A 1,153,433-nucleotide genomic window follows, 5' to 3' on the forward strand; every position below is an offset into this window, starting at 1 on the left:
CTTACAAGTTACTTAATTTGATGAACTGGTGTCAATTACAATTTTATAACATAAGAATACAATAACAAAGGTACAAAATACATTATTAAAGAACATAACAATATAGATCACATTTGTAGTAAAACAGGCTTTACAAAAGAATAGAAATAAACATGTACATCAGTGTTACAGGAATGTAAAGAAAATTATGAATGCAGTTCCTGTGAAGGTAAATGTCTTATTGTGCTCTCTCATTTTTTTGAATAAAATTATTATTTACTCGATCTGTAGACAGAAAATATTTATATTAGTACATCTATAAAATTTTATTTTAACCAACGCTGAAGTGCAGCTAGAAACTAGATATTAAACAAAATGAGTTAATAAATACATATAGCAAGCCATATGGCATTTCTCTCAACTAGCAAGACAATAACTGTGAAATGTTTCTCATCATTTCATTAGGCATTTTAGTAAATATCATAAATTAAGAGCTCCACAGTATAATCATATGTTTTCAAGTTTGAGCGTGTAGTATTTGCGATGCTTTCTACAAAGGAATGTCAATAGCGAGGATCATGGCCTCTTTTTTTTTTTCACCTGTGCCTCTGAAAGGCACACACTAATGGCTTTTTTCCAGGTGACTGTCGCGCAGCTGCCCACGACACATTACGTGCAGGTGGTCACTTAACTTTCTTAGGGAAATATTTACGACAGCAGTTTCTGCTACAGTGACAGTCTCATATAAATATATCTCACAGGTCAAGAATTTGCGTTACAAATCTGTAGAAGCAACATCCTATTGACATAACAGAGTCCAAAAAATTTTCGTCGGCATTCTAATACATTCACGCATTTACATACATTTCATAACTCTTAAAGTACGATTCTTGGTTTCCAACAACCTTTTTCACAAACCAGAGTCCCTAACCACTACTCATCATTCCTTACCTTATTCGTCGACACTTCTTCAATATATCATCATAACAGATACGTAGCATACTCAAATAACTCATATAGCATCAGCTTATTGATCATAAACATACCGCAACAGCATAATACACATAGTCATCGTAATAATAACATCATAACACCTCAGTCAACTCTCAAAATCGTCGTAGCTTCCTCCAATAATTTCAAAACCTAAAAAAAAGTTCTCTGCTCAATTCAATAGTGTCATCTACCTCAAACGTACTTTAAAATCATGATCCCATACCAAATACATCATTCAAAGCTCTCATAGAATCACAATGGTTCTGAAAAAATATGAACAGTTCACAAAGTACAGACAAAATACAATTTCATAAGTGTGAAGTTACCCAACTGTGTAATTGCGTAAACATGTGTCACTGATGTAGTAAAAAAAAATGATCAGATAGCTGTGTAATTTGTGTGTTAGAGAAATATGGTACCGATGTGTAAAGTTGTATAAGCAAATACCATATTAGCTAGGGCTCCTTGTGCTTGCCAAACACATGGTACACAAAGTAAATGTGTACCCCCATGAGGATTAATGTAATTATACCCTCAGGTGTTACAGATTACAGCAATGGAATGAAATGTATCACGGATAACTTTCTTTGTAATTCTAAAATCTTGAAAAATAAATGGTTCAAGTACAAAATTAATCACTCAAATGTGTGTCCTGTAGCGCTAAATGTGCGTCTTGCTGTAGGATAATCTCTGTCGAACTGTCGTAGTTATTGTCCTCCAAAAGCTAAGTTCTGCAGAAGCCAATGTACTTACCTCATGATAAACAAAAGTGAAATGCTTTGCGTATAGATATATTAGTTATTATGCTTATTGCCGTGATGAAGAAAGTACTGTGCTGTAACGTATTGTTGTGCTACGGAAAAGGCAGTGTCATTGTAGCTATACCACAAAAGTTACTATTAAAACATGTTTTACTTTCCAGAATAATACAGAAAACTGTGCAGATATAAAACAGATGTACCGCAAAAGCAACAATGTAAATTGTGTCACATATTAAAAGCGTCGTGATATAATCGTGTAGCTATCAAAGAAACCAAATGCTAAGTCTTCTTTAATCTCACCGAATGTACTTCAAATAAAGAGTATCTTTTCAAGTAAACCAAAATGTTGCATTAAAGTCTCATTAGCAGTACTGGTAAATGTTCTAAGTATGTGGGCCTTATAGTCGTTACGTAATCGTGCAACTTACAAGCAAGAATGTACACACACAATAACACTGTGACGTCTGTTCACTATAACAATGCATTTGTAATTTCTGTTTAAATAAGTTCTCTTGGTTCTTGATTGGATATTTAACTTCAAACATTGTTGCATGGTAACAGTTTCTAAGTTTGACGAAGTGTACTAGTAACGTGAAGTGAAAAATTTTATAGCAAAGACTAAGTTAAAAAGCAGATAATCTCTCAATAAGCGGTTTTACATGTGAAATGTGGTGCAATCTTTTACTCTTCATAGTACTCAGAGTTTCAACTTGAACGCAATTATCATGCGGTATACGTCGGTAAAGAATACTGGAATTTTTCTCAAGGTTAGCGTCTATGTTATTTTTCTCTGAGCCAGCCGGCGCACGCGGCTGCCTGCAGTGCGAGCCATTGTCAGTCTCTTTGTTGGCGCACGTCGTTATTGTGATTAGGAAACCTAACTTCTACAAATTCACCTTGACGAGAAGGCCCTGCCCTGTTTGAAGCTCGCCAGTTCTGATGGAATTCAGGTCTGTCGTTTTGTCGGTAGTTTACATAGTTTCTTGTTTGTCAGTCATGTGGTGGAGAATTTCTCCCAGAATAGTAACTGCGTGGTGGATCGTTGTGTCTGAAGTTATTCTGTCTCCCTTGATAATAATTATTTTGGTTCCCATATTGTCTGTTTGTATGGTTGTCTCTGTCACATTCATTACTATGGAAAAGCGATCTTTCTCTGTAACTATTATTCTGCCAACGGTTGTCATACGGGTGGTCACGATTTGTGTTGTGAGAATAGCCTTGTCGTGTCCAGTTATTACTTCTTTCACCGCGGAATTGCGACGGATGTGACCTGTAATTGTTGTGTTCATGTTTTCGCGTTCCGCGATTGTCAGTGTCAATTTCTAATTCTTGTAAGAGTCCCTGAAATGCTTCAATGTCGTCTTTGCAACGTCCTGCCAAAATAATATATAGTAAATGTTCAGGTAATTTGATTAAGCAAATGCGGATGAGTTATTAGGGGCTGTATGGGTTTGACAGGTACTGATTCTTGTGCAACATGTCTTCAAAATATTTCACAAGACTGGAAAATTCAGATTGTTCGAAACGTTTCATCATTATGATGCTATGTTTTATCCGATCTTGTGTGGCTTGAGACCAATATGGTGAGAGGAAGGCATGGTAAAACTCTCCTTCACTGTGGCAATCGTGAATGACCGACCGCATTCTTACAGCTGGTTCATTCTCTAAGTAGCCACACATAAATTCTAATCTGTGTTCTAATGACCAGTTGGGAGGAAAACAATGAGAGAATTGATGAAGCCACGCTTGTGGATGAATGTCGTTGCCGGAATTCTTAAATGTTTTGAATTTACGTGTAGTAATGAACAGCTTATAGTCAAAATCATCATGTCAGCGAGTCGCATGTCGGTCATTGTTACGTCGTTTCGGCGGTTCCATCTCAAAATTCGGTGTGCCTTGCCAATTTCTTTCATAATTTCCGGATCTCAAAATTCGGTGTGCCTTGCCAATTTCTTTCATAATTTCCGGAGTGTCAAGCGTTATTATTTTTTGGTTGTTCCGTATTTCTAAGTCCCTCTTCCCGTATTGGAGCGCGAGTGGCCTCTGAAATACGTAATTCTTGTATTACCTGAGTCAGTTGATCTTGTACTTCCTGGATTTCTCTTTGGTGTTGCTTATTAATCTGATTCTGATTTTGTTTGAATTTCCTAATTTGTTCGCACTCTTCTATGTCATTAAAGACTACCGGTTTTGTGTCATTCAGATTATCATCTACCTTCGTAGATAAGTTAGTGAACTGATCCGAAAGTTCGGCTACTTTCTCCGATAGTGAACACATTTCCTCAGTGTGTTTTTCTGAACCAAGTTTCAGAGTGTCCATTTGTGTTGAAATCGAATCTACTGTGTCCTTTAAGTTTTCTTGAGTTTTGCAAGTTGCGTAACCGAATCGGTAGATGCAACTGAGTCAATTTTAGCCCACAAGGTCTCATGATTTTCATGAACAATGGTTTGCAGTTCTTTTATGGCTGCTTCGTGATTCTGTAATGCATTTTCATGCCGCGAAAAAATAGGTTGAAAATGCTCACAAATTTGTGTTTTTACGTCGTTACAGACTTTTTGACATTTCGATTCGATTTTATGTAACTCAGTAGTTAAATCTTCACGTGTTTGTTCAAGCGTGGTGTGAAGATTTTGTTCCATTGCATCTAACTATTGCTGTGTTTGTCTCTGGTGTTGTTCCATTGTGTCTAACTTTTGAAGCTTTTGCTGTGTTTGTCTCTGGTGTTGTTCCATTGTGTCTAACTTTTGAACCTTTTGCTGTGTTTGTCTCTGATTTTGTTCCATTTGTTGCATTAGCTGTAATAACAATGCATTAGTGTCTGGAATCTGTTCCTCTACGCTTTTCGGCAGTGCATTTGCACCGGCAACATTCACATTTTGACAAGCAGAAAATGTGTCTTGACTTATTTGAGAAAACGGTGAGGACGCAAAACCTGCATCTACAGTATTTGCAAAATTGTGTCCTGTCATTTCGGATTCCTGAGGCGAGCTCTTGCCGACCGATCGATCGATAATGCTTCCCTGTTCACTAATTGTTTCCCTGTCTACACCATTATTTGACGCCCGCTCCATTTCCCTATGCACAGTTACCAAATTACTACGTTGAACATTAGTTAATTAATTACACGGTGGCGCTAACACACTGTTTTCGTCTTCACTGTCATTTCTCAGTTTACTTTTGGAGCCTAGTATTACGTTTTTCACACGCCATTATTGTCACCCCCCCCATGAACCATGGACCTTGCCGTTGGTGGGGAGCCTTGCGTGCCTCAGCGATACAGATAGCCGTACTGTAGGTGCAACCACAACGGAGGAGTATCTGTTGAGAGGCCAGACAAACATGTGGTTCCTGAAGAGGGGCAGCAGCCTTTTCAGTAGTTGCAAGGGCAACAGTCTGGATGATTGCCTGATCTGGCCTTGTAACAATAACCAAAACAGCCTTGCTGTGCTGGTACTGTGAACGGCTGAAAGCAAGGGGAAACTACAGCCATAATTTTTCCCGAGGGCATGCAGCTTTACTGTATGATTAAATGATGGTGGCGTCCTCTTGGGTAAAATATTCCAGAGGTAAAATAGTCCCCCATTCAGATCTCCAGGCGGGGACTACTCAGGAGGATGTCGTTATCAGGAGAAAGAAAATTGGCGTTCTACAGATCGGAGCGTGGAATGTCAGATCCCTTAATCGGGCAGGTAGGTCAGAAAATTTAAAAAGGGAAATGGATAGGTTGAAGTTAGATATAGTGGGAATTAGTGAAGTTCGGTGGCAGGAGGAACAAGACTTCTGGTCAGGTACTACAGGGTTTTAAACACAAAATCAAATAGGGGTAATGCAGGAGTAGGTTTAATAATGAATAAAAAAATAGGAGCGCATTTAAGCTACTACAAACAGCATAGTGAACGCATTATTGTGGCCAAGATAGATACGAAGCCCACACCTACTGAAGTAGTACAAGTTTATATGCCAACTAGCTCTGCAGATGACGAAGAAATTGAAGAAATGCATGATGAAATAAAAGAAATTATTCAGATAGTGAAGGGAGACGAAAATTTAATAGTCATGGGTGGCTGGAATTCGAGTGTAGGAAAAGGGAGAGAAGGAAACATAGTCGGTGAATATGGATTGGGGTAAGAAATGAAAGAGGAAGCCGCCTGGTAGAATTTTGCACAGAGCACAACATAATCATAGCTATCACTTGGTTTAAGAATCATGAAAGAAGGTTGTATACATGGAAGAACCCTGGAGATACTAAAAGGTATCAGATAGATTATATAATGGTAAGACAGAGATTTAGGAACCAGGTTTTAAATTGTAGGACATTTCGAGGGGCAGATGAGGACTCTGACCACAATCTATTGGTTATGACCTGCAGATTAAAACTGATGAAACTGCAAAAAGGTGGGAATTTAAGGAGATGGGACCTGGATAAACTGAAAGAACCAGAGGTTGTACAGAGTTTCAGGGAGAGCATAAGGGAACAATTGACAGGAATGGGGAAAGAAATACAGTAGAAGAAGAATGGGTAGCTTTGAGGAATGAAATAGTGAAGGCAGCAGAGGATCAAGTAGGTAAAAAGACGAGAACTGGTAGAAATCGTTGGGTAACAGAAGAGATATTGAATTTAATTGATGAAAGGAGAAAATATAAAAATGCTGCAAGTGAAACAGGCAAAAAGGAATACAAACGTCTCAAAAATGGGATCGACAGGAAGTGCAAAATGGCTAAGCAGGGATGGCTAGAGGACAAATGTAAGGATGTAGATGCTTATCTCACTAGGGGTAAGATAGATACTGCCTACAGGAAAATTAAAGAGACCTTTGGAAATAAGAGAACGACTTCTATGAATAACAAGAGCTCAGATGGAAACCCAGTTCTAAGCAAGGAAGGGAAAGCAGAAAGGTGGAAGGAGTATATAGAGGGTCTATACAAGGGCGATGTGCTTGAGGACAATATTATGGAAATGGAAGAGGATGTAGATGAAGATGAAATGGGAGATACGATACTGCGTGAAGAGTTTGACAGAGCACTGAAAGACCTGATTCGAAACAAGGCCCCCGGAGTAGACAACATTCCATTGGAACTACTGACGGTCTTGGGAGAGCCAGTCCAGACAAAACTCTACCATCTGGTGAGCAAGATGTATGAAATATGCGAAATACCCTCAGACTTCAAGAAGAATATAATAATTCCAATCCCAAAGAAAGCAGGTGTTGACAGATGTGAAAATTACCGAACTATCAATTTAATAAGTCACAGCTGCAAAATACTAACACGAATTCTTTACAGACGTATGGAAAAACTAGTAGAAGCCGACCTCGGGGAAGATTGGATTCCGTAGAAACACTAGAACACGTGAGGCAATACTGACCTTACGACTTATCTTAGAAGAAAGATTAAGGAAAGGCAAACCTACGTTTCTAGCATTTGTAGACTTAGAGAAATCTTTTGACAATGTTGACTGGAATACTCTCTTTCAAATGCTAAAGGTGGCATGGTTAAAATACAGGGAGCAAAAGGTTATTTACAATTTGTACAGAAACCAGATGGCAGTTATAAGAGTCGAGGGACATGAAAGGGAATCAGCGATTAGGAAGGGAGTAAGACAGGGTTGTAGCCTCTCCCCGATGTTGTTCAATCTGTATATTGAGCAAGCAGTAAAGGAAACAAAAGAAAAATTCGGAGTAGGTATTAAAATCCATGGAGAAGAAATAAAAACTTTGAGGTTCGCCGATGACATTGTAATTCTGTCAGAGACAGCAAAGGACTTGGAAGAGCAGTTGAATGGAATGGTCAGTGTCTTGAAAGGAGGATATAAGATGAACATCAACAAAAGCAAAACGGGGATAGAATGTAGTCGAATTAAGTAGGGTGATGCTGAGGGAATTAGATTAGGAAATGAGACACTTAAAGTAGTAAAGGAGTTTTGCTATTTGGGGAGCAAAATAACTGATGATGGTCGAAGTAGAGAGGATATAAAATGTAGATTGGCAATGGCAAGGAAAGCATTTCTGAAGAAGAAAAATTTGTTAACATCGAGTATAGATTTAAGTGTCAAGAAGTCATTTCTGAAAGTATTTGTATGGCGTGTAGCCATGTATGGAAGTGAAACATTGACGATAAATAGTTTGGACAAGAAGAGAATAGAAGCATTCGAAATGTGGTGCTACAGAAGAATGCTAAAGATTAGATGGGTAGATCACATAACTAATGAGGAAGTATTGAACAGGATTGGGGATAAGAGAAGTTTGTGGCACAACTTGACCAGAAGACGGGATTGGTTGGTAGGACATGTTCTGAGGCATCAAGGGATCACCAATTTAGTATTGGAGGGCAGCGTGGAGGGTAAAAATCGTAGAAGGAGACCAAGAGATGAATACACTAAGCAGATTCAGAAGGATGTAGATTGCAGTAGGTACTGGGAGATGAAGAAGTTTGCACAGGATAGAGTAACATGGAGAGCTGCATCAAACCAGTCTCAGGACTGAAGACCACAACAACAACAACATTATTGTCACAATATTTCACACGACAACACAGAATAACACAATTTGAAGAACAAAAATAAGAGAACACATTAACATAGCACTGAAAATAATATCTACTTAATTGCAAGCGCAGCTGCGGAATACTTGGTGCAAATCTACATGCATGCCACAACTGTTTTACTGTACAACAATGAAAGACTGTAACTACAAAGGAGATTCTCTCTATAATTACGCGCTAGCAATAAACAATAGCTACACTAATTACACACACTGCAAGAAAAAATCAGAAGATTCCAGTGAGGTATCCTCGGTTAAGGGTCGACATATGAAACGTCCCATTTCGAAAAATTGTACATGACTTTGCTTAAACTGACACACAATATTTTAGCGCAACGCAATCTGACTTTCAATAATCCCTACAAAAGAATGGCCCTGACTAACATTAACCTATACCTTTCACATATCACTTACCTCACAAAAATCTTCGTTACTCGAACTACTACAATACAGCAAGCGCCACTACTGCCAGCTAAATAAAAGATTCAAACTACGGAAGGCACTAACTACTGATAGGCATAGTTAGCAAATGAAAGATTTTGATAGAGAACAAACAATGTATTTACCTTAATAGTCATCAAAAGTCATAATATATATAGGAGTTCATAACATCCATTCTTACAAATATCAAAACTCCGCCATTTCTCTCCCCACATCCACCACTGCTGGCGGCTCCCTCCAACTGCGCAACGCTACGCGCTATTCACATCCAGCTGCCCAACACCACAATGGCAGACAACAATGCACACAGACTGCACACAGCACAGCCAGTGATTTTCATACAGAGCGCTACGTAACGTTGCCAATAAGAAAACATAAACAGCCTACTTACACACTTTATAAGTCTTTAACATTTTTACAAGAACTGAACACATTGATAAATGAAGTGCACACACACTGTAAAAGTCCTTAGCATTTTTACAAGAATTAGGAAGGGAATGGGAAGGTTAGCATCATGGTTGTAGCGCAGTGGTTGCACATAGCTGCACTAAAAGTCCATATCTTTCTACAGAAGCACAACACCAAGTGAGACAATCTGAAGTTCTCTTCCCTGAAGTATTTATCAGCGTAGCCAAGACACTGATATGTTGTATTAGTATTGTATGTTATCATTTTGGTAGTACATTAGGTACACCAAACAGTAGGTCCATAATAACATCTCCATCGTTCAAGGGGGTGGACAGCTTGATGTGTCACCACATTCTTGTGGAATCCATAATCTTACATCAACGTAGAATCAGTGCAAAAACCAAATAGAGTGCTCCATGATCATAAGGATGGACAGGACATACGGATATGGTAGTAATTGGTGGTAATTAGGACAGAAGGTGAAGGATACATTAAGTCTTATGCTAGTCATCATTCAGAACTACACTAGTGTATCATCCAATTTGAATAATTATTGGCACTCCCTGGCCAGTTACAAAGCATTTATGTAGTAGGTATGAAGTATTACAAAACATTATTCATAAGTCATCTTATTACAGTAATTATTGGCACTCATTGGCTAGTTACAAAACATTTAACTAGTAAGTTTGGAGTATTACAAAACACTATTCAGAAGTCATCTCATTGCAGTAATTATTGGCCAGTACAAAGTATTTATGTAGTTTTACAAAACATTATTCGGTATTATTCACAAATCATCATTCAAATCAGGAGTTATTGCGTGTAGCAACAAACTGCTAGTGACTATATTTGATATCAAACAAGTGACATAAGACATATTTAAAATGTATGACATTGGATACAGTACTCAAGGTTTTTAGTCCCATAATACATAGACATAATGGAATTAATACATAAGAAAAATTTGCATTATATTTAGGACTAGAAATATATCTTAAACTGGTAGCATTATTTACTTGTAAACTGGTAATAGTTGGGGCTAGTAATATTTTTTTTGTGCTAGCAATGCACTGCGATGGGATCAATAGTCTATTGCTGGGGCATAAAAATATTTGCTTTTGACTTATTGCTGAAAAATAAGGATTATTAACATCATTCGTCACGAGTCAGCTGTAGCAAGGTTATCAAACAAGTAGAGTATATGTGATCACATTCATGAATGATTGAGAGAACTGGATAAAAAAATGCAAGTACTAGAATGGGTTTAATAACTATGTGCCTGTAGCATATAACATAAGGACATATTTCAGAAATGATGTGAATATCATGAAAAGCTTCTCCTGGAAAAAATACAAAGTGGATTATTGAGCTGAAAGAAGAAATTTATTCATATTATGCTGAAAAGAAGCAAACTTCGAATTAACAGGTAATGAAATGTGTACTTAATATGTATGTACACTAGCTGCCTTTCCCAAAACATTCAGTCATTATACTATGTGACATATGACATACTGCCAAAAAGAACTGCAACAAATACTTAAATAGCTACATAGCATCTCTTAACTAATAGAAAATATATAAAATTCATCATTATCATCATCTGCGAAGAAAAACTTCATTATTCATATTACCATATTGTTCATATAACTATTCCACATCATTTATTATCATCTGCAAAACTTAGACAATTCATTGTTCATCATTCATGTTACCATTTTCTTCGTACAACTATTCACTATCATATATTAATTCATATACTATAGAGTTTCTTGCTTCTAGCATATTTCATCACTAAAATTAACATGTGTAGTTTTGTCTGACAGCCTTCCACAATCGTCTCACATTCAGAAAGAAAAATAATTACTCAGGACTGCTCTCATATGGTGTGTATGGTATATTCTTGTTAATGTTTGTTAATTCCGATCCATTTACTTTTCATGTCAAAGTATTGCATCTTCTTTCTTTCATTCTGATGGTAAAATTTCCATTTCATAGTAAACCACTGTAGTTGTTTAATTTATTTCTTTGACATGGTATTGCTTTCTGAAAATGATGAATAGGGATTAATATCTTGCATTTAAATCATATATCCATTAAATGAAAATTTGTTTCTAATGATATGACTAAGCATACAGTATAGCGTGACAGAAAACGTATTAGTTCAAAACCATATACAATTTTCAAGTGCAGAAACGTAGACACAATATCATAATGTAGTAGCAAAAAATGTAGAGTAGTCAAGATTTTGGGATATCATAAGGCAAAAATGTCAAAGTCAACTGGTATTTTTTATATATTTCTTATAATTTCATAGTGCATACAGAGAAAATTCTACTTTCGATAGGAAAACCATCATACATACATTTTTTAAAAATGAAAAATGTGCATGGTCTGATTTATAACGACAAGAAAAGCGACCTGCTAACCTTACCTTGCCGGGCACTCGTTAAGAAAAAAACATAATCATCATCAATAAGTGGTCATATAAATATCTGCAAATGGCATTACAGTGTGATATGCCATAAAGTATGTTTATTCAATAAAGGGTTTAATATTGGAAATATGGTGATTGCCCTTGGTATTTCCGGTTCTCAAAGTTTAGACATGTACTACATTGGGGTGAAGAATGCTGCAAATTCTATATGGACCAGCATATGGACGCTCAAATTTACTGCATCTACTCTTTCCTCTGTTGGATAAATTGTGTGTGCATACTGATATCTTCTCCAATCTGAAATTCATGGCGTGTACAAACCTATTTTTGCTGTCTTCTCCGGCGCACTGCGGCACGTTTGATGTTGTTGAGCGCAATGTCAATTATGTCATGGTGGCATAGTCGATGTTGTTGTTGTTGTGGTCTTCAGTCCTGAAACTGGTTTGATGCAGCTCTCCATGCTACTCTATCCTGTGCAAGCCTCTTCATCTCCCAGTACCTACTGCAGCCTACATCCTTCTGAATCTGCTTAGTGTATTCATCTCTTGGCCTCCCTCTACGATTTTTACCCTCAATGCTGCCCTCCAAAACTAAAGTGGTGATCCCTTGATGCCTCAGAATGTGTCCTACCAACCGATGCTTTCTTCTTGTCAAGTGATGCTATAAACTCCTCTCCAATTCTATTCAATACCTCCTCATTAGTTATGTGATCTAACCATCTAATCTTCAGCGTTCTACTGTAGCACTACACTTCGAAAGCTTCTATTCTCTTCTTGTCTAAACTATTTATCGTCCACGTTTCACTTCCATACATGGCTACTCTCAATACAAATACTTTCAGAAACGACTTCCTGACACTTAAATCAATACTCGATGTTAACAAATTTCTCTTCTTCAGAAACGCTTTCCTTGCCATTGCCAGTTTACATTTTATATCCTCTCTACTTCGACCATCATCGGTTATTTTGCTCCCCAAATAGCAAAACTCCTTTACTACTTTAAGTGTCTCACTTCCTAATCTAATTCCCGCAGCATCACCTGACTTAATTCGACTACATTTCATTATCCTCGTTTTGCTTTTGATGATGTTCATCTTATACCCTCCTTTCAAGACACTGTACATTCCGTTCAACTGCTCCTCCAAGTCCTCTTCTGTCTCTGACAGAATTACAATGTCATCGGCGAACCTCAAAGTTTTTATTTCTTCTCCAAGGATTTTAATACCTACTCCGAACTTTTCTTTCGTTTCCTTTACTGCTTCCTCAATATACAAATTGAATAGCATTGGGGAGAGGCTACAACAATGTCTCACTCCCTTCCCAACCACTGCTTCCCTTTCATGTCCCTTGACTCTTATAACTACCATCTGCTTTCTGTACAAATTGTAAATAGCCTTTCGCTCCACCCCTGCCACCTTCACAATTTGAAAGAGAGTATTCCAGTCAACATTGTCAAAAGCTTTCTCTAAGTTTACAAATGCTAGAAATGTAGGTTTGCCTTTCCTTAATCTCTCTTCTAAGATAACTCGTAGGGTCAGTATTGCCTCACGCGTTCCAACATTTCTACGGAATCCAAACTGATCTTCCCCGAGGTCGGCTTCTACCAGTTTTACCATTTGTCTGTAAAGAATTCGTGTTAGTGTCTTGCAGCTGTGACTTATTAAACTGATAGTTCGGTAATTTTCACATCTGTCAACACCTGCTTTCTTTGGGATTGGAATTATTATATTCTTCTTGAAGTCCGAGGGTATTTCGCCTGTCTCATACATCTTGCTCACCAGATAGTAGAGTTTTGTCAGGACTGGCTCTCCCAAGGCCGTCAGTAGTTCCAATGGAATGTTGTCTACTCCCGGGGCCTTGTTTCGACTTAGGTCTTTCAGTGCTCTGTCAAACTCTTCACGCAGTATCATATCTCCCATTTGATCTTCATCTACCTCCTCTTCCATTTCCATAATATTGTCCTCAAAAACATTGCCCTGGTATAGACCTTCTATATACTCCTTCCACCTTTCTGCTTTCCCTTCCTTGCTTAGAACTGGGTTTACATCTGACCTCTTGATATTCATGCAAGTGGTTCCCTTTTCTCCAAAGGTCTCTTTAATTTTCCTGTTGACAGTATCTATCTTACACCTCATGAGATAAGCCTCTACATCCTTACATTTGTCCTCTAGCCATCCCTGCTTAGCCATTTTGTACTTCCTGTCGATCTCATTTTTGAGACGTTTGTATTCCTTTTTGCCTGTTTCACTTGCAGCATTTTTATATTTTCTCCTTTCATCAATTAAATTCAATATCTCTTCTGTTACCCAACGATTTCTACTAGTTCTCGTCTTTTTACCTACTTGATCCTCTGCTGCCTTCACTATTTCATTCCTCAAAGCTACCCATTCTTCTTCTACTGTATTTCTTTCCCCCATTCCTGTCAATTGTTCCCTTATGCTCTCCCTGAAACTCTGTACAACCTCTGGCTCTTTCAGTTTACCCAGGTCCCATCTCCTTAAATTCCCACCTTTTTGCAGTTTCTTCAGTTTTAATCTACAGTTCGTAACCAATAGATTGTGGTCAGAGTCCACATCTGCCCCTGGAAATGTCTTACAATTTAAAACCTGGTTCCTAAATCTCTGTCTAACCATTATAAAATCTGTCTGAAACCTTTTAGTATCTCCAGGGTTCTTCCATGTATACAACCTTCGTTCATGATTCTTGAACCAAGTGTTAGCTATGATTAAGTTATGCTCTGTGCAAAATTCTACCAGACGGCTTCCTCTTTCATTTCTTAGCCCCAATCTATATTGACCTACTCCATATCCTTCTCTTCCTTTTCCTACTGTCGAATTCCAGTCACCCATGACTATTAAATTTTCGTCTCCCTTCACTACCTGAATAATTTCTTTTATCTCATCACACATTTCATCAACTTCTTTATCATCTGCAGAGCTAGTTGGCATATGAACTTGTACTACTGTAGTAGGTGTGGGCTTCGTGTCTATCTTGGCCACAATAATGTGATCACTATGCTGTTTGTAGTAGCTTAAACGCACTCCTATTTTTTTATTCATTATTAAACCTACTCCTGCATTACCCCTATTTGATTTTGTATTTATAGCCCTGTATTCACCTGACCAAAAGTCTTGTTCCTCCTGCCACCAAACTTCACTAATTCCCACTATATCTAACTTTAATCTATCCATTTTCCTTTTTAAATTTTCTAACCTACCTGCCCGATTAAGGGATCTGACATTCCACGCTCCGATCCGTAGAACGCCAGTTTTCTTTCTCCTGATAATGATGTCCTCTTGAGCAGTCCCGCCCGGAGACCCTAATGGGGGACTATTTTACCTCCGGAATATTTTACCCAAGTGGACGCCATCATCATTTGATCAGACAGTAAAGCTGCATGCCCTCGGGAAAAATTACGGCTGTAGTTTCCCCGTTGCTTTCAGCCGTTCGTAGTACCAAAACAGCAAGGCCGTTTTGGTCAGTTTTATAGGGCCAGATCAGTCAATCATCCAGATTGTTGCCCCTGCAACTACTGAAGAGGCAGCTGCCCCTCTGCAGGAGCCACACGTTTGTCTGGCCTCTCAACAGATACCCCTCCATTGTGGCTGCACCTACGGTAAGTCGATAAGATGTAGTAAAAGACACTAATTCTTTAATTTTGTTGGGTGGTTCAACACTTTTCAAAGAACAGTCCTAGGTAGCATAGTAGATTCATTTGGTATGGAGTTAGTTACACCCTGGAATGATAGTACGTGTGTGTCCCAATGACTATGTCTCTTATGGCAGCAAATTCTACATAGTTCACCAATTTCTTTCATCAATCGTTCAGAAGGGTTCGAAGAAGCGTGATACCTGCATATATAGATCGGAGAAATGTTTCTAGCTCGTAACATACTTATCCATATCACAGATCGAAATTGTGATCCATTGTCGGAAATTACTTTCAATACATGCCCTACATGAAATAGAAAATGTTTTACAAATGCATTCGAAATAGATTTAGCAGTAACTTTGCATAACAGAGTGAGGTAACAAATTTCGAAGTGAGTTCAACAGCGACAAAGATGTAACAAAAACCACTATTAGATCTGGGAATCGGTCCAAAAATGTCTACAGTGGTCATATGTCTCAATTTAATGGGTACAATGGGATATAATGGAGGAATATGTGAAGTCGTATCTGATTTAGCTTTCTGGTAGATTTTACATGACGCTAAAACTCGTCGAATACGTTTCTCCATGTTGACAAAATAACAGTTCTGTCTCAGTATAAGAAAACATTTTCTGGCTCCATAATGTGCCTAACTTCAATGAGTATACCGCATTAATTTGTTAACAAGCTCGTCAGGAATACATAATAACCAGCTGTTGCTGTCAGGGTAAGAGGGGCGAAACAGAATGTTCTTGCGAACAGTATGGTTTCTAATGTTAACGTTATTCCTATCTTGCCAGAGGTGTTTAATTTCTTTCCATACGTTGTCTTTGCTCTGCTCCTGTGCTATGTCTCTTAATGACGACGAAATGAACTTTTCAACTGCAACTTGTTGAATATACTTGAGGCTAAAATTTGCTTGGCAGAACTCGGTTGCGATGTCCTGCTGATTGTTGCTGAGAGAACGGGATAGTGCGTCTGCTACAAAATTTTGTGTGCCGGAGATGTGAACAATTGTAAAATTAAATTCCTGTAAATAAAGCTTCTATGTGGTTAACCTGTGACGTGTAAATTTAACGGAAAGTAAAAACTATATAGCTCTTTGATCTGTATAAACGATAGTATGTCTTCCGTAAAGAAAACGCATGAATCTGGTAAATGCCCATACAACACATAATGTTCCAAGTTCTGTAACAGTGTAATTGCGTTCAGCAGGTGACAGAATGCAACTTGCAAAGGCCATTTTTTTAATTACTGTAGCACAGTCTTCTTCAATTTCCTGTAAAACGTGTGCGCCTAAAGAGTTGTTAGAACTGTCGGTGGCAACAGAAAAATTTCTGGTAGGATCTAGGTGTGATAAAAGTGGTGCGTTCAACAAGGCTTGTTTCAGATTAACAAACTCAGACTGTGCTTGGCTATCCCAGGACCAAATAGCGCTTTTACCCGTCAACTGGCATAATCTAATGGTGTCTAAAGCAGAGTAATGAATAAATTTACGGAAAAAGTTAATTAATTCCAGAAAGCTGCGTAGTTGTTCCTTGGTCGTTTGGAACAGTAATATCACGTAAAGCTTGAAGTTTTTCCTGGTCAGTCGCAATGCCTTCTGCTGAAATTACATGTCCAAGAAATTGTATGAAAGTTTTGCCAAAGTGCGATTTGCTAAGATTAACTGTGAGTCCTTGTGCATGAAAAATTTGCAACAGTTGTTCAAGAATCAAATTGTGTTCAAACTAGTTAGCTTCTGCGATAAGGATGTCGTCTACATACGTTGTGATTCTGTCTTTAAGTTCTGTCGGAAGCATAGTATTCAAACTGTGAATAAATGCTGCTGAAGAAATTATTATACCGAACGGTAATTTGCAAAACTGATAACAATCACCAAAACAGAGAAATGCTGTGTACTTTCTGCAGTTCGGATGGAGCTGAATTTGCCAAAATCCCGATTTTAAATCAAATGTTTAATAAATAGCAGTACCATGAAATTTCTGTAGAAATTTTTGTAGTGTCTGTGGGCGATCTGTTTCATTAGTAATAATGACGTAGCATGACGGGAATCAAGTACGAGGCGAAGTGAGCCATCCTCTTTCGTAACAATATGGAGCGGGTTTATGTGCGGACTAACTGCCGGTTCAATAATTCCTTGGTCACGTATAGTTTGCAATTCTTTCTTGACTTGTTCTCTGTAGATATATGGAATGAGATAATATTTGGCTTAAGCGTGTCATGCTGTTTAACTTGAAATTCATACAAAAAACCGGACATAGTACCAGGGATGTTGTCAAAAACTGGAGCTTGCTCTTAAAGAATACTGCATAGTTCAGTACGATCGTCAACTGTATTTGCACTGCTCTGTTTTACTTTCTCAGAAATCATATGCATAACGTCATAGTCGGCTTTGTCTGGTGTATTGTAGTTGTGCACGTACGTATCTGTGAACAATGTGGAATGACAGTCTATGTTACACGATGTAGAAATGACCTCTGTTCGATTAATTGCTTGTTCTTCTGCAGATAAAGCATGCTGAAATTGTAATGTCAGTTGTACTTTTTCCTCATTTAACATTAAATAGGAATTTTGAAAGTCAATAATAGCGTCGTGTTGTACAAAAAAAATCGTACCTAAAATGACATCTGTTGTCAAAAAGGGAACAATCCAAAAATTTGAGTGGAACGTATGACCTGCAATACACAATGATAAGTGTGTCTGTAATTTTACATGTACTCCTTTACCAGATACTGCTCCTTTTACTTTAGTTTTGCCTAGTGGTATCGTAGGATAGGTGTTCTCTTTGTTACATTCGTTGAAAGTTTCTTAATTTATAACTGACATAGGTGATCCAGAATCGATTACTGCTGAAAATGTGGATGATCCAATCTTTACTTCGACAACAGGGTGGGAAATGGTTTTTTGTATAACTGGTTTTTCATGGAAAAGTATGTCCCGGATGTCGTCAAAAGTAATAACATTTTCGAGAACAAGATTCGGTGTATCAAAAGTATAGCTTGCGTTGCTGGAAGATGTAACCTGTACTGTATCTAGTCAAATTTTTTTCTGACGTGCTGTTATTTGCAGGAGGATGCTGTGGCATATCAACTAACTATACTGTTCTGTTAATTCGTCCTGACGTATTTGGCTGAGGATGTTACCGACTGTCTGGTTCATTCATTATGGCCGTGCGTTTCTAGGCGCTACAGTCTGGAGCCGCCAGACCGCTACGGTCACAGGTTCGAATCCTGCCTCGGGCATGGATGTGTGTGCTGTCCTTCGGTTAGTTTGGTTTAAGTAGTTCTAAGTTCTAGGAGACTGATGACCTCAGAAGTTGAGTCCCATAGTGCTCAGAGCCATTTGAACCATTTTTTTCATTCATGATAATCTGTTGTTGTGGTTGATTCTGCTGCTGATAAGACCTACTGTTATTAAATGTGCGCTGAAAACTGTGCTCATTACTTTTACGTCTGTCATGATAGTCATACGGTGCATTGCGAGAGAAGTTGAAATGATGTGTCTTTTGTACGTAGTGACTCCTTGTTGCTGTGCGTTACTATTTGGCGGAGCCGACGCTGTACGTGTAGGTGGCGAAACATTACAGCTTGGTTGACCTTGCGCATTACATTCATTACATTGTTGGTTAGGTATGCTAACCGGCTTGTTTTGTTGCTGTCATGGGGAAAAGCCTCTATTGCTGCCAAAATGTGTTTGCTGTTGCTGATAATTTTGACGATATTGATAATTAAAATTGTTTGTTATTAAAATTATGCCGGTAGTTCTTGTCATTTCGGGAGTGTCTAATGAAAACTGTTACTTTCAGGTAACACTTGTAATATTAGGTTTCCTTTACTCATTCCTAATCCTAGACAGATCGATAGCTCAAGAGTTGTTTTGATAGATACAAAGGATAGTAAAAGAGTAGGCAGCAGTGTAGAAAACTAAAGAAGAAACAGCACTACTACGCCTTGGTACCCTGTGCACACTGCGGCACATATTCATCGAAGTGTAATTAATCCCCAGAGGTCAAAAGCTGCAAATGAATTTTAGTTTCTGCGTTACAGGCCAAGCCGGTGTAAATGCAAAACTAAATTATTATATCCAATCCCAGGGGGTGAATCTGTGATCTATAATTTTTAAATACCTTAAGTTTCCTCACGGATAGAAAGTGCTTGTAATCAAAATTATCGTCTCTGAATGTATGAGCAGGTTCAGGATTGTATGAGAATCTGTTTATCTGTGTCTGTTCGGAATCTAAGTCACGTACTCACTGCAAATTACCTACGTTGTACTGGCTGTGTGAGTGTGACAAATGTTCAAAATGTGGCGTATGCTGTGACGTGTTAGAGGCTGACACATTTTACATTTGTGTCACCTCTTGCTGTAAAAAGACAGTTTTCTACATAATGTATTGTTGGAAGTACCTATCTCACTAATTGTCTGCTGTATATTTTGGAATTCGGGTGTTTGATCGAACGAAACTGGTGACGTATCGTCTGATTTAGTGTCATTGTTATTTTCGATAATGTCAATACAACTGGCCAATTCATCAAATTTTTCAGTCAGGACTTTTACCTGATCGTCATTTTTAGTGTCACAGGCATAAATTTGTTTTTGCTTTTTATGTGTGGCATTGTTTAATTTCTTAATGTCTGCTTTAATGGCATCAGGATCCTGTATTAATTCCAATTGTTGAACTCTGTTGGTCATTGTCTGAAAGTCTACTGTGTATTTATTTTCCAAAGTCTGAATATCAGTGTCTGTTTTTGTTTTTAGATCGGAGATTTCATCACGCAATTCAGTGTTCACCTGTTTGATAGTATTGATTTCGTCTGATACTGTAGCAGTGTTGTTGTCTATATATGTTTTTGCTTTCGTAAACAACTTACGCTTGTCTTCCTATCTCTGTGCAGTAATTGTTTCCATGACTTGTTTCTTTACTTTGTTCTGTTCCTGCATGAACTTACAGTAACGCGTTTCACTGTTTTGTAGGGGGCAATTAAAACGTTCATCAATTTGACTGTTCTGTTGTTCAAATTTCTTCTCGACTTTCGCATCCAGAGTGCGTGAAAGTTCTGCTGAGATTAATTTGAACTCGTTGCGTAACTGTGTTTCGTTTTCAGAGCATTGTTTAGCAACTGCACTAATTTCATCTCTAAGTAATTTTGTTGTGGCTGCATGTGAATTACGTATTTCTTGTGCAACAGATCGAAGTTCTTCACTACTATTCCTAGCACAAGCCTTAATTTCCTCATGTAATTATTCTTGTTTTTCATTCGAATGTTTGATATTTTCATTAAATTGTTTGTTCGATTCATTAAGTTGTCTATAATTGTTGTCTTGTTTCTCATTAAGTTGTATCAATAATACCATAACTTGATCCACGCCAAAATTAGCGACTCTCTTTTCTGTGCTGTGTGATGGTGTATCTGCATTTGTAACGTTTTGTGTAATAATTTGGTCATTGTCTGATTCACGAAAAGGTTTGCTAATTGGTTGTGTACTGTTGGTCACTACATTGGAATCAAATAAATCTGACATATTTTGAGAACATTGTTCATCTTCGTTAGAAACATTTATCTGTTCACTATGTAAATTTTGCAAATCAGGTGTGGACCTAATTGAATTTGTTTGCTCATCATTTAGATTAGAATCATTACTGGTGGTCGGCATGCACTGATTACCTGTAATTCAAGGATTATCATTATGATACTGAGTGTCACTAGTATTATCAGTCAAATTATTCAAGTCAGCTTTTTCACTCATTATGCATTGCGATGTACTGTTCGCAGTTTTTCGTGGCATTTTCTTGAGTCAAAGGTAGGCACAAAATCAAACAAAGACCAAGCAAGAATGGAACAAATACAGCAACAACAAGAGCAATAAATTGCTGATGATCTGTGGCAGATGGAGTGACAAATTAGTAAAAGTGATGCGCCAGATGCAAACTATATTTAACATTAGGTAGATAAGAGCAGATATATAACTGACTTCTTCTCAGAAATTCACAGAAAAATACGATCCTGGCAGGGTCGCCAAGTGTAAACTCCCAACAGTTTACTTCCGTAACCTCGGAATAATAAAATGTGACTAACCTTTCAATAATTAACTGACTGTGAATCTAAACTGGTAAATCTGCACCTCAGCAATGCTGCGTCATGGCCCTGAAAAGTCATTCTGAATAAACTGAAAATTCTTACCTCAGTTATGTCGCCAGATAATGCGTATATATCTGCTCCTATAAGAAATTTTTCTGGCACTGTCCAGTGCAATGCTGGCCACTAGTTTTTGTTATGTATAAAAAGAAACAACCGATTTTTCTTTATGATAGTCAGGATGACCATGAATAGGAGAAATTGGTAAAATCTTTAAATTCAGAGGAATAATTGTCAAAAGTTATCTTTATAAGAAAGATAATTATTAAATTAAAAAAGAAAAACATTTACATGGGACTTGATATAACAATAGTACAAAATCAGTTGTTAGAAATTACATATGCGTGCAGCTATAATTAGTAATTTTTGGTTTTACCTTATACTGCATCGCTCAGGCACCGCCATCACTCTCCACGACGTACCCCACAACACCATACAAGACACAAGTGCTCTCTGTGAGACATACAACTAGACATCTGCATTCTAAGAGCAACCTGCCCCAACCGCCCACTGCGAGCTACTACTACTACTACTACTACTACTGTCGACACTGCTCTCTGGTCTGTGGTTCTATTGCGGCATATGTATGGCAGGCAGCGCGTGAGCAATCCATCGAAGTTACATCTGCTGGGTGTGCTAGCAATAAATTCCTTATTGATTGACCTCTTGGACTACATTAACTAGTTGTCGGAATGTGTGTGCAAATCAGTTAAGTTGGAAAAAACGAAGAACGTTCTTGTCTACCGTTATGCATATTCCAGTTGTTACGTTCTGTATTATTTACATTGTTTCTACTTTACTATCATCTGTTTATACTGTTTCTGGCAAAATAAACACAATCTTGCACAACTTGCTTTAATTTTGGAAACCAATTTATTACAGTTAGAAACTATGTGTATGACTTGAGGCAGCTAACTCACTGCTCGCAGATATCCAGGCTATATCCGTCCATCGTTTGATAATGAAGACACTTAGCGACTTTCAACAAACTTTATACATATTTACAAACATTTTCTAAACGTTTTCTCCCTTACATCCACATTACAACACATTAACTCCTATGTAACCTAAGAGAAGTTTGAAGCTGTTTTATACATGAGAGTTCGCTTCTTTAAAGAATAGGGGATTTACTGATTAAATCAACGGAGGAGAACACACCATAGTAGTAGCAGTAGTAAGGACAAACACAAGCTCCAGGCGCGAAAAGGAAGATTGTGGTACAATTGGTCTGCTCAGGTTGGAAATTATGCGACACTGATCGGAGAAATTACTTGTAGTAATACAGGCTTTGTGAGTTGTATAGATGCCCTTTTCGGCATTTTGTAATACACTGTCAGACAAAAAAAATACCTACACACAACGAAGGAGCCATGTAAATTGGCCACAAACTGATTTTCATACAGGTATCGACGGAAACTGCAAAACTGTAAACTTTGGCAACCAATATATGAATGTGTTACACTGCAGCGCAGTTTCACAGCATAGCTGACAAGGACAGTAAACAAGGGCCTAGAACCGCTCGGCCAAAGCGGCCGGCTTCCTTTATTAATAATTTTAATTTTTACTACGTATGTGGCGTCCAACATGGGCTGAAGTCACTTGAATTTAATTCCTCAATTTATAATATTTTTGGATCACATTTACAAATTTCCATCTACATCTACATGAATACTCTGAAATTCACAACTAAGTGACTGGCAGGTGGTTCATCTGACTACCTTCAAACAATTTCTCTACGTTCCACTCTCAAACAGCGTGCATGCGAAAGGAACACTTAAATCTTTCTGTGCGAGCTCCGATTTTTCTTATTTTACTATGATGATCATGTCTCCCTATGTAGGTGGATACCAACAAAATATTTTCACACTCTGAGGGGAAAGTTGGTATTCGAAATTTCACGAGACTGTCCTACAGCAGCGAAAAAGGCCTTTGGTTTAAAGACTGCCACCCCAATTCATCATATCCGTGGCACTCTCCTCCATTCGCGCTAATACAACTCACCTTGGACTTTTTAATTTTCTACCATTTTACACTTAGGACAAGTGGACTACACCCACAGCGATATTATAGGAGCGAGGGAAAAACCTGGACTTTTTTTTAAATTTCCCATCAGCTTTTGAATTTCCTGTTACTGTATACATACGGCAATTGGCCGATATCAGAGTGGTGAAGGAAATCTGCATATCCTCATAGAAAATATCATAGGTGAACGGGGTAAGTCTGGCAACAATGCAGACTCCCCCACAGCGGGCATGGCTTTACTAATAATAACTGCAGAACGGGCCATCAGTATTTTTATTTATTTATTTATTTATTATTATTATTTTTTACTTTCTTTCAGCTACAATGGATTCGAAGATGTTCGGAACATCAATGAAACTGATAATTAATGTAGACACAAATACGACAACAAACTATAAAATATTTTAGAATAATAATTATGTTACGAAGGATTTATCCCAAATATAAATCTTTCAAAACCATTATGGAGAAACTCTAAGTATTACAAGGTTAGTGTTAAAATTCAAAGGTCCTTCAAATGTTTTCTGTAAGATCTGCAATTACTGTCTTTACACAAATTCTTAGTGGTCACATCTGCTGAATAAATACTGTTTACTTTACCTGCGCTATTCCAGAAGGCAATCCCATAAGACAGCGTAAGACCTACCTAATCCGAAAAGTTTATTTGTAAACAACGATAAGTAATGTATCCCTATAGTTCCTTTTTCGTGAGATCTCGAGTGTCAATGACAAAAGTACAAAAGTCTAAGTTGTCTTTCGTGGTAGTTTCAATACCTCGGCAAATTGAAAGGTTACTAGTGTTAACTTTACGTACACATTGAGGGATGTATAGAAAGCAGTCGAACAAAGTTTAGAGCGAGTTCCTCTCATCAGGCCATGGAAAAAGTGTCATGTAAATCTATGCCCAGGAAAACTTCAGAACATTTCATAATTATGCTACTGGTAAGTCAAGTTCGTAATAAATCTTCCAGACTTACATAATCTGACCAAGACAATTAGAATAATCATGTTGCTTTCACGTGATGGGTCTGAAGCGCATTTGCCTAACGCAGGAAGCGGTGTTTACTGCGGCAGATGAGCCGATAGAGTACTAGTTCCTTAGAACAAACGCTTGGCCTCCCTCTATCCATCAGATTTTTATTTGTGAGGGCGCTTAAAAGAATTGTCCACCAATGTAGCTCGGTGTTCAAAGTATCTGGCTACTATCCGGAGGTCCCGGTTTCGTTCTCCCTGCTGGCAGCTGTTTTTCTTTAGTGGGAGGGCTAGAAATGGGGTGCACTCGGCCTCGTGATGCCAATCGACTCTGTCTGTAAAACTCCGTTAGACATTCTTTGCGGCAATTCTGTTTTATGTGACAAAATGAAAGTTAAACGGTAGATACGTCATTGTGTGTAGAAACCCCGTAAGTGTGCTGTACACGATGGCCATGAGGGAATGGTAAATATCTGCATTGGTTTTGAAACTCTGTAAGCCACTGACGTGCAGGGTTTGTCAACGTAACAGTGGTTTACCGCTGGAGTGTGTTGTCGGTGTCACTTGTTGGTAAAGCGAATTTCACTAATCGCGTGAATTACTTTGCATTGCCTTTGTTATACAAGCATTTCTGATTGTTTACGCTGTGTAAGCACGTCATCTTCAGACGAAAATGTTGGCAGTGTCAAAAAGTAAAAAAAACATATGAAATACATACGTACATATGTAATAAAACAGCAGTAGTGAAACAAACTCCATATGTAGGCTGCAATAACAAAGAAGTATGAGGGTCATTCAAATGAAACCTGGTCAGTGCGTCTACCTTTGCCTTACACTTAAGGTGAGGTTTACTATCTTTGGCCCGAGAAAAGCATGTTCTTTGAGAAGTTTTTTTCTCGGGATGTGTTAAAGATATCAATGTCAAATTTGGTCAAAATGTTTATTGATATTGCCTCTACAAACTGGAACTTTTTCGAATATAAATGTCGAAGATCAAAGGCGGAAGTGCCGTCGGAACGAAACAAAATTTGGATGTAGACCTCCACGCGCAGTATGTCACAGGTCATCCGGCTCGTCTGAAATCAAAATTGAGCTGACGTTAGCGAAGTATATACGATTCTTTAGGAGTTTTACCTAGCTTAAGTTATTTGGACCATGGGAAACAAAATAGTGGTCATTTGAAAAAATAGGGTTTTTTTCATCGATTTTTCGATTTCGTCGGCCAAGTAAAAATATTTATAGTTGATAAATCGGAATAAAAGTGGTACAACTCCTAGACAATTTAGTTAGCTTCGTCGGAAACAAAGAACCATGCCAATCGGTTCAGTATATTTGAAGTTACCATAACGCGCGATAAAAAAAGTCAATTTGAGAAAAACGCGTTTGAAGTTTTGACTGCATATAAATGCAATATATGCAACTTACGTTCAATCTGCTATTACGGGTCCATAAACTAGTCCTTTCTGTTCCTCATAGAGGGCGTTCTGCTCGATCTGGGTCATCTAGCGCTGCTCCAGAGCCACTTGTGCGGCCGGTGACAAGCGGTTTCCGACCGCTTGAATTCGGTGGTCGTCCGAATGCTTGGCGAACGGCGTCGAATAGAGTCCCAGGGTGACGTCCATCGTTGTCATGGTCTTCAGAATTGCTGAATACCCTTCGTTGAAACTGCTCACTGCCAGGAAAGTCGCTATCTCCATAGTCTTCGCACCAGAATGCAAATGCTTGGGAGCTAACTTCCAAATACACGCGTTCAAACTTTCACCGGTACAACAATTCGTCCTCCGAAAGGACCTCGTAGATCGGATGAACCACTTTTTGAACTTCTTTGGAGAGCGGCTAGTCGTGTTGATATTCGTCCAGCTGTCAGGTCGCCTCTGCAATGCGCCACTTGCACCAACTGGTTTCTCCAGCAGGACAGTTTTGGTCTTCATCTGTTTCACCGAATTGGAATGCCGTCGGATTGCCAAGCCGTAGTATGTTGTAAGCTCCTTGATCACTTTATCAGTTTTAGTCATGGGCAAGCACACAGAATAATTTTTCGCGGCTACAAAGTCGAAATTCCCGAAATAACTGGTGCGTGAAAAAGGTTGATTTCAGGCAGGTGCATTTTTTTTGTTCAACCGCGAATAACAAACATTTCCGTTCCGTATTCGGAAAAACCATTTCAGGGACGGATTCTAAACACTTCTATGGATCCAAAAATGCAATTTTTAAAAAATCGATTTTTTGAACCAAAAAGTGGTAAACCTCCCCTTAAGGTGGCACCACGTAACTGAAGGTATGGTTGCGCCATCTATTGGTAGAGAGACTGAGGCGCGCGCACGGTTTGATGTTGCATAGCGCCAGTGTCTTTTCACGCTGAAGAGAAGGTGGTCTAGCAAGTTATCGTCCACTACCGAACATGCAGGCGAGTAAGCAAGAACAACGAGGAATAATTCGATTTTCGGCGGCGGAGGGAGTTGGAGGCCGTGAAATGTATCGACGGATGAAGGCTGTGTACGGTGAGTACAGTCTGAGTCGTTCAAGTGTCGTGGAATGGCGCAGTGTCCTGGACAGGTCCATTGTGTCATCACACCAGAAATGGGTGCGGAAGTGAATGCTTTGGTCTTGGACAACTACAGAATCATCGTGGGAGAGATCCATCGGTTACTGAGAATTAGCGTGGGCCCACACCATAGTGCATCAACACTCGAACTTTCGAAAAATCTGTGCGCAGTGGATTCCCCACGAACTGACTGCCGAACAGCGCAATACTCGAATGGCGCTGTCGTTGAGTCATTTGCAACATTATCATGAGGAGTAATACGGCTTCCTGTCTTGGACAACTACAGAATCATCAACTACAGAATCATCGTGGGCGAGATCCATCGGTTACTGAGTATTAGCGTGGGCCCACACCACAGTGCATCAACACTCGAACTTTCGAAAAATCTGTGCGAAGTGGATTCCCCACAAACTGACTGCCGAACAGCGCAATACTCGAATGGCGCTGTCGTTGAGTCATCTGCAACATTATCATGAGGAGTAATACGGCTTCCTGTCGCGTATTGTCACGGGTGACGAAACATGGTTTCACCATTTTGAACCGGAAAGCAAGCGTCAGAGCAAGCAGTGGAAACATGCTACTTCACCTAGATCCGACAGCAGCCTCCCAGCTTCTTCAAGGATGGAATCGACTGGCTAGTGTGCCAACAGTTCCGGCGACTATTTTTGAGTCTGTGTACCGTGTGTAACTAGATTTTTGAGTTAATAAAATCGTTGCCGTTACTTCACGCTAGTGACCGGGTTTCATTTGAGTGCCCCTTATACTTCCGCTAAATTGCAATGTATCTTGAAAATAAGTTTCCCACTTAGCCTGTTGCTTATTAATGATACATGTATTTAATTGGAAATAACTGGTAACTAACTCCACCCTTATGTTTGTAATGTTGGAATTGGTAAAAGATAACCTTCTTCATATCCAGTATAACTCACCTATGATGCAACTATTTGCTCTTATGACACTTGGCGCAGAAGGAGCTGTGCTGGCAAGGTTAGCGACACCAAGAACGAAATTCATACGAGGATTATATAGTTTCTCACTGAGAATGAATAAGATGCTTATTTGCAGTCTCTCATCAGCCCTCGTCAAGAAAAAGGCCTCGTCAAGGAAACCCAACAACTGTAAAGAAGAACTCTTTCATTTATAGTACAACAACCAGAAGTGGAAGGCACATAGTGTGTAAGACAGCATTTTTTGTCTTATGTGGGGTTAGTGATAACCGAGTTCGCAGTCTCTGTGACCTGTTATATGTAGGTCTAGCGTCTATTCACAAAAGAGCTTTAGGGAGGCCGTCAAATGCGATTCCTGGCATGCTTTGGAAGTTATAAAAGTCCACATTTCATTTTTTCCCGTTAAAGAATCACACTAAAGTTCGAACGCATACAAGTAAAAAATCGAAGAATTGAATGTTAAAATCATTCGTAAGACGTTTAGGAAAAAATACTCAGAATTTCAAATGTTAAGGGCAGTTTCTACTTAAAAAGTCCAATGAAAATTTTCTCCGTGTTTTGGTAGGATTCAAGAAGGTTTTTGTCCTACTTGTAAATCTTTCTCCGTTGGGATAGAAAAGTTGAAATTTAACTGACAGTTTAGTAAGAGCCGTCATTTGCTGAAAAACAGTCAACTTCAATACATATCATATGTCTCAAAAAGCGTGGATACACTAGCGGTATGCATAGATTATATGCAAAACTGGCACTTACCTAGGCTGACAGGGTATGAAGCGTCTTACTTCAGGCAGTTAATTGTCAATGTGATTTGTTGTTACCGTTAAGGGTATTGCAGTTGATAGGGTATGTTCAGTACCGAACGACTATATTATAGACAGTCCTGAAAATGTAAAACATTTGCTTGTATTCTCTGTCCAATCTGCAGACATGTTCTGCCCAAAACAACAATAATAATGCTATAGTGCGAATGCTATAAACCAGAACTTCCCATTGTGAGGCCATTCCTTCCTTCCTTGAGACAGAGACTTTCCTGTAAAATGTAAACTTTCACGACCATAAATCTCACAATCAATAAAATATTATTGGTTATTAAGCCGTTATCGGATAGATTTCACATTAAAACTCAACAATTCGTCCTCTCTGCGCAGAACATTTTCACGGGGGAGCGAAGTTTCTTTGAGTGTACGATTAACACCCTGACTTGCTACTGACTGCAGCAAAATTCCGTTTACCCGCGCAGTGGCATGACGTCACATGCTTTGAATACCCGAGCGCAATTGCTCTTCGTCGGTTGCTGTCTTCCGCTGTTCCTATGACTCGTTGGTGGAAGACTAGTACACGTGGAAGACTAACAAACATCTTCTTCAGCACCGGAATCCAGATGCCATTCAGTTCCACATCCTCTTCCTTTCTACTGAAATTCCAAGGGTGTTTAACAATCTCTAGGGCCTCTGTGTAGCCTTTCGTGGTATCCGCTGTGGCTGAGTCAAAATGAATGTGATGATCTTCTGGCTGGAAAGCATAATACGCAACAGCTGATCTGTCATTCTCTCTACTTCCACAGTTTCCTTGTGCTCTTCTATTCGTTGTTTGACCGTTCTTATTGTGGTATCGACGTGCACCTCCCCACAACTTCTCGGAATCTTATAAGCTCCCGTTTCTCTTCCAGCGGTTTGCGAGCATCCGTGGCCAATTTTAGGTGACGCTGTGTCTTCTGGTGGGTTTGCAGTTTACCATCATGTTCTGTTTTGTCAAGATTTTTTCTGTGCGCTCAGTACCGAAAACCCACGCCAACAGGCCGTTACCTACATCGGGGTGCGACCCACCACCTACAACAAAAGCAATGAATCACAAAAACATTGGTAGATACAGCAGGGAACGTCTACCAACCAGAGCTGCTTGACGAGGATTTAAAACACCTCATCAGTGCATTGTTCAATAATGATTATTCGGCCGCTGAAGTAAAAAAACGTTAAGACCGCTGTGCCAAAAATATAGCGATGTAAAAGCGCCTGTGAAATCTAGGTTTTCCCTCATTTCATTACGGGTATTGTTGTCCGCATAGAAAAAATCTCGAAAAAAAAAGAAAAACTCACCAGTAAGATACAGGATAACCTAAAATTGGACAATAATGCTCATAGACCGCTGGAAAAAGCAGGAATTTATAGAATTTCATGTAGTAGGAGGGAGGTGTATGTGGGTACTACAATAAGGAAGTTCAAAAACTGGCTGGAAAGGCACAAGGGCAACTGTACAAGTAGAGAGATTGACAACTCAGCTGTTGCGAAACATGTTTTGCAGTCAGGAGATTTCCACATTCACTTTGATAGGACCTAAGTACCGGTACAGTCAGCCACAAGTGGATACTAGGAAAGGCTATACAGAGAGGCCACAGACCTCAGGAATTTCAATAGGAAGGAAGAGGATGCGAAATTGAATGACATCCAGATCCCAGTGCTGATGAAGATGTGTACTAGTCTTCCACCAAGGGGTGATAGCAACAGCGAGATATACGGGTCCTGCGACGAGCTTGTGACGTCACACTAGTCGGCTTGTCTGCCACACTTCGCGAACGCTCAGCTCCGTGCAGGAGTTGCGGGAAATCAATATGTAACTGAAAATGTACCGCTAAAGGTCTTAACTTTGTCGTGTGCTATAGAGAGTTTGCGTGCATTTAAACGCGCAGTCAGGAGTTATTAAATTCGCCGGAAATAGTTCCTCGCTCTCCGCCAGAAACGGTTGCTGGCACTCGCAAGACCTGTAGTATCACGTGCTGTGACGTACGCGTCTTTCTCGTGGGCCTCGATTCAAAGCATGTGACGTCACGCCACTGCGCTGAAGCACAGGTAAACAGAATTTTGTTGCAGTCAGTAGCGAGCCAGGCTGTTAATCGTACACTCAAAGGAGGTACGATTCCGTTTGAAAATGTACTCTGCAGATGGGGACGAAACGGTGGTTTTAATGCGAAATCCATTCGACGACTGCGTAATAGCCCGGAATATTTTATTAATAGAGACTTTTCTGTCTTCAATGGAAAGGTAAGGGAATGTGATTAGGATGGAGTATGTGTCACTGATTATTGATGCATGCAGGAGTAATAGATTCACTGTCAATGTTGTAAAAGGTAATGATATTTCTGCTTATAAAACGTGGTGGCCTACCTTATTCAAGAAAACTGCCCTATCCGTTGAATCCCATGGTAGAGCAGTGCCTCGCGATGTGAAACTGTCGTTTCAGGTATCACAATATAACCATTTTGCTTTCTCGGGGGATCATTTTGTTGTAGCTAAGGCCAGCCAGTGCATTAATGGCCTCACACATTCAGACTTCTAAAACTATGAGCCCAGCACCATTACGAAGCCAGAAAAAATAATATAGTCCAATAGTCTTCTCATTGATATAAAAAATTGAAAATCTTAGAAAACTAGAGGGATATCTGCCTAATGAGGATTAATACCAAATTGACTGGGGTGCCACTAAAACGAGTGAACTGGGAATTTTCATTTTCATTTAAGAAGCTAGTCCTATGTATCATAATGTACCAAAATATTTTTCTTGAGAAATATGGGGCCATTTATTGGTACTGTAAATGTTTATTACTTCTTACACTCAAAAAATGGCTCTGAGCACTATGGGACTTAACATCTGTGGTCATCAGTCCCCTAGAACTTAGAACTATTTAAACCTAACTAACCTAAGGACATCACACATATCCATGCCCGAGGCAGGATTCGAACCTGCGACCGTAGCGGTCGCGCGGTTCCAGATTGACGCGCCTAGAAGCGCACGCCCACTCCGACCGGCTCTTAAACTCAAATAAAGCAGGTAAACACATGTGCATTTTTGTTTTTCTTTAAGAAAACAGAAAATCTTTGCTCATTTAGTTCTAAAATACCTTAAGTCATTGAATTTCAAACTTATCTGCAGGGAAATTCAATAAGAAATTAAAGTTCACATCATACGTCCATGTCTTTCCATAAGTATTAGACCCCAGAGGCAAATCAGTTTACAAACAGTTTTTAGTTTACTTAGCAATCAGTTTGTTCCATTTTCTTACAAGTTGAAATTACATGACTGACGGAGTTTCGAAAATAACAGAATCAACTGACCAGCTACTCCAAGGCCCAAAAAGTCGATAACGACCAAGACAGCAGTACGCTGGTCCCACACCCCTCCACACACCGCGTCCAGTGACGCCATTAGCAGAGGATGATACGGCGGTTGGTCGGCCTCCGTCTGGCCCATCGAGGCCACCAGGGTCAAAAAGCGGGATTTTGCTCACGGGAACTTGTGAAAGCTTTCGACGGGTTAGAGGAGTATTTGTCAACCTGTGGATCGCGACCCCATGGGGGGGGGGGGGGGGGGGGAGGGGTCACAAAGCCTTGCTCAGGGGGTCGTGGTCGCAAGAAACTTGTCCATTTTATGCTGTGCTCCTGCTGACCCCTTCTCACCCTCACGCCTCTACCGCTGGAAAGAATATAACCTGCGACCTCTTTTCACATTGAACTTGATTTCTCCATCAGCATAGTATCCATAGAAAGAAAATTAAATACGTAGCCTTTGCAACTGCTGACATACTTTTATTATTGTTCCGGGGACAGCCGGAAAATTTTTACTTGGAAAGGGGTCGCGTATCCAAAAAGGTTGGAAAACATTGGGTTAGAGAATCTTCGTAGGTTCCGACAGTCCATAATCTGACGCAGTTCATGCGCACATTCAAGGAAATGGAAACCATTATGAATGTCTAATATATTGATGAAATAATTAACACTTCCTATGAGCTGATAAATTCATGGAGATAACGTGTCGTTTGACGTGGTCGCCCATTGCCATGCATAAAAGTTAAGTCAGGGCCGAATGCACCGCTGAAAAGATGCACATGGGAAAAGAGTACATTACCTGCTCCCACCTCTTGCCGTATGAGACTACGCAGTGCACCTGGGAACAACGCAGTGCACCTGGGAACACTGTCGAACAAGATCGTTTCGGTGGTCCAGGTGCTATAGAGTTAGGAAGTCACCATGTTGGCTGGCGAGGGAGGTGGGGAGGGGGGGGGGGGGGCATACTGACTTTCCAATCTTTGAACTTCGGTACACATCGGTCAACGATATTGTGACACTGTACTCCTTCCCCATGCGCGTCCTTACAAAAGTGTATGTGGAGGAGGTCTTGAAACGAAAGCATATTCTGCGAATGGACTGGTCTGACCGTTCCTCCGACTTAAATGCCATCGAGCACGTATGGGATGGGCGGCAGAGAGGTAGTGCAGGACGTCTACATGCACCAAAGACCATACTGCAGTGTCCAATAATATTATGGTCAGTACTGTAGCACACTGCAGAGTATGCAATGCTATCATTGATGAACACACACCCTATTAAGAACCATACCCTGCCTTCTGTCAAGTCCACGGGAACATCATAAGTCGCAGTGACTTCACCGTAATTGTTGTCTTTGAATAAAAGTGTAATTTCTGATCATGTCACTGCTTATTTCTTCCAGTTGCCTTCTGTACAGTATTATAGCAGTTGAAACTTCCTGTCAGATTAAAATTGTGTACCGGACCGAGACTCGAACTCGGGACCTTTGCCTTTCGTGGGAAAGTGCTCTACCATCCATTTTTTTTTTTAGTACATATATATACAAAGCAACAGTTCTTCAAGGTACCATTGGTACCATTTAAACATATACAAATGACTGTTAGTAAAACAAAAAATATTAGAAAAACATTAAATACAACAAAATATAACATATTCTGACTTTTTTTTTCTTTTTTGGTCGATGCATGAAAACGTGGATAAGGGTGTTGCATCATGTGACGGGTAGGCATGACACACCCAAACTTTGAGGGGGGTCAAGGAAGACGCTGCGGAGATAACCGGGAAAAGTTTGTCGGTAAGATGGTTTTCGGGTGCTATGCGCGGTCAAAACTTTGTACCGGAAGTCAAGGACTGTATGTGGACCACTCTGAGAGAGGTATTCTAAACCCTGTCCTCGAAACCAGATTAGGGTATGGTGCTTGGCAAGAGGGTAGTAAAACGTCTGGAGCAACAACAAGAAATCCGGGATTACCGTCGTTGGCGGGGCACGGAGGTAAAAGCCCACGATTCGTTGAATGAGGAGCCATAGGTTTCGTTTGAGGGGGCACGTAAGACGGTGCTCGTCGGTGTCTTCGAGCGGACAGTCAGGGCAGAGTGGGGAGGTGGCCAGTCCTATGCGATAAAGTCGACTATTAGTCGGGAATTTGCCGTAGACTAAAACATACCAGAGTGCAGACATAGACGACGGTAATAAGGGTACATGCACACACCCCCAAACCATTCGCCAGTTAATGTCAGGGTGCTGTAGCACCATGGAGTCGCGAGGGCTGGACAGCATAAACAAACGATAATAATCTTTTGTACAGGGAAGACGGGTGACTGGAAGATCGGCCCGAACGTAGCTGAGTTCTATGAAACAATTGGCGACTTGGTGCAATAATGGAGAAATAGGTGCCACATTGAGCGGTGGGTCGAGAGAAGGTGGTCGGAGGATATCTAAGACGCTGCGTGTTAAGGACAGTGCCGCAACATAGTATGGACAAAGAGTGCAGAAGATCGTGCCCGCACGTTGACGAGTCCGAGACCACCTTTTGCACGAGGCAGTGTTAGAGTGTTGTAGCGTACTTTGAAAAGAGCCCCTGCTAACAAGAAATATCCAAAGGCTGATTGGATGCGGCGGCCAAGGAGTAACGGCATTGGGAGGATCTGGGCGACGCGTACCAGTTTAGGGGCGACATACATGTTGACATAGGACACACGTTGGAATTGGTTGAAGTTACGGTGCACTTGACCGCGGACATGGTGCCGAATCTACCGCAAAAGCCGCCGGTAAGCGAGAGCCACTTTGCGGTGTGTGGAGCTACCCAAGCACGACTCACCCCCCGTCCTCACAGTTTTACTTCCGCCAGTTCCTTGTCTCCTACCTTCCAAACATTAAGCCCGTCGCACACGGAGCAAGATTCGCTGTAAGTTTCCTTGCTGGCTCGCGCGACGGCTACCTTACCGGCTCCGTCGTCTGCTAGCGGGCTACCTTGCTGGGAACCTTGTAAGATTTCCAGGATAGGTCCGGTGCTATTTTTCTTGTAAGGTTCCCTGCGTGCTACCTGCGTTGGCCAATCATGAGACGTTTCGTTTGTGACGTCAGACGCGGAAAGCTTGGGCGGAAAGCCTTTGTTGATAGTTCCTTTTCTGCTGTTGTGAGGTGTGGTAGGAAGTTCTTATAATTATTAAATAATGGCACCACAGTGGTCCAAGGAACCGATTGAAGCATTGATATGTACTTATAGGGAAGAACAGTGTCTGTACGTCGTGAAAAGCGCAAACTATTATAATAAACACTTGCGTGCAGAAGCACTCGAAAGAGTTGCAAGTGCCGTGTGTCTTGTTCGACCATATACGACGAGCAAGGAGTACTATAGCAAAAATAAAATAAAGTCGTATATAACAGTCATTATTGGTATAATTATAAAGTCAAACAGTAATGAAATGGTGATACTTTCAAACAAAAGTAGGTGTTATGCGAACTAACCTCAACTCTTTTGAAGCATGGAGAGCTCACCTTTTCCAGAGTTTCTCCTCTTAATCCAGATTTTCGTCCATTCTTTCTTTTTTCTTCTCTCATTAGCATGCATTTCTGCATTGCTTAGCCGGCCGGTGTGGCCTTGCGGTTCTAGCGCTTCAGTTTGGAACCGCGTGACCGCTACGGTCGCAGGTTCGAATCCTGCCTCGGGCATGGATGTGTGTGATGTCCTTAGGTTAGTTAGGTTTAATTAGTTCTAAGTTCTAGGCGACTGATGACCTCAGCAGTTAAGTCGCATAGTGCTCAGAGCCATTTGAACCATTTTTGCATTGCTTAGCACCAAAACAGCTATTAACGCCAGTTTGCTCTGAATATCTGTACCTGAAGCAGCCATCTTCGTTCGATACAACATGCAGGCGATGGTCCAAGTTTCATCAAGCTATGTTACCTGGCAGTGATGCATCATGTGAAAGCTACTTTCGCCCTTAAGTTTTGCGCCCCATTGTATTTTTCACTTAGATTGTGCACTGTAACTGTGATCTTTCCACATAATATTGTGACGTCACAGTTATGATCACGGAGCATGCAGGCAACTAATATAAACCAAACCAAATCTCGTGGTTATGGCTAGGGGTTATAGGATATGGTTTACAGAGAATTAAAGGTTATGGGTTATTGGATTTGGAGTAGGGATTGTGGGTTATGGATAATAGGGTAAGGATAATGGGGGGGGGGGGGGGTAAAGGAGGTAGGTTATTGGGTATGTAGTATGGATATGGGTTATTACTTAAGGCTTATGGGATATGGACTCTGGATTACAGGTTGAGGCGGCCGAAGTGGCCGTGTGGTTATAGGCGCTACAGTCTGGAACCGAGCGACTGCTATGGTCGCAGGTTCGAATCCTCCCTCGGGTATGGATGTGTGTGATGTCCTTAGGTTAGTTAGGTTTAATTAGTTGTAAGTTCTAGGCGACTGATGACCTCAGAAGTTAAGTCGCATAGTGCTCAGAGCCATTTGAACCATTTGATTACAGGTTGAGGGTTATGGTTTATGGGTAACAGGTGATGGGTCATGGTTATGGGGAATAGGTATGGGCATGTGGATTAATGTAAAGGTCATGTTTAATGTACAGGTATACCGTATGAGGTAGTGTGTTAAGTACCTTATTACTAGTTTCGCTGTTCGGATAAGAGTATCCTCCGAAATCCAAGCCTCTGACGCAACATAATTCATATTTCGGCTCACCACATGCAACCTACCGCTCTGTGTTGGCGATGATGCCTGGTAGAGGTCTGAACCTTCAACTTTCTGGTATTAGGGAAATGAAAATATGAAGACTGAGGCTAGTAATAAAGCAAATGGGCCGCGCAGCGTAGCCGTGCGGTCTAAGGCGGCTCCTCCCGTCTTAGGTTCGAGTCGTCCCTGGAGCATGGTTGTGTATGTTGTCCTTAGCGTAAGCTAGTTTAAGTTAGATTAAGTAGTGTGTAAGCCTAGGGACCGATAACCTCAGCAGTTTGGTCCCATAGAACTTACCACAAATTCCCCAATAAAGCAAATAAAAAAGGAACTGTGGCGGTTTATCTGTACATTATTTCCGTGAGGTCGCTTTGTCTCTTGCAGTGGATGCCTGCATGTGCTAACCTGCCGCGGTATCGTGATGTTTGCGTACACCACTGAGCCCGGTGAAGCACCAGCAGAGCGCCTCGGTGCCGTCGTTTACTTCGCTTGCAAAGTCTCCCATCCCGCTTCCCTGACCGGTAGAGTCAGCCTGAAATAAATTCCCTTATCGCCTCCAGAACTCGATTAAGGCGTTGCCGCGCTGTCTCATAAAGGCAAAGAAAGGCCGCGGGCATAAAACAAGTGGGATATCAGAGGTGCGGCGCGGGAAAAGTACTGGCGCCGAAATGCGCACGGGGAATGAAGAATGGTCTCATTTCCTGGGCTGGAGCGACGCGGCGTTCGCCGAACAGACGCCGGACCAGCGACGACATTCATCACGCGGCCCGCGGACCGACCAGGTGTTTGTGGCGAGCCGCCAGCTCAGGCCGCAGGCTGCAGGCCGTTCTCCCAGGCCCACAGGCGCGCGCTGTCGTTAGTATCTGGCCACGCACTCTTTTACTCATTTTCGACGTCAAATGGACGATTACGTATCAAACGTAGATCAAAATTCTCCGGATCAGAAGAGAGATGGCTCTCAAATGACTAATCGTCATTTAATCGCTGTAAAACGTTAATAAACGTATCTTTGAAAATATTTAATTTGCACTAGAGGAGAGAGTGGGAGTGAAAACGGGGTGAGAAAGAAGCGTAACACAGAGCATCGCATGTTCAACCGGAGTTCCAGCGCGGTAGCTGTGCATTGCAGATTGCATCGCAGCCTTAGAGGTACAATGTTAGTAAATTATCTGCTGCAGAAAGAGTTTTCGACAAATCATTCGTGTTATAGGTGCACGTCTAGGATGCCTCAAACAGTTTCTACGAAACTGGGCACGTGTGTCACTTGCACCCAGTAAGACCCCCCACCCCCCATCATACCACCCCTACAGCTGAAGATAGGGCTAAAAAGGGGTGACACAAAAGCACAACTCAGGGACGCTTAGGACAATTTCTACAAAATCTGGTACATATATAACCCATTTGCTATGTTTTTAATCACTCGCTCCCTTGTCTGTGTGTCTGTTCGATACAAACTTTATCATTGATTTTGTACTAACCTTACGAGAGCTAGAGACCTGAGACTTTTAACATAGCTCAGAACTGGATGATTTGCTTTCTTGTCTGGTGCGCGGCGGAGGGTACTTTGTGCTCCACTGCCGGTCCTCCCTATTCTTGTTCCAGTCACGAACGGCTCGTGGGAAGGAAGATTGCTAGCAAGGCTCTGTGTGAGACCTAATCTCTCTCATTTTTACCTTCTTTGTGCTTTCGCAAGATATACGTAGCACGAAGCAATATATTGGTAGACTCAGATGAAGAGAAATTAAAATAAACCTGTAATTTACCACATGTCTCTGTAGTAATCTCATCAAGGTATTTAAAATTGATTCAAAAATTTCACACACGCAAGACTAAAAAGCAGAAAATAATTAGTTAAATAAGAATTTTTAATATAACAAGTTTTTATGTTGAACTGAAAAGTATAAAATAATTTTCCCTAGCTCCATGCAGGTTCCTAACCCCCATTCAAATAGTTGTCAAAATCTGTGTTTGTGAATTTGTAAAACGTATGAAGATACTTCTAAGATTTATAACAAGAATGTGAGGCGCATGCAGTATATAACTGATGCATGAGTAGTGCACTTCCTAATTATTATCTACTGCATGCTCCCCAAGTTTTTCGTTATAAATCTTACAAGTATTTTCTATTACAAATTCACAGTCACATATTTTGAAGCTGACAATCTGCATTGAGATGCATGAAAAGCTACCTTTTTCTTAAAATGGAGCGCAGGTTACCCAGAATACATTCATTCAGTATTTGATAATGAGAGCACTCAGCGACTTCAACAAAATTCAGTCATAATTTCATGCCTTTTAAAAAAAAATTCGCTCAAACACTTAATGTCAAATATTTAACATATTACTACATTTGTAAAGCAATTAGACGTCTGAAGCTGTGTTATATATGAGAGTTCGATTCTGTAAGAAACTGGGGGTGGAGGAATTGACTGGTTGAATTCTAATCAGGGAAACGAACAAGATGACTTAAGCAGCAGATCTAGCACAATGGATCATTTGCAAGTCGTGGTCTCAATAATAGAAAAACCATTACTTTACATGCGATTTACAAATTTTAATAAAGCTTTTCAGTTAGTTTCAACGATATCTATATTGCCAGCCGTTGTGAAACACGACACTGATTCAATCTTTGTCAACATACTGAACAATATGTGCGCTATTGCTTCAGCTTACATTAGGAATAGTGAGAAATTCACAACTGCAAGAGGAGTCACACAACAGGATTCAATATTATCAGAACTATTCTCAATAGCCCTAGAGGAAGTCATCAGATATTTAAACTGGGAAAGCGAAGAACAAACGCAAGCTAATGGAACATATCTCAAGCGCTTTAGTTTCGCTGACGACATTGTACTATTTGTCTCCAGTCCAGACAAGTTTCATCAACAAAGAGGAGAACTTAAAAGGACAGGTATGAAAGAAGGCCTTGAGTAGTTGACAACCAATTTATCGAAACAGCTAACGAATGTTTGTATGTAAGGCAGTTTCCAACGACGACTGGATCGACAGCAGAAGATATAAATAAAAGAGTAAAAATTGCCTGCAGGTTATGGTAAACTAAATAGGGTTTTCAAAATTAAACTTTTCATGTGTCTGTGTAGTGTTTATTTCGACTTATGACAGTGAAATGCTGACTTGTAATGTGAAAAACATTCAAAACTGGCGCAGTGAGGGAGGAGGGGTGGAAGGGGAAGAGGGGGGTGGGGAGAAGCGGGTGCTCAACAAACAATGGAGACATGCTCTTGGAAATAGCTAGGGGAGAGAGAGAGAAAACACCAAATAAATTGATTAAATAACAGACTAGAGGGGAAGATATAATTACCTATCGAATGAAAGTTAAATGATGAGTGGGACGTGCAGTCAGGCTAACGTATAGTACATAGATCAGGAGTCTAGACGGCGTCCTAATGGATATTGGGTGGATGACCATATAAAAAATACTGGATCAATATGGATACATACCGCTAATAACCGTAATGCGTAGAATAGTGTAGTCGCGGTCACTGTCCAGCAGTTGAAATGATTGAGATTACAGGAGAAATCATGAAGATAATAGGAGACAATTTAAGGGTGATACGGTAGTGTAGCTCTGATAAAAAGGACTTTATGCGACATGCTTTCCACTTTGCGCAGTGTTGCTGTCTGCGAAAGTAAGCTTTTTCGATCCGTTATTTCAAAAAGATTGCAACACTTTGTTCTTATGGCTAAATACTATTACGTTACGGAGAAAGACGACTATGTTACATTGTTTTGGCAGATTTCCGAGCAGCGTCATCACAAAAAGGAATAAACACAGTTGACTTGAAGAAGCACTGTCTCAGTTTCTCGAGCCTTTCCCTGACGCTAATATGACTTCCTGTGCGGTCGATACATTGCAATTGCAGTTGGAGGTGCCCATAATTGCTTTTTAGTCGCGATGGTCGATTTATTTGCAGAGAAACAACGACCACAACGAACACTTCGACGAAACAGTCTGATTACAGCCAGAAAGATGCACAGCACACTACAATAGATTCAGAGGAAGTAAAACTAATGGTATTTCGTCATTTACATTTACCTGAGTGATAGTGTAGTAATACAGTTAGTTAAGTTATTGTTTCACCCCTATGAACCATGACCTTGCCATCACCGTGGTGGCTTGCTTGTGAGACAGATAGCCGTACCGCAGGTGCAACCATAACTGAAGGGTATCTGTTGATAGGCCAGACAAACTTGTGGTTCCTGAAGAGGGGCAGCAGCCTTTTCAGTAGTTGCAGGGGTAACAGTCAGGATGATTGACTGATCTGGCCTTGTAACATCAACCAAAACGGCTTTGATGTACTGGTACTACGATTAGCTGAAAGCAAGGGGAAACTGTGGTGTCACCGCCAGACACCACACTTGCTAGGTGGTAGTTTTAAATCGGCCGCGGTCCATTAGTACATGTCGGACCCGCGTGTCGCCACTGTGTGATCGCAGACCGAGCGCCACCACAAGGCAGGTCTCGAGATACGGACTAGCACTCGCCCCAGTTGTACGGACGACGTAGCTAGCGATGCACACTGACGAAGCCTCGCTCATTTGCCGAGCCGATAGTTAGAATAGCCTTCAGCTAAGTCAATGGCTACGACCTAGCAAGGCGCCATTAGTAACATTGCATGTATCTAAAGAGTCTCACTTGTATCGCCACAATCTCCAGATGTACCCAAAAGGATGGATTAAAGTTAAGCATTCCAGAAGCTACGTACTTTTCTTTATAGCATTCATTACTTATCCTGTTTCAGACCTCACGCCCATCTGCGTGAGCGTAGCGCGTGCCTTTCGGCTTCCTCTCATTGTGTCTAGGCTGTCTTGTCTAGACACAACAGAAACTACAGCTGTAATTTTTCCCGACGGCATGCAGCTCTATTGTTTGGTTAAATAATGATGGCGCCCTCTTGGATAAAATATTCCGGAGGTAAAATAGTCCCCCATTCAGATCTCCGGGCAGGAACTATTCAGAAGGATGTCATCATTAGGAGAAACAAAACTGACATTCTGCGGATCGCAGCGTGGGTAGAAAATTTAAAAATGGAAATGGATCGGTTGAAGTTAGATATAGTGGGAATTAGTGAAATTCGATGGCAGGACTTCAGGTCAGGTGAACACAAAATCAAATAGGGATACTGCAGGAGTATGTTTAATAATGACTAAGAAAATAGGAAAGCGGGTAAGCTACTGTGAACATCACAGTGAACGCATTATTATAGCCAAGATAGACATGAACCCCACACCCAGCACAGTAGTACAAGTTTACATGCTAACTAGCTCCGCAAATGATGAAGGGATCGAAGAAATGTATGACGCGATAAAAGAAAATATTCAGACAGTAAACGAAAATTTAATAGTGAAGGGGGACTGGAATTCGGTTGTGCGAAAAGGAAGAGAAGGAAAAATAGTAGGTGAATATGGACCTGGGGAAACGAATGGAAGAGGCCGCTACCTGGTAGAGTTTTGTATGGAGCATCATTTAATTAGCACTAACACTTGGTTTAAGAATCATGATAGAAGGTTGTATACATTGGAAGAGACCTGGAGACACTGGAAGGTTCTACATTGATTATACTCGTATAATGCTAAAACAAAGATTTAGAAACTAGGTTTTAAATTGCAAAATATTTCCTGGCCACAATTTATTGGTCGTATATGGTAGATTAAAACTGAAGAAATTGAACTGAAGAAATTGGAAAAAAATAGGAAAGTAAGGAGATGGGACCTGGATAAGCCAGAAGAACCAGAGGTTCCTGAGAGTTTCGGAGGGAGCATTAGGCAGCGGCTGACTAGGACAGCGGTAAGGAATACGGTAGAAGGCGAATGGGCAGCTTTAAGGGATGAATTAGTGAAGGAGCAGAGAATCAAATATGTAAAAAGACAAGCACTAGTAGAAATCATCGGCTAAGACAGGAGAAAGTGAATTTAACTGATGAAGGGAGAAAGTATACAGGTATAAATGCAGTAAATGAAGCAAGCGGTGGGAATGGCTAGAGGACAAGTGGACAAATGTAAGAATTTAGAAGCATATTTCATTAGGCGAAAGATACACAACGCCAACCGGAAAATTAAAGAGGCCTTTGGGCAAAATGGAAGCAGCTGTATCAATATCAAGAGCTCACATGGGAAACCAGTGCTAAGTAAAGAAGGGAAAGCTGGAAGGTGGTAGGAGTATGTAGAGGCTCAATACAAGGGAGTTGAACTTGAAGGCAATATTGTAGAAAGAGAATTGGATGTAGATGAAGATGAGATTGGAGATATGATACTGCGAGAAAAATTTGACAGAGCTCTGAAAGATCTACACTACCGCTCATTAATTTCAATACACCCCGGCATTTCAGATTTACAACACAAATCAAACGTTATTTCTCACAAATTATAATTATATTAACTTCCACATACATAATACAATCATCATCATTATATTTTACTTTCATCAAAGTAGCTTCCTTTAAATTTAATGACTATCTTACAAACTCGAAGCATGCGGTCAATCAGTTTTTGTAGGTATCGTGAATCTATATGATTCCACACATCCTTAACAATATTCCAGAGATGTTCCTTGCTGAATATATTAACTTCCTTGATATGTCTGTCCCCTTCATCCCAGAACATTTCAATGGGCTTTGGGACGGACATACCATATCATTCAGTACTTCCTGTTTTTCCTTTGATGCAATGTAGTTCGTACAGTACGCCAACCGATGTTTTGAATCATTATTCTGCTTTCCCCTATTAAGCGCAATCCACTTTGTATTGCATGATACTGAATTATGCGGTGGTACTGCTTCTGATCCATATATCCTTCTTTTTTCACAATGTCGCCAAATCTATCTCCGGCAAAACGTTCCCAAGCCATAATAGAACCTCCACCGTATTTAAATGTAGGTAGAATACGCTGCTGGGCTACCCTTTCCTTTACAAATCGGCGAACAAACATTCTCCTTCTAGTCCCAAAAATCTCCAACTTCGATTCATCGGTGAATAACACCTTCGTCCACTCTTCCGATGTCCAATTACGATGTTTTCTAGCCCATTCTAGTCTCTTCTGTTTATTTATGGGCCTTAGAATGGGTTTTATTGCTGTAACACAGCCTTTCAAGCCGGCTTCAGTCAGTCTCCTTTTTACTGTAGCAACAGATATTTTTGTCGTGTTCACTTCTACCAATTCTACACGAATTTGGGGTGCTGTTTTGAATCTATTTCTCTTACTGGTAATTCTGATATATTTATCATAACTTTTAGTTTTTTTAAGTGCTTTATCTGAAAACTACCTTGAGCAGTTAAACAGAGAACCGACTCGTGGCGATAACATATTAGACCTTTTGGTGACAGACCCGAACTATTTGAAACAGTTAACGCAGAACAGGGAATCAGCGATCATAAAGCGGTTACTGAATCGATGATTTCAGCCATAAATAGAAATATTAAAAAAAGGTACGAAGATTTTTCTGTTTAGCAAAAGCGACAAAAAGAAGATTACAGAGTACCTGACGGCTCAACACAAAAGTTTTGTCTCAAGTACAGATAGTGTTGAGGATCAATGGACAAAGTTCAAAACCATCGTACAATATACGTTAGATGAGTCTGTGCCAAGCAAGATCGTAAGAGATGGAAAAGAGCCACCGTGGTACAACAACCGAGTTAGAAAACTGGTGCGGAAGCAAAGGGAACTTCACAGCAAACATAAACATAGCCAAAGCCTTGCTGCCAACAAAAATTACGCGAAGCGAAATGTAGTGGGAGGAGGGCTATGCGAGAGGCGTTCAATGAATTCGGAAGTAAAGTTCTATGTACTGACTTGGCAGAAAATCCTAAGAAATTTTGGTCTTATGTCAAAGCAGTAGTTGGATCAAAACAAAATGTCCAGACACTCTGTGACCAAAATGGTACTGAAACAGAGGATGACAGACTAAAGGCCGAAGTACTAAATGTCTTTTTCCAAAGCTGTTTGACAGCGGAAGACTGCACTGTAGTTCCTTCTCTAGATTGTCGCACAGATGACAAAATGCTAGATATCGAAACAGACGACAGAGGGATAGAGAAACAATTAAAATCGCTCAAAAGAGGAAAGGCCGCTGGACCTGATGGGATACCAGTTCGATTTTACACAGAGTACGCGAAGGAACTTGCCCCCCTTCTTGCAGAGGTGTACCGTAGGTCTCTAGAAGAGCGTAGCGTTCCAAAGGATTGGAAAAGGGCACAGGTCATCCCCGTTTTCAAGAAGGGACGTCGAACAGATGTGCAAAACTATAGACCTATATCTCTAACGTCGATCAGTTGTAGAATTTTGGAACACGTATTATGTTCGAGACTGGAGACTAGAAATCTACTCTGTAGAAATCAGCATGGGTTTCGAAAAAGACGGTCGCGTGAAACCCAGCTCGCGCTATTCGTCCACGAGATTCAGAGGGACATAGACACGAGTCCACAGGTAGATGCCGTGTTTCTTGGCTTCCGCAAGGCGTTTGATACAGTTCCCCACAGTCGTTTAATGAACAAAGTAAGAGCATATGGACTATCAGACCACTTGTGTGATTGAATTGAAGAGTTCCTAGATAACAGAACGCAGCATGTCATTCCCAATGGAGAGAAGTCTTCCGAAGTAACAGTGATTTCAGGTGTGCCGCAGGGCAGTGTCATAGGAACGTTGTTATTCACAATATACATAAATGACCTTGTGGATGACATCGGAAGTTCACTGAGGCTTTTTGCAGATGATGCTGTGGTGTATCGAGAGGTTGTAACAATGGAAAATTGTACTGAAATGCAGGAGGATCTGCAGCGAATTGACGCATGGTGCAGGGAATGGCAATTAAATCTCAATGTAGACAAGTTAATGTGCTGCGAATACATAGAAAGATAGATCCCTTATCATTTAGCTACAAAATAGCAGGTCAGCAACTGGAAGCAGTTAATTCCATAAATTATCTCGGAGTACGCATTAGGAGTGATTTAAAATGGAATGATCATATAAAGTTGATCGTCGGTAAAGCAGATGCCAGACTGAGATTCATTGGAACAATGCTAAGGAAATGCAATCCGAAAACAACGGAAGTAGGTTACAGTACACTTGTTCGCCCACTGCTTGAATACTGCTCAGCAGTGTGGGATCCGTACCAGATAGGGTTGATAGAAGAGATAGAGAAGATACAACGCAGAGCAGCGCGCTTCGTTACAGGATCATTTAGTAATCGAGAAAGCGTTACGGAGATGATAGATAAACTCCAGTGGAAGACTCTGCAGGAGAGACGCTCAGTAGCTCGGTACGGGCTTTTGTTAAGGTTTCGAGAACATGCCTTCACCGAAGGGTCAAGCAGTATATTGCTCCCTCCTACGTATATCTCGCGAAGAGACCATGAGGATAAAATCAAAGAGATTAGAGCCGACACAGAAGCATGCCGACAATCCTTCTTTCCACGAACAATACGAGACTGGAATAGAAGGGAGAACCGATAGAGGTACTCAAGGTACCCTCCGCCACACACCGTCAGGTGGCTTGCGGAGTATGGATGTAGATGTAGATATAGATGTAGTTGTTTTATTGTTCTTATTGCTACTTGTTTTCTTCTGGCGGTGAAGGGTGTATTGCACTCACCCCTCTAGACATACTGCACTGTTTCGCTATTTGACGAATAGATAAACCTACTTGGCTAAGTGCTACAATTGCAGCACGTTTTCCTATGGATATCTCCAGTCGTGCAGCCATACTAGCGACGTGCACACTTCAATGTTACGAAGGAAATGACGTGCAGGAACTACATGTAATGTATCATAGCAACACTTGCCGTTCGCTGTGCACATCACATCACTACAGGGAACGACACAGTTGCACCAAATGCGGGTCGGAAAATAGGTAAACAAACATAACAGATAGGTACATACCGTATCTCTATGACCACAAGCAAAACTCATGACATGTGTACAACTGTTGTACTACTCTTCTGCTTCCTCAACCGTACCCACGGTGTTAGACACGTGGTATTAGACCTTATCTATAGAGAACTGGTTGTCATTTACTGAGTGTATTGAAATTAAGGAGCGGTAGTGGAAGTCGATACAAGGCGCCGGGAGTAGACGATATTCGTCAGAACTACTGATAGTCTTGGAAGAGCCAGCCCAGCCATAGCAAAACTCTTCCATCTGGTGTGCAAGATGTATGAAACAGGCGAAATGTCCTCAGACTTCGAGAAGAATGTAACAACTAAGATTCCACAGAAATCAATTGCTGGCGAGTGTGAAAATTACCGCACTACCAGTTCAATAAGTCACTAGCACGAATTCTTTACAGAATAATGGAAAAACTGGTAGAAGCCGACTTCGTGGAAGATAAGTTTGGATTCCAGAGAAATCTAGGAACACTCGATACAATCTGACCCTACGACTTATTTTAGAAAATCGGTTAAATAAAGACAAACCTACGTTTATAGCACATCTAGACTTAGAGAAAGCTTTTGACCGTGTTGGCTGCAATACTCCCTTCGAAATTCTGGGGGTAGCCGGGGTAAAATACAGGGAGTGAAAGGCTATTTACAACTTGCACAGAAACCAGACGGCAGATATTAACAGTCGAGGGACATTAGAGGGGAGCAATGGTTGAGAAGGGTAAGACAGGGTTGTAGCCTATCCCCAATGTTTTCTATTTGTATATTGAAATAGCAGTAAAGGAAACCAAAGAAAAATTTGGGGTATGAATTACAGTTCAGGGAAAAGAAATAAAAACTTTGAGGTTTGCCCATGACATTGTAATTCTGTCAGAGACAGCAAAGGAACCGAGCGAGGTGGCGCAGTGGTTAGCACACTGGACTCGCATTCGGGAGGACGACGGTTCAATCCCGTCTCCGGCCATCCTGATTTAGGTTTTCCGTGATGTTCCTAAATCGTTTCAGGCAAATGCCGGGATGGTTCCTTTGAAAGGGCACGGCCGATTTCCTTCCCAATCCTTCCCTAACCCGAGCTTGCGCTCCGTCTCTAACGACCTCGTTGTCGACGGGACGTTAAACACTAACCACCACCACCACCACAGCAAAGGACATGGAAAAACAGTTGAACGGAATGGAAATTGTCATGAAAGGAGGATATAAGATGAACATCAACAAAAGCAAAACGAGAGTAATGGAATGTAGTTGAATTAAATCAGGTGATGCTAAGGCATTTAATTAGGAAACGAGCCACTTCAAGTAATACACAAGTTTTGCTATTTGGGCAGCAAAATAACTATTGATGGCCGAGGTAGAGAGAATATAAAACCTAGACTGGCAATGGCAAGAAAAGCATTTTTGAAGAAGAGAAATTTTTGGACATCGAATATAGATTTAAGTGCTAGGAAGTCTTTTCTGAAAGTATTTGCTCGAGTGTTGCCATTTATGGAAGTGCAACATGGATGATAAACAGTTTAGACGAAAAGAAAATAGAACCTTCCGAAGTATGGTGTTATAGAAGAATGCTGAGTGATAGATGAGTAGATGACGTAACTAATGAGGAGGTACTGAATAGAATTGGGCAGACAAGAGATTTGTGGCACAACTTGTGACGAAAAAAAAGGTATCGATTGGTAGGTCACATTCTGAGACATCAAGACATCAACAATTTAGTATTGGAGAGAAGTGAGGGGGGGGGGGGAGGGTAAAAATCGTAGTGGGGGACCAAGAGAAAAATACAGTAAGCAGACTCAGAGGGATAAAGGTTGAAATAGTTATTCTGAGATGAAGAGGCTCGTACAAGATAGAATAGCATTGAGAGCTGCATCAAACCAGTCTTCAGACTGAAGACCACAACAACAAGTTACTGTTTTAAGTTGTTTCGAATGTTAATTTTATGAAGTTTCCAAGATGATGTACATATGACACATCCGTATTTGATAGCTCACTCAAAAAAAAAAAGAAGATGATTTCTTCAAACAGAAATCTTATATAACGACAGAGATGCTTTCACGTTAATGACAAAACAGCTAACGAGATTCACTTAAGGGAAAACTACTTCAGAATTTTCTACGAACTTGCTCTCTTAGTAAACAGTAGGTTTTCTCGGTTACAAGAAATTCATTCCCCAGATCCTCCATATTATTAAACACGATATATTGTAGGCCTACAGCGGTTGCCGGGCAACGCAACTAGCACTACTACAAAATTACACTCGTCTCCGCTGAAATTTTGATAACACGTTTTTTAAACTCGTTAATTCGTGTAACAGAAATATAATGTTGGCTTCCATCACCGACGGTTTCGGAAGGATGACAGAGAAAAAACATGGCTAACAAGAACGTTTTCACCATTACAAATATTTTAAGATTATCTTTCTCTGTATAACAAAATTAAATCACTTATCTCATATTTGAATTCACAACAAGAGATTTACGATGCCATCTGTCTAGTTTGGGTCTAACAACTATCAATTCTAAATATGATGCAGAACACAATGTAACTCTTTGCTATTTTTTTTAATTAATCACCAATTTGGGTAGCAGCTCTTAATAATAGTATTAATTGTTTGTAAAATAGCTTAAAACAAAGTAACCAATAGACCTAAACTATACTATAAAATTGAAAGTATTGGCGTTTCTTAATTAACAATATCAAGAGTAATATATTCTAATTTAGGGCTTCAGCACAGAAATTAAATCATCTCATTTCTGCTCCATGTCACAACAGAAATCGCATGCATTTTGTTTCTGATGTACTCGTTGACACTAAAGTTGAAATATGTGATCATCAGATTACAGAAATAAGAAAATATTACTTTTTTGCTGCAACGTGCAGCAATACTACTTTAATTCACCAGCACATATTTTAGAGAGTGTAGCACATTATAATTAATTGAGCCCGTAGCACACTCTCTGTAAAATGGCGCAGGCGCAACAAGAAGAAGAAGATGAATTCGATCCCCGGCTTGACTTCATCATGAATTATCTCATAAAATCCTTACGAATAAAGCCCGAGAAATGGCTTAAAATGATTAACACTGACGAATTTAAGGTGAGATACAGATAAATTTCACCTACATTTTCATTTTCATTTTCATTGTCTGCTAAACGATGCAATATGCTTGAAGTTCTGTCTGTAGATTATCGCTTGCTGCTGTCAAAGAACTTAGTAAGACGAGGATATTACTATATTTCGTTGTATTTCACTTGCTTATAACAGGCATAAATTGTTAATTCTAAAATCAAACGAGGCTTATATTTTTAAGTAAAGTCCTTTTTGCTTCCAATTATGCCTTTATTGTTAAAACTACCGAAATCGTTGGGTAAGGTACTTAACTGTCTCAGATTGGATTAAACAGTCTTAACTGGATTTTGGTATATATTGACGTAACTCGATGGAACACTTCACTCATTCATAAAGTTTCTGAACGTGTGTTGGCATATCTTTCTCTCTGTGAACTCTGAATCACAATTTTTTTTTCATTTCATAAAACAGTTGCATGTATGTCCGTAGCTACATATTTTGATGAAAAATTTCTTTATTGTGTTGAATGATGAGAAGCAGAAGTAGTTTTATATGTGGTGTTTTTACGCAATTTCCTAATGGGCTGATTTCTGATCATCTGTTCCACGCTACGACAAAAATTCATATACCGAATAAGGCAAGAAAAGGATCGACTTGGAGAGGAAAATCATGCAATGCGGAAAGTAGCAATTGGGCTGGGAATAAGTAAAAGTGACTATTGAAATTCAGGTACACAGGAGAACCTCAGTAGATATGGCAGATGCGGGGAAACTGAAATTTTGATATGACACTCTATTACTTCTTTCATCTCTGACAATGATTTCCAAACGTGAGAACTGCTTCGTTGTTAAAGAGTCCCTATTAAACAGTTGCTCCTCTCCCCCCCCCCCCTCCCCCCTCTCCATCACCCCCCCCACACAAGAGAGTAGGGAAATCAATTCATTGATCGGAGGAAACTTAGTAAAGCACCAGTAAACCCCCGGTACTTTAAAGAATCGAGCTCCCATGTATAAAACACCTTCAAACCTATGATTATTAATGAGTAATGTGATAAATATTTGCTTTAACCGAGTAAGCGAGAAAAATCTTACGAAAGGTTTTGAAGCTATGCTTAAAGTTAGTTAGAATTGCTAAACGCTCTCATTATGAAACACTGTATGAATATAAAGTGGGTAATTTGAGCTCAGTTTTAATAAAAAGCTAGTTTACCACGTATCTAAATGTTTGTGACATCATATCTCCAGAATTGTGTCGTACAATGATATAGTTTTGCAGGTACATTCAATGATAGGTGTAAATACTGTATACAAAGTGTGTTGCGAACAGAGTAATAAATTAAAATATCACGGCGGATGTCGATGTTCTCTGCGCCCCATTTTAAGTACAAGATAGTTTTCACCCTTCTAAACGTGTATGACGTCATGTCTGCTGAACTGTGTGTCGTACAGTGATGTGGTTTTGTAGACTCGTACAGTGGCACATGCAGATACCGCCTGCAAAGTGTGTTAGCAAAGTTAGTGGAAAAGAATAATAAATAAAAAGGTCATGCTTGATGAAGTCTTAAAAGCGTGAAAAGGCTATGTAGCTTACACGCATCTAAATGTTTATGACTGCATTTCTCCAGAATTTTATGTCGTACAGTGATATAATTTTGCAGTTCCACTTATTGGTATATGTGGATGCTGTCTCCAACATGTGTTACGAATATACTTATTAGTAAAGAAGTAATAAATTAAAACGTAGTGTGTGATGTGTCATGCCTGATGCACGAACAGCGAAAATATAGGAAAAGATAAACTCTTTTTCTTTTCAACATTTTCTGGGGTGTCTCAGGTAGGAAAAAGTTTCAAAAAGAATTGACGTTAAGTGTAAAGTGTGTTGGAAGTCGCTAAGTGCCCTCAAACATTGGATGAATAATGTCCGGGCATTAGTACGCCATCAGTTACATTGCCTCAAGACAAACACAGAGTTTCTAATTGTAATGCTTGTTTTATTGTGACAAACTTTTAACATTAGATTATATATCTTAATGACTACATTATGACAGCACTAAAAGTTTTTAAATTCGGTCCATTATTACGTGAAATATTGAAAATAAAATTTTTGTTGCCCCTAGAAACTGTTAGGCAGGCAACCTGCAAATTGGATTGCGTAACGTGCCCTAGCTATGGGGATAATCTTATAGATTGCCAGGTTAGCCGAGAGCGCTTCCTGGATTCGGGTAGGCGCGCCGGTCCCGGATCGAATCCGCCCGGCGGCTTAACAACGAGGGCCGGTGTGCCAGCCAGCCTAGATGTGGTTTTTAGGCGGTTTTGCACATCCCACTAGATGGATACCAGGCTGGTCCCCACGTCCCGCCTCAGTTACATGACTCACAGACATTTCAAATAAAAGTCGCACTCTTTCATGATTTGCATTAGACCCGGACTGCTGGGGTTTACTTACTCTGTCCCAGAGGATGGGGGGTGGCAGCAGGGCGGGCAGCCGGTAACCCCTAAAATTAACCACGCCAAATCCGTACATAACCCTGCCGACCATGCGCATGATGCGGGACAAGGCAGTGGCAAAAAAAGAAGAAGGTTGTGCGGTTCAAACCAACGTTTGAATTACTTTACATTACTTACTGCGTAAATAGTCTGCGAGAAAAGATTAGAAAATAGTGATTTCTTCATTCTTAGACGTAAGCGTTTTGATTATCGCAACAACAAAAAAAATAGACCTGTCTAACTCTCAACAGCCTTTGGAAAAAGTGTATCCCATCCACTTCTTCGAATGTCATGAGGGTATTAAGGAACTAATGGCATGTAGTTAAGTCCCTTTAAAATCACAATCATCAGAATTCAAATGGCTCTGAGCACTATGGGACTTAACATCTGAGGTCCTCAGTCCCCTAGAACTTAGAACTACTTAAACCTAACTAACCTAAGGACATCACACACATCCATGCCCGAGGCAGGATTCGAACCTGCGACCGTAGCAGTCGCGCGGTTCCGCACTGAAGCGCCTAGAACCGCACGGTCACCGCGGCCGGCTCATCAGAAATGTTTTACAGGTTGTGGACCGAGCTAGTTGGTTTAGTGATCAAGACAGAGACGCCAGGGATCAAAATCCCCTTCCAGATGTTTATTATCCGCGATATCCTTAAATAATATCAAGCGAATTATGTAGGGTTTTTCTCCGGTCGTGCGCGAATAGGCTAGTACCCTACCACTATTCTCCCCGCTATCAACAATGTGTTAAATCCTAATTAATCTTTGCATTATAGCATTCTCCACGGGAGTTCACAATCTCAGAATCTGGAGTACGGAGGTATTTTTTATTCATATACAGAGTGGATAATCATCATTTCTCTGGTATTAGTGTCTTTTGAGTCACCTATAAAATTTAGCTCTTATGACATGTCTTGAAACAACACATTTACTTCAAAACATTTACATCAAAAATTCAAAAATGGTAATTTTATGCCTTGACTCACCATCCCCACTGGAAAAATTTCTGCGGACGCCCGTGGTGTCCTAAATAAAACAATTGTGCTGGGTAAACCAGAATTCTACCGATAAATTTTCAGAGGTGGTTCAGGAACATCTTCTAAATATTATGAGATAAGGGACCCATGGGCTCCAGCGGCTTGTTACTGAATAATAATGTAATTACGATTTATTCGGTTTGTTACTGCAATCACCTCCGGTTCTGTAAAAATATCTTCACAACAGTGAAGGAGCCTGAAATTTGCAATAACCAAAGTATGCAACATACAGCACAGAGTAATGCAACAACACTGAGACGCAAAAGTGCTGTGACGTGGTCGCCGTCGCTGCGAAAATAGTTCAACGTAGCGTCATTATGTCGCTATTGCATTACGTTCAGGGGTCCTATACACGAGATACATATCGGCCAACTTTTAATCAGTAAACCTATCCATTGTACTTCTGGGTATTACTGTTAACTCACAACTAACGCATGGGCAGTACCGAACAGATTTTAATGCAAACTTAATGGTAACGAGTAAAAGAGTGCAGCAGATACCGTCAGCGAATGGAAACAAGAGAGACATTTGCACTGTTGTGCACTATTGTGAGTACAGTACAGAAACGAAGTGCAATAACTTTGTAACGAGCCGCCACAGACCGTGGTCCCTTATACCAAAATCTCTGAACAACCTCTCAAAATTTCCTGTCAGACCACCAAAGTTAAGCGATGTCGGGCTGTGCTAGCGCTTGGAGATGCGTGACCATCCGGTCTGTCGAGCGCTGTTGGCAAGCGGGAGGCACTCAGCCCTTGTGAGGCAAACTGAGGAGCTAGTTGACCGAGAAGTAGTGGCTCCGGTCTCGTAAACTGACGTACGGTCGGGAGAGCGGTGTCCTGACCACATGCTCCTCCATATCCGCTTCCAGTGACGCCTGTGGGCTGCGGGTGACACGGCGACCGGTCGGTACCGTTGGGCCTTCATGGCCTGTGGGGAGGGAGTTACAGTAATAACATGGAGTAAAACGAGTTGCAGTTGTTTGATAAACTACTATTTAAGTGAAATATTTTCGACTAAAAACTTTAAAATTGATTCTGTGTGGGAAAAATGAGAATTAGGTGGGAGGGGAAATAGCGCGCAAACGTGTATCACTCTCTGTTCAAGTAATTTTAAACTTCGAAAATGCCATTTTGGATGCGAGCGTTACTAAACCATCCGTGGGAATCGTGGGAATCGGACGTCCCGAACTATATATGGAGTGAGCATCAGAAGTGCATAACTGGAGTTTCGTCACTCACATACGTAGCCTCCAGAGTCAGGTGATTACATTGCAGCGTAAGGCTTCCCGTAAGCACGTTGCAGGTTTTGAATGCTAGTGAGTCGCTAGTACAAACATATTGCATTTTAAATTAGCACGACTTCTGTACGCTCAGTTCGTAGGCACCTTAACAATTTGCAGCCAATATCAGGAACGAACATTCCTTAAGGGGAGGTTTACTGTATTTGGCCCGAAAAAAGCATGTTCTTTGAGAATTTTTTTCTCGGGATCTGTTATAGCTATCAGTGCCAAATTTGGTCAAAATGTTTTTTGATATTTCCTCTACAAACTGGAATTTTTTCTACCGGAAAGGCGGAAGTGCCGTCGGAACGGAACAAAATTTCGATGTAGACCTCCACGCGCGGTATGTCACAGGTCATCCGGCTCGTCTGAAATCAAAATTGAGTCGACGTTAACGAAGCATATAAGATTCTTTAGGAGTTTTCGGCCCCTTGAATCCGGTGGTCGTCGGAATGTTTGGCGAACTGCGTCGAGTAGAGTCCCAGGGCGACGTCCATCGTTGTCATGGTCTTCAAAATTACTGAATACCCTTCGTTGAAGCTCCTCACTGCCAGGAAAGTCACACAGTCTTCGCACCAGAATGCAAATTCTTGGGGGCTAACTTCCAAACACACGCGTTCAAACTTTCATTTGAATTATGTGTTTCCTCCCAAGCACCTGTACAATAACCCGTCCTCCGAAAAAAGAAAACTGGTGCGTGAGAAGAGCCGATTACAGGCAAGTGCATTTCTTTGTTCAACCGCGAATAACAAAAATTTCCGTTCCGTATACGGAAAAACCGTTTCGGGGACATCATGGGCGTCCGCAAAAATTTTTCTGGTGGGGATGGTGAGTCAAGGCGTAAAATTGCCATTTTTCAATATTGATGTAAATGTGTTGTTTCAAGACATGTCATAACTAACACAGCTTAGATGTCGCTGCTTTTTATTGTTATAGGAGAAGTAGCTCGGTGGCTCAGTGCCGGAGTATAAGCACTTGGTTTAGATCCCCGATCAGTCCTAAGATTCTTACCCGTTTCTAATCACCTGTTTCACCTCTGGCAATGTTTTTATGTGAAAAAAATGGTGAATTATACCGTTAAACTGTAGGTCCCTCTATACATTGGTGGATAAGTCAGTTCAAAGGTCAGAGGAATGCAAATGCATACCGCCTCCAACAGGACAATGCCTGGTAAAGCACTGTTGTGTTCAAATCAGTCTTTGGATTGAACACAACTTTACTACAGGAAAAGAAGGAATAGCCTCAGTTACTTTATATGTTTTGAGTTGCACTTCAACGAATTACTGAGTCGCTGCTTTAATAAATTATGCTGCGACAGCACTGTAAAATGCCAACGGCCTTGCCGCAGTGGTAACACCGGTTCCCGTCAGATCACCGAAGTTAAGCGCTGTCGGGCTGGGCTAGCACTTGGATGGGTGACCATCTAGTCTGCCGAGCGCTGTTGGCAAGTGGGGTGCACTCAGCCCTTGTGAGGCAAACTGAGGAGCTACTTGATTGAGAAGTAGCGGCTCCGGTCTCGTAAACTGACATACGGGAGAGCGGTGTGCTGACTACATGCCCCTCCATATCCGCATCCAGTGACGCCTATGAGCTGAGGATGACACGGCGGCCGGTCAGTCCCGTTGGGCCTTCATGCCCTGTAGGGAGGAGTTGTAGTTTTAGTTTCTAGCACTGTAAAATGGCATCCTAGTACGTCAAAGTGATAATCTGTCAAAAAACTTCGAATTTGAAGCTACGACGTGGAGCGAATTAGCAGTCTGGCACATTTTGAAATATTTTTAGTGATGAAATTATAAAGCTTCTACTTTCTGGTAATGTTTCTTTCATCTTCATTTATCCTTGGGAAACTAAAGTATTAATCACAAGCAATCATTCTCCACATCGTAATTACTAGTACAACAGTTAGTTTCCTATAAAATGAGCGCAATAGCTTTAATACCTGTATAATCAAGAGGAAATGGTTCAAATTGTCAAACATTCAGGTGGTGGGCAGAAACATGGAAGCACCAGAAACACAATACATTAACATGCCTAATGCGGAGCAGAAAAACCGTTGGCATTCGAAACAGCTTTCAGGCGTCTCGGAATGAATCAGTACAGATCCTTTATAGTTTTCAAGGAAATTTTATGCCATTCCTCCTGCAAAATAGTGGCAAGTTCAGGGAACAGGTGGATAGCAATCACGTATCATTCTTTCCAAAATACACTCCTGGAAATTGAAATAAGAACACCGTGAATTCATTGTCCCAGGAAGGGGAAACTTTATTGACACATTCCTGGGGTCAGATACATCACATGATCACACTGACAGAACCACAGGCACATAGACACAGGCAACAGAGCATGCACAATGTCGGCACTAGTACAGTGTATATCCACCTTTCGCAGCAATGCAGGCTGCTATTCTCCCATGGAGACGATCGTAGAGATGCTGGATGTAGTCCTGTGGAACGGCTTGCCATGCCATTTCCACCTGGCGCCTCAGTTGAACCAGCGTTCGTGCTGGACGTGCAGACCGCGTGAGACGACGCTTCATCCAGTCCCAAACATGCTCAATGGGGGGACAGATCCGGAGATCTTGCTGGCCAGGGTAGTTGACTTACACCTTCTAGAGCACGTTGGGTGGCACGGGATACATGCGGACGTGCATTGTCCTGTTGGAACAGCAAGTTCCCTTGCCGGTCTAGGAATGGTAGAACGATGGGTTCGATGACGGTTTGGATGTACCGTGCACTATTCAGTGTCCCCTCGACGATCACCAGTGGTGTACGGCCAGTGTAGGAGATCGCTCCCCACACCATGATGCCGGGTGTTGGCCCTGTGTGCCTCGGTCGTATGCAGTCCTGATTGTGGCGCTCACCTGCACGGCGCCAAACACGCATACGACCATCATTGGCACCAAGGCAGAAGCGACTCTCATCGCTGAAGACGACACGTCTCCATTCGTCCCTCCATTCACGCCTGTCGCGACACCACTGGAGGCGGGCTGCACGATGTTGAGGCGTGAGCGGAAGACGGCCTAACGGTGTGCGGGACCGTAGCCCAGCTTCATGGAGACGGTTGCGAATGGTCCTCGCCGATACCCCAGGAGCAACAGTGTCCCTAATTTGCTGGGAAGTGGCGGTGCGGTCCCCTACGGCACTGCGTAGGATCCTACGGTCTTGGCGTGCATCCGTGCGTCGCTGCGGTCCGGTCCCAGGTCGACGGGCACGTGCACCTTCCGCCGACCACTGGCGACAACATCGATGTACTGTGGAGACCTCACGCCCCACGTGTTGAGCAATTCGGCGGTACGTCCACCCGGCCTCCCGCATGCCCACTATACGCCCTCGCTCAAGGTCCGTCAACTGCACATATGGTTCACGTCCACGCTGTCGCGGCATGCTACCAGTGTTAAAGACTGCGATGGAGCTCCGTATGCCACGGCAAACTGGCTGACACTGACGGCGGCGGTGCACAAATGCTGCGCAGCTAGCGCCATTCGACGGGCAAAACCGCGGTTCCTAGTGTGTCCGCTGCGCCGTGCGTGTGATCATTGCTTGTACAGCCCTCTCGCAGTGTCCGGAGCAAGTATGGTGGGTCTGACACACCGGTGTCAATGTGTTCTTTTTTCCATTTCCAGGAGTGTAGATCAAAAAGGCTCAATAACACTGAGATCTGATGACTGCAGCGGACACGGGAGATGCGGTAATTCATCCTCGTGCTGACAAAACCAGTCCTGGACGATGTGAGCTATGTGAACAGAGGCGCTGTCCTCTCGGAACACCATATCACCATTGGGGAACAAACATTGTACCATGAGATGGAGCCGATGAGCCAAAATGGCCATATACTTCTTGACTTGCAAAGTAACCATGGAGCCCATGGAAGAGCACGATATTGCTGCCCAAACCATCACCGAATCCAGTCATGTTTCACTCTTAGGATATAGACTAGGTCAGAAGGTGGAAACAGGGTGAAACAGGAGACATCTGAACAAATGGCTTTCTTCCAGTGCTCCATAGTTCAGGTTTTTCGGCTTCAACACCACGTTTCCCTCTTATGCGTATTTGCATGGCTGGTGAGAGGTTTATGAATCCCAGTTCACCCTGCAATTCCCTGCTTCCGGAACTCTCTTCGTGTAGCTTTGGTGCCGACAGGGTTCGCGAGAGCGGTGTCCAGTTCTGCAGCGACTTTTTTAGCTGTCGTTCTCTTATTTTTCGTCAAAATCTCCTCGATGAGCGTCCGTCACGATCACCCCATGTTCTTCTTAACATATTTTTTGAGCACGAGCGGTGCTATAGTGCGAAATGCATCCTCAACAGCACTGCACAGTTCTACATCTACATCCATACTTCGCAAGCCACCCGACGGTGCGTGGTGGATGGTACCTTGAGTACCTCTATCGGTTCTCCCTTCTATTCCAGTCTCGTATTGTTCGTGGAAAGAAGGATTGTCGGTATGCTTCTGTGTGGGCTCTAATCTCTCTGATTTTATCCTCATGGTCTCTTCGCGAGATATACGTTGGAGGGAGCAATATACTGCTTCACTCTTCGGTGAAGGGATGTTCTCGAAACTTCAACAAAAGCCCGTACCGAGCTACTGAGCGTCTCTCCTGCAGAGTCTTCCACTGGAGTTTATCTGTCATCTCCGTAACGCTTTCGCGATTACTAAATGATCCTTTAACGAAGAGCGCTGCTCTCCGTTGAATCTTCTCTATCTCTTCTATCAACCCTATCTGGTGCGGATCCCACACTGCTGAGCAGTATTCAAGCAGTGGGCGAACAAGCGTACTGTAACCTACTTCCTTTGTTTTCTGATTTTTCGGATTGCTTTTCCTTAGGATTCTTCCAATGAATCTCAGTCTGGCATCTGCTTTACCATCGATCAACTTTATATGATCATTCCATTTTAAATCACTCCTAATGCGTACTCCCAGATAATTTATGGTATTAACTGCTTCCAGTTGCTGACCTGCTATTTTGTAGCTAAATGATAAGGGATCTATTTTTCTATGTATTCGCAGCACATTACACTTGTCTACATTGAGATTCAATTGCCATTCCCTGCACCATGCGTCAATTCGCTGCAGATCCTTCTGCATTTCAGTACAATTTTCCATTGTTACAACCTCTCGATATACCACAGCATCATCCGCAAAAAGCCTCAGTGAACTTCCAATGTTATCCACAAGGTCATTTATGTATATTGTGAATAGCAGCGGTCTTACGACACTCCCCTGCGGCACACCCGAAATCACTGTTACTTCGGAAGACTTCTCTCCATTGAGAATGACATGCTGCGTTCTTCGCTTGATGCATAACGACATGCAGATACGCGCGCTTTATTGACTCCCCATAGTGAGTTATCAGGTGTGGTGAGGGCAGGACTTCTAGGCGGCCATTGTAAGGCAGCTGGTGCTGCTGCACCACAACCTATCGACCGCCATGGAAAGTGTTCATTTAGGAATTCGCGCACTGCAAGAGCGTAATGAGGAGGCGCTCCGTCCTGGTGCAAACGTATGAGTCCTGTGAGGCCTCTTTCCTCAAGCTGAGGTGTTAACCATGTTTGTAACATGTGTAAATAATCTGTGTCGTTCTAAGTCCCTTCACGAAAGTATGCTCCAAGTAGACGCTATGGCGTCTTCGCTGCTCATAAAATTACGTCAGGCGGTTTCCTTTCTAATTCGATTAAGTAACGACGATTCTCTTTGGTCCAAACAACAATATTTCTAGTAAGTGAGGTGTGATAAATGGCACATTCTTCTGAAAACTTGATCTTGACACGGTTCACTGCACTTATAAATTGAGCTACGAAAGAACAGCACCCTAAAACACGCTCATTCCAGTCTGTATCATGATAAATCGTTTCCGATCATCGGTCGAAAGGGTCTGACCTTAAAGTCTTTGTTCGTGTGATCTCGCGTTATTGTCTTCAGTACACCGAGTTCAGAAGCATGTTTACGTGTCGACTTTTTTGTGTTGGCAGAAGAGCCAACACCGTGTTACTAGAGGAGGCCGAAATGCACGCGTTTTAGCTCAGGCAGGCTGGCGCGAGGAGGGAAGAACTATACTGACGAGAGGTCTGGAACATGACAACGAATTAGAATTCAGAAAGCGGACGCAATTAGTTTGATACTTAACTTTAATCCATTAATGATGAACGTCGCTCTTGACGGTACATGAGTCGCAATATTATCTGTTCAGAAGACATAGTAACTGAATATGGCGCCTTGCTAGGTCGTAGCAAATGACGTAGCTGAAGACTACGCTAAACTGTCGTCTCTGCAAATGAGAGCGGATGCAGGCAGTGAACCATCGCTACCAAAGTCGGCTGTACAACTGGGGCGAGTGCTAGGGAGTATCTCTAGACTAGAGCTGTCGTGTGGCGGCGCTCGGTCTGCAATCACTGATACTGGCGACACGCGGGTCCGACGCATACTAACGGACCGCGGCCGATTTAAAGGCTACCACCTAGCAAGTGTGGTGTCTGGCTGCGACACCACAGACTTCATCCAAGATTTTTCAGTTGAAGCAGATACTCCGTCACATGTTTCTTCTCGTGTCTTCTTCCTTCCACTCCGCTGCCTGTCTTTAACGCTGCCAAAAACAAAAGCAAGTCGTTCCCAATCCAGAAGTGTTGCTTTTCGTGGAGGAGCCGTATTAAACCTTTCCTAGAATGCTCCCATAATCTGTCTCGTTCTCTGCCATGTTTGTCGTTGTTCATGCATCCACATACTTGTCACTAAGCGCTCCTCACGACTGCGACTGTGGCTGCGAAAATGGTCCTAATGGCTCTGAACAGTACGGGACTTAACATCTGAGGTCACCAGTCCCTTAGAACTTAGAACTACTTAAACCTAACTAACCTAAGGACATCACACACATCCACGCCCGAGACAGCGGTCGCGCGGTTCCAGACTGAAGCGCCTATAACCGCTCGGCCACTGCGGCCGGTCGCTCCGAAAATATGTGAACGTGTATTCCAACGATTGATTCCAACAACTGATAGGGAGAAATATAGCTCACATCCCTGCACAGTAACATCTGATTCTAAACAGGGGTTTCAGTGGTATGAGGACTACTCGTCCATCACGTACATAATTAAACGTTAGAGATATTCTCAAATTTTAAGGTCCACTTCTACAGAGACGAATGAAATGGCAACAGACCTAGTCATGGTTCAAATGGCTCTGAGCACTATGGGACTTAACTTCTAAGGTCATCAGTCCCCTAGAACTTAGAACTACTTAAACCTAACTAACCTAAGGACATCACAAACATCCATGCCCGAGGCAGGATTCGAACCTGCGACCGTAGCAGTCGCGCGGTCCCAGACTGAGCGCCTAGAACCGCTAGACCACCGCGGCCGGCACCTAGTCATGGAACTAAGAGTTACACTAAGATAAAAACAGTCCTTAATTTTAAAAATATTTTGCAGTGTAATTGTTCTTGGATGACGGTGTTGTCACGTTCGATGAATATATGTGCAATGTCCTCGTCAATGAGGCAGGAATCACAGCTTGCAGATGGAATTAATTTTCACAAATATCTCGTTTTATTAGTATTCATGTGACTTGCTCTTAGTCTCTTAGCCTCTCTTCTCGTTAGCGTTAAACTGAGAAACCAAGAGTGGGTGGAATCTGTTGCTGAAGACCATGTGTCTTTGAGGTTGCGGTCTGTGTCCACAACAGTTTTTCCGTCGTGTGCTCTCGTAAAAGAGAATGAGGCACACATCGAGTTGGTACATACTAGAATGTCGTTGACTTGTAAGTCGGCTATGTACAGAATAGCTTGATGAACGGCGTATAATTCCACGGTTAGTATCGACGCTTCAGTAGACAACAGGAAAGATTGTCCGCGTCCTATTAAATCATCAAAAAATGCGGTTCCCGCAGAGACTTAAATTTTGGGACCATCCGTTTACAATATCTACCACTCATGTCGATTACGATCCAATTTTGACAGCGTAAAAGCTCTCAGTTTACTCGCCGTCACGGAGCGCAAGTAATTACAATCATAGTTGTGCAATAGCTCGCAGTTTGCGATTGCTAGGAATTTGCCACCGAAAGTAAGGCCTGGCTATAATCAGGTGTCTTACAACTCAGAATCAGAATCTGATTTTCAAACTGACGGTCTGGTTTTACTATTTAGTCTTACAGATGCTGAGAAGAAATGTTTTAGCAAAGTGAGTACCTGAAAGAAACGCAGCTCTCGTGGACAATTTTGGTAACACATGATTTGTTCTGATGTACAATTTAAAAACTACTATAGGCAACAGAAAATAAGACGACGAAGTTCTTAGTTTGATAAATATCGTTTCTTACTAGGTTATAACTGTCCGTCATGAGCTTAATTAAACATTGCGAAGGTTTTCGAATCCCCATGACGTGTAAATACTACCTACAGAACAAATTCTACTGATTTTCTTTCTAAGTGGATTTCTGCGATAACTGCACAATTTCGTCAACGTGATTTTGTCTGACGAACCTGTAACAGATTAATTTTTTCCAGATGATTCTCTTCCGAAGAGTGCTACAAATGTACACTACAGAATGAATGATGGAACAGTCTCGCAAACTGTTAGTAACGTAGCATGTGCAATGTGGATACATATGCAGCCTATTTACCTACCGGATACGACTCAAGGAATACAAAGGAAATTGCTTCCTTGTTCGAAAGTAACCGAATTTTCTGATACCAATAGCTGTGGGGTACTCGTATGTGGCAGTATAAGATCAAAAGAAACGCCTCCTAAAGGTGATAATATTAAACTCTTAGTGATTAACTGCCGAAGCACTCGCAAACAATATGCCAGCGTTTGAAGCACTGCTAAATAACAGCGGAGCTCACGTAATACTAGATACAGAAAACTGGTTAAAACCCGAAGTTGAAAACAGTGATACTTTAGGGAAAATCTAAGTGTCTATAAAAAGGACAGGCTAATGGTAAATGGAGGACGTGTAGACAAAAAACTCAGATCCACCTGGATAGAAATTGAAACAGCATGTGAGATTGCCTGGGAAAGACCCAGCATCATGGGCAAGCAAAAACATATAGTCGGATCCTTTCATGAACTCCCAGACTTGATAGCCGACGTAACCGAAAATTCTAGATAAAACCTAAATTCTCAAGTATATGAGTTCCCCAGCCGTACTGTCATAATCGGAGGAGGCTTTAATCATCCGACAAGCAGTTTGGAAAATTACACGGCCGGACGCTGTGGCCGAGCGGTTCTAGGCGCTTCAGTCTGGAACCGCGCGACCGCTACGGTCGCAGGTTCGAATCCTGCCTCGGGCATAGTTGTGTGTGCTGCCCTTAAGTTAGTTCGGTTTAAGTAGTTCTAAGTTCCAGGCGACTGATGACCTCAGATGTTAAGTCCCATAATGCTCAGAGCCATTTGAGCCATTTTTTGAAAATTGCATTTCTGTAAGTAGTGTACATGACAAGACGTCCTACGAGACATCACTAAATGCCTTCGCTGAGAACTACATAGAACAGATCGTCCACAGACTCACACAGAAGAGAAACATATTGGACCTAACAGCAACAAATTGAACTGATTGCCTTGACGTTGTCCACAATGAACTGGTGTTAATGACCACAAGGCAGCTGTGGCAGCAATGACTATTGAAGCGGAAAATGCAACAAAAAGAATTAGAGGGATTCTTTCTTTTGCTTACGCCTTTGTCCCACAGTTGTTTGGTTACAATCGGATTTGGCAATGTTAATTTGAAGGTGTGGCTGGATGCCCTTCTTGCCCCGCCATTCCGCCCCCCCCCCCCCCTCCCCGTCCTTCCCCCGTACAGAATCAGTGTACCCCAACTGTCTGCGACTAGCGCGTAAATCATGAAATAGTACGAACGTGTTGCAAATGTCTGCGAATCGTGTAACTGAGGCGGGACGTGGGGAGTAGCCCGGTATTCACCCAGTGGGATGTGGAAAACGGCGTAAAAACCACATCGAGACTGGCCGGCACACCAGCCCTCGGGACCGGCGCACCTACCCGATTTTACAGGAAGCACCGCATTAGCGTTCTCGGCTAACCAGCCGGGTCAAGTATAGGGCTTACCATCAGTAAACTAGATAAAGAGGCAGTAACTTCATTTCTCAATGAAAAACTCAACATTTAGCTCTGGAAAGATGTATGTAGAAGAACTGTGGCTCAGATTTAGAATAACAACTGATCATGTCCTTTATAGATATGTACCTAGAAGAATAGCTCATGATGGAAGGAACCCTCTATGGCATGTAGTCACAGTAAAGAAACTTCTAAAGAGACGGAGGCTACTGCATAGTAGGTGTAAAACAAAAGCGTAAGGCTATAGACAGGGAGAAGCTGTAAAATGCGTTTGGATCCCAAGAGGGAATTACGAGAATCCTTCAACGACCACTGTAGCAGATTTTATTGACTTATCTCTCACAAACCCCAAAGAAATTCTAGTCATATGTTAAGTCTGTTAGTGCTACCAAAATTATTGTCTAGACACTCATGGACGAGTCAGGAACTGAAACTGAGGGTACCTAAGCGAAAACAGAAATGCTGAACATAGTTTTCAAATGTTCCTTTACAAAGAAAAGTCAACGAGTGTTGCCTCATTTTAACTGTCGCACATCTGCGAAGATGAGTGATATAGATAGTAGTATCTGTGACGTTGAGAAGCAGCCGCAATCGCTACGCTGAACTAAGCTCCATGGACCGACAAAATTCCTATTAGATTCTACACTGAATTTGCTGCCGATTTAGCTCTAACAACAATCCACGGTACATCCCTTGCCCAGTGCTTGCCTAGTAGTTGGAAGAAAACACAGACCGCACCCGCCTGTGAGAATGGCAGGAAAGTGATCCACAAAACTACCGTCCAGTATTTTTGAAATGCATTTCTTGCCGATTGTAGAACATATGCTGATGTCAAACGTTATGAGGTATTTCGAACAGAATGACCTCGTCATGCTAAGAAGCGTGAATTCCAAAAACATCGGTCATTTGAAACCGAACTCGCACTTTTCTCACATGACAATCCGAAAGATACGATTAGGGCAGTCAAGTAGATACTGTATTTCTCGATTTCCGAAAAGCATTTGACTCAGTACTCCACCTACGCTTATTATTCATATTACGACTGCATAGTGGATCGAGCGAAATTTTAACTGGATTGAGAACATCTTGGCAGAGAGAACACGGCATGTTATCTAAGATGGAGAGTCATCGATAGACGTGAAAATAATTTTAACTTTACTGAGGGAAGTGTGTTGGGATCCTTCCTGTTCATTTTGTACATTAACGACTTTGTAGACAAAATTAGTAGTAACCTCAGACTTTCCGAAAATGATGAAGATATCTACAACGATGTACTGTCTGAAAAACCTGCACAAAAGTTGAGTCGGATTTCGATAGATTTCACGATCACGTATGCTCAGTTGTAGGTAAAGCATGTGGCAGATTTGGGTTGATTAGTGAATACTAGAGAAATACAATCAGTGTATAAAGGAGACTGCTCACTTAACACTCGTGCGATCCATCCAAGAATATTAATCAAGTGTGTGAGATGCATATGAAATAGAAGCAACGAGGTACACTGAACATGTATAGTGAAGGACAGCACGAATGGTCACAGTTTATTTGACCTAAGGGAGAGTGTTACGAAGAGGCTGTGTAAAATGAATTGGTAGACGTTGCTAGAGAGCCTACTTGTGTAGTTTCAAAAACCAGCTTCAAATGACGAATAACGCGATTTACACAAGTGTGCAAAACTTAATGACGAAGGTAGCTTCCACAAGATGCGTCATAGTTAAGTAACATGTATCGATGAAAGTTGGGCCAACATAGAAACAACTGGTACAGTACAGTTCAGAAGATAACTGAAAGAAATGAGACGAAGGGAAATGACACTTTTATTCAAATTACATTCAAGTCACTGCCATTCATGATGGCCCCCTGGAGATTACAAAAGAGGGGAAATGGTTCTTGACGGGGTGTGTGGTCACCATGGATGGCAAAGCATGGTCTACAGTGTGCTCTCATGCTGGCAACAAGATTGGTAAGGAGTTCTTGTGGCATTGTTCCAACAGCGACGTTGACAATGGTGGATGGTCGTTGGTACACGTGGACGTAATGCTTTATGTCTCCCCAACACATCCTCACACTTGCTGTGTGGGATTGAAGTCGAGTGAACAGGTAGGTCAGTCTATTCAACAAGGGTCTTCTCGTTCGAAAAAGCTCCTTCACCTCCACTTTTCGATGTGATCGCGCATTGTCATCCATAAAAATGAAGTCAGGGCCGAATCCACACCTGAAAAGACACGAATGGGGAATAAATACTGGGTTACAGTGACATTGACTAGTATGCAACATTATGCCTCCCCTCAGCATCACGTCTGGACCACGCAAACGATGATGTTCGACATGGTTCCTGGGTGCATTACGTGTTCCTACCTCTCGCCATGCGAGGATACATCCACAATCGCTACTCCAAATGAATGTGCTGTCATCCGAGAAGAGCACGCCACCCCCACTCTCCCTCGTTGGTCCAGTCCCTATACTCTTGGCACCATCGCAAATGGTGACTACAATGTGCGAGTGTCAACGGAACACTATGTACTGGTCGTCGAGTAAAGAGATCATACTCATGCAGTCGTGTGATTGCTTGCCTTGCAGTCCCGTTAAACGTAGATGGTATTGGACCTGCTGTTTGACGTGAGTCCCTTCTTGCCTGTTGCACAGTGCAGTTTCGTCTACTGCTGTAGTTAACCGTGGGACCGCCTCCTCTCCCTCAGGCAGAAGTGTCTATGATTCGGAACGCTTCCCATACACGTAAAACAGTGCTGTGAGCAATACCAAATGCTCGGTTACACTCGGCATATTCCGTCCTTCCAGTTTCTCAATGATTCTTCCCCGTGTGAAGTTAACCAAATAATGCTATGCAACAGTGAAGAACATCACCACTGTGCAACGTAAATGCTTTCTGATTGACGCACAGTCTTGTCCCTTTCCTTAAACTTCCTAATGTTGCGCGGCCGGCCCCATTTGGCGCTGCAGTCACACTGACCGCAGTATGTCCGTGTTCCCCGGATTTGTCATAGTTATTAGGGTGTCATGGAGGGGAATGGGGTTATACAACTGTCTGGGGAGCCCCTGGATCTTTCTTTACGTCGGGAGAAATTCAATTGATCGGAAATAAATATATTTTAATAAAGTTTAGTTACGTAAAATTCACTAATTGAGGACCTGTGTCGCTGTAATTTTGTTGGTTTTGTATTAGGAAATAAGCGGCAAGCATACTTACACGCTCTCCAGCACACAATTTCGCCGCGCGGGATAGCCGCAAGGTCTCTAAGGCGTCTTGTCACGGTCCGCGCGGCTCCCCCCACCGGAGGTTCGAGTCTCCCTCACGCATGGGTGTGTGTGTTGTCCACAGCGTAAGTTAGTTTAAGTTAGATTAAGTAGTGTGTAAGCTTAGGGACCGATGACCTAAGCAGTTTGGTCCCATAAGATCTTACCACAAAGTTACACACATTTTCCATACTTACTGTATCTGTTGGGAACAATGAGAAGCCGTCAACAATCGAAGATCGCATGCATCGCGCCGTCGCCCCGCCCCCCAAACGGTTGTGCGCATGACAGCTAATGTGAAGTGTACGTTTCACGCCACACGTCCGTGCCACAAACATAATATCTCGATACTTAAGTACATGTTCATTAAGATTTCGTACCTCGTCACGGTTTTGTATGTATCAGCCAACTTATCGTCGACAGATGGGAAAATAATCTGGTTTGACTCAAATATCTTTTGTGCAGGGTTGGCAGTTGTAAGTGCTAGAAGGCCTATGCTGAGCACACGCCATGTGACATCCAACTTTCTGTTCCCAGCAGAGAGACTTCCGGCAACATGATGTCTCACTTCCATTCATTACTACCGGGTAGTTTATTAATTATGTGACTGCATCTGGCTCGGCCGTAAGTTTTGTAGAGCAGTTTGCTTGTAACTCTCTACGGGGGGATCGCGGAGGACAGGATTAGATTAATTACGTCGCGCACAGAGGCGATTAAACGTTCTTCCACCGCACATGTGTATTATTTCTCTGCAGCAAACTGTATATGGAAGTCAGACTGACCATTTGTCAAAATAAGAGTTCTCGTAATCTATCTATCCCTCTATAAAGACGGTTCAGTATTCTATTGTGAACTGCATGCTCCAAAAGTTTAGGGAAACACAAGAGGGTGGAGGGGGCGGGGGAAGAGAGAGTTGGCTCTGTAATTAGAGGCCATTTGTGTATCTCCGTTTTTATATATGCTTAATGGCAGCCGTTCATAAAATAATCTTGTCTCAGCTGCTTTCAAAGATAACTTGGTGTGTGTATCTGCGTGGGGGGGGGGGGGGGGGGGGGATGTACTATAAAGCCAGCACAAGATTCGATTACTCTGGTTGGAATAATATCCTAACCAGAAGAGTTTCTACTTTTCAATGACCTAACGACTTTTACAATCTTTGTAACCGATTATTAATGGCCGTCTTTTGTCCCTGTGCTTTCAGCTACTGTTTGGTACAATCCATAGAATTAGGAAGCCAGTGATTTGAATTTAATATCACCTGTCTTACAGCTTTCACCAGGGAGTTCAATATTAAAACATTTTCTTCAGGCAAATATTAAACATCACCAATACATTTGGGAAAATGCATTTTTCCAAATTAGTTAAGCATTGTTTGCTTTTCTTCTTTTCTTTCTTCATTTTGCCTAATAGGTGCCAGATTATTTTTGCTTTGTTCTTGGAATTTTTAATTTTTGTGTCTGCTGCATTGTTTAATTGCCTTTTTGATGATATGGTAAATAAATTTGTGTTACTGCTTGCAGTGTTGCTTCAATTCCTGATAGAGCTAGTCCCCTCCATTAAATAAAGCTGTTTCTTCCTGGCATCTGCAGCTCGCGGTCCCAGGTTCGATTCCCAAGTGGGTCAGGGATTTTCTCCACCTGCGGATTGGATTTTTGTGTTGTCCTCATCGCTGCATCATCACTCGGGGAAAATGGCAAGACTGGACAGTGGAAAGATTGGGAATTTGTACGGGTGATGACAACTATGCAGCTGGAGCACCCCACAAATCAGATATCATCATCATCTTGCACCATAATTGTCATTGACTTGTTGTAAAAGGAAACTGGTTTCATGATGCTGAATGAACAATTTTAGGAAAGAATTAAATTTTGCAACTACATTATGTCCATGACAAATTTTTTACTCTTGTTTACCCTATAAATTCTCTGTGAATAATGTAACTGAGTCAGCAACCATGAGTCTGTGAAATTTTGTTTTCCCTTGTAGGGTTAACGTGATTCAAAGAATAATATTGCTGCCATTTTACCATCATGGTCACATCCTTACCTATCCCTTCTGCATACTCTGTTGCTACTGAGTTGTTAAACCAGTCACTAACATCCTCATTTACTTCATTGTCATTTACATCATTGTGATTTCCACCCAAAATGTCCTTCAATTTGGGAAAGTTATGGTAATCACTTGGGGCCAAGTCTGGGCAATAAGGCAGCTGTTCAAAATTTTTTTACTGAAACTGACAAAGCAATATTTTTAAAAAATTGTTTAAAATAAAAAATGATAATTTTCATTGGTATAAAAGGAAATCCTTTGGCATTTGAGCAGAATATAGGTGAACATTACCCTGCTGCTAAGCAAAACTAATGCTTTTTGTTTTGAACAGCGTGAAAGTGTTGTTGAAGGGTTTGACAGTAGGCTACTGCATTTATGGTCTCTATCTAGACATTAAAGTTGATGAGCAAGATACCATTTCATTTGCAAAACACTGTGACCACAATGTTTTTCATTCTCAGAATTTGTTTTTTTTCTGATTTTGTTGGGGATCATGAATGATGCCATCCCATTGACTAGTGCTTCATTTCTGCACTTTTATGCAAAATCCAGGTGTTGTCGCCAGTAGCAATGTGGTTCAAAAACTCGCCACCATCCTTGCCATACCAATCGAGAAAAACTGTACAGCTTTGATTCATTGTTTTTTGTGTTCATTTGACAAGAGTCGAACCCATGTGGTGTATGTGGTAATGTAAATAATTAAGGACTAAGTCATTCAGTCAACCCGGCATAAGCTCTCGCCCCAGTACACTTGCAGAACAGCAGTCCCGACATTGTGTATTCAGCTGCCGCATTGTAGTTGTATAGGATAGGGAAGTTTACCATCTTTTTTATGTGCTTTTCAATGACTCAGGTACGCAATCATTCCATGAATTGACTTACTCCTAAACTATTTACATTCTGATTTGAGTTTGTAAGTCACAGCTGTAGGTTGATCTGATTGTTCACCATAAATATTCATCTGTCATTAATAATGATGCAACATTTTCAAACTGAAGCTTCATTCATCACATTTCCATAAACTTTGGTTACCTGTCTGTAAATTTTGAAAGCGTGAACTTATTTTTGCATTCAGAAACCATTTTACACTGTGAACCTCACATTTGATAGGGTCCTTAATTTTATTATGCATTTGAAAATTACATGAATAAACAGTAAATGAATTTTCCTACTCGCTGTTAGCATCATTTTGGCACCAACGATTAGGAAAGTCTATGACACAGAGGCAGGGGAAGGGGGAGAATTGTGTGGCTCGTCAGATGAAAATGTTCTTTACTTTTAGAATAATGCATATAAAAAGCATAGTTCATCAGGTTACCCCTCCACTCAGAAAGCTGTTGCATGGAGCAACTGTTACACTGACTTCTAAATAATAGATTTCAGCTATCAGTTGGTAGATCTAGCCTAGATTTTAGCTAAAAACTAGCCATTCTCAATGCTAAGAAAACAAGAGGTACATAGTTAGATGATGTCATAAAAAAGTTGCAGTTAATGGCTTAACTCATATGGTTTGTATATTACATACCACTGTCTTTTTTATTTTTATTTATTTATTTATTTTCAATGCATGTAACGCCTGTTGGTCAGGCTTCATCCACAGTTGATTGAATACTACTGTTTGTGGAGGCAGGATCTATGGAGAACACATCGGTTGGTTACATGGCGCCATCTATGTGAACTACCTATAAACCTCAAGGGAAGTAAACCATTTCAAATTTAATTACATAAAATGAAACATAAGTAAAATTCTTACATTGTCTTCCAACTTATTTCATATTTATCATCAAGTAATGAAATTTCCATGTTCACTCCTTGTGAGTCCGTTATTACTATTAAAACCTTTAAATTATGTCAGGTGGGTAAATCTTTTTTAAATTATAAAACACTAGAAGACACGTGCTGTATACACCTATTAGTTGATATGGCTTAAATATATTTATTTTTATATTATATCTCCCTTTATTAAAACATAATAAGTACATTGTTCATCATATTTACTAAATAGTTCATAGATGGCACAAACATCAGTCAGATGCATGGTTATTACAATTTGGCTATTCCGCTATAGATATAGGGGGTGCTAACCTCTTTTTCCCTTAAAACCGATTTTCCTTGTAAATGCAAAACAACCAATACATTGAATTGCTGTTAATAATACTGTTTATGCATCTGTCCTAACATATCATGGACGAAGTTCTGTGGGTTCACAATTATACTCATCGTACATGCATGGTATAATGCAAATGGTTGCTAGATATTGGCAAGAAGGCAGGTGTTACCTCTTTCCCCCTGAGTGAAACCATACATCGGTTCCCAGCAACAAGTCCTTGAACAACTCTCAGGACTGTGCATTTTTCACAACAACCTGATCATTAATCAGGTTGCTGCCATCACAAAAATACCATCAGCAACCTGATTAATGATCAGGTTGTTGTGAAAAATGCACGGTTCTCTGAGTTGTTCGAGGACTTGTTGCTGGGAACCGGTGTAGGCTTTGACCCAGGGGGAATGAGAAACACTTTTTTTTTATTGAATTTCATTTCCCCCCGAAGGTGTGGCGATGCTAATAAAAATCACAGGAAGCAGACAGGTAAAATAGTAGACAGACAATTAAAGAAAAAATCATGGTGACGGTCTGGTTTCTGTTCGCAAGAGATATAAAAATCACACCCAGCAACAGTATGATTTCCGTTCGCAACACTTCAGAAAAGACGCACAACACTTAACACTCACTGGAAACACTGCACTAAAAAGTCAGCATGAAGATGACACACCACAGCCAAGGGCAGATTGGTGGGGGGGACGGGACACCTGAACAGATGAGGGAAAAAAGGGGGGAGGTGAGGAAAAATGAAGGGGGGGGGGGATCTGACGAAGGGAGAGAACTCATAAGAGGGGGCATAGCTGATGCGAGAGGTAATGGGGAAAGGCAGAGGAGGGAAATGCAGGAGGACTCAGGGGAGAGAAGTGAGGCAGGGAGAGGGTAGGCGGGGAAAAAACAGGATGGAATGGGGAGAGAGAGAGCCCAGGAAAAGGACAGAGGAAGGGAGGGGCAGTTGAGGATCAGAGTTGATAGGAGGGACAAATGGAGGGAGAGAGGGCATCACCCGGAGGGGGAGTTGACGGAAGCCACCTTGGGAAAGGCGATGAAGGGTGTCGAGATGGAGGGTAGGGGGGACACAACAGTGAAGGCGCGGCAGAGGGCGGGGGTTGGAGAGGAGAGGAGCAACCAGGGGATGATGGGGATCAAGGCAGCGGGAGGTGTAGAGTATGTGGATATGTTCGAGGAATAGGAACAGATGGGGGAAAGGAATCAGGTCGTAGAGGATCCGCGTGGGGGACAGGAGGCGTATGCGGAAGGCTAGGTGGAGTTCGTGGCGCTTGAGGATCTGGAGGGACTTATAGAATTTGGAGGGGGGGGGGGGGAGTGTATATCCAGGCAGGACTAGCATAACAGAGAATGGGACAGATTAAGGATTTGTAGGTGTGGAGGATGGTAGAGGAGTTCAGCCCCTATGTCCGGCCAGAGAGGAGTTTGAGGAGTCGGAGGCAGTTGTGGGCTTTGGATTGGATAGAGTGGAGATGAGGGATACAGGTGAGGTGACGGTCAATGGTGAGACCAAGGTAGGTGAGGAGGGTGGGGAAGAGGCAGGCAGGATGGGCGCAGATGGTAAGGGAGAAATCAAGGAGCCGGAACGAGCGAGTGGTACAACCGACGATTATTGCCTGGGTCTTGGAAGGATTGATTTTCAGGAGCCACTGGTTACACCATGTGGCAAAAAGGTCAAGGTGATTCTGGAGAAAGCATTGGAGGGTAGGAGTGAGGGCAAAGAATGTGGTGCCATCGGCATACTGCAGGAGGTGTACTGGTTGGGGGTTGGAGCATATCTGCCGTGTACAGGAGGTAAAGGAGAGGGGAAAGGAAAGCGCCCTGGGGCACACCCGCAAAGGGGTAGCAGGTATGGGAATCGGTGTTATGGTTGGTAATATAGGAGGGGTGGTGGGAGAGGAAGGAGGCAATCAGACGGATGTAGTTGACAGGAAGGGCGTAGGTCTGGAGTTTAAACAGGAGAACGAGATGACAGACACGGTCGTAGACCTTTTCGAGGTCAAGGGAGACAAAAATGGTGGGGCGACGGGAGTTAAGCTGGAAGGAGAGGAGATGAGTGAGGTGTAGGAGTTGGCCATTGGCAGAGAAGGAATGTCGGAAGCCACATTGGGTATTGCGAAGGAGGTAGTGTTGGTGGAGGTGGTGCTGGATGCACTGGGTAAGGACGGATTCCAAGAGCTTGCTGAACACTGAGGTGAGACATATAGGGCAATAGGAAGAGGCAGCAGATGGAGACTTGTTGGGTTTGGAGAACATCAGGATACAGGAGGTTTTCCACAGGTCAGAGTAGAAGCCGGTGGCAAGGATTACATTGTAGAGGATGGCTAGGACTGCAAGGAAGGAGGGGGAGGGCAGTGTTTGAGGTGGCAGTAGGTAACACGATCATGGCCGGGAGCAGTGTTGCGTTTAGTGCGGAGTGTGAGGCTGATGTCACTATGTAGTGATGGGAGTGTTATGTTCAGATGGTGGTGTGTGGCCCAAGTACTGGAAGCTAGGAGCAAGGGGAGGAACAGAAGTATCTGTACGGTCAATGATAGGGAAGAGGAAACAATCAAATTGGGGATCATCTGGGATGGAAAAACATCAGATAGGTGAGAGGAAAAGTGGTTGCCCTTACTGAGGTTGTCAGGAAAGGGATGGTCATCAAGTAGGAGAGGGTACTGGGTGGTGGGGCAGTTCCCAGTAAGGCAGTGGAAAGCAGACCAATACTTGGAAGAGTTTATTGGGAGCGTGGTGTTGAGTTATGTATGAGTCTGTTGCCATGCGTGGTGTTTCATCACGGTAAGCAAGTTGCGCATATGTCGTTGTAATTGCCGGTGGTGGGTGAGTGTGTCCTGGCCACGAGTGCAGAGAAAAGAGCAGTAGAGGTGGCGGGATTCATGAAGGAGAAGGACGGCCTGAGGGGGCAGGGCTGGGTGATGAGGGCGGATGGCTTTGGTAGGGATAAGGACGGTGACGGCGTCAGACAAGGTCTGGTGCAGGGAGGCAGCAGTGCGGGAGATGTCATCAGGAGATTGGAGGGTAAGGTCATGGCCTTTGACCTGGGTGTGAATGGAGTCCCAGTAGGCATCCCAGTTGGCACAGGAGCAATCATGAACAAGTTTAGGAGGGATGTCAGGGCGAGGAGCAGGGCAGGGCTGGCGACCATTAGAGATAAAGAGGAGAACAGCAGCATGATCACGGCCAATGAGGTCAAGGACATCTGCGGTGATGTGCCCAAGGAAGTTGGGAGAGGCGAGGATCACGTCAGGAGTGGTGTTGGATTCGGGTCAAGTGTGCTGGGGGTGGGGGAACCGGGTCTCCCCTGAGGGTGGTGATAAACCGGTGCCACCGCTGGAGGTCGGCAGGAGCATGGCTGTAGATATTGAGGTCAGCGGCAATCACGTAGGTGGAGAAGGTGTGGTCAATTTGGGCCAGGAAATCGAATGGGATGAGGTTTCGAGGGCTGACATAAATGGTGGCACAGGTGACGGTAAGAGTGGGGAAGTAGAGGCTGAGGGTGAGATACTCAGCAGGATTGTTGAGGAGAGGTTGGGGCCGAACAGGGAGGTGCTTGAGGCAGCCTATAGCAACCCCGCCACATGCCCGAGGGTATGGGTTATCAGTGCGGTGAAGGGTGTAAGGAGCTGTGGATATGGAGATACGGGGTTGAAGGAAGGTTTCATTTAGGATGAAGGCATCCATGTGGAGCTGATGGAGGATGTGGAGGAAGAGAAGTTTGTGGGTGGGCAGGGAGCAGATATTATGATACAGGATAGTGTAGCGTTGTTGCACTATGGGAGGGGAGAGTTAGACAAGGGGGGTGAAGGTGAAGTGGGCCTGGTGTGGGTGCGTTGGAAGGGGTGGATGTTTTGGAGCACAATGGTGATAAAACGGATGATGTTCTCTGCAGTAGGGGGAGGGCAGAGCGAATTGTTGAGGTGGATGGGGTCATCAGCGGGATGGAGAGGGACGGTGAGCTCAGGGGTGACATGAGGAGGTTTCACTTTACACTTCGAGGAGTACGTAGGATGGGGTTTATGGGTAAAATCTGCCGTCTTGCCAATATGTAACAACCATTTGAAAACACCTACTACTATACTCATACTATATGAGTACTCATACTATATGAGTACAATGAGTATAATTCTAAACCAACAGAACTTCTTCCATGATATGGTAGGTCAGACGCATAAACAGTATTATTAACAGCAATTCAATGTATTGGTTGTTTTGAATTTACAAGGAAAATCGGCTTCAAGGGAATAGCGGAATAGTCAAATTGTAATAACCATGCATCTGACTGACGTTTGGCACCATCTATGAATTATTTAGTAAATATGATGAACAATGTACTTACTATGTTTTAATAAAGGGAGATATAATATAAAAATAAATATACACTCCTGGAAATGGAAAAAAGAACACATTGACACCGGTGTGTCAGACCCACCAAACTTGCTCCGGACACTGCGAGAGGGCTGTACAAGCAATGATCACACGCACGGCACAGCGGACACACCAGGAACTGCGGTGTTGGCCGTCGAATGGCGCTAGCTGCGCAGCATTTGTGCACCGCCGCCGTCAATGTCAGCCAGTTTGCCGTGGCATACGGAGCTCCATCGCAGTCTTTCACACTGGTAGCATGCCGCGACAGCGTGGACGTGAACCGTATCTGCAGTTGACGGACTTTGAGTGAGGGCCTATAGTGGGCATGCGGGAGGCCGGGTGGACGTACCGCCGAATTGCTCAACACGTGGGGCGTGAGGTCTCCACAGTACATCGATGTTGTCGCCAGTGGTCGGCGGAAGGTGCACGTGCCCGTCGACCTGGGACCGGACCGCAGCGACGCACGGATGCACGCCAAGACCGTAGGATCCTACGCAGTGCCGTAGGGGACCGCACCGCCACATCCCAGCCAATTAGGGACACTGTTGCTCCTGGGGTATCGGCGAGGACCATTCGCAACCGTCTCCATGAAGCTGGGCTACGGTCCCGCACACCGTTAGGCCATCTTCCGCTCACGCCCCAACATCGTGCAGCCCGCCTCCAGTGGTGTCGCGACAGGCGTGAATGGAGGTAGGAATGGAGACGTGTCGTCTTCAGCGATGAGAGTCGCTTCTGCCTTGGTGCCAATGATGGTCGTATGCGTGTTTGGCGCTGTGCAGGTGAGCGCCACAATCAGGACTGCATACGACCGAGGCACACAGGGCCAACACCCGGCATCATGGTGTGGGGAGCGATCTCCTACACTGGCCGTACACCACTGGTGATCGTCGAGGGGACACTGAATAGTGCACGGTACATCCAAACCGTCATCGAACCCATCGTTCTACCATTCCTAGACCGGCAAGGGAACTTGCTGTTCCAACAGGACAATGCACGTCCGCATGTATCCCGTGCCACCCAACGTGCTCTAGAAGGTGTAAGTCAACTACCCTGGCCAGCAAGATCTCCGGATCTGTTCCCCATTGAGCATGTTTGGGACTGGATGAAGCGTCGTCTCACGCGGTCTGCACGTCCAGCACGAACGCTGGTCCAACTGAGGCGCCAGGTGGAAATGGCATGGCAAGCCGTTCCACAGGACTACATCCAGCATCTCTACGATCGTCTCCATGGGAGAATAGCAGCCTGCATTGCTGCGAAAGGTGGATATACACTGTACTAGTGCCGACATTGTGCATGCTCTGTTGCCTGTGTCTATGTGCCTGTGGTTCTGTCAGTGTGATCATGTGATGTATCTGACCCCAGGAATGTGTCAATAAAGTTTCCCCTTCCTGGGACAATGAATTCACGGTGTTCTTGCCGACATTGTGCATGCTCTGTTGCCTGTGTCTATGTGCCTGTGGTTCTGTCAGTGTGATCATGTGATGTATCTGACCCCAGGAATGTGTCAATAAAGTTTCCCCTTCCTGGGACAATGAATTCACGGTGTTCTTATTTCAATTTCCAGGAGTGTATTTAAGCCATATCAACTAATAGGTGTATACAGCACGTGTCTTCTAGTGTTTTATAAATTTTAAACAATGTTTTCAAAATTCAAAAAAGTTTTACCCACCTGACGTAATTTAAAGGTTTTAGTAGTAATAACGGACTCACAAGGAGTGAACATGGAAATTTCATTACTTGATGATAAATATGAAATAAGTTGGAAGACAATGTAAGAATTTTACTTATGTTTCATTTTATGTAATTAAATTTGAAGTGGTTTACTTCCCTTGAGGTTTATAAGTAGTTCACATAGATGGCGCCATGTAACCAACCGATGTGTTCTCCATAGATCCCGCCTCCACAATCAGTAGTATTCAATGAACTGTGGATGAAGCCCGACCAACAGACATTACATGCATCGAAAAAAAAAAGATAGTGGTATGTAATATACAAACCATATAAGTTAAGCCATTAATTGCAACTTTTTTATGACACCATCTAACTATGTACTTCTTGTATTCTTAGCATTGAGAGTGGCTAGTTTCTACCTGAAATCTGGATCTGGCGAATAAATTTAAAAAGGACGACTGATAGCTGAATTCTACTATTTACAAGATAAAAGCATAGTTACTTATTCCTCACTTACTCGTTTATTCACCCATGGATCATCTTCCAATGATATAGAATTTCTCATCTTAATGTGATGAAGATAAATTGCTCAAAAAATGTGATAAACAGACAGAATAGATAAGCATTCCTCAAGGGGACATGACAGGTTGTCAGCCATGGCCTTGATGAGGAAAGCATCCTGCCATTTGCATCAAGTGATTTAGGAAAACCAAATCAGGATCTCCGAACAGAGAGAACTCCACCCTCCCAAATATGAGGTCACTGTTGTAACAGCATCCCTGTCTTATTTGGTTGGCTCGGTTTGTGTTCATTAAAATAAACAGTTTCACTCTTCATTGTTGCACACCTGAAGGACACCCACTAATGAACCTTGTACCACACACTTCCTAGTATACTCCTTGCATGAACTCCAGCCCATTTGAAAAACTGACTCCTGGCCACTAAACATGTCACCATTCCCCACATCTGCCTTCACATCCTCCCCTCAGTTCACCTGAAAAACTGAGTCAACAACCCTCCTCCCACCCCCCACATGATGAGAATGATAAGACATACTGTTATGCACTGTAGGTCTTGCCACATGATTTTCTTGCAAAAGCAATGCAGTATTGTAATGTGAGAAGGTGATAGAATGAAATTTTCACTCTACAGCAGAGTGTGTGCTGATATGAAACTTCCTGGCAGATTAAAACTGTGTGCCGGACCGAGACTCGAACTCGGGACCATTGCCTTTCGCGGGCAAGTGCTCTACCACTGAGCTACCCAAGCACGACTCACGCCCCGTCCTCACAGCTTCAATTCCACCAGTACCTCGTCTCCTACCTTCCAAACTTAACAGAAGCTCTCCTGCAGACCTTGCAGAACTAACACTCCTGAAAGAAAGGATATTGTGGAGACATGGCTTAGTCACAGCCTGGGGGATGTTTCTAGAATGAAATTTTCACTCTGCAGTAGAGTGTGCACTGTAATGAAACTTACTGGCAGATTAAAAGTGTGTGCCGGACCGAGACTCAAACTCGAGACCTTTGCCTTTCGCAGGCAAGTGCTCTACAGCTCTGAGTTACCCAAGCACGACTCATGACCTGTCCTCACAGCTTCAATTCTGCCAGTACCTTGTCTCCTACCTTCTACATTCTGGAAACATCCCCCAGGCTGTGGCTAAGCCATGTCTCCGCAATATCCTTTCGTCCAGGAGTGCTAGTTCTGCAGGTTCGCAGGAGAGCTTCTGTGAAGTTTGGAAGATAGGAGACGAGGTACTGGAGGAATTAAAGCTTTGAGGACGGGGCGTGAGTAGTGCTTGGGTAGCTCGGTGGTAGAGCAATTGCCCGTGAAAGGCAATGGTCCCGTGTTCGAGTCTCGATCCGGCACACAGTTTTAATCTGCCAGGAAGTTTCACATGAGAAGGTGATGTCGTTATCCCCTTTCATTATTAATCACCACTCTGAATCCTATATCATAACTTATCTTTGATTGTGTGGTGTGGATTACTTATGAAGAATGTTTTAGCTACCATTTTTAAATAGGTATATTTTAGTAATCTTTTTCATCTGTTTTGGAAATTTATTACACAGTTTTACTCTCTGATGTGATATGCTGTATCAGGTAAATGTAAGTCCAAACTGGCTGTTGTTACGTGATTATGTATAGAACTATTCGTGAAGTACGTAGTAATGTTTTCCTTTATATGCATAGCAGATTCATAAATGCATTCAATTTGTGCAGTTTGTAACAGTTCTTTACCGTGAGCCCAAATACTAATTCCAGTTGGGTTAGATAGAGCAACAATCAGTCGTAGAATTAAGTTGCTTTAATATGACATGAATAGTCACAACGCAGATCAGATTTCGACCTGTGTCAGGTCATTATCAATGCAGTGCGAAATTGTAGCAGTTGTTCGTGCTCAAGTGAATGCTTACACAGTTCAACCATTACTGTATCAGGTAAATGTAAGTCCAAACTGGCTGTTGTTACATGATTATGTAATGGTTGAACTGTATAAGCATTCACTTGAGCACGAACAACTGCTACAATTCCGCACTGACACAGGTCGAAATCTGATCTGCATAGTGACTATAAATGTCATATTAAAGCAACTTAATTCTACGACTGATTGCTGCTCCATCTAACCCAATATAACCACAGCCGTTGCGTGCACCCACTCCATGGAGGGCAACCTGATGCTAATTGCAGTTATTACTCATACAGCTCTGATCTGCAGTTTAAAAATTGTATCCATGTTATGTGCCTTGAGTCCCTAGAAAAGAGTTCCATAGCTGAGTTGAGTGTACATAACCCCGAGACATTTGTGTTAGAAAAAGATGATAGAGCCCTAAGAGCGAAACATGCAGATGTCATTCTTTTTTCCGGCATCTTTGTGTGTTTGTTCCATGCTAGTTGACAGTCAGTATACATCCCTAAAAATCTTTCACTTGTTACAGTGTCTGTAAATTTATTATCAGTGATTCAACATTGAATGACACTAAGCTTAATGAGAAGCTCAGACAGGCAGGTACTTGAGATGTCTGCAGTCTCAGAGAGCTGTGATTTCTGGCCGAAAGCTACAATTGTGTGAATCTTTTTGTTGTGGCTATCGCGACTCAGCATCTCCACTATATGATGAATAGCAAATTTCCTTCTCTGGTATTGTTATATTCCATCCTGGATTTTCCATTGTTTGATGTTTAACTCATTGAAAAGTTTGTAAATAAAAAGTCAGAAGTAGAAAATATTTTTAATAATCATTTTTTAAGTGTAGTAGAGAAAATAGGATCCATCTGTTCATTAGAAAATGCAAGGCTGTATATGGAAGAGGCATTACCTATTGAATTTGATAAAATTGAAATTCAACCCATCTCTCAGACTGATATAGAAAAAGTATTAAATTCCCTCAAAAGTAAAAGCTCATATGGAATTGTTTGTATTTTGTGAAAGAGTACTAAAAGCGTGTTCCAAACAGAGAAGTAGTATTCTCAGCCACGTGTGTAGTAGCTCACTGAAACAGGGAATTTTTCCAGATAGACTGAAATATTACATTATGCTACATTCCATCGATACTGGTCCCACAGATCATGAATGTAACATTTCATAATCATGTGGAATGTGTTTACCATAACTTTCATTGCACAATTTTTTGTTTTATTTTATTTTGTGTTTTGTTTTTTATTTATTCTTTTATTTATTATTATTATTTTTACTACTTCATATCTAAAAATTCGTCTTGAGTAGAAGAAGCTGTCATTAAGAAATTCTTTTAATTTGTTTTTAAATGTTGGTTGGTTCTCTCTCAGACTTTTAATGCTATTTGGTAAATGATGAAAGACTTTTGTGGCAGCATGTTCACCCCATATCATGACAGTCTGATTTTGCTCAGAATAGCGAAGATCATCCTTTCTTGTAGTGTTGTAGCTATGCTCTTTGGTATTATCATATTTTTGAATTGAGGTGTATTGTTAATAACAAATTTCATAAATGAATATATGTATTGTGAAGGTACTGTGAATATCACTAGTTCCTTAAATGTCTGCAAGATAGTTTTGGGTGGCTGCAGCTATTATTCTGATTACCTGCTTTTTTGCAAATGTATGCTTTTTCTCTTAATGATGAATTATCCCATAATTTGATGCCATATTAAAGGGCTGAATGAAAATAGGCATAGTAAGCTAATTTACTGACATGTTTGTCACCAAAATTCGCAAAAACCTTGCCAACAGCCTTGCCACAGTGCTAACACTGGTTTCCATCATATCACTGAAGTTAACCACTGTCGGGCTGCGCTAGCACTTGGGTGGGTGACTGTCCGGTCTGCCAAGTGCTGTTGGCAAGCAGGGTGCACTCTGCCCTTGCAAGGCAAACTGAGGAGCTACTTGGTTCAGAAGTAGCAGCTCCAGTTTTGTAAACTGACATATGGCCAGGAGAGCTGTGTGCTCACCGCATGCCCCTCCATATCTGCACCTAGTGATGCCTGTGGGCTGAGGATGACATGGCGGCCAGTTGGTATGATTGGGCCTTCATGGCCTGTTCAGTTGGAGTTTGGTTTTAACGGCATAAGTAGATCAACTAAAATCTTTCAGCATGTCATCAATGTGTTTCTTATAATTCAATTTTTCATCAATGCCTACACCCAGAAAATTTGAATATTCTACCTTAGCAACAAACTTCTCTTCAAAGTATATGTCCTTTATTGAAAAGAACTGTATATACTGTTTTTTCTCAGAATTTAGTGTAAGTCCATTTGCAGAGAACCACTTAATAATTTTCAGAAAGACATTATTTATAATTTCCTCAACTAATTCTTGTTTGTTTGTTGGATGTTGTTACTGTGCTTGCCTCATTAGCAGCTTTGCCTGTCTGAAAACCAAATTAACATTTTAATCAAACAATGGAAAATCCAGGATGGAATCTAACAATACCAGAGAAGGAAAGTTAACACTCGCCATATAGCGGAGATACTGAATCGCGATAGGCACAACAAAAATATTCACACAATTATAGCTTTTGGCCATTAAGGCCTTTGTCAGCAATAGACACACATACACACACTCACGCAAACGCAACTTGCACACACGTCTGTAGTCACATTGAACTGAAACCACACTGCGAGCAGCAGCACCAGAGCATGATGGGAGTCTGGGTGGGAGTAAGGAGGAGGCTGCGGTGGGGAGGGGGAGGGATAGTATGGTGGGAGTGGCTGACAGTGAAGTGTTGCAGCTTAGACGGAGGGCAGGAGAGAAGCTTTGGAGGGGTAAGTAGCAAAGAGGAGAGAAATAAAAAGAAATTAAAAGACTGGGTGTGGTGGTGAAATGATGGCTGTGTAGTGCTGGAATGGGAACAGGGAGGGGGCTGGATGGGTGAAGACAGTGACTTACGAAGGTTGAGCCAAGGAGGGTTACAGTAATGTAGGATGTATTGCAGGGAAAGTTACCACCTGGGCAATTCAGAAAAGCTGGTGTTGGTGGGAAGGATCCATATGGCACAGACTGTGAAGCAGTCATTGAGATAAGGGATATCATGTTTGGCAGCAACAGGGTGGTCCACTTATTTCTTGGCCACAGTTTGTCGGTGGCCATTCATGCGGACAGACAGCTTGTTGGTTGTCATGTCTACATAGAATGCAGCACAGTGATTGCAGCTCAGCTTGTAAATCACATGACTAGTTTCACAGGTAGCCCTGCCATTGTTGGGATAGGTGATGTTAGTGACCAGACTGGAGTATGTGGTGGTAGGAGGATGTATGGGACAGGTCTTGCATTTAGGTCTATTACAGGGGTATGAGCCATGAGGTAAGGGATTGGGAGCAGGACAGTGACTTACGAAGGTTGAGCCAAGGAGGGTTACAGTAACGTAGGATGTATTGCAGGAAAGTTACCACCTGGGCAATTCAGAAAAGCTGGTGTTGGTGGGAAGGATCCATATGGCACAGACTGTGAAGCAGTATAATGTGTTTACTATTTGTGCCATGTCAAAACAGCTCAAAATGCATAGGAAATTATTACTAGTTTAATTAATTTATTTTAATATTGTTGTTATTCCATCCTGGATTTTCATGATTAGTTTAATTGCACTGCGCCCTTAAACATCCCTCACTGCTGCATTTTTTTTCAGGTGATAATTAGGGACTTCCTGGATGAGCCAATACATGAAGTTCTGGTCTTATCGATGGGCGGAGCGGGTCTGCTTGTCCCAATGCTTGGCTACCCACCTGTGATTAAAACCAAAGCATGCTATTTCATCAGACTCAGAAAGGAAAGAGTGACTAAAGACAACTTCAGAAATATACTAATTTTTGGAGACATGTCTCCGAAACCTGTTCATGACTTATACGGAATGGTTGATGATGTAAGAATGAACAGTACCCACACATCCATATAATTGCATAATATAAGTTTTGGTGATACTGGTATATAAATATTTTTGTAATTATGTAAGCTTTCTGAAAAAGATCATCTACTTAACATTCATAGTTGTTAAATTTCTGGTATATTTCTTCACAAAAAGATGTTGTCGCTAAGCTGTGTATAAGTATATTGATGGCACTTTGAAGTTTAGCAGGCTTTATGCTTGGTGGTTGTGAAGAAACCAACAGAGAGTGATGTGTAAATAGAAAAAAGAAACAGTATTTCCTTGAGAATTTTCATAGGATCAGGTATCCCTCATTAAGAGTAGCACAGGAGTTGTAAGTAAAGAATGTGAAAGGAATGCTGTGTTCTATAAACAAAAGGAAAAGATTGGTGAGTGATATGCAAACTGAAAATACAGAAAAAAAACAGTGGAAAATAGTATTAGTTACTTGTATCAGGATAGCCTCTAATGTCAAATGTTACACACAGTAAGAACAAAATCTGAATTTTTTACATTTTAAATTCGAGTAGAATCCGTACAAAATTCCGTTAATGGCTTATACCAACATTGCCATACTAATTGGCGAGAGGTGGAAGGGAGGAGTGTTTAAGTATACAGTCTCAAGAGCAGGAACTAAACTCTATTTGGCTTATGAAGCTCTAAATGCATATGATTAAATTACCAGGATAAACATTGCTGTGAAGAAAGTCGTGGCTCTTTAAGTTATAGTAAGTAGCTGCTTTTAGTATTTTCGTGGCTAGACTGCTAACTGTGAATGACATAGCAGTTATTTGTGTGATATAGGAGTAGAAGTGCAAACAGTATCATGTGGTTTTATTTATTGATCATCTTTATGAGTATAGCTACAGTGATATGTCAGGCAAGTCAGTTTGTGATGGGAATGATAGGATAGTAGGTATGCATTTGTAAAGTATTAGTTAAGAAATTTTTCCAATTTCTTTGCATTACATTATGTTGACTATATTTGACACTAATCAGTATGTAGTTAATAATGAAACAATAATATATTTTTCAGAAGTAGCTCCTTATCACAATGTTAAGTCATGCAGTATGTCTACGACATTTTTCTAATTTATTACAACAGGGCCAAAACTTACAATGACATTGTTCCAGCATAGTTGCCCTGCTTTTCATGGCATTTGGTACATCATTGTAAAAGCTTTCCAATAGTCAGGGGACTTGGTATATCATTGTACAAGCTTTCCAATACTCTAAAAAACTTTTTAGTTGAACAGCCAGCCATGTATGCACCACTTCCTTCACCTCTCATCGAAGGTGAGTTGGTGGATCTTAAATCAGGTAACAAACAGAAATGCAATGGGGTGAGATTTGAACTGTATGCAGGATGCTCCACCATATCAAAATGCATATTCTGAAAATTTTTAGCACTGTGGGGGGTGATAAGGATGTGTGTTATGCAAAAAAAGACCCCGGCATTTGTTGCAAATTGCAAGCTCTAACTAATAGCCTGTTTCCAGACATGTTCAATAGGGTTCATATCTGGAGAACTTGCTGGCCACTCTAGTTGAGCAATGTCATTATCCTGAAGGAAGTCATTCACAAGATGTGCACGATGGGGGCATGAATTGGCGGCCATGAAGATGAATGCCTCGCCAATATGCTGCCAATATGGTTGCACTGTCGGCCGGAGGATGGCATTCACATTTTTTATAGCCGTTACAGTGCCTTCCATAACCACCAGCAAGGTATGTCAGCCCCACGTAATGCAACCTCAAAACAGTAGGGAACCTCCACCTTGCTCCACTCACTGGACAGCGTGTCTAAGGTGTTCAGTCTGACCGGGTTGCCTCCAAACATGTCTCCGATGATTGTCTGGTTGAAGACACTTGTGACACTCATCGGTGAAGAGAACATGATGCCAATCCTGAGCAGTCCATTCGGCATGTTGTTGGGCCCATCTGTACCGCGGTGCATGGTGTTGTGGTTATGAAGGTGGACCTCACCATGAATATTGGGAGTGAAGTTGTGCATCATTCAGTCTATTGGGCACAGTTTGAGTCACAACATGACATCTTGTGGCTGCATGAAAAGCATTATTCAACACGGTGGCATTGTTGTCAGGGTTCCTCCGAGCCATAATTCATAGTTAGTAGTCACCCACTGCAGCAGTATCGCTTGGGTGGCCTGAGCAAGGCATGTCATGGACAGTTCCTGTCTCTCTGTATTTCCTCCACGTCCGAACAATATCGCTTTGGTTCACTCAGAGACGCCTGGACACTTCCCTTGTTGAGAGCCCTTTCTGGCACAAAGAAACAATGCGGACATGATCGAGCCACAGTATTGACCGTCTAGGCATGGTTGAATTACAGACAACACGAGCCGTGTACCTCCTTTCTGGTGGAAAGACTGGAACTGATGGGCAGTCAGGCCCCCTCCGACTAATATGTGCTGCTCGTGCATGGTTGTTTACATCTTTGAGCAGGTTAAGTGACATCTCTGGACAGTCAAAGGGACTGTCTCTGTAATACAATATCCACAGTCAACATCTATCTTCAGGAGTTCTCGGAACTGGGGGGATGCAAAACTTCTTTTGATGTGTGTATTACAGTATGACAAATGAAACCATTATTTTTACAGTTGCAAGCGTTCAGCAGCCATTTGTTTGAGTTAAGGAGACTCATTATATTTGCTCTCAAGACATTACTAATTTTGCAAGTTAGCAGGTGAAATGAGCACTGTTTTAAGTTGTGTCGAAGATGACTGCTGTATGCATTTTTAAGTTTTGTCTTATGCAAGATCTTCTGCCTAAATGTTGTTGAAGTGTTATTGTGTATCAAAAAGTCTGGATGTCCATTCTTTCTGTATATATTTATGAAGCTTACATACTCCTAGATATATTTTATATGTTTTAACCATCCTCTTATAAATTTTATACTGGTACTGATAATGTACACTGCCTGAGAAAAAAAGTGAAACACACAGAAGAAGAAGTGAAACACGCAGAAGTGGAGGAGTAAATGAAATGGAACTTCATATCTTAAGAGGCATGTGATGTTACTTTAGTAATTACAAAATAAAAACAAATTTACAGTGAACATAACAGTATGGGCCCACTGTGAGGGACATCATAAAGCTGTTGTAGTCTCTCCTGAGACTAGTTGGCATACAGCTGTTGTAACTGGCCCTTGATATCCTGGATACTGGCACTGGGACAGAGTTACATCAAAGCTGGCCCCTCACATGTTCAATCAGGGACAGATTTCAGGGTCTTATTGGCCTCAGCAATAACTCAGCATCACACAGACAGTTCCATAGAGACACATGCTGCATGTATACAAACACTGTCCTGTTGAAAAATGTCACCATGATAATGACACCAGAGGATGCACAATGCCTGTGTCATACCATTATGCCATCTGAGTTCCCTTAATCACTACCAGCTGTGACTTGAAGTCAAACCTAATGGCTCCCCACAGCATGATGCCAGGGGTACTACTACTGTGCCTCTCCAGAACATTGGAAGAATGGGAACTTTCTCCTGGTCACCACCATACTCACCATAGATGGGCAGACACACACACACACACACACACACACACACACACACACACATACGTACCTACTCCACAAGCCACCATACTGTGTAAGGTTGAGGGTACCGTGCACCACTACCAACCATTTCCTTTCATGTGCCACTCACAAATAGAGTGAGGGAAAAATGACTCATAATGGTAGAGCGGAACTCCAATTCATTGTTGAAACATTGCAATGCCATTCATCAGAAGGCCATGCTTGCCGGTCATGCCCCACTCCAAATGCAGCCATTTGTGTTGAGTTGACAGCAGCTTTCATGTGATGATAATTCTCTAGTCCAACTGCTGCTGGTCTCTGACCAATGGTCCAAGGTGACACAGAGTGCTGCTAGGAGTTCATTACTTTATCACAGATATGAACAGGTTACAATGTGCTTGGCTCACAATATGATGTTTGTTGCAAGGTGTCCATTATTCATTTGTAGATGGCAGCTGCAGATAAGAACAGCTTATGATGTGCTTTGTGCTTAATACAGTAATCCTCCTTTGTCAGATGTGGTTGGCCAGTACATTCTCAAAGAGTATCTGCATCTACATGTTCATACATACTCCACAAGCCCCCATACAGCGCATGGTGGAGGATACCTTGTACCATTACTAGTCATTTCCTTTCCTGTTCCAGTTGGAGATAGAGTGAGGGAAAAACTACTAGACCTAATTTCTCTTATCTTTGTAGTCCTAATGCAAAATGCCTTCCCTCATGTTCCTGTGCACTCCAACATAGCACCTGTCACATTCAAATGCCCCACAAATCTGGATATTGTACAGTTCAACCAGCTAGGAGACCCATAATGAGACCCCTTTCAAACTCTGTCAGGTGCTGTTAATGCTGTCTTACACTATAGTCCAATCCATTAATGATGGCGGTTTGCGCCGGTCAAGGCACAGATGAGGATTCCGTTTGTTGATGATTCCAAGTGACTGTTGCAGTAAGCACATGTGCATGCTTTCCATGAGAAGAAAGCATATATATCCTGCAAATTATGTCTCTCACTTGCTTATGCAGAATGTACCAGCTACCACCACCATCAGTGATGACAACTTGCAACATGTGGAATAAAAATTCACTAAACTTGCTGTGATCACCCTTAATACTCGTATTAACCATGGCACTCAAAGCAGATCGTTTAGAACACTACTACATGCTCACTGGTCATCAGAGAATGCGTGACATAGATTCGCAGAACAAGCATAAGCTTGGCCCCATCACTTGTGACACCAACTATAGTATGCACCATCTCCATGTCCTTCACAATCATCACTCAACATCTGACACTGTCCACATCCCTTATAAACCCTACCAGGCATTGTAACAATGTTAGGCATGAACTGTGTTAATACCCTCTAGTGGTCATTGTACCTGCCACAATTTTAATTGTTTACATGATGTGTACAATTACATTGACATCTAATCATGTGTTCTAGGTGCTTCACTTTTTTGTCAGGCAGTGTATTTACTGGGTGCCCTAATCTCCAGCCAATGAATGAGCCTTTGTTGTTCTTTTGAATCAACAGGTGTTCATTCCTCTCTTAACTAGTCAGCCAGGATGGCCTCAAGTAGTTGTGGAAGATGTTAGAGAACACATGTACAGGATGAAAAATGCCACTTACGAAATGATTGGCAAGATGGAAGGAAAAACACTCCTCCCAATGCCTATGGGCGTAGAGAGAGTGCATGAAGTCCAACAGGCAATAATATCAAGGTAAACACCAATACTTAGTGTATTTCTTTACATTTGGTCCAATGAGATCTAACAGTCATTTCTATGTGCACATGTATAATGGTCCTAATGACCAGTTATGGAATCAGTTCTTTTCCTATGTAGCAATTTAACCTACATGGAGTTTCCTATAAGATTCATCTGATTTCACGGTTTCCTCTATTGAATGAAGATAGAAACTTGGGGTGATTTTTTTCCTTCTCTCTCTCTTTCTCCAGAGATAATTTTCTGGATCTCCTATGTCCATGTTCTTAATGCTCTCACAACCTTGAGGTACTTTTTACAGTTATGATTTGGATCAAAATTTTCCTAATTAACGTCCATCGAATGTACAATAAATTTCCAGCTGACAGTCAAACTTGTCTAATACTTCTGTGAGCATGACAAGGATTATTGCATTCACTTCTGTTGCTATGCAGTGACATAGTTGTGGAAGGCAAAGAATACAGACAAAATCTTTGACAACCATCATCATTAGGAGATCTAGAAGTCAGCTCACTGTTAAGAAATGCCCCTACATAGATGTACCAATGGAGTGATGATGCAGCAACTTGAAGTGTTGGGTATTGTGCCAGATATGAAAGTCATCCATGCATGATATATCATCAATGTGCCTCATTATCTTCCTTAGGTGCTACCTGAGTATTAGGATTTACAGTCATTCAATGCAGATGCAATCACTGTCTTGACTTCTTGCCAGAACCAAGATGAGGCTATGAGCAATGAAGGTTATGGACTGTGGATGCCATGCATGTTGTGTATGACAAGTGGGGAATCTGGACTGGACATGAAGTATGCTCGGATATCCAAAGTGGTTAAGATGATCACTCATGTAAAACAGGAAATCCAGGTTCAAGTCCGGCACAAATTTTTCACTTGTTACCATTGAATTTATTTCAATGTCTGGTTGCAGCTAATGTCAGAATTTCAGTTTTCTCAGGTGAAAATTGGCTGGAGCAATCACAGATAGTGATCATGTGTGTGCGTCAGGTGTGCTTGGTGTGTGTGTGTGTGCGTGTGTGTGTGTGTTTGTGTGTGTGCGTGTGTTTTCCTTTCTGAAGAAGGCTTTGGCTCAAAGCTCCATGTACAACAGTCTTTTCATTGTGCCTGTCTGCAACTCAACACTTTTAAGTGTTACAGGGTTTAGGTTAGCATCTCACTATTGTAGATCAGAAATGGAGAAAGGAGGAGTTGCCACATTCATCAGGAACTGTCATAAATTTAAGAACATAGACATTCATAAATTTTGCCTAGAACAGCATATGGAAGCATGTGCAACAGAATTAGAATTTCACAAAAAATCTTTCATAATATTAAGTGTATATCGAGCACCTGCAGGTAACTTTAATCTGTTTGTAAACCACCTTGAAGCTGTACTGGCCCATTTAACAACCAAAAACAAAGAAATAGTGGTTGCTGGTGATTTCAATGTAGATTTCCTTAAAGACTCTCCCAATAAGAACCTATTTGAGTTAGTAACACTATCATTCAACTTAATTCCCACAGTAAAGTTCCCCACTAGGATAACCACTTGCTCACAAACAGCCATTGATAATATCTTTATAGAAAAGTCAAATGAACAAAATTATATTATAAAACCAATAGTCAATGGCCTCTCAGACCATGACATGCAGTTCCTTCTGTTAAATGTTAATACTGAACAAGATATAAAATCTGTTAAATCTGAGCTCAAGAGGGTAATCAGTAAGCCAAAAATTGATTATTTTAGGACACTCCTCAGAGACATTCACTGGACTGATGTTTACAGTGCTCATGGCATGAATGAAAAATATAACATTTTTGCTAATAAAGTGCTTACCTTATTTGAACACTGCTTTCCCCCAAAACTTACCAAGGTTAGAGCAAAGTCTACAAAGAAGCCATGGATTACTCGAGGAATAGGGGTATCTTGTAAAACAAAAAGAAAACTGTATCTGTCAATCCGAAACATTTCCAATGTTGATGCTATAGCACATTATAAGAAATACTGCAAAATATTAAAGACTGTAATACGGATGTCAAAGCAAATATATTACAAGGAAAAGATAGTCATATCAGATAACAAAATAAAGACAATATGGGATATAGTGAAGGAGGAGACCGGTAGAACCAGACATGAAGAGGAACAAATAGCATTAAGAGTAAATGATGCATTGGTGACAGATGTGTATAGTGTTGCAGAACTTTTTAACAAACATTTTATAACTGTTACTGAAAAGATGGGGTTGTCAGGTTCGGTAGATGCTGCTATGGATTACCTTAGACCAGACATTTCAAGTAACTTCCATAATATGAATTTGACCCTCACTACCCCAACAGAAATAATGTCCATCATAAAATCTTTAAAATCAAAAACATCTAGTGGGTATGATGAAATATCAACAAAGTTAATTAAAGAATGTGATTCTGAGCTAAGTAACATATTAAGCTATCTGTGTAACCAGTCGTTTATCAGTGGAATATTTCCCGAATGGCTGAAATATGCTGAAGTTAAGCCACTGTTTAAGAAGGGAGATAAAGAAATAGCATCAAATTTCCGTCCAATTTCACTGTTGCCAGCATTCTCAAAAATTTTCGAAAAAGTAATGTACAGTCGTCTTTATAACCATCTTATCTCAAATAACATACTGTCAAAGTCACAGTTTGGATTTCTAAAAGGTTCTGATATTGAGAAGGCTATCTACACTTACAGTGAAAATGTACTTAATTCATTAGACAAAAAATTGCAGGCAACTGGTATATTTTGTGATCTGTCAAAGGCATTTGACTGTGTAAATCACAATATCCTTTTAAGTAAACTAGAATATTATAGTGTAACAGGAAATGCTGCAAAATGGTTCAAATCTTATATCTCTGGCAGGAAACAAAGGGTGTTATTAGGAAAGAGACATGTATCAAGCTATCAGGCATCATCCAACTGGGAACTAATTACATGTGGGGTCCCACAAGGTTCCATTTTGGGGCCCTTACTTTTTCTTGTGTATATCAATGACCTTTCATCAGTAACATTACCAGATGCCAAGTTTGTTTTGTTTGCTGATGATACAAACATTGCAATAAATAGCAAATCAAGTGTAGTCTTAGAAAGATCAGCCAATAAAATATTTGTAGACATTAATCACTGGTTCCTAGCCAATTCTTTGTCACTAAACTTTGAAAAAACACACTACATGCAGTTCAGAACTTGTAAGGGGTGTCCCAAGAGTATATGTCTAACATATGATGACAAGAAGATAGAAGAAGTGGACGGTGTTAAATTCTTGGGATTACAGCTTGATAATAAATTCAACTGGGAGGAGCACACCACAGAACTGCTGAAGCGTCTTAACAAATCTCTGTTTGCAATGCGAATTTTGTCAGACATAGGGGATATAAAAATGAAAAAGCTGGCATACTATGCTTACTTTCATTCCATAATGTCATATGGGATTATTTTCTGGGGTAATTCATCAAGCCAAGCTAAAGTTTTCCGGGCACAAAAACGTGCAGTAAGAATTATATGTGGTGTGAACTCAAGAACATCCTGCAGAAGCCTGTTTAGGGAACTAGGGATACTAACTACAGCTTCCCAATATATTTATTCCTTAATGAAATTTGTCATTAAAAATATATCACTTTTTCAAACCAATAGCTCAATTCATGGAATCAATACTAGAAATAAGAATAATCTTCACAAGGATTTAAAGTCACTTAGTCTTGTACAAAAAGGTGTGCATTATTCAGGAACACACATTTTCAATAACTTGCCAGCAGCCATAAAAAGCTTAACAACCAATGAAATTCAGTTTAAGAGAAGCCTAAAGGATTTATTGGTGGCCAACTCCTTCTACTCCATTGATGAATTTCTGAGGAAAACCAACTGATTTGTATATAAGTACAACATATCTTCTGCACAATTTCAGTGCAGTAATGTGTTCACTGAAAATTTGTGTGTGTGTGTGTGTGTGTGTGTGTGTGTGTGTGTGTGTAAGTATAACCTAACTTCTGCACCATTTCAGTGCAGTAATGTGTTCATTGTAAATAAGTATTACAGTAGTTGTATTACATGTTTCTTACCTTATAAATAAATAAAAAACTTTTTTATTTTAAATTCAGTGCAATAGTATTTGTAAAATGACTCTTAGTGTTCATTAAAAAATGACGATCATTCCACTTGGGACCTGTGGAATGGTACATTAGCTTATTTGTTTTAGTTTAAATATTTGTCATGTATTGTTGTTTTTCTGACATGTTCCACATCCTGGAGGACCTCCTCACTACGGATCAATTGGAATGAAAGTAAATCTAATCTAATCTAATCAATGGGTCATCCTAATGATGAGCTGCACTCTATCCTTTTCATGACATTTTTCATATTCCAACCTGTACTTTCTGTTGTTTAATTTTCAGATCACAATTACAGGTCTTCTTCACAGAAAAATCAAACTCATGCAGCTTTGAAAAGTCTGCAGTGATATTCTCCATCAAAGGAGGATTGGAACCTTTGTACAGTTGAAACAGTAGTTGTCAGTGATATAACTCCTGTGCGAAAACCACCACTTTACTTCAGCTCTCAAAACCATGAATTATACACACTATCTAACATTTACTGCAAATATTAAACACAGCATTGTCCTTATATTCTTCTTTCACTTTTTAAGTACTGCCTGTTTGACAGTACAAGGAGAGGGCAAATGATTCAGATTCAAACACGTGAATTTAAAATGATACATTTCACTACACAAAAGACCTGATTTTCAGAGGGACATGACAGATAAAACCACTGAGAAAACCATATGGATGAGAGTACACATTCCTATAGTCTAACTAAGGTGAGAGAGGTATGGGGCTGGGAGGAGTGGTGAGGTAGTTAGTGATGAATGTGGCAGTTGGAGAACTTGACTAATAAGGATTGAGGCCAAGAAGACTACGGTACCAAAGAACATAAAGAGGGACAGTCTGCATTGCTGTAATTCAGAGAAATCAGTGTTGGGGAGAGTTGATCGAACTGGCAAGGGCTGATAAAGCATTTCAGTGAAAGTGGAAACCATTTTTCAGGAAATTGTTGGACAACATAATTTCTGCTAGCTCTTTGTTACTGTAGGTATGTCAGTGGAACAGATCCATAAGCTCCAGTCATATGTTTATAATCAGTTTGCATTATCACAATAAGAAATAAATGATAAGAATTGTTTTAAAATGGAGATGTTTGTACTGTTCCATTCCAGTGCATTAAAATCCTAATTGAAGTGATGGAAGACATCTGTAATATGATGTCAAAACTTGTCATCATTTTTAATCTCTGCTAGGCACCTTAGTGAGAATTACATCTGTAACAGTTTAGCTGCTGATATGAAGTAGAAATAAATCTGAAAATTGATAACATGCAATAGTTTTGGCATTGTTTAAATGCTTATAATTGCCTTGTGGCTCCTGCACTGTGTGGCATTATGCTCTCTTGTCATGGTTCTTTCTACTCATTGACCAATGCACTTGCTAGGCAGGAAAACTGTGCGAACTGCTGTTAAAATTGGATCTGTGTATTGCTAAAATGAATATCTTCAATGTTTTTTTTAAAAAAAAAAACTCTTGCAGTCCATCTTAGCAGCTAAAATTTTGATGCGTTTATTTCAATGTATTCTTCCTGTGGAAAAAATTATGGGAAAGATTTTTATATGTCAGTTTTTCCTTGCTAATCACACAACTGAGCAGTATTCTAGGATGGGTCACACAAGCATTTCTTAAGCATTCTCCATTCTAAACTGATTGCATTTTCCTAGTATCATTCCAGTGAGCCAAACTATGCCATCTACTTTATCTACTATGAGATCATTCCATTCCATATCCCAACAAATTGGTACACTTAAGTATTTGTATGAGTTGATCCATACTAGTTGTGACTCATTGATATTGTAGTCATAGGGCACTAATTTTTTCCCAATTTTGTGTAGTGCACAGTTTTATGTTTCATTACTTATAAAGCAAGTTGTCAATTTTTCGTTTCACCACCAACTGCAACATCTCGGCTTATATTGTTAATTTTCCTACCTGGAGTTTCCATTGTTTGATTTTACTTTCAGTATTGTTACCTTGTGACCTCTTTGATATCAATTTCTAACAATACACCTTGGTGCTTATTTTGTAATGCACTCTTCTTACATGGTACCCTAAAACATCTATTGGGCTTATTATCAGTGAGTGGAACAACAACTCAATAAGAGTCTGGTCCAAGGAACAGAACGTCTTTCCCTATTCAATTCTAAACCCTACACCCTCTTCTCTATTCATAAAAAAAGCATTCTCTTATTCTTTTTTATTATTAATGTCTAGTCATGCTTGTTAATCTGCATTACCTTGCTACAACCTTTGTTCTCTTTGGAAACATCTAATTTCAGACTCATGAATAAAAGCAATAATGTTAACACTTTGAACACTAATTTAGAGTAAACTGGTGAAGGATCCTGGATCCTCCCCTGCACCATCGGCTTTCCTAAACTCCGCAGATTTACTGTCCCCTCACCCTCCACCCAACTGTTTCTGCCCCCACTGTCCTATCACTCCTCCCAATTCATGTCCTGTCACCCTCATTATGCACTGTTCTCTACCAACACACCCAACCATCTATTTCCCTTTCTGCTCCTGTCCTTCTCCACTCTTCCAACCCCCCCGCACCACCCCCATCTTTGCTTTGTTATGCTAATTAGTGCTATTCTGATCAGATGAAGCGCCATCTGTTGGATAGTTTTTGAACTTTTGTATTTTTTTGGTTCTAATAAAACCCCATGTTATTCCAAGCATGTGTGTCGATTTGTACCTCTCTAACTACATTATTCCGTGCTTTATTCAGTTTTCAAATTTATACTGACTTTTTGATCACCCGGTATATTAGAATTCACTGTAGTTGTATGATAAACAAGCTCAACTCTTAAAACTTCTACAGTAATATGGCTGTGGTACTCAGCTGCAGTCAGTGCATTAACATCCATACGTATATTGTTATGTTGTGGAATATTACTGTATCTTGATTCCTAGTTTTTCTTTCTTTTCATATCACATTAAAGCACTGGTGTAAGGTTGTTCTTGTTTATTAGTGGAAGGGTGTCGGGGAGGGAGCAGTTCGGGTGAGGAGCTGCATTAATTACTTATCGACTCTCACATAGACAATTCCTCATAAAATTCAACTTTCCAGATGAACTATCATCACCAATATAAGAAGAGTGGAATATGCTATGAAATTGGATACTTGAAAGTTGTAGATTTCGTTAAAAACCTTTATTTGGCCAAGATTACTTTGTAGAAAACAATATATTGTCCAAATAAGTAAAATCTACAACATTCAAGTTCATGGATTTCTATTTGTTCTAAGTCAGGTAATTGTAAAATTATATACCCTTGCACTTACACAGAAAGAATCAGCATTGACTCTTCTAATTTTTCTCCTCACACATTCTCTGTTGTTCTTTCTTCGGTAGTGGAGGGCAAGATGTGGACCTGCCTCTAAAGAGAGCCATAGAGCAGATGGTGGTAAAATGGGGAACTCAGGTCAAAGAAATACTAAACCAGAACTCAAGCTCTGTATTTGAGAAAACACTCCACCCTGCACCTAGTGAAGGTATGCGAACAATTTTATTGATTCTTATTCTACAATGGGTCTCATTAAGCATACACACATTCAAAATTTATGCAAGAAAACATGTTTGAAAAGGAAATTTTGACTGTCATGTGCAATACAAGTAGATTTTTAATTGATGCAGCCAAGTAGTGTAGTTGAGTAATAATTAAATATGGATTTCAGAAATTGATTTCTGGAATGCTCGTCTTAAAAACCTTGAAAGTATCTACCACCAGCTGAGAGACCCACGCGTAGCCAAAATGGCATCAATTTTGGAATTGACAGAAAGTGTGTACTGCAAGAACTACAAAGAGCTATTCATTAATGTATTTGAAGGTATGTATTTAGAATAGTACAGTGAATGTTTTCATCAGTTTTTGATAAATAGACATTACTATCAAGTACAGAAATCAGAAAAAAATCCTGGTTTGAAATATTTGTATTTTTGTTCCACATATAGCCCAAATTTGTTGAAACCATTAGTAATTGTGAGAATCTGTAATGTTGTTTCTTAAGTTCATTAGTAATAAACACCATATACTGCTGATGAAAAACTCTCAGGTTGAAACACATGGCATCTTGTACTCATCATCTACTGATGAAGTGCTGGGAAGGTGCAAATGTTTCACTGTGTTTCAACATGCACTCACTGTCACCTGCTTCACATGCAGCAGGGAGTTTATGAACAAATCGAGTAGCCATGGGGCCCCATTGGCCCCTATGACTGCCAGTCTGTATAGGGAACACTTTAAGCAGGTGGTACTTCAAACAACCTGACTCAAACTCAAACATTTTGGATACATTCATGATATATTTGTAATAAGGGAATGTGGTAACAGGACAGACAGACACCGAATAAGTTCCTGAATCACTTAAGTAACTTCCACCAAAATGTTAACAGCAGAACTAGGAGACAGTCCACGATTCACTTCCACACAACTCTGTTCCACATGTACATTCTCTGAAATTTCTTTCTCAAGTTAAAACCTACGTATGGTACTCATAATCTATTTTGCCAAGGAATGCTCTCTTTTTCTTTTCCTTCTGCCCTCATCCCTCCCCACTCCCCCACCCTCTCTCTTTCCCTCAGCCCTTCCCCCTCACTCCCTGTCCCTTGCTCTCTCTTTCAGCGCAGTCTTCTGACTGGTTTCATATGGCCAACATCATTATCTCAGGATAATGCTTATGACCATGGTCCTCAGCTGTTTCTTGGTTTCTTAGAAATATTCCAATCCAGTCTCTGTCTTCTCCTAATTTTTTGCATCTATGGCCCCATATGGTACCATAGAAGCTCTACCTAGATGTCTTAACACATATCCTGTCAACCAGTACCTTCTTATGGATAGTGTTTTCCTCATATTCCTTTCCTTGCCAGTTTTTTGGAGAATCTAGTTTATTATCTAATCAGTCCACTTAATTATTATTATCCTCATGCAACACCACACCTCAAGCACTTTGATTTTCTTATCTTCCCATTTTTGTACAGTCCCTGATTCACTTCAACACAACACTGTGTTCCAGATGTACATTCTCTGAAATTTCTTTCTCAATTTAAATGCCATTTTTGGCAGTAATAAACTATTTTGCCAAGGAACACTCTCTTTTCCTTTGTCGTCTGCTTCTAATGTCCTCCTTGCTTCACCCACTGTGTGTTATTTTGCTTCTACGGTAGCAGAATTCCTTCACTTTATTATATAGTCCCTGGAACCGCTCTCAATCCAGATTTTACATCAGCTGAGCAGGCCAGCTAGGAAATAGGTTTCCTTCAGTGGAAAGCTGCTGAACACTTACTCAAGATCTTAGACTTTTTAACACAATCTTTGTTACAGCAAAAGCTTTCATTCCTTGGTATCCAAAAGATATATATTGATAAAACTTCAACTTAGTTGCTCTGTAAGTACAAGGTCTGTTCATAAAATTCCAGAAATTTGTCCACAAAATTTTTCTAACTTGTGTTTTACATATTGGTAATGGTTTCCTTCAAAATACTCTCCTCCACAACTGATACATTGTTCCCAAAGCTGTTTTCATTTCCAGAAGTAGCTTTGGTATACCTCTTGCGAAGACCCATATGTGAATTCTCTTGTATCTCATCTATCGTTCCAAATCTTCGTCCTTTCTATGGGGTTTTCAACTTTGGAAATAAAAAAAAGTCTGCAGGGTTCAGGTCTAGAGACTACGGAGGATGAAGCAACACAGCAATTTTGTTTTTTGTGCAATAGTCATGCACCATCAGGAATATATGTGTGAGTGCATTATCATGATACAAGAGCCATTAATTTTCTCACCACATTTCAGGCATTTCTTTCTAACATTTTCTCACAGGCACGTCCCGATAATACCATTGATTAAGAGTTTGTCCCTGTGCCACGAATTCATGGTGAACTTTGGTAGATGTCGAAGGGTGTCCTGAATGAGGGTCATCTTAAACTTCCATCTGGCCATTTTTAAACCATGTGAACCACTTGTAACACCAAGTACAGCTTAAGCACTCATCACCATAGGCTTCCTGAATCATTTGGTGTGTCTCTGTAAAGGTTTTCTTGAGTTTCAGACAAAATTCAATGCAGATGCATTACACCTCTAACTGTGACATCTCGAAATTTGCGATCTGTGTGACACAACATTCTACTCAGTGCAGCACTGAAAAATAACTAACAGAAGTGCAACAATGGAACTTCTGGCAGCTACACATTAAAGACAGGCATGTGCAAGGATGCTAGCTGCGTTTCTCTCCAACACACCATTGGCACAAAATTACAAATGTTGCAGAATTTTTTGAACAGATCTTGTACATTGTTCTCTAAAATCCAGAACATGCAAGAACAAGCCCAGCAGAAATAATATTGATGTAAAACAGAATGATACAATCAATTGGGAACTATTAACCAGCAGCTACACCTTAAAAGAGTTTCATTCAACTCCTTGCACATCAAACAATATAAGACATTACAACACTAAAATAAATCTCAGAGTCCTTACCCATAAAATGAAGTTATTAAAAGAAATTATAAAGTATTCATCAGAAATTTTTATCTTTAACCCTCTACTACACATGCAAACATTTTACCTCGAACACAGGCATGTGGACTGAGAGTCCACATTTCATTTTACACCATGTTGGTGAACAATTTTAATATTATGGTTAGGAAGTATTTGAACCTGAGTATTGTAAATAAAGCACTGCATTCATAAACATAATATGTTTGAGAAACAGTAATGCAAATAAACACTGTTAAGTCATAATTTACATTCAGGCCAATAAGATTTACTTCAGTCACTTAAATTAATGTTCATTCTGTTTGTCACTGTTTTTATGCATGCAAACTAACCAACAGCTATTGCCAGAAAAATTGTTCAAAATAATGGTTCTTTACAGCCTTGCTCTCAGTTTCAGGCAAACCATTCACAGTGGTTGCTATTTTCTCTGCACTCACTGCACAGGTACACTGCGACATGTTCCAGGCACCCAAATTTACTGCGCACATTGCAAGAAACTCTTGTTGGTCTCTTTTTGTTCCTATCACAGAAGAAACATCTTCCTTGACAAGTTGCTTGTGGTGCTGTTGGAGAAAATCCAGCTTTTGGGAATCCCAAAATTTCTTTTTAGGTAGTCTTTTTCTGGGAATGGTTGAGTTTGAATTGCTCTTGTAGATTACGTATCCATTGATTCCAGCAATATTCAGGAGAGGGAAGAAACTATAAAAGGCCATCTTCTGGTAATACTTGTCACAAAGCATGTACTTTTTATCTCATCAACTTTATCCACACCAGATTTGGTACCATTATAAAAAGTTATGATTTCTGGCTTTGAATACTTTGAATCATTGTCAATACTGTCATTATCATGTAAATTAGAGTGTTCAAGAACAAACTTGCTTTTCTTTGACATATATGAAATGACTATTACATTTTTCCTGAATGCAAAAATGCTGATTCCCAAAGAACGATTATTTGAGGTCATAAATGGAAGAATTTCACATACAAATTGTTCCTACCATTGTCAGTTTGTCATTTTCCAACAAGTCAGCTGCAAGTGGAATTGATGTCAAACAATTATCACGTGTTATATTTCTACCAGGTTTGAATATGCATCTACATCTGCATCTGCCCCTAAACAGATACTCCACAAGCTACCAAACGGTGCATGGCAGAGGGTACCCTGTACCATTACTGGTCATTCTCCCTCCCCATTCTGCTTGCAAATAGAGTGAGGGCAACTGTCTGTACAACTCAGTATGAACCATAATTTCTCATATCTTTGTGGTCCTTATGCACGATGTATGTTGGCAGCTGTAGAATCAGCTTCAGATACCTGTTCTCTAAATTTTCTCAATAGTGTTTCTTGAAAAGAGCATTGCCTTCCCTCCAGGGATTCCCATTTGAGTTCCCAAATCATGTCAGTAACATGTGTTGTTCAAACTTACCAGTAACAAATCTAGCAGCCTGCCTCTGAATTGCTGCAGTGTCTTCCTTCAGTCTGACCTGCTACAGATCCCAGACACTTGAGCAGTACTTGAGAATGGGTCTCACCAGCAACCTGTATGCGGTCTCCTTTACAGGTGAACCACTCTTTCCTAGAATCCTCCCAATAGACAGAAGTTGACCATTTGCCTTCCCTACCACAGTTTCCACATGCTCGTTCCACCTCATATAGTGTTGGAATGTTACGCCCAAATATTTAAACAACTTGGCTGTGTCAATCAGGACATTAGTAATACTGTATCCAAACATTATGGGTTTGTTCGTCCTACTCATTTGCACTAAATTACATTTCTCCACATTTAGTGCTAGCTGCCATTCATCAACCTGTTGGAAATTTTGTCTAAGTCATCTTGTATCTTCTTACAGTCATTCAGCTTCGACATCTCACCCTGCACCATGGCATCATCAGCAAACAATCACAGATTGCTGCTCACCCTGTTCACCAAATCATTTATGTATATAGAGAACAACAGCACTCCTATCACATTTTCCTGGGGCACTCCTGACAATACCCTTATCTCTGATGAACACTTGCCATCAAGGACAACACTCTGGATTCTATTCTGTAAGAAGTCTTTGAGCCACTCACATACCTGTGAACTTATTCTTTATGCTTAAACCTCCATTAACAGCCTACAATGGGGCACCATGTCAAATGATTTCTGGAAGTCTAGAAGTATGGAAACTGTCCTTTGCCCCTTAGCCATGGTTCTCAGTACAACATGTGAGAAAATGGCAAGCTGAGTTCTGCATGAGTGATGCTTTCTAAATCTATGCTGATTCATGGATGTCAGCTTCTTAGTCTCAAACTGAGAATGTGTTCAAGGATTCTGCAGCAAACAGAAGTTAGGGATATTGGTCTGTAATTTTGCAGGTCCGTTCTTTTACCTTTCTCATACATTGGAAGCACCTTTGCTCTTTTCCAGTTGCTTGGGACTTTGTGCTGGGTGAGAGATTCATGAGAAATCCAAGCTACATAAGGGCCAATACTGTAGAGTATGCTTTGTAAAATCAAACTGGGATTCCATCTGGATCTGGTGATTTATTTGTTCTGAAATCTTCGAATTGTTTCTCTATGCCATGTATGCTTATTTGTATGTTGTCCATACAGGAATCTGTCTGATGGTCAAATGGCAGCATATCTGTATGGTTCTCCTGTGTGAACGATTTTTGAATGTGAAATTCAAAACTTTGGCATTTCACCATTCTTTTGACAATAGCATGCAGTGTGTTGTCACAGAGATATGGCCCATCCTTCGGTTTTCCACAGTATGTTTCTAAATCACTAGTATAAAACATCTTTGCATCTGTAAGTGCAAACATTTTTGTACCATATTTTGCTAGTTTTGATGGAATATATTTTACAAATCCACATCTGCCCCTGAATGCCTCCAGCATTTCATCCACTGTAACTAGTTCTGATGAACTGTAATATTTCTTGCAGTTCTCACTGAACTGATCGGTCAAGAATCAAACAGCATTAATTTGTCTGTGCTTTCTGAGGGCTCTGTTTCTGGTGCCATCAAATCTCATAAATGTCAGCAAGAAATAAAATCAATTTATACCCATTGAAAGTCTGAAGTACTGCTCCACAGTACTATTTGCAATCCAGAGACCTTATAAATTTGTGTGTGATGTTGGTAGAACACCTACCAAGGAAATAAGTCCTGAATATGTCTTGATATCTGTAATGTTGGTGTCTGCAGCATCCAAATCTGGAATGTTTAGAATGAATGTTAATTTTGAAAGTATTAGTCTAGCAAATAATTTCTTCTAAAATTTTATCTGTGAAGAAAAGCTGTAAACAAGCAATTGTACACTTAGCATTTTTGCTTCACCTTTGACTCCTATAAAATGCTTGAAAATATTATGTTGAGCTCTTCTTACACTCCTGTTTTGAATTAAAAGTCGATGGCTCCATTGCATATCATATTTCCCAAAATACAAGTCAGATTTGTTGATAGTATCAATTTCGTCCAAAGATTGCTCACTTTCAGAACTGTGATCACTTTCAATCTTCATTAGAGAACTCTTCATCCAACCATTTCAGCACTGCTCATCATCCACCATTGTTTTGAAAATAATAAAGAAACAAAACTTCTTTCAGTAATCAGTAATGGTCAATGAAAATGTTCGTAACAGTACGACAGCTAAGAAAAATAGATTTTCTAAACAAGGAAATAAATAAACAACATTTCTAAATGTTATTATTTATGTTTTGTAATATTACCAGGGAAAAACTGTCTTCCTTGTAATACAGCATCAAAAACTGATGGCATGCACATGGACTGACATTCCACACCTCACCAACTTGCTGCTTCAGACAATAATGACTGTCTCAAATTGTTGCCAATGATTTGTTAAGGAAGGAGGGGAAATCTTGAATTTCTAATTTATTGTTGATGGGAAGTTAAAACCATGGACTCACATTCTTTGAATGCATGAAACAGAATGTTAACAAATATCAGTAAGTGACTGTGGAAGGTCAGCTTAAACCACCATTTTAGTAGTAATTTAAAGGAGATAACAAAATGACATAACTTCCAATCTAAGAACAGTATCTACATCTACATCTATACTTTTCAAACAACTGTGAGTTGCATGGCAGAGGATATGTCCCAGTGTACCAGTTATTAAGGTTTCCTCCTGTTCGATTCTAGTATGGAGTGTGGGAAGAATGATTGTTTGAATGCCTCCGTGCATGCAGTAATTATTCTAATCTTATCCTCATGATCCGTACGTGAGCAATACATAGGTTGTAGTGTATCCCTAAAGTAATCATTTAAAGCTGGTTCTTGAAACTTTGTTAATAGACTTTCTCAGGATAGTTTACATATGTCTTCAAGAGTCTGTTCAGTTCCTTCAGTATTTCTGTGACACTCTCCCACAGATTAAACAAACCTGTGACCATTCATGCTGCTATTCTCTGTATATGCTCAATATCCCTGTGTTAGTCCTTTCTGATACTGGTCCCATGCACATTAGCAATATTCTAGAACTGGTCGCATGAGTTATTTGTAAGGAATGTCTTTTGTAGACTGACTGCACTTCCCCAGTGTTCTACCAATAAACCGAAGTCTACTACCTGCTTCAACCACGATAGAACCTATGTGATCATTCCATTTCATATTCCTACAAAGTGTTACACCCAGGTATCTGCATGAGTTGGCAGATTCCAATAGTGACACATTGATATTATTGTCATAAGATACTACTTTTGTTTTCATTTTGTGAAGTGCACAATTTTACCTTTTTAGATCCAGTTGCCAATCTCTGCACCACATAGAAATCTCATCAAGATTTGACTGAACATTTATGCAGCTTCTCTCAGATACTACTTCATTGTAGATAACTGCATCATCTGCAAAAAGCCTGATTTTACTATTAAAATTGTCTGCAAGGTCATTAATATACAATATGAACAGCAAGGATCCCAACACACTTCTTTGGGGCACACCCAAAGTTACTTCCACATCTGACGATGACTTACCTTGCAAGATAACAAGCTTTGTCCTTCCCACCAAAAAACGCCCTCAGTCCAGTCACAAATTTCAGTTGGTATCCCACATGATCGTACCTTCAGCAATAAGCATAGGTATGGTACTGAATCAGATGCTTTACAGAAATCAAGAAACATTGCATCTGCCTGGTCACCTGGATCAAAAGCTTCCAGTATGTCTTGTGAGAAAAGAGAAAGTTGAGTTTCACATGAACAATATTTTTGAAATGCATGCTGTTTGGCATGGAGAAGGTCATTCTGTTCAAGATACCTCATTATGTTTGAACTCAGAATATTTTCTAAGATTCTACAACGCATAAATGTCAAGGATAATGGATGAAAGTTTTGTGGATCACTTCTACTACCCTTCTTGTAGACGGGTGTGATCTGTGCCTTTTTCCAAGAACTGGGCACATTTTTTTGTTCGAGGGATCTATGATGGATATAGTTAAAAGAGGGCCTAACTCAGTGGCAAATTTTGTAGAGAATCTGACATGGATTCCCTAGGGGCCTCAAGCTTTGTTCAGTTTTAATAATTTCACCTGTTTCTCAACACTACTGACACTAATACTTATTTCATGTATCTTTTCAGTGGTATGAGGATTAAATTGGGACCAATCTCCTGGGTTTCCCTTTATAAAGTAACATTTGAAAATTGAGTTAAGCAATTCAGCTTTTACTTTGCTACCCTCAATTTCAGTCCTGTCTCTTTCACTTGGGACTGAACACTCTCTTTGATGCCACTAACAGCCTTTACATATGACCAGAATTTCTTTGGATTCTGCAAAAGATCACTTGACAGTATTCTGCTATGATAGTCATTGAAGGCATCGTGCATTGTTCTCTGGAGAGCCAAACACATTTCACTCAGCATCTCTCTATCTATAGTCCTACATTTTGTTTTAAACCTATTATTGAGTATTCTTTGTTTCTTTAGAAGTTTCTTTATGGTAACTGTATACCATGGAGGCTCCCTCCAATTATGAACTGTTCTACTGGGTACGTTTCTATCTAGTGCGTGCTCAACTATTGTTTTAAACCTGAACCAGAGCTCCTCTATATTCTCCTGACATTTGCTGAAAGTTATTTCCTCATTGAGATGTCACACTACTGATTTTTAATCTAGTTTTCTCAACATATATATCTTTCTGCTGTTTAAGCTGTCCTTTATACTTTGATAGTTATTGTTGCCAAAACTGTGTTATAGTCACTGATACCAGTTTCGATGTGGACATCCTAAAAGATGTCAGCTCTTTTTGTTGCCATTAGATCCACTATATTTCCATCCTGAGCGGGGTTTCTAACTAACTGTTCTAGATAGTTTTCAGATCAGGCACTTAGTGAAGTTTCACAGGATGTCTTATCACACCCACCACCAACAAAACTGTAATTTTTCCCAATTAATTGTTGAATGATTAAAATCTCCACTGGTAGTTACAGTGTGATTGGGGAACTCATGTACAAGTGAAGTGAGGTGTTCTCTGAAGTTTTGGTTACATCAGGAGATGACTCTGTGGGACTATCCATTTTTTTGCCCACCCCTGATACTGAGTCTTTCCCAAACAATCTCAGATGCAGCTTCAAGTTCTATGTCAGTGGATTTGAGTTTTTTGTCAACTGTGACAAATACACAACCTTCACTTCCCATTTCCCTATCCTTTTGATGTATATGTAAATTTTCCCCAAAAATCTCACTGCTGTCAATTTCAGGTTTCAACCAGCTTTCTGTATCTAGTATTATGTGAGCTTCACTACTTTTCATGAGCTCTTCACACTCTGGCACTTTATTATGAATGCTTTGTCAGTTTATAATTAGGATTTTAATACTCTCACCTGTGTGAGGCATTTCTTTCGATCTTGAACTGATACTTCTGAATTCTGTCATTATCTTGATTGGATGGAGAGTTGCCTAATCTAAAAAACATCTTGTGTGCACCCCATACATAGTCAGATACCTGAATAGCAGCCTCTGATGTGTAGTGCACACCTGTCCTATTTAGGGAAACCCTGCAGTCCTCAACCCTATGGCACAAGTCTAGAAAGTCACAGCCTAGTTTGTCACAGAGGCTTTGAAGTCTCTGGTTCAGTCCTTCCACTTGACTCAGAGCCAAAGGTCCACGATCAATTCAGGGGACAATACTGCAAATTGTGAACATCGTTGAAACTCCACAAGCAAGGCTGGTCTTCTCAATGTTCTTTTCCAGTCACTGGAATGACCCAAGAATGACTTTGGAGCCCAGACAATGGGCATCATTTGTTCCAATGTGGGCCACAATCTGCAGCTCAACATGTTGAAGAGGCTATTGTGTTTGCCTCCTGCTGACACCGGGCAAAACAAGCTTCCCAAAAACAGATGAAGTGAGTCCCACTGGCTCAGTTTGTTTCAGTTTCAATGAAAGACAGCATCTCAGTCATGTAAGTTAGGGGGATCGGTACAATGCCCTGAGTCCACCCTGGTCCACATCCACCCTCTACTGGATGCCTATATCTACCATTGACATGCCACTTGCAGTCAGGTGGACTGATAATGACTGGTCCTTTACTTTCTGCAGAGGAGACGGGATCCACAGGAGAGGATAATACTTGAGGCACCTCTATTACAGGTATCATAGGTACATGACTCTCGGGAGCTCTTCCAACAGACTGATTCGCAGCAGCTGCCAGTCGTGTGACGGTACTCAGGGCGATTTCCAGCTGCTTACGAACTTCTACCAACTCATCCCATGTTTGAAAACAGCATTCACAGTGGGGCTGTGTTTTGGCTAGTGTATTGTATTGTAAGTCAGTGAACAAATAACTTTAAATTAAACATACTGATTATCTTTTTAATCTGTTGAGCTAAATAAGGTGCTGATTCCATACAATAATTTAATGTAACAGTTATGAAAAGGATAGTTGCTACTCACCATATAGCAGAGATGCTGAGTTGCAGATGGACACAACAAAAAGACTATCACAAAATTAGCTTTTGCCCAACAAGGCCTTTGTTAAAAATAGATGACACACACACACACACACACACACACACACACACACACACACACACAAGACACAGTCTCTGGCAGCTGAAGTCAGATTATGAGCAGCAGCAGCAGCAGATAGGGGCAGCAGATAGGGGCAGGGGACAGTGAAAAGCTGCTGTGGAACATGCAGGGACAAGGTGGAGTGACAGTAGGAGAGCTAGGAGCAGTCGGAAGGTTAGATGGTGGGTGGAGGTAGTGGAGAAAGAGAGAAGTAATAGACCGAGTGCGTTGGTGAATAGAGGGCTGTGTGGTGCTGGAATGGGAACAGGGAAGGGGCTAGACAGGTGAGGTCAATGACTAATGAAGGTTGGGGCCAGGAGAGCTATGGTAAAGCAGGATATATTGGAGGGAGAGTTCCCACATTCCCACGTGTGCAAATCAGTAAAGCTGGTGTTGCTGGGAAGGATCCGTATGGCACAGGTTGTGAAGCAGTCATTGAAATGAAAAATTTCATGTTGGGCGGTGTGCTCGGCAACAGGGTGGTCCAGTTGTTTCTTGGCCACAGTTTGTCGGTGGCCATTCATACACACAGACAGCTTGTTGGTTGTCATGCCCACATAGAATGTAGCACAGTGGTTACAGTGTAGTTAGTAGATCACATGACTGGTTTCACAGGTAGCCCTGCCTTTGATAGGATAGGTGATGTTTGTAGCCAGACTGGAGTATGTGGTGGTGGGAGGGTGAATTGGATAGGTCTTGCATCTAGGGCTATTACCGGGGTATGAGCCGTGAGGTAAGGGGAGGGGTTGGGAACTGGGGTTGGGAACAGGGGTTGGGTAGGGATGGATGAGTATATAATGTAGGTTCGGTGGACAGTGGAATACCACTGTGGGAGGGGTGAGAACGATAATGGGCAGGACATTTCTTATTTCAGGACATGACAAGAGGTAGTTGAAACCCTTGGCAGAGAATGTAATTCAGTTGCTCCAGTAATGAGGGGAATGCTCCTCTGTGGCAGGACAGTGAGTCTTTGGGAGGTGATGGGTGACTGGAAAGATGAGGCACAGGAGATTCGTTTTAGTACAAGGGCGAGAGGATAATTACAGTCTGTAAAGGGGCCTCAGTGAGACGTTTGATATATTTCGAGAGGGAGTGCTCATCACTGAGAGAGCACTCATCACTGCCGATGTGACAGCCACAGGTGGCTGGGCTGTATGTAAGGTACTTCTTGGTATGAAATGAGTGGCAACTGTTGAAGTGGAGGTATTGCTGGTCATTAGTATGTTTGATATGGACAGAGGTACTGAGGTAGCCATCTTTGAGGTGTAGGTAAAAGTCTGGGAAAGTGACTTGTTGGGTTGAGTAGGACCAGGTGAACTGAATGGGGGAGAAGCTGTTGAGGTTTTGGAGGAGTGTGGATAGGGTGTCTTCACCCTTGATCCAGATCACAAAGATGTCATCAGTGAATCTGAACCAGGTGAGGTGTTTAGGATTCTCTATGCTTAGGAAAGATTCCTCTAGATGGCCCACAAATAGGTTGGCATAGATAGGATGGTCCTACATGGGTGCTTGTAGTCATACCCTGGATTTGTTTGTAAGCAATGCCTTCAAACAGAAGTTTTGTGGGTGAGGATGTAGTTGGTCATGGCAACTAGGAAGGAGGCTGTTGCTTTGGAATCCATCAGGAAAGGGAAAGGTTGTTGGGAAAGGTAGTGTCCAATAGCAGTAAGGCCATGTGCATTAGAAATGTTATTGTAAAGGGAGGTGGCATCAATAGTGACAAGCAGGGCACCATGTCGTAAAGGAAGAGGAACTGTGGAGAGTCGGTGGAGGAAATGATGGGTATCTTTTATGTAGAAGTGTAGGTTTCGGGTTATAGGATGAAGGTATTGGTCTATGACAGCAGATATTCTCTCAGTAGGGGCAGAGTAAGTGATCACAATGTGGCATCCTGGGTTGTTGGGTTTATGGACCTTTGGAAGCATGTAAAAGGTATGTGTGTGGGAAGTGGTAGAGGTGAGGAGACAGATGGACTCCGGGGAGAGATTCTAGGATCTGCCGGATTTCTGGAATGAGGTCACTGTGGCAGCAGATGCACAAAATGAATTTTCTATTAAGGCAACACAAAACCTGTGAAAAAAATTACCAGTTTCCTAAAACATTTTGTTGTTATTAACAGTTGTTAGTAAACTCAAAAACAGAGTTAGCTTATGATAAATGCAGATATTATTTGTGGCCACTCCTCGTTAAGGGAAAACAAGATGTAACTTAATATGTTCATTAGAAAATCTAATACAGTAACTAAATCACAAATCTGAATTTGTTACAAATTGCTCATAGATAATGCAAAGGACAATGATAGCTTCCAAAAATCCTCAAAAATACATGTTTATTTTCATTATAATAGAGAGAAACATTCCACGTAGGAAATATATATCTAAAAACAAAGATGATGTGACTTACCAAATGAAAGTGCTAGCAGGTCGACAGACACACAAACAAACACAAACATACACACAAAATTCAAGCTTTCGCAACAAACTGTTGCCTCATCAGGAAAGAGGGAAGGAGAGGGAAAGATGAAAGGATGTGGGTTTTAAGGCTGCTCCCTTAAAACCCACATCCTTTCATCTTTCCCTCTCCTTCCCTCTTTCCTGATGAGGCAACAGTTTGTTGCGAAAGCTTGAATTTTGTGTGTATGTTTGTGTTTGTTTGTGTGTCTGTCGACCTGCTAGCACTTTCATTTGGTAAGTCACATCATCTTTGTTTTTAGATATGTGTTTATTTTCATTGACATACAATGAAATTCAGGGGTGATGTATACTTTGGCTGAACTGTGAACCACAAATGTTGATGTGCTATGAATTAAATTATGTAACCAGAACACTTGTAAGGCTAACTTATGAAAATATAATTTTGTAAGTGTCCAAAAATTCTGAAACTAACCTGTTTCTCAAGTAATTGTACAATCAAATTAGAGAAAGATAGTTTTGAATGAGGATAGGCCTACTGCTCTCAAAAATTTTAAAAGAGCACATATCCTTTATTCGAGGAGTGCTAGTTCTGCAGGGTTCGCAGGAGAGCTTCTGTGAAGTTTGGAAGGTAGGAGATGAGGTACTGGCAGAAGTAAAGAAGTGAGGATGGGGCATGAGTCTTGCTTGGGTGCTCAGATGGTAGAGCACTTGCCCACAAAAGACAAAGGTCCTAAGTTCGAGTCTCGGTCCGGTACACAGTTTTAATCTGCCAAGAGGTTTCATATCAGCACACACTCTGCTGCAGAGTGAAAATCTCATTCTGGAAACATCCCCCAGTCTGTGGCTAAGCCATGTCTCCGCAATATCCTTTCTTCCAGGAGTGATAGTTCTGCAAAGTTTGCAGGAGAGCTTCTGAGAAGTTTGAAAGGTAGGAGATGAGGTACTGGCGGAATTGAAGCTGTGAGGACGGGACGTGAGTCGTGCTTGGGAAGCTCAGTTGGTAGAACACTTGCCCGCAAAAGGCAAAGGTCCTGAGTTCGAGTCTCGGTCTGGTACACAGTTTTAATCTGCCAAGAAGTTTGATATCACCACATACTTCACTACAGAGTGAAAATCTCATTCTGGAGCATAATTTAGTTTAAGCCTTTAACGATAACAGTACTAGTTTATCACAGCACTCACAAATGTTCAAAATTTCACAATATATCACAATAGAAACAGGTATTGATACAAGAAAGATTACGCAGAAAAAGTGATACAAACAGTAAAATATGTGAATCTAGAACTTCAAATCAATGCACAATATTTTATAAGCTGTTTCACACAAGGGAAAATTCATAAGTTGGCCTTTTGTATATAAATAAACATGTAAATTGCCTGGATTTTTCACTTACATGATTCTGTGCACACTTCTACACTGACATGCCGAAGAACAACACTGCAGCCTAAGTTTATCTCGATCTCAATCCAAATCACTCAAATGTGCAGCACCATATGCTAACATTGAGAAATTACTGCTGATTGTTAGCAATTGGTTACAATAACATCAAGTAAAAACAAAGCAGTAGAGTACCCTTGAAAACTTAAGCCCAGAAAATTTGTGCACCACTATACGAGAACATTCAGCTCAGTTAAACATTACAGAGGCTGAGTGAGAATCTGCACCACCCTATTGGCTGGTCAGGAGCGGGCAACCCTGCTCAGGCCACTTGCAATTACTGAAACAATCCCATGGTTGCAGGAAAGACAAGTGCACAGACTATTATCAAGCTTCTGCAACAAACAGAGAAGTGAAATTAGTTAACTTAAATAGCATACACTTCAGTATGTGCACCTAATTAGCAGTTGCAATGTGCACAATCGACAAAACACAGCAATACAGAATGGTTGTTCCACAAATGTCATACTTGGCAACTAAATATGTCAACCCTCCAAAAATAGCTTCTTTCCAAATTTCCATAGGACATAAATTAAAGAATCCAGTGACTGCAGCAAAGGCATTGCATAACGTGTCTAATGAGCCATGATGCCAGTACAATCTTCAAAGTTTAAAAGTTCTAGCTTACCATAGAAACAGCCATCCAATATTGCTACCAAATGCTTCACAACTCACTGGACATCCACACACTGCAGCTCATCAAAACAAGGGGTCCAATCCAGCCTGTGGAGTTCTCTCTCTTGTCATCTGCACCAGTCTAGTCTCACATGACGACCACACACAGAATGACTACCAGTACCAGATTCTTCTGTGCCACCTTGGAGCCTGCTCACCAACCTCCAGTTCTGTCCAATCACTGTCTTTCATCCAGAGTTCTGCTTAAGAGTCTTTTCCTTGCCACAGAGTATGCTCCCACCTGAGTGAGAATCTGCACCACCCTATTGGCTGGTCAGGAGCGGGCAACCCTGCTCAGGCCACTTGCAATTACTGAAACAATCCCATGGTTGCAGGAAAGACAAGTGCACAGACTATTATCAAGCTTCTGCAACAAACAGAGAAGTGAAATTAGTTAACTTAAATAGCATACACTTCAGTATGTGCACCTAATTAGTGTTCTTGGAGTTGACTGCGCCCATAACAAAACTGATCAGGATGCATCAACCTTCTCCCTCCTCAAACTCAAAGTGAAGCTCTGCAGGTGGGGGGGGGGGGGGGGGGGGGGGGAGGGGAGGTATAACAGCCCTGTACCTTTTGCTTTTACAAACATCTCAGCAGCTCCTCACTCTTCCAGTTTTGACCTGGCTCAAGTGGGTATGGATTTCCTTGTATGTTTGCAGATCTGTAACCAGGAAATTAACTGGTGTTAGGACTTAAACCACCTCATACAGACCTACAAATCTTAGTGACATTTTCCTGATTATTTCCTGCTGCTCTGCCCCAAACATTTCTTACACACACTTGGTCACCCAACACAATTAACAACACACACCATCCCTTATTGTAATCTCAGGCTTCTTGTTGGTGCACAAGAATGATATTCCTTTTCTTGGCTTCCCATTTAGCCTTCAGCATACTCAGATTTACGTGCTCTGGCAACACGTCATTAAAAGACCAGAGATTACTTAGTGAAGTATTAATTTCATAAACAGACATCAACCTCACAGGAATGCTTTTGTGGGTTTTGGGGCACACAGTATTGAAAATGAGGTGTGACCAGTTCAGTGAACAGTCCCACTTCCTCTGGGAATCCAAGTGGACTGATTTTAATTGCAGTTAATCTGCTCCATGAAGGATTGTTGCAGATAATATGGCATAGTTGTAATGTGCCATATTCCGTGCCCAAAGCAACACTTAACAAAATTCGTGTGAAGTGAGTGCAGGCATGTTATCACTAAACGGACTTTGTGGTAGCCTGAATCTCACAAAAATTGATGAAGAATTGTGGAAACCCATGTTAGTCGTGGTATCCCAACTAGGAATGAGCCAGTTGAACTTGATAAAAGCATACACCACAACAAAGATGAACACATTACCATTGTAAGTGCATGGAGATGGCCCCAAATAATCCATAAACAGTATATCTAAAGTGTGAAACTCAAAAGTGGATTGGAAAAGCACCTTTATGTAACCAAAATTGGGTTTTCCATATTTACAGTCATGGCAGTTATTGGCCAGTTTTAAGATATCAGCAGCCATGCCTATCCATGCACCATGTTCACTTATTTTCTCCCTTGTTTTCCACACATTCAGGTGACATTCAGACAGAGACTGGTGATGGTATTAAAAAACGTCTGGTACCAGACTTCTTGGTAGACTGATTTTAGGTTTTTGGTCACACCGGCCCTAATAACAGAGCACCTCCTTCTCTAATGAGTGCCCTTTCAAAGGGTGTCCCTCCTTTAATTCCTTGCGGATGACAGAAAGTTTGGAATCCTTCTCTAAATAAACCCAAAATATCAGTAAGAATGGCAGCAACTACTTGTAGCCTGGAGGCCTCTACAATCTTAGCAGACCATGGCACTTCCAAGTTACCTTCATCTCCACCTTTGCATTCCCACTCAGACATGCAGCTAAGGGCATCTGATTTTGCAAACTACATATATGAACCATGTCAAGTTGGAATGCTGAGATCCAGACCATCCACGGGGGACATCCTTCCTGTTTTTTGTGGGTGGTCTAATACCAAACTTAGTGCTTGATTATCTGCTTGATTATCAGCTGCAACCGCCAATGCTACAGATAAAATGTAAACTTTTCAGTGGCAGATAGTACCTTTTTAATATAATCCATTATTGCTTCCTGCTTATAAACAGAATAATGCAATTCATGACTCAGGACTGCCCTCGAAACATAAGCCAAATGACGGTGTTCCCCTTTCTGCTCTTCAACAGGACCACTGTACCACCCATGCTTGAAGCATTTTTTTGCACCAGAAACAATAAGTTACAATCTGAAATCCCAGCGCATTACTAACGGTCCACTTCAGTGCCTCACAGGTGCGTCTTTCACCCCAACTAATCTTTTTGCCCTTCTTACTCAGCTCATTGAGAGGAGCCATGGGCCCAGCAAAGTTACACCTGAATTTCTGAAAGAAATTACACATACCCTTGAACCGTGTGACATCTTTCTGACTATGGGCAACAGAAACTTATGGATCACATTGGTCCTAGACTGATCAGTTCTCGCCCTCTTTTCCAACACAACATGCCCTAAAAACAAAATTTCAGTCTTAGCCATGATGACCTTGACCAGATTGACCATAAGACCTGTTTCCCTAAGCCATGTCACCACCTGTCTGAGAGGCTAGACGTGTTCTTCAAAGCTTTTACTATAAGTAACTACAGTGTCTAAGTAATTTTATACTATTTTGAACTTGAATTCTCCCAAAACATGATCTGACAGATCAGACAACACTGCTGCCTCAGCTGACAACCAGAATGGCAAACAGTTAAATTTATACAAATTATAATCTGCACAGGAAGCTGTCAGTGGTTAAGAATCCATGGCAAGTGAAATCTTATAATATGCTCATTTTATATCCAATACTGAGAAAAGACCTGCTGATAAACCATGTAAAACAGTTGTATGGTAATCCACTACTAGCCTGTAACCAGCACCATTTGGTTTTGGCCCAAAAGTATTGGAGGAGCATAGGAAGAAACAGATGGTCTACTAACATCATCCTCCAACAACCTCCCTACAATTTTATTCAACTCTTTCATCTTTAGGGGTTGGTGGACGTGGGGGGGGGGGGGGGGGGAAGCCCAATAAGATGACTGACTAGTGTACAATTGGTCAGTCTTATTTCATAGGCTCTCTTGTGTGTTACTTTCTTTCTCTGAAAAGAGATCTGAATACTGATAAAGTACTTCCCATAACTGTTTAATTTGAACTTCAGTCAGACATCTGCTATCAAACTTGAGCCCCCTCCCTGAACTTGGCAGACATTATCCTTCATCCACCCGTCACAAAATTTAAAGTTTTCCCCAGGCCAAAACTTATAATAAAATTCTCTCTGAGCACAGTCCAAGACACAACAGGTTCACACAAACAACATGGACACGATTAAAAGCTTAATAACTTGAAACTTCCTAGGCCTGGTTAACATGTAGTGGACCAGCCCAACAACATTCAAAAGACTGAGAATTCTCCTTAGCTGGCTGTAGCTACAGTAAACCCACTTACCTTTTATTAGCTACATACCAATCCTAATCAAACAATGACATACTACCCCCAGAATTGAGTAGAACACACACTGATTCAGTCCCTACAAAAGCACAGATGCATGACAACCAAGTGGTGTCAACTGCACACACCTTGTAACAGCCACATGGTGGTATGTTGGTACACCTTCCTCGCGTTTTCTCCCGATATCATTCGTCTACAGTGCATCCCTGTTGTTCGGTACACTCACATGCAAAATGCAGCTTGTTGCTGCATCTGAAACACCATAGACTCTACCTTTGACGCTGTTTAGGACTATGATTTAACCTAGCACCCATAACACTTCTCTTAGGTACCCTTTCCTCTCTTCATTTTCTTATCACCATAATACACACTTTCTACCCTCACAACCATGTGATCTAAGTTGGAAAACAAATGAGGCCTGTCCAAGAACATCATCTGTGGTCGATTGTGTGGCTACATACCTTCAATACTAACTACATACCTTCTAGGGTACTAACTATGGATTCTCTTTTGGCAAGATTAGCCAACCTCAGGATATCTAGGGAATCCAACAACCTCTTGTTGCTGGCTTGAACTTAATATAACTAAGCATCAGTAAGATCTTTGCACCTTTGTGTACACCTAAAGATTCCCATAAAATCTTCTTCCACGGAAAGCTGAGAGACCCATCCCCTTGTACTACTTTGGATATCACCCTATTTAGCTATCCTTGTGCCAGGAATAAAATAATCGACATATTAATTCTTCAAGAATTCCCGTAGCTCGTGCCTAGCCTTGCAGTTTAACATTTGAGCACAAAACTTTCTTAATGTGATCAATATCTTTCGCAGACAACATGTGTACCCCTGAAGTATTGGAAGCAGTGGATTTGGAAGCTCACTAAATTATACCCACAAACACATGAACCTATTTTAAACTTGCCTTCCCTTCACATTCCTGTCATTTGAGATGGGAAAGGAGGCTGTGTACTGAAATAATTTCCTGCTGTAAGCCCTGAATATTTGGCAGATATTTAGCCTTGTTACAAACAAGCTGAATATCACTCACACAGTTGACAACGTGATCTACTAGAATGCGTGGATGTAGCAACTGTGCTTGAGAAGGGGCGGAACATACTAAAGTTTTGACACCCCCTTAAATTACACCGAGCAAGGAAAGTCTTGCAGTGCAAGCGGTACTCACCTCCTCAACCACATTTGCTGTGACTTGGACCAGCTTGTCTAACACACGTGCACCACTAATGCTAGCTCAATTCAGCCTCATTGGCATCATCCATTTCACCATGGATTCATGACTCTTATTATAGTGGATCCTTCTTCAAATATTTCAATCCCACTATGGCCCTTGATGTCATAGCAAGGTAGCTGCAAACACACAGAGTAATTTGACAACAATTTATAATTTTTACCCTTAATCTCTAAATTGACTGCTCTGTACCAACAAATGCTATCTTTCCAGAGTAACAATGTTCACGGCTACATTTGAAACCACTCTATATCACTCTGTTCAGCAGTTTGGTTAGGAAACAGGATTCCTTCAGTGAAAATCTGCTCAACAGTCATGCAAGACCTTAGACTTACCAACACAAACTTTAAACAGTAGCAAAAGCTTTCATTCCTTGGTACCCAAAAGATATGCATTGATAAAACTTCAACTCAGTTGATCAGAACTATATTATTCTTTAAAAACCAGAACACACTGGACCAAGTCACAGCAAAAATAACATTAATGTAAAACAGAATGATACAGTTAGATGGAACTATTAACCTACAAATATGTTCTAAAAGAGAACAGGGCAGATTTAAGTATATAGAAGCATGTATAACTAGCGGATATATAGGAGGGGATATATAGAGAGGCCATATAAAGGAAATAAATATAAAGACAGTGTTATAAAAAGGGAATAAGAAGGAGAAAAATATGTGAAGGGTGATATAATACTGTGAGATAAATTAGACAGAGCTGTGAAAGACCTAAGGTGAAACAAGTCCCCTGGAATGGACAATATTCCCTTAGAACTGATGACATTCTAGCTCAGGGCCATTCAGGGTACTGTTCTATGGAGCAGCATGATTCTGCTCTGTGCTCCAGCTCATTCAAAATTGTTTGGTCACAAATAAATCAATACACTGGTGAACAATAGGGGACTTGCATACTAAAGGAACCGTAAAAAGAACCACAGTTCTAATTCAACATGTTGAAGGCACTTATTACAATAGCCTTAATGCCAGATGTTGTTGTTGTTGTTGTGGTCTTCAGTCCTGAGACTGGTTTGATGCAGCTCTCCATGCTACTCTAGCCTGTGCAAGCTTCTTCATCTCCCAGTACCTACTGCAGCCTACATCCCTCTGAATCTGCTTAGTGTATTCATCTCTTGGTCTCCCTCTACGATTTTTACCCTGCATGCTGCCCTCCAACACTAAATTGGTGATCCCTCAATGTCTCAGAACATGTCCTACTAACTGATCCCGTCTTCTAGTCAAGTTGTGCCACGAGCTCCTCTTCTCCCCAATTCTATTTAATACCTCCTCATTAGTTATGTGATCTACCCATTTAATCTTCAGTATTCTCTGTAGCACCACATTTCGAAAGCTTCTATTCTCTTCTTGTCTAAACTATTTATTGTCTACATTTCACTTCCATATGTGGCTACTCTCCATACAAATACTTTCAGAAACGACTTCTTGACACTTAAATCTATACTCGATGTTAACAAATTTTTCTTCTTCAGAAACGCTTTCCTTGCCATTGCCATTCTACATTTTATATCCTCTCTACTTCGACCATCATCAGTTATTTTGCTCCCCAAATAGCAAAACTCCTTTACTACTTTAAGTGTCTCATTTCCTAATCTAATTCCCTCAGCATCACCCGACTTAATTCAACTACATTCCATTATCCTCGTTTTGCTTTTGTTGATGTTCATCTTATACCCTCCTTTCAAGACACTGTCCATTCCATTCAACTGCTCTTCCAAGTCCTTTGCTGTCTCTGACAGAATTACAATGTCATCCACGAATCTCAAAGTTTTTATTTCTTCTCCATGGATTTTAATACTTACTCCGAACCTTTCTGTTGTTTCCTTTATTGCTTGCTCAATATACAGATTGAATAACATTGGAAAGAGGCTACAACCCTGTCTCACTCCCTTCCCAACCACTGCTTCCCTTTCATACCCCTCGACTCGTATGACTTTCTCTACAAATTGTAAATAGCCTTTCGCTCCCTGTATTTTACCCCTGCCACCTTCAGAATTTGAAAGGGATTATTCCACTCAACATTGTCAAAAGCTTTCTCTAAGTCTACAAAGGCTAGAAACGTAGGTTTGCCTTTCCTTAATCTTTCTTGTAAGATAAGTTGTAGGGTCAGTATTGCCTCACGTGTTGCAACATTTCTACGGAATCCAAACCTTCCCCGAGGTCGGCTTCTACCAGTTTTTCCATTCGTCTGTAAATAACTTGTATTAGTATTTTGCAGCTGTGACTTATTAAACTGATAGTTCGGCAATTTTCCCATCTGTCAACACCTGCTTTCTTTGGGATTGGAATTATTATATTCTTCTTGAAGTCTGAGGGTATTTAGCCTCTCTCATACATCTTGCTCAACAGATGGTAGAGTTTTGTCAGGACTGGCTCTCCCAAGGCTGTCAGTAGTTCTAATGGAATGTTGTCTACTCCGGGGACCTTGTTTCAACTCAGGTCTTTCAGTGCTCTGTCAAACTCTTCACGCAGTATCATATCTCCCATTTCATCTTCATCTACATCCTCTTCCATTTCCATAATATTGTCCTCAAGTACATCGCCCTTGTATAGACCCTTTATATACTCCTTCCACCTTTCTGCTTTCCCTTCTTTGCTTAGAACTGGGTTTCCATCAAAGCTCTTGATATTCATGCAAGTGGTTCTCCTTTCTCCAAAGGTCTCTTTAATTTTCCTGTAGGCAGTATCTATCTTACCCCAAGTGAGATAAGCCTCTACATTATACATTTGTCCTGTAGCCATCCCTGCTTAGCCATTTTGCACTTCCTGTCGATATCATTTTTGAGACGTTTGTATTCCTTTTTGCCTACTTCATTACTGCGTTTTTATATTTTCTCCTTTCATCAATTAAATTCAATATTTCTTCTGTTACCCATGGGTTTCTACTAGCCCTCGTCTTTTTACCTATTTGATCCTCTGCTGCCTATTTCACTCCTCAAAGCTACCCATTTTTCTTCTACTGTATTTCTTTCCCCCATTCCTGTCAATTGTTCCCTTATGCTCTCCCCGAAACTCTGTACGACCTCTGGTTCTTTCAGTTTAACCAGGTCCCATCTCCTTAAATTCCCACCGTTTTGCAGTTTTTTCAGTTTTAATCTACAGTTTATAACCAATAGATTGTGGTCAGAGTCCACATCTGCCCCTGGAAATGTCGTACAATTTAAAATCTGGTTCCTAAATCTCTGTCTTACCATTATATAATCTATCTGATAGCTTTTAGTATCTCCAGGGTTCTTCCATGCATACAACCTTCTTTCATGATTCTTGAACCAAGTGTTAGCTATGATTAAGTTATGCTCTGCGCAAAATTCTACCAGGTGACTTCCTCTTTCATTTCTTAGCCCCAATCCATATTCACCTCCTATGTTTCCTTCTCTCCCTTTTCCTACTACTGAATTCCAGTCACCCATGACTATTAAATTTTTGTCTCCCTTTACTACCTGAATAATTTCTTTTATCTCATCATACATTTCATCAATTTCTTCGTCGTCTGCAGAGCTAGTTGGCATATAAACTTGTACTACTGTAGTAGGCATGGGCTTTGTGTCTACTTTGGCCACAATAATGCGTTCACTATGCTGTTTGTAGTAGCTTACCCATACTCCTATTTTTTTATTCATTATTAAACCTACTCCTGCATTACCCCTCTTTGATTTTGTATTTATAACCCAGTATTCACCTGATCAAAAGTCTTGTTCCTCCTGCCATCGAACTTCACTAATTCCCACTATATCTAACTTTAACCTATCCATTTCCCTTTTCAAATCTTCTAATTTACCTGCCCGATTAAGGGATCTGACGTTCTACATTCCGATCCATAGAATGCCAGTTTTCTTTCTCCTGATAACTACGTCCTCGTGGGTAGTCCCCGCCCAGAGATCCGAATGGGGGACTATTTTACCTCCAGAATATTTTACCCAAGAGGATGCCATCATCATTCAATCATACAGTAAAGCTGCATGCCCTCGGGAAAAATTACGGCTGTAGTTTCCCCTTGCTTTCAGCTGTTCACAGTACCAGAACAGCAAGGCCATTTTGGTTAGTGTTACAAGGCCAGATCAGTCAATCATCCAGACTGTTTCCCCTGCAACTACTGAAAAGGCTGCTGCCCCTCTTCAGGAACTACTCGTTTGTCTGGCCTCTCAACAGATACCCCTCCTTTGTGGTTGCACCTACGGTATGCCTATCTGTATCGTTGAGGCACGCAAGCCTCCCCACCAACGGCAAGGTTGGTTGGTTGGTTGGTTGGTTGGTTTGGGGGAAGAGACCAAACAGCGAGGTCATCGGTCTCATCGGGTTAGGGAAGGACGGAGAAGGAAGTCGGCCGTCCCCTTTCAAAGGAACCATCCCGGCATTTGCCTGGAGTGATTTAGGGAAATCACGGAAAACCTAAATCAGGATGGCCGGACGCGGGATTGAACCGTCGTCCTCCCGAATGCGAGTCCAGTGGGCTAGCCACTGTGCCACCTCGCTCGGTCCAACGGCAAGGTCCATGGTTCATGGGGGTGAGGGGGGGGGGGGTTAATGCCAAATAGATTTTTGAATTCAAGAAAACATTGCCAGTAAATGAAGGACAAAATGAAATAAATACATACTAAATATGAAAGTTAATGGATGATCCAAACTGGAAGGCAAAACTAGGAAACTAAATAACAAAGAAAATATACACAATTAATTAACCTCAGTTTTCTACTGCTGCTGTGTACGTTTATGCTTTTCTTTGCATAAGAGCTTGAATGTTGGGAATCATAGATGCAACACAGCTCAGATCTCAGAACACATTTCAGATGATCTGATATTGAGCACCTTTGTAATGCTTTACACAGTCTCATTATGGAAAAGAATTGCTCACAATCATACACTGACCCGAACAGACTAATCATCCATGCAGCATGTCTATGAAGTACCAGGTAACAGTTTTGTGACAAATGTTTGTAAAAGTCACTTAAAGTCTTTTTTCTCTGATATCTACACACATCAAAAAAAGTTTTGCGTCACCCTGGTTCCCAGAACTCCTGATGTGCGCCATTGACTGTGGATATTGTGTCACAGACACACTCCCTTTGACTGTTCAGAGATGTCACTTAACCTGCCCAAAGATGTAAACAATCATGCATGAGCAGCATCTATTAAACAGAGGGTGTCTGACAGCTGATCAGTTCCAGTCATTCCACCAGGAAGGAGGTACACGGCTCATGTTGTATGTAGTTCAACCATGCCTAGACAGTCAGTACTGCAGTTCGATTGTGTCCGCATTGTTACTTTATGCTAGGAAGGTCTTTCAACAAGGGAAGTGTCCAGCTGTCTTGGAGTAAACCAAAGTGATGTTTGGGCATGGAGGAGGTACAGAGAGACAGGAACTGTCGATGACATGCCTTGCTCACACCACCCAAAGGCTACTACTGCAGTGGATGACCACTACCTATGGATTATGGCTCGGAGGAACCCTGACAGCAATGCCACAAAGTTGAATAATGCTTCTCATGCAGCCACAGGACATCGTGTTATGACTCAAACTGTAAAGGCTGCACGATGTGCAACTTCACTCCCGATGTTCATGATGAGGTCCATCTTTGCAACCACAACACCATGCAGCGTGGTACAGATGGGCCCAACAACATGCTGAATGGACTGTTCCAGATTGGCATCACATTCTCTTCACTGGTGAATGTCGCATATGCCTTCAACCAGACAATTGTCGGAGATGTGTTTGGAGGCAACTCGGTCTGGCTGAACACCTTAGACACCCTGTCCAGCGAGTGCAGCAAGGTGGAGGTTCCCTGCTGTTTTGGGGTGGCATTATGTGTGGCTGTCATATGCCACTAGTGGTCAAGGAAGGCACCTTAACGGCTGTATGATATGTGAATGCCATCCTCCAGCCAATAGTCCAACTACATTGGCAGCATACTGGTGAGGCATTCATATTCATGGACGACAATTCACACCCCAATTGTGCACATCTTGTGAATGACTTCCTTCAAGATAATGACATTGCTCGACCGGGGTGACCAGCATGTTCTCCAGACGTGAACTCTATCGGTCATGCCTGGTATAGATTGAAAAGGGTTGTTTATGGATGACATGACCCACCAACCACTCTGAGGAATCTATGCTGAATTGCTGTTGAGGAGTAGGACAATCTGGACCAAAAGTGCCTTGATGAACTTGTGGATAGTGTGCCACGATGAATACAGGCATGCATCAATTCAAGAGGACAAGCTATCAGGTATTAGTGATACTGGTGCGTACAGCAATCTGGACCGTCACCTCTCGGTCTCGATGCATGGCGGTACAACTTGCGATGTGTGGTTTTCATGAACAATAAAAGGGGCAGAAATGATGTTTATGTTGATCTTTATACCAATTTTCTGTACAGGTTCTGGAACTCTTGGAACTGACATGATGCAGAACTTTTTTTGATGTATGTATCTTTCAATTCTGAATTTCACTGAAGATATGTGATTTGCATTTGGAGAGGATGGCTTACAGAATAGACGTCCACAGAGAATGGGGTGGCAAAAATTCCAAAATCTGTTTCCAAGTGTGAAATATCAGTGAATCTTCTTTCAAATTCAGTACACAGTTTTCTTAAAAAATCTGTGTACACTCCAAAACCTGCAGCAATGCCAACATTTGCTAATACCGACAGTTTCGAAAAGTAGGGGACGTTTCTAGACTGCTGCTGCCTTTCCCAGAGCACCAGTTTCATCTTCACTACCTTTATTTTGTCACAGAAATGGACAATGAGAATATCCTTCACTTGAAGGGAAACACAACAAGTCGTGAAGATGCCCTGTCACATCAGTTAAAAAGGCTAAGTCACAAATCCATCTATCATTCAATAGTTCAGGATCACTTTCTCCCCTTGTTTCCATGAATCTTGTTGCAGTTCCTTGAAGCGCTCCAGAACTTTAGCATGACTGAGCCAGTGAACCTCACAATGATAATGTAAATTTCCGTATTCACAACCAGCATTGTCAAGAAATGCTTTGAACAAGCAATGATTGAATCCTTTTGCTCAAGTAGAATTAGTGACTTTCACAACCAGTCTCATTACATTATTCAGTTGTATGCTCTTTGAACACAAATGTTGTTGATGACTCAGACAATGTATAACCATGAGATCATGATTCTTCATTTATCTCTGGTGGCACTACTAAGCCACTGATGTCACCAGTCATAGCTGGAGCACCGTCTTTTGCTATGTAACTCGTAATTCTCATGGGAGACCAAAGTTCCCCGTAACCAGTTGGGGTGCATCAAACATGTCTCGGACCTGATGTTGTGTCCTTCAGTGGGATGAGATCTAACATCTTGTAAGCTTCCAGTATTTTGTTTACTGTTGTAATGAAAATTATCAGCTGTGCCATGTCTGACAAGTCAAGAGAGTCATCCAAAGACAAAGAAAATGCAACACTGTCTTTAATATTCATTGTCAGCTGAGCTTCCAAGTCTTCTGCTAACTGTTCAGTCGGCACATTACAGTGGCTCGAGAATGTGACACGGACTTAAGCTGCAGAACCAGTTGTGGACATAGCTCTTCTGCACTGTAGTGATGAGACATTCTTCAGTAAATTCACATTCAGCAAATGGCTCCAGGTGCACAGCTACCTGATGAGAAATTCTGTAACCAATTCTCACAAACAAATCTCTTCCAATATGATCAATGTTTTGCAAATAATATGAAATATTTTTATCAGATAATATCAGTACCATAAGTTCTCAAAACTGACATTTTTAATTGTTAAAATGAAGCATTTTTGTCTTATTCCTTCCATTGCCACCAAATTACAAACAAAATTTATTATTAAGTGGTAGCTTACTTCATTTGAAAGCTGGCTTTCAGTTCCAGGATTATTGCCTTATATTCATCATTGACATATTTGATGTACTCTGTCACATGATTTACTGCATAATGACATCTTAAATTGAATTTCTTTATATGCTTTAATACTTCGTGCCACACTAAACGTTATACATGACCGTCATGGTCAGTAAAAAGCTGTAGCTCCTCCCATACTTCATTGAACCAAGGTGATGCTGAGGGCATGCTGTTAGAGCAGCGTGCTGCTTCTGTTGTTTCTAAATACACTGGTGGCTGGGACTGGGGGCTGATATGACCCGCCGCTTTCCATAGTTCTCAGCTGTTGCTCTATTTACTTCTCGTGGCTGCACGCTCCTGATTAGCTTTGCTGAATGGGCCTGTTCTAGATAGAGCCAGCCATGATAAAAGTATTCCACATAGAGTGCAAGATATATGAGGCCGGGGAAATTCACTCAGACTTCAAGAAGACTTAATAATTCCAATTCCAAAAAAAGCAGGTGCTGACAGGTGGTGTGAATATTACCAAACTATCAGTTTCATAAGTCATGGTTGCAAAATGCTGACACAAAGTATTTACAGAAGAAAGGAAAAATTGGTAGAAGTCAACATCAGGGAAAATTATTTAGGATTTTAGAGCAATTTTGTAACAAGTAAGGCAATACTGACCCTACAACTTTTCTTTGAAGATAGGTTAAAGAAAGACAAATCTATATTTTTAGCTACTGTAGACTTAGAGAAAGCTCTTGACCATGCTGATTGGAACACACTCCTTCAAACTCTGAATGTGGTTATGGTAAAATATAGGGAGTGAAAGGTTGCAAGCAAATAAGACCCTAAAAGTAGTATGTGAGTTTTGCTTTTTGTGTAACTAAGTAACTGGTGGTGGGTAACAGAGTAACTGGTGACACCTAAGTAGAGAATGGCAAGGCAAGGAAAGTGTGTCCGAAGAAGAGAAATTTTTTAACATGGGATGTAAATCTGAGTGTTAGGAAGTCTTTTCCAATAGCATTTTTATGAAGTGTAGCCTTGTACAAAGTGAAACATGAGAAATATGCAGTGCAGACAAGAAGAGAGTAGAAGTTTTTGAAATGTGCAGGGTGCTGAAGATCAAATGGGTAGATCAAGTATCTATTGATGAGGTTCTGAATGAAATTGGGGAGAAAATGAATTCATCTCGTAAGGTCACTGAAAGAAGGGATTAGTTGACAGAACACATTCTGAAACATGAAGAAATTGTCAATGTACTGTTGGAGAGAAGTATGGGAGGTAAGAATTCCATAGGGAGTCCAAGAAACGAGTACAGTAAGCAGGTTCAAATGGATGTGGGTTGCAGTAATTATTCAGGGATGAAGGAGGTTCCACAGGATAGAGTAGTGTGGAAAGTTGCATCAAACCAGTCTTCAGACTGAAGACCACAACATAAACAACAACAATGTTGATGACTTCTTTCCCCTATTCATTAAGCATGATGGGACTAATATTTAGCTTTATGCGGATGATGTAGTTGTTTTCATACTGATTCCAGAATGGATGCCGTGATAAAAGATACATAAAAATCTGCCATGGAAGGTGGCATAAGGTTCTTTAGTGGTTTCAAATTGGATGATTACACTGTCAAAGATACCAAAATAAGTAATAAAAGCGTATTGTATCTTTATATTTCTCCCATTACAAGTAAATTGGATATTTCAAGAGACAAATTGACCTTTCCACTGAAAGTATAATGCTCTGTGAAGAGTAGAATTTTTAAACTGCTTCATGCTGTACAAGGTACTCTCAAATTTTATAAATGCCATCATGCTAAGTAGGGATCACCATACCAGATGCAAAAAAAAAACTTGTGCATTTCTCACATGTTGCCATGAAAGCCAGTATTTCTCGATTTCCGTAAGGCATTTTACTCAGTACCGCAACCACATTTAGTGTCAAAAGTACAATCTTATGAGGTATCAAGAAAAATTTGTGACTGGATTCAGGATTTCATGACAGGAAGATTGCAGCATGTTATCTTGGATGCAGAGTCATCGAGAATGTAGAAGTAACTTCATGTGTTCCCCAGGGAAGTGTGTTGGGACTGTTGCTATTTATATTTTATAATAATGAACTTGCAGAGAATTTAATAGTGACCCCAGACTTGTCACAAATGATGCAGTTTTCCATAATGAAGTAATGTCTGAAACAATTTGTACTAATATTCAATGGGACCTTGACAATATTTCAGTACAGAGCAGAGATTGGCAACTTGCTTTAAGTGTTCAAGATTTAAAATTATGCACTTGACAAAATGAGAAAACATATCATCCTGTGACTTTTATATCAGTGAGTCACAATTGGAATTGTCGTACAAATACTTAGGCATTGAGTATATGAAATGGCTCAGTTGTAAGTATAGCAGGAGGCAGACGTCAGTTCATTGGTAGAATACTGGGCGAAAACATGCAGTCTACAAAAGAGATTGTTTATCTCTTGCTGTACCAAACAGGATATTGAGTGTATGCAGAAAAGGGCAGCATGAGTGGACATAGGTTTGCTTGACCCATGGGTGAGTGTCATGTAATTGCTAAAGGAACTGAACTGTCAGACAAGGTGACATGTTGACTTCCAGAGAGACACAATTAAAAAACACTTACACATAAGCTTTCGGCCACAGGTGTCATCAGAAAAAGAAAGAGAAACACACACCATTCATTCACACAAGCAAGCACACCTCATACACACATGACCGCCAACTCCAGCAGCTTGGTTTGAGCTCGGATTGATTCTGGTCTGAGCTGCCGGAGCTGGCAGTCATGCATGCATGGGGTGTACCTGCTTATGTGAATGAATGGAATATGTTTCTCTTTCTTTTTCTGATGGTGGCTGTGGCTGAAAACTTATGTTTAAGTGTCTTTTAATTGTGTCTGTCTGCAACTAAATGTGTCATCTATTTTTTCTTAGATTGTTGATATTCCAACCTTCAATTTTCATTGTTTGAACTGTCAGACATAGATTTTGTAAGTAGCTATCAAAAAGCTTCAGTTCTGACTCCATTAAAAACCTGCAGAATACTAATTTTTAAATAATTTTCTTCTAAGAAAAACATCTGACTACTCTATACTTTTTCGTTTCCCTGAGACATTGAACTCTGCTGTTCTGATGCGCGATGGAGTTGTTCCACCCCACATTACACTTGAGGTCACTCAGTTACTCTGTAACACATTTGGAGAAAATCGAATCATTGGTCAGTTGTTCCAGACTGCATGGCCACCAAGATCTCTGAATTTGAAGTCATGTGATTTCTGGCTGTGGGGTTTCCTGAAGGACAGGACTTATCAACGGGAAACATCTCATATTGGAGTTTGTAGGTGGGCATAGTGAAGGATGTAGCCAACATGCCGTGTGAGATATTTCAGGCAGCAGTAGAGTGTGTTTCAGGCCATCATGGAAGTAGATGGTCATCACATTGAGCAACATTTATAACCTGGAATGTAAACATGGTTCACATTCAGCAAATGTTACTCTATCATGGTGAAATTAAAATTTGTTTCTTTCAATGGTTTATTCATTATTACTCTTCCACATGTTTTTACAAATGTTTCCACAAAGGTTCAGTGCCCGATAATCATTCGCTTTTCATGGGGACCTTCTCAAGTAGGGAATGTTTAATTGTAGCCACCCCGTACTGTCTGTTTATGGCATACGAAAATTTGTGCTGGACCAGGATGTAAACCTAGATTTTCTGCTTATTCTATATTACAAATCCGTATGTATTGCTAATATAGGGGCCATGAGGACAAGATTAAACTAACTTCAGTGTGCACAAAGCATTTTTACAGTCATTGCTCTCTCACTCCATAACTGAATGAAACAGGAAGTACAGTGGGAAGTAACCTCTGCCAGCCACTTGTCAGTAGGTTGCAGAGTATGGATGAAAATGTAGATATAGTTGTTTGCAGTTTGCAAATAAATGACTCATCTGTTCACAAATGAGAGAAAACAACTCCTACCAAAGAGTAAGTGTGGAGCAAGCATTGTGCTTATTACCTGGCGAAGAGAGGTGTGCGATGCAAGGGACGCTGTATGGTTACCAGAGAGAGAATTCTCACGTTTCGTAGAAGTGAAGCACTAAGCATTAAACATCACTGTTTCCCATGCAATGTCCTGGAATGTGAGGAAGTATTGTTTTGCAATGCACAGGCTCAATACAGAAAGGGCAAACTTCAGTGTGAAAGAAGAGTACATTTAATTGTGAATATGAGCATGGTTGTTGTGTACGTTGTTCAGTCATTCCATGTCCAGTCATTCAGATCGTGGCACCCATGTATGAGATGTTAAAACTTTGTATACTTGTTTGATATATAATATCATGGAGTTTGGTCAGTTTTTATAATAATATCTTAATTATGTTCATAGTAATGAAATCAAATGTAATGTGCTGCACAATTCATTTGAAAACTCAACTAATTCTAATGACCACACTTCCCGTATAAAGTATTCTGAAATTATGGAACATACATTGTACATTCATCATAAACTGAAGTTTAACATAAGGTAAAAATTATTCCAAAGATCAAGGAATGCATGTTGGTGAAGCAGGTCACAGTAACGTGTGCCATTCATCCTTGGAGTTCGAGTTCCTCCCTACGCCACCATACCAGAACTGGCACTTAATGGCAAGTAATGAGATTCCAATAAAGTTAGGTGTATGCACACGTACATACACACACACACACACACACACACACACACACACACACACAAACAGTATGCATCTTACAGAAAAAGTTGAGTTTAGGATAGAGAAATGAGAGGATATAATATTTTATTTAGAAAACTGAAAAGCTGACATATAAGCAGAACCTCTGTTTCTAAGATGTACAATAGCAAATAGAAGACTTTCTTCAGACCTAAATTTCGTCTTTTAACAGGATAAATAAAAAAAATCTATAATATGAAGTGCTTAGGGGAAGATAATGAATGCCACAAAATGTAAATTTGTTCAGGAAAATGCATTGTAAGTTGTGATTGCCTGTCTTGGTATATATACCAAAAATCATGTGTATGTCAAAAATGTGGCTTGTCACTATCTACCTCCAAGCCATTCAAACATATTGTTCAGATGTATCAGTCACTAGAACCTAATCACTGGAGGCAAACTGTCTCAGCTTACATATCAGCGCAATAATTACATTCGATTAGGCATATTATAAGTCAGTTGCTAGTCAGTTTTACAATAAAACCACAAACCACTTAGTAATACTCTGATGTTTATTGTATCTCATTTGAACATTCGTTTGCTTCTATCAGTTCGGAAGAGACTTAACTTAGAGCATAAGTACATCCAGTCATTGTGTTTTTTGTTTCCACCTGACATAAAATGTGGGAGAATGGATCATTTCAAGTGTTATTTTCCATTTTCAGACCAGTAAAAGGATGATGATGGCCCATGTGGATGCATAAATCTAATTGTTTCATCACTTTTTTTATCATTCACTTTCAAAACAGTACCTAGATGCCAGAAGGAATCATACACACAAGCAACATAGCAGTTAGCATGCACGTGAACATCAGGCATTAACAGCTCACTTTTAGAGAAATCAAAATTGACAAATTGGTTTCACAGCTAAAGTGTTTGGCTCCAGTCTGAGTTGCTGAAAGTGCTAAGAACTGATGCATGGATCTAGTTCCAGGAACAGTTCTTGCAGATGAAAAACATGCAGAAAGACAACTACAAACTTCAGCTAGCTCCTGGTTTGAAATAAAGGAAACTGACACTTGTTTCAGGTTTTGTCGATAAAATTGAAAAACTTGTGTGGTGCTAAGTATTAGTCCATGAAATGGCCTTTGCAGATTTGCTTTTGTAACAAGCCTTTTCACAGGGAGACTTACTGTGACTAGTTGCAAAAATAACCAATTGCATTTAATTTTGAAGTCATGTGTATGTTTGTATATACTCAAAAAATTCTTGCAGTTTTTGTGTTGTTCAGCAAAACCATCTGTGACATATTCAGTGTCACTTACAGGCAATTCAATTTCTTGTTTCAGGAACTGCAATACAGTCTTCTGCTTTTGATGAACCATGGCTACATCAAGCTCTAAATTATCAGAAATAATGTATAGACATTTAGATTGCAAACTTTTGTCTTATAGTACCGACAAATTGCATGAAGAGAGTACAACTGTCATTATTCCTGCGATGACCTTGAGCTTCGTCTTGCACAACACAGCTAAAATTTTCACTGAAATCCATCACATTAAAACAGACCCTTCTTGAAGAATTTCTTTTCTCATTTTCAAATAATTACACAGAGATTTTGTGATGAAGGAATTGCTCTATCTTCTGTACAAGCTATTCAAAGATTTCTGACAGTGTATTTACTTCAAGAACCAAATTGATCCTGTTAATTGAAACCCCCTGACTATATTGAACTCTTTTATCAGGCTGAAAACCTTGTATCTGATTTTGCAGGTATTCCTGAAGTAGGGATGTAGGAAACATTCATCACAGAGATGGAGCATACAGGTTCTGTGATGAACATTCCAAGTTATTATTCCCATTAGATATTGGTAAGTTTTTTTTAAGATTAATGGCACATAGTAGCAACTGAACATTTTGATGAATGGTGCACATACATACAGAATGAATACCAGATGCTCCTGCTAGTACACAGTCTTTCGGCCAAAGATGAGCAAATATTGAAAAGCCTACTTTCTTTTCAGGAACTTTATGTCTGTGTAGAGAATACAGTTCATTTAAATTACTTAAAAACAGTCATTCCTATTCATGTACATTTTTTCTGATGCTTACTTTATCTTTCTTTCATGCCATTATTCTAGAGTTTTCATCAGCAGAATAGAATTTTTTGACACTGTCAACTGTTTCCTCTGGTAATACCTTTCCCCTTTTCTGTTCAGGCAATGATAAAATTCCCTTTTGTTTCAAAACAGTATGTCTCTTGACATACAAAATATTCAAACAATGGAAACTCCAGGATGGAATGTAACAGTATTATGAGAAGGAAAGTTGCTTCTCACCATATAGCGGAGATGCTAAGTTGCAGATAAGCACAACAAAAAGATTTTCACACTTAAAGCTTTTGGCCAATGGCCTTTGTCAACAAATAGACACACACACGCGTGCTTACACACACACATACACACACACACACACACATGCAAATGCAACTCACACACACAACTGCAGTCTCAGGCAACTGAAACCACACTGCGAACAGCTTCATCAGTGCATGATGGGAGTGGCGACAGGAGTGGAAGGAGGAGGCTGGGGCAGGGAGGGGGAGGGATATTGTTGGGATGGCGGACAGTGAAGTGCTGCATTTTGGGCGGTGGGCAGTGAAGGGGGGGGGAGTAGTGGAAAAGGAGAGATATAGAGAGAAATAAATAAAATAAATAAATAAAGGAAAAAAAAATACTGGGTGTTGTGATGGAAAGACAGCTGTGTAGTGCCGGAATGAGAGCAGGGAAGGGGCTGGATGGGTCAGGACAGCGACTAATGAAGTTTGAGGCCAGGAGCGTTACAGAAACGTATGATGTATTACAGGGAAAGTTCCCACCTGTGCAATTAAGAAAAGCTGGTATTGGTGGGAAGGATCCATATGGGACAGGCTAAGAAGCAATCATTGAAATGATATCATTTTTGGCAGCGTGTGCAGCAACGGGGTGGTCCACTTGTTTCTTGGCCTCTGTTTGTCAGTGGCCATTCATGCAGACAGACAGCTTGTTGGTTGTCATGACTACATAGAATGCAGCACAGTGGTTGCAGCTTAGCTTGTAGACCACATGACTGGTTTCACAGGTAGCCCTGCCTTTAATGGGATAGGTGATGTTAGTGACCAGACTGGTTTGGTGGTGGTGGGAGGATGTATGGGACAGGTCTTGTATCTAGGCCTATTACAGGGGTATGAGCCATGAGGTAAGGGACTGGGAGCAGGGGTTGTGTAAGGATGGACATGTATAATGTGTAGGTTTGGTGGATGGTGGAATACCACTGTGGGAGGGGTGGGATGGATAGCGGGCAGCACAATTCTCATTTCATGACATGACAAGAGGTAATCGAAAACCTGGTGAAGAATGTAATTCAGTTGCTACAGTCCTAGGTGGTACTGAGTTACAAGGGGAATGCTCCTCTGTGGCCAGACAGTGGGGCTTTGGGAGGTGGAGGGAGACTAGATAGATAAGGCAGGGGATATTTGTTTTTGTACAAGGTTGGGAGGATAATTATGGTCAGTGAAGGCTTCAGTGAGAACCTCGGTATATTTCGAGAGGGACTGCTCATCACTGCAGATACGATGACCATGGGTGGCTAGGCTGTACAGAAAGGACTTCTTGGTATGGAATGGGTGGCAACTGTTGAAGTGGAGGTATTGCTGGTGGTTAGTAGGTTTGATATCGATGGAGGTACTGATCTAGCCATCTTCAAGGTATAGGTCTGAAGCAAATGGGGGAGAAATTGTTGAGGTTCTGGAGGAATGTGGATAGGGTGACCGGACCTTCGATCCAGATAGCAAAGATGTCATCAATGAATCTGAACCAGGTGAGGAGTTTAGGATTCTGGGTGGAAGGAAGGATTCCTCTAAATGGCCCATGAATAGGTTGGCATGGGATGGTGCCATGTGAGTGCCCATAGCCCTACCCCAGATTTGTTTGTAGGTAATGCCTTCAAAGGAGAAGTAATTGTGGGTGAGGATACAGTTGCTCATGGCTATTAGGAAGGAGGTTGTTGGTTTGGAATCCATTGGGCATTGGGAGAGGTAGTGTTCAGTAGCAGTAAGGCCATGGGCATTAGGAATGTTAGCATACAGGGAGGTGGCATCAATAGTGATGAGCAGGGCACTGTGTGGTAAAGGAACAGGAACTGTGGAGAGCCGATTGAGGCAATGATTGGTATCTTCTATATAGGAGGGTAGCTTCCAGTTAATAGGTTGAACTTGTTGGTCTACGAGAGCAGATATTTTCTCATTGGGGCAGAGTAACCGGCCACAATGGGGCATCCTGGGTGGTTAGGTTTCTAGACTTTGGGAAGCATGAAGAAGGTAGGAGTGTGGGCGTTGGTAGGGGTGAGTAGAGATAGACTCTGGGGAGAGGTTCTGTGATGGGCCTAAGGATTTGAGTAGTGACTGGAGATGCTCCTGGATTACTAGAATGAGGTCACAGTGGCAAGGTTTGTAGGTGGTAGTATCTGACAGCTGGCATAGTCCTTCCACCAGGTAATCCTTATGGTTCAGAACATCAGTCCACAGGTGGGATTATAATGTCGGGATCAGTTTGTAGATGGCGGACTGCACTTCTTTCTGCAGATGTAAGATTCAGAGACTTGAAACATTTCACATCCTTCTTGTCAAGCCAAAGACTCTGGCACAAGAGTTAAAAGTTGAATTTCTTCTGGGTTATTGGAATGTTTCATTTTCTCTTTTACTTGTTCCATTAATTTATCAAAATGGACTACTTTCTGTCTATGTTCATAGTTTTCATGCTCATATGTCTCTCTCAGTTCAACATCATACAGACGTGATAATTTATATTGTAATGCCTATATTGCACATCCCCACTGCACATTTGACTATTGCAGCCCCCTGTGATGTGAAATAGCAATGCAATTTAGCTATAGACTTGTGTCTAGTCTATTTTTTTTCTAGGGTATGAATAGTCTCATCTACTGTTTCACTAGTGTCCTCTGAAGATGTTCCTTGATTTCTTTTCTTATATTTTGTAATCTTTCTTCTAAAAGTTGGCCATAGCTTTTCACCATGAACAACAGAAAGTCCTTCCTCTCAGTTGCCTATGCTTGCTGTAATGTCACTTCATGCAAACAAGAAGACACTGCTTTTTTCTGACACCTGAAAGGCTCAACACATTGCTTTGTATGTCGTGAGAAACTCAATAAATGTATTACTTTGTTTTTGGAACATAAGTTCACTTTATCTAATGGCAAAGATACACCATCACAGTGCTATAATAGAAACTCTGCTCTTCTCGGTTAGCTCAGAAGTAGTTGCCAGGGAAACATCACATTTCTCTGAAATGTAAAACCTCTGAGATTGTTCTCTATTTGAGCAGCCTTCCATAAATCAATCTTGAAAAAACTGAAATATTAAAGTCTTAATTTAGTAAAATAGTTGCCAGTGATTTATTCAGTGTGTTAATGAAAGCTTTAAAGGATGTAAAGTTATGTATACGTACAATGTTGCTCGGATCTGTCCTTAAACTCACTAATGTGTATGGATATCATGAACATTCTTTACTTTCACAGGACAAAGAACACTGATAATGACAGTGGAATGTTGCCAACCCAATGAAAATAAATGACACAGAGAAATATTGCAATATAGGAGTGCATAGTTTCATGGCAATATGTACTAGTAAGGATTTCTTGTGCTTCCAGCCATGTCAAGTGGTTTAAAATCCACAAGTTTTCAGCTCGTCAATTGTCAAGGTGTGACTGTCTTCTGGTTGCTGCTGCCATCCTTATATAGCTGCACTGCCTTTTGTGACATCACTGGTACCCACTGCAGCAGCATACATGGTAATGTTTGCTTTGTGCGGCCGCTGCGTCTGCTTGAATCTTCCGATGGTTGGGTCCCATGCTGTGCTTAGCTGCAGGCCACCATCTTATGGAAAGTATCTAAGAAAAACAGCTACAACAACTGCCAGATTTTGCAAACTATCTTTTCAAAAATACATAAGCAGAACGACTCCTAGGAGGACTCGAAGTAGTTTGCGTTCATGCCGTTCTCTGGCTCAAGAACAGGAAAGATAGGCCGGCTCCTAAAAAGGCAAAGAATTGATTGGCTCCAGCTGAAATTCGACAACTCTTGAGGCCTGTGAAAGATGATGTAGGCCTCAGAATGCCAGGAGTATATAAAATACCATGTTGGTATGGACAGTTCTACATCAGACAGACTGTGTGTACCATTGAACAGCGCTGTGTGGAACATGAGAGGTGTTTTCATCTATGGTACCCTGAGAAATCAGCGGTAGCAAAGCATGCAATAGAAAACGGTCATCGTATTGCATTCATTGAGACATCTATTATCACACAGACTAACAGTTTTTGGGATAGCATGATAAAAGAAGCGGTTGAAAAAAAAATTATGACAACACGCTCAATAAAGATGGCGGCCTGCAGCTAAGCACAGCATGGGACCTGGCCATTGGAAGGTTGAAGGAGGCGCAGCGGCTGCACAACACAAACATTACCATATATGGTGCCGGAGTGGGTACCGGTGACGTCACAGAAGGCAGCATGGCTATATAAGGACAGCAGCAGTAGCCAGAAGGACATCAGTTGTTGTTGTTGTTGATGATGATGATGACAATGAGTGTCTTCTGTTGCTAGATATTTTCTGTTAATGAAACATTTTCACTACAAGGAAAGCTTCCCAATATTTTCAGAATATAGAATGCTTTATGTAAATCACTGTTTACGTTTCATTTCTATTTAAATATTTATTTTTATATGACTTGTGCGTTCTTGACTCACGATCACAGGATGTAAATAAACCACACTAAATTGACAGCAACCACAGAAAATCAGGAATCATTGTCTTTTGGAATACACATAGCAGAGAAACTTGTGCAGCAGAAAATTTTTATGTAAAACTGATAAGTTTTGACAGTTAAATATTTTTTAAGTCAGCAGTTGATACCATCATGTAAAAATCAGAATAAGTAATATCTGGAAGTGAATGAAATACAGATTTCATTGTATGTTACCCATAAATGGATTACTGCAGTCAAATGTTTTATATTGAGGCATTTTCGGTATCGCCTTTTCTTTCTCCAGAACAGTTGTCTTTTTTTTTTTTTTTTTTTTTTTTTTTTTTTTTTTTTTATGGTATCTACATTGATTCCCAAATTCTTTAAAAGTTTGAACAAAATTTGGAGAAAATAAATTAACTTGTAGGATTGGTTTTATGTCATCTTTATAAAAATGAGCAATGTAAGACAAAAGAAATGAATGTTTCTAAATGTAAGGGTGTGGCTTTCAAAGACCACTCTATCCTCTTTCATTTTAAAAAGAAATCAATATCCTACTGCAAAAATTATGGGAACTATAACATTATGTTCATAATGACAGTCTTTTTGTTGCACCTTTCTGTGACTCATCTCCACGGTATGGTGAGTAATGCGTATCCTTTTCATAATATTGTTACATTCCATCCAGATTTTCTGTCATTTGACAAAGACACACAAAGATTTCTAAAATATGGCTACAAAACCCCTTAGTTATTCATATTATAGCATTGCAATCATTTAACCAAATGCAATAAAATTTTGGAATCTGTCATATGCATTCCTAAACTTACATCACACAAAATCTGAAAGTTTTATGTGTACGTTAGGTTTCATTTTCTTACATTTCTGGATGATTTGACATGGAATTACTATGTTAGAAAGTGTGTTACCTGCAAAAAGTCAGTAAACAAAGCAAAATGATCTGAACCATTATCCTCTCAAAATAACATTTTCCACAAATGGAGAAACTTCAGTATTTGCAAATTTAACAGACATCTTTTCATATAAGGTAACATAGTTAAATACCCTTAGCAATGAAGCATGTTCTCTCTGTTAACCGTCCTATACCCAGGTCCAGCAGCCACAAATTCAAATATAGTGGAAAGGTAGCTTGCAATGCCAGTTTAACCCATTGATGGGCATGTAAATGATTATATTTGCAGCTGTGACAGGTAAAATGGCCACCAGGGTTCATTAGTGCTGTTTGTGTTTAATGTTGTTATTAGAGTTGGTAGGGTGTATAAGGGGCATGAATAACATCAGATGTTGATTGATCACATTGAAGGTCACAGAGAAGCCATATACTTGTGTGAGACAGCATTATTAGCACTTGACAGAGAAACTGAGGACAAGCATACTCATCGTCAAGGTTACAGTCGACCACATCTGAACACCACAAGGGAAGATTGATGTATTTTGCACCAAGAACATTTTAACCCCCTTCACAACTGTGCCTGCCCTTCGAGAACAAGTAATGGACTGCCTGTAACATTCTGTGTCATTGGTCAGTAGTAGTAGTTGTAGTAGTAGTAGTAGCTTTATTCATCCATAGATCTCTTTTTACAAGGATTTAGGACATGTCAAAGTATTTGCAAGTTCAGACCAATTTAAAATAAGTTAATTTGTATACACATATATTTACAGACTTCTAGCTAGACACAATCATTAGATTTACTCCTGGTATACAATACTTTTTTTTACAAATAACTTATTAAATAATGTAATGCCACACCGTTCAGTCATATCTCACTATCAGTCACTGCACACACTATACACCCATTGTTTCATAACACTTCACTCACTACACACACAAACACACACTGGTGATCTCTGGGCCATTTTCTGTTCCGCAACTTCTCATTTGCTATCCTGAATAACTGACCCGGCATCCCTCCGTAATGAGTGAGATGTTGAGCTCAGAAAGAGGAAAAGGTGTTAGTTAGTATTGTGCTATGCATAGCTTGGGGATAAGTATTTCTAGAAAGGAAAAAATAAAGAAAAAAAAAAAAACATGAATTGAAGGTGTTATGTGGAATTTTGGATGTTTTATAATCGTTATTATTGTTATTTATTTGCGTAACATTTTTTTATCAAACCCCTACTCTGTTTTATCTAAGTAATCCTTCATTGTATAAAATGCATAACAGATACTTTTTAGCTGCCTTTTTTAAATAAGCGTGTTTTGCAATTTCTTTAATCTCTTTTGGTAATTTATTGTACAGTTTTATTCCTTGGTAGAAAATGCTGTTTTGAGTTTTTTTTCTTGGTAAATGTAAGTTGAGTCTATCTCTTGTTGCATGGCCATGGACAGAGCTGTTTGTGCAGTAATTACCAATGTTATTTTTGATGTGTATAACTGACTGGTAAATGTATTCGCATGGAGCAGTTAAAATCCCCAGTGTTTTGAACAGATCTTTACAATGAGCTCAACTAGTATTTTTGGTTATTATTCTTATGGCTCTTTTCTGGAGTTTGAAAATTGTGCTCATATTTTGTGTGTTTGTTCCCCAAAAAAGAATGCCATAGCTGAGAATTGATTGTGCATATGAATAATATTTAACTAAATGACACTGCATGTTACACACTGATAATAGGTTTCTAAGGGCATAACATGCTGATGACATTCTGTTTGCAAGTACCTTTATGTGTTCACACCACTTCAACTGAGAATCATTTTGCATTTGTTACACTGTCTATAGACGTGCCATCTATATTTAATTTAACAATGTCATTTTTCCTCTTCAAACTGAAATTCATGGCATTAGTTTTCTTTATGTTCAATGTCATTTTATTGCTTATTGACCAAACATAAACTTCCTTGAGAGTTTCATTTGCTTTCTCGGCAAGGAGTTCTCTTGTTTTCTCAGTGACTGTAATATTGCTGTCGTCAGCGAAGAGAATTTTTTCACCACGAGTAACACTACTGGGAAAGTCATTGATGTATATCAGGAATAGTATTGGTCCTGATATGCCACCTTGCGGAACCCCTATATTAATGTATTTTGGTTCTGACAAGTGTTTTACTAAATGTTTAGATCTATTTGATGTATGTGTTATCTGTGCTCTTTGTACCTTATCTGCTAGGTATGATCGAAACCAGTCATTAGCTACCTCTCTTATTCCTGATGCTTCTAATTTATTTAATGCCTTAGAAAGATCGAAAAATATGCCTATGACACACTCATCTTTATCAATAGCATCAAGTACAACTTTTGTGAATTCTACTGTGGCTGACTCTGTATTTTTGCCACTTCGGAAACCAAAATGTGATTCGCTTAAAAGATTGTATTTATTCAGGTAACTCATTAATCTGTCTTTCATAATATTTCCTATTATTTTTGAGAATGCTGAGAGCAGGGAAATGGGCCAGTAATTTTCTGTGTCTTCTGCATCACCTTTCTTAAGCAAAGGTACAACTCTTGCCTGTTTTAACTGCTCTGGAGATGTCTCTAATGTGAAGGATTCATTTATTATATTTGTTAAGGGGCCTTGTGTAACCTCTATGCATTGTTTCAGTACACACATTGGTACTTCATCTAAGCCTACTGACTTTTTAGTTTTTTTAACAGTTTTATTGACTTCATTCCCTATGGTTGGAAGTAACATCATTGTATTTAGTGCAACATTATTTACAGGTGTTATATTTGTTTTGGGGAATTTTTGCTGTAAATTCTGCAATATTTGAAAAATGCTCATTTACATAGTTTGCTAAGTGTTGTGGATCATTTATTACCTTATCCCCCTCCCTTGGCAGTATGTTATTCTGCGTTTGTTTGCCTCTCCCTGTTTCCTTCGTTATAACATCCCATACTGCTTTGCATTTATTCTCTACATTATATATTATTTTGTTATTAAAAATGACTTTTTCACAGCAATTAGCACCTTCCTATAGATCTTTTTGTATCTGTGATAGAAGTTTAAGAATTCTGCATCATTGCGAATCTTTTTCATGCAACTGAGGTGTTGAAGAGTTTAGGAGAACTTGTTAATACCTACTGTTATCATCTGTTTTTGTGAGATGTGGATACAGACATGCAAACTTTTGGAAATGCCTTTTCAAAGTTCAATTTAAACAATGTGGAGAATTTAGAGAATTTCATATTCACATTGGTTTCCTTATTCACTTCATCCCAGCTTTGTCTTCCTAGTTCTTTTGATAAATCTTTTATTTTGATTTCTGGTAGATGATGTTTGTAGGCTTGTAGTTTAGGGAATGATTCGATGCCTGATTTTACTGTTGTTATTTGACAGAGATGGTCTGATAGTCCAAGATCTTTTAAAGCTACATCACATTTCTCCTTGTCCATATTTGTGGCCACATGGTAAATTACTGATGCAGTCATTGTAGTAACCCTTGTTGCACTATTGACTAATAGGGACATGCCAAAACTTTGAAGGATGTTCATGAAGGTGCTGCTGGATTCATTTATGATATTATTGTTGATGTTAAGGTCCCCACACAGAATTATGTTGACCCTTGTATTTGAGACTTTATCTAGAACTTCTGTTAACTTATTGAAAAAAGTGTCCACACTACCACTGGGAGATCTATGCACACACAAAATGATTAATGTCTTGGTGATATCAAGTGCTGTTAATTCAATAGCTGATATTTCAAAGTGTTTGTCTTCACTTACTGTACTGAAGTCATGTCTTGATTTGAACTGTGTTCCCTTTATGATATAAATGCATGATCCTCCACCCTCAAAGTAGTTCTGCAGTAAGCGTTTGCCCTTTCATACAATAAAAATACTACAAGTTGGATTTCTGTGTCTCTACACAAGTGCTCAGTAATACAAACTACTGTGCAGTTCAAAGATTGAAGCTCAACTTCTAATAGCTGTATTTTATTTTTTGTTGATTGCATGTTTTGATGGAGGATTGTTAAGTCTGTGAAATGTCCCATGTTACTCTTTCCAATGGTTTGTTTTTATTTCTGACATCTGGTATATGTGATATTTGAAGTGTTAAAATCTGTCTTGTGAGTCACTGTTTCAGTATTTTTTAAACTGTTGGAGATACTCTTAAGGCAGGAGAACGTGTTGTCTGGATTTATCCTAAAAAAGACCTACTTTTCCTACATATGACAACAGGTATTTGATCATGTGTGGCCCGAGCTCCACCCCCTATACTTTCATGAATCATCTGTACCAATCTTCCATTCTCAGTCCTGTTTAAGTGCAGGCCATGCCTAGTGAAACCCATTGCCTAGTGAAACCCCATAAAATTTATAGAGCACAAAGGAAAATTTGGAAATTTGTGGTAAGGTCTTATGGGACCAAACTGCTGAGGTCATCGGTCCCTAACCTTACACACTATTTAATCTAATTAAACTAATTTACGCCATGGATGAGACTGACAGCAGCTAGATTATGGAATTTCCATCCCATATGTAGGCTCCTCTTAACACCACAACACAAACAGCTGCATTTGGAGTCTTGCCATGACTGGAAAGTACGCTGCTGATGAATGGATCATATTGGGTTCAGTGATGAGTTACAATTCTTCACTATCCCAGCGAAACATCATCGGCATGTATGGCAGTGACTTGGGCAGCGGTCCTATTCCTCCAGTGTTTTGGAGAAACCCAGCAGACAGTGGTTAAGGGAACTCTGGTGGTACAATGGTACATCCTACATGTTCATGCTATAGTACTGTACTACTATTTTTCAGCATGTCAGTGCATTCTACACATGCATGTGTCCATGGACTGTGTGATGTTTAGTTAGTCTCCTGGCCAGCAAGCTCCCCAGATCTGTCTCCAATAGAATGTGCGTGGGACCAGCTCAGATGTCAACTGCATTCCAGTTCCAATGTTCAGGATCTCGCTTACAATAGTTGTGTATCAGCTGGCTTCAGGAGAGAACACAATGGCTTTGTGATGCCCTTCTCAATCAAATCAGTGCATGCATCCAGTGCATGCCACAGGGGATGCAATGTCATACTGATAGGTGGGCTCATACTGCCAAATTCTTCATAAATTTGACTCTTATTTTGTAATTACTGAAATAACACCACAAATCCTCTCAATCCTCAAATCTTGACCATGAACACCATTGTGTGAAAACTGTAGTGGAACATGCACTGACCACTAGACAAACAAACTGTATTGTGACAGTTTCAACACCTGCTTCAACTTTGCAAATAAACAAATAAAATTTATGGAAGGTGAAGATAATTAGCTGTCTTACGTCCCAACTACAATGTAATTACTTCGTCAAGTTTACTATCTTCTATTTTTTTTAATATGCATTGTGACATTCTATAACAACTGCTGTATTACCATTCATATAAAAATGCAGCTTCTTTTTTAAAAAAATTATTCTACAGCTGCAGGCTCACTTAACTAAGGATATGAACAATGAACATTAAAGCAACTAACATTAACCCATGTGGAAAACATGTATTCAGTCTTATATTCCCTGACATGTTTTGCATTCTGGAGGATCTCTCATTTGAGTCTATAAAGTGAACTATATGCACAATCTTATGTAATTCATGGATGGGTTTGAATGAAAACACATTTGTTTCAATAGTAAAATTCACCAGTGTGTTATTAAATGAACAAATGTCAATTCATATAAACTGTAAGCTGTAATAAGCTGCAATATGCTGACTTTTGTTGAGGCTGACAGCTGAGAAAAAGAGGATGGTTTGAAAAGAGAAACTGGAAATAAACTGAAAATAAGAGGAGAAAGGAAAAGGAGAAGATGGTAGAAATGATCAGTCATATTGTCTATGCCGTTAATGATAGTCATACATTGTCGAAGGAGGTGGTATTGTCATAGAGAATGGTCACTGTAGTAGGCGCATTTCATGCAAAAGTAATTTTGGAAAGAAAAAGTAGTTTATTTTTGTGTGTATGCCTGTATTTTAAATTAAATTTCACCGAGTATGTAAAAATAAAGGAGTCACGATTATTCTTGAAAATCTTATTCCGTAGTGTTTCCAGCCATATTAATCAGAATGAACATTTGTACTGATCACTAAAAGAAATATTATTTTTCTTTTTGTTTTTCAGCTGTGCTTGAAGCTCGTGAAATTTCAGCATTCATGAAGGCCTTAAAACCACAATTTGATGTAATTGAAAGCACAGATTTCAATGAAGTTCGCCCACATCTGAAACCACTGATGCATGTTGTTTGCTTGACGTGGGGCTACTGTAGACATTATTGTAATAATACAAGAATTATTCTGCTTCTGCGTGAAATTTGCAACATGCTGGTTCAGCAGGTAATGCTGAAACTCATTGTTCTTCATATTTATATTTATTAGTTTATTTCAAGTCTCTAGGTAGTTCCTAATGGGCGTTCATCTTTTAATAATTTAGAAAATCTGAAATTAATGGTGGTGTAGTAGTTCTTTCTTAATATTTTCTTATTAAATTACAGGTTTCATGGTGATTTTTATAAAAGGCAGTTAGCTCAGGAAAAAATTATGATTTTTCCATCTGTGTTACATTCTGTTCAACAGAGCTAATTAACTTTTCTATATTATTTTTCCTTCACCCTTCTTCCAGTGCACAAAAAAGTTAACAACAACAATTTTTTTAAAAATATGAAGAACAGTGTCTGCTGCAGTCTTGTGGAGTTCATCTTGATATCTTTGGCTTGCCTGTAGTCAAAATGGCCAGTTTGTGATCCACAGCAGTCAAACTGCAGCCAGCCATGTCATTTGCTTACTTTAAAAAAGTCAAGTCATAAGCCTTCTGAAAACAAGGTTAACCATTTTAAAACAGTAGTGCATTAAAACACAATATGTATCAATTTTCTAATAAATGAGTTACAAAGTGTAGCTAATTTCATATTATTTGTGATTGAGCCAGTGGAAAAAGAATGAACATTATTGTCAACAGTGACAGTACATGCCCCATCACAGGCTGTGTGCTCACAAATATTGAAGTTTGTTTAATATTAATCCAGACTGAGAATAGCATTATGCAACATTCTTTGATATGTGAAAGAACAGCATTTGGCAGCCTCTTCTGGCAAGGAGAGGTCCCAAGAGCTGGGATGAAATTTTTGAAATCATCTATTCGTAGACGATTAGGTGAACTCCCAAGGGATCACACTCTGCAACCATTAACCCAGGTAGTCCCTCATGTGAATAATCGAAAAAAAAAAAATTGCTTCCCATGATGCTCTAACAGACTAGTTTCACAACATAATGATTATGGTAATCGGCTCCGCATGTGAAAGATTCAAAGTTTGAATGTTGTCAGGTGGTGCGTAAATTTAATTTTTGTATCTTTATTGAAATGACTTCAGTCATTATTTTTATTCAGTTAATTGTGTTAAATGTATTTCATTTATTTCTGTTGCTTTGGCATGTCATTTTAATCATCATATTTATTTTTTCATGTGCTCTCATTTTTCTTCCTAACATTCTTTCTCTATAAGGAATTTTTGTTCATGTGATTTTCATTGTTTTTAAGTATTAACTTCAGTTTCATTTCTTCTGTTTTATCATCCTCTTTTTTGGCTATGTTATTGCATTCATTATTTCCATTCCTCATTTTGCTTGAATTTACAATCCCTTCTTTCATTTAGATCTTCATCTGTGTTTCTTTATCCATAGTTTCATTTCATTTATTATCATCCTTTGAATCATTTACATGATATAGGAATTGTCATAATACTGTCCAGAATCTGCACAGAAGAATATTAGAAATTTCTATCAAATACATAAAATTAACATTGTATAATATGCTGAAAATTGAAACATTGAATTAATGGATTGTTCTTTTACATGCTCTTTTAACATGTACCATATGTGATGAATTTATATATATTTAGTACATTTTGGGAAACACATATTACACATAATTTAGTTTTAAAAGAGTATAAACGAGACATAGAACTGACAATGAGAACAACATGATATTGACAGTACAACTTTCAGTTAGTGATTAAAGGATTCAAAATATTCCTCTATGCTATAAAAATATTTATTTATCAGATACTTTTTTAATTCTGACTTAAATTTTCCTTCACCTTCTGTTTCCTTGATGCAGAGTGGCAGAGCATTATAAAGGTTTATTCCATAGTGGCTCACATGTTTTTGAGTTTTTGTTTTTCTTGTTCTTTCTGCATGCAGATTCTTACAGAGACGTTTATTGTAGTCATGAAGATCTGAATTTACCAGTAAACTACTCAAGTGTGTTCTTGTATGCAGTATACTTTTTAATATGTACAAAGATGGTACTGCAAGTATGTTTAGCTGCATGAACAAGGGCTTGCAGTGTGTTTGTGGAGAGCTGTGTGTAATAATTCTAATGGCCCTTTTCTGTAGCCCCCCAGGGCCTTGGCATTCAGGTGCTGGGTACGGTCTTCGCAACCCTGGGGTTCCTGAGCTGGGGACTGGTAAGTGCTGCCAGTCCCCTGTCACAAGCACTGGGCACACTTCATCGACCACCGTGCGACAGGGCGGTGGAACGTTGTGTGTCTCAGGGAATGGGGATCTTGACTTGACCGCCCGGATTGCGAGGATGGAATAAACCTCTATAAACAACCCCTCAATCTCAAGGTGTGCTGATGAGATGCATGACTGTTGAGGTGGAACAGTCATTAGCGGGCAACCTCTGGGGTACCTGCCGCACCTCAGTTATGTAAGGCTTGCCTAGGCATGCGGGGCTCTATCTAGGTGGACTTCTAGTTCCCTAGCTGCTCATGGGACCGAGATGGATCCTTCAAAATCCTCTTTTCCTCCTCCCAGTGGAAAGGGTGGGCCGCTGGTAGGTTCTAACACCGAGTCTCTCAAGAGGGCTCGTGCAGTCAGTCCCACTGACTCTGGCACTTCTTTGACAAGTAAAGTCTTTGATAACAGAATGCATTCTAGTAGTCAGAACGTGTTTCTCATTGTGAAACAGAAGGAGGGTAGTTTTGAGAGGGTTTCGCCCTTCTATATACAAAAGGGTTTGGAGGGAATCTGTGGCTCCTTAAAATCAGTGAAGCGCTTGCATAATAGGACCTTGCTAGTGGAAACTTCCACTTCCCAGCAAGCAACTAACCTCCATTCTGCTACATGCCTTGGGAAGCATGCCATAGACACTGAACTGCACAGCACCTTGAATTATAGAAAAGGTGTTGTGATATGCCGGAATCTAGTTGACATTCCCAGGGAAGAACTGCAATGTGAGTAGGCTCTGGAAGGTATCATTGATGTACAACATATCATGAAGAGGGTTGATGGCAATCTTGTCAAATCCGACTCCTTTATTCTGACCTTCAGTAGCACGAAACTTCCTGAACATGTTGAAGCTGGCTTCCTTTGCCTTAGTGTGAGGCCTTATTTCCTGACCCCAATGTGCTGTTTTAAATGCCAGCGTTTTGGGCGTACCACCTTAGGGTGTATAGGTGAAGCAACTTGTGGCAACTGCGGTAAGGCTGCTCATGAAGGAGTTGGTTGCTCGTCTCCAGCCAAATGCATCAATTGCTCTGGGAATCACCCTGTATGGAGTAGGGATTGCCAAATATTTTTAGAGGAATGCAAAGTGCAGGAATTAAAAACAACCAGGCGTATCCCCTATGGTGAGGCCAAAAGGATCTACAAGTCGATGCAACCTCCCACATTTGCTGCATCTTTTGCATCCCTGGTTCAGAAGCCTACTCCAAAAGCCAATGCCTCTACACAGACAGAGGTACTGAGTGTTGGCACTAACACCTGCAGATGTCAGTGCACTTGCAATGCAGCCAGTGTTTCAGAGCCTGTAGCCCCTACTCGATTGGCAGACAAAGGTACAGTGGCGATCTTGGGCCAGACCCTGGTGCCTCCAACAGCTGAGGCTGCTCCAAAGCCCAGTATGGCCATTACCACTCCCACGTCAACTCCTCCAAAGCCCATCAAACTGCAGAAAGCTTCTATACAGCAGCAACAGCGGGTAAAATCATGTGGTAAACCGTCTGACCATGCAGATGTCGTTTTACATGATGCTTCATCTGACTCTTCCCCAGAGCTGATGTAGTACGACGTATGTGTGGAGCAATCATCTCGCCCCACACCTGCCCCTCCACCTGCTGCAGTCTCCCCACCCCGTAGGAGAGACAGGATGAAGGTGCTAACCCCATCATAGATGGCTCCCATACATCAGTGGAACTTGCAGGGGTTCTGGACGCATGTGGAGGAACTTCATCTATTCTCTCAGGGTAGACCACTGTGTATGTGTCTCCAGGAGACTTATTTCTATCCATCATACTCCCCTGAGCCACGAGGCTATACACTCCACTAAAAGGACAACCTGCATGGGGAGAGAGCTAGAGAAGGTGTAGGTATTTTCGTCAGGACGGACTACCACTCCTCGCCTCTCTCACTTACGACGACTTTACAGGCCATCGCTGTGTCTGTGCATGTGCGTCATTCATTGACTGTATGTTCGCTTTACTTGCCCCCACATGATACAATTGATGAGGCAGCCCTCACCAACCTTCTTACACAGCTCCCCCAGCCATTCATTATTTGTGGTGATTTTAATGCCCACAATGTGCTTTGGGGTTCTGCAATTATCATCTGTCCCCAGGGGTAGAGCAATTGAGAGGCTTCTCCTGTCATCCTGTGCCTACTTGCTCAATGGAGGACAGAGCACTCAATTCTGCACAGTGACTGGGTCGTTCTGTGACATTGATCTCTTGGTTTGCTCTCCAGCTCTTGCCGCCAGTGCTCAATGGGAAGTGGTTGCTGACTTGCACAGCAGTGATCACTTCCCAATCTGGATTCACCTGCCAGATGGCATGGCCCCGAAAGCAGACCACCAAGATGGGTGCTCAGTGGGGCCAACTGGACACTTTATAGCCAGTTGGCCCAGTTCGAACACTGTGCGAATGTTGAGGCATGGGCGGATCATATTACCAAAAAAGTCCACCATGCTGCTGCAGCATCCTTCCACAGTGCACAGGCCATCAGAAGAGGCAATCTGTCCCTTGGTGGAGTGCCGAATGCCACTCTGCAATCAGGACCAGGCGTGCGGCTTTGCGTCTGTTCCAGTGTCGGCCGACTGCTGAGAATCTTGCAGCCTTTTGGGTGGCGAGGGCAGAATGTCGCCACATTATTCGAGAGAGCAAGAAGAGTTTGTGGCAACAGCTCATGAACACCATTAATCGTTCCACCAAAAGTTCCATTGTGTGGGAGACCATCAGGAGAATTTCTGGGAGAGGAGGGAAATGCCCCATGGCTTCTGTATTGAATAACTGCACTCTCCACACGGATCTGTGAGACATTGCCCAGACTATGGCAGCGTATTTTGCCATGGTTACTGCAACAACCAGTCAGGATACGGGTTTCCAGCACCATAGAGCGGTTGCTGAGAGGTGTAGTCTGGACTTCCAGTCAACTTCTCATGAAGTTTACAACTGCCCAATTTCTGTGTGGGAGCTGGATTCTGCATTGTCTGCAGCTCGTGACACATCCCCTGGTCACGACAGGATCCGTTACAGTATGCTATGGCACTTCACAAGGTGCAACAAAGAAATCCTCCTCGCTATTTTTAATGCCATTTGGGCGTCAGGTCACTTTCCTAACTCATGGCATGAGGCAGTTTTAATTCCTTTTTTAAAACCTGTGAAAGACCGCATGAGCCCGAGTAGCTACCGTAATTTTGCCCTCACTAGTTGCATGGGAAAGACCTTGGAGCAGATGGTCAACCGCCGCCTTGTCTGGATGTTAGAATCCCAGCAACTCCTTAGTTGCTTTCAGTGTGGGTTCAGGAGGTTTAGTGCCACCTTCGATAACCTTGCCCTCCTGGGGGCGGCTATACAACAAGCTTTCCTACACCATCATCACCTACTAGGTGTATTTTTTGACATCAAGAAGGCCTACGATACCACTTGGAGGCGTCTCATCCTCGAGCAGCTTCACGAATGAGGTTTTCGTGGTTGTCTTCCTCTTTTTATTCAGTCTTTTCTCTCGTCATGATATTTCAGATACCAAATTGGTGACGTCCTGTCTGACTGCTTTGAGCAGGAAAACAGTGTCCCTCAGGGTAGTGGTTTAAGTGTGACTGTCTTTGCCATCGCTATTAGTAGCATTACCTCCATAGTGAAGAGTCATGCCCAGTGTTCCTTGTTTGTGGATGATTTTTCTTTGTTTTGCTCTTCTTCAAACCTTGCAACGACAACGTGTCAGTTGCAACTTACTCTTAGACAGTTGGATGACTGGACACAGAAGAGTGGCTTTAAGTTTTACACGGAGAAGTCCGTATGTGTTCTTTTTCACTGTTCCCGTTTGATTTTAACTTTTCCCGAGTTGAGGATGAGGGACACTGTCCTTACTTTTAAAGACACGGCGAGATTTCTGGGGCTCATTTTTTACTCGAAGCTTACGTGGTTACCTCATCTTAAAGACCTGAAATGACGGTCACTTATGGCATTAAGTATTTTAAAATGTCTTAGCCACAGTACATGGGGAGCCAACAGGATTTGTCTGCTCCAGTTTTACAGGGAGTTTGTGCGATCTCAGCTCGATTGTGGGTGCACGGTGTATGGGCCTGCGAGGCCTGCTTACTGAAAGATGTTGGATGTTGTGCATCATGAAGGGCTTTGGTTGGCCACTGGGGCATTCAGAACTAGCCCTATACCAAGCCTCTGTGCACAGGCTGGTGAACCGCCACTTCATATGCAGCGGCGGCTACTTACAGTGCACCAGGCATATAAAACTTTGTCCACACCATACACACCTGCATACCATACCGTTGCTCAGCTTCCTCTGGCACAGCTATTTCATAACCAGCCACGAGCGATGTGGCCCTATGGGATATGCGCACAGGATTGCCTCTATCCGATGGATATGGCTGGTCTTCATGTTTTCCGTCGCAGTTGGAGCAGATTTCCACCTTGGCTCCTTTGGAGATCCAAACTTATTTTAGATTTGACTAATTTTAAGAAAGATAGTACACCAGATTTTACATTCCAATCTCAGTTTTTTAACATTTTAGATGCGCATCATGGTTTTACCGTCGTTTACACTTATGGCTCCAAACAGGAGAATTTCCTTGGCTGTTTTTTAGTGTTCCCTGATCATGTTACCCGCATTCGCCTCCCTGACGAATATACCGTTTTTGCAGTGGAGCTCCATGCGATCCTGAAGGCACTGGAGCAGATGAACGTGTCTGAAGCAATCGATTTCTCCTCTGCTCCGATTCTCTTAGTGCATTACAATCATTTTAGAATCAGTACCCAACTGAGGAGATGGTCCACCTGATATATGATCAACTGTACTTGCTCCAATGGTGGGGTAAGGAGGTGTCCTTCTGCTGGGTGCCTGGTCATGTAGGAATATGGGGCAATGAACAGGCTGATTGGGCTGCCAAGGAAGCCTGCAGAGAGCAGGATGTGGTCCAGTGTCCTATTCCCTTGCAGTCTGTCATTTCTGCACTCCACAAGAAGTGCATGGAGTTGTGGGAGGAAGAATGGTTGGCAGTGACAGCCAATAAACTGCGGTTGGTGAAGTCAACTACTCAGCCGTGGCATTCCTCCTGCCGATTGCTCAGGCAGGAAGAAGTGACCCTCATGCGTCTTTGGATTGGGCACTGTTCTCTCACACATAGCTTTCTATTATGGCGGGAGGATCCCCCGTTTTGTGATGTGTACGTATCTGTCCGCCACATTTTAACAGACTGCATTTTATACTGTGATGCAAGGGCAGAAGCACAAGTTGATGGGCATCTGCCCTGTGTTTTAGCTAATGATGAGATGTGTGTGTCTAGGGTTTTAAAGTTTTAGGCTGGAGGTTTTAGTGTATTGCACAGTGGCTGGCTCCTCCCCTTTTCCTTGCGGTCAGCTAGCCACTTCCATCTGCTATAGTTTTACCTCCCTGTACCACTTTCTTCCTGTGTTGTCCATGTTTTACTGTTGGCGGCATGCTTCGTCCCAAGCTTCGGTGTAGGTGGGCCCTTACTGAGCTGGCGCTGAAGACCTTGCCGTCATGCGCTCATACAACCCTCTCCGTCGCATCATCATCACATCCTTTTCTATAATTTAAAAACCTCTTTCAAGCGACATTTAGTTGCACCCCAGAATGTTATACCATAGGAATAATAGAATCGAAATAAGCCATATACACTAATCTTGTACACTCTGCACTGCAAACTCTAGAAATTATCCTCAGTGCAAAACATGCTGAATTGAGTTTTTTGGATATGTATGTGACATGGTCTTTCCAGCTCAAGTGCTGATCAATGTACATGCCCAAAAATTTTGTAGACCTGTCTTTCGCTATTTCATGGTCACTCAATGATAGATGGTGATCATCCTTATCATTTACTTTACCGTTCTGTATGTAATTTGTTTTATTTAAATTGAGTGTTAACTTATTAGTGTAAAACCACTGTTGCACACTCTTCAGAACTTTTCCAGATGTAATGAATAAGGATTTCCTGTCATCACTTATAATTATGCTTGTATCATCTACAAATAACATAATTTGTGATGATCTGTTGGGCTTTTCAGTGTCATTTATATAGATTAGGAATAATGGGGGGGGGGGGGGGGGGGGGGCAAGAACACAACCCTAAGGGACACTTACTGCCACTTCCTTAGCATCAGATACCCACTTTATTTTTTGCTTATTCTGAGATGAGGTGAGCTCCACAACCTGAGTTCCATCGTGGAGATAGGATTCAAACCATTTCCTCCCAATTCCTCTGACGCCTATTGCCTCCAGTTTGTCAAGGAGAATTTGATGATGTACTGTATCGAAGGCCTTGGAAGTATCTAGGTTGATTCCTACCACACATTTGTTATTGTCTAAATTTCTAATAATTTCTTCCGTATAGGCCTGTATAGATGTTTCTGTGTTGTGACCTGTACGAAAACCATGTTGATTACAATTTAGAAGATTGAAGGTGTCAAGGTAGCTTATGAGTCTAATTTTCAAAAATTGATTACAATTTATAAGATTGAAGGTGTCAAGGTAGCTTATGAATCTAACTTTCAAAATTTTTTGATAAAGATGGAAGTGCAATAAGAATTATGTTTTAAATGTCTGATGATTACCAACAAAAAAATATACACCTTGTAAGCAAAATTTATTTTTGACACAGTTGCACAGTCAATATAAATAGATTATTATTTCAGATGCATAAACATTGTGATAGATAAGTAGAAATGATTAAATTCATATGCATAAAGATTCCAAGGAAGAAAAAATTATAGCAACTGAAAAAGTTAATTTGATGATTAAAATGATACGAGAAAGGAACAAAAATTTTAAAAAATTACATTTAATCCCATTACTTGAATAGAAATAATGACCAAAGTCAGTTTGATAAAGATTTCAAAATAAAACTTTACACAGCACCGAACAAGATTTGAACCACCAACCTTCTGCATGGGAAATTATATTTGACTTTTGATTTATTGATCCATTTCAGCTACAGCTGCACAATGTGTAAGATATATTTGGATTTTTATATAACAATTTTGTATATAATTATACCTTTGTTCATAAAAATACACACATTAATATAATTAATGATGAATACTTAAATAAATGTTGTTAGGCTATATATAATGAGATAATATACAAATGTTCTTCTGTATGGGACTACATTAATATAAATAAATTTATTTTTGTGGATATTAATTTACTGTGTAAAAGCAGTGGTCAACCAAGTATGACTCCAATTTAGATTTGAACTGACCAGTTTATTTATGTGTTTAATGGTATCTGGCAATGCATTGTACAGTTTGGTACTAGGATGGATAAGACTGTTTTGAAATAACTTTGTGTTGGTGCTTTGAACATGTACATCCAATTTTTGTCTTGCATCATAGCTGAGTGATGAATGGTTTTTTTATGTTTAAGTTTTGTTTTAAATACATTATATTTTCTTTTGACACACACGCAAACATACACGCACACACACACACACACACACACACACACACACACACACACACACACACACAAGGAAGAGCCAGGATCATCCTTTTTTTAAACAGCAATGGTCTACATGATTTGCAATTATCTACCCCCTCCATTATTTGTATATTTTTTTAAACTTTTGAATGTTTTGCTGACATCTCCAGAATTTCCCTGGAACATAATCCCATGCTAGAGGTGAGATTGTACGACTGCATAATATATGCACTGAAGAGTGTTGTAGCTGGTATAGTTCTTTAATGTCAGCAACAGAAAACAGGAAGTACTTAATTTTTTGTTCATTTGCTCAATATATACATTCCATTTCAAGTTGTCTTGTACATGAAGTCCAAGAAATTTGGTACAGGCTATTTCGATAATTCTCTGTCCACATAGTTCTAGATTGGGTGATATCAGATTTTTTTTGTTTGTGCTGTGTGTATGTCCATAGCTACAGTTCGTCCAGTGTTTATTATTAAGTTACTATTAAAAAGTAACTGTTATTCTGTCAGTGGCTTCTCTTATATTTTTAGAAGAGTTTGTTCTGTGTTTTCTGTAATTAGAATGCTTGTATCATCACCAGATTGAAATATTTTACTGCTGTAATTGCTTATGTTTAGGTCATTTACATAGAGTAAGAAGAGAACAGGACCTATTATTGATCCTTGTGGAACACCATATTTTACAATCAGTAGCTTGGAACTATGTTTCCTAATGACATTATTCCTTTCTTGATCTATTTCCATACATTGTTTCCCTTTCTCAAGATAAGAGCTGAGCCAGTTGTTAGCTGTTCCTCTGATGCCAAGATTTTCTAGCTTGTATAGCAGTTTGTCATGATTTATGGTGTCAGATGCCTTTGACAACTCTAAAAATATGAAATTACAATGAAACACAGACCTGTTGCTGCTTACAGGCGTTGATAAATATCAGCGGGCACAGTTGAAAATGTGTGCCCCGAGCGAGACTCGAATCCAGGATCTCATGCTCACATGGCAGACACTTTACCCATCTGAGCCACCAAGGACACAGAGACTTATGTCTGGCACTCTCCCTGTAAGATCCACATTCCCAGCTTGTTGTCCACACACTACATATGTAGTGCTTGTGGTAAGTTTTCTGTTATCTAGTGCTAACAATGCCTTGAATAGAAAGGAGTGAACTGCTGATTCAGTTGAATGGTTTGCTCCAAACCCATGTTAAGATTCTGTTAGAATGCTATTATCCTCTAAGATGTATGTTAGTCTCTTACTGAAGAGCCTTCCTAATATTTTTGAGAAAACAGACAGAAGTGCCGATGGTCTGTAGTTGGAAATATCATCTTCGTTTCCTTTCTTGTACAGTGGCTTTACTTTTGCTATTTCCAAACATGAAGGAAAAGTTTCTGTAGTGAAAGATAGGTTACATACGTGAGTTAAGGTCTCAGTAATCAGATACCCACTTTTCTTTATAATAAAATCAGGCATATGAACTACTCCTCCAGAGTGTTTCACTTTGAGACTTTTTATTGTAAGCTTTACTTCTACATTTGTTGGGTACACGAACATTGATTTGCTTGAGACTTCTTTCCCTGGTTCTGCATGCTGTTTTCTATTGGAGTTCTGTTGTTCTAGTTTCTCTGTTACATTTATAAAATAGTTATTAAACATGTTGGGTACTTCCTCTGGGTTATTAACGTTTTCCAAGCCAGCCTTTAATATAATATTATTAACTCTATTTTTGTCAGATTGGGTTTCTTTTTTACAACTTGCCAGATTGCTTTGGTTGAAGCACTTTCTACGTATTTGTCATTGTCTTGTTTCTTTGCCTCCTTTATTATTTTATTTAAGATAGATTTATATTTTTTAAAAGTAACTATCAAACTCCAGAGCTCTGTTGTAACTTCTTGCAATATTGTATAGTTACTATTTTCTAGCACAAGATTTCCTTATACCATTAGTAATCCACTTGTCGCATTTAGTGGTTTGGGTTGTTTTGGATTTCAATGGAAAAGCAAGATTGAAATAATATTTAAATGTCTTCATGAATGCCTGAAACTTACCAGAAACATTTTCTGTACTATACACTAGCACCCATGATTCTTGTTGAAGTTTATTCTGGAATGTTTCTACTGAAGCATTACTAAAAGTTCTGCCCATAGAATTATAAGATGAATTAGTGTTTAGACAAAAGCTTATAGCCTGTGCATTATAGTCTGCCAGACCAGCTTTAATTGCTACTGATTTATATTTTTGTTTTGTAGCTAATTATTATTTGGTCTGTAGTAGTACTAGAATGATTCATTTCATGTGTGGGGGAGTGGATTGTAATCTCCAAATTATTGGCTGTTGATATGTTCATCAACCCAGATTTCGAGTTGCTTGGCTTATTAAAGTCTACATTTAGGTCTCCATATATAAGAACTCTTTTTCAGTTTGTTACTGCTTTATTTAGCAAAGTATCAAGAAGAGCATTGAATTTTTTAAGTGGCTATCTGGAGAATTATATGAATGTATTACAATTAACTTAGATGCAGGAATTCCTATGCCTGATATTTCAAAATTCTTGTCAGTCTTTAAGTATTGAACATTGTCTAAGTTATTGAATTTGATATGTTCCTTACTGTGTGAAATACGTAATGAAAGCAGATACGCTGTCTGATGAAAAGTGTCCGTACACCCCCATGTACTTTTTTTCCCCCCCATGAACTATGGACCTTGCTATTGGTGGGGAGGCTTGCGTGCCTCAACAATACAGATAGCCGTACCGTAGGTGCAACCACAACGGAGGGGTATCTGTTGAGGGGCCAGACAAACGTGTGGTTCCTGAAGAGGGGCAGCAGCCTTTTCAGTAGTTGCAGGGGCAACAGTCTGGATGATTGACTGATCTGGCCTTGTAACACTAACCAAAATGGGCTTGCTGTTCTGGTACTGCGAACGGCTGAAAGCAAGGGGAAACTACAGCCATAATTTTTCCCAAGGGCATGTAGCTTTACTGTATGATTAAATGATGATGCCGTCCTCTTGGGTAAAATATTCCCGAGGTAAAATAGTCCCCCATTCGGATCTCTGGGCAGGGACTACTCAAGAGGACGTCGTTATCACGAGAAAGAATACTGGCATTCTACGGAGCGGAGCGTGGAATGTAAGATTCCTTAATCAGGCAGGTAGGTTAGAAAATTTTAAAAAGGAATGCTGAAGATTAGATGGGTAGGTCACATAACTAATGAGGAGGTATTGAATAGAATTGGGGAGAAGAGGAGCTTGTGGCACGACTTGACTAGAAGAAGGGATCGGTTGGTGGTACATGTTCTGAGACATCGATGGATCACCAATTTAATATTGGAGGGCAGCATGGAGGGTAAAAATCGTAGAGGGAGACCAAGAGATGAATACACTAGGCAGATTCAGAAGGATGTAGGCTGCAGTAGGTACTGGGAGTTGAAGAAGCTTGCACAGGATAGAGTAGCATAGAGAGCTGCATCAAACCAGTTTCAGGGCTGAAGACAACAACAACAACAACAACATGTTTCTTTAGGTATATGCAGTTTCCTTCATGTGTAAACAGATTTCTACATGTTTGTGGTGTTAATACGTAATCTGTTATTTTCACTGTCTTTAACTCATTTTCTTTCAGCCACTGTTCAGTTAAGCAAAGTATATTAACATATCTAAGATAACTTGATAGCAAGATTTCAGCTCTCTTACTTTATTCCTGATGAAGTTGAGTGACCTGGAGAGATTTTAGGTTTGTCCTTGGTTGTACTCGGTTGACCACTTACCTTTATTCCTAATTTTAAATTATGTGGGAAATCTTCCTTCTCATCTTGAAGCATGAGTTGGTTTTCTCTGTTGGTCACAAGGTCTGAGGTGAAAAGGAGGAGTTGTCCGTCTCCTTGGTCATTCTTGTGTGGTTGATGCTGATGTGGTTTCAGTTTTTGTTGCAAGAACTGCTACAGGAGGTGTTGTTGCTGAGTGCACTATTTACCCTGGTTTGGTCTTGAGACCTTTTGGGAATATAAAATCTTGCAGATGACATGGTCGCTTCACATTTCTTCTCACTGGAATTGCTGAACTTCCTCATGTTTGTGGGGTAGTTGTAGTAGTTGTTGTTGTTACTGCTGTTGTTGGTGTGACTCTTACTCTTGTAGTTAATGTTGATATGGGGGGTCTTTGCTGCTGGTAAACTTTCAGCTACTGGTGAATTTTTAATTGTTTCTGCTGTTGGTGTTGTTGGTTCTGTTGAGGTTTGATTTGGCACAGAAGTTGGATGGGACATTGCTGTGTCTGCAGAGGTTTTGTTGTTGTTGGTGCTTCAGTGTCTATTTCCTCTTCATGTTCTGATGCTGCTATTATTTCAGAAATATTTTGGCAGATAATTCTCTTGCCTTTGCCATTCGTATGCATACCAAGCTTAGTGAAACAGTTCCTCTCTAAATAATCCATGTTTATATAAAACACGTCATATGCTTTACATATTTCAGTGAACAATTTATTTGCTTTGTGTATTTCTGTGTTTAAGCACGATGTAGGAATTAAATCACAACTTCATGGAATTCCTACCATTATCACATGTTTATTTCCCATGAGCTTTAGCAATGATTCCAGGGTATGTGTTGCTCTACTCAGGTCATTCTTATAGACATCATTCCCTCCTGCTGTGATAATATGCCACAGTTTTTCTTCCCATGTATTTCTATTTTTGCTATTTCCCACATTGGTGCTCTTAATTTCACGTATCTACAGGCTTGCAGTTCATGTTCATTACATAAAATGGCCACAGGGGCCTCTCCTTGGAAAATAACGATAGTTATTTATGTTATAGTTAAAATTCTACCTATGGACAGTCTCTCTTTCCTTCCAGCTACAACATGTCATAAGTTCAAATATGATTGAATAGTATTCATTACATTGTCTTCAAACATAATTCATCTTAACAGGTAAGGCTATATCTCACACAACTGTAAAATTTAACAATGGAAAATTCTTTGTACTGTGGGGAAAAATTGTTTAAGCAACATTCATTATGAGAATGTATTGTAACTCTTAATCCATATTCAGTTTGCATATATGCTGAAAAAAGGTTGACTTTTAAGCTTTATACATATTTGGGATTAGAAGCATTATCAAAGACAAAAGTTCCAGCAAGAACATGCCTTTAGCAGTTGTTTCATCAAAACAATTTTGTTCGCAGTTGGAAAAGGTAAATCTCTAGTTGATCCTTCATCTTCACCCAGGATTGCTACAGTTGTGTCATCTTCATACAGAATGCACTTACAAAGCTATATTTAGACCAGTATTTTAGCCTCAGTTGGAAATATATCCCCCCTCAACTTAGTAACATTCCAACTACGTGTGTTTCATCCCTATGAGATATGGGCTAAAATATGTATTTCCATTAGTATTTGATGTCACTGACATTTTAAAGTAACATGATAAATGCATTAAAACTTTTAAACAGTATAAAGTTTGTTGTTGTTCTGTTGCAATAGTAATTGGAGGTTTAATCATTCTGGGCTCAGATAGTAATGGGAAGTCCTAATGCTCTATGCTTTAATTATTGTTTAATATTATATATGTTTGACATTGTGTCAACAGCAGGAACTGGTCTGAATTATTTTATTATTCTGAAATATCAGGTATGCCAAGATCGCTTATAAATCTTTTTATTGATTACCATTTTCAATAGATCTGTGCTGTCATCATTGGATCTTGTAACATATCAATAGAATTTCATGATCTTTAGAAACTTGCAAGTCACATATTGATGTTGCATCATTTTAGAATAAAAGGTAGCAAGGAACATCAGATTATCAAACATAAAACACCACATGCATAAAATGTACATCATGTACTGATGGCCTAGTGCACTCATTCACTTAACACCACAATGGTGACTCTTGATCATTCTATATCTGCATCAACATAGCGACTTTGCAAATCACATTTAAGTGCCTGGTAGAGGGTTCATTGGACCACTTTCAGACTAATTCATTATTTTTCCACTTTTCAACAGCTCGTGGAAAAAACGAATATCTTTATCTTTTGGTTGTGCCCTTGTTTCCCTGATTTTATTATGATGATCATTTCTCCCTATGTAGGTCAGCGTCAATATATTTTCCCTTTCATAGGAGAAAGTTGGTGATTGAAATTTCATGAAAAGGTTCCGCCACAATGAGGAGAAACGCCTTTGTTTTAATGATGTCCACCCCAAATCCTGTATCATGTCCATGACACTCTCTCCCCTTTTTCTTGATAATACAAAATGTGTTACCCCTCTCAAACTTTCTCAATATACTCTGTTAATCCTATCTGGTAAGGATCCCGCAGTGTATAGCAATACTCCAAAAGAGTATGGACAAGTGTAGTGTTGGCAGTTTCCTTTGTAGATCTGTTCATCTTGTAAGTGTTCTGCCAATAAAATGCAGTCTGTGGTTCACCTTCCCCCACACCAGTTTCTATGTGCTCTTTCCAATTTTAAGTTGTGGTGTTAAGTGAGCAAGTCACTAGGATGGTATATGTATGTCTTATATTATATTTGTGATATTTTATGCCTGACTTGCTGAACTTCCTTGCTACATTTTGTTGTAAAAAGATTCAACATCGCTATGTGACGTGCAAGTTTCTGAAGATCATGAACTTCTGTTAATATGTTACAAAGATCCGATGACGATATCACAGGTCTCTAGAAACCTGTAATCAATAAAAAGATTTACAATCAGCCTTGGCGTACCTGATATTGAAGAATAATTTATTGTTAATATGTTTTGTGTTTGGAAAATACATTGGATATCATCTCAGGAACTTAGATCATATCAGATCTTGTTTTTCTGGATAATACCCCTTTGTTTGCTCCCACAGTCAAATGTCCAAATCCTGTTACATTTTTCATTCAACAGGGAACTCTCTTGCTTGAGCAGTTCTAGAGACTTCTATACCCAATAAAACATTTAGGAGCTTGTAGGGACAAAATCTAGAAAATAGTACAAAAAGTGTACACTGTGTGTGAAGTGTACCACTATTCCTTCACTCACACCAACACAAAAGCAATTCAAAATATTTATAGACTTGCATTAGGATAAATTACAAATTATGAAGATACATATGGTTATTGACTTGTATAATGAGAAAATTAGCAAAATGTTTGGAACTATGTTGTGCTTGGAGTGCACAGGGTATTTAAAGAACACTTTTACAAACTTCGGGAGTAGCTTTCTTACCTCAAAACAACAAGACATTTAAATATATGTCTGAAAATCTATCTTTCATTTTTGAGCTATTAATGAATGTTGATGTTCAAAACTTTCCAGGTACAACTCAAGAATTTCACTTATTCTGTTTGACTCATGGTATCCTGAATGGCATTATGTTGCCAGAGACACTTTTTTACATTTGTCATTCATCTGTTTTCAGTGTTTCCATTGTGTGACTGTATTATAGAGTGTGAGTTAACTGAAAGTGCTACATTCAAACATGGCAGAATATTCATTTTGTGAGCAGACACATGATTTTTATGTATGGCTGATCAAACACTAGTGGATACGAGGCTGCACAGCTCAACTAGACAGCATTTCCAGACTGTAGACAGCCAAGTCATCCAACCTCTGGTGTTATGTATTGTTGCATTGTTGAGACAAGATCAGTAGCGCCACACCACAGACAATTGACTGATGTCTACCATGTGCTGCTTGTACACCTGACCAGGAAGAGAGCATTCTATGGGCTGTTGAAGAGCCAGATTTCACCACAAGACAAGTTGCCCTGGCTTGTGGTCTTCAGTCCTGAGACTGGTTTGATGCAGCTCTCCATGCTACCCTATCCTGCGCAAGCTTCATCATCTCCCAGTACCTACTGCAGCCTACATTCTTCTGAATCTGCCTAGTGTATTCATCTCTTGGTCTCCCTCTACGATTTTTACCCTTCACGCTGCCCTCCAATGCTAAATTTGTGATCCCTTGATGCCTCAGAACACGTCCTACCAACTGGTCCCTTCTTCTTGTCAAGTTGTGCCACAAACTCCTCTTCTCCCCAATTCTATTCAATACCTCCTCATTAGTTATGTGATCTACCCATCTAATCTTCAGCATTCTTCTTTGTTGATGTTTGTCTTATATCTTCCTTTCAAGACACTGTCCATTCCATTCAACTGCTCTTCCAAGTCCTTTGCTGTCTCTGACAGAATTACAATGTCACCGGCGAACCTCGAAGTTTTTATTTCTTCTCCATGGATTTTAATACCTACTCTGAATTTTTCTTTTGTTTCTTTTACTGCTTGCTCAATATACAGGTTGAGTAACATCAGGGAGAGGCTACAACACTGTCTCACTCCCTTCCCAACCACTGCTTCCCATTCATGTCCCTCGACTCTTATAACTGCCATCTGGTTTCTGTACAAATTGTAAATAGCCTTTCACTCCCTATATTTTACCCCTGCCACCTTTAGAATTTGAAAGAAAGTATTCCAGTCAACATTGTCAAAAGCTTTCTCTAAGTCTACAAGTGCTAGAAAAGTAGGTTTGCCTTTCCTTAATCTTTCTTCTAAGATAAGTCGTAGAGTCAGTATTGCCTCATGTGTTCCAACATTTCTACGGAATCCAAACTGATCTTCCCTGAGGTCGGCTTCTACCAGTTTTTCCATTCTTCTGTAAAGAATTCACATTAGTATTTTGCAGCTGTGACTTATTAAACTGATAGTTCGGTAATTTTCACATCTATCAACACCTGCTTCCTTTGGGATTGGAATTATTATATTCTTCTTGAAGTCTGAGGGTATTTTGCCTGTCTCGTACATCTTGCTCACCAAATGGTAGAGTTTTGTCAGGACTGGCTCTCCTAAGGCTGTCAGTAGTTCTAATGGAACGTTGTCCACTTCCGAGACCTTGTTTCAACTCAGGTCTTTCAGTGCTCTCTCGAACTCTTCACGCAGTATCGTATCTCCCATTTCAACTTCATCGACATCTTCTTCCATTTCCATAATATTGTCCTCAAGTACATCGCCCTTGTATAGACCCTCTATACACTCCTTACAACTTTCTGCTTTCCCTTCTTTGCTTAGAACTGGGTTTCCATCTGAGCTCTTGATTTCATACAAGTGGTTCTCTTTTCTCCAAAGGTCTCTCTAATTTTCCTGTAGGCAGTATCTATCTTACCCCTAGTGAGATAAGCCTCTACATCCTTACATTTGTCCTCTAGCCATCGCTGCTTAGCCATTTTGCACTTCCTGTCGACCTCATTTTTGAGACGTTTGTATTCCTTTTTGCCTGCTTCATTTAATGCATTTTTATATTTTCTCCTTTCATCAATTAAATTCAATATTTCTTCTGTTACCCAAAGATTTCTACTAGCCCTCTCCTTTTTACCTACTTAATCCTCTGCTGCCTTCACTACTTCAACCCTCAGAGCTATCCATTCTTCTTCTACTGTATTTCTTTCTCCCATTTGTGACAATTGCTCCCTTATGCTCTCCCTGAAACTCTGTACAACCTCTGGTTCTTTCAGTTTATCCAGGTCCCATCTCCTTAAATTCCCACCTTTTTGCAGTTTTTTCAGTTTTAATCTACAGTTCATAACCAATAGATTGTGGTCAGAGTCCATATCTGCCCCTGGAAATGTCTTACAATTTAATACCTGGTTCCTAAATCTCTGTCTTACCACTATACAATCTATCTGATACCTTCTAGTATCCTCAGGATTCTTCCATGTGAACACGTACAAATTCAACTTGGAGGATACCTCATGAGCAATTCATGTGTCCTTGTCATCTTCAATCTGTGAAAGGCTTTCTGCCTGCCAATTACACACTGCAGGAGGACTTTTGTTGACGGCTTGTTGCACAATCTGTCTGTTTAGTCTCTTAGTCTTATGGGCTGATCAGTCCTCTTTCTACGTACGGGCTACACATCAGCATCAGTTTAATGTGTGACTTGGAATTGTAGTTGATTTTATTTATCATGACACCTCTTACTAGTATGAGATTTTCACTCTGCAGCGGAGTGTGTGCTGATATGAAACTTCTTGACACATTAAAACTGTGTGCCAAACCAAGACTCTTACTAGTGCTATCTTCACCCTCCAAGACCTACTACGTTATGTGCCCCTGCAAATAGGAAGAAACTTTGTTTATGCTTGATAGAGCTTCAGCAAATTTCAGACTCAGTGTTCAAATTGCACTGGTTGGTGTCTGCCATGACAGGTGGTTAGGTACAATAGGGCCAATTTCATGCCCTGCACATTCCCTGACCTTAATCTTTTGGATTATTATCTCGGGGGAGGACTTTAAAAAATTGATCTATGCAGCAGATCACCCAAATGCAGAAACTCTTCATCATTGTTGTATGGGAGCCTGCAAATCCATTCAAAACTGTCAAGAAGTGTTTAGTAGGTGCAACACTCCTTTCATCAATAACTTCAAAATAAGGTTTTTTGGACTTTAAACATGAACTTTTTTCTTGTTTTGACACAAGGAACCTGTCTCCAAAGTTTGCAAAAGTATTTTGTAGCACTTTTTATACTCCCACAGGTATTTACAAATCTTCAAGTAAATTTCACATGTTCTTAATTTTCCTAATTTGCTTAATTAAATTAACATGTTATTCTGACAACAAAGGGTATTTTCTAGGTCATGAAATTTTTGCAGCAAAATCATGACTTTTTGTTTGAATTAAACATGCTTAACAGCAAAATTAACAGAAGTATTTTCTGGAAGGCTGCTTTTCAAGATATTTGTGATACTTCATGCGGTTTTCATTTCTCCCCTTGATCTATTTTATGCTACATTTTCATTTGGAGCATTCCTTCCACATTGTCCAAAGAGTTTTCTGTATCCTCAGTTTCAACAATTCTGTTTGTGCGTATTTCCCCTTCATAAGATCTGTTCCCATTTATTCTTCACCCTTTGTTTCACAAACCTCTGTGAAGCTCATCAGCTTTTTGTTTCGTTACTGTACAATAACAGCTATTTTTGCTCACTGCAAGTCCCTGGTAGAATTTAATCTCTCCTTTAGAATTCTGACCGTACTTTCTCCACATCTCTTCATCACAAACCTTATTAAGGATATTCAATTGTTCCAAGTAACTGGCTCTTGACCACTCTTTTCCAACAACTTTCATCTGTACATAGGTGGGCATCCTGCTGATTAATGCTCACATTAGACAGCTCTCTATTATTGGTTCATTTAAGAACTTTGCTGTTGTTAGGTCTCATTCCAAATACTTTCATAACCATCCTGTTTAGGGCTGTATGGTCTTGGGTTCAGTAATTCTAGTGTTAGTTTCTGCTCTTCACCTTCAGACCAATATTTCTCCATGAACTGCTTCTGAGAACCTATCCAGACATGAATTTCCTTAATATAAAGGACTTGCCATTCTCCAGCTTCAGCTTTCACATACCCTGTTACAGTGCTTATTTTCCTTTCCAGACCTGAGTTTTCTTCATATCAAGGACTTGCCATTCTCCAGCTTCAGCCTTAACATACCCTGTTACAGTGTTTATTTTATTTACTTACGTATTTATTTTATTTTTTACTTTATTATTTTTTGTCTTGTTGAACATTGGTGGGAAACCAACCTCAAGTAATCATAAAAAGACTATATGACGTATTTCCCCTTCAGGCTTGAAACATGGATTCTGATTGGCTATGGCTAGATGAGTTCCACTTTTCCTCCCATTACGCATTCACATTTTCTATCACCATTCTGAGTGAGGGCACAGCACTTCTATTTAATTATCCTCTGTTTCCAGGTTCTTAAAATTTTTCCTCAGAATCAAAAGAGTGAGTCCTGCAATCTCTGTCCCCACTCTCTTTACTAGCAGTCCTTCCAGTACATTGGACATCTGAGTGGTTAACTATTTTTACCATCTGCCTTTTAATTTTCTCTAACCTTCTGCCAGTATTTTATTCTGTGTACAAATACTACAGGTACTGAAGGTACATATCCCATTTCCATAGCCAGGTTTTGTTGGAATCCTTCATTCAATTAAGAAATCAAGTTACTGCTCCTTAGAGTTCTGAATTTTTGTCGGTTTTCCCTTAACTCTGTTGCTACATCCAAGAAACTTCCTTTCTTTAATTTTCTTGGACATTTAAATCAGATGATACTTACTGTGCAGTTCTCATGACTTCAGTTTAAAATACTTCTCTTTCAAACATCTGTCGTTTTTCACCAGATCTTCTGAGATGAATTTTAAATTGTTTAATTGGCCATTAATTATAATTAATAATATTGACATTGTGATTTTTGTACTCTCTTGGTTCTGCAATATGATCTTTTAGTGGTGTGTCAAGTTTTGGTATGCCGTCATTTAATTCAATAAATCTATCTGTATTATGTTGGTCAAGAGCATTTAAAGGCAGCTGACAAATTCACTAATTTTTTACTCTGGCTATTTAATTCTTTATTTAAAGTGTACATTCTCTGAGATTATACTCTTTATTTTGATCTGATATCTGTGGTTGTAATTCCTTCTTTAAATCTATTATCAGCTTTCTTCATTTCATGTAAGTCATTGCTGATCATGTTTATTGTTACTTAAGCTATTAAATTTGAACAAGAAAATAGTTAATTCTGTCTCTTTTTGCCATTCTTTCGCTGATAAATTTCACAAATATATTCGCCAGTGGTTTCGTTCGACATCTTTCAAACTTGTAATCTCTTTGTGTCTGGTTATCATCAGCGCTGGTATCATCTGCTATATAATGACTCTGTGGACTGCATCGGTCTGCTACTGCACCTCAAAAAACAGCATACACTCTCATGATGACAGTAGGTGGTGGTAGTTCCCAGTAACTGCAGCATCACTCAGTGACAAACATGGCGGTTGTTGGCCACAAAACTTAAAACAAATAGAATGTCAAAATGGATGCAAGATACCTTTTGGCACCCACTGCTGCTGTAAATTGTAGTCTTCCCCTAAATACATTGGCTCCAATTGTTCTTCTTTTGGCTATTAGCGATTAAAGGCTATTATTTCCAAAACATTGATTTTCTTATTTCCTTGCTTGTTCTTGGTTAACTTCATTTTCCTTTTGTCTTCTGTTCGGTCTCCAGATGTAGTGGTTCTCTTACTTGAGATTTCCTTTCAAATAGCAGGCTCAATCTGTGGAAAACCAGTTAACTCAGAAAAAAATAGAGTTATAATTTTTCATCATTATGGTGTAAAATGCAGTTATTTTTGCTGGTATATATTTTTTTCCTATCTGTATTAGATTTCCCTCAATAAAACCAATTGGCTACTTTTCTGATAATCTTGTCAAACCAGAAAAACAGTTAACTATAATTATTGTTAAAAACAGGAATAGACATTTCAAAAAATGAAAATTCCCGTGTGAAAGAAAACATTAAATACATTGCATAATAGTCCATTAAATGAAGCATTTTCAAATTGGACAATACATGTGATTGTACCAACAGCAGGAGTATGGATGTTGGTGCCAACAATTTTGTGACACTATAATTTCTACATCAGCCATCTGCTTCTGCTGGAGAGCTATCTGCTGCTGTTGCTGTGACAACAGTTCCACGTCTGCATAGTCCATGATCTCCACTACAAGTCAGATAACCTTGTCACCATTGACGTAACTATGATGAGCTGCCAGGAGATTGCTTTATTACATAACATACAATAATAGTTGCAAACAATATGTTCAAACGATAGGAACTGCCAAATTGTTGTGATAAACTGAAAGAAAGGTCATCCAGATTGTATTATCAGTGTAAATCCAAGTTAGGATTAGGTCATCACCAATGATTTGCCATAAACAGGTACACTGCGCATCTTCTAAATCTACATCTACATACACCCTGCAGAAGCCACCCTACAGTGCATGGTGGTGTGTGCCTTGAACCACAGCAAGTCATTCCCTTACATGTTCCAGGTGCAATTGAAGTGAGGGAAAAGTGACTGTTTATAAGCTTCCGTAAGAGTGTTGATTGGTCTAATCTTGTCCCTATGGCCATTACACAAGATGTACATTGGTGACAGTAGGCTCTCTCAGAACATTTCACAGATGCCAGTTATCTAAATTTTCTCAATAGTAAACAGGTCTGTCTATTGGAGCATGGGAACACAAGCAGATTTAAACTTAGACAGGCAACAGAATTGGTGCATGAAGTCTCCTTCCTAGAGGGTGTGGCTGGTTGTAATGACAGAACTACATGGTTTTCCCTGCTGCTGCCAGAATAAACTTAAATATCTCTGTTGTAACTATCTGAAACTGTATTGGATACAGCAGTGTCTCCAATTTTATTAAAGAAATGTAAACAAGAGCTAGTCAGCCCACTCATTCTCTTAATGCAAAGTGACTTTGAAAAAGGTTTATTTCCTAAGTTTGGAAATTAATGTATTCAAACCGGTATACAGTGTAAGTTAGCAGGATCTGAAGGACCTGGCTCATTGTTTTAGTGTAAACAGTTAATAAAGTGATTGAGAAAAAATTACAAAAACTGTCTTGTAATAGTTTGCACCAGCAACAATACAGTAACAAACATGGGGCAAAAGTCATTAGAGTTACATTGTCTACGGTGTGCAGCTTTTGCAATGTGTCTTAATAAAATTAAAATATAGGTACAGAAGAAATATTTTTGAACTTGTGCTAAGCTTTCAAGGAAGCTTTTATTAAAATTTTAGTCAATGGCATCAGCTTGGAGCTCACACATTTAACAGAATTATACAACATTTTTTCAGAAATTATACTTGATATTTCCTACCCACAAAATGTACAAGTTTAAAGTTCACATAATATCAACACCCATCTAGCACTTGTGCATCCAGCAGTATCTGTTTCTCTTGACAACTAGGCCTCTACCTCAGTGGAAACTGCAGTCTTCTCCTTGCCATACTATTAAACTGGTGGTTTAGTCCCTCGAAGTAAGTATCATATCCAGTTAGGCTTTGTTGGATCTTGTGGAGACAGGGTAGGGCTGGTAGGTGCTAGCAGGACCAGACTGCTTTCACAAGTTGCCATGCCTTTAATGGGATATGTGATGCTTGGGACCAGACTGGAGTAGGTGGGGGATGGAAGGCTATATTTGCATTTAGGTCTGTTGTTGGGATATGAGTCACAAGGCAAGGGCTTGGGAGTAGGGGTGGAGTAAGGATGGACAAGGATAAGGCTTAGGTTCAGTGGGTGGTGAAGTGCCACTATGGGAGAGATGGGAAAGGCACTCAGTAGGATATTTGTCATTTCAGGGTTCAACTATAGGTAGACAAAACCCTGGTGGAGAATGTGATTCAGTTGTATGGAATGGATGGCAACTGTCAGTGTGCAGGTATTGCTGGTGGATGGTAGGTTTGATATGAATGGATGGCAACTGTCAGTGTGCAGGTGTTGCTGGTGGATGGTAGGTTTGATCTGAATGGAGGTACTGATGTAGCCATCTTGAAGGTGGTCAACATCAAAGAAGGTAGGTTTGTGGTCTTTGAAGGACCAGGTAAAGTAAATGGGGGAGAAGGTGTTCAGGTTCTGCAGGAATGTGGATAGGATACCCTCACCATCATTCCATAGCACAAAGATGTCATCACTGAATTTTAACCAGGTCAGGCTTTTGGTGTTTAAGGATTCCACTATATGGCATAAGAATAAGTAAGCATAGTATGGTGCCACATGGGGGCCCATTGCTGTACCATGGATTTATTTGTATGTGATACCTTCAAAGGCGAAGTTAATGTGGGTGTGGATATAGTTGGTCATGATGAGCAGGAAGGAGATTGTAGGTTTGGAGTGATTTTGGTATTGGAAAGGTAGTGCTCAGTAGTGGCAAGCCCTTGAGGATTAGGAATGTTAGTGTAGGGGAAGTTGATATCAATAATGATGAGCAGGCTGTTGTGTGGTAAAGGAATAAAAACTGTGGAGGATATTGTTGGTGTCTTTTATAAAGGAAGGTGGGTTGCAGGTAATAAGGTTGAAGGTGTTGATCCATGAGGACAGAGCTTCTTTCAGCAGAGGCACATTAACCAGCCACAATGGGGCATCCTACATGGTTGGGTATGTGGACTTTAGGAAGCATGCAGAGGTTTGGAGTGTGGGGAGTGATAGTGGTGAGGAGAGATATAGATTCAGAGAACAGGTTCTGGGATTGGGTCTAAGGCTTTGAGGAGAGACTGGAGGTCCTACTGGATTTCTGTAATGGGGTCACTGTGCAGGATTTGTAGGTGGACGAATCTGGCAGCAGAAGGAGTCCCATTTCCGTGTAATCCCTGCAGTTCAAAGCCACAGTATGGAGCCTTTGTCAGTAGTTCAGATTTTAGGGGGTGTATTGCAGTTCCTTCTATGGATACAAGGTTAGTTTCTATGTTGAGAGATTTGGTGAATAATGGTGAGGCGAGGTTTCAGGTTAGAAAATTATGAACTGTTAATGAGAGAGTGATTTGGGGGCTGTGGGTGTGGATCATGGTTGAAAGAAGGAAAGAACTGTGTCAGGCATGGTTCAACATTGGCTTCGGGTAGAGCATAAATGGTGGGGTTGGTGGCAAAAGTTCATTTCTACTGTAGGGACCTGAAGACTTTCTTTATTGGTGCTGCACATTTTCATGATTTTGACTGAGATAAACTGACACTGGAGTGTTCACCTTTGGCACACTTTTGTAGAATTTGACACAGAATTAGCTAAGGAAAGAATCTGTGCAATTTGCATTTTTATTTATTTGTAGAAGCGGACTTTGGGACATTCTTTTGTGTGAGAACATGTGTCTGATTCATGTGCTCATTTGAAATTCTAGAGTCACACATTTTACTGTTCGCGTTGCTTATGCATAGTGTTTCATTGATTGTATCAATACTTGTTTGTATTGTGATATATTGTGAACTTTCGAACATTTGTGAGTACCACAATAAACTTGTACCAGTACAGCTACCATCAGTTGTAGGCCTAAACTTAATGGTGCTGTTTTAAACTTTTTGAGAATGTAGGCCTATCCATGTTCAGAAAAGTTGTTCTCTAATTTCATTGTATAATTACATGATAAATAGGACATTTTTGAGATTTTTCATAAGCTGCAAGAGTTTTGGTTAACATATTTCATTACAAATCAGTGTTTGTGACTCACTGCCAAAGAAGTGATCACCCCAAATTTTGGTGTACATCAATGGAAATAATGTACTTTTTTGGGAATTTTTGGAAGTTACTGTTATCCTGTGCATAAACTGATTCATAGTATTAAATCGGCATATGTGATTTACTGTAGCAGATATTTTAACTAACACATTGAGTTACATTTAGTTTTCTCTTTCAATAGTAGTATGAATTATCTATATTTATTGTAAATTAACTCTATTTTTGAGTTTGTTAGTGACTATAATTAACCTCAAAAAGTTTTATTAAACTAGTAATTTTTACCACTGGCTTTTCTGTTGCTTTAATGGAAATCTTGTTTTGTTTATTTGCTTAATTTCTGGTGGGGAATCTTGAGACTGGAGATCCTGTTGGATTTCTATAATGGGCTCACTGTGGTAGGGTTTGTAGGTGGAAAAATATGACAGGTGATGCAGTCCCTTCACAATGTAATGCCACATTTCAAAATCACAGTGGTGGAACCTTTGTCAGTAGATAGGATTATTAAGCTGGGATCAGTTTTTAGACAGTGGACAGTCTAGTGTCTGGTAGGGAATCAGTATCCTTTGGCTCAACAAATTAAACAATAGCAGATGAAGTCTAAAGTAATTTGTTACTGCCCTGTAAAATATTGCACCAGCCACAATCCAGACCCCCTGTGAATGTTGTTTTCAAATACAGGATGAGTTAGTTGACATTTGTAAAGTCTGGCTACTGTCGGCAAATGATTGGCAGCAGTGAATCAATGTGCTGGATACGTTCCCAAGAGTTCTGTGCCTGCGAACCCTGTCTCCTCTCAGGAAGGATGATATCTGCCATTACTCGTCCTCTTGACTGCGAATGGCATGTCAATAGTAGATCTACGTGTCCTGTACAGAGTAAACAGGGATCAAGGAGGACTCAGAATGTTATGCCAATCAACCTATCCAACAAGTTCAGGGTGCTGCCTTTTCCTGAAACTAAAACTAAGCCAGTGGGACTCGCTTCAGTGGTTTTGGGGGCACCTGCTTTGCCCCGCATCGAGAGGAGGAAAATGCAAAAATGTAGGGTCTATTAATCATCTGTGGTTCAAACATATGGTGAATAATGGTACCCCTTATGGAAACAGCAGCAAGGGATAGGAAGGAACACCAGGTACAATCACTGTCTATGGCTGGGTGCCTCATTCAACATGTTGAAGAGACCAGTCCAACTACCATTGAGGGAATAGGGTACAACCAATTGCAGATTATGGCACATGTTGAAACAAACTATACCTGTCATACTTGGGTCATCCCAGTGACTGGCACAGGAAGGTGAGAAGACTAGCCTTGTACATGGATTTACAACAAAGCTCACAATTTGTAGCATTGTCTCCAGAACTGGTTATGGCCCCTGGTTCTGAATCGAAGGGAAGTACTGAAACCAGAGACTTTGAGGGTTGTGTGAGAAGCTGTGACTATCCGGACTTGCACCATAGGATTGAGAACTGTAGGGTTCCCCTAAATGGGTGAGGTGTGCACTACACATCAGAGGCTGTTAACAGGTAGCTGACTGTGTGTGGGGTACACACAAAGGTTTTTTTTAGATTAGGCAACTCTCCATCCAGTCCAGAAGACAACTGTAGTAGACACAGAAGTATAAGTGTAAGGTCTAAATGTATGCCCATTCGAAGTGAGAGTATTAAAATCCTAGTAGTTTACTGCCAAAGATAAAAAAGTGTAATTTTACATAAATTACACAAAAATACATGCAAAAAACTCATAAAAATGCACAAAAATACGTAAGAATACACGGGAAAAATCACAAAAAGGATGGAACAGATGAAGTATGGGGAAAGAAGGTGAAACCAGAGTGAATGTAGCCCATAGTGAAAGGCAAAATGAACTAAAATCAGTGTGAAAACACAATGAGATGAAAGAGAAAAATAAAATGTTGATAATGTGGGATGCAGGTCAGTGGGTGGATATGTGTGAAGAGAGGAAACAGCAGATGTAAAAGGATTAGGTGAGGTTAGTATGTGTGTAAGGGAAAAGAAATGGGGAGGTTTTGGTAGTCAGTGTTCAACAAGTTAGTGAGGCACAGGCAGGTGCAGAAAACAACATGTGAAAATACATACACTGAAACTCATATTTTACAGTGACTATAGCAGCCTGCATAACACCACCTAAAAAAACGCTCCAACCTGTTAACGTCCTACTCCAGCCATGGACTACCAGTATCCACCACATCGACAACAGCGACCAAATCTTCCCCACATCCCCTCTTGGCCAACAAACCCTGCCTCACAGTTCTACTATATTCACCACACCATAACAAACACCTCTCAAGTACCTTATAGAATCCAGAACCTAAACAGGCCTGAAATACAGTCATGAACCTTTCCACCAAAATCCTTAGTCCCACAGAAGTATCAGTCCCAACTCACAAATACAGTCATGCTGAACTTTTTAAAGACATTCTCTCCTTCTCCAACTCCCTACAGTGCAGACAGCATTTCACCATCAACTCCATATTAACATTACTAAATTTCTTAACCTCAAATTTTGCCTAACAGTCATTCCCCCAATCCCCCAAAATGGAAGCTAACATTACATCCACAGAAAGAACTGCAATCCATGACATAAAAATTGATTCCAACCCTAAAATCTTTAGCTTATCTGAGAAAGGCTCCACCACTTTGCTTTGAGCCACAGGGATTCCCTCGACCATCTGTCAGAATCATCCACCTACAAACCCTGCCACAGTGACCTCATTTCAGAAATCCAACAGAATCTTCAGCCTCTCCTCAAATCCTTTGGCCCCATCCCAGAACCCATCACCTGATTCTATATTTTTCCTTACTCCTACCACTGCTTGCACCACTTTCTTGTACTTGCATCCTAAAGTCCATATTCCCAACTACCCAACCATGCAGGATGCCCCATTGTGGGTGTTTACTGTGTCCCCACTTGAAGAATCTCTAGCCTTATGGACTAACACCTTCAGCCTATTATGCCTAACATACCTTCCTATATAGATGACACCAACAATTTCCTCCACAGTTTCTGTTCTTTTACCACACAGCACCCTGCTCGTCATTATTGATGTCACCTCCCTTTACGCTAACATTCCTAATGCCCGTAGCTTGCGCTGTTGAACACTACAATTCCAGTGCCCAAATTACTCTATACCTAAAACCTTCTTCGTGGTCACCATGACCAACTATATGTCCCTCAGTGTTACTTCTCCTTTGAAGGCATCATGTACAGACTAATCCAAGGTACAGTTCACCAACCTCTGCTAACCTATCCATGGTCCATCTAGAGGAATCCTTCCTAACTATAGAGAATCCAAAATGCTCATCTGGTTAAGATTCAGTGGTGACATCTTTGTGATCTGGACTGATGGTGAGGAAATCCTATGCACATTCCTCCAGAACTTCCCCCATTTGGTTTACCTGATCCTCCTCAGCTCACCAAGCCACCTTCTTCGATGCTGATCTTCACCTTAAAGATGGCTACATCAATATCTCCATCCATGTCAAACTTGCCAACCACCAGTGATACCTCCACATTGCAGCTGCCACCCATTCCATACCAAGAAGTCCCTTCCAATCAGCCTAGCCAGGCGGGGCTGTCACATATGTAGTGACAATCAGATCCTCTCCAATATACCAAGGACCTCACAAAGGTCTTCACAGACCAAAATTACCCTCCCACCCTTTTATAGAAACATGTTTCCCATACCTTCCTCCCCAGTCACCTACCACCTCCACATTGCCACCATCAACAACAAAAGTGCTCCCCTTGTGACTCCAGGACTGGAGCAACTGAATCAGCATTCTCTGCTAGGGTTTTGACTACCTTTCATCGAGCCCTGAATTTAGGAATATCCTATCCAGTGTCCTTCCCACCCTTCCCACAGTGGTATTCTGCCACCTAATGAACCGATGCAGTATCCTTATACTACTTACTCATGTCTGGTCATGAGCATCATCTATTCTATCAAAGACAGGACATGTGATTACAAACTAATCTGTAACCACTGTGCTGCTTTCTACATGGGCATGACAAGCAACCACCCAAAGTGTGGCCGAGAGACAGCTGGACCACCCGGTTGCTGTATGTGCTGCCCAACACAATGTGCTTCACCTCAGGGACTGCTGCAGAGCCTGTGCCATGTCCGATCCTTCCTACCAACACCAACTTTCCTGATCTGCACAGGGAGGAACTCTCCTTGCAATATACCATACATTCCCGTAACCCCCCCTGCTCTCGAACTTTGTTAGCAGCCCTAACCTGTCACCACAAGCACTTATGTATGACATCAACATGTATTAACCTCTCACATATGCCAGGTGGCATCACTGGCAGTGGAGGGTATATAAAGCACATCAGGAGACTGAGGAAATGGAGTGATTTATCTGACATCCAAAAAGTAATGATCATTGGCTTTCGGGCCAAGGATGGAAGTATTTCCCAGATGGCTTAGTTTGTAAACTGTTCACTTGTTGGCATGGTTGTATCATAGCATGGATGACAAAATGGCCCTATTCTGAGGAAACTGGTGCATCATGAGCCGTAGATGAAAAGGGTGAACGATGGCTGCAGAGGTGTGTAAGGGCAAATAGACATGAAACTGTTGAGCAACTGAACTCCCAGATGAACCAAGGTGCTACCAACAGTGTCTCATCAACAGCCATTCAGTGAATATCACTGCATGTGGGCCTCCACAGCAGGCACCTGGTTCATGCACCCATGCTGACTGCTGCTCATTGGCAATGGAGGCAGAATCTGCAATCCACTACCACAACTGGATGTTTTCTAAATGGTGACAGATGGGTTTTTCAGATGAATCATTCTTTATGCTCCATCGGACAGATGGCCATTGGCACATGCGGCCATGAAACAACCGACGGAAGGGTCCAGGTTGAAGGAGGGAACATTATGGTATGTGGAATGATTTCATTGACTTTCCTGTGTGAGCTCATGATTTTGGAAGATACAGTGGATGGACACAAGAATGAATCTATCCTTGGGGACCATGTCCACCCCTACTAGCAGTTTCTTTTTCCTTGGCACTGTGGCATTTACCAGCAAGAAAATTCAACATGTCACAATGCTTGCAGTATATGTGCTTGCTTCAAAGAGCACCAGGATGAGTTTTACTGTACTCCCCTCATATCGAGAATCTGTAGGGTCACCACGATTGGATCCTTAGCAGTGACACCTAGTGCAGCTGGTCATGGCAGTGGAGTCAGCATGGTTCTACATCCCTGTGGTGGCTTCCAGAATCTCATTGAATCTTTTTCTCCATGTCTGCAACTTAATCATAGCTAACACTTGGTTCCAAAATCATGAAAAAAGGTTGTACTCATGGAAGAACCCTGGAGATACTAAAATGTTTCAGATAGATTATATAATGGTAAGACAGAGATTTAGGAACCAGATTTTAAATTGTAAGACATTTCCAGGGGCAGATGTGGAATCTGACCACAATCTATTTGTTGTGAACTGTAGATTAAAACTGAAGAAACTGCAAAAAGGTGGGAATTTAAGGAGATGGGACCTGGATAAACTGAAAGAACCAGAGATTGTAAAAAGTTTCAGGGAGAGCATAAGGGAACAATTGACAGGAATGGGGGAAAGAAATACAGTAGAAGAAGAATGGGTAGCTTTGAGGAATGAAATAGTGAAGGCAGCAGAGGACCAAGTAGGTAAAAAGACGAGCGCTAGTAGAAATCCTTGGGTAACAGAAGAGGTACTGAATTTAATTGATGAAAGGAGAAAATGCAAAAATGCAGTAAGTGAAGCAGGCAAAAAGGAATAAAAACGTCTCAAAAATGAGGTTGACAGGAAGAGCAAAATGGCTAAGCAGGGATGGCTAGAGGACAAATGTAAGGATGTAGAGGCTTATCTCATGAGGGGTAAGATAGTAACTGCCTACTGGAAAATTAAAGAGACCTTTGGAGAAAAGAGAACCACTTGCATGAAATCAAGAGCTCAGATGGAAACCCAGTTCTAAGCAAAGAAGGGAAAGCAGAAAGTTGTAAGGAGTGTATAGAGGGTCTATACAAGGGCGATGTACTTGAGGACATTATTATGGAAATGGAGGAGGATATAGATGAAGATGAAATGGGAGATATGATACTGCGTGAAGAGTTTGACAGAGCACTGAAAGACCTAAGTCGAAACAAGGCCCCGGGAGTAGACAACATTCCATTAGAACTACTGACAGCCTAGGCAGAGCGAAGCCTAACAAAGCTCTACCATCTGGTGAGCAAGATGTATGAGACAGGCGAAATTCCCTCAGACTTCAAGAAGACTATAATAATGCCAATCCCAAAGAAAGCAGGTATTGACAGGTGCGAAAATTACCAAACTATCAGTTTAATAAGTCACAGCTGCAAAATACTAATGCGAATTCTTTACAGACAAATGGAAAAACTGGTTGAAGCCGACCTCGGGGAAGATCAGTTTGGATTCCGTAGTAATCTTGGAACACGTGAGGCAATACTGACCCTATGACTTATCTTAGAAGAAAGATTAAGGAAAGGCAAACCTACATTTCTAGCATTTGTAAAGTTAGAGAAAGCTTTTGACAATGTTGAGTGGAATACTCTCTTTCAAATTCTGAAGGTGGCAGGAGTAAAATACAGGGAGCGAAAGGCTATTTACAATTTGTACAAAAACCAGATGGCAGTTATATGAGTCGAGGGACATGAAAGGGAAGCAGTGGTTGGGAAGAGAGTGAGACAGGGTTGTAGCCTCTCCCCGATGCTATTCAATCTGTATATTGAGCAAGCAGTAAAGGAAACAAAAGATAAGTTCGGAGTTGGTATTAAAATCCATGCAGAAGAAATAAAAACTTAGAGGTTCGCCGATGACATTGTAATTCTGTCAGAGACAGCAAAGGACTTGGAAGAGAAGTTGAACGGAATGGACAGTGTCTTGAAAGGAGGGTATAAGATGAACATCAACAAAAGCTAAACGAGGATAATGGAATGTAGTCGAATTAAGTCGGGTGATGCTGAGGGAATTAGATTAGAAATGAGACACTTAAAGTAGTAAATGAGTTTTGCTATTTGGTGAGCAAAATAACTGATGATGGTAGAGAGCATATAAAATGTAGATTGGCAATGGCAAGGAAAGAGTTTCTGAAGAAGAGAAATTTGTTAACATCGGGTATTGATTTAAGTGTCAGGAAGTCGTTTTGGAAAAGTATGTGTATGGAGTGTAGCCATGTATGGAAGTGAAACATGGACGATAAATAGTTTGGACAAGAAGAGAATAGAAGCTTTTGAAATGTGGTGCTACAGAAGAATGCTGAAGATTAGATGGGTAGATCACATAACTAATGAGGAGGTATTGAATCGAATTGGGGAGAAGAGGAGTTTGTGGCACAACTTGACTAGAAGAAGGGATCAGTTGGTAGGACATGTTCTGAGGCATCAAGGGATACCAATTTGGTACTGGAGGGCAGCGTGGAGGGTAAAAATCGTAGAGGGAGATCAAGAGATGAATACACTAAGCAGATTCAGAAGGATGTAGGCTGCAGTAGGTACTGGGAGATGAAGAAACTTGCACAGGATAGAGTAGCATGGCGAGCTGCATCAAACCAGTCTCAGGACTGAAGACCACAACAACAACAACTGCAATAGGTGGTTGTTCAGGCTTTTGACAGATGTCCACATTAATGTGACTAGTGTGTGTGAAATTTGATTATTTACTATTCCTCCTGGTGATTCAATATTAATGGCCTACAGTGTGTATCCCCCCCATGAACCATGGACCTTGCCATTGGTGGGAAGGCTTGCGTGCCTCAGCGATACAGATAGCTGTACCGTAGGTACAACCACAACGGAGGGGTATCTGTTGAGAGGTCAGACAAACGTGTGGTTCCTGAAGAGGGGTAGCAGCCTTTTCAGTAGTTGCAAGGGCAACAGTCTGGATGATTGACTGATCTGGCCTTGTTACAATAACCAAAACGGCCTTGCTGTGCTGGTACTGCAAACGGCTGAAAGCAAGGGGAAACTATGGCCATAATTTTTCCCGAGGTCATGCAGCTTTTACTGTATGATTAAATGATAATGGCGTCCTCTTGGGTAAAATATTCCGGAGGTAAAATAGTCCCCCATTCGGATCTCCGGGCGGGGACTACTCAAGAGGATGTCGTTATCAGGAAAAAGAAAACTGGCGTTCTACAGATCGGAGCGTGGAATGTAAGATCCCTTAATCGGGCAGGTAGGTTAGAAAATTTAAAAAGGGAAATGGATAGGTTAAAGTTAGATATAGTGGGAATTAGTGAAGTTCGGTGGCAGGAGGAACAAGACTTCTGGTCAGGTGACTACAGGGTTATAAACACGAAGTCAAATAGGGGTAATGCAGGAGTAGGTTTAATAATGAATAGGAAAATAGGAATGCGGGTAAGCTACTACAAACAGCATAGTGAACGCATTATTGTGGCCAAGATGCCGAAGAAATTGAAGAATTGTATGATGAAATAAAAGAAATTATTCAGATAGTGAAGGGAGACGAAAATTTAATAGTCATGGGTGACTGGAATTCGAGTGTAGGAAAAGGGAGAGAAGGAAACGTAGTAGGTGAATATGGATTGGGGCTAAGAAATGAAAGAGGAAGCCACCTGGTAGAATTTTTCACAGAGCACAACTTAATCATAGCTAACACTTGGTTTAAGAATCATGATAGAAGGTTGTATACATGGAAGAACCCTGGAGATACTAAAAGGTATCAGATAGATTATGTAATGGTAAGACAGAGATTTAGGAACCAGGTTTTAAATTGTAAGACATTTCCAGGGGCAGATGTGGACTCCGACCAGAATCTATTGTTTATGACCTGTAGATTAAAACTGAAGAAACTGCAAAAAGGTGTGAATTTAAGGAGATGGGACCTGGATAAACTGAAAGAACCAGAGGTTGTACAGATTTTCAGAGAGCATAAGGGAAAAATTGACAGGAATGGGGGAAATAAATACAGTAGAAGAAGAATGGGAAAGCTGCATCAAACCAGTCTCAGGACTGAAGACCACAACAACAACAACAACAGTGTGTATACGGTAAGAAAGGGAATTTTCTGCCCAGTGGCAGATATCTAATGTCATTCTTGCATTGAAACAAGAAAAATGACCCCATGGTTTATTAGACCAATATGCTTGTTGGTCCCTCTGTACTATTTGATAGGATGATGAACTGATGACTATTCTGGTGCTTAGATACCAATGTGCTTCTCTCCAAATACAAAGTGTGTCTGTGAGTTCTCATTCACTACAGACCATCTGGTGCACTTATATAGTTCAACATGTCTTTTGACATCAGCATAACTTAATTGCTACAGTCTCTTCCTTGCAGAAAGTGCATACCAGCACTTTGCACTACAATAGTTCCCTGTGCTTTCCACAAATGGGGACAAGCTCCACTTTAAAAATCTTCCAAAAATTCACTGTGTTTGCCTTCTTGACTAAACTTAGGATGAAACTGGTTCTATACACTTCTCTAACCATCATTTGGAGATCACAAACCAGCTATCAGTCAGACTCCGAGAATTATGAGGGAAAGCAGATTTTACCATAAAAGTTAATGATCCTTGTTGTTTTATGTCAGTTCCAGGGTGAGTGTGGAATTACCCCCCCCCCCCCATCCAGTTCTGTCTGGCTGGGGCCTTTATATTGATATTCCTGACAATCAAGTTCAACTCACAACTTATTTAGCCACGTCAAGTCTTGCAGCTTTTGACTATAACTTTTATTAACTTTTTCTCACCTTTCATGAGACCTCTTTCATGAGACCTTATTCTAGTTTATCTTTATGAGCTAAGCATTTTGAAGATGGAGGAGCTGGTAACACAGTCATCATCAACTGTAGAACAAAGATGTAAAGAATATTAGTGTTACAGAAACAGTATCCAAGCAAGTAAATCAGTCACCACTGAGCAGTGTCTCACCTGACGTGTTTTTTTATTTATTTTTATATTTTTTTCTCTCATAAGCATTCTCACTGACTACATGCAGTCAAACTATAACTTATTCTCTTGTGCCAAACACATCTCAGAGTACCATCTACAGCCAACATCCTCTGTTATTTGTTGGCTATAGTCTGGTCTCATTCTTCACAATTTTTTCTCTGTTTCTCCCACTAGAGCCATGAAATTAGTCCACAATGCCTTAATAAATGTCCTATTCATTCTGTCACTTCTTCTTGTCACTATTTTCCACAGATTCTTTCTTTGCTGATTCCATGGAGAATCTCCTCATTTCTTATCAGTCCACTTAATTTTCAGCATCATTCTGTAGCCCATGATTTTAGATGCTGAGATTCTCTTCTTTTCTGGTTTTGCTGCAGTCCATGATTCATTTCCATAGAGTGTAGTGCTCCAGATGAACATTCTCAGAAATTCCTTTCTCAGATTAAAGCCTATGTTTGACACCACTCTTTCACTGAGGATAGCAATATTGTTAGTGACTCTTATCATTGATATCCTTTCACCTTGTATACTTTTGAACCTTACTTTTATTTCCTCCATTCCTTCTTTGATACACTTCTTGAACAGAGGAGGACGATTTCATTCCTCCCTTTATTATTTTTACTCAAAATGGTTATCTATTGGACATCTATTCTTATAGTTCCCTTTTAGTTCTTGTGTATATTGTATATTACTTATGTTTCTGCTATAGTTTAATATCTACTTTCTGATAACTTCAAACATGTAAATAGCAAATAGCAATAGCAAAATGTGTCAAAGGCTTAGGAAGACCATGCAATGCTTCAAAACAACAAATTGCCTCCGATGAATGTGACGTTACAATTGCTTACATTAGATTCGTTTGAGCAGTTGCGAGCAAGTTCACACCCATGTGCAACTGAGTTCTTCCGTTTCTGGCTGCAAAAATGTGACAGTTAGCTGTATAAGCAGTATCAGCAAGCGACCAGATATTACCCGGAAAAATTTTGCTGGTGCGCTCAAGCTGCCGGATTCACGCATGCACAATGTGCCTGTATGTAGGCGGGGGCAAACTTTGGTATCTGCCCCGGGCGGCAATTTCAGGGGGCGGGGGACACCAAATTCATATCCTTGAGGAAAAAGCCCTTGTTTCACAAAGCGCCTGGCATCCAGCACATGTTGGTCTATCGATTATTCATATGATTTTGAAATGTATCCCTGTTGATTTTTGAACATATTCTGAGTTGATTTCGGAATGAATCATAAGTTTATTTTTGATTGCATGCATAGTGTACGTGATGTCTCTGCCAGGGGGATCCCCATAGCATCTAGAATTTAACTTTCCTGCAGACTTCAGTGCTTGGGGCTACACGAGCTGAGTGGAATAAAGCCGAACGGGTGATGCCAATCGCTGTTTACGTGGTTGAGTGGGTTTCTGAATGATCAGCATTGTTATAATTACTAACGAAGTCTATAGATTCAGCCTACCAGAGTGGAAATAAACGATTAACAGGAATAACAGGTAAAAAAGATTACAAGTTATCTTGTCAGTGTATCCAACAAAATGAAATTTTGACAGAAAATTTTTGGCCAGACTGCTACACTAGTAAGGGCCAGGTGTACAGTCCTCGGCTAGCAGCTGTTAAAGTTCTATTCTGGGAGTATCATGGAAAACGTGTTGTACGAACACGTAATAGCGCCTAACCAGAAAATAATCGCAGGATAATTAAACCTGTGATTCTGGCAGGGTTAGTGAAGTTAGTCGGTGAACAAATTTTAACAATGGCATGAATAGCTACAAAATTGGTGATGACAAGATTGTTGGTTAGAATGAGGAAGGAGAAGAAACGGGGACATCACACAAATTATGAAAGAATAAAATGATTCCAAATTTATATAAAAATTTCGTAATACTGCTTTTAGATCTCATGCTTTAGAAACTGATGTGTATGAACGAAATGTGAAACTATTTCCTAACATAAAACTTTTTGCTTGTAGTAGACCTAATAGGCATTTGATATTGGTACTTCATGAGATATATTATATCTTGTTATAAAAAGGACCATTTGTTCCAAAACAGCCTCGTTTATTTGATATGTGTTACAATTGCTGCAATATCAGACAGGCCTATTTCGTTTTATCTAGCAGACAGTGACAAAAACACGTAAACAGATAGAGAAACCACGCCAGTCTTCCAGTATCTCTGTTACACTCACATTCTTCCATGGATCAGACCAACCTGTGACCATTTGTGCTGCCCTTCTCTGTATACGAAAAATTCCATGCTAGTCCTATTTGGGACTGGTCCCACACACTTGAGCAAGATTCTAGTATGAGTCACACAAGTGATCTGCAAGCAATATCCTCTGTAGACTGATTGCAGTTCAGCAGTGTTCTACCAATAAACCTGCTGTGCCCACGAGTTGACTGATTCCAACCATGAGACACTGATATTATAGTGATACTATACCACTTTTTTTCATTTTGTGAAGTGCACAATTTTACATTTCTGAACATTTGAAGCAAGTTGCCAGTTTTTGTATTAGTTTGAAATCTTATCAAGACCTGACTGAATATTTATGGAGTTTCTTTCAGACAGTATTTCATTTTAAGTAACTGCATCTTCTGCAAAAGGTGTGAGGTTAGCACTGCAGAGTGGTCTCTCTTGTAAATAATGATTTTGGAGGAACAAATATATTTTTTTGATGTAAAGAGTGATTCCCCACTAGCCATATTATAGTGTTATTAGTAACTGTGAAACACAGCGTAGATATTGAATAGATTTGGTGGTACGCATATCAGTAAGTGGCAAATTTCCCAGTTCTCAGCCTCTACCTGTAATCAGGATGTGTTCAGGGCCGTACTGAGGGAATGATGAGATAGACCCACACCTAGGGTGTAGCCACAGATGGGGCACAAAAACTGACTAGGAAAATAAAGGAGGAGAAGGAGGCAGGAAGAATTACCTAGGAGAGGTACATGAGTTCTCCTACCACTCATGTTCCTACTTTCTGCCATGAGAAGAAGCCTTGTCAGTTGGCCTGTGACAGCAAATGCTCGCTGTTGTCACAGTGTCATTACTACATACAGCAATGCAAAACAGTCCTACAAAATAGTGCAGTCAATTAATGATTTCACAATTTAAAATTTTAGTGAAAGCTTGTAACAATTAGACCGGGATGAAGTGTACAGGGAACTTGCCGCTAATTTAAAATTTAACCCATTTCATGATACCTTTGTGAGTATATTTGAAAACAGTTTCCCTAAGCAAACAGTGAAATACAATTGTAAGAAACCATCTAAAAAGCCATGGCTTACTAAAGGGATAAAAATATCTTGTAAAAAGAAAATTGAAATGTATCTAATAGCTAGGAGGAGTAATGATCCAAAAAGAGTGAAACATTATAAAAACTACTGCACGTTATTATGAAAAGTAATTAAAAATTCCAGAAGTATATGCATTATGTCTAAGATTAGCACATCTGATAATAAAATTTAAAAAAATTGGAAAATTGTTAAAAGAGAAACATGGCAACCTAGAGAACAGGAAGACTGTATTTCTAACAAGCTCAGTGAAAAGTTTGTTAACAAGAAGTCAGAAGTAGAAAATATTTTAATAATCATTTTTAAGTGTTATAGATAAAATAGGGTCCAGCTATTCATTAAAAAACGCAAGGCAGTATGTGGAAGAGGCAATACCTATGCAATTTGATAAAATTAGAATTCAACCCTGCTCCCCTACTGAAATTAAGAAAATAATAAATTCACTCAAAAGTAAAAGCTCACACGGAATTGATGGCATTTCCAACAGAGTACTAAAATGTATGATTCTCAGCCACATATGTAGTAGCTCACTGAAACAGGGCATTTTTCGATATAGACTGAAATAAGCCATTGTTAAACTATCGCGTAAAAAAGGGGATAGGTCTAATGCCAACAACTACTGTACAATCTCTCTTCTGACAGCTGTAGTGATTCGAGAATTTCTGTGTAAATTCTAGAACCACTCAGCCTTCTACCGTCTCGAACACACGATATTCTGGATATGAGTGTGGGATGGTAGAATCATACCTACTGAGTGTCACATGTTTGTGTGTGCAGGTTTAAAATCAGTCGTGGGAAGAAAGTAGATGCAGCAGTCAGATGGCACTGTCAAGTACTTGTTGGGCAATCCATAGATGTTTTAGTGAGTGTGTAAGGAAGAATCATGGAGTTTATATGCAGCTCTGTGCTTATTGTGTCATTGACTATTGTTATTAAAACAAGAACAGTTGAATAAAGTATGATTGTGGACTCTTGATGCAATCTTGTTAGAGGCAAGACTGATTTTATGATTCATGTTACGAAAGGTCGTGGTATCTAAGCCAACTTCCTTTTAACTGTAATTCAGTTTGATTCTAATGTCCAACTGTACGAGAGACTTGCAGGAAGTTACATATTCATGTGGAAAGTGAGATTTTTATTGTGTATGGAGGTCAAATACATTGTTAGTTGACAAAAAGTAAAGTTTGTATGTCTACCTACTTCATAAGTGGAAATAATCTAAAAATTCCTGTACCTAGCATTATTCGATGGAGAAGAAGTCAAGAGGGTGTCCAGCAGCCAGCTATTCAGTAAAGAAGAGTGGTTGCAGATTCTAAGTAAGTCACCTCGTAAAGAAGTGGAAGGTGTTTTGGGGGAATAAGCCGATATAACCCAGATCCAAACTCACACTTTAGTTGTCAGAATGTTAGACAGCTCTACCCAAAATTCTTGAAAAAATAATATATTCAAGAGTAGCATCACATATTTGTAAAAAATTAAGTACTAACAAATGCCAGTTTGATTTTCAGAAAGCTTTTTCAACAGAAAATGCTATATATGCTTCCACTGATCAAATATTAAATGCATTGAATAACTGAACATCGCCCATTGGGATATTTTGTGACCTGTCAAAGGTTTTTGACTGTGTGAATCATGAAACTCTTGTAGATAAGCTTAAGTATTGTGGTATGAGTGGGACAGTGCACAAATGGTTTAATTCATATGTAATTGAAAGAATTCAGAAGGTTAAAATTAACAGTACAGATAGTCTGCAAAAATCAGCAGACCCCTCTAACTGGGGAAGCATCAAGAATGGTGCCCATAGCATTCAGTCTTGGACCCCTTATTGTTCTTAATACATATTAATGACTTGCCACTCTGTATTCATGAAGATGCAAAGCTAGTTCTTTTTGCTGATGATACAAGTATAGTAATCACACCCAACAAATAAGAATCAGCTGAGGAAATTGTAAATAATGTCTTTCAGAAAATTATTTAGTGGTTCCCCTGCAAACAGACTCTCACTAAATTGTGAGAAAACACATTATATACCATTCTGTACAGTAAATGGCATAACACCATTGATGAAAATAGAATGTTCACAGTATCTTCACAATACATACATTCACTTATGAAATTTGCTATTAATAACCCATCCCAACTCAAAAATGACAGCAAAGTGCATAGCTACAACACTAGAAGAAAGCATTATCTTTACTATTCTGGATTAAATCTGACTTTGGCGCAAAAAGGGGGGAATTATGCTACCACAAAAATCTTTAGTCATTTGCCAAACAGCACAAAAAGTCTGACGGACAGCCAACGAACATTTAAAAACAAGTTAAAAGAATTTATGAATGACAACACCTTCTACCCAATAGATGAATTTTTAGATATGAAGTAGTAACTGTAAAATAATAATAATAATAATAAAATAATAATTTTGTGTAAAGAACAAACTGTGCCAGTAGCCTGGACAACAGGGTACTGACGTATTAGAACATGCATTGATACTATGAAATGGTGCATTGATAATGGCTAGACACTAGCTGAAATCTAGATTTGGCGAATAAAACATGCAAGAAAAGGACAACTGATTACTACATTGTCATTTCATTCAAGTAGCAGTATAAAGAAGTGACCACTATCAAACAGGTTTTTATTGCTAATGCTGTTTATTAGGCAAGGTGCATTTGGTTCGCACAGCAAATTGCATTTGGTTCATTTTTTGGGATCCACCGAGTACACAAAACAGAATTCAATTTTAGGCATTCTGTGGATGATTGATAAAATTAGGAACTGTTGGTCATTGTGCCATATGTCCGAACATAGAAAAATAATGGCAAAGGAGGTGGGGTTGGGAGGGCACAGTTTTGGCAGTTGTTCCAGGTCACAGATCCATTTTGTATTGCTCTGAATGATTTCTTTACCAAAACTTTTCACTTTCTCTGTTCTCTGCAGACATTCATATCAAAATTGGATTTATAAGATAGTGCCACATGTGGTTCTCCTCAGTTAATATCCTCTAAATAGTCTGGGTATATGTAATGAAATTTCAGAAACCTTTATAAACAAAAAGGCTCTAGGTTTGAGTCCTGTTCTGGCATACATTTTTAATGTGCCAGGAATTTTCAAATTGGCATACTCTATTGCAGAGTGAAAATTCATTCTGGGAACCCCTTTATATGTTTCTCATCTGAAGAACACTTCTGTTCTGTTTGTGATCTGCCATCACACATTTTCTTATTTTTGAATTAATTTGGGAGTATTTTAAAACGTTCTCAAGATGCAATAGAAAGAAACAACCTGTCCCACTGAAACTTTTCTGTTTTTCAGTGTAATCTCCCTGTACACCAGTGCACTTGGTCCAGTGATGTTCCGGTGCCTTGATACCATCTTGAAAATTTGATTCTTTCAGGCCTACAAAATATCCATCAACTTCAGCTGTCACTTTATTTGAAGAGAACCTCCATACAGCGAGGAAAATTTGGAGCTTAGGAAAGAGATGGAAGTCTATTAGAACCAAATCAGGTGAATAAGATGGCTGTGGCAACAATTTGTATCTTTGTTCAATTATCTTTGCGTAAGCAGTGACACCTGTCTGTAGGTGTGCATTGTTTTGATGAAAGGTGACTTCTTCCTTTTCAGTCATGACCTTTTTTCCTCATTGCATTTGCTGTAATTGATCCAGAAGGTTAACGTAATTGCTAGGTCTATGGGAAGATAATCTATCAGCAGAATCCCTTTCACATCCAAGAAGACTGATGTCTTGAGCTTTTTAGCCAACTGCATTGCCTATGCTTTGTTGTTGTTGTTGGTGGTGGTGAATAAACATTTCCACTGCTTTGATGTTGTTTTGTCTCCGAGGTACAGTAGTGGACCCAGACTTCATATGTGGTCACAAAGTGGTGCAAAACATTTTGTTGGTTGCCCTGGAAATGGGTCAAACATTCTTCAGGCATTTCCCTTCTGAGGCGTTTCAGATCCTGCATTAATAGTCATGGCACCCATCTAGTGACATTTTCTCATATCCAGTTCTACTGTTAAAGTGTAATGTTCCCATTCAGATGATATGCCTACAGCTTCATAATTTTCTTGCACTTTCAGTCAGTGATCCTCCTTGAATGTTGTATGCACTGTGGTAATAATTTCTGTTGTAGTGGCACATCTTGACTGACCACTATGCACATCATCATCTAAGCTGTCCTGACCAAATTTAAACTCATTTGTTCACTTGGAAACAGTTTAATATGAAGCAGCAGAGTCTCCCAGTTATGAAAAATTCTGCAAATTTCCTTTGCTTTTGTGCCGTTCTTTACAAAGTACTTAATCACTGCTCGAATCACAATTTTTTCCATCTTCTCAAATCACTACATGGGAAGAACAACAGAGGGATGTCCATACCACAGATCTAAACCCAGAGCACTGACACATCACAAGTTTATTCATAAAAGATGACCCATTATTATGTGTTAACTTCATTGCATTAGTGCTGAAATTTAGGAAACTTTTCAAACTTCCCTCCTAATAGTTAACAATGATATGTTTTAGATATCATCATTTGTTTACGAGTACTTCAGTTTCCTTCCTTTGTTGTAGAAATAGGAATTGAATTTTGTTGACTTAATCTTTTTCAGTCTTATGCATTATGTATTACGTATTGTACATTGCTATCAACTTTACTTTATTGTTTTCAGGCATCAAAATACCTTGACCCTGGATCTCTTTTCCAAGGAGAGACTGAAGAATCTTTAGCTAGAGTAGCTCAGTGTATTGAGTCTCTGCATATTTTTCGGTAGGTAGATTTAATGAATAACAATTTCTTTGATTTGATTAATTTTGGCAACAAGAGAGGCTTCAAATATAGTTAAAATACTGTTTTTTTTTTAACTTGAACCATGGTTTTGAAGAATGTTATAACTATTTATGGTTTTGGCTATGAAACAGTAGGTACAGTATGGAAGTGAGTAGTATCTTTTGATGAATCAACACTTTGTAGGAATAACACATAGATAAAGTATTGACTGTGTATATTTTGGAAACAAAAGCAACATATTTAGTACAATACCAATGAAAAGTGTAGAGCATATTTTGAGATAAAAATAAATCATTAAAAAAGAAGAATTTAGGTAGGGGTTATTGATTGGATGTTGATTTTAGAAGACTGGCAGGATGCAAGACAACTTACTGAACACTTCTCTGTAAAACAGACCTTGAAACAAGTAAGAAAAATAACTGAACACTTTTCCATAAAATAGACTTTGAAGCAAGTAGTGAACAACTGTCATGTCTTATTTCTCAAATCCAGATAGTATGGACTGAGAAGGCATTACCAGGCAAATGATGACTTGATTGGAATTGATTTTCCTATATAGGCATTATTTAGCAGTGTGTGTGTGTGTGTGTGTGTGTGTGTGTGTGTGTGTGAGGTATGAAATTAATGAAGCATCTGGAGACACAACCCCATTTGATTACAGCTTCTGTCACATTGACACCTTGATTTCTGACCTATTGAGTGCAGTCAACCCGAGAAGGAATATGGTATCCTTCAGTGCAGTGTCTTGAGCACTATGCTGCCCTCTCTATACATGGACAGTTTTGTTAATGTTAATAATTTCAATGAGTTATTTACCTTCAGAACAATATCATTCATGATTTTAAAGGCACCTTAACAGTGAAAATGGATGCAACTCCATAGGGACGTTTACTGATGACCATCAACTGGCAGTGCACACAGGTTACAGGTTTTTGTCCTTTCAGCATTAAGGTGCATTTAAAATAATGAATGACACCATTCTGAAGGTAAATAATTCATTGAGGTTATAGATGTCACCCTTGTACAAGTGTAGTGACAAAAATAACTTCTTATTAGTGTAAATACAAGTAAAACAACAATGGAAATTTCTGGCTAGAAAAATATGCAAAAGGGAAAGGCAACAGCTTACACATAGAGGACTGGTATGTGGCACACTGCAACACTTAATAGAAAACAGTTAGCACTATCTTTCAAGCTCTTGCTCTTTTTGTATTAAGAGTACACACATTCACATATTCACAACCACACACACACACACACACACACACACACACACACACACACACTTGTGGTAGTTGTGAGACTGATTATTGAATATGGATTAGTGAAAGCAGTTGCCTTGGTAGATGGAGGTAGGGGAGAGTAAGGAATGACGCATGAGGCAAGGAGGGGGAAGGGAGGTCTTTCATCAGATGACTCACCAGCTGCATAACAAGAGGAAAGGAGTTCAGAGAATAGAAGATATAAGGGATAGAGAGGAAGGATGGGGTGAGGGGGAGGAAAGGAGAGAACAGTGTTGATGAAGAGGGATGTAATTGCTCTGTATTATAGATGTCTTAGTCATAGGTGTTGGTGCGCTTATAGAGCCCATCAGCTCCGATTCTATGTAGCCTTTGTGTAATCGAGACTGATTATAAATGCCATCTTCGTAATTGATTGTAAATGCCATTTGCATGATTCAGCAAAACCCACAAATCATTTGCACTATCCATTACTTTAGAGGACCGAATTGGTCATATGACCACCTGCACTATAAATTCTTGTTATCTTCTGTGTAGTAGCTGGAGACCCAATGGGACACTGTTCAGTGGCAGCTCCTCGTGCATGTCAAGCATTCAGTTTACTATCTGATTTAAACCCCCCATGAACCATGGACCTTGCCGTTGGTGGGGAGGCTTGCGTGCCTCAGCGATACAGACAGCCGTACTGTAGGTGCAACCACAACGGAGGGGTATCTGTTGAGAGGCCAGACAAACGTGTGGTTCTTGAAGAGGGGCAGCAGCCTTTTCAGTAGTTGCAAGGGCAACAGTCTGGATGATTGACTGATCTGGCCTTGTAACAATAACCAAAACAGCCTTGCTGTGCTGGTACTGCGAACGGTTGAAAGCAAGGGGAAACTACGGCCATAATTTTTCCTGAGGGCATGCAGCTTTACTGTATGATTAAATGATGATGGCGTCCTCTTGGGTAAAATATTCCGGAGGTAAAATAGTCCCCCATTCGGATCTCCGGGCGGGGACTACTCAACAGGACATTGTTATGAGGAGAAAGAAAACTGGTGTTCTACGGATCGAAGTGTGGAATGTCAGATCCCTTTATCGGGCAGGTAGGTTAGAAAATTTAAAAAGGGAAATGGATAGGTTAAAGTTAGATATAGTGGGAATTAGTGAAGTTCGGTGGCAGGAGGAACAAGACTTCTGGTCAGGTGACTACAGGGTTATAAACACGAAGTCAAATAGGGGTAATGCAGGAGTAGGTTTAATAATGAATAGGAAAATAGGAATGCGGGTAAGCTACTACAAACAGCATAGTGAATGCATTATTGTGGCCAAGATAGACACAAAGCCCATGCCTACTACAGTAGTACAAGTTTATATGCCAACTAGCTCTGCAGATGACGAAGAAATTGAAGAAATGTATGATGAAATAAAAGAAATTATTCAGATAGTGAAGGGTGATGAAAATTTAATAGTCATGGGTGACTGGAATTCGGTAGTAGGAAAAGGGAGAGAAGGAAACGTAGTAGGTGAATATGGATTGGGGCTAAGAAATGAAAGAGGAAGCCGCCTGCTAGAATTTTGCACAGAGCACAACTTAATCATAGCAAACACTTGGTTTAAGAATCATGAAAGAAGGTTGTATACATGGAAGAACTCTGGAGATACTAATAGGTATCAGATGGATTATATAATGGTAAGACAGAGATTTAGGAACCAGGTTTTAAATTGTAAGACATTTCCAGGGGCAGATGTGGACTCTGACCACAATCTATTGGTAATGCCCTGTAGATTAAAACTGAAAAACCTGCAAAAAGGTGGGAATTTAAGGAGATGGGACCTGGATAAACTGAAAGAACCAGAGGTTGTACAGAGTTTCAGGGCGAGTGTAAGGGAACAATTGACAGGAATGGGGGAAAGAAGTACAGTAGAAGAAGAATGGGTAGCTTTGAGGGATGAAGTAGTGAAGGCAGCAGAGGATCAAATAGGTAAAAAGATGAAGGCTAGTAGAAATCCTTGGGTAACAGAAGAAATATTGAATTTAATTGATGAAAGGGGAAAATATAAAAATTCAGTAAATGAAGCAGGCAAAAAGGAATACAAACGTCTCAAAAATGAGGTCGACAGGAAGTGCAAAATGGCTAAGCAGGGATGGCTAGAGGACAAATGTAAGGATGTAGAGGCTTATCTCACTAGGGGTAAGATAGATACTGCCTACAGGAAAATTAAAGAGACCTTTGGAGATAAGAAAACCACTTGCATGAAATCAAGAGCTCAGATGGAAACCCAGTTCTAAGCAAAGAAGGGAAAGCAGAAAGGTGGAAGGAGTATATAGAGGATCTATACAAGGGCAATGTACTTGAGGACAATATTATGGAAATGGAAGAGGATGTAGATGAAGATGAAATGGGAGATACAATACTGTGTGAAGTCGAAACAAGGCCCCGGGAGTAGACAACATTCCATTGGAACTACTGATGGCCTTGGGAGAGCCAGTCCTGACAAAATTCTACCATCTGGTGAGCAAGATGTATGAGACAGGCGAAATGCCCTCAGACTTCAAGAAGAATATAATAATTCCAATCCCAAAGAAAGCAGGTGTTGACAGATGTGAAAATTACCGAACAATCAGTTTAATAAGCCACAGCTGCAAAATACTAACACGAATTCTTTACAGACAAATGGAAAAACTGGTTGAAGCCGACCTCGGGGAAGATCAGTTTGGATTCCGTAGAAATACTGGAACACGTGAGGCAATACTGACCTTACGACTTATCTTAGAAGAAAGATTAAGGAAAGGCAAACCTACGTTTCTAGCATTTGTAGACTTAGAGAAAGCTTTTGACAATGTTGACTGGAATACTCTCTTTCAAATTCTAAAGGTGGCAGGGGTAAAATACAGGGAGCGAAAGGCTATTTACAATTTGTACAGAAACCAGATGGCAGTTATAAGAGTCGAGGGACAAGAAAGGGAAGCAGTGGTTGGGAAGGGAGTAAGACAGGGTTGTAGCCTCTCCCCAATGTTATTCAATCTGTATATTGAGCAAGCAGTAAAGGAAACAAAAGAAAAATTCAGAGTAGGTATTAAAATCCATGGAGAAGAAATAAAAACTTTGAGGTTCGCCGATGACATTGTAATTCTGTCAGAGACAGCAAAGGACTTGGAAGAGCAGTTGAACGGAATGGATGGTGTCTTGAAGGGAGGATATAAGATGAACATCAACAAAGGCAAAATGAGGATAATGGAATGTAGTCGAATAAAGTCGGGTGATGCTGAGGGAATTAGATTAGAAATGAGACACTTAAAGTAGTAAAGGAGTTTTGCTATTTGGGGAGCAAAATAACTGATGATGGTCGAAGTAGAGAGGATATAAAATGTAAACTGGCAGTGGCAAGGAAAGCGTTTCTGAAGAAGAGAAATTTGTTTACATCGAGTATTGATTTAAGTGTCAGGATGTCATTTCTGAAAGTATTTGTATGGAGTGTAGCCATGTAGGGAAGTGAAACATGGACGATAAATAGTTTGGACAAGAAGAGAATATAAGCTTTTGAAATTTGGTGCTACAGAAGAATGCTGAAGATTAGATGGGTAGATCACATAACTAATGAGGAAGTATTGAATAGGATTGGGGAGAAGAGAAGTTTGTGGCACAAGTTGACCAGAAGAAGGGATCGGTTGGTAGGACATGTTCTGAGGCATCAAGGGATCACCAATTTAGTATTGGAGGGCAGCGTAGACAGTAAAAATCGTAGAGGGAGACCAAGAGATGAATACACTAAGCAGTTCAGAAGGATGTAGGTTGCAGTAGGTGCTGGGAGATGAAGAAGCTTACCGAGCGAGGTGGCGCAGTGGTTAGCACACTGGACTCGGATTCGGGAGGACGACGGTTCAATCCCGTCTCCGGCCATCCTGATTTAGGTTTTCCGTGATTTCCCTAAATCGCTTCAGGCAAATGCCGGGATGGTTCCTTTGAAAGGGTACGGCCGATCTCCTTCCCCATCCTTCCCTCACCCGAGCTTGCCCTCCGTCTCTAATGACCTAGTTGTCGACGGGACATTAAACACTAATATCCTCCTCCTCATGAAGAAGCTTGCACAGGATAGAGTAGCATGGAGAGCTGCATCAAACCAGTCTCAGGACTGAAGACCACAACAACAACAACAACATCTGATTTAAAATTTTGGCCATTCAATACATTATATCTTTCACCAATTGCCCATAGTCAACACTCTTATTTTTTATCTGTGCAAAGCAAGCCCTTGTATCAGTTGATATGGAGGAAAAGTGAATCCTCACATAGAGATTAAGTGTTATACCACTACAGATGCTACAGAGGGTGAGTATATTTCTAAACCCATCATCATCCAAAAGAAAAAATACCTTGTATTACCTTTTGTCAGCAGTGCTGTTACATACCATTTTACACGGATGGGCCTATGTTATGGTCAACATTTGTTGCTACTTGGTTTTCACAATCTGTGTTCTCAAGATATACATACCAATCAAGTTCTGCATCTATTATGTGGTGAAACATATGATCTTGAAAGCTCTGGTGTAAATGAGACTTAAAACTATGGAATTTCTATTCTGTTATGATTCCCTGAGTACACTGAACGCATCCAGTGCATGTACCCAACAGGAGTTAGACCTTCCATCAAAAATACTTTCCTTCACCTAAAATTTCAAGAAAATTTTTGGCATGGACAAAGGTGTTTGGAGATTTGTGACAGTGAACTTGTAGTTGCAGCAACCAATAAAGCAATAAAGCCTGAAACATAACTCCTGTGGCAGAAAGTGATGTTTCCTTACATGTGCTATTGAGCAAAGGTCCACACATCAATGTGAAAAAGAGAATGTCTGAAAGAATGGAAAACAAAATGCAGCTTATGAAGCAATTGCTATCTCCAAGCTTCTGCAAAGGAATGAAATCATGTGAGTTATCTTTGGTTTGGGCAGTATCCTCTGATATATGGTTTCCTTCTCAAATGCGAAAACCAACCAATGTGTTTTGCTTGTGGTGTATGAACATCACTACACCAAAATGTTGGAAAAATGTATATATTTTCCTAATGAGACGTTTGAGTGCAAATTTGTCCCCTTTGTTGTTTTATTTTCGATTAGTTTATTTCTTTAAGTAATTTATTAATTACAAATCTGGAAGTGTTAGTGTCAGGAAGGTAATGATTACTCTGTCATTCAACGTTAGATGGAAGGATAGCAACAAAGCATTGGATGATACGAGGATCATCTTGCAACCAATGGATTCTTGAGAAATAATTTGTAAACATTGTTTATTCCATTGCAAAAAACTTATAAAAATAATAGCATTGGTCATAAGAGGTTTGAAACCATTTATTACAGCAAATTGATTTCAGTCAATGTGTGACCTCCTTCATTGTAAATATTAGACTCTTGAAGACTCATCTAATAAATCCACATATAATAACTTCAACGTGGTGTCAATACAGAAGAACATAGCAGCCAATGAACAAATTTATTGAATGTACATTTAGGTGTCTTGTGGTTGTGTGCATGAATGTGTGTACTTCTGCTGGAGAAAGAGCAAGACCTCGAGAGCTAGTAACATACTGTTTCTGTTGCTTGTTTCTGTGCACTACACATCAGTCAGCTATAGTTGAATGGTTGCCTTTCATTTATTTTAAATATCATCCATCTTGGCATATCCATTATTGTTAAATTTAGAACTGTGTGTTAGAACCATCTCATAGTGTTCACTGAACTCCAATAGTCATTCAGCTCCGCTATTCACATTTTCCAATCAAAATTTGCCAACACATTTTGAATTGTCATGGCACACAGGCAATAATGTCTCTCATTATCATTATATTAACATCTTATTACTCGTAGTAATTTTCTTCTTGGTCTTACATATCTTTGATTTCTTCTTCACAACAAAGCTATTGAAAAATTTCTGGCCTATCAGATAATGTAGTAAAGAATCTGGAAACATTATCTCCTAGGCTGGCATGGCTGTGTGATATGTATAAAATCCACAGTGAAGGCAGGTGTAATTAAACAATTCAGAATCAATACAGACAAAATTATAGTCAGTTTGCATTTTCTCTTGTTGTTTACAAAAGTACATTAACAGACCACTTTCCTCTTAATGCTATTGTTATGCCATAATTAGACAACTATCAACTTTTTATATAATGGTACATTTTATGAAATAATTTACAGAATAGCTTTGGGTTATCCATTGTCTCTGGCAGTGGCTAATTTTTCATAACACACATTACATTCAACACCTCTTCATATGTCTTGCTACTTTTGTTATGTTAACAGCACTTATGATCTGGCCCCATGGTACCTTCACCTGTTCAATGATAATATGATCAGTACACATACTAATATCAAGTTTACCAATGAGATGGAAAGAGAAGGAAAATTACCATTTTTAGATGCTTTGCTTGAACTAAAATCAGACGAGTGCCTCAGCTACTCAGGTTACCAGAAATGCACACATATGACTTATATCTCACTACACAAAGCTTTCATTGCCCAGTTCAAAACAGAGCAATTGTAAGCACACTGAAACATTGAGCAAGAACTGTTTCTGACAAGCACCACGTGGATTTTGAGACCAGATATCTGAAAAAGGTGCTCTTGAAAAATGCCTGTAATGAACAAGGTAATAAGTTAGTTTTGTTTAGTGGACAAGAGAGAGACACCATTTAATGTGCCCCAGGTAGCAACAAGAAAACAGTTATCCAGACATGTATCCACACGACTTGGTTCCACCATACCAAGAGTCACTGACATTGTACTGACAGTTCTTACAAGGGTGCCATTAGTGTGACAATAATTGGTGGAGAGTGGTAGAGCTTGAGGATGATCCAGTAAAGAGATCCTGGGGAGGTGGAAACATGTAGTTTGTCATAAATAGTATGACTGTTGCAGACAGTGCAGAAATGAGCTTTGTCAGATGGGCCATGGATGCTGCCTGTGTAATTCAGGAGTGAGAGGGACTTGCACACTGGTGGATGGACCACAAGCACAGTGGAATCAGGTCCAGCATAGAGAACTTGGATGAGATGTACAGTGGACACTCAGGCATGGCTCAGAGCAAATTACTGCTCTGGGATGAAGGAATTGCCAATTTAGGGACCAGCAGGATGCAGTTGGCTTTTGGCCAGAGCAATTCCCAATGAGAACTGATGCTGAGCATCCAGGCAGCATCCTTTATACTGCCCAGCTAAAGGATACTGCCATTATGTTCAGGGGCCATGTGATCTGCAGAGAAAGAATTGGTGCTCACAATGGCAGCTCCCATTGAGGTGTCTCTCATGCCACTAGTGGAAAAGCTGGTGCCATGTTTTACTGTGGCAGCTGCGGAACGTGCGGTTGACAACAACTTGGCATGCTTGTGTTATTCTCATACTCTTTTTCTGCAATCTCTTTAAATGACGCTGTGATTGGCTGGAAATTCAGCAGCCCATACTACATGTCTGTGTGTGCAGCAGTTGGATTCCAGGCAAATAACAGCATCCTTTCTCCGTTAAGAAAAGGTGGTGAAGGGAGGTTGAAGCCAGTGTTGCTCTCTCTGGGAGGAGGTACCCTGTCACCAGAGTCAACATGGAGGCAACGCTTTATCATTGGTGGCCACCCGATATGCAGTGATGATGGTGGGCCAATGAGGTGTGTGATGTGACACTGACACAGTCAACAGATATGGCTGTCATGATCAAGGACCTAAAAAACAACAGACATGTCATTATGAAGGGAAGCAAGCCATCACCAGGAGACGACAGGATTAAGAGTGGCCCAGAGTTGTGCCTTGGAGCATGATTTCATGATGACCCCACCATATGCTCAAAGCGAAGACCAGCAAAAGGAATAGAAAACACTTATGATGGCTCATCCAAGGGCAATATTGCAGGAGATGAAAAAGAAGGAATGGAAGAAGGAAGTGACACAGAAAACAAAGTCATTGAAATGGAGGATTTGATGTCAGTGTCAAAAGTGCCAATAGTGGGAGGCTCATCAACCCCAGGGCCAGTACCAGACAAAACTGTGCTGGCAAGGAATGAAGGTGGGGGGGGGGGGGTGGGGGGGGGGGGGGCAGTGGAGGGGACCATGCTGGCAGTGGATGGTCCGGGTTTGCTGTGGAGGGCCCAGTCTGGCAGCAAAGGAAATCATGCTGGCAGCTGAGGAGACCATGCCAGCAGCCAAGGAGGCCCTGCAGTGGCCAAGTAGGCCATGCCAATGATTGTAGACTCGTCAAAACCCTCAAGTGGTGTCAGGGCAGTGGATGAGAGCGCATCTCTACTGATGTCTGAATTCACAATGGTCTAGCAACAATGCCAGCTGCGAAGTAGCCAGCGACAATAGGTAAGTCTGCCAGAATTGACAGAAGCTTTATCAAATGGCCCGGCTCCATCTAGTATGTCATCGACAGGGCCAGCATCAGCAGGGTTGGTGTTGACAGATGACAGGCCAATGGGACATTGCCAGGATACCAGCAGACTCAGCTGAAAGGTGATAGGCAAGTGGATGTAGGCTGAGAGCCGACAGACTTGGTGGGCTGACGGTGGGACATCAGCAGGGTATTGATGAGCACTACCAGGAGCAACAGTGATGGTGATGCTTATGGTGATGAGAGGAAGGACTGTTGTAGAAACAAGGGGCGTCATGCAGGTTAACATCTGTAGAAGTTCATTGTACCATTGCATGCACAGTAACAGCAGCACCTGTGCCAGGACACTCAGTACCATTGAGACCCTACTGCTGCTTCAGGCAGCAAGAAATAATGAACCTTATTCAGCCTCATAAACTGGAGACAGTGTCACAGTTACTCAAATGTTAATCAGCAGTACCTGTTCCATCCCTCCCATAGTCACTGATGTTGCACTGAGAGAATATGTACTAGGGTGACATTGGTGCAGCTGTAATCAGTAGAAATTGGTAGACCTCAAGGAGAGTCCAGAAGAGAGATCTAGGTGAGGCAGAAGCTCCTTGCCAGTCATAGATAGCATAGCTGCTGTGGACATGGAAAGAGATGAGCTCCATCGGATGGGCCACAGACACCAGTGTGGCTGTCATAATCCAATAGTAAGAGTGACTAGTGCCTTGATAGACAGGCTGTGGGTGTGCCCGGCATTAGGCCCACTGTGTAGAAAATAGATAAGACACAGAGTGAACACTTGGATGAGGTTGGGAATGAACGACTGCACTGGGATGAAGAGAGTGCTAATTGATGAACTTTCTGGATACAGCCAATACCTGTCCTGGAGCAACTCCTGATGCAAGTGGTGCAGAATGGACAGGTGGTATTGTTTGTAGCCAATCAGCAATAGGATTTTGCCATGACTTTCTGTGAGCATGTGACCTACAGAGGAAGAATTGATGCCCACAATGGCAGTGCTGTGACACTTGCAATACTAATGTGAAGCAGATGCCACATGTTACCATGACAGCTATTGCAGACGTAGTTGACAATAATTTGGTTTGCTTATGTTATTGTCTTACTCCTTTTCTGCGATCTCTGCAGTGGCTTGGTGAGGAGCCCAAAATGTGGGAGCCTACAATACACGTCTGTGTTAGCGCTAGTTGGATCCCAGATAGAAACACTTTCCCTTCCCCCATAAGAAAAGTGAAATGTGGTAGGGAGTTGGTGTTGAATAGAAAGGTACAGAGCTATAATGAATTTATTAACGTTTCTAAAAACATGGATGAATTTATATTTTAAAAGCAAAAAATCCAAGAATAACATTAACAAATTGCCTCCAGAACTGAAAAGACTGAATTTCAATAACACAACTGACAGCAAACACCTCAAAACAGTGACAGTATAAAATCACTTCCTTTTAGTAAATAATATTAAATGAAGTGAAAATACGTTTACATTACAAACAGCAAAACATATCATTGAATGAATATGTCACAAAAATCAGCCATCGGCTATTGCCAGTGAATATCAAAACTCCATTGCCTTTGAAGTAGCCAAAATGACAGACAAATGTGGTTCAAATTTATGATGATAGAGGCAGTCAGAGGCAAAGCCTGTAGCAATAATTCCTTCTTATCTGTTAACATAGGACAGCGGTTGCTGCTACCACAGTACTAGAAACCTTCATTAAAGATGTCACTCATGGTACACAGGCATCTTTAACTAGACCACAGTTAACAAGAGATACAATCACCTATCATATAACACAGACAACTCGTTAATTATTTAGTAAAAATTAAACATACTACAAATGCAGAAAAGTATGAATGTTATGCAAGAAACCTTGACTTGACTACTGAGGCATAAAATTTTTCTTTAGACTTTTTTTATTTTTATTTTTGGTAGATTCAAACAATTTAGTAAACAGCTGAAGCTCATGATACTAGCCAACAGGTAACTATAGACATGCCTCAGAAATAACAATAAATTAAACAATTTTCACTGACCATAAAGTACAATTCATAAATCAGTAGAATTACATCTGCATTCTATACCCATAGATTCTAAAATCAGTTTTGGATAGTGACAGCCACAAGCCCACACACATTTACAGAACTGAACTCAAGTAGTACCAGGGAAAACATTCATAAATTGCACATTTATATACATATAACAATGGGCAACCAGGATATGGAGTCAAAATAGTCACCACGTGACACCAAGTAACATGCACACTAATGTACATCTACATCTACATTTATACTCCGCAAGCCACCCAACGGTGTGTGGCGGAGGGCACTTTACGTGCCACGGCCATTACCTCCCTTTTCTGTTCCAGTCACGTATGGTTCGCGGGAAGAACGACTGTCTGAAAGCCTCCGTACGCGCTCGAATCTCTCTAATTTTACATTCGTGATCTCCTCGGGAGGTATAAGTAGGGGGAAGCAATATATTCGATACCTCATCTAGAAATGCACTCTCTCGAAACCTGGCGACCAAGCTACACCGCAATGCAGAGCGCCTCTCTTGCAGAGTCTGCCACTTGAGTTTGCTAAACATCTCCGTAACGCTATCACGGTTACCAAATAACCCTGTGACGAAACGCGTCGCTCTTCTTTGGATCTTCTCTATCTCCTCCGTCAATCCGATCTGGTATGGATCCCACACTGATGAGCAATACTCAAGTATAGGTCGAACGAGTGTTTTGTAAGCCACCTCCTTTGTTGATGGACTACATTTTCTAAGGACTCTCCCAATGAATCTCAACCTGGCACCAACAATTAATTTTATATGATCATTCCACTTCAAATCGTTCCGCACACATACTCCCAGATATTTTACAGAAGTAACTGCTACCAGTGTTTGTTCCGCTATCATATAATCATACAATAAAGGATCCTTCTTTCTATGTATTCGCAATACATTACATTTGTCTATATTAAGGATCAGTTGCCACTCCCTGCACCAAGTGCCTATCCACTGCAGATCTTCCTGCATTTTGCTACAATTTTCTAATGCTGCAACTTCTCTGTATACTACAGCATCATTCGCGAAAAGCCGCATGGAACTTCCGACAATATCTACTAGGTCATTTATATATGTTGTGAAAAGCAATGGTCCCATAACACTCCCCTGTGGCACGCCAGAGGTTACTTTAACGTCTGTAGACATCTCCCCATTGATAACAACATGCTGTGTTCTGTTTGCTAAAAACTCTTCAATCCAGCCACACAGCTGGTCTGATATTCCGTAGGCTCTTACTTTGTTTATCAGGCGACAGTGCGGAACTGTATCGAACGCCTTCCGGAAGTCAAGGAAAATAGCATCTACCTGGGAGCCTGTATCTAATAGTTTCTGGGTCTCATGAACAAATAAAGCGAGTTGGGTCTCCCACGATTGCTGTTTCTGGAATCCATGTTGGTTCCTACAGAGTAGATTCTGGGTTTCCAAAAACGACATGATACTCGAGCAAAAAACATGTTCTAAAATTCTACAAGAGATCGATGTCAGAGATATAGGTCTATAGTTTTGCACATCTGCTTGATGACCCTTCTTGAAGACTCGGACTACCTGTGCTCTTTTCCAATCATTTGGAACCTTCCGTTCCTCTAGGGACTTGCGGTACACGGCTGTTAGAAGGGGGGCAAGTTCTTTCACGTACTCTGTGTAGAATCGAATTGGTATCCCGTCAGATCCAGTGGACTTTCCTCTGTTGAGTGATTCCAGTTGCTTTTCTATTCCTTGGACACTTATTTCGATGTCAGCCATTTTTTCTTTTGTGCGAGGATTTAGAGAAGAAACTGCAGTGCGGTCTTCCTCTGTGAAACAGCTTTGGAAAAAGGTGTTTAGTATTTCAGCTTTACGCGTGTCATCCTCTGTTTCAATGCCATCATCATCCCGGAGTGTCTGGATATGCTGTTTCGAGCCACTTACTGATTTAACGTAAGACCAGAACTTCCTAGGATTTTCTGTCAAGTCGGTACATAGAATTTTACTTTCGAATTCACTGAACGCTTCACGCATAGCCCTCCTTACGCTAACTTTGACATCATTTAGCTTCTGTTTGTCTGAGAGGTTTTGGCTGCGTTTACATTTGGAGTGAAGCTCTCTTTCCTTTTGCAGTAGTTTCCTAACTTTGTTGTTGAACCACAGTGGGTTTTTCCCGTCCTTCACAGTTTTACTTGGCACGTACCTGTCTAAAACGCATTTTACAATTGCCTTGAACTTTTTCCATAAACACTCAACATTGTCAGTGTCGGAACAGCAATTTTCGTTTTGATCTGTTAGGTAGTCTGAAATCTGCCTTCTATTACTCTTGCTAAATAGATAAACCTTCCTCCCTTTTTTTATATTCCTATTAACTTCCATATTCAGGGATGCTGCAACGGCCTTGTGATCACTGATTCCCTGTTCTGCACTTACAGAGTCAAAAAGTTCAGGTCTCTTTGTTATCAGTAGGTCCAAGATGTTATCTCTGTTTAATTGCTCGAGGTAATTTTCGGATAGTGCACTCAGTATAGTGTCACTCGATGCTCTGTCCGTACCACCCGTCCTAAACATTTGAGTGTCCCAGTCTATATCTGGTAAATTGAAATCTCCACCTAAGACTATAACATGCTGAGAAAATTTATGTGAAATGTATTCCAAATTTTCTCTCAGTTGTTCTGCCACTAATGCTGCTGAGTCAGAAGGTTGGTAAAAGGAGCCAACTATTAACGTAGCTTGACTGTTGAGTGTAACCTCCACCCATAATAATTCACAGGAACTATCCATTTCTACTTCACTACAGGATAAACTACTACTAACAGCGACAAACACGCCACCACCAGTTGCATGCAATCTATCCTTTCTAAGCACCGTCTGTGCCTTTGTAAAAATTTTGGCAGAATTTATCTCTGGCTTCAGCCAGCTTTCTGTTCCGATAACGATTTCAGCTTCGGTGCTTTCTATCAGCGCTTGAAGTTCTGGTACTTTACCAATGCAGCTTCAACAGTTTACAATTACAATACCGATTGCTGCTTGGTCCCCGCATGTCCTGACTTTGCCCCGCACCCTTTGAGGTTGCTGCCCTTTCTGTACTTGCCCGAGGCCATCTAACCTAAAAAACTGCCCAGTCCACACCACACAAGCCCTGCTACCCGTGTAGCCACTTGCTGCGTGTAGTGGACTCCTGACCTATCCAGCGGAACCCGAAACCCCACCACCCTATGGCGCAAGTCGAGGAATCTGCAGCCCACACGGTCGCAGAACCGTCTCAGCCTCTGATTCAGACCCTCCACTCGGCCCTGTACCAAAGGTCCGCAGTCAGTCCTGTTGATGATGCTGCAGATGGTGAGCTCTGTTTTCATCCCGCTAGCGAGACTGGCAGTTTTCACCAAATCAGATAGCCGCCGGAAGCCAGAGAGGATTTCCTCCAATCCATAGCGACACACATCATTGGTGCCGACATGAGCGACCACCTGCAGATGGGTGCACCCTGTACCCTTCATGGCATCCGGAAGGACCCTTTCCACATCTGGAATGACTCTCCCTGGTATGCACACGGAGTGCACATTGGTTTTCTTCCCCTCTCTTGCTGCCATATCCCTAAGGGGCCCCATTATGCGCCTGACGTTGGAGCTCCCAACTACCAGTAAGCCCACCCTCTGCGACCGCCCGGATCTTGCAGACTGAGGGGCAACCTCTGGAACAGGACAAGCAGCCATGTCTGGCTGGATGCTCACTGTGAGCTCTCACAAAATCTAGCGCCCATTGACAAACACTTGCTTAGAGAGCACTGAGAGGATGATGTAACGAAGACTACTCGTAGTCGGAAACCCACGGGTATCATCCAGCACACACCACCACATCCAGTATTTGCAAAGGTCAGACTGGACTCCAACCCAGCACCACAATGGACACAAACTGCTTGCATCTTCAATAGCAGAGTACAAGCCGTATACTGCACATCCTGCCGAAGTAGCTTTTAACAAGCAATGTTCATGGCTGTGACCAACACGTGGCCCCGCCAAACCTGCAGTGAGCAAAAGCACCACTCCTTCCAATGGGCCATGGCACACGTGGCCACAACCACATACTGCCTCACTTGTGCTCTTCGCCACCCATGTCACACTCTCCTTCCTTCTAGGTCGCCACAGCCCTTAACTACCTTCTCCAAACTGCCCTCTACCAGTGACAGTAATGCTCCATGTGCTCTTGTGGCCAGAGGAATTCCAAATCTGCGATAAGTACGCAAAATTAAACATGGCTGCATGGCAAAATTCTCCCTACCTTAAATTGAACAGGTGGGGGGCTCTATTGGATTATGCCTCAGCATCCTGCTTACCCTTGCCCACCTTGAGTTGGCTTATATGGGCTGTTATAAGTTTCTGGGAAGATGGATCTTGTATCAGAAAACTGACTGGGGAGATAGCTCTTACAATCGTATAAGACCTGATAAATCTGGGAAGCATTTTAGCAGTGATCTTCTGAGCACATTGTCACACAGGACTGTCCTGTGTCCCATACAGGTTATGGCACACTACATTCATTTGTGAAGATTTTCTTATAATTTTCTTAGTCCTCTACATGTAGGTATCAAAGGCATACAGCTGTATGTGACATTATTAGCAGTGTTTTAGAAAATGTAGGTGTGTCGTGGAATTCATTAGTTTATATGTAACAGATAGAATGCCAGTCACGTTTGGAAATAAATCAAGATTTATAGAGCAACTGAATGGGAAAATGAAAAAGCATCTAGTACTCAACTCACACTGTTCTGCTGTGGACCTCAAGTAATTGATCTTAATTGATCTACAATGTGACAGGGAAGATAAAGATGTCCTAGATTTCTCCAAGCATTTCCCTCAGAATCTGTTTCTCATTGTTTACCCAAGTCTCCATACAGCTGCCGGTGATAGTGGATGGTGTACAGCACTCACAGGCCTGTGCTCACTGTCTGCTGACAGGACATGTTGAATGTGAAGACCTGTCTTACAACAGTATGAAGTGGCTGTTGAGTTCATTTTGTTCAGCACCTACATTATACAAAGAAATTGAGTCTGTGGGTTGCATAATCGGAAAATTGGTGTTTTGGTGCTGCCAGAAGATTAAATTTCAGCTGCTGCCTATGATCTCATTTATAACTTGCAAGTAAAATTAAAATATTAGTTACAAACTTATTTACAATAATCACATGTTTTAGTGATAACAGCTTAGTGTTGCCATTCATGATAGTAATGCAGTTGCATAGGTCCGACAGAATCACACAAAATAGACACAGCTTCTCATGAGCACATCAAAGTATAATAAATGTTACAATAGTGCACAATTCAAAACAGGAATAATACACAAAAGTTAGAAATGGCAATATTTTTTATGCAGCTAATTATGCACGGCACATAACCATAGGTAATAGCACAGAAGATTTTCTAACCTTGAGTGATCTGCTGAAATTTTGACTGATTGTGAGTGTTCAATCTAGATAACAAGAGAAGAGAAGACAAGACAGTGGAACTGGTAAAATATGCAGAGGAAATTGGGTTGGGGAGGTGTTTGGGGACAGGAGAAGGAGAGTGCTCTCTCTCAGTGGCAGTGGAAAAATGAAAATCAAGTAAGGTAACAAACTGAGAAGGACATCCAAGAACAGAATATCAATTAGAGGACTTAAGATGATATAGAAAGGAGAGTTCTGTCAGAATGTAAAAATTTAGGGTCAAGGGAGACCACTGACTGAGTAGCAGAAGCATTGAGTCTGAGTTGTCAGCAGACACACGCACATGTGCGTGTTCACACACACACACACACACACACACACACACACACACACACACACACACAACCTATGTTGTGCCAGCTGGACACACATGCTGGGGGAGTTGTCAGGTGGGGTCAGTAGAGAGAGAAGGAGGCAGGTGGCAGGAAGATGGTTTGGGGCTGGGTAGCTGATGGCTCAATGGGAGGCAACAGGAGTGCTGTCTGGGAATGTAGGAGGGAGGGGTGGCAGACGCATAAGCTAGGCATGTGATACATCCATACCAGAGCCAATGAGGTGCACCACATCATGATGATGACATGGAGTCATGGATTGGGATGGGATGACAGAACAGAGGAAGGTGGAACTGTTAGGTAGAGGGCGTGGGGACAGTGGATTAATATAGACTGATGCCAGGAGGGTCATGAAAGTGAAGGATATGTTTGAAGGATAATTTACACCTGTAAAGTTCTGAAAGTCTGGTGCTGGAGGGAATGATCCATGTGGTGCAGGTTGTGAAGCAGCGATTGAGCTTGGACATGTTGTCCTCAGCCACAAGCTGTGCCACTGTTTCGTCAACTTTATGATGGCCATTCATTCTGGTGGACAGTTGATTGGTTGTTGCACCAACTTGAAAAGCTGTGCAGTGACTGCAGCAGAATTGGTGTACGAGGCTTCTTCCACAAGTGGCCATACCTCTATTGGAACAGGATGACAAGACTGGTGTAGGAAGTGCTGTCCATCAGAATGAATGGCTACCATCAAACTGTGGCCAAGAACAGGGTTGACTACCCAGTGGCACCACATGTAGCTGAGCACAACATGCTCGAGTTCAATGGATTCTTCACAGTCTGGGAATCTGGAGCCTTCCCTCCAGCATCAACTTTTCTGAACTATGCAGATGGGAGTTATGCTTCCAACATGACTTTCACTCCAGTAGCTGACCTGGGCTCAGGATATGCTAATCTACTGTCTCCACACCCTCTACCCAACAGTTTCCCTTTCATCTGTTCTGTCATCCCCTCCCAATCCATGCCTCCATGTCATCACAATCATCATGCAGTGCACCTCACTGGCTCTGGTACCCGATGTATCATGTGCCTAGCTTATGCATGTGCCACCCCTCCCTCCCGCAAACCTTCTGCTTCTCTCTGAACTGTTAGCTACCCATCCCCAACCCCTCATCATCCCTCCTACCTCTTTCTCCCTCTCCTCACCCCACCCAACACAACCCCCACTCCACTTTAGTCCACCTGCTGAAATACAGTCCCAGCATTGTACGTCCAACCAGCATAGTGTAGGGGGACAAGTGTGTGTGCATGAGCAAACAGTCTTCTGCTGTTCAGTGATAGGTCTTTTTCACTCCTAAATTAGGAACCTAAGGAGAGACATTTATTGGCCTTGCTTCAATTTTGTTAGGAAGAATATTACAATTTTACAGAAAACTATGTGTCTCAAATTGTTTGTGCTAAAATTTTTCATTACACATTTTATTGTAAACTTGATACTATTGTTTAGTTAATGTTACATGAGTTGCATTGTCCATTGCGTATTTATATGTCTACTATCAGTAAATACAAATAAAACTCCTTTTTTAATGTGCTCATCCTTTGGCACTTTTTTCAACTCCTTGAAATCTAGCTTTTGTGACTTGCTCTTCCATGTCAATGGATCAGTTATCCGTACTTGAGACACAATTCAATATAATACTAATGTTTTACATGAATTTTAACTGCCATATGGCATTTCCAAAATTTTGCCTACATTATTGTGATTCCGGGAATTTCTTGTAGTATATATTTATTGCTATATTAATCATCCATTGTTTCACTAAGATTAAAACTTTGTCAAATTGTTTCTCTTTTAATTTAACAGGCAAATTTTTGAGGAAAGTCGTCAGAATATTGCGTCATATTTCCCTGAAGATGTACAACCCCAGTACTGGAATTTTGGTGGAAGTCTTGTTTTTGAGTACATGGATAAATTTATAGAACGACTCAATGCTGTGAAAGTATGAACATTGTTTTTACAATTATTTTCAACTGCTGCGTTGAGAGAATATTGCTTTTTCATATTTAATTATACAAACCATTGTCAACAAATGTAACTGATACATCTTCTTAAATTACAGGATTTGTTTGCAACATCGCTTGAATTTCAGAAACTTGAAAAAGTAGAAGTTGGAGGGATCAGAGCGAGATGGCTTAGCCCAAGAGTTGAGAGTATATTTGCAGAGTTTGAAGAACTATATTCATTTTTCAGTGGGGTACCATATGATCCTTTGGACCCTGATGATGCCAGTTTTGAGAAAGATTACACAATGTTTCGTAACAGGATTAGAGATTTTGATAACAGATTGGCTGCTATTTGCAGCCAAGCATTTGATGACTGTGTTAATGTTGAAGCTATTTTGAAGGTACATTTACTTTTACTGAACTACTTAGTTACAAATTACAACATGATACTGAAAACTTGTTTATTTTTACTTACTTGCACCATCTGTAGTTTATACTTTTTGTCACAATTCAAATTATATATGGAGTAAATAACTAAATTTTGTGTGTAAATTGTTCTTAATTTAATATTTAATTTCAGTGGTCTTGTGTGGTTCATTTTTCTTTACTTCCATATTTGAAAATGTGTAGTTTTTGAGATAAGGCACAGTACTAAGACTACATCGGGGAAAAAATCAGACTGTGTTTTGGTAATGAATTCAAACACATGAATACAGTGAATAAAGGATCTTTAGATACAAATAGCATCAACACATTCTTGTGTTGACTGACTGAATTGCAGGAATGGAGTCAGTCTCTGTAAGAGAATCTTCAAATTTATGGTGTACTGAGTGCTAACAGGGTGTTGTAAAACAGTCATTAGTGGTTGACATCGTAGTATCTGCTTCTCCCCAGTTATATTTTACTTGTCTACATAATGTGAAACTCTGCCTAAGTTGACAGACATTCCTCTAATTGCCTGTAGGATTAAAATGGATTCCATTCAACAAAAATTGAATCTTAATATCTGCTCTACCAACCAGCACACCTTAGTAGGTTTTAAAGAGTGAAGATTAGAAACAGAGGAAAACTGAGTGAAAAGCAAATGTCTTACCATGAAATAAGATAAGGGATGATATAAAATAGCCTATATTCTTAAATGGAGATTGGAAATATTTATTGGAACTCAGAAATAAGTATACAAGCTCCTTAATGGAACTATGGAGACGTAACTCCGTGGAGTCGCCAGTAACAATATCGGTGCCCTGAAGTAGCTCTGTTAACCTCTCTGGACCTGCAGTTAGTTCACTCTGATCAATGTTTGTGACAACATCCTTTGTACCTCATAGGACAATAAAATATATTGGTATGGAATCGTATGACATGTTTGTTGTTATTATACGTAATTACTATCCTGATTACTGTACTTCTAAAGAACTTTTCTTGTAGAACAGCAAAACATTCCAATAAAATGCTAATTAGCAAGAAGCATGGAGATTACGTGATAGTTATTGATTTGCCTAACACTTGAATTCTAGTAAAGTTGTAGTCATGTGCAAATACATTACAATAATGGCTGAAACAAGCTTCAGAAAGAGTGATTGTTGAATGTGTATCTGATATATGCTCCACAAGACACATTCAATAATGAATGAGACAAACTGCATTTGCTAGAAAACACTGTATACTGTTAAATGCTAATCTTTTCATGGCCAGGTTTCAATTACATAGAATGTTTTCAATTACGAAACTTTTGCCTTTGTATCTCAGTTTAATTTCAGTTACCAAGAATGAAATTTTGATCTCATGGTTGTTTTCAAGTGGAAAATTTCACACCACAGTTACATACAGTCCAAGCAAGTACAAAGTTTGAAGACATTCAAACAATTAGTGACTGAAAAACTAAAGTCAATAACTCTTCTCCATTGGAAATGACAAGCTCACAACATGTGGGGATACAATGCATAAATGTCAGTATTAGCTACATTTAAAAGTTGTACAAGTTTCATATCTGCTGAAGGAATAGATATTTTAAGTCTGCAGCTATTTTTCTTGTTAATCAGTGAATGCCCTTCATATATTTTATAGTGAGCTGATATCGAACTTGAATATGTGAAATGTTGCTCTCCGTGCCTTAGATTATTTCTTTATGTACTTAATTCTCTTGAAATAATTTAGGTGTAGATGTAGTAACTCGCCAAACAGTAGAGGTGTTGATTCATTGACAGGCACAGAAAATCTTACTAGCTATCAAATGAATCCTTTTTTGATCCAAGGGCACACACACACACACACACACACACACACACACACACACACATCTGTAAAGCTACAGGATGCCAGGACTGCAGGTGGACTGGGTGAATGATTGTTTTTTTGGTGTACTGGGTGGGGAGCAGACAGGAGGGATGGGAAGAATGGGTGGTGTTGGGGAGTATGCAGCTGGTGCTCACTATAGCAATGTCGGTGGGAGTGGCTGCAGATGCACACAATATGAATGCAACATAGACATCTCCACCAGCAACAGTGAGTTACACAGCACAAAGAGATGATGACATGGATGAGTAGATTGGGATGGGGATGACAGAAAAGAGAAGTGAGAGGTGGCGGGGGGTGGGGTGGGTGGGGGGGGGAGGGGGGAGAGGGTGTGTGTGCAGGATGAGTGAAGTTTGGGTAGTGGGTCAGGGCGGCGGTGGGTGTGAGGGGCTAGAGATTGAAATCAAGAGGGTTGCTGTTATGAAGGATGTATTGCGATGGCAAGTCTCATCTACCTAGCTCAGGAAAGCTGGGGAAGGATCCAGACCCATGTCAGTATAGAACCGTATCCCTTCATTTTTTTAAGTCATGGCTTTGTTTTCCGTACACTTTACAGATAGAACAAAAAGTCACCAACACTAGCCTTTGAAAGGAAATAGTTCATGGGTGAAGGAACAGATGTCAAGTGTTGAACAGACATGATATTTCAGCAAGTGACTATGTTTGCCATCATTGTGTGTGCTGATGATACTAGGCTGTGATTTTCTGTTTTGTAACTTCTGATGATTGATTCCTATGTATCTTGGTGCAGTGAATCTGAAAATGACCGCAGTTCTATTCCGTCATGTCAGAATTTTTTGCAAATCACAATTCGCCAAATGTAATATACAGTATAACGAAAATTATCAGAAATATGAGGCTTAGTGACAGTGTGAAATAGATTTGTTTCATATAAAACATATCATTTTGTGACTTACAAGAGACTATAATGTAATACAATACAGAAAATAATTTTCAGCAACTTCCATTTCTTTTCAAAATTTCAATCTTTGTAAAGTTTTCTAACGTCTGGACTTGTAAAGATACTCTCTTAGTTTAGTGTTTGATAAGACTGGAAATTTGATACAACTGTACTGGAAACATTTACTATCTTTTGGTAAGGGTTTCACAGATTGCTTCATCAAGCCTAATTTAATATGTAGAGGGTAAAGAGAACTTTTGTAGACTCGATAGAGGTTTTTGGAGCACATTTTTTACGCAAGGTTCCAATGAAGCTGGTTGTGACCAATCTTTCTGTTTCCAGTGATTTTTCCTGTCTTTGCTTCCCCACTCACATAAAAAACAGGGAAACTTTGTGTACCTGACTTGCTGTCCAAGGACCATCCACATTACTTTGAGAACAAAAGTAGCAATCATCACTGTGATTTTGTGGCTCTTGCCATACCATTGGAACTTCAGATATTAAAGCATCTTGTTCCATCTTTGACCACAGTCTCAGCCCTTCAACATACGTATAGCTAATAGAGTGGAGCCCTCAAGTTTTGTCTTAATCTCTTACTTTAACACCAAAATACGGGAGATACACTTACCACATGTACAGTTTTATATGGCTTTTAACCCTGACACCAGTAACTCACCACAAAAGTAACAAAAGGAATCTACAGACATAATTTCGAACACTGTGTGTTTGCTTCATAATGTATATCCACCAACATGAACACTTATGATCGCAGAGGATACATAAGAATGGTTGCACCAACAATGACAGTTGATGTGTACAACACATTTAACGATGAAAGTGCTGCCGTCTTCTGGTGTATGATGTTGACAATTTGTTTTCATCATAATCTGATTGCTGGCGGCATTTCCTGTGTATTTAACTCTGTCACTACATCTGATATTGGTGATTTTTTTAAATATATATTTTGACAAACTGCTATTTGCAAAAAATTCTGGCATGATGGAAAAAAACTAAGATCATTTTTGGGTTCGGCTCACAAACATATATATGAATCCAACATAAAAACTATAAAAACGTAATACAACTGAAACAGTGCGGGCCTGTGTAATGGTAAGGCCATTATCACTTGCCAAAATATTGCGACACTTGATCACTGACATCTGCCCATTCGCCAGTGAAGTATTTCATCATGAATTATGTTGGGCGATGTTGATGAATCATGACACCAATCTTTGTTTGCTTGCTCTATTTTTTTCTGCTTTCTGCAGATAGACATAGTATGATTTTTCACCAATTTCTGTTTCATCACTGCAGTCTAATCTAATACAGAAGTGACAATATTATGAGAAGGAAAGTGCTACTCACCATACAGCAGAGATGCTGAGTTGCAGGTAGGCACCACAAAAAGAATTTCACACTTAAAGCTTTCGGCCAATGGCCTTTGTCAACAATAGACACTCATATGCACACACGCAAACACAACTCACACACACGACTGCAGTCTCAGGCAACTGAAACCACACTGCAAGCAGCAGCACCACTGCATGATGGGAGTGGTGACTGGGTGGGGGAAAGGAGGAGGCTGGGGCAGGGAGGGGGAGGGATAGTATGGTGGGGATGGCGAACAGTGAAGTGCTGCAGGTTGGGCAGCAGGCAGGGGAGAGTTTGGGGGAGGGAGAGGGGAGAGTAGCAGAAAAGCAGAGGGGAAAAAATAAGAGAGAAGAAATTGGGTGTGGTGGTGGAATGACGGCTGTGTAGTGCTGGAATATGAGCAGGGAAGGGGCTGGAGGGGTGAGGACAGTGACTAACTAAGTTTGAGGCCAGGAGGGTTATGGGAACGTAGGATGTGCTGCAGGAAAAGTTCCCACCTCCGCAATTCAGAAAATCTAGTGTTGGTGGGAAGGATCCATATGACACAGGCTGTGAAGCAGTCATTGAAATGAAGGATATCATGTTTGGTAGCTTGTTCAGCAACAGAGTGGTCCACTTGTTCCTTGGCCACAGTTTGTCAGTGGTCATTCAGGCGGACAGACAGCTTGTCGGTTGTCATGCCTACACAGAATGCAGCACAGTCATTGCAGCTTAGCTTGTAGACCACATCACTGGTTTCACAGGTAGCCCTGCCTTTGATGAATAGGCGATGTTAGTGACCAGACTGGTTTAGGTGCTGGTGGGAGGATGTATGGGACAGGTCTTGTATCTAGGCCTATTACAGGGGTATGAGCCATGAGGTAAGGGATTGAGAACAGGGGTTGTGTAAGGAGGGACGAGATATTGTGTAGGTTCGGTGGATGGTGCAATACGACTGTGAGAGGGGTGGGAAGGATAGTGGGCATGACATTTCTCATTTCAGGGCATGGCGAGAGGTAATTGAATCCCTGGCAGAGAATATAATTCATTTGCTACAGTCCTGGGTGGTACTGCGTCACAGCATTGTGCTGCTGTTGGCTCCATGTAGTGTGCTCAGTACAGTGTTGTGATGTTACTACTGTCTCCAGTGGTCTACATCTGTCATTCAAAGTCATTGTTAACCCCTTCATCCATAACCATACTCCAAAACTGGTGTGCTGCTAATGCCACTGCTTGATCTGTCCAACCCAGCTGTTCCGAGACCACTCCATATGCCTTAGGCTAATTTTTTCATGTGTGAATCACTTTTGTGTTTCTTTCACTACTACTTTATGAAAAGGAAAGTTTCTTCTCACCATATAGTGAAGATGGCTGAGTCACAGATAGACACAACAAAAAGGCTGTTACAAATAAAGCTTTTGGCCATTAAGGCCTTCTTCAACAATAGCCGTAGACAAACATGCAAACGCAACTCACAAACATGTGAGACTGCAGTCGTGTGTGATAGTTGCATTTGTGTGCGTGTGAGTCTTAGTGTATTGTTAATGAAGGCCTTAATGGCTGAAAGCTTTATTTGTGACAGTGTTTCTGTTGTGCCTATCTGTGACTCAGCATCTCTGCTATAATGTACAAGCTGACCTGGGATGCAGTTGTCTGAGCTGGTTCCACCATTTTTTTCAGGGATAGATCTTGTGTCCTTGATGGCTTCAACATCATGCAGACAGTTCACAGAGAAATGTGCCATGTTATACAAGCGTTGTGCCATTCAAAAATGGCACCACAGTACTGTTGCATGAGAGGTAATGCATGAGGCCACAGGATGACTGTGACACACGATTGTTCCACCAGAGTACCTTCAGTCACTGCCAACCACAATATGAAGTCATACCCACTGGTTTCCCACACCTTGATGCCATCAGTAATACTCCTATGTCTCTCCAAAACAGAAGAATTCAACTTCTCCCCAAGTCGATGCTGTAAACATTTCCCCAGGTTGACACTGTACCCAAGGACAATAGTCACCCAGGGTAGTGCAAATCAATGATTCTTTGGTGAACATAAAATGATGCCTTTCATCAGCAGTTCATGCTTCCTTGTCTCAGCCTAATTTCAAACACAGCTTTTTGAGTTGTGGTGTTAATGGCAGCCTTCGCGTGGCATGATAATTTCTTAGTATTGCTGCTGCTAATCTCAGACCAGTGTTTTGGTATGACACAGAATGTTGCAGGGCTTCCATTACTTGTTCTCGGATGGCATGTGCAGATGTGAAGGAATTATAGTGTGCCTGGGTGGTGGTCAGATGATGTTGGCCGGCACTTTGGCGATGAATATGCCTGTCCTCAAGTTTCACCTGTCACATCTGAATGCTCCACAGATGTGGATATTGCATGATTCGACCAGTCGGCCAAATGGACGCCCACTATGATGTCCTTTCAAACTCTGTTAAGTGCTGCTAATACTGCCTCACATGAGTATACATCATCTCTGTATACCTTACAGTGATCACTTAGCATCTGACACAATTATCACCCATTATATACACACCAAGACAGGTAATAACGCTAAGCATGAGCAAGACTAATGCAATCTGGTGGCTAATCTACAAGTCAAAGAGAATAGCAACTCCTAATAATTCACATACCCATCAATGGTGTGTACTTGTACGAAGCTATATTGACAACTGACCATGTCTTCTGGGTAATTAAATTTATTTTTGAGGCAATGTCATTGGATATGAGTGACTACATGTGGTAGTAAGTTCATTCTTTTCTTGATGTTTCCCTCTTAGTTTATTGTGAAGCATAGAGTAAGCAATAAGCCTCTCTGAGAGTAATAGAGAATGTCTGGACCATTCACTTTTGCTATTATTTTTACCCCACATTCACTTTGAAAACTAAATAAACAACAGTAAGCCTAAATTAAAATAAAGACTTGGAACTGAACTTTTGACATGTAATTATGTAGTGTATTAACTGTATAGTGGTATATGTTTTTCTGTGTTTTTATTATTATTATTATTATTATTAAGCATTACAATCCATGAAGGCTTTTTGCTGCAGAATGGACAATGTTGAACCACTTTGCTCTGTCTTTACAAGTAATTTGCCACTGTCTGTCATGTCCTAGTTTTCTGAGATCGTCTTGAATATTGTCCAAGTATCTCATGCGTGGGCGTCCAAGAGGTCGTCTTCCGGTGGGAATCTCTTCAGTCACTTTCTTGATGGTCCTGTTTGGTGGTGCTCTGATGACATGCCCTATCCATTTCAGTCTTTTGGCTTTAATTTTGGCCACTATATCGGAGTCTTTATATAATTTGTAAATTTCATTGTTATTTAGCAATCTCCATTCATCACTGATCCTATCTCTTATGGGTCCAAATATTTTTCTCAAAATTTTTCGTTCAAATACTCTTAATCTGTTTTCCTCTTTTTTTGTGAGAGTCCAGGTTTCAGATCCATAGGTGAGTACTGGTATAATCAATGATTTGTATACTTGTAGTTTGGTGTTCCTAGAAATTAACTTGCTTTTGAAAACTGTCAAGAGACTATAGTAGCATTTGTTAGCCTTCTGAATTCGTGATTCTATTTCAATTTTTATGGAGTTGTCAGAGGTTACTATTGTACCAAGGTAATTAAATTCATTTGTCTTTGTGAAAGCTGTGTTATTAATTTGCAGTACATTATTATTTGATGGATAGCGGGATAAGATAAAGTACATTGTTTTGTCTGTATTCAGCTGGAGGCCTGTGCCATTTGTGGCTTTAATTAATTGTGCTGTAAGAAGCTTCAAATCATTCTCACTGTCAGATAATAATGCAATGTCATCAGCGTATGCTACAATGTTAATTTTGCTTTCCAGTTGTGCTCCAATTTGTAGTAGCTTTACTTTTTGGATTATTCTATTGATTACTATGTTAAAAAGAACTGGTGAGAGTGAATCCCCTTGTTTGACTCCAGTTTTAACCTCAAAGTCTTCAGAAAGTTTGCTAGCTACTTTTATTTTGTATTTTGAGTTTAAAGTGCAAGATTTTATTAAATTTATCAATTTGTTAGGGATGCCAATCTGCCTCATGCACTTCCATAAATATTCCCTGTTGATACTGTCAAAAGCTTTTTTTAAAATCAATGAAAAGCATATGTACATTTTGATTGAATTCATATTTCTTTTCACCCAACATCCTTAGGACATATATATTGTCAATAGTCGATCTGTTAGGTCTAAATCCACATTGGGCATCATCTAGGGAGTCTTCAACGTAAGGGCTTATCCTTGCTAACAGTATATTTGTCAGAATTTTATATGTTGTGTTTAGTAACGCAATTCCTCTGTAGTTTGAACAATTTGTTGGGTCCCCCTTCTTGTATATAGGGCACACAACTACTTCTTTCCAATCATGTGGGACCTGTTCCTGCTTCCAGATGTTGGTGATGATTTTGTGTAAGCAGTTTACAAAAGAAAATTTACTGAGCTTCCATATATCTGTGTCTATACCATCACTTCCAGGAGCTTTATGTCTCTTCAGCTTCTTGATGCTTTCTTTAATTTCTGCTAAGCTGGGCTCTTCGTCCGATGGGTCAGCAGTAAGATATTCATTGTCATCTTCCTGAGAGACGCTTATAGTTGGAGCATTTAGTAACTCATTAAAATATTCCTTCCATCTGTTAGCAATGTCACTTCTTTCTGTTAGCAAGGAGCCATCTGGGTCTGTTATGAACTGTCCATAATTTTTTATATTCCCACTTTTAAACATATTTATGCTCTTGAAAAATCCTCTGGAGTCTGTGGTACGGTCATTCTCAGCTCTTTTTAATTTGTAATTCATAAAATCCCTTTTCTTTTTCCTAATGAGTTTCCTGGCAAGTTTCTGTTTCTCTTCAAAAATAAGTTTGTTTTGTGTTATTGGTTTTTGTAGGAATTTTTCCCTTGCTAATTTTCTATCTTCAATAGCGTTCGAGCACTCGGCATCAAACCAGGGGTTCTTAGTTGTAGTAAAATGTCCCAAAACTGAGGTAGTTGCTCGTGTGATATTTTCTTTCAGAGCGTTCCAGGCTTGATTAGTATCATCATTGTTAATTTTACTTTCCACTTCAGGTTTGTGTGTTTCTAATTCTCTAATGTACTGGTTGAGAATGTTTGGGTTTTTCAGTTTCATTGTATTAAACCTAGGAACACCATTTAATTTAGACCATTTATGTCTTGAGAGTGAGATCTTGAACTTGGCTTTTACAAGAAAGTGATCCGAATCACAGTCTGCTCCCCTTTGACTTCTGATATCATGTATGCATTTATGATGTTGTTTTTCGATTAATACATGATCAATTTGATTTTTTGTGATGCCATCTCTTGAAGCCCATGTTTGTTTATGTATATCTTTATGTGCAAAATATGTACTTTTGATCAACATGTTTTTGGAAGTGGCAAAGCTAATAAGTTTTGTTCCGTTTTCATTACTCTGCTGATGTAGACTATGAGGTCCAATTGTAGGTTTATAATGATTTTCATGTCCTAACTTGGCATTGAAATCTCCTAGAATTATTTTAATTGAATTTTTCGAGAATGTATCATATACCTGTTCCAATTTGTTGTAAAATTCTTCTTTAATATTGTCCTGTTGGAGCATGGCAATTTATAACATTTAAAGTCTTATATTTGCATTGAATCGTAATGTGAGATATCCTTTCATTCACTGCCTCAAATTTCCTAATAAAAGGTAACAATTTGTTGTTTATTATAAATCCTGTCCCTAGTGCATGTATTTGTGTATCATTTCCCCCATACATTATTGTATACTTATTTTTGTTTATACTTCCATTACCCGTCCATCTGGTTTCTTGTACTGCAACTAAATCCATTTTATACCTTTCAAGTTCCTGTATGACATTTATCAGTGATCCTGATCTATAGAGACTTAATACATTCCATGTTCCCATATTCATAACCTTTAAATTTTGCAAGTTCGTCATCAAGTTTGGTGGCCCAGCATTCTTGTCATTCTGATTCGTAGCGATCCATTTTCTCCTACAGGATCTTGTGATAGGGTCGCTGGCCCTAAGCACAACCCCCAACCTGGAGGACCAGGGTCTTGATTTCGGGGATGCCTACCCCTAGAGCAGTTGCTTTCACTTCAGCTAACGAGCTTGCTCTGCCCGGCCTGTTGGTCCGCGGGAGGTATTTGATTTCCCTCCTACCACCCATATCTGGGAGGCGTTCCCCGATCCGCCACCTGGGGACGCGCCCTCTAGGAGTTACAGGCTCTCCCGAGGGTTTTCTGTGTTTTAAAGTTTCCAATTTTGTATTTGCTTCCTTTTCACTGGTTTAATATGCTATTCTAATTGTAAATTAAATATTCTAGTTCATCTACATGATGGGAAGCCTCCTTGATCGTGAAGTTATCAAAGCATCAGTTGAACCAAAATATCATAGACTGTATGATTTGCTACATTCTGAGCTGGATACAGTAAAGGTATGTACGTAGCAAGAGTTAAGAATATTTCTAACATGTGCAAAATAGTTTTGTTCATGGTGTTAAGCCACAGCGAAAAAGCTAGGAGATGTATGTCTCCACACCTACTCCAAAAACTAGTACTGACACACAAATGATCACGAAAGTGTATAATAGTAATACATGCACTTACAAATGAAATTATTGAGTTGTAAGCTAATAATAAATATATTGGTGGTGATCTACAGTTTCAAATATTGAAATTTATTCATGAAGTTCAACCTAACTGTAATAGTATAGATGTAGTACCTAAAGCAACAAATGAAAAGTTATGCCAGACCAGGATTCAAATCCGGGTTTCCAGCTTATCACAACTGGTCGCCTCACCACTTGGCTATCTGAGCACAGTCCCCAGACCAACTCAAAGTTCCACATGTCACAGACTTATATAACATAAGGCAAAGATCAACCTGTGATGAAAATCACGATAGTGTATGACACCTCCAAATATTGATTCTACAGCCCACAAGGAAAGCTCGAGGTGTGAGAGTGAGTAAAGGAAATTACTAATCTGTGTGACATATGGAAGTCTGGGTGGGTCCAGGAGGTGCTCATGTAGCTTAAGTCAGGGGTCTCCAAACGTTTTAGCCTAAGGGACACACTGGCTCCTCCACTGTGTCGCAAGGGTCAAGACCTAGCTATAGTCTTAAGTTTTCATGGGGCCTGGCACTCTAGTACTGCTAAGAACTCTTTCAGTACAATTCAGAAGTTAAGCACAGTAGTAAGCACATGGACTGCAGTGATAAGTGCGATCTGAAAAGCAAAATATGGTGGGACTAGTGTGTTTGTGATTACAGTTTCTTAGTGAAGATACAGTCATTTAACAATGAGTATTTAATTGAAATTGCATTAAAGATAAATCTGGTACAGTTCTTTAGTCAGAATCCTTGCTCTTAATACCATTAATTGGCATTATGTTGATTTGAAGTTGCATCCCCTATTGTGTGGATTTATGTAAATATGAAAAAAAACAGAAGACAGTGAGTGCAGAAACTTTAAAGAGCAATGGGGGGACAATACAAATATTTCATAATTGAGTCAAGTAATAGGGCAATGTGTATACTTTGCTGCAGAGCAATATTAGTTCAGAAAGAGTACAATATAAAACACCATTACAGGACTAAACATTTTCAGAGTTATTCCAAACTTACCATTAGGCAAAGGTGAGATATGTATATATGCATCTTTGAAAGACAGTTTAAAATAACAGCAAGTGTTGTTTAAGAAAGTAAATGCTGAGCAAGAAGAAGCATTTCACGCTAGTTTCCATGTGGATCACTCCATAGAAAAACATGGAAAACCATTTACTGACAGCAAATTCATAAAGGATTGCACGATTGCTGTGTGTGTCCAGAAAAAGCTAATTTATTTAAAAACATCAGTTTGTCAATGAACACTGTGGCTCAAAGAGTAAATTGTATTGCTGAAAATATATTAACTCAACTGTCTGGAAAAACCCAACACTTAGTGTGGTTCTCTTTGGGTCAGGATGAGCAAACAGGTGTTTCAGATAATGCACAGGGGTTAATTTTAATTCAAGAAGTGTATGAAGAGTTTCTTAATGCTTATAGCATTCACTGCATGACTATGGGAGAAGAGATTTTTAAAGGAGTAGAAAATTCTGATCAGAGAAACAACCTTCAGTGGAAAAACTTTGTGTATCACAACTGATGCTGGCAAAAATGTGTGGAAAAAATTAAGGTGTCACTCCTCCCACGTCAAAGGTGGTAGAAAATGACAGTGGATTGAAAACTTAAATCACACATTTCATCATTCATCAACAGTCTTTGTACAGAAAATGCTTGGATATGTCAAACATTTTAAAGCCAGTCATGTCAGCTGTTATTAACATTATACGCTGCTTAATCATCATCAGTCCTGCAAGTTTATTGAAGTGATTGTAGAAAATGACTTTTCGTGTTATGTAGCAGTACACTGGCTTACCTGTAGAAAAGCTCTAACACTGTTTATTTGAGCTCTGAACAACAATTGAAATTTTCTTTCATCAAATGAATTGTCCTCTGGCTGCGTTACAAAACAATAAGTGGTTATGGAGTTTATCATTTTATTTGGGTTTAACTAAACATGTAAGAGATGTTAAATTAAAAGTACAAAGAGGAAACCAGTTACTGCCTGATATGTACACTCCTATTAAGCCCTTTCAGCAAAAAATTGTTTTGTTTTCAGTCTCAGATGAATTAAAAATGTTTCATGCGTTTTAATTCATGACAAACACTCAGTCAGCAATAAGCAACTCCATTTCCAGTAGATTCCACAGCTGTAAGTTTGCATGCTTTAAAAATTAATTTTGAGCCTTAATTTTCAGATTTTGATGCAGTTGCAAGCATCAACATTTTTCAAAATCCTTTTAACACTGATGAAAATAGTTGATATGCATTGTAGTGATTTTTGTAAAGATAAAAATTTAAATTCATTAATACTGGAATTTTAGAACCTTCCAGTCACACAGTTTGATTAGTTCCATAAGTTTGCTCAGGCTCTTTTTTACTTTTGGGCCACTTATCTTTGTGAGAAAACATTCTCCAAAATTAAATATGCAAAAACTAGTTACAGATCTAGACTAATTGATGGGCATTTGAAGTCACTGCTGATAATTTCCAGTAATAAGCTTGATCCACAACTGTAAGCAACTGTAAGTTGAAAGTTACAGTTACATAATTCTCATTAATCATATTACACTGCTTAATTCCATTATGTGAATTGCATTTATGTGCCACTTCAGTAAGCAAATTTTCAGGAAATCTCCTACAATTAATTGCAAGCAAAATGTTCAGTTGCATTATATATGTCAATTAATGTGCATTGTAATTGCTCATAAAATAAAAATGACTAATTATTGTACATATTTTGTATGATTTAATGGCACTGTAAATTTATATGTGCAGTGTTACTCCACGTAATGAGCAACATCTGTTACTGTATTTTATTTGTAATTAACAGTCATTAACTGGAACACTTTTTCCATAGGAATCAATGTAGAGTGGGTCAATGAATGCCATTCCCAAAAAATATGTACTCAAACAGATTTATAATACAGCTTTATAATTTATTGTTTATAGTACAGTACATCCTATTTTAGGAGGAGGTTGCCTAGAGATATTTTTTACACCTGTGCTTCTAAATTTAGTGAAAAAGAGACATAGTGTTATAGTTAATTACATTCTTAACATGCTTAGCTAATGTATTATGGTTTTCTATTGAATTAATGTTAGTTAATAATGACAAATCAGAATTGGAGTTCATAAACAAATACTGCAAGTGAAAGGGTTACCATGTGCTGGTGAAGAAAAAAATGTTGCAACATCGATGCAGAGAATTTGCAACAAAAGAATTTGCAGCATTGTACAGAATCTTGAGCAGTGGTACTGGTGACAAAAACAGTGGAGCTAAATGGTTTGTAATTAGTACAACTGACTGGATACAGCATTGTCAAAGCTTCTGTTTTACAGAGCAGTAGTGAATAGTAGTACACATGACTTAATTTTCATTTATAAGAAGCCAAAGAGACCAATCAAGGTCAATCAAGGTCAGAAGGTGATTTTTGAAATGGTTATTAAAGCCGGAAAAAAATAACAGTAGACAGACTCTTTATGTCAAACATTGTTTGTTAAGCATTTCAATTTCTTACGTTTTCTTCTATTCGGTGTGTGAATAACTTGTTATGGGAGGTGCTTGAGAAGCAACTGTAATGAGCAAAATTATGGCAAGCCGGATAACTTGCATGTCTGGCCCATTACCGTGGGACATAATGTTGGTGTTCACAGGATGGTGTTGCCCCACAGGCTGTAGTTTGGAAACCCCTGGCATAAGTGATAAGGCAACTGCTCACAATAAGTGGTAAATTGAGTTCAAGTCCTGGTCTCGCACAAATTTTCATCTGTCGCTTTAGGTAGTACATCTTTACCTATTACATTTAAGTTTAATATCAGGAATAAATTTTGAAAATTATTTGTTTCTGGATGTGTGTTCATAGGACCTATTCTCTTTCTCCTCAAATTTTGTCTATTACTATTTCCTTTATCTGTCACATTACATACATCACTCCAGTCAGCCTTCTGTAAGGCTGCTAGTCCATTAATCGCTAACTGTTTCCCATAATGTGTCTACTTTGTGATCAAGTTTTCAAGTAAGTGCAATTCTATATCATAGCCAGAGAAGCCACTGCCATTAACTCAGTTTAGGTTCTTTCCAATATAAAAACCCTTAGATTTAGAATATTCGGCTTCATTTATTTTTTCTAAAGGTGTGATCAGACCTTGTGCAATACAGAATTGCACTTTTTCTTTCTTTTTTCTTTCCTTTCCTTTTCTTTTTTTTTTTTTTTCTTTTTTAAAAAGTTCTAAGTTCAGTGATTGTCTGTTTGCAGGCTAGATCAACATTTATACCATGTCTCTATGAATATGTAGTATTCTGCTTTCCTGTTCAGTATTGTGGGAAAATCAAGATCTGCTTTTGTCTGAATCTTTCTGAAAATCATTATTTAAATCTTCATAGACTTACCTTTTGCATTCCTTCATCTGCCAGTCTTCATAATAATGACTAACGATTCTAGGAATATTTGAAAATTTCCCAGTAGAAATCCATCCATCCATACATACATTAATATTTGTTCCATAGATCATGAATATGACATTTAGTAATGATGTGGAACGTGTTACTTTAACCTAAGTTTTGTTTACACAACATTTCTTTTCTTTTTTTTTTTTTCAGTCATCTATTGAGTAGGAGTTGTCATTCAGAAATTATTTTAAGTTGTTTATAAATGTTGGCTGGCTATCTGCCAGACTTTTAATGCTATTTGCCAAGTGACCGAAGATTTTTGTGGCAGCATGATTCACTTCTTTTTGTGCCAAAGTCAGATTTAACTCAGAATATTGAAGATCATCCTCTCTTCTGGTGTTGTAACTATGCACTTTGCTGTTATTTTTGAACTGGTATGGGTTATTAATAACAAATTTCATAAGTAAATATATGTATTGCAAAGGTGCTGTGAATAACCCAAGTTTCTTAAATAAATATCTGCAAGGTGATCTTGGGTGGGCTGCAGCTGTTGTTCTGATTATACACTTTTGTGCAATGAATACTTTTAGTGATGAATTACCCCAAAATATGATGCCATATGAAAGCAGTGAATGAAAATAGGAGTAGCAGGCTAATTTACTGATATATTCATCACCAAAATGTACAATAACTCAAGTAGCTGAACCTAACCATTTCAGCAGATCATCGATTTGTTTCTTCCAATTCAATTTCTCATCAATGTACACACCCAGAAATTTTGAATATTCTGCCTTAGCAACAGACTTCTGTTCATAGTATATTTTCATCAGTGTTGTTATACCATTTACTGTTAATTTCAGCCTTCTGCATTCTTCCCATTAAATATGAACAAAACCATTTGTGCACTGTCCCACTCATACCACAATACTTAAGCTTATCTGGAAGAATTTCGTGATTCACACAATCAAAAGCCTTTGAGAGAGATCAAAAAATGGCCCAATGGGTGATGTTCAGTTAGTCAATGCATTTAATATTTGATCAGTTGAAGCATATGTAGCATTTTCTGTTGATAAGCCTTTCTGAAAATCATTTGTTAGTATTTCATTTTCATAAATGTGTGATACCACTCTTGAATACATGAATTTTCTAATAGTTGATTTTTTTTATAGCAGCAAAGCAGCATTCATTCAGTTGTTTAAGCAGAATCTAATACAGTTTTATAATCTTTCATCTACATTTGCTGAAGAGGTAGGGACATCAGCTGATATACTATTGTTGTATAAAGTAACCATTTTTATCTTTAGTTTGGGATTAATTCCAAACATCACATACCATAACAAACAAATTGCTGTGCTCCTGCAAAGTATGCATGTGCATCATCAATGAATACTGTCACATACAGCTTTACCTTAACTGGAAAAATCAATCACAACCAAAATGAAGATATTTTGGTTGACATTGTCAGTTAACGTGAAATCATTCATGATAATTTTCCATGATAGTTTATATGTATACTTTGTGGGTGTATAGCAATATGATTGTCACAGTCCGCCTGCCTAGCTGGGTAGTAATGTGCTTACCTCCCTTGCAAGTGGGCCTGGGTTCGAGATTTTCTCTGCTTGGGAACTGGGTGTTGTGTTGTCATCATCATTTCATCCTCATCACTGGCACACAAGTTGCCCTGTGTGGTGTCGATTGAAATGCACCTGGCAGCCGAACTTTCCTGGATGGGGCCTCCCGGCCAACGATGCCGTATGCTCATTTTGATTGCCATAGCCTTTGTCTGATGATGAAGCATATGTGCTTTCAAATCTGTTGTAATAACTAATCACAATCAAATACAGCTGTTTTGAGTTAATTTATAAATAAAGACAATAAATAGTTATTCTACATATAAAAGTTTTATAGAAAAATATATACTGATGTTTTGAAAATACTGTAAACATTGAAATGGGTCAGTAATTAGAAGTGGTTTGCTTACCTACATTTGTGTAAATGAGTGATGTTATTAATTATTCAAGTCTTTCACAAAACTTATAATTCAAAAGCAGTCAAAAATCTCCATTCGTAAGTTGCTCAAGTTTTTCCTTACAGATAATATATTTATACAACAAGCGGAAGTTAAAGAAACACATGCCTATCCTATGGTAAATGAATTGGAAGATCACAGTGCACAGTTAGTCACATTAAGTAACTTAGCTCCACATATAGCTCAGAAACACTCACAAGGAAACAGTGAGGCTGATTAATGACCAAACACCTGAAGATTTTAAAGGAAGCCTGAAAATATTCGCAAGGGTGAAGTCTAGTGCTAATTTTAAATTCAGCAAATTTTCAAATGAATTTGTATCCATTTTAAAAGTAATTTTCCTAAAAATATAATTAAATGCAATACTGAGAACTTATTAAAGAAACTATGGCTCCTATATGTATCAGAATGCCTCCACAGTGAGAAAGAAACATTTTGAAAATAACAAGAACTAGTAATGACCCACAGATACTTTCATATTACCAACATTGCTGTAACATATACAGAAAAGTTGTAAAAAAAATCCAGGAGTATGCACATCTTGTCTGAAAGTGACAGATCAGACAATCAAATCAAATCTATGTGGAATATTGTTAAAAGAGAAACAGGGAGAGGAACCATGAAAGATGACGTTATTTCTGTTAAAGAGAATTGGAGCATAGTGAAAGATAAATAATGGTGTAGTTCCAAGTATACACTCTTGTTTTTCCATTTTAAGCCAATATTTTGTTAACCAAGTCAGTCATCTTCTTCAGGTGGTGTAATTTGTGCTATTGCGTGTCCTTACAGCTGGGATGCCTACCAGATTGTGAACTAGTGTTGGTTTCATGTTTGTGATGACCAGCAAGATCTTAATTAACTTAATGCCAGGCCCCAAGCTTTATGTAAATTGAAACTTCTGTCCCTGTTTATTAAATTTTCTGATATCTTCATTCTGATGGGCTCATTAATTATGTTATTATAAGTATCCCAGAAACTTGGTATATGCACCATGATACTGATCTCATTAATTTTATGATTATGTTCAAAGCAGTACGCAGCTGCTTGTCATTGATGATCATTGCCTCTCTCCTTGTCAGCTATGACTATCTGTCATTCATAAACATGTCACATTCACATGGAATGCAGTACACACCTAGCTTTCAGTCACCTAGATAATCTTTAACATGACAAACGAGACTTTTTTATCTTTGCTAATTGGAGCAAAAGACACATGCCATTTTTCTGTAGGAGCCCACCAATCTATTGAATACTGTGCCAACACATAGTAACTCAACAATTCTTGGCTTCTCTTTTTCTGTCCCAGTATCGTCCTCTTTTTCAGGCATTCTTGATTTCAACTGCAATGTCCACTCAATATGATAATCTGAGTGCCCATTTCTTCAGATTACCATTCGGTAATTGTTGCACCATACACAATCATTAACCCGGCTCCAGGGAGGTAGGGTGCCCTTCCCTATTCCTCCACTGGGGTAATTCCTGTCTGGCGCATCCATGTCGCGGGGGTGGGCATCCTACACTTCAGTAGGCCGGAGTGCTAGGATGGCTGAGTTCAGGCAGGGACCCAATCCCATGGGATATAACACGGAACCCATGCCCAGGGTTACGGGTAAAGACCTCAATGGCAGCAACGGCGGAGAAGGAAGACTTCGGAACGACGTAGCTGGCAGATGAGGCAACACTACTTTCTGGGGATTAAATGAGAAGGGAACCACAGCCTAGTGGTGGAGGAGACTAAAAAATAACCTAAATATTGGCACCCTTAATTTACTAACCCTCAATGGAAAAATGGAAGAAATGACAGATGTACTAACAGAGAGGAAGTTAGATAATTGGGATTATGCGAAACAAAGTGGAAGGGAAAGGTGAGAAGAATTTGAGATGAGGAGGAAAACTGTACTGGAGTGGGAATAACAGGTCTGGAAGAAATGGTGTGGCAGTGATGGTGAATAAGAATGTACAAAGCTGTATTGAAAGTGTGAGATATATATCAGACAGGGTCATAATCTTAAATCTGAGATTCCAAAAAGAAACACTAAAAGTAGTCCAGATTTATGCACCTCAAGTGGGATGTAGCGAAGAAGAGAAGATGGACTTTGAAAATGTGTTAGAAAACCATATAGGGAGTGCTAATATAGTGATGAGAGACTTTAATGCACAGGTAGGCAAAGACAGATAGGGATCTGAGCAAGTATTGGGATGTTTTGGATGTGGAGGCAGAAATGAAGAAGGGGAAAGACTCCTGATTTGTGCCAGAGGAATGGAATGAAAATAGCAAACAGCTGGTTTATGAAGGGAGAAAGTCATGTTATCACCAGATACAGTTGGGATGGAAGAACCAAGAGTGTAATTGATTATATTCTAGTAGATAGGGAATGGGGAGAGAAAGTAACAAATGTGAAGGTAATTCCAAGTGTGAGTGCAGATGGAGACCATAGATTACTGGTGGGACAATGGAAAATGAATCAGTGTGTGAAAAATAGAAAACAGAAGAAAGTGATGAGGATATGGGATTGGAAACTGAAGGAGAGTGAATGTGCTGAGAAGTACAGAGAACTAATTACACAAAAATTTCCAAAAGAAGTTTTCTGCGCTGTAGAAAATGAATGGAGTTTATTCATAGACACTTTAGTCGAAGCAGCACAAAAAGTATGTGGTAGAACATCTGAAAAGGAAAAAGTAAGACAGACAAGTTGGTGGGATGATACCACAATCCTAGCAGTTAGAAGAAAAAAATGGAGCATGGAGAAAGTGGTGGAAAACTAAAAATGACAAAGACCATAAAAGATATATAGAGGAAAATAAGAACTGCAAAGAAATAGTGGAAACAGCAAAGAAAAAGGCATGGGGAGAGTTTACAAAAAAAAAAAAAAAAAAAAAAAACTTGAAGATGTGAAGAGCAATAAGAAAATGTTCTATAAAATGATGAAAAATAAAAGGAAGGCTTCTGATGTACCAGTGAAGATGGAAACAAAGGACAGTACTGTGATTGAAGATCCAGGGAATATAAAACATCTCTGGAAAGAACATTTTAAGAAGCTGTTAAACGCTGAGGAGCAGGTACATGAGGAAACATGAAATAATGGAGAAATTGAGAGAAGTTGGGAAGCAGAATTTAGGACAAATTACACGGGAAGAAATGGAAAAAGCTGTGAAGAAGATGAATGGGGGAAAGCCCCAGGACCTGATGAAGTATCACTGGACATGATAAGAGCAGCAGGTCCAGTGGGAATGCAGTGGCTGTATAGAGTACTATCAAGCGTGTGGAGAAATAGTACAATACCTGGAAAATGGAGAACAAGAGACATTGTTCCCATCTCCAAGAAAGGTAATAAAAGACTTTGTAAAAACTACAGAGGAATAACCCTTATGAGTCATACAGCCAAGATTTTTGAAAGAATTTTACTAAATCAAATAAGTGAAAAGATAGAAAAGGAGCTGAGTGAAGAACAGCATGGGTTTAGGAAAGGAAGAAACACGATCGACCTGATATTTTCTATCCGTCAACTTCAACTGATGGAAAAAAGTTGGGAGTATAACAAAAGGGTGATAATGGTTTTTATAGACGTAGAAAAGGCATATGACTCAGTTAACAGGGAAGGACTCTGGAAAGAAATGAAGAAGATAGATATAGAAGATGGATACATTAATGTAGTAAAGACAATGTACAGAGGACACAATTGTAGAATTAGAACACCATTGGGGAACACTGAATACTTTGAAATAAGACAAGGACTTAAGCATGGAAGTATTCTATCTCGTGCACTTTTTAATGTTGTAATGGAGGGAATGAATAGGACAGTTAAAGATATAGTAAAAGAAAAAGACAAAAAGATTATTTTTGAAGATGATATGGTAATATGGTAGTCAGATGTACAGTTACAGCTTGATGCGTGAAAGAAAATAATGAAAAGGTATGAATTAAAAATAAATAAAGATATGAGTGAAGTAATGTTATTTGGAAGAGAGAAAGGGATCAATAAAAATATTACCTTGAATGGAGAACCCTTCAAAGTGGTAGAAAGTTTCACTTATTTAGGGAGTGAAATATCTAGAGATGGAAGAATAACTAACGAAATTAATAGGAGATTACAGAAGAGAGGCAATTTCTACCAAACAATAAAACACCTGGTTAGGAATAAAGAAGTTTCAAAAAAAGCAAAACTCCTTATGTATAAGAATTATTACTTCCCTATTGTCACCTATGGTGGAGAAACATGGAAATGACGGAAAGGGACTGGAGCAGACTGCAAGCAGGGTAAATGAAATTTCTCAGAGCAGTTAAAGGAAAAACAAAAATGGACAGAGTAAGGAATGTAGGGCTTAGAAAGGACCTTAAACAAGAAAGTATGAGAGAAGATACTTTCTTGTATGATGTATGAGAGAAGACATCAACAAAAGCAAAACGAGGATAATGGAATGTAGTCAAATTAAATCGGGTGATGCTGAGGGGATTAGATTAGGAAATGAGACACTTAAAGTAGTAAAGGAGTTTTGCTATTTAGGGAGTAAAATAACTGATGATGGTCGAAGTAGAGAGGATATAAAATGTAGACTGGCAATTGCAAGGAAATCGTTTCTGAAGAAGAGAAATTTGTTAACATCGAGTATAGATTTGAGTGTCAGGAAGTGGTTTCTGAAAGTATTTGTATGGAGTGTAGCCATGTATGGAAGTGAAACATGGACGATAACCAGTTTGGACAAGAAGAGAATAGAAGCTTTCGAAATGTGGTGCTACAGAAGAATGCTGAAGATAAGGTGGGTAGATCACATAACTAATGAGGAGGTATTGAATAGGATTGGGGAGAAGAGAAGTTTGTGGCACAACTTGACTAGAAGAAGGGATCGGTTGGTAGGACATGTTTTGAGGCATCAAGGGATCACAAATTTAGCATTGGAGGGCAGCGTGGAGGGTAAAAATCGTAGAGGGAGACCAAGAGATGAATACACTAAGCAGATTCAGAAGGATGTAGGTTGCAGTAGGTACTGGGAGATGAAGAAGCTTGCACAGGATAGAGTAGCATGGAGAGCTGCATCAAACCAGTCTCTGGACTGAAGACCACAACAACAACAACAATGAGAGAAGAAATTGAAAAAAAGAGATTAAGATTGTATGGGCATGTTAAGAGGATGCATGGGCAGAGACTCCCAAGAATTATGGAAGAACTAAAGATGGATGGGAAATGACCTAGAGGGCGCCCAAGAACACAGTGGAAAATGGGAGTGAGAATAGCTGTAGAAAGGAGAGGTGTGACCTGGCAGCAAGTAGAGGAAGAAAAGTGGTGGGAGGACCGAGCCAAATGGAGAGGACTCATCAGCACCCAGACCCAGCAGTAGCTGGAGCGGAATTCTGATATAGATAGATAGACCATTCGGTGTTGTAATTCTTCAGTAAGGCTCTTCTTACCTGAAACTGTTCAACCTCTATGGACCAGAGTCTTTAGCACTGAATATCTGTGTGATGAATGGTGATGGCTTGAGGTGTGAGAATAGAGATCAGTGTGTGTGGATTTTTTATATACACGTAGGTGACAAAAATCTTAAGATACATCCTAAGATCATGTTGGGTCTCCTTTTGCCCAGCGTAGTACATTTAGTCGAAATGGGAGAAGCATGTAATTGTGAACGCGTTACTGGTGCAAGATTTTGTGCTGACCTGACCTCTCAGTTATGTCTGGTGGGATTCATGTCAGGCAATCTGGGTCTTTAGATCATTCGCTTGAATTGTCCAGAATGTTCTTCAAACCAATCACAAACAATTGTGGGTAAATGACATGGTGGCACATTTACATCCATAAAAATTTCACTGTTGTTTGGGAACATGACGTTCATGAATGACTGCAATTGGTCTCCAAGTAGCCAAATACCCAGAGGACTTACCGTATTTACTCAAATCTAAGCCGCACTTTTTTTCCGGTTTTTGTAATCCAAAAAACCACCTGCGGCTTAGAATCGAGTGCAAAGTAAGCAGAAGTTCTGAAAAATGTTGGTAGGTGCCGCCACAACTAACTTCTGCCTTCGAATATGTGTAGCGCTACACAGGCATGGTTTGCAGGCACAAAGATAAATACTGGCGCCAAAACCTCTGTGTCAGTAAAAAATTAAAAAAAAGGTGGAAGACGAGCTTTTTTCTCCGCCCCGAGTTTCGACCGCTTCATTTTCATACATTATCCAACAAGTAAATACAAATTCCGTATTGTTCATCTTCGAATGTAGCAGCATTTCAATGTACTATGAAAATCCGACTGGCAAGACTGTTTGGGATGTTTGTCAATATGGCCAACTCTACGTTCTGAATTGTTTCCTACCTGTGAGAAGAGATGGTTCCTAATAGGAACTTCTATGAATTGTGAATCACACGCAGTATTCTCTTCACCAGAAGAATAATATGAATATAAACATTTTGCCATGCATTCTTTTGTATTTGCTGCTATCTCATTTAAATCCTGTCTGCCTAATAAACTACAAAACTAGAGTGAGACAACAACAAACGCGGAATAATATACATATCATGTCATGTTTATATTCGTATTATTCTTATGCCTAATAGTGATACAGTCAGAATTGAAGCACGGCAATTGACTAGCATTGGAGGGCAGCGTGGAGGGTAAAAATCGTAGAGGGAGACCAAGAGATGAATACACTAATATACATATCATGTCATGTTTATATTCGTATTATTCTTATGCCTAATAGTGATACAGTCAGAATTGAAGCACGGCAATTGACTAGATTTTTAAATCTAAGATGACTAATTTCTGTGCAGAATATAATGTACTAAAGAGGCGTCTGCAAAGATTTTCAAACGGAGAAAAATTTTCACCAAACTCCCGTTCAGAACGTCTTCAATCATACGCAGCCTATTATTTGGTTCTTGTTGATCATTATCAAAGAAAGCAGCAGTGTAAGTAACAACAAATAGCAGTATCTTGCCACTGTTTCGATAATGAGGCAATTCCTCTCTCTCTCTCTCTTTCTCTTTTTAAAATTGTAAGCGGCGGTAGCGTGCACAAAACCAAGCCATGCCGCGAGCGGCGACAGGTCGTAAACACTCATTATCAGAATGCGACAAACAATGCATGACACAGTACAGTAATGCATTTTCAGCTTAGAGTGACGTAAACACCTATAACAAAGAGAACGGCACTTATCAGATCAAAGAAAAATAAGCAATCAATTCAAACCAGACGAAGCATGTGAAAAAGGAAGGGTACTTGTATAAATACGGATGGAGCGACTGATGCATATCAATGGCTACCTGGTACAGCTTAACTGCTAAGCTTATGACTTGAACCAAACTACTGTAGCTGTATCGTCATTTATTCGACCTAAATTGTGTCTCATATTACAATGGACCAACTTTGTTTCGATTTGGATGTGTGGCCTAAAACTTTTCTCTCCTCTTGAATTTTGAGTCTCAAATTTCAGGTGCGGCTTAGATTCGGGAAAATTTTTTTCCTTGATTTCGAGTCTCATTTTTCAGGTGCGGCTTAGATTCGAGTGCAGCTTAGATTCGAGTAAATATGGTAGTCTATTCCATGTAAACACAGCCCACACCATTATGGAACCACCAGCAGCTTGCATAGTGCCTTGTTAACAACTTGGGTCCATGGCTTCATGGGGCCTGTACCATACTCAAGCCCTACCTTCAGCTCTTACCGACTGAAATCGAGATCCATCTGACCAGGCCACAGTTTTCCACTCATCTGGTGTCCAACCAGTTTGGTCACGAGTACAAGAGAGGCACTGCAAGTCAAGTCATACTATTAGCAAAACCACTCACGTAGGTCGTCTACTGCCATAGCCCATCAACTTAAAATTTTGCTGCACTGTCCTAAAGAATATGCTCATCATACATCCCACATTGATTTGTGGGATTTTTTTAGCCGGTGTTGCTTGTCTGTTAGCACTGACAACTCTATACAAACGTCGCTGCTCTTCGTCATTAAGTAAAGGCCTTCGGCCACAGTTTTGTCCATGGTGAGAGGTAGTGACTGAAATGTGGTATTCTTGGCACACTCTTGACACTGTGGATCGCAGAATATTGAATTCCTTAACAATTTTCCAAATGGAGTGTCCCATGCAGCTACCATTCCATGTTCAAAGTCTGTTAATTCCTGTTGGAAACATTTCCACATGAATTGCCTGAGTAAAATTGACAGCTCTGTCAATGCACTGCTGCTTTACACCTTGTGTACACAATACTACTACCATCTCGATATGTGCATGTCAGTATACCTTGCCCTTTTGTCACCTCAGCGTACACTGTGACCCAGGGATCCGTCTAGTCTTCTCTTAACTAACAAGTTGAGGAAAGATAGCTGGTCTTCTTTTTCAGGTTGCATTGTGAATTTTATATTATGGTAGATATAGTTTAAATTTCCAGAACTCTTTGATATATTTCAGTCTACATGAACACGCCACAAACGTGTTGTCTACATATTGATAGAAACACTTTGGTTTGACTTGGCAGATTTTAGTGTCTTTGCTTCAAGGTGTTCCAGGTATAGTTTTGCCATGACAGTCAGTAATGGACTGCCTATCACCATGCCATCTGTTTCTAATATTTTCTGGTGCATAGGAAATAACTTGATGTTAGAATGTACGTAAAAATTGAGTTATGCTAGTGCCAAACTTTTGTGCTGTTAGTTGCAAGGGTTCAGAAAGAGAGACTTTCATAAAGAGGGAGACTTTCTGAACCCTTGGAAATAATTGTTAAAAAAAGAGAAGCATAGACATGAAGTATTGTTTTTATGGAAGTTAGTTATTGGTTTTGCACAAATGTGATAACTAAAATTTGGAAAAAATGCAGCTCATACAGTTTTATGCCATCAAAAACATCAAACCTCCTATTAACACAGTATACCAACAAGAAATGATAAACAGGGTAGAAAGTTCTAAGTTCTTAGATGTGCATATTCATGAAAACTTAAATCTGGAAAAACCATTTAGAAGCCATGCTAAACCATTTAGTGTCAGCTACTTTTGCAATAAGAATAACTGCCAACTTTGGAGATATAGAAATCAATAAGTTAACATATTTTGCATATTGTCATTCACTGATGTCATAAGGCAGTTGTTCACAACCAGAGGGTAACTACCCCCTGAGAGGTAAAATGAAATCTTCTGGGTGGTAAAAACTAAATGATTAGATTCTGTTTCAGTCATGAAACTAAATTATTTTTGAAAGTTCATTACTATTACCACAATTTTGTAAGGCTCTAATATTGATTATATAAGTTTTCAATAATTACTTTATCTCAATTAGTAACATTAATGCAGTGGAGGTTACAGGTTCCTCACATAGTACACCCATTACACACACATGTTGTGCTTTGTCTCATGCATCACTGATGATAAAAATGAGACATATGCATTGTTGTTGTTGTTGTTGTGGTCTTCAGTCCTGAGACTGGTTTGATGCAGCTCTCCATGCTACTCTATCCTGTGCAAGCCTCTTCATCTCCTAGTACCTGCTGCAGCCTAGATCTTCCTGAATCTGCTTAGTGTATTCATCTCTTGGTCTCCCTCTATGATTTTTACCCTCCATGCTGCCCTCCAGTACTAAATTGGTGATGCCTTGATGCCTCAGAACATGTCCTACCAACTGGTCCCTTCTTCTAGTCAAATTGTACCACAAACTCCTCTTTTCCCCAATTCTATTCAATACCTCCTCATTAGTTATGTGATCTACCCATCTAATCTTCAGCATTCTTCAGTAGCACCACATTTCGAAAGCATATATTCTCTTCTTGTCTAAACTATTTATTGTCCATGTTTCACATCCATACATGGCTACACTCCATACAAATACTTTCAGAAACGACTTCCTGACACTTAAATCAATACTCGATGTTAACAAATTTCTCTTCTTCAGAAACTGTTTTCCTTGCAATTGCCAGTCTACATTTTATATTCTCTCTACTTCGACCATCATCAGTTATTTTGCTCCCCAAATAGCAAAACTCCTTTACTACTTTAAGTGTCTCATTTCCTAATCTAATTCCCTCAGCATCACCCGACTTAATTCGACTACATTCCATTATCCTCGTTTTGCTTTTGTTGATGTTCATCTTATATCCTCCTTTCAAGACACTGTCCATTCCATTCAACTGCTCTTCGAAGTCCATTGGTGTCTCTGACAGAATTACAATGTTATCAGTGAACCTCACAGTTTTTATTTCTTCCCCATGGATTTTAATACCTACTCCAAACTTTTCTTTCGTTTCCTTTACTGCTTGCTCAATATTCAGATTGAATAACATTGGGGAGAGGCTACAACCCTGTCTCACTCCCTTCCCAACCACTGCTTCCCTTTCATGTCCCTTCACTCTTATAACTGCCATCTGGTTTCTGTACAAATTGTAAATAGCCTTTCGCTCCCTGTATTTTACCCCTGCCACTTTCAGAATTTGAAAGAGAGTATTCCAGTCAACATTGTCAAAAGCTTTCTCTAAGTCTACGAATGCTAGAAACGTAGGTTTGCCTTTCCTTAATCTTTCTTCTAAGATAAGTCGTAGGGTCAATATTGCCTCACGTGTTCCAACATTTCTACGGAACATATGCATAATAAATACTAAATATCTCGAGAAAATATCTTGTCCAAGTTGTAGGTAGTACCTGCGGTAGTCCAGAAATCACTTCATTACTCACTTTGTAATTGACAGCGCAACACAGCAGTAACTACATAAGAGCTAGTCTAGTGCTGTACACAGTTTTATTATTATTATTATTATTATTATTATTATTAGAGTGGTTAGACACAAAGCATTGACAGCCAGAAATCATCCAATTTCTGCCAGTTCAGCAGTAAGGAGTGCAGCAATGGAGTGATTTACAAACAATAAATACAGAGCACACATCTGAAATACTTTGATTTTATTTAGGGTTGCAGTGTGCAGGTCAAGGAAGTGCCACATTTAAAGGAGTAATGCAGGGGAAGCATGTTTTGTAGCAAGTTTGTACTCTCAGTGTGGATAGTTAGCTTTCTTTTCTGAGGAGGAGTAATGGGTAGCACCTGTGATGCTCCACAATTTCCTTCATCATTCATTCTAACACACACGCACACACACACACACACACACACACACACACACACACACAAAACTAAATATCAATAATGTAGGAAAAACCAGATTGATACCTACCATCAAGAAGACATGTTAAGTTGCAGACAGGCTCAAATAAGACACTTCAGCTGCAGCTTTCGTCAGTAAAAGAGAGACACACACACACTATTCATACACACAACCAAGCGCACCTCATGCACACACGACCGCCAGCTCCAGCGTCTCAGGTTGGCATTCTGCCTCTCTTTTCCTGATGAAGGCTATGGCCAGAAGCATTATGTAAGTGTAGTTTAATTGCACCTGTCTTCAACTTAAACGTAAGTGTACGGTAAGTAGCAATCTGTCTTTTCCTACAATGTCGATATTCCTACCTGGAGTTTCCGTTGTTTGATTTTGCCAAACTAAATATTGCTGCTCTTTCATCATTTAAAAAATAAAAGTATTCCTAGAAAAGTCTTTCATTCTACAGTTTGGTGACAATGTGGGGGAGGGAGGGGGGCAACAGATGGCAGGTGGGAGGGTGGCGGAGGGAGGGTAGTGGTGCCAGCTAATGTCTGATTGCACTTGGGAGTAAGGGTCTAACACAGATTGGGAACCACTGTTTTAAGGGATAATATACTGGGATGACTCCTCACTAAGGCAAGAAGTGTTCATTACACAACAGACAGTAATTATGTAGGGTTCACTTACATGTATATTACATACACCCCTTTAAGCAGCTGGGAATGTTAACCACAGTCTCACAGTACAATTATTCATTTGTGAAGTGTGTTATCAACAATCCATCTGAGTTTGAGAGTAAAGGAGGTATTCACAAGTACAACACTAGAATGGAAAATCTTCATTGCCCTTTGGTGACTCAAAAATCTTTGACCATGTTCCATGGAAATGGCATGTCTGAGAGGTAACAAAAGTGATTTCAAATCTAGATTAAAGATGTTTCTCAATAACAATTCTTTCTGTACCATAGACGAATACCTGAACAGAAATAATTAGCCATTAATAGAGAAAAAATGTCTAACATGTAGCCATATTATTATTTTTTAACTATGTTTTCTATGTTTGCTTAATTGATATGTTTGATATAATAATGTTTATTGTGATTATGATCTATTGAACACGTAACTAACTATAGTGCTATTCCAGAACAATAGTGTTTGTGCAGTTCGATGATTGGACGGGGTTTGCATTGTTGCTAGTTCCCAGCACTTGAAGAAAGTGTGTATGCTGCAAATTATGTCTCTCAGTTGTTATATATAATTTTTTGCTTACCATCATCATCAGCAATAATGGCTCACAACAAATGGAATAAAAATTCACTAAATAACTCACTAAGATTGCATTTAATGCTTACATTGGCAGCAGTATTCATAGCAGGGCAATCAAAACACCAAATACTACTGAACATGCACTGGCTGTGAGGGAATGAGTGATGTATGGCCCGTAGAACAAGTGTGAACTCTACTGCCATTGTTTGTGACTATAGTTTAATCAATGACTAATAAAAGGAGTAGTTGTGGATGGGGTTGTGGAAACATATATGTTAATGTCCTCAGTGTCTAAGGAGTAAATTACTTATTTCAAGCAGTTACATTTTTAAAAAAGTGTATGACACTTTCTGCTTGTTATTGCATCTACATTTAGTTTTCTTAAGAGCAAGGATTATAAAGAAGTGAGACGTAAGGTGTGAAATGAAAAGTTACTGTCAAAAACAGTTTGGTTGAATTAGATTTCCTACTAAATGCGAATATACTGACACATCCTAATTTTCTTGCTAGACACTGGCACATCTATCCACATCAGTCGTTCGTTTACATACCTTATTGCAACTACGATGGGTTCCATTCAGGAAAGAAATGGAACCCAGCGTAGTTGCGATAAGGTATGTAAACGAACGACTGATGTGGATAGATTTGACAGTGTCTAGCAAGAAAATTAGGATTGTGTCAGTATATTCGCATTGTGAAGGGACAGATCAAGATAAGATGGATAGTTTTATGAGGCACTCAGTGATGTAGTTGTTAGAGTAAAGGACAAGGACAGTGTTCTGCTCATGGGTGATTTTAACGCCAGGATTGGAAATCGAACAGAAGGGTGTGAAAAGGTTATGGGTAAATTTGGAGAGCATATGGAGGCCAACAGGAACGGGAAACAACTCTTGGATTTCTGTGCCAGTATGGGCTTAGTAATCACAAACCCCTTTTTTAAACATAAGAACATTCACCGGTATACTTGGGAAGGCAGGGGAACCAGATCTGTCATTGACTATATAATAACAGATCAGGAATTCAGGAAGGCTGTGAGGGACACACGTGTATTCAGGGGATTCTTTGATGACACTGATCATTATTTAATCTGCAGTGAAATTGGGATTGTGAGGCCGAAACTGCAGGAGGTCAGGTCCATATGTAGGAGGATAAGAGTGGAGAAACTTCAAGATAAGGAAATCAGGCACAAGTACATAACAGCGATCTCAGAAAGGTACCAGTTAGTTGAATGTAGTCAATTACAGTCATTGGAAAAGGAATGGACAAGGTACAGGGACACAGTACTAGAAGTGGCTAAAGAATGTCTTGGAACAGTAGTGTGTAAAAGTAGGATGAAGCCAACAGCTTGGTGGAATGACACAGTCAAGACAGCCTGTAAAAGGAAAAAGAAGGCGTATCAAAAATGGCTACATACTAGAACTCAGGTAGACAGAGAAAGTTATGTTGAAGAAAGAAACAAAGCCAAACAGATAATTGCAGCATCCAAGAAGAAATCTTGGGAAGACTTTGGAAACAGGTTGGAGACTATGGGTCAAGCTGCTGTAAAACCATTCTGGAGTGTAATTAGCAGTCTTCAAAAGGGAGGTAAGAAGGAAATGACAAGTATTTTGGACGGGTCAGGAAAACTGCTGGTGAATCCTGTGGATGCCTTGGGCAGATGGAGGGAATATTTTGAAGAGTTGCTCAATGTAGGTGAAAATGCAATCAGTAATGTTTCAGATTTCGAGGTAGAATGGGATAGGAATGATGATGGAAATAGGATCACATTTGAGGAAGTGGAGAAAATGGTCAATAGATTGCAGTGCAATAAAGCAGCTGGGGTGGATGAAATTAAGTCGGAACTCATCAAATACAGTGGAATGTCAGGTCTTAAATGGCTATACAGGATAATTGAAATGGCCTGGGAGTTGGGACAGGTTCCATCAGACTGGACAAAAGCAGTAATCACACCAGTCTTTAAACATGGAAACAGAAAAGATTGTAACAACTACAGAGGCATCTCTTTAATCAGCGTTGTGGGTAAAATCTTCTCAGGTATTGTTGAAAGGAAAGTGCGAGTATTAGTTGAGGACCAATTGGATGAAAATCAGCGTGGGTTTAGGCCTCTTAGAGGTTGTCAGGACCAGATCTTTAGCTTACGGCAAGTAATGGAGAAGTGTTATGAGTGGAACAGGGAATTGTACCTATGCTTTATAGATCTAGAAAAGGCATATGACCGTGTTCCTAGGAGGAAGTTATTGTCTGTTCTACGAGATTATGGAATAGGAGGCAAAACTTTGCAAGCAATTAAAGGTCTTTTCATGGATAGTCAGGCAGCAGTTAGAGTTGACGGTAAATTGAGTTCATGGTTCAGAGTAGTTTCAGGGGTAAGACAAGGCTGCAACCTGTCTCCACTGTTGTTCATATTATTTATGGATCATATGTTGAAAACAATAGACTGGCTGGGTGAGATCAAGATATGTGAACACAAAATAAGCAGTCTTGCATATGCAGATGACTTAGATGTGATGGCAGATTCGATTGAAAGTTTGCAAAGTAATATTTCAGAACTAGATCAGAAATGTAAGGACTATGGTATGAAGATTAGCATCTCCAAAACGAAAGTAATGTCAGTGGGAAAGAAATATAAACCGGTTGAGTGTCAAATAGGAGGAACAAAGTTAGAACAGGTGGACGGTTTCAAGTACTTAGGATGCATATTCTCACAGGATGGCAACATAGTGAAAGAACTGGAAGCGAGGTGCAGCAAAGCTAATGCAGTGAGCGCTCAGCTACGATCTACTCTCTTCTGCAAGGAGGAAGTCAGTACCAAGACTAAGTTATCTGTGCACCGTTCAATCTTTCGACCAACTTTGTTGTATGGGAGCGAAAGCTGGGTGGATTCAGGTTACCTTATCAACAAGGTTGAGGTTACGGATATGAAAGTAGCTAGGATGATTGCAGGTGCTAGTAGATGGGAACAATGGCAGGAGGGTGTCCATAATGAGGAAATCAAAGAAAAACTGGGAATGAACTCTATAGATGTAGCAGTCAGGGCGAACAGGCTTAGATGGTGGGGTCATGTTACACGCATGGGAGAAGCGAGGTTACCCAAGAGACTCATGGTTTCAGCAGTAGAGGGTAGGAGGAGTCGGGGCAGACCAAGGAGAAGGTACCTGGATTCGATTAAGAATGATTTTGAAGTAATAGGCTTAACATCAGAAGAGGCACCAATGTTAGCAGTGAATAAGGGGTCATGGAGGAATTTTATAAGGGGGCTATGCTCCAGACTGAACGCTGAAAGGCATAATCAGTCTTAAGTGATGATGATGATGATGACTAAATATATAAATTAAGGATTAAGCTGCTACAAGTGGTTACCCTGATGTGATCGAGAAAGTACAAGAAGAAATTAGAGGACCATGGACACTGCCAATAAAGTGCTGTAGCTCCAGGAAAAGTGAGATAGATCAGTGTGAAATTCTGCCAAGCTGAAACACAATTTTATGTCACTATGAAACAGTCCCGATTAATATGATGTTGATTATTGTTAACGAAAACAGCAGCCAAACTTTAATTTTGATGATATTGTGACTTAATAGATAAGTGCTAACTGGATTTAGCTGCTTTAGGAGTTGTTTCTAATCAGAGTGCAGCTGCTCAACGATGTTCACACAGTGATAAAGAGTTTTGAAATAACCAATGACAAGATGTTTTACACTATTTGAGTTATTATTCTATTGAGACACAATATAAGGCAGGCAATACTTTTGACTCACACTTCTAGTTATGGTTAATCTCATCACAGGTCATAATTTTTAGTAGGTTGTCACACACTAATAATGGTTGCCACACACCATCCTCAGTGCAGTATAAAATGTTGAAGAAATGTTGACAGACTCCAAACTTGAACTCAGCTGACTCTTTACTTGCTTAGCATTAGTGATAATCTATTTTGCCAGCTATCATGCTGTGTGAGGTAAGAATGTGTTAATCATTGGGTAATTGATTGTGGACACCTTACAAATGACATAACAAGTGAAACTACAAAATTAAATTATTTACTAGTGCAGGTGGAACCACTATGTGTTGAACAAATCTGGGATATGATTACCTGTTCCCAGTCAAATATTCCTTAGTTACATCTTAAAATTAGTGCAGAGCAGAACTTCATTCACCTAACTGAACTTTCAGTTAAATGAGTGAAGTTCAGCCCTGCACTAATTTACGATATGTGTTTAACTGGAATGAATAGGCCTGTATTATGTTATTGCATAGCTTAGTGGATGATTTGATAATGAGCTTAGGCTTGAAACTAGTCTTCAAGTAATAAAATTAATATCACATCTAGGATGGTTCTGTGCAATTTTTTTGCATAATTTGGTTAATAGTTTGTGCTGAACTTACACCTAAACAAGAGCTGAGCTTTCAGACCATGTCCTTATTCAGAGGATACATTGCAAGATGCATTTTAATGTGAAACTGCTAGAAAAAATTAATGCCCATGTCATCCTTATAAGGATTCTGAACCTACACCTTAGAAACTTTAATGACTAGGCATTGCAGAAGTTCTCAGATCTTCTGTCCCTCCAAATGTTCTTTTAATTTCTTTGTATAAATATCGACCTCTGTGGTGGTGACACTGTTGGTTAGCTCATCTGTTATGTAATAAGAAAAAATGTTAGCTCTGGCAAATTATATTAAAAGGAATAATTTTACTTTCATTAAATGTGCAGTAACTCATAAATAATCATCATTTCCACAAACATAGTATTGTTTTCCTCATCTCCTTACAATAATTGCTACACATATGAGCTTAATTTTCATATAAAAAGGTAAACCTGTCCTCGTCTTGCAGATCAGTTTCAATTTTGAATGATGCAGTGCTCTTCTTGGCGTTATCCTTTTGGAGGTAGGATGCCCTTGCATTTTACAACTTCAGAACTGACTCACTCATCCATTTATAAGGAGAGACTGCTGTTTAAAGTGAACTTAGTACCAGAGACACATTAATATTTATTATGAAAGAAATGATAAGTGACAGGAAAGGAAATTTCCAGGAACAGCTGGATATCAAGTGCCAGATCTTATGTATTTAAAATCTGACACTCACTGACTGAGCATCCAACTGAAGATAACATGTCTTTTGATAAAAACACAATATTCTTGGAGAAAATTCTGCTCTATGTGGCAAGTCAAGTATTCCACAACACTCATTGTGGAAGTCTGTTCACTCTTTTTCATCAAATGAACTCCACCTTTGTTTCCTAGTATTTCCTATAACAGTATTAAAAATAGCCATTGGCAGCATACTAGTTGGTAACTTCGCATCTACTGACCCGCTCCATGTGTACTGGGCGACCTTGTACTTATTATTACCTCCCACAATAGTAACAGAGATAGCTGAAGAGAGAACTCTACTTGGAAACTCTAGCTTACTTGCCATTTAACTGGATCTGCTGCCCAGCTTTACATCCTAGTCCTAGAGTCGCTCAGATATTAGTGTGTCATCAGGAAAAAGGAGGATAAGTCACCATGGCTAGGCTATCATCTGAGTAGAAATCTGGTGAGAGTACGCTTCTCCTTATACCCATTTTCGGTTCAGTGGATCTGATGGCTGAGAAGCAGATACTTTTTTCTTGAGTAAATATAATATTTGTAAGTGCAAATAATGTGCATGATAAAAGTAGTTTTCTCTTTCAGGCTATGTTTGACAAAGACCTGAAATGTTACAAAGAAAAAGGAGAAATTCCTATTGATAACAATTTTCCCCCAGTTGGTGGTACAATTATGAGGATCATTATGTTACGAGAAAGGATTTCCCCTGATGTGGCAACACTGAAAGCTCTTGATCATCCGTAAGTATTAGTAAACTGTTTTCATCTCTGTGCTCTTGACAGATGGGGGAATGTTGATGGAAATGTAATTCCTCGAATAAATGTTCAAGCTTTGAGACGTTCAGTGTTATTTTTCAGATTAGCAGAAACTGAAGAAGCCAATTATATATATAAGAAACATGATGAAATGTTGAGTTATCTGGAGAGATTTGAAAGACATATTTTCAGAAAATGGGCTGCTCAAGTTCCCAGAATCTGCAATGAAAATCTGGAGAAGACACTCATGATACGTCGTCCTGATATGTCTCTTACATTGAACTTTGATCAAGAGGTGATATATTTGTGCTTTGTTTGATGCTTTGTGTTACTTTTATTCTGATGACATTTGTGATACATTTATTGTAGGGTAAAAGCTTTATATGTACTCTATAGCTGCACCTCTTCATTGCAGTTGGTCACCCTGCTTTGTGAGGTGCGTTATCTAAATATGATGGGGGAGAAAAATTTGCCTCAAGAAGCTGTTGATCTATATGCAAGGAACGAAGAATTACGTGATTGGATATTTGACCTCAATGCAACAATGGAATGGTATTAAATATTTCATAACAGTTGACTAAGTGAATTCTATCCTAAAATACATTTTCTATCTGTCTTTCCTGTGCTCCATTTTAGGGTGCAAGATATCTTGCATTAATCTCTCTGAATTGACTGTCATGGTCTAGCTGCATTTTAGAAGTCACTATTTCCTGAACTACAGGTTTTGCTCTGTATATTTGCATACTCAGTGTCTTAATGCAAGATACTTTTGTTTCCCAGGGGTGTAAGCTTGAAAAAACTAATTTTACTAGGAGACAAAATGGTTTGCCAGTACCCCACCTTTAGGAGGTGAAATCCCAAGCAATGTCAATAAACATATTTAAAAGTAGCTTTTAGAAGTGTTAGTTCCTCTCCCATGAAGGAAGGAGGGGTATGAAGGGGAAGTTTCAATAGTAGAAGTAAATAGCTTGGACCCAAAGTTGAAAGGAACTTAAATGACAACTGACATGGACAAAGATGGAGAGTGAGACACAGAAAGAATAGCAAGCCAAAGGTAATATGCTGATGAACTTTGTTCCAGTTTCATTCCAGAGAGGATAAAAAGACACAGTGAGAAGTATAGATATATTAAGAGGAAGATGAATGAGAAGGTTAATAACTAGTTCAGGTAAGAAGTTGGAGGAGTGACCAAGGAGAGAGGAAAAACCAAAAAAGGAAAGGGGGAAGATGAGCATAAAAAAGTAACTGAGTAAAGAATGAATAGGATAGCGGGATACAAGTACATGTTGGATAGTAAGTTCCCATCTTTGGGGCTCATGCAAATTATTATAGTGTGGGAGGGTCCAAATGGTGAAATAGGAATTCATGTACCTTGATTCTTTGGATATTTGACTAAACTATTTTGATAGTTTCTATGCTGGGCCTTTTCCAGTGAATAAAGGTACGATTTTTGTTTCCAAATAAGTAACTTTTGCACAAGGTATGCTACTGTCAAGTAATGACACAAAATTTTTGGTGACAGGTACAATGAAATAAGAAGAATAAGCAATCCGATAGAGTTTGAAATCATAAGTGATGAAGTTGAGGAAATTGACTTCCTCATACAAGAAGCACTAGATACCCTAAACTGGAATTCATTTAGTAAGTTTGTTTCATAACTATTTATGTTGTAGAGTTGTAACTGATTTTTATTTCTTTGAAGTAAGTAACATATTACAGTTTTTTGGATAAATGTGCCTTATTTGCTGTTCCAACTGTAATTTCACCTTTTGGGTACTGCAAGGTGGGGATATACTAGCAATGTGTTGGACTTACAAGAGGAATGATTGTGGTTTGATTGCAAATTTAACCCTTTAAAATCATGGCTTCGATGTTTTTTCTTAATTACTCCAACGAATATCAGTATAATCAGTTGCAATGGCCATAACATACATAAAAGCATCAAATACTTCTCCAATCACTGGCAAATTTTGGCAGATCTTTTGAAAATATTGAGGGCAATAAATTGAACAATAATAGCAGCAATAATAAGTGGTTATGAAAGAATGAAAATATTTGCCAAAAATAATGTAAATATAAATTTTGACCCTGAATAGCTGTCACTGAATCATGTTGATCTTGCCAACCTCTAAGCTCAATTAACTAATTTTTGCACTGAGAAACTTTGACAACTAGTCAGTATGGGTGTAATGAAGAAATGAAAGGTTTTACTAGTGTTTGACAAATGACAGAGCGTTGTGGACCAGAACACTGATGCTTCCATCTCAGAAACTAGGTGGCATTTTAAAGCTGCAATAATTAGGCTATGGAAGTTGATATCAACACAGAAAAATGAAAAAGAGCACTAGACAGGAAAAGTGCTTGTGTGTTGCATTACTATCTCATGCATTTTGACCTCTCCCTCCCACTTTTGTATCCTGCATCAACACAGAAAAATGAAAAAGAGCACTAGATATGGAAAAGTGCTCATGTGTTGCATTCCTATCTCACGCATCGTGACCTCTGCCTCCCACTTTTGTATCCTGGATACGTGCCGCCTCCCTCCAAGTTTCCAGCCACCTCTCCTCAGCTTCTCTGTCTCCCCCCCTTCTGAGCTTAACTGTCCTCACTGGGCAATCTACGGGTGAGTCTGTTATTGTGACCCACATGTTGCCAAATGTGGCAGCTGCTGACTCACAGCTGTTAACACAATGCTCTATGATGCTTCCATGCTACTTCTTCTTACTTTTGTTTGAGACATAATTTTCTGACCAAAGACTGGATCACAGCACTACACTGCCATCCCCTACATAGAACACCCTGTCCATCAAGTCTTACCCAACCTGGTTCTCTGTTGTAATTACTTCTACCCTTAATGTGTAAAATTAGTACCTAACACTAAATTGACTATTCTTAACTACTAAACAAATTACTGTATTAATCCCTGACTTCATTAATCTACCTTTCATATGGGGTATCCAGTCTACAGGAACTTTTATTAGTCCTGGTTTGGCATTCTGCACAATTCTCCATTTGAAACACCCGAAAGCTGGGCAGAGTAAATTCAGGGTCACTACAGCGCTAGGAATTGTGTCATTCAAGGTCACAGTTACCTGACATTTACCATCCTGATACTGTTCCACCTGCTGCAACAATTGTTCTGCAGTGAGCCATCCCTCCTGGACTGCTATCATGTGGCTTAATGACTGGTTCTGGCTAGGTTCCCAGATTTGTGGAGGAAATTAAGGTTTTGTTTGGACTATATGTCTAGAGGTTCATTGGCCCAATACAGCTGTGGCTGTATCACATTTAGCTGAGTAATTCCCATGACAGTAGCTCCAAATGAAAGGTGGGTCCCATAATATCACACATTGCCCTGTTGATCAGTCCACTACCTTGTAAATCAAAACATCTTACCTCATGAGTTTTCGTTACTTATAACAATTAGCATCCACCACTACATTGTTGTACACAGAGTAAATCCAATGTAAACCTGCCTTCTGAAAATATGGTTCCAGTTCTGTCACATATTTTTGGCAAGGATGTCTGTTTGACACCTGAAGAGTTGCATGATGCTGATACCCCTGCTCATCAAAATTTCATGAGTTGGACATATGGTGACTACTCTGCTGTGGCATTGCCGAAGCTCATGCTCAGTGATCACCATATCCTCATCTCCATCCCCATCTTTCACTAATGATAGCACCCCTCCTTCCTTACTTGCACAGACTTCCCAACTTCTGCTAACTTTACCAGATAAGTGTGCTCTAACCCTGATGACCATGTGTGGCTGGATAATGACACATCTGGTTGCCTGGAAAACAAAACATGTCCATCCAGGTGCTGGCTCTACAGTGCTCTCGTTCCACCTCCAGCAAAGAGGTACAGCACTGCCAAAACTAGCATTCTTCTTCTGTTGCCTTTCTCCTGCATGGCAACCTCAGGACAGGGACCAAATCACCTCCTTTCTCCCCAAAGGGCTGCTGTCTCTGAACAGCACATTTCAATACACTTAAGAAAAAAACTTACCCTAACACAAACATATAACTCCATCCAAAACAATATTAATACCCTATACTATCCACAAAAGAAAAATATTTAAAAATCACACTACGTACCAGTTAATTAATCGGTCAGCTGCTTCTTTTTCTTCTCTCTCCTCAATTTTATCAATATGTCTCATAGAATTGCTTCCATTGCACATTTGGATGGTTGTAGATGCCTAACATGTGCACAGTTATAGTCCTGTAGGCAGCTGCAGCTTCGTGTTTACCAGTAATGTAATTTCAGTTAGTTGGCACAGGCCCTGGTATTAAGTTACAGATCCTTTCATCTGTCCCCCTCAGAGTATGTGGGCTTGACATCACCTGTTGATCCACTTTGTACTGAGGTAATGTTCCCACTAATCGCTTCACTGTCTCTTCCTGCTTCTCCAGTGTTTTAGTATTATCTCACTGGATATTTTTTTCATACTACCCTCACCATTCTAGCAAACTCCTGTACCTTGTCTCCTTTCCTGCCTCCTCCTGGTTAATCATGTCAAATGGTGATGGCATACTTTTCCTGTACACCATCTCACATGGCGACAACTCTTTGCTAGTGTATACTTCGGAGTTGTACGCACCAACTGCAAAAATCGTTATGCAAGAGAATCATACAAACATACTGTCATTTGACCATCACATAGAGTCTTATATGCATAGAGAAACAACTGAAAGAGTTGAAACCAATTAAATCACCAGGTCTGGATGGAATCTCAGTACTCTATGGCATTAGCCCTTAATTAACTTGCATTTATCATGAATCTCTCACCCAGCATGAAGTCCCAAACTACTGGAAAACAGCACAACTGTATATAATAAGGATAAAAGAATAGACCCACAAAACTGCAGACCAATATCCTTAACAACAGTTTGCTGTAGAATTCTAGAACACTAGAACACATTCTGAGTTTGAACACAAGCACAGTTTTAAAAAGCATCGATTTTGTGGAACTCATCTTGCCCTTTTCTCACACGATGTACTGCAAACTATGGATGAAGGGCAACAGGCAAATTCCATATTTTTTAGACTTCCAAAAAGCATTTGATAGTATACCCCACTGCAGATTGTTGATGAAGGTACAAGCATATGGAATAGATATGTGAGTAGCTCAGAGACTTCCTAAGAAACAGACCCAGTATGTTGACCTCATCAGCAAGAAGTTCATCAAAGGCAAGGGTATCATGAGAAGTGCCCGTGGGAAGTGTGATAGGACTGCTATAATTTTCTGTGTACATAAATGATCTGGTGTACAGGGTGGGCAGCAATCTGCATTTGTTTGCTGATGCTGCTATGGTGTACAAGGCATTGTTGAAGATGAGTGATTGTAGGATGATACAATATGACTTGGACAAAATTTCTAGATGGTGTGATGAACGGCAGCTGGCTTGAAATGTTGAAAAATGTAAGTTAATGCAGATGAGTAGCAAAAACAAACCCATAGTGTTCGGATAGGCATTAATGTGTCCTGCTTGATACAGTGACATTGTTTAAATGTCTGGGCATAATGCTGCAAAGCAATATGAAATGGAATGAGAATGTGAAGATTGCAGTACGGAAGGCAAATGATCAGCTTCAGTTTATTGGGAGAATTTTGGGAGGATGTGGTTTATGTGTAAAGGAAACAGCATATAGGATGCTAGTGCAAACTGCTTTTGAGTACTGCTTGAGCTTTTGGGATCCCCACCAAATTGGATTAAAGGAAGACATTGAACCAGTTCAGAGGTGGGCTGCTAGATTCGTTACCAATAGTTTCAACAACACGCAGCTGTTATGAAGGTGCTTCAGGAATTCATATGGGAATCCCTGGAGGGAACACTATTGAGAAAATGTAGAGAACTGACATTTGAAGTTGACTGCAGAGCAATCCTACTGCCATAACATACATTTCACGGACATTTCATACATTTCAAGGACCATGAAGATAAGATGCGAGAAATTAATGCTCATACGGAGGCATATAGATAGTCATTTTGCCCTCACTGTGCCTGCAAGTGGAACATGGAAGGAAACAACTAGGAGTCATTCATGGTACCCTCTGCCATCGATTGCACGGTGGCTTGTGGTATATGTATTTAGGTGTAGAATATGTATGTGACCTGTCTAAATAGTGTGAGTTCATGTAACAACTAAACTTTTTTCCCAATTGCCTGATGAACGAGTTTGATCCTTCCATTAGCTTGCGTGTGAAGTGGGAATTTCGTCGTCTGTCTATAATTACCACCTCTGGCAAACAAACTTCAGTATTCATCAGCAGTTGTGCAACCATGACTGCCTGTTGGACTTCCACCAGTACTTTTCCACCACTCTCCAACTCACCGTCTGGCATCCCCCATGGCCCAATAAAATGTGATCATGCATTTGATGTAGTACTTCTAGCTTCAGCTTGACCAGCCCCACTACTTGCAGTCCTAATCTCGTCTCTCTACGTAACAGTCCGGCATGCATGCTAAACCACTGTTGCTTGCTGTACTATTTACGTTGTTCATCAGCATTCTGTGGTTGGCCGTTGCCCAAGGTCATGAGCCAGTGCATGTGTTATTGCCTTATTTATGCAGGATGTATACGACCCAGGACAACCGGGAGATCCGGGAATTTTTTCATCTGGGAGAAAAGTGGGAAAAACTGGGGTATTTTTTAGAATTCCGGGCAGTTTTCATTGTTTTACTTTTCAGTTAATTTTTTGTGATTTTGACTGGTAAGAATCAATACTCCAACAAAGGATATTACTGTATGCCGCTTCTGCAGAATAATACTACAGCAATAAAACATTGAAGAAAAAAAAAATAAAAATAAAAATAAGAAAAAAGGAAAAAAAAGAAAGAAAACTTCAGCTAAGTGTGTCAAAGGCTTTAGGAAGACTATGCAATGCTTCCCAACAACAAATTGCCTCCGATGAGCGTGATGTGACAGCTGTTTACATTAGATTCATTTGAACAGTTGTGGGTGGGCTCTTGTGCTGTGCAGTTGGGTCATGTATCAGTTCTACCTTCTGCTTCTGGCTGTGAATGTGTGGCTGGGCGACACTATCTAATATTACCCCGGTTCGGAAAAATCGTAGATCCGGGGCTATGCAAAGAGCAGTCTGAGCTGTAATGGGGATGTGGGTAGTCTCCACATGACCTGTGTTTGTGTTTATTGATTTTGCTGTTTCCTCTTCGTCACATCACATCAAATGACAACAAAATGGATTTCTGTGGTCGGGTGCTATCAAATGAATTAAAATACATTTGCATAATTATGGGAGGCTAAAATATGTTATTAGTTTCAGATTTGATTTTATTTACACCTTTCAGGCAGTTAAGCATTAATCACCTTGCAGAACTATGCAGTTATTTTTGTCAGTTTTCTAAAGAAATTTGTCTTTTATTGATCTTTTCTGCTGAGACACTCAATTTATTTGAAACAAAGTGTTTAATTCCACAGTATTGGTTAGTTTCAACTGTTCGCTGCATTTCAAGTGTGCGTTTTCATCTTCTACCATTTATGGCATTATGGCATAATAAAGAACCAAACATTAGATAATTCAGCACTGGTGCTCCAACAAAATTTACACCCTAATCTGGACACAATGAATGTGCACTTTAATCTGAATTATGCATCTTAGTATGGTTCACGAAATTCCAATGCTCTTGAAGTATCCTCTGATATCTTGTTTTTTTTGTGAAATAGTGCAAGATCTTTTAATGTTTTACACGTATGAAGATCAGGCTTCCTGCGTCATTGTAGCTGCACAAGAGCAGTGATGCCTGTTATCTGGCACACTCTGGCAACTGCTGGAATGAATCAATTTCTAACAGGTCACGGTAAAATGTTGCGAATGGTGGTTTGAAAAGGGTTGCTTTCAAAGTAAATTTCCTTTTACACAAGATGAACTACATGTAATAACATACAATGAATTTCTTAAATCACAGAGCGTTTGACTCTCAATTAAAAATCCACTCTTCGAGGATGACCATCTAGAAGAATTTCAGGGGTGCAGAAGATCAGACACTTACATCGTTATTAAAAATTTTACTTTCACATTTGTGTGATCTATCTTAAAGTGTAATATACGCAAAAAAGATTAACATTATATGTGGAAGCTTAGCTTCTCTTGCAGCTTATTAATTTTTGAGACCATAATTATATGTAAAAGCTTTGTTTTTCTTATAGCAACACTAAGTATATTAATTTAAACCATTAACTTTCCCTGTGTGTTTGCACTACTTAAGAGCAATCTTGCTATTGGCTGACTACATCACGTGTCCTATACTGTCATCAGCTGCCGAGATAACGTGACATGAGCTATGACTGGCATACAAAAGTGCATCACAATCTCGATTTCAATGCTTTGGAAAGTAACATGCTGTGTTTGGTGGAATTCGAATTTATACCTTCGTAACACGAAAATATGCAGCGTACATGTTGCTGCACATCAAAGATATTTCCAGAACATGTTTTTATCCCCCTGAGTTTCATTTTCTAAAGTGCCGAAAAATTCTACATCAGAGTATAAAACCATAAACATTCAAAGGATTGATAAGTTTTACAGTTCTGAGGAAAAGTATACTGTCACTTAACATGGTAAAAGTGTATTTTCAACTGGGAAATCTGGGAAAAATCTGGGATTTTTTTTTCCTTCTCCATGTGTACACCCTGTTATGCTAAGCCTGCCTATATTTCCATGTTTAGGCCCTGGTTTGTTGATTATTTCATTCTCAAATTCGCTGAGTTTCAATGTCTACCTCATCAGTCTGTTGGATGGATGTACTCAAATTCACTGAGTTTCAAGGCACACCTCATCAATCTATTGGATGATTCCTTGAAACCTAGTAACCACTTTAAAGCAGCGTGGTCTGTCACTGCCTTGAACTTCTTCCATACAGGTAACACTGGAAGTATATCAAGCTAACCATTTCTATGTTGTAGAATAATTTCTCTTGACCATGTTCAACTGTCTTGATGCAAAGGCAAAGGGGTGTTCTTGACCATCAACCTCCTGGCTCACAACACGATAAGAGTATGATTTGATGCATCACATAATAATATGAACTCCTTCCAAAAACCTGGAAACACCGACAATGCACTTCATGCCAATACTCTCTTCTATTCAAGAAATGCTTCCTGGCATTCTTCCAACCATACAGACTTAACCTCCTCCTTTAACAAGTGCTTAAGGGGCCTGGCAGTACCTGCAAACCCTTTCATGAACTTCCTAAAGTAATTTGTGTGACCAAGAAAAGATTGCTATTCCTTGTTTGTTTGTGGTACTGGAAACACTTGCACCAGCAGTATTAACCTCAGACCTGTCCTTAAAGTGTCCTTACTAATGACATGGTGCAGGTATTCAATCCCCTATAAAGCAAAGCAACATTTTTCTGTGCTGACTGTCAAATGGTCTGCTCGTAATCTCACAAACACTTCCCTCAGACAATGTTTATACTCTTGCATATCGCTTGAAAAGACAGTTACATCAACAAAATATACAAGACACTGATGCAGTTTCAACCCCTTCAGCACTCTGTTGAGTAATTGTCCGTATATAATGACAGTGTCCTCAATGTTGTTTTCAGTCTGTCTTCTGGAGCACCTTCTAAGTGATGGTATCCACTCCTTAAGTCCATTGTTGAGAAGTACCAGCTTTTCCCTAGGTTTTTTATTGTTTTTTTAATGTTTGGAATTAGGTAGGATCTGTCATACTTCTTTGAGCCATCCATAGATGATCACATTTCCTGCCCACCAGTGTCTAGTATTCTCTTCTATAATTTTATCAGCCAACCGGTGAGTTAAAAATTCCTCCAAAACTGGTTGCAGTAATCTTATATCCAACAAAACACCAGTGCTTCATTCCCTCTCAGAATCTTCTGTTGTGTTACTGACGTAGCTGGCAGTGGCCCTTTGCGGAAAAAACAAGTCCAGAAATTCTAGAAATTGGTGCTCCATTTGTGTTTTCTCTCTTTCCCGTTTAAATGCTTCAATTTCTCACAAAATGCAGTCCTAGCAGCGTCCTGTGTCTCATCATAGCCAGCATCCATTGTATGCTGCAATCCTATTCTGGGATCTCTAATGTAGCCAATAATGTTCCCTTTAACAGTTAACTTCTTCGGTAGCAAAATTACTCACATTGATAGGTACTACTTTGACTCCATCCTTCTCTTGCACACATACAACACTATGTTTCACCAAACAACGTGCTCTATCCAGTATCTTGCTGCCCTCCAATGGTTCTATACACACAGCATATCCACGGATAATTCAGGCTCCACATTCACCTGTGACAACTTGCCAGTGCCACGTGATATACAGTCATGTGAATCAAGCCTTTATGTCATTATGCACAGTTTAACTGGATTGTTTTGTACATTAGACATTCCTCAAGGCAGATCAACATGGACAGAGTTTCACGAACCCTAGGATCATATTACAACCCTCATTTACATGAGACACCATTTCCACATGTTGCTCAAATGAAAAGCTCATCACTACTGACGCCACGCAAATTGTAATGTGGTGGGTTCCAATGCCTCTTACCCACTAACTCTCTTGAAACCACTCACACATGCACCCCTGTGACCAACAAAACTTTATTCTTCCTGCCATCTATCACACCCATTATGGCACATTCCATCCCTGTATTCATTTGTAGTGAATTTATTTTTACTAGGTACTCCTGTTGGTGGCCCTGGGGTTTGCTGTTAAGTTTAACAAAAGCTATCTACCATCTGGATCACCTCTATTACCACCCTGTATCCTTGTCGGTGATGTACACCTTTCCTGCTACCATTTCCATTAAATTGTTAGCCACCTCTGTTAATCCCATTGCTCCTACGTGGCTCTCAGCACTGCCTCTGCATATATCCTATTTGTCCATAACTAAAATACTTTACATTCAATGCATATACAAGTCTGTGATCCCTCACCCCTCTCGATCTAACAATTTCCTTGTATTTCATCACTACCATAACCTGTGCATGGAGATCTGTAGGCACCCCTGTGGGACTCTTGCTAGACATCTCTGGTGCCAAGCCTCTCAGAAAATTGTATGCCTGTTATTCAGCCTCCTGCAGCACCACATTGTTCACCTCACAATTCTGTGACAATTCATAGGTGTAAACCCTTGATTTCCTAATTCTATCCATGAAGTCCTCCATTGCCTAATTATACCTTCCAGAAATAATACTTAACTGCTCACAAAAAAAAACCTGCACTATTCTGCTTACTGTACCATTGCATCAAACTCTGCCTCAGTTGACCAAAAGTCACTGCATTGCATAATGCTTCTGTGCATCTTATGATCAACTTTGCCTCCCCATTCAAATGTAGCCTTGCAATTTGCAGTAATTGCTTATCCAACTATCCCTCTAAGTTGGCAGATGACTTGATATCATCTAAAAATCCTTACTCATCGTTGTACACTGTACCAGAGATGGGAGATATAAGGTTGGTAGTAGCTGGTTCCGCATTAAGGGCTAGGACCAAAACAATTCTATTTTGTGATCTTTCTCTACCAATACAGTATTTACAACCAGTGAGTTGTGTCACACATCAATCTATTGCGCCTGGCTTTCATGTGTCTTTTCTTTGGCTAGAGGGCTTACACAGGCACTTCTAAGAGGTCACGGGTGAGCTTGCTCTCTTGCGGACAGTCCGCCAGGGAAGCAGAGGGTGCCCAGCTGGAAAACTTGTGGGGCATACGGGGTACCTGATGGTCTGGGGTTGGTGGCTGTCCTTTCGACGATGGGCATGCAGGCCACGTTCTGCCATAGCTTGTGCATAGCTTGTGGTATCATGGGAAGAGGTGCCTTCATTGCAGCCTAAGGACTGGTGCTGAGTTAGAATATTACCCTACGTGTCACCATGGGACCACAAGCTGCATTTAGCAGTGCCGTTATAACTGCAGTTACGACAAGTTATACCAGCCGAGTGCCATGCTTGATGCCTTAATCGGGTAATAACTTGGGTAATGCACGTTAACTGGATGGACCTCTGAAAATTATCATCTTGCTATTTAAATCATTTGATTTTTTGAAAAGGTTCAACCTCCCATGGCAAAACTTCTTTCTAATCACATGCTTACGATTTATTGTGTTGTCTTTCAGTGAGACAAGTGGATAAAGGCAAACACTTTTACTTTCGGTAAATTTTGACATTGTGAACCGCATACAGTTTTGATGTGACTTTTAGCACTCCACTTGTATTCTTGCAGCTGTGCTTATGGAATTGGCCCACTCTGGGCTCTCTAAGTATTAATGGGATTGTATATTTAAGACCCGTAGTACAGATCTTGCAAACGAAAAATTTTTAATTCTTGTAAATTCTTGTAAATTGTATTAACTTATTGTATATCTGTAATATCACCTGGTACCACAATTTTTTTTTTTTGCTTCTCTTTTGTTATGTTTTAAAACAGAGTTGCATTGAAGGAAGGGGTGCAACTAGTCCTTAAATCTAATCCCCAGAGTGTGAGATTCAGCTATTTTTTGCCACACTGTGTTACGCATGTTAATTTTATTGTGTTTGTAATAATAATCATTTGTATGCTTAGAACGAGTTAATTTGTGGAGTGCCATGGATTCTACCAGCCAGTGCAAACCGCTTTCTGTACCAGGAGGCTGCTCAGAATATTTTGTAAAAGTTTCACCTTCAATCCTTTTTCTTTTCTTCTTTTTTTTTTCTTAAAATATTTCTTAACTTGATTTGAATGTCACTAGATGTTAAGCTTCATTTGGATGTTGCTGTGGTATTATGCGCTTTATTTCACACATTGCTCAAAGCTTTTAAGAGTTATTTATTTATTTCAAGCCTATATTATTAAAATTATGTAATTTTAATCTCAAATGCTCGCTGACATAAAGAATATTTAGTAAGTTACATCATACCTAAATCTTTGTCTAGCAATACTCTCAGTTTAGAAATTACTAACTATACCCTTTGGTTGTGGAGGCCATCATTTTAAGTTTGCTGATTTATGTGGAATCTTGTAATCTTAATAAATTGTAATTCAGATGTGTAGTAATGAATTATGTTCAATCCTCATTTTCCCAGGCCCTCCTGGTCCTTCCTAATAAAGGTCTAGAGAGGTGTCTCAACCACATTATCCACTCTCAAATGAGCTACGTGATTTACAAATGATCGCAAGGCCTCCTAACTGGTGACACCTCATGCCTCTGATTTTGCCTCTACCTCACATTACTCCTTTTCACTACTCAGAGTAAGAAAGGTTGGTTGGTAGGTTGATTGATTGATTTGGGGGAGGGGACAAAACAGCAAGGTCATTGGTCCCACCAGATTATGGAAGGATGGAGAAGAAAGTCAGCTGTGCAGTTTCAAAGGAACCGTCCTTGCATTTGCCTAAAGCGATTTAGGAAATCATATAAAATGTAAATCAGGATGGCTGGACACGGTTTGAACTGTCGTCCTCCCAAATGCAAGTCCAGTGTCTAGCCGCTGTGCCACCTCCTAAGTGAACAAAAAAGAAAAATAACAAAACTATTACGGATAGAAGAAGTAATGCAGAGTACTCTGTCAGCCTACTTCTTCTATGCAATTATGAGCCACCTGGACACTCTACACTGTTCAGTTGTGTGCCCAAAATGATTATATGTAAAGCAATTCACGGTTACTGATTCAGCTCAAGGATCAGAGTGCCCAAATAAATTACACTGAGCACAATGCAGAGGCACCAAACATTCATATCTATAATTCCCCTTACAATGAGATAAGTAATATCACCAAACAAGATTAAAAATAGTCTCCGGCACCTTGACGATCTTGTTATGACTGTGGCTCGGGTGATGTGCTGCATTTGTGTCACCCTGTTGCTGTTGACTGTGGTGACAATGGCCCCTGGAACACCGCTCTGTAGTGTTAGAGGCGTGGTGATAGAGGCAAGGGGAAGTGTGATCAACAACTTTTATTGATTTCGATAGGTGCGTTAGTGATGCAGGTAGCTTCTACTCATTGACCTTGGTGGGGCTGACGAAGAGGTGGCAGCTTCCACCTGGTGTTGCCTAGAGGGCATCTCACTCTGCTGAGGTCGGCAGCCACTCCAGGTCATACCTGTGGATGCTGGTGGTGCAACGAGTTGTGATGTCATCCCACTTGGTAGGTGGCCCTTTGGCTCCACACACAATTGTGTGTGGATTCTTGTGTCTGCGAGGTACAACCTGCTATGCTAGGACAGAAGTTGACCAGTGGCTGGCAGTGTGGTGCCAAGCCCCACCAGAAACTCAATGTCAAGGGTGGCAGGCACAGGCAGGAGATCAGCAAAGCTGTGACACCAAATCGTGTGTAGGACTTAGGTGCAGGCCAGTCTCGAGTCTGGAGTTGCTGGATTACAGTTGTCTTGCTGTCTGGTGATGCCCTGGCACTGTGGCAGTACTGCTGACTTCTGGCAGCGACAGGTGATCTGTGCCATAAAATCCAAATAGATGCCTCCAGTGCCCATTTGTTTTACTATCACCCAGGGCCTGGTCACATTGCCATAACAAGAGACTCACCACTGTGTGGTGACACATATTCACTTGCTACATGTTTATGACTTTGCAGTGCTGTTTCCGTAGTCATCTCCTTATTGTCCTGCTGTCCTTCCTTGCCTATCATCATTTATATATAGAATCAGGAATACATTCGATGACATTTTTTTCAAATTAACATTGAAATTATAGTATATCATCCACTGTTAATAGACCTGTCAACTGCTCTTTTCTGTCTACAACTTTTCCGTTTTCTGACAATGGAAAATCCAGGATGGAAGCAGTATGGTTTCAGTTGCCTGAGACTGCAGTCACATGTGTGAGTTGCATTTTGCGCACGTTTATATGTGTGTGTGTGTGTGTGTGTGTGTGTGTGTGTGTGTGTGTGTGTGTATTGTTGACGAAGCCCTAAAACGGCCAAAAGCTATAATTGTGAGAGTCTTTTTGTTGTGCCTACCTGCAACTCAGCATCTCCACTATGTGGTGAGTAGCAACTTTCTCTCATAATATTTTCCATTTTATGCTCCATTTGTGGCCTCACATCTTCTCTCATCAGTTAAAATTGACACTGAAGAGACTGGAAGAATCAGCTTCAAAAATAGGTTTTAGTTTTTGATTTGAAAAACTGCACTTGTTAATTTTAATCATGACTGATCTCTTTTTGATTCACTTTAGCTAATGCTGATGGATACTGTTGTAAATTGTGAAGTATCAGCAAGATTGTTGGGCCTCTTAATTGAATATACTGACTTGGCTGCCACGTGTGACTGCTGTTGACGAGTTACTCATCTTGCTGCCTGCCGCTCCCTAGGTGCTAATGACAGTAGTTGCGACCACCAGTTTTTCCCTGTGTGCTGTTGACGAGTTAAGCCCTGCTCATTTGCTGGCCACTGAGTGTTCATAACGAGTACAGACGCGCCGCTACCTGAGTGCTGATGAGATAACTCGCACAGCAGATTTCCACCCCATGCCTCAGTAGCCTTTTGCAGTTCTGGCCCACAGCTTGTCATTTGATTCTCTGTCGGGTATGAGTCTAGGCTTCCCACTACAGTTCACTGTTCATCAGAATTTACTTCAGTGTACTATGCATTCTGCATTTTACAAAGAAAATGGCAAGACATCGTTGATGCACTGAGGAAGAAATCATGGAGATTCTTATAAGGAGCGACAGTGAGGATGAACTACTTGTTCTTGACAAAAATGATAGCACTTTCACAGAATGGAAAGCTACAGTCATAAACTATCCATGTCAGCAGGGGTGTCAATGCCGTCTCGTGTTTCAACAAGAGATGTTAATTGTCCTGAATCTGAAGACTTGGAAAGTGATAGTGAAATGCGCATGAAGAAATTACATCGTAGCAATAAATTTGACTGGAAAGAAAATGATTTTCAGCCAGTTAATCATGCTTTTGATGACATACTATAGAGACATGCATGTCAGATAGGGAAGGGGCCAAGTATTCTGTCAGTTTTCATGTTATTCTGGACAGAAGAACTGATGAAATATGTTACTGATGAAACAAATATATTGCTGATGAAATGAATCAGTTTTATTTAATCACCAATGAGAATACTCCAGAATCAGTTTATTATCGAATATCAAAGTGGAAAGATATTGGATTTGAAGAAATGTATTGCTTCATAGCTCTTTGTCTTCTGATGCCTTGCATGAAAAAAATGAAAATTAGTGAATACTGGACCAGAGATGTTCTTGTAAATACTCCAATTTTTAGTGAACTGATGTCAAGAGACTGCTTTTTGTTACTTAAATGAGAATGTTACATTTCAGCAATACTCTGTCAATACTGGAAGGGACAGATTATTCAAAATTAGGAACAGTGTCGATTAAGTTTGTACAACTTTCCATTATGCATTTAATCCACATCAGAAACTCTGCATTGATGAAGGTTTGTTATTACTCGAAGCATGCTTATCTTTCAGACAACCCATTCCATCGAAACGGAGTAGATCTGGAATAAAAACAATTGTGTTATGTGATTGTAAGACTGCCACATCTCAGATTTTATTATTTACACAGGGACATCAACAAGACCAGAGTTCCACAATTTGGAGAAAAGTGGTGATATAGTGGCTACAGTGGTGAAGCCCTATTTAGAATATGGACATAACCTCCACCTTGAAATTAGTACTCAAGCCCAGACCTATTTGCCTGGCTTCATAGTCATGGGACGAAAGCATGTGGCATGGTCCGTAAGAACAGACACAACATGCCAAAACTTCAGAAGAAACTGAAATGCGGAGATATTAAATTTATGTGCACAAATATAATGTTTACTATGAAGTGGTGTGACAAAAGGGAGGTGTGGATGTTGACCACATGTAACAGCATAGAAATGATTGACACGGGAAAGACTGACAAGAATACTGGAGAGGAAATTAAGAAACAACAAAGCATTATGGATTATAATGTCAATATGGGAGCAGTTGATCATTCTGATATGCTGCTTAGCTCTGTCAGGTGTATACGGAAAACAGTGAAGTTCTTTTTTCACTTTCTTGATCTGTGTGTTTTAAACACTCTTGTCCCACACAGCTCACTAACAGGTCATTAAGTGTCGATAGCAGAGTTTCATTTGTCGCTGGTAAGGAAATTTACAGAAACGTTTGCACCAGAGTGCAGAAAAGCAGGCAGGGGAAAGTGTTCTGATGATAATCCTCTAAGGTTTGTGGGAAGGCATTTTCCAAATATTATAGCAAGTGAGGATTCCAAGAAAAGTATGCTAATGCATAGATGCATTGTTTCCTGGAAATAGAAAGTGCAACAAGAAAGCAGGTCAAATGTATAACTTGCAAGGTACCATTGTGTGTCGTACAATGTTTTGAAAATTACCACATGAAAATGAATTACTACTCACAGCACAGAACGAATACAACAATGCTATCAGAAAAAACTTCAAAAATGAAAAAAATATAAAAAAGCAAAAAATAAAATGAAAATATATTTTTAACTTCGCCAGTTCCAGTCCAAAGCTTAGCTCAAAAAGAAGAATGGAAAATATATCCACAAAGTGTAAAAGGAACTCCTAAATTTACAGTCCATGACTTTTAATCTTCCCTATAAGTGAATTTAATGTGCTAATGAAAAGACAGAGATTTCACAGCTTTCAAATGCAGGAAAACCTGTTGAGTACTTATGTGCAACAGTTAAGTGTACAGCACAAGGAAAAATATATGTGGCAGACAATCAGTCATTACTGGTGATTTCACATTATAACAGCACTGATTACCATCTGCAAAGGGCCACTGCATCTGTGCCTGGATGAAAAACTTTCCACGGTGTACCTATTACAACTAAATAATATGATGTCAGATGATTAAGCACTCAGTTTGTTGTATTCTCAGGAGCAAATAGTGAAACTTCCAAACATGTCACAAAACGAAGTGAAGTATAATTGTTCTTACCATTGCTCACAGTAAATTCCAATATTGTAGCGTGAAATGAATTATGATCTGTATGCCACTTTCTCCTATAAACAACGTAATATGGCATTTTGAACTACAAAAACAATGTACAGTTATCTGTAGTCTGTGGCTCATTTTGCTCATTCTTGAGTTAGTACAGTGAGGACCCCTAGAGAAATTCAGGTGTTATAAATGGGTATGCAAGAAAGAACAGTAAACAGTTGAATTAAATCTAATGAATCATCTCACTTTCAGCATAAGCTATAAAAAATCATGTAAAAAACTACTAATTCTTAATTATGTAAAATAGTTCTAATGATTTAGTTTGAGTCTGCAGTAATTCATCTGCAGAGAAACTTTGTAGTGAGATAATTTATTCTGTATCAGCTGTGAGAGGGCACAGTGCTTCGCCTGGAGTCATAGTCACTCCAGAAATATTCAGCACAGGGTGGGTGAGGCAGCGCATGCTGCTCCGGCCCCAATGGTGGCTCAAGGAACAGGCATTTAGCACAGGTAGCCGGATTATGCAGTGGGCCTCTGTGCTCCAAGTAGATGGTGCATCTCCAGCAATCAAAGGGTTAAAAGTAAGGTTTCATAAATCGTTTGGCAGTACAAAGCATAGTACAGCACTCGATAAACGATCCTTGTGGCTAAGCAAGGGTTCAGCATGGGGGGGGGGGGGGGGGGGGGGGCATACAGACTGTACAACTTCCATACTTACAAGTGCCTGTGGCTGGTCTCAGGGCATCAGATTGACCATACGATCTTAAAGGACCATTCCTACACTGTGATTGTGTGCAGAGGCAGGAGTGCCACTATTATCCACTCAATCAAGGCTCCTTGTGATGAGACAATGATACAAGCTCCAGTTGGTGCCAATGTTATTAGTCTTCCCTGAAACAATTAACAACTGTGAAACATTGGAGTGGCTTTACAGAAATTCAACATATGACAAAAGCAGCGTTTAATGTGTCAGGGTGTATGTCATATTAATATACTGAGCTAGGCTTGGAGCAGAGCACTACCATAGTCTTGTTGGTGATGAAGCGAATGACAATAGTGTTTAGCATATGACAAAAGCAGCGTTTAATGGGTCAGGGTGTATGTCGTATTAATATACTGAGCTAGGCTTGGAGCAGAGCACTGCCATAGTCTTGTTGCTGATGAAGCACAGGACAGTGTTAGACTTGACAGAATGGAATAAATTGCACTAAAGTTTATGTTTTTAGAACCTTTTTAGTGTTTTAAATGAGAACCACAATTTTAGTGTAGCAGATTATATACTCATGAATAGAAATGACAGGACAGTCTTGGCTGTTCCATCATTTTTCCTGATCATTTGTTCAGAATCAGTCTCTCCAGTGATTTTAGTGTCTCTAATGACGAATTTTTATGTATTTTGGGAGTTGCAAGATCAGTTAGATGTGATTAAGTGTTTAAATTCTTTATGTGGTCTAATTTCTGAAGTGCTCTGCAGACCATCTAGCACCTGTACCCAACAAATAGCAGTCCAGAGTATCCAGGAAACCCTTCTCTAGTTGCAATGATAATGTGGGGATATTTCATTATGATGGGTACCAGAACTCATGGAAATACATGGGAATGAAGTAGACAATTCTGGCACAAGGCCTGCACTGTGGCCCAATGCGGTACCCCACAGCATGCTGTTATTTCATTGTTGGAAAGATCTGTAATGAGTATATGGGACAAAGTCTGGCTGTAAGTAATGGATTACAAACTGCAATCAATCATAACTAAGACTATCTCGAATTTCCTCCTAGCCAAAGTCTACTTGACACCTGACACATAACTTTGTCTCAAGTTGTGAAGACCCACCTGTCTGTAGTGCTTATTGTTACAGATACAGTTCGTACCTCTCTGTTGGGTGTATTTTAGAAAGGGAGAGGAGTATGAAGTTAATGAGCAGACAATTGATAAATGTGGTGCTTTTTTTTATGATACGTTATGCATAATCTCCTACCTTAACTGTTTTATATGAGATCTTGGTTTGCAGATAGGTTGGCTAGATCATCCAGTTATGTAAATGATCACCCAACCACAATATCTATTTTGTGTCTTTGCTGATCCTGTATTCATGTTTTGATGTAACATGTTAATACAAGGACTACATGAACTCTGATTTTGTTCACCTGATGGCGATAATGTGTTTTATTATCATGAGGAAGAGTGTGAGGGGGCAAATGTGATTTCACCAAGATTTTGGCATATCTGCATTCGTCTTATAAAGTTTTTGTAAGATTGCTGATAACTATGATGTTGAATGCCCTAAATAAACAACTAACAATAATAATTTTGGTATCAGATTGAGGTAATCTTGACAGTGATCCTTGGAAAAGAGAGTATAGCATCAATCAAGGAGGAATTTTCATTTTTATCATACACACATCAAAATCAGTTTTGCATCACCTCGGTTCTGAGAGTTGCAGAACCTGTACAGAAAATTGGAATAGAGATCAACATAAACATAATTTCCACCCTTTTTACTGCTCATGAAAATCACACATGCATGTTGTACCACCATACAGTGAGACCTTCAGAGGTGGTGGTTCATATTGCTGTACACACTGGTACCTCTAATACCCAGTAGCACATCTTCTTGCATTAACGCATGCCTGTATTCATCGTAACATACTATCCACAAGTTCATCAAGGCACTGTTGGTCCAGATTGTCCCACTCCTCAATGGCAGTTTGGCGTAGATCCCTCAGAGAGGTTGGTGGGCCGCATCGTCCATAAATAGCCCTTTTCAATCTACCCCAGGCATGTTCGACAGGGTCTGGAGAACATGCTGTCCACTGTAGTCGAGTGATGTCATTATCCTGAATGAAGTCATTCACAAGATGCGCATGATGGGGGCGCGAATTGTCATCCATGAAGATGAATGTCTCACTTATATGTTGCCGATATGGTTGCACTATTGGTCAGAGGATGGCATTCACATATCATACGGCCGTTATGGCACCTTCCATGACCACCAATGGCATACGTCGGCCCCACATAATGCCACCCCAAAACAGCAAGGAACCTCCACCATGCTCTGCACTCACTGAACAGTGTGTCTAAGGCGTTCAGCCTGACCGGGTTGCCTCCAAACATGTCTCCAACAATTGTCTGGTTGAAGGCACATGCAGAACTAATCAGTGAAGAGAACTTGAAGCCAATCCTGAGTGGTCCATTTGGCATGTTGTTGGACCTATCTGTACCATGCTGCGTGGTGTCATGGATGCAAAAATGGACCTCGTCGCGGACGTCAGTAGCAAAGTTGCGCATCATGCAGTCTCTTGCGCACAGTTTCAATCATAACACAGTGTCCTGTGGCTGCACAGAAAGCATTACTCAACGTGGTGCCACTGCTGTCAGGGTTCCTCTGAGCAATAATCCATAGGTAGCCAAGATCCACTGCAGTAGTAGCCTTTGGGCAGCTTGAGCGAGGCACGTCAGCTATAGTTCCTGTCACTGTATCTCCCCCATGTCCAAACAACATTGCTTTGGTTCACTCAGAGATGCCTGGACACTTCCCTTGTTGAGAGCCCTTCCTGAACTATGGTATTGACTGTCTAGGCGTGGTTGAACTACAGACAACATGAACTGTGTACCTCCTTCCTGGTGGAATGACAGGAACTCATTGGCTGTCGGACCCCCTCTGTCTTATAGGCACTGCTCATGCTTGGTTGTTTACATCTTTGGGTGGGTTTAGTGACATCTCTGAAGAGTCAAATGGACTGTGTCTGTGGTACAATATCCACAGTCAATGTCTATCTTCAGGAGTTCTGGGAACCAGGGTGATGCAAAACTTTTTTTGGTGTGTGTATTTGTCACTACAATCAATAGAATAATATCCATTATTTGTGGATCACTTTGCAATATTTTGCACTTCCCCAACCCTGTACTTCATGCCAAAAGGTGGCAACTCTCCATCAGACTTGTAGAAGTTAACGAGCTTTTAATTCTCTGTTGAAGAGGTTGGTCTACATGCACTTACTTCAACCTATATTCCAGTAAGAGGCACAAGTCTAACCATCCTTGTTTTTGATAGCACACACTGTTCTTACAACTGAGTTCAAGACTCCTCATGGCACAGAACAACCTTAATTTTCTTAGCCACAGGGCTTGGGTTTCAGAGCGAATATGTTTGCTTTAGTTTCATAAAGATTTTTCACATAGGCAGCCATTATGCTGCCATGGTACAGCTGGTAACAAATCCTCATTGTGTGGGCTTGGTACATACTATTCTCTGATCCCATGTTATTAGATTTATGGTTGATATGACAGTAAATTGTTTGGCTGTAGATTACTTCCTAAGCTGTAGATTACTACCTACTTTGGATGATTACAGAAAATGTGTGATAAAGGTACATTATGCTTTCCTAACTTCTTTGTAGTGAAATTAAGTTAGACTGTTACGGTATTTTAAGGTACATTGATTTGACAGACAGGGTCTTTTAAAAATTAGTATTATTTCACAGTTTGTGATGAGTTGTGCTCAGAAATAATTCTCATAATTTATTCAATATAATGAAATTGGATAGATAAGAAACTACTCACCAAGCAGCCCCCACACACCTAATAGAAGGTTATAATTATGCAAGCTTTCAGCACCAGTGACTCCTTCTTCCAGCAGAAGGGTTGAAGGGGAAGGAAGAGGGGAGAGGGAAAAGGGCTGGAGAGGTCTAGGAAAAGGGGTAGATTTCAGAAAAGTCAGCTAAAACTGCAGGTCAGTGGAGACTTACCAGGTGGGACTGATTGTTGGGGACTGCACCGGCCAAAATTTGAAAACATAAGAGCTTAAAGGTGGAAGATAGGGTAATATGCATGGCAGAGATTACTGCTAAAATATCTACATCTACATCTACATCCATACTCCGCAAGCCACCTGATGGTGTGTGGCGGAGGGTACCTTGAGTACCGCTATCGGTTCTTCCTTCTATTCCAGTCTCATATTGTTCGTGGAAAGAAGGATTGTCGATATGCTTCTGTGTGGGCTCTAATCTCTCTGATTTTATCCTCATGGTCTCTTTGCAAGATATACGTAGGAGGGAGCAATATACTGCTTGACTCTTCGGTGAAGGTATGTTCTCAAAACTTTAACAAAAGACTGCACCGAGCTACTGAGTGTCTCTCCTGCATAGTTTCCCACTGGAGTTTATCATCTCCGTAACGCTTTCGCGATTACTAAATGATCCTGTAATGAAGCACGCTGCTCTCTGTTGGATCTTCTCTATCTCTTCTATCAACCTTATCTGGTACGGATCCCACACTGCTGAGCAGTATTCAAGCAGTGAATATTGTGCATGGGTTAATAAAAGTGAAAAGCTAAGTGCATTGTATGTCACAGAGATGTGAGGGGGACAGCAAAAAATATACAGGTAAGGACATGAAGGATGTAGAAAACTAAAACAGAGTGAAGGAAAGAGTAGTTAACTGTGAAGAAATGCTGAGACGGAAGAAATTATTGGACATTAAGGCCAGGTGGGTGTTGAAAACCAAGGACATGTAGTTGTGCTAGTTCCTTCTTGCGGAGTTTTGAAAACTGGTATCCAGGAAAGAATCCAGATGGCGTGTTTGTGAAACAGGCACTGAGGTCATGACTGTCATGCATGGTCTGCAACAGGATATTGTGTGTTGCCAGTACATACACCAAATTATCAGTTAGAAAATCTCCTCACCAAGTTGGGCAGCAGGGTTACACACACACCAAAGTGTTTAACTTTTACAAGCTTTGGGAGCCTGTCACCCCTTCTCTTGGCAGAAGAGTTGAAGAGGAAGAAAGAGGGCTGAAGGAAAAGGACTGGAGAGGTTTAGGGAAAGGTGTACTGTTCAGAAAAGTCACTGAGAACTGTGGGTTTGGTAAGCATCCATTGACCTGGGGTCAGAATAAGGCAGCTTAACAAAAAGTTTCATTTTTCAAAGAAATTTACCATACATTTCCATCAATCCCTGTAAGGACGTGTATCAGTACATCTTTATAACGAAGAAATATGATAAAATTGCAAATATTTATTTACCTTAAAGTATTTTAATTGAGTTTGTTTCTTCATTCAAGTGGTATCAGTGTACATAGAAAAAATGCACGACATGATAAAGTGCCTAAATGATCGTCTGAAAATGGCACAAGCAAATATTGAACACATAATTTCAATGATAGAACCTTGGACAAAAATACCATTATATGGACGTAAAGATGGGAGAAAGGAAGCACTACTGTACCTAGAAGATCGACATAACAGGCTTGAGAAAAGGTGAATTGCTAATTACAATGTAGAAAATTTACTAGTAGTCAAATAACTCATCATTTTGAAAATTATCATCAATATCACCTTCAAATTTATTACAGGTACAATGAAATAAAGCGTGCAGGAATTACAATTCATGAAATAATGGCAACAAATTACAATTTATTCTTTAACATAGTACCGGAAGAAGAAAAGTTAGAGGAAGAGGAACAAGAAGAGGAGGAGGAAGAAGAAGGCATAGAAGGAGAAGAAGTACCTCCTACAGAAGAAGCAGCAGGCATAGAAGCACCAGAAGGTCCTGATGCTCACGAAGAAGAAGAGGCTGGTGAAGAACCAAAAAGAAAGAAATCAAAAAAGGTAGTAGAGGAACCCATTGAGAAAGATGTGGGAATAGAGCTACTTGGTGTCAAGGCAGGAAAAACTAAGAAACAGGAACCAGAATGGAAACTGGAAGAATTTGCTTTTGATGATGAAGAAAAACCACCTGAAGAGGAAGAACCAGTAGTTGAAGTTAAACCAGTTAAAGAGAAGCCATCGAAAGGAGACCTCAAAAAAAAGAAAAAGAAATCTGTAGAACTTCCAGCCCAACCAGGCAAGAAGCCAGGTGCAAGAGGACGCCCACCGCCAGAGCCAGAGCCAGAACCAGAGCCAGAAGAAATAGAGGAGGAAGAGGAACTAGAACTCACAGAATCAGTAAGTTTACTTTGTCTGATTTTAATAATTCCACATAATATAAGTAAAGCTCAGATTTATAAGCACTATAAACTATGAATATATACATGCATCTATGCATTAAAATAAAATGAATATGCTCCAAAACTTTAAAATATTGTAGAATGTAAAATTTCAATTTTCTCACAATTATTAATTTTGATGAAGTAATCAGACTGAAAATTTATTCTTAAACTCAGTCATTAACAAAAATATTTCTCTCTCTCTCTCTCTCTCTCTTTTGTTAATTAAATATTCATCACAGTTTTCTGGAACAGATGCTGGCGATGAACCAAAAAGAAAGAAATCAAAAAGGGTAGTAGAGGAACCCATTGAGAAAGATGTAGGAATAGAGTTACTTGTTTCTGTTACTCAAAATGTTTTTATAGGAAGAGAAAGATCTTTCTACTTCATGTGAAATCATTGGACAGTACCAAAAAGAAGCTATGAGCTATGTTAATTGCAGAGTAAACACTAAGTTGCTTTTCAGATTCTCCTTGTAGCACCTTATTCATATCATGAATTAAACCTGGATATCTTGCTTCAGTTTTCTAAATTTTGTTATGAAAACACTTTCCTATTTCTCCTGATATGCCTCTGGCGACAGCTGTTTTATATACCTGTGGGACGGATGGCAGCGGCATCCCTTTTTCTTTCAAACATATGATAGCAGCTGGGTATTTACTAAAATAAGTCTTAATAAACACTGATTTACTCCAGAGACTCTTCTTATTACAAGCACTAACTGCTGCAAGGATACTTGCTGCTTCATTTTGTCAATCACATCAAGCACCTTTTTCACATCTTCTGAATAATCACTGAAGAGCTGCTTCAATGCAAGTTCTCCATCTCATGAGATTTGGCTCGAGGGGTGGGGTGGGGGGTGTTGAGTATCTTATCTTGCATAATATCATAATATCAGTAAGTAAGTTCACACTTGACAGCACCTTCACAAACACTTTTTTCACAGAGGAAATTAAGTCATTTTACTTCTCGAAAATTCTCTCAATTTTCCTCTGCCAAATGGTGAAGAGCAAGTGCTGAACAAGTCGTATTAATTGCCTTAGGATAAAGTACTGCAAAGCTCTAGCAGCCCTAATCATAAATGCTGCTGCATCTGTAACTAGCACCAAGAGCTTTTCCTCATTTTCTTTAACAGATTACAAAAGTAATGCATCGCGAGAAACCCTAGCAATCCTTGTATGGTTTGTTTCCTCCAGTACCCCAGAGATAATGAGATGGGGTGTTCCTGGTTCAGATTCCATCATTTTTCCCATGACAGTATTGGCAATAAATCTCCCACACGAGTTGGTTGTCTCATCTACAGGTAACCACAAGTCGCCAATGTCATTTCTTGTATTACCAGAAGAAAATTGTTTTATTAAAAATGAGTAAAGAACAGAGATCTGATTCAGGGGTCTCACTTTGGGGGGAGGGGGGAGACAAGTTTAAAAAAAATTATAAAAAATATGTTTATTCACCATATTCAAACTTTGTTGGATAATTTTATGTTTCCATTTTAAGATATTTTTGCGTAACAAGTTTAAAAATTTTAAATAATTGACAGGTATTTATAAATCTTGAAATATTGGAGAGAGGGGGAGAGGATTAGTTGACACACAGACTAACTTCATTAAATAAATTTTTAAAGTTGAACAAAGTGGAAAAAGACACATTGCTACTTACTGTAAAGAAGGTACATCAAGTTGCAGACACAATTGAGGCCTACAAAATTATGAGTAAGGTCACACACAGTGCACATAAAGAGGATAACACAAATAAGGTTTTAGGAGTATTAACCGCAAACTAATACAAAATGATGCTATTGTCACAAAAACCGATAAGGGAAACTCCATAGTTATATCCACAAAGCAAGAATACATAGACAAGACTGAAGCTTGTTTCAATTACAACAGGATAGTTATGCTTAACAAAGACCCCACTATTACTCTCCAAAAAGAAATTAGAACTGGGATCCAAAATACTAAAAATTTGATAGGAGAGTTCCGAAAGAAGGGGCTGATGAACATGAATCCCAAGCCCCCTAAATTGAGAAGCCAGTTTAAAGTTCGTAAGTTAAATCACCCAATTCGCCCTATTGTTGTCAGTATGAGAAGTGCCTATCATCATAAGCTGGTGAAATACTTGCATACTAAGATTAAAGAAAATTTCGTTTTTAGTAAAAATTCCATTCATTTAGCTACCAGTTTACGCGAGGTATCTTTTTCTGAAGATTCTAAACTAGTATCGTTTGACATAACAAGTTTATACACTAATGTATGGGTCGGCCACACACTGCAAATACTAGAGTGCAACTTATGTCACCATAAAAAAACTTTTGGATAAAGAGATCAATGAGTTGATGATGCTGCTACAGATCGTTTTAAAACACAACTACTTTACATTTAATGGGAGATTTTACTTACAACCAGCAGGTTTGGCTATGGGAAGCTCCCTAGCTAGGATTTTATCAGAAATTTTTATGAACTACTTAAAGTCTGATTTTTTTGCCAGTGACAGAGAGATTCTTAGGAGAATAAAATTTTACAAAAGATATGTTGACGACATTCTATTAATCATTGATGGTTCTCAAAATGATGTAGACCATATTTTTTCGATTTTTAATGAGCTTCACCATAATATCAGTTTTACAATTGAGTGAGAATCCAATACTAGGTCCTTAAATTTTTTGGACCTCACTTTAACTGTGATTGACAACCGCATTGAATTTAATATTTTTCGTAAAAACACATTTTTTGACAATATTATACCTGCAGACTCGGCCCATCCGTATGCCCATAAGATGGCCTTTTTTCATTCTAATATTCATTGAGTTACAGCTATCCCTCTTGCACCACATGCGGTAGAAACTGAACTGGTCACACTTGAGAAGATTTCTATAAATAATGGTTAGAGGCCTCAGTTGGTAAGACAGATGTATAACAAGAAAATAAATAAAAATGGTATTGCGTCTTCCACCCTAGGGGATTCGTTAGATGACAAACAGGTGGCAACGATATCTATCCCTTAACGTAGACAATATAAGTAACAAATTGGAGCGTTTACTCAGAGCTCATAATTTCAGAGCCGCCTATTCTACTAATAATAGTTTACATAGGAATTTAATTCACTCCTTACAGAGTAAGAGCGATAAACTTTCCCAAGCAGGAGTATATAAAATTACATGCGGAGATTGTCCAAAATTTTACATCGGGCAAACAGGGTGAGCTCTGGGTCTCAGGTAAAAAGAGCATATTCCTAGTAGAAGAGGTGATAGTACTAAGGACTCTCAGCCCATGCGCTGAGCCCTCCAGTTAATATCGAGTTACTTCATTCTGAGGTTAAGGGCTTAAAACTGGATGTTTTCGAAGAAATGCAGATCTTTAAGCATCTGCAACATGTGAAAGAGAATATCCTCAATTACCAACTCCTACTAAGAAATAGAAAATTTTTTGAAGGTTTTGCGCCTTTACTTTGTTCTTCATACTTGTAAATCTGATGATCTGGGGATTATCACATGCATGCTCTGATTGGCAAGCGCGGTTGGTCAAGCTGTTCGTCTTTTTTCTTTTTATCCTCATTTTCCTTTTACGATGAAGGTGATTTTAGCCAGTTGAACACCTCATGTTTTACCCCTATATCTTTATTACCACGACGTCTTTAGATTATGTCCCCTCATTCCCCTCCCTCCCCCCGGGCTAACTACTGGCTTTAGGTATAGTTTTTAAGAGTTCCTCCTGTTGTCATAGGTAGCTTCATATATAAGTTTCTGTACTAGCATAAGCAACCGTGTGTGGTTACTATTAGGTTTCATCTCCTATTTAGCTTGTCTCTTGTTCTATCCATTTCATTTTTTGATATACGTTGATCCAGGGTTGGGAATATATGGGCTATTTAGCCCCGACCCATGTATATACTTTCTCGTATTCGTATGAGCATGCGCATTCAAATAACTTCCCTTGTCTTGTGCATGTGCATAGACAGCGGGTCAGGCTTGTAAGTGAGCGACCGTTTGTAGCTGCAGTTTACGGCAGGTCATGGCCCATCGAACATAGGCCAGTGTGAGGTGGAGCGTACACCATTAAGTTAAGTAGTGGTTTTGACTTTGTACATATGCACTATTTGTGTTTTCCTTCTCTTTTTCGTTTATAAATGTATAGCTATGGTGTTCTTTTAATAATTGACAAAGGTCTTCTTAGGCACTTGTGGGTTTTATTGTTGTTCTGAAGAAGGTGTAGTTATCTACCCCGAAACCTGGGTTAGCACTTAACACTAGGTGCTTTTTTCACAATTGAGGTGGGCTTTTAGTTTTTTAATAGCTTTGCATTCATCTTTCAAAAAATTATCATTGCCATCATTTCCACATCTGCTTGCAGATTATGCTGCTGGTAATATACTATATTAAGATCCACTCATTGTTGATAGCATTTTTTTTTAGTTTTTGGAAATAATGTAGTTGCAGAAGGCAGCTATGTTCATAACATAATATGAACCATATCGAGTAAAACACTGAACTTTAAAGATTTTCTGCATTATTATTGAATACCAATTAGTTTATGTCAAGCTTCTGAGTGGCATATTTTTTCTACTGTGTTAGGAACCACATTGTTGATAGCTACGTCTCCTCATTTTTCATCACCATTTCATGGATTTAGAAAGATCATAGATAACAGTCCTTCTACACAAACAGGGCAATAAGAGAGAGATTTGCACAGGTCTTTCTCTTCTTAAAGTATCATGGTGAAGTATTTGTATTTCAAGAAACATTGCTGGAAAAGTAAAATAAATGCATATGTATGCACAAATTAGTTAAATATACACTAACCCATCATATATGTGTTTATATGCATTTTCATGTTAATATGCAAAAGTCATAGCTCTAATTATGTCATTGTTGGCTAAACAAGAAGTAACCACATTTCATACAAAATATGTTTATATTTTATGTTTATGCTTCTCATGCAAAGTTGTGTAATTGTTTACTCATTTCAATCAGAAATTCTTCAGAAGTGTGTAGCTGTTAAGAAAAATCAATGTAAAACTGTCTTTGAAAACACTTATTCTGTTTGTCAGGTGTCTTTTTTACTTAAATTGTTACAGTGTTTTATAACTGTGTGTTTAATTTCTTTACCTTAAAAGTTGAGAGTCATAAGAGCTTAGTGCATATCATTTTTCCATCTAGTATTGCATTTGCAAATATCTCAATTACTTTAAGTTTTAAGGAGCTTGATTCAAATCATTATCTAGCCACCTTCATTGAAGTTTGCTGTGATTTTGCTAAGTTGGTTAAGGCCGTAGGAGGATGGAACTTACACTGCTTAAATGTTCATAAGTATTCTCTGGTAGCTTCTGTGATTTCCTGAGGCAGTTAAATTACAGATTTTGACTCTCTATTCCATTGAGGTAAAACAATTTTATCAATTCCGGACAGTCGATTGATGTCAAGCACTGCTATGGTGCTGAGGAATGGCCAATTTGCTTGTTATGGAGGACAGTTCATTGGGAATTTTGCTGGTTGGTGATCGGAAAGTGTGTGGATAATTGGAAAATGATCATTGTCACAAATAAATGGTGGGCATTCCAGTGGAACTGTGATGTGGCTATTGGACTTCAGGTTGGAAGGGTTAAACTGGGAAACATACTATGTTTGTACTGATATGTGAAGCTTCACCAGGTGTAAACAGGCAGTTAGTTGTCAACTCAGTAACTTCAGTTACTTGCCTTCTGCTGCATTTGTCTCTGGAACTCCACCACTACACCCCCTGCTTTTTAATTTTCTTGCCTTGTGGATAGTAAACATTACATACAGTTACTTTCACATTCATTGTGACATGAACTGCAACTGGTGCTAATGCAATATATAAATGGATATATTAATTGAGGACATATGAGCACACCAGTATCCAGAGTCGCTGTGGATGCTCATCAACAATAGTAGGAGGGCTATGTATGTACTGGGCCACTTGTCACATGAATAGTGCCAAGATGAGCTGTGCCCCCGTGATGACACAATCAAAGACAGTGGAATCCAATATAGCAATAGCTGGGAACTGAAATATATGAGAGGGCAGTGGTGAGAAATTCAAATAAGCAAAATCACAGAACCAACCCAGTGCACTAGTGGGAAAATAAAAAATACAATTTTCTTAAAAAAGTGTTCAAGTTGATGGAACTAGCTCACTTGTGCTAGTGGCCATTATGGTGCCATGTTCAAAAGTATGTGAATGATTTGCAAAAGTATAAAGGCTATAACCTACAGTTTCCCACATCTAATCTTCATCATCAGCAACACACTCACACACAGTGTATGTCATGAACTTAAAGGTTAAGCAGCACTTGTGAATGACCACAGAAGATTTTTGCATTGCTGTTGGAGTAGGGCACAGTTAAATATTGTTACATAAAAAAATACCTATCTAAAACAGATTGTGGACTATCAGATTGAGTACCTAATGTTATTTTCATGGTTAAATTGTTCTACAACTGTACAAAACACATGAAGCAGACAATGCATAATATTTGAAATTTCGTTTTAGGTCTAATGAGAATGAATGTACCAATCCTATAATTGTACAAAACACATGTTGTCTGAAACACTGTGCCAAGCAGGCAGGCATACAGACAGGCATTCTGATATACTGTTCCATCACTGTCAGCTATTGGAAGAGTGCAGGTAACATGTGACACCTAAAACTTGTCAGTGGAATTTTAAGTGCCACAATCCCAGTTCCATGCCTAAATTGCTAGAAAATACATGTGGCTAAAAATAACATGCTAAGCAAACAGTTGGCACTTAAGTTTTAGGCCTAAAGGTGGTTATGTACCAAAACAAACCTGACAAAGCCTATAACAGTACTAAATACAGGGTTATTACAAATGATTGAAGCGATTTCACAGCTCTACAATAACTTTATTATTTGAGATATTTTCACAATGCTTTGCACACACATACAAAAACTCAAAAAGTTTTTTAGGCACTTACAAATGTTCGATATGTGCCCCTTTAGTGATTCGGCAGACATCAAGCCGATAATCAAGTTCCTCCTACACTCGGCGCAGCATGTCCCCATCAATGAGTTCGAAAGCATCGTTGATGCGAGCTTGCAGTTCTGGCACGTTTCTTGGTAGAGGAGGTTTAAACACTGAATCTTTCACATAACCCCACAGAAAGAAATCGCATGGGGTTAAGTCGGGAGAATGGGGAGGCCATGACATGAATTGCTGATCATGATCTCCACCACGACCGATCCATCGGTTTTCCAATCTCCTGTTTAAGAAATGCCGAACATCATGATGGAAGTGCAGTGGAGCACCATCTTGTTGAAAGATGAAGTCGGCACTGTCGGTCTCCAGTTGTGGCATGAGCCAATTTTACAGCATGTCCAGATACACGTGTCCTGTAACGTTTTTTTCGTAGAAGAAAAAGGGGCCGTAAACTTTAAACCGTGAGATTGCACAAAACACGTTAACTTTTGGTGAATTACGAATTTGCTGCATGAATGCGTGAGGATTCTCTACCGCCCAGATTCGCACATTGTGTCTGTTGACTTCACCATTAAGAAAAAATGTTGCTTCATCACTGAAAACAAGTTTCGCACTGAACGCATCCTCTACCATGAGCTGTTGCAACCGCGCCGAAAATTCAAAGCATTTGACTTTGTCATCGGGTGTCAGGGCTTGTAGCAATTGTAAACGGTAAGGCTTCTGCTTTAGCCTTTTCCGTAAGATTTGCCTAACTGTCGGCTGTGGTACGTTTAGCTCCCTGCTTGCTTTATTCGTCGACTTCCGCGGGCTACGCGTGAAACTTGCCCGCACGTGTTCAACCGTTTCTTCGCTCACTGCAGGCCGACCCGTTGATTTCCCCTTACAGAGGCATCCAGAAGCTTTAAACTGCGCATACCATCGCCGAATGGAGTTAGCAGTTGGTGGATCTTTGTTGAACTTCGTCCTGAAGTGTCGTTGCACTGTTATGACTGACTGATGTGAGTGCATTTCAAGCACGACATACGCTTTCTCGGCTCCTGTCGCCATTTTGTCTCACTGCGCTCTCGAGCACTCTGGCAGCAGAAACCTGAAGTGCGGCTTCAGCCGAACAAAACTTTACGAGTTTTTCTACGTATCTGTAGTGTGTCGTGACCATATGTCAATGAATGGAGCTACAGTGAATTTATGAAATCGCTTCAATCATTTGTAGTAGCCCTGTACATGTTGGCAAAAATACTATACCAGAGAAGCAAACGCAAAAGTAAATAGGTGGTCTGGATTACTGTTCTGTGACTGTCAGCTATTGCAAGAATTTAAGTAATGTGTGATTCCTAAAACTTGACTGTGAACCCTGAACATGTCAGAATGCTAGATCCACATATGAAATGTTCTATAACTCTATAAAACACATGTGGCTAAAAATAACAGGCTAATCAGGCAGTTGCCTATTTCAGACCTAAAAGAGGCTATGTAGAAAAGTGAACTTTCGAGGAAAGCCACAACATTTTCATATCATAACAATGGTGCCAATGATCTCTAATAGTTTACAGGTTGAATTTCCTTTCTTATCCATAATCAACTACTGAATAATACCAAGGTCTAACCATAATGATCAAAATATGAGATGTAAAAATACTACACGCTCAAAGAAAATTATAGGTCAGGATTCAAACAGAGAAGAAAGTTTGTCCCATGTGTAAATTGTCTATAATGTGTATAAAAATAAGTAATGGGTGTTGGCATTTCATAGTAGGCTTACTTGTGGTACAAATATCAGACTAGAGTGTATGACATTTTTACAATTTTTTCAGAAATGCATCACCTTTCCATTCACCATTTTAGGGACAAAGAAGTTAATGCATTATGTTCTAAATCAGAAAAATATAATTGATGTTATTGACAAGCTAATATTGCTTTTTAGTATATTTGATCTAGGCCTACTTACAAATGAGCATAAAAAAGAAGTTTCAAGAACAGCACAACATTTATCAATTGGAACTGTGGTGCCAAGGCTCTCTAAAAAGTTCACAGACTGTATTTCCTTTCTATAATCTACTGGTAAATAATAACAAAATCTAATTGTAATACTCCAGATATAACACATAACATAGCCAAAGAGAAAAGCAGTCTATGTTAAGTCCCATAGTGCTCAGAGCCATTTTTTTGAGAAAAGCAGCACAAGCACAGATCGCACATGCTTGAATATTAAGTTCGTGAAGGTAAGTAATTAATTCTATAAGAACTCTCAATTAAATTAATAATACACCATAACAAAGTTAATTAGATTCTGTTTTACATTATCTATTGAAGGTTTCACTCATTTCAAAGTATATCTCTAAAAAAGTAAAAACATAACATAACGACCGGTTTCCGCGTACTTTAGACATAGGTTTATATACAAATTTAAGACATTTCTTTAAGTATTAAGTGAAGAATTTAGGTTGTTTTCATTACACATATATTTAGTAGTGCCTTATCTACTCGGGGAATTAAAGGTTTTAGGTTCTATCTTTTATTTACTGTCATAAGGTGTAAAGTATGTATCGCGCACACAATCTTAGGCCTAATTTTTCGGGTATACAAGTTTTGATTTTTAACGTTAGTTTAACTGCATTATGTTACTATATCAATAGTATACATGTATATTAGTGTTCCACATAACTTCAGTGACATTTGTGATCTGTAGTTAATAGAATATTACTGTTATTGCCTAGATAATATAGTAGTGCCTTATCTACTCGGGGAATTAAAGGTTTTAGGTTCTATCTTTTATTTACTGTCATAAGGTGTAAAGTATGTATCGCGCACACAATCTTAGGCCTAATTTTTTGGGTAGTATACAAGTTTTGATTTTTAACGTTAGTTTAACTGCATTATGTTACTATATCAATAGTATACATGTATATTAGTGTTCCACGTAACTTCAGTGACATTTGTGATCTGTAGTTAATAGAATATTACTGTTATTGCCTAGATAAATTTTGTAAAAAAATATCGTAAACAACCATGAGTAAGAAGTGTTTGAGCTGTCATAGGAAAGTCAGTTCTGGGGTTCTGTGCAGATGGTTACATTGGGGTGAATGTAGAGGTATGAGTCTCTTCCGTGGTTTTGCAGATTATGTTCAAGGGATAGGAAAATAGCAGAACAGGAAGGAAAGATTAGAGCCCTTCAGGCTGAACTGGCTAGTGCTAGGGAAGAACTGATGTGGTTAAGGGGGGAGGAGGGTGAAGACAGGTGGGAAGCGGTAGCAAGGAACAGGGGCCACAGAAAGAGAACAGTATCAGACAATTTCATCATTGGCACAAACAATAAATTTGCCTTGCTACCTCAGTCAGCTGAGGAAGAGGCTCAAGTAGATGTAAGCATAGTCAGCACTCACTAGGAAACCAACTGTTGCAAAAAAAATAGAAAGTAAGAGCAAAGTTCTGTTGTTAGGTAGTCGCCACGGAAGAGGTGTGGGCAAGATCTTGCAGGAAAAATTAGGTGACAATTACCAGGTCACAAGTATTTTCCAGCCCAGTGCATGTATTAGCCAAGTGATAGAGGATGTAGGATCATTGTGCAAGGCTTTTACAAAGCAGGATCATGTTGTGGTAGTGGGTGGAGTGGGATACAGTATTGACAGTGATCAGGGCTACAATATTGTGTAAAAATAGCACCTGCAACAAAAATCGTACAAATGTTGGCTTGCTTTCTGCTTTCAAGCAGTATGACCAGCCTCCATTAGGGGGGGGGGGGGCACTGAAACTCATGGGAGTACTTTTTTAGGCTAAGTTCAGTGTCCAATCATCCTACATTGATTGAAATTAAGCTTAATGAGAAGTTCAGACAGGCAGGTACTAGAGATGTGAAAATATCACAAGATTCTCATCTACATTGATTGAAATTTAGCTTAATGAGAAGTTCAGATAGACAGGTACTAGAGATGTGAAAATATCACAAGATTCTCATAACAGTACAGTGAAAAATAATGTTAGTTTGTCACAAGATTCACATAAAGGCACAATGAAAAATAATGTTAATATATTGCATCAGAATATCAGGGGATTAAAAAACAAAGTAGATGAGCTTCTTGTTTGTTTAGCAGATTTAGAAACTGAGGGTGGAATAGGTGTACTACATCTGTCTGAACATCATATAGTCACAGGTATGGAAATGGTAAATGTAGGTTGATATAAGCTTTCAGTATAAGTAAGTAGAGACACTATGGAGAGAGGAGGAGTTGCCCTATATGTTAAAATCAGTCATAGTGTGAAAAATTTGTAAACTTAAAAATTTTGCGTAGAGCAACATATAAAAGCATGTGCTCTTGAGCTTAAACTAAGTAATGGCACTTTCATAATTGTAGCCCTGTATAGGTCCCCATTGGGAAATTTTCAACAATTTTTGAAAAACTTGGATTCTTTGTTGTGCTACCTGTCAGACAAAGGAAAGAAAATTGTTATTTGTGGGGATTTCAATGTAGATTTTCTGAAAGAGTCCGATAGAAAGCTTGACCTTGAAGTATTACTTGGTTCTTTCAATTTGACATCAGTTATTGATTTTCCTACTCAGGTGGTACAGGAAAGCAGCACACTGATAGATAACATTTCCATAGACCAAGATAAATTTAATCAAATAAAAACTGATCCTCTTAAGAATGGTCTGTCTGATCATGATGCACAACTAGTTGCAGTATATGATATAGTATATGATATAGCTCCATACAGTAATGCAAAACAGTCCTCCAAAATGGTGTGTTCCATTAACACTTCAACAGTTCAAAAGTTTAGGGAAAGCTTGCAACAGTTAGAAATCGGATGAGGTGTACAGGGAACATGATGCTAATTTAAAATTTAATCTTTTTCATGATACCTTTGGGAGTATATTTGAAAACAGTTTCCCTAAGCAAACAGTGAAATATAATTGTAAGAAACCATGTAAAAAGCAATGGCTTACTAAAGGGATAAAAATATCTTGTAAACAGAAAAGGGAAATGTATCTTATAGCTAGGAGGAGTAATGATCCTGAAACAGTGAAACATTATAAAAACTTCTGCACTGTATTAAGAAAAGTTATTAAAAAGTCCAGAAGTATGTGTATTATGTCTGAGATTAGCACACCTAATAATAAAATTAAAACAATTTGGAATATTGTGAAAAGGGAAAGAGAGCTATCGAGAGCACAGGAAGACTTTATTTCTATCAAACACAATGAAAGGTTTGTTAAAAAAAGTCAGAATTAGAAAACATTTTTACTGATCATTTTTTTGAGTGTTGTGGAGAAAATAGGATCCAGATATTCATTAGAAAATGCAAGACAGTATATGGAAGAGGCAGTACCTATGCAATTTGATAAAATTGAAATTCAACCCACCTCTCCTACTGAAATTAGGAAAATAATAAATTCATTCAAAAGTAAAAGCTCACATGGAATTGATGGCACTTCCAAGAGAGTACTAAAAGCTTGTTCCCTACAAATAAGTAGGATTCTCAGCCACATATGTAGTACCTCACTGAAACAGGGCATTTTTCCAAATAGACTGAAATACGCTATTGTTAAACCATTGCATAAAAAAGGAGATAGATCTGATGCTAACAACTAACACCCAATCTCACTTTTGACAGCTTTAACCAAAATTCTTGAAAAAGTAATGTATTCAAGAGTAGCATCACATATTTGTAAAAATGAGCTACTAACAAAATGTCAATTTGGTTTTCAGAAAGGCTTTTCAACAGAAAATGCTATATATATTCTTTCACTGATCAAATATGAAATGCATTGAATAACCGAACATCACCCATTACGATATTTTGTGTTCTCTCAAACGCTTGTGATTGTGTGAATCATGAAATTCTACTAGATAAGCTTAAGTATGTGGTATGAGTGGGACAGTGTACAAATGGTTTAATCCATACTTAACTGGAAGAATGCAGATGGTTGAAATTAACAGTACAGATAGTCTGCAAAAACCAGCAGAGTCCTCTATCTGGGGAGATATCAAGAATGGTGTCCCATAGTGTTCAGTCTTGGGTTCCTTATTGTTCTTAGTATATATTAATGACTTGCCACTCTATATTCATGAAGATGCAAAGCTAGTTCTTTTTGCTGATGGTACAAATATAGTAATCACACCCAAGAAGCAACAATCAACTGAGGAAATTGCAAATAATGTCTTTCAGGAAATTATCAAGTGGTTCTCTGCAGATGGACTCCCACTAAATTTTGAGAAAACGTAATTTATACAATTCTGTATAGTAAATGGCATAACACCATTGATAAAGATAGACTATGAACAGAAGTCTGTTGCTAAGGCCGGGTTACTGCATGCTGTAGTCTCTATAGCAGCACACTTAGCTACTCGGTTGATGGAGATACGCTAAGTCTGTTATCTAATGTTGCCATCTGTTGCATCCTTGTCCTCCTATAATAACGTGGCATCTTCTGTGTGAGCGGTCCAATGCTGTTGCTCGAGCAGCACATAATCAATGACAAATATACACCACAGAAAACTGATGGACCATGCAGGATGACTTGTGCACCTACAATACTCTTGGTCTCAATAACAATATTGTCTATTGCCTTATGCACTATGGGGTGGGTACGCCTTCACCTCCAAAAATAATGTGACATCTTCTGTGTGAGTGGTCCAATGCTGTTGCTCGAGCGGATGCACGAAGACTGATGCCTTCCTAAGAAAATCATTACTTATATATGCAAAACTATTGCATCCTTGAGCCCCAGGCTCGCAATGTACACTTAGTGGTTCTCGGCTGCTGCTACCAATCAGAAATTTTCTAAGTTCGGATCCTGGGTATTATCATGGACGCATGCTGTAGTCTCTATAGTAGCATGCATCCTCACATGCGTGTTTGTAAACACTGAGTGATAAGTGGTTATGTAATCACTGAGGTCAACGCTCACACAGAGTGCATCCCAGAGTGCTCCAGAGAGCTACAACACTAAGAAGAATCACTTCTCAGCTTTTGACAAGATCAGTGTGTATTATATAATACAAGGCCACCCTCTTTAAAACAGGGGCACCTCATTCAGTGTACAACAATGTGTAGAATTGTAACCATGGAAAATACACTCATGGAAATTGAAATAAGAACACCGTGAATTCATTGTCCCAGGAAGGGGAAACTTTATTGACACATTCCTGGGGTCAGATACATCACATGATCACACTGACAGAACCACAAGCACATAGACACAGGCAACAGAGCATGCACAATGTCGGCACTAGTACAGTGTATATCCACCTTTCGCAGCAATGCAGGCTGCTATTCTCCCATGGAGACAATCGTAGAGATGCTGGATGTAGTCCTGTGGAACGGCTTGCCATGCCATTTCCACCTGGCGCCTCAGTTGGACCAGCGTTCGTGCTGGACGTGCAGACCGCGTGAGACGACGCTTCATCCAGTCCCAAACATGCTCAATGGGGGACAGATCCGGAGATCTTGCTGGCTAGGGTAGTTGACTTACACCTTCTAGAGCATGTTGGGTGGCACGGGATACATGCGGACGTGCATTGTCCTGTTGGAACAGCAAGTTCCCTTGCCGGTCTAGGAATGGTAGAACGATGGGTTCGATGACAGTTTGGATGTACCGTGCACTATTCAGTGTCCCCTCGACGATCACCAGTGGTGTACGGCCAGTGTAGGAGATCGCTCCCCACACCATGATGCCGAGTGTTGGCCCTGTGTGCCTCGGTCGTATGCAGTCCTGATTGTGGCGCTAACCTGCACGGCGCCAAACACGCATACGACCATCATTGGCACCAAGGCAGAAGCGACTCTCATCGCTGAAGACGACACGTCTCCATTCGTCCCTCCATTCACGCCTGTCGCGACACCACTGGAGACGGGCTGCATGATGTTGGGGCATGAGCGGAAGACGGCCTAACGGTGTGCGGGACCGTAGCCCAGCTTCATGGAGACGGTTGCGAATGGTCCTCGCCGATACCCCAGGAGCAACAGTGTCCCTAATTTGCTGGGAAGTGGCGGTGCGGTCCCCTACGGCACTGCGCAGGATCCTACGGTCTTGGCGTGCATCCGTGCGTCGCTGCGGTCCGGTCCCAGGTCGACGGGCACGTGCACCTTCCGCCGACCACTGGCGACAACATCGATGTACTGTGGAGACCTCACGCCCCACGTGTTGAGCAATTCGGCGGTACGTCCACCCGGCCTCCCGCATGCCCACTATACGCCCTCGCTCAAAGTCCGTCAACTGCACATACGGTTCACGTCCACGCTGTCGCGGCATGCTACCAGTGTTAAAGACTGCGATGGAGCTCCGTATGCCACGGCAAACTGGCTGACACTGACGGCGGCGGTGCACAAATGCTGCGCAGCTAGCGCCATTCGACGGCCAACACCGCAGTTCCTGGTGTGTCCGCTGTGCCGTGCGTGTGATCATTGCTTGTACAGCCCTCTCGCAGTGTCCGGAGCAAGTATGGTGGGTCTGACACACCGGTGTCAATGTGTTCTTTTTTCCATTTCCAGGAGTGTATAAATCAGGATGGCTGGGTGAAGACTGGAGCCACCAAGCTCCCAAATACAAGGCCACTCTATTTAAAACAGGGTACCTCATTCAGGTTAAATGTAGTGTATGACAATGTGTTATAAATGAGTTAATTCATACCTTTCATTGACTTCACACTCCCAGTCATTGCATTCACCAAACACACTATAGAGGTGTTGTTTCATAGCACTACGAGTGCTATTAGCTGTCATCAGGACCATTTATGTGTACTGCAGCTTCCTATTTGCTAGCATGAAAAACTGAGTCAGCATCCTTCTATAATGAGTGACATGCTGAATTCAGAAAGAGGTTAAGGTTGTAATATACATGGCTAGCTTTGGTGTTAGGTATTTCCAGAAAAGGGAAGGAAAAAAATATAGTGCAAAAGTGTTATGTGAAATCATAGGTGTTTTATTGTTGTTATTACTATTTATTTGTGTTACATTTGTACCAAACCCCCAATTCATTGACTGACATGTTTATTCATCTGTATAACAATACAAATTGTATGGATGTCATCAATTGTGTCTTATAAACCAAAACACACATGGGTTCTTACAATCTTTACAAATCAATTCTTACCATTTTTACAGGTCAATCCTTACAATATTTATAATTATCCATTATAATATCACTTTATATAGGCCTATGTGGTATTTGTGTCTACTAAATAGCTATCTACAATTATTCTAAATACTCATTTACTTTGTAACAACTTTTACTTATTGAATATGTTTTTAGCATTTGGCTAAAGAGTTGATGTTCATTTACATCTCTTATTTCCTGTGGCAGCCTGTTATACGGTTTTAGGCCAATTATGTAGCATACTGTTCTGTGTTTTGGACTTGTTTTTCCTGTTTAGGTATAAGCAGTGGCTGGATCTAGTTTCATAGTCTTGTATTGAGCTGTTTGCGGCATACAGGTAAATATTTTTCCTAACATACATTACAATCTGGAAAATGTATCCACATGGGACAGTCAGAATTTCTAGTTTTTTGAATAAATCAGTACAATTTGCCACATAGATGCTATTTGATATTATCCATATTGCTCTTTTCTGTTCGTTGAAGACAAACTGAATATTCCTATCACTTTTTCCCCAAAACACGATTTCATAACTGAGGATTGAGTGTATGTATCCAACCCCAAAAGTTTGGTATCCATAAAACATTCTATTATATCATCATTAATTGTTAATTTACCATCATTGTGTCTTTTTTTTCAACTGGAAGTACATACAATTAGTTTTCTTTATGTTAAATGTTACTTTATTTTTCAGTGGCCACTTGAGAACATCTTTGAGGGCTGCATTTGGCTTTTCTGTCAACTGTGTTGGAGTTTTGGCTGTGATCCCTATGTTTCTGTCATCAGCAAATAGTATTTTTTCCCCACATCTGATACTCTGCCAAAAATCATTAATGTAAATAAGAAAAAGGGTTGGGCCTAATATACTACCTTGTGGGATGCCTAGTTTAATATTTTTTGGATCTGATAAGTGCTTTACTAGAAATCCTTCTGAAGTATGTGAAGTCTCAGTATGCTGCATTCGATTTTCGAGGCATGACTTAAACCACTTCTTAACCACATCTCTTACTCCTAGCAACTCTAATTTATGTGATAAAATTATGTGGTCCACTGTATCAAATGCCTACTTTCGCTTCTTTTAGGTGCTCGGGAAAACAGCCAGATTTGAATGATTCATTGATTGTTTTTGTTAATGGAGCTATTACAGAATTTGCACATTCTTTAAGGACACAAGCTAGGATTTCATCTAGACCAGTTGATTTTTTTATTTTTTTATTGATGTATAACTTATGTGACTTCTTTCTCAGTTGCTGGTTAGAGTGCCATTGAGTTTGGTGGACAGTTCTGGGTGGTTAAGACATATGTGACTGGAAAGTTCTGTTGTAATTTCTTAGCAATTCTGTTGAAGTACACATTTACAAAGTTAGCTATTTCTTTTGGGTGGTTCCTTTGTCTACTTTTGTTCTTAATTTGTGAAATCACAGGTTTTTGCCCTGTGTTTGCTGTTTCCTGTTTGATAATATCCCAGGCTTCTTTGCTTTTGTTTTCTGCCTGCAGTAGTATTTTATGGTTTGTGAGTTTTTTAGCAGCACCTTTCTGTAGATTCTCTTGTAGTTTTTTTTTTAAATTGCTAAAAGGCTGGGTCAGTCTGTCTATTTTTGAATGAAGTGAGATACATAAGAGTTTCAGAGAGTTGTTTGATACCTCTGGTTATCCACATATTTTTTTCTGATGTTGCAATGGTACGCAAAGTTTTGGGGTACATCCTCAAATTTTAGTATAAAATGGACATGGAACTATTAAACATTTTGTTCACATTCGTTTCTGCAATGACTTCCACCCATCCTTCATATTGTATCTAGGGTGAAAATTCACGCAGGTTTGACTTTGAGAAGAGTTTTTTGTCTACTTTTAATTTAGGGGGATTTTCTACACAAAAATTTGCTTTTAATATCTGACACAAATAATCTGATAAGCTTAGATCTTGAACATGTATACAGCATTTTTTCCTGTCTGTATCTGTTGCTACGGGGTCTGTCAACGTAGAAGATTGATTGGTTACTCTATTAGGACAGTTTACAAGTGGTGAACTCATGCCATAACTGTACAAAACATTTAAACAGCATGGCTGACTGACATCATCTGACTTCATTGTATTGATACTGAGGTCCCCACAGATGACTGTGCTTGTTTTTGACCGAGATACTTTAGTTAGTGTCTGATTTACTTTTGAGAAAAATATATCCACATCACCACCCAGTGATCGGTACACATAAATTGCCATTAATTTTTGTGACATGCTGTGTTCTGTTAGTTCAATAGCTGAGAATTCAAAACACTTAATGCAGTAAGGTCATTTCTGTCTTTAAATGAAATACCTCTCATCACATAAATACATGAACCCCCACCTTTCAAGGAGAGTCTACTGTAGAAATAAGCAAATTCATATGAGGCTAAGGCTAAATATGACAGTTCATTCCTTTTGCACCAGTGTTCTATAAGACACACAACTGAGCTGTCTAGTGTTTGTAAATTTAGTTCTAGTTGCTGAACTTTGTTTGTTATGGATTGTATATTACAGTGAAGTACTGTTAAACATTTAGTTGTACTTATCTTGATGGCCTCCTCCTCTTCATACTTGATGTTAAAAAAATCTTTCAGATGGTGTGAAGGCACTGTTTTCCACCTGCTTGCTATATTGTGCATTTCACTTGCTGTTGTTTCCTTTTCTTCTGGTGGAGTTGCTCCTGAGTCATCTATTGCTGCTGTTGTTGGTTGTGTATATGTACATGTTATGACCATTTCCTTTGCCTCTGTAGACATTGGTTCTATGTCTTTTATTGCTGCTGTTGCTGGTATTGTTACAAATGGTTTCCTGTTGACACTTACTTCTATATCTGATCCTTCTCTATGTTCTAGCACTGCTTCAGCTGGACTCGTTAGGCAGGCAGGGTTTTCCACAACGCTGACAGCCTTGCTTGTGCAAGATACTTTGCAGATCTCTTTTGCTGTTGGCAGTGAAATTGTGTCACATTTCTCACTTCTATAAGAAACACTATTCTGTGTTGTTTAATTCAACATATCAGATACATCGCTTAACAGATGCTTTTTAATTTAGTTTGTTTTAGTAATCCCTTTAATCTCCTTTAACAATTTATTGTACAGTTTTATTCTTTGGGAGGAAATGCTGTTCTGAGTTTATATTTGCTCTATATATAAGTTCAGTCTAGATCTTCTTCCATGGTCATGGACAGACCAGATAGTGCTGTCATCGTCAGTGTTATTCTTGACATGTACAACTGATTTGTAAATGTACTGACATGATTTGTACAGTAATTATCAATGTTATTTTTGATGTGCATGACTGACTGATAAATGTACTCATATGGTGCATTAAAAACTCAAGTGTTTTGAACAGACCTTTAAACATATGAGCCTAACTGTATAAAGTACAGGATGAAAGAAATACAAGTGATGGGATAGAAGGAGATGAAAGAAATAACACCATAACAGTGGAAATAGAAAGTGAAGATCTGAGATGTTGAATGTATAGAAAGCTGTATCAGAAATGAAAAATTGCAAAGGTTCTGGAGTAGATGTCATCACAGTGACAATGGTCAAAGCTGTGGGACTTAGCAGAATTCAGTGACTGTATAGATTAATGTCATATGGACATACAGAAAGGTGCTTGATGATGGGAAAAGGGTAAATTGGCTGGGGAAATAGCAGGAAAGTTAAAGGGGGGAGGCACTGTCATGAGTGGTAAAATACCAGTGGTTATAGGATTCAGAAAAGACCCTTTTTTAGGGTAGGGAGGACAGAAAGAAAACAAATTTTAAGAGAGGTTAGAACTGAGACAAACCTTCAGTTTGAGAAAGAAATCAAAAAACATAATTCCAGCTTATTACATCAACATAAACAGCCATTGGTTAAGAATTTTCAACTGTCAGCAGATATTTTAACTCCATCCAATTTTAAGTCAGTCAATGTGACATGTCAGCTATCTTTATTGCATCAAAATATTCGAGGACTGAGAAATAAAATTAATGAATTAACTATCTGCATAGATGAATTAGAGTCTTCAAACCCAGCTGACATAATCTGCCTCTCTGAACATCATGTGACCACTGGTATAGAACTTTTAAGTGTTACAGGGTTTAGGTTAGCATCTCACTATTGTAGATCAGAAATGGAGAAAGGAGGAGTTGCCACATTCATCAGGAACTGTCATAAATTTAAGAACATAGACATTCATAAATTTTGCCTAGAACAGCATATGGAAGCATGTGCAACAGAATTAGATTTTCACAAAAAATCTTTCATAATATTAAGTGTATATCGAGCACCTGCAGGTAACTTTAATCTGTTTGTAAACCACCTTGAAGCTGTACTGGCCCATTTAACAACCAAAAACAAAGAAATAGTGGTTGCTGGTGATTTCAATGTAGATTTCCTTAAAGACTCTCCCAATAAGAACCTATTTGAGTTAGTAACACTATCATTCAACTTAATTCCCACAGTAAAGTTCCCCACTAGGATAACCACTTGCTCACAAACAGCCATTGATAACATCTTTATAGAAAAGTCAAATGAACAAAATTATATTACAAAACCAATAGTCAATGGCCTCTCAGACCATGACATGCAGTTCCTTCTGTTAAATGTTAATACTGAACAGGATATAAAATCTGTTAAATCTGAGCTCAAGAGGGTAATCAGTAAGCCAAAAATTGATTATTTTAGGACACTCCTCAGAGACATTCACTGGACTGATGTTTACAGTGCTCATGGCATGAATGAAAAATATAACATTTTTGCTAATAAAGTGCTTACCTTATTTGAACACTGCTTTCCCCCAAAACTTACCAAGGTTAGAGCAAAGTCTACAAAGAAGCCATGGATTACTCGAGGAATAGGGGTATCTTGTAAAACAAAAAGAAAACTGTATCTGTCAATCCGAAACATTTCCAATGTTGATGCTATAGCACATTATAAGAAATACTGCAAAATATTAAAGACTGTAATACGGATGTCAAAGCAAATATATTACAAGGAAAAGATAGTCATATCAGATAACAAAATAAAGACAATATGGGATATAGTGACGGAGGAGACCGGTAGAACCAGACATGAAGAGGAACAAATAGCATTAAGAGTAAATGATGCATTGGTGACAGATGTGTATAGTGTTGCAGAACTTTTTAACAAACATTTTATAACTGTTACTGAAAAGATGGGGTTGTCAGGTTCGGTAGATGCTGCTATGGATTACCTTAGACCAGACATTTCAAGTAACTTCCATAATATGAATTTGACCCTCACTACCCCAACAGAAATAATGTCCATCATAAAATCTTTAAAATCAAAAACATCTAGTGGGTATGATGAAATATCAACAAAGTTAATTAAAGAATGTGATTCTGAGCTAAGTAACATATTAAGCTATCTGTGTAATCAGTCGTTTATCAGTGGAATATTTCCCGAATGGCTGAAATATGCTGAAGTTAAGCCACTGTTTAAGAAGGGAGATAAAGAAATAGCATCAAATTTCCGTCCAATTTCACTGTTGCCAGCATTCTCAAAAATTTTCGAAAAAGTAATGTACAGTCGTCTTTATAACCATCTTATCTCAAATAACATACTGTCAAAGTCACAGTTTGGATTTCTAAAAGGTTCTGATATTGAGAAGGCTATCTACACTTACAGTGAAAATGTACTTAATTCATTAGACAAAAAATTGCAGGCAACTGGTATATTTTGTGATCTGTCAAAGGCATTTGACTGTGTAAATCACAATATCCTTTTAAGTAAACTAGAATATTATAGTGTAACAGGAAATGCTGCAAAATGGTTCAAATCTTATATCTCTGGCAGGAAACAAAGGGTGTTATTAGGAAAGAGACATGTATCAAGCTATCAGGCATCATCCAACTGGGAACTAATTACATGTGGGGTCCCACAAGGTTCCATTTTGGGGCCCTTACTTTTTCTTGTGTATATCAATGACCTTTCATCAGTAACATTACCAGATGCCAAGTTTGTTTTGTTTGCTGATGATACAAACATTGCAATAAATAGCAAATCAAGTGTAGTCTTAGAAAGATCAGCCAATAAAATATTTGTAGACATTAATCACTGGTTCCTAGCCAATTCTTTGTCACTAAACTTTGAAAAAACACACTACATGCAGTTCAGAACTTGTAAGGGGTGTCCCAAGAGTATAAGTCTAACATATGATGACAAGAAGATAGAAGAAGTGGACGGTGTTAAATTCTTGGGATTACAGCTTGATAATAAATTCAACTGGGAGGAGCACACCACAGAACTGCTGAAGCGTCTTAACAAATCTCTGTTTGCAATGCGAATTTTGTCAGACATAGGGGATATAAAAATGAAAAAGCTGGCATACTATGCTTACTTTCATTCCATAATGTCATATGGGATTATTTTCTGGGGTAATTCATCAAGCCAAGCTAAAGTTTTCCGGGCACAAAAACGTGCAGTAAGAATTATATGTGGTGTGAACTCAAGAACATCCTGCAGAAGCCTGTTTAGGGAACTAGGGATACTAACTACAGCTTCCCAATATATTTATTCCTTAATGAAATTTGTCATTAAAAATATATCACTTTTTCAAACCAACAGCTCAATTCATGGAATCAATACTAGAAATAAGAATAATCTTCACAAGGATTTAAAGTCACTTAGTCTTGTACAAAAAGGTGTGCATTATTCAGGAACACACATTTTCAATAACTTGCCAGCAGCCATAAAAAGCTTAACAACCAATGAAATTCAGTTTAAGAGAAGCCTAAAGGATTTATTGGTGGCCAACTCCTTCTACTCCATTGATGAATTTCTGAGGAAAACCAACTGATTTGTATATAAGTACAACATAACTTCTGCACAATTTCAGTGCAGTAATGTGTTCACTGAAAATTTGTGTGTGTGTGTGTGTGTGTGTGTGTGTGTAAGTATAATCTAACTTCTGCACCATTTCAGTGCAGTAATGTGTTCATTGTAAATAAGTATTACAGTAGTTGTATTACATGTTTCTTACCTTATAAATAAATATAAAACTTTTTTATTTTAAATTCAGTGCAATAGTATTTGTAAAATGACTCTTAGTGTTCATTAAAAAATGACGATCATTCCACTTGGGACCTGTGGAATGGTACATTAGCTTATTTGTTTTAGTTTAAATATTTGTCATGTATTGTTGTTTTTCTGACATGTTCCACATCCTGGAGGACCTCCTCACTACGGATCAATTGGAATGAAAGTAAATCTAATCTAATCTAATCAATTATTGCACCTAGTGCCAGTGGCCTTGCTACAGTGGTAAAACCAGTTCCTGTCAGACACCGAAGTTAAGCACCGTTGGGCTTGGCTAGCACTTGGATGTGTGACCGTGTGGTCTGCCAAGCGCTGTTGGCAAGCAGGGGACACTCAGCCCTTGTGAGGCCAATTGAGGAGCTACTTGATCGGGAAGTAGCATCTATGGTCACGAAAGCTGACAACGGCCGGGAGAGCCATGTACTGACTACATGCCCCACCATACCCACATCCAGTGACGTCTGCAGGTTGAGGGTGACATGGCGGTCAGTTGGTACCATTGGATCTTCAAGGCCTGTTCGAGTGGAGTTTATTTTTTTAGTTTTAAAGAAGCGCAACAAGGTGTTCTGTGAGAATTATAGCGAAATAGCACTACTCTGCAACTGCATGAAAATTTATAAAAAAATTATATTACAGAAAATCAGGAATAAGATACAGATAGAATTAAGAGAATAACAGCAATGCATTTGATGTGGAGGACCAGCTATAGATGCCAAATTTACAGCCAGAAAGGTTATAGAAAAGAGATGGGAATTGCAAAAGACACTGTAGTTGCTACGATAGACATAAAAAAATTGTGCATGCTGGTGACATTGAGTTTGCAAGTATTTCTGTGTGTTGACACCACTTCACCTGAGAATCAGTATTCATTCCTAAAAATTTTACATTTGTTACACAGTCTGCAGGTGGACATATCTAACAGCTGGCCAGCTCCTGAGTCAGCTAACCCCTGCAATTCATAATCACAGTGATGGATCCTTTGTTAGTAGGTAGGAGGTTCAGGTTTTGGGAGGTGGCTTGCTTTTCCATTTTGAATGTGAGGTTGGTTTTCATATTGGGGGATTTAGGAAATTATGGTGAGACAAGTTTTGACATTAGGAATTACAGAATTACATAGGAATAGCACTACTCTGCAACTGCATGAAAATTTATAAAAAATTATATTACAGAAAATCAGGAATAAGATACAAATACAATTAAGAGAATAACAGCAATGATTTTGACCTGGAGGACCAGGGATGATTCAGGGGGAGTGTGAGTGGACCAAAGTCATCTGGAAGTGTGAACTGAGTAAGGCAAAGTTCAGTATTGGTTTTGGGCCATGTCTGATTGGTAGGGTTGTTGGCTAAAAACTATTTCCACTGTAGAAACTGGGAGAAGGAGAGAAATTGTTTAACAAGCCTGGCATGATTGCATTTGGGAGTGGAGCAAATGGTGAGGCCATTGGAAACATCTATTTCCATGGGACTGAGACTTTTGGAGGACAGGTTCATAACTAGGTTGCAGATCTGTTTAGGCTCTGGGTTCTGCATGTTGGCAGGAATGAGTTACTGAGAGTGTGACAGTCGTATGTCTGTAAGGGAGGTTTTAGTGGCTATGAGGGGATGTGGATGAATAAACTGGATAATTTTTTGAAGGGGAATTTTGCATGCTGGTCTAGTTTCTAGAGTGCAGGTATATCAATCTGGGAGATAGGATACAGGAATTTAGGGCTGCATAGTGGACAGATGTTATGAATGGAGCAGAGGTACTGCAAGAAGTCTTGAGCTTGATTTATATGGTTTTGCAGGACTATAGTTGAGTTAACATAAAAAAAATTCCTGAGAGCTAGGTGCTCTGTTGCCAGCTTTAAGCTGTGTACTACTAATTGCTACAGGCAAAAGCAGTAGTCATCCATATGACTGAAATAATAATGAGGTGTTGCTATAGAGACATCCACAAAATTGCATTATGTGATTGGTTGAGGTAGGCATGCAAAACTGCAACACCCAGCCAAATGCAGCTTCAGGGATTTTCTTACGCCAGCTTGACTATAGGTTTGTTAAGACTATGGAATGACTGAACTTCGACAGAGGTCATTGTGGAAGGATGGGTGGCAGCCAGAGATTTAATTAGATGATCAGGCCATTTGGAGAGATTCCATGAGCAAGGTGCCAATGCAAGGACAGGACATTATGTGGGACTATGTTTTGGCTATTGATATGGAAACTTTTCATGTATTTGTACCAATGGAAGGTGAAACGTTCCACAGAAGAACACAAAAACTATACAGCAATAGCTTAAAAACTCACAAAAGATGAAAACAGATGAAGTGGAGTAAGAATAGGGATGTAACTAAATGAAGTATAATCAGAAACTGAGGTTAAAACAAAATAAGATTGATCTGAAAATGGGATGAAATAAAAACCTAGTAGATGTAAAAATAAACAAGAAAAATAATTATGTGCAGTGTAGACTGGTGGGTAGCTATATTATGGGTGAAGGAAGTCGGTGGGATCAGTTTGAAGTTCCAGGAATATTTAATTTGGCAGGCAAACATGCAGCACAGGTCACTTGATCTACAGTCCATGCGTGCATGTTCCCATGTGTTGTGTGTGGGAAGAGACAGTTGCTACATGCTAGCTTGGACATCACTAACTCATAGAGTGCTTCGTGGATGCATGAAGACCAAGTAGTTCACGAAGTGACCAGGAAACATCTAAAGAAGAGGATGGACACTGAGTAATGATATGTGACAGAGAACAATAAAAAATAGAACAGCACTGAGTTGTAGGATGGAAGAGAAAACCTCTAGGCTAAATCAAACAATGGATGATATGGTATAGAATAACAACAATGTGAACTAGGATAGTTTGCAGCTTGCTCCACAGAGAGGCATTGAGTGGCAGACTTTAAAAGTACATTTAAATGTGTCTGTCTACCAGTCAATGCCAAGCATGAATATATTACATTATGTTGTTTATTTCAGCCCATTCACATAAGAAATGCAGGTCTTATGTCACAAACAACTGGGATTATTGAAAAGAGTAAAGTCTTTCATGTTTCGCCCAATTTGCAATACTAACTTGAAATTTATATGTTGGGATTGTGTAGACACTTGTGGATAATTTGTTGAAGTGGACAAGACCAAGATATTTGTAAATTGTGTATCTTTCCCACCTTAGCATATGGCATGTTAACTGTATACCATTTCTTGTGTTATGGTCATGGATTAATCTTCTCAGGTTATACTTAAGGCTTTCGTTGTTATTTGACATTGTCAAATTGGAAATCTGGCAATTTGTTATGTTAAAAATTGTGGATAAAAGCCCTAGGTCAATATCACTAAAACTCCTAGTTTCAGCTCATTGATGAGCCATCTTCAGATCAATAAAATTACTTAAGTCCATGTATATCAGCCACCAGGCATTACTCACCATAACAATCTGTTGAACTGAATTTCTCTTGTTGTCATGTACACACTGCATTAGGTTGTCATGGTTATGTTACACATTCTACATACTACCTCATTCCTCACACACAGAACCAACTTTATCCTAACACATAACTACTTTTCCTTTGAAGGGAAGGTAACAAACAAACCCACATGGCACCCTTCTATTCCAAACTCTTTATGGACCAGCTAGAGAAAACGTTCCTAGCGTCCCAAAATCCCAAACTCCTGGTCTGATTCAGGTTCATTGATGATGTCTTTATGACCTGGGCTCAGGGCCAAAACACCGTATCCTCATTACTTCACAATCTCAGCTGCTTCCCTTCCATCTGCTTCACCTGCTCCTCCTCAACCCAGCGGGCCACCACATCTCTGTCCACATTAAACACACCAGCCACCAACATTGCCAGCATTTTGACAGCTGCTATGCCTTTCAAAAGAAAAAAATCCCTCCCATAGAGCCTGGCCACCCGGCGATGGCGTATCTGCAGTGATAACTCTCTTTCTCAGCATACTGAAAGTCCCACCATAGCCATCACAGACAGCCACAATCCCCCAGATCTAGTCTGCAAACAGATTTCCTGTTCCATTTCCCCAATCCTCCCATCACCCCCAAGAGCCAACTACAAAAGATTGCCCTATTTGTCACACAGTACCATGATGGACTGGAACAGCTGAACCACAACCTTCATCAAGGCTTTAATTATCTATCGTAATGTCTTGATATGGCAGACATCCTAACCAAGATCCTTCCCATCCCTCCTAAACAGGTGTTCTATGACAACCCAACCTCCACAACATCCTAGTCCATCCCTGTGCCACTCCCAATCCCAAACTCTAGCCATAGGGATTTTATCTTTGTGGAAGACCTAGCTGCAATGGCTGCCCAGTCCACCTTACGAAAGTAGCCATGTCTTATACCAGTAATGCTGCAACCATTGCCTAGCTTTTTGTGTTGGTGTGACTACCAACTATTTGTGCTCCAGAACAAACAGCCACCAGCGGACTGTGACCAAGAGCAAAGTAGACCATGTTGTGGCACAACAGGCACTAAAACATAACATGCTTGATTTTGGTGGCTGCTTCACAACCTGGGCCATGTGGATCGTCCCCTCCACCACCAACATTTCTGAAGGGAGTTACCCTTACAACTCATTCACCACTCGCAAAATTATCTTTGTCTCAATCTGTGGTAACCTACTGTCCTCACATCTACCACCCAACAGTTTCTGCCCCCTCTGTCCTATCACCTGTTCCTTTCTCAAATCCCTGACCTTTATTGTGTGGCACCTTCTGCCAGTGCACCCATGTGTCCTTTTCCCTACCTTGGTCCTCTCCATTTCCAACCCCCCACCCCCCCAGTCTTTTACCTGACAGTCTTGTCAGACAGTCGTCCCTGCACTCCCTGCCAGACTGCACTCTCCCACCCAAGATTGCTATTCACATGACAGCCGCATTCTGGTCAGAGCTGCTAGTGGTAACTGTTGTGTGCATTAGGTGTGCTTGCTTGCATTGTATGTGTGTGTGTGTGTGTGTGTGTGTGTGTGTGTGTGTGTGTATGTGTGTGTTTTCCTTGCTGAAGAAGGCTTTCACGAAAAGCTATGTGTAATAGTCTTTTTGTTGTGCCTGTCTGTGGCTTGGTGGGTCATCTTTAGGGGGGGTAGCAATCTATCCTTTTCCTAATATTGTTGTTGATATTTTAACTTGGAGTTGCCATTAAATTATATTATAATATTCTTACTGTGCTTAGATTTTGGTTGATGCATCTGCATTCAGTATTTTTATCCTGTTTTATTGAGTTCATCTGATATAGCTTTGAGTCATTAATCAGTCTTATAGCACTTCCATGTTCAGTACAGCTTCACCTTACTTCACTGACAAGAGCTATAGCCACTTATGATTAGAAATGCGTAATAAAGTTGAATTGTTGATCTGTGCTCTTTTACTTTACAGCTGGAGGTGCACTTTATTTTTCCAGGTGATAATCAAAATGACCAACTCTTGTATTTACTTATTTTAATACTAACAATATAAAATTAAAGTGACTGCTAATTTTTGCACTTTGATAGCAATTTTGTGTCTGTCAGTTTCAAATGTAGAATAAATGCAGCACACTTCGAGCCACAAGAACTGCTTATAACTTAGAGACAAATGGGGTCCTTGGCAGACACAGCTCCTAGAACGGATGGTAGTAGTAAAAATAAATGAAAGCCATTCCTAATCATAGGTTTCTGTTTGTAACAAGTTGAAAGGAAATGTGGGATCCATCTTGCATTAAAAAAGTGATTCTTTGTTAGTGCACCTGCTTTGATAACTTGTTTGCTTGCTAAATTAATGTGAGACCAACAAATGAAGGAGCAAGAGATGACTAGTTTAGCTTCAGGTTTAAAGTGTACTGTGGGACCCCATTAATTTGTCTGCTTCATCACTAAAACTATCCTCTTAATGAGTAAATATATCTACATTTACATTTACATCAATACTTTGCAACCCACTGTGAAGTATATGTAGTGGTATGTATTAGGGCTTCTTCCTGTTCCATTCACATATGGAACAAAGGAAGAGTAGTTGTTCAAATGCCTGTGTGCACAATGTAATTTGTCTAATGTTGTCCTTGTGATTTCTATTGGAGTGAGACATAAGTGATTGGAGTATATTCCTAGATTCATCACATAAAACTGGTTCCTGAAATTTTGTAAGTAGGCATTCCCAGGATGGTTTGTGGCTTTCTTCAAGAATCAGTCAGTTCAGTTTCTTCTTCATCATCATCATCATCTCCATGACACACTGCCATGGGTCAGATAAATGCTGCACATCTTTGTATATGTTCAGTATCTCCTATTTGGATTGTCTGCAGTGTCCTTAATGTACAAAATGAATAGCAAGGGTTCCAACATGCTTTGAAATTACTTCTGCATCTGTCAATGACTTCCAGCCAAGATAACATGCATTGTCCTACATACCAAGTCCTCAATCCAGTCACAGAGTTTACTTGGTACCCCACATGACTGTATTTTTTGTTATAAGCATATGTGTCGTACTGAGTCAAATGACTTTTTGAAGTCAGGAAAAACTGTATCTATCTGTGTTTATGGCTGTCTTGGTCTATGGCTTTCAGAATGGCATTGATATGGCTTTCAGAGTGGCATGTGAAAAGAGCTGGAGTTAGACTTCACACGATCAGTGTTCAAAATTCATGCTCGTTGGCATGGAGGAGGTCAGTTTATTAGAGATACATTGTTCCTTTTGTGCTCAGAATATATTCTAGATTCTGGAATAAATGGACGTTAAGACTACTGGACAGTAGTTTTGTGGGTTCCATTTGCTTCCCTTCTTGTATATCGATGCGACCTGCGTTTTGTCCAATTACCAACCACAGTTTTTGTTTAAGGTACCTACAATATATTATGGTTAAAAAAGGAGCTAACTTCTATGTAAGTTTTATACAGAATGTAATAGGGTCTGGTGGGGAAGGTTCATTTAGTTTTAGTTATTTCAATTGTTTATCAACATCACTGGCAGTAATATATATATTTGTAGTGGTGCGAGAATTAGATTGATACAATACTCCTGGATTTTCCTTTGTAAGGAAACATCTGAAAACTGAGTTCAGCATTCTTACTTTTAATTTGCTATCCCCAATTTTGGTTCATATATTGTCTGCAGGTGTCTGAAAACTAACTTTAATACCACCAACAGTCTTTAGATGTGACCAGAATTTCTTTGGCATTTGTTAGAAGTCTTTCAGTAATATACTGCTGTGCTAATCGTCGAAGGCTGCATTCATTGCCCTTGTGAGAGTGCAGTGCCCTTCAGTGAGCCTTTTCTTGTCTATAGCCCAATGCTTTGTTTCATGCCTATTACACATTAGTCTCAATTTCTTTATAAGCGACTTTGCAGTGACTGTATACCACGAGTGGTCCCTCCCATCTTTAAGTGTTCCACTGGTGACAAGAGCATGGTCACTCTTCTTCTGTACCTGAGCCAGAGTTCTTCTCTGTGCTCTTGTACAGCGCTACATGTTTCAAATTCCACATCAAGATACTACACAAGTGCTGATCATGTAAATCCTTCTACATGTTTCAGTTGCCCTTTATATTTTGATAATCACTGTTGCTACAAATGCCTCATGGTCATTGATACCAGTAAACATATAAATCCTTCTACATGTTTCAGTTGCCCTTTATATTTTGACAATCACTGTTGCTACAAATGCCTCATGGCCACTGGTACCAGTTTCGATGTGGATATCCTTAAAGAGGGTCAAGTCTACATGTCACCATTAGATCCAGTATATTTGTTTCTTGAGTGGTCTTCTAGACTATCTGTTCTACATTAAGAGAAGTCATTTAGATACATCTCATAGGGTGGCTTATCAGACCCGTTATTTACAACCCATAATCATCCCAATTGATTGTTGGATGATTAAAGTCACCTCAAGTGATGACAATATGATTCAAAAACTGACATACTAGCAAGCTTAGATCTTCTCTAAAGTTTTAATTACATGCACAAATGAATCAGGCAGTCGATAGAAGGACCCAGTTACAAGTCTTTGTCCACTCTTGATTCTGAGTCTTGTCTAAATTTCTTACATGGAGCGTCAAAATCTGTCTTGGAGTGATTTAAGTTTGTTGTCTACTATAACAAATATGTCACCTCCATTTCCCAATATTGGTTCAAATGGCTCTAAGCACTATGGGACTCAACATCTGAGGTAATCAGTCACCTTGACTTACAATTGCTTAAACCTAACTAACCTAAGGACATCACACACATCCACACCCGAGGCTGGATTTGAACCTGTGACTGTAGCGCAGCGCAGTTCTGGACTGAAGCGTCTAGAAGCGCTCAGCCACAGTGGCTGGCTCCATTTCCCATCAGCCTTACTTTTTGATATATGCATTAATTTTTACTGGAAACCTCACTACTATAAATTTTGTGTTTTAACCGGCTTTCTGTACCTAGTGTTATATGAACTACATTGCTTTTCAGGAGCACTTCAGACTCTCACTTTGTTGTGAATGTTTTGGCAGTTAACTACTCTCACTTGTAGTGGGCATTCTTTCAGTCCTTACTTTTGTGTCAGTAGGCGTAGAAGTTGAATGCATGCCAGAGGGTATGGACCTAGATACCCACTGTGCTCTGGCATGTGCCTGCGCCACGAGCCTTGCCTTGTGAGTGCACCACTCTCCATACCATGTGAAATTCATGGCTAATTGCATTTGCCACTGTCATGTATGTAGGTGGCCGAGTGGAACTATCCTGGCAGTCTGGTACTCGCCCTAATTTGCGTGTGCATCTCTGCTGTTCTGTGTTCCAGTTGTGTGTGTTGAGATACATTGTTTGAAGTGTATGTGTTGAAGTACATTGTTTGAAGTCTTCCTCCGTTGTTGTCTCACCATGTTTACCACCTCAGTTCTTGCTTCTTGCCTTGTGTTGTGTCTGGTTGGTTGTAGTGTCTGACATCCCCTACTTGTTCATCTGTCCTGTTTGTTTATTGTTAGTGATACTTCCAGTGGCTCCTCCACCTGGCGGCTTCACGTTTCCATTCTCTGCCATGCACTGTCCACCGGCGCTCTCGGTTATAGCACTTACACTTATACTTCTGGGTCGTACAGGTGTCATCATTCTGGACTGGACAGAGAGTTGCTTAATCTAAAAAAACCATCTTAATCTAAAAAAAACCTGTGTACCTCATATGCAGACAGCTACCCATGTAGCAGCTTCCGTGTAATGCACATCTGACCCATTTAGGTGGTTTCCTACAGTTCACAATCCTATGATGCAAGCCTGGGAAGTCACTGCCTAGCTTGTCACAGGACCTTTGAAGGCTCTGCTTCAAGTCTTGTGATGACACTCCCTGCTTTATTTCTTTGTTTGTTGTCCTCAGTGTTGACGTACTGGCTGAAAAAATAGGGGATGGAAGTGCAGTACTGTTACTGTAAATGATGTAGCTGACAGGTGCACATTTGCGTTTCACAGTCTTTTACTTTCCACAGTCCCCCATATACATAGCTAATACAGCCAGTGCACTATTGATTAACTTTCAATAAGCCTCATTAATAGGTTCCAGGTGAACATCCACATACTGCTACAGTAGTTTACTGTTGAACACCTACGAGCAGTAGAAAACATAACCACAATGTTGATAGTTCTTGGAGAATAGGAAGGCACGTATGGAGCAGACACTGTCATTGTTTTAATACACGGCCTAATTGTGTAACACTTATTTCACAGTTAAGTTGAAGCATTGTTGTTGTTCTAACCAACACAGGTTCCTCGTCTGAAACTCGGCCATTGACTGATTGACTCAGGACCAAAAATTGGGCCCTTATACATCCTCACAATAATAGGTGCCGAAACTACACATTGTTTGAAGTCAAATTTACAGAAATTACAATTAAAACTTTACTCATTAAATTAACTGAATACATTGAAAAATTCGTTCCTTTTAACAGTTTCTTCCACTACAAGGTTTAAGCTGAGTCATTTATCTAAATCATGAAATTAACAAATATCATTATGCGAACAATAACTTGGACAAACTATTAATTACTTTGGAATTAGAGCCCGCTTTGTTAACATGTTTTTGAATAGAGCCAAACAGAACCTTTCAGAATACTGTTAGCTGTTCCTCCTAATGTTTATAATTAGTACATAATTTATATTTGTTTATGTCAACAATAGAATTTAAGTTACAAAACAACTGCTGATTTCACCATATAATGAAAGATACTAACTAAGAATAGTCAAAATAAATTAGGAAATCAATTACATACATAAAACTGCACAAAATTAGATCTGGTGTTATATTCTTTAAAAACTGAGGACTAACCTTTCTCTTTTATGGAAATACAATTATACTCACGTATGTTAATGGTAATTAGTTAAACATGAAAAAACGAATTTAAGGAGGCAGATGGCAAAACAAGAGTGGTAGTAAAAATATCCCAGCTTGCTTCATGACAGTGTTCCACTCATCCCAAAATCAGAGGCCTTGATCAGTTCTGGGGACAATGCAGCAATTTGTGAGCTTTATTGAAACTTCATGGGCAAGGGTGGCTTCTCAACCTCCTTTGGCAGTCACTGGAATGATTCAAGTATGACCTTGGGGCTCAGATGACAGACACCATTTTTATCAATGTGTGTCACAATCAGCACTCACATTTAATCAGCAGTTGGTTGCAAGCTGTTCCATCAGCGGTTGCTGGAACAGCCTCTTCAATATGTTAAGAATTACGCCCCCAGGTGTTCACACTGAGTGCACCTGGTGTTCCTACCCATCCCTGGCTGCCTTTTCCCAATAGGCTACCATTATTTACCACATATTTGAACAGCCAACAAGTAGTATAATCTGCCCTTTTGCATTTATCTCTCTTTTACACATGAGTCAGCACATTTCTCAACAGGTGAAGTGAGTCTCTCTGGCTCAGTTCGGTTTCAGTGGAAGACTGTGCCTCAAATTTGTTGTTTGAGAGATAGATGTACACACTGAGTCTGTCTGGTTCCTGTTTCTGCTATGCAAGGTACTTAGTCCTATCACTGACACACCACTCATAGTAAAATGGACAAGAAATCCTGTACTCCGTATAGAGGATATAGTACCAGAGTAGTTGAGGATTTCCAGCCTCTTATAAATATCAATGAACTCATCCCACATCCAAGAGCAGCATTTGCAGTGGGGCTTCATTGGGGCTGGTGCAATGTTTTGCAGAACAATAAACAAATAACTTTAAACTGTCTGATTCTCTTTTAATTTCTGGATCTGTTAAGCTGAAAGTATTACCAGTTTTCCTTAAAAACTGAAGCAATCGACACACAAAACAATATTTCTATTAAGGCACACAAAAACCTGAGAGACTAGGTATAATTTACTGCATTTTTTGTGGTTATAGTCACTAAAAATTTCGAAAATAGTGTTAAATTATGATAAATGCAGGAAATATACACTCTAGTTAAGAGAGAAGACTAAATTTAGTACAACATAGTACAACATGTTAGTTATAATATGTGCTATAATAAGTGTAAAATATGATAAATGCCAATTTATGATGAAATATGTTATAGACAGTATTTGCAACTCCTAAATATTCTCAAAAATTTACATTTATTCACGAAGATATACAGTGAAATTTGACGTTTAAGATTTTATTGAACGGGAATGCTCTTGATAAAATTATATAAAACACATATTTAGTTTAAAAAGTGTTATACTAGAAAATACAGGGTGGTCAGAAAGTCATTTTACACTTGAACTAAATGTAACAGTGTCGGATCCACATCTAGATCTATATCTATACTCTCCAAACCATTATGAAGTACATGGCAAACGGTACATCCCATTACCAGTAATTAGAGTTTCTTCCCATTTCATTCAAGTATTGAGCATGGGAAAAATGACATTTAAATGCCTTTGTTTGTGCTGTAATTAACATAAACTTGTCCTTATGTGAGCAATAAGTAGGGGTTGTAGTACATTGCATCATTCCAGTGCCTTCATTTAAAGTCGGTTCCTAAACTCTTGTGAGTAGGCTTTCTCAAGATAGTTTGTCTGTCTTCAAGAGTCTGCCAGTTTAATTTCTTCAGCATCTCTGTGACACTCTCCCATGGGTTGAATAAACCTGTGACCATTCGCGCGAGTCCCACACACTTAAAGAATAAGATGGGTGACAGAAGTGATTTGTATGCAATCTCCTTTGTATATTTATGACACTTTCCCAGCATTCCACCAATTAATGGAAGTTACCACCTGCCTTACCCATGACTGAGCCAGTGTGATCATTACATTCATATCCCTACAATGTGTTACACTCAGGTATTTGTAGGAGTTATCCAATTCCAACTGCGACCCAATGATATTATAGCCATAGGATAGTGTTTTAATCTGATAGTAAAATATGAAAGTTTTGAAACTTCCGTTCTGATGATTGATGTGACAACAATGCTCTTCATGTGAACTGCAAAATGTGTGGGTCCATGAATGGAAGCACAACAATGAAAATATGACACAGTTGATAGATTTACTTTTGTGAATAGTTAGATAAGGGGCCACTCAATTGTCAGGCTCTGATTATGTGAGAGTAGAAAGCTTTACACCTGGGATGTGCTTTGGATGCCCCAGCTTTAGTCGTTCATCAGCCTGAAAAGAAACATATGCTGAAGTTAATGTGTAGATGATGCTACTCAACCAGAAAGCTGTAAATATTATTAATGTTACAATGAAATAATTGCTTTTCAAATAATAAATTTCTGGGTGTTATATTTTTTTAATTAAATCACTTAAACTTCAAAATTTGTAAATCACTTGTTGCAAATTTAACAGATTGTGTAAGAAAAAATTTCACTGTAAAACAATTAAAAAAATATCTCACTTTCCTACTGTCTTTGTGAAAAATCAAAACTGACAGTAACACTTACATTAACTAGAAAAAGTTAGACATGTTATCCCATTACACCACGTATATCATGTAATTCATCTGTAAACCTGTATTGTGAACTATTAATTCAGAACTGCATCATATGGTATAATTTGTGGTTGGTATCAGCCTCTTCATTTTTTAAAAATAATCCTATTCCCTAGTGCATTGTACACTGCTTCTATTAAGTTAGCTAATTTATAGAATTTGTAGGGTACAGCCATGTATTCAATTTCTTATTCTACATCTACATCTACATGACTACTCTGCAATTCACATTTAAGTGCTTGGCGGAGGGTTCATCGAACCGCAATCATACTATCTCTCCACCATTCCACTCCCGAAAAGAGCGCGGGAAAAACGAACACCTAAACCTTTCTGTTCAAGCTCTGATTTCTTTTATTTTATTTTGATGATCATTCCTACGTATGTAGGTTGGGCTCAACAAAATATTTTCGCATTCGGAAGAGAAAGTTGGTGACAAATTTCGTAAATAGATCTCGCCGCGACGAAAAACGTCTTTGCTGTAATGACTTCCATCCCAATTCGCGTATCATATCTGCCGCACTCTCACCCCTACTACGTGATAATACAAAACGAGCTGCCCTTTTTTGCACCCTTTCGATGTCCTCCGTCAACCCCACCTGGTAAGGATCCCACACCGCGCAGCAGTATTCTAACAGAGGACGATCGAGTGTAGTGTACCGTATTTACTCGAATCTAAGCCGCACTCAAATCTAAGCCGCACCTGAAAAATGAGACTCGAAATAAAGGGAAAAAAAATTCCTGAATCTAGGCCGCACATGAAATTTGAGACTCGAATTTCAAGGGGAGAGAAAAGTTTTAGGCCGCACCTCCAAATCGAATCAAAGTTGGTCCATTGTAATATGAGACACAATTTAGGTCTAATGAATGGCGATACAGCTACAGTAGTTTGGTTCCAGTCATAAGCTTAGCAGTTAAGCTTTACCAGGTAGCCATTGCTATGCGTCAGGCGCTCCGTCTGTATTTATACGGGTGCCCTTCCTTTTTCACATGCTTCGTCTGGTTTGAATCTATTGCTTATTTTGCTTCGATCTGATAAGTGCTGTGTTCTTTGTTATAGGTGTTTGCGTCACTCTAAGCTGAAAATGCATTACTGTACTGTGTCATGCATTGTTTGTCGCATTCTAATAGTGCGTGTTTACGGACTGTCGCCGCTCGCGGCATGGCTTGCTTTTGTGCGCGCTACTGCCGCTAACAATAAAAAAAAAGAGAGAGGAATCGTCTCATTAGCGAAACAATGGCAAGAGACTGCTATTTGTTGTTACTTACACTGCTGCTTTCTTTGATAATGATCAACAAGAACCAAATAATAGACTGCGTATGATAGAACATGTTCTGAATGAGAGTTAGGCGAAAATTTTTCTCCGTTTGAAAATCTTTGCGGCCGCTTCTTTAGTACATCAAATTCTGCACAGAAATTAGAATTAGATTTGCAAATCAAGTCAGTTGCCTTGCTTCATTTCTGACTGTATCACTTAATATGAATATAAACATGATACGATACATATATTCTTCCACGTTTGCTGTTGTCTCACTCTAGTTTCGTAGTTTGTTAGGCAGGCAGGATTTAAATGAGATAGCAGCAAACACGAAAGAAAACATGGCAAAATGTTTATATTCATATTATTCTTATGGTGAAGAGAATACTGCATGTGATTCACAATTCATAAAAGTTCCTATTAGCAACCATCTCTTGTCACAGGTAGGAAACAATTCAGAACGTAGAGTTGGCCATATTGACAAACATCCCAAACAGTCTTGCCAGTCGGATTTTCTTAGTACATTGAAATTCTGCTACATTCGAAGATGAACAATACGGAGTTTGTATTTACTTCGTTGGATAATCTATGAAAATGCAGTGGTCGAAACTCGGGGCGGAGAAAAAAAGCTCGTCTTCCACCTTTTTTTTTTTTTTTAATTTATTCACTGAAGCAGAGGTTTTGGCGCCAGTATTTATCTTTGTGCCTACAAACCATGCCTGTGTAGCGCTACATATATTCGACGGCAGAAGTTCGTTGTGGCGGCACCTACCAACATTTTTCAGAATTCCCGCATGCTTTGCACTCGATTCTACGCCGCAAGCGGTTTTTTGGATTACAAAAACCGGGAAAAAAGTGCAGCTTGGATTCGAGTAAATACGGTAAGCTGTCTCTTTAGTGGACTTATTGCATCTTCTAAGTGTCCTGCCAATGAAACACAACCTTTGGCTCACCTTCCCCACAATATTATCTATGTGGTCTTTCCAACTGAAGTTGTTCGTAATTTTAACACCCAGGTACTTAGTTGAATTGACAGCCTTGAGAATTGTACTATTTATCAAGTAATGGAATTCCAACGGATTTCTTTTGGAAGTCATGTGGATCACCTCACACTTTTCGTTATTTAGCGTCAACTGCCACCTGCCGCACCATACAGCAATCTTTTCTAAATCGCTTTGCAACTGATACTGGTCTTCGGATGACCGTACTAGACGGTAAATTACAGCATCATCTGTGAACAACCTAAGAGAACTGCTCAGATTGTCACCCAGGTCATTTATATAGATCAGGAACAGCAGAGGTCCCAGGACACTTCCCTGGGGAACACCTGATATCACTTCAGTTTTACTCGATGATTTGCCATCTATTACTACGAACTGCAACCTTCCTGACAGGAAATCACGAATCCAGTCACACAACTGATACGATACCCCATAGGCCCGCAGCTTGATTAGAAGTCGCTTGTGAGGAACGGTGTCAAAAGCTTTCCAGAAATCTAGAAATACGGAATCAACTTGAGATCCCATGTCGATAGCGGCCATTACTTTGTGCGAATAAAGAGTTAGCTGCGTTGCACAAGAACAATGTTTTCTGAAACCATGCTGATTACGTATCAATAGATCGTTCCCTTCGAGGTGATTCATAATGTTTGAATACAGTATATGCTCCAAAACCCTACTGCAAACCGACGTCAATGATATAGGTCTGTAGTTAGATGCATTACTCTTACTGCCCTTCTTAAACACTGGTGCAAACTGCGCAATTTTCCAGTCTGTAGGTACAGATCTATCAGTGAGCGAGCAGTTGTATATGAGTGCTAAGTAGGGAGCTATTGTATCAGCCTAATCTGAAAGGAACCTAATCGGTATACAATCTGGACCTGAAGACTTGCCCGTATCAAGCGATTTGAGTTGCTTCGCAACCCCTAAGGTATCTACTTCTAAGAAACTCATGCTAGCAGCTGTTCGTGTTTCAAATTCTGGAATATTCCATTCATCTTCCCTGGTAAAGGAATTTCGGAAAACTGTGTTCAATAACTCCGCTTTAGTGGCACAGTCATCGGTAACAGTACCATCGGCACCGCGCAGCGAAGGAATTGACTGCATCTTGCCGCTTGTGTACTTTACATATGACCAGAATTTCTTCAGGTTTTCTACCAAATTTCGAGACAATGTTTCGTTGTGGAACCTATTAAAGGCATCTCACATTGAAGTCCGTGCCAAATTTCACGCGTCTGTAAATTTTAGCCAATCTTCAGGATTTCTCATTCTTCTGAACTTCGCATGCTTTTTCCGTTACCTCTGCAACAGAGTTCAGACCTGTTTTGTGTACCACGGGGGATCAGTTCCATCTCTTACCAATTTACGAGGTATGAATCTCTCAATTGCTGTTGCTACTATATCTTTGAATTTGAGCCACATCTCGTCTACATTTGCATAGTCAGTTCGGAAGGAATGGAGATTGTCTCTTAGGAAGGCTTCTAGTGACACTTTATCTGCTTTTTTAAATAAAATTATTTTGCGTTTGTTTCTGGTGGATTTGGAAAAAACGGTATTGAGCCTAGCTACAACGACCTTGTGATCACTAATCCCTGTATCAGTCATGATGCTCTCTATCAGCTCTGGATTGTTTGTGGCTAAGAGGGCAAGTGTGTTTTTGCAACCATTTACAATTCGCGTGGGTTCATAGACTAACTGCTCGAAATAATTTTCGGAGAAAGCATTTAGGACAATCTCGGAAGATGTTTTCTGCCTACCACCGGTTTTGAACAAGTATTTTTGCCAATTTATTCAAACAGACAAGCAGAATACCAGCAGTAGATTTAAACTTGTGTGAAGTAGCTTATGCAAATGATTACTTACAATTTCAATGTATCTAGCATGTATGTAGCACTCAGTGGTATTGCAGTTAAAAAAGACTGTAATCGGAAAAGTGATAACACTGAGGCACTCTGCATTAAGGATTCAGTTACTGTTTCTAATATGCTCTTTGAAAAATGATAGTAGAATTAGTAACAACAATGATGTTTCTTATTGTCACTCATAATAAACATTATGATAACCTTCCGTATTTTTCCAGTACTTTATTACTTTTTAAAAATCAGATAAATTTGTACACTCATCATTTTATTTAAATTTCTTTTTTATGTATTAAAAGTGAATTTATCATCAGATTTGTGTGTGACATGTGTCCAAAAATTTAAGATTGCTGACTATGGCTTTTAAACACAGGAATTGTTCCTGCAACAGAGGAGAGCTGAGAAATGGGAGCCATATGTTGAATTTGTGGATGACCTTGTGTTTGAAGGATTACAGGCAACACTTATATGCAGGTAAGGAATTTGTATTTACAGTGAAATGAACAAATATTCAAATTTTCTAACACTGTAAGGCTTAGTTAAAAACATGGAAAAGGTCTAGTTAAATGCCTTTTTCACCTTTCTCTTTAACGGATTTATTTATTAATGCTGGAAAGATGGCCTCCTACATTTTGGCTAGACTTTCTTCCTATTTTACATTACATTCATTATGGCAGACAGGTTACGTCATACCTTTAGTATGGAACCCAACACTTAGAAGTAGTTATGACAGAAATAGTGAAGAAAGTAATGGCTGTAGCAGAAAAACTAACAGTTTATGTTTGTTTACAAAAAGTAGAATAATACAAATTAATTACAGATGTTCAGATTTAATTGTGAGCTGTGACAACAATAGATATGAAAGGGGGGAGGGGAGAGAGAGAGAGGTAGAACACAAGTAAGGGAAGAGATAAACACGCTACGGTCGCAGGCTCGAATCCTGCCTCGGGCATGGATGTGTGTGATGTCCTTAGGTTAGTTAGGTTTAAGTAGTTCTAAGTTCTAGGGGACTGATGACCTCAGATGTTGAGTCCCATAGTGCTCAGAGCCATTTCTGAAGAGATAAACAAATAATGTCACTGACTGGGGAATGAAGAGAGAAAATGGCATGACTGAGGTGGGGTGATGAATATTTAATTCACCTGTTTAACAGGTAGAAATCAAAAATATCCTTGCCAAAAAAATTTAATATGACTAAAAGATGTGCTTCAACAATTTTTAAAATTCAGCAAGATATGAAATTGTGCGTGGAGTTCAGAGTAGATTGTGGCAGAGTGAACAGAATCAATCTCATCAAGGAGAAAATGGCAAATGTAACTCAGTGTGAAAGCCAGTCACAGATGAGTTAAAGAATTTCACTACAGACAATACCACAAATATTCAAAAATGTTGTCAGGCTAGCTAAAATAATACTTTACATTGAGAGAATATTAAATTTGAGAGATGAAATACTGAAGGCAGCAGAGAAACAACTGGGCAAAATGCCCAGTAGGCATCCTTGGATAACAACCAAGATATTACATTGAAGTGACGAAATGAGAATATATAAAAATGTAGGAAATATAAAAAGCCAAGAGAGAAACTGGAATCTAAAAGAATGAGGTTGGCGGAAGCTGCAAAATGGCAATCCAGGAATGATAGAAGAATAATGCAAACCTGTAGAAACCTCCATAATTTTAAGAAAGGTAGATGCTGCAAACAGAGGGGGGGGTGGGGGGGGGGGACACCTGTGAAGAAGAGAGTAGTAGCTCTATGGATATCAAGAGCTGAGACAGGGTGCCAGTGCTAAGCAAAGAAGGGTAGGCTGAAATGTACAAGAAATTTATAGGCGTAGAAGAAATGGATGAAGATGAAATGGAGAACATTACACTGCAAGAAGAATTTGACAGCATATGGAAAGACATAATTGAAACAAAGACAATTGGAGTAAAGCAAAATCCTTAAAATTGTCAAACTCCTTGGGAAAACCAGTCACAACAAAACTGTTCCACCTAGTATGCAGAATATATATGGTAGGGAAAGACCCACAGTCATTAAGAAAAATATAAGAATCCCTAATAGGAAAGAAGACAGTTGCTGACAGGTATGAATATTATCAGTCAGCTTAGTAAGTCATGCTTTCAAAACTAACATGAGTTATCTACAGAAGTGGAGATGTGAATTGGGAAGGAGAGGAAGAACAGATGAAGAGGAAATTGTGGAGAGGAGAATGTAAGTTAAAATAAAATTTCTGTGGGGAGGGGTGGTGGGTGCACAGGGGATGTGGACACAGTTAGAGGTGGATGTAGGACAGAGTCTTAATAGAAATTGAGACAAGGAGGATTACAGGATCAAATCTTGTATTTCAAGGAAGACTTCTGTCTACATAATCCACCAGAGAAGCTGTGGTGGTGGTGGTGGTGGTGGTGGAGGAGGAGAAGGAGCTGGAGGTGGGAGGGGGGGTTAGATCCAGAGGATATACATTGCAGTGCAGACATTGAAATTAGCCATGTTGTGCTCACAGCATATTTTGCTATTGGAAGTTCATCTTTTTTCTTGATCACAGTTTGGCACTGGCACTTCATCTGGATGGACAGTTAGTTGGTGGTCATGTACGTATAAAAGATGTGCAAAAGTTACACCAGAACTTGTACATAACTTCTTTCACAGATGGCCTGTCATTTAATGATGTGAAAAGTGATTGGGAGCAGATGTGACATAAGGAAGAACAGGGATATTTCAGAGGTTGGATGATTTGTCAAATACTCCTTTGGGAGATACGGAAAGCATTGTGGATAGGATGTTAATAATTTCCAGGCATGATAGTAGCTAGTTAAAGCCCTGGTGAAGGATACGGTTAAGACATTCCAGTCTGGTGTGTATTGGTTTATACAGTTGTTTGTAGAATAAGGAGCAAGTATAGTTATGGCACAGGAGATATGTCCAGTGACTAGGTTTGGAAGGTAGTGCTTTCCTGTGAAGGCCATTGTAAGACTTTTGGCATACTGGGCAAGGGTTTGCTGAACACTGCACTACAAGCAGGTGTAGTGTGGGGAACAGAGTTTTTAGTGTGCTATCAGAATGGAGGTACTGTTGGTTTGTTGGGCTGATATGAACAGGTGCTTTTTCTGGTATCTGGAGAGAAGAAACGTGACTGAAATGTCTGTGAAGTTGTGGTTTTTACTGGATAGGTTTGACAAGAGTGTGCTGGATGTGTTTGAGGTCTGGAGTTTATGGGGCATTGGGAAGGCATTTTGGGGAATGTGGTAGATGAAAGGAGTCAGTAAGGTAGGGAGGGTATGGAGGCTCTTGAAAGGTTGATGGGAGGTTTCACTGGGTGTAAAGTAAGTATTTATGGATAGTGGTATTATGAGATGGGAATAGGATGACAGTAAATTGAAAAAGTTTTGGAAATGGTGTTTAAAGAACTGTTCCAGTTATAGAAGGGCAAGAATTTTAATTTGGGAAAAGATGGTACAGGTAAGTGGGATTTCATGATCTTGTGGAGAGAGCAGAGGTGGTATGGGGATTTAGGGGTCATTGTGAAAGAACTAGCAGCAGAACAGAGAATCAGTATTCACATGTGGACATACTATTAAGATACTGTCAAGTGTGAACAATTTACCACTGTCTTGAAACAGTGATAGAAAGGATAAAATGTAATTTGTAGTTGATTATGCAACAGAGGAAGATGAATTTAACTACTACAAGATTAGCATACAAAACAATAATTCAATTAAAAAATTGTTTGCTGTATGACACTGGTTGTAATATTTATAATCAGGAATGAAGAACAAAGATGGCCATGAAGGTACGTGAGTGACATAATCAAGGAACAGAGATAATTACTGTGCTTAGTATTACAAAAGGGTAGATAATTTAAAGGAAAAATAAAAAATAATTGCATAGGTGATAGTAATAACAAAAATTATAACTCTACAATAGTTAAAAATAATGTAGCAAAGAAAAAAGGTGTAGGCACAAGTGCAAAATAATAAAAGAGTTTTTAACAGTGCAAATAGTTTTATTTCATGTAGTTGCATTGTCATGTTTGTAATCATTTTCTTGCCGGCTACAGTATTTATGGTCTAAATCTAGGAAAGAATTTGGCTCTTGTCAGTTATCTGCAGAGATTTGTTGGCAAATTATAAGATGCAACTCCGTGAGAATTTTATGATTGATTGATTATTTTATTGGTCCATTTCACTAGTCAATTTTTGTAAGATGATGAGATTGGACAACATGAATTAAAGTGATGATTATGAAATGTAGAAGGATGGTCTGAAAAGTTTTTGGAACAGAGTAGAAAAAAAGTACTTTCATCACTGAAACTTTTTTTTTATTTTTCAATGTAGTCTCCTTGTAGATTAATGCACTAGGTCCAGTGGTGTTCCAGTGCTTTGATCCCATCTCAAAAATGAGTTTCTCCAAGCCCGAAAAATAGTTGTCAACTCTGGCTATTATTTCTTTGAAGTGAATCTTTGTCCACCAAGAAAAATTTTCAATTTTGGGAAGAGATGGAATTGAGTCAGAGCCATATCAAGTGAATAAGGCAGGTGTGCAACAATTCATACATTAGTTCGTGTAATTTTACCAAGGCGATAGCGCATGTTTTTGATCCAGCGCAAAGAGTCACGGCACTCATCTTGCAGATAATTTTTGTCATTTCTAATTCTTCAGTTAAAATGTAATATAGCCTTCCAGATGATATCTGGCAAGCGTGAGCAATTTCACCCACTTTCAATCGACAATCCTCCATGACCATTTTGTGCACATTTGCAATGATTTTTGGAGTAGTGACACATCTTGGCCGACCACTGTGTGGATCATCATCTAAGCTCTCCTGACCAAATTTAAATTCATTTGTCCACTTTGCAACAGTTGAATATGAAGGAGCAGAGTGTCCAGTGTATTCTGGAAATTGGCATGAATGTCCTTTACTTTCATACCTTTCTTTACGGAGTACTTAATCACTGCTCGAATTTCGATTTTTTTCCATTTTCACAAATCACTACGTGGGAGCAACAACAGAGCCATGTCACCGCTACAGCTCTCTTCCAAGAGCACTGATGTAGTACATGTTTACAAGTAACAGTCCAATGAATATCATGTGAACAACTCGTTGCGCTAGCACTGACTTCTCGTGGTGATTCTGAGAACTTTTCAAACCACCCTCATATATCTACTGCAATATAAATAAGTTTACATACATAAAACTGTAAGAAAATGTATACATACAGATTATTGTTTTCATGCTCTTCTCAAGAACTTATAACAGTTTTGTAGTTAAAAAGCAAGAGCAGATTTTTACCATTTTTACTTCATTGCATTGATTATAACTTACAATTAATTAATTTCGTTAAGGGAAACAAATTTGCATTAAATCATGGCACTCTTATTACAAATTAACAATAATAATCTTATTAATTTAAAAAGCAGGGTTATATTTACAGTTTTTATGACATCTTCATGCCTATAGTTTACTGCTTTTGTATTTGCACAAAAGAGACAAACTTAAAGATTAGAAAGTATTTACAGTTTATATAAGATTTATATATTCATCAATATCATAATGCAGTTTATTTCATAGATACATTTTTAGAGCCATTTTAAAAATTTCTTTATAAACTCTGTGGTTCATGGTGTGGGTTCCTGTAGTCATGTCCTAGTTCTTGAACCACGGGCAACGTATAAGTGGCCAGGTAAGTGGTCCCGACAGTCGGGACACCAGTTACTTTGGAATAAGGCTGGGCATCTCGCACATATTCTGAGTCGTGGTCACCTTTGTGCTCATTCGGCAAAGACTACCAAATCCACCGGTTAGTCCCTCAACTGTTAGGGGTAAAACCCAATGAGACTCGGGGCAAGTAAGGCTAGCAACCTGCGTCCCTGGTACTTTAAATATGATGCTGGCAACAATCAGAGCAAAATGCCTCGGACCTTTGGAGGTGACGGAGTCCCACCTCTAACTGACAAACCAGGGACTCCTAAGATATGACTTGGCAAACAAATGGTAATGAGATGGGGAGCTATTAATATCAACGGGGGCTACTCTGGGAAGAAGGTAGAGCTGGCAGAGGCTGCAAGTAATATGGGGCTGGACGTTTTAGCTGTTAGTGACATTTGGTTAAGGGGTGAGTAAGAAGAGAAATGGGAGAATACAAGGTCTACCTGTCAGGAGTCAAAGCAGGAATAGCACAATGGGGTGTAGGGCTTTACATCAGGAAAGAAATGGAACCCAGCGTAGTTGCAATAAGGTATGTAAACGAACGACTGATGTGGATAGATTTGACAGTGTCTAGCAAGAAAATTAGGATTATGTCAGTATATTCGCATTGTGAAGGGACAGATCAAGATAAGATGGATAGTTTTTATGAGGCACTCAGTGATGTAGTTGTCAGAGTAAAGGACAAGGACAGTGTTCTGCTCATGGGTGATTTAATGCCAGGATTGGAAATCGAACAGAAGGGTATGAAAAGGTTATGGGTAAATTTGGAGAGGATATGGAGGCCAACAGGAACGGGAAACAACTCTTGGATTTCTGTGCCAGTATGGGCTTAGTAATCACAAACCCCTTTTTTAAACATAAGAACATTCACTGGTATACTTGGGAAGACAGGTGAACCAGATCTGTCATTGACTATGTAATAACAGATCAGGAATTCAGGAAGGTTGTGAGGGACACACATGTATTCAGGGGATTCTTTGATTACACTGATCATTATTTAATCTGCAGTGAAATTGGGATTGTGAGGCCGAAGGTGCAGGAGGTCAGGTCCATATGTAGGAGGATAAGAGAGGAGAAACTTCAGGATAAGGAAATCAGGCACAAGTACATAACAGCGATCTCAGAAAGGTACCAGTTAGTTGAATGTAAGTCAATTACAGTCATTGGAAGAGGAATGGACAAGGTACAGGGACACAGTACTAGAAGTGGCTAAAGAATGTCTTGGAACAGTAGTGTGTAAAAGTAGGATGAAGGAAACAGATTGGTGGAATGACATAGTCAAGGCAGCCTGTAAAAGGAAAAAGAAGGCATATCAAAAATGGCTACATACTAGAACTCAGGTAGACAGAGAAAGTTATGTTGAAGAAAGAAACAAACAGATAATTGCAGCATCCAACCACCCAAGGCGCAGTGCGAGAAGCAGAAGAAGAAGAAACTCCCCAAGGCTACCGACATTGCGGTGGCACCCATTCCACCGCTTCCTACAAGCTCTGCGTCTGAGGATGAGGTGGAGATTCTGGCGTCCACTGAGGACATGGATCTCGCCAGTCCCTCGGATGCAATAGATAGCTGTTGTCCAGGTGGTGACTCAGTAGCAGCAGGGGCCCCGGAGGCATAATCTGCCTCCCCAATCCCTTCACGCCTTTCCCATCCATGGCTAATACCATCCTCCAGTGGAACTGCAGCGGTTTCTTCCACCATCTAGCTGAGCTCCGCCAACTTATCAGCCGTCATCCTTTCCTTTGCATTGCTCTTCAGGAAACTTGGTTTCCAGCGATGTGAACCCCCGCCCTCCGTGGCTATCGGGGTTATTTTAAGAACCGGGCAGCTTATGAAAGGGTGTCTGGTGGCGTCTGCATATATGTCCTTAACTCTCTTCACAGCGAGTTTGTACCTCTACAAACAGCTTTAGAGGCTGTCGCTGTTCGGGTGTGGACGCCACAGGCTATTACCGTCTGCAGTATTTACCTTCCACCTGATGGTGCTGTCGCGCAGCATGTCCTGGCTGCTCTGATAGCCCAACTGCCGCCACCTTTTTTGCTGCTGGGCGATTTCAATGCCCACAACCCTCTATGGGGTGGGACTGTCTCCGATGACTGCGGTCGGGCCGTGGAGCATGTGTTGGCTCAGCTTGACCTTAGCCTCTTGAACACCGGTGCTCCCACGCATTTCAGTGTGGCCCATGGCTCGTTCTCGGCCATCGATCTCTCTATTTGCAGCCCTGGACTTGTCCCATCCCTCCACTGGAGAGTGCATCCTCACCTGTGTGGTAGTGACCATTTTCCCATCTATTTGTCACTGCCCCAGTGTCATTCTTCTTTGAGTCTCCCCCACAGGGTGACATTGATGAGGTGGTGCGTGTTTTAACCACGTCCATCATTTCAGCGGCCGAGACTGCCATCCCCCGTTCTTCTGGCCACCCTCAGAGGAGGGCTGTATCCTGGTGGTCGCCGGAGGTTGCTGAGGCTATTCGCGACCGTCGGCGGGCTCTCCAGCGTCATAGGTGGCACCCGTCTCTTGAGACCCTCATCACCTTTAAGAGGCTCCGTGCCTTCGCCCGTCGTCTTATTGCACGGCATAAGCAGGAGTGCTGGGAGAGGTATGTCTCATCCTTGGGCTCCCATGTCTCCCCCTCGCTCGTGTGGTCCCGGATCCGGCGGATTTACGGATACCAGACCCCTACGGGTGTCCCTGGGCTCTCCTTGGACGGCGCTGTCTGCATGGACGCTGCCGCCATTGCTGAACGGCTTGCCACGCACTTTGCTCAGAGCTCTGCGATTGCATCCTATCCCCCCGCCTTTCGCTCTCTAAAGGAGCAAGCCGAGCGGACGCCGTTCTCATTCCACACGCGTCGTTCTGAATCATACAATGCTCCTTTCAGCGAGAGGGAATTCCTCGCTGCCCTCGCCGATTGCCCTGATACAGCACCAGGCCCAGACTGCATCCACGCGCAGATGCTGAAGCATCTCTCCAGGGACTGCCAGAGACACATTCTCGCAATACTTAATCGCATTTGGAGCAAAGGCGTGTTCCCGTCGCAATGGCGAGAAGGTGTTATTGTCCCCATCTTGAAGCCCGGTGCGGACCCACTGGCGGTGGACAGCTATCGTCCCATTACCCTCACCAACGTTTTGTGCTAATTGCTCGAATGTATGGTGGGGTGGCGTTTGTGTTGGGTCCTTGAGTCGCGCGGTCTCCTCGCTCCATCCCAGGGTGGCTTCCGTCGGGGCCGGTCTGCCACGAACAATTTGGTGCGGCTGGAATCTGCACTCCATACGGCCTTTGCCCGACGTCAGCATCTCGTTGCTGTATTTTTCGATCTGCGGAAGGCGTATGACACCACATGGCGGCATCACATCCTCGCCACGTTGCATGAGTGGGGTCTTCGTGGTCGGCTCCCGGCTTTTCTTCAAACCTTTTTATTGCGCCGCTCTTTCCAGGTGCAAGTCGGTGCCACCTCTAGTTCATCTTATATACAGGAAAATGGGGTCCCGCAGGGCTCAGTGTTGAGCGTCTCCTTATTTCTAGTGGCCATTAATGGTCTGGCTGCAGCAGTGGGGTCGTCGGTGTCTCCTTCTTTGTATGCCGATGACTTCTGCATCTCATTTAGCTCCACGACTACGGGAGTCGCCGACCGCAGGCTGCAAGTCGCCGTTCGCAAGGCAGCATCATGGGCTCTGACTCATGGTTTTCAGTTCTCTGCAGCCAAGACTCGAGTTATGCACTTCTGCAGGCGTCGGACGGTCCACCCTCATCCTGAACTTTACCTCGACGGCCACCTGCTTTGAGTGGTGGACACTCGCCGCTTCTTGGGACTCATGTTTGATGCCCGGCTCACATGGGTTCCTCATGTTACTCAGCTGAAGCAAAAATGCTGGCGGCACCTCAACGCCCTCCGCTGCCTTAGCCACACGTCTTGGGGTGCAGATCGCTGCACGCTGCTGCGATTGTACAGAGCCCTTGTGCAGTCCCGGCTTGATTATGGGTGCCTGGCCTATGGGTCTGCATCACCCTCAGTGTTGAAGTTGTTAGACCCCATACACCACTGTGGGGTTCGGCTTGCAACTGGCGCTTTTCGTACCAGCCCCGTAGATATCCTACTGGTGGAGGCCGGGGTTCCCCCGCTGCGGATTCGCCGCCATCGACTGCTCGCCGACTATGCTGTCCACGTGCATTGCTCGCCAGACCATCCCAATCGTTGCCTGCTTTTCCCTGCCATGGTCCTCCATCTGCCCGAACGGCGACCTAGGTCTGGGCTTTCCGTAGCTGTCCGTGTCCAGTCCCTGCTGTCAGAACTGGGGTCATTCCCTCTTCTGCCTCCCTTCCGGGTCCGTACACCTACGCCTCCCTGGTGTTTGTCCCGGCCGTCCGTCCGTCTGGATTTGGCACAGGGACCTAAGGACTCGGTTCCGCCTGTGGCCCTCCGTCGCCGTTTTCTTGCGCTCCTCGAATCATTTCCGGGCTGTGAGCCTGTCTACACTGATGGTTCCCTGGTTGATGGTCGCACTGCCTACGCTTTTGCTCACGCTGCCCATGTTGAGCAACGCTCCTTGCCGGCTGGCTGCAGTATTTTTACTGCAGAGCTGGTGGCCATCTTGCGCGCTCTTGAGCATATGCGTTTCTGCTCAGGTAGGTCCATCGTCATCTGCAGTGACTCCCTGAGCAGCCTTCAGGCCATCGACCGCTGCTATCCCTCTTCTCCTCTGGTGTCCTCTATTCAGGAGTCTGTTTCCGCCATTGCCCATTCTGGACGTTTGGTGGTCTTGGTTTGGACGCTAGGTCATGTTGGCATCCCGGGGAACGAACGTGTTGACAGGCTGGCCAAAGGGGCGCTCGATGCCCCAGCTTTGGAGATCGGCCTCACGGCTCCCGATCAGCAGCTGGTGTTGCGCCGTAAGGTGCTTGGGATGTGGTCTGCTGAGTGGCGAGGCTTGACAATGCCTAATAAACTGCGGGCTGTCAAGGAGGCGACCGATGTGTGGCGCTCCTCCCTGCGGTCTTCTCACAGGGACTCTGTTATCCTGTGTCGGCTCCGCATCGGCCATACATACCTGACGCACGGCCATCTTTTGCGTCAGGAGGATCCCCCCCCCTGTGTCGGTGTGGGTCCCGGCTGACGGTCGCCCACATTTTATTGGAGTGTCCCCGACTGCGCACCCTTCGGCAGTCTTTTAATTTCCCGGGCACCTTGCCTTTGACTTTATGCGACGATGCCTCCATGGCTGACAATGTTTTACATTTTATCCGTGCTAGTCCTTTTTATGGATCCATTTAGGGGGGTCCTGCACTTTTCCGTTTCTGTGTCTTTTGTGCTCGCGTCTCTCCATATTTGTTGCTGTTTTGGTGTCTCATCGGATGGTTGACTCTTTCCCTTTTTTGTTGTCGTGGTCAGTCAACCAGTCTCCGGCCATCTTCTTTTCTTCTATTTCTTTCTGTCTGGTGTTCGTCTGTACTCTTCTTTTCTGTAGTGTTCGTTGCCTAATTTGTGTTCTTTAGCACCTGGGGGGGGGGGGGGGGGGGCAGTCTCCTTCCCCTTGGGGTTTTATATGCTCTGCGACTTTGTCTCGCTTGTTTTTGGAATGGGGGACTGATGACCTTAGCTGTTTAGTCCCCCTTAAACATCCCAACAACCACCACCACCAAACAGATAATTGCAGCATCCAAGAAGAAATCTTGGGAAGACTTTGGAAACAGGTTGGAGACTATGGGTCAAGCTGCTGTAAAACCATTCTGGAGTGTAATTAGCAGTCTTCGAAAGGGAGGTAAGAAGGAAATGACAAGTATTTTGGACAGGTCAGGAAAACTGCTGGTGAATCCTGTGGATGCCTTGGGCAGATGGAGGGAATATTTTGAAGAGTTGCTCAATGTAGGTGAAAATATGATCAGTAATGTTTCAGATTTCGAGGTAGAATGGGATAGGAATGATGATGGAAATAGGATCACATTTGAGGAAGTGGAGAAAATGGTCAATAGATTGCAGTGCAATAAAGCAGCTGGGGTGGATGAAATTAAGTCGGAACTCATCAAATACAGTGGAATGTCAGGTCTTAAATGGCTACACAGGATAATTGAAATGGCCTGGGAGTCAGGACAGGTTCCATCAGACTGGACAAAAGCAGTAATCACACCAATCTTTAAACATGGAAACACAAAAGATTGTAAAAATGACAGAGGTATCTCTTTAATCAGCGTTGTGGGTAAAATCTTCTCAGGTATTGTTGAAAGGAAAGTGCGAGTATTAGTTGAGGACCAATTGGATGAAAATCAGTGTGGGTTTAGGCCTCTTAGAGGTTGTCAGGACCAGATCTTTAGCTTACGGCAAGTAATGGAGAAGTGTTATGAGTGGAACAGGGAATTGTACCTATGCTTTATAGATCTAGAAAAGGGATATGACTGGGTTCCTAGGAGGAAGTTATTGTTTGTTCTACGAGATTATGGAATAGGAGGCAAACTTTTGCAAGCAATTAAGGGTCTTTACATAGATAGTCAGGCAGCAGTTAGAGCTGACGGTAAATTGAGTTCATGGTCCAGAGTAGTTTCAGGGGTAAGACAAGGGTGCAACCAGTCTCCACTGTTGTTCATATTATTTATGGATCATATGTTGAAAACAATAGACTGGCTGGGTGAGATTAAGATATGTGAACACAAGATAAGCAGTCTTGCATATGCGGATGACTTAGATGTGATGGCAGATTCGATTGAAAGTTTGCAAAGTAATATTTCAGAGCAAGATCAGAAATGTAAGGACTATGGTATGAAGATTAGCATCTCCAAAACGAAAGTAATGTCAGTGGGAAAGAAATATAAACCGGTTGAGTGTCAAATAGGAGGAACAAAGTTAGAACAGGTGGACGGTTTCAAGTACTTAGGATGCATATTCTCACAGGATGGCAACATAGTGAAAGAACTGGAAGCGAGGTGTAGCAAAGCTAATGCAGTGAGTGCTCAGCTACGATCTACTCTCTTCTGCAAGAAGGAAGTCAGTACCAAAACTAAGTTATCTGTGCACCATTCAATCTTTCAACCAACTTTGTTGTATGGGAGCGAAAGCTGGGTGGATTCAGGTTACCTTATCAACAAGGTTGAGGTTACGGATATGAAAGTAGCTAGGATGATTGCAGGTACTAGTAGATGGGAACAATGGCAGGAGGGTGTCCACAATGAGGAAATCAAATAAAAACTGGAAATGAACTCTATAGATGTAGCAGTCAGGGCGAACAGGCTTAGATGGTGGGGTCATGTTCCACGCATGGGAGAAGCAAGGTTACCCAAGAGACTCATGGGTTCAGCAGTAGAGGGTAGGAGGAATCGGGGCAGACCAAGGAGAAGGTACCTGGATTATATTAAGAATGATTTTGAAGTAATAGGTTTAACATCAGAAGAGGCACCAATGTTAGCACTGAATAGGGGATTGTGGAGGAAATTTATAAGGGGGCTATGCTCCAGACTGAACAGTGAAGGGCATAATCAGTCTTAAATGATGATGATGATGATGATGATAAACTCTTTTTTTTATGTGATGTGATAACGTGCTGTAAAGTTTTTCCTATACTAGCAGAGATCCATCTTGTTTAAGTTTTGTTTTTGCATTCCATTTTCTGTTGTGTGTTGTACTTATGAACTGTTTCATTTTTTTGCACTAGCTGGTCTTCGTTGTCAGGGCTTCATGAAACATGTAGCTCCCAAAATATATAAGCAAGGTAGAGGAAGAATTTATAGGTTGGTAGTGGAAGAATTTGTAGAGTTGCCCAAATAACTATGCCATATCTCAGTTGTGATTCCATCTGTGCATACCAGTAATATATATTTATCATTTGTTGTGTCATGTAGCCAGTAAGAATTATCAGGCAATAGCAAGTGGCACCTAATTTCATGTTGATGAAGATTACATGTTTGTCCAACTTTTGGTTTACTTGGATCCATGTTCCACGAAATTTAGTGCTGTTTACAGTTTTATAATTGTTCTCTAGATAACATTATGATAAGGCTCAAGGGGTGTGTCCTTTGTGTTGTATGTAAATGCATAGTTACTGTCTTTTTTGCATTTATGAAAATACTGTTTTTGGAGAACCAATCAGTGCTGTGTAACATGCATGCTTTTATTTCATTCTCCAGTTCAGCTACAATCTTCCGTTTTATCAGAATGTTGGTGTCATTCACAAATTTTATACATGTCTGGTAAGGTATTGCTGACTATAAGTCATTCATAAACAGCAGGAACAAGATTGGACCTAGAATGGAATCTTAGGGCACACCACATTTAATATTCTGTTTAGCTGACTGATACATATGTATGTTGTTTCCTTCTTGATACTAAGTTCCACTATTTGTTGTCTGTTGATTGTATCCACTTGCATCCCAGTCCCCTGAAGCCTACATATTCCAGTTTCAAGAGTAGTAGTTTATGGTTTATGACATCAAAAACTTTGGTGAGACCCAAAAATACAGCAGATAAGTGTTGCTTATGGTCTACTGAGATCAGGGCTTCATTTACAAAATCAAAGATGGACCTATATTTATGGAAACCATGCTTTGATTTTGAGAAGAGGTTATTTTCTTGTATAAAATGAACCAGCCTGTTATAAAGTATTTTTTGTAATACTTTAGAAAAGCCAGACACTAGAGAGATAAGTCCATAATTTTTTTACCTCTGTTCTTTGACACTTTATAAATGGAGGCTATTTGCTATTTTCAACTGTTCAGGAAAATCCCAGTAGCCAGTGAGGAATTACAAACATCTGCTAAGGGTTTTGCTGTTCTGCTGACCATTTCTTTAAAATACCATCAGGGATGTTATCAATGCCATATGACAAAATGGTTTTGACCCTCTAATAACATTTGATACATCTTTTTCATCCATTGGATATAAAAAAGACACATATTGAAACTGATTGCAACTTGTTCTTCCTTAGCATTTAGTGGATGCATTTTGTAAGATTTTCTGCTATTTCTGTAAAGTAGGAGTTAAATTTATTTGCTGCTTTCTCAGGTCTCATATTTTAATTGCATTTCCCAGTAGGTCAATACTGTGGTGTTCTTTACATTGTTTTCCTGTTTCTTTTTTACTGTTTTCAGTTTCTTAGACATTTTAATGACTTTGTTCAGGATATGTTTACATCTCCTAGAATAAGCATCAAAATTTGGCACTTTTTCTGTTTGCTGTGATACTTCATAGAGAAACCTCATTTTTCGTAAGTGGTATCAGTATGCCTGGTGTGATGGAATTACTTTTTTATTTTTGTGCATTATTTTCTTTCCTTTTGGGGAGAGGTTGGGAAGGGGGAATATGGCTCAATGTGTTAGCAGATGATGTTATTGAAAGCATCAAACTTTTCATTTGTGCATAAAATGTTGTAAACTTCTTCCCATTTTTCCCTCGTTAGGAAGTGCAGAAAGAAATTTATATGTTGTTCATTGTAGCTTCTAACAACAGCTGATCCAGGTTGTTTTGAAAGCTGTCAATGATTTTTCAGTTTTACAGAAATTATTTATGTATTGTGATCCCCAAAGCCTGCATTGAAAGTTTGTGTGTTGTATTTACATGACATATTTTCGATGGTTGATACTGATGTTGCCATTATCTATGTTGCTAGTTTCATTTTAAGCTTTAAATTAAAAGTTAACAGCAGGTTCAAATACCAGTTTTTTGTTTTGATCCTTTCAGGAAATTAATATTAAAATTCCCATACATAATGAGATGTTTGGACCTTTATGTTAAGAAGTGGAGGTTGGATTCCAAACTTGTTACAGGGTGGTTATATTGCCTGTTTGAGCCCTGTTTAAGCAAATAATACACTAATGGCCATTAAAATTGCTACACCACGAAGATGACATGCTACAAATGCAAAATCTAACCAACAGGAAGAATATGTCGTGATATGCAAATGATTAGCTTTTCAGAGCATTCACACAAGGTTGGCTCCGGTGGTGACACCTACAACGTGCTGACTTTCCAACCGATTTCTCATACACAAACAGTAGTTGACAGTCATTGCCTGGTGAAACGTTGTTCTGATGCCTCGTGTAAGGAGCAGAAATGCGTACCATCACGTTTCCGACTTTGATAAAGGTTGGATTGTAGCTTATCATGATTGCGGTTTATTGTATCGTGACATTGCTGCTCACGTTGGTTGAGATTCAATCACTGTTAGCAGAATATGGAATCGGTGGGTTCAGGAGGGTAATACAGAACGCCATGCTGGATCCCAATGGCCTTGTATCACTAGCAGTAGAGCTGACAGGCATCTTATCCACATGGCTGTAACGGATCGTGCAGACACGTGTCGATCCCTGAGTCAACAGATGGGGACGTTTGTAAGACAGCCCTGGCCAGCACATTCTCCAGATCTCTCACCAATTGAAAACGTCTGGTCAATGGTGGCTGAGCAACTGGCTCGTCACAATACGCCAATCACTACTCCTGATGAACTGTGGTATTGTGTTGAAGCTGCATGGGCAGCTGTACCTGTACACACCATCCAAGCGCTGTTTGACTCAATGCCCAGGCGTATCAAGGCCGTTATTACGGCCAGAGGTGGTTGTTCTGGGTACTGATTTCTTAGGATCTATGCACCCAAATTGCGTGAAAATGTAATCACATGTTAGTTCTAGTATAATATATTTGTCCAATGAATATCCGTTTATCATCTGCATTTCTTCTTGGTGTTGCAATTTTAATTTCTAGTAGTGTAGCTACATTTTCGGCTACTAATTCAACTCCAAATATCTATAAAGCTCGTTGATTGGGTATATATTTTTGGAAATGAATAGATGCAAATTACATTCCTCTGTGGGTCTGTACAGTGATACATAAATAGCTATCTAACACAAAATTTTGTAGATTCAACATTTGTAGTTCTTCTTCAAGCCAATGTTCTGTTATGCAAACTACAGTAACAAATTTTAGTTCACTCTCTGGAAGAACTTGAAGTTCACTCACTTTATTTGTCATTGACTGCACATTTTGATGAAGCACTGAGAAACTTGCAAATAACTTTGGGATTTGAAACTTACATAGTGTGGTGTTCTTGCTTCTGTGTTGTTCCTTTACAAGTTACAGGAGGTGTAGTGACCATTTGTCTTGTGCGCTTCCCCTTCTGTCTGCCTCCAACTACAAAACAGGCAGGTGGAACTTTTCCTCCTAAGCACAGTATTTGACACTCTTTCTTCTGTTCTGAATGTCTTCTCTCCTTTTGTTGGTATTCATGTGGATGTTGTTGAAACTGTAGCTTTTGTAGTTACTGGTGATGTCTGCTCTTATGTTCTTGTTGTTGATGGTAGCTCAGTTGTTTCTGTGAGACTGAGGGAGCCTTCCGTTATTGCAATTTCTGTAGCTTCACCGTTTCATTTAGTCTACTGCTTCTGCTGTTTTTGTTTCTGTGGTTGCTTCATCTGGGATTGCATTTTCTGTACCAATGATTTTTGGATTGTAGTTGTTCACTGGTGTTGATGATGACAGTTCCACTATTCCACGGTACCTCACGGCAATGGCAGATTTATACAGACTGTTTCCTTGCCAGCTGAATTTTTCCAATGCTTGAGCGATTACGACAACCAGACACATTTTTTGGATTTTTTGTGCATTGGGGGTGGCTGATGTGAAGAGACAAGCAACAGGGGAGAGTGTGTATCATTGCCATTGTTTACTGGAATATCATTTCCCTTTAAAAATTGGTCAGGTACAAACTCATCGAAAGGCACTGTGTGATGTTTTGCATGAAACAAATAATTTCAAAAGCAAGGAAGCCGCTACTCCAGGCATACAAGTGTTAGTCACTGTTTAAGTTCAGATTCATCATGCACAAAATACAGTTCCTTTTCCAGAGGAAGTACCCTGAACTAAATGTCAACAAAAATATGCACACAGATATTTTCAGAACTGATTTTAAATCAAAATTTACCATACCAAGGTCAGAAGCATGGTACTCATATTGTGACAAAAATTTTATGCAAATGTTCAGTGCAAATTCTGCCTAAGGAGTTAATAAAGCTGAAATGAAAAGTGCAATTCACCATGAAAGGGCTGAAGTAGCACACAAATGTCTGCTATTTATATCAGAAAAAGCAAAACAATGAGTAATAACGTGGCTGTTTTTCAATCTTCAGCAAGTACTCTTCTGTCAACAGTTCAATCATTCTTCTGTACTTTTTTTTTTTTTTTTTTTTTTCAATGACAGTACTCTTGTTGCAACCTGTCAGTACTGGTGGCAACATGGCTTTTTTGTGTTTTTAGCACAAAAGCATTGCCAGGAGTGCCACAGCAGAGATATCCTCATGCATTATGAGGTACATTCTTACACATTTCATTTTGCTCAATGATCATGATGTTTGGAATCTGACAATCTGGTATGACCACTGCAGTAGGCAGAACAACAACTGGCAGATGATTCTCCCTTTCCAAAATCAAATCATCCATAAATATTTCACTGTTGTAGTCCAGAAATTCCTCACATGATAGGAGTTTGTGCTCTTACAAAGAGGAAAAAAAGATCTTTTCATGTATACTGCCCAGATGACTGGATTCCAGACATTGTCAATCCCTAGGTCAGCAGATTCTGTGTCTTCCAAGATGATACCAGAGGCTTTCAGAGAACTTAGTGTGGTAGACAGAGGGCTTGCATAGTGACTCATTCAAAATAACTGGCTATAAATTTTGACTGACAGCTCTAGTACACTAAGGGGAAGAAAAAGTTATAACATACAGCAACAATTGGTTTGTCAGAGCATTAAAAAGAAGCTGAGTGGTACTGGGAAAAGAAGTCTGCTGTCAAATAGTAATTCACTTTTCCCTATCTTGTATAATAAACTTTCACCAATCAAAAACACTAAGAAGAAAAACTTACTTGACATCTGTCAGCAACTAGCAACTGAATAGTGGATTTGCATGCCTGTTTGGCAAAACTCATTGAGTGAGAACTGAAAATGTAATGCTGAATATACATGTTTAGTGATAACACCACCATCGGTGTTAAAATTTTCAGTATTTTATGCTGCTGCTTGTACAGATTTTTATTGCAATAAACACTCTGTGTTTTGACTTGTTTTGTTTCATTTTCTCAAAATAGGCTTTCTATTTCTGCAATGAGTAACACAGAAAAATCAGTGTGTTTCAGCAATACAACAATGTAACTGCACAGATGCAACATTGTTTGCCCAGGAAAATTAAAGTAGATAGCATAAGCATTTGTGTCATAATTGTTAGAAAAATGTGCAAACTGATGTTTAACTATATACAGCATTTCCCATTTTATTCTATACCGGCTGATATCTCTAGAGTGGCACAATTTTGCAAAAAAAGTCTCAAGTAAAAGTTGTAAGTTTGAAGGGGTTCACGGAGTGGTTACCTCGATAAGACCTTGAAACTTGTTCTCAAGGTCAAACCAAGGTCGAATTCATTTATGCAAATGGTAACCCCTAGTTTTTATTACATATTCATATTCTACATGAAAAAAAAGAAAAACACATTGTTTGTGGGGAACAAATTTTTTTTACCAGTATCTCGAGAACGAAGCAAGAGCGGAAAAAATTTTCAGTGAAAATCATGTATAGTTTCTGAACTCTGTCCACTGGTGAAATTTTCATGTACTTGAAATGGCCTTGAAATTCTTCAGCAGGGATTAAACTGAAAGCAAATACCGTTGGCATTAGCGTAACCCAATGTGCACCACATGGAGGTTGCCCAGTGGACTGTGCACATCGTTAGCCCTGAGAAGGGCTGGTTAACATGGTTCTCACTGGAAATTTAGAATCTCAGATGCTTAATCAACTGCCCAGTTTGCCTAATGCACATTGGCGCTCTTGTTGGAAATTGGTTTCGACATCATTCAATGTCTGATGTATGATTGCCTGGAAAGCCACCACAATCCTTTCTCTCATATCTTCTGGTGTCATTGGGGGGTGGATTACACCTGCTTCACAGCTCCCCCTAAGAAGTAGTCCAATGGGGTTAAGTCTAGCAACTTTGCCAGGAATTCACGAATTGCACTCCCAATAGTCAATTTGGGTAAGTTGCATTGAGGTACCTTCTGACAGGCAAGGCCTGATGTGCAGGGGTGTCGTCATGTTGAAACCACATACATGCTTGTATGTCTAGGGGGGATATTTTCCAGTCAAGGAAGCACTAGATTCTGGAGAACATGAAGATAGCACAAGCTGTTCAACATTTCGCCATAAAAAACAGAACCTATCATGTAATCTCCAAGTATGCCCACCCAGACATTGGTTGACCACTGTATCTGTGTTCAGTGATCTCGTTGCCAGCAAGGATTTGCTTCTGCCCAGTAGTGTGCTTTACAGAGATTGACTCCTCCCATGTTGTCAAAGTTTGCCTCATCTGTAAAGAGCAAAGAAAAAGGGATCATGACATATTTGTGTAACGGCCCATCGACAAAATGCCAGGTATCTCTCAGGATCCCCAGGCTCAATTGTCTGGGTGATATGTAAGCGATATGAGTGGAATTTAAAGTATCTTAAAACACAAGATACCGTTGATCAAGGCACGCCATGTAGAGAGAAGACAGAAACAAAAGATGGGCCCGAGAAAGCCAAATGCAAGACAAGGTGACTTAAATAAATTTTTCTCTTATGAGCACCAAACATTCATGTTGAGAATAATTTTGCTTTTATGTCTTTGGAAAAATTTCACTTTAGAGGAACACATTAGAGTCTCGCGAGACAAGATTGTTCTGAGTGCCATGAGGCAAAATTCATCGGAGTCCGAGGAGTTGGAATGTTTCTAAATCCCTTAACACACATTTTTTCTAACTCCATAATAGAAAAATATATGAGCGTCACACCAGTTAAGAATCATTCTAAGGGAGCACAGTGGAGAAATTTTCAGAGTCTCCAAAGGTAAAATTTCTCTGAACCCCCAGTCATGATTTTGAATTCCCTGACAGTGACACTTATTAGTTAGCCTCAGAGTTCCACCCTTCTCTTCTCTTATTGTGATGGCACAAGTACAATCCTGGTCTCTGATTCGGCATCCTCCAAGTGGTTCACATTGGGCTCCACTTATGCCGACGGAATTTGCTTTCAGGTTAATCCCTGCTGAATAATTTCAAGGCCATTTCAATTCATGAAAATTTCGCAAGTGGACAGAGTTCAGAAACCATATATGATTTTCATTGAAAATTTTTCCTGACCTTGCTTCATTCTCGAAATACTGGTAACCTGGGGAAGTTACAATGAAGTGCCCCCTGGCATCAAACCATTGGTTTTTCGAAAAAAATGTTCCCTACAAGCAATGCATTTTTTTTTTTTTTTCATGTGGAATACGAATATGAAATTAAAACTAGGGGTTACCATTTACAAAAATGAATTTGACATTGGTTTGACCTTCAAAACAGGGTTCAAGGTCATTAGGTCATTTCAAGGTAACCATTCCCTGACTGCCTTCAAACCTTACAACTTTTACTAGGGATTTTTTTGCAGAATAGTGCCGCTCCAGAGATATCAGCCGCATGGGACACCTGTGTATTGCCTGCATCAAGTATGCAAACTTTTTATTTTATTTTAATTTTTTTTTTTTTTTTTTTTTTTTTTTTTTTTTTTTTTTTTTTTTTTTTTTTTTTTGCTAGTTACAACGTGGTTCAGGTGAATGATTCAGTTATTTGTTTATTTGTGTAGGTTTTGTAGTAATTGATTCCCTTAGTCCCATTTGATGTGTCCTCTCAGTGCCCTTCATGCTTGCCTCCACACTATTATCCATTGTGTAATATGTATGAGAAGGTGATCTGCATTACTTTGTGTCGCACTTAACGAGTGAAGGTTAGTTCATCTCTGATACTGTTCTAGTTTGTTATTTGTAACATGTAAGTTTTTCTTCCCAGTCCCTTGTCTTTATTTCATACTCCAATACAGACATTTGTAAACACTAATTTGTACTGCTTTGTTTGTAACAGTTACAGAAAATATATTTAAGGGTACTTTCACAATAGTGCTCACAGTCAACTGAAGATTACCATTTTCTAGATTCACAGCACTTACCTTTTAGCAAAATAGCTCCACTATACCTGAAACCAAACTTCTGCCACAGGCTGGGCACCTGTTTCTGGCTTAGATATTGGTGGTATGTGGAAAATATAGCACTATTGCAAAGAACAGTACTGCTGGCACAAATTTGACTTGTACTAAACAGGGATATTTGAGAGGGCACCTTTGATTACAGTGGCAGTTTGAAAGTCAGCTTGACACGTATCTATATCTACATCTACATCACATAGGTACTCCGCAAGCCACCATAAGGTGTGTGCTGAAGGGTACCCTATACCACTGCTTGTCATTTCCCCTCATTTTCCATTGACAGACAGAGTGAGGGAGAAACGACTGTCTGTACACCTCTGTATGAGCCCTAATTTCTCGCATCTTTTCTTCATGGTCCTTACACGCAATGTATGTTGGTAGGAGCAGAATCGTTCGACAGCCAGCTTCAAATGCACTAATGTCACCATGGTGGTGGTATTATAAAGGATTTGATGACAATGATTGTGATCACCACATAGATGAAGATGTCTTCTGTTACATTCAAACAAATTATTTTATTGCACTATTTCATCAGGCAGTGTAATCAAAATCACCAAAAACACGTTAGATCATATAGTCAGATTTTCATTAAATATTTTAATGGTATTAAATACAGGATGATCCAAAAGTCTGCTAACATTTGAAAATGCACTAATTCACAGAATAATGTAGGTGGAGAAGTAAAACTTGACACATGCCTGAAATGGCATGGATTTTTACTGAAACCAAAAACGAGTCCTGAAACTGGTCAACAGATAGCGCTGGACAGCACTACGTCAGTGACGCTGTATGTAAAATTTGTTTAAAATAAGCTATAGTGACAGAGGGAGTCAGATGTGCTAGCAATCACGGCATTTTGACTTTACGAGAAAAGGCACTGTTAGAGAAGGTTTACTATCAGAATGTAGAATCTGCTACTGCATCTTTATTGCCCAATTACCATAAGAAAATGCAGGGTGCTGCTTTTCAAAATGTCTGCATGATTGATGTGAGGTACACTAATTTTTTACAGAAGCACAACATACTGTGGCTGATAAACAGCTGCTGGAAGGTTTGATTTTTATACAGAATGGTGCTCCAACCCGTACTGCGACATATGTGAAAGTTCTCTTGTGCACATCGTTTGAGGACTTTGTACTGTGTGCTGAACCACTGCTTCCATCACACTTGGCTTCCCAGGTCCCCAGACATCAATCCATTTGATTATTGGTTGTGGGGTTTCATGAAGTCAGAAGACTAATGCAATCATCTGACCTTATTAGGGATGCTAAAAGACTACATGCGACCAATTTCTCACCATACCTGCTGATATTCTGTACAGTACTGTTCACAACATTGTCCCATGACTACAGGTATTGTTGATGAATGACAGGCAACATGTTGAGCATTTGTTGTAAAGAACATTGTCTTTGCTAGAAGTCAATTGTTATGCTAATCATTGCCCCTGTATTGAATGGAGCACCATCTGTCGGTCATTTTGTGTACCAATTTTTGGTTTCAATAAAAATCCATGTCATTTCAAGCATGTACGTCACTTATTAACTCTTTAGTTGCATTATTCCATGACTTACTGAATTTTCAAATATTAATGGACTTCTGGATCATCCTGTACATTGATGGAACATCCAGATGGATTTTAAATATCCATATAATAGTTGATCAATGTTTACAAAGTACAGGAATAATTCAGCAGCACACAGATACTATTCACGCAATCTAAGCTGACAGTACGGCCGCTGTTAGGAGTACCTGTAAATGGGAAATGCCTTTACAGGTCCTCCCATCAGCTACTGTGCTGACTGTCAGCTTGGACTGCATAAATAGTACATAGAGAAGAACAGTTACTTGCATAGAACAGAACAATTACGTTAGCACAAAATCCCACATATATTATCAAAAAGACATAAATACATAACACAACTGACAAGATAATGTTTCTCCCACTGACCTTAAGTGAAATTGTTTGACAGAAAACTTGTTTTATTATATAAATTTACCCAAAAGTTTTCTTAAACATGGAAATGTGTACAGCATAACGTAATTTTTGGGCTATTGTACTCAAGTATGGTTAAGAATTGCAGTTTATAGTACATTATTATAGTACAGCTTACAAGGACTGTATCTGCTAAATTCAGTGTGACCTCAGCAGCAATGTTAATCCGAATGGTCACCCTCCCATAATTGTTCATAAATAGTCCTAGCTACCTTCATGAATTTATGCAGTACACATTCTCCCATGTCTGGAACTATAGTTGGCCAGACTTACACATCACCTTCACATGCAACCCAGCCTGGACTGAGATTGGAGAAGAACTGATGGATGGGCAGAAACCAACAGATCATGAAGATAATGTAGCATGACTTTTAGGGTCAAAGTGCAAAATCTGTTGGCCTTGTTCATGAAAGGGCACATTTTTGGTGAGGCACAGTGCTTCTTGTACTCCATTGAGTGTCAAAAATATGGCTTGCCACATGTACACTTGCTGCTATGGTTAAAACAGAAATTTTGGCCAAACCAAGTTGATCAGATGATATCAGCAGAGTTGCCTGACCTCCGCATGGACAAAGAACTGTAGACAGGGTCACCAACAGCCTAATCCATGGTCTTTGTGTAGGACTGAAGCCTGCATTCCTGTGCATGAAGAACAGGAAATGCACCAAAAAGTATCCTCGGGCATTTTTGAAAGTGGCACAAATGATTAGACTGGATATCCATTGTACAGATGCAGAGTGCCCAAGAACGAAAGATGTTCAGTGTGCCGAAAGGATGGAGGATGTATGGTCACAAAGTGAGAGCTCCCTCACATGACATCGTAATGGACAAGAGCATGGTAGTTCCATATTCACTGCTCCTTTTCAAATTTTTTAATGCCCACATTAATATGGAGTTTTGTAACTCAGTTCAGGCAATTAAATACATTTTCAAGTACATGAACAAAGGCAGTGACCAGGAGATATTTATGGTGCAAAAGCAGGGCTATGCTAATATGGACCCAAGAGATGAAGTGCAGATGTTTAGAGCATGTCAGTATGTAAGCAGCAATGAAGAGGCATGGCAGATATTCCGCTTGCCACTTCACAGTGCAGTGCACCTTCCCAAGGGCAGGATCATGTACTTCAAGGAGGTCAACTTGTACAATTGAGTAGCAATATTGTCCACTACCACCCTCACCACTTTTGTCCATCTGTGCCAGATGGACCACTTTGCCCACACTTTGCTGCATGTGGAAGTTCCAAAATATTACACATGAAACTCATCGCAGAAAGAATGGAAGTATCATGTGGATGGCAACTCTGTTAAGGCTGGCAGTTTGTGGAGATGTGAGATGGCCTGGGCAGAATTTACAACAGGCATGTAAAACACTTTCAGTGTTATAGTGTACAGTTGCTGCTGACCAACATCAGGGGAAACACCTGGGGATTCTGGCAAGAGTTTCATGTTAAATTTGCTACTGGCACAGTTATACAATGACAGGAATGTCACACTAGCAGTTATGTCCCATGGGATAGCTGTGGCTCTGCTCAGCAGAGGAAGAATGGCACTTGGTGTTCAAGCTTCCACTAAACCTTGTGATTGGGTAAATGGTCACGAGCAATACAGACAAGAGCAGTGGTCACCTCACTCTGTAGCAGCAGTGTAAATTGATTGGTTGGGACAAATACTCAATATCAAACAACCGTGCTGTCAAGGTACTCAACCAAAGCTTGAAAAATATGTGCAGTAACCAAATGTTGATGGGTAGAGTAGTTTCTTGCTCAGGGGCAACTTCCAGCAGACCCTGCCAGTCATCAAGTGAGGCACTGTGGAGAACAGATCATTGTGTGCCTCAGGTCTTCACCATTGTGTGAATGTAGAAAGATTGCACCTTAAAACTAATGTGAGAATCCAGCTCTACATTGCTCAATACCTCCTAGCTAGATTGGCAAGGGCTGCACGGCAATGGATGCTGAAGGCTTACTAAATTTTAAAAGCCGCTTCTGCAATGTTGTAAGCTAAGAATATAACCTAATTAATGAGGTTAAAACAAATCTTGAGCAACAAAAAGTGGTTATGTGAAAGAGAAATATTGGCACTCAAGAATGAATTGTTGGGAAACATCAGTCAAAAATTTATTGCTCATGCACCTGTTGAGGTGACCAATTGCATGTCAGATGATACAGAGTTGACAAAAGGCAGTGCTACTATACACCCTGTAGAGCCTCAAAACTCATTAAAGCTGTTGGGGGTGCTGTCCCACAAGTTGGAGCTAAAGGTGGGTGTGCCTGTCATACTGATGCGTAACCTGGATGCACCAAGATAGTGCAGTGGCACCATGATATGAATCATGAAGAGGAGAAGGCATATTGAGCAGGCTACCATCATCACCCACAAAGGATAGATGTTATTGATACCACAAATTCTTGTCATCCCAACAAACTTGCCTTTCCATTTCAGCCCCTGCCAGTTCCCTTTGAAAGTGGTCTTCTCGATGACTATAAATAAGACTCAAGGACAAATGTTAAAAGTGGCAGGTATTCATATGGGCACACCATGTCTTTCACATGGACATTTCTAAGTTGACTTCTCATGTGTATTGAGAGCCAGAAATCTCATCATATACATAGACAACAAGAAGTCTCAGAAGGCTGTTTATAGAGACGTATTACAAAAGATTTGTGGCTCTCCATAGACACCAGGAAGAATATTATATTTGCCCTATTAGGCATGTTGCAAGTAGTCATGAAATTCAAAATCAATTAATAAAAACTGTCTAGATCTCAAGGCACATTTATTAAAATATGACTGGTTTTGATCATCACATGATCATCTTCAGGCCTACAACTATATTATATTACAGACTACAACTCTGTTACATTGCAGTTGTAGGTTTTAAAATGATCATGTGATGATCAAAACTGGTCACCTTCTAATAAAAATGCCTTGTGATGTAGACGTTTTATTAATTATTTCAAATATTACTTTGTGATCATTGATTTCTTCAACTGTGTTTTCAGAAATAAATAAGTCATGAAATTATTTTCTCCCTTTCCCCACATACTTTGTAGTTTGCTTTTCAGTCATGTAAGAATTTTTACTTAAGTAAATAAATGAGTTGTGTGCAACATGTAACCTGTCAGCTTCTCCCATGGTCTCAAAATTGCCCCCCCCCCCCCCCCCCCCCCCCCCCCCCCCCCCTCGCCCTCCCACAATGTCATGCAGTTTGCTGGAGTACAAGTGGCTCAAGCCTCAAACCTGCAAGAGATAACTTTTTTGATGGTGCATTGTGAGTTTTGGCATTAACATTTCTTCATAAATAACTGTTCTATTGCAGATAACACGTGGGATGCAGCTAGTTAGATACAAATTTCATCTTAATACCTCTACCCACTCCTGAGAAAAAGGGATCTAACAGTTGATTATCCACTGCATTGACTTAGATGCTAAAATTTCTTACACTGCCAAGGGGTGATAGACCTTAGTATTTGACATAAATTTCAACTTGATCGTCTACCCATGCCTGAGAAAAATGAATTGTAAGAGATATACAACAAAGGGCAAAAATGTTTTGTTGGATGTTAAAATTACAAATTACCAATTTTCATATTTTCCTTTACTTGCACTGTGAAAGCTTGCTTCTTGTCAAATTTCATGATTCTAAGTCAGCTGGAAGTACCCTATAGGCTTTGATTAGTGAGTTTGTGAGTATTCAAATATGTGACACAAATGGCCATATTTTTGATTGCATTTACAGATAAGTTAAAATTTTTTACACCTGCAATTGACTGCAGACCTTAGTACTTGACATAAATTTCAACTAGATACCCTGTACCCAGTCCTGAGAAAAAGTGGTCTTAATAGACGGACAGATTGATGGACAACAAAGTGATTCTGTAAGGTTTCCGTTTTTATAGGTGATGTGGCAGTACAGTAAAAAGTAAAGGATCCATCATTTCAAAGATTGTCTGAACACCGCAGTACTTTACTAGGCATGGTCCTGTTGGATATGGTGCGCAGTTGTTGTCTTCTGACCTTTGAACTGGCTTACCCAGCCATTATAGGGGACATACTATTTGATGAGGAACTTTGGTGCAACTTGGCATTTTTGACATCAAGAAACATTGCCAGAGGTGAAAGAAGTGATAAATGACAGATAAAAATCCTAAGACTGACTGCGGATCAAATCTGATACATTTTCCACTTGCAGTTACTCTCTTTCCCACTGAGCCAGTGAACCATTATAATATGTAGAAGATTTAAATAATCTGTTGAAGCCAAATTTATTCAGGGAGGCATTAGCCATATTTTAAAAAGTAACATTTACAGCAGTTGACATCAACCATAGTTATATTAGGGTTATTAAAACTCTGTGTAAAACAAAATTATTTACCTTGTTGAGATAAAGCTAAGGATTTCCTACTATTAGCAGTAATGATTCTGCCTTTTCCACCCTCGCTCATTTCTTTTCTACTTGATAACTTTGTAATATGATCTGATAACTCTGAAAGTTTCTCTGTTGGTAGTCCGTCGGGATTAATTCTTCCATAAGCTGTTTCTTAACTACAATATCTTACTTATGCATTTCCTACCTTTATGCCAATTAGAGTTACAAACACTTGCTAACATCCCTGCTTGCAACGTATTGATGAAAATCCTTTGGCTGGGAGGCCAAAACAGGTAGCTGGGAAACTTTTAGAATACAGTGATGAGTACCCTACACAGCCATTTTTGAGACTGACTAGAATTGCAATTCAGGTATGCAATTAACTGGCTATAAAAACTCTAAATGATGATTACAGTCTTAAAAGAGATCTATATAAAAAAATAACAATTTTTTTATTCTCTGGTATGCTGAAAAAAGTTTATCATGCCCTTATAAAGTAATGTGGCAGGATATTTGTGGAAAATAGAAAATCTGTTTGTAACTTTCTTCATATTCAAGAGCTGCGAGTTGAAACCACACATTATTTATTTAGTGCAATTCTTATTTAAAAATGTATGTAATGACACACTATCAACTTCCCAGATATGAAAAGCCTAAGTGAATGATGGAGCTGCCTGGAAGTTCAGAAAATAGGCTCTTGTACTGACAGGACTGAAGATGCAGCCCAATAAACCTGTCTCGCATGTTCAGAACATAGGAGAGAGGTACTGACAGGACTGACGGTGCTGCCCGATGGAACCGCCTCAGAAGTCCAGAAAATAGAGGAGAAGTACTGACAGAACTGAAGATGTGGTCTGATGGAGCTGCATTGGAAGTTTGGAGAATAGGAGGGAGGTACTGACAGGACTGAAGATGCAATCTGATGGAGCTGCCTTGGAAGTTCAGAAAATAGAGAGGTACAGAAAAGACTGAAGATGCAGCCTGCTAAGCAATCCACACAAATAATAGTAAGCAACCTTTAAATGTAAGGAATTAACTTTTCATTCAGCAACTAAAGCATATAAGAACGTCTACTCAAAAAGATGAAGAAAAAAATGAGCAATGAACTTGCAGCTTACAGCAAAGACAATAAAAAATCAGTGTCAGAGAGGTCACTTGCACTTGTTGATAACCTTGTGGTGGTTATCAACTGCAAGAGTCGTCTGCCTCATCTTTGAGAATGAACTTCTTTGAAAACTGTTGATTTCAGTGTGTTCCAAACTCTGTATTTGAGCAGATGTGTTTGTACCGACATGATCAGAATAAAGTTAGTTCATTATAAACAAGCGAATACTTAATGTTGGGTTTGATATTACCGTACATAACATCTTGATCCCCACACTTGTGACCCCGACGCTCACGTACGACACTTACGACGCCAGAAACGTGTACTGGAACATCGCCATGGACAAACAATGCAGCAACACTTTGTTGGATTTCTACGTCCATCAACTTCACATTGCGCCGCATCTGGATGCAGTGTACAGGAAGTGTAATTAGTGTGTAAATTCCTGACTCTTGTGTGAATCGTGGTTTTTGGTAACTTGTGTCACCTTCTCACACATTGACAGTGTGACCGAGGCGCACACGTCGTCCATCGAAACCCGCTCAACGGGTCGGTAATTTCGCTTCCAGACTGTGCAGTGCTCCTTTGCCGATTAATTTGGACTATTTTGACTTGCTTTTGTGTAATGAATTAACTTTTTGCAGTGCTTTGATACCGAACAATCGTGTCAAACAATGGACTGCAGCAAACGGGGACTATGTTGCAAATCTCAGTTCGCACGAACTCCAAACTATGGCTAAATTGCATGCCTGGTCGAATTCACAGGAACAATTTCATCAAAGACATCCTACCGATCAATGACAATGCACCAATTACACCGACGACAATGCCGGCTGTTTCTCAGTGCAACACTGGACGTGCCACGGCTCCCTCCACGCAGCACCCGACCCGCACCGACTGTGCTTGACCGCTACCGACAGCCATATCACGGCTGCCGCCTGCTGGCTCGCTGACCTCGACCTAGTCAAAACAAACAGATGCGTGACATGTGATCCTACCACGGCTACTGCACACACATCTTGTCAACAACTTGCCGACACTATGCACGCTTACCGCATGGCCGTTCACTACTCGATTGCGCCTGCAACTTGTTCACCCACCCTAGAAGACGATTTCAGCCATATCAATGCTTCATACAGGAGTGGACGTGGTTTCACTCTGCCGCTGCCGAGTATTGGGTTTCACATTCGTGATCACCCACACGGTCTCTTCTACTCGAACTGTTACGTCAATACTGTGCCGCCAACCTTGTCTTGTACGCCAGGTTACCATTTGATAGAGGCAGATTCTGGTTTCGACCCCATCTTACTCAGTGATACACAGCAGATCGCTTCATGATATACATTTTCATGTGAACAACTGCATCAGCTGCATGAGCAAATTGCGACGTACAACTTGTTGGTACGAGATCAGTTACACATGCTGCAGCTGACGCTGACCGAGCACCACATGCAACAAGATGCTCCTGTCATTGTTCCGCCTCAAACTGCTGACATCCTTCGCTGTTACATACATCTTCACCTGAACAACTGCAACAGCTATGTGAGCAAATTGCGACTTACAACTTGTTGGTACAAGATCAGTTACACATACTGCAGTCGACATTGACCGAGCACGACATGTAACGAGATGCTCCTGTCATTATTCCACCTTCGACTTCTGACGATCCTTTGCCGTTACTACCAGCTACAACTAATACCCTGACGATCACACTACATGGATCTATGTCCAAGATGTCACAACTGTCATCATCACGCCGCCTCAAGTGGAAATTCTACGTTACTGATGTGATACAAGCAACTTATTTACGCCACTGCCACCTTTCCTTGATAGTTCCAGACACTTCATTTCTGTGCCACGGTATAACCAGCCGCATTCCAGTGCTGCTTGCTTTGCTGCCCTTTTCACTCCCTCCGCAATGTACAACCAACACATCTGCCGTTTCTGCTTCGACGAGTGAGCATCTTTCCGCTCAGACACACGACTGTGCAGCAGTTTCACATAAGCAGCTTGCAGCCTTACAACTCGATCGGAGTGCTGACAGCGACAGCACACACACAGCTCCAGTTTGACCAAACTGTGCCACCTCTCCACCACGGATGAGTAGTTCATCCGCCGATTCGACGTCTTCACGTTCACATTACATCTCATCGCCTTCCTGCTCCGACCATGGTTTCGCTGACCACGTCCGCCTTCCACCACCTCTCGTCGTTGCCATGCCTCATGCACAGGGCTCATGGCCACGCCCCCCAACCATCGATCACAGCTGTTTCGCACCGACACTTTCTACTCCACTTGGACCATCCTGCCATCTACCGCTGTAACACAGTCACCGTCCACAGACTCTGAAGTGACGCTTCTGTCTACACTGAAATCATCCGCCGCCAAGGTCAGTCATGTGCAGCTTGCTGTTTTCTCCCCTGCTGCGACATCAAGTACCTCTATAACTCCATCATTACTGCGAGTGTTGCTCATCCGGCATCTCTTATGCAACCTGTTAAGCCACAGCATGCTTTCTCCTTTATGTCATATGGTCAATAACAAACAGTTACCGGACACGTTGCACTTACCGTGGTGCTCGCCGGCAAATACTTTGGCAATACATCGCATCGCATCTTCGACGCACTCTGTGCCTTTGATCGGATCAAAACCCCTCCACATGGCCTCGGCATGACGATCTTCTCCCCACCGACACACTGCTGCTTTCTGCTTCCACTGTGCCATCAGCAGCATGGCACGGTCAACCTGTGGACACCTTCCGCGCCTCCTTCCCTCTGCTGGTCGTGCCTACCAAGACATAGAGAAACGGTCCGATCGCGCCTCGCACTAGCGCCTGCCACAACACGATCAGTCACGCGCACCTGCGCCATCAGCCGGCCGGGTGCACACACGCCTCTCATCATCCTTACCATGCTCCGCACTACTGGCGGGGGCTGTGTGGCGGTTATCGACTGCAAGAGTCGACTGCCTCATCTTTGCGAATGAACTTCTTTGAAAACTGTTGATCTCAGTGTATTCCAAACTCTGTATTCAAGCGGATGTGTTTGTACCGACATGATCAGAATAAAGTTAGTTCATTATAAATGAGCGAAAACTTAATGCTGTGTTCGATATTACCGTACGTAACATCTTGATCCCCTCAACTTCAAGGTGCACAAGCATTAAATGAGTGCATCTGTAGCTACATCTACAGGATTACTCTGCAATTCACAATTAAGTGGCTGGCACAGGATTCATCAGACCACATTCAAGCTATTTCTCTATGTTCCACTCTCAGTCAGTATGTGGGAGAAACGAACACTTAAATCTTTCTGTGCTAGCACTGATATCTCTTATTTTATTATGATGATCACTTCTCCCTGTATAGGTAGATGGCAAAAAATATTTTTGCACTCTGAGCAGAAAATTGGTGATGAAAATTTCATGAGAAGATCCTGCCACAACAAAAAATGTCAGTGTTTAAATGACTGCCATCCTGATTCCCTTATTATGTCAGTGGCACACTCTACCATATTTTGTAATGATACAAAACAAGCTTCCCTGCTGTGAACTTTTTTGAAGTTCTCCATCACTTGCGTCTGATGCAGATGCCACATGGTACATAGTCCAGAAGAGGGCAGACAAGCATGGTGTAAGCAGTCTCATTAGTAGGTCTGTTGTATTTTCTTAGCGTTCTGCCAATAAATCATAGTCTTTGGCTTGCTTTCCCCACAACATTATCTATATGGTCGTTCCAATTTAAGTTATTTATAAGTGTAATTCCTAAGTATTTATTTGACTGTACAGTCATTAGATTTGTATTCTATATTGTGCAAGACAAATTTAACAGATTTATTTCAGTACTCATGTGGATGCCTCCATGTTTTTCACTATTCAGAATCAGTTGCCACTTTTCGCACCATATAGATGTCTTGTCTAAATCACTTCGCAGTTGGTTTTTCTCATTTGATGACTTCACAAAATGGTAAATGACAGCATTATCTTCAAACTCTCTAAGAGGGCTGCTGAGATTGTCTCCTGAATTTTTTATGTAAATCAGGAACAGCATCGCGCTTCCTTTAGGAATGCCAGATATTACTTCTGTTTACTCAGTGACTTTATGTCAGTTATTCAGAAATGTGACCTTTCTGCCAGTAAATCATGAATCTGGTCACACAACTGAATGATACTCCATAGGCTCACAATTTGATTAGAAGTTGCTTCGGAGGAACAGTGTCAAAAGCCTTCCGTAAATCTAAAAATGTGGAATCAATTTGACATCCCCTGTTGATAGCACTCATTACTTCATGAGAATAAAGAGCTGGTTCTATTTCTCAAGAAAAATATTTTCTGAATCTGTTTTGGTTGTTTGTCAATAAATTATTTTCTTCAATATAATTCATAATGTTCAAACACATTGTATATCCCAAAATCCTAATGGAAACCAACGTTAGTGATATGGGTCTATAATTCAATAAGCTACTCCTATTTCCTTTCTTTTGCATTAGTCTGACTTGGTAACTTTCCAGTCTTTGGGTATTGATCTTCCTGTGAGTGAGCAATTATATATGAGTGCTAAGCATGGAGCTAAAGTAACAGCAGACTCTGAAAGGAACCTAACAGGTATACTGTCTGGACCAGAGGCCTTGCCTTTATTACGTGATTTAAGCTGTTTCATTCCACCAAGAATATCTACTTTTATGTGACTCATGTTGGCAATTGTTCTTATTTGGATTCTGAAATATTTACTTGGTATCACCATTGTTCATGTAGTGAAGGTGTTGATTATGTCTTGCCACATGTGTGTTTTACATGCAACCACAATGTCTTAGTGTTTTCTGCCAGATTCAGAGACAGAGTTTCATTGTGAAAACTATTAAAAGCATCTTGTACTGAAGTTCACACTAAATTTCAAACTTCTGCAAAAGTTAATCAATCTTAAAGATTTTGCAAGCTACACTGCTGGCCATTAAAATTGCTACACCAAGAGGAAATGCAGATGATAAACGGGTATTCATTGGACAAATATATTATACTAGAACTGACATGTGATTACATTTTAATGCAATTTGGGTGCATAGATCCCGAGAAATCAGTACCCAGAACAACCACCTCTGGCCGTAATAATGCCCTTGATATGCCTGGGCATTGAGTCAAACAGAGCTTGGATGGTGTGTACAGGTACAGCTGCCCATGCAGCTTCAGCATGATACCACAGTTCATCAAGAGTAGTGATTGGCGTATTGTGACAAGCCAGTTGCTCAGCCACCATTGACCACACGTTTTCAATTGGTGAGAGATCTAGAGAATGTGCTGGCCAGGGCAGCAGTTGAACATTTTCTGTACCCAGAACGGCCCGTACAGGATGTGCAACATGTGGTCATGCATTATCCTGCTGAAATGTAGTGTTTCGCATGGATTGAATGACAGGTAGAGCCATGGGTCATAACACATCTGAAATGTAACGTCCACTGTTCAAAGTGCCGTCAAAGCGAACAAGAGGTGACCAAGACGTGTAACCAATGGCACCCCATACCATCACGCAGGCTGATACGCCAGTATGGCAATGACAAATACACGCTTCCAATGTGTGTTCACTGCGATGTCACTAAACACGGACGTGACCATGACGATGCTGCAAACAGAACCTGGATTCATCCGACAAAATGACGTTTTGCCATTCGTGCACCCAGGTTCGTCGTTGAGTACACCATCACAGGCACTCCTGTCTGTGATGCAGCGTCAAGGGTAACCACAGCCATAGTCTCCGAGCTGCTAGTCCATGCTGCTACAAACATTGTCGAACTGTACGTGCAGATGGTTGTTGTCTTGCAAACGGCCCCATCTGTTGACCAGGGATCGATTCGTGGCTGCACGATCCGTTACAGCCATGTGGATATGATGCCTGTCATCTCAACTGCTAGTGATATGAGGCCGTTGGGATCCAGTACGGCGTTCCGTATTGCCCTCCTGAACTCACCGATTCCATATTCTGCTAACAGTCATTGGATCTCAACCAACGCGAGCAGCAATGTCGTGATACAATAAACCGCAATCGCGATAGGCTACAATCTGATCTTTATCAAAGTCGGAAATATGATTGTACGCATTTCTCCTCCTTACAAGAGGCATCACAACATTTCACCGGGCAATGCCGGTCAACTGCTGTGTGTGTATGAGAAATCGGCTGGAAATGTTCCTCATGTCAGCACGTTGTAGGTGTCGCCACCGGTACCAACCTTGTGTGAATGCTCTGAAAAGCTAATCACTTGCATATCACAGCATCTTCTTCCTGTCAGTTAAATTTCGCATCTGTAGCATGTCATCTTCCTGGTGTAGCAGTTTTAATGGCCAGTAGTGTGCATTCCATCGCTCACCTGTGTATCTGCTTGCTACACTTGCTGTGAATTTGTGGTGGCACTTTGTGTGTTGTATTTAAATGTGTGAACTTATTTATGAGTGTGGTCCTACCATAGCAAAATTTTGACCTGTTCGTATGACTTTATTAAGGTCTTTGCGAGTACATCTGATTAAATGTGTGCTTCAGTCTATCAAAGAGCTGTTTTATGGTTTTTAGAATGTTGTAAAAGGACAAGGTCCTGCAGGTTCATCTGATTCAACACATGCTTCAGTCTATAGCAGATTGTAAGATAATCTAAAGATGGCCCACAAATTTGAAATGTATTCTTAATAAAAGAACAATTGGCAACGAAGGAATTTTTAATTCAAATAATCTACACACAGTTGTTATACCAGAGGGCCTAATGGTGTGGAAGATATTTGTGTTCTTTAGACATTCTTTAACAATACACACACACACACACACACACACACACACACACACACACACACACATTCATGCAAATGCTACTCACAACCATGGCTGCAGTCTCATGCAACTGAAACCGAGACTGCAGTCATGTGTGTGAGTTGTGTTTGCGTAAGCGTGTGTGTGTGTGTGTGTGTGTGTGTGTGTGTGTGTGTGTGTGTGTGTGTGTGTCTACTGTTGACGAAGGCCATTGGCGGAAGTTTTAAGTGTGAAAGTCTTTTTGTTGTTCCTATTTGGGACTCAGCATCTCTGCTATATGATGAGTAGCAACTTTCCATCTCATAATATCATAATATTGTTACATTCCACCCTGGATTTTCCATTGTTTGATTCTTATATATATTTTTTGTGGATTAAGATGTTACCACATTCAGTCTCACTACAGCCACCTTGTGGTCACTAATCCCTGTACCTGTCATTATGCAGCCTATTTGCCCACATTTATTTGTTGCTAAGAGGTCAAGTGTATTTTCACTACCATTTAAAATCCAAGTGGGCTCCTGAGCAATTGTTTAAAATAGTTTTCTGAAAAAACACTGGGTACAAATTTGTATGAAGTTTTATGCCTACCACAAACTTTAAACATTTATTTTCACCAACATATTGAGAGTAGATTGAAGTCACAACGAACTATTATTGTATGAGTGGAGTACCTATTTGAAATCAGACTAAAGCTTTCTTTGAACTGTTAAGCATATGTGTCACCTGAGTCAGAGCCAATTATTAATTTATTGCAGTTGTCAAGTGTAACCTCTACCCTTACTAGCTCACAGGAACTACCTACTTCAGTTTCACTTCAAGGTAAACTACTTCTGACAGCAATAAACACTCCATCACCAACTGCATTTAACCTATCCTCGTAGAACAGTTAGGTCTTTTGTAAAAATTTTGACTGCACTTATTTCTGGCTGTAGCCAGTTTTCTGTACCTGCAACAATCTGAGATTCAGTGCTTTCTATTAGCATTTAGAGCTCTGATTCTTTCCTAGTATAGCTATGACAGTTTACAATTACAATATTGACTGTTGCTTGGTCTACTTGCGTTTGCCCTGCACCCTTTTAGACTGATGGTCTTTCTGTAGATTCCTGAAACTCTCTAACTTAAAAAACCACCACACAGCCAAACCCGTATTCGCTTCTCCTCCCTTCCCTCCATATTACAGACCACCCAGAATGTATTGGTATTTAAACTTATCCACCAGCCAGCTATTTTGTCAGTCAGATGATGCACTGGTGGTGAAACACGGGCTGCGAGGCAGGTTTGGTCGGTGTCAGAGATGTGTAATCCAATGACTGGACTGGCTGTGGCAGGAAATTTTGGTGAGGCATCTGGGACAGTGGAGGATAAAATCCAGGGTGGTTTGACATGCACAGTGGATAATTTTGAGGGCATGTCATTGAAAAGGACGGCTATGGTGTCATCCTTTCTATTAACCACTGGGGAAGGACCAGTGTATGGCAGCTGCAGCAGAGATGACCTCATACGCAGCATCACGTATGAACAGTTGTGTAAGTGTTTGTGCACTAATACTTGATGATTGAAGTGGTGAGGAGCAGGCAGGCAGCAGATACTGATGCAGTGGTACTTCAAGTGCTGCAATAACTGTGGAAATTCTGCCAAGTTAGGCAGTGGTGTCAGAACTAAGTAGTCCACCAGAATGCAGAGACGCTTACCATAAACATTTTGGCCACAGACGCACAAGTGTTGTGTACGAATGCCGTTGGAGGCCTAAGAGCACTAATGGAAGGGCCTCTGTTCATATTAGTGATGCCTTATAGTCCTATGCTATTGGTCTACTATACCGGTACCAGAGGGGTAGTTGTTAGTTGTGTTGATGTTGCAGAATTAGTATTGTTTCTATTGCACTGCATAGAATTCATGTTCAAATTCAATGGAAGAGCATGCTCCAAAGTAGTACTTTATTGCAAAGTTTGCCAATCTTGTCCACAACACCATGGAAAAGCCTGTTGTCATCATCCATTGCCTCCATGTGTAATTTATCTGTTAATTGAGAATGCTGTTCTCAGAAAACCACAAAGTTCTTAATCTGTTACCAATAATGTGGCCCAGTAGGTGATCCACTTAAATAATAGTACGAGTACATAATCTTAACACATTGAATTAAATTTTTATTTTTCAACTAAAGTATACAAGATGTTTAGTCAAGAAGATAACGATAAGCCTAAAACTTACAGCTCATGGCAAAGATAGTAAAAAGTGAGTGTCAGAGAGGCCACAAGCACTTCTCATTATTCTCACAATGAGGAATCACAAAATGCATCACTACCACAAAAGTGTGAAAATTGGTTATGAGTCTTGCTTGGGTAGTTCATTTGTTAAGAATGATCCTTGCAAAATCCAAAATTCCAGATTTGATTTCTGAATTTTAATCTGCCAGGAATTGTCAAAACTCTGAGAGTTTCTGTAAGTGAGAGTTTCAATCAGAAAACAGTTCCCCAGGCTGTGGATAAATCTTTACCCTGCACTATCATTTGTCCATGGAGTGCTAGTAGTACAAGATTGATTGTTGTTGTGGTCTTCAGTCCTGAGACTGGTTTGATGCAGCTCTCCATGCTACTCTATCCTGTGCAAGCTTCTGCATCTCCCAGTACCTACTGCAACCTACATCCTTCTGAATCTGCTTAGTGTATTCATCTCTTGGTCTCCCTCTACGATTTTTACCCTCCACGCTGCCCTCCAATGCTAAATTTGTGATCCCTTGATGCCTCAAAACATGTCCTACCAACCGATCCCTTCTTCTAGTCAAGTTGTGCCACAAACTTCTCTTCTCCCCAATCCTATTCAATAGCTCCTCATTAGTTATGTGATCTACCCACCTTATCTTCAGCATTCTTCTGTAGCACCACATTTCGAAAGCTTCTATTCTCTTCTTGTCCAAACTAGTTATTGTCCATGTTTCACTTCCATACATGGCTACACTCCATACAAATACTTTCAGAAACGACTACCTGACACTTAAATCTATACTCGATGTTAACAAATTTGTCTTCTTGAGAAACACTTTCCTTGCCATTGCCAGTCTACATTTTATATCCTCTCTACTTTGACCATCATCAGTTATTTTACTCCCTAAATAGCAAAACTCCTATCCTACTTTAGGTGTCTTGTTTCCTAATCTAATTCCCTCAGCATCACCCGACTTAATTTGACTACATTCCATTATCCTCGTTTTGCTTTTGTTGATGTTCATCTTATATCCTCCTTTCAAGACACTGTCCATTCCGTTCAACTGCTCTTCCAAGTCCTTTGCTGTCTCTGACAGAATTACAATGTCATCGGCGAACCTCAAAGTTTTTACTTCTTCTCCATGAATTTTAACAACTACTCCGAATTTTTCTTTTGTTTCCTTTACTGCTTGCTCAATATACAGATTGAATAACATTGGGGAGAGACTACAACCCTGTCTCACTCCTTTTGCAACCACTGCTTCCCTTTCATGCCCCTCGACTCTTATAACTGCCATCTGGTTTCTGTACAAATTGTAAATAGCCTTTCGCTCCCTGTATTTTACCCCTGCCACCTTTAGAATTTGAAAGAGAGTATTCCAGTCAACATTGTCAAAAGCTTTCTCTAAGTCTACAAATGCTAGAAATGTAGGTTTGCCTTTTCTTAATCTTTCTTCTAAGATAAGTCGTAAGGTCAGTATTGCCTCACGTGTTCCAACATTTCTACGGAATCCAAACTGATCTTCCCCAAGGTAGGCTTCTACCAGTTTTTCCATTCGTCTGTAAAGAATTCGCGTTAGTATTTTGCAGCTGTGACTTATTAAACTGACAGTTCGGTAATTTTCACATCTGTCAACACCTGCTTTCTTTGGGATTGGAATTATTATATTCTTCTTGAAGTCTGAGGGTATTTCGCCTGTCTCATACATCGTGCTCACCAGATGGTAGAGTTTTGACGTGACTGGCTCTCCCGAGGCCATCAGTAGTTCTAATGGAATGTTGTCTACTCCCGGGGCCTTGTTTCGACTCAGGTCTTTCAGTGCTCTGTCAAACTCTTCACGCAGTATCTTATCTCCCATTTCGTCTTCATCTACATCCTCTTCCATTTCCATAACATTGTCCTCAAGTACATCGCCCTTGTATAAACCCTCTATATACTCCTTCCACCTTTCTGCCTTCCCTTCTTTGCTTAGAACTGGGTTTCCACCTGAGCTCTTGATATTCATACAAGTGGTTCTCTTTTCTCCAAAGGTCTCTTTAATTTTCCTGTAGGCAGTATCTATCTTACCCCTACTGAGATAAGCCTCTACATCCTTACATTTGTCCTCTAGCCATCCCTGCTTAGCCATTTTGCACTTCCTGTCAATCTCTTTTTTGAGACGTTTGTATTCCTTTTTGCCTGCTTCATTTACTGTATTTTTATATTTTCTCCTTTCATCAATTAAATTCAGTATTTCTTCTGTCACCCAAGGATTTTTACTAGCCCTCGTCTTTTTACCTACTTGATCCTCTGCTGCCTTCACTACTTCATCCCTCAAAGCTCTCCATTCCTCTTCTACTGTATTTCTTTCCCCCATTCCTGTCAATTGTTCCCTTATGCTCTCCCTGAAACTCTGTACAACCTCTGGTTTAGTCAGTTTATCCAGGTCCCATCTCCTTAAATTCCCACCTTTTTGCAGTTTCTTCAATTTTAATCTACAGGTCATAACCAATAGATTGTGGTCAGAATCCACACCACCCCCTGGAAATGTCTTACAATTTAATACCTGGTTCCTAAATCTCTGTCTTACCATTATATAATCTATCTGATACCTTTTAGTATCTCCAGGATTCTTCCAGGTATACAACCTTCTTTTATGATTCTTGAACCAAGTGTTAGCTATGATTAAGTTATGCTCTGTGCAAAATTCTACAAGGCGGCTTCCTCTTTCATTCCTTCCCCCCAATCCATATTCACCCACTATGTTTCCTTCTCTCCCTTTTCCTACTGACGAATTCCAGTCACCCATGACTATTAAATTTTCGTCTCCCTTCACTACCTGAATAATTTCTTTTATCTCGTCATACATTTCATCTATTTCTTCATCATCTGCAGAGCTAGTTGGCATATAAACTTGTACTGCTGTGGTAGGCATGGGCTTTGTGTCTATCTTGGCCACAATAATGCGTTCACTATGCTGTTTGTAGTAGCTAACCCGCACTCCTATTTTTTTATTCATTATTAAACCTACTCCTGCATTACCCCTATTTGATTTTGTATTTATAACCCTGTAATCACCTGACCAAAAGTCTTGTTCCTCCTGCCACCGAACTTCACTAATTCCCACTGTATCTAACTTTAACCTATCCATTTCCCATTTTAAATTTTCTAACCTACCTGCCCGATTAAGGGATCTGACATTCCACGCTCCGATCTGTAGAACGCCAGCTTTCTTTCTCCTGATAACGACGTCCTCCTGAGTAATCCCCGCCCGGAGATCCGAATGGGGGACTATTTTACCTCCGGAATATTTTACCCAAGAGGATGCCATCATCATTTAATCATACAGTAGAGCTGCATGTCCTCGGGAAAAATTAGTACAAGATACAGAGTAGAATTTCTGTGGTGTTTGGAAGATAGGCTGAGGCAGAGCTGTGAAGCCAGATTGTGAGTTGTAACTGGATAGAGCAGTTACCTGTCAAAGGCAAGGTTACAGTTTTGGGTTACAGTTACACAGTTGTAATGTGCCAGGAAGTTTCACATAAAAAATATTCCACACAGTACTTAAAAATTATTTGAATCTTTTAATCCAGTGAAATAAGTGATAAATATTAAGTTCACTTGTATAGCTCCACCATAACTTCAGAGGCATCTAAACAGAGGAAATTGCTATGTTGTGAAATAAGAAACCTACTTTCATGTAACACTGATTATGTAGTTTTTTGTAATGAATGTGTTAACTCGTCTTTTTCATTCCATATGGAGTAATGTGTATAGGACTATGTGTATAGGACTATGTGTCACAAGGTGAAAATAAAATTTTAAGTATGAGCCAGTACCTTTTTATTTACCTATCCTCTACTCGATGTTTTGTATGTACAGCAAGTAGTTGTATCTTCTTCCAAAAAGAAATCTAACCTCCAGTATCTTAATTTCATTGCATTTGTCAGAAACAACAGTCTTGTTATGCAGCACATTTTTAGTGCAAATTGTGTGATTCCCACACTAACCAGAGTGCCACATGGTTGTGCTATATGATGTCTTATGTTCCTAATCACTTGGAAAAGTATTGCCATTTATGACATTTCGATAATACACTGCTATCGAATTTTTAATGATAGAGACTCAAGTTTAGGCTTTAATTACAAGTGAAACAATAGGCCTATTGTGAAATGAGTTATAGCAATACTTTTCACATTTTATTCTGTATTAGGCTATATGAAGCAATTTTGTTTTGAAGTTCAATTTTAGATTGTAGTAAGGGTTGTCTGGTTTTGGGTATCTCACTGATAACTGTTCTCTTTCAACTATTTATGTTGAAATGTATTTAGCCGATGTTAATGAAATTTTAATAGGCTATAGACACATATATTGGTAATGGAAATCTCAAGTTACAGAATTTTCAATCACTCAAACAAAAAAGTTCTTATCATTTTTATAAGTAACTTTTCCTCAGTCCATGATAAACATAAAAAAGAAAATTTGAGTTTGTTTTGAAGATTTCTTTCATAATTGCAAGAAACTGCAACCACTTTGACTGTAAAGTGTGATAGAGATTTTATAAAGAGTAGTATTGAAGAGTGGTTGTGTATGTATTGGACCATGCAATTGCTAGCAAAATCAGGGGCTTGCCATTGACACAGTCAGTTCTGAGTTGCAGTTCAGGAACCCTCCATGCCATTGATAAATTTGATGATGAATCCTTGATATTGATTATAGTTTCAAAGCTATTTTCTAAAGAATCATCCATGTTCTCTTGCCACGTGTACTTCATTATGTGATTCTGTCCACACCATGTCTCGTCTGTAAAGAAGATCTTGTAGCCCTGTGTTCATAGCTCTCTCATTCTTGTATGGACAGTATGTCAGTAAGCAGCAGCTGCATCTGCAGCATCCAGACATGATATAGCTACCATGAGAGAGACAAACCAGTAGTAACAATAGCATACAGACAAAGCAAGGCCACAGTCATTCTGTTTTCCAACTACCTGTGAGTAAACACAAGGACATATTAAATATTACTCTTTATAAAATCCATATAATACGGTATGGCCACAGTGGTTGCAGCTTTTTACAGCCGTGAGAGAGACCTTCGAAATAAACACACGTTTTCTGCTATATTTTTATCTTGGACTGAGAAAAACTTGCTTTAGAAAAAACATAAGAACTTTTTTATCAGGACTGAAAAATTCTGTAACTTGAAATTTTTACTACCAAGCTAAGTACCTCTAGCCCACAGAAATTTCATTAACATTGGCCAAATTACATTTCAATATACATAGTTTTAAAGTGAGCAGTTTCTATTGAAGACTCCAGAAACCAGACAGTCCTTACACAATGTAATATTATCTCCATGATAAAAAAATCAGATTGTAGTGCAAAATGGAAAATGAACACCTGTTATATACAGATCTGATTAATGAGCACCACATTTGAATGACACTGTGAAGGAAATTATTCATAATTCTGTGCATGATGTACTGAGTATGAAAGCACTGGCCTAACAACTATATCGGCAGTAATTATAAAACCCATGAAACATTAAAAAAAAAATAGGTACAGATAAATGATCTACATCTACATCCATACTCTGCAAGCCACCTGACGGTGTTTGGCGGAGGGTACCTTGAGTACCTCTATTGGTTCTCCCTTGTATTCCAGTCTTGTATTATTCATGGAAGGAAAGATTGTCGGTATGCCTCTGTGTGGGCTGTAATCTCTCTCATTTTATCCTCATAGTCTCTTCACGAGATATACATAGGAGGAAGCAATATACTGCTTGACTCCTCGGTGAAGGTATGTTCTCGAAACTTCAACAAAAGCCTGCACCGAGCTACTGAGCATCTCTCTTGCAGAGTCTTCCACTTTCGCAATTACTAAATGATCCTGTAACGAAGCGCGCTGCTCTCCATTGGATCTTCTCTCTCTCTTCTATCAACCATGCCTGGTACGAATCCCACACCGGTGAGCAGTATTCAAGCAGTGGGCAAACAAGTGTACTGTAACCTACTTCCTTTGTTTTCGGATTGCATTTCCTTAGGATTCTTCCAATGAATCTCAGTCTGGCATCTGCTTTACTGATGATTAATTTTATATGGTCATTCCATTTTAAATCACTCCTCATGCCTACCCCCAGATAATTTATGGAATTAACTGCTTCCAGTTGCTGAGCTGCTATATTGTAGCTAAATGATAAAGGATCTTTCTTTCCATGTATTCACAGCACAATACACTTGTCTACATTGAGATTCAATTGCCATTCCCTGCACCATGCATCAATTCGTTGCAGATCCTCCTGAATTTCAGTACAATTTTCCGTTTTTACAATCTCTCGATATACTACAGCATCATCTGCAAAAAGCCTCAGTGAACTTCCAATGTTATCCACAAAGTCATTTATATATATTGTGAATAGAAATGGTCCTATGACACCCCCTGCAGCACACCTGAAATCACTCTTACTTCGGAAGACTTCTCTCCATTGAGAATGAATGGTGCATTCTGTTATCTAAGAACTCTTCAATCCAATCACACAATTGGTCTGATAGTCCATATGCTCTTACTTTGTTCATTAAATGACTGTGGGGAACTGTATCAAATGCCTTGAGGAAGTCAGGAAACACGGCATCTACCTAGGAACCCATGTCTATGGTCCTCTGAGTCTCGTGGACGAAAAGTGCGATCTGGGTTTCACACGATCATCTTTTTCAAAATCCATGCTGATTCCTACAGAGTAGATTTCTAGTCTCCAGAAAAGTCATAATACGTGTTCCAAAATTCTACAACTGATCGACGTTAGAGGTATACCTCTATAGTTCTGCACATATGTTTGACGTCCCTTCTTGAAAACGGGGATGACCTGTGACCTTTCCCGATCTTTTGGAATGCTACGCTCTTCTAGAGACCTACGGTACACTGCTGCAAGAAAGGGGGGGGGGGGCAAGTTCCTTTGCATACTCTGTATCAAATATAACTGGTATCCCATCAGGTCCAGCGGCCTTTCCTCTTTTGAGTTATTTTAATTGTTTTTCTATTCCTCTCTCATCTATTTCGATATCTACCATTTTGTCATCTGTGCGACAGTCTAGAGAAGCAACTACAGTGCAGACTTCTTCTGTGATCAAGAACAGAATGACAAATGAAAGAGTATGGGAAAGATAAACTCTGATGTTTTTTTTAACAATATTCATGAACGGTCTATTTGCCCATCTAAATATAGCATCTTTGACGCATGATCAAAATGACCTGTATCCCTGGTTTGAACCAAGTTACTACTTAAATTTTGAATAAAAATCATCAGCAATGATGGCTGAAGACTTTTGGCATAAGAAGTCACCCTTGTTCTGCCAGCAGCTTTTTCAAAGAGGCTCTAGGAGCAGACAGAGGTTCAGGGTACTCTCTTGCCCTTGGGGTGGTAAACTGCCCCCAAAAGTCAGAAGACTCAGCAATGGTCAGTGGCATGAGGATGCAGGAGGTAACAAAAACCAATAAAACACAGTGTGTATCCACAGGACATGTGGTCTGTAATTGAAAAAGTATCATGATGCTCTCTCCATTGGCAGAAGTATCTGATCTGTGGGACAGGACTGCCAAGGAACAGGTGACTTGGAGAAAAAGATTGAATAAACAGCAAAAGGGCAATGTTTTACAAGTCCAGGCATGGAATGTTAGAAGCTTGAATGTGGTAGGGAAGCTAGAAAATCTGAAAAGGTAATTGCTAAGCCTCAGTCTAGATAGAGTGGGGGGCGATGAAGTGAAATGCTGTGGGGCGGGGGGGGGGGGGGGGGGGGGGGGGGGGGGGGGGGGGGAGGGGGGGGGGGAAGGATTTCTGGCCAGATGAATATAGGGTAATATCAACAGCAGCAGAAAGTGGTGTAATGGGAGTAGACTTCATTATGAATCAGAAGATAGGATAGAGAATGAGTTGGTGTGATCATTTCAGTGATAGGGTTGTTTCCCTCAGAATTGCCAACAAACCAGTTGTTCAGGTATACATGCAAATGCTGCAAAAAGAAAGTGAAGAGACAGAGACAGTATATGAGGATAGTAGCGTGGCACCCACTGCCTTGCTCATGTATGCTCTAAGGTCTGCACAGATTGTTTTTGTGTTTCTTTAACTGACAAAAAAGTGATTCTGGTAGCTGGAGTTGGAGGTTTTTGTTAATCCTATCCTCTGAGCTCTTGTGGTGATATTTCCATAGAAACTTCCACCCCCTAACACATATTTTTGTAGATTCAGTTTTAAAAATGTTTTAATGTAATGAAATATTTTCAAAAACACTTGTTTTTGTATTTCTAACAAAAAAACCAAATACAAGTTTTCTTAGATTTAAGTTTACAATACTTTCAAAAGGACAATTTTTTACAAAAGTTTGCATCCCCTATTTCACCCTCTTAGGTTCAGAACTGCCAAAAACACTGAAAGATGTAATTTTTTATTTCCAACCTTGAAGCCAAATTCAAATTTTCATAGATTTAGATTGAAAAACGCTTCCATAAGGAATTATATTTTCATAAAAGTTGTCATTCCTTTTTTCACTCCTTGGGGGTTCAATTTCCAAACACTCTGAAATACATATTTCCTTATTTCTAACTGAGTAGTCTAATATCAGTTTTCAGAGATGTAGCATTAAACAAGCTTTAGTAGTTCTTAAATAATGACTTATTTTTTAAAAGAAATTGGCCCACTGTTTCACCCCAAATGGGATTAAATTTTCAAAAATGCTGCAACACTTTCCCGACTAAGAAACTAAATACCAATTTTAATAGGTTGAGCTTCAGAATTGCCTTAATAGGGACATATTTTCAAAAAACCTTTCATCCCCTATTTCACCTCCTAAAGGCTGGAATTTCAAAAACTTCCTTCTGAAATGATGCCTACAGTATAAGGTCAACACCCTCTCCAAATGTCATGTCTCTATCCTTAACAGTTTGGCCTAGATAAAGATGAATCAGTTAATCCGTCAGTCAGTTGCTCAGGACATTTCTTTTTATATAGAGAGATTAAAACTGAATGAGTAGTTCAGTAAGTAAAGGGAGATAAAAATCTATTAATCATAGAGGACTGAAATGTGGATGTAGGTGAAGGAACAGAAGAAAGGATTATGGGAGGATATGGGCTTCGTAATAGGAATGAGAGAGGAGAAAGGCTAATAGAATTCTGCAATAAATTTCAGCTAGTACAAGAGTCATAAAAGGAAGAGACAAACTTGGAAAAAGCCAGGAGATGCGGTTAGATTTAAGTTAGATTACATTGACGTCAGGCAGAGATTTGTAAATCAGATTTTGGATTGTAAGGCACACCCAGGAGCAGATATAGACTCAGATCTCAATTTAGGAATTATGAAGAGTGGTGCTGATTATAAGAGAAAAGTCAGGAAGAAGCAATACCCAAAGCAGTGGGATACAGATATAATAAGGAATGAAGAGATACTTGAAGTTTTCTAAGGCTATAAATCATGGGTTCCCAAACTTTTGTTTGTCATGCCCCTCTACTGCCAAAATTGGAAGCATCATACCCCTGTTCACAATAATAATACTATATTACTTGCAGCAAGCTCCTGAAAATGTGACTGATAGCTCACTTTTTTTTTGGGGGGGGGGGGGGGGGGGCAGAAGAGACAGAGACAGTATAGTAGCGTAGCATCCACTGCTTTGCTCATGTATGCTCTAAGGTCTGCACAGATTGTTTTTGTGTTTCTTTAACCGAATTTTTACATTGTTCACAAATTGCAGCACCATCTGAATTTTCACACTAGTTACAGCCATAGAAGCATGGTCTTTTCCAAACATAATTCTGACCAAAAAGGTGATGAGGTGAGGGGTTATGAAAAGGGAAATGCGTATGTGTTAATTTGTCTCTCAGCACTGCCAACATAAAGGTGGTGTGTGCACCCTGTACCAGTCAGCCACTACGGTGTAAATGCCACACAGAAGTAAAATGGATTCATGAAGACTTATTATTATAGCCCCAGTTTCCATGCACTATCATGTCTTTAGTATGTGTGCATTTATGAACTGCCACAAGACCAAAATTGAACAATAAAACAAAAAACAATAGAAATACGCAGTGTCAAAGTTCAGTTTCAATTTTATATGTGTATTTACTTCTCTGTGGTACATACCTTTATGAACCATTTGGCACTAGTTCCATTCTGCAGAAAGTGCAAACAGTAGTGGGTTGGCACTACCCATGTCAAGCCTAGTCAACATTCCTCCACTTGTGAACAAGGCAGCTAAATGAGACTCCCTCTGCATTACACACGCCTTTGAGGTAAGCGACTAACTAAAATTGCACATACAGCAACCATAAAAACAATATCCATTCTCAAAAATTGTTTCCCTAGTACATTTTCGTTACAATTCTACAAAAATTTAAACTGATGCTCACACATTCATTGGAATATGAGCGATAGATTATTGGTTACATTATGAACATTTAAAGTCAGTGCTTTATCTCAAGGGTATGCAGGCAGAGGAGAGAGAGAGAGAGAGTACCAATGTTGCTGTGCTGGGGGATGGGGGGCTGCTGTGAGAGGGGGAATGTTTGTCTGTCTCTGGTTTGGAGTTTCCAACTGATAAATTTGCAAACATTTTACTGTAAAGCTGCAGTGGTATAATTTTGACATGGAAGAACCATAAATTTGAGATTGCGCTTTGTACAGGTAAGTGCTGATCTTCAAACTCTCATATATCAAGGAAAATGAAACTGCTTTAAAGGTGTGGTAGCAATAAACAATTAGTAGAGAAAAAAGACGTATCAAAAATGTATTGAGCATTTTAGGTTGTGTCTCCTAATTTTATATCAGTACAGTTATTACCACTAGTAATTAATCTCTAATTTTGTTATTATTTAAATTGTCAATGCCAGACAATACACCAAGACACAGCACCACTTCCCTTGCATCTTTAGCACCACAATATGAGGGGCGTTTGAAAAGTCCGTGCATAGTCTGAGAGATGGCACCGCCAGCGCGTATCGAAGTCATGTGTAGTTAGTAGCATCTTTGGAAAGAATGCACACCAAGTTTCAGCCATATTGGTATATTTCTTTGTGTTAAGCATTCATGTGAATCAAGGAAGTTGAGTGATTGTCATAAAATGGACGAAGAAGAATTTCGTCTGGTGATTAACATTACTTTATGAAAGGCAAAACACCTCAGGAGATTACAGAGAAGCTTGATAAACGTTATGGTGACTCTCCACCTTCAATTAGAACAGTTTATAAGTGGTTTCAAAATCTTCGGAGTGGCCATATGGGCACAAGTGATGCTGAACGTTCTGGACACCCTGTGGAGGTCACGACTCCAGAAATCATTGATAAAATCCATGATATGATGATGGATGACAGAAGAGTTAAGGTGCATGTGATTGCTAGTGCTGTGGACATCTTGAATGAACAGGTACATAATATTTTGCATAAACATTTGGACATGAGAAAGCTATCCACAAGACGGGTTCCGCGATTACTCATGCTTGACCGAAAATCATCTGAAGTGTTGCAGGGATGGTTTGTAGCTGTTCAGGAAGAATCCGCATGACTTTGAGCATTGTTCCGTCATTTGGATGAAATGTGGATACATTACTATACTCCTGAGGCCAAACAACAATCTAAACAATGGGTTACCAAGGGTGAATCTGCACCAAAAAATGTGAAGACTAGTCCTTCAGCTGGAAAGGTTATGGCAACTGTCTTTTGGGATTCGCAAGGGATAATCCTCATCAACTATCTGGAAAAGGGTAACACTATTAAAGGTGCACATCATTCATTGTTATTGGACCATTTGAAAACCGAGCTGCAAGAAAAACCCTGGCAATTGGACTGCAAAAAAGTCCTTTTCCATCACAACAATGCAGCAGCACACACCTCAGCAGTTTTTTTTGGGGAGGGGGGGGGGGGGGAGGATTCATCAAGGATATCGTGTTTGTACCTCCGGTGCCTACCTGAAATTAGAACAAGAATTTACGCCACCTCTGAGCAAGTTACACCTGCAATTCTACAGCAAGTTTGGGAAGAAATTGACTTCCGATGGGATGTGTGCAGGATAACCACATACAACATCTTTAGTTTAAGGTAAAAAAAAAACCTGATGTGTTTCACTACACTAAATACAGCTCTATATCTTCTTACAGTAAATTTATATAAATTTTTAAAGTTGTAAAGTCCTTTTTGAAACACCCTGTATATAATTTGCACACATATTTGGTAATAAAAAATAAATAAGTCAATGTGATGGATAAGCTTGCATAATTTTGTAAAGATTTTCAATTCTTGGTTGAGTAGAAGAAAGTGCACATCAGTCACTAGCAATATTGAGTTTGCTTCTGTATTTTCAAATATTAAGTATAGAGTCACACAAGCTAGCTGCTTCTACTCCAAAATAAACACATTCCTGTGCCCCTTCCCCAAGTTTGCCAAATGTCAATGTGCTTGAATGTTTTCAAGTCTTCTTTGACAAGTTCTTTGTGCTTACAGACTTTATATTGGATTTTTCCACCAAGGTATCTTGCTGGAAATCTGTTTCAGATCTAGCAGGCCAACATCAGAGCTTCTCCCCAAAAGGTGTTGGGCAAACCACCTTAGAATCATAGATATCCCGCAGTGGATACAAGTGTTTGATTCAGGCGCTTGGCCTTTCCAATGTATGGGGGAGAATAACCTGTTAATTTCCAGTGTAATATGTCCACTTTCTTGAACAACTCTTTAAATTTGCTGTTGATGTACTCAGTCCCATTGTGTAATTGGAAACTGCAGTTTTCTCCTTTCTCACAATTATTGGGAAAACTACAGCCCAATAATGAGATGAAGTAGCTTGGGGATTCTGATAGCAGTTACAGTACTTAGGGGATGGAAAATCAAACACATTGATGTAGAAACTGCTTATCTCAATAGTCCCATAAGTGCCACAGTCTTCATGGAGCAACCGAAATTGTTTGGTGTGCAGAATAAAGTATGTTTATTGAATAATAATTTCTTTGGACTAACAAGCAGGTAAGGGTGGGAATGATTTTTTCAGCTCTGTGATGGAAAAGTTTGGTTTGAAACAATGTGAAAAGGTCCTTGTGTATTCTTCTCTAATCATTTGATCATTGGGGTTCATTTTGATGATGCTGTAGTAGGTGAAGAAGAGAGGATTGAAAAATTTAAGAATGTTTTGAAATCTCACATTAGCAAAAAAGAAATGGATGGCATGTTGCTATTTTAGGGCTTAAGATGAGCAGTCTCAAGGGCAGATGAAGTTAAAGCAACCTAGTTACATTCAGCAGACACTGAGATAGCTTAGAATGCATGGGCATTAATTATGCCATATAATTTGACCAAAAATTGTACGAAAAGGCAGTGGGTTGTTTATTGTGTATATCCGTATGCACTTGACCTGATACTGCCCTTATTGCAGGCAGATTGAGTCATTTCAACTCTAAACCAAGTGTTTCTCAAAGGCCAGAGTAAAAAGGCTGTTTTGTTATCCACAGCAAACTAAAAATTTGAGCTTATGTTGCAGTGCCAGTTCTGTTTCTAGCGCATTCAGTGATACTGACGAGGCAAATGACTCAGCTGATAGCAAATCTGTAACATGGTACACTATTTTGTTAGCTGGAATAGCAATCAACTGGAACAATACAAGGCAGTCCATTGTACTCATCTCCACAGCAGAATCTGAATACATTGCAATGTTTGAGATGTATAAGGGAGTGGAATGGTTTATAGATTTTTTAGATGAGCTTAAACATTCTGAATTTGTTAGACTACCCCTGCAGGTCAATGCTGACAACACAGGTGCCATTGAGGTTACCAAGAAAAATGGTGTATCAGAAAGAACCAAACATTTCAGAGTCTGCTATTATAAAGTCAAGAAGGCTGTCTTGGATGTTTTTAAGTATGTGTCGACTGATGACAACACTGCAGAAATTTTAACTAAAGGTCTTAGCAAGGTTGAAACTGTGAGATTTCTGCGACATGTTAGGATTGAAATAAGTATTATTTCATGTTGGACTACCTGCCTGTTAAATTTTGTCTTGTTTGTGTTCTTATGTTTAGTATTGTATTTTTGCAATGTGAAAGTGATAATTAATCTCTCATGACAGCCACTGTGAGGAAATGTTGTAATTATGTTTACTTAATGCAGTGGTCATCATTTAAATTCAGCACTGTTCCCAGAGCGTTCAGAAGCCAAGGGTTTCTAATGTATGCTTGTCTTCTCTGTTTCTGCTTCTTTGGTGCAGTTTGAGTAGGGTGTGGAAAAGCATCTCTGTGAAAAGAATGTAGTGTGATGATAGTGCTATTCAGTGCATTGTATGAAAATGTTTTCTGTGATACATTTATCAACAGTGACAATGTGTGTGTCTTAATTCAACCACCCTCCCATGTCCATGTGTCAATACTTGCTGCACATGTAAAAATTGACAATTTGACAGTAGCATGTGGATTCGTTGTTCCTCACATCTGTGTGTTGTCTCTGCTGGCCTTTCCCAAAAGATGAAAAATGGCTTCATCACTGAAGGCTAATTTGCTTGAGAAATTATCATTTTTAAAATTGTTCTGCATGTTGTTTTGGTCTTCAGTCCAAAGAATGGTTTGATGCAGCTCTCTATGCTGCATCTCAACGCAGAACCGCAGACAGTGCAGTTTTTTTAGTTATGGTTTATGGCTTGTAGGAGCTGTAATTTGTATGGCAGCACTCTTACTCAGTTATGAAGGATTTTCCTCACTGCTGGCTGAGGGATGTTCATTTCTGCACTACCTCAATAAATAGCCTTTGTGAGGTTCTGTACTCTGTCAATAAATAGCCCTTGTGGGTCTTGCAACATTACAGCTGCATATTGTCCATGGTCTGTTCTGGCATGCTGGTTGGTTCTGACATTCTGCATTGAACTAACAAACATACTCCTTGAACTTCGTGTATACATCCCTAGGCTGTTGTAAACTTTTAAGTGTCTTAATGCAGCATGCTACAGGAAGATCCTTGCATGCTCACTACTGACTGGCATGGGCAAATTCTAGCACATAAAATGCTTTGTCTTCCTGATTCACTGCCATTTTCAGGAACTGTGGTCAGTCGTGCCCCTGTCAGTGGTTTTCCAAACTAACTTGACAGCACTATATATATATAAAAAAATGTGAATTTATCCATCATTTGCTATGTTCTTTTTAGCCATCGATTTTTCGAATGTTTCATAAACATTAAAATGATCCTGCATGCAGTGACTCTTCCTTTACCTACGTTTCTTCTACAGGAATAAGACTCTTTATATTTATCTAAAAACAAAGATGATTTGACTTACCAAATGAAAGTGCTGGCAGGTCGACAGACACACAAACAACCACAAACATACACACAAAATTCAAGCTTTCGCAACAAACTGTTGCCTCATCAGGAAAGAGGGAAGGAGAGGGAAAGACGAAAGGAAGTGAGTTTTAAGGGAGAGGGTAAGGAGTCATTCCAATCCCGGGAGCGGAAAGACTTACCTTAGGGGGAAAAAAGGACGGGTATACACTCGCACACACACACATATCCATCCACACATATACAGAATATGTGTGGATGGATATATGTGTGTGTGTGTGTGTGCGAGTGTATACCCGTCCTTTTTTCCCCCTAAGGTAAGTCTTTCGGCTCCCGGGATTGGAATGACTCCTTACCCTCTCCCTTAAAACCCACTTCCTTTCGTCTTTCCCTCTCCTTCCCTCTTTCCTGATGAGGCAACAGTTTGTTGCGAAAGCTTGATTTTTGTGTGTATGTTTGTGGTTGTTTGTGTGTCTGTCGACCTGCCAGCACTTTCATTTGGTAAGTCAAATCATCTTTGTTTTTAGATATTTATTTCCTACGTGGAATGTTTCCCTCTATTATAACCATATCACTCTTTATACTTAACTTCTCTAATCCTGTGTTGATGTGGTGTTCAGGTAAGCACAGGATGTCCATCTTTTCAGAGCTCTCTAAATCTTCCAGCAGACAAAAAGCTCTTATACCTTTTTATTCAGTTCTATAATGTTGAGATGAAATTATTTAACCTTACTTTTTCATAAATTCCTAAATATTTTGTGGACCTCTTCTGTTATTCCAACTTCTTTTACAACAGAATGCTTGAATTAAGACAGCAAAAACCAAACCAACATTCCACAAACACCAAAAAACATATTGTGTTACACACTCTTGTAGAACATCTAATGCAGTGGAGCTAGACTTCTCATTAGAAATCCCCATAAATTATACTGGCTTCTAATTAATGCTCTCTTTACTCTTCATCATCAAGCTTTATTTTATTTCAGCCAGTACAGTAGCTCACTATTTACAGTAGGAAAGAAAGTTAGGCTAACCACATATTTGAGTTGGAAGTGCACTGGCCAGTTACTCTAAATGCATTGTTGCAAAATATTTCAGGAAGGAGAGATTTTTAGCAGGCCACCACCAAATTAGCTGTGAACCTTGAACATTCACCGTATCAGGTGTAGCGGTATGAAATGAACGTTAAGATAAAAATGTGTCGATAGGGAACATTTGTTGTGAATGAGCCTTAATTTCTTTTGTTCGGTTGGTATGACATCTGTCAAAGATATTTAGTATACATCAAGTCATGGAACAAACAACATCATATGTTTTCTTCGTGTTAACAATGTTGAATGTTGTACCAGGAAGTGATGATTTGCGGAAAGCATTAATTTTTTGTTTTCATTTGAAAAAATGTGCTGCAGAGTCTCATCGAATGCTTGTCGAGGCATATGGTGATCATTCTCTATCAGAAGCAACATGCAAAAGATGGTTTCAATGGTTCAGAAATAATGATTTTGATGTAAGAAATGAAGAACGTGGAAGACCACCAAAAAAGTTCGAAGATCCAGAATTGCAAGCAATATTGGATGAAGATGATACTTTGAGTCAGAAGCAAATGACAGCAATGCTAAATGTTGCACAACAAACAATTTCTGACCGTTTGAAAACAATGGGAAAGATCCAAAAGTGTGAAAATGGGTGCCACATGAATTGAATGAAAGACGGTTGGAAAACCGAAAAACTATTTGTCAAATTTTGCTTCAAAGACATGAAAGAAAATCAATTTTGCATCGAATTGTTACTGGCAATGAAAAATGGATTTATTTTAAGAATCCTAAATGGGAAAAATCAAGGGTTAATCTGGGGCAACCATCAACATCGACTGCAAAACCAGATCAATTCAGCAAGAACACAATGCTCTGTGTTTGGTGGGATCAGAAAGATGTGGTGTATCATGAGCTTCTAAAACCCGGTGAAACTGTGAATACTAATCGCTACAGACAACAAATGATCCATATGAACTATGCATTGATCGAAAAAAGACCAGAATGGGCCAGAAGACATGGAAAAGTAATTTTTTTACACGACAATGCACCTGCACACAAAGCAAAACTGGTTCAGGATACGATCAAAACACTTGGCTGGGAGCTGCTATCCCACCCGCCATATTCACCAGACTTGGCCCCTTCTGACTACCATTTGTTTTCATCAATGGGACACTCATTGGCTGAGGAACACTTCGATTCCTACAAAGAAGTCGAAAATTGGGCATCTGATTGGTTTGCTTCAAAAGACGAACATTTCTATTGGTGTGGTGCCCACAAATTGCCAGAAAGGTGGTCAAAATGTTTAGAAAGCAATGGTCAGTACTTTGAATAAAATGTTTTTACTTTTCAATTCAAAATTAGTGTTTCATTTTCACAAACGCTCATTTCATACCGGTACACCTGGTATTTCTGTACAGCAGCAAATGCCATCAATACCTAATACAGTGGGACTTCAATTTTACATTCTCCAATTTTACATTTTTCACCATTCCACACCATAAATTCATAGCCCATGTGAAAAACCAATAAGATCATTGATAAAAATTCACTGCTTTTACATTACTACCCTCAATTTCTTCCTATTGACAATTGACATACCTTAACAAGTTGCAATTGGCTGAAAAGACAGATTCACACCATGTGTGATAGTGGAATTAAGGAGATATTTTGAACCATTGTGGAGATGTGAGAGAAGAAATGCTGATGTAATCCACAGTCAGTGTTGCCAACACAACTTGCAGCATTTAGCTTCACTGTACAATTATGATACAATTACTGCCAGGTTGCAGTGGTAATGGAAAAACAAGACCAAGTCAATACATGATGAAAGGACCCAGCCACCACCTTTTCTTGTGCCAGTCTTATCATTTTCCATGTATTTGTGATGTACTATGTTCAGCAACAATATTAATCATCAATCTTTTAAATTCAAACCCTGAGTCTCGAAGACCATGCTCGGTCATAAACAAGGAAATGTCACCCATTTCCAGCTAGTGGACTCCTATTGGCTGCCTGTTTGTTCAGTCACAATATATCCAGTGCAGCCAGCACATCACACTAACACAAGTAAAATAAGCTCACCCACCAAATGTTTTGAGACGACAAGTGCCCCTTCAGTGACAGGAGTGCAGGTAGGGGTGAAAGCATTTTGTGAAGTGAAGTGTTGAAAATATACTTTTCATGCAGATGATGTGCTATGACAGAGAGATCAGATGGAAACAAAACAAGGTTTTGCGATAGAACATTTTAAAGATTTTTGTGTTAAAATCTGTCATGCACTACAGTTGCAATACCTACATACACAACTCATATACTTTGAACCCCCCCCCCCCCCCCCCCCCCCCCACACACACACACACACATTGCACACTGTAGAGCATAAAGATTGCCAGCAGTGATAGAGGGCATGAAGCTAAACTGTAGCATCTGAGCTTTCTTTCAAATTTACACTTTACACAGTGTACCGAAACTCACTGAGCCAACTTCCAATAAGCTTGTAATGTCAATTGGGGAAGTAAACTCATTTTCTCACATCTCTGTTTCTCTCATCAAGCCTAAAATAATGCTTTAACAGTGGACATCTTATTAGATACAGCTAATATTACCTGTCATAGAATGTACTCTTCATATGTAATCTTGGTGGAATATTTCCTTTATGCAACGACTAAGAAATGCGCGCACACACGAACAATATGACAGTAACAGCAATTGTGACAAAATATGTCATTAAGCAGATGTCCACATATGGTTTAACCAGTCAGCTGCTGTGATGTTTTTGGTTTAATTCAACATGTTCATCAATTTTTTATTTTTTCTGGGTCAGCACAAAGGACGAACTCTCAAAGACATGTGTTTTGAACGTGTAGTTTCTAGTCATAGCATATTGTAACACAGCTCATTTACCTTGTACAAAGATAACAAATTTCAATTTTTTGATGAGTTTTTACTTGCTGTTACACGTATGTGTTTTTTTTAAGAACATAAAATTCATTACCATAAATTATTTTGTGAACATTGTATTGTACATTTAATTTCCTTGGCTTGGGCAGATTTTATAAAAATTATTGGAGAGGGTTGCGATTTTTAATCATATATCCCAATTATGTGTGTTTTTGCTCATGTTTCGGGCGGTTTTAACATTTTCCTCAGTTCTGAATTTTCCTCACTGTAGCGTGTTTTTAAGTCTGGACTGCACAGAAACCTAAACTAGGGTTTTCACTGTGTTATCTTTTGGTCTGTGTATATAGATTGCAGCATCTATAAGGAAATTGAACATTATGCTCAGTCCAGACACAGTAAGCCATCTTAAGACTTTGAGTTTACATGGATGACTTGCAGTGATGGAAGAGTTCTTGATAATGCTAGCTGGGACAGTAGGTGGACTTAGGGAAGAAGCCTCAGGCTTTCCCATAGAAAATGAGAGTGTGCTTGTCATTGGGAAGGGTTGGGGAAAGTGGGTGGATCTTAATCTTCAGCCCAGCAAAGTGCATGATGGCCTCATCCTAGGCTGAGCCTCAGCTGTGACAGGATGCAGTAGCGGACAACATGGTGCAACGTCCCAGAGCAGCCTGTCGGACACGTTTTATCCTTACTCACCATGGATGAACAGTTCCAGGCATATGTATATGTTGGGGAGTGTTTGGAAAAAATAGAAGTATATAAATTTCCACAAAACATTAGTTGGTGTATTTTAAGATAAAGGAAGGTCACATCTTGCAGCAGTGACAGCAGCAACTGCCATCACCTGAAGATGTTGAGCAGCTGCATCAATGATATATTGTGGGATGCACACAATACGATCCAGTGCAAACCCAAGAAGTCTATTTGCAAGAGATCTGTCAGGAAAGCCTGAAAAGTCACATAAAGGAAAGTAGTTACTGGGTGTTGGTTTTTTTTTTTTTATGTGGATTGTATGCCAGTAACAATGACAAAAATGGAGAATCTTTTGTGTCAGATTAAAACTGCTAAATGCTGAAATGGGAGAAATAAATGAATTTGAGGAAAAGTTTTTAAAATGGATGAACAAGCTTGAAAACTATTACCGATTCATGCCAGGAAAAGTCTAAACTGACCCAACAATAACTGAATCAAAGAAGACAATTTTAAATCTAAAGCAAGAATTACTTTCTAAAATCAACAATCAATGTGATTTAGTTAGATGTGAAGTAGATGAACAGTTCAAATGAGAACACTGACATTAATCAATTCTAGGAATCTTATCAAGCATGAAGTTGATTGGATTCACAAACAAATTTTAGACACCAGCCAAAGGCTAAATGTGTTAAAACAAACTGGAGATTTGGATGGGATAGTTGTCTCAGATTCTACTTCGATAACATTGGAGGAATGGGCAAAAGGGATAGTAGGACAACAACTACAGAAGAGAATAGCATTATCAATTAGTTCACCATATCTGAAAGGAAATTTGGAGAAAACAGCTGAAGAATTTAGGAAAATTTGCGAAGATCTATAAAAAACTAAAGAAGTAGTTAAAAAGTCAAAGAGTAATTAGATGTTAGGAATTTGTGTGGAATTACTGGAGGCTTTTAGTTGAAATCAGGGACAAATTAACAAAACAGTTCCCAAAGTTTAATCTTCGAATGGACATACCCTACTTATTTTGTTAAATATTTCCAAAAGTCATTATCAGAGGGACAAAATGACCCTAAATTGGCAGATTTTGTTCTCGGTTACTTGGACAGAAGCGCAGCAGAGTGGAAAACTTGCTGCTGTGATGAATTTGAGTCACAGAAAGCCATCGAGGCAAAATTCGAAAAGAAATATTGGTCAACTAGTGCAGTGGAGAAGTTAGCCCTAGAGTTAGTAGATCCGCATTATTATATCAAGAGATGAGGAAGTTTTTAAGAAATATACTGAGTGGCACCTGACACGATCAAAAGATTTAGATAATCTCATGGCTAAAACTCATGTCAGAAAAGAAATCTGTTATCACAGCATTTTTGAATGTAAATGAACTTTTAATATTCATAGACGCTCTAGATACGTTAAATAAAAATCAGTCAGTCAGTTACCTGATTTTACTGACTGACTGATTGCTTATTGTATCCATCTCTTGCTCTTCCTCTACAATTTTTAGCCCCCCCCCCCCATGCTTTCTTTCCTCCAGTACTAAATTGGTGCTCTCTTTATGCCTCAAAATGCATCTTACCAACTGACCCTTTCCCCTATTGTAGTGAGATTGTACCACAAATTTATCTTCTCCCCAATTGTATTCAGTACCTCCTCATTAGTTATGTGAATTACCCATCTAATCTTCAGCATTCTTCTGTAGCACCATATTTCAAAAGCTTCTATTCTCTTCTTGTATAAACTGTTTATCGTCCATATTTCATTTCATACATGGCTACACTTCATACAAATACTTTCAGAAAGGGCTTCCTGACACTTAAATCTATTATACTAGGTGTTAACAAATTTCTCTTCTTCAGAAATGCTTTTCTTCCCATTGCCAGTCTACTTCATTTTATATTCTCCATACTTCGACCATCATCAGTTATTTTCCTTTCCAAATAAAAAAACTCATCTACTACTTTTAGTGTCTGATTTCCTGATGTAATTCCCTCAGCACCACCTATTTGACTACACACCATTATCCTCATTTTGCTTTTGTTGATTCCATCAGATATCCTCCTTTCAAGATACTGTCCATTCCATTCAACTGCTCTTCCAAGTCCTTTACTGTCTCAGGAGATGACAGTGTCCATATTTGTGTGTGTGTGTGTGTGTGTGTGTGTGTGTGTGTGTGTAAAATATACACAACTGTCAGTTTAACTTCAGAATGGAAATGGACGTTGATCTGGTAGTATGGCAACTAACCAATATTATAATCAAGGTATACTAGTCTACTCAGATTGTATATTGTACGAAACTTCACCCAGTATAGTGGAATGGGATTGTGGGAAATGAGTGGTGGAAAACAGCAAACATTCTGGGGATAGGTCATGCTCCATAACATAATGAAAGAAATGTAGGCCCCAGGTTAGGGAAATATTGAAAGACAAAGGTTTTTATAAAACTGATATGTCAAACAGATTTGTTATTCATAATGATCAGTAGAACACTGGGAAAAAAGACACTACATTTTTTTTAGGGGACCATGATTTGCATTGCATTTGGTTTCAGTATGTAACAATAATTTAGTGAGAAGTAACAATAATTTAGCAAGCACTCAACTATAGAAGAAATGTTTAAAACTTTACCTGACATCAAACCACGTTCCATATTACTCGCACCATATTGATGGGGATTGCCATAAGTAAAAGCAGGGTTGAAGTTAAAGATGCAATAACATGCTAATTAAAAGGAAGTAAATGAAGAGTAAAGATATTTATTAGCTGTTCATAAAATGAAAAATCAAAGATCAGCTGTTCAGTTAATGATAATACCCAGAAATTTGGATTTCAGTTGGAGAAGGAAAGAGCATGTCTATGGTTTACAGTTGTATTTATGAGCTGTGTGTTGAAGCAGACTGTGTTTTGAAACTGACTGCAGAATGATTCTACTGCTGCCAGCGTACATTTGGTTTAAGAATCATGAAGGTAAGAGAGAAAAATTAGGGCTTGTATGAAAGCATATAGATAGTCATTTTTCCCTTGCTGTGCAGGAAAGTAAATGAATAGTAGTGGTGCAGCATACTCTGCATCATGTGTGATACTATGGCATATGGAGAAGTAGCTGGAAATTTTAGAAAGGCAAAGTTTATTTATTTTCAAGAGGGAATGGTATCCCTATTTGTACAAAATGTGGGAAGAGGAAAAGGAGAGGGAAGGTGTACCAAGCAGTGATGATCTAAGCCTGTTTAAATGACTAGGGATGAATATTGTAGCTGAGTGTATTATATGATGCTACAGATGAGAGATTTATTATTGTGTGTGTGTGTGTGTGTGTGTGTGTGTGTGTGTGTGTGTGTTACTTTACTTGGGGCTGTACCCTGAGACTCTGACCAATTGATGTAAGAGAAGATAGTAGCATATTTCAATGGGAGGGAGGAGAGTCAGCAATGTGGGAAAGGGCTAACCTATGATACATGTCACAAGAATGTAATAATGCTTAAACAATACCAAAGTTAAATTCTTGAGGTCTATTTACAATAGACATTCAAACCAATGTGTCCAAGGTATTGTCATGTGATAGAACGATGTAAAATAATAGCTATGATAATGTTTACTTGTTGTTGGTGTGGCCTTCCGTCTGTTGCAGCTCTCCATGCTACTCTACTCTGTGCAAGCCTCCTCATCTCCAAGTAACTACTGTAACCTATATACTTCTGAATCTGCTTTCTGTATTCATCTCTTGCTCTTACCCACCACACTTTCCTCCAGTACTAAATTGGTGATCCCTTTATGCCTCAAAATGCGTCCTACCAACTGACCCCTTCTTCTAGTGTAGTGAGCTTGTACCCCATATTTCTCTTCTCCCCAATTCTATTCAGTACCTCCTCATTAATTATGTGATCTACCCATCTAATCTTCAGCATTCTTCTGTAGCATCACATTTCAAAAGCTTCTATTCTCTTCTTGTCTAAACTATTTATTGTCCATATTTCGCTTCATACATTGCTGCACTCCATACAAATACTTTCAGAAAGGACTTCCTGACATTTTATACTCGATGTTAACAAATTTCTCTTCTTCAGAAATGCTTTGCTTGCCATTGCCAGTCTACTACATTTTATATTCTCTCTGCTTCGACCATCATCAACAAAATAGTTGATTATGGTTGAAGCAGAGAGAATATAAAATGTAGTAGACTGGCAATGGCAAGAAAAGCATTTGTTATTTGGAAAGCAAAATAGCTTTCCAAATAACAAAACTCATCTACTATGTTAAGTGTCTGATCTCATAATCTAATTCCCTCAGCATCAACTGATTTAATTTGACTACATTTCATTATCCTAATTTTGTTTTTGTTGATGTTCATCCGATATCCTGATTTCAAGACACTGTTTATTCGGTTCAACTGCTCTTCGAAGTCCATTGTTGTCTCTGACAGAATTGCAACATTATTCACAAACCTCAGAGTTTTTATTTCTTCTTCCTAGGCTTTAAATCCAACTCCAAATTTTTCTTTTGTTTCCTTTACTGCTTGCTCAATATAAAGATAGGCTACAACCCTGTCTCACTCCCTTCTTGACCACTGCTTCCCTTTTGTGCCCCTGTACTCTTATAACTGTCATCTGGTTTCTGTACAAATTGTAAATACCTTTTTGCTCCTTGCATTTTACCCCTAAAAGCTTGAGAACTTGAAAGAAAGTATTCCAGTCAACATTGTCAAAAGCTTTCTGTAAGTCCACAAATGCTCTAAACATAGCTTTTCCCCCTTCCATATCCTATCTTCTGTGAGAAGGCATAGGATCAGTACTGCCTTATGTGTTCCTACATTTTTCTGGAATCCAAACTGATCTTCCCCAAGGTCGGCTTCTACCAGTTTTTTCATTCTTCTGTAAAGATTCATGTTAGTAACTTGCAACCATGACTTATTAAACTGATCGTTCAGTAATTTTCACACATGTCAGCACCTGTTTTCTTTGGAATTGGAATTATTATATTCTTCTTGAAGTCTGACAGTATTTTACCTGTCTCTACATCTTCGTCACCAGATGGAGGAGTTTTGTCTTGGGTTACTCTCCCATCGCTATCTTTAGTTCTGACAGAATGTTGTCTACTCCCATCGCCTTGTTTTGACTTCAGTCCTTCAGTGATTTTTTTTTAAATTCTTCATGCAGTATCATATCTCTATTCTCGTCTTCATCTGCATCTGCTCCCATTTCCATAATATTGCTCTCAGTTATATCTCACTTCTATAGACCCTCTTTATACTCCTTCCACCTTTCTGCTTTCCCTTCTTTGCTTAGAACTGGTTTTCCATCTGAACAGTTGATATTTAACTCAGGTGGTTCTCTTTTCTCCAAAGGTCTCTTTAATTTTCCTGTAGGCAGCATCTATGTTACGCCTAGTGATACATGTTCTACACCCTTACATTTGTCCTCTAGCTATTCCTGCTTAGCCATTTTGCACTTCCTGTTGATCTTATTTTTTAGATGTTTGTATTCCCTTTCATCCATTTCATTTATTGCATTTTTATATTTTCTTCTTTCATCGATTAAATTCAGTATCTCTTCTGTTACCCAATGATTTCTACAAGCCATCATCTTATTACCTACTAGATCCTCTGCTGCCTTCTCTAGTTTCTCTCTCAAAGCTACCTATTCTTTCTCTACTGTCTCCCTATGGTTTGAAATTGTACATTACGAGACAATAAAAACCTACTTGATAGGTTCCCAGGAATTACACTGGATAATGTTGTAGAAATCACACAATATTTCAGCGAGACAACTGTCCACCATCTTCAGGTGCTACTGTCGCATCGCTGAGAAGCTCGCCAATTTATATGCTGGCTTTCTTGAACAGCGCAGGCGCCAGTGGGGCACAATGTCATCAAAGACCACTCGCCAATTTATATGCTGGCTTTCTTGAACAGCGCAGGCGCCAGTGGGGCACAATGTCATCAAAGACCAATCGTAGACAGCGTCGAATACCAGAGCCCTCTGCTGGAGAAACGGGTCGCGGTCTGTGGAAGTGCGCCGCGGCGCGGGAAAATGCGTGCTGGTAGAAATGTGTTCCGGATCTGCTTCTCAGTGTACCCATTCTGGGCAAACACAAAGTGTTCCGCAACACATTTCGACCAGCATGCTCCAAACCTCAAGAACAGCCTGAAGAAGCAGAGAACACCACGGGGTTGGTTTTTCTACCATATGTTGGTGGCGTGTCTTTTAAGATGGGCAGAATTTTCAAGAAATACCGGATTAAATGTGTTTTCTGGCCTCCAGCATGAGTGCAATCAATGCTGGGCTCTGTCAAAGACAACCTCGGCCTGAGGAGGTGTAACACTGTGCCAAGATGTCCTGGCCATGCACCAAGGCATGTGTAGCCACAGGGTGATCCTCATTACCAAAAAAGACTGTCTGCATGTGTCCGTTCATGCGAATGGACAGTTTGTTGCTGGTCATTCTCACATAGAAAGCTTCACAGTGTTGGCAGGTCAGTTGGTAAATCATGTGGGTGCTTTCACTCGTGGCTCTGCCTTTGATTGTGTACGCCTTCCGGGTTACGGGACTGGAGTTAGGTGGTGGTGGGAGGGTGCATGGGACAGGTTTTACACCAGGGGCAGTTACAAGGGTAGGAGTCAGAGGGTAGGGAAGGTGGTTTGGGGATTTCATAGGGATGAACCAAGAGTTTACGAAGGTTAGGTGGACGGCAGAAAGATACTCTTGGTGGAGTGGGGAGGATTTAATGAAGTATGGATCTCATTTCAGGGCAGGATTTGAGGAAGTCGTATCCCTGCTGGAGAGCCACATTCAGAGTCTGGTCCAGTCCCGGAAAGTATCCTGTCACAAGTGGGGCACTTTTGTGGTTCTTCTGTGGGGGATTCTGGGTTTGAGGGGACGAGGAAGTGGCTCTGGTTATTTGCTTCTGTACCAGGTCGGGAGGGTAGTTGCGGGATGCGAAAGCTGTTGTCAGGTTGTTGGTGTAATGGTTCAGAGATTCAGGACTGGAGCAGATTCGTTTGTCATGAAGACCTAGGTTGTAGGGAAGGGACCGTTTGATATGGAATGGGTGGCAGCTGTCACAACGGAGGTACTGTTGCTTGTTCTGGATACTTCCCACTAACACCAACCTATCAGGACTTCGGAGATGGGAACTTGCCCCGTCGATATATCCTCTCTTCCCATTACCAACCAGGCCTCAACCTCCGCTAATTTCAAGTTGCTGCTGCTCTTACCTCACCTGTCATTCAACATTTTTGCCTCCGTACTTCCGCCTCAATTGACATCTCTGCCCAAACTCTTTTGCCTTTACATATGTCTGCTTGTGTCTGTATGTGTGCGGATGGATATGTGTGTGTGTGCGTGCGCGAGTGTATACCTGTCCCTGTTTCCCCCTAAGGTAAGTCTTTCTGCTCCCAGGATTGGAATGACTCCTTACCCTCTCCCTTAAAACTCACATCCTTTCGTCTTTTCCTCTCCTTCACTCTTTCCTGATGAAGCAACCGTGGGTTGCGAAAGCTTGAATTTTGTGTGTGTGTTTCTGTTTGTTAGTGTCTCTATCAACGTACCAACACTTCCATTTGGTAAGATACATCATCTGTGTTTTTAGATATATTTTTCCCACGTGGAATGTTTCCCCCTCTCTCTCTCTCTCTCTCTCTCTCTCTCTCTATATATATATATATATATATATATATATATATATATATATATATATATATATATATATATATATATATATATATATATATATATATAATGGAAGGAAACATTCCACGTGGGAAAAATTATATATAAAAACAAAGATGAGGTGACTTACCGAACAAAAGCGCTGGCAGGTCGATAGACACACAAACAAACACAAACACACACACAAAATTCAAGCTTTCGCAACAAACTGTTGCCTCATCAGGAAAGAGGGAAGGAGAGGGGAAGACGAAAGGAAGTGGGTTTTAAGGGAGAGGGTAAGGAGTCATTCCAATCCCGGGAGCGGAAAGACTTACCTTAGGGGGAAAAAAGGACAGGTATACACTCGCACACACGCACATATCCATCCACACATACAAACACAAGCAGACATATTTAAAGACAAAGAGTTTGGGCAGAGATGTCAGTCGAGGCAGAAGTGTAGAGGCAAAGAAGTTGTTGAAAGACAGGTGAGGTATGAGTGGCAGCAACTTGAAATTAGCGGAGATTGAGGCCTGGCGGATGAGGAGAAGAGAGGATATACTGAAGGGCAAGTTCCCATCTCCGGAATTCGGATAGGTTGGTGTTGGTGGGAAGTATCCAGATAACCCGGACGGTGTAACACTGTGCCAAGATGTGCTGGCTGTGCACCAAGGCATGTTTAGCCACAGGGTGATCCTCTTTACCAACAAACACTGTCTGCCTGTGTCCATTCATGCGAATGGACAGTTTGTTGCTGGTCATTCCCACATAGAATGCATCACAGTGTAGGCAGGTCAGTTGGTAAATCACGTGGGTGCTTTCACACATGGCTCTGCCTCTGATCGTGTACACCTTCCGGGTTACAGGACTGGAGTAGGTGGTGGTGGGAGGGTGCATGGGACAGGTTTTGCATCGGGGGCGGTTACAAGGATAGGAGCCAGAGGGTAGGGAAGGTGGTTTGGGGATTTCATAGGGATGAACTAACAGGTTACGAAGGTTAGGTGGACGGCGGAAAGACACTCTTGGAGGAGTGGGGAGGATTTCATAAAGGATGGATCTCATTTCAGGGCAGGATTTGAGGAAGTCGTATCCCTGCTGGAGAGCCACATTCAGAGTCTGGTCCAGTCCCGGAAAGTATCCTGTCACAAGTGGGGCACTTTTGTGGTTCTTCTGTGGGGGATTCTGGGTTTGAGGGGACGAGGAAGTGGCTCTGGTTATTTGCTTCTGTACCAGGTCGGGAGGGTAGTTGCGGGATGCGAAAGCTGTTTTCAGGTTGTTGGTGTAATGATTCAGGGATTCCGGACTGGAGCAGATTCGTTTGCCACGAACACCTAGGCTGTAGGGAAGGGGCCGTTTGATGTGGAATGGGTGGCAGCTGTCATAATGGAGGTACTGTTGCTTGTTGGTGGGTTTGATGTGGACGGACGTGTGAAGTTGGCCATTGGACAGGTGGAGGTCAACGTCAAGGAAAGTGGCATGGGATTTGAGTAGGACCAGGTGAAACTGATGGAACCAAAGGAGTTGAGGTTGGAGAGGAAATTCTGGAGTTCTTCTTCACTGTGAGTCCAGATCATGAAGATGTCATCAATAAATCTGTACCAAACTTTGGGTTGGCAGACTTGGGTAACCAAGAAGGCTTCCTCTAAGCGACCCATGAATAGGTTGGCGTACGAGGGGGCCATCCTGGTGCCCATGGCTGTTCCCTTTAATTGTTGGTATGTCTGGCCCTCAAAAGTGAAGAAGTTGTGGGTCAGGATGAAGCTGGCTAAGGTGATGAGGAAAGAGGTTTTAGGTAGGGTGGCAGGTGATCGGCGTGAAAGGAAATGCTCCATCGCAGCGAGGCCCTGGACGTGCGGAATATTTGTGTATAAGGACGTGGCATCAATGGTTACAAGGATGGTTTCCGGGGGTAACAGATTGGGTAAGGATTCCAGGCATTCAAGGAAGTGGTTGGTGTCCTTGATGAAGGATGGGAGACTGCATGTAATGGGTTGAAGATGTTGATCTACTTAGGCAGAGATACGTTCTGTGGGGGCTTGGTAACCAGCTACAATGGGGCGGCCGGGATGATTGGGTTTGTGGATTTTAGGAAGAAGGTAGAAGGTAGGGGTGCGGGGTGTCGGTGGGGTCAGGAGGTTGATGGAGTCAGGTGAAAGGTTTTGCAGGGGGCCTAAGGTTCTGAGAATTCCTTGAAGCTCCGCCTGGACATCGGGAATGGGGTTACCTTGGCAAACTTTGTATGTGGTGTTGTCTGAAAGCTGACGCAGTCCCTCAGCCACATATTCCCGACGATCAAGTACCACGGTCGTGGAACCCTTGTCCGCCGGAAGAATGACGATGGATCGGTCAGCCTTCAGATCACGGATAGCCTGGGCTTCAGCAGTGGTGATGTTGGGTGTAGGATTAAGGTTTTTTAAGAAGGATTGAGATGCAAGGCTGGAAGTCAGAAATTCCTGGAAGGTTTGGAGAGGGTGATTTTGAGGAAGAGGAGGTGGGTCCCGCTGTGACGGAGGACGGAACTGTTCCAGGCAGGGTTCAATTTGGATGGTGTCTTGAGGAGCCGGATCATTAGGAGTAGGATTAGGATCATTTTTCTTCGTGGCAAAGTGATACTTCCAGCAGAGAGTACGAGTGTAGGACAGTAAATCTTTGACGAGGGCTGTTTGGTTGAATCTGGGAGTGGGGCTGAAGGTGAGGCCTTTGGATAGGACAGAGGTTTCGGATTGGGAGAGAGGTTTGGAGGAAAGGTTAACTACTGAATTAGGGTGTTGTGGTTCCAGATTGTGTTGATCGGAATTTTGAGGTTTTGGAGGGAGTGGAGCTGGAAGTGGGAGATTGAGTAGATGGGAGAGACTGGGTTTGTGTGCAATGAGAGGAGGTTGAGGTTTGCTGGAAAGGTTGTGAAGGGTGAGTGAGTTGCCTTTCCGGAGGTGGGAAACCAGGAGATTGGATAGTTTTTTGAGGTGGAGGGTGGCATGCTGTTCTAATTTACGGTTGGCCTGTAGGAATGTGCTCTGAACAGCCGGTGTGGATGTGGGGGAGGAAATTCCCATTCCACATCAAACGGTCCCTTCCCTACAGCCTAGGTCTTCGTGGCAAACGAATCTGCTCCAGTCCGGAATCCCTGAATCATTACACCAACAACCTGACAACAGCTTTCGCATCCCGCAACTACCCTCCCGACCTGGTACAGAAGCAAATAACCAGAGCCACTTCCTCGTCCCCTCAAACCCAGAATCCCCCACAGAAGAACCACAAAAGTGCCCCACTTGTGACAGGACCAGACTCTGAATGTGGCTCTCCAGCAGGGATATGACTTCCTCAAATCCTGCCCTGAAATGAGATCCATCCTTCATGAAATCCTCCCCACTCCACCAAGAGTGTCTTTCCGCCGTCCACCTAACCTTCGTAACCTGTTAGTTCATCCCTATGAAATCCCCAAACCACCTTCCCTGCCCTCTGGCTCCTATCCTTGTAACCGCCCCCGATGCAAAACCTGTCCCATGCACCCTCCCACCACCACCTACTCCAGTCCTGTAACCCGGAAGGTGTACACGATCAGAGGCAGAGCCATGTGTGAAAGCACCCACGTGATTTACCAACTGACCTGCCTACACTGTGATGCATTCTATGTGGGAATGACCAGCAACAAACTGTCCATTCGCATGAATGGACACAGGCAGACAGTGTTTATTGGTAATGAGGATCACCCTGTGGCTAAACATGCCTTGGTGCACAGCCAGCACATCTTGGCACAGTGTTACACCGTCCGGGTTATCTGGATACTTCCCACCAACACCAACCTATCCGAATTCCGGAGATGGGAACTTGCCCTTCAGTATATCCTCTCTTCTCCTCATCCGCCAGGCCTCAATCTCCGCTAATTTCAAGTTGCTGCCACTCATACCTCACCTGTCTTTCAACAACTTCTTTGCCTCTACACTTCTGCCTCGACTGACATCTCTGCCCAAACTCTTTGTCTTTAAATATGTCTGCTTGTGTTTGTATGTGTGGATGGATATGTGCGTGTGTGCGAGTGTATACCTGTCCTTTTTTCCCCCTAAGGTAAGTCTTTCCGCTCCCGGGATTGGAATGACTCCTTACCCTCTCCCTTAAAACCCACTTCCTTTCGTCTTCCCCTCTCCTTCCCTCTTTCCTGATGAGGCAACAGTCTGTTGCGAAAGCTTGAATTTTGTGTGTGTGTTTGTGTTTGTTTGTGTGTCTATCGACCTGCCAGCGCTTTTGTTCGGTAAGTCACCTCATCTTTGTTTTTTATATATATATATATATATATATATATATATATATATATATATATATATATATATATATATATATATATATATATATATTAAATGATAGATGATGTGGACCCAAGAAAAAACAGTAAATTTATCTCAGATTTATTAAAAGGAATGAATTGTCTGATAATTCTGCCAAGCATGTATTTTCTTATTTTTTGTATATATTCTGAGGGTGCCTAAGGTTGATGTGCACGTATATATTTAGCAGACGATGCATCTATGGAAAGGACACTCCGTATTAATGTTTGTTGTTGTAGTGCAGCTAGAAAAGCTCCATAGATTGGATCACTGAAGCATGGAAGAGCACTGAATTCCTTGACATCTGGCAACAATGTATGTGTTGTAAAAAGAAAAAATTCCAAGTGTGATGGTATGGAGAAATACAGGCAGTTCAAATTTGGATTTGAGGGAAAAAGACACTTGATTGTTATCTGGTGATATCTAGTAAACACAAGTGGATTCCGTAGAAACACTGGAACACGTGAGGCAATACTGACCTTACGACTTATCTTAGAAGAAAGATTAAGGAAAGGCAAACCTACGTTTCTAGCTTTTGTAGACTTAGAGAAAGCTTTTGACAATGTTGACTGGAATACTCTCTTTCAAATTCTAAAGGTGGCAGGGGTAAAATACAGGGAGTGAAAGGCTATTTACAATTTGTACAGAAACCAGATGGCAGTTGTAAGAGTCGAAGGGCACGAAAGGGAAGCAGTAGTTGGGAAGGGAGTGAGACAGGGTTGTAGCCTCTCCCCGATGTTATTCAATCTGTATATTGAGCAAGCAGTAAAGGAAACAAAAGAAAAATTCGGTGTAGGTATTAAAATTCATGGAGAAGAAATAAAAACTTTGAGGTTCGCCGATGACATTGTAATTCTGTCAGAGACAGCAAAGGACATGGAAGAGCAGTTGAATGGAATGAACAGTGTCTTGAAAGGAGGATATAAGATGAACATCAACAAAAGCAAAACAAGGATAATGGAATGTAGTCTAATTAAGTCAGGTGATGCTGAGGGAATTAGATTAGGAAATGAGGCACTTAAAGTAGTAAAGGAGTTTTGCTATTTGGGGAGCAAAATAACTGATGATGGTCGAAGTAGAGAGGATATAAAATGTAGGCTGGCAATGGCAAGGAAAGCGTTTCTGAAGAAGAGAAATTTGTTAACATCCAGTATTGATTTAAGTGTCAGGAAGTCATTTCTGAAAGTATTTGTATGGAGTGTAGCCATGTATGGAAGTGAAACATGGACGATAAATAGTTTGGACAAGAAGAGAATAGAAGCTTTCGAAATGTGGTGCTACAGAAGAATGCTGAAGATTAGATGGGTAGATCACATAACTAATGAGGAAGTATTGAATAGGATTGGGGAGAAGAGAAGTTTGTGGCACAACTTGACCAGAAGAAGGGATCGGTTGGTAGGACATGTTCTGAGACATCAAGGGATCACCAATTTAGTATTGGAGGGCAGCGTGGAGGGTAAAAATCGTAGGGGGAGACCAAGAGATGAATACACTAAGCAGATTCAGAAGGATGTAGGTTGCAGTAGGTACTGGGAAATGAAAAGGCTTGCACAGGATAGAGTAGCATGGAGAGCTGCATCAAACCAGTCTCAGGACTGAAGACCACAACAACAACAACTGTATGATTCGGAATCTCTTATCTGCCATGGCTGCTTGTATCTTAGAATCAATATTTTTGTTGATCTCACTCTCCTTCGCTTCTAACCATGAGTTAAATTCGGTTTCAATTTTTGACGCTTGTTCGTTCCACTTCTGTTCTACAATCTGTGTGGAATCTATTTATAGCTTTTCTAATTGGTTGGCCAAGACACCTATCTCGTCTACAATGTTAGTGTTTGCTATTTGCAGGTTGTTGACCTGTACAGCCAGCTCCTGCACGGCCTTAGGTATCAACTCATAATTCTGTTTCATACAATCTCTTTTTTCATAATTTCTAACGATTGCACAAGTTGCTGGTCACACTCAGCACGCTGGCGATCTCGCTCAGCTTGCTGGCGATCTTGTTCTGCTTGCTGTGTGAGAAAGCTTTCAATTTTTTCGTCCCTTTCAGCTTGATGTTGCGCAAATTTTGACTGGTAATCCAGCACGCGCTCTAATATTGCCTGAAGTGAATACCCACCAGGCAGATTACCGCTCTCTGGTCCCTGCTTTTCTGGGGGTGGTACAATTTCTTTATCTACATCTCCTTGTGCACTGGTGGGTGGAGGCACCACTTCCTGTGCCCCTGCCCCCACATTTTCACATGGGATATCCTCAAAGGGAGTACCTGTACTGCTTAATGCACCCATTTCTACATTTCCTGCACTAACTAATGGCTGTCATGGCTGTCCCTCAGTATCCATATTGCTCGGACGTTGACTACGCAATTTAACCATATTCATAAATTACCTACTCGAACACAGGATCTGACAGTTTTGCCACTTGCACATAAAATATGGTAATTTACCTACAATACATTGTACACTAAAAATTACTATCTACACTCAACTTTGCCCTGTCATAAATACTAACGCCAAACTACGCACACCACTAGTGATATGAGATCACTTCACTAAGCTTCTACAAACGGGACAACTACACTGTAGTCTTACCTTTAGTTTTCGGGGTTCGGCTGCCCCAAATTATGTAGGCGTTACAGTTTCTCAGTACTTTCAGGATATTTTTCTCTGACTCGCTTGCAGTGTTGCATTTTTTCATGAAAGAATTTTTGTACATTCGTTAATACATGGCATTAATCATGAGACACATACATACATTTATCATTAAATACATACATGTTTATAACAATAGACAATGAAAGAAAAAACATAAGACAGTTGTTATTTTCGTGGCCACTGCAAATTCCGCCTTTGTGCAGCTGTTGGCCACTCAGCATCTCATCTTTACAGTGAGTTACTACCTCTAATCCTTATATTGATTATTAATCTCTTTATCGTCAATCTGATTAACATAATGAATTGCATGACCTAATGTCAATGGCCTCTGAGACTGTGACACACAATGTCCTAACAGTAAACACTAATTCCACTGAAGAGATGACATCTACTAAATCTCAGTTCAGGGTGGCAGTTAACAGAGCAAATATTGTGTATGTTGGGAAACTGCAAAAGATATGAACTGGAAAGATATTCACAGTGCTCTTTACATGAGTGAATAAATAGAAACCTTTTATTAATTATGTACTTCAGTTAATTGTAAACTGTGTTTTCCCAGAAGTAACTCAGGCTAGACTAAAGTCACAAAACTCATCGATTACCCCCAGAAATAATGTACCATGAATGACAAAAGGGAAATTTCGCCTGTGTATCAGGAATGGCTCTGATTTTGAGAAGAAGATAGCCACATCAGGCAACAAAAGAAGTAACACAAAATATAGTAACAGAGGAGACTGGTAAAACTAAAGGGGTAGAGGAACGGGTAGTTGTAGAAGTACACAATACTTTGCTAACAGATACGTGCATTGTCACAAAGCTCTTAACAAACTGCTTTATGTTAGTAATTTATAAGATGTGGTTGTCAATCTCATTAAATGTTTCTCTAGAATAATTGAGACCAGCTGTTACAAATAACTTCAGTAAATTAATATCTCCCCACTACACCATAAAAAGTAATGTCCATAATAAAATGTACTATAAAAAATATTGACACATCTGATTAATTGTTGAAAAAGTTAATGAAGGGGTGCTCTTTTAAATTGAGTAACATATTAATTTATCTGTGTAAGCAGTCATTCATTACTAGACAATTTCCTGGTTGATTGACATACACTGAAGTTAACCCACTGTACAAGAGAGTGGGTAACATATCAAAATTCTGATCAATTTCACTTTTACCCACATTCTCAAAAGTTTTAGAAATACAAATATTTCAGTGGCTTCTTAAGCATCTGATTAAAATTAACATATTGCTGCAGTCACAGTTTGGATTACTGAAGGATTCTGATATTCAGAAGTTTCTCATACAGTGTGAATAACACATTACAGATCACCACAATATCCTTTGATCTGTGACTGCATGAATCATACCACACTTTTAAGTAAATTAGAGCAGTGTGGTGTCACTGGAGTTTCTGCCTGATGGTTAAACTCATATCTATTTAACAGGAAACTTAGTGTTTCAATAGCAAAAAGCCATGTTTTAAGCTATCAGTCTTCTTACAAATGGTGCTTAATCACATGTGGTGCTTGCAAGAATCCTTCTTACGGCCTTTTACTTGTCTGTATTTATGACCTTTCACTACAAATGTTACAAAAGATTTGTTTTGTTTGCAGATGATACAAACATACAATAAGAAAATAAAAAATTTAAACTGACTCTCTCTGGTCTGAAAATGAGCCCACTCCCCAGGAATACACATTTTCACTAGCTTGCCAGCAGGTCAATCCATACCAAGTGGTCCAGCACTGGTTGCTTGACCATCCCAGAAAAATTTTATATTTGCTGGATGAATTCCCCAATGTTTAGTAGTCACAAAAATATTGTTTTAAAAAATTTATTGTTTATTATTTTGAAATGGCGGCCATATTTGTTCCAGGCCACATGCGTTTTTTCGTATTTGCAAGCATTTACATTTTTTACTATTATTCAGTATTGGATTGTTCTAAGCCTTTCAGATAAAATGCATTTAGTTCAACACACTCTGGGCTACAAATTAACATCATTATCATTTAGCTGAATGTATTCTTTAATATATTTTTAATAGTTCAAGGTTATCAGCCACAAATTAAATTAACTCAATTTTTGAACAGTATTTTTCCAAAGAAAGATTAATTTCTCAGCTTTAATATTTTTTCTGCTATTACACTGTATAGTATAGTTACGTTTTATAGAGAATCAATGGTGAGCAGCTTACACTTAAAAAATACACTATTTTAAAATTTTTTTTTTTTTTTTTTTTTTTTTTTTTTTTTTTCCCAATTTGTGTCGTGCATTATCGTTGTTGGGGGACCAGATAAAAATCTGATAATTTCACAGTTAATAGACCTTTCTGATATGAAACTTCAGTTTAAATTTCAACTTTGAGATTCAATTAGAAGTTATGGGTAAAAATTACAAACACGAGTCAAAAATATGTTTTTTAACATATGCAATATCTGGTAGGCTAATCAAATACAGTATACCAATTGCATAATGTAACACACCACATTACACTAGCTAATGATTATTTGTCGAAACAATGCTGTGGTAATTGTTTCAGCAGGCTAACAATTGCATCTGCAAGCCTTTACAAGTGTGATTGTTGTCTTCTCCCTTACATCAACAACTGTCTACTCACACTTAATTAGCTAGAAGTTCTTGAAGTGTGCAGTTGGTGTTATTATTAATGAAGCATGTCATAAAAGTATGTATGGAGTCTATCCTAAAGACATTGCTTTAATTGAAGATTACAGGGAAGAAGAAAAAGTGTTGTTTTACTTACGAGTCAGCCCAGAGGTCAAATCAACATGCAAGTACCATGAAATGAAATACTTAAAAAAATTGCATCACCTTTTTGGTCTGTCTTGCATGGACCCTTTTGAGAAACATAAGAAACCTATGACAAAAGGTCTGCGAGAAATAATATTTGATCATTATTCTGAAAACAAAAGCCCTTTTGTCAAACTCATACCAGGAAAATCATTGTGTCCAACATGTTATTCTAAGATATTTGTAATTCACAAGATACAGAATTTTGTGACTTATCAGCAACCATTAAAAAAGTTGATACAGCTTGTGAAATCCTGGGTATATCACCTGCTAGTAAAATTAAGAAACTAAGTCAAGATAAAAGACCAAGTGTGTGGAATACAAAAAATGAGAAAGTGGCAGCTACAGTCAAAAAGAATTTGGAAGTTTAATTTCAAAATACAATTTGTACTAAAACAGATGGATGTTCTAAAACTGCACCAACTGAATATGATGATTTGATAGAAAAACTAAAACTAAATGCAGTACTTCAAACATAGAGGATAAAATTATTAATTTACTGCCAAATTCTTGAAGTCAAGCAAAAGTTAGTGATGAACTTAATGTGTCATATAACATCTTGTTAAGTTAACAAGGCAATTAGTAAAAGAACAGGGAATTTTACCAGCATCACAAAAGAAAAGTGCATCTAATTTAGTAGATGAAAACACAATCAATGAAGTTATTAAGTATTATGACGATGACAATAACAGCCGTTTGATGTCTGGCAAAAAAGACTGTGTTTCTGTGAAAGAAAATGGTTGTAAGGTTCAAAGACAAAAAAGGTTAATATTATGTAATTTAAATGAACTATTCACTGAATTTAAAAAAGAAAATCCTGGCATTAAAATTGGAAGATCAAAGTTTTGCGAGTTGAGACCAAGATGAGTGTATTGTTGCAGGGGCATAATGTTTGTGTTTGTTTGTATCATCAGACTGTAAAGTTGATGATAGATGGGGCCAATCTTATATTTGACTATAAAGACCTTTTGGAAGTTATGGTATGCAATATTGACAGTTACAATTTTATGATCAAGGGAAAATTTGAAGATTGTCCAGGCAAACAAGCCTTACTTGACATGTTTGAAGAATCCAAAGAAGACGATTTGATGCCTGACAATATAAAATACAAACAATGGCTTAAACAAGACAGAACTGAAATGGTGACAGTTTTTTGAAATGTTGGTGGCTAATGTTGAAAATCTAAAAATGTATTATTTTATTGCAAAAGCTCAAAGTAAATTTTTGCAGCAGCTGATGAATGCTTAGTTCTTGCTGACGTTTTGGGAAATTATTCCTTTGTTGTTCAAGATGAAGTACAAGGGCACCACAGGCCATGGTTCATCCATTTGTATTCTAGTATAAGGATGAAGGTAAACTAATGAGCCACAGCTTTTGTGTCATAAGTGACTACCTTGAACACAACACTACAGCAGTGCACATTTTTCAACTAAAACTAACAAACTACATTAAACAGCACCACCCCTCCATAAAAAAAGCTGATTTACTTTTCGGATGGGGCAGCAAGTAAATATAAAAAGAAAAAAAATTTACATTTCCTTTCATAAAGAAAATTTTGGATTTGATGTAGAATGACACTTTTTTGCTTCATGCCATGGGAAGAATGCTTGTGATGGCGTTGGGAGTACAACAAAGCGATCTGTCAGGAAAGCAAGTCTGCAGTGGCCTGAAGACAATCATATCATAACGCCTCAAGAAATGTTAGAATTCTGTAAAAAACATATCACGGGAATTACCTATGTTTTTCTACAATGTGAGGAAATACAAGAAGTCTGTTACAGTGTCTTGAAGGAAAGGTACAACACTTGCCAGAAGATTAAAGGTACTCGATCTTTTCATTGTTTTGTACCCAATTCACACAACTTACTGATGTGTAAGATAACATCAACTTTGCCTGATAGTGAAATTCATCAGTGTGAAAAACTTGTACAACTGGTTATTCAAAATAAAGACATAGTGGCTTGTATTTACGATGAACAGTGGTGGATTGGCAAAGTTGATAATATTGACTGTCAAAACCAAGATGTACATGTTATATTTTATCACCCTCTAGGACGAAGGACATCTTTTTAAAAAAAATTGAGAAGGATCAAGTTTGAATGCCACTTTAAAATGTACTAAGGAAGCTGTTTCCCATGGAATTTACAACTGTGACTGGGCGAACTTATAATCTAACACCCAAACTGAGTGAAATAATTTCCAAATCTTCAATGAGCGATGTTCTAGAAAGAAATAACAAGAGAACAATATAATGTAATTAGTAGGCTTATTATCAATAAAAAAGTAAGTAATCATAGATATAATTAAATTATATACTGTAACTGATATATTTTATTCCATAAGCCTAGATATCGCAGATGTTATTAAACGTATTTTTGATTCGTGTTTGTAATTTTTACCCATAACTTCCAATTGAATCTCAAAGTTGAAATTTATACTGAATTTTGATATCATAAAGGTCTATTAACTGGGAAATTTTCAGTTTTTTATCTGTTTCCCCAACAAAGATATTGCTGGCCACAAAATGGAAAAATAAAAAAAAATCCATTTTTTAAAATAGTGTATTTTTTTTTAGTGTAAGCTTCTCAGCATTGATACTCTATAAAAAGTAACTATACTATACAGTGTAATAGCAGAAAAAATATTAAAGCTGAGAAATTAATCTTTCTTTGGAAAAATACTGTTCAAAAATTGAGTTTTTTCAGTTTATGGCTGATAACTTTGAACTATTAAAAATATATTAAAGAATACATTCAGCTAGGTGCTAATGACGTTAATTTGTAGCCCAGAGTGTGTTGAACTAAATGAATTTCATTTGAAAGGCTTAGGAGAATCCACTACTGAATAATTGTAAAAAAATGTAGATGCTTACAAATAAGAAAAAACGCATGCGGCCTGGAACAAATATGGCCGCCATTTCAAAATAATAAATAATACATTTTTTAAAAAAATATTTTTGTGACTACTAAACATTGGGGAATTGACCCAGCAAATATAAAATTTTTCTGAGATGGTCAAGCAACCATTATTTTTTTTCTTGGTCCACATGGTGTGGATTGACCCCAGTGATGAATAAAGTACAATCTTAGAGGAGCTGAAAGAATTAATTGGTGACCAACTTCTTGTACTCCATAAATGAATCATTTCATGTATTTATTATTACCTAAGTCTCACAACAAGAATTCTGTGTAAAACCTGACTTCATCACATCTTCAGTGCAGTAATGTTATCTGTGCAAGGAAACTTTTCCAACTTTCTTTCTTTGACTAATAGTAGCCGTGGAATGATCACATGCACTTTAGTTCCACTATTTATACATTTAAATGTTATTGATAAGCCTTTTATGATAAATGAATGAAAACATGACAATATTATGGAAAGGATATATTGGTCGTCTTCTGGCTTTTGGTTCTGCTTGTCTGCAACTCAACTTTTCATAATATTGTCATTATTATATCCTAGATTATCACTGTTTGAAAACATTACAAAACTTTTTTCCACATATTTAGTTATGTTAGGTTTTGAACTTCTCACTTAGTTTCAGTGCAAGGAACATTAGGATATCAGACCATTTGCAAGTATGTATTATGTATTTTTATTTGCCTGTGATTCTTGAGGATCTGTGAAACAAACTGTGTGTCTAATATAAGTCATTTTCTTTCTTAGAGTATTTATATGTGCATTTCCCAATAAGCTAGTCTGTTACTTCAAAGTATGATTAACATATAGTCTCTGTTTTTTCGTTTTTATATTTTAGCAGGAAGAGTAGAATAAACTTGGAAATCAACTAAATTAACATTGTACCTACAAATTTCTGTTTACTTTAGTCAGCATTAGAATAAAATAAAATGATCAGAATCATTTTTAATACATTCATTAATGTTATCATGTGTATAACAATTGGCTTAAAAGTGTTCTGTTTGTTACAGTCTATCCTTATTTGTGGATCAGATGGACCCTGATTCTGGAGGTGCTCCACTGTTTGCAGTGTCATTGGTACTCAAAGAACCTGAGCTTATGTTTATTCCTTCACTAGATACTGATGACCCAGATGGCTTCTATAAACTTGTAGAGAACTTGATCAAAGATATAATGCGAATGGCTTTCCTGATTGAAAGAGTTAGCCAGAACCCAGAAAAATTACGTTACAAGGTAAGCATAATCAATTAGAGGTATTTTTGATAATTTTTAAGTTCTTAGATGTCACTGTGTCACTTTACTTATAAAGTCTACAATTGAAATTTCAGCTTTTTGCCATTTTTGAGGTAAATACTGTAAAAAAACAAAATGTATGTGTAGAACTGTATTAATTCACTAAAGTAATGCTAAGCAAATTATAGTTACATTATAAAACAAAACATTACCCACATTTTGTACTTCAGCACATGTTACATGTAATCCTGCAATCAAACATTTCAATTGACATACAAAAATTCTAAGGAGGCATGGTTCATTACAAGCTGTGAATAGAAAGATGCAGTTTGACTGTCAAAATGACAAGTTGAGAAGCTTTCAATGACTACTGAAGCAGAATGTCATCAGAATATATCTCTCGAAACAGAAAGAAATTGTGTTCATAAGTTAAGACTGCCAGTGGCAAAAAGTTAGTGTTCAGAGCCATGGTGGAGAGGACACAGCACGATATTTTGCATGGAGAGTCATCAAGGGATGTAAAATCAGTTTAATATGTTATCCAGGGAAGTGTGTTGTGGCCCTTCCTGATTGTATTGTAAATGAATGACCTGTCAAACAATATTAGTAAGTCACAGTTGAAGTCAGTCAGCTTGTACAAATACTTACTTCATTGTAACAAACTGATGAGATTTGAAACAGAATGATCTCAATCATAGGTAAAGCAGGAACCAGGAAATGTAGTTCATACAATGTGAACTGATCATGAAACTCTAGGGAGTCTCATCCTTGAATATTCCTCAATTGGGCAGCACCCATACCATATAGGACTAACAGGGGATAGTGAATTTATACAGAGTAGGGTAGCACAAATAGTCATGGGTTTATTTGACTCACAGGAGAGTTCCATGGAAATGCAGAGAATTCTGAAGTGCAAAATGCCTGAACAAAGTCTCCATCTATGCAGCAAATGTCTATTTTCAAAGTTTCAAGAACCATTATTGAATGAGGAATCTAGGATTGTACTGCAACTGCGTACTTATCATTCTCATAAGAGCTGTGAGGACAAGACTTGACTAAATCAAGTATGCATAGTAACATTTAAGTTATCATTCAGCCAGTGTCCCATATCCAAAGGAATGAGAAAAAACTCTAACGTGTTGTACAATGCATCCTCCATACACATCACAGTGATTTGCAGATCATGGTTGTCGATTTAGACATATATCAAGATTGCCAATACTTTGATCAGTGGCAGCTTCAATAAGTGAAATTATTTTTACCATATGGTTTAAATTATTAACAAAAACAGTAATACTAGAAACAATTTAAGGTATTGTATTGACTTTTGCTCCACATAGTTGGATGTGGTACTGCACAATAAACACTATAATTATTTTGTATCCTTACAGTGCCAAACCATTTTCAATTTTTCCATAGTATCCTTGTGATGAAAATACAGTTCAGTCCAAAGTTTCTATTCAATTGTCTTTTGATACATTTCTTGCTTATTTCTCCCATTTTTTTCTGAAAATGTTCAAATAAATTTGGGATGTGACACACTTATTGCTACCCCATACTTCCCTTCCGCGTATTATTTAGAAATGGTTTTTAACTAATATTTCCTGTAAGTGAATGTTAAAAAGACAATTTAAGTGGCTGAATGGTAGTATTGGCAGTGCATGAAAACAGCCTGCTCTAAAAACAACAAAAAATATTACTGTGCTCATGCATCCATTAAAATTAGCACTAGAGTTCTGTAATACATGTTGTTCGGTGTTAAAATTAGCTTAACCTGAGGCTGACTTGGAAATGAGAAAGTATTATGAAGATTGAATATTTCACATCCATTCATGTTCATAAATAATCTTCCACATAATCAGACCAGAATTGGCCACATTTTTATGCAGAATTGAACAATAAAAATACTGTGTCATTTGATACCTGAACTTTGTGTTGAGACTCTAGTTTTCTGACACTAATTAGCTATGATTTTTATTCTTTTTGGCCATTTAATATTCCTGTAGGTAAAGGAAGATTGAAAGACTATTTTGTATGCATCGTTTTGTAGAATTCAAAGTGAAATCCTGTATTTAGATTCGAACACCTACAGCAAGCTTCCTGAAGGTATTAAGTATGTATACTGATTCAAAAATTTAATTTTATTAATGTAAGCTATGATAGTTCTACAATATCTACTGGATTTTACATATAAAGAATCAGAAATTCTTAGTAAATTGTGTACTGATACATGTAACATACTAAATAAGAGGGGAAACTGATAATGGCCAATAGGGATAACATGTTGCAACAAAAAGTTCGAACTAATTGCAGCCCAAGTAAAAATAAAACAGTTCTTGAAGTGCTACATCCAAATATTCAGTACCTCAGTAACAAGTATGGATATTTACTGCACATACTAAGCAAAAAAAATGCAGAGTGATCACTCTAATAGAACATGATCTGTCTGAAGACTTAATTATGATGACAAAATTTGACAACTAAGCTTTACTGTGTAATTTCAGCCAAGCAAATCATAAAGATTAAAGCATTCTAAAGATTATGAAAACTTAAATTCTGTGTAGCTATAAGAGGTCAGATAGAGCTGATGGGTGACCTAGAGTGACAAAAAACACTACTAACTGCATAGATGATGCCTACACTGATTTAGATAATTAGGGTTACTGTAATAAATCTTCACTTCATGATCACCTCTGTCATACAGTGGAAATACAAGAGGGATATGATTCACGCAGTATGCATGTGATGAAGGAAATTACATATATAAGTGCACAATCTTTAGCAAAGTTGGAGTGATGTGTATAGTGCAGAAAAATATTATTGACAAGTGGAATAACTTTTATTACACATTCTTTAAATATGTAAATGTAACATGTGCAGCTACATTCAAAAGAAAAAAAAATGTTTAAATCATTTAAGACCAGCTTATGAAGTGAAACAACTGAAGGAGAAAATGTGTACAGCAGCAAGATACATAACAGACATTATACTTTTACGACTAAAGGAGACCACTGATGGAATAGTCCCAAAAAAGAATGAGAACTTAATAGCTTTCAGATAAATCTTAGATTTAGGGAAAACGCACATACACAGGATGTGTCTACAGTGAGTTATTGGAGACTGAGGTAAGGAGGCTTACTTAGTTTCCTTGATTTGTGCCCCTTTGTGGAACTGATATGATGCTTCCCATTATCCTCTGGCAGTCCTTCAACCTCAACCTCTAACAGAGATGCTATGTACACTTTTAAAATTTGGTACAGGTTACTTTCAGTGTAATGAAATTGACATGTAGCAAATGAGACTTGTGTGTGACAGGGTATGTGAGAAGATATCTTTGAATGACAAGTAAAGTTGTTATAAATCAGCCAAATCGTTTGAAAGTAATGGTAAGCCCACAACCTATCAGTATACAGTGTTACTTTTGTTACAGGTGTATTCCTAATTTATTGTTCTTAATTCTTGAATTTCTAACTATATATTAATTTAACAAATTATTTTTCAGCATGAACTGGAAGCCAATGAAGAACTCATAGACATGAGGCAGGAGATGATGTGCCATGTGCAGCTTGCCATGGATGAGGTATGCATTACAACTTTTTAATTACTTAATACTGCCATGAAAATCAGGAAACTTACAGGTAGCACAGGATGGATAAGAAAATCTAATAAAAATTTTGTAAATTGAACCAAAATATAAAAACTGAATGATTCGTTATTGACCCTTTTATGTTAGCTCTGGATAGGGACAAAGTTTATGCTGCCAGCAAATGCTGCTCTATTATCTGATTATAAGCAGTTGAAATGACTGGCTTGTACTTGTGATTCAGAATGTTAAATTTCAAAAACTGATGATGTAAATACTTGAAAGTAAAGGGACAGAAAAAAACCTCCAAAAATCAGCCACACTGCCTAAATCACATATTTCTCTGCCACTTGAAATTTCCATTACAAATATTCCTTCACATAACATTTCACTAAACTAGGTAAGTGAGCATAAAACATTGGCTAGAATGATTCCAACTCACATCCTAAAAGAATCCTCCTCTTGTCCAAAATCATCCTGTTGTGACATTTCAGGAATTCCTCACTTCTAGTGACATTTCCCCATCCTTCCTGAATAATATTGCTGAATCCTGAGGTTTTACTCAAACTGAGCCCTGGTCTGTTCTTGACCTGAATCCAGACTGTTCTGTCATCATCCTCCCTGCAGAAAAGGGCTTAACTGTTGTTGTTTATCTGTGGGGAATATGTGAAATTGGGACTTTTCAGATTGTAGACACATTGGCATGAAAGACTGTTCCCATTGACTTCACTACTTCCACATAGACTGAGCTGCAAGTAGTCCATTCTTCCATATCATTGAGCACTCCCCCCTGCCTATGCCAGAGGCAAGTTCACCAGTGCCACATTCCTATCCTTTGTGATACCTGCACCTGCCACACTCCCAGATGGCAACCACCATTCCTTCCTTCCCTCCCTCTCCCTCCCAGCCTCCTTTTTCCCATCACCAATTCCACCCAATACAACACCCCATTCCCCACCCCACTCCACAGTCAAGCTGCAGTGCCAGTACCATGACCATGAATCTCCCATGTTGTAATTGTGGACTGTAATAACTCCTTCAAATGCAAAAATTTTTATCTCACTTACAACACATTTTAGGGACAGTTGCTACAGTATTTGTGACTTAAATTATTATGTGTGTTCTTTCATTTTAAATACACTATGTGATCAAAAGTGTCTGGACACATTTTAATGGACATTAATGTGGGGTGTGTCCACTCTTCGCTTTTTGATAGCTTGTACTCTGCTGAGGACACTTTCAATGAGTGTCTGTGGAGGAATGGCAGCCCATTCTTCCTCAAGAGTCAAAACCGGAGACAGTAGTGATGTCAGGCACTGAGGTCTGGAGGAAAGTCGACATTGCAGCTCATCCCATAGGAGTTGGATTGGGTTCAGTTCAGGACTCTGTACAATAATCTCATTGTTGACTAACTATTGTCTCATAGATGCTGCTTTGTGACAGGGTGCATTGTCACACTGACACAATCAATCATTATTTTTGAACTATTCCTGCGGAGTATACAGTACACATTATCATCTTGGACAGTTACAGTACATAATACTGTAAAATTTGTTCACCTCCTTCTGCATTTAGCTTGTCTTAAGCACAATAAGGGGACCACAGCATTCCCACAAGAAACACCCCAATACCACCACATCTCCTGTACCTACTGTTGGCACTACACATGATGGAAGGTAACATTCTCTGGGCATTCACCTAACCCAAACCATTCCATCAGATTGCCACAGGGTGTAGCAGGATTTTTCACTCCAAGTCACTTGTTTCCAGTCATCCACTGTCCAGTAGTGTCATTCTTTACACCACCCCAACCAGTGCTGACAGAAATGTTTTGCTTATTAGGAGGTGTTTGACCATCGTAACCCTTTCTTTTTAACTCTGTATGCACTGTCATAATGCCACTGGTAGCACTTTGGAACTCATGAGTAATTTCTTCTAGTGATTCTTTGTGATTTTTTACAACCACTGACCACCGTGCCTGTCCATCAGTACGTGTCGGCCTGGTCTCCATTTAGCTGTAGTTGTTCTTTTTCATTTCCATTTCACATTCACATAACCAACGACTGACTTTACAGATTTTCACTCAGGTGACATCCAATGACTAGTCCTGATCTGAAGTCATTGTGTTCTTCTGACTGACCCATTCTGCAGTAACTGCCTCCCTGCTTGACAACACAATACTCCCTCCCTCCATTTATACTGCTGAATCAGCTTCTCATGACCTCTAGTGATCGGTTCTTCATTACATATGAGTATCCAAACACTTTTGACCAGATAGCATACAAGTACAAGATCAGTGCATATATCTCAAAAGTGTATCTAGTTTCCATTTTAACATTTTTCTATTGTTGAAGTAACAGTTCTAGGGAAGTCTGCACATCTACAGGCCACGATGGTGACCTATTGAATACTTACTGATGTGTCTAGTCAGGTATTTCCTCTTACTAATTTGTCTCAAGTGCTGAAGATGCATGTCATCTCTCAATATGACCCAACACATGTCCAATACAAATAAAACAACACACAAAATCTGCCCATTTATATTAGAAATATCAATTTATGTTGTTTTCTTGCTATAGCAATCACTTTTGTTCCAAGTATCATCTATCAGTAAGAAAATTCAGGGATATGCCTCCCTCCCTGGAAGTTATATATATATATATATAACTACAGTGTATGTATATTTTGTATTAGTAAGCTCAGAAGAAAGACATTGATTAAAACCTGTACAACATTTTTAGTCTTGTGTGTGTCCTGACTGCTCTCCCAACACCTCACCTGTGATTAAATAGCAATTATTCTGCTGAATTTCTGCAAAATATTATTTATTTGCTCATGAACTCACTGTCAGTTTCTTAAGCCATTAAGAGATGACAACTTAATGTTACATCCACAGATACAATGACTTGTAACATGCACATATATAACTGATACAGATACAAGACGCATAAGTGATGAGATGAAGAATATTTGTGAAGGAAATTAACTATGGTACTCTTTATATTGTGCAAAATTTCATTTACACAAAAACAGAAGAAACTTAAGTCTTATGAAGAAATCATTACGTTTAACAACAGTTTGAAATTTAAATTTAGTTAGCTACTGAAATAATTATGTAAATGCTTGAGACTTAGTTCAGGAGAGAGAGAAAAGGAAATTTTGTTTGATCATTCAGAACTTAAGCTAATTTTCTTATCATACATTTATTGGTGCAGTTAATTGCATCATTTCATTGCATTAGTTGATAGCAATTAATTGTGAGAGTCCTTCTGTTGCGACTATCTGCGACACAACATCTCTGCTACATGGTGAGTAGCAACTTCCTTTTCATAACATTGTTACATTCCATCTTTGATTTTCCATTGTTTGATTTATTGATTTCAAGCATTTCCTGTACTGTTGTCCTTCTGATTTTCTTAGCAGTAGATAAAAATTCATGATCTACATTGTGTGGTTGGTTTTCTGTTAAAAGATGTTTCCATATCATTGATAAATTGAAGCTCTGCATGCTGAAAGGCAGTTCATGATCAAATAAAAAATGTTTTACAGAACATCGGGAAAGTTTTTCCAGTTCTGTGTTGTCATGTTCTATAAAGCACTGTCGCCTTTACTACTCCCATTATTTAACTTAAATTTTTCATTATGACAAATTTTGGTTAAAACTGATTCTGTTTGAATTCTAGTTTAGGCCTACATGATACATGTATTTCCAGTTTGCACAACACATTTCCAAGTTATTTTCATTTTTACAGATAGCTATAATTTAACTGTCATATGAGAACATAAGTCGGTTAATATGTACTTAACAAAATATTCTGTATTCTTATAGCTGTCAGTGTTATACACGTAAATTTCACTTGGTAGTAGGCGAGCACATAAAGAAAATGGAAGACAACACCTTCTCTAAGAAATAAGTACTTATACTTTCCCAGGTATAGATTTGCAAGTGAATAATTTCAAGGTTTTTATAAATAATGATGTGTTTGAAAGTATGCAGTTAATACTACACAATATACTATTGATTGTCTTGCAGGCTATTGAGTACTGTAAAAAGTTCCAAGAATATGCACATCTGTGGTTAGATGACCGGCAGGAGTTCCTTCAACAGTTTATAACCTATGGGCATGCTTTAACCCCGGAAGAAATTTACTTGGTGGAAGCGGGCATTGAAGACCATCCAAACTTACAGAAGAATCCTCCAACTCTACCTAAATTCAAAGAACAAGTAAGCATCATAGAACAAGTGTAGTTTGTCATTAGGATCAGTATCTGCTGTAATCCTGGGTTGCTTTCACTAAGAGGAGTTTATAACACGCTGTCTGCATAGTTGTACAGAAGTCTAAACCAGAATGTGAAATATTCTCTTCAGTTCACTTTAGTATCCCTTTATTAGTTATCTCACCTACTCATCTGATGTTCAGCATCCATCTGTAGCACCACATCTCAAAACCTTTTTACCTTCTTGTTGTATAAATTACTCCCTGCAAGGCCATGCTCCAGGCAGATACCTTCAGAAAAGATTTTCTAACACTTAAATTTATGTTCAATGTTAACAGATTTCTCTTTTTCAAAGGCACTTTTCTTGCTATTGACAGTCTGCATTTTATATCCCTTCTACTTTGGCCATCATCAACAGGGTGTATATACTCTGGGACAACCAGGAAATCTGGGGATAACATGGGAATTTTTCATATGGGACAAAGCCAAGAAGTTTTTAGAATCCCAGGAATTTTCATTGTTTTAGTTTTCAGCTAAATTTTTGTAATTTTGACTGGTAAGAACTGATACTCCACTAAACTATTCCATTTTAGCCCACTACTGCAGAATGATACTGTAGCAATAACATGTAAACAAGAGAATAACACCAAAACAAAATTTAAGTTACAAAGAAAATGCACCACTTACAACAAAACACAGCGCACACACAAGCATCTGCTTACAGCAAAATGTGTTGAAGACTTCAAACTTTCATAGCAATACACTGCTTTCAATGTGGGCCTAAGGGAAATAGTTCCCTGCAATGAACTTGTGATGTCACTCTAGCCGGCTTGTTTGCCACACTTCGTGAATACTCAACTCCTTGCAGGGCACATGGGATATCACTATTTAATTGAAAAGGCACACATTAAAAGTCATTACTTCGTTGTGTGCTATGAAAGGCTTGCATGCATTTAAATGCACGGTCAAGGATTATTAAACTCATCTGAAATAGTTACTCGCTGCCTGCCAGAGATGGCTGCTGGCACTCGTAAGACCTGAAGTACACATATTGTGATGTACATGCCACAGCCATTTTTTCATGTGGACCTCGTTTCAATTCATTGATTGATTTTTTTATTGGTCCAGTTATATAGCATAAACTGTACAATTGATATTTGAAAGGTCAAAGAAGAGCTGAAGTAATACATAGTCTTAGCAAATAGTAGGAAATTAAAATTAGGTACATATTCTTACAATTTCCTTTTTAAGTAACTTTTTTTGTTACATATTCAGAAATTCTTTTATGGAATAGAAACAATACTTTATTAGAAATGCCTTTAGTTCAATTTTAAATTTTGGATAATAAGATTTATATTTCTTCTGGTATCTTATGCATAGTATTACTCCAATTTTAATTATGCTCATGTGATACGCTGTAGTTCTGTGATATTTTTGGCGAATATTTGATTTCCCTCTGTTACAATGGTTGTGTACACTTTTGTTTTGTAGTAGTTAGCATGTTTTCAAGAGGTAGTCTCCAGTGAGCAAGATAGTTCCATAAATTAACAAGTTTGGAACATTCAGAACACCGAGCTCAGTAAAATGAGACTTAAAGGACTCTTCATCTTTTTAAGGCCACAAATTATTCTTAGAGCTCTTTTTTGCACTCAAAAATCCTTAATGCTGTATGTTATTGTCCCCAGAAAATGATCACAGATCAAAGCAGTGAGTGGAATTGTGCATAATATGCCTGCAGTACTGTTGTTTTGCTTGTTGAAGACTTCTGTATTCTTAGTCTTAGACCATAGCAAACAGATGAGTTTCCCAGACAGTTTATTTATGTGTGTGTCTTGCCGAACCCACAAACCCAAAAATTTTGTGACACATTTTCTAGGGGATAATTTTTTAATCGTGCTTGAATAGACCTTTGGTTAGATGGAGGGAATAAATGAAAGTTGGCACAGTTTTTTTAGTATTTACCACTCAGAAAATCTTTCCATAGAGCTTTCTGCTGTTGACTGCAAGGTTTCTGGGCTGAATCCATTAAGCAATATGCTGTTGTCATTGACAAATAGCGTAGTTCTTGGGGATCTCTTACATTCAACAGAGTTATCCTCATAAATCAATGAGAGCAGTGGACCTAAGATTGAGTCCTGAGGTACACAATATTTTTTGGTAATTCATTAGAAAGGGAGGAGTTGTTTTTTGTTTTGTTCTTAGTGTTGAATTCATATTGAAGTGATATCTTCTGCCTGCGGTTTTTTAGGTTCAAACACAACGAGCTGTGCTATACCTCTTACGCCTCGTCTTTCTAATTTTTCATGCAGAATGTTACAGCTTATGACATCAAACGCTTTTGACAGGTCTAGAAAAATACCTGCAGCTAATTTATGTTGATCAAGGGATTTTAAAGTGGAGTCTAAGAATTCAAAAATAACTGTCTTTGTAGATACAGATTTTCTAAAACCAAGTTGTTGTACAGTAAGAGGTGAATATTTATTTATAAAACTTAAGAGCTTATCATAAAAGAGTTTTTCTAGAATAAAGAACTTAGCTGTGACCTAGGTTGTTAGTTTGGTATTTGATCAGAAGAACCTTTTATTAGCAGTGGTGAAACTTCTTCTCTTTTGATAACATCTGTAAAGATACCAGTTTCTAGAGAGTGGTTGCAAATTTTTGCCAGTGGTTTTGTTGTGTGGTCAGCACATGCTTTTAATATGAAATTGGGTACTTCATTGAGGCCACTTGACATTTTATTGCTTGATAATTTAATTTTACTTATAATTGCATTGGTATTTGTTTCATAAATATACATAGAGGCATCCACAATCACTGATTTGCTGGAGAAATGTGGGACTGTTCCTTTACAGTTTATTAGAATGAGGTCTTCAGCTAGTGAAGTGAAATATTGATTGCATTTTGTCACAACAATTTTTGGGGCTGTGACTTTTGAGCCCTCTTGTTTTTTACTGAACTACAAGTTTCTTTCTTTATAATTCTCCACTTGGTTCTCTTTTTGTTACCTGAGCTCCTTATCAAATTGTCATTCCACATAGTTTTTGCCCATCTGACTATTCTAGCATAAATTCTTTTGTTGGCTTTAGAACAATCTGCAAATTCTTGGGTAACTATATATTTCTTACAACAATACTGCAGAAAATCTGTTTCTATCACTGGAAATATTTATGCCTTTAGTTACCCATTGCTTCTTGCTGTTTTTACTTATTTTGGAAATTCTACATTAAAATAGTGAAGAAATATTGTATGAAAACTCATGAACATACTGTCAACATTGTTCTGAATGGACATACTTTCTCAATTCTCCTTAGCTAGCAAGAAATTAAAACTTCTAATGTTATCTTCAGGGAAGTTATTTTTTCAACTACTATTTGGCAACTGCTACTACCTCTTGGCATTTCTATTCACAGCAGCTGTGCCTCATGATCACTATAACCCAAGCTCAGTTCTCTACTCATTAATTTGTAACTTGTGTCCGAGATGAATGTTTGGTCTATGATAGAGTTTGTACATTCTGTTAATCTTGTTGGTCAGTGTATTGTGGGGATTATATTAGATGTGTAGGTCAGATTTATCAGAGCATCTCTGGTAGTACTGTCTTTTGAGAAATCAATTTTGAAATCACCAGAAAGCACTATTTTCATATTTAATACACTGATCCTTTTAAGCAGAACCTCTAGTTTGCTCATGAAGACTGGCAGATTTTCACTTGCTCATCTGTATATGTTAATAAGGGTGAAATTAAGGCATGGCAGTTTAGTAATGGAAAGTGTGAAGTCTTTTTTGACGTGCTAAAGTATCCTGAGATTGAGGTTAATTGATGACCAATTTGATATGTGAAAGCTTAGTTTTTCTTGTAACTTTACTGTATGTATATTAATTTAAATCATTAATTTTTCCTGTTTGTGTCAGTGATGTTGCTATTGGCTGACTTCATCATGTGTCCTGTGTTCAGAATATCTCCTGCCTTTTGCTGGTGAGATTACATGACATGAGCTACAGTTGGCTGACAAAAGTGCGTTGCAATCTTGATTTCAGTGCTTCAGTAGCTACCATGTAGTATTTGGTGGAATTCATGTGTATACTTTCGTAATACAAAAATATTGCCATATGTCAAAGATCTTTCCAAAACATGCTGTTTTTTCCGGGTTTTGTATCCTAAAGTGCTGGGGAGTTCTACGACGGTGTAGGAAACTTCACCTTCCCTAGGACTGGTAAGTTTTACAGCTCTAAGCGAAAGTATTTTGTGACTTAACATGGAAAAAATATAGTTTCACCCCTTTCCTTTTTTTTTGTGCCCCTTATACACCCTGATAAGTTACTTTCGTGCCCAAATAGGAAAACTCATCTGCTACCTTTAGCATCTCATGTCCTAATTTAGTCCCCTCAGCATTTTTAATTTGATTATATCTTACTACCCTTATCAAGTTTAACATATCTCCTTCATTTCCATTACTGCATACTCAGTGTACAGATTGAATAACATAGATGATCAACTACAACACTGTCTCCCTCCATTTTCAACTACTTCTTTCCTTCCATGTCCTCTAAGTCTTATAAGTGCAACCTGGTTTCTGTACAAGTCATGAATAACTTTTCACTCTGTGTTTTATCTCTGCTACCTTCAGAATTTAAAAGAGAATAGTGCAGTTCACATTGTCAAAAATTCTTTCTAAGTCTACAAATTCTGTAAATATAAGATTGCCTTCTTCCATCTAAGCTAAACCATAGGGTTAGTATTGATTTGCATTTCTCCTTAACCTGCCCAGAGTGAGCCTCCCTGTTGTCATCATCAACGTGTCTTTTCGTTCTTCTGTAAATAATTCAGTATTATGCCATTATTGTGCAGTCTTGTCTTGTTAAACTGATCATTTGGTCACCACAACCCCTATTTCGAATTGGGCATTTTTTATTCTGCTTGAAGTCCGAGGCTGTTTTGTCTGTAGTATATTTTTGTCATGATATGTTCTCCCAGTTTTAGTATCCCAACTGGACATGCAAATAGAAAATAAATATGTATTGCTGTGCAACAAATAAGTAGAGACATCGATTTGGGGAATTCTTATAAATTCCGTGCAGCTATGGCTGGAAGGCAGCAGTTAAGGGAATGAGTGGCACATCAGGTGGCAGGCATGGGAGATGCTGATATTTTGCCAACAATTCTGTAAAACAGGTTTACAACACCACTCATGCGAATGAATTGCCCGTTGAGCAGTATATATGGGTGTGAAGTAATCAGAGTAACACAGGGCACTGACATGCTGTGAATATCCCACATGTTGCAGTTACAGCAGTGCATAGTGAACTGTGTGTAGTGGCCAAAGTGGGCTGAGGAAAGGTGACATTGTAATTATTAAAGAGCACTCTACTTATCACCTCTGGAGGAACTACATGTAGAGGTGTAGGGGAAAGACATATAAATAAGTGAGCCCAGATTCTCAAATCATGCAGTCATGTTTGCTATCCTGTCCATGTCCAGGACTGGAGAGAATGACGATTTTTTAAGTCGCAAGCCAACCACGATGATCTTCTGGTGATGGATATTGGTGGCCAAACGCCCACTGAAACTACCTCCAACCTCCACGGCATGGATTCATCATAGCTGTGGCGAGGCACGCCACACCTTGGAGCTGCACTAGCATGAGGAGTGAGAGGGCTGCTGGCTTCTGCTCTCGGAGTAACATCGTCCAGTTGACTGCAAGCTGCTGTCCACAGGGGTGGGGCCGGGGCACAGACTTGCGGCCTCCTGGGTGCAGAGCTGTCTGTGGTCACTGACTGAACTGCCCTGAATGGGCATTTGGAGCTACTAAGGCTCACTACAATGATGGCAGCCAGCTCTATCCCTTTGGTGGTCTACATGGGATCCACAAGTTACGCTTGAGGGAGCAGTTAGCCATATTCTGAGCTACAGATGCAACTAACGCAAGTAGCAGCCACTTAGCTGTGGTGTGAATAGGAGTGCTGCATCTGCAACTGGGTGCCAGTACTGCAGATTCTGGCATTTGCATTAGCGCTGACCCATGGAGGCACAGTGTGCAGCTCCATTGACGATTACAGTAGAGGGGCCCTCTGTGTACCTTCGACATAACAAAATCAATGACACAGTAGCCTTTGTTCCTCTGCACACTTCAGTGTGAGTCATCCCCCTCTCCCAAACCATACCTCTTGGTCATTCTGACAAATTACAATCCCTGAGCTCTGCGGGTTGTAACAGTGTTGATATATGTGACACCACCCTGTGGTGGGTAAGCGAGTGATATTATAGGGTGGCATGTGAACTTCCATAGTTGGAAAATTAAGGTTACCCAGCGACTGAATCCCTCAATTGCTATTATTCAACTTTACCTCTAAAAGCAAAGTACATTAACAAGAAGAATGCTTGGCTACCCCTTAAGGTAACCATGCCAAATCCATTAATAACCATGCCAGTGCCCCAGTGGAGGATAAAGGCAAAAGAAAAAGAGGAAGTTGTAGAGCTGTTTATCATTGAACATTTATTTCATTAGCTCCTTTGACAGAACATGTGATGTGGACAGTATCTCAGTGGGGTGCATGGGCCATCAGGCACAAAATTCCATGCAAGATAGGTTCCTGACAATTAAGTCCTCCAAAAAACATAACTGGGAAAATAAAAAGTCAGTTAATGTAATACAGCGCAACAGTGCCATGATTACTTTGTGATGTAAAGAAAGAATAGAAAATGTTGAATCCTACCTAGTTGTCGAATATGGGGAGTCTAGGAAACCTGCTTTCTCGGATCGCTAGACAACATTCAAACAAATCACATTAAATAAGTTTTTATTGCAATAAGATAAATGACAATCCTTAACTTTGAGAAATAGATAGATGTGTCACAATCATAGGGCGACAGACAAAATAAGAAATTTCTTTCGTATATACAATTCCAAAGTCACTGGTCTTTAAGTGCCTAATCCTGATGCTGTAGAAATGGGCTGCGACCAGTGGACATGGCGCATATGTCCTCTTTGTGTAGAGGCCACTACCATCGCGTTGTCATCCTGGAGAGGAATTGGTAAGTATGCAATTGGCTGATGTCTTCTTCACAGCCCTCTCTTCTCTTTTTTTTTTTCCCACTGACTTTATGCCATAACAGAACACGTATGAGAAAGTGTTCCTCTTTCTGTATTCATAACTTCCTTGACAGTAACACCAGAAGTTTGAAATCTGTTAAACTACTTCACATCCACAGAATCTGGGTCAGTGCTCTGTAACAGAAAAAAATGGATAGCACTTATAACTTCAGCAACTGGTTGTCAATTGTAGAGATGTCCACATACTTGGGAATCTCTTGATAGTAACTGATGAGAGATTCTGAAGCAGTTCAGTGATCATGCTGTGTAACCAGATTAAAAATGTATTGTCAGCATATCTGAAGAAGCAGGGTTTATGGAGTGGGGCACTATTCTACATTTGTTCTTTCAAATTCTCCATGGAAAAAGTAGCTATGGCTGGTGGGAGTAGCAAACACATAGTTGTTCCATCAGTCATATAATGATAATTTCCATCATACAGAAAATAATTGACGAAACAAGAATTAAATCATTTAAGTGATAATGTTACTTTAAAATAATGATAAAATCATGGTACTCCACGGCTCCAAGCACAGAGCCCCATACAAAATGCAACACAACCACAGCGACCCAGCGTACTACCAGAACCACCATCGTACTAAGCCAAAACAAAGACCGACTTTTAAAAATAACGAGACCTAGCCCGGGCTGGTCAACAGACCAAATGCCGGGAAATCCATAAGAAACTTCAGCCAACTTAATACAAAAACAACAATTTATGAACAATATGCAAAACACAAGACCTCTCAGTCCAAAGGCTTCCGTTTAATCATGAAGGTGGCTCCGACCCACCTGCTGAGGTGCCAAGCCTCGTATGGAGTGCCGAATCAAGCTTAACCTTCATTAACAGAGAGGGGAATACCACAAGACAAAATAAACTCCAATCTAACTGCGCAAGGCAAACTCTAAGGAGTGCCACTTGAATACTATGCACTTGAAGATCAAACATAGAGCATCCAGATTAACGTGCCGCTGAACGGCGCACCAGCGTCTAGTAGAGTATGGAGAACAGCGCACCCCATCTATATACATCCATGGGACGGTAAACGAGGATAACAATTCCAGCAACGGAGAGACAGGCCGATGAAATGACATCCCACCGCACATCGAAGGTATTTCAAACTCACACTCGACAAACTACAACACATGAGATTTTGCTCCCCTTGTGAATCAAGTTAAATGGAACATTACACCACTGTCCACACTATTAACTGTAAAATCACGGTCCGGTCTTCTGATCGGGCCCCACTCAACGTCCAGACGCAAACAACCCCAGCCGAGCCGAACTGTCTCCACGGGAAGCCGGCCACACCTTTCCTCACATGCCTCCAGCTAAGCTGTGGCCAGCGATCACTCACAGAAACAACCGCCTAACGCCAAAGTGCCGTCTCAGTGAAAAATCAGCACTAAGATCGATACGGACTTGGAAATAAGCGAGCACGGTAGCAACCTCCCCCCCCCCCCCCCCCCCCTGTCCCGCAAAACACACCCAGGGGATGTGTGCAGAAAAAGAGAAACAGAGAGAGAGACCCAGAAAGAGGAATACCGTATTTACTCGAATTTAAGCCGCACTCGAATCTAAGCCGCACAAGAAAAATGAGACTCGAAATCGAGGAAAAAAAATTTTCCTGAATCTAAGCCGCACCTGAAATCTGAGACTCGAAATTCAAGGGGAGAGAAAAGTTTTAGGCCGCACTTCCAAATCGAAACAAAGTTGGTCCATTGTAATATGAGACACAATTTAGGTTGAATGAATGACGATACAGCTGTAGTAGTTTGGTTCGAGTCGTAAGCTTAGCAGTTAAGCTTTACCAGGTAGCCGTTGTTATGCGTCAGGCACTCCATCTGTATTTATACAGGTACCCTTCCTTTTTCACATGCTTCGTCTGGTTTGAATTGATTGCTTATTTTTCTTTGATCTGACAAGTGCAGTTCTCTTTGTTACAGGTGTTTCCGTCACTCAAAGCTGAAAATGCATTACTGTTCTGTGTCATGCATTGTTTGTCGCATTCTGAAAATGAGGGTTTATGGCCTGTCACTGCTTGCGGCATGGCTTGCTTTTGTGCACGCTACCGCCGCTTACAATTAAAAAACAAAAACAAAGTGAGAAATCGTCTCATTAGCGAAACAATGGCAAGAGACTGCTATTCGTTGCTACTTACACAGCTGCATTCTTTGATAATGATCAACAAGAACCAAATAAAAGACTGCGTATGATAGAAGATGTTCTGAACGAGAATTTAGAGAAAATTTTTTCCGTTTGAAAATCTTTGCAGACGCCTCTTTAGTACATTACATTATGCACAGAAATTAGAGTCTTCTTAGATTTAAAAATCTAGTCAATTGCCGTGCTTCATTTCTGACTGTATCACTATTAGGCATAAGAATAATACGAATACAAACATGACATGGGATGTATATTCTTCCGCGTCTGCTGTTGTCTCACTCTAGTTTCGTAGTTTATTAGGCAGACAGGATTTAAATGAGATATCAGCAAACACGAAAGAATACATGGCAAAATGTTTATATTCGTATTATTCTTATGGTGAAGAGAATACTGCTTGTGATTCACAATTCATAAAAGTTCCTATTAGCAACCATTTCTTCTCACAGTTAGGAAAAAATTCAGAAAGCAGAGTTGGCCATATTGACAAATATCCCAAACAGTCTTGCCAGTCGGATTTTCGTAGTACACTGAAATGCTGCTACGTTCGAAGAGGAACAATACGGAATTTGTATTTACTTCGTTGGATAATGTATGAAAATGCAGTGGTCGAAACTCGGGGCGGAGAAAAAAAAGCTCGTCTTCCACCTTTTTTTTATTTATTTACTGACGCAGAGGTTTTGATGCCAGTATTTGTCTTTGTGCCTGTGAAGCATGTCTGCGTAGCGCTACATATATTCGACAACAGAAGTTAGTTGTGGCGGCACCTACCAACATTTTTCAGAACTTCCGCTTACTTTGCACTCGATTCTAAGCCGCAGGCGGATTTTTGGATTACAAAAACCGGAAAAAAAGTGCGGCTTAGATTCGAGTAAATACGGTAGCATCCTCAGGAGCAAACTTAATTTGAGAGATGTGGACACGATGAGTCTTCCCCGATCCCAGCTGTTTTACGAGGAGGTTTACCGGACCCAACACCCTCACAATACGGAAGGGGCCTTGACAAGGTGGTCTCTACTTCCCTTTATCAGCACTCACCCCTGAGGAACCAAAATAATGAACAAAAACCACATCTCCCACTTTGCCCCTGAAGGGGCGCCTACCCCGATTATAGTAACGGGCTTCCCTCTGATGCGCTTGTAAGATATGACGACGCGCCCGTTGCCAATTCTCGCATAGGCTAGCCAGATCAATTTGCTGGGGCAGGAGATCATTAATACTCCACAGGTTGGACAAGGGAGAATTCACCGAGTACCCAAACAGAAGAGCATTAGGGGTGCTACCCGTTGCCTCATGACACGCCGAATTAAACGCTTGGTTTAACCAGGGCCACCTTAAGATTCCGATTAACACGTTCAGCAAAGGATGCCTTTGGGTAATAGGGAGTAGTAGTGATGTGCTGAATCCCTTGAGAAAAGAAGAATCCCTTAAAAGCTGTGGAAAAGAAAGCCGGAGCATTGTCAGTAACTAGTGAGCGGGGTGGACCAAACCAAGAAAACACCGAGGTCAGCTGTTTAATCATGATATTAGCAGTGACTCTCCTGGTAGGCAGGAGCCAGGTGAACTGAGAAAAGGCATCAACAACTACCAATATATATCTATGACCTCACTTCGTACAGGGAAGGGGTCCCAAATAGTAAATGAACAATCGCTCAAGAGGCGTGAAACATCTCTCTGACTGCAACAAACCCACACGCCACCCGACGTCCAGCTTTGCCCACTTACAAGCCTCACACAATGCCACATAATGTTTGACATCAGCATACATTCCTGGCCAGAACATCTTTTCCTGTACCCGATTCAAGGTTTTATTAAACTCGAAATGCCTAATAATGGCTGAATAATGGAAATCTTTGATTACCATATCTACTAGAGCCTTAGGGATACACAAACAACTACGAGCATCACTCTGCCTTTTACACAAAACCCCACGACATATCTCATAATCGGGAACCATTTCACCTCCTTTAACACGTTGATAAATGGGTCCCCAATATTGACCTTCAACCTGTTTCTTAGAGAGACTGCAAAACTACTCGGGGACATCAGTCAAGATGGCACCTACTTGCACCTCCTGCTCCTGCTCAGTAAACATACGGCTCAGAGCATCGGCCATACAATTATCGGATCCTCTGATGTGTCTGACCTGAAAACGGAAGGATGAATTCGTACTGCCCAATGGACAATGCGTCCTATTTTGCAGGGGCGGGCTAGGACCCAACTGAGCGCCTGATTATCCATCTCCAAAATAAAGGTAGAATGTTCTAAATAAAACACGAATTTCTCCAACGTGAATAATACCGCGAGGGCCTCACATTCATATATCGAATAGTTACGTTCCACCTGAGATAAATTTTGCAACGCAAATACCAGCGGACGTCGCTCGCCTTCCTCGTCTTCGAGAAGCACAGCAGCCACACCACCTCAAGAAGCATCGGTCTGAACAATAAACTGCCAGTTAAAATCTGGTAAAGCTAACACCGGCGGATTAGCAATGGCAGTCTTCAAGACCTGAAAGGCTCACTGTTGCTCTTCACTCCAACGAAACTCGACATCCTTCCCACGCAAAGTATTAAGAGGTGTGGCTAATTCAGCGAACTGCGTCACAAATTTCCTAAAAAAATTACACATGCCAATGAAACATGCTATCCCCTGTTTGTCCTTGGGAGGGGGAAAATCCCATGTCCTCTCTTGATCAATCTTGACTCCCCGATCTGAGACAATGTGGCCCAAAAAGGACATAGCTATCTTACACAAACTAATTTTAGACAGCCTAACCATGAGCCCCACCAGTCGCAGCCTCTCTAACACCAACCTAAGATGCTGCCAATGGTCCTCGAATGATTTACTATAAATAACAAGATCATCTAAATAGTTGTACACACAATTAAACTTCAAGTCACCAAGCACTCGATCTAACAATCTACTCAAAACCCACGCGGCTCCTGTCGCCAAACCAAATGGGACCTGGTAAAAATTCAAACAGATTCCAATCTGTAGTAAATGCTGTCACTCACTTGGAACTCTGCACAAGAGGCATTTGTAAATCGGCCTGATTCAAATCCAAAACAGTGAAATAGCTTGCACCCTTAAACCAGGTAAAACAATTATGCAGGTTGGGGAGCGGGACCGATTCCAACACCACTTTCTGATTAAGCAGCCAGTAATCGACTACAACCCGATAGTCATTCTTGCCTGCCTTAGGGATAAGGAAGACAGGAGAAGCGTACAGTGAGGTGGAATAGCGGATTACCCCATCCTTCAACATCTGCACAATTTTGTCCCACAACACCCACATTTTAGGAGGTGACAACCTATACAGAGCCTTACGCACTGGGATCTGACCGGTAAGAAGAACTTCATACTTGATTTGATGGTTACTCCTAATCGGTCCATAATAACTTGCGGGTACTCAGACAATAGCTCTTTTAACCTTACTTCTTGGTCGGAAGGGACATGTGATACATCCGGATAATCCTGTGTTACCGCCAAAACAGTACATCCTTGTCCCCTGCCACACTCACAAAAGGCAATTCTAGTAGTAGGTCGGAATTGAAAATAGAAGGTACCCCTTGAAGGATCGACAATTAGACCCAACTTACTAATAAAGTCTCAACCCAAAATGAAAGGCGTGCTTAAATTCTCCACAACCAACAACTGAATAGGCCGTGAAAAGGTGCCAATAGACAAACTTGCTGCGCACTCCCCCAGAATAGGCACATTTCACCATTACCACATCTACTTCCGGTACAACGCACTCTAGACAAGCAAGCTGTTTTACCAAATTCCAAATACCACAGCTTACTAATGAAAGACCGGGCACTGCCTGTGTCTAATAAGGCACAAATCGGTTCCTGCCCTAATTTCGCACAAATAAACGGGAGAGAAGGGATCGACTGAGCTCGAATTACACGACAATTTACCGGCCAGTTTCGCTTTCTTTTCCCCCACCTTCTTCCCCCTTTCTCCTGGCGTCATTTTTGATAATGGGGCATGTGAAGAACAGGACAGGACCAGACCAAATGATCTGGGGATCCGCAACAATAACATTGGCGTTGGTTAGGGACATTCCAGGGAACAACAGTCGGCAGTGCTTCCGCAGGCATAGTGTTATGAGAACGCTGCTGGGTAACTTCCAGAAATTGGCGGACATCTAATTTGTCAACAACCGCCAACAACTCGGCATACATTCGCAGTCTCTCAACAAAGATAAATTTTCCCTCCTCTGATGTAGAAAGACCATCAAGGATATGAGTGACACAATCGCGTTCTGAAATTTTTATGTTGAGAGCCTCTACCGCAAGCCTAACACATTCCACAAATTCCATTAGTGGTTCCCTATCTCCTTGCACCCGCCAAAATTGTTCCTGTTCCAACGCTCTACGCGCGAGGACAGTGAGCTTAATATTCAAAATCTTATCCCTCAGGTGCGTGAGCCCTCTTGCAACGTTTCGGCTATCATCAAAGCTAAACTGCCGCGGACCATTGAATACAATGCCGTCAGTACCGTATCATGTGGGAGAAGTAGAGCGGCCGTATGTCGCCGTAAACATACAATTAATTCAAACACCTTGATAATTTGATCTACTGACTCAATAGTAATGTCAGTGACATCATGCAACAATCTCAATAAAGGGTGGGGCAATTTCGTAAAGGAATTAGACTGTTCTAATTCGACTCACTGGGATGCACGCTCCCTTACATCATGATGACCCTCACAATCAATATTACTCTCCTCTCCCCCCAGGGCAACTGCCAGGAGGCGCGAATTCAGGCCCTCCACCCCCCCCCCCCCTCCCCCCCAAGGCCTGATTAAAAGCTGCTCTATGCGCATCTTGGGCCCCAACTGATTTTAAATCTAACAAAGACTGATGTGAATGAGGCAATTGAGCTTGTGCTCGACGAAGCTGTTTTAATGTGGGAGGATTACACTCAAAGACTGACACGGTAGTACTCCAAGTAGCTATAAATGTGGAAAATGATGACATCCACTTACCCTGGGGGCAATGTTACTGAAGCTAACAATGCCGCATGGAGCCATGGAATCAACTCATTCACCGTACCATCAACACTTTGACTTCTGATTCTCAGCTCATATTGCAGCTGGGCTTTCATAATGAGGTCTAAACCTGGTACTGATCATGCCATGATAGCTCGGTGTTCCTGTATAACACACACAGGAAACTATAAGCAAAAAACGTTATCAATAAACAGGAGCATAAAAATACAAAAAAATATCACATTCACACTCCACCTACACAAATTAAGGCACCCAAGGTCCAGGAAGGAAGGTGCGCTGCTGTCACTGATGTGGCCTAGCAACACAAGTACAAGGATAGCTTACCAATAGGGACAAGAAAGGAGGCATGAAGGGCGCCAAAAACAGGAATAACAATCATCCATTTATTGCACCATTATACACGCACATCATGATATATGAGACATTACAGTTGGCATACTCAAATCTACACTCCTGGAAATTGAAATAAGAACACCGTGAATTCATTGTCCCAGGAAGGGGAAACTTTATTGACACATACCTGGGGTCAGATACGTCACATGATCACACTGACAGAACCACAGCACATAGACACAGGCAACAGAGCATGCACAATGTCGGCACTAGTACAGTGTATATCCACCTTTCGCAGCAATGCAGGCTGCTATTCTCCCATGGAGATGATCGTAGAGATGCTGGATGTAGTCCTGTGGAACGGCTTGCCATGCCATTTCCACCTGGCGCCTCAGTTGGACCAGCGTTCGTGCTGGACGTGCAGACCGCGTGAGACGACGTTTCATCCAGTCCCAAACATGCTCAATGGGGGACAGATCCGGAGATCTTGCTGGCCAGGGTAGTTGACTTACACCTTCTAGAGCACGTTGGGTGGCACGGGATACATGCGGACGTGCATTGTTCTGTTGGAACAGCAAGTTCCCTTGCCGGTCTAGGCATGGTAGAACGATGGGTTCGATGACGGTTTGGATGTACCGTGCACTATTCAGTGTCCCCTCGACGATCACCAGTGGTGTACGGCCAGTGTAGGAGATCGCTCCCCACACCATGATGCCGGGTGTTGGCCCTGTGTGCCTCGGTCGTATGCAGTCCTGATTGTGGCGCTCACCTGCACGGCGCCAAACACGCATACGACCATCATTGGCACCAAGGCAGAAGCGACTCTCATCGCTGAAGACGACACGTCTCCATTCGTCCCTCCATTCACGCCTGTCGCGACACCACTGGAGGCGGGCTGCACGATGTTGGGGCGTGAGCGGAAGACGGCCTAATGGTGTGCGGGACCGTAGCCCAGCTTCATGGAGACGGTTGCGAATGGTCCTCGCCGATACCCCAGGAGCAACAGTGTCCCTAATTTGCTGGGAAGTGGCGGTGCGGTCCCCTACGGCACTGCGTAGGATCCTACAGTCTTGGCGTGCATCAGTGCGTCGCTGCGGTCTTGTCCCAGGTCGACGGACACGTGTACATTCCGCCGACCACTGGCGACAACATCGATGTACTGTGGAGACCTCACGCCCCACGTGTTGAGCAATTCGGCGGTACGTCCACCCGGCCTCTCGCATGCCCACTATACGCCCTCGCTCAAAGTCCGTCAACTGCACATACGGTTCACGTCCACGCTGTCGCGGCATGCTACCAGTGTTAAAGACTGCGATGGAGCTCCGTATGCCACGGCAAACTGGCTAACACTGACGGCGGCGGTGCACAAATGCTGTGCAGCTAGCGCCATTCAACGGCCAACACCGCGGTTCCTGGTGTGTCCGCTGTGCCGTGCGTGTGATCATTGCTTGTGCAGCCCTCTCGCAGTGTCCGGAGCAAGTATGGCGGGTCTGACACACCGGTGTCAATGTGTTCTTTTTTCCATTTCCAGGAGTGTATTATTACAAAAAATGTATCACGAAGGGCACACACAATGGAGTTTAAAAAATTATAATGGCAAATCAACTCCGCTATGAGAAACAGTGTGCTTAATGAAGGCTGCACAATTTTACCAATGTAAGAAATTAAAATAATACTAGCATAAAATTAACTAAGATGCCTTGAATGAAATGTTTACGAGAAGGACACGACGGGACCGCAAGGGAGGAGACAATACAATACTTAACTCAGGTGCACCAAAACATCAGACATCAGACACCAGGCTGCACCAACAATTGACACATAAGGAACGCAACTACTCTCTCCATTGCGGTTCCGTGCGTTCCACCCAAGTAATAGCTACCTGAAACATTTTAATACTTGGAACAGTACACCAGTGATCAGCAAATTAAAAAAACAATAACATGACATAAAAATACAATAATTTAAGAAAATCACATCATACGACTATGAGCTTAAGGTCTTTTGGTAATTAACAGATAACAAAACAGGTAAAGGGGCATGTGCCACTATTAAATCTTCCGTAATTACACTACTAAATTTCTCAGTGCCCAAGTTGCAATTAATGCAACAAGAATTAAATCATTTAAGTGATAATGTTACTTTGAAATAATAATAAAATCATGGTAATCCATGGCTCCAAGCACACAGCCCCATACAAAATGCAACACATCCACAGCGACCCTGGCGTACTACCAGAACCACCATCGTACTAAGCCAAAACAAAGACCGACTTTTAAAAATAACGAGACCTAGCCCGGGCTGGACAACAGACCAAATGCTGGGAAATCCATAAGAAACCTCAGCCAACTTAATTCAAAAACAACAATTTATGAACAATATGCAAAACACAAGACCTCTCAGTCCAAAGGCTTCCGTTTAATCACGAAGGTAGCTCCGACCCACCTGCTGAGGTGCCAAGCCTCGTATGGAGTGCCGAATCAAGCTTAACCTTCATTAACAGAGAGGGGAATACCACAAGACAAAATAAACTCCAATCTAACTGCACAAGGCAAACTCTAAGGAGTGCCACTTGAAGACTATGCACTTGAAGATCAAACATAGAGCATCCAGATTAACATGCCGCTGAACGGCGCACCAGCGTCTAGTAGAGCATGGAGAACAACGCACCCCATCTATATACATCTATGGGATGGTAAACAAGGATAACAATTCCAGCAACGGAGAGACAGGCCGACGAAATGACATCCCACCGGACATTGAAGGTATTTCAAACTCAGGCTCGCCCGCATCTCGTGGTCGTGCGGTAGCGTTCTCGCTTCCCATGCCCGGGTTCCCGGGTTCGATTCCCGGCGGGGTCAGGGATTTTCTCTGCCTCGTGATGGCTGGGTGTTGTGTGCTGTCCTTAGGTTAGTTAGGTTTAAGTAGTTCTAAGTTCTAGGGGACTGATGACCATAGATGTTAAGTCCCATAGTGCTCAGAGCCATTTGAACCATTTGAAACTCAGGCTCGACAAACTACAACAGGTGAGATTTTGCTCCCCGGTCTTCCGATCGGTCCCCACTCGGCATCCAGACGCAAACAACCCCAGCCGATCCGAACCGTCTCCACAGCAAGGCGGCCACAACATTCCGCCTCACACGCCTCCAGCTAAGCTGCGGCCAGCGATCACACACAGAAACAACCGCCTAATGCCAAAGTGCCGTCTCAGTGAAAAATCAGCACTAAGATCGAAACGGACTTGGAAATAAGCGAGCACCATAGGTGGATCAATAACTGACATTTTTATTGCCTGAGGGAGAGCATTAAATATTTTTATGCAAGAGTAGTGTACTCCTTTTTGTACCATACTTAGATTCTTTTGTTCAAGATGTAGATCATTTTTTACCCTAGTGTCGCTAGTGTCAAAGTTATGATACATGCTATTCATTTCAAAAAGGGAATGGTTTTTACGCAAGAAACACATGAGAGAGAAAATGTACTGAGATACTGTTCAGAGTATTGTCAGCTCTTGGAAGAGTTTCCTGCAGGAATGTCTGTAATTGACACCACACAGAATCCTAATGACTCTTTTCTGGGCTATGAGGATTTTGTTTGCCTTTGGCTGGTTTCCCCAGAATATAATTCCATAGGCCATCAGGGCACGAAAATAACTAAAATAGGCAGCTTTCAAAGTATTTAAGTCACTGAAGGAAGCAATCCCATGAATAGCGTAAATTGCTGAGCTTAATTTTTTATATAGGTAAGGAATGTGTGAGGACCAGTTTAGATTGCTATTAACAAGTAGACCCAGGAACTTTGTTGACTCTACTCTTGCTAAATTCCCATCATTGTATTTAACATTAATCTCACCTTCACACCTTCAATATTTTGACTTGTATGGAATTGAATCAATTCAGTTTTTTCAAAATTAGTGATAGTCCATTAGAGGAAAAACCAGTTAAAGGTCTCCTGAAAAATTGCATTTACAGTGATCTCAACATCAGTATTTGTTGAATTGTCTACCAGAATTGTCGTGTCATCGGCAAACGAGCCAATGTACACACTGGAAGGTCATTTATGAAAATAAGGAAAAGTAGAGGACCCAGAATAGAGCCCTGTGGGACTCCACAGTTTATTGTGCCCCAAGAAGAGGACACTGGTTCCCATTAGTGTCGTTTACCATGACTTTCTGTTTCCAGTCCTTTAAATAGGAGGCAAGCCACATCCCTGCTTCTCCAAAAAATTCTGCCTTTCTCAGAAAAATCTCATGGTTCACGCAATCGAACGCCTTAGAAAGGTCACAAAAAATTCCAGTTGGAGACATTTTATTATTGATTGAGTCAAGAATTGCATTGGTGAAAGAATATATTGCATCTTCTGTTGAGATGTTTTTTCTGGAAACCAAATTGACTTTTATTGAGAATATTGTATTTACTAAGATGTTCAAGAATCCTTCTGTGTACAAGTTTCTCTAGAATCTTGGAGAAACAAGTTAAGAGTGAAATAGATTGCCTTTATCAGAATTTCATTTAAGATTGTGCAGTACCTTTTATAATGATCTCTTATTTTAGGATCATTTGTATTTCTGAGAGAAACATAAAGCAGTCTGTTAGTACTACATGATGTTTTTATTCCTTTTGTGAGCCACTGTTTGCTGGTATGGCTCTGGTATTCGATCTATGCAGTTCTTAGAAGGAAGACAACTTCAAAGTGGCACATAAATTCCTTTATAAATAGGTTCAATTTGTCATTAACTTTCAGTGCTCTATAAATTGGACTCCAGTCAATGAGTTGAAGATAACTGTTGAAGATCATGAGATTTTCGTTATTAATTACCCTAAATGACCTTTTACAGACTTTGTCCTTCTTGTGTGGCCATATATCATTGATAGTTAGCAATTGACCGTCATGGTCTGAAAAACCATTTAGGGCTTGTTTTACTGTTGCATTGGTGTTTCCATTCTCATCAATGAAAATATTATCTATCTTCCCTTGTGGGGAAGTCTACCATGGGTGTGAGGTTGTATGTGTTCATTATATGTAGCAAGTCAGCTCTACTACTATCATAATCTAGAAAGTTAATGTTAAAGTCTCCTAAGACTACAGTATTTTTAGTTTTTGAATATATATGGGATAGAAGAGATTCAAGTTGCTTAAAGAACATACATTGCTTCCCTGGTGAGGCCCTATACACTGTTACTACAATGAGTGACAGTATCTTGGTGCTAATTTCTATACCACAAGCTTCAAAATGCTGATCAAAATAGTATTTTCTGAGCTCTAGAGATCTATACATTATATTCTTTTTTACATATATTACTACACCACCCTTCTGCACACTGTTTCTACAAAAGTGAGAGGCAATGTGATAGCCATCTAGATTCAGCACATTGATACCCTTCTTTACATGGTGTTCAGTAAAACAAAGGATATCAGCATTATCAATAGTGTTACTGTCACTAATATTCATTGTCAACAGTTCTAGTTTACTTCTTGGCTCCCTTATATTTTGATGCAAAATATGCAGTTTGACACATTTAGTATTGACTTTCTAAGGAAGTGAGTTGCTAGGTTTCAAGATGGGTTAGTTTTTGCACACACTCATTTCATAATTGATCTTTTGTTGAGTATCATTTCTGACTGACTTACCTAAGTCATGGTTTTCCCCTTTCTGCTGTGAAACCATAAAAAATCGTGATTTAGTAGAGCAGGTTTTCTAGGCCTCAAGCTCCTCTTTTGATTGTAGACTGCTGCAGGCCTTGGAGACACTACAGTGGCTTTGATGGAGCACTGTGATCTAGTTGTTGATCCTGCTGCAGTTAATGTTAATGTTTCTGGTGCTGTAGTTGCTGTAGCTGGAGTTAATGACACTTCCACTGTTGACGGGACAGTTGATGTAGTAGAAACTGAGCTTGAAAAATCATCTATGTCGATTTCTTTACTTGAATTGTTTCTCAACTTATCAGAAGTCACTGCAGTTGTACCACTCTGTGATCCTAGATTAGGATCCACCATACTTATTGCTATTGATGGATACTGTGATTCATTGAACTGATTTAGGTTTTCCAGTATTAAGTCACACAATCTAGATTTGCCACTGCTATTCCTGTGCATACCATGTGTTGTGAAGTCTTCTCTTAGACTGGCAGCTTTAAGAAAGCTCATTTTGCAGAACAGTTTGCACATTTTCTCAATTTTACGATTTGTAATTTCTATTTCTTTATTTACACGAGATGTTTTTGTTTGGTGATGTCGCTCAGGAATACTAACAATAGTTATTTTGAGTGCCTGCATACAATCTAGCATTTTCTTCAGATCTCCTATTGCTTGTTTCTCTTCATTTTTGTAAACATCATTTGCTCCAGCTATTATTATAAATGAGTTATTTGAACCCGAGTCTTTGTATTTGTGGATATCTTTTGTAACAACATGCAGAGGTTCACCTGGTTTCACTAGGCACATAACATTTACCTTTTCCATGTTTTCTTTCAGTGTTTCAGCTAGTCCTCTTCCATGACTGTCTGAGAATAAGTAAATATTTTCTTGATTTACTTTCCAATTTTCAGCCCTGTCATTTTTCGCCAGCAATAAAGTGTTCTCATTGAGACCTTTTGCCGTAAGGTATTCACGAGAATTCACAATGACTTTCTCTTTTTGCACTACAGTACTGTCTGGTAATACCTGATATCTATTACTTAATTTGATATGAAAATTATCTGTAGAAACTTTCGCCTGATAAGCCTTTTTATGTGTGTAGGACATGTTACAAAGTAGGTCAAAGTAAGTGGCCGCTGCTTTTATGTTCGCCGACTTGGTTTTTTCTACTGAGAAGGCATTTTTTAGTTTGTTTACTTCAGATTTTAGCCGGCACACATCATGCATTAATGTTGGAACAACACATTGTTCAATGCCTGCAGCATATGCCACGAAAAGTTCCTTAGTGGCATTGCACTGATCACTAAACAAACACGTTTTATTGATTGCAGTGTAATTTAAACTGAGTGTGACAACACAATTTGAATGAACCCACTGTTGAGCTTCTTCACACATACAGAGTCCCTTTGTTACATTTTATCCACATACATAACACTTAACACCATTATTTTCATAATTTGAACTGGAGTGATTTATCAGCATACCAATACGTGATGCCATCTGTTTTATATCTTTAGTTTTTTGTATCGGTTGACCTCAGCACTGTTGCCTGTTAATATATTCTTCAAGATTTCTTTGTGGTGTATGAATCCTCATTTAATGGGTTTATCTGCACTGAGCAAGAAACCATTACAAGAAAACCAATTTAAAAATTTTACATTGTTTGTTCAAGAGTGTTATCAGACAGTTTGACAGTGACAATTGCAATGTCATCTGCAAGAAACTTAAACTTACTCCTTGTATTGCAACAAAGAGTGAGGTTTTTAATGAAAATAAGAAGTTTCATGAGACCTAAACCAGAGCCTTGTGGCACATCAAAACTTAAGATCACCCGCTCAGATGAAGCAGATTCCCTGGATGAGCCATTCAGAATTAGCATTACTCTCTGCCTTCGGTCCTTTATGTATGACTGAAACTACAAACCAATAATACTAACTAAACTATAGTATTGAAGCTTTTGAGAGATCACAAAACATTTTTACCAGAGACCTTTTTTGTTAGTGGGTTCCAAAACTTAATTGTTAAAGGAGAATATTGCTTATTGAGTAAAAAGACTAGCACCAGTGTAATGGCAGATGTCAAGCCGAACGGATGCATGTAAGTTTCTTGTTTTCACTTAAATCTTGGTTTTTATCCTCCCTGTTGACTACAGGGCTTCCACAGTCAGTGTACCAGCAGATGCCAAGTTGATTAGACACACCAACAGCGGTAGCAGAGCAGCAATTGTCTGATGTTATTGTCGCTGTTGTGGTCTTCAGTCCAAAGACTGGTTTGATGCAGCTCTCCATGCGACTCTAACCTGTGCAAGCTTCTTCATCTCTGAGTAACTACTGCAACCTACATCCCTCTGAATCTGCTTAGTGTGTTAATCTCTTGGTCTTCCTCATGGTTTTTATCCTCCATGCTTCCCTCCTGTACTAAATTGGTGATCGCTTGATGCCACAGAATGTGTCCTACCAACCAGTCCCTTCTTCTAGTCAAGTTGTGCCACAAATTGCTCTTCGCCCCATTTCTATTCACTAGCTCCTCATTAGTTATGTGATCTACCCATCTAATCTGCAGCCTTCTTCTGTGGCACCATATTCTGAAAGCTTCCATTCTCTTCTTGTTTAAACTGATTATCGTCCATGTTTCACTTCCATACAAGGCTACATTTTGTATCCTCTCGACTTCAACCATCATCAGTTATTTTGATTCCCAAATAGCAAAACACATCTTCTACTTTAAGTGTCTCATTTTCTAATCTAATTCCCTCAGAATCACCTGATTTAATTTGTCTACATTTCATTATCCACACTTTGCTTTTGATGATGTTCAGTCTTATGCACTCACTGTAGACATTGTCCATTCTGTTCAAAAGCTCTTCCAGGTCCTTTGCTATGTCTGACAGACTTACAATTTCATCAGAAAACCTCAAAGTTTTTATTTCTTCTCCATGGATTTTAATTCATACTTCAAATTTTTATTTTGCTTCCTTTACTGCTTGCTCAATTTACGGATTGAATAACATCAGGGATAGACTACAACCCTGTCTCATTCCCTTCCCAACCACTGCTTCCCTTTCATGCCTCTCAACCCTTATAACTGCCATCTGGTTTCTGTACAGATTGTAAATAGCCTTTTGATTCTTGTATTCTAGCCCAGCCAGCTTCAGAATTTGAGAGTATTCCACTCAACATTGTCAAAAGCTTTATCTAAGTCTACAAATGCTAGAAACATAGGTTTGCATTTCCTTAACCTATCTTCTAAGATAAACCATTGGGTCAGCATTGCCTTGCTAGTTCCAGTATTTCTATGAAATCCAAACTGATCTTCACCAATGTTGGATTCTACCAGTTTTTCCATTTGCCTGTAAAGAATTTATGTTGGTATTTTGCAGCCATGACTTATTAAACTGATAGTTTAGTAACTGTCAAACCTGTCAACACCTACTTGCCTAGGTATTGGAATTATTATATTCTTCTTGATGTCTGAGGGTGTTTCGCCTGGCTCATACAACTTGCTCACCAGAAGGTAGAGTTTCGTCATGGCTGGCTCTCCCAAGATTATCAGTAGGTCCAATGGAATGTTGTCTTCTCCTGGGGCCTTGTTTCGACTTAGGTCTTACAGTGCTCTGCCAAATTCTTCACTCGTTATCATATCCCCCATTTTGTCTTTATCTACGCCCTCTTCCATTTCCGTAATATTGCCATCAAGAACATCTCCCTTGTATAGACCCCGTGTATACTCCTTTCACTTTTCTGTTCTTCTTTCTTTGCTTAGAACTGGTTTTTCATCTGAGCTCTTGATACTGATACAGATGGTTCTCTTTTCTTTGACATACTCTTTAATTCTCCTGTAGGCAGTATTTACATTACCCCTAGTGATATATGTCTCTACATCCTTACATTTATCCTCTGGCCATCCCTGCTTAGCCATTTTGCATTTCCTGTCAATCTCATGTTTGAGATGTTTTTATTCCTTTTTGCCTGCTTCATTTACTGCATTTTTATATTCTTTAATCAATTAAATTTAATATCTCTTGTGTTACCCAAGGATTTCTACTAGCCCTTTTTTTATCTACTTGATCCTTTGCTGCCTTCACTATTTCATCCCTTGAGGGCTTTGAAGCTATCCATTCTTCTTTCATTGTTTTTCTTTCCCCTGTTGTTGTCAATCATTCCCTAATGGTTTCTCTGAAACTTCCTTCAACCTTTCTGCAGTTTCTTTGGTTTCAGTCTACAGTTCATAATCAATAAATTGTGATCAGAGTCCACATATGACCCTGGAAATCCCTTACAATTTAAAACCTAGTTCCTAAATTTCTGTCGTACCGTTATGTAATCAATTTGAAACCTTTCGGTGTCTCCAGGTCTCTTTCACATGTACAGGCTCTAACGACTGGATGACTTTAAAGTTGTGAAGTGTGTATGTAAACTCCCACTTCTTTAACAATATGACTTACTTGAGATGGTCAGCCGACTTTCCTTGCTGGTTAGCTTGCTTCTGCAACCTCCTTTTCTCTTCTTCTCCAAAGTGTATTTGCTAATAACAGGAAATTAACAAGACTCTTTTTACTTATAAAAAATAAACAGATGTACCCAGTTTCTTTTGATTAACTTAATGACGTATGTTCAAACATCAAAACTTTTACAGATCTCATTCTCCACATAAACAAACACTGTCAAGTAAGTCTCCTCACGTAGCCAAAGGTTAGAAATAAAGTTCACTTACACGTAAGAGAGAGTTGGCTTAAAAACCAAGTCCATTCTCATTCTGAGTCTGAATACACATCTTATTCTCTCCAAGTCCAAGACAGGCATCCATTTAACAACATTTCAACTGTTCTTCCTTTTTTACTCTACACTAGTCAAAGTTATAAAACAGTATGGAATAACACAGGATTTCCTTGAGTCTGCCGTGTTCTTTCATTAAACTTCCATGGTGCGACCGGCAAACACTTGTCAGTGCGTTCAACCGCCATGTCTACATATTCTTACTACACACTTCAGACCTGCACACACAGACAGGCAAAGTGAAGTAGACAGGCTCTCTCACAGTTTGTTCGAGACGGTCGAAACTCTCGAAACACTACATATCCCCCTCCTCAGATTGAACACACAATATTTTGTACATAATCATCATGTTCATTAATATCACACCTAATAACAATTCACATTTAACAAAATACATTGAGCGATTCTTTGATATCAATATCTGAGTTTTCATTAGTGATCCAGTTAGCCTGACTAGTATTTAGGAAATGTGAGACTTAATTTTTATTTTCAATCCTAAACTACAGGTGTTTGAGACACTTGACTAGTCTATTTTCTGTTTTCATCTTTAATACTACCTTTCCTAAGTATGTATTACTTCTAATATTTTATGTAGTTTGGAGCAACTCTGGGTGACATGAAAGTGTTCCTTTTGACGCTTGTAAACTTACATAGCACTTAATAATGCTCGTTGTGTATAGAATTCAAACTTACTAGAATAATCCCTATAAAATGAGTGACTTCTGTCGCAATGCTGTCATTTTCCCCTAGGATCATTACCTATACCTAGCCTGTGGATTGACCATGTGAGTGCACTACATCTCTCTATTCTGGTAGGTACACGCCTTTATACAACATCCCTATTCATTAGGCTACAGGTCGTCCTATTTCCATGTGGGTATGCCTGTCCTTTATATTCAGTAAATGCCCCCCTTATTCTTTCTGAGTAGGCCTCATGGTTCGTTAACCCCAGTAGACATTCTCATGTAAAGTATAATTAAATATTTTCTAGTAAAGATAAAAAAATCTATTATACACTTCGTATTTACTTCTTAATACTTCATCTAATCCCTGGAGTCCTCCTCTACTTTTCAACTTCCATATGCTTAATAGATTCCATATCTACATACTATTCAGTAGGTAATATGTTTATGTACACTATTCAAGTCCCACTATCCTACAACTCCTCAATTTATCGGAGTATTTGCTACACTGACTTTTCTTAAATAAACATCATGAGGTCTTCAATCTTGATCGCATTCTCTTTCATTACTCATGTCTCCTTCTTATGTATACTTGCTCGATGTGAAATCATCAGTTTTTAAAATATATTTTTTTTTATATAAATAGGTGATGTAGAATCATCGTAAAAAAACAATGTGTGCATATTTCCCAATGTACACATATCTTTCCTCCTACAACACTTGGCAGTTATCACATCTTTCTAATCTGTTACCATAGTTTGTGTATCCATCTCTCTTTGTGTGTATGTAGGTGTGTGTTTGTGTAGTCTGATTCTTTGGCCTTCTTATCGAAGATGAGATGTAGGTTATTGGAAACCACAGAAACCAGGAAGATGAGTATGGAAAGAGGGAAAAATAGATAGGTCCTCAAATGAGAAGCAAGAAAGGAAAAAAATAGAAATGGTTGCTAAGATTGAAAAAGAGATAGAAAATAGCCCCAAAGACGGAAAACTCTTCCCACCCCCCTTCCCCAGGATCCCTACCTCACAGGTACCTGAGTGAGATGCCGGAGGAGCTTTGGTGTTAAATCATCTCCTACAGAACAGACATTCCCACCTTCACCCTTGAGGTCCCATAAGGAACTCTTAGCAACTCTATGGAAATGGCAAGTGATGAAGAATCATGCACACTTGTTTGTGAGGATTGTTTGAAAGGTGTGGTGTGTGTTTTGTGTTAGTCATGATTTATTTGTCCTTATAAACCATGCTGTTATCTACAATACCCACCCCTTTCAAAACTGATACAAACCCTCTGATCTACATCACATCCCAAAAAAGGTATAACATATTCTATAAAAAATAGAAACTTATACTCTACAGTCGAACAGTCATTCAGTTTGTCACATTATGTTATATTTTCCACAGACATAATATTCTTGTTCTGTTTATTTCATCTAGAGATCACTTTCTTTCTTATTCTGTGATTCTCCTAAGTTGTAGTCATATCCAGTTCTCTAGGTAATAAGACTATAGGATATTTTAAGATTTTAGGAATAGATAACAGAATAGTTTAAGATTTGAAGGGAATTTGGTGTGGTAAAACTATTTTGGAAGAAACACCGAAAACAGCTCGGGATCCAACGGTCGTCACTCCTCCCGTTAACTCAGAGTATTAATGTCCCCGGGGGGATATATGACTCCACCCGGGTCACTGGATCTGATATTAGTTTCTCCTGTGCACTAGCAGATCAATATTTCTCTTTAAATTTCTTCTGGAAACCTCCCCAAGAAGAAAAGTTCTCAATATTTACAGTACAACATTCTGAGGCTTCTCTTAAAAGGTACCCCATGGCAAATTCAATCTTTTTTTGAATCTTCCCAGTTCTTTGGCAAGGCCTCATTGAATCTTTTCAAAAAATGTGTTGGGTGTACATCCCTGTCCGGCTTAAACTTAGGGAATTGCCTGTTTAATCCTGAATTGGCCCCCATTGTAGATCAGTCATCATTTCACTAGTCAATACAACATTAGGTGAAGATACTCTTTTTTCTACTTGTTCCTCGATAAGTTTAAATTCTTTCCACAAGTCATCTACAACCTTTTGGGTATCTGAAAGTTCGGAAGAAACAGTAGGTGACATGTTCCCGGATTTTATTCTCTCGGTGACTTTTCGATCCATAATCCCTTCAAATTAGTCCTCCAAACTACTTGTATTTTCTGTATCAGAGCTAGCTATCCTCTCTTGGAAACTTCTTTCTATATTTTCTATTCAGGTATTAACACCTGTAATTTGCGATTGGATTATTGGTATTAATTCTCTATTCTTATCAATGCTCCCTTTTAAGGTATACAGTCTTTCCTTTACAGCATCAAACTTAACATTGCATACATTTTCAAATGATCCTGACTTTCCACTAAGTTCAGATTTCACGTTATTACATTTATCTTCAATATAAAATTCTAACCTTTTTGCTAAATTTTGGAAATTGTCATTCTGCTTGTTACTAAAGTCAGTGAACAGTTGGTTTATGTGAATATTCAAAGAACTCATTAATTCTTTCTTTAAATTGAATTTCAAATCTTCAACTTTAATATTTAGTGTGTCAAATTCAGTCTTTAGTAAACCTCTATTTGTTGCTTGACTATTCAATGTTTCACTCTGGTCATTTAGAACTTTACTTTGAGCGTTTAAACTAGAATGTACCAAACCTATTTCATTCCTTAGAGTTTCATTCTGAGCATTTAATCTAGAATTTAAAGTGTCATTTAATTGTTAATTCTGGGCTTCTAGTTTATCATTTAAATGAGAACTTATTAAGCCTAATTCTTTCCTTAAAGTCTCATTCTGAGCGTTGACTGCAGACTCTGACCTTTAAAAGCCTCATTCTGAGCATTTAGTTCCTTTCTTAAAGAAGCCATTTGAGCATTTGAAGCTGCACTTTGTGCTTCAATTAAATTTGCTAACTCAGTCCAATCTGGAATTTCTCTACTGATTCTCATAGCCATAGCGTGTTCTTGAGTTTCTTCTACTTGTTTCATGTTATCAGTATTCTTATGAGCTTTAGATCTAGTAATCATTTAAAAACTTCACTCTAAGTATGACAACTACACTAATACAATTCACTCAACAGTTTATCCAACACTCCAACAATAAAGTACTGTTTTACATTCACCCAATGTAGTGTTTAGGCTGTGTCAGCGAGCGGATGTAGAATCAGCACCAGTGAGTATGAACTGGAGCCGGTGGCGTCAGATGAAGGTTTCTGCTTCGACATCTGTGAGTGGATGTGGAAGCAGGTCAGCACCGATGAACAGCAACTGGTGCTGGTGGCGTCAGATGTTGTTTACCACATCTGCGTCCTTGCGATGCGTGAGAGATCTGTTTACTCCCCACAAAAAAATGGCTGTGAGCACTGTGGGACTTAACAGCTGAGGTCATCAGGCCCCTATAACTTAGAACTACTTAAACCTAATTAACCTAAGAACATCACACACATCTATGCCCGAGGCAGGATTCGAACCTGCGACCGTAATGGTCATGCGGTTCCAGACTGAAGCGCCTAGAACCGCTTGGCCACACTGGCTGGCTTACTTCCCACACTGGATCATCTTAGTTGAATTGTTCTTGGCGTATCTCTTCTTAGTCTAATATGTCAAGATCTTCTCTCTTTTCTTTTAACATTATGACTTTCTTATGTCTTCCCTTTTGTTAAATTTATTAATTTTCTCCACTTGATTTTTAGGCTTAATCCAGTTTCTCATAATGGTTCTCTTGTCTTGTTATACTCAGTTGCTATGGAAACACATAATATCTATTTATAAAATTCCTGTTTTCTTCTGTCCTGTCACAGTCGCCAAGTGCTAATACTTTGGATGACTTAAAGTGGTGAAGTATGTGTGTAAACTCCGACTTCTTTAACGATACGACTTACTTGAGATGGTCAGCTGACTTTCCTTGCTGGTTAGCTTGCTTCTGCTACCTCCTTTTCTCTTCTTTGCTGAAGCATATTTGCTAGGAACGTTCCGCTGGCACTGTGAAAATATTCTAAGTCTGAGCTACTGCATGTACTATATAAGCGAGCGAGAGCCGCGCAGAGGTTCATTCGCGCTGCTGCTGCTGCACAGGCAACTGCATTGAACGCCGCCACGATGCCTTATAGGAGAATTCGTCGCCGTTCTAAACAGACAGTTCATAAAACCATCGAGAACATCGAGTTGGCCACAACATCTGGAGACAAGGAGAACCGCATACCAGTTAAGAGTGTTCCTGCTACTGCACTTGTCGATGGACCTTGTGTTTTCTGTGGTTGTAGACTGAATTTTAGTATTGACATTAATGATACTTTCGATCATGGTAATGGTTGGCTCACTGTAGCCATTGTACGTGGAGGTACGGGAGTTCCTAACGTACTTGGACTTGAAAGTTTCGTTGATAGAGACATTATTGCCTATCGTACCTACCATATGGCAGAACTTGCAAACTACTTATAAAAATAAGCAGACGTACGCAGTTTCTTTTGATTCACTCAACAAAGTATATTCAAACATCAAAACTTTTACAACTCTCATTCTCCACATAAACTAACACTGTCAAGTAAGTCTCCTCACGCAGCCAAAGGCTAGAATCAAAGTTCACTTACACATAATAGAGAGTTGGCTTAAAAACCAAGTCCATTCTCATCCTGAACCTGAATACACATCTTATTCTCTCCAAGTCCAAGATGAGCATCCATTTAACAATATTTCAACTGTCCTTCCTTTTTTTTCACTACAATAGTCAAAGTTTATAGTAAAAGTTATAAAACAGTATGGAACAACACAGAAGTTCCTTGAGTCTGCCGTGTTCTTTCACAAAACTTCCACGGCGCGACCGGCAAACAGCTGTCAGTGCCGTTTGACCACTGTGTCTACAGTCTTTTTACTACACACTTCAGACCTGCACACACAGACAGGTGATGCACAATTGATAAGCTCTCCCACAGTTATATTTAAAATATCGTTTGTTAGAGATGGTCGAAGGCTGAGGGGTTCCAGAATTTACTCGGAAATTCTCGAAACACTACAAGCCTTTTTTCATGCTTCATAAACCTAGTATTAGCTATGATTAAACTGTTGGGTTGTGGTCTTCAGTCCTGAGACTGGTTTGATACAGCTCTCCATGCTACTCTATCCTGTGCAAGCTTCATCATCTCCCAGTACCTACTGCAACCTACATCATTCTGAATTTGCTTAGTGTATTCATCTCTTGGTCTCCCTCTACGATTTTTACCCTCCACACTGCCCTCCAATACTAAATTGGTGATCCCTTGATGTCTCAACACATGTCCTACCAACCGACCCCTTCTTCTAATCAAGTTGTGCCACAAACTTCTCTTCTCCCCAATCCTATTCAATACTTCCTCATTAGTTATGTGATTTACCCATCTAATCTTCAGCATTCTTCTGTAGCACCCCATTTCAAAAGCTTCTATTCTCTTCTTGTCCAAACTATTTATCGTCCATGTTTCACTTCCATACATGGCTACACTCCATACAAATACTTTCAGAAAGGACTTCCTGACACTTAAATCTATACTCGATGTTAACAAATTTCTCTTCTTCAGAAACGCTTTCCTTGCCACTGCCAGTCTACATTTTATATCCTCTCTACTTTGCTCCCCAAATAGCAAAATTCCTCTACTACTTTAAGTGTCTCATTTCATGATCTAATTCCCTCAGCATCACCCGACTTAATTCAACTACACTCCATTATCCTCGTTTCGCTTTTGTTGATGTTCATCTTATACCCTCCTTTCAAGACACTGTCCACTCCATTCAACTGCTCTTCCAAGTCCTTTGCTGTCTCTGACAGAATTACAATGTCATCGGCAAACCTCAAAGTTTTTATTTCTTCTCCATGGATTTTAATACCTACTCCGAATTTTTCTTTTGTTTCCTTCACTGCTTGCTCAATATACAGATTGAATAATATTGAGGAGAGACTACAACCCTGTCTCACTCCCTTCCCAACCACTGCTTCACTTTCATGTCCCTTGACTCTTATAACTGCCATCTGGTTTCTGTACAAATTGTAAATAGCCTTTTGCTCCCTGTATTTTACCCCTGCCTCCTTCAGAATTTGAAAGAGCATATTCCAGTCAACATTGTCCATAGCTTTCTCCAAGTCTACAAATGCTAGAAATGTAGGTTTGCCTTTTCTTAATCTAGGTTCTAAGATAAGTTATAGGGACAGTATTGCTCACGTGTTCCAACATTTCTACAGAATCCAATCCGATCTTCCCTGAGGTCGGCTTCTACTAGTTTTTCCATTCATCTGTAAAGAATCCATGTTAGTATTTTGCAGCCGTGACTTATTAAACTGATAGTTCGGTAATTTTCACATTTGTCAACACCTGCTTTCTTTGGGATTGGAATTATTATATTCTTCTTGAAGTCTGAGGGTATTTCACCTGTTTCATACATCTTGCTCACCAGATGGTAGAGTTTCGTCCGGACTGGCTCTCCCAAGGCTGTCAGTAGTTCCAATGGAATGTTGTCTACTCCCGGGGCCTTGTTTCAACTAAGGTCTTTCAGTGCTCTGTCAAACTCTTCACGCAGTATTATATCTCCCATTTCATCTTCATCTACATCCTCTTCCATTTCCATAATATTGTCCTCAAGTACATCGCCCTTGTATAGACCCTAAATATACTCCTTCCACCTTTCTGCTTTCCCTTCTTTGCTTAGAACTGGGTTGCCACCTGAGCGTTTGATATTCATAAAAGTGGCTCTCTTTTCTCCAAAGGTCTCTTTAATTTTCCAGTAGGCAGTATCTATCTTACCCCTAGTGAGATAAGCCTCTACATCCTTACATTTGTCCTCTAGCCATGCCTGCTTAGCCATTTTGCACTTCCTGTCAATCTCTTTTTTGAGACGTTTGTATTCCTTTTTGCCTGCTTCATTTACTGTATTTTTATATTTTCTCCTTTCATCAATTAAATTCAGTATTTCTTCTGTCACCCAAGGATTTTTACTAGCCCTCGTCTTTTTACCTACTTGATCCTCTGCTGCCTTCACTACTTCATCCCTCAAAGCTCTCCATTCCTCTTCTACTGTATTTCTTTCCCCCATTCCTGTCAATTGTTCCTTTATGCTCTCCCTGAAACTCTGTACAACCTCTGGTTTAGTCAGTTTATCCAGGTCCCATCTCCTTAAATTCCCACCTTTTTGCAGTTTCTTCAATTTTAATCTACAGGTCATAACCAATAGATTGTGGTCAGAATCCACACCACCCCCTGGAAATGTCTTACAATTTATAACCTGGTTCCTAAATCTCTGTCTTACCATTATATAATCTGTCTGAAACCTGTCAGTATCTCCAGGCTTCTTCCATGTATACAACCTCCTTTCATGATTAAATTATGCTCTGTGAAAAATTCTGCCAGGTGGGCACCTCTTTCATTCTTTAGCCCTAGTCCATATTCACCTATTACTTTTCATTCTCTTCCTTTTCCTATTATCGAATTCGAAATTCCCATGACTACAAAATTGTCATCTCTCGTAGCTAATTGATTAATTTCTTTTTTCACGTCATAAATTTCTTCAGACACTCTATCATCTATTATGGAGCTAGTTGGCATATAAACTTATGCTACTGTGGTCAGCATGGGCTTTGTGTCTATCTTGGCTACAATAACGCAATTCACTATGCTGTTTGTAGTAACTTATCCAGCCTCAGAGCTCAGTTAGTTGTACAAAATGTACCTACTACCACACTAAGTTAGGTGGCTTGCAGAGTATGATGTAGATGTAGATGAAAACCAAATTGACTTTCATAAAGGATGTTGTGGATACTGAGATGATTGACAGTCAATTTGTACATGATTTTTTTTCATGAATTTGTAAAAAGGTTTTTGAAAGGGAGATTGAGTGATAGTTTGTGACATTACTTTTATCACCTTTTGTGCCAGTGACAATTCCTTCTTTCATAGGTATATTGAAGATCTTGCTTTTATGAGAGTTTTTCAATATCTATCAATATTGTTCACACCAACAAATTTTTATTTTTAATCACTTAATTATCCTTTCGACTACATGTATGCAACAGTAGGTAAGGATATCAGTAGAGATCGTTTGTAGATAGCTCTCTGTAGAAGAGAGAACCTTTACAACCTACCTTCTCCGTACTGTTAAAAATGTTTATTCACTACTTCTCCAACCATTTTAGGTTTCTTGATAATATTGTCTAATTTCTGTCTGTCTTATGGTCCCTGTTTTTCTGCCAGTTTCCTTCTTTATCAATTCTAAATTGTTTTTATTTTGTTTTCTGACATCTTACTTTCAGATTTTGTGTACATGTGCTTGGATTTATTTGTTACCTTCTTTAGGGTGCTACAATAAACTTTGTAGTGCTGCTGTTTCAGGGGGTCATTCAAAATTCTCAGAGAACTATATAGCATCCTCTTTGTTCTGCAGGATGTTTTTATTCGTGCAGTGAGCCATGTCATTTTGTCAGTGGCTATAAGGCTGTTATATACACGCACACACAGCCTTATAGCTGCTGACAAAAAGACATGGCTCACTGCAGGAACCCTATTTTTTGTGGGGTGGGGGGACTAGCTTCAAAGAGAGAAGGTACTGCTCTTTGGCTTTCATTTTTTTAACTGAGTTATTATCCTTACTCTTTTTTATTATAAATTTCTGTGTCATTTAAAGCTAGACTTTATCCATGTTTAGGTGCTAAAAACAATACTGTCATGTAATCCAACCTTATAAACAACAATTCTTACTTATCAAACAAGGGATAGTCCAGCACGGACTACAAAAATGTGGAAAGGATAGATTACTACTCAGCAATAGATGAGGTGTTGAGTTGCAAACAGGCACAGTGGTGGTGGTGGTGGAAGGGGGGGGGGGGGAGGGGGGGTGGTATCTTGTGATCAGGCCCTGAAGACCACACAATAGTACAAGAGTCAATCAACTGCTATGTCACCCTCAATCATTCATCATTGGATGCGGTATGGAGGGGCATCAGGACAGCACATTGCACTTCCGGCTGTTGTCGAATTTTCAACCTTGGAGCCACTACCTCTCAGTCAGATAGCTACTCAGTTGGCATCACAAAATGGAGTGCACCCTGGTCCAGTCCTCCCACCAAGGATAAATCCATGGCAATACCAGGAATTAAACCTGAATCCCCAGGATGAGGATCTGTCAGGACCATGGAGGTGGACAAAATGAAAAAAGATTACTAAAAATATCATCTTTTGGTCAAAACCTTCTCCTGAAGTAAAAAACAAACACATGCACAACTCACAAACACATTGCCATTGTCTCCATCTGCTGGAGCTTGACTATGAGAGGTTTGAATACCTGTGAAGCCTCGTTCAGAAACAGACCTCCTGTGCCTTATCTCTCCAGTCATGTAGCTTCTCCCTTATATCCACTGTCCAGTCACAAAGGAGCACTCCTCAGTACTACGCAGGCCTGGAGCAATTGATCACATTCTCTGCCAGGCTTTTGATTACCTTTTGTCATGTTCCGAAATGAGTTATACTCCCATAACTCAACACCACCTCTCCCACAGCAATATTCTGCCAGCCACTGAAACTGTGCAAAACCCTTGTCCATCCCTACTCCAGCCCTGGTCCCAACCCCCTTGCCTCATGGCTCATACCCCTGCAATAGATCTCCCATGCAAGATGTATCCCATATATCCTTTCATTACTGCATACTCCAGTCCTGTTACGTCATTATCAAGTACTCCAGCCCTGCCATGTCATTACCAAGTACCCCAGTGCTGTTGTGACAAAGCAAGCTGGGATAATTTTACTTCCCCTCTTGTTTTGCTGTCTGCCTCCTTAAAATTCATTTTGTTCTTAACTAATTACCATTAACATATTTAGTATAATCTGCATTTTCATAAAAGAGAAAGGTTGGCCTTCAGTTTTAAAGAATATAACACGAGATCTAATTTTGTGCTTAGTTTTATGTATGTAATTGATTTTCTAATTTATTTTGACTATTCCTAGTTAGTATCTTTCATTATAGAGCGAAAATAGTAATTTTTTCGTAACTTAAATTCTATTGTTGACATATAAACAAATATAAATTCTATACTAATTGTAAACATTTGGAAGACAAAATGCTAGTTATCTTAAAGTATCTATTTGGCTCTATTTGAAAACATTTTAGCAAAGTCAGCTCTTAATTCCAAAGTAATTAACAGTTTTGTCAAAAGTATTATTTACATATCTATATTTGTTAATTTCACGATTTAAACAAGTAATTCAGCCAACTCTGGTACTAGAAGAATGATGGAATTTTTCACTGTATTCAGTTAATTTAACGAGTTAAATTTTAATTGTAATTTCTGTAAATTAAACTTCAAACAGTGTGTAGTTTCTTTCAAGAACTGTGTACATTGTGGTTAGGTTTTTACTCATCATAGATGTTCAACAGTAAACTATTGTAGCAGTATGTGGATGGTTCTTCTGCTAACTATTAAAGAGGCTTATGGAAAGTTAAACAATAGTGCACTGGCCATATATAACTCTGTATTGTTGGGGGGTTGTGAAAAGTTAAAGAAAAAGACTGTGAAATGCAACTGTGCCTCTGTCGGCTACATCATTCAATGTGGTCATTGTTTACTTCGAAACCCCATTCTTCAACCAATGTAGCAATGCAGTATGTTGACACCAAGAACAAACAAATGAAGAAACAAAGTAGGCAAACCACTACAGTGTCACATCATTACCAAGTACCCCAATCCTATCACAGGTATCTTGTATCCCATCAAACACAGGGATACGTATGAAAGGAGCCACATCATCTAAAAACTAAGCTGCAACCATTGTATTTTCTACAATGGCATGACAACTTACAAGCCTTCTATCTGTATGAATGGCCACTATCAAGCTGTGGGCAAGAGACAGCTGAACCACCCAGTTGCTGAACATGCAGCACAGTATGATTTACTTCCTTTTAAGACTACTTCACTGCCTGTGCCACCTGAATTCTTTCTACCAGCACAAGCTTTTCTGAATTGTACATGTGGGAACTCTCCTTATGATATATCCTATGTTCCCATAAGCCCCCTGGCCTCAACTTTCGCTAGGCTCTGTCCACCCATCTGTCCTCTTCCCTACTCTCACTCCAGCACTACACACTCCTTCTATCCCACCAACGCACCCACAAGTCTTTTTTGCTTCTACTTCATATCTCTCTCCCTCCCACCTCCCAGCACACCTCCTTACCTCCACCACCAACCCTGCAGACTGCAGCTCAGCCATAGTCAGGCCCCAGTGCCTGGAGACAGTGACCATGTATGTGTGAGCCATGCTTTTGTGAATGTGTGTGTGTTTTGTACTTCGGAAGAAGGACTTGGTCCAAAAGATGAAATATTTTAGCAGTCTTTTTCATTGTGCATGTCTGCAACTCAGTGCCTCCTCTATGTGGTGAGAAGCAATCTATCCTTTCTATACAGTCCTTACGAATGTAATCTGTCTAGGATTTCTCATGTAAAACATGTTCTAGTCATAGAATCTTGGTTGTTTTTTGGAAGTCTTCTTTTTAAATTACATAAATATATTTTTTCCTTGCAGATTGATCACTTTGATCAGCAGTATGCCACAATAGAGAAAATGGATCCTACAGCAGTCTTTTCAGGATGGTTTCAGGTTAATTTACAGCCGTTTAAAGAAACACTTCTCATTAATGTAAGTGAATGGAGCAAACTTCTCAAACAGCACCTGGAAAATCATGTTATTAACAGGTAAATATTTTTTTATCCAACAGAATATCTTAATGAAGTGTAGGAGTTCTGAAAATGAATTTAAAGCATTACCCAGAAGCAAGTTATTCATGCAGCTGTAGATTTGCTTTTGTTTTTAAAGTAAGATCATGATACGCAACCCTTATTTGTCATTATTAAAATAAAAAAATAGGTTATCGTGAAGGACTTGTTTTCTTGTATTTTCTTGTGTGTCCTGTTCATTGGGTCTAGACAACAAAACAATGCAGTTTTTGCAGTTCTCTTTATTATATTTTTGTATTGCAACATTTTATTTTGATGAAATGGTTTTTCATTTCAAAAACGTCTGCTTGGTATTGAGGAATACTATCATTCACCCATCATTTTTTTCTTTTGAAATTATAAAAGATTTTACAGAAAGGCAAGCAAATATGTTATTTTCCCAACCCTTTATTCACAAGATTTTTCCTGTGTTTGTTCCTGTACCCAGTCTTCATAATTTTGCTTACAGCAATCATGATACTCTAGGTTCAAACTGGGTGCAAGCCTGGTACTAGAAACTTTGGTTATTGTATGATGTCCAGTTTAAAGTTTCTAGGGCTGGAGGAATTTGTCAAGAGCTCATCATACGGTGTTTTGTGCTTTTACAGCCAGCTACATAATGTAGCACTTATGAGTAATATTAAATATGTTGCACTAGCATTTCTAATATTTTTTGTCTTATGTATGTTGAAATGTGTGGTATCTGATATGCTCTGGAGCACTAACATGATTGTAGTCAGTTAAAATGATGCTTTCCTCAAAACCTTAAATTTCACCATTCTTGAACTTACAATCATTGAGTGCTAATCCCTGAAACTATGATTAATCACTCAAACTTTTCTATTACTTCTTTGACGAGAGTGCTGAGTTCAGTATGTTCTCATACCAATCAAAATTGTGGAAACTTTGCCAACTCTTAAGTTCTGACAGCAAGATTATAGTTTTTAACTTTAATAATGTTTAATCTCACATTGGTAGTAATAATGTGCCGCAAAGTACCAGAACATTATCTTTCATTCAAACATTGTTTGCAAAAAAGGAAATAACTTTATACCTGCCATTTGACGAGGTGGCAGAAGATTGGAAAGCATACGAACACCATCTGTGGCAAAATTTCCATGCCTTCTGTGTTAGATGTGGAGGTAGGTCATGCACTGCTTTTTTCATGGGTTTCTCCAGCCTTGTATCAGGTATTGTGGCAGTTGGTCCCATTACAGGAACTTTCGTCATTTTTGTTTGATACTTAATATTCATTGCTGCCCTCCTACAATTGCCACTGCACCAATGTCAGTTAGGGTTAAATTCTACCAGCACAAGAAGCAGACCAATCAGTCTTACTGTGCCTGGGCCTACAACCCACCATGGCCTTAGTCACAAGTGCCAGTTTGTCATGGCCAAGTCAAAAGAATCATATGCAAATGCCATGGTTCACAATGTTATCATCCGTACTGTCCCAGATAAGGAAGTCTACAGTCATATGAGGTCTCTTACAACAATGGTTTGCAGTTGTAAGCCTGGTGTGTCATCATGGTGATATAGGGTGACCTGGCAGTGTCCACTGTGTACAGGGAGGGCGATGTAGCAGCTGTGCAAGCTGGCCAATATGGTTGCTTTTGCACAGCTTGTAAACAGCATTCAAGCCACTGCTCACTGTTGCCACTGTGTGCATCTTGTTACTCCCAATATGACACATCAGAATGTCCCCAGCACTGGACCCCCTGTCGTAAGTGTTGAAAAAAAGGCCACATTGCAGTAATCTGCCACTCAACTGCACAGGTTGCAACATCAGAGAACAAGGATATGGATATCCAGAATGTGTTGTCATCAGAGCTGTTTCCTGATCAGGATTCCAACAAGCTTTTTATCAAGGTTTTGGTTTGCTCATGACTGCTATACCTACATGTAGGCACCGGCATGATGATTTCACTGCTTAATGCCCAAACATATTCAGACCTTGGCTGTCTGCCTCAGTTGCCAGTAAACAGGTACCTCTGAGGGTTCAGTGAACAGTAAATCTCCTTGCTTGGCCAATTTGCAGTTGAAGTTAACCTATTAATCAGTGACTTGGCCTATTACCTTTTTTGTCATCTATAATATTAATTTACCAAACCGTTTTGGATGTGCTGCCTTTCAGGCATTTGGCCTTACAGTCATGGGCTCCATACAGTTGGTATCTGCCAAAGCCCCCTATCAATCATTGAAAATTCTGTGCTCAGATTTTAAGATATCATTGTGGAAGGCCTAGGGTGTGCTACAAACTTTCAAGCTTACATAACCTTGAACCAGTCAGCTCATCCTAGATTTTCTTGTGCTAGGTAGATCCCTATAGCGCTGTGCTCCTAAGTCATGGCAGATCTGGATAGGCTTGCCTCTTTATGGGTTGGAGTTCCCATTTCCTCTAGTGAATGTGCCAGACCCCTTGCCCCCGTGAAGAAACCCACTGGTCAAATGTGACTGCAGTGATGTTAAGGTCACTGTGAATTCACAGTTCATGGTCAACATACACCCATTGCCATGTTGGGATGAACTGTTCACAAGCTTAGTTGGGGGTCAATTCTTCTCCAAAGTGGATCTTTCTGAAGCATATCATCAGTGAGGAGTCCAAACATATCATGGTTCTTAACATGCCTTTTGGCGTGTATCAATACCAACAGTTGATGTTTCCTCCCGCAGTTTTTCAATGATATCTGTAACACGACATGTCACAAATTCCACAATTGCACAATCTCTGGGCCCTTTTTCAAAAATTCCAGGACGTGGGTCTGTGTTGAAATTTGCAGAAGTCCAAATTTGCCCAATTACATCTTGAGTGTCTTTACCACACCATCTTGTGACAGGGCGTCTGATCCATGGAGAGTCTTGTCAGGGCGGTTACGAGCCTGCCGCAACTCTTTTTGTTACAAGAACTGCAGGCTTCCATGGGTAAAATTGCCAATTACCACTGGTTCATTCCCAGGACATCCACCATTACACATCCTGTATATCTCCTTCTCCGCAAGGATGCTTCCTTTGTCTGGTCTCCAGTGTGCGACAAGGCCTTCACCATACTGCAGGAACACCCCAGGTCAGCACTGTGGGCTAGGTGCTTTTGATCCTAACAAACAATTACTTTTGGCTACAGATGCCTCACAGTATGCTGTGTGGACAGTCCTTGCCAAATGGAATGCAGATGGCTCAGAGCAGCCACTGATGTTTGTATTCTAAACTCTCAGTCTAATACACATCCACAACTGTTTTCATGATTGGCATCGAATTCCAGCTAATTGTTGACCACAAGCCATAAGTTTTGTTATTTAGTCAATCCACCCAGATCCCCAATAAGGTGGCCCATGGATTGGCGTGTGTTTTCATTTGGACATCACCTCCCAACAAGTGGTAGATATGTTTCCAGTCAATAGTGGCAGAGTCACAAAGGTAACAGCGTCTGACCCCTTCCTCAAGCAGGTAGTCCACTTCACCCAGTAGAGTTGACGCAGACGTTGAAAAGACGAGCCTATCCTTGGCTCAAGATGGTGCAGTTTGGACAAAATATGTCATTCCCGTGGTTTCTGTGGGAGAGAAAAAGTATCTTACCACTCTTGTTGATTTGTCCTTGCTGGTGTAGCCTGAGAAAGAGAAAGACACACTCTGATGGGGGATTAGTAAAACTTAATCCCTCAGCAGGCCAGGCCAATGCGTGGTTGGCCTGTGATGAGTTGTTGACCCAGTCCATGGATGAGCCGGTTGTGGGGGTGTCCCGCTTTCTCGTAGAACTTCTTGGCGATGGTGCAAAACCTGTCTTGGAGAGGCAGGATCCCAGTGTCCTCGTGGAGTTGGTGCATCGAGAAGCACCTCGGAAGATGAATAGCAGTCTTCAGGGCTTGGTTTGGTATCCGCTGCAGAGTCACAATGTGAGCGTCTGCGGCTTTCCCCCAGACCAAAGCCGCATACTCCAACAGTGGGCGGACCAAAGTTAGGTGTAGCATGATGCTGTGTTGCGATGGCAATGATGACTGCGGGTTTAGCAGCGGATACAGGGTGCAAAGGCATACTATTGTTCTCCCTTTCACATCACGGATGTGATGCTTCCAGGTGAGCCTGTGGTGTACATCTACATCTACATGATTACTCTGCAATTCACATTTAACTGCTTGGTAGAGGGTTCATCGACCCACAATCATACTATCTCTCTACCATTCCACTCCCAAACAGCGCGCGGGAAAGACAAACACCTAAACCTTTCTGTTCGAGCTCTGATTTCTCTTATTTTGTTTTGATGATCATTCCTTCCCACGTAGGCTGGGCTCAACAAAATATTTTCACATTCAGAAGAGAAAGTTGGTGACTGAAATTTCGTAAATTGATTTGCCATGACGAAAAACATCTTTGCTTTAATGACTTCCATCCCAACTCGTGTATCATATCTGACACACTCTCTCCCCTATTACATGATAATACAAAACGAGCTGCCTTTTTTGCACCCTTTCAATGTCCTCCGTCAATCCCACCTGGTAAGGATCCCACACCGTGCAGCAGTATTCTAACAGAGGACGAACGAGTGTAGTGTAAGCTGTCTCTTTAGTGGACTTGTTGCATATTCTAAGTGTCCTGCCAATTAAACGCAACCTTTGGCTCGCCTTCCCCACAATATTATCTATGTGGTCTTTCCAACTGAAGTTGTTCGTAATTTTAACACCCAGGTACTTAGTTGAATTGACAGCCTTGAGAATTGTACTATTTATCGAGTAATCGAATTCCAATGGATTTCTTTTGGAACTCATGTGGATCACCTCACACTTTTCGTTATTTAGCGTCAACTGCCACCTGCCACACCATACAGCAATCTTTTCTAAATCGCATTGCAACTGATACTGGTCTTCGGATGACCTTACTAGACGGTAAATTACAGCATCATCTGCGAACAACCTAAGAGAACTGCTCAGATTGACACCCAGGTCATTTATATAGATCAGGAACAGCAGAGGTGCCAGGACGCTTCCCTGCGTAACACCTGATATCACTTCAGTTTTACTCAATGATTTGCCGTCTATTACTACGAACTGCGACCTTCCTGACAGGAAATCACGAATCCAGTCACACAACTGAGATGATACCTCATAGGCCCGCAGCCTGATTAGAAGTCACTTGTGAGGAACGGTGTCACACTGTCACACTGGCCTCTTTTGCTTGTATTCTAAGGTCTCCAGCAACTAGGAGTTGCTACCTTCTCACTTCTGAAGCCTCTATGAACATGGATGCTGTCTCCACATTGTAGTTGTCCACACTTTGCCCAAGGAATTAACAATACTCCAACCCCAAAGGGGCAGGGTGTAGAAGTGACCTGCACAGATTCCACACCTGAGATCCAGATGCACAGTTGTAAGGCATGTCGCTGAAGTCTGTAGTCACTAGAAGTGTGAGAGGCTAATGCTTAAGGATGTATTCACAGGCTCTCCTCCTCTGTGCACTCTACCAGCCAGCTGACACCTTATAGAATCAGGCCCGGCCAGCCTCATCTTTATTTATATATTAACATTTTGACTAGGATTATCGGAATAGTGGTGTAGCCACTCTGTGGCAGGTGTACTCTTGTTCAAGTTATTTATAGATGTAATAAAGTGTTATGTCTGCCATTCTATCTGTGTTCTTGTTGTTAGAACAGCTCTGACTTTATAAACTCGATATATTGAGCATGTCATACTTTTTATACTTGGAAAATTTGTTCAGTGTATTACCTTGAACACATTTCTGGCTAAGTGTTTTTACAATTATTGTGAGGTATGGCTTGGTGGCTCAGTAAATAAGTGTCTGATAAACATATACAAATCCAGCATGTCAGTTTGAATTCAGACCTAGCGTTTTTCTGTCACTTATTACTTTTTGATCTCAAGCAATGACCAGTGTAGATGAAAAATAACAAATTGCACTGTGGTTTGCAGTAGATGTTGATTTATAGGTCCTCCTATAAATATCTGGCTATGTTAGTTAGAAGGTTGGCAGAAGGCAAGGGTATACCACTTCCATAAGCACCATACCAAGTGAAGCAGTGTGATGTTCAAACCAAACTTTTGACTGAGGACAGCTTTACTGTTTTACAGCAGTTGTATATGCTCTCTATGAGTTTAGATATAAGTGTTTGCATTTGTTTTTTTAGATTTGGTTGTGTTACTAGCAGTCAGTCTAACTGTAATACATTTTTCTATCTGATGTACATTGAGATCATTAAATTCTTTACTTCCTTTCATTTATTTTAATGTGTTCAGCAATATATTTTGAAACCACATGCCAGTTGCACTAGGTGGATATTAATGTTCTCTTGCTAGCACATGGTTATGTGTAGAGTCATGATTTACAAGACAAGAGAGTTTCTTGATGAAAAAGTTCTGTAGCCAAAGTAGGTTGTAAAGTGCACAAATAGGACACCTAAAAAGAATTTTTACACCTTTTATTAAAGCATTGAGGTGGTTACAACTTATTGATCTTTCTTGTAAGTCTACAAATCTTATTAGGCACCTTACTTTATTATTAATAGTTACTACCTGCTTCATTAAATTCCCTACACTTTCATGACTGATTTCCATGTAGTGTTTCCTATTTGTTGCGTAGAACTCATTAATATCATAACACTACTCTCTTATTCCAACATTATACAAAAGCAACACAATGAAAATGTTTTGTGAGCTGTATATGTGCCACAGGATGTTGACTGTCCTCTGAGTTCAGAACATAATCAATAAATCCAGTTATTGCCATTTTATTTGACCATCCTTCCTCAAATCAGTTTTGGGATGGATATTGTATTATATATTTTGTTGTTGTTTGTTTATTCTTATAATTATGGTTTTTTTGTTTTTTTTATTTTTTTATTTTTTTTTATTTACAGATTTCAGAAACATGTAGATGGTAGTTACTGGCCTTTAATTGCATAATTTATGTTTGCTGTCTTGCTTAAATATTGGCTTTATGTAATATTCCCCAACAAAAGTAGGACATAGTGCAGACCAATCTACAATTTGTTTCTATATCCAGTTAACTTCCATGTAATAGATAAGTTCCCCATGACAAATAGCTTGTACCGTCATGATTATCAAATGGTAGTAATAAATCACATGTCAATCAGGATTAGGTAAGAAAGAAAATGTGCAGTTTCACAAAATCATGAATACTGACAGCCACACTGTTCCTACTGGTCAAACAATAACTAAGATTACCAGTAGCACAAAATATATGAGATGTACAATTCTTTTCTACAAATATTTTAGAACTAATCAAACAATAGAAAATCCAGGAAGGAATGTAACAATACCAGAGAAGGAAAGTTTCTACTCATCACATAGCAGAGATGCTGAGTCATGATGGGCACAACAAAAAGATTCACGCAATTAAAGCTTTCTGCTATTAAGGCCTTTGTCAGCATTAGACACACACACACACACACACACACACACACACACACACACATACACACTCACGTAAACGCAACTTGCACACACGTCTGCAGTCTCAGAGAGCTGAAACCACACTGTGAACAGCAGCACCAGTGCATGATGGAAGTGGCAAATGGGTGGGGTAAGGAGGAGGCTGGGACAGGGAGGTGGGGGGGGGGGGGGGGGGATAGTATGTTGGGAGTGGCGGACAGTGAAGTGAAGTGTTGCAGTTTAGATGGAGGGCAGGCGAGAAAGTGCAGAGGCGGGAGGGGGTAAGTAGTGGACAGGAGAGAAATAAAAAGAAATTAAAAGACTGGGTGTGGTGGTGAAATGACAGCTGTGTAGTGCTGGAATGGGAACAGGGAGGGAGCTGGATGGGTGAGGCCAGTGAGTAATGAAGGTTGAGGCCAGGAGGGTTACGGCAACATAGGATGTATTGCAGGGGAAGTTCCCACCTGCGCAATTCAGAAAGGCTGGTGTTGGTGACAAGGATCCATATGGCACAGGCTGTGAAGCAGTCATTGAGATGAGGGATATCATCTTTGGCAGCGTGTTCAGCAACAGGGTGGTCCACTTGTTTTTTGGCCACAGTTCATTGGTGGCCGTTCATGCGGACAGACAGCTTGTTGGTTGTCATGCCTACATAGAAAGCAGCACAGAGGTTGCAGCTTAGCTTGTAAATCACATGATTGGTTTCACAGATAGCCCTACCTTTGATGGGATAGGTGATGTTAGTGACCGGACTGGAGTAGGTGGTGGTAGGAGGATGTATGGGACAGGTCTTGCATCTAGGTCTATTACAGGGGTATGAGCCATGAGGTAAAGGATTGGGAGCAGTGGTTGTGTAAGGATGGATGAGTATATTGTGTAGGTTCGGTGGATGATGGAATACAACTGTAGGAGGGGTGGGAAGGATTGTGAGCAGGACATTTCTCAATTCAGGGCACTATCCTTCCCACCCTACTGTGGCATTCCACTGTCCACCGAACCTATACTATATACTCGTCCATCCTTACACAACCCCTGCTCCCAATCGCTTACCTCATAGCTCATACCCCTGTAATAGACCTAGATGCAAGACCTGTCCCAGACATCCTCCAACCACCACCTACTCCAGTCCGGTCACTGACATCACCTATCCCATCAAAGGCAGGGCTATCTGTGAAACCAGTCATGTGATTTACAAGCTAAGCTGCAACCTCTGTGCTGCATTCTTTGTAGGCATGACAACCAAAAAGCTTTCTGTGTGCATGAACGGCCACGGGCAAACTGCAGCCAAAAAACAAGTGGACCACCCTATTGCTGAGTACGTTGCCAAACATGATATCCCTCATCTCAATGACTGCTTCACAGCCTGTGCCATATGGATCCGTCCCACTAACACCAGCTTTTCTGAATTGCGCAGATGGGAACTTTCCCTGCAATACATCCTATGTTCCCGTAACCCTCCTGGCCTCAACCTTCGTTATTCACTGGCCTCACCCACCCAGCTCCCTCCCTGTCCACATTCCAGCACTACACAGCTGTCATTTCGCTGCCACACCCAGTCTTTTAATTTCTTTTTATTTCTCTCCTTTCCGCTAGTTACCCCATCTCGCCTCTGCACTTTCTCTCCTGCCCGCCATAATCTGCTTTATTTTATAACTTTTACATTACTGGCCATTAAAATTACTACACCATGAAGATGATGTGCTACAGACACGAAATTTAATGTACAGGAAGAAGATGCTGTGATATGCAAATGATTAGCTTTTGAGAGCATTCACACATGGTTGGCGCCGGTCCGATACCTACAACATGCTGACATGAGGAAAGTTTCCAACCAATTTCTCAAACACAAACAGCAGTTGACCGGTGTTGCCTGGTGAAACGTTGTTGTGATGCCTCGTGTAAGGAGGAGAAATGCCTACCGCCACGTTTCCGACTTTGATAAAGGTCGGATTGTAGCCTATCACAATTGCAGTTTATCGTATCGTGACATTGCTGCTTACGTTGGTCGAGATCCGATTACTGTTAGCAGAATCTGGAATCGGTGGGTTCAGGAGGGTAACATGGAATGCCGTGCTGGATCCCAGTGGTCTCGTTTCACTAGCAGTTGAGATGACAGGCATCTTATCCACATGGCTGTAACAGATCGTGCAGCCACGTCTCGGTCCCTGAGTCAACAGATGAGGACATTTACAAGACAACAACCATCTGCACAAACAGTTCGATGACATTTGCAGCAGCATGGACTATCAGCTCAGAGACCATGGCTGTGGTTACCCTTGATGCTGCATCACAGACTGGAGCACCTGCGATGGTGTGCTCAACGACGAACCTGGGTGCACGAATGGCAAAGCGTCATGTTCTGTTTGCAGCATCATGATTGTCACATCCGTGTTTGGTGACATCGTGGTGAACGCACATTGGAAGCATCTATTCGTCATCGCCATACTGGCGAATCACCCAGCGCGATGGTTACACGTCTCGTGGGGTGCCATTGGTTACACAGCTCGTGGGGTGCCATTGGTTACACGTCTCATGGGGTGCCATTGGTTACACGCCTCGGTCACCTCTTGTTCGCATTGATGGCACATCGAACAGTGGACGTTACATTTCAGATGTGTTACGACCCGTGGCTCTACCCTTCACTCAATCCCTGCGAAACCCTACATTTCAGCAGGGTAATGCATGACCGCATGTTGCAGGTCCTGAACGAGCCCTTTTGGAAACAGAAAATATTCGACTGCTGCCCTGGCCAGCACATTCTCCAGATCTCTCACCAATTGAAAATGTCTGGTCAATGGTGGCCGAGCAACTGGCTCATCGCAATATGCCAGTCACTACTTATGATGAGCTGTGGTATCATGTTGAAGCTAAATGGACAGCTGTACCTGTACACACCATCCAAGCTCTGTTTGACTCAATGCCCAGGCGTATCAAGGCCATTATTACGGCCAGAAGTGGTTGTTTTGGGTACTGATTTCTCAGGATTTATGCACCCAAATTGCGTGAAAATGTAATCACATGCCAGTTATAGTATAATATATTTGTCCAATGAATACCCGTTTATCATCTGCATTTCTTATTGGTGTAGCAATTTTAATGGCCAGTAGTGTACGTATCCGGTTTTCCTTCACAAGTGTTATCGAACAATTACACAGGAAGCCGAGAGAAAAGTTTACAATCAACTGAGATGAAAGTCACTTGTGTCGGGAAGACCAAGTTTTATTTATTGTAGAGGACTTAACTCTCCAATTAAGAAATATAGGTGCAGGCCTACCAAAACTTCAAAATTCTTCACCTAGTTACAAAAGCAATAGCCATGCCTATGTGCAAAAAATACAACATTACACGAAAAGCAAAGGCAATTTGGAGCACTACAATGCATGAAACGAGTAAACCCAATGCCAGTAAGATAAATGATCCAGAATGAGATTTTCACTCTGCAGTGGAATGTGAGCTGATATGAAACTTCCTGGCAGATTAAAACTGTTTGCAGGACCGAGACTCTAACTCGGGACCTTTGCCTTTCGCGGGCAAGTGCTCTACCAACTGAGCTACCGAAGCACGACTCACGACCTGTCCCCACAGCTTCAAATCTGCCAGTACCTCGTCTCCTATCTTCCATACTTTCTGGAAACATCCCCTAGACCGTGGCAAAGCCATGTCTCTGCAATATCCTTTCTTCCAGGAGTGCTAGTTCTGCAAGGTTCGCAGGAGAGCTTCTGTGAAGTTTGGAAGGTAGGAGACGAGGTACTGGCAGAATTGAAGCTGTGAGGAAGGGGCGTGAGTCGTGCTTGGGTAGCTCAGTTGGTAGTGCACTTGCCCGCAAAAGGCAGAGGTCCCGAGTTCGAGTCTCGGTCCGGCACACAGTTTTAATCTGCCAGGAAGTTTCAAGATAAATGATCTTTAACTTCCTGATGGCAGTAGGTGTAAGAATGATGGTATTAGGTTCAAGTTATTGGCCATTAAATTCAGCAAATTCTGTTAGTGACAGAAAACACAAGGACAATGGCCTGTGGTATGCAGCTAACTTATTTTAGTTAGAGAGACATTACATAGTCCACCAGTATACATTGGTTTTGCCAACACAACTGTTGAAGAGATATGCAAAATGTACAAAACACATTAGGTCACTGAAGGGCTGGCTGTGATTTCAACCAAAATGCTGAAATTTTGCTTTGATTAGATAGCACTCCCCGTAAGTGAACTTCTAATCACTTGGTGACTCAAAGATACTTTCTAAAAGAATGAAATATGCACTAGTAATATTATTTACATAATGGGGATAAACAGATGACCTTTAATTATAGACCTCTCACACTCAAAAATTTTTGAGAAGGAGGCTTATAACAGAATATTAAACGACCTTTCAACCAATACTTATTTCCAATTTTGTAAATGATAACCTGCAGAACAAGCAATATATGATCTGATAAATTTTTTTATGGTAGTATTAAAGAAACTTGCAGCTATTTTGTGTGACCCTGTCAAGACCTTCGATTCCATGATGGCATTTCCTTGCATGGGTGCAGTATATTTTTACTGCTGAAAACTTAGGGTCATTTAAATAAATGATACTGTGGGAATAAAGATAAATTTTGAGAGCAGAAACATTAAATATTGTGTTTCATGAAGTTGAATATAAAGATGATTTATCAGCATTGAAGGACTTCCCAAAAGCTGTGATGTATGAAGTATACTGATAAATGGTACAAATATATCCATTCTGCATTTCTGTGAAAGCAGAACTAACACAGGGTCAAAGGGATCACTGTTCCCTTCTGGTTCTGTGAGGGTTGTAATCGAACTCCATGCTGGACCCTTCACTCATGTCACAATAAGAAAACAACGAGCAGCAAGCAATACATAGTATTTGGTAATGGCTGATGTGCAATTGCCTGCTGTGGATGGCTAAATAGTTGTATCATAAATGAATTAGTGCAGGCCCAACCTGTACCAATATTTGGTGCAACCACAGGTTAAAACACCCGCCACCTAAAACTGTCACATTATAAGTGTCCACAATATACCAAGTTTTGGACTTTAGCAGACAGGTAAATAAACAAGTTTCTTTGTTCTAACATGTTAGGTCCCATGGCCGAGTCCTAATTTGCATTATGCAGTATTAATTTTGTACACACCATTCTACCACACTCATCCTACATGGCACTGTGGCATTGAGCACACTGATGTGTTATTAGTTCATGAATCTTTTATTTTGTAATTGCATTCTTACGCACATTATATTTCCAAATTGGGCTTTGCCAGATGCTGTGCAATATCAGTAACCAAAAATTGTGTTAAATTTTTTATATTTATAAGCAGAAGTAAAGTTGTTTCAAATTATCTTGGACAAAATTGTTCATCTGGATACAGTTCACTATAAAATAGCATCCAAGAGGTACTTTTGTGTTTCCACATAAGGAGACAGAATTCGAATCATTATTTGCATTTATTATAATATACGAATTTTTCTGGTCCCTACTAAGCCATTCTCTTACTTTGTTTCTGAGTACCTGGACATTTATTATTTCCTGATTTTGGTGCCTACCATCAACCTGCAACAGAATATAAAGCCAGATTCTGGGTACAGGGCAAGGAGCCACAGGGTACATAAAAATTATTTTTGCTTCCATTATTGTGGGTATAAGTATCACAGTTTCTTGTAAACTCACTTTTATCATAAACTTTGAATAAAATCAAGGAGTAAATGTGTTGAAACATGGTTTTACAGTAACAAAGCCAAGATTATCTAAAATTAATTTCCATGATTATCAGTGTTAATGGGTTTTACAGAAGTAGCATGTAGTAGCTGCTTCTGCCAATTAGTATATAACTGTATTCATTCCACACCCTTGGAGGCTTTCATTTATTATGGGGCATATGGAGAATAATGTGAAAGTGAATGAAGGGCCTCTGAAAGATGTTTATTTATTGGTTTCACACAGTATTAAGAGTATGCTGCTGTAGAATACTTGTAAATACTTTTTAGACAATAGCTGCGCTGCTCAAGATATTTAAGCCATAAGATATTATTTTGTGAAAGTATACAAAGTACTTACTCTATCGTGTACGAGATGAACACAGTGGAAGAGATATATAGCAGCAAAGCAAGGAGAACTGGGCTTTTTGATTAACTTATCCTTGTGCTAGTGTTATCTCAATTTATTATCCATCGGTATGTCCAAGAGTTTCACATATGATGCTTGATTTAGTGTGTGTATACAATGACCATTTCTCTCTCTCTCCCCCTCTCTTTTTACATATAAGCAATTTTTATTAATTTGGAAATACATAATGTTAGTTTTTGTAAGCTAAAATTGAAGCTGTTTACTATGAACTAGTTCTTAGCCTATGCCAATAATCTCTCTGGAATTGATATATTTATGTAAGCAGTATACTTACACAATCAGCAAACACCACAGTTTTTGGAAAGTCCTCCAGTGTCTGATAAGTCATTTCTATATCTGACTTTATGAAACACAGTATTTAATGTTTCTACTCTCAAAATTCACCTGTATTCCCATAGTATCATTTATATTCTGTAATTAAAATATGCTGCACCCACGCAAGGGGGTGCTAGCACAGAATCGAAGATCTTCATAAGGCCTTATAAAATGGTTTCATGTTCCTGTAGTTCTACCATAAATGAATTTATGAAAGCATATGTTGCCTGTTCTGTAGACAATCATTTACAAAAATGAAAATGAGTATTTGTTGAAAAGCTACTGTCTGAAAAGCGATTTAATATTCTGTTATAAGCTTCCTTATCAAGAGGCATTATAACATGTCCTTGGTTCTCACCACCTATCAGGACTTAATACACGTTAATTTCTTTGGTCTCAGTATTTCTCTTCAGCAACTACTCCTTCTTCACCCCCTTTTAGTTTTCTATATCTTTCATTTTCCATTTTCTGAAAAGTGCATATTTTTTCTGCCCTCCAAACCCCCCCCCCCCCCCCCCCCCACACGCACGCACCACACACACACACACACACACACACACACACACACACACACACACACTTACCCCTGCCCACGTCTACCACATACAATGCAGTATTATTAACTTGTACATGACATTTTGCCAATAATCTGTGTCTTGTCTTCTGTCCACCTTTACATTCTCAGGTTTTCAGAAATTCACTGCTGCCTCCAACAATCAGTCTTTCCTTCTCATTGTGTCCGATAAGACTCCCCTTACATGGGTTTCTGAGTGACTTTTTGAAACTCTCGCAATCAATCCTCCTGCTAGAAAAAGAACCACTGGCTTAAAAGCTTGCAGATTTCAATAACTTTATATGTGATTTCTCCTGCCACTGCTTTGTTAGTAAATTTTTTGTAAATCCAATTACAAAAGAGAGAGAGAGAGAGAGGGAGGGAGGAGAGAGAGAGAAAATGCAGTCTTGAGTGAAAACACAGGATCATGAGAAATGAAACTGGACAACGAGAAAGATGACTTGCTTCAGAATGGGATTCTTATTGATTTGATTTGATTTGATTTTGACAGGGCAGCTAAAACAGCTTAGGTCTAACCCGCTACTGTCTGCACTGAAACTGAGTTTACTGTGCGGTATTGCTCCCTGTAAATCTAGTAAAGCCAACCAATGCCCTTAAATAGTGCAAGAAGTCCCTGTACCAGTTTTTTGTTAGACACAATTTCTTCAGATCTAGTTGTCCCAAAGATTCTGTATCTTTTGCTCTCCAGATTAGGTGTAATGCAGTTTCTTCACCCTCATCACAGGTCCTACATTTAAGGTCTTCTTCCATTATATCCATTGTGTGTAGGTGTTTTTTGAAATTCCCATGGCCAGTCATCAGTGCAGTCATGAGTTTGATCTCTTTTCTATTCAATCCCAGGATTACAGAGTTTCTTTTAAAACATGGCTTGTGCATCATTACCATACCATGTTTTTGTTTGGACCTTGGTCCAGTATTCTACGTGCTGTTTCCTAAGTCAGTTCCATAGTTGTAGTTTGTTCATAGCCTTGGTGATTGTCAGGACAGGTTCTGATCCAATAAATGGAGTCATTGCCCCCATCCTGGCCAATCTGTGGGCTTGTTCATTGCCACAGATCCATGAGTGGCCAGGGACCGACACTAGGTTTACCCTATCGCTTCCCCCTATCTCCACCAGAGCTCTGTGGCATTCTGCAACAGTCTTAGATCTCATTGCAGGAGCTGGCAGTGATTTCAGGGGTGCCTGGCTGTCTGAATAGATGTAGATGCTACAGGCCTTGTAGCACCTATGCATATTCTCCTCCACACATGCCCTGATTGCAATAATTCCCACTTGGAATACCGAGACCAGTTTTCGTAAAGAGATGATGCCCTCCAGTCTTGGCTGAACCCCATACATCCCTGCCCCAATGCCTTGGTCTGATTTCGACCCATCGGTGAACCAAACAATGTCCCCTGTACGGCGCCAAACTGTATTTTCGCACTGCTCCCTGCTTCCAATTATTATATTGTAAGACTTGTTGAAGCAGTTGGGAGTTATTATATATTTGAATGGCATTTCCCCAGCCATTCCTATATTTACCTCACTCACTATCTTAGTGTGTGATTGTGGATATCCCTATGAGATCCAGTTTTTACTAATTTTAAGTCTGTATGCCCCAGCAGAGCAGATGCTCTTAGTGTGAGGGGCCCATGTTAGTTTCTCATCTGAGGTTGCCACTAGATGTTTCACTATCTGCTTCACAGGTAGAATTTGATTGAAGATCTTTAGCTTCCAACTTGAGTGTTGGATATGCATCTTCGTGAATGGCACCACAACAGTCTTCATAGGATTAACCCTTAGATCCTGTTTAATGCACCAGTCTTGCACAATGTACAATCCTCTTTGTGCCATATTTCTAACTGTGTGAGTAAATTTGACAAGTATTACTCTGACAAGGTCATTGCGTATCCTTGGCAAATGCATTGTCTGGAATTTAGTTCCTCAATGAGTTCATTCACCACTAGATTCCACAGTAAAGGGGACAGAACTTCTCCTTGTGGGCAACCTCTAGTGGTGTTAATTACCATCTTTTCATTCATCACAATAGCCTCTACCTTCCTTCCACTAAACATGGCCCTGGTCCACCTACATATAGTGGTCCACAGGTCATGCACCTTTGCTGCCCTTACCCTGGAATTGAAGGTCGTGTTGCTGAAGGCCCCTTCAATATCTAGGAAGATGCAGAGGGCTATTTCTTGGAAGTGAAATGCTTTCTCCACCCTCCCAATGAGTTGATGGAGAGCTATCTCACATGATTTACCTGGCTGATATGTGTGTTGGTTTGAATGTAGAGGGGCCTCCTCTCCTCAATAAATACATTAACCAGTTTTTCCAATGTTTTGAGAATGGAGGAGGACAGACTGTTTTATTTGTCTCATATCCTTGGCCTAGGTATGATCAGTTCTCCCTGGCTTTGAAATTAAGACAACCTTCACTACCCTCCAAGCACTGGGAATGATTCCTACTGCTAGACAAACCCTGAATAATATGCATAGCACTCTTATGAGATTCTCTCCTGTCTGTTCCAGGAGAGCCAGAAAGATTGCATCTGGGCCAGGTGACTTGAACAGTTGGTATGTTCCCAATGCCCATTGGATTTTATTGAAGTCCACACACTCCTTGGCGGATTCCCAGTTCTCTCTTCGAGTACCTGAGAACCATTGTCTCTCCGAGATCAATTCCGGTCTGTGTTGTCCGGCAGAGCATATTGAGGAACGTGAGTTTTGAGGAGCAGTTTCAGTATCTCATGTGCTGTCTTTGTTTATTCCCCATCCTCCTTCCTCAACGTACCTCCTGGATTGGTTGGTACTCTAGTGAGGATTCTATGAAGTCTGGCCTGAGCAGCCATGCTCTCCACTTCCTCACAGAATGCCTTCCAGGATGCCTCCATTGCTTGTCTAATTACAAAGTTATAGTTGACAAGGGCCTCATAATATTTTGTCAATTGTCACTTATGTCTCGCAAGGTTAAACAGTCTTCATACCTGTTTTCTTTGTGTTTCCAAGTTGTTATTCCACCAAAGCACACTCCTATTTGTGCACTTCTTGGTTATTGTGCAGTTGTCCTGAGATAAGATCACTATGGCACTATGGCACTATGGCTGCTACTTCCTCAAACACTACTGGATTCCTTATCGAGGTTTTAATTTTGAATAAGCTTAAGTCAAGGTCCTTCCTATATGTCTCCCAGTCTGTTTTCCTGGGATTCCGATAGGTCATGGTCTGTCTGATTCCCATTTCAACCTTCAGTTTAATGTACATGTGGTCTGATGAGGATGGCTCTAACGCCACATGCCATTGTTTGACTTAGCTGCCCATCATTATGGAACCAAAAGTTATGTCAGTTACTTCTTCCTTTCTGCTATTCCTGAATGCAAGTTCATTGCCCCAATTCAGGACTTCCAAGATGTTAGCTAGAAGAAATTCAAGAAGGTACTCACCTCTACTGTTGGTGTCCTCGCTGCCCTATACTAGGTTGTGGGCATTGGCATCACATCCCACCAAAAGTTGGTCACCTTGCTAATGGCAAGCTTCTACCAGTCTCCCCACCTCTAAAGCAGGAGAAGAGCCGTCTTCGTAAGGAAAGTATGCTGAGGGCAAAACAATTTCCGTCACGATACTTCCTCACATTGCTGCATTCTGATGGTCACTAGGTCCCTAGAGCAGAAATCCACCATTAGCATGAAAGAAATTCCATTTCCTACATAGATGCTTGTTCTGGAGTTACTTAGATTTCTAGCATACATCAGCTTACTTCCAGTGCCACCGAGGCCCGATACGCCCCCTTTATATATGAAGGGTTCTTGTATCAGGACCCCATCCACTTCCTGCCTCCCCAGGCAGTGGCTCAGGGCAGCAGAGGCCCCTTTACTGTGCTGCAGATTATTCTGCAGCATCTCCAGTCTCTGTCTTGCTGCCGTCATTGTCTTTGAGGTCTTCGATAACCCTGACGGTGACCTGCAAGAACCCTAAAAACAATTTCAGGCCTTGCTCTCATATCGCTTTCAGGGACTTCTCTCCAACCTCCACGACCAGGGTTCGTCCTTCCAGTACAATCTTCTGGTTGATCACTCTCCAGTCTTCTGTTGAGACTTTTGGGTTCTGGACCCCTATCTTCTTGAACAAGTCTTAGGGGAGACATCCTTAAGGATCTTTGGTACACATATTGATACCTTTCCAGTCTTAAGAAGCTCCACTGGCATCTTGACCTGCAGCTTTGCATCTTCCCATGGGGATGTCATGGGCACCTTGTCTTTACGCCATTCCACTGTGTTCACCCTCTCACAGACAAAAATGAGGGCACCATGATCTAGGTAAACCCTCCTGAAGTTCGGTCCTGGACAAGTGTCTTCCCCCCCCCCCCCCACTAATCTTTTCAAAGAGGGTCATCTGTATGAGTTCCTCCTGCTGTGAAGTGATGGCTACCTGTGGATAGCCTTCTTGGATAACTGCCATCTTAAAAGCCGAGACTGCAGTACTATAGGTCTGTTTCCCTATTTCTTGCCTTGATTTTTTCTGGGCTTGCTTATTCAGGGAGGAGGGAATCTTAGATTCCTCCCTTATCCTCTTGCTGCTTGTCTTCAATGTTGTGGGGGTCTGCGTATCCCCTTCAACCTGAGACAGTTTTTTCTTGGGGGTCTAAGGTTCAAGCCCTTCTAATTCCCACCACTTGTCTTTAGGAAGCCATTTTTTCCCTTCCTTTTGTCTCTGTTCCCCGAGTAGTTCCCTCCTCTGGACCCCAGACAAGGCATTAATCTTGATGTGGCCCAACTTCTCATTACAGTTCCCACTTCTGGCTCAGGTCTAGACCATGATTCAGTAGTGGGAATGCCTTCACTGGTCCTGACACTGATATTTAGGTGTCTGACGTCTCAGTTTGCCCCTCAGTTTGTTTTAATTTATTTTCTTTAGCCGTGTCCATCTTGGTCCCATGAGATTTGGTGACCTAGACAGTCCACACCATGAATACCCTGCGTGGTGTAAGGCTACTTAATCAGGGAGGTCGCCCAGTATCCCTGAGGCTCTGTTTGCGACACATCTTCCCATGTGCCATGCACCCCTCAACATGGATCCGCATCATACCTTGGGTTGGGAAAAGGAATTGGGTAAGGACTAGGAGTGGATAGGGAAGATGGGACATTGTAGGACAACCTTAGTCTGATCCATCAGCTGAGGCCTTTCCAGCAGTAGGCCCTCTACCTTTGGCATAGCCCTCATCTTCATGCAGATATGCAAGCCTTTCCACCCGCACGGACAGTGCTTTGTCAAGGTGGTGTCCTCTGGAGAGGTGGATTCTTATTAGTGAAACAGAATTACTCAAAGTATTATAAAGCATGAAACAATTCATATAATGATGTCTTTGTCACTGCTGGCAGACAGTTTGTCAGACAGATTATATCTGTGTGCATCTGCAAAAATATTGGGATTTGGCATATCACTCCCATTACCTGCTTCCCATATAATACAAAAACTGAACTGACATTTCAGAATGTCTTCAGCAAAGCAGGTCATTACCAACTAGTAAATTAATAAATATGCGAAGGCACTGACGTATGAAATGGACGATTGCAGTTGCATTATCGTATTGCAAAGTAAAAGAACTATTGTGATGTACATGATTTTTGTCTACTTTGTGAAATCTAATATTGACCCACAATCATTATTCTTATATTCTTCATTGTAATTTGATGGGACTGTTAGTTATTTTCATGGAATGCGTTATTTTTATTAAGTTCTACATTTGTTTGCTTTTGCTTCAGCCTCCAAGAGCTTTCAGACTTTATTGCGGAAGCTAATAAAGTCTTATTGACACCAGTGGATTATGATGTGCTTCCTAAAATCATGATCTACTTAAATCAAGTGAAAGAGCGAAGTTTGACTACTGACCAAATGTTTGATCCTATAAAGGAAACGATAAATCTGTTGAAGACATATGATGTTGAATTTTCAGATGAAGTACACCAGCAACTGCAGGTGAGTGTTAATGTAAACATCTCATATTAGTCCCTTCTCATTTTAATCCATCAATCCTTTCTTTTCATGATTAGTGCCTTTTTAACTTGACAAGTGTCACTTACTTATGTATTAACTTGTCTTTACAGCAACCAAACAATGGAAAATCCAGGATGGAATGTAACAATATTATGAGAAGGAAAGTTGCTACTCACCATATAGCAGAGATGCTGAGTTGCAGATAGGCACAACAAAAAGACTTTCACACTTAAAGCTTTCGGCCAATGGCCTTCGTCAACACACGCACACACACACACACACACACACACACACACACACACACACACACACACACACACACCCGTGTGCGCATGCAAACACAACTCACACACACGACTGCAGTCTCAGGCAGTGTGGTTTCAGTAACCTGAGACTGCAGACATGTGTGTGAGTTGCTTCTCCATGAGTGTGTGTTGTGCGTATGTGTGTCTATTGTTGACGAAGGCCATTGGCTGAAAGCTTTTAAGTGTGAAAGTCTTATTGTTGTGCCTTTCTGCGACTCAGCATCTCCACTATATGGTGAGTAGCAACTTTCCTTCTCATTATATTGTCTTTACAGTAAAATTGTTTTAAAAGTAAATAGAAATGAGAAAAGAGAGAAAAAAGAATATGATTAAAACAATGAATGTGGTAACACTTCAGAAGGCTTGTAGCTATTTGGAAAATTTTAAGGGGAATTGGGCAAGTGTACCACAGAGGCACTAAAAATAAGCTTATTATCACTTTCTGGTTGTATACATGGAAGAAGCCTGGAGATACTAGAACGTATCAGATTATATAATGGTAAAACAGAGATTAGGAACCAGGTTTTAAATTGTAAGACATTTTCAGGGGCAGATGTGGACTGTGACCACAATCAAAACTGCAAAAAGGTGGGAATTTAAGGAGCTGGGACCTGGATAAACTGACTGAACGAGAAGTTGTACAGTGTTTCAAGGAGAGCATGAGGGAACAATTGACAAGAATGGGGGAAGAAATACAGTAGTAGAAGAATGGATAGCTTTGAGGTATGAAGTAGTGAAGGCAGCAGGGCATCAAGTAAGTAAAAGGGCGAGGGCTAGTAGAATCCTTGGGTAACACAAGAGATATTGAATTTAATTGATGAAAGAAGAAAATATAAAAATGCAGTAAATGAAGCAGGCAAAAAGGAATACAAATGTCTCAAAAATGAGATCGACAGTAAGTGCAAAATGGCTAAGCAGGGATGGCTAGAGGACAAATGTAAGGAGGTAGGGGTAAGATACGAGGGTATTTCAGAAAGTAAAGATACACCGTACACCAGAGGAACAGAAGAGTTTTGGCAAGCAAGTTGGCAACACTGGTGTTAACCTTGAACCGTTATCTTTCTCCTCGCGGTCATTCGGCAGTTGAACGTCGCTTCTGGTTGGAGTAGGTCGTGTTTAAAATGGCTGTGCTGATTCAGAATCTCACCAAATGCAAAGTGCGCTCCATCATACGTTTTCTTCATGCACAAGGTCGGCAACCAGCGGATATTCACAAAGAAATTGTTTCTGTTTGTGGGAACATTATGAATCGACAAAATGTAATGGAATGGTGTCGTCATTTCTCTGAAGGTAGGCCCAATGTTCATGACGAACAAAGAACAGGTTGGCCATCTGTGATCTCTGATGCCCTTGTTCAGAGAACGGAGGAAGCAATTCATGCGAATAGATGTCTCACATTGAAAGAATTGCTTCAGATCATACCGGACGTGTCAATGACAACTCTTTATGATGTTGTGACTGTCAAGTTAGGGTACAGGAAATTGTGTGCACGCTGGGTTCCAGAACTGTTAACGGAAGAACACAAAAAGAAAAGGATGGGCTTTGCACTCGACTTCCTCACAAGCTATGCTGAAACAGGTGATGAGTTCCTTGATCACATTGTGACAGGAGACATGGGTTTATCACCGTACACCTGAATCCAAGCAACAATCAATGCAATGGCGCCATTCTAATTCACCAAAAGCCAAGAAATGCAAAATGTCGATTTCAGTGAAGAAAATCATTTCTTCTGTTTTTTGGGACAGACAAGGCATTCTTCTGTTGGAATTTATGCCTCATGGTACGACAATTAATGCTGCTGCATATTGCCAGACTTTGAAAAGTCTTCGAAGGGCAATTTAAAACAAACGCAGGGGAATGCTGACAAGTGGATTCCGCTTGCTTCGTGACAACGCTCGGCCTCACACAGCGCTCATAACCAAAGCTCTACTCAAACTATTCAAATGAGATGTATTGAACCATCCGCCATACAGCCCGGACCATGCGTCCACCGACTTCCATGTCTTCTGGTACCTGAAGTCACATCTTGGTGGAAAATCATTCCACGACGATGAAGAGATCAAAGATGAAGTTGAAATGTGGTTCCGACAACAGGCGGCAACCTTCTATGACTGTGGGGTACAAAAGCTTGTGCACCGACTTAACAAATGTTCGGATAACGGGGGTGATTATGTCGAAAAATAACAAATAATCCAGTTAATAAGGTGTAACTGATGTTTTCTAAATAAATGTTCTTATTTAAGGACTGCAAGCCATCGTATCTTTACTTTTTGAAATACCCTCGTATATACTGCCTACAGGAAAATTACAGAGACCTTTGGAGAAAAGAGAACCACTTGTATGAATATCAAGAGCTCAGATGGAAACCCAGCTCTAAGCAAAGAAGGGAAAGCAGAAAGGTGGAAGGAATATATAGAGGGTCTATACAAGGGTGATGTACTTGAGGACAATATTATGGAAATGGAAGAGAATGTAGATGAAAATGAAATGGGAGATATGATACTGCGTGAAGAGTTTGACAGAGCACTGAAAGACTTAAGTCGAAACAAGGCCCCAGGAGTAGACAACATTCCATTAGAACTACTGACAGCCTTGGGACAGCCATTCCTGACAAAACTCTACCATCTGGTGAGCAAAATGTATGAGACAGGCGAAATACTCTCAGACTTCAAGAAGAATATAATAATTCCAATCCCAAAGAAAGGAGGTGTTGACAGATGTGAAAATTACCGAACTATCAGTTTAATAAGTCATGGCTGCAAAGTACTAACGTGAATTCTTTACAGACGAATGGAAAAACTGGTAGAAGCTGACCTTGGAGATCAGTTTGGATTCCGTATAAATATTGGAACACATGAGTAAATACTGACCCTATGACTTATCTTAGAAGTTAGATTAAGAAAAGGCAAACTTACATTTCTAGCATTTTCTTGATCTGGCTATTTCTTCCACACCTGAGGATGAGACGTTAAGATTGTCCACTTGATTAGTGCGATGCATTTTATTAGCCTGGCTGATGACATTTCTCAGCACTTTTCAGTATTTTTTGTTACCATCCCCTATATTACAACACAGCTCCCTGATATTCTAATGTCATTAGTTTACCTATAATTTTCTAATGGGAAAGAGCTATCAAAAAACAAGATTGAGATTTGAAGAAATGTATTGTACTGATCATTCAAGTTATTTGTATTGCACACTTCTTGCCAAGTTTTCCATTTGAGATTGGCTTTAAATGTCTGCATTGCAAGTGGACTCATAGCCCTAAATCTTTCATTCATTACTTTGAGATAATTACTCTATGTTGATTCCCTTCAGGATTACTACCTGTGCATCAAGATCTGACAGGCCATTAATTATTTTTCTTAAACTGTACCCTTCAGTTAGAGAACAGTCTATGGAGATACTGCCTTTTAATGCACTGCTGGTTCCCTAAACTCTGTTTGGTAAGTATACAGTTTCTACCCAGCTGTAAGATTTGAGTAAGTCTGTCAACATTCATTTCTCTGGATAATCACTCAGAAAGTTTAGATTAAAATCCCCATACCAAATCAACTATTCATGTCTTATTGTCCAAGCCTAGCACAGAATCAAATCTGAAGAGTAATAAAACTGTAATCTCAACTGGAGACCCTGTAGAGGTTAAAATGAAAAGCTGTTTCCTTAAAAATTATAACTCTCCCGCACAACTTTCAAATATTTGGTCTTGACTGCGTTTTGATATGTCAGCTATTTTAAGTGAAACAGCACATTTGGCACTCATCCCTTCTACAACAAACTCCTTGCATAAAAATTATATAATTTGTTCCCCTCCAAAGGAAGTCTTAGAAATTCTTTGCTACATAAATGATGCTCTCAGATACACACAAAGTCAATGTCAAGTTTTATTAACAGTTCATCTATTTAATCTTTAATGTCACAAATATTTTGATGAAATAATCTTATTGCACCTTCTGACCTGCTTTCTTCATTTACTGAATTGACTTCCAGCGTTAAAGGAACGGTTCTCAAGCAAGAATACCTCCTATCTGACTTTGTCCTAAGACAATGTAGCACTTTTACAATTGGACATCCTGACGAACTAAAACCCAGTATATTGGTCTTAATTAGGAGCATCAGAAATGAGATGTCATCTGGGATATCTTGGTGTAGTGTGAGTGGACTGCTCCTCTTTGCTATGACCTGATAGCTGTTATATCCATTTGACTGGCTTTTTGAGTCTGTTATAGATGATGCAGCTGTGGACTGAGAAGCAATGTTGTCATAAAACTGTTACAAAATGCAGTGAGTCTTGTAAGTAAACAGCAGTTGGAGGAAAGACTGGCCACTGACTTTTCACAAACAAATGTAATGTGAAATACACAAATAGCTGAACAGATCTGATGTAATTTCATCCTCTGATAAGTGATCTGTGACTGCAGTCAGACATAGTGATGTAGTAGATTTAAAGTGGTCTGACCACGTAAGTCCAACCTTTGAAAAGACAAATGCCCAATTACAATTCATCAGAAGAATCTTAAGGAAGTATAATTTATGGGTAAAAGAGATTGTGTATAAGACCTTCATTCATATGATTACAGTGAGTACATTGGCAGAAATATAGGAGTTATACCAAGAAAGATGTGCTGGGCATTATGGAAACCCATATATTGGAAATACTAAGAACCCAAGGTGCAAAATAAATCAAGAAATACATTCCCATTTTTGACACATTTCATGCTGACCTCAGTGACAAAATTAAAGAAAGTTATTTTTACACCAGAACTGTATTGAGGTGATCCTGTGCCTCTGGCAGAACTGCCAGGGGTGTGTGTCTTATGACTTCCACATCCCCTATAAAACTGCCTTCCTGCAGTTTTAGCAAGTTTTATGACTTTATAAGTGATAAAAATGAGGAATTATTAAAACTTATTTCTTAAAGAGCTGTATTGATGAAAAATGTTACACAGAACAAATTAAATGTATTGTGGCAGTAAATAAGTTACTTTCTAAAAAAATTAAAGTAAGGCAAAATCTGTATCATATTGTTTATGGCAGCTAGTTGCATTGTTTTTAGTGTGATGTACTGTATAAAAAATTACAAGTTTTTATTTGCTCCTCAGAAATTATTAATAGTGCAATAGTATTACATAGAAAAAAGAAAAGGAGCTATAATTAATAGTTGAGGAAATAGCCCTTTCCAGAATTTGCCATTTTATTTGCATTTCCTTGCTTGAAAGTAGCAGCATTATTGATTACATTACTGAAGTTGTGTTTAGCAGCTGTGTTGTATTCTGTCAACAGGATAGCTAAAACTGTCTGTGTTCTTTCACCAGTACCACTTTTGATTTGCTGGAACTGCATTTAGAAGGTGCTGAAGTCACTGGCATAGTCAGTGTGTAAGTTCAGTTACCTCACTGTTGAGGAGCTGAATCATCTGTCATTTGGAGGAGGAGAGTCTGGAAGTGAAAGAAGACATAGAGTGGTTAGCAACACCTGATACCCATCAATTGTGTAGCTTCTTCTGGCCTCAGATGCAGATAGGACAATGCCCCTTGAAGACAAGATTTTTTCTCCAATTAGAGGATCCACCAACATGCAGTGCCTATGAAGTACTCCACACTTTCAAGGAGAATATCCAATTTTCACTTTAGAAGGCAGTTGTTAATTTGGCTAGAGAGTTAGCCTCCATAATTGGTAATGACATTTAAATTGAAGGGATGGGTGCAAGAAAGTGGTACCCCTAAATTTAATAAGGGTTAATATGATCACACTGTATGTTGTATTTTCAAATGCGTCACAAGCTGGTAACAAGCACTTCGTTATGTACCTCCACAAAGTGCTGTCTGCTGCACAAAATTCTTTTGTCTTATCATATTTATGTTCTTATCTTTGAGTTTAACCAAACATATAAAATGTAGCAGCTCAAAATATGCCCTTGAGGGTTTTCACTTTCTTCCAATAGCTCCTTCATTTTTCAGCCAACTTATAAATTTTGGTAGGACATCACAGATCCAGGCTTTCATTGCCACTATTTGCATTGTTGGTGATATTTGTTTTAGGGTTATTAGGTCATGGTGCAAAGCACAGCTCGCTGCCTAATGTTTCGCTTCGAATGCTAGATACATCATCAGAGGATTTAATGATTCACAAAGCAGTTACAGTCTCAAACAAGCTCAGCAAGCTGAACTGTTCATACATATACATGCAACAGTCAGTTTGTGTCATCATCAGACCATTGCCTAAGATCTGATAGTATCATGAACTTGAAAAACAAACGTGACTGCAGTGGAACACTTAGAAGGTGCAACAAGTCTGCTAAAGAGACTACTGACACCATGCTTGTCCACCCTGTTCTGGAATATTGCTGTGCTATGTGTGATCTGCATGGGGTGGGACTGATGGATGACATCAAAAAAGTTCAAAGAAGAGCATCTTGTTTTGTATTATCACGAAATAGGGGAAGTAGTGTCACCAACATGATACATGAATTGGAGTGGCAATCATTAAAACAAAGACGTTTTTCATTGTGACGGGATCTTCTCATGAAATTTCAAGCACCAGTTTTTTTCCTCTGATTGCGAAAACATTTTGTTGGCACCCACCTACATAGGGAGAAATGAGCATCATGATAAAGTAAGAGAAATCAGGGCTCACATAGAAAAAATTAAGTGCTCATTTTTCTCGCACGCTGTTTGAGAGTGGAGCACCGGAGAGACAGCTTGAAGGTGATTCATTGAACCCTTCACCAGACACTTTATTTTGAATAACAGAGTAATCACATGGATGTAGATATAGAAAGTTCTTCTGCAATACTCTTTGGTGCTGCTGTCTCAAGATTTCAACACACACATAGTTGAACATTTTGAACATGCACTGATGACCCCCTACTTCAAATGCAGTGGAGAGTTTTATGAGCAGATGGATGGAGTGGCCATGGGTTCCCTGCTGTGTCCAGAGATCACAAATCTTTACATGAAACACTTTGATGAGGTGGCCCTTCAAACCACTCACCAGAAACCCAAGCACTTCCCACTAAATATATGATACTTTTGTGGTATGGGCACATGGCAGAGACATATTGGATAAGTTTCTAGACCACTTAAAAGCATTCATCGAAACATTTCTTTCACTATGGAAATAGAGGAGAATGATTGTCTCCCTTTCTTGGACACACTGATAAATAAGAGGCCAGATGGTACACTATGTCATTCAGTATATAGGTAGAAGATCTGCACAGACCTTTACCGATATGCTGCGAGCTGCCACCATCCAGCTCAACAGCAGGCAGTGCTGACCATCCTGATATGTACGTCACTCATCATTTATGATAAAGAAAGCATCCCAGATGAACTGCAAAACTGGAAAAATGTATGCCACAAAAATGTGTACAGTGAAGCATAGATTAGTAGGGTATTCAAGAAGGGAAAAGATGCAAAAACTGGGAAGAGGAAGAACAGGTGAGACTTCCTTTCCTCCTGCACTTGGGACCACTCTAGCCAAAACTGTGAGCTTTCTTGAAGTATCCACCATAAAAAAAACATCTTTCAAACACTGCCAAAAATGAAAGAGTGGCATGGCTCTTCGAAGGATCCACTGAAACTGAATGTAACTGGGATATACGGTATCACCTGCAAATGTGGCCAATAATACATTGGGCAGTCACAGTGCTGTATTTTGGAAGTTTGAAAGGAGCACAACAGCCCTGTGGGTGACTGTGATGTACAGAGAAGGTAGCAATAGCAGGATATAGCATCAAGGATGACCACACCTTTGCCTTTAAGAACGTAAAGGTGGTATGCTGAACAGCTAGCTATTGGGACAGCATGACAAGTGAATCCATTTAAATAATGATTCATGAGACTCTTGTCAGCAGGGGCAAAGGTTACCAGCTGAATGCAGCATGGAATCCTGAGTTACCAGCAAAATGACAAGAGCACATGCAACACTTTCCAACTCGCAAGGTGCACCTGGAATGCCCGGACAGAGATGCGAACATGCCCCCACTACGCTCACTGCTGCTCACCTCCCTCCTCCTCCTCTGGTTGGATAGTACCCAGCCACCAGTAGTCATGTGAAGGAGGGGAGTAGAGGGAGGACAGGGGTACACCACTAGTGTAAATATTATGACATTGGAATATCTCAACACTTTGCCAGAAGATGATGATATTACCCACTTTAAAATGTTGTGGTATTTTAATACTGCCACCTGACTGCAAATCCAAGAGTTTTTTATTGGTAATACATTTCCATAATACTAAATCTCCAATGAGATATGAAGGAACTCTTAGATATTTCTTTCCTTGGCTTAGTATTAACAGTGACAGCGTTAAAATCTACATTTTTGCTTACTTTATAATGGAGCGAAACATTCCACGTGGGAAAAATATATCTAAAAACAAAGATGATGTGACTTACCAAACGAAAGTGCTGGCGGGTTGATAGATACACAAATAAACACAAACATACACACAAAATTCAAGCTTTCGCAACCAATGGGTGCTTTGTCAGGAAAGAGGGAAGGAGAGGGAAAGACAAAAGGATGTGGGTTTTAAGGGAGAGCGTAAGGAGTCATTCCAATCCCGGGAGCGGAAAGACTTATCTTAGGGGGAAAAAAGGACAGGTATACACTTGCACACACACACATATCCATCCACACATACACAGTCACAAGCAGACGAATTTTCGTCTTTCCGCTCCCGGGACTGGAATGGCTCCTTACCCTCTCCCTTAAAACCTATATCCTTTTGTCTTTCCCTCTCCTTCCCTCTTTCCTGACGAAGCAACCATTGGTTGCAAAAGCTTGAATTTTGTGTGTGTGTTTGTGTTTGTTTGTGTATCTATCAACCTGCCAGCGCTTTCATTTGGTAAGTCACATCATCTTTGTTTTTAGATATATTTTTGCTTACTTTATTACACTCTGTACAATGTTTAACATTCCTTTTTTGTTATGATTATTATTTTGGTTTAGTATATTTTTTCACTTAGTTTTGGTTCTATAAATGTATATTTATTAATATTTTATTGCTATTGGCCATCTTGTCATATGCCCCAACCCAACAACGACCAATTAATTACTACACCTACTTTATATCACTTTTCTCTCTTGAGTGTGATTCATTGTTTTTACTGCATAATTGCAGACTGAGGTAACTGTTTCACAGGGTGTACTCACCATGGGACAACCAGGAAAAATGCAGGAATTTTTTCTTTGGGGAAAAATTAAAATTTTTTTTTAGAATTCTAGAAATTTTTCATTGTTTTAGTTTTCAGTTAAATTTTTGAATTTTGATAGGTGAGAATTGATACTTTAACAAAGAATTTTATTTTAGCTCGCTACTGCTGAATAATACTGCAGCAATAAAACCTAAACATGAGAATAATCAAAATAAAACTGTAATTGCAAAGAAAATGTGCCATTTACAACAACAAAACACAGTGTACACACAAGCATCTGCTGACAGTAAAATTTGTCAAAGGCATTAGGCCAAAGACTATGCAATACTTCGTAACGACAAACTGCTTTCAATGAGTGTGATGTCACAATTGTTTACAGGTCAAGGGAAACTATTCTGAATGGTTGTTTGAGAAACATTACTTTCAAAGTAAATTTCCTTTGACATAAGATGAATTATGCCATGTGTGAGAATATGCAATGAATTTGTTAAATCACGGAGCATTTGACTCTCATTCAGAACTTAACACTTTGAGGATCAGCCACTTAGAAAAATTTCATGCCAGAAGACCATCCATTTATGCCATTATTTAAAAATTTTACTGGTACATTTGTGTTTGATATATCTTAAAGGATAACACAAACTAAAAAATACTGAGCTTCAAGGTTAGTTTTTCATACTTATTTTAGCTCTTTCATGAATTACAAATTACACAATAATGATGGCAAAAAGTATAATTATGACTGAACATATATATAGCCAGATAACTTCCAAAATTTTCAGTGCAGAGCACTGAAATTTATCATCCACTTGTCAGAAATATTCAGCTGCTGCAATTTAAGCTTTTCTCTTAGGATCCTGCCTAACTGCACCCTTGGAAAGAAACAGCACAAATTTTTGATGACCGATTTTATATGTGAAATCTTACCTTTTCATGTAGCTGTACTGTATGTATATTAATTTAAAACATTAACTTTTCCTACTTAACAGTAATTACCCTATTGGCTGATTGCACATTCTTACTTGACCCCCCTGAGGGGAGGATGCTGGAAGTGGAAGTTTGTGGTTGCCTCTTAGCACATTGATTGCTGAAAAAAGTGCTGTTTTCTTTTCCCAGAGCAGTTTAAAGAAACAAACATATAATTGATTATTATGTCACAGAAGTTTGTGGCAAGTTGATAGAAGGCCCAGGTACAGCCTCTTCATTTATTTTTTAAAAATAATATTAACAGTCACTTCACAACAATGCACACAGGTTAACACTGTATTCATAACTGTTGCTTATTGCTACCCCACACAATAGTTTTATGTAGCAAAGGTTGGCAATGAGCATAATTTCCGATGTGGCACAAACACAGCCAACTTCCACAGATCACAGAGAGGGGGAAATAAAAATGTGCAGTCTAGTACATCACATGTACTATGCTCTGGATATCTGCCATCATTGGCTGGCAAGATCATGTTACATGACCTATGATTGGCTGACAAAAGTGCTTAATGCAGCACAATCTCAAGATCAGTGCTTTGGGAGCTACCGTTCTGTATTTGTTGGAATTTGTATTTATACTTGCATAATATGAAAATATGCAGTGTACATGTTACTGCAGATCAAAGATTATTCCAAAATGCGTTGTTTTTTGCTAGGTTTCATTTCCTAAAGGGCTGGGAATTGTATTAATGGAGTTTATTACAGTAATTTAAACTGACAATACTTAACGTTGCATATTCACAAAGGTGTGTCACAAGCAAATGGTGACATGCAAATAATCAATACCCTTTGCTATATGCAATTTCAATGCAGGCAAAACAAAACAGTTCATAAGTCACTGCTGTGGCATTTGTAAAACAGTTCGTCTTCCACTGCATGTGGCTAGGTGGAGCAGCACTTATATTCTCTTCGTAAATCACAGCCCTCTCTGTTATTCCGTTTTTCATTGTTGTGCTGGTGCTTGTCGTTACACCGGAATAGCGTATACACCCTGTTTCATATAAGGAGTGACATTTTGAGTACTATACTTATGCAGTGGAAGATCTGCTCTGCAATTATTGTTAGTTACAAAACAGAAAAGTCTGAAATTTTAACCAAGTACATTTCTTTGGTCCATGTAGTCATTGTTACAGGACAGACATTTAGAATGTATAACTCACTGTATAACTCATTGTTTTACAGAGTTTACCTGAAATGTGGAATAATACTATGAAAATAGCAACTGTCACCAAGATGCAAGCAACACCATTCATCAATGCAGAAAGTGCCCTAATAAGAGAAAAGCTGAAAGTTTTTGACTTGAAGCAGATAAAGTATCTTGAGTTCTTCAAAAAACTACCTCTATATAAGTAAGTGCTTCAGTAATTCAAAAAAATAATCTCCTGGGGATCCCATTTAGTATTTTAAGGTATGTAAGGGACTTCAATATATACAGCATGGTTCATCAGAAGTTTCAGATGAGATTATCTCGAAAACCCTACATCAGGTAAAAATAGTGGGTGAGACAAGTTCATAAGTTCTACGGGGGACATCAAATGATGCTACACCTTGGGAGGGGCGGGGGGCAACTTTTAAATCTTAAATGGAAACACCCATTTTTTATTGCAGATTCAGATTCTCCATAAAAAAAGTAATCAAGTTTTGTCTGAAACATTTTTTTAAACCATTAACAGATGGCACTGAAATCAAGAAAAAAGTAAAATTGGGGAAGAACTTGGATTTATTTAGAATTATCCAAGAAAGACACATCAAATCAATAAAAAATGTGCACCAATTCTTCCGTTATGCCAATTTAAGCTATTTTTGTACAAAATTTACTGTATCCTACTTTTTGCATTATCCAGGAACGACGACATGGATGTAGTAGAATGATGATCCCATGGGGTGCTTCATTAGTGAGAGTCCCCTTACCTCTTACATGTTGGGGTGCTTAGTTAATGAAATTAACCACGAAGAAATTGTACAAAATTATCCCCATTTGCTTCAATGCATGAAGACAATCATCTGCGAAAGTTGTCCACAGTTTTGAGTAGCACATCCCGTGGTATGTGGTATGGCTGCACATGCTCTTCAAATGTGTCGCTCCATATCGTTTCAGGTTGTGGGCTGTCTTTCATAAACAATATTTTTTAAATAACCCCACAAGAAAAAATCAGAAGATGTTAGGTCTGGTGAACATGGAGGCCACTGAATTGGTCTGCTGTGTCCTATCCACTGACCAGGGTACTGTAAATTTCAAATGTTCCACACATTTTTAGCATAATGGGGAGCTGCTCCATCCTGTTGGAACCACATTCATTGCCTAGTTCCTAAATCAACATCTTCCATTAGCTCCAACAAATCATCATGGAGAAGTTGTAAATAAGATTCCCCAGTAACATTTTGGTCAAAAAAATACGGTCCTATCAAGTAACTGTTTAAAATTCCACACCAGACCATTAACCGCCATTTGTGTTGATTGTCAACGGGTCTGAGCCAGTGTGAATTGACAGGGGACCAATAATGACAATCATGATGATTTAATTCGCCATTGTTTTTGAATGTAGCTTCATCAGTGAACATGAAGTATCTAAAAAAAATCATTGTCACGTCTTATATTTCCAAAGCCCACTGGCTGAAATGCACTCGTATTTTCATATAGTTTGGCGTTAATGCCTGTGTGACTGTGATATGATGGGCATGATATTTATCTGCCTTCAAAATCCTCAAAACAGTTGATTTCAGTATTCCAGTTTGTCTCTGAATCACACGCCTACTCATTTCGAGATCCTGTTGAACAAAGGCGAGAACAGTAAGAGTACGAGCATCATTTTCATCGTATTTGTGATGACGAGGTGGACGGTGCGTGCATCCATTTTGAGCTCATCAGGTGCAATTTTGAATAATGTTTTTGCTTGGATGTTGTCTGTTTGGGAAACAATCCGCATACAATTTTGCAGCTGCAGCGTAATTGTTATGGCATTCACCTAAAATTAACATAATATCAACAATCTATGTAGGAGGATAGTGAACCATGTTTCATTAAAGAATCATTTACTTTCATCAGTTGATGTTTATGGTTCACAATCTGAAAGTGAATTGATGTCTGATCGCATTGCACTGACCTTTATACTGAGCCATAGTTCATAGTTTGGCCACGGTAGCGCCACAGGCGGATGAGTAATCCAGTTGTGAATAGTTTCCTAACGAGATTTTAATACCATTCCCCCTCCAACCATCAAAAACTGTGACAGGTAGGATACATTTTGTAAAAAAAGAGCTTAATTTGGCATAATGAAAGAATTGGTGCACATTTTGTATCAATTTGATGTGGCCTCCTCTGACCACTCTAAATAAATCGGAGTTCCTCCCCAATTTTAATTTTTCTCTATTACAGTGCCATCTGTCAATGGTTTAAAAAAGTGTTTCAGACAAACCTTGATTACTTTTTTTATCGAGAATCTGAATCTGCAATAAAAAATGGTGGTTTCCATTTAAGATTTAAAAGTTGCCACCCAAGGGAGCGGGGCCTGGGGGGTCACCTATAGTATCATTTGATGTCCCCCTTTGAGCTTAGAAACTTGTCTTACCCACTATTTTTACCTGATGTATAGTTTTTGAGATAATCTCACCCAAAACTTCAGTTGGACCACCCTGTATATCTAAAGAATACAAAAAATATATTATAAACTGCCAGAAAAAAATGCAACCTCTCAAGGACAAGGTCATTTTATTGACAACTGTGGTGATAGGTAATTCATCATTGTGGTGGTATATGATAAATTCTGACCAACTTAATCACATACTGTTGTGTTAATGCACAGTGTAACCCCTTCTGTTGGAAAAGCAGGTGTGTATTCTTGCATGCAATGATAATAAAGGTGCCCAGTGGCATCTTGTGATAAGATTGTCCCAAGCATCAAGTGCCTTTTGTTGCAATTCGATAATAGTTTATGCAGGCCCTGGTCAAGTTTCCTCTTCATCATGTCCAATAGGTGTTAAGTTGGTGAGAGATCTGGTGAACTGGCTGGCCAAGGCATTTGTACATCACAAAGAGTATGTTCCATATCTACAGGTATATGTTGATTGTATTGTCATGCTAAAAAAGACAGCACCTTCCTGTCAAAGAAATGACTGTAACATAAGGATAGCAAACTGTGAAGTGTAACAGGTACTGGTTACTTTATCCTGAGGAAACACTAAATGTGACTGAAAGTTGCAACTGATGGCCCTCTTCCCTCACACAACGAAGCTTCGTGTGGTACTTGTGTGTTGTGGGGGAATGCACTCTGCACTAGGCATCTCACCGGGTGTATGCCATTCATTTATCTGTTCATCACTGGCATACACAGAGAAACTACTCTTTATGAGTGAAGACAACAGAGTACCATTCCATTCTTCCAGTCAAGTCTTTCTCAATGCCAGAATATCTATGGTTGCTGATGTTGTGGTGTCAGAAGTAGCCTGGCCATAGGAACATGTGATCATCCTGCTACAAACTGACAGTTGTCAATTGTCCCTGGTGATGCAGCAGGCACAACATGTGCCTGCTTTTCGCTGGTTGATGATGATCAGTCGTCCAGTGCTGCTCAGCGATAGCTGATGTGGGTCTATACTAGGTGGACATACAGAACATGGTCTAAATATGTGAGGGTGGTTCACAGAACACTGTTGAAAGTTGTGACACAGCACTGATACATTGTGCCATGTACAGCAGTCCATCAATATGTCCATTCAGCCTTCTGCAGGTTCACAATATGACCCAGTCTAAATGGCTGAAATTGCTGGACAGGAGTACATACTTGTAGATGAGACATAGTTGTACCCTAAAATGAATGTTTCAAACACTGTTCACCTATAGATTCAACACCTTTACTGCCTACTGAGTCGAAACAGAGGGTGCACAGCCAGGCCTCCTGAGGAGCACCTGATAGTCGGTGACTGTGACAAATGAATCGCTACAACTACAATCCCTCAGTGTGCATATGTTATACCCTAGTGCCACTGGACACAGTCCTTTAGGGTGCTGCATTTTTCTCCAGCAGTGAATTAATCAGTAGCATTCCAGTTGCAGAGCTGGGAGAAACTCCAGCACCAGCAGTATACAGTTTGTTTATAGCATTTACTTTTGTGATTTTCTTACATGCTTCTGAGTAGAAGCTTTTTGATTGTTCTAAGAATTTGTGTATTTTTTGATTGTTAGGGTATTGTGAATTGACTTTTTAGCTTAGTTTTAGTGCTACTTTTTATTTATTTATTTATGTATTTTTGTTTATATATTGTGTATTGTAATTTTAGTAGTGTAGATTTGTGCCACCTAAAGTGCCAGTTAGTACTTTGATCTCTTGTCGCATTCTGCTTGTAGTTTCTTAGTTAGTCTGATTTGCTTTGGTCATTACACTTTTTGTGATTTTATGTTGTAGCAAACGGATAGTGAGTGTGTTTGTTGTGTGTCGACACAAGGTGAATGGATCACTGTTCAGAAACAGCTGAAAGCTGCATTTGTCTTGGTTGACAAGCTTCAGACTGCTGTCGCAAGGTGCAGTGACATTGGGGATTGAGGTACATCTGGAAACCACTATGTCACTGCATCTCCCAATGTGCAACATCTGATAAGTTTGTGCTAACTTGGGTGGTAGTGGCAGTCAGTGGTGGGTGTGCATATCTGTGGGTGTCAAGTGAAACTGGGAACTTTTCATGCAGCTGTCCTCTTGCACTTTAGCAAGATAAAAGTTACAAGGTGCTGCCCAGGCTTGATAGTAAGTCTGAGCCAGCATGAGACATCTTGATGTTGAAGCAGTGGCCGACTTCCCTGACAGGTCTGGACTGGATAACGGGGGAGGAAGGGGGGGGGGGATATTAGCCATAGAAAGCTCCAACGCTCCAATAAAAAGATAAGTATGCTGTCTGGGAAGCCCTGTCCAAGATGTGGACAAAGCTCTGCTGGCAGTTATAGATTGCTGAGGGTGCATCTGGCTACAAATAGTTGCTCGTGTCAATGCAATTGAAGCCTGCTACCTGGTTTCTGAGGTCATTCTCAGTCAGTTGACTGAATCAGTGAAGAAAGGTACCCTTGTATGCAGGGTGGAAGCATGATTTGCTTTCTGTAGCTTCTTACCCAGAGTCAATCACACAGTTTTGGGTTGGAGGCAGGTGGAAGGTATAAATCAGAGGCTCAGACAATCTTGTGTCAGTCTCAAATTTGAATCTTGACCTCTGCCAAAGGGGGGGAATTATAGGGAATGTTTCGTTGTTTAGGAATGACAAGATTTTCATAGAAACAACACTTAACAATGATAATAAATGTCCCCTTGCAGCAAAGAACACAAAACAATTCGTGTCTGGTAGTGAAGAGTTATTTAAATGCCAGCAAAGTTATTAAATAAAATTGTACAAAATGCAAAACTGTAACACTCCCCCTTATTTAATAACTTACACACTCATGTTTTTGCACAACTGTCTTAGTCAGATAGCAGGTAATGGTTTTGTCAGTAAATCCACAAGCTTATTTTCTGTATCTACTATTGAAATGGTAATTTCGACACCTGTAACTAATTCTCCAACAAAGAAGTGTCTGAGACGTATAGGTTCTGTCTGTCGGTAAAATTCAGGATTCTGTGCTAGTTAAACAGCAGCTTCATTATCCACTCATAGGCAAGGTTTCAAATCCTTTATCTGACAAAGTTCAATTAAAAGTCTCTTCATCCAGACCATTTCTCATGCTGCTTCACTAGCCACTACAACTTCATCTTCTGTAGTAGAGACTGCAACTGAAGTTTGTCACTGACTCAGCCAACTAAGGGGTGCACCGAAGCATAGGCAGAGGACACCTGAAGTAGATTATCTAGTCTCTAAATCACCTACTTGATCAGTACCAATATAACATTCAAGAATGCCTTTGTCTTCACTGCTTTTGTAAATAAGTCCATAGTCATGTCTGCCTCTCAAATAGTGAAAAATTCTTTTTACCCTTATTACTACTCCAACAGCATGTGCTATGTTTGGTCTTGTCCCACAAAACAGGTACATCAAGAATTCAAATGCTTGTCTATAAAAAGATTCAGTATTGATAGGATTCTCTTTCCTGAATCTGTTCTTCATAATTGGAGTTGTTACAGCTTTACAATCTCTCATGCCAAAGGGCTGCAAAGCCTTCTTGGTGCAATGAGTCTGACTGACTTGAATGGACCCATCTTATTTTCTGTCAATTTCCAAGGCTAAGAAATATGATGCTGGTTTTGATTTTATTTTGAATTCTGTTTTAGGGTGTTCAATAAATTCTTTAAGTTCATTGTCATCGTTTGCCACAATCAATCCATCATCAGCATAGAGTATGAAGAAAATCTTGTAAGAACATTTCTGTCTCATAAAGAGGCAAGGATCAGCTTCACTTCTTTAAATCCTAACTCCATCACATAATTAGTGCTTTCCAGAAGTGGGGTGCCTGTTTCAGGTCATATAAGCGTTTCAAGTTGTGTCATAAATATCGTTTCCTTCAGGTCACCATAATGAAAGTCAGTAGTCACATCTATTTGTTCAGTGTTCATCTTCTCTTTGGCTGTAACACTGAATTATGTTTGAATAATTGACATCTTTGCCATAGGGCTGAAACTTTCTTTTGAGAAAATTTTGGATAACCAATCTTGTTTTGAATCTGTCAACTGATCCATCAGCATTTGTCTTTATAGATCCACTTACATGAAATTGTCCACTTTCCAGGAGATGAATCTTCCAAAGTCCAAGTTCCATTTTCTTGATGTGCCATTTCTTTATCCATTGACGCTTTCTTGGCATCTCATTGACTTGAATTTATGGTGTCACAATAAGGTTCCGGTTCCTCAAAGGTCATTAACTGCATTACGTAGCCTTGAAGTCTTTTTGGACTTTTAACATTAAACATTCATGTAGTTGTAACCTAATTATTCTATCATCTGATTGTTCTTATTTCTCTTCAGTTTCATCTTGTAAATCATCATAATTATCAAACCCATTTTGTTCTAATTTCTCTTCTGTTTCATCCTGTAAATCGTCACAATTGTCGAACTCATTTTCTCTTGGAAAACTAAATTTCACTTTGCTCTTAATTTCGTCTGATGACTCTTGAGACTTCTGATGAGGGAGATAAAGATCCATAGGAACTAGAGCACTTTCCCTTTGCATAATTTTCCCTTTAAAAATAACATCCCATGATCTCATTGACTGATGAATTTCTTCACACCAAGTCAAATAACCATCATCATGGTCATAGCCAACCAGAATTCCATTTACTGCTTTTTGATCCATTTTTCATCCATAATTGTTTTGGAATGTGAACATAACATTTAGAACCTATTATATGTAGGTGCTTCATGCCAGTCTTCTTTCGATATCATATTTGATACAGATACATCCATAAAGTAGTGGAACGTTTTGATCAATTCAGGACGTATGCTGCAGAATTTATCATTTCAGCCCAAAGTTACAGAGGAATGTTTCCTCGATGAGCATGCATCATAACCATAGCTGTTTCAACAAGAGTGCAATTTTCTCTTTCACTGCATCCCATTTGCTGTGAAGTGTATGGCATAGTAAAACATTGGAGTCTGCACTCCTTCCATAAGATCTCCGTTGTCTCTTTATTTTTTAGTTTTTGAACAGTTTTATTGACTTCATTCTCTGTGGTCAAAAGTAACATCATTGTATTTCATGCAATATTATTTACAGGTGTTATACTTGTTTTGGGGAATTTTTACTGTAACTTCTTTGCAATACTTAAAAAATGCTCGTTTACATAGTTTACTAAGTATTGTGGATCATATATTACCTTCTCCATCCTCCCTTAGCAGTATGTTATTCTGCATTTGTTTGCCTCTCCCCATCTCCTTTTTTATAACATCCCAGACTGCTTTGCTTTTATTCTCTGCATTGTATATTATTTTGTTACTAAATGACTTTTTGCACCAATCAGCACCTTCCTATAGATCTTTTTGTACCTATGATAGAAATTTAAGAATTCTGGATCATTGTGAATCTTTTTCATGGAACTGAGGTGTTTAAGTGTTTGGGAGGACTTCTTAATACCTGTTGTTATCCATCAGTTTTTGTGAGTTGTTGATACAGACATGCATACTTTTGGAAATGCCTTTTCAAAGTTCAATTTAAACAATGTGGAGAATTTAGAGAATTTCAAATTCACATTGGTTTCCTTATACACTTTATCCCAGCTTTGTTTTACTAGTTCTTTTGAAAAATCTTTTATTTTGATTTCTGATAGATGTCGCTTGTAGGCTTGTAGTTTAGGGAATGATTCGATGCCTTACTTTACAACGATGGTCTGATAGTCCGAGATTTTTTACAGCTACATCACATTTTTCCCTTGTCCATATTTGTGGCTCCATGGTCAATTACTGATGAAGTTGTTGTGGTGACCCTTGTTGCACTATTGACCAATAGGGACATGCCAAAACTTTGAAGGATGTTCATGAAGGTGCTGCTGGATTCATTTATGATATTATTGTTGATGATAAGGTCCACACATGGAATTATGTTGACCTTTGTACTTGAGACTTTATCTAGAACTTCTGTTAATTATTGGAAAAAGTGTCCACACTACCACTGGGAGATCTATACATACACAAAATGATTAATTTCTTGGTGATATCAAGCCCTGTTAATTCAATAGCTTATATTTCAAAGTGTTTGTCTTCACTTACTGTACTAAGGTCATGTCTTGATTTGAACTGTGTTACTTTTCTAATGTAAATGCATGATCCTCCTCCCCTTGAATTAGTCCTGCAGTAAGAGTTTGCCTTTCCATACAATGATAATACTACATGTTGGATTTCTGTGTCTCTACACCAGTGCTCAGTAATACAAACTTCTGTGCAGTTCAAAGATTGGAGCTCAACTTCTAATAGTTGTATTTTATTTTTTATTAATTGCATGTTTTGATGGATGATTGTTAAGTGTGTGAAATGTCCCATGTTACTCTTTCCAATGGTTTGCTTTTATTTCAGTCATCTGGTATACGTGGTATTTGAAGTGTTAAAATCTGTTTTGTGGGTGATTTTTCCAGTTTTTTAAAACTGCTGGAGATACTCTTTAGGCAGGGGAACCTGTTGTTTGGATTTATCCTAAAAAAGATCTACTTTTCCTACCTATGACAACAGGTATTTGACCATGTGTGGCCTGAGATCCACCCCCTATACTTTCATGGATCAGCTGTACCAATCTTCCCTTCCCAGTCCTGTGTAGGTTAGTTTAGTGAAAGCCCATCTGTTGATAGTCCCGACAGGCACCAGAGAAACATAGGAGGTAACTATCCATAGGGACATACAGTGGAATGACCTCGTAAAGCTAACTGTAGGAAATGCAAATGGTTGTATGAGATTAATTGGAGGAATCTTAAGGTAATATAATTCATCCACAGATGAAACATTTGTGAGCCTAATTCTTCAGTATTGCTCATCAGATTGGGACATTTACTCCAGTTTGGAATAATATAAGAGACAGTGAAGTGGCGTGTTTCATCACAGGATCATTAAGTAAGCATAATACCACTATGGGAACACTCAGCAATCTCTTATGCATCATGGGTAGATTTACTGTTGAAATTCCAAAAGTATATGCTGTTAGTTTAATTTGGAGATTATTATTTCTTTAAAAGTGTCTATTAAAATGCATATAAAACACTTTCTGTATGATAGACGTAGTACTCACAGGTCAGAATTCTGATAAATACTGAGTTTAATTCATATTTTTTCTAGGCTGTTTTACCTATGTACTGCACATATACTGAGCTTTGCATTTCACCATATTATTCTGGTAAATACAGATCAGACAGAAGCAGCTGCTGTAAATGTGATGCCAAAATGCTCCCGTTAGATATTTCATCAGAAATACATACAGCACTTATAGTTCAAACTAATATTAGTATTACTGTAACTCTGCACAAATACAACATCAGAATTCCAACCAACAAACTTTTATTCCATTTCCATGTGCAGGAATATACTTAGACACTGAATGAAATAGTACTTAGTACAAACACACATAATGAAGATGTACATTAATATGCAGTATAACATTGAGCATACATCTATCTCATAAACACTAGTGTGCTGAGAACCCCGAGGTGTGTTGGCTTATGTATGGCAGTCTGGCACAAGGCGCAGCAATTGCTGCACTGTGTGTGCAGCCAATGGCTGTGGAGGCATGCGCTTTTATAACACTTCTTCCCCCTTGGGGAAAAGTGTTCACTGTGGAGATGTCCATATCTTCATTGGAATGGAACGACTGTTGGAGCTAGTGTCTTGTCATCATAAGAGAGTATGGTCTGAAATGGCAAAGACATGGACAGGTGCAGTGCCCACACCCATGCAAGAGACTGTAAGGGAGCACTGGTTATGGAGGCATCATATCCATGTCCACATTCGGGCAGGCACTCGGCAATGGAGGCAGTAGATAAGACATAGATGGTGGCAACACGATGTAGGTGGCCTGGTGCTAACCATCCTACCCAGCGGTGGTGGCACCTAGAACGAAGATGGCACAGGAGCCAGAGGGGCCATGGACCATGCCATGTGAGCCATCATCAACAGTGGAGGGGGTGGCAGGGTTTCCAGCCTGTGGTCAGTCACAGGCAGAACTGGTCATAGTGTTATGACACCAAGCATTCAGGGATGCACATGATGCAGAGATGGCGGCCTTGGCAGTGATGGATATCTACTGGTATCCACATATGTCTCCAGCCAACCCGCAGGCCTGTCAAAGCCTTGACGGAACTGCTGCAAGGCAGGCAGTGGCAGGTGGTTGGGCTACTGTCAGAGCAGATGAAGCTGTGTACGAGACTGGCAGCAGTGGAGCAATTTTTCCTGGCTATGGTTTCCAACTGAAGTGAACCAATAGGAGATCAAGAAGTTACTGAGAGCTGCCTCAGGAGAAGATTACATAAGATTACATGATATATTTTTTCATCTGTGTTTTGAAAGTACGGACCATCTGTCCCTCATCATTGGAGTGAGGATGAATTGGAGGGGCTGTAACATGCCAGATGTCACTCTTTGTACAGAAATCTTCAAAATCCTAGAACACAAACTGTGGGCCTTCGTCCATCACAAGTGCACATGGCAATATTTCCAAGGAAAACATGTTGCAAGTGCCGTGATCATAACTGCTGTTGATGTAGGGGGCAATGAACTATATAAGGAAATTTTGAGATGGTGTCAACTAATAAAAGCTAAAGGAGCTAAGGAATGGACCCACAAAATCAGCAGGAGTACACTCCCACGTGCATTTGTGGGATGGTCCATGGGGAAAGAGAGGCCCATGATGTCACTTGATGGGTGGTGCACTGTGGGCAGGCTGGCACAGCATGCGTGATCTCATTGCCAATTCCCAGCCAAAACACGTGATGTTCGGCCAGAATTTTGTGCAAGAAACACCCCAGTGATCCAGATGGCGAAGGCACATGATGTCACACTGCAACGTGGACAGGATCACAACCAAGGGTGCCAATTCTTCAGTAGTCAACAGTAACACACCATTAAGAACAGAGAGGTGATGACAAAGAGCATAATAATTACACGAGGCATCCAACATCTGTCCCGGTGATTTATCCAGCAGCAGTGGTGGACAAATTGAACAGCTTCACATAAGACAAGATCAGCTGTGACATCCACCAAAATCCAAAAACTGGTAACGGGAAAATGACCCCTGGCACTTTGGGCTTTGATGTGTAAATGGAAATACAATAGTTCATCCTGATCAAATGCTGAACCAGGTCCAAACAGCAATAGAGAAAGAGCATCCACATTAGTGTGTTGTGCTGTGAGAAGGAAAAGAGTTTCACAGTTACAGTTCATAAAAGAAGAGCCCGCTGTTTCAGGTGATGGACTGCTTAGTCTGGTAAAGATGCTGAAGGATGGAAAAGAGAAATCAGAGGTTTATGATCGGTAAATAGATGAAATTTAAAACCGTAGAGGAAAACATGACAGTTTTTGAGTACATACAGAATATCAAGTGTTTCTTTTTCTATCTGTGAGTAGCACTGTTGCACCTATTTCAGTGTTTTGGAAACATACACAATAAGGCATTCAAAGTGATCTGTGTATTTGTGGATGAGAATGGCCCCAAGGCCACACTGGGAGGTGTCTGTGGTCAAAACAAGATGTTGGTCTGGTTGGAAGGTAACCAATCAAGGTGCCAAATGTAATTTTGACTTCAACGTGATAAAAACATACTCGCAGGTGGGCAACCACTGAAAAGGAATACCTTTATGTAAGAGAGGATGAAGGAGTTGAGCCCCTGTGGCTGCACCAGGAAGAAATTTATAGTAGTGCACTATCTTTCTGAGAAAGACTTGCAACTCCGTGACATTGGTAGGATGCGGCAAAGCCCTAATGGCATTTACATGCTAACGTAAATGCTTGACACCAGCAAGTGAGACTATGATTTGTTCAAGTTATGTTTCAACAGTGGAGTAGACCATTCACTAGAGGAGAAAGCAATGTTAACACCCAAAAACATAGTCTACCAAGTTCTATTTTCACCCTTAAAGATATTGGGATTGGGTGAGCACAAAAAATATGGGAGTGACCATTGGTTTCAGTGTGATGTGAGCCTTGAAATCAGTAGCACATCCTAGACCTTCTTAAAACAGGGAAGAATATTTCAAATAGAGCGCATCTAGTTGCTGGTAGGATACTTGATCCAATACCAGATGCACTTCATCAGGAATAGAGAAGCTAAAAATTTTGAACTTTTCAATGTTGGCATCATCCACCACTAAAAAGGTCAAAGGCCAAATGGGGCTGCACCATGTTCAAGTAGAAAATGGTTGCATGGCTGCGATGTTGTCTTCCCTACATGAGCTAATTGATGGTGGCTGAGGAGGAGAAGCAATGGCGGCTACCTCACACCAAGCTTCTATCTGATTTCTGCTTCTCTAGATGATGGGCAATGATCAAAACCTCTGTGAGAAAGGGATGTTCACATTGTAAAGCACATTCACCATCTTCTCTATCAGAAGCCAATTGTACTATATAGCATCACAAACCATCGAATCAGCATTTGAGTCCCAGTGAGCTTCAATAACAAACTGGTAGTGACAACTAAGGTCATGAAGTTCTGTTGCCCAGGCCCTTTATGACCGATGTGGCCACTGTTGACAATGGTAGAACTTAACACAAGCAACAATAACATGTGAACACTTGCAATGATAATTAGAGAGCAACTAAAACATTTCATCAAAAGAGAGACTGGCAGGTTCGTGAAGTGGAGCCAGCTGACACAGAAGGTGATAAATATGAGGAGAAATCAATGATAGAAAGACAACCTTACACATTTTAGGGTCATCTTTCATATGCATTCCAGTCTCCCGTAGAATCATCATACAGAGAAACAATGTGGGTTGCATCAATGGCAGTGAACACTGGAGCATAAATGATGCTGCCAAATTGTTTAGTGCCACAGAGAGAGCCTGATGCTGCTTGGTACAAACTCACTGCTGCTCAACAAGAGATTGAAGAATTTCTTCCACCAACATATTGGTCGTAGTGAACTGGGAACAAAGTAGTACCTAGTGCGAACACACGTAATCAAGGAGTACATTAATCCACATTCTAACATTGAATATACATCTGTCACATGAATAGTAGCCTGCCTAGGGCTGTGGCACGCTGGCTTCTAAATGGCTGTTTGGCAAACAGCAGAGTGCTTGCTGCACCATCTGTGCTGATGCACATGGAGGCAAGTGCTGTTTAATTACATGCACTTGCTGTATAAGGTTACATCAAATATTAATATTGAAGTATTGCTAAAAATTGGTGTGGCTGAGAATAAGGCACAAGCATGTATATTTGGATAAAATACTACAGTTTGTACCTGTGTGACCACTGCTCTGTTTATTGTGTTACATGTTAGCATTTGACCAGTAACATTTCAGTGATGATAGCCAATCAAGGACAGTGCATCTGTACTGGTGGTTAGAAGAGAATCATTCTCCAAACAGCAAGTCAACTCAACAATCTTAGAACTTTGCATTTGGGTTTGAGAATTCAGCTAGTATAAGTTCAACATATATTTTTGTGATGCTATCCATATTTTCTCCACATTTCTCCACAGCCACAAGAAAAACTAATGTCTTCCATTTATTCATTATCACCCCTTCTTACGTACAAGAAATCTCTGACATCTTATTAATCACAGAAAGAAAATGACAGAAATATGAAAATAAATTCACAGAAGATGCAGTTGATAGAATAATGTTTGTATCATTTAGTCTACCTCTACTCATGAATTATTTGTGGTCGGGCCAATCTCAAGTGTTTAATTTGTTTCTTTCCATGTATTTTCAAACATACATATCCTCACTGATTACTTAATTGCATGTCAGATAGATGACGTTTATATATGATGCTTTGATTATATTAATATCACCAATTATAGTCAGATAGCACCAAAATAAAACAAAAGATCTGACAGAGTTTTGTAAGGAGAATGTAGGAATTGGATAATATGACTATTGAATCCAATCTAGCATTTATGTAATTTACCATTCAGAAACTTATAGATCATCTTAGTGAAAAGGGGAGAAACATCTCATGCTGAACAAGTATGTTCAATTGCAAGATCTCTATGTGAAAGTATGGAAATACTCTGTAATATCAAGACACTTTGCAAAGTTCAGTAGTTTTCAGTACAGAAAAGGGAATTATCCCATTCTTCAGTGGCCCATACCAGGTATTTAATTTTGGGCTATCATGAACATGTGAATGTTGTGACCCCTAGATTAAGATATGTTTTATTTACTACTAATAGACAAACTTTTCACTACCTGATTATTCATGTTACCAATTTTATATTAAAAATTAAAACAAAAAATGAGCTGTGTTTGTGGTGCAATACAGAAATAATTTCATTTCCATGTATTCATGAAAACACATTTGAAATTATGAAACAGTCATAGAAAAAAATATGTGTAATGTACAGATGTATAAGTACAGCTGCTTCACATGTCTGCAATTATAAATATATGCCTGTCAATGCCTCTTCATAGCGCTATAGTGGACTAATGCACTGCCAGATGTCAGGGATTTGCTTAAGTTGACTCGACTGTAGAAGTGTCTTCACAGTAAAAAATAAATGTATCAAAACTTTATACATGATGTGGCACTTTGTCATGTATCTCAGTGTTTGTCACATCTCGTGAACTGTGTGTTGCACAGTGGTATATTTGTGTAGATGCATTCAGTGGCATATGAGGACAGTCATCAAAATATCTTGCAAATGGAGTTAGTAGCAAAGAAGTAATAAATTTAAATGTCATGCATGATGTGGCAGCTTTTCACACATCTCAGTGTTTATAACATCATACGAGGTCTGTTCAAAAATTTACGTAATATTCATAATTTCGCATCAATGGTGTGTTGGAGTGAAATTCATTTGGCATCCCTGCACATACCTATTGTAACGTGCTGGGACATGTCCTTATTTATTAGTGCCAGTTAAAGTTCACATCACAACTGGATGTACCAGTATTGAAACATTTCCTCACCCAGTAGATAGTGCACAGTGTTCCCGACCTACCTTGCTTTGCTTATTCAATATTGTCTTCCCGGTAGCTGCGTCCATCTCACATAAATCACACTGAAATTAAAAAGCCAGGATCCTAGATTAAGCATTCCAAAATCAAAAAGTCAAGACCGTACTCATTGTTGAACATTTATGACAACCACAATGCGATTTATTTGTTATCACTCACACATACAATATTCATGCGACCAGACCTCTTACACTTAATCATCACATTAGGTAGGTCAAAAGCTTCCAATATTTAACAATGTTCACAATTACAATTACTGGAAAAATTAACCAACTAGCCGCACTTTTGCTCCAAGAGAATCTGACCGAGAACTAACTGAGAACTGCACCAGCTCGGGCCTTATATAGCCAAGTGCTTGAATATTTGACTATTTCTGTTAATATATTATAGTTTATAATTTCCCAGGGTTAAAATGATCCTTTCTAATTGGTTTTGAAGTTAGCTATTGGGTTTTATTACTTAAATAACATGAGTGAGCTGTATCTATTTAAATACACGGAACTAACTTATGCATCCGCCGTGGGAATTCCCGACTTATGACTGTGGCAGTCCTCTTGAACAATAATTTTTACATATTCAAATTTACTTAATTCTTAATTAATGCACTTACAAAGTTGAGACTGGAGTCATTTTACGTAGAAAAATAAAGGTAGCAAAAGTATTGAAACAGATCTCGGAATTATTTAGTAGTTTGGTCACAACTGGCCCTGAAAGTCGTACAGGCTACCGATTTCAAGTCTTAATATCTATTTAACTAATAGACTTTAGGTTAATTTAAACACTTTGCTGGAATCAGTAAAATTTAGGCTTTCTTTTGGATGCAGTCTTGTAGCTGAATTCGATCTAGTAGCTCTCTCGAATTTTACTTAATATGTATTGCACAATATATGTCATTGTCCATAACTATTAATAGTATGCATTTCCAATAAAACTGATTAGCTCATTACTTTCAGAATAGACATTAGAATGTACTGAAATAATAGATTTTACTAGGGGAATTTTATTTAAACTATTTCTGAATTCTGTACTGTGAGGCTGAAGGCCACAGAATCTGTAGTCGGAACCTGAGTAGTGAAAATGAAAAAAAATAAAAGTTCATTGCTTAACTAAGTTACTGAAGGAGTGTAAAACCAAAACAGAATAGCAGTGGGCAACCCTGCTTCATTACACTATGTTTAATGTGTAACTGCTGGAAGTTTCATTGTTGTATGCCTGTTAGTTACTCTTCAGTGCTGTATTGAGTAGAACATTATTTTGGACAGTTTGCAAATTTTGAAGTAGAGTTAAGAGGAGCAATGCATCTGCATTAACTTTTGTGTGAAACTCAAGAAAAGCATTACAGAGGCACACCAAGTGATGCAGGAAGCATATGGTGATGAGTGCTTAAGTCATACTTGGTGTCACAAATAGTTCATAGGTTTAAAAATGGCTGGACGTATGCCAATAACACTCATGTCAGGAATGTCAACCAAATTGTGATTCCTAGTTGAAGACTGACTGTCCAAGAGACTGCAGCAGAATGTAACATTTCAGTTGCATCATGTCATGAAATCCTGACATAGGAACTTAGAATGCATCATGTTGCTGCCAAGTTTGTCCCATGGCTCATGAGTCAAGACCAGAAAGACCTTCCCCCAACACTCGATGAAGAGCACTTGGATCGCACAGATGAGAATGAGATGTTCTGTAAAAGAATCATAACTTGTGATGAGACATGGGTCTATAATTGTGATGTTGAGACCGAGGTGCATTCTCCATAATGGGTGGGGAAAGATTCTCCAAGACCAAAAAAATTTTGTCAGATCAGGTCAAATGTCAGAGCCATGCTGAAAGTTTTCTGTGACTTTGAAGGATTAGTTCATAATGAATTCATGCCACAGAGACAAATTGATAATTGGTGGTATTATTGGGACATATTGCAATGCCTGCAAGAAAATTTGAGAAGGAAACAGACTGTGATGTGGCAAGACAATTCATGGCTCTTGCATCAAGATAGCACACCCAAAAGTTCATTTTAGTTCGTGTGTGACTATTGCAAAAAATACAAATCACTGTGTTGTCTCATCCTCTGTACCTCCAGACCTGGCCCCTGCTGACTTTTTTTCTATTTCAGAGTTGAAAACCCCATTGAAAGGATGAAGATTTGCAAAAATAGACGAGGTAAAAGAAAATTCGCAGACAACATTTTGTGCAATCGAGCAAGGGGCTTACCAAGACTGCTTCCGGAAGTGGAAATGGTGATGGGAGTAGTAGTGTATCACTTTTGGAGGAGAGTATTTTGATGGAGATCATGCACAATAAGTAAAAGGGAAGGGTAGCAAAATTTTGTGGACAAAGTTCCAGAATTTTTTTAGGAGATGTCGTATCTCCTCAGCTACGTGTGATACAGTGCCATAATTTTGTAGGTACATTCAGTGTGATACGTATGTTGAAACTTTCTGCAAAATGTGTTGCAAATGGAATTAGTGGACAGAAAGTAATAAATTTAAACTTTGTGGATGATTTGACAGTTTTTCAGTAATCATAGAATTTATGAGATGTCTCCTGAACTGTGTGTGGTACCATGAAATACTTCATTTAGTGGCATATGAGCATATGGCCTGCAAAGTTTATTGTGAACAGTTAGTAGCACAGAAGCAATAAATATAAACGTCTTGTACATTGCGGCTGTTTTTCACACATATCATTGTTTATTATGTCATATCTCCTGAACCTTGGTAGGAATGTGGTTCTTAACCCTGCACAGCAATTATTGCCTGACGCTAAGGAATAGAGTAGCAAGTTTGATTGAAATTGGTCTAGTGGTTCAGGAGGAGATGAGGAACATAAACATGCTGCACAAGTGCGTGCACCCACCCACCCACCCACCCACCCACACACACACACACACACACACACACACACAATTATATCAATGAGGAACGTAAGCATGTGCAAGTGCGTGCACACGTGCTTGCCTGCACACACAAACACACACACACACACACACAAACATTATATCAATACACATTCAGAAATTCAACTACTAAGGAAGTAGATGAGTAGGTGACATTTGTAAAGGTAATCTATACTCACCCTGATTTATTTGTCGAATTGAGATATGTTGCAGAATACTTCCAAGAACAGAGCAGGCTATCTTTAAGTAAACAATGTAACCAAACTCCGTTCATACAGTGTCAGAGTCCAGGCAGTTACTAACAGAGTGTGACAAATGGTAACCCATGAACCAAGCCTAAGTGAGAACCGAACTAACAGACTAACCAGTGTGGACTTCTAGTACATCAACAGTGTGATGCAATTACAGCTGGCTCAGATGGGCTCTTGACTGACTTATATGCAGTGTTGTGGTACAGTTGACTGTCGGAGGGCACTCCTGGTGACAAGCACCTTGTGGGTTGTGGCAATATGGCAGTCAACAGGTCATGCTGCAGCAGCTACTTGGTTTCCATAGTGATGTTGGGTGGTACCACTAAATCTGCCATCCACACCTCCCCACTCCACTCCACCCCTTCCTCCCTGCAGCAATCAGCAGCTGCCTTGAGAGGAAGAAGTAAGTGGTGCATGGTCTGGCAGTGTCTCTAGGCGTCACTCCAAAATGCCAAGGCAGGATGAGGCTTGATGGAAGTTGCATGACCCACATTGGAACCAGAGGGTATGCCTGAGATGGAGAAGCAGATGGCTGCTCGCCAGGATGGTGGCGACAAAATTGATGCTGCTGAAGGCTGTGGGTGGCAGCCATGGTATACGTCATGGACCAATAGCAGGCGGAGATTGTTCCATGGAGCCAGGTTGGATAGCATCCGAACTCATGGGACCACAACAGGATGCTGACCCAGAAGGGAGAGACCTCAGAAATGATATGCACCAATAGTGGGCACTGGATGTACAAGAGGGTGCAGTGATATTGATCATAAAACACTGGGCCGCAGCCTTGAGTTGGGGTGGCTCTGTAAGTTGCCAGGAAACTACAGAGGGCAAAGGTGCAGTGTTGGACATTGTTCCTTGTGGAGTTGGTCTTGAAAGTGCAGACAAAAAACATTGTGCATGACTGTTGGAGACCAAGTGAAAGGGCATGGTATGAATATGTTGCACCTCGTTACATGCATAAAACTATTGAAAGTCATGGTTGGTGAATACTGTCCTCTTATCTGAAATCATAGTCAACGAGTGTTGAATGCTATCCTTCTTATTTGAAATCATAGTCAATGGGGTGCTTTCCAGGGCAAAGATAATTTCTAAGGCTGTGATAATGGTAGCACTAGTGACATATGACATGTGGAACACAAAGGGAATTGAGAAAAGTTATTATTCACAACCCACCACATGGAGCACAAGAAAGTGGCCAGCAAAATCTATGTGGATATGCTTCAATTACTCCACAGCATTGGGCCAGGAAGAGGAACACTGGGGAGGCACAGCTGAAGGGGCAGACAGGTAGAACATTCGCAGACAAGTTTTTCAATGTATGAGTCATCACTGGGCAAGAACAAGTGTTGTTGTGCAAAACCTTCATCTGGGACATGCCCCATATGGCAGTGTATTAGGAGCACTAGTGTCTCAAGAGAGGGAGGAATCTTGATGTGACAGTGATCCTTGTCTGAGACCAACAACAGAACCCATGGGTTGAGATGCAGTTGACTTCACTGTTACCAGCACAGGTGAAAATAGGGGCCAGGAGGTGGGCAGCTGCAATGTCATGTGATATGAAGGGGAAAACTGAAATGCCCAAATCCAAATTTGAATCAAGCTGGAAACACGTCAATTGGTGTTAGTCAAAAGCTGGATCAGGTCTCATGGAGACAGTGTATTTACGTTAATTGGTCATATAGGTTTCAGATAGTGGATAGAATAGCGTAAATTAGGCAAGTATAGCACCCAGTGCTGGAGACATTGGGCAGTTCTAGGTGATGCTTAGAGCCAAAGATGGTGAGCAATGGCTGATGGTGCATGACAAGATGAAATCTCTGTCCCTAGAGGAATAATTCAAATTTCTGGATTGTGTATATGATAATGAGGGTGTCGCATTCTGTTTGGGAGTAGCGTTGGTTACTGGGAGGCAAATAAGGTCTTAGAAGTATACGCAATAAGGTGGTTTGTGCCACGGGAACTGGAGTGCACCTATAAGATGGGGTATGCATCGGTTGCTATTTCCAGCAGCAGACCAAGAGTGTATGTTTTCATGCATGGTACCCACATAATGCAGTTTTCCAAAATCTGGAAAGCTTGTTGACACTGACGTGACAATTCTAAACATGCATCTTGGCATTGTAGCTGCTTCATTGGGTGAAAGCATTCAGCTAGGTTTGCAGTAAAGTGGCCATAATAGCATATTTTACCCAGAAACACATGTTGATCTTTTACATTTGTGGGTGGCTGCATGTTGTAAATTGATGCTACATATTCTTCCATTGCTTTGAGTCCACTGAGTGGGAGTTTGAACTCCAAATATGACAAGGGCACTTGTTTGAAATAACAATTACACAAGTTGCATCTTGCTAGCAGACTCTAGAATAAGAGTTTGAGGTTGTGAAGGTGGTTCTCTGGAGTTGCATCTGTAACCAAGATTTCATTGAGTTATGCGGCAAAGTTTGGAATACCATATACTAACTGAACCATAAAATGCTGTAATATGGCAGGGGCTGATTAGATCATGAAAGATAACTGATTATAATGGTTGAAGTTGTATAGTGCATTGAGCTCTGTGTAAGCTTGTGATGTCACATCCAAGGTAATTTGAAAATATGCCTCTGCAATGTGCAAGGTCAATAAGATGCTGTGGCCTAATTTTGTGAAGCGTTAATGTGGATTCATCACTTAATTTCATCATGTCTCTCATGGACAGTCTTTGGAGTAGCATAATGGCCTTAGAGTACATGGTGTGTACATTTTCATGAACTGCAAACCCGTAAGTGTGGTAAGAGAGAGTGAAAATGCTGTAAACATGGCTGGCATGGAAGACGTATCTGTTTAATTTGCTAATACTTGTACTGCCTGTAGTATTGCTGCTGTTAGCTCCTGATAACCCCACACAGTTAACATTACTAGTAGTTGTAGTGTTCTTTGGTTGGAGACCCATTTTTTCACTTCATCACAAAATATTCAGAGTCAAGGTTGAACATGTCACAGGTATGATTTGTCCCCACTTTTGTGAGGTCAGCCTACACTCAAAACTAATGGAGAGTCACCCCAGTTTGTTAGGCTAATTGAGATGCATTACAGAACCCTTCCCAGAGCAACAGAAGCTGTCCTTAAGTAAGCAATCCAAACCAAGACCACTTTTCACAGTGTCAGAGTCCAGCCAGTTACTAATAGAAACCAAAAAGTGAACACCAGTAAATCAAGTCCACAGTGAGAACCAAACCAATAGACTGACTAGCACATACTGCCACTGCATCAACAGTGCAGTATAATTACAGCTTGCTCAGACAAGACTGGGGCTTGATTACATGCAGGATTCTGATGGTGTGGCCTCCTCGGAGAGCACTCCTGGTGGCGCCATCTGGGTAGCGGTGCCACAGATATCAACAGTAATGTTGCAACCACCACGTGTTTTCCATAGTGACATCGGGTGGCACCTGTTCAGTGGTCAGAGTATTTATGGCTGAATACCTTACTCCTTTCTGTGCTAAGTGATGTATAGTGTGTATCATTTCTCCTTCCTAGTATTATATATATATATATATATATATATATATATATATATATATATATATATATATATATATTCAATATAATGGAAGGAAACATTCCACGTGGGAAAAATTATATATAAAAACAAAGATGAGGTGACTTACCGAACAAAAGCGCTGGCAGGTCGATAGACACACAAACAAACACAAACATACACACAAAATTCAAGCTTTCGCAACAAACTGTTGCCTCATCAGGAAAGAGGGAAGGAGAGGGGAAGACGAAAGGAAGTGGGTTTTAAGGGAGAGGGTAAGGAGTCATTCCAATCCCGGGAGCGGAAAGACTTACCTTAGGGGGAAAAAAGGACAGGTATACACTCGCACACACGCACATATCCATCCACACATACAGACACAAGCAGACATATTTAAATATATATTTTAATCTGTCAGGAAGTTTCATATCAGCGCACACTCTGCTGCAGAGTGAAAATCTCATTTTGGAAACATCCCCCAGGCTGTGGCTAAGCCATGTTTATGCTATATCCTTTCTTCCAGGAGTGCTAGTTCTTCCAGGAGTGCTAGTTCTGCAAGGTTCGCAGAAGAGCTTCTGTGAAGTTTGGAAGGTAGGAGACAAGGTACTGGCAGAACTGAAGCTGTGGGGACAGGTCATGAGTCGTGCTTGGGTAGCTCAGTATTAATCTGTCAGGAAGTTTCATGACTAATTTGTTTGAAATGCTTCTTGTAAAGGGAAAAACGCTGCCAACTTGGAAACATCTGCCAGAGTTTCTAAGCCTTTCATATTCACAACTGATTGGTAATGCAGTACACACAGTCTGTTGCTTGCTGTAAGCATTCAGGCTAAAGATACACTTGATGTGATCTAACTCTGCTGACAGGCTTCAGGATTTGAGGTGGCATGGGCCATGAGTGGAATAGTATGATGTAGTCCTTCCATTGAGCTGGCTGATGACAAGTATTGACTTAGAGATATGAATCTGGAAGCAAGGTAAAAACTACATATGTTAATTTAGACCACTATTCACCTAAAATATGCATGTTTGTGTGTGTGTGTGTGTGTGTGTGTGTGTGTGTGTGTGTGTGTTTCAACTTCATTTCTTTATCCCTTTATCCTGCCTCGAGCTCAAAATTTTTTCTATAGTGTGAGTAGTGATCTAAGTTTATTTAATTGGCTTTATCCCTACTTACTGTAAAACTAGATACTAAGTTCTTTTATTTAAATAAAAGTACTGATTAGCAGTTGTTGTCATCCAGGCACTGATAAAAATATGTTTCTATTTATTATCGGTATTAAATAATGTTTTCTTGTTCTGTGAGCAGTATGAAGTAGTAGATAATATCATGAAGCATGTACTATAGATAAGAGTTCAAAACAGCAAGCTAATGCTAAATTACAAATATTAAAATTACAGGTATACTTGTCGGGATGAATACAACCTGATGAATACTACAAATAATGAACTTAAAAATCTAGAGACCCAACTAGAGGAAATAAAATCGCAAGCTGATTTATTTGAAGTTAATGTGCCAGAATTCAAACAAATTACACTTTGTCGAAAGGATCTTGCTATGTTGAAGGTATTTGTTAATAAACTTATTACTGAGTGGAAAATTTAGTTTAATGATGATACTGAGCTTTTAGTTTTCTTAATATGTTATTCATATTAGTGTGTTAAAAGTAATTCCTATGCTTGTACATTGATATTGATGCCTTTCTTTTTTGATATGATGCCTTTCTTTTTTCCAACTTTCAAGACTTTATGGGATTATATCAATGTTGTGCGATCAAACATTGATGACTGGAAAACAACTCGATGGAAAGAAATTGATGTTGAGGCTATGGATCAAGAATGTAAGAAGTTTGGGAAAAGCCTTCGTGGTATGTATGAATGTACAACAAAGTTCTGCATTATAAATTCTGCGTAGTCTCCTATATACAGATATATTTAAATCAGAGTTTATTTTGAATGTTCAGAAATGTCAAATTGTGTATTTTACAAAATGCAGAAAAGTAGTATCCCAAGACTACACATCATTGAAACACAATTTAAATTAATCCATTTAAACAAATACCTGTATGTAACATTTTGTAGTGACGTGAAATGGAATGATCACATAGGCTCAGTCATAGGTATGGCTGTTTGCAGACTTTGATTCATTGGAATGATCTGAGAGAATGTTGTCAGTCTGTAAAGGAGACTGCTTACAAATCACTTGTGCATTTCATCTTAGGATATTGCTCAAGTATGTGGAACCAATACAAAAAAATCAGTGGATATTGAAAGTATTCAAAAAAGGGCAACTCGGTCACTGGTTTGTTTCACTAGTGGGAGAGCATCATGGAACTCTAACTTGAATTGTCAGACTCTCTTTGGCACCAGTTATCCTACAAGCATATACTTGTAGAGTTTCAAGAACCAGTGTTTGGTGAAGAAACTAAAAATTTTCTTCAGCTCCCCTAGAGACTGTGAAGAATTTAGTAAACTGATTACATCATGCACAGAGGCATTTAAGCTGTCATTATTTCCACACTCCATAAGCAATTGGACTGAGTTACTATACTGTGGTTTGCAGAGCATGTATGTAATGTATAATTATTCTGCATAATGCATTTGGGGATCTGCTCAGGATTTTGGACTTTGTGTCACTTCTTGCTAGTTTGAGAAACACCACTTTGGCTACTTCCAGGACTAAAAGTCCCAACAAAAATGCATTTTGCTTTCAGTGTAGAACTCTCTCATAATCAGTACTTTCTTACATGATAGCTTCTACATTGTATTTTGCAACTTGAGAAGCTGCTGTGCCTGTCTTGGAAGCATTTACTCAGATGAAGTGAGTTGCTGTCATGGAAAATGGAATAAGTTAAAAATGTTTACAGCAAGCTGTTCCAGCTACTGCGCTCCCTGCTCTGCAGAGCACTGTCACTCAGTGTGAATAGTCAAGTGGGTCAGCACACAGTATGGCGAGCCTTGTGATCAGCTGAGTGCACCTTATGTGATTGCCAAGCTCATACTTAGGGCTATGTGAAATTAGCAGAGAAACGTCGAAAACTTAGAATTTTGAACTTCAAATTTAGTATTTATATTTTTTGGTATTTTTATGCATTTAAATGATCCTAAACAATGTATACACACAAAATTCTTACCTTAAAGTTTGAGTTTTTTTTTCTTTCTCACTATTCAGTATTAGTTCTCATTCAAATTAACACACATTATAGGCCTTCATACAAATGTTGATCTATTCAATGCCATCGTTGAAGTTGTTTCAATAGTATCTGGCATCATTGACCTCCTCGTGTCACTCAACAACTAAATTGTATGTTGAGAAGTATCTCTCTGCATCCACACTATTGACAAGTGCCCGAACTGCAGATAAAGCAGCTATTCCTAATGCATTGTATTTATTCAAAAATGGTCTGATGGAATGCTTTCAACTTGTGGAACTTTTTTTGCTATGTTAACAACAGGAGATTCATTCAAACTAAGCTATGCACCACAAACTGCAGGGTTGAAGAGGTAGTCAATGTTGTTTTTCATAGCAGCAGATTTGAGACAATTTTTTGCAGATACTTTCTGTGCATCATTTTGGAACATGTCAAAACAATTAATAGTGCCTGCTGAAAAACAACTTTCACAAATTTTTTTTAATAGTAATTTGCTACTCACAAGTTCCTCCCCTTCACAATTGTGCAAGTGGGTAAGTCACACCATTTAGTGCTGTAATTAAACTGACAGTACTAGCACGTATGTCACTCACAAATTTATTCTGTAAGATGAGTAGATCTGATGCAGCTTCATTTTTAAATAATCACGAATGAACTCAGTGGAAGCATTTTTTTGTTCCAATTATCTGAAAAATTCTGTGATTGCTGGTAAGTTTGTGTCCAAGTACTGCACTGCATGGAACCAAGGATTCCATTTCATGTTTATGGGATCAGGGAAAAGTTTTTTTTCTGCAGGTGAGGAAATTTCTCTTGAAAGAACTGAAGAAATGCACTTTTCATTTTGCTTGAGTGCAGAAACACCATTTTCATCATACTGGCAGTAAAATTTAGCTCCTTTAATTCTTTTAGGAAGATGTCACCAACTAAGTTCATTTTGCCCACATGCAGCATTTGAAATGTATTAAATTGCCTCCAGTCAATATTTTAAGTGTGTCAAAACAATATCCCATGTACACAGCAGAGTCTGATGTTAGTCCCGCAACGTTTTCATATTTAATGCTGTAGTCTTTTAGGGTGGCTACCAGGGCCTGAGCACAAATCATTGTCGAAAATAAAACTGCAATTACATACCTGCCATTTGTGTCACAAATTTTGTTGGTATTATCCAGAATAGGAGCTCCCTTCACAGCATCTTTGATATCTTCATTCATTTTGTTACTGGACTGTCTGACATATTCTTGACAAAGTCTATCTGAACTCGGTATACAACCAGCACTGGGTATATATTTATTAAAAATGACCTAACTTCAATATTATCTAGTTTAGTCAATGGAATGTTTGTCTTTAAACACATTTTCATTTTTATGGGATTATCTAGCATCTCACCAGTAGAAGTCTGCTTTTTATACCAAGTTCATGCAGTGACTGCAGATGCATTTTTTGCCTTGTGCCTAGCACTTTCAATTGTATTTTTTTAAATTTTCCTTCTTCTCCCAGTTGAGTTGCACATTACAAAAATGACACACAGAAGAATTTTTGTTGTGAATGTAAAACCCTTCTTCTTTCGGATAGGCATTGCATTGCTCCTGCAAACTGAATTGATGACTATATCTGTCTCAGTCAGCATCTGCTAACAGTATTCTGTACACTTGGCGATGAATATCTGCAAATCATTACATCACCAAGTCTCACGACTGTTGCTGACTACTACTGATCACTTCTAGGGGTCTGGGGAATGCCCGTGCCAAGCTATAGTTCCCACATATCATGTTTGCCACTTTTCCGACAAATGTTTCTGTGATTAGCGCAAGGATGGTGTATTTTTGTCTGGATATGGAATGAAGTGAATAGAAGTGAAGCAAGAAATTGATAAGCATCAAATTCAAAAATTCTACTCTACTATACTTCACATGCAGGAAAGCAAGAAGACATACTCTTTGAAGTCATCTAGTAAAGTTTTATAAGCTACCGATTGTGAATTTCTACTGTTGTTGTTGATGTTGTGGTCTTCAGTCCTGAGACTGGTTTGATGCAGCTCTCCATTCTACTCTATCCTGTGCAAGCTTCTTCATCTCCCAGTACCTACTGCAACCTACATCCATCTGAATCTGCTTAGTGTATTCATCTCTTGGTCTCCCTCTACGATTTTTACCCTCCATGCTGCCCTCCAATGCTAAATTTGTGATCCCTTGATGCCTCAAAACATGTCCTACCAACCGATCCCTTCTTCTCCCCAATCCTATTCAATACCACCTCATTAGTTATGTGATCTACCCACCTTATCTTCAGCATTATTCTGTAGCACCACATTTCAAAAGCTTATATTCTCTTCTTGTCCAAACTAGTTATCGTCCATGTTTCACTTCCATACATGGCTACACTCCATACAAATACATTCAGAAACGACTTCCTGACACTTAAATCTATACTCGATGTTAACAAATTTCTCTTCTTCAGAAACTATTTCCTTGCCATTGCCAGTCTACATTTTATATCCTCTCTACTTCGACCATCATCAGTTATTTTACTCCCTAAATAGCAAAACTCCTTTACTACTTTAAGTGTCTCATTTCCTAATCTAATTCCCTCAGCATCACCTGACTTAATTTGACTACATTCCATTATCCTCGTTTTGCTTTTGTTGATGTTCATCTTATATCCTCCTTTCAAGACACTGTCCATTCTGTTCAACTGCTCTTCAAAGTCCTTTGCTGTCTCTGACAGAATTACAATGTCATCGGCGAACCTCAAAGTTTTTACTTTTTCTCCATGAATTTTAATACCTACTCCGAATTTTTCTTTTGTTTCCTTTACTGCTTGCTCAATATACAGATTGAATAACATCGGGGAGAGGCTACAACCCTGTCTCACTCCTTTCCCAACCACTGCTTCCCTTTCATGCCCCTCGACACTTATAACTGCCATCTGATTGCTGTACAAATTGTAAAAAGCCTTTCGCTCCCTGTATTTTATACCTGCCACCTTCAGAATTTGAAAGAGAGTATTCCAGTTAACGTTGTCAAAAGCTTTCTCTAAGTCTACAAATGCTAGAAACGTAGGTTTCCCTTTTCTTAATCTTTCTTCTAAGATAAGTCGTAAGGTTAGTATTGCCTCACGTGTTCCAACATTTCCACGGAATCCAAACTGATCTTCCCGGAGGTCCGCTTCTACCAGTTTTTCCATTCGTCTGTAAACAATTCGCGTTAGTATTTTGCAGATGTGACTTATTAAACTAATAGGTCAGTAATTTTCACATCTGTCAACACCTGCTTTCTTTGGGATTGGAATTATTATATTTTTCTTGAAGTCTGAGGGTATTTCGCCTGTCTCATACATCTTGCTCACCAGATGGTAGAGTTTTGTCATGACTGGCTCTCCCAAGGCCATCAGTAGTTCTAATGGAATGTTGTCTACTCCCGGGGCCTTGTTTCGACTCAGGTCTTTCAGTGCTCTGTCAAACTCTTCACGCAGTATCTTATCTCCCATTTCGTCTTCATCTACATCCTCTTCCATTTCCATAATATTGTCCTCAAGTACATCGGCCTTGTATAAACCCTCTATATACTCCTTCCACCTTTCTGCCTTCCGTTATTTGCTTAGAACTGGGTTGCCATCTGAGCTCTTGATATTCATACAAGTGGTTCTCTTCTCTCCAAAGGTCTCTTTAATTTTCCTGTAGGCAGTATCTATCTTACCCCTAGTGAGACAAACCTCTACATCCTTACATTTGTCCTCTAGCCATCCCTGCTTAGCCATTTTGCATTTCCTGTCGATCTCATTTTTGAGACGTTTGTATTCCTTTTTGCCTGCTTCATTTACTGCATTTTTATATTTTCTCCTTTCATCAATTAAATTCAATATTTCTTCTGTTACCCAAGAATTTCTATTAACCCTCGCCTTTTTACCTACTTGATCGTCTGCTGCCTGCACTACTTCATCTCTCAGAGCTACCCATTCTTCTTCTACTGTATTTCTTTCCCCCATTCCTGTCAATTGTTCCCTTATGATCTCCCTGAAACTCTCTACAACCTCTGGTTCTTTCAGTTTATCCAGGCCCAACCCTTAGATTCCTACCTTTTTGCAGTTTCTTCAGTTTCAATCTGCAGCTGATAACCATTAGATTGTGGTCAGAATCCACATCTGCCCCTGGAAATGTCTTACAATTTAAAACCTGGTTCCTAAATCTCTGTTTTACCATTATATAATATATCTGATACCTTTTAGTATCTCCAGGATTCTTCCAGGTATACAACCTTCTTTAATGATTCTTGAACCAAGTGTTAGCTATGATTAAGTTATGCTCTGTGCAAAATTCTACAAGGCGGCTTCCTCTTTCATTTCTTCCCCCCAATCCATTTTCACCTACTATGTTTCCTTCTCTCCGTTTTCCTACTGACGAATTCCAGTCACCCATGACTATTAAATTTTCGTCTCTCTTCACTACCTGAATAATTTCTTTTATCTCGTCATACATTTCATCTATTTCTTCATCATCTGCAGAGCTAGTTGGCATATAAACTTGTACTACTGTAGTAGGCATGGGCTTTGTGTCTATCTTGGCCACAATAATGCGTTCACTATGCTGTTTGTAGTAGCTAAGCCGCACTCCTATTTTTTTATTCATTATTAAACCTACTCCTGCATTACCCCTATTTGATTTTGTATTTATAGCCCTGTAATCACCTGACCAAAAGTCTTGTTCCTCCTGCCACCGAACTTCACTAATTCCCACTATATCTAACTTTAACCTATCCGTTTCCCTTTTTAAATTTTCTAACCTACCTGCCTGATTAAGGGATCTGACATTCCACGCTCCGATCCGTAGAATGCCAGTTTTCTTTCTCCTGATAACGACGTCCTCTTGAGTAGTCCCCGCCCGGAGATCCGAATGGGGGACTATTTTACCTCTGGAATATTTTACCCAAGAGGATGCCATCATCATTTAATCATACAGTAAAGCTGCATGTCCTCGGGAAAAATTACGGCTGTAGTTTCCCCTTGCTTTCAGCCGTTCGCAGTACCATCACAGCAAGGCCGTTTTGGTTAATGTTACAAGGCCAGATCAGTCAATCATCTAGACTGTTGCCCCTGCAACTACTGAAAAGGCTGCTGCCCCTCTTCAGGAACCACATGTTTGTCTGGCCTCTCAACAGATACCCCTCCGTTGTGGTTGCACCTACGGTACGGCCATCTGTATCGCTGAGGCACGCAAGCCTCCCCACCAACGGCAAGGTCCATGGTTCATGGGGGGGAATTTCTACTATCTATCTTGAATTTGATGTTTTTTTCTTGCCTCACTTTTATTTTTTCATTATTCTCTCCAGATACAAATAAAACATCATTGGTTTAGTGTTCACTTTTCAGTGACACATGTTGTTTTATCTACTCTGTGGTAACTCGATGTGCATAAATGTGTGTATTGGACAGGTTAGCAGAATATTGTATCTGTCATATATGTAATTATGTAACAAGTATTTGTCTGCAGTTGTAATTATTTCACATATAATCATGAGCATATTATAAACAGTACAATTCTAGTGTCTGTACATTCAGATGTTCTAGCCCGTAAGTTATAAGTTGCACAGAAATATACTAATTTTAATAAACTTTGCTGAAATATGCCAGTCTTACACTTTATCGCAATTTGAAATTGACCGAAATCAGGACCCACTATACCCAGGTAGTGTTGGAGTAACCGTTTTTTTCACTTTCAAAACATTTCACACTTATAGCATTTATGAATTTCACGTAGCTCTACTTGTACTGTTAGCTGCTGTGATATAGCATCACACTACACTGGGAAACTAGGAAATAATAAAGTGATAAGAACCAACTGTTTCAGAAGAAATTGAATACATTTATTGGGCTTCAGGAATTTAACATTTTGCTTTCAAACTATAGCGGAAATACCAGGTGTTCAGAGCATTAATGCATTGTCACGTCATGAAGAAAAGATCATTCCTTAGTTTTTATTCTCTTCATTGCTGAGAAAAGTTGCTCAGATGAGTAGGTATACTCAGCCATTGACATGGTCTGTGTGGCTTTTTGTGTAGTTTGGGAAATGTTTTTGCTGAAATCAGTGGTACCCCAGTGAGAAATTCAGCTTGTTGCACAACTTGTCTTTAAAAAAAGTTGAATTTTGCAGATCTGTTGCTTCTAACTGAAGTGATGATGGCAAATTATTGGGTGAAATAGAAAGGGGTGCTGAACAGTTTTATTTCCATTTTGAAAATGGCAAACTCTCAGCATCATGTTTAAAAAGACATGGCAAGCTGCTGTAACTTGGCTTGGTAACCACCAAAAGGGGCCTTCAGATACTCTTGAAGAAGCCAAATGATTAAAGACTGTTAAAATTCAATTACTAATTCACCTCTGAAACAAATCTAACTTTCCAAGAATTCTCAGATTTGGTTGTACATGTCATATATTAGCAGGCTCTTTGTCTGTAATGACACATTTAAATTGTTGAAAGGCATAGTTCTGTCAACTAGGAACACAAGGTCTGATACGCATTATAAATCTTTTAGACAATGCATTTCATCCCTTTCATTCTGAGAAAGAGAGATATGACAAGGAAAACATCAAAACTTTTTCTCCAACTAAGGCAACAAACTGTTCTGTGGCAAAGAATGACCCCACACTGCGTTTCCATATCCTTCATGCATAATTTTAATAGGTGGTGATTTACACCATGGTGCCATACAAGATTCACATTCTTGACCACCACCTTCATTACATCAGCTGGTCCCACTGTTTCAGCACACATTGCTCTTGATGAGTGAAGCAATTAATGGTCAAAATATCTTTCCCATATTCACATTTGAGTTTTTTTTTTAAACAGGAGGCAAAACCTTGACGACAGTAGGTCATATATGGTGCGTCTTCTGAGGCTACAGAGTGGAGCTTATCCCATGGCAAATTCATGTTGTCCACAGATTCACAAAAAGAGTCCTGTTGCAGTGTAATCAAACAGTACACATCCAAGAGTTCCTCATTTACTATTTTATCCGTTTTCAGTAACAGTCTGTCTGCCTGTCTGTCTGTTGATACAATCAGCAACCAGTTGCACGAAGGACATTGTATTCCTTTACTAGTTTTAGGCAGCTAGTGCCCTTCTTCACGAGAGTGTACAGAAATTTTATTCCTTTACCGATTGCAGGCACCTAATATCCTTCTTCAGAAGGCTGCACAAGTTGCAAAAGAATATCAAAATGTAAGAAAGAAAAGTTTAAAAATTTAATGATTAAAAAATGATACATGCTTATGATTGCCACATTAATAGCAAGCGTCAAATAAGTAGGTGTAGGCAGCATATTGCTGTGGTCCTAAAGATACAAGAACTATATGTGATGCAATAATAAATCCATTAATGGAAAAAGAGCAAAAATGCTTATGTGTGGATCATAGTGCCTGTAAAAAAATAGTATAGGGGAACCAAACAAGAGCAGACTTCATATCAGAACTGAGGGTAATCAGCTAATGACATGCATGTCTTGCAGTTGGTCTCAGGGTGTGGGGAAAAGCATGATCAAATAATGAAACAAAAACGTAAGTAATTGCAGTTGTCATAAGGCATAAAAGATAGAACATTGTCATTTGTTAGGTTACAGTCACCACTACAACTTACTCAGAGGGAATTAGGTTAGGAAATGAGACACTTAAAGTAGTAAAGGAGTAGAGAGGATATAAAATGTAGACTGGCAATGGCAAGGAAAGCGTTTCTGAAGAAGAGAAATTTGTTAACATTGAGTATAGATTTAAATGTCAGGAAGTCATTTCTGAAAGTATTTGTATGGAGTGTAGTCATGTATGGAAGTGAAACGTGGACGATAAATAGTTTAGACAAGAAGAGAATAGAAGGTTTCGAAATGTGGTGCTACAGAAGAATGCTGAAGATTAGATGGGTAGATCACATAACAAATGAGGAGGTATTGAATAGAATTGGGGAGAAGAGGAGCTTGTGGCACAACTTGACTAGAAGAAGGGATCGGTTGGTAGGACATGTTCTGAGACATCGAGGGATCACCAATTTAGTATTGGAGAGCAGCGTGGAGGGTAAAAATTGAAGAGTCTGACCAAGAGATGAATACACTAAGCAGATTCAGAAGGATGTAGGCTGCAGTAAGTACTGGGAGATGAAGAAGCGTGCACAGGATAGAGTAGCATGGAGACCTGCATCAAACCAGTCCAGGACTGAAGACCACAACAACAACAAGTATGTTTAGGACTTTTTATAAATTTATGAACTTGCTATTTCACTGTAGTAGAAATACACACTACTGGCCACATTTCCTTTTCCTTATAGTTATTTTTGACCCTTCATTTTCACTAATGACTAGAAGTTGTTTCTCTGTTTACTCCAGTTATTGCTTCTTACCCCTTGGTGCAACTTGTGCACCATTTCTGTGACCATATTTCCTTCCAGAACACACTATTGACCTCTCTGTGCCAGTTCAGCAATGTGTTCTAAATCTTATGGTATCATATAGTTGCAATAAATGTCACTAGTTACAATTTTTTTGTCCTTTATATGAGGGTCACTCCAAAAGAAATTCACACTATTTTTTTAAAAATCCATCTTTTATTCTACATGTTAGAAAGTTTTACAGTGTGTAGATACATTCTTTAGGGACAATATTTTCATTTCTCCACATAATTTCCATCCCTCTCAACTGCCTTACGCCATCTTGGAACCAGCGCCTGTATACCCACATAGTAAAATTCTGGACCAGCCTGTTGGAGCCACTGCTTGGCAGCATGCACAAGGGGGGGTCATCATCTTTAAACTTTGTTCCACGAAGAGAGTCTTTCAGTTTCCGAAAGAGATGATAGTCACATGGAGCCAGGTCAGGACTGTAAGGCGGGTATTTGTGTTGTCCATCCAAGTTTTGTGATCGCTTCCATGGTTTTTTGACTGAGATGTGGCTGTGCATTGTCGTGCAACAGCAAAACATCCTGCTTTTGCCGATGTGGTCAAACACGACTCAGTCGAGCTCGAAATTTCTTCAGTGTCATCACATATGCATCAGAATTTATGGTGGTTCCACTTGGCATGATGTCCACAAGCAAGAGTCCTTCAGAATCGAAAAACACCTTAGCCATAACTTTTCCAGCAGAAGGTGTGGTTTTGAATTTTTTTTTTCTTGGGTGAATTTGCATGATGCCACTCCATTGATTGCCTCTTCGTCTCTGGTGAAAAACGATGGAGCTATGTTTCATCACCTGTCACAATTCTTCCAAGAAATTCATCTCCACCATTCTCGTACTGTTCCAAACGTTTGCTGCATACCGTTTTTCTTGTTTCTTTGTGAGCCACTGTCAACATCCTGGGAACCCACCTGGCACAAACCTTTTCTTATGCCAACACTTTCAGTATTCTGCAAACACTTCCTTCCCCTATCCCAATGTAGCGTGACAATTCGTTCACTGTGATGCATCTGTCAGGAGTCACCAATTCATTAACTCTCTGCACACTGTCTGGTGTATGTGCAGTACAAGGCCTGCCACTGCGAGGACAATCCTCAATATTGCCGTATCGGCTTTCATCACGTAACCTGCTTGCCCACTGACTAACTGTACTACAATTGACAGCAGCATCTCCATACACATTTTTCAACCTCTTGTGTATGTTTACCACTGTCTTGTTTCCACAGCACAGGAATTCTATGACAGCACATTGCTTCTGACGAACATCAAGTGTAGAAGCCATCTTTAAGACATGCTGTGACAGTGCCACTCACAGGAACAGGTTGAACTAAATTTGAAAACAAGCGGGAAGGATGTATCTACACACTGTAAAACTTTCACACATGCAGAATGAAAACTGTATTTTTACAAAAATAGTGTGCATTTCTTTTGGAGTGACCCTCGTATATTCCAGTACTATTTTTTATACTACAGTGGAAGTATAGAATCATGCCCAGACTTCCTTTCCTCTGTAGTTAATTTCTGACACTTAATGTCAGTTACTGACTGAGAATTGTCTCTCCATTTGCTCCAGTTAGCTTCCATTGCCATGGTGTACTTGGCACTTTGTTTTCACTGACAGGTTCCCTGTTAGCACGCTGTTGGCTTTACTACAGCTGTTTTGGAGATTAGTTCCCAAATTTCCGATCCACAGCAGCACATGTCATTTGTATTAGTTTTTTTCATTTATCATTAGGTGTTTACATATTACTTGATACGTAGGTAATGCACAGTTTCATTTATTCCTTGTAACAACTGCAGCTGCATAAGTTTTGTCTTATTATTTTATTGTTCTTCTGCCTCCACCCTGAGACCAAGTGCAAATTATACATCTCATTAGTCAAGTAGATCCAGTTCTGGAATGATGTCTGCTCTTGTTGTTTGATTCCCTTCTGAAGAACAACAAGAGGTGCCTGACACCAGTAAAGGAATAAAGTTTCTTATGTGTAAAAAATTGCTGATTATGTCAACAAATAGTTCCTCATTACTTTCAATCCATATCAGTACTGCACATGAATACTGAAAGATGAGCATAGTCAGATCTATTAGTGCTTCCTTAAAGTATGAACGAAAATGCAACAACACTCTGGTGTTTTCTCCTGAGCTTTGTCTCTAAATCTGTTGCAATGTCCAGGACTTGACAAGACACTGTTTGCATTGAAAGGCAAACACCTTCAGTTTCTTGCAGATCTCTTGAACTCAAACATTCTGAACTGCTACCATACACGATTTTATGATAGGTGCCACTGAATATGACACTTGTTGCTATAATGTAAGTGACTTTTTAGCTTGCTCAAACTGCAGCCTCACTTGTGTTTTCTTCGCACTCATTCACCTGAAGATTATAAATGCATCACAGTACATGAACTAATGGTGCATATTTCTGTGCTCCTATATTAAGAATTTTTTAAGCTTACTTATCCTGTTAATGTCATTCCTAAGTCTGGCAACCAACTTTCTGCATGCTTTCCCTCCTATCTCATTGTAATGCACTACATGAAGGCATGTACGATGCTATATGTTGTACTTTATTAGAGAATTGACATATGAGGCACTGCAAATGGCCATAAATAGAAATATCTCCTCCAGTTGAGGCTTAGGGCTTCTGTGACTAACAGTTGCTGTCATTGTACATGGACTGTTGCACTGAGCAAACTGGAGTGCTCCCCAGTCCATGGGTACTATTAGCACATCCTGGTTTAAGGATGTCAAAAATCTGCCTGTCTGAAACTTAATTTAACCTGTACAACATGACTTAATATTAGGCATCATTTAGTGTGGAGAGTAGTAGTCAGAAGCAGATGTCTTCTCTTTCAAATTTTATTCTCTATGGCTCCCTTTAGTACCATGCAAGTTATACCCTGATGTCTTAATGTTTTCAACAACTAGAGTAGTGAGATTCCACATAACATGCAAAGATGGGTACCAAGCATAGTAAAAGCAGTTGCAGCAACAATAATTATTGTCTAATTATAAGTGTAAATTGGGGGTCGTGTACTCGTATTTCCTCACCCAAAACTATGGACCTCAATTGAGGCAGACCGCCAGTCTCCAAATGGCCTCCTCTATGATTGTTTCTTCTATTAAATTGACTATGGTTATCCCCATTATTCCTATTCTCCTGATGTTCAAAGTTTCTCTCCCTATTACCATTTTGACCCTGATAGAAGTTACCACTATCTCAGTTTCTGTAGTTGTTACCATTGTGATCTCTATCATTTTGATTATTATGGTACATGCCTCTTTCTATTGCCCTGTCCAGCCTGTCAACATATCGTAAAAATTGTTCAAGGCAATTGTCATGTCCATGTACTAAATCCCAATGCAAACTCTTTGGTAATCTCCTTTTTAGTGCATCAATCAAAGTCATTTCATAAATGGCCTCTCAGGCTGTGGTAATTTCTTAAATTGATTCTTACAAAACTTTTTCAGTGTACCGTCCCTATTCCTATAATTTGGACCATTCAGAAATTCACTTTTAATACTCCCTTGATCAGCTTCTGACCAAAATTTATTTAATAAACTTTTTTCAACATTTTGGTATGTTTCCCACTGACTTAAATTTAGATTTTCCTAAGACAAAGCTTCACCTTCAAGACATGTTTTAACAAATTTAATCTTTTGGTCATCACTCATGCCTGATACAAAACTATCTCTACAGTGGTGTAGAAAATCCACTGGATGTAAATTGTCTGATGAAAAACTTTTGAGTGGAATGTTGCACCACGCAATACCATTGTTTGGTTACAGGTTGTTGTGAATGCAATTTTCCTGAACTACTGAATTTTTTTGATCTAGAACATTTACACTATTTGGCATACTATTTTCAACATTTAAAATTTTTTGATCTAAAGTACTGAAGTTATGTTCCATTTTTTCCTCTACAACCTTCTGTTGAATTCCAACATCATTGACATTCTTCTCCTGATATGCAATTAACTCATTTTCCAAAACAATAAATTTATTTTCTAATACATCCACTTTTTCAGTCACACTTTTTAATCCATCTGACAACCCATTTTTTAGTTCCAAAACCTGATTACTAAGTTGGTCTATTTGGTGTTGTACCCTGTCCATTTTACTATTGTTTTCAGTTTGAATTTCCATTAACTGATCATTGACTGCACTAAATTTGCTATTGTTGTCCGTCTTCATCTCTTCTAAGTTTACTAAAATCAGCTGCAAAATATCAATTTTCACTGTTTCTTTGCTGGCTGCACTTTCACTTGGTTCAAACATGACTAGGCTACGTTGTAAAGCTTTCACTTCATCACCACTGCCCTTGTCTCTATTCATTTTCCTAGCAGTCCCACGAGTCCACCAAGAAAAATTAATTTCACAAATGGTTTGTACTTATCTTTTGTGATGTCCTTCATCGTAGTTGTAAAGTCCTCTTTCAGTTGATCTGGTCCGTCATTATTGATTTTATCTCATCTCTGTTGATATGATTTTGTTGGGCAGGTCTAGGGTATTTTTTCATTGAGTGATTGAAGTTCATTTACATAAAAACCTCAGACACAAATAATTGTCCTTTCTTCTTCTGCAGCAGACAAAACTTCATTGTCAGTCAACAGATCATGGCTGATGCCCATACAAGACTTTACCCTCCCACACTTCACTTTTAAAATGCTCTTAGTGTCTTCATTATTTCCAAAAGCTTTGAGAGTCATAAGATTTACTAAAGGAAAACTTTTTACTTAGCTACATTCTCTCTTCTTGTTGTTGGCTCCAAGTCTTGTGTCTAGGGGTACATTCTTGTGGCTGAAATTTTGATTTTATGGGTTCTTGTTGAACTGAATAACTGATGAAAATTTGCCTGTTGCTATGAATATCTCTTTATTTTATCCCATTCTTCAAAATCACACTGAATTTACAATTTTCTCTTCTATCACACCACAAATTACATTATTACAGACACAATCAAAAACATGTCTGATTCCATCAGAGACATGCCCACTACTCCTAACATTCTGCAATACTCACAATATTCGAAAGAGTTTACAAAGTAATTGAGGTTACCAACTTCCTTCTCCAAGAAGAATATTCACTTAAATATGTCAATACTTTGTAAATGAATCCAGAAATAAATTTCATAGTTAGTGTAAGATTGTGCAATTAATAATATGAATTTTAAGTATGCCAGAAATTTGACAATTACAATTATATTTAAAAGAAGATTAATTTTAACTTTCTGTTTAGAGTACTAACAAATTAATTTCCTTTTATACATTTTAGGATGAAAGATAATACATCGTACACAAAATCATATGATGTTCATTCAGTTAGACAGCTGGTATAATGTTCACCTATACAAGAATCGATAGTATACATGGTATAGGTTATTTCTATGTAAAAAAAAAAATAATTTTAGAGGAGGGTGACCCATTACATCCCCAACATGCTGTTCACAAGAGATCTCCACCCCCTCATACTCTTATGGGTTTATGGAGAGCCCTATAGGATTCATGGTGTCATTTCCCTCCAGCACTACTGCAGACATTAGTTGAGTCAATGCCATGTCATGTTGGGGCACTTCTCTGTACTGGTGGGGGCGCTACACAATTTTAGAGAGGTGTACCAGTTTCTTTGGCTCTTCAGTGTATAATAAAATACTATGTGAAAGAAACTGCAAAAATCTTCAGTCAGATCTTGCTAGGATTTCAAAGTGGGGCAGAGTTGGTAACATTCTAGAAATGTAAAATTGTGTTCTTAAAAGATCATGTAGGCTCAGTCATTGGTAAGCCAGTCAGTAGACTTCAGTTTATTGGTAGAATACCGGAGAAGTGCAGTTAGTCTGCAAAGCAGATTGCTTACATTTGTGTGAGAAGTTCTAGAAGACTGCTCAAGTGTTTGGAATCTGTACTAAACAGGACTAACAGGAGACATTGAACATATACAGACTAGGGCAGCATGCATGGTCACAGGTTTATTTGATCCAAAGGATACTATCACAGAGGTACTGAAGGAACTGAACTGGAAGACTCTTGAAGACAGTTGTATAGTATCTATGGAGAATAAATAAATAAAAATAAATAAGAAGTCTATTAACATTTCAAGAACCAGGTTTAAATGATGATCTTAGAAATTTACTACAATCCCCTACATATCGCTCACATAGGGATCATGAGAATAAGATTAGAATAACTACTGCACACACAGAGGCATTCAAGCAGTTATTCTTCTCATGCTCCATACGTGGATGGAATAGGAAGAAACCCTAATAATCGGTACAATGGGCCATACCATCTGCCATGCATCTCATGGCGGTTTGCAGAATATAGGTTTAGATGTAGATGCAGAACATGTTGGACTGATCTGCCTGACGCTTAGTGCAGAACACTGGCACATACATGAAACTGATGTTTCTGATGTCTATTCCTTCTTGTGGCAGCATAGATCAAGGGGTTGCTCCGTGCGCTCCTCTTCTGGTGCACTGTGTTCCATGCAGAGGTCACAGCATTGCTGGTGTTACCTTGTAAGCTGGAAGCTCCCATATACATTTTCTTAACTGTTATTTTACCTGGTCTCTGATAAATGTTTTTAAATCATTTCCCATCCACAAAAGTATGTGCTGCGTCAAACACAACAACACAAAATGTGCTTTGATTTGAGAGGCACTTATTCATTACTATAATTGGAAACATAGCTTGCTATATCTCCTTCATTGTGGTGAACTTCTTTATCACTGTGCTGAAGTTTTGGTATAGACTATCTGCTTCCTGCATATGTGTATGTTGACCTTTGTTCATGTAGCGGATACTAATTGTTGCCTGAATAAGTCTGTACCAGTTTAAAATTCCTATTTTGCGACTCATTTAAATGTGGCACTGTTTTAACCAGGTAATTTTAGTTTGTGTGTGTCAATTTATAGTTGTTATCAAAACATCAACTTCATCAAAGATCGGAAGTCTTGCCTTGGTAAGACACATCATGTCCCTCATAGTTTTAATTACAATTAATATCTATGATTTATTTAAGCTTCTGGCTGTAACATTCTACCTAAGGCATATTGGACTAAATGTGTAGTAAGGAGACTTACCATTATTTGTTTTCACTGAGGAAAAGCAACTGTAAAATTATAAACCGTCACACACAAAATATGGGCAATAGATGGATGAAATTTAATGATTGTTCTAAAGTTAACTTTACTCTTTATAAATTTCTCTTAGAACATTGATTAGTGAACCTCTCCCTATTTTAACTATTTCTGGTTAATTTTATCTAATTTGCAGCTCATTTACAACCTTTAACTACCACAGACTTTACTGGTAACCAAATTTTCTCAGTAAGATATTATCTACTCAATTAACAGTTCGATGGTAGCATCCTCAGCAAACTTTTAGAGTTCAAAAAACACCACCTTTCTCTTGAGTACATTAATTACCTCTCATCTGTTACATTGCCAGATGCTAAATTTGTTTTGTTTGCAGATGATACAAACATTGCAATAAGTAACAAGTCAAGTACAGAATTAGAAATTACCACTAATCTAAATTTCACTGCCATTAATAAATGGCTTAAAGCTAGTTCACTGTCATTAAACTTTGAAAAGACCCAATATAGCAGTTCAGAACCTACAAGAGATTTCCTTCCAGCATGTGCATAACATAGGAAGACATGCAGATCAAAGAGGTTGACATTTTTAAATTTCTGGGTTACAACTCGCTTGTAAATTCACTTGGGAAGGGCATACCATAGAACTGCTGAAGTACCTAAACAAGTCTATATTTGCAGTGAAAATTATGACAGATCTAGGAGATATAAATATAGAAAAATTTGCGCACTTTGCTTACTTTCATTCTATTATGTCATGCAGGATCATATTCTGGGGTAACTTGTCAAATCGAGCAAAAGTTTTTAGCTTGCAAAAGTGCGTAATAAGACTCATTTGTGGTGTAAGTTCAAAAACATCGTGTACAAAGCTGTTCAAAAAAACTTTGCATTCTAACCATTGTTTCTCTGCATATTTATTCCTTAATCAAATTTGTTGCAAGCAATATACCTCTAATTCCAACCTATAGCTCAATACATAGTGTCATTACTAGGAATTGCGAATTGTGTTTCATTCATCTCATGATGTACATTTGCAATCCATGTTGTTTGAATACAAGACATGCCAAAAATTTATAATACAGTTACAATGATTTTACACTAATAAATAATAGTACTACACTTAATATTGCGCCCTGCCCGCGACACAGTAACATACTATTTTCTTTTTCTATCAGAATATTAAGGTTTAAAGACATAATTTAACCACTGAGTCAATGAAATGTGCTGCAAGTCAGCAAATATGTATGCCCAGAACATTATCATCTTTTTTTTGTTCTATATAAGAATGCGCACTCATCTCTTCTTTCTCTTCTTTAATCACGCGCCTTTCCAACAGCATCGTACACTATCAGACTCCTATTTTCTTACATTTTGTGGGATCTGAGGTTTTTACAGCATACAGAAATCTTGAAAATTTCTCTGATATTCAGCTGGGTAGCGTCGTCCGAAAGGTGCGATATTTCAGCAAGCTGACTTCTTGCCATCTTCAGGCATTCTTGGAATCTGATTGATCTCTGATGGATTGTGACTTTATATAATCTCGGCCCCTCTCCCACAGCCTCCATCTGGGCACTTCAGAATGGTCTGCGGCTGGTGGTGGGGGAAGGGCGGCACTGGGTGGTGGGGGAAGCACAGCGCCCCGTGACCCTGTGACAGATTATGGGTTGTAGTCCTTCCGCGGCTACAGCCACTTGAGGATCTCTGCCATCATAGTGACAATGCTTCTTCTTCTTCAGGTGTCCTGACAGGAGTGGATTTCCATGTAGACTGTCGTTATGTTTTAGTCATACTCAAAGCTGGATCCCAGGCTTTGCTTAACTGGAAACCACTGTCTTTATTTATTAGTTCATCATGCAGCTGGATCTCCACTGCGTCTTTGAGGATGCAATCCCAGAAGCTGTTGGATTTCTGTGACACCTTTGTGCCATCAAGTTCATGTCATATCCATGTGAGATGCAGTGATCTGCCATGGCAGCCTTGGTTGGCTGTGCATTGTCTGTGTGGCATTTATGTTCACTAGATCTATCCTGTACCGTCCAGATGGTCTGGCCTATATACATTTTCCTGCACTGGCAAGGGATACTGTAAACTCCCAGTTTCCGGAGTCCTAAGTTGTCCTTGACTGATCCTAATAATATTTTGGATGATGCTACCCGGCTGAATACCCAAGAAATTTTCAAGGTTCCTTCCATTTTGTTTGAATGAGCTAAACTTCTATTCCCAATGGGAAATCATTTAATCACTCTATTATTATCCCCAATTGTGAGTACTAATATGACCTTTTTATGAATGAGGGGCATGAAAGGGAAGCAGTGGTTGGGAAAGGAGTGAGACAGGGTTGTATCCTATCTCCAATGTTATTCAATCTGTATATTGAGCAAGCAGTAAAGGAAACAAAAGAAAAATTTGGAGTAGGAATTTAAATCCGCGGAGAAGAAATAAAAACTTTGAGGTTCGCCGATGACATTGTAATTCTGTCAGAGATAAAGGAGGATATAAGATGAACATCAACAAAAGTGAAATGAAGATAATGGAATCTACTCGAATTAAATCGGGTGATGCTGCAGGAATTAGATTAGGAAATGAGATGCTTAAAGTAGTAAATGATTTTTGCTATTTGCGGAGCAAAATATCTGATGACGGTCGAAGTAGAGAGGATATAAAATGTAGACTGGGAGTGGCAAGGAAAGCGTTTCTGAAGGAGAGAAATTTGTTAACATCAAGTATAGATTTAAGTGTCAGGAAGTCGTTTCTGAAAGTATTTGTATGGAGTGTAATCATGTATGGAAGTGGAACGTAGACGATAAATAATTTAGACAAGAAGAGAATAGAAGCTTTTGAATTGTGCTGCTACAGAAGAATGCTGAAGATTAGATGGGTAGATCACATAACTAATGAGGAGGTATTGAATATAATTGGAGAGAAGAGAAATTTGTGGCACAGCTTGACAGAAGAAGGGATCAGTTGGTAGGGCATATTCTGAGGCATCAAGGGATCACCAATTTAGCATTGGAGGGCACCGTGGAGGGTAAAAATTGTAAAGGGAGAACAAGAGATGAATACACTAAACACATTCAGAAGGTTATAGGTTGAAGCAGGTACTGGGAGATGATGAAGCTTTCACAGGATAGAGTAGCATCGAGAGTTGCATTAAACCAGTCTTTGGACTGAAGACCACAACAACAACAATGAATACTTTATTCTTTTGCTCCAGAGTTGAGCTAAGATTATTGTAATTTCCAAGTATTGCACCGAAATGTGGCACAATTCTTCATTGTGTTCAAAACTGTGAGAACTATTCACAAAATGTTAGATTTCTGTACAAATTATTTACTACATTAAATAATAATTGTTTAACTTAACATTTCTGCTGTCATTTTGTAACAGCAGTCCAATTTAAAAATTTATAGATATTTCTTTACTACATTTTTTCATACAGTTCCAACGCGATACTCATGAGATTAAATCAAATTATTCTGAATTTCTCGTGAGGTGAGAAGACAGTTAGAAATTTCCCTGAGATTACAAAAAACTCAAATTAACCATTTTTCAGCACTCTGCTTGCCTACTGATCTTCAGTTCAAGCAAAAAACGTAAAAAGAGTAAAATAAATTAAGAAGTGAAGTGACAATATTGTGTGTTCAATAGTATTGTGTGCATTTTCTGATAAAAATATTTTTTATTATAAAGTCAAAAAATGTGGCATGTCTGTGAAATATCTAATTGATTTACTTTTAATTAAGGATAAGACATGACACTTCTAATTATTCCATGTACTAATAGTTGTGTGTGAATATTTAAGTATTAAAGGTTACTAGTCTCATGCATATATTTAAATAATAGTAGAACAGAAAATTTAATTGGGATACATTAAGATTGAAGAAATTTTTCTTAACTGTTATTCAATTACTGAACTACTGTCAATATATGAATATACTATAAGCTTAGGTTATACCCATCATAATTTACACTGGCCGAAGCATAAATTTCCACAATTCCATACTAATATTCATACATATTTATAAAATATACCATAGTCAAAAAGATTCAGTATATACAATAAATAATAACACTTCAAGGATATTTGTCCTGCATGAATTCATCCTTTGAGTAATAACATTTTGGTGCCAGTACCTCATGTAGTTTTCTTTTAAGTGGACCTAAATTCATCTGCATCAACTTGATCCCTTTTAATTTATTACAAATTTTCATTCCCATGTATTGAGGTCCCTGGACATACAGTCTGAGGTGATGAGTGGAGAGCATAAACTTTTGCTTGTTTATAGTATTAAGTGAATGGACAAAATGGTTTCCGTCAGTTAATTCATGTCTGGTGTACAAAAATATAATAATCTCATATATGTATAGGGGTGGCAGAGTTAATGTTTTAAGTTTAATAAATGATGGACGACATGGTTCTCTGTGATTTGTAGTGCACAAATTTTGAATGATTTTTTCCTGTATTTTTAGTATCCACATATGATTGTCGAGTTACCCAAAAAACAATACCATACCTAATAATACATTCAAAGTAGCTTGCACATGCTACTCTTTGTATGCCCGTGTCAGTTGCAGTTGATAATATTTGCACTGCAAATGCAAAGCTGCTCAGTTTGTTTGCTAAGTGCCTGCCAGCTCAAACTTTTATCTACAATTAAACCTAAGAATCTGACTGAGTCAACTTCTTCTATATTGTGGATGTTGTGAACAATCTTAATCTGCTCACATTTTGACTGTTTGGTTTTGAATTGCGTCATGTGTGTCTTATATATGTTTATATTCAGCTCATTTACCTGAAACCAAGTTTCTAGGGTACTGAGGATACTGATCACAGTTTTTGGAAATTTTTTCCAAATCCTGATTTTCAACTAAGAAGTACCATCTGTGAACAGAAGTGATGGGGAGCTGATATTTAGTAGTAAGTCATTAACATAGAAGAGAAATAGGACTGGGCCTAATATGGAGCCTTGTGAAGCACCCTGAGATATTTTTTTCCAGTCTGAAAAATAATGTTGTCACATGAACTGGTGCACATTGTGAAATTTACAACATGGTCATTTGTCAGGAAAAATAAAATTGTCTTGAACAAATTATTATATTTATTGAAGAAAGCAGTTCATATTCACCATGTTCAACATTTATAAGAAAAGGTTTTGCTCTTTTAGTTGTTTAAATAACAATTTAGTCAGTTTTTCTGACTTACGTTCACTTTCATAAAACCTTTCACAGACAATTTGTTTGCAAATTAATTCTCGCATTGTTCAGAAAAATGAAAAAGTAGCCACTGGCCACCTCCTTGTAATTCTTGAAATGGTGTATCAGCACACATTTTAGCTCCAACATCAGCTCCACCTTTTGTCATGTTATACTCGACTATGATTTCAGGTTTCTTCATCCACTGTCACCATGTCATGCACAGCAAACAAAAGTATGATACCCCTTTTTTTGGCAAGGAACTTATGAAACTAAGATCTTATCCTACTGAAACCCAAACACTGCACTTCCAATTTCTTTTCTTTTGTTTGGGAGAAATTCTGGAAGAATTTCACGTCTGTTCTTCATCATTGTACCAATGCAAGTGATAGTCTTCTTCGGCAAATATTCAGAAATTAGGTAGGTTGTGTATCAATTGTCAGTCGTAAGGTTCCTGTCAGAATTTTCTATAGGCACCATATATTTTTTCACTATGTCCTCAGCAGCATTAGATACCTGAGATTGTCCTTTGGTTGCATGCCGCAATAAACCTCCAGATTACTGCAATAAAATGTTTTCCCATCACACAGAGAAAACATTTTTGTCCCATATTTAACTGGTTTGCTAGGTGTGTACAGAATCAATCTACAGTGGTCTCCATAGGGGTGAAGCATTTCATCTATCTTGATGAATTCACCTGGTGGTAAGAACATTGACAGTTAGCAGCAAAAGGATCCAATACTGTACGAATTGCAACCAACTTATCAGTTTTTCTCCTGTCATTCCTCATTTCTATATCAACAAACCGAATACAGCATAGGAAAAATAGAAACCTATTGTAACTCATTGCAATCCTAAGCAGTAACGTGCACAGAGTTCCAATATGTCACCATGATGGCATTTTCTTCTTCCTGTTCATAGAAAAAAATCCCAAACACAGCCAGTATTTCATCACTTTATTACTTCTTTTGTATGAGAATTGCTGTGTGTCTTGCTGTTTATTTATATAGGTATTTGTGTAGTTTATGATTTCTTCAATAAAGTCAAGGTCAATTACTTTCAAAAAAAGTGCTAACTTCATCAGCTATACCCATCACCTTTCTCTTCGGATCTGGTGGAATGTGCAAATTTTTTTTCTGTTGGTTTTTTATGTTTTAGCACACTTGCTTTTACACCTATGTGAAACTGTCTTTTCAATAAAGAACCCTTGTATATCTGCTGTCTCTTCGGGATCATCACCATCCTCATCTTCAAGTTGAGATTCGCCACCATGGTCCTATTCAGTGTTTTCATCAGTCAAATCTATTTTACTTTCCTCTGTGTCTGAAAAGTCTGGATGGACTTTATCATCACCTTCTTTGAGTAGCTTGTGTATTTCTTCATCTGACACACCCTTTGAATAGGAACAAAACAGCAAAGAAATGAAATCAATAAATACATTCAGATGTCAGTGTAAACAAAGTAACATTTAATGTGCAACCAACAAATTGAACTGAAGCCACTTTAACAATGGCGAGAAAACATCAACAACGAATTACATCGCAGCAATGGTGCAATAGCTCAAGGTTAAGGCATCAATTAAGCATAAAAACTGCTGCTGTTGTACTTCTTACAACAGTGCACCTGCTCGAGTTTTAAGCCATTGTAGGGCACTGCCCTAATGCCATACTTTTCAAGTTAGTAAATAAGCAATTCATAGTTTGTAAATGAGCAGTTCATGCTTTACAGAATCAAATGCCATTTGAGGTCACAGAAAATTCCTCTCATCTTATTTCTCTTGTGTAACAATGTACTTATTTTCTCAGTGAAACTGTTCACTGCATCTATGTTGCTTTTTCCCTGCTGAAAACCAAATTGATTGTTTAGAATAACAGAATATTTTGCTATGAAGTTTTGGATTTGGGCAACAGCAAGTCTTACAAATACTTTAGGTATGACAGGGAGAATTGAGATCGGATGATAATTTCACATGATCTGTCGTGATCCCTTCTTGAAGAGTGGTTTGACTTCAGCATATTTTAGTATCTCAGGGAAACAGCCCTCTTCAAAGCATTGATTAATTATTTGAGTTAGTGGGTTTGCAATTTTATTGTGTACTGCTTCAATAACTTTGGTGGGTATTCCCTCCCGATCAGCAGTTTTTTTTTTTTTTTTTTTGTTTTTTTTAAAATATTTCTTAATGTTAGAACAATATAGAAATTAGAACAATGTACATAAAGACGTAAAATCACTTACCGAGCTCCAAAAAGGGGTTCAATATTCAAGAAAATGCATTTTCAATAAATTGCTAGCAACTATTAAAAACTTTGTTTCAGATAAAGCACAATTTAAACGGAGTCTGAAAGACTTGTTGATAGGCAACTCCTTCTACTCTTTAGATGAATATCTTAACAGGGACTATTAGACCAGCTTAAGTAAAAACTTCTGTTGGATTTCAGTTTTGACAGCACTTGGTTACAAGAGTCAAGATCATGTATTTTGTGTGTGATAAATTTGTAAAAGTGCATGCAATGTTTCATTCTGACAAGGTATGAATTCTGTAAATATTTACTGTGATTTATTCACCTATTCTGATAATTTCTTGACAAACGTTCAGGGCATTGAGTATTATATTCCAATTTTTTATGCTACGCTTGCTGACTTGTTCCACACCCATGATTTATATGGGTCTGTAGAACAAAAACTGGAGCTAATTTAATTTAATCTTATCTAATCACTCAAGTGTCTTTCAGTGTGCTTTTCATACCATGTGCACACATTTTGATGCTGTACATTGGCAGTGATCCCCTGTTCTGCATTCTCTTACCCCTAGATCTCCACATGAATCTTTTTGAAAGAAAATAAATAAAAATAAAAAAAGAGTATCAATGTGGGATGTTTTAGTGAAGCTTGACACTTAGTGGAGGCTTCAATGCAAAATGCTTTTAATTGTTTCCATAATGACTGTCTCAAAATGTGACAAAAAAATCCACAGAGATTCTGGCCATATGTAAAGTACACCAGTGGCAAGACACAATCAATACCTTCACTGTGCAATTGCAATTATAATGTTACCGATGATAGTGACACTAAAGCAGAGTTTCTAAATTTGGTTTTCCAAAATCCCTTCACCAAAGAAGATGCAGTAAATATCCCAGAATTTAAATCAAGAACAGCCACCAACATTAGTTACTTAGAAGTAGATAGTCTAAGTGTAGCAAAGTGTTCAGCTCCAAATTGTATACCATTTAGGTTCCGCCTAGAGTATGCTGGTATAATAGCCCCATATTTAGCAACCACATACAACTTCTCGCTCAACAAAAAGTCTGGTCTGTACCTAAAGGCGGAAAGTCGCACAAGCCACACCAACACTTAAGGAAGGAAATAGGAGTAATCCGCTAAATTAAAGGCCCATAGCACCAACATCAGTTTGCAGAAGAGTTTTGAAACATATAAGTGTTTTCAAACATTAGTAATTACCTGGAATAAAATGATTTATTGACACATAGTGGGCACAGATTCAGTAAATATCATTCTCATAAAACAAACTACTACTACTACTACTACTACTACTACTACTTGGCTCTACAGCCCTTGGAGGGCCTTGGCCTGCATTGCAATATCCCGCCATTCTATCCAGTCCATGGCTTTCCATCTCCATCCTCTGACACCCAGCTTTTCATGTCTTCTTCAATTACGTCCATCCATCTGTTTTTGGGACATCCCTTCCATCATCTGCCTCCAGCCTTGTCATCAAAAATCTTCTTACACATTCTGTCTTCCTTCATTCTGACCATGTGTCCTGCCCATCGCAGTCTTCTTATTTTAATAGTAGTGGCAATGTCTGGTTCTTCAAAAAGTTGTTCTAATTCTGCATTTGTATGGATGCGCCAGCCTTCTTGATCGTATATTGGGCCATATATTTTACGCAGAACCTTTCTCTCCTAAATGCTAAAGATCCTTTCCTCATTTACAGTCATGGTCCATGTCTCGGCACCATACAAAACAACTGGTCATATAATTGTTTTGTAAATGAGGATTTCAGGTTTTTGTTATAACTTCAAGTTGAACAAATATATTTCAAGGACGATGCAATACATGAAAGTTACAGATCAAGTAAACAAAGTAAGATGTGTACACTTTATCAGTCAAGTCATAACTGAGTCCGAATCTAGTGGCCGCTGGCTGGCTGGCTGCTTAGGTGGTGCTACTGCTGCATGGCTGACAGACAGTGCCGCATGTAGAGGACGTGCATAACTGCGCGGCGGCACTTTGAAAGATCGGCAAGTCACAACACTTTTCCCCCCTTTGAAGTTTTTGCACAGGTCTTGATGGAGGTGGCCTGTAGAATGCTAACATCCATAGGTGTTGTTTGACTGGCCGTAAAGTCTCGAGGAGGAGACTTCCCATATGGACGGAAGTGTCCCCAATGATAACGGGTCGAGACGACAGGAGACGTGGGGGTCGAATCTGCTGGGGCCCCGGTCACCAATCTGCCCATTGCAGCAAGTCCGGTTGTTATAACAGGAGACGTGGGCAATGTGTCCACGTCCGTAGGAGAAGGAGGCGAGTAGAGTTGCTCTGACAGATGATGGTCATCTGGTTCCTGCATGGGCACGTCTCCTGGTGACGTCAGTTCTTGTGCTGACACCGATATGATGGTGAGAGGACTGCGTGGTGGGTAATGAGAGATTCCAGGATCCCGAGCATCAGGTAGAGCTGAAGGCGGTGTAGCGGCATCCGGAACAGGCATTGCCGGCACCCGAGGCCGAAGCTGGTACGAATGACACACTGCAACACCCGTGTCCATCTGGATTCCATACAGGTATTGGCCACAGTGTCGTAAGATGCGGCCAGGACTCCATTTTGGCCACCTGCCATATCCTCATACCCATACAAGGTCGACGGCGGTGAACCAGCCAAGTGAAGGCACCTGCGGCTGTGAGGTGGAATGCCACAGAAGATGAAGTAGCGTGTGGGGCTGTCAGCCATGTAAGAGCTTAGCCGGGCTGTGGTCACCCATGGGAGTGAAATGGTAAGAAGCCAGAAATTGGAGAAGCACATCATCAGCAGAAGAAGAAGTCAGCCCGTGTCCATCTGGATTCCATACAGGTATTGGCCACGGTGTCGTAAGATGCGGCCAGGACTCCATTTTGGCCACCTGCCATATCCTCATACCCATACAAGGTCGACGGCGGTGAACCAGCCAAGTGAAGGCACCTGCGGCTGTGAGGTGGAATGCCACAGAAGATGAAGTAGCGTGTGGGGCTGTCGGCCATGTGAGAGCTTAGCCGGGCTGTGGTCGCCCATGGGAGTGAAATGGTAAGAAGCCAGAAATTGGAGAAGCACATCATCAGCAGAAGAAGAAGTCAGGAGTTTCCTCATCTGAGCCTTAAATGTGCGGACCAGTTGTTCAGCCTCACTGTTTGACTGTGGATGGACCCGGAGGGGCCGTTATATGCATGACGCCGTGACGGGCACAAAAATCTGCAAAATCGGAAGAGGCAAATTGCAGACCATTATCAGTAACAAGAGTAGATGGAAGGCCTTCTAAAGAGAAAATGCGAGCTAGAGCATTGGTGGTTGCCACAGCGGTAGGCGAGGTGCAACGTACAATGAAAGGAAAGTTAGAGTAGGCGTCAATAACGAGAAGCCAATAAGTACCTAAAAAAGGTCCCGCAGAGTCAGCATGAATGCGCTCCCAGGGCTTCTCAGGTGAAGGCCATGGTGACAAAGATGACTTCGGGGCGGCGGCCTTGTGACGCACATGGGCCGCAGGCAGTGATCATGTGTGCGATTTCAGAGTCGATGCTGGACCACTACATGTGAGGGCGCACCAGAGATTTTGTGCAAGAGACACCCCATTGCCCTTGGTGAAGGAGGCACAAGACAGAAGTATGCAAAGACGCAGGTACAACTCGCAGCGAAGCATTTTCAGTTGAAAGGAGGATAACACCATCCCTAGCAGAGAGGTGGTAACGCAAAGCGTAGTAGTTCCGCAACGGAGTCTTAGTGGACGGACGATCTGGCCAACCCTTCTGAATACAGCGTAAAACCCAGGAGAGGGTAGGGTCAGAATCCGTAGCAGCCGCCAGCCGGTCCCCGGTGATGGGGAACCCGTCCACAACCCGCTCCTCGGCAACATCCAGGAGGAAACACAAAAGTTCGACCCTATTGAATGCCAGATCATGACCCTAGGGGAGATGAGACAGTGCATCAACATTCGCATGTTGAGCTGTCGGCCAGATATTAATGTCATAATTGAAATGAGACAAGTAAAGAGCCCAACGCTGGAGGCGGTATTCAGCCCTGTCAGTAAGTGATGTTGATGGATGAAACAAGGAAAGAAGTGGTTTGTGATCCTTAACAAGATGAAATTTGGAACCATAGAGAAAAACACCAAACTTATGAAAGCATAAATAATAGCCAAAGCTTCTTTTTCAATTTGAGAATACTTTTGTTGGGCATCCATGAGCATTTTGGAGACATAAGCAATGGGTTGTTCAGAACCGTCAGAAAAATGGTGCGCAAGGACTGCATAATCTTCAATTTCTGGAAAGCTGCATCGCATGACACAGACCAGTGAAAAGGCACGTTTTTATGCAATAGGCGATGCAATGGCTGAGCCACTGAAGCAGCAGACAGTAAAAACTTGTGATAGTATGCTATTTTCCCCAAGAAGGCCTGCAGTTCCTTAACAGATGTAGGGCGAGGAAGGGCATCAATCGCAGTGACAGTTTGCTGAAGCGGACAAATACCGTCCTGAGAGAGTTCAAACCCCAAATACGTGATAGATGCTTGAAAAAATTTTGATTTCTGAAGATTACACTTAAGACCGGCAGTCTGTAAGACATGAAAAAGTGTGCGGAGATTCTAAAGATTTTCTTCAGTGGTGGAGCCAGTGACAACAATGTTGTCCATGTAATTTATACACCCAGGGACAGTGAGCAATAATTGTTCCAGGAATCGCTGAAAGAGAGCAGGGGCGCTGGCAACCCCAAATGGCAACCATTGGTATTGACAGAGGCTGAAAGGCGTCTTAAGGACCAGGAACTGCCTGGAAGCAGCGTCGAGAGGAAGTTAATGATAAGCTTCTGACAGGTCAGGTTTAAAAAATACTGGCCTCCAGCAAGTTTAGGGAACAATTCTTCAGGTCAAGGCATAGGGTAAGTGTCGATGATGCATTGAGCATTTACAGTGGCTTTGAAATCGCCACAGAGACGAATATCACCATTTGGCTTAGCAGTGACAACGACAGGAGAGGACCACTCACTGGAAGTGACAGGAAGCAAGACCCCTGAAGCAGTGAGATGATCCAGCTCCCACTTGACCCGATCACGAAGGACCACAGGAATGGGGCGAGCCCGAGAAACTTAGGCCGAGCACTGGGTTTGAGCATGATATGAGCTTCAAAGTTGTTTGCATGGCCTAACCCAGGAGAAAAAAGGGACGAAAATGTCATCGACAAGGAATCCAATTGAGCATAAGGAATAGCATCAGAGACAATATTGACAGAGTCATCTATGGAGAACCCAAAAACGGGAAAGGCATCGAAACCAAAAAGATTCTCCTCATTACTGTGGTCGACCACAAATATGGGAACAGTGCGAATGACAGATTTGTAAAATACCTCAGCATCAAATTGTCCCAAGAGAGAAATCTTCTGTTTATTGTAAGTCCGTAATTGCCTAGTGACAGTTGACAGGTTTGGAGAACCCAACTGAAGATACGTCTGAGAATTGATGATAGTGGCAGCAGAACCAGTATCCACCTGCATGCAAACATCCCGACCAAGCATTTGGCAGTGACGAATAACTTCCCTGAAAGGGAAGAAGTACAATGGACAGACAACACAGAATCAGCGTCATGTTCATGAACATCATGTATGCGATCAGATTTGCAACCGGATGACACATGACCCTTTTTATTGCATTTGTGACACACGGCCCAACGTTGTGGACAATCCTCTCGTGAATGTTTTGTAAAACACTGCAGACATGAAGGAAGTTGCCGCAGGGTTTGCTGCAGTTTCTTAGAGGTTTGTTTACGGTTAGGCTGAGGCTGCACTTGGGAGCATACTGCGGCCACGTCAGCCAGCAGGGACATGCCACACGCTTCGTCAACAGCGCACAGAGGTTGTACTTCCCTGACGTCACCCCATGCTTCTATTTGCGCTCCAGCGGTGCGAGAAATTTCAAAAGACTGACCGATGGATAGGACTTAATCGACAGTTGGATTTTCCAACTGAAGGGCACGTTGCCTAACATCTTTGTTGGGCACCGACCAGATAATAGCACCCCGTACCATGGAATCGGCGTAGGATTCTTTGTGAACTTCAGTAACAAATTGACACTTTCGACTGAGGCCGTGAAGTTCAGCAGCCCAAGCGCGATAGGATTGATTTGGTTGTTTTTGACAACGATAAAAGCCAACACGAGAGGCTACCACATGCATATGCTTTTGAAAATAGACGGACAGAAGTGAGCACATTTCAGCAAAGGACAAAGACGCAGGATCTTTCAAAGGAGCCAATTGTGAAAACAACGATTACATTTGAGGTGAAATCCATGAAAGGAACAGAGACTTACATGTTTCGTCATCCGCCACATGAAATGCCAAGAAGTGCTGTCGAAGATGTTTTTCGTAATCAGGCCAGTCTTCCGGCGTCTCATCGTAAGGAGGCAGAGACAACGACGAGAGACGCCTCGCATTGGATGCCACGACGAAATCACGAATTGCATTGTTGAGAAGCATTTGCTGTTCTATGAGACCTTGCAATAGTTACTCTAAAGTAGCCATGGGAACCTGTGGGTCAATGATGAAAAGGAAAAATTCACTGCCTCCTTGCCAATTGTTATAATTTCAAGTTGAACAAATATATTTCAAGGACGACGCAATACATGAAAGTCACACATCAAGTAAACAAAGTAAGATGTGCGTAAACTTTAACAGTCAAAACATAACTGAGTCCGAGTCTAGCGGCTTAGGTGGTGCTGCTACTGAATGGCTGGCAGACAGTGCCGCATGTAGAGGACGTGCGTAACTGCGCGGTGGCACTTTGAAAGATCGGCAAGTCACAACAGTTTTCGTGATAGAGGTGACCTGCTAAGCATGGGTAGTGTGGCAAAGTAGCATTTGTTGCCTGCTGCTATTCTTGTAAAACAAAGCTAGCTCTTTATTCACACAAAGTAATGAGTGCTTTTGCTGGGTAATCTCAAATTGATTCCATATTTCTAGATTTCCAGAAAGTTTATGACACTGTTTCTCACAAGTGAGTACTGTCTCAGCTGTGCAACTGGATTCAAGATTTCCTGTTAGATAAGTCACTGTTACTAGTAATTGATGAAAAGTCATTGATTAAAACATAAACTCCTTCTGATGTTCCCCAAGGAAGAACTTACAGGCCCTCTCCTGTTCCTAATATATATAAATGATTTAAGAGTCAATCTTAAATTGTTTGCAGACACTGGCTAGTACAGTCCTCATCATTTCAAAACCAATTATAAAATGATTAAAATACGATACCAGTATGGTGTGAAATGTTGCTGTTGACCCTAAAATAATGAAAAATGTGAAGTCTTTCACATGACTACTAAAAGGAAACCATTAAATTTTGGTTACAGGATTAATCATAAGAATTTGGATTAATCATACGAATTTAAAGGCTGTCAATTCAACTAAATATCTAGGTATTATAATTACAAATAGCAATTGGAATGACCACATAGAAAATGTTGTGGAGATGGTGAACCAAAGACTGCATTTCATTGGCAGAAGATGCAACAGGTCTGCTAAAGGGGCAGCATATAATATGCTTGTCCATCCTCTACTGGAATAATGCTTCAAAGTATGGGATCCATAGAGGATGGGATTGGCAACGGACATTAACAATGTTCAAACAAGGGCAGCTTGTATTGTACTATCATGAAATTGGGGAGAGATTGTCACAATATGATACACAAACTGGGGCCACAATCATTGAAACAAAAAGGCATTTTTCATTGCACAAGATCTTTTCATGAGGTTTCATTCACTACCCTTCTCCTCTGAATGTGAAAATATTTTTTGAATGCCGATCTACGTAGGGATAAATTATGACCACGTAATCTGCCCTCCCTCATGTCATTTGTTGGTTGTCACTGACTTCATAATTAACTCTTTTAATAAGCTTCAGGAGGAATAAGATTTACAATAATCATTTTACTTATCTTCTTTTCTTGTACTTGGCTCCAGTACTTCATGTCTAGGGACTGATTCTTGAAGCTGAAATTTTTCACATTATAGGTTCTCATGGTTCCAATTGATGTAATAACTTCTGAAGAATTGCCTGAGCAGTAACTTCTGCGTTTATGTTGATTTTATTCTCTCACATTTTTCTATATCACTCTGTCTTCACAATTTACACTTCAGCAAAACTGAAAATTACATTGTTATTGCCAAAATTAAAAACACGTCTGATCACATCAGAAGCATGCCCACTACCCCTAATCCACTCTGGGGTAGTAACAATATTCCAGAGTGTTCAAAAATTTTCTTGACAAATGAATCTCCACCAATTTATATCATCATTTTACAAATTAATCCAGAAGTAAACATCATATAATAGGAATTTTAAGTGTGCCAGATATTTCGTAATTTCAAATGTTTCAAAAAAAAGTTATTTTTAACAGTACATAAAGAGCTAGCGTATATCGATTCAAACAACAAAAATAAAGTAATTTCTTTTTATACATTTTAGCCCAAAATATAATATATCCTGCACAAAATCATATATAATTCTTTTAGATAAAACAGTTGAGATATTAACCGGTATAAAATTTTTTAACTATTTATGGTATTGTCTACTGCTGAGGAAAGGTAACACTAGAAGAGGGTGTCCCTTTACAATATACCCCTCACAAAATTTGGAAACAATGTCTTTACAGTATTATGTGACAGACTATAAGGTTTTGCCAAAGAGTGTACAAAATGATACTAAAAGATAGAATACAGAAGTATAGAAGTATATCTAAAAACACAGATGATGTGACTTACTGAACAAAAGTGCTGGCAGGTCGATAGACACACAAACAAACACAAACATACACATGAAATTCAAGCTTTCACAACAAACTTTGCCTCATCAAGAAAGAGGGAAGGAGAGGGAAAGACGAAAGGATGTGGGCTTTAAGGGAGAGGGTAAGGAGTCATTCCAATCCCGAGAGCGGAGAGACTGACCTTAGGGGGAAAAAAGGACAGGTATACACTCCCACACACACACATATCCATCCGCACATACACAGACACAAGCAGACATTTGTAAAGGCAAAGAGTTTGGGCAGAGATGTCAGTCGAGGCGGAAGTACAGAGGCAAAGATGTTGTTGAAAGAGAGGTGAGGTATGAGCGGCGGCAAATTGAAATTAGCTGAGATTGAGGCCTAGCGGATAACGAGAAGAGAGGATATACTGAAGGGCAAGTTCCCATCTCCGGAGTTCTGACAGGTTGGTGTTAGTGGGAAGTATCAAGATAACCCAGACGGTGTAACACTGTGCCAAGATGTGCTGGCCATGTACCAAGGCATGTTTAGCCACAGGGTGATCCTCATTACCAACAAACACTGTCTGCCTGTGTCCATTCATGCGAATGGACAGTTTGTTGCTGGTCATTCCCACATAGAAAGCTTCACAGTGTAGGCAGGTCAGTTGGTAAATCATGTGGGTGCTTTCACACGTGGCTCTGCCTTTGATCGTGTACACCTTCCGGGTTACAGGACTGGCTGGAGTAGGTGGTGGTGGGAGGGTGCATGGGACAGGTTTTACACCGGGGGCAGTTACAAGGGTAGGAGCCAGAGGGTAGGGAAGGTGGTTTGGGGAATTCACAGGGATGAACTAAGAGGTTACGTAGGTTAGGTGGACGGCGGAAAGACACTCTTGGTGGAGTGGGGAGGATTTCATGAAGAATGGATCTCATTTCAGGGCAGGATTTGTGGAAGTTGTATCCCTGCTGGAGAGCCACATTCAGAGTCTGATCGAAAGTGAAGAAGTTATGGGTCAGGATGAAGCTGGCTAAGGTGATGAGGAAAGAGGTTTTTGGTAGGGTGGCAGGTGATCGGCGTGAAAGGAAGTGCTCCATTGCAGCGAGGCCCTGGACGTGCGGAATATTTGTGTATAAGGAAGTGGCATCAATGGTTACAAGGATGGTTTCCGGGGGTAACAGACTGGGTAGGGATTCCAGGCGTTCGAGAAAGTGGTTGGTGTCTTTGATGAAGGATGGGAGACTGCATGTAACGGGTTGAAGGTGTTGATCTACGTAGGCAGAGATACGTTCTGCGAGGGCTTGGTAGCCGGCTACAATGGGACGGCCGGGATGATTGGGTTTGTGAATTTTAGGAAGAAGATAGAAGGTAGGGGTGCGGGGTGTTGGTGGGGTCAGGAGGTTGATGGAGTCAGGTGAAAGGTTTTGTAGGGGGCCTAAGATTCTGAGGATTCCTTCAAACTCCGCCTGGACATCAGGAATGGGATTACCTTGGCAAACTTTGTATGTAGTGTTGTCTGAAAGCTGACGCAGTCCCTCAGCCACATACTCCCGACGGTTGTGGAACGCTTGTCCGCCGGAAGAATGACGATGGATTGGTCAGCCTTCAGATCACGGATAGCCTGGGCCTCAGCAGTGGTGATGTTGGGAGTAGGATTAAGGTTTTTTAAGAAGGATTGAGAAGCAGGGCTGGAAGTCAGAAATTCCTGGATAGTTTGGAGAGGGTGATTTTGAGGAAGAGGAGGTGGGTCCCGCTGTGACGGAGGATGGAACTGTTCCAGGCAGGGTTCAATTTGGATAGTGTCTTGGGGAGTTGGACCATTAGGAGTTTGATTAGGATCATTTTTCTTCGTGGCAAAGTGATATTTCCAGCAGAGAGTACAGGTGTAGGACAGTAAATCTTTGACGAGGGCTGTTTTGTTGAATCTGGGAGTGGGGCTGAAGGTGAGGCCTTTGGATAGGACAGATGTTTCGGATTGGGAGAGGGGTTTTGAGGGAAGGTTAATTACTGAATTAGGCTGTTTTGGTTCCAGATTGTGTTGATTGGAATTTTGAGGTTTTGGGGGGGAGTGGAGTTGGAAGTGGGAGATTGAGTAGATGGGAGAGACTTGGTCTGTGTGCAAAGAGAGGAGGTTGAGGTTTGCTGGAAAGGTTGTGAAGGGTGAGGGAGTTGCCTTTCCAGAGGTGGGAAACCAGGAGATTGGATAGTTTTTTGAGGTGGAGGGTGTCATGCTGTTCTAATTTGCGATTGGCCTGTAGGAGGATGCTCTGAACAGCCAGTGTGGGTGTGGGAGAGGAAAGATTGAGAACTTTTATTAAGGATAGGAGTTGACGGGTGTGTTCATTGGCTGAGTTGATGTGTAGGTGAAGGATTAGGTGGGTGAGGGCAATGGATCGTTCAGTTTGGAACTGGTATAGGGACTGATGGAAAGAAGGATTACAGCCAGAGATGGGAACTTTAAGTGTGAGGCCTTTCGGGGCAATGCCAAATGTCAGACAAGCCTGAGAAAATAAAATATGGGAGTGTAATCTGGCTAGGGCGAAGGCATGTTTGGGGAGGGAAAGTAAATAAAACTTAATGGGGTCGTTGTGGGGATGTTGTGAGGGTGACATGATATTAGAAGGTGGAAAGTGTAACATGAGGCTGAAATGAAAATGAAAATAAAAATATATGGCGAGAGATAAGGTGAACTAGAAAGCAACTGGAGAACTGGTGTGAAAAAAGGCTAAAAGGTGTTGGTTATAGCTGGGCTATGTTGATCCTGTGGTGAACTTGGGTTGGTGGACAACGATGTGCACAGACAAAAGTTATGCGGTTGTGTTGCCGCCAAAAAACTTCTTTGGTTCCATCAGATTCACCTGGTCCTACTCCAAATCCCATGCCACTTTCCTTGACGTTGATCTCACCTGTCCAATGGCCAGCTCCACACGTCCGTCCACATCAAACACACCAACAAGCAACAGTACCTCCATTATGACAGCTGCCACCCATTCCACATCAAACTGTCCCTTCCCTACAGCCTAGGTCTTCGAGGCAAACGAATCTGCTCCAGTCCGGAATCCCTGAACCATTACACCAACAACCTAAAAACTGCTTTTGCATCCCGCAACTACCCTCCCGACCTGGTACAGAAGCAAATAACCAGAGCCACTTCCTCATCTCATCAAACCCAGAACCTTCCACAGAAGAACTCCAAAAGTGCCCCACTTGTGACAGGATACTTTCCGGGACTGGATCAGACTCTGAATGTGGCTCTCCAGCAGGGATACAACTTCCTCAAATCCTGCCCTGAAATGAAATCCATCCTTCATGAAATCCTCCCCACTCCCCCATGAGTGTCTTTCTGCCGTCCACCTAACCTACGTAACCTCTTAGTTTATCCCTATGAAATCCCCAAACCACCTTCCCTACCCTCTGGCTCCTACCCCTGTAACCGCCCCCGGTGTAAAACCAGTCCCATGCACCCTCCCACCACCACCTACTCCAGTCCTGTAACCCTGAAGGTGTACACGATCAAAGGCAGAGCCACATGTGAAAGCACCCACATGATTTACCAACTGACCTGCCTACACTGTGAAGCTTTCTATGTGGGCATGACCAGCAACAAACTGTCCATTCGCATGAATGGACACAGGCAGACAGTGTTTGTTGGTAATGAGGATCACCCTGTGGCTAAACATACCTTGGTACACGGCCAGCACATCTTGGCACAGTGTTACACCGTCTGGGTTATCTTGATACATCCCACTAACACCAACCTGTCAGAACTCCGGAGATGGGAACTTGCCCTTCAGTATATCCTCTCTTCTCGTTATCTGCCAGGCCTCAATCTCAGCTAATTTCAATTTGCCACCTCTCATACCTCACCTGTCTTTCAACAACATCTTTGCCTCTGTACTTCCGCCTCGACTGACATCTCTGCCCAAACTCTTTGCCTTTACAAATGTCTGCTTGTGTCTGTGTATGTGCGGATGGATATGTGTGTGTGTGCGAGTGTATACCTGTCCTTTTTTCCCCCTAAGGTAAGTCTTTCCGCTTCCAGGATTGGAATGACTCCTTACCCTCTCCCTTAAAACCCACATCCTTTCGTCTTTCCCTCTCCTTCCCTCTTTCCTGATGAGGCAACAGTTTGTTGCGAAAGCTTGAATTTCATGTGTATGTTTGTGTTTGTTTGTGTGTCTATCGACCTGCCAGCACTTTCGTTCGGTAAGTCACATCATCTGTGTTTTTAGATATATTTTTCCCACGTGGAATGTTTCCTTCTATTATATTCATATCATTAATTTGAAGTATAGAAGTATTTTATACATGACATTTTACAGAAAACATAAGAAAAATATCTACTACACAAATCATAATTTGTACATATATCAGGACATGGCATTCATATTTTCAGATCTGTGGAACATTCTGTCACAAGACAATCGATTCAAAGACTAAACTAAAACATTGCAACACTGAACCATAGAAATAAATACAGAGATAATGTAAATCACTAGAATTACAAATTGCAAGTTTACATCAATAAAATCATCCCTTCAGAATCTTCGAAAGAGAAGAGAAATAATTCAGAGCCTAAGTGTACGACATGGGGGGGGAGGGGTAGGAGACAGGGAAAAAAAACTGCGGGTGGGTGTCTAGCAGCTCAGAGGGAGCCCAGTTTGCTGGCTAGGAATGTGAGAGTGAGGAGGGTGCGTGGCAGGTATAGTTGTAGCTGTCAGTGGGATGTGGCACATGCTGAAGGCAATTGGGGGGGGGGGGGGGGAGTATGAATTTGGGAGGTGGTGACAGAATGGAGGAAGAGGAAACTGTTGGCTACCTGAGACTTAGGCCAGGATGATTACTGGAATGGAGAATATGTTGTAAGTATAACTCCCATCTGTGTAGTTCAGAGAAGCTGGTTATGATGGGAAAGATCCAGGTGGCTCAGATTCTGAAGCAACTATTGAAATTGAGCATGTTGTGTCACTGAGTGGTCAATTTTGTTCTTGACTGTAGTTTGGTGGTGTCCGTTCATGCTGATGGAGAGCTGTTTGGTAGACATACCAACATAAAAGGTTCTTCAGTATTTGTGACAGAGTTGGTATATGTCATGGTTGCTTTCAAAGGTGGCTTGACATCTGGTAGGATAGGATTGGAGTAACAGGTGCTGGTTAGGTGGATTGGGCATGTCTTCCACCTTGGTGTGCCATAGGGATATGGTACCTTAGGCAAGGGCTTGGGAGTGGGAGTGCCATAGGGATTCTCCACTTACACATCATGCAAGTATCATTGAAAATGTAGATATCCTGTGCACAATGGTAGCTGAATTGAAGTCCGACCAAAAAACCATAGTTTGTCTTTGTAGTGAAACAGCAGATAGTGCATTAGCTAACATAAGGAACCTCTCTTGTCATCAGTGCAGCTCTCTGCTGCAGGACTGTCTTTGCATTCAGTTTGTGCTGAGCTTCGATTGTATTCACACAAGTTCTTATGGATCATCACCAAGCAATAAAATGTACATTTGTGGCTACAATCATTATATTGTCAGCAGCTTTATCTGGGCCCTCTGCACATCTTTTTCATCGACTGTGTCTTGAGCTTGTGTATTTCAGTGATGGATCATAAAATCCAATATTTATGTAAATGACTTCAAAACAAATATGATGTGACTTACCAAACAAAAGCGCTGGCAGGTCAATAGACACACAAACAAACACAAACATAGACACAAAATTCTAGCTTTCGCAACCAATGGTTGCTTCGTCAGGAAAGAGGGAAGGAGAGGGAAAGACGAAAGGATGTGGGTTTTAAGGGAGAGGGTAAGGAATAATTCCAATCCCGGGAGTGGAAAGACTTACCTTAGGGGGGAAAAAGGACGGGTATACACTCGCACACACACACATATCCATCCACACATATACAGACACAGGCAGACATCCCTCTTTCCTGACGAAGCAACCGTTGGTTGCGAAAGCTAGAATTTTGTGTGTATGTTTGTGTTTGTTTGTGTGTCTACCTACCTGCCAGCACTTTCGTTTGGTAAGTCACATCATCTTTGTTTTTAGATATATTTTTCCCACGTGGAATGTTTCCCTCTATTATATTGACTTCAAAACAAAGTAGATACAATAAATTTCTTGATATGGCAGTGACTTTAATTTATTGAAATATCCATTTTACAGGACTAGACAAAGAGATGCGAGTGTGGGATGCCTACATTAGCCTGGAAGGTACGTTGAAGAATTTATTAACATCCTTGAGAGCTGTGACAGAACTACAAAATCCAGCAATTAGGGAACGTCATTGGAAGCAGCTTATGGAAGCAACGAAGGTCTGTATAGAGAAACTGTATAGAGATGAATTTTGCATAGCAAAAATACTAGAAATATGTTACTGGTTTGCATAATTATCTATTTTATATAATTTTTACTGCAAACAGCTTATTTCACAGAACATTATGTTGAAAAGATACATCTATTTTAGGTGTTTTAGTAGCTGGCTATTTCTAATTGCTTTCCTGAATGGTGAATATATATCATTTAATAAATTTACAAATTGACTAACAGAAGACAAACTCTGAAACATGAACCCCAAACAAAGTACTGAAAAATGCATAAATGAAAAAATAGATTCTGGCTCCCCAGTTGTAGAATGTCTTTGAGCTGTTTATTTATTACAAGATAGAAACAGAATATCATATCAGAACCCTTTTCAAACTCACATGGTATTATATGCAGTTTTTAATTCCATTTGTGATTTTGTCATTATTTTCCAGTTTCATATGAATGGAAGCTGTGAATCTGTAGACACTTGTAATATGTATTATTTTTTTATTATCCAGTTCTTCAGAAATTATCTAAATCTCTGGTTATTAGCACTGCAGATTTATGATACCACAGCTATAAATTTCTCATAACAATACATCTACATTTATAAGTACTTCAAACCATACCATTTTGGTGGGGGGGTATACAGTGTACTCGAATGGTTATTTCCTCACTGTATTTCATTTGCAAATTGTGGCCAGAAAGCAAGAATAATGCTAGTGATCTACATAAACCCATTGTTCATTATGTGACAAAAGAAGTTGGAAGAAGGCCTATGTTGTCTGACTTATATTTTAATGTGGACTCTCAGAATTTTAATAATAATCTGCTGTGTGATGCCCAGAACTGTTCTTGTAATGTCTCTCATTGCAGTTTGTTGAGTATGTCTGTGACATTCATCCAGTGAGTAACGAAACCAGAAATGAAGTTTTCATTTCTCTTTCAATATTTTCCATCTGTTCTGTTGATGACCAATGAACAGTGCTCAAAAATTTCTTGAATAACAGTCTTGTGAGAGACCAAATTCATAGGTGAATTACACTTTTGTATGATTTTTCTTACAAATTTCAACATACATCTGTCTTTTGCATGGCTAAATATAAGACAGTGTTTTGCATTAAATCACTATGAACAAATAGTGCCAGATAATGAGTGTCAGTGATTTCAGTGGTTGATCAATCACTTAACAATTCAATGACAATGAGCCAGTCTTTTCATATGTTTGCATATATATATATATATATATTACATTAACCGCTGTTGAGAGTTAGCTATCAGCATTTGCATAAAGTAATGGTCATTTTCAGGTTTTCGTCTGTGTCCTAAGAACTTTGTTTTATTGTGTGATCTCTCTATACATAACACACTGTTTCATGTAGCCTTAGGGAACTAAAAATTTTGTTTCCAGATTTTTTTACATTTATGATGAACAGTAAGTCTCAGCACAGTGCTGTGAAGCACACAAGGCACTACTTTCATTCCCAACAAAGTCTCCCTAATAAGAATAATGTGGCTAGGAAGTCTTCAGTCTAAAGACACACTTGTCCATAAGCAAGTATTTTGTTGATTAAGCAGTGGTGAGGAGCTTATTTGAAGGCTTTGTGAAAGTAAAGAAATATAATAATCACTTGAACTTTGTTATCTACAATCTTGTGTGCCTCGCAAATAAAGAGGCCAAATTGAGTAACCATGATCAGTGGTTACAGAATCCAAGTTGTGTTATCTCCAGAACAGTTATAAATTAATAGAAAATTGTGTTATGTAACTCTACAGCAAACTGATATCAGTGAGACAGGTGTTAAGTTCTGTGCATATGTGCTGCAACCTTTCTTAAAAACCAGATATGCACTTCTTCCAGTACAAGCAACACTCTGTTAATCCACTGACCTATGATAGCCTGTACTTGAAAATGAATCACTTCTTCTTCATATTTGATATAGAATGTAGTGGGTATTGCATAATATCTGGCAGACTATTAAGCACCTTTAGTTTTTTTCCAGTTCCATTATTATTTACTTCTATACTGAAGGGCCAAAAAACAGGTATAGGCATGTGTATTTTGATATGTAAACAGGCAAAATATGGTTCTCTGCTCAGCAATGCCTATATATGACAACAAGTGTCTGGTGCAGTTGTTAGATCAATCACTGCTTTTACAATGACAGTTTATCAAGACTTGAGTGAATTTGAACATGGTGTTACAGTCAGCACATGGGCGATGGGACACAGCATCTCCGAGTTAGTGATGAAGTGTGGATTTTCCCATACGACTATTTCATGAGTATACTGTGAATATCAGCAATCTGGTAAAACATCAGATCTCCGACACCACTGTGGCTGGAAAAAGATCCTGCAAAAACAGGACAATGACAAGTGAAAAGAATTGCTTAACGCGGCAGAAGTGCAACCCTCCCGCAAATTGCTGCAGATTTCCATACTGGGCCATCAACAAGTGTCAGCATGAGAAACATTCGACAAAACATCATCAACATGAGCTTTCAGAGCTAAAAGCCCACTCGTGTACCCTTGATGACTGCACTACACAAGGCTTTACACCTTGCTTGGTCCCATTAACACTAACATTGGTTTGTTGATGACTGGAAATGTGTCGCCTGGTCAGACGAGTCTGGTTTAAAATTGTATCGAGTGGATGGATGTGTATGGGTATGGAGACAACCTCATGAAAACATGGTCACTGCATGTTAGCAGGGGCCACCCAAGCTGGTGGAGGCTCTTTAATGGTGAGGGGCATGTGCAGTTGTACTGATATAGGACCCCTGTTACGTCTAGGTACGACTATGACAGGTGACACATACGTAAGTATCCTATCTAGTCACCTGCATCAATTCATGTCCACTGTGCATTCCGATGGATGTGGGCAATTTGGGCAGGACAATGCAACACTCCATACATCAAGAATTGCTACAGAGTGGCTCCAGGAAGACTCTTCTGAGTTTAAACAATTCCACTGGCCACCAAACTCCCCAGACATGAACATTATTGAGCATATCTGAGATGCCTTGTAACATGCTGTTCAGAAGAGATCTCCACCCATTGTACTCTTACAGATTTATGGACAGCCTTGCAGGATTCATGGTGTCAATTCCCTCCAGCACTTCTTTAGACATTAGTTGAGTCTGTGCCATATCGTGCTGTGGCACATCTGTGGGCTGGTGGGGGGCCCTGCAAGGTATTAGACAGGTGTACCAGTTTCTTTGGCTCTTCAGTGTCCATTCACCTTCATTGGATCTTCAGTGAAGCAATTTCTGGGGTAGTATTAGTATTTCAGCCTACATTTTATTATATTCTGTATCAGTGATATCATGATCAATGAGCACTTCAACAAGCAACTGTGACCCATTGATTGATTTTATAGAAAACCATGATTTTTTATGGTTTTGATAATTCAACAAATAATATATTGTGATTCTTGAGTTTCTCCCGGCGTATTTGATAATCAAAATATCCACAGGTGTACTGCCGGTCTACAGTGTTCAGTGGGCACAATATTTCGGTGATCATACATGTCACCATCATCAGGTGAACTGACGGACGGACTGAGCTCCTGTGAATGTGCTGGTACGGCGATCTGTATGCTACGGCTGCTCAGGGGGAACTGGCTTCGGTCGCGGCGGCTGCCACTTTAAATACCCTCCACCCGCGGCGCACTCCCTCCTCCGTCCATGCCCCGCACCACGATCGCGCGGTGGAACAGATTGCAACGGCGTCTGAGATGACGTCGGTGTGATGGCTCTGTCCACCGTGGTCGTCACAACTATACGTTTGCTCGATTTACTCTTGATTAACCCAATCGCTGGTTCCCAAGCCTTGCTAAGATTATAGCCACAGTCACGGTTTATGAGGTCGTCATTGGTGCGAATTTCGATGGCCTCTCTAACAACGCTGTCCCAGTATCTCGACGTCTGTACCAGAATCCTAGTGCGTTCATACTCCATAGCGTGATTTTCCGACAATGTTCAGCGACTGCCGACTTTCTCGGAAACATCAGTCGAGTGTGCCTCTGGTGTTCATGGCATCGATCCTCGACGGCACGCATCATCCGACCAATATATGACTTGCCACATGATACGGAATCTGGTACACGCCGGCCTTCCTCAGACCGAGGTCATCTTTGGCGCTCCCCACCAGTGCACGAGTTTTATTCGGAGAACAAAACACAGTTCCGACTCGGTGTTTCTTCAAAATGCGGGCAATTTTCCCCGAGAGTGCGCCTGTATATGGAATAAATGCAGTGCCTACCTCCTTCCTCGTGATTTCATCCATCTCCACAGGTTGTGCTGTAGTGATTGGGTGGAGAGCACGTTGAATCTGTCACTCTGAGTACCCATTTTTTCGAAATACAGTTCTCAGATGTTCCAATTCCTGGGGTAGTCTCTCTGCGTCAGAGATAGTGCGCACCCTATGTACTAGAGTTTTAAGTACCCCATTCCTCTTGGTGGCAGCTGTCCGCGTGCAAATACGGGTCAGTGTGCATTGTCTTCCGATACACCCCACGACCTAGGGTGCCGTCAGCCCTTCTCTTGACCAAAACGTCAAGGAAAGGTAATTTACCATCCATTTTACTCTCCATAGTGAATTTGATGTTGGGGTGTATAGAGTTTAGATGTGAAAGGAAGTCAAGGAGTTTATCCATACCATGTGGCCAGATGACGAACGTGTTGTACACGTAACGGAAAAAGCAAGTAGGTTTCCATTTGGATGAAGACAGGGCCTCCTCCTCAAAGTTCTCCATGTACAAATTCGCTACCACCGGTGAGAGTGGGCTACCCATGGCGACTCCCTCCGTTTGTTCGTAGTATTCTCCATTAAAAAGAAAATACGTGGAGGTCAAGACATGCCTAAAAAGTTCAGTGGTCTTCTTGTCAAACTTCTGACTAATCAATTCTAGTGACTCTCACAGGGGAACCCTCATAAACAAGGAAACAACGTCAAAACTCACCATGATATCTGACTCATCCAACCTGCAGCTATCAAGGCGTTTAACAAAATCGCCGGAATTATGGATGTGATGAGGGCATTTACCCACATAAGGACGTAATATTCCCGTCAGGTATTTGGCCAACAAATATGTAGGTGCCCTGATGTTTCTGCTGAACTACTGGATGTGACATCAGGGCACCTTTGTTCTTGAAGGTTGTCGTTTGACTTTCTTTGAGGCTGCTGATCAAGGGCTCTAACATTCAGCACTTTGATGCTTCATATAAGCGTCATACTGGTAGCGCCAACTTTCATCCCCAGCAGTAATATTTGACAGAAATGTGGCATCACATCCAGTAATTCAGCAGAAATTTTCATCTTTCCTCTTCCTGTTCGCCTGTTTTGTGTGAGAGATGAGTTTTGCATTAAGTTTCCAGTTCCCCAAATCTTATGACACACATCACAATTCAAATTAAGTTCTGGTACCACATGCACATTTGCATGACAGTCTTCTTGCAATAACTGCCTTACATGCTACACATTTTCATTGGTATGTTCTGTAAACAGGCGACAACCTCTGAGATCATTTTGTACTGAATCTCTGCTGCCTTTTCAGAATGTTTTGTGCCACTCAGAAACACATGACTTCTTGAAAATGCCTCTCCTGCATATGCTTGGTTAATCATTATTCATGTTTCAGTATGGGTTTCCCCAAGCTTAACACAGAATTTAATGTTTACTCTGTGCTCAAAATGATTGTGTCACCATAACCAATGCACCAAACAAACATTGTGTTGCTAAGCTCAACCCTGCCATGTAGTGAGTTTGCGGGGAAACATGGCAAAGATCATTTCCAGAATGCACACCTTCCAGGTGACATAAAAACAACATTTGTTTCTTTTTAAGATTGAAAACTCAGAAATAAATAAAAAAATTAAGAAATAAAAAATTAAAAATGAAAAAATAAACTGCCCTGGATCTCTTCTGACAAAGTTTTGTAAATATGCTTTTTATGACTTTCATCATGTTTGTTTTGATTTTCCGTGTGACCCATCCAATATTTCTTAGACTGCTTTGGATATTGTAAGTATTTCTAATTTTCCTTGTTATGTTACTAGCTTATAGCTGGTAAGACTGTCAGTTGGACTGAGATGGCAGCCATTCTTCAGCTTCTAGCTGTAGCCTTCGTCTTGTTGTGCAGCCACTGAGTAATCTTGCAAAAGACCTTCCTCAAACTACTCCACTATCCCATCTTTGCTTTGTGCATCCTTCCCTACCTTGTGGCAAAACATGACATTAATGGGCTATGGCAGCAGATGACAGATGCGAGTGCCTTTGCTAAAAGTACAGCATTGCCTGCAGCACCTGTCATGTTCCCATGCTGTATTGATCTGACCCTAAACTACTGGAATGACCTGGTCAGCTGAATCCTGATTTTAGTTGGAAAGCACTGATGGTAGGGTCTGAGTTTGGCACAGCCCCAACGAAGCCAAGGAACCAAAGTTGTCAACAAGGCACAGTGTCAGCTGGTGATGGCTCATAATGGTGTAGGCTGTTTTTACGTGGATTGGACTGGGTCCTCTGGTCCAACTGAACTGATCATTGGCTAGAAACAGTTATGTTCAGGTACTTGGAGACCATTTGTGACCATACACAGGCTTCATGTTCCTAAACAACAGTGGAATTTTTATGAATGACATTGTGCCACGTCAGGGGACCACAGTTGTTCATGATTGATTTGAAGAACATTCTGGACAATTTGAATGATTTAGCTACCGAGATCACCCAACACGAAAGTATCAGTCATTAATGGGACATAATCGAGAGATCAGTAACTGGACAAAATCCTGCACAGGCAATGCTTTCGCAACTGTGGACAGCTACAGATGCAGCATGTCTCAAACTTCCAGCGACTTGTTGAGTCCATGACACATTGAGTTGCTGCACTAAACTGGGCAAAAGTAGGTTCGACATGACATTAGGAAGTAACTCACGATTTTTGTCACCTCAGTCTGTAGTTCAAGATTTGACACCCAGAGAAGCAGCATATGGGACTAGGAATGTGCTTGGCAAATATTATGGAGAAAATGAAATATCTTTGGGTAGCTATCCATGATGCTCCATCGTGGCAGCTTCCTGTGACCTTATCTGGAGATTTTGGTATTATGTTCCTGTGGCAGTTTTCCCCTTAGAAGAAGTCTGTTAGGGCCACCCCAAAAAAACACTCAACATCACCTGCCCAGTGATTGTTGGTTCTTCACCCTTTATGGCAGTGTTGAATCCATTTGTTTCCATTGCTTTCTTTGCACCTTTGTTAGGGAGTACATTGATACACCCAGCACTTCTCCACAATGATTAGGCTACTAAACAAGTCATCTGGGCTGGCCTGACAAACTACAACATTGCTGCTGCTGCCTTAGTTTGGCACACTTTTTAATTTTGTGGTAACAGTTATGGAACTGAGTAGGTGGCAGTTTTTGTCACATTCAAAATTTTTTGTGAAATTTCGAAAACTAATCCATTACTGATTTTCACTTTTCCATTATTGCCTCAACTTTGATATCCCATTCTTTGAACACCAGGGTGTCCATTTCTCTTGCAATTCTCAGCCCTCCCCAGTGAGATGGCCTGCCACTATGTTCTTCATCATTCAGACTTGTTTTACCACATTGGAAGTAACTGCACCAGCTAACTACTGTGTTATATGATGGTGCATTGTTATCGTACACTTCCACCAACTCAGCATGGATTGTTGCGGCACTGTCCCACTTCAAATGCATTAAACAAATAAGCACAGAATACTCTACTGTTATGCCATTTTATTTTGGTTCCACTAAATGCATGAGGATTTCATACTGTACAGAGACTGCAGACATAACTACAATTATTTTCTTGAGGCAGTAGTTAAAACTTTTACTATCCCTTTTATTTCAGTGTATATTAAATAAAGGTGTCTCTTGTGGCATGACTGGCTTAACAGTGTAATATAAAAATGACAATGTTATCCTGCACTAATTTACATGTATATTGAGCAGGTCAAGTTCCATATGGATGCTTCGACAACACTTGCTGACTTGTTGGCACTGAATCTTCACAAATATGAGGAAGAGGTAAAGAATATAGTTGACAAATCTGTCAAGGAAATGTCAATGGAGAAGGTACTCAAAGAATTACATGCAACATGGTCAACAATGGAATTTGAACGTGAAGTCCATCCACGAACAGGCTGCACCATACTTCGGGCCAGTGAAGAGCTTATTGAAACACTGGAGGACAACCAGGTAATATATTTACATCATCTCCCATTTTGTTCTTTCTTTTTCGTGGAGCATTTGACAGTACTTGATATCTAAGCAATTACTTAATGTTAGCTTCAATATTTACTGACTGTTAACTTCAATATTAATTCCATATTTTCATTTTCTTTTCTGTTACCTCAAGTGATCTTCTGTAACCCATAATAAGTTGTGCATCTTGCTATTAAGTTGGTCCATTTGTCTGTGTAATATTACAAGCATAAACATTTGAGATAAAAATTATAATTAATACAAGAAAAATTATTTGCAATTGTTCTCCACTGTAGATTTAATACTGTTGGCTTTACGCTTAACTATGTGAAAGTTTTAATTGGTGGTGCCACCCTCCCCTTCTCTCTCTCTCTCTCTCTCTCTCTCTCTTTCTCTTGCACTGACACATAAAATGCCATTTGATGTTTTGTAAATGCTTTACAGTCTTTTTGATGGGTGGAACAATCATAATACTCACTCAGTTTCTTTATTGTCCTATAATATTCAACAAATGGCTCGAAATAATTTCCTTTACAAATTTTAATACTTTCAGTACACTATTTTGACTGCATAATACTGAGATATATTAACAGAAAGCAGTGTATAATACAAAAAGTAAACAGCATACTGTACAGAAGAAAATGCAGCATAATTAGAAAATGCAGCAGATAGTTTGTTAACACTGAAAAGCAGAACTGTTGCATTGTCAGCAGTCACACTCAAAAGAAACAAAATGTACTAGCATTTGGAGTTATCTTTTGATGAGCTGGAGTAAAAAATACCCACATATATACACATGCACCTAAGCCCCTACATGGTGCCGGCTGGACTAACAGTTCCAATGCTGTTTTTTAACAGGTGGGCTGGTTTTGATGACAGATGAGTAGGTAGAGGGGAAGGAGACCGGAGACAGGGAGAGGGACTGACTGGGTGTGAGTGGCTCAGAGGGAAGCAGCCGGTTTGCTGGCTAGGAATGCGGATGAGAGGGGTGACACATATAAGAGCCATGCATGATTTTATTGGCCAATGGGAAGCAGCAGATGGAAACCTGAAATAGGAAGGGGTGACAGGACGGAGGAAGGGCAAACTGCCGGTTGTAGATTACAGGTGTAGTGGGTTACATGCTGAGTTTGAGGCCAGGGAGATTATGGGAGCAGAGGATGTGTTGTAAGGATAACTTCCATCTGTGTTCTTCCATCTGTGTAGTTCAGAGGAGCTGGTGGTGGAGGGAAGGGCAGAGATGGCTTGGGTTGTGAAGCAGCCATTGAAATTGAGCATATTGTGCTCTGTAGCATACTGTGCTCAGCAGCATGTTGTGCTTTTGGGTGGCTGAGTTTGTTCTTGGCAGCAGTTCGGTTGTGGCCATTCATCATTGTGGACAGCTGATTGGTGGTCATCCGAATACGCAACATCCACCTTCCTGTCTTCTGCCATTGTGTTACATTTTAGCAAAAATGCTGGAAAGTTCTTGACCAACTTACTTCATATTTTTACATGATACTCTAATAAACAATTGGACATACATATTCTACATACTTTTCTAATTCTTACACACTTCTCTAATAAACATTCAGGCTGACATAGGATACATATTTTTATGTATGTAGTGTATAAGTATTTATGAACTATATAAAAGAGCAACATTATTAGCAAAAATCTTGAAAAGTTCTTGACCTTTTTAGTTCAAAATTTTTACTCAATGCTATAATAAACTTTCAAACAGACATAGGCTACATATTTTTCTAATATATTTATACTACCACCATAAAGACAAATTGTTGTTTAATACTGTTCACAAAAAAAAGATGCTGTAACTTACCAAAGGAGAAAGCGTTGGTATGTTGATAGAGACCATAAAAACCACACACAAATTTCAAGCTTTCACAACCCAAGGTTGCTTTATCAGGAAAGAGGGAAGGAGAGGGAAAGACGAAAGGATGTGGGTTTTAAGGGAGGGGGTAAAGAGTCATTCCAATCCCTGGAGCGAAAAGACTTACCCTAGGGGGAAAAAACAACAGGTATACACTCGCGCACACACACACATATCCATCCGCACATACACAGACACAGGCAGACATATGTAAATTCAAAGAGGTTCGGCAGAGATGTCACTCGAGGCAGAAGCACAGAGGCAAAGATGTTGTTGAATGACAGATGAGGTACTAGCAGCGGCAACTTCAAATTAGTGGAGGTTCAGGCCTGAAGGGTAATGGGAAGAGATAGCATATTGAAGGGCAAGTTCCCATCTCTGGAGTTCTGATAGGTTGGTGTCTGGGAAGTATCAAGATAACCCGGACGGTGTAACACTGTGCCAAGATGTGCTGGCTGTGCACCAAGGCATGTTTAGCCACAGGGTGATCCTCATTGCCAACAAACACTGTCTACCGGTGTCCATTCATGTGAATAGACAGTTTGGTGCTGGTCATTCCCACATAGGAGGCTTCACAGTGTAGGCATGTCAGTTGGTAAATCACGTGGATGCTTCCACACCTTTGCCTTTGTTCATGTACACCTTCCGGGTTACAGGACTGGAGTAGTTGGTGGTGGAAGGGTGCATGGGACAGGTCTTACACCGGGTGCAGTTACAAGGGTAGGAGCCAGAGGGTAGGGAAGGTGGTTTGGGGATTTCATAGGGATGAACCAAGAGGGTACGAAGGTTAGGTGGATGGCAGAAGGACACTCTTGGTGGAGTGGTTTCATGAAGGATGGATCTCATTTCAGGGCAGGATTTGAGGAAGTTGTATCCCTGCTGGAGAGCCACATTCAGACTGATTCAGTCCCGGAAAGTATCCTGTCACAAGTGGGGCACTTTTGGGGTTCTTCTGTGGGAGGTTCTGTGTTTGAGGGGATGAGGAAGTGGCTCTAGCTATTTGCTTCTGTACCAGGTCGGGAGGGTAGTTGCGGGATGCGAAAGCAGTTTTCAGGTTGTTGGTGTAATGGTTCAGGGATTCCGGACTGGAGCAGATTCGTTTGCCACGATGACCTAGGCTGTTGGGAAGGGACCGTTTGATGTGGAATGGGTGGCAGCTGTCATAATGGAGGTACTGTTGCTTGTTCGTGGGTTTGATGTGGATGGATGTGTGAAGCTGGCCATTGGGCAGATGGAGGTCAACATCGAGGAAAGTGGCATGGGATTTGGAGTAGGACAAGGTGAATCTGATGGAACCAAAGGAGTTGAAGTTGGAGAGGAAATTCTGGAGTTCTTCTTCACTGTGAGCCCAGATCATGAAGATGTCATCAATAAATCTGTACCAAACTTTGGGTTGGCAGGCTTGAGTAACCAAGAAGGCTTCCTCTAAGCTACCCATAAATAGGTTGGCATACAAGGGGGCCATCCTGGTACCCATGGCTGTCCCTTTAATTGTTGGTATGTCTGGCCTTCAATAGTGAAGAAGTTGTGGGTTAGGATGAAGCTGGCTAAGGTAATGAGGTAAGAGGTTTTAGGTAGGGTAGCAGGTGATCGGCGTGAAAGGAAGTGCTCCATCGCAGCAAGGCCCTGGACGTGTGGGATATTTGTGTATAAGGAAGTGGCATCAGTGGTTACAAGGATGGTTTCCAGGGGTAACAGAATGGGTAAGGATTCCAGGCGTTCGAGAAAGTGGTTGGTGCCTTTGATGAAGGATGAGAGATTGCATGTAATGGGTTGATGGTGTTGATCTACGTAGGCAGAGATACGTTCTGTAGGGGCTTGGTAAACAGCTACAATGGGGTGGCCGGGATGTTTGGGTTTGTGAATTTTAGGAAGTAGGTAGAAGGTAGGGGTGCGGACTGCCAGTGGGGTCAGGAGGTTGATGGAGTCAGGGGAAAGGTTTTGTAGGGGTCCTAAGGTTCTAAGGATTCCTTGAAGCTCTGCCTGGACATCAGGAATGGGATTACCTTGGCAAACTTTGTATGTCGTGTTGTCTGAAAGCTGATGCAGTCCCTCAGCCACCTACTCCCGATGATCAAGTACAACGGTCGTGGAACCTTTGCCAGCCGGAAGAATGAAGATGGATCGGTCAGCCTTCAGATCATGGATAGCCTGGGATTCAGCAGTGGTGTTGTTGGGAGTAGGCTTAAGGTTTTTCAAGAAAGATTGAGAGGCAAGGCTGGAAGTGAGAAATTCCTGGAAGGTTTGGAGAGGGTGGTTTTGAGGAAGAGGAGGTGGGTCCTGCTGTGACGGAGGATGGAACTGTTCCAGGCAGGGTTCAATTTGGATAGTGTCTTGGGGAGTTGGATCATTAGGAGTAGGATTAGGATTATTTTTCTTCATGGCAAAGTGATATTTCCGGCAGAGACTACAAGTGTAGGACAGTAAATCTTTGACGAGTGCTGTTTGGTTGAATCTGGGAGTAGGGCTGAAGGTGAGGCCTTTGGAGAGGACAAAGGTTTTGGATTGGGAGAGAGGTTTGGAGGAAAGGTTAACTACTGAATTGGGGTGTTGTGGTTCCAGATTGTGTTGATTAGAATTTTGAGGTTTTGGAGGGAGTGGAGCTGGAATTGGGAGATTGAGTAAATGGGAGAGACTGGGTCTGTGAGCAATGAGAGGAGGTTGAGGTTTGTTGGAAAGGTTGTGGAGGGTGAGTGAGTTGCCTTTCCCCAGGAGATTGGATAGTTTTTTTAGGTAGAGGGTGGCATGCTGTTCTAATTTGCAGTTGGCCTATAGGAGGATGCTCTGAACAGCCAGTGGGATGTGGGAGAGGAAAGATTGAGGACTTTGATTAGGGATAGGAGTTGACGGGTGTGTTCATTGGCTGAGTTGATGTGTAGGTGAAGGATTAGGTGAGTGAGGGCTATGGATTGTTCAGTTGGGAACTTGTATAGGGACTGATGGAAAAAAGGGTTACAGCCAGAGTTGGAAACTTTAGTGTGAAGCTTTTAGGGGTAATGCCAAATGTCAGACAAGCCTGAGAAAGATCATGTTATACTGTGCTGTGAAAATGTGCAGTTTCATTTTCTTTCTCACAGTCAGTTTATGATTAGAATACTACTATAGAATCTGAATAGCCTGACTCTTTTGCAGATTAAAAATACTATCACTGAAGCTACTATCCACACAGATGCAGCAGGAGGAGAGGTCTCTCAGCCCATATACTTATGATTTCAATCAATTTAACTATTCATTTTGAGCAACTTAAATTCCAAATCAAGGTTTGATTGGCAATAACAATAAACAATGCTGAAGGTGGGGAGGGGGGGGGGGAGGTAGACAGAGAAAGGGATGAAAGAAATTGATATAGAAAGGGGGAAGAAGGATATGGATAGAAAAAGATAGGAGGAGGAGGAGGAGGTGGAGAGGGATAGGCAGAGGAGGAGATCAACAGAGAGGGGGGATTATGATGTATATCCAATTCCCATAGATATTTAGCAATTGTGAAGCATTGCCAGGTAAGCTAGTTACTATATAAAGACAAGTCATTGTCTATAGGTACCGAAAATATCAAAAAGTTCTGGAGCAATTTACTTCAGATTTTTACGCAATACTCTAATAAACTTTCGGATGGACATAGGTTTCATATTTTTTCACAATACTTTAATAAACTTTCGGATGGACATAGGTTTCATATTTTCACACACACACACACACACACACACACACACACATGTAAAAAAGAGGAAAAGCTGTTAGCAAAAATTTGTAAAACTTCTTGACCAATTTACTTCAGATTTTTACAAGACATTGTAATGTATAATGCGGAAATGTTGTTAGTAAAAATCTCAATAAGTTCTCGACCAGCTTATTTAAAATTTTTACATGATACTCTAATAAACAGTCAGACAGTCATAAGCTGTTAATTTCTTAAACAACAATATACATGTTTTCTATTAAAACTGAGTGTGAGAAAGAAAATTCTATGTTATGCAGTGCCATGAAAATGTGCAGTTTCGTTTTCTTTCATACAATTTTAACTATGATAGCAGGGTATTCAAACCATTAGACAATTTTATTCTTTCATATATATTCTTTCTCCTTACATGCAATTTCAAACAAAATTTTTTTAGACCACTATGTGCTGTTTCCTCAAGTCAGTTTTAGCAGAAAGCAGGATAGCTGTATTTATGGCTTACTGTCTTATGATTAGAATACTACTGCAGAATCCAAATTGCCCAAAACTTTGTGTTCCTACTTATTTTTGCAGATGAAAACTATGTGATATACTGTCATTGAGGCTACTATTCTCACAGGTCTAACATCAGGAGGGATCTCCCATACACCATGTACAAATGATTCCAACCATTTACCCATCAGTCTGAAGTGGCTTCAATTCCTACTTATGATCAAGGTTTCCTTGGCAATAACAATAAACAAGGATAAACATCAGATGGAAAAGGGGGGGGGGGGGGGGAGGAGAATAGGTGGACAGAAGAGAGTGGATGGACAGAGAGTGGGGGAAGGAGGAAGTGGAGAGTGTTAGGGGGAGAAGGAAATGGCCAGAGAGAGGAGGGACTGGAGGAGATGTCTTTAAACATGTCTTTAAACAAGGCTCCATTATTGCAGTTTGTGTCAGGAAACCCACTGGGAATTGCACAGCTGCATGTATCCAGTAACAGTTTGTAGCATTTTTTTCATCAGCTTTCAGCATTGATTTTTCAGGCTGGTAAATCCTCAGAAGAAATGATGTAGTTGCTCAAAGATCACCTTCATTAAATATTTTTGTCGGTGCAAGTGTATTTGCTTTGAATGTTTTTATATATTTACTATTCTTCTAGTTGTTTGAAGGAATGTGAAGATATCTAACAAAATCAGTAAAAGAGGAATTGTAAAATGATCTTGTTTAAAATTTTAATTCTTAACTAATCCTGGTTGTCTGAGAAATATATTCGCCTTTCTTATCACCAGTCCTCATTGGTTTATTTATCTTTTTTGACCCTCCTATTCTCACCAATTTCAACTTGGAGAAAAATAAATATGAAATAGAAAATTACAAAATACATTAGCAATCAAACACAGGTCCTCCTTGGTAGATGCCTTGGTTGCTCAGCTTTCATTGGCAAGTATTTACCTTACACGTACACTAGTGGCAGTTGTAAAAGTCTCTTTACTTGATTTCTTGGAAAATATGTTTGCAGACCCCATATATGATGACGAAAAACTCAGTTTTCAGTTATCTGTCCACTTTGAGTTCCAAATGGCAATTTGGTTCATGGAGAGAGAATGCTCCTATTGCCTTTTTATTTACATCATTTCTGAATCCCAGAGGTTATAAGGTATATGTGGTTCACAGTGATGTGGCTGATAATAGTATCAGATCCCATTCCACTTAAAATCCATTCAGAGCACAGCAGAATGAGAACTGCAGAACTGGAAGTACAGGCTGACAACTAATTCTTTGCTGATGAAGCAGAGTTAATTTCCAGCACTGAATAAATAATGCATGCATTTTTAAGCCCTGTTAGCATCGTGATCCAAATGGTGGAATGGAGGCGAATTGTAAGGGTAAAGTGAGGCAACTTCATATTAATCTTGTCAACTAAGACTTGCTGCTCACAGTTGCATTTAGAAAGAATTACATTTAAAACAACTGTGTACTTTATACTTCTTGCTGCAGTCCTTGATACTGTCTTCTTTTTACACACAAAAATACTGATATGAAGCTTTTGATTTGTCAATTCTTACCTTGATATTTGTTGCTTTTTATAAATCTGTGCTGTATGAAGACATGAATCACAAAGCACAGAAGAGTCTGGCAAACCGCCAGTTACCATCAGGCGGCAGCTCCTGCTGGTGCGCCAGGCTTGTAAGTTTCTTGCAGCTCCCAGCTCACCTGCTCACTGTCTTGTTGCCCATCCACCTCTGGACCACCTTTTTTCCCGCCGTCCCCGGGCTACATTGTCGTTTGGGATCCGTGTGCAACATGTACTAGAGTCCCTCGGTGTGGAGTCTGTACAACCCCAAATCCTGGGTTTTATCCGCCTGCCACCCTGGTTACTGAAGAGGCCCGGAGTGATTTTAGATTTGTTGCAGTACAAGAGAGATTGCACTCCTGCCACCGTTTTTAATGCAGCATTTTCTGCCATTTTATCTGAGCACCACGACTATGTAGCTGTTTTTATGGATGGGTCGAAACAAGGGGATTCTGTTGGTTGCTCAGTTGTTTTTCCATATCGTGTCCTCAAGGTCCAACTGCCTCAGACTTTTACTGTCTTTGATGCAGAATTGTTTGCGATCTTGCAGGCACTGGAGCACATGAGACATTCTTCCTCTCCTAAATTTCTTGTCTGTTCCGATTCACTCAGTCCCCTTCACTCATTGCAACATTTGTATCCGGCAGACAAAATTGTCCAGACCATCCAGGATGCCCTCCTCCGACTACAGCAACTGGGGAAGGTTGTAGCTTTCTGCTGGGTTCCGGGGCATGTTGGCATTGCTGGGAATGAAAGGGCAGATCTCGCAGCCAAGGAGGCGTGTCTTGCCCCCCAAGTATCTCAGTGTGCTATCCCCTTGCACGCACTCACCTCGCTGTTTAGCGCATGGGTCATGCGTCGGTGGGAGGATGAGTGGCTGGAAGTGACCGACAATAAGCTCCATATAGTCAAGCCCACAACGCATGTGTGGTGTACTTCCATTCAGCCCCATCGACGGGACGAGGTTCTCCTCACTCGGCTTCGAATAGGCCACAGCCCTATGACGCATGGCTTCCTGCTCCGGCGAGAGGACCCTCCAATGTGTGGTGCTTGCGGCGTCCAGGTCACTGTGCACCACATTTTATTGGATTGCGTTTTATTTTCTGACCAGCGGGTTGCGGCTGACTTGCCAGCGGACCTGCCATCTCTTTTAGGCAACACTCGGACGAATGTGGTTAAAGTTTTAAAGTTCTGTGCCATGTCAAATGTTCTTACAAAGATTTTAGGGAGAGGATCTTAATTTGCTCACTGTGTGACAAGCTCGCCCATATTTTATGTAAGTGGCCAGCCAATAACAATTTCCTGTGACATTATTGTTGCTATGTTTCCCCATTTCTTAGGTTTTACTTTCTTATGTAGCATTTTCCTTCTTTTCCTGCTTTCTTTGAGTGTGTGCTTTAGTTTTCTTAGGTCTGTCCACATTCGTTCCTTTTAATGTGTGTCAGGACGCTGATGACCTCGATGTTGAGCGCCCATAAGCCCCAACACACCACCACCACTGGAGGAGATGGACAGAAAGAGGGGGTAGAAGGGGATTAAGACGTATATCCAAATCTGCTACATATTTAACAATTGCAGAGCATTGCCGGGTTTGCCAGTTACTTATTAAAGGCAAGTTTTCCGGTTCAGATTGTATCCCAGTTAGATTTCTTTCAGAGCCTGCTGAAATAATATCTCCATACTTATCAGTCATAAAGACTATAACCACGTGCTCAACAAAAGATCTGTACCTGAAGACCGTAAAGTTGCACACATCACACAAATACTCAAGACAGGAAATAGGAGCAGTTCAATGAATTACAGACCCATATCCCTGATGGCAGTTTGCAGTAGTGTTTTGGAACATACACTGTGTAAGGACATTATGGATCACCACAAAGTAAATGGTCTACTAACCAAGTCAGCACAAACTCAGAAAAGGTAATTCTTGTGAAGCTCAATTAACTCTTTATTCACACAAAGTAATGAGTGCTATTGACAAAAGAAAATATCCTATTGACACCAACCTGTATAGGAAGAAGTGATCATCATGATAAAATAAAGAAATCAGAGCTTGTATGGACAGATTCAAGAGTTTATTTTTCCCACGTACTATTTGAGAGTGGAACAGTGAACCCTCTGCCAGGCCCTTAAGAGTGAATTGCAGGGCAGTCATGTACAAGTAGAAGTCATTCTATGTAGCTCAAAATATGCAATGCAGTGACCACGTAGTTGATAACTGCACCACCCAGCTTTGTTGTTGTATGTTTTGGCAGTCTTTGCATCCATCAGTAAATGATAGTTTCTTCCTGAAATGATTCTAGATACTAAAGCCTAATTACGTTCCTAGAATGGGAACTTAATGGGAAATACTGTTTCATTTTAATAATTTATTGCCGGGAAAGGTACCACAGCATTTAGCATTTAACATACTTAAGTCTCATTCAGGGGAAGAAGGCTCAAATATAGACTAAGTCAACCAGATATGGGTATTTCAAATGGGAAACAAGCTGATACTGAAAGCTCTAGCTATATTGTTTCTAACTGGTTGATACTCTATGCTCCTGTGATATGTGTTAAATAACTGCATTTTGTAGATGTATTGGAAAGAGTCTAGAAATATTATTCTTATGCATTTGTTTTCTTCTCTTGTCAACCCATACCATCCGTGGTAATTTTTTTACATGCTGATTCCAACTTCCTTTCAACTTTTTAGGTGCAGCTGCAAAATCTAATGGGTTCCAAGTACATTGCTTATTTCCTGGAAGAGGTGTCAGACTGGCGGACGAAACTTTCGAATGCTGATCAAGTTATTTCAATTTGGTTTGAGGTACAACGTACATGGACCCACCTTGAATCAATATTTATAGGGTCAGAAGATATTCGTAATCAGCTACCAGAAGACTCCCAGAGGTTTGATAGAATCGACAGAGAATTCAGAGTAAGTAGTTGTTTCAATACATATCAGCCCTTTTTGAAATCTTCTAAAGACAAGAATTTAGTTTCAGTTTATAATTTTAGCCTCATTATACTAGTTCAAAAAATGTTCAAAATTAGTTTTCTTGTGTGTCAAAAATTATGAAAAGGATAGATTGCTTCTCAATGTAATGATGACATGTTGAGCTGCAGACAGACATAATGAAAAGACTGTTACACACTAAGCTTTCAGCCAAAGCCTACTTCGGAAAAGAAAAGAACACACACACACACACACACACACACACATTCACACAAGCAGGCGTACATCATGCACACATGGCTGGTATCTCTGGCTGCTTTAGACGGACTGCAGCTGTTGTGTTGAACGAAGGCAGCTGTTGGGAGTGGGACAGGAGGAGGGATAGCAGACTATGAGTAGGGGAGGAGAGGAGCATTGAATGGCATAGTGTGTAGGGACTACTACATATTTAGCAGGACAAGGCTTGGGCAGCATTTGGCAGCTGTGGGGGAAGGGAAGTGGGTCGGGGTGGGGCAGAGGAGGCAAAGAGAGGAGCAGAGAGGGGAAAAGACTGGTGGGTCCATTGGCAGAGAGTGAGACCAATGAGGGTGAGGGGACATGAGTTGGGAGGAAGTCATAAGACAGAAGGTGCAGAAACTGTTGGGAGAAGGATGGGGGAACAGTAGGTTATTGTAGGTTGTTATAGTTGTTGTGGTCTTCAGTCCTGGGACTGGTTTGATGCAGCTCTCCATGCTACTCTATCCTGTACAAGCTTCTTCATCCCCCAGTACCTACTGCAGCTTACATACTTCTGAATCTGCTTAGTGTATTCATCTCTTGGTCTCCCTCTATGATTTTTACCCTCCACACTGCCCTCCAATACTAAATTGGTGATCCCTTGATGTCTCAGAACACGTCCTACCAACCAATCCCTTCTTCTAGTGAAGTTGTGCCACAAGCTCCTCTTCTCCCCAATTCTATTCAATACCTCCTCATCAGTTATGTGATCTATCCATCTAATCTTCAGCATTCTTCTGTAGCACCACATTTCAAAAGCTTCTATTCTCTTCTTGTCTAAACTATTTATTGTCCACGTTTCACTTCCATACATGGCTACACTCCATACAAATACTTTCAGAAACGACTTCCTGACATTTAAATCTATACTCGATGTTAACAAATTTTTCTTCTTCAGAAACGCTTTCCTTGCCATTGCCAGTCTACGTTTTATATCCTCTCTAATTCGACCAACATCAGTTATTTTGTTATTTTGCTCCCCAAATAGCAAAACTCATTTACTACTTTAAGTGTCTCATTTCCTAACCTAATTCCCTCAGCATCACCCGACTTAATTTGACTACATTCCATTATCCTTGTTTTGCTTTTGTTGATGTTCATCTTATACCCTCCTTTCAAGACACTGACCATTCCATTCAACTGCTCTTCCAAGTCCTTTGCTGTCTCTGACAGAATTACAATGTCATCGGTGAACCTCAAAGTTTTTATTTCTTCTCCACGGATTTTAATACCTACTCCGAACTTTGCTTGCTCAATATACAGATTGAATAACATCGGGGATAGGCTAAAACCCTGTCTCACTCCCTTCCCAACCACTGTTTCCCTTTTATGTCCCTCTGTTTTCTGTACAAATTGTAAATAGTCTTTCGCTCCCTGTATTTTACCCCTGCCACCTTTAGAATTTGAAAGAGAGTATTCCAGTCAACATTGTCAAAAGCTTTTTCTAAGTCTACAAATGCTAGAAACATAGGTTTGGCCTTTCCTTAATCTTTCTTCTAATATAAGTCGTAGGGTCAGTATTGCCTCACGTGTTCCAACATTTCTACGGAATCCAAACTGATCTTCCCTGAGGTCGGCTTCTACCAGTTTTTCCATTCATCTGTAAAGAATTTGCGTTAGTATTTTGCAGCTGTGACTAATGAAACTGATAGTTCGGTAATTTTCACATCTGTCAACTCCTGCTTTCTTTGAGATTGGAATTATTATATTCTTCTTGAAGTCTGAGGGAATTTCACCTGTCTCATACATCTTGCTCACCAGATGGTAGAGTTTTGTCAGGACTGGCTCTCCCAAGGCTGTCAGTAGTTCTAATGGAATGTTGTCTATTCCTGGGGCCCTGTTTCGACTTAGGTCTTTCAGTGCTCTGTCAAACTCTTCACGCAGTATCATATCTCCCATTTCATCTTCATCTACAGCCTCTTCCATTTCCATAATATTGTCCTCAAGAACATCACCCCTGTATAGACCCTCTATATACTCCTTCTATCTTTCTGCTTTCCCTTCTTTGCTTAGAACTGGGTTTCCATCTGAGCTCTTGATATTCATGCAAGTGGTTTTCTTTTCTCCAAAGGTCTCTTTAATTTTCCTGTAGGCAGTATCTACCTTACCCCTCATGAGATAAGCCTCTACATCCTTACATTTGTCCTCTAGCCATCCCTGCTTAGCCATTTTGCACTTCATGTCAATATCATTTTTGAGATGTTTGTATTCCTTTTTGCCTGCTTCACTTACTGCATTTTTGTATTTTCTCCTTTCATCAATTAAATTCAGTATCTCTTCTGTTACCCAAGGATTTCTACTAGCCCTCGTCTTTTTACCTACTTGATCGTCTGCTGCCTTCACTATTTCATTCCTCAAAGCTACCCATTCTTCTTCTACTGTATTTCTTTCCCCCCATTCCTGTCAATTGTTCCCTTATGCTCTCCCTGAAACTCTGTACAACCTCTGGTTCTTTCGGTTTATCAAGGTCCCATCTCCTTAAATTCTCACCTTTTTGCAGTTTCTTCAGTTTTAATCTACAGTTAATAACCAATAGATTGCGGTCAGAGTCCACATCTGCCCCTGGAAATGTCTTACAATTTAAAACCTGGTTCCCAAATCTTTGTCTTACCATTATATAGTCTATCTGAAACCTTCTAGTATCTCCAGGGTTCTTCTATGTATACAACCTTCTTTCATGATTCTTGAACCAAGTGTTAGCTATGATTAAGTTATGCTCTGTGCAAAATTCTACAAGGCGGCTTCCTCTTTCATTTCTTCCCCCCAATCCATATTCACCTACTACGTTCGCTTCTCTACCTTTTCCTACTGTCGAATTCCAGTCACCCATGACTATTAAATTTTCATCACCCTTCACTACCTGAATAATTTCTTTTATCTCATCATACATTTCATCAATTTCTTCATCATCTGCAGAGGTAGTTGGCATACATGTCCTACACACCTAAAAAGGCACATCAGGCGAAAGTTTCTACAGATAATTTTCATATCAAATTAAGTAATAGATATCAGGTATTACCAGACAGTACTGTAGTGCAAAAAAAGAAAGTCATTGTGTATTCTGATGAATACCTTACAGCAAAAAGTCTCAATGAGAAACATTTCACTCGTTCTGGCAGCAAAAAAGTAGTACTAGATTATATATTAGGAACACTTTATTGCTGGGGAAAAATGACTGGGCTGAAAATCGGAAAGTAAATCAAGAAAACATTTACTTATTCTCAGACAGTCATGGAAGAGGACTAGCTGAAACACTGAAAGAAAACATGGAAAAGGTAAATGTTATGGGTCTAGTGAAACCAGGTGCACCTCTGCATGTTGTTACAAAAGATATCCACAAATACAAAGACTCGGGTTCAAATAACTCATTTATAATAATAGCTATAGCAAATGATGTTTACAAAAATGAAGAGAAACATGCAATAAGAGATCTGAAGAAAATGCTAGAGTGTGTGCCGGCACTCAAAATAACTATTGTTAGTATTCCTGAGCGACATCACCTGACAAAAACATCTCGTGTAAACAAAGAAATAGAAATTACAAATCATAAAATTGAGAAAATATGCAAACTGTTCTGCAATATGAGCTTTCTTAAAGCTGCCAGTCTAAGAGAAGACTTCAAAACACATGGTATGCACAGGAACAGCAGTGGCAAATCTAGATTGTGTGACTTAATACTGGAAAACCTAAATCAGTTCAATGAACCACAGTATCCACCAATAGCAGTAAGTATGGTGGAGCACAATCCAGGATGACAGAGTGGTACATCTGCAGTGACTTCGGATAAATTGAGTAAAGAAATCAACATAGATGATTTGTCAAGCTCATTTTCTACTACATCAACTGTCCCGTCAACAGTGGAAGTGTCATTAACTCCAGCTACAGCAACTACAGCAAAAAAAAAAAAACTGGCTCTGAGCACTATGGGACTTAACTTCTGCGGTCATCAGTCCCCTAGAACTTAGAACTACTTAAAGCTAACTAACCTAAGGACACTATACACATCCATGCCCGAGGCAGGATTCGAGCCTGCGACCGTAGCGGTTGCGCGGTTCCAGACTGTAGCGCCTAGATCCGCTCGGCCACTACGGCCGGCCAACTACAGCACCGGTAACATTAACATTAACTGCAGCAGGATCAACAACTAGATCACAGTGCTCCATCAAAGCTACTGTAGTGTCACCAAGGCCTGCAGCAGTCTACAATCAAAAGAGTGGAAGTGTCAACGACTCAGTGGAAGTGTCATCAACCAAAAGAGTGGAAGTGTCATCAACTACAGCACCTGAAACATTAACTGCAGCAGTATCAACAATTAGATCACAGTGTTCCATCAAAACTACTGTAGTGTCGCCAAGGCCTGCAGCAGTCTACAATCAAAAGAGGAGCTTGAGGCCTAGAAAACCTGCTCTACTAAATCAAGATTTTATATGGTTTTGCAACAAAAAGGGGTAAACCATGACTTAGGTAAGTCAGTCAGAAATGACACTCAGCAAAAGATCAATTATCTAATGAGTGTGTGCAAAAACTCACCCATCTTGAAACCTAGCAACTCACTTCCTCAAAATCAATACTAAATGTGACAAACTGTGTATTTTCCATCAAAATATAAGGGGGCTAAGAAGTAAACTATAACTGTTGACAATGAATATTAGTGACAGTAATACTACTGCTAATGCCGATATCCTTTGTTTTACCGAACACCATGTAAAGAAGGGTATCAAAGTGCTGAATCTAGATGGCTATCACATTGCCTCTCACTTTTGTAGAAATAGTGTGCAGAAGGGTGGTGTAATAATATATGTAAAAAAGAATATAATGTATAGATCTCTAGAGCTCAGAAAATACTATTTTGATCAGCATTTTGAAGCTTGTGGTGTAGAAATTAGCACCAAGATACTGTCACTCATTGCAGTAACAGTGTATAGGGCCTCACCAAGGAAGCAATGTATGTTCTTTAAGCAACTTGAATCTCTCCTATCCCGTATATATTCAAAAAATAAAAATACTGTAGTCTTAGGAGACTTTAACATTAACTTTCTAGATTATGATAGTAGTAGAGCTGACTTGCTACATATAATGAACACATACAACCTCACACCCATGGTAGACTTCCCCACAAGGGAAGATAGATAATATTTTCATTGATGAGAATGGAAACACCAATGCAACAGTAAAACAAGCCCTAAATGGTTTTTCAGACGATGACGGTCAATTACTATCAATGATATATGGCCACACAAGAAGGACAAAGTCTGTAAAAGGTCATTTTGGGGTAATTAATAACGAAAATCTCATGATCTTCAACAGTTATCTTCAACTCATTGACTGGAGTCCAATTTATAGAGTACTGAAAGTCAATGACAAATTGAACCTATTTATAAAGGAATTTATGCGCCACTTTGAAGCTGTCTTCCTTCTAAGAACTGCAAAGAACGAGTACTAGAGCCATACCAGCAAACAGTGGCTCACAAAAGGAATAAAAACATCATGTAGGACTAAAATACTGCTTTATGTTTCTCTCAGAAATACAAATGATCCTGAAATAAGAGCTCATTATAAAAGGTACTGCAAGATCTTAAATGAAGTTCTGATAAAGGCAAAAAGTATGTTCATCAGATCAGAAATAGATAATTCTGGCAACAAAATAAAAACCATGTGGGGTATTATTAAAAGAGAAACTGGTAGTTACTCAAACTATGCAGAAAATATTGAAATTAGACATAATGGGAATATCATTGATAAAGGTGAAATTGTTGCAAAAATTTTCAACAAGCATTTTTTGACTGCAGCGGATAAAATAGGGTGTAATGGTTCTATAAATGAGACTCTGAATCTTTTACTAAGAAGTGGACTTAGTGCAACACCCCAGGTTAGCATGCCTCCTGCCACTGTTGAGGAAATTAAGAAGATAATAAGGACCATGAAAAACAAAACCTCAACTGGTATTGACGGTATTTCCATCAAAGTGTTGAAACACACACACATTTTCATTTGTGAAGTCCTGTGCCACATCTTTAATGAATCACTGAAACTAGGAATTGTCCCTGATAGACTTAAATATGCAGTTGTGCAGGGTCACAGAAACAAAGTAACCAATTATCATCCTATTTCACTCTCACCTTGTTTCTCCAAGATTCTCGAGAAACTTGTACTCAGAAGGATTCTTGAACATCTTAGTAAATACAATATACTCAATAAAAGTCAATTTTTTTTCCCAGAAAAACATCTCAACAGAAGATGCAATATATTCTTTCACCAACGCAATTCTTGAATCAATCAATAATAAAATGTCTCCAACTAGAATTTTTTGTGACCTTTCTAAGGCGTTTGATTGCGTGAAACATGAGATTTTTCTGAGAAAGGCCGAATTTTATGCTTTAACTGGAGAAGCAGGGATGTGGCTTGCCTCTTATTTAAAGGACTGGAAACAGAAAGTCATGGTAAATGACACTAATTGGGAACCAGTGTCCTCTTCTTGGGGGCACAATAAAATGTGGAGTCCCACAGGGCTCTGTTCTGGGTCCTCTACTTTTCCTTATTTTCATAAATGGCCTTCCAATGTGTACAAGGGCTAAGGTAAAATTTACTTTGTTTGCTGATGACACAAGGATTCTGGTAGACAATTCAACAAATACTGATCTTCAGATCACTGTAAATGCAATTTTTCAGGAGTCCTTTAACTGGTTTACTTCTAATGGACTATCACTAAATTTTGAAAAAACTCAATTGATTCAATTCCATACAAGCCAAAACATCGAATTTGATATTAATGTTAAAGACAATGGTGGGAATTTAGCAAAACTGGAGTCAACAAAGTTCCTGGATCTACTTGTTAATAGCAATCTAAACTGGTCCTTACACATTCCTTACCTATATAAAAGACAAAGCTCAGCAATTTACGCTATTCGTCCGATTGCTTCCTTCAGTGACTTAAGTACTTTGAAAGCTGCCTATTTTGGTTATTTTCATGCCCTGATGGCCTATGGAATTATATTCTGGGGAAACCAGCCAAAGGCAATCAAAATCCTCATAGCCCAGAAAAGAGTCATTAGGATTCTGTGTGATGTCAATTACAGACATTCCTGCAGGAAACTCTTCCAAGAGCTGAGAATACTCTGAACAGTATCTCAGTACATTTTCTCTCTCATGTGTTTCTTGCGTAAAAACCATTCCCTTTTTGAAATGAATAGCATGTATCATAACTTTGACACTAGGGACACTAGGGTAAAAAACGATCTACATCTTGAACAAAAGAATCTAAGTATGGTACAAAAAGGAGTACACTACTCTTGCATAAAAATATTTAATGCTCCCCCTCAGGCAATAAAAATATCAGTTACTGATCCACCTACTTTCAAAGATCAACTTAAACAATACCTTCTAAGTAAAACCATTTACTCACTGGACGAATTTATGTATGAGAATATGTGAATTGATTTTGATCTATTGTAAGTCTCTTCAATGTAATTTGTAACTTTTTACAAAAAACAATACTTGTAAAAAAAATTTTCTATGTAATATATTATTCATTGTACAACCTATTATTATAAACAAATGTCTCAAATCTATGTAAATGACACGTTCTAAACCCAAGTGATTTATCGCTAATGGGTCTACAGAACATGAATGAAATAAATAAATAAAAAAATAAGTGATGCTGCATGGTGGTCCACTTTGCTCTTGACTACAGTTTGATGGTGGCCATTCATGCTGGTAGCCAGCTGGTTGGTAGTCTTACCAATACAGAAAGCTGTGCAATGATTGCAGTGGAACTGGTGTATGACTTGGTGCTTTTGCAAGTGGCCTGGCCTCAGGGGACTAGGAAAAACCTATGGCGGGGCTGAAATAGGAAGTCATAAAACCAGTGTTTGTGTTTAGTGCAGATGAAGATGAACAGACAACAGAAGAGTAAGAAAGAATCTAGAGTGGGCTTGATAACTAAATAGGATTTACAAACCTAAGCTTTCATTGTGTCTGAAAAGGGAGGTTTACAGGCAGTGTATATTATCAGGTATGCTTTAGGATAGATGTACAAAAACCATATGAAAATTGGGCAGGGGGAGGGCTGCTCAGTAAGCAGTGGAAAGGTGGCTATCAGTAATTATTGAGAGAGAAGTGAAAACAAATAAATGGAGAAGGAAGGAACTTGATTGGGATTGTAATGAAAATTAAATAAACGTTGGCAGGGTAGACAACAAGGTATCTAGGTAGTCCTTGAGATAATTTGTGGATTCTCAGAGATAAAAAGGATTGAGAAGACAAGCTTGTGACAGGTGGCTAGATGATAGTAGAAAACATGCAGAAGCAAAATGGATTTATATAACTGAAAAGTGTAGTGCATATTGAAGACTGGAATTGGCCTGTATCCAACAATGGGTACCATAATTATGTTCAGTATACTAGTGATTATGATGAATGTTATTAGATAATAACAGAGATTATAATTAAGTAGATTTAAGCACCACATTTTTGTGATAATTTTCTGCAATATTAGAAATCTGGAATTGAGTTATTTTAGCAGAAGCATGGATGAAATAAGCCTATAAAAACTATGTAAGTCTACATTTATCTTTGCAAACTAGTGTGAAATGCATAGCAGAGGGTACTTTGCTTTTGTGTATGGAATGTGGGAAGAATGATTGCTTAAATCCGTGAACATTCATGCTGCTCTTCTTTGTATGCTTTCAATATCTCTTGTAAAGTTTCCACACTCTTGAGCAGTAGTATAGGATGGGTCACCACACAAGTGTTTTGTAAACAATCTCCGTTGTATACTGATTGAATTCTCCCAGTCTCCTACCAGTGAAACAAAGTCTACCACTTGATTTTTCAGTGACTAAGTCTGTATGACTATTCAACAAAGAAAAGTCTGGGATGGAATAACAGGAGTGTTAAATAGGATTTAATGCTATTCACGACAGATGTGGCAGAGAGGTGTATTTTAAAATAGACTATGATATCGGACAGAGTCCACCTTCAGATATAGAAAATCATGCACACACATACTTCAAGCACAACTCACACACACACATGGCTAAAGTTATCTCTTGCTCTTGCAAGAGAAGAGACAGTATCCAAGGGAGAGAATAGTACTTGACATAATTTTGGTATCTCTGATCTTTCATTAGCCCTCCTAACACACCCATTTGTAACAGTTTCCAATCACTTGAAAGCTGTCAGTGTACTTTGCAGCAGCTTATGACCAGCAACTAACTCATCCTGTGCTCAAGAACAGCATTCATTGTGGAAATGCATTTTGGCTGGTGTAATGCTATATGGAGAAGTGAACGAATAAATTTAAACTAACCTTGCTGATTCTCTTTTAATTTCCGGAATTGTTATGTCACAAGGAATACTATTTCATTTTAAGAACTCAAGTGATTAAGTAAAGGTAAAAAATATAGTTCTGCATTCTGGCCCTAGATGGGCCACTCGGGTCTCATTGACCACCGTGTCATCCTATGGATGTAGTATGGATGATCTTCTTGTCAGCGCACCGCTCTCCCAATTGTTGTTGGGTGCCTTGACCTTGGAACTGCTGCTAATCAGTTGTGTAGCTCCTTGGTTGGCACCATGAGGGTGTGTGAAACCTGTAATAATCCTCCCACCAATGAAAAATCCATGGCAGTGCCAGGAATCGAACCCATGTCCTCTACATGGCAATAAGCTGTGCTGACCACATTGCTGTGGAGGTGGAGTAATGAGCTGATTAATATGCAACAGTATAACAAGAGAAAAAGTTGGTACAAAAATTTTCGATCTCAAACTTTTGTTTTGAAACTTCGTGGCAGATTAAATCTGTGTGCTGGACCGAGACTCAAACTCGGGACCTTTGCCTTTCATGGGCAAGTGCTCTACCATCTGAGCTACCCAAGCACAACTCATGACCTGTCCTCAGAGCTTCAATTCTGCCAGTACCTCGTCTCCTACCATCTCATTCTGGAAACTTTTGTTTTATTGAGGTTATGATCCGTAACAAATGCACGTAACAAACTTGAAAAATTGGAAATTTATGACAAATGCAGACAGTACATACTACTTTTGAAAGGGGAAACTGAATGAAAAATGATAAGACAGTTATAACGTGCACAGAACATGCAATTATGCCACACCAGTCGACATTGTAAGAGCTATATTTCCATGGTTGTAATACACATTTACACACATCCTTAGAACAAAATGCTCAACAAGAGGCAGAAAAGATGGATATATTGCCCTTCTTATGTAAATAACTATACCGTAGTTCAGGGAAAACAATTTTTAAAGCCAGATATTGCTGGGGGACTTTATAGAATATGCTACTGTTACTCAAAAACTTTGGTTAACTGCAAAACATATTATGCATGATAATTGTTAACTTCCAAAAATTCTCAAAAATTTACGTATGTTCACCTAGAACCTGGATAAAGAATTAAATTAGGAGAAACAATTGTCTGCAGAAGGATATTACTACCAAAATTTTATAAAGTACTAATGTGGATTACGACTGATTGTGTACTACGAAATTCTGTTTTCTCAGTGCGTAACATGTGCAAATAATTATTATATCGTAATATACATGCTGGTTTTGATTCAGTCAACATGTAAACCATATTTAAGTTTTTTTGTGAAACGTTAGCATTTTGATTTTTGAAGCGAGTGTATTTGACACACTTGATCTCTCTTGGACACGATGGAAATACCAGAAATCAGTGTAAGCAATCCAACCTACAATATTGCTCAAGTGTGGGTCCCGTAAAAAATAGGGTTTATACAGGATATCGAACACATTCCATGAAGGGCATTACAAATGGTCACAAGTTTGTTTGACCCATGGGAGTGTCAGAGGTGCTGGGAAAACTGAACTGACAGACCATTGAAGACAGATGCAAACAACCCACTACATATTACAGCCATAGAAATCATGAAGACAAGATTAGAATAGTTATAGCAAGTGCAGAGGCATTTAAGTTATAATTCTCCAGTGGTCCATACTTGAGTTGAAACAGAAGAAGCCCTACTATAATTGAAAGTACTATCTGTTAGTAACTTCACAGTGGTTTGCCGAATATGCATGTAGACATATGTAAATAAATGTGTAAGACTCACATTTTTCACTTAGCTTGTTTCTTGATACAATAAACAATAGCACACAAAATATGAGCACTACAGTATGTTTGTCCCCACTAAAAACAGTGAAAATCATGATGCATAACAAAGCATTTCTTCTGCATGAGGCAGCAAACACTTGTAGCCAGAAAAGCACGTGAAAATGTGTTGTCTAATTTGATTGTGTAATACCTCGTCATTTTCCACAGGACAGTAAAAAATTTATCACGCAGATGATATAGGGGAAAAAAGAAAGAGAAACTGTCTGGATCAGACTGTGAAATATAGTGCTCAATTTTTGTGGGCGGGTACTTTATTGCTGAGGTGGTGAATCATGGGTGAGTGGCAGATGGAGCTTCAGTTGATGAAGTGTAGTTGACAAAAGACTGCGCCTCTGATTTGTAATCTCATGGGTGGGATTTAGGCTAATTAACAATCTACTTTTCTGGTGTGTTTATTGACTTATTTCTTCTTAATGTGTTGATTGTACAATCTTTAAAAAAACTTCATTATTGTATTCATTTTTGTATACAGGATTTACTGTCAGATGTGAGCAAGACTCCAAATGTTGTTGTGGCTACAAACAGACATGGTCTCTGTGAAAAATTAGAGAATCTGCAACAGATGCTTGTATTATGTGAGAAGGCCCTAGCTCAGTACTTAGAAACCAAGCGTCTTGCTTACCCAAGATTCTACTTTGTTTCGTCTGCTGACTTGCTGGATATTCTTTCAAATGGAAATCAGCCGGAGCTGGTTTGCAAGTGAGTATTTACAGTCATAAAATTATTCTCTGTCTCTCTCTGTTGTGTATGCTTTTGTGTGGGAAGGGGTCCTTTTTTTCCAAAGAAAGTCTAATTTATTCTGTATTGTGGAGCTTTTACACTAATAGAGAAGAAGATTACATTAATTGGTAGCACCAGGCAGACTACTTACCATAAGTGCCTTTTTTTCTTATCCTTTGGATAAGGTGCTCAGAACAATTTCAAATAACCAAGACAACACAAAACAAAATAGTGACAATCTTAATATTACTGACATCCATCAGTTTTACAACACAGGTCAGAAATACAGAAAGACTTCAAAGAGTCTAACATAACTAATTGAAGGAGTATAGGTAACACCTCACTGTATAGTTGAGGCATTGAGTTGACAACAAGTACATAAACAAGACTGAAGATGTTATAAACTTTTGAATGAATCCATCTTCAAAGCTAATAGAACAAACACACACACACTGCCACCCACACAGCTAAATTGTTCCGACTGACTACATTCTATCAGCAATGCAGCTGATCTGGGATTAAGAGTTGTGTGAGATACAGTGGATGAGAGGTAAAGGAGATGGAGAATGGGGAGGAGGGTTGGGGAAGAGTTGTCAATGGCTTAAAGGGAAGACTCAACATCCTTGATGCCCATGGTCTTGTCATTCTCCCAACATCCTATGAACTCCAAACATACCTTCTTTTTTATCTGATTCCTGGCTCTACAACCTGTGATGGCTCTTGGCCTGTTCTGTGACAACATTCCATTCGTCCCTACACAGCATTTTGTACCTCCATTGTCTGACACCAATAATATTTAGATCTCCTTATATATTGTACAAATGTCGTTACATTCTTCCCCTACTTCTTTGTGCCATTGTATTTTGTAGCAGCACTATTTTTGTTGGGTTCTTATTTTCTGGATGAAAAATATGGCTGACCCATTTCAGGTGATTGGAATCGGCCAACTCATACAAATATCTGGGTGTATCACTTTTTAGGAATATGAAATGGAATGATCACATAGGCTCAGTCGTGGGGAAAGCAGAAGGCAGACAGACTACAGTTTATTGGTAGAATACTGGAAAATGCAGTCAATCTACAAAAAATATGACTTACAAATTATTCTTGCAACCCATCCTAAAATATTGGTCAAGTGTATGAGGCCCGTACCAAATAGTACGAACAGGGGGAGGTTAAATGTTTACAAAGAAGGGCAGCATGAATGGTTGCAGCCTTGTTTGACCCTTGGGAGAGCATTACAGAGATGCTGAAGAAACTGAACTTGCAACACTTGAAATTAGATGTGAACTATTGTGAGAATGCCTACTTACCACATTTCAAGAACTGGCTATAAATGATGACTCCAGGAATATACTACAACCCCCTATATATCACTCCCATAAGAACCATGAGGACAAGATTAATTGCAGCACACTCAGCGGCATTTAAGCAATGATTCTTCCCATGCTCCATACGTAATTGAAACAGGAAGAAACCCTGATAACTGGTATAACTCAATGTATACTCTGACATGTACTTCACAGTGGTGTGCAAAGTTTCACAATTTTTTTACAAAAACTGTTGTTTTGAACACCAGTTGACCGGACTATATATATTGTCCCACACTGGAGAGGGGGAGGGGGTGTTGAGGGTGGGTGTGGGCTCTCAGAACAGCATGGGTCAGCTGTGTGAGGAGATGATGCATCATGGTACAAAAGAGATTAACAGATTGCATTATCAGCAGCTATGGAATATCTTAGTTGATAAATGTCCATGAATTGAAGTGGTTTCATATGAAGATATGAATTCCACCAGGGAGTCCACCTGGTTGTGGTAGGCAGACAATGCTTTCATGAGTTGCTTTTGTACTCTATGAATCATACATTCTGCATTGCCATTTAAGGCTTGGTGGCATGAAGCTGTAAATTTGTGATCCGTACTGGCAAACAGGGAAAAAGAATTCAGTAGAGACAAATTGTGGGCTATTATCTGATACAAGGGTTCAAGGGATGCCTGCAATAGAGAAATTATCTTTGAGGGCAGAGATGGTGCTGCAAGGAGCACTTGGTAGAATGCATACAACCCACATATGGAAATTTTGTAAGAGCGTCCATATGTTGTTAAAGAAAGTAGTGATGATGAAAACATTAATGTGGTCCCACAGTATATATGGTATGGACCAGGCTGGTTGGTGGTGCAGATGATCGTCAGGCACTCTGTGTTTCTGTTGATTTCCAGCCAATAGATGAAGTGGCATCACCTTTACGTGAGTGATGCTCAGTCATCCTGGTGGAGCATCTTCTGGAGTAACTGAAGTGTAAGCAGCCTGCAGCCTTCATTTTTCAGAAGACAGACAATGACTCCATTGATGACCTGTAACTGATGCTGCAAATAGTGATATTATGGGTGCTAGGAGGTTGGTATGCAGGCCAGCCACTGATTATAAAGTACCGTACGTGACACAATAGGTGGTTGTTACCAGTTGCCCTGGCAACAGTGGCCCCTGCATTCATCTGGAAACCCTAAACACCAAAGGTGTCATTGATGTCTGAAAAGAGCAAAGAGTGGTTTGTGCGCAGCTATTAGGTGAAATTTGATTCCATATAAGAATGTGTGGAATGTTTGAAACCCAAAAACAGTTACGAGCTTCTTTCGCAATCTATCATTAGCATGAACTAGTCTCAGAGTGTGAGAGGTACAAGCAATGGGTTGTTCAGGCCTGTCAGAATTTTTATAGGACAGAATCACTTCAATGCTAGTTTCTGATGCATCAACGACTTAGAAGAGAGGTGTGGAGAAATTGAAAAATGGTAAACAAAATCTTTTTAAGGACTGTTTTTAAGGCTCAATATGCTGCCTGGTATGAAATTAAAGTGGTAATTTACTTTTTCCATGAAAGCTTTGTTCCTTTTTCCAAATCAATCATGTGTGTCTCTTGTACTAATTATTTAATGAGTTAGAAATCTCACCTGCCTGTGGTATGAAATCAAAGTGGTAATTTACTTTTTCCATGAAAACTTTTAGTTCCTTTAAGTTTGTTGGTGCAAGTGAATGAATAAGTCTTGCTCATGTTTTGAGTCAGTTCTAAGCCTCTATAACCTAGGTATTCCATTTGATGTCTGAATAATTTACATATCTAAATTGCAATCTAGACCATTCAGCAGAAGCTTTATAAAGAAAAGTTGCAGATATGGTGTACAGCTGCTTTACAGTCCACTGTCCAATCAATTGCCACAACTGGGAATGTTCTATATCCTTGTAAAAAGAGATCAACAGATGAATAAAGTTTCTGCCACTACTACTACTGCTACTATTAGATAAGGTTTTTGAAGTGATGCTGGAAAATTGCCAGGATGCTAGCAATACAGAAATGCAGGCAGGCAGTGAACTGATACAAACCAAACAGCTTGTTGACAAGCATGAGAAAATGAGACTACTTGTCAATTTGAAACTGGCATTTGCATTGGCCAGATCATTTTTGGGAAAGAGCAGAGCTGCCGTCTGAGTGTTTGGTCAGAAAGTCTTCTGCATGAGGGATTGGGTACCAAATCAATGTGGATTTAGTGTTGACAGTAAATTTGAAATTGTGTCAGAGGTGAAGTTTGCTGTTAGATTTCTGTATTACAACAGGAGGCGTAGCCATTGACCAAACAAGACGAGCATCAGAATTTGTTGCTACTCAACTTGAGCAAGTCCTTTTTTAAGGGGATCATGGATAGAGACAAAAATATGATGAGAGCAATAGAAGTTAGGAGTCACTGTGGGTGTGAACATGATATGTATAGCATAGTTGCTTGCACAACCGAGGCTGGCACCAAAAAAAGAGAAATATCCACCACACAGTGCCTCCACTATGTTGTCTTATGAAATATTGTGAACTTTGCCATTGATGTGAAAGCCAAAGGTTGAATGTCATCCAGGCCAAATATGTTCTGCCCTAAGGCAGAAGTAACAACTGAGAAACAGAGATGGCAGGAGATTTTTTTATATCTTGCAATCAATTTGTAAACACCTTGGAGGAGACTATTTTTTGTTCGCTATAACAATAGGGCCATTGTGCAGTGGGTTTGATGAGTGGAGCAACCAGTTTTTTTGTTTGGAGGATTATTGACTGAGACTTTGACATGAATACCAAACAGAAATTGATTAGGAATGAGTCTTATTAATGGTATGCTCAAAAACGATCTGCTTAGGTTTTTCTGTGAACAGTACAATCTATGTGAACAACTTGGTGACATGTTCACGTTGTGGTGCTCAGGGCCATAACTGGAGCTGTGTTAGCCTCTGAGGTTCAGGGGCAGTCCACTATGTTTGTTGCTTAAATGTAGCTTGTTGTATTTATAATGAATTTTCGCTCTGCTGTAGAGTGTGTACTGATTAGAAGCTCCGTGGCATAGTAAAACTATGTGCCAGACTGGGATTTGGACCTTTACCTTTCACCAGCAAGTGCTCAACCAACTGAGCTATCCAAGCAGGACTCATGACTCCCCCTCACAACTTTACTTCTGCCAGTACATCATCTCCTACCTTCCAAACTTAACAGCAGTCCTCCTGCATACCTAGTGGTGGAAAGTAGGATGTTGTGGAGTTGTATCTTAGCCACAGCCTGAATGATTGTTTCCAGGATTAATTTTCCCTCTGCAGCAGAATTTGTGCTGATTTCAAACTTCTTGGCATATTACAACTGTGTGCCAGACAGAGATCAAACCCTGGATCTTTGCCTTTTGCAGGCAGTTGCTGTACTGAATGAACTATCCAATTACAACTCATCACCCATCCTCACAGCTTTAATTCTGCCAGTACCTGATCTCCTGACTTCCAAACTTCACAGAAGTCATACCTTGTGGGACTAGCACTCCTGGATAAAAGGGTATTTTGGAGACATGGCTTGACCACAGTCTGTGGGATTATTTTCAGAATGAATTTTCTCTATACAGTGTACACTGATTTGAAACTTGCTTGACAGATTAAAACTGTGTGCCAGATCGTGACTCGAACTCAGGTACTAGGTCAAGGACCAGTCTGGCACACACCTGGGTCCCCGGTTTGAGTCCCAATCTGGTCCACAGTTTTCATCTGCCAGGAAGTTTCAGATCAGTGCACACTCTTGATGCAGAGTGAAAATTCGCTCTGGAGACTATTCCTCAGGCTGTGGCTAAGTCATGCGTGGACAAAACCATTTCTTTCTGGAGTGATTATCCTGTTATATATGTAGGAGAGATTCAGTGAAGTTTGGGGTTTAGGAGATGAAGTATTGGTTGGAGGGAAAGCTGTGCAGGCTGTAGTGACTTGTGGTTGAATAGCTCAGTTGGTAGAACACTTGCTGCAAAAGGCAAAGGTCCCAGGTTTGCAATCTGTTTCATGGTATGTATGTTGACCATTCTGTTGCTGCATCCGTTGAGCTGTGAACGATACATTATGAGCACATAGTCATGGCCGCAATGTATGTCACAGATCATGTGGTCTCCATAGCGATGTCTGAGTCGGTCCCTGACTCATTGTTAGATTGGGGTACAAGTGACATTAACACCAACCAGCTTTCGGTTCAGACAAATGGTCATCGTCAAACTTTGACCTAAAGCAGAGTTGACCATCCAGTGGGCAGAAGACACTGTGGAGCACACCACTCTTGATCTTGATTTCAATGGTTGCTTCATAATTTGTGCCTCTAGACTTTGCCTCATGTGCACGCAGCTTCTCTGTGGTAGAGATATGGGAATTGTCATGACAACACATTGAGATCTACCTGTGATTTTTTTTTTTTTTTTTTTTTTAAAAAAAAGTTGGGAAAGGCGTGAGAAGTAAACAATGTTTCCCAGTGACAATTGCAAGGGTTTTACTGCACGAGGTTAAAAATAATATGACATGTAGTATTATAATACAGGAAGCTCTTCTGGATTGTGGTGTTGTAGCTAGGGCACGACTGGCATTTGGTGACATGCAGCAGGGTGTGGCAAGCACCCAGTGACTGATGCTGCTGTGAGAGGTGTGCAGCTGGTGCCCAGCACGACTGGTGGTGTGAGTAGCTTAATGAGCCAGCGGCAGTGGTGGTTGGCATGGATTGCATTGGCGGTCACTGGCAAGTCAGCACTCAATCAGTAGCAACTACCTTAGGCTGATGGTGAGGCTGATGGACCAGCAAGGGTGATGTTGCTCTGGGCAATGGCAGTATTGGCAGACATGTGTGGTAGCTGGAAGGCGATGCTCGAGCAGTGGGTCCACCTGGGGTGCAATGTTGCTGACAGAGTTCGCTAACATAACGTCATTGAACCCCCCCCCCCCCCTCCCATGAACCATGGACCTTGCCATTGGTGGGGAGGCTTGCATGCCTCAGCGATACAGATGGCCATACCGTGGGTGGAACCACAACGGAGGGGTATCTGTTGAGAGGCCAGACAAACGTGTGGTTCCTGAAGAGGGGCAGCAGCCTTTTCAGAAGTTGCAGGGGCAACAGTCTGGATGATTGACCAATCTGGCCTTGTAACACTAACCAAAACAGCCTTGCTGTGCTGGTACTGTGAATGGCTGAAAGCAAGGGGAAACTACAGCCGTAATTTTCCCGAGGGCATGCAGCCTTACTGTATGGTTAAATGTTGATGGCATCCTCTTGGGAAAAAATTCCAGAGGTAAAATAGTCCCCCATTCGGATCTCCAGGCGGGGACTACTCAGGAGGAGGTCGTTATCAGGAGAAAAAAAAACTGGCGTTCTACGGATCGGAGCGTGGAATGTCAGATGCCTTAATAGGGCAGGTGGATTAGAAAATTTAAAAAGGGAAATGGATAGGTTGAAGTTAGATATAGTGGGAATTAGTGAAGTTCGGTGGCAGGAGGAACAATACTTTTTGATCAGGTGAATACAGGGTTATAAATACTAAATCAAATAGGGGTAATGCAGGAGTATGGTTAAAAATGAATAAAAAAATAGGAGTGCGGGTAAGCTACTACAAACAGCATAGTGAACGCATTATTGTGGCCAAGATAGATGCGAAGCCCACGCCTACTACAGTAGTACAAGTTTATATGCCAATTAGCTCTGCAGATGACGAAGAAATTGATGAAATGTCTGATGAGATAAAAGAAATTATTCAGGTAGTGAAGGGAGACGAAAATTTAATAGTCATGGGTGACTGGAATTCGAGAGTAGGAAAAGGGAGAGAAGGAAACATAGTAGGTGAATACGGATTGGGGGTAAGAAATGAAAGAGGAAGCCGTCTGGTAGAATTTTGCACAGAGCATAAATTAATCATAGCTAACACTTGGTTCAAGAATCATGAAAGAAGGTTGTTTACATGGAAGAACCCTGGAGATACTAAAAGGTATCAGATAGATTATATAATGGTAAGACAGAGATTTAGGAACCAGGTTTTAAATTGTAAGACATTTCCAGGGGCAGATGCGGACTCTGACAACAATCTATTGGTTATGAACTGTAGATTAAAACTGAAGAAACTGCGAAAAGGTGGGAGTTTACGGAGATGGGACCTGGATAAACTGACTAAACCAGAGGTTGTGGAGAGTTTCAGGGAGAGCATAAGGGAACAATTGACAGGAATGGGGGAAAGAAATACAGTAGAAGAAGAATGGGTAGCTTTGAGGGATGAAGTAATGAAGGCAGCAGATGATCAAGTAGGTAAAAAGACGAGGGCTGGTAGAAATCCTTGGGTAACAGAAGAAATGTTGAATTTAATTGATGAAAGGAGAAAATATAAAAATGCAGTAAATGAAGCAGGCAAAAAGGAATACAAACTGTTATAAACTGTTCTGGTGGTTGGTATTTGCTATTAAGTAGTAATGTTTTGAACTGTACTTACAGGTTGCGTGGACAATTTCGTACATATTATGCTCCTGTTGCATTTTTGGTGTTGTTCTTCTTATGAATGCCAATTTGCACTATTTTATCCCGCTTTCGACAGCACTATTAACTGAACACTTGTTTAAATGCAATGTTTTGGTTTCTGTTTCCGACTGTCAAATGTTTTTGCCAAAGATCGAATGTTATTGCCAAACTGTCAAGTGTAATTATTGAAGTATCTGTGATCTGTTTGTGTATGCATATTTGTGTCCCCCCCCCCCCCATGAACTATGGACCTTGCCATTGGTGGTTCTCTTGTATTCTGGGAATGTTGTGTTTGTTTTGTATTTGTGTTTTTATTTTTTGATTGAGCCTGTGTACCACATGTGTGTCATACCTGTTGTTCCTAGCTATTGGTATGATTGTACTCATTTCTTGTTCATAGTTTCTCTTGTTGAGTGGGATTCTGTTTAATCTATGTAACGTGTGTCTAAGTGCTGCAAGTTTCTGGCTGTGAGGGCGGTTGGATGTGGGATGTGTTATTCTGTCTGTGGCTGTTGGTTTTCTAAAGATGTTAAATGTATGTTTGCCATTTTCTTTTTTTATTGTAATGTCAAGAAAAATTATTTGATTTTCTTTTTGTTTTTTAAGTGTGAATTTTATGTTCTGATGAGCTTTGTTTATTTCCGAATGGAGTTTATCTATTTTTGCACTTGGCTCATCTACCAGACAAATCATGTCATCCACGTATCTGTCCCAATATATGATTTTGAAACTTTCATTAGTCGTTATCGTTTCAAATATCTGATTTTCTAGATGACTGATGAAAATGTTTGCTAGTGTTGCTGATATTGGGGATCCCATGGGCAGTCCATCACTTTGTAGATAATATTCTTTCTCAAACTGAAAGTAGTTTTGTTCAGTTGTCAGTCTGAGCATATTTGTCATTTCTTTTAGAGATTTTGTTCCATGATTTTTGTTGTATGGAGGTATACATATTTTCTATCTCAAATGAAATCAGTGATGCTGTGTGTGGTACGTGTATGTTCTGTACGTTTTCTATTAGGTTTCCTGTGTTTATCGCTGTTCTGTTGTTTACTTCTTTATAGTGTTTTGTAACTAACTTTTGGAGATGTTTTGCTGTGCGGCATGTTGGGGCTTCCTTGAAGTTGATAACAGCTCTCATTGCCATTCCATATTTATGTACTTTCAGTTAACTGCAGAGTGTTGGTGCTTGTGGGTTTTTCTGTGTTCTGTAGTATTTCTGTTTGTCTGTGAGTGTGTGTTCAATGTTTTTCAGTGTTCGTTTCATGTTTGCCTGGAATTGTGTAGTTGCATCTGACTTCAGCTTTTGTATGGCATTGGTGTTTATGTATTCCTTGGTTTTTGTGATGTATTGCTCTTTATCCATGAGTACTGTTACATTTCCCTTGTCTTCTCTTGTTATTAATATGTTATTGTTTGTTAACTTTTTTTTAACCTTTTCATAGCAGCTGCTTCTGTTTGGTTGTTCTTATTGTGTTTGTTTTATTATCCATTTAATTTTTTCTTTTATTACTTCTCTTGTCAGTCCTATGTTTGTTTCTGCTTTCCTCCCCCACTCATTTATTTCTCTGCCTTTTTTTCCATTTTCCTGTATCAGGCTTCCTAGGTACTTGAAACTCTCCACTCTCCTCAGTCGTACCCCACCAATGGTTATTCCCGTTGTTCCTCTCTTCTTCTTTCTTATTGTGATAATCATCTCACTCTTACTTATACTTAATTTCATCTCATATTCTTGTACTGCTCATTCCCGTACGTCCAGCTGCTCCTGTACTTCCTCCTACTTATTCCCCCAAATCATCATATCATCTGCAAACACCATAGCTTTCATATTCCTTTCACCAATTACTTGTGCTACTGTACTCATCACATCATCCATCACTACAATGAAGAGTAATGGTGAAAGTGCACTTCCCTGCCTCAAGCCATTCTTCTGTTCAATCCAAGCTGATCTCTCTCCTCCCACTTTCACACAGTTCACACTTCCATGGTACATTTCCCTTATCCTCCAAATAATCTGTTTTGCTACTCCTCTGTTCTTCAGGGCTTTCCCCACTTTGCTTCTACGTTACACTATCATATGCTTTTTCAATATCCAGGAAGGTCATTAGCAGATCTATTCCACATTCATAGTGCTGTTCCTACAGTTGTCTTACAGCTAAAATTAGATCCACCGTGGACCTTCCTGCCTGAATTTGTGTTTCCAAAATTTTCTCAAAAATCTTTGCACAATGACTCATCAGTGTTACCCCCTGATAGTTCTTGCACTCTTTTCTATTTCCCTTCTTAAAGACTGAGATAATTATTCCCTTCTTCCAGTCTTCTGGGATCATCTTCTGTCTCCACACAATTTTCATTACTCGATACATTTTGGCCACTTTTGTTCACCGTTCGAGCATAATCTGTCATACTGTTCTTCCTCTTACTTTTAATCATCCCATATAACACCTTTTTTGAACCTTCACTATCCTCCTCCATCATTCTGATCCACTCTTCCATCCACTTTCTTATTTCCTCTGCCACCATTCTTTTTGCTTCTTTCTTGCTTGCCTGACACTCTTCTCTTGTCTCTACTGTTCTCTTCTGGAACCATACCCTAAAGGCTCTATTCTTCTTCTGTACTATATCCTTTGTTTTATCTTTCCACCAGGGTGTTTCTTTCCATCCCTTGTTGTTGCTTGTCCTCCCACATATTGCTTCTGCCGCACTTACTACCCTTGAATCTACCCCACTCCTCTTCTACCATTTTTGGTTCATCCTTTGGAATGCTTTCCTGTACTACAGGGTGAGGCAGTGAAACGGCACGATTTTGTAAAACCACCAAAGATTTATTTACAAGTAAAATCATAATAGTTGAACTTGGATCTCAAGTACAAGAGTGGAAATTAAAGATTTAACTTAAAAACAATCATTTTTTAAATATGGTGTCAGTGAGGTGTCGTCCTTGGTTTTGCACACATTGTCTAAGCCTGAGATGAAATTGTCCCATGACGTTTCGTAGCATCTGTACTGGAATGTTGTTAATTTCCTGTCGAATTCGCTCCTTCAGGTCTTCTTTTGTTCTTGGTGGATTTTCCTGGAAGACTTTGCACTTGAGGTAGCCCCAAAGAAAAAAGTCTGGTGCCGTCAGATCTGGTGAACGGGCAGGCCAGGAGAAATCGCCATTTCTGCTGATTAGACGTCGTGGAAATGCAAGTCTGAGCAATTCCATTGAGACATTAGCAGTATGGCTTGTTGCACCATCTTGCTGGAAGAGTGTTTCAGCATCTGGATCATGTCGATCAATTCCAGGCAGACCAAAAATGGTCAACATGTCAGCATAACGTCCAGAGTTTACCGTCACTGTGTTGCCATCTTCATCTTCAAAAAAATAGGGCCCCACGATTCCACGAGATGACATTGCGCACCAGACTGTTACTTTTTCAGAATGGAGAGGTTTTTCATGAAGTTCGTGTGGGTTATCTGAGGACCAATATCTGAAGTTTTGCTTATTTACGTACCCACTAAGATGAAAGTGGGCTTCATCTCTCATCCATAAGTTATGCAGTCTTTCTTCATTTCGTTCAATAACGTTAAGCATTGACTGGCAAAAGCGTATACGGTTATTGTAGTCATTAGGTTTAAGGGCTTGCACTACCTGAATTTTGTATGGATGATAGTGAAGGTCACTCTTCAAAATCCGTCTTACTGATCGATTGCTGAGACCAAGTTCTGCGCTGTGCCGTCTCGCGGATTTTCGCGGACTTCGTCCCAACGCTTCGCGCACACGATTAATGTTCTCGGGTGTCCGGATTGTTTTTGTGCTGCCGCCTCTTTTCTTTGTTGTGCTAGCAGTAGCTTCAAAGGTTTTAACCCAAAGGAGAATGGCTTTCCTTGATGGCACGGGAGCCCGTGGCGGCAGGTTGAATTCACGACGAAAGGCGCGTTGAGCACCAACCACACTATCCGCATTTTTGTAATATGCCTTTACGGCATATGCACGTTGCGCACTCGACCAACGCTCCATGGCTACTGAAACTTCCACCACTCTAGACGCCCAAGGTCACTTCCCCCACTCTCGCAACCCCCCTCCGCGCCCGACAACCACTATCGAAATCGTCCCGTTTCACTGCCTCACCCTGTATTTGTAGGTACTGTAGCCTGCTTTCTTCCTCCTTCAACTTCCATACCCTTACACATCTTTCCTAGTTTTCTGTCCCTATTATTATCCTTAGTCCCTCTCAGGTTCATTACCAGCAAGGCCTCTGATGGTATTACCTTAATGTCAATAATGTTCGTATTTATCTCACTGTCATAGAGGAACTTAGTCAACTATTGACTTTCTCTTTAAGTCTTGACTGTACCGGGTAATCTTGTGGTCCAAGCACACTTTCGCACCCTTGTCTTTCTCTTTCAACATGCACATTTAAATCTCCCATTACTGTCATATTTTTCCTTCCCATCTGCTTCTGCATTTCCTATTCAAACTCTTGCTTCTCCGCAGAAGTGCAACCCACCTGCAGCACATGCACTTGTATTACCTCTATGGTCATCCCCTTGAGTGATATTTTGGTCATCATCCCCTTCATGTCCTCTTTTGATCCATCTCTTACTACTATTCCGACTCCATTTCTCCTTCCCTCCTCATTTCCATTCCAGTATAGTTGGTAGCCTTTTCTCAGTTCTCTCCTTCCTTCTCATTTCCATCTCATTTCAGCTAACCCCAATAGGTCTAACTTCCTTCTTTCCGTCATGTCTGTCATCTCCTCCACCTTTCCAATCAATGTTTGTATATTTAATGTTCCAAATCTTAGTCCTTGTTTATAGCAATTTCGTCATCAATTAAATCCGTCCTTTCCAAGGCCCATTCTATTTTTGAAAGCAGAAATCATAATCCACTATGGGCTTGCTGGGCCTATCATAGCTTCACCAGAGCCCCATTAGTCATCACTGTTCATGGTTCCTGTAGGACCTTCACAGCTACCGTAGTTGTCCCGGGGCATACGCAGTCCCCACTGCACCTCACTCCTACAGGCAATGCCCTACTTCATGCTGTTGCCTGTCTCCCACGACTTGGACAAGGTGTTGGACTTGTGGGAGACAATTACGAGCAGATCAAGAGGTCAAAATCATCTCAGATTTGCAAAAAGAGTGGTGAGTTAATAGAATTTTATCGCAAAATCCTTCAGTTCTGTTACCCTCCTGGCCTCAGTTCCCACTACCCCCTGCCCTACCTCCTTGTGTGCTAACCATAACTCTCCTTGCATGCAGAGAGAGGGAGCTCTCCAGTGCCACATTCCTGCCTTTCCATCCAAGCTGCCAGCTGTCTTTCTCAAATTCTTCCTCCTACTACCCAGCTAATTCCCCCCCCCCCCCCCCCCCACCCCTCCACAACCCACCCACACCACCCAGCACAACTCTTACCAAGTTGAACTGCAGTGCTGGCTCAATGTATCTGATGGAGACAATGTAGTTACGTAGCTGTATAGGTGTACTATGAATATTCTATTAGTTCTGGGGAATGATTTATCTGCAGGCTCAGCAGTGACCTCAGACTTGTTTTTGTTTTTATAGATGACAATGCTTTGTCTCAAGCATATGATATGATGTTAACTTTACTACTTCCATCATTGGTATTCCACCAGTGACTTTTCATTTTCATATTTAACTGTTAGAACGGCATTCTTATTTTGGTGCAATTATGGCTCTAGGAACCTTCCTGAATGAATGCTCATCCAAAACAGTCTTCAATGACAGCTGAACCATGAATGACTAAATTGCTACATGCAGACTCAGTTGTACTGACTTTACTTAACAAAGTCTTACTGTTAAATAATTGTGCTGTTGCTCGCAGTGCCTATTTATAGCCTGGTTTAGAAAAATATCAGATCACTTACATACTCACTAATAACACATAAGACAGAGTGGTATGTGTTTTTGTGTCAGAGTTTTAGACTGAACTTTTCTCCCCATTTAATATAAATGTCTGCCAACTACCAAGAAATGTCCAGAACCCCAATTTATGTTTGCAATATTTCATTACCTAACAAGTTGTTCTAATAAAAGAATACATTTTTGAACATAGAAAAATTGGGCTGTTCGGTTGTAATATTGGATTTTTAAAGGTTTGCATTCTGAAATTTGAAAAATCATGTAACAACATTCCTGAGTAATATTGTTATAAGGGATTTATGAGTGTACTTAGTTTTTATGAATCTAAAATTCTGAATGTTTCATAAAAAAATTAGTTTCTACACACAGTACTTGTTTTGTTATCATAAGCCGCATGTAAATTATCTATGAACAGAAAGATTTACAGCTCAACAAACAATTTGATGTATCAGGTAACATATAGTAGGTAACATAACCAGTAAATGAACAGTAAAGGACCCAATTAGAATGAACAATTTATACCAGACATCACAAAATTTGTTGAAGAGCTTTTGAACTGAAAACATTGTGCAGACTATCAGAAATAAGTACAAAAATTGTACCCATCTTTGCCTGAAAAAAGTGAGGTGCCCAGAAGACTGCATGTGAGTACAGGCATACTTGCCATCATGGTTCCAGTTGCCAAGCCTCACCATCACAAGAGAGAATTGCGCTATTGTGCACCAAGCACATCTTAACCACTTTACATGTGCTCCTGCTGTCTGTGAACGAGTAATGCAGTCTATGCAACATTTTGTGACATCCTGGACATTAGCAGCAGCACACTAGGCAGACTAGTGAATTACCATCTTGTGTAGGCAGCTATTGTAGTTATGTGATAACTTGGGTGCATGGAATGCAGATGAATGGCATTGCATTGTGTTCAGTGATGAATTGTGTTTATGCACAACCCCAGGTGACCATTATAAGTGAGTATGATGGTGACCAGGAGAGAGGTTCCATTGTTTCATTGTTTTGGAGAGGCACAGCAGCATTATTTCTGGTATCAAGGTGTAGGTATACATTGCACATGATTTCAGGTAAGGGCAAAAAATATATTGCCTCTCATGTGACAGTATTCTAGCGCTATTGTTCCACAGGACAATGCTCATCCACACAGAGTATGTTTGTGAAGTGTCTGTATGATGTTGAGGTAATTCCATGGCGGATCAGTCCCTAATAATGCTACTGCCTCTAATCTGAAGTAAAACCTCAGTTTAACTATCAAATCTGATAGCAGGTAAACTTGAAATCTGATAGCAGGTAAACTTGAAGTTTTGTAAATGATTTATTGAAAATCCCATCTTTGGTGGCAATGTTGTAAGAAGAACTGTGGCGAAGAAAAGAATTATGTCTTTTAATTTCTCGTATTTAATCTGCTTGATAGACAAGAATATTTATGCCTGTTACCACTTTCTTGGTTAGATTTTTGAAATTAGCTAAGGCCCACAGTTAAATTGGAGAACAATTCATTTTATAGTTTTTTATTATATGACCATGAACAGACATAATGTTTTCCTTTGGTAAACATTAACAAGAAAGATTATCAGACTTTGAAAAATAAATATGATTGAACCAAGAACAAGAGTGTCAGATAATGCAAGACCTTTCCCCAGTATTACATTTCTTTTTATAGTATTTCATCAGTATTTTATCTTAGTAATAGTTACAAGGTTCTGGTATTTCTGCTTTACTTCGAGGTTTGTCGTAACAAAATTAAATATTTTTTCACTTATGGGTAAGAGACACTGTCATTTAATAATTATTTCACTTGATATGGGGGAAAATTCTTTAAAACTGGCTATGATGTCACAAAAGCCTCCTTGAATGTTAAGCTCTGTATGCATACCAGCATCTGAGATTTACATTCAACAAAAAGTCATTTACTTACACCATTACAGGATGAAAACCATTCACTTTAGACAAAGTCCAGAATAGGTTTGTTCATGTTTCATATGTAGCTGTGTACTTTAACATATTTTTTGCTAATTAACTGACTCATAAATGTGATTAACATATGTACAGTTGGCTTTCTAGCTCATTCTGCTAATTCGTGCTGCGTAGTTGTGTTTGGCCTTGTTTTATTGAACTGTGTGCCATTGCTTTACATAGGTATATAATTTGCAAAGTTTATATGGCACCCAGTAAAACTCATTAATTTAATGGAACCACTGGGCAAAACCTGTGTAAAATCTTTTCATGTTTGAAGAACACAAACTGTGAAGAGAAGCTAACCAGCATTATAACAACCAAACCAATGCTCAGACATTCAATTGTGACAAAGTTAAATGCACACTTTTCAAATGCAAATGCACAAAAGATGATGAATCATGCCTTTTGATTTCCTAGTAAGGTGAAAAGCATAGTCATCAATTACTTAAAGTTACTACTAACAATTGATTATCATTTTTGCATTCTAAATATTCATCTGCAACAAAGAGCATTCAGGTACATCTTCCACTGTGAAATTAATGATTTGTGATGATTGTCATGCCACAAATGATGATATTGTGCACATATCAGACTTTAAAATGGTTCATCATTTTCAGTTGTGCATGAATTTCTAAACAGTAGCCAGGTTTGTGTTCATTGGCTACCACACCAGCTGACAGACAAACACAACCAGGGACATTTGGATGTGTCAGAACCATATAAAGGCATTCTGAAACACAATAAGAAGACTTTCTAAGTCACATATTAACCACTACTGATGAGGTGTGACTATGAACCACAGAGTAAGAGCAGAGCATGGTGTGTAAACATCCATCTTCATCTTATTTCTACAGAAAAATTGATGACTGTTTAGGTGCTGCTGATTCATTACACTACTAAATGTCAGATGATGAACAGTGACAGGTAGTGCAAGATCTGAAATCCAAAAGCAAAACAAAGAAGAGAGGGAAGCTCTGAACAAGTGTAATTTTGCTTCAGGGTAATGCATGTCCTGCTTGAACTGAAGCTTTTTATCAGACAACAAGGTTGTGGATTTGGCATAAAAGTGAATGTGCACAATGCTGTGAAAAGCTTCTTTCAGGACAGTAGTGGGAGAGATTGACCAAGTGCATGGATGTTGAGGGAGACTGTGTAAAGAATTGATGATATTGACGGTGTTCTTTTCTCTAAAGAAAGTTTCGTTTTCTAACTTGTCTTTTTATTTTCAGATGTCGCAGAAACAATTTCTTGCTATACAGACACAGAATTTCATACAAAATTCCATTATCAAACTGAAAAAATCAGTTTGGCATTCACAAGAATGAAACAACTATACAAGCTATAAATGGTTTTTTAGAAAATATTAGCTGCTCTTTTGATAAATAAAAAAAAGCTTGTGAATTTTCTGTGATCTCACCGAGGCATTGAATAGTATTAACCACTTTCTAAAGCTCATAAACTAGAAAGACATAGAACCAGGGAAAATTCTTTGAAATAGATTAGGTCATATTTGTCAAAACTCAAAAAGAAAACAAGAGGTTGTGGTTGTCTCAAATAATGCAAATCGTTTCTCACAAGTAAAAACAATTTAACAGTTTCTTCCACAAGGATCAATTCTGAGTTAAATTCTTTTTCTCTTTTGTGTTGATGACTTTGCCTGTAAATTTAAATACTCATACAATATACTTGCAAGTGATACCACAGTGCTGATTGGAAAAAATTACATCGTCATAAAAGTTGTAAATAATTTAGATACTTTACCTTATCTAAATGGCTTAATGTGAAACTTCAAGAAGTCCCAAATTAAGCAGTTTCGTAATAAACATTCCAGAACAAATTAACTATAAATTATTCATAAAGCCAGGACCTGCAGGAAGCAGTTCATAATTGCTTGAAATAGACCCGAGACAGGGTACGGGTGTCCTAGGCATCACACATGAACTATTTAACAAATAAATTAAATAGGTTCTTGAAACTTCCTGGCAGATTAAAACTGTGTGCCTGACCGAGACTCGAACTTGGGACCTTTGCCTTTCGCGGGCAAGTGCTCTACCAACTGAGCTACCGAAGCACGACTCACGCCCGGTACTCACAGCTTTACTTCTGCCGGTATCTCGTCTCCTACCTTCCAAACTTTACAGAAGCTCTGCAAGGTTCGCAGGAGAGCTTCTGTAAAGTTTGGAAGATAGGAGACGAGATACTGGCAGAAGTAAAGCTGTGAGTACCGGGCGTGAGTCGTGCTTCGGTAGCTCAGTTGGTAGAGCACTTGCCCGCAAAAGGCAAAGGTCCCGAGTTCGAGTCTCGGTCGGGCACACAGTTTTAATCTGCCAGGAAGTTTCATATCAGCGCACACTCCACTGCAGAGTGAAAATCTCATTCTGGAAATAGGTTCTTGTTTGCAATGTCTGTACTGTTCACTTCATCAAAAATGAGTGCAGGAAAGATAGTGTACCACTCATCATTTGAATCAGTTTTAAGATACAAAATTATTTGTAATGAAGTTCAAGTAATATGTTAAAAAGGAAAAAAAACTAGAAATATGTAATGCAAAACATGGAGACTCATGTTTTCTGTTATCAAGAAATAAGAAAATATTAAGTATTCCTATCTGTACAGTTTGAGGGATATTGTGCCACACATCAAAACTGAAAATTGTTTGAAGAAAAAAATTTCCTCCATAGATATGAAATAAAAGATAAGATCTAAAGTAAATTAAAGCTAAAAAGTATCCACTGTGTGGAGTTAACGACACTGAAGAAGACACTACAATGTACTAATAATAGAAAATCCTACCATTCCTTGTGGAAATTTCTAGATACTAATGTAACATAATAATGGCGTATTTCCATAAATTATTCCCATAAATTATATTCTCTAAATCTACATTCATATCATCTGTAAGAAATGTTTTCAATGCCCATAGTAGTTTAATAAGACAATTATAAATTTTGAGGAGTATTGTAAATCAAATAATTCCATCTCTTATGTAATCGGACAATAAATTCTGATGCTGATTGCCTTTGCTCTAATAGAGAAATTGTTATGATTTACAGACATCTCTCCAAGCTGTATGATTCACTGGCTAAACTGAAATTTACTCAGGAAGGAGGCAGAAACACAAAGATGTCTCATACAATGGTGGCCAAAGATGGAGAAGAAGTGAAACTAGATGGTATTTGTGACTGTTCAGGAAAGGTAACCATACTTCCCTTAATAGAAACTAGTATACCTGATGTAATCCATTAGTGCATGTTTCATTTCCTTCTTCTGACATTATTGGTATCACAGACTTTAAAGAATATTTGAAAGCAAAACAATCTTTACCAAAAGTTGTCTAGATAAAAAGATCTACTCACCAAGCAGCGGCAGAACACACACATAACAGGTGGTTGTAATTGGCAACCTTAGGGAGCCAGTGTCTCCTCCCTCAGGCAGAAGGGTTGAAGGGGAAGGTAAAGGGGTGAAGGAAAAGGACTGGAGAGGTCTACAAAAAGGGGTAAATTTTGGGAATGTCACCCAGAACTGCAGGTCAGGGGAGATTTACCGCATGCGATGAGAAGGAAAGATTGGGGACTGCATTGGACGAGATTTGAAAACCTGAGAGCTTAAAGGTGGAAGACAGGGTAATATACAAACAGAAATTATTACTACTTAACCATCATGCATGAGTTTATTAGAGTGAAAAGCTAAGTGCATTGCATGTAACAGAGGTGGGAGGAGGGTGGTGAAAAGTAGATGGGAAAGACATGAAGGAGTAGAAAACTAAAATGGAGTGAAGCAAAGCATAGTTAAAGTGATGAAATGCTGAGACAAAAGAAATTGAGGTAAGTTAAGGCCAGATGGGTGAAGAGAACCAAGGACATGTTGTAGTGCTAGTTCCCACCTGTGGAGTTTTGAGAAACTGGTGTCAAGGGGAAGAATTCAGAACAGAAGGCGCGTGTGGTGAAAATAATTTTGTCAAATTGATTGTTGGCTTAAAATGGTGGTCTCTCTCTCTCCCTCCCGCCCTCCTGCCCCTTTCTCTCCCCCCCCCCCCTCCCCCCTCCCCCTTTTTATTTCTAGGTGGAATGTGACCTGCTTGCAGATTTTCATTCGGCCCTTTGAGTCTCACTGCAGAAAGTTGAATTGCTGTAAAACTGGTCTTCTGAGAAAGCTTTCTATAATGTTCACCATATAACTTTTAATTAATGTGATTTTTCCTACTTTTATTGTCACTATAAGCTGTATGATGACTGGTTCCAGTTTTCAGATAAATTAGTTGTTTACTGGTAGACACCTCCACATTCCTATGAAGCTGTTTGACAAAGGCACATACAGCATACTTTTGTATGTCTGAGATTAGCACATCTGATGATAAAATTAAAACAATTTGGAATATTGTGAAAAGGGAAACAAGGCAGCCGGGAGCACAGGAAGACTGTATTTGTACCTAACGCAATGAAAAGTTTGTTAACAGGAAGTCAGGAGTAGAAAACATTTTTAATGATCTTTTTTTAAGTGTTGTGAAGAAAATAGGAGCCAGATAGTCATTAGAAAATGCAAGGCAGTATATGGAAGAGGCAGTGCCTATGCAATTTGATAAAATTGAAATTCAACCCACCTCCCCTACTGAAATTAGGAAAATAATAAATTCACTCAAAAGAAATAGCTCACATGGAATTGGTGGCACTTCCAAGAAAGTACTAAAAGCTTGTTCCCAACAAATAAGTAGGATTCTCAGCCACATATGTAGTAGCTCAATGAAACAGTGCATTTTTCCAAAGAGACTGAAATATGCTATTGTTAAACCATTGCATATAAAAAGGGATAAATCTGATGCTAACAACTACCTCCCAATCTCACTTCTGACAGCTTGATCCAAAATTCTTGAAAAAGTAATGTATTTAAGAGTAGCATCACATATTTGTAAAAATGAAGCCTTTTCAGAAAGGCTTTTCAACAGAAAATGCTATGTATGCTTTCACTGATCAAATATTAAATGCATTGAATAACCAAACATCACCCATTGGGATATCTTGTGATCTCTCAAAGGCTTTTGATTGTGTGAATCATGAAATTCTTCTAGATAAGCTTAAGTTTTGTGGTATGAGTGGGACAGTGCACAAATGGTTTAATTCATACTTAACTGAAAGAATGCAGAAGGTTGAAATTAACAGTACAGATAGTCTGCAAAAACCAGCAGAGTCCTGTAACTGGGGAAGTATCAAGAATGGTGTCCCACAATGTTCAGTCTTGGGGACCTTACTGTTCTTAATATACCAGGCGATCAAAAAGTAAGTATAAATTTGAAAACTTGATAAACTCCAGAATAATGTAGATAGAGAGGTAAAAATTGACACACATGCTTGGAATGACATGGGGTTTTATTATAACCAATAAAAAAACAAAGTTCACAAAATGTCCAACAGATGGTGCTGGACAGCAAAACATCAGTGACTGCACATGAAAATCGTGTATAAAAGGAGCTGTAATGAGAGAGAGAATCAGTTGTGCCAGCAGTCACAGCATGTTGACGTTACCTGAAAAGGCGCTTTTAGTGAAGCTGCATTATCAGAATGGGGAATGTGCTAGTTCAGCATTATGGTCCTATCGCCATAGGAAGGGGATTTGAGCGGGTAAAGGTCCGTTGACAAATGCAGCTGTGGCGAGAATGATTTCGAAGTTCGAAGCCACCAGTTGTTTAGACGATAGACCCCATAGTAGCCGACCGGGGACAAGGCGTAATGTTGCTGAGAGAGTTCAGGAAGAAATGGAGACTGTAGCGGGTTCGTCTATGCACGGGAAAGTCAGTGCTCGTGCAGTCGCACATCGCACCGGCATTCCATACACTACTGTTTGGTTGGCACTGAGGCGTACCCTCTGATGCTATGCATACAAAATCCATCAGCATCATGACCTGTTACCTGGTGATTTAGTGAAGCAGAGGGCATTTGCGGTGTGGGCTTTTCAAAAGATGGCGGAAGATGACGATTGGTTGAGTAATGTGTTGTGGAACGACGAAGCTCATTTCATGCTTCAAGGGTCTGTCAAAACCCACAACTGCAGAATTTGGGCTACCGAAAATCCTAGAACTGTTGTGGAAGACCCATTGCACGATGAGAAAGTCACGGTATGGGTTGGATTTACCACATCTACCTTTATTGGGCCTTTTTTCTTGGAGGAAATGCGTGATTCTGGTTTTGTAACTGCTACCGTGACGGGTGAGAGGTACGCCGATATGTTATTGAATCGCATCATCCCCAGCCTGGCTGATAAACACCTGCTGGAACGTACAATGTTTATGCAGGATGGCGCTCCACCTGATATTGCTAGACGTGTGAAAGATCTCTTGCACTCGTCGTTTGGTGATGATCGTGTGCTTAGCCGCCACTTTCGTCATGCTTGGCCTCCCATGTCCCCAGACCTCAATCCATGCGATTATTGGCTTTGGGGTTACCTGAAGTCGCAAGTGTAACGTGATCGACCGACATCTCTAGGGATGCTCAAAGACAACATCTGACGCCAATGCCTCACCATAACTCCGGACATACTTTACAGTGCTGTTCACAACATTATTCTTCGACTACAGCTATTGTTGAGGAATGATGGTGGACATGTTGAGCATTTCCTGTAAAGAACATCATCTTTGCTTTGTCTTTCTTTGCTATGCTAATTATTGCTATTCTGATCAGATGAAGCGGCATCTGTTGGACATTTTTTGAACTCTTTTTTTTTTTTTTTTTTTTTTCCTTCTTCTAATGAAACCCCATGTCATTCCAAGCATGTGTGTGAATTTGTACCTCTCTATCTATCCTTGATTTATTCAGTTTTCAATTTTATACTGACTTTTTGATCACCCGGTATATTAACGACTTACCACTCTATATTCATGAAGGTGCAAAATTAGTTCTTTTTGCTGATGATACAAGTATTATAATCACATCCAAGAAACAAGAATCAGCAGAGGAAACTGCAAATAATGTCTTTCAAAAACTTATTAAGTGGTTCTCTGCAAATGGTCTCTCACTAAATTTTGAGATAACACAGTTTCTACAATTCTGTACAGTAAATTCCATAACACCATTAATAAGTATAGACTAATCTGTTGCTAAGGCAGAATACCCAAAGTTTCTGGGTGTGTGCATTAATGAGAAATTGAATTGGAAGAAACACATCAATGATCTGCTGAAATGGTCAGATTCACCTTCTTATGTTATTAGGGTTATTGCAAATTTTGGTGATAAACATATCAGTAAATTAGCCTACTATGCCTATTTTCATTCACTGCTTTTATATGGCATCATATTTTGGGACAATTCATCATCAAGAGAGAAAGTTTTCATTGCACAAAAGAGTGTAATCAGAAAAATAGCTGGAGCCCACCCAAGATCACCTTGCTGACATTTATTTAAGAAACTCAGGGTATTCACAGTACCTTCGCAATACATATATTCACTTACGAAATTTGTCATTACTAACCCATCACAATTCAAAAATAACAGCGAAGTGCATAGCTACAACACTAGAAGAAAGGATGATATTCACTCTCCTGTATTAAATGTCACTTAAGCACAGAAAGTGGTGAGTTATGCTGCCACAAAAATCTTTGGTTCAAAATGGCTCTGAGCACTATGGGACTTAACATCTTAGGTCATCAGTCCCCTAGAACTTAGAACTACTTAAACCTAACTAAGCTAAGGACGTCACACACATCCATGCCCGAAGCAGGATTCGAACCAGCGACCGTAGCAGTCGCACGGTTCCGGACTGAAAAATCTTTGGTCATGTGCCAAATAGTATTAAAAGTCTGACAGATAGCCAACCAACATTTAAATGCAAATGAAAAGAATTTCTAAATGACAACGTCTTCTACTCAATAGATGAATTCTTAGATATGAATTAGTAACTGTAAAATAAAAAAAATAATTAATGTGAAGAAAAATTATGTTAAAGTGACACGTTCCACATCATTACGAAATGTCACATTCATGATCTATCAGACAAGCATTAATTTATGTATGTATATATGTATATAATAGAGGGAAACATTCCACGTGGGAAAAATATATCTAAAAACAAAGACAATGTGACTTACCAAACGAAAGTGCTGGCAGGTTGATAGACACACAAAGAAACAGAAACATACACATAAAATTCAAGCTTTCGCAACCAAAGGTTGCTTCATCAGGAAAGAGGGAAGGAGAGGGAAAAACGAAAGGATGTGGGTTTTAAGGGAGAGGCTAAGGAGTCATTCCAATCCCGGGAACAGAAAGACTTACCTTAGGGGAAAAAGAGGACAGGTACACACTCGCACAAGCACACATATCCATCTGCACATATACAGACACAGGCAGACATATTGTGCGGATGGATATGTGTGTGTGCGCACGAGTGTATACCTGTCCTTTTTCCCCCGTAAGGTAAATTTTTGTGTGTGTTTGTGTGTTTTTTATTGTGTCTATCTACCAGCACTTTCTCGTTTGGTAAGTTACAGCATCTTTGTGTTTTATATATATGTATGTACTTAGTCTGACAGATGAACATTCTCAAGTTGGTACCAAATTACACAGTTAGCAGACACATTAATTTTCATGATGGATGAGAATAATGCACAGAGATGTATATACATTAGTTGGTACTGAGCAAATAAGACAATATAGTTTTTATTGATTTATTTAACCTTGCAAGATTAGGGCCATCAGGGCATCTCTTACATGTGATCAGACGTTTTACATATTTTACATGACATACATTTTAGTATACATGTTATGTTACATTTAGAAATTAAAAATTACAATGACACCAATAAAAATGACACATATGCACGGTTTATATTTGTACATGGTACGTACAGCAGTAATTAGAAATTAATTGGGTTTTTATTAATATGAGCAAGCAGCAGCAGACATGAGATAAGGGTCAGAGCACGGATGGAAAGAGGAACGTGATAACACACAGATAAAGTATGTAAGGTAAAAGAAGATGTAGCATTGGCTCTGCTATTTAACAGAAGGGAAATTGGCCTGACACATTAAGTTTTGAGGAAAATATTATGAAGGTGATAGAAGGAAGTGCTTCAATTTCTTAAAAGCAGTAGGCACTGGACTGTGGCAGAGAGTGGGGCAGTTGTTCTAGAGGTGGACAACAGCAACAGCAAAGGAGTTTGCAAATGTTCCTGCTTTTTAAGCAGGTACAGTTAGGATACTAGATAAATGGCACCTTTTTTTTCGATTATGATGGCATGAAAGGTATTTAATCCCGTATGAGAGATGATGGGATGGTTGTGCACTGAGGAGCCAGTGAAGTAGACGTAGCACATGGTAGTCATTGTAATTTCTCTGACCAAAACCGCCCTAATTGGATATATGGAGCACTAACATGGCCATATTAGTGGATATTGCAGAGGTCATGCACAGAAGCATTCATGTTTTAATTCCAACCATCTTACGTTTTCACTACTCATGACATACTGAATTACATCACAGTAGTGGAGGTTCAGTAGAATGAATGCTTGCATGAATTTACGTTTTACATCCTGTGGAAATATCTACTGAAAATTTTGGAGTGTGTAGAGGCAAGCTGAAGTCTTCCAGCATGCTACCTAGTATAAGATACTTATCTAACATTACACCTAAGTTAATCACTATTTTCTTGTATGGTACGGAATACTGTTGCTGAATAAGAGGCAGTTGTTCATTGAATTCTGAATTTATTAATTTCTGATGGGATGCTAAGATTAGTTATGACTTTTGAGTGTTCAATTTAAGCCTCAGGCTTTTGCCCATGTTACCATTGAAGACAGATCAGAATGACCTCAGCATTATTCAGATCTGGCACTTTGTGAAAGATGAAGATCAATGGCATCATCAGCATAGAAATGGTATTTACAGAAGGGTAGAACTGACAAAATGTCATTTGACATACTAGAAGAATAAAAATGAGCCTAAGACTAAACCCCCATGGCACTTCTGAGCAGGACAATTTTTCATTCCCACAGTGCTGTCTGTTTTTCAAGTAGCTTTCATATCACTTCAGAGTCCTATCAGAGAAATTTAGACATCACATTTTTTTTGAGCAGAACATCAAAGTTCACAGTATCGAAAGCTTTGCTAAAGTCCAATAGTTTCTAAATATTTACATCACTGTTATGAATTTCCACAATTGTTTAGTGATTTGGTCATCAATAATATATTCCAGAGCTTTGGAATCAGCAGGTAATATTCTAATTGGTCGGTAATCACTGGGCATTTGGGGGTTTTTGATCTTAGAGAAGGATCCATGGAGTGGGATGTATACCACTTGTGACTAAAAATTAAATATATCACTTTCCAAGACAGGTACTAAGCTGTCGGTGACATTATTGACCATGTTTGTGCTTATACTGTCACTGCCTATTGCCTTAGAAGAGATTCTCATTATAGCTTTTCTTGTTGTATTTATTGATATGTATTTTAAGTCATAAGAGTCATGGTTAGTTACGTTGTTTGGATATTCCTATAGGCGATAGTTCTTTACCTTATGGGGTCTGACAGGTGCAGAGAAGATTTCATGCAGTTTTTCAGCTGAGATCGAAAAGCAGTTTCCAATTTTGCCTTTGCGACATCCGAGCAATGAAGAGTCTTCCACAGAGTCACAGGTGGTGTACTGCTGCATCAGTCATCCGCTCCCAGGCATGAAACATCTACTGTTTGTCAGAATGGAGTGTGAGGAACCTGTGTGGTGTTGCCAGATGCAATAAAACAGAATTAAATATTACTTCACTTATTTCTCTGAAAACATCTCATTGCTGTATTTTTAGCATCAGGTGGTGGCTTAGCAAGCTAGCAAGGAATCTTCTGAACCCAATGACTGGCTCAGGCTGCCATAGATTGCTGCATCAGCACTGTATTCTTGCCAGTGACTTCTAGTAAACAGGGTGTCACTTGTAGTGTGAAAGGCACAACCCACTGGACACACTGCTCAGAGATTGCAGTGACCACAATGCATGCATATTATATCTCACACGCAATTTTGGGAGTACTCTGTCCCTTCCAGGTCACTGCCCGTGTTGTCTCACCAGACGGCTTGCGATGTCAGATACCAAGATGTCATGTTGAATGCTTCTTCCGACCCAAGCATCGCTGTAGTTTAGAGCAGTTTGTGCCCCAGGCATAAACAGTATTTATAGGCCCTTTGACTACACATCCGTGGCGGCCAGTACTGGAGGCTGGCTTCTATCATCCGTGGGTATGGGTCAGTGGTCATCTCTTAAGATGGCAGGAGTGGGACTGGTACTAGAACAGTTTCACACACAAGATGTTACAATATAATTATAAGGGAACTGAGTGTGAATGGCACAAATGCCATCAATCCTGCTGATTGGCTGACTCTAGCATTTGTGTCATCTCATCACTGTAGACTTGTCCCAAGGGAGGTAAAGAGAGGATGTTGTTTGGTGGCCAGTGTTCTCTTCTATAACACAAACTGCACACATGTATTAATAGAGTTCTTTATTCGTAAGAACCACATGTTGCTTAACTTAAGATAGTCCAGGGGTTGTGGTACAAGCTCTTGCGTAATAGTCCATGTTGGCCTCACTGCTGGCAAAGTACAAGTCCCCCTATGTACACTACTCTAGTCGCTAGGTACTAACTACCTCTGAGCTAGAGGCTAAGCTAACTGCGACTCCCATGGGGCTGCGACTGATGATGACTCATTGCCTCACTGCATGACTGACTGACTGGGTCCTACAGTCCGTGGCAGAAATCTAAATACTGACGGTCAAGAGGGCGTTGATGGCGTGTTGCCTGCAAGTCTGTTTTTGGCCTCTCTTCTGATAGGCGTGTTGCTTCCACCTACTAGCAATCTTCTCGCAACCTCTTTGCCACCTGTGTGCTGGCAACAGCTTACAGCTTACCTCAGCACACTGCCCTAGTAAGATTCAATAATTCAATATTTATGGGATCGAGGAGAGTCTATGCTTTTTGACATCGTTCATCATGGCTGAATCAGGTCTGCTCTTTACGAGTTGTCAGCAGTCTTTGTTTAACCAATTTGTTTGTGTTGTAAATGTTTTGTCAAACCTCTGTTATGTGTTGTTGCATCTACCTTTGCACTTCTTACATAATGTTACAAGAGAACGGATGCAGGTAGGTCTGCACTCATCTAACACCATTCCACTGAACTCGTTCACTCTCATGCCCAGAATTGCTGATGTTGCACTCTTGGTGATTGACCAACCCCGTCAAAATGTTTACATCTAGCAGATGGCTTGTGTTGATACTTCTGTGTGCTGGAGCAATGCCATTGTGTTCATTCTTAGAAAATTTCACTTTCTCATTCCCATATTTTCTTGATGTAATGTGTAACACTGCATGCAAGGGAATAAACGTGTCTGATTTTGTCATTGCAAATGAAATGTTTTACCTTGTTTCATAGGTGTGAAATGCCTATGGGCAGCATCTCTACTGTTCATCATTTGACATAATTCAGTTGTCAGCCATGGAGCATATTTTCTTACAAGAACTGTGCATATAGACAAATGTTTATCCTAGACAGCAGTAAGTTTATCACCAAGTTAACTGAGTTTACCATCAATTTTAGGTGCTCTGATTATTTGATCCCATAAAGTTTCTTCTGTTGTCATAATAGGCAGTGGTTTGAGCTGCAGTTCTTCCTGGTTACAGGCCTGGTTTCATCACACAGACTGCAGTGATGTAGAAGTTTATGTGTCCACTCAGCCCAAGGGTCACTGACCGGGAAGTGGCTGACTCCAGTATGTTGCCTCATTGCAGTTCTGGTCTCTGACTTCTGCTTCAAGTTCACCTGCAGTTTTGTCTGTTCATGAGCAATAAGCTGTTAGAGCGTGAATTATGAACTGAGGTGCCTGCAGCTGAAGCTTGACCTATACCTCATACTTTGTCAATCTTTTTCATTACTGCTACATTTATAAAAGTGTGACTGTGCATCATGTGTTTGTAAGTTGTAAGGGAAGAATGTTCATGTTGTTACAACTCAACAATCTTGAAGCTTTTGTTGTGGAGGGAGTGTATCTCACCAAGTCTATGTTCATGTTTTCCATTACAATGATGTGCTTGTCTTGACTCTTAAATAAAGGTGATTCTGACTGAAAGGAAATCATTGAGTTGTGTGTGTGTGTGTGTGTGTGTGTGTGTGTCCAGTCATTGAGTTGTGTGTAACATGGGAAAAAGATGCAGTGACTTACCAAATGAGAAGGCACTGGTAGATATACGCAATAAAAAACACACAAACACCCACACAAATTTCAAGCTTTCGAAACCCAAGGTTGCTTCATCAGGAAAGAGGGAAGGAGAGGGAAAGATGAAAGGATGTGGGTTTTAAGGGAGAGGGTAAGGAGTCATTCCAATCCCGGGAGCGGAAAGACTTACCTCAGGGGGAAAAAAGGACGGGTATACACTCACACACACACACATATCCATCCACACATATACAGACACAAGCAGACATATTTAAAGACAAAGAGTTTGGGCAGAGATGTCAGTCGAGGCAGAAGTGCAGGGGCAAAGATGTTGTTGAATGACAGGTGAGGTATGAGTGGTGGCAACTTGAAATTAGCGGAGATTGAGGCCTGGTGGATAACGGGAAGAGAGGATATATTGAAGAACAAGTTCCTATCTCCGGAGTTCGCATAGGTTGGTGTTAGTGGGAAGTATCCAGATAACCTGGATGGTGTAACACTGTGCCAAGATGTGCTGGCCGTGCACCAAGGCATGTTTAGCCACAGGGTGATCCTCATTACCAACAAACACTGTCTGCCTGTGTCCATTCATGCGAATGGACAGTTTGTTGCTGGTCATTCCCACATAGAATGCATCACAGTGTAGGCAGGTCAGTTGGTAGATCACGTGGGTGCTTTCACACGTGGCTCTGCCTTTGATCGTGTACACCTTCCGGGTTACAGGACTGGAGTACGTGGTGGTGAGAGGGTGCATGGGACAGGTTTTACACCGGGAGCGGTTACAAGGGTAGGAGCCAGAGGGTAGGGAAGGTGGTTTGGGGATTACATAGGGATGAACTTAGAGGTTACGAAGGTTAGGTGGATGGCGGGAAGACACTCTTGGTGGAGTGGGGAGGATTTCATGAAGGATGGATCTCATTTCAGGGCAGGATTTGAGGAAGTCGTATCCCTGCTGGAGAGCCACATTCAGAATCTGATCCAGTACCGGAAAGTATCCTGTCACAAGTGGGGCACTTTTGTGGTTCTTCTGTGGGAGGTTCTGGGTTTGATGAGATGAGGAAGTGGCTCTGGTTATTTGCTTCTGTACCAGGTCGGGAGGGTAGTTGCGGGATGCGAAAGCTGTTGTCAGGTTGTTGGTGTAATGCTTCAGGGATTCCGGACTGGAGCAGATTCGTTTGCCACGAAGACCTAGGCTGTAGGGAAGGGACCGTTTGATGTGGAATGGGTGGCAGCTGTTGTAATGGAGGTACTGTTGCTTGTCTGTGGGTTTGATGTGGACGGACGTGTGAAGCTGGCCATTGGACAGGCGGAGGTCAACATCAAGGAAAGTGGCATGGGATTTGGAGTAGGACCAGGTGAATCTGATGGAACCAAAGTAGTTGAGGTTGGAGAGGAAATTCTGGAGTTCTTCTTCACTGTGAGTCCAGATCATGAAGATGTCATCAATAAATCTGTACCAAACTTTGGGTTGGCAGGCCTGGGTAACCAAGAAGGCTTCCTCTAAGCGACCCATGAATAGGTTGGCATACGAAGGGGCCATCCTGGTACCCATGGCTGTTCCTTTAATTGTTGGTATGTCTGGCCTTCAAAAGTATAGAAGTTGTGGGTCAGGATGAAGCTGGCTAAGGTAATGAGGAAAGAGGTTTTAGGTAGGGTGGCAGGTGATCGGCGTGAAAGGAAGTGCTCCATCGCAGCGAGGCCCTGGACGTGCGGGATATTTGTGTATAAGGAAGTGGCATCAATGGTTACAAGGATGGTTTCTGGGGGTAACGGATTGAGTAAGGATTCCAGGCGTTCGAGAAAGTGGTTGGTGTCTTTGATGAAGGATGGGAGACTGCACATAATGGGTTGAAGGTGTTGATCTACGTGGGCAGAGATATGTTCTGTGGGGGCTTGGTAACCAGCTACAATGGGGCGGCCGGGATGATTGGGTTTGTGAATTTTAGGAAGAAGGTAGAAGGTAGGGGTGCAGGGTGCCGGTGGGGTCAGGAGGTTGATGGAGTCAGGTGAAAGGTTTTGTAGGGGGCCTAAGGTTCTGAGGATTCCTTGAAGCTCTGCCTGGACATCAGGAATGGGATTACCTTGGCAAACTTTGTATGTGGTGTTGTCTGAAAGCTGACGCAGTCCCTCAGCCACATACCCCTGATGATCAAGTACCACCGTCGTGGAACCCTTGTCCGCCAGAAGAATGACGATGGACCGGTCAGCCTTCAGATCATGGATAGCCTGGGCTTCAGCAGTGGTGATGTTGGGAGTAGGATTAAGGTTTTTTAAGAAGGATTGAGAGGCAAGGCTGGAAGTCAGAAATTCCTGGAAGGTTTGGAGAGGGTGATTTTGAGGAAGAGGAGGTGGGTCCCGCTGTGACGGAGGACGGAACTGTTCCAGGCAGGGTTCAATTTGGATAGTGTCCTGGGGAGTGAACTTGCAGGTGGCACCAGTTAAACACTTCTGATTTGGGTGATGATGGTGTCAGTTCTCAAAAGAACAGATACCATTGATGACCATGCAGCTTCTCTAGAATGAAATGATAATTAAATCGAACCCTTAGCTGCCAACAGGTGTTGCTGGTATGCATTAATGGGGATGGCTGAAAATATGTGCCCCGACCAGGACTCCGGGATATCCTGCTTACATGGCAGTCCCTGCAGTTGCACAATCCTCTGTGCTCTGGTGGCTCAGAGGGATAGACCATCTGCCATGTAAGCAGGAGATCCCGGGTTCAAGTCCCGGTCGGGACACACATTTTCAGCTGTCCCCATTGATGTATATCAACAACACCTATTGGCAGCTAAGGGTTTCAATTTAATTATGATTTCATTGTAGAGAAGCTGCACAGTCATCAATGGTATCTGTTCGTTCGAGAACAGATACCATCTTCATACAGTTAAAGGCTACCCGGCCATTGACCTTCTGTGCGAATGCACCCCAACTTTTACGAGACTTATCAGCTTAGTCTCAGGTGAGTAAAGAGTGAATGGGCAAATTTCTACTAGGAGTACTACGAATGTAGTTTGTGGACAGTTGGGAATGTGGGTCTCGTGGGAGGCATGCAAGGAATAAGTCCCTGCAGTCACACAATCCTCTGTGCCCTCGGTGGCTCAGATAGATAGAGCATCTGCCATGCAAGCAGGAGATTGACACATTTCATAGCCTTAAAGGGGAATCAGAAATGTAAATTAGCATTCCAAATTAATAAAGAAAGAGGAAAGTGCCATTAGATGGCAGTTGGGCATGTATTGTTGCCCACAATACGTACGGCGCAGCGCGATGAAACTGCTATGCTCCGTGCTGGGTTTGGCGTGAAGCAGCTAGTATAAATTAAAAAATAAAACATGGACCACCCTCAATAATTTGAATGAAACGGGGCCTGTGTCCAACGGGTGTAGGTCGCACAACGATGTCACTGTTAGTGGATGGCGGGCCGAATCATTCTTTGCGTCACTCACGTGGAAACTGTGGCAAGGTGCAAATGAAATGATCGGCACCTCTTTTCCAGATGTGATTGTCTGAAAAACATAAATCACAAAATATTAATAACAAAGTGACATAGAGGATTGAAATTTAGAAATGAAAATCATAGTAAAGTTAACTTTGACTATATTATAAGCACTAAGGTACATTTTGACATAGATTCATACAGAGAGTCATGACGATGCATCCATACCTAATCAGAATAGGAACAGAACAGAACAAAAAAGGAGCGGATGCTATACAAAAGAATTAGACATAAAAATTACTAACGAATTTAAACAGAGGTTGTACAGATACATCGATAAGTACACACAGATGAAACTATAAGACAGGATGTAATATGGAATCTCTGACTCCGTAAATGTCAGAAATAATTTTAAAAGCAAAATAAATACTACTAATTAAAAAGTAATACTGCAATAGCCACCTCAAAGGCTTGAAGGCATACGAACCACCGAATACCTTCAAGTCTTTGACTAACGTTAGGGTCAAGCCAAGGTACAAAGCATTTGCATATGAATCAGCAATGGATGGACAGCTTAAATATTCAGATATTTTGTGCAATGCATCAAACATTTTAAGAAATAAATACAGGTTATTCACATATATACTCATGACACGACCATACGAGCATCTTGACATAGAACAGAGGTAAACAAATGACAATTGTTTCTTAAATGGTCATATTCCATAGACAAGCAATAATTTACACAAAGTAACTTTACAATGAATTGTCCATAGTGCAATAATTTAGCTGAAGATGCTTCATGAAACAGAATTCATCAGACAATAAAATAGAATAACACAAAACAGACTGAAAGTCTTGATAATTTGTCAACTTTTTAAGTTCAGAGAAAGATTGAATGTATATAAGCTCAATGTAGACTTGACGTCTTCCTGGTGTAGGTGTTTTTGCCAAAATGTTCAAAAGTTAAGGAATTTATATAAAACAATGAAGACCTGAGGTCTTCTGCAATGGTAGTTGAAGAAATGTCGAAGGTGTAAGGAATTTATATAAACCAAAGTAAACTCGAAGTCTTCTTGCGCTGGTAGTTGCGGAAAAAGTCCAAGATATAAGGAATTTATATAAACCAAAGCAGACTCGAAGTCTTCTTGTGCTGGATGGCATCAGTATTTTCAGAGAAAATGATTGGATACAAACTCAAAGTAGACTCGTGGTCATCCGGTGGAGTTGCGTAGACTCGGTGTTTGTTTGGCTCCGCACAGCTACGGTGGAGCACAATTGCGGAGTATCTGTGGGAGAGGGAAGTGATCAGCTGATGGCTGTGGTGGTGACAGCAGGCCGCCCCCCACTGCGGAAGTGGCAGGCGTGAGGTTGGACAGCTGGACCCTCAGCGTTAGTGCGGAGGCGCACACTGCTAAATTCCAATTTGCTGCCACTATTGCCCAGTACTCCACAGGATCATGGAACAAAACATTTCGGTCATGAACTGTTGTTCTGTGAACTCAGTTTATTTACACTTTTCGTAAGTTGCTACAACGCACTGCCTACCGTCTCTGTATACAATACTGTTCAAAACATTTAACTCTAAACACATACATTACATTGCTGTACAGAGCAATAATGTTTGTGAAACATAGTTTTATATTAAATTAACACCACACACACTACTAGAGCGTCCTTCTATGGCTTAACAGTACCTTTTTTTCAAAACTGCTGCAGCAGAGTTCTGAGGTTCAATAATGTACACACCTTGAGAAGAGTCAGTTTATAGCAGGGATCATGTCCATCGGCTACCACATGTGGGCAGGCGACTTTTGAATTCTCACACTAATTAATTCGTCACTCATGTTTCTCATTCGGTGATAGTGGTTTGTGAAATGTGCACTACCTGCAGCAATACAGGATTACAGTGTCCAGAGGATTCACAATGCAGCAGTGTACCATCCGAACAAAGCTGGATACGGGTGAGTAAACACCACCAAGTTATTCACTTTACAATGATCTGTGTTTATATGTCCCACACAGCGGTGAGAAAGTTTGCTTCGTCAAAGGGTTTGCTAGTTGTGCTCACTCCACAGAGTGTCTACATGTTATTTATTTGTCACTCGACTGTCCTTCCATTATTTGAACATCAGAACAGTGCACAACATTTGCACTTCAGTCTCTAGTTCATGACAACAGTATTTTCTTAGATTTCAGCTACATAAAAGTGTACATTAGTCAGATACAAATGGTCATTTTTCTAGCTTTATATATTCTTAGCCACAAAAATGGACATAAAATCAGCTGTATTTTCCAAATTTGGAATCAATCAGTCAGTCGGACACTAACAAATGGCCCATGGTCTAATAAATCTGCAAATAGAAATAAAGGTTAGGACATCATGCCTCCTGAACCCGTACATGACAGAAAGTCAAAACAAAATGACCAAAGCCAGCAAAAACAACAAGGCTTATGGCCGTGAACGCCAACACGGCAGCACGACTGATGTTAATTATACCTGACACACTCTAAACATCTACTCAATGACTCATATCCTGGATTGTGCTCAGGATATAACTAAGAGTACACAAATATATACACAAAGCATGGTTACAGATACACGTAATAAAGAAAACACATCATGGTAATCCACTAGAGTAAGTACAGAAATCATTGCATTTAAAATTTACGTACTATTTAGGTATCTAAGAATCACTTTCTTATAGCAGAGTTCAGCTCATAGTTCTTAAAAATTACTATATACAGGCAAAGCTTAAGAGATCGGAATCTCATGAATCATCAGAGAATACCAAGAAACGCTAAGTCCATGTTTGTTACAGTTTGTAACTTATTCAGAAACTTTGCATGCGTGTCAATATTCATTGTACACCAAGCACAGAAATCATTCTCCTTTAGGTGATCATTGTGTCCTTTTCATTAACTGGTATCACAGTCCGCGCAAGGATAAGATTCCCTGTGACTAAATGCTATGTTACTAATAACTTTACTAACAAATGAACATTACTAAAAAAATGACAAAATAGAAAATATTTAATAAGCTTTTGCTTATGAAACTAAAGTTCAAAGTGCAGAAGGCACTAGCATGTGTGTAGCAAATACAGTCCTCAATACATGAATAAACATAACAACATAATATAAATTATTATGAAATCTCAATTTGCTGGTGCATAGTTTATGTCTTTCTTTGAGCCTTGTTATCTCTTAGTATTTAGGACAGCAAGCTTTTTCTTCCAATAATTATATCAGCGCAAGTATTTAATGATACGATCACCTGTCTAGTCTTCTCTTTTAACAAGATGTCACGTCTCAGGGCGAGTGGAAGGGGAGCTACCCACTCATTCTTAGCTTTATTTGATGTTATTTCATTGGGTGTGTGCCCTGTGGACAGATGTGGAAGACCGTTCATGATTTCTTCAAAGATGTTGACTAAATCAACCCACGTTGTCTGTTTTTGTGGAGTGTAAGTCCAGATAAAACAGTTGAATTCTTTGAATATTCTTTCTGTGCAATTACTTTCCAGGTGGAATCAGGAAATTAAAATCTGTTTGATGTTCTGCTTCCGCAGAAACAAACGCCGAACTCGCCCAGTGAAATTCGATGCATTATCAGACAAATATGCTTTTGGCTTACTGAAGCGAGGGAAATAATCTTCCTTCAGTCTCTTAACAATGGGCTTGGCATGAGCTGATTTTGTTACATACAAACGGATGTTTTTGGAAAACAAATCATGTATAGCCACCAAGTACTTGACACCTCCCCTTCCCTGAGGGTAAGGTCCAGCCAAGTCAATAGAAGCGATCTCTCCAGGTTTTGATGTCAGTATGGGATGCAACGGAATCCTATTTGGTATGCACGTAGGTTTGGTTCTCTGACATACGGCACATGTTCCTGGTAAATGATGCACTCATCTGTGCAGGTTCGGTAGGCAACAGTAAGTGGCAATCTTCTGCTTACATTTTTCTATTCCACAGTGCCCACAGGCCACGTGTGTATACCAGATTAGGTGATCCTGGTATGCACGGGGTATGCACACACACCACAATTCTGTATCGGAATTATTCCTATGGAATGAAACATCATTGTGCACTGTGTAGAATTGACTTAGTTTGTGAGTTGGCTGCTCCGCCAACACACGCTTAACTTTTGCCCACTTCGGATCTACGTCCTGCAGGGTTTTCATGTTGTTACACATTTCTAAATAGTACCTGTGATGGACAGGATCTTCCATCAGTAGCACTTTGTAATCGGCGGCCTGCTCGACAAGTTCATTTAACGACAACCTGGATAAGGCGTCAATGATAATATTTTCACTGCCCTTTATATAGATAATTTCAAAATCGTATTCTTTCAAAAATAAGACCCACCGCATCAACTCTGGTGTAGAAGGTGACAGGTCAAAAGAAAGCTATGTGCCTTATGGTTGCAGTACACTTTAATGTGCCAACTGCAAATAAAATAATTAAACTTCTTGAAAGACCATACAACGGAGACAGCTACCAGCTCTGTAGCTGAGTAGGATCTTTCACACTCGGTTACTACTCTGCTGGCAAAGCTAATAACCTGAACTCCATTTGGCCATCAACCTCAACCATTTGAAATAAACAAGAGCCCAAGCCCAAATGGAATGCATCTGAGGCAATGCAAAAATCCTGTTGCATGTTGAGATGGTCAAGAATTCCAGCATTAACCAATGCATCCTTAATTTTTTCAAACGCATCCTGGCACTGTGGAGTCCAGGACCAGGGAGCATTTTTCTTTAACAAAGCCAGTAATTCCAGACTGTTCAACAGCTGGTTTGACACAAAAGCGTCTAAAGAAAGACGTTATGCCAAGGAAAGATTTTAATTGTTTTCTTGTCATGGGTGACGGACCATTAGCTATTGCCTGTATCTTGTCCGGGTCAGGACCAATACCTGACGGTGATATAATGTTGCCAAATTTTGATTTCTCCAGGCTTCTGGGACATGAGTCCGAAAATCATTGTAATACTTCTTTCAACAATTTTAGGTGTTCATCCCAGAAACCTGTGGCGATTAATAAATCATCAACATAACCGTTTACTTTATCCAACAACCCTGGACAAAGAACAGTGTCAAGGGCCATAACAAATATGCCAGAGCTGATGTTTAACCTGAATGGTTGCTCCTTGAACTGGTACAACTGCCCTGTGAATACAAAGGCAGAATACTTGCATGAATCTTCTGACTGCCAATACGAACTACGGAGATCCAGTGTGGTTAGAAAATTCACACATGAGAATTTTTGCAATAGCTCTTCCAGAGCTTCCAGACACATACATGCCAGTACAATAATTTTGTTTATGTTGTGCATGACAAGGACCATACGCAATCCACCACCTGGTTTGACAATGGCTAACAACAGACTGCAGTAAGGAAAGAACAAAGTTTCAATTATATCCCAGGCGAGCACCTTTCGTAATTCTTGTTTAACGGCCTCCATGTGGACCCACGGGATTGCATAGGTCTTGTTGCAATAAGTTGCATCATGGGGAACAACATTCATGTGGTATACGTATCCGTTGATAATACTCGGCTTTTTAGGAAAGACACGTACATACATGGTTAACAGATGCATAAGATCATTCTTTTGTTAATCACTAAGACACTCAGGTTCTCATGCCTTAGCAAGTATTTTGCTTACTTCGGGTAGATCATCATCTGCATATTCTGACACCAGATCTGATTGATTGTGGGGTAAGTGACTGTCTGCCCCCTGTACATTTACACCCACTACTCGGATAGACAGGTCTGTATGATAACTGACTTGACGTGCCTTTGTACAAATTAAATTTAACTTTATCTCCCTCTCATTAGTAGTCAAGGTGCAGGTTCCTTGTTGTAGGTTGATACACGCAGTCCTCCATCTTAGGAACTCCATCCCTAACAAGTACAGTATGGTCAATCCCTTCACTATTAAGAACGTGCACTCCACGGCTTCGCTCTCGAATTCAATTAAGACCAGTACCTGCTTTTCTACCCTTTGTGTACAGGCACCAATAGCTCCCGACACAACACAAGTCTGTACAGGCAACATCAGTACTTTTGTGTTTTCCTGTATTCTTTTCAGGAAATAAGTAGCCATCACACACATACTCACGCTGGTGTCGATTGTAATGGTAACCGGAATACCTCCAACTACCCCCTTTACAGTTGTTTGCACCTGATCTACCCAAATATCTTTACAAGATATCGGATCACCTGATAGTTCTTCCCAAATATCAGCATCATTGTTGTAACAAAGCATGTTCGTTACATTTACAATATTGTTGCCCCTATTAAATCCCTCGGTCACGATCAGGAAGTGTGATGAGACCACAGTTAGTTTAACACCTCCAAAGTTTGCAGAGGGTGCTCATCTACGCACTCCACAATTTTCACTGTCTCATTTCTGGGATTTTGTGCCCATCCAGCTGGTGGTCTTGGCTCAGAAGCTGTTTGATTCCAGCCTGTGTTGGTGTTGGGCAGATTATTATTTTGCGGGAAGTTTCGCGGCTGCTGGTTATGTGTGTTCTGTCTGGACGACCACTGTTCTGCATTTGATCTGTTCCGACCATTATGATAACCAGGGTTAAATCTATTATTTTTATTTTGAAGTTAAGATCTGCCACCGTTATGCGGCTGTTGGTTCCTGTTTGTAATTTGCTGCGTGTCTTGCGTGGGCGGGGTCGCATCATTATCAGCAGCTCCGTTCCGACCATTGTTGTTATGGTTGCAAGACTGCACTGCTCATGTGCCACCATTGCCGTTTTCGTGGCGCACATCATCGTGGATTAAATCAAGTGCATCTATGACCAATAAAAATCCTTCTATGTCATCTTCCAGGGGATGAATTAATTTTTCACGGATATCCACCAGTAATTTGCCTTTTAATATCCCGACACATCTTTCGATGTGATGGGATTGTCCCAGTACCTAGTTTTGTTAATATACTGCTCAAGGTATTTTCAAAGCATTCCCTGCTTAGGGTGGTGGAGAATTACCATATGGACTGTAATGTCCAGTGTAATGTTGCAGTGACATCATATTATTCTGTGTCACCCCTGCCAGATTATTTTGAAAAACAGTGGTAATGAATCTGGCACTTGTGGCAACTCTTGCATCTGACGAATCTTGTTTTTTAAATCATTCACTTGTTGCTGCCACCCAGGCAACTCATTTTTCAAAACATTTTGAATGTGACGAAGTTCATTCCACAACAATTCGCCAGATGCACCTATTCAGACGGTACCTCTGCACCAACAGCTCGTACTGCGGCTCATATTTCTGTCTTGGCTTTTTGAATTATGTCTTTACTGTGTTCTGATACCCATTCATCAAATTCCCTATTTAATCTTTCGCCTTGAGCATCGAGATTTTGCTGCAAATTGTGCTCTTGCTCAAGTGAAAGTTCCGCGAACTGGTCTGTCAGATTTGGCATTTTTGCTTGCATGGTTGTCTGTATATCTTTTAATTCCTTCACATCATCAGACAACTGCTTAACCTGATCCAGAATCTCATGATATGCTTCAGTTAAGCTCGAGATTTCAGTTCGGATTCGCGCTAGGTTTGCATCCAGTTGACTGTTCAGATCAGTGATTATATCATCAAATTTCTCATGAATGCTTTAGATAAACCTTGAAATTTTGGATCTAATGCAATGCTAAAATTTTCTTGAATATTTTTAGTCAAATCTGCAAATTCTGCATCAGACGCAGTGCTTTGTGCATCAAATTACACGTTTCCTAGCCTTAAAGGGGAATCAAAATTGTAAATTAGCATTCCAAATTAATAAATAAGTAGGAAAGTGCCATTAGGTGGCAGTCGCTTGCATATTGTTGCCCGCAATAAGGACAGTGCAGCATGATAAAACTGCAATGCTCCATGCCAAGTTCAGTGTGAAGCAGCTAGTATAAATTAAAAAACAAAACATGGACCTCCATCAATAATTTGAACGAAGTGGGGCCTTTGTCCGACTGGTGTAGGTTGCACAACGACGTCACTGTTAGTGGATGGCAGGCTGAATCATTCTTTGCGTCAGTCACATGAAAACTGCGGCAAGATGCAAATGAAATGATCGCGCACTGAACTCGGGAACATGTAGAAATATACGCGGTTTGAAATTAATGACTGAACACGAGAAGTGTTCGGCCATATATGTCCACTAACAATGGGTCGTCGGCGCCTCTTTTCCAGTCGTGATTGTCTGAAAAACGTAAATCATAAAATATTAATAACAAATTGACATGGAGGTTTGAAATTTAGAAATGAAAATCATAGTAAAGTTAACTTTGACTACATTATAAGCACTTAAGGTACATTTTAACAAAGATTCATGCAGAGAGTCATGACAATGCGTCCATACCTAATCAGAGCGGGAACAGAACAGAATAAAAACCAGCGAATGCTAGACAAAAGAATTAGATATAAAAATGACTAATGAAATTAAACAGACGTTGTATATCAACAGATATATCATAAGTACACACAGATGAAACTAAAAGACGGGATGTAATATCGAATCTCTGACTCCGTAAATGTCGGAAATAATTTTAAAAGCAAAATAAATACTACTAATTAAAAAGTAATACTTCAAGATCCTGGGTTCAAGTCCCGGTCGGGGCACACATTTTCAGCTGTCCCCATTGATGTATATGAACAACACCTGTCGGCAGATAAGTGTTTTGATTTGATTATCATTTCTTTACTTCTAATTTGTTCTCAATGAACACGTATTCAGCCTGTCATTCTTCAGTAGGTTTTTATGTACTTAAGACTTCAGGTTCAAGGTAAGTTTGTATATACTCACTGGCACATCCACTGTACATGTGTAGCCTGTCTGCCCTAAGAAATGTATAATCTGGAAGTTGAACAGATGCAGAGGATATGTGTGGTTGTAGCTTCCTTTCTGACAATAGGATTACAAAATAGTTAAGTTCGTGAAAGAGGAGGCTTAGTTCCTTGAAATGTGCAGATAAAGATTGGGTTGCAGTGTGCTTCTAGCAGCTCTGACACATTCTGCTGAGCGGCCTGGAGGAGGATGTTTGACCGGTTCATTCCTTTGTACTCAATTGCCTGTAGTGAGGGGCAATGGACATATTTTCCAGAAAGCAGATTTCCTCAGAGGTGGCCTAGATTTTGCATGCCCCAGTGGTCGTCACTCAAGTGTTCTGAAGGGAGGGATATCACAGAGCTAATACTTTCTGAGATTACAGAGATATGGTAGCTAGCAAGAAATATTTGAGGTGAGGAAATATGGCCAAGATAATAACGTCTGAGACAGTTTACCCTCTGTCTTAAGAGGATGAAATCTAGTTCGTGTGTTGTTTAGTTCAGGGTGAAAAGAAAAAGAGAGATGATTGACAAGGCTGACACTGCCAGTAGAGAAAAATAAGTGTAATAACTACAGGATTAAATTAGAAGTTAATATAATGACTCTGGCTGTGATTTTTGTTATTGACAGCTTAAAACAAAAAGATGAGTGAGTAGTGACCCATGGGAAAGAGTAATAATTACAATGCTACTATTACAAACAGGTAGAGAATATTTGGGCTCTACTATGTGAAACGAAGTTTCTTTTATACACTGTTTATCACAGTTCGTATGTTTCGAATGTTCGTTAATCTTAATGGCACTGTCAAGAAATACTTCACTGCCATGTTGCACTTAGAGTTCAGAAGTCCTAACACCATGCCAAAACAGAAAGGCATCCTCACCTGGACAGGCACCAAACAGAACATGAACTACTTGCAAATCTACATTCTTCCCTCAGAGTCTTGTCGTAGAAAGTTTGTTCAATTACTGTAAAACTGGTCTTAAGTGAAAACTTCCAATAATTTTCACCACACAACTTTTAATTAGTGTAACTTTTCCAGCTTTTATTGTCACTATAAGCAGTATGATGACCAGTTGCTGTTTTCACATGAATTGTTACTCATCACATAGAGGAGATATTGAGGAGCGGGCAGGCACAATGAAAAGACTGCTAAGCATTTAAGCTCTCGGACAAATAAGTCCTTCTTTGGAAATAGAAACTACACACACATACCCACAAGCAGAACTCTCTCTCTCTCTCTCTCTCTCTCTCTTTCTCTCTCTCTCTCTCTCTCTCTCACACACACACACACACCATAAAAATAAAATTAATTTGGTGAGAGAAAGAGAGGTATGACGACATCACAATCAAAGACGCCTGTCAGAAGTTTTCTCCTTTACACAAGCACCACACAGAACATGACGATAGGCACTGCTTTTAGTCTTCTGTGACATTCCTATTAATAATTATTACCCCTAGTCTCTAGTCAAACATCAGTGACGATGCAACAGCCATTGCCTTGAAGATTATTCCTGTTCATCCAAAGATTGACTTCATGGTTCTTGATGTGCATAGAAGGGAACAGGTGTACTTGCAAATTATAGAAATAAAATTCTTTTCCTCCACAAGCTATCCACCTTTTATTTGTTATGCACATATAGAACAAGATACATCTGTACACCATGGTGGATGAGAACAAAAGAGCTCTATTAAAAGCAAGAGAGGTGATTAAAAAATATGAAGGTACGTTTTTTAAATTTTTCTGCTGCCCTCTCCAATTCCATTAATGCGCCATAATATGAATTAATATACATTTGGCATATTCAACTGGCAATTGTATGTGAGTGTGTGTAGGGATGTGGAGGAATGAGGACAGGATGACAGGATGGGGCTGCTTGATGCAGAGTCTGGAAGCTGTAGGTGGGGTGTGGGGGGCTGGAGGTGTTAGAGAAGGGGGAAAATACCATAGGTACATTGGCAGAATAGAAGGTGTGTAGTGCTCTAGTGGGATCAGAGAACAGGTAGGTGGAGGATACGATTAATGAAGGTTGAGTGCCCTGGCGAGGGGGGGGGGGGGGGGGGGGGTTTGGGAAGAAAGGAGATGTTGCAGGGAGAGTTCCCACCTGCACAATTTAGAAAATCTGATCTTTGTAGGAAGGACCCAGATAGCATAGGCTGTGAAGCAGTCAGTAAAGTGAATGATGTGGCCCATCTGTCCCATGGCCAAAGTTTTGCGGGTTTGACTCTTCATGCAGACGGACAGCTTTTAGTTGCCATGCTCATATACGAGGTACTGTGCAACTCTCACACTACACACTCCATGATTGCCGACCTCAAGGTGTTGCACTACAGCCATGTAAACATGGCTCATTTAAGTGAATGATGTGGCCCATCTGTCCCATGGCCAAAGTTTTGCGGGTTTGACTCTTCATGCAGACGGACAGCTTTTAGTTGCCATGCTCATATACGAGGTACTGTGCAACTCTCACACTACACTCTCCACGATTGCCGACCTCAAGGTGTTGCACTACAGCCACGTAAACATGGCTGCCTTCATTGTTTCTCCTGCCAAGTGTGAATTACGAAGTGTAATTCAGTTTCTGCAAGCAGAATGGAATAGTGCAGCAGAAATTCATCGGAGAATGAGCCAAGTGTATGGTGATAACTTCATGACTGATGGTGTTGTGCGTGAATGGTGCCAAAATTTTAAAGATGGCTGAAATGGTGTGTGTGATGTATGGGGCCAAGGACACAAGTCTGTCATTACAGCTGACCTTGTTGAACGAGTTGACAGAATGGTTAGAGAAAATCGTAGGTTCACCATAACTGCTTTGTCTATGGAAATTCCAGAAGTTTCAAGATCTGTCATACACTCTATCATTTCTGAAAATTTAGGCTAAAAAACTTTGTGCTCGTTGGGTTCCAAAAATGTTGACAGATGCCCACAAAAGTCACCGAATGGTGTAGGTTTTGAATTTTTTTGACCATTATCATGATGAAGGGGAGAACTTTTTGAAATCAAATGTTACTGGGGATGAAACTTGGATCAAGTACAACACATTGGAAATAAAGTGACAATCACAATAATGAATGCATCCAAATTCACCAAAGAAGCCAAAAAAATTCAAATATTCAACAACAAAGGTTATGGCTACCGTGTTTTGGGACCAAACAGGTGTGTTGCTTGTAGAGTTTATGCAGCCTGGAACCACTATCAGTGCAGCTGCTTATTGTGAAACTTTACATTTGTGGAGAACCATTAAAAATTAACGAAGAGGTATACTGACTTCAGTAATCATGTTGATCCATGACAATGCTCGTTCGCACACTGTTGGCACAACCCAACGGCTTCTTAAACAATTTCTATGGGACATTTTCAATCATCTGTCATACAGTCCTGACCTGGCACCCAGTGACTTTCACTTTTTCCCTGAACTGAAGATGTGACTAGGAGGGCAATGCTTTCAAACCCATGGAAATCTTCAAAACAATGTCAATGCTCATCTGAAATCATTGGTGGCAACATTTTTTGAAAAGGCTATTGCAAAGCTTGTCCACAGGTATGATAAATGTATCAGTCTTTTTGGTGATTATGTTGAAAAGAAACCATTTGTGTACAACACTTTTGGTAGTAAAATAATTGTTTTCTATTAACTTGTCTTTATTTATAGCCTGTCAGAGTTTAAAAAAGAAACGGCCCTCGCAGAAAGCAGCACAGTAGTTGCAGTTCAGTTTGTATACCAAATGATTGTTTACACAGGCAGCCTTCCGCCTTTGATGGGATAAGAGAGGCCTGTAACAGAACTGGAGTAGGTGATAATTGGAGGATGTATGGGAACAGGTCTTGCATCTAGATGTATTGCAGAAATATGAGCCACGAGGCAAGGGGTTGGGAGCAGGGGTGGAGTAGGGATGGACAAGAATATTACCATTATTTAGCAGTACATGGATAGGAATGGTAAAAACGGTAGAGCATACGGGTGATACATGCTATTATAGCAATAATGGAAATCTTTGGATAGAACAGTATATAAAATAAAGCAAAGACAATTATAGTAAACACCGGGCAATTGTAGCAAACATCATACAATGGGACTTAGTGGTTAAGTATTTATTTACAAGCAGTTCCTCTTCTTTTATACTCTCTGTCAGACATTTTATATCACTGAGTAAGTGATCAAACATTTTGGTTGCAGCATTGTGCACCCCTTTATGTGCTAAAGACAACCACAATATGGCATAATGAATGTCATTTTTTATTCTGTCATTGCAGGTATGTTCATTATCGTTCCTTTTGACTTTTTAATTTACAACAGATTTCATGAGGAAATAAGCCTACTGTGAAGCAGTGGTGAAAATGTGTATCTCCCTATAGATGTCTACAAATGTGAGACCCAAGTTTTTCCCAGCATATCCAGTGTTCAGATAACTTATGGTAATGCAAGTGGGTGATGTCAACAACTGCCAATATTTTGATAGGAGCACACCCTGCCATTTTCAAGGGATAACTGCAGCAAATAAGCATTGTGCAAGAGAATTTAAAACCTTGGTTTTCAGAGAAACTTCTGAAAAACCACACACACACTGTAAGCAATAGCACCATCATAAACCAAAGATGACTGACATCAGAAGTTACTGGTAGTGAAATTAATAATCAATGGGTGAGGTAGCATTAACTCTGTCCCTCAGTTTTTTGACAAGTGAGAGAGCATGATTCCATCCAGAATTTACACAAAAACCACCATCTCTATTTATAAGACTATTAGCTAATTTAATTTCAGCAGTTTCCTTAATAATACTTACCCAATGGCTAAAAGTACATGTCAGAATCTCCTCATTGTTATACTCCACAGGATGACCGATGCCAAGACAGTATTCTGCAACGGCGTCTTTGCTCAGTTTTTGTAACTGTGTGTGATGCTTATGCTCAGTACACCAGTTCTCCATAGTCCTGATAGTCTGACCAATATATGACAAGCCACACCTACAAGGAGTATGGTAGACACCCGACTTACACAAACCAAGATCATCCTTTACAGAACCTAAAAGGACCCTGATCTTAGATGATGGCTGTAAAACACACTTCACATCATATTTGTGCAAAATACAACTAATCCTGTTTGGAATGCTCCCTGAGTAAGACAAAAAGGTGTAGTCTTTGGTGCCACCTGTATACTATCACCACCCATGTGGTGCACAGTTGGTCGAAATCACAAGCAAGTCTGATCTGTCTTTCACTATAATCATTCTGACAAAGGTGACTTCAAGATGTGCTAAATCAGCTGACAAACTTTCAGGCCCTGTGAACCAAGTTATGACATACTCTTTCACATTGATCTGGATGGTGCAAGTTTCAGCCTGCAGATACAAGCCCGTGTGAGTAGGCTGCCTGTAAATGACATGTCCCAACATATTATCAGCCTTCCTCCTGAACAACACACCAAGGAAGGGGAGACAGCAACCCTTTTCCACCTCTAACATGAAACAAGTTTCCTGGTGGATTGAATTCAGGTGTTCTAAAAAGTCATTCAAATGCTCACTGCCACAAGGCCAAACAACAAAACATCATCTATATATCTGAAAAACACACAGGTTTCAAATGCACCTCCTCTGAGGCATGTTCCTCATTGTCGTCCATAAACAAACTGGCATTGATAGGTGACAAAAGGCCTCCCATCGCAACTCCATCTGTCTGCTTGTAGAGGTGGTAAAGGATGGCTGTCTTCCCTTCCTTGATGTTTTGGTCAGGAGGAAGGTTGATAGTTCTTTGGGACATGCCATTTATAAAAAGCCTACCCACACTGACTTGTATCTTCAGGCTGATAGTTGTCAACACTTGGCTCAACACGAAGGGGTATGGTACTTTGTGTCTTGGTTCACAGGGCCCATGTTATCTCAGACCTGGAGAGTTTTGTCTACTTAGTTAGCCCATCTTGAAGTCGCCTCTCATCAGAAAGGCTACATTGAAATACAGACCAGACGTGTTATAATATCAAGCAAATACGCAACATGTGAGTAATGATAATACTGAGCTGCCACCAAAGTCTACTCCCTTTTTGCCCTAGGTAGGGAGCATTTCAAACAGGATTGGTTGTATTTTGCAGAAACATGATGTGAAGTGTGTTCTACAGCCACCATCTATGATCAGGGTTCTTTTAGGTTCTGTAAAGTGTGATCCTGGTTTGCGCAAGCTAGGCGTCTTTGTACTCCTTGCAGTTGTGGCATAATATATATTGGTCAGACTATCAGGACTGTGGAGAGCCAATGTACTGAGCATAAGCATTACACATACTTACAACAGCCAAGCAAATCCGCCATTGCCGAACATTGCCTTGGCTCCAGTCATCCTTTGGAATAATACAACATGGTGATTCTGGTGTGCACTTTCAGCTATTGGGATAGTGTTATTAAGGAAGCTGTTGGAAAGTAAATTAGCAAGTAACTTTATAGATAGAGATGGTGATTTTTGTTTAAATTCTTGATGGAATCCTACACTCTCCCTTGTAAAGAAGTAGAGGGACAGAGTTAATGCTATCTCACCCATCGATTATTAATTCCACTACTGATAATTTCTGATGTTGGTCATCTTTGGTTTGTGATATCACTAGTAGTTACAGAATGTGTCTTATCTTTCCAGAGTTTCTCTGAAAACCCAAGGTTTTAAATTCCCTTGCACAGCATGTACTTGTCTTAGTTGTATCTTGAAAATGGCTGAGTGTGCTCTTGTTGAAATGCCGGCAGTTGTCAACTGTGTCACCTGTCTGCATTCCTTCAAGTTATTTGAATATGTCTACAAGATGATTGTGGGTGTGCACAACTTATTGTTGTTACAGGATGTTTTTGAGCAATGGAATCACTCTTTCTTCAAGATGAGTTACCCTAGAATATTATTCCATATTATATTACTAAATGAAAATATGCAAAATGTGTCAACTTACTGATTTTTCTCTCTTCAGTTTTAGCAATTATTCTAAGTACAAATATGGCTGAACTAAATTATGTTAAGGAGTTACAAATTGTCCTTTTTCTGGTTTAAATTCTCGTCAATATGGACACCTAAGAATTTTGAAGTTTCCACCCTATTTATTATTTTCTTACCATGTTTTACACTTATCATGGTGGGGTACCTCTAAAAATGTTGTGTCTTTTTAAAATTGAGGGTGAGATCATTCACAGAAAACCACTTACTGATATTTTTAAGAACATTGTTTACCATGGCGAAGAGTTCATCTTCTGGCGAAGATGATGAGTATGTCACTCGTCGAAACATCGCTGTTTGAAGACACCGCCACCCGGCTGGAAGCCCGAGAACTCTTCGCCAGCTGTATACGCCGGGAAAGCATACACTCACATTGTTTACCATGTCTTCTGTTGCTGTACATATGCTCAGATTGATTACAGCCGAGTGTCATCTGTAAAATTCTACTTTTTTCTTATTAGATGAAAGATCATTTACATATATGTGGAACAAAAGCAAAACAAAAATTGTGCCTTTTGGAATCCCAAGTCAGAATTATGTTCCCAGACTACATTGGTTGAATTACTAAGTACAACTTTGTCCATTTGTTTGGCTAGATATGATGTTATCCATTGGTTGGCTGTACCGGAAATCCTGTAAAACCTCAGGTTATCTAAGAGAATATTGTGATTCACAGAGTCAGGTGCCTGAGATAGGTTGCAGAAAATGCCAGCTGGTGCTATTTTGGTATTTAATGCTTTTAAATTTGGCGAGCAAACATATAAATGGCATTCTCAGCAGAGCAACTCTTCTGAAATCCAAATTGTGATGTACTAGGGATATTATTGTTGCTCTTATGAGATACTGTAATACAGTACTGGATGGATATACAGAGGTGGCCAAATTATTATGGTAAAGCTGCTTTAAACTCAATTTTTTATTGAAAATTTTGGTAACCATGTAACAGTGTAAGTATATGAATGTTTTAGTACTTTGTTTGCATTCCTTTAACGTTTTTCAACATCTCTATTCCTTTTTATATATAAAAAAACAAAGATGAGGTGACTTACCGAACGAAAGCGCAGGCAGGTCGATAGACACACAAACAAACACAAACATACACACAAAATTCAAGCTTTCGCAACACACTGTTGCCTCATCAGGAAAGAGGGAAGGAGAGGGGAAGACGAAAGGAAGTGGGTTTCAAGGGAGAGGGTAAGGAGTCATTCCAATCCCGGGAGCGGAAAGACTTACCTTTGGGGGAAAAAAGGACAGGTATACACTCGCACACACGCACATATCCATCCACACATACAGACACAAGCAGACATATAAATGTATACCTGTCCTTTTTTCCCCCAAAGGTAAGTCTTTCCACTCCCGGGATTGGAATGACTCCTTACCCTCTCCCTTGAAACCCACTTCCTTTCGTCTTCCCCTCTCCTTCCCTCTTTCCTGATGAGGCAACAGTGTGTTGCGAAAGCTTGAATTTTGTGTGTATGTTTGTGTTTGTTTGTGTGTCTATCGACCTGCCAGCGCTTTCGTTCGGTAAGTCACCTCATCTTTGTTTTTTTATATATAATTTTTTCCCATGTGGAATGTTTCCTTCTATTATATCTCTATTCCTTTTGGTATACTTTCTACTTTTAGACCCATGTTTGTGTCAGCAGTTCTATGAAACATTCTTTGTTGTGACCTTCTGTGTTCCTATTTTCTTCTTAACTATTTCCCACAGATTTTCAATTGGATTCATGTCTGGGCTATTCCCAGGCCATGGAAGTACAGTAACACCATTTTCACCCAAAAACTGTCCCACAATCTTATCCTTATGGCAGAGTGCTCCATCATGCATGAAAACTTAACCTTTGCCATTAAACCATCACCTGGTCTGAGGCAGAAGTCTCTCTTTTAATACTTTGAGATATTATCCTTGATTCATTGAACCTTTAACAACGTACAGATTTCATGTACCTTTTGATGAAAAAGCACTCCAGACCATAACTGAAGTGGGATGCTTCACAGTATGGCATACACTGTTTTGATGAAACTCCTCCGATTCCCACCTCCTCGTATACTGGCTACTTTCTTCATGTGACACAGAACATTGCATCATCACTGAAGTCCACCTGGAATTAAATATTAAGTCTTTCATTACCACCACACATTTCATTACTAAAAAAATATAGTGATATTTATAGGAAAATTTTGGTAGCCATCTCAGCCATATCCACAAATTTTTCAAGAGCAACATTTGGAAATGAGTTCATTTAATGAAATTTGTACTAATGCACAATTTTTTTATATGTCTTTCCAGTCCTCAACAGACCATTTCTGTAGGGATTTTCCCCAGTTTAGCCATTTTAAGGCAATTCCTGGGGTGATCTTGGGCTTAACCATTTTTAAGCAATTCCTGGGGTGATCTTTGGCTGAGGATGGGGTCAGTGCACTGGCAGACCTACTTTACACAGAGCTCTTCTTAAGCTCTAGCTGACATTGTCATTCCATAATCCTCCAAATGCACAGAGAGTCACATACATGTAGCTTTACAATTGGAAATGACCATATTTTTCAAGTTTACTGAATTCTAGGTTCAATTTTGGTTTCCTTCCACATCTGTTTGTGCATTGCTGTTGATTAACAAATTTTTGGATTAAAATTTTTTAATACTAATCAATGTCTATTATGAGATCCTGAGCCTGGAAGCAATTTGATGCTGTGCATAACACCTTTCTGCCAGAAGTGTTCTAACAATGGCAACGAGAGTGGGTGAAACGTCTTTGTTGCTATCCATAACCTCAAACTGCATGACTCCAAAAGAACTGAAATAAACCACTCACTTGGCCTCTCATCTCTTACTTGGAGTAAATTCCAAAAGTATACTTAAATTGTTATTCACTGTTTCAACAACTGATAATTGCTAATATTCTTAACAATCAACACAACACTCAAAAAATTCTCATTATATAATGATTTTCAACTGTCAGTGTCTTGCAATCATTGTAGCTAACCTATGCTATTCAAAATTTTCTACAAATGCCCAGACTTACCTGTGAACACTCCACATTCACCTCAGAATAATTTTATCTGACCTGATTGTGTAAATGCATATTAAATATAAAATTTCAAAGCAAATGTTTGGTGCTTCAGTTTTACCATAATAATCTGGCCTCCTTTCTAATTAAACTTTTGCTACTTGAGCCAGTGTAGATGGAAAACTATTTGTTGTATGGATACCCAAATTTATAGGAATGATGTTCAGAGTGTGCACCGCAAAATTTGCATTGTTAGTAGTGTTAGTGTCATGACTTGCTGTTAGGCTCCAGCACCAGTGCAGTGACATAGGATTGAAACATAAGCATCAGTCTGCATGATGGTTGCAGATAGTCAGCATGGGTCTTGACAAGGTGAACTGGGCTTTACTTGTAAAGCTGTTTTATCAAAACATCTTCAATATTGCTGCTGCTCTTTGCTACTATCATCACATTGAAGGAGCACAGAGAGGTCCTCCTTCCACAGTGGGTTGAAGAACATGATTAGGAAGTTTGAATTACCTGCCAATTTGGGAATTGTTTGTGGAAGAGGCTGTTGGCCAATTGAGCCACAAATTGTTGAATAATTTACTGTTGCCATGGCTGAAAATGCTGAACTCAGTGACTGATCTTCAAGCACTGAATAAGCTGTGTCATGACAGCTGAACATTCCATGGTCCATCTTTTGGAAAGTGCTGCGAACAACTGTGAAATGATATCTTTAACGTGATTCCAAGCTCATATGCAGATGATCAGCACATTGAGCAATGTTTGTAATGTGAAAACTAAACATGCTATACAATTAACAAATGTCACCCTTTCACAATGAAATTAAAACGTGTTCCTTTCAATTGTTTTTCATTATTTCTCTTATGCATGTCCTTAAAAATGTTTCCACAACATTTCATTGCCGTGTGATCACTCATTTTTCATGGGGGCCCTCTCATGAGGTGAATGTCTAATTGTTCTGGTTTTAATGACATTAGCTACTTTTGAGCATTGAAATATATCAGTGGTGACAGGTGAAAGTACATTCTGGACTCGACCTCGAACCGGGATTTTCTACTTCACGCAATTGGTCACCTTAACTGCCTCAGCCATCTCCGCACGCATCCCTTTTGACCCAAATTTCCAGCCTGTTACTTACTACTAATGTAGTGACACCTACCGAAGAAACCTTTACGCAATCCCTGATTCCCATAAGAGATCAAACATGATTTACATCTGCACTGAAAGAAGGAATCATTTGTCATCACCACCTTATTGATGTGTACCAATGATCCTGTCTCTAAGCACGCTGTGATGGCCAAGGCAGTTAAGGTAATTGCTCACATAAAGCAGGAAATGCATTTTTGGGTCCTGGTATGGCATAAATTTTTACCTATTACCATTGATACATTTCAGTGCCCACATGCGGCTAAGATAGAAGGCATTATTAAACATATTTGATACCTGTGACTCATCATTTATAGCCCCTCAACTAATTAAATGTTTATATTATCCTCTTTGGTGACTGGTTGTCCTGTTTCATTTCACTACATTCCACGTAGCCCTAATTTTTGCTGATTTCTGCATAATGTATAATATGTTCCTTGATTTTTAATAACTTTTGTTACAGTTAGTAATTCTGAGTAGTTTTTGTTGTGTACAAATACTGCAGGATTTCTGTTTGTTCTTGCCAGCAGATATACTTCCCTTTTCCTGTCACAAGATGCCTTAACCCCACTAGCAATCCATGGTTTTTTACATTGCTGTTTAATGTCCTTAGTGGTTAGCTTATACAGAAAGCTATTTTCAAATAACGATACAAATTTAATGGAGTAGATTAAATTTTATGTAACCATTTGGTTCATTACACATTTTATCCTAGATCATTTCTTGTAAAGTATTCCTAAAGATATTTGTTGGTTTCCTTTGAGTATCAATGCTGTAAAGCACTATCTTATTTACCATTACTAGCTGTGTATAATATATTGAATGGAGAGAGCATTTGCTACTGGCTATACAGTTATTTTCTTGTGAGAGAGATTATCAGTTAGCAGCCTATTATCTTTATCCACCTGTGTTGGAGAGCTGACTACTGAGGTCAAGTTAAGGATCAAAGTAAGGTTTCCAGATCATTTTTTCTGTCAGAATCCTCTTGAAAATCTACATTGTAATTACCACAGACTATTATTGCTTGCTGCTGGCTGACAGATGGCATAGTAGAGAATCCAAACTCCTCATAAACACTCAAAAATTTCCCAGTGGGGATCTATTTACAGTTACAATTAAAAGTAAACTTTTTCCAGTACTCATTCAGAAGCAGACACTTCTATGTGTTGAACACTACAAAACCTACTTGCCTCAGTGTTACTGAACTTGTGTTCTGTCTTAATATATGTAACAACTCTTCCTTTTCCCATATTAGCTCTACATGAGTAAGATGTCGGAGTGTAATATTTTATATTTAACTTCTCTAAACCTGTTGGTAGGTGGTGCTCAGATAGGTACAAGTTGTCTATCGTTTCAGAACTATCTAAATTTTCCATGCAGACAAGAGGCTCTTCTGCCTCATTACGTACTCCTCTTATGTTCTGATGAAATAAGCTAACCTTACTTTTCTGTGTATTGTTAAGATTATTGTGGGACACTTCTGTTATTTTAACACTCATCATAATAAGTGCCTGAACCTTAATTCTAACCTAAAAAAGTTACCTCTCTGGCACCAGTAACCACAGGGATCTTGCTTTGTGTAATGGTTGGGGAGAGGGGAGGGTTATGTTTTCTGCAAGAAGCTCCGCCAACCTATCTTCCTCTCTCCTATTCAGGTGCAGGCCATGTATAGTATGCTCTCACTCTCGATTTTAGCATCATGCACAGTATGCATGTGAGATTTCATTTCAGTCAACAGCAGCCTGCTCTACCCATTGTTGACACTGCTCACAACAGCATTAACCCATGGCTGGTCATGGTGTTGGATGCCCTCCACAAAACTCTCATTCACGTGTGCAGTTGCTATTCCAATTTCATCCTGATCACTCCTAATCCTGTAATTTCTGTCTTTAGATGCACTGTTCCCTGCTCCACAAACTATGATAATATGATCCTCTTTGTCGAACTCTTTGCACGAGTTCCCCCCTGCCCTCTGTCGCCTGGCTATGGCTAAGGCTATCACTTGGCTTTACAATAATTGTGATATATCCTGTTCCTAATTTAACCTGTACCATGTGGCATACACCTCTGCCATAACTATTACCTAGCAGCAAGACCCTTTTCTTCGTCCTTCTTCAGGTAACCAGTCAGACTTACTCGTTACTGTAAGCTCAAATTTAAAAACATGAAGTCTCAGAAGGTGATCTGTCAATCATTTAACCATACTGTGGAAAAGAGCAATACATATAATAACCAATATTTACAGCACAGCTCACTGCTTTAAACATTTTAATATTCTGGGAATCTATACAGTCACTTGCGAATCTATTGTTCAGAGTATTATGTGTGGAAAGAAAATTTTAAGTAGTATGATAAAAATTGTTTTGTACATGAGTATGAAACTAGGAACAGTTACAGTTTGCAGCTACATGCAACAAAGTTAAAACCAGTAGAGTTTGTTTTACAGTGACATCAAATTATATAATCAGGGTTGCCATAAGTTTCCCCAAGTGAAATCCTCTGATATTTCCCTTATTTAGAGAAAAATTTTAGCATTTTTCCCTGACTAATTTTGACATCTCAAGGGCCTTTGCAGCTGTGGTACAAGAAACAATAGTGCAAATGACGAAATATCTAACAAAAACTTGCAAGCAGATGATGTTTCCTCATATGAGCAAAAATATGAAGTACTATCATCAACATGTTTTGTAATGAACTGTTTTTAATGGAGAAAGCAAGCCAAATGGTACATGTTTTTCATTTAGACCACTGATGTTATTTTATTTCAATAAAATGAAACACATTTGGTAATAAAAATATGGACTTCCTTGGAGTCACAAGACAGATTTAAAATACCTTCTCTGATTTCAGAAATATCTGCATAAAAAAGTAGGCCTCTTAAAAGAGAGGTAAAAGGTAGCGAAGAATTGTGTTAACCAACACTGTAGGTAATGCAATAAAATGTTGATTCTACTATTTTCATTATCGTCAGTTATTACTCACTGTGTTATATCTACACTCCTGGAAATGGAAAAAAGAACACATTGACACCGGTGTGTCAGACCCACCATACTTGCTCCGGACACTGCGAGAAGGCTGTACAAGCAATGATCACACGCACGGCACAGCGGACACACCAGGAACCGCGGTGTTGGCCGTCGAATGGCGCTAGCTGCGCAGCATTTGTGCACCGCCGCCGTCAGTGTCAGCCAGTTTGCCGTGGCATACGGAGCTCCATCGCAGTCTTTAACACTGGTAGCATGCCGCGACAGCGTGGACGTGAACCGTATGTGCAGTTGACGGACTTTGAGCGAGGGCGTATAGTGGGCATGCGGGAGGCTGGGTGGACGTACCGCCGAATTGCTCAACACGTGGGGCGTGAGGTCTCCACAGTACATCGATGTTGTCGCCAGTGGTCGGCGGAAGGTGCACGTGCCCGTCGACCTGGGACCGGACCGCAGCGACGCACGGATGCACGCCAAGACCGTAGGATCCTACGCAGTGCCGTAGGGGACCGCACTGCCACTTCCCAGCAAATTAGGGACACTGTTGCTCCTGGGGTATCCGCGAGGACCATTCGCAACCGTCTCCATGAAGCAGGGCTATGGTCCCGCACACCGTTAGGCCGTCTTCCGCTCACGCCCCAACATCGTGCAGCCCGCCTCCAGTGGTGTCGCGACAGGCGTGAATGGAGGGACGAATGGAGACGTGTCGTCTTCAGCGATGAGAGTCGCTTCTGCCTTGGTGCCAATGATGGTCGTATGCGTGTTTGGCGCCGTGCAGGTGAGCGCCACAATCAGGACTGCATACGACCGAGGCACACAGGGCCAACACCCGGCATCATGGTGTGGGGAGCGATCTCCTACACCGGCCGTACACCACTGGTGATCGTCGAGGGGACACTGAATAGTGCACGGTACATCCAAACCGTCATCGAACCCATCGTTCTACCATTCCTAGACTGGCAAGGGAACTTGCTGTTCCAACAGGACAATGCACGTCCGCATGTATCCCGTGCCACCCAACGTGCTCTAGAAGGTGTAAGTCAACTACCCTGGCCAGCAAGATCTCCGGATCTGTCCCCCATTGAGCATGTTTGGGACTGGATGAAGCGTCGTCTCACGCGGTCTGCACGTCCAGCACGAACGCTGGTCCAACTGAGGCGCCAGGTGGATATGGCATGGCAAGCCGTTCCACAGGACTACATCCAGCATCTCTACGATCGTCTCCATGGGAGAATAGCAGCCTGCATTGCTCCGAAAGGTGGATATACACTGTACTAGTGCCGACATTGTGCATGCTCTGTTGCCTGTGTCTATGTGCCTGTGGTTCTGTCAGTGTGATCATGTGATGTATCTGACCCCAAGAATGTGTCAATAAAGTTTCCCCTTCCTGGGACAACGAATTCACGGTGTTCTTATTTCAATTTCCAGGAGTGTATTATTGTACAAGTATTATGTGATTTTTCTTCTGAGAAATCTATGAGTACATAGCATATAAACTGTTAACGACTGACAGTATTCTTCTTCTTATCATCCATACTTTCCAACATATAAATCTACTTTTGAAATGTCAGAATGTACTAGAAAAATAAAATGTCTATAAAATGCCACACTGTACGATTATACATTGTACAATGTACTTGCAGTGACATGGTCGCAATTCCTGAAATCCATCACCCATGGCCTCTGGCCTGCTGATGTACACAACAGTCCTGGGTCCGTGGATAAACCATTAAAATCTGCTGCTTTATGCCACACACAAACAGACCCTGCCTGCAGAGAGATCAGTGAGACTAGATCCGACGGGCAGGGTCTGCACATTGGTGGGAACCAAATGGCTTCAGATCAGTAGGAACAATGATTTACAGATACCGGTAGAAATGGCCTGTGGTTTTGGCCTGTCATGGAAATCCACTCATGTGGACAGCTATTCATGAGCCACAGACAACATGTTAATGAAATGAGACCACGATGATCAATCCATGCAACAGACAATGAGGACAGGTAGCAACTTACCTTAAAGATATTGCTGAGCCACAGACAAGCATGTAGACAAGACAATTACACTCTCACAGCTAAATTTTCAGTCATACCTATTGTCAGAAAATGAGAGCACATGCACATTCACACTATCACTCAGACACAACTCATGCACACATGACCACCGTCTAGTGGCAAGATGTGGTGGCAGCACTGACTGCAAGCTGAGGGAAGTGATAGGAAGGAGAGAAGCGCAGTAACGAGGAAGTAGAGCGCATGTACTCAGCTGCACCCAGCCAACAATGATGCATGACAACTCAGTAAACAAATCATTTCATCTACTGAGACAAAAATGAGATTTTTTAAAGTGTTTTTTTCATATTTCCCTAATATTTCCATGATTCCCCTGACGTGTTTGAAATCTTCTGATTTCCAGAACCTGTGGCAACCATGATAATAAAGTACCACAACATATAAAGTAGATAAATATGATGTGCTCCATCAAAACAAAATTAAAAAATTATTTACAAAATAAAAGCTTGTGTAGAGTAATAGAGCAGCTAAATTAAAAAAGGTTACTTAATTTAAGAAGTTCTGTATTATAGTATGCGTAGAAATAATGCAGTTAGTAATATAATGAATAAGACTAAAAAACAAATGTAATTATAGATTAAAAGAAAATTTGTTGTGAATTTTAGTGTAAGCAATTAATTTTAGGCTGTTAATTTGTCTATGTTTTGAATGACAAAACCCACAGAATGTAGTTGTTTCTCACACTAATAAAGAAATCAAATCAAATACATATCCTAAAATGAAGGAGATAGGACTTCTGAAGTCTCCCACCCCCATCCCACCAACACCATCCATCTCCAGCTCCTGTTCTTAAAACCAAAGTATGTCTTGGAAAATGTAAGTTTATTTTCTTAATATACTACACACTTTTTGTATTCTTTCATTACTCATACTATTGCAATGTAAGGTAAATCATTCTGTCTTACTTTCTTAGTTAAAATGTGACATTAATGCACAAATTACCTCTGTTATCAGTTCAGCATAAATATAGCCATTTTGATCCATTGTTGGATAAAGATCTGTGTCCAACTTCTTCACACATCTGAATTTCAGCTTCATACACAGGAATGTGTCCTGCCTGGATTCTGATATTGTCTGTATATCTTTAATTTTACCATCAATTAGTCCATTTTATGTCACAAAACTCCAGCAAACAATTTACTTAGACTGTCTCCAAACAGTTCTTTTGGCTCTATGTGCTGCCCATGTCCATTTCAGTTACATACCATGCAATATATCTTCCATTCCTGGCTTTCATTTAACCCATTTATGAACATTTTATGCATCTGTATGTGTTTTCATTTCCTCAATTGGCAACTCCTAAAATGTTCACTGGGTTAGGGTTAGTAGCAGAAGTAAACACTGTTTAAAACTCTATTCAGGCGCATTGACATTTACTTCCAAATGTGGCTTTCAATTTCTGAAATGAAGTTTTAGGCTTCCCCTGTTTCATTCCCAATCTGCTCATTGTTCTCTGTAACAATAAATACAAAGATTTATTGATGTGTGTAATGTCAATTTTAATGTCTGCTCATCTTTTAGTGTACTGGTTACAATCCAATATTCAGTACAGTGGCACTTACTTCCAAATGTGGTTTTCACTTTCCCAAATGAAGTTATAGACACATACCTTTATGCTCTCTCTCTGCCATGTGTCCCTCTGCTCATTGTTTTCAGTTATCATAAGAACATAGATTTAATAACGTATGTAATTTCTGTTTGTCACTGCTGATCTTTCAAAATACTGATACCATTGTGGTCTTATTGTACTCAATTTTCAGGTTTATTTCCATACTTGTTATATTTCATTCATCCATTTTATAATGTAGTTTTGCAGTCAAAGCAGCCAGTCTATACATTGAAGGTAGTTTTGAGAAGGCTCATTGATGTCCACTCAATGCAAATCAGTGATTTAAAAATATCTGTGAAGACAGCAGGGAAAAAAGAATAATCCTTTGAGGTTAATTTCTGCCATTTTGGTTGGGTCATCCACTGATATTATTTGACTGCATATATTCATACTGAGATGTTATTTTGTTACATCAGTGTGATGAGTGACACTTTTATATGGAAATGATCTAATCAAAAATTTTTCAGCAGTCTGTAAGTTAATACCTTGCAATTTTTGTTAAAAATAAAACATTCTTTTTTAAATTTTAACACCTGCAATACTATTAGAACACACACTAAAAAGTTAAAAGACAGGAAGCTGGAAGGTTAAAATCAGAATCATTATTTAAATGTTTTTAATATTTTTAATTTTTGTGGAAGACACTGTAATATAAGTTTTTCTTTAAACATTTTTATTTTTGTGGAAGACAGTGTAATATACTTTTTTTAGGTTGAAATATGGCTAAATCGTGTAACTGATGCTATGCGAAGGACATGTCGTTATTATTTTGAAAATGCTGTTTCTACATACGATGAGAAACCTCGAGAACAGTGGCTCTTTGACTACCCTGCACAACCAGCATTATGCGGCACACAGATCTGGTGGGCTACTGAAGTTAACATGGCATTTGCTCACCTTGAAGAGGGCTTTGAGAATGCTCTTAAAGACTACCAGAAGAAACAGGTACGTAATTTCCTTCAGAGGTAATAATGTATTATTCATGTACTGTGGGCCTCACTAGAGGGTTTACATTTCAATCTGAAAACATGTTTCATGAAATATATTAACATTATAAGTTGAAATTTGTTTTCCATGCCCACAATTCAAGCTATAAAACTGATTGTCGTGTTGATTCTCCCCTTCCTCTAGGACTTTGAGCCATATTTTTTGTTCTAAAAGTAAAGCACTTAACAAGCTGTCAAGAAATATAATTCTAGAAATTAGGACTCCCAGAAGATCCAAATGAAAATCATTTCGTATTGTTGACTTCCTCTGAACATTTGATTATATAGAGTTGATAATTGAAAACATGGTTGCTCATTACAAGTGGCAGCTGAATAAGTTCCAGCATTTTAATAATACGTGAAATGTATATACCAATGGAAAAGCCAGGATGGAATGACAACATGCCATAGTATGCCTATGCAAGTTGTTTGGGCTCCTGTCACAGTTCATTCAACTCTAGACTGAACTGTGACAGGGGCCCAAGCAACAGGTGTAGGCACACTAGGGCCAATGTAAAACCTGCGAAATACTGCATTGATAATGGCTAGTTACTAGCCATAATCTGTTTTGATAAAGCTAGAAAGAAAATGGTGAATGATTGCTGCTCTCTATCATTTTGAAAGTCATTTCACAGTCATTGAGTGCATTTCATTTTCCTAATGGAAGGTAATTTGATTAACATAGAATACATATTCCTGGGAGAGTTCCACTTGTGCTATTCAGAAAAGATGGTGTTGGTAGAAAGGATCCAGATGGAGAAGGCTGTGAAGCAGCCATTGAAGTGAAGTGTGTTATGTTGGACAGCATGTCTCTTTGCTACAGTTTGTTGGTGGTAATTCATGCGGACAGACAGCTTGCTGTTGTTATGCCCATGTAAAATGCAGCACAGTGGTTTTAGCTTAGTTTTTAGGTCATATGACTGCCTTCACAGGGTCCCATGCCTGGGATGGGATAGGATATGCCTGTGACCAAACTGGAGAAGGTGATAGTGGAAGAATATACAGGGCAAACCTTGCATCTAGGTCTATTGCAGGATTGCAGGGATATGAGCCATGCAGCAAGGGGTGGGGAACAGAGGTGGAATATGGATGGATAACATATTGTGTAGATTCAGTGTGCAGTGAAATACTACTGTGGTATGGGTGTAAAGGATAGTGGGCAGGACATGAGAAGAGGTAGTTGAAACCCTGTGACTCAGTTGCTCCAGTCCTGGGTGTACAGAGTGACAAGTGGAGTGCTCCTTTGTGGTCTGATGGTGGTAATGTGGGAGGTCTTATCTCTTTCCTCGTCACACCTACTGATCCATGCACTCCTACCTTCTCTGTGCTTCCTAAAGTCTATAAACCCAACCACCAAGGATGCCTCATTGTAGCCACTTGCTGTGCCCCCTCCAAGGAAATCTGTGCTCTTATGGACGAACATCTTTAGCCTATTACCCATAACCTACACTCGTATATATAAGACACCAACCATTTCCTCCAATAACTCCACAGTTGCTATTCATTTACCACACAGTGCCCTGCTCGCCACTATTGATGCCACCTCCATCTACAGTAACATTCCTAATGCACATGGCATTGGTGCTAATGAAAAGTACCTTTCCCAGTGACTGACTAACTCAAAACCTACAACCTCCTTCCTGGTCATCACGAACAACTATACTCTCACCTGCAGTTACTTCATCTTTGAAGCCATCACCTATAAACAAATCTGTAATGGGCACTCATGTGATACCATCCTACACCAACCTATTAATGGGCCATCTAGAGGGATCCTTCCTAATCACCCAGAATACCAAATCCCTCACTTGGTTTAGAGTCACTGATGACATCTTCGTGATCTGGACCGAGGGTGAGGACACCTTATCCACATTTCTCCAGATCCTCAACACCTTCTTCCCCTTTAAATTCACCTGGTCCTCCTCAACCCATCAAGTTACTTTCCTCAATGTTGACCCCCACCTCAAAGATGGCTGCATCTGCACCTCCAACCATATCAGAACTACTGACCACCAGCAGTACCAACCCATCCAGCAGACCAAGAAGTCCCTGCCATACAACCTAGCCACCCATAGCCATCTCATCTAGTGAAAATTTCTTAAGAGAAACAATATAAGTATGAAGTAACAAAACAAAAACTTACATTGGGCAGACATAAAGGTTTCATCAGTCAAGGTGACTGAGTGACTGATAGCACTGTCAGTAATAACAGAGATAAAATTGTGCAAGCAGTTGAAGACATGTTCATGGGGGGGGGGGGGGGGGGGGGGGGACATAGTCTAGATTGATAATAATGAAAATAATGGCAGAAGTAACATCAGTTGGATGTGTAAAACAAATCAAGTTATGAAGAAAGGAAATATGGCTGAAGATGACCATGATAATGCAAGAGAAATAGTTTTTCCTAGAGGTACTTATATGCTTGATGCGTGTGTGAAAAATTGGAAAATACTGTAAGTGTTTCAATTCACAAGAAGGGAAACAGAAAAGTCACGAAGAACTGTAGATCTGTCACTGTTCTTTCCATTATATACAGGATATTCACAAAAAGTATATTTTATTGTGCTCAACTGGTTTTGGCAGATTAATCAATCATCTTTGGAAGTGTGTAAAATTCAGAAAAATATAAATCTTTAGAACATGGCCATACATGTATGTTAAGTGCAAGAAGTGCATTACAAAAAACTTAATATCAGGTTATGAGGTGGACAATCAGACCTCAGTATCTTTGTCAAAGAAGCATAATGCCATGACATATCACAGGTTGTGCATACTGTTTGGCCGTGTTTTAATGATCCATATTTTCCTAAAGTTTGCAATCCTCTGAAGATGACGAATTAATTTGTCAAAACCAGACAAGTGCAATAAGATATTTCAGTTTGACTGGCGACAACTGATTTTATTTTGAAAAAATTGATACCATACCACAGTGCTGAAAAGCATAACAACAAAGAATAAAATATATGCATTATCATTGTAAAGCAGCATTTGAAAATATTACATCTGACATAAATGAGGACTGTTTGTGGAATTTTCTTTGCAATGATTCAAATGCTTTTGTGGTGTTGTAAGCTACTTGGAGGAAAATCACATCTTTCTCTTTAACAAAGAGAAGGCTTTAGACATTCCAACCAATTTGGCTCATGTTTGGCAGTCACTTCTAAAATGAATGACTGTCAAGATATTTTAGTCCACTAACTCCACCCCCCAAATTTTGAGACTCTATTTTTCATCATCGTATACGGGGCCCGCAAACATTTATTTTCCAAAGAAGAAATTTTAACGATTGATGGCTTCGTGTCCATAGGTTAATGCCTATCATCAAAAGCAGTGCCTGGTGAGTGACCAGGTCGCTTAGCTGGGGAGCAGAGGACCTGTGTTTGATATGTACATTCATTCTGCTGTCATCTCTCTCTCTCTCTCTCTCTTTCACTCCTCCTCTCTCTCTCCTTCCCCCCCCCCCCCCCCCCCCCCCCCCCCCCCCCCCCCCCCCCCCCCCCCCCCCACCCCCCCACCCCCCCCCCCCCCCCCCCCCCTCCTCTATCACTGTATTGAAAATGGTCGCAATAGGAGGGATAATAGGTGAATAAATCTATAATAAATAAAAATAAAGTAGATAAATACATTTCTCAAATTGACTGGATTAGTGAAGAATTAAGATTTTCATGTTGATCATTTTGTAACCACTCTTTTACTGACTTTGTTACATATATTCACATGTCTTTAAACAAGGCTCCATTATTGCAGTTTGTGTCAGGAAACCCACTGGGAATTGCACAGCTGCATGTATCCAGTAACAGTTTGTAGCATTTTTTTCATCAGCTTTCAGCATTGATTTTTCAGGCTGGTAAATCCTCAGAAGAAATGATGTAGTTGCTCAAAGATCACCTTCATTAAATATTTTTGTCGGTGCAAGTGTATTTGCTTTGAATGTTTTTATATATTTACTATTCTTCTAGTTGTTTGAAGGAATGTGAAGATATCTAACAAAATCAGTAAAAGAGGAATTGTAAAATGATCTTGTTTAAAATTTTAATTCTTAACTAATCCTGGTTGTCTGAGAAATATATTCGCCTTTCTTATCACCAGTCCTCATTGGTTTATTTATCTTTTTTGACCCTCCTATTCTCACCAATTTCAACTTGGAGAAAAATAAATATGAAATAGAAAATTACAAAATACATTAGCAATCAAACACAGGTCCTCCTTGGTAGATGCCTTGGTTGCTCAGCTTTCATTGGCAAGTATTTACCTTACACGTACACTAGTGGCAGTTGTAAAAGTCTCTTTACTTGATTTCTTGGAAAATATGTTTGCAGACCCCATATATGATGACGAAAAACTCAGTTTTCAGTTATCTGTCCACTTTGAGTCCCAAATGGCAATTTGGTTCATGGAGAGAGAATGCTCCTATTGCCTTTTTATTTACATCATTTCTGAATCCCAGAGGTTATAAGGTATATGTGGTTCACAGTGATGTGGCTGATAATAGTATCAGATCCCATTCCACTTAAAATCCATTCAGAGCACAGCAGAATGAGAACTGCAGAACTGGAAGTACAGGCTGACAACTAATTCTCTGCTGATGAAGCAGAGTTAATTTCCAGCACTGAATAAATAATGCATGCATTTTTAAGCCCTGTTAGCATCATGATCCAAATGGTGGAATGGAGGCGAATTGTAAGGGTAAAGTGAGGCAACTTCATATTAATCTTGTCAACTAAGACTTGGAGCTCACAGTTGCATTTAGAAAGAATTACATTTAAAACAACTGAGTACTTTATACTTCTTGCTGCAGTCCTTGATACTGTCTTCTTTTTACACACAAAAATACTGATATGAAGCTTTTGATTTGTCAATTCTTACCTTGATATTTGTTGCTTTTTATAAATCTGTGCTGTATGAAGACATGAATCACAAAGCACAGAAGAGTCTGGCAAACCGCCAGTTACCATCAGGCGGCAGCTCCTGCTGGTGCGCCAGGCTTGTAAGTTTCTTGCAGCTCCCAGCTCACCTGCTCACTGTCTTGTTGCCCATCCACCTCTGGACCACCTTTTTTCCCGCCGTCCCCGGGCTACATTGTCGTTTGGGATCCATGTGCAACATGTACTAGAGTCCCTCGGTGTGGAGTCTGTACAACCCCAAATCCTGGGTTTTATCCGCCTGCCACCGTGGTTACTGAAGAGGCCCGGAGTGATTTGAGATTTGTTGCAGTACAAGAGAGATTGCACTCCTGCCACCGTTTTTAATGCAGCATTTTCTGCCATTTTATCTGAGCACCACGACTATGTAGCTGTTTTTACGGATGGGTCAAAACGGAGGGATTCTGTTGGTTGCTCAGTTGTTTTTCCATATCGTGTTCTCAAGGTCCGACTGCCTCAGACTTTTACTGTCTTTGATGCAGAATTGTTTGCGATCTTGCGGGCACTGGGGCACACGAGACATTCTTCCTCTCCTAAATTTCTTGTCTGTTCCGATTCACTCAGTGCCCTTTACTCATTTTAACGTTTGTATCCGGCAGACAAAATTGTCCAGACCATCCAGGATGCCCTCCTCCGACTACAGTGACTGGGGAAGGTTGTAGCTTTCTGCTGGGTTCCGGGGCATGTTGGCATTGCTGGGAATGAAAGGGCAGATCTGGCAGCCAAGGAGGTGCATCTAGCCCCACAAGTATCTCAGTGTGCTATCCCCTTGCACGCACTCACCTCGCTGTTGAGCTCACGGGTCATGCGTCGGTGGGAGGATGAGTGGCTGGAAGTGACTGACAATAAGCTCCGTATAGTTAAGCCCACAACGCGTGTGTGGTGTACTTCCTTTCAGCCCCATCGATGGGACGAGGTTCTCCTCACTCGGCTTCGAACAGGCCACAGCCCTATGATGCATGGCTTCCTGCTCCGGCGAGAGGACCCTCCAATGTGTGGTGCTTGCGGCGTCCAGGTCACTGTGCGCCACGTTTTATTGGATTGCATTTTATTTTCTGAAAAGTGGGTCGTGGCTGACTGCCAGCGGTCCTGCCATCTCTTTTAGGCAACACTCGGACGAATGTGGTTAAAGTTTTAAAGTTCTGTGCCCTGTCAAATGTTTTTACAAAGATTTTAGGGAGAGGATTTTAATTTGCTCACTGTGTGACAAGCTCGCCCATATTTTATGTAAGTGGCCAGCCAATAACAATTTCCTGTGACATTCTTGTTGCTATGTTTCCCCTTTCCTTAGGTTTTACTTTCTTATGTAGCAGTTTCCTCCTTTTCCTGCTTTCTTTGAGTGTGTGCTTTAGTTTTCTTAGGTCTGTCCACATTCGTTCCTTTTAATGTGTGTCAGGGCGCTGATGACCTCGATGTTGAGCGCCCATAAGCCCCAACACACCACAACCACCACCACCACCACTACCACAAAGCATACAATTTTCTGAGTGTACCCTCACTATCTTACTGCCGATCTTATGTCTTTTACATTTACTTCTTGTGTGGGAGATGTGAATACCAGTGTATCTGAAGTGGTGCAGTCTCTTATTGAGTGGATGATAGTTCCCTCCACCTCATCATTCAAAACTTCCATTAGCTTTGTAATGTAACTTTAAGGTATATTATCTGTTATAAGTAATCCACTGGTGAGTAATATCTTCAGAATACAAATGAAGAATAGTTGTCTACATTCTCCCATATACCTCAAAATACTTGTATACTTCATTACATCAGAGGTATGAAGCATTCAGGATACCTCTTTATGCATGTCCCATTAGTTTAATAGAATCAAGGTAATCCATATGCCCCTGAATTGCATGACTTTTGCCTCCATATCAAGAAACCAATATTTGTTTTGTTTTCTCATACAAACAGGCTATTGTTGGTATTGTTCCAACCACAAGTTTTGCCCTGCCCTCCAAGAACCATTGGAGGAAAAAATGCCTGTCAGTATTCAAAACTGAAGGATTACTATACTCAGATGCCTAGAACTGATCAAAAAATCAACACTACTTCTCCATTTCTGCTGAAAATGGTTCTAATCCAGTGCTGGAACTTTAACAATTTGTCACAGGCATAGTAGCTGCTGTCATAATTGAAGTCACTGTAAGTGTCAGATCTGCAACCCATGAAGACATACCATGTTTCTTGTTTACTTGTGTGTTGCCTCAGTGGCAATGTCATCATATTGTTTGTACTGTATGACAATCCAAATTGTGTAGGCAGGCACTCTCAATTGATCCAACTTCTCTCCTAGTAATATTTGCGGTCTATGTTAGCACCTGTTTTACAATCATCTATTGTTGTACTTAAATTTATTAACCATGAGTCTTTCCTTCTTCCATTTCCTTTCCAAATTTTCTAGTTATCTTTCTGTAACTGTCTCATTTCCATTGTCTTTAAGTGGCATAGGGCACAAGTAATTACAGAATGTACTACTATAAACAATCAGTATAAACCATTTCTCAAACTAACAATGTGAACGAGCAATCAAGGATGGTACCAAATGATGGCTGGTGCTGCATTGCCCAGTTTGAGGGCTTCAAATGTGAAGAAATCATCATTCATCTCGCAGCTGTATCTTTAGTTCAGTACCTCGTCAGTCCCTTTATTTTGCCACTTTGTTATATGTTATGTCATATATTCACATGTAAGACACCATTTAGATCATGACTCGTTATTACAGTCAGACATACATATTCATTGCAAAGATTTATCAGTTCACACATTAATTACAGATTATTTATTTAGAACCCTTACAGTGTGTCCCAGACACTTAGGGTCAAAATGACAGATAGAGGAACCCAAACTGAGAAGTTTGAGGTAAGAATGTAATGGTCAGAAATTAATATTTAGTTTCTTACTCGTGTAAAGATCTTACAGTGTATAACAAAAATTTGAGGTGTTCAAAATGACAATCATGACTTCCATAAGGTGCATTACAACAGCCTACATAATTTGACCATATGTTGTCAAATTTCACTGTTGGCTATTGCATAATGGAACAGATAGCTAAGACTCTAGAAAATAGTTAATCTTCAGTTTCTTCTGTGCTCTCATGCACCCATGTAATCCCATAGCAAAAAGTCCTCCAAACACACAGGTTGATGCTGGAACATTGATACTAATATTAATGATTACTGAAAACCAACACAGTTGTACTCATCATTATCAATAAACATAAACAGTTTTAAATGCATGCCTCAGATACATTGCTTGTTCAAGTCTGCATACTGCCTGGAATATCCATTTCAAACTATTAATTCCTTGTCTGCAAATACCGTACTCAGTTTAGGATCGTCTACAATCGTATGATTTGGATTCTAAAGGTTTAGAAGACCATATCTAGAAATTAAACAACAACTCCAATTGTACAGTCGTTCATTGTATGTTTCAGAAACCAGGTGTTCTGACTTACTAGAGGTACAAGGTTTTATGGTACTTTTCTGATAAATAATTACTAGTAAGAATTGGTCGTTGCATTGGATACTTGAATGTATGAATGAACGAATTTATTGTTCAACAGAAATTGCTGCTTATTTCCTATTGACTATAAAATTATTCTACCAGCTTGTGGACCTGTGAGATATCTGTGTAACTGACAGAGCTGGCAGGCCCTTAAAGAAATGCAGATAACATTCCATGAAACATGGTTAAAAAATTTCAAGAACTGATTTCTATAGCAGAATCTACAAATATTGAATTGCCCATGTCATAGCTACATGTACATCTATACCTGTACACTACAAGCCATGGTCTAGTGTGTGGTAGTGTGTGGCAGAAGCTCCATATTGCATTAGTATTATTTTCTCATTCTCTGTTCCATTTGAGTTTAGAAGAAAGACTTAGTACCCCTGAATTTTAAATTTTGTAAACTGGACTGTCCATGTTACCATAATGCCTTTGTTGTAGTCTCTCCCGCATAAGTTTTTTTTTAACATTTCCTTGACACTCAAATACCAACTAAACATACCTTGGGTAAAATTTGCAGTGCTTCTTTGTATCTTTTCTGTCTCATTTAGTAGATCAATTTGGTAAGGGTCACAGACACATGAACAATTGATCAAATGATGGTTTTATAAGACACATCTTCCACACATGAAATATACATCCTTAGATTCTTCCAATAAATTTGACTCAAGCACTTGCCACGTGGCTTTTAGCATTCATCACTTCAGTCACTTGTCAAGAACAACTGAGGATAGCCTCTGAAACAAGATGACAGGCATCATTTTTGCTAATGTGAGTCATGGCTCGCAGACAGCTACACTTAGTATGCTCAACTGTTGAAAGCAGACTCTCTTTCATGTCTCAGATGAATGCAACAGCTAATAAGCATACTGATTTCATACTAAGACTTGATTCTCAACTTAGTTACAATTTCTGTGAGAAACTCTGTCACCTCCCGTCACCAACATTAGAGGTGCTGTGAATGATAAACTGCTCTCTCTGTGCAATTTTAGACCTTGCAGGAAGATTGTCCTTGTCCTAACAACTGATGTGGATCTTACTAGCTTGATTTTGCTTTCAGCACTGAACACTACCTCATATCATATCCATTGCTATGCTGCTCAGTGGCAACTGTATGGCCAGTACTTATATTTACCCTCCTCCAAGAGATCCATGGATTTACCACTGTTCACACTTCACCCTTGACTGTCCAGGCACATTGGAAGGCACAGCAGCATCAGGGTTTCCAGGCAATTCTGCTGACCATAGAAATTCCACAGCCATCACTCTGAAAGATCCACTGTTGCTGCAGATTTCCTCAGCAGCCTGAAACTTGTCTACTGCAGTCACTGCAGCTTCTAACTGTTAGACAACAAGCCCAATCCCTAGGCATATTTCACTAATAAATAGCTCTAATTAGAAAGCATTTAAATGGTCCAAATATGTTTGTGAATCACACAACACCAACATTTGTAAAATATCCACATTTCTTCAATAGATAAGCAAAGATTAAATTAGTCTATAAACAGTTTACAAAGAGGAGTAATGACAAGTACTCTTTTATGTCTTTCATCTGTGAATGCACTGCACGACAGTGCCTACCTGTGTAGTGGAACCCCGAAATCAAAGGACAGCTGCAAATTGATTTCCAGGATTGCAAGAATTATGTATACTATGCTGATTTCCAAATAACATGGCTTTTTCCGCATTGATTACCACAACAAACATTATGATGACCAGATCAAGTTTCACATCAAATGGTCTGGTGCTCTGCCTCCTCACTTCACTATATACAAACATGGGTTTAACAGCATAATAACTGCCTGAAGACACAGTTCTTTTTAGACACAATGTTAGCAGAAATTACATAAACAGCATGTATATTCAAGTCTTTGAGACAGTCACCAAGATGATTTAATGTCAAATGCATAAAACACAATACCCGTTCAAAGTAAAAAACATCCATCGGTTCAAAAGAATTAACAGTCACAGCTTGATAAAAGTGTATTAGATAAACTATGAATACATGTTGGTCATATGTACACATTCAAAAGATCTTTCATGGAAATGTTAAGTATGAACTTCACTAACAGTGAACAGTTGTATGGGTGTTAACACAATAATAGTGAACATTGTAGAGATAGGCAGTAAACTCAAGAAACAATTTTAACACAACCCATATTAGTCACAGTTTCTCAAGATCTAGCATAGGTGTTGTGTGAGAGATAGCTGGTCCTAGATTGAAAATTTTGGGTGGCATTCAACTATTTAAAGACTCGTGTATGAATATATTATTATCTTGGAAGCTGCATAATCATTTGAACTTAGGATGGAATATAAGTTTTAACAGTAATTCTGTTAATGAAACATGTTGTGAGTTAACAAATTAGAAAATTTTATGAAACAGTTTTATGCATCTGCATTGGAATATCCCATTTATGAGTAAAAGTTCCATATTGAAAATTATAGTAAATTATACAAAAATCTTAATAGTTAATGAGTTAGTGAAGTATGGTGTCTTGTGCATCTACATCTACATCCATACTCCGCAAGCCACCTGACGGTGTGTGGCGGAGGGTACCTTGAGTACCTCTATTGGTTCTCCCTTCTATTCCAGTCTTGTATTGTTCGTGGAAAGAAGGATGTCAGTATGCTTCTGTGTGGACTCTAATCTCTCTGATTTTATCCTCATGGTCTCTTCGCAAGATATTCGTAGGAAGGAGCAATATACTGCTCGAATCTTCGGTGAAGGTATGTTCTCGAAACTTCAACAAAAGCCCGTACCGAGCTACTGAGCGTCTCTCCTGCAGTCTTCCACTGCAGTTTATCTATCATCTCCATAACGCTTTCGCGATTACTAAATGTTCCTGTAACGAAGCGCACTGCTCTCCGTTGGATCTTCTCCATCTCTTCTATCAACCCTATCTGGTACGGATCCCACACTGCTGAGCAGTATTCAAGCAGTGGGTGAACAAGCGTACTGTAACCTAATGCCTTTGTTTTCGGATTGCATTTCCTTAGGATTCTTCCAATGAATCTCAGTCTGGCAGCTGCTTTACCAACAATCAGCTTTATATGATCATTCCATTTTAAATCACTCCTAATGCGTACTCCCAAATAATTTATGAAATTAACTGCTTCCAGTTGCTGACCTGCTATTTTGTAGCTAAATGATAAGGGATCTATCTTTCTATGTATTTGCAGCACATTACACTTGTCTACATTGAGATTCAATTGCCACTCCCTGCACCATGCGTCAGTTCGCTGCAGATCCTCCTGCATTTCAGTACAATTTTCCATTGTTACAACCTCTCGATATACCACAGCATCATCTGCAAAAAGACTCAGTGAACTTCCGATGTCATCCACAAGGTCATTTATGTATATTGTGAATAGCAACGGTCCTGTGACACTCCCCTGTGGCACACCTGAAATCACTCTTACTTCGGAAGACTTCTCTCCATTGAGAATGACATGCTGCGTTCTGTTATCTAGAAACTCTTCAATCCAATCACACAAATGGTCTGATAGTCCATATGCTCTTACTTTGTTCATTAAACGACTGTGGGGAACAGGAAAGGGAGGCAATGACAGTGGCATGTAAAGTGATCAAGTTGGGATCGTGGTCTGAGCTATTCAAGGCAGGGTTCTGTGTCAGGTTTTCTATTGGAAAGGTTTTAGGATTGGGTAGCAAAGTGATATTTTCAATGGATATTACTTCTGAAGGAAAGTAAGTCATTTGCCAAAGCAGCATCATGAAGTGCAGGTTTAGGGCTGAAACTGAGACCCTTAGATAATACAGATGATTCAGGAGGGGAGAGTGCTTTGGATGAGAGGTTAAGGACACTGTACTGTTGTGACTGGTTCTTGGGATTATGGGTTATTCTTGGTCTGGCAGGTAGTGGTGAAAGTTGTGGAAAGTAGGTTGGCCAAGCTCAGTTTGTAGGAGAGGAATGGTGGCTGATGGTGTGGCTGTTTAGGGAGCTGTATGTAGTAGGGCTGGAAGGGAAACACCACTGTTCAGGTAGTTTAGGAGAAGATGAGAGCTTTTTGAAGTGAAGTCTGGCATGTTCTTGCAGTTTGAAGTTGGCTTGGTAGATGATACCATTTAAGGAAACATGCGGGGCAGATAACTTCAGGGTTTTGTAGAAGGAGAGAACTCTGGTAGAGTGGAAATTGGCTGCTGAGTCATATAAGTCACAGATTAGCCATGTAAGAGCAAGAGATTGTTGTATTTGAAACCATAAAAGGGCCTGGTGTAGGGTAGGACTGCATCCAGAAACAGGGACTTTCAGTGTTATGCGTTTTTGAGTAACTCCAAGGGACAAGCAGGTTTCAAGAAACAAAATGTGGTACTTTAGTTTTGATAGTGCAAAGGCATGTTTTCAAAAGGAATGGATGTAATATGAGACGGGATTCATAATGGCAATAGAGGGCAGTTTGAAGAGCTAGAAATCGACGGAGTGGCTGTCACACACCTCTACATACAGGGTCTGCCATCAAGATCCCATCCCTGTCATTCAAACTGACCTCCAGTTCCTCCTTAAAACCTCAGGCCCCTCACAAGGAATAACAGCTCAGTCCATAGAATTTCTCACCCCACCCAAACCACACACCCCCAACCCCTACTCTCTATGGTCCACAAACCTAATCATCCTGGCCAACCTATAGTTGCTGGCATCAAAGCACCCATTGAACATATATCTGTCTTGGGTGATCAACACTTACAACCCATAGTAACAGTGCAAAGACTCCCCTCCTACATCAAAAATACCAACAATTTCCTAGATCATCTGAAATCTGTGCCCATCCCACTCCCACCACCCACATTGCTTGTCACCATTGATCCCACCCCCCTCTATGTCAACATCACCCACATACATGGTTTGTCTGCTGCTGAAAATTTCCTCAGTCAGTGCCAACCTGATTCCAGATCTATGACATCCTTCCTACTCACCTTTATAATCAGGCGTATGACCATGGTAACCGAGATGGCTCCTTCCTATGCTAACCTTTTCATGGGTTGCTTGGCACGGGCTTTCCTGGGACCATAAGTCTTCACCCCCTTGTTTGGTTTAGATACATTGATGACATCTTTATCATATGGACTCATGATGAGGCTGACCTGCTAAAATTCCTGGGATCTGTAAATACCTTCTCCCAGTAAAATTTCACATTTTACTATTCCGAATCCCATGCCACATTCCTTGATGTTGATCTCGTCCTCACCAAAGGCCAGCTACACACTTCAGTCCACATTAACCATACCAACAAACAACACTACTTACATTTTGATAGCTGCCATCCTTTCCATGTCGAATATTCCCTCCCATATGGCCTTGGTATCTGAGTCAAACGTATTTATTCTGATGCAAACTTTACAGCAGTACATCGCCATTCTCATCTCAGCCTTCACTGCACATAATTACCCCACCAGCCTAGTTAAAAAGCAGATTTCCCGGGCCATCACATCCAATCCTGGTACTGCTGATCCCTCCAAAAACAACTTCAGAGGACACCGTTGGTGACTCAGTATTATCCTGGTCTGGAATGTGTTAATCAACTACTTCAACAGGGCCATGACTTCCTAAAATCATGCCCTGAAATGAGATCCATTCTGTCTGCAATTTTGCCCACCACACTTAGAACAGCTTCCCGTCACCATCGCAATCTCCGCAATATTCTTGTCAGGCCCTATGCTCCTTCTGCACCCATCTTCCTACCCTATGGCTCCTACCCATGTAACCATCCCTGTTGCAATACTTGACCTATGCACCCTCCTACTACCAATTACAACAGCTCTGTAACAGGCGAAACATATACTATCAAAGGGAGAGCCACCTGCAAAATGACACATTTCTTATACCAGCTGTTATATAAACACTGTTCAGCCTTCTACATCGGCATGGCTACCACCAAATTACCAATTAGGATGAATGCACATAGGCAGAGGGTATATTTTGGCAACTCGCAATATCTGTTGCAGAACATGCTCTACAAAATGACATTCATGACCTTGGCGCCTGTTTCACTACACGCGCTGTCTGGATTCTTCGCCCGGCACCAGTTTCTCACAACTCTGCAGCTTTTCACTCGTATTAACTCATGCTTGATGTTTAAGAAGTACTCCCTGTCTGCCTGCCGGAGTGGCCGAGCAGTTAAAGGCGCTACAGTCTGGAACCGCACGACCGCTACGGTTGCAGGTTTGAATCCTGCCTCGGGCATGGATGTGTGTGATGTCCTTAGGTTAGTTAGGTTTAAGTAGTTCTAAGTTCTAGGGGACTTATGACCACAGCAGTTAAGTCCCATAGTGCTCAGAGCTCACTCCCTGTCTGCATATTACCCTGTCTTCCACGTTTAAGTTCTCAGGTTTTCAAATCTCGTCCAATGCAGTCCCCCCCACAGTTAGTCTTTTCCTCTCATCCTGTATGCTAAGTCTCCCCTGACCCATGGTTCTGGGTGACTTTCCCGAAATCTACCCCCTTTCCTAGACCTCTCCAGTAGTTTACCTTCACCCCTCTTGCTTCCCCTTCAACCCTTCTGCCTGAAGAAGTAGTCACTGGCTCCAAAAGCTTGCCAATTATAACCGTCTTTTATGTGCATATTCTGTTGCCACTTGGTGAGTAGGTTTTTTATCTATCCAATTAATTAATATGTATATGGTGTGACAAAATGCTCTCTCTGCCATGCACTCTATAGTTATTTCTAGAGTGTACAATTAAATTTTGTGTGTTTTCATTGACTGTTTCTTAGTATTTCTGTTTCATAATTGTTATCCACAATTTACATGAAACTGCTCAGTCATTATGTGTAAGGTAACAGTTATATTTTTGTCAACGTGTCTTTGAAACAATTTTAGTAGTGTTACAAAATTTGTTGGATCACATTTTTTTCTACTTTTTGTCAACAGATATCGCAGCTGAGTGTACTTATAACATTGCTTCTTGGTGATCTCACAAAAGGGGATCGTCAAAAAATTATGACAATTTGTACAATTGATGTTCATTCCAGAGATGTTGTTGCAAAGCTGATTCAACAAAAAGTTGAATCAGCATCGGCATTCCAATGGCAATCACAGCTCAGGCATAGGTATGATTTTCATCAGCTCTGAAAGCAGATACTAAGTATTTGGTACTCCTAATTTTCTTGGAATCCTTCGTTGCATGAATTAGCATAAGACTGAAGCTTAAATATGTTTTTAATTTTAAATTAACGTAAATCACATCTTGATACTATTATTTTATTTTGATTGCAGTTCTGACAGCATTTTCTGCAAATTTTTTTTCCAGGTGGGATCAGAAATTTAAAGATTGTTTTTGCAATATATGCGATGCACAATTTAGATATGGCCATGAGTATCTTGGAAATACACCTCGTTTAGTCATCACGCCACTTACTGACCGTTGTTATATCACACTGACCCAGGTAAACGTATTCAAATGTTTCATTTTTACTAATAGTTTGTTAACCTATAGAGAGATGAAAACTATTTTCTGTAGGAAATCAGGTCTTGTTACAAATTGCAAATCAAAGATGTTAAACTTTTTTGAGAAATCTTGTGTAAAGAAATTCCTGTAATTACAAATAAAACTGTTTGCAACCTACTAGTGAGAACAGCAAGTCTAAGCAAATTATTTTTCCAGTTTTCTCATAAGACATAAGGTGGTCACATACCTAATATGTTTTCTGTAGCATGCGTAGCCTCACTTAGTGGTGAAAGACACAAGTAAATTGGATAAAAGAGAAGGCACAAATTCCAATCTTTTGCTGAAGTCACCAAGTAGTGTGTTGTCTTATTTTCTAACAACTGAAAGGAGCCAAGTAACCTTGATCCACTCACTCATTTGCAGTAATGAGCTACAAGTTCCAAAAAACATAATTTTGACATATACTACTTTTGTTGGTACCATGATTTTCTTGATTTTGTTTGGTAATATAACAGTATTACAATATTTAGTATCACCATTTGTAATTGTTTTCAGTCATTGCATTTGATCATGGGAGGAGCACCAGCTGGGCCTGCAGGTACAGGCAAAACAGAGACTACAAAAGACCTTGGCAGAGCAATGGGTGTCATGGTCTATGTATTCAACTGTTCAGAACAAATGGATTACAAGGTGAGATACCATCCACTTCTTTATGTCAGAATTGGACACGTCCGTATTTGAAATTGCATGGTGTTATCAATCTTCATTGCTATTGTCTATAATTGGTTATAGTTTGCTCTAGTTAAGAAAATGTAATCTTAGAATGGTAAAACAGTAAGGCTGGTAGCTGATGTTCAGTTTCTAGTTTCATAAGTAGTATGTTGAAGTTAGAATACGTTTGGTGACATACAAATATTGATCAGTATTTATATAATGTAATGAATGTAGTTGTAGCTTATAAGAGCATATCTAAAGCAAATCTACATGCTGTATTGAGGGTGTAATTTTTAAGCAGTAAATTTAACTCTTTTGAGGACCAGTGGTTTCTACCTGAAACCACCATTTTATTATACTTAGTTTGAAATACCAGTGCTGTTAACATGAAACCACTGATGCTATTGCAAGACAGAAACATTTAGTGCTCCACTGAGATACTTCTACAAGTGTAGTGTATAGTAGCAGTCACTCATTATATTCAAAGCAACAGTCAGCATGGAGAGTATGCTATATGATTGCAGGAGATTGTGACATGCTGTTATTTTTATAATGGCCATATTGGGGAAATCAGTGACAGTGAAATAAGTATATCTAAAGTTATTGTAACATAAATTTGGGTGTGTACTAATACTTTTATGAGTGGTTTTGAAATGGATCACACGAAAAGATGGGTGTTTGAAAATCGTATGTCCCATTGGTTCTAAAGTAAAAGCATCTCCCTGAAGCAATTGAATGTTTACTTTTTGCCAATGTCTTACTGTATTTATTGCTAGCTATGATAATAAAGGTTAATTATGTAAAAAATTTTAAAATTATGTTCCAAAGGGAAATTCGCTTGTTAAAACATTTGCGTATTTTCTTTTTGACAATTTCTTCTTCTATTCATTGCTTACTGTGTTAGTAGAGGGTAATATAGTGAAAATTTTTTAAATTTTCCCTTTTTTTTAATTTTGAGACTGAAAGGGTTAAATGGACGCTTGACTGGTCATTGATACTGTTTCAGAAATATAACAAACAAACTGTTAACAAAACAGTAAGAACAGATGTAATACAACCTGTAGACAGTAGGTTATAAATTATTTGTTTCCTTCAATTAAGGTGATATTTTGGTGCTGGGAGGAACATCTGCCCATGGAAATAAATGCCAAATTTACAATGAGCAAAAACTCGACAAGTAGTGCACACCCCTACAGTGCACATTAAGTTCATTAATAGAGAATAATCAAATCAAAACAATACCTGACTCAAGCTATAGTTGGTCTTGAAAATATTGTAGTGAACTACTGTTTTACTAGCATGAAGTAATGAATGAAGTTAGTGAGAAAAATTAATATCATATTTTCAATGTTAAGTTCTCATGCTTCTAACTTGCAAATACGTTAACCATCATTTTCAGATAAAATACTAAATTGATGTGTGGGGACTTACTATGGAGATTCTGCAGCATAAAAAGATGTGCAACACTTACTTTCATAAATATTTTGCATCTCACTGTGAATTACCCTAAGGACATCAACATTGGCATTTTCTTATTTACATCCGAACATACTGATGTGGGATGTACAATCCCATATGAAGTATATTGTATTGTGTTTATTGGTCCCATTGTCTAAAAACACATATTTTGTGTAAGACATTAGACAGTTCAAATTACAAGTATACTTCTGAAAGTTATCTCTAGGCATATTTATTTAAGGTTATGATAAAACACTTTATGCATTAAGTATGTATTTAGCACACTTCATAAATTTAAATATTCTTCAGTGGAGTACAAGAAGTGATGCTGTAAGTATGACTTTAGAGAGTTCCCAAAGGTTTTGACCTGAGTAACAACTTTTGTGTTTTCGGGAAGTTTGTTATGAAGTTTAATTCCCATGTGGAAAGTACCTTCCTGGCACAGAATATGTTGATTTGGATTATATGTAAATTTTTGTTTTTTCTGCTAAAATAATCATATACGAGGTGTGGCTAGAAAAAAACCGGACTAGTACTGGTGAAACAATAAAACGAATGCAATAAGGCTGAAAGTAGCGTGGCCTGTCACGTGACTCTCACTCCGCCTACTGCTCGAGTTTCATCTGCCTCCTGCACTCAGTCTCCCCGTGGCGTCTGTTTTAAGTAGTTGACGTTTTGTCTGTGCATCGGAAAATGTTGAGTGTACAGAAAGAACAGCGTATTAACATCAAATTTTGTTTCAAACTAGGAAAATCTGCAAGTGAAACGTTTGTAATGTTACAAGTGTACAGCGATGATTGTTTATCACGAACACAAGTGTTTGAGTGGTTTAAACAATTTAAAGATGGCCGCGAAGACACCAGTGATGACACTCGCACTGGCAGACCATTGTCAGCAAAAACTGATGCAAACATTGAAAAAGCGGTAAACTTGTTCGACAAGATCGCCGTTTAACAATCAGAGCAGTGTCTGAGTTAACAGGAGTTGACTTGTTGTCTTGTCGAACAAGTTTACCGATTTTTTCAATGTTTGCATCAGTTTTTGCTGACAATGGTCTGCCAGTGCGAGTGTCATCACTGGTGTCTTCGCGGCCATCTTTAAATCGTTTAAACCACTCAAACACTTGTGTTCGCGATAAACAATCATCGCCGTACACTTCTTGTAACATTACAAACGTTTCACGTGCAGATTTTCCTAGTTTGAAACAAAATTTGATGTTAACACGCTGTTCTTTCTGTACACTCAACATTTTCCGACGCACAGACAAAACGTCAACTACTTAAAACAGACGCCACGGGCAGACTGAGTGCAGGAGGCAGATGAAACTCGAGCAGTAGGCAGAGCGAGAGTCACGTGACAGGTCACACGACTTTCAGCCTTATTGCATTCGTTTTATTGTTTCACCAGTACTAGTCCGGTTTTTTTCTAGCCACACCTCATATATCACAGTTTTTTGTAGTCTGCAGCCCTTACCTATTACATTTATTTTAATGAATATAAGGGTTTCCTACACATGGTAATGGAATAATAACAAATATCTTAAACAGAGGTTTGCAAGAGTCTCTAGGTTTGCATCCAAACATGATTCTAGTGGCGCTTTTTTGTAGTTTGAAAGTGTTATTACCTGTTTTAGACTTTCCCCAGAAAGTGACTCCATATTTAATGCAAGAATGGAAGTAGCTATGGTATGCATTCATTACTGTTTTTCTCACTTCAGCATATTTTAGTGAGTAAAGAAGGTAACATGTCTTGCTCAGGTCTGAATTAAGGTATGCAATATGCATGTTCCATTTAACATCACTGTGCAGCCAAAGCCCTAGGAATTTGGTTTCAGTACTGGTACTCACTAGTTCATCATTGATGGAGATGATTGAGATAAACATTTCCTTGTTTGGAGCATTATTGAATTTTAGTGCAATGGTCTTTTTGCTCTTTATTACAAGCTGATTACTCTGCCTGGCTGCTAAGTTGCTTTGTGATTATTGTAATTGTTCTTTTCTGTCTCATTTTAGTAGAATTGTGGTGTCATCTGCAAATATGATTGTTTTATGTGCATCCACATTTGCGATTATTGTAATTGTTTTTTCCTGTCTCATTTTAGTAGAATTGTGGTGTTATCTGCAAATATGAATGTTTTATGTGCATCCACATTTGAGATCATTTGTATATGGAAGGAACAGATTTGGTCCCATTACTGATCCTTGGGGTACACCATATTTAATTTGTTTAAAGTCTGATAAGTGTTCAGATACAGTTTTTAGGTGAATATTTATGTGTTTGATGCACACTGCCTTTCCTACGCTTGCTCAGGAAAGAACTGATCTAGCTGTTGAACACACCTCTAATTCCATATTTTTCAAGCTTTGAGAGCAGAATCTTATGGTCCACCATGTCAAAAGCTTTTGACAGGTCAATAAATACTCCTATTGATTCCTGTTTCTTGTCCATCAGCCTTAATATGGAATTGCACTCATAAACAGCAGTTGTCATTGACCTCTTATTTCTGATTCCAGGTTGTTCATTGCATAGGATATTATTTTTATTTACAAATTTCATATGTATGTCATACATAATTTTTTCTAATACTTTTGAAATGCAGGAGGACATTGTGGTGCATCTGTAGTTATCTACGTTATCTTTCTTGCTTTTTTTAATATACTGGAATGACTTTAGATGTTTTCAATACATCAGGGAAAGTACCTGCCTGGAGTAAGCAGTCCCATAAGTGTGTAAGTATTTCAGTTAGGTTTGATGCACTCTTCTTCAAGGTTGTTGCAGGGACACCATCAATACCAGCAGAGTTGGAATTTTTCAGTCCTTTTTCTGCATTACTGGGAGATGACTTGGGGGAGTCACTGCTACAACCTTGCAGCTGTGACTAAAAATGGGGGTGAGATGCAAATACAATAAATCAACAAGAGAGTTCTCCTAGCCTCTCCCACCTCAATTCTCCACAATCCTACCTACACATGGTGCCCCTGTTGAGCTGAGCAACCCAGTTGAAGGTTGGGTAACCAACCCCAGCAGGAAACTGGGTCAGTGAGCTGACAGGATGTGGAGGACAGTGGAAGGCAGTGGGAAACCACCACTGGAATTACTTCCACAGACATTCATGGGATGGACCTCTTTTACAATATTCCAGATTTAAAGCTTCCCCTCAATGAGATCTCCGGGAGGGGAATACAATGAGGACTCCACAGATTAGAGCATATGGAAAAGGAAGGATGGAGAAGAAGAAGGAAGACTTATTGGGGATTGGGACTTGGAATGTTTTAACCCTTCTCCAGGAAGGGAAATTAGAAAACACGAAATGTGAAATGACAAGAAACAAATTGGATGTACTCGGAATGTATGAGGTGAGATGGGGTGTTTGTGAAGAACTAGAAAGTGCCAGCTTCCAATTGTACTATTCAGGTGCAGATAAAAGTGGCATGTATGGGGTTGGAATGTTGATAGGTAAAAGACTGAAGGACACGGTTATTAAGGTTGAATATGTTAATGGAAGGATAATGATGATGAGACTGAAAGGGAAAAAGAAAGACTTAGTTATCATCCAGGTCTATCTGCCAACAAGTAATCATTCAGATGAAGAGGTAGAAGAATGCCATGAGAAGATAGAAAACTTAGCATAGAGAGAGAAAAGAAATGCATTTATTGTTATAATGGGTGATTGGAATGCAGTAGCTTGTGATGGACCGGGGAAAATTTGGACTGGGAGAAAGAAATGAGAGAGGGCAAAGATTGTTGGAATACTGCAATGAAAATTTCATTCTAGTTGGAAATACTCTATTTGATAACTACAAAAGATGATGGTATACATGGATATCTTGATTTGACAACAAAAGATATCAAATTGATTACATAATGATACAACAAAGATACCGGAATTACCTAAAGAGGATCAAAAGTTACCCAGGGGCAGATATTAATTCAGATCATATATTAGTAGTAGCTGAGGTTCTAGTTAAATTAAAAAATCAGGAAAGGACAGAAGAGAGAGCACATTAACTTTGAGAAACTGAAAGACAAAGGCAATTGTGAAAAGTTAGAGAATGCATATTGTGAAATCGTGATGCAAGGACAGGAAATGGAATGCACAGAAGCAAGATGGGATCATTTTAAAAATGGGATCAAAAAGGCAGGTAAGAAAACGCTTGGAGTCAAGGAGAGGAAAAAAGTAAAGAAAGAAAGGGTAACGCCAGAAGTGATAACCAAGATGGAAGATCGCAGGGAATGGAAAACTGTAAACACAGAAGAAGGGAAGCGCAACTACAGGAGGTGAAATAATGAAATAAGAAGGGAAACAGAAAAAGCAAAGGGGAAATGGCTGACAGAAAAGTGTGACAAGATAGATAAATTAGAGAAAGAAGGAAAATATGATTTGATATACAAAGAAGCAATGGATTTGACATTCAGGGGAAAGAGAAACAACAAAGGACTAAAGGAAGTAGAGGCAGCAGATGGTAAAATGGTGAGTGAACCCCAAGAAATAATGAGAAGATGTGAAGAATATATAGAATGGCTATATGCTGCAGACAGCTGACCAAGTGAAGGAGACCTTGGGATAGAAGAAGAAGATAAAGTTGCAGATGATGACAAAGGAAACGAATACTAATTAGTGAGATTGAAGGATCTATGAAGGAGAAGAAAAATGGAAAGGCAATGGGAATTGATGAGATTCCTGCGGAACTGTTAAAGTCATTGATGAAAGAAGGGAAAAGGGAGTTAATTGAATTGTGTAATCAAATATATGTGACAGGAAATTGGCGAAAGGACTTTATAGAAAGTATATTAAGACCTATAGAAAACAAAAAGACAGCAGAAAGTGTGAGGAACATAGAACAGTGAGCCTGATATCGCATGCAGCCAAAGTCTTGCTAAGGATGCTCAACAGGAGGCTATATGGAAAGCTGGATTGCATTATAGGAGATGAACAATTTGGTTTCAGGTGAGGTGTGAGAACTAGAGACTCCATTGGGCTACTGAGAGTGATAGGAGTGAGGTACATGGAGAAGAAAAGGAAGGTGTATGTTTCATTCATTGATCTTGAGAAGGATTTTGGCTGTGTCAGATGGGACAAACTGATGGAAATCCTAAGGAAACAGGGAGTTGACTGAAGGGATAGACGGCTAATTAGAAATTTATATTTGAACCACAGAGCAAGAGAGAATAGGAGGTGTGATGAGTGAAGAAATTGAACTGGGAAGAAGTGTAAGACAAGGTTGTTGTTTGTCACCAACACTGTTCAATATCTATCTGGAGGAAGTTATTAATGAAAGTTTTGATGGAAGGAGAGGAGTTTGTATAGGGGCTTGGACAGTGGAGTGTATAAGATTTGCAGACAACATTGTTGTGATGGCAGAGTGCAAGAGAGATGGAATAGATGTTAGATGATCTAAACACAAAATTAGAAGAATTTTGAATGAAGATTAACAAGAAGAAAATGAAAAGCATGGTAACTGGAGGAAAGGGGATAAAATGCCGTATGAAAATAGGGGGAGAGGAAATAGAGCAAGTGAATAACTTCAATTACTTGGGAAGTGTAATAATGGATGATATGTATTGCTCAACAGAATTTAGGAAATGGTAAAAGAAGGATTTGAGAGGAAACAGAAATTACTTTGTGGACCACTAAACAAAAATCTGAGGAGAAGACTTGCCAGATGTTACATCTGGAGCGTTGCACTATATGGTGCGGAGACCTGGACATTGAGGAAGGAAGATGAAAGAAGATTGGAGGCACTAGAGATGTGAATATGGAGAAGAATGGAGAAAGTGAAATGGGAAGACCAAGTATGGAAAGAAGAAGTATTAAAAAGAGTTGGAGAAGAAAGAAACATTCTGAAAGTCATGAGAAAACGAAACTAGATTGGACTTTGTTTGAGGAGGGACTGTTTATTGAAGGAAGGAATAGAAGGAATGGTGGAGGGAAAAAGGGGAAGAGGGAAAAGAAGATATCAATTGCTGGACAATATCAAAGTTAACAAAAATTCACAAATGAAAAGGCTGGCTATGGGCAGATGCAAGTGGATTATATAAATTTTTATTAAAAAAATGAATGTGAATAAGAATAGGAATATGGTTGTGTTGTTATAATGTTTGTGCTTATTGTTATTCTTTTGGGCATTGGACTCCCTTACATTTTTGTTGAAGCTGCAGGCAGCGGAGGACTCCAGGGACACCGGCACTTGTCATAATCATGAAAATCTCATCCTGTAATTTTCCTCTTCACTTACTTCAATAAATAAAATACTTGATATGGTTCTTTAAAATTATATTATTCATTCACACATATGACACATCGAGATCACAATACTTCATCTCTAAAATCGCACATCCTCATCGTCCTTCCACATACAAGAGAGATAGACTGTGTCTGTCTAAAACAAAAAAACTGTACAACAAATTGAATGAGAAAATGTATTTGTTTGTCTGCACCCTACCGCGCATTCATAATTAACATCTTTGCCAACCCTCTGCTTACTTGGTGTCTCAATTTCTTTTTTTCTGGGTGCCTTTCATGTTATAGAGATGTACAGATTTTTATTTTTATTTATTTATTTATTTTTTTTTTTTTTTTTTTTTTTTTTTTTTTTTTTTTTTTTTTTTTTGACAGGGATTGATGCCCTTTATTGTCACCTTATTTTTTATGTAATGGAATGGATATGTCAGCTTATCATATGTATGTTAAAGTTCTACAAGAAATTAAAATATTATATACATAATATGTGAGTCCATTACATATTTAAATTTAGCACGCTAGCAATAATGTCCAGTTTGCTCCATTCTTGCTGCTGGGTTTCGCACTGGCTGATTTGGCGGCAATAACTAGTTGCCAATAGTCAACATGCTATATGCTGCCATTGCACATGCGTGCACTCGTTTTCTTGGTGCTGATGTTACATTGTGTGTCACACTTTCACCTGAGTGCCACGTATCGAAGAATTGCTGTGGCATTTGTTTTCATTCTGGGTGCAGTGAGTGTGTGTCTAGTGTTCAAAATCCGACACTGTGGCAGAAGATCTCCATTTTTATGGCCCGGGCATCATTACTACCTGTTGTAAACGCATTTTCAGTGGAGAGAACCCTGACCAACAGCATCCGTCAATGAGGTGAGTACCTGCTCCAACAAGTATAGTTCTCTTGTCCATGTACCAAGTGTTGTGCACCACAATATTCATAAGTTATTTCATTGCACATTCATGTTCATGTCACCACACTTGACCTTTCACTTGTTGAAAGACACATATAACTGTCTAAAATGTTGTATAAATTGCTTGTCTTTGAAGTCCATTTCTTCATATAGCGTTTGGTTTCCAATGAAAATTCATACAAGTATTGAGTACAACAATAGACATAACATGATAGCTTATATCTATGGTTGACATCCCATCCATTGGTTATATTACGAACATAAGTAGTTTTAAAATGTCATAAAATTTTTAATTAAATGGGTTCTGTTACTACAGTTTGTTTGTTAGTTTCAACTTATCTTTGTTCACATCACATATGCAAACTAATTACATATCACATTTTTATGACACAATACAAGCATATGACACAATTTTGCTTCATTTTATAGATAGGCTTTTATCATTTATGGGAGCTTATTTCTTTCTTAGGAAGAGAAGGGAGAAAAACATTCGAAATAGGACTAAAACATTACGCATTGCTGGCCTAACTATGCTTCGCACCGCCTCCTTTGTTTGGAGGGAAGAAAGAAAATACTCATCTACTTGTTCAAGGATTTATGAGGAAATGTTATTTGTACAATCGTGGACTACTTGCCAAGGAACTTTTGCTTCATTGAAATAATGTGTACCGACTAATCATTGACAAAGTGTCAGGTTGTTTTTTGATGTACTAGTGTTATTCACAGATAGCTTAGTGTGAAATCTGATGTTTTAACCATTGTATACTTATCTTTCTCAAATATCTGGAAATAATCATTATTCAAGCTTTTATGTGTGATGATAAGAAATTAATTGGTTTTTGTAAAATCACATGCTTAAATGTTTACGTGTACTCTGCTGCGAGTAGGTAGTGATAATTGTCTCTTAGACACACTGCAACGATACATATTTCATTTTTCATTTGCCTTATGACCTTTATTGTATAACTAAATTGTCTACTCAAGGTGTGGCTCATTTCTTCATTTGGTACCTGCTACCCTTGATGTAATTCTCTTCTTCTCCACCATGACGATGCACTGGTCACTGAAAGAAAAAAAAAAAAAAAAAAAAAAAAAAAAACCAACTTGAAACTAATTGTATTTCGTAGTTCGATGGCCACTGATACAATTGGTCATTGCATACACCTGCAGATATTTCCGTATTTTGTTTACATTCACAGACATTCATTTATTCTGTTACCCTTTATGATCATTTTCCCTGCAAAGAAAATTATATGACATTTCTTACGGTATTTTGTCGTTTGTCCTTAGCTTACACATCTCGTACAGTTTTTCATGTTTCCTTTTGGTTGTAAATATGTTTTATATAGCTTAGTATTTAATTAAATCTCTATGTACATATATCAATAGGTTCCTTAGTTCGTAGACAGTAGATGTATTTATATAGTATTTCCGTTTACTTTGTATTTAAGTTATGTACATATGGCATTCCTATTTTGGCTGTGCCTTCAGCCAGTCTGTCACACATGCGCACAGGTCAGTGTCTCCTCTCCTGCTACTGACTTAAGCATGTATTGTTGAGTGTGCGACAGCTGAGCCATAAGCTAATTTCATTCATACTTTCGCTTCAAAGGAAGGGGTGTGTTACTTCTCATTGCTGATCATTTTTATGCCTGTGGATACAAATCAAAAGAATCACCTGTGAGGTCATAAATTACTTAATCTTAACATACACTCTAGAAGAAAATTACACTTAGAATTATGTACACTATGTACAATTATCTTGTGAAAAGAAAATGTTACCATGCTTTGTCATTCTATAAAGGTTTTTATATCTTTGTGAGGTTAGAGACCCTTGTCTCTTCCTATTTTCTCATAGGATAATCTGTACATCCCAGGATATGGTATTTTGAAAATTACATAAGGTCCTGAATAGAGTAACTGCCACTTCTTATTCGGTTTGCCAAATTTTGTCGATTTAGGGTGAGTCCGTAAGAGGACTCGTTTCCCTTCAAAAAATTGTGTAACATGTTTCAGTTTCATCTTATAAATTTTCCTTCTATACTCGGCCCTGTTTTCCAAAGTAACTATGACTTGTTTGATTTTATCTTGTAGTGTCATTTCTGTAGTGGGTACCTTTGGTATGGACGACTCCCACCCATTAGTTTGCTTTATCCGGAACATCAATTCATTAGGTGTGAAACCTGTTGAAGAATGTGGAATGTTATTGACAACTTGCAGGAAAGGAGTTACATATTCTACCCATTCGGTATGTTTGTGAGGGGTGTATGTCATAATAAACTGCTTAAATTCTTTAAAGACTCATTGAACTGGGATTGCTTCTTGGTGAAAAAAGCTTACGAAAATGTGCTTTATGCCCTGTGAGGTCATAAATTGTTTCCACCTCTGGCCAACGAAATATGAAGCATTATCATTTAGTAGTACCTTTGGTTTACCTACTATTCTCAAATAGTCTCCCTCAATTCTGTTTCTGATATTTGTGGCTGTTGTATTTTTAATGGCATACATTTTGATATGTTTCGAAAAAATTTCGTATAGTGTTACTACGTATCTTACTCCTCCTTTACTTCTTGGATATGGACCAATACAATATCTAGAGGTTTTTTTGTGAGTATTGGGTGTAGCTCAGTATATTTTGACACATTGGAGTGTTTTGATGTTTGACATATTGCACACTTTCTTAACACCTGTAAGACCTGCCTTCCAAAATTTGGATAACAAAGTGTTGCAATTTTTGCAGTACATTTGCTCACTCCATAATGTCCCCATACTTCATGTGTGTGTCTTATAAATTCGTTGATATAATCTTCTGGGATACACACACACCATTCATCAGATTTTTCATGTTTTGTATGAAACATAACGCCCTCGTATTCCTGAAACCATTTACTTACTTTCCACCTTCATCTTGCTTAAAGTTTTACATTACTTTACTCCATCTGCAATCTTGCTGTTGTATAATTTTTATTTGCTTATGAAGCTTATGGTAATCAGACTCTTGTGTTGTACCTTGCATTAATAACGTTCCGAGTTCTGCATCTTACTCCGTTAATTCACCAAATTCCTCTGAACCTTGTGGTAGCCTAGACAAGGCATCTTCTATAACATTCTGACTTTCTTTAATATAAATTATCTCAAAATTAAATTCTTGTAAATATAGACACCACCTAGCTAATCTACAGTGCAGCAGTTTACATGTTAGAGAAATGACAGTGACTGGTGGTCACAGTAAACTTTGGTATTCTTGCCCCACAAAAAATATTCAAACTTGTTAAATGCCCATGTTACCGCTAAAATTTCCAATTCTGACACAGAGTAAGACCTTTCTGCTTCTGATAATGTGCAACTAGCAAAACAGATGAGCTTGGGTACTTCCTTATCTTCTTCCTCTCGCATCTGGAACAAGCATACCCCCAGCCCTTGAGATGAGGCATCTGTGCGTAGACAAAAATCCTTGGACATGGCAGGGTGGCTAAGAATGTTTGCATTTACCAATGCCTGCTTAGTGTTATTAAAGTCATCTTGACACTTATCATCCTATAACCAGAGCATATTTTTTCATAACAAGTTGAGCAATGCATCACTGTTCATCAGTTGTTGTGGTACAAATTCACGAAAAAACAAAGCTAGTCCTAAAATGGCTTCCTTGAAGCTGGACAATTGCGTATGGCATCAAGTTTTTTTGGATCAGGTAATATACCTTGTCCTGACACAACATGTCCTAAAAATTAGATTTGCTTCTTACCAAAACTAGACTTTTTTAAATTGGTTGTTAATCCATAATCTACAAATTGTTGAAGCACCTGTTCAATGAGCCTGATATGTTCTAACCAAGTAGGAGGCTATTAGCAGGTTGTCTACATAAACAGTGACTTTGCTGAGCAATTCTGGTCCTAAAACCTTGTCCAATGCAGATATGAACACTTCTGCGCTAATTTTCAGTTCAATAGGTGGAACAGAGAATTTGGAACTTCTGTCCCCACAAACAAATGCTGTGTATTTTCGACTTTGTTCGTGGAGTTTTATTTGCTAGTAAGACATTTTGAGATTGGGTACACTGAAATATTTTATATTGTAAAACTTTGGAAGCTGTTGGTCCAGATTGTCTGGCCTTATGCATACTGGTATTATGATCTTATTGATACCTCTAGCTTCGAGAACTAATCTTACAGAACCATCTGGTTTGCTTACTGGTAACATTGGACTACTATAGGATGAAAATGAAGGATTTATAATTCTCCATTTAATCATATGATTGATCTCTTCCCTTACTGCCTCTCATTTTGCCCATGGAATAGGATATGACATTACACAAAATGTCTCATGTGGATAGACTTCAAATTTATATTCACAGTCTTTGATTACTCCTGGCTCCTTACTGAAATCATTGGCATACTTAAATAACAAGTTAGAAAGTTCTTGTTGTTGGATATCATTTAGTACATGTGATTCACTTAGTTTCTGCTCTACCATTTTGTAACTAACCTAAGTGTTTGCTTCTTGTTCAGTATCAAATTTGTTTGTGAAATACACAGCTGGAAAGGAATATTGTACTACGACATTTGACTCTGGTTTGTTTTTCTTGCTTTCATCAAGTGTTTTGACTAAATCAATAGAAAAGATCTTATCCTTCACATGAAAGTGGCATTTACCATTAGCTATGTCAATCTGTGTTTTGTACATTTTAAACATGTCCATGCCAATAAGACAATTAACTATAAGTTTGTCAATTATAAGAAAGTTGCACTTCACTGTAAAATGTTTAGTTTGTACTGGAATAAGTGCCTGATGCTTAACAAATTTAGTCTTACTGCCTGTAGAAGTTTGCACCTTGCAATTTTGTGCAGGAAATGCTGGGAACTTCCCTCTCTTCTTCAATTCACAAAAAAATGCATTTGACATTATGTTGGTAGTTGAACTGTATCTAAAATTAACTATGTAAATGTTAAATATTTTCACCTAAATGATTGCTTGTACTTGTTCTTCCTTGACTTTATCTACTATATCTAACTCATGCTGATACAAATCATCCTTGCTGTCACCTGGTTTGTCAGATCTTATGAAACATGTTTGTAGTTCTGCCTTGACCCCACTCCCTAAGAGGTCAATAGCCTGGGGCTTAACTACGACCGGTTGGTGTTTTCCGACGGCGGAGTGTGACTTAGTTCATTACCTGAAGAAATTTCAGTGAGTTGCACCGTGTGTGTACTTCGCCAATTTGAGTTTTTAGCTGCTGTGCAGTTATTTTGCTGCCCAAAGGTCGGCTGCGGTACTGCGTAAGGCATGGCATTGTTGCCGCACATCGGCCATTGCTGCAGCTGACTGTTTCTAGTCATACTCGGCATAGGGTGTTGTGATGGTGCATTGTAATTCACTCGTGCATTGAAATTACCCCTGTTGTTTTGGAAATTTCTTTTAAATCATTTGTTTTTCCATTCCCGTTACTGTACTAATTACCTCTGAGTATGTAGTTTTGCTGACTGATTCGCATAATTATGTTGTTGTTGTGCCTGATTTTCTGTTGCTCTATGGGGTACCGATCTTTCCTTATAGATTAAGTCAATAGAGTTGAGCACTGACAGAAAATATTCAGTGCTGTGCTCAGGCATTGTGACTAATTTTTCTCTAATGTGCGATGGTAAATGACTTTTCAAACTTTTTAACACGTCTACCTGTGATATTGTGTTCATCCAGTAGCATGCCTCGTTCAGGTATTTTTCAAAGTATCCACGTAGACTACCGTATTTGCCATTGAATTGTGCAGGGTTGAATACCTCACATCTGAGTCTTTCTTGCACTGCCCCAGACCAGTATTTGTCGAGGAAAGCTCATTCAAATTGGGTATAAGTGCTGCAACATTCAGCCACTTCAGTTGCTCATAAGAGCACATCTCCTTGCAAAAATCCCATGACAAATCTGATTTTCTGTGCTTCTGTCCAGTTGCACTGAAATACGTGATGAAAAGCACTAATAAATGTTATGGGATTCGTTCTTTTACTTTTGGTAGTAAAAGTATGTAATTGTCAATGTCTCAGCAAATCTTCATCTGCAAAAATAGCTGATAGACTCGTGGCTTTTTCGATCGTATTTATGTTGTTATTGTAGTTACCTGTAATTCCGTCTGGTAATTGTTCAGGTATTGGAGTTGTGGGTATGTTTACGTTTTGCAATCTACAACTGTCACTGGTACCTGCTGTGGGACTCGTGACAGTTTGTGTATGGCAACAGGTTGTGGTTTGTTCAATGTAGCCTGTGTATTATTTACATGCATATTTCGAGATCCGGTAATATTTCCTTCTAAAAGATTTTGGATCCTATTTTCCATGGCCTGTAGGTTAATGTTTACTTTGTTTACAATTTCATTTTCTTTTTTCTGAATGGCCTTTTCTGCTACATCCGGGTATAACTTACAATCGGTTACTAACTTCTCTGCAATGGTATTACCCTTATCTAGCATACCTGCTTCAGCTTGACTAATGATATAACCTTCTCTCTCTCTCCTTCTAATGTTGCTACCCTTAAAGTAAGCTCTTCTACAGCTAGAGGTATTCCTTCATAGTCTCCATTTTGTTAACGACAGTGGTTACCTTTTTTACTGTCGAAACTGGTTTTGTATGGCTTCAATGTTTGTGTTTGCATCTGTGATTTTCTTTATCTGTTGTTCTACGAGATCTCGATGGTCATTAAAAGAATCTACCTTCTGTTTTACCTATGCAATGTTACTGTTAACATCAGAAAGTACTTCATGCTTTACCTGTGTTTTCACATTGTTCTATTTTTTGTCAATATCAGTGTGAAAATTTTTGGCTAAGTCATCGAATTTCTGTGAGACTGTGTCTTGCAAATCCTTGAACACTTGTTTTTGTTCTTGCTTCATTATATTCAGATCCTGTGTAATAGTGTTTTGTTGCTGTTTTTACTGTGTTCATATCTTGTGTAACAGTGTTATCTTATGTAACAGTGTTATCTTGTGTAACAGTGTTTTGCTGATGTTTATCTTATGTCAAATTACTGAAATTAGTGTTCATATTGTGTTTCATATCATCAAACTTCACATTTATGTTAGGTAGTAGTTGCCATAGCAGTGCTCCATTTGTACTACTGTGGTTGCTGTCCGCTGTACTTCTCAAGTTAATGTTTGTGTTGTGACCAAGTGATGTTTGTAATGTGTTGTCAAGATTCATATTTAGATCACTCTCCGACGTTTCATTCATGAGTGGTATGTCACTCTGGGAGATGTGTGACATTGTCTCATCAATTGTAAACATTGCATCACCAAGGTTATTCTGTTGTGGAGCATCGCTATCATTTGTCACTCCTGTGACATTCATCTCTGATCTATTTAAACATTCAGCAGTAGGCATGCATGGTGCCTGAACATCAACTGTTCGATCTCGCATTTCTGCGCCATCTTGGCTGATTCCATTTTCGTTGTCGCTATCAACTATGGGCATATATTTTTTGGCCATGTTATATGAATTTGCAAAAAATAGATATTTTACAAAAATGTTAAAAATTTCATACACTGATTATTACATTTCATAAATGTAAAATACATAATGTCAAAGCCTGTTTTATGTCTATTATGATGCTCAAACTATTGTATCACAGATCTTTATGTTTTACTGACAATGTGGATCACGCTGAAAAATTTCTGTAAATTTTTCGCCAAGAAAATCCAAGGAAGGAAATAATGAGGAAAAGGTTTCCACCCACATAAAAAGAGTTGCTACCAAGCGTAACCATGCTAGCAACTTATGTAGCCATCCTACCTTTGCCACACTGAATAAAACAGCTTACTATAGAAAAAATTTTATTTAATCTGCGTCCAATTCTTATTCCTTTCCAAATTTTTCCCCTCAATTTTTGCCTTTTTGTAATACTTACTCCCCATCATGATTCTTGCAAACAGAAAATACAGACATTTACTTTTTATAATTCATAACAATGTCATAGAAATTTCTTACTATAGCAATAATTAACAAACACTACTAATGACCCGCGCACAGAAGTCCTGTCACACAGGTCGACTGTTGAAATATGTTTATATATGTGCAGATGGATATGTGTGTGTGTGTGCGCTAGTGTATACCAGTCCTTTTTTCCCCCTAAGGTAAGTCTTTCCGCTCCCGGGATTGGAATGACTCCTTACCCTCTCCCTTAAAACCCACACCCTTTTGTCTTTCCCTCCCCTCCCCTCTTTCCTGATGAAACAACCTTGACTGACATCTCTGCCCAAACTCTTTGTCTTTAAATATGTCTGCTTGTGTCTGTATATGTGTGGATGGATATGTGTGTGTGCACGAGTGTATACCCGTCCTTTTTTTCCCCCTAAGGTAAGTCTTTCCGCTCCCGGGATTGGAATGACTCCTTACCCTCTCCCTCAAAACCCACATCCTTTCGTCTTTCCCTCTCCTTCCCTCTTTCCTGATGAGGCAAAAGTTTGTTGTAAAAGCTTGAATTTTGTGTGTATGTTTGTGTGTCTATCGACCTGCCAGCACTTTCGTTTGGTAAGTCACATCTTCTTTGTTTTTAGATAATTTTTCCCACGTGGAATGTTTCCCTCTATTATATTAATATCATTAATTTGAACGCAACAATTACGTTTGTTATTGTCACTGTTGCATTTCGAAATCTTTCCTGTCGTCTTATTTTCTCTTTGTGTTTTTGCCAGTAGTTTCACTTTTTATTCACCTTCTCCTTTTTACCGTAATCTGCTATACAATTTTATCCTGCCTATATATACTCAATAATACGTAACCCACTTCCAAACCATAACCAAAAAATTTTTTTTTGCCGCTTTCAACACTACCGCTGCTCTAAAATCCACCGTTCTAGTTACAAACAGTTCCTTTCACCTTTTAAACAACCATTTCGGCTATTTCTAATAACTTTCGCTTTATTTCCATTTCCATTTTTCCCACATCACTGATAATTTTTAGCCGCTTCCCACAGGTTTTAACGTCATTATTTCGTCTTCAGACAATTGTTAGCCTCATTTTCATAATCAGCCACCACAAAACCACTCCTGTTAATACATTACACGCAGTTTTTTCGAAATTTTCTCTCTGCCGGAAATATCACTTTGCCACGAAGAAAAATGATCCTAATCATACTCCTAATGATCCAACTCCCCAGGACACTATCCAAATTGAACCCTGCCTGTAACAGTTCCGTCCTCCGTCGCAGCGGGACCCACCTCCTCATCCTCAAAATCATCCTCTCCAAACCTTCCAGGAATTTCTGACTTCCAGCCTTGCATCTCAATCCTTCTTAAAAAACCTAAATCCTACTCCCAACGTCACCACTGCTGAACCCCAGGCTATCAGTGATCTGAAGGCTGACCGATCCATCGTCATTCTTCCGGCGGACAAGGGTTCCACGACCGTGGTACTTGATCGTCGGGAGTATGTGGCTGAGGGACTGCGTCAGCTTTCAGACAACACCACATACAAAGTTTGCCAAGGTAATCCCATTCCCGATGTCCAGGCAGAGCTTCAAGGAATCTTCAGAACCTTAGGCCCCCTGCAAAACCTTTCACCTGACTCCATCAACCTCCTGACCCCACCGACACCCCGCACTCCTACCTTCTACCTTCTTCCTAAAATTCACAAACCCAATCATCCCGGCCGCCCCATTGTAGCTGGTTACCAAGCCCCCACAGAACGTATCTCTGCCTACGTAGATCAACACCTTCAACCCATTACATGCAGTCTCCCATCCTTCATCAAAGACACCAACCACTTTCTCGAACGCCTGGAATCCTTACCCAATCTGTTACCCCCGGAAACCATCCTTGTAACCATTGATGCCACTTCCTTATACACAAATATTCCACATGTCCAGGGCCTCACTGCAATGGAGCATTTCCTTTCACGCCGATCACCTGCCACCCTACCTAAAACCTCTTTCCTCATTATCGTAGCCAGCTTCATCCTGACCCACAACTTCTTCACTTTTGATGGCCAGACATACCAACAATTAAAGGGAACAGCCATGGGTACCAGGATGGCCCCCTCGTACGCCAACCTATTCATGGGTCGCCTAGAGGAAGCCTTCTTGGTTACCCAGGCCTGGCCTGCCAACCCAATGTTTGGTACAGATTTATTGATGACATCTTCATGATCTGGACTCACAGTGAAGAAGAACTCCAGAATTTCCTCTCCAACCTCAACTCCTTTGGTTCCATCAGATTCACCTGGTCCTACTCCAAATCCCACGCCACTTTCCTTGACGTTGACCTCCATCTGTCCAATGGCCAGCTTCACACGTTCGTCCACATCAAACCCACCAACAAGCAACAGTACCTCCATTATGACAGCTGCCACCCATTCCACATCAAACGGTCCCTTCCCTACAGCCTAGGTCTTCGTGGCAAACGAATCTGCTCCAGTCCGGAATCCCTGAAGCATTACACCAACAACCTGACAACAGCTTTCGCATCCCGTAACTACCCTCCCGGCCTGGTGCAGAAGCAAATATCCAGAACCACTTTCTCATCCCCTCAAACCCAGAACCTCCCACAGGAGAACCACAAAAGTGCCCCACTTGTGACAGGATACTTTCCGGGACTGGACCAGACTCTGACTGTGGCTCTCCAGCAGGGATACGACTTCCTCAAATCCTGCCCTGAAATGAGATCCATCCTTCATGAAATCCTCCCCACTCCACCAAGAGTGTCTTTCCGCTGTCCACCTAACCTTCGTAACCTGTTGGTTCATCCCTATGAAATCCCCAAACCACCTTCCCTACCCTCTGGCTCCTATCCTTGTAACCGCCCCCGGTGTAAAACCTGTCCCATGCACCCTCCCACCACCACCTACTCCAGTCCTGTAACCCGGAAGGTGTACACGATCAAAGGCAGAGCCACGTGTGAAAGCACCCACGTTATTTACCAACTGACCTGCCTACACTGTGAAGCTCTCTATGTGGGAATGACCAGCAACAAGCTGTCCATTCGCATGAATGGACACAGGCAGACAGTGTTTGTTGGTAATGAGGATCACCCTGTGGCTAAACATGCCTTGGTGCATGGCCAGCACATCTTGGCACAGTGTTACACCATCCGGGTTATCTGGATACTTCTCACCAACACCAACCTATCCGGACTCCGGAGATGGGAACTTGCTCTTCAATATATCCAATCTTCCCGTTACCCACCAGGCCTCAATCTCTGCTAATTTCAAGTTGCCGCCACTCATACCTCACCTGTCATTCAACAACATCTTTGCCTCTGTACTTCCGCCTTGACTGACATCTCTGCCCAAACTCTTTGTCTTTAAATATGTCTGCTTGTGTCTTTATACGTGTGGATAGATATGTGTGTGTGCGCGAGTGTATACCCATCCTTTTTTCCCCCCTAAGGTAAGTCTTGCCGCTCCCGGGATTGGATTGACTCCTTACCCTCTCCCTTAAAACACACATCCTTTCGTCTTTCCCCCTCCTTCCCTCTTTCCTGATGAGGCAACAGTTTGTTGCGAAAGCTTGAATTTTGTGTGTATGTTTGTGTTTGTTTGTGTGTCTATCGACCTGCCAGCGCTTTCGTTTGGTAAGTCAAATCTTCTTTGGTTTATATATATATATATAAATAACTTTTTATATATATATATATATAAATAACATTTTTGTTGAAGCTGCATGTGGCGGTGGACTCCGGGGACACCGGAGCTTGTCATAATCATGAAAATCCTCTTCCTATAGTTGTCCTCTTCACTTACTTCAATAAATAAAATGCTTCATATGGTTCTTCAACATTATATTATTTATTCACACATATAATACCTCGAGATTGCAATACTTCATCTCTAAATTGAATGAGAAAATGTTTTCGTTTGTTTGCGCCTTACCTTTCATGCCACACACACAATGTCAATTTTGATAAAGATAGAACACTGATAAATTTTGACTTTTATATTGACTTTAACTTTTGCTAGTCAAACCAATTTAGAACACTTCAGAATTCAAATGAATTGGGGGGGGGGGGGGGACCCTGAAACTATTATGATCACTGTATTTAACAAAAATGAATACTGAATTTATTATTCATTCAAGATTTCCAGTACATAAGTTACTACTCTTTTCATCTAATTTACTGTTCATTTAAATGCCTTTAAATCTGTCTCAAAATAATAAACTTGAATACTAAAGTTATCTTTCAACTTCGTTAGACCTTTGCTATTCATTTACTGGTTCATTAACAAAACATTTCTTTAAACACCATTCTAATATAGCTAGTTCAGCAAATAATTATTATCAACACAATTTCTAATTTTCATTTTGGGACACTCGGATTGCACAACGTTTGGAAAGGAGCCTGTCTAGGTTAGTTGTGAGGATAATTGAATGATGGAAAAGTTCTGGTAAAATTTAGGTTATTATTGTATCAAACAAACACAGTTCACTCTCTGATCCATACGAATACAGTACTAGAAGTTTCAACCTGCTAGTATCAATGCGGCGGTTGGTGGGTGGCAAGATGGCGAGGCACAGAGCACATGTACAACCACAGCTATGGCTCTTGATGTATCGGCACTTTAATTCTCCTTAGCATCGTAGTCCTTTTCCATTTAGTGCCTATGGAATTTTTCCATGCTGTGTGGGCATTGGAATGGCATACCCAAGGCTCAGTGAAGCTATGTCTTCCAGGAGAGCCTCCTCGCTCCAGGTGTTGCTCAAACCAGTACCAAACTCCAACTACTACTGTGCCCGTTGTGCCGTGCAGTGCCCGCGCACATTTTCCCATGCTCGGCTGCCATTCACCTTTCACCGCTCCCTGACAGACTGGGTATTCATCCAAGGTTTTGCATTCTACATATCCTAACACATTGCCTACGTATGGACCAGACGCACAGTTACAGTTTTAAACATGTTACAACAGTTTCAACATTTGTTACATTTCAATTCTATTACAATATTACTTGACATTTGATATAAACATTAATATTCATATTGAAACTTATTTCAGTTTTCTTAACATAATGGCATGAAACAAAAAGAAATGAAATCAGAACATCAATTACACAAGTTTATCGTAAAATCAGATGAAAAGAATTACAACAGAGTCATGTTGTTACAGGTTCTACAAGCACTTATTTTATATCAGTTGACTTGGGGCTCTTAATGTAAGTCTGATTATATCATATTATCAGCAGCACCTGTGAAAAAATTGTTTAAAGTGTTGGTTTCTTTTAAGGGGATTGTCACTTTTTTATTTTTCTGTAATAGTGTTATTTTTTGCAGGATAGTTTGTCCAACAGATTCTTTTTATAACTCTCCACATAGCCTTCACTTTATTATGTGAATTATAAATGTATTTGTCATTATGCATTATTTTTGCTGCTCTTAATAATGTTTTTTGGTATTTTGTAATTTTTTTTATGACATGTGAGTATTTCAAGTAGGAATTTTTTGATTTACCCATTTCATAGAATATTCTTTTTTTCTGGCATGAAAACCTTATTCCCCTTGTGACCCAGCTGTTTGTTCTAGAGTTCTCCCTTATGATTACAATTTTCAGTTGAAAGTCAATTTGAAAGAAATGGGTTAATGAATTAATGAAAATATTGAATTTTTCATTGATATCGTTCATTTTGTGAACCTGTGACCATTTTTCTTTCTGTAATATGCTGTTGAAGCAGTTTACATCATCCTGGCTCTACCTCCTACTTGAGGCTCTTAAAGACTTGCTGTTAATAATGCTGCCTTTCAGTTTTAAGCTTAATATTTAAGCAAGATGGTCACTATATCCTGCATTGAAATCTGTAGTGAATGTTGTGTAAACTTTTCTTGAATAGAAATCGATCTAAGTTTCTGTTACTAAGTTAGCAGCATTTACTTCAGCCATGAAATTATAGGATGTTTGAAGGTTCAAAAGGTCCTCTCTGTTCATACTATTTGTGAGGAAATGAATATTGAAGCTGCCACAGATTATCAGTTCACAGTCCGTTTTATTTACTTTATTTAGCAAGGACTCCATTTTGTTTAAGAAAAGTTCAATATTTCCAGATGATGATCAGCAAACTGTAGTGATAACCAGGCTGAACTGAATAATTTTTAAAGCTGCCGTTTCATGATCTTTTTCAGCATTTTTACTAGTTAAGTCAGGTAGGGTAATAAAATCAATATTTTCCTTTACATAAATTGCCACCCCACCCTGTCTGCTGTTTTGCCTGTGGTAGCAGGAAGACAGTCTGAATTTATTTATTTTTATATTCTGAATTAATTCTGGATTAAGCCAGTGTTCAGAAATACATAACACTGAGATATATTTTAGTTCATCAGTTAACAGTGCATTAATTTCATCAATCTTGTTACACAGGGATTGCACATTATGGTGATAAATTTTTAGATCAGATGTATCCACAATTTGGTAGTTGGGAGTCATATTTACAGCATCACATACCTTTAGTTTAAATTAGGATTGCTGGTTGAGTTGTCTTTTCGTTCTTCTTTCTTGCTCGTTTTACTTTCCTCACTGTTGTCAGTAGGATGTACATGAAGCTGATAGATTGTTTTATTCCTTAAAAGTCTTTCATTAATTATTTCACTGACATGACCGCAAACAAACCTTTTCCCTTGATAGTTTAAATGCATTACATGCTTTGTGTGCAGATTTCAATGCGGCTTGCTCATATCCAGTATGTCACACTTGGCACATTGTGTAGACAGTTTCCTTATTTTAATGTTTGTTTTCCAAGTTTCTTTGTTTACACATAAACTATATATTAGATCGTGCCTATGAGCCAGTGTGGCAGCTACTGTGTTTCTGCATTTGTTAGCTTCTAGAAAATTCATTTTTGCCACATCATTATACAGACAATAAAGTCATTTTCTTTCATTAGTTTCATGTGTGTGTTAGTGTCTGCAATATTTTTACATCTCGCTTCAGATTTCACTACACTATTTCTCTCGGGACATTCATGATAGGTTTCTGCCTTGACTGTCTGTTAGTAAAAGTACACTACTCTTTTTCATTGATGATCCATGTTTTTTATTGACATCAGTTGCAAAAACACAATTTTCAGCTGACAGATTTTTTCAAGCTCATGATAATTTGGAGTCATTATCACTGTCAATTGTTTGCAAAACATGATATTTGTTTTTATCAGAAAATGTAACAGTTTTTGCAGATTTTGTTCTTTTTGCAGTTTAAGATCTACATTTATGCAACACTTTTATCCACTCTGACAATTTATTGCTTTTGACTTGCATAACTTCATTTGCTGTTGGCTTCGGTCACAGATCCCAATTTTCTTTTTTGAGTGAGTCAATATCTGTCCTTAAAGCAGAGACTATGAACTGTAATCTTGAAATTCATTCATTTAACATTACTATTTCAGTGTTGTAATTCTTACATAGTCCCTTTTTAATTTCATAACTGTAACCTGTGTTCAAGTTGGAATCACACACTTCTACACTCGCAGCCATCTGGGTTAAGTCCAGCCCTTGGTCAAACTGTACTTTCCATTACAGGATGTCTCAAGCAAACTTCAGTTGCTCTATATACCCATCTTCTTGAAAGTGCACCTCCAAATATAAGGACTATTTTCTTGCTGCATTGGAACGAGTGAGTTGGGGGGGGGGGGGGGGGGGGAGGAGGAAGCGATTCTTTCCATCAACCTGGGGGGGATGTAGGGCAGAAAGGTCACACTCACTGTTTCTTCTTTTGATGAAAGTAATATCATGTAGGACCTATCTGCCATACATCCCCAGGTAGACAGAATCAACTGTACTTTGCACAGACGTGGCATGAAAACTATATGCAAACTGACCAAGATTATGAAAAAGTGTCTCAGATTGGCAAAGGACAGAAATGACCCACTCACAATATCAGGAGTGTGCTACATACTGTGTACATATGGAAAGGTCTCTGTTGGAATGACCAGACAGTCCATCAACAGCAGGGTCATCAGATATAAATAGTGTTGCATGTTGGGACAGATGGAGAAATCAACTAAGGCTAAACATTGCAGTTTTACCGTATAATAAAATCCTCTGACATTCAACTTCTCACTGAGGGGGCAACCACCATACTTGTTTGTTCGGAGAAGCCATTGTAAACCATAAATATAACAACATTTGTAACAAGAAAGAAGAATTAACTAAACAAACATTGTTTTTGCCTTGTTTCACTAATTTTATTATTGTTACTGCACTACCTAGGTTTCTAGTTCAGTGGTAACAATAGCAAAATTTGTGAAACAAGACAAAAAACAGTGTTTGTTTAGTTGATTTACAATGTTTCACCAGGAACCCACTATTGATCCAATTAAAAGAAAAAAGAAATTGTCAAGATAAGTGGGTCCTGGATGCCCATGTTGCAGTAAACAACCACTGCAAGTAACAATGGAGGAGAACAACTATAATGACCACAGAAACCCCCTCCTGCCTCCTCCCCTGCCCATAAATGTTAGTGCATAGAGTACATATAACCTCCAGCCATGGGTTCAATTTCAGTTTGTCACCAGCCATGGAAGGTGAATCTTTGAGAATGCCAGCCATTTGTGCTGTGAACTGTTGGAAAAATCAATAAAAAAATATCAGCTAAAGATCCTGAGATGAAAGTGAATAGGCAGTATGTCACAAAAGTGTCAACAATTTTCATTTACATGATTGTTCTTGGATGGTGACAACAGCTCCAATGGAGCGTATAATATTACTGTCATGTATATTGAGAACTGGCTGGATCACTTTCTTTCGACTATCACTTCTTCATCTGGCATGACCTTGAGTATACAAAATCTGCTGCTTTGTGGGGTTTTCTGAGATGGCAAGGGTGGTAGCAAAGGTTTATTCAGGCCAGGATTTGTCTCTGTGCTGCAGCCTTGAGACTACTCATTGTACTTTGTATACTTGTCTTAATATACCCCCAAGCAAGGGGAAACTACGGCCGTAATTTTTCCCGAGGGCATGCAGCTTTACTGTATGATTAAATGATGATGGCGTCCTCTTGGGTAAAATATTCCGGAGGTAAAATAGTCCCCCATTCGGATCTCCAGGCGGGGACTACTCAAGATGATGTCGTTATCAGGAGAAAGAAAACTGGCGTTCTACTGATCGGAGAGTGGAATGTCAGGTCCCTTAATCGGGCAGGTAGGTTAGAAAATTTGAAAAGGGAAATGGATAGGTTAAAGTTAGATATAGTGGGAATTAGTGAAGTTCGGTGGCAGGAGGAACAAGACTTCTGGTCAGGTGACTACAGGGTTATAAACACAAAGTCAAATGGGGGTAATGCAGGAGTATGTTTAATAATGAATAGGAAAATAGGAACGCGGGTAAGCTACTACAAACAGCTTAGTGAATGCATTATTGTGGCCAAGATAGATACGAAGCCCACACCTACTACAGTAGTACAAGTTTATATGCCAACTAGCTCTGCAGATGACGAAGAAATTGAAGAAATGTATGATGAAATAAAAGAAATTATTCAGATAGTGAAGGGAGATGAAAATTTAATAGTCATGGGTGACTGGAATTCGAGTGTAGGAAATGGGAGAGAAGGAAATGTAATAGGAGAATATGGATTGGGGCTAAGAAATGAAAGAGGAAGCCGCCTGGTAGAATTTTGCACAGAGCACAACTTAATCATAGCTAACACTTGGTTTAAGAATCATGATAGAAGGTTGTATACATGGAAGAACCCTGGAGATACTAAAAGGTATCAGATAGATTCTATAATGGTAAGACAGAGATTTAGGAACCAGGTTTTCAATTGTAAGACATTTCCAGGGGCAGATGCGGACTCTGACCACAATCTATTGGTTATGACCTGTAGATTAAAACTGAAGAAACTGCAAAAAGGTGGGAATTTAAGGAGATGGGACCTGGATAAACTGAAAGAACCAGAGGTTGTACAGGGTTTCAGGGAGAGCATAAGGGAACAATTGACAGGAATGGGGGAAAGAAATACAGTGGAAGAAGAATGGGTAGCTTTGAGGAATGAAGTAGTGAAGGCAGCAGAGGATCAAGTAGGTAAAAAGACGAGGGCTAGTAGAAATCCTTGGGTAACAGAAGAGATATTGAATTTAATTGATCAAAGGAGAAAATATAAAAATGCAGTAAATGAAGCAGGCAAAAAGGAATACAAACGTCTCAAAAATGAGATCGACAGGAAGTGCAAAATAGCTAAGCAGGGATGGCTAGAGGACAAATGTAAGGATGTAGAGGCTTATCTCACTAGGGGTAAGATAGATACCGCCTACAGGAAAATTAAAGAGACCTTTGGAGATAAGAGAACCACTTGTATGAACATCAAGAGCTCAGATGGAAACCCAGTTCTAAGCAAAGAAGGGAAAGCAGAAAGGTGGAAGGAGTATATAGAGGGTCTATACAAGGGCGATGTACTTGAGGACAATATTATGGAAATGGAAGAGGATGTAGATGAAGATGAAATGGGAGATACGATACTGCGTGAAGAGTTTGACAGAGCACTGAAATACCTGAGTCGATACAAGGCCCCCGGAGTAGACAACATTCCATTGGAACTACTGATGGCCTTGGGTGAGCCAGTCCTGACAAAACTCTACCATCTGCTGAGCAAGATGTATGAAACAGGCGAAATACCCTCAGACTTCAAGAAGAATATAATAATTCCAATCCCAAAGAAAGCAGGTGTTGACAGATGTGAGAATTACCAAACAATCAGTTTAATAAGCCACAGCTGCAAAATACTGACACGAATTCTTTACAGACGAATGGAAAAACTAGTAGAAGCGGACCTCGGAGAAGATCAGTTTGGATTCCGTAGAAATACTGGAACACGTGAGGCAATACTGACCTTACGACTTATCTTAGAAGAAAGATTAAGGAAAGGCAAACCTACGTTTCTAGCATTTGTAGACTTAGAGAAAGCTTTTGACAATGTTGACTGGAATACTCTCTTTCAAATTCTAAAGGTGGCAGGGGTAAAATACAGGGAACGAAAGGCTATTTACAATTTGTACAGAAACCAGATGGCAGTTATAAGAGTCGAGGGACATGAAAGGGAAGCAGTGGTTGGGATGGGAGTAAGACAGGGTTGTAGCCTCTCCCCAATGTTATTCAATCTGTATATTGAGCAAGCAGTAAAGGAAACAAAAGAAAAATTCGGAGTAGGTATTAAAATCCATGGAGAAGAAATAAAAACTTTGAGGTTCGCCGATGACATTGTAATTCTGTCAGAGACAGCAAAGGACTTGGAAGAGCAGTTGAACAGAATGGATGGTGTCTTGAAGGGAGGATATAAGATGAACATCAACAACGGCAAAACAAGGATAATGGAATGTAGTCTAATTAAGTCGGGTGATGTTAAGGGTATTAGATTAGGAAATGAGACACTTAAAGTAGTAAAGGAGTTTTGCTATTTGGGGAGCAAAATAACTGATGATAGTCGAAGTAGAGAGGATATAAAATGTAGACTGGCAATGGCAAGGAAAGCGTTTCTGAAGAAGAGAAATTTGTTAACATCGAGTATAGATTTAAGTGTGAGGAAGTCATTTCTGAAAGTATTTGTATGGAGTGTAGCCATGTACGGAAGTGAAACATGGATGGTAAATAGTTTGGACAAGAAGAGAATAGAAGCTTTCGAAATGTGGTGCTACAGAAGAATGCTGAAGATTAGATGGGTAGATCACGTAACTAATGAGGAGGTACTGAATAGGATTGGGGAGAAGAGGAGTTTGTGGCACAACTTGACCAGAAGAAGGGATCGGTTGGTAGGACATGTTCTGAGGCATCAAGGGATCACCAATTTAGTATTGGAGGGCAGCGTGGAGGGTAAAAATCGTAGGGGGAGACCAAGAGATGAATACACTAAGCAGATTCAGAAGGATGTAGGTTGCAGTAGGTACTGGGAGATGAAGAAGCTTGCACAGGATAGAATAGCATGGAGAGCTGCATCAAACCAGTCTCAGGACTGAAGACCACAACAACAACAACAACCCCCAATCAAGTGTCATCCTCAGTTCTTAATAAACCACAAACAGGTGCACAAGAGCAGGAAAAAAATATTGTTTGAGGTGTGGTAATAGAGGTGCACTGCATCAGGAATAGATTAACACTGTTGAAACTAACAGAAATCATATCCAGCCTGAATATCAAGAGAATCATTGACATTGGCAGTGAGCAAATAACTTTCTGCTTTGTGTAGCTGTGACTCTAGATAAAAAGATATCATCAGTGTTGAATCCACACTTCTATCATCCAGTGTTAAAGGAAGGCAGATGTTTCAGACCATGTATGAGTTGGGGTCAATGATATCTGCCAGTATGTTCTGTACTTCATCTTTCTTACAAATTTCTTCACACATAGATCTGTCACAGAATATGTAACCCATTTCCATCCTCTTTTGGTGATCCATAAAGTTGAATGGTTTATGGAAACTGAATTTTCCTTTGGTATTTTATACAACAGAATAATGGTCTTAAGAGTAATGGTGAAACGATTGAATTGCCAGTCTGGAGATTGTAACTTAGTGTCATCTTTGTAAACGAATCAGAAAAAATATTCACGTTATTTGTGACAAATACAGAACTGTCATTGTATTTGTGTGATCTTTTGAGTACTGATTTCATAGTGCAGACTGGACAGTTCATGGTAGGTCCCTTTATGAAGTAAATCATAGCTGGGCACAGGTCACCTAGTAAGAATCACTTGTAGTGGGACTTATCATCTCTGGTAACAGAGATTGTCATGATAACCAGTTTCAAGGAAGACCAATTATTTTGAAGTATTAACAGAGAAAGACAATAACGTAGAAATAAGTCCATTGCTGTCCAAGAAATTTAAGCAACAGCGCATTTACAGATGAATCATTCGTGTAAGTCTTGAATGGTATCAGTGACTAACACAAAACACCAGCTACTATAGTGACAGACAAACTGTAATGATTGCTAAAGGCGTTACAATTTACTTTGCGTTGTTAGCTGCCCAAAAGAGAAGACATGCTTTGATAATATGTTTTTTGGCCTACTAGTGTTAAAAATGTCACAAATTCATGTATGTAAGAAATATGTGAATTTCACTTTCCTATTTAAATATATAAAACAGTTTCTAAATCTTCCATTGTGTGAGACATCTACATCTACATTCATACTCTGTGAAGTGCATGGCAGAGGGTACATCCCACTTTACCAGTTATTAGGGCTTTCTCCTGTTCCATTCGCATATGAAGCATGGGAAAAATGATGGTTTAAATGCCCCTGGGCATGCTTTAACCAATCTCATCTTATCATCAGAATCCATATGGGAGTGATATATAGGGCATTGTGGTATATCCTTAGGGTTATCTTTTAAAGCTGGTTCTTAAAACATTATTTGTAGACTTTGTCAGGATAATTTCCACCTATATTCAAGAATCTGCCTCTTTAGTTCTTCCACCGTCTCAGTTACCCTCTCCCATGGCTCGAAAACAGCCTGCCTGTGACTGTTCATGCTGCGCTTCTTTGTGCACGTACGGTACAGCCGTCTGTATCGTTGAGGCACGCAAGTCTCCCCACCAACGGCAAGGTCCATGGTTCATGGTTCAGTGCACAAGCTTGATGATTTCACTGTCACAGAACTTGAAAAGAATTCCATCTCTAATTTAAAAGTTTTAATGAAGCTGTTCTTTAAGAATGCTCTTGATTGCTGCTAAACCATCTTTCCTCCTGAGCTTTCATTGTTCTAGCTATTAAACTAAACCAGATCAGTGTTTGATGGTTTTAGAATATTCTTCCAAGGCTAAAGTCCATACTGCTTTTCTTGATGACAAGTGCTTCTTATCCATAGTCTTTTGGAATCCAGCACAGTCCATTACACTTTCAAAATGTATTCCTCGCAAATACACCCATAATTTCCTCAAGGCATTAACAATAGCTAAAACTTCAAGTTCATAACTATTGTATTTTTCCTCTCAAGGTGGTGTTTTTTTTACTCATATATGAGATTGGATGAAACTTGTCATCATCTGGAAATTTTTTGTAGTAATATGGCTCCAAAACCTCCTTTGTTTGCTTGCATATGTAGTTCAGTTTCACGATTTGGGCTGTAGATTTTTAAAATTGGATCTGATGAAAAAAATCTTCAAGCATCTTGAATGCATGCCTCTGCCATTTTCCAAACATACATTCTTGATTATTCCTTTGTAAATCACTCAGGGGTTTGGCAGTTGCAGAGCAATTTGAGATTTACTTCCTATAGTATCCTATTAGATATATGAAACTTTGTATTACCACAGTAGGTTTTGGTACTAGAAAGTTTTGAAAGCTAATGTGTTCTCAGGAGGAGATCAGATTTGTTCACACCATATAACATACCCAAGAAACTCAATATTCTCCTCAAGAACTGGCATTTTGCAAAATTAATTTTCAAGCTGTATTCTGCTGTAGTTTCTAACACTAAACCAAGCTGTTGGAGTGCCTCATCATCATTGTTGATATTATATCATCATCCAAGTAAATAAACATGATGTTCTCTCAAGCCAGTACCCAAAAAACAGTGTTCGTAAAACACTGAAACACTGCAAGTGACTTTGATAAGCCAACTGGGACATTCCTGAACTGAAACTGCCCTGAGTGTGCCACAGAGGAGGTACATTTTTTGCTTTATTCATCAAAATTAACATAAAAAAACAACTATTCTTTAGGTCTAGTTTGAAAACACACAGATGTCTTGTAGTTTATCTGAAAGATCTTCTATGAAGAGTAATGGATAATGATTTTCCACTGTCATCTTGTTTAATTTTCTGTAGTCTTTATAGATGCAATAATCTCCATTTTTCTTTTTTACAACTACAACCTGGCTAGCATACTCAGTTGAAACTGTTCTTATTATTCCTCGATCAAGTCAATTCTGGACTTTGTTGTCAACAATTTCTTGCGCTTCTGGTGACACTCTTCTTGGTCTACTATATATCAGTTGTTGTTCTCTCTCATCTTTATTCTGACATCAGAGGACTTTGTCTTCATTAAATCTTTGATATGCTCCTTTGTTTCATTGATAACAGAGCTTTCAGTATCTAATTCTGGTTTGTCTGTGACATGGAACACATAAAATAATCTTTGCCTTCTGTATCCCTAGTAATAACTCTGACCTCGTTTATTAAAACTTCAGTTTGATCTAGAAAATTGTTTACATCTACCCATCCTAAATTCGTTGTGTTTCTAGAAACTACATAAATATCTATTTCAATTTTCACGTCATCAATCTCAACAATGACAGTAAAATAGCCTTGTGGAGAGATTTAACTTTTTCTCAAATCCTGTCAGGATTACATCTGTTTTTTGCAGACTTGGAGCAGACACAGTCTCATAAACATCCTGCCATAGTAAATTAAGTTGACTGCTACAGTCAGTTAGGACCTTCACCTCTTGGTTAGTTACTCATAAATTCTTAAATTTACAGTTGTTAATACTGTTTATAAAAGTGCTTGCATTCATAGTCACCTTTTGATTATTCTTCTCCTTTGTGCATTCACATGAGATATGGCTGAACTTGTTGCAATTGAAGCATCTCATTCACTGCACTTGTGGTTGCTGCACTTGTGGCCAGTTGTGCCTCAACTGAATCACTTTTTATTTGGATTCCAAGCTGTGCTTTCAGTATTTCTGTTTCTAAAGGCTTTAGTATCTTTCTTACTGGAGTTTTAATTTTCATTGCTGTAACTTATTTTATTTCTTTTCGGCAGTGACTTCACAGCTCTTTCATAATGTCTCATCTTTCACACTTCCAGCACCAAAAAATAGAAGTGTTGTGCCTGAGTCATCTTCTATCCTATCAGTCACATACTGAAATTGTGAGTCGTTATCACAGGAGGCCGTTTCCTTCATTATGAGAAAATATTTTTGCACAGCACTGATTGTCATGTCAAATTCTTCCTGCAAAGCTTTCTTCAGTGCATCCCATTGTGTAAGACCCTTCTCACCCTGAATAAAAAGCTTAGCCAAACCTTAAAGTGATTTTTTTGTGATAACATGCATTTGCAGTTCACTCCAACCCATTGAAAATGCCATTTCCTTGGTGTCCATGGTCCACTTTGTAACTGGATTTCAGTCACTGCTACTAAATGCCTTGAGAGCACCCTCAGTGTCAAGAAATGACAGAGAGAATTTACACTGATCTTGTGAATGTTATGAGAATTGTGTTTTGCTTTATCATCACTTTCTAAATCAAGGTTTTTTTCCATATTCTTCTTAGGTAAACTCAATCTTTCATCACTAACAATTTGGACTGCATATTCTTCTTCACAGTTGGCATCATCTCTGTCTGCTTCATATTTTGTATTGTCATTAATTTTCGCCACAAGTTTGTCAGTGTTGAATAAATAATAAAAAATCTCGGTAGTCATTTCAGTTTTTGTCCCACTATCAAAATACAATAAATACAATACATTGCAGATTGCTCTTAACACTCTTCTCAAAATGATGCTTCAGTGAACGACTTCTTAGCATCAAGTTCACCAGATTACAATTGAAAAGTAAAACCAGAATATTCTCTCAAGCTTTTCTGATCTCTTGTCATCTGGAACTATTCCAAAAATTAATATATGTAGAGATTTAATGATTTTAACTGGCTGCTAATCATCATTAAATTGTAAATCCTTGTCATGGATCCAAAATCACCACAATTACAACATTAGTATAAAGTTGCTGACAAGATCCACAACAGTGCATGTTGGGCACCTACAATCATTCAGAGGAGCTCTGGTGTTGATCCCAGGTATAGTGAGAGCGGAACCGGTCAGTACATCATCCCAGGCAAAACAGCATTCAGTGAAGTTCATTGTAAACATCATAGGTTAGGCAGCAAAACTGTGTCATTGCTCATTCAGTTGATTACAAAAAGAGCCCCCAAAATCTGTAGAAAAAACAGCTCTGACTTTCATGAAGCACTATCTATTAATCTCCTAGTTACAGACTTTAGTACTGATCTGTCAAAAGAAACAAAAGAACTTAATCATTATTCAAGCAGGAAGTCATAAAACTTTATTATTCACTTTGTCATTTCCCAGTTACAGGTGGTAATAATATAGTCAGTACACTTGTAAATACATTATTTGAAGAAATATTACTGTCAAAACCATGGGAAGATGGAATTTTTTATGAGCTAAAAGTTGTTTGTTTCTAGATTAGTATAACTGATTTGAAAGCCCTCATTCTCCTTGTTTCAATAAATGTTTTACTTTTTCCCTAAACATCTTATTTCAAAAGTTACTCATATTAAAAATTTTTGTGTTTTAAAATGTTCCAATTTTGAAATGTAATAATTTCCTAGATTCAGCGCCATAAATTTGTAGCCCTGATTTTTCTGTCTCCAGAAATGCAGATTTTTACTGAAATAACTTTATAGCCTGTAAATTGTTTCAATTAGAAAATTTCACTTTCTAATTGAACTTTGGGAATCCCCTTTCATAGTGAACTGCTCTCAAATAATAATAATAATAATAATAATAATAATAATAATAATAGTGGTGGTAGTAGACTCCAGTCTGAGAGGCCAGAGATGTCGGTCATGTGTGCATGAAGTGTGCTTGCTTGTATGACTGTGTGTGTGTTTTCTTTTCTGAAGAAGATTTTGGCTAGCTAAAAGTGTAACAATCTTCTTATTATGCCCATCTGTAATTCAACGTATTATCTTTATGGTGATAGCAATCTGTCTGTTTCCTAATATTGTTGATACTCCAACTTGGGAGTTTCCACTGTTTGATCTTTAATTGTATTGCATGCATTTCTTGTGAAGAATACCTTTACTGCCTTTTTAAACATTTGTAGTGTAGCAATCATTTTCTTCTCTTTGGGATTTTCATAACATGCTGTTACTCCTTGATAGAAAATGCTGTTTTGAGTTTTTTTGTTTGTATTTCCTTGGTAAGTGTAAGTCCAAGGTGTATCTTTGTTTCATGACTATGTGCAGAGCTATCAGGGCAATAATTGTTAATGTTTTTCATGATATGCACAACAAGTTGGTAAATTTACTTCTTTGATTGCTGCCTTTTTAAACATTTGTAGTGTAGCAATCATTTTCTTCTCTTTGGAATTTTCATAACATGCTGTTTTGCCAGTAGTTTCACTTTGTATTCACCTTCTCCTTTTTAGCGTAATTTACTATATAATTTTATCCCGCCGATATTTACTCAATAATACGTAATACGTAATAATACGTAACCTACTTCCAAACCATAACCAAAAAAAATTTTTTCCTCTTTCAACACTACCGCCGCTATAAAATCCACCGTTTCTAGTTCACAAACAGTTCCTTTCACCTATTAAACAACCATTTCGGCTATTTCTAATAACTTTCGCTTTATTTCCATTTCCGTTTTTTCACACATCATTGATCATTTTTAGCTCGCTTCCCACAGGTTTTAACGTCATTATTTCTTCGTCAGACAATTGTTAGCCTCATTCTCATAATCTGCCACCACAAAACCACTCCTTTTAATACATTTACAAGTAGTTTTTTCGAAATTTTCCCGAATTTCTCCACCCTTTAACGTGTTTTGGCGGCAACACAACCACCTAACCTTTATGCACATCGTTGTCTACCAAACCAAGTTGGTGAAAGGATCAACACAACCAACACTTTTTCGCCATTTTTCACACCAGATCTCCAGTTGCTTTCTAGTTCACCTTTATCTCTCCCCATATATATATTTTTTCATTTTCATTTCATCCTCATGTTACACTTTCCACCTTCTAATACCATGTCACTCTCACAACACCCCCACAACGACCCCATTAAGTTTTATTTACATTCCCTCCGCAAACATGCCTTCGCCGTAGCCAGATTACACTCCCATACTTTATTTTCTCAGGCTTGTCTGACATTTGGCATTACCCCCAAAGGCCTCACACTTAAAGTTCCCATCTCTGGCTGTAATCCTTCTTTCCATCAGTCCCTATACCAGTTCCAAACTGAACAATCCATTGCCCTCACCCACCTAATCCTTCACCTACACATCAACTCAGCCAATGAACACACCCGTCAACTCCTGTCCTTAATAAAAGTCCTCGATCTTTCCTCTCCCACATCCACGCCGGCTGTTCAAAGCATCCTCCTACAGGCCAACTGCAAATTAGAACTGCATGCCACCCTCCACCTCAAAAAATTATCCAATCTCCTGGTTTCCCACCTCCGGAAAGGCAACTCACTCACCCTTCACAACCTTTCCAGCAAACCTCAACCTCCTCTCATTGCACACAAACCCAGTCTCTCCCATCTACTCAATCTCCCACTTCCAGCTCCACTCCCTCCAAAACCTCAAAATTCCAATCAATGCAATCTGGAACCACAACACCCTACTTCAGTAGTTAAACTTTCCTCCAAACCTCTCTCCCAATCCGAAACCTCTGTCCTATCCAAAGGCCTCACCTTCAGCCCCACTCCCAGATTCAACCAAACAGCCCTCGTCAAAGATTTACTGTCCTACACTCGTACTCTCTGCTGGAAATATCACTTTGCCACAAAGAAAAATGATCCTAATCCTACTCCTAATGATCCAACTCCTCAAGACACTATCCAAATTGAACCCTGCCTGGAACAGTTCCGTCCTCCGTCACAGCGGGACCCACATCCTCATCCTCAAAATCACCCTCTCCAAACCTTCCAGGAATTTCTGACTTCCAGCCTTGCATCTCAATCCTTCTTAAAAAACCTTAATCCTACTCCCAACATCACCACTGCTGAAACCCAAGCTATCCGTGATCTGAAGGCTGACTGATCCATCGTCATTCTTCCGGCGGACAAGGGTTACACGACCGTGGTACTTGATCGTCGGGAGTATGTGGCTGAGGGACTGCGTCAGCTTTCAGACAACACCACATACAAAGTTTGCCAAGGTAATCCCATTCCTGATGTCCAGGCGGAGCTTCAAGGAATCCTCAGAACCTTAGGCCCCCTGCAAAACCTTTCCCCTGACTCCATCAACCTCCTGACCCCACCGACACCCCGCACCCCTACCTTCTACCTTCTTCCTAAAATTCACAAACCCAATCATGCCGGCCGCCCCATTGTAGCTGGTTACCAAGCCCCCACAGAACGTATCTCTGCCTGCATAGATCAACACCTTCAACCCATTACATGCAGTCTCCCATCCTTCATCAAAGACACCAACCACTTTCTCGAAGGCCTGGAATCCTTACCCAATCTGTTACCCCCGGAAACCATCCTTGTAACCATTGATGCCACTTCCTTATACACAACTATTCCGCACGTCCAGGGCCTCGCTGTGATGGAGCCCTTCCTTTCACGCCGATCACCTGCCACCCTACCTAAAACCATTACACCAACAACCTGAAAACAGCTTTCACATCCTGCAACTACCCTCCTGACCTGGTACAGAACCAAATAACCAGAGCCACTTCCTCATCCCCTCAAACCCAGAACCTCCCACAGAAGAACCCCAAAAGTGCCCCACTTGTGACAGGATACTTTCTGGGACTGAATCAGACTCTGAATGTGGCTCTCCAGCAGGGATACGACTTCCTCAAATCCCGCCCTGAAATGAGATCTATCCTTTATGAAATCCTCCCCACTCCACCAAGAGTGTCTTTCCGCCGTCCACCTAACCTTCGTAACTTGTTGGTTCATCCCTATGAAATCCCCAAACCACCTTCCCTACCCTCTGGCTCCTACCCATGTAACCGCCCCCGGTGTAAAACCTGTCCCATGCACCCTCCCACCACCACCTACTCCAGTCCTGTAACCCGGAAGGTGTACACGATCAAAGGCAGAGCCACGTGTGAAAGCACCCACGTGATTTACCAACTGACCTGCCTACACTGTGAAGCTCTCTATGTGGGAATGACCAGCAACAAGCTGTCCATTCGCATGAATGGACACAGGCAGACAGTGTTTGTTGGTAATGAGGATCACCCTGTGGCTAAACATGCCTTGGTGCATGGCCAGCACATCTTGGCACAGTGTTACACCATCCGGGTTATCTGGATACTTCCCACTAACACCAACCTGTCAGAACTCCGGCGATGGGAACTTGCCCTTCAGTATATCCTCTCTTCTCGTTATCCGCAAGGCCTCAACCTCCGCTAATTTCAAGTTGCCGCCGCTCATTCCTCACCTGACTTTCAACAACATCTTTGCCTCTGTACTTCCGCCTTGACTGACATCTCTGCCCAAACTCTTTGCCTTTACAAATGTCTGCTTGTGTCTGTGTATGTGCAGATGGATATGTGTGTGTGTGTGCGAGTGCATACCTGTCCTTTTTTCCCCCTAAGGTAAGTCTTTCCGCTCCCGGGATTGGAATGACTCTTTAGCCTCCCCCTTAAAACCCACATTCTTTCGTCTTTCCCTCTCCTTCCCTCGTCCCTGACGAAGCATTGGTTGCGAAAGCTAGAATTTTGTGTGTATGTATGTGTTTGTTTGTGTTCCTATCGACCTGCCACCGCTTTTGTATGGTAAGTCACATCATCTTTGTTTTTAAATATATTTTTCCCGCGTGGAATGTTTCCATATATATAAATAAAAAAGAGAGGGAAACATTCCACGTGGGAAAAACATATCTGAAAGCAAAGAAGATGTGACTTACCAAATGAAAGCGCTGGCAGGTTGATAGACACACAAACAAACACAAACATACACACAAAATTCAAGCTTTCGCAACCAACGATTGCTTCATCAGGAAAGAGGGAAGGAGAGGGAAAGACGAAAGGATGTGGGTTTTAAGAGAGAGGGTAAGGAGTCATTCCAATCCCGGGAGGAATTTTGTGGTTTTGGGGGGAGTGGAGCTGGAAGTGGGAGATTGAGTAGATGGGAGAGACTGGGTCTGTGTGCAGTGAGAGGAGGTTGAGGTTTGCTGGAAAGGTTGTGAAGGGTGAGTGAGTTGCCTTTCCGGAGGTGGGAAACCAGGAGATTGGATAGTTTTTTGAGGTGGAGGGTGGCATGCTGTTCCAGTTTGCGGTTGGCCTGTAGGAGGATGCTCTGAACAGATTGTTCAGAGATTCCCGGGATTGGAATGACTCCTTACCCCCTCCCTTAAAACCCACATTCTTTTGTCTTTCCCTCTCTTTCCCTCTTTCCTGCTGAAGCAACCGTTGGTTGCAAAAGCTTGAATTTTGTGTGTATATTTGTGTTTGTTTGTGTGTTTATCAACCTGCCAGCGCTTTCGTTTGGTAAGTCACACCTTCTTTAGTTCCTGTTTGGTAACTTACAGCATCATATATATATATATATATATATATATATATATATATATATATATATATATATATATATATATAGAAGGAAACATTCCACGTGGGAAAAATTATATATAAAAACAAAGATGAGGTGACTTACCGAATGAAGGCGCTGGCAGGTCGATAGACACACAAACAAACACAAACATACACACAAAATTCAAGCTTTCGCAACAAACTGTTGCCTCATCAGGAAAGAGGGAAGGAGAGGGGAAGACAAAAGGAAGTGGGTTTTAAGGGAGAGGGTAAGGAGTCATTCCAATCCCGGGAGCGGAAAGACTTACCTTTGGGGGAAAAAAGGAAAGGTATACACTCGCACACACGCACATCTCCATCCACACATACAGCCACAAGCAGACATATTTAAATGTGTGTATGTACGTGTGTCTATCGACCTGCCAGCGCTTTCGTTCGGTAAGTCACCTCATCTTTGTTTTTTTATATATATATATATATATATATATATATATATATATATATATATATATATATATATATATATATATATATAAAACAAAGATGCTGTGACTTACCACACGAGCGGGTATGTAAATGGTCTGAGTTGCAATTCTCTGTGACAGATGGAATGTCCACCAGAGTGCATTAATGTTGTTCATGTTTAGTGTTGTTACCAGGCCTGGTAAGGTAAACAAGGGGCATGAAGAGTGTCAGATGTTAAGTGATTACTGCGAAGGACATAGAGATGCCAGATACTTGTGTGAGACAGAGCTGCCAGCAACTGACAGAGCTATTGTCGGTCTCCATTTGGCTGACTCATCAAATCACACTGTATCCATGTTTGGAAGCATTGAATGTGACAGGGGCCAATACTGTACTGCATGGGAATGTGAGGGCAGGTATACTCCTTGTTAAGTTTATGGCTGACTATGTCTGACCACCACAAGGGAGGATTGCCACATTGGGCACAAAGTACATAATAACCCCTCCATATCTGTGCCTGCCATTCAGTGAAAAGTGATAGATTCCCTGCAACTTTCTGTGTCAAGCCATGCCATTGGTTGGAGTCTAGCAGCAGCTGAATGAGCAAAGTACCACTGCATGTGTGGTGCCATTAACTACACAAATGGCTGTGCTTGGAGTGATGCAGTGACTGGAAAGCAAGGGCTGCTGATGAATGGTATCAACATTGTTTTAAGCAAGAATCACAGTTCTGCACTATCCCCAATGACCAATGACCATTGTCTGTGAGTTTGGTGGTGACCTGGGGAGAGGTTCTATTCTTCCTATGTTTTTGACAGGTACAGCAGTGTTACTCCTCATGTCAAGGTTTTGGGAACCATTGAGTATGATACCAGGTCATTGCCGGTAGTGACTGACAGATCTCTGACAACACAATGGTACATCATGGGTGTGCTGCAGCCTCATGTGTTGCCTCTCATGCCACCGTGTTATGGTGCTGTATTTCAACAGGCAGATGCTTGACCACACTTGGTATACATCTTTATGAATTGTCTGTGTGATGCTGAGGTACTCCTGTGGCCAGGAAGGTCTCCAGATCAGTCCCCAATAGAACAACTGTCATACCAGCTCAAGTCTCCACTCTATCGCAGTGCCACTGTCCAGGATATCAAGGTCCAGTTACAATAGTTGCGAGTCAGCTTGCCTCATGAGAGCGTGCAGTGGCTTTATGACACCCTTTGCAACCAGATCAGTGCAGGCATCTAGGCCAGAGGAGAGTGCAATGTCACATGGATCACATATCTGAGTGCTTTACTTTTCTTTGTCGGGTAGTATATTATTATGTTTGTTTTGGGGGCTGACACTCTTTCTGGGACTTCTCTTAATTTGTTAAAAAGTAAGCTATTCACTATATCCCATGTGAGTGGCACATGCATGGATCTCTAACTTTGTTATCAACAGCTGCCAAATCAAAATCTTTATCTACACTAATTGTGATCAGATCTCTAGCTTTGAGATATATGCCATCTCTGATATACGAGAGCTATCCAAAAAGTAACAGGTGTTTTGAAATAAACAAATTAGCAATAAGGAAAAATCAAATTTTGTTATGTACATGGAAAAGACACACTCACTCATAAGCTATTTTTCTACACAGTCACCTTTGGGAACCCACATAGCACAATATTTGTGGCAACCAAGCTTTTCTGCCTCTATTTTGTGCACCAAACTCTACAAAATTTGAGGAAAATGTTGCAAAAGTTCTGTAATTGTGAAACAATGATTTTTACGAATTTTGTCATTGATTTTCATCACCGGTTTGTCTGTCACAAGGTTACACCTACCACAGAGATCCTCATCGTGAATATTGGTATGGACATATTTAAAATCAATGACTCACTTTCACTCATTATTCCTTTTCTGTACATATCGCAATGTTTATGATAAATTTCAGCTTGTTTGCAGTTTCAGTTTTTATACAGTTTCTTGCCAACAAAATTCAAATCACAGAATGCACCTCAGAAGTGGCAGCTTTTTTTTTTTTTTTTTTTATTTTAACACATCACAGGAAGCAAAGAAGCAGAGACACAGATCACATGCTACACTGCTGGATGCACACTAAGTGTAGGAATGTTATGGCACCATGATAACCACTACTGTGGTGTATCAAAATGTCTGTTACTTTCTTTATAGCCCTTGTATATATGTGATTCCTGTCAATTGTTGTATTTCTACAGTAGCAATTCACACATTCATGTGACACTATTTCAAGCTGATGTACTTTATTTTTAATAGACAACAAATTTTGACAAAAAAATAGGTAATTCTGAGCAAATTTTTGTGGTGTTTGTGCACTCCATTGTGGTACTTTGTACTTCTCATGCACACAATGAAGGAATCTGTCCCAGACATCCTCCCACTACCACATACTCCATTCGTGTCACAGGCATTTCCTAAACCATCAGTGGCAGGGCCACATGTGAAAGTAGCCATGAGATCTGCCAACTTAACTGTAACTACTGTGCCGCATTCTGCTTTTGCATGAGAGTTAAATAGGCTGTTTGCCTGCAGAATGGCCGTTGTCAGACTGGTTAAGAGAGAGCTGAAGCACCCATACCCATCTACCAAGTGTGCTGCCAAACACAATGTGCTTCATTCTAATGATTGCTCCACGGCCTGTGCCATCTGGATTCTATGCTCCGACACGAGCTTTTCTGAATTTTGCAGGTGGGAACTCTCCCTGCAAAACATCCTTCATTTCCGTGATCCTCCTGGCAGCTGTGTGCACCAAATCAGGACTCAAACCAGGAACCTTGACTTTTGTGGCAATGGTCTTACTGACTGACTTGCCCAGATACAACTTCAATTCTGCAAGTACCTCTCTCCTGCTTTCGAAACTTCATGAAAACACTCGTCTACAGCAAACTCTAAGAGGTGCTATTGGGCCACTAAGTTGGCTGTAGGGTAAGACAGGGTAAGACTGGATGGCAGGCCAATGAGGAAAGGAAGAAGCAGCTGTCAAAATGCACACTTTATTTCCAATTAACATATTGATTCTGCAGAATGGTGGGTAGGAAATCATACCCCTGCCACAAAGGAGTGGACTGGTAAACAGCCAGTTGGTGGCCAGCATCCATCCAGCTGGTTGCGAGACGTGCTGGCACCCTGCTTTGCTGATGTCTGTAATCAGTGCCATGCCTGTGGCTGTGATGCATAAGCCACAGCACTGATGTCAGTGCTGCATCCGTAGTCTGGGGTACAGGCTCGGTGCAGGAAGCAGGTACCCCGGCAGGGACTCAAATTCATGGCTGCGGCTGGTGGCTCCATGTCATCTCTTTGTCTGGCCTAACCCTTAGTGGTACTGCTAGACTATGAATGGCTCTTCTGCAAAAGTGATCCTGAAGAACCCTTATTCTAGTACAAAATTCATACATTCAGCCTTAACATACTACTTGCAGTACCGCATACTTAATATCCTAAATAGTCATCAATGAACACAATAAAAATACATCTGCTACTTCATTGATCACAGTGCCTATGGTACTTCTTCCACTGATGCATTCACACTTTCCTGTGTACTCCTCTGCTTGTTCCTTTTTGCTTTTCTCTCTGGTTCCACTCTTACTATCCCTGGGATCAACTCCATAGCACCTCTGAACGGTCGTAAGCACTCTTAGGCTGCGTTCACACTGCCGTCCAGGCCGAGCCGGGCTGACGCATACTGGCTCGGCTCATGCCTAGCCAGCTCAGGCCGACGAGTAGTGCATTCACATTGCGCGCCGCGCCGAGCCGGGACGGCGAAATGGGGGAAAATCCACTTCTCCGATTTTCACGTTTTAAAAATTCTTAGCGGTATATAAGACTTCGCCACATCGTTTTATGAACTTATTTTTTCCTTAAAAGCGTTACTTACGTCGTGAAAAATGAAAAAGTCTACTTTTCGTTTCACGTGATTTCTTAGTTTCGTAACGCTTCCCAACCGATTTTGAAGAAAGTATGCTGCTAAAGAATCAGATTTTTGTACACGTGGTAGTGCAACATCTTAGCTTCGTATTGAATCATTTATCTTTCCATATTTCTTAACAGTCATTGTGAAATGATGCTATTTGTCAACGTTGTGCACTTGATTTACAAATCTTGTAGTGAAAAAGTTATGTAGCGGTTAGCTTACTGTTAGATCCGTTTTAGACCATACATTGTTGGGAATGAAATGTAGCTAAAAGTACCAAAAAGTTTTTGAAATGATAGTGATACTGATATCTGTCTCTGGTCTCAAGGAATGCAAGCTATTCAGTGGCGTCAGTGCCGCGTCCGCAAGCCACGGAGTTTGCGCGGTTACAGCTTGGTTTAGTGTAGTCATATAATGCAGGACAGAAAAAAACTAATTACTAGTGATCAGCGCAGACCTGGTGCTGGTCCCTCTTATTATTTTAATGGTCTCATTGTCTAGATAAATCCAAATGTATAAGAATTTTTCCCTCGGCTACTGGACAATTCATCTGCTATGCTTTTATAATTGGCCACACGTTGCATCACAAAAGACAAACAATTATTTGTCATCAACATCCTACAATTAGTATGATGTACATTTCATATTTCGAACTAAAAGATAACTGAAGCGCAATTCTGTAGTCTCGTTGTCTACTTTGACAGAAAAAAATAATGGAGAGTTAATGAAACTACTGTAGATCGGCACAGATGTGCGTTTCATTGTTCTTCATTGTTTTTTTTTTTTTTTTTCTTCCTTGGCGGGGTGCGCTGCACTGTCAAGGTAATCCCCACTCTTTGGCTAAATGGCTGGCCGGAGGCCAAATAAATAAATTTAAAAAGATCCCCACCCTTCGACAGCTGACAAGCAAGTCAGTAGAAAACGCAGCTGCAGTCAACAGTTGCTCGCCTTTAGCTAGTCTGTGCTGTCGTGTAGAACAATGTCTTCACTCTTTTATTGGTATTGTTTTGACTCTGCAGTAACTCGTCGAGTTTTGAAGTGCAGAAGAACTAGGAGGTTATGGATTCATCCTATGAATAGCGACAGGCATTTAGGAGAGTTTTTCTCTTTATATGAAGAACTTAAAAACTATCCTGAAAAATTTTATTCAAATTACAGAATGAATCATAATACATTTCAGTATGTGCTGCAGAACATTCAATACAAAATTTCTAAACAGAACACAAATTTTCGCAGAAGTATAACAGCAGAAGAAAAATTGTGTATAACGATAAGGTAAGATTCGTTAGTACACACTTTTTGGTTTGCAGTAGAACTTTGTACAGCATTCGGTACCTCCAGTTAATTGTAGTCATGCTTTTGTATTTTAAATATCACAAACGCTAACCTCTGAGGGGAAGAGAGTTTATGGGACTCCTGAGAATCTTTAGGAAGTAATTAGCTTCGTCATTTTGGGTAATGTCTTGCTGTGCCTTCAACGAAGAATCGCAGAAATACTCCTTCAGAATTTTCCAACTTTTTTCTTCTTTTTTCTTCATGATGCAGCGCTTGGCAGTGGTGATGGTTCATCATGTGGAGCCACTGATGACCTCACAGAATTCTTTTCATTACCTTGTAAGATAGACAGATTGATAGGCGAAGAGTTTTGAGATAATGCCCTTTGACTCAGTGGTTCTATCTCCACTGATAAGGAACTGCCACAGCATGACTTTACAATGCATTATCATCTGGTAGGGACACATTTCCGTCCCTCAGTGACACTCATATCTGTCTCCGTTTACAAGTAAATGCGAACTATTCAGTGGCGGCAATGCCGCGATTGCTGGCAAGCTATTGTTGTAAATGCATGTAAATATGGTAGATTAAATAAATGAAATAAAAGTAATTTCGCATGTATCATCATAATAAACGTAATTTTTCCTCACTGATTGTGAAATGTGAGGTAACACCTTAAAATAAAAGACGTGTGCAGTCACACTTGTGATGAAAGCAGAAGGGAGACGTGTGATGCATGTACTGCAGAAGCTGTAGTGCTGCTCCACCGGCTCGCGCCTGCGGTCGGCTCGCGCCGGCAATATTAAACACTCGGGATGTCGTCGGCTCGGCCCGACCGCCAGTGTGAAAACCGCAATTCAAAACCATGTTTGATATCGAAGCGGGCGGCGGCCCGGCCAGGCTCGGCTCGGCCCGGCCGGCAGTGTGAACGCAGCCTTACTATCTATGCTATCGACTTCAGAGCACCTCTGAATGGTCATAGTCACCCAACATGCACTATTGGGGATCTAGTCAGCAACTTTATCCTAATGTTGATTGGCAATGTGGTGTATGTAAGCTGATAAGGGCAAAGTTACCTTATCACAGATGTCTTTGTCATGACTTTTGTTGTATAAGGCGTAAACAAAATTTCTCACTGCCCTCTATATACTGTAGTAAGCCTCCCATGCATTTGACGGCTTCCTCTTTGTCTTACCTTCGCCTTGGTGTTCACCACTGTACTCACTTCCATACCTATCTCACCATTCTTGTGAGCTCATGCGTCAACTCCCCAAAGCCATAATCATAACTACAAATGAAAGATACATGTCCCTATCATTATGGTGAGAGTTCACATAGTAACTGAACATCCTCCCAGCTATCTGATGCACCCATTCTGTCCTTCCATTTGACTGAGGGTGAAGTGGACTGTTTCTTAATTTCTTTAAACGTAACAAACAACAATATTCCTTCATCAAGTCTGACATGAAGTGTGTCCCCTGATCAATAATCATCATTTCTGGTACTCCAAACTTTAGTATCCATCTATTGACCATCACTTGTGTGATTGTAACCATTATCTGGTTTGGCATAGGTATCATTTCGATATACTGTGAGAAACGATCAGTCACTGTCAGTACAAAACAATTTACCACAGGACTCCAGTTAAACGGTCCTAATACATCCACCTAAATCATCTGAATTGGTTGCGAAGCTTCTGGCAGCCTATGTGACGTTATTCACTTATGACTGAAGTCCACACTTTGTACACATTGCACACAATTCTTCATATGCAAATCCACAGCTCCTTTTCTTCCTCTCCACCAGTACTTCTTCACTGTCCTTCTGTTTATAGCTCCTCCATGACTTGACAGCACATGATCAGGCACTTCCTTTAGAACTTCTTCCTTCTACCTAGTCAGTACAGTACCACCAGTCACAGACCTAAACTCATTATCTTGCACAACAAGCTGTCAAACATGCTGAACAGTTGTTACATCCTGTCAGCATTTTGCTCTGCTTCCCATGCAGCAAGTCCCTAATCAAGTACTTTTACTTCCCAGTTAATGCAGCTGCGTTTCCATGTTTCTTTCCTGGCTTGTCAACTACTTCATAGTCAAACTCATTGCATCTTAATGCCCATCTAGTTAGTCTGCTGGATGGATTCTTAACCCTAATAACCATTTTGGAGCAGCATGATCGGTCACCACTTTAAACTTCTTCCCAAAATGTCACTCAGTACACGAGGCTAAACATCTTTCTCTCTCCATGGTCAAATAGTGTCTATTAGTTTCTATCTGTACAAAAGCAATAGGGTGTTCCCCACCACTGATCTACTGACACAGAACACATCTGAGAACATTAGTAGATGCATTACAGTAAGTGTTAACTCTGTCTGGAAATCTGGGAACACTAACAAAGCACTTGACGTCAAAACTGTCTTTAGTTCTTCGAACGTGCCCTGACATTCCTCTGTCCTCAAAAATTTTTCACCCTTTTTCATTAGTGTGTGAGTGATCATGCTATATTAGTGAACTCCCTTACAAAGTTCTTGTAATAGTTTGAGAGTACCTGGAATGACTCTGGTTCTTTGTTTATCTTCAGCCATGAAAAATCTTGCACTGCCTGTACCAGTCTTGTTGGATCTATTCTCACCCCATCTTTGATAATTAGATACTGTAAGTAAATCCCTTCCTTTAACTCAGAATGACACGTCTTGATACTCAGCATCAGATGTGCAGCTCACACCCTTTTAAATACTTCCCCCAAATCCTGTCTGCACTCTTTCATATCACTTGAGAATACAATTACACCGCCCATGTAAACTAGGCAGTGGCGAGGCTTCAGCCCCTTCAACACTCTGTTCAACAAATGCTGAAATACTGCAAGAGCATTCTTCAGTCCAAAGGGCATCCTCAGATACTGGTAAAGGATAACAAAAAAGCTGCCAAGGCTGTCTCTTGTCAGTCCTCCAGAACTACCTCCACTTCTTAAATCCGTGGTAGAAAGATCCTGGCACTGTCTCAAATTATCAATAGTCTCTGTGATGTTGTGTATGGGGTATGCATCTGTTACAGTCCTACTATTACTGTATCTCTTGGAACCATCCTTATGCCTTTTCATCACAACCACAATTCCCACTCTGTATGAACTGTTACTCTCTTCTATTATCCCAATAGCCAACAGCTGGTTAATAAAGTCATCCAGAATCAGTTGCAAACATCAGATAGGTCTTACGGTACACTGATACTTTGTTCCCTGTCAAAATTCTATGTTGCATGACAGTCTTCACAGGCAATGGCCTCCAAGGAAAAACAAATCCTCAAATTCCACCAATAAGTCCTCCATCTGCGTTCTCTACTTCCTTTAGGTGCCACATCATCTTATGTAATGCAGTTTTAGTGGTGTTGTGTGGCTGTTTATGGCTCACGCCATGTTTGCAGCATTTCTCTTCCTACAGAATGTCCAATCTTGCTATCAGTATCTGCTATATCAGCTGTACTTCTTTGGCTCCAAAATTGTTAATATTGACAGATACTACTTCCCCGCCATCCTTCTTCTGTAAGCATTCAATACTCCTTTTAACCAAACAAATTGCTGAATCTAGTACATCATTCCCTTCTAGCAGCTCTTTTGTGCATAATATATTGATTGGTAAGTTTGACTCCACACACACTCAAAGTGACTTCCCTATGCCACTTGCCAGACATTCATCGTGACCAAGTCTTAATGTATTTGTATGTGGTTTTATTGGATTGCCCACTAAGAAGGAGGCACCTCATGACAGATCTACATTCGCAACGGCTTTCCCTAGCTGCGAATGTCTTCCCATTAAGTCCCACCACATGTTGCCAGATGTCAGTTATGACATGAAGTTGATGCAGAAAGTCTAGCCCTAAGATCATGCTATAGCTCTCACTTATGTGAGGCACTACTTCCACACACTTCTTAAATCCAACAGGCTCCACCTGAAAATTTATTTCCACTGACCTCAGTGGTCTTGCATCAGTATCAACTATGCCACACAATCTATAACATGGTGGGTTCAATTGCCTCAGACAGCAAGGTCCCTCCTCTCTATCAACAAATGCGCTCCTGTGTGTAATAAAGTCTTATACTTCCTTTCCTTCACCACAGCTACTATTGCACATTCCGTCTCAGCATACATAGTTTTTGCATATAATTTTAATGATAGCCTCTTCCAGCAGACATGGGTTCTCTCCTGCATTTCACAGCTGATTGCTTCCTTTCTGTCCAGCCATACTACGACTACCACAATGCTGTTGATGACACATCCCACCTTTATTCCACTGCAGCTGGCAACGTTCTGTATGTGCACAATTGTAACACTTCACACGTGCACAGAATAAAATGCACATATCCCTCACACCTGTCAACACAACAATCTCCTCACACTCCATCACTGATCTCACAACCGAATGGAGATCCTTGGTTTGTCCCTTGTGCACCCTCCTTAACATATCTGGTGACAAACCCCTTAGGAAAGAATCAAGCATTCTGTGCCTGGCCTCCTGCAGAAAAGCTTTATTTGCTTCATCACTCTGTGTCAGTTCATACGTTTGTACTTCTTATTATCTCAACAAAATGTTCCACAGCATCCTGTTACCTTTCCTCTTCATAGTGGTGCTCAGCCGCTGCCGAAAGAATGTTGCATTATTCTCGTTCCTACACCTCTACAGAAGCCCACATTTCAACTGCTTAGATGTCTCCCCCTTACTAAACACTTCTGTGCATCTCACAGAGTACTTTGGCTCAAAAATGGCTCTGAGCACTATGGGACTTAACATCTGAGGTCATCAGTCCCCTAGAACTTAGAACTACTTAAACCTAACTAACCTAAGGACATCACACACATCCATGCCCAAGGCAGGATTCGAACCTGCGACCGTAGCGGTCGCGTGGTTCCAGGTAGCTGGATCTATTACAAGGCTTGGTGCCTGCTAACTCCTCATGTTGATATGTTGATCTGCAAGCTATTTAAGCAAGATCATATTTTCTGCTCTCTATCACACTACGTCATTAATTGATGTCTGAACTGCCTCCATAATACCCCGAGTCTTTGACTTTAGATTTCATTCATACACATTACAAATGAGCCAGTTGGCAAAAAGAAACCAACGACACCTCATGCCTTTTCATAAACCATTTACATTCTCTACACATGACATGACATGATGGCGTGCAAAACAATTTACAGCTACAGATTCCGCACAAGGAGCAGAATGCCCAAGCAGATTACACTGCAATCACCACACAGGCTCTGAATACTGCTCTTTACTGTTTCCATAAAATTCAGACACATGAGCCAATTCTTCCAGTCTACCATATTTACTCGAATTTGAGCCGCACTCGAATCTAAGCCGCACCTGAGAAATGAGACTCGAAATCGAGGAAAAAAAATTTTCCCGAATCTAAGCCGCACGTGAAATCTGAGACTCGAAATTCAAGGGAAGAGAAAAGTTTTAGGCCGCACCTCCAAATCCAAACAAAGTTGGTCCATTGTAATATGAGACACAATTTAGGTTGAATGAATGATGATACAGCTATAGTAGTTTTGGTTCGAGTCGTAAGTTTAGCAGTTAAGCTTTACCAGGTAGCCGTTGCAATGCGTCAGGCGCTCCGTCCGTATTTATACGGGTACCCTTCCTTTTTCACGTGCTTCATCTGGTTTGAATTGATTGCTTATTTTTCTTTGATCTGATAAGTGCCGTTCTCTTTGTTATAGGTGTTTACATCACTCAAAGCTGAAAATGCATTACTGTACTGTGTCATGCATTGTTTGTCGCATTCTGATAATGAGTGTTTACGACCTGTCGCCGCTCGTGGCATGGCTTGCTTTTGTGTGCGTTACCGCCACTTACAATTTAAAAAAAAAGAGAGAGAGAGGAATCGTCTTATAGCGAAACAGTGGCAAGAGACTGCTATTTGTTGTTACTTACACTGCTGCTTTCTTTGATAATGATCAACAAGAACCAAATAATAGACTGCATATGATAGAAGATGTTCTGAACGAGGGTTTAGCGAAATTTTTTCTCTGTTTGAAAATCTTTGCAGACGCCTTTTTAGTACATTACATTCTGCACAGAAATTAAAGTCATCGTAGATTCAAAAATCTAATCAATTGCTGTGCTTCATTTCTGACTGTATCACTATTCGACATAAGAATAATATGAATATAAACATGACATGATATGTATATTCTTCCGCGTTTGCTCTAGTTTCGTAGTTAATTAGGCAGACAGGATTTAAATGAGATAGCAACAAACACGAAAGAATACATGGCAAAATGTTTATATTCATATTATTATTATGGTGAAGAGAATACTGCATGTGATTCATAATTCATAAAAGTTCCTATTAGCAACGATCTCTTGTCACAGGTAGGAAAAAATTCAGAATGCAGAGTTGGCCATATTGACAAACATCCCAAACAGTCTTGCCAGTTGCATTTTCGTAGTACATTGAAATGCTGCTACATTCGAAGATGAACAATACGGAATTTGTATTTACTTCATTGGATAATGTATGAAAATACAGTGGTCGAAACTCAGGGTGGAGAATAAAAGCTCATCTTCCACCTTTTTTTAAATTTATTTGCTGTGGCAGAGGTTTTGGTGCCAGTATTTATCTTTGTGCCAGCGAAGCGCTACATATATTCGACGACAGAAGTTAGCTGTGGCGGCACCTACCAACATTTTTCAGAACATCCGCTTTGCACTCAATTTTAAGCTGCAGGCGGTTTTTTGGATTACAAAAACCGGAAAAGAATTGCGGCTTAGATTCAAGTAAATACGGTAAACAAAGTAACCCTCAAGTTACAATGACAATCCTAGATCCTGTGCCTGTCACACACATAAAGACAGAATTTGTCATCTTGTGATGTTGTGGGAAAATTAATCTAATATTCTCTCCTCCAGAACTGCTAGTCCAGTGAAGTATAGTGCCACTACCTTGTAAAGAGTAAAATCTGTCAGAAGGGGCAGTGGAACACTGCATTAGCTGCCAACAATGTGAGCATCGTCTATTGACATTTGAATTAAGACAACAAGCATGTGAAATTATTACAAGACAGGGTAACCTTGCTCAGTGTAACTTGCCAGCACAATGTTAATACATGGCACAGGCATGGCAGTGTCTCAGTCATCCAGGTTTCGGTGGTGTTGATGAGTGTGTTACTACAAACAGTTACTCTACTTACCGTACTATGTTGATACCACAGATCATGATCTAGACATCATGCTTCATGGACAACACATGCTCTGCTGCCCACCGAGGCAACATCTGCACTTCTGATACTATTTTATAGCTGACTCTGGAGGTGGCATGGGACGGCTATATTGACAGGATGCTAAGTGGTCATTGGGTGAGACTGTATGGCAGGCCAGTGAGTCCCAGGAAGAAGCAACTCTCAAAATCGATACTTTATTTCCAAATGATACATTGGTTCTGCAGTGCAGCAGAGAGGTGAACGCACCCCTATTCCACAGGAGTGGAGTGGCAATTGCTCGACTGGTGGCCAGCGTCCGTCCAGCTAGTGGCAGCAAGTGCTGGTGCCCAACTTTGCTGACATCTGCACGTGGTGCTGGGCTTGTGACTGTGTTGCATGACCCACAACACCAACATCAGCAGCATGTACTGTGACCATGCAGAAGTAGCCCCTCTTCAATAAATGACCACACACAGTGAACAAAGTAAGTGGCAAGAGATGTGCCCACTGCACTATTGATAGGTGGCTGCTGTGCTGGGGTTGTGACCTGCTGCCTCCTAGCAGGTGTCCAACTATTGCTGGAGTCTACCAGAAGGCCTGTTGCATTGTGGTACCAAGTTTTGGGTATGTATTTAGTGTAGGGAGGAGGTAACCTGGTGGAGACCCAAATCAGCTGCGTCTTGTGGCTCCATGTCGCCATCTGGTGTACCACCTGTATTCTGAGGATACTGCTGGATTGTGAAAGACTCTGCTATAAAATCAGTGATTATTTACAGCAGATAGGACTGCACGCGTTGTGTCAATGTTCTGCTTCCGGTCACACACTCATCAACACCACCGAAACCTGGATGACTGAGACACTGCCATGCCTGTGCCATGTATTAACATTGTGCTGGCAAGTTACACTGAGCAAGGTTAGCTTGTCTTGTAATAATTTCACATGCTTGTTGTCTTAATTCAAATGCCAATAGACGATGCTCACATTGTTGGCAGCTAATGCAGTGTTCCACTGCCCCTTCTGACAGATTTTACTCTTTACAAGGTAGTGGCACTATACCTCACTGGACTAGCAGTTCTGGAAGAGAGAATATTAGATTAATTTTCCCACAACATCACAAGATGACAAATTCTGTCTTTCCTGCCCTTCAGTCCTGTTCTTGAGCATAATATCGCCTCATCTTGTAACCATTTCCTATAATATAATTGTGTTGGAGCCTCTTTTGATTGATATCAAGGACGAAATTAAGGTCACATTATTAGTGCTTCATGATTGCACATGTTACATTTTCCTTGCCATAACTATGGCTTTCTACTTGCAGAAAGTAGATTCTAATTTCAGTTTTGGGTTAATTTTTGTCCAACAATTTGAAAATTTGTAGCAGAAAACGAGGTATATATGTGTCACATTGGATTTCAAAACTAAATTCTTGCAGATAAAAACTCATTTTAGTAATAGAGCGTGGAAGAATTTGCCTGTAATTAAGAAGATACAGAGCCAGTTATTAATTTAAACACTTGAAAGTCATTTTGCTAATAGTTATATAAATATTTTGGATACCTGTATGATTACCAGCATCATCTTCTCCTATGTAAACAGACTCTTTGTCACATTTTCCTTCTTTCCCAATTTCCATAACTTGTTGCAAGTACTATCTTTGCTGACTTTCACTGCTGCTAATGGATATATGTTTTCTGCCTCTACCTAACTGTGGAAGAGCCTGTTTGACTAATTTAATTTCGCTCTAGATTTGATTTCTAGTATTCTTGTTCTACAGTTGCCCATATTTGATTTATTACAGGTTCTAATTTCATGGTGCATATATGTTAATGTAATTGGATAGTGAGTCATTGATATTCCCGATTTGCACTTATAACATATCTCATAATACTGGTCCACAGTAGGCATAATTGTTAAATATTGATATGCAAATTTTATTTACAGTCATGTGGAAATATCTACAAGGGCTTGGCACAGACTGGTGCATGGGGCTGTTTTGATGAATTCAATCGCATCTCTGTAGAAGTATTGTCTGTGGTGTCTGTACAAGTGAAATCTGTTCTGGATGCTATTAAGGGCAAGAAGACAACTTTCAACTTTATGGGCGAAGTCATAGCTTTAATACCAACGGTAGGGATGTTCATTACTATGAACCCGGGGTATGCTGGAAGAACGGAGCTACCTGAAAATTTGAAAGCACTTTTCAGGTAAATATATTTTCAAGTTCCTAGATTTTGAAAGAAAGAATCTGTTATGAAGTAAATGTTGGGTATATCTGCAATGTCAGATGTAAGTTTAGTATCAAATGCAAGTGTAAGAAATCTGTGAGGATTCCCAAGAAAAACAATACGGTAAAAAAAGACATCAGATTAGAAGAAGTTTTTTAAAAAGAAAAATTCGCTTTCTCTTCAAGAAACAATATAAATAGTTCAAACAACTGCAGAGGCGCTTAACAGGACACCACCTAAAAGCTGCAAAAATTGAAAAGTTATGTAATTAGTTCTCATTACTCTAGGGCTGAATCAAAACACAAAAAGGTTGCAATTTACATCCACAAAAATCAGGTACTCTATTGAACACTATTTTGAATGTCCAGCAGTAAAATCAAAGCCAAATACAGAGTTTATAGGACACTGGGAATAAGTATTCCAAAATTCCTGTACTTGCTAGAAATAGTTATAATAAAACTTTGTAATATAATGGGAAGTTTTTAACATTGACTTTCTACCAACTGATAACAATCATAAAATACTACACACATAAATTTGTAGGTAATGCATTAAATACAGCATTCTTTTTGTTGTACCTGTCTGCAACTCAATGTTTTCTCTATATGGTGGATAGTACTCTGTCCTTCTCATAATGTTGTTTTTATTTCATTCTGGACTTTTGATTGTTTGCTCTTACCTATAGATTCATTTCTAACATGAATAAATGGCTCCTGCAAGGAAATTTTTAACTACTTGTTTCTGGACTCCACATATTTCAGTGAAGTTAAAACACAGACTATAATAAATTCCATGGCTGATCGTGATAATCTGCACTAAGAGCTGTCTGTCAGTATGTTGATAATGAGATAATATTACTGTTGTAATTAGAGCATATCCCCTTTTTACTCTCCTACAGTATAATGTTCAGAAGAAATACCATTAGGGTGGTAAAAAGAACTACAGAAACAAGCAGTCTGACTGACTTAGAGAGTGGGCAGTTCGATCTCATGTACACCTGTGCATTAATGATATTCAAAGTTCATAGCCAAGAAGATTTGAAACAAACATACATTCACGATCATGGCATACAACATAACCAAATTTTTTGCACAGGTGTTGCAACTCTGACAAAAGACACCAAAGGGGGTTCTATAGTATAGGATAAAAGTTCATAATAAACTTCCTCTCAACTTAAAAAAGGACATTAATAAAGCAGAGCAGTTCAAAAAGAAATGTACGTTTCATGTTGCATACTCTTGTGATCCATTTACCATGCCTACTACAAGAAATTTAAATTCGAGTGCTTATGTCATTATCTCACCAGTTTCCTAATGTTTATGATCTACAAAGCAGCACATAAATTTACAGTGCTGAATGCAACTGCTCTTACACAGCATATCACGACTTATTCTGTTGAGAGGGCTACAACATCCCACATTGTTTGAAAATGACCACACATCGAAAATTCAATCACAATAAATAATGTTTTAACAGCCGAAAGAGGAATTATTTCAAATAAAAATTTCACAAAGAATGTGAACCCAGTCATCATCAAACTTCTGCATCAGATTTGCCGTTGAATGGTACTCTTGCAGATTTCCCAGAAATGTATCCATACTTAAAGAAATACTGCAAATTGAATGAAAATCAACACAAAGAAAACTAAAGTGATGTGAATACATGACAAATAAGGTATGAAAGTGAAAACAACAGGAGGCTGGATTGAACAGGTTGCACAGTACAGATATTTTGGGAGCATGTTAGACAATAAGTGGGTGAGTGGAACAGAGATATGACGGAGAACTGCAATGGCAAAGCAAGCATTCCAGAAAAAGAAATGCTTATCATGCAGCAAAGTGGCATTAGCATTAAAGAATATGTTGATTAAATGTTTCATGTGGAGTGTTTTGTGCACATCTCTGGCAGCTGGATATTGAAGAAGAGAGAAAGAGACAAAATTGAAGCATTCAAGATGTGAGTTTGGAGGAGAATGAATAAAACAAAATCGTTGGATAAAGTGAATAATAGGAAACAAATGGAAAGGGTTAAAGGAGCAAAGAACTCTCCCAAGTCCGTTTAAGAAAAGGAAAGCAAGCTGAGTGTGACATACTGTGACAAAAAGAAATTTTAGCAACACTTATCAAAGGTATAATCAAATGACAGAAGAAAACAGGAAGGGGAAGATTGAAAATGCTATATGATTTGAAAATAAGATCAGACTATGCAGCAGTTGGCCTGGAACAAGATTAGATGGAGGAGATAGTCAGTTGTGCCACTGAAATATTGTGGGCATTTCAGATTGATACCTGATGTTTCACCCGAGAGCCATTTTTACAACTAGTATGCCAGGAAAGCCATGATAAACACACTTTTAGTATTAATGTCAATGGTATATAATTATTCCAGTTAATCTTTTTAGTGTTCTATCTGAATACTTGCACATACAGCCCACTCTGTGAATAATAACGTTTAGTGTGTGAATGTGTGTGTGCTTGTGTTTGTGTTTGTGTGTGTGTGTGTGTGTGTGTGTGTGTGTGTGTGTGTCTGTGTGTGTAAGAGAGAGAGAGAGAGAGAGAGAGAGAGAGAGAGAGAGAATGAATTTGATTGTGGCTTGCCTTATGTTGATATAAGATGCTTATTATGAAAGTTATTATCTAAATACTGAGTTCCTTCTTAAATGATTTGTTTATAGACTTGAATTTGAAATTGATACATTTTATTTCAGGCCATGTGCAATGGTGGTACCAGATTTTGAACTGATCTGTGAAATTATGTTAGTGGCAGAAGGTTTCCAAGAAGCACGCCTCTTGGCTCGTAAGTTCATCACTCTTTACACTCTGTGCCGAGAGCTGTTGTCCAAACAAGACCACTATGATTGGGGACTCAGGGCAATAAAATCTGTGCTAGTAGTTGCTGGCTCTCTCAAGGCAAGTGCATTCAATTCTATACATGCCACTTTTCAGCCTTTTAAAGTAGCTCAGTGAAGGAAAGTAGTCATTATAATAGTTTTAATATTTGAAACAGTTTCAGGTAACTATTTGAGTTCATCATTTTTACCCTTACGATAATTTTGGGTTGACTATTTTATCCCTATTTTATTTTTGTAGGCTTTCCATCCATAATACACGCATAACAGTAATTATAGAAAAATCACTGTAAACTGTGGCACAGTATTCTGTTCTTATGTAAGAGATTATGAATAAATCAACTCTAGTTACTCACGGTTTATAATTATTATCCTGAACGAAAGTAACTAGCTCCTTCTCCTTCCTAGATCCTAGGGTGTATACATGCTGGACAACTAGGAAAAACTCTGAAATTTTTTTGTCCGGGAAGAAAACGGGGAAAAACCCAGGTATTGTTTAGAATTCTGAGAATTTTTCATTGTTTTAGTCTTCAGTTAAATTCTTGTAATTTTGACTGGTAAGAATTGATAAACAGCAAAATGCGTCAAAGGCTTTAGAACAAAGACTATGGAATACTTCACAACAATAAATTGCTGCTGATGAGCGTGACATCATAACTGTTTAAATTAAGTTCGTTTGAGCAGCTGCCAGTGGGTTCACATTTATGTGCAGTTGAGTTACGCATGGGCAGTACCTTTTCCCGGTTCTGGCTATGTGAAGTGTGGCTATTAGCTGTATCAGCAATAGTAACAAGCAGCCAGATGCTACCCGGAAAAATTTATCTGGCATACCCAAGCTGCCAGATTCATGCATCCACAGAGCAGTCTGGGTTGTAGTGGGGAGGGGGTTAGTCTCCACGTGAGCTCTGTTTACATTCAGTGATTTTTGTCTTTTCCTCCTCGTTTACAGTTCTCACGTCAAATGAAAACAAAACAGATTTCTCTGGCTGGGAGCTGTTACATGAATTAAAATACCACTCACATAATTACAGAAGGCTAAAATGTGTTATTAGTTTCAGTTTTCTGATTCTATTTCATTTCCACATTTTTGTCAGTCGAACGTTAATCACCTTGCAGAACAATGAAGTTATTTTTGTCAGTTTGCTAAATAAATGTGGCTTTTATTAATCTTTTCCACGGAGGCAGTCAATTTATTAGAAATGAAGTGTTTCATTCCACACTTTTGGCTAGTTTCAACTGTTCACTTAATGTCAGGTGCACATTTTCATCTTCTGACATGTCTGGCATTATGCCATAATAAAGAACCAAACATGAGATAATAGGATACTGGTATTCCAAAGAAAATTTGCATCCCGAAAACTGCACTCAAAAGCTTAATATCAGGTTGGGCGTACTTCATTGTGAATCTGGACATATGAATGTGCACTTTAAGTCAAATTATGCATTTTAGTATGGTTTACAAAATTCTGATACTCCAGTATCATCTCTTCACACACACACACACACACACACACACACACACACACACACACACAACACACACAACACACACACACACACACACACACTAGTGCGAACATGTGAGCTTCCTACATCATCATAGATGCCCAAGCGCAGCAATGCCTGTTTTCTGTCGCTCTCTGATAACTACTGAAATGATATTTCTGACAGGCCACTTGAAAATATTGTGAATCGTGCTTTGAAAAGCTTTACTTTCAAAGTAAATTTCCTTTTACACAAGATGAATTATATTAAGTGTGAGAATGTGCAATGAATTTCTTAAATCACAGAGTGTTTGACTCTCATTTAAAACTTAACACACTGAGGAGCAACTGCTTAGAACAATTTCAAGCCCAGTAGGCCACATGTTAATGTCATTATTTAAAATTTTACTGGCACATTTGTGTGATGTATCTTAAAGTGCAACACACACAAAAAGACCAATATTATATGTGAAAGCAAGTTTTTCTTGTTGCAACACAAGGTGTGTTACTTCAAACCATTAACTTTTCCTATTTGTATGTTCACACAACTTAACAGTGACGTTGCAGTTGGCTGACTACATCACATGTCCTATCCTCTGAATATCTGCTGTCATTAGCTGACTGTTGTTGTTGTGGTCTTCAGTCCTGAGACTGGTTTGATGGAGCTCTCCATGTTACTCTATCCTGTGCAAGCTTCTTCATCTCCCAGTAGCTACTGCAACCTACATCCTTCTGAATCTGTTTGGTGTATTCATCTCTTGGTCTCCCTCTACGATTTTTACCCTCCACGCTGCCCTCCAATACCAAACTGGTGATCCCTTGATGCCTCAAACATGTCCTACCAACCGATCCCTTCTTCTAGTCAAGATGTGCCACAAACTTCTCGCCTCCCCAATCCTATTCAGTACTTCCTCATTAGTTATGTGATCTACCCATCTAATCTTCAGCATACTTCTGTAGCACCACATTTTGAAAGCTTCTATTCTCTTCTTGTCTAAACTATTTATCGTCCATGTTTCACTACCATACATGGCTACACTCAATACAAATACATTCAGAAACGACTTCCTGACACTTAAACCTATACTCGACGTTAACAAATTTCTCTTCTTCAGAAATGCTTTCCTAGCCATTGCCAGTCTACATTTTATGTCCTCTCTACTTCGACCATCATCAGTTATTTTGCTCCCCAAATAGCAAAACTCCTTTACTACTTTAAGTGTCTCATTCCCTAATCTAATTCCCTCAGCATCACGTGACTTAATTCCACTACATTCCATTATCCTCGTTTTGCTGTTGTTGATGTTCATCTTATACCCTCCTTTCAAGACACTGTCCATTCCGTTCAGCTGCTCTTCCAAGTCCTTTGCTGTCTCTGACAGAATTACAATGTCATCGGTGAACCTCAAAGTTTTTATTTCTTCTCCATGGATTTTAATACCTACTCCGAATTTTTCTTTTGATTCCTTCACTGCTTGCTCAATATAGAGATTGAATAACATCGGGGAGAGGCTACAACCCTGTCTCACTCCCTTCCCAACCACTGCTTCCCTTTGATGTCCCTCGACTCTTATAACTGCCATCTGGTTTCTGTACAAATTGTAAATAGTTTTTCGCTCCCTGTATTTTACCCCTGCCACATTCAGAATTTGGAAGAGAGTATTCCAGTCAACATTGTCAAAAGCTTTCTCTAAGTCTACAAATGCTAGAAACGTAGGTTTGCCTTTCCTTAATCTAGCTTCTAAGATAAGTCATAGGGTCAGTATTGCCTCACGTGTTCCGATATTTCTACAGAATCCAAACAGATCTTCACCGAGGTCGGCTTCTACCAGTTTTTCCATTCGTCTGTAAACAATTCGCGTTAGTATTTTGCAGCCGCGACTTATTAAACTGATAGTTCGGTAATTTTCACATCTGTCAACACCTGCTTTATTTGGGATTGGAATTAATAAATTCTTCTTGAAGTCTGAGGGTATTTTGCCTGTCTCATACATCTTGCTCACCAGATGGTAGAGTTTTGTCAGGACTGGCTCTCCCAAGGCTATCAGTAGTTCTAATGGAATGTTGTCTACTCCCGGGGCCTTGTTTCAACTGAGGTCTTTCAGTGCTCTGTCAAACTCTTATCGCAGTATCATATCTCCCATTTCATCTTCATCTACATCCTCTTCCATTTCCATAATATTGTCCTCATGTACATCGCCCTTGTATAGACCCTCTATATACTCCTTCCACCTTTCTGCTTTCCCTTCTTTGCTTAGAACTGGGTTTCCATCTGAGCTCTTGATATTCATACAAGTGGTTCTCTTTTCTCCAAAGGTCTCTTTAATTTTGCTGTAGGCAGTATCCATCTTACCCCTAGTGAGATAAGCCTCAACATCCTTACATTTGTCCTCTAGCCATCCCTGCTTAGCCATTTTGCACTTTTTGTCGATCTCATTTTTGAGACGTTTGTATTCCTTTTTGCCTGCTTCATTTACTGCATTTCTGTATTTTCTCCTTTCATCAATTTCATTCAATATTTCCTCTGTTACACAAGGATTTCTACTAGCCCTCGTCCTTTTAACTACTTGATCCTCTGCTGCCTTCACTACTTCATCCCTCAAAGCTACCCATTCTTCTTCTACTGTATTTCTTTTCCCCATTCTTGTCAATTGTTCCCTTATGCTCTCCCTGAAACTCTGTACAACCTCTGGTTTAGTCAGTTTATCCAGGTCCCATCTCCTTAAATTACCACCTTTTTGTAGTTTCTTCAGTTTTAATCTACAGTTCATAACCAACAGATTGTGGTCAGAGTCCACATCTGCCCCTGGAAATGTCTTACAATTTAAAACCTGGTTCCTAAATCTCTGTCTTACCATTATATAATCTATCTGAAACCTGTCAGTATCTCCAGGCTTCTTCCATGTATACAACCTTCTTTCATGATTCTTGAACCAAGTGTTAGCTATGATTAAGTTATGCTCTGTGCAAAATTCTACCAGGCGGCTTCCTCTTTCATTTCTTAGCCCCAATCCATATTCACCTACTACATATCCTTCTCTCCCTTTTCCTACTGACGAATTCCAGTCACCCATGACTATTAAATTTTCGTCTCCCTTCACTATCTGAATAATTTCTTTTATTTCATCATAAGTTTCTTCAATTTCTTCGTCATCTGCAGAGCTAGTCGGCATATAAACTTGTACTACTGTCGTAGGCATGGGCTTTGTATCTATCTTGGCCACAATAATGCGTTCACTGTGCTGTTTGTAGTAGCTCACGTGCATTCCTATTTTCCTATTCATTATTAAACCTACTCCTGCATTACCCCTATTTGATTTTGTGTTTATAAACCTGTAGTCACCTGACCAGAAGTCTTGTTCCTCCTGCCACCAAACTTCACTAAATCCCACTATATCTAACTTTAACCTATCCATTTCCCTTTTTAAATTTTATAACCTACCTGCCCTATTAAGGGATCTGACATTCTACGCTCCGATCCGTAGAACGCCAGTTTTCTTTCTGCTGATAATGACTAGCTGACTAGATCATGTGAAATGAGCTGTTGTTGGCTTACAGAACCGCATTTCAATCTCGATTGCAATGCTTCAGAAACTGTGTTTGGTGTAATTTGAATATATCCATTCATAATACAAATAAGAAAATATGCAGTGTAAATGTTGCTGTACATCAAAGATCTTTCCAAAACTTTATTTTTTTTTTGCCAAGTTTTTTCATTCTCTGGAGTGGTGGGATGTTCTACTTTGGACTCTGGTGTATAAAACCTTTACCATTCAAATGATTGATATTTTTACAGCTTTGAGGAAAACTATACTGTCATTTATCATAGAAAAAGTGTATTTTTCACCTCAGAAGAACTTTATTTTCATTTGAGAAAAAGTTCTTTTTTAACTGGGAAATCTGGGAATTTTTTCTTCTTTCCCGCATATACACCCTGTCTCTACTATCTGTCACATAGTATAATCTCATCCATCAGTGTCCCCATGTACCAGCACACTACTGTAAACTTTATATTGACGTGACTAAAGAGAATGAATGTTAGTTTACTGCTTACAAAGATTTGTTCTGAAGCCCTAATTAAGACACACTTCCTTCATTCTCTATGTTGGTACTGCACTATATAATTTATCTGTTTTCCATTAGCACCATTTTACTGCATAACTAAACATAAAACACCTCTCAGGGATTAGGCCTCCAATTGGCAGACTGCTGCCTATGTGGCAGTATGAGGAGCATCCTATGATTGTGGGACGTTTGATCAGCATGCTGCCAATCTCTCCAGCCATTATGCCATTAGATGAATCCTAATGATTCTGCTGTTTGTTAATTCAAGCAGCTGCTCATCTCCCCTCATGAGGCTGAGGGGACACTGCTCCCACACCCATATTCCACAATAAATTTGAGGAGGTACCAGGAATTGAACTCAAGTCCCTCTGCATCTAAGGCAGTGATGCTACCCATTCAGACAATACCACCGGTTCCACCATGCACTAAATAGATACTGTGCAATTGTGGTGAAGTAGTTTTCAAAGCCTGCAAGTGTTGATTGTATTCATTCAACTACTTCACAATCATACATTCTTTACCATACTCTCTCATCTGCAAGGACATTCCCAGCACCACTTGCACCAGTGCAGTCAAACAAACATCCAGTACCCTGTTGTTAAGGCACCTATTATCCTCTACTCCACAACTAACAAGCTAAAGATAGGTACAAAAAACCTTTACGTAATACTAGGCAGGCTTTAACAGGATGACTACATCGACCACTCAACATCAACATCTGCTGTTAAACATTCTATTTGACTCCTGTTCTGTACCTGCTTGTACTCAATTCCTTAGGCAGATTTCTTTTATGCACTTAGATGTGTACATCATATGTGACTACTCCACCTGTGTTGGGAAATCAGGGTGCTAGTGCTTGCCACATCCATTGCTACATGTTCTGCTGTGGCAGTGTTAAATACTGAGTAGGAATTTATGGGACTCATCGACCTAGGGTCTACATTCAGGTTGCAGAAAACCAGGTGTTCCCAAAGAATGGATGGGCTTCATCATCAGTCATCTATCATTGTAAGTTCATAGACTGTGGTCCAGGAGTAGCTTTTTTGACTCTAATCAGAAAGATACTGAATCTCAGTCTATCACTGTCACTTCTTAAATTTTAAATGAAAATCGTCGGCAATGACAGATGAAGACTTTTAGTATAGGAAATCCCTCTTTCTGCCAGGCAGAGGAGTGGGTAAAAGTTCAGGGGATCCTTTCATTCTGCTCCTCCTGAAGGTGGAAGACAATGAGAAATCAGTGCATTAAAGATTCATAATACACTGATGAGCCAAAACATAGTGACCAACTGCTAAATAGTGAGTTGGACCACTTCTGGAACACAGCACAGTGATGATTCTGCCTGACATGAATTAAACACGTTCTTAGTAGGCTTCTGGAGTTTGTGACATCAGATGTCCACTTTGACCATGACCCTTAAATTATGGATCAGTAGTTTTTAGTCGTAGAGCTGGTGTCTAATAACGTTCCAGATATCTTTCTTTGAGATCATATCAGGTGAATTTGGTGGCAAACACATCAAAGTAAGTTCACTATCATGACCCTCAAACCACTGTAGCATGATTCTGGCCATGTGTCATGGACAGTTATTGTGCAGGAAGATGCCTACGCCACCAGAGAAGCTATCAAGTGTGAAGGGATGCAGATAGTCTACAATAATGTTCACACAGTTCACAGATGTCAGTATGGCCACAGGTCCCATGGAAGTCTAGGTGGATTTCTCCAGTAGCATAATATACCTTCCCCACCAGCCCACATCTATGGCACAATTCCTGTTTTGATCAGCCATTCGCATGGATGATGGTGTAGCCAGACACAACAATTAACCAAGTGTAACAAGAAATGTGATTCATCTATGTGAATCATGTCTGTGCTCTAAGGTCCAGTCTCTATGATTCTGTGTCTACCACAATAGTAATTGATGTTCTAATTAGGTCAACATGGGAACACATAGGGATTGTCTGCTATGGAGCCTTCAGCACTGTGGTGTGAACTATATGAAACACTTGTGTCTGTTGCAGCACTGCAGTATGTCATGAGATCTGTCACAGATCGCCACTACCTCTGGCTTACTGAGTAGGGAAGCCTCTGATCTCCATTTTTTGTGATCAGACTTGACAACACCTTGTCACCTACTCATGAGTTCACTGTTCTTCAAACATTTTCTAAAGACACTCAAGACAGTAGCATGAGAACAGCCAACCAGCTTTGCCATGTCTGGGATCTACATCTACATCGATACTCTGCAAATCACATTTAAGTGCCTGGCACTTCACAAGTCTCTATTATTCCAATCTCATATAGCGTGTGGATAGATTGAACACCTATATCTTTCCGTACGAGCTGTGATTTCCCTTATTTTATCATAGTGATCGTTTCTCCCTATGTAGGTCGGTGTCAACAAAATACTTTCGCCTGGGAGGAGAAAGTTGGTGATTGGAATTTCGTGAAAAGATTCCGCCACACTAAAAAAGCCATTGTTTTAAATATGTCCACCCCAAATCCTGTATCATTTCAGTGACACTCTCTCCCCTATTTCGCGATAATGTAAAACGTGCTACCCTTCTTTGAACTTCTTCGAAGTACTCCATCAATCCTATGTGGTAAGGATCCCACACCACACAGCAGTATTCTAAAAGAGAATGAACAAGTGTTGTATAGGCAGTCTCCTTAGTAGATCTGTTACATTTTTAAATGTCCTGCCAATAAAATGCTGTCTTTGGTTAGCCTTCCCCACAACATTTTCTATGTGTTCCTGCCAATTTAAGTTGTTCATAATTATAATTTCTAGGTATTTAGTTGCATTTACACCCTTTAGATTTGACTGATTTATCATGTAACCAAAGTTTAACGGGTTCCTTTTAGCACTCATGCAGATGACCTCACACTTTTCATTATTTAGGGTCAACTGTTAATTTTTGTACCATACAGATATCTTTTCTAACTCATTTTGCAATTTGTTTTGATCTACTGATGAATTTACTAGTCGATAAATGACAGCATCATCTGAAAACAATCTAAGACAGCTGCTCAGATTGTCTCCCAAATTGTTTATATAGATAAGGAACAGCAAAGGGCCTATAACACTACCTTGGGGAATGCCAGAAATCACTTCTGTTTTACTCAATGACTTTCCACATAACTGAGACGATATTCCATAAGCACTCAATTTCACTACAGGCTGCTTGTGTGGTACAGTGTCAAAAGCCTTCCAGAAATCCAGAGATATAGAATCAATCTGAAATCCCTTGTCAGTAGCACTCAACACTCCATGCGAGCAAAGAGCTAGTTGTGTTTCACAAGAACGATGTTTTCTAAATCCATGTTGACTGTGTCAATAGACCATTCTCTTCAAGGTAATTCATAATGTTCAAATACAATATATATTCAAAAATCCTGCTGCATATCAACATTAATAATATGGGCCTATAATTTAGAGGATTGCTCCTACTACCTTTCTTGAATACTGGTGTGACCTGGCAACTTTCCAGTCTTTGGGTATGGATCATTCGTCAAGTGAACAGTTGTATACAATTGTTAAGTGTGGAGCTATTGCATCAGCATACTCTGAAATGAACCTAATTGGTATAGAGTCTGGACCAGAAGACAGTGATTTAAGTTGCTTCACTACTCTGAGGATATCTCATTCTATGTTACTCATGTTGGCAGCTGTTTTTGATTCATATTCTTGGTGGAGGAATTTCAGAAGGTTGTGTTTAGCAACTCCGCTGTGGCAGCACTGTCTTCGATATTATCTCCATTGCTATTTCACGGAGAAGGTTGATTGTGTCTTGTTGCTAGCATACTTCACATATGATCAGAATCTCTTTGGATTTTCTGCCAGGTTTCGAGACAAAGTCTCATTGTAGAAACTATTATAAGCATCTTGTATTTTGCTGAATTTCAAGATTCTGTAAAAAATCATCAGTCTTGGAGATTTTGCATGTGTTTAAATTTGGCATGTTTGTTTCATTGTTTCTGCAACAGTGTTCTGACCCATTTTGTGTACCAAGGAGGATCAGCTCATCGTTTGTTAATTTATTTGGTATAAATCTCTCAATTGCTGCCAATACTATTTCTTTGAATTCAAGCCTCATCTGGTCTACAAATATATTGTTAATTTGGAAGGAGTATAATTGGTCTCTCAGAAAGGCGTCAAGAGAATTTTTATCTGCTTTTTTGAATAGGTATATTTTGTGCATACTTTTGGAGGATTTGGGGGTTACAATATTCCATCTCACTACGACAATCCTGTGTTCACTAATCCCTGTATCCATTTTGATGCTCGTTATTAACTCAGGATTATTTGTTGCTAAGAGGTCAAGTGTGTTCTCACAACCATTTACTATTCACGTCGGCTCATGAACTATCTACTCGAAATAATTTTCAGAGAATGCATTTAGCACAATGTTGGATGATGTTTTATGTGTACATCTGAATTAAACCTGTATTTTTGCCAGCATATCGAGGGTAAATTAAAGTCACCGCCAACTATCATTGTATGAGTCAGGTACGTCTTTGAAATCGAACTCAAGTTCTCTTTTAAACTTTCAGCAATTGTATCATCTGAATTGGGAGGTTGGCAAAAGGATCCAATTATTATTATATTCTGGTTGCCAACAAGGCATTGGGCCATAACGATCTACCTTTTGCAAAAGTGTGTTAATGGGTTTTCATGTGTGTGGCCCCTGTAATTACTAAAATGATTTTTCATTTGTCTTTGCTCCATTAAGTGGCATTCAGTCTTGCGGTCATAATGTTTACATTCCTCAGTGTATGTGTCCACAGGAAATGCACCCTTTAATTAAAAATGCATCATAATGACTTTGATTGCAGATAGCATGCCGTTCAGATCTCTGGGAGAGGATTCCAAAGTTGAAGGTGACCATAAGAAAGACATTGAAAACTCAACCAGAGGTTAACGTTCTGTGATTTGGACTGGAATTTATGGTGTCTGACTGTTCTTGAGAAGGAAGAAAGTCTAAAAAGAGAAATCAAAAACTCTGTTAACATATAGTATGATTCAGTGGAGAGAAGTAGAAAGAAGATAGGAATTTCTTGTCAAATGAATGTAGAATAATATCAACAAAAGCAGAAAATAGTATTGACTGTTTTTCTGTAGCTGTTGTGGGACTTAGACATACAGTAAGGGAAAAATCTCTCCACTGGTTTGAGTAGGCCATGAGTCATTTAGTAATGAGAAGATGATAATGATTAGTGGGTTGCAAAAAACATTAAGAAAACATACCTCTTTACCTCTTATACATTTACAAGGACTGATGAGGTTGGCAGGGGTTCTCAAACCATTCAGACAACTTTTTAATAAGTCACTGGAAGAAGAGACAGTCACATCTGAAGTCAATGAGACAGCTCTGCAATAAGGTCCTTCTGGACAGTTAATAAGCACATAGTTCTATACATAATGAATTTTTCATCCTGCAGCTGAGTGTACACTGTTTTGAAAGTTTTTGACAGATGAAAATTGTGCACTGGACTAGGACTCAATTTCAGAAAATGAAAATTGTGCACTGGTCTAGGACTCTATTTCAGAACCTTGCCTTTTGTGGGCAGTGTTCTTACCATCTGAGCTATCAAGGCACAGTTTATCAGATGCAATATTATCCATTTCTGACTACTTAGGCTTACAAATCTTGTTCAAGGCTCTTTTAATTTGCAACTTGCATGAAATTTATTCCTTGTCTTATTTCTTGCAACCGTTTCCACTTTTATTCGAAAGCTGAAAGAATCCAAACTTCTGTAATGTATCTGTTAGCTTCATGTTGTTGACTCACTGTTACTTCATATCCTCATGTTGTAACCTCACTCAAGTCCAAATCCAAAAGCATGGTCATCAGAGAAATATCCCTAAAAGCAAATTTATTATTAACACCACTGTGCAGTGTACAGTTAGAACAGGACTGAACTTCTGGATGGAGAGTGAAGCTATTTATACAAACATCAAATGTTCCACAATATACGAACATTTCAAACATAAGATATTTCACGAAACTTCCAGAAACAATGATAACAAATATTTGCTGGTGGTTGGGTTTGAAGTGGTGACCCACAACACATCAGCCAGTGAGACTAACTGCTATGCCAGATAGTATGCACTAAAGCTTGTGGCATTGCTCCCTCTCCTGGAGAAACAGCAATTCACAGTTTCAGGAAGTCTCATTGAAGCCTTTTCAGAAGCTCTCATTGGAGCCAACTACAGCCTCCTGGATCTGGATCTTTCCAGTGTTCCTGTACATGGTGCCAGTGGTTGATCCTAATATTCTGGTCATCTTGTTACATACTTCTTAACAAGATGAATGTCGGAGGTAGGTAGCCCCTCTTGTTAGAGTTTCATGGTTATTGACTGGGTCTTCAGTTTCCATGAACCTTTCTGATAGTACTACTTTCCAAATGGGCATAAAATTCCATACAAAGTCTTCCAGGCAGTACCTCATTGCTCGGTCTTTCTCCTGGATGTCCAGGATCTGTATGCAAACAAGCTACCCTCCTCCTTTGGTCCTGGTGACGAGGTTTTCCACAAAGTCATCCTGAGTTTTGTCTGGTCAAAATGGGAGGAACAGTGTATTTGTTACTTTTCCAGCCCAATTACTTTGGAGCAGAAAGAACAGTCTGAAGCCTCTGTAGGGTTGCTTTGGAGTGCTAATTGTGAATGTCATGATGGGCAGTACTGTATCCCAGTCTCTGCTCACTATCAGTATACATTTGAGAGCATGTCTGCCAGTGTCTTAATGAAGCATTCTGTGTTGCAAGTTGAAATTACCTCTGACACTAGCCTCAACTGGAAAACTTTTCCGTGAACAGAGATCAATGCACAGGGTGCTCCTTGCTTCAAAATGATGTCTTCTACAAGGAATTTTGCAGTTTCCCTATCTTTGGCAGTTGGCACAGCTACGGTGACAGCAGAGTGGGTGAGATAGTCAGTGCTGACTATTTTATCCTACGATTCCCATTTGTCAATTTTTTAGTTTTCCCCGTAGGTTGATTCCAATTCTGTGGAATTATGCTGCTTCAGGCAGGATTGGTACCAAATGCACCAGATGTGATTGCAGCATATACTTCCATCGTTGGCCTTCCTTACAGTGGTTGGCATAGTGTCTTAACAGCTTGTTCAGTTTTTAATTAGCCCTGAGGTGAGAGGGAGAGAGCAAGTGTGGAAGCTTGACCATTGACACAAGCTTTCTTCATATCATAAGGCCATTTAACATAATGCCCAACAAAGTGACAATAATGATAACAAACTGTTCACAGCGTAATGACTATTGCAGCGCCACACATTGGCACATCCATAAGTTGACAGCAATTGGAAAACGTTACGAAAACTTTTGAACAACAACCAAAAATACCTGATCAAAATGTCACCAACATCAAAACAAGATGAATTATTCCTGGTGGAGGCGGTGACTGCTAATGAACGGAGTATGGGGACTGTACAATCTGATCTTCCTGTGTCCTGCACACTGTCCAAAACAAATATTCTGCGGTAAATCCATTTTCTTTATTACACAGGTGGTACTTTTACCTGTCAGTTTTCTCACCATCATTTTACTTTAAAAATAAAGTAACATTAAGTTAGTAATTGTATTTATATCGGTGTGGGGTTTGTTTACTTGTAAGCATACCACCTGAAATGGCTTTGCATACCACTAGTGGTACACAAGCAGTTTGCCAAATATGGTCAAACTTGATGATGGCCCAAACAACTGCAAGCACTCTTTATCACTTGTAAAGTAAACTCTCTCCTTTTCAGCATCTTCCTGAATTTGCTCTAGGACTACATCTGTTCCACAACTGTTAGCATTGGTGTCAAGTTCTGTGTTGGCATTGTTGTCATTTAATGCTGTGACAAGAGAAAATGTTAGTGCCCCTTAAGGACATCGAATGATCTTTCTTGCACCTTGTTCCAGGAAACTTTGGTGCCTTCCTGCAGTAGTCTTGCAAGGGATGTATCATGGTACAGAAATCCTATATGAATCACCAGTAGTACGAACACATTCAAAACTGTTTACTTCTATATTTTGTAATTATTATTGTTCTTGTGAAAAATGTATAGAAATGTGTAAAGCTTCATCTCTGACAACATTACAACATTAGAATACTGATTGAGGAAAAAAGGGGAGGTATTTATCACTCTTCCTATAAACCATGGAAATGCAAATTCTCTTGTATCTGGTTGTGATTATAACATCTAACAATTAATACAATAATGCTCCTGCATGCAACAGAATCTTACCTTGTCTTGCTGCTGCAACTATGAGAATATTGTGCATCCAGCAATGTGCTAAACTAATTCAAAAGAAATGCTGCAATCCATGCAGAGTGCAATGCATGCCCACAATAGAATGATCAGGGTGGGTTTGGGCAACATGCTTTAAGTGGCGAAAAAAATTGAAAGGAACCAATAAAAACTTCTAATTTACTATATTCTGAAAATTGAAAATTTAAACACTGACAGACATTACTCAGATCTTTCCTTTTCTTCCACAGTTTGATTAGCAACAACTTTAAATATTCCAGTATGTCTGTAATCAATAATCACTTATCTGGTCATAACAAAGATACAAATGTTACTCTCAATGTATGCATACACAAATCTGATAAAATCACTCCAGTGCACAAGGAAGCAACAACTACATGCAGCAAAAAGGCAAATTACCAAAAATCCTCAACTAATACTAAAGTCTCCTCCAGTGCTACTAGCACAGTTGTGGCAGGCTGTGACCTAATTTGTCGGCAGCTTCTCTCCACTGCAGGCTGCGTCCAACTACTAACAACAATTGTTCGCTCACTACCACTCGCGACAATAATATCTCAGAGTTTATGTATGCACACCACAGCAGAATCACCACAGCAGAATCAATCAAACTTTCCAAATAAATACTAATTTACTGTATGATTAAATGATGATGGCGTCCTCTTGGGTAAAATATTCCGGAGGTAAGATAGTCCCCCATTCGGATCTCCGGGCGGGGACTACTCAAGAGGATGTTGTTATCAGGAGAAAGAAAACTGGCGTTCTACGGATTGGAGCGTGGAATGTCAGATCCCTTAATTGGGCAGGTAGGTTAGAATATTTAAAAAGGGAAATGGATAGGTTAAAGTTAGATATAGTGGGAATTAGTGAAGTTCGGTGGCAGGAGGAACAAGATTTCTGGTCAGGTGAATACAGGGTTATAAACACAAAATCAAATAGGGGTAATGCAGGAGTAGGCTTAATAATGAATAGGAAAACAGGAATGCGCGTACGCTACTACAAACAGCATAGTGAACGCATTATTGTGGCCAAGATAGATACGAAGCCCACACCTACTACAGTAGTACAAGTTTATATGCCAACTAGCTCTGCAGATGACGAAGAAATTGAAGAAACTTATGGTGAAATAAAAGAAATTATTCAGATAGTGAAGGGTGACGAAAATTTAATAGTCATGGGTGACTGGAATTCAGTAGTAGGAAAAGGAAGACAAGGAAACGTAGTAGGTGAATATGGATTGGGGTCAGAAATGAAAGAGGAAGCCACCTGGTAGAATTTTGCACAGAGCACAACTTAATCATGGCTAACACTTGGTTCAAGAATCATAAAAGAAGGCTGTATACATGGAAGAAGCCTAGAGATACTGACAGGTTTCAGATAGATTATATAATGGTAAGACAGAGATTTAGGAACCAGGTTTTAAATTGTAAGACATTTCCAGGGGCAGATGTGGACTCTGACCACAATCTATTGGATATGACCTGTAGATTAAAACTGAAGAAACTGCAAAAAGGTGGGAATTTAACGAGATGGGACCTGGATAAACTGACTAAACCAGAGTTTGTACAGAGTTTCAGGGAGATCATAAGGGAACAATTGACAGGAATGGGGGAAAGAAATACGGAAGAAGAAGAATGGGTAGCTTTGAGGGATGAAGTAGTGAAGGCAGCAGACGATCAAGTAGGTAAAAAGATGAGGGCTAGTAGAAATCCTTGGGTAACAGAAGAAATACTGAATTTAATTGATGAAAGGAGAAAATATAAAGATGCAGTAAACAAAGCAGGCAAAAAGGAATGCAAACGTTTCACAAATGAGACAGACTGGAAGTGCAAAATGGCTAAGAAGGGATGGCTAGAGGACAAATGTAAGGATGTGGAGGCTTATCTCACTAGGGGTAAGATAGATACTGCCTACAGGAAAATTAAAGAGACCTTTGGAGAAAAGAGAACCACTTGTATGAACATCAAGAGCTCAGATGGAAACCCAGTTCTAAGCAGAGAAGGGAAAGCAGAAAGGTGGAAGGAGTATATAGAGGGTCTATTCAAGGGCGATGTACTTGAGGACAATATTATGGAAATGGAAGAGGATGTAGATGAAGATGAAATGGGAGATACGATACTGCGTGACGAGTTTGACAGAGCACTGAAAACCTGAGTCGAAACAAGGCCCCGGGAGTAGACAACATTCCATTGGAAGTACTGACGGCCTTGGGAGAGCCAGTCCTGACAAAACTCTACCATCTGGTGAGCAAGATGTATGAAACAGGCAAAATACCCTCAGACTTCAAGAAGAATATAATAATTCTAATCCCAAAGAAAGCAGGTGTTGACAGATGTGAAAATTACCGAACAATCAGTTTAATAAGCCACAGCTGCAAAGTACTAACGCGAATTGTTTACAGACGAATGGAAAAGCTGGTAGAAGCCGACCTCGGGGAAGATCATTTTGGATTCCGTAGAAATGTTGGAACACGTGAGGCAATACTGACCCTATGACTTATCTTAGAAGCTAGATTAAGGAAAGGCAAACCTACGTTTCTAGCATTTGTAGACTTAGAGAAAGCTGTTGACAATGTTGACTGAAATACTCTCTTTCAAACTCTGAAGGTGGCAGGGGTAAAATACAGGGAGCGAAAGGCTATTTACAATTTGTACAGAAACCAGATGGCAGTTATAAGAGTCAAGGGACATGAAAGGAAAGCAGTGGTTGGGAAGGGAGTGAGACAGGGTTGTAGTATCTCCCCGATGTTATTCAATCTGTATATTGAGCAAGCAGTAAAGGAAACAAAAGAAAAATTCGGAGTAGGTATTAAAATCTATGGAGAAGAAATAAAAACATTGAGGTTCACCGATGACATTGTAATTCTGTCAGAGGCAGCAAAGGACTTGGAAGAGCAGTTGAACGGAATGGATAGTGTCTTGAAAGGAGGATATAAGATGAACGTCAACAAAAGCAAAACGAGGATAATGGAATGTAGTGGAATTAAGTCGAGTGATGCTGAGGGAATTAGGTTAGGGAATGAGACACTTAAAGTAGTAAAGGAGTTTTGCAATTTGGGGAGCAAAATAACTGATGATGGTCAAAGTAGAGAGGATATAAAATGTAGACTGGCAATGGCAAGGAAAGCGTTTCTGAAGAAGAGAAATTTGTTAACATCGAGTATAGATTTAAGTGTGAGGAAGTCATTTCTGAAAGTATTTGTATGGGGAGTAGCCATGTACGGAAGTGAAACATGGACGATAAATAGTTTGGACAAGAAGAGAATAGAAGCTTTCGAAATGTGGTGCTACAGAAGAAAGCTGAAGATTAGATGGGTAGATCACATAACTAATGAGGAAGTATTGAATAGTATTGCGGAGAAGAGAAGTTTGTGGCACAACTTGACCAGAAGAAGGGACCAGTTGGTAGGACATGTACTGAGACATCAAGGGATCACCAATTTAGTATTGGAGGGCAGCGTGGAGGGTAAAAATCATAGAGGGAGACCAAGAGATGAATACACTAAGCAGATTCAGAAGGATGTAGGTTGCAGTAAGTACTGGGAGATGCACAGGATAGAGTAGCAGGGAGAGCTGCGGCAAACCAGTCTCAGGACTGAAGACCACAACAACAACAACAACAACAACTAATGTACAACTTTCAACATTAAGAGAAGTCTTCTCACATCAGGAATATGCCGAGATGATGGAAAATCTGTGACTGCTGCTATTTTCTCTGGTTCAGGATATATCCCATCATCAGTCACTAGATGTCTAGAGATTTTCATTTCTAGGGCCACAAATGAGCATTTTTTGGATTCAGGTAGAGGCCTGCATTCACGGTACTCTTCAGCATGATTGTCAGGTACCTTAGATGTTGTTACCTGAAATCCAGATAGCAAATCAAGGTGTCCATTCAAGGTATTGAAGCAGGTTGTCCATCATATGTTTGAAGGTGGCTGAAGCAATACAGAGTCAAAATGTCATAACTTAAAACCCACAGAGGCCATCAGGATGTATGAAAGCTGTCTTTCTGCAGTCAACCTCAATTTTCCAGTAGCCTGTCTCGAGTCCATAGCTGAGAAATATGCTCCAAGCAGTCTAAGGTGTCATCAAAGCACAGCAATGAATAGACATCCTTTTTTGTGATTTTGTTCAGTCATTGGCAATCTGTACAGATGCCATTTTCCACCCTTCTTCTTTACAAGGACCACAGGAGGGGACCATGGACACTCTCAAGATTCAGTGATTTCATCCTCCAGTGGCTTCTTCACTTCATTCCAAATTATCCATCACTCAGCTGGTAACACTATATGAGTGTTGCCTAATTGGTGGGTCATCCCCAGTGTTGATATTGTGTTGTACAGTGAGCCGCTGGTCTATCTTTTCTACATTCTGGATTTGAAAGCATCCAAAAATTTGTGCAGAATGACTTGTAAGTTGCTGACATTGCTCCTCACTCAAGCCAGATCCTATTGGCAGTTTGATAGTTGCTTGCTCTCATGCATTGTCTGTAGTGGTAGCAGAGCATAATTTTTCATTGATGATACTTAATTACCCTTTACAGACTGGTTCAGCTGTCCCTAAACATGTATATTTCTCGGTGAATTGTGGCTGCTCATGACAATTGATCCAAAGTTCACCTTGACAACTTAACAATGATTATGATTGTCACTGGCATGTAAATTTGTTTGTGAGTCTGAGAAGCTTTTTGCAATCAGCAAAAGCTCCACAGATTAAATAAGCAACTCAATTGATGACTAGACATCATCTCATTAATGATGGCAGGATAATAAGGTCTTCAACAGCAGACAACTGCCCGGAGCAATCTTGCTTGTTGGAATTGATTCATCATGCTGGAGCTCTGATGTTGCAAAATCTATGACTACTTGTGGTGCCTGCAAGAAGTCCCATCAAGAACATCATCGTGATTACATTCTGTTAAACTGACAAATTTCTTAGGGGTATGTTACGCCTTTTATAGTTATTGTTACGATACAGGGTCCTGTTGGCTAGATGAATTTCCCATTTGTAACTTTAAACACAATCACTTCCTTATTATGAAACATAGTTTTCTTTACTTGACAGTGATAAGCATCTAATGGTTTAATTCGTACCTAACTGGAAGAGTGCAGAAAGTTGAAATAAGTAGTTCTCGTAACATGCAAAGATCAGCACATTCCTCAAACTGGGGAACTATCAAGAATGGGGTTCCACAAGGGTCAGTCTTGGGTCCTTTGTTGTTCTTATTATATATTAATGACTTGCCATTCTATATTCATGAAGAGGCAAAGTTAGTTCTCTTCGCTGATGATACAAGTATAGTAATCACACCTGAGAAACAAGAATTAACTGATGAAATTGTCAATACTGTCTTTCAGAAAATTACTAAGTGGTTCCTTGTAAACGGACTCTCACTGAATTTTGATAAGACACAGTACATACAGTTCCATACAGTGAATGGTATGACGCCATTAATAAATATAGACCTTAATCAGAAGCATATAGCTAAGGTAGAATATTCCAAATTTTTAGGTATGTCCATTGATGAGAGATTAAATTGGAAGAAACACATTGATGATCTGCTGAAACGTTTGAGTTCAGCTGCTTATGCAATAAGGGTAATTGCAAATTTTGGTGATAAACATCTTAGTAAATTAGCTTACTACGCCTATTTTCACTCATTGCTTTCATATGGCATCATATTTTGGGGTAATTCATCACTGAGAAATAAAGTATTTATTGCACAAAAGCGTGTAATCAGAATAATAGCTGGAGTCCACCCAAGATCATCCTGCAGACATTTATTTAAGGATCTAGGGATATTCACAGTAGCTTCTCAGTATATATACTCTCTTATGAAATTTGTTATTAACAACCAAACCCAATTCAAAAGTAATAGCAGTGTGCATAACTACAATACTAGGAGAAAGGACGATCTTCACTATTCAAGATTAAATCTAACTTTGGCACAGAAAGGGGTGAATTATACTGGCACTAAAGTCTTTGGTCACTTACCAAATAGCATCAAAAGTCTGACAGATAACCAACAAGTATTTAAGAAGAAATTAAAAGAATTTCTGAATGACAACTCCTTCTACTCCATAGAGGAATTTTTAGATATAAGTTAAGAAAAAAACAAAAACAAAAAAAACAAAAATATTAAAAAAAAATAAAAAAATAAGAAAAAAATAAAGAAAAACAAAAAACACAAAAAAATTGTTTTATTAACTTAAGTATGTTGTTAAATTAACCTAATTATGTCATGTATTGGAAAATTCGACTCGTTCCACATCATTACGAAATATCGTATTCATGATCCATGGAACTAGTATTAATCTAATCTAATCTAATCTAACATTAAAGAAAAGGTAGGCTGGGTCAAGTGCCCTCTGGACAGGTTGGCCATTGATGCTGATGTCAGTGAGATTTCCTGACATGTTGGTAACTATCATCCATCATGGAGGGTTTGTATCTTTGGTAGTCTCACCTCTTTGCATCACAAAGAATTCTTGAAGTCAGCAGACAGACAAATAACTGGTATTTCTGTATAATGGTGGCAAATGGTTACAGCATGCAGGTAACAGCCTCATCCAGGACATGCCAATGGTTTACTTCTCACAGGTCAACTATAAAGGTCTACAGTTGACTAGTGCGAAGAGAACTGTTGTTATAGTTGACATCTGGTGATGCAGTAGCCGTCAAAAAACTCATGTTCTTTCTCTGCAATACAATATGACAAGTCTATGGTGTCCACAGTGGAAAAAACACCAGCATGTTGCCCCCAGGTATCCAAATGTCTGTTCTTCTATGGGGTATTAGTCTTGGCATAGGAGTTGGTTGTACCTGCAGTTATTGGGTGATGAGTTATTGTTCAAGGGCTGCTACATAAGTCTGAGTCTATTCTTCCTGGCTCATTTGTTTGGTGGATTTTCTGCTGCATTTCATCAATGCAATGGCACCTCTTCATGAATTCCTCTGTTGTTATGACATTATTTATCAGAAGAGCTTGGTACATTCCTTTTGCAACTCCTTTCATCAAGAAAATGAGATGCCGTAATACTTGGATTCACAGTGTGACATAGGCTCAATACATTCTGTATGTAGGACAGTAGTGTCTCCCCATGACATTGGGCTATATTCTTCAGTTGTTTCTCTGCTAAGTGGACTTATTGTTGACTGTCATCCAATTTTCTGTCTGCAGTTCAGCCTGGAATTTATCCCAACTATTAAGCTTCTCTTTATTGCTCTCATACCTCTGCTGGCTTGTGCTGTCCAAGTAAAAGTACAGATCTGCCAAACACATCATGTCATCCCATCTGTTGTATTTGCTTACTCAGTCAAATCCTTTCCACAATTTCATTGGGTCCCAACTGGCATCTCTGATAAACACTTATGAATGCTTGATGTGCAGTTGATTTACTACTGGTTTGGAGCCTGTTGGTATAAAAAATATACTGACGGTGGGAATGATCTGCTGCTTGCATTTCAGTTTCTGTACATGTAGACTATGACATTTACATTGCTTCATTGGAGCCACAGTTATGTAGATATTTTGGAGTACCTAGTGTCTCCACCAAATGATATCATGTCATAACCAGACTCTAGTCCAAGTCCACAAGCAAGGTCATCCATGAAATACACCATTTAGCACTGAAAGCACATTTATTACAATCACCAGTGTACAGTCAGAACATGTTGCTAAGGTTGTTTAGAGTATGCTGCGGAAGTTTCATGGAATAACACTTATACATCCTCCATACAGGCCAGACCTCTCCCCATGCAATTTCAATATTTTTGGAGCTCTGATGAAAGAGATTCGAGGCCATCAGTATGCTTTCTGTGAAGAGATACATGCCTGGGTACAATTATGGTTCCATAGTCTAACAATACCACCACTTGCAAAGTAGATTAGAAATCAGATTAACAGTGTTGCTCACATAGCATATGTTCGCTTTATTTGGCAACAACTAAGTTATTGACTGTGGATGGTATCGTTAGAATAGAAATAACAAGGTCACTGTAAAAAAGTCATTAATTTGGCATTTATCTTGAATGGATTCCCACGTAGATTTCGTCAAAGTTGTTATGGCTCATCTTGTTGATTCTAGGGTGATTCCACTTTGACTGCTAGAAGGTCCAGATCTGTATTTTAGCAATATTTGAAGACCTAACAAATGCGTTTTTCAGGAAATTCTTAATGATCAAACAATCCCAGATCAGAACAATGGCATGGTAGAAATAATTTTTGACTTGGTGTTCACGATCCACATTTTTAATAAACTTATTGTAAATTCACATATACTTCTTCATAATTGTCACATCATCAAGAAAACAGATTTGTATCAGTCTACATATATTTAATTTCCACTTTAAGCAAACACAAAACTTGACTGTTCTTTTTACTAACCAAAATAACAACTTAACTTCTGCAAAGTGAAACAAAGACTGCTCTGTGTGCATTCATGCCAAAACGGTTACAAGTAAATCAATGATTATGACAGTCTCACCGAAATGAATACACACAAGAACCATGTCACTGTAATATATCGATACATCAGAGTAACTATACACTAATAAAACCAAATGTGAATATTGTCACAAAAATATGTCTGTTACTTCTCAGAAAAGTAGTTTGATATTACTGGTATCGAGAACTGGGGTTGGAGTGCCGTAATGGCCACGTAAATAAAGAACCATTACAATACACAACTGTAAACTTTTTTCCATGAAGGCATTCACCATCATGTCTTGCTGTGGGATATATGTATTAACAGTTGTGGTGACTACTTTTAAAATAATGTTCAGTTTACTTACTTTTTTCCATCTGTCTTGTTTTCATTTGATTGGCCCTTATGTTTGTTATATTATTTTCAGACCTTTGGAATCATACTTAATATAATAATTCCAATCACATTCTTAACAGAATAATGTAAAGTTGCAATGTCAGTGTTGCCTCAAAATTAACCTTTCCTTTAGAAAATTATAAAATTACAAGGAGACAGAAGGGCTAGCCAGTACTTACCTTCAGGAACCAATACGTTCATATAAAAGTATGAAAAAAGATAGTAGCTTTTGGAATTATATGAGTTCGTTTCACATGGAGGGCGGAGGGATACGTAAAGAGAGGTTAAGAAAGAAGAGGGGAGTGCAGATATCTCAGACCCCAGGCAGGTGTGAGGTACTCACTTGTTGTGAGGACAAAAAGGGAAAATGACAATTTTGATTACCCCTTCCACCCCATTTGTCACACTAGTGGGTCTGCCTCATCCTGGGATCTTAGCAACCTGCTCCTCCTTTCTAGGTTCCCAGACACAACCCTCTTCCCTTCGTGAGGAAGGAATTAATAGTTCCACACGCTACGATAGTTTTTTTTTGTGATTTTGTGTGTTGTCTATCAGCAGCACTTGGAATTTCATCATTTGAAGGTAAATATTGGCCAGACATTTTGTCTCATTGAAACTTTGTTTTCAATATTCTGTTAGACATATTTGTAGACAATATTGGTAACTTTTCCCCTTGCTTTAGCTGGGACTCCCTTTTTCACATTCTTTTTCATGTCACAAAGCCATCTTTGTCTATGCTGTAATTTGCCAAATAAATGTTTTAAATCAGTGACAGTAACTAAGAATATTGCATGGTAAATAGTGTGCTATCAGTTGGTGTTTACTACTTGCTCTGTGAGGAATTGGATTGTATCAGAGTCTCTGATTCAGAGCAGGTTAATTTTGTTACCAGTCCATATGGTAGTTGCATGTTTCTTTGCTTGAAAATAATTACCTAATGCTACATTTACCATGTTATAGCAGTTTTTGTCATGAACTAGTCAAAGATTCTATATCTTTAAAATCTAATTGAGAGAATCAATCTAAACTTTGAATTAAAGAAAGCGAGTTTGGCCATGTTTACAACTAGATTACTCATATGCCTGAGGGGTGGACTTAATTTTAGTTTTAATTATCACCTAAAAAAATTAGTAGTTCATTTTTAAACAACGTAAAGTTCTGTATAGAATAACAGCAATATTATGAAAAGAATAGATTGCTGCTCACCATATACAGGAATCACTGAGTTGTAGACAGGCAGAACAAAAAGAGTGCTATTCATTTTAACTTTTGGCCAAAAGGCCTTGTTCTGAAGTAGAAAACACACACACACACATTCACACAAGCACAACTCATACACGCATCAGTACTGTCACTGTGTACCAGAACTGTGGACATGAACATGCAAAGAAACAAAAGATGAACTGGGCAACTTCATTTCTTTGCAGTGATAATTAAACCTTTATGTAGCTTGTCAGTAATAATTCCTTACTAAGCCATTATCCACTCATCCAGTCATTCATTTACATAAATCCTACATTATCACAGTGTGCAGATGAAAATATATCTACATTAGCAAAGTACATGGATGTTTTCACTTTCTGAATAACCAGATCATAAATAACCTTAATAATAGTGCACTGAATGGGTCATTTTTATATAATTTTAGCGTAGTGACCGAGAGAGACCAGAAGATCAAGTGTTAATGCGGGCCTTGAGAGATTTCAATATACCAAAGATAGTTACTGATGATGTTCCTGTCTTCATGGGTCTCATTGGGGATCTGTTCCCTGCACTGGATGTTCCTAGGAAACGAGATCTAGATTTTGAAAAAATGGTGAAGCAAGCTGCTGTGGATAATAAACTCCAGCCTGAAGATAACTTTATTCTCAAGGTAAGGATACTGCTCTGATATGCAATAAGGGCTTCAATAGAAATAAACAGTTATATATCTGTACAAGGCTGCTATGTAGGCCTACTCTACTGTTGCTCTGTAGCTATTTTGTGTCATCTGTTTACCCTGCTTTATGTGCCTTCGTGTAAGAATTGTACCTTCCTGTCATAGTTGATGCCCATATGTATGCAACCATGTTCATATACACACAAGCACTCACATGTGTGCTCACACACACACACACACACACACGCACACGTATAAACATTTTCCTTGGATCATCCTTACTCATCTATAAGATAGTATCAAACACCAACTAGGTGGTACATATGTAAGTATGTAAATACATAAAATTAGTTCCATCAGTTTCAAGAGTAGCAATTGCTGCTGTACTTCTTATAGAAAAATACCACTAAGGCTTTTATTTTATCTCATTAATTATTTTTGTACCAAAGAGAGAGTAACATTAACTTTTAAACACTTGTTTCTCATCCTCCTCTAGTTTATTCTTCTTCATATAGTCTCATTGTTGGGGACCTGCATTGACTGTATGACAGGCAGTTAAACTCCTCTTTTTTTCCTCGTTGTTAACTTGCATTTAATTCTGCCTTCCCTTCTCTCATGGCATGGCATGTTCTGAAACTAATAATCGTATAGAAGCATTCACACAGTATTACATAAGCAAAATTAAAACAACTTGTATCATTGCTCAACATATACTCGTAATGACTCAGTATTCTGTTTCCTGCCAGTTGTGCTACTTTTTAACTACACCATATACTAACTGTTTCTTATCACCACTGTAATTAATATGTCCCTAAATATTATGAAAGTTTGTAAAGATCAATGGAATTGCAAAAGTCATTTTGTGTAAGTTTGAATAGCAGTTATCTTTCTACATATTGGTTTTATAGTGAAATAATTTATAAGATCCTTTTGTACTTTTGGGTCATACAGACATTAAGAAATAAAGACAATATTAATTAGGACAGATTGCTACTCACCACATAGAGGAGGCACTGAGAGGCAGATAGGCATATTAAGAAAAGTACACTGACGGATATTATTCAGCTATCAGGCAAAGTCCTTATCAGATGAAGAAAACCATGCATGCAGAGACAGATTCATACATGAAAACTCACACACACACACACGGCAACTATCATCTCCAAGGTATCGTGGCCCTACTGTGAAAAGTAGAAATCTCATCAGGGGTAGGGAGGGGGGGTGATAGTGGGTGTACAGAAGAGTAATTTGGGGGAAAGGGGAGGGATTCTTAGTAAGCATCTTTTCTTAACAGTGTTTCAAAGAGTTTTGTACTTAAAATATTTCCTTGAAGATTATGAGCAGTACAATTGTTGAAAATTTGTGTCTGGATGATACTGCTACTTTATTGATAATTGGAGAAGATTTAACCAGTGACATTCACAGATAAAAGGTGCTTTATTGTATATGGAACATGGAACTTTAATAATGGCAATTATTTATGAGGGTGGTTCAAATGAAAAGCTTAAAAGTTCCGTAAAAATTTGAAAAGTTGTGTGATAGAGTTAATAGGTGGCAGTAGTATTCTTTGACATTCAGAAAGTGACAGACAGGTGGCAGAGTGATGCTACAATGCAGGAGAACATAGCAGCATCTACAACAAGAGGACCGCCCAGCTGTCAACAAGCACCATTATTGAACAACAATCTGTGATGTGTTTTTTGTGTAGTGAAGGCATCAAACCAATCGAAATCATCGCAGAATGACAGCACAGTATGATATTCATGTTTGTCATTGCAGCAAGTGTGTGAGGCATTAGAAGTTTGAAGGCAGTGTAACGTCTGTAGAGTACGCCCCAAGACTAGGGCAGACTCGTGGCATAGTAACAGACAGGAACATTGCATTAGTGGAGGTGCTTGTAATGGAGAACAGGCACATAACTCTGAGCAGAATAGCCAAAAGTTTGAAGATTAGTATAGGTTCAGTGCAGAAAGTTGCTCATAATATACTGCAATTCAGTAAGGTGTCTTCAAGATGAGTGCCACATCAATTGACTGCTGAATTGAAATACCATATGTCGATGCCTTTGAAGAACTTTTGCATCATTTCCACATCCAAGGTGATGCATTTCTGCAAAAAATTGTTACAAGTGATGAGACTTGGATCCACTATCACCAACCAGAAGTGAAAAGGTCAAGCACAGAATGACACTACAGCTCACCACCAAAACCAAAAAAACCCAGCACTCAACCATTTGCTAGAAATGTCATGCTCATTCTATTCTGTGATGCAAATGGAGTAATTTTGGAGCATTACTTGGATAGGGGAATGAAAATAACCACTACTTCTTATTCAGACATGCTGAAAAATCAACTTCTCCCTACAATCAAATTAAACAACGAGGACTTCTGACTTGAGGTTTATTGCTACAGTGTAACAATGCATGACCACTTACAACCATAAGACAGTTCAGACTTTTCAGAAAATTAAATCCTCCTTATTCAGCAGACTTCACTCCTAGTAAATTTCATCTATTTGGGGCACTCAAAGAAGCAATGGGAAGCAGGCATTTCAGAAATGATGAAATGTCAGAAATGTCCTGCACAACTGGCTACACATGCAGTAATGGTATCTGTGCACTTCCGAAACAATAGAATATGTGCATTCAAGATGAGGGAGACTACATCAAAAAAATTAGGTTTAAGGTTTTTGTTCATTCAATTAAAAATACTATAACACTTTTAAGGTTTTCATTTGAATTGCCCTTGTATTTACAACTTATATTAAATAGATACATGTTTTGAAGTTTTACTGTCCTTCAAAGTAGACACCAGCATCATGTATAGCCATTGCCAATGATGTGGAGGTTGTAGTAAACCCTTAGCAGTACCAATTGTGTTGATAGTTCAAGTGGAGCAGTCTGCTGCCCAAGGAATCTCTGTGACAGTTCTGAAGCAAATGCCATGAAGTGCTTACTTCAATTGAGGAGCAAGTTGAAATCACAGTCTGGGGACTGTGATGGGTGATGCAGCACTTCCCAGCCCCTTATAAATGGAACAAGTCAGTCACAACCTGTGCCATATGTGCCTCAGCTTTGTCCTACAAAATGATGGGCAGGTCCTTGCGTAAAATGTCACCGTTTGTTTCTCTGAGCTGATCATGGGCTGTGTAACAAAAATGGATGGGTGGTTTGGTTATGACAAGAGGTAGCTCCCCACTAAGTTGTCAACTGTGCAAATGGTATGTTGTGCTGCAGCAATTAGCAACTCAATTTACCACTGATGGCAGAACACTGCTTTGCAGCATGCTATGCCATCACTACTACAGCCTCCAGCTGCAGAATTATGTTGGTAGTTGGCCCACACATTCCTTGGCTAGTATTGAGCTGATACTGCAACACAGTAGACAAACCCAAATTCACCAAGATAAAAATTGAAACTGCATGCCAAATTGTTTCATGTGCATCAACTTATAATTGCACACTTTAACTGAGCAACAGTCTTAGCCCCAGATATAACCAAAATTTTTAAAGAAACCCTCAGCTTGCTAGTATGTATGTTTCCCAGTCATACTGGCATTGGATGAGACATTAATTATCCAGCAATCAATTGGGATCATTGCAGTATTGTAATTGATGGACACCACACAACATCCTGTGAAACAATATTAAATGCATTCTTTGAAAGCTATGTAAAAATGAATGCACGGAAGCTCATTGATGATGCAAATACAGGGCAGTTTGAAAAATTGGTGGAATAACCACCAGATGTTTGCACTAGACAAAGAGATTCCCGTGTAATAATAGATCATCCTTTACAAGTAAACACAGAACACGTCAGTGCTCTGGGTAAAGATCTGTGGTGCAAATGTCTCTGTTGTTCCCATGTAGTGATTTGTGAATATCGAAAACATCAAGATTCAAGCAGTGGTTAAGTACTTCATAAAGAAAGGTGTGAAAGGAAATGAAGTTCATGCCAATTTTCAGAACCCACTGGGGGCTCTTATACTGTGCCACTTTTGGATAAGCAAAAGAATCATTAACAATGTGAGCAAAACTGTACGAGGATGTTCAGTAAATATATCTACATACCACAGTACCTGTTCTGGCCTCTGGCCCTGTGAAGGAGCGACACTTGATTCCTGCTGTTCTATGTTTTACTTGTTACGGGAACAGCACCAACACACAACCATTAACACTCCACACTAACGTGCTATGTGTCTTGTATTATGGTGGGCATGTGTCTTTATCAAACAACACTTCTGCTGAGCATACTACAAAACAGTGTTCACTGATTGGATCATGAATACTGCTTTAAGAAAGGACTCCACCTTAATAGTGTGTAATCCCAGCAACAAATCATCTTCGCCAGATGTAGCACTTCGGTGATATTCATTTCCAGTTTTGTGCTACTTGAAGCAGCTGCAATCGTACAGTGCTGCGCTTGAGTACTAGCCACACCAACTTCAAATGTAGTGTGCACTTGTACTATTTCCACAAGAGCATATTGTTAACACTGTACTGACTGTTTTCTATTAAAAGATTGTGGGACCTTGCCATATGATTGCACCTACAATTCAACAGTGCCAATGATTGTGGTTACTTTGACATTAGCCTTTTCTGTGTGTAGCTCCCATTATTAATGATGCATTTATTTCACTTAAACACATAAACCATTCATCAAATGAACTCATGAAAGTCTTCAAGTGTGTTAGTATACGAGTGATAAATTAATTTGCTCACTACTAGACTTGTAAGCAAAATGCTGTGTGGAATAAGTCTTGTACAATTATTTCTTCCAAACAAATGAAAAAACAAATTGATGATATTGTAATCTGTTATTGCCATTTTCCCTCATCATTATGATAATACTTTATTGTTTAAATGATATGAAAAATGTTCAATAAGAAGTGCAACACACTTTTTTTGTGGGACATAATTTCATGAAGTTCCAGTAGGTGGCAGCACTACACATAGCCTTCATTGTGGTGTCTGTAACAGGGGTGCATTCCAGGCAGAGAGCTGTCATTGAATTTCTTTTGGAGGAAAACCAGAGCAGCACAGATATTCATAGGCACTTGTAGTATGGAGTATGGAGACCTGACACTGACAAAGCGACTGTTATCACTTCAATAAAGTTGCACAAATCTGTCCAATCTCCTGTGTGCCAGCCAGTTGGGCACACACTTGTGAATGGAATGTGCACAGACACTCAAGTGAGGTGATCAACAGATCACAATCAAACACCTCACTACTCAACTAGATGTCTCTATTGGTAGCACTGACACATTCGTCCACCAGTTAGGGTCCTCAAAGGTGTGTGCCCACTGCCTTCCTTGTTGCTTAACAGAAGACCATAAAGAGCAATGAAGGACAAACTACGCAGAACTGCTTGCACATTATGAGGCAGATCATGACAGTTTTTCGCCGAACATCATTACAGGCAATGAAACATGATCATGGGGATGTACTAGCTAGTAAGTAAGGAGACCCGGGTTCAATTCCTGGCAATTGCAAAAATTTTAATTCATTTATTCAGCTTCCACCACTATCATAGATAAAGAAGAGACTTAACCGTATTTACTCGAATCTAAGCCACACCTGAAAAATGAGACTCGAAATCAAGGAAAAAAATTTTTTTCCCAAATCTAAGCCGCACCTGACATTTGAGACTCGAAATTCCAAGGGAGAGAAAAGTGTTAGGCCGCACCTCCAAATCGAAACAAAGTTGGTCCACTGTAATATGAGACACAATTTAGATCGAATGAATGCGATACAGCTACAGTAGTTTGGTTCGAGTCTTAAGCTTAGCAGTTAAGCTTTACCATGTAGCCATTGCTATGCGTCAGGTGCTCCGTCTGTATTTATACGGGTACCCTTCCTTTTTCACGTGCTTCGTCTGGTTTGAATTGACTGCTTATTTTTCTTTGATCTGATAAGTGCCGTTCTCTTTGTTATAGGTGTTTACGTCACTCTACGCTGAAAATGCATTACTGTACTGTGTCATGCATTGTTTGTCGCATTCTGATAATGTGTGTTTACGACCTGTCGCCGCTTGCGGCATGACTTGCTTTTGTGCGCGCTAACACCGGTTACAATTTAAAAAAAAGAGAGGAATTGTCTCATTAGCAAAACAATGGCGAGAGACTGCTATTTGTTGTTACTTACACTGCTGCTTTCTTTGATAATCAAAAGAACCAAATAATAGACTGCGTATGATAGAAGGTGTTCTGAACGAGAGTTTAGCGAAAATTTTTCTTTGTTTGAAAATGTTTGCAGAAGCCTCTGTAGTACGTTACATTCTGCACAAAAATTAGTCATCTTAGATTTAAAAATCTTGTCAATTTCCGTGCTTCATTTCTGACTGTACCACTATTAGGCATAAGAATATACGAATATAAACATGACATGATATGTATATTATTCCGCGTTTGCTGTTGTCTCACTCTAGTTTCGCAGTTTATTTGGCAGACAGGATTTAAATGAGATAGCAGCAAACACGAAAGAATACATGGCAAAATGTTTATATTCATCTTATTTTTATGGTGAAGAGAATACTGATTGTGATTCACAATTCATAAAAGTTCCTATTAGCAACGATCTCGTCACAGGTAGGAAAAAATTCAGAACGCAGAGTTGACCATATTGACAAACATCCCAAACAGTCTTGCCAGTTGGATTTTCGTAGTATGTTGAAATACTGCTACATTCGAAGATGACGAATATAAAATTTGTATTTACTTTGTTGAATAATGTATGAAAATGCAGTGGTCGAAACTCGAGGCGAAGAAAAAAGCTCGTCTTCCGCATTTTTTTTTTTTTTTTTTTTTTTTTTTTTTTTTTTTTTTTTTTTTTTTTTATTTTATTTTACTGACGCAGAGGTTTTGTTGCCAGTATTTATCTTTGTTCCTGCAAAGCATGCCTGTGTAGCGCTACATAATTCGACGGCAGAAGTTAGTTGTGGCGGCACCTACCAACATTTTTCAGAACTTCCGCTTACTTTGCACTTGAATCTAAGCCGCAGGCAGGTTTTTGGATTACAAAAACCGGAAAAAAGTGCAGCTTAGATTTGAGTAAATATGGTAAATGTCACAAGGAAATTTAATTATAAGATCTATACGATCAGCTGAGGTACAGGATTTCCCAATTATGTCCAACACCGAGGTGCTATTCCAATGCCAGAGAGCTCAGAGCAGTAGTGGCTATTTAGGGGGAAAAATAAGTTGAAGATATGATTTGAAATGTGTGTTGGAGAGGACATTAGACTTGGGTAGTCCGTGCAAAACTGTTAACCATAGTGCTGTAGTGATGTAATGGTTAGCATTCCTGCCCAGTAAGCAAGGAGCCCTGGGTTCAAGTCCTGGCTGTAGCACAAATTTTAATTCATTTGTTCAACTTCCACCGTTATCTTAGATAAAAGATGAGACTTAAATGCCTTTAGGAAATTTAATTATAAGCTCTAATGAAACATGAGTTCATCACTTTGAACTGGAAACAAAATGGCAATTCATGAAGTGTCACCAAACTACCTCTTCTCTGAAGAAATAGTTCAAAGCCTCATTGTAAGTGAGTAAAGTCATGGTGACAATCTTCCAGTATGCTGAAGGGATTATTGTGTTTGATGTCGTCCTTCGTGGTGCGATGATCAGCTCTGAAGTGTATTGTGTTCCCCTGAGAAAATTGAAGAAATGACTTCTGAATGTTTGTTGCCACAACAATTCAAATGAACTTCATCTTCTCCTTGACAGCACAAGGCCTCAGAGAAGTCAGCACACCCAAGAGGAGCTCAGAAAACTTCATTGGACATTCTGCCTCATCCACCCTACATCCCAGACTTCTCACCTTCTGACTTCCATCTGTTTGGCCCAATCAAGGAGGCATCCTGCAGCAAGAAGTATGTGGATGATGGGGAGGTTATTGATGCAGCAAGATGTTGGCTCCAGTATCGATCAGTAGAGTGGTACCATGTGCGTATTCATGCCCTCCCAGTAAGGTGGCATTGAATGGAGATTATGTGGAGAAATAGGGTTTTGTAGCCAAAAGAGAGGGAATAATATGGTGTATTGGAATGCTGAATGAAACCAACTTGATTTCAGAATAAAAAGATGTGTTTCAATACTTATTGAATGTCCCTTGTATTAGTTTGGAACACGAAGCCTTTCTTGGGACCAGCTATCTTAATAATCAACAATTCTTGCCTTTCTTAATTTCAGTACAAATCAAACCTAATTGGTGGTCAATCTCATACTGTTAAACCTCACAGAATAATATTGCTGTCAATTCATTTCATGTAACTTGCCCAGCTGAGCAGTCGACATTTGTGTAGTCACAACACCTTCTCCATTCACAGCCACTACCAACCTTCATGGTATAAATGGTCTTCTGATTGAAACAGATAATAGTTAAAAATAAATTTTTTACTGCAGTCAGGCCTGTAGAGTTGTCTGGAAGCGAGGTGTAGCAAAGCTAATTCAGTGACCGCTCAGCTACGATCTACTCTCTTCTGCAAGAAGGAAGTCAGTACCAAGACTAAGTTATCTGTGCATCGTTCAATCTTTCGACCAACTTTGTTGTATGGGAGCGAAATCTGGGTGGATTTAGGTTACCTTATCAACAAGGTTGAGGTTACGGATATGAAAGTAGCTAGGATGATTGCAGGTACTAGTAGATGGGAACAATGGCAGGAGGGTGTCCACAATGAGGAAATCAAAGAAACACTGGTAATGAACTCTATAGATGTAGCAGTCAGGGCGAACAGGCTTAGATAGTGGGGTCATGTTACACGCATGGGAGAAGCAAGGTTACTCAAGAGACTCATGGGTTCAGCAGTAGGGGGGAGGAGGAGTCGGGGCAGACCAAGGAGAAGGTACCTGGATTCGGTTAAGAATGACTTTGAAGTAATAGGCTTAACATCAGAAGAGGCACCAATGTTAGCACTGAATAGGGGATCATGGAGGAATTTTATAAGGGGGACTACGCTCCAGACTGAACGCTGAAAGGCATAATCAGTCTTAAATGATGATGATGATGATGATGATGATGATGATGAGTCAGGTCTGTTTTTAATTCATTGTTAAAATATTTCATTTTATTTCACAATATGATCATTCATTGATATGCTACTGAGGGCTGACAACCCCCTGATAAGGAGACTAAGTATCAATAAAATAAATAAAAATAAAACACTATGGGCTACTGTCCCTTAAGCTCTGACATGTAACAGGTTAGGCTACAGAGTCACTTCAGGTTTGGACCACTATATCGTGCAAACTAAAGACATTAATTTAAGCCACTTGTTAGTTTGTATTTGAGGTGGCTGGGCCTGCTGTATTTGCTCAGTCAAATAGTTCTGTGGTTATTGTTCAGTTCCAATGAGTCCAAAATTACTCCTGGAAATCTGAGGCACAAAATTAAACAAAATTAAATCAGTCAACAATGATGTTACCATACAATGTTCTGGCCACATGTACATAGTTTCTGTGAGAAAATCACCTAACTGTGTAATGGAGCTACAATCTCACACATTGCCCATAAATCCACAACAATATCACATTTATCTAAAAGCTTCATCTCAACTAACTTTGACGTTTATTACTTTGGAACAGTTGGGTCTCCGATCCATATGAAATGTCTCCAAAAGATCAAATTAACCTCTTCTGACATACAAAAGGTCAGTAGCAGTTGCGATGCACCCAGTATTATTAAATTAAACCACATTAAATCACCTTCAAATTAACCTTTAATAGAATCAGATCTTGGCGCTAAACTTCAGATATACATCCTCATACATAACATCTCTTTTGAAAAACCCATAATACCATCATATAGTGATAGGCTTTGTACTAATCAGTAAGCTATGCATGTCTCATGACTTACTGGATGGGCAATGCTGACTTCAACATATTTGTGACACACTACCACGGTTATTGATTCCAACTCCTAACTGCTCACTGCTACTTCCAAATGATTGACTCCCAAGCCAAAACTGAACTGCCCATCTCTCAAACTCAAACCATACTGATGATAAGCCATATGTTAATTTCATTCGGAACCATTTTACTAGCAAATGAACAGTGTTCTACTTCACATTTAACAGTGAGGTTGTTGTCTTTTGCAGCCACCTAGCGGTGCTGGTATCGACAGCTGTACAGTTTTTTGTTCTGTGCAGCCCTGGGTTCTACTTTGCCACAAACTACCTTCTCATCAGTGTACGAGTGCACTGCATTGCATCCACTACTACGACATTATTACATAAAAACATATAAGAAACACATGGCACACACATCTACATTTACAACACTTATAGGTTTTAATTGATCTACAGTTGACCACCAGTGCAATTGAGGCAAACATTAAAAAATGCTCTTGAAAATTTTGGATTCTTACATTCTGTTCTGTCATACTCAACTGTTGCCAAGTGGACAAACACATTTAAATTTGGCCAAGCCAGCTTAGATGATCAACCAAGAAGTACCACTACTCCAGAATTAATTGCAAAAGTGCACAAAATAGCCATGGAGGATTGCCAACTGAAAGTGTGAGAAATTGCAGAGGCAATAGGGTTGTCATCTGAATTGACATATCCCAGTTTAACAGTGGAATTGAATATGAGAAAATCATCTGGTAGACGAGTACCACAAGTCTTAATGCATGATCAGCACCACATCACAATTGAAATGTCTGAACAATGTTTGATCCATTTTCAGAGCAATCAACAAGATTTTGTGCACTGGTTTGTGACCACAGATGAAACTTGAGTCCACTAAAATTCCCCAGAGACAAAATAACAGTCAGAGCAGTGGAAACTTCTTGACTTAACACCATCAAAGATAGCAAAGGCAATACGATCAGCTGGAAAGGTCATAGCGTCAGTTTTCTGAGGTGCAAAAGGGATTCTGCTGGTATATCGTCTTCCCACAGGTCAAACTGTTACTGGACAATGCTGTGTCAACCGTTTGGCCCAACTACGGCAAAAGTTACATGAAAAAGGCCAGATTTGGCAAGGAAGAAAGTCATCTTTCATTAAGACAGTGTATGTCCACACAAGAGCCGTTGCCATGGCAAAAATACATGAAATAAGATATGAAATGTTCTCAAACTTGCCTTTTTCAGCTGATTTGGCTCCATCAAACTTCCATCTCTTCCCCAAGCTTACAATTTTCATCATTGGTCAGAGATACTCTTCAAACAAAGAATTGATGGCCAAAGTTGATGGATATTTCTGCAGGCCTGGAGGAATCTAATTTTCAAGGTGGGATCAAGGTTTTGAAACATCACTAGACCAAATGCATTTATGTACAGGGAGACTAAATTGGGAGGAAAAAAGTTTCAGTGAGGTGAGTTATTTCTGTTGCATTCCAAGAACTTTTCAAATTACCGTTTTATATTAGGCTTAATGGCAATAAATAAGGCCTACCTCTTTGAGAATGTCAACATTGGAACTGGTATAAATGACCAAGAGGCCGTTGTTGCAACAATGAATACCAAAGTATAAATGGCAATGAAAACAAGTCAAAAGAGTAACCAGATAAAGTGGCAGTAGTGTCATATCTCAATGAGAAATTTGATATGTTGAGTTCTTTGCAGAAGCATGTAGAGGACTATGACAACAGTTTAGAAAAACAGGTGTCCAAGCACTGGATACATGAGTACCTAGTAAAACAGTTCATGATCTGAGAACACTCCATGGTGTACAGTCTGTAACAAAATTTGTTACTTAAGAAACAGTGACTACTTCACAATGGGTGTAAAGTAAAGCGTAGGAGTATAGATACATAAATGCTAAATGAAATGTGTCTTGCTGCAAAAAGGGCAGTGTGTGAACCTTCAGTGACTACTGAAACAGAATCTTATTGTGATCTCTCTCACAAAATCCAGTCACATCTGTAAAGACAGCAAGTGGCACCAAAGTTGCTGTCCAGTCACTCACGTGTGAAATAAGAATTCTAATTGAACATAGGAAAGCAATAACAGAAATGCATGAGTATTATCCTAGTTTAATTCTGACACCATACTGAATGGTGCATCCTCAGTTCACCAAATAAACTCTGTGTTATCAAGGAGACAACAAATTTGTGACGGTCATCCATGCAAGCCACTTGTAGGGAATCTGTTGTCCTTTGCTGGCTATGCATTGGCCATATGTTGCTGACACATGCTCACCTTCTCCATCACAAGGACCCACCTTGGTGTCACTGTGACTCCACTATGACTGTCGACCACATCTTGTTGGACTGCCCAATTTTAGCTGCTTTGCAGCAAACTTTTAACCTTCCCAGCACCCTGCCTATGGTGTTCAGTGACAATGCCTCAACAGCAGATTTAGTTTTATGTTTTATGTATGAGAGGGGTTTTTATCATACCATCTAAGGGTGGGCATTTGGCCTTCTCTCTGAGGCCTCCACCCTCCCTCCGATTTTGCTCTCTGTCATCATTTCTGTGCATTTTATGTGTCTTGTTGTTCATCTTTTCCCTAAGTGTGTTCATCTCGCCTTGCCTTTTTGCTGGTCATTTTTGTGTGTCTCAGAATGGCTGGCTCAACCTCTTTTATTCTTGTGGTCAGCCAGCTCAGACCATTTGCTCTATTGTTTTAATACCTTTCTCTACTTTTCCTTGTGGTGTATGTCCCCCCCACCCCTCTTTTTTTTTTTTTAGTTCCTTTCTTTTGTTTTCTCTTATGGTGTGGTCCCCATTCCTTTTACCCCTTTTTACCTCCACAAATTAAATTTGGGTGCTATTTTACCTTGAGCCTTGTTCGTGTCAGGCAGAAACCAACCAACCAACCAATATCACACCATTACAGAGATGAGCAGTGCAAATATTAGTGTCAGCAGCATTGAGAAACAGCTGAAATTGCTAAAATTCAACAGAGCTCCTGGGACCATTTGTCTTGAACAGAATACCTATCAGATTCTAAACAGAAAATGCATCTGACCTGGTACCTTTTTTAACTGTACATACTTTGAACAAAAATTGTGCCCAATAGATGGAAGAAAGCATGGTTCACAAATATCAACAAGAAGGCCTGCAGAAGTGATCCACCATTATCTTTGACATCTTTCTGTTGTAGGATATTAGAACATATTCAGACCTCAAACATAATGAGGTATCTCGAATGAAACTACCTCCACCATGCTGCCGACTCACATGAGTTCCAAAAATAATAATTCATGTGAAACCGAACTCACATGTTTGCTTACATAACATTCTTGAAACTCTTGGAGCAGTCAGATAAATGCAGTGGTTTTGAATTCCAAAAAGCATTTGGCTCATTACCACACCATCAATTTTTAATGAAAGGTAACCATATGGGGTATTAAACAAAATTTGTAACTAGACTGAGAATTTCTTGACAGGAAAGGCACAGTAGGCTATGAAGTGTTGTGGTACTCTTGTTGTTGATGTTGTATGTAATGATGTGGCAGACAATATTAATAGTGACCTAAGACTTTTTGCATGTGATGCAGTTATCTACAGTAATGTACTGCCTGAAAAAAGCTGCATAAATAGTCAGTCAGCTTTCAGTAAGATTTCAAACAGTGCAAAGATGGGGAACTTGTTTTACATGTCCAGAAATGTGAAAGTGTGCTCTTCATGGTATTAAAGAAATGTGTCCAGTCACAACAGTATCAATGAGTAACAAATGAAATCAGTCAACTCATACAAATACCTATGTGTAACAGTTTGTAGGAATGCTATTTTGTCAAAAACTGACATTTTGAAACCATCACTTTGTACAAAATACAGGCTGATTCCTTCAAAGAAAAAGGCAGCAGTTAGCCACTATTGATAATGCTATTTATTTACATCAGAATAGTTATATTTAAATAAGTTATTTCTAATATCATTATTTTTACTGTAGCACACAACCATCCCATGAATTTTTCATCACAAGTGTGAATAAAAAGCCAAAACCTTTATGTGAACAGCTGTCTGAAGATGAGCCTGTCGACTTGTAACCAGTTACAGTGCTATTTATGTGAATAAATAACTTATCAATAGTGGCTGGTTGCTATCTTCTTCTCTGAAAGAATCAACCTATAATTTAAGGAATATGAATTAAAATGATTACATAGGCTCATTTATATGTAAAGTAGATGACAGTATTTGGCTGCTAGGTAGGAAACTAGTAAAACACAGTCAGTCTACTAAGTAGATGCAACGCATCCTAGAATATCAGTCAAGTAAGTGGGGCTCATACCAAATTGGACAAATGAGATATTGAATGTACATGAAAAAGACAACTAAGAATGTTCAGAGATTTATTTTCCATGGAGAGCGTCACAGAGATGATGAAAATACTTGAGCTGGCAGACGCTTGTAGATGAGATGTCAAACTATCCCATGAAAGCCAACTGACAAAGCTTGCGGAACTAGTATTAAGTGAGGAATCTGTGAATATAACACAACCTCCTGTGTATCGCTCCCATAGGGACTGTGAAGACAGGATTAGAACATTTACAGCACACACAGAGGCTAAAATTTTAAGCAGTCATTTTCTCCACACTCCAAAACATGAATTCCTAATTCAGAAATTAAACTAAAACCTGAAGATGTATATTGATTTTAGACAATGTTCCTCCTCATCCCTTGATCTGTGTAGTGATGATGGACTGATTAAGTAATACCATGATACACCTCTTTGTTACGTGACTGTGTGCTTAGGTAGTGTGTACATAATATTTCATATATATTCTCTATCTGTTTGCAAATTCTACCCAGGAGCATTTGTTATTAGCATTGAGATATTGTTTCATTTTGCACAATGACAAAGGATAAAGATGTAAATAACTTGTTTTTCCAGTTACTGTAACATTAACCAGAAATGATCTTTCCCACTTAACACTTGAGATATGGTTAAGTTTCAGTTTTTCATTGCATTATTTTTCATAATCCTTGAAATATTCAGTACTTGCATATCCTTTCTTGTGCTATTTTAGATAAACTTTTTAATGTTTTTCAACCTTGGAAACCATTTAGGCATTAAATCTTTCCCTGTGAACCCTATATGGTTGTTGCCCTTCAAGAAGCTTAAAACTTCTCCTACTTCTTTATCCTACCTTCCAACAGATGGCATTAGTATACACTTCATTACACTTCATCCAACTGATCCACACTATTGTTTATAACATCATTTAGCTATCATTGTGGAGACAGCAATGGTTTGCTGAAAATGGATTATCTGCCTGACCTTCTAGATGGCAACTAACTATAACTTCTCCATACATATATCTATTAGAGAAATAACTGTTCACATATTCTCTCAGAATGTCAAATTAATACAGTAAAGAATAACATGGGCACTTATGTGTCTGAAGTAACATCAGTAACTTTGAGTCAGAATATCGTGCTGGAAGAAAATTAGCTTTATGCAACAACAAAAATTAGATATCGTACAATGTTTTCTTGATGAGGGGTGACATAGTCACTGTGAAGATGGCTGTTCCAGTGTTATGAAATTCTGTAAATACCACAACATCTCTGATTGCAATGTTATCTGTTTTGCTGTAACATAAGTACATTTGTGCTTGTGCTATATTGTAGCAACAAAAGCATACCCTACTGCTACATGTCACAAAAATGTATATAATCATATTTATCATTAGTCAGGTTGTGTGAATTTCCAATTATTTACTATATTGGGATTGAGAACCCAAATTTATGTTACTGTTGTTTTGTAACAAATAGAAATCCTGTCTGTAAACATTTACTTTATAAGCTATGTAAGAAGTAAATAACTCTTAAAAGTGAGGGAAGTGAACTGGAAAAGAAACCTGAAGAGACACTTGATTTCAGATCTAACAGTTCAGCCAATATATTAGTGGATTCATGGAATGGCAACAGTGCCAATAAAATTTGATACTATAAATCCAACTCATAGAGTAATGTGATAGTCATTTGTCTCTACAAGCTCACTGGTGGAATTGATAGAGTGTGCATACTTAGCGTTATAGCGCAATCTTAAGTGCATTTGGTATAGATTAACTAATTAAATAGTTGATTAGTATGCTCTTCAAGCTTGCCATTAAAGGTTTTTCTTTTATTTGAGTAGTCTTCCAGTAATTGCAAAAAGTTCATTTTGGTTACATTGGGCTGTTTAGACCTAATTTTTGATCATGCATATTTAGTGTTATATCACAAATTTAAGTGCATTTGGTAATAGTTTACTTACATATTAGTTTCCAAAACATATTTAGTGTCCCTTTGCATCTGTATTTAATATATTATCGTTATCACTTAGTAAATCTCGTAACTAATTTCTAAACTACCATGGATACTAAGTGTGTGAGCTGCAGTATGAAAGTTAGTTCAGGGGTTTTGTGCAGCTGTTGTGACAGATGGCTTCATTGGGGAAATTGTAGTGGCGTGGGAATTGGGGAAGCAAATGAGACTCTTCATTCAGGGTTTGCTCAAGAGATAGGATTATAATTTTAATTAATTATTGTGTTTTATACTGGTTGCTGGTGAGGAGGAAAGTTAGTTATTAGTATTTTATTAATGATCTCATTCATAAGCAGCCATATCACAGTCATCACAGTCGCTCAAGAAAGTTATAATTAAGCTTTACTTGTTTAATCAGAATCGGACGATGATTCCTTGTCTGCAGTCTCGATGATTCGAAGCGATCTGCAATCCTGGGTAAATAAGACGTCTTGGTCTTCTTGCGTTGCATAGTCAGTCGGGAAACCTCAGATCAAGTGGAAAGTTTGCTTTGATAGAGTTTAGTTATCCAATGAAATAATGGAGCTCTTGGATCTAATAATTGCAGGTTCGTTTCCAATTCATCAGAAGTTCCTTTCTGATTACCAACAAAATGACACCTCTGTGCAAATTTCCAATTAGAGAATACATATATAATGAAATTCCTTACAGACCTTTGATGTAAATGCTCAGTATATATTCTCTTGATTAGCATACAATATATTTCCAATCTCTTTCTTCCGGTAATCTTGAAAGCAAAATTACAATTATTCAATGCGGCTATTCGGCACGGAGAAGATCCTAGAAGTCCCCTCAACAAACCAGAGAGAGGATATTACAAAGAGTAATTATGCTCTCATGGAATAGCAATAGTACTGTACTGCTTTGCGCATCGATTCTGCGAGTATATAGATGGTCAAGTAGGAAACATAATTCACTCATTGAATTGTGCAGGGATAATTAGTAGAATATAAAGAGATATTACAGGGTTATAGCTGACCAGGACGAGAAAATTAGAGCCCTTCAGACTGATTTGAACAGAGCGAGGGAGGAACTGAAGACGTTAAGGGGGAGGAGGGTAAACAGTGGTGGGAAGTGGTAGCTGGGAACAGGGGCCACAGAAAGAGGACAGGGTCTGACACTTTCCCAATTGGCACAACCAATAGATTTGTCTTGCTACCCCAGTTAAGTAAGGAAGAGGCCCCAGTAGAAGTAGATGTAGTTAAGATGCAACAGAATCTCACTAGGAAACCAACTGTTTCAAAAAAAGTAGAAAGTAAGAAGAAAGTTCTGTTGCTAGGTAGCAGCCATGGAAGAGGTGTGGGCCAGATTCTGCAGGAAAAATTAGGTGACAGGTACCAGGTCACAAACTTTTTCAAGCCAAGTGCATGTCTTAGCCAGGTGGTAGAGGATATAGGTTCCTAGTGCAAGGGTTTCTCAAAGCAGGATCATGTGATGATAGTGGGTGAAGTGGGAAACAGTATTGATACAGATCAGGGCTACAGTATTGAGTGTGACTTGTGCAAATAGCCTCTGCAACGACCGATACCAATGTTGGACTGGTGCCTGCTTTCGTGCAGCAAGATCAGCTCCAGCTGAACCGCTCTGCCAGGAAGGTAAATATGGAGTTGGATCACTTGCATAGGGCGGCCACTGTGTCAGACATTGGATTGGTTCCTGTCAAGGCTATTGATAGGGGGGATTTCACAAGGCATGGCCTACACCTCAATAGGAATGGGAAGGGTAAACTGGCAGGGTTGTTAGCGAAATCCATAAGGGGGGACAGTAGTACTCGTGGATGTACCTCTTTTTCAGACTAATATCAGTGTCCAATGAGAAGTTCAGGCAGGTAGGTGCTACAGAGGTCCAAAACTCACAAGATACTCACAATAGGAAAGTAAATAATAATGTTACCATATTTAACCAAAATATTGGTGGATTAAAGAAAAATAGATTCTCGCATAAGTAAAGTAAAAAATAATGTTACCATTTTTCACCAAAATATTCTGGGATTGAAGAATAAAGTAGACGAGCACCTGGTTTGTTTAGATGACATTGAATCTGATAATGTAATAGATATACTATGCCTGTCTGAGCACCACATTGTGTCTGATATGGAAAAGGTAAATATCAGTGGTTATAAACTAGCTGCACATATGAGTAGAGAGAATAAGGTGAGAGGAGGAGTTGCCATATATGTCAAAAGTTATCACTGTGTAAAAAGCTTAGAGACAAAAAAGTTTTGTCTAGAGCAACATATAGAAGCATGTGCCTGTCAACTTAAACTGAAGGAGGGCACTTTTATAATTGTAACAGTATATAGGTCCCCTTCAGGAAACTTTCATTTATTCCTGGAAAACTTGGATGCAATGTTGTGCTATCTGTCAGATAGGGGAAAGCAAATTATTATTTGTGGGGACCTTAATGTTGATTCACTAAAAGAGGGTAATAAGAAGAATGACCTGGAAGTCTTGTTCAGTTCTTTCAATTTGATATCTGTCATTAATTTGCCTACTCGGGTAGTAAAAGACAGCAGCACATTGATAGACAACAATTTTATAGACCAAGATAAGTTTAAAAACATAAATTCTTATCATGTTGAGAATGGCCTTTCTGATCATGGTGCTCAGCTAGTTACAGTTTATGACATGGCTCCATCCAGTAATTCAAAACTACCCTCCAAAGTTGTGCATTCAATTAATGACTCAACAATTAGAAATTTGAGAGGAAATCTTCAGCAGTTAGACTGGGACGAGGTGTACGAGGAACCTCAGTTCATATGACATGACTCCATCCAGTAATTCAAAACTACCCTCCAAAGTTGTGCATTCAATTAATGACTCAACAATTAGAAATTTGAGAGAAAATCTTTAGCAGTTAGACTGGGATGAGATGTACAAGAAACCTCTGGTTTCGTATAACATCATATCCTGGGGTGACTCATCATTGAGTAAAAGAGTGTTCATTGCACAAAAGCATGTAATCAGAATGAGAATAGAGCTCATCCAAGATCATCCTGCAGAAACTTATTTAAAGAGCTAGAGATCTTCACTGTAGCTTCTCAATATATTTATTCACTTATGAAATTCGTTATTAACAATCCGAATGAATTCAAAAGTAATAGCAGTGTACATGGCTACAACACAAGGAGAAAGGATGATCTTTACTACTCAAGGTTAAATCCAACTTTGGCACAGAAGGGGGTAAATTATGCTGCTACAAAAGTCTTTGGTCACTTACCTAATAGCATCAAAAGTCTGACAGATAGCCATATAGCATTTAAAAGGAAATTAAAAGAGTTTCTTAATGGCAACTCCTTCTACTCATTAGTTGAATTTTTGGATATGGTAAGTGGGTAATTTCCCCAACCCCCCCCCCCCAATCCCCACCCCCCCCACCCAAAAAAAAAAACTTATAAATATTAAGTGTCATGTAATATTTTATGTAACGTAATATCTTGTATAGACACCTTTTATTAACCTGACACGTTCCACATCATTACGAAGTGTCGTATTCATGATCTATGGAACAAGTACCAATCTAATCTGACCAAAATATTTCACTCCATAAAGTATCTATCAGGAGTGAGAAATAGTAGGCTACTTCCCTATGATTGCGCATTTTGTTGATGTAGCTGGCACAAAGCAGGGAGCTCTACAGGGAGGATGGTTGTGAATTTGACCACATGGCATTTCATCAAAGAATCTTCATTGCAGTTTTGGAGTCAAACTGCCATGATGCTGTGCAAAGCAGGAGGCCATCTAAAACTGCGAAACATGATTCTATATATGGCAAGCTTAAACATTATGTCACAGACTTGCGCTAGATACTGTTTCAAGAAAGAAGAAATGACTTCATTGTTGCTAGTGCCAGAAAAAATCTGCGACACAGTGCATCAAATGTAGCATACCACTTCATGTTTATTTTTCCATATTGTTCCATACAAAACACTAAAATAGTACTAATTTGATGCTTAAATAGTGGCATTGTGTTAAATGCATGCATACATCACTGAAGTCCTTCCAGAAGGATGGGGTATTTTTCAAAATCTGTGGAGATAAAAGGTGTAAAAATATTATAAACATGTAATTTGTATTATAATTAAGTTATTGATGAAAGTTTTCATTAAAATGCAAACGAAAAATAATTCAGCCTTATCTGGGCTAATAAAGTTCAACAACAGATTATTTTTGACTGTTTTGTATCTCATAACTGTGTAAAGTACTTTATGAAACTGTTTATTATAAACATTAATATTGGTCAGCTTCTCAGGTTTTCTTCTCTGTTTTACAAGAACAAAATGGCAGCATCTTCTTGTGGTTGTATGCTGTTGGATACGTGTTTTGCTCTGACCGGCATGGCAATGGTTTGCTCGTCAACAAAATGTGTGAGGCCATATTGCTCTGATTCCCAGTTCTGCCGCATGAAATGTGAAAAGTATACACTTTGTAATAATTTCCCAAATTTTAATTGGTGAAAACTCATTAAATATGTTTTATAAATGAATATTTACCTTATGTTGATCAGACAGCAAAGACAGCAGGGTGTTCAGAAACTCTGTCACGCTGTAGCATATATTTCTTCCTTCAAACTCTAATTTGCTGATCCAGCCCATGGATCAAGGAGTGATCCTTCCTTGTAAGTGTCTTTGTAGACATAAAACTTCGTGAATGCATGATTTTCTTCTATGCTGAAGATGTTTGTTGAAGACAATATAGTCAAACAGGCTCTAATGAAATTTAAAGCTAAAAATTTTGAGAGTTCCATTTCAACTAGGACAGCATCTGGAACAAAGCTGTAACTACAACCTTCTAAACAACGGAATAATATTTTGTGCAACATAGTGATCTTGCAAGGGATTGGTGTGACATCAACTAGAAAGGTTGTAAGTCACATGACATTTATTTATATATTGGGTGGTTATAATTAAACTTCCCCCTATTTAACATGTTATAACACAGAAACTAATTACCATACGAATACCAAACTTAGTAGCATTGATGTCCAGAGTATGGGGTGCATGATTTCAATGCGTCACAGCACTACCATTCAGTTCCAACTATAGCCAACAGGTGCCATGATCGGTCATTGTGATCCATAGTCTCACGCACAGGACCAGTCACAGTGCACTTGTTGATGTGTCAACATGAGCTTAGACAAAAGGATCAGGGCATAATTGGTGAAGCTCTATTATGAAAACAATGGTAATGCTACAACTGCACTTTGAGAAATTGCCAGCTGAAAGGATTACGGAAGAGTCTTCTTTGTCCACCTGCTGTGCAGAGTGTGATGAAGTAGTTCAAATCAAATGGAGAACTGGGCATCACTCTGAAAAAAGGCTGATGACCAGTTGCACCACAGGTGGTTGATGAAATCGCTGTTGCTATGGCAGACAATGCTATGCACAATTCCCGATCATCAGGCAGTGCACATGCTGCGTCATGACAGTTGAACATCCCATGATCCACTGTACTGAAGGTACTTTGAACCATTCGCAAGTGGTATCCATACAAGATCCATATCATACAGCAGCTTGCACCACAGGATGCACAACAACATGACTTTGTTCTCCACTTTCTCGCAAGGGTTGAAGTTGGTGAGGACTGGCACTGGACCATCCTATGGATTTCTAAAGCTCATTTTTCTGTGATGGGTGAGCCGGATACACAGAACTGCCAAGTGTGGGGATCTTCACCCCCAGTCACTGTGCATGAAATTCCTCTGTACGGTGAACTTGTCACCATATGGTGTGGTGCTCGACGACCATACCTGCATTACAGGAGAGAGACACTCAACAGTTTTCATGCAAGATCTGGCCCCACCACACATTGCTCGTGAAGTTCAAATGCTTCTCTGAAACAAGTTTACAAATGATCGAATTATCAGCTTGGCAGGCATGATCACCTGATCTCACTCCTTGTGATTGCTGGTTGTGGGGCTACCTGAAGGACAGCGTTTACCAGGGGAAAATTCACACATGTGCTGATCTGAAGCACAGCATATCAAGGGAGGTAGCAAGCATACCTATGGGCATGCTTCATTCTGCTGTACAGAATGCAATCCTGTGCTTTCAGAGTCTTCTGGACACTGATGGGTGCCATATTAAGCCCCTTTTGTAGCAGTAATTGTACAGGTGTGTAATGGTATGTTGTACTGCAGTAGCACATTAAAACTGTTTCAGTTGAACTGATCCTGCATTATTTCTCTTCCTCATGTCCTTGACATTAATGGTACCGCATTTGGTACTCATACGGTAATTAGTTTCCATGTTATAACATGTTAAATAGGGAAAGTTTAATTATAACCACCCAGTATTTATTGTGTTCAACAAAGAAACAGAGTTTGGTCTGGAAGGAAAAGAAGATTCAGATTTCAGTGTGAATTTCAAGCTACAATGATGGAGGATGTCTGGAACAGGCTAGATAAAGATGAGGAAGACCTTCATAACTGAATCTTGAGAGAGGATGAAATAGTGGACTAGGCACAAGGAGTTTCCAGGAAGTCATTGATGACAATGAATGTAAAGGTAATAAATAATAAATAGACCAATGTTTCAATTGCCAAATATAGTGAAACATTTGGATGGACCCATCTAACATCAGGCCAGAGTCTTGTCAAAAAATAAGTTCCATGACAGTGAACATAAAGGTAATAAATAGACAAATGTTTAAATTGCCAAATATAGTGAAAATTTTGTATGCATTCAGTTTTATTGACATCAAACTGGAGCCTCATTCAGAAACAACTTTTTCCATATGCTGGGAATTTTGACAGATTTTCAGCAGCAACCGAAAAGGCTCAGTAACCACTTTTAGGCAGTTTCAGACAGATTTTTAATTATTTGATTTCTCCTGTCATCAAATCTGGTAGCTTTTCCTGCTTTCAAATTGCTGAAGTCCTCTTTTGGTTCTTCCATTGAAAAATCTACATCCAATACATTACTCTTCTTTGCCTTCAGTCTAGGCCTAGCTGCTTTATTTATTTTTGGTCAAATTTGCCATTTAATAAAAGCTGGCTGGGTATTTAATTAGTTGTTACATTTACGTGGTCTACTACTGCACATCATGTCCATGCCTTCAACAGTCTTCAACCGTACCTGCTGTCTGGTCACTTAAAGCTGGTAGTAGTTCCTCTTGCTCCCCAGATTTAATTGTTTCTTTGGCAAGGGGATTATTATTGTAGAGATCACAAGGCCTTTCATATACAACTTTGTTTTGTTCTGTAAAACCAGGTATATACTCTGCCCTGCATCCTCTTGAGATTGTCGTAACAGAGGCTTCCTTAATAGTAATGCTCTGGCTTCAGTTCAGTCAGTGTTAGTAATTCGTCAAGTTTATTTCTGAAATCCACCTACTTTGCTCTTTTGAAGTTAAATCTTCTTCTCAGTGGTATTTCTACAGACTGGACAGCAGGTTTTATTTCCAGTTTAATTGGTCTGTGTTGTGATCTCAGAATAGGATTCAGAGTTTGTTTGTGACATAAGGTATTGAGATCTTTGCTTATGAAAATCAGATCAGGATTGTAACTCTTTCTCTGCATTCTGCTATTAAAGGATGGTGGATGCTTGGGGTCATGGATAAGTTACATCTGGCTATTTTCTGCCCTTTGCTCAAGTAAGTCAAATGGTTCAAATGGCTCTGAGCACTATGGGACTGAACTTCTAAGGTCATCAGTCCCTTAGAACTACTTAAACCTAACTAACCTAAGGACATCACACACATCCATGTCCAAGGCAGGATTCGAACCTGCAACCGTAGCAGTCGCCCGGTTCCAGACTGTAGCGCCTAGAACCGCTTGGCCACTCAGGCCAGCCCAGGTAATTCACCATCTTAATTAGTTTCACTAGAGCCCACTGTGTACTGTGGCAATTAAAATCCCCTAAAACTACTGTGCACTCACATCTCTTGTATGTGATGGGTAAGGAATATTAATGCTAAAACGTTTGTCTGGGTGTCTGTCTATAGAGATTATTTTGGTGTTATCTAGTTCTACAACTATTAGTTCAATATTATTGTTCTGAATTGTATGACTTGTTAATAATTCTAAACTTTCTATTATAAAAATTGCACTTGCGTATTTTCCCTCTACTATCTTATTTACTAGCCACATACCTACAATATTGGTCTTATTTTGAGAGGGGCCACTCTGTGGGTCTCTTGTAGACAAAGGATGTTGCAGCTATTAGTTCTGCAGATCTTGTGTACTAACTGAAATTCCTTCAAAGCTGAGGAAAATAATTTTCAGGGCAGTTCCTAAAAAGGGCCTACTCTCTGCTTGGCTACTTCACTTTTTCAGCATATTGATCCAATGGTAGCCTGTTTGGAAGCAGAATTTGCAAAATTACATCAGGCTGGTGTCAGACTCAATGGAGGTCAAATTGGGATGGCTTCTCCTATGACCCTGTTGTTCTGATTTTAAGGTCTCATTGAGTCGCTTCAGTCATTTTCTGGTCATGTTCTTCAATATGTTTTCTTTCAAAAATGCCCAATACCTTTTCATTTGTTCTGATCATTTTTGTCGTCTGTAATTACCATTATTATTATCATCTGTTGTCTATTTTTGGTTTAAATCTTATTTTTGTGTTTTTCAAATAACGGAAAATCCAGGATGAAATAATGACAATATTATGAATAGGATAGATTGCTAGTCACTGTATAGTGTAGATGTTGCGTAACAGACAGGCACAACAACAAGACTGCTGAACAAATAAGCTTTTGGCCCAGGGGCCTTCTTCTGCATTAGACAAAATACACACACACACATTCACACAAATACAGATCACACACACATGACCACTGTCTCTGGCTGCTGAGGCCAGATTGTGAGTAACAGCACATGATTGCAACAATCTGGATGATGGAGGTAAGGAGCAGAGAAGCAGGCTGGGGCAGTGAGGGGAAGGGATGGCCGGCTTCGGGTGGGGGATGGTAAAGTGCTGCTTGCAGGAGCATACAGCCTTGAGGTGAAAAGAGGGTAAGGCAGCTGGGTGCAGTCAGAAGGTTTGATGATGGGCAGGGAGGAGGGGGGGGGGGGGGGGGGTTAGTTAGTGGAAAAGTAGAGAAGTAAAAAGAATTGTGAATTGTGTTCTATTCATTTCATGACGTACATTTGCAATCCCTTTGGTTTGCGTACAGGACAGATGTCAAAAATTTAAACAGTTACAATGATTTTTACATTAATAAATAATAGCACTATAATAAATAGTAACACTATAAGGATATTTCTTAGAATGTGTAATTCATTGTATCCAGCTCAAATTTCCAGTTTGTCCTGCATGAATTCATCCACTGAGTAATAACACTTCAGTGTTGGTACCTCATATAGCTTTCTTTTAAGTGAACCTAAATTCACCTGCATCAACTTTTTCCCTTTTAGTTTATTACAAATTTTCATTCCCATGTATTGAGGTCCCTGGGCACACAGTCTGAGGCAGTGGGTGGGGAGCATAAAATTTTCTTTGTCTCTAGTATCATGTGAATGGACAAGACTGTGGGTGTGCTGGTGAAACGGGAGACTGTAAAGTGCTGGAGTGGAAACAGGGAAGGGTGAAGGTCAGTAATTAACAAAGGCTGAGGCCAGGAGGGTTACAGTAACATAGGATATATTACAGGTAAAGTTCCCACCCGCACAATTCAGAAAAGCTGGTGTTAGGAAGGATCGAGATTGCACATGCTGTGAAGCAGTCATTAAAATGAAGAACATTGTGTTGGGAAGTGTGCCCAGCAACCATGTGATCCACCAGTTTCTTGGCTACAGTTTGTCAGTGGCGGTGGCCATTTGTGTTGACCATAGCTGTTTGGTTGCCTTTCCCACATAAAACACAGCACAATGGTTACAACTTAGCTTGTAGATCACATGAGTGGTTTCAAATGTAGCCTTGCCATTGATGGCACCTTTGTGATCTGGATCGAAGATGACAAGGACACCCTATCCACATTTCTCCAGAACCTTCTCCCACATTCACTTCACCTGGTCCTCCTCAATGCAACCAGCCACCTTACTCGATGTTGACTTCCACCTCAAAGAAAGCTTCATCAGTACTTCTGTCCATATCAAACCTAGCAACCACCAACAATACCTCACCTTTGACAGTTGCCACTCACTCCATACCAAGAAGTCTGTTCCATACTGCCCATCCACCTGTGGCCATCACACCTGTAGTGACAAGGAGTCCATCTCCAAAATGCCAGGAATCTCACTTGAAGCCTTCAGAGACTGTAATTACCTTCCCAACCTTGTACAGAAACAGATCACTCATACTTTCTCTCTCTGGTCTCCCACCTCTTCCCATTCTCCTCTTATCATGCCCTGTGTCCTACACACTATCCTTCCTATGGTTCCCACGGTGGCATTCCTTCACCCACCAAACCTATACAATATCCTCATTCATCCCTACACGGCGCCTGTTCTAAACCCTTGCTTCATGGCTCATATCCTTATAACAGACCTAGGTGCAAGACCTTTTCTATATGTCCTGCCACCACCACCTACTCCAGTCTGTCCCATCAAAGGCAGGGCCACCTGTGAAACCAGTCATTTGATCTACAAGCCACTGTGCTGCAGTCTACATGGGCATGACAACCAACAAACTGTTTGTCCACGTGAATGGCTGCTGACAAACTGTGGCCAGGAAATGTCTGGACCACTCCATTGCTGAGCTTGCCACCCAGCACAATGTTCTTTGTGTCAGTGACTGCTTCACAGCCTGTGTCATCTGGATCCTTCCCACCAACAACAGCTTTTCTGAATTGTGGAGATGGGAACTCTCCCTGCAATAAATCCCATGTTCCCATAACCCTCCTGGCCTCAACCCTTGTTAGTCACTGTCTTCCACCATTCCCTGTTTCCACTCCAGCACTACACAAGCTCCTGTTCCACCAACACACCCACAGCCTTTTTACTTCTCCAATTGTCCACTAACCGTCCCCTCCCCCTCCCTCCTCCACCCTGACCACTGTCTAACCTCCTGACTGCACCCAGCTGCCCTACCCTCTCTTCACCTCGCCCCTGTATGCTCCCAAAGCAGCACTTGACCATCCTTCACCCCTACCCTCCTGTCTCCCTCCCCTCCCTGCCCCAGCCTCCTCTTTACCCCCAACCACCCAGATTGCTTTTCCCATCATGTACTGTTGCTCGCAGTCTGACCTTGGCAGCCAGAGGCAGAAGTCATGTGTGTGTGTGTGTGTGTGTGTGTGCGTTGCATTTGTGTGAATGTGTGTGTATTTTATCCAATTCATAAGATGGCGTTCTTGCTAAAAGCTTACTTGTTTTGCAGTCTTTTTGTTGTGCCTATCTGCTACTCCACATCTCCATTTTGTTTTTCAGCTTCTTTAAATTTTCTGTTTGGGTTTGCTATTAGTCCAGGGTTTTATTCAGTTTTCTTAGTATTTTTTTAAAATTTTACTAACTACTCTATAATTTTTGAAAGATCCATACTTGGCATACAAGTTAATCATTTCTGCATTGTGATCTCTGTAACAGTCTATTTTTTTTATTATTATCAATTCCAACAAGGCTGTGTTATTTTCAACAGAAATTAAATGACTAAATGAAATATGCGAGAAAAAGATTTTGTAAACAATATTTTTCATTGGGCTCTAATGTGTTATTGAATGATTTGATTCCAGATAGTACAGCTGCAGGAACTTCTAGAAGTAAGACACTCAGTCTTCATAGTTGGGAATGCTGGTACTGGCAAGACTATGGTATGGCGCACACTATTCAGGACATACCAAAATATGAAAAGGAAGCCGTTTTACAATGACTTAAACCCAAAAGCTGTCACTAATGATGAGCTCTTTGGGATAATAAACCCTGCCACCAGAGAATGGAAGGATGGTGAGGCCACTGTAGTTAATTTAATTTTCACAAAGTGTTAGCATGATAAGACATATCTGCAGTAAACATAGCTAAGCATTCATGCCAAGCAACAACAGTCATACTCTAGTCCAAGCATTGGCATTTGGTTGTAGTTAACCTGGAATTCTGGCCTCGGCTGAACCAGTAGTAGCTATATTAACATAATATACACTCTTTGATTAACCAGATGGATAAGTTTGTGATCAAATATTATTTTGGCATAGGTGATATACAATCCTCACATAAGGATGAGAAGTTCTTATCCTCGAGGTTTCTGTACCTGAATCTTCTTTTACTCATTGCCAGTGTTTCTCCAGATTGCAGTGACTATTCTGCTGCTACAGGCAATTAATCAAATTAAAGCCTGGCTCCATTATTCATTTTTCTTTCAGTATTTTGACTTATGATTCATCCATCTGCTGAACAAGGCAGCCAATAAAATCATGATACACTGGATGTGTCCCAAACTTTGCTATAAACTGAATCTTTTATGGTCTGCCATGCATCCTATGGTGGCTTGCAGAGTAAGTATGAAGATGTATTGTAGATTATTAGGTTTTCCAATGCCCTCATTTCCACAGAGACCTTGTTTATGCTGTCCCAAGCTTTATGGAACGTGTGCCAAAAAACTGGTCTGATCATATCTCATTTGGTGTGACAGTGCTCAGTAACAGGGATTTGCTTGGTTGGTTCTGTTGTGTAGGTCATTGGTATTTGGAATAGTCCCTTACCTGTACTGTCCTTGGACTCTCCATTCTGGCAAACCTGTAATGTCTCATAGCTTGTTGTTTCAGTGAAATAACTAAATACTTTTCGTAGGATTGTACGAAAGATGTACACAACACTACTGTTACAGTTGTGTGGCTCTTCCCACTTTTATTAGTACTGTGAATTCTACAATGGGCATGTCCAATTTTGCTTTTACATATCATATACCTAGGTACCTCTACACTTACATCTCCAAACATAATTCCGATAAAACAGTCTCAGTGAAATGATGCAGTAATCAATAAACACAGTGAAAACATGGCACAGTGGCAGTAGATCATAATAAGAATAGTGCATACCTTCTTGTTGTGTAGAAAGTCAACAACATGATTAAGATATTCAGTGCGTAAGTCACATGGACCAGTTACACTTCGTTGTTTCATGTTTGCTTTCTGAGTACAAACTTTACTCATGAGAACTGTGCAGTGGTGTTACATATGAGGGGAACACAAAAGTAATGAGAATTGCTAACTCCATGTTCTGCTTCCTGTTGGGGAAATCAGCAGCGGAAACTGCTGCAATTCTTTGAGCCAGGGAAGGGTTTAAGAGTGGTTTTCTCATTTTAAAAGCGATCAAATCTCAATTGAAGACAGAACGTGACCCCCAACATTTCTGACTTCCAGAATGGGTGAAAAGATTAAAAAAATCTGTGTTGCAATCATGTTTGATCATTGTAAATCATTTGATGAATTGGTGGAAATGATTGGAAATCCTGGAGTTGATTACAAAATTCTGACAGCCAGAGAACCAATCATTTATGAATGTGTTGGGCTGTCAAAACTTGATCTAGATTTTGACACAAAAGTCATCATGTGTAACAAATCATGGTGTGGTGGATATGACCTAGACACCAAGATCAAAGCCAAGAAAGAAAAAAAATTATCCACATTATGGCAGCCAGGTTGTTGGCTTTTTCATCATGACAATGGCCCTGCACACACATTGAGTGTTACGTAGTTGTGGGCGAAAAACCAAATGACATCAGTTTCTCACCCATTCTATTCAGTAGACACTATGTGTGTGTGAGAGAGAGAGAGTGTGTGTTAGTTTTCAAGAAGGAAAAACCTGAAAGGGAAGAATTTTCAAGACAAATTAGTGGCGAAAAAATTTGCTGGGGTCACTAAACAGCCCAAGTTCAGACAAGTTTAAAAATTGTTTCCACCAATGGAAAGGTGTTGGGGCATGTGTATTATGCCTCATGGACACTGCTTTGAAGGTGTTTAAGTACTGAAAATGTTCCATAAAATACATGATTTTTTTTGTAAAACTGTTCTCATTATTTTTGGATCCTCCCTCAAATTTGTTAGTGTGCCCAGCACTGAGCTATATAGATGTTAAGTGGTTACTTACCAATCGCAGACTGGGGGTTTTGGGTGGGGTTCAAGTATTTAAAGACTGCTACCAAAATATTTGTTGATTTTGGAAACTGCATTATCATTTTAAAAATCGCTAGGTTAAATTTTGCTAATTTAGATGGACTATAAGGCAGTAGGTTAAATGATGATAGCATCCTCTTGGGTAAAATATTCCAGAGGTAAAATAGTCCCCCATTTGGATCTCTGGGTGGGGACTACTCACGAGGACATCGTTATCAAGAGAAAGAAAACTGGTGTTCTACGGATCGGAACATGGAATGTCAGATCCCTTAACTGGGTAGGTAGTTTAGAAAATTTAAGAAGGGAAATGGATAGGTTAAAGTTAGATAAAGTGGGAATTAGTGAAGGTCAGCGGCAGGAGGAACAAGACTTCTAGTCAAGTGAATACAGGTTTATAAATACAAAATTAAATGGGGGTAATGCAGGAGTAGGTTTAATAATGAATAAAAAAAATAGGAGTGTAGGTAAGCTAATACAAACAGCATAGTGAACGCATTATTGTTGCCAAGATCGACATGAAGCCCACACCTACCACAGTAGTTTCTATGCCAACTAGCTCCGCAGATGATGAAAAGATTGATGAAATGTACAAGGCGTGTTTTTTAAGTATCATTTTGCTACACCGCGGCCGCAGTGCTGCAGTCAGCGTACTGCGCAAGCGCACTGGGTACCTACATCTGTTGTCTATGCACTGATGCCATTACAGTCTGATTCTTCTGTGTTTACGTTGTGTACTGAGTGTTTAAGATTCCTCCGATAATCATGAGTCCAGCCAACTGTGAAGTACAGGCTGTTATAAGATTTCTTAGTGCTAAAGGCCTAAAAGCGATCGATATTCATCGTGAGATCTGTGCAGTTTACAGAGAAAACATTATGAGTGATGGAATGGTAGGAAAGTAGGTGATAGCATTTAAATGTAGCCGCACAAATGTGCATGATGAACAACAGAGTAGGCATCCTTAATGAAAGTTTGGTGCAGGAATGGACAGTAAGGTGAGAGGAAACAGACGCTTTACAATTTCCTCCTTGCGGGATGACTTTCCTAATGTTTCTCGTAGTGTTTTGTATGGCATTGTGACCGAGCACTTGTATTACCGAAAATTGTGGGCACGTTGGGTACAGAAAATGTTGACGGATGTGCACAAAATCAAACGTTTAGACAGTGCATTGACTTTCCTTGAGCGGTACCACAACGACGGTGATGATTTATTAAGCCGAATTGTTACAGGTGATGAAACATGGGTGGCCTAATCACACCAGAATCAAAGCAAAAGTCCATGGAAGTCGAGCAAGGGCATCGTTTTGCTGCAAGACAATGCCCGTCTGCATGTGGTGAATCAGACCAAAGATCTCATCACATCTTTTTAATGGGAAACTCTAGATCATCCTCCTGTTTTGCTATAAGACAATGCCTGTCTGCATGTGGTGAATCAGACCAAAGATCTCATCACATTTTTTTAATGGGAAACTCTAGATCGTCCTCCGTACAGCCCCAATCTTGCGCCCAATGACTACCATCTGTTCCTGCACTTGAAGAAACACCTGGTTGGTCAGCGTCTTCAAGACGATGATGAAGTCATAACAGTGGTAAAGCAGTGGTTAACAAGTCAGGCGACAGACTTCTATGAGGAGGGTATTCAAAAACCGGTACATGAGTATGACAAGTGCCTCAATATTGGCAGAAATTGTGTAGAAAAGTAGATTAAGGTACAGGCGTTCGTGTAAAAATAAAATTATTGAGATATCTGAGCATGTCTTTCTTTGATTTCAAAATGGTACTTACTTAAAAAACTTGCCTTGTATAATGAGATAAATGAAATTATTCAGATAGTGATGGGAGACGAAAACTTAATAGCCATGGTTGACTGGAATTTGATAGTAGGAAAAGGAAGAGAAAGAAACATAGTAGGTGAATTTGGAATGGGGGTAAGAAATGAAAAAGGAAGCCGCCTGGTAGAATTTTGCACAGAGCACAACTTAATCATAGCTAACACGTGGTTCAAGAATCATGAAAGAATGTTTTATACATGGAAGAGGCCTGGAGATACTGGAAGGTTGCAGATAGATTATACAATGGTAAGACAGAGATTTAGGAACCAGGGTTTAAATTGTAAGACATTTCCAGGGGTAGATGTGGACTCTGACCACAATCTACTGGTTATGCACTGTAGATTAAAACTGAAGAAACTGCGAAAAGGTGGGAATTTCAGAAGATGGGACCTGGATAAACTGACAGAACCAGAGGTTGTAGAGAGTTTCAGGGAGAGCATTAGGGAACAATTGTCAGGATTGGGGGAAAGAAATACAGTAGAAGAAGGATGGGTAGCTTTGAGGAATGAAATAGTGAAGGCAGCAGAGGATCAAGTAGGTAAAAAGATGAGAGCTAGTAGAAATCCTTGGGTAACAGAAGAGATACTGAATTTAATTGATGAAAGCAGAAAATACAAAAATGCAGTAAGTGAAGCAGGCAAAAAGGAATACAAACGTCTCAAAAATGAGATCGACAGGAAGTGCAAAATGGCTAAGCACGTATGACTAGAGGACAAATGTAAGGATGTAGAGGCTTATATCACGAGAGGTAAAATAGATACTACCTACAGGAAAATTAAAGAGACCTTTGGAGAAAAGAGAACCACTTGCATGATTATCAAGAGCTCAGATGGAAACCCAGTTCTAAGCAATTAAGGGAAAGCAGAAAGGTGGAAGGAGTATATAGAGGGTCTATACAGCGGCGATGTTCTTGAGGACAATATTATGGAAATGGAAGAGGAGGTAGATGAAGATGAAATGGGAGATATGACACTGCGTGAAGAGTTTGACAGAGCACTGGCCCTGGTAGTAGACAACACTCCATTAGAACTACTGACAGCCTTGGGAGAGCCAGTCCTGACAAAACTCTACCATCTGGCGAGCAAGATGTATGAGACAGGTGAAATTCCCTCAGACTTCAAGAAGAATATAATAATTCTAATCCCAAAGAAAGCAGGTATTGACAGATGTGAAAATTACCGAACTATCAGTTTAATAAGTCACAGCTGCAAAATACTAATGTGAATTCTTTACAGACGAATGGAAAAACTGGTAGAAGCCGACCTCGGGGAAGATCAGTTTGGATTCCGTAGAAATGTTGGAACACGTGAGGCAATACTGACCCTACAACTTATCTTAGAAGATAGATTAAGGAAAGGTAAACCTATGTTTCTAGCATTTGTAGACTTAGAGAAAGCTTTTGACAATGTTGACTGAAATACTCTCTTTCAAATTCTGAAGGTGGCAGGGGTAAAATACAGGGTGTGAAAGGCTACTTACAATATGTACAGAAACCAGATGGCAGTTATAAAAGTCCAGGGACATGAAAGGGAAGCAGTGGTTGGGAAGGGAGTGAGAGAGAATTGTAGCCTATCCCTGATGTTCAATCTGTATACTGAGCAAGCAGTAAAGGAAACAAAAGAAAAGTTCGGAGTAGGTATTAAAATCCATGGAGAAGAAATAAATACTTTGAGGTTCGCCGATGACATTGTAATTCTGTCAGAGACAGCAAAGGACTTGGAAGAGCAGTTGAACAGAATGGACAGTGTCTTGAAAGGAGGGTATAAGATGAACATCAACAAAAGCAAAACAAGGATAATGGAAAGTAGTCGAATTAAGTCGGGTGATGCTGAGGGAATTAGATTAGGAAATGAGACACTTAAAGTAGTAGATGAGTTTTGCTATTTGGGGAGCAAAATAACTGATGATGGTCGAACTAGAGAGGATATAAAATGTAGACTGGGAATGGCAAGGAAACTGTTTCCAAAGAAGAGAAATTTTTTAACATAGAAGTGGTTTCTGAAAGTATTTGTATGGAGTGGAGCCATGTATGGAAGTGAAACATGGATGATAAATAGTTTGAGAGAACAGAAGCTTTTGAAATGTGGTGCTACAGAATAATAGATGGGTAGATCATGTAACTAATGAGAAGGTACTAAATAGAATTGGGGAGAAGAGGAGTTCGTGGCACAACTTGACTAGAAGAAGGGATCAGTTGGTAGGACATGTTCTGAGGCATCGAGAGATCACCAATCTAGTATTGGAGGGCAGTGTGGATGGTAAAAATCGTAGAGGGAGACCAAGAGATGAATGCACTAAGCAGATTCAGTAGGATGTAGGTTGCAGTAGGTACTGGGAGATGAAGAAACTTGCACAGGATAGAGTACCTTGGAGAGCTGCATCAAACCAGTCTCTGAGCTGAAGTCCACCACCACAACAACAACATAAGGCAGTAATGCGGTTTATAAAATATGTTGAAGATTAGTAACTTATAAAAGTTCATTAAACCATTTTTGAGCATATGCGTTAGGAATACCATACTTACAAGTATAGCAGCCATATTAAAAATTATTTTATATTATGATGAATTATGCAAATATTAATTAGTGACTTAATCCATCATTGAAGTACATCATATTGTGCATAAAAATTAGGGTAACAAAATTATAGTGTCGAAGTGCAGAATCTAACAAGCGTAAAAGCAAAATTTGTATTTGTAAATTGTGACCGTCCAGATTTTCAATGTCAGTTATCTCATAAGTTAATTAATTTTATAAAAATTTAATTATGATACTGCAAAGTTGAGGTGCCAGCCTTTCTAATGGTGTAGACTAACTTCTCCTAATATGTCAACTAGCTCACAAGATTTTGCACATGACAAACTTAGTATTCTTTTCAGTTAGTCATGAAAACCAAGCTCTCTAATGGAATCAGCACATTCAAAATAATAATTTGGATACTAAATTTAAGTATAACTCAGCCTAACTATTGACTTGATGTATATGTTAGCATGTATATTATATACGCTACTTTATGAGAAGTGAATAAGTAGAAGGAAAAGTTAAAATGTTAATAGGAACACAATCGTAGCAGTTGGTGTGTTTCTAGTTTTCTATGTTAGATGTTCTTTGGTCCTATCGTAAACTATTTTAATTGGTTGTCTCAGATCCAGCCTACCCCTTTTCCTTGAGACGATGTCAGTAACTGGTGAATAAACAACCCTTTCTTTCTCTTTCTTGACCTTTATTTCTTCCATGCACATTGTTAATTTGTGCCATTATACTTGCTCAACTTGTTTTGTATGTACAGGGTGATTATAATTAAACTTTCAAAATGCTGTAGAAATAACACCACTTGTCAGAATGACGTTTAATTGCAACAGAATATTATTGGAGAAGGGGGAAAACGTATGGCAGAAGAAAAAAAATAGCGTGAAAATTGATCAATAGATGGCGCTGTATGTGTCACAATATGTAAATGAAAACACCTGTCATTTGCACAACCCACTGAAGTTGGTATAAACACGCCGGGTACAAGGCTTTTCCTCCTTTCGCGTCTGCGACATTCACTTTGACTATCTCAATGCAGGATCGCTCTTTGCTTGTAAAGTCGAATTACAAGAATGGTGACTGTGCACATGTTGCTCTGCAGAAGTTCTGGACACTGAAGGGTTTGAAGGAACGTGTTGGTCTGATGACTGCCATGGGTTAGGAGAAAATGATTCAGAAATTCGAAAGACAGGTTCTTTTGGTGTGCAACCTGGTAGAGGGAGAAAATGAATTGATTCAATGTCAATGCAAGCAGTGGCCACAGCAATGCAGGAGGAGATGAGTGGTGCTGTGCAAACATGTAGTTCATGAAGAATTGCCCGAACTTTAGACATACACATGAGCACGGTGTGTAAAATCCTACAAAACATCCTTCTTTTCTATCCATTCAAAATTACCCATGTGCACAAGTTTCTTCCTGTTGACCTGCCAGCAAAAGAGACCTTTGATTTAGAATTACTTGGTTGCATGGAAGTGGACAATGATTGGCTGTGGAAGATTTTGTCGATAGATGAACCCCACTTCCATCTGACAGGATATGTCAATACACTTTGTCAAATATGGGCACTGGAAGATCTACATGCAAATCAACCAGTACCACTTCATCCTGAAAAGGTCACTGTGTGGTGCAGGTTAATGGCATCATTTATCACAGGGCCATATTTTTTCGAAAAGTTAGGTGCTTTTGGTCCTGTTACCTGCACCATAACTGGTAAGTGCTATGAATGTCTTTTGCACACCCACCTCATTGCAGCTCTCCAACAGCGGGGATGTGTGAATGGGATCATTTTTATGCAAGATGGTACACTTCCTCACATTGAAAATCCAGTTAAGCAGCTGCTGAAGCACCATTTCAGAAATGCTAGGCGTATCAGCTGCCATTTCCCTACAGCCTGGCCATCCCAATCACTTGATCTTAATCCGTGTGAGTTTTGGCTGTAGGGAAATCTGAAACATGTTATGTGATATGTGATTTATTCATCTCATTATGTACAATTTTCAATTAATTTGATATGATGTACAGGAGACATGTCAAGGTTTACAAAAGAAACTTTTTTCACTTTTTTGAGAGAAATACAAAAGTTTACATTATATTTTACATTTCTAAGTTACAGCTACACATGTACATAAAATAATACATGTAATACAATCCCTGTGTTCAGACTGTGAAGCTGTCCTCAATGAATTCATTGACAGAATAATAACACTTTTCCACCAGAAGAGCAAAGAGCAATCTTTTCAGTGAACCAATCTCCATTTTAACATTGTGTTTAGTGTTCCGATTGCAGATTTAGCTGCATTGAAGGCATGCATTGCACAACACATTCTGAACGTGACACCAGAAGCACTTCAATTAGTTGTGGAATATGCTGTTTCTCAATTTCAATTTGTTGCAGAAAATGGTGGACAGCATATTGAACATGTTTTGCGCCAGTCACATGGAAATTAATAATCTGATTTGATTTTGATTTATGCTTTTTACGCGGGTTTTGGCCTCAGAGGACAGTTAAAAACCGATGTGAGTGATGCTTTTTATGCAGTTTTTGGCCTCAGGACAATTAAAAACCAACTTTTCCTATCTGATGTGATATGACCTTGCCATGGTGGATGGGCTTGCTTAACTAACAGTATCACACCTGTACACCCTTACACACTGAGTAGTACAGTTTGTTTAACATCAAATGTACACCTTAGACATTGTTGTTTGATTCATTTGTCACCTGTAGTTGACCACTATTAAATTGTGATATGTACAGCACCATCTATTGCTACATTTTGTAACTATTTATTTTTCTTCTGCCATATATTTTCCCCCTTTTCCGATAATATTCTGTTGCAATTGACATCATCCTGGCCAGTGGTGTTATTTCTACAGTGGTTGGAATGTTTAATTATAATCACTCTGTACATTCATTTGAGAAACCAGTTGAAGGTAGAGCAATTTTTCAGTTACCGGTAGGTAATTCCTGTCTGACACTGCAATAGTTGTATTTGCTAGCACTCTCAGAATAACCATTCTTTGCTGAAAGTGACAATGACCTGAGGCATGGAGGTAGAGGTTTGTGTGTGCCAATTTTCTGTGAACTGTGTTGTTCAGGGATCCATCTACTCTTCTCTTTCCTAACCCATTGTTAAAAGATATTCCAGATACTTCTCTGAGTTGCATAATAAATTTTATGTAAGGATAGACAGGATGTGGTGTTCCAAGAAATCTCTAAACTATTTTATTTTCACGTGACCATATACCAAATGTATAATACATTGTAAGTCTGAAGTGCATATTTGTTTCACTATGCTTTTTCTGGCACCATGTTCAGACTTAACATATTCAGTTGGATCTTGGTAAGTAAAACTATCTTCAGTTCATTTTTTAACACATAGTAAAAAAAATTTGTCTTAAAATTGAATCAGAGTAATATAAGGGGCAGTCACATGAAAACCAAACACCTGCTGTAATGGGACTATGGAATGGTTCCATTTAAAAGTAATTGCCATACATGTTAAGATATTTATCCCACCGGGAGACAAGATGTTTTGTAGAAAGTGGTTGCCCACTAATGGATTCACAGCCACATCCCCCCTTGTGCTTTCTCATCTAACTGAAACCGGTGTCTGTGCATTTCTCTCTCCAGGTTGCCAAAGATGTGAAAATCACACATTGAAAGGTCTGGACTGTACGAAGAATGGTGCAATGTTTCCCAACCAAACTGGCACGGCATAGCCTTCATCTGATTGGCAGTATGGGAGCAGGCACTATCATACAACTGGATGCTTCCGCTGCTCAAGTTCCTTGACCATAGAACCACAATCATTGCACAGTGCTATGAAGGCACTTTGTAGAAACTGTGATGTACTGTAAAGTAAAAATACTTTTGGTTGGAATCATCCTGTTGCATGATAATGCCTGTCCACACACTGCCAACCAAACTAAGGCTACGCCTTGGCAATTTGGTTCAGAGACACTGCAAAATCCTCCATACAGTCTGGATCTTTCATCATGTGTTTTTTGCTTCTTTGGTGACTTGAAGAAAGACATATGGACATCAGTTTCAGTCTGACATAAAAGTGAAAGAGTGGATGCAGCTGGGGATTCATCAGCAGCCAACTGCTTTCTGTGAAACAGGAATTGATAGTCTTGTCTCCCGGTAGGATAAATATCTTAAAATGTGTTACTTTTGAATGGAACCATTCCTTGGTCCCATTATGGCAGGTGTTCAGTTTTCAAAATATTTATTGATAAGGCTTATAAAAATTGTAGGAGGAAATTTAAGAGTAAGGGTCCATGAGTGTAAACTAAAGTATAAATAATGTACTGTTTCCAGACAACTGAGTGACAAGGATGAAGAAGACATAAGTTATATGTTTAGAAAATTGGAAGAGTAATATGAGGAATGGGGAAGGGAGATAAATGTTGAAGATATTCAGTATAGGCCTATTCATGCAGAGTGTCATGACTTAAACACCAAGAAGGAAATTATTTACAGTATAATCTCACACAATACTTAAGTTTTGCACTAATGATGAGTGGAATGAATGATCAAGATGAGAAAAAAGGTATGTAACAAGAATGAGAGGGGTGGAGGGGAGGGGGAGAGAAGAAAAGAAAAGTTCATGATTTAACAGTTACATCCAGTTTTGTGAACCGGAAATATCCCCAACAGTTACAAAAAGCAAGTTTATGAGTATTATGGAAAACACAGTATCATATGTGGGAGAAATGAGGGGACTGACACAAACTTCATGCAGTGAATGTATTAGATAAGGTATCACAAAATCAATGTAAGACTGAATGTACACGCAAATGATTGGAATAGAACAACATTGGTGTAGTGGTTAGTAAGGAAACAAAATGAATAATTTGGTAATATAAAATGTGCTGATCATAACAGAATACTTCAAAGTGTCAGTGTGGTACCTCTTGGAAAGAAGAAAAGAGACCTAGGAAAGGCTGGAATGTGTGAACTGTACAGTCCAAGCAGGAAAAGCAGCTGACAGAAAGCACCTACCCAGGTAACTGATACTCTTTCATATTTTTTCTTTGTGTGTGGTTTCATTTTCCTCTTTTTTCCCTCCCTCAGGTTTGTTCTCAGTTATCATGCGTGATCAAGCCAACTTAGCTGGTGATGGTCCAAAGTGGATCATGCTTGATGGAGACATTGATCCAATGTGGATTGAATCTCTTAATACTGTGATGGATGACAATAAGGTCTTGACACTAGCTAGTAATGAAAGAATTGCCCTTACACCAATGATGCGCCTACTATTCGAAATTTCAAACTTGAGAACTGCTACTCCAGCTACCGTTTCTCGAGCAGGAATACTTTACATAAACCCGCAGGATCTTGGCTGGGGTCCGTAAGTAGCTTGATTGGTTATCAACTTTCTATTTTAATTTTGTGACTGTTTTTGGACTCGCACTAGATTTCTCCTTGTTAGCTTGGCATGCAGTGCTGTATATTATAAATGTTATCTTACATCTCTTTGTTATGGAGTTCAGTTAATTGTATTTAATGCTCTATTTGTTCTAGATTTGTTACAAGTTGGATTGATAAAAGGGAGATAGAGACAGAAAAGCGAAATCTTAGCACTTTGTTTGAAAAATATGTTCCACCTTGCCTGGATGCAGTACGTTTAAAGTTTAAAAAAATTACACCTATTCCTGACATATCACACATCCAGATGTTATGCCATCTGCTCGATTGTTTGCTCACACCAACAAATCTGCCTCCAGAATGTCCAAATGAATGGTATGAAGTGTATTTTGTATTTGCATGCATTTGGGCATTTGGATCTGCATTGTTTCAAGATCAGGTAAGCAATATTTTAAAATGACTCCATTCATAATTATTATTTTACCTTCTCCCAGAGTTGGGATGAGGCAGTAGAACAATGGGAGACTACAGCCAATAGTTATATATTTTTCTTTTTGCCCTGAATTAATTTCATAGGCAATCTCTTAATACTTTCACATCTAAACTACAAGCAAGTCCAAATATGAAGTCAGGGTCATCAGTCAAGTTCAATATTTAGTACTGAATGTACATTTATTATTGATACCAACATACAGCCAGAAAAAAATGACCATTGGGATGGAGATTGCAGCTGTTTATACTAACATAGAATACTGCAGAATGCTGTTGTGCAAACATCGAATATTCCAGAATATACAAACATTAAAAACATATTTCTAGAAGCTTCCAAAAATGATGAATTCTAAGTAACAAATTGATGAAGGTTGAGCTTGAAATGGTGTGCTAACCACTTCACCTACACTGCATGCACCAGAGTTAATGGCATTGCTCCCTCTTTTGGATAAACAGCGACCTACTGTTTTGGAAGTTCTCATTGGAGCTAGCTTCAACACACTGGATATAGATCTTTTCAGTGGTCCTCAAAATGGTGGATTTTCACATTTTGGTCATGTTGTTACTTTTTCGTTATAATGAGCATTGGCACTTCTTGACTCTTGAGAAGGTCTTTAGTTTCTTTGAACTTCTGGACCATAGTAGGGCTTCATATGTTGGATATAGACATGTCTGCTCTTTTGTTTTTTGAAGAAGGGTCATAATGATTGACTTCGTGTGTGATGCTCAACAGTCAGTGAAGGATGTGGTACAGTCCAAAACTGTGGTTTGGTAATTTTTCTGATAGTCCTATTTTCCATACAGACATAAAAATTTATACCTGGTCTGAATCGCACTGGCTGGTCCTTGACATTATAGCATTCAAAGTCTTTCTCCTGTGTGTACAGGTTCCTTATGAAAGTCAACTGTCCGGTTTCTTTGGTCTTGGTGATGAGGTGTTTCACCTAGTCATCCTAAGTATTGTACAGTTGAAGTGGTGGCAGTGATAACTAGTCTTGATTGGAAGCCTTTTCCATGATCAGAGGTCAACACAAGGAGCACTCTGCGTTACATAATTATGTCTTCTGCAAGGAACTTTGCAATTTTTGAAGCTTCGGCAGACAGTACATCTTTGGTGACAGAATAACAGGTAAGACTATTTTCCATTGATTCCCATTTGCCATTTCTGGGAGCCTTTCCAAGAGGCCAATTCCAAATGGGTTGGAATGGCACTGCTGCAGGCAGATTGAGACTAGATGTTCCAGAGGTAGTTGTAGTATGTTTCTCTGTCATTGGCATTCCTCATAGTGGCTCACAGGGCATCTAATGGATTGGTAGAGATCTGGACAGTGATACTGCATCTGATTCTTTCTAGAGTCTTCATGAATCCTAAGTTGGATTGTCATGAAAAAACTGAAGAATAGCTGGCCACAGACGTGCTGGGACGATGAGTAACCATTTTTGCCCCATTGGATCATAGTTCCTCTTATCCAGTACTCCATTAATTGACTGGGATTCCCCTTTGAAGAGTTCCCCCTTCTTCAGGGCTTCTTTGCTTTTCAGCTGTGCTGGATTTTCCTTTGTTCAGCAGGCATGTCATTCAATGCAGCAATGACAGATTTCATCGTGTTGCTGTGTTCCGTGAAAGGATTCTTTGAAAGGCAATTATCATCCTTGTGTTGTGACTGCTTTTGTATACCATTGTGACATTGTACTCTTGAAGCTTCAATGCCCGTCTTGCCATTTGATCCAATGGATCCTTCCAGCTATTCAGCCAACAGAGAGAATGGTCCTTTACAATGGCAAATGGTTTATCAGCTAAAAGTAGCCAGAACTTGTTGATGCCCCAAACAACTGCAAGGCACTCTTTCTCAGTTTTAGAGCAGTTTATCACATGCTAGGAGCATATTCTGAGAGCATAAGCAATCACCTCTTGAGCACCTTCCTGAATTTGTACTAGAACTGCTATTGTTCCAAACCCATATGTATCAATGTGAGGTTCTGTCTTGGCATTCTTGTCATACAATGCTGGAAATGAAGAAGATGTTTGTGCCTCCTTAAGGACAAGGAAAGATATTTCTTGCATGTTGTTCCAGTAAAATTTGTTTTTTCTTGCAATACTTCTTGCAAGGGTGCAGAAGTTTATGATGAGGTAGAAATCAGTTCAATCCAGGACTGAGCACTAATGTGGATGTTGAAAAATGTCATATTTCAACTGCTGTTAGAATTCTTATCCTTGCTGGACAGAGTGTAGTGGAGCATTGTTGTACGTGAACATGACACCATAGTAAAGAGACCTAGTTGTTTGCTTTGAAGACTTTTCTCAATTACCTTAATGCATCACTGTAAGCTTCACACTTAATTGTCCTTCCATGCTCCATTAAAACAACAGATGTGATTCCTTTAGCATATCAAAACACAGTAGTCATAATATTTCTGGGTGACAGTTTTAAGTGTGCTTTTTATAGGCTTTTTGGGTGAGGTGATATGACTCCACACCATCAATTGCAGTTTTGTCTGCACGTTAACTTAGAAAACCTAAGTCATGATTCTATTTAGTAGTCCATCACATCATAGTGAAAACAAAAGTCCAGAGAAGTCATCACCTTCTGAGATTTAGGAGACTTTGAATACAACAAGCACAGAACTGTTATGTCTTGTTTCATCACAATCTCTTGCAAAACATGCATAATGTATGAAAGTTGCTTGGCAGTTGCTGCTTTTCAGGAATTTTCTGTCAGTTTGCCAAACTAGTTTGTTGCTGACGGAAAGCCTTTTCAGTTATCTGAATTTCATCTCTCCATTCTCAAACAAATGACAATATTGATGCATAACACTTTGACACTTCACATTTTACTCTTATTGAGAACAAATTTCACAGAGTGTGTCAACTGTTTGGGGAGATTTTTGCACCACTAAACACCACATCACTGAAAAGCTCTTGCATTTGGCAGGATTTTCAATTGTAGAGCTCATTTTTAGTGACTATTGTGGGCAAAAGAAAAACACTGTGGCTATTTATTTAACTACAAAGCACACCTGACTACTGCATAAGTAAGTATAATGACTGGTCTGTTGTCCTATTACTTCACATGCTACATGAAAATGCAGTTTGTTCTTCAGATAGCCTCATAATTAGAAGTACTGTCTCCTTGTAGAATGCCACTGTAGTGTTTCTTTTGTATAATTATGGGTTGTCATTGAATTATTTTACTTTATTTTTTATGATTTAAGGAATCTACTCAATGAGGTTTCTGTTTATAGCTGGTGGACCACAGAGTTGAATTTACTAAATGGTGGACAAATGAATTCAAAAGTATCAAATTACCTCCTCAAGGCACTGTTTTTAATTACTTCATAGATAATGAGACAAAAGCTTTCTTGCCATGGACTGAAAAAGTCAAAAAGTTTGAACTTAACTATGATATCCCATTACAGGTAATATTTCTTTGTAATTTTAACTTTCTCGTTAATGTGCTCTACTTACTAATGCTGTGAGTTTAAAAGAACATCATTTGTCAATTATTCACAACAGATGAACTTTTAACATATTATTTGTGTCGGCATACACAGTGTGCAAGTGTAATTGAAGAGGTCAGAGTGTAGAAATTTTTTTATAGTTTTAGCCACATTCGCATGTTTTAATGAGTGTAAGGGCACTGATGACCTCGCTGTTGAGCAGCCATAAGCTCCAAACATCTTCATCGTCAGCATCATGTAGGGATCAGTGGAAAAAGTGGTTAACCCTCAATCTAGTAAGAGTTAGCTTGATTGCATAAACTGTTGTGTTTCCAAGTGCACCACATGCTGTTAACAAGTTTTCCCACATGTACTGCTGGAAAGAGCTTTCTAATACATAGTTTGTTTTGTCTTTTTGTACTTATCCTCTTGTCTTTCAATTTAGCTAAATATATAACAACATAGCAACTCAAAATCCACTCTGTGGCTTAGCAATTTCTTACACTGACCCCTCCAGTTTTAATTTTGTTTCTTTACATCTACATATATGCTCCCCAAGCTGCTGTACAGTGCATGACATAAGGTACTTCATACTTCAGTTGTATCTTTTGTATATGGAACTGATCTCACAACCCAGCACATCTGTAGGGTAATTCTCAGCCATTGATTTCTGAATGAATTTATAATATATGTCTGTCTTGTTAACTATAGACATTCTGTGTTTTTCACTCCATGTAAAATCTTGTTGCAGAAGTCCATGTTACAGTTTCATTATTGTTGATGTATATGCAGTAAATGTGTTCTTTCCAATCAGATACTGTCTGAAAATTACTTTGCTAACAGGTTGTGGATCCAAACCCCTTTCCCCCCACTCCCCCATTGCCCCCACCACCATCCCTAATCCCCAGTGTGCTATTCTAAAAAACAAACCAAGAAAACAGTGGCTGGTGGAAATAAGTGGCAGCTTTCATCAATTTGGACCAACATAATCACTAATACAGTGATTTCTCTAAATACCACTTAGTTGAAAAACAGATATAAAGAGGAAAATATAGTATGTGACAGTTTGCTATGCAAACTTACCTACAATACAAATAATTGTGGGATTACATCACTGGCAAAATAATGGATGTAACTCAAATGTGCACAACAGGATCCAAAATTATACTGTCTGTTCATCTGTCAATATTTGTTTGTCTGCAAGATACCACTACAGCTAAAGAAGTGGCGGACAAGCTAAAGCAAGTCTGCAGAGACTCTGGCCTCTTCTTACAAATGAGGTTATTAAAGATGCTGCTGTCAACCAGACTTTTTACAAAGATAATAACTATGGCCTAAAAATTAAATGCTATGAACTTTGAAGTTAAAGAAAAATAGATCCAGTGTAGTTTCTGTAGTGTAGTCTCCTTCAGGGCTACTGGACAAACTGTAATTATGAGCTTAGAAAATTCAAACTTGTCATTGTGAGAGGCTCCATAAAAAATAAATTACTGGAAAAAATAAACAGTAACATCTGTAATAATTCATCAAGTAGCAATACTTCTCTGAAAGTTAACAGGAAAAATTGTATTGCTTTTACATTTAAAAAAGTTTCCAGGTGCTATAATTGCAACAGGAAGGGGCACCTGTCAATTGTCACATCAAGAGCAAAACTGATGGAACATCTTCAATCAAGACACCTTAGACAAGTAATGGTCATTTACCCCAGTATGATAGATGCAGAGGGATTATGGGCAAAGTTTAACTGCTCGTAAATCGAGCTCTAGAGACATATGTGCCAAGTAACTGGGTTAAGGATGGAAAGGACCTCCATGGTTAATAATCAGATTCAGAAAATGCTGAGGGGATAGAGACTGTTGCACTCTTGGTTAAAAAAAGAGTGTGTGAATGTTGTCAGGCAAAAGTTAGTAGAAATTCATGTGTCTAAGAAGAGCTATATGTGAAACATACAACAACTTCCACCGTCATACCTCAGTGAATGATCTTGCCAAGAATCCAAGAAAATTCTAGTTATAGATATAGTCATTAAGGTGGTTGAAGGCTCTTCTATCTAGTCACTCATTGACCAGTCTGGGTTGGCAATACAACACACCAAAAGGAAAGCTGAAGTTTTAAATTTCACATTTAAGAAATCATTCACACAGACAACCATACAGGCATACTGTCATTTGACTGTTGTACAGACTCCCCCACATAGAGGACAGGGAAATAAGCGTCTGTAGCACAGACAAGCAACTGAAAGTGTTGAAAACAAATAACTCATCAGGTCCAAATGGAATACTAATTCAGTTTTACACAGAGCTCTCTGCAGCATTGGCCCCTTTCTTAGCCAGTATTTGTCAGAAATCTCTCACCCAGTGAAAAGCCCCAAGCAAACAGAAAAAAGTGCAGGTGACTCCTGTGTGTAAGAAAGGTAAAAGAAATGAGAGAGAAGATAAATTTCAGAATGCATAACAGAGATGGTGTTATAGTGGCATTCAGGGTTTCTTTCTGTTCTGCAGTGAACCAGAATTCATGACCCAGGATACAGCAGTGGAATGCTTTTGGAATATGGAACAGCATGTAACTAGCTGATTCATATGCTGTGGAACAAATGGTGCGTTAATTCAACTACTAGTCAGGGATCAATCGAATTTGTTATAGATAAGACAAACTGTCATCAGTATGTTCCAAGAATAAACGATGGTTCACAGAAGATGCTGAATTGCATTGCCAAAGTCCATTTGGAAACCAGGCATGTGGGGCAGTGCTGGGTTACAATTATTCTACAGCAGTTGAACAATAGATTGTTCGATGTGGTGGAGGGTGGGATCTTATGTCTGCAACTTCCTTCAAAACAATGCAGCTGGCTTCTCCATAATAATGGCCTGTGATCTATGCTTTTTAATTAAGTTTCCAAATTCCATAAACTTTGGATATAACTTTACCATACTAGACAACACTGAAAACTATGTAGTAGCAATGTCTCAACGTAGTGAAATAATGCAAATGTATGACAAAACCATTCAGTAGTGGAGACAGATTGTAAAATGTAGATGAATAAGTAAAAGAGTGAAATGAAGTTAAAAAGGTCATACTGATTAATTTAGGGATAATGGGGAGTATTTAACTTACAAATGTAAAAGTAGTGACACATTAGTAGCACAGTCATGTGGAGGCAAGGTACAGCCGTATTTCAGCTCTGTGGCTGGTGGTGTTTTATGAAGTCCAGATGTCTGTAACACACTGCCTATTGTCCATAGCAACAATCCAATGGGGAAGAAGTTCTGAACACACAGTAGTAATATCAAACTAACATTCCTAAACACCTATCAAATCCAGAGGCAACTTCACAAGAATGGCAGAAATGCAGCACTGAAGCAAAATATTCTAGATAATCAGGGCCTGATTGAGGCAAAGACACAACATCATCATCAATATGGCTAAGCAGTAAATTGACTAAGAAACTATTAACTCTACCTCCCGCCTAAGACTTACAATAAAATTAGTTCTTGATCTCGAACCCTAGTCCATGCTGAATGGATCTTTCTGAGTTTTGCAGGAACACTACAGGACATGGTATATTGCTACCTTAATATTCAATGAAATAATCAAAATTAACTACAATCTTCCAATCTAGGAGCTATAATTTGGCATTGATGGACAACGTGAAGCACGGTTTCATGGCAGTTTGTCATAACATTACATAATGTCCTACTTAGTGCAGCTGGCTTCTCCATAATAATGGCCTGTGATCTATGATTTTTAATTAAGTTTCCAAATTCCATAAACTTTGGATATAACTTTACCATACTAGACAACACTGACTATTTGACTATGGAGCAATTGCATCCATGTTGTTGCTGCATTGTTGTACTGAACTCTCCTCCAAATGAACTTTAATCTCTTAGCCAGGTGCTTCACTTTGCTGGAGTGTATTTCAGGTGACAACTTCTCTATCGCAAAAAGGGTTCTCATTTGCAGCCATAAACAACCTCAAAGGAACTCAGCCCTATTGCTACATGTATCCTGAATTGTATTATGAAATTAAAAATGGCAGTAGTACATCCCAGTTTGATTGTGAGCTGTTCATGCAATAAGACAACATTTTGACAACTGTTTTATGAATGTGTTCAAACCTGACATTTTTTTTAGGGTGAAATGGCGCAATTCTCCTCTTCATTAATTTAGGTTGTCAACCTACCTATACCATAAGGTTGGACATAAGGTACTACCGCCTCAAGCAAAGTATGAAGAGCTGTATTTGGTCTTCATCCTTGCACTCTCTTAGCAAATGGAAGACAATTTTGAAATTATTCGTCAACATCTTTCTTTTCATGTGACCAGATTCCCATGCCTGTTTTTAATTCCTCAGTAAGAACATTGTCTACTTGCATGATCTTAATTTTCAATCAGTGCATTTGCATTTTGGTTTAACTTCCCAGACTTGTGTTTGACTATGTAGTCATATTCACTAAGTTTTAAGGTCCATCTAACAGGTATGCTGCTGGGATCATTTAAACATAAAAGCAATTGTAAAGCTGCATATGTAACTCCTGTGAATTGTTATCCATGTAGGTAACACCAAAAGTAATAAGTGCCAAAAACAAGTGCCAGAAGTTCCTTTCCTAGGGTGTTGTAGTTTTGTTCAACTTGGTTCAGTTGACTTTATACATAACCAATTTGTTTTTCTTTACCATCTTGTATTTTACAGCTATGTTGCTATCATCACATGACAAGATTAAAGGCAGCACAAAATTCGTATAAGTCAGGTGGGTGAACTTGTAAGAATTTCTTTCAATCTGAATATGATATTCTCACAGTCCACTGCACAGACAAAAGGAGTCCCCTTCTATAGTAATTTTGTGAGCAGTTTTGTGGTGGCTACATGGTTTTCTGCAAGTAATTTGTTAATCCTAGAAATTATTGCAATTCTTTAATGCACCTCGGTGCAACAAAATTGTCCACTGTGTCCATTAACCATGGATCTGGTCCTACACCATCTGCCAAAATGAAGTGGACTTGATAGTGCACTTGTGAGTGCGGCAAAGTGCACTTTTCTAATTTCAAATTTAGATTAGTATTACTAATACAAGTTACAAAATTTCCCAGTCATTCTGCATGTTCTATCATCATACTTGCAATGACAGTTATGTCATCCAGTGTTTTGGAGGCCAAAGGGCCACCTTACATATTTGTAATGCTCAGAGGGCACAACAAAAGCAGTCTTTTTGTGATCTGTTGTATGGGAATTCGATAGTAGCCAGAGCTCATATCTAAGGCAGTGAAGAATTTGAATTTGCAAAGGTGATCCAAAGTGTCATCAACCCTTGGAAGGAGATAAGTATCTGGTTTCATGATCTTATTAGCCGCTCTCATATCTTCACAAATACAGCAAGCCTTTTCCCCACTACTGGTTTTATTTCTTCTTACTACAAGCTGCAAGTGATATGGTAAGCGATAAGGTTTATAGGATATAGTCCTAGCATCACCTGAAGAAATCTCATGGTACATTGAGAAGGTTGCTGCAAGTTGTTTATGTCCTTCAAACAAACTTGCAAATTTGACTAGATTGGGGCACAATACATCCTGATCTGCCTAACATAGGATTTCAAGTTTCTTTTCAAGTTCCCCTGCTATAGTTGATACAACTGACGTAGAATTTATGTAACTTGTTCTTTCAGGATGTTTCTTTCCTTGGGATGCTGTTATCTCATCAGTATTTACTTCATACACTTTGGCACATATGGTACTCCAGTGAATTTTAACAACCCTGCTTCCAAAATTATGTACATTGGTAAAAATGTACCCTCTCATGCTGTGCTCATGCAAGATTACTGCACTTCACATTCATCTGTTTACCATCTAAAATTTCATTTCTTATTAATGGGTCACTAAGAAAATATATTGCACTATGAATAAATATAGGCATAGATTGGGGAAAATTTTTAAAATTTTACGCAGCTGTGGCTGGAAGGTATAAGTTAAGGGACCAATACACACATTGGGTTGCAGGCACTGCAGCGTAGTTATTAAGCAAACAATGCTCCAAGTCAGGGTTACAACGGCTTGAATGCCAGGAAGCATGGCCCGGCAGGCACTATGAACAAAGTTAGAGACACGTGTGGAGTACTCAAGGGCAATACAGGGCACTGACGTGCTTTGAAAAACACATATGTTACATGCGAAATTTAAAATTTTCCCGGCAAACTAAATATTCAAAAAGATTTTGGGCTTGCAGCCAGTCGTCGTTAGCTTCTATCCTCGATATTTCAACTGGACAACTGCCAGCCATCCTCAGGTGAGCCGTATATAGCATTCAGCGTGCAGCAAGTATTCCGCACATGCGTCAAAATCATATTGACAGACAAACCACACCACCCACCAGCAGCACCCTTGCTGGTGGAACTGCAGAACTCAGGTGTCTTCAGCGTTGTCAATTGCCATGGCCATTGGAGTAGTCTGACATCTTCGTCTGGAGCAGATCTTAGAGATGATGGGGTTCCATGCATTATCTAGCTGGTAGCCATTGTCATGGTTGATAAGATTGTCTGTCATGCGAATTTCCACTGATTCTTTTATGACGGAGTCCCAAAAGGATGTTGCTGTGGCCATAATTGTTGTCTTGTCATACTCCATTGAGTGTCCAGTGGAAATGCAATGCTCAGCAATTGCAGACTTGCTAGTTCGCAATGTTTGTCCTATATATGACATGCCACACTGACAAGGTATTTTATAAATTCCCGGCTTCCGCAATACCAGATCGTCTTTCACTGATCCCAGCAGGTCAGAAATCTTCGATGGTGGACGGAAAATCGCTTTCACTTCAAAACCGTGGAGGATTTTTGCACTTTTGAAGGAAATATTGCCAACAAAGGGAAGAAAAGCTAAAGATTTAGTAGGCGTGCTCTCTTCTTTCTCCACTCCCTGTTTCTTTGGATTAATTGCAAGTGCCTTGCTAATTTGCTGGGTAGAATATCCATTCTCTTTTAAAACCCTCTTCAGATGGGCAAGCTCTTCAGGCAAACTATCTGCATCCGACACTGCATGAGCTCTGTGTACAAGTGTTTTTAAGTACACTCATTGTTTGCGATGGGTGATGGCAGCTGGACGAATTTAAATACAAATCAGTATGTGTGGGCTTTCGATAAACCGAATGCCCCAGAGAGCCATCACTCTTCCATCTAACTAGTACATCCAAGAAAGGGAGGCAACCATTTTTCTCTAATTCCATGGTAAACTGAATGTTCTCATGAATTGAGTTGAGGTGATCTAAAAACTCCATTAATTTTTCTTCTCCATGAGGCCACACTACGAAAGCGTCATCCATGTACCTCCAAAAAACAGTTGGTTTGAGGGCTGCTGAATCAAGTGCTCTCTCCTCAAAATCCTCCATGAAAAGGTTGGCCACCAAGGGAGACAAAGGGCTACCCATGGTGATGCTGTCAATCTGTCCAAAATATTCTTGGTTGAACATAAAATATGATGAGGAGAGAGCATGGTGAAACAAAGCAGTGATCCCCACCTGAAACTTATTGCCAATCAGTGCCAAGGAGTCTGCAAGAGGTACCTTTGTAAAAAGAGACACCACATCAAAACTAGCTAAAAGATCAGAAGTACTTACGCGGGGAGCCCAGAGGCTCAAAGTAAGCAGTCATATCACCATTCTGTCCGTATCTGGAACTGGAGAGAATGATGATTGTTTCAGTTACAGGACAACTGCAGTCACCATCTGCTGGTGAATTTTGACGGCAAACTGGCCCACTGAATCAGTTGCCAAGTTCTGCTGTTTGGACGTGCTAAGCTGTGGTAAGGCAGGTTTGAAATTTGCTGCTGTATCGTTGTAAGGAACAAGAGGGCAGCCAGCCTCCAATCTCTGGGTATTGTCATCCAATGGACTGTAAGCTTCCGTCTGTAAGGGCAGAACGGAGATGTGATCTCACAGCTTCCTGGGTCTGAGGCTGTCCTCAGTCACTGAACAAGCTGCCCTGGGTGGGCATCTTGAGCTGCTGAGGCTCTGGCTGCTGGCTGTTACCCTTCAGTGGTCTACATGGTGACCGCAAGAAGTGCTTGAGGGAATAGCCAGCCATGTTCTGGAGGGCAGGTAGGGGACTTCCAGCTCATCCAACACATCCTGCCCACTACACCACCTGGACCGGGACAGAACCCATTACATCATGAGGATGGAGTGACCAGCAGATTCCAGTTCTGACATTTGTGCTGACAAATGCACACATGTTGCACCACCATCATCTGGATTAACAGAGGCACTGTGTATTCCTCAGCAGAATAGAAGTCACTGCCAAACTTGTCTGAGGCCCTGAGGTTGAGGAATCGTAACAGATATCTCCTCTTAATAAATCTTTTCTTACCTCTATCAAAATGATTTTCCCTGTACTGCCCACTGTTTTCTCAGTTTGTTTAACTTTAATGCTGTGTTATGTGATTTAGTAAGTTGTCGGGATGTGACCATTTATTATGGACACCCTCACATCCTTATAATGTGAACACTGTCAAAATGGTGGGCATTTCACCCAGTTTGGACTTCTTGTGTTCAGAAGCTAACTATGCCTTGAAAATGGCACACAAAATAATTGCCAAAAATGCCACTGAAATCATCATGCTTCCAAAATATTTTGAATGTAAACCCATACTTTCTCCTGTCTGTTTTCATTTCCATATTCTGCAAACCTATTGGGTGAATTACCTTTTTCTCAATCAACTCAGTTTTTAGCTGGGCCATTTTAATTCTTGATATCGAGTAGATTTTATGAACAAAACGCTTGCTTATGCACCTTTATCAATGATAAATGCAGACTTTCTGCAGTTGATTTTACCTTGCAAAGTTACATTTACCACTTGAGCAAGTCCTACCTCCCTTACTGTATTCACTTTGTAGTGACAGAACTGCTCCCACACACATTTCTGTTATTCACATTCCTTTGAGCACCAATTTTGTTAGCTTAGCAATGCTGTAGAGACTGACAGTTTGCTCTCTCGTGTTCGATTTTTCTACAGTAGGCCCATGCTGTTGTCAAACACTCAGGGACCTTATGACCTGGGCATTTGCAACAAACACAACACACATTGTCTATGAATGCATGTCTAGTAGGGTTTACGCTGGTGGAAGATTGGACAAATTGCTGAGACTCCTTGCGTAGAAACAGCATACAGCCTACCTTAGTGTGATCGGAGAAGTTCACTTCACCTCAGCATCTACCTGTGGGCCAATCCAATGAACAAATACATCTACATAGCAAGCTTATGCTTCACTGGTAGTAACTCATTCCATTATTACGTTTCCCCAGTGCATTTCTATAACATGACACAGCTTTTATTCTGTCACCAAAATACTCTGAATCCTCTCTGTAAATTTGGGATATAGTGAAAAGTTGCTTCCTATAATAGCTAACACTGCTTATCTCCGTGTCTGTCCACTAGCCCTTTTACGAGGACATCGGATGGCTTACTATTTCTGAGGCCTTCCACATAATTGCCATAACTGCGTGCCTCTCCATACAACTTTAGGTTAGCAACTCCTACCAACACTTTGTCACTCCTTGTGGACAGCTTCCATACATCTGTTAAATTTTGTATGAAAGTGTGGACATTCTTGCCTGGTTTGCCCATGAAGGTGGCTGTGAGCAAACCCATTGCAATTTCATTTACAGGGCAGTATGGAACCGGCACTGGGAACCCTGGATATAGGGAAGTGATGGTAGCTGTGGGCGCAGTGCTATTTTGCAGTGTTGCATTTACTAATGCTTTACTAAGGCACCTTTTCAGATCTTCATTCTCCAAAAGGAGTTGACCAAGCCTTGGTTGCATGTCAGGATCCATCTCCAGCTGTCCCTGTGACATGGTGGGCATCACTTTAAACTACATAGATCAAATCAAACAAAAAGTCTTCAGTGGTAGCTTTTGGGCAGCATTTGATCCCAGCAACATCTTCTCCCTCAAAGCAAAGCTTGTGACTTAAGTTTGTTGATCGATGAATGGCATGGCAGCAGCAAGCAGCAACACAGTGGCTGGACCCCATATCAGGACAACACTGGGTCATCATACACACAATGTGACCTTGTATGAAGGCGGCAGAGGTGCAAGGCAAGATCGATTGGCCTCACACAACTGCAGAGGTGACGGCAGCTCTGGGTAGACAGGGCAGGCAGGGCTGGATGGGCCTGATAATGGTTTTGTGCATCCACTTCTGGCTTAGTAATTAGTGTGTGGCACCTCAAAACTGGAATTTGGCATCCTGTTTCTGATGCCATTTCTACACCCTCTTAGAGATATAGTCAAGATTGGAAAGTAGTCTGTGTTTGTAATTAATAGATAGTGCTCAGATTTAGATAAAGAAAATGTTTACACAGGAGAATCACATAAACATAGTATTGTTGGACCATCACACAGACTCCCATATGGAGGACATAGTAATAGGCATCCCTGGCATAGAGAAGCAACTGAAAAAGTTGAAAACAAATGAGCCACCAGGTCTGGATGGAATACAAATTCAGATTTCCAAAGAGTGCTCCATGTCATGAATCTCTCCACCAGTGCAAAGTCCCAAGAAATTGGAAAAAGGGCACAGATACCTCTTATATGTAAGAAGGGTAAAAGAACTGACCCACAGAATTACAGTCTAACATCCGTAAATCGGTTTGTAGTAGAATTTTTGAACATATTATCTGTTCAAATATGATAAAGCTCCTTGATATGGAAACGCTCCTGTCCGTAAGGAAACACAGTTTTAGATAGCATCACTCACACAAAAACTCAGCTTGCCCTACCCTTTTTTCACATAATATCCTGAGAATTACGGGGATTCCATATGCTAGGTTATGATAAGTATTTGACATGGTGCCCTGCTGCAGATTGTTAACAAAGGTGTGAGTGTATGGAATAGATTCCCAGATATGTGAATGACTTAAAGACTTCTTAAGTAATAAGTCCCGGTGCATTGTCCTCAATGACAAGTATTAGTCAGAGGTATCAAGAACACAAAGCTATTGTTTCCCAAAGCAGAGAACTGGCACATAATAGGTTATTGTGATGCAGACTGATGTCAACCAGTTGATTGCTGTCACATCAGCTGATAGGTGATGGATGAAAAAGTGGCCTTTTGTAAAATTTTAATAATAAAAATTACTCACATTGAAGACCTGGGGGCACCGTGTACAGAGCATTGCAGTTTGAAAATTGTAACCGCTGGGAGCAGTATGCTTCATGTGTCAGGCCTAATTTAAGGAGAGTAAGTGAATAAACAAATGTTTTTGATTTTGATAAAAGATAGAGAATTGGCCTTCAAAAATTTTGTTCAAAATGCTGACTACCAGCTTCAGAAGATGCTTCCCATCTGCTATGTAAAGACTGAAACACACATTCCAGTATTACATCAGAAATTCAGTGCAGGCAGCAGGCATTTCATATCATATCTAGTCAATATGCCCTAGTAAATAATGTCTTTTAGCTTTATCAAGAGAAAAAAAAAATGTTAGAGGGTCCAATTTGGTAAACAGGTCAGCCCAAGTAGAAGTCTCCTTTGTTCAAACCAACCATTGGAAATGGTTGGTGATGACAAGTTGCAGTACATCATGCAGTATCATATTGATGCCACATGTTTCTCCTGACCTGCAGTGGAATTTCATCTAATATCTGGAAGTTTGGCAGTTGGGAAGATGAGATACATTTGACAATCTATTCTATGAAAACAGAGCCTATGATCTAATGGTTCACAATTCCATGTCACATACTTACTCGCCTAGATTAGGATGTAGATGAAGATGAAATGGGAGATACGATACTGCGTGAAGAGTTTGACAGAGCACTGAAAGACCTGAGTCGAAACAAGGCCCCGGGAGTAGACAACATTCCATTGGAACTACTGACGGCCTTGGAAGAGCCAGTCCTGACAAAACTCTAGCATCTGGTGAGCAAGATGTATGAGACAGGCAAAATACCCTCAGACTTCAAGAAGAATATAATAATTCCAATCCCAAAGAAAGCAGGTGTTGACAGATGTGAAAATTACCGAACTATCAGTTTAATAAGTCACGGTTGCAAAATACTAACACGAATTCTTTACAGAAGAATGGAAAAACTGGTAGAAGCCGACCTTGGTGAAGATCAGTTTGGATTCCGTAGAAATATTGGAACATGTGAGGCAATACTGACCCTACGACTTATCTTAGAAAATAGATTAACGAAAGGCAAACCTACATTTGTAGCATTTGTAAACTTAGAGAAAGCTTTTGACAATGTTGACTGGAATACTCTCTTTCAATTTCTAAAGGTGGAAAGGGTAAAATACAGGGAGCGAAAGGCTATTTAAAATTTGTTCAGAAACCAGATGGCAGTTATAAGAGTCGAGGGGCATGAAAGGGAAGCAGTGGTTTGGAAGGGAGTGAGACAGGGTTGTAGCCTATCCCCGATGTTATTCAATCTGTATATTGAGCAAGCAGTAAAGGAAACAAAAGAAAAATTCGGAGTAGGTATTAAAGTCCATGGAGAAGAAATAAAAACTTTGAGGTTCGCCGATGACATTGTAATTCTGTCAGAGACAGCAAAGGACTTGGAAGAGCAGTTGAACGGAATGGACAGTGTCTTGTAAGGAGGATATAAGATGAACATCAACAAAAGCAAAACGAGGATAATGGAATGTAGTCGAATTAAGTCAGGTGATGCTGAGGGAATTAGATTAGGAAATGAGACACTTAAAGTAGTAGATGAGTTTTGCTATTTGGGGAGCAAAATAACTGATGATGGTCGAAGTAGAGAGGAATAAAATGAAGACTGGTAATGGCAAGGAAAGCATTTCTGAAGAAGAGAAATATGTTAACATCGAGTATAGAATTAAGTGTCAGGAAGTCGTTTCTGAAAGTATTTGTATGGAGTGTAGCCATGTATGGAAGTGAAACATGGACGATAAATAGTTTGGACAAGAAGAGAATAGAAGCTTTCGAAATGTGGTGTTACACAAAAATGCTGAAGATTAGATGGGTAGATCACGTAACTAATGAGGAGGTATTGAATTGGATTGGGGAGAAGAGAAGTTTGTGGCACAACTTGACTAGAAGAAGGGACCGGTTGGTAGGACATGTCCTGAGGCATCAAGACAAATTTAGCATTGGAGGGCAGTGGGGGGGGGGGGGGGGGGGGTAAAAATCGTAGAGGGAGACCAAGAGATGAATACACTAAGCAGATTCAGAAGGATGTAAGTTGCAGTAGGTACTGGGAGATGAAGGAGCTTGCACAGGATAGATTAGCATGGAGAGCTGCATCAAACCAGTCTCTGGACTGAAGACCACAACAACAACAACTAGACCCTATCTGACAAAGTCAGTCAGGATACATAGTAAATGTGGTGTATCTTATGTTAATGCTCAGGTACAAAAATTAGGACTGTTTCTACAACCGTATCCATACAGCTTATGATGGAGAGAGACATAATGTAGATAGCACTTATGATGATGGAGAACACATAGGACACTTGGCAGACTCATGTCACTTCCATTAGAACATTAATTTCATCCTCTTTATCGGTCACTTGTTTGGCACTGTTGCATTTTCTAGGTATTAAACTTCCATTTTCACATAATTGATTGAAGAGATTCACAAATAATTGTTGAGATGGTTGATATCTAGAAGGATATTGCTACATGTGCAGAGCACAACAATGAACATTCTTTCCATATTCTTCATACTCCATTAACATGTTGGCTTTTTATCATTGGTATATATCACCTTCCACCACATCCTACTTCTTGAACTATCACAAAGTGACTGTCAAAGAAGTGTAATGTAAAGGAATCATACATATGACCATCATAGCCTCATAACAGAGGGGCTGAATGGAGCAAACAGCAGTCTAGGAGGAACATCAGTACAATTTTTGCTTTCTTTGCATTTCTTCAGTGAAGACTCACTTGCTCAGTATGAGCCAGAAACATTGTAGGCCAACTAACTGTAGAAGCCAAAAATTAGCTGTATGGTAAATATTTTCTCTGTAGATTCTGGTCTTAATCCATCCATGTCAATCTCCATTTTATGATGACCACTGCCAAGCTGTAACCTTCTCTGTCTGCGGTGCCTACTCTGGCTGCTCTTTGCCATTAAGTAGTCACTGAAAACTTCATTACCTAACTAAAAGTAACTCTGAATCTGAGAAAATTTCAGAATATTCCTTAATGCAACACCTTATTTTCTTTGATAAACAGATATGATCTTGCCTTCTGTTTCAGGTAACACACTAAACCTATTATTCCTGGCAGTTAGAATATCTTTGTATTACATTATTCTCATTTCACTAAGTTGGTTCACCCTTCAACCCAGTTCATATTTCATATTTTTTAAATTCAGTTTGAAGGGCACAAATATATTCAGAAATTCTGGTGTTCTTCAGCACTGTCTGTTGATAAATTGGGAAATGTTATTTCTGAACGCTTCTTAAATTGTATTATGACTATCTGCTGCACCCTACTTTCTTGTTCAACCAAATATTATTTTGCCTTCTGTTACAGATAATACACTAAACTTATTTATGACAGTTTGAATGTCTTTGTCTTACATTATTTCCATTCCACAAAATAAGTCCTCCTTTTAACACAGTTAGCTCATGTTTCATAATTGCACAAATCTACTAATAAATTCCAGTGCTTTCCAACATAGTCTGCTGATCAGTGGGAGAAAGTCCTTTATTCCCTTTTTACTTTGCCATTGCAGTTGTCCCAATGAAATGCCAAACTGTAAAATTCACATACTGTCCCCAAATTGATAAATCTGATGGCAACATCTTACCTTGTGAACCAAAATACAAAAGTTACAGTGGTGGAGCACATGAGACTACGTTGCACATATTTTGAAATGGTAGATGACACGAAACTCCTTGGGAGACAAGACACATTACTAATGTCTTTTATGTGCAGGATTAAGTCATCATACACATTCATTGCCCCAAAAAATTAACCATTTACAATAATTTTCTGTGATTACTGCCATTTTAGTGTATAATTATTGAGAGTTGATGTGAGGTTATATCATACACAGTGTTTGTTATAGTGGTGACTACTTCATCCTGTAAGCTGATTTATTTATTTTTAAGGTATATTTTTTCATTTTTTGTCTAATGTTATTACAAGACTAATCAAACAATGGAATGTAACAATACCAGAGTAGGAAAGTTACTACTCACCATTTAGCAGAGATGCTGAGCCGCAATAGGCACAACAAAAAGATTCACACGATTAAAGCTTTCAGCCATTAAGGCCTTTGTCAGCAGTACACACACACACACACACACACACACACACACACACGCACACACACACACACACACACACACGTAAACGCAACTTGCACACATGTATGCAGTCTCAGAGAGCTGAGACCACACTGCGAACAGCAGCACCAGTGCATGATGGGAGTGGCGACTGGGTGGGGGTAAGGTGGCGGCTGGGGTGGGGAAGGGGAGGGATAGTATGGTGGGAGTGGCGGACAGTCAAGCGTTGCAGTTTAGACGGAGGACAGGAGAGAATTTACGGAGGGGGTAGGGGGTAAGTAGTGTAAAGGAGACAAATAAAAATAAAAATAAAAGAAATTAAAAGACTGTGTGTGGCGGTGAAATGACTGCTGTGTAGTGCTGGAATAGTAAAAGGGAGGGGGCTGGTTGGGTGAGGACAGTGACTAACTGACTCTCCTGCGCTCTGTCTAAACTGCAACACTTGATTGTCCGCCACTCCCACCATACTATCCCTCCCCCTCCCCGCCCCAGCCTCCTCCTTACCCCCACCCAGTCACCTCTCCCATCATGCACTGGTGCTGCTGTTTGCAGTATGGTCTCAGCTCTCTGAGACTGCATACGTGTGTGCAAGTTGCATTTATATATATATATATATATATATATATATATATATATATATATATATATATATATATATATATATATATATATATATCTATGTGTGTGTGTGTGTGTGTGTGTGTGTGTGTGTGTGTGTGTGTGTGTGTGTGTGTGTGTGTGTGTGTATAGCTTACAAAGGCCTTAATGGCTGAAAGCTTTAATTGTGTGAATCTTTTTGTTGTGCCTATTGCGGCTCAGCATCTCCTCTATATGGTGAGTAGCAACTTTCCTTCTCTGGTACTGTTATTACAAGACTGCAGCATATTTAGTAATTGTACATGTTAATGAAGCTTATTTTCCTTATAGGTTGCAGCACTTACCTTAGATTTTAGATTTTACAGAACTTATGAAGCTAAAAGGAGTGTGTGATTGAACAGAATTTACTGTAATATTATGATTGGTTCTAATTTTCAAAATTTCTTGACTACCAGCATTGGCATCTTGTTCATATATGGCAACAGACATCTGCCTGCTTTTTTTGGCATCTAACAAATTTATGCAGTCATAAATTTTACTGCCTTTTAAAACCTTATTTTTTATTATGATATCAGAGCTCTGTGGCTTTTTAATGGCAGAGCTGTATCTCAACATTGATTACAGAACTGAAATATACATCATGTCATCAGATGTATGTAGACTTAAATTTAGATTGTGGTGTGGGTATTTATTAATATATGCTGAGAATAGTGAAAATCAGAACATCCAGAAGGAATTAAAGAAATTAATCCAATTTAGAGGATATTTAGAACAGATCAGTGGCAATGTGATTACATAGAGATTGTCTATACGAAGACCCACCAGTTCCCTCTTATTTGGTAGCCAGAAGAGTCAGTATTGTGCCAGTCTCAGTCACTGAAGAGCCAGTCTCAGTCAGTGAAGAGCTATCTGAAGAAATGATACCAAGGGTGCTTATACTTTATCAACGTTGGAAAGTATTATATCAGCATCAACAATGAGGTCATTAAAGACAGAGCACCAGTTCAGAATGTTTCAAGGATGAGGAAGGAAATCAGTGGTGCCCTTTCAAAGGAATTGTGTCAGAATTTTCCTGTATCAATTTAGGGAAAGCATGGAAAACCTAAATCTGGATGGCCAGTTGCAAATAATAACCATCATCCTCTGAAGAGCATGTCCATTGTGCTAACTACTGCGCCACCACGCTCAGTACATGTGAATTCTGGTAGGAGAGAATGACTGGTCTTTATGAAATGAGTTTGTCATACTGTGATGTTTTAGCTAACAGAGTTCATTCTGTTACAGCAGCAATGCGTATTGGGAAACAATCAGTAAATGAATATTGTACATGGTGAGAAGTGGTTACTTGATCGTGAAATGTTATCACACACAGGGCAACAACCACACTTTCAGAAGGCCCTAATGAATGAACTTATAATTTTGTCTATGTTGTTGAATAGCACTCAAGCACTGCAACAGCTGGGAATCTGCTCGCATTGGCAGTTTTGGCATCATATTCCTTTCTAAGTGTGTTGACAAAACATTGTGTTTTTGGACAAGTTCTGCTTCAGTCTGTTTTGCATTGTTGTCTATATATGTGGTAAGACACTGCCATGACGAACACAGTATGGCAGTTTACATAAATTGAAGCTGGAGTGGGGAGAAAGGAAAGGAAAGGGAAGAAACTATTGATATCAGCTGCATCGATACTTTGTAGAATCAGTGTTGGGGAGTGAAAATGCGTGTCAGATCAGGATTCAAACCAGGATCTCCTGTTTACTAGGCACTTGAATTAAACACTGTACCTTCCAGACACAGTGTTTATCACAATGATGTGGACTATCTCAGGATTCCTCTCGGCCGACTCACATTCCCACCTAGTCCTATTCCATGCCCTTGATGCTCACATTACTTTGAGATTCCCACAGGACATTGAATGTAATTGTGCTGAAGCTGGTGGATTCATTTCCCATTGAGGCAAATCAATTACATAAATGCGTGAGGTCAGATACCAAGCATTTGTGCAATGTTGCAGCTTGCATTGTTGAGTGGCATAGTGAACAAATGCCAAGTGTGATGGTTTTAGAGCCTGAAATAATAGTTCTTCTGGCATATTTACATACTGTATTTCACAAGTTACTGGTAGCCACATCTGGCAGCTTGTTTTGAAGAACAATGCATTCCTTTGCTTCCTATGCCTTCTCTCTGTCTCTCTCTCTCTCTCTCTGTCTCTCTCTCTCTCTCTCTCTCTCTCTCTCTCTCTGTTTCTCTCTATATTCCATTCCATGGTGTTTACAAGTGATCAAATGATGACTGTAGTACATGTGTTTCATGCCCTATTGAATACACACAAGTCAGAGATCATATCCAATTCAGCTATGCTTGCCATTTGTGTAATGTGGTATATATGCTGTTTGCCCTTGTAATTAGATGTTAGTTAATTTGTAAATATATTACAGGCATTATAATCCTAAGACAATGGTTTTCCTTGCAGTCATTACTTGTGGATACAAATGAGACATCACGCCTTCGGTTTTTCATGGATCTTCTAATGGAGAAAGGTCTTCCAGTGATGCTTGTTGGAACTGCTGGGTCCGGAAAGAGTGTTATTGTGGCAGAAAAGCTGAGTGCATTGCCGGAAGATTACATTGTTACAAATGTACCATTCAACTTTTATACCACATCTGAAATGCTGCAAGCTGTGTTGGAGAAACCACTTGAGAAGAAAGCTGGACGCAATTATGGGCCTCCAGGCAGCAAACTCATGGTGTATTTTGTAGATGATATGAATATGCCTGAAGTGGATACCTATGGCACTGTGCAACCTCACACATTGATTCGTCAGTACTTTGACTATAGACACTGGTATGATCGGATCAAGCTTTCTCTGAAGGACATTCACAACTGCCAGTTTGTTTCCTGCATGAACCCAACAGCAGGCAGTTTCACTATCAATCCACGGCTTCAGCGCCACTTCAGTGTTTTTGCAGTGAGCACTCCCTCACCTGAGTCCCTATTTCATATTTATCATTCTATTCTTAGCCAACATTTGGCTAATCCTATACTGAAATTTAATCCAGCCATTCTGAAGGTAACTCAAGAGTTGGTGAATGCTGCTCTTTTTCTCCATGGCAAGATGGGAGCCATGTTTCTGCCAACAGCTGTGAAATTCCATTATGTTTTCAACTTGCGGGATCTGTCAAATATATTCCAGGTATGTCTATAATTTTGCAATAGACTGCAATTCGATATACACTCCTGGAAATGGAAAACAGAACACATTGACACCGGTGTGTCAGACCCACCATACTTGCTCCGGACACTGCGAGAGGGCTGTACAAGCAATGATCACACGCACGGCACAGCGGACACACCAGGAACCGCGGTGTTGGCCGTCGAATGGCGCTAGCTGCGCAGCATTTGTGCACCGCCGCCGTCAGTGTCAGCCAGTTTGCCGTGGCATACGGAGCTCCATCGCAGTCTTTAACACTGGTAGCATGCCGCGACAGCGTGGACGTGAACCGTATGTGCAGTTGACGGACTTTGAGCGAGGGCGTATAGTGGACATGCGGGAGGCCGTGTGGACGTACCGCCGAATTGCTCAACACGTGGGGCGTGAGGTCTCCACAGTACATCGATGTTGTCGCCAGTGGTCGGCGGAAGGTGCACGTGCCCGTCGACCTGGGACCGGACCGCAGCGACGCACGGACGCACGCCAAGACCGTAGGATCCTACGCAGTGCCGTAGGGGACCGTACCGCCACTTCCCAGCAAATTAGGGACACTGTTGCTCCTGGGGTATCGGCGAGGACCATTCGCAACCGTCTCCATGAAGCTGGGCTACGGTCCCGCACACCGTTAGGCCGTCTTCCGCTCACGCCCCAACATCGTGCAGCCCGCCTCCAGTGGTGTCGCGACAGGCGTGAATGGAGGGACGAATGGAGACGTGTCGTCTTCAGCGATGAGAGTCGCTTCTGCCTTGGTGCCAATGATGGTCGTATGCGTGTTTGGCGCCGTGCAGGTGAGCGCCACAATCAGGACTGCATACGACCGAGGCACACAGGGCCAACACCCGGCATCATGGTGTGGGGAGCGATCTCCTACACTGGCCGTACGCCACTGGTGATCGTCGAGGGGACACTGAATAGTGCACGGTACATCCAAACCGTCATCGAACCCATCGTTCTACCATTCCTAGACCGGCAAGGGAACTTGCTGTTCCAACAGGACAATGCACGTCCGCATGTATCCCGTGCCACCCAACGTGCTCTAGAAGGTGTAAGTCAACTACCCTGGCCAGCAAGATCTCCGGATCTGTCCCCCATTGAGCATGTTTGGGACTGGATGAAGCGTCGTCTCACGCGGTCTGCACGTCCAGCACGAACGCTGGTTCAACTGAGGCGCCAGGTGGAAATGGCATGGCAAGCCGTTCCACAGGACTACATCCAGCATCTCTACGATCGTCTCCATGGGAGAATAGCAGCCTGCATTGCTGCGAAAGGTGGATATACACTGTACTAGTGCCGACATTGTGCATGCTCTGTTGCCTGTGTCTATGTGCCTGTGGGTCTGTCAGTGTGATCATGTGATGTATCTGACCCCAGGAATGTGTCAATAAAGTTTCCCCTTCCTGGGACAATGAATTCACGGTGTTCTTATTTCAATTTCCAGGAGTGTAGATAAAAATATGTATACTTTTCAATTAGAAACAAATATAAGCACAGACAGACAATCATAAAATCTGTAGCATTTTGACTCAGAAGTTTGGTTGGAAGAAAGAGGAAAAGTATGGAGGATATAAGAGCAATCAGACATTAATTATGGCTCTTGTCTAACATACAAAATACACCAGTAGAGTTTGACAGATTAACAGTAGATAAGATTTGAAGGCAAGAAAAGTATTGCTTGAAATATGCTGAAGTTTGGCCAATTCACAAAAAGGCCAAACAAGATGAAATGGGAAACTATAGGCCTTTCTCATAGCTACCAATATTTTTAAAAAATATTTGAGAGAGCTGAATGTGATCGGATAGAAAATTATAATTCACCCCACAACACTGTTTCACACAGTCATTATGGTTTTAGGAAAAGCTGCAGCACAATCCATGCAGTAAATGAATTGGTCACAAAAGTTAGAAGTTGTTTTGGTAACAATCCATGCAAAAAATGAATTGGTCACAAAATTAGAAGTTGTTTCAGTAACAGAATGTGTTATCAGACATCTTTTGTGACATTACCAGAACTGTCAGTGCTGTAAACTACGGCCGGTGTCTTCAATAACTGACAAGCTATGGTTTTCAAGAGAAATCTCTTAGTTAGATGTCATCATACTTGAAAAACAGGAGACAAAGAGTACTTTTTAATAACAGTGGTAATAAATTCCTTTCTGGCAGGAAACGCATACTGTCAGGTGTTCCACGAGTTTCAGTATTGGGACCGCTACTATTTTTGTATTATATGTGACATTCAAATGAAACCCAGTCACTAGTATAAAATAATAGTAACCATTTTATTAGCACAAAAATGTAGCTATACACAGTACACATACTCAAAAATAGTCACCAAAACTGTTGGCACATCGATCCCATTGCAACACCAGCCAGTCGATTCCATCCTTGAAGAAGGTAGTAGGCTGCTGTCGGAATCAGGCCTGGACCCAGTCACACACTTTGTCATCCGTTGCAAATCGATGTCCGCAAATAGCTTGGTTTTTGGGTCCAAACACATGAAAGTCACAGGGTGAAAGGTTGCGACTGTATGGTGGATGTTCCAGCATTTCCCACCGAAACTGCTGCAATGTCATCTTCACTGCACTGGCTGTGTGTGGGCTGGCTACCAGTGACTCACACCCCTGAAAGAATCATTTGTGCCATTCCACAACACTTGAATGACTCAGACTGTACTCACCATACACAGCCTTCTTCCGTCAATACGTTTCACGTCCTCCAACTGCCTCCGCCGCCAAAAATCGAATCACTCCTCTTTGTTCCTGCTTACTCGCCTGCGTATTTGGTAGTGGACGATAAGTTGCATGACCACCTTTTCTTCAGCATGAAACCACACTGGCACTACGCAACATCAAACGGTGTGCACGCATCAGTCTCTCTACTGATAGATTGGCGCCACCATATCTGCAGTTACGTAGTGCCACATTATGTGTAAGTCAAAGGTAGACACACTGACCACGTTTCATTTTAATGAACTTCATACATCAATTACACACCACACTGTGTTCAGGTTCAGGCATCCTTTGTGCAAATGATTCAACAGCAACAGTCTGCTGTAAAACTGATGACAACTTAATCCACCTTACGGAACAGGTACTTGGGGAAGTGGAGGCAAGGGTCAAAAGTAATAATTTGAAATTAAACTTTGCAAAAACATAAATTATTCATTTCACCACAAAACAGTCAGCACAGTGTATAAGTGATATGAGCTATGCAAACAAAAAATTGGATACTGCAAGCTATATCAAATATCTTGATGTGTTAGTAAATAAAAATATGGTATGGAGTTATCATGTAGACAGTATAATGAGTTGACTGAAGAGTCCTGTGTATGTCATGAATGTCTTATATAGTATCACTGATGTAACTGTAAAATACTTTATATTATGCATATATTGTTTCAGTAGTTAAGTATAACATAATTTTCTGGGGGTCTGAGAAAACTAATTTGCTCAGAGTCTGTAGACTACAAAAAAAGATCATCTAAGTCATGATTAGAGCTAAAGAGAAACAACACTGCAAACATTTATTTGAAAAGCTAGATCTAATGTCCCTTCCAAGCATGAATATAGTGAGAGAAAAAGTGAAATGTACAACTTTTTGAGGGCAACTGCTGCTTGCATCAGTATGAGAATGGACGAATGGCAAGCTACAAGTTACTTAACCACGGACTACAACTTTATGAAAAAACTCTGCATTATATGGGCATGAATCTGGAAGGGGAAGTGTGACCCAAATCAATAAACATACTGAAGGAGACCTGGGAAAATATTTAAAAAGTAAATGCTATTATATTGTAGAAGATTTCTTGAATGATGACCATGTAACAAAGTATCTACCTAAAAATGTAACACCACATATGTTATAACCATAGATTATTATTTTTTAATCATAACCATGTAGAGTAATACCTGTCTGAAGAAGCAACAACATATGTATTGTAGTCCGCAGCTCGTGGTCTCCCGGTCGCGTTCTCGCTTCCCGAGCATGGGGTCCTGGGTTCGATTCCTGGCAGGGTTAGGGATTTTCCCCTGCCTCATCATTCATGAAAGTGGTGAGTTTGAACTGAGCAAAGGTTGGGAATTTGTACGGGCACTGATAACCGCGCAGTTTAGCGCCCCAAAACCCAAACATCATCATCATCATCATATGTATTGTAACCTTACATTAAGTTTATTAGTCTGCATATACATTTACAATTGACAGGTTAGCTAAGTCACAATGTTTGATTGTATGAGACAATTTAAATGATAAAATTTGGCTATTTCAGTTTTGATTTTCTGATTCCAACACATTCTCTTAGGTCAAAAGTCAGTACTTGAACACCTTGACACTGGAAATCATTAAATGCACCATACACTAGACAGTCTATTGAATAGCCTCTGAGTAGAACACTGAGGATTGTTGGTACAGGAATCAGACTGCCATTTGGTATTTTCTGTAGCAGTCATTTTCAGAAATGGAATTGACTGTAGGGCTTTCTCAGTATGTTTTTCTGTGGAGAAGGTCTTGAAGACCAGTAGAAGAACTAAAGCCTTCTTCCTGATGAATAGGTTTACGAAGATGAGGCAATGACCTGAAATCCCCTGTATTAAGTATATTGCACTAAACACAACAACTGTTTAGGTATCCATATCTATTGTGAACCTGAGCATCTGTCGCCTTACATGCACAAGTATTTTCACTAAGTGTTACTTCACCATTTTCAAACAGTGAGTCCAGGAAACTCATGGACTTCACATTTCGTAATCAATTCAGAGAAGTTCTGAGATGACTTTTACCACAGTATTAGCACTTTAAAACAGTAGTTACTGTTAGCTGGCAGTTATGACGTGCCACATTTATTGCACTGCTTATGACTGAAACACATGCTGCTGATATGTCATATAAGGAATTTATAATATTGATTTCAAGGCAAATGCCCTATCTGATTAGTAGTATCTGGACGCTTCTACATAAAGTGGAACTGACCACTAGATGTCATGAGAGCAGACTCATCAGTGTAAAAGGAGGTGGGGAGTATTGTGTTGTCAGTTGATAAAGAGTAACAGCAGAATTGATCGGCCATGAGAACTCAGTAACTTCAAACTTGGACTAGTCAGTGGATGTCATCTGAGTAACAAATCCATCAAGGATATTTCAACACTTCTAATGCTGCCCTTGTCAACTGATGATGTGATTGTGTAGTGGAAGTATGAAGGAACAACTACAACTAAACCAAGACCGGGCAAACTTTATGTATTGACTCATGAAGACCATAGAGCATTGTGGAGAGTGGCTGTAAAAAAATTGATGAAATCAACTGAAGAAATCACTTGTGAGGTCCAAAGTAGGGTCCATTACTAATAATCCCTCTTAACACAATATCTTTGTGTAGGAAGTTAAAAAGAATGGAGTGCAATGATCGACCAGCAGTATTTTTGGAAGCAGTTGATATATTCCTTGTGATCCAAATGTCAGCTCCCACCTTAGGAACTTTTAGTTAAACAGCAGTAAACCTCCCACCCCTTGACTCTTTAAGGAATTGAACTCCCACTTATAAAACAGTTTCAAACTTCTGATTACTTTACATATGAGTTAAATATTTGATGTTACGCATGTAAGCAAGAAAAAGTTCAAAAAATGTTTTAAATGTATTTTCAAAGTTAATTGGAAGTCACTCTCATTCTCAAATACTGGATTAATATAGTCTGGGTCATTTCTGCAACATGATTGACACTGCCACAAGACTTATACACTGTTTCTAACTGTAATACTTGGCATACTGTGTTAAAACTTTGGCATTGGATTACACTTCTTAATGAGTAGGTTTTGACAGAATTTTAAAATCTTTAAATTTGATCAATAATTATGTAAAACATTGAACATAAAATTTTTATTGCCTCTGGAAGCGGGTAGATAGGCTACCCATAACAGTGTCCATGCACTATGAACCAGATTAGCCATTTAGTAATATAGATATCTGTCCCAGTCATTACAGATTGGGCCTTGTGGGAATTCAGTTCAATTGCTCTCAATTTAATCTGTTGATAGGCTCATTTTGTAATTTTTATAGATTCGTTTACTCAGGATCACAAATGAATGTTCCTAAGTAGCATTTCAGAAAATTATGTTCAGTTGCTTTATAAGCAGTTACTTTCAACGCAGGTAATTACTTATGAAATATTAGGTTGGTACATAAGTCCATAGCATTTTTCCAGAAGTTTAATAAACACAACGGATACACATAACAGAAACTTTAGTCATCGATAATATACATTGGTGTCCAAAATTAACACAACAAACAAAAATTTTGCAAAGTTGCTTTTATGTTGCTACAAAACAGTATAGACAGGTACAGTTAAGTGGAAACAATATAAACAATTAAGAACATATACAACTGCAACATGCATAACAGTAGGCAAAAATGTTCTTTTTTTTTAACAAATTTGCACACACACATTCCAACAACTGGTTAAGGTGCTCAATATAGGGTGTGACCACCTCTGGCAGCAATACTGGCCTGACAACAGTGAGGAATGCTGTAAATGATGTCATCAGTCTTATGTTGAGTCAATAATGCCCCCTCTTCGTGCAGACCTGCTCGCAGTTTTGGAGATTGGTTGGTGGATGCTGATGTGATGTAATCCATCTCCCTAGTGCATCCCGGACATGCTGTGTGGGATTCAAATTGGGAGGGTAAGCAGGCCACATCAAGAGTGCAATATCTTCTGTTTCCAAGAAACCATCAGCCACCCGTGCTCTATGAGGTCGAGCATTATTGTCCATCAATACAAAGTCTGGTCTCACAACATCTTACAACAACTGCAGATGAAGTCCCAAGATTTCATCACGATACCTGATAGCAGTTAAACCTTGCCAATTCACCTTTGCAATTTCCTGAAGATGGGTTCATATGGTAAACATGATTCCTGCCCACACTATTGAGGATCCTCCTCAATATCGGTCTCTTACCATAGTGTTACAGCCCCAAAATTGTGTTCCACGCTGCCTCCAGATGCGAATCCATCGAGAGCAGCTATCCAGACTAAATTGGGACTCATCTGTGAAAACAACATTGGCCCACTGTTTGACCGTCCAGGTGGCATGTTGATGACTCAGTTCTAGACGTTCCCTCTGTGAATACACATCATAAGTTGACATACAGCAGGTCTCTGACAAAGGCCTCTCATGGGAAGTCTTCTGCACACCATTTGCCTTGATACACTGTGTCCAGTGGATGCTGTGGGCTCACACACCAGTGCCGTGGACTACTAAGGTGGTACTGTCATGCCCTTACAGCCAAATAACTGACCTCTCTTCTGAAGTCACTCCTAGTCAGCCCTGCCCTGGTCTTAGGAATACAGTTTCGGTCTCTATAAAGTGTTGCCAAATCTGAGAAACAACAGAACGATTCACATTAAGCCATTGGGCCACATCAGTTTGTGGCTGTCCTGCTACCATCCTTTTAATGGCCCACCCATGCGGAAAGTCTGGTAGGCATCTTCTCTGTGCTATACTACACTATCTGTGAATGTGTACAAAGTGATTGTGATGTGGGGTACTGGCAAACACTGCCTCATTTTGTAGGTACCCTGATGTCATCATTGGCATGGTTGTCCATTGACTGGAACGCCATCTTCCATGCAGAGCATATTTGTACAGACATCTGGTTGACAGTTTGTATGACTATATCATGAATTAGACACAGGAAGGGGAAATAGCAGTTTGTTGCTTTAATTTTCAACACCAGTGTATTCTCCTTCACTATTTACAACAATCTGCCAATGCTAGGATAACTTTTCGATTCTCCTGACTGTAGAAATCTTGTGGTTTTGAGGCAAAGAACTCATTGAGCCATGTTCGGAGAGCATTTCATCTGCAAAGGAAAACCTAGAAGGTTGTTCAGCACACAGCGTAAAAGGTGTCTGAAGGCACAAGATCAGGTGAATAAGGTAGGTGCGGAATGACTTCCCAACCCATCTCCTGTACAATGCTTTTTGTCAGTCTTAACAGAATGCGGGCAAGCATTATCATGGAGTAGCATCACATTATTCAGTCTTCCTGACCATGTTGCTGGCAATATATGTCAGCAGTAACGATGGTGTCTTGGTCTTGGTCTTTGTACAAAGAATTCCTACTTTGTTTGGGCTCAAGCATTCCTTTCTTTTCCGTATGTTAGCATAAAGACACCATTTCTCATCACCAGTAACTGAACAGTATAGGAATGGTCGATATTGTTCATGAGCCAGTCGATGGTAAGCAGTCAGATATGCACATATGGCCACCTGCTGATTTTTATGATTTTGGCTTAGAGCATGCGGTGCCCATACACCCAAGTTTTGAACCTTCCCCATTGCATGCAAATTTCACATGATGGAATGATGACAGTCAATCACATTTGCCAGTTCTTGATCATTGTGGATTAAAGCATTTAAATGATCTTCATCAAAGGATGAAGGTCTCCCTGAACATGGAGAGTCACTAATGTAAAAATAATCCTTCTTAAAATGAAAATAGCATTTTCTTGCCATGCCATGCCCTGCCCAATGGCATTATCCCCATACATGGAAGAAATGTTTCTGGCTTCCTCCACTGCTGTCACCCCTCTATTGAACACAAACAGAAGAATGTGTCAGAAATGTTCTAATTTCTCCACCTGGCACTCCATTTTCTAGCTTCCGCAGCTCCATTCATTATCTCCAAATGACAAAATGGTAATATGTAAACTCTTATAGTAACAGTGAACAACAAATAAACAATTACAATCAAAAAATAAACCCATAAGAACCAGAAAACCAATATGCAAAATAAAAACACTAAAAACATACACACCAACCTCATATACTGTCACTGTTATGTGGTATCCCACGTTTTGGCTTGTGTGAACCTTAAGTTTTTGGTTCCACTATAGTTATATCTGCATAACTGAATAGTAATGTTATTCCTCATTATGACTGGTTAATTCTGTCATACACTCTTATGAACCATCAGTTTTAAGTAGAACAAAGTATTACAAACATGTAGGCATCCAAGATTTCATTTCCTGTCATCAAACTCCTTGCATATAAAAATAGAAACTGTCCAGCTTCTGCAGCCAAATCTTATTTTCCTATAGTAATAAGCTGCCTCATGCCACATCATTTTTGTAATGATATTGCAAATGAAATACATATATATACTGTGTATGGAAGAGGGCACTTTATATCTATATTAGCAACTCCTCTGTTTTATTCCAATTGTGCTTGCAGCAAAGGAAAACAAATGTCTGTTTGTCATGCATCACCTGTTTTCTCATCTTGTAAACTATCTCTATTTTTATGGTGAATCTTTCATTGGTTTGATTCCATCTGCAAAGATTTGCTTATAATCAAGTATATGTTTCCCATAATTGCAAAGAAAAGAAAACTCAACAGCAGGTGTTAATCATACTATTGTCACCATCATAACAGTAGACTGCTCCAGGTCACTGTTATTCTCACCCTGCCACTCGCCTTGCAGTGTTGTCACATTAGGTACCAGCTAGTCTGTCGTCAGACTTCACTACTTCCGTGTGTTTTGTTATGCTTTGTTCCATGAACTTGTTGTGCTTAACATATAGCTATGTGTGACATTACCTAACTACAATACAAAATTGTGTAAGAGGGCTTGCAAACATATGTTGTTCTGCTTCTAAATCACATTGGTTTTAAGTCAAGAAAGTGTGATGATGGATGCAAATTTAAAGAAAATGTGATATGGATGCAAATTTAAAGAAAATGTGATATGGATACAAATTACTTGTGGAATGAAAAGATACTGCCACACTCAGAGCTACATTTTTGCAATCTACACATTTATTCTATACGGAGGACAACAGCCTTGTGATTCATCTGGACAAAAGATGGAATGCACAAAACCACACAGTTAAATTTATTTGGGTCAGCTCCAATGGAAATGGTGAACAGGCACTTTTTGTAGTGAATATCAGTATTTTTGGTGACAGACATAGTGATGAAGGGTCTGTAAGAGCTGCAAATATAATCCCTTTGGGTGGTAGGAAATATTCTCAGTTGTATTAAGGCAAACTCTTGGAACAAGAATCGGTTTGGTGGCATGAGAGTTCTTACGTGCTGCTATATGCCGAGTATCTCACAAGTAAATATTATTCAAAAGTGACATGATTCAGTAATGACGTATAAGCTATTACAAAAACTGATTTTATAATTTTCTTAACAACTTGATTGCCGGAAGTTCCTATAAGGACCAAAAGAATGTAAATTCAACAGCAGCTACATTTTTTATTGCAAAGGTGTAACAGTTTCACACTTCTTATGGTATTTTATTTTCTTATTTTGGAATAAGTTTGTGTTTTCAATATAAAATATGCATCACATGCACCTATAACTTTGAGTATGTTTATACATATTTTTCAGCACAAAAATATGTTAGTCTTTGTGGCTGTTTCCAGAATCCAGTAACAAAAAGATTTCTTAAAAAATTTCTTGTAATATTAATTACATATAATAACAAAAATAATCAATTTTTGACAATATAATGTAATTAGATAGATAAAAAAAATACTCAACAATTGGTGGCAGGAGAACACACATATAATAAAAGGTTTTGCGTATGCAAGGTATTGGAGTCAGCGGCTCCTTCTTCCACCAGAAGGGTTGAAGGGGAAGGAAGCTGCTGAGTTTCCCCGACTCAGGGTTCTGGGTGATTTTTTGGAAATCTGCCCCTTCTCCTAAGCCTCTCCAGTTCTCTTCCTTTACATCTCTTCTTCAAATCTTTTGCCCGAAGAAGGAGCCACTGGCTCCAGAAGTTTGCATACATAAAACCCTTATATGTGTGTTCTCCTGCTGCTGCACAGGGAGTAGTTTTTTTATCTATCCAATTATATTCATTATACACCCCTGGAAATTGAAATAAGAACACCGTGAATTCATTGTCCCAGGAAGGGGAAACTTTATTGACACATTCCTGGGGTCAGATACATCACATGATCACTCTGACAGAACCACAGGCACATAGACACAGGCAACAGAGCATGCACAATGTCGGCACTAGTACAGTGTATATCCACCTTTCGCAGCAATGCAGGCATCTATTCTCCCATGGAAACGATCGTAGAGATGCTGGATGTAGTCCTGTGGAACGGCTTGCCATGCCATTTCCACCTGGCGCCTCAGTTGGACCAGCGTTCGTGCTGGACGTGCAGACCGCGTGAGACGACGCTTCATCCAGTCCCAAACATGCTCAATGGGGGACAGATCCGGAGATCTTGCTGGCCAGGGTAGTTGACTTACACCTTCTAGAGCACGTTGGGTGGCACGGGATACATGCGGACGTGCATTGTCCTGTTGGAACAGCAAGTTCCCTTGCCGGTCTAGGAATGGTAGAACGATGGGTTCGATGACGGTTTGGATGTACCGTGCACTATTCAGTGTCCCCTCGACGATCACCAGTGGTGTACGGCCAGTGTAGGAGATCGCTCCCCACGCCATGATGCCGGGTGTTGGCCCTGTGTGCCTCGGTCGTATGCAGTCCTGATTGTGGCGCTCACCTGCACGGCGCCAAACACGCATACGACCATCATTGGCACCAAGGCAGAAGCGACTCTCATCGCTGAAGACGACACGTCTCCATTCGTCCCTCCATTCACGCCTGTCGCGACACCACTGGAGGCGGGCTGCACGATGTTGGGGCGTGAGCGGAAGACGGCCTAACGGTGTGCGGGACCGTAGCCCAGCTTCATGGAGACGGTTGCGAATGGTCCTCGCCGATACCCCAGGAGCAACAGTGTCCCTAATTTGCTGGGAAGTGGCGGTGCGGTCCCCTACGGCACTGCGTAGGATCCTACGGTCTTGGCGTGCATCCGTGCGTCGCTGCGGTCCGGTCCCAGGTCAACGGGCACGTGCACCTATCGCCGACCACTGGCGACAACATCGATGTACTGTGGAGACCTCACGCCCCACGTGTTGAGCAATTCGGCGGTACGTCCACCCGGCCTCCCGCATGCCCACTATACACCCTCGCTCAAAGTCCGTCAACTGCACATACGGTTCACGTCCACGCTGTCTCGGCATGCTACCAGTGTTAAAGACTGCGATGGAGCTCCGTATGCCACGGCAAACTGTCTGACACTGACGGCGGCGGTGCACAAATGCTGCGCAGCTAGCGCCATTCAACGGCCAACACCGCGGTTCCTGGTGTGTCCACTGTGCCGTGCGTGTGATCATTGCTTGTACAGCCCTCTCGCAGTGTCCGGAGCAAGTATGGTGGGTCTGACACACCGGTGTCAATGTGTTCTTTTTTCCATTTCCAGGAGTGTATATAATGGTGAACAGTAATTTTCTTTTTGAAAGTACTGCATCACATTTCAGACTAAAAATAGAGACGTATGAAATTTTTTGGAAATTTTACTAACATTTGAAATTATCACTAGCTGCCAGTACTGTCAGATGGTGAAATTACGTTCATCTGCCTGTTTTCATGACGGACACTGTAGTAGACATCTCACAGTGTTGTAGGATAAATCTGTAAGGAGTATGCAGCTTATCACAATTACAATTAAAATATTGTAATGGTTAATGCAACAACTCACTGTATACTTAGGGATTAAGCTCTGTGGAGGCAAATGGAAGTCCATTTCAGTGGATATCTGTTCCTTCATTTCATTTTCTGACACTGTGTTGATAGATTCAACTTATCATTTTTGAACACAAAATTCAGATAAAATCTTTATAAACTTGCTTATTGAGTAGGGATTAAATAAATGACAACTCTGTGTTAATCCTTTTCTAATTACTATACAGAATGAAAAAAAAATATTTCAAATAACTACAACAGTTGAGAACATTGATCTGTAAAGATAAGTGTTATGGGTGTTTTGTTTCCTGCTCTTGATTCTTGAATAATTTTAAATACATTGCATTAATGCATCTCTTTTTTAATGCCTAATCTCTCAACAGCTATGCAGTGATTTGTTACATTTATTCATTCCAATATTTCTATTTCCCCTAGGACTTCCAATTATCAAAATTACAATTGATGTATATGAAGCTCTTACTTTTTGATTCATGCTGTTATTGTCTGAACCATTTTTGTGTGCAGGCTATGCTGTTCAGTATTGCTGAATGTGTGCCCACTGCAAGAGATCTTATACGACTGTGGATTCATGAGGCTACACGAGTGTATGGAGATAAGCTGGTTGATACAGCTGATGCAGAAGTTTTCAGCAAGCTAGTGGCTACTGTAGTTAAAAAGGGATTTCAGGAGATAGATGAAAACATTTTCGACAAGCCACTAATTTTTTGTCATTTTGCTGAAGGTATCGGTGAAAGTAAGTACTTGCCAATTAACAACTGGGCCCAATTAAGCCGGTTGTTAGCAGAAGCTCTGGGACAGTACAATGACCTAGTAGCTGCCATGAATCTGGTAATGTTTGAAGATGCTATGCAACATGTTTGCCGTATAAACAGAATTCTGGAGGCTCCGCGAGGAAATGCACTGTTAGTAGGTGTTGGAGGCAGTGGAAAGCAATCCCTCTCTCGTCTGTCTGCATTCATTTCATCACTTGAGGTGTTTCAGATTCAACTACGGAAAGGCTATTCAATGAATGATATGAAATTAGATCTTGCAGCCCTCTATTTGAAAGCTGGACTTAAGAATGTAGGAATTATGTTTCTGATGACTGATTCCCAAGTTGCAGAGGAAAAATTTCTTGTCCTTGTCAATGACATGCTGGCATCAGGTGAAATACCAGGTCTGTTTGCAGATGATGAAATTGAAAATATTATAGGCGCTATGAGAAATGAAGTAAAAGCAGCAGGATTGCCTGAAACAAAAGAGGTTTGCTGGAAATTTTACATTGACAGAGTACGAAGGTTGTTAAAAGTAGTTCTCTGCTTTTCACCAGTTGGTTCTACATTAAGAGTAAGAGCTAGAAAATTCCCTGCAGTGGTAAACTGTACATCTATAAACTGGTTTCAGGAATGGCCACAGGAAGCTCTGGAGTCTGTATCTGAACGTTTCTTGCTAGAGGTAGAGGTGCTTCCGGAGGAGGTTCGTAGATCTGTATCTCTCTTTATGGCTTATGTTCACACTGTTGTTAATGAAATGTCACAAGTATACTTAAATAATGAAAAACGATACAATTACACAACACCAAAGACATTTCTTGAGCAGATCAATCTGTATTCTAAGTTACTGAATGAGAAAACAGATGAACTACAAAGCCGTATTATAAGATTGACAAATGGTTTGGAGAAATTAGCAAGTACTGCTCAGCAGGTGGATGGACTAAAAGAGACTCTTGCAGTACAAGAAGTGGAAGTAAAAGAAAAGAATGATGCTGCTGACAAACTAATTCAGGTGGTTTCTACAGAGACAGAGAAAGTTTCTAAAGAAAAAGTAATTGCAGCTGAAGAGGAAAGAAATGTGCGGATAATTGAAGCTGAAGTTAGTGCCAAGCAGAAAGTATGTGAAGAAGAATTACTGAAAGCAGAACCTGCGCTTCTTGCTGCACAGGAGGCTCTTAATACATTGAATAAAAATAATTTAACTGAACTGAAGTCTTTTGGTGCACCTCCTCCTGCAGTAGTGAATGTGACTGCAGCTGTTATGGTGCTGTTTGCTCCAAAAGGCAAAATACCAAAAGACCGTAGCTGGAAAGCGTGTAAAGTTATGATGGCCAAAGTTGATGAGTTTCTCAACAACCTGATATATTATGATAAAGAACACATCCATCCAGAAGTTATAAAGGCTATACAGCCTTATTTGAAAGACCCTGAGTTTGTACCTGAAAACATTCTTAGTAAATCACAGGCAGCTGCAGGACTGTGTGCATGGGTTATAAACATAATGAAATTTTATGATGTGTATGTTGTAGTAGAACCAAAGCGACGTGCACTTATACAAGCAAACAATGAACTTCAAGCTGCCAAAGATCGACTAAGTTCCCTTCAGGAAAAGCTGAAGAGTTTGGAAGACCAGTTGGCAACATTAACTAGTGAATTTGAGGCAGCTCTTGCTGCAAAACAGAAATGCCAACAAGAAGCTGATGCCACAGCTTTAACAATAGACCTTGCAAATCGCCTAGTCAATGGTCTAGCATCAGAAAATGTCCGTTGGAGAGACAGTGTAGCTAATTTGAAAGAAGCTGCTTCTATGTTGCCTGGAGATGTCCTGATGGTGACTGCATTTATATCTTATGTTGGCTGCTTTACTCGACAATATCGAATTGACCTGCAAGAGAAGTACTGGGCACCGTTCATTGCACAACTAGATCCAGCAATACCACTCACAGAGGGTATGGATCCATTAAGCTTACTGACAGACGATGCTCAAATTGCAGCTTGGAACAATGAAGGCCTTCCAAGTGATCGCATGTCCGCAGAAAATGCGACTATTCTAACTAACTCCACCCGCTGGCCATTGATGATTGATCCACAACTTCAGGGTATCAAGTGGATAAAAACAAAGTATGGTGAGGAACTAAAAGTTGTACGTTTAGGTCAAAAAACTTGTATGGATGTTATTGAAACTTCTATAGCAGAGGGATATACTGTTTTACTAGAGAATATTGGAGAATCTGTTGATGCTGTATTAGAACCACTACTTGGGCGTAACCTGATAAAGAAAGGTAAAGCAATAAAAATGGGTGACAAGGAAGTGGACTATAATCCTCGGTTTAGACTTATTTTGCAGACAAAATTGGCAAATCCACATTATAAGCCAGAAATGCAGGCACAGACAACATTAATTAATTTCACAGTGACAAGAGATGGATTAGAGGAACAGATTTTAGCAGAAGTGGTCAAAGCTGAAAGACCAGATCTTGAAAGTCTGAAGTCAGAGCTCACAAAACAACAAAATGATTTCAAAATCACACTGAAAATGCTTGAAGATGATTTGCTGCAGCGTTTGGCATCAGCAGGGGATGATATTTTGAGCGATACAACTTTAGTCACAAATCTAGAAACTACTAAGAGAACAGCAGCAGAAATTGAAGTTAAAGTAGCTGAAGCAAAAGTCACTTCTGTTCAAATAGATGAAGCAAGAGAACAGTACCGTCCTGCTGCCACAAGGGCATCACTTTTGTATTTTATATTAAATGATCTGCACAAAATCAATCCTATGTATCAGTTTTCACTTAAAGCTTTCAGTGTGGTATTTCAAAATGCGATTGCACAAGCACAACCAGCTGAAGCTTTATCAGAGAGAGTTTTGCATCTGATTGACAGTATAACATTTTGTGTTTTTATGTATACCAGTCGTGGCCTCTTTGAATGTGACAAATTGATTTTTATGGCACAAATGGCAATACAGATACTTCTTACAAGCAATGAAATACATCCTGCAGAACTTGATTTTCTGTTACGATTTCCTGCAAATCCAAATGTGGTGAGCCCTGTGGATTTTCTCACAAATATGGGTTGGGGAGGTATTAAAACACTGACAAACATGGATCAGTTCAAAAATCTTGATAGAGACATAGAAGGTGCTGCCAAGAGGTGGAAAAAATATGTGGAAGCAGAAACACCTGAAAGGGAAAAATTGCCACAAGAATGGAAAAATAAATCAGCCTTACAAAGACTCTGTATAATGAGGTCTCTAAGACCAGACAGAATGACATATGCAATGAGGACATTCATTGAAGAGAAACTAGGGAACAAGTACACAGAAGCCCGTAATGTTGAATTCGCAAAGTCATTCCAGGAGACAACATCTACAACACCGGTTTTCTTCATACTGTCTCCTGGTGTAGATCCATTAAAAGATGTTGAGAAGCTAGGGAAAAAATTAGGTTTCACATTTGACAAAAGAAATTTTCATAATGTATCCCTAGGTCAGGGTCAAGAAGTTGTTGCAGAAGAAGCTATGGAAATTGCATCACAGAAAGGTCATTGGGTAATCCTTCAGAATATACATCTGGTAAAGAACTGGCTCCCATCACTGGAGAAAAAGATGGAACAATGCAGTGAATCAGCACACACAGCTTTCAGGCTCTTTATGAGTGCTGAACCAGCAGGTGATCCCGCAGCTCATATCATTCCACAAGGGATTTTAGAATCATCAATAAAAATTACCAATGAACCACCGACAGGAATGCTTGCAAATCTCCATAAAGCACTGGACAACTTTACTCAAGAAACATTGGAAATGTGTTCCAAAGAGACTGAATTTAAGGCTATCCTTTTTTCACTTTGTTACTTTCATGCTGTAATAGCTGAAAGAAGGAAATTTGGACCTCAAGGATGGAACAGAGTGTATCCTTTCAATGTTGGTAAGTATCTTAATAGATGTAACTACAGAGTTATTTCCATGGTGCAGAAGATAGTTGTAACCTGCACATATTTGCAGTGAGACTTGAAAGTAATATTAATATCAGATACAGTAGAGCGTCGATTATCCGAAGTAATTGGGGAACATGGGTGTTCGGAAAACTGGTTTGTTTGGATAATCGAACTGTACATCTTTATTTGCCAAAAAGAAGTACTGTACAGCAAAATTTATTCATAAAAACAGGCATCTCTTTTAGTATTACAAAGTAACATACAAAGGCAACTTCGCTAGGAATACACAGGGTGTTACAAAAAGGTACTGCCAAACTTTCAGGAAACATTCCTCACACACAAAGACAGAAAATATGTTATGTGGACATGTGTCCGGAAATGCTTACTTTCCATGTTGGAGCTCATTTTATTACTTCTCTTCAAATCACATTAATCATGGAATTGAAACACACAGCAACAGAATGTACCAGCGTGTCTTCAAGCACTTTGTTTCAGGAAATGTTCAAAATGTCCTCCGTTAGCGAGGATACATGCATCCACCCTCCGTCGCATGGAATCCCTGATGCGCTGATGCAGCCCCGGAGAATGGCGTATTGTATCACAGCCATCCACAATACGAGCACGAAGAGTCTTTACATTTGGTACCGGGGTAAATGAAAGTCAAGAGGGTTGAGGTCAGGAGAGCATGGTGGCCATGGAATTGGTCCACCTCTACCAATCCATCGGTCACCGAATCTGTTGCTGAGAAGCGTACGAAAACTTCGACTGAAATGTGCAGGAGCTCCATCGTGCATGAACCACATGTTGTGTCGTACTTGTAAAGGCACATGTTCTAGCAGCACAGTTAGAGTATCCCATATGAAATCATGATAATGTGCTCCATTGAGCATAGGTGGAAGAACATGGGGCCCAATCAAGACATCACCAACAATGCCTGCCCAAACGTTCACAGAAAATCTGTGTTGATGACATGATTGCACAATTGCGTGCGGATTCTCGTCAGCCCACACATGTTGATTGTGAAAATTTACAATTTGATCATGTTGGAATGAAGCCTCATCCGTAAAGAGAACATTTGCACTGAAATGAGGATTGACGCATTGTTGGATGAACCATTCGCAGAAGTGTATCCGTGGAGGCCAATCAGCTGCTGATAGTGCCTGCACACGCTGTACATGGTATGGAAACAACTGGTTCTCCCGTAGCACTCTCCATACAGTGACGTGGTCAATGTTACCTTGTACAGCAGCAACTTCTCTGATGCTGACATTAGGGTTATCGTCAACTGCACGAAGAATTGCCTCGTCCATTGCAGGTGTCCTCGTCGTTCTAGGTCTTCCCCCATCACGAGTCATAGGCTGGAATGTTCCGTGCTCCCTAAGGCGCCGATCAATTACTTCGAAAGTCTTCCTGTCGGGGCACCTTCGTTCTGGAAATCTGTCTCGATACAAACGTACCGCGCCACGGCTATTGCCCCGTGCTATTCCATACATCAAATGGGCATCTGCCAACTCCGCATTTGTAAACATTGCACTGACTGTAAAACCACGCTCGTGATGAACACTAACCTGTTGATGCTACATACTGATGTGCTTGATGCTAGTACTGTAGAGCAATGAGTCGCATGTCAACACAAGCACTGAAGTCAACATTACCTTCCTTCAATTGAGCCAACTGGCGGTGAATCGAGGAAGTACAGTACATACTGACGAAATTAAAATGAGCTCTAACATGGAAATTAAGCGTTTCCGGACACATGTCCACATAACATTTTTTCTTTATTTGTGTGTGAGGAATGTTTCCTGAAAGTTTGGCCGTACCTTTTTGTAACACCCTGTATAGTATGTGGCACAGTTTATTAAAGAAAAATATATACATATTACATACGCATTTTGCATGAACAATACACACAGTATACAAAAGTAACGTTTAAAAAAATCTTTTATTTTGGTCTGTCTAAGCAAGCCTACACGCTTACGAGCAGCTAAGTCACGTACTTTTTTCATTACAGATATCTGAATCTGGTCACTTTCATCTTGGGTTTCAAACCATCGCAAGGCAGTATCTAAACAAATGAACGCCTCAGAAGCTGTTGGTATACTTTCATCTTCACTTTCTGGAGAACTGATTGATGAGATGCTGGTGGCGTCATCTCTATCAGTGACGACGTTTACAATCTTGCTGTCCTGCATGATTTGGTGTCCTGGATCTGCATCATCAATATTCATCCATTCATGAACGTCTTCGTCATCATGTTCGTGGCAATCTATTTCTTTTAGCATACCGAGAATTTCGGACATATCATTCTATTCATCATTTTCAATCATACCTTGTGAATTTTCTTCTGTGTCCAAAATTTTATTCCAGGTTCTCTTCAAATTCTCTTCCTTTACACTATTCCAACTGCGCTGATCATGTAGGACATGTCTTTCAAGTCAATATTCTTATGATTTCTTAAGAGACTTTCTTCTCCATCCTCTTCTCTTTCTAACAATAACTTAGGCAACAATTCTTTCCTGTAATATCGTTTGAAAGTCTCAATAACGCCTTGATCCATGGGCTGTAATAAGGAGGTTAAGTTAGGTGGAAGAAATATTACCTTTATGAAATCGTCTTTTTCATTTAAAATATCACATGATGGATGAGTTGGTGCATTGTCAAGGAGAAGTAGTGTTTTCTCCCTCTTCCCATTCTTTAGCTGATGAGCTTGTACAGAGGGTACGAAAACGTCCAGAAACCACTTCATAAAAATCGTACTATCCATCCAGGCACTCTTTTGTGAGGTGTACACAACAGGCAAGGCTGACATATTAACGTGTTTGAAACAACACGGTTTTTTGCTTTTACCAATGACGAACATAGGCAGTCGGTGACTTCCAGTAGCATTAGCACAAGCCAAAGCTGTAATACGGTCCTTGCTTGTTTTAGGACCAGGTGCTGCTAATTTATGACATGAAACAAGAGTTTTTCTCGGTAAAGCTTTCCAGTTAAGTCCAGTTTCGTCAGCATTGTAAACGTTTTCGAGAGCATAATCTTCTTCCCTTAATACGTCCCTTAGTTTGACTTTGAAAGAATCAGCTGCTGAAGAATCAGTTGACAGTTTTTCTCCCTGTATTGTAAGCTCACGAATGCCATGTCTTGACTTGAAGCGTTCTAACCAGCCCGTGCTAGCTTTAAAGTTCGAAGGCCCTCCAAGTTTTCCGTTGAACTGCATTGCCTTCCCTCACAGAATGGGGCATGAGATAGGTTCTCCTTCCAATCTCTTTTGTGTAAACCACTTGTAAACAGCATCATCTAGATCTGTGTTAGTGGCGAGCTTCATAGTTTTACGGCTTGTTGATCCATCAGTAGAATCAAGCATAGCTATAAAATTTGCTATGCTCGTCTTTTGTTTTTTTATATCCGTAATTGTCAACTTCTCCACCTTGTACTCATTGGATAAAGTGGTTGCAGATTCACCTTCTTCTAACCTTTTAATAATCTCATACTTGTCCCTCATAGAAAGGACAACACATTTACGTTCAATCATTTTGTATTGTCAAGTTCACTTCTTCACGCAGCAGCACACAAGTGGTCGTAACAGAGAACAGAAGGTGACTGTTTGCACTGTGAGAAGCTCTTCTTGGGGGCGCGCAATCCTTCAAACTGCGCGGAGCAGCACGCCTCAACTCTAAGCTGGTGCAGCTGTTGCTGCGAACAGCTTTGATACTGCTGCTACTTCTACTGCCAGTGCCAAGCCAACAGAAGTGTGCTGATTGTTGAAACCCAGCGACTGGTGGCTTGGCCGGTCAGCAGCGCCTTGTGAAGGCCCCATTAGAAGCAATGTTCCGCCAGCGGTGTCCCAGTGCGGCGACTACTGTGGGAAACTTGGTTTGGGAGTGAGGGGGATGATGGACGGTAGGGTGGAAGAGTAACAGGTGCGAGCAAGTACACAGTTCGGTTAAGCGGTCGTTCGGTTGACCGAAGTTCGGATAATCGATGCTCTACTGTATTGTGCATTATGATTATGTTCTGCATCAACTTCAAAATGTCAGTGTTGTTGCTGAGTAATTACTTTTGAAAAAGTGATGCCGAATTCCGTTATCCTAATAAAAGAACAACAGTAATTGTTGCAGTGTTTGAAGTCCTTATAAATTGGACATGACAACAGTCATTGATGAATTATCAAAGATGTACTTCTAGGATCATATCAGGTTGTCACATCCCATACAAATGTGTAACAGAAATGCTCAATGAACTTAAATGGAAATCCTTAGTAAAAAGACAATTTTTGTGAAACTCTTTAGTTCCAGAGGATTTTGGACTTTGTTGTCCATGCCCCCTTCTCAATTCGGTCTCATTCCCGACCTCTATGTCATCATGGAGAACATGCAGTTCATCCTAGCTGTGCCAGAGTATTCCCAACAATGCCACATTCCTATTCCGTGTGCTTGCTACATCGCCCTCGTAACTGTCAGCTACTCTTCCCTCCCACCTTCCTCCTGCCCTCTGCCTCCTTTTTCCCCTTACCCACTCAACCATATATAACCCGTTACTCCAGTCGAGCGGCAATGCTGGTACAATGTATTAGGTCAGCACACTGTAGCTATGCAGATGTACATCCATGTTTACAAATCAGTGTTCTAATCTCCCTCTCATAACCACTGCACTGACATAATTCAGGAATGATACTTACCAAACGTCATTAAGTTCCAGTGTGTTTCCGTTTGCATTCAGTTTCCTCAAACCTCAAGAAGAAATAAGAAGAAAAGTTACAATGCAAGAGAAGGAAAGTTGCTAGCGGAGAACTGAGGTGCAATAGGCACAATAAACAGATTCATACGATCATAGCTTTCAGCCATTAAGGCCTTTGTCAGCAGTAGACACACACACACACACACACACACACACACACACACACACACACACACGCGCGCGCACTTGCAAATGCAACTTGCGCACACATCTGCAGTCTCAGAGAGCTAAAACTACACTGCAAGCAGCAACACCAGTGCATGATGGGAGTGGCAACTGGGTGGTGCTAAGGAGGAGGCTGGGGCGGGGAGGGGGAGGGATAGTATGGTGGGAGTGGCGAACAGTGAAGTGTAGCAGTTTAGACAGAGGGTAGGAGAGAAGGTGCAGAGGGGGAAGGGGTTAAGTAGCGGAAAGGAGAGAAATAAAAATAAAAATAAAAATAAAATAAATTAAAAAACTGGGTGTAGTGGTGAAATGACGGCTGTGTAGTGCTGAAATGGGAACAGGGTGGAGGCTGGATGGGTGAGGACAGTAACTAACGAAGGTTGAGAGCAGGAGGGTTATGGGAACATAGAATGTATTGCAGGGAAAGTTCCCACCTGCGCAATTCAGAAAAGTTGGTGTTGGTGGGAAGGATCCATATGGCACAGGCTGTGAAGCAGTCATTGAGATGAGGGGTATCATGTTTGGCTGTGTGTTCAGCTACAGGGTGGTTCACTGGTTTTTGGCCACATATTGTCGGTGGCCGTTCATGCGGACAGACAGCTTGTTGGTTATCATGCCTACATAGAATGCAGCACAGTGGTTGCAGCTTGGCTTGTAGATCACATGACTGGTTTCACAGGTAGCCCTGCCTTTGATGTGATACATAATGTTAGTGACCGGACTGGAGTAGGTGGTGGTAGGAGGATGTATGGGACAGGTTTTTCATCTAGGGGTATTACACGGGTATGAGCCATGAGGTAAGGGATTGGGAGCAGGGGTTGTGTGAGGATGAATGAGTATATTGTGTAGGTTTGGTGGACGGTGGAATGCCACAGTAGGAGGGGTGGGAAGGATAGTGGGTAGGACATTTCTCATTTCAGGGCATGACGAGAGGTAATTGAAACCCTGGCGGAGAATGTAATTCAGTTGCTCCAGTCCCAGATGGTACTGAGTTACGAGGGGAATGCTAGTCTGTGGCCAGACTGTGGGACTTTGGGTGGTGGTGGGAGACTGGAAAGATAAGGCACAGGAGATTTGTTTTTGTCCAAGGATGGGAGGATAATTACGGTCAATGGAGGCATCTGTGAGACCCTCGGTATTTTTAGAGAGGGACTGCTCGTCACTGCAGGTGTGACGACCACGGGTGGCTAGGCTGTACGGAAGGGACTTCTTGGTATGAAAAGAGTGGCAACTGTCGAAGTGGAGGTATTGCTGGTGATTAGTAGGTTTGATATGGATGGAGGTACTGACGTAGCCATCTCTGAAGGGGAGGTCAACATCTAGGAAGGTGGCTTGTTGGGTTGAGTAGGACCTGGTGAAGCAAATGGGGGAGAAGTTGTTGAGGTTCTGGAGGAATGTGAATAAGGTGTCCTCATCTTCAATCCAGGTAGCAAAGATGTCATCAATGAATCTGAACCAGATGAGGGGTTTAGGATTCTGGGTTTTTAGGAAGGATTTCTCTAGATGGCCCATGAATAGGTTAGCATAGTATGGTGCCACGCGGGTGCCCATAGCCGTACTGTGGATTTGTTTGTAGGTAATGCCTTCAAAGGAGAAGTAATTGTGAGTGAGGATACAGTTGGTCATGGAAACTAGGAAGGAGGTTGTTGGTTTGGAATCAATAGGGCGTCTGGAAAGGTAATGTTTGATAGCAGTAATGCCATGGGCATTAGGAATGTTAGTGTACAGGGAGATGGCATCAATAGTGACGAGCAGGGCACCGTGTGGTAACCAACAAGCTGTCTGTCCGCATGAATGGCCACCGACAAACTGTGGCCAAGAAACAAGTGGACCACCCTGTTGCAGCCAAACATATCCCTTATCTCAATGACTGCTTCACAGTCTGTGCCATATGGATCCTTCCCACCAACACCAGCTTTTCTGAATTGCGCAGGTGGGAACTTTCCCTGCAATACATCCTACATTCCCGTAACCCTCCTGGCCTCAACCTTCGTTAGTCACTGTCCTTACCCATCCAGCCTCCTCCCTGTTCCCATTCCAGCACTACACAGCTGTCATTTCATTGCCACACCCTGTCTTTTAATTTCTTTTAATTTCTCTCCTTTTCACTACTTACCCCCCCTCCCCCCCTCTCCGCATCTTCTCTCCTGTCCTCTGTCTAAACAGCAATACTTCACTGTCCACCACTCACACCATACTATCCCTCCCCCTCCCCTCCTCAGCCTCCTCCTTACCCCCACACAGTTGCCACTCCCATCATGCACTGGTGCTTCTGCTCACAATGTAATTTCAGTTCTCTGAGACTGCGGACATGTGTGCAAGTTGTGTTTGCGTGAGTTTGTGTATGTATGTGTGTCTACTGCTGACAAAGGCCTTACTGGCCGAAAGCTATAATTGTGTGAATCTTTTTGTTGTGCCTATCATGACTCAGCATCTCCGCTATATGGTGAGTGGCAACTTTCCTTCTCTGATATGTGAATTATTGTTACCCATCTGAATTAACTTTCCACAAAACATTATATGTTTTGCATTTCTGTGCCCATAAAATGTTACATCTGATTAGTTCTGGGTTCACAATCAATACATCAAACACAGTGGACTCAGATTTTATTTGACACACACACACACAAAATGCTCAGAAGTCAAAAGATGTAACCAGAATATACAAAGTGCAGAGATGCAAAGAAAATGCACAGAGCAAAGTTTCTTTACAAGAAGAAAAGCAGAACAAAAGTCACAAACATTAAGATCCAACACTATGAAACAATAACCCACCCAGAAGCCACTTGTACTTGCAAAACCCTTTTTCAGATTAAAAATGAAAGAACTGATCAGCTCCTCAAAACTAAAAGAAGAATCAAGAGAACTTTCATAAATAAAAAATAATCCAGAGGAGTCTGGAGAATCTTCCCACAGAAACTCTATATTGCGAGATTGAACCAATGACCAGGATAATGAAAAAGAGAATGCTAGGAAACAGCATTATACAACAAATTGTGATGATAAATCTTTGGAAGAAGACAATGTATCTGAGAAATCCAGAAAGACTTTAATGCAGCTGGACCCCAGATAACAGATGCAGAGAACAAAAATAAAATTGGTACACTTCTTAAGAACCACAAATTTTCACCAGAAATGACACATAGAAGGACCATAGAGATTCCAGACAAATTGAGAGAATTATGATACAAAAGAATGAAATGGTGTTGCACAGAATGCCAGAGAAAAGTACAACCTTCTAAAAAAACTTGGACAGGGGATGACTCAACTGGATCAATGTGGCCAATAATAACAAAAATATATTACAGTTGACTGTGAGACCTTGAGGCTTTTCTTCCTTTCCACACAATGGCTCCTTTCCTTACGGCATGTGAAACTTGTGTATTAAGTGCATCTGTGGAATGTAGCTGACTGTAATGAATGTGTGAACATTGTAGTGTCATGCTTGTGTTGTATGACAGTGACAAGGAAGAGAGTGAAACATGGCACTAGCACACAGCCTGCCTTTCTTGAATAGCACCACAAGGGCTGTCGAGTTTAATACGCCAACTGATTGCAATATTACAGTCAACAGAGTCATTACACCCTCACTTTGAAACACACTGTAGACACAGTCTGGCACTATGAGTTTGACACCACCATTTATTTTCCCATTCCGGGGCTAATTCTAACTGGCTACCTCTGATTAAAAGACATAAAAAGTACAGCATAACATTTAAAGTAGAGAAAAGCACTGATACATTAGAGTGACGATAAACAAGTTAGAGGGAATTGATACACCTGCCAATTGGAATATGATTTTTTTTTTTTTTTTTTTTTTTTTTTTTTTTTTTTTTTTTTTTTTTTTTTTTTTTTAAAATTTGGTATATGTGCTCGAGGCCACAATTTTCAGTTGTTGTGTTACCTGAGTGTGGCAGTATTTTTTGCTTCATACTATTCCAGGTGACTTAACAATAAGTGTGAATGTACTATACAACTACTTAGAAAATAGTACAAAGGTCCCATGGGAAGACTTGCGCTATCTGTTTGGTGAAATTATGTATGGAGGACACATCACAGATGACTGGGACCGCCATTTGTGTCGAACATATCTCAATGAATATATGAAGCCTGAACTGCTGGATGGAGACTTGTTTCTTGCACCGGGATTCAAAGCACCACCAAATCTTGACTATCAGGTAAAAGTACATGCATTATATTGGCAATGACTTTTAATTGTAATACATTAAAAATTAAATCTTTTTAAGCTGAGTAGAGCTGAACAACAATGCAGCATATATAAAATAATTTTTTTTTCTTCAGCTATTTAACTTCAGTTTCACAACTCTCACAAGTGTACCATGTTACATTTTTAATATTATTTATTGTTCAGTTTTCTTAATCATTGGTAGCATTTAATATTTTTTATACTGGTTTTGTAACGTGTGAGTATAGTACTAAATCACATCCTAGTTGTATAGAGTTCCACTTCAGATTTGGAGTCAACATTTTTGGGGGTTGAATTAACCTCTAGAATTTCATAATTATTCACTTAAGACTTGTGTATACAGTCTTGCTTTCACACACAATAATTCATAATATCCAAGTTTAATATAAATATGGAAGTATTCTTAATAATCAGTTAAAATTTTGGTGGGAGTTTTTGAGTTTAACAGGTGTGTTCTTTTAATGCAGCACATCCAGTGGTGTTATTTAAAAGCTTCAGTTTAAACACACTTGCATAAATGCCCAGAAAATATAACTCAGAGTAACCCTGGCATTTTACTTATTCATCATCTCCAAAGAATACTAGAGATTTTTGTATGCCCTCAGGAATTTGATAGAAATATCAGTGTGGTGGTACACACTTCTCTCTAATGTTTCTTGGAGGGTGCAATTTACAAACTTCAATATATGTGGAGTAAGTCTGAAAATGTTTCCTCCCATTCTTTGTTTGAAAACTCTAAAGCTTGTAAGATATCACTGCTTCACTGCTGCTACCAAGGTAAATGTTAATATAGTTTTTTTTTTTCCCCCAGCTTCAGAAAGTTGTGGGAAGGTAATAAACATAATATTCAAAAATTCAATTCAATTCAGAGGAATTACCAGGAAACACTAAAAGAAAATATTGTGAGATGTACCTCTCATCTGTATGCAGATGGTCATTACAAGTTCTTATATCATCATACAAATTGTTTTGTTTTATGAACATTAGGATGTGATCAAAAGCATATTTCTCTGCCCAGTGTTTTATTTCCCGTTGCTGGAGGCATCATCAGAGACAACATAGATTCCAATAGCAGTTTCAAACTTAAAACAGCTCATAAAGCAATATTGTTTTTACATATCCACACAATGACTTGGTTGTGACCTCATCAGGCCGCTGCCTAAGACTATGGTGACATGCTGGTGTGTGCTGTGAAGCTTGTAGTTTAGATTAGATTAGATTAGATTTACTTTCATTCCAATTGATCCGTAGTGAGGAGGTCCTCCTGGATGTGGAACATGTCAGAAAAACAACAATACATGACAAATATTTACAACTAAAACAAATAAAGTAATGTACCATTCCACAGGTCCCAGGTGGAATGATCGTCATTTTTAATGAACACTAAGAGTCATTTTACAAATACTAATGCACTGAATTTAAAATAAAAAACGTTTTTTTATTTATTTATAAGGTAATAAACATGTAATACAACTACTGTAATACTTATTTACAATGAACACATTACTGCACTGAAATGGTGCAGAAGTTAGATTATACTTACACACACACACACACACACACACACACAAATTTTCAGTGAACACATTACTGCACTGAAATTGTGCAGAAGTTATGTTGTACTTATATACAAATCAGTTGGTTTTACTAAGAAATTCATCAATGGAGTAGAAGGAGTTGGCCACCAATAAATCCTTTAGGCTTCTCTTAAACTGAATTTCATTGGTTGTTGAGCTTTTTATGGCTGCTGGCAAGTTATTGAAAATGTGTGTTCCTGAATAATGCACACCTTTTTGTACAAGACTAAGTGACTTTAAATTCTTGTGAGGATTATTCTTATTTCTAGTATTGATTCCATGAATTGAGCTGTTGGTTTGAAAAAGTGATATATTTTTAATGACAAATTTCATTAAGGAATAAATATACTGGGAAGCTGTAGTTAGTATCCCTAGTTCCCTAAACAGGCTTCTGCAGGATGTTCTTGAGTTCACACCACATATAATTCTTACTGCACGTTTTTGTGCCCGGAAAACTTTAGCTTGGCTTGATGAATTACCCCAAAAAATAATCCCATATGACATTATGGAATGAAAGTAAGCATAGTATGCCAGCTTTTTCATTTTTATATCCCCTACGTCTGACAAAATTCGCATTGCAAACAGAGATTTGTTAAGACGCTTCAGCAGTTCTGTGGTGTGCTCCTCCCAATTGAATTTATTATCAAGCTGTAATCCCAAGAATTTAACACTGTCCACTTCTTCTATCTTCTTGTCATCATATGTTAGACATATACTCTTGGGACACCCCTTACAAGTTCTGAACTGCATGTAGTGTGTTTTTTCAAAGTTTAGTGACAAAGAATTGGCTAGGAACCAGTGATTAATGTCCACAAATATTTTATTGGCTGATCTTTCTAAGACTACACTTGATTTGCTATTTATTGCAATGTTTGTATCATCGGCAAACAAAACAAACTTGGCATCTGGTAATGTTACTGATGAAAGGTCATTGATATACACAAGAAAAAGTAAGGGCCCCAAAATGGAACCTTGTGGGACCCCACATGTAATTAGTTCCCAGTTGGATGATGCCTGATAGACATGTATCAAGCTCTTTCCTAATAACACCCTTTGTTTCCTGCCAGAGATATAAGATTTGAACCATTTTGCAGCATTTCCTGTTACACTATAATATTCTAGTTTACTTAAAAGGATATTGTGATTTACACAGTCAAATGCCTTTGATAGATCACAAAATATACCAGTTGCCTGCAATTTTTTGTCTAATGAATTAAGCACATTTTCACTGTAAGTGAAGATAGCCTTCTCAATATCAGAACCTTTTAGAAATCCAAACTGTGACTTTGACAGTATGTTATTTGAGATAAGATGGTTATAAAGACGACAGTACATTACTTTTTCGAAAATTTTTGAGAATGCTGGTAACAGTGAAATTGGACGGAAATTTGATGCTATTTCTTTATCTCCCTTCTTAAACAGTGGCTTAACTTCAGCATATTTCAGCCATTCAGGAAATATTCCACTGATAAACGACTGGTTACACAGATAGCTTAATATGTTACTTAGCTCAGAATCACATTCTTTAATTAACTTTGTTGATATTTCATCATACCCACTAGATGTTTTTGATTTTAAAGATTTTATGATGGACATTATTTCTGTTGGGGTAGTGAGGGTCAAATTCATATTATGGAAATTACTTGAAATGTCTGGTCTAAGGTAATCCATAGCAGCATCTACCGAACCTGACAACCCCATCTTTTCAGTAACAGTTATAAAATGTTTGTTAAAAAGTTCTGCAACACTATACACATCTGTCACCAATGTATCATTTACTCTTAATGCTATTTGTTCCTCTTCATGTCTGGTCCTACCGGTCTCCTCCTTCACTATATCCCATATTGTCTTTATTTTGTTATCTGATATGACTATCTTTTCCTTGTAATATATTTGCTTTGACATCCATATTACAGTCTTTAATATTTTGCAGTATTTCTTATAATGTGCTATAGCATCAACATTGGAAATGTTTCGGATTGACAGATACAGTTTTCTTTTTGTTTTACAAGATACCCTTATTCCTCGAGTAATCCATGGCTTCCTTGTAGATTTTCCTCTAACCTTGGTAAGTTTTGGGGGAAAGCAGTGTTCAAATAAGGTAAGGACTTTATTAGCAAAAATGTTATATTTTTCATTCATGCCATGAGCACTGTAAACATCAGTCCAGTGAATGTCTCTGAGGAGTGTCCTAAAATAATAAATTTTTGGCTTACTGATTACCCTCTTGAGCTCAGATTTAACAGATTTTATATCCTGTTCAGTATTAACATTTAACAGAAGGAACTGCATGTCATGGTCTGAGAGGCCATTGGCTATTGGTTTTGTAATATAATTTTGTTCATTGGACTTTTCTATAAAGATATTATCAATGGCTGTTTGTGAGCAAGTGGCTATCCTAGTGGGGAACTTTACTGTGGGAATTAAGTTGAATGATAGTGTTACTAACTCAAATAAGTTCTTATTCGGAGAGTCTTTAAGGAAATCTACATTGAAATCACCAGCAACCACTATTTCTTTGTTTTTGGTTATTAAATGGGCCAGCACAGCTTCAAGGTGGTTTACAAACAGATTAAAGTTACCTGCAGGTGCTCGATATACACTTAATATTATGAAAGATTTTTTGTGAAAATCTAATTCTGTTGCACATGCTTCCATATGCTGTTCTAGGCAAAATTTATGAATGTCTATGTTCTTAAATTTATGACAGTTCCTGATGAATGTGGCAACTCCTCCTTTCTCCATTTCTGATCTACAAAAGTGAGATGCTAACCTAAACCCTGTAACACTTAAAAGTTCTATACCAGTGGTCACATGATGTTCAGAGAGGCAGATTATGTCAGCTGGGTTTGAAGACTCTAATTCATCTATGCATATAGTTAATTCATTAATTTTATTTCTCAGTCCTCGAATATTTTGATGCAATAAAGATAGCTGACATTTCACATTGTCTGAGTTAAAATTGGGTGGAGTTAAAATATCTGCTGACAGTTGAAAATTCTTAACCAATGGCTGTTTATGCTGATGTAATAAGCTGGAATTATGTTTTTTGATTTCTTTTTCAAACTGAAGGTTTGTCTCAGTTCTAACCTCTCTTAAAATTTGCTTTCTTTCTGTCCTCCCTACCCTAAAAAAGGGTCTTTTCTGAATCCTATAACCACTGGTATTTTACCACTCATGACAGTGCCTCCCCCCTTTAACTTTCCTGCTATTTCCCCAGCCAATTTACCCTTCCCCTTCCTGTTGAGGTGAAGGCCATGCCTAGTATAATCCCACCTACTGAGAGAATCAACATGAACCACACCAATGTGTGACCCCGCACCCGACATGAGCAGCCGTTCCAGCTCCAAATTAACTCTCTTGACAGAAGAGTTCAAATGAGGTCGGTCATGGCGCCCAAGAACAGATACAAACTCAACACTAGTATGCTTCGATGCTGATGCAATCTTCGCCAGGTCACACTCTATACTGTACCCAGGATTTCTGTCAATACTGTTACCTGCCCCACCCACTATAACCACGGTGTCTTCCTTAGTGAAATCTTTGCAAAGTGATCCTAAATCCTCTGTCACCTGCTCCAGACCAGCACTAGGTTTAAAAAAATTGGTGACCTGGTATTCTGATCCTAGTTCATCCTGCAAGAGTTGGCCAACACCTCTTCCATGGGAACTACCTAACAACAACACTTTCTTTCTCTTTTCTGATTTCCCTACATTCTTACTTTTCAATCTGCTGCTGAAAGTTTGTTGTGCCCTGTCTACACCTGCAACTGCTTGAGGCTCACCAGCTTCTAACTGAAGCAACAGGTCAAATCTATTTTCCACATTCACCATAAAGCTGTCAGACAAAGTTCTAGGCCTGTTCCTCCTGTTGCCTGTTGCCACTTCCCACCTCTCTTTACCCTTCTCCCTCCTTAACCTGTCAAGATCTCCCCTGGCCTTGTCTAATTCAGCCTGAAGGGCAGCAATTTTCCCCTCCTGTTCCAGTATCTTCCTATCTCTACTACAAATCCTACAAAACCACTGATGAGTCTCATTTACTTCCCCTATTCCCACGCCACTACAGTCACCCACATGGAAAAAACTACAGCACCCATCACACCAAAGCCCCGACCTAACAATTCTACGGCAAGTCAAGCACTTTTCACTCATGATAAACGTAATAGTTGATTAAGAATAAGTCAGTTAAATTACAGATAAACACGAAAATATGGTTACACAAATTTGGCCTATACGCAACTGTGTGTAAACAAAAACAAAAGTGCAAAGTTTCTGAAACAACAAGTTAAACTTTACGCTACTTTCCGGAAATGCTAGTTAAATAATGAAGAGGTAAGCTAAGTTAAATTGCTGGAGAGAGCAAGGAACAACTAAGCGAAATTCTATAGATTTGCTGCAGCAGAACGTAAACAAAAAATACGACTGTACGGTCTTTTCGCGTTTTCTGCTATATTACGTAAAGAAAAGTGAAACCTTTAATGGTACACTTAAACGGCACACTAATACACTTATTTACCACGTAATCAGTACTAATCTATATGTTTTATAATCTAAAATAACTTATCTTTACGAGAACACCAAAACTCGCGCTAGTCGCCTGGCTGCAGGATAAGATGCCACTATTTGCTTTAACGCTAAGTTTCACATCTTGTCTAACTTCAGTCCTTATTTTTTCTGTTGAAGTTGTTTTGTGCTTATGGATTTTTGTGGTGCCTGTGTACATCCTAGCATAGTAATGATTCAATCTTTATAAACCCACATTATTGGAGAAATGAATTTAGTGGTTCCCTGGCTCCTGTGCATGTTCTGATACCACTGATTAATCAGCATTTCTCAGATAACAATTGCTCTTGGGTTTATGAAGTTGGTTCTTCATGCATCTTTTGGTAGTTCCTGTGCACACATGACAATATGTGCAAAGAATTTCATTTACTCTTGCCATGCCAAGCAGCAGGCGTTGGTTCTTTGCATTTTTCAAACATATATGCAACTTTGTTGGTGGTTTAAACACTGGATCAGTACTGTCTCTTCTTAGTACTCTGCTGATGCAGTCTGTGACTGTTTTTAAGAATAGGAGGAAGACTTTCTCATTAGGTGGGTCTTTTTCATAAAAACTCCAGACCTTTCAGGGTGTAGAGCCCAATTTATCTTTTTGTCAGAATCACCGTTTCTTCTGAAAGCAGTTCTTAAATGATTGAACTTGTCCTCCAATTACCATGATTCAAGGTTCTTTTAGCTCAGTTCACCAGTGCTTTGATCGTTCCTCTTTTCTGCTTGGGATAGTGACTGGAATTTTTGCAAATGTCTAAGATCTAAATTAAGCCAATTTCTACATCAGTCATTGTGCCCACTATAATCAGCAACATATGTGCAGCTGCTTAAAAATGGTTAGGGAGACACTTTGCCGCACTGTCTTTTTTAATATGAAAATCAGTTTTCATAAGTAAGTTATTCAGTTTAAAGTTATCAAATGGTTTAGACACCTATACTACTGAACTGTCATAAAATCTCCAAAGTACCGGTATAAAAAAATTTTCTGAATCAATCTTCCATACACTGTACTGAACCTTGACTTTTGCAGACCATTCCCTTAACAATTGAACTTTCTGAGGAGCCAATGTGGCTTTCCAGCTTTCCAAATGTAACAAAGGACAATGTAGGGAAATGACAGGTAATAAGGCAACCACAGCTTGTGAGTTTTCTCCATAAGGAATCTTTCAGTTGGCATCAGAGTGTACAATGCAATGAATGTACCAGTCTTCAAAAAAAGAGGAATCTCACTAAGAAGAGGGCCAAAATGGGATCAGAATTTAACATTGCATTGTTGATGGGATCATTAGGGACGGACCATATATGTGAATAGGGCTAGGATGAGGAAAGCAATGGGCTATGTCCTTGCAGAGGAACCATCCTGACATTCATATTCATCAATAAGGGAAAACCATAGAAAACCTAAATCTGCACGGCCATATGCAGATGTGAACTCTTCTCCTACACTACTACCCACAAAAAAAAGGCCAGCAAGCAAGCCCAGTGACTTAATAACCTCGATGCTATATTGTCTTATAATTAAAGTTTGAATTTTGAATACCAGCAGCTGAAATTGCAAACAATGTGTACTACTAACTCTTCCCATAGTAGCAACAAAAATATTAATAACAACTAAGGGTAATAAGCACAACCCACCATGAATGGTTAATGATAACTGCAGGTGCTTATGGGATGGATCCCATAAGAAGCTTCTGTGCTTAGCATCTGAGCTACCACACTCAATCTGACAGCTTCTAATAGTGTTACAGCCATATATACTCTTGTCTGATTTGCAGTCACTGGTATTCCATGTTGTTGAGTGCCCACTCATGGAGTGGCATTCTCTGTAATAAGCCATAAGCAACATATCCACTGGGTCCATGATAAAAGAGATCTAGTGGTATTTGCTGTGGAGCTTGTAACTTACGTGATCTGGTGATTTGTCTTTGGTTGTCTCATAATCTGTAGTCTTGGCTCAATCTCCTGCTATTAATGGGTTGGAATGACATTCATTAAAGAACATATACTACACTGCAACACATAATTTTCAGTTCCTTCATATTTATTAAAAAACAATTTTTGTGTTCTGATGATCAGTATGCATCTCAATTTTTAAACCCAATCAGTAAGCTACACTCATCAACAAACAGTCTCACACTAAATTTGTGTCAGCTTATATTACACATACATGGATGTGATGGATATAGAATGAGTCCCAGGAGGAATGATCAGTATTCAGAGATATGACAGGAGTGATCATTTGACAAAAAAAGCAAAGTAAACTTAGGCTCTAAAATGCATACGTTAAGAGCTACGGGCATGTCCTCATCTTCATTACTGTGAAACAAATCACTTGCTTTCCATATTTTTGGAGGAGGAATTACAGACCAAAACAACAAAAGTGTCAAGTAAATGTGGGCCCTAAGAAGTGCATCTTAAGAACTATGAGCACTAGTAGAAAAAGGACAAGATGGCGCCGGTAGGATTGTGTGGTGATAGGATGGTCCAAAATCAGTTCTTCGTGCAGGAAGTGTAAAAAACGTGTAGGCAAAGGAATTCGGTGCATTAACTGCAACTTTTGGTTACACAAGAAGGGTGCAAATGTGTGTCTGAAATTAATAAATGACGATATTCAGTGGACATGCTTCGACTATATGAGTGACGAAAATGCATGATTAACATCCGCACTAAAGACGAAAGACGAAATTATTCGTGTTCCTCAAGGTGACATTGATTCATTCATTCATTCATTTATTGAGCATCCATTTTATCATATACAATGATATAGGAGTTGTCATGTTACATTATATGTGTTTGTAATCATCATCATCATTTAAGACTGATTATGCCTATCAGCATTCAGTCTGGAGCATAGTCCCCCTTATAATATTCCTCCATGATCCCCTATTCTGTGCTAACATTGATGCCTCTTCTGATGTTAAGCCTATCACTTCAAAATCATTCTTAACCGAATCCAGGTACCTTCTATTTGGTCTGCCCCGCCTCCTCCTACCCTCTACTGCTGAACCCTTGAGTCTCTTGGGTAACCTTGCTCCTCCCATGCGTGTAACATGTCCCCACCATCTAAGCCTGTTCGCCCTGACTGCTACATCTATAGAGTTCATTCCCAGTTTTTCTTTGATTTCCTCATTGTGGACACCCTCCTGCCATTGTTCCCATCTACTAGTACCTGCAATCATCCTAGCTACTTTCATATCCGTAACCTCAACCTTATTGATAAGGTAACCAGAATCCACCCAGTTTTCGCTCCCATACAACAAAGTTGGTCGAAAGATTGAACGGTGCACAGATAACTTAGTCTTGGTACTTACTTCCTTCTTGCAGAAGAGAGTAGATCGTAGCTGAGTGCTCACTGCATTAGCTTTGCTACACCTCGCTTCCAGTTCTTTCACTATGTTGCCATCCTGTGAGAATATGCATCCTAAGTACTTGAAACTGTCCACCTGTTCTAACTTTGTTCCTCCTATTTGGCACTCAATCCGTTTATATCTCTTTCCCACTGCCATTACTTTCGTTTTGGAGATGTTAATCTTCATACCATAGTCCTTACATTTCTGATCTTGCTCTGAAATATTACTTTGCAAACTTTCAATCGAATCTGCCATCACAACTAAGTCATCCGCATATGCGAGACTGCTTATTTTGTGTTCACATATCTTAATCTCACCCAGCCAGTTTATTGTTTCCAACATATGATCCATAAATAATATGAACAACAGTGGAGACAGGTTGCAGCCTTGTCTTACCCCTGAAACTACTCTGAACCATGAACTCAATTTACCGTCAACTCTAACTGCTGCCTGACTATCTATGTAAAGACCTTTAATTGCTTGCAAATGTTTGCCTCCTATTCCATAATCTCGTAGAACAGACAATAACTTCCTTCTATGAACCTGGTCATATGCCTTTTCTAGATCTATAAAGCATAGATACAATCCCTGTTCCACTCGTAACACTTCTCCATTATTTGCCGTAAGCTAAAGACCTGGTCCTGACAACCTCTAAGAGGCCTAAATCCACACTGATTTTCATCCAATTTGTCTTCAACTAATACTCGAACTTTCCTTTCAACAATACCTGAGAAGATTTTACCCACAACGCTGATTAAAGAGATACCTCTGTAGTTGTTACAATCTTTTCTGCTTCCATGTTTAAAGATTGGTGTGATTACTGCTTTCGTCCAGTCTGATGGAACCTGTCCCGACTCCCATGCCATTTCAATTGTACTGTGTATCCATTTGAGACCTGACATTCCGCTTTATTTGATGAGTTCTGACTTAATTTCATGCACCCCAGCCGCTTTATTGCACTGCAACATATTGACCATTTTCCCCACTTCCTCAAATGTGATCCTATTTCCATCATCATTCCTATCCCATTGTACATCAAAATCTGAAACATTACTGATCGTATTTTCACCTACATTGAGCAACTCTTCAAAATATTCCCTCCACCTGCCCAAGGCATCAACAGGATTCACCAGCAGTTTTCCTGCCCTGTCCATAATACTTGTCATTTCCTTCTTACCTCCCTTTCGAAGACTGCTAATTACACTCCCGAATGGTTTTACAGCAGCTTGACACAAAGTCTCCAACCTGTTTCCAAAGTCTTCCCAAGATTTCTTCTTGGATGCTGCAATTATCTGTATGGCTTTGTTTCTTTCTTCAACATAACTTTCTCTGTCTACCTGAGTTCTAGTATGTAGCCATTTTTGATACGCCATCTTTTTCCTTTTACAGGCTGTCTTGACTGTCATTCCACCAAGCTGTTTGCTTCATCCTACCTTTACACACTACTGTTCCAAGACATTCTTTAGCCACTTCTAGTACTGTGTCCCTGTACCTCGTCCATTCCTTTTCCAATGACTGTAATTGACTACATTGAACTAACTGGTACCTTTCTGAGATCACTGTTATGTACTTGTGCCTGATTTCCTTATCCTGAAGTTTCTCCCCTCTTATCCTCCTACATATGGATCTGACCTGCTGCACTTTTGGCCTCACAATACCGATTTCACTGCAGATTAAATAGTGATCAGTGTCATCAAAGAATCCCCTGAATACACGTGTATCCCTCACAGCCTTCCTGAATTCCTGATCTGTTATTATATAGTCAATGACAGATCTGGTTCTCCTGCCTTCCCAAGTATACCGGTGAATGTTCTTATGTTTAAAAAATAAGTTTGTGATTACTAAGCCCATACTGGCACAGAAATCCACGAGTTGTTTCCCGTTCCTGTTGGCCTCCACATCCTCTCCAAATTTACCCATAACCTTTTCATACCCTTCTGTTCGATTTCCAATCCTGTCATTAAAATCACCCATGAGCAGAACACTGCCCTTGTCCTTTACTCCAACAACTACGTCACTGAGTGCATCATAAAAACTATCCATCTTATCTTGATCTGTCCCTTCACAATGCGAATATACTGATACAATCCTAATTTTCTTGCTACACACTGTCAAATCTATCCACATGAGTCGTTTGTTTACGTACCTTATTGCAACTACGCTGGATTCCATTTCTTTCCTGATGTAAAGCCCTACACCCCATTGTGCTATTCCTGCTTTGACTCCTGACAGGTAAACCTTGTATTTACCCACTTCCTCTTCTTTCTCACCCCTTACCCGAATGTCACTAACAGCTAAAACGTCCAACCCCATCTTACTTGCAGCCTCTGCCAACTCTACCTTCTTCCCAGAGTAGCCCCCATTGATATTAATAGCTCCCCATCTCGTTACCATTCGTTTGCCGAGTCGTATCTTAGGAGTCCCTGGTTTGTCAATTAGAGGTGGGACTCCATCACCTCCAAAGGTCCGAGGCATTTTGCTCTGATTGTTGCCAGCATCATATTTAAAGCACCAGGGAAGCAGGTTGCTAGCCTTACTTGCCCCGGGTCCCATTGGGTTTTACCCCTAACGGTTGAGGAACTAACTGGTGGATTTGGTAGTCTTTGCCCTCTGAACACAAATCATCAAATCATACCTCAATAAAAGGAACCAGGTGGTGAGTTCAGGAAGTCATCTGTCAAACATACTCGAGGTTCAACATGGAGTGCCACAGGGATCTAAATTGGGATCACTTCTTTTCCTTGTACACATAAATGACTTACCAGGAAATATAGATGTAAAGACATATATGTATGCAGATGACACAACTTTTCTATCTGTAAACCATGTACTTGATAACCTTGTAAGTGATATGAAATTGGCAAAAGCAAATGCAACATCATGGTTTAATGCCAATGGTCTGCTATTAAATGAGGAAAAGACCCAGAATATGTGGTTCAGTCTATCAAAGTCTACAAAAATAGAAAAACAAAAGGCAAAGTTTTTAGGTATTGTACTTGACAACAGTCTAACATGGAACTCTCATGTTGATCACATAGTGGTTAGGTTGTCAAGAGTTATATATTTGTTGAAGAGACTGATGTGTTGTGTGACATTTGAGTACGTAAGGACAGCGTACTTTGCCTTTTTTCAATCTGTTTTAAGGTATGGGTTAATACTCTGGGGAAACAGCAGAAAAATAAATGAAATTATGGTGATCCAGAAGAAAGCAATCAGAGTAATGGCTAAGGTAGATAACAGAACACATTGTAAACCATTGTTCACTAAATATAGAATTTTAACAGTAATTAATTTATATATTCTTGACAGTGTTAACTACATACTTGCTGAACTACCTAATTTAAGTGTAACAAATGAATGACATGGCTACTATACAAGAACGTGTACTTCTCTGCTGTTGCCACAAAATAGATTAGCCAAAACTAACAATAGTCATAAGTATATGGCAATTAAAATATATAACAAATTGTCTAAAAATGGGTCAATCAAGCCTGACAAATTATTTAAAGACAATGTTCATAACTTCTTGTAAACCAATCCATTCTATTCATTAGAAGAATTTTTAGAAATGCCTAATATCAACTTAAATGTGTAAAAAATTGTTTTTGTAAAATTAATATGTTAAGTGAACTGACGAAGTCTATTGCATGTAACAATGCTGAATGACTAATAAAGAATCTGAATCTGAATCTGACCACGACTCAGAATATGTCCAAGATGCCCAGACTTATTCCAATGTAACTGGTATCCTGACTGTCAGGACCACTTACTTGGCCACTCATACGTTGCCCGTGGTTCATGAACTAGGACATGACAACAGAAACCCACACCTTAATTTAATTATTATACTGTAAATTAGTAACATTGGCCTATGGTGGTAAAATATATACAAATATATATCTCATGCAGCGTATAGTACATAGTAACAAAACAAACAATAATTAATTATTTATATTGAATACTTTTTCATACATTTGTTTTTCAGATATGACTTATCATTATCATTGACCACTCTAGTAGAGAATAACAGAAGAAACAATAATTAATTAATTATAGTGTGCACAGGCAGACTATTTTCATACATTTGTTCAAATATGAATTATCATTATCATTCACCACTATGTCACTATGTTCTGAAAATCCATGTACTCCGTAACACTGTAAAAACATTCTCTTGATAACATTTTTTTAAAGCTCATTTTTAAAAACATAAAACTTTTCTATCTGTTTGATGCTTAAGGGAAGAGCACTAAAAAGGATTTTGGGGTGATATATTGCACTTTTGTGATATTGGGCTGTTTTGTGTGTTTCTCTGTGGAAATCATTCCTGTGTCTTGCTGGGTAGTCATGGCACTCACTATTTAAACAAGAAAATTGGGGGTGAGATTTGAAAAAGCAGATACTTTCATAGATATATTGTTGTGGACTGGCAAGACAGCCAATCCACAGTGACGGGTAACCGAAAGGCAAGCGTTTAACTCACGCAGGCTGGCGTGAGGTCTGAAACAGGATACGTAATGAATGCTATAAAGAAAAGTACGTAGCTGCTGGAATACTTAACTTTAATCCTCAGTTGGTGAACATTGGTCTTATTACTGTACATGCTTCATTAGATACATAGCAAAGGATAATTGGCGCCTTGCTAGGTCGTAGCAATTGACTTAGCTGAAGGCTATGCTAACTATTGTCTCGGCAAATGAGAGCGTAATTCTCAGTGAACCTTTCCTAGCAACGTCGGCTGTACAACTGGGACGAGTGCCAGGACGTCTCTCTAGATCTGCCGTGTGGCGGCGCTCGGTCTGCAATTACTGATAGTGGCGACATGCGGGTCCGTCGTATACTAATGGACCGCGGCCCATTTAAAAGCTACCACCTCGCAAGTGTGGTGTCTGGCGGTGACACCACATATATAAAGATGGAAGCGACATTATTTGAAATTCTTTGAAAATTTCCCTGCAGGGCTCTCTTGGTGCAGCCCCTTTCATTATTCTTAATGCTCGTTTTTGAATAATGAATGACCGGTTTGCCAGACTTGAATTACCCCAAAATAAGACACCATACCGCAATATACTATGCATAAGAGCATAATCAGCACATATTATTGTTTTTTCACTGCAGCAGTTTTTCAGCATTCTGAGTATGTAGCAGCATTTACTTAGCTTTTTATTGAGCATTTCAATATGTTTATCCCACTTCAGATGCTCGTCTAACCAGATACCTAAAAATTTTGTGTTTGAAGTTTGTAAAATCTTCTGTTCACCAAGTTTCAAAACTATATTGGGCTTTACTTTATTCAATACATGGCTGAAATTCATCCATACTGTTTTTTTCTCATTTACAAATAAACGTTTATCTCTAAACCATTTTCCTGCTTCTTCTTTAGTTATTTCTACTTTGTGTTGCAAGTCAGTCTCATTTTGAGCTTATATCGTCCACATACAATACAGCATTAGCTACTGTTCAGTTTGGCAGGTCATTTATGAAAATCAGGAACAAGAGGGGTCCCAGCACAGAACTGCTCTGAAAGCAGAACTGACGTTGTTAAAGCAAGAAAGTATTGCATTGAAACATGAAAAGCATTGTGTATGAGAAAAAAATCGAGTATTAGTTGGATCTACTTCGACAAATACGTGGAGTGATACAACTGACAAACCACGATAAAATTCAGCCGCCATTATGAAAGAAAAAGAAACTGAAGATATGGAAGAATCAGACAAATATAAGTGGACCAGCATAATGTACAAAAAAGACAGAAAGAAGCATTATAATAAGACAGAAAGTGAATTCTTTTAAATGTGTCTCATGGTTGAAAAACATAGTCGTTCCATACTCCGAAATTGACGATCAATCTGGAATCTCGACGCATCAATTGCATACACACCTAAACTACGTCTTAGCGAGAACGCAGCAAATAAGCGTTAGCATATATCCAAAAGGTGTTTTTATCCATGTAGGAACAAATTTGCTTCGGAACAACAGCGAGGAAGAAATTGTAAATCACACGAGGAACCTCATCCAAATGGCGAGAAAACTCAACTCAAATTCTAGAATAATAATAAGTGGAACTGTGTACAGGAGATCAGAGAGTGACAGCTATGTGCAGAGAATAAATGGCAATACTTACGAACAGTGCAATAAACTGGGAGTCGTTTTCATTGATCCCAACAAATTTCTAAGTGCAAAGTGTCTTGCCAAAGATGGTTTACATCTGAATATGTTGGGCTTAAAAATATTCAGAAAGATGTTCACAGATACTTGCCAGGTCATAAAAAAATAAGGGAAACTGATAAGCAGTGATGGGGGTGAGAAAACTTATGTAGCATTAAGAAAGACGAAACCAAACCATTATCTGCCAAGAAATGTTCTAAAGCCTATAACTAATGGTCAAAGTAGGTATGTTACCCACTCGAATGTAAATGGTTTAAACACTGATGTTTCAAACAATAAAAGCTCCAAAATAGATGAATTGGAAATCATTCTGTCAGAATGTGCAAATATTAGAGTTGTTTGTTTAAATGAGCATTGGTTTACCGAGGACACAATTAAAATTCTATCAAAATAGGAAACTTCAGATTAGCAGGTAGCTTTTGCAGAAGAAACAAGTTACATGGAGGCTCATGTATACTTTTACATAGTGATATAAACTATAGGACCAGAAAATGTTTTAATTATTTAAATGAAGAATGTGTTTGAGAGCTGTTGTGTAGCAGTAGTGGACTCACTAGCAAATGTTATAATAATCTGAATATACAGAATTCCTGGGACATCAACAACAGAACTATTCTTACCTAAGCTTCAAATTATGCCAGAAGACCTTTGTAGAGAAAAAAATGAAAATGATATCACATGTGATAGTAGCTATGCTTCAAGATTCACTGACTCAGTAGTAAAGAAATATTGCTTCAAATTGAATTTCTTTGAATCTGCCAGAGACAATGGGCAATCAGCAGCATATATTTACAAGGTTCTAGCTAATTATGTATATGAGTAAAAATTTTGTCTAGATCTAGGTATTTCAGATCATTGTGCGTTGTTCATTGAGCTTCCACAGACAGACAGGAACAATTCATATATGAGAACCCATATGAGCAGAAATTTTAGCAAAGAAAACTTGCTAACAATTAGTGAGAAGGTAAAAGAGAAAACACGGCCTGTTGAGAAATTCCTAAATAGTTTTCTTGGTGTCTTTAATGGTACATTTCCACCTAGACTCTGAGCAATAAAATAACAAATAAAGTAAAGTGGATTACCCAGGGCATAAAAATTTCCGGTGTAAGGAAAAGGCAACTGCACAGAGAACTGGAATATAATAAAAATATTGATTTCATTAAATATGTTAGACTTTATAAAACCATATTTGAAAGAGTTGTCAGGGCAGCAAAACAACTGGCAAATAACAGGCTAATTTTAAATCATAAATATAAGATGAAGGCTGTGTGGGTAGTCATTAAATCTGAGTTAGGTGTTAAACCCTGTAACCAAGAAATTTCAAAAATTGACATTGAAGGAAATACTATTGTAAATCCAACTCAAATACGAGACTACTTTAATTAATTCTTTATAAATGTAGCAAAGTCTGATGTAGATGTATCAGATTATCACAACAAAGTAAATCTCTTTGGCCTAGGTGAAAACACTGAAAACTTTACAAAATTCTTTAAAGTTTCTGTAGAGGATGTAGAAAATGCTATTCTAACACAAGAAAAAAAATCTGTAGGTTGGGATGGAATACCCACCAAAGTTATTAAAGTGGTACGCAATAGAATTGCAAACCCACTATCTCAAATAATAAATCAATGTTATGTTTTGAAGAGGGCTGTTTCCCAGAAATATACTGACGTCAAACCACTCTTCAAGAAGGGATCAAGAGAGATTATGGGAAATTATTGTCCTATCTCAATTCTTCCAGTCCTATCTAAAATATTTGAAAAACATACTGTTGCACAAATCCAAAAATCCATTGCAAAATATTCTGTTATTCTAAACAACCAATTTGGTTTTCAGCAAGGGAAAAACACCAAAGACGCAGTAAACAGTTTCATTGAGAAAATAAGTACATCATTAGACAGGAGAAATAAGGTGGCAGGAATTTTCTGCGACCTCATAAATGCATTTGATTCTGTAAACCTTGCATTGCTTGTTTACAAACTTGAAGAGTATGGCATTAGCAGCAGTACCCTACAGTGGCTTAAATCCTATTTATCCAACAGATAACAGAGAGTTAGCATCTCTTCAAATGGTGTCTATTATTTTTCTGATTGAAAAAAAAATATATATCCCACGGTGTTCCACAAGGCTCCATACTAGGCACAGTCCTATTTCTCTTCTATGTTACTGACTTACCATTAAATATAGCTCCTAATCAGTTCTGTTTGCAGAGGATACTTCTGACTTAGTTGAAGATTAGGATTTGGAAAAAAATCCCAAATCTGTGAGCCCCCTTAGTACCTTAAAACTTGGTTTCAGCTAAATGGGTTGAATCTAAACATATCTAAGACTCATGTGGTGCAGTTCAAAACCAAACACTCAAAATGTGAGAAGAATAAGATTGTACACAACAACCAAGATACAGAAGAAGTTGATTCAGTCAAATACTTAGGTTTATATGTAGATAAAGATTTAAGCTGGCAGGCACACATTTAATACCTGGCAAACAGACTGAGCAGTTTGCATTCTAATGCAAATATTATCAACTGCAACTGACACAGACACATGAAAAGTAGCATATACAAGCTACTTCGAATCCATTATTAGGTATGGTATTGTTGTTTGGGCAACTCGACAAACATAGTGCAGATACTAAAAATACAGAAAAAGAAAAAAATCATTCGAAATATGTGCACTGCAAATCACAAAGAACCATGTCGACCATTATTTAGAAAACTTAAAATATTAACTCTGCCATCCTTGTACTTATATAGAGATTATTATATTTTTGTACACCAGACATGAATTATTTGAGGGAAACCATTTTGTCCATTCAGATGATACTAGAAAAAAAGAAAATTTTATGCTCCTGACTCACCGCCTCAGACTGTATGCCCAGGGACCTCAATACATGGGAATGAAAATTTGTAGTAAATTAAAAGGGAACAAGTTTATGCAGATGAATTTAGGTTCACTTAAAAGAAAGCTATGTGAGGTACTGACACTGAGGTGTTATTACTCAGTGGATGAATTTATGCAGGACAAACTGGAAATTTGAGCTGGATACAATGTGCTACATATTCCAATGAATATCCTTATAGTATTATTATTTATTGTAGTGCTACAATTTATTAATGTGAAAATCATTGTAACTGTATTATAAATTTTTGACATGTCTCCTGTACGCAAACCAAATGGATTGCAAATGTACGTTATGAGATGAATAAAACACATTTCACAAAAAGAGATATGTTTCACAGTATCAAAGATGAACAAGTGCTCATAGCGCCTAAGGTATGCACATTAGAGTTCATGTTACTAGATAGTTTTTCTTGTTCTGGTCCATACTATCTCATCCCAAAATATGGAAAGCAAAGAGCATGCAGTGAAAGAGTTTTGTTTGACAGTATCAAAGGTGATGCAGTGCTCATAGCTCTTAAGGTATGCATTTTAGAGTCTATGTTCAATAGACTTTTGCTTCAAGTGGTTGTTCCTGTCTTATCCCTGAATATTGCCCATTCTTCCTGGGACCCATGCAGATAATTCACACACACACACACACACACACACACACACACACACACAAATACGCAATTCACAATTATATGACATTCACATAACATCTGGTACTTGCAAGTTAACAAGTTGTTTCAGGAATGACTCACATAGTACTGTACAGTTTGACTACCTGATGCTGACAGATTTTAATAGTAACACACAGATGTTAACATTATGAATGACGACTGACAGCAGACTGAAGTGTTAGCCTACACAACTAATTATGCAAGCACTTACCAATAAAACTTGAAATCTGTTATAATACTGTAATTTTTAATAGGAAAGAGAGCAAAATCAAAAGATACAAATTAACAATAAGCAGCACAGCAAGCCTTTTTAACTATTAGCTGTATGAGTGACAAACAGGCAAATTTATAAGGACTACTCTACAGATATTATTTCTACTTTTGTGGGGGTTCACGAAGCCTACCAAAAATGGCTAAAACATGAAATTTTATTGCACAAATGATTTGGAAGCTAATAAGTTTTCCTTGTGAAAGTGGACAAATTGAAATCGGAAAAATCAAAGCAACATAGTTATGTTACTGAATTTTGAAAATAATTTTACTTAATATTCGAATGTTCTGGAACAAGGTTACAAATAATGTGTGAAATATGACATTTTTGGAAAACATAAGATGTTTTTCAAAAAGAGAAGGAGATTTTGGAAACAAGCTATACCAATTTAACCAGAAACATATATTTGCTCACTATGAATTTCAACTCCAAATGTTTGAATCTTAAATTATTGATATGTTTCTTATAAAAATTACCTCCAGTTAAACTAACTAGATTACTGTCATTAGTAATCAGACACTTACACAGTAAGTGATAAAACTTTATAAATTCTTGCTATAATAAGAAAGTATCTATTTTGTGTAATTGTTGCCTATGTGTCATTCATATAACACATCAAATAAAGAAAAAAATTATATTTATGTAAGGAGTGGCAGAAGGACAAGTAGGCTAGTTCCATGTTGCTCTGTTACAACTGGATTCTAGTTCTTGCCCACAGGATTCTAGTTCTTGCCCACAGATAGAGCCAGCTACCACTATATTTCTAATAACTCTTTCTACTGCTGCTGTTGAAACTGGCAGAAGAAATCAGCCAGGAGATAAGTGATACATTGCATCTAAACTTCAAGAAGCACGAAGTAGTTATAGATCTGGTATGTAAGAGGATGGTATTCCAGAATTAACATATTAAAAAAATGAGTTTTTAGAACAGTTTATGCCAGCTCTGCAATTACTTGACATTTACACTTGACAGGTATAAGTAGGAGCATTGCACTGATAGTTCTGTTTATTCCTTTGGATCAGATTGTTTGTGTGATGTTCACAAGGTTAGTTCAATCCCTGAGTGACATAAGTGATTACTTGGGGTACTAAGATAAGAGGGATACCAGAGGTGCCAAAATACAGAATTTGTATATGAATGTGTGTCATAATTAGTAGTGAAAGTGTGGGGTGGAGCACCATACAATATGTCACTTGCGCAAAAAATTATTCTCAAACCACCACTAGGTATTGAGTACAAAGACTGATTTCATGCAGCTCTGCATGCAAGTGCATCCACTGTAAATTTCTCATAACAAACATCACTTTCTTCCCAAATTAACTGTTCCTTGATGCCTTGGGGGTCTCCATTAACTATTCTTTGTTTTATTCAAGTTGTACCATAAAGCTCTTTTCCCTTCAGTTTGATACGATAATTATTTATTACTTTGGCACTGTGTTTATCACACTGTATTTGCATTCAGGAGAACAGTGGTTCAAATCCCCATATGACCATGCTGATATAGGTTTTCCACAATTTCTCTAAATCACTCCAGGCAAACATTTTTTTTTTTTTTTTTTTTACCTCTGCCAGTACACATTTTATATGCTCTTTACTGTGGCCATTATCAGTTATTTTGATGCTCACTCAAGTAGCATAACTTGTTAGTGTCTCATTTTCTAACACAGTACTCTCAGATTGGTACATTTCATTTTCCTTGTTTTACATTTGTTGATGTTCATCTTATAACCTCTTTTCAATACACTGTCCATTTCATTCAGCTGACTTTCCCTGTCATTTGCCATATCTGACAGATTTCCAATATCAGTGCCAAGCCTAAATATTTTTGTTTCTTCTCTCTAATCTTTAATTCCTTATTCTAAAATTCTCCCAGGTTTGCCTTAGTGCTTGCCCAATGTACAGATCGAATAACACTGTGAGCAGGCTACAACTTTGCACCATTCTCAACAACTGACTCAATTTCATGTCCTTACCTTATAATTTTCAGGCAGATTTCTGTACCAGTTGTAGATAACAATTTTCTCAATGTGTTTTATTATGATAAATTCAGAATTGCAGGAGTGTATTCTAGACAACATTGTCAGAAGCTTTTTTGTTAAGGCCTATAAGTGCTACAACTGTAGGCTTGTTCTTCATCAGTCTATGGTCTAAAATAAATTATTGCCAAGATGTTCTCTGAAACCAAAATTGATTTTCCATTAGTCAGATTCTACCAGTAATTTTATTTTTGTGCACATAAATCGTATTAGTATTTTGTAACCATAATGTATGAAACTTAGGGTTGTGCAATGTTCATAACCATCAGCTGTTGATTTCTTTCGTATTGGGATTTTTACATTCTTCTTAAAGTCTAGCCTATTTCACCATCTCTCATATCCCATGTACCAGATGGGTGAGGTCACAATACAAGGAGTACAGCAAAATTCTAAGCGAAATAAGTAATTCAGGAAATAAGATTCTCAAATTATGTTTTTATGCTAGAGTGTTTATGTTATTTTGTCACCGCATTGTACTGAATTTTTTCAATTTGCCTTTTTCACTTTTGATAAGTTAATGTTAACAATATTTGAAAAGGGACTGTGGTTTATGCAAACATAAACACAGTTCTTTTCATAAGAATGCTGTAAACATACATTTTCATATTGTACAATGAGTGACATGGGGTACTATTAAAATAATTTCCTGACTGTACTTTCTGCCTTTTTTTACCGTGTATGGGTCCACACAGAAAGAAAGTGGGCGACCTGCGCAAGACAGAACAGCATAAGGTGGCTTGAGCCAGTGCAGAAAATATCCCCTTGTTATATACTGAGGCAATACATAATGGCAGACGGGTGAAAGTGCCAACAGGTGCAGACCTGCACTGTCAGTGAGCCAGAATGAATGAAACATTCTTTGCCCACTGTCGATGGAATGCACTGACAGAATTGAGTTGCACACCCTGCAATCTTTCTCACTGAAGAAAGACACTGTGCAAACTTAAAAAAAAAATTGCGATGAAAAACATGGGTCGTTATGATTTTGTGTTTGGTGCATATTACACAGTATGTCATTGTGAGTGAAATTTAGCTAAGATTTTGAATTTTTCTTTAGACTTTGGAGGAGGTCTCTGTCTCCAATCTTGAGAAAATGGAATTTCTGTAGCACATACACTTCTCACCACATGCGCTTGGGATTGAAATATTCATAACATACATCATATCTCCTAAACTGTTTGAGATATCGGTACAAGACTTTGGCAACTGATACCACACAACCAGGAGAATACTTTTTTATATGGTTAACTTACAGTACTTTCTTATCTATGGCAATATAGCAGAAGCTACGGTTTTTATTTTAGTTTATAATCCAGTACTGTAAATTTTTGAGAGTGTTTGACAGCCATTATTAAAAAGAGATTTTGTTAGTATGAAAATGATGTTTTCCATAAAGTATTGACTGCCCTGATCACCTAGTTCTTGTTTAATAAGACATTCTGTTTTAAGATTCTGTCACAGTAGCTATTGCAAGGTGAATATGTGCAATTTATACTGTGTTTTGGGAAAAAAAGAAAAATTAAACCTGCCAACAAGAGAAATGTAGCCATTTCTCATAACCGATGAATCTTCTTTGTATGAGAAATGGTTAAAAATTCAGACAAAAATAAATTGCCAAATCTGTTGCAGTTTTGGTGGAATACTGTAAACCTCCATATTTTTAATTGTGAATGACAGAAATGGGAACTTACCCGAGGATTTTCTCCCATTGTTCACCTGAGAAATATGAAAATAATTTGCAGAAAATGGTATACCATTTTTCTGTTCCTATCCACATACGGAGTGAAGCGGTGAACTTCTCCATCATAACTATCTTTTAATGTGTTAAACATATATATTTATTTATAATCTATTAATGAATAGTTTCAAGCAGTTCATAAAGTAATGAATATCATGTTTTTGTAAAATTCTTATCCACAGATACAGAGGCACCAAATTAATTATATCTAATAGAACAATACTACATTTTTGCTCCAGGGAAGAACAGACCCAGTAAAATTCTTTCGTAACTCTGAAGTTGCGAATGCATTGACAACTTGCAGAACCTTGCCAACTATTTGTCAAAGTCAGTAAGTTGATGAATCAAAAAATATTTGCAGTAAGAGATTCAGTTCCTCCCTCTGCACAAGGGTAGGAATGGATAGATCATATGGTATTTGCTGCACATTTTCACATATCAGATATAACTGAGGTGTAAAAAGAAAATCCTTCAGTAAGTTTCAGTCCTAGCAGTTAGTTATAAAATACACACTGCATTACAGGATTCCTCTGCATCTGCAACAGGACTGGTAATTTATTTTCATTTGGGTTGTTAAACTTTTTCAGCCAAAAACCACCTTTTTTTTATTAAGAGAAAGGGCTAACAAGTCAGGCCATAGTGAATAATTTCCTTTAGTTCCAGTTTCAGAGTGATCTTGTAGCCCAGTACCATTTTAGTATGGAACAGATGGTACTGAAACTTAGCAAATAATTTCTTTCTGTGCCTTAAACCTCATCAACATTGTTTTATTAAATGAGGAACCGAAGGCAAATCAGGTGAGTAGACGCTTAAAAATTGCATTGTTTCATTACTTTATGAACTACTTGAGACTGCCCATTAAGGTTGATGATGATGTTGCTCAATTTGTGGGGCACTCAACTGCGCAGTCATCACCACCTGTACAAAATCCCAAATTTACACATTCAATGACAACACAAACACCCAGTCCCTGGCAGAGAAAACCCCCAACCTGGGCGCGAATCGAACCTGAGACCCTGTGATCCAGAGGCAGCAACGCTAGCAACTATATCATGAGCTGCAGGCTTATTAAGGTTAAAATAGATTATAAATATATGTAATCTATCTCCAACACATCAAATGATAATTATGGTGGAAAAGTTTGCCACTTCACTCTGAATGGGCATAGGAACAGGAACATGGTACCCTATTTGCTGCAAATTATTTTTGTATTTCTCAAATGTAGAACAAGGAGAAAATCCTTAGGTGAGTTTCCATTCCAGTCACTTGCTATTAAAAATTTGGTGGGTTACAGGATTCCACAAAAGCTACAATGGAATTGGCAATTTATTTTTCTCTCAATTGTTAACCATTTCTCATTTCTCGTATGAAGAAGCTCCAGCATGTATGAGGAAGGGCTACATTTCTCTTGCTGGCAGGTTTAATTTTGCTTTGCGGACAGGTTTAATTTTGCTTTGCTGATGGGTTTAACTTTTGCCTTTTTTTGCCAAAACGCAGTATGAATTGCACACTCACCTAGCAATAACTATTGCGACAGAATCTTAAAACAGAATGTCTTGTTAAACAAACGGAACACAGCCAGGGTGGTCAGTACATTACAGAAAACCTCATTGTGTCTGTTTGTTGTAAAATAAGATAAGAAATTTTGGATTTATTTTCCTATTAGCAAAATCGCTTTTCAATAACCGTCTAAGACTCTTACAAGAATTACAGTACTGTATTGAAAAAAAAAAAATTAAGAACCACAGCTTCTGCTATATTGCTGTACATAAAAAAAATACTCCCCTGTTTGTGTGATATCACCTGTCAAAATCTCATACTGATATGTTGAACAGTTTATGGGATATGAGGTATGTTATGAATATTTCAATCTTGAGCATGTACAGTCAGAAGTATTGGTGCTACATGAATTTTATTTTCCCAAGATTAGAGACAGATAGAGACCTCCTCCCAAGTCTAAAAAGATTCAATATCTTAGCTAAATTTCATTCACATCAGCATATGGTGGTAAATATGCATCTAACGCAGAATTGTAGTGACCCAAGTTTTATATTGCAAACTTTGTCAAATTTTGAGCAGTGTCTTATTTAAATGAGAATATCACAATAAGTGTGACCATTGACAAGATAATGGGCTCTCCACTGTGAAGCTGACATATAAAGCTATACATAACGTAAAACTCAAATTTTATGGGTGAATAGTTTCTGTAAAATTGTGTGAGAAGCACTACAGAGCTAACAGTACACACTTGTCATTCAACTTATAATGGCGCAGCTGCAGCTTGACTAGTAGGCTTACCAGCATTCTTGTATGCACCCATAGACACCTATAGCTGCACTGGGCAACACAGCAAATCGGCACTCAGACTACCAGCTTTCTTTCTGTTGTTGCACTGTTATACATCCAGTCACATCATCAAGAATTATGTGGCATCATAATTTGCTTGCATGAATTGTCTTTTCAATGCATAGTAGAAACAAGTTAGTTGTTGGTTACTGCTTTTAGTTGCAGCTGGGCAAAATTCCTATGCTTAATATATACATTAATATTTTTTTTCCTGAAAGGCATAGCTACATCATTTTTGTTTCCAGCACATTGCTGGGGCTACTGTAGATGTCAGTCTCTATAACTTAATGCAAAATTATTGCACTCGTGTGATTTCTGCAGTTTTAAAGTGTGACATATCGAACATGTTTTTCTAGATGTCCAATTTGGGTGATAGTTTCATCATCCTGCCCAATATTTTGATACCTGATGGAGTTTAGCTGTTGAAACATTGTGCAGATAAATGAAATCAGTAACCAGGGTGGATCACTAAAAATTTAAGCTTCCGATTTCTTGTGCGATGTGCAATTTCTGAGATATTAAACATCATGCAAAAGAACAGTACAAGATCGCATTTTAATGGAAAAGCAACATTCTGAAAACAGAAATATTCCTATTACAGACACTATTTTGAAATATCAAAAAAATCAGGCATTCATTGTCACAAGATGGTGTGCTTAATAGCACTTTAAACTGGCGTATTGCTTGTAGTTGTTAGTGATGAAGAAATTGTATTTTATAGGGTTATCACAACTACATTGATAAGTATTTGCCATCTGAATCTCCATATCTATATGGTCTGCATCCAAATGCTGAAATTGGGTTTTTGACAACCACTTCAGAAAACCTTTTCCGCACTCTACTGGAAATGCAACCTAGAGATGCTGGGGCTTCAGGTGCTACAACCATGTCACGTGAAGATAAGGTAAGCAAATGATTGTTTACAGATATTTTTCAGGTAGTTGAATTTGCAGCATTGTTGTAAGCTTTCATATTTTGTTCCACTGTTGCTGACGAATTTATTGAGGAGAGAGCTGTGTAATATTAAAATTATCCTTTTAATTCCACAGTCTGAGTTGCATAAATTTTATGGTAATTGCTAATTTCAGTCCAACAGGAGCACCTTTGGGTATAAAATGTTCCACTTCATTGATGGTCTGGGCTAGTCTGTTTAGGCTCCTGTAGTAGTATGCTGTGGTATAGTGATGGAGGAATTGCAGTTTGAAGCAGGACTGCAGACATGTAACATGTACTTGCGTAATAATAAAAAGTTAATTATGTAACTTCGTCTTTTCAAGATAATAATGAAAACTTTATTAGTACCCCTCGTACTTTATGTCTTTGTGTGGAATCGCTTTAAAACCCTATTCCATATGACACCAATGAATGAAAGTTTGGGAAATAAGTTACTTATCTAATGCTTTCTTCAACAGCATCAGCATTTACAAGTAGAACAAATGCTGAACACAGATGTTTGATATGGTCTACAATATGCAAGTTACAGTTCAAGTTTTGATCAATATACACACCCAAAAGTTTTGAAAAATTAGTTTCACATAGTTCTTTGTCGTTGTTGCCATTGTTATTCATGTCTTGCCACGTAGAGATTTGAATTAGTGTTCTTCTAAGTTCAGTGATAGATCATTTATAAAGATTCAATCAGTAATAATTTCAAGTATGTTTTTCTTCCTCCTGTAACAGCAACTTTTCTGGGTCTGATTATGATGCTTGTATCATCAGCAAAGAGCATTATTTCTGCTTTATCAGTGTAACAGGGAAGATGAGATATATATGGTGAGAACAGAAGTGGTCCTAGAATTGAACCCTGTGTTAAACACCAGTATTAATTTATCGCACCTCCAAAGAAGATTCATTGTGAGAGCTGCATGAGCTATCTAAAGTGAGCCAACTACTCATTGTACCACAAAAGCTGTAAACTGCTGATCCAAAAGAATCTTAGACAGATCACTACAATCCCGGTAGGTGAAATCTCGTCTTTCAGATATTTTAATACATGGTCATTGAAATCGTACATGGAATGTTCAGGGGAGAAACCTTTCTGGGATCCAAATTTCAAGTGATGCACTATCTTATATTTGCAGATGTGCTTAAACATTGTTAAATACATTACCTTTTCCAAAACTTTTCAGAGGAGAGTTAATAACCAATTGTTCTGATTGTTATTAATATCTATCCTGCTGCCTTTCTTAGAGGAGAGCCAATGAGTTTCCCAACCAGGCTCTGAAGACCCAAAGGATGTTGGCAGACCACTGTGTCAACATCCACCATGTGGATGCGGTATGGAGGGCATGTGGGAGTTGCTGACTTACCAGACCTTGGAGCTACAACCCCGCATTGAAGTAGCTCCTCAATTGGCATCACAAGGCTGACTGCATTCTGTACCAGTCCTCCCACCTAGGAAAAATTCTTAGCAGTACCAGGCATAGAACCTGGGCCCTTCGCATGGTAGCTATCTACGCAGACCACTCAGTTATGGAGGTGGGCTTAAGAAGATCTAACAATGGCATAATTTAGCCTGTCTATATAAATAATTTGCGAAAGTAATACATCAAATGTATGGCTGTGTACAGTAGCTATAGCAGAAAAACAGGCTCTTGATATTTTGCTTGAAATGTTGTTAGTTTCCATAAGAAAATCTGCTTTTTCTATTTTTGCTGGAAGAGACTGAAGTGGATCTTGCATTGATTAAATTCTTGTGGTACTTCAGTACAATGGTTTCGTGGACTATTTAGTATATTTTACCAGATATATTGTTCTCATCAAGTATGCTTGAGATTGAACTGATTTTATTTTGGCAGTTGTTAATCTGTGATATGATATGACAAGCAATTTTTTTTTTATTTTCTATAACTCTTCTTAATTATGAACAATATCTTCTATAGTATGAAAGTTGTTGGACATCTGTGCTTATCCTATTTTATGTACTTCTTTCTCTCTCTGCTACATGACACTTTAATCTGTTTTGCTGTTCATGGTTTGTTTGGTAAATAACTGGTGCCATTCTTTATTGTTTTTGTTGTGAAACAGCTATTTACTTAGAACTGCATTAAATTTAGAATTTACATCCATTACACCATACAACTCATTCCACTTGATGTTTTATAAGTTTCTTCTAAAGGTGTCTGTTCTGAGTTCATTAACTATCCTACTAGTTTTCTAATTAACACATGATTTATTTAGAGCTGCCATGTTGTCTGTTATGGCAAATTGGCCATCATAATTTGATAACCCAACTAAAACTGAAAGAAAACAACTTCTTTACCATGTTGCCACATTCACAAATGTTGTCTATTAAGGTGTTATTGAACAGTTTTGCTAAGAAAGTTTACAACTGAGGATAGATTATAAATGTTAAGGAAATGTCTACATCGTGTTTTTGTTCAGACTCCTTCAAAAATTAATACGGAAATCACAAACATTATTATTTGGCTCATTTTGTAAGATAGGTGACATATTAGGGTTTCAGATTTTTCTAAGAAATACTGAAAAATTCATAGAGGGTATCTGCAAAGCATTATAATTATAATTGTGCTGTTAGGCAGTATGACTTCACATTATTTGTATTATTCTGTACAAAACTACTTTCATCACTAGTTTTGAATTTGTGATTATTTTTTCACATATATTACAACATGATAATTGAATTAACTTTCTAAATGAATTGTAGTCTTATATTGTATCAGTAAAGTCAGGAGCACCAAAGCTCATGATTATGAACTACCGAATTTTAAGTTCCTTCATTGACTCATATATTTCTACTTTTGACAATCATTCAAAATATCAACAAGTCTTAAAACAATATAATTCAAGTAATAGTACTGAATATTAAGTACTTTCTCAGTACTTATTTGTCTCCATTCATTTATATGACAGTCATAACAACAAGCATTATATTTATTACAGGTGAAGTCGGTTCTAGAAGATATATATGATAAATTACCAGAACCATTTAACATTATTGAACTGATGGCTAAAGTTGAAGACAGGACACCATATGTAATTGTTGCAATTCAAGAGTGTGAGCGAATGAATGCACTAACATCAGAGATGAGGCGTTCATTAAGGGAGCTGAATTTAGGTCTGAAGGTAAGCAGATAGACATTGTATTGTTCATGGATACTGACAACATCAGTGAAGTAATGGATTTACCTGAAACAGTTGTAGATTTCTGTGTCAGTTTTTAATTTTGATAACACAGTCGCTTTTATTGATTTTTTGTACACAACCCATTGTTGGATAAAATGACACACGAGGTCTGTTCAAACAATTCTGGAACTTCCCCACAAAATTTTTCTACACTTAACTTTTGCTCTTTATGCACGGTCTCCTTCGAAAATGCTGTCTTCGAATTTTCTTTTATCTTAACTATCATTGCAAATCTTGGTGCTTCCTATGGGGGTTTCCAAATTTGTAAATAAAAGAAGTCTGCAGGGGCCAGGCCTGGAGAGTACAGAGGATGAAGCAGCATAGTGATTTCAGTTTTTTGCAATAGTCACACACCAGCAGGGATGAATGTGTGGGTGCGTTATCGTGATGCAAGAGCCATGAACTGTCTAACCACATTTCAGGCCATTTCCTTCTCACATTTTCTCGCAGGCATTGCAACACATCCTAATAGTACCATTGTTTAACACCTAGTCCATGTGGCATGGATTCATGATGACATTCCTGACATGAGCATCGTCAGCAGATATCAAAGGGCATCCTGAATGAGATCATCTTTAACTGCTGTCTAGCCATTTTTAAACTGTGTCCAACATTCATAACATCAAGTACAGCTTAATCACTCATCATTGTAGGCTTTCTGTATCATTTGGAGTGTCTGTGAAGGTTTTCTTGAGTTTCATGCAAAATTTAATGTAGACATGTTGCTGTTCTATCTAACTCTGCCATCTTGAAATTTGCAAACTGTGTGACATGATGTTCTATGCAGTACAGCACTGAACAATAATTAACAGACATACAACAATGAAACTTCCAGCAGTTACACATTAAAAACAGGTGTGTGCTGGGATACCAACCACATTTCACTCCAACACACCATTGGTACAAAATTACGAATGTTTGGGAATTTTTTGAAAAGACCATGTATTTCTGGTTTCTTCCAACATAGGATTCAAAAGACGCAAAAATTAATATGTTAGATCTATTCAATAAAAAATTGTTGAAAATTAACACAGAAATTACAGAGCAAAAAATAGAAAAAAATTCTTCTTTAAGTAGTTGAGCAAAGTAAGCAATGTAAAGACAATAATAGCCTTCAGCAAATAAAGGAAATTCTACACCTGTTAGATACTAACAGCTTGATACAAGACAGACTAAGATTAACAAGTGTGAAAGGAAGTAGTGAAAAGCAAGCACAGTCCAGACTTCAGATAATCAGAAAATACACAAAAAGTTACACTTAAATTTAAAACATGACCTTCTGATTAAGAAAATGTCTAATATTGAGTAGTAATAAATTATGAGTCAGAAGTGCTGGTCTATGCTTACCTTCTGGAGGCAGTAATACACACATAAAAAAAGAGTACAAGTTAGTCACTCTGGAAACAATTTGCACTTATTTTGGAATTAAAACAGTCTTGGTTGCAAAATTATTTAATGTCAGTGACATGTTTCATCCTTTTAGGGTGTAAAAGTAGCTGGATATGAAATCCGTCCATCTTATAGCCACATAAAATGGAAATTTGTCACAACAGTAAGTGGATATGTAACCCATCCATCATAAAAATATATAAAACGCAATGTGGACCTTGAAAACACCAGCTGACACTGCTGTAGTAGTACAAAATAGGGCTACGCTTACAAAATAAACGTGGTATGAGCCACATGCATCACACTGACACTTTGCGTGCGAACAAGATACTACTACAGTGTGTCAGCTGGTTCGTTCAAGGTCTACCTTGTATTTTATGTTTTTTTGATGGATGGATTACATATTCAGTTACTATTGTAACCAATTTCCATTTTATATGCTTATGGGACAGATAGTTTTCATATACAGCTACTTTTACACAATCTGATGATGCCCCAAAAGAGCAAAACATGTCATTGACATTAAATAATTTCACAACCACGACTGTTTGTATTTTGAAATAATTCAAAACTGGTTTTGCTGTAGCACCCTGCTGCAATGAAATGGGATAATTTTTTTGACATGCACTTCCCCTCCCCCCCCCCCCCCCCCCTCCCCCCTCCCTTCTCTCTCTTTCTCTCTCAGATCACTAATTTATACATCCACATATGTACTCAGCAAAACACTGTGAAGTGCTTGGCAAAAGGTACCAGTTATTAGGGCTTTGTCCCATCCATTCATGTATGACACGTGGCAAAAATGACCATTTAAAAGCCTCTGAGCACACTGTAATTAGTCTGTTCTTGCCTTCACAGTCAATTTGAGTGTGATACATAGGGTAGAAGTCTGCATCTGAAATTTACACTCGCTTGAATTGTTGGTTTTTATTTATTTTTTATTTTATTGTCCATCTTTAGGCATTAAAAAATTCAATTGATGTCATCATTTGTGTGCATATACAGTTTACATAACTAACAGGAATGGTGTAATATATTGTAGATCATTATTGTCTAATACAAAAATTTGTCCTTGATGCTGCACATGGTATTTGCATTATATTTACATGTATAAGTTTAATCTAAGTGAAACTATATTAGTACCGGTACTTAATATCATCTTTAGTGCACATTATAAACCCTTCTATTGTATAAAAAGCTTTTTCTCCAAACCATTTCTTTGTGACACTTTGGGATGTCAATTTGCTGTTTTATACGTGTGACATGGTGATGGATAGATTGTCGTAGTTTGTGACTGTGTTGGTTTTCTTTTGTGTGTATCAGACAACTTAGTATAAAGAGGGCTGCAACTGTTAGTATTTTTAGATTTTTGAAATATGGTCTACAAGACTCGTAATTTCTGACTCCATGGATGCATCTGACAGCCTTCTTTTGCCAAATGAAGACTTGTTTTGCTCCAGGTGAGTTTCCCCACAACAAAGTGGCATATGCTAAATGGGTGTGGAAAAAGGCATAGTATGCATTAAGTAATAACTTACCACTAACACATGACCTTAGTTTACCTAACAAATATGTCACACGTGCTAACTTAGTACAAATATAATCAGTATGACTCTTCCACGTTAATGTTGTGTCAAGATGAATCCCAAGTAGTTTAGCTGAGACACAATCAATCTTATTACTCTTAACACACAAGCTAAAGAGAATATTTACAGTTTTATCACTATTTATATGCAAGTCATTGAGTTGGAACCACTTGATGGCTGCTCTGAGATGAGCCTCACTTTCCTCGTTTAATTTTCCTAAATCTTTGCCTGCTGTAACAAAAGTTGTATCATCTGCATAGAGTGTGGATTTACATAACATGGTGCTGGGCAAGTCATTTACATATACACTCCTGGAAATGGAAAAAAGAACACATTGACACGGGTGTGTCAGACCCACCATACTTGCTCCGGACACTGCGAGAGGGCTGTACAAGGAATGATCACACGCACGGCACAGTGAACACACCAGGAACCGCGGTGTTGGCCGTCGAATGGCGCTAGCTGCGCAGCATTTGTGCACCGCCGCCGTCAGTGTCAGCCAGTTTGCCGTGGCATACGGAGCTCCATCGCAGTCTTTAACACTGGTAGCATGCCGTGACAGCGTGGACGTGAACCGTATGTGCAGTTGACGGACTTTGAGCGAGGGCGTATAGTGGGCATGCGGGAGGCCGGGTGGACGTACCGCCGAATTGCTCAACACGTGGGGCGTGAGGTCTCCACAGTACATCGATGTTGTCGCCAGTGGTCGGCGGAAGGTGCACGTGCCCGTCGACCTGGGACCGGACCGCAGCGACGCACGGATGCACACCAAGACCGTAGGATCCTACGCAGTGCCGTAGGGGACCGCACCGCCACTTCCCAGCAAATTAGGGACACTGTTGCTCCTGGGGTATCGGCGAGGACCATTCGCAACCGTCTCCATGAAGCTGGGCTACGGTCCCGCACACCATTAGGCCGTCTTCCGCTCACGCCCCAACACCGTGCAGCCCGCCTCCAGTGGTGTCGCGACATGTGTGAATGGAGGGACGAATGGAGACGTGTCGTCTTCAGCGATGAGAGTCGCTTCTGCCTTGGTGCCAATGATGGTCGTATGCGTGTTTGGCCCCGTGCAGGTGAGCGCCACAATCAGGACTGCATACGACCGAGGCACACAGGGCCAACACCCGGCATCATGGTGTGGGGAGCGATCTCCTACACTGGCCGTACACCACTGGTGATCGTCGAGGGGACACTGAATAGTGCACGGTACATCCAAACCGTCATCGAACCCATCGTTCTACCATTCCTAGACCGGCAAGGGAACTTGCTGTTCCAACAGGACAATGCATGTCCGCATGTATCCCGTGCCACCCAACGTGCTCTAGAAGGTGTAAGTCAACTACCCTGGCCAGCAAGATCTCCGGATCTGTCCCCCATTGAGCATGTTTGGGACTGGATGAAGCGTCGTCTCACGCGGTCTGCACGTCCAGCGTGAACGCTGGTCCAACTGAGGCGCCAGGTGGAAATGGCATGGCAAGCCGTTCCACAGGACTACATCCAGCATCTCTACGATCGTCTCCATGGGAGAATAGCAGCCTGCATTGCTGCGAAAGGTGGATATACACTGTACTAGTGCCGACATTGTGCATGCTCTGTTGCCTGTGTCTATGTCCTGTGGTCCTGTCAGTGTGATCATGTGATGTATCTGACCCCAGGAATGTGTCAATAAAGTTTCCCCTTCCTGGGACAATGAATTCATGGTGTTCTTATTTCAATTTCCAGGAGTGTATTATAAAAAGTAAAGGTCCAAACACAGAGCCTTGTGGTACACCCTGCATGATATCCAAGACATTTGACTTCATATTGTTAAAATGCACAATTTGTTTTCTGTCACTCATATAGGATCTGATCAGAGGTAGTTCTGAGCCTCTAATACCATAGCAGTGCAGCTTTTCTAGTTGTATCCTGTGACTGACAGAGTCAAATGCCTTGCTGAGGTCCACAAGAGTGGCATTAACTGATAATCCTGATTCGAATGATGACAATATATATGAAACAACATCTTCAACTGTTTTTGCCATTGACAGGCCGGACCTGAAGCCATACTGAGAGTCACTAAGAATATTATTCACAGACAGATGTTGACTGATTTGGAGCTGTATGCAATATTCCACTACTTTTGATATGATGGGTACAAGGGAGATTGGATGGTAATTATTAGGACAAGACTTGTCACCTTTCTTGTGCAGTGGAGTAACGACTGCCATTTTTAAGGATGAAGGGAAACAGCCACTGACGAACATCCAGTTCATAAGAGAACAGAATGGATGTGCTATTACATCTGCTAGTTTTTTTATTACAAAATTGGAGAGACCATAAATGTCTTCTGATTTTGAGTAACTTAATTTTGCTATTGCAGTTTTAATATCTGTTACTTTTACTTCTTTCCATTTAAACACAAGAACCATATCCTCAAAATTTTGTAGAAATGAATTTCTATTATTTGGGATATGGTTGTTGCCACATTTATGGATATTTTCATTTGCAGCACTGTTATTCATACTGGCAGCATTAATGAAGAAGGTGTTGAAATCATCCGGTGTGATACAAGCATCACATGAATTATTTTTGTTAACATCTTTATTTCTACCCAGATGAGTCTTGACATAAGTCCAGGCTGCTTTGCATTTATTTTGAGACTTATTAATATAATCATCATTTGCCTTGCACTTGCTTAACCTAATTTCTGCCTTGTATTTGTTCCTCAAACTTATGTAGTTTGCTCTTTCGGCTTCACTATTTTTTGATTTGTCATAGGAAATCATTAACAGAGTTCTTTGCTGCATGTAGTTCCATGAAAGTCTGGTAGGTATCACTGTAGTCACTTTGCATGCGGGAAGAAATGGCATTGGGCTTCCTCATGCTCATTCGAGAATTGTGTGCTCTAGTGGACTGACTGTCCACTATGGAAAAGGGGGAAACATACATCTCCGACTTTCACGCTGCAAAAACTCTTGAAGGTGCATAAGACTATGCCATTTAGTTTTAACAATTTAACACAATGTCAACACTCCAGGAGAGAAAAATGAACTACTAGTGATCTGTGCTGCCCAAGTATTGGACCCTCCTGTGATTTTAATCAACTATGTTCAGAAAAGTCCAAATAAATATGTATTTTTCCCTGGGCGATGACCAATTACTCTGGACAAGTATCTGATATGCTCTTACATGTTATATCATAAAAGCAATTAATTCTTGCCCATTTCTTATGACACAGCAAAAATAGATCCTCCTAGGCCCTTCATGCTTCTCCCTTCTAAAACAATTGTTGTAGACCATTCCTTGTTGCTAATTGATAAGCCATTCGAAGTATGTCATGATGTGTGAGGCCATAAAAATTATCTTCTCTGTGAAGTAGGTAAGACACTAGCCTCTGCACCTACTACAAATTTTCTTCACATTTTCCATGAAATTAATTTTGAAGAAGAAACTCCGTCCTTGCTAAATGTTTCCAACATTGATTGTGGCACGATAAATATGGGCATAAAATCATATAAATAAATCGTACCAAACTTTAGCAGCCTTCAGGACACACATAGTTTTATTTCTGACTGCATGAATCACCTTGGTCATATTTGTTTCATTCCATTTCTTCCTTTTTCCCTGTGTGATATATTTTGCCTTTGTTAATAATAATAATAATACTTTATTCAACATCGAATGATTAATTGCATATGTATAAAAACAGGTTACAATTCTTTGTACGTAGCACAATAATACATTCTTCTGATTATGTCATTGATTAACAAAATGTTGAAAATTACAAATAAAATGGTTTCATTAACAGTATCAACATATTTTTTCAAAGCAATTCTTATTCTGCATGTAAGTATGGTATTCTTCTAGTGTGTAAAATGGGTTTTGTAACAGGAATTTCTTTAGATGAAATTTAAGCTTCAATGTGGGTAGTGCCACAACTTTTCAGGGCAGTGCACTTTAAAACTGCATATTGTGGACCCTTTTCATACAGTGCTGTTTTATGGCTGCTAATGTAATTTTTTTTTAATTTCTGGTATTGTACTGATACAAATTGGAACAAATGTTGGGTTGCAGTCTTTCAACAAGTAATATGGCTTTTAGAATGTACATGTTTACTACAGTTAGTACACCAGTTTTTGGAAACAAGCCTGTGGGGTGCGTACTATAAGACCTTCAGTACACACACCATCAGATTATTTGACTTGTCGCTCTAGCGGAGCAGGCGAGTGTCAGCAATATGTTTCGTGGTCTTATCGTGGCGTGTTTATCTTCTGCCGTTAGGTCAGACGATAGAAATGCCACTTGTACGCTTAGAGTAGCAGATTGACGGTGACCAACTTTAAACAGAACTTGATTAATTATCACACACATTTATTAAAATAATAAAAAATATAGACATTACGTAACATGATTGTGGATGCTGTTTACAATTGACATTCTGAAGTTCCTTTGGTCTTGGTACGTTAATCTTATTCTCACATATCTCTGATACTTGACAAACTGTCTATTCATTTATCTTCATGGCTATGTACAGGAATATGATAATCTTATTAGGCACAGACTGAAACTTGACTATAGACTGATACAGACAAATGCAGACTGACTCATCGGAGGTCTGTACACTCGTTATATTACCTCGTGCATTCAGGTATCACTGCGCGAGTGTGATCCACGAGGAGAAAAGGTTCTATGTTAGCAGCAATCTCATTGGCTGCGTTACATATTAATACGCGTATCGGCAGAAGCAGAATTTGGTCCGTCTCTAAGGCAGCGCCAACTCTTAGTGCGGAGATGGACGAGTGCAGCGCCTGCGCTGTTGTGCTTAGCGGGGCGCGCTCTAGTGGGAAAGTTGTGTACACGCTGACTACATGGAACTATGTACACAACAAAGCCACAGCATGATTCCTTATACACTCCTGGAAATTGAAATACGAACACCGTGAATTCATTGTCCCAGGAAGGGGAAACTTTATTGACACATTCCTGGGGTCAGATACATCACATGATCACACTGACAGAACCACAGGCACATAGACACAGGCAACAGAGCATGCACAATGTCGGCACTAGTACAGTGTATATCCACCTTTCGCAGCAATGCAGGCTGCTATTCTCCCATGGAGACGATCGTAGAGATGCTGGATGTAGTCCTGTGGAACGGCTTGCCATGCCATTTCCACCTGGCGCCTCAGTTGGACCAGCGTTCGTGCTGGACGTGCAGACCGCGTGAGACGACGCTTCATCCAGTCCCAAACATGCTCAATGGGGGACAGATCCGGAGATCTTGCTGGCCAGGGTAGTTGACTTACACCTTCTAGAGCACGTTGGGGGGCACGGGATACATGCGGACGTGCATTGTCCTGTTGGAACAGCAAGTTCCCTTGCCGGTCTAGGAATGGTAGAACGATGGGTTCGATGACGGTTTGGATGTACCGTGCACTATTCAGTGTCCCCTCGATGATCACCAGTGGTGTACGGCCAGTGTAGGAGATCGCTCCACACACCATGATGCCGGGTGTTGGCCCTGTGTGCCTCGGTCGTATGCAGTCCCAATTGTGGCGCTCACCTGCACGGCGCCAAACACGCATACGACCATCATTGGCACCAAGGCAGAAGCGACTCTCATCGCTGAAGACGACACGTCTCCATTCGTCCCTCCATTCACGCCTGTCGCGACACCACTGGAGGCGGGCTGCACGATGTTGGGGCGTGAGCGGAAGACGGCCTAACAGTGTGCGGGACCGTAGCCCAGCTTCATGGAGACTGTTGCGAATGGTCCTCACCGATACCCCAGGAGCAACAGTGTCCCTAATTTGCTGGGAAGTGGCGGTGCGGTCCCCTACGGCACTGCGTAGGATCCTACGGTCTTGGCGTGCATCCGTGCGTCGCTGCGGTCCGGTCCCAGGTCGACGGGCACGTGCACCTTCCGCCGACCACTGGTGACAACATCGATATACTGTGGAGACCTCACGCCCCACGTGTTGAGCAATTCGGCGGTACGTCCACCCGGCCTCCCGCATGCCGACTATACGCCCTCGCTCAAAGTCCGTCAACTGCACATATGGTTCACGTCCACGCTCTCGCGGCATGCTACCAGTGTTAAAGACTGCGATGGAGCTCCGTATGCCACGGCAAACTGGCTGACACTGACGGCGGCGGTGCACAAATGCTGCGCAGCTAGCGCCATTCGACGGCCAACACCGCGGTTCCTGGTGTGTCTGCTGTGCCGTGCGTGTGATCATTGCTTATACAGCCCTCTCGCAGTGTCCGGAGCAAGTATGGTGGGTCTGACACACCGGTGTCAATGTGTTCTTTTTTCAATTTCCAGGAGTGTATTTTGCTCCACAGATGAATCTTATAGTCCTTTTCTGAAGTAGCAATAGCTTACTTAGATTTGCTTTGGCTGTTGCTCCCCCTATTTCTATTCTGTAATTCAGGTGAGAGGAAAATAGAGCATGGTATGCAGTCTTTAGGACAACAGTGTCTTTGCAGAACTTGCTAATCATATTAATTGCAAATATATTCTCAGAAAACTTACATGTTGCGTGTCAACATGTGTCTCCCACTTAGGTTGCTTTGAATTCATTGCCTATGTATAGTTTAATTTCATCAGTAAAACTACTCCATGAGACATGGTTTACTACTGCTTACACGTAAGTGGTTTTCATTAAAGTACTGTACAATTTCATTTGTCATGATATTACAGTGTATCTCTAGTTCATTAATTGATTCCTTTTTACACACAAGGATGTATCATCTGCATACAGAACTATTTTGGAACTTTGAGTGCAATATCTTATGTGATTTACATAAATCAAAAACAGAAGAGGACTCCCTATTTTATATTAGTGATTTTGGATTTGTGAACACCACTTTCAGTTTTAAGCAGTACAAACTGTTTGCTGTTACTCATATAAGATTTTATTAGGTCATGAACAGTACCTCTGATGCCAATGTTCCATAGCTTTTCTAATAGGGTTGTGATGTTCACACAGTCGAAAGCCTTCTCAAGGTCAAGGTATATACTTGCAACATGTTGCTTGTTGTTAATGCCAGTTATTATCTCTTCAATTAAATGAGCAGTTACTGTGCTGGTTGATTTATATTTTAAGAATCCATTTTGATTTTCAAACATTAGAAAGTTTATAATTCTGCTGTATATGATTTTTTTCAACTAGTCTGGAAAAGGCTGGAAGTATTGAGATGGGTCTGTAGTTTCGAATTTTGAGTTTGTCTCCTTTTTTTAAAGATTGGTGTTACCCGAGTTATTTTTAGTCTATCTGGGAAGGTGCCTGAGTATTATATTATTTACTGCTACAGACCAAGGTACAAGCACACTTTCTCTGCACACTTTTAATACATTAATACTGAGCAATTTCAAGTTGATCTTTTACTACCATTCCATTGTGGTCAATATTAAAGTCCATACAGCATTTGTCTCTGCCTGTTCTAAAACTGTTCATCACTCCCCAGACCCCAGAAGTAACACTGTGTGAAGCCTGAAGCTTGTTTGCAACATAGCTGCCCCTGGTCTGTATTAATAAATATTTATAATATTCTTGATAAGTTTTGAAGGCCCCTTTTAGCTTGAGATTTTGAGTATTATTCAACATTGCACTATGCAACAATTTTAACTTTTCCCTTGCTTCAATGACATCATTATTTATCCAGATACTTTTGTTTATATTTTTAGTTTGTTTAACTTTTGTGGCTACAACTGGGCATGTCCTCCAGGGGGTCCACAACTCTTTTGTGGATACGTGCATAGTGAGCACGGGACCCCGAGCTAATGTGGCCTTCCTTCCTTTCCGGGCTGCATACCTTCCCTTTCCGCATCCTTCCCCATCCCCCATCTTCGCCCCCCCTCCCCCCCCCCCCCCTCTCACCTCCGCCTCTTTCCTTCCCTTTCTCCCCCTCTGGGAGTATGTTTTGTGCCTATGTCCGGAGACGGACGCTTGAAAATGTAACACATTCTTTGCTTTCTCTGCTTGCAAGTCTTTGTCCTTCCTTTGTCCTTCTCTTTTCCTTACCTCTTCTCTTTCCCCTTTTCTCTGCTGCGGCGTTTGAGACCTCCCTTCCTTCCTTTCCCTTTGTTTTTTCCCTTTCTCTTTTTTCCTCCCTGTGCGTGTCTGAAGGCCGACCCACGCATTTCCATGTGTAGCCGGTGACGAGGTAACGCGTAATTCCCCGCCCCGGGTAGACAGGTAGGACACGTACGTACCCCCTGGTAACGGCCAGGCCCAGAAAGGGGGGATTACCCGAGCTGATACCTTCCGAAAGTGCCGATTGGTCCCTCCGTCCGTTTCTCGGGAGGTGTGACCTGAGGTGTGAACAATCACCTAAGGCGGGAGTGCCCTCAGAGAGGGCCCCCACAAGGAAGGAGCGCGTCATCTGAGACGCCGGTAATCATGGGGGATACTTTTGCAATGGTTTCCTCTTCTTCTACTATGTCTGCTCGCAAGCGTAAGTTCAATGAGTCTCAGCCACAGACAGTTCTTCCATCATTGCCACAGTTCCTTGTTGTTTCTCGGTCTGACGAAGGTCACAACTTCTCCACAGTCAACCCTTTCATTATTCAGAAAGGTGTCGCCACAATTGCAGGTCCTGTAAAGTTTTGTTCCAGATTACGAAATGGCACCTTGTTGTTAGAAACAGTCAGTGCCCTCCAGGCACAAAAATTGCTGCGTTCTTCACTGCTGCACACCTTCCCTGTCCGGGTAGAAGTGCACCGCACTTTAAATTCATCACGTGGGGTCGTTTATGCACACTCCCTCGATGGATTGTCCGACGAGGAAATTCAACACTACCTGTCTGACCAGGGCGTAATGGCTGTTCATACGGTCATGAAAAGGGTTGACATGAACATCATTCCAACCCGTACTGTCTTCTTGACATTTGACAAAGTTCAACTCCCGTCGAAAATCAAAGCGGGCTATGAGATAATTTCCATTCGCCCTTACATCCCAAACCCTACGCGTTGCTATCGGTGTCAGCAGTTCAATCACACCACCCAGTCCTGTTCCAATCCGGCCAAATGTGTTACGTATGGCAAGGATGCCCATGAGGGTGCTTGCACACCTCCATCCCCTCGTTGCATCAACTGTATGGGTGGCCACATTGTTTCCTCTCGAGATTGCCCCATTTTTAAAGGCGAAAAGCTCATTCAGGAAATCAGAGTAATAGAAAAGGTGTCGACCTTTGCTGCTCGAAAATTATTCGCCCGTCGAAAGCCCACTGTGCCTCAGTCAGGAAAATACAGCACTGTCCTTGCCTCTCCTCGGCCAACAAAGGAGGCGGCCACGCAGACACGAACATCATTCCAACCCGTACTGTCTTCTTGACATTTGACAAAGTTCAACTCCCATCGAAAATCAAAGCGGGCTATGAGATAATTTCCATTCGCCCTTACATCCCAAACCCTACGCGCTGCTATCGGTGTCAGCAGTTCAATCACACCACCCAGTCCTGTTCCAATCCGGCCAAATGTGTTACGTGTGGCAAGGATGCACATGAGGGTGCTTGCACACCTCCATCCCCTCGTTGCATCAACTGTATGGGTGACCACATTGCTTCCTCTTGAGATTGCCTCATTTTTAAAGGCCAAAAGCTCATTCAGGAAATCAGAGTAAAGGAAAAGGTGTCGACCTTTGCTGCTCGAAAATTATTCGCCCATCAAAAGCCCACTGTGCCTCAGTGAGGAAAATACAGCACTGTCCTTGCCTCTCCTCGGCCAACAAAGGAGGCGGCCACGCAGACTTGTGATCTCACCTTTAGTGCCACAGTCGTCAGATCGGCCAGCGCAAAGATCGCCCGTTCAACCTTCCCACTTTCGCCTGCTCACTCTATGGCTCACCCTTCAACGGGTTCTGCTAAATCTCGAGCCCAAAAGTCAGACACCAAGACTTCGAAAAAAGAGCATACTCGTGAGGATTTTTTACATACCCCAACTTCACAACCATCGGTTCCTCCTTCATCTAAACATCATGTTTCCAAGAAGGCTAATAAGAAACCCAGTTCCTCTCCTTCTCTGCCAAGGCATGTCTCATCTACAGCACCACCTGGCGGTAACCGCCCTCTGCCATCTTCTGTGTCGCCGAGGTGCACTGCTGGCGGCCAGTCAACCGGCCGATCTCTGGTGGCAGGAGCTGTTCCTGAACAACCTATGGATCAGGATCTTCTGCCTTCGGCTGAATGCCGTTCCATGCTGTCGGTCGCAAGCTCTGAGCAGTCGTTGAGTTGACGGCAACCTTGGTCACAATCCTCCATTTTCTGTTCACCCTATGTCCATTATCCACTGGAATATCCGCGGCATTCGAGCTAATCGGGGTGACTTGTCGATCCTCTTATGATCCTACTCGCCGGTCATCTTGTGTCTTCAGGATACAATGCTGCGTCCCCACGACCGCTTTGTTCTCCCCCATTTTCAGTCCGTCCAATTTGATCTCCCCTCTGTTGAAGGCACTCCAACACATGGAGGAATTATGATTCTTCTCCATGATACTCTCCATTATCACCCAATCCCCTTGAACACTTCCTTCCAAGCTGTCGCTGTCCGTCTTTCCCTTTCTGGATACACCTTCTCTCTTTGTACTGAATACATTCCATCGTCCACACCAATGGCACGAACTGATCTCCGTCACCTTCTTGGTCAGCTTCCATCCTCCTATTTGCTCGTTGGGGACTTCAATGCCCACCACCCGCTTTGGGGATCTCCACATCCTTGTCCACGTGGCTCACTATTGCTAGACGTCTTCCACCAAGCGGATCTTGTTTGCCTCAACACTGGGGACCCTACATTTTTGTCTGCCTCCACAACAAGTTTCTCTCATTTCAACTTTTCAGTCAGTACTGTTCCGCTAGCTTGGCGCTTTGAATGGTTCGTCCTTGATGATACACACTCGAGTGACCACTTTCCATGTGTCCTTAGACTGCAGCCTCAACTGCCATATATGCGCCTGTGACGCTGGAAGTTTACCCAAGCCGATTGGACACTTTTTTCGTCTCTAGCGACATTCGATGACCGTCACTTTCCTAGCGTCGACGATGAGGTCACACATATTACAGATGTTATTCTTACAGCTGCGGAACGTTCAATACCATGCACCTCCGAATTGCCCCGGCGCCCCCCAGTTACTTGGTGGAACGAGGCATGCCGTGACGCAATATGTGAACGGCGATGTACTCTTCACGTTTTCCGCCACCATCCTACTTTGGCCAACTGTATCCGCTATAAGCAGTTCCACGCACGATGCCGTCGCGTCATCCACAATAGCAAGAAGGCAAGCTGGGACTTCTTTACTAGCTCATTTAACACCTTCACTCCCTCCTCGGAAGTTTGGAGTTGGATTCCACGGTTATCTGGCACGCCTTGTTTCTCCTCAGTCTCGTCTCTGGGCTCACTGTCACGCATGATACATTCGTGGACCCCGTCGCAATTTCTAACTCATTGGGTCAACACTTTGCTGAGATTTTGAGCTCTTCAAATTACCCGCCAGCGTTTCTCCCGAAGAAACGTGCAGCGGAAGTGCAACCTCTTGCTTTCTCCTCTCAAAATCGCAAAAGCTATAATACTGTTTTCTCCATGGGGGAACTCCAACATGCACTCTCTTCTTCTCGCTCCTCCGTCCCAGGACCGGATGGTACCCACATCCAAATGTTCCTGCATTTATCAACCCATAGTCTGCGTTACCTCCTTCGCCTTTATAATCGAATTTGGACTGACAGTACTTTTCCCAGACGGTGGCGGGAAGCTATCGTCGTTCCTGTTCCGAAACCTGGATAGGACAAACATCTCCCCTCTAGTTATCGCGCCATTTCTCTCACGAGTAGTGTATGTAAGGTTTTGGAGCGTATGGTGAATTGCTGTTTAGCTTGGTGGCTGGAGTCCCGCAGTCTTTTAACACCTGCCGAATGTGTTTTCCGAAAGCATCGTTCTGCAGTTGACCATCTTGTTGCTCTCTCCACTTATATCATGAACAATTTTCTCCGGAAACGCCAAACAGTAGCAATATTTTTTGATCTGGAGAGAGCATACGATACCTGTTGGAGGACAGGCATCCTCTGTACACTGTTCTCTTGGGGCTTTCGAGGTCGGCTACCCCTTTTTCTTCACGAATTTATGGCAGAGCACACATTTAGAGTGCAGGTGAACACTACTCTCTCCCGTACTTTCTCCCAAGAAAACGGGGTACCCCAGGGCTCCGTGCTGAGTATTGTACTGTTTGCCATTGCCATAAATCCAATTATGGACTGTCTCCTTCCCAATGTCTCAGGCTCTCTCTTTGTAGACGATTTTGCGATCTACTACAGCTCTCAAGGGACCAGCCTTCTTGAACGACGTCTTCAAGGATGTCTCGATCGCCTCCACTCTTGGAGCATCGAAACCAGCTTCCGCTTTTCTCCCAGTAAGACCGTTTGTGTTAATTTTTGGCATTGTAAGGAGTACTAAAATGTTAACTTTCACGGCCGGAAATATCATGTCTATTATAATTATCCAGGCTGTTATGCCGTGGTCGGTTGATGAATTCTGAGGTGATTCCCAACGTTTCGTCTCCGACTGCAGGGGGTGTTTAGCGATTTCGATTGCCTCCCTGTAGAGCCTTTTGTAGTATCCGCTCGTGGCCGCTAGTACTTGCGTCTCCTCGAAACGAATATTGTGGTTCCCTGGCTGGAAAGCATGCTCCGCAACAGCTGATCGTTCCGTTTCTCCTCTTCTACAATTTCCCTTGTGCTCTTCCAAACGTATATGGATGCCGGTGTTAAAGAAGATGTGTACCACTCGTCCACTACTGGGTGATGGCAACGGCGATCGACGGCGACGGACAGCAGCCAATTGCACTGACGTTTTCAAAACACGTGACGTCACGCCGCGGCGCGGGGGCGCGCGGACACGGAATTTTGCGGCAGTCAGTAGCGAGCCAGTGTGTGTGTTGGACCTTCCATCAAGCTACAGACCCCCTTGAAGATGTCTCCCGCAGTCGGAGACAAAACGTTGGGAATCACCTCAGAATTCATCAACCGACCACGGCATAACAGCCCGGATAATTATAATGGACATTGTAAGGAGTTTCTTCCACCCTCCTTACATCTAGGACCTGTCAACCTTCCATTTTCGGACGTCGCTAAATTCTTGGGTCTTATGTTTGACAGAAACCTGTGCTGGTCCTCCCACGTTTCCTATCTTTCGGCTCGCTGTCTGTGATCCCTCAACACCCTCCGTGTCCTGAATGGTACCTCCTGGGGAGCGGACCGAGTGGTCCTTCTCCGTCTCTATCGCGCCTTAGTGCGTTCGAAATTGGACTATGGAAGCATAGTTTACTCCTCTGCTCGGCCGTCTATTCTTCGGTGTCTCGACTCTATCCACCACCGTGGATTATGTTTAGTGTCTGGAGCTTTTTACACCAGCCCTGTGGAAAGCCTTTATGCTGAGACGGCTGAACCTCCGCTGTCCAATCAGCGAGCAGTGCTTCTGAGCCATTATGCTAGCCATCTGTCTTCCATACCTGCTAATCCGGCCCATGACATTTTTTTCGACGCCTCCTTGGATGTAGGGTATGCAGGCCACCCTTCCTCCCTACTACCACCAGGAGTCTGCTTCCATCAACTGATGCATTCTCTTTCCTTCCACTTTCCTAAAACCTTCTTGACAACTTGGGGTACAGCACCGCCTTGGCTCCGTCCCCGGACCTGCCTGCTCTGTGACCTTTGTCAATTTCCCAAGGATGGTACCCCTTCACTTGTTTATCGTCGGGCATTTGCTGCTGTATGTGCACAAATGAAGGAAGCCACATTTATTTGCACTGATGGCTCGAAAACATCGTTAGGTGTAGGGAGTGCCTATATTGTTGGCGACACCCCAAATCGATTTCGGCTTCCCGACCAGTGTTCGGTTTATACTGCGGAGCTTTACGCTGTTCTCCGGGCTGTCCAATACATCCGTCGCCATCAGCGGATACAGTATATTACCTGTTCAGATTCCCTCATCTCTCTCCTCAGTCTCCAAGCTCTGTACCCTGTCCACCCTCTGGTCCACCGGATTCAGGACTGCCTCCACTTGCTCCACTTGGGGGGCGTCTCTGTGGCGTTCCTTTGGATCCCAGGACACGTTGGTATCTGTGGAAATGAGGCGGCCGATATAGCGGCCAAGGCTGCAGTCTCTCTTCTTCAGCCAGCTATTCGCACGATTTCCTTCGCCGATCTACGGAGTGTTTTATGTCGTCGTGTTACTCTTTTATGGCACCCACATTGGTCGACTCTTCCCAATAATAAATTGCGGGATGTGAAAGCTCTTCCCTGTGCTTGGACCTTTTCCTCCCGAACGCATCGTCGGGAGGAGGTAATTTTAACTAGACTCCGGATAGGGCACTGTCTTTTTAGCCATCGACATCTTTTAAGTGGTGATTCTCCCCAACTCTGTCCCCACTGCTCTCAGCTGTGGACGGTAAGACACCTTTTACTTGAGTGCCCCTATTTTACTCCATTACACGTCCGTCTACAGCTGTCGCCTGATATATCTTCCATTTTAGCAGATGACATGCGCTCAGCCGATCGCATTCTCGAGTTTATTAGTGGCAGTGAGATGACGTCAGTCGTTTGAAGCTGTTTTTGGGGACAACCCCCTCCCCCCTTCTTTAGTGGTTTTATAAGCTTTCCTTCTATTTTTAGTTTCTCCAATTTTTTGAGTTTCGTTCCCATTTCTGCCTTTTCCTAAGTCACAGACTGGACGCTAATGACCATAGCAGTTTTGTGCCGTAAAAAAAAACTGGGCATGTGGCATCAAAACAATAGTAGAAGTCAGCAGCAAAGCTATCATAGGAAAACTTACCATTCTCAAACCATGGTATGTGTGTGAACATGCAGTGCAGTCTATTGATGTTATCATTATACATAATTATTTTGCTTACATTAGTTTCTTTTTAGTAGCAAAGGGCATCTCATTTGCCTCCAATTGAAGCTGTACTGCAAGGTGATCAGAGATGGCTAGTTTTAGAAGAGCTGTACTGTAGGGAAGATGGGTCATGCTTGTTATTATATTATCCAGACATGTTTTGCTGTTGCCAGTCTCTCTAGTTGGCTCATGGATAAATGGTGTCATTCCAAGTGAACAATTTTTTAGTAAAAGGCAACAAGAGGCAGAAATCCAAAAGATAAGCCCTGAAAAAGGTTTGAAAACCAATCACCATAGTGTTCAGTGTGTAAGCAATAAGAGCATGGATCTTAAAATATGTTACCTTAACGTTCAAGGACTGAAAGATAAAGAACTTATCATAAATGAGTTTGGTCTTGATAACCAGTTTGATATTTTTTGTTTGAGTGAACGCTGGACTAATGAGAATGAACTTGCAGTTGCCAAATTTGACAAATTTAGTATAGTAAATAGCTACTGTAGGAAAGAGCACATTAGAGGTGGTGTGGCAATTTATTCCAACCAGTCACTCAATTGTACAATAACCAAACTAGACCTAAATTCCCTGTGTGATGAACAGCACTTTGGAGTTACGGGTATAATCATTAATAGTCATAAGCTATTAGTAGTATCCATGTACAGATCACCAAAGGGAAGCATTAACATATTTTTAGAAAAAATGGACATGCTATTGAGTGAATTAAGTAATATTAAATGGCTACACTATGACATTGCAATAGGAGGTGATTTGAATGCTGATTTTGATGTTATTAAATGTAAGGGCAGGGTTGCAGATCTGGAAAACTTACTAAGACAATACAATTTACATCATGTTAATAACAGGCCCACAAGAAACAAAGCATGTTTAGATAATATCTTTATAAACTTCAAGACCACTGAAAACACATGCGAAGTTGTAGTGTTCCCATTCTCTGATCATGACTCTGTATCTCTAAATTATGCAAGTAAAATTCCCCTCAATAGGAGCAATGCAAACAGACCTGTCCCAACAGTTGTGATTACCAGACCCGTAACTGAGGATAAAATTAACACATTTCGTAATTCCCTTGCTGACAGAGACTGGTTTGGCCATAGTAGTGTCGATTGACATTACGCATCAAGTAATGACCTGCCAGCCAAAATAATATTTGATAGAGTTTTTAATGCATTCTTGACCCTATTTAACCATAGTATTCCCATAAAGAAAATCAAAATAATGGACAGCAGCCACAAATCCAGATCTCAAAACAGACAAAATATATGGTACACTAAACAGCTGACAGATCTAAAGAAACAAGTTTTGTTACTGTACAACATATACAACAGTATGAAGTCTGACTGTGCCAAATCAGCCTATGTGGAATGCAGGAATGAGTACAAAAAAGCCATCCTGCAAGCCAAAAAAACCTACAATGCCAACAGCATACATGATTCCACCAATAAATGCAAAACCGCTTGGAAAGTAATTAACAGTGCTGCCACAGATACTAAAAAAGACAAAATTAATATCCCACCACAAACACTCAATGAGTTTTTTATTAATTCAGTGAAAGAAATAGGAGATGCAATTATCAAACCAGACATTAGTCCATCAGAGTTACTCTCCCAAAATTGGAGTAGACAGTCACTAAATACAAGCATGCTAACCTTCTCCAAAGTATCGCCTAGATATGTACAAGGAGTCATAAAACAACTGAAATCATCTGATAGCTTAGATATATATGGCATATCATGCAACCTACTAAAAAAAGTGTGTGATTGCATTCTGTACCCTTTAACCCATTGCATAAACAAGTGCTTACTTGAGGGATATTTTCCTGATGAGTTATTTCAATAGTACCCGCATTCTCCAAGGTAATAGAATGCATCATGTACCAACAATTCTTATCTCACTTTGAGAATCTAGGAATAATTAATGCTACACAATACGGGTTTAGGAAGAATCTGTCGACCATTGATGCAATCAACACGGTAGTCAGTTACATCCTCAAAGTTTTTGAGAACAAAAGCTTTGCTCAGGTCTCATTCTGTGACCTAAGCAAGGCCTTCGACTGTGTTGAGCACACGCCACTACTAGAGAAACTAGAATTCTACGGCATCAAAGGAAACAGTCTCAACTATTAAAAGCTTATCTCAACAACCGTAAACAGGTTGTTTGTGTTGGTAAGGAAATGTCAAACATAGAAAATGTTAAAGTACGTGTGCCTCAGGGATCTGTACTCGGGCCCTTCCTGTTTCTGATAATGATCAATGACCTCCCCTCGTTTATTAGATCCACCACTATATTGTATGCAGATGATATGACTTTGCTTCATAGCAGTAACAATCTTAATGATCTTAAAACCTGTGCTGAAAATACACTCACTCATGCAGCATATTGGTTCAGAGCAAATGGTTTCCTGCCAAATGAAAATAAAACTCAGCAGATAATCTTCACTCTAAGAGACAAGCCACTATCTGATGACCCTAGTTCTGTTAAATTCCTGGGAGTTTATTTAGACGAAAAGTTATTCTGGGGCTAACATGTAAACTATATTATTAGTAAGCTATCTAGAGTAATTTATTTATTAAGACAACTCAGAAATTGTGTACCTGAAACATACATCAGATCATCTTATTTTGCATTTTTCCAAAGTATAATAGTCTATGGCATTATCTTGTGGGGTAACTGTAGTCATATACATGACATCCTATTATTGCAGAAGAAAGCCATTAGGATAATTACAAATTCTTCACATAAGGCTCACTGCAAACCCTTATTTACTAAACAAAAAATTATGACAGTAATAAACCTCTATATATACAATGTCTTAATCTTTATGAAGAAGAACCTACAAGAGAAAATGTACATTGTTACAACACAAGAAGCATCAAACACATATACACGCCTTACCACAGACTATCAAAATCAATAAATAGCTATGAAGTCACTGAGCACAAACTATTTAATAAGCTGCCACATGCTATACAGAATCTTCCTGAACATACATTCAAAGAAGGACTGCATGAATGGTTTATTGCCCACCCGTTCTATGATATCAATGAATTCTTCAACTGTAAAATGCAGTAATTCAACAGATGACCCACTGCACATTTATTGTAATATAAGCTAAAATATTTCAGTAGTCAATACCTTATCACACTGTAACTTCATTTGACATTGTCAATTGCTGTAATGGCCTAAAGACAATAAAATCTTTATTATTATTATTATTGAATTCATCGAGTAGGAGATGTAGCTTTTTGGTGTTGGGATCAATGGTTAATAAGTCTATATTTATATTCCCTGCTATTATAGTATTTACAGTTGTTGACTAATGCTAATTAGGTCTTCTATGTACCAGTGTTCACTTATGACTAAAATATCACATTTATCAAGCAAAGTAATAATATCCAGATCATTGTGCTTGTTTTTGAGACTACTGAAATTCTGGTGTATTTGAGTTTCTCCTGCCATACAGAATGATTTAGGGCTACCAAAATGTCCAGCAGGCTTTACAGGTTTCCCAGGCTTGCCTGCAGTGGCTGTTCATGTGGCAGATTCTGATATGGTGGGTTGGGCCATTCCATGGCAATGCACTTATTTACACCGTGTTGTGGAGAATTTCGTCTAATTTCCTCGACAGTTGATTTGCTGACAGTCTTTTTGCCTTTTTTATTCATGTGCATACCGTGAGTTGTATACAGGTCGATTTCTAGATTGCTGACATTAACCAGGGACACAGTGTGAAATTTACTACATATTGTTTTAAGCCTAACATTAGTCTTGTGCACTTCCAAGTTCACTAATGATAGTGCCACTTTCATGTGACTGATAGCGTCATTTGCTTCATTTTTTGCTACATCATTTGTACCTCCCATGATTACGACACAATCATTTGATGAAAAAGACTCACTATTTTGCACACATGGTTTCACCACAGCAGAAGGAGGTGCTCCAGGTTGCTTGTGGGCCACAGCTGTAAAGTTGTCCTGGATATTCGTGATGTTTTACGCTATTCCATGATTGTCTCCATATATTACAATCCATCCCTTCTTGTGTTTCTGGTTCACCTCACTTCTTCTATTGCTCTCTTGAGACAGTTTATTCCATACACTTTCACGGATTTCACTGTTGTTGTATTGAACAGTTTGTTTATGTTCACTTGGGTCTTTTTGCAGTTTGGAGTGTTGTTCTTTGTTTGCACAGATTTAAATGCTACATCTTTCTCTATTGTATCAAGAATCTGATAACCTGTTTTTAGTAATAATGGCTGGAAAGCTTTCTTTTGTTTTTAATTTAGGACTACAGTTGTTGAGCAGGCGCTGTTGATCTATTTTGTTCACCTTTTTATTTAGTAGAGAAATCTCAGCCACTGACACTGAATTTCACTTAAGTCTTCAACTAATGCTGAAAATTATTTGTGTTTGTTATTTTACCTGTGTTTTTGAGGCAGCATTGAACACAATTCCAGCCGGTCATGAATTCGTTGCTTTCTTTCACTGATGGATCAATTCTTGCACATCGAAAATGGAAAGAAAGTTTACATTTCATACATCTGATACCGGTTTTCAACCATTTTTCTCATTTTTCTACACTTTTTGTCATCTAAATTAGGGTTTTTACATGGACTAAGGAATGTTGCACTTCTGCTTGCCACCCTCTTAACATGTCCTTGGTGGCATTATAGAACAAAAACAGCATAGGTTAGTCATGCAAACAAGATGGTCAAAAATTGGGCTTTACACCAAATTTGGACTATATTTAACAGCCTGAATCTAATTTTTAGGATCAATATAAAATGACAAAAAATAGTAGCTATGAAAACTGAAGATATTCTACAAGCTTACACGACATACTAGAGACAAGACTATTCAAAAACACAGAAGCTGTATGAAAAAATAATGAATGATTCCCGTAAAAGTTATAAGATGGTTCAAATTGAGTTTATGTTAGCTACAACTACATGCAACAGTGAACTGACCTAGCAGTTTTACAGAAAAACTGACGTCGTCGTGAGACTTTTAACTTTTTCCAATCTTTTGTTGTTGTCTAACACATTAGATGTTACTATGCAGGAATGTATGTGTACAGCACAACTAAATTGATATGAATCCAGTTACCTCTACTGGTGGGTATATATCATAAGCAATACCAGCCTGCACATGTAGAGCTGCTATGATGGCCACATCAGAGTGAGAGTAACACTTTGTAGGGATATGAAATAGAATGATCACATAGGCCCAGTTGTGGTTAAAGGTTTATTTGTAGAATACTGGGGAAGTGCAATCACTTTACAAAGGCGATTGCTTGCAAATCACTCGTGTGACTAGTTCTAGGATATTGCTAGAGGGATCCATACCAAATAGGACTAACAGGGATTATTAAATGTATACAGAGAAGGGCAGCACAAAAGGTCACAGGTTTGTTTGCTCCATGGGAGAGTGTCACAGAGATACTGAACTGACACTCTTGCAGATAGACATAAACTGTTCCAAGGAAGTCTACTAAAAAAGTTCCTAGAGCCAGTTTTAAATGATGATTCTAGGAATATGCTTCAACCCCCTACATATTTAAATATGTCTGCTTGTGTCTGTATGTGTGGATGGATATGTGCGTGTGTGCGAGTGTATACCTGTCCTTTTTTCCCCCTAAGGTAAGTCTTTCCGCTCCCGGGATTGGAATGACTCCTTACCCTCTCCCTTAAAACCCACTTCCTTTCGTCTTCCCCTCTCCTTCCCTCTTTCCTGATGAGGCAACAGTTTGTTGCGAAAGCTTGAATTTTGTGTGTATGTTTGTGTTTGTTTGTGTGTCTATCGACCTGCCAGCGCTTTTGTTCGGTAAGTCACCTCATCTTTGTTTTTTTTTATATATATATATATATATATATATATATATATATATATATATATATATATATATATATATATATATATATATATATATATATATATATATACACACACACACACACACACACATACACACACATTCATGCAAGCAAACACACCTCACACTAGGTCACTCTGCCCAGAATGCAATTGTCTCACATCAAACACTAGCAGCAATCTATAGGAAGGGGGGATACGGATTTGGGGGAGACGTCAGCACTCTTTGGTGGATTGTGCAGCGACTAGATGGTAGCTGGACAAGACAGCCAGGTGCAGCATTGGTAAGCTATGGAGGGGGGGGGGGGGGGGACCAGAGAAGGAGAGGGGCAGAGAAAGGGGAAAATACAAGTGATTGCCTCAGCAGACAGCAATGCACCATGAGATGAGGGTGATGGGATATGATATTGGAGGAGGTGTAGTACTGAGGGAGTGATGGTAACTGTTGGGTCGATAGTGTGGAAACAGTAGGTTATTGTAGATTGAAGTTGGGATAATTTCAAGAGCAGAGAATGTGTTGTAAGGATAACATCCATCTGCACATTTCACAAAAGCTAGTAGTGGAGGGAAGGATCTAGATGGCCCAGGTTGTGAAGCAGCTGTTGAAATCAGCATGCTATTTCACTTGCATATTGTGCCACAGGATGGTCCACTTTGTTCTTGGCCCACTTTGGCAGTGGCCATTCATGCTAGTGGACAGATTGTTGGTAGTAACATCCTCATTGTGGCAAGGCATTGAGAGTGGCATAGGGAGGGACTAGGACGTTGTGGAGGTTGGGTGGGTGATGTAACACCAATTTAGGAGCTGTGGGAAGGATCGTGGATAGGATGTCCCTCATTTTAGGGCATGTTGACAGAAAATCAAAACCCAGACAAGGGATGTCGTGCCCCTCACCTCACTGTGCGTTGCTCATAGTCCAGATTTCTGCTTGTGGGATTGACACAACACCATTGCATATATGTGAGCATGTATGCTTGCTTGTGAAAATGTGTGTGTGTTTTCTTTTCTGAAGAATGCTCCGGCCGAAAGCTAAATGTTAACAGTCTTTTTGTTGTGTCTGTCTGTAACTCAGCATGTCATCTTTAGGGCGAACAGCAATCTATCTTTTTCATAATATTGTTGGCAATAATCTAACAATGGAAAATCCAGGATGGAATAATGGTGATATTATAAAAAGGATAGACTGCTACTGACTATATAGCGAAATTTTTGTCCAGAAACTTACTTCAGTCCTGATGACGGCCTGTTTCGCTGAAAGCTTACTTGTTTGACAGTCTTTTTCTTGTACCTCTCTTTGACTTAGCATGTCCACTATGTGATGGGTAGCAATCTATACTTTTCATAATATTGTCATTGTTGACAATAATCTGTGCCTTACTTATTCTATAAAACAGGCCACACTCTGAACCTCAGTCTTCATTTGTAAATATCTTTTTTCTGAGCTTTTCCGAGCACTGTCTGGGTCTTTTTTCACAATTCTTTATCTTATACATCAATATAATTTTTATAAATACTATGATTTCTGTGTTTTGTTGTACTTTTACAGGGTGTATACGGCCCAGGACATCCGGGAGATCCGGGAAAAACCCGGGAATTTTTTCATCCGGGAAAAACCCAGGAATTTTTTAGAATTCCGGGATTTTTCATTGTTTTAGATTTCAGTTAGTTTTGTAGGTTTGACGTGTAAGATCAGATACGCTGACAAAGAACTTTAGTCCACTACTGCTGAATAATACTGCCGCAATGAAACATAAATCAGAGAATGTGTTACTGAGCAATGTGACAAGTCTCTTCATGCCAGAACACTTCGACTTTTCTACGCAACTGATAATCATTTTGGCACGATTTTAATTGCCAAATTAGTGCCTGTTAGTAGGCCTACGGACTTCCTATCATTGTAGGACTAATAACAGTGGATGCCAATAGACGATGCAATTCTCGTTCGTACATACACATCTGCTTAAGAGTTAACCGGTGTAGAAACGCACTTAGCTGAGTTGAGCAAGCTCGGCGTAACTTCGTATTCGTAATGTACGCGCCGCGGCCTGTCTTTCTCGTAGGCTTTGTGCTCTGAATAACTGCCGTCATTCGCTAGCGAGGTCACGTGACATGAGCTATGACTGGCTGACAAAAGTGCATCGCTCAACGCAATCTCTATTTTAGAGTTTCGGAAGCTACCGTGCTGTAATTTCTGTAAATACTTCCGCAATACGAAAATAATTGTCTCGCATCAAACAACTTTCCAAACGCATTGTTTTTCCAGGATTTAGTTTCCTAAAGTGGTGGGACGTCCTCCGCTGGTATAAGACCTTTACGATTCAAAGGACTGATACATTTTATAGCTCCGAGGGAAAGTATACTGTTACTTAACCCGGATGTATTTTCACCCGCGATATACGCAATTTCATCCGGGAGAAAATGTGTTTTTAACCGGGAAATCCGGGAAAAATCCAGGAATTTTTTTTCTTGTCCACGTAGACACCCTGTTTTAAATCACTGTATTTGAGTCATTATTATTTTATTATTATTATTTACTTCCCCCTATCCACCTTCCCTGCCCTCTACAGGCCACCCCTGTAACATGTAACCTGCCCCTCCCCTATTTAAGCACTGGCTTTTTTCTTGTCTCTCTCTGTACTCCCATGGTGCTAGACTTGCAAGTCCACATTATATGTGTTACTTTCTTAAATTGTGAAGAATTTTGTATACAACATTATTTATTTTGTGGATGAGTTGTGACACAACATTATTTATTATGCTCTGCATATTATGCAATGTTTGTTGTTACTTTTTTTTCCACAAAACTTATCCATCATACCTCATTTTAAAATATTGCTCAGATAACTGCTTGAAAATGGCCTTTGCATCCAAAACCAGTAAAGGTGATCAAAAATAAAAGTTTAACTGGTGATGTTATTTGATTCCAAGTTAGCCAAAAGTCGTCTGTAACATATCATACATTGGTTCTCTTATGCAGTGTGTAGTTCATGACATGTGAACTAAGGCATTACACAAATAACTCCCAAATGTTAGTGATACTCTAAAATCACTCATTCATTCATGGTAGCATCAGTTGCACATAGTGTTCAACATTGAAATAGCTATCATCAAACAATGTTGATTTCATCAATCAGTGTATGAAGACAGATCATCCTCCAATGTAGAAACAATATCATGGAACAAGAAGATGATGATATGTAGTGAAGTACTTAGTAGAGAAGTAGTTAGTTCCAAAACCCCCTCAGCATTGGAAGGTTCTTAAAACATAGAGCACACAATATATTATTGAACCCAGATAATGAGCTGCTCCTCCACAACATTGCCAAAAGCCCCATTTTGTAGTAAAAAGCATATGCTACATCACATAATCCATTGCCGGGCTGTTATGAAAACTTCAGAGCACAGTATACCATGCTTTCAACAAGAGATGACATCTAACCACTCATTGCACCCCAAAAAGCTGGAAGAACTACAATCACTTCTTGGAAAAGTAACATATTACTAAAAATTCATACCTAATGTAGTTCATCCACTCAACCACCTATGAAAAAGAGAAGTGTGTTTTCAGTCATCTACTGCCTGACAGGAGCCATTCACACAGTTAAAAAAAAGGCTTAAACTCTCTTCCTGCCCTAGAAACATTCATGCTTGCTAAATACCTTATGTTAATCACTTCTGCAGAATAAGACAGTAATAGGGTGGTAATGTTGCACAAGGATACAGAGGCACCCAAAACATGATCAGTGGCACAGAGAAAGTACTCATAAATAGAAAAGGAGGCACTGACTAATTTTTTTTTGCAGCATACAAAAATTGGCACAAAATATCACCTAACCACCAACCATAAACTGATGATTGCAGTGTTAGGCCCATGATCAAAACTCCCACAGGAAACAGGGCAGCAATTACAGTACATAGGTTCTTGTTCTTCAGTAATTACCGGTATGACATTCACTATAGGCTGATCTTACAGCATGCTAATAGGTATGTGTTGTCTCCATAGAGACAGTCAAAGAATTTGGTCCTTCTTTCACTCAAGCGCCCAGAATCTGGAGACCTGCTTTAGCATTTTTCCATGAGGCCAAAACCAAAGTGCCCTTGGGAGCAGTAGCACTGGAGTATTCAAAGGTGCATTGAGGCTGTCGATAATGGATGCTCTGTCCAATTTACCCACTGTGGCCCAGAAAATCTCAGTGAATATCCTCAACTAGCAAACATATGTACCATTGTGTAAGTAGCCCACACCATAGTATCATAAATTTCCCTTGATTTGTGTCATCTGAGTATGAGTGATTGTGTCAGTGTAATTGCTTCCAACACTTGACTGCTGCCCTTTACACCCATATCCAAATCAAAGGTAGAGTGGCTGGTAAGTACTTTCAAAACTTGTGCTTGCCCTGCACAACAATGACAGCCTACAAAGGGCAAGCTTATGGAGGTTGAGCTACACCCTATACCATGTCAAATTATCCATCCCCGCAATTTCCCCTCAGGGTGAGGTGTACCTGTGTTGGCAGATGAAATCCTGATATCCTAGGTAAGTTACAGCCTGGGGGTAATGGATGTGAGATGTTTGAATATGAGCCAAATTGTGGTATCAATAAGGGCTGCATGGAGCATCTCTCTGCAGAGTGGGCACTTGCACATACTGCACACACTAGCAGACACTGTCACCAAAGGCAGCTGTGCTGGCCAGAGCCTCTGGTGACAAACAGCTGTGTGGCATGCTAAAACCAGTTCACTCTGATTTATAAAACCATACACTACATGCAATTAACAGCTTGCTTATGTTGACTTCTTCTTTGGATTTGGACTTTTGCATGGGTTCTGATTGGACTGTTTATATTTGCTCATGATCACCTTGGCTGTGGTAGTAGGAACTATTTCTCATCCCTGATAGCTGTCTACAGACTGATAACAATGAAACTGGCCTCAGCAGTCACAATCATCAATGAACGAACTTATTGGTGATATCCTGTAGCAAACTAAGGTTTCATGATAATATCTGTTTCTGTTGTGACAATGATTTCTATATTTTTAACCTGTCTTACTTGTTTATAGGGAATTTCAGGTTGGAGGATTTGTTCTTGGGGGGAGGTCACTAAAACAAGTTTTTGATTTCTTGTTTTGGGAGGGACGGGGGCAGTGGGTTAGTTCCAATGCCATGTTGGCATGTGTCATGTTACACAACTTGACATCTTGTGTAATATTACAATACATTGTATTACAGGACATGGGTACTAATGATAACAAGTAAAAAAAGCATGAATATATTAAGTGTTTTGATTTAAATTTCTCTGAGCCAGATGAGTCAAAAAACTAGTTCCATTCTTTTTCATACCTAACTCTGCTCAGGACATAACTGCCTGTATTGTGCTATGATAGAAGTGTTTTCATTCAGGTAACAGAATTGTTGTATATAAGTTGAAGGTAAAATACTACTTGCCAAGCTTTGGTGCTAATGGGAGCAAATTCTAATACTTCATTTTGCAGTAGAGTACGTACAAAATTCAGTTGTATGCATAGATTTCATATATGGCAAAATATAACTCTGACAATACGATAGTGGTGAAACCTATTCTTTACTGAATTTCCTTCCCAAAAAAATTTTAAAAATATTCTCATAAGTTATTTACGTTACTTACAACTATGTTTCAAAAACCTCTGGGTATAACCCCACAGCAATTTCAAATTCCCATCACAGAATTTGTTTCTAAACAGTAAGAATACTTTGAATTTATGACTTTTTAAGAAAACTTATCTCATAGTAGTAAAATTGTTGGTATATTATCAGAGAGGCAGCAGCCTTTTCAGTAGTTGCAGGGGCAACAGGCTGGATGATTGACTGATCTGGCCTTGTAACATTAACCAAAACGGCTGAAAGCAAGGGGAAACTACAGCCGTAATTTTTCCTGAGGGCATGCAGCTTTACTGTATGTCTAAATGATGATGGCGTCCTCTTGGGTAAAATATTGGGACTACTCAAGAGGACGTCATTATCAACAGAAAGAGAACTGGCGTTCTATGGATCGGAGCATGGAATATCAGATCCCTTAATCGGGCAGGTAGGTTACAAAATTTAGAAAGGGAAATGGTTAGGTTAAATTTAGAATTAGTGAAATTTGGTGGCAGGAGGAACAAGACTTTTGGTCAGGCGAATACAGGGTTATAAATACAAAATCAAATAGGGGTAATGCAGAAGTAGGTTTAATAATGAATAAAAAAAAAAAAAACAGGAGTGTGGGTAAGCTACTACAAACAACATAGTGAATGCATTATTGTGGCCAAGATAAGACACAAAGCCCTTGCCTACTACAGTAGTAAAAGTTTATATGCCAACTAGTTCTGCAGATGACGAAGAAATTGAAGAAATGTATGAAGAAATAAAAGAAATTATTCAGATAGTGAAGGGAGACGAAAATTTAATAGTCATGGGTGACTGGAATTCAGTAGTAGGAAAAGGGAGAGAAGGAAATGTAGTAGGTGAATATGGATTGGGGGTAAGAAATGAAAGAGGAAGCCGCCTGGTAGAATTTTGCACAGAGCACAATTTAATCATAGCTAACTCTTGGTTCAAGAATTATAAAAGAAGATTGTATACATGGAAAAAGCCTGGAGATATTGTCAGGTTTCAGATAGATTCTATAACGGTAAGACAGAGATTTAGGAACCAGGTTTTAAATTGTAAGACATTTCCAGGGGCAGATGTGGACTCTGACCACAACCTATTGGTTATGAACTGTAGATTAAAACTGAAGAAACCGCAAAAAGGTGGGAATTTAAGGAGATGGGACCTGGATAAACTGACTAAACCAGAGGTTGTACAGAGTTTCAGGGAGAGCATGAAGGGAACAATTGACAGGAATGGCGGAAAGAAATGCAGTTGGAGAAGAATGGGTAGCTTTGAGGGATGAAGTGGTGAAGGCAGCAGAGGATCCAGTAGGTAAAAAGACTAGGGCTAGTAGAAATCCGTGGGTGACAGAAGATATATTGAATTTAATTGATGAAAGGAGAAAATATAAAAATGCAGTAAATGAAGCAGGCAAAAAGGAATAAAAATGTCTCAAAAATTAGATCGACAGGAAGTGCAAAATGGCTAAGCAGGGATGGCTAGAGGACAAATGTAAGGACGTAGAGGGTTATCTCACTAGGGGTAAGATAGATACTGCCTACAGGAAAATTAAAGAGACCTTTGAAGAAAAGAGAACCACTTGTATGAATATCAAGAGCTCAGATGGAAACCCAGTTCTAAGCAAAGAAGGGAAAGCATAAAGGTGGAACGAGTATATAGAGGGTCTATACAAGGGCAATGTACTTGAGAACAATATTATGGAAATGGAAGAGGATGTAGATGAAGATGAAGTGGGAGATATGATACTGCGTGAAGAGTTTGATAGAGCACTGAAAGAATTGAGTCGAAACAAAGCCCTGGGAGTAGACAACATTCCACTAGAACTACTGACAGCCTCAGGAGAGCCAGTCCTGACAAAACTCTACCATCTGGTAAGCAAGATGTATGAGACAGGGGAAATACCCTCAGGCTTCAAGAAGAATATAATAATTCCAATCCCAAAGAAAGCAGGTGTTGACAGATGTGAAAATTACCGAACTATCAGTTTAATAAGTCACGGCTGCAAAATACTAACGCAAATTCTTTATAGACGAATGGAAAAACTAGTAGAAGCCGACCTCAGGGAAGATCAGTTTGGATTCCGTAGAAATATTGGAACACGTGAGGCAATACTGACCCTACGACTTATCTTAGAAGCTAGATTAAGGGAAGGCAAACCTACATTTCTAGCATTTGTAGACTTAGAGAAAGCTTTTGACAATGTTGACTGGAATACTCTCTTTCAAATTCTGAAGGTGGCAGGGATAAAATACAGAGAGTGAAAGGCTATTTACAATTTGTACAGAAACCAGATGGCAGTTATAAGAGTCGAGGGACATGAAAGGGAAGCAGTGGTTGCGAAGGGAGTGAGACAGGGTTGTAGCCTCTCCCCGATGTTATTCAATCTCTATATTGAGCAAGCAGTGAAGGAATCAAAAGAAAAATTCGGAGTAGGTATTAAAATCCATGGAGAAGAAATGAAAACTTTGAGGTTCACCGATGACATTGTAATTCTGTCAGAGACAGCAAAGGACTTGGAAGAGCAGCTGAACGGAATGGACAGTGTCTTGAAAGGAGGGTATAAGATGAACATCAACAACAGCAAAACGAGGATAATGGAATGTAGTCGAATTAAGTCAGGTGATGCTGAGGGAATTAGATAAGGAAATGAGACACTTTAAGTAGTAAAGGAGTTTTGCTATTTGGGGAGCAAAATAACTGATGATGGTCGAAGTAGAGAGGATATAAAATGTAGACTGGCAATGGCAAGGAAAGCGTTTCTGAAGAAGAAAAATTTGTTAACATCAAGTATAGATTTAAGTGTCAGGAAGTAGTTTCTGAAAGTATTTGTATGGAGTGTAGCCATGTATGGAAGTGAAACATGGACAATAAATAGTTTGGACAAGAAGAGAATAGAAACTTTTGAAATGTGGTGCTACACAAAAATGCTGAAGATTAGATGGGTAGATCGCATAACTAATGAGGAGGTATTGAATAGGATTGGGGAGAAGAGAAGTTTGTGGCACAACTTGACTAGAAGAAGGGATCGGTTGGTAGGACATGTTCTGAGGCATCAAGGGATCACCAATTTAGTATTGGAGGGCAGTGTGGAGGGTAAAAATCATAGAGGGAGACTAAGAGATGAATACACTAACAGATTCAGAAGGATGTAGGTTGCAGTAGGTACTGGGAGATGAAGAAGCTTGCACAGGATAGAGTAGCATGGAGAGCTGCATCAAACCAGTCTCAGGACTGAAGACCACAACAACATTATCAGAGAATACAACCCATCTCATATCTTTTCTATATAAAAACTAGTTTCTGGTTTCATTCCAGTTGAACAACCTCCCAATTTCCGTTGAGTATTATTTTCTTTCAATAGAGTAGACTTCCTACAAGAAATGCTCAGTTGGTAGAAAATACTAGTCATCAACACTACTTTCTTCCACAACATTTTTTTAAAATAACTGTTTTACTACTTTCATCTTTTCTTGACATCTCCTATTATAAACTCATTGAATGTATTCTGTACACTTCTTTATTTTAGCATGAGTCTCAGAATAAACACAATACAAACCTTCATCATATTTCCAAATAAAAACATACACGACATGACACAACTGATTCATCACATGCCACAGTACGCTTAAGAACCTCATTATAATCGTCTCCAAAATGATACAATACAGGGTGTACATAAAGTTGAGGAACATTTTCAATTATTTATTGCACAAGTACCATACATTGTACAGCTATCATACACATGTCATTTTGAAGAGAAACCCTGAAAGTCCCCCCCCCTCTCCTGCCACAGTGAAGTTTGGTAATTTGTGGATAGTCAGCACTAGTCACAAACATGAATCAGATGTATCGATGGATCGGCCGGACCGTGCTACAGAAGGGGACAGCTGTTTCATGAAATGGCCTCTCCAATCACCAGATCTCACTCCATGTGACTTTTTTTCTGCGGGGACACATTAAAGATGTGGTGCATGTACCGCCTCTACCACATGATGTAAGAGAGCTCCAGGAGAGAATACAGGAAGCGACTGCCACAGTCGATGATGTCATGCTGGTACTTGTATTGCAAGAATTTGATTACTGTATCGACTTCTGCCAGGTCACGCATGGTTCGCATATTGAATGTTTGTAAAAAAAAACTTCCAGAGTTTCTCTTCAAAATGCAATATGTATGATATCTGTACAATGTTTAGTTCTTGTACAATAAATAATTGATGAGATACTGTTGAGAAATAGGATATACAGGGTGTACATAAACTCCAGGAACACTTTCTATTATTTTGGACCAGTTACTATTCCACATTGCTTCAACAGAGGAATGTACCTGGACTTCCTGCAGAATAGGCTGCTTGAGAATGTGCCTTTAGTAATATGAAAGGTTATGTAGTTTCTGTGTAATGAAGCAACACGCCAGTTCTGTATTACAGTTCGCCACCACCTCAACAACATCTACACCAGACTCTGGCTAGCACACAGAGGGCTTGTAGTATTGCTTACTAGATCACCAGATTTAAACCCCCTGGAATTTTACCTCTGGAGCATCTGAAAAGCATTGTGTATATTAAATGATCCCTGATGTGCAGACCCTTCAACATCATGTTCACAACATGTGTGAAGCTATTCAGAGAGAGGCTGGAATATGCGAAAGTGCAGCAATTCATGATGTGATATGTGAACGCATGGATTGCATCCCATGGAGACCACTTTGAACATTGTTGTAACATGGACGTGATGCACCTCTGTACTGTGTTCCAAGATGATTCGTCGTCGTTGCATGCTCACCATCCATTTTAATACACATGTTAACAGGACATTTTTTCCTCCGTTTCTGGTCAGGAACTCATCCCTGCAGTTCGTAAGTCTTATTAATGTTCACCCTGCATAATCCTATTTCTTTTTATGATAGTAATACTCATTGAAAACTTCTTAAACCACAGTATAATTGCAAAACCTACAATCTCCACATTACAAAATAGTCTAACCACAATTTATCAGTTCTCAAATCACAGTCATCCAGTACATATTCGATACTTTAGAAAATGACAAAATCTCATCATCAACATTATTCAGAATTTATTCCATTTCGCACATAAAGTTACTCATATAAAACTTAATTTCCAACTTATAGTTATTGAAGATTACATATGTTCTCTTAAAAATAATCTCCTCACTCTAATCATCTTTCACAGTTAAATGTACTAGATATAATAGACAAGTGTTACTGAAGTTTTTGAAGTTTTCAGGTTAGTACTCTCTTCTCGTGATAAATCTTTGTCAGTGTTTTTACTATAATAGTCATATTTGATTGCTGACTACAAATCTTGAAAATGACAATAAGAAACCGGCAGGACTGACCTCCTAAGCCTCCATTTACAAATAAAACACCAAAGTTCTCCAAATCTTTCAAAAATTTATGTTTATGCAATTTATGTGTAACCAATCAACACAACTATTCAAAGTCAATCTAATGTTAGCAGATGTAAAAAGGAATTCTCCTCAAAGGTAACAAAAATATACCTTGTCAAAATGCAAGACAACTTCTTCACTATTTGAGCATAAGTGTAAAGATATCTTTCACTCTTACCGGTGTAAAGTACTTTTAGTGTAGCCATGTTTCAAAATTTCTCTGATTTAACCAGTTGGATACAAACTTCATTTCAAAAACATAAGAGACTTTCAGGCAAATAATGAACAAACTTCTGGTTAACACTGTTGCATAACTACATTTCTACAATACGTACATCTAATACCTAATTAAATATTTTCATTGCAACTTACATTCGAGATAACCTTTCATTCGACAATTTCACAGATCTCACAGTTTCTTCCTTTGAAAAATATAAAATGTTTGCTATTACCTCACATTTGCTTACACATTTACTTTTTATTTTCGTTATCTGATATTTTAACTTTGTTTCAGTGCTTTTACTTCTGCATTTGATAATATTTGCATAAATTATTGGTACAACATTGGTACAAACAACTTCATTTGGGAGTTGCTTAACTGTTTGTTGACAAACATTCACTACAGCCAGTCCCTCTACCTTAATATTTACATTTCAGTTTCTGCCAACAAAATTTCATTTTTATAGCACAAATATTTACAGTTTCATTTTCTGATCTAATTCTACATTTACAATATTATTTTCAACAGGGCTGAACTGTGTGTTTGTACACTGATTCTACTGTAAGTTCCTTTTTTAGTTCTGCAACCTGATTACTAAGGTTTGAAATCTAATTTATCACATGTTTCACTTAATTGTTCATAATATCAAGTTTATCACATAAACTGTTACTTAGATCACTTTTTGTTGCCTCAATTTTACAGTCAGACTGTTTTTCTTTTTTTAATTTCTTTGTTTGTTTCTCAAGTTTTTCTCCAAAAAGCTTAATGATTTATTAAAATAAATTAAAAGTTGATTAGCCTCCTCTTTTTACTCTTCCATCTTGAAGTCTTGCCTAACTCTCTCTCTCTCTCTCTCTCTCTCTCTCTCTCTCTCTCTCTCTCTCTCTCACACACACACACACACACACAAAGGAAAGAAAGATTACCATTTCACATGATCTATCTACTGTCTATGCTTCAACGTAAAGAAATAATGTGAAGATTACTGCACTTGTCTTTTTCTGTTGTCCACGATATTCATATCCAGTTATTTGGATCATCAGTCTCTTTGTCCATTCATCTATTTCATTTTTGATCTGTAATGTTGTCGGCACCTTTCATCTCCCTAATTTTGAATTTTCTGTTAAATTTTGTTTTTTTTCTGGTCTGTAGATACTCAAAAATTAAAAAATGGGTAACACAACTGCCTTGACTTTTTCTCCATACTGCTCCAAACACCATGTTAAAACATAACCATATTTTGTGGGTGCATATCAATTAGTTAACATGCTGATGACTGATGATCTGATCGAGGTGTGTAACTCAGGTCTGTTACAGTTCCTCCACTTAAAATAACATTTGAGTTCAATTTCATGAACGTCGAGCAATTTATGTCAACTCCACCAACACATAATGTATTCAAAACAGTCATAATATTTTTTAAATATGTTTATTGCAACACAACATAGATAAAACTGACATGGGTTCAGTGCCCAAAATCTAACATAAAACTGACACCAAAACTGAAACAATAATAACTCAACTCGGCTACAGCTGATGCTGCATATTTAGATTCCAACAATTACAATGTTACATTCTGCATTGTTTAAACTGAAGTTAATTGAATTTATAATTAAGACTTTTATGATTTCACAAAAACTGGTTATGAAATTTGGCTTTAGAATTCGTTACAATGTTTCTGAAACAGTTAGCATGAAAAAATATTACAGTACTCACATTAAAGTTAAGTGAAACATTTGTCAATAACAATGTCTTAATTATTTTGTTAATTACTCTACAAATACAATGTGACGTAGTTCATAAAACAGATCCTGTGTCATTACAGTTGACTGTATCATAATTATTATCACTTTTCTATGTATAAATTCCGCAAATGATAAATTGGCCTTTTGTTTCCATTATTTTTGACATTTTTAGTTTGTAGTGCAATATCTCTATAACTTAATTAGAATTCATCATAATTTATCACAACTCATCTTAAGTCAACTAATTTTCATCAACACAGTAATCCAACAATGCTACAGTGCAAGGTTTTGCACCTATATAACTTTGCCATGAACAATATCATAAGGATAGCTCGCAAAGAGTGAACAGCAGATGACATGAAAATCTTATCAAATGCAGATGATGTGATGATTTGGGAAGAAACTGAACAAAAATGGGAAGGAAACCTAAATACCTGACAGAGAGTAATCGAAGAAGCTGGCATGAAAATAAGTTTAACAAAAAGTGGTGTAATGAAAGTCAGAAAAATGAAGGTTGTAAGTTGAAACAGAAAAATTATTAAAAAAGTAGACGCTTTCAAATATATAGGTAGTAAAACAAGAAAGGAAATGTCAAGGATGAAATTTCAGAGAGGATAGAAAATTGTTCAAAATTTTATTATTGCATACCGGACATATCAAAAATTGGAAAATACCTGCCAAAGCAATAATCATGAGATACATTTCATACTATCTGCCAGTTTAGACCTATGGATTTGAATGTAGGGCCTAGACAAAAAAAGATATCAGCAGATTACAAGCAACAGAGATGTGATTTCTATGAGGAATGCTGGGTAGTATGAGAAGGGACTGGATAAGGAATGAAACACCCTTTTTTTTCAGCTGAATGCCCTAAAAGAAACTATGGAGAGAAGTAGGCTTGTATGGTTTGGTCACATTAAAAGAATGGGCAACAAAGACTTCCAAGGAGAGCTCTAGAATGGACAGAATCTGGAAGGAGAGCAAGTGGAAGACCACGAACAAGATGGAGACACCAGGTAAAGGATGATGTGAACTGAAGAGGACTGCAATGGGAGGGAATGCTAAACAATGGACTGGCTTGGAAGAGGCTCTGTGAATGACCTACATAAGCATAAACATTTTAGGAAGAATGTAAGAAGAATAAGATTTGATGTTAACAAGTTTCTCTTTTTCACAAACACTAGTCTTGATATTGCCACTCTGCATTTTTACCCACTTTACTTTGGCCATGATAATTTTTTTTGCTGCCCAGAATAACAAACCCAATCAGTTACTTTTAGTGTCTCACTTCCTAACCCAATTACCTCAGCATTCCCTGATTTAATTTGACTACATTCCTCTATACTTGTTTTACTATTGTTGATACAGCATCTGTTCAAGACATTAACCACTCCTTTCAGCTGCTCATCCAAGTAATTTGCTATCTCTGACAGAAATAGAATGTCATCAGAAAACTTAAGAATTTATGTTTCTTAACCTTGATCTTTTAATTCCCTTCTCAATGTTCTCCTAGGTTTCTTTCACAGCTTGCTCATTGTACAAACTGTATAAATCCACAGATAGGCCACAATCTTGTCTCACTTCACAGGAAGGCTACAATCCTGCCTAACTCCCTTCTTAGCTAATACTTCCCCTTCATATCCTCTGACTCTTCTACCTACAGTTTGGATTTTGTACAAGGTGTAGATAACTTTTCACATCTTGTATTTTATCCCTCCTGCCTTCAGAATTTTAAATAGTATATTTGAGTCAAATCCTCTAAGTGTGAAAAACTTTCTGTAAATCTACAAATGCTGTAAAAAAAAGTTTGCTTTACTTCAGTCTCAGTGAAGTAGCCTGTGTTTGGTGATTTTAAGAAGCTGGTGGGAAAGGTGAATGGTTGACTTCAGTTTAGTTGGAGAGAACATTTGTGTGATCAGTTTGTGAGTACTGATTGAATGTTTTGGGTCCCAACCAGGTAGGATTAAAGGAAGACATTGAAACAATCCAAAGGTGTGCTACTAGATGTGTTCCTGGTACACTTGATCAACATGCAGGTTTTACGGAAATGCTCCATTAACTCAACTGGAAATCCCTGGAGGGATGAAGATGTTCTTTACATTGTGAGGGCAGAACAGCTCTAATGCCATCAACTTAACATCTCACATAAAGATTGCAAAATGTGAGATATTTAAATAAGCAAACACTGAGTAAAAAATCAGGTGAAGTTGTTCAACAGTGGAAAGGCAACTGGAATGGATGAGATACTTGTGAGGTTCTACAGTGATTGTATGAAAGAACTTGCTTGCATTCTAGCAGTAGTTCATCATAGATCAATAGAGCAGCACAGGGCACCTAGCAGCTGGAAAAATGTACAGATCATTCCAGTTTCCAAAAAGTGTCATCAGACACACATACACATAATTATAGACCAATCTTGGTGGTTCAGTCAGTTGTAGCATTATATAGCAATTTTTATGCTTCTCTATAAAAATCAACATGAATATTGTAAACAGAAAACTTGTGAAACTCATCTCAGGCCCTTCGTCTGTGAGACACAGAGCACCACAAAGATGCTCGGGTTGCTGCCATGTTACTTGACTTTGGAAGGCATTTGATAATTTTTTTATTTATGAATGACACTAATCAGAGACATAAATGAATTTTCTTCAAAATCCTTGGCTTTTTCCTAGCTGCAGTACTTGTTCGACTAATAGCTGTAACAACTGTAACTATGTTTACTCTGTAGCTCCATCATTTGGATGAATTTACGCTTAAAAGAAATTATAAAAAGGCTAGTGAAGACATCATATGTAACTGAGGATCTCCTGAATGCTTTCTTTGTCCTCTACATAATTTGTCCCTACTTGGCCTGATGAACTATCTTTCTGGATGTTGACCTCCATAGAAGCCTAAGTCTATACTTGAAATATTAGCTACCAACAGTACCTTGTTTATGATGTGTGAGCATTGGAACTGCAATGGGGAGGATGAATTATCCAGACACCATTAATGACCTGCAGCTGTCTAGAACGAAATTAGAATTATATTAATACCTTCAGCTGTTAACAGTTGTTGATATATATCAACGGAGACAGATGAAAATGTGTGCCCCGACAGACACCATATCCATATAAGTATATGATTCTGGAAACACTGGCCTTGACCTTCTTCTTCTGTGCGGATGCACACATATTCCCCGAACTCTTACAGGACTTAGTAAGAATGTTTTCCGTGAGTAATGAGTGTGTTGGGGTGGGACACTACGTGTGTAGACGTACAAGGTGAGACTGTGGGTCTCGTGGGAGGTGTGCACAGGATAGTCCCTGCAGTCGCGCTCTCCTATGTGCCCTCGGTGGCTCAGATGGATAGAGCGTCTGCCACGTACAGAAGAGAACCCGGGTTCGAGTCCCAGTTAGGGCACACATTTTCACCTGTCCTCGTTGATTGTACCGCATTTACTTGAATTTAAGCCACACTCGAATCTAAGCCACACATGAAAAATGAGACTCGAAATCGAGGAAAAAATAAATTCCCGAATCTAGGCCGCACCTGAAATCTGAGACTCGAAATTCAAGGGGGGAGAAAAGTTTTAGGCCGCACCTCCAAATCGAAACAAAGTTGGTCCATTGTAATATGAGACACAATTTAGGTCGAATGAATGATGATACAGCTATAGTAGTTTGGTTCGAGTCATAAGCTCAGCAGTTAAGCTTTACCAGGTAGCCGTTGCTATGCGTCAGGCACTCCGTCCGTATTTATACGGGTACCCTTCCTTTTTCACATGCTTCGTCTGGTTTGAATTGATTGCTTATTTTTCTTTGATCTGATAAGTGCCGTTCTCTTTGTTATAGGTGTTTACGTCACTCAAAGCTGAAAATGCATTACTGTACTGTGTCATGCATTGTTTGTCACATTCTGATAATGAGTGTTTATGTCCTGTCCCTGCTCGCGGCATGGCTTGCTTTTGTGCGCGTTACCGCCGCTTACAATTTAAAAAAAATAAAATAAAATAAAAAGAGAGAGAGAGGATTCGTCTCATTAGCGAAACAATGGCAAGAGACTGCTATTTGTTGTTACTTACACTGCTGCTTTCTTTGATAATGATCAACAAGAACCAAATAATAGACTGCGTATGGTAGAAGATGTTCTGAACGAGAGTTTAGCGAAAATGTTTCTCCGTTTGAAAATATTTGCAGATGTCTCTTTAGTACATTAGTACATTACATTCTGCAGAGAAATTAGAGTCATCTTAGATTTAAAAATCTAATCAATTGCCGTGCTTCATTTCTGACTGTATCACTATTCGGCATAAGAATAATATGAATATAAACATGACATGATATGTATTTTCTTCCGCGTTTGCTGTTGTCCCACTTTAGTTTCGTAGTTTATTAGGTAGACAGGATTTAAATGAGATAGCAGCAAACGCGAAAGAATACATGGCAAAATGTTTATATTCGTATTATCATTATGGTGAAGAGAATACTGCATGTGATTCACAATTCATAAAAGTTCCTATTAGCAACCATCTCTTCTCGTAGGTAGGAAAAAATTCAGAACACAGAGTTGGCCATATTGACAAACATCCCACACAGTCTTGCCAGTCGGATTTTCGTAGTACATTGAAATGCTGCTACATTTGAAGATGAACAATACGGAATTTGTATTTACTTCGTTGGATAATGTATGAAAATGCAGTGGTCGAAACTCAGGGCGGAGAAAAAAAGCTCGTCTTCCACCTTTTTTTAATTTATTTACTGACGCAGAGGTATTGGTGCAAGTATTTATCTTTGTGCCTGAGAAGCGTTACATATAAATGACGACAGAAGTTAGTTGTGGCAGCACCTACCAACATTTTTCAGAACTTCCGCTTTGCACTCGATTCTAAGCCACAGGCGGTTTTTTGGATTACAAAAACCGGAAAAAAAGTGCGGCTTAGATTCGAGTAGGTATGGTATATCAATGCCCATTAGCAGCTGAAGGTATTAATATCATTCTAATTTCATTTAGATATGTTAATAGTATTGCCAGAGCCTTTACAGACAAACAATATTTTGTTCAGATAATCCAGAAACAGATCTCACATGCCATTTATTCTTGTGACAACAGTGGATCTGGTGTTACAGGAAAATAGTCAGTGATGTGTATTCCCATTACATTCAAGTATCATCCAGGTCTGAAATCACGTTTTTGACCTCAATTAGCTCTTCTCCTGTGACAAGCTCACCAGACAAAATATTGGACACCCCTGTAAAAAAGTAGAGTGGTCCCTTTTGAGCACTATACATTGTGTAAAACTGGTTGGTTCAAATGACTCTGAGCACTATGAGACTTAACATCTGAGGTCATCAGTCCCTGTAGAATTGGTACCAGTGAATCACATGTCCCTCATCCAAAGCTGACACTAAATCACAGCAGTGAAATGGTGGACTTGTGGCAGTCTCACTAAAATGGGTGGACGTGTAGGTGCAACAGAGTGGTAGAAAGGAGCTGCCATTCGTGGATGCACCCATGACAATGCAATGAATTTGCTTGACCTGTTGGTGCATCTACACAAGCTGTCTAACATGTCTACTGTAGTGTCGGCAGACTTGCCAACACTACGCACACCAATTGAAAGAGGAGGCCAAGATGCATGCGCTAACTCACGCAGGCGGGCGTTAGGTCTGAAACAGGATACGTAATGATTTGTATACAGCGTTCTTGATGATACAAGTGAGACTCTCTAGATAAATGCAATATAACGCTAATGGCGCCTTGCTAGGTCGTAGCCATGGAGTTAGCTGAAGGCTATTCTAACTATCTCTCGGCAAATGAGAGAAAGGCTTCGTCAGTGTTGCATCGCTAGCTAAGTCGTCCGTACAACTGGGGCGAGTGCTAGTAAGTCTCTCAAGACCTGCCGTGTGGTGGCGCTCGGTCTGATCACTGACAGTGGCGACACGCGGGTCCGACATGTACTAATGGACCGCGGCCAATTTAAAGCTACCACCTAGCAAGTGTGGTGTCTGGCGGTGACACCACATCTACAAGGAAGGTGTAAATTCACACCCATGTTAACACAGCATAAGAACAGTGGTCATAAGAAGATTCCAAGTGACAGGAAATGGAGAAAAATGTCATGCCTTGGCATTGAAAACTGATTTCAAACCCTACATGAATTGTTATCAGTGGATGCACATTCATTCTAATTAATTTCCAAAGGAACATTGCAAATGGAAATGCGTACAATGGGCATTTGGAGTCAGGTACCTAGCAAAAGCCCATTCCCTGCAACAGTACATAAAGCTGCAGATCTTCAGTGAATCAAACAACTTGGAACTGGCTGTAGTTGACTGGAGGTATGTAATATGGTATGACAAGTAATGATTTTGTCTCTTTTTCAAATGATTCAAGGCATCCAATGCACTAAGAGCCCAGTGAGGCACTTAACCCACATTGTGTGCTGGCATAGTTCAGACCATAGGTGGTACTGTGATATTTTGGAGAGTGTATTTCATTTCAACACTTGGATCCACTCAGTCTGGCTACCCTAAACAGGAACCAGGATATTTACTTCAACATTCTTGGTGACAAAGAGCTGCTCTTTCTTCTACGTCTCAATGATGAGTACTATTTTCATCTTCCACTTGACAGCAGCCATGTTCACTGAGCTGCAAGTAAGAGTTCTGGTTAGATGAGCTCTCTGGCAACCTGCACTACTGGCCATCAAAATTGCTACACCACAGAGATGATGTGCTACAGACACAAAATTTTATCGACAGGAAGAAGATGCTATGATATTCAAATGATTAGCTTGTCAGAGCATTCACACAAGGTTGACGCCTGTGGTGACACCTACACTGTGCTGACATGAGGAAAGTTTCCAACCGATTTCTCATACACAAACAGCAGTTGACTGGCGCTGGTGAAACGTTGTTGTAATGCCTCATGTAAGGAGGAGAAATGCGTGCCATCACATTTCCGACTTTGAGAAAGGTCGGATTGTAGCCTATCGCGATTGCTGTTTATCGTATCGCGACACTGATGCTTGCGTTGGTCGAAATCCAATGACTGTTAGCAGACTATGGAATCAGTGGGTTCAGGAGGGTGATATGAAATGCTGTGCTGGATCCCAACAGCCTCGTATCACTAGCAGTCAAGATGACAGGCATCTTATCTGCATGGCTGTAATGGATCGTGCAGCCACGTCTCAATCCCTGAGTCAACAGATGGGGATGTTTGCAAGACAACAACCATCTGCACGAACAGTTCGACGAAGTTTGCAGCAGCATGGACTATCAGCTCAGAGACCATGGCTGCGGTTACCCTTGACACTGCATCACAGACAGGAGCGCCTGCGATGGTGTAGTCAGTGAACCTGGGTGCACGAATGGCAGAACGTCATTGTTTCAGATGAAATCAGATTCTGTTTACAGCATCATGATGGTCACATCCATGCTTGGTGACATCGAGGTGAACGCACATTGGAAGCGTGTATTCATCATCGCCATACTGGCGTATCACCCGGTCTGATGGTATGGGTTGCCATTGGTTACACGTCTCGGTCACCTCTTGTTCGCATTAACGGCACTTTGAACAGTGGAAGTTACATTTCAGATGTGATATGACCCCATGGCTCTACCCTTCATTCGATCCCTGCAAAACCCTACATTTCAACAGGATAATGCACGACTGCATGTTACAGGTCCTGTATGGGCCTTTCTGGATACAGAAAATGTTCGACTGCTGCCCTGGCCAGCACATTCTCCAGATCTCTTACCAATTGAAAATGTCTGGTTCATCACAATACGTCAGTCACTGCTCTTGATGAACTGTGGTATCGTGTTGAAGCTGCATGGGCAGCTGTACCTGTACACGCCATGTAAGCTCTGTTTGACTCAATGCCCAGGCGTATCAAGGCCGTTATTACGGCGAGAGGTGGTTGTTCTGGGTACTGATTTCTCAGGATCTATGCACCCAAATTGCGTGAAAATGTAATCACATGTCACTTCTAGTATAATATATTTGTCCAATGAATACCCGTTTATCATATGCATTTCTTCTTGGTGTAGCAATTTTAATGGCCAGTAGTGTATTAGACCCTGACTACTCTGCTAAATCATTCAATCTTAATCGCATAGGAAGTATGTGGGAGTATTTGGAACAATTAATGAAACATACCAGTTACAATTCCTGCAGTTTGGAAGCTCTATGGGTTCTACTCAGTAGTGAGTGGCTTCAGCTGGATATGGCGCACCTTGAGAAATTTGTGGATTCTCTTCCCTGCTGAATTGAGACCATTGTGAAGACTATACGTGTTCTCATATGATATTAATAGGAAGTCACTAGGGACTGTTTAATTTTTTATCCCGTGTGAAGTACTGCTTAATGCCCTACTCTAATCTTCCAAAGTGTACTCCATTATTAAGTCAACCATGCAATACGAGGGGGAATCCAAAATTTTCGGGCCTGGTGCTGCCATCTGGAAAGCAGGTGTAGTAGATCTTTGCACCGCTAGGTGGCGAGAGCCGCATATCTGATGAGTCAGTGTGCGGAATGGTATTTAGCTGGGAGGACGTGTTGCATGTCCACAGTGATTTCCATAATAATCTGTGTTTGGTGTGAAGTGATTTTACAATGGATCCGCCAATTGAAGTGTGCACGGACCTTCATCAGACTGCATCTGATGATACAACTTTCTTGTCACGGGTTATCACCAGTGATGAGACCTGGATTTTGGTTGTGACCCAGAGACAAAGCAACAATCGTCCCAGTGGTGGTTATGACCCAGACACAAAGCAACAATCGTCCCAGTGGAAGAGCCCAGGCTCTCCAAGACCCAAAAAAGCGAGACAGGTGAAGAGCAAAGTGAAGAGCATGATCATCATTTTCTTTTATACCAAGGGAATTGTGCACAAAGAATTTGTCCCACCCAACCAAACAGTGAATTCTGCATACTATTGTGACGTTTTGTGATGGCTCGATGAAAACGCGCGATGACGACGGCCCGAACTTTGGCGTCAAGGAAACGGGCTGCTGCATCACGACAACACACCCTGTCACACATCCTTGCTCATCAGGTCCTTTTTGGCAAAAAAAAAAAAAAAAAAAAAAAAACAACATGGCAGTTGTACCCAACCCACTGTACTTGCCAGATTTGGCACCTTGCGACTTCATGCTATTCCCCAAATTGAAACTCAAGTTGAAAGTCCATTGGTTCGACACTCTAGAAAGGATTCAAGAAGCATTGCTGGCGGTGATAAACACCCTCAAAGAACAGGACTTCCAGAAAATTCTGGATAGCACCTCGTATTGTAGTCTATACATATGCTACCACTGATCACAACCATTCATCCCACAGGTCATTACTGCCTAGACAAACCATACATTTCCTCTTCTCCTCCAACAGCAGTTCAGTCACGGGCATTTCCTATCCAAAGGTACAATTACATGTAAAAACAGTCATCTCATATGAGACTTGCTGACATTATTGTACAGGATTTCTTGTGGGTAAGATGAAAAATCAGCTGTCTTTTCACTTGATTGCCCAGTACCAAACTGATGTTTACTGAAAATTTCACCACTCAACTTCCGAACATGTTGCACATTGTACCTGCAGTTATTCAATGTACCCATGCCATTTTTATACCCAAATAGACGTCCATGATCAGGTCCCACGAATTATGCTAATGTGGGAAATTCCCTCCAGTACATCCTCTGTTCCCCTCATCTAAATCTCCACTTTTATCCATCCCTAGCATACCTCTTCCCAATCCTGTGCCATCACCTCTTCCGCTGTTCTTTCATTTTCCCCTCTCTTTCTCTCTGTGTTCAGTGCTTTCCAGTACTTTCCCTTGACCCTCCACATCTCACTGTCTCACACTTCTGTCCTCTCCTAGCCACTCAATTCTTTCATCTCCCCCTACAAACTTGTGCAAGGGCAGTCGGCAGACATTCTTAAATGCCACAGCTATGCATGTGCAGCTTTGTGTGTATGGCTTTGTGTGAGCAGTGGAAAGAGAGAGAGAGAGAGAGAGAGAGAGAGAGAGAGAGAGAGACCAAGCTAAATTAATACTTTAAATGCTCATTGTACATTAAAGGTAAAAAAACTTTTGGTGTTACAAAAATATCAGTTAATTTGTGCCATTACTAGTTTTGTGTACTCTCAATATTTCACAAAAGTGTTAACTGAATATAATTCAACTAACAGATATTATGATTTATCTCCATTGTGTAGAGGCTGCAAAGTAACATACCTCTATTTCTGTGGCAGTAGACAGTTGTGCCTCTTGTAATATCTCCACCAATCCAACTGGAGCTCAAATAATTTGCTCTTACTTTTTATGTTGATATATAACATTCTGTAAACAACTTTAATTCTTTTTCATTAAATAAATTTAACTTTTATGAATAATTTTTATTTTCTTTCAAAAGTAAATTTCACTGTTCCGAGAATTTAAGCTTAAAAAATGTGGTACATGTAAATTATGTAACTCAATTATCACTAAATAATACTAATTTTTAAACATTTTATTGGGAAATTCATTTTAAAAATGTCTTAGGTATTATCCTTCTTTGCATGAAGCTTTTTAACTGAATGCCTTGAATGTCACAATGGACAAGTGTGTGAAATGCCACAGAATCATCAGAAACGGCAAAAAGTGTAAGGGGTGTAGGTGTTATCTTCAAGTAGGATGTTGTAATACAGACTACATGAGGGATGCTGCTCCCTTCTGGATGTGCAGTGATTGCTGCTACTGCTAAATAATACTGGAAAAAGAGCAGCTTATCTTGAAATTAGATCAGAAGAGTGGATAACAGTCAAGCTTTCCAAACAAATGATAATACCAAGAAGACATTGCAAGTCTGATTGCTTCAATCTAGCTGTCTCTAATGCTTTGGAGACTGAGGAGAAAACCATTCAGACACCCCAAGGAGTGTTACAAAGCAGTTTGACAGTAAAGGGCACAAGGTGCAAACTAAGTGTAGGAAGAAAAGTCTTTTTGCTGGCTGATAATTACGAGTGAGGAATGTCAGAATGGATTCAGAACTCTTTGGGAAGAGATTACCAGTATTGTTAAGACAAGTGCTAGGCTCAGTGGTGCCACCTGTGATTTAGGCACTTTGGCGAAGGATCTCTGAAAAGAAGATCATGTAATTGTAGTAGAGACTACAGGCTGCAGTTGAACTGTAACCAAAATTAAACAATCGAGGGTGACACCAGGCACATTGCTAGGAATGCTCCTCAAGTAAGTGTGATGATTGTTCACTCTCTCAACGATGTGATGTGCACTGGATACAGCATTCTATGGAGCTTATTAATGCAGAGCTTGGAAAATCAAAAGTTATAAAAAACTGACCAGACCTTTCTCTGTCATATCTATCATATTGATGGATTTCACTTTCTGATTTCTGGATTTATGATTTCACTTTATTTAGGTCTTGTAAATTAACTATCTGGACAAGAGTTCAGACAATAATATTATAATCTCAGCTATGAATGCAAATTGCTTCTGCTGATATGCTCTTGTGAAAATGGCAAAATTTTTTTTCTTTACTGATAAATATAAAAGGAAAGTTTCTGGTGTGGGTATAATGATATTTAATTTATCTTAGTAATATGACCTTACAAATTTAAACCCAAGTATACCAATTTAAGAGCTGCTGTACGACATCAAGACAAACATTCAAAAGTATATTCGAGGAATGTTGGCAATGAATGAAACAATACTTACATCTAAATTAAAATATGTCAGATACATAAAAAAGGCAATAATTGACACAATTACAAAGTAAGATGCAGCCAATAAATAAGTCAACACTCATAGCCAACCTTGTAAACAAAATCTACAGAAACAGAAACCTATCTGTTGATCTGATGTAATTACATTTTTCTGTAGACATATGAGTCTCAACTTTATCTTCAAGGATAAAAGCTGAAACAACAAATTAAAATTGTGCCGTAGTTGGGACTTGATCCCAGGTCTCCTGTTTTCTAGGCAGATGTGCTATCCATTACAGCACCTTAGTGTTGTGGCTACCGCAGCTGCATGGACTACCTAAGACCAAGGCCCTCCCTAACACAAATTTCAGTGCAAACCTTCAGCTCATTTTACTATTGCCAAGGATCTCCAACATTGCCATCAGAGATGTGTAGGTCAACATCTAGGAGCATGGCACATTGGGCTGAGGCTGCCCACATGAAGTGGATGGAAAAGTGTTGAAGTTGTGAAGGAATGAAGATAGGTTGTCTTGGCTCTGGATCCATATCTTGAAAATATCATCAGTGAATCTGAACCAGACGGAGGAATGGGTCCAAAGGAATGGCTCATTAAACTAAATGGAAGAACTGAGGAAAGATCATTCACCATTCCCTACCAGTTGGTCTTGTTCCTGACCAATTCTTACTCCTCGTTCCAGTTCTACCATTCTTCATTCTTGTCTCTGTCTCATATAGTTTGTCTCATCCCTTGTTTCAAATTTCCCATTCCTCCTTTCTGCCTCAGCTTTGTTCATTTTTGGGTGGTTACTTCTTTGTCATTCCAACGTCACCATTCTTTTACTTGTAGTTCTCTTCGTACATTGTGTTTGCCCTTTTTTCTTCAATTTCAAACACTTCTAAAAATCTCAATTTTCTTTGTGTACCCTACCCAGCATCCATAAGTGCTAATTTATAATTTTCCTAAAATTATAGATTACAATTAACAAAAGAAGTCGAGTTTGCTGGAACTCATTTTTTGATATGATAGAACATCCTTTTGAAAACAAAACAAAATGCCCATTATTTCCACCTTACCATTTACAAATAGTCTGACATACAGCTGGTAATTCTTTTAAGGGATACAAAGGCAGTCTATTTTTATTTGTTTGATTCACTTGGGCCACTAACTTGTTTGGTTCAAATTTCGAAAATTTCTGAGCCCATCTAAGTTTGACTTACTTATGGTACTTGTGGGTTGCCTCTTACATACAAAATAATGGCAACCAGCCACTTTTTATAATGTCATGTACTTATTTAAATAGTGCCATTACCGGTTTTGACCTGACAGGTTCATCATCACATGGCTTGTTTGTGTTAAGATACATTTTACATTAGCTTTCACTTTTTGTTCTCCCAGACAATGAAATTTCCTTGGGATGGTGATGCAGTTGAAAAATCCACACCACTGCCTGAAGGAAATTTAATCATTTGGGAGAACAAAAAGTGAAAGCTAATGTATCTTAATGTGAACAAGCCATGTGATGATGAACCTGTCAGTTCGAAATCAGTAATGGCACTATTTACATAAACAAACAGCATTATAAAAAGTGTCTGGTTGCTGTTATCTTCTCTGTAAGAGTTAACCTACATTTTGTCAAGCCATGGGCTTAGAATGTCAGTTTTTGACAAAATAGCCTTACGATATGTATCTAGAAGCGGGTTTAATGATCTGGCCCTCTTCGATTATCGTACTTACAGCATTTGAAAGCCATTGTGCAGACATTCCTACAACAGTATGACACAGTTCTGAAAAAGCTTGATAAATTGTCTTTGAAATTTAGGAGATTTTTGAGCTGTGTTAAGTATAAACAGTTTTACATTTCAGTAGTCGTAGGTAGCCGAGTGTATAGCAGAGAAGTTCATAATTGTAAACTTGTTGATTTGAATCTCACTATTAACAACTTTTTTTTACTTTTATATAAATCCCATGTTTATTAACAAATTGAAATATTAATTAACAAAAGCTGAACTACAGTTTTTTAAAATAAAATTGTCTTTTTAATTTCTGGTTGTATAAGGTTCAACTAAAATTTGATGCACATAATTAAATGAAAAAAGGAATGGTGGCCAAATAAAAATGAATGGATCCCAAAATGGACTGGTTACCAGTGAACTAGTTCCCAATGACAAATGAATTTCCCTGTCTCTAGTAGGAAGTAGGCATCAACAGTGGTGAATGGGGATCCAGACAGTAATGAGGTGGAGATAGTTGAGAGTCAGTGTGGCAGAAGTGGTTTCTATCTTTGATACGAGAGACTAGGCTCTGGGCAGGTGGTTGGAGGTGCAGGTGGACACAAGCAGAGCACAGTAATCAGCTACAATAGGGCATCCAAGAGTGTTGAGTTTATAGGTTTTGGGAAGCATGTAGATATGAGTGTTTGTGGGCAATCATTGGGATGAGGGGGAAAATGGATTCAGGGGAGAGATTCTAGCATTATCCTAATGATTTGATTAGGGATTGGAGGTTGTTGCACTTCTGGGATGATATCACTGTGGTAGAGATTGTAGATGAAGGAGCCAGACAGTTGGCAGAAGCCTTCTGTCGAGCCAGGTAGTTGGCAGAAGCCTTTTGTCTAGTAGTCACTATGATTATTTCACGGTCTGTGTTGCAGCTGTGAATGGCTGTTCTTTCTTCTGTTGAGAGCTGTATTCTTGGAAAGGAACCCAGGGACATATGGTGAGATCAAGTTGGAGGAAGGGAAATCCTGGAAGGTGGCCAGTAATTAGAAACAAATGGCAGGGGAGGGTCATGGTTGGATGCTGGTATGAACTGGGAGTGGATGGTGGTATGAAATGATAGAAGTGTAAGGGTCAGTGTAGGATTAGATTTGGTTGGGCAGATCTGTAGCAAAGAAGTATTTCCATTCTAGGGCTCACTGTCTATGTCTCTTATGCTGCCAGAGCTACAAAAAGCTGCAAGGAGGATGTAAAGGGTATTTATTCTGTCATGGATTGTGGACTACAGGTCTTATGCTATGTCCAGTCACATTAATATGATCACTGCCTATGTTTGATGTCAGCATGCAATAACCACTCACAGATGGCAGCACTAGCAGTGGAGGGTATATAGAGCATGTTGTGGGCAAATGGAAAACAATGCAGTCGTCGTCGTAATTCAGGAATCATAATTCAGGATTGGAGCGATTTATCTGATGTCCAAAACGGCATGGTAATCGGCTTTTGGGGCAAGGGTGGAAGCATTTCTGAAATTGCTAGGTTTGTAAACAGTTTGCATTATACCATGATTAAAGTATGCTGTACATGGAAAATGGCACTATCCAAAATGGGTACCAAGACAGCAGCGGTGTACCACAGGTCAGAAACGACAGGGGTGAACAAAGGCTGCAGAGATGTGTATGTGTGAGTAGACACGCAACTGTTGAGCAGCTGACCACCCAAATGAACCATGGGGCTACAAGCAGTGTCCCCTCACTGGCTGTTCAGCAAATATTGCTGTGTTTGGGCATCTGCAGCAGGTGCCTGGTTCATGCACCCATGCTGACTGATGTTCGTTGGCGATGAAGGCTGACATTTGCACACCAGTACTGCAACTAGACATCCACTGAGTGGCAACAGGTGGCCTTTTAAGATGAATCACATTTTAGGCTCCATCAGATTGATGGCGGCTAGTGTTTACAGTATGAAACATCTGAAAGCAAACACCCTGCAACAATTGTCAGAGGGTTATGGCCTGGGGAATGTTTTCATGACTTTTTATGGGTGATCTCATCATTTAGAAGGCACAGTGGATCAACACAACTATGTGTCTATCATTGGAGACCATGTCCACCACCACATGCAACTCATTTTTCACCAGCACAATGTCTCGTCATCTACCAGCAGTATGTCACACAGCTCGTAGTATATGTGCATGCTTTGAAGAACTCCAGGATGAGTTTACTGTACTCCCCTGGCTAACAAACTATCTGGGTTTAAACCCAATTGAGAGTCTGTGAGACCACCCTCGATTGGGCTGTTTGCACCATGGATCCTCAACCGAGAAATCTAGTGCAGCTGGCCACAGCACTGAATTTGGCATGACTCCATATCCTTGTCAGTACCTTCCAGAACCTCATTGACAGTCTTCTTCCATGTCTTGCAGTGCTCTGTGTTTGCAAAAGGTCATTAGTCAGGCTTTTGACAGGTGGTTACATTAATATGAATGGACAGTGTATATTGTAAAATTCTTGTGAATTTCTAAAATGGTTGTGCTGAAATGGAGTGGTCTAAAACACCAGTCCGTGGACTGGACAAATACCACACTCCAATCAATCACCAATTCCCTTGGAACACTTCTCCTTCCTCATCAGTGTAATATAATGATGGCTCTTTCATACTTGGCCAGCATCAAAGGCCAATTCTCATTCAGAGTTCTCTTTTTCCCCAGAACAACTCGATTGCCACATCATCATATACAGCTTGTGGTCTAGTGGTTAGCTTCACTGCCTCTAAATCCTGGGGTCCTGGGTTTGATTCCTGGCTGGGTCAGAGATTTTATTCACTCAGTGACTGGTTGTTTATATTGTCCTCATCATGTCATCTAATTTTCATCAATGCGTACTCATCAGAGTGGTGTCAAATAAAAAGACTTCCACCATGCAAGTGAATTACCTCAGTCAGGGTCTCCCAGCCAATGCCTTTTGTTCTTCAGATGATTGACCTGTAGTGGATTTCTCTGCATAACTGAACTGTTGTAGCAGGCCATGAAGAACATGTTATAGTATACGTGCTCTTCTGTGCTTTAGCTGTGGACCTCAGTATACCACCAAGAAAAAGAACACACTATTTCATGTTCTGGAAGAGAAAAAAAAGTGAAAGTTTAGTCAAGTCTGAAAAACTACTGTAGCCAATAGTTTACACACCCTTGATCTTGACAAATGACAACACTTTTCTTAATGCAGAAAGAGAATGACTAATTCTGAAACCCACTGCTATGGCTGCATAGTACTGTTTCAGACTGGTAATTTTAGTGCTGTCTTGGTAAAATCTTAGGCTATAAAGTTTTGGTTCTAACAGACAATTTAAGTATAATTTTATGAGGTTCATGATAATATTATGAAAAGGAAGATTGCTACTCACCAAATACAAATATAGGAGATGTTGAATCACAGACAGTTACATGAAAAAGACTGTCAAACTTGTGAGCTTTCAGACAAAAGCCCTTCTTCTAAAGCAGACAACACACACACACACACACACACACACACACACACACACACACACACAACTCACACACACATGACCACTGTCTCTGGCTACTGAGGTCGCACTGGGGTTTATCACATTCATCTAGATGAATTCTGGGATTAGATTACATTTCACACCAACAACCAAAAATATGCACAAGGAGTGAACAAAAATGTGGGAACATCGAAAATGCAACACAGTACCATGCCTCATACAATGTAGAAAACCTGTTGACATTCAAAACAACTTCCATTTGTCCCAGAATGGCTAAATACAGATCCTGTTTGGCTTTCTTGGTAATCTTACACCATTCTTCCTGCACAATAGTAGAAAGTTCAGATAATGATGATGGAGGTGGTCAGCAATCACACATCCTTTTCTCCAAAGTAGACCACAAAGGCTCAATAATATTGAGATCTGGTGACTGTTGGGTGGAGAGATGCAACAATTCATCCTTGTACTTAGAAAGCCAGTCCTGGACAATGAGAGCTTTGTCAGCAGGGACCCTGTCTTATAAAGCAGCTTCACCATTGGTGAACAAACATCTTACCATGCGATGGACCTGATCATGTAATCCGTGGCACTAAAATGACATCATAGAGTAATCATGAGACCCATGGAATATCATGATATGGCTGGCCAGATCATCACTGAACCTTCGCCACATCTCACTCTTGGGGCATAAACTCGGCTAGATGTTGGAAGCAGTATGAAACAAGGCTCATCTGACCAAATTACTTTCTTCCATTGCTCTATAACCCAGGTTTTATGGCTTAGGCACCATGTTTTCTTGTTATAGGCATTTGCATGAGTGATGAAAGGTTTTGGAATTCCAGCTCGCCCTGCAATTCCCTGCTAATGGAGCTCGCTTCATGTTTATTTGGTGCTCACAGCCTTTGCAAATGTGACATTCATTTCTGCAGTGACTTTTCCAGCTGACGTCTCCTTATTTTTTGTCACAATCTTCTAGGCAGTCTGTCACAATCATTCAGCATACACTCCTGTTGGCAAGCAAGTTGTGACCTCCCCCTCATTTATTGACCTCAGTGACAGTGAAAAATTAAACTGCGTGTACCTAATGGACAGACAGCAGAATTCTTTCACACCAGCTGTCCGGGAAGAAAAACAACTCTGCCTTCTGTATCCGCAAGTACAAGGAATACCGAGAGCGGCACAAGAGCCGCCAGCGGCTCCGCCTCGCCAGTATTGTTGCGCCCGCCTGTGCGGCACGCTTGATCTCACTCGCCTGTGTAACGTCATTTCCAGAACGTCTGTTTCACTGAATTCTTTTGGAAAAACTCACTCCTGAGTAATCTCAAGGAGTCCATTAATACTATCACAGTGGATAACTCAACACTGTCCATCATCACACGCATGTACTAGCCTGAAACTTAAAACAGCGTCTAAGTATATCGGCAATGACTAGTAAATCACATATTTATGAAATCTTACAGCTAGTTATAAAATCATATTTATATTCCTTAATCTACTGTGACTCAGCTGAAAACTTAAACTAGCAGCTTGGATTTTTCAATTGATTAATAATCAGTTACTCTTAAATCATTTAGTCAAAATTAATTACTTATTAATTACAACTTCTTTAATGTCCTCTTAGTCAGGTAAAAGCTTGGCAATCTAGCAAATCGTTAAATATTACACTCTATATTTACATACTGTGCACATTACCCATTCTGTGGTATTAATCAATCCTAGGTTGGTAAAATTTCAAGTCTACAATGTTCCGTATACCTAATAGTTTTCCAGAGCTTGAATACTCTACGCAATAAGCATTTTTGTGAGGTATACCAATGACTTTCTATGTTCCATTATAAACAAACTTAAATTTAGAGATTTCATTGTCTATCTCGCTCGATTTCTCATGAGCTTTCACAAGTACTAAGTCTCCGATTGCAAACTCAGTCAAACGCGCTTTAGCGTCATGACGACGTATGCGAGCATCGGCTTTTACCTTCATTATTTCTTGCAAACGATCTTTTTTCACACCAATACTTTCCAATTCACTTTCTACACTATTGTCAATTCCGAGATTCCTCACATTACAGTAGTTTAAATTCATACCTACGTCAATAGCATCCAGCCAGTTAACAATCTGTATAGGCTGGTATTGCCTATGCACACCGTCTCCTGCCTCGTCAAAACTAACGAATATTGTTTTATCTTGTGACGTACATGTCAAAGTTTTGCTTTCGCAATTAATCACTGCACGGTACTTTAATAGCCAATATAACCCGATAATTACTTCCGTAGTTAATTCTGGCATGACGACAAACTCTTGTTCAAATCGTGCCCCACATATCTCGAAGTTGACAAAAATCTGTTTTGTGACCGGTTTACTGGCCTGCCCAGTAGCACCGATAATTTTCACTCCTGTTACTGGCATAACTACGATGCCAGGTCTGTCTTTCAGTAACTCAAATATTTTCCCAGATACAGCACTCAGTTCTGCACCGGTGTCAATCAACACGTTTAGTTGTAGGTCGTGCATATTAACAGACACTACTATCTGTCTACACTTGTCCTCGACTATTTCTTTATTTTCCCACAGTAAATCCTCGTCTATATCCAGGTCATTCCAGAAAAAACCATCCGGCTTTGGTCTTAAATCCGGCTTATCTGGCGGCTTTTTCAGCCTCTGTTCACATACAGTTTTAATTTCAACACGTTTATCCTGAGGCTTAGTCTGTAGCTTTGCCTCCAATACCGAAACCTTTTCATCTACATCTACATCTACATCTACATCAATATTCCACAAGCCACCTGGCAGTGTGTGGCGGAGGGCACTTTACGTGCCACGGTCATGACCTCCCTTTTCTGTTCCAGTCGCGTATGGTTCGCAGGAAGAACGACTGTCTGAAAGCCTCCGTACGCACTCTAATCTCTCTAATTTTACATTCGTGATCTCCTCGGAAGGTATAAGTAGGGGGAAGCAATATATTCGATACCTCATCCAGAAACGCACCCTCTCGGAACCTGGCGAGCAAGCTACACCGCGATGCAGAGCGCCCCTCTTGCAGAGCCTGCCACTTGAGTTTGCTAAACATCTCCGTAACGCTATCACGGTTACCAAATAACCCTGTGACGAAATGCTCCGCTCTTCTTTGGATCTTCTCTATCTCCTCCATCAACCCGATCAGGTACAGATACCACACTGATGAGCAATACTCAAGTATAGGTCGAACGAGTGTTTTGTAAGCCACCTCCTTTGTTGATGGACTACATTTTCTAAGGACTCTCCCAATGAATCTCAACCTGGCACCCGCCTTACCAACAATTAATTTTATATGATCATTCCACTTCAAATCGTTCCGCACGCATACTCCCAGATATTTTACAGAAGTAACTGCTACCAGTGTTAGTTCCACTATCATATAATCATACAATAAAGGATCCTTCTTTCTATGTACTCGCAATACATTACATTTGTCTATGTTAAGGGTTAGTTGCCACTCCCTGCACCAAGTGCCTATCCACTGCAGATCTTCCTGCATTTCGCTACAATTTTCTAATGCTGCAACTTCTCTGTATACTACAGCATCATCCGCCGAAAAGCCGCATGGAACTTCCGACACTATCTACTAGGTCATTTATATATCTTGTGAAAAGCAATGGTCCCATAACACTCCCTTGTGGCACGCCAGAGGTTACTTTAACGTCTGTAGACGTCTCCCCATTGATAACAACATGCTGTGTTCTGTTTACTAAAAACTCTTCAATCCAGCCACACAGCTGGTCTGAAATTCCGTAGGCTCTTACTTTGTTTATCAGGCGACAGTGCAGAACTGTATCGAACGCCTTCCGGAAGTCGAGAATAGCATCTACCTGGGAGCCTGTATCTAATATTTTCTGGGTCTCATGAACAAATAAAGCAAGTTGGGTCTCACACGATCGCTGTTTCCGGAATCCATGTTGATTCCTACAGTGTAGATTCTGGGTTTCCAAAAATGACATGATACGCGAGCAAAAAACATGTTCTAAAATTCTACAACAGATCAACGTCAGAGATATAGGTCTATAGGTATATAGATCTAGTAGAATCGAATTGGTATCCCGTCAGGTCCAGTGGACTTTCCTCTGTTGAGTGATTCCAGTTTCTTTTCTATTCTTTGGATACTTATTTCGATGTCAGCCATTTTTTCGTTTGTGCGAGGATTTAGAGAAGGAACTGCAGTGTGGTCTTCCTCTGTGAAACAGCTTTGGAAAAAGGTGTTTAGTATTTCAGCTTTACACGTGTCATCCTCTGTTTCAATGCCTAGTATTTCAGCTTTACACATGTCATCCTCTGTTTCAATGCCATCATCATCCCGGAGTGTCTGGATATGCTGTTTCGAGCCACTTACTGATTTAACGTAAGACCAGAACTTCCTAGGATTTTCTGTCAACTCGGTACATAGAATTTTACTTTCGAATTCACTGAACGCTTCACGCATAGCCCTCCTTACGCTAATTTTGACATCATTTAGCTTCTGTTTGTCTGAGAGGTTTTGGCTGCGTTTACACTTGGAGTGAAGCTCTCTTTGCTTTCGCAGTAGTTTCCTAACTTTGTTGTTGAACCACGGTGGGGTTTTCCCATCCCTCACAGTTTTACTCGGCACGTGCCTGTGTAAAACGCATTTTACGATTGCCTTGAGCTTTTTCCATAAAAACTCAACATTGTCAGTGTCGGAACAGAAATTTTCGTTTTGATCTGTTAGGTAGTCTGAAATCTGCCTTCTATTACTCTTGCTAAATAGATAAACCTTCCTCCTTTTTTTTTATATTCTTATTAACTTCCATATTCAGGGATGCTGCAATGGCCTTGTGATCACTGATTCCCTGTTCTGCACTTACAGAGTCGAAAAGTTCGGGTCTGTTTGTTATCAGTAGGTCCAAGATGTTATCTCCACGAGTCGGTTCTCTGTTTAATTGCTCGAGGTAATTTTCGGATAGTGCACTCAGTATAATGTCACTCGATGCTCTGTCCCTACCACCCATCCTAAACATTTGAGTGTCCCAGTCTATATCTGGTAAATTGAAATCTCCACCTAAGACTATAACATGCTGAGAAAATTTATGTGAAATGTATTCCAAATTTTCTCTCAGTTGTTCTGCCACTAAAGCTGCTGAGTCGGGAGGTCGGTAAAAGGAGCCAACTATTAACCTAGCTCGGTTGTTGAGTGTAACTTCCACCCATAATAGTTCACAGGAACTATCCACTTCTACTTCACTACAGGATAAACTGTTACTAACAGCGACAAACACGCCACCACCGGTTGCATGCAATCTATCCTTTCTAAACACCCTCTGTGCCTTTGTAAAAATTTCGGCAGAATTTATCTCTGGCTTCAGCCAGCTTTCTGTACCGATAACAATTTCAGCTTCGGTGCTTTCTATCAGCGCTTGAAGTTCTGGTACTTTACCAATGCAGGTTCGACAGTTTACAATTACAATACCGATTGCTGCTTGGTCCCCACATGTCCTGACTTTGCCCCGCACCCTTTGAGGCTGCTGCCCTTTCTGTACTTGCCCGAGGCCATCTAACCTAAAAAACCGCCCACACAACCCCTGTTACCCATGTAGCCGCTTGTTGCGTGTAGTGGACTCCTGACCTATCCAGCAGAACCCGAAACCCCTCCACCCTATGGCGGAAGTCGAGGAATCTGCAGCCCACACGGTCGCAGAACCGTCTCAGTCTCTGATTCACACCCTCCACTCGGCTCTGTACCAAAGGTCCGCAGTCAGTCCTGTCGACGATGCTGCAGATGGTGAGCTCTGCTTTCATCCCGCTAGCGAGACTGGCAGTCTTCACCAAATCAGATAGCCGCCGGAAGCTAGAGAGGATTTCCTCCGATCCATAGCGACACACATCATTGGTGCCGACATGAGCGACCACCTGCAGATGGGTGCACCCTGTACCCTTCATGGCATCCGGAAGGACCCTTTCCACATCTGGAATGACTCCCCCCCAGTATGCACACGGAGTGCACATTGGTTTTCGAACTCGTCAGCTAGTGAGTGTTGCTTTGCTATAAATTCACTAATTGTCACCTTCGTTGATTCCTCTTTGGTCAGATTGATCTCATCTGCCAATCTACCCAGAGGAATGTGCCCAGTAGTATCTGCAATTACTACCTCTGGATCTGCGCAACCCACACTGCTACCGTTCGACCGTATAACGTCAGCTCTAACCTCATACATGCTGTAATCTACGTGCTTTTCTACCAATCGTGTCTGGCTGTCACTAAAATTTTCGTAATCTTTTTCCTTAATACTCTCACAATGTTTAAACTGGAGTTTTGCGTTGGATGGGTCGGCTACTTCTACCACTATAACTTTTGGTAAGGTCTGCCAGTTAGGGCCAGAACTTTCCGTTACTACTTCAACATCCAACTCCTGCGGGACAAAACATGACAAATCTTGCTCGTGCTCCCCATTAACATCAACTATTTCTGGTAAAGTCTGCCGGTTAGGGCCAGAACTTCCTATCACTTCACAAACACTACCTTCCTGCGGGACGAGACATGGAAAATCCTGCCCGCGCTCCCCATAAACACTTCTCCCGTACAGGCCCCTATGATCTCTTAGTTCGTCGTATAAGCGACCGAACTGCCTTTCATTTCATTTCATTTCATTTCATTTTATTATCTTCCTGTATATCATTTACATGATGTAGGAATTGTCACAACAAAGTTATCATACTAGTACAAGTACTACAGACATAATAATGGAATATCACTTTCAAGGCATTTTTTTAAAAGTACAAATTTAGACATATAAATTAAATTTTTTGGCAATAAATTTACACACAATCAAAGTACTCATCTACATCATAGAAAGTTTTGCTTAAAAGGTAATTTTTAAGCTCAGTCTTAAATTTTACTTCATCTATTATTGCCTTCATGTACACTGGCAGAGCATTGTAGACTTTTATTCCAAAATAACTTACATGCTTTTGGGTTTGTGTTGTCCTTACCCTTTCTACATACAAATTCTTACAAGTTCTAGTATTATAATTATGGCAGTCCTCATTTGTACGTAGATTTTTCATATGTGCTCTTGTACACAGAATACTTTTAAAAATATACAGTGATGGTATTGTGAGTATTTGCAGTTCTTTGAAAAGGGGCCTACAATGAGTTCTTGGAGAGTTATGTGTTATGATTCGTATTGCTCTTTTCTGAAATTTGAAGATATCTGTTAAGCTTGATTTAGTTTTACCCCAGAACACTATGCCGTAAGACACGATGGACTGAAAGTAAGCAAAATACACTAGTCTAGTACAGTCTGTGCTGCATACTCTAGATAATATCCTCAATGCAAAACATGCCGAATTGAGCCTTTGGGATAAGTACTTGAGATGGTCTTTCCAGCTTAAGTTTTGATCAATGTGCATTCCCAAAAACTTTGTGGATTGTACACTCTCTATCTTCTTATCCATTAGTTTTAACTGGAGGTCCATATCTTGAGTTGCTTTGCCATACTGTATATAATTTGTTTTACTTAGATTAAGTGTTAACTCATTAGCATTAAACCAATGTTGAATATATTTCAGGACTATATCAGTTGTGGTAGTTAATGATTTTTTATCATCACTTATAATTATGCTAGTGTCATCTGCGAACAACATTATTTTGGTAGAAATATTAGGATTTTTTATGTCATTTATATAAAGCAAGAATAATAAGGGACCAAGAACACTGCCCTGTGGGACACCTATTTCCAATTTCTTTGCATCTGAGACCCACTTGATTTTCTGATTTTTATGTTCTGCGATGATTTCTACTACCTGAGTTCTATCTTGAAGGTAAGATTCAAACCACTGCTTCACAACTCCCCTTACACCTATTGCCTCCATCTTGTTTAACAGAATTTTGTGATTTACTGTATCAAAAGCTTTAGATAAATCTAAGTTAATTCCCACTACACATTTTTTAGTGTCGAGACTCCTGACAATCTCTTTGGTATAGGCATGGATAGCTGATTCTGTGCTGTGGCCCGAGCGAAAGCCATGTTGATTGCAGTTTAGAAGTTTGTGAGCATCTAAGTAATTTATGAGTCTGGTTTTCATTAATTTCTCTAGAATTTTTGAAAATGATTGGAGGAGGGATATTGGTCTATAATTTTCTACCTTGTATGGATCTCCTTTTTTAAACAGAGGTCTAACCTTAGAGATTTTCAACCTCTCAGGAAAAACACCTTCACTGAAAGACAAATTGGCAATATGTGCCAGGGGCTTTATAATTTGTTTGGCAACTTTTTTTATTATTGACACAGGCACTTCATCCACACCTGCAGACATTTTTGATTTTAGACTCTTTATCACCTTTAATATTTCATTATCATTTGTGGGAGTTAACAACATACTACTGTCTACTTTTGGGGCTGTTAAAGTCTCATGTTTGGTAAAGTTTTTACTTAATGACACTGGTACACTTAAAAAGTAATTATTAATGTAATTTGCCAGAGTTTCATCTTTTAATTCAATATTTTCACTATTTTTTAGTACTATTTCCTGGTCCTTGAGGCCCTTACCTGTTTCCCTTTTCACAATTTCCCAAATAGTTTTTGATTTATTGTCTGATTTTCTTATTAATTTATCATTGCTTAGTAATTTTGCTTTTGTAATTACTTTTCTATATATTTTTTTGTAATTTGTTACATATTCTTTAAACTTGGGGTCAGTCCAACTTTTCAGTCTATAGTTAAGCATTTTCATGGTCCTGGAGGAATTTATAATACCTGTTGTGATCCAGGAGTTAGCATGTGTATGCCCAAATGTGTTTGTTTTGACAAGTTTCTTAGGAAAACACATTTCAAAATTCAACATAAACAGGGAAGAAAAAACATTATATGCAGTGTTTGTGCTAGTTTGTAACAGTACTTCTGCCCATGATTGGTTAGTCAGTGTATTTATGAAGTGACTGCAACTATTTGTGGAGAAGGTTCTTTTGTACATTTGGTATGAACTATTTTTGGTCACAGGGGCTATGGAAAATTTAAGGATAAGTGCATTGTGATCAGATATTCCTAGGTCAACATTTATTACATCTATATCTGTGGCATCTATATTTGTGAAGATATTATCTATGAGACCTTTTGAAGAGTTTGTTATTCTTGTAGGGTTAGTTATATGTGGATACAAATTGAAGCTATGTAAAACATTCAGGAACTGATCTTTGGATGCACCTTCAGTCAATAAGTTGACATTAAAATCTCCACTTATAATTATTGTTGATTTTTTATGATGTAATATTTTGAGCAATGCCTCTAACTTATTTCTAAAAATTTCAGGATCACCACATGGTGATCTGTACACTGACATTATTATTAATTTACTCTTTTGCATATTCAACTGTATTGCTGCAGCCTCAAAATGTTTTTCTTCATTCAAGGATTCAGTTACAGTCATATTTTTAACCTTTACTCCAGGTTTTACATAAATGCAAACACCACCATGTCTTGTTTCCTTCCTGCAAAAATGGCTTACTAATTTGTATGGAGAAATGCAAATATTTTCCAGTTCATAACTCATGCACCAATGTTCTTGAATGCAAATACAATCTATACTAGCTTCACTGGCTGCAATCTCAAGTTCTAATACTTTATTTTTAATGCACTGTATGTTAAGGCTCATTATTTTTAAATTATTGACATTATATTGAGAGGAGTTTGTATTCATGTTTCCCAATGTTACCGGCTGTTCCTTGCTGAGGCTGGGTACCAAAAATCCTTAAGAATTACACGTTTCCTGCTCCTTGTATTTCTTACCCCTGGACGTGTCACCATACTTGTTGTATCTGTAGTTGTAGCTGCTGTTTCACTGGATGCTGGAGGTGTTTCTGAAGCTGATGATTCAGTGGATGTTGGAGATGCTGCCAGTTTTGATGCTGAATCTGGTTTTGTAAGTGATGTTCCAATTGATACTGGAACTTTTGCTGAAACTGTATTTTCGTTTAAATCTTGAACTACAGTTGGCACTGACGTTACTGTGGACGTTGAAGCTGCGTATGAAGCTGATAAATGATGCTCCGATGGTGTTGATTTTTCTTCTGTTGATGATATCTGAGTGGCATTTTGTACCACTGTTCTTGCCTCTGTTCTTCTGATTGATGGACTAGTCACAGATTCTGGACTTGATTTTGAACCTGCTGGGGAGGGTGGTACATCTGCTGCTGATGATAATGGTTCAGCTCTTTTTGATGATTTCGACACTACTGACAATTTGGCTGATGTGGCTGCTGTACTGGACGACACTTCAGATTTTTTTACTTCTTCTAACGTCAAAGAATCTTCTGTTGCTACCAATGATTGTGGGACATCAGCTCTTCCTGTTTCCACTAATGTTGATACTTTAATAAGGCCGTTTTCAGACAGTGTAATAGTGTTTCGTTCTACTTTAGAGTCTTTAATAGCATTCGATATTTCAGCACTCATGGCTTCTTTCCCTTTCATGTTTCTGTGAAGTCCATGCTCTGTAAAATGCTCTCTGCAATCACTATTTATCCCAACGTATGTAGCATTAGGATAACCTCGACATATCTTAGCGAAAATTCTGTTGGCGGTAATAATCTCAGTATTCACGCAAGAGTTTACCATGAGATCATACCTATGAGGGATACTGACAACAAAAAATTTCACTTCAGGCATTTTACAAATAACTTGCTTTAAAACTGTTGTAGCACGTCTAGTTTCATTGTGGTACACATCGTTGGCGCCTCCAATTATCACACATGTGCTGCCATTCGTCATAGATTGATTACAGCTATTTAAAACTTCACATAGTGGCGCTCCTGGTTTGATTACGCCAGTTACCTTGAATCCTGTTTTCTTAGAACTCATAATTTCGGCTACACCTCTTCCATGGCTGTCTGCTAGAATAAGGATTTCATGTCTATTTTCCAATGTGTGTTTTTTGTTTTGTTTACAAATAGCAGGCCGATTTGTTTTGCTTTGTGAGCGCAATTTAGCGTTGATCACAGAACTGTCCGTGTGGATGATGGTACAATTTGATTGTTCTTTCTCCTCTGTGCTATTTTCAAGCACACTAAACCTATTACTTAGTTTTAAAGTAAGTCCCGCTGTTTTTGTTTTTGGTCGTGTGTTGCTTATTTGACTGGTATTTGAGAACTCTTGTAGGCTAAATTTTGAGGAATTTCTCACACTTATTACCAAGTTTTCAAGCGTTTTTGCGTATTTTATAATATAATCGAGTTCTTTCCTAAGTTCGCTCTCTACATTCACTTGCAAACCTGCCCTGTGCATTTCACTGGCATTGTCCCGCCCGTTGCACTCTGTACCGCAGTCGCACTTATTTAGAACTTCCGATCGTGAGAAACAATGGGTATGGCACCACTTATGATTGAACGCACAGATTCTTAATCCATTTAACACAATTTTATGGCATATGGTACACTTCACTGACGAAATACGATCACAAATTACCGAGCGATTTGAAACTACGTGTAAACTCGCCGCCATCTCATCCCTCTCTGCATCCCCTCGCTCGATGACGGACGTGTTATCCGACATCTGATCTTCTCTCAACAATTGCGAATCATTCTTAAACTCAATCTCCAGTTCCGCTGTGGGTGTTACAGCTGCCACTTTATAATCGATTTCCGGAACAGTACTTAAATTGTTCTGACTGACAGTGAATATATTTTCTGCTGTCGTGTCTACAGCTGATCTACTACTTGTGGGCGCACTCCTTTCTCCTAACACTGGCACACTCTCCCGCCGTTGATTATTCCATACGGAATTTTCATAACGACGACACCTTGATTTTCTACTGTTATTGGGCCGCCAAAATTTCTCCACGCCCGGTCAGCCCCTCACCGGCGCGGTTAGTGGTTTCCCTGTCTCGTCCCAGCAGATACGCTGCCCGGATGCTGCTCAGGCGGCTGACCACACCCTCTGGCGTTATTACTATTCTGCGAAGCCCGTATCACGCTAGTATGATACTGGTTTCCGTCATTCCTGTTATTATTTGCATTGTACCGATTGTCATTACGGCCCGAACCACTATTGTTATTGCTGCCAAGATTGCGGTATGCATTATTCCCATAGTTATCATTGTTGTGGTTGCTGTGGTACCTGATGTTGTTATCACGGCCTCTACCACTGTCGCGATTATTGCGCCAACTGTCCTCGTCCTCAACTCTTTCCAGGAAATCATTGATTGTCCTGTAATTGCTTCCTACGTAGCGTATTGTATCATCTGGAAGCTTCTTGTAAAGTTCCCAGACTATTTCGGATTCCATGCGGTGATCATGCAAATATTCCAACTTGCGGATCCAGCCCTCACAAAACTCCTTCATCGAGCCGCGCAAATTCACATCGAAAGGCCTCGATACGACAAATTCGCGCCAGACACTTTGTTGTTTTTGCTCTGACCAGTATTCAGCCAGAAACAAATTTTTAAACTCGTCAAAAGTCAGGTTCGTGATGTTGAGGTTTAAGCCCCAACGCTTGGCATCACCAGCCAACACGTCAATAATGGCATTAATTTTTCTCTCATTAGTCCATGATCTGGGTAAAACTCTTTCACAATTTTTAATAAAATCCGTCGCGTATATACTGCCTTTTTTCAAGGGGTCAAACCGCTTCTCTTTCATCAACAATTCTGAACTATGTGCACAGATTGGCACATAGCTGTTTTTCATCAAGTTTCTTTTCTAATTCCGAAACTCTCGTAATTACTTGGCAAGTGGTTGTCGCAAGCGTTTCCACTTTCCTCTTTTTCTCTTCGCAGGTATTAGCCTGCTTCCTCACTTTGGTATCCACTTCGGATACTAAAGCCTTTAAAGTTTCCACCTTCTTTTGATCCTTTTTTTTTTCACTAATTGAATTTGTTCCATCACCTTATTCTTGATGATCGGAGCAACTACTTCTCCTACACTTTTCTCGATTCTGCTAATTTTGGAATAAAAACGAGTATTTAGGCTCGCAATTTCCGCCTGAACGTCTATCATTTCCTCTTTAAGATTACCGATTTTGGTATTAATCACAACAATATCTTCTTTGATTTTATCAACTTTTGTGTTAACAACTCCAACATTGTTGTTAACAACATTAATAGCTTTATCTGATTTTCTAGCTTCCGTTCAATTTTTTCAGACTGAGCTTCTAGCTTGGCAGACTGAGCTTCTTGCTTGGCAGCCTGAGCTTTAATTTCTGCCGGTTGAGTTTCTATCTTGCTAGACTGAGCCTTGTTTTCGTTAATCAAAACATTCAATAAATCAGCTAAATTCCCGGAAACCAGTGGATTTACTTCCGTAGCGGGTGCCTCTTTAATTGTCCCTCTGTATTCATCATCAAGGGGTTCAGATTTGACCATCACTTCCGATTCCAAAACATTTTCTAACGTTTGGAATTCCATATCTACTCTTTGTTGCGTTTCGGCGGTCGTGTCTTTCATGCTAGCCGCCTGCTCCTGAACAATGGGTACCGCGGTGCGTGTTTCCCACTGTTCGACCGATTGTTCCGTATCCAAGTCTACCAAATTTTGGTAATTGTTGCCTTCACTCATTTTAATAATTTTCAATATAAATGCCAAATCTCTAATATAATTAGGATTACTCCCACTACTTATTCTCACTGACGTAACAGCCTGTTCGTAACCAGTACTTTGTTATGAGATTTGCACAATACAAAATTCGTGTCCAGAACAACCTCAAATCTGAAGATTGTCCTGTCACCAGGTCGCCACGTGTAAGCTCCCCCTCACTTATCGACCTCAATGACAGTGAAAAATTTAACCGTGTGTACCTAATGGAAATTTGGGAAAAGCAATCGTCACCGAAGTTAATCCATCGGTAAAGAGGGAGGAAAGGGTTACATCTGAATGAAAGGAAAAATGCAAATGAAATTGGTGGAAATTAATTTTGATAAAAGGTAAAATTAATAAAGAAAGTCGTTATGTTAACAATTAATTGGCGTTAATTATATATTTGAGGTTTGGAGAAAATTATGGTCGCCAGTCCTATGGACAACTACTATAATAACTGAAAAAGAAAGGTTATTGCACATATAATTAGTACTAAAAGCGTGGCAACTGAAGGTTGACACGTGTCGTGTGAAAACTGAATGTTTGTCAGAAGTAATAAATTTCGCTACACTCTGACTTAATTTAGCAAAAGAATTAATAGAACTGGAAAATTTAAAGTTAATTTAGTGACTGAAATTAATAGTGAACTTTGTTTCTGAAGCAGTACGAAATTCAATAAAATAAGGTTAGTCTTGGGCTACCTCAACAATCACTGCAAAAGCTACATGAATCTACGCAATTTAGAAATAAGAGATTTAACTTTGAACTTGAATTAAATGATTCTGAACAATTAACAATAGTAACATTTAGTACATACCAAGCCGAGCTGTAGTCACAGTTAAGCTAAAATATGGTAACAAAACTCTCACTCTTAATTTCTGCTTGCGTAATCTAAATATTGTGGCCAGCTATGAATACTTTAACTGAACTTTGAAATTAAAGCAGTGAAATGGAATGATATTACTTTAATGCTGGCGTTTGAATTTCAATGCCACTCGGGTTCATTTCAGAAAAGGAAGGGACCCTGCTTGGTAATGCAATTGGGACAATGAGCAACAAAGGTTCATGCTAAGTTGCTGTATTTTTGTGATGCAACAGTTTTAAAAACTGAGGTCTGTCATACAGTTCTAAAACTTTACGTGCTTCCAGTCTTCCTTGTTGGTTGATTGAAGGTTTGAAGCCATCGATCGAGGAGGTGGCGACAGTCACTCATTGTCGGCCGTCGTTGTTGCAGAAGCTGGATGTTGGCACGCCTTCTTCTCGACACTATCACCAGGCGAAAGGGGCTCTTGATGTGCGCAGGCTAATGCTTCCCGTCCGCGACACCGAGTCAGAAACTATCATAAGAAGTCGAGCGCAATTACATGCTGCCAAACCCTGAAAGCGCGCAACCTGCGGGAGAATCGCACAACACACCACACCTGCTCCACTGCATTACTCCCGCCAGTCTCTCTCTGCCCACGCTCCATGCGGCAGAATTAACACTACCAAAGATCCTAAACACTTTGGTTCTCCACACGACATATCGATGTAATAGCATAGTTTTCCCTAGGCTTGATGCATGTGTGAAAAATTGGAAAATGCTGTAAGTGTTTCAATTCACAAGAAGGAAAACAGAAAAGTCACGAAGAACTGTAGATCTGTCACTGTTCTTTCCATTATATACCGGATATTCACAAGAAGTATATTTTATTGTGCTCAACTGGTTTTGGCAGATTAATCAATCATCTTTGGAAGTGTGTAAAATTCAGAAAAATATAAATCTTTAGAACATGGCCATACATGTATGTTAAGTGCAAGAAGTGCATTACAAAAAACTTAATATCAGTTTATGAGATGGACAATCAGACCTCAGTATCTTTGTCAGTGAAGCATAATGCCATGACATATCACAGGTTGTGCATACTGTTTGGCCATGTTTTAATGATCTATATTTTCCTAAATTTTGCAATCCTCTGAAGATGACGAATTAATTTGTCAAAACCAGACAAGTGCAATAAGATATTTCAGTTTGACTGTCGACAACTGATTTTATTTTGAAAAAATTGATACCATACCACAGTGCTGAAAGCATAACAGCAAAGAATAAAATATATGCATTATCAATGTAAAGCAGCATTTGAAAATATTACATCTGACATAAATGAGGACTGTTTGTGAATTTTCTTTGTAATGATTCAAATGCTTTTGTGTGTTGTAGCAACTTGGAGGAAAATCACATCTTTCTCCTTAACAAAGAGAAGGCTTTAGACATTCCAACCAATTTGGCTCATGTTTGGCAGTCACTTCTAAAATGAATGACTGTCAAGATATTTTAGTCCACTAACTCCACCCCCCAAATTTTGAGACTCTATTTTTCATCATCGTATACGGGGCCCGCAAACATTTATTTTCCAAAGAAAGAAATTTTACGATTGATGGCTTCGTGTCCATAAGGTTAATGCCTATCATCAAAAGCAGTGCCTGGTGAGTGACCAGGTTGCTTAGCTGGGGAGCAGAGGACCTGTGTTTGATATGTACATTCATTCTGCTGTCTCTCTCTCTCCTCTCTCTCTCTCTCTCTCTCTCTCTCTCTCTTCCCCCCCCCCCCCCCCCCCCCCCCCCCCCTCTATCACTGTATTGAAATGGTCGCAATAGGAGGGATAATAAGGTGAATAACTCTATAATAAATAAAAATAAAGTAGATAAATACATTTCTCAAATTGACTGGATTAGTGAAGAATTAAGATTTTCATGTTGATCATTTTGTAACCACTCTTTTACTGACTTTGTTACATATCTTCACATGTCTTTAAACAAGGCTCCATTATTGCAGTTTGTGTCAGGAAACCCACTGGGAATTGCACAGCTGCATGTATCCAGTAACAGCTTGTAGCATTTTTTTCATCAGCTTTCAGCATTGATTTTTCAGGCTGGTAAATCCTCAGAAGAAATGATGTAGTTGCTCAAAGATCACCTTCATTAAATATTTTTGTCGGTGCAAGTGTATTTGCTTTGAATGTTTTTATATATTTACTATTCTTCTAGTTGTTTGAAGGAATGTGAAGATATCTAACAAAATCAGTAAAAGAGGAATTGTAAAATGATCTTGTTTAAAATTTTAATTCTTAACTAATCCTGGTTGTCTGAGAAATATATTCGCCTTCCTTATCACCAGTCCTCATTGGTTTATTTATCTTTTTTGACCCTCCTATTCCCACCAATTTCAACTTGGAGAAAAATAAATATGAAATAGAAAATTACAAAATACATTAGCAATCAAACACAGGTCCTCCTTGGTAGATGCCTTGGTTGCTCAGCTTTCATTGGCAAGTATTTACCTTACAGGTACACTAGTGGCAGTTGTAAAAGTCTCTTTACTTGATTTCTTGGAAAATATGTTTGCAGACCCCATATATGATGACGAAAAACTCAGTTTTCAGTTATCTGTCCACTTTGAGTCCCAAATGGCAATTTGGTTCATGGAGAGAGAATGCTCCTATTGCCTTTTTATTTACATCATTTCTGAATCCCAGAAGTTATAAGGTATATGTGGTTCACAGTGATGTGGCTGATAATAGTATCAGATCGCATTCCACTTAAAATCCATTCAGAGCAGCAGAATGAGAACTGCAGAACTGGAAGTACAGGCTGACAACTAATTCTTTGCTGATGAAGCAGAGTTAATTTCCAGCACTGAATAAATAATTCATGCATTTTTAAGCCCTGTTAGCATCGTGATCCAAATGGTGGAATGGAGGCGAATTGTAAGGGTAAAGTGAGGCAACTTCATATTAATCTTGTCAACTAAGACTTGCTGCTCACAGTTGCATTTAGAAAGAATTACATTTAAAACAACTGAGTACTTTATACATATTGCTGCAGTCCTTGATACTGTCTTCTTTTTACACACAAAAATACTGATATGAAGCTTTTAATTTGTCAATTCTTACCTTGATATTTGTTGCTTTTTATAAATCTGTGCTGTATGAAGACATGAATCACAAAGCACAGAAGAGTCTGGCGAACCGCCAGTTACCATCCGGCGGCAGCTCCTGCTGGTGCACCAGGCTTGTAAGTTTCTTGCAGCTCCCAGCTCACCTGCTCACTGTCTTGTTGCCCATCCACCTCTGGACCACCTTTTTTCCCGCCGTCCCCGGGCTACATTGTCATTTGGGATCCGTGTGCAACGTGTACTAGAGTCCCTCGGTGTGGAGTCTGTACAACCCCAAATCCTGGGTTTTAACCGCCTGCCACCGTGGTTACTGAAGAGGCCCGGAGTGATTTGAGATTTGTTGCAGTACAAGAGAGATTGCACTCCTGCCACCGTTTTTAATGCAGCATTTTCTGCCATTTTATCTGAGCACCACGACTATGTAGCTGTTTTTACGGATGGGTCGAAACAGAGGGATTCTGTTGGTTGCTCAGTTGTTTTTCCATATCGTGTCCTCAAGGTCTGACTGCCTCAGACTTTTACTGTCTTTGATGCAGAATTGTTTGCGATCTTGCGGGCACTGGAGCACATGAGACATTCTTCCTCTCCTAAATTTCTGGTCTGTTCCGATTCACTCAGTGCCCTTTACTCATTGCAACATTTGTATCCGGCAGACAAAATTGTCCAGACCATCCAGGATGCCCTCCTCCGACTACAGTGACTGGGGAAGGTTGTAGCTTTCTGCTGGGTTCCGGGGCATGTTGGCATTGCTGGGAATGAAAGTGCAGATCTGGCAGCCAAGGAGGCGCATCTCGCCCCACAAGAATCTCAGTGTGCTATCCCCTTGCACACACTCACCTCGCTGTTGAGCTCACGGGTCATGCGTCGGTGGGAGGATGAGTGGCTGGAAGTGACTGACAATAAGCTCCGTATAGTCAAGCCCACAACGCGTGTGTGGTGTACTTCCTTTCAGCCCCATCGATGGGACGAGGTTCTCCTCACTCGGCTTCGAATAGGCCACAGCCCTATGATGCATGGCTTCCTGCTCCGGCGAGAGGACCCTCCAATGTGTGGTGCTTGCGGCGTCCAGGTCACTGTGCGCCACGTTTTATTGGATTGCGTTTTATTTTCTGACCAGCGGGTCGTGGCTGACTTGCCAGCGGACCTGCCATCTCTTTTAGGCAACAGTCGGGCGAGTGTGGTTAAAGTTTTAAAGTTCTGTGCCCTGTCAAATGTTTTTACAAAGATTTTAGGGAGAGGATTTTAATTTGCTCACTGTGTGACAAGCTCGCCCATATTTTGTGTAAGTGGCCAGCCAATAACAATTTCCTGTGACATTCTTGTTGCTATGTTTCCCCTTTCCTCAGGTTTTACTTTCTTAGGTAGCATTTTCCTTCTTTTCCTGCTTTGTTTGAGTGTGTGCTTTAGTTTTCTTAGGTCTGTCCACATTCGTTCCTTTTAATGTGTGTCAGGGCGCTGATGACCTCGATGTTGAGCGCCCATAAGCCCCAACACACCACCACCACAACCACCTAGGCAAGACCCAGCGTAAAAATACAAACAATATTTACAAAACAAACCAATTATACATCGGCATACAAATAGCAAAACAATTACAATATATAAAGACACCGAAATGTTATATCTTCAGGTAACAAAATAAGGAAACAAATTTGCAGTACAATAGATGGAAATAGGAGGATATGCATTTTCGGCGTTACAAAGTCTAAAGATATTAGTATTCAAAGTTTTGCTGTAAGGGGAAAGAAACAGGGAATTCAGTGGTGACTCATCCAGCCATGAGGGGGCAGAGCAAGTAAATTGGAGGCAAGGAAAAAGAAAAAGAAGGTAGCTACCTGCATAGACATTGCAAAAAATGTATCCCTGCCAATTATAGCAACCAGTGACATTTACTTTAAGTGGAAACTTTTGATGTATTCATTCGTTATCCATGTTCTTACAACATATGAAACCTTTTTTTATGTTTATGCTGGATGCATTGCAAAAAGAGGCAAGTGCATTGCAAAAAGGGGCAGAAATGAAGTGAAGCCATTCCTTTTTCACTTTTTCACTTATGCCTTGGATGAGAACATTGAAAAGCTCTATGCAAGAAGTCCCAGGAGGAATGCTTGATATTCAGAGATATGACATGAATAATCATTTAAAGCAAGTAAGTGCAGTAAACATGGGCTCTAAAATGCATATTTTAAGAGCTATGAGCACTTTGGCATAGAAGAGATGTGTTTCACAGTAGTAAGTGCTCGTAGCTCTTAAGGTATCCGTTTAGGTATTAGACTTTTTTAATTCGAATGATAATTCCTGTCATATCCCTGAAAATTGACCATTCCTCCTGAGATAACCTGTATTTTGTGATTCTGATGATGTCAAAATAAAAATATCACTGTTTTCCCATTAATTTATTATGCAACTCTTAATCAAATTAGTGGCCAGAAGAAGATCAGAATTACATTCCCTGTGTGTGGCCATGGAAACAACAGAAGATTTTGAGGGAATGATAGAAGCATTCAGATGCAAGTCATCTCCTTTGACTATGGACAGTGTTAATTAAGGAATGCTGCAAAATCCCTTTTGGAACTCAGCCTGTTAAGATAATATCATCTGAACCCAGTCACTGCCATCTGTTGAAATATCAAATGCTTTTATCATGGAGGAATGCAGAGGAGTATCATAAGGACCCCATGACAATGTCAACCAACTGCTGGGCTGTTTGAACTGCCCATATCTGCATATAATGTTATGCTTAACTTCAGAATTCCTTACTTGCCCAATACACAATAGCTTTACAGTTATCTTATGTTCACTTTAAACTAACTTCAACAATTCTGTTCTGTATTCTAGATCTCCTTCCAATTCCCAGGCTAAAATATAAAGGTTTGCAAAGCTTGATTAAGATCTTCCATCCTGGTATTGTGAAGATCTTCAATCACCTGTCCTACAACTAAATGCACGTCATATGATTGCTATCCTTCTATTATCATAACCAGAATTTTGTTTAGTTGTCATTGTCAAGCGATTATTGCGTCTGTCATGCTTGAATTACCGGTTTATTTCCCCTTACAAAGTGATGTTTGACTGTATTTTGGGAAATTACATCAATCTGGAAACACTTTGGACACCAACAACTCAATTTCTACAACTCAACATGTCCACTGTATGAAATAAAAAGTATTGTATATTCTTACATATTGATGTAATCACAGTTAAAACACTAAAATCACTTTTTCTTTAGTTTCATAAAAATTGGTTATTTCTCCTGGCACCTCATATGAGCACCAACAGTTTGCCCACATTCATATGCACTGAGCTCCAACATAATGCACTCACATCTGCACAGAACACTATTCTGACCATGAAAGCTTGCAATGTATTGAGGACATTGCATTGATACCATTCACGATCAAATACAACAGTGTAACCAGCAGGCTTGGGTATCATCTGCATTTATGTTCAAGCATGCATTTCTCTTGGTGTTCCCAATCGATGTATCTTACAACATATATTTGTTTGACTTTTATATAATGTCAATCATTGTTCAAAAAGATATGGAAATAATACAAAATTACTTTTAATATCATTAGATTTGTAATTTTGTAAGTGAACAACATATTCACAAGGTATAACAGAAATACTTTTGGTTTGGATTCTTCATTCCCAAAAGATGAAACAATTTGATGTAATCATATATCCATTTTGAGTTATTAACAAAAGAATGTTTTTCAAAATGTTCAGGTCAGAAACAGATAGCAAATAATGAAATTGTTCTCTCTTGGCTTTAAAGAGATATGCACTTTGAAGTATTCCAACTTGGGCATTTCCAGTAAGTCAGTTGATTACACTCAAAAATCAGTTTATTGACACAATTCATAAATATAATTTCTGCAGTCCATTAGCAGTTCAAAACAAATAGAAAAGTCCTTCTTGAAAATAAAGGAATGACTTCTGTGGCAACTTAAAAATCTTGTAAAACAAAACAAGTAACACTCTGTGTGAGACTGTATTCTGAAAAGTTCTCTTGCAAACAAAAGAGATTATCTTCATAGATATCAAACAGTAGGTGGAAAATTAAAATCCCATCTCTCAAGCCATAAAAGGAGTTCCAGCAGTGGAGTCCACTGTCAGAGGAGCAGGTCGTGATGCATGGTGGTCCTGGGTAGCAGGGGTGACATGGGGTCCGGGCTGCGGCATGGTGCTGGCGATCTTCTAACTCTGCCGGCAAAGATGGAACTGCTTGCTACTCACTGGTTGAAGGCAGTTATAGCCACATTGTAGATGACTACCGAATATCCATTGGCCTTGTGATGTGGGCTAGTTTTGGCTGACGAAAGTGGCACAGGGGATGCAGCGAAAGGTCTGTAGATGTGGTGGCCTCTGCTGCTATTGTGTGCACCCTCTTCATGAACTAGCCTGCTTCCAGCAGGTCAGGCACAGTTCAGCGGACTCTGGCCAGTGCGCCTGTGGAGCTGGAGTGATGAACCACATGTCGGTGCTGCATTGCAGGTTGACAGCATTGTAGGAGACCACAGAAACATGTTAAGTTCACCAAACCATGGACTGCCTCGTACTTTCAAACACCCATGAATAATGTCTAATGCTTCTGCAGGCTTCCATGACACTCCAGCTGGAGAACAATGTATTGTCTTAGTGAATCTCAGTCAACATAGTTGCAATTGGCTGGAGCTCTCTCACTCATAAACTGCTGGCTTACTCTTATTTCGAGGGGTACATCCTGTAGCAGTTCTTAAATAGTGCTCTGAATAACATCCTAGTAGAAAGCATCTGCAAGACATATTAGGAGAAATCTGTGGAACTATCAGCCACTCATGTACAATTCAAGCCCATACATTAATCATATGCCTAGACTCAGTCACATAAGAAACTATATGTGGCATATGTAGACTTCTTCATCCTTGCCAAATTGCAGAGATTTTCGTAAAAGCCAACAGGGTATAGCAGCATATACTGTATGAACAACATGAACAATGCTACTAAACCACGAATAACTCCTGAAAAAGAAACCACTTCAGCAGCATAGACAAAACAGAAAATAAAGAAAGCTCTAAAAGATGACAATAAGAAGAAAGCTTCAACATGAAAGAAAAATCATCAAATAGAATTAAACAGAAAGTGATGGAAGAAATAGTGATGAAACATAATTTTTAAAAAGATAAAATATATGTATTTAAAGTCACAAGAAATTTTGTAATAAATGTTTAAGTAAATTCTTGTTCATTGTTATTACCATGTAGCTGTTGGCTAATCTCTGGGCAGTTTCATCACACATATTTGCATGATTTTCAAAGTGTCATTTAATATGCAAGCATAGGAACCAGTGGTCATTGCCAACCTCAATAAAACACTTCTTCGTATGTGAAGGTATTGTGACATTTATAAAGCCAACATTTCGGCCTTCATCAGGATGGTGGTTTTATATATAGCATGATGATAATGCTGCCTCATACCCAGAAACATTTTACTGAAGATGTCAAGAAATATGTTTATGTTGATTGTGTGTCAAAAAGAAAACATGTTTCTTTTGTGTGTAAGTAACTATTTTGGCAACTAAAAGTGATTTTATATAACTGTGTTTATGTTTCTTTGTGTTAAGACTCAAGTTTGCTACATTACCTAAGTAGTACAGACAGCAAAACCACTTTATTTAAAACTGATAGATTTTCTGGAAATATCTTACATAATTAAATAAACAAATGTGGGCAAATGAAAATTAAACATGCTGTCATAATATGTTATGGCAAATTATCTAGTAAAAAAGTATTGTGAAGTAGAAAATGAGTGATTTTTAGGGAAATTTTATGTCCATAAATATGTTATAAAGTGAAACACATTCTAGTCTCTTCCCTTACAACCACATTCTAGTCTCTTCCCTTACAACACACTATTTTGTATAACAAAACAAATAAAATAAGGCTACTGGACACCTAAAAAGCTGTTCCCTTGCACTTACACTGTGTATCACTACTCATGTGTAGTAGTTTGTGTCCCTTCAGAACAAGCTTCAGTTTGTTCAATGGTATGTATATTCAAAGATTGACTGTATAACATCCACTGTTTAAACATGCAAAATTTGAAATTTCAGGGTGAGCTAACAATAACAAGTGACATGGAAGACTTGGAAGCGGCACTCTTCATGGATACAGTACCAGCCTCATGGACAAAACGGGCATATCCATCCATGCTTACTCTTGGGCCTTGGTTTGTAGACTTTCTACTTCGCCTTAGAGAACTTGAGGAATGGTCTTCTGACTTTCAGGTAATTTTTTATGAAAAAAATGATTGTGCTACTATAAGGATGACATAAGTTCATGTGTATAATCTAATACTCTTTACACTGATAAAAGTGCTCTTCCTGTTTCTTGAAACAAGATTTATTTAACTTCATGTATTAGGCAATTTCATGTGAATAAAGTCTATTAATATTTCACAAAGCTCCACAACCATTATGCCATATTATTTTGTCATAAATTTAGTAGAAACTATGCAAAAATCATAAGAGACAAAACACTATTTTCTGTTATGGTTTTTGTTGTTTGCAATTACTCCATGTTTTTGTAACTATCTTACTAAACATGGTAAGATCACAAAAGAATTAGATGTTCAGAATCTTTTTTATTTAATAAGGGTTAACCCAATGACGTAGAAAAATCTACGAAGGCTGTTACTAACAACATACAGAGTGTATGACTTCTGAATCAGTCGTTCGTTTGTTTGTCAACATAAACATAATAAACAAAACATTTTACAAATAAGTGACTGATATAGTAAACTGTTTTGTTAATTTGTTGTTGTTGTGATCTTCAGTCCAAAGACTAGTTTGATGCAACTCTCCATGCTAATCTATCCGTGCAAGCCTGTTCATCTCCGAGTAGTTACTGGAAGCTACTCCTTCTCAATCAGCTTACTGTATTCCCCTCTCTCTATGATTTCCCCCCCCACCCCCCCACCCCACCCTGCCCTGCTTTACAGTACTAAGTTGGTGATCCCTTGATGCCTTAGAATGTGTCCTACCAACAACCAATTCCTTCTTCTAGTCAGATTATACCACAAATTTCTCTTCTTCCCAATTCCATTCAGTAGCTCCACTTTAGTTACATGCTCTACCTATCTAATCTTCAGCATTCTTCTGTAGCACAACATTTCAAAAGCTTCTATTCTCTTCTGTTTATCATCCACATTTCACTTCCATACATGGCTACACTCCATACAAATATTTTCAGAAACGACTTCCTGACACTTAAATCTATACTCGATGTTAACAAATTTCTCTTCTTCAGAAACGCTTTCCTTGCCATTGCCAGTATACATTTTATATCCTCTCTACTATGACGATCATTGGTTATTTTGCTCCCCAAATAGCAAAACTCATTTACTACTTTAAGCGTCTCATTTCCTAATCTAATTCCCGCAGCATCACCTGATTTAATTCGACTACATTCCATTATCCTCGTTTTGCTTTTGTTGATGTTCATCTTATATCCTCCTTTCAAGACACTGTCCATTCTGTTCAGCTGCTCTTCCAGGTCCTTTCTGTCTCTGACAGAATTAAAAAGTCATCGGCAAACCTCAAAGTTTTTATTTCTTCTCCTTAGACTTTAATTTGTACTCCAAATTTTTCTCTTGTTTCTTTTACTGCTTGCTCAATATACAGATTGAATAACATCAGGGATAGGCTACAACCCTGCCTCACTCCCTTCTCCACCACTGCTTCCCTTTCATGCTCTTCAATTTGTTTATTTATTTTTATGAAATCACTAGACATATACAAAGTCTCCCATAAAAAATACTGACAAATTTTAAGAACAGGTTCCTTAGATAGAAATATGTAAAAAACGTCAGTAAACATTGGCTCTAAAATGCATACCTTAAAAGATATGAGCACTTGTTCTTTTTCAATACTGTGAAATAGACCTCATCTACTGCAAGGTCTTTGCTTTCCAGATTTCTGGAGGAGGAAGTAGTGACCAAAACAAGGAAAAAGCCTAGTAAACATGGGGTCTAAAATGCATACTTTAAGAGCTATGAGTCCTTGTTCATCATCACTAGTGTGAAACACTAAGGTTTGCATTTTAGAACACATGTTCATCAGACTTTTTTTGTTTTGATCCATGCTGTCCCTTCCCAAAATATGAAAAGAAAGAGCTTGCAGTAGAATAGATGTGTTTCATAGTGCCACATACAAACAAGGACCCATATCTCTTAAGATACGTTTCATAGTATTGAAGATGAACAAGTGTCCTTATCTCTTAAGATACGCACTTTAAAGCCCTTATTTACTGACTTTTTTTTCTTTTTCTCCTTTCTTTTTTTGTGTAAGGTATCTCTTCCTAAAGTTTGTTGGTGGCTTTTGTGACACCCTGTATTACCCTTCTTTTTGTTACAATACAGGAATGTCCATGTTATGATACAATAATTTACAGAGCGACAATAACACCTCACTAAATAATTGTTCACAAGAAAAAGACAATGTATTTGAGAAGAATCATCCTTCGGACCTAAACAGTACACATATACACACATACATCTTTGCAGTTACATTGTCCTGGCTGGTAACATTGTAAGGGAACTGCATCTCAACCGGGATAAGGGGGTTGTGTTGAGGGTATTGGGTAAGGGAGGGAAGGAGGCAGGGAGGTGTGAGAGTGAGGGTTGAGGAAGGGTGACTGACAACTGTTAGTGACATGGAGCAGGCTCATAGGGTGGGAGGAGCAGACTGGGAAGAGGAACACTGCAGAGAATGTAGTGTGAGTGCAGGATGAGTGAAGTTAAGTTCATGGGCAGGGGGTGGATGTGGGTGTTGTGCAGGGACTAATGGAGACTGAGGCCATAAGGACTGCAGGATCAAAGGATGTGTTGCAAAGACCTCCCCAGTCTACATAATTAGAAAATTTGGTGTTGGGAGAAGGATTCAGATGATATGGCTTGTGGTGTTGCCTCGAAATCGAGCAAGTTGTGTTCACCAGCATGTTCTACCACTGGGTAGTTGACTGTCACTGTGGTCTTTGACACAGTTTGGAAGTGGCGATTCACTTGAGTGGACATCTGGTTGGTGGTCCTGTTCACATAAAATGCAATGCAATGCAGAAGGTGCAGCAGAGCTGGTATATGCTATGACTACTTACACAGTTGGCCCTGCCATTGAAAGGGTAGGATAAGCCTGTGACTGGACTGGAGTAGGACATGCTGAAGAGATGTATTGGTTAGGTCTGGCACTTCCACAATGACATGACATGTAAGACAAGGGTTTGGGACTAGGTGTGGCTTAATTAAGGATACTGTACTGCATAGATTGAGTGGGCTGCTGAATACCATTTCATAGGGAGTGGGTAGGACTGAGGGTAATTTGTTCCTCATGATGATAAGTAGTGACAGATGTGGTTGGCTACACCTCCAGTGGAAATTCCAAGATAACAGGTACCCCCTACATCCATATCTACAGGACTACTCTGCAATTTATACTTAAATCCCTGTGAGAAGATTCACCAGACCACTTTCACCCTACTGGTATTTGCCCACCACTAGAGTGTTTAAAGTAATCCTGTCACGGGAGTAAGTTAAAATGAAGTGTTCAGAAGCTAGGGTTACGCAACTGAGTCAATAACTTCATGAATGTTCTGTCACCCTGAAACTCTTCTTACTAAGTTTTACCTTGATTATTATCTTAAGGTCATCTTCCCATAGTTCCTTGTGCTGTGGACCTGTTATGCTGTGCCACTTCTTGTGGTTTGTGACTTTGTCTCCATAAGCAGAGGTTTGAGGGCTGTAAGAGAGCGCACATCTATGCCAACTCACTAAACAACGTAACTACCTTTTAAAGAACTCTTCTGTATTTGGTTGTTCTCATATTTAACATTCAAATGTTAGCTGACAAATCTCTTATTACTCGGAACAACATAGCTGTAGTGAATCTCAGAACAGAACATAAGAGAATAACATTGTGCTCACGCTTCTTCCATTGTCTCTACTCAAATCAAAACTGAAGTGCAAACAGTGGAAGTTTTCTACATGATAACCACCTACACAATGTTTTTATATGAACATCTTTCATCTGACTGCAAGTAAGAGATGGAACAACTTGTTACACCATAAATCCCCCTGCTGAGATGAAATATGTCATGTAAAATAACTTGCTTAACTGATCCACAAGAGGTGGAACAACCTGTTATACCACAGATCCCCACACTAAGATGAAATATGTCGCGTAAAATAACTTGCTTAACTGATCACAATCTTTTTACAACCTCCAAATTTTGATTAATTTTGACCCTTATTAAATCAATTTCTCTTGAGACTAAATTCAGTGTCATTTCTTCGCACAGTCCAACAAGTCTGAGCATACGTCTTAAGTCAAACAGTTTGCATTTGTGATTACTAGGCTCAACAACAATTTCATTTTCTATTTGGTTATGTCTTTAGCACTTGGTTAAAGGATATAGTGTCTTTTTAGTACATTCATTTCTCTATCTATTTTCTTAAACTACTATAGTCATCCAACTAATTCGTCATTACATTGTTAGATTTTCATATCGGAAAGCATAAGAGATTTGTTCTATTTGACCTGGCTAGATCAGTAGTTCATTACTTTTGCTCTAAGGCAGTTACCTTCTGCTAACATCTTTGTGATGCTGGTGTCCCTCTCCTTACATCTCTTCACAAAAGAAATTATACAGTTATCCCTGCCAGTGATTCACCTGACCTAGACATAGACCACCCCTCCTTCGGTCCACCTACCCTTTGCTCTCCAATACATCCTTAATGCAGTACAGGTCGTTCCTTACATGGATTCACCTCACCAAAGACTAGACTGTCCCTTCTATGGGTTCATCTATCCTTTTTTGCTCCCTCATACATACATACATACATAAAATTGGATCCACTCTATCTTAAATTCTGTGCAAAAGCTCATGACCCTTACTTCTATAACTCTCAATGATGAATTTCCCTGTATCCTAATAACTTTCCCCAACTATTTCAAATGGATGTTTCCTGACTTCTACATAATATTCTTCTACATTTACAACAATACTCTGCAAACCAATGTGAGGTGCATGGCAGAGGGTACGTCCCTTTATATCAGTTGTTAGGGCTTCTTCCTGTTCCATTCACGTATGGAGTGCGGGAAGAATAATTGTTTGAATGTCACTGTGCATGGAATAATTATTCTAATAGGATATAATTTTACAAATTTGATAAAACCATCAACTGATACAAAAACATTTTCACACCCTCCTCTTGATGCAGGAAAAGGACCAAACAAGTTCATTCTCACTATATCAAGTCTTTTTGTGGTTCCACATCATACATTTGACCTTGCATTATCTTATTAGTTGCCCAAAGTTTCTGACGTCTATCACACATCTCTACTCTTTTCTGTACATGTTGTTAAAGATAACAGCCACACTTAACTTGGTAATACATTTCCTTTCCCCATAGTTACCAAACTTTTTGTGTGTAGTTAGTTAACTAATCCACATGTTGCTCAGGAAAACAAGCTTTCCATTAGGTTTCAGTGTTCTTTCTCCTCCTAAACAAGATACCTTTACTCAATCTATAATACTCTGCTACCTTGGAATATTCTTGGTTTCCCAGGTAACTTTTAAGTGACTTCAGCTTATCATCCATATTCTGTTCTTACCTTAGTTCCTTACAAAACCTCTTCAGTTTACCTTCCTCATCAACTTTGATCATTGTAGCAAAAATATGTAGACCCTCTTTATGCAAGTCTCATTCTCATTCCCGTCTTCTACACTTCTAGGTAATGTATCAGCAACTACATTTTCAGACCCATTAAGCTACTTAATATCATACTGCTGAATATATAAAGACCAACAAGTTAAGTCACGGATGTTTAAGTTTGTAAAAATGTCATGCCCTGTGATCACTGTACAGAATCAGTTTGTGCCCCAGCAAATACAGATGAAATCATTGCAAAGCAATTGTAACAGCCAATGTGTCCTGTTCTGAAATGCAATACTTCATTTCTGATTGCTGCAAAGATATACTAGCAAAAACTATACTTTTATGAACCTCTTCCTCTCCCTCCTTATCCAATTGAAACAATTCCAAAGCAACTCCAAACCAACACGCATCCATCATTAAACAAAAAGGCATTGTGCAGTCTGGATGGTGAAGTATTTCACTGTTAACTGTTACATAAAGCTTCCCTCCGTTCTTCGAATGCTGTTTAACACTCTGAAGTCCACTTATAAGATTTGTCTTTCTTAACAGATTTCTCAAGCTTGGAGCATTGTTACAAAACAACAATAAAATCTTACTAGACCATGCCCTTCAATAGACCCTACCCTTCAATTTTTTTCTGACGGTGATAGCTTTAAATTACCTTATAGTCTTAATTTTCTCCAGACCTGGAAGAATTCCTTTCCCAGCAATGATATGTCCCAAAAATTTCAATTCCCTTTTTACAGGTTCATTCTTAACCAACTTGTAGCCTGCTCCTCCTCGTGCATTAGTCACTCTGCTCTTTTCAGATAATTAATAAATTTATTAATCTCATACCTGGGAGCAGCAATTATTTTGTTATGCCAGGCTTCTTTCCATCAAAAACCACTACATTCTGCTCTGGCTCTAAGTTGTTAGTGAGATATAATAAATTAGCAACCCACTTTAAAGCAAATCTTTTCACACTCTCCTCTCTGCGATTAAATTTTTCCCCAGCCCAGAAATTGTTGTCAGTTTGATCTGCTTTTGTTTACCTCAATATTCTTTGAAAAACACATCTTCAAACTTTTCCAAAGTAATGTATCTTTCATTAGCAATCACACTCCAGGTCCCAGCTTTTCTCATAAATTTTGATGACATAAAACCAATCTGTTGCTTGTTGGTGCACAGTCTTGGTAACACATTTTCAAAATCATTCCAAAATGTCTTGGGATGCACATGTCCAGCAGGATCAAAATGTAAGAACTGTCTGTTAGTAATGTAAGCCACTTCAACCGACTCTTTTATCACACTACCACCCACACTGTTAGCACCAACTTTTATATTATGTTCTACTTTAGTTAGTCTGTTGTTATGATCATGTGATTCATTTGCTACCTGGCCACCTGATCAGTCCAATGATCATTGCTAGCTTCTACTTCGTCCACACAACTTTTACAGCTTTTAAACAGTTTTGACTTTTCTTCATTGATTTTACTATTGTATGCTCACTTTCACATACACCTAGAACCGTAGCTACTTTGTGCTCTGCTTTCTGAATGTTTTCTTGGATCTGATCCTTTCTTTGCTTGCTTCCATTATCTACCCTTTTTTATAAGCTCTGTTAATTACTTTCTTACACTATCTGAGGATTTCTTACAATTTTTTTTAGTGAGTTTCAATGTGGTCTCTTTGTTTACACGAGTACCCTTGGTGGATTCACTACAATTTGTAGGAACTAAGTTGGAGGAGGACATCTTACATCTATTCATTTGATCAACTAATACAAAAACATTTTCACACCCTCCTCTTGACGCAGGCAAACAACCAGACACGTTCATACTCACTAGATTAAGTCTTGTTGTGGTTCCACATCATACATTTGACATTGGATTATCTCATTAGGCCCTAACTTTCTGACATCTGTCACACACACTACTCTTTTCTGTACATGTTGTTAAAGATAACAGCCTCACTTAACTTGGTTATACATTTCCTTTCCCCATAGTTACCAAACTTTTGTGTATAGTTAGTTAACTAATCCACATGTTGCTCAGGAAAACAAGCTTTCCGTTAAGTTTCAGTGTTCTTTCTCCTCCTGAACAAGATGCCTTTAAGCAATCTATAATACTCTGCTACCTTTGGATATCTTTGGTTTCCCATGTAACTCTACGTACTTTTTATTTAATGAACAATATTTTGAGCAGACTGACAGTGTTGCTACGGGTAGCCCTTTGTCTACCATAGTAGCTAACCTTTTTATGGAAGACTTCAACAAAAAAGCACTTCAGTCAGAGATGTTGAAACCTAAATGTTTCTGGAGACATGTGGACGACACTTTTGTAGTTTGGCCACACGGAGCAGCAATGCTTCCTGGATTTCTGGACTATCTTAACTCCCTCCATCCCAGCATTTGCTTCACCATGCAAGTAGAGAAGAATGGAGACCTCCTGCTTCTTGATGATGTCTTGGTCTGCAAAAAAGAAGATGGTTGCTTGGGTCACAGTGTGTTTTGCAAACCGACTCACACTAATCTGTATCTACGAGCAATGAGCTGTCATCACCCATCTCAACGCAGCGGCATGTTGTGGACTCTGGTTCATAGGGCTAGAATTATCTCTGATGCATGGAGCTTATCAGCAGAGCTTAGCCATCTGCATTCTGTATTTGTACAAAACAGTTACTCTGATAAACAGATCCATAGTGCGTTTAAACCTGCATGCACTAAAGCTCAAGAACAGCCAGAAGAAACAGAGAGCTCCAAGAGGGTGGTTCCTCTACTGTACGTTAGTCGCGTGTCCTTTAAGATTGGCAGGCTAATCAAAAAACATCAAATAAAATGTGTCTTCCACCGTCCAGCACGTGTGCAAACTATTCTGGGTTCTGTAAAAGATGACCTAAGGAGACCAGGGATATATAAAATCCCATGGCAGTGTGGGAAACTATACGTTGACCAGGTGTGTCACACTGTTAAGGATAGATGTGCTGAACATAGACGTCACACCACAGACTGAGCCAGCTGTCTTGACATGGGACACTGCATGAACTGCGGAGAGGCAAAGATCCTTTCATCTGCTTCCAAGTACTGGGAATCCATCATTAAAGAAGCAGTCGAAATTTGTATAAGTAATGACCTGATCAATAGGGACATGGGATTTCAATGCACAATGCAGCAAGGCATGGGAACCAGCACTGGCGGTACTAAAGCATTGTCGGCCGCAGTCTAACGAAGCAGAGTCAATACGGACAGAGAATCAAAGCCCACACATTTAAACTGGGCGCAGACACACTGCCCGCATGCGTGCTGGGCCACAATTTCAGTCGTGCTTTTCCTGCGCCGTGAATGAGAAGCCTGTGGCCCATTTGTATGGCAAGGGGCACTGGATGTCGCTGTACTCTGATTCGTCTACAATGATGTGATACCGTAGCCTTAACCCTTGGCGCCTGCGCTCTTCTAGCGAGTCAGCGTATATATTGGTGAGCCATTGCAGCAACACGTCAGTAAGCACCTGAACATGACAAGTAGCTGTCTCGTTGAAATATTGTGCAGCTTCCACAACATTATCCGACGCGATGTCTGAGAACCATTGAAGCAATTTCTTACAACTTCCCTCACTTTGAGAAACTTTAACTTTGACCTTTTCATGAAAAGCCTTCAATTCTTTTTGCCACATTTCCTTTAGATTAGAAACCTGGTTTCTTAACTTAGTATGAATTTCAACTTTGAACTGTTTAAGCTCACCAGCTAAGTCATTAATAGTACCAGACTGTTGATTAAGCTCACAAGCTAAACCATTTATAGTACTGGACTGCTGACAATTTTTCTATTAATATGTTGCTTATTACCCCCAGCTAAATTTTTATTTGCTTCATTGATACTAAGCAGTAATGGTGTTGACACCTCCTTTACAATTTCCTGTTCAATTTGCTTTACTTACACCATATGAAGTTTGGCATCTGCCTCTATTGTTCCCTGTTCATTTACATCACCCTAGCTTATGTCATATAAATCAGAATCACTGAAGTCAACCAATCTATCATTAAAAGAGCTGGTAATCTATCCCACAGTTACATCTGTTAAAAAATTTTGTCCCGTTTCTCTCTCACAATTGTAGATAGCTATTGTAAATTAGGAAATGAAACATCTTTAATTTCTAATTCATCCATATTTCTCTGTCCTGTTGTGTGACTGGCACTTCCATCAAACTGAATCACATCCTCTTCCTTCACAACTACAGAATTATAATTCCATTTTAAAAAGTCTTTTGATATGAGCAAATAACAGATGGACTAAACATAACTTACCTCTATTTGTCGACTGTAGTCTCAGCACACTGAAACTGCAGATCTGCCCTCTGCCTCCAGCTATCTCAGTTCGTGGGCTCCCATCTACCACCAACATTGTAAATGCAATTGTTTAGATAGCAGCTCCTGCTGCATCCATCATCCTGTCTGCTGATGACTGTTCCATCGCTCGATGATGGAGCCTGCTGCAGTGCATGTGGCGAGCAGTCACTGGCAGATAGGGGTGGAAGTGATGACGAGGTATTTTGGTATGCAGTCCCCCTCCTCGTGAGAGGCTGGAGGGCAGAACTGGGGATGGTGTCACCACAGCAATGTTCTCGTCAACATCAGCGGTTGGCACTGGAGGCGTTAGCAGGGGCATCGGAGGGGACGGCCGCACAGGACGTGCAGTTGAGATGGCAGTGGCTGTGACGTTAGGTGCAGTGGGGGCTGCACTGTTGACTGCATTCGAGGAGTGGGGGAGGAAGCAGAAACCCACACAACACTCCAACAGGCAGTGACGCCCACTGCGGCATGGACTGGAATGTCTGTGATGAAGGAATGAGCATCAGTAGCAACCAGGGGTGGGAGAGGTGGTGGACCCTCTTCAATAGACCCAGCTGTGCATGGCCACAGCTAGTCGAAATGACAGGATGTCCATCCATCAGGAGTGTAGATGACACAGGGGCACCAGCCCCTGTGACCTCAATGATGGTAGGAACCCAGTTCAACTGGCCGCTGAAACCATGAACCCAGACAGGCTTACCCAGCCGGAATCGACACAAGAGCCAGTGACACTGGGCGACACAGCATTGCGTGCAACAGATCTGAAGGTGGTTGGCATCCATGTAGCAGCTCCACTAGGCTCTTGTCCTCCACCAGAGTGAAACAGTACGAACTCAAAAAACAGTCTAAAGCAGCTTCAGGAGATCTGCTGGATACATACATCCGCATCTGAGTTTTAAACATCCGAACCATGTGTTCAGCCTCACCATTAAATTGAGGATGAAATGGGGGAGCTGAGAGATAACGAACACCACTAGCCTGACTGAAATATGCAAATTCTTGAGAAACAAACTGGGGGCCATTATTGGTAACCACAGTACACGGAAGTCCTTCAATTGCAAAAATCTTAGACAGGGCTGAAATAGAGGCCACCATGGACTTGGATGGGCAGTGTACCATGTATTGAAATTTGAAATAGGCATCCACTACAATGAGCCAATACTGATTTAGGAAGGGCACAGCAAAATCAACATGTAGACCCCCCCAATGGGCACTGCAGTGTCGGCCAGGAGGAAAAAGACACCTGAGTGACTGTCTGTTGTTGAACACAGTGAATGCAAGCAGCAGTGCCGCGTAATGTTTCCATCTATGCCCGGTCATTATACACTCCTGGAAATGGAAAAAAGAACACATTGACACCGGTGTGTCAGACCCACCATACTTGCTCCGGACACTGCGAGAGGGCTGTACAAGCAATGATCACACGCACGGCACAGCGGACACACCAGGAACCGCGGTGTTGGCCGTCGAATGGCGCTAGCTGCGCAGCATTTGTGCACCGCCGCCGTCAGTGTCAGCCAGTTTGCCGTGGCATACGGAGCTCCATCGCAGTCTTTAACACTGGTAGCATGCCGCGACAGCGTGGACGTGAACCGTATGTGCAGTTGACGGACTTTGAGCGAGGGCGTATAGTGGGCATGCGGGAGGCCGGGTGGACGTACCGCCGAATTGCTCAACACGTGGGGCGTGAGGTCTCCACAGTACATCGATGTTGTCGCCAGTGGTCGGCAGAAGGTGCACGTGCCCGTCGACCTGGGACCGGACCGCAGCGATGCACGGATGCACGCCAAGACCGTAGGATCCTACGCAGTGCCGTAGGGGACCGCACCGCCACTTCCCAGCAAATTAGGGACACTGTTGCTCCTGGGGTATTGGCGAGGACCATTCGCAACCGTCTCCATGAAGCTGGGCTATGGTCCCGCACACCGTTAGGCCGTCTTCCGCTCACGCCCCAACATCGTGCAGCCCGCCTCCAGTGGTGTCGCGACAGGCGTGAATGGAGGGACGAATGGAGACGTGTCGTCTTCAGCGATGAGAGTCGCTTCTGCCTTGGTGCCAATGATGGTCGTATGCGTGTTTGGCGCCGTGCAGGTGAGCGCCACAATCAGGACTGCATACGACCGAGGCACACAGGACCAACACCCGGCATCATGGTGTGGGGAGCGATCTCCTACACTGGCCGTACACCACTGGTGATCGTCGAGGGGACACTGAATAGTGCACGGTACATCCAAACCGTCATCGAACCCATCGTTCTACCATTCCTAGACCGGCAAGGGAAATTGCTGTTCCAACAGGACAATGCACGTCCGCATGTATCCCGTGCCACCCAACATGCTCTAGAAGGTGTAAGTCAACTACCCTGGCCAGCAAGATCTCCGGATCTGTCCCCCATTGAGCATGTTTGGGACTGGATGAAGCGTCGTCTCACGCGGTCTGCACGTCCAGCACGAACGCTGGTCCAACTGAGGCGCCAGGTGGAAATGGCATGGCAAGCCGTTCCACAGGACTACATCCAGCATCTCTACGATCGTCTCCATGGGAGAATAGCAGCCTGCATTGCTGCGAAGGGAGGATATACACTGTACTAGTGCCGACATTGTGCATGCTCTGTTGCCTGTGTCTATGTGCCTGTGGTTCTGTCAGTGTGATCATGTGATGTATCTGACCCCAGGAATGTGCCAATAAAGTTTCCCCTTCCTGGGACAATGAATTCACGGTGTTCTTATTTCAATTTCCAGGAGTGTACATGCCAGCGGGCCCAAGTTCTTGTGCAAGACATTCCCCAATGAGCGACATGGATAAGCCACAGTACATTAAGGTGTAAGGAAGCGGGAATCACAACCTGGGGAGCAGTGTCCTGTGTAGCTAACAAAAGAACCTCGTTGAACAGAGAAAGGCAGTGCTGGAGAGTGAAGTAATTATACAAGGAATCCAAGGCATGGCCTGGGGGTTTCCAGCCAACTGTGCTGCACAAAAGAGAGCACCCATCTAAGTACAGTATTTATTCACAGCAATGGTTGAAGCTAACGTGGCACTAGTGATGGGAAAACAATTGACCACATTCCAGTTCTCAATATCTAAATAGAAACAAAGCCACTCATCCCAATCGAATGCTGGGTCCAGCTTGATCAGAAGGCGAGATAAGGCATCGACATTGTTGTGTTGTGCCTTGAGCCAGTAATAGGTCTGATAATGATAATGGAAGAGGAAGAGAGCCCACTGCTGCAAAAAATGCACTGCGTTGTCTGGCACGGAAGCCGAAGCAACCAACAGCTTGTGATTCGTGATTAAATGGAACTTAGAATCATATAAGAAGACATGAAATTTCTTGAGGGCAAACATAATGGCTAAAGCATCTCTTTAAATCTGAGAATATTGCCCTGAGAGGGAGTTTAAGTCTTAGAAGTGTAAGCAGTGGGTTGTTGAGGCCCATACATGTATTTTTGCACCAACACTGCATCAAGACCTTACAGAGAGGCAGCCAAAACAAGATGCTGAACCGGCTGAAAAGTGGCCTGACACAAGTCAGATTGAAACTTAGATTTAAGCAAAGTAAAAGCTCAGTCACCAGATGGCGACCAGAAAAAAGGCACATTTTTACGCAAAAGCGCATGCAGGAGCTGAGCTACGGTGGTACTCAGCTTTATCTAGAAACTCCTGCAGTTCCTTAATGGTGATAGCCACAGCAAAGCTGCAATTGTGTCAACATGGTAACGCAATGGCATGATCTCTCTGTGAGAAACCTCAAAACCTAGTTACTCAGTTGACTGCTGAAAAAACTGAGATTTGGCAAGACTGCACTTGAGACCTGCAGACTGCAAAACAGAAAACAACTATCACAGATTTCTATGGTGACCATTGGTGGCAGAACCCGAAAAAGTGATATTGTCTAGGTAATCGATGCAGCTGGGCACAGAGGCTGTCAACTGTTCTAAAAAATACTGAAAAATTGTGAGTGTGCTAGTGACACCAAAAGGCAAGTGTTGATATTGGTACAGGCCAAAAAAGGCACGTTGACAACAAGAAGGTGCGTAGTGCCCGTATCCATTCCAACAAATCAATCTTGGAAAAGAAGTGGGCACCTGATAATTTTGCAAGCAACACATCAGGGTGGGGCAAAGAATACTTATCTGTCATAGAGTATGCATTAATCATGACACTGAAGTCACCACGGAGGCAAAGCTTATCTGTCGGCATCTTAACGATGACCAGTGGTGTAGCACATTCACTAGAAGAAATAGGCTGAATGACAATGAGTGATGTTGGATGGTCTAACTCGATCTTGATAGAGTTTCGCAGCATGACAGGCACAGGCATCTGGCACATCTGAAAAAGAAATGAGGGTGGGTTCATTCTTTCATGGTAATGTGGGCCTGAAAACCGATAGCACAATTGAGCCCAACCACAACTGTCGCGATGCCTTTCTAAAATGTTAAAAAACAGAGTGTGAAACATGAAATCTGGAGTGAAATCTTTCTTATAATGTGACAAGTCTAAAATAATTGTGGGTCGCTGTAGGAGACAAGTTGGTAATCAGCTCCAATCATGGTGTAAAACTTTAAAACCAGCCACACCCATCTAATTCACAGAGTTGCCTGAAGATAATTTGCCTCCAAGTAGCACCACAGTCCTTCTTGGTATCAAAAAATTTAGTTATAAGTTGATGCTGTCGCAGGAAGACTGTTGTATAGGTGCTTCCAGGAGGATCAGGTTGTCAAAGGTGGAGCACACTGAAAGTGACGAAGGAGTTGTGCCCATCCATGCCAAGATATTCCTCACGCTTCTAGTGAGGACAGAATTATGATAATTATTCGGATATGTGTACCTCTTCCCAAGTTTCAAAAGTGGATTTAAAATCGTCTTTGGTCATGAGTTGGGGAAGTCCTGGCAGCCAAATGAGGTTAAAAAGGGTGAGGAGGATTTCTTTTCTCCTCCCTGTGAGGTGCTGTAAGATGATATAATTGTTTTTCATCCCAGTTTATATTCTGGGGACTTTGATAAGGCCATTGAAACAAGAACATTTTGTTGGTGCTGTTGCACTGTCTGCCATGAGGGTCTGTTATCCTTTTCAGTATCAGAGCCAAACACTATTTCAGTGTAGGAAGGTTTCGTTGCTGGTCTAGTGGTGCAGGCTTGCAGCTGTGTTGGCAGTTGCAGGTCCATGTGCCTAGCTCAGCTGTCAAAGTCCGAGTGCCAGCACTAGTCTTCTGTATAGTCTACTTCAGTGCTGAGGGAAATGACTTCACAAAACTGGGTGGCTGCACAGCCGTAAACGCTTTCTTCACATTGGACTACGAGAGACATTGGATGACTTTAAATTCCTTACTTTCCTTCTCTTCAGCAAAGATAGAAAATTCCTTGCGCCAAACTGGGTGGGATTGAGGGCCATTAACATACGTGGATTGGCCAGTACATGGAATACGTGGTTCATGAGCAGTGGAGCCCCATACTTCACACATAGCCTGACTATTATAACCCATGACAGTGAGACTGAAGTGTCAACTCCCACAGCAGCACATAGAGTTAGGTACATAGGGCCATCACAATATATTCAGGCAGTAAATTGAAGGTCAGGATAAGGGATAGTGATTCCTGGAGTTCACCCCCAATCCTTTTCATAAAATTCTGAACGTTAGTGACACATTTGCTTTCCCATTAGCATTAGAGTTCTTTGGTACCTATATTCATAATGTTCTGGGAATTACAACTCCCTTACAAAAATTAAGCCCAGTGTGCAGCCCAGTGTTGATAGCATATTCCCCAAGGAGTTTGGCATTTAACAATTTACTCACTTGGGTAGCTTTCAGTGTCTCAATCAGGAGTGTGCCATTGCGCAGCCTCTTGATGGATTTGAGTTATCCTGCAAGTACCTCTACAACTTGATGGCTATAGAAAGGCAACTATTTCTCAAATGAAGCTTCCATCGTCTTTCACATCAATAAATACATTATCTACCATGGGGCCGGTCTGTTACTGTTACTTTCTCTTACATTCACAGTCACCTTACGTGGACTGGCCACATGATGTCTCTTGGGAGTCTGTGTGTTTATACTGTCCAACAGACTTAATGGAACTCCCACAAGCAGCTGGGGGAGTAAGTGTACACCCAGACAGAGACCTGCTTGCCTGGGTAAGCCTTCTAATATTGAGGTGCTCTTCCATTTCAATAGCCAAGGTTCTCATCAGTGTAGAGTACACGTTGAGATTGAGATTTTTTAATAGAGGTTCATACCATATTCATGATCCGTGTGGATATGTTGAAATCCCCATTCCCTATGACAGACAATGTTTCTCACTGAAGCATGCGCAGAGCTTACAGTTAACGGGGGAATGGCAGTGTTTACCAGTACCCAGGCCAAGAAAGCCACACCCTCCATGTCTGTGTCAAGCAAATGAGTGCTGGCCTCCCTGAGGTGCTCACCATTTGTCATGACCCAAGAGGCACATGTCGCTTATTGTTTGTAATGGGTGCAGTGAGCATTATCCTTCTGTGAGAATTAGGTTGGAGGTATCCATTCTGTAGTATTGATGTCAATCACTGTCCTTTTACCATGCCCCTGACTCAGGTGATACAATTGCTGAATGATTCAAAGAAAACTTCAGCCTCATTTCAAATAGGTACCCTACTCATACAATTATAGTTGATGACTTCAATCTACACTCAATATATCAGCAAAATACATTATTACAGTTGGTGGTAGGCATAAAACATTGTCCGCATATGTACTGAATGTTTCCTCCGAAAATTACTTTGAACAACTAATACAAGAGCACACTCAAAGTGTAAATGGTTGCAAAAACATGCTTGACCTCTTTGCATCAAATAATTCTGAGCAAATAGGGAGCATCATGATGGATACAGGAATTAGTGACTATAAGGTCATTGTATATTGTATATTGAGCAAGCAGTAAAGGAAACAAAAGAAAAATTCAGAGTAGGAATTAAAATCCATGGAGAAGAAATAAAAACTTTGAGGTTCGCCGATGACATTGTAATTCTGTCAGAGCCAGCAAAGGACCTGGAAGAGCAGCTGAATAGAAGGGACAGTGTCTTGAAAGGAGGATATAAGATGAACATCAGCAAAACAAGGATAATGGAATGTAGTCAGATTAAATCGGGTGATGCTGCAGGAATTAGATTAGGAAATGAGAAGCTTAAAGTAGTAAATGAGTTTTGCTGTTCGTCAGGATAGAAGTCAGGAGCGGAGGGCGTTGTAAAATGAAAATTAATTGAGTGGAATGGACCCAGTTTATTCTTTTAATGATGGTACAGTGGTGCCTACGTAGGGCTGAGCAGCCCCAAGAGGGGTTGCCGTCTGCTCATCAGAGAGGCAGAGGCTAGAGGAGCGACTACTCGGGGCCGAAGTCAGAAGCTAAGAGAGCGCGGAGCTGTTTCCAAGCCGCCCTCGCCGCTCCCGGCCACGTCCCCACATGATCACATGATTAGTCTCTGATTGGAGGATTGATTCCGCCAACGCGCCTTGCTAGTAGCGTACCCCCGTCAGCGCAACCCACCTGTGGAACTTGAGTCTGACTGAGGAGCATGTGGCAGGAATGTGCCGACCATGGTCTTCCGGCCAGCACCTTCCACCACAGTACGCCCAAGCCGGCTACGGCCAAACATTATGCGTGGAAAAATTTAATTAAATAAAATTTTGTCGGCAATGATCCCTCTTGGGGGGTCTCCTCCCTGCACATCCTTTCCCCTTCCGAAGAAGGCTCTCTGGATGAAAATGAATGAGCTTATTCTAATTGATTATTCCATTTAAAAATATATGATCATTATGAAGGGTCCCAGAAATAACATAGTGATATCAATATGTGCAAAAGTTACAAAGTGGCCTGAAGGAAGGCTCTTAAATAACAAACTTGTGAAGTTGGTGCAACGGCAGTGGGGCAGCGCCCTGCTGTGAGTGTGTGTCGGCGGTATCAGTGGTGGTGGGTACCCAGGCGATGATGAGGGGCACCGGAGCACAGCACATTGAAACACTCCACCCTCGTGGGGGTGAGAGAATGCTCCCAGGCCTAACAGTCACAAGGGGGTTTTTCCCTGTAATATTACTTTGAGTTCTTAAATCTAGGATTACAATGGTAATTGCCCAAGCAGGTGAATGAGAACATTACAAAATGACAAAAATTTAAAGAGAAAACAAAATGACTTACATGAGGGTTAAGACTCGACAGTTAAATTGTGTTTCCATAGACTTTACATAGAATACAAATCCATTACAAAATTAGTTCATTGACCTGACACCTAGACTACAACTTAATTCTGAGGGGGGTCATGCCTGATCGCATGCACCAAGGTTGGCAGGTAGTTTCAGGTGTGATATTCACCTTCAGGTTGTGGGGGTGGTACTACTTCTCGGAAGGAAGTGAAACATTTGCAAAACCCTCTTTTACAGAGTATCCAGGATACTATAATCAGAATCATTACAATGATTATTACCGGACCAGCGCTGGGTAATACAACGGTGGTTAATCGCTTGGCTTGGTGCCAATCAGCAATATCTGAGGCCACTTGGTCAAGAACAACTTGGTTGTGTTCCTGGGTAAGGAGATGATTGATCGATTGGAGTAGATCTAAATCATTGGTATTCGGTAAATTCTTTAGCTTCTCATGGTGATGGAGTTTAAAAGAGAGTTCAGGAAGGTATAAGGTAAATGTGGGAATGGTGACATGAAAGGTAGACTACAATTGAGCTGATATCCTCATAGAAGCAGCGTATATGTCAGGTCTTGAACTATTATACACTAGGCCACTATTATTCAGTGTTACCCGGTACGATTCAGTCTCTGACATTGAACGGTGGCACACCAGGGTGGCGGTGACAGTCTGTGGAACAGCGAACAGAAAAGTGTTGCCAACAGGCTGAATTGTTGGTTGAAGAAGTGAGACTAGAACACGAGGACATGGAGGTGTAGTAATTTCAGCTAAAAACAGTGACATCTCACACTCAGTAGTGTTAGTGTGTAAAATTAGCCTGGAGCATAAGTAATGTGTTGTATGGAAGCAACTGGATAGTTCAGCGCGAGAGAGAGTGGCGTGAGTTTGTCGATCCCCACTAACTATTAAAAATTCTTGAGTTTGCCAAACAACATGGTGGTGAAGGGTAGCTCAAGAGACTGGAAAACTGTATATTTGATAGCACTCGTATTTGCAATTTGCGCACGTGATTGGCAACCTCATTAGCATCCGAATACCGTCCGAATTACGGGTAAGTCGGACCTCCAACGCAGCATAGTAAAAGGGGAGGTTGCTTTCCCGCACGGCATAAAGCATTTGTTTAGGGGCCAAAATTTGCGACGACACATTGTGTAGGATGTGCAAGAAGGGCTCTGAGGGTAACAGATGTGGACTGAGCTTTCCTTGCAGTCCGAGTTGAATGGCCGAGTGTAACATGTGCACGTGTAACAGTGCTGTGTGTATATTAAATAAAAGAATCTGCGTGGTCTTCATAATGTCCAATGTGATATTCAGATTACGTAATCCCGAATGAAGATGAGTCCACTCTTGGTTAAAGGATTGTTCAAGTGCACCATAGTGTTGTGTTAGTCTGTCGGCTACAACTTGTATTTGTCTAGTTGTGGCTAACAGGTTATTCTCAAGATGTGTCAGGCGCACCTGTTGATGTACCAACACTTCGTGATTAACTTGTGTTTCCGAAAGCGCTTGCTGTGTGTCCAAATCCCAGCGTTTTGCGTCTGTTTCGTCAGGAGTCCCAAAGACAGATTTTAATAATGTACCTCCAACGGGAAACCAGGCTCGTTTGAAACGAGGCAGTGGTACTGCATCCCTAATACTGTTCAATTGACTTCGAAGGGTTGAAATAATTCTAGTCACTTCCCACAAAGATCGGAGAAACTCATGTTCCTTCGTCTGCGTCAAGAAGGTATCATATTTTGACAATTGCTGAGCTGTATCATATAAAGCACGGTCTTCCTCTTCTAATAATGTTAAGTTGACATCAGCTAACACAATAGCATAATGTGGAGTATGCACCAGATTGTGACGACGTCCAAAAAGCATGCCAGATGTGGAAGGGTAGACATGAAATGGAGGCGCCTTAACGGCGACGACGACAACCATTGAGATTAACATGCTGCCCATTGCGGATGATAAATTGACAGCCATTTGAACGGAGGTTGCTTTCAGCTTCCAATGTTGATAACGGTCGACTGCGAGAGAAAGTATTAGTGACCCTAGAAGTAAAAATTTCCTGGCTTACTTGATGAGTAATTCAGAGATGACAGAGGGGGTACAACGTTGTAGCAATAATTACCTGGCAAGTAGCAACGATGGACCCGTTCAGTCACGCTTACTGATGAAGAAGGCCACGAAGTAGAATCACGGCAGGCAACCAACAGTTTGGCAGCCGTGGGGGTAGCAAGGCGGCAAGACAATGGTGTAATTCCACACTGAGTATCCGCTGATCAATCACGCGTCAGCAAAAAAGACGCTGAACGCGGAGGCAGTACTACGCAGCGCAGACTAAGCGTAACTCGCTGGAAAAATTTTTCAACCTGCTATGGGACGAAGGCCAAGTGTCGTTAATTAATTTGAGATTTTGTACGAAGAAAGTATTTTTTTTTTTTTTTTTTTTTTTTTTTTTTTTTTTTTTTTTAATGAATAAAATGAGAAGGAATCCTATGATCGCGGTGTAAACCTGCACAGCCTACGCACCTCCCACGCATTGGCCACTACGCAGGGGCACCCACCCCACTAAGGCTCGACACGGCGAGACAGGTGAAGTACTTCATGAAAATTTCAGAAATAACATTGAGTGGTTTTTCAGCTGTAGAAAACCCGAATGAGGGCAGGACAGCTCAAGTTAACTCAATAATCATAGGATCTTTACTTACAGAAGTGGTCAATAGAGAGATTAACTGTACTGAAGTCGGAAACGAATGTTAGCGAGAGCGAGTCTGTTGCTCGTGAATACAGAGGCTGGGCGTGAAGCAGTGGAGGCGGCGCAGCGCAGCTTTATCAGCGCTGAGCCGGCAGAGTGCTGAGCTCAGATAACAGCGTCGGAGAGCGCTAGTGGCTCTGTGTCTGAGACTAAGACATTGTAAGTGCAACTTAAAAGTAACAGTTTATTGCAAAGCAATAATAAACGAATAGCTGATGGTCAACCGAGGAGCCTAGGATTCGGTGACGTGTAAGTACAAGTTCATGGTGCGTATGAGCTACCTGCGAGTGACTCGACTATTAAGTTCAGCAGTGCATTAGTGCAATCTGCAGACTTGGATTGATCATTATATAATTTGCAGGGCAATGGGGCAACCTGCGGACAGTGCTAAGGTAACCTGTCTAATAATTGAGGGGTAGGCAGTGCATTGGAGCGATCTGCGATACCGTGGTTCAGCGGGCCTAAGGGCGTCCGTCTGACTTAATAAGAATTAGTGTAGGCACATGGGTTTCCTGCGATACATGAAATAAAAGTATCAGCGGCACTATTAGCGACCTGCTGTACTAGGAAAATGTCGACTGTTCAAGCAATAAAAATAGCTCTGAAGCTAAAATAGCATACATGCATAAATAGCGTCACTTTTTGTGCGCGCAGTATATAACACTACATAAAATGAAAATCATTAACTATAAATCACTAGCGCTAGCATAATGAAATAATAAACAATGACATATATTGACAGGAAAATAAAAACACAATGATGTGTAATAATAATGCCGTAAGTAATCGGAACGCTCAACGTTAACATTTAACACTGGCCACTTGGGGCTGGCTGCTAGGCTGCGTGTGTGTTAGTTTTAAAACTGACGATAACAAATTGAAGTGAAAGGACAACTACGCACAGTTCCCGTAGCGCTTACATCACCGGCTAATTAGAGGCAAAGTACGTATCTCACAATGGATCATCGGCCGATATTTTGGGGCAAGACTGCAACAAGGGAGAGCAATATCTCAGTGTAAATGGGTGGTAAGATTAAAAGACCGGTACTGTCAGAAGAGGGTACCTAACATATTGTAGGGGCCTCCTCATCGACAGAAGAAGGAAAACAGGATAGAACAATGACCACAGCAGTAGAGTAAAATAAATGGGGAGGGCAAAAATAACTGCGTAGCAACCAAGGAACAATCGCCCACCGATATACGGCAGCCCGGACGATTGGTCGTTTGTGCCTCGTCAGTAGCGTGAAAAACCCGTGGCACTGCATTGGTTTGCCGGCCGGAGTGGCCGTGTGGTTCTAGGCGCTACAGTCTGGAGCCGAGCGACCGCTCCGGTCGCAGGTTCGAATCCTGCCTCGGGCATGGATGTGTGTGATGTCCTTAGTTTAGTTAGGTTTAATTAGTTCTAAGTTCTAGGCGACTGATGACCTCAGAAGTTAAGTCGCATAGTGCTCAGAGCCATTTTTGAACTGCATTGGTTTGCCCAAGGCAAATAACATTAAATGTGATCATAGTTCGATGTGTAAGAGGGTTAGGGCTGTAGTTTGTAGCTTATACAATGAATCAAAGCAGTAGTGAAACTTCACTTATAGGATTGGCAGACTAAGGTATGCAGAATAATGTAAATCGTTAAGAACTTCGTGTGATTTATCCAGCTAATGTGAAACAAAACGAGGAAAAGAATTTAAACAATGAATCACATCTACTTAATATTTATGTTAAGATTTATTGGGATGTCTGAATGAATTTTGTTTGCCGTGTCTTCCGGCTGCATGAAAGAAACCAGCTCGGAGCTGTTAGCGAGCGCGCAGCGCACGCGTAGGTGCGAAATAGGCACCGGTACGTCAGCGGTTATGTGAGACGGCGTGTAGCCGCGAGAGACCGGCCGCTACTGCAGCGACAAATATCACGCACTTAGCGTGTACAAGAAATAACGATGAATTAGAAATTGCTAATTATCTAGAATAAGAGTTTTTTTTTTTTTTTTTTTTTTTTTTTTTTTTTTTTTTTTTTTTTTTTTTTTTTTTTTTTTTTTTTTAAAGGCTGTTAGTTATATAAAATGATGGTAAATGCATTGTAGTCTTGTCATACACGGAGAATAGAGCAGTAATTTGCGGTTTGTTTTTGTAACTACTCGGACGCGCCGCGTGTTGAGACGCTGGAGGCGGCAGCGCACGTGGTGATAAGATATGTCAATCACGCGGAGCGCTGTTACTGGCTGAGAAAAAATTATGGCCGCTGGCCAGTTCTTGGCGAGGAGAAGGGACAGCGCAGAAGAGAGGAGGGGAGGCGACAGCTGATGTGTTGCCCCGCCAACAGCTGGTCCCGTAAACAAAGTGTACGAGGCGTATGCATTTCAAGTCCTGGCTTTATCTGTTCCGATTACTTACGGTTAGCTGCAGCAAATACAGAACTACGACATAGTACAATTCATTAGATGTCAACGTAACAAGTATTAAGAAAAGCTCGGAGTAAAAATACTCCACATGTACTGGTTTGCCAAATAGATGGCAATAGAGGACATTGAAGAATATTATTTGGAGTTAGCAGCCGCGGTTCTGCCAACACCAAGTGTAATGGTTGCATTTGAAGCAAGTCAGTTGCGTGACGTCTAATGCGTGGCATTGCTTTCAAAACATAAAACATAATCATACATATAAAAATGAGCAAAAATACATGACAGGACTGGAAATTGACAATTGAGAATGGCTGGGAACTCCGTGGTGGCCAGGCACGTCTTGCTTCCAAGTCCCTGGAGAAAATGACTTAATCTAAGCTGCAATAAAACATAACATAAAACTCTAATTAGGCGTGATTAATCACGCGACCTCAACCCATAAGGGTGTCGATTCTGCAAAGGGTATCTACAACCCTGTGGAGGTAATCTCCTCCGTTTTTTCTTTCGTCTTTGTTCCACTTGAGGTGGAGGTGACACAGGCGGATCGGGGGCTGCGACCTGTTGTGGTGACCCAGCCCTACCGTGGTAAGGTTGCAGGCGGTCAAAGTGCACTATCACCGTACGATAGGTTAATTGCAGTTCTGCATTGACTGGTGAGGTCAACTATACAATCCGATACGGGCCTTCAAAGTGGCGAGAGAACTTTTTAGTTCGTCCCTTTTTGATTGCCGGGTTTCGTAGTAACACTAAATCACCTGTTTGATAAGTCGGTAAAACAGCATTTTTGTTCTGCCTGTGCAACTGTTTATTAGTAGCTTTGATATTATTCCTCTTTACCTTATACCAGATCGCTTTTAGCCGGCGGGCTAAACCATTTACTTCCTTTATTTATAAACCTTGAGGTAGTTTGTCTATTTCGAACGGCGAATTCATCGGCCGTCCAAACACAGCTTCGTAAGGGGTATACCTGTGGATTCATGTATTCGGGTGTTGTATGCAGAAGAAATATATGGTACATATCTGTCCCAATCAGCGTGCGTTTTTGCAACATAATAGGATAACATTTTACAAATTGTACGGTGTACGCGTTCAACACGACCGTTGGCTTTAGGATGGAAGGGAGTTGTACGTCATTTTTTGATTCTTAGCCATTTACAAACTTGTACAAATAAAGCAGACATGAAATTGGTTCCTCGATCCGTTAAAATGGCATCAGGACTTCCAAAAGGTAGTATCACACGATTTACAAACTCTCTCGCCACAGTTTCAGCTGTCATGTCGGGGAGGGGAACCAAAATTAGATAACGTGAAAAGTGATCAATGACAGACAAAATGTATTTGTTACCTGGTTGCGACTGTGGAAAAGGACCTTGGAAATCTAAAGCAAGAATTTCGAAGGGTGAAGATGCCTGAGGAAGTGTTTGCAGTGGCGCTCTCGGATGCCTATTTTGTGCTCGTTGTGCACACGGCAGGCAAGATCTTACATACCTGTCCACGTCACGGTATTGCCACCAATAACGTGTCGCAATTTGAGCGTTCGTAGCACGTTTTCCGCTGTGACATGCTTGGATTGTATCATGGCATTGCCGTATTATACGTTGCTGCAAGCAAGGCCCCGCAAGGGCACGTACCTTACGTGATGCGGTTGGCTCCCGCGCGGCCCCTTAGCTGTCTGTGTCGTTTCTTCACTTTTCAGTTTCGCGGCACAGTCCATCCTACCCACTTTGATCTGTCAACTTTCAACAGACACAAAACTATTCAGCCCAGACTTTGATCTTCCATCTCGAAGAAGAGTCCACGAGAACAGTGTTCCGTGCTCTCTGACGACAGCTGATCAGGCAACATCAGACACTAACCGCGTCTTGCCCGCAGCTAAACGCCAGTAAGCGGAAATCTCTGTTCAAAACCTTGAGCCTTCTTTGTTTCCCCATTGTATTTTCCAAAGGAATACTGACTATTGAAGTAGTAGCATTTAACTGTATGACGTGTCCCAGGACACTGCGACACAAGCAAGGATAGACGGAGTTTTAAGCAACCAGCTGGGCCCAAGGAGGCCAGCACTACGGAGTTATAGAGATGGCGAGTTTAGTCGCAAGATGTTGAGAGGATAAAGACGGCGAATTTGGTCGCAAAGTAAAGTTTTTTTTTATGTAAGAGATGTCGAGTTTGAGAAAGAAGTATGAAGCAGCTATTTTGGAATCGCAGAATTGTTGTATACACAGTTAAGCAGGTGATAACGTCGTGTAAACGATGTGCCATGCACTATACCTTCATAAAGGGAAAGTCCTTCAGAAATTACGCTCAACTTAGTCTTTTCTAATCCAATTCCTTATACTCTCTGTGTCCACTATGGACATCGTCGAGTTTTTTTCTCTCCTTTTTTTAGCAACAGCGTTGACATCCTACGACACAATCTATGTCCCACCTGCACCAGACTGGTGTCACTTTTCTTTGTCACTCTCACTTAATGGTGTTCAGCAAATATATTGAGTTACGAGAAAATTCTTCTCAAAATGTGAATGTTATTATACTTGGATGGTTAGCCCAAGGAGACAGTTAACTTTTTTTTTACTTATTGATATGGTATTTGCAACAATTTGATATGATACTTGTGTGCTTCATTTCTATATTTATGTATGTTAATGTAATTTTAAACAGAACCCACTGTAACAGCTCATCTAGCTTTATGTCATGCGTAATCCCACTTCTGACACCATTTGTTCGTCAGGATAGAAGTCAGGAGCGGAGGGCGTTGTAAAATGAAAATTAATTGAGTGGAATGGACCCAGTTTATTCTTTTAATGATGGTACAGTGGTGCCTACGTAGGGCTGAGCAGCCCCAAGAGGGGTTGCCGTCTGCTCATCAGAGAGGCAGAGGCTAGAGGAGCGACTACTCGGGGCCGAGGTCAGAAGCTAAGAGAGCGCGGAGCTGTTTCCAAGCTGCCCTCGCCGCTCCTGGCCGCGTCCCCACGTGATCACACGATTAGTCTCTGATTGGAGGATTGAATCCGCCAACGCGCCTTGCTAGTAGCGTACCCCCGTCAGCGCAACCCACCCATGGGACTTGAGTCTGACTGAGGAGCACTTGGCAGGAATGTGCCGACCATGGTCTTCCGGCCAGCACCTTCCACCACAGTATGCCCAAGCCGGCTACGGCCGAACATTATGCGTGGAAAAATTTAATTAAATAAAATTTTGTCGGCAATGATCCCTCTTGGGGGGTCTCCTCCCTGCACATTGCTATTTGGGGAGCAAAATAACTGATGATGGTCGAAGTGGAGAGGAAATAAAATGTAGACTGACAATGGCAAGGAAAGCGTTTCTGAAGAAGAGAAATTTGTTAACATCGAGTATAGATTTAAGTGTCAGCAGTCGTTTCTGAAAAGTATTTGTATGGAGTGTAGCCATGTAATAGAAGCTTTCAAAATGTGGTGCTACAGAAGAATGTTGAAGATCAGATGGGTAGATCACATAATTAATGAGGAGGTATTGAACAGAATTGGGGAGAAGAGAAATTTTTGGCACAACTTGACTAGAAGAAGGGATCAGTTGGTACGTCTGATTCTGAGGCATCAAGGGATCGCCAATTTAGTATTGGAGGGCAGCATGGAGGGTAAAAATCGTAGAGGGAGACCAAGAGATGAATACACTTAACAGATTCAGAAGGATGTAAGTTGCAGTAGCTACTGGGAGATGAAGAAGCTTGCACAGGATAGAGTGGCATGGAGAGCTGCATCAAACCAGTCTCTGGACTGAAGACCACAACAACAACAACAACAACAAAAACAACGTCACTGTAGCAAAACAACATTGTAACATCAGCATCCTCCAGAAATAGATGCAGAATATGTGTATTTAGAAAATCAATTAAAATCACTTGACTCCTTCCTAAGAAACATTTTCCACCCCTTTCAATCTGACTACATAGGTGTAGACCAGTGTGGTTTAAATTCAAAGAAGTAGTCTTTATCACAAATGAGAGATATATACCAAATAAATTAATAAGAGATGGTACTGATCCCCCATGGTGCACCAAACAGGACATAACACTGTTGTAGAAGCAATAAAAAAAAACCACACCAAGTTTAAAAGAATGCAAAACCAGCAAGATTGTTTAAGTCTCACAGCAGATATAAAGTCAGAAAATCAATGCACGATGCTTTTAATAGTTACCACAATGAAAATCTTGTCTCAAAATCTGGCAGAAAACACAAAGAAATTCTGATTGTATTTGAAGTACACCAGTGGCAATAAGCAGTCAATACCATCACTGGAAGATAGCATCAGTAATGTTACTGATGACTGTGCCACTAAAGCAAACTTACTGAACACGGTTTTCTGAAATTCCTTAATCAAAGAAGATGAAGTAAATATTCCAGAGTTTGAATTAAAAACAGCATGAGTAACTTAAACACAGGTATTCTTGGTGTAGCAAACCCATAAATCAAGGAATAAACGCAAGGCCTAAGGTTCAGATTGTTCACCAGTTAGGTTCCATCTGGAGTATGCATCTTGTACAACCACTCGCTCGTCAGAGGATCCATAACCAAAGACAGGAAAGTTGCTCAGGTAACACCAATACTCAAGAAAGGAAATAAGGGTAATCCCTGAATTACAGACCCATACCATGTCAATTTGCCATAGGATTCGGGAGCGTACACTGTTCGAACATTATAAATTATTGCAAAGAAAATCATTTAATGACAAATTGCCAACAAAGATTCAGAAAATATTGTTCTTGTGAAACACAACTAGTTCTTTACTCTCATTGCAGTAATGAGTGCTGTTGACAGGGGATGTCAAACTAATACTATATTTTAGATATCCGGAAGGCTTTTGACACCGTTCCTCAGAAGTGATTGCTAATCAAATTGTGTGCCTACGTGTCAGAAAGGTTGCAGTTCATAACAACTGAAAGAAAGGGGCTGAGTAAAACAGAAGTAATATCTGGCATTCCCCAAGAAAGTATTATAGGCCCTTTTCTGTTCCTAATCGGTATTAAATAATTTTGGAGACATCCCAGCAGCCCTCTTGGATTGTTTGCAGATGATGCTGTCATTTACCATATTGTAAAGTTATCGGATGATCAAAACCAACTGCAAAATTATTTAGACAAGAGATCTGTATGGTGCGAAAAGTGGCAATTAACACTAAATAATGAAGAGTGTAAAGTCACCTAACTGAGTACTAAATGAAATCCATTACACTTTGGTTACAAGCTTATCACACACATTTAAAGGCTGTGACTTCAGCTAAATACTTAGGGATTACAGTTACAAATAACTTAAATTGGAAAGTCACATAGTGTGGGGAAAGCAAACCAAAGACTGGTGTTTATTGGCAAAACACTTAGAAAATGCAATAGGCCTACTAAAGAGACTGCCTACACTACGTGTAACTGTCCTTCATGAAATAGGGACGAGAGTTCCATGGACATGATTAGCAAATTGGGGTGGCAATTATTAAAACAAAAACCTTTTTGTTGCAGAAGGATCTTCTCATGAAATTTCAATCAACAAATTTCTCCTCTGAATGTGAAAATATTTTGTTGGCACTCACCTACATATGGAGAACTGGTCGTCATAATAAAATGAGATATATCAGAGCTTGCACAGAAAGATTTAAATTTTCATTTTTCCCATGTGCTGCCAGACCCTTAATTTGATTTGCACAGTAATCATGCAGATTTAGATGTAGGAAGAATGACAGATGAAATGTCAAATTCAGGTAGATTGTTTGATTCTATGTAGGGACTTTGTGCTGGGCATTTATATTGAGAGAAGTTTGATGTTATATATTCAGTGGTGTATTTGGTTGTTATCAATATATAGTTTATTAATGTAAAAACAGTCAGTATGTTATTCAACAGAAATTAGAAATTTAGTGTAGAGTTTTTAGTAACAGAATTTATGAGGCAGTCGGTGAAGAAGTCTGTCATAGCTTTTCAAGAGGGCACAGTCAGAATATGTGAAGAGTTAATGAGCAGTGTATGTTAAACAACACTTGTCCAGAAAAGTAGAACACCACAAGCTGCTGCCTCCACTCCCAACCAGCAGCCGCCCTTGCTCCCACTCCCTGCCTCAATGTAGAAACCCCTTTCAGAATGCATCAGTTTGTTATTTTTGTCATAATAATGTTCATATATGTATCTTTCATCATTTAAATGCATTTTGATAGTATCATTTTAGTGCTGATGTAATTTTTGACTGCTTTGATAATCAGTAAAAAATTTTCAGCTTCCTTCAGCAGTCTGGCTGGCAGGATTCTTCAACCCACAGTCTTTCCTCACAGCAATTATGCAATCCACCGCACGTAAAAATGAATGGCCACTGGATAAAATGTGCCTCCACACTGATGTCACAAAGAAGCAGAAAGAAGAGTTCAGGTAAACATAATTTGCAGAAAAATTAGGTAGCTGAGGTGATAAACTAATTCTGGAACCTATTGTTGTAAGTTCAACTGAATGTGCTCCATTTGCACCAAGCACTGGAACTTATTCTCGAAACATTTTGTATCAACTGCAATAAACATAGCTGAATTTGATTAGCTGTAAATCATGTAGCATGTGTACAGGTTTGTGAATGTGATTTAGGGGGGAGGGGGCAGTCAAATTGTGTTTTGTGTATGGAATAAGAGATCACACAGTATTTTCTCCTCTAACATGCTAATACCTAATCTATAATACATAAACATAGATAGTCCACAAGCAGTTGTAGAGTCACATGACAAGAGTACCATTACTTGTTCCTATATGTACTTGCAACACTCATGAATGGACATAATCTCTCTCATGTTCATTTTAGAATCTGTCAGTGGGATCATTTTACATTTTCTCAAACAGTGATACTTTACTGGTTCCCAGTAGTGTTTCATGATAATGACTGTTGTTCATTACATATTGATGGATCTGCCCAGTTACTTTTTTTTTTTTTTAATCGTTTTTAATCCAACCTAGTATTACCCAAACTCTTATGCAGATCTACACTTTCTCGTGATTTTTCTGATAATTTAAGTCATCGGTTTGCCCTCTATATGATTGTTAATGTCCATGTTCATTTAACTAAATCTAGATATTTAATGGATTTGACCCAATGTGGAGCACAATCTGATGCCCTACTCAAAAGTGATACACTTTTTTCATATCTTTTTAATGTTATATGGTACATGAGAGTGTGATCACTAGCACCCAAATTTTTTCCCTACTTATGCAGCTACCATTCATTATAGCAGTGAGCTATCACAAGCGGCAAATTCCCAGCACTTGATGTGCAAAAGAAGAGGTGACCATTTTAATATTAAATAAAAACAACTAATTTTTTAAAACAATTTTTCTATCACCATAGTCTTCTTTTCAGCCAACTAATGAAGCCTTTTAAAAAAATTGCCACCTGATGGGTTAATAATATTTGAGCTGTTTACGGAATGAAGAGATGAGACAATTTATATCTAACTAGGGTTTCACTGTATGTATGATTGTGTTACTCTGCAAAAGAAAAAAAAAAAGAAAAAGGAAAATACCTCCTTCTCATTGTAAAATGTGTTTTTTTTGGCTGAAATTGTTTGCTGTGGAATGAGAATTGTTGTCACAGGTCTGGTGTAACCTGAGTCACCAATGTTTCATTTCCAGTGACAACTTGTCTTAAAAATTCTTCACCTTTGTGTGCCACAGAAGTAAATTCAAAGCATGGACTTTTTGATTGGTTTTGTGTACCCAAGTCAGCATTTTTGGTAATGAGTGCCAGCATAACTGTTTGTAGTTTAAGCATTCCACACGAATTTAGTAAAGAACACTTTTTGAAATTTGAAGAAACTCATTAAATCAAGACAAAGTCATAAAGTATCTAATTTTTAACTTTTTCGTGAATTATTTGAACTTAGTCTTCAGATGATAGATGGTTGCCCCCTTTCTATTTCATCATAAACATTTGTACACCCATTTTTAAATACTGTAATTCTGCTTCTTACCATTCCAATGCTCATAGTGCTTTTTTGATAATATTCAAAAAAATAGAAAACTAAACACTTTTGATAGCAAAAAACTGAGTACTTGTATTTCACATTAGTAGGATTTTCATTTAACTGAAGAATTTTAAATGAACACAAACAAATGCTCCATTGTGGTACCTGTAGGCAGGCAAAATAACAGTAGCCTTAGTCCACTGTTCCCTGCACTGAAACTTGAGTTTATTGTGTTTTCTCACTCTGTAATTCTAGTAAAGCCAGCTGGTACCTTTAAAGAGCAGTAGAAGGCCTGTTAATAGTTCTTTATTAGACACAATTTCTTCAGGAATTAATAAGCTGGGTATGCTGTGTTTCGGCTTCCAACACTTCGCATTGTAAGATTGTGGTGATGTGGTTTCATCCCCTTTCTCTGCATAATTTGCACTTAGGGACTTCTTCCTCCATAGCCATCATGTGTAGCTGTTTTTTGAAGTTCGCATGGCCACTTATCAGTCCTACCATGAGCTTATATTGTCTCCTGCTCAAGCCCAGAATTACAGGACATTTCTTGAAACATGGCTTCTGTATCGATGGCTTGCCATTTTTCTGTTTCTTGGAACATTCTGTGTGATCCCCCCTAATCCAACTATGTACTTTTGTTCTTACGATCACCTTAGTGATAGTTAGGGCAGGATTTGGTCCAATAAATGGAATCATCGCACCTGTCGTGATCAGCCTAACACCTTGTTCATTGCCACTGAATCCTGAGTGACTAGGGATCCACAGCAGATTTACCCTGTCACTTTTGCCTAGCCTCACAAGGTCTTCATGGCATTCTGAAATGACTTTTGATCTTGTTGTAGGGACTGTTAGAGATTTCAGAGCTGCTTGACTGTCTTGCTGCAGTGGTAACACCGGTTCCCATCAGATCACCAAAGTTAAATGCTGTAAGACTGGGCTTGGACTTAGATGGGTGACCATCCGGTCTGCTGAGCACTGTTGGCAAGTGGGGTGCACTAAGCCCTTGTGACGCAAACTGAGGAGCTACTTGATTGAGAAGTAACAGCTCCGGTCTCATAAACTGACATACAGCCAGGAGAGCTGTGTGCTGACCACAGGCCCTTCCGTATCCACATCCAGTGATGCCTGTGGGTTGAGGGTAACACAGCAACCAGTCTGTACCATTGGGCCTTCACGGCCTCTTCAGTTGGAGTTTTTGTTTTTTGACTGTCTAAATTAATCTAGATGCTGCAAACCTTTTATCACCTTTGCAGATTCTCCTTGATGCACAATCTAATAACAGATATTTCTGCCTGCTATACTGTGGCCAGCATCTCTAGAGAAATTGCTCTCTATAGTCTATTATCCATTCCATGATGACTGACCCCTGACTTTGAGCTCATATTCTGGTCACATTGCATGACAAACATCAATGTGTTGTACCTTACCAGAATCGTGGAAATGTCTACTTTTATTTGAAGTATGAATATTACATTTTAGTTCAAAAGGGGGCAACATACAGTGATACATATTAACAAGACGAAAAGTATAAATGCAAGCTCTGTTGTTGCCTTTTACAGCTGTTACAATTTTATGCAAGGAAACCTACATAAAGTGGAGTTTTTGTTTTTTGGCCATCTAAATTAATCTAGATGCTGCAAACCTTGTATTACCTTTGCAGATTATCCTTGATGCACACTCTAATAGCAGATATTTCTGCCTGCTATACTGTGGCCAGCATCTCTAGAGAGATTGCATATCATTCTTTAATTTATTTGCTATTGTGTTTCTACGTGCTGCATGCTTGCATGTGCTATGTTGCCGGGCCTCTAAACATATTTCCACTTCACTGTTCATTGTTGTAGTGTTTACATCACAGCTTTCCATCAGATAGGAAACAATCGTGCTCCCATTTGTTGTCGTGGTGTCATGTGGGACAGTGCTTGTAACGTACTTAGTTGCCTCGTACTTGTGTGAAACGATGGTGATCAGTGCTCATGCATTGCGGCCAAAAAAAAAAAAAAAAAAAAAAAAAAAAAAAAAAAAAAAAAAACCACATGGCACCAGCAGTTCCATATCACAGCCAGTACAGAGAATGTCTCGGTATTAGTGGAAGTACAATGAAGCAGCAAATTTCAAAAGAATATAGAGGAACTTCAAGTCTTGTATCACCAAAAAAGGAGTTCTGGTAGGTGTCAGAAGTTAGTATAGAATGAGTTTACACAGGGAGTTATAAGAAGAAAAATCCCTGAGTTCTATGTGGAAAAGCAGTTTGCAACAGTGGCAGCCATATTGGGAAAACTGACAACTGAAGTGGAAGATTTTCCTGATAGGAGTGAAACAGCCCTTTGGCATGTCATTCAAAAATTGGGCTTCAGAAACAAAAACTTCAACAAAAAACCTGTGCTGATGGAAAATAATCAAGTAGCAAGAAAAAGACGAGTTCTTTCAGGGAATAAGACACTTATGCAACATTGGATGGACTATTTATCACACTGATGAGAGTTGGTGTGGTGTAAATCATACCTGTTTTGCTGGCAGGAACAAAAAACAGCTTTAAGCATCAAAAAATGTGTACAATTATCACAGAGGAACCGTTCAAGAGTGGAATGGCTGGAAAGGAGGAATTCAAGCACCGTACAGTTCTGGAAAAGGGATTATAATTTGCCATATTGGGAATGGAGATGATTTCATGCATAATGCTGGCTGATGTTTTATTGGGCAAAAAGGAGGTGCAGATTATCATTCTGAAATGAATGCCAGACACTTTGTAGAGTGGTTTAGGAGTGTACTTGAAAAATTACGTGAAAGATCTAGGTCTGTTTTATATGTGGCTCCATATCACACAATGATAAATCTAGTGACATGAAATCGATCTGTGAAATGGAGAAAGGATTCTATTATTGAATGAATCGAAAGTGATAATGTAGAGATTCCATCTAATGCAGTGTCATATGAGGAATTTACTAGAGCTGGCCTACTGGAACATGCAGGACTGCACTGCAGGGTGCAGGAATACCTTTTGGAAACTATACTGCAATCAGTGGACAAGGAAACTACACTTCTGTGGTTGCCTGTAAATTGAAAGCCATTGAACATACTTAGGCATTTGTCAAGATCAAGGCAACAAAGGAGAACAATAATATTAAAATAAATGATACTTTACAGTTGTGTCGGTGTGCTCTGGAAAGTGTTACTCAAAGTGTCTGGAAGAATTCAGTGAGTCATGTACACAAACTTGAAAACAGTTATGCACAAAGAGCCTACTGTCTTGACGTAGCAGTAGAACTGCTGCTGATCAAAGTAGATGACTGCAATAGCAGCAGCAAGACCTCAGCCAGCAGTGAAAGCGATTAAGGAAGGTTTTATTTCTGTCATCATTCTTTGCTGCAAAATTTATTCGAGCTAATCGACTTTTTCATTACTGTTGCACATGATAACAAATGTTCATTTATTGGAGCTGCTTGCATATCAAGCACTTATTTGCAATTTCCCTGTACTGGAATGCGACTATGAAGTTGCCATTCTTCGCTGATGAACAGGCACTTATGAGGCATTAGAATAGTGGTGGCACGCTGGTATGACAACTACACTCCACCACAGCCTCGCATGTATTACAGCTACTATCACAATTGCTTTACAAACTCTTAACTAACGAACACAAAGAGCAGTCATTAGTAAATCCATATGATGTAACCAACAGAAGTTCAAGCTTAACACCAGTGCCTTCCCTTTCGCAATACCAGGTGTACTGGTATGAAATGAGCGTTTTTTTGTGAAAATGAAACACTAATTTTCAATTGAAAAGTAAAAACATTTTATTCAAAGTACTGACCATTGCTTTCTATACATTTTGGCCACCTTTCTGGCAATTTGTGGACACCACACTAATAGAAATCTTCGTCTTTTGAAGCAAACCAATCAGACACCCAATTTTCGACTTCTTTGTAGGAATCAAAGTGTTCCTCTGCCAATGCGTGTCCCATTGATGAAAACAAATGGTAGACAGAAGGGGCCAAGTCTGGTGAATACGGTGGGTAGGGTAGCAGCTACCAGCCAAGTGTTTTTTATTGTATCCTGAACCAGTTTTGCTTTGTGTGTAGGTGCATTCTCGTGTAAAAAAATTACTTTGCCATGTCTTCTGGCCCATTCTGGTCTTTTTTCGATCAACGCATAGTTCAAATTGATCATTTGTTGTCTGTAGCGATTAGTATTCACAGTTCCACCAGGTTTTAGAAGCTCGTGATACGCCACACCTTTCTGATCCCACCAAACACAGAGCATTGTCTTCTTGCCAAATCGATCTGGTTTTGCAGTCGATGTTGATGGTTGTCCCGGATTAACCCATGATTTTTCCCGTTTAGGATTCATAAAATAAATCCATTTTTCATTGCCAGTAACAATTCAATGCAAAATTGATTTTCTTTCATGTCTTTGAAGCAAAATTTGACAAATGGTTTTTCGGTTTTCCATGTCTTTCATTCAATTCATGTGGCACCCATTTTCCACACTTTTGGATCTTTCCCATAGCCTTCAAACGGTCAGAAATTGTTTGTTGTGCAACATTTAGCATTGCTGCCATGTGCTTCTGACTCAAAGCATCATCTTCATCCAATATTGCTTGTAATTCGGCATCTTCGAACTTTTTTGGTGGTCTTCCACGTTCTTCATTTCTTACATCAAAATCATTATTTCTGAACCATTGAAACCATCTTTTGCTTGTTGCTTCTGATAGATCACGATCACCATATGCCTCGACAAGCATTCGATATGACTCTTCAGCACTTTTTTTCAAATGAAAACAAAAAATTAATGCTTTCCACAAATCATCATTTTCTGGTACAAAATTCGACATTGTTAACACGATGAAAACATATGATGTTGTTTGTTCCATGACTTGATGTATATTAAATATTTTTGACAGATGTCATACCAACTAAAAAAAAAAAAAAAAATTAAGGCTCGTTCACAACAAATGTTCCCTATTGACACATTTGTATCTTAACGCTCATTTTATACCAGTACACCTGCTAGCTACAGTGGTTCAATCGCAGTGTCTTGCGTTTGACATTATAGCAATGAAACGAGTAATCAGAAAAATGAAAATCTGCATGTAAATAGAACAAGGTTGTATCTCTAAACTGTTGTTGTTGTTGTGGTCTTCAGTCCTGAGACTGGTTTGATGCAGCTCTCCATGCTACTCTATCCTGTGCAAGCTCCTTCATCTCCCAGTACCTACTGCAACCTACATCCTTCTGAATCTGCTTAGTGTATTCATCTCTTGGTCTCCCTCTACGATTTTTACCCTCCACACTGCCCTCCAATGCTAAATTTGTGATCCCTTGATGCCTCAAAACATGTCCTACCAACCGATCCCTTCTTCTAGTCAAGTTGTGCCACAAACTTCTCTTCTCCCCAATCCTATTCAATACCTCCTCATTAGTTACGTGATCTACCCACCTTATCTTCAGCATTCTTCTGTAGCACCACATTTCGAAAGCTTCTATTCTCCTCTTGTCCAAACTGGTTATCGTCCATGTTTCACTTCCATAGATGGCTAAACTCCATACAAATACTTTCAGAAACGACTTCCTGACACTTAAATCTATACTCGATGTTAACAAATTTCTCTTCTTCAGAAACGATTTCCTTGCCATTGCCAGTCTACATTTTATATCCTCTCTACTTCGACCATCATCAGTTATTTTACTCCCTAAATAGCAAAACTCCTTTGATACTTTAAGTGTCTCATTTCCTAATCTAATCCCCTCAGCATCACCCGATTTAATTTGACTACATTCCATTATCCTCGTTTTGCTTTTGTTGATGTTCATCTTATATCCTCCTTTCAAGACACTGTCCATTCCGTTCAACTGCACTTCCAAGTCCTTTGCTGTCTCTGACAGAATTACAATGTCATCGGCGAACCTCAAAGTTTTTACTTCTTCTCCATGAATTTTAATACCTACTCCGAATTTTTCTTTTGTTTCCTTTACTGCTTGCTCAATATACAGATTGAATAACATCGAGGAGAGACTACAACCCTGTCTCACTCCTTTCCCAACCACAGCTTCCCTTTCACGCCCCTCGACTCTTATAACTGCCATCTGGTTTCTGTACAAATTGTAAATAGCCTTTCGCTCCCTGTATTTTACCCCTGTCAACTTCAGAATTTGAAAGAGAGTATTCCAGTTAATGTTGTCAAAAGCTTTCTCTAAGTCTACAAATGCTAGAAACGTAGGTTTGCCTTTTCTTAATCTTTCTTCTAAGATAAGTCTTAAGGTTAGTATTGCCTCACGTGTTCCAACATTTCTACGGAATCCAAACTGATCTTCCCCGAGGTCCGCTTCTACCAGTTTTTCCATTCGTCTGTAAAGAATTCGCGTTAGCATTTTGCAGCTGTGACTTATTAAACTGATAGTTCGGTAATTTTCACATCTGTCAACACCTGCTTTCTTTGGGACTGGAATTATTATATTCTTCTTGAAGTCTGTGGGTATTTCGCCTGTCTCATACATTTTGCTCACCAGATGGTAGAGTTTTGTCATGACTGGCTCTCCCAAGGCCATCAGTAGTTCTAATGGAATGTTGTCTACTCCCGGGGCCTTGTTTCGACTCAGGTCTTTCAGTGCCTTGTCAAACTCTTCACGCAGTATCTTATCTCCCATTTCATCTTCATCTACATCCTCTTCCATTTCCATAATATTGTCTTCAAGTACATCGCCCTTGTATAAACCCTCTATATACTCCTTCCATCTTTCTGCCTTCCCTTCTTTGCTTAGAACTGGGTTGCCATCTGAGCTCTTGATATTCATACAAGTGGTTCTCTTCTCTCCAAAGGTTTCTTTAATTTTCCTGTAGGCAATATCTATCTTACCCCTAGTGAGACAAGCCTCTACATCCTTACATTTGTCCTCTAGCCATCCCTGCTTAGCCATTTTGCACTTCCTGTCGATCTCATTTTTGAGACGTTTGTATTCCTTTTTGCCTGCTTCATTTACTGCATTTTTATATTTTCTCCTTTCATCAATTAAGTTCAATATTTCTTCTGTTACCCAAGGATTTCTATTAGCCCTCGTCTTTTTACCTACTTGATCCTCTGCTGCCTTCACTACTTCATCCCTCAGAGCTACCCATTCTTCTTCTACTGTATTTCTTTCCCCCATTCCTGTCAGTTGTTTCCTTATGCTCTCCCTGAAACTCTCTACAACCTCTGGTTCTTTCAGTTTATCCAGGTCCCATCTCCTTAAACTCCCACCTTTTTGCAGTTTCTTCAGTTTAAATCTGCAGTTCATAACCAATAGATTGTGGTCAGAATCCACATCTTTCCCAGGAAATGTCTTACAATTTAAAACATGGTTTCTAAATCTCTGTCTTACCATTATATAATCTATCTGATACCTTTTAGTATCTCCAGGATTCTTCCAGGTATACAACCTTCTTTTATGATTCTTGATCAAAGTGTTAGCTATGATTAAGTTATGCTCTGTGCAAAATTCTACAAGGCGGCTTCCTCTTTCATTTCTTCCCCCCAATCCATATCCACCTACTATGTTTCCTTCTCTCCCTTTTCCTACTGACGAATTCCAGTCACCCATGACTATTAAATTTTCGTCTCCCTTCACTACCTGAATAATTTCTTTTATCTCGTCATACATTTCATCAATTTCTTCATCATCTGCAGAGCTAGTTGGCATATAAACTTGTACTACTGTAGTAGGCATGGGCTTTGTGTCTATCTTGGCCACAATAATGCGTTCACTATGCTGTTTGTAGTAGCTAAGCCGCACTCCTATTTTTTTATTCATTATTAAACTTACTCCTGCATTACCCCTATTTGATTTTGTATTTATAACCCTGTAATCACCTGACCAAAAGTCTTGTTCCTCCTGCCACCGAACTTCACTAATTCCCACTATATCTAACTTTAACCTATCCATTCCCCTTTTTAAATTTTCTAACCTACCTGCCCGATTAAGGGATCTGACATTCCACGCTCCGATCCGTAGAATGCCAGTTTTCTTTCTCCTGATAACGACGTCCTCTTGAGTAGTCCCCGCCAGGAGATCCGAATGGGGGACTATTTTACCTCCGGAATATTTTACCCAAGAGGACGCCATCATCATTTAATCATACAGTAAAGCTGCATGTCCTCGGGAGAAATTACGGCTGTAGTTTCCCCTTGCTTTCAGCCGTTCGCAGTACCAGCACAGCAAGGCCGTTTTGGTTAATGTTACAAGGCCAGATCAGTCAATCATCCAGACTGTTGCCCCTGCAACTACTGAAAAGGCTGCTGCCCCTCTTCAGGAACCACATGTTTGTCTGGCCTCTCAACAGATACCCCTGCGTTGTGGTTGCACCTACGGTACGGCCATCTGTATCGCTGAGGCACGCAAGCCTCCCCACCAACGGCAAGGTCCATGGTTCATGGAGGGATCTTTAAACTACTCAAAGGAGAAAAATTATCTTTAAACTACTCAAAGGAAATTTTTCTCCTAATTACGGTGTGATTTTTAATCTTCCTTAAAGTTGACACTAGCTGAAAAACAGCTAGGGAACCATGGTTTCTCTTAAATATTACCACATGTGTTGTCCCCATTTTGACTAAGATGTAACATTCATACACAAAATAAAAAATAGACATTTCCACGATTCTGGCAGCAAAGTATATCAGTGTTTGTAATGCAATGTGACCAGAATATGCGCTCAAAATCAGGTGGTGATCGTCATGAAATGGACAGTAGGCTGTATCCTGTATACTTCAGCTCCAGGATCTTCATCTGTCTTCAAGCCATTAGGAAACCAGACATTGCCTCCTAAGAGATATTGAGGTTTGTTTTTCCACTGCTCCCTTCTTCCAATTATTACCTTAAAGGGTTTGTTGAAATTATATTGGCAGTAACCCAAAGGTGTAAAGGTGGCATGTCCAGTATGGTCTCTATCCCAGCAGAGGCTGTGCTGCTAATTCAGCCTGGCCAATCTCTGCACCTTGCTAAGCTCTTTAGCAGCCACCCTCTGTTGTACTTTATTTCACCATACTGTAGCTCCGTAACTTATCATAGACCTTATTACAAAGGTGTATATCCAGTACATATCTCTGGAGTTAAGAACACAGTTTTTAGCACAGGCCCTTCTCGTGCACATATATTATTTTTGTGTGAAGGCCAAAATAGTTTCGCATCCAGGATTACCCCTAGGTAATTCACTGCCCCGTCCTGGTAGATTTTTTTGACTACGATTAAATTGTCTGTATGTCCTTGGTAAAATTAACCTCTAGTGTTCAACTAAATGATGAGTTCTTTCACCTCTAGGTTCTGCAGTAGTAGGGACAAAACTCCTCTGCAGGCACCCTTGGGTGGTGGTGTCACCATTTTCTCATTCAACATGGCGTCTTCTACCTTTTCCTTACTGAGCTTGGTTGTACTGCAGTTAAATGTGGTGGTATTAATGCCATGCACTTTTGCAGCCCTACCCATGGATTCAGAGGTTGTGTTGCTAAAAGCCCCCTCGGTGTCCAGGAAGATGCAGAGAACAATTTCCTGAAAGTTTAGTGCTTTTTCCACTGTCCCAACAAGTTGGCGAAGTGCTCCATACTTCAATTGGTTTAAATAGCAATCTAATTAGTCCCTCTCCTGCTTGTTGCAGTAGGGCCATAAAGATTTCATCCGGACCGGTGACTTGAGCGGCCAAAACTTTCACTCCACCAGTACTTCCCAGGGACTGAATCTTGATCTGTATTATCTGAATCTTGGTCTGTATTATCTGCCAGATTACATTGAGAGAAGTGATTGGAATCATCCAGTGTCTCGGATGGTGTCGTTATATACCTTTCTCCTTCCTTAGAGTTCCTCTTGGATTACTTGGAATTCCAATGAGGATTTTATGAAGTGTGGCACATGTAGCTATACCTTCCACCTCCTCACAAAATAACTACCAGAAGGTAGCTTTGCTTGTTTTATTGTGAGGTTATTTTGTCCATTGCCCTTTCCTTCTTCAATCATTAAACAGTCTTCTTACCTTGCAAAAAGTATGAAGTTATAATGGCAGAAGTCACTTGGTATGTCATTTCCTCTTTATCTACTACTGGATTCCTTACTGAAGTTCTGATTTCAGACAGGAATGAGTATTTCCTGTATGAGTCCCAATATTTTTTCCTAGGATTCCAATAGGCCATAGTGTATTTAACATCCATTTCGATCTCAGACATGAAACACATGTGGTCAGATAAGGAAGCCCACAACACCACATGCCATTGATTGACATATGTATGTATTAATAGGGACACAAAGATTATGTCAATTACTTCTTCCCTATTTCCCAAAGGTAGGTTCACTGCCCGTATTCAGGATCTCCTGGTTACTCATGAACAAATATTCGAGAGGATATTCACCACTGCTATTGGTGTTGCTGCTTCCCCACACCGGTTTGTGGGCACTGGCATCACAACCGATCAACTGTTGCTCATTCAGCTGTGAACAGCTGTTTACCAGTCTCCTCACTTTCTGGGAAGGAGGAACACTCTCCTTGTAAGAAAGGTAAAGTCAGTACAATTTTCTTCATGCTACCTACCTTTTCCCGTGTCGTCCTGATGGTCACTAAAGTCGTCCTGATGGTCACTAAAGTCCCTGGGATAAAAATCCACCATTGGCATGCATGATATTCCATTTTTGACATAAATGCATGCTCTGGAGCTCTTTAGATTTCTAGCATAAATCAACTTACCTCCAGTTCTAGCAAGGCCTGATGAAACCACTTTAGCTAAATAGGGTTCCTGGATCAGAGCCAAGTCCATCTCCTGTCTTCCCACATGATAACTCAGGGTGGCAATTGCACTCTTACTGTTTTCAGGTTTATCTGAAACAAATGCAACCACCATTTTGCCACCATGGTCAAATCAAGTGTTTTTGATTATCCTACAAGAACCGTAACTACGGTTTAAGGCCTGTTCTCACATTGCCCTCAGGGATTCTTCACTGACTTGCAGCACAGTGGTTTGGCTGCCCAATACAAACTTTTCGTTGATTACTCTCCCATCCTCTGTTGAAACCTTCTGGCTCAGCAACCATACTTTCTTAAATAGTGTCTTTGGGAGAGCATCCTGCAAAAGTTTCAGTATCCAAACTAATATGTTTGCAGAAGTGAATAGCTCAGCCACTGTTATGAGCAGCAACTTCCTTAAGCCAGTCCATTCATTCCTGTAGTACTCTGGTCTGTTGTCCTATTCCTTCCCTTAGCTTTTTCTGTATCTGAATATTGAGAAGTGGGAGTCTTCTCTCCCTTTTTCTTTACAAACCCTTTCCTTTTTGTTTTTTTGGAAGTTTTCTTCTCTTTGCCCTAGACAAGTATTTTATCATGATCTGGTCCAAAATGGCATCTCAGTGATGACTTCCACTTCTTGGACAACTCCAACTGCGGAAAGTTTCCCCCAGTCCCAATGCTAGAATATTTGAGGCCTCACCAAGCCCCTCAGGTTTTGTTTTGTTTCATTCTGTGTTCTCCATTTTGGTCCCACAAGAAATGGGGATATATTAGGTGGGCACCACAGAGCCTCATGTGGTGCAAGGCTAATTCCTCAGGGAAGTTGCCCAGAATACCCAAGGTTCCGTTTGTAACACACCTTTTTTGTGCAAGGTACGTCTTGGCATGAATTGCATCATGCAGGTGCAGGCTGCAGGTACTCATCACATATTTGTGGGTCACCAACTTCAGCAGCCATATTTAATAATGGTTTTTAGTTTGAAAGAAATTTCTCATATTGTGTCAAAAGTCAACCACTCACGTATAATGGATCGATGTGTGGAGCCAGAAACAAACAGAAAACAGCATTCACATGAGTTTTCAAATATTATCTCTTTTGCTAGCAAAAGTACACATATTAACATACATACACAACCTCAAAGACATGCAAATGCACAAGCTGTGGCCACAGCAAGACTGATTATTGATACTCTGTTATTGAAAGCAACTGCCTGAGCTAATGAAAGTAGGGAGGGGTAGGGAAGGATGCGATGAGGGGAAGCAGGAAAGAGGCAGATGTTTGGACAGATGACTTCTTGTGCAAACTATTTTATATTCCGGGCAACCGCAGCTTTTGAAAGGCATGATGTTACTAAGAATTCCACTCACAGCTGGTAAAATTGTTGTTTATTAAAACACCACTGGTTTTGCAGCTTTAAACAGCATCATAAGGAGAACGAGAACAATGTTAAAAGATCATAGTTAAATCAATGTTAAAAGATCATAGTCAAAAGTTACTATTCAGAGAAAGTCGTCAATGTGAGTGAAAGGTAAAGGAGAAGTGCCCCATTCTTTAAAATTTGCCTGCATCAGTATGACAGCAGGGCAGCTCAATGCAGGGCAAGGCCAACACGGCCTGCATGAACGACGAAGAGAGATTCTCTCTTTGTGCAGGCTGCTTTTGTTTTGTCCTGCATTGAGCTATCTGTTCTGCTGTCATACTGATTCAGGCAAATTTTAAAGAATGGGGCACTTCGCCTTTAAATTTCGCCCACCGTAACATTGACGACGTTCTCTGAATAGTAACTTTTACCACGAGCAATGGGAATGCCTTTGATCTTTTAACATTGTTCATCTGATGATGCGGCTTAAAGCCGCAAAACTGGTCATGTTTAAATAAACAACAGTTTTACCAGCTGTCAGTGGAATTCTTTCAAAACATCATGACTTCTTGTGCAGCTGCAGAGTTATCTGTCCAAAGAGATGCCTCTTTCCCACTGCTCCCTCCTTATATCCTTCCCTACCTGTCCCTACCTTCATCAGCTCAGGCAGTTCTTTCAATAATAAGAGTATCAATAATCACTCTTGCCATGGCCACAGGAGTGTGCGTTTGGATATCTGTGTGGCTGTTTGTGTGTGACTGTGTGTACTTTTGTTAGGAAAAGGGCTTGTGAAATGCTCCATGCATCAGTTATCCTACACCTGCTCAACAATGCAACTTTCTGGGACAGAACTGAACCTTCAATAAATAATCTCAGTGTGCTATTCAGATTGTTATTAATTGATGAAAGAGCTGTCAGATCTTACTTCATTTGCATACTCCATTTGTTCTTAGGATAAGATAATGTGTTAAGTCAGTAAAAAATTGCTTTGAGCCAATCTCATGTTATAGAAATGTTCCATTTGCAAATATCATTGTTATCAACGGTATGTTTTGGGTTTCCTGCTAAGCAGAAATACCATTTTTGCACAAAAATGAAAATATCAGTTCAGCTGGAAATCTGATAATGTACAATTAAACAATCATATTAAGAAAATATCATTATCACACTTTTGTTTTCTGTTGACAGCGTGGTGTAACATAAAATATGCTCCAGACACCTTTCTGTTTGTATGTGTAGATGGGTGTGTGATACAATGTATGACAAGCTTTTTTCGATATTTGAAGAGCATTTCCATCATCATCTTGGGTACTAATAGTCAGATAACTAGCAATGTATATATTCATAAAATACTGTACCTTATTTATGGCAACACAATTCCCTGTAATATATATTTTAGGTCACCACCTCGAGAGGGCGCTTATGTGCATGGACTATACATGGAAGGTGCACGATGGGACACAGATGTTGGAGGAATTGTTGAATCTCGACTCAAGGAGCTTTTCCCTGTAATGCCTGTTGTCTATATAAAAGCCATTACACAAGACAAGCTAGATCTGCGCAATATGTATGAATGTCCTGTATACAAAACCCGAATGCGTGGACCCACATATGTGTGGACATTCAACCTACGTACACGAGCAAAGCCTGCCAAGTGGACTCTTGCTGGTGTTGCAATTCTATTGCAGATTTGAAATTTGCTTTCTATATTTTGTACTTTTTGTAAGAATTGTATATAGCAACATTAATAAATACATTTTTACTTTCTTGATTTCCCAGTTAAGTGTGTTAATACCATTGTAAATGTAATTTACAGATGTAAATGATGAATGTGTATAAGTTAAAATTAATGCATTTATTAATGAATGTCCAAAAATTAAACAATGGGATGTCTAGGATGTAATAACAATATTACTGTGAAAAGGATAAATTGCTAATCGCCATATAGAGGAGATGTTGAGTCGCAGATAGGCACAACAAAAAGACTGCTGAACAAGCAAGCTTTCGATCAAATGGCCTTTTTCTGATGCAAGACACACATACAGACTCAAAAAAGTGTGACATTCTCTCTCTCTCTCTCTCTCTCTCTCTCTCTCTCTCATACACACACACACACACACAACTGACCACTGACTGGCTGCTGTGGCCAGACTTCCAGAGGAGGAGGTGTAGAAGTGCCAGCTGGCTGCTCAAGATAAGGTTGTGGAAGCACCAGTGACCACTAGCAGGGGAGCTGGGTTAGATTCCATGGGGACCTCCAGTGGCAGCCCTGAATGAGTGGAAGGACCAAATGTGTGTCATCCCTGGTAGGTGCTTTAGAGCCAATATGGATGCGGCTAAACTCATAGCCTTTGATATTTGGCTGCAGACAAAACATTCTGCCAGGCTATTGGGAATGAAACAGAGGATTCATGTTTGGTGCCACTATGAGAGCAGAATCACTGGAAGGCAACCACCATAAACTTGGGGTACTTTAGATAAAAAATACTTTCTTATGGGCTCCAGCAGTAGGGGCTGTAAACAGGTGGCATAGGGAAAAATAATCAACAAGGAGGGGCTATATGGATCCCAACCAGTCTGGCAAATTCCACATGCAAGTGGTCTAACAGCTGAGTGGATTCCAGTCAAGCAGAATGTGACTGCAGAGCACAACTGATTTCCCTGTCAGGTCAAACAACTGGACTTCATTTTGTGTCATGTCTGTTGCCGCAGAAATGCAGGAACCACCTTTCAACAACTGTCTTCCTCCTTTACCAGTAGCAGGACACCTTGGTGAATGTGGAGCTGTTGGCATTGTACAAAAAGGCCTGGTGGTGCTGAGGCAGGGCAGCTGTTATGCAGGCTACTGTTAGCACTTGCAAGAGAGCATGCTGCAATGGGGAATTCTGCAGGGTGCCACTGTGACAGCGTATTTGTTGATGAAACAGACCTTGGGTGTACTGCCAGTTCATAGTGTCCAACGGACAAAATATTCTGGCACTTAGATATGTCACCATCGCCAGGTATGCTGATTTACTGACCCCCTCGGGTGTACCTGGCCGACTTATATCAATTCCACCAGCAAGCCGTTCTCTACACGGTCATTGCCCCAGGGTGCACATCATCGCAGCCATGGATGTAACTGTGTCGGTGACTGTAGTCAGTGATGCCTTCCAGGGTGCCCCGGTACCTGTAGTGTGTGTGAGTTTATGTACTACATCTGTCCTAATCACCAGAACGTTGTGCTTGCTGAGTGTCTTCTTAATTAAGCCCAGTACTGATTTCTGAGTCTTGCTGAGTTTACAGCAACAGTCCCAATCATCGATGCCGAGAACACTAGCAGCACACTCCACTAACTTATCCCAACAAGTCATTGGTTGCTCAGCACTGTTTGTACGACTCATTGATATATAATGCACCAGGATTTTAGTACAAACTTCAGAATACTGGGACAGTGTCATATGAGAGGCCATTGAAATATGCACCAGTAACAATCTAATCAACCAAGACTGTGCTGTAATCTCAGCAAGGTTTGGGAACCAGCACTGGGTCTAATTAAGAAGACACTCACCAAGCACAACATTCTGGCAGCTGGGGTGGGTGTAGTAACTACACCCTTACAGATAATAGGACACCCTGCCAGATATCACCTGCTACAACTGCCTCTGTGTCTGTGCCTACACATGTCCTTGGTGTAGACCAAGTAGAGAACAGCTCGCAGGGCCAGAAGTCAGCCATGCACCCCCAGGAGATCAGTACGTCAGCACACCTGACTATGGCAACATGTTTGATCACTGAAATGTTGTGTTTGCTGGACACTATGAACTGGCAGTACACCCATGAGCTGTTTGATTAACAAATATGCTGCAAGAAACTAAAGAATCACAGACAGTTTCCTGTCCACCAGGTTCCATGCCTGCACCCATAGGAAAAACATTTACAACTTTGGTAAATCACAAATTTCCTACATAAGGTAAGTAAATAAACCTCAAGTAAACAGATCTCACTCTTATGAAATTCGACACTACCATTCGCTACCGAATTAGTGTAACAATGCTCTATCTTGTGCTCTGTTGCAGACAATAATGCAATTTTAATGATTTTCTTGATTTTGAATTTTTACCTGTGGACCTGCCTATTGAATTTTATTACTTTTCAAAGTAATTTTCTTTTTCCTTTCTTATAAAATTATTTATCTTCAGTTCTCAAGTATGTTGTGTGGTTAACATGAAAAAGTGATAAACAGTCATGCAATATATGTGTTTTTAAATAAAATTACATACACAGTATAATAGATTTTACACATTTACAGTGCTGTCTTGAACTTCCATCACAATGATAAGAGAGTACAGACAAAAGGAAATAGGAGGCAGTAAGATAACCTAACAAGAGAAGAATGAAGCAAGTAACAAAGAATGACAGTCTCCTTTTTGCCCATGGAAATAAAAATTAAATCATTATTATGATTCAAGTCCACATCCTTTGTCATAAAAGTACTGTTTTCTGTTCAATAAAACATGACCTTTGATTGTCTCGACATAGTCCTTTGTGTGATATAATCCCTCCTTACTAAGGACATTTCTAGATAAGTGACATAATGTTTAAAAAAAGGATCATTTAGAAAAATTATAGTTAAGACCCTTTTCAGACAGAGCCACATTAACATGATGCAAATTTTGTACATGTTTCACCTTTGTACAACTCGTAACCATCAAGATAGTTGACACACTGGGGACTATCTGCTATCAGCTGTTCTCAAAACCTTCATAAAATATCTGGTGCACTTCCAACTCCAAACTGCAACCTATTATACAGAAAAAGGCCAATAGCTGTAGTTAGTACCAAGATTTTCGTCAACTCCTTGGCCAACAGAAGCTGGAAATAAGCCTCTGCCAGGACTGGTCAAATATTTCAGCAGCTCCTGGGATTGATGAAACTGCTGTAACAACAGTTCAACACAAAAGCCATTTTATTAATACAAAATAAATGACATGTTCATAAGAGTGACTGATCTAATGAATTTTCGAGTACTGCACTTAAAACTATCAGAATTAACACCACTTGAATTAGAGTGATGGAAACAGTGGTAGGTGGAATGTCACTGCACTCGCATCCTACTGTCCCCAGTCATAACAAGAGTCCAAAGAATAACCAATGTAGCACACAGTCATTGATGTAGCACACAGTCATCGCTGATACTTCATTCAACTGTGGAAAGGAATACATTAGCATCTGAACAGAAGTGAGGGTGAGCTTACAGCTGCTTGGCCTTAAATCAGCCTGATTATAGGTCCAAGTAACCTTTAAGCCAGAGATGCTGTCTGCTGACCACTTGCAGTGGCCCTTCCATTTGCAATGTCAGTAGAACTGGTCAAAGAACATCCTACAACACCAAAGGTGAATGAGAGCTACAGTCTGACACATCCCAGACCAAAAGGCCTGGGTGAGGTGGTGTGTCTTGGAAAAATGCATTTTTGATACAGCACTCACAAGGTCTACATCAAACAACAGTCACTTACCTGCATGCAGAATCTACTTTCATTGCTGAAGACCATTCAATGCTAGTCCATTCTTCAGGCGATCTTCTGACGGTGTTAGCTTGAAATTGCTTGCTGTGGCATACCTGTAGAAATCACTGCTAGTAAATAGTTCGTATTAAATTTGCTCCTATCTGTACTGTGGAATCTCCATGATCTGTTACAGTTGCCTGTACAATACCACAATCTATGTGTGGACATACAGAAATTTGTCTACTATTGTGAGTGTGTTCATGTGTCCACAGTTGCCCAGCATTCTTGCACAACTGACACAGCACATCCACCTTACATGGTAGTTCTTGAAAGGACCATCCTACCACTTGACAGGCCACAGTTTTTATACCCATAAGTAGTTTAATTTTTCGATCATTTTCAGAACGATACTCTTGTCATCAGCAAATAGTACAGTATGTCCTAAAGTAAGCTTTGGGTTTGTGTTGTCAACGCATAGCAAGAACAGTACGGATCCGAGAACTGAGCCTTGCAATATACCATATCTAAATGGCAGTATCTTAGAATAGTGTATTTTTTCCGGCTCTGACAGCTCTGATTCTAACTGCTGGTTTGCACTCTCTCACACACATCAGCTGGCTTTCTCAGCTGTGTGGTGTGGCTCAGCAGTATCGAAGACTTCTGACAGATCCAAACAAATACCAGAAGTGATTTCCGTATCTATCAGTTTTAAAGTTGCCATTAGGCAAACAGTGGAAAGTCCAGGCTGGAATAACAATATGAAAAGGATAGATTACCACTTACCGTACAAAGGAAGTGCCGAGTCGAAGACAGGCACAGTGAAAAATAATGATAGAAATATTCAGCTTTCAGACAAAGTCCTTCTTCAGAAGTCCAAAACTCACAGAGCTATCTTGAGATATATTTTTTGCCTGGTTATTGATTATGCTTTGCATAAATGCTGTCGCTTTAATATACAGAAAATCTGCCATCTCTGCAGATGGGAGTTGTTATCCTTACAACACATTCTCCACTTGTGTAATTATTCTGGCCTCAACCTACATTAACATAACTGTCACCAAACCCTCCACCCCACAGTTTCTACCCCCTCTGTCCTATTATCTCCTTCCCATTCTCATACCCAAGCCTCTCTGTTTTGCTGCAATCTGTTGACACACTCGTCCATCTTTCCCTGCTCCTCTCCTTCTCATTCCTTTTTCCTCCCAACTCCCTGCCCCACAACTTCCTAACACTGCACCTGTTGCCATTCTTGTCACTGCACACTTTGCGAGATAGTATTCTTGTCCCCAACCTGTACACTACCATCCCTTCCTCTTCCCCACTACCGCCAGACTGCTGCTGCCATCCCACATGATAGTTGCATTCTGGCCTGAGCTGCCGGACATGTGTGTGTGAGGTGTGCTTACTTATGTGTATGATTGTCTGTTTCACGTTTTCTGATGAAGGCTGTGGCCGAAAGCTTTGTTTAAGCGTGTATGCAACTTAATGTGTGTTCTTAATGGTAAGTAGAATCTATCTTTTCCTACATTGTTGATATTCTTATGTGAAGTTTCCACTGTTTAAATTCAATACCTCATGTGTTACCCTAAGATTTCTAACAGGCCTAATCTTTTTACCTATTTAATCTCTTTAAAGTACCCATCCACCTTCTACTGTATTCCTTTCTCCTGTTTTAGTCAACAGTTGCCTAATGCTCCCTCTGAAACTCTGAACAACCTCTGGTTCTTTCAACTTATCCGGGTCCTATCTCCTTAATCTCCTACGTTTTTGCAATTTCTTCAGTTTTAATATACAATTCAAAATCAATAAATTATGGTCGGAGTCCACATCTGTCCCTGGTAATGTGTTACAGTTTCAAATCTGGTTTCAAAATCTGTGTCTTGCCATTGTATAATCAATCTGAAACCTTGGTATCTCCAAGCCTCTTCCACATTTACAATCTTCTTTCACAATTCTTAAACAAAGTGTTAGCAATGATTAAATTACACTCTGTGCAAAATTCTACCACTCTCGCACTTTCGTTCCTCTCCCCCAGTCCACAGTCAACTACTATTTTCCCTCTGCTTTCTTTCCCTACTACTGAATTCGTCCCCCATCACAATTAAATTTTCTCTTCCCTTAATTATGTGAATAATTTCTTTTATCTCTTCACACATTTCATCAGTCTCTTCATAATTTGCAGATCTAGTTGGCATATAAACTAGTGCTACTGTGGTGCGTGTGGGCTGTGTGTACCTCTGCTATGATAACGTGTTCATTATGCTGTTTATAGTAATTTACATGCATTCCTATTTTCTTATTCATTATTAGACCTACTCCTACTTTACCCCTATTTGATTTTGTATTTATAAACCATTACCTATCTCACCAGAAGTTATGTTCCCCTCTTGCCATTGAACTTCAGTAAACCTACAAGACCTAACTTAAACCTACCCATTTTCCTTTTTCAATTTTCTAACCTACCTGCACGATTAAGGGCTCTAACTGCCCGTGCATCACTCCTAAACTGTCAGTTTTGTTTCTTCTGATGATGATATCCTCCTAAGTAGTCTGCACCCATATTTCCAAATAGGGGACTATTTTACCTCTAGAGTATTTTACTCAAGATGATCCCATCGTCATTTAACCATACAGTAAACTGCATGGCCTCGAGAAAATTATAGGATACTTTTAAGTACAGAATGAATTGTGGTGAAAAGTGTAATACAATTCAGAATGAATCTTTTACTCTGAAGTGGAGAGTGTGCTGTTGCAAAAATTCCTGTCATATTAAAATTAAGTGCTGTAATTGTGGCATGAATGTGTATCATTGGCTTAAGTAAACAATTATATTTATACAAGGGTTGGAACTTTAATGGTGGCAACTATTTATTTACAGCTCGTACAAAATAGATATGTGTTTCAAAGTTTTACTGACCTTCAAAGTAGTCACCAGCATTATGCATAACCTGTTGCCAGCGATGTGGAAGTCTTAGGATACTCTCAGCAGTGCGAGTTGTGTTGACAGTTTGAGCGGCGTGGTCTATTGCCCGACGAATTTGTAGCAGTTCTGAAGCAAGTGCCGTGAAGTGTTTCCTTCAGTTTAGAAATCGAGTTGAACTCACGAGGGCTTAAGTCAGGGGAGTGTAATAGGTGGTATAGCACTTAGCAGGCCCATCAGTCAAACTGTACATGCTTGAGCGTTCTCCTGCAAAATGGTGGTCAGGTCCTGCAGACAGTGTCATCACTTCTGTCTCTATGCTGTTCATATTTGGAACACAACCTACGACCAGCTTAGAGACAGAAGTGATGACACTTTCTGCAGGACCTGACCATCATTTTGCTGGACAACGCTCAAGCACGTACAGTGCAAGCTGTTACTGATTTGCTTGACTGATGGGGCTGCTAAGTGCTATAACACCTACTGCACTCCCCTGACTTAAGCTCTCGTAAGTTTAATTCGATTTCTAAACTGAAGGAAACACTTCATGGCATTCACTTCAGAACTGCTACAAATTCGTTGGGCAACAGACCGCGCCACTCGAACTGTCCACACAATTGGCACTGCTAAGAGTATCCTACAACTTCCACATCACTGGCAACAGGTTATACACAATGCTGGTGATTACTTTGAAGGTCAGTAAAACTTTGAAACACATATCTATTTTGTACGAGCTGTAAATAAATAGTTGCCACTATTAAAGTTCCAACCCTTGTAGTTCAATCATTTTTTATGAATATGACATACAGACACTCATACATCTATGGATCAATCGTTTGTGTACTTTATAACATAACATACACAAATAGGAGAATTATGACAGTGATGTTTTTTGTGGACTTCAAAATAGAATGACAATCAGTTTGATAACATAGACAAATAGCACAATTATGACAGTGATGTTTCTTATCCTGTGACGAGTATGCACCTATACATTTGTCAGTCACTTTATATTTCTTCTTGTCACTGCCTCAGTCTAAACTGAATCTGGCAAGTTTCTTCCATTGTTTGTTTCATTTTTAATGATAATAATAGCATTATTCACTGACATTGTGAGGGGCATTTTTTCCTTATTCTACAAAGCTGATTTTCTGCTCTGCTTGAGGTGTGATTTTCATCACTGAAGAATGTTCCAAGGCGTGTGTAAAGTGCACTATAGTTCTACAATTCAGTCTCCATATACTTCATGTGGACTTCATTTTCAGTGGGCTGCAAAACAATAATAAAATGTTTTGATGGATGCAACAAATATTAGAAGTGTGCATTCCATTCAGAAATTATTTACAGTGAAACGGGTAATGCCAATATAAAAAATAAATACATTTGTTAACTAAACACTTTCTCATGGCCTTGCATTTTATTGGTAGTGCAATGAAGGTCATAAATTATTTTTTCTGAATAAGTTCCCAATAAGAATGCTGTCTGAATGAAAGTTCCACCATTTGGCTGTACAGACTGTTTCTACTGAACAGTCATGATTTCAGCCTTTGGCCATTTTCAAGTACCACAATGTTAAGCATGATGAGACTTCTGTCAATAAAGTCATCAAAATATATTAAAGTAGGTTATATAACACAGGTGTCTCACTATATAAATGAGAACTTATTCACAATGTGTCTTGTAGAAATGGAACAAACATGTCTCGCATACATTGAATAAGTATGCCAGAAAATTATCACCAAAAACAGTTATTACATGTGCAGGCACCATGTCCAAAGGCGAAAATAATGATGGTACAATAGAATAGACAGTAAAATGGCAGAGCTTTACAATATTATATGACAGTGGCCCCCAACTGTGGAAAGATTATCAATAAGAATGTTGCCTAAGAGATTGATAACTAGTCATCATCATCTGGAGATCTCTTCAAAGTAAGTTGTTTCCCTGTACACTTACACAAGATAACTTGTGACTAGTAATGATAATACTAAATTTATGATGAAAAACAATTTTTTGCAAACAGAACACAGAATACAAATATAATTTGAGTGTTCAATGTGCATGTGCTGTTACCTCAGTTTCCTCTTTTTGAATGAAGATGGTTTTCCACAGTTCATACAGATCTTTGGCTGTCAAGCTGTTTTCAAAGTTGTACGTTTCTCTGATTTTCTGAAATAATGAAACAGGTTACACATCAATGTTTTTAAAAACATGTATGCTGTTAGTTTCATTTTTTTGTAATATTGCATAGAAATGTTTTAAAAACCAAGGAAACACTAACAACATACAAAGATGCAGGGCAGGGTAGACTTTCATGGAAAGTATTTGCTTCCTTAGTGCCATGGTCCAATGCATATTTCTCTGCCTCACGTTTCATCTTGCAATGCTGCAGACATCATCAAACAGGGTGTCTACATGGACAAGGAAAAATAATTCCCGGATTTTTCCCAGATTTCCCGGTTGAAAATACACTTTCTCCTGGGTGAAAATACACTTTTTCCCTGTTAAGTGACAGTATACTTTTTCTCGGCACTTAGCAATCCTTTTATGGTTGATGGTTTTATACACTGGCGTAGAATTTCCTGGCACTTTAGAAAATGAAACTCAGGGGAAAAAAAACACGTTTTGGAAAGATCTTTCATGTGCAGCAACATATACACTGCATATTTCCGTGTTACAAAGGTATAAATTCGAATTCCACCAAACACTGCATGTTACTTTCGGAAGCATTAAAATCGAGATTGCGACGCGCTTTTGTAAGCCAGTCACAGCTCATGTCACCTGATCTCGCCAGCTGATGACAGCATTTGACACGTAATGTAGTCAGCCAATAGCAAGATCACTCTTAAGTAGCGCGAACACACAAATAAGAAAAATTAATGGCTTAAATTAATGTACAATTATAGCTACAAGAAAAGAAAAGCTGCAAGAGAAGCTAAGCTTCCACACATATTGTTGATCTTTTTTGCACATCATACATCACATAAATGTGCCAGTAAAATTTTTTAATAACGACGTAAATGTCTGATCTTCTGGGCTCAAAATTCTTCATATGGTCATCCCCAAAGAGTTGATTTTTAAATGGGAGTCAAACGCTCTGTGATTTAAGAAATTCGTCGTACGCTCTCTCACATAGTTTATCTTACATAAAAGGAAATTTACTTTGAAAGTAACACTTTTCAAAGCAATATTCGTAATATTTTTCCGTGACCTATTAGAAAGGTATGTTTCAGCAGTTGCCAGAGAGCACCAGATAACAGGTGTCACTGCACTTGCACAGCTACGATGACGAAGGAAGCCCGCATGTTCGTATGTGTAAAACATTAAAAGATCTTGCATTATAACAAATCTAATGTAAAAAAAACTGTCACATCACGCTCGTTGGTGGCAATTTGTTGTTAAGAAGCACTGCACAGTCTTCCTAAAGCCTTTGACACACTTTGCTGTTGGCAGACGCTTCTATGAGCACTGTGTTTTGTTGTTGTATATGGTGCATTTTCTTTGCGACTTAAGTTTTATTTTCGTTTTTTTCGCTCGTTCATGTTTTGTTGCTGCAGTATTATTCTGCAGAAGCGGGATACAGTAAATTCTTTTGTTAGAGTATTGGTTCTTACTAGTCAAAATCACAAAAATTTAACTGAAAACTAAAACAATGAAAAATTCCCGGAACTCAAAAAGATTCCCGGGTTTATCCCGGATCTCCCGGTTGTCCCAGGTCGTAGACACCCTGTCAAAGGATATTATGACTCAGAAAGCAGCTAAAATTTCAAACCGTGTCAGTAAGCTGAATCGCTTATACAAATCCATGCTAAAAGAGCCTGTGAACCGCAGTACTTGGAGGACAAGCACAAATCATTTAAGAATTGCCTTCAGAAGAAACGGCTGCTCTGACTAAAGAAATAAATTGGGCTCTATAACCTAAAATATCTGGAGCCTCTGGTGAAAAAGAACCAAGTTTACCTCCATGTAGCAGAGATGTTGAGTCACAGGTAGGTACAACAAAAGGACTATCTCTGTAGCAGACATAGATGCAAGACCTGTCCCATACATCCTCCCGCAATCAATTACTCCAGTCCAGTCACCAGCATGACGTATCCCATCAGGGACATGGCAGGGCTACCAATGAAATCAGTCGTGATGTCAAGCTAAGCATCAACCACTGTGCTGTGTTGTGCTCTACATGGGCATGACAACCAACAAGCTGTCTGCCCCATGAATGGCTGCTGACAAGACTGTGGCCAAGAAACAGATGGATCATCCAGTTGCTGAGCACTGACCAGCACAACGTTCTTCATTTTATTCACTGCTTCACAGCCTTCGCCATCTGGATCCTTCCTACTAACATCATCTTTTCTAAACTGCGCATGTTGGAACTCTCCATCCAATATATCCTAAATTCCCAAATCCCTTCTATCGTCAACCTTCAATAGTAATTGTCCTTCATCCCCTTCCCTGTCCCCTGTGTGCTCCCACAAGCAGCACTTCACCGTCATCCACCCCTACCCTGCTATCCCGCCCCCCTCCCCACCCCAGGCTCCTCCTCATCCCTCCCACCACCCACAGTCGGGCTGCAGCAGCCAGACCACCCCAAACCACCTTCCTTACCCTCTGGCTCCTACCCTTGTAACCGCCCCCGGTGTAAAACCTGTCCAATGCACCCTCCCACCACCACCTACTCCAGTCCTGTAACCCGGAAGGTGTACACGATCAAAGGCAGAGCCACGTGTGAAAGTACCCACGTGATTTACCAACAGACCTGCCTACACTGTGAAGCTTTCTATGTGGGAATGACCAGCAACAAACTGTCCATTCGTATGAATGGACACAGGCAGACAAGTGTTTGTTGGTAATGAGGATCACCCTGTGGCTAAACATGCCTTGGTGCACGGCCAGCACATCTTGGCACAGTGTTACACCATCCGGGTTATCTGGATACTTCCCACAACACCAACCTGTCAGAACTCCGAAGATGGGAACTTGCCCTTCAGTATGTCCTCTCTTCTCGTTATCCGCCAGGCCTCAACCTCCGCTAATTTCAAGTTGCCGCCGCTCATACCTCACCTGTCTTTCAACAACATCTTTGCCTCTTTACTTCCGCCTCGACTGACATCTCTGCCCAAACTCTTTGCCTTTACAAATGTCTGCTTGAGTCTGTGTATGTGCAGATGGATATGTGTGTGTGTGCGCGCGAGTGTATACCTGTCCTTTTTTCCCCCTAAGGTAAGTCTTTCCGCTCCCGGGATTGGAATGACTCCTTACCCTCTCCCTTAAAAACCACATCCTTTCATCTTTCCCTCTCCTTCCCTCTTTCCTGACGAAGCAACCATTGCTTGCGAAAGCTACAATTTTGTGTGTATGTATGTGTTTGTTTGTTTTTCTATCGACCTGCCAGCGCTTTCGTATGGTAAGTCACGTCATCTTTGTTTTTAATTAATAGAGGGAAACATTCCACATGGGAAAAATATACCTAAAAACAAAGATGATGTGACTTACCAAACGAAAGTGCTGGCACATCGATAGACACACAAACAAACACAAACATACACACAAAATTCAAGCTTTCACAACAAACTGTTGCCTCATCAGGAAAGAGGGAAGGAGTGGGAAAGACGAAAGGATGTGGGTTTTAAGGGAGAGGGTAAGGAGTCATTCCAATCCCGGGAGCAGAAAGACTTACCTTAGGGGGAAAAAAGGACAGGTATACACTCGCACACACACTCATATCCATCTGCACATACACAGACACAAGCAGTCTGCTTGTGTCTGTGTATGTGCGGATGGATATGAGTGTGTGTGCGAGTGTATACCTGTCCTTTTTTCCCCCTAAGGTAAGTCTTTCTGCTCCCGGGATTGGAATGACTCCTTACCCTCTCCCTTAAAACCCACATCCTTTCGTCTTTCCACATGGGAAAAATATACCTAAAAACAAAGATGATGTGACTTATATATATATGTATGTGTGTGTTGTCTAATTCAGAAGAAGGCCCTCTGGCCGAAAGCTTACTTGTTTGACAGTGTTTTTGTTGTGCCTATCTGTGACTCAACATCTTTGCTATATGGTGAGTAGAAATCATCCTTTTCATAATAATAAACAATGGAAAATCCAGGGTGGGATAATGACAATATTATGAAAAGGATGGATTGCTACTTACCATATAGTGGAGATTATGAGTCACAGATAGACACAACAAAAAGAATGTCAAACATATAAGCTTTTGGCGAAAAAAGTCCTTCATTGGTATTAGACCACACACACACACACACACACACACACACACACACACACACACACACAAATGCAACTCTTACACACATGACCAGAGTCCCTGCATTGTGTTTACACGTGTATGAGTGTGTGTGTGTGTGTTTGTGTGTGTGTGTGTGTGTGTGTGTGTGTGTGTTTTGTTCAACTCTAATGAGTTAGATGTGTTAGACAAGCTTTTTGTTATGCCTATCTATGACTCATGGTGAGTATCAATCTATCCTTTTCATAATACTGTCATTATTCCAATGCTTATTGTTTGAAGGTTTACTCCGATTCGTAAAAACAGTCACACATCACATCACCAATTTAGAAGACACAGTATTGAGACAGTGTTTAAATAAAAAGAAAGGTGCACAATTATTTACGGTAAGCACTGCAAAGGCAATGTACTTGCAACGTGCCACAGGAGGAATATACAAAATCCCTTACAGATGTGGTCACGTGTACACACAAACTACAAAAAGAAGCAGTAACACCCACCTTAAGTAGCGTAAGACCAACTGTCATCTGAGTTACATAAATAAATCAGCAGTAGCAGATTACGTGCTGGGACCAGGGAACCACCAAATTTGTTTCTGCAATATTATGGTTTATCAAGATACAGTCATTACAATGCCAGGTTGTAGAGAGAGGCCGTAAAAATTCAAAAGCACAAAAACAACTTTTAACAGAAAAGGAGAAGGATTGAAATGAAACAAGTTGTAGGCCTAGGTGCTAAATAAAGCAAACAGTGCCAACTCTTCCCCACTGCAAGCTCCTTAACACAAGTCAGTGAGAGATTGCGGTATTAGGCAGTAGTCTGATGCCGTCTAGAACTGACCGTTGTGTATATACATGCAAACAGTTTGGGTTGGTGAATTTGTTTGAGATAGTAACTGCTTTCTGAGCTGTTATAGCCCCTGAAGATGTTTCTGGCATTGGGGGACAAAATGTTAGGCAGAGAAGTATACCTTGAACCACAGCCCAAAGTTCATAATACCAAGATCACCAAGGATGTATAAAGATTAAATATTATTCAGTCTGTAAATATTAACACTCCGTAACAATTTACAACATTTTCAGTTACTTTCTGGTCAGCAACATTAGCATAACTAAGTGCACTAAGATTATAAACATGAGTACAGAACTCTTACTTACGATCAAGTGGTGAGATGCATATACCAAGGTGAGCTTCACAGCCCACTCCACTGTATACTAGAGTTAGTGTTGTTGTGCATGCATACCTCAATGACTTACGGTTTTTTGTTGTTTATGACAGGCAGTGAGGCTGTGAAGGGCTACCCTTAGGACACCTTCGAACTCCAGGCAATGGATCAGAACACTGTTGTTTATGATGGGCAGTGAGGTTGTGGAGGGCTACCCTTAGGACATCTTTGAACTCCAGTCAATGGATCAGAACACACTTGTACAGGGGCAGGAGCGCACAGTTCAAAAGACCAAAGGAAACCAGTCTGCCCATTGTATTGGTGAACTTGCTCATGTGGCAGTTAGATCATAACAATACCGAATTTATTTTTGAGAACTCCTGAACTTCTTGATGTGTGTCATATAGTGTTCTATAACATTCATGGCATCAGTGAGAAACCATTTGTACTGTACTTAACAAGACACAAGAATCAGTGACAGTGGAAAAACATATGAGGAGAAAACATGACCCTGTAAATAAAACTGTTGAAGAACATGTGACAAAAGTTTATCGTCACATAAATTAATCGCCTGTTCTCTCAATTCAATAATTCAGGTAAAAATTTCATTAAGAAAACACCTCCCTGTTTGGATCAATCTGACCAAAAATTACACAGGTTTTTTTGCCTGTTTATAAGTATTTCTGTTGTGGCAGCTTCAATACAAATTTTAATATTCAATTTACACGTCAGAGATGTGATACATGCAACTTGTGCAATAAAATTGATATTTCCATTAAAAACCTAAAGGACAATGGTCAGTAGAACTTTGAAAAAGTTAAGAGGTTAGAAGCAACAGATAGTTGCACTCCACTCACTCAAAAGTTACACAGGGTCTATGAAGTCTCTTTTTCAGAAACCACCTAGATGAAAATGTGTTGGTCATTATTTTGATCTCCAGGTTGCACTCTTCAATATCCAGTTTCACAAAAGGAGGCTTTGGACCTACAATTTCAGTATACAGTAGAGTGTCGATTATCCGAATGTCGGTCAACCGAACGACCACTTAACCGAACTGCGTACTCGCTCGCACCTGTTACTCTACCACCCTACCATCCATCGTCCCCCTCACTCCCAAATCAAGTTTCCCACAGTAGTCGTCACACTGGGCCACCACTGGTGGAACATTGCTTCTAATGGGGCCTTCACAAGGTGCTGCTGACCGGCCAAGCCGCCAGTCGCTGTGTTTCAACAATCAGCACACTTCTGTCGGCTTGGCACTGGCAGCAGAAGTAGCGGCAGTATCAAAGCTGTTCACAGCAACAGCTGCGCCAGCTTAGAGTTGAGGCATGCTGCTCCGAGCAGTTTGAAGGATTGCGCGCCCCCAAGAAGAGCTTCTCACGGTGCAAACAGTCACCTTCTGTTCTCTGTTACGACCACTCATGTGCTGCTGCGTGAAGAAGTGAACTTGACGATACAAAATGCTTAAACGTAAACGTGTTGTCATTTCTATGAGGGACATGTACGAGATTATTAAAAGGTTAGAAGAAGGTGAATCTGCAGCCAATTTATCCAATGAGTACAAGGTGGGGAAGTCGACAATTATGGATATAAAAAAACAAAAGACGAGCATAGCAAATTTTATAGCTATGCTTGATTCTACTGATGGATCAACAAGCCGTAAAACTACAAATAAATTTACTGTACGGTACTTCTTTTTGGCAAATAAACATGTACAGTTTGATTATCCGAACAAACCAGTTTTCCGAACACCCATGTCCCCCAATTACTTCACATAATCGACGCTCTACTGTACTTAACTTTAAGAGTGGGGACACAACCATATATTTATTAGACAAAACAGTTGTGAAATGCAGGTCTTGTGAGGTTCCAAGTTAACACATTACTTGTCAAATGCAGACGTTAAGTACAAAAGAGTTGTGATGTTTTCAGACAACTGCTTTGCCCAGAACAAAACTCTCAATGTATTTCTGGTCAATCTACCATTCATTCAAAATGATATACTTGAAGAAATTAAACATTACTTCATGACATCTGGCCATACACAACTACTGTATGATTGTGGTTTTGACAATACTGAAAAAGAAATATGTTGCACTGATGTTTATTGTAAAGAACATTATGCGTTATTCAGTAAAAATGTGAAAAACACCTGTTTAAAGCAATTCAACACACACAAGTTTTTGTAAAACACATTCTTTGAATTCCAAAAATGTGTCACAGAATCACGTCCAAAAGGGGTTAAATTTGCAGGAAGTAGAATGTTTAAAAGCAGTAAATACAATGAGAGAGAGAGAGAGAGAGAGAGAGAGAGAGAGATTGTACACCTATAGCAGTTCTTTTGTTTTAGGGTGCAAAGACAACTAGGATCATATGTGCCCATGTCAAAACAGTAAAACACGAAGACAAATAGAGGAATTAAAAATGACTACATGTCAATCTGAATCGATGGAAGATAAGACAGCTAAAAACAGGGACGTCAAGAAAGGTCTTATAAATACACCACAGAGAAACGAACGTGCAGAACTAAAAATTAAATGGCCTTCACCATATTGTTAAGATTGATAAAAAGTAAAACGTGGTCAATAGCCCGCATGTCGTTCGTGTAAATGGCCGATAACTCAGACAGCAAACACAAACGAGAATGTAAGCCATTAAAAAAAACAACGTTCTGTTAGGAAATGGGGGACGGTTAAAAGTTGGGTACAATCTGCACATAATGGTGGGAGAGCACCACTTAAAAAATGGTGATGACTAAAAAAGCAATGTCCAGTACGCAACATAGTTAAAATGACCTCCTTGCAGCAAGAGGGCCGAGAGGAGGTCATCCAAGCCACTGGGAGAAGCTTAATAAGCCGGAGCTTGTTCACCTGAAGGGAGGACCAGTGGTGACGCCAAAGTGACACCATCTGCTAACAGATGGCAACACAGAGATCATTGGAGGGAATGTAAGAACTAGCGGGCTGAGGGACGAGGACTGCAGTGCTGAGGAATGAGGACTGCAGCCTTGGTAGCAGCAACACCAGCCTCGTTTCCTGTCAGACAGACATGACCAGGAACCCACATAAACATCACAGTGGCTCCATCAAGAATGAGCAAGTGAATGCTTTCCTGGACTCTTTGCACTAAGGGATGGAAAGTGTACAGCACACTGTGGCTTTTGAAGGGCACTGAGATAGTCTGAGCAGATCATGCAATTGAAACCCTGTGTCACCGGATGTATTGCGTGGCCTGATACAGGAAGAAGAGCTCTGCTGTAAATACGGAGCAGTGTTCCGGAAGCCAACACCAAAAAACATCGGCGCCCATGACGAAGGCACACCCGGCAGTAGGGCAGTGGTAGTTTGGCAGCTTCTGCATACAGACTCTCAACTGGGCTACCTTAAAAGGCGCCAGTGGCCAAGCAGATGCAACGGTGGTGGATAGTATTGAGATGGCGTAAGAAGGATGGGCGTGCAGATGCATAAACGAAACACCCATAGTCTAGTTTTGAACGGAAAAGGGACAGGTGCAAATGGAGGAGGGTGGTTCCATCTGCACCCCAGGAAGTACCATTGAGGACATGTAGGACACTGAGGGACTGCATACAGCGGGCAGCCAGGAAAGATGCTTGGGAGGACCAAGAAAGTTTCCTATCCAGCATTAGCCCCAGGAATTTCTTAGTTTCAATGAACAGAAGAGCAACAGGTCCGAGATGTAAAGACGGTGGAAGAAACCAATTGTGCCTCCAGAAATTCACACAAAGGGTTTTGTCAGTGGAAAAACGAAAGCTATTGTCGATGCTCCATGAGTAAAGATGATCAAGTCACCGCTGAAGACGCCGCTCAATGAGCAGGACACTGGAGAACTGCAATAGATGGCAAAATCATCAACAAAAAGCGAGTCGGAGATGCCCAGAGGCTGACAGGCCTTTATAGGATTAATGGCGACAGCAAAGAGGATGACGGTCAGGATGGAACCCTGAGGCACACCGTTTTCCTGGATAAAGATGTCTGACAAGGCAGAACCCACACATGCCTTGAAAACCTGGTCTTTTAAAAATTCCTGAAGAAAATGGGGCAGGCGGCCATGTAAGCTCCACATGTAGAGAGTATGGAGGATACCAGTCCTCCAACAGGTGTCGCAGGCTTATTCCAAATCGAGAAACATAGACACAGTCTGGGATTTCTGCAGAAAACCATTCATGACATGGGTGGACAAAACGACAAGATGATCAACTGCAGAACAGCGTGCTCGAAATCCACACTGTGCCATGGTTAATAAATGGTGAGACTCGAGCCACAATACCAGCTGGGCATGAATCATATGTTCCATCACCATGCAAACACAGCTAGTGAGAGAAATGGGGTGGTAGCTAGAAGGAAGGTGGTTGTGCTTACCGGGCATAGGTGTGGGTATGACAGTGGCTTAACAGCAGCATTTGGGAAACGTACCCTCTGCCCAGATGTGGTTGTACATGTTCAGCAGAAAGTGTTTGCCCGCAAGAGAAAGGTGCTGCAACATCTGAATGTGGATGGCGTCTGGCCCTGAGACTGAGGATCGGGATGAAGTGAGAGCATGATCTAGCTCCCTCACAATAAAAGCGGCATTGTAGCACTCATGATTCGAAGAAGAGAAGGGTATCACTGGACCTCCACCTTTCATTTCCGATGGAGGAAGGCAGAGTGACAGTGGGAAGAGCTCGAAATATCCACAAAATGGCAGCCCATGGTGTTGTAGTAGCAATGGGTCCATGATGACATTGTGCGCTACTGTCAGGTCGGAAATTGGGGAATGGATCATGGTCCCAGACAGCCGTTGGAGGTTGGCCAGCATAATGGAAGAGTGAGTGGAACTGTTAAAAGAACTAGTGAATGAAATCCTGCTACCTTTTTTGCTATCCCAAAGAACATGATGACCTGTGCACGTGTCTTTTTATAATGAATGCAGTTTGCTATCCTAGGCTGATGGTTAAAAATGCAGATAGCACACATCCAAGAGAAAATTGTATCGCGGCACGCCTCAGTCCACCAAGGAACCAGGACACAGCATGGTAAAAAGGAAATGCGAGGAATGTAACATTCTACAGTGGAAAGGATAATGTTTGTAAAATATTCCACCTGGTCATCACAACTGAGGAAATCTGGTCCGTCAAAGGTCACCAGGGAGGAATAAAGCCTCCAGCCGGCATTAGTAAGCTGCCATTTGGGTGTGCATGCAGATGGGGTATGAGTCAACAAACCGATAGCACAATGGTCGCTTGAGTATGTGTCAGAGAGAACGGACCACTCGAGATGATGGGCAAGCTGGGCAGTGCAGAAGGATGGGTCCAAATGGGAACAGGTATGCGAGGAGTCTGAAAGGAATGTGGGTGCTCCAGTGTTAAGGCAGAAGAGGTTAAGTTGATCAAGAATGTCAGCGAAGAGGGCACCTCCCAGACAGGTTCTGGGAGAACCCCAAAGGGAATGGTGTGCATTAAAGTCACTGAGCAGCCGAAGTGGGTGAGGTAGCTGCCCGATAAAAGGGAAAAGGTCAAGTGAGAAAGGAAAAGTCGAACTGCTACAGCTTGGAGATGGGTTGACTATGAACGTCATCCCATATGAGCAGAATGATTCAGAATGCCGACCTCAGGGTGAAGGTCAAAACGGACAGGGAAGAAATATGAAAGCTCGAAGTGGTGTGAGGATGCAATTTTGTTTCCTGAAGGCAGAGAACAAGTGGACGCTGTGATTGACAATCCTCTTTGTTGGATTGAAGGCCTTGAACATTCCATTAGAGGAGAGTCATCATGAGGCAAAAATGAAGGGGTGGCACTGCGGCAGCTGCCGAGTGCCAGCCTGCGAAGACTCGCTGCTCCAGGGCACAGAGGCAGGAGGATCCTGCTCCGTGAGGTCCACAGAAGCATTGGCTTTCTTCTGCTGTCAGCCTGTGGAGTCCAGCGCAGAAAAATGTCTGCTAGTGCACACCAGCAACACGTAAACCGGCCGGACAAGGGTATCATGTAGCAACACTGTCAAAGAGGATCTTCGAGTCAGCGAAGGAGAAGACTGTTTGACTTCTTTGTGCCTTTCCAGTTAGCAGAGGAAGACTCAGCTGTTGGTTGGCTGAAGGGACTCGGAAGTCTTCACAGGAGTATTCCTTCTGTCCTTTCCAGCCTGCCGTTTGCATAGCTGGTGACTTCGCACCATAAGGCAAGAGTTTGATGGCTTGTTGCACAGCTGGACAAGGAGATGGAGATGCTACCATGACACTGGGCGATTTCAGAACCTCATGGCTGAATTTGAGGTTGCATGTCTGCTTGGCCATGTCCTTTGTGGAGTGAAATGTAGCAAGAACAGTACTGTAAGTGCCAGACACTAGAACAGAGGGTTTGTCACTAGCCAATAACTTGCGAGTGACCGGGTAGGGTACTTTTTCCTTTACCTGGTTCTCCTGGACAGCCCACTCATCAAGATACACAGGACTATCTTGAGATAAGGTGACATGGTTGCCATAGCAGCTGATACAGCGGGGAGAAGGGAGGGGAAAAATCGCCCTCACGCGCAGGTCAGACTGTCGAGCAGCCAAGTGTAAATAACAACAAGGGCAGAATTCAGCATTGTATGGGTCTTGACATGAACAGCATAGGTGTGAGAAGTAAAGCAGCAAGCAGTTTTTGTGCTTGAGAATCAGAAGTAGTCTCTGAAAGTAAAATGCCATTGCATAAATGAGAGCAGGATTTCACAAAGCCAACAATTGCATCAACACCTTTCTGAATTAGAAATGGATTTACTGTTGCAAAGGACTGACTATCTTCAGTACGCGAAACCATGAGAAACCGTGGTGTACTGGGAAGGTCTTTGAATCGGGAGCTTCATTCTGTTTATGTCTGGTAGACGTGGACTGCAAAGAATGATAAATGGCTCATTGCAAGAAAATCCCCCACGATTGCCAGCGTCTCCAATGGTGAGCGTCTTTCAACAGGGACCCTCCTTCACAAGGGCGCACGTCCACCTTAGGGATTGTCACCTCAGGTCACACCTCGCGAACTTCTGAGAAATGGAGCAATTGGTTACCCAGTTAGCTGTTATGTGTCAGACGTGTGGGCCAGCCTTAAGGAGCACACAGGCACGAGAAGAAAAAAGAGAAGTCTCAAACATTGAAGCAGAGGAGGGATAGGAGAACGTGAACAAAGAAAGGAAAAAGGAACGAAAAACACTGGTGAGAAAGGTCTTGTGTCAGCTTATGCAGAACATTCCCAAAACCACTCCAGACATGTTTCCCAAGGAAGGGGAAAAAGAATAGCAAGAGGATAGACATGCAGCACGGAAGGGAAAAGATGTTGCAAAGGCTGGGGCCCCATGGCAGCCAAGCATGAACCTGCCAAAGAGCAGTGAGCACCCTGGGGAGTTGATGTAGGTGATTAAAGTGAAACTGCAAAACAAGTGGGGTATACTCACAACATTGAGAAGCTCAGGAGCAGTTAAGCTCACTGTTTGATTCACAAGTCCATATATCATTAGCAAAACTGAAATACAAGCAGCTATTCTTCTGTACGCCAGGTTACTCAGGAGCACTTTTTTAACTAAGGTAATACAGAATCAGGGAGCTAAATTGTACATGGTGACCATGAATAATTATGATGGACACAGCAAAATACACCTGGAGGATTAAGAATGTACTTTATCTGGCAATAGTTTTCATTTTTCCTATACTAATTTTGCCTTTGCACAATCCAATGTTTTTAATTTAAATAAATAGTAAAACCATACCCAGAAATTAATTTAGTTTTTATTGAGGTCACCCTGCTGCCATTTCACAAGTACGGCTTGTTGAGTTCACCTTTATGGTTTGCAGCGTCACGCCGTATTACACAAAAATATTAACACAACAGAATAGCTCAAGTCCCAGATATTTTGAACATTTTAAAATTGTATATATTAGCAGTTCAACTGCATCATTGACAGATTCTTGTATAGCAATGTAAACAACATTAAAACTTTGGAGCACTCCACAGAATAGTGATGAATTTTTACATATTCATTACTAGTCATGTGACACACTTGTGTAAGTTCTATTTCCGCCTTCTGTCATGAGCTTGTGCTTACAGAGGGCAGTAAGACAAAGATGTCGGTCTGACAAGAATGATCCCAAACAAAGATATACCTACAGAAATAACACTAGCAAGTGAAGCTGGGGCAGCATCTGCATGTACAATCAGTCCATCAGTAAAAGGAGTGGTAGTTTGCCATAAGTGGCTGGAAACGGACATAAGGTATCTGGAAGACCATAGTAAATACTCAGTGGCTGCAAGTGGAGATACTACGAACAACAATAAAAAAATCATTGCAAGTAATACTCCTAGAAATTTATGAAATAACAAATAACCCACAAGAAATAACCAATGTAGGAGAATAATTTAAAAAAAAAATTGGACCCAACAATGAGTTGTATGAAAAAACTGAGAATACAATACATCCATTGATAAACACGACATTGTGTGAAGCTGAATTTTTGTAGGATGCAATTAATCGTTACAACTGGGTCACCAGAATCATAAATACAACAACCCTCTGTAGTGTAATAGCATTGCAGAGTGAGCAGCGTATAAACTTGAAATATGGAAAATCGTTGGTTCAAATCTCACCAGAAGTAGAGATTTTCTTATTTTTCTAAATGTAATCAAAAGATTGATTATTATTTTTATTCGATTAATTTTTTTCCTCACTTTTCATCATTATATTTCCTCTTTTATTTGCGCTTATTTTTCTTCCTGTCATTCTTTTTTTGTTGGAATCTGCTTGTTGTTGTTGTGGACTTCTGTCCAAAGACTAGTTTGATGCAGCTCTCCATTCTATTCTATCCTTTGCGAGCCTCATCATCTCCAAGTAATTACTGCAACCTACAACCCTCTAAATCTGCTTACTGTATTATTCATCTCTCGGTCTCCCTCTCTGATTTTTACCCTCTCCCCCCTGCCCCCCCCCCCCCCCCCCCAAACACACACACACACACACACACACACACACACACACATTTACACACTTCCCTCCAGTATTAAATTGGTAATCCCTTGATGCCTCAGAACGTTTCCTATCAACAAGCCCTCTTCTACTCAGGTTGTACCACAAATTTCTCTTCTCCCCATTTCTTATTCAGTACCTCCTCATTAGTTACATGATCTACCCATCTAAACTTCAACATCCTTCTGTAGCACCACATTCCAAAACTTCTATTCTCTTCTTCTCTAAACTGTTTATTGTCCATGTTTCACTTCCATACATGGCCACACTATATACAAATATTTTCAGAAAGGACCCCCTGACACTTAAATCTATACTCGATGTTAACAAATTTCTCCCCTTCAGAAATGCTTTTCTTCCCATTGCCAGTCTACATTTTATATCCTCCCTACTGCTTATGTCACCTATAATCTGCAACCAAGTGCCAACCAGGACTGCTCATTGGCTTGTAATCGGCAGCTCACGCAGCCAGTGTGAGGATAAAATTTGCTTTTACCCCTGAAACTGACATTTTTTTCTCTCTTGAGTTTGCTAAGAGAATTAGCCTTAAACACTGTGAAAAAAGCAATCGTGATTTTAGTTCTGCTGTAGATTGCTGATCATTTTCTTGGATACAGTGCACATCACGAGGCTGAGGTTAGGTTAGGACACGAGCTTAAATTTAGGGCTACAAAATGGTTGTCTGCCACATTCTAGTCACTGGTCACTTAAAATCAGATATCGACAGAGCATTTCTCATTTCCCTCATACCTTGCAGCAGCTGCTTCCAACATTGCTCTGCGTTACACATTTATAGCATTTGTGAAGTGACCAGCCATGTTTGTGTGTCACCTACAACTGAGCAGTAGTTGGCAGTGAATAGGGCAACACTGTAGCAGCAAGTGGCAGACATCAAATATCAAGTAATTTTAATAGGGACTATGGTTTCAATAGTGCTTCTAACATGTAAGTTATAACTAATATTGGCCTATACAGTTTATTTTCTGAGGGGTATATAAGAATATAGGCATATGGATGAGGTATCGAATATATTGCTTCCTCCTACTTATACCTCCCGAGGAGATCACGAATGAAAAATTAGAGAGATTCGAGTGCGCACGGAGGCTTTCAGACAGTCGTTCTTCCCGTGAACCATACGCGACTGGAACAGAAAAGGGAGGTAATGACAGTGGCACGTAAAGTGCCCTCCGCCACACACCGTTGGGTGGCTTGCGGAGTATAAATGTAGATGTAGATGAACTACACATAGCAGCATTTGAGAAAATGTTCCAGAATTCTATAACTGAAGCTACAGGTAAAATACTAAATGCTTCAGACACAGGTAAAGAACACAGATGTCACTAATAAAATTACTATGTTATTACAGTATATTGATAATTTTTACTTTTTGGACCATCTGACTACTACTGAATGAAACACAATTTTCGTGCCATAAGTGTCTCGCCTTTATTCTTTGCAAGGCATCTTCAGTGGCAGGTTGTGTGGACGATTATCAACATATTACATTCCTATTCCATTTTTGGTGCCGTTCTTCTTCTTATAGTTGCCACTTGGGGTTTTTTCCACATTTCACAGCACTAGGAACTGAACACTTGTTTTGATGCAAAGTTTTAGTTTGTGTTTCTGACTGCTTCCTTCTTTGTAGAACATAGTATGGGGCAGAGTACAATGGTTGCAGTGGTGGCCTGACATTATCCATTTGGAGCATCATGTGCAAGCAGCTTTCTAAGTCACAGGATGTGTAGGTGGTGGGCTTACCATGTCTGGAGACTGTGGGAGGTCGTATTCAAGTGATGTGGTCCCTTAATTGCCAAAGGAATTCTGGTTGATCTTGCATTGCTGATTGGATCGAGCTGGTTCTGATAAATTCTGAGGGAAGATGCAATGGTTCACCATAGACGAATTCCACAGCCAAGGAGTCCAAGTCCTGCTTATATGTTGTTCAAAGACCTAGGAGGTTTATCAGAAGGGTGGAAGTCCAGGGTGTTCAATGGCATATTAGTACTACCTACAGGGAACAATGCCATCTTTCGGTCATTCTATTACTGGTGTTGTGGTACTGGTAGTCCTTTGCTGTACATACGCACAGAACCTTGCCAGCTTGCCAATAAATCCGATTTGAACTGCCCGTCGTGGTAACTGTTTATGTGTAACGGGCAGCCAATCCTAGGTAGCCAAGTCGGTGCAAATGCAGAGGCTAAAGTCTCTGCAGCCCTTACCAAGGAACACCGCCTTATCGAAGGTACTTTCAGTGCCAGGCGGGAGGGTTTGCATGCTCCGATGAAGTCAAGAGCTGTGTCGGTGGTAGCATAGCTACTGGTAGGGTCACCCAATCCAGAGTGGTCTTGACAAAGGAGCCAGACAAAGTGTGTCCCACAACATAGAGCAGGCAGGCCTCTATAGGCATAGTGAAGCCAGCTTCCCTAAAGGAGTAAACCCCATACAAATCCTGGTCATCCAAGTTTGGGGTTAGGCAAGCGGCTAACAACCCCTTCCTGTAAATAAATAAATAAAAAAAACTAATATAATATCTTGTTCAGAAACCTCAGAGTAAAGAAGCCGGACGGATTTATGGACGACGACATGGCACTGTTAAAGGCAAACAAAAACGAAAAAATGATGCGTGTATTGGAACCTGGAATGTACAATCGCTGTACAAGGTGTGGGCCCTGAGGTCACTGCTAGATCAACTCAATAAAACCAAGGCAGGCATAATTGCCCTACATGAAATACAATGGACTGGACATGGAGTGCTTGATATGGGAAGCTGGATAATTTTCTACCATGGTTCAGAGAGCCACCATGAATTTGGTACGGAGTTCGCAGTAAGACAAAAATTTAATCATCTAGTGACTGGATTCACTGGAATAACATCTAGGATCTCACATATGGGATTGAAGACCCGATTCTCAAACTACTCATTGATCAATGTACATGCACCGACAGAAGTATCAGACGACCAGGATAGACACCTTCTTTGAGAGCCTCGAGAGAACTTATGACAGATGCGCTGTGTGTGTCACTAAAATAATTATTGGACACCTCAATGCACAGATGGATAAAGAAGAACATTACCTCCCAGCAATAGGAAAGCACAGCCTCCATGAACACACAAATGACAATGGGCACAGAGTCATTCAGTTTGCACTGTCGCATAGATAGCACAATGTTCCCTCACAAAAGGTTTCATAAAGCAACATGGTGTAGCCCTGGCCAGGGGACCTTCAACCAAATTGGTCACATAATTATTGATGGCAGGCATTTCTTAAAGTTACTAGATATCCAGTGCAAGAAAAGTCAAAGGAATACCTCAAAGTACGTATATGGTATCGAAGTTAAAAAATGAAGACGTCTCTAAAACGTACTCTGAGAAGGTTGCCGAGAATCTCACATTATACAACCCTAGTGTAACTGATAACCTGGATCAGGAATGGAACGCTTGCAGGGATGCAGTCATTAAAGCAGCAGAAGTGCTAGGGAAAGAAGGAAAACAAATGAGGAATTCCTGGTTTGATGAAGAATGTAAGAGAATAAGTCAGGAGAAAAGTCTGACTTACAGGAAAATGCCTGAGAAATCATATACTCGTTTAGCAGTAAGAAATTATCGAGATAAAAGGGAAAAGGAGAAGAAACTGCATCAGAGAAAGAAAAGGGAATGGGAAAGAAAGCAGACTGAAGAACTGGAGACAATTCGAAAAACAAATGATGTTAGAAAATTTTATCAGAAAATTAATAGTGAAAGAAGAGCATTTAGGCCGTGCATCAACCTGTGTAAAAGCAAAAATGGGACACTACTAACTAACCAAGAGGTATTGGAGCTTTGGGTAGAATATTTCAGTGAACTGTTGGATGCTTCAGCATCCCCTATTGAAGATATCCCAGTCACTTCAGAAGATGATGCCATAGTACCTCCCCCTTCCCAAGGAGAAGGGAACAAAGCAATTGCCCAACTGAAGAACAATAAAGCACCAAGGACTGACAATATAGCATCTGAACTATTGAAAGCTGGAGGAGTTGAACTAAATCGTAGGATCTACAAGATTGTGTGCCTCATTTGGGAAAAGGAAGAGTTACCATACGAATGGAATGTAGGGATAGTCTGTCTGGTGCATAAGAAAGGAGATCTATTTGAATGCAGCAACTACAGAGGCACAACACTTTTAAATATTATATATAAAGTACTATCAAATATCCTGTTTAGCAGACTTTCACTTACAGCAGAAGATATTATTGGAAGCTATCAATGCAGGTTCAGACCAGGAAAGTCAACTGTAAACCAGGTATTTACTCTCCAACGAATAGTAGAAAAGACCAATGAATTCAATGTTGGTGTGCACCATCTTTTCATTGACTTTAAATCTGCATATGACATGATAAACCGGGCCAAACTTTCTGAGGCAATGTGGGAATTTTGAGAACCTGGAAAATTGGTGCGTTTAATAGAGGTCACCCTAAAGTATCCCCAGTGTACCATGCAAGTTCGGTCAAGGCCATCACCTCAGTTTCCCACATGAACTGAGCTAAGGCAAGGAGATGGGCTTTCCTACCTACTTTTCAACCTGGCACTTGAAAAACTAGTATGTGAATCGGGTATCCAGACAAGAGGAACTATCTACTATAAGTCTGTATGTATGATTTGGATTTAATGAGCAGAACACTTAGAGATCTACAAAGTGCATTTTCAGCTCTAAAACTGAGCACAGAGAAGATGGGCCTGAGAATTAATGATGGAAAGACAAACTATATGTATAATGACACTAACCAACCCTTACAGTCCACAATGACCCTTGATGGAATGACATTTGAGCGAGTGGAATGTTTCACCATCTGGGTTCAAAGATAGAAGCAAATGGCACCAGCTTTACTGAAATTATGGCTCACATAAGTGCTTCTAACAAATGCTACTTTGGAATGTTGCGACATTTTAAATCCAAGCTTATATCATGAGGTAAGTGCCAACTTTACAAAATGCTGATATGCCCAGTACTTACTTATGGCTCAGAAATATGGACAATTACAAGGCAGGGTGAAAAAAAAACTGAGATCACATGAAAGAAGTATACTGAGGAAGATTTTTGGGTCTATGAAAATGGGATCTGGAGAGGGCAAAGAAATGACAAATTTTATGACCACTACAAGGAGGATGATGTGGTAAAGTTCATAAAGCTGTGTAGACTGAAATGGGCTGGACATGTAATGCGACTGGAGACAGATCCCGCAAGGAAAGCCTGCTGCAGTGAACCTGGAGGAAGAAGAGCAAGAGGATGACCTAGGTTGAGATGGAGTGACGAGGTTGGAGAGGACGCTGCCAGAGTCGGTTGCCGTAACTAGAAGTCCACAGCAAAGTCCAGAGAGGAATGGCAGAAAATTATTGAGGAGGCCAATTCCCATCCCGGGATGTAATGCCAATGGAATAAGAATAATAATAAGAAGAAAGTCTCTGTAGTGACGTTGTCCACCAGTGTGGACTCGGGCCAGCACAATAAAATGATCAATCATTGTGGACAGATGTCATTGACTGTTTGACAGAGGAAGCAGTCCTACCACATCGAGGTGCACATGTGCAAAATGAGAGGCTGCATCTGGAACACCATAAAGGATATGTACATGGCACAGATTGCAGAACCTGTCAAAGACTTGACCCCAAAATGCAGTCAGTAGGAATGGTCGTTTTCTTTCCTGTGAAATGTCACAACACAATTGAACCACTTTGCTGGGAATGTTGACCACTTGCAATTTTAATGCCGAAGTGGTAGTGTCAATGAAGAACTGGAGCTCTTGGTCATCCTGCTGTGCCTTGCCCAATTCTAAGAACACTGTTGGTTGCAACATGCTGCTGATACATGAAATGCATTTGGCCACCAAATTGTCAATGCCAGAAATGTGCTTTATGACCATGCTAAATTGACATAAATTCCAGATGGTTGCACTGGCAGGGAGAGCAGTTGACAGTATTCAGTTTGAAATTGTAGGTCGGTGAGTTGTGATCTGTGTAGCTCATGAACATCCTTTGTTCTATTTGTGGCAGGAAGTATTTTACTGCCTTGTACTTGGCCAGGAGCTAGTGGTCATATGCGCGCCATGCACCAATCATCTGACCATTATTGCAGTACTGCACCAACAGTACTTTGACCCACGTCTACCACCAATGACAAAGGTGTGTCCAGCTTAGGGTTGCAAGGAGTCATGCATTTGCCATACTCTGTTTTGTTGACTCAGATACAAAGCACACTGCTTCATTCCATTGCACAGAGAATCTTTGCTCTCATACACCAACACCTTCAAGCTGTTACCCTGAACCTACCCTCCTACAGTAAATAAAAGATACCAACCATTTCCTGCACCGACTCTCCACAGTTCCTGTCGCTTTACCATACAGTGCCCTGCTCTTCATTATTGATGCCACCTCCCTGTACACTAACATTCCAAATGCCCATGGCCTTACCGCTATTGAGCACTACCTTTCCCATCGCCCTACTGATTCCAAACCAACAACCTTCTTCCTAGTCTCATGACCAACTATATCCTCACCCACAATTACTTCTCCTTTGAAGGCATTACGTACAAACAAATCCAGGGTGCAGCTATGAGCACCCACATGGCACCATCCTCATCCTATGCCAACCTATTCATGGGCCATCTACCCAGAATCCTAAACCCCTCACCTGGTTCTGATTCACTGATGACATCTTTGCTATCTGGATTGAGGGTGAGGACCCTATTCACATTCCTTCAGAACCTCAAAAGCTTCTCCCCCATTTGCTTCACCTGGTCATACCCAACCCTTTCAGTATGACCAGCCACCTTCCCAGATGGCTACACTAGTACCTCCGTCCATATCAAATATGCTAACCACCAGCAATACATCCACTGCGACAGCTGCCGACCATTCCATACCATGACGTCCTTTCCATACAGCCTAGCCACCATGGTTGTCGCACGTGCAGTGACAAGCAGTCCCTCACAAAATATTCCGAGAGTCCCACTCAAGCCTTTACTGACTGTAATTATCCTCCCAACCTTGTACAAAAACAAATCTCATGTGCCTTATCTTTCCAGTCTCCTACCACCTCCCGAAGTCCCACTGTCTGGCCACAGAGGAGCATTCCCTTCGTAACTTAGTACCATGCAGGACTGGAGCAACTGAATTACATTCTCCACCAGGGTTTTACTTCTCGTCATGCCCTGAAATGAGAAATGTCCCGCCCACTATCCTTTCCACCCCTCCCACAGAGGGATTCTGCCTTCCACTGAACCTACACAATATACTAGTCCATCCTTACACAACCCCTGCTCCCAATCCCTTACCTCATGGCTCATACCCCTGTAATAGACCTAGAGGCAAGACTTGTCCCATACATCCTCCCACCACCACCACCTAATCCAGTCCAGTCACTAACATCACCTATCACATCAAAGGCAGGGCTACCTGTGAAACCAGTCATGTGGTCTACAAGCTAAGCTGCAACCACTGCTGCATTCTGTGTAGGCACGACAACCGACAAGCTACCTGTATGCGTGAACAGCCACCAACAAACTGTGGCCAAGAAAGAAGTAGACCACCCTGTTGCTGAACACGCTGCCAAACATGAAATCCTTCACAGCCTGTGCCATATGGATCCTTCCCACCAACACCAGCTTTTCTGAATTGCACAGGTGTGAACTTTCCCTGCAATACATCCTACGTTCCCATAACCCCCCTGACCTCAACCTTCATTAGTCGCGCTGTCTTTGCCCGTTCAGCCTCTTCCCATTCCAGCACTACACAGCCGTCATTCCACCACTACACCCCAGCCTTTTTATTTTATTTCTCTCCTTTTCCGCTACTTCCCCCCACCCCCTCCCCACCTCTCCCCAGCCCACTGTCTAACCTGCAGTACTTCACTGTCTGCCACCCCCACCATACTATCCCCTCCCCCTCCTGGCCTCTTCCTTACCCCCACCCCCACTCCCAGTCGCCACTCCCATCATGCACTGGTGCTGCTGCTCACAGTGTGTGGTGAGTAACAACTTTCCTTCTCATAATATTATTTATACTGTTATAGATTTACAACTGATATCTGATTAAGGTATCAACTTAAAATAAAACCAATAACTTTATAAATATTTACTCTAATTTTGCAATACTGTTATTACCTGTTAATTTTATAAATCTCTAAAAGAATTTACATTTGGGAAATAGAAACTTTAAATTGAAAATATGATAAAATTTACAAACAGAAGTTACCTAGGCACTAACTTGATAATCAGAACTTCATGGAAGCTACCAGAACAATCCACAATGTATACCTACTCTTGCTCGGCAACAGTTGCATTAGATTCATTCCGTACTGGAGACAGTGAACACAATGTGAAAGTCTTTAACTTTTATGTGCACTCTGAGTTTATAATTGCCTTGCAATTATTGACAATGTTTGTGACTATGGTTGATTCTTGTTAATGGAAATAAAACATCTTAACCTGGAAGCAAGTTACTAAGCTTCTGCCATATCATTTTAACAACCCAGGCCCTAATGAATTGTATAAGACTATGCAATTATCACTGCCCCCAGACACTGATGCCATGTGCAAGTTAAGTAAATAATTAACAATGTGTGTGAAGATTCCTCTCTTGAACTTTATCTATGAACATCGCGTATACAGTGATTCATACTTAATAGCAATGTCATTTAAAATTAAAAATTTGCAATGTTGAAAATTAAGGGAGCATCTTTACATACCCAAGGACTTTTCAGGTGGTACATGTAACAATGGTGGTACATAAGAACATTTCAGGTGGTATGCGTACAAGTAAATACAACACATACCAATATAAGTAAAATTATTCTCTCATTTGAAGTAAAATGATGGCAAGAAAACTGTTTGATAAAAGTAGCATCTGTATAAAATAAAAGAAAATGGGTTCACCGCAGAACATTTGTTTCAGGCCCTACTCAGGGCATAGGAAGACTCCCTTGATTAGTTGTCATTTTCTTGGTGCTTTGCAGCTGCTGTCAATTTATGCACTCTACGTTCAATGGCATCATGATATAAAGAAAACCTGCATCTGGAATCGGAGTGTGTGTATTACATGGAGCTGATTCTTGACTACTATAATTGTGATGTGAAGTTCAACTTGACTGAATAACTTATACATGATTGTACACTCCTGGAAATTGAAATAAGAACACCGTGAATTCATTGTCCCAGGAAGGGGAAACTTTATTGACACATTCCTGGGGTCAGATACATCACATGATCACAATGACAGAACCACAGGCACATAGACACAGGCAACAGAGCATGCACAATGTCGGCACTAGTACAGTGTATATCCACCTTTCGCAGCAATGCAGGCTGCTATTCTCCCATGGAGACGATCGTAGAGATGCTGGATGTAGTCCTGTGGAACGGCTTGCCATGCCATTTCCACCTGGCGCCTCAGTTGGACCAGCGTTCGTGCTGGACGTGCAGACCGCGTGAGACGACGCTTCATCCAGTCCCAAACATGCTCAATGGGGGACAGATCCGGAGATCTTGCTGGCCAGGGTAGTTGACTTACACCTTCTAGAGCACGTTGGGTGGCACGGGATACATGCGGACGTGCATTGTCCTGTTGGAACAGCAAGTTCCCTTGCCGGTCTAGGAATGGTAGAACAATGGGTTCGATGACGGTTTGGATGTACCGTGCACTATTCAGTGTCCCCTCGACGATCACCAGTGGTGTACGGCCAGTGTAGGAGATCGCTCCCCACACCATGATGCCGGGTGTTGGCCCTGTGTGCCTCGGTCGTATGCAGTCCTGATTGTGGCGCTCACCTGCACGGCGCCAAACACGCATACGACCATCATTGGCACCAAGGCAGAAGCGACTCTCATCGCTGAAGATGACACGTCTCCATTCGTCCCTCCATTCACGCCTGTCGCGACACCACTGGAGGCGGGCTGCACGATGTTGGGGCGTGAGCGGAAGACGGCCTAACGGTGTGCGGGACCGTAGCCCAGCTTCATGGAGACGGTTGCGAATGGTCCTCGCCGATACCCCAGGAGCAACAGTGTCCCTAATTTGCTGGGAAGTGGCGGTGCGGTCCCCTACGGCACTGCGTAGGATCCTACGGTCTTGGTGTGCATCCGCGCATCGCTGCGGTCCGGTCCCAGGTCGACGGGCACGTGCACCTTCCGCCAACCACTGGCGACAACATCGATGTACTGTGGAGACCTCACGCCCCACGTGTTGAGCAATTCGGCGGTACGTCCACCCGGCCTCCCGCATGCCCACTATACGCCCTCGCTCAAAGTCCGTCAACTGCACATACGGTTCACGTCCACACTGTCGCGGCATGCTACCAGTGTTAAAGACTGCGATGGAGCTCCGTATGCCATGGCAAACTGGCTGACACTGACGGCGGCGGTGCACAAATGCTGAGCAGCTAGCGCCATTCGACGGCCAACACCGCGGTTCCTGGTGTGTCCACTGTGCCGTGCGTGTGATCATTGCTTGTACAGCCCTCTCGCAGTGTCCGGAGCAAGTATGGTGGGTCTGACACACCGGTGTCAATGTGTTCTTTTTTCCATTTCCAGGAGTGTATTTTAAATCAACCATAAAGTGATTTTTAAGCCAGGAAGTTCTTTCTACCTTCAAGGATGCAGTTAAGAAACTTAAGCCAGCACCTGACTGCAAGTATGTTGTATGCTACTTACAATTTGGCTTTACAGTAAAGACCGGTGCAGAAACCAATGATAACCCAAATTCCCAATGTGTTGTAAATTTAGAAATGCTTTCTTAATTAAAATGTGATCAAAGTTCTAAGCACTCTGAGTTATTTTGTAAACTTATGACTTTTTTAAACGGAATCTACATTTTGTAAAAAAAGAATCCAAATGCATGACACATTTTATTAAGACTGACGCTAACTTAACAAAAGGTATGGACCTGGCTAGTTTTATGACTGCAAAGGAAGGAAAACACCACATAACTGGTGAGTCTCTTTTACTACACATGGCTAGAGACAGGGTCCAAACAGTTTTGGAGAAAAGAGTGACCCACACAACTTAAAAATTTCTGTTATCCACCTATACAGTAAAAAGTAGAACTGAAGCCATGACTTCCAATACTGAAGAAACATTGTTATAACATAACCAAGAGTGCACTTACTTTGCTCTTTAAATAGATGAGTACTGATGTAACAAAGATGGTGCAGTTACTCAGTTTTGTACATTCTATCATGAAGATATAAGGCAAGAGTTTTTATTTTGCAAACTGCTTTAGTCAAACGCTATAGTTTGCTATGGTGGATCTGGCACCCATGCAGTATGACATTACAGAAGATTACACTAAGTTTGTGGTGGGTTCAACAGCTTGGACGCGTGAGCAGTAGAGACATTGTCGGATGTTGTATTGAAACTGCCCACACAGGACGGGCACTGACACTTGAGATACATGGTAATACAGTGTCTATGCAAATTCATAGATCAACAGATGCAGCACGTCCTGTATTCAGAACATATTGGCGATAGGACACCTTCGGAATCTTGGCGGCATGTCCAAAGTATCGTAGAGGAGACGACGATGTTGAATGACAAACTGAGGCATGTATGCCTCACACAGCTGCCATTGTTAGTAAAAACGGTGATAATCACATGTAGCTTTTATAACGTCAACTCTTTGCTGTCAGTGGCAGACAAAATACACTCAGTAGTGGGACAAGCGGATGTGGCTGTGATAATGCAAGGTGTGGACAGCGACAGTAAGGTAAAGTTGCAGCTATGAGGCAAGTGCTGAAAGTGAACATTTTTGCACAGTTCCGTGATCTGAAGTTACAGAATGATGGGAATGCAGAAGCAGCTGTCAACACTAATGGTGAAGGAACAGGGTCCTCTGGACGATAGAGGCAGGCACCAGAGGGAGGGGGGGGGGGGGGGGGGGGGGGGGGTATGAGATGAACAGACATGTTGATACCACACACGGTTCGCGTACGAGCTACAAGAAGCACTTCGCCTTGCTCATTCCCATCAGAGTTCGGAATCCTGCAACAGGCACAGCAGGCCACTTTTTGAAAAGCAGTGACAGCCACTACAACCATAGTAGCTGAGGGTGAGGTTGTAGGTAACGAACAAGATCCTGCACTGTGATTGGGCCAATTATGTGAGAGAGTTTAGCCAGGACTGAACAACAAAATAAAACGTTTGCCCACTCACATTGTCCTGACGCCTCTACATAATAGACAAATAAATGAAGAAACCAATGTTACATAGTCAATATGCGCTCAAGTGTCAGTGTGCAGCCATATAAACAGAGTAAAGAGGAAATAGTGGGTGCAGCACATCACCTAATGGGCGCCAACAACATGCTAGTTAAGACGTATGGTGAACTAGAAGTTACTGTTGGACATCGGGTTCAGCGAGAGATTCAGATGGAGGATCATACTGGGAGAATTGCACAAGCCAGTACTGAGAGCAGACTTTATCCACAACCATGGGCTACAGCTAAAGCTGAGCATAGCATAAATGAGATGAAACAGTGAAATAACTATGGACACTGTAGGCAGAGATGCAAGCAATGCTGTCACTTTAGATAATAATGCAGTTTCGCCGGTATTTTCGCCGGTATTGGACCATGTGGTACTTCACAACACACCGAATCACATTAAAACTACTGCAGGTCAACTGGATTTTCAAAGGCTGGAAAGACTGGCACCTGAGCAGTTTGAAGAAGTGAAAGCAAAGTTTAACAGCATGTTGGAAGTGTGCATTCTATGGAGATTAGGTAGCCCATGGGCTTTGTCATTGGACCTGGTCAGGAAGTAGGACGGTACTTGGAGACCCTGTGGGGATTATTATGCGCTAAATGTAAGGCCGATACCTGACCACTATCCTGTTCCCAATCTATGGGATTTTACAAATGTGTTGGCCGGAACCACAGTTCTCAGCATAGTATACTGCAAAAAGGCCGAAAATCAGATTCTGGTGGCCTAAGCAGGTGTCTCCAAGACCTCCGTCATAACCCCTTTCAGCCTCTTGGGAGTGTCTCCGCATTGCATTCAGGCAAAAAATCTCAGCCTACTATTGGCAGAGGTCACTGACAAAGTACTGAGGGGACTACATTTGGGCTTTGCATACCTCGATGATATACTAATATTTTTGCAGATGGCCAAATTACATGAACACCATTTCAAGACAGTGTTTGAGAAAATCTGGAAGTGCGGATAGTAATAAACAAAGCTAACTGCAACCTCCAGCAGAAGCAAGTCACATTCTTAGGGCATGACATTTCAGCATTGATATCTGTCCTATCAAAGAAAAAGTGGAAGCATCCCATAGCCATCGAATTATCATCAATTAGGGACATTCCTGGGGATTGTCAACTTTTACAGACATCAGCTACCAGAAGCAGTGGAGTTGTAGGCACCACTCAAGGATGTGCTGGTAGGTAACAGCTCTACACCGGCAAACAGCATTTCGTTGTCAACATGCCAGTGCTTGTCACACTTAGTGATGTGCCTTGATCGCAAGTTCAGTAAGGAAGATGCCCATTTCCAGCTTGATGTAAATATTATGTACATTCTAGAAAGATGACTTGCAGCAGTTGGTGTGGTGGCTAGACTGAGAGATCAGAACCTGATGCTTCACAAAGTTGCTACTTTGTGTGTTTTGGTTAGCCTGAGAATCTGCACAAAGCTATGTAAACACCAACAAGGACTTATTTTAGAATGTGGCATGGACTCAGCATTAAACAGAGTCTGACTGGTTGTAATCTTGACTATGCTCCAGCCTCACCTCTTCAAGCTATTATGTGAGGCACTGTGGGATGTAAAGCACAGGGCATTACATGGCATCATTATATCACCTGGGAATTGATGCCAGCATCATTTCTGCTGTCAACCCCGTTGATTGACCATACATTGACATGGCCATGGCTGTACAAATACCAATGTGTTTTTGCCAAGGAATACCTACTATTAACAAATAAGAGTCAGTGTTGTATTGAAACAGCTCAGGTTTCTCCGGTAGGAACTTGTCTCTTCATTCATGGGCCAGCGACTGAATTATGTGCTGCTGCTGATGCTGTCTTTAAGTGTGAACTCGTGCCATCCTGTACTGTAATTTTCATTTACAAGTCTTTCATTTGTTTCTCTAGACTTCCCTGTAGCCATGAAATTTGTTGTTCTATCTGATCTTGTTTAGCTTCGCAAGGCGAAGTTACTCTCTCATTTTGTGACTTGCTCAAATTTACCGCTTCGTCTTGCTCTTCCGAGATCACCATCTTCCAGGGACAGCTCATTGGGCTATCTCTACTGCACAGAAAGACGATTGTAGGCATTATAACTATTTATTTCTCTCCAAAATCCAATTGAACAACTTGATAATGTAATCAGTAACAGAGAACCGTCAAAACTAAAACTAGCAAAGAATAATTATGTTACATCTTGGCTGCTCAGCCAGAGATTAAAAAAAAGTCTTTCCATTCATTATCTTCAGCAAGTGCTTCCCACACTGTGTTTGTGCCACCCTTATTGCTTTCTCCGGCAGAACTTGGAGCAACACTCTATGCCACAACTGAACAAGTATGACTGACATGCTGCAAAATGTTTGGCAAGAAATTTTACGTAAGATAGAATGTATGCTACATAACCAATGGAATTCACATTCAACCAGTTTAGCTGTAAAGTATAAAACTTCAGGTACTTTGCTAAAAAATGACACCAAAATCAATTTTGTAATTCATATAAATAAATCTATGTGAATTTTCAAAGTTGTTGAGTCCTTTGAGAAACACTTGTATAAATGTAAACATATCTGATAAAAATCTCTTATCAATGAATAGAACTACAAATCTTATTACCTTGAAATCCATGCCAAATTTGTTTACACCAGCCACTAAATATTGAATATCCTTTGGTAAATCCTTTACTAATAAGTATGGCCATCTGCTTGCTGGAGGTACTTTATGTTCCACATTTCCCTTCACACAAGCTGTTTCAAGTAGCTTTCTGTACCATTTACTTTCATCTTTTGCTGATTCCATTTGCATGCAGCTTGCTGAACTGCCAATTTTCTGCAACCAGCTTTCTCTTATACTTTTTGAATGGTGCCCTGCTGGCATTTGTAGATAAGAGTTTGAAACAGTATCTAACCATTTTCTTCGTTTTGTTGTTGACATTCCATTTAGTGTGCTTGTCCCATTTTGTGTTAAAGTAGAACTGTGTGAATCTCCATTTGATTTATCACCATCATAAATTTTCCTTTTCTTTGTAATTTCTTTCAGTCTATTTTTTAAAATACTCCCTTTGTGCTGCATGTCAGTAGTACCCTCATCAGCAGTTCTTTCAGTACTTTTCATAACCGTAAATAAGTAAAATGTAAGTCCAGGTTTAAAAGGTGGAAGCAGTCTTCTAAACAGGGTGCGATTACTGTTCACAGGACTCTTACAGTCACTGACATTTAAGAGAGTGCTAGTAGGTTTTTTAGATATCTTATTATCATGAATGCCTTCTAATTTATCAGAGCTACAGTGACCTTGTACATTATTCTGCATCATGCTTTCTTCCTCATGCAATAAGTGACCTGTACTATGATGAGATGTTCTACATTGGACAGTCCTATTTCCCACAAGCATTTCTTCTGGGTACTTTTGAGGACTTGGTTTCCTTACTTCAGAGAAATTATTGTGGCTACAATATTTTAATAGGCATGAGATGGTACATAATAACTCAGGGCAATTCTCCCAGTTTTCCGACAATTTTGATATAATATTTGCTCCATCTTCCTTTACAAATCTTCTCCTGTTCATCTCTGAATTATAGAGAAGTTGTATAAGAGCAGTCAGTGGTGCTGTCTTGTCCTGAAAGGAAAAATAAATAAGTTATCAAGAGAAACTTTTTTAGACAACTTCGGTAAAACATTTGTATTTGCCATATGTAAATTATTTCTGATGTATTTGAGATTTCCAGTGTGTAAAGTTCTGTCCTTGGTGTAATTAATAACTACCCATCAATCTCATAATGTAACTCCTTGCTGAATGTAGTGGAAAACAATATGTACATAAGAACAGTAACACATCCAACCAACACAAGATACACCCATAGTTTGGATTTGGACTTCAAAAGGGTATCTTCACAGTAGATTCCACTGCTCAACACTGTAAACAGACTGGCAAAATGTAAACGACGAAGTACTGTCAACTGATACATTCTGTGATGTGTCAAAACTATTTGATTATGCAGTTCACAATATTATCTTAGTGAAGCACAAATTTATGGTATCAGAGTTCTTGCTGGTAACTGGTTTGCATCCTATCTAACTACAGAGTGTTACATTAAGAAACCCAGGGAATGTACACAATGAAACAGCATCTTCAGAACAGAATGGGGAACAGGCACAACAGGTGTACCACGAGGATTAATACTGGTCTGCTCATGTTCTTGATATTTATAAATGATTTGCCATTATATAGACAAGAAGCAGAGAGAATTTTCTTTGTTGACATTGTAAGTATAATAATCAAGCCTAATGGAGAAACTGGAACACGTGAAAATGTAAATGAAGTTTTATTAAACATTAATAATTGGTTTTCAGCAAACTGACTGTTGCTGAACACAGATAAAAAGAAAATACATGCAATTCTATACTGCATAAAGCCTGACTGCATTAAAAATAATGCTTGAGGGTAAATAAAAAAAATTAAGATGTATTCTAAGTTCTTAGATGACATCCACAGCAAATCTTACAGATATCTACTATGTATACACTGTGCAACTTGCGCGTTATGGAAAATTTCCATAGCATCAACTTGTCATCTACACAGAATTTAAGAAATACTGGGGATTTACTACAATCTTCCATTCCAATAAAGGCAATTTCTGAGTTTATGTATATGCTCTTAATTACTTTATGGTACATTCATTGTCATCACTGATATTTACTTTGTCTATGAAGAAGCAATGAGCCATCTGAATGTTGGAGGAGTTTCTCACAGATTAAAAAGTCAGTGTAATATGGTTAGCTGATAAATAACTGTGGTTACTGACAGTAAACAAAAACTGAGTAGAGTGCTTAATCAAATGGAATGTGTGCTAGCTCATGGCTATACCTTAAGATTTTTTTTATATGTATATGTCTACTTAACTGTGTTTGATCTCTCCTCCTTTAAAATGATATTATTACTACACAAACAGATGTTGTTCTATGAAGCACTGCATGTAACATCCCCCCCCCCCCCTCTCTCTCTATCTCTCTCACACACACACGCACACACACACACACACACACACACACACACATACACATTATATTATTCCTACTTCCACTCCATGATCTAGTGACCTAATATGAATAATTCTATGATATCCACCTCAAAAAACTGCCTCTCATGATCATCATATCCCAATGATTCCTGAAACATCTATCTGCTTGCTTTCCATTTCTTTCTTTGGATTTTTTAAATTTTTCTACAGTGTCTTGGTGTTCTAACACTACAATTCCCCTCACTAAATCAGCAGAGTCTTTATTTCATAAGTCCTTCTGAATGGTCCCCACTTCAAAGATGAGGAGAAGCCATCATGCAATGAGAATGGAATTTACTAAGGAGAGTTAAACTGGTTTCCTGTTTCTTTCCACTTTAGAGTGCTGCAGGTGTGAAAGCCATCCCAGATATGAGTGCAGGTAACATCATAGTTTATTTCATGAAATTTTCTCAGGACAGCGCCCAAGTGGCAGTGTTGTCCTGTAGCAAAATATCAACGAATTTCCTACTCCTTGATATGTTACTAGAAGATAGCGCTGCCATTTGGCTAATATCCCAAGATTTCATCAGTAAAATTTGCTGAAAACCCTGCATTGCCATATACAACTGTTTTAGTACCAGGCTTATTTCCACCAAATGGACTGGTGCATCTGTTCTGTGAGCTCCACTGGTGATCTCCTGCTCCCGCTCAACTTGTAGAACTTTGTGGTCTTCACCATAACTGTGTCAAGTAGCCCTTACATACTACTCCCAGTAAGGCCAGTTGGACCAAGGTTTTTGTCAGACGTGTTATTTCTCCATGAATCACCCTTTGTCCTGGCCTTTGACACACAGAAACTGGCCTCCCAAATGAGAGTTCACACTGGTTGACTTTACTGTGCTTATGAACAATTAAAACTCTGCAGAGCATACAAGGAGATTAGTTTTATAAAGGTGAAACTCAGATAAGCGTACTTAAAGAACTGAGTGTCTGATTTGCGAGATTAGGAGCCCAAGCAAGCACAGGTAGTTGATTCACAGGACGACTGACTAATCCAGTAAGCTCTCTAAGTGTGAGCTGAGGCTAATTAATTTCTTTATTTCTCATAATACAACCTATCAGGTAACTGTGTAACTATGTAGTCTGAGGCATTTCAGACAGTCATACTGACAGACATTGGTCAACATCAGGACTATCGGTAGATGTGGTTCCAATTGGCATGGCCTACACTTAAACAGGACTGGGAAGGGAAGATTGGTACAGCTGTTTCATAAAAGTATAGGGGTGGATCTTGGGCCATGCATGGTCAAATACCTGTTGCCATGAGTAGGAGAAGTAGGTCTTTTTTAAGGATAAAGCCAAACAATAGGTTCTTCTGCCAAAAGAGTATCTACAACAGTTTAAAAAATTCAGACATAATCACTCACAAGATCAATTATAAAACATCAAATGACACACATACTACATGCCATAAAGAAAAAGAAACTACTGCAAAAAGTAACATGGGACATAACACAAACTTAACAATCCTTCATTAAAACATGCAATCAATAAAAAATAAAGTACAAACATGGGACATACCACAAACTTAACAATACTTCATCAAAACATGCAATCAATAAAAAATAAAGTACAATTTTAAGTTCAGCTACAATCTTTGAACTGCACAGTTGTTCGTGTTATTGATGACAGGTGTAGAGACACAGAAATCCAACTTGTAGTACTGGCATTGTATGAAATGACAGACTTATTGATATACCTTCACTCATGACATGCGCAATTTCACAGATTGCGTGTTCAGACAAATTCACAGTTCCGCTTATAGAGGCCATCTGGATCAGCCCCTGGTGGGGTCTGGTAAGCCGCCAAGAAACAGTGTTATTTAAGCAATCACAAACGAATGCTTGGCCTACTCTGTACCATTTATTACTTTTGTACAGTCCATGTGCTCAATGCTATGCTTAACCTGCATCTTATGTATTGCTCTATAAAGTGCTATGTTCCATAAATTGTATTTATTCTTGCTACAGCGAATTTGACAATGAGTGAAGGTTACATTTTCTCTGCATGTTAGTGTCAGTGCTAAGTCACCGACAAACATCTCGATGGAAGAAATACTCCATCTTCTCACTGCCTAGCAGCAAGTTTTCGTGGAACAACTGCAGTCTCTTGCCACTGCTCTCAACTGAGTGGCACCCCGCTGTGTTCACGGCAGGTTACTCTCTTGTCAGTGAAACTGTCGCCCTTTCCAGCATATAATGAATCATCTGAAGATAGGGACTCCTATGAGACATGGTTACGCTGACATTTCCAGGTTTTTCATTTGGATGATGCAAACCTGTACAGGCCTTTCTTTCTTTTCTGGCTTTTGCTCCAATTTATCAGCTTTTGTGCTAAATAGCACCTTTACAGGAATCAGTCAACTTATCATTTGATGAAACGCGCAAGCTTCTCTCAACATGTTGCTGTGACAGAACACATGTCATTGTGAACTGGGCTGCAGAATTACACAGGTTGAACCATCATTGTAAATTTGCCACTCATACCCATCACAAGTCTTATGCTGGTCACGTGGTGTGTGATATTATTCGTCTGGTTCCAGATAGGGAAGACCGCAAAAAAGCGTTTCAATGTGAGGATCCAACACTAATGGATGTGCTCAATATTGCACACCCCTTCAAAGTGCCACAGGCCGCAGACAATTACATTGCTGCATGGTGGGACATATCTGAAGGTGCACAGTCAGCCCCTGTTTGGAACACTCCAAGCTGTTAGCACGATGGGGAACCATTGCAGCAATACAACCTTCGCCTCAACATCGCATGGGGCAGTGTCGGTTATGGCCACAGCAGCAAAAGGTTGCATCACAACAGTGGCGATGTGCCCCCTTCTGTCTTACCCATACCGCTTTGTCCCACACGAGCATGCTGCGTGCCTTAAGCATTGGGCTGTTTGCAGCAAGTGTTGAAGGAAAGGTCACTTTGTAACACCGCTTCAAATTTGGCGGACACAATAGTACCAATGGACATAAACTGTTATCTCTGCAATGACTGTCTCTCTGAATAAACTGTTTATTGATGTGCGTGTGTTTAACAAACCACTAAAAATGCAAGTGAACACAGGGGCTGCAGTGACTTTAGTAAACACGCAAATGTACGTGGACTTGGGCTCCCCTCCCCTCACACAGGTTTCACAGAAGTTGGTTAGCTACAGTAAACAGCATATTCCGATCCTAAGTCAGTTCTTCACTCCAGCCTCTTATAAATCCATTGTTCGTCCTCTCACCTTCCTCATTGTACATCATTCCCACACCACAGAACTGTTCGGATTAGATGTGTTCAACGCTTCCGGTTCTCCATTGCTGATGAGGTAAATTTAGTGTCAGATCAAGTTGAGTATCAGCAACTGGAGTCCCTCTGCTCTGAGTTTTTGTCTCTGTTTTCCTCTGGGCTCATTTGTGCTATCGGTTTTCAGGTCCACATTACCATGAAAGAGTCCTCCTGTCCTCATTTTTTTCGGGCGTGACAGATGACTATCACATTGCACGACTCTGTCAAGACAGAATCAGACTGTTTGACATCACTTGCTTTCATTCAGCCCATTTATTCTTGTGAATGGGCTACACCACTGGTTATCATTAAGAAGCCAACAGGTAAGCTTTGCCTCTGTGGCGACTTCAGTATCATGATTATTGCACAGTCTACGATAGATACAGACCCTCTGCCCCACCCTGACGAGTTGTTTGCAAAATTATCAGGCAACCACTACTTTTCCAAGATTGATTTGTCAGAAGCATACCTCCAGCTCCCCTTGGCTGAGGTCACTAAGCCTACACCAAAATCAACATTTGCCTTTTGGCACTGCTTGCTTTGGTCCGCACCCACAATTTTCCAGCATTTTTTAGAACAGCTTCAGCCTCTATGACCAGATGCATTAATTACCAAAATGATATCGTTGTTTTGGATTCTTCCACTGAAGACCACCTTATCTCCAATCATTTTTCACTTTTCAGTCTGCAGGTCTCAGGTGCAGTCTTGCCAAACCTCATTTCTTTCAGCTCTCAACTGAGTATGTAGATTATGAGGTTTTTTGCACAGGGGTCAAGCTATTGCGTCACCATGTTCTCACAATAGCGGCTTTGCCACGGCCGACCTCCATTAAGGAACTGCAGTTGTTTCTAAGTAAAGTTGCATATTACTACAAATTTTTATTGGATTCATCCACTGCTGCTCAGCACCCTTGCACGTGCTTTTGTGTAAAAATGTGCCTTTTTTCTGGTCCCCAGCTTATGACCGAGCACTTGCTTTGCTTAAATCTAAGCTTCAATCTGCCATGAGTGTGGTCACTTTTCAACCGGGTCAGCATTCCTTGTTGGCTACAGGTAGCTCTCAGCACAGTATGAGTACACAAATATGTGGATGGGTCTGAATGACCCTTTGCTTATGCTTCTGAGACTTTAGCCTCCACTCAACAGCAGTATTCTCAGATTGAAAAGAAGACTTTAGCGATTGTGTTTGCCCTCAAGAAATTTCATGTTTTCTTGTATGGTTCTAAGTTCCATTTAATCACGGATCACGAGCTGTTGGTTGCTCTATTTAAATATTTGGCTTTGGTGCTGGACAAGGCAGTGCATTGTTTGCAACGGTGGGCTCTCTTTCTCTCCCATCATCATTAGCAGATCCGTAACCAGCCAACATCACAACTTGCCAACACCAATGCCTTATCTCACCTTCCAATTGGGCTGGAACCAGCATTTGATCAGGACGAGTTCCTTTTTCCAATTTAGAGAACCAGAACATGGTTGATGGTTTCCCCATCACTAGTGTCACAATAGCATCGGCCGTCATCGCAGGATCATGTACTTAGTCGGGTCCTCTCTTTTGTGCAGCATGGTTGGCCAGAAAACCCCTGGGCCATGCCTCGGATCGCTTGCATAATTACTTTGGCTTCCAGCACTGCCTTTCTGTCTTTGATGGGGTTCCTTTGTTAGCTATGGAGGATGCTGTTCTCTGGGTTATGATTCACACTTCTTTATGCGTAATTTACTGCAGCTTCTGCATGTCAGTGGGGGACCTCTCACACCAAAGTTTTGGCTGGCCGGTACATGTATTGGCTGGGCATAGATGGGGACGTTACACAGCTTATTGCTGCTTGCACTCACTGTGTTCAGCATCTTCCCCCCTGGTCAATGTCGCAGCACCCCTGGGAGCATCTACAAGTCGATTTTGCTGAGCTCTTCCTAAATCAGTATTGGTTCATTGTAGTGGCCATCTATTCCAAGTTTCCCTAAGTGGCGTGTTGTTCATCCATGTCCGCAATGGCCACTATTTCGGCCATATTTAAGATTTTGCAACTGATGAACTTCCGTATACCATGGTTAACGATAATGGCCCCATGTTTGTTTCTGAAGAATTTGCATCTTTTTGTCAGGCTATTTGTGTTCACCATCTCACAGCTCCCCATACATCCTCAATCTAATGTGAGGCCAAACACATGGTTCAGACATTTAAAACTCAGATGTGGAAATATGTTTCTGGCAGTCCCCTGAAGCTGCTTTAGACCATTTTTTGAGTTCATAACATTTCACTCCAGAGTCCAGCAGATCTGCTACATGGACGCCAATCACGGACCCTACTCCATCTGCTGCATCCGACCCCTTGTCCGCAAGTGTAACCAGCTCCATGACGGTTCCAGCCGGATGTGCCTGTCTTGTCTTGTGTTGTGTTTTCAGCTGCCAGCCGAGCTGGGTTCCTGCCATCATCGAACAATACTGGGACGGCGCCTGTGTCCGCACTCCTGACAGATGGATGTCCCGTCACTTCGACCAGCTGCGGCTGCACATGGTGGGGCCTGTTCTGGAGGGCTCACTGCCTCCCTTGCCCCTATCAATACCTGTTCCTGTGTCACCGACTGTCTGGTTTGCACCACAGCGGGGATCACTGCCAGGTAGACTGCTGTCCGGTGTTGCTGCCCCTGCCTCCACTCCTCAACTGCTGTCACCCATGCAGCCCCTGCTGCATCTGATGTCATAGCTGCCACTGACTCCTCTAGTGCTGGGCCCTGTGCGGCCACTGTCTCCAAAGCCCCCACTGATGCCACCAGCACTGATGGCTGACCTTGACAAGAATGGCGTTATGGAGATGCCATCTCCAGTCCTACCATACAGCCTCTCACATGTGGGAAGACAGTCTGCCAATTCAGCCCCTCATCACTTCTGCCTCTACTCTCCACTGCCTGCCTGTCACATGCTGCACCAGTCGCATCGTTGTACGACAAAATGGACATCAGTGTCATCATTGGTGTTTTCCATGAGGCATAATGTCAGTGCTTTTTTTTCACATCATGAACTTTTCTCTGCCTAGTGTTTTTTACGTATGTTATGTGTTTTCCCTCCCCGTAGAAGGGAGCAGTGATGTACCTTCACACATGCCGTTTGCAATTTCATAGATCGTGCGTCCATACAGTTCACACAGTTTACAGACCCACCTATAGAAGCCACCCGTGTGAGCACTCTGGTGAGCCATCAAAGAAACACTATTACTTAAGTAATGGCAAATGTGTGCTCAGCCTATTCTGTACCCTGTGTTACTGTTGTACAGTCAACTTGTTCAGTGCTGTGCACAACCTGTATCTTATGTGTTGCTCTGTAAAGTACTTGTTCCATTAAACTGTGTTTGTTCTTGCTATAGCACTTACTATATGACTATTTTAAAGAATGGAGGATCATACATTTAAATCAGAAAAGCAACACTGTTCAAATCAAGACATGATCGCAGTGTAGTAAATGAAGACAAAAACCTCGAAATATCATTACTGAATTAATGGGTCTTGACATCATTAAGAAATTAATCATTTTGTGTGTATGTCGATCTCCCAGTTGTAGTGCGGACACTTTTTATAATAAATTAACAGAAGTTCAAGTACAAGAGTAAACCTAATTTTATGTGGAGACACAAACACAAACAAAAAGATCATAAATGAAACTATTAACACTCTCATACATATCCTTCAGAGTTTTGGAATTTCCTGTTAGTGAATAGTACAATAATCATTACTACAACTGACTGCGTGACCACAGATATGGACAGGCAAAAGTGTGATGTAGCTGTAAAAGGGCTTGGACTACCAACCATTTCTGCCAAATAATAATAGCAATATTGACTTCAGAAAAAAAATCCCTAAATTGCAGGTGGAATACATTTATCAGAAATCAAAATACAAGATTTATCAAAAGAACTAGCGAACCAAAGCTGGAATGAAGTGTATACAGAAACAAATATAAATGTGAAATTCTTTACATTCTCAATATTATCTAAACTGAACTTTGAAAAGACATTTTAAAAGTACTCACATGTCTCAGAAAAACAAACTGATAACATGAGGTGTCAAGAAGTCCCCCCAAACCTGTGAGTGCAAGAGAATCCTAATGAGCCAGTGTTCTCAAATTTCTATCAGAGATGGTTGGTTGGTGTAGGGCGCAAAGGGACCAAATTACAGGGTCATCAGTCCCTTTTTCCTCATGCAAACAAGTCGTAAGGTAAAACAATTCCCAAGTGGAATTTGAGAAAGTAAAAAGGGGTAAAACTAACGGGGAACCACACTGAAAGAGAAAACGAAGGAAGAGAACCAAAATGGGAAAACATACAGCAAAAGGAAAAGCAAATGAAGGTATTAAGGTCATATAGCAGATGGCCTGGACTGGATGATCACAAGAATAAAAAAATGACGAGCCAGCCACTCTGCAACACACTAAAATCTCCAGCCTTGACAAGGTGATACAGAAAAGATGAACACCAAGGGGGAAAAAATGCAAAGAAAGAGTGACGAAGAGGTAAAATGGAGACAGGGTGTAGGCCTGGGAGAGAAGGATGGACTCCCACCCTGAGTGTGCGATAAAAAACCCCTCACGAATAAAACGTAAAACTAAGTCAGTCAATAAGGCATTGCTGCCCAACAGGGGTAGGCAGGGTACTGGGAAGGTTAAAAGTCTGCTGCAGAGCGGCTAAAATTGGGTAGTCACAACGACACTGAGGTGGGTCCTTGCAATGGAGGAGGTTATAACACTTGCTTGCTATGACACAAACCAGTGTTACACTCTGGGAAGACTTTTAATTTTGACCGTGCATGTGTCTAATGGATGAAGGTATCGGACAGTAATTTTGAATATATTGTAATTAATAGAAAAACTAAACAGGCTTTTGCTTTGGGAATAATGAAAGTAGTAAAGTTCATATACGAATGAAAAATCGAATGGTCGGCAGCCCAACTAGGCACATTAATTTGAAATATTATGTTCAAGAAAAATGAATATTAGTTGTGGTAGTGACTTTCATTAAAGTTCCCTTTGTATAACACACTGAATACACATGAATACAGGGCAATCTAAATTGTGGGTAACAGTAGTTATCATTAATGTACAAACCAGTAATCTTAGAAAGCAAAATTGTACCTCACTCATCATAACAGTTACAATCATGATCTTTATGTGACTCAGTACTGAGGTGTTACTGCAGGAAGCACTCAACTAAAGTTGGACATGGAAAGGTTTCTGACTAAACTGACATAAAATTACCACAATTACACTGTTTATACTCCCATTTATAGAACTGTATCAGATTTCTTTAGTAGCAATAATATTCTAATTATCTTTGTAATATGAGAAAATTATGGTGGGGACCCATAAACTGATACTACTGTATCACTAGTCAAACTCTATGATTATTTCAGTAGTAAGATTCAATTCAACTAAATTTACTTCTTGGCCCCACTTAAAATAGTTTATGTTTTCATGCTTTAAAGCAAATTGCTCAACACTGAGCTCGATTAAACTCAAAAAAATTGTTCATGACAGCAATCAAAGTTAAATTATGTTTCAAATAAGTTCAACTTGTGTGCCTTTTTCATCACCTATGAAGTAGGTAATTTAGACAGTAACATTTACACAGTCTGGCACTGAATTTTAACACAATTAATACACAGAAATAAATCACTAATTCATTAGAAACAGGATACTCAGTTTTTTGAATACTTAGGAGGGGATCCTGCACAGGTTCATGATTAGGATAAAAGTTGTGGTTCTAAACACAGGTTTATAGCACTTGGATTATTATTGAAAACACTCACACAGATTAACTGGACCATGTTCTAATACATATATGTATGCATTGAAGTTGGTGGAGCAGTGGCGAAGCAATGGTGGAAAGCAACGTGGCGGCTAACTGTACTCACGGCTCTTAATGTTTGAATGATCCTTACAAATTTTTTCTTGGCGACAAATTTTTTACGTGTTAGAGCCATTCCTTGTTGGCGAGCGTACCAAGTAACAGCCAAATCCACACCGAAGGCAAAATTCCTTGCAAATTGGCTTCCAAATGCCTCCCTTGGCCCCCTTGATGTGTACCATGCAACAGCTAGCCACTGACTGCGTACCGTTCCCACCAAGGAGCCACCCAGTTCGACCACCAAAACCAATTTTTACATCGCTCCAAGCCACTTCCATTGCGGAGACACTTCCCTACATCTTTTACGTTATACAAGTGTCCTAACCAATAACCAGCTTCCAAGAGACAATTTTCTTCTTTATAAACATACATTTTATAAAATTTCATTATTTTAAACATTATTTAGTTTTTTCCATACATACATCACAAACTTTAAATTTCCTGTCACAAATCAATGACCTTAACTAACAAAGAACAAACACTTCATAATCACAGATACACATTTACATAATATAAACCTACTTTTAATCAATACAGGTGTTACACAGGCCTCATGTTTCATTGAGGTTTCCCGACAGGGGTACATCAATGAAACATCAATAACATCTACGCAGTGTCGAGCTGTCAAGAAAAATAATCAATCCAACCAGGGTTGGGCATAAGAAAATATGTCACAAAATACACTAAAACACAATATACTTCATACACATCATTAGCAAAACAAGACAGAAGCATTAATATTCAATTCTGTACACCTATCATAATTGACTCTCATTTTATGAAACAATAAGTTAAGCAGTAATCAAGATTTTCTGTATTACTAAGAATATTGAGTAGCATGTTGTAAGCTTGAGCTATTCTACTTCTCACTTCTGCCTTGCTCCTTCCATCCCTGGTAATATTACTGCCCAGATAAGTAAATTTATCAACTTGTTCAAGCAGTTCATTGCCTACATCAACTTGGACTTTCATTTGATCTTCTTTGTCGTATGCCATTACTTTTGTTTTTGCTTTATTAATTCTCATATTATATTCTTCACCCATAACTTTATCCATTCTATTCAGTAGGACTACAAGATCTTCTTCACTTTCAGCCAGGACAGCTATATCATCGGCATATCTTATCATGTCTATTCGTTGGCCGTGAATTACATCTAAGAGCATCAGCCTTGAAATCAGGAAAAGATTTTTGAAATCATGTGTGTGGAGTGTGGCATGCTATGGGTGTGAAACATGGACTCTCGGGACAGAGGAAGACCAGAAGCTAAATTCTTTTGAAATGTGGTGCTATAGACGCATGCTCAAAATAAAATGTATCGACAAAGTCACAAACGAAGTGGTTCTGGAAAGAGCAGGTGAGAAGAGAAGCTTCTGGAGTTTCATTGTTAAAAGAAGAGTGCAATTTACAGGCCATCTATTAAGACATAAAGCACTCCTGAACACAATCATAGAGGGATATGTCGAGGGAAAAAGACCAAGAGGAAGACCACGACTGAGGTACATGGATCAAATCATGAAAGATGTGGGACGTAACACCTATAAAGAAATGAAGAGAAAAGCTGAAAGACGCACAGAATGGAGACAAGCTGCCATTGTAGCTGTTGCAAACCAATCCTTGGATTGACCACTACAGAAGAAGAAGTTGTAAGCATTCAAAAAAATGTAGGTATACATATACAAGTACACACCTAACAATATCACAAGAAATTTTAATACTGCACACGTTATACATACTGTAGCATAATATTGAAATCATTAAGTGAAAAATTTTTCAATGCTGCTTCTAATAATAGCAATCCATTCTTTGATATTTATATAGTCATATAAACATATTTACATTGAACCCAGTATTATTTTCTCACTGCCCTTACTTGAAACAGACAGTTCATTTTTTGAAAACTATAGCAAAAATGCACACAACATTCATCAAGGTAATAACCAAATAATTTTGCTGCCTGCAATAGAATTTGGCAGTCCATGTTTGCAAATATTTCAACACTGTATTTTTATTATACATTAGACGTTTGACTGCCCATTTTGGATTTTATGGCAGTTCAGCACTGACATCATTTTACCACATTCAGACGTACTTTCTTGCCCCAGTTTGGCAAGTCTTTTACGCTCCCCACTCTGTATTTAAGGCAGTTATTTGTTATTTTCATCATCAACACTTGTCTGCCTATGGCAGTCCTTCTGATCATACTGTGTATTCCATTATTGCAGTTCTTATATTAGTCATAGCCTGGAGTTTACATATAATGTCTATCCCATTATTTTATATCGAATATGAAACTTACAGACATACATCAGTAATCTGATAATAGAAAAGTTCTTTTCCAACATGACAACACTTGGAAATACAACATCAAGAATAAGAACATACAGATTAAAATACATAGGCAGTTCTTTAATTTTGTCCCTTATTATTCATTTCTGTTGACATAAGGTTTTAAATCTACAATATTACGAACACCCAATGGTTTCTTTGACTTAGGATAAACAAGATAATAGGCATTGGTGTGTGGAATTCCTTGTACGTCAAAGGGACCATTACATATTTTAAATGTGGAAATTTCTTGGTTTATTTCACTAGATTTTCATGAGTTTTTACGAGAACAAAATCACCAATTTTGAATTTGGTCATTTATCATGTCTTTTATATCTGGCTTCCGCTTTTTCTTTCAGTCTTTTTCTTACCAAGTCTTTTTTCTCTTTCAGATCTAGTTCTACATTTGGTGAAAATTGTAAGGCTTCTTCAATTATACTTTTGCTCTTATAATTAAGTAGAATTTCCTCAGGTATAAATCCTGTAGTTTCATGATGTAGGGTATTCATTACATATTCAAAGTCCGCAATGTACCTGCCCTGTGCCTTATGATTGGGATCGCAGTAAGTTTGACACAACCTACCTAGTTCACGCATACAACATTCCATTAGATTACTTGAAGGATGGTAGGCCGAAATATATTTCACTTGGATGCCATTCTGTTCCATCCCTTCCTTCCATATTTTCGAGATATTTTCCTATTGTATTAAAATATTCAGTCATTCTATTAAATACTGCTTTTGCAGTAGCTATTCTAATGGGAATTAGTTTTATAAATTTAGAAAATATTTCCAATATCACTACAATGTATGTACAATTTCCAGAAGTTTTTGGGAGAGGCCCATACAAATCCACTGACAATAAGTCAAGAGTGTCTTCCAGTACACTGTTCTGCATATAACCTTGGTTAGTTCGATTTGTAATTTTTGCCCTCTGGCAAATATCTCATAATTTAATTCGATCTGTTATTTTCTTTGTTGCACTGATATTTATTACTAATACATCAGAGTTTTTCAATACACTTTTTCAGACCACAGTGTCCTAAGGCAGGGTGAAAATAGTCAATTACTTCGGTCTCAAATTGAGATGGCCAACATACTTTCCACTCCTCTCTATCTGCCTCTTTCCTTTTGTATAAAATATCCTAAAGGTCTTATAAAATTTACAAATTTGAGGATACTTGGTATTATTAAAATTTACTTTAACTGATTTCCAGACTTCATCTTCGTTTTGGTAGTACCGCACATTTTTGCAAATGTTAGATTTTATTTTTCCACTGAACCTCTTTGATGAATCTCATATGAAAGGTGCCATCTCTGTTATTTTCCTCTGGAACATTGTCTATTGCTTCCGGTAGTCTGGACAGAGCATCTGCTACATGACTGTCACTTCCTTTAACGTAGAAAATTTCATAGTCAAACTGCTCGAGGTATAGTGCCCAATGGCTTAATCTGCCGGTAAATAAGCGTCAGTCTTTAAGAAATGTCAATTCTTTGTGGCCAGTATGTATAATAGTTTTATGCCCCCTTAAATAATTTCGAAACCTTTTCAAACCCCATATGATAGCTAGAGCTTCCTTTTCTGAAATGGTGTAATTTCTTTCATACTTAGTCAGGGTTCGACTAGCGAAAGCTATTGTCCTGTGTTTTGGTTCCACTGATTCTATATTCTCTTGGAAGATTTCTATACTGATCCCATATGCACTGCTATCAGTACTCATACGAAATGGTTCACTCAAAAATGGGTGATGCAAAATATTATTCCTTATTAACTCATTATTTAGATTTTCGAAATTTTGTTGGCATTCTTGTGTCCAAATGAATGCACTATTTTTCTTAAGCAACTCATTTAGGTGAGGACTATTAAACGCTTGCCCCTTCGCAAATTTGCGGTAAAATCCACAGAGACCGAGATACACTTTTAACTGCTTTCGATTCTTAGGTGGCAGGCATTTTTCAATAGCATTTAACATCTCTGGGTCCTTTCCAATCCCAGAAATGATAATAATACCTTCGCAAATTTGTGGTAAAATCTACAGACACTAAGATACGCTTTTAACTGCTTTCGGTTCTTAGATGGTGGGCATTTTTCAATAGCATTCAACTTCTCTGGGGCCTTTCCAATCCCAGAAGTGGTAATAATATGTCCCAAGAATTTTATTTCTTGTTTTACTAACTCACACATCTTCAGTTTTAATGTCATTTCTCCTGCTTGCTTGAAGAGCAGAAAGTGTTTTGTTTAACAATTCAATTTTTTTATTTTTTTTCGAATTTTCCGTGGCGATTAATAAGTCGTTCACACAGATTGTCAATCTAGCACTTATTTCCCTTCCTAGTATAGAATCTAAAGCCCTAATGAAGGGTGGGACAGAAGTATTAAGACCAAAAGGAACAACTTTATATTGGTAACATTATCCCCCAAATAGAAATGTGGTATACTTTCGAGACTCTTTATGTAATGAGATTTGCCAATACCCCACCATGAGGTCTAACCTAGTCAAATATCGAACATTGTGAAACTTTTGCAATAGATCATCTAAATTTTCTGGATGATCTATTTCTCTTTTGACAACTTTGTTTAGAGTTCGTGCATTGATTACCACTCGCACACCTCCATCTTTCTTGTTCACAATAATTAGAGGGCTATAATACTCACTATTGCTCTTTTCGATAAACCCCCATTCAATCATTTTATTGATTTCTGCCTGCACAGCTTCTCTCTTAGCTAGTGGTATTGGATAAGGTCTAACAAAAAATGGTTTGTGTTCTACTGCTTCAATGCGGTATTCAAAATTCTTTACTATCCTCGGTTTATCTGAAAACACTTCCTGATTATCTGTTCCGATGTAAGTTCTTGTATCTCTTCAATAATTTCTTTACAAGTTTCTGTTTTGTGCCATCAATCATCACATTCTTGACATGGTATATTTCATATAGATTGGACAAACCATCATTTCCCGGGTCTAATTCTAATATCAATGAATCAACTTCGTTGTCCTCTGAAGTTTTGTTTTCCACAAACCTAATTCCCAAAATACCAGATTTACTATTAATTTTGACAATCCCATTACCACAGTCAATGAATACTTTTTTCTTGTATAACAAATCAATACCTAGAATCATTTCAACATTCAATTCAGACACGACTAGGAAGTTGTGTTCAAATTTTTGTCCCTTAATTTCAAATTCTACCAATACTTGTCTACGAATAGGCTTGCTGGATTTGTCATTTGCTCCTACAATTTTCACACCATTTACTGACATCACAACTAACCCTGGTTTATTTGAAATGAGTTCAAAGGAAGATTGTGAAATAGCTCTAGTTTGGGATTCAGTGTCTAAAAGTACCTGCAATTTAATACCATAAATTTCGACTGAGATGATAGTTGGTTTGATTGTTTTACTTTCCAAATTTTCTTGTTCCTCCCACAACAAATCTTATTCGACCATCAGATCACTCCAAGACATGTTATTTAATGGCAGATATATCTGGAGGCTTTTTTGGTTTTTGATTTCTATCTCCTACGCAACTCTCGCCCCGGTATCGTATCATCAGGTGGCTCTTTCAGTTTTCTGATTTCAAAGTCTTTCACAACTGTAATCAAATCTTGCCCCAATATCGTATTGTCTGGTGGCTCTTTCTTTTTTGGTTTGGTATCTACCACCAGATTTTGTTTAGAAAAAACCTCATTTTGGTTTTCAGATATATTTTCTGTTATGCTTTGTTCTCTTTCCCCTATTTCTATGTTTTCTTCATCTGAACTCTCACTTATTTCACATTCACTGTCTGATTCTAGCATGAACGCTACTCTAAGACAATGAGCCAGCTCTTCTTTTGATCTTTTGTTAGTTTCATCATTTTCAAGTTTCCTAGCCTTTCTTAAAATTTCTATTTCATCTTCGGTGACAGGCGTTTCTTCAATATCACTTCTGATGACATCAACTTTAACTTCACATTTCGTACAATCGTCTTGAATTTACGTCGTTTGCATATACTCATCTGAATCTATATTTTCATGACCATTACGAGTTTTTTGTCAGGCAGGATCGCATCATCCACACTATTGAGGATTTCATCTCCTCCAGATTCTTATTTATAATGACCATGTTTCTATTTTCAGCACAAATTTGCCTAACATTGGCAGCCCGCGTCCTTTGCAATGCGCCTTCCTTTCTCTTACTAACCCTTTCCTCTAAAATTGCTGCTTGTGCACTTTGCGCGGCGTTAACTACTTCCACCTCATTTTCATTTTTGGACATCTCATTCCAATGATTCTGCTTTCATTTCTCCCTTTTATTAAATTTATGGCCGTATAACCTTTTTCAAAATTTTCCCACTCATATTGTTTTGTACAGTAAAACAAATTGTCACGCCCTTCTGCGATCCCTGATGATTCCCTTTCGTACAAATTTTCTGTCTTTTTCACTTTTACTTAATAACATGTCCGATTCTCTTTTCATTTCAGTGATATTCTCCACCGAAATACACCTACTAAATTCCTTCACAACGTCATCTCTTCCTACTGCCACTACTGCAGCCTCACGGTGGCCAGATGATCGCACCGCCAAGTTCAATGCACGCGGTGGCCTAGTTCGCATGCTACTGCATATTCTCCTGTACGTGACTCATGCTTGTCCACACCTATTACTCTGCGCGCATTGCCTTGCAATGCATCTTTGCCATTTGCTCGTGTCTTAAATTTACTTTGTTTTGTCCGGTATGGTTTCTTTAGTTTGGGCCCTTAATACTTGTCCGTGGAAATCTAATCTGGCCCGTACAACACGTGGGCCTTAGTTTTCTCCGTTGTTTCAGTTTTGAAAGTTTCGCTGTACAAACCCCTACATATTACCACGACCTCTGCCTCTACCTCTTTGCATCATATTTACTCAGTAACATTCGTTCTCAGTTTGTTTATTATGCTCGTGATTTTCCCTCATCCAGTTGTTATTACTTTGACGATAATCATGATTTCCTCTCCAGTGATTCCTGTCTTCTACTCTTTCCAAATATGATGAGAAACTTTTGTGGCTACTTCCCATGTAACGTTTCAAATCCTCCGAGAGCTTTTCCCGCAGTTCCCACACTATTTCGGATTCTGTTCATCTGTTTCTCAATGTGTCAATTTTCGATACCACATTTTGCCAAATTCTTTCACTGAGCTCCTGCCTGTGCCGTCATATAATCTGGTCACGATAAACTCTCGCCATAGGTAGCCCTGTTTTTGTTATGACCAGTATTCCTCTGTAAATGTTTGTTTAAATTCGTCAAATGACATTTGATCCATATCTAAATTTAATCCCCATCTTTCTGCACCACCTGCTAAGGTGCTAATGACCACATTAATCTTTCCCTTATCCGTTACATGATAAGGAAAATTCCTTTCACAATTTTTCAAAAAAATCTAAGGTGTGCCATTCTTTGTCCTCCAGCAATTTGCTACACATTATTCTGTCAGTTACATAATTCGGTTTTTCTCTGATTTTCCGTTCAATGTCGCTCACTTTACCTTGAATCTGGGAAGTGTTTTGTTCACACTTCTGTTTGCAAGTTGCCACTTGTTTACTCAGTTCTTTTTCAGAATTATTCAACGTTTGTCTCAGTTGAGAAATTTTGGTGTTACATTTGTTTATTAATTCAGTTTTGAGGCCGAAAACTTTTTCATCAACTTTTGGTACCACCAAAGGTTCTACAGTGTCTTGGGTTTTCATTATTTCAGTATCGAATCTATCATTAATGTCATTAATCTGTCCTTGCATAGTGGCAACATTGTTATTAATAGTATTTATCTCAATCCTTAATTCCTTGATTGCATTACTCAAGACACCTACGTTTGAGTCTACTTCTTCGATCTGTTTACTGATTTTAACACGTTGCATTTCAATTTGATGACCTTGTGCTTTCTCGAGTGTTTTAACCTTCCAGTAACATACAGTCACGTGTGGGGTCTAGAAGTACCCCAACAGTGTTTAGGTGTGCTTACAAGTAATTACTGGAAATAACTTGGATATTTTTATATTTACATAATAAAAGACAACGTATTTATTATTTCAGTCGTTTATTGTGCTTATATTAATCAGTCTTATCAGAAACTTTAAGCCATTTACAAAAACATGTCATTTTGGTTTTCTGTTTGTATAGCTCAGTTAAAATGACATAAAAATCAACAAATACTAACTTCTAACAAAACTTTTTTTCATTTTGTACAGAACTGGAGCATAAAAGCAAATGAAAATTATAAAACAGAAAAAATTAACAAGACAAAAAAAATGACACCACATTATGTGCCTACAAAATCATTCCTTTCCTTTGGCTTCACAGGACAAACAAAAACTGATTGCCTTTGAATGAGGCTTACAAATACATTGTTTGCAAGTGTTACATGTTAGAGAGCTCTTTTTATCTTTCGACCTTGGGCAAATATAACACCTTTGCTTTTTAGAAGCACTAGGACCAGGCTCATCTGCATTAGGCGTTGAAAATATTTGTTCTCTGCCAACAATTTGCACGTAATTTCCCATACATCTTTGGCCAGCTTTGGGTTATTTTCTAATCTCCTGCAAATGTATGGCTTTACAAGACTCATTGCAGTGGACTTCCCGGTTAAAAATACACTTTCTCCCGGATGAAAACACACTTTTTCCATGTTATTAAGTGACAGTATATTTTCCATTGGAACTGTAAAACTTATCAATCATTTGAATGGTTATGTTTTTATACATGGGCGTAGAATTTCAGGGAAGAAAACTCCTTATGGAAAGATTTTTGACGTGCAGCAACATGTACGCTGCATATTTTCGTATTACAAAAGTGTAAATTCGAATTCTACCACACACTGGATGTTACTTTCTGAACCATTGTAATCGAGATTGCGATGCGCTTTTGTAAGCCAGTCATAGCTAATGTCACATGATCCTGCCAGCCGATGACAACAGATATGCAGACCACAGGACATGTGATGTAGTCAGCAAATAGCAACACCACTGTTAAGTAGAGCAGATACACAAACAGAAAAAGTTAATGTTTAAAAATTAATATACATAGTGTTGCTACAAGAAAAGCAAAGCTTGCACATATAAGATTGGTCTCTAAGGTTAATAAGCTGCAACAGAAGCTAAGCTTTCACACATAATGTTGATATTTTTTCTGCGTGTTACACTTTAAGATAAATCACACAAATGTGCCAGTAAAATTTTTAGTCGTGTCCAGTGACTTGCCCTCAAAGTTTTCCACAAATAAATTGGCTACAGCAGAGAAGAGAGAGCTTCCCATAGCACTACATCAATTTGCTCATAATAACAACATGAATGATCTTCTGGGCTCAAAATACTTCCAAATGGCTCGTCATCAAATGCTTTGTGATTTAAGAAATTCATTGTACATTCTCGCACATAGTTCAACTTGTATAAATGGAAATTTACTTTGAAAGTAACGCTTTTCAAAACCACCATTCACTATATTTTCCCGTGACCTGTTAGAAATAGGCTTGTTTCAGTAGTCATCACAGCGTCAGATAACAGGCGCCACCGCACTTCGGCAGCTGCTATGACGCTGGAAGTCCATATGTTCATAAGAGTACAGCATCAGAAGATCTTACATTATGTCATAAAAGAAAAAAAGACATCAAAGGATACTCTAAGAGCATTGGAAAATAACGGAGATGGCACCTTTCATATGAAATTCATCAAAGAGGTTCAGTGGAAAAATAAAATCTAACATTTGCTAAAATGTGCGGTACTACCAAAACGAAGATGAAGTCTGGAAATCAGTTAAAGTAAATTTTAATAATACCAAGTATCCTCAAATTTGTAAATTTTTTAAGACCTTAAGGATATTTTATACAAAAGGAAAGAGGCAGATAGAGAGGAGTGGAAAGTATGTTGGCCATCTCAATTTGAGACCGAAGTAATTGACTATTTTCACCCTGCCTTAGGACACTGTGGTCTGAAAAAGTGTATTGAAAAACTCTGATGTATTAGTAATAAATATCAGTGCAACAAAGAAAATAACAGATCGAATTAAATTATGAGATATTTGCCAGAGGGCAAAAATTACAAATCGAACCAATCAAGGTTATATGCAGAACAGTGTAACAACAAACTTTTCAGATTCTTTGTTTAATCAAATGGTTCAAATGGCTCTGAGCACTATGGGACTCAACTTCTGAGGTCATCAGTCCCCTAGAACTTAGAACTAGTTAAACCTAACTAACCTAAGGACATCACACACATCCATGCCCGAGGCATGATTCGAACCTGCGACCGTAGCGGTCTCGCGGTTCCAGACTGCAGCGCCTAGAACCGCACGGTCACTTCGGCCGGCCTTTGTTTAATCAAATAACCTTTCCATGTTATATCTTTGTCGCAATTCCAGTCTCTCTCCCCACCACGGTAAAACAAAAATTTCATTACACAGCCCCACAAACCAATGTGAGCACACCCATATGTATTCCATCTCCTTAACTATGTTGTTCGTTAACTTTTAAATAAACTTTTCATTTTAAAAAAATACCTTCAGATGCCCACACACCTATATGTTTTCCATTTACTGAATTATGTTGTGCACAGACTCCTAACTAATCTTTTCATTTGAAAAAGTATCTTCAAATGCCCACATCCCAAAGAAGCTGAGGAGGTCAATTCTAAACCTTTTTCCTTTTGGGAGCACAAGCTTCTGCACCTTTATTCATTTCTTGTGAAATATCCCTAGGCTCCTATTATCATAATGTTGCCATTACAACAAATCCTTATCAAACCAGGGAAGTATCATAACGCTGGTTGGAAGAGTAAGCTGGAAAGACATAAAGACCTTCGCAAGTGCAGAAATGGCCTCATCAGGTTGACGATGATGAGTGTCTGAAACAAATATATTCAATGTGCAGAAACTGGCAGACAGGTTGGTTTCTGAGTCTGTTTTTAAGTCCTGACTGGCCATGAGGTAAGTTGATTTTGTGCTGGAACAAAGTCCAAAAAGAGGTGTTGGGAAGGATTCACATCATTGTTAGTTGGAAGCTGGTGCCAGAGAGGGGGCATGTGGCTTCGAGCTGACACTATTTGGCAATCCTCAGCAGTCATCATACGATTGCTCACGTGCACTTCCTACAGGTTATCTGAACATTACATAACCAAATGCACAATTGCCTTACTTTACTCACAACTGTTAGCACCTTACCCTACCGTAAGTTTTACAAGAGTACATGCTCCTGTGTAATGGCAGTGACTATCTTTCATTAATTATAGTTATCATAATGCATAAAACAAACAGTGTTGCTGCACCTTTTTAGACTTCGAAATTGTGGCATGTTTTGCAAGTTTTATAAACTAATTTCCTGGTAAACAGAGTTTCAGGGCACTACACACCAGTAATACGACAACTCATCCGACACTTTACTTATAAGACTAGAGGCTTCCTAATGTTATGTCACAGACCAAGATATACTTATTGCAATGGTACTTTTCAATTATAATCATTTCTCTGTAACTTTTATTTATACTAAATGTTCTGTAAATGATTGGTTTGTTGATTTGGGGGAGGGGACCAAACAGTGAGGTCATCAGTCACATTGGATTAGAGAAGGAAGTCCGTCGCGCCCTTTCTAAGGAACTGTCCCAGCATTTGCCTGAAGTGGTTTAGGGAAATCACAGAAAACCTAAATAAGGATGGACAGACGCATGTTTGAACTGTTGGCCCCTGAAATGAAATAGTTGACTAAGTTAATTAACAATAAAATAATCAATAAATAAATACTGTATTGTTAGCATCACATTTTGTGTGTAATTTTGTTATAAATACACCAATTTTGAAGGCTGTATTTACTGCAAGAATGATTATGCTAATTAATTTTCCAGTTATTGTGGGTGAATGTTAAAGCCCAAAGTGAGTAAGAAAAAAAAAAATTTAAATTTCGAGAGATGAAAGGTAAACGTGGAAGGCTTTGAAATTTTGTCAAAACTAAGGAAAGTGTTGATAAAAATCGTCACTATAACTATATTATTTCAAACTGTCAAGCAAATTTTAATGTGAAACTTGTACTAAAATTACTTGTATTATAAAACTGTATTACTATATTGTAAATTCTAAAAAATAAGTAATTACAATGTTGTATTCTCAATAAAAATTTTCAGGACATGTAACCACATCTTCAATAATACAATTTTCCAACGCTTTAGGCACTGTTGCAAACGGCATTCCTCAGAGTGTTTTGCTCACTGCTGAATGAGTAAAACTTCTTTTCTTGTATAGTACTGGAAGAAGCTGTCTCTGTGATCTTACAGGGCACTGAAGATGAGTAGGAGGCATGTTAGATGTCCTGTATTGGTGTTTGCTTTATTTCTTGTAAATGGTGGAAATAGACCTCTTTGATTGGTGTTTGCTTTATTTCTTGCCACTGATTAAAATAGGTGAATGAGAAATGGGCAGCAGTTTTGACACAGCACTGTTTATCTGTTGCCTAGTGCCGGCTGAGGTGTGCCAGTACTTTGTGTACTGTGGTCTCCCATGCACCCGCGTGTGTTGCTTTGTGAGAGCTGTTGTCCCATAGTGCTGTTATTGCAGGCAGCCAAGACACTGTGTTCATCTGGCAGGTCTCTTGGCTACTCCTATCACCTCCCTAATCTCTTTCCTCAAGCTACATGGTTGTTTCACTAGTATGTAGGCTTCGTAAAATATTATCTGTTTGCTGCACTCATCCTGGTTTGTGCCACTGCTGACTTGGTGTGTTGTTTTAGGCAACTGTATCTTTCATGTTCAGATAACCTAGTGCTAATCAATCCATCCTGTTTACATACACTAGTCCACATCCGCAGCCAATTTCATAGAATCCAGCTTTATGCAGCTTGCTGACTGGATCTTTTGTTGAATCACGAACATCTTTTACTTTGTTGTTGCTTCAGAAAATGGCTTGGCACCTGCTCAGCAGAGAATTTTGCCCACACAGTCAGTGGTCCCTTGTACGTATGGTAACAGGATGCTATTTTGTACTTTGTACTGCTCTTCCCTATCGCCTTAATCCTTTGTCACCATACTTTGTCAGTCACCTTCAACTCATCATCCCTGGCTCCAGAGATGGACCTGAGCTTTTGTAATTCCACATTCAGATGTTCTTCATTACTGATCCTGTGGGCTCTTTTGGTTAAAGTGCACAAGGCGGATTTCTTCAGTGTAGGGTATTCGTGGGAGGAGGCATAGTGGGTTTTCTACATACTCTGTGGCCAAGTTTAACATTAGGCTTTTAGTAAACTTCCATGTTGAGGAAAAACAGCATCTCATTTTTATCTATGTCCACAGTATATTGGAGTTTGCTATGCTGCTGCTAGAGGTGTTGGCGAAAGTTCTATAATCTTCTCCATGTGGCCAGATGATGAACGTATCATCAACATACCAGAACCAGCATTCAACACACAGTGGGAGAGACCAGATATCTGTTTCTTCAAATGCCTGCTGCAATAGGCGAGAAAGGGAAATCCATAGCTAGACCAACCCTCTGTTCTATCTGAGAAAAGTGTTTACTATATAGTGTAAGAATACAAGATATTCCAAGAGCGTCAACCCACTGCTTTATGCAGTGAATGAGAATCTTTATCATAGGCACCCTCAATACATGAATTTTAATAGTAATATATTTACGAATTGTTTACTGCTCCAAAACTTTTTCTTATCACTTCCAATAAACTCATTCTTATTATTGAATACAATGCAGTATAAGCACTGAAATACACAACTAATTTACCTCATAAATGAGAGCAACAATGCTCCACTAAACATCTTATGACAATATGGTATGTTGAAGAACTCTTGAGTATTTAATACAACAAATGATTAACTTGCCCAGAAAAGTAACGCATTAAAGGGCCTGCTCCTGGGAAGCGGGTAGGTATGGCAGCCCTGGATTGAAGCTACCTAATGGATTAATGATAAGGGGTCACTGCCCCAACCAGCCTGAATGTGGTTTTTAGGTGGTTCTCCACATCCACTGAGGTAGATATCAGGCAGGTTCCCATATCCTGTCTCAGATACACGCTGTGCAAACACTTTGAAAACGATGTCACATTTGACCAGACACAAAGAGAGTACATAGATTCCTCATTGGAGGGGGGGGGGGGGGGGGGGGGGGGAGTTGCAGAACCTTTAAGACGGCTTTAGGAATGGCGAACTTCTTGTAATAATGGCCTATAAATGGGTGCCACGTGTTTGGTTCTCCACAAAATTGGAAACATACAATACTAGTTCCAACCCAGCACTGGTTGGATAAAGGGCACCAGAAAGTTAGGACAAGAAGTGATTTAGGATTTGCCCCCAGACAAGACTTTTTTTCACAGCACATGTAACTTATAATCTCCATAGTGTTCCACCCATCTTCTACCACTCTCACTTGGCAGAAGAGGGCTTTTATGGAGAGAACTGAATGGAACAATCACAATTATTTTCTGAGAGCCACAACTTCAAGTTATTCCTAACAAATAAGATGAATGGACCAAAGATATAATTTCACCAATTCATTTCATAACAAACATGCAAACGATAGGGAGGGGGGGGGGGGGGAGGGAGGGAGGGAGAGAGAGAGAGAGAGAGAGAGAGAGAGAGAGAGAAAGAAGAGCTTACCTCAAGTTTATGGAGCAATGACAGAAGTATTGGTATTGCTCCAATTGATCCAGCTTTATGTGAATTAAATTCATTGTCATAAACTGAAGCACAAAGCAGCTCAATCATCTTGACCATTAGCTCCTGGGTACTGGTGGAGCTACTACTTAGTCTCTGCAGCTTCATTAGGCCACTACAACAGGTATGCATGCAGTTAAGCACAGACACTTACTAAAGAGAGATAAATATACAAATATTAAATATTTGCATGCAACACTACGAAATTTATGATAAATTAATTGTAGTACCAGATTAATATTTTGTGATAGTTTATCAATGTTATTTGCATATTGTTTCCTGTTTAACAAAGAATTCTATCTTCCACCACACACCGAGCGAGGTGGCGCAGTGGTTAGCACACTGGACTCGCATTCGGGAGGACGACGGTTCAATCCCGTCTCCGGCCATCCTGATTTAGGTTTTCCGTGATTTCCCTAAATCGTTTCAGGCAAATGCCGGGATGGTTCCTTTGAAAGGGCACGGCCGATTTCCTTCCCAATCCTTCCCTAACCCGAGCTTGCGCTCCTCTCTAATGACCTCGTTGTCGACGGGACATTAAACACTAACCGCCACCACCACTTCCACCACAACCCAAAGCATGTTTTTGCCACAAAATGAACTTGGGACATGTCTACACAGCATATACCACAATTTATGGCACATACATCCTCCAATAGCATCTTCTTCAAATTGTCATAATCAATCAATTTCAATAAAAATCCGTACAGAATGAAAATAGGAAAAAAAGATGCGTAGCTGCTTGGTTCATGGTGCACACAAACATGTCACAGAATTGCCACTCTTTCTCCATTTTAAAATATACACACACACACACACACACACACACACACACACACACACACACACACACATGGCAACACTTTTTTTCACAAATGCAAAAGCTCTCTCAAAGATAAAATCACATTTTATATCAGAAATCAGAAAATATACTATGAATAAATGCAGGCAGAACACACAAACCTTTGTATTGCTGTCTGAGTATTTACCCAAAAGAGTCACAAAGTTTAAAGTATTAGAAATAGACAAAATAAACTTATTTTCCCAAAGCAACAATAAGAAGAACAAAAGATGGATTTAGAATCCATTTTCATTTAAATCTCAAACACTTTTAAAACACTATACAGAAAAAGTTAAAAATATGAAAGGAGGAATTGTGCACTTTGAGAAGTGGATAACATAGTAACTGATTCTTACACAGTACTTCTCCTGTATGAGTCTCCTAGTCAACTGCTCTCATTTCTCCAATATTCAATATGGCAGTTTACATGTGCTGAATTAGTTTCCAGTGCACTGTAAATATATTTTTTTTATAAGTGCCTGTCTTTATATAGACGGAGCGTTCAAAAAGAAACGACCAGGAGCCTGGAATGTGCAAACCAGTAGCAGGAGGGTAATATCGTGGTGTATGTAACGAGGTGTGGTTCCAACCAGAGCGTGGAAGTTCATAGCCCATCACTAGAGGGCACACGTGAAAGTCACGTGACTATACTGAGCTAGCAGCAGCATGCATCAATTGTCCAATGCTGCCAGTTGCATTGCAAACAGGGATATGGAGGCGTCAACAGAAGAACAAAGAGGTGTTTTTCGTTTTCTGACAGTGGAAGGAGTAGGAGGAACGGACATTCATCGACAAATGTCACAAGTGTATAGTGAACACTGCATGTTCCTTGCAAGGGCCAAGGCTTGGAACAAGCACATCAGGGAAGGACTGGTGTTGTTAGCCGATGACGCACAGTCTGGAGCACCACACTGCATTACCAATGACATCGTCCAGCTGGTGGATGCACTCATTTACCCAGGACCGCCAAGTGACAGTGAAAGTCAAAGCCACCATGATCAGATCGAGCATCTGAAGTGTTCACATCATCATGAAGGAAAGACTGCACATGGGCAAAGTGTGTGCTCATTGGTGCCCCTCGGTCTTCAACAACATCAGGAAGCATGTCGAATGGCCCACTGTCTTGCTCATCTGCAGCACTATGCTTGGGAAGGGAATGCGTTCCTGGCACAAGTGGTAGCTGGACTTGAGTCATAGTGTCATCACTTAGAACCAGAATAAAAAAACGACAAAGTCTCCAATGGAAGCATCCACAGTCACCACCACCAGTCACGAGTACAGGAAAGGTTATGCTGACATTCATCTTAGACCAAGATGGTCCCCTTCTGATTCACTTCCTGCAGCACAGGACAACAGTGAATGCCCAGTGTTACTCACAAATCTTGACCACCCTTCGCCAAACAATCAAATCAAAATGACCAGGCAATCTCACCTTTGGGGCCATTCTGCTCCACTACAATGTAAAGCCTCAATTGGCCAACACAGTCGAGGCACTCCTGCAGAAATTCAAATGGGGGGGGAGGGGGGGGGGTTCTCGGCCGCCCTTCATACGGTCCAGACCTCTCTCCCTCTGATTATGCCATGTTTGGTCCCCTTAAAAGGCTCTGAGGGACAAACAATACACCTCGGATGACAACATACAGCTGTATGTGTGGAACTGGTTAATATCACAGCCCCGGGAATTTTATGAGACAGCCATTCACCGCCTTGTGTCACATAGGGGCAAGTGTCTTAACAGCCAGTGTCAATACTTCTAACATACAGGTATTGGTTTCTGTAATTATGGCTCCAGCTCATTTCTTTTTGAATGCCCCTTATATCTTATCAATCTTTTATATATTTTTTGAAGTCTAATGTTTGCAAACACTAGAAATAAAATGTTGGCTACTGTAACATATTTCACCAGTTGCTGAGGTGTAATTTGGCTCACTAATGATGTTCCAAGCATAACAGTACGATGTTTTCCTTTGCTAGTTTGCCACATAATTATGTCAACAACTAGAGCTGTAAGTACCATGAAAAAGATTTCATTAGCCTCATTGACAGCACAGATCCATGTGACAGATGAGAAAAATGAAACTATATAAATGAGAACCCAAGTACGTTATTTGACTTAGTGAAACATAACTCAAGAAAGGTAGGGCCATTTTGTGATTTTGTGTTGAAGGCACTCAGTTGACAACACACACACACACACACACACACACACACTCTCTCTCTCTCTCTCTCTCTCTCTCTCTCTCTCTCTCTCTCTTTAAACTCTCCATCTGAGCATAATAAACTTTGGTGCAGAGGGCTCCAAAGTACTCTAATCAGACTTTAAAATTTGCTCCAAGCAGATGAGAAAATCAAGATATTAGTGAGAAATTGTAGAATCAATTGTGCAAAATTGCCAGAGATTAAATCACTATTGAAAAGTTATAAGGACCATATAATGTTTGGTTACTGAGAGCTGGCTACATCCAGGAGCTGGTACCAGGAGCTCTTTGGGAAAACCAAGGTTGCAGGGGACAGATGATGTATTTGTAGTAGTAGAAGAAAGGACTGTGACAACTGAGATGGGGCAAGAACGGGGTGAGGAGACAATAAGGGTAGAAGAGCACAAGTGAGGTGGCTCTGAGTAGCAGTAGTAAACTGGCTAGAATGGATTACAGTCATAAAACTGGGGGAAGGAGGAGGGAGAAATTTTGGGGAAATTAAGTGAGTAGGCAGTTTGAACAGGGGGGGAATACTGAGGAAAAGTTAATGCAATGTTAAGGGATGGGGAGAGGACAAGGGGAGATTCAGGTCAGGGGCATAGCGAGAATGGGGAACATGGTGCACAGACAGTTGTCACTTATATAGTTTAGGGCAGCAGGGGCTACAGGAGGAGTGAAATGAAATGAGTATTGAAGCACTTGGTGAAGCCACAGTGTGATGATCAGAAGAATTTTCAGCAACTAGGTGTCAAGTCTGTAATTAGTCATAGTTTGGTGGTGGTCATTCATTTGATAAACAGCTCGTGTCATCTCATAGAACACTGTATACTAATTTAGCTACTTCTACAATTAGGTAAATGAATCATGCCTATCATACTATTATAAATTATTTTGAAATTAATTTCTAGCAGTCTCCATAGGAATGTGCAATTCCAGTACAAAAATGAAAAGTTATTTACTTAATTTTATCCATTGTTTTCCAGTGTTTCGACCGCCTTCAGTCACAAGTTGCGTTTATTTACTGCACTATGCATTTCTAGCCCTGGAGGCTCATTCTCAGGTGCTTTTTAATTATTTACATCAGGTTTTTTTACTTGTCTACCTGTTGATATTACATTTTTGTGTTACAACATGGTATATTGTAGATATAAGTTTAACAGCGTTAATAATTATAACTAACTTACAGTTTAACATTTTATAATGTCTGCTTCTGTTGTGCAGTTGGTGTACGCAATACACATCTTTAATTTTGCAGTACATACTGGGATATATACATAGTCACACGCGTTTTCGCACATTGTAGTAGCAGAGCATAAATATGCCAAAGATTCTCGTTCATACAGATGTTCTACTTCTAAATATAATTGATTTTCTTGTTTGACAGAAGATAGTATGATATAGTATTGCTAGTACACAGGTATTATTAAAATAATTATTTGGCACCATGTTGTAGGTTGTCAGCTGTTTGTACTATTATAGATTTGAATTCTCAGGAAAAAAAAAAAACTTTTTAAAGGTGTAGAAAAAATTGTGGCTGTTAAACTCTGTTTGTTCATGGAAAAAGTTTTCGGAATATTTTTCTTTGTGTAGCATTATTTCTAACTGTTCTCGTAGATTACGTTTTTTACTGTTGGGCTCTGTGTGAAGTACAGTTAGGCTGTTGTGGATGTCGTCAAGTCTGTGTTTATTAATATACATGTGGTTAGCTATTGTAGATGTTGTTAAATAATATCCTCACAGAATTTTATACTTTTGAAGCCACATACACAATAAAAAATGCGCATGAGTTAACAACTCTCATCAAAGATGTAAAAATCCCCGGAGAAGCTAGATTTGCCTCATTTGATATTATCAACCTGTTCACAAATATAGCTGTTAAAGAGACAATTGAAATTATTAGAAAAAACCTCATCACACAAAAAACTAACCATACCAGAGATTATAGAGTTGGTAAATCTACTTGAACTACTACTGTCCCACAACTACTTTTCATTTAATAATAAAATCTATCAACAGAAAGAAGTATTAGCTATGGGTAACTGCATGTCATGTTTCCTAGCTGACATTTTCATCAACCACTTAGAGAGTAACTTCTTCAAAGGAGAAAATAAACTTGTTCAAAAAATTGTGTGTTACAAGAGATATGTAGATGACACACTACTCTTATTTGATGGTACTAAAGATGAACTTGAAGAACTCCTCACATCATTCAACTCACCCCACAATAAAATAAAGTTCACAATAGAACATGAAACAAATCAATCCATAAATTTCTTAGACCTCACAATTGTGAATGAACAACAAGAACGTAACTTGTACATTTACTGAAAACCAACCTACACTGACATCACAATACATGAATCTTCATACCACCCGAACACACATAAATAAGCTGTATATAGATCAATGTTGAACAGGGCACATAAATTACCTTTAAAACCTAAAGCACTAACACAAGAAACAGATACTATCAAAACAACTGCAGTAAATAATGGTTACTCTGTAAAATCAATTGATAAACTATCTAGAAAAATTCAGACCAACATCACTCACAAAAACACTGAAAAGAAAACTACCAACACAAAACAAATCTTCACAAACATTCCATACTTAGGCACAGTATCACAAAAAGTAGCTAACATATTCAAAAAAACCAATATTAAAATATCTTTCCCCACAAACAGCAAACTTGCATACCACTTACCTCACACAGTGAACACAAACAAGCCAATAACACAACACAGTGGAATATATAAATTACAATGCAACAGTTACCCTGCCTTTTACATAAGAAAAACTGGAAGAACCTTCTACACACGGTATAAAGAACACACCAACACCTTTCGACTAAACCATTTTGAAAAATCTACAATAGCTACATGTATATTAATCAACACAGGCTTGACAACATCCACAACAGCCTAACTGTACTTCACACAGAACCCAACAGTAAAATAACTTATCTACTAGAACAGTTAGAAATAATGCTACACAAAGAAAAATATTCCGAAAACTTGTTGCATGAACAAACAGAGTTTAACAGTCATAATTTTTCTACACCTTTAAAAGTTTACTTTTTCCTGAGGACTCAAATCTATAATAGTACAAACAGCTGACAACCTACAACATGGTGCCAAATAATTATTTTAATAATACCTGTGTACTAGTAATACTGTATCATATTATCTTCTGTCAAACAAGAATATCGATTATATTTAGAAGTAGAACATCTGAAAGAACGAGACTCTTTGGCATGTTTACGTCTGCTACTACAACGTGTGAAAAAGTGTGTGACTATGTATATATCCCAGTATGTACTGCAAAATTAAAGATGTGTATTGCGTATACCAACTGCACAACAGAAGCAGACATCATACAATGTTAAACTGTAACTTAGTTTCATATTATTAATGCTGTTAAACTTATATCTACAATATACCACGTTGTAACACAAAAATGTAATATCAACAGGCAAACAAGTAAAAAACCTGATGTAAATCACTAAAAAGCACCTGAAGGAGAGCCTCCAGGGCTCGAAATGCACAGTGCAGTAAATAAACGCAACCTTGTGACTGAAGGCGGTTTGTTCTTCATTTTACAAAAGTAAATCAGTCGCGGACGAAACACTGGAAAACAATGGTAAAATAAAGTTATATTTGCCATGCCAGGCACTAAGAACAGTGTACTCATTTAAAAATACGAAACTTAAGCTAGCAAAAGTGATTTGTAGTGTCAAATTTAACAAAAAATATGTATCTCATGGTTTTATTCCAAACTACATTAACATTACGATAAAGTGACATTCACAAGCAGCCAGAATAGCTACAAAAAAATTCAAGAACAGCTGGTTATTTACACAAATCAAACTACAGCACAAGCAAAAAGAAGAACTTAATAGATCTCTTTACCACCTACATCTAGAGTTAACTAGCATACTACATCCATTAGAAATGTATTATGTAGACGAATATGTTACAACCTTCTGCACAAAAGTTAGAACTACTATAACCAATAAAAATACAAAAAAACTTGAATCCCTTCAAGTAAAATATGACAGTGCCCATAATAATGTAACTTCTAAAACACAGACTTTCTATGAAAGAGTTATCAACGAAACCAACATTAGCTTCACAAACACAGAATAAGCTTTACTGAACAAAGGCCTTAAACACAATATTAAACCAAAATTTAATCATCATAATTTAAAAATCCTCATAGTTGATACAAAGAAAGTTGCAGATATGGCCAACCTGAACCACAATGAACAGATTGTCTTAGCACATAATGTTAACATAATTATCCAGAAAGAAGAGAAGAAAGCAAAACAACACTCCAACCCAACTTTGGAAGAAACCAAAGTGTTGAAACAACTGAAACACAAACTCAATGAACATGATGCTCTTGTTGTGAAATCAGATAAAGGAAATCCCACAGTCATCCTTTATAGAAATGATTACATTACTAAAACTCTTAATTTTTTCTCAGAAAATAACACTACTGAACTAAACCATGACGCAACCACTAAGTTTCAGAAAAAATTGAAGAAAATGCTTAACCAATGTAGCTTCCTCCTGTCTGATAAACAAATAAAAAGTTGCACATTAATGAATCCCACCGCCGCCAAACTCAGAGCACAGCCAAAGATTCATAAACAGAACTCTCCAATTAGACCAATTGTTAACTCCAAGAACACACCTGCATATAAACTTTCACAGTTGTTAAATAATATCCTCAGAGAATTTTACACTTTTGAAACCACATACACAATAAAAAATGCATGAGTTAACAACACTCATCAAAGATGTAAAAATCCCCAGAGAAGCTAGATTTGCCTCATCTGACATTATCAACCTGTTCTCAAATACGAGGGCAGTTCAATAAGTAAAGCAACACATTTTTTTTCTCGGCCAATTTTGGTTGAAAAAAACCGGAAATTACTTGTGGAATATTTTCAAACATTCCCGCTTCGTCTCGTAAAGTTTCATTGACTTCCGACAGGTGGCAGCGCTGTACGGAGCTTTTAAAATGGCGTCTGTAACGGATGTGAGTTGCAAACAACGGGCAGTGATCGAGTTTCTTTTGGCGGAAAACCAGGTCATCTCAGATATTCATAGGCGCTTGCAGAATATCTACGGTGATCTGGCAGTGGACAAAAGCACGGTGAGTCGTTGGGCAAAGCGCGAGTCATCATCGCCGCAAGGTCAAGCAAGACTGTCTGATCTCCCACGTGCGGGCCGGCCGTGCACAGCTGTGACTCCTGCAATGGCGGAGCGTGCGAACACACTCGTTCGAGATGATTGACGGATCACCATCAAACAACTCAGTGCTCAACTTGACATCTCTGTTGGTAGTGCTGTCACAATTGTTCACCAGTTGGGATATTCAAAGGTTTGTTCACGCTGGGTCCCTCGTTGTCTAACCGAACACCATAAAGAGCAAAGGAGAACCATCTGTGTGGAATTGCTTGCTCGTCATGTGGCTGAGGGTGACAATTTCTTGTCAAAGATTGTTACAGGCGGTGAAACATGGGTTCATCGCTTTGAACCTGAAACAAAACGGCAATCAATGGAGTGGCGCCACACCCACTCCCCTACCAAGAAAAAGTTTAAAGCCATACCCTCAGCCGGTAAAGTCATGGTTACAGCCTTCTGGGACACTGAAGGGGTTATTCTGTTCGATGTCCTTCCCCATGGTCAAACTATCAACTCTGAAGTGTATTGTGCTACTCTTCAGAAATTGAAGAAACGACTTCAGGTGTTCGTAGGCACAAAAATCTGAACGACTTCTCCTTCTTCATGACAATGCAAGACCTCACACAAGTCTTCGCACCCGAGAGGAGCTCACAAAACTTCAGTGGACTGTTCTTCCTCATGCACCCAACAGCCCCGATCTCGCACCGTCGGATTTCCTTATGTTTGGCCCAATGAAGGACCAATCCGTGGGAGGCACTACGCGGATGATGAAGAAGTTATTGATGCAGTACGATGTTGGCTCCGACATCGACCAGTGGAATGGTACCGTGCAGGCATACAGGCCCTCATTTCAAGGTGGCGTAAGGCCGTAGCATTGAATGGAGATTACGTTGAAAAATAGTGTTGTGTAGCTAAAAGATTGGGGAATAACCTGGTGTATTTCAATGCTGAATAAAACAACCCCTGTTTCAGAAAAAAAATGTGTTGCATTACTTAATGAACTGCCCTCGTATATCTGTTAAAGAGACAACTGAAATTATTAGAAAAAAACCTCATCACACACAAAAAACTAACCATACCAGAGATTACAGAGTTGGTAAATCTACTTGAACTACTACTGTCCCACAACTACTTTTCATTTAATAATAAAATCTATCAACAGAAAGAAGGATTAGCTATGGGTAACTGCATGTCAAGTTTCCTAGCTGACATTTTCATCAACCACTTAGAGAGTAACTTCTTCAAAGGAGAAAATAAACTTGTTCAAAAAAATGTGTATTGCAAGAGATGTGTAGAGGAAACACTACTCTTATTTTATGGTACTAAAGACGAACTTGAAGAACTCCTCACATCATTCAACTCACTCCACAATAAAATAAAGTTCACAATTGAACATGAAACAAATCAATCCATAAATTTCTTAGACCTCACAATTGTGAATGAACAACAAGAATATAACTTGTACATTTACTGAAAACCAATCTACACTGACATCACAATACATGGATCTTCATACCACCCGAACACACATAAGTATGCTGCATTTAGATCAGTGTTGAACAGGGCACATTCATTACCTTTAAAACCCAAAGCACTAACACAAGAAACAGATACTATCAAAACAATTGCAGTAAATAATGGTTACTCTGTAAAATCAACTGATAAACTATCTAGAAAAATTCAGACCAACATCACTCACAAAAACACTGAAAAGGAAACTACCGACACAAAACAAATCTTCACAAGCATTCCATACTTATGCACAGTATCACAAAAAATAGCTAACTTATTAAAAAGAAACAATATTAAAATATCTTTCTCCACAAACAGCAAACTTGCATACCACTTACCTCACACAGTGAACACAAACAAGCCAATAACACAACACAGTGGAATATATAAATTACAATGCAACAGTTGCCCTGCCTTTTACATAGGAAAAACTGGAAGAACCTTCTACACACGGTATAAAGAACACGCCGACACCTTTCGACTAAACCATTTTGAAAAATCTACAATAGCTAACCACATGTATATTAATAAACACAGACTTGACAACATCCACAACAACCTAACTGTACTTCACACAGAACCCAACAGTAAAAAACTTAACCAATAGAACAGTTAGAAATAATGCTACACAAATAAAAATATTCCGAAAACTTAATGAATGAACAAACAGAATTTAACAGCCACCATTTTTTCTACACCTTTAAAAGTTTACTTTTTCCTGAGGACTCAAATCTATAATAGTACAAACAGCTGACAACCTACAAAATGGTGCCAAATAATTATTTTAATAATACCTGTTTACTAGTAATATTATATCATATTATCTTCTGTCAAATAAGAAAATAGATTATATTTAGAAGTAGAACATCTGTATGAACGAGAATCTTAGGCATGTTTATGTTCCGCTACTACAATGTGCGAAAAAGTGTGTGACTATGTATATATCCCAGTATGTACTGCAAAATTAAAGATGTGTATTGCGTATACCAACTGCACAACAGAAGCAGACATCATACAATGTTAAACTGTAACTTAGTTTCATATTATTAACGCTGTTAAACTTGTATCTACAATATACCATGTTGTAACACAAAAATGTAATATCAACAGGCAAACAAGTAAAAAATCTGATGTAAATCACTAAAAAGCACCTGAAGATGAGCCTCCAGGGCTCAAAATGCATAGTGCAGTAAATAAACACAACTTGTGGCTGAAGGTGGTTTGTTCTTCATTTTATAAAAAGTTATTTACGCTTCCTCAAAATGGTGAGCATCACAACAATCACACAAATGTTATCATGCTCACTAACTAAACTGAACACTGAATATATCAGACATCTTTTCACTCTAGAATAAACAGTAAATGTAATAATGACTTTAATTTTCATACAGTACCTCAAAACAATCTGTAATCCATTACACATTGAAAATTTTAGCTGATTGGGGCTATTGCCAACTATCATAAGCTTGATGAGTGGTACTAGCTCATGTAAGAAATCTATCGCATGATAGCTTGTAGTAATTTTGTCCAGTAATATATCCATTAGATCTGTCACCTATAACAAAAAACTGGCTAAGAAAAAGAATTTTCAAAATATTAAATAATAAAAGATTAACATTTATTTTTTGCTTTAAGTACAGAAAAAATATCCACAAATTGTTCAACTTAATTAATACAAAACTATAAAAAATAAGAAAAAATAATTCATTAGCTTTACAACAGAAACAAACCCTTTGTCACGAACCACCCAATGTATAACATGTGGTGCAGTGCAGTGAAAAAAAACACGTGTGTGTGTGTGCGTGTGTGTGTGTGTGTGTGAGAGAGAGAGGGGGGGGGGGGGGGGGGGGGGAGGGATAACAAGACATTAAGGAATCGGAGGGCAATGCCTTAGAAATAAATTAACATAAAGCCCATGAGATATGAAAGAAAATGAAGTCACATTACAGTGAGTATTGAGACGGATAATCAGAAGGAGATAAGGATCTTAATTAAGAAAATAATGACAACAGATCACTAATACCCTCCAGCATAGCAAATGGCAATACTTATTGATATTATACATTGGAGGTCCCCATAAACTCTTTCTTTTCATTTGTTTAATTGTTTGTTTCAGTATAATTTTCTGACGATATTTATTAGAAGAAACAACAAATACAAGCAGCATAGTAGTTTACACGAGTTTAGCACCTCTTCGCTATGTTAAGGTATTCGGTCAATTAAAAATTAAATAAAATGATTCACAGATTCTTGCCTTCAAGAAGTTCAGTTTCCAATATGGGTGAGAGGTACATTCGAAAATACACCAAAACAAAAACATATTAAAACAAATAGCAACATTCATGCTTTCAAAATCACAGCTTTCTTCTTCAAGGAGGAAAGAGGCACTGGTAGGTGATACTTGACACATGGGATGGAAGGTTGGAACATCACTCACAACCCATGTCAAGAGGGCCTGACCTTGTATGAAAGAGGAAGCAAGAAGGGCGATAGAAATGAAATCAATGAATTAGAAGGAAAGTATTTGGAAGAAGAATTTCAGTCTTCAAATAACACACTATTATCTATCACAGACCTCTGTTGTGATGATAATAAATACTGTTCAAGTTTCTTCCCTCATTTGAAAGGGCATCCTCCTATTGTAAGAATACTTTGTGAGGTGAATGTCTGAGCTTACCAAAGTTGCATATGACAAACACTGGTTATCAAATTAAATTGACAATAAACTTGGAAAAAATTAAACATATTACTCTGTTCCTAAAATCTCCCTGGTCTATACATCCACTAATCAACATCCAAAACACCTCCACCTCTTTTGCCCTTGTCCTTTCTTTTCTTGTCTTTTTCCATCCCCTAGCTCACTCATGCCAATATTGTGCAACCCTCTCGCAACCATCTCGTCATGTTCTGCCACCTCATTTTCGTGATTATTACAGACATTAATTTACATTTTACTACTGCAGCTGAGAGGCATTGGTCTCCATCCACCCAACACTTCCCTACTTTACTTCTTGAGCCATGCTGTCTTGCTTTCCTTGCTCTATGTTAGCACAACTGCAGAGCATTCATGCAAATTTCATAATGATTTTTGTTTACAACAATTCTAACTTGATCATTTCTGCCACAGCATCTCAATTTCAGACTGTATTATTTTCTCTCTTTGGTACACCATAGTATTTGTAACAATTAAGTGTAACTCACATAGCTAGCCATCAATTCAGTACCCAATCCCACGATTTAGTTGTTGAAAGGTGCAGAGCAAATAAAATACAATGTTTACTTTGTGAGCTATAAAAAAAAGTGCTTAACATCTAAAAGTTTATATAAAAATAGAATATATGTGTAAGGTAGGTTGACATAGCAACATATCAAATGTGTATAGTGTTATTTTTTTAATTTTTTATTTATTTATTTATTTTTTTACTTTACTTGTGCCTATGTATGTGTGTTATTACATTCACATAGAGTTACAATAAAATTAAGATAAAAATCACAGCAGGTTATGGCCCCAGAGCAATAAGAAAATAGAAAAGCTAAAAATAGAAGGCATGAATAAGGAAGAAAAGCAGTTAAAGATGTTTCAAGAAAACGAAGAATTTTGTGATATACACGTGCTTAAAGATAGTAGTACATTCAATCTGTGGGATGTTGAAATTCGAATATTATTTAATGCGCAAGACCTGTGTGATACTGTGGATGGAACTGAAACACTGGAAATCTGCAAAACTTTAGAAAAACGGAAAAAAATGGCAGAAAATAGACACCAAGGCAAAACATTTTATAATGAGAACAATTGATAAAAAGGTAAAGCCACATGTACTGTGCTGTGAAACTTCCAAGGCAACGTATGATAAACTTAAAGCAATTTATAAAAGAGATGCATCTGAAAGAACTCAGCAGCTGCTTCAAGAATTTTATAGTTTCAAGTACGATAAAACCAGAGACATAGCTAGTAATATAAGTGCACTACAGAATATAGTATTTGAACTGAATCGTCTCCAGTCAGAAAAGATGACAGATATTTTGATCATACCCAAGATATTGTCAATTTTGCCAGAAGAATAAAAACACTTTTCTCCAGCATGGGATTCGTCATCCAGTGATGAAAAGACTATGTAAAATCTAATTGCAAGGCTTATTAGAGAAGAGGAACGACTGAAAAACAATAATCAAGAAGAGAGTATTGCCTTTGATGTTGGGTTTAACAAAAATAAAAGAAAAGATATAATTTGTAAAACTTGTGGTGGTCGTGGACATTTTGCAAGAGAATGCAAGAAGCCTGAGAAGAAAGAACACTGTTCTATATGCAAGAGAAATAATCACAAAGAAGAAGAGTGTTACTTTAAAAATAAAAGTAAAATTCAAGAACCAAAATTGAGATCTTTCAAGCCCTGTCCTCATTGCAAAAAGACTAACCAAAAAGAAGAAAATTGTTATTTTAAGAACAAAGACAGCAAAAGAATATCATTTTGCACTTTTGAAGACATAGAAGATTTAGTCACTCAAGAAAAAAGAAACAAGACATTGATGAAGAAAAGCGTAAGCTGTACTTCAAAGATCAAAAGAATGTGTGAAGGAGTTCCTAATAGTTTATGCTCAACAGAACAATTGAAGGGCTCGGAGAGATATAGTCATAAGCCACAACTTTCACGAAATTGAGTTTTTCATGTTGCGGCATTCTTAACAATGTCTTCTTCACAATGTGTTGAAAAAGTTCCGTGTTACTCCAACAGATGACAGGCTATGACGGAGTGCAGTTCTATGCTGTGCCATCTGGTGGTAATTTCAGAAGATACATAGTCACAAGCAACGGCAAAATGGCAGGTGGGTCAGGAATGTATGAAGCGTCTTCAGGTCTTCAACGCATACTTGACACAGACAGTAGTGGAAGTGAAGAGCTTTACCCTTTGGATCCTGACAGTGATGAATCTTGGCATCCATCGACCAGCAGTTCCAGCTCAGATGATGTTTTGGTAAGCATATAAAACGGTTTATTTCTGGTGATTAATTTCCTGTGGCTTGTGACTTTGTTTCTCTCAACATCGCCAACGCATCTGACAGCTATCCTGTTTATTAAGGATGAAACTTGATGAGCACATTACTGCTTAATGGTGCAATAATGTAGTTTCAAAGGCAGAAGATGTGAAAAAAATGTTTTCTCATTAATGTGATTTTAGCAAAATTTCATGTTTTGCCAAACATTTAGGCTATTTGAAGAAACTAAATGTAAGAAGTAATCCATACATTTTTGTTGGTTATGCACCAAATGGCTACAGGCTGTTTGATGCAGAAAGAAGAAATATTGTTGCGTCAAAAGATGTTGAATTTGAGCAGAAAGTGACAAAAGAAACTCTACAGAAAAATGTTGTTATTGATGAATTATCAAATGATACTAGCAATCAAGAAAATGAAATAGAAGACCATGAAAATCAAGGAGACAAAAGTCAAGAAGTACTAACATACAATGAAGATACAAGAAACTACAACCTTAGTTTGAACTGTTAGTTAGAACTAGTTTGAAAAAACCTGTAAAAAATAATTATTATGAAACAGCTTTACTTACCTATGAAGAATGTATGAGTGGTCCAGACAAAGAAAATTGGTTAAAAGTAATTGAAAAAGAAAAGAGATCTCTTCAACAGAGTGAAATATAGAAGTTGGTTAGTCCAGAGGAAGCAAAAGGGAAAGAAATCTTAACAAGCAAATGGATCTTTAAAGTCAAAGATGATGGACGATATAAGGCCAGACTAGTTATCAGAGGTTGTCAACAAGAAAAGGATATAGATTTCAAGGAATTATTCAGTCCAGTAGTAGATATACATTCTTTTACACTGTTGTTTGCGCTGGCAGCAGAGAAAAGTTTCCATATGAGAGTGTTTGATGTCAAAACAGCATTTCTCTATGGGAAACTGGATGAAGAAATTTTTATGAAGATACCTGAAGGATAAAAAGAAGTTGGAAAAATCTGTGTTTTGAAGAAAGCTCTGTATGGATTTAAACAAGCCCCATTCAGATGGAATAAAACTTTGACAGATTTCCTAAAATCAGAAGGACTAATTCAATTGAAATCAGATCAGTGCACATTTAAAGATGCAACTGAAGAAATGCACATGGCTGTACATGTTGATGATGGAATCATAATAGGAAAAGACTCGGAAAAAATTGAAAATGTACTAAAGAAACTTAAGAAGAAATTTGAAATGGTTGTGGCAGAAAATCCAGATATGTATTTAGAGATACAAATAATGAAGACAGAGGATGGAATATTTTTACACCAAGAACAGTATGCAAAGAAAGTACAAGAAAAATTCAATATGACTGACTGTAAGGCCATGAAGACTCCATTAGTTCCAGAGGGAAAGACAAATGAAGAAAATCAAGAAAATGAACTCATTGAATTTGCATCTCGTAAAGTCACAGGAAGCCTTCTTTATTTGTCATGTAAACCCAGACCAGATCTTGGATTTTGCAGTAAATTATGAGAGCCGCATCACAGAAAACCAAGAAAATGGATTACAAAAATGTAAAAAGAACTCTTAGATATCTACAAAGTTCCAAGAATTATGGTCTTTTCTATAAGAAAAAAGAAAATGAAGAAGATGACAGTATTCATCTAAATGTTTATTGTGATGCCGATTATGAACAAGATTTAAGAGACAGGAAAAGTACAAGTGCATACACAGTTCTTTACAATGGTGCTCCCATTAGTTGGTGATCCAAGAAGCAAAGTGTGACAGCTACTTCATCAACTGAAGGAGAATACATTTCAGCAGCGGAATGCATCAAAGAAATAAAACACATCAATACCATAATACAAGAGTTAACCAGGAGAAAAGTGAAAATCATTCTTTATGTAGACAATCAAAGTGCTATCCAAATGATCAAATCAGGACAGTTGGTTAGACAAAGCAAACGTATAGATGTAAAATTTCACTATGTTAGCGAACAATACACAGAAGGTTTGTTCGAGATAAAATATTGTAATACAGAAGAACAATTAGCAGACATACTGACAAAAGTTCTACAAAGATCAAAGTTTGAGAAATTTAGAAATGATATTTTTTTTAAAAAAAAAAAGCTTAACATCTAAGAGCTTATATAAAAATAAAATATATCTGTAAGGTAGGTTGACATAGGAACATATCAAGTGCGTATAGTGTTTTTTTTTCTTTACTTTACTTTGTGTCTATGTATGTGTGTTATTACATCAAAAAAAGTTACAATAAAATTAAGATAAAAGTCACAGCATTAGTGACATACTTGATACATGCAATTTTTTTAATCCAAAGCCTGTATTTTTGGGAGTTTAGCAGTTCTATGCACTGTTATGTTGCAGGATAACATTTTTGGATGATAATAAGAGAGTTTTACTTTATTTTGAAATTACTTTTTGAAATGTGCAATCTAATAATGTAAAGTAAAAAATACAGAGGTACAGAGCACTTAATATTTTAAGTAAGTTAAATTTTCAGTTTATGTACAAATAAAACTAAAACTGTACATGACTGATCGTTATGAAAAATTATGAAAATATGTAGGTGAGTGTTGAAGCCTAATATTAGTCAAGTAAAATAAAATACTAAGTTTTCAATTGAAATAAATTTATAAATCTGAATTTTAAGCAATATTCATACCATTTTGCAACAGAATACTAGTTTTTAAGACACAAGAAAGACTAAACAACTTGTAATGTGATAGAAGTTGAAAAAATATTGTAATGTGGTTAAGTACATTTTGATGAATCTTGTAACAACGGAAAGTTATAATCTGACTGTTATAAAATATATATGCACAACAGGCTGAAGCTAAGAGGGACTTGTTATTTGGAAACTAATTATACAAACAGACTGTATGTTTCTGCCATCCTCATTTATCAAATAAATCAAAGTTAAAGCCATTAGCACAAAGTTATTCACAAGAAACACTAAGACCAACACAGCCTGCTACTAACATACGTAAATATAGGAACAACAATTTTTTATGCTTTAACTTTACTGTTACCATCAGTGGAACGAGTTGCTCTGTGTTATAGGTCATAAACTATAATTACTCGCCAACTTAATGCATTGGCATTAAAATAATTATTTTTTGATTTTGGGACTGGAATGTTAAAACATTGAGAAGTAACAATGAATTTTCTTTAAAAAAGAGTACAACATATTAGCCCACAGTATTAGTCGGCCATAGTATTACTGCACGGGGAGTGAAGGCACATCAGTCAGCTTATTGAGCGATTTTATTGTGATATTTCATGAGGTCATGCTGAAACACTTAATAGTTTACCCACAACTGTCTTGAAATCAGTCACTGTTTGGTATGTTTTCCTTAGTAACCACTGTACTTGTTTACTGTAATGTCTGCAAGATACCACCACCACACAGTGCATGGTGGTGGCTACCTCGTAGCACTACTAGTCATTCCCTTTCCTGTTCCTCTTGCAAATAGAGTGAGGGAAAAACAACTGTCAATGCGCCTCTGTATGAGTCCTAAGTTCTCTCATTTTATCTTCAAGGTCCTTACAAGACATGTATGTTGGCAGGAGTAGAATCGTTCTGCAGTCAGCTTCAAAAGCCGGTTATCTAAATTTTCTCATTAATGTTCTACCGAATAGATCATCATCTTCGCTCCAGTGATTCCCACCTGAGCTCACGAAGCATCTCCATAATACGTATGTGTTGATCAGACCTAACCAGTGACAAATCTACTAGCACGCATCTGAAGTGCTTTGATGTCTTCCTTTAATATAACCTGGTGGAGACCCCCAAATACTTGAGCAGTACTCAAGAATGAGTTTCATTAATGTTCTATACTTGCCTTCCTTATAGATGTACTGCACTTTCCTTGAATTCTCCCAATACTATGAAGTCAACTCTTCACCTTTACTACTACCGACCTTACGTGCTTGTTTCATTACATATTGCTTTCCAAATGTTACATCTAGATATTTAATCAAGATTACAGTGTCAAGCAGCACATCACTAATACTATATTTGAACGTTACAGGAATATTTTTTCTCCTCATTTGCATTAACTCACACATTTCTTCATTTACAGCGAGCTATCATTCATCACATATTCTTCTACAATTACTCAACGATGACACATTCCCATATGCTACAGTATCATAAGCAAATAGTCACAGGGTGCTGCTCACCCCTAGCATTTATGTATACAGAGAACAAGAATGGTCCCATCACACTTGGCTAGGGCAATCCCAACAATATCCTTGTCTCTGATGAACATTCATCATCCATGACAGAACACTGGATCCTACTACTTAAGAAGTCTCCCAGCCACTTACATGTTTGAGAACCTATTCCATATGCTCAGACCCTTAACACTACACATTGCAGCACTGAATCAAACCCTTTCCAGAATTCTGAGAATAGGGAATCTGCCTCTTGCCTTTGATCCATTGCCCACTGTATATCATGCAAGAAAAAGATAAGCAGAGTTTCTCACAAGTAATGCTTTCCAAATCTGACTGATTTATGGACAGAAGCTTTTCTGTCTTTAGGAAATGTATTATATAAATTTTCGGAATTAGAATATCCTCAAGAATTCTGCAGCAAACAGATATTAAAGATGTTGGTCAGTCATGGTTTAAATTGTATGCTGTGAAATAAACACTTTATGGAAGCAACATGTATTTTATTGTAAAGAAAGACTGCATGAAAAAAGGAATTCATGGCACACAAAGCTGTTAACTGAATTGCAACTACTTATTATACTAAATCTCTTAAATAAGCATGAGAACATACCTACATTATTTTGAAGGTTTCTTACCTGCTTTATGTAATGTCGCATTTCATTTTGATTATCACAGTTCACAGGATTAGTCATCACCATCCGAAGTGAAAGGCACAGAGCATTCCACATCATTTTGAAGAGGTCAAGTTCCTTTTGTTCCTGTCAATAACATTGCTTTGTAATATGTCCATAAAATAACAGAGCAAGATGAGCAACTAAATGAAACAAGTAGCCTTTTTTTCCTCCCCTACAATTGCTATGTTAAGCTCCGAGATACTATGGGAAAAGACCTACACTCTGATTTCAGGTCAGAGAAAGGAAGTCAAGACGCAAATTTATCCCTATCTCAGTTTATCTATGACTGCATTCCCACGTTAAATCACAATGGAAATTTTAAATCAGTAGTTTTAGATGAGGAACCGATGGTACCTAGAAAATATTTCAGTCATGTAGGGTCTAGAATGAGCAACCAGTGTGAGACATATGTTTACAAACTGCTTATGTTTCATAGTGTATTACTTCCTTGTGCATTGTTAGTGTAGGAAGAGTAACATAAATTGCACTTGTGAGGGTTATTGTTGTTGGTGTCCAGCCAGCCACACTTGAGAGGGCTCTGCATGTACCCACAAAACAGCCAACACACTGAGCATGCGTCATCCAAGAGAAAGTTACAACTGAATCAATGTGTCACTGAGTTATTGTCACATCAGACTTTTATTCAATTTCAAGCTTTCGACAGTTTCCTCCACTGTCATCATAAGGAGATTTCGGTAGGCTCTTGGGTCTTTTACTTAATTGGCCATGAAGGTTAAACAAATCCACAGGACTTCCAATTACTATAAGATTGAGAAACAAGTACACACAGATACCCTGTCATCAGGTGATCAGCCTACAGCATTCCTTCCTTTCTTTGGAACTACAACAAATAAAATAGTCAGAGTCCATGGCAGATGTGGTGTTCAATCCATTTTCTGATCATGGAAGAAAATTACAGAGATTCTATGCCCAACAGAACACAGCCTTGTTCTCAGTTGACCTGGAATTTATAAAATACATTGTGAATGTTGTAGCAGTTACACTGGTCAGATGATATGAACAATTTCAGAACACTGCACAGAGCACCAATGCCGCTTAAAAAATGTAATTTCAACAAATCTGCATTTGAAAATGCAGCCTCGTGAACAAACACACAATTATACTTGATGAAATCGAAATATTAGTCCATACATTTACCTGCTAGGCCTCCGTTGCAAAAGAACCCACTGAGATCAGAATGTGCAGCAAAAAATTAAACTGGAATACTGGCTACACCTTTAGTGGTGCATGGAAATGGGTGCTTGATGCTGAAAGGCCACAGAGGAACCAGATGAACTACCTGCCATGTAATGAAATCAGCGTAGCTACCAATGTTCTTGAGTCACAGTCAGCAACATAATCTCTGGTAGCATGTAGAAGCTCTGTGACTTATCCTTGACACAATTCAGCCAACTTAATAAAGTACCTAATGGCCTACTGAAACCTCCTGACGACCAGGAAGGAAGTTACCGAAAATTTGAGATTGATTACAAATCTGATGCAGCAAAAACTCCATAAAGCATTTCCTCAAGAATTCTAATGGCTAATAATACATACAAAACTAATTTTCTCTATGAATCAGGAGTATACAAATTACAATGTCCCAATTGTAATGCAAGTTATGTAGGGCAAGCAGGGAGAAGTCTTGAGATTAGATTTTGTGAGCACATGGCATTAGAGAGGAGGGACAGAGTTGAAAAATCAAATTTTGCTGCCCATCTTGTTGACACTGGACATAGTCATCTTTATATGACCTCTTTAACTGAAGCTCCTGCATAGAGGGAATAAAGGCAGAGTTTTAGATCTCCTAGAAGGGATGGAGGTATTTTGTTATCAGGGATCTCTCATTGCCACGTCACTCAATGAGCAGTTGACAATGAGAAACACCCAATTTTGAAGGCCATCTCATTAACAAAAAGAAATGGGACTTTAAAATGTCCAAAGACAGATGCATAACACTTTTTTTTCCTTTATTGTATTTCAATTCCCCATCGGGGTGGGCTGGCAGCAGCTTATGCGCTGCTCTTCAGCCGAAAGACATAGAACAAACAATAGAAGACATTTAAAAAACAACAAAGGAGAAAACATGGTGAACATAGACACAAAAAAAGGGGGAACATCATGGAAGACAATAGACAAAAAAGGGGGCGACTGTAAAATGGAGATAAAAACCGTAAAAAAGTAGCACACACAAAAAATCACACTCTGGGACAATTAAAAGAAACAAGGCGCAGTATGGCCAGAGCATAAAAGTATCAATGGATGGCATAGCACATAACAAACACTGACAGTAACACTAAGTACACGGCCAGCACACAATTACGATCACACCTCTCGACGCACAGGAGAAACAGCACTAAACACAACACTGACGTGGCATGATGATCAAAACGGAGGATCTGCCAGGCTCAAGGAGATAAGGGAGAAGGGAAAAAGGGAGGGAGGGGAAGAGAGGGGGGGGGGATGGGTGGGGGGCGTGCCAGAGAGGGCCAGGTAGGGAGGGACATGGGAGGGAAAGAGGCAAGGATGGGGGCAGGGTCTCGGGGGGGGGGGGGGGGGGGGGGGAGGAAGAAAATCCGATCTAGGGAGAAGGAGGGGAGAGGAAAAAAGGGGGCCCTATGGAGGGGGGCAACAAGGCCAGGTTATAGTTGGAAGGAAGGGTATATGTCACGGCGAAGTTCATCATCCGGGAGGGGGAGGTGCTGGAAATTGCCCTGATGAAGGAGATGGAGGGTGTGGAGGTGGAGAGAGGGAGGGATACAGTGATAGAGGCGCGGCAACTGGCGGGGCGTGGAGAGGAAGGAGGAAACCAGGGGGTGGGGGGGGATCAAGCCTGCGGACAATGTAAATGATGCAGAGATGTTGGAGGAACAGGAGGAGGTGGGGGAAGGGGATGAGTTCATACAGGAGCCGTGCGGGGGAAGGAAGGCGGATACGGAAGGCAAGGCGGAGTGCATGGCATTCAAGGATTTGGAAGGCCTTGTAAAAGCGGGTGGGTGCGGAGATCCAGGCAATGCTGGCAGAACAGAGGATAGGACAAATGAGGGATTTGTAGGTGTGGAGGATTGTGGAAGCATGCAATCCCCATGTCCAACCAGACAGGAGTTTCAGGAGGTGGAGGCGGGAATGGGCTTTCTGCTGAATGGTCTGGAGGTGAGGGGTCGAGGTGAGGGGTCCAGATGAGGTGACGGTCAAGGGTGAGGCCAAGGTATCTCAGGGTGGGGGTGAGTTGGATAGGACGACCATAAAGGGTGAGGTAGAAATCACAGAGACGGAAGGAGCGGGTGGTGCGGCCTATGATGATTGCCTGGGTTTTGGAGGGGTCGAGACAGAGGAAACACTGGTTACACCAAGTGGTGAACTGCATAACACCTCGTGAGTACAGCTCTATGTGGTGATAGGCAACAGCTCATTAAATGAGAACAGAATTCATAGCTCATGAACCAAGCCATTTTCCCAGTAGCCACAGTCAGTGCATGTGTCAGTATGATTATTAACACCTAACCAAGTTACATAAGATCCCATAAAAAACAGTCATAAGATTTTACAAGTCATTTTGTACATTGCATTTCCCTTGAGATTCTAACACTGGTTTATACATGACAGCCATGTCAGTTACTTTCATAATGTCAGCCAATTTGGACGTGCAATATACCGTATTTACTCGAATCTAAGCTGCACTTTTTCTCCAGTTTTAGTAATCCAAAAAACTGCCTGCGGCTTTGAATCGAGTGCAAAGTAAGCAGAGGTTCTAAAAAATGTTGGTAGGTGCCACCACAACTAACTTCTGCCATCTAAAATACGTAGCGCTACACAGGCATGCTTTGCAGGCACAAAGATAAATACTGGCACCAAAACCTCTGCATCAGTAAATAAATTAAAAGAAAAGGTAGCAAAATGTAAACATTATGCCATGTATTCTTTTGTGTTTGCTGCTATCTCATTTAAATCCTGTATGCCTAATAAACTACAAAACTAGTGTGAAACAACAGCAAACGCACTAGAATATACATATCATGTCATGTTTATATTCGTTTTATTCTTATGCTGAATAGAAATGAAGCACGGCAACTGACTCGATTTTTAAATCTAAGATGACTCTAACTTCTGTGCAGAATGTAATGTACTAAAGAGGCGTCTGCAAAGATTTTCAAATGGGAGAAAAATTTTCGCTAAACTCTCGTTCAGAACATCTATCACACGCAGTCTATTATTTGGTTTTTGTTGATCATTATCAAAGAAAGAAGCAGTGTAATTAACAACAAATAGCAGTCTCTTGCCATTGTTTCGCTTATGAGACAATTCCTCTCTTTTTTTTATTGTAAGCTGCGGTAGCGCCCACAAAAGCAAGCCATGCCGCGAGCGGCGACAGGTCGTAAACACACATTATCAGAATGCGACAAACAATGCAAGACACAGTACAATAATGCATTTTCAGCTTAGAGTGATGTAAACACCTATAACAAAGAGAATGGCACTTATCAGATCAAAGCAAAATAAGCAATCAATTCAAACCAGATGAAGCACATGAAAAAGGAAGGGTACCGGTATAAATATGGACGGAGCACCTGACACATAGCAATGGCTACTTGGTAAAGCTTAACTGTTAAGCTTATGACTTGAACCAAACTACTGTAGCTGTATCTTCACCCATTCGACCTAAATTGTGTCTCATGTTACAGTGGACCAACTTTGTTTCGATTTGGAGGTGCGGTCTAAGACTTTTCTCTCCCCTTGAATTTCAAGTCTCAAATTTCAGGTGCGGCTTAGATTCGGGAAATTTTTTTCCCTTGATTTCGAGTCTCATTTTTCAGGTGTGGCTTGGATTTGAGTAAATACAGTACGTCCATAATCTACAACTTTTTTAAAAATATTAGTACTGGTTTTAGTTTTTATAAAAGAAAATGTTGTTTAGTATTTTAATTTGTGTCACCTACAAATTGAGTTTTTCTTTTGTTCTAACATAATCTCTGGACATGTTTTAGAAGAAATTTTATTACTTTTTACCTCTCAAGGAGGGTGCAAATTACTACTGACATCACACACGAAGGTTAACTGCATATAAATGTAAGCAGCAATCTCAGTTTAACTGATGTTTGTTATCTGCAATGTCAAGTGGTATCATGTGCTATTATATTTACAAAAAGTCATCATAACTTGAATATAATGGTACGCACATTTACGTTGTACAAGGTGATATATTTGTGATATGGTTTACATTTGCAGTTTAATGCCTTGTTCTCATTATCTGCAACAAATAGATTAAAATCCACGCTAATGCTGCCCTTCCTCCTATCAAGGATTTCCTCAAGAATGTCTCAGTGAAAAACATTGTTAAGAACTATAACTGTCTGCTAAATGAAACCTACAAGTCAACTTGCTGAAATATCACTTACAAGAACACTGGACAGAAAATCAGTCAGTCCTAGGAGACATGACACTAATACCACTTAACGCAACATCTAGCCTTGGTAATGGCTTCTGTTATGTGAGAAAGAGATTCCACAAGTTTCTTCAGGTATTCCACATCCAGATAAAGTCGCTCACTGATGTTTAGATCCAGACCTGAGGGAATGCTTACTGCTTTTTTCACACACTGTCCACAATAGTTCCAAGTATTTTCAATGGTATGGACATTGGATGATTTAGTGTGACAGTAAAGGTGTGAAAGGGTGCCTGAGTGTTTGTCAAACCAGGAACATGTATGTGCTGCCTTTTGAATATGGTTGTTGTCATCTTGGAAGATGGGCCTATCTGTAACATACTCATAATGAACATGTAGAAAAAAGAAAAATACTTGGCCACTGAGAATACTGAAACCAACGTTCTGATTCAACTTGATATATGTTTGCAGGGTCCATGTTGACTGGCATGGAGAAGAATATTCTGTCAAGGTACATCATTATGTCTGAAGTCAGAATATGTTGCAGATTTTACAACAAATTCAGGTCAAGGATACTGGACAATAGTTTTGTGGATTGCTTCTGTTACCCTTCTTGCAGACATGTGACACCTGTTCTTTCTCCCAACTAAGGGGCATGGTTTCTTGTTTAAGGAAACTACAATAGACTGTAGTTAGAAGAGGCGTTATCTTGGCCACAAATTCAGTATAGAATCTGACAGCAATTCCATTGGGCCCTGCGGCTTTGTTCAATTTTAACCATTTCAGCTTTTCCTCAACACCACTGACACCAATATGAATGTCACTCATCTTTTCAGTGGCTCCTTTGGGACGGAACATTTGAAAACACAGTTAAGTATTTCTGCTTTTGGTCTGCTACCCTCAATTACAGTTTTCACATCGACTGTGAGTGACTGGACACCAATTTTGGTGCCACTAATATCCTTCACATACAACCAAAATTTCTCTGAGTTTTGTGAGAGACCTTTTGCCAGTATTCCGCTACATCAGTCTTGCCAGCAATTGTTCTTTTTCTACCCGAACATGTTATTTCATTCAGCATCTCTGTACCTATAGCCCAGTGCTTCGTTTTATACCTATTATGCAGTACTCCATTTCTTGAGAAGTTTCTTTACAGAAAGTATACCATGGAGAGCCCCTCCCATCATGAACTGTTCTACTGAGTACGTATCTATCCAGTGCGTGGTCAACTATTCTTTTAGACTTGAGCCATAATTCATCTGAACGCCCCTATGCTGAATTAAAAGTATCATGTTCCACACTGAGATACGACACTAATACTCCTTCATCTAGTCTACTGAACATTATAAATATTTCTACTTGTGTTATACTTGAGTCAGCTTAAAGTGATCCCTGATAGTTGCAGTGGACTGGGTGCGGCAGCTTTGCAGGACTACCTCAACCAATAACGTAATGTGATTTCGTAACCATCTCTATGGCAATGCTTCAGTGTTGTCAAAGCTCTATAGATGGCTACTGTTTCCACCTGCAGCCATTAGTGCTTTGCAGCTGGAAGTATGCAACAGCACTGTGAGCTGTCAGGAGTTTTCTCAGACTGTCTTGACTATGGTTACCCTTTGTACTTGGGTAATCACTGCTGCTACAACTGCCTCATGGTCACTGATACCAGTTTCGAAGTGAACATTGTCAAAGAGGTTTTGTCTATCTGCTGCCATTAGATCTAATATACTTCCTTCACGGGCGGGGAGGGGGGGGGGGGGTTATGAACTCTGTTTTAGGCAGTTTGTAGAGAAGGCATATAGTAGTGTTCCACAGGCTACCTTGCCACACCCACTACTAACAAAATTGTAGTTATCCCAATTGACTTTGGATGATTAAAGTCACCCCGACAATTACAGTATGATTGGACAATTTATGTACAAGCGAAATGAGAATACATTGTATATCTCCTCCCCTCTCCCTTGAAAGAATTCATCATAAGTGAGTTCAGCAATCTCAGTGTAGCCTTAAAATTAGAGATGATAATATTTTAATTTCATATAACAATTCAAATCTAGAAATGTGAGTACAGGTGCAACATCACCATTTGGTGACTATGGTTGGCGCCATAGAATGGTGATGGCGGCTCTGTTGCAAGGGCAGGTGAAGCTAGTTTGAAAGACAGTTTTAACAAGTCAGCAGCTGAAACCCTTGCATGACAAGAATTAGAACACAACATGAAAGTAATTAATACATGTTTACACATCAGTTTTAAAATTAATGGTTCAAATGGCTCTGAGCACTATGGGGCTCAACATCTTAGGTCATAAGTCCCCTAGAACTTAGAACTACTTAAACCTAACTAACCTAAGGACATCACACACACCCATGCCCGAGGCAGGATTCGAACCTGCGACCATAGCAGTCCCGCGGTTCCGGACTGCAGCGCCAGAACCGCTAGACCACTTTAAAATTAATCAAAGAAGTGAATGACTGATTTCTAGTGTTATTAGAGGATGTAACAAACCCAATGGGATTTGTAACAGAATAGGAATTACACATGATGTGGCATACAATAATAATAGTTATTATTATTATTATTATTATTACTATTATTATTACAGTAATATGATTACTGTATTTGTTTTTTCAGTTTTTTTGTTTTTTAATGTGCATTAGTGAGAATTTATACTCACTAAGAGAAAAACTTTAAAGCATATATCAGTGACAAGGTTGAATCCAATAACTTGGGAGTCAAATTTAAAGGGACTTGACCATAATATTTATTAAGTTACTATACAAGAAAATGTGGTGCCAATGTGCTTATAAATACTGTCATCAGCTTCTTACAATTCCAAGAAATGCGCAACTCTTAAAATATTGTAGATAAAGCTTTTTATATTTTCCACTAAAACCCCAAGAAAGATGACAATGAACAGCAATTTTATAATTCACATTCATAATTCTCTGGAAATTATTGATCTCTGTGACTCTCACTACACGAGTTTTTCATGTTTACATGATATCACAATGCCTCAAATGGGTGAAGATATACTTACTACGAGAACATGACTTTCACCATTTCATCCTACTTTCTCTGGCTTTATCAACTGTTATTTTCCCTCCTGAAGGCCACACTACTTTTTTCCCTTTATGTTAATTCCTTATGGCTGTATATGACACTACTTTTTTCCTTCAAATTCATTCTTTGTCTCTTCCTTTTCTCAGTTCAGGAGGAAGAATAGGAATATGTTTATGTTTCTTTTGTTCGTTTGACAAATGTACAACAGTAAAAACACATTGAGACTGTATGTAACTTACATGAAAACTGACTAGTCTGTAATAACAAATTAGATTTTTACAATAAAGAAGTACAACATTACATCATTTAAGTTCATTACATTAGCATCACTTTATTTTGTGTATTTCATTATGTGACAGTTCCTTTTTTAAGCAAATGAATATTACAGATATATTTCAATTATTTGGGATCTTTAATGTGTCCGGTTCCAAGAGGATGACCATCAAGTCTGTGAAATGTTACTTCATTTGGTAACAACAGTAACATCTCCTCTCAGTGTTTCTTTAATCTGTGAGATGCAAATGTGTAACATTTCAAACAAAAAGGTACAATACATTCAATACATTAGTTTATTACATTGTCTACAGGATATTTTAAGCTTTACATCAGACATCTTTGAGTTTTTACTCTGGATCATATTTTATTTATTTCCTCTTACTACACCATTCAGTCATGCCTTGTGGGGGAAACAAAAAAGAAAGTAGCATCTTGGACTTCAACATTTAACTGACATTCTTCATTTTCTTTTTAACGTGTTTATCTCATGGTAAAAACCTTGCAAAATTAGTTACACAAACAATACAATTTAGATCAAGCAGTTCTTATTTTATGGAGACTGTAAGTCTTTACAATTTAGTTAGTTATTCTATTACTACATGCAATTATAAGTTTTAATGTGTCATTGACCAAGAGAAAACATGGAAAGTGATGGCTGTCAGGGAGGCATCAGCTTTCCATGCAGTAAAGGGTATTGTGTCTTGATTCAATCAGGAATCTCAGATTGGATATGGGTGTATCTTGAGTAATAGGCGTCCAAGCCCATCAGATGGCAATATGTTCAAAGCTTGTACAAGTATCAATAATATACATAAATAATATCTTCCTGAAAGGGACAAAGAATTATAATTCAATATTTTTGTCAGCAGGCAAAGGTGCTTGCACTCCACAATACTTTCCCTATCTAAATTAAACTGGCATTGTGGTGGGTTCAATGTAGCACAAGTTTTATTTAAAAATTCCGTTCACATGCCCTTCTGAGTCAATCAGTACTGACCGACCACAGAGTTCTACTCTGCCAGTGGCGTCATTGGGTGTGGTATGGAGGTGTGTGAGGTCAGTATACCTCTTCCTCGATCACTGTCAGCTGTCATGCCCTGGTGCCACTATTACACAGTCATGTAACACTGCAATTAGTTTCATGAGGCTGGTGTCCCCATTGCAATCTTTCCACCAAGAAAACTCCCTGACAGTATCAGGAGTCAAACTCAGGTCTTCCTCTTTTGATTTGTTTCATCGCATAAATATTTACAAGATAAAAGCATTCATTTTTACTTTTGTTGTATGTCAACAATATTGTCTGATGGGCACCGATTGTTAGATCCATGACAGTTGCACCCAGCTGGTGTAACTTCAATAGCTTATATGTAATGTTTCATCATGCTCTGCGTCACACTTCGTGATTCACGTGCATAGATATTCAGCACAGACTGCACGTCATCATGAAGAACTTCCTCTCAACACTGTCAGCAGAAGTGACTTAAGTATCTATGTCCACACAAAGCAAGTAATCACTCACAGTCTTAAGCATGTGTAGAGTTTATATTCTTTTCTCACTGAACCCATCTGCATGCTGTCCATCCATAAGTGTTTTACTTAACTAAAACTTTCATGTTCATATCGCCAATCAGTGGGTACAAATCGTACTGACTCATATTGCATCATCACAGTACAACATGTTAGAGTGCTATCTCAGATGACACATGAAATCAGAACAACTAGTTAATGCAATGTGTAAAATACTATTAAAACACTTCTTTGGACACACCCTTGCCTGGCAAAGGTGCACATGTATGGTTTGTGTACTGAATTCAGGGAGATCCTGAGTGCACCAAAACTCATACTCATTTCAATCTACCCCTACACACTCAAACCAGGTCTCAATGTAATTTTTATTTCAAAACAAGGATAGATGGTAAATTTGCAATGAAACCTGAATTTAAAATAAATTACTCCACCTAACTCAGCGAGTGAGATGGCGCAGTGGTTAGCACATTGGACTCACATTTGGGAGGATGATGGTTCAAATCTGCATCTGATCATCCTTCCTTAGGTTTTCCGTGATTTTGCTAGATCACTCCAGACAAGTGCCAGGATGATTCCTTTGAAAAGGATACGACTGATTTCCTTCACCAACCCTGTGAAATTCTGAGCTTGTGCCCCATCTCTAATGACATCAACATTGACAGGATATTACACCCTAATCTTACCACCTTCTTTCTTCCACATAACCTATTCTAAAAGTTCAGCTGAAAAACATTTGAAATTCAGCTAGATCCTGGCTTATATTACTAAACAAGTAAATGAAATCTATGGAATACACACGAAGTTAAGAGTTCCTTTAACAAATAATAAATAAGTTCCTTCCTGTACAACTGTATGAGTGTACAAATTGAGTCATCTTTAAAACATCACTGAATGTAATTTTGATATTAATGCAATGCCTAATTCTAAACACATGTGGAATCCAAAAGCATATTTCATGCTAAGCGCACAAAAAATCTTTTCACCAGCTGTACCAAAAATTATTTTCGCAAGCACACACACACACACACACACACACACACACACACACACAAACACAAACACACACCCCCGCCCGCGCACTTGTTTCTGTTCTGACTAACATAAGCATATTCTGAATTTAGATTACTTCCAGAAATCATCATACACACAATACAGACCTCTTAACAACAGGATTAACAACTACATGTTGTATGGAAATATGTCAGATTATCTCCATTGTGGAAAAAGTGTTGGTTAGCACGTCAACATTTACACACATCACTCAAAGTTAAGATCAGTTAATTCAATTGCTTAATAATAAGCATAAACCATATCAAATAATATAACAATAATTCTGTTGCTCCTTTTCTGAAAGTAACAACTTTTATTAACTTAAAACTATATTACAGTAATCACATCTATTTCTCAACTGACCTACACACATTTTTACAAATTATCATAGAAAGTACCTTTTGATATCCTGGCACAATAGACTCTCTTAATGCTTTGCTCTCAGAAAAGGCCGGTACTTAGGATACAGTATTAAGTATCCCAAGCGTGAAGTACCCTCAATCTCAAACTGTCCTTTTTATAGCATTAGTTGCCACTTCTTATTACTTGCATGCTGGAGAGATGATTGAGGACAATTCCTAATGAGCATTCCATTTCTAAATTAATTTTCTACGTCTGTTTTAGCTTAGAATCAAAATATTTCTTTCTCTGAGCAGAGTTATTAGAACTTGTGTAATGTTCTCCTCCATTGAAATATCAGTCCTAGAAACTTTAGGAGGAGTGTTAAACAGTAATTGCCTGGGTATGTAATTTGTAGCTGTATGCAATAGGTTGCTGACCATTCATCCAAATGTTTTAAGGTAATTTATCTAATTCATTTTATTAGTGGAACCATAAGTTCTTTTGAACCTATAGTTTCTGCACACCGTCTAAATGGGATTAGCCTCCTCATGGTATTTTGAGGTAAGTGGCTCATTCTGTAACCTTGTAAAAAATTTCTCCAGTGTTTATTGGCAAAATTAGCTGCATTTTCAAACAAAATGGATAAGCACACCAATGCTACCAAGTGTGGAGTCCGCAGCTCGTGGTCTTGCGGTAGCGTTCTCGCTTCTCGCGCACGGGGTCCCGGGTTCGATTCCCGGCGGGGCCAGGGATTTTCTCTGCCTCGTGATGACTGGGTGTTGTGTGTCTTTCATCATCATTTCATCCCCATCGACACGCAAGTCGCCGAAGTGGCGTCAACTCAAAAGACTTGCACCAGGCGAACGGTCTACCCGACGGGAGGCCCTAGCCACACAGCATTTCCATTTTTACCAAGTGTGGAACACTAATGTACAAAATTTTAAGTTCCCGGCCAATTAGTTCCAGAATTATGGCTTGTGAAAGAAGGTGGCGTGACCCGGAAATTGCAACCCGCATCTGGCAATCTATCTTCAGACCCAACTTCAGGTCTTAATAACTTTGGAACTATTCCGCACAGTCCAGTGAAATTTTTACAACCCAGTAACATCCACTTATGGAACACACTCTATGAATCAAAACACCAACAACATGTTTCTGAGGGAAAACAAAAAATTCCAAAATGTGATTAAAAAATGTAACACATTAAAAGGTACATATTGTAGGTGCCCTCTATGCCAAATGTAATTCACTCAAAAAGGGTATAAATTTTTTTGTGGTAAGCTTAATGTGGCCAAAACACACACAGAATTCATCTTGTCCATATCAGTCACACAAACAGAGTTACATGTACACGAAAATACAAATATTTGAAAAATTACCTGAAAAACATGGATTTTCTAAGTATGGTAGCACAAAAGGGGCAAGTGGTATCCAAGCCGAATTTCACACACTGCGTAAGTAGATCATAATGATATATATCTCAAAATTTCAGCATGTTATTGCAAGACATTTGTGTACAATGGAAGTTGACAGATGTATTTGGTGATGTGGCCATTGTTCCACAACACAATTTTGTAAAAACGTATCGTAAACTGTTCTGCCTCTTCTTATCCTCTGCTACAACTGTTTAATCACTAAGCAACAACATATAGACAGATTAACACAACCTATCATTAACATATACTGCACCTTAACTGCTAAAAACCAGTCGACTGTGCTTCAAACAGAAGTTCTCCCACACTTTAGCTACTGTACTCTGTGCACTGAGTGGCAAATTGTACTGTCTTCCTGACACTGTTGTGGGAACTGGAACTGTCATAAGAATATGTTCAAAAGGAATCCAACACCTGTCTGCCAAATGTGGCCAATGAAATGATCTTGCTGGTCCTGCTGGTGCCATGAAGTTCACAAATACATCACCTTCTACTTCACAGCACTCAGCAACACACCATTCGTCATCATAAAAAGCAATAACATAGCAACCTGGTTGTATGTTGCTGCTTATGCTTCTGAATCCTGAGTCAGACACACTGTGAAGACACATGTTGTGCATGAACCTATAGTTATAACCGGACAGTCTGCTCATCTGCACATTGTCAGAGTCCGCTGGAGAGAAGTGATGATGGCTCCTTGTGCCTGCAACAGTTTTAACGTGTTCTAGTCTGCTTTTTAGCAACTCTTTGACTGATTTCACCTCATCTTTCGAAACATAGAATGGGTGTATGCCAGAGATATTTTTCTGTACCCAGGTAAACAATCGAAGAGGTGTTAGAATGTGACCTGTAGGGTGCTGCAGACTACATCTACATGATTACTCTGCAATTCACATTTAAGTGCGTGGCAGAGGGTTCATCGAACCACAATCATACTATCTCTCTACCATTCCACTCCCAAACAGCACGCGGGAAAAACGTACACCTAAACCTTTCTGTTCGAGCTCTGATTTCTCTTATTTTATTTTGATGATCATTCCTACCTATGTAGCTTGGGCTCAACAAAATATTTTCGCATTAGGAAAAGAAAGTTGGTGACTGAAATTTCGTAAATAGATCTCGCCGCGACAAAAATGTCTTTGCTTTAATGGCTTCCATCCCAACTCGCATATCATATCTACCACACTCCCTCCCCTGTTACGTGATAATACAAAACGAGCTGCACTTTTTTGCACCCTTTCGATGTCCTCCGACAATCCACAGAGGATGAACGAGTGTAGTGTAAGCTGTCTCTTTAGTGGACTTGTTGCATCTTCTAAGTGTCCTGCCAATGAAACGCAACCTTTGGCTCGCCTTCCCCACAATATTATCTATGTGGTCTTTCCAACTGAAGTTGTTCGTAATTTTAACACCCAGGTACTTAGTTGAATTGACAGCCTTGAGAATTGTACTATTTATCGAGTAATCGAATTCCAACGGATTTCTTTTGGAACTCATGTGGATCACCTCACACTTTTCGTTATTTAGCGTCAACTGCCAACTGCCACACCATACAGCAATCTTTTCTAAATCACTTTGCAACTGATACTGGTCTTCGAATGGCCTTACTAGACGGTAAATTACAGCATCATCTGCGAACAACCTAAGAGAACTGCTCAGATTGTCACCCAGGTCATTTATATAGATCAGGAACAGCAGAGGTCCCAGGACACTTCCCTGGGGAACACCTGATATCACTTCACTTTTACTCAATGATTTGCCGTCTATTACTAAGAACTGTGACATTCCTGACAGGAAATCACGAATCCAGTCACACAACTGAGACGATACCCCATAGGCCCGCAGCTTGATTAGAAGTCGCTTGTGAGGAACGGTGTCAAAAGCTTTCCGGAAATCTAGAAATACGGAATCAACTTGAGATCCCCTGTCGATAGCGGCCATTACTTTGTGCGAATAAAGAGCTAGCTGCGTTGCACAAGAACGATGTTTTCTGAAACCATGCTGAGTACGTATCAATAGATCGTTCCTTCCGAGGTGATTCATAATGTCTGAATGCAGTATATGCTCCAAAACCCTACTGCAAACCAACGTCAATGATGTAGGTCTGTAGTTCGATGGATTACTCCTACTACCCTTCTTAAACACTGGTGCGACTTGCGTAATTTTCTAATCTGTAGATACAGATCTATCGGTGAGCGAGCGGTTGTATATGATTGCTAAGTAGGGAGCTATTGTATCAGCGTAATCTGAAAGGAACCTAATCGGTATACAATCTGGACCTGAAGACTTGCCCGTATCAAGTGATTTGAGTTGCTTCGCAACCCCTCATGTATCTACTTCTAAGAAACTCATGCTAGCAGCTGTTCGTGTTGCCATGCACTTAATGGTAGCACCAATACCATCACATACATTATTACCACATTGGGACAACAGTTGAGCAACTCTCCAGCCATTTGCGATTTACTATAGAGGTGAATCAGGCGATGTGTCTGTCATGAACCTGTGCATTTTTAGTGACTGTTTAATTCATGATGCCATTGCAGTTCATGCCCACATTCGCACTGTCATGGCATATGTGAAAAACAAGCTGCCTCACATACATTTTGCGAAATACTTCAGTGATGGGACAGGTAAATGTAAAAATCTCAAAAATTTATGCATGCATTACCATGATTTTCAGATTCACGCAGAATTGCAAGGTTCGCAGGAGAACTTCTGTAAAGTTTGGAAGGTAGGAGACGAGGTACTGGCAGAAGTAAAGCTGTGAGTACCGGGCGTGAGTCGTGCTTCGGTAGCTCAGTTGGTAGAGCACTTGCCCGCGAAAGGCAAAGGTCCCGAGTTCGAGTCTCGGTCGGGCACACAGTTTTAATCTGCCAGGAAGTTTCATATCAGCGCACACTCCGCTGCAGAGTGAAAATCTCATTCTGGAAACATCCCCCAGGCTGTGGCTAAGCCATGTCTCCGCAATATCCTTTCTTTCAGGAGTGCCAGTTCTGCAAGGTTCGCAGGAGAACTTCCGTAGAGTTTGGAAGGTAGGAGACGAGGTACTGGCAGAAGTAAAGGAAAAGACAGATTGCTATTTACTGTAAAGATGACAAGTTAAATTACACACGGGCACAACAAAAAGACACTTACACAATTGCTTTCAGCCACAGCCTCCATTGGGAAAGGAAACACACATTCATTCATTCATTCATTTATACAAGCAAGCACACCTCACACACAATGATTGCCATCTCTGGATCCCACCCCTCCTTTCACAATGATGATTGTAAGTAGTTTGGGCTTTTCAGAAATTTCATTATTAACTAGCAGGAAACCATATGAAAGGAAATTGTAATCATCAGACTCCAAGCTTGTTAGTGAATTGCAAACTTTTGCAAGTTATGTTGTTGAGGTGGTCACTACTCCTGAAAGAATAAGATTTTGGAATAAATCATGTAAAGGAGAGAATAATATGGTAGAAGATGCTCTGTCCAGCCTTCCTAAAGGATTAGAAGACATAACAAAAAGTTCTTTTAACGTAAAATGCAACCCATAAGAAATATTGTCTTGATATGTGTGAGAAAATGTCAAAACTGTAAGATGCAGTTCTGGAGGGGTATGGTGTGAAACAACAGATGCAACAAGCTCTTTCCACAAAACTTGTAGACCATTATGTGATGTGTAACAATGCACTGTTTCACTGAAGCAATCCAGAATCTCAAATTAATATGGTATACGAATTACATTCAGTGTCATTAAGTGTGGATAGAAAATTGGATTATATTTCACTTTCCAGACATGAGATAGAGTGCAACACTTATTTAAAACCTGATCTGTTTGTTAAAAAACGTAACTATTGAACAAAAACTGTAAGTGTGAGCTGTATGCTATACTGCTTAGTCAACAGAAACAGTGGTACAGGCTGTTGGGGTGGGACCCATAGGGAGAAATTTTTGTGGTTGGACCATTGACGAGGGATTACATGCTTTTCTGACTTGGTACAGAGAGACGGAGCTGGAGTCCATTGTGGTGGAGATGGTGTGGGAGTGGGTGAGGGAGGGTGTTAGATTGTTGTGGGATGGGGTGGGGGCTGGATGGGAGAAGGGATGCTACTTCCACTCTACGTGATAGTTGCAATCTGGTCTGAGCTGCTGGAAATGGCTGTCACAAGAGTGTGAGGTATTCTTGCTTGCATGAATGAATGAATGACAGTGTGTGTGTGTGTGTGTGTGTGTGTGTGTGTGTGTGTGTGTGTGTGTGTGTGTAAATGTCTTTTTGTTGTACCTGTCTGCAACTTATCACATTAACTTTACAGTAAGTAGCAGTCTATCTTTCCCTTATACTACTGATACTCCATCCTGGAGTTTCCATTGTTTAAATAAACGAATTAGCAAACTTAAACACCATTTGAGGAACTGACACAAATAAATGTTTTAAAAAAGAAGTCTGGTAGCAGAAATGCAATAGGAAAAAATTCAATAGGGCTCAGTGTATGGATCAGATGACACCATGGATCAGCTTTTTAAATATGCAGAGAAGAAAATTGGCAGGCAGCATCACAATCATCAACTGCGGGGAGAGAACGAAAATTGGGAAAATGCTGACTAGGAGAAGACAACACAACAACAAAAACAACAATCCCAGGTTGACTTATCAGATTAATAAATGGACCAACAGCAGTAATGTCAAACTGAGTCTGGTGGAGCAATTAGCAGTTATTTTAAAATGTGTACTACAATTAGCAGTTATTTTAAAATGTGTACTATCACATCAATTTTTATTACTATATTATTACTGTTGTTATTGTTTTACTGTTCTTGTATCCGACTTATCACTCACCTTCTTGCTTCCCAGTACAATGTTGTTTAGTAATCGGAATTGCAATCACTTGATTTTGTACACTTATAAATGTTCTTTGTTCACAGTTGAACCAATCTTGTGAAACAGAAAACATACTTGAGATGACAGGTGGGTGGCTAATCAGTCATGTCCAGTAGTCTAGCGGAATATGGCTATTGCTTCTCTTCCTGGTTCGTTAGGTACTACTGAGTCATCCATGAGGTTTTACCAGATCTTCCATTAGATGAAATTTCAATTGATCTTTCAATTCTTCTTGAAATATGTTAGTAAAACTGCATTTCAACATGAAATGCAACATGTTACTTTTTCCAGTCTGTTTAATTTTTGTGCCATTTTGGGTAGAAAACACCCATGATGCTAGAGGTAGTTGTACAGGGCAAAAACTTTAGGGAAGACAGACAATGGAACACATCCAGTAAATAATTGAGGATGTTGGGTGCAAGTGCTACCTGAGATGAAGAGGTTGGACAAGAGAGGAATTTGCGACAAATTGTATCAATCCAATCAGATAGGGGGTTGGGGGGGGGGGGGGGGAGGGGGGGGGACAAGGGACTCTGTTGGGTCTCATAAACTACACAGTGAGATTGTTCAAAATATTCATTGATAAAAAATGTCAAGGAGAGTGTATACTGTAACACCACTGCTATGTCATCACCAAACCTGTTGTCAATGATATGTAGGAAGTCCATCAAAAGTATTTTTGTAAAAAGCAGACAAGATCTAAACTGACCAATAAGTCTGTTGGTGAAATCAGCAAAATTTCATAGGTGAAGCAGACACTAGTCTACAATACGCCTGAGTGAAGACATTTAGTTAATCACCAAATGATAGGTGGCTGCACCATCACTCAGGTCCTGAAGACATGCCTTCTTTGTGAACATTAGGTGATCTGTACAATCAAAAAAAGTGTGCCTTTACGACCTACTGTGAGTAACACTGGTGCAGTAACTTCTTATTTGACCTAACACTTTGTGTCTTCATCACTACTCCTATACACCTGCACGTGGCCAGAAAATTGCCAAAGGAAGTTACTGACACCTAGCAGTTCTGTCAAAATTTAGTAGAATCCTCAATAAACTAGGAAACTTTCATATATATGGTGTTACCTTGCAGCAGTTTGACAATGCCGTTGCCACTTCATGGAATTTCTTATTCATATAAGAAAGACAACCTGTCTCTCGAGCTAAAGTTTGACCATACGCATTTCCATTTATTAGGGAAGAAATCAAGTTCACAGCATAAATCAATGTTTGAAAGTTTTCATGTTGTATGTTACTGAGAATTGTGTAAATCCTTCTGAAGATCTTTCTATTTGTTAGCACAACCTGATTTCCAACCTGAAAAAAAAAGAAAAAAATATCGAATAAAAATTCTCACATACAAGATTATTATTTATAAAAAGTTAATGTGCCGAAAAGACCAACCTCCAAGGTCATTTGTGAATAGGTTATAAGAAAAAAATAAAGACACATATGAAACGTGTGGAAAATTTCTGTATGTAAACTACAAGCACATTAAATAGTTCTACACATACTAGCCCACGATAAACAGTTCTTGGCTAAGGAAATTTATGATTTAAGTGGGAAAAAAGTGTATCTTCTGACTGTGAGACATTGCTTTATGCAGAATGCACAAACGGGATCAAAGGACCAGGGCTGGGGAGGGGTGTGGAAGGTGGGGGTCATTTTACTTCATTAAGCATTTAAAAGTCATCAGATTTCTGGTGATACTGTAAACGATATTATAGGAGCACAGCTACCTGCCTGGACAGCCATGCATGTTAAAGTGCTGCTTCCAGGATGGGGAGCTACAATGGCCAGGTTTGAATCCACCAGACGGATTGACAACGAGGGTCAGCTTGCTGGCCAGCCTGTATGTAGGTTTTAGCAATTTTCTACATCCCACTAGGCGAATACTGTGCTGGTATTCAAGTCCTGCTACAGTTGGGTCATTCGCAAACATTTCGAAAACTGTCATTCACTTTTACGTGACTCACATTACATGCAGACAGATGGGGTGCACTTATTCCATCTTGGGGGTGGGTGGGAAGGGGGGGCAAAGTAATGGGCTGACGACAGGTACAACATCTGGCCACCCCGTAAATTAACCACACCAAGTTTGTTAATAACTGTGACAACCCTCTGCCAATGTGAGACAAAGGCACAAGAAAGAGAAGAAGATGTAGTAGTACAGCTCATCACTTGTAAAGGAAGAGGTAGATATAAAAAGAAAAAAGGGAAACAGAGGATGGGGTGATGGTGTGGATCACAGATTGTTGAATTGTGAAAAACTGGCTGTGAAAGAAAGAGAACTGTTAAATTTCAGAGAGAGCTAAAGGTACTGAAAGTGAACTTGGTAGAAAAGGTGGGCAAACAGGAAAAGGATCCACTTACAGGAGGCAGACTAATGAGGAACAGTCTTTTCCAAGAAAATACAAGGGATGATAATTTACTGTATGAATTTTTAAAAGATCCTGGTTATAAGTGGTAACAGACAGATATTATAAAAACGATAAATGATTGTAAGTACTAATAATCGACATACATTTACTGGGCACATAGCAGACAAAGGCAGATTGTTGCTAATTACCACATAGCAAACGTGGGGGTTATGTACAACAGCACAATCTGAATCTAAGCAGAAGGGGGAGGGGAGGGGGCACCTCATGTCAGTTTCATGGTAAATCTTGAAAAAATTTTGAGATTTCACTAGTGATTCTGGGTACACTTGCTGCTTATCAGTAGCCTATATATGACAAGTTCCACCTTTCTTCAAAGCTTGTCCTGTCTATGACAGGGCAGGATTTGATTTAGGTTTGAAAAGAATTTTATTTCTGTGGTGGGGTGGGTAGTGGTACATCCATTATCTTGTATTAGTAACTAGCCAAGATGTCAACTGACTGAGTAAGTACAGAAAAAGGTTTTAACACTATGTGGTAAGAACTGAAGCACGTAAGGCATAGTGAAGCTAAGCCTGTATGATGTCACCAACACATCTTCAGCTCCTGTGTTACAGACTAAGTGTCCCATAGTTACATGCTATTTCTATGTGCACTCAATCTTTTGTTTTGGAGTTATTTTTTGGGGAACAGGTATACAAGTGCAGAAAATAAATACACAATTTGCAAACTACAGAAAAAGGACACATGAACAAAATTAAACACAATGATAGGTCTCATTATAAACATATGAGATGAGAATTCTAACTGCATTATTTGAGTACATCTACAAATCCATTACACACACAAAGCCTCTGTCTTCCACAGACAAGTCAGGGATGATGACACAGTTGGCACAATGGGAGGCATACAGAATATAATGGAGATGCAAGGTATCAAGGTTCTGATACAGGTTTTAAAGGAGTGTACAGCAATGGTGAGATACATGGCAAATACATTATCTTCCAGCCATGTTGTAAGAAATATATAAAGCCTCGAGAAACGAGACATGGCACGTAAGTTAATAAATGCTAGCAATATATATTAACTTCTGAGTGTTGAATTAAGATCACATCTATATAATTATTTCAGTGTTTACCGTAATAATATGTGCTTGGTGTGTCATATTGCCGGAAAAACAACCAAAATAAAGACTAAGGACATAGAAAAACGCTATAAAGACATTGCCCGCATAGCAACCACATCCTACAACAGTGATATGAACGTATTTCTCGATTCCGCTTATTGCTACTGTGAAAAGCGAGCTCACAAAGGAAAAAGATGTGTGAAATGTAAAACAATATTTCATTTTCAATGTGCAAATGCGACTTCAAAATGGAAAATATTGTTATGTGCAAAATGTTATCAAAATTAATTGAATAGTAAACTTAAAAAGGACTGTAAAAACGAAATTATTATGGCGTTAATAGAAGAAATACATACATTAAAATACAAATGTGATGAACTTTCGTATATGATAACAGAAAATCGTAGTACAACTCGCACTGATAAAAGACTAGATCCTAGCACCCAAGTTTCAAGTGATGAAATGTCGTCTCATTGATGTGAAAAGTGGTGTGAAGTGCAACGAATGCTGTCTACTATTTCGCTTTAGATGTGGAAAAGTTGATCCATCCCTTACAAAAGACATGAAATTGTTGACAAACTGGAAATGTGAGGAATGTAGGACAAGATCTAATGCTATAAGCCAACAGGAAGTTTACCATAGAGAATTTACAACAACAATGGACATGCTAAATAACTAACCACCGTCCCAGTCCACAGGGCAAACACATTTTCAGAAAAGCAGCACAGGGTGGATTATGCCTCGACCACCTCGTAAGGTAACAAACAACACAAAAGTGAATAGTTATCTTAATCTTTGTACAACCCCTGAACATGAGAATAGATACTCAGCTGTAACTCATGTAAACAATGACAGTGATCATCAAGTGACAGTCCAAAGAAGACATACCCCAAACAAAACTGCAATAAAACAATCTCATCAAACGAACACAAAGGTACTACGAAAAAATAAACACTATAATAACCTGAAAGTTTTCTCAGGCAGTTTTGGAAGAGGGTTAGCCATAAAACTGAAAACAGATGATGCAGCAGGAAGGTTCAAAATTCTGGGACTAGTAAAACCAAATGCAAGATTAATCCAAGTTGTTGACAGTGTTGAAGAAGAATGCAAGAGTCTATCATCAAAGGACTATGCAGTAATGATAAGAGGTGCAAATGATGTGTATCACAATGAAACAGTTGCAGCAACAAAAGCACTGAAAGAGTCACTGGGTAAACTAACACACACCAATGTAATAGTGGCTAAAATACCTCACCGCTATGATCTAATAGAACAATCATGTCTGAACAATGAAATTAAAAAAGCAAATAACCTCTATGATTCAGTATGTAAACATTTCAAAAATGCAAAAGTGATTGACATGAACGATATTTCAGACTGTTGCCACACCACAATTGTGCCCCTTAGCAAACCTTGTCACTGTAACAGAGCTTGTCATACAAGCCATGGTCAGCATCTAAATGGCATAGGAAAGTCACTTCTAAGCAAAAAAATACTTGGGATTGTAAGAGAAAAATTAAGCTCTGCTAATAAAACAGTTTATAGGCTTCAGTTCAAAGATATGGTACAGGGAAACTCCCAGTAGTGACCAAATTTAACACAAGTTGGATTTAGTCACAACAGTTTGCAAGGGACAGTAAAGATAATGCAACATAAAAAGCAACAAGTATTCCTCCCAGTAACAAAAACTATTTAATGTTATTTCATGTTAATGTACAACCCCTAAGACATAAGGTTAATGAGTTACAGTACTTGGCAGACAAAATTAACTATAGCATACTGTGTATTAATGAGCACTGGTTGCATGACTCAGAAATAAGATCTGTGTGTACCTTATGGCTACATATTAGCCACAAAATACTGTAGAACAAATATTGCACATGGTGGAGTGGCAATCTACATCAAAGAAAACTTAAATCTGCAGCATTCAGTGATAGACCTACACAAACATTGTATTGAAGGTGTATTTGAAGTAGCCGCCATAGTACTGCATACCCAAAAAATTATCATTGCTTCTGTGTACCGTACACCAGCCTCTTATGAGGAAGTTCCTATAGATAAACTAAATTCACTAATCAAATTATTCAATAAACACAAAAATCACAAAATTTTTATTGCAGGTGACTTCAATATAGATATAAGGGGAAGTAGAAAAAAATGTAAAAACATGGTTAACAGCCTAAGGCCCTAAACTGCTACTGTATAAATGAAAAACCTACTAGACTAGAAGCATGCCTTGACAATGTAATTAGTAATGTAAATCAGGATCAACTAAAGCATGATGTGATTAATGTAAATCAGGATCAACTAAAGCATGATGTGATTAAGTTAAGAGTTATCTGCTCATGACGGGATATGGGTCAGAATAGGCAGTATGAACCCAGAGAGAACTAAACAGTTAGTCACTTTCAGAATACTAAAAGAGAGCAATATTGTACAATTGAAACTTGAACTGAAGGTGGTAGATTGGCCAAATACACTACACAATATAAAAAGTCTTGATGAATCTTTCTCTGTGTTTTTATATATCATTAAAAATGCGGTAGATAGTCACTGTCCACTTATCACAAAAAGATGCACCCCTAACAACAGAAAAAAACCTCAGCATTCTAACAAGTGGACACTGCTACTTATGCAAAAAAATAATAGTGATAAAATGAGGAAGCCAGGAAACACTATGTGACCCTTAAGAAGTTGTAAAAATATGAAATAAAATCAGCTAATTGTAAAGTAAATGATGAATCTATTGCAGGCTCAAAAAATGCCTGTCAAGCAGCTTGGAATATAATAAAAAGTGAAATCAATATGAGCAAACAGGAAGCCACAGTGCCTATAGATTGCAACATCCTTAACGAGTATTTTACAAATTGTGCCAGCTCTCATCCTCCTTCTTCTTCTTCTTCTTCTTTTGGTAAAAATAATTCTGATAATATTTCAGCTGCTGTAACCCTTCTTAAACAACAAGGACTAGCAACCAAGAAATTCTCTTGGCCAAAAATCACCTCCGGCCACATTACCAAATCTATAAAGAAACTTAAAAACTCAAAAACAGAGGACTATTACGGGCTTAGTAACAGTACTGTTAAACACATAGCCACTGCAATGTTAATGCCACTAACATATCTGACGAATCACATACTTGAAGAAGGAGTATTCCCTGAATGTCTGAAAATAAGAGTTACACTCCCAATCTATAAGAAAGGTGACAGAAAAATGCCAAACAATTATAGACCTATATCAATAGTTCCCATTATATTAAAAGTAATAGAGAACCGCATACATATCCAAATTTACAATTAGGCTATTTTGAAAGTAATAAATTATTGATTATTGAGTAAGAACCAGTTTGGCTTTCGATCTGAACTATCGACAACCAAAGCAGTTGAATGCCTCCTTAGTGATATATATGAAGGATATGAAAACAAGAAACTCATTTATGGTACACTGTTAGATTTAACAAAAGCCTTCGACTCAGTCACACATGAAATAATGATAAAAAAAACTATAACATTATGGTATTGTAGATAAATCATTACAATTTTTTCGATCACATTTAAGCAATAGAGTACAATTAGTAAAAACAAACTATCAAAAGTCAACACCCATGAAATTAAAGAAAGGAATTCCACAAGGCTCAGTGCTTGGCCCTTTCCTGTTCATTGTTTACATCAATGACTTCACAAATTATATGCCATGCAACAATGTACTGTATGCTGATGATAGGACACTAATAACAGATCGACAAAATCTCCAACATGTCAAAGGACACAACAAAGTAGTAACTGAAATGAGCAGTGACTGGTGCAGAGCCAACCTTATATCAATAAACAAATTGAAAACTGAAGAAATTTACTTCTCCCTGAAACCAACTGAAGAAAATACAAAAAATGTCAAGTTACTAGGTTTACATATAGATCAAAAAATTGCATGGGGCAGACACACAAATTATCTATGTGGCAAACTTGCTCGAACTCTCTTTCTATTACACAAGCTAAGACGCGTTATCAGTAAAAAATCTGCTAATCTCCACATACTTTGCTTTTTTCCATTCACAACTGCAATACGGGGTACTTCTTTGGGGTAACTCAGTGGGTTCAAGTACCATCTTTAAGTGGCAGAAGAAAGCAGTCAGGTGCATTTTAGGACTAGCACCAAGACAAAGTTGCAAAAATCATTTTAAATAACTAAAGATAATGACACTACCTGGTACATACATTTATAATTGTTTAATATATGCTAAAGAGAATGTAAAGAACTTTAACTTAAGATCTGAAGTGCATGTTCATAATACTCGAAATAATAGCAACATAGACCTGCCATACTCAAGGCTGACGTTAACACAAAAGAGCCATAAACACCTTGGCTTGAAATTTTATAACAAAACTCCCAAAAACTGTGAGTGAACTACTGATGAATAACTTTAAGCAAACAATAGAAGTGTGGCTCAAATGTACGACATATTACTCACTTGATGAGTTTCTAAACAGTGACACAAATGAGATATGCTACATGAAACAAAAAACTGCCATATGAATTATACCTATATGTTTGTGACAGTAATGTACCAACAAAGACTTTTTACATGTATACGTAAGATGTGCCATAAATATATCTTGATACTATTGTATATTTTACTGTTATGAAGTGTTATTATTATTACATTGTGAATGAATAATTGTTGTATTATCAATATTACTTTAGTATGCGTATCTGCTTGTCCTGCACAGGCGCAATTATGTACAATAATAATTATTGTAATTTTTAAAAAATGTATTGAACATACTGACAATACCAATTGTATGGAAAACATATTGAAAGGCAAATAAAGATTCTATTCTATTTTACAAAGGACTGTCGACTGATAAAACTATATATCACTTAAAAACACACACACACACACACGCACGCACACGCACACAGCGAAACATTTCTGTATCATATTTAAAAGTGGTTTTCAGCATAAAAATGCAAATACAGATTTTCGCAACGTACAAGAGCATGGACATAAAATACCAGTAATACCAATGTTCAACAAGACAGAGTAGCTTCGTCAATAGTGATCTAATACCAATTTCATACATATTTACATGAGAATTGGCCGCATTTCCAAGGACTCTTAAAACCTGGTTCAAAGTATTCCAGTCGCTGCTGTTCAAAAATTTTGCAATTCGTTCACCACCATCTAAATGAAAGAAATATTCTTTCATTTTTGGATCTGAACCTAAAGCTAAAGCTAAACATTTCAGGTCTTCAACACTGTCTCCTTCTGTTGTTTCAATATTATTAAGCATTATCTGTATTTCTCTCATGTTTGCTGTGGTTCCAGACCCAATTTATCGGCCATAATACACGAATCACGCGGTTATCACTTCCTTATTAATATTCGCTGCTTTATTCTTTCGCCTAAATAATTCACCAAGTTGAAAACTTAAATTTCGCGGACATTCAGAGCTTTTCAGTCTCTACACCCAGTGCCCTCTATACATAACTCTCTCTAGAAGGATTTTGTCACAGCCGCCTTTAACCCATGCGGAGTCACGCGGAGTCATGGGAAGACGTGGGTTAGCCCGTGGGTGTACAGACTTTCCATCATCCATGGCAGCTAACGCCTTAAAGTGAAAAAAAAGGGAAAAAGGCGGGGGTTCGCATGCTTTGCTACATAAATATATGTATTACTTGAATTTTATACTTCCCTTATATTATCATTAACCGATGATCGTGAAACAAATGCGTACAGTTTCACAGAAATACATGAAATTGGCGCTTCCGTCACAAAAAGTTCAACGCACTAATGAGTAAGCTGACGAAATACAATGAGTAGGGTATCTACTGTTTAAATCAGATTACATTGGATTAGATTAATTATTCATTTCATAGACCCACAAAAGAGGAGATCCTCCTGAGCGTGGAACATGTCTGATAAATGCATTACAAAATGTAATTAGAAAAACTTGAGTTTCATTAATTTTAACGATCCTCAGTCAATAAACAGTAAAATTATGTACATGAATTAAAATTGAGCTTCTAATATTTACAAGTTTAATACTTACATCTGCTTTCATTAAATCCATCAGTCACACAGTAGCTAGTTACTTGGCTATTACAACCAAGTATTGTCAAAAATTTAAGTAAATTATTCGTTTCAATGAGCCACAGTTAAGAACAGTCAAGTTACGTACAAGATTTAAAATTAAACTTCCACTATTTACAGACTTAAGACTTACATCTGCTTTCCATACATCCATCATTCCCACAGTAGGTAGTTACTTGGCTGCTACAACCAAGTATTATCAAAAATAAAAAGTGTAGTAAATTTTCATTAAAATGGTCTACCGCAATTGTTGAGAAAATTCATGGATGGAATAGAAGGAGTTGGCCATCAAAAATTCTTTTAAATTATGTTTAAATTGTGCCTTGTCTGAAACTAAACTCTTAACTGTTGGTGATAACTTATTGAAAGTATGAGTTGCTGAAAATTGGACTCCTTTCTGGGCAAGAGTAAGTGATTTTAAATCTTTATGTATATTGTTCTTATTCCTAGTACTGATACTGTGTACTAAGCAGTTAGTTGGAAAAAGGTATGTATTATTTACAACAAACTTCATGAAGGAATAAATACACTGAGTAGCTGTGGTTAGTATGCCCAATTCTTTGAATAGGTTTCGACATGATGGTCTTGGATTCACACTACACATTACTCTTATTATACACTTTTGTACTCTAAAAATTTTTTCTCGGTTTGTGGAGTTACCACAAAATATGATACCATATGTCATAATGGAGTGAAAATAAGCAAAATATGCCAGTAAATGCCAGTAAATACACGAACCACTGCCGAGTAATCATCGTTACCTGCAGAGCCACATTCAACTCTTGTTGCCGCAACACATTGTTGGCGCAAGTTCAAAAGTCACTTTCTGTGAGGCAAGTTATTACTATTATCACTATTATTATTAATGGTGCTGGTAGTAGGAGTAGTATTCATTGTTGTTGTTGTTGTTGTTGCTTTTATTCATCCAGAGCAATATACAGTGTAAGAATTTCGTCAGGAAATACACAGCATACACATTCAAGGACGTACAGAACCTTACACAATGCTAGGGTACAATATCACATTCAAAACTGCATATACAACTCTGATTCATTACGAAAAATATATGAAAAAGTTATTTTATATGGAATACTTATTCGATATTTAGATGTTAATAAAATATGAGCTATAACACTTTTGTTCCTAATATTCATTTGCGTTATAGTAAGCACTTGATTAATCCTTAACATCCCACGTGCTGTCTCACAGTGTGCTAGCGTTAATTGTTACTCTGTTTGCTAATGCATAGTTGTGGGATAGGAGTGTCTGCACTGAAACATGATCTTCCAAGCAGAGTGCATAACGCTGGACAACGTATACCGCTAACCACAATCACAAATGAAAGCAAGCCTACAACTGCCTTCTTGGAAAAGTAATACATAGTCGCAGAAAAACAGTCACTAAGGCGAAAACCGAAAATCTACATTGCCTCTGATAGCCATGGCAGAAGATGCGCTGAAAACATGATAAATCTAGCTAGAATTATGTACTAAATTGAAGGAAAGGTAATGCCTGGAGCCCCAATGAGTGAGATACTTAAAAATGCAGTGACTTACATAAACTGAATAAATAAGACTATGCGGTTATCTGGGCTGGTGCTAATGATGTAGCAAAAAATGAAGCCAACATGGTACTTCATTCACTGCAAAAAGCATTGTCAGACCTACAAAATACAAATGTGGTATTAGTGGGAATTCATCACAGACATGACCTGGCTGATTGGTCTTGTGTCAATCAAGAAATCAACAGCACAATTAGAAAAATTTTAAAAATAATACTAGGCTCTCAAAATGCAAAATTCATTAATACACCCAATAGCAAAGAGCTATATACCTCACATGGGCTGCGTTTGAATGCAACAGGCAAGGAACTTATGGCAAAAAGGATTCTATAGTTAGTGAAAATGAAGAATAATGATAAGAAACCAGTTACTGAAGTCGAGTGGAAGGCCACAACAGCAAATAATGTGCTAATAGCTGTAGCTTCAGCAAATAAACCAGCAGCATGTGCAGCTGAAAAGAAGACATCCCACAAGCAGCCAATCCAGACATCAACTAAAGAAAAAAAATATCCTAAAGAGCCCTTTGTAAATGGAAACTCAAATATGGACACTAAATACCTGCAGTATGTATAGAAGACAAGAAGACTTCCTAAAAGCAGTCAATCCAGATATCAGAAAGAAGAATAACTAGGAATCAAGCACAAGCAAAGAAAATTCCAACATGCTGTGTATGTAGATCAACACACAGAAATAAGCCACTGCAGAGAAATCAGGATTTTTAGTGGGATCAGACTTGCTGCAACGCCACGTAAAAGAGACAGTGAAGATCAATGCTCAACTACATCATCATCTTACATGTTAACAAGCAACAAAGGAGATGGTATCAGTGGATTAAAGAAAGTGACCAGGCCTAATACTCCAAGCAACTGTGTGAGGACAAAGAGTCACCAAATAAATACAAATAGAGACAAAATATTAACTTATTTACAAATTAACATCTGTTGCATCAGAAATAAGATTTTAGAAATAGAACATCTTTGTAATGATTTGTTTGTGAACGTTATACACTCCTGGAAATTGAAATAAGAACACCGTGAATTCATTGTCCCAGGAAGGGGAAACTTTATTGACACATTCCTGGGGTCAGATACATCACATGATCACACTGACAGAACCACAGGCACATAGACACAGGCAACAGAGCATGCACAATGTCGGCACTAGTACAGTGTATATCCACCTTTCGCAGCAATGCAGGCTGCTATTCTCCCATGGAGACGATCGTAGAGATGCTGGATGTAGTCCTGTGGAACGGCTTGCCATGCCATTTCCACCTGGCGCCTCAGTTGGACCAGCGTTCGTGCTGGACGTGCAGACCGTGTGAGACGACGCTTCATCCAGTCCCAAACATGCTCAATGGGGGACAGATCCGGAGATCTTGCTGGCCAGGGTAGTTGACTTACACCTTCTAGAGCACGTTGGGTGGCACGGGATACATGCGGACGTGCATTGTCCTGTTGGAACAGCAAGTTCCCTTGCCGGTCTAGGAATGGTAGAACAATGGGTTCGATGACGGTTTGGATGTACCGTGCACTATTCAGTGTCCCCTCGACGATCACCAGTGGTGTACGGCCAGTGTAGGAGATCGCTCCCCACACCATGATGCCGGGTGTTGGCCGTGTGTGCCTCGGTTGTATGCAGTCCTGATTGTGGCGCTCACCTGCACGGCGCCAAACACGCATACGACCATCATTGGCACCAAGGCAGAAGCGACTCTCATCGCTGAAGACGACACGTCTCCATTCGTCCCTCCATTCACGCCTGTCGCGACACCACTGGAGGCGGGCTGCACGATGTTGGGGCGTGAGCGGAAGACGGCCTAACGGTGTGCGGGACCGTAGCCCAGCTTCATGGAGACGGTTGCGAATGGTCCTCGCCGATAACCCAGGAGCAACAGTGTCCCTAATTTGCTGGGAAGTGGCGGTGCGGTCCCCTACGGCACTGCGTAGGATCCTACGGTCTTGGCGTGCATCCGTGCGTCGCTGCGGTCCGGTCCCAGGTCGACGGGCACGTGCACCTTCCGCCGACCACTGGCGACAACATCGATGTACTGTGGAGACCTCACGCCCCACGTGTTGAGCAATTCGGCGGTACGTCCACCCGGCCTCCCGCATGCCCACTATACGCCCTCGCTCAAAGTCCGTCAACTGCACATACGGTTCACGTCCACGCTGTCGCGACATGCTACCAGTGTTAAAGACTGCGATGGAGCTCCGTATGCCACGGCAAACTGGCTGACACTGACGGCGGCGGTGCACAAATGCTGCGCAGCTAGCGCCATTCGACGGCCAACACCGCGGTTCCTGGTGTGTCTGCTGTGCCGTGCGTGTGATCATTGCTTGTACAGCCCTCTCGCAGTGTCCGGAGCAAGTATGGTGCGTCTGACACACCGGTGTCAATGTGTTCTTTTTTCCATTTCCAGGAGTGTATGTATATCTGAACACTGGCTCACAATTTAGCAAGTAGACATATTTGTCCCTCAGGGGTATGTTTTGGCTGGTATCATATGTGGAAAGCAGAGAAAGAATGGTGGTGCAGGTATTTTTGTAAGAGAAGGAGTGAAATTTTCTAAAATTGATGTAACAACTTATAGCTCAGAACTACAAGCAGGGTTCAGTTGTGTTAAGCTGCTAGATGAAAGCATAATAGTAGTTAGCCTATATAGATACCCAGATGGTAATGTTAACCTATTTATTGAGAAATTTGAATTATTAATTAAAAAAGTTTTGAAATTTAAGACAAGAATTGCTGTCTGTGGAGATTTCAACATTGAAATGGCTAACTCAGACAAACAAGTCAGAAAAATATTTTTGAATGTGCTAAGATCATTAAACTTATACTGTACAAATAAGTGTCCCACTCGTATGGATGCATGCTTGCACAACATTATAGTTAATTTCATTGAGGAAGATTTTAGAGTCACAATTGTAGGAGGACACTTTGGATATCATGGTAATTTGCTCCTGACACTTTATAAGAGGCAGCCAATTAAAACTACTGAACCTAACTCTGTACTGGTGCGAGGACAAAATGAGGAGTACATTACACTGTTTATTGATACATTAAGGGAGGGAAAGGGGGACTGGGTATACAAATGTCAACCAGGGAAATTGGGAACAGAAATATCCTTTGATAACTTTTTTGCGAAATTTATAGAACTATGGTATTCTTGTTCTCCATTAACAAAAGCTAGAACTACAAGGAAACCTAAAAATAAAATTCTTAACTGGTTTACTGAAGAACTTTCTGAAATTAGGGAAAACTTGCACACATTACACTGGATTTACAAGCATGGCTGTATACACAGGACTAAGCAGAGAGAGGGAATTTATAACTCGTATACTAAATGCAAAAAATTCTACAGGACTAAGCTCCTCCTTGCTAAAATACTAGCATCTGAAAAGTACATAGAAAGTGCTCCCAATAAATGCAATGCAGCATGGCAAATTATAAATCAAGGTCGCACTCCCAAACACACTCAAGTGCCTTTGATGGATCCTGAGGTACTAAACAACTTTTTATTAATTCAGTTAAGGAAGTAATAAACAGTATTAAAGAAACAGGTTCTTCCGCAATGGACCTACTGGCTACCCCTCTGCCAATGAACATATATTTCACTGGAATTCTATCACACCCATTGACATTTTAAAAACTGTTGCCAAATTTTCAAATACAAAAATTATGGATTGCTACTGATTGTCCAATTACATTATCAAAAAAACAATCCACTTAATATGCTCACCATTAGCCAGTATTCTCAATAAATGCTTAGAATTTGGTGTTTTTCCTCATACACTCAAGATATCTAAAGTCATCCCAGTTTATAAAAAGGGGAATAAAAAACTGCCTGAAAGCTATCAACTAATTTCAATTATGCCTATATTGTCAAAAATATTTGAGGCACTAATGCCCAACCAACTAAATACCTACTTTGAAGATCATGGCATACTTTGTAGCTTTCAGTTTGAATTTCACAATGGAAAAAACACAACTAATGCTGTTTTAGAAATCACTGATCGAACACTATCTGCTATTGAAGACAAAAACAAAGTATCATTTGTATTATGTGACTTAAGCAAGGCATTCGATTGCATTCCTGTTGACATCTTACTAAAGAAATTAGAATACTATGTGTTGCAAGGGAACACTTCAGCCATCATCACTTCTTTCTTGAACAACAGAAAAGAATTCGTTTCAGTCAGGAATATGCATTCTCCCTTGCAAGAGATAGACACAGATGTTCCCCAAGGATCTATCCTCGGACCCTTCTTTTTCATTGTTGCAATCAATGACCTGCCTTACAACATACCACATATGGTCATATGTTACACAGATGATACAACACTGTTCACCTCTCATCAGAACATCTCTGAACTCTATCCCATGACAAAAGAATCTCTTGATATAGCTTTGGACTGGTTTTCCGCTAACAAACTCTTATGTAATCCCAATAAAACACAACAGCTCATACTAGGCATGACAAAGGATATAGAAACTAAATCAGTAAAATATCTAGGTATTCACATTGACTCCAAACTTAATTGGCAAGAACATATCAATCATTTCTGCAAAAAGATATTTAGAGTATCATACCTCTTTTTGAAACTAAGGGACATGGTAAGCATGGATTACCATTGGATGACATATTTTGGACTTTTCCAATTGCATATAACATATGACCTTATTATATGGGGACATTCTCTCATGTCGGTTGCATTTTAAAAGTATGAAACAAAGTTTTGCATTTCCACTATTCACCAGGCTTAAAATACTTACTGTTGTAAATCTATATGTATATGTTGCAGGAATTCACATTGAAAATAATATTGTAGAACTTGTTGTCAGGGGGGAAGTTCAAGACCACAATATTAGGGCTAAGTCAAAGTTAGATATACCTAGGCACAGGTTAGCAATGACTGGAAATTCTCACAAAGTAAACCCACTCAGAATTTTCAATAAGTTACCAGTCTTTGCTTGGACCATGGATACAATTAGTTTTAAACATAAGTGGTACAACTAGTTAACAGATCACCCTTTTTATAATATTAAAGACTACTTTGATTTACCAGATTATTATATTAACTTTTAAAAACTGTTACTTTTAATTGTATTATTATGTACTGCATAAACTTTATGAACTAATATTTAATGTTACACATTGTACTACAGTGTATTGTATATACTTTATCTTGTATAAAACTGATGAACCCCATATCATTATGAAATGATTTATGGTGAATAAAGATTCTTGATTCTTGATCCTTGATTCTTTCCTGAAGCTGTAGTGATTTCTTTCGTCAGTAGCCACGTGAACCTATACTATTAATGCTTGTTTCGTGTTAGTGGTTTTTGAGACTGCACCTGGGACTTTGCGTTATGGATTCAATAGCCAAATCTTCACATGCTGTTCATGTCACAGACCCTGACTATGAGGGTACTGTTTTAAAATGGTGAGGACAGTTTAGGGAGTGATGTTAGATTGGATAGTGACAACAAAACTGAGATCTAACATAATTCAGAAGAAGAGCAGTGCGATAGTGAAAACGAATTTGTTTTGTCACCGTAAAATCCTTGGATGGAAAAAGTGATCAAAGTGATGAAGACAGAATTGTAGAGACTGAGTCTTTATGTAAATGTTCTGGTAGAAATAAATTTAATTGTAACGAATATCTCTAGTCGTCGAAACCTCTTCCAATGATAGTCCATGGCATTATTTTTCAACATGTTGGGCAATAGCAGGGTGTATGCGTTTGTCCTGCGCAATTCCTATGAAAACGATACTCACGAGAGCCATTTAAATTAGTTGAAGAAGCTCGCAAACGCGTTGCCAAAGGACTTACCCGTCAGAACACTGAGGTTAAGCACTGTCGGGTTGGGCTAGAACTAGAGCGGGAGACCATCTGGTATGCTGAGTGCTCCTTGCAAGCGAGGTACACTCAGCCCTTGTGAGGCAAACTGAGGAGCTACTTGACTGAGAAGCCAGGAGAATAGTGTGTTGAACACATGCCCCTCCATATCAGCATCCACTGTAGCCTGTGGGCTGAGGAGACAAGATGGAAGGTCGGTACTGTTATTCCTTCGTGGACTGTTTGAGTGGAGTTCGTTACTTAGTTTTGCAAACTCTTTGGTGAAACCACAGATAAAAAGCGAGTCAAAACTACTGGATAGCCTGTGAACTTCGTATATACATTCACCATGTTTAGGGTGTAGCAGAACCAAGAGTAGAAGTCGTAGAACATTGGAAAGACGCAAAATATGCTCCACCTGTGACCCAAAAAAGAAGAGAAAGACGTCTTATATTTGTCATTACTACAAGAAGCCAATCTAGCTTGATTTCCATACAAAAAGTTTGAGCAAGCGCAAAGAAAACCTCAGAGTAAAAACGAAAAACCTGAAAATTACTAGTGTAATTTTCATTTTTTGAATTTTTTATGGAAGTTTTTTATGTTTTTATTATTACATGTAGAACAAACGATTAAAATATAGCAAAAAGTAAAATTTAAAGTGCAGGATATTTGTGATTTCAGATTGCACCTGGGAAAGACCTGGGAAGCTAAGGGTTAAAAATACTCTTGACATATAGTATATAAATAGTTATTTTCTACATGTTTATTGCTAGTATTCATTTACACCATATCACCAGTCTGTCATTAAAAATTTGAATACTGTTTCTTTCAATGAAGACTTTTTTCTTTCTTTTATCTGTGTTGGAAGATTGTTGTACAATGTAGTATCATACCTGAATGTTTGTTTTTGTGCTAAGCATTGTTTACGGTTTTTATATGGATGCCATTGTATGTTCTTGTATTGTGTGAATGAAGATATGAGGTAATTCTGAAGCCATCTGTTTGAATAACATGCACTTTTTTGTATATAGAGTCATGATAAGGGTAGAATATTCAGCTGTTGAAATAATTGTTTGGAGGGTGTTAGTCTTGAACCATTGGTAATTATTCGATCAGCTTGTCTTTGTATAGTGAAGATAGTTTCAGTTTTGTCTTATTATGACCCCAGAAGGTGAGGCTATAGGTTATACAGAATGGATATAAGTAAAGTAAGTGTTTCTGCTCCTTTGTCTACTGTACACAACACTAATTACACACAGTGTAATGTAAGCAGAGATGAGCTTGTTAGAGAGATAGAGAATACAGACTTTCCAGTCTAAATTTTTGTCAAGACGCACACCAAATTTATTCTCTCAGTTTGTTTATTTTGAATTCTGAGGTCTTGGTCATGATGTGAATTTTTTTCTTTGCAACTCATATTATTAGTTTTTGAAAGATTTAAGGGCATCTTGTTCACATACCAAAACGTTCACTGCAAATGTTCGCAATATCTGTTTTATATTTGTTACAACAGCATTTGTGTCATCACGGGTTTAACAGAGTTATGTGAACACCATTGACTGGAATCTCAATATTGTTATAGCACAGAATCGATGTAACAAAAATGTCTGAAAAGGCTGCACGCACAATCGAGGTTTGTGAGGGCTGCTCAGTTCCTATTTGCTCTGAGTACATGAAGTAAAAAGTTTTTGGTTTAGCCCAGATCAACAGCCATTTGCATAGCCATTCGAACATCTGCCTTACTGTCGCTATGTTACAGCATATTAAGCAGGGTTTGAATGACGAACTCGAGGTGGTGTCCAGACAAATTGTGTGTATCGATTAATTCCATTTGCAAACGATATTTATTGTGCTGATATTAATGGTTATTTAATGGCACCATTTATATGTGCACCATTAGGATTTTACATGCAAAACAGTCGTCCTCACATATCTCCAGACTGAATCTAGACTGATCTGCAAATTTGGTCTGCCAGTGTATCGGATCTTGGTCTAAGATACATTTTAAACAATTCAAGAAGTTTTGCTTCGTTTTCTTGTGCAAAAAACACGTTTTTCTGGGAAGTTTATGAAAAGTACCATCTTTATAGTTTAAAACTGTATGAGTCAATTCAAACTTCGCAAAAGGTAGATAAATAGATAAAGTCAAAAGGAATTTTTTATCCAGTAATCTTTATCTGTTGTCGAGATATGACAGTTTAAAGTCGAGCTAAATGTATCACATAAAATTCGTTCTAACATGAACCAAATGTATGGAAATGGTTTAAAGTGAATTAAATAAATAAAAACTGCGTTCTTATGATAAAATTGGTAACTCGCTTTCGAAGATTTGGCTTCATTCGGTTTTTAGTTCAAAAACTACAGTTTGTGAGTCTTTTTTACATGCATCACTTCTATGATTGAAACTTGCGCAACTCAGTTCAAATTTGGAACAAGATAGACAAATAGATGAATTAATGGTCGTCTTGTTGTTTTGTGAAAGCTTTATCTGTTGTCACAAAATAAGCAACATGATTCAAAAGACAATAAAAAAATCCATATTGGATCAGGTGTTACCCATTTTAACAAATATTACGTTGGTTGCCAAGTTATGACAGTCAAATGCCAAAACTATGGTAGAGTAAAAGTTGGGAACCAGAATGACTAATGCTCCTTTAGTAGTGCAAAAAAGGTGACTATGTACTGGGCAGAGTTCGGGATGTAAAAGAAGAGAATTAGCTTTCCGGTTTGTCTGGCAGCTTCTTGACATATTCAAACTTCAGAATTGATTAACACTACTTCCTTAACGCAGTGAGCTCTCTTAGGCAAGGTGTTGGCACACCTGCTTCTTGCAATTTATAGGCTTAAGTAGCTGCTCCTGTGTCCAAAATCCAGAATATTGGCCAGCCATAGTAAACAATATGTGATTGAAGAGCATACATATAATACCTACAAAAGTTTTTCTGCAGGGACAAAATTTCTGTAGGTGGATTTGTTCCTTAAGGGGGACTAAAACAATTTTTTTGATTTCTGATTGGAGGGGCTGATTTTTTCCTTGGGGGATCTATTTCTCTCCCAGACTGCATATTGCATGTAAGGTGAGAAGTATAAGAATAGACAGACATAAATTTATCTGCTTCTACAGAGTAGGATGCATGTACAATAGAAAATATTTGAAAGTGGGAGTACATCTACTGCAAAATAGGAAATATCCCAGAATACTGATGCATGCGTCCTGAACTTTAATGACACACTGTTTGTATTGCACAATATGGTAAATGCCATGCTGTGTGATTTGATGGCATGTGTTATGTTATTGAACATGACATCATTTATCTCATTGCTTTACTTGATATGGTACATTATATTACACCCTATGGGAACCAATACCAACAAGAAAAAAGTGAAAATATGTCAAGATGTTTTGATTTAAATGCCTTTACACCGCCAGATAACTTGGAATGCTATTTCCCTTCTTTTAACCACTAACTCTGCCCAGAACACTTCACCCTTTTTTGTGCTGTGATAGGAGCATATTACAATCTGGTTGCTTACATAAATAAGAAATAAGAGGGGTCCTAGGTTACTACCATCTGGTACTCCCACTGGCAGTCTGAATATCCAATCTGTACACAATACTTTGGTTTTTAATGTTTGTTAGAGTAATTTCTAGTGTCTGTCTTCAGTTTTGGAGGGATGACTGAAACCATTTCTTTGTTACTTCTCATAATCAATAGCTTCTAATTTATCTATCAAGATAAATTATCATTATCTATCGAATACCAGTTAATTCTGTTCTCATGCTTCTCCAAAAACTATGTCCCTTTATGGACAAGAGATTGAAATTTTGAAGGTAATTTTCTGCTATTTGTCTCATAACTGCCTTTTGAAAACGTACATTACAAAGTTACTAGTTTATAGTTTCCCACTTCATATATATACACACAATAGTTTTACTGTAGAAATTTTTAATCTATGTGGAAACACTATTTCTGATAATGATGTATTTGTGATATGTGAGAGTAGTTTGACATAACACTAGCCCATTTAATTGTGACTGAACCATATAGAGGCATCAAGACATTCCCAACGTTAACACTTCTCATTCCTTTAACAACCAGATTCATTAATCATCGATTAAAGTCATATTTAGGCTAAAAATATATTTTTTATTCGATTTATGAGTTTAATAACAATGTTTGTATATTCTAATTGTGCATGTAATGGAAGATATTCACTTGTATCACCAGAGGTTTTGAAAAGCCAGCTGTTAGATAAAGCAGGGGCCATAAACCACTATGTGTGTATGTGTTATTCTCTAGGGAGTGATGGTTACTTGAGAAGAACGCACTGTGTGATGGTAGGAGGCATTGACACAGTCGGACAAGACAGGTAATTGACTCAATAGTATTGTTCCAGACCATATATCGGTCTGATGTCTGCAGCCGACTTTTTCCACATTCCCAAGGATAAAGGACAGAATATGAGAATCCAGCAGAACACTTAGAATGGTTACCTGTGGGAACTTGCTGCAACAAGTAAATAGATTTCTTTACAACTAGGCCATTCTATCAAACCACTTTCTGCAGAGGACAGTGCACCTTTCCCAGTGAATTCTCAGAAGATAGCTGAAAAGAGGACCCATTCAAACAGGTCATTATCTGCTCGCTGCTCCAAAAAGCACCTTAAAAATTCAGTATTTTTTTACCACTGGATAAAATCATTGTGATAAACAGCCTCCAAGACACAGTAGGATGGGAGATGATTTCAAGATGGCGCCGAATGAAATTCGCGAGTGTGTTAGTTCCAGTAATAAATGTAAATTTAATGAAGAAAAGTGTGCATTTTGCAGAAATGTCGGTTGGTATTGTGACCAGTTATGTATTACGTGTTGTATTGTGTTAAAAGTATCTGAAAAAACTGTGATGCATCTATAAACTGTGAAAAAGAAACCATGTTGACGATCGGTAAACAGAACAGCATGAGTCCCGCAAATAAAAGCAAACAATCCGAAGTTTGTGTGAAGTGTAAGAAGTTCGACGTATTTAGTGATGGGAAGTGCATCTCTTGTTATTTAATTATGAAGGTGGTAGTAAAAAATGAGAAACTCAGTGTTTGCTTAGCATCAACTTCATCATACAGCCACGAAATTGCGCTTCAAGAAATAACAAACAGCAAACTATGCTCATGCAGAAAGAAAGTCGTTACAGGTATTATGTGCTTTAAGTGTAAAATTGTTTATCATTATAACTGTGCAAAGGTGGACTCAAAACAAGAGATATGGAAATGTGATAATTGCGTAAAAGTGGGCACTATAGACAGCAAGGAAGAAATAATTTCCGTGTTGTTAGAAGAACTGCAAAGACTGAAAGCTGAAAATGTCACATTGTCTGCCAGAAGTCAACAGAACAAAAGTGAATCCCAAGACGAGAGCACAAATTGTCACCAGCCCAAGAAGATACCAAAACATCTCGTTTCTCAGCAGTTATATCATCTGAATACAAGCAACTGTTTTAGTGCCTTAAGTGATAAAATTGATGAAACAGAGAAATCTACTCAGGTGGTAGGACGAGACAATGTTCCAAAAAAATCGACAAAAAGACCAATTGAGAGTCAGCCAACGAATAAGATTTTATTACTATCGGACAGTCATGGGCGAAACTGTGCATCATTGCTAAATGAATTTTTGAAACCCAAGTACTACACATCATCTGTTGTTAAACCAAATGCATGCCTCAGTGGTGTAGTTGAAGGGGCATCAGATCTTACTAGTGATTTCAATTTGGACGATGCAGTTATTATCCTTGCAGGAATAAATGACATTCGTAAGAAAAACAACTTTATTCCAGACTTAGAAAAGTTGACTGCAGCACTTGATCATACAAAGCTATTGTTATGTACCGTTCCCTACTGTTATGACAAGCCAGAAGTCAACGAAACAGTGTACAGATTTAATGAATATATAATGAATTTGTCATCTAATTTTGTTAATGTGAAAGTAATTGATGTCAATTTATTCTTGCAAAGGCCTGATTACACTAATCATGGACTACACCTGAACAAAACAGGAAAGCTCAGACTGTGCAGGAACATTGCTTCATCAGTATCAAACCCATGGAAACGGTGTGATGTAGTAAAAACATTTACAACCAGCTCTGCAAGAAAGGTCAGATTTTGTACCGGTACTGTAGAAACCAATTCATGCCAAGATAGACAGGGAACCAATGTGAATACAAGAAACAGATGTATAGCTGTGTCTCACCCTGTCACTGCCAATGACATATTAATACCATATGATGAAGTTCCACCCAAAGAACCTCAAGGACTGGAAAATAATTCCGATGCAGTATCTCCAAGGATAAAAGGTAATCCCCGATTTTCTACGAGAGAAAGAAGAATTCCAAAAAGAAACAGTGATTTTTTATGGCCAGCACCCACCAGACCTCGCCAACGACATCTAGTGAACAAATCTCCAGCTGCGACATAGGTCTTAATGTATCCAACACAGTTTTGAGTGCAACGGGGACTAACGGTGTTAATGGACAAGCAGACCAGCAGAAGGACAGTAGAGGTAGCTATAAGAATCTTATTATTCTTCATCAAAATATCAGAAGTCTCAAAAGTAAATTAGAGTTTTTATCTGTAAATTTAGGGGACATGGACACTGTTGACCGTCCTCATGTTTTATGCCTTACTGAGCATCATGTAACAGTTGGAATTGATGGGCTGCAGTTTGATGGGTATGATCTAGCTACTCATTACTGCAGAACAAGTAAGGAGAAAGGTGGTGCTGTAATTTATATAGACAGTAAAATCATTTATAAATCTTTAGATCTAAGTAAGTATTGTGTAGATCAACATTTTGAAGTTTGCGGGACTGAAATTTCTGCAAAGGACATGTTACTTACTGTGCTTGCAATTTACAGAGCTCCAGCAGGGAAGTTTTGCATCTTTATGAATAAGTTAGAATCTCTTTTGACCAAATTGTTCTCTAAAACTAGAAATTTAATAATTGTAGGTGACTTTAATGTCAACTTCTTAACTGATAACAACCTCAAAACTGACCTGGACCACTTAATGAATTCTTACAACTTGGCTGCGATGGTTACCTGGCCCACTAGAGTTACAGAAAATTGCAAGAGCCTTCTAGATAATATTTTCATTGACAAGAATAGAGTCAACAGTGCTAGTGTGAGCAAAGTAATTTATGGCCTGTCTGACCATGATGGACAACTTCTGAAAGTAAATAACATCAGTTTGTGCAATAAAATCTCCCACACCTATAGGTCCTATAGATGTATAAACACTGAAACTGTGTCTGCCTTTAACGACTATTTGTCACAGATAGATTGGGAGCCAGTGTACAGCACATCAGATGTTAATGATAAATTTAACCTTTTTTTAAATGAATTTATATCTGTATTTGAAATGGCTTTCCCAAAAAAAACTGTCAGAAAGAACAATGAGGTTTCTTCCAGTAAACCATGGATTACTGGAGGTATAAAAATTTCTTGCAGGACTAAGAGGGAGTTACATGCCTCACTAAGAGTATCAAATGATCCCCTTGATAGGTCTCATTTTAAGTTATATTGTAAAATTTTAAAAAGGGTGATAAACAAATCCAAGAGCCTGTATATTAAGTCTGAAATTGATAAATCTGAGAACAAAATAAAAGCAGTTTGGAATGTTATAAAGAGAGAGTGTGGCAAGAGTAACAAGAATGTTAATACCACAGAGATAACCTATAAGGATGAGGTTATTCATAATCCTGTAACAGTTTTCAACATATTCAACAATCACTTCATAACTGCAGCAGAACAAGTAGGTTGTAACGGTTCCTTAAATGCTGCTACGCATTTATTACACAGAGCTAACCCTAACACGTATGACCCAATTTGTATTGCCCCAGTTACTATTACTGAAGTTAAAAATACCATCAAGGCCTTAAAAAATAAAAATTCCACTGGTATTGACAACATTTCACCAAAAATACTGAAGCATTGTAGTGACCACATATGTCAAGTCCTGTGTCACATTTTTAATGAGTCTATCCAGCAAGGTGTTGTCCCAGAGAGATTAAAGCTTGCCGTTGTGAAACCACTTTTCAAGAAGGGTGACAAAACTAATTTATCTAAATACCGTCCAATATCACTACTAAGTAGTTTCTCAAAAGTATTAGAGAAACTAATGTATACAAGAATTGTAGAACGTCTTAACAGCCACAACATACTCAACAGAAACCAGTTTGGTTTCCAAAAAGGTAGATCAACTGAGCAGGCTATTTTTTCTCTCACAAATGAAATTTTAGAGTCAATAAATAATAAAATGTCACCTATTGGAATTTTTTGTGACTTGTCTAAGGCCTTTGACTGTGTGGACCACAACATTCTCTTACATAAGGCTAATTTTTATGGCTTGCGAGGTAGCATTGGTAGATGGATAGAATCATATCTGCAAAACAGAAAACAGAAGGTGATAATTAATGGTGCCAATGATAGTCCCATTTCTTCTGATTGGGGCACATTAAAGTGTGGTGTGCCTCAGGGGTCCATCCTAGGACCTTTGCTTTTCCTTATCTTCATCAATGATCTCCCACTTTGCACAGACACTGAGTGTAAATTTACTCTTTTTGCCGATGACACCACTATTCTGCTTGAAAGTCGAACTAACAGTGACCTAGAAAATAAATGTAATGCTGTACTCGTTGACATCCTACACTGGTTTAAGTGCAACGGACTAACTCTAAACATTCAGAAAACTCAGTATATGCAATTTCACACATCTCAACAAGAAAATGAAGTATGCCACTTAAACTGTGGTAACCAAAATATACTACACTGTGAATCATCTAAGTTCTTGGGCATTCTAATTGATGGCAAGCTGAACTGGTCTGAGCATATCTTAGACCTACATAGAAGGCTCAGTGTGGCAACTTATGCTCTGCGTGTAATGGCCCCCATTGGTGATGAGGACGCTACTAAAGCTGCCTACTTTGGTTATTTTCATTCTATCATGTCGTATGGCATAATATTTTGGGGCAACAAGCCTTTAGCCAAAAAAATATTTACTGCACAGAAGAGAGCTGTTAGAATCATGAGTGGTGTTCATCCAAGATATTCTTGCAGAAGTCTGTTTCATAAGTTACAAATATTAACACTTACCTCTCAATTCATATTTTCTTTGATGATTTTTGTTTCTAACAACCTATCTCTTTTTAAAACTAATAGTGAATGTCATGATCATAATACTAGGTCTAAAAATGATCTACACAGGGATCTGAAACATTTAAGTCTTGTTCAGAAAGGTGTTCATTATTCAGCCACAAAAATTTTCAACTCCCTTCCATCAGGTATTAAAGATCACATTAATGTCTTACCTACTTTTAAATGTAAATTGAGAGAATACCTAATGGTAAATTCCTTCTATTCTCTTGATGAGTATCTACAGATAAAGCAATGATTTTTTATACTGATAAAAATTTGTTTGCTATAGATCACATTAACTGTTTAATTTGGAAAATGTACTATATTTCCTTTTTAGGTATTGTTTTATATTACTTGAGCTATACCTTTGATTTGATTTTAACCTACAAACTTATTCATAATCTTATGGTACATTTTTGTCATTTTATATATGTGTATTATTTGTTTAATTTGGAAAATGTACTATATTTCCTTTTTAGGTATTGTTTTATATTACTTGAGCTATACCTTTGATTTGATTTTAACCTACAAACTTATTCATAATCTTATGGTACATTTTTGTCATTTTATATATGTGTATTATATCTGTTGTATGTAATCATGACTCATTCCACATCCTTGTGATTTATCACAATACGGATTAATGGAATACGAAATAAATAAAAAAAAAAAATTCGTTTTACACTCACAGGCAAAAAAGAAATGCCTTGGATATTCTCAAAAAAAGGAAAAGACTGCCAGAGTGGGAGGTCATTAACAATTTTCAGAAGTTTTGTACGTGATAGGACTGTGGATTGGTGGAATAAAGAAACGAGACAATGGAGAAACGAGACAGTGGTACAGACTCATGAGTCCTGAATACCTGGAACAGTGCAGGAGGAATCCAGCCAAATGGGCGAATTTTTAGATGCAAACTCAATGCAGAGGAGGCAGAAGAGGTATGGCTAGCAGACACACTTGCTGGCAGATCTTCAGAATCTACACTTCATGGCATAGAGGTGGTGAGAACAGCAAGGCCAATTTAAGGGATTTTGGGGCCCCCTATGAAGACTGAGTTTGAGGCCCCCCATTCTTTACCTGGAATGTAATTTTGTTTACACTTTTTACCATTTTCGTGATTATGTATGATTGTTATACACGTGTATGTGTGTGTGTGTGTGTGTGTGTGTGTGTGAGTGTGTGTGTGTGTGGGTGGGGGTGTGTGTGTGTGGGTGGGTGGGTGGGTGGGTGGGAGGGTGGGTGTTGGTGTGGGTGTGGGTGTGGGTGGGTGAGAGAGAGAGAGAGAGAGAGAGAGAGAGAGAGAGAGTTTGCAGCTCAAATAGTTTCGATGAAATCACAGATTGAGGATTCCTTAAATCTATATACAAATGAACCAGGAATTTATTAAGTGTTAGCTTACCCACTGCTTTGCATGTTGGCCAATGCAAAGTTGCAGGTAAGCTGGTACTTGTTGGTAAAAACGAATTAAGTTATTTTTGTATGGAATGTAGTGTGATAACCTAGAGATGTAGGAATACCAGATAGTGTAGGTTTCACAATATCTTCATTCACCCTTTTGTAAGTAAACGAACCGTGTTGTTGCTCTGGATAGGTTACCAGTTGGCTTTGCCATGTTAAATATAAGACTTACACATTACAATATGCAGAAAAATTCCTGAAGCATACAAAAAAGGAAAATATGTACCAAAAATATACTAATATGCACTTAAAATGAACAAATCTGCATCTAAAACCAGCATCAAATGGAACTGCAAAAACAGAAATCTAAAAATGTATTAGGTGTTTCTGGCATTACAATAATACTGAACCAATTCTGCACTGATTTTAGTTGTGTCTGTTACAGAAAATTATTAAATATTTATCCTTGTCTTTCAGGAGGACCATCCTTACATCTGTAAAAAAAGTTTTCACATTTGGAAAAATCCCCTTTGCATCACATAATGGTGTGAAGTAGAGCTTCATTCTCGCAATTTCGCTTACTAAATAATCCTCAGAAAGTACGTCTGGAATCATAATGCCTGATTTATCGTTTTTTTTTTAACTCACAGATTTAAAAACAAGCTAGTATGTGGCGATTTTGAAATGGGGTTATAGTATTTCACAGCAACTGAAGGAATCACAGCTTTCTACAGATATTGCAGTTCCTGTAACGACTTATCATTTCATCGTAATTTTTCCTTTTTAGGAAACAATAGTGGCTGGTTCAACACTGGGTTTGGCTCTGAGCACTGTGGGACTCAACTTCTGAGGTCATCAGTCCCCTAGAACTTAGAACTACTTAAACCTAACTAACCTAAGGACATCACACACATCCATGCCTGAGGCAAGATTCGAACCTGCGACTGTAGCGGTAGCGCGGTTCCAGACTGTAGCGCCTAGAACCGCTCGGCCACTCCGGCCGGCCAACGCTGTGTTTCCTGGCTACATAAAACGTTGATCCGTTTTTACATTCAAGACATGCAGCTGGTGAGAACAGTCGTAGAAATAAACTATATTTACATGTATTGTTGAATTCTGTTTTTCGTGATTTTTTATCACCTGAGTGATAGTTCACAGTTGTTGTGATGAAACCCGGCTGACTCGTCCGTTATAACTTTTACATGACCACTGCATACCATGCATAATTAGTCATATAATTTAATACATTCTGTCTAACGACAAATAAGATGGAAAAAACCATTAAATTGTAAAAGAAAATAATGTTAAAGGGAAATACTATTTTAAAAATAATTCACCTAAATCGTCACTTTTTTGCGTTTTGAATTGCAAAGACCTTCACCAGTTTCTCTATGTTGAGCGAGCATGCAATCTTTTTTTCCACTGGCATTATGGTGAGACCTCTTAGCTGCTCATTGCTCATCGAAGATTTGAGATTTTAATGAACTTTATCTTAATAAATCAACGTTCTGCAGAAGCCACAGATTCTGGTACGCACAAAAATATTCTTCACACAGTTGTTACATCTGGGAAAACATCTAGCGAGTTCATTTCGAAGAAGTACTGAATTACTTCTGAACATGTGTTAGCAGTTTGTGGAACAACAGTTCCAATTCGTTTGCAAGATCATGCGAGTTTATGTCTCTAGAATATATTTTACGACCTCCCAAAGCTTCTGCAAGACTTCTACAGTCTCTGCTGAGATGATATTTACTTGTCGCCAAGTTCTTGATGTCAAAAATTACATTGAACACGTTGCAACAGTTACTGAGCTGCTGAAAACTTTCCTTTAATCATATAATAGCAGTGTCTGCCACAACGCAGAAGAAGTTTATCCTCAGGCGATTCTCTACCTCTGGAATGGGTTCATTCTTACTTAAGTAAGAAAACTGACTTTTAATACTTGCAGATCTGGATTCTGCCAACTCAGAAACATTTCCTAAAGATACAATAGATTCCTATGCTTCTTTCTTAACCTTTTTAAAACCGTTGTCTCTATTTTCTTCAATAACACTAAGTGTTGATCACATTGACTATACTGTAGTGTCTAGCTGCTTATGTTATTGCTGAATTGATTTACTGACTTTGTTGACTTGGCCATTGACATTATGCCATATCATAGCACACAAATAAAATATAAATTTTGAGATTTATTTCAAGAAACTAGATACTTCACTGGTCAATTTTGCAAGAGTTCTTTAATTCTGTTAATGCAAGTCTTATCTCAGATCTTACAACCTGAACACTTTCAGTCCTAACCTCCCATCCTGTATCACACAGCTGCTTCAGAGTCAGGTTTATGTGATTCTTGAGTGTTTGCCAGAGCTTCAGAGGCAGAAAATAACGTGAACAGTCTTTGAACTACACCAAGAAAATGTAGCTCAGTTATAAATGATTTAACTGGATCAGTAACAACCAAGTTCAAGCTATGAGGACAGCAAGGGATGTAATGAGCTCTTTGATTTTCTTCAATGATATGAGCTCGAGTACCACTCTTCTTGCCCTTCATATTGCTCAATTTTTGAGTATGACATCGTTTACAGTAGATACAATTTCATCAGAAATTATGGTAACGATTTCATTTTCTATGTCCTTATTTAACTAAGTAACCAATCTTCTAGGTTTAGCCATATGATGAATATGATCATTTAATACAGGATCGAACTTGGTCATTAATTCTCCTTGCCCTAAAAAGTTTTCATTAGCTGGATTTCCCAGCATTTCATGATCGCCTCTTAATGGAAGACTTCTTTCAGTGAAGAAACGCCGGCCGGTGTGGCCGAGCGGTTCTAGGCGCTACAGTCTGGAACCGCGCGACCACTACGGTTGCAGGTTCGAATCCTGCCTCGGGCATGGGTGTGTGTGATGTCCTTAGTTTAGTTAGGTTTAAGTAGTTCTAAGTTCTAGGGGACTGATGACCACAGCAGTTAAGTCCCATAGTGCTCAGAGCCATTTGAACCATTTTTGAGTGAAGAAACACTCTAAGAAAAATGACCTTAATAAAACTGATCTTCACTTCTTTCCTTCCTGATCAGTTTGATATTGAGTTGTGTGATCATTTAATTTTGAGTTTAAAGCTCTTTCCACTTGCACATCTCAGTAATATGACTGAGGGACAGTTCATAGTTAGAGAGAACTTTTGACAGTCTTTGCCAGTCTCTTAAATCATTTCTTGTGATAGCGCCAGCACTCGAATTGAACAACTTTCAACTAAGGCAATATACAGCATCTTTTGTCTGAGAATATACAAGCCATATTCACTTAACCTTTTCATCATCTGAAAGGTGACAAGGTAATGAAAAACAGTAAAACACCTTCTTGTCTCGCTATTAACAGGAGATGTGACATTGGTTTCACTAATACTTTGCGGACATTCCTTAAGCGCTCTTATCTTAAAATTATATTTACAATATCTGGCCAGGTTCTCGGATCGCTAAGATCATCAACAACTTGAAAGCCGTTACCTAGCTTAGATGAATTTACTTCCTCTTGGACATCTTCACCTGCTACAGTTTCTTCTGCAGTAACATTACTACTAGCTATTACCGCTAGTGGAACAGTTTCATCAGCCACTAGGTCTTGCTTGCACGAAATGTATGATTCTTCAGCATTATCAACTAATGAAGCTTTAGTGGCATTACGTCGTTACTGATCACACTGTACATTCACTGAAACATTGTCAATTCGGTTTTAAAATTTATTTAATGAGACCTTTTGTCGCTAGTGCTCTTTTAGGATATCACATTTTCTTGTTTTGGCAACCGACATGTATTTACGACCCATTCTACACTCTGGCATACAACAGATCACAGGTTCTGACAGCGTCTGACACAGATCACAGGCGGCCTTCATACCTCACAGCTGACTGAGTCGCTAAACGAAGATATCGAAATAATTAGCACCCTTTACTCGCACACGCCCATCTGTGGATTAGCAGTAGAAACGACGTCTAGTAGGTAGTGCGTCAAACGTTTTTGGTATTTCCGCACACGCCGGCAACCGACTGGGACAGAAACGGAATTCCCTATTTTCGTCGGTTCACTGGCGGAACGACTGCCACAATATTCATCAAAGCTGTTCAATTTATAAAAAAATAGACTCAACAATAAAGGTTCTCTCGATAGCAGCACTAGCGTGAATGGAGCCTGCTAACATTCTAAACTTGAAGAATATTTTTTTTTCTTTTAACAGGAAACCAGATTTTATTCAGTAATACGTAATATCTACAGGGCTCATAACGGGGATTAGGAGCTTGGGGCCATCCACTTAAACTTTGCGCTGTTTCTAAGCCGCCTGAATTGGTAGACGAGTTCTAATGGTGTCCATCTGCGCCAGCTGCAGTCTACTCGTCAATGCAAGACAATTATGGTGAGAATATCTGGTGATACTGACTGTTTAGGGCGGAACGAAGTAGCTGTTTTCCAATACTTCAGTAAATTCACGCAGGTTCATCCATGACCAGGTGGACTGGTATAGTTGCATGTTTAATTTAATTCGTCTTTCCGGTACGACTGCACAACCACTGTTGTCCACCTGTGGCTATGAGTGCTAAATTATTGTGTTAGAATACTGAGCGAATTCCTTGTCAGATAACTTTGCCAGATCGAGTGTTTATTGCAGCTCACTTCCACATTTTAATTAGGTTTTCTTTGTCAAGAACCAGTTACATTCCATGAAATGTCCTCTATTAATCCTTGTACATTAAATATTTCCTTTATAATAACACTGGGTTCATTGGGCCATGTCCTTTATTTTAGAGCTAGTGAATTTTCAGACAGTCTATTATTATTGAATTATGAAAATGTCAGTACCCAAGACTAAGTACTAGAGCCATATTTTTATTTAATAGCATTAATTAAAATCCAGTGCATAAAATATTTATCGAATACCAGAGTTCTTAGGGAAATGATCTGCCTCTGCACAGCCTAACTGATGCAGATCATTGTACCATTTCAGGAGGAATGGTCAGCTCGATTGTCATTTCACACAGGTACCTCATCAACCGCTGAAGACATTTTATCCTTCATTTTGGCTATTATTCTATGAACTTCTAATTTCCATGTGCGACATAATAAAGCTGAATTAATACTTTGTCTTCTTGGAACTGAGGTCTTATGTTACCTAAGGCGATAGCTAGACTGCTATAGCTCAAAAGAATTAGGTTCTATAAGGGCTCACCCTCTCCTATAGTGGAGGGAATACAAGACGAGCAAAAACAAAATTTATAAGAACAAGTGGTGGGGAACAGGCCACCGTCACTGTACTGGAGGGCCGCATGTAGCGCGCAGGGTGCGGTCAGTGCATCCCTGGTCTGGCCACTGACATGTAAGTGTGGCTCCACGGACCTGATCCGTTACAGGAAGAGACGAAGCTTTATGAGACAGCAATCTGTAATGATTGAGTAGTTTCCATTGGGATCTCATGAATTTTTTTTGGTGTGATTAATGAGCATGGTTATTTTCATCCCAAACATGGTGAATGAAGGTAAAAAATTGACCAGGTGCGAGTAGGATCCACGCACTCACAGTTCTGTACACAATTATGTACATATACAATTCATTCATTTTGGGACTGGAGGATTACGGCGATTTTTGCCCAACATCGACACTGATACTGGCGAGATATCGGTCTTAGGAATTGCAACACTTTCGAGAATGTTTTAATTTAAAGTTCGAAGTCGGAAAAAATGACAAAAGAACAATTTTTTCGTACGATATAACTACAAATCAACAAATCTTTGAATTTTTTCCTTTACTTACACTGTGAAATCTGTCTTCCTGCCAAATTTCTTTGCTCTAGACCAACGGAAAGTGCCCTAAGGGTTTTGATGAGTGAGTTCGCGACTGTCAAAATTTGTCACATAAATGTTCACATCTTTTGACTGCATTGACTTAGAAGGTAACGTCCGCCAAGCGACCAAAAGACATAAATCTCCGCTTGATAAGTGTACCCGTTCCTCATAAAAAGAGGGCTTAAAAGATGGACACATAGACAGACAGTATGATAACAAATGACATTAACAATTTTCGTATGTTTTCCTTTGATTGTAGTGTAAAACGTTGCATCTTGCCAAATTTCATGATTCTAGATCAACGGGAAGTACCTTTAGGTAGGTTTTGATGAGTGAGTTTACGAGTATCAAATTATGTGACATATATGGCCGTATATTATGACTGCACTGACCAAAAAGCTATACTTTTTTATCGCCAGAGGATCGTAGACCTTCACATGTAACATAAATTTTAACTTGATACATCAACATGTTCCCGAGAAAAAGGGTATGGAACAGTTAGACAGACAGGCAAGAAGACAGATGCACGACGAAGTGATCTTATAAGGGCTCTGATTTCACTGATTGAGGCATGGAACCCTAAGAAATAGCCATGTTCAGAGTGTGGGAAAAGCTACAATTACAACAAGAATGGAAAACATGCTATAGGCACATCCAAGAATGTTAAGTGTATCACTCAACAGTTAAGGATGCAAAGATTTATGTAATCTGTATGGAAAAACGTTTAGCCAGAATCGTAATTTAACGTGTCACGTAAGAAATGCACATGCACTCCTAAAAGCCTGTGAAGCTCACATAATTCCAGGTACAGAAATCTGATGAAAACTAGAAGTTGACAGTAGTGAGACTTTTGGGGAAAATTTAAGCGTGTACCAAAAAGACAGACTAGTGGGAAATGGAGCTTGTGTATTTGAGCCAGTAAAAAAGAAACTCAAATTCATCGAAATTGAAGCTGCAGGCGAGATTGTAACTAAAACAAGTAGAAAGATCTACAAGTGCAGCAAACTAGGCACAGAATCAGTAGAGTCATATCCCAATGAGGAACCTGAAACTTTTAGCTGAGGACAGGAGCATGTAGAGTAACTATGGGTCAGCTTTAAAAGAATAGTTTGTAGGGTGGCAGATTAAATGAAGGTCAATTTCATACCTTACATGAGAGTTTTATAAAATATATCAGGAAGATGAATACGACACCTAGCTTACTTCAGTGGAAAAGAGCACATTGCCCATAAGTCTGAAAAGCAAAGAGATAACACTGAATTCAAAGTATTAACAAATCGATCCCATATACTGCATGATAATGAGCAAAAGGTGAAACAAGCAGCTAGAGGAAACGGGAAGAAACATTTTGTTTGGAAGCAGGCGAATGCAGGTGCGAAAGACACACCATGGGTGTTACAACAGAAAGCTCTTAGGGAGCGTTCCATGATGGTAGCCAACGAATTTGCAGGTGACTCACGCTGGAGAGCAAGTAGCGGGCCACCAGAAGTGGGATGGAAAGAAGCTTTATAAAACTGCGTTGCGGAATTTCCAAATGGATGCGAGCAAACTGGTGACGCAGTTAATCACGTGAACACCGCATGGTATGGTCAGGATGTACGCATGTAACTTTTAGGTGTCTGGAGCGGGCACAAAATGTCCGATTGGCGGAAACGAACAAGGAAGGAGTAAACTGCCGAGATTTCGACGCATTTTAATGGTAGGACCCTTGCAATTGGCAGACAGAGTTTCCACAAAATAAGAGGAACGATCCTATTTGTCGGAAAAAGCCGTAACGTGGAGCACAAAAGAACTCAGGTGGGGAAACAGTTTTGCTACAAGTAAGATAAGAACGGAAACTTCGGGGACTCTCCTCTGAACTCGCGTCAAGTGTAGAACAGGGCGCATCACGCTCTGTACTACGCAGAGGAGAAATTTGTGTGAACACTGCATTCACCGCAGCTGACATTAAGCTAGATATTAGCTGTAGCATCGTTGAGCTCCAATTGTGGAGAAACGAACCAGCCACTTAGTTAACTGATCTTGTAATATGCATGCTGCTCCAGCTATGCATGTGCATATCGGTATATTCCAAGACTAGGGATGAGTACATGTTTTCTCGCCTAACGAGAAACATAGGAAAGTTTCTGCTGAAAAAATCAGCAAAGGTTTGATTAGCTTTGATAGGAATTTCAGAGGGCAAGAGCAGCCCTGCAGACGACAGCTCATCGCAGCTAAGGTAAATACCGTGAGCAGAGGTGTAACTTGTTGGTTCACCAGCCTGCAACCACTGTATACTCGAGCGACCTCGGATAATCTTTTTCTCAACTTGTCACAAAACTAACCATCCTCTATAGACTTCATTGTCATCCTAAATAGTAGCGAACTCAGAACCGGAATCGGATGATTTATCATAGTATCGGCCAACTTCATGATGTAGTAGTAAGAATAATGTTGAAAAGAAAGTTCTAGTGAAAACTTTATTTTGTTGTGCTTAGAGGTATTTCACTTATTCAGGACGAGATGCGTTGTCTTGAGAACTGTCCTAGCATTGTCACATTGCAAACTATGTAAATTCGTGTATTTCTGTGAAAAAAATTGCATTAAAAACCAATATGTTTACAGACTAAACAAAGTTGTGCTCTGTCATAGATTAATGACCACACCTATATGGAAGTGTTAGAAGTTGACCATGCACTGGAAAGATATGTACACAGTAGAACAGTTCATGATAGGAGGGACCCTCCATAGTACACTGTCACTGTGAAACTTCTAAAGAAACAGAGGCTACTGCATAATAGGCATAAAACAAAGCATAAGACTATTGATTGATAGCGAGATGCTGAATGAAAGGACTTGTGGCTGTCAAGAGAGGAATGCGTGAAGCCTCCTTCAATGATTACTGTAGTAGAATACTGCTGAATGATCTTTCACAAATCTGGAAGAAATTCTGGTCAGGTGTAAAGGATATTAGTGGCACGAAAGTTAGTGTTCAGACACTCATGGACAAGACAGGAACTGAAATTGTGGATAACAAAACAAAAGCGCAAATGCTTGGATACAAAACAAAAGCAGAAATACATAACTACATTTTCAAATGTTCGTTTTCAAAGGAAAACCCATGAATATTGCTCCAGTTTAATTCTCCTAGAAGTTAAAAGGTGAGTGAAATAGGTATTAGTGACAGTGGCGTTGAGAAAAGCTGAAATCGTTAAAACTGAAGAAAGCCCCATCGTTGATCTCCATTAATTGTAGAATCTTAGAAAATATCTTGACCTCAGACTTACTGAGGTATCTCGAACAGAATGTCCTCCATGCCAACCAGCATGGATTTCGAAAACATTGGTTGTGAGAAATCCAACTTGCAGTTTTCTCATTTGAAGTACTGAAGTCGTGAATCAAGGCATTCATGTAGATGCTGTATTTCTCGATTTCCGAAAAGCATTTGTCTCAGTACCACACCTATGCTTACTATCAAAATTACGATTATATGGGGTATCAAGCGAAATTCGTGACTAGACTGAGGATTTCTAAGTAGGGAGGACGCAGCAAATTAACTGGTACAGTGATTCGTCAATGGATACAGAGGTAACTTATTTCACAGCCAATCAGCATTTGTGATTCACAGTTGCTGCCAAAGAATAGATCATACCGAATTTCACTGTACATCAACACAAATGATTATGCATTTTTGAGAATTTTGTAAACTACTATTGTCCTGTACATAATCAAATCTGTAGTAAATCGACATTTGTGATTTGGTTACTGTAGCAGATATTGTAACAAACATTTCGTGTTGCATCTAGTTTTCCAGTAGAGAGTATATTATCTACATATATCGTAAATTAAATCTATTTTCGAGTTTGCTGACAACTATGATTAATCTCAGAAAGTTTTAGGGAAATAGATTTTTCTGTTGCTTTCATAGACTCTCGTTTTGTGTATTTGCTTATTTATTTATTTAGCATCCACTCCATTGTACAAATGGTACTGGACTTGTCATAAACAGAAATAAGTTAACAAAACTGAATTGCATAAAAAATAAAATAGTAAGCTTACATTTTGTCAAACAATAAATCAGGTTACGTTAATCACTACTACAGATATAATTCATAAAAATAAACTATAGATAATAGGCTAAAGTCCTTAGTCCTAAAATATGAAACTTCTCACAGGAGTTAACACACAATTGTACTTCCTCTTTTGTGGTGATTACAGGAATGAGATTACATAAAATTAACAGTAAATTTACATTCTGTTTGCAGATGATGTAAGTTTTAATCATCATTAATAATATTATAGAGACTAAAGTGTTGGCGTTTTGAAGGAATAAATAATACATAAACTACATAATGGCATCTCAAAACTTTTAACACACAAGGCTATTACATTTATTGTGATTATTAGCTTTCCATTTCTTTACCGTGATCTTCATAAAATTTATTTACTGAATTACAACATTTCTCAAGTAAGAATTTTGTAATTCTTAATCTAAATATTGTAAGATCTTTTAAAACTTTAATGTGATGTGGCTGAGATTTATAAAGCTTAACCCCAATGTAGCTTACATGCTTCTGAGTTATGTTCTTTCTGTATGCACTACATGCAGAGTATTCTTGTTCCTTATCATGCAATTGTAGAACGATGTCCTCATCCTGAATTATTTTTCCAACCTGTAGGTAATTTGATTTGAGTGTTATTTCTTCTTCTTCACAAATACTACCAGTTTCATTTTCCGTATAGTTTTAGATTTGTTATCAAACTTCTTGATTAGACTATCATTAAATAGCCGCTTTGCCTTTGCTATTACCAAAGCATGAAGAGCAGCTGAAACAAGCAGAAAGATATATATGATCAGTAAAACAGACAAAAAATCAATAGTGTCATAACTCAGTCAAGAAGTTGAAATTTTCAGTACAGGGCAGGAGGATGCAGAGGAACTATAGCTGAAGTTTAAAAGAATAGTTGACAATGGACTAGATATATACACCCAGTAAAACTGTTCGCAATGGGAAGAACTCTTCACAGTACACAGTCATTGTAAAGAAACTTCTACAGAACACAGGCTGTTAGGGGTAGTTGGTGGCGAGTTGCTTGTGAATGAGACAGGAACTGATACTGAGGGCAGCAATGCAAAAGTAGAAACGTTTAACTCTGTTTTCAAATGTTCCTTTACAAAGCAAAACCCAGGGCAACTGCCCCAATTTAATCCTCATACCACAGAAAGACGAGTGAAATAAGTATTAGTATCAGATCAGCGAAATAGGTATTAGTGTCAGTGGCGTTGAGAAGCAGGCGAAATCGTTAAAACTAAACAGAGCTCCAGGGCCCGATAGAACCCTTACCAGATTCTATACTAAATTTGTGCTGAATTAGCTCGTAACATGAAATGTATTCACAGTTGCGAATATGGACAACCATCAGCTGTATAATGGACTGATGATAATTAAAATTTATTCTGAACCTGAACTCGAACCCAGATTTCCCTTTTATCATGGGCAGTGCATTTCCATTAAGCAATTCAAGCATGCTTCTCAGCCAGACCCAAACTTCCATATGTCACCAACCATGTGTCTACAACCTGCGCTCATACACCCATTATGTATATTCCCTTACAGGGGAGACATTTTATATGAAATTCGCTTGCAAAGTACTAACAGATAAATACAATATTGCAGTAAATGAGTTGTTCAGAATTGCTATGCAGTGTTCTTTCGTACATTCGTGCATATTTACTCATGAGCTTCTGTTAGTGTCTGATCAGTGGTGCAGGATGACACAAAATGTTGTAGGGGGTCCATTACTTGTTCTCGGATGGCATGCACTGATGTGAAAGGGTTATGATATGCTTTGTATACAATACGAGGGTCCTCCCTTGTGGTGGTGACACATGATCGATCAAAATCTTGGCGGCAAGTATACCTAACCTCACGTCCCCATGCAGTCCAACAGCAGGCCACTGTCACATCCAAATGTCCCACAAATCTTGATATTGCATGATTTGACCAGGCAGCCAAATGGAAACCTGTAGGTGTTGGTAATGCTGTCTCATACAAGTGCATGGCATCTCAGTGTCTTTCACAGTTATCTCTCTGAACACTCATCTGATGCTTATCATCCCTTACATACTGTACCAGGCCTGGTAACAAAACTAAACATGAACAACATTAATGCACTGTTATGGCCATTCTACTTAACACAGAACATTGCAACTCTATCCATTTACATACACAGTAATATTGCATTTGTGTATGAAGTTACAGTAACATCTGACCATATCTTCTGGGCACTTCACTTTTTTGTCAGACAGCATACTAAAAATGATAACTATGACTGTTCATCTGCTAAATTTCTTGCCCTTTATCTCAGTTCCAAATTAACATAGAAAAGTAATATCAGATATCTGTGTATAAAATTATCACATGTTTCATATTTAGTAACTAAGACCTTATATTTGTGAAAAACTACTGCTTAGTGCACACTATGCCTTATTCCACCACCACTTATCTCTGAAGTCAAATACAATTCGCATTAGAAAAAATGTCAATCAGGTACATTAGTGGAGTCAAATGTAATGAGTCCTATAGATGTCATTTCAAAAAACTAAAAGTATGAACACTTTTAGCCTACACTGCAACGATATCAGAAGAATAATAAACTGCAACATTCTGTTCACCAATGAGACACACATGTAAAACAGAAGATTCACTCCCAGTTCCAAACTCAAGACAGTTATGCACACATAGGTTTACTATTACTGAACATGTTGTGCCATTCAGTGCATTCAGCACAAAAATAGGTTATTTGGTAGAAGAATTCAAAAGATGCCCTGGAGATTATCTCCAGTAGTAGTGTTTTGACGTAGTATATGTTGCATGTAGTGAGTGCGTCATCTATTGTTTGATAGACAATGTGTATTTCGATCAGTAATAGTAATAGCTGATTCTAGCTTACCAAATCTTTTTGTTTTGCATTTTATTGGTCATCTTTCATTATTTATTGTACAATGTATAATCAGATGTGTGACAAGTTATGAAGTGATGTGGTACATATAAATTTTTCTGATGTATAATAGGTACATATTTTACAATTACATAATATGCAGCAGCTAAAAGTTTCAGTTCACAATGTCAGGTTATTTTCTTTAAGTTATTTATGAATTCACGAACTCCAGAAGGGAATAGTGGCTTCTATAGCATTAAAAATAAAATTTTGAATTCGTACTCATTACAAAGCTTGCATCTGGAAAACCTATAAGCTTACTGAGAAAATTAGAAAATTTATAGAGTCCTGGCACATATAATGGAACACTTCCTGAGGAATTCCTCTATGCCATAGAAGCAGTTGCAAATTAAACATGGCTTCTATTTGTCTTTAAAACTCTATTAAGTATGTAGTGATTTAATTTCTTGGACTAATGTGTCATAAATAATTTCTGATAATTTAATAATCTTTTCCGAGAGACTTTGTTCAATACAAAAATCTGTTTATGCCTGCTTGTTATCATTAGGAAAGTCTTCGTGTCCCAGAAGTCTTCATGTCTGTGTAACAGGCTTGGATTTACAATTATATATATGAGAGGCTTATTTAAATAGCGGTACAAGTCCGTTTTTGTTCATTCTGAGATACAGAGTCCTAAATTTAAATGAGCACTGAAAAATCTGCAGTTGAGATACCAGAAATATTCGAGTATATGTCTTGTTGCTAGATATGAACCTTTCCTTCTGTTTGTTTGCATTATTAATTTCAGCAGCATTTTAGGCAGAAAAGTGGTGATAACGGAGCTGTACCACTATTGAAATTAAATAAATTGAACATTGTATATAAACCTGTTAATGTATCACTTTCATTAGTGTTCGGAAAATGTTTATGTTCCTGTTTTGCCCACCACACGGGTCACTGTACGCAACTACCTGTTTTTGAGAAGAGACACACTTTTCGGTATGTTTCAGGTACCAATTTCCTGTGAACCCCTTGATCCAGATGTTTCATCCCAAAAATACACATGGATTTTGCGATCAGTTAAATTGTGGCAACCAAAATTATACACATACTTCTTTCGTTTGTAGTACGATATCGATGTTGTCAGCTTAGGAAATGCAAGTGTTATTTGCAGGTCAAAGGTAAACACGAACACCAGGGAATCTGCCTCTTCAGTACATGCTGTGTCTGTAGCCATTGCTGTTCTTGCAAATTCAGCCCTCCTAAAGTGAAGCTCCTTTTCAGTTTGAAGCTTTCTTTTTTCTTCATGACCTCGGTCATGCGATGGTGGAAGGAGGCATGGCTCCAGACGACGAAACACGTTTTTATCTGGGTGACGTCGACCAGGATATTTAGCATCATATTCACGAGCGGAAACACCAACCCATTTATCAGATTCGTCATGGACTGGAAGCATACCCACATATTCATCGTTTGTGTATGACATATGTGATCCACATTGTTTTAGAATAACAAGTGAAAAAATTACGATATGTGTACAAATATACAAGGAGTCTGTCACGGGGATACTACTCCACTAGCAACTATTCCCTGTCTGGTGGACAGCGCACACAGTATAAACACACTGTCAGTCCTGCGCACTGTTCCACCTAACATGCATTACCCCTCTGACAGATATTGTCCTGCATGGTTCATCCTGACACCACTAATTGTGAAACGTTTGGTTTCTAATTACACAGTTTCCCTAACGGTAATAGACATGATGTTTCCTCAGTCCTGTCGACAGAATAATAGTAATAATAATAATGATAATAATAATGCCCACGAACCTACTACGGTGTCGTAGCAGGCGGAGAGGTGATACTCCGACGTGGCGCGTCCCAGGTGGCGGATAGGGGGGTCCTCACCGGCTTGCCGGCGGACTTGAGCGAAATAAAATAGCTCTCGCGGACCAAACACACAACATCAAGAAATCCATTAGTGTCTGTTCTGGTATCCGGCGACTAGTGGTCTGCGTCTGTTTACCTAGTTGGTGCGGCAGTGAAGTATGGCTTGATCTCAACAATCAAGTCTGCAATTACCGTGATCTTGTTGAAGGTCACCACAACCAACTTCAACTTGAAGTAATCATGATGGAACAAATGGAAAGAAATCCGCTACCCCAGGCCCCAGTCAACGGACTGGACTTTCCTGGTCATCGGATTCTGGGGGACCAGGAACATCATGAGGAGAAGAGTCGGAGCTTCTCAAAACCTCTTCGCAAGCACTACCTTGGCACTCTCAATGTAAACACTCTGTTCAAACTTGGAAAACTAAAACAACTGACAGACATGCTAGATAAATTTCACACCAAATTCTTGCCATCCAAGAGACGCGCTTCGTAGATGAAAACCATTTCGACACAGAACATTACAGGATTTACGAAGGTAAACCTGCTGTCAGAAGAGGAACACCATTATTGTTTGGTACTGGGTTTGCAGTACACAAATCAGTCATGGATAACATCATAGACTTCAATTCAATATCAGAACGTATCTCGACACTGTCCTTCAAATCAGGTAATAAAGCATACACAATTATCAACGCACATGCACCTACAAATGACCATAACAGAAAGAAGCCACAAGAAATTGAAGACTTCTGGGAAGACATGGAGGAAGTAACTAACAACGTACCAGAAAGACATGTGAAAATTGTAATGGGTGATTTCAATGCGCAGCTTGGTAAGGAGAGAAAATTCAGAGAAATAACAGGCCCATACTCAGCACATATTCGCGCGAACAGAAATGGGGAACACCTCATAAAATATTGTCAAAACTTTAACCTCAAAATCATGTCAACACAATTTCAAAAACCAAGACGAAAACTTACAACATGGAAAGCACCCAACACAGTGTGGGGAGAATTTCAGATTGATCATGTGGCCATATCCAAGAAAAATTCGTGGGAAATTCTAAATGTCAGAACACGTAAAGGAGTCTTCGAGTCTGATCATTATTTGCTACAAGTTAAGATTAGGCCAATCCCAAGACTGAAACAGACAGCGCAAAACAAAATAGTCAAACCTGATCCGGAATACTTGAAGATAAACAGGGATAAAATCGTTGAAGAAATTAATAGGCACTCAATAGACACATGGACAGATCTGGCGAAGGCAGTTCAGAAGACTATGTGCTGGGGACAACCACCTAGAAAACGCAAACATAGGTGGTGGAACGCAAAGTGTGATGAAGCCATTGAGAGAAGAAAGCAAGCATGGGACAAGTTCAGTAGCTACAGAAATTCAGAAACATGGAAAGAATTTCACGAAGTTCAGAAACTAGCATCGAAGGAAATCAGAAGGGAAAAACGAGCATATGACAATAACAGACTAAAAGAAATTGAGGAAGATTTCAAAAGAAATAACACAAGAAATTTTTACAGAACTTTCAAAGAAAATATTAAGGGCTATCAACCCCCTAGCCTCTGCTTCCGAAGAACAGATGGATCCCTGGAAACAAACACAAAAGAAAACTGTAAAATTCTCAAACATTACTTTGATAAACTTCTTAATTGCAAAAAACCTACAGGAAAATTAACATTCCAAAAGACCACATCTAATGCCGATTCTGATCCACCCACAATAGAAGAGATAGAGGAAATCATAAAACAAATGAAAAATAACAGAGCTGCCGGAGAAGATGGTATTATCGCCAAGATCTGGAAACTCCAAGATGAAAACATCACCAAAAAAATCCATAAGATTATTTCCGAAATTTGGATCACAGAGAAAGTGCCAGAGGAATGGAAATGTGCATTGATCCATCCGTTACATAAAAAGGGTGATAAGTCAGATCCAAACAATTACAGAGGCATTTCGCTAGTACCAGTTACATACAAAATTTTCTCTAAGGTGCTATTAAACAGACTAGAACCACAAGCAGATCTGCAAATTGGGGAATACCAGGCAGGCTTCAGAAAAGGGAGATCATGCATCGAACAGATCTGGAACTTGAGAACACTTTTGAAAGTCAGACAGGCAAGAAACACTGTAGTTACCTTTGTGGACTTTAAAAAAGCATATGATTCCATAGACAGACAGACACTCTTTGACGTACTGGAAGAATATGGTATCGACAGAAAAACCAGGGCACTTATACAACAGACGCTTACAGACACTACCTCCAAGATTAAGTTCATGGGAGAAATTTCGGAACCCTTCCACATACACACAGGTGTCCGACAAGGAGACGGGCTCTCACCAATCCTGTTCAACATGGTGTTAGACAAAATTATCAAGCAGTGGGAGGAACAAGTTAAAGGAATACAGCTGGGAAGAACACGTGAAACCAAAACAATCATAAAATGTCTGGCATTTGCAGATGATATAGCCATACTCAGCAACAATACACAGGAGGCAAAGGAAGCACTGGAATGCTTGCATGAAATAGCTGCCAAAACAGGTCTGCAGGTATCTTACGAGAAGACACAATATATGGAACGACAGACCAACAATGTACACACCATGCATACGGTATATGGATCCGTAGAAAGAGTCGAAAAATTTAAGTATTTAGGGGAGTACATACAAATGGGAGGATCAAACAAGGCGGCTAACATGGAACGAACGAAGAAACTCCAGAAGGCATACAAACTCACATGGTCACATTATAATAAGAAAAGCATATCGAGGCAGGCCAAACTTAGGCACTACAAAACAGTTGTATTACCAGAAGCATTGTATGCGTCAGAAACAACCACAATTGGAGCATCAGGCATCATAGACACAGAAAAAATAGAACGCAAAATTCTCAGAAAAATATTTGGACCAATTCACAGAGATGGCATATGGATGAAGCGACCTACCAAAGAGCTGTACCAGCACACTGACAGACTAACAGACGCGATCAGAAAACGCAGATTAACTTTCTATGGGCACATACAGAGAATGGACAACAACCGACTTACAAAGAAAATTTTTGATGTAGTAAACAGCTCAAGCAAGAAAACAAATTGGTATCATGAAATAGACGAAGACTTAAGGCAGATAGGGATCAACAGGCAAATGATAGGAGACAGGAAATACTTTAGAAACAAAGTTAGGAGTGCTAAATTTATTGTAAAGGAGAGAAAGAAGAAAGGAACATTATGGACAGAGCAAAGGAAACAGGAGCACAGCCAAAGGATGAAGAGATTTTGGGAAGAGAAGAGGAAGAAAGGAGAGAAGTGAAAATTGTGTCATCATGTGATTTTCGAGTTCAAACACTGTCCATAAGGGCAACAATGAAATGAATGAATGAATAATAATAATGCATTGGGATACATACTGAACGGCATGTAGCTACCAGACTCAATGTTGAAAGGCATAATTATTGGGACCATGGTGATAATAATGCATTGAGATACATACTAAATAGCATGTAGTTACCAGACTCATTGTTGAAAGTCATAATTATTGGTAACCGAGTTTGGACATTATTCGCAAAGCACGTTGCTAGTCCTACGGGTAACGTTAGGCCACAACGAAATGTAAATGTCCTGAATGAGGCAAGAATAATAGTTGGTTCTCATCTATGGGACCATTGGAGGAGGGTACAAAGAAAACAGGTTTCGCATATAGTAGATGAAGCGGTGCAAATAAATTCTCGCCCATGACGTGCAAAAGACTTCTTTCAAAGCTGACCAATCTTCCATTTCTATAATTGTAGTACGTAAGTGCAAATGTTTTCTAGAGGACCCGCTGCAATCGCTGTTGATGATTAAGCTGCCAGATACCGTACCACCTGGACTACATTTACCAAATAAAAACCAGATGCCTCAACACAGGATCGAACCATCGATTGCTTGAATCCTAACACAAGATTCTATCCACTGCACCAACTGTACACCACAGGTATTATGTGCTGACAGAGGTAGTTACCATACATGTTTTTACAGTGTTGCCAGATGTACTCTAACTCCTTCGATTATTTTTAAATTATATTTTGCATTCGAAGTACATTATGAGTTTTTGATATCTCATACGGGCTCCATTTTTATGTACAAGATTTCTTAATACCAGCTTATTATCGAAAACGTGATTTGTTGTGTATAAAGCGAAATTTGTGACTGGACTGAAAATTTCTTGGTAGGGAGGATGCAGCATTTTATCTTCAATGGAAGGTCATCGACAGATGTAGAAGTAACTTCAAATGTGCTGGAATCCTTGCTGTTCATGCTGCACACGACCTGCCAGAAAATTTGAATAGTAACTTCAGACTCTTCACATACGGCACGATCATGTTACGATTTCAAAGTGGTACAAAGATTGGGAACGTGCTTTAAATGTTCAGAAGTGTAAAATTTTGCACACTACAAAATGAAAAAACCTAGCATCTTATTAGAGATATGAAGTGGAAAGATCACATAGGCTCCATTTAGGTAAGGCAAGCAGCAGATTTCGGTTCACTGATAAAATACGAGGGAAATGCAATCAGTCTACAAAGGAGATTGTTTACAAAACACTCATGTGGCCCATTATGGAATATTACTAAACTGTATGGAACCAAACAGGGTTAATAGGGGATATTGAATATATCCAGAGAAGAGCAGCACAAATGCTCATAGGTTTGTTCGAGCCATTGGGGAGTGTCACAGAGATGTTACAGTAGACGAATTGGCAGAAACTGTACCAAGAAAGCCTACTTACAAAGTATCAGAAACCAGGTATAAATGATGAATCTGGGAATACACTACAACCACCTCTTACATATCACTCCCAAAGGTATCATGAGGACAAGATCAGATTAATCATAGCATGCACAGGGGCACTGAAATAGGCATTCTTGTGATGCTGAATAAGTGAATGGAATGATCAGAGTTCCTCTCACCTCTTTGTTGTTGTCACCACATTTATATTTTTATCGGTGGTAATTTCATGTAACCCTTACTAAATGTTCTGCTGCTGGCTGATTTATTATTATGACTGGAGTGTCACTATGCTAGTTATCTCTGATTTTCCACTACATGTAACTGATACTGCTGATGATAATACATACGCTGCATGGTCGTCTAGTTCATAGATGCTATGGAACTGTTTGCATGAGACACTTCCAGTCAGCTCAACATGTGCCATATATGTACCAGCACTTAGTTGCTGTTTGTTGGGCCCCATCTGATTAACAGTTCTACATTTTCTGCTTCTGCTAATGGTATTCTCCTTCTGTTACTTTTGATGAATTGATTGAATGATTCACTACTGCTTATTTTGTTGCATTTCCAATTTGAGGCGTTGCTCTCAATGGAAGTAGAAGTGTGGTATTCTCAAACACAAGTAACAGTTGCATGTATGTTTTTCCTCAAATTTTTTTTTTTCTGAATTCCATCTACAGTTTGTTTACAACGTGCTTAATGTGGCCTCCCTAGTTCTGGATCAGCTCAAGATGGCAAAAGCCAGTACCCTTGCACAACAAGTGTTTTATTTCCGGTCACTGCCAACATTGGCGACCTAACAACAAGGTGTCCATGTGTATCATTACTGTTAGAAAGTGATTGTCATGCCATGCTGTGCCAAACATGTATAATGCCAGAACCAGTAACGCACCATGGGCTTTGAGTACCCTTGGCAATTCAAAAATTGTGCCCCTCATAAGTTGTTATAAATCCAAGTATTAGAACTATTTGTGTTCTAAACCTACAATGTTTACTTTGGAATGTAACAGATGACAATACAAGTATAACAAGGAAACAGAAAAAAATTATGTATTAGACATTTCAGAATATAAACTGCATTTATTTAAAACTTCCAGGATTTTATTCTTGCAAATTGTTCAATTACATGGTTCAAATTTACATTTTTTCTTTCAATTGATAAAATTACGAGGTGACTTAACCTTTCCTGGCCCATAGTCGATCTCTGATAGGTCGTTATTAGTTTTAATATGAAACACGTATGTAACGCAGCAGCGATGGCGAGGCATTGTAGCATCTGTGACCAGAGAGTATGCGCTTGACCGCGCGAGTGTTGCGAGCGGTTCTCAGTCTGTCAGTCTGTCGTTGCGAGTCTGTCAGTTCAGTCGTTGCGAGTCTGTAGCTCTGTCTAGTTGAGAGCAGTACTCAGTCTGTAGTCGTCATGCAGAGCGGTCGGTCAGTAGTAGCAGCCCAGTGCGGTTGTGTGATGTAGGCGGTCGGCAACAATGGTCAAGATGAGGAATAAGGTATACTGTTAATTAATATAATCATTAGATAATGAAAAATTTTATTTATTGTAATTATTCTCCAACAAGTCTCCCAATAATAATTTTTTATTTCAAAAGCATTTTCTCAAAAGTTTAATTTTTTGAACTAAAGATCTCGTTGCACTTCCCATTTCATTCCACTTCTTTTGAAGAAAAATTTCACTAGAATTACAAAAAAAAAGGAGAATATTATTATTTGCAATGTAGTTCCTCCAAGTGGTGCGCAACAACAAGAGCAGATATGTGACATCCATTTATTCTGAGGTAAGACTTTAATTCTGATTGTTTTTACACAGGGCAAAAAACCGATATTTCGGTTTAATTGAATTTTCTTGTCACTGAATGGACTTTAATTTTTTGAAGGATTTATAATTGAGTCAGATTGCGAATTTCACATTTGTTGCCATTGTCAGTACATTTGATTGTAGGCAGGTTACGCATAGAGCCATGTCCATCAGCATTTCTAATTAGTATCGATATTTTCTTTTAAAATTTTTGTGGGGAGGTTACACTTGGCTCCCATTTGTATTAAGTATTGTCCATTTTCTTTCTTTTAAAATTGCGGTGCGGAGGTTACACTTGGCGACACCCAGTCCAGGATCGTATTTCGTTGAGAGTCTTTTGAGCGACAGTCAGATATCTGCTCTTATTTGCTTAGATAATTAGGATTTGGCGCAACGCTTTTAATAATATTGTGACTTTCTTTCTACAGGTCAACGGCAATTTGCTGCTTTGTTGTATTTGTGTGTTGCTTTTGCATTGTGCTTATTTGTTTTGTGAAAAATTTTGACTATTGTAAAAATGCCGCGAAAGACTGTGAATAGTGTATCGCGAAGTATTGTGAATGAAATTACCGACTTAAACAACGTGACCGATAGTAATTGTGATACGCAACGTAATGATGACAATCCTGCGTTCACTAACAATCAGTGCATTCCAACCACTAATGATGACTTTCACCTTAATGAAGAACAAACGAACTCAATTGTCTCGTCTGTTAATTTGACGACAATTGATGACGCAGAACGCTCTATTGTAATGAGCGCTGCCCAGCTTAACACACCCGATTCGGAAAACTCAAGTAATGTACAGACAAATCTGTCTAATGAAAATGAACAGATCACACAAAGTAGGACAGATGTATTTAATTCCGAAACAATGACTGATAATATACATTTGACTGACAAACCTTTTTGTAAATTTCAAAATGACCAAATGGTTACAGAAAGTGAAACAATTCCAGATCCACTATTGAACAGTACAGATAATAGAAATGGTAATTTTGGCTCGGATCCAATTATGGCAATACTGCTACAACTTAGGGAAGAGAGTAAACAACAGAATGAAAATTTCAAACAACTTAGGGAACAGTACAAACAGCGGAGGGAAATGATGAATAATTTTTTCAAACAACTTAATGGAGGTTTTGACAACCATTGCAGGCAGGTAGATGAGGGTGTCGACAGCCATTACAAACAACTTAGCGAAACAATTGATAAAAGTGTCGATCTCACAAACGAAAAACAAGACGACCGTAAAGAACAGAACAAACAAGTTAGCGAACAGATTACAGCTGTTACCATACAATGTCAGGACACTAAAGTACAATTACGTGTGAATACTAAGACTTGTGCTAATAACAGTAATGAAAAAGTTGGCACTGTTGCACAAGAATTAAATAGTACACATGTAAGCACAACAGAATTACATAAAGACGAAGTTAATGCAGTCACTGAACAATGTTCAGCAAACGCAACACAGATACACGAAATTAATGCAGTCACCGAACAATGCCCTAAAAACGAAGTACAGATTCGCGACGAAGTTAATTTAGAGTCAGTGGAAGTTTCATACACTCCGAATACGGAAGTTGACGAGAAAAGTGAACGACACAATAACCAGATTGACGAAAGTATTAAAGTAACAGAATTAACAATTATTCCAGTCACCAATACGTCACAGAACCCGCCACGTTGCGAGCATTTGTCAGAGTCACACAGCGTGTATAATGTGAGCAATTTACAGCAACTACGCGACTTAAAATCCGAAAAGCCACGCGAATTAAAATCTGAAAAGCTACACAACTTAAAGTACGAAATGACACAGACGAGCGGATTCACACACAAGCCTGAGCATGTTATCAAATTCAGTGACGAGAGCGTTGATAATAAGCAATTTGTATTTGTGAGAAAATGTAAAGAATTTAATAATGACAGAACACAGATACACAATTTGCACTGTATACGACAATTTATTTTTGTACTTTCACCGCTATTACCTGTAATGGAGAAACTAGCTTTGAACCTGAGGCGACAATTTGCTATTGTATTTTTAACAGCATTACCTATTATGCAGAAACTGGAATTAGCAAGAATACAGCGATTTACTTTTGGAATTTTACCGCTATTGCCTGTAACACAAAAGCTAAAATTTATTTGCAGTGCGTAAAAGACCTCAGGGGATTCATTACGCTTTAATGAATATGTGCCGTAGCGAGCATAGGGCCCCGAGCTGTAGTAGTGCTGTTTCATCTTTAGTTTTCTGCACTGCTGCCTTCTCTTCTACTATCCTTTATATCTATCCAAACTGCTCTTTAACTATTGCTCTTTGTAGTATTAAGAAACATGTAATGAATATCCGATGTGACAAACTTTTACCGAATGTGACAATTTTCAGTAGGCACTCCCGTAATGACAACTACCGCCGTAATTTTAATTACAGATAAAATCGTAATCATCAGTATGTGTAAAATTATCAGCAATAGGAACCATATTTTTTGTAACAATAGATGTTTTTCACCACAACAGCATGAAAGTAAGCCGCTTAGCATACCTAACTAACAATGCAGTCTGCAAGGTCAACCAAACTTTAATGTTTCGCCGCGTGCACGTATAGTCCCAGCTCCAACAAATAGTAACGCATGGCAGCAAAGAAATAACTACGTACAGACAACACACCATTTCAACTCATATCGCAATGCGCCGTATAGAAATTACTATCATGACAGACGTAAAAATAAATGACGAGCACAATTTTCAGCGTACATTTAATAACAGTCGATCTTTTCAGCAGCAACAAGATCAGCAACAACAAATAATCATGAATGGAACAGACAATAGGTGTCATCCATAGCGTAACACATCAGTAAGAAATAACAAAGCAGTTCATATAGTGGATATGCCACAACATTCTCCCGTAAATAATAACACGTACGATAGATTTTAACCAGATACAGCACAGATTGCATATTACAGTAACGCAAACATTACTTTTGACACGCAGAATTTTGCTCACGTGAATGTTATTTGAAACATGCTCTGTTGAATGCTCCACTGTTATCGCACCCAGATCTTACTAGAAATTTTTCCATTGCTACCGACAGTTCCAATACCGCCTTAGGCGTACACATTTTCCAGGAAATAGAAGAAGATGGTTCTACAGTAATTAAAAACATCGCATTTGCAAGTCGCATTTTGTCACCTGCTGAACGAAATTATTCCGTCACAGAACTTGAAACATTATGTGTTGTATGGGCTTTCACGAGATTTAGGCACTTTCTTTACGGCAGACATACCACCGTCTACACAGACCATAGAGCGATACAATTTTTACTTTCAGCTAAATTCACTCACGACAGGTTAAGCAGATGGAAACTATATTTACAGGAATTTAATTTTACAATAGTTCACATTCCCGGTACGCAAAATGTTATAGCAGACGCACTATCGCGTTCTCTCAGTAACAATCAGCAAGACGTAGCAACCAACTTCTGCAAAGCAAATTTCAGTGTCATGTACATTCAGCAGGTTGCATTTGAAAATTTTATTTCATCGTCATTACAGGACATAGCACAAGAACAAAATAAGGACAATGTGTGGAAAGAAATTAAACACCTTTGGCAAGATAGGAAAAATGTTACGATTAGGAACCACTACACTGTACGCAATGACATTCTGTTTCGCCGCTCTCATCCTGACAGCAACATTTGGTTATTATGCATTCCTGACGAACTGGTTAACAAACTAATTTGGTACACTCATTTAAGTTACGCACATTACGGAGCACGAAAATGTTTTCTTATACTGAGACAGAACTGTTATTTTACCAACATGGAAAAACGTATACGACGAGTTTTAGCGTCTTGTAAAATTTGCCAGAAAGCTAAATCAGACACCACTTCACATATTCCTCCTTTATATCCCATTATACCTGTGAAATTAAGACACATGGCCGCAGTAGATATTTTTGGTCCGATTCCGAGAACTAACAGAGGTTTTTGCTACATTTTTGTCGCTGTTGAGCTCACTTCAAAATTTGTTACTTTCACTCCGTTACGCAAAGCTACTGCTAAAACTGTTTCGAAAGCATTTGTAAAACATTTTCTATTTCATGTAGGGCATGTAATGAAAGTAATTTCTGATAATGGATCTCAATTTCGTAGTAGTGTATGGACACGCATGTTACGAGCTAGAAACATTTCTCCGATCTATATATCCAAGTACCACGCTTCTTCGAACCCTTGTGAAAGATTAATGAAGGAAATTGGTAAGCTGTGCAGAATATACTGCCACAAAAGACATATTGATTGGGATACACACATACTCTCATTCCAAGATGTAATTAATTCCATTCCAAATGAATCCACTATGCTATCTCCGACTGTTATACTGAAAAACGTTGAACCACCGAACAAAATTAAAGAATTAATAGAATTCCCCAAGAATCGTCGCCTACGACACCACGAAATAATTGACATTGCGCTGAACAACATCAAACGTGCCGCAGAGCGCCGGAGAAGACAGCAAAAACAGGTTTGTACACGCCGCGACTTTCACGTTGGACAGAAGATATTAGTACGTACACACTATTTATCCAGCAAATTAAAAGGTAAGTGCAGTAAATTTGAACTTCTATACGCAGGTCCGTATCGGATTCGCAGCATCCCTCACCCCAATGTTGTACATGTCGAAACTTTGAGAACCAGAAAATCGAAAGGCAATCACCATATCTCAAACATTAAACCGTTTATTGAGTGAAACCACTGTATGATTCAACACACTATGATGCCATTTACTAATGCAATTAATTCACCTGACTAATTATTGATGATTATCGTATTTTTTTTTCTTGGCAAGTGCCCGGCAAGGTAAGGTTAGCAAGTCGCTCTTCTTGTCGTTACACATCAGACCGTGCATATTTTTCCAGATGAATTTACACATTTACGACTATTTCTGCAATTATATTTATGTGACTACTTATTGATGATTATCGTATTTTTTTTCTTGGCAAGTGCCCGGCAAGGTAAGGTTAGCAGGTCGCTTTTCTTGTCGTTACACATCAGACCATGCACATTTTCCATTTTTTTGTGTATATGACTGTACTCCAGTTTTGTTTGTATGCACTATGAAATAGTTAAGATATAACACACACCAGTCGACTTTGACATTTTTTTTTTGCCTTATGACATCTCAACATCGTGACTGTTTCACATTTTTTTTTGCTACTGCATTGTATTATTCTGTGTACATTTTTTCGCATCCGAACACTGTCAATGTCTTGGACATATTACGTTTTCTGTCATGTTATGCTGTATGGTTAATTGTGTCACCATAAACCAGTCATTATTTAGTGGGTATAGGATTTAAATGCAAGACATTAATCTTTGTTCATCAATTTCAGAAAGGAATGATGATTCTAAGAAATATATTTAACATAAATGGGAATTTCACCTACGGAATAAACGAAAGGAGATGCAATAACTTTATGAGGAAGAGTAAAGGGATCAGGATTAACAAGCATTAACAAGACTATACTATACTCATCACAGAATAGCAGTCTTAACTAATTTTTTCTTTCAGAATACAAGGTGATTGATGCAGGCTGTCAGAGAGAACTACACATCTTAGTTTTAGTGATGAAATATGCTAGAGATAAGGAATAGTTATGTAATGAGTAATGAAGTGATTTTTTGCAGATGATAGTGAATACTGATGAATAATGATGAAGGATATGGTATTATGAATAATGAAGTTTTTCTTTACAGGTGATGATAATGGTGAAGTTATGATGATATGGATAATGAAGTTTTTTTTCTTTATGCCACGTAGTTATTTAAGTATTTGTTGCGGTTTGCTTTGACAGCAGGTGTTACATTGCATAGTAGGATGACGGAAAGTTTTGGAAAGGACAGCTATGGAACACATTTTATACACATTTCACTACTTGTTAATTCGAAGTTCACTACTTTTCAGCATAGTGTGCGTTTCTTCTTTCAGGTCAATAATCCGTTTTTGTATTTTTTCCAGGAGAAGTTTTTCATGACACTTACTAAACCTGTTACTTATTATACCTGTTCTAGTACTTGCATTTTTATATTTTTTACCCATTTGTGTTTATCATTTATAAATGTGATCACATGTACTGCCTTGTTACATAATCTTGCTACAGCTGACTCATGACGAATGACGTTACCTATCCTCATTTGCAGCAATAGGTCAAAAGCAAAAAGTATTATGCCTCAGCAATTAATTATCGATCCCAACGCAATGCATTGCTAACAAAAAACATGTATTACCAGTCCCACATAATGTCACTAGTTTATGATAATTCTGAATAATACTGATCAACTCTGAATAGCATGTCACTCGAGTAATGACCTCTTAATGAGACTATATTCAAAATAATGCTTTGTCACTAGCTAATAACTGCCACTGTTTATTGTAATGCCTGTGATTACTAATGATTTGACTGTAATTAACTGATTTTTAATAATGACTTCGTAATAATCTGAATAATACTGAATGATGATTTTATTCAATACTTGCTGGCCACTGAGTGCCAATAATTAATGTCACTCCACTAATTGTTATTAATTATGCCATTGATTAGCTCTTGTTTCCAATGTTGATACTTTGTTGTTGGAAATGAATGTGACTGTTTCATAATGCTTTGTAATTAGGAAAAGACTAATGATTCTTAATAGATTGGAATGACACATAATTAATTAACTATGGTACTGTTTAATAATGCTTTGTAATTAATTAAGACTAATAATTCTTAGTATATTGAAATGACAAATGATTAATTAATTAACTGTAATTAGACAAATGATTAATTAACGACAAATGATTAATTAACTGTAATTAGACAAATGATTAATTAACGACAAATGATTAATTAACTGTAATTATACAAATGATTAATTAACTGTAATTAGACAAATGATTAATTAAAGACAAATGATTAATTAACTGTAATTAGGAGAAGGTTAATGATTCTTGATTATACTCTGTAACTGAAAAGAATGCGATTATTTCATAATGCTTTGTAACCAGGAAAAGAAGGCTACTGATTCTATGTAAAACAATTAATGAACATTTTTCTGTAATACTACATACTTGGTACAGAAATGTTCAATAACTGGGCTATGAATGCCACGAACTATCAATGAAGACTGTAATTGTCAATATTATGTGACTTGATGTCCTTCACCTCATAAGCTGACTACCCTGAATTACTGCAATGTCCATTTGTCCTGTTTATCCCAGTGGTCATGGAGCACTATATTTGGTTTTGCACTAATTCTACGTTGGTGTGCCTTGTAAGAGTGTGGTGTTGACACGACATGCTGTCCACCACCATGAGCGATGAAGACATTATTATGGTCCCACTGTTTGGTGTACCTAATGTACTGCCAAAATGAAAACATGGAACATTACTACGACAGTTCAGTGTCTTGGCTACACTGATAAATTCTGATGGGAAAAGAACTTCAAGTTGTGTCACTTGGTGTTGTACTACTGTGGAAAGATATGGACTTTCAGAGCAGCTGTGTGCAATCTAAAGTGCTACAACCATGATGCAATCCTTCCCTTTCCTATCCTGATTCTTGTCACATAAAGAAAAAATTTTTTTTTGGTAACATCATTGATGTTCATAGGTTATACATTTTTCGATTCGCTAAACTCCAGTGTGAGTACACTTATGTCACTGGTCGACATGATGTTTGCCATTATGTTTATTTGTTGTGAAAATACTAAAGACATTTTTCAGTGCATGTGCACTTTGGACATGAATTTTTTTTTGCCATTATGTTTATTTGTTGTGAAAATGCTAAAGACATTTTTCAGTGCATGTACACTTGTCAACATAATATTTTTTGCCAGTCTGTTTATTTGTTCTGAATATGCTAAAGAATTTTTTCAGTGCCTGTGCACTTTGTTATCTGTCAAATAATTTGTATATACTTTTCTGATTTGCTACTATGTTTTGTACTCACATTTTGTCTTTGTCTGATATATTTTGTACTTAGTGCATGTGCACAACATTTACTTTATGTACTACATCTAATTATTCTTGCCAGTCTGTTTATTTGTTCTGCATATGCTAAAGAATTTTTTCAGTGCCTGTGCACTTTATCTGTCAAAAAGTTTGTATATACTTTTCTGATTTGCTACTATGTTTTGTACTCACATTTTGTCTTTGTCTGATATATTTTGTACTTAGTGCGTGTGCACAACATTTACTTTATGTACTACATCTAATTATTCTTGCCAGTCTGTTTATTTGTTCTGCATATGCTAAAGAATTTTTTCAGTGCCTGTGCACTTTATCTGTCAAAAAGTTTGTATATACTTTTTTCTGATTTGCTACTATGTTTAGTATTCACATTTTGTCCTTGTCTGATATATTTTGTACTTAGTGCGTGTGCACAACATTTAAATATTCTGTAAGTTGTAGGATTTTGTTAATTAAAGAAAAATTTTGCCGCGCTTGGCAAGTCCAAATGACTCACCATCGCTGCCAAATTTTTGCCCCCCGAGTGGAGGGTTATGAAACACGTATGTAACGCAGCAGCGATGGCGAGGCATTGTAGCATCTGTGACCAGAGAGTATGCGCTTGACCGCGCGAGTGTTGCGAGCGGTTCTCAGTCTGTCAGTCTGTCGTTGCGAGTCTGTCAGTTCAGTCGTTGCGAGTCTGTAGCTCTGTCTAGTTGAGAGCAGTACTCAGTCTGTAGTCGTCATGCAGAGCGGTCGGTCAGTAGTAGCAGCCCAGTGCGGTTGTGTGATGTAGGCGGTCGGCAACAATGGTCAAGATGAGGAATAAGGTATACTGTTAATTAATATAATCATTAGATAATGAAAAATTTTATTTATTGTAATTATTCTCCAACAAGTCTCCCAATAATAATTTTTTATTTCAAAAGCATTTTCTCAAAAGTTTAATTTTTTGAACTAAAGATCTCGTTGCACTTCCCATTTCATTCCACTTCTTTTGAAGAAAAATTTCACTAGAATTACAAAAAAAAGGAGAATATTATTATTTGCAATGTAGTTCCTCCAAGTGGTGCGCAACAACAAGAGCAGATATGTGACATCCATTTATTCTGAGGTAAGACTTTAATTCTGATTGTTTTTACACAGGGCAAAAAACCGATATTTCGGTTTAATTGAATTTTCTTGTCACTGAATGGACTTTAATTTTTTGAAGGATTTATAATTGAGTCAGATTGCGAATTTCACATTTGTTGCCATTGTCAGTACATTTGATTGTAGGCAGGTTACGCATAGAGCCATGTCCATCAGCATTTCTAATTAGTATCGATATTTTCTTTTAAAATTTTTGTGGGGAGGTTACAAATACGAAAAACTTCTTTCTGAAGTAGCATTTGTCACAATGATTGTTAAAAATTCTTAGTGATATGACCATTTTAATGAAACTCTTCCATCTCCACTTAACTATACACCTTAATAATTCTACAGTTATCCATGCAGAAAAACGGTCTCTTATGCACAAAGTTCTTTAAATAAAGAAATGTGACATCTATTACGATCACAACTGAATATTTTTCACATGACTACAGGGTTGCCATATCTAGATGGGACCTCATCGAGACACTCTGTGAAGGGGGTATAGAAATGAATTAAAAATGCATGTAATATAATTAGTTTTTATGTAGAACACAATTACATGGAATGTGTTGTGACAGAAGCAGTTGGTACACCATTTTTAAAGAAGATTTCACCTTTTTCATTAAGCCTTTTTTCCCTTTTATATATTTATAAAACTCCATGCAAATCGGCTTGTAGTTAAATTGGCACTGTTGACTGGAAGCACTAGATTTTCTCATCAGTCCACTGGGCTGCCATCAGCGAAAATACTCTTTCCACAGTGACATTGTGTGCAGAATAATACTTGCATAATTTTAGCAGTTGGCATTTGTGTTCAGTATTTTTAGTTTCCTTAACAAAGTAAACACACCTTTCTTCCACAGAGTATTTAGACTTCCATTCTTCTGAGTCACACTTAGTTTCTAAAAAGCTCCTCAGATACATGTGTTCCTGAAAACAATTGCTTTACACCATTTTTAGTCAGGTGTATAATAATGTTTCAATCATCACGCAATCTAGGGTTTCAGATAACATCATCCAATCCAATACTTGATATTTATTACAAGAAATAGACTATTTCTCTAAATAATCAAACGCTGTGTTGTAGAAAACCATTGTCTCTTCCTCAAACCTCGAAATCAAATTGATTATTACTTGATTAGGGTTGTCATTCTTTAATTTGTTCAAACTCATCTTGGTTTGCATGCCAATAAAACTGGCAGTCTTCCTTTCATTCAGACATCTTTGAGTGTTGCTTGGTATATTTCTTATTTCATTTATCGAAACTTTATTCTTCCCCACTCTTTTTGCATTTTTTTTTCAAACAGAGGCAGGTTGGACAGTAGAAACACGAAGTAAATTTCACTGATCAGACAATTAAAAAGTATTGAAATTGTTTTAGATGACCTGTCATTGGCGAAAAAAAATTGTTTTAATGGTATGCAAAGTTTAAGCATTCTCTCAACTGCAGTCATTACCGACAGCTGTCTAGTTTGTGAGTGAGATAGAAGAGTCTGATGGCTGAAATCAACATATAAGCAGAACTTTTTCAGCTTCTCTATCCTTACTGTCTATATTGAAAAATAATTAAATATTTTCATGTCGATTATTTCAATATCAATATTTAAGACTCCAGCAGCGGTTGATGTAGTACTGTGGAGAATATGGACGATTGCTTTTATATTTTTCTCTAGTTCTTCTTTAATTTGGCGAAACGTATTCCGCTGGCCGTGTTGATGAAGCCCTCCAAAGTTAATATTGGTATTGTCTCCACAAAAAGCGATTAATTTACTGATGGAATTTGTAATTGTCTTAAATTGTCCACCGAAAACTTTGCAGTTGTCTCTGATGTTTCATTGATCAGCGAATCAAACTTCTGTTGGATGCCATCTGTTTCAGTGAAGTATTGAACAATTAAAGGAAACATGTTTTCAGCCTTGTGTTTGATGCGTCGGTGCCTATGCCACAAAATGAAACTTCTTGCAGTTTTTAATGCATTCAGACATGCAATGTAGTGCGAGGATATTTTTAAGAATCGCTCTAGCTTTGGTCCTGGCTGTAGACAGCTTTGTCGCGACATTGGAGTCAGGATCCATTTGCATGGTACAGTCAAGAAACCTGAAGAACTGATGATGCTTGATAACTTTATAAGCTGCTGTTAGTTCTGCATCAGCAACGAGCAATTCTTCCTAAGTATCTTCCTTAACCATGAACATAGAAATAGGCTTTGATGTTGATGCTACCACAAATCTAATTGTATGAGTCTTCATAGAAATGAGATGACTCACAAGTGCCTTATCTCCATGAGTTACTGTGATGAAATAACTACAAATTCATGATTACTAATTTGTGTGTCCTTTCTTTACAAAAGATCTCTCTTTTGTGTAACCATCTGAAAAAAGACGCTTTCTCTTTCCATCTTTAGGTATTTTGGTAAACTACGGTAAGTTTATGAGACAGTGGACAAACGAACACAGTGGTCGCTGTTGTGTAAGGGCACAAGAGGGCGTGAACACCCTAACTTGTAACACCTTGCGGACTTATTGGTTATTTTTCTTTGAATGCTGCTAAACGTAGTGTAGATGCAGTAATCTGAAAAACATGGCACGAAATCCATTGCACTGTGCTACATTGCTCCTCTAGACTCGGTGAAACTTGGCATCAGTTATATCATACAGATAGGTATGTAGGAGGAAATAAGCTTTCACCACATGAAGCAGAGACGCTATAGAGAGAGGATGAGTTGGTATATATGTTAAAAACTGCCATACTGTGAAAAACTTGGAAACTAAAAAGTTTTGTATAGAACAACATATAGAAGCATGTGCATGTCAGCTTAACTTAAATAACGGTACTTTTATAATTGTAGCAATGTATAGGTCCCCAAAGGGAAATTTTCAGCTAGTTTTGAGAAACTTTGATTCTTTGTTGTGCTATTTGTCAGACAGAGGGAAGCAAATTATTGTTTATGGGGATTTCAATGTAGATTTTTTGAAAGAGCATGATAGAAAGCTTGACCTTGAAGTATCACTTGGTTCTTTCAATTTGACATCAGTTATCGATTTTCGTACTTGGGTGGTACAGGAAAGCAGCACACTGATGGATAATGTTTTTATAGACCAAGATAAAGTTATGAAATAAAAACTTATCCTCTTAAGAATGGTCTGTCTGATCATTATGCTTAGCTAGTTACAGTATATGACATAGCTCCATACAGTAATGCAAAATGGTCCTCCAAAGTAATGTGTTCAATTAACCATTTAACAATTGTAAACCTTAGGGAAAGCTTGCAACAGTTAGACTGGGATGAGGTGTACAGGGAACCTGACGCTAATTTAAAATTTAACCTGTTTCATGACACCTTTGTGAGTATATTTGAGAACAATTTCCCTAGGGAAACAGTGAAATATAATTGTAAGAACCATCTAAAAAGCCATGGCTTACTAAAGGGATAAAAATATCTTGTGAACAGGAAAGGTAAATATATCTTATAGCTAGGAGGAGTAATGTTCCAAAAACAGTAAAACATTATAAAAACTACAGCACTGTACTAAGAAAAGTTATTAAAAATTCCAGAAGTATGTGCATTATGTCTGAGAGTAGCACATCTGACAATAAAATTAAAACATTTTGGATTATTGATAAAAGGGAGACAGGGAAACTGAGAGCACAGTAAGGCTTTATTTCTATCAAACTCAATGAAAAGTTTGTAAACAAGAAGTACAAAACATTTTTGATAATTATTTTGTAAGTGAGAAAATAAGATCCAGCTATTTATTAGAAAATGAAAGGCAGTATATGGAGAAGACAATACCGATGCAGTTTGATAGAATTGAAATTCAGCACACCTCTTCTAGTGAAATTATGAAAATAATAAATTTTCTAAAAAATAAAAGCTCACATGGAATTGATGGCATTTCCAACAGTGTACAGAAAGCTTGTTCCCAACAAATACGTAGAATTCTCAGCGAGATATGTAGTACCTCACTGAAACAGGGTATTTTTCCAGATAAACTGAAATACACTATTGTTAAATCATTGTATAAAAAGGGGTAGGTCTGATGCTAACAACTACCGCCTAATCTCATTTCTGACAGCTTTATCCAAAATTCTTGAAAAAGTAATGTATTCAAGAATAGCATCACATATTTGTAAAATGAGGTACTAACAAAATGTCAGTTTGGTTCTCAGAAAGGCTTTTAAATGCTATATATGCTTTCGCTGATCAAATACTAAATGCATTGAACAACTGAACACCACCCATTTGGATATATTGTGATCTCTTAAAGGCTTTTGATTGTGTGAATCATGAACTTCTTCTAGATAAGCTGCAGTACTGTGGTATGAGTGGGACAGTGTACAAATTGATATTGAATTGGAAGAATGCAGAAGGTTGAAATTTACACTACAGATGGTCTGCAAAAATCAGCAGAGTCCTCTAATTGAGGAGGTATCAAGAATGGCGTACACAGGGTTCAGTCTTGGGTCCCTTATTGTTTCTAATACATATTAATGACTTGTCACTCTATATTCATGAAGATGCGAAGATAGTTTTTTTTGCTGATAATACAAGTACACAAATCACATCAACCATCAAAAACCAGCTGAGGAAATTGTAAATAATGTCTTTCATAAAATTATTAAGTGGTTCTCTGCAAATGGAGTCTCACTAAATTTTGAGAAAACGCACTCTACACAATTCTGCACAGTAAGTGGCATAACACCATTGATAAATACAGACCATGAACAGAAGTCTGTTGCTAAGGCAGAATATCCAAAATTTCTGGGTGTGTGCATTGATGAGAAATTGACTTGGAAAAAACACATCAACAATCTGCTGAAACAGGGCCAGCTACTTATGCTATCAGGGTTATTGTAAATTTTGCTGATGAAACATGTCAGTAAATTAGCCTACTATGCCTATTTTCATTCACTGCTTTCGTATGGCATCGTATTTTGGGGTAATTCATGGTTAAGAGAAAAAGTATTCATTGCACAAAAGTGTGTAACCAGAATAATAGCTGGAGTCCAACCAAGATTATTCTTGCAGACACTTATTTAAGGGATTCAGGATTTTCACAGTACCTTCGCAATACATATATTCACTTATGGAATTTGTTATTAATAACCCATCCCAATTCATAAATAACAGTGAAGTACATAGCTGTAACACTAGAAGAAAACATGATATTCACTATCCTGGGTTTATTCATGCTTGGCACAGAGAGGGGTGAATTATGCTGCCACAAAAATCTTTGGTCATTTGCTAAATAGCATTAAAAGTCTGACAGATAGCCAACCAACATTTAAAAACAAATTAAATGTATTTCTGAATGACAACTCCTTCTACTTGATATGTGAATTTTTAGATACAAAGTAGTAACTGTAAAATAACAAAAAATATTATTTTGTGTAAAGAAAACTTATGTTAAAGTGACATGTTGCACACCATTACAAAATGTCGCATTCATAATCTATGGGACAAGTATTAATGTATGTATGTATGCACAGTAATCCATTTGAGACACTGAGAACCATACAGCACATCATCATCATCGATTATGTTATTCCAGTATTTACTCATGCTTCTGACACCTGTTGATTTTACAGTGGGTCAGGTTTATCTGTGCTGTAGGCCCACATTGTACATATATCTGAGCATTCACAATAAGCTGTCTCACTGGTTTCTCTGATATTCACTTACGTATGGGGGTCAAGGTGGTGTGCTTTCGTCTATTATGGCTCTCAGCACCTTATTTGTATTGTAGTCAAGTGACCTTGTTGGCACACTAACATGTATTAAGCGCTAAAAGAAAAGAAGATTACCAGGAAAAGTTTGCCAGGAAGGAAGTAGGGCCAACCAGACCAGATGCGTTGTCTGAGAAAGTGATGAAATCAAATAAGGGTGACTACAAGCAAACATTTAACAAAGAAGTGTATAATAAGCATAAGTTGTTATGTGGGTGCAACATAAGAATGCCTGATTTTCAGCCCAGAAGTTAATGTGTTAACTAATACATGAATTAGGGATCTTGTATATTTGTCCAAAAAAATAAAAAAAGCATGAAAACTGCCACTTACACAAAAATGCAAAATGGAGAGGAGCGAAAGTTTAAACATAATTTCGATCTTGCATTATACTGTACTTAATTATGTACAAAACAACAAAATTCCACAAAAACAATTCTTTTCTTTCTCAGGCAAATTATCTATATTATTATTACTGTTATTATTATTATTCTTATTATCATTTCTTTCTTTTCTTTCTCAGACGTTATGTCTGGTTAAAAATGGAAAGTGATGAGGACCTTGATCAAGGGTAATTGAACATGTATAAATAATTACAGATTTCTGTAGTTGTATATATACATTTGGATGTAGCTGTATTGCGTTGATGTACTGGTGGATATTGTGTGGTATGACTCCTGTAGTTGACAGTATAATCCGTATAATGTCAACTTTATCCTGATGCCACACGTCCTTGACTTCCTCAGCCAGTTAGATGTATTTTTCAATTTTTTCTCCTGTTTTCTTCTGTATATTTGTTGTATTGGGTGTGGATATTTCGATTAGTTGTGTTAATTTCTTCTTTTTACTGGTGAGTATGATGTCAGGTTTGTTATGTGGTGTTGTTCTGTTCCAGTATAATTTGTATTCATCATTCTCCAGTACATTTTGTGGCGCATACTTGTATGTGGGAACGTGTTGTTTTATTAGTTTATGTTGTATGGCAAGTTGTTGATGTATTATTTTTGCTACATTGTCATGTCTTCTGGGGTATTCCATATCTGCTAGTATTGTACATCCACTTGTGATGTGATCTATTGTTTCTATTTATTGTTTGCAAAGTCTCCATTTATCTGTTGTGGTATTGGGATCTTTAATAATATGCTTGCTGTAATATCTGGTGTTTAGTGTTTGATCCTGTATTGCAATCACGAATCCTTCCGTCTCACTGTATATATTGCCTTTTCTTAGCCATTTGTTGGATGCATCTTGATCGATGTGTGGCTGTGTTAGATGATATGGGTGCTTGCCATGTAGTGTTTTCTTTTCCCAGTTTACTTTCTTTGTAGCTTCTGAAGTTATGTGATCTAAAGGGTTGTAGAAGTGGTTATGAAATTGCAATGGTGTAGTCGATGTATTTATATGAGTGATTGCTTTGTGTATTTTGGTAGTTTCTGCTCGTTCTATAAAGAATTTTCTTAGATTGTCTACCTGTCCATAATGTATGTTTTTTATGTCAATAAATCCCCTTCCTCCTTCCTTTCTGCTTAATGTGAATCTTTCTGTTGCTGAATGTATGTGATGTATTCTATATTTGTGGCACTGTGATCGTGTAAGTGTGTTGAGTGCTTCTAGTTCTGTGTTACTCCATTTCACTACTCCAAATGAATAGGTCAATATTGGTATAGCATAAGTATTTATAGCTTTTGTCTTGTTTCTTGCTGTCAATTCTGTTTTCAGTATTTTTGTTAGTCTTTGTCTATATTTTTCTTTTAGTTCTTCTTTAATATTTGTATTATCTATTCCTATTTTTGGTCTGTATCCTAGATATTTATAGACATCTGTTTTCTCCATCACTTCTATGCAGTCGCTGCAGTCATCCAATATGTAATCTTCTTGTTTAGTGTGTTTTCCCTTGACTATGGTATTTTTCTTACATTTGTCTGTTCCAAAAGTCATAATTATATCATTGCTGAATACTTCTGTTATCTTTAGTAATTGGTTGAGTTGTTGATTTGTTGTCGCCAGTAGTTTTAGATCATCCATGTATAGCAAATGTGTGATTTTGTGTTGATATGTTCCAGTAATATTATATCCATAATTTGTATTATTTAGCATATTGGATAGTGGGTTCGGGGCAAGGCAGAACCAGAAAGGACTTAATGAGTCTCCTTGATATATTCCTCGCTTAATCTGTATTGGTTGTGATGTGATATTGTTTGAATTTGTTTGGATATTAAGTGTGGTTTTCCAATTTTTCATTAGTATGTTTAGGAACTGTATCAGTTCAGGATCTACTTTGTATATTTCCAATATCTGTAGTAACCATGAGTGGGGTACACTATCAATAGCTTTTTAGCAATCAATGTATGCATAGTGTAGCGACCATTGTTTAGTTTTAGCTTGATATGTCACCCCTGCATCTATTATCAGTTGCTCTTTGCATCCTCATGCTCCTTTGCAGCAGCCTTTTTGTTCTTTATTTATAATTTTGTTCTGTGTTGTATGTATCTTTAATTTCTGTGTAATGACTGAAGTTAATGTTTTGTATATTATTGGTAGGCATGTTATGGGGCGATATTTTGCTGGGTTGGTCATGTCTGCTTGATCTTTAGGTTTCAGATAAGTTATTCCTTGTGCAAGTGTATCAGGGACTGTGTATGGGTCTGCAATGTAACTGTTAAATAATTTAGTCACATGTGAATGTGTTGAGGTGAACTTCTTTAGCCAGAAATTTGCTATTTTATCTTTCTCAGGGGCTTTCCAATTGTGCATAGAATTAATTGCTCGGGTGACTTCATGTTGGAAAATTATCACTTATTATTATTATTTCTCATTCCTGTCTCAGACGTTATGTCTGGTTAAAAATGGAAAGTAACGCGGACCTTGATCAAGCGTGACTTCCTTTTAACTGTACGGTATATGTTACATTGCATTTAGGAACTTTCGGGTAATTGAACATGTATCAATAATTACAGAGTTCTGTAGTTGTATATATACATTTGGATGTAGCTGTATTGCGTTGATGCACTGGTGGATACTGTGTGGTATGACTCCTGTAGTTGATAGTATAATTGGTACAATGTCAACTTTATCCTGATGCCACATGTCCTTGACTTCCTCAGCCAGTTGGATGTATTTTTCAATTTTTTCTCCTGTTTTCTTCTGTATATTTGTTGTATTGGGTATGGATATTTCGATTAGTTGTGTTAATTTTTTCTTTTTATTGGTGAGTATGATGTCAGGTTTGTTATGTGGTGTTGTTTTCTCTGTTATAATGGTTCTGTTCCAGTATAATTTGTATTCATCATTCTCCAGTACATTTTGTGGTGCATACTTGTATGTGGGAACGTGTTGTTTTATTAGTTTATGTTGTATGGCAAGTTGTTGATGTATTATTTTTACTACATTGTCATGTCTTCTGGGGTATTCCGCATTTGCTAGTATTGTACATCCACTTGTGATGTGGTCTACTGTTTCTATTTATTGTTTGCAAAGTCTACATTTATCTGTTGTGGTATTGGGGTCTTTAATAATATGCTTACTGTAATATCTGGTGTTTAGCGTTTGATCCCGTATTGCAATCATGAATCCTTTCGTCTCACTGTATATATTGCCTTTTCTTAGCTATGCGTTGGATGCGTCTTGATCGATGTGTGGCTGTGTTAGATGATACGGGTGCTTACCATATAGTGTTTTCTTTTTCCAATTTACTTTCTTCGTATCTGTTGACGTTATGTGATCTAAAGGGTTGTAGAAGTGGTTATGAAATTGCAATGGTGTAGCCAATGTATTTATATGAGTGATTGCTTTGTGTATTTTGGTAGTTTCTGCTCGTTCTATAAAGAATTTTCTTAAATTGTCTACCTATCCATAATGTAGGTTTTTTATGTCGATAAATCCCCTTCCTTTCTGCTTAATGTGAATTATTATGCCATGTATCTGCTGAGCGTTGTGAAGATGATGATTCATAATTGGATCATACTTGGCAAGAAGCTTGAAAGTTTCAAGGAAATATCGACAATTATCGCTTCCATACAGATCTTCTCAGTGAGCATACAAGGGTAAGAATTTTCTGGTGAAATGCTCTACACAGTCAAGAATTGTTGTTAATACAGCTTTCCATCTCTCAAATAAAATTCTGTTTTTCTAATTGAACACTGTCATAAATTATTTCACATTCGTGTAAACACAGTTGAAGCTCTTTCCAGATTTCAAATGCTTCGTCATGATGAGAACTTTCTTAAGATCTGATAGCCCTACTCTGAGTTTAAGAGTTTAAGCTTTTTCCATATTTTAAAACCATTGGCTGTAAAAAATAACTTCTTCCCTTGTTTTTTTTAAGCATGCAAGGAAAGCAATATATATTTCATTTCATAGGAGACTTCAATACCCATGTCCTTAAAACTCTCTCATCATTTTCTAATTTCATATAAAATCAATTACGAGAAAATGATCTGCCAGAATTATCTGTTGGAAAAAATGAATTTTTATTGTGCAGTTCACACGTCTCTCTCTTAACAAGCATCCACCCCACTACCCCTTTCCGCCCTCCCATTTTTCCCCATGGTACGCCACTGGCTAGAACTGCATGAGATAGCGCATCTTATTCACCCTGCACTCCCACTCTGCCAAGTGCTGGTGTTACACTTTAGTGCTTCCTCCTCCAATTCCCCTCCCTTTCTTGGAAACTCGGCCAAGAACTGGTTAACACACAAGTACAATTATGTATTTGAACATGTATGTATGTAGACAAAATGATGACATCGATTTCATTTCTATGCTTAAAGATAGTGTTCTAGAGAAACTATTCTGTGTGGCCAAGCTGTGTCTAATGATGTCACATCCCCTACGTTAGCGCGGACAAACTATCAAATTCTTCACTTGACATTAGTGCCAGACGCCGTCCTGAGACTGCAAGCCACACACTATCAGAGAGAGTCAAACTGCTACAAAAGTGGCACAGAAAAACACGTCACTCCTTGCGCTGCTCATATTGTCATTAAATTTCCTTTCCGTGCTATACTCGTCGCAGTGCAAGACTCGTTATCTGACTTCGAGCTAAGAAGAATTCACTTACTAAATCGGCAGTATTAATTTAACATTGAACGTCGCTACAACACAATGAATGGCTTGCAGAACAGAAAAGAGCAACTTTCTTGTCAATGCTGATAAAAACGCAAACGGCACTATCTTGAAGTGTGGGAGCAATTGCCTTTCTTTTGAGAGGGGACAAAGTCTCAGTAACTATTGACTGGTATTGGATGATATGAAGCAAGGATTACCACATACGTTCCTCACATCCAACGAAAATTAGGCAGGTGGCAAGTGCTGTAACTGTAAAATCTAAGGTTGGGAAAATTTCACTGAAACTTTTCTACCTCAGATTTGTCGCGAACTTTCTTAACGGAGTGAAGGTGTACGCTGGAAGACAAACAAATGGGACTCTGTTGTGCAAGGCACTTAGAAATTTCTTCCAGGAAAAATGTAAACCTTAAAGTAAGAGGCAAGGGGAAAAAACTAATGTGTACAAATCGTCAGGATATTGTTACAGGAAACAAACAATGCTTCTGTAACGAAAAACATAGAAACTTGATCCTGCTATAGCTGACTTTGGTTGTCCGCAACACGCACTGATGTGCGTATTGCCACAGGTAGCAAGCACACCGGGCTGAACGCAAAGTTGACACCGGTAGAACGCAAGTCCAGGAATGGTAGCAATTAACGGAAGTTGACCATTCTTTGTGCACGGTTTAGTAGGAACAATACACGATTAAATTTGTAAGTGATGGGGTACACAGGGTTCGAAATTTAGTACACAGAACTGACACTTAGGCAAGAATAAAGACTGTAAGCTAGCTGCGCATCATGCAGAAGTGCATTTTGGTAACAGATACGGATACGTCATCCATGCTGCATTAGCTCTGTGCCAAGGTTCGTATATCTTAGTGACTAGCAAGTGGTGGCGTGCCAGTCTCCCAGGAACCCATCACCAAACGTTTCCTGTAGATGAAAGAACTATAGAACGATCTGGCCAGGGCAACAGTTGAACACACTCTGCATTGAGCTAGGTCATCGCACCATGATCAACATGCAGTCTTCCGTTATTTTTCTGAAAGATAATATCACAGAGAACTCAAAGACAGGGCAACAGTATCAGCCTTAGTATGTTAGAAATTTAATGGGTGCTGTCCACTTTACCGAATACGAGAAGCAGATGTGACCCTGTTGATGTCAAATCCAATGTGGCAACACTCATTGTTCTCGGAGTCAACACAGATAAGCTGATCGTGATGCTGTAGTGTATGCAGAACTGGAACTTGTTCGAAGGCAAGACATGTCACTCCTGTGTCCCGTGTTGTTATTGGTCGCACGATTCTCGGCGAGTCTTTTACGCTAGAGCTCGGGACCTTGGCCTTTCGAGGGCAAGTGCTCTACTGACTGACCTACTAAGAACGACTCCCGACTCGTTCTCACAGATTTACTTCCGCCAGTTCGTCATCTCCCACCTTCCAAACTTCGCAGAATTCTCCTGAGAAACTTGCCGGACTACCACTCGTGGAACAAGGGGATTGCGGGAACATGGCTTATCCACAGCCTAGGGTATGTTTCCACAATGAAATTTTCACTCTGTAGCGGAGTGTGCACTGATATGAAACTTCCTGGCAGATTAAAACTGCACGTTATTCGAATGTTCTACGAATCGTTTGCACGATAAGTCGTAATGATGTGAAACCAGTCATTTTCCACAATGAAATTTTCACTCTGCAGCAGAGTGTGTACTGATATGAAACTTCCTGGCAGATTAAAACTGCATGTTCTACGAATGTTCTACAAATCATTTGCACGATAAATCGTAATGGTGTGAAACCAGTCATTTTACATTCACATCGCAAACTAATTTGTCAATATGGCTCAATACTGAACATTAAAAAAAAATTCTGTCATCATTATTAAGGTTGTTATCAAATATACAGATGTGAGTGAGTAATTCCTACCCACCACTTTTTACACATTACAACAATGCAAATTCTTTTACGAGTGAAGGAATCTGCTTGGATAACTCAGTTCAAATGGTTCAAATGGCTCTGAGCACAATGGGACTTAACTTCTGAGGTCATCAGTCCCCCAGAACTTAGAACTACTTAAACCTAACCAACCTAAGGACACCACACACATCCATGCCCGAGGCAGGATTCGAACCTGCGACCGTAGCGGTCGCGCGGTTCCAGACTGTAGCGACTAGAACCGCTCGGCCACTCCGGCCGGCGGATAACTCAGTTGGTAGAGCGTTTGTCCGCGAAGGGCAAAGGTACCGAGTTCGAGTCTCGGTCTGGCACAAAGCTTTAATCCGCCAGGAAGTTTATCGTCACAGTGCTGACAGTCCATCATGCTCCTTACGTCGTCGCGCTGTTCATGCGGACGCTCGTATTCCTTCAAACAAGCCCGTTTCCCGACTTCAGATACGTGACACAGACTTAAGATACTGCATAACCAAGCGAACAATACTTCTTTTCTCTGTGGTGCTAGTCGCGTGGGGCCATTGAGATTCTGCTGGTATAGGGCTGGCGGCTCCTGAACCAATCAGTCCATATTAAACAGTTTTTGATGATGCTGGGCAACAATCATACAATCATTTTTAAATGAACACACCGCCATTTGAGTGTTTGTTGTTTATTTAACTAAGACCCAGGTTTCGGCTTGTTATGCAATTATCAAGTGATTGAGTTTACTTCATCAACATATATTGCAGGATATCAAGCTCTAAATTAGTCATAAATTAAGAAAAATATTCGCTCCCCACGAAATGACAGATGGAAAATAATCATAGATATATTAGCCTGACAGTTGTGCGAGTCCGAATAACGAAAGCAGCAATATCGCGAAAAGATAAACTTTAGTGTCTATAGACGACAATCCCGCCAATGTCTAATTCCAACACGTGCCGACTGGCTTTTCTTCCCCTTCCTCCAAGAGGCATAACACGATCGTCTTACAAACAATCGACATTCAAATGTGATTTCTCAATGAGAAATCCGCTAAGTAACCTTTCATTATACACACATCAAGATTTGCACACTGCATGTTGTACTACCATCAAGCCACTGTTGGTCCAGTTGCTCCTCAACGGCGATTCGACGTAGATTTCCCAGAGTGGTTGGTGGGTCACGTCGTCCATAAACAGCCCTTTTCAATCTATCCCAGACATGTTCGGTAAGGTTCATGTCTGGAGAACATGCTGGCCACTCTATTCGATCGATGTCGGTTTCCTGAAGGGAGTCATTCACAAGATGCGCACATAGTGGCGGGAATCGTCATCCATGACAACGACTGCCACGCCAATATGATGCCGATACGGTTGCAGTATCGGTCGGAGGATGACATTCACGTATGGTACAGCCGTTACGGCGCCTTCCATGACAGCCAGCGGCGTACGTCAAACCCATATAATGCCACCCCAAAACAACAGGGAACCTCCATCTTGCTGCACTCGCTGGACAGTGTGTCCTAGGAGTTCAGTCTGACTGGGTTGCCTCCAGACACGTCTCGGACGATTTTATGGTTGAAGGCATATGCGACACTATCGGTGAAGAGACCGTGATGCCAATCCTCAGCAGTCCATTCGGTAAGTTGGTGGGACACTCTGTACCGCGCTGCATGGTGTCGTGGTTGCAAGGATGGGCTTCGCGATGGACATCGGAGTGAAGTAGCGCATCATGCAGCCTATTGCGCACAGTTTGAGTCGTAACACGACGACGTGTGGCTGCACGAAAAGCATTATTCAACATGCCGACGTTGTTGTCAGGGTTCCTCCGAGCCATAATCCGCAGGCAGCGTTCATCCACCGCCCTTGGGCGGCCTGAGCGAGGCATGTCATCGACAGTTTCTGTCTCTCTATATCTCCTCAATGACCGAACAACATCGCATTGGTTCACTCTGTGACGCCTGGACACTTCTCTTTTTGAGAGCCCTTCCTAGCACACAGTAACAACGCGGACGCGATCGAACCGCGGTATTGACCGTCTAGGCAATGTTGAACTGCAGACAACACGGGCCTTGTACTTCCTTCCTGGTAGAATGACAAACTAATCGGCTGTCGACCCCCCTCCGTCTAATAGGCGCTGCTCATGCATGGTTGTTTATATCTTTGGGCTGGTTTAGTGACATCTCTGAACTGTCAAAGGTACTGTGTCTGTGGTACAATATCCACAGTCAACGTCTATCTTCAGGAGTTCTGGGAACCGGGGTGATGCAAAACTTTTCTTGATGTTTGTATATGGAATGTATAAAGTGTTATTCCTATCTATTTCGTGCGGTTGCGCTTAAATGCTAATCATTTGCATGTAGTACACGTCGTGCCAATTTGACATTTGTTGCACGTCACTTTATGGTGCTGCAGTCTTAATGGCCACCAGTGTACATTTATTTAGAAGGAACGTGTGTGAATCGACTTGGGCAAAGCTCTATTTGCGCATGCGTCTTTTGTTAAAGACACATTGTTGGACTGGCTTATAGTGCCTGTGAGAAGGAAACTCGTCACCAAAGTGAAAGATATTAGTCACAAGAATAAATCAAGTGCAACAATAAACAAGAGTTCATTATTGAGGAGGTTTGTAGTTGAATAGTGTCATCTGCCTCACATGCCAGAGATATGTATTCCGTAAAAGACTGTTTAGTGGAATGCTGCTGCATGTTGATGTGTACGGAATTATGGCACTAGAATCCTTGTGTATTTTTGCTCATGTGTGCACCCAATGAAACCTGAACACGTGCAAGGGCAGACAAGGGGTATTCTACATCAATGTCGCCTGCTCTCAGCTTCCAGTAGACGCGGAAAACGACGATAAACTGATCATAGTCAGTTAGGATATATTTTCATTGCGCAAAAGAGAGGAAATACTGGCACAAGTTAAGACATATCAAACGTGTATTATGTCGCCTTGACAGAACGAGGAAGCGGAATCGTAGCGATGTTAATACTTTATTAGGGACGCACAGGGGGAGGGAGCGGACAAAAAATATGGAAATACCAAAAACAGAACACATTATCATCCCTCACACGGCGTAGAAAAACCGGTAGTATTCAAAATCCTTTCCAGAATGGATAAATACAGCTCCTCTATGTGACTTCTAAATTTTCTCGGCGTATTTTTTCTTCCAGTAATTTTCGGGTTTGCAGCCGGATCCCATCAACATTCTGCCACGATATTTCGGCCCAAGACGTCCGGCCATCCTCAGGTGAGTAGTCGAAGTACTGAAGCCACCTGATGCAGTCATGGTATTTATAGCGAATTCCGCGCATGCGAATCGTACTGACAGTTTACGGCGCATGTTTTAGGAGGTGACATGCGCGAGGCAGCCAAGTTATTTGTGCTGCCCTCGGTAATGAAGTAAGAACATCCTAACCGCTGAGTATCGACTGAGCATGTTGAGTCCGTTGTGACCGCATAATTTTAATAATTGGATTCGATGGGATCCAGCTGCAAAGCCGAAAATTACTGGAAGAGGTCCTGTACGGTTTTCAAGTGAATCTGATACCATCATTCCTGCAAAATAATAACAAGGAAACGATGATGGAAGTGGATAGCGATCACGCACCCTTCTGTCCAAAATAGGTCACAAGGCTCAATAATATTGAGATCTGGTGACAGTGCCGGCCAGGCGACATACGACAATTCATCCTCGTGCTTACAAAACCAGATCTGGTTGCTGTGAACTTTTTGAACCGGGGCCCTGTCGTCTCGAAACACAACTTCATCATTGGGAAACAAACAATGTACAATGGGATGGACGCGATCAGGCAATATGGTCATGTAATACTTGGCAGTAACGTGACGCAGCGGAGTAACTGTGGGTTCTATGGAATACCACGATATGGCTGCCCAAATCATCACCGAACCCTTGCCATGTTTCACTCTTGGGACGCAAATTCGTCCTCAAGTTGGAATACTGTGCAACAAGACTCATCCGAACAAATTAATTTTTTCCGTTGCTCCATAGGTATGGTTTTAGGGCTTCAGCACAACGTTTTCCGGATACAGGCATTTGCATCAGTGGTGAAAGGTTGGAATTCCAGCTCGCCCTGTAATTTCCTTTTTCTGGAGCTCCTTTCATGTTATTTTGAAGCGGACAGGATTCGCGAGTGCGGCATTCAGTTCTGAAGTGACTTTTGCAGCTGTCATCCTCTTATCTTTTGTCAAAATCTCCTTCGACGACCGTCTGTCACAGTCACCCAAAACACACCTTCGTCTGCGTTGTGACTTAGCAGATGATGTTTTCTGCTTTCACTGTATGTGGTGTAGATCTCCGGTACCGTTCTTCTTGAAACACCAAACACTTCGGCTACCTTGGATACGGAAGCACTCGCCACAGGAGCATCAACGATTTTGGTCAAGTTTGAATTCACTTAACTCCAACATAAGACACTCAAACCTACACAAACACTGTTCTGACACGACTGGCACCTGCAACGTATTGATGATATTACTCAGGTGCCACTTCTAGTCAAATATAACGATGCAACCTGAAGGCTTGGCTAGCATCTATATTTACACTGGGGTGACAAAAGTCATGGGGTGTCTCTTAATATCTTGTCGGACTTCCTTTTGCCCAGCGCAGTGAAGCAGTTCGACATGGCATGGACTTAACAAGTCGTTGGAAGTGCCCTCTAGAAATATTGATCCATGATGCCTCTACAACCGGCCATAACTGCGCAAGTCTTCCCGGTACAGGATTTCGTGCACGAACTGACCTCTGGATTATGTCCCATAAAATATTCGATGAGATTCAGGTCGGGCGATCTGGGTGGCCAAATCATTCGCTCAAATTGTCCAGAATGTTGACACAAAGGAATTGCAGACATTGGCTGCGGGCGGGAATTGATTGAAATCATTGGGGAAAATTGAAAATTTGTGCCGGACCACGATTCGAACCCACGGCTCCTGCTTACTAGACAGATGCTCTGACGACTAAGCCATCTGGACGCAGCGGCCAGTGCAACTGCACTGACTACTTTAGAACGCCTCCAGCCAGACCGAAAATGTCCACGTACGCACACAACTACTAATGTAAGGTACGGATGAGATGAGACTTTGGGTTTGATGACAGGTGTGTCTGGGTAGATTAGTGGTCGGAGCATCTGTCTTGTAAGCAGGGGACCTGGGTTCGAATCCTGGTCCGGCACAAATTTTCAACTTTACCCACTGATTTCAATTAATGTCCTCTCGCAACCGAAATCTGTAACTCCTTTGTGTCTTAATTCATAATGACTGCTGCATAAATATGTATGTCCAGAATGTTCTTCAAATCAGTCGTGAACAACTGTGCCAGACAACACAGTGCATTGTATCCATAAAAATTTCATTGTTGCTTTGGAACATGAAGTCCCTGAATGGCTAAAAATGAGCAATGATCGGTTCAGTTGGACCAGAGGGTTTACATTCCACGTAAACATAGTCCACACCATTATAGAGCCACCACCAGCTTGCACAGTGCCTTGTTAACAACTTGGGTTCATGGCTTCGTGGGATCCGAGCCACACTCGAACCCTACCATCAGCTTTTATCAACTGAAATCAGGCCTCATGTGACCAGGCCACGGTTTTCCAGTCGTAAGGGATCCAACCATACGGTCAGGAACGGCGCTACAGGCTATGTCGTGCTGTTAGCAAAGGCACTCGCATCGATCGTCTGTTGCCGTCGCCCATCAGCGCCAGATTTTGCCGCACTGTCCTAATAGGTACGTTTGTCGTACGTCCCAAATTGATTTCTGCTGTTATTGCACGCGGTGTTGCTTGTCTGTTAGCACTGACAGCTCTAGGCCAACGTCTCTGCTCTTCATGGTTAAGTGAATGCCGTGGGCCACTGCGTTGTTCGTGGTGAGAGGTAATGCCTGAAATTTGATGTTCTCAGTACACTCTTGACACTGTAGATCTACCCTGACTATTTCCGAATTGGAATGTCCCAAACATCTATCTCCAACTAGCGTTCCGCGTACAAAGTCTGTTAACTCCCATCGTGCGGCCACAATCAAGTCGGACACATTTTCACTTGAATCCTTGTGTACAAATGACAGCTCCGTCAATGCACAGCCATTTTACACCTTGTGTACGTGATACTGCATATTTGTATACGTGCATATCTATATCCCATGACCTTTTTTTCACTTCAGTGTATATTCAAACATGCACTTCTCGCGATGTTTCCATTTTTATCCAACCCCTGTATATACAGCTAAGGAAGAAGAGTCCTCGAAAAACATACAGTTACCATTAAAGGCGATGTTAACTACAGTTCGCAGCAAGAAGAATAAGTCACTCATGCCAAAATGGAAAAGACATATGAAGAGAAGAAAACGGGAACTGTTTTAAACGGAAAAGGACAAAATTGTGCATTCCTGTCACGAGACCTTATCAACGGAGAGTCGCAAAGTGTCATTGTCTTCGTCGTAAGATTGTGATGAAGCAAATAATGATACGTCTCATGACAATATCTAGAATCAGTCTTAAGATTGTGAGAAAATGGACCATCGACAAAACAGTGTTGTGTGAAAGGAGCCGAAAACAGAAGGAGGGGTGGAAACCAACAAGTGTTTTCCAATCTAGTCACGTCTTATCGTCGCTGTAGCTGGAAATTTATCCATACATCTTCGCGTCCGAATTCTGTTTGCTACGCTCTCGTCTCTGGACTCTGAGGGGCTCGAAACTCTTTGGGTCTCTCCGTTGTATTTCGGATCTATGCCCCCAAAGGTTAAAAGTTTCTCTTTTCGAAGAATTTGAAATTTCCAATTTCGTGAGACAGTCTGCAGAACGCAGTCTCAACGAGTAGTTGATTACAAAAGAAGCATACTTTTTACAATACTATGAGGGTTGAATGAAAAGTAATGCCTCCACTTTCGTTAATTGGGTTTGGATGGGAATATTTTAACAAATCAAATGTAGAAATAGTCCTTAGAATGTGATCTTTAATTATCAATATTCACTTTTCCACATAATGACCAGCCAACTGGATACATTTTTGCCAACGATGAACAAGTTTTCTGAAGCCGTCACGGAAGAAGTCGACACTGTTTTTGCAACCACAGTCTCACAGTTCTCTCAACATTTTCATCAGAAGCATAATGATGTCCCCACAGATCGGCTTTCATTATCGGGAACAGATGGAAGTCAGACGGTGCTAAATCTGGACTGTATGGTGGATGCCGCACGGTGGTGAGATTCAGTCTCTGAGATTCTGCTTAGGTGGCACGCGAAGTGTGTGGTTTGGCATTGTCATGCTGCAGGAAAACATTTCCCTTTTCCTTTCGGACCCTTGTTAGCCGTCGTTTCAGAGTTCGCAGCGTTGTGATGTAACGCTCTGAATGTATTGTTGTTCCACGATCAAGGAAATCAACATGGATAACACCATCTGCGTTCCAGAACACTGTGGCCATGATTTTTCCAGCTGAGGAGTGCGTCTTGAATTTCTTTTTCTGGGGCGAGTCTTTGTGTCGATACTCCATTGACGTTTCGTCTCCGGATAATACTGATGTACCCACGTTTCGTCTCCTGTCACAACTGAACGGACAAAGGCATCACCTTCATTCTCGTAACGCGAGAGGAGTTCCTGGCAAATTTCATGTCTATGCGCTTTCATTTCAGGAGTCAAAATTCCTCTTACCTATTTCCTTATTAAAACCAATTCCTCCCCCCTTCCTTTTCGTGCAAAACTTATGCACAGATCTTCCGATAGCGCCAAGCAAAGCAATAATGTGACCCCTTGTGAAACTCGGTAGTTGCTGTCACTGACCGTCCAACTCTTTGTTTGTCACGCAGGTCAGATGTTCCAGCCTCAACATCTTTAAACTTACTCGCCCAACGACGTACAGTACTCACATCAAAGCAATAACCATAAACTGCTTTCTTTCTCTGATGAATCTCCTTTGGGGCGATACCTTCTGCTGTCAAGAATTCTATGACTGCACGTTGCTTAAATCACATTGACCGACCGTCTGCGCAGGGTTCCATACTTTACACTGAAACAACACAACTGTTCAATGCTAAGGCTTCCCACCAACTGGAGCTGTAGAGAAAAGACTACGGAACAAGCCAGTACCTGCCGCGTACCAAAGCTGCCAACTGTTGAAAAGTTACGACGAAGGTGGAGGCATTACTTTTCAGTCAACCCTACTATGTTACCCATCTCCTTTCTTAAATGAAAATTTTCCTGACCCCTTCCCAATAGCCTCCCTCTTACCTATTTCCTTATTAAAACCAATTCCTCCCCCCCTTCCTTTTCGTGCAACACTTATGGTGCCTTTTTTCCATTCCTCCAAGGTAAAAATTTTCTTCGAAAGGCATGACAAGCTTCCTTTCCCTTTACTATAACATGCAACAGGAGGTAGCCGTAGCGAAACAGATGGCAGTTGCCAAAGACTATGTTGCTTTCATGGCTGTCAGTACGAGGCAAAATAAAGAAAGGCAACACAAACCACAGCACAGAAGATAAAGACAAAAAGAAATTTAGATCTAGCACCCCATGCGTCACAAAAGACTGAAAATATTTTCATTTACCACAAAGTAAAATATGGGTTCGCTACATCTAATAAACTGCAAAATAACTAATGTTGTTGTTGTGGTCTTCAGTCAAGAAACTGGTTTGATGCTACCCTATCCTGTGCAAGCTTCTTCATCTACCAGTACTTACTGCAACCTACATCCTTCTGAATCTGTTTAGTGTCTTGGTCTCCCTCTACGATTTTTACCCTCCACGCTGCCCTCCAATACTAAATTGGTGATCCCTTGTTGCCTCAGAATATGCCCTACCAACCGATCTCTTCTTCTAGTCAAGATGCGCCACAAATTTATCTTCTCTCCAATTCTATTCAATACCTCCTCATTAGTTATGTGATCTGCCCATTTAATCTTCAGCATTCTTCTGTAGCACCACATTTCGAAAGCGTCTATTCTCTTCTTGTCCAAACTATTTATCGTCCATGTTTCACTTCCATACATGGCTACACTCCATACAAATACTTTCAGAAACGACTTCCTGACATTTAAATCTATACTCGATGTTAACAAATTTCTCTTCTTCAGAAACGCTTTCCTAGCCATTGCCAGTCTACATTTTATATCCTCATCAGTTATTTTGCTCCACAAATAGCAAAACTCAATTACTACTTTAAGTGTCTCATTTCATAATCTAATTCTGGCAGGATCGCCCGATTTAATTCGACTACATTCCATTATCTTCGTTTTGCTTTTGTTGATGTTCATCTTATATCCACCTTTTAAGACACTGTCCATTCCGTTCAGCTACTCTTCCAGGTCCTTTGCTGTCTATGACAGAATTACAATGTCGTCGGTGAATCTCAAAGTTTTTATTTCTTCTCCAAGGATTTTAATTTCTACTCCGAATTTTTCTTTTGTTTCCTTTATTGCTTGCTCAATATACAGATTGAATAACATCGGGGATAGGCTATAGCCCTGTCTCACTCCCTTCCCAACCACCACTTCCCTTTCATGCCCCTCGACTCTTATAACTGTCATCTGGTTTCTGTACAAATTGTAAATAGCCTTTCACTCCCTGTATTTTACCCCTGCCACCTTCAGAATACGAAAGAGAGTATTCCAGTCAACATTGTCAAAAGCTTTCTCTAAGTCTACAAACGTGAGAAACTAATACACTACTGGCCATTAAAACTGCTACACCACGAAGATGACGTCCTACAGAAGAAGCTGTAATATGCAAATGATTAGCTTTTCAGAGCATTCACTCAAGGTTGGCGCCGGTGGTGACACCTACAACGTGCTGACATGAGGAAAGTTTCCAACTGAGCCGGCCGCGGTAGTCTCGCGGTTCTAGGCGCGCAGTCCGGAACCGCGAGACTGCTACGGTCGCAGGTTCGAATCCTGCCTAGGGCATGGATGTGTGTGATGTCCTTAGGTTAGTTAGGTTTAAGTAGTTCTAAGTTCTAGGGGACTGATGACCACAGCTGTTAAGTCCCATAGTGCTCAGAGCCATTTGAACCATTTTTTTTTTCCAACTGATTTCTCATACACAAACAGCAGTTGACCGGCGTTTCCTGGTGAAACGTCGTTGTGATGCCTCGTGTAAGGAAGAGAAATGCGTATCATCACGTTTCCGACTTTGATAAATGTCGGATTGTAGCCTATCGCGATTGCGGCTTATCTTATGGCGACATTGCTGCTCGCGTTGGTCGAGAGCCAATGACTGTTAGCAGAATATGGAATCGTTGGGTTCAGGAGGGTAATACGGAACGATGACAGGCATCTTATCCGCATGGCTGTAGTGGATCGTGCAGCCCCGTCTCGATCCCTGAGTCAACAGATGGGGACGTTTGCGGGACAACAACCATCTGCACGAACAGTTCGACGACGTTTGCAGCAGCATGGACTATTAGCTCGGAGACCATGGCTGCGGTTACCCTTGACGCTGCATCACAGACAGGAGAGCCTGCGATGGTGTACTCAATGACGAACCTGGGCGCACGAATGGGAAAGCGTCATTTTTTCGGATGAATGCAGTTTCTGTTTACAGCATCATGATGGTCGCACCCGTGTTTGGCGACATCGCGCTGAACGCACATTGGAAGCGTGTATTCGTCATCGCCATATTGGCGTATCACCCGGCGTGATGGTATGGGGTGCCATTGGTTACACGTCTCGGTCACCTCTTGTTCGCATTGACGGCATATGAACAGTGGACGTTACATTTCAGATGTGTTACGACCCGTGGCTCTACCCTTCAATCGATCTCTGCGAAACCCTATATTTCAGCAGGATAATGGACGAATGGATGTTGCAGGTCCTGTACGGGCCTTTCTGGATACAGAAAATGTTGGTCTGCTGCCCTGGCCAGCACATTCTCCATATCTCTCACCGATTGAGAACGTCTGGTCAATGGTGACCGAGCAACTGGCTCGTCACAATACGCCAGTCACTACTGTTGATGAACTGTGGTATCGTGTTGAAGCTGCACGGGCACCTGTACCTGTACATGCCATCCAAGCTCTGTTTGACTCAATGCCCAGGCGTATCAAGGCCGTTATTACGGACAGATGTGGTTGTTCTGAGTACTGATTTCTCAGGATCTATGGACCCAAGTTGCGTGAAAATGTAATCACATGTCAGTTCTAGAATAATATATTTGTCCAATGAATACCCGTTTATCATCTGCATTTCTTCTGGGCGTAGCAATTTTAATCGCCAGTAGTGTAATAACTAATACATAACATAAAGTGTAAGCGTGACCCGTTTCAGATTCTAGAATATACAGAATAACATGCCACGAGTGCTCTGTGTTCTACCTAGGACAAACAGAACACGTAAAAGCCAACACACACAATACAAAGCAGTATAAGCAATAGGTACACACATACACAATACATAATACCCTTTTGGAAAAGTAGAGCAAAATGTCATAGAACTGCACCAGCTAAATGAAATTAATAAAATGGAACTGTTGAAAGGACGAGACGTATTTACGTTTCAATAAAATATGAAAATCAAATATTAAGTGAAAAACTGGGAAGTGAATTAGTGAATATCTGCAGATGCTTCGACAGTAAACTTACATAAAAATAGTGACACCTACGAACAAATACCATCATAAATATAACATATAAGCATATAAAGATCCAGATTATCAACATAAATACCCGCTGTAGTAAAATATATCACACTCTGTGGACAACCTATAGGGTTATCTCTGTTGACTGCTTATAACTGTAACTGTAGCTGTTTGTTTATGTACGTTTGCTATTTAGAAAGCGTACTGTGCACAGAAGATTGAGTGTGATGTTTAATATGTGTGAGATTCTTCTGCTCAAATGGACAACAAAGAAACTAAGTGAAAGTTCTTTCCTAAGTTTACCATTAGCTCCATATAAAGATCAAAAGTCAATTAAAAATTCCGCTTGTTTTTATATACTGTAATAGAGACCTCAGAACAAGCAGCACTTCACCCATCGAAAACATCACGAATAAATGACATAGCACACGGAAAACGCACTTTAAAATGGGAATCATTTCCCGAAATGAGTCGTGCAATTTGTAAATAAAAAGAAAACCCGACTAGTATCAGATTTTTTTTTCCAAACAAACCAGAAGTTCTAGTATGTTAGAGAAATGTTTGTTGTGTGGCGTAGAATTGTCTCAGTATTCAACAGTTTTAGTGAGAGTAAGAGTTTCTTTTGTTTTAAGTAGAAACAGTCGAAATTTGGCAACTAACCATCTTTTTGTGCAGGTGGTGACGCCGCAGTGGACGCAAATACCATGCGAGGGCGACCCCACAGTCTGGTGTGACCACGCCACGTGCGCCTGTGGCCAACGCGCTGATCCCGATTACTGATCAGCAGACACGAGTTGTTAGACTGTGTGTGGTCGCTGTGGTCAGCCTCCCTCCCTCCCTCCCGCCCCCCCCCCCCCCCCCCCCCCCCGCAGACACAGCAGGTTCCTGTGTTTTGCGCCGAAAGCGAAAGATGTGCACTAGCACGCTTTAATTATGAGGACAAGAGCGACATAAACAAAATTCCATAGGCTGTTTCTACAGCTGAATGGTGATGTCTATTCAAATTTCGCTCCATTCGATAGGAATGGCGCTAGTAGCGCCACTATGAGGATGCAAATAAAGTTTGCCTTAAATATACGCTCTAACGGTCGTAGTTACCTTTGAGACTGGATGTAGTGGGCTGATGTTGGTCAAGAAATCCTTTAAGGTGAGAAAAACGCCATTATCAAGACTCACTGAGTTTGAATGAAGTCGTGTAACAGTGCTACGAAGTCGAGAAGTTCGATGTTTCTTCTGCAATATTGCAGAAAGACTAGCCACTGTACATGATTGCTGGCAGTAGTGGTTACGAGAATGTAAGGTAGCAAGAAGACCGGGCTCCGAATGGCTACGTGGCACTACCGAGAGGGAAGACCATCGTACTTAGCGTATTGCTCTTGCGCATCGTTCTGCATCTGCAGCAGCAATTTGATCAGCAGTTAGCATCTCAGTAACACAATGAACTGTCAAAAATCGGTTACTTAAAGAACAGCTTCGAGTCAGACACCATGTAGCGTGCATTCCACTGACCCCAAACCACAGCCATTTGTGATTTCAGTGCTGTCAAGCGGGAGCTCATTGGAGGGCAGGGTGGAGGTGGAGGTCTGTTTTGTTTTCTGATGAAAGCTGGTTCTTATTCGGTGCCAACGATGGCCGTATGTTGGTTAGGAGGGGGCCACTTGAGGGCCTGCAAGGGTGCGATTTCGTATGATAGCAGGAGCACTCTCGTGGTTATCACGTGAACCCTGATTACAAATTTGTACGTCAATCTGGTGATTCGACCTGTTCTGCTGCTATTCAAGAGCAGCATTCCAGGGGGTGTTTTCCAGCAGGATAACGCTCGCCCACACACTGCCGTTGTAAACCGACATGCTCTACAGAGTGTCGACATGTTGCCTTGGCCTGCTAGATCACCAGATCTGTCTCCAGTCGAGCACATATGGGACACCATCGGAGGACGACTACAGCGTCATCCACAGACAGCATTAACCGTCCTTGTATTGTCTAGCCAAGTGCAACAGGCATGAAACTCCATCCCACAAACTGACATCCGGCATCTGTACAACACAATGCATGTACGTTTGCATGCTTGCAATCAAAATTCTGGCGGTTACACCGGCTAAAAATGTACCGGCATCTTACATTAGCAATGAATTACCTCGTGCTTACATTAACCTGGATCTTGCAATGTTAATCACTTAAATAAGTTACCTAGACAAATGTATTCCCGGAACTTCATTACTCTACATTAATTATTTTTTGATGATGCGTCAGTGTAGGTGTCCATGGAGTGTCTCGTGTGTTGTGTGGCTGGATTCGTGATTGTCTGTCTGACAGATCACAGTTCGTAATAACTGCCGGGCAGTCATCTGTTCTTAATCGACAGGGTGTAACAAAAACCTACCGAAGAACTTTCAGAGGTTGTTCAAGGATACCTTCTGTGTATTTTGGAACTCACGGTCCCCGGTAGCTGTAACGGAACTATTGTATTTCGCTTGGCTTCTTGCGCCAGTTAGCTTTTCTTCTGCATTGCACTGAAAATAGTGCGTAACAGAGGAAATGTCGACGATATGCCGTAAGCGTCTTGTTTCCACACGCTCACGGTCCATGCTGACACCGACACTAATCCCTCTTTACCTCGTTTCTCTCAAGTTTGTGTTCAGTACTGATCGGTTCTTCCTAGGATCTGGTTTTCCGACACTGGTAGTTGTGCGTTAACAGTGATACACAGCAGTACTACATACAGGTTTATTGATCAAGGGAACTGTCAAAACATCGATTTTTTAAAATTTTCAGATGGTTCAAATGGTTCCGAGCACTATGGGACTTAGCTTCTGAGGTCATCAGTCCCCTATAACTTAGAACTAGTTAAACCTAACTAACCTAAGGACATCATACACATCCATGCCCGAGGCAGGATTCGAACCTGCGACCGTAGTCGTCTTTAAATTTTTGTCTTCGAAAATTCTCTGTAGTTTTTTGAACGAGAAAAGTTTTCTTCCACGAAAATGGACCACAGAAAGTACCAAAATTAGAGGATTTGAAAGTGTCTGTACGCACCACGATGTCCCCATAGTACATAGCCAGCTCTGTTAAAAATAATGTTTCGCTCTCATTCGTTTCGTTTTTATAACTTTTTAGTGCCTTTAGTTGGCTAATTGAAAAAAAAAATGGAATGTGTTGGACATGTCCAGAAAAGGTTAGGTACAAGATTGAGGAAGTTGAAGAGGAATTTGAAGGGAAAGAAATTAGCTGATGGTAAGTGCATTAGCAAACGTGGTCGGCTTACAGACGAAGAAATAGAAAGGTTACAGTATTACTATGGACAAGCCATCAGACAAAATAAAAGTGACCTTGAGGGAATGAAAAAGGCAGTATGGGCTACCTTCTTTCATAACCAATGTCATGCACTCTGCCCACTTGGCAGTGATTCATGGTGTGGCTACCAGAGAGCTGTTACTCAAGGTGAGATCTACAACCATAAACAATCTTTGTCACTTGCTGCAATAGAAATTATAAAATCTGTATATAGGGATGTTAGTGACAAGATTATTAGAGAAATGTTTACATGGTAGGACTCAAAATCCAAATGAAAGTTTCGACAATTGTGTATGGGAAGGGTACCAAAAACAGTTCTAGTAGGACTAAATACTTTAAAAATAGTTGTGATAGATGCTGTTCTATGTTTTAATCACGATGCAGCGTCAAGCTTAATGTTATGGAACTGATGGGAGTGTTTGGTGGACTAAATATGCATAGAGCTCTAATAGCCATTGACCGAATGAGACTCTTTGAAGCAGAAAAATCATCGTTGGAAGCCACCAAAGAAGCAAGAATAAGAAGTGTGAAAAAGATAAGGGAGGAAGAACAACACAGGAAACACTTTGAATAGGGACCTGAAATGCATTAGTACCATGCAAGTTTAATAGAAAAAGCAAGTTTTAACTTTAACTTGAATTTCCTGAAAGTTAAATTATTTCATGTTCTGGTACACTTTGGCTAAAAACTATTAAATATAGTTAAAGATAGCTGACATAGATAAAGATAGCTGACATTTTGTATACTGCCTTAAAACATGCTTAACTAAAAAGCAGACCACTCTTGTGACTTAACTCTGAAAATGAAATGCTTTTTGAAGAAAAACCCTGAATTCATTTCCAAAATTTTTGATAATCATACTTAAAAATTTTTTGTACCACAATTTATGACAGCACCATCTTTTCAATAGTCTGCTTTAAAGATAATAGTGTAAAGATCTTACAGCAAAAAAATAAACCTTCTACTTTGTATTTTGAGTAATATGTACCTATGATGTACATAAATAATTAGCATGATTTATTTTACTTGCAACCAAAAAAATTAAAAAAAGGTGTGAGAGCTAAAGCTGTGGTTCATACATAAAAATGTTCCCAAAGATGCCTTAAAGACGGTGAGGTTATATGGGCTTACAAATCTCATTCTTTGAGTTACACTGTTAGAAAACTGGCAATTTTTTAAGGTTCCCTCTGGTATTCACGGACCAGCACCCTTAAGCACCTCGTGTATGGGTTCACTGAATGCCACGGAGGCTGAGCTGTTCCCGTATCTACGGCGACCGCGTCACAGTGCTTTTGCAACTGTATATAGACGCCTGTGGGAAACTGAATCCTTCCGCGTTAGAGTGGAAGATACTGGTTGTGTGATGTATGCTAGGACATCCAATATGGAAGAGAATGTGCTATACGCGATTGGTGACAATCCTGCCTCCAGTAGTCGGTGCGTTGCACGAGCTCTGAACAGAAACCAATGAGCAGTTTTGTGAGTCTTACACGAATAATTGCGCCAGTATCTTTGACAGAAGGTACAATCATTGCAGCCAGTAGACTTCCCATTTTGAGTGGGATTTGTACATTCATTCTTACAGCAATACAGGGTGTTAAACGGTATAAGTTGCCAAAATTTTACAGGCGGTATATCTCGGTGTGCTTGACAAAAAAGTCTAATGAAATATCGTTGTATCACGTTCTTTATTTCTGTATTCCTAAAAGACAGATATTTGTAGGTTTGATAGTAGACGCATTTCTGTTTACATTGTCAACTGACGGCACACGATCTCGCTTGTGCATTACCGACATCGACGCGGTGGTCAGAGAAAGGTAACGGCCGAACCGGAGCACTGTAAACGTTGAACGTGTACAACGGCACGGCGCGGCGCCTAGGTAGTGCCGAAACAAGCAATGTAAACAGTCACTGGGCTGTCAAACACGTGTAATTCGTTTTGCGTAAACAATGAATTAAGTTCAACCAAACGTTTTCTCTTTTACAACATTACTATAACGAAGGTCGTGCTAGTAAAGAAAAGCCAATACCACATAAAATACGTTTCCCTTAGCACAAGCCGCGCGGTTTGAGGTGCCATGCACGGATTGCGCGGCCCCTCCCACCGGAGGTTCGAGTCCTCCCTCGGGCGCGGGTGTGTGTGTTGTTCTTAGCATGAGTTAGTTTAAGTAGTATGTAAGTCTAGAGACCGATGACCTCAGCAATTTGGTTCCATAGGAATTCACACACATTTAAACATTTGAACCCTAGCACAAAATCAACCAATTACCATGTTATCCGTTGTGCATTAATTAGAATCAGCTGTTTCCTCTTTTTACAACAATACCATAACGAAAATTAAATTCAGGTTATTTTCCTTTTCTACAACGGTACCGTAACGAAAATGAAATCCACATTACTTCGTTTCCTGTTACACCAATACTACAATAAGTGATCAAAATGCCCACCATTCGATTCGACACATTCTTCATTACGGCGAACCCAGTTTCGTCGCACTCTTTCACACACACGCACATTTGCCTTTTGGCATTGGCAGCATCGAAAATCCTCTGCGTAAGTTCGCCCACATTATTTACTTGCTGAGCATAAATAAGTTCCTTCATATGGCCCCAAAAGTTCAAATCCAGTCGATTTAAATCAGGACTCCGTGCTGGCCATCGAAGTGGACCAAAACGTCCTTGCCATCGTTCTGGAAGTCATCTATTCAAATGCCTTCGTATTCTGTGACCATTGTGGGATGGAGCATCGTCTTGGAGGAACCACATGTTATGACGTATGAAAAAATGGTTCAAATGGCTCTGAGCACTATGGGACTTAACAGCTATGGTCATCAGTCCCCTAGAACTTAGAACTACTTAAACCTAACTAACCTAAGGACAGCACACAACACCCAGCCATCACGAGGCAGAGAAAATCCCTGACCCCGCCGGGAAGCGAACCCGGGAACCCGGGCGTGGGAAGCGAGAACGCTACCGCACGACCACGAGATGCGGGCTATGACGTATGACTAACGTAATTTTTCATAACAAAGTTGGTAGCAATGATTCCTCTAGAAAGATTCGTTAATAGTTATCAGTCAATCATGTAGATGAAACGTAAGGCTCAATGATGTAATCATAGATTATACCCGCCAATACATTTCCGGAAAAGCGGCGCTGAAAATGTTTTGCTACTACTAGGCGCGGATTGTGTATACTCCACGTGTACATGTTACGGAAATTAGTTACTCCGTCGTAAATGAAACATGTTTCATCTATGGCGAGTATTTTGTTTAGGAAATCATGCTGCGCACTTTGTAACAAAAACCGCTCTGAGATTCTCGTCACGGTGGGAAGTCTTACTCTTCCGACGCTTGTGCGCATTGGATGTGGTAAGCGCGCAGATGCTCCTCTTTCAAAGTGCAGTGAACGGCAGCGTGCGATACATCCATTAGGCGGGCGACGCTTGTAGTACTCTGACTAGGATCTTCGTGGATGAGGTCCAGAATTTATTCCTCAGCTTCCAATGTACGTTTTTCGCACTGTGGGCCTCTGCCTTCTTCGCGGGGTAGTAAAGTGTCAGTATATCTTAATCTATGCAAAATAAATACGTACTCGTAAGCTGTATTCTGTCATTATTTATTTCATAATAAAACTAAAAGATATCAGAACAAACAATACGTTTCGCAGTTTCGCATACAGAATTAATTTAAAAAGGTAAAGATAACTACTGTACTGTGTTACAAATAAATTACAAAATAATCCCGTAAAAGTAGAGATTTATGATGATACAAATCTTTGGTGAACAGCAACTAATGTCGAGAGTGCAGAAGTCTTCGTTGTGGTAAACCTTCTCGATAAATTCGAACAGCTGCTCTCGCAACGCTTTTTCCTTGCCATAAATTAAATGACTGTCTCATAGTTCAGTGATAATAACTCTTCCTTCCATTCTAACTTTTAACGGCCGGCCGGTGTGGCCGTGCGGTTCTAGGCGCTTCAGTCTGGAACCGCGTGACCGCTACGGTCACAGGTTCGAATCCTGCCTCGGGCATGGATGTGTGTGATGTCCGTAGGTTAGTTAGGTTTAAGTAGTTCTAAGTTCTAGGGGACTGATGACCACAGATGATAAGTCCCATAGTGCTCAGAGCCATTTGAACCATTTTTAACTTTTAACGTTTTGTAATAACGTCTGCACAGGTAACTCGACGACTACCGACGATCGGTGTGTTACAGTGAGTCAACCTTTCAGGCCATTGATGCCAACGTGTTTGCGACTCACGCTCGCGATGTCAATGCGTGCAGTCGTAAATATCACGAACCGATTGCTTGCGTTAAGTGTACCTACGTTGGGTTCAAATGACTCTGAGCACTATGGGACTTAACTTCTGAGGTCATCAGTCCCCTAGAACTTAGAACTACTTAAACCTAACTAACCTAACGACATCACACACATATATGCCCGAGGTAGGATTCGTACCTGCGACCGTAGCGGTCGCGCGGTTCCAGACTGAGCGCCGAGAACCGGTCGGCCACTACGGCCGGCTACCTGCGTTGGGGGGAGGGGTGGAGCAGGCACTCCGTAGTGTTTTGATCCTGTTTAATAAATTCTTCCAGTCTACTGTGCGTAATGTTTCCACAAGTCATGTCTAATCCGTGTGCGTTGTTCAGTGTCTACTTTTCCAAAAATATTGTCCGGAGATGAAGTTCTTTTTTTCTTTCTGAGACTACCGTAGGAAAAATACAAACATGTTACTAGATGTTTTGATCCTATTACTTTTGTTCTACTAACATGATTTTTTTTTGCATCTTATACCGTTTACACCTCGTATAAAGGAAATCCCAATTTTCCTGCTTTGGTGTCGTTTGCGGACTAGACTACGTTGAAACGAAAGGGCACATTTAACTGTGGGAATAATCATGTATGGGATGACGATAATCCAGACTCAAGACACACTGGTGTGGCGAGCTCATCAACAGACATTTGCTGTGAATGTGTGTGCTGGTATTTTGTGACTGGATCTTACCTACTGCCCGATACACCGAACGGAGAGTGCACAAGACATACGATTTAAGACGGTCCCCCGGACACTGCAGAAATCAGGATATGGTTCTTAACAAGGTTTGTGATCACTACGGACGACAGTGGATACTCTACAACGTGTTACCATGCTGACTGCAAGGTTGGTAAAGAGTTCTTCTGTTAAGGTACTCCATTCCTCAACCAGCGCAGTTGATACAGAAGCGCCACAACATTTTCTGGTTTTATGAACTGCATTACCCTTCCAGAATGAGATTTTCGCTTTTCACTCCCAAGCGGAGTGTCCGCTGATATGAAACTTCCTGGCAGTTTAAAATTGTGTGCCGGACTGAGACTCGAACTCGGGACCTTTGCCTTTCGCGGGCAAGTGCTATACCATCTGGACTACCCAAGCCCGACTCACGACCCGTCCTCACAGCTTCAATTCTGCCAGTACCTCGTCTCCTACCTTCCAGACTTCACAGAAGCTCTTCTGCGAACTTTGTAGAACTAGCGCTACTGGAAGAAAGGATATTGCGGAGACATGGCTTAGCCACAGCCTGGGGGATGTTTCCAGAATGAGATTTTCACTGTGAAGCACTGTGTGAGCTCATAAGTGGTAGAGCACTTGCCCGCGAAAGGCAAAGGTCCCGAGTTCGAATCTCGGTCTGGCACACAGTTTTCATCTGCTAGGAAGTTCCATTACCCTTACTACGAAACAGCCAGTAAATCCTACTAAGAAAAAAATGAGTTAAATTTCGAATGTACAAGTAAACCGAATGCAGTAAGATTATATCCGAATGTAAAGTCATTGGATACAGGTTTTTAGGAAAAACTGTTGTTAATTAATGCAGAATTGACAACCTAATTTTAATTGACAGTTACTGTCGAGTAAACTAATCGCCACCACTTGTGATAAATTTATGCGGCGTCTCCTGTAAGGGAAAATTATTCGCAGTATGTCCTCTATAACTGAAATGCATAGACAAACATTTAAATCAAGTCAGCTTTTTACATAGACGGCACTTAACTAAACTGAATGATCTTCTGGTTCCGTGTCTTCAGATTCACTGTTGCTTGTTTCAGCCAGGTGTATCATCACAGATTCCAGTGTGGCGTCTCTTAAACCCTGGTTCAAGAAATCTGTTTCTTGCAATGCTTCAGCTTGTTTTATGCATCTCTCCCAGTCCTGTTGAGTAACATTGTCCAGAGCTTCGTGTGTTAGCTTCTCGACATCAGCAAGTACGAAAGTAGTATTTCTTTTCGCTACTTCTCGCTTTACTTGGGCCCGTATCAATTCAGTGGGATTATACTGGCAGTGATATGGTGGTAGACGCACCACTTGGTGTCCCGTTTCGTCTGCCAGTTGATCTAATTCGTAAGTCTTTTTGGCACCTGCGATTTCTTCCTTAGACAGGAGATCAGCCTTCGTTCGACTCAAAATGAAACATTCTTTCTCTTTAACCACCCCATAATATCTTCCTTGCGCCAATTTGAACGTGGCAGCTTTTCTATCTGTATGGAGTGGTAGCTGGCGTCATTCACCACGATAATTGACCCTTCTTCCAGCACAGACAAAGGTCGAATAAACCAATTCTTAAAAACTTCTCCATTCATTTCTGAATGGTAATCGGATTGGCGAGAACTTTTCCCCCTACGAAAAACAAGTTTGGCCTCTGGTATGAAGCCTGTGGTTAATGAACCAGCGTGGGCGATGATTAATCGGCCACCTCTACCAGTAGGCACTCGCAAACCGCCGTTTCCTTTGGAGTCGTGCCATATATACTTACTGGTGTGGTTATGTGAAACCCAAGTTTCATCCAAGTACACTACAGGCCTGGTGTCTTCAGCACGCAAGAAGTGCATAGTACGCAAAAACTTCGCTCTTGCTGCTGCAGTGTCTCTGAGTTCCATTAAGAATTTCCATCCGTCATTACACTTCTTGAATAGAAAACCAAGGGAGCGGAAAAGACTAATAATGAAGGTCTCTGAACCTGAGTAATTAATTTTTTCACGGAGTTGAGCCTGTTTTTTGCCGTTGGATACACTCCTCTGTTGTAATATCCAAGTACAGGTCTATGCACGAGCTCTTTGCTAAAATCTTCAAAGTCGGTTGATTTCGAATCATGTTCGTATCCCTTTCTTGGAGAATCGAAACACTCATT

General features: G+C 39.7%; 3 protein-coding genes, 1 non-coding gene and 1 pseudogene across 4 annotated transcripts; 4 read left to right on the top strand and 1 right to left on the bottom strand.

Moving 5' to 3' along the window:
- Positions 1 to 49,479: 49,479 nt before the first annotated feature.
- Positions 49,480 to 208,863, top strand: LOC126417101 (dynein beta chain, ciliary-like). The gene is made up of 10 exons (XM_050084996.1): positions 49,480 to 49,611; positions 84,001 to 84,234; positions 89,328 to 89,515; positions 96,985 to 97,124; positions 97,308 to 97,460; positions 143,791 to 144,002; positions 188,568 to 188,665; positions 207,922 to 208,057; positions 208,178 to 208,462; positions 208,843 to 208,863. The coding sequence occupies exons 1-10, from the start codon at positions 49,480 to 49,482 to the stop codon at positions 208,861 to 208,863; spliced, it is 1,599 nt and encodes a 532-aa protein (XP_049940953.1).
- Positions 55,719 to 55,836, top strand: LOC126417918 (5S ribosomal RNA; annotated as a pseudogene).
- Positions 208,864 to 218,971: 10,108 nt separating the features above from the next.
- On the top strand, positions 218,972 to 958,746 carry LOC126417102 (dynein beta chain, ciliary-like). The gene is made up of 42 exons (XM_050084997.1): positions 218,972 to 219,070; positions 243,679 to 243,833; positions 243,951 to 244,143; positions 244,264 to 244,400; positions 245,371 to 245,489; positions 267,813 to 268,008; positions 268,104 to 268,120; positions 268,268 to 268,695; positions 309,231 to 309,331; positions 360,530 to 360,904; positions 388,299 to 388,521; positions 392,024 to 392,101; positions 396,138 to 396,329; positions 433,584 to 433,753; positions 453,930 to 454,143; positions 465,792 to 465,958; positions 489,233 to 489,398; positions 489,576 to 489,699; positions 528,854 to 529,002; positions 536,971 to 537,216; positions 547,523 to 547,747; positions 559,664 to 559,890; positions 578,623 to 578,764; positions 619,513 to 619,746; positions 635,109 to 635,287; positions 635,488 to 635,623; positions 636,181 to 636,315; positions 689,890 to 690,152; positions 692,881 to 693,082; positions 717,312 to 717,536; positions 745,347 to 745,557; positions 757,159 to 757,435; positions 757,609 to 757,891; positions 761,188 to 761,361; positions 779,706 to 780,425; positions 793,515 to 797,688; positions 806,540 to 806,775; positions 833,126 to 833,308; positions 836,308 to 836,490; positions 913,759 to 913,932; positions 943,229 to 943,377; positions 958,452 to 958,746. The coding sequence occupies exons 1-42, from the start codon at positions 218,972 to 218,974 to the stop codon at positions 958,744 to 958,746; spliced, it is 12,576 nt and encodes a 4,191-aa protein (XP_049940954.1).
- On the top strand, positions 577,808 to 577,882 carry Trnal-caa (transfer RNA leucine (anticodon CAA)). The gene has a single exon. It is a non-coding gene; the product is annotated as a tRNA-Leu (tRNA).
- Positions 958,747 to 966,209: 7,463 nt separating the features above from the next.
- Positions 966,210 to 1,069,722, bottom strand: LOC126416273 (uncharacterized). Its single transcript, XM_050083910.1, has 8 exons — positions 1,069,351 to 1,069,722; positions 1,061,846 to 1,062,076; positions 1,042,784 to 1,042,906; positions 1,034,392 to 1,034,552; positions 1,023,198 to 1,023,369; positions 996,674 to 997,672; positions 967,535 to 967,630; positions 966,210 to 966,730 (listed from the first exon to the last, which is right to left on the bottom strand). The coding sequence occupies exons 1-8, from the start codon at positions 1,069,570 to 1,069,572 to the stop codon at positions 966,683 to 966,685; spliced, it is 2,052 nt and encodes a 683-aa protein (XP_049939867.1). The 5' UTR covers positions 1,069,573 to 1,069,722; the 3' UTR covers positions 966,210 to 966,682.
- Between the last annotated feature and the right edge of the window lie 83,711 nt (positions 1,069,723 to 1,153,433).

The sequence above is a fragment of the Schistocerca serialis genome, chromosome 8, assembly GCF_023864345.2.
Source record: "Schistocerca serialis cubense isolate TAMUIC-IGC-003099 chromosome 8, iqSchSeri2.2, whole genome shotgun sequence".
Lineage (NCBI taxonomy): Eukaryota > Metazoa > Arthropoda > Insecta > Orthoptera > Acrididae > Schistocerca > Schistocerca serialis.

Bases quoted from the DNA above. Each gene is read 5' to 3' on its own strand.
- LOC126417101 (XM_050084996.1), top strand. From the start codon at position 49,480: ATGGCGCAGGCGCAACAAGAAGAAGAAGATGAATTCGATCCCCGGCTT. The intron at 89,516-96,984 runs GTAAACACCAAT...TTTCTTCGGTAG, and splicing joins CAACAGGCAATAATATCAAG to TGGAGGGCAAGATGTGGACC. The intron at 144,003-188,567 runs GTAATGCTGAAA...TATTGTTTTCAG, and splicing joins GCAACATGCTGGTTCAGCAG to GCATCAAAATACCTTGACCC.
- LOC126417102 (XM_050084997.1), top strand. From the start codon at position 218,972: ATGGGAAGCCTCCTTGATCGTGAAGTTATCAAAGCATCAGTTGAACCA. The intron at 454,144-465,791 runs GTGAGTGTTAAT...ATTGTTTTACAG, and splicing joins AAGTACACCAGCAACTGCAG to AGTTTACCTGAAATGTGGAA. The intron at 833,309-836,307 runs GTAAGCAAATGA...TATTTATTACAG, and splicing joins CCATGTCACGTGAAGATAAG to GTGAAGTCGGTTCTAGAAGA.
- LOC126416273 (XM_050083910.1), bottom strand. From the start codon at position 1,069,572: ATGAGAGAAATACAGATAATGCTTAATAATATTGAAACAACAGAAGGA. The intron at 967,631-996,673 runs GTAATAAGATTT...TCATTATTTCAG, and splicing joins AATTTGGCATGGATTTCAAG to AAAATCAGAGAAACGTACAA. The intron at 966,731-967,534 runs GTAACAGCACAT...ATTGTTTTGCAG, and splicing joins TTCAAAAAGAGGAAACTGAG to CCCACTGAAAATGAAGTCCA.